The sequence below is a fragment of the Podarcis vaucheri genome (assembly GCF_965113315.1).
Source record: "Podarcis vaucheri genome assembly, chromosome: 3".
In the NCBI taxonomy this organism is placed as follows: Eukaryota; Metazoa; Chordata; class Lepidosauria; order Squamata; family Lacertidae; genus Podarcis; species Podarcis vaucheri.
In genome coordinates this window covers 73,997,110-75,119,963 of record NC_138761.1, presented here as the reverse complement: position 1 = coordinate 75,119,963, position 1,122,854 = coordinate 73,997,110, and the positions used below count along the sequence as shown (strand labels likewise).

The 1,122,854-nt window shown below is 41.8% G+C and overlaps 19 protein-coding genes and 10 long non-coding RNA genes across 58 annotated transcripts; 16 read left to right on the top strand and 13 right to left on the bottom strand.

Annotated features, from left to right (window-relative positions):
* The first annotated feature begins 6,686 nt into the window (after positions 1 to 6,686).
* Positions 6,687 to 154,597, top strand: SOBP (sine oculis binding protein homolog). 4 transcript variants are annotated; one of them, XM_082216621.1, is made up of 7 exons: positions 6,687 to 7,825; positions 25,665 to 25,803; positions 29,282 to 29,401; positions 40,341 to 40,492; positions 87,419 to 87,514; positions 134,947 to 136,898; positions 152,676 to 154,597. In XM_082216621.1, exons 1-6 carry the CDS (start codon positions 7,730 to 7,732, stop codon positions 136,894 to 136,896), a joined length of 2,553 nt encoding a protein of 850 aa, XP_082072747.1. In that variant the 5' UTR covers positions 6,687 to 7,729; the 3' UTR covers positions 136,897 to 136,898; positions 152,676 to 154,597. The 4 variants fall into 4 exon arrangements, with proteins under 4 accessions (XP_082072747.1, XP_082072748.1, XP_082072746.1 ...); XM_082216620.1 differs by having other exon boundaries at positions 6,690 to 7,825; positions 29,216 to 29,401; XM_082216623.1 differs by lacking the exon at positions 6,687 to 7,825 and adding an exon at positions 17,503 to 17,683 and having other exon boundaries at positions 29,216 to 29,401.
* LOC309529006 lies at positions 10,421 to 41,180 on the bottom strand. The gene is made up of 3 exons (XR_014218025.1): positions 40,859 to 41,180; positions 26,828 to 26,943; positions 10,421 to 10,518 (listed from the first exon to the last, which is right to left on the bottom strand). It is a non-coding gene; the product is annotated as an uncharacterized lncRNA (long non-coding RNA).
* Positions 154,598 to 205,332: 50,735 nt separating the features above from the next.
* On the bottom strand, positions 205,333 to 276,468 carry SCML4 (Scm polycomb group protein like 4). Of its 2 annotated transcripts, XM_082216667.1 has the most exons (9): positions 275,916 to 276,468; positions 263,757 to 263,829; positions 244,694 to 244,905; positions 232,873 to 233,002; positions 228,737 to 228,937; positions 224,145 to 224,336; positions 218,149 to 218,415; positions 212,100 to 212,245; positions 205,333 to 206,293 (listed from the first exon to the last, which is right to left on the bottom strand). In XM_082216667.1, the coding sequence occupies exons 3-9, from the start codon at positions 244,892 to 244,894 to the stop codon at positions 206,168 to 206,170; spliced, it is 1,263 nt and encodes a 420-aa protein (XP_082072793.1). In that variant the 5' UTR covers positions 244,895 to 244,905; positions 263,757 to 263,829; positions 275,916 to 276,468; the 3' UTR covers positions 205,333 to 206,167. The 2 variants fall into 2 exon arrangements, with proteins under 2 accessions (XP_082072793.1, XP_082072792.1); XM_082216666.1 differs by lacking the exon at positions 263,757 to 263,829.
* A 23,655-nt stretch (positions 276,469 to 300,123) lies between these two features.
* On the bottom strand, positions 300,124 to 329,426 carry SEC63 (SEC63 homolog, protein translocation regulator). The gene is made up of 21 exons (XM_082218487.1): positions 329,163 to 329,426; positions 319,202 to 319,301; positions 317,841 to 317,955; positions 316,949 to 317,061; positions 316,290 to 316,351; positions 314,908 to 314,966; positions 314,372 to 314,422; positions 314,053 to 314,161; positions 313,341 to 313,435; positions 313,124 to 313,256; positions 311,404 to 311,496; positions 310,540 to 310,694; positions 310,165 to 310,312; positions 309,501 to 309,583; positions 308,350 to 308,409; positions 307,664 to 307,834; positions 306,536 to 306,691; positions 305,524 to 305,625; positions 303,529 to 303,627; positions 302,885 to 302,989; positions 300,124 to 300,538 (listed from the first exon to the last, which is right to left on the bottom strand). The coding sequence occupies exons 1-21, from the start codon at positions 329,284 to 329,286 to the stop codon at positions 300,395 to 300,397; spliced, it is 2,277 nt and encodes a 758-aa protein (XP_082074613.1). The 5' UTR covers positions 329,287 to 329,426; the 3' UTR covers positions 300,124 to 300,394.
* Positions 329,427 to 333,404: 3,978 nt separating this feature from the next.
* Positions 333,405 to 341,593, top strand: LOC309528944 (uncharacterized protein). Its single transcript, XM_082216595.1, has 4 exons — positions 333,405 to 333,411; positions 333,783 to 333,864; positions 335,020 to 335,151; positions 340,957 to 341,593. The coding sequence occupies exons 2-4, from the start codon at positions 333,792 to 333,794 to the stop codon at positions 341,151 to 341,153; spliced, it is 402 nt and encodes a 133-aa protein (XP_082072721.1). The 5' UTR covers positions 333,405 to 333,411; positions 333,783 to 333,791; the 3' UTR covers positions 341,154 to 341,593.
* A 19,218-nt stretch (positions 341,594 to 360,811) lies between these two features.
* Positions 360,812 to 371,953, bottom strand: OSTM1 (osteoclastogenesis associated transmembrane protein 1). The gene is made up of 6 exons (XM_082216684.1): positions 371,451 to 371,953; positions 366,978 to 367,092; positions 366,407 to 366,504; positions 363,669 to 363,830; positions 363,220 to 363,385; positions 360,812 to 361,719 (listed from the first exon to the last, which is right to left on the bottom strand). The coding sequence occupies exons 1-6, from the start codon at positions 371,796 to 371,798 to the stop codon at positions 361,664 to 361,666; spliced, it is 945 nt and encodes a 314-aa protein (XP_082072810.1). The 5' UTR covers positions 371,799 to 371,953; the 3' UTR covers positions 360,812 to 361,663.
* Positions 371,954 to 372,126: 173 nt separating this feature from the next.
* On the top strand, positions 372,127 to 418,261 carry LOC309528998. 2 transcript variants are annotated; one of them, XR_014218014.1, is made up of 4 exons: positions 372,127 to 372,218; positions 403,110 to 403,197; positions 409,223 to 409,426; positions 418,190 to 418,261. It is a non-coding gene; the product is annotated as an uncharacterized lncRNA (long non-coding RNA). The 2 variants fall into 2 exon arrangements; XR_014218015.1 differs by lacking the exon at positions 418,190 to 418,261 and adding an exon at positions 409,841 to 410,513.
* Positions 418,262 to 419,793: 1,532 nt separating this feature from the next.
* NR2E1 (nuclear receptor subfamily 2 group E member 1) lies at positions 419,794 to 448,824 on the top strand. 3 transcript variants are annotated; one of them, XM_082216678.1, is made up of 9 exons: positions 419,794 to 419,967; positions 430,506 to 430,651; positions 433,747 to 433,834; positions 435,853 to 436,088; positions 439,115 to 439,261; positions 443,607 to 443,703; positions 444,106 to 444,255; positions 445,132 to 445,237; positions 446,485 to 448,824. In XM_082216678.1, exons 1-9 carry the CDS (start codon positions 419,943 to 419,945, stop codon positions 446,645 to 446,647), a joined length of 1,158 nt encoding a protein of 385 aa, XP_082072804.1. In that variant the 5' UTR covers positions 419,794 to 419,942; the 3' UTR covers positions 446,648 to 448,824. The 3 variants fall into 3 exon arrangements, with proteins under 3 accessions (XP_082072804.1, XP_082072803.1, XP_082072805.1); XM_082216677.1 differs by lacking the exon at positions 419,794 to 419,967 and adding an exon at positions 427,736 to 427,778; XM_082216679.1 differs by lacking the exons at positions 419,794 to 419,967; positions 445,132 to 445,237 and adding an exon at positions 427,736 to 427,778.
* A 1,941-nt stretch (positions 448,825 to 450,765) lies between these two features.
* Positions 450,766 to 472,974, bottom strand: SNX3 (sorting nexin 3). The gene is made up of 4 exons (XM_082216703.1): positions 472,581 to 472,974; positions 453,730 to 453,825; positions 453,245 to 453,369; positions 450,766 to 451,089 (listed from the first exon to the last, which is right to left on the bottom strand). Exons 1-4 carry the CDS (start codon positions 472,740 to 472,742, stop codon positions 450,984 to 450,986), a joined length of 489 nt encoding a protein of 162 aa, XP_082072829.1. The 5' UTR covers positions 472,743 to 472,974; the 3' UTR covers positions 450,766 to 450,983.
* A 629-nt stretch (positions 472,975 to 473,603) lies between these two features.
* On the top strand, positions 473,604 to 478,006 carry LOC309529009. The gene is made up of 2 exons (XR_014218028.1): positions 473,604 to 473,763; positions 477,546 to 478,006. It is a non-coding gene; the product is annotated as an uncharacterized lncRNA (long non-coding RNA).
* Positions 478,007 to 481,345: 3,339 nt separating this feature from the next.
* Positions 481,346 to 542,371, top strand: AFG1L (AFG1 like ATPase). Of its 2 annotated transcripts, XM_082216664.1 has the most exons (13): positions 481,346 to 481,555; positions 483,370 to 483,593; positions 488,869 to 488,920; positions 489,695 to 489,796; positions 491,797 to 491,927; positions 500,278 to 500,377; positions 507,770 to 507,828; positions 519,747 to 519,829; positions 523,069 to 523,139; positions 523,396 to 523,496; positions 536,314 to 536,454; positions 539,327 to 539,440; positions 541,878 to 542,371. In XM_082216664.1, the coding sequence occupies exons 1-13, from the start codon at positions 481,444 to 481,446 to the stop codon at positions 542,022 to 542,024; spliced, it is 1,437 nt and encodes a 478-aa protein (XP_082072790.1). In that variant the 5' UTR covers positions 481,346 to 481,443; the 3' UTR covers positions 542,025 to 542,371. The 2 variants fall into 2 exon arrangements, with proteins under 2 accessions (XP_082072790.1, XP_082072791.1); XM_082216665.1 differs by lacking the exons at positions 536,314 to 536,454; positions 539,327 to 539,440; positions 541,878 to 542,371 and adding an exon at positions 531,471 to 531,628.
* Positions 528,545 to 529,300, bottom strand: LOC309529007. Its single transcript, XR_014218026.1, has 2 exons — positions 529,185 to 529,300; positions 528,545 to 528,683 (listed from the first exon to the last, which is right to left on the bottom strand). It is a non-coding gene; the product is annotated as an uncharacterized lncRNA (long non-coding RNA).
* Positions 542,372 to 546,443: 4,072 nt separating the features above from the next.
* On the top strand, positions 546,444 to 559,010 carry LOC309529001. Its single transcript, XR_014218020.1, has 3 exons — positions 546,444 to 546,594; positions 555,575 to 555,653; positions 558,531 to 559,010. It is a non-coding gene; the product is annotated as an uncharacterized lncRNA (long non-coding RNA).
* A 9,759-nt stretch (positions 559,011 to 568,769) lies between these two features.
* Positions 568,770 to 691,223, top strand: FOXO3 (forkhead box O3). Of its 3 annotated transcripts, XR_014218005.1 has the most exons (4): positions 569,005 to 571,071; positions 673,425 to 674,864; positions 675,637 to 675,721; positions 685,533 to 691,223. XR_014218005.1 is itself a non-coding variant. In XM_082216642.1 (3 exons), exons 1-2 carry the CDS (start codon positions 570,484 to 570,486, stop codon positions 674,826 to 674,828), a joined length of 1,992 nt encoding a protein of 663 aa, XP_082072768.1. In that variant the 5' UTR covers positions 569,009 to 570,483; the 3' UTR covers positions 674,829 to 674,864; positions 685,533 to 691,223. The 3 variants fall into 3 exon arrangements, 2 of the variants coding, with proteins under 2 accessions (XP_082072769.1, XP_082072768.1); XM_082216642.1 differs by lacking the exon at positions 675,637 to 675,721 and having other exon boundaries at positions 569,009 to 571,071; XM_082216643.1 differs by lacking the exons at positions 673,425 to 674,864; positions 675,637 to 675,721 and having other exon boundaries at positions 568,770 to 571,071.
* Positions 685,850 to 696,367, bottom strand: LOC309529005. The gene is made up of 2 exons (XR_014218024.1): positions 696,257 to 696,367; positions 685,850 to 693,417 (listed from the first exon to the last, which is right to left on the bottom strand). It is a non-coding gene; the product is annotated as an uncharacterized lncRNA (long non-coding RNA).
* A 137-nt stretch (positions 696,368 to 696,504) lies between these two features.
* On the top strand, positions 696,505 to 752,773 carry LOC309528991 (uncharacterized protein). The gene is made up of 7 exons (XM_082216706.1): positions 696,505 to 697,451; positions 725,027 to 725,073; positions 727,841 to 727,910; positions 729,324 to 729,467; positions 732,135 to 732,193; positions 743,040 to 743,128; positions 752,635 to 752,773. The coding sequence occupies exons 3-7, from the start codon at positions 727,870 to 727,872 to the stop codon at positions 752,644 to 752,646; spliced, it is 345 nt and encodes a 114-aa protein (XP_082072832.1). The 5' UTR covers positions 696,505 to 697,451; positions 725,027 to 725,073; positions 727,841 to 727,869; the 3' UTR covers positions 752,647 to 752,773.
* Positions 713,978 to 734,169, bottom strand: LOC309528995. Of its 2 annotated transcripts, none has more exons than XR_014218008.1 (5): positions 734,102 to 734,169; positions 720,261 to 720,356; positions 720,007 to 720,148; positions 714,660 to 714,716; positions 713,978 to 714,058 (listed from the first exon to the last, which is right to left on the bottom strand). It is a non-coding gene; the product is annotated as an uncharacterized lncRNA (long non-coding RNA). The 2 variants fall into 2 exon arrangements; XR_014218009.1 differs by lacking the exon at positions 734,102 to 734,169 and adding an exon at positions 733,874 to 734,095.
* A 224-nt stretch (positions 752,774 to 752,997) lies between the features above and the next one.
* On the top strand, positions 752,998 to 786,959 carry ARMC2 (armadillo repeat containing 2). The gene is made up of 19 exons (XM_082216624.1): positions 752,998 to 753,086; positions 753,465 to 753,478; positions 754,605 to 754,861; positions 755,546 to 755,618; positions 756,307 to 756,478; positions 758,448 to 758,652; positions 763,072 to 763,148; positions 764,342 to 764,428; positions 769,918 to 770,093; positions 771,435 to 771,537; positions 772,254 to 772,474; positions 776,134 to 776,279; positions 778,141 to 778,240; positions 781,573 to 781,885; positions 783,118 to 783,240; positions 784,431 to 784,544; positions 785,177 to 785,309; positions 785,445 to 785,605; positions 786,642 to 786,959. The coding sequence occupies exons 2-19, from the start codon at positions 753,473 to 753,475 to the stop codon at positions 786,764 to 786,766; spliced, it is 2,592 nt and encodes an 863-aa protein (XP_082072750.1). The 5' UTR covers positions 752,998 to 753,086; positions 753,465 to 753,472; the 3' UTR covers positions 786,767 to 786,959.
* An 894-nt stretch (positions 786,960 to 787,853) lies between these two features.
* Positions 787,854 to 834,495, bottom strand: SESN1 (sestrin 1). 6 transcript variants are annotated; one of them, XM_082216651.1, is made up of 10 exons: positions 833,775 to 834,495; positions 799,533 to 799,598; positions 798,298 to 798,498; positions 795,823 to 796,005; positions 794,657 to 794,896; positions 792,917 to 793,064; positions 790,769 to 790,878; positions 790,356 to 790,546; positions 789,572 to 789,716; positions 787,854 to 788,907 (listed from the first exon to the last, which is right to left on the bottom strand). In XM_082216651.1, the coding sequence occupies exons 1-10, from the start codon at positions 834,069 to 834,071 to the stop codon at positions 788,821 to 788,823; spliced, it is 1,668 nt and encodes a 555-aa protein (XP_082072777.1). In that variant the 5' UTR covers positions 834,072 to 834,495; the 3' UTR covers positions 787,854 to 788,820. The 6 variants fall into 6 exon arrangements, with proteins under 6 accessions (XP_082072777.1, XP_082072776.1, XP_082072779.1 ...); XM_082216650.1 differs by having other exon boundaries at positions 790,769 to 790,881; positions 833,775 to 834,199; XM_082216653.1 differs by lacking the exon at positions 833,775 to 834,495 and adding an exon at positions 803,851 to 804,058 and having other exon boundaries at positions 790,769 to 790,881.
* A 233-nt stretch (positions 834,496 to 834,728) lies between these two features.
* On the top strand, positions 834,729 to 835,465 carry LOC309529010. Its single transcript, XR_014218029.1, has 2 exons — positions 834,729 to 834,823; positions 835,076 to 835,465. It is a non-coding gene; the product is annotated as an uncharacterized lncRNA (long non-coding RNA).
* A 6,790-nt stretch (positions 835,466 to 842,255) lies between these two features.
* Positions 842,256 to 856,034, top strand: CEP57L1 (centrosomal protein 57 like 1). Its single transcript, XM_082216856.1, has 11 exons — positions 842,256 to 842,374; positions 842,967 to 843,105; positions 845,803 to 845,982; positions 847,157 to 847,278; positions 848,803 to 848,919; positions 849,429 to 849,506; positions 851,524 to 851,619; positions 852,484 to 852,561; positions 852,655 to 852,869; positions 854,346 to 854,490; positions 855,679 to 856,034. The coding sequence occupies exons 1-11, from the start codon at positions 842,321 to 842,323 to the stop codon at positions 855,901 to 855,903; spliced, it is 1,449 nt and encodes a 482-aa protein (XP_082072982.1). The 5' UTR covers positions 842,256 to 842,320; the 3' UTR covers positions 855,904 to 856,034.
* A 2,024-nt stretch (positions 856,035 to 858,058) lies between these two features.
* LOC309528948 (uncharacterized protein) lies at positions 858,059 to 914,395 on the top strand. Of its 8 annotated transcripts, none has more exons than XM_082216598.1 (49): positions 858,059 to 858,111; positions 861,651 to 861,755; positions 862,388 to 862,520; positions 863,697 to 863,769; positions 865,653 to 865,763; positions 867,528 to 867,641; positions 868,852 to 869,046; positions 869,160 to 869,310; positions 871,603 to 871,745; positions 872,132 to 872,284; positions 872,789 to 872,887; positions 873,376 to 873,540; positions 874,662 to 874,774; positions 875,313 to 875,442; positions 875,539 to 875,742; positions 876,865 to 877,057; positions 878,858 to 878,985; positions 879,712 to 879,912; positions 880,028 to 880,149; positions 881,194 to 881,422; positions 882,027 to 882,229; positions 882,971 to 883,129; positions 884,494 to 884,584; positions 885,440 to 885,580; positions 886,369 to 886,517; positions 887,239 to 887,350; positions 888,039 to 888,088; positions 889,099 to 889,275; positions 890,076 to 890,193; positions 891,429 to 891,594; positions 892,796 to 892,934; positions 894,903 to 895,056; positions 896,524 to 896,619; positions 896,886 to 897,029; positions 898,770 to 898,981; positions 900,077 to 900,215; positions 901,516 to 901,636; positions 902,575 to 902,684; positions 903,534 to 903,683; positions 903,821 to 903,874; positions 904,005 to 904,172; positions 904,691 to 904,843; positions 906,398 to 906,532; positions 907,815 to 907,967; positions 909,178 to 909,387; positions 909,830 to 909,950; positions 912,284 to 912,346; positions 913,235 to 913,368; positions 913,656 to 914,395. In XM_082216598.1, exons 3-49 carry the CDS (start codon positions 862,393 to 862,395, stop codon positions 913,764 to 913,766), a joined length of 6,585 nt encoding a protein of 2,194 aa, XP_082072724.1. In that variant the 5' UTR covers positions 858,059 to 858,111; positions 861,651 to 861,755; positions 862,388 to 862,392; the 3' UTR covers positions 913,767 to 914,395. The 8 variants fall into 8 exon arrangements, with proteins under 8 accessions (XP_082072724.1, XP_082072725.1, XP_082072727.1 ...); XM_082216599.1 differs by having other exon boundaries at positions 861,634 to 861,755; XM_082216601.1 differs by lacking the exon at positions 858,059 to 858,111 and adding an exon at positions 860,565 to 861,043 and having other exon boundaries at positions 862,388 to 862,514.
* LOC309529004 lies at positions 875,260 to 878,844 on the bottom strand. The gene is made up of 2 exons (XR_014218023.1): positions 878,539 to 878,844; positions 875,260 to 875,436 (listed from the first exon to the last, which is right to left on the bottom strand). It is a non-coding gene; the product is annotated as an uncharacterized lncRNA (long non-coding RNA).
* Positions 914,357 to 926,072, bottom strand: CD164 (CD164 molecule). Its single transcript, XM_082216702.1, has 6 exons — positions 925,638 to 926,072; positions 921,552 to 921,638; positions 920,980 to 921,054; positions 918,652 to 918,705; positions 917,416 to 917,523; positions 914,357 to 917,083 (listed from the first exon to the last, which is right to left on the bottom strand). Exons 1-6 carry the CDS (start codon positions 925,744 to 925,746, stop codon positions 916,920 to 916,922), a joined length of 597 nt encoding a protein of 198 aa, XP_082072828.1. The 5' UTR covers positions 925,747 to 926,072; the 3' UTR covers positions 914,357 to 916,919.
* A 9,852-nt stretch (positions 926,073 to 935,924) lies between these two features.
* ZBTB24 (zinc finger and BTB domain containing 24) lies at positions 935,925 to 952,428 on the bottom strand. Of its 3 annotated transcripts, XR_014218004.1 has the most exons (8): positions 952,277 to 952,427; positions 949,650 to 950,618; positions 947,664 to 947,831; positions 946,928 to 947,011; positions 945,985 to 946,068; positions 944,606 to 944,687; positions 936,853 to 936,948; positions 935,925 to 935,965 (listed from the first exon to the last, which is right to left on the bottom strand). XR_014218004.1 is itself a non-coding variant. In XM_082216639.1 (7 exons), the coding sequence occupies exons 2-7, from the start codon at positions 950,611 to 950,613 to the stop codon at positions 943,181 to 943,183; spliced, it is 2,202 nt and encodes a 733-aa protein (XP_082072765.1). In that variant the 5' UTR covers positions 950,614 to 950,618; positions 952,277 to 952,426; the 3' UTR covers positions 942,956 to 943,180. The 3 variants fall into 3 exon arrangements, 2 of the variants coding, with proteins under 2 accessions (XP_082072765.1, XP_082072766.1); XM_082216639.1 differs by lacking the exons at positions 935,925 to 935,965; positions 936,853 to 936,948 and adding an exon at positions 942,956 to 944,000 and having other exon boundaries at positions 952,277 to 952,426; XM_082216640.1 differs by lacking the exons at positions 935,925 to 935,965; positions 936,853 to 936,948 and adding an exon at positions 944,008 to 944,386 and having other exon boundaries at positions 944,557 to 944,687; positions 952,277 to 952,428.
* LOC309529012 lies at positions 939,276 to 942,732 on the top strand. The gene is made up of 2 exons (XR_014218031.1): positions 939,276 to 939,633; positions 940,572 to 942,732. It is a non-coding gene; the product is annotated as an uncharacterized lncRNA (long non-coding RNA).
* Positions 952,429 to 955,991: 3,563 nt separating the features above from the next.
* AK9 (adenylate kinase 9) lies at positions 955,992 to 1,017,987 on the bottom strand. Of its 4 annotated transcripts, none has more exons than XM_082216767.1 (41): positions 1,017,873 to 1,017,987; positions 1,016,490 to 1,016,614; positions 1,012,684 to 1,012,747; positions 1,009,757 to 1,009,809; positions 1,009,204 to 1,009,300; positions 1,007,815 to 1,007,927; positions 1,005,964 to 1,006,155; positions 1,003,611 to 1,003,736; positions 1,002,475 to 1,002,549; positions 1,001,042 to 1,001,140; positions 1,000,097 to 1,000,236; positions 999,837 to 1,000,017; positions 998,843 to 998,987; positions 997,981 to 998,097; positions 997,465 to 997,551; positions 995,411 to 995,559; positions 993,590 to 993,746; positions 992,692 to 992,806; positions 991,871 to 991,926; positions 988,777 to 988,902; positions 988,193 to 988,270; positions 987,072 to 987,155; positions 986,148 to 986,354; positions 985,334 to 985,476; positions 983,684 to 983,896; positions 982,781 to 983,047; positions 981,377 to 981,498; positions 979,908 to 980,127; positions 978,743 to 978,805; positions 977,954 to 978,169; positions 976,039 to 976,257; positions 974,168 to 974,381; positions 973,438 to 973,639; positions 971,309 to 971,455; positions 968,764 to 968,984; positions 963,709 to 963,905; positions 960,506 to 960,675; positions 959,445 to 959,543; positions 959,255 to 959,357; positions 957,367 to 957,481; positions 955,992 to 956,495 (listed from the first exon to the last, which is right to left on the bottom strand). In XM_082216767.1, exons 2-41 carry the CDS (start codon positions 1,016,607 to 1,016,609, stop codon positions 956,293 to 956,295), a joined length of 5,715 nt encoding a protein of 1,904 aa, XP_082072893.1. In that variant the 5' UTR covers positions 1,016,610 to 1,016,614; positions 1,017,873 to 1,017,987; the 3' UTR covers positions 955,992 to 956,292. The 4 variants fall into 4 exon arrangements, with proteins under 4 accessions (XP_082072893.1, XP_082072892.1, XP_082072894.1 ...); XM_082216766.1 differs by lacking the exon at positions 1,017,873 to 1,017,987 and adding an exon at positions 1,017,192 to 1,017,604; XM_082216768.1 differs by lacking the exon at positions 1,017,873 to 1,017,987 and adding an exon at positions 1,017,192 to 1,017,604 and having other exon boundaries at positions 1,009,757 to 1,009,803.
* Positions 1,017,988 to 1,018,123: 136 nt separating this feature from the next.
* On the top strand, positions 1,018,124 to 1,076,674 carry FIG4 (FIG4 phosphoinositide 5-phosphatase). The gene is made up of 23 exons (XM_082216771.1): positions 1,018,124 to 1,018,422; positions 1,025,821 to 1,025,919; positions 1,028,402 to 1,028,525; positions 1,029,994 to 1,030,150; positions 1,031,882 to 1,031,932; positions 1,034,327 to 1,034,475; positions 1,036,282 to 1,036,410; positions 1,037,826 to 1,037,926; positions 1,038,900 to 1,039,062; positions 1,040,134 to 1,040,231; positions 1,048,736 to 1,048,869; positions 1,049,717 to 1,049,833; positions 1,052,835 to 1,052,880; positions 1,054,466 to 1,054,614; positions 1,054,880 to 1,055,046; positions 1,057,076 to 1,057,214; positions 1,060,464 to 1,060,522; positions 1,060,986 to 1,061,136; positions 1,061,702 to 1,061,785; positions 1,064,354 to 1,064,549; positions 1,071,004 to 1,071,086; positions 1,072,636 to 1,072,722; positions 1,075,399 to 1,076,674. Exons 1-23 carry the CDS (start codon positions 1,018,360 to 1,018,362, stop codon positions 1,075,574 to 1,075,576), a joined length of 2,724 nt encoding a protein of 907 aa, XP_082072897.1. The 5' UTR covers positions 1,018,124 to 1,018,359; the 3' UTR covers positions 1,075,577 to 1,076,674.
* An 8,187-nt stretch (positions 1,076,675 to 1,084,861) lies between these two features.
* GPR6 (G protein-coupled receptor 6) lies at positions 1,084,862 to 1,119,193 on the top strand. 2 transcript variants are annotated; one of them, XM_082216828.1, is made up of 3 exons: positions 1,084,862 to 1,085,061; positions 1,109,052 to 1,109,284; positions 1,117,737 to 1,119,193. In XM_082216828.1, the coding sequence occupies exon 3, from the start codon at positions 1,117,761 to 1,117,763 to the stop codon at positions 1,118,742 to 1,118,744; it is 984 nt and encodes a 327-aa protein (XP_082072954.1). In that variant the 5' UTR covers positions 1,084,862 to 1,085,061; positions 1,109,052 to 1,109,284; positions 1,117,737 to 1,117,760; the 3' UTR covers positions 1,118,745 to 1,119,193. The 2 variants fall into 2 exon arrangements, with proteins under 2 accessions (XP_082072954.1, XP_082072953.1); XM_082216827.1 differs by lacking the exons at positions 1,084,862 to 1,085,061; positions 1,109,052 to 1,109,284 and adding an exon at positions 1,116,673 to 1,117,225.
* The last annotated feature ends 3,661 nt before the right edge of the window (positions 1,119,194 to 1,122,854 follow it).

Sequence of the window (1,122,854 nt, the reverse complement as noted above, 5' to 3'; positions counted from 1 at the left end):
CAGTGTGATGCTAACCCCCTCTACTTAAAACGATGTCCTGTTGAAATAAAGCAGTTTAAATGTATACACGGGGTTTGTTTCCAAATGGCAGTGTTTGTTCTTTTAAAGTGGATTTTGGCCCAAAGCAGTTGCAGTACTTTTCAAAATGCCCCTTTGTACTGCACAGTAATCCCACTCCACAGACATAATAAAATGGCTCAAATTAATTTAAATAATATTTAAATGAAGGGCTGGGATTCAACTTTAGATATGCCCTAAGAGGCATGGGCATACCAATGGAATTTTCTTCCAGCAACAGAAAATGTAATTTAACAATGCTTTGGAAAATCCCCTCAGTTTCCAAGTGTCTTGTCATGCAGTATGGAAAGACTGTTACAAAAAAGGCCCATGGTTTCAAAGGCCTATACTTTGGAGGACTACAAAAATAGCTGCGCCTGTGATCTTGGGATCCCAATCAAGACTGCAGCTGCAACTATTATTTATTTAATTATTTGCTTGAATCACTTGTGTGCCCCTAATATTGAAAAGCAAGCATCTAATACAGTGGTACCTCGGGATACATATGCTTCAGGTTACATACGCTTCAGGTTACAGACTCCGCTAACCCAGAAATATTACCTCAGGTTAAGAACTTTGCTTCAGGATGAGAACAGAATTTGTGCTTCGGTGGCATGGCAGCAGCAGGAGGCCCCATTAGCTAAAGTGGTGCTTCAGGTTAAAAACAGTTTCAGGTTAAGAACGGACCTCCAGAACAAAGTAAGTACTTAACCCAAGGTACCACTTTAATTAATTTCTCTCATTGATTTCAACAGAACTTAAATGCAACTAACTTTTTGTGTATTTGCTGTGGATACATGACTTGTCCATCTCCAGGCACTGCAATTGTATGCAAGAGATTCCCATACTGCGGGGTTAATGTTGCCAGCCTTCATGCCACGTTTGCAGACATCTTTGTAACACACAGTTAGTCTGCCAACAGGCCTAATGCCTGATCATGTCATATCAGATCCTGAACTATTTAAGACCTAGGAGTGCTTTGTTATCCACTACAACAGAAGTATAACAGTCTTTTAAAAGAAAGGTTGTACATATGCCTTTTGGGAATCACACGATTAATTAACCACAGAGCCTAGGGCTTGCCGATCAGAAGGTTGGCGATTCGAATCCCCGCCACGGGGTGATCTCCTGTTGTTTGGTCCCAGCTCCTGCCCACCTAGCAGTTCAAAAGTACGTCAAAGTGCAAGTAGATAAAAAGGTACCACTCCAGCGAGAAGGTAAACGGCATTTCCGTGCACTGCTCTGGTTCGCCAGAAGCAGCTTAGTCATGCTGGCCACATGACCTGGAAGCTGTCTGCAGACAAACGCCGGCTCCCTTGGCCTTTAGAGCGAGATGAGCGCGCAACCCCAGAGTTTTTCGCGACTGGACCTAATGGTCAGGGGTACCTTTACCTTTATCAACAACAGTAAGACCCCAAACCCAAAAAAAGTTGCAGGGTATTATCACCTGCTAACTGGAACCGTAGCCTTGTGGTACTGCTCAAAGCTCTTTGTGGATCAAGGAGGAGTTTCAGAAGCTGAGATAAATGGCAGTTTACCCCTCCCTGCTCCCCTGGCCTTCCCCTTCTATGCAGTACAGCACCAGGGAGTTGCCAATTCCAAACTTGCATTTTATAGTTATATAAGGGGGTTATAGACATTGAGAAAACATCTCAACTCTATTTGTCCCCTTCCAATATAATTACTCTAACATGTTAGGTCTTCAAGCAGGCCAATTCCTTCTTCTCCCGATCTGTTATAGATTAACATAGCCTACCTGACTTCAGGTTTCTTGGGACCACCATAGCATCAACTGACAAGTGCATAATTCCAGGCACTTTGATGTGTGTCCCCCCCTCCTTTTAATACACAAACTTAGGTATTTTTTTGTACAGAGGGCATCCCCCGAGTTTATACTTTATTTTTGGGTGGTCCCATTTCACTTTCAGTTCATTGTGCAAGGATTGGCCTTATGCAAAGAGAGAGACTATGCTTGTCACTGAGTTAAAGGGTTGAGAAAATGAGGAACAAAAGAAAGGAGCTGTTTGTGTGTATTGGCTTATCCTATGGACAAGCTGCCACCATGTGGTTTGTCTCCTTGCTGCCACAGAAAACATCCTGTTGCTTGTTTCTGTTGGTATGAAGAAAACCACCTAACAGAAGAGTCCCTATGGCAGGCCATTGCACTTGAACAGTTCACCATGTGGAACAGCCGCTATGCAAAGGTATTTCAAGAAGCCATCATGCATTGTGGTGCTTGTTTCATATGAAGTGGGCCTCACTGTAATGGAGGTTCCAAGGACAGTTCCTGGGGAGGTTGCAAGACCATTAAAATCAGTGGGAAATTCAAAAGAACCAGGCTTTGAAAAGGAGCTGAAAGCAAGAAAACAAGTTTGTGACCTCCAAACCAAGAGAGAGGCTCTTTACATTTAAGAAATGCTTGGGAAGGAAAACCAGGAGTTTCTTGACAATTTAGCATGAGAGGGTTAAAGCTGAACCTATTGAAATATAATCTGAGGTAGGTTTATAGCCACACACATCTTTTTTTCTGTCTAGCACAGTATATTAAAAACCCACAGGCACAGTGACATGCTTGCATGTATTAAAAAACCCCTCAGTGATTCATTATCATTTTTTGTGGGGTTTGGCACAAGAGTGAAATTACTGTTCTCCCCTTCTACCCAAAATAAAAGCCAACTGAGTCAGAAACCTGTTAAGCTGGAACACTTGATTTTAAGGCTATGTAGTCCTAAACACCTGCTATTCACATACACTCTCCTCACTATGGAGAAGGCTGTAAGAATTCTGCCACAGAACCACACTCTACACTCGACTAGACATGTTTAATTTCCAAAATGTTACAAATACATTCCAAATGTCTCTTTTATGATTTATTTTTAGAGCATAAGCCCACCCACACTTGTGTTTCATGTATGGACAGCTACAATTCTAAGAGGAAGGTTTATGGATTCTAATTTGTGTAATTGGCTTGTTGATGAAGCAAAAAGTTATTGCAAAAACATAGTGTTTACTGTTTGATTCAGCATAAAATTGACAACACATTAAAGCCAATTGCAAAATTCCCACATATTTTTAATAGGGTTGGAGTACAATTCTAGGCTCAGATTTCAAACAACTCACTTGGACATAAGTTTAATTTGAATCAAAATCACACATATTCAAATAAATTTGCTTGCTACTAGGTACTATTGTTTCAAAGCTTCTTTGGTGAGGGAGAGCTTACATACCGTAATTCAAAGCCCAGCGCTTTTTGCTATAGTTGTAATTGTTTTCCTCCTGTGAGAAGAAAGTGAAGCGAAGCCCACACCATTGGTTCTGCTGAGAGACCAGCTGCTTTCAACGTCTCTCCCTGAACCGTTTCCATTCCAGCTGTTATGAGACGTTTGCCACTTTAAGAATTGGTGTCGTACTTTGCCTTACTTTGTATTGTTATTATATTATTTACCTATACCCCACTTTGCTTTCCTTTTCCCTTCCCATTTTTCTCTTTTCCTTTCATGCAGTTTATTTTAGAATGTAAACTGAGGATAGGGACAGCCTATATATATATATATATATATATATATATATATATATATAGTCTTTCTGGCTGATGAATGGTGTAAAAATACTAGACAATTGCTTGATTACACTAAGGCTGTGTTTTCCAAGTAAGGTTGCAGGCCTATAGTATAGTACACACTTACCTAAGAGTAAGCTCTATAGAACTCAACAGCGCTTCTAATAAGACACATATAGGATTGCACTGTAAATTACCGTATTTTTTGCACTATAGGATGCACCTTCCCCCCTCCAAAAATGAAGGGGAAATGTGTGTGCGTCCTATGGGGCGAATGCAGGCTTTTGCTGAAGCCTGGAGAGCAAGAGGGGTCGGTGTGCACTGACTCCTCTCGCTCTCCAGGCTTCAGGAAGCTATCGGCAAGCCGTGGGAGAGCTGCGCGACTTCACGCAGCTCTCCCACGGCTTGCGGCGAGCTGCCTGCACCCCGAAGCCTGGGGCGCGCTGAGCTCAGCATCCCCCAGGCTTCGGGCTTCGGGTGGCTCTCCGCAAGGCTTGCGGATAGCAGCCTGTTCTGGGGGCTGGGGTCGGGGGAAGCTTGGGCTTCCCCCGCCCCAGCCCCATGCCTGGGGGGGGGAAAATATTTTTTTCCTCTTTATTTCCCCCCCCAAAAAAGCTAGGTGCACCCTATGGGCCGGTGTGCCCTATGGGGTGAAAAATACGGTACTATGAACCAGTGTTCAGGTGGGTGAGGATTGTGAACCCTGAATGCAAGTTCTACTTCTACTGTAGGCTTATTACGTGGACCTGGACAATACCCTATTTATTGCCCAGCCTCATATTTGTACTAGGGTCAAAATGCAATAAAGATGAGGCTGTTGAGAGCTCCTGCAATGTAATGGCTAAGAACACAAGAAAAGTCTGCTTGATCAGGCCAAAGTTCCATCTACTCCAGCATCCTGTTCTCACAGTTCAAAAAACTTGAACCAGGAATCTCATAGTACAGATATCACCTCTGTCATGAACTGAGTAGGTGGTTGCCCCATACAATCTACTGTCCCACCACTCTGTTATAGAGATAATAACAGTGACCTGTATCACTGGTGGATTTTTCTATGGGGTGAAGGCAGTAAGGATTATAGTGGACAATATGAAATGCTCTAAAATACAATTTCTCATTGCTACTATTAAAATGGCTGTAAAACATTTTACAGATTAAAAGCTGAATACAACGATTAACTGAGTGTCACTGGCAATCTCCCTGCACATTTGGAAACAAGCTACATTGCAGTCTATGGAACTCGCTTGTTTGCTTTTCAGACCAGCAGGGATTTAAGGCTGTTCTCAGATGAATCCTGCTCTCCCCATCCAACTTTCAGAGTACATCCTAGCAAATTCCACTGGACTTCAGTGAGATTCTCTGGAATAAGAGATTTGATGCCTTCTGCCATAAATGTCTTTCAGAACTCTATTTTTGCTGAAGTACTTCTACCTTGCTGTCTTAGCAGAGTCAAATGTGGCACATTCTAGTCAGGAATCCAGCAAAAAACCCTTCTTTTTTTAGCTCATGTCTAAACTTAAACAGAAATGCAAATCAGACATTGTAAGGTATAAAACGAACTTAGCTAGATTTGACAGGTGAAAGGGGGTTGTTGTTGTTTTTTAAAAGAGAGCCTCTTCATAGCTACACTGAACACATTCTGTCTTTAATTTTTTTGAAGTTTTTTTATTTAAGAAAAAAGGGATATAATTTTAAGCTCAGCTGCAGTCATAATGACAAATTCCTTCACAATTACAATTTTGACTAATGGAACAATGGACACCCCCATATTGTATTGTATCAGGTAATTATGAACTGCCAAAGTGTAGGAAAGCACGAACCGGGAATAATCAAGGTATCCCCCTCCACTGTGTGCAATAATTCAGAGCTTCGTTTTGCAAGTTCACCCTATCATCAGCACCACACATCACCCCTTCCTCTCCACGCTTATAAAGACGGAAACAAAATAGATGTAAGCAAAGCCTTTTAAAATGACAGAGTGAGTCTGCTTGGGGGGGGGGGGAGTTACCTAGATCTATAGAAGATCAAAACGTGCGACGTGAGGAAGGGGAAAGAGGGAAGGGGGCGCTGCTAATGGAGTGGGTATTTAATTTCCAGGTTACTTTCCAAACTAACGACTGGGACCAGTTAGCCCTGCTTTTGTAGAACAATTGGGGGCAAAGCCGAATTATTTGGGGGCTGCTTTCAAGCTAGCGGTGGGAAGGAGGTAATGATGTTCATGAGACAAAGGACTGTCCACACAGAAGAGAAAGAGGAGGCATTTACCGTGTCTATGATAGTTATTACTTCTTCTTCATCATCAATTTATTAGCAGTCACGGATAGGTGTGACCCCTGGTTTCGGACACGTGCTTCTGACGGGGGGGGGGTCTGGTTGTGGTGAGAGCGGTGGGGCAGGCAAAGGCACTCTGCCTTATCATTCAAGAACACGCTCTCGACCTGACTGTTGGCACTGGAGGGAAGGGGCTCTGGGCCAAAGCCTTGATGGCTCGCATTAATCCCTAGGAAGCCCTCCTCTTGCTTCTGGGACAAACGGCCCTTTTCCTGAGGACTAGTGCCTTTCTCTTCTCTTTTTTGGAAGGGCCGTTCCCAGCCTGGGCGTGCGTAAGCCTTCCTCCCGCCAAAACCACGCACAACAAAAGCCTCTCCTTCTGCGCGAATGCCTCTGCTTCTCGGATGCTAGCGCGGCTTCTGCGGCTCAGCCCCTCGCCAACAGCCGCCCACCCATGGAAACGTCAAACTCCGCCCCAGCGGGAGTGCTTTCAGGGCGACGACAGATGCGTTGCTCTCCGAGTGGCGTGGGCAGGCAGCTTCTCTGCGCGACGTCCTTTTATGTTATTTTATTGATGATGGGTGTATTTCTTCTTCTTCATCACCGTCTTCCCTAAAGGTGAAATCGCGCTGCAGAGAGAGAGACGCAGGCGGGCGGGCAGCCGGGCAGCTGGCCAAGCCAGTATCGCGCGCGCAGCATCCTCCATCCATCCTGGCCGCTTGCTCCGGGGCCGCTGGCTGGCGGGCGCGCGCCCCTACTTCTCTCTCTCCTTCACACACACACAATTTCTCAGTCCGCTCCCACAGAAACAATCCTGCTCCTGCCACCCATTGGCTCGCTCCCCAGCCGAAGGCAACCCTCATTTCCAATTACCTCCCCTCAAACACGCACGGTCTGAGGAGGACACAGCCTTGCACGCACACACGCGTTGTGTTGTGCATCTCTCTATGAGGGGACTGAGGGCGTTAAAAAAAACATTCGCTCGTCGTCTTTACAGAAGCCCTGCTGCTGCCCCGGCCACTTTGTTTTGTCACAATGTTTGCGGCGGCGGCGGTGGTGGTGGGCAAGAGCGTGTAACCGAAGACGGTGTCTGTCTGTCTGTCTTGTCTGTGCGTGTGGGGAAGCGTTGTGCGTTTGACGCGGGGTAGCGGGAGAGAACAGAGACGGGGGCGCCTTGGTGTGTTTTCCGCCATGGACGACCGTCCCCGCGGGGGAGGAGGATGACAACTGAAGCATAAGAAGTCCCCCCCCTTTTTTTTTTTTGAATTTGAGCCTGAGCAGCAGCAGGAGAAGAAGAAGAAGAGGCGGAGGATTTGGTGACAGTAGAAGCCCCGCCCGCTGCCTGGGCAGGGGGGCCGTCCTGCTTGCTTGCTTGCTTGCCTCCCCCCCCCCATCTCCCTCAGAAGAAGCTGGCCGTGCTCCTTTCTTTCTCTTTCCTCTCTCCCCGCACCCCTCCTTCCCTCTCGCATTCACACACCGCACACGCACGCCGAGCGAGCGAGCGAGCCTCTCTTCGCGCTCCCTTCATGCAGGCGAAGAGCGAGGCAGAAGATGGCTGACTCGCCGGCGCGACCCACGCAGCCCAGCCCGCCCGCCCGCATCCCCGAGCCGCCCAGCGGAGAGCCGCTTTCTCCTCTTGACACTCCTCGCTGACGCCTTCGCCCAGCGCTGAAAGCCGCCGCCGCCGCCCCCCCCCCTCCTTGGTTCCCGCCGCCGCCGCCGGCCACCATCCTCCCTCCCTCCCCTCCCTCTCCCTCTCGACAACCTTCCCCCTCTCCCTCCCCACCAACCCAAATAATACCAGCAGCCATTTCATCTCCGCCAAAGTAGATACACACAAAAATGGCAGAAATGGAGAAAGAAGGGAGACCTCCGGAAAATAAAAGGAGCAGGAAACCGGCTCACCCGGTGAAAAGGGAAATCAATGAAGAGATGAAGGTATGTGCGCGCGCCCTTCCTTCCTTCCTTCGCTCTCTCTCTCTCTGTGTGTGTGTCTCTCCTTCTCTCTCCTTCTCTTTTTCTCTCAGATGCGAAAAGGGAAAAGGGAGAGATGGGGGAGGCTCCTCGCAAACACCCCTCCCGCCCCCCGTGCGTGGAGATGCCATATAAATAAGGGGTTTCTCGGGTTTTTTGTTTTCTGGTTTGGAAATAAGAATAATACGAATAAAAAACAACAACACATCGCCGGCACGAAATACAAGTCCCAACTCTTTCTCCTGAAATGCAAACAGAGACCACTTCACACAGGCTACGTACAAAGCCAGGTCACTGAGCAGCTTTGATTTATTGCTCTTAATCACCATCAGTGGCTTTTGGGGTTTTTTGTTTAAAGGAAACTTTCCACCCCGTAGAGGTTTCAGCGACCCCTCCTTTTTGTTTGTGTGCTATGCCAAATCACCCGGAGGATGTTAAAGTTAGAGAAGAAGGGAAGTCATTTAAGTCCTGTCTTTCCCTCTCCTCTCGGCAGCCGCCCCCCTTTTCCAGTAGCCAGCTGCTGCAACTGTGTAATTAAATTGTCAAAGTGAAATGTTATGGTCTGAACTGCACATCATTCTTGTGCTTTGGACACAAGGGTCTCTTGTCCTTCTCCTCCTCTCTTTTGCTTGATCCGTTTCTGTTTTCCATGCTTCGTTTCACAGTTAATCAAACCAGAGGAGTGTTGTGTTGAAAGAGAGCTGTCCGAAAAAAAAGGTTCATGCATATGTGTTTTGTGTGTGTGTGTGTGTGCATATATGTATATATATATATATTACAGGTTTGTTTGGAAAGGTTGGGGCCGGAGGAGAGAAAGTCAGTGTCTTGACAGGAAACGATGCCCATCCAGCTGTGCTCCAGAGGTAGGGCTATGGGCTGCCTCTCCAGATGTTAGCATAGCAGCGGCTGCTCAGAAACACACCTCAGGACTTCTTTTCTCCTGGGGTTGCAGGCTGAGCTGAAATGGTCCTCTGTTGCATGCCCACAACTATGTTTATTTTATGCTTCTCATCTGTCCTTACCCTGTGGCTTACACGTGTTGCAGGGCTGAGATGAACTTGCTTTTTTTAAAAAAAAAAATCAAAACCCAATAATAATGAAAACAGCACAGTTTTGAATGTGGAATGAAGTGGCATTCAGCTGATTCACAATAGGTTTGATCACAGCTGTTACATCCTGAAATGTGCAAGTTATGTGTTGAGCTGTAAAATATATACTGTATCTATGCATCTACACCTACTATGAGTATAAGGATAGTAAAGCATATGGATTAACAGGGCTGTTTTGTTTATTTTCACCAAACCAAAGGATAATCCCCAGGTTCTCTTTCAGTTCTTAATTTAATATTGGGGAAAGTTCTTTCAGTTTGCTATATTTGTATTCCTTCTTTTTGTGCTTACTCGGGATTTGTTCAAACAGCAGGCAGATGGGCATCTGAATAAAAAGATGGCATGCGTAAGAGAAAATATCCTGCATATCAATAACATTTATTCATTCTCTAGACTAGATCCTCTACATTCCTTTGCAACAGCTTTATTTCCTTGAGACATGTATGACACCGTATCTTGAGATGAAGCATTGTACACACTTCAACTTAACACTAATTGCTCAGCTGGATCAGGCTTGAATTTGTTTTTGTTTTCTTTTTCTTGTTTTCTTTTCTGACTTTTTTTTTAAAGAGGGCAGGAGAAGGGGGGAACAGTGGGTGCAGAAAATTGCCCCACTATGCATTATCCCTTTAAGACACTGCTTCATGCAATCTGTGTGGACTGCAGTTTTTAAGTTTCATAGGTTCTAGGATTACAAATTAGCTAATTTTAATCAAAACATGTGAAATGTTATCCTGGCTGGATATAAAGGCTGACTGTGCTGGATCCTCTGGGTTTGTTTTGTTTACTTTGGCTGCAGGCACACTTGGTGGTTTGGGAGATAGTTGTTCTTCTGCAGTATAACAGATGTTTGTCTGAAATGGTGAGGAAGAAACAAAAACAACACTGTGTGTGTGTGTGTGTGTGTGTGTGTGTGTGTGTGTGTGTGTGTAAGGAGGAAAAATTACTCACATTTTGTTTTTATAAAAAGGCCATGATATTAAGTGTTTGTATTACCCTTAATCAGATAAGTTTCTCCTTTCCTTAAGCCTCTGTTAGCAGTTGAACAGTCTTATGATAAATAAATAAATCAGAATTTTAGCTGTATGAGCAATTGACTCCAAGGTTGTGGACTGACCTAGCTTTGGAGACAGTTTTTATAGTTTGGGTGGTTGAAAGGTGAATAGCAGCAGAAGGTTTCAGACAGCCTAGACCACTTACCAGAGCAAGTTGTCTTATTAAGCTTTCAGACCACATTCTTTTAATAGGATTGGTGGTTTTCTCCAGAATGGTCTTAAATTATAATGAAAGTTTTAAGCTGATTGGCATCCGAGTGTGTTGCATATGTGGACGGCTTGATTACCATTCTGAGAATAATTCTTCATTTATTGACTATATTGGAGGGATTTCCTCCTCTTTACAGAGTTAAAGAGCATAGTGACAACAAACTGGTAACACTGTATGCAACAAAATGTCATTGTGAACACAATGTGCCCTTGTGTAGGTACATATCTGTACTGTTCAAACAGCTTGACTGCTTCCCTTCATCTGAACTGCTTTCATCTGGACCTGTGTAAAATAAGCTCTGGTAAGTAATCACGACAGAGCAGAAAGAAAGGAATGTATATACAGCAATAGACAGCCTAAGCTGTAAAAACTGTAACCTGAGTCCCAGCAGCAGATCAGATATCAAGGCTGTAAGGTAGGGGGAAATGAAAGAGATGAAGGGGAGGGAAACAGGAGAGAGAGGGTTGGGGAATGGAAAAGTCAGCTTGGAAAATGAAGGACTAGTAGGAGGGCCCCCTCAGGGAAATTTGGCTCAGGGATTAGGGAATTTTATCATGGTGTACAGTGACCTACTCAAGTTTCAGCCCATGTTGGATTGAATTGCTTCCATTTGCTAGGAGTAAGAAAAAGGGCCGGCGTGTATGTGATTCCCTCTCCCCACCCTCCTTCCAGTAATAAAAAGCCACTGGGTACAAGTGTCTATTTTAAGTCCAGCAAATACAAGGCACTATGAATGAGTAATAAAATTACCTCATCATACAGATTTTCTTGAAGATTGGCTGTTTGATAGAGCCTCATAATTTGCTCAGTAATGACGGAGGGAAACTCAGGCACTAGCTTTTCCTGTGTCACATCAGCAATACAACTTGCTGCTCAGTTTTAATATAACTGGAAACTGGTGTTGTTTGCTGTTTCATCATGGTAGATATTACCTAGCATTACCTAGCATTTTGCTTATCTCTCGCCCAATGTAGGTGACAGCTGTAGAAAATGTCAACAACATTGTGTGCAAAAAAGTGCATGGCTGCATAGTTTGCCTATGTTGAATTTCAGTAAAATTCAGTGATTTTTTTCCCCAGACAGAAATGTTTTGTTTCACTCTGACCTGCAATGTATTTCCAGTGTCTTAATTTCCCCCCAGTTCTTCCTTTCTCTTTGCCTTCCTTTCCTGCTGTGGATAAAGGATGCCCTTAGAATTGTAGTGTTGTCTCGTAGTGATGTGAATACTGCACAAGGTTTACCATTTACCATATCAAGAATATAATACTTACGTGTGAGATGACAAACTTAGTATTTGCACATATGTTTCATCTAATATAAGAAATTCAGAAATCCACATCCCTTTTACTCAAGAGAAATCTTATTCATGTCAGAAAGATGGTTCCATATAAATAGATTAAGGTCACACACAAGTTTAATGCCAGATAATGATGCAACTGTCAAGAATGCAAGAAAAGTGCTTTGAACCATACGTAATTAATGTACATTTGAATGAATTAATGTGATTGCACCTATCAGATCGTACTGAAAATTTTTCTAAATAAACTAGACTGAGCTAATCTACACATTTACCTTCTTTGTCTATTGTGGGGATCATGATTAATCTGTTTTATAATTTCACAGGGCTGTCTCCGTGAGCCTGTGGTGTTTACCTTGTAGATTCTCAATAAGTAATTTGTAACTAAAATAGGTTTTACTCCTGATGTCTCCATCTGTTATTATTTATTGGTAAACTGTTAAAGGTTCTTACATTTTAACATTTCTGCTGGCGGTGATTGAAATATGTATCACAATATGAAAATCAGTAAAAAAAAGAAGGTTCTGACAACAAAAGAGAGTGGGAGACATTTAAAATTATCCTAGAGAATCCCCTGATTAACAAAGACATATAGTCAAGGAACATCATGATAGATACTATGAAGATACTATTCAAAGATTTCATGAAAGTAAGGGGCCACTATAAAGCCTGGATGACTTATACATCCCCCCTCAGTGTAGGTAGGTGGGTAGGTATATTTTTAGAAAATGCCAATAACCCTGGGAAATGGAGCTGTTCATATAGGCTAGTGTATGTTCATTGACATTATTGGCCTCTACTCTTGAAACCCAACAGAAATAAAGAGAATGATGAGTCTCTCTCTCTCTCTCCCTCTCTCCCTCTCCCCCCCCTCTCTCAAAATTTATTAGCTTCAGAGAGATGTTTAACTTTGTGCTTTAGTACTTAAGTTCACTCATGCAAGGAAGTAAAAAGAGAGAGAAAGAATTCACTCTGCTTCTTTCAAAGTCTGAAATAGGCGTTCAGCAACATAACCTAGAAGAAAATGATTCTGACAGACTTGTCTTTCGTGTTTCCTGTCTGCAATTGCCAGGTCTCACCCCTTGTTTCCTAGCAGAGAAAACGGCATATAAAAATTTGGAGAAGCACATATCAGTGAGATCTATATATTTTAAGAAATGGAAAGAATCTATTATCAGTTATGCAACAGCAAGCCCTATGTTCTCTGCATGATGATATCACAGTAAAATATAGTCAATATACAGTACTGTGTAAATGAAAACAATTGCTGCTGCATTTTTAAGCCTTTAGTCTCTTAAGAGAAAGATATATAATCATATATCCACAAGTCTCCTTCTCTGTGTCATGTATGATAAAAATGCATATTCCCATACAGGATAACATGATAGTCTTTTTCACCAGCCAGATGTAATATGTGTGTGTACTGCAGAATCTAAAAGATTAAAGTGATGCATATTAAAAATATTGCAAAATAGTGGCCTGGGCTCCTTCAGGTGAAAAATGAGCAAAAAGCAAAACAAAAACAATTTTAGCTGAACAGAAGGTTCTGTAGAATGTTGAAGGTTTTGAAGGTTTCTTTGGCAAAGATAATTCTCTCCCAATTTGACAGCACACAAGCAATCACCTGCTTTGTCATTTTAGGTATTCCTGGCAACCTGGTTTTAACGTTTCCTTGGCTTTAGTTGTTTGATTATATATGAGCCTTTAGAATCACAATTCAGAAAGTTATCAGTGTGAAATCAGAAATAGTAAAAAATATAGTGCTAGCTGGTTGTCACAACATCAAGAAATATAAAAATGACTAGTGATTTCCCCATTTTCTGTTATTTTTATTGATGGCAGACATAACTATCATTTGGACTTCCTATATCTTCACAATCCCTATACAGTCTAGGCACAATAACTCTTGGCTGCCAATTCTTGATTGCATAGTATTGTGAAATGCAGTCTTCCTCTCCATCTCCTCTTCCTTCATGCATTCCCATTCAACCTTTCTTCATCCATTGTCTCCTTTTGAGTGCTCAAATCTACCCTGTCCTTAAAAATAAGTTTTAACCTTTCTTGACATTGCATCTCCCATCACATACCATCCTCCTTTCCTTTCCCCCTTCATTTCTTTTTGAGTGTGTGGTGTGTATTTCTTTCGTTCCCCTCTTTATCCCTTCTTTTCCAACCTTTATACTCAACTGGAATCGTCGTATCCAGCGTTTCCAGTGAATTTCTCTTTGTTTATTTTGAGTGCTCGTATGTGTCAGTGTGTCTGCATTCTTTGATGTTTGATCTCCAGTATTATACTTCTTGACACACAGCATGTTTCTATTCTTGGTACTCAGAACTGAGACTTGTCCTGGTGGCTCTTTCCAACCACTGATGCTCTGTTTTCTTTGGTGGCTGTTTCTTATCACATAAGCCCCATACTGCATTACTGGGCCAAGAGGGAGGAGCCCATCCTGCAGCTGGGAAAGAGCTGCCTGCAATGCTGGCATGGAGAAGAGAAACAGCAAGGACAGACCACATTGCTTGAGGCTTTTCACCTAGCTGCTTGCAACATGGGAAGGGGCAGTGATGCAATGGTTCCCACACGGCCAGCGTCACACAAGAAGAGCTTGCTCTCTCATTTTTCCACTTGGTCTTCTGTTGTGCATCTACTGCCTTTCTTTGTCTTCTCCTTCTTCCCCTCTTCCTCCCATCTATCTGCCTAGTTCCATGCTGTCTTCCTCTTATATTTGTCAAGTTATTTCCCTCCTTTAGAAATGCTGTTTCTCTCACTATCTTAGCCTTAACTGGATTTCCTTTGCTGCCTTACTTTCAGAATTATTTTGAACTGTCCCCCCATATCTATTGATGATTTTAAAATTATCTGGCGGACAATTGTTTTATCACCTCTATAGCCTGCACAGTACACAGGTAGTGTAAAGTAAATGCTTCACCAGGGATGGAGAATCTGTGCCTCTCTAGATCAGGGTCAGCGCAGGATGCTTTGCTGCGTGAGGCAAAACAGCAAATGGCACCTCCACTGCCTTCACTTCTTCCTCCTCCTCCATTGCCTTAAGCACCTGGAGGCAGCCTGGAGAAGCCCTGGCATGCTGAAGGTGGCGGGAGAGAGAAAAGGGGACTAGAGAGGAGAAGGCAGCAGGGGGCAACAAGCATAGGGGGTGGCAAGTGTCATACGCCTCAGGGGCCTGGAACTGCCATCCCTGCCAGCTGTCCCCAGCCTGCCACCTGAGGCAACTGTCTCACCAAGCGTCATGGGTCAGCTGTCTCTGTTCCAGATACTGTTGGATGCCAACCCTCATCTGCCCCAGCCAGCATAGAATCACAGTATTGTAGAGTTGGAAGGGACCACAAGCGTCATCTAGTCCAACTTCTGGCAATGCAGGCATCTTCAAGGGTGATGGGAGTTGTATAGTGTCTAGAGGGGCACAGGTTCCCTGTTCCTGAACAAAACACTAGTTATAGAAGCAGCAGTAGTAGTTCAGTATTCTATCCTGCTAGCTTGATCTCTTTAGGACTGCAGTGCACGTTCACAAGAGGTCAGAATCCTATTTAATGGGCAATAATGGACATAGGATTGTTCAAAGGCTATTAAAAAAACAACAATCTTTATTGATTTCCAGGCATGCATCCAAACATCTATACTTCAACATGGAGAAGTACAAATCACACGAAAAGGAAAAATAGTATTTCAAATACCCAGAATAAATAAGTATAGAGCACATAATATCTATACTTGGATAACTGAGGGCTGGAATCACAGCTACTTATTCTGCAGAAAATATAGGTATTGCTATTGATATAGAAGAGAGGCAAAACAATGCGGCAAAAGGGGCTATAACATATTTATAATGTATTTTGTAAATTGCAATTTCCCCATAATGTTGGGTCAACTTCACTGATGCAAGGTATGATACATTATAATACCAATTAGACTGTCACCTCCTTCAGACTCCCCAGTGCTTTGCTACTGTTGCCATGAGTAGATACCCCACCAGAGCTGTCATGGAATCTTAGAATCTTAGTGTTGAAAGGGACACCAAGGGTCATCTAGTACAACCCTCTGCAATGCAGGAATCTCTGCTAAAGCATCCATAATAGATGGCTATCCAACCTCTGTTTAAAAACCTCCAAGGAAGGAGAGTCCACCACCTCTCTTAGGAGTCTGTTCTACTGCTGAACAGCTCCACTTATTCATCCATTCTGCCTGCCAAAGACACAATGCATTTTGGTTCATTAGACAAAAGATGGACTCCAAGGGACATCTAGTCCAGCCCACTGCAATGCAGGAAGCTCCGCATGCGATCTTCCATCCAATTGGAGACCATACTGGACCCTGCTTAGCTTTGCAAATGTGCTAGCAGGTTCATTATTGCTGCACCACTAGGACTATACCATTAAATTGCATTTCTCCCATGTTGTTAGAAAGACTGCAGTAATATAAACAACTGGTAATTTTTTTGCTACACCAAAACATGCTTCTTGAGCATCTTAGTATGCTTAATCATAGCAATAATGGTAACCTTCTGAACGCATGTCAAAAAAGGAAGAGTGTGTTGGAAGGAAACCGAACTGATATTGATTTATATATATTAGTAATAAAACAACATTTTAATATGTAACTATTTTTGTAATATTTTGTTTACAGGTAAGTTGTCTGCTGTTGCTTCTTTCTTGTAGTCCTAAAAGAGGCAATAATTTATATGCTACTCTATACTATTCAGTTAGGGTTTCCATATGTCCGGAATTTCCTGGACATATCTGGAATAGTGTTGTCTCTAGCAGTGTCTGGACAAAAATCAGCAAAAATGTCCGGGAAAGTTCGGACATATGGCAGCCCATGTTCCATTTTTGCTGATTTTCCATAAAAAAGCTCAAAAATTGTAATTTCCCAACAACTTTCCTGTCCGGATTTTCAGTGTGAAACATGGCTACCCTATACTATTCTTGCCAGCACCACTTATTTCTCGGCCACCACGGAAAGCATATCACCACACCAATTTTGTATGTTGTATCAGAAACTGTTAATTAATTTCATATACCGTATATGCTTATGGGGTCTGAACTGGAGGTGACAGACCAGAAGTAAGACCAGGGTGTCACAGTTGAAGCCCCTCCTGGTCCTGGGAGACAGCGGTGTGGGAGAAAGTGGGGAGTCTATTGACCTGTCTGTTGGCTGAAAAGCCTCTTCTTCTGTCACATCTGGTGTACCTTTCTCTGACTCGTCCCCCTCACTTGGCTCCTACCTTGTGGGCATTATGAAACTCATATATCACTGGTCCCCTCTCCTGGGTTACTGTCTTGGTCCCCTGCCTCCACCCCACACTCTTAGGAGTACTGCCAGTCCCTGACACAAGCTTTTCTTACGCTCTTAGATATCACGTTAAAATATTTTTTCTCAATGGACTTTCTATATCCACACATCCAAGCTTTAACTAAATTTGTATTAATTCTATTACTTCTTTCCATATTGTGGTCCTGGCAGTATCCATTAAGCATAATTCATTGCACATTGCTTTACCACAGTGGTGTCCCAATGATATAATATGATTTCTATATACAATTATATTTAATCCCAAGCTTCCTCCAAGAATGGCAGGATGTTGTGGGGGGGGTATCATGTTGGCTGCATTTGCACATTATGCTAAACCATTGCTTGTTTTAAACACGGTTTGTTCCTTTCACAGAGGGGCAAAAAGAAAGCTTTTTGTCCACTGGTTTCTAGCTGCTCTTGCCTCATGCATCTGTAGGCTGGTAAGTGTCTTTGGTAGAGTTGCCAAAACAAACCATGTTTAAGCAACCCATGTCTGTTGGGTTCCCATGCGGTGCTAAGCCTTTGTTAAAATAGGTCACAATTTGTAAGCCAAAAAGCGATGACTTCACATTGTTGTTTGTTGCCATGCAACAATCCATGATTAATCTGCTGGGCTAAGGCCGGATGTTCAAACAAACCACACTTTGGCTTAACAAATCATGACTTAGTGCTATATGTGAACAAGGCTATTGCACCATCACAGCTATTCTGTGTGGCAGCTTTGGCTGAAGGATTGTGATTGCATTCAGAAGTAATGCTAAGACAGGTTAAAGAAGACTTAGCAAGCACTGAGTTCATGCATTCTCCTGTCCTCCTCTGGTGCAGCTACATGGAGATCAGAAGTAAGTGTCATAAACTATAGTTTGAAGCTAGCTTGTTTCAACTAACCACAGTTAAGATTAACCACAGTTTAGGGTTCAGACTAAACACACTAAACTACAATTAAACTGAATCAGAATCAGAAGCTTCTGATATCCTACTGTCTTGGTTGAGCCAGGCTTTTAACCTGGATTTTCTACATACAGTACACTACAGTCAGATGGAAGAGCTTTCCAGGGAATATACCTTTGTTACTAATTTTCCATGGAGACTCTGGGCACATTTTCTCAGGCTAGCACTAATGACGTGGGGTCATCACATCTTCTCAGGACATGAACAGCAGAAATTTGTTCCTGAGGAACATGCAGTGGTTCTGCCATCTAACACATTTTATTGTGGTTGTGAACAGTCTGTGAAATGTGGTTGTGTGAGGCAGTTTTAGGGTAGTGCGACTGGTGCGATTGCCTTGAGCCCTGCAGGGGACACCAAAACAATGCTATAGAACAGAGCACAAGAGGCGGGGGGGACGACTGAATTTTAGTGTTGCACAGGGCGCTGCTAAAATTTGAGAGCCCAAAGTCCACCACTGGTGTGACTGCCACAGCTTCTATGGCAATGACTATGACACCATCAGTGATGAATGGCATAACTTTCTTTTATACCTAGTATCAACATTTCCTTCAGTAAATAAAAGTTTAGCCATAAGTAACAGTCATGTAGATTTTCTTATTTGTTTCTTATTTCATTGGTTGAATGCAGACAATTTATTTATCATATGGCAAATGTGAGCAAGCCTGTCCACTTTTTAAATGTACTGTATACTAATATAAAGCAGTACAGGTGACCATGGCTGGTTTTGGACTATTCTGTAGTGGCTGTTGCTCCATTCCTGATTGCTGACAAGTTCTGTTGCTATGGAGTGAAGGCTCTACCTGTTCCTCTGTGCATTTTTGCAGTCTTTTAACACTGTTTCATAGTTCTTTATAATAAAAAAATTCCTTCCAGTAGTTTCCTTCCTAGTTCTTTGTTTAGGGAAACTGATGGTTAATTTGTTCTAATCTCTGCTTTCTTTCTTTCTTTCTTTCTTTCTTTCTTTCTTTCTTTCTTTCTTTCTTTCTAAAAAATTAGGAGATTGTGTTGCTTTTAAATCTGTGAAGTCCTTTACTGAATTTTAAGAGCAAAATGAACATCATTTTAGTTTTTCTTTTAACCTTAATTTGTTTCCATTGTGGTATAGGCAACTCCCAATTTATGTGGGGGTTATGTTCCAAGGCACTGCATGTTTAAGTGAAATTGCGTATATTTGAAACACTACTGAAAAAGCCTGCAAACACCCTGTTCCACCCCCACTCCATCCTTTTTTATGATGTTTTCGGGTCACTTCTAGGTGCAGTGCAATGCATGTGTGTGCAGTTGTGCAGAAATTGGATGTGCCTAAAACGGTCACTGCCTGTATGTACATGTGAGCAAACCACAATTGCAACAAAAAGCTCTAAGGCAACTCCCCCCCCAATAATGTTCACAAAGAGTATAGTAACTTCAGAGACATGACTGTAAAGTTTCTCATTAAAAAAAATGCTCCTCAGCAAAACCTCAGTGAACAGAATGTCTATCATTTAAATCAGGGCTGGGGAACCTCAGTTCTGGGTGCCAAACGTGATCCTCCAGGCCTCTGTATCCAGCCTTTGGGATTCTCCCCTGGCCATGCCCCTTCTTCCCAGGACACCCCCCAACAGTCCTGCCCCACTCCTTCCTTGAGTAATGTGGTGTGGCTGGAATGTGTCCTTGGACTGTGATAATTTCACTTGCTTACCTGGATGGAGAAATGGGCATAGGTGTTTAGAAACCTCTGGTGTTTGCATGGGTGGAATCTAGCCTATAGTACACAGGTAAGAGTCACGTCTACTGCCCCACCTACTTTTCCTGTAGCCCCACCCATTTCCCCCTTTGGCCTTACCCACTACTGCCGCACAGCCCCTGGAAGACTGTGCATGCAGGATGTCACCCTCAGATTGAAAAAGGTACTCCACTCCTGATTAAAATCTTTCAGAATACATAACCACACTCGGAAAAGAAATACAAATTTAACCATGAAGATACATACCACCTTTGTGTGTATACAAGGAACCACATGGTGGAAAACCTTATCATGTGATTAGGTGTTGCCTGTATTCACTGATTAGCACAATTTAAATTTTGAAGTTGTACAAGGACATTGAAAGAGACACTCTGGGGAAAGTTTGCGCGTCACAGAATAGTGGTGAGAGGGCTGTTAATTGTTTGAGCAAAAGGCTTATTTACCTTGCTGCTAAAAGTGTTGCTGATGGTAGATTACAATTTGTATTTATTTTATACATCTGCTTTATGTAGTTATGTGTAAACATTGTATTTCAACAACTACAGCCTTGGCCATGCAATGTTCCTGAATATACGTTTAACGTTAAGAATCTGCATGGTGCCAGTAATGTTAATGAGGCTACTCATGAGCTAAGATTTGGCATGCGCCTACAGCTCCAAAACTGGAAGCCTGCAGCAGGAAGGTGTCTTCAGGCCAAAGTATGATTGTAGTAAACTGAGTTGGATTGTTGCAATGCACTCCTTTGTGCTTCATCTGGAGCTGCAATTAGTGCAGAATGCTGCAGCACGGTTGCTTCCAGGAGTGACACTGTCAGCATGTAGCACCTTTGTTCAGAGATTTGCACTGGTTGCCGATTTACTACCAGGACAAGTTCAAGGTGTTACTATTAGCATATAAAAGAGCTCGGGACCAGTTTACTTGTCGGATTGCCTTAGTCCGTATATGTCCACTCCTCAACCACTTTGATCTATGGAACCAATACTGTTACAGGTGCCACTTAGATTTCTTACAAGAGCAGAGAGATTATCTTTTTGTGTGGCAACCCTATTGACATCAGGCAGACAGGCACCTTTGTTTTACTCTTTTTGGTGCCTGCATAAAACATTTTTGCTTAGACAAACTTATCCAGACATGTAGAAATTACATGTTGTTGTTGTTTTTAAGCCACTGCTGATTGTTATCATCCTTTGAATATTTTTAATACAGATATTAACTGTTTTTTAATCATTAACTTTCAATGTTTTATTCTGTGTTGTTACAAACTGCTTAGAAGGCAATTTTAAACAAGCAAGCAGTATATACATTTTGTTTAATAAATAAAATTAAATGTTAATACTTGTTTTAAGAACCAGCTTTATTAAGTGTGGCCCTCCTCCCTTTCTTGAGGGTTCAGAGTAGATTACACCATAGGAAGATTAATTTCTTACAATATCCCAAGGCTTTAGGCTGAGCCATAAATAGTAATTTACTTTGTACCCTTATAGCATGTTATTCCTGCTGAAATCCTGGGATTGATATTGTTTTCTCAATGAAGGAGGTCAGTTAAGGACATATGCTTTATTAACTGTAGAACATCTGGAGAAAACAGTGCTTAAAGTTACTGGACATGAATGGGCCTTTTCTTGAGCTATGTCCTCTTTTTGCTGAGTCAGTACAGAACTAGCTTCAAAACAGGCCCATAGGAAGTTACCGGTAATCACACCAGATAAATTTGGTGGGTGAACACAGTGGTACAACGATCTTACAGCCTATGTTTATTTCAATGAAACAATGAACAAAATTTATGTTGAAGAGCTGCCCTGCCTAATGGTCTATATGCTAAAGGTTATTACATTTCTATTAACTTTCTGGGTGCCTAGTGATTTTTGCATCACTCCTTGTAATAGTGAAGTTATCGGCTGAGTACCAGCATGACTGCAACTGAAGTGGGGCCACTGGGAAACAAGGAGAAGGTATTACCATGGTTGGGGAAACCCCAAGGTTTGTAGAAGTACAAACAATATTTTGCTGTGTGGCGTCTACCTGTGAGTGGCATTCAATGCTGTTCTTTAACTAAGGGAAGGAAACCATCAATGGAATGAAGAAGGAAATACATTTTAGGTTCCCTCTCCCCACAGGCCCCTAAATATGCTTAGAAGGTTGAGAAACCTTATGGAGCAGATTTAGGGGGACATTGTGGGGTACACAATTGTCTTCCTCCAGGCCCATGTGGGGGGCAGCTGGGTACACTTGCCCCAGGTGTGTTAAGCTGGCCCCTGCCGGGTACCAGCTGCTTTACACAGGCCTCCCTCCCTCCACTGTTCCACTGACAGATTCCTTCCATCTATGGACAAACAGCATTGGGTACAAAAGTGGCTATATTGGAAAATTTATAAAGTACTCAGTCCATTGCCAAAAGATGTTTAAGTCCTGTTAGGTTAAACAAATCAATTTCAGTTTTATCCTAATGAATTGCTAGTTGTTCATGTGGTATTGCTTTTTTCCTGTGAAAATCTTGGCATTGCTTACACATGCTACAATTCCTCACAAACAGACCTGCTAATCTGTGACCAGAATACAATTACTTTAGCTCTCCTGTGAGATGTGGTCATTCTTACACGTCCATGCACATGGTGTAGTATTTTCTTCCTCATGACCGTGGGGACCACGATATGTGTGGCTTTTACAAATACTACTGAGATGTCCAATAGGTAATTATTGTAATATGCGCATGCTCTTACGACTGATTTCTTGGGACACATACCCATTGCTTTAAATATATATTCAGAGTAACGTAAAAAGTAGAAAGTAAGCCTCTATTTATTTCTTGTATAACTGAGAGTAGCATTTAATCTTTGATGATCTCAGTTCTATCTATGATATAAATTTGGGGAAATGGGGCGTTAAGCCTTTATTTGGTTTATATAAATGTTTGATATTTGTTATGATTTATCAGATTGAGCATTTATAGGTGGAACAAGTTCTCTAGAAAGTGACTGAAATGCAACCTTATGTAAGCTTGTGCAATCAGACTTCCTCTTCTTCTTCTCCTCCACCCTACAGCCCCTTGTCATCCTAATCATCCAGAGTGTATTTTGATGGACTGCAGTTTCATCACTGAAGCTGTGATAATAAAGAAAATCATAAACCTAGTGGCCAGGACCAGCATTCCCTTCTCAGTTACTGAGCCTGATCGGCTTGCCGATCAGAAGGTTGGTGGCTCAAATCCCCACGACAGGGTGAGCTCCCATTGCTCTGTCCCAGCTTCTGCCAACCTAGCAATTCAGAAGCACACCAATGCAAGTTGATAAATAGGTACCACTGTGGCAGGAAGGTAAACGGTGTTCCATTGTGCTGGAACCAGTTTAGTCATGCTGGCCACAGGATCCAGGAAGCTGTTTGCGGACAAATGCTGGCTCCCTCTGCCTGAAAAGTGAGATGAGCGCTGCACCCCATAGTCACCTTTGACTGGACTTAACCGTCCAGGGGTCCGTTACCTTACTTTATTTTATTTATTTAACTGTAGGAAAGTGGCATCTAATCCGTGCCATGCTTCTTCAATAATAATTTGTAATGCCTTTTGAGGTATCTATGGAAAGTATGATTTCTCTTAGTGAATCAAAATACGGCAGTGTTGGGTGTGTTATCAGGGTCTGCTTTAAGTCATCTATGCTCTGGCCTCCATGCCCATGCAGAAAAGGTGTGTCACAGTGGTGCTGTATGACCTGGAAAGTTAGGTACGAATTTGCTGGCACAATTCAACACAGCTAGAAGTTCTTAAACCACTTTATTTATCTTTTAGTCTTGGCATATTCACAATGGATTGATTCATCTGGTAAGATACCATCACATGTTAGTCATCTACCTAAATATGTTATAGGTGCTATTTAGAATCATAGAATTGTAGCGTTGTAAGGGACACTGAGGATCATCTAGTCCATATCCCTGCAATGCAAGATTATGTAATTGTCCCATACAGAGATCAAACCTTCAACCTTGGTGCTATCAGCACCATGCTCTAACCAATTTAGCTATAGATTTAGAATTGCTGTTTCCTTTGTTTGTCTTAAAATGGTTCATTCTTGCAATTACTAGTAAACATTTAATTCTTTCCATGCTGATTTTTGCTGGTCGTGCATGCATACATGTATGTATGTATAATCCATTATTTACACCTTCTAGACCCATGGTGTGCTCTAAATTACTGCACATAGACCAAAGAACAATCTTAGACACCACTATCTGCCAAAGGGTATGTTACATGTACAGAACCTGGACCATTATTTTTGTCCGGTGCACTTTGCCAAAATCCAATTGATTCATCTGGTTTGCTAAAGAACTTGCCGCTTTTCATTACTTGTATCGATTATTTATTCATTTCATTTGTATCTCCCCTTTCCACTGTAAGGAGCTTAAGGTGATACCTGTGGTTCGCCCTCTCTTCCCTTTTATCCTCACAATAACTCTGTGCGGTAGGTTAGGCTGAGGGACAATGACTAGCCCAAGGTCACCAAGCGAGTTTCATGGAAGAATAAGGATTTGAACCCTGGTCTCTCAGGTCCTAGTTCAACGCTCTTAACCACTGCACCACACTGGCCCTGAAAGATAGTAAAAAGTTCCTTCTTTGTGTTTAACACCTCAGAAGCTAATGCACAGTCTTAGTTCTACAGCTTTCTTCTCTGAAATTGCTTGAGAGTAAAGCCATTTAGTTTACTTCTATTTTTTGCTTTTAACTATTTTAAATTAAACAAATATTCATTTGTTCATCCTTTCTGCTGCCATTTTTGAAACTCTTTCTTAGAGCTTGTAGTGAGTGCATAATCCGCATGCCATGCATCGCTGGTACCTCATCTTCATAGAATCATATTTTGGAATTCACTGAGAGACATCCTTGACCAGTAATTAAGTACAGGTTTCAAAAAAATTCTTCACAGAACTAAGGTCTTCACAAGTCTTTAGGTCTGTGACTGATGTTTTATTCTGGCTACTGTGCAAGTGTCAGCATTTTCTTTCCCTCTGTTGTATGTAACAGCCAGAGCACAGTCTCCTGGAACTGGGATTCTTCCTTAGTTAAATATTTTAAAGACACTTTTGACTATTTAGTATTTACTTATAGCTCTGTATATTTGTTTGGAGCATTAGACTTGCCTGTATTCCTGCACCTGTCATATACTTGTCATTAGTGGTTAAGTTAATGGTTCAGTCTTTTGTGTTTTGGGGTCTCTTTTGTGACTACATTTTTAAATCATTATTTGCTTACAAAGTATCCTTCTGCAGCCAGCATATGCACTTTCCAAGACATATTTTGGAAAAAAAATTGTTACATCTGCTGCAGATTATACAAACACTGGCACCTTTTAATCTCATATTGTTGCTATATCTCTTTCACTGTTTTTGTAATTAATTGTTTCTGTCTTTACTGGCTTTGTACTCAAAATTTTCATCTCTTCCCAATTACATTCACTGTTGCTTGCTCTACTGTACTGTGGTGCTGTTTATCGGAATGCACATGTATTCTATGCCATTTCTGCTGCCTGTGACATGTTTGAATTGCCTTTTCCAGTGTTAGATCAATCTCTCTTAATTAATATTTCCATTATTTTTGTAAAAAGTATTGCATGGGAAACCTACACCCTCGGGGGGGGGGCAGAGGGGGAGGTACTGAGGGCCCCCCCAGAAAGCGGAGAAGCCTGTATTTCATCCCCTTCTGTGTCATCCTCAGGGTAGCCAATTTGAATGGCTGTAACATAGCTGAATTGTTTCTCAGGCACTAGTAAATCAGTCATTGTTCTTTGGCCGCTTTCTTGAGGCACTTTAAAACGTTTTATGGTAGCACAGGATATAAAATGCTGTGGAAAAAAATATGTGCTAAAAATATCACTGACTATCAATTCTTGTACAAAAAATGATAAATAGCTTTCTTCCCCCTCATATTTTTCCTCAAATTGCAAATTTGTGAAGGTCTGTCATAATTACATGTGTCAGTCAAAGATTTAAATGCATTACAGTCTGTGTACGTGACTTGATAAATGGACATTAGTCTAGAGGAGGTGGGACAAACCTGCTATTTCACGGTACGGTGCAAATAGATTTCGATTTATGCATTCATCTCTAAGTTCCAAATGATTATTGATTGCATAAATAAATAGGCAATTCTTCTCTTTCAGAACTTTGCAGAAAACACCATGAATGAGCTCCTTGGCTGGTATGGTTATGATAAGGTTGAATTAAAAGATGGAGAAGATATTGAATTCAGGAACTACCCCGCAGATGGGGAGAGCCGACAGCACATTTCTGTTCTCAAAGGTAATGACATTTAATGTGCCTTTGATCAAATATGTTAGTTTTCTTGTTTATTTTATCAGTTTTAAAGGTGACTTCACATGCCAGTGACTTCTAGCAGACAAAATTCAAAAGAGTACAAAACTGAATAAAATACTAGCAGTTATGCATATATAAATCTGCAACAGTAGTACTTCTTGCTGAAATAATCAACTCTCCTGAAGGCACCATTCAAGCAGCTGCCAATGGGTTGAAAACTCATGAGAAAAAGCAGTCTTGTGTTGAACATTGCTGCTGTGAAATCTAGCAGTAGGTTTTTAGAGAGGTCTTACTTGAAAACAAGAGCAATCAATTGTATTAAAAAGTTTTCTAGAAGCCTGCAGCCAAAACAACTGGCCTACCTCTTAGTGTTCCTCATTGTCTCCTTAGGGTGGCCATGTCACAATGTTGTAGTAACAGTAGGAGACACTTGCCTCAGATAGACTTTAGATCTAACAATACAATGCACCTTTGTTTTCTGGTCAAGTCTTCCAAGCTTCCTTTGCCTGCCCACATCTATGCCTCCACCCCCCACAGAGTCTCTTCATTTGTGTGTAATTCTATTTTACTCTGACTTTCTCCTTGACTCCTTACTTCAACTTAACGTGCTTCTACACTCGGGCTTTAGGTTGCTACACAGACAATACTGTTCCATTATCAGCTGGAAGTAAAACTTAGAACTGTGGCTCCACATGTTGCAGTTCTTGCTACCACCTTGCAATCATTTATGCACTACAAGTGGATCATAGATGAAATAGTACTGGTGGGCATAACTGCTGCATTATAAATAAACAATAATCACATTCCCTTTGGGGTTTCCCCTTGCAGTCTTGGATGGACCTTGAGTTGAATGGGGCAATCTGCAAAGCAACTTGGACTGTAAGGGGTTCTTTTTCCACAGTGCTGATTTGTAGGCAAAACCAAATATTGTGATTAGTGCACACTCTTGCTATCAAGCAACTTGCAAAGTCGCAGAAGTAGTATGAGAATAAGAAGGTAGCAGACTCACATAGCATCAGCTGAATGTATGCTGGTTGCTGCTGCTTTATTGCTGTAGTCCTTGCCCATGGTCTGCATTGTACTGGGAAAGGGAAAGTCGTTGTCGTGCACCTGGTGGAGGGCTACCTGGAAAGCGATGAGGGAGGTGCAGGATCAATAATGAATAAAAAGAGAACCTACCCATGCAAAGCTGACACAGAAACCTCACACATACATTATGTAAAATGCATCTCTCCCCACTTCTCTTTCCCTCCCAACCTTATACTATATGCAACATCAAAGTCCCACATCGAATATGACTGTTCTACAGAAGGGACTTTATGAACTGAAAATTGGGACGCAAAGCACAAGTAGATAAATAGACAGCGGTTCCGTGTGCTGTTCTGGTTCACCAGAAGCAGCTTAGTCATGCTGGTCACTCCATGCTACTGACTATCAGTAGTGGAAAATGTGTCAATATATATGAAACAAGGAGGAGCAGAGAACCATGTGAAATCTGTAGGCCACCTGGGAACAAGCAACAAAAGTACCAAGCCAAGTGGGGGGGGGAGTAGGTCTACAGTTTGAACATGGTAAGAGAAGGATTATTGATAATGGTCAACTGTTATTCCAGTTTTCTGGAGGTCTTCAGTGCTAGATATTAAACCTCAGTCAGTCATGAAGATGCTAAAGAGCTGTTCGTCTTGCTTTGGAATACTGTAGTAGATACTGTAGTCTTGGATAAGGGGCCACAATTTGTGATAGAAGATTTTTGTAGCATTCACATGTCTATTCCCAAAGCAATGGAAAGGCTGAATCATCCATCAAAATGGTTAAGAGAATTTTGACCAAAGCCAGAAAAATGAGAATTGATCCATATTTAGCCATTCTGGATCTCTGGAACAGAACTTTGCTAGTCTTAGATAGGAGTCCAGCAAAGGGACTGCTGGGTCAAAGGAGAAAGACTTTGCTGCCTATACTACAGCCAGAGGGCCACAACAGGTGAGCTAAACTTATAGCAGAACAGAAATGAAGAAAGGCTTGTTACTACAACCAGCCAGCTGAAGGACCTACCCAAAGTACACATGGATGAGCATGTCTGGATAAAGCCAATAGAGTGACAGGAAAGCTGAGGTCCTAATTCAGGAGAGCATACCCTTATTTGATGTGGTGACCCAGAGGTTCCAAGTCTTGAGAAGACATTTGTGTTGGAACCATTGAGCCGTAGCAGACTCAGAACCAGCAGGACAGAATGAAAGGAGGCAGCTTCGGGAAGCAGCAGATCTTGCTCAAGTTGGAGAGGGCCCAGATTCTCTTCCCCTCCCTCCCCTCAAGTGAATGGGAGACAGATCATCTCATCCCATGCTCCTTGAGATGCAAAATATATCAGCTATCAACAGGGAAGTATAACTAACTACGTATTATAACCGATTTAAGACTCTGGTAGGTTGACAGATACAGAGACCACCACCTAAAAGATTATAATTGAATTCAAGGAGTTAGATGAGGGTTTAAAAACTATGCATATTCACTTTAAAAATAGTTCTCTTTTATTAAAGTTGTAAAAGGATATATGCAGAACACTACTGTATAGGAGAGTAGGGGACATAGACAGGAAGAGTAGCCCAGTGGCACAGATTGAGAGGACACCTGCCAGAAGCAACTTTGCAAACACCACAGAGACCTAGCAGGAGGGACAAAAAGTTCAAAGTAGGCTTGTTTAATAAAGGGCATATATATATATCCTGCCTGATTCATTAGTGGTTGCAAATGCCACATGATACAACAGAAGTACAAAGAAAACGTCATGTTCTAATGAGATGACATGTTTCAGGGGTAGCCAGTGTGGTGCTGTTTAGATGTTGCTGGACCACAACTCCTATCATCCCTGATAACTGGCCATGATGGCTGGGGCTGATGGGAGTTGGAGTTCAACAACACTTGGAAGGCATCATATTGGCCACCTCCAGCTTATGAAGGGCAGGAAGGAATTAGGCCCTCACATGCCTCAGTATCTAAGAATACAGTGGTACCTCAGGTTAAGAACTTAATTTGTTCTGAAGGTCCGTTCTTAACCTGAAACTGTTCTTAACCTGAGGTACCACTTTAGCTAGTGGGGCCGGCCACTGCCGCCACACCACCGCCACACAATTTCTGTTCTCATCCTGAAGCAAAGTTCTTAACCCACGGTACTATTTCTGGGTTAGTGGAGTCTGTAAACTGAAGCGTCTGTAACCCGAGGTACCACTGTAATCACTATGTATTAGTTTGCAAATGGTTGCAGGATGCATTCTTCACACCACAAGCCTCATGGCTAAAAGGAAGGCATGTTGAGTTAGTTGGTCCCCAAGTAAGTATATCTGATTAGCAGTTTTTATATGTTATATGTTTATATGTATTCTGGTTTTTTTTTAAACAGAAAATTCTTTGCCAAAAACAAAATTACCTGAAGACAGTGTTATTTCATCCTACAACATAAACGCAGGCTATCCGGGGCTTACCACAGGAAATGGACTCTCAGACTCACCAGCAGGATTGAAGGAGCATGGGAATGTACCCATTATTGTACCATTAATTCCACCACCTTTCATAAAGCCACCAGCAGGTAAATAACTTAATTTGTAATGACCTCGGGCAGAAGTTCTGTTCTTGTTAGATACTGCTTCCTTATAAAATATTCTATTTACAATTATAAATGATTGATTAAGAATTGCAGAAACATGGAAACCCTTAACGGTTTCTCTCGCTAAGTGCTTTTAAAAAGTCATTGGATTAGAGCCAAACTAAATTAGTTGCACTTAGATCCCATTGATTCCCATGGGAACTAGGGCTGCAATCCTAACCCACTTATCTGGGAATAGCATCACTTATGACTTACTTACGAGTAGATATGCTTAGGATTGCAGTCTAAGTAATAACTGAATTATCCCACTGATTTCAATGGGACTTACGTGAAACTAACTTAGATGGGTAATGATTTCAACACAGTGGGATATATAGTATATTCTAGCAGGCATTTTCTAAAAATGTCTTTGTTCACCCCAGCCTTTTCAGAGTAGTGATACTTGTCAAGGTGTGAAGGTGTGTTTGTTAGGGATATGCAAGGGCCCCAAGATTCATCTTGTATCTGTGCTTTTAGAAAATCTGAAGCTATTTCTGAGTTGTTCTGTTCGTTTTGATCTGTAATTCAGGTTCCAAGTCACTCAGTATAAAACAAATCTTTGTGTTCCTCATATACTCTTATGGGGAATCTTAAAAAATGGGTATAAGTCCCCCCCCCCCCCGAAGCAGATAAAATTGGCTGGCACAGGAGCCCCTCTGGAGTCCAGGGGCTTTTGTAGGGATTCACTTTCCTCTATAATCCATATTAGGGTAATACCTTTATATTATGCCTACTAAAACTTCAAAATCCCTATTAGTTTCATATTTTCAAGGGGAGAACAGGGGGTTAGTCTTTTGCTCTGCCTTATCTTAAAATAATTAAGATGTTTCTGAGTGGTGTGTATTCTTGCTTGTACATTTTTTTAAACACGGGCAGCTTTGCCCCAGTGAGCTACTTTTCCCTGTACTTGTTTGTGTTGCAAAATGATGCCCTTCAATGGGCAAAGGTGAAGCTGTCCCTAATACCTCCTGCAGAGTTATAAAGAGCTCTGGAGGCCCCTCCTCTCCTAAGTAAAGCAGTAATTTTTTTAAGGGTTAAATGAAGCTCTACTTAACAGTGAGACATGTGGCTTTGTTGGTGTCCTGCTCCAGCTCGGGGGTAGGGGATGTTGACATCATGATTTGGCCAGAGGAGGAGTAAAATTACCCTGAATCATTAGCAGCATTATTTTAGCCACAGCACAGAAAAGTTGCACAAACCGAAGTTTTATTTTGTATTTATGATTTATACTTGCACACCACTTTGCAGTTTTTAAGTATAAAGCAGTTTGTAAATATTTTAAAATAAATAAGTGGTCCCAAATCCAATCCATCATATCGCCACTTAGGACTCTGAAATATCCCAGTCTGAAACTCTGGAGAACTACTGCCAGATAGTGTAGACAATATTGAGCTAGGTGGAGCAATGATCTGTTTAGTAATATAATATAATATAATATAATATAATATAATAAATATAATATAATATAATATAATATAATATAATATAATATAATATAATATAATATAATATAAGTGTTCCTATGGTCCAACAGGAATGATTTGTGAAAGCTGTGCAGTTTTAGGTGTCATAGATTTCAATTACAGAGATCACGGCACAAGCTTAATTCTCTCATTGAAATCCATGCTGCATAAAAGTGATTAATTTTGGCTAGGTGGTCCTCATCTAGGAACAATAGTTCCAGACACGTAGAAGAATCCTGTGCCTTTTTGAGTAATGTTACACCTAAGTCCTACAAGCTGCAGCTCCTCTAGTCACCTCTCTATCAGGTTTGGAAAAAACCCCAACAACTTACAATGAAAGTTCATGCACATAGTTAATGGTTGTGTGGCTAGCCTCAATTGCAGCCTAATATGGCAGAGAGGTTGTATGAAGGCTTTGCTTGGGATACCTCTTCAGATCTGAGCAATAGCAACCACATCCGTATTTATTAACTTCCCTGATGTTACGTGTGAGGTTATAATGTCCTGCAAATTCCATGAGATTTCTTTTAATCATAGGAATTATGCATTCATACAGTAAATTTTTAAGTGATTGATTGGTATGAGTTCTATTCACTTCAGTTGGGTGTTTCAGCGGTAGAGTGCATTAAAGAATGTCTGAAAGTATTTAAGTAATATAAAGGAAGATTATCAGGATTAATATCAAGCATGTAACTAAACAACCATAGTAGTGATATTAATATCATGTGCCTGTCATGTTGATGAACTCATCTAGGGAAAACTGTGTTTCAGTTCAGATTGAAATCCTGTCTATTGCCTCTGAAGGTCTTGATATGATCAAATATATATGCCCTAGAGAGACTGTGCTGAAATGTTTTATATTTTCGTGACATTCTTATCTGGAGCAATTCTCTCCCATGTGGCATTTCTCGAGGTTTATATGAGGTATGATTCATTTGTATTGGGTGCTGTTTTCATAAACTGCAAAAGTAACTCTTATGGCTACAGTAGGGTGTTTAATTGCTATGTTATTATTTACTGTTGTATACATTCCAGTAATTGCTGAATTTATATAACAGCAGGCTCAAATGTGTATCTGTTTAAGTTGTTGGGAGTTTTGTTGCACTCTATTGACTTAATTGAAGGGAGAAATAGGCCTAATATAGACTCAACATGCAGCAAAGAGCATTGTTAATGCTTTGTGAAAGAAATTAGGAATCATATAATCTACCAATCTTGTCAGCTATATAGGTGAAAATCAGGTTGGCATACTGGTATAAAAGGGGAAATATAAAAAGAAGAAAGATAGGAATGAGGCGGGTGGGAATTAATGAGCGATACTTGAAGGAGTGTTACATAGAAGTTGAGTCTTACCTAGAAGTTGAGATTTGTGTAGGAGAGCCATGGCAGTACCAAAGGGCTTTGGAACTAACTGCCCCTTGAAATTTGACTAGCAACCACACTGTTTGTCTTTAGATGCCAGTTCAAGACATTTTACACAGCCACTGAATTTGAAAGAGCAGTGAGACAAAAGCTGAAGGCTGTCTCACATACAGTTTCTTTTGCTGAGCTTTGATGATTTTATTATATTGACGTTGCTTTTTATTTAATTTACTGCGACCTTCCCTGAGACCTTTGGTTTATATAAATAATCTAACTAACAAATAAATAAATATGAAGAACTAGATTTAAATCTAGGAGATCTGGGTCCAAAATACAGATGCAATGGCAGAAGATGTGGTTCTTCCTCTGTCATACAGAAATTGTTCTGACTTTTATGGGTGCATAGGCAGGTGGTACTAAATCCCACCCCTCCTGGACTGGCAGTTTACCTCCCTGCAATATTTCCTGGTGCCATTTTTCCTTCAGTCTTGTCTCCAACACCTGAAGTGAGCCCAGGGAGAGAAATACATTTGGTGATGGGGAGTTAAGGAGGGATAAGAGGAACTGTTCAGCACCCCTTGCCCCCTCCTCCTTGCCATATGCTGCTGAGGCTGAGAAAACATCAGTGAGGTGGCCTGTACTGGTGGCAGCAGAGTGGGATAGCAGCTGAGAAGATGTTCTGGCCTGTTGTGACTGTTCCTCTGTGGCTTGCCTGGGCTGCCCACTGCTGCTTCCTCTCTCATTTGTTGCTGTGATGAGATGGCTCCCATCATGCTGTAGTGTGCAGAGCTGTCTGTTGGTGGCTAGCCAAACTACCGGCACCACATGAAAACAGCCTTAAGGCAAATATATAACAGGAAATACTAGACACCTCAGAAATAGGCAACATTACAAAACCTGTCAATATGTTTCTTGTAATATTTACTACCTTGAAAATTGACAAAACCATATCTGATTTTAAAAGAGGGAGACAAAAAAACCAAATTCTCCATTCCTGGGAGCTCTTAGCAGTTTTCTTAAAAGCAAACAAACAGAGATAAGCTCTTGAATTTGAAAGTTTCTCGTCTCTATATAACATAGGCCTAAAGCTTTCACATTGCTGATAATCTTCTTGGAAAATAAAGCCAGGGTGGGGGTGGGGAGAGGATATGAGAACAATTTAGTTATACTAGATTTCCACTTGCTTTATTCATTCACTTCAGATTGAAAGAGGGAGGGGGAAGAGCAACGAAACGTTCTTCTTAATTAAGACTTAAAATGACACTGCAAACTTTTGATGATTAATTGAAGCATGCTTTTGCCTGATGCATATTTAGTTATTATAATGTGATAATTTTACCTTGTTATTCAAACTGTTCCCACTGGGAGCATGATTTAACACTGTGAACGCTCCATGTTTATTGCATTGTTCATTATGAAACATACACAGGCTGGAAAACCATAAGGAGACACGTATAAGTGCTGTTTGTACAACAGTTAAGGGAAGTACTGCTTCCACCTGTAATGACATAACCCTGGAGTAGAAAACACAAGCTGGAACTCCTTGAATATCTATTAGCTATATGAATGGCAGAGACAGTCATTCTGGTCCTTAGACAGCAAGGATAATAAATGTGTTGATAATATCACCTCCTCTAATTACAACAGTTAAGATGTTTATTGAGATAAACAAGTGCAGATATTGTTTTGTTTCTGTTTTCCAAACTGTGTTTGAATTATAACACATGGTGGTCTAAATATGTTTTTTATAGCATTGAGGAAAAAGAGGTAGCTCGTTAGCAGGATTTTACTTTAATAGCAAGTAGCTCATATTGGGGGTATTAACATAAAGATTTTGGGGTGATTGACACATGATCTGAAAAAGTCACACTCCTTCCCATTTGTTGCTCCACATTCCAGGTACACAACAAAGATACCAGCAGTAAAGAATGTTTTTCTTCACTAGATCTATAAAAGCATGCAGATTGATATTTTAGGAGTTGGGCAGAGCAATCTTTACCATGATGCTGGAGGGGGTTAGGATACAACAGAGATTCTGGAGGCCCCTGCTGAACTTGTTGATGATGTAGTGGCTGCGTATAAGCTATTGCTGCTGCTAATGTAATGCCCTAAAATGGGATGGAATCAGGTCAGGGTGGAGACAGCTGCATCCTAAGTCCACTGCATCCTAAGTCAGCTAAGCAGCTGGAGACAGATCTGATCTGAGCCTTTCTGCAGTGCCAGCCTGAGGCTGAAGTAACAAAAATTCAGAAAAAAGCCTGCCTCTCTTCTACCCTGACCTGATGGAATGACTGGAAGAGCATGGCACTGAATCCTACCCAGAGTATTTGGTTACTTTTAAGGCAATATTTCATGGAAAGCTTGACTTCTTTGTAGCAATGGCAAAACAACTTCAGGTTTGCTTAAGTTCTGGTGTAGATTCCAGACTTGTTCTTATAAATATTAGTACCAATTAATATTTGTTATTGTATATTGTTGTTTAGGAAGGGGGAGGAAATCACCAAGTGGGGGCCTGCAACAAAATTTTGCAGTATGCAGTGTTCATGTTCAGCCTGTTAGTGCTGCCATTTCCCATGATACTCTGTTCCATCCCTGTTCCTTTTATTCCCTCCTACCGCTCAGCAGACACTCAACATTCTGTTGGTTTGTTCTGGTGTTTAAAAAATCCCCATAGGTTATTTTTCTGTGTTTCTTCATGCCTAAGGGTTCCGCTGAACCAGCTGATACTACTCTCCTGTGTGTGGATGATGCTATTTTAGTTATGGCCCTGTTCACACATCACACTGCCCCATTAGTTATAAATCATTATTAAGTTAACCATAGCTAAAACTGATTGTTCAAATGCAGGCTTAACACAGCTTAAGTATGGTTTACTAACTATAGTTAATGGGAGCTCATTGATCAAGATTTGTGGCTGGTTTATATTAACCGTAGCTTAGCATGATGCCCAAACTCCTTAGCTATGGTTAAGAGACAGGAGGCACTTAAAAAGTCAATGAGCTGCCAATATAAAGCGGCTGTAAAGCCAAGCCATCCATGCTCTGGTCTCAGTGGCTCTTGTTAGTGTCTTTTACTCTGCCTAGCAACAGCTGTTCTTCCTGCCCTGCCCCACCTATAGGGAACAATTTATACAAGTGCTTCACTGTGCTGCAAGCCAAGGGAACCTCGTAGCTTGCTCTCAGCTACTGACCACTGTAGCATTCTTTTTGTTTTTCAGCAAGGCATAATAGAGAATATGAAAATGGCACAAGGAATGGCACAACTTTTAAATGGGAGTGGGGAAGTTTCCATCTTTTGTATATGCTGGCAAACTCAGAAGAACAGAAGGAGGGAGTTGATTCTGTTTGTTACTGGGAGGAGGGAGGGCGACAGGGATTGCCACAAGAGAAGGCATGGCTCATACAGCTGACCAGTACCAAATGGGCTGCTGCTGCTGCTGATACAGTGAGGCACTGCTATGGAAAGGGTGTTTGAGATAGCTGGTGTTTGAGATAGCTGGCTGGAGTTGTGGAGAGGGTGTTTCTGATACTACCTCAGATAAATTCAGCTGTGATATAATGAGTCATGGTTACTAACATCTGCAAGTTACCTTCCGATTATATAGGACATTGTTGTATATATCAGTGATGGATTCACCTTCTGGGAGTCAATTTACTATAGATACAGTATATGGAATTCTATATCTACAATGTTGCAGATTGTGGAAACACAGTAAAGAAAAGAATGAACTTTGATACTGTTGCCTGTACTTTGTCTGAATGACTGACATCACTTGAACCCATCCCTGTTATCCTGTTATCTGACAAAGGATATCTGTCACCCTGCTTTTCTCAGTACAAAACAAATGCATGTGTTTTAGCTAGAAGCCAGATCTTGAAAAACGCTTGTGTTTCGTGTATGCTTCTCATATCTGATGGATTCCATAAGGTGAAACAGGTCAAAATGTGAATGTAAATTATAATTGGTCTGCAGGATCATAACTTCTGCATTCCATTCTCCTTGTCTGAAATAGTGGATATTTCACAAGGACCACTTACAGTTTTTGTATAGTTAGTACCTGAACAATATTAATGCAATCCACAGACATACTACTATTTCCTCTAGCCATGACAAACTTTCTAATGACTCTAATTGCCAAATGACTCATAGGATGTACAGCAGCCTTCCAAACTGGTGGACAAGAGCTGTAGTGCAGTTCTTTAAAGGTAATGGTAAAGGGTCTAGTCGTGGATGACTCTGGGGTTGCGGCGCTCATCTCGCTTTATTGGCCAAGGGAGCCAGCGTACAGCTTCCAGGTCATGTGGCCAGTATGACTAAGCCGCTTCTGGTGAACCAGAGCAGCGCACAGAAACGCCGTTTACCTTCCCGCCGGAGTGGTACCTATTTGTCTACTTGCACTTTGACGTGCTTTCGAACTGCTACGTTGGCAGGAGCAGGGACTGAGCAACGGGAGCTCACCCTGTTGTGGGGATTCGAACCACTGACCTTCCGATCGGCAAGCCCTAGGCTCAGTGGTTTAGACCACAGCGCCACCCGAGTCCCACCAACTCTTATGCAGCCATCAAAGTCTGTACTATATCAGAGTCCATGTTGATTCTGACTTTCTGGGTGGGACTTTCTGGGCTTGAATTGGTTGGGGAAAGTGCAGCACAGCCATTAATAGACAGTACTTAGAGCTTTGGTATTTTTTCATTAAATTAATTTTGTCATTGTTATTCCCTCCATCCTAATTGCAGTGTTGATCTTAATGATCCATAGGAACAGCTTGCTTTCCAATACATGTTGCATTCCTTTATTTACACTGTTTTAAAAATCAGAACTAGACACGTGTATTCTTTCCTGTATTTGTGGGTGAAGGGAATACACTAGATCAAGATTCAGTGGAGTCTCCACTGGTGGAAAGGGGAAGTAATTTTTGCCAAATTTGCCCTTGCTTCTGTAACCCCCAGCACCATCTCCCACATTGTTCCAGAGAGTCCCCCAGATTTTATTTTGCCAGGAGGTATAGAAGGCTGCAAGGGAACAAGAAACTGGCATAAATTATCTCCTCCCCACTTTCCCCTGCAGATGCATTCAAAAAGTGGAGTTCCACTCCTCTCAGGTATGGATCCAACCCCATGCCTTTAAATCATAATGTGAGAGGCAAAACCCATGCCATCACATTGTAGTTTTCAGATCTAAGGCCAGCGAGGCAGGACTTGGGGTGAAGGTTCAAGGGAGAGTGTCCCACAGAACATCATTGGGATCAAGCCTGTATTGAGTGAAAGCTATGATCAGGTACAGGTAGAACCTTGGCAGAGGCTCAGATCCACAAAGAGCAATTCAGACAGGCCAATGGGACCAGGACTAAAAGGACAGGTAAGAAGTAGGCAGGCAGAAAGGAGCACAATGGCAGTAGGCATCTAGGGCCAGCATCCAGGTTCAGGCATAGATTCCGTGCAGTGCATAGTTTTGCTGGTTTGGTTGGAAGGTTGGGATCAGTAAATGCAGGGGAAACTCAGGTAGTGCTTTCATTTCAAGGAAACAGGGTGCCTTTCCATTGGGCAGTTAGTGCTACAGCATCATCTAGGAACTACCTTCTGGAGAGCACAGACCAAAGTAGCATTGTTTTAATCCTTGTCAACCAGTGTAGACTGAAGCCAGGTCTGAACTATAAAATCTATATTTGTTGAAATAGCACAATGGATCCCTAAAATTAGGGCTCTCTGGATGTGCCCTTGAATGACAAGTTCAGTGTTTATGTCATATATGCAAAGTAACTTCACAGAAGGGACGCGGGTGGCGCTGTGGGCTAAAGCCTCAATGCCTAGGGCTTGCCGATCGAAAGGTCGGCGGTTCGAATCCCCGCGGCGGGGTGCGCTCCCGCTGCTCGGTCCCAGCGCCTGCCCACCTAGCAGTTCGAAAGCACCCCCGGGGGCAAGTAGATAAATAGGTACCGCTTACCAGCGGGAAGGTAAACGGCGTTCCGTGTGCGGCTCTGGCTCGCCAGAGCAGCGATGTCACGCTGGCCACGTGACCCGGAAGTGTCCCCGGACAGCGCTGGCCCCCGGCCAATAGATGTGAGATGGGCGCACAAACCCCACAGTCTGTCAAGACTGGCCCGTTCGGGCAGGGGTACCTTTACCTTTACCTTTAACTTCACAGAATGTGTGTGTGTGTGTGTGTATATATATTTGCTCAGAAGTAAGTCCCACTGAGTAAAATGGAATTTACTCTCAGGTAAGTGAATACAGGATTGCAGTCTTGATTTTACTGTATACTGGGGTGGATGTTGAACCACTTTCAGAAAAGAAGTTCAGCAGGTGAGTATCAAAGAAAGCAGCATTAGGAACCCAAGCTTGTGTTTTCAAACTCAGTTTGCCACAGTGATCACAACGCTGGTACTCTGTTTGATTGCTATAAAGATGCCCCAAAGACTAATTACTATACCAGTTTGTAGTCCATGCACTATGAACAATTCAAGGTTCAGAGAATCTGTCATAAAACCATCCCATTCCCACTGCAAAGGATTTGTTGTGTAGCAGCACTGTCATAATTCTGCAGAATTATTGGCTAACTAATTTGTACTAAAGGCATTTGGCTCCTTTCCCCAGCTACTATAACTCAAAACTATGTGCCACATTTGATTAATGTCAACAGAATAAATATTGCCAGTTTAATAACATTTTCCCCACTCCCAATTTGTGTTGTGATTTATATTTGTCAATAAAAGTTGCACGATGTTGACAATGAGCTTTTAGATTTAATCAGGCTCTTCATCTTTAAAGCCACGAGAGTTTGTGTTTTATGCACAGAGATTATGTGTTTTATCATCCTTTCGAATTCACTAGGTCAGAAACTTTGCAGGAAACTGTGACAGAAAACTGGCTGTCTGGAAAGATTTGAATGATTCTGAAGCTAGGATGCTTAGGAGAAGGGAACAGAGAAGTGTGATCATAAAGAATGCATGCGCATGAAAATGCAGTCCATGCAGATTGGAACTCCATGAGAACCATGCTGCATGATCCTTAAATTTGTAGGAAGCAGAGCACGGTGAAGTATAATTCAATTAAATAATGCATATATACATACATACATACATTTTAATGTGAATTCAGCATATGCCACCAGTATATAGCAATTATATTAAGGCAACAATACTATGCAGATACTTGATGATCAATCTAATTGAACACAATAGGACTTAATTACAAATAAGCAATCATAAGAACAGGCTCACACAAGTATTGGTCATGCTTGAGAAATTTCTATTTATTTCTACATACACAGGACCAAACAGGATCAAATGCCATGTTTTAGAGTACATGTGGATAGCCTGTGGCCTTGTAGGTATTCCATACTGCCTGCTCTAAGTCACTTCCTTCCACCACTGGACTTCACATGTAATTTGTGGGTTCCCAAGCCTATTAAGTAGCTGTTTGGTTGGATGTATGGTAGATAATGCAGTTGTGATGAGCATAGCTGTGGGAAGGGGAAAATCAATTGTGTGTGTGTGTGTGTGTGTGAGAGAGAGAGAGAGAGAGAGAGAGGCCTTATCTGCCCAATGCCCAATGCCTAGGCTCATGTCCATACCCAGTTCTATTTGCACCTACTGGCATGCCTGTGGCCATTGGGGACAAAACGTTGCCAACTCCTGTTGTCTTGTTCTTCCATGTGTTAACCTACTCAGATTAGTCAGATGAATAGAGCTCCTGAGTTTCATGAGCAGATGATGTTGATTCAGCTCTCTAGAGTTATAAATAATGGGAATGTTATAATATTCTTTGGTGTCAGTTTAATGAATTAAAGTTCAGCGTTTTCTTTAAAATGCTGAAAACCCTGAAAATGGCAGTGCTTTGGATAATCTATAAAATTGATAATTGTTTCTAGACAGTTGAAGAATGAGGCAGCCTGTCACCAGCTGCTTTAGCAAACAGGCAGGCAAACAGAACCGTGCAAATATTTGATTGCTTACAGAGAAGTAGATACAAGAAAGATGACTGAAATAGATGTTTGAGGTGTAGCGTATGGATGTTTGACAGGATGCTCATTTTACTCTTCTTGTCTTTTCGTTGCAGAAGACGATGTGTCAAATGTACAAATAATGTGTGCCTGGTGCCAGAAAGTGGGAATCAAACGTTATTCTCTGAGTATGGGAAGTGAAGTGAAATGTTTCTGCAGCGAGAAGTGCTTTGCAGCTTGTCGAAGAGCATACTTCAAGAGGAACAAGGTAAGAGTATAAGGAGTGCAATATACAGAGAAACTGTTGCTACGCAATATCTCAGGTGACATTTTAATTTTAGAAATCCTAGTGTCTTCCCATTCCCCCCCCTTACCCATGCACCTCTTCTGCTGAACTATCAAGACTTTTGTTAATATATACCCTATTTAATCAGTTTTTATCAGCTGGTTGTACTTGCATTCTGTCAAGTCAGGTGTCTGTAAAGACAGGCAAGGATACTGTGCCATAAAAATAAGAGCCAAAAGTATTCTAATTGCAGTTACGATTTTGTAAGGATTATTGCTGAAAGGAATCTTAAAACCTATGCAGGAAAGCAGCAGGAATACAAATCTCATTTAGCATTTTGCTACCTACCTAGATAACATTAGTGAAGCGTTTATCACTTGCTACAGCTGACAGCAGGATTAGAACTGTGATTAAAAGCTTGATCCAAAGTCCTTTGTAGGTGACTTGAATTCTTTCCATTGACTCCAGTGGATCCTCTGTTGCTCTCTCATTCTCTCTTTCTAATTAATTTGTGTTAAGCATTGCAGACATTTCTGTTTTTTATTTTAGTGTTGGCAGTACCTAAAACAACATAAATAGTGTAAGTGATAATTTAAAAAGAAATTAGATAATAAGATTAACATGATTTGTGAAGAAATTTGGTTGAAAATTGTTTTAGTTTACACACAGCTAGAAGCTAAGAAGATGCATCTGAAATAATATATATGTGCAGCTCCTTCAGATGACATTTTCAGTTTTAGTTAATGATGCTGTGCTCTTTTTTGGCAGAGCACATAATGGATATTTGAGGCACCACTAATTTTATTTTTTAACAATTAGGGTTGTAACAAGATTTCACTATGCAGAATTTTTATAGAAAACGTGATTTTTATAGAAAATGTGATTTTTATAGAAAACGTGATAAGGATTTTTGTATATATCTGAATACTTACCATATTTCTAGGGCAAGGTTGCTCAGAACTTTACAGAGAGTTGATGGCTGTTGGTGGATGTGGGAAAAGCAAATGTGATATCCAACTAAGACAAGTCATACTCAGAGTAAACCCAATATATTTAAGTAGCTTAAGTCCATTAATTTCACTGGTTCTTCTCTAAGTATGACTATCTTTGGCTATCACCAAAAATTCACAAAAGTTGGAACATACCCGGCTACAGGTTTGCAGTTGAGCTGGACCAGAAAAGGATGTGAAAAGAACAAAGAGAAGAGAAGAAAGGGGAGGAGAGTATTAGATAGCAAAGCCTTAAGTAAGTAAGCAGATAAACCTTCCAGGAAACTGGAAATGTCTGTTCATCGCTGCATACAGGTATCAAGCCACAGTACCACATGAACATCAGTTTGTGAACATGCTCCTGGACCCAAAAGATCCACCTTTGTGGATTCCTCCACACTGTATCTTTGGCAAGCTAATGTAATCCAAATACAAAGGAGGTTAAATTGCCTGTGGTAACATTTTTTCCCACTTACTCTCTTTTTTCTCATTATAAGTTTATAAATATAAAATACTGAGTTTTGTTTTTGTGTTTGAATCTTCTGGAGTGAAGGTATAGAAATAAGCAAATTTATATAGGGAATATCAGAAGAGGACTGCTTTGAAATGGCTGTTGTCATTTGGTTTGTTTTCAGTTTCTTTTGAAGGGTTTAGTATTTCCAGGGGTCCTTTTGATTTGGGAGGGGGGGCATTTTCATGAAGTTAACATATTGGCACAGAACATTTTAAACCTAGGTGCCACTTAGTCATCAGGGACTGGGATTATGCCACAGTGCCTATCAGATGCTTGATATGATCAGTTTTAAGGGAGTAAGAGTGCTTTATGCCAGATGATGAAACACAGTCAGGACTGGGGTTCAGACTTTAGTGGGCCCTTGGCATGGTACCCCATTGGACAGCTCCACCTGGACCCCCACCTTCTGCTGTTGTGTGTTACCTCCGTGCTCTACCATTGCCAATCACTTACATCAGCCAAGATTGCACGCTTCCTACTGCGGTATGTTGCTTTCACCAGTGGCGTAGCGTGAGTTGTCAGCCCCCTAACCCGTGGATTTGCGCCCCCTGACCCGTGGATTTGCGCCCCCTAACCCTAACCCCCAGATGTTGCGCCCGGTGCGGCCGGCCTCCCCTGCACCCCCCACGCTACGCCACTAGCTTTCACTCTGCTCCAGTCGGAGGCAACCATTGGTCATTTTAGATTACCCAAAATGCAATAGCCAACCTGATGTTGATGTTTGGGTAATCTAACATGGTGATTTGTCTGCTGCAGAACAGAGGTAAGCACTCAAAAGTGCTGCAAGGCTCCCCCAATAACAAACCAGGGAACGAGGCAGAATTTGAGTTGAGTGATTATTGGTGGCCACAATAAAGAGAGCGATATGGACCACTTATCTTTTAATCCGCAGGAAGGTTGATACTGGAGAAGGCGTTCTCCCATAGGCATTTTGAGGGTGGGAACTTTTGATGAGGGATAGGAACCTGTGGTTCTCCAGTTGTTAGACTACAACTCCAATAATTCCTGAACATTGGTCATTCTGGCTGTGGCTGGTGGAAGTCAGTAAACATCTGGGAAACCACAGGTTTCCCATCCTTGCTTTAGATTCAGAGATTATCTATTTCCACAAATGCTGGTATTCTTCTGCCAGCACCATATTTTCACAGGAGTTCCCCAGTAATAGTCATCATAGTAACACACCCTCTAATTGGACAACTGTGCCTCTTAGTCTGTGTAAACAGATAACTTCTAATACCTATAAATGCATGCTTCTATATTTGGATGGCAGAGTTCTTTGTTTCTGTTGCATTTCTGTATTTTGGACCTACTAGCGGTTAATATGGTCTCCATAAGTTTTGTGCTGCTTTAAAATGTGGATTTTTATTATGATTTTTGTGTATATTTCTTATGTTTTTATTGTGATATAAACTACTCAAAGATTTTTTTGAAGTATGGAATGGTACTGTATATAAATTACCTAAATAAAAAATGAAATAAAATAACTAAAGACGAAGAATTGTACAGAAAATTTATGTAGGTCTCTAGCAACCAAGCTGAGCCTTTGGTTTCAAGATGGCCACTAGGACATGTAGTGATCTTCAAGTTATCATACAGTATGTCTTTAGACAATGCCAGTTCAACTTGAAAAAGCTGCAGCTTTAGTTTACCTTGTGCCTACTAAATCCTTTTTATAATCTTTTGAACAAAAAAAGAGGTGCCGGTACTGCGTGCCCTTGAGTACCCCCTGGTGGGGAGCACTGGTCCTATTGAAGCCAAACTACTTCAGGACAATTTAGCACTTATTGGTCTCAGGATTTTGACTACAGTGGTACCTCGCAAGACAAAAAACGCGCAAGATGAAAGAGATTTCCGTTTTTTGAGTCGTTCCGCAAGACGAATTTCCCTATGGGCTTGCTTCGCAAGACGAAACGTCTTGCAAGTTCTTGCGAGTTTGTTTCCTTTTTCTTAAAGCCGCTAATAGCCAAGCTGCTAATAGCCGTGTTTCGCAAGACGAAAAAACCACAAGACAAAGAGACTCGCGGAACAGATTAATTTCGTCTTGCGAGGCACCACTGTAATACCTCTTCAGGTTTTTAATCAAATAAGAATGCCATTTCTCCATTAGTTGCATTTCGTTGGTATTTTCAATCTATACATGTGATCAAGAGTAGACTATAATGCTCAGACATTTTCCCTTCTGCTCCTCATTTCAGGAAGGTGTGATAAAGCTTTACTAGCCCCTTATAGTTTTTATAGCATGTGCTAAAGCAGCACATTGAAAAAGAATATAGTATAAGATCAAATTTGCAAGGCTGCAAAAGTTTCACATTTACCAGTGACCTTTGAACTGTTATTGCCAGACTTGTTGTGTACCTGTCTTCCCCATTAGTCTAATGTTTATTTATGTATTTGAGGTTATGCCACTCTACACCTTCTCATTTTCAAACAGAGAAGTAATATGGTCACGTTTCACCTGCCTTATGCATGTTTTAAACAGCACATCTCTGCAACAATATAGTGTTATGTTACAATAAATATGTACAGCTGCTGCATTTCTGCTAACTGATAGGTCTTTGTGGTCATTTCATTTATGGCTTGGATTTCCTAATGGATTGTACTAGGCAGACTTCCCTTTCCTACCCTGACTAAGAACTGCAGCAATAAGCACTTAGCCTAGTCTGGGGGGAAAAATAGTAAAGAAGGGATACTCATTAGCGCTTCAAAAATAAAAAAAGCAGAAATGATATATCTATTATTACCAGGTGTTATGTGACCCATTAGGATGTAATCTACATTTACATTTTAAAAACTCACTGCAGGGTATGTGCCATACATAAAAAACACTTTCTTACGAATATTAATTTGAGTCAGATTATTTATGGCAGCCACCTGGAAATTGTTCTAAAGCATGTCATCCAATATCACAAGCACACGTGCTGCAAACTAATAGAGCCACATGCAAGAAACAAAGAATAGAACACAGCCCAATCCAAGTATAGTGGTACCTCGGGTTAAGTACTTAATTCATTCCAGAGGTCCGTTCATAACCTGAAGCTGTTCTTAACCTGAAGCACCACTTTAGCTAATGAGGCCTTCTGCTGTCGCCGTGCTGCTGGAGCACGGTTTCTGTTCTCATTCTGAAGCAAAGTTCTTAACCCGAGGTACTATTTCTTGGTTAGCGGAGTCTGTAACCTGTAGCATATGTAACCTGAAGCGTATGTAACCAGAGGTACCATTGTAAGGGGTTTTGAAGCCCTATTCATTTCCATGGGAGAGCCGGTGTATGCCCTCTCTCATAGAAATCAATGGGACTTCACATTTACCACATTTAAGCAGTTCTAATCTTTATACAGGGGGACGCGGGTGGCGCTGTGGGTAAATCCTCAGCGCCTAGGGCTTGCCGATCACATGGTCGGCGGTTCGAATCCCCGTGGCGGGGTGAGCTCCCGTCGTTCGGTCCCAGCTCCTGCCCACCTAGCAGTTTGAAAGCACCCCTAAAGTGCAAGTAGATAAATAGGTACCGCTTTGTAGCGGGAAGGTAAACGGAGTTTCCGTGTGCTGCGCTGGTGCCAGCTCGCCAGAGCAGCTTCGTCACGCTGGCCACATGACCTGGAAGTGTCTCTGGACAGTGCTGGCCCCCAGCCTCTTAAGTGAGATGGGCGCACAACCCTAGAGTCGGACACGACTGGCCCGTACGGGCAGGGGTACCTTTACCTTTACCTTTAATCTTTATACAGTACACAAATGACAGATACCAGGTAATCACAAAATCACAAAAGTGGCAGAATTGTTTGTGGCAGGAGGAGTATTCACAATTGACTTCTGCTGCCTGAAGGTGTTCTGTGTATGTTCAGGAAGAAGCATCCAAGACTCTTCATTCTTGCCCAAGGGAAAAGCCGGCCAGGATAAGGAAGCACAGAGTGTTAGGCACTACTACCTGAATAAAAGGCCAGCTGAGGAAAGGTTAAATTGCCATTTTGGCTCTGTTTGAATGAGCATTCTGGCCAGTATAGGTTTTATATTTGTATTACACTCACTCTTGAAGAAAATCAATGTGAACTTCCATGTGTGTAAAAAGTGTCTTAAAAGAGCATTGCTCAGAGCTCACAAAATCTTGTAGAATGACCAGTTTCAGGCAACCAGAGCATAGTAGAATCTGATTTTTTTTTTTTACATCTTTAAAATGACAAGTGACATTTCCATTGCATGTCACACTAGTCAAGTCTCACAATTTCACTGGGATGCTTTTATTAACAATTTCCATTCTTATTTTGGGATTGTGTGGGGATTCAGTTTAATTTTCAAAATTTGTAGCCTTCATAAACATGGAGAAAACGTGAACTGAAAAGTCTTAAAAATTGGAAACAAAGCTAATTGTGTGAAAGTAACGTTTATGTAAATCGCAGTCTCGAATATTTTTGTTAAGTGGGATCCATAGAGTTTACTATGCCTGTGTTTACCCTTGTACAAACAAATTTAGTATGTGCAAACAAAATGGCATCTTGAAAATGAATATATGATGATGCATCAAATTATACTGCATGGTATAATCGGCTTTGCTTTCAGTTGCATAACAAGCAAGTTCTGAACTAGATAATGATATAATGATGCATAGCAATCTGTTTTGAGGAATCCTTTTGTAATTGGAGTTCATTGCCATATGATTAATAAGGAGATATATACTGTATTTTTCTGTGTATAAGACGAGGTTTTTTTAATATATAAATAAGTGTTAAAAATGGGGGTCGTTTTATACATGGGGGCGTGTTATACACGGAAAAATGCAATATATCTCAGGCTGGGAGTAAATATAGGATATTATTCACCTGAATAATTTTGAAATTGCTGGTTTAAATGTATAGCCCAGGAAGATATAAGATGCATTAATCCCTGCTAAGCCAATGAATAATGACAAAATGTTGATCACATTTCTTAAAAAAGAAAAAGAAAGAAAACTAGAAACCTGAACATTTTCCTTCAGGGAAGTTTGAAAAACTGTAGATGTTGCTCATTCACCTAACTGTAAAAAAAAAACCCCAAGGGTTAGGTTTGTTTTTCTTGTGGATTTATTCTTTAAAATAAGCTTTTCAAATATAACACAACTATGATTTATAATGGAGTGAGAAAGGCGGAGGGACAATGAACTTTGGCGATTGCACAGGGCATCACTGAAATTTGAGTCCCCATGATCCACCAGTGGCACAAACCTCTCTCTCTATTTACTGGGCCAGTGAAGTCCCATGTATTTCTACAGTACTTACAGAAAAGCAGAAGGCTCTAAAGAAGGCAGTTTATCTACTAAGCTGGTTCACATTTAATTCCAAATCACTGTTTGGCCCTTTTTGTGTTGTGGTTTCAGGAAATAGCCTGGAGAAGCTAAATGTAAAAAAATATAACTGAGAAAAGATTTCTGTTTTACATATTCTGAGCAAAGATTCAAATAAAAGCTATTTAGATATATCTGTTTTCCCCAAATTTACTCCCTAGATCTTAAATAAGGCTGCTTTAACTTGGTTACAAAGTCTAAAGTCACTTTAGATCATGTCCATGAAATAACCTTCAAAATATCCAAGGCAACTTGAACCCAGGATTCAACTACAGCATTTCTTTTCCTCAAGCTGCTTCTGGCTGGCTGTGTCCCACTGAATCTGTGTGTGTCTTCTCTAACAAATGATTTCCTTGCTATTTAACTCCTGTCTCTTAAATAAAGCCTCATATTTTTCCAGTTGATTATCTCTTAGAAGCTTCTAGGCTGGTATTTTTCATTGCTTAGTATATGACCTTTCAGGTAGGTACATTAGAATGACAAAAGCAAAGGCATCTACAGCTGAGCATTGTTCCACTCTGTTTCTGGCTGAGATGATGTATCTTAAACTATACTAGACTGCAAGCTTCAAAGCAAATAGGGCAAACCAGAAATTTACCAGCAGCAATTTCTTGTGGTGGTGAAATAACTTTTGACCACAAATGCCATTTTGTTTAAAAGTGGAGCTGATAAGCAAGGTTCAGTGCGGACTATTTTAAATTTGGGGCATGTTCTTAGATAATGCAAGTGGCTGAAATATCAGGATTGTAAACATATATAATTGTTGTTTGCAAAGCTTAAGGGCCCATGGCAGGATAATATGTTTGGATTTATCCACACAATTCACATCAGGCTTAATTTAAAACTGGGATTCCTTTTTCGTCAGTAGCCTTGTTTAAATCAGTAGTCAATCAGCCAGTGGCATATGTATGTTGTGTGTTCAACCTCAGAACATCTGTGAACACTAGCAGCTGTGTCAATTTGCACACAGACACTCAAGGGGATTCTGGTGTCTGCCTTCATGACAAGAATATAGTCTTTATCCTTCCCACTTCCTACACATGGTGGGAAGTTTCAGGGGGCATGTTTTACAGCATCAGTTTGCTTGCATGTCTAGAAAAATAGAGACCTGTGATACCCCCCCTGTGTAATATATATTTGAATATATTTATGAATATACGTTGTGTAAGGTATAGATCAGGCACATGACATACCTCCCCACAAAATCTGTGAAAAGAAATCTGGATGGATGCTCATTTAAAGAGTTCATCTGGAAGTGACCTCAGTTTCTTGAAAACTGAATTACAAAAACTGCCATTACACAGAAGACTCTGGAGCCACACTTGTAGAACAAATGTGCTGTTTACTGTCTATGCTAATGTGGCAGCAACAATGAAAGCACATCAACTATTTTTTTAACTAACTTATCAAAATTTCCTCACTAGCAATTATTTCAGCACCAAATGCAGCATTTTGGGGACTGACTGATGCCACCAACATATCCTTAATGGAGCTAACTGGCAGAATGGAGTGCTCATCAGTGTATGCATGCTTAGTGGAGAGTTTATTGTCCATCTGCTGCCATTTAATACCCTAAATTTGAATCAAATTCCCATTGTCCAGATGATTAGCAGGTATCCAATGCAATTAAGAGGCATGTTCCCTTTTAATTATAACCATTAAGTTGTGTTACATCAGTCATGTTGTATTCTGGCATCATTCACTCTATAGAGATGGATGTGACTAATTATGACTTAAAATCTGACCATCTCCTTCAAGTAATGGGGCATGTGTTAGAAACAAATTGACCAGAAGAATCCACTAAGGTCCAGTGACAGGCTGATTTTGAAATACAGATTTAAAGCTGGGTGTGATATAAAGCAAAAATGGGGCACCTGGGTAGGAGACACTAAACCAATCTCCTGCCCACCATTATTTCCTATGCAGCCCTTCCCCTGAAGTCTTTTTTCTCCCAGCAAGTTTCAATTCCAGAAATGAGGCTGCCTGTGACAAAAGCTTGTGGGAGGAAGGGCTACAGTGGGAAGGATGACTGGGAGGCAACAGCAGTCCTTCCTAATGGGATCACACCCTGTCTCTTGTTTTAGAAATTGAAATATACTTGGAGTCGAGAGTGGATTTCATGCTCTTTATTCAGCTCATAGTGGTGAGGAGGAATGGAAGTTCCCCCAGAATGTCTGCTTTATATACATTACTTACACAATGGGCCCCACGTGATTGGCTAATTCCGGGATTCTCCTGCAAGCCAATCAGGTTGCGGATTCACTTCCACCCGGAGCTGGATTGAGTGGCTCCTGTGGACCAATCAGACTGCTGCATTCTGAATCCTATTGTTCTAAGACCAATCAGACTGCTGCATTTTGGATCCTATTCAACTCAGTAAATAACAGAAATGATTGGGGCAGATATGTTTACTACCACCACCATGTGTATCTTGGACCTGAAGGGACCCTAAATCAGTTTAAATAACAACCCAACCCATGGACAATTTTGTTTATATTCAAGCATAGAGATGAAGCGATCACATGTCTAAAAATGTTCCTTGCTATATTTTATATGTGGTCATATTGTAACTGCATGTGAAACTGCTGGGTCAGCTCTCGCTGAGAAGATAACATTCTATCTCATTCTGTAGAAAAATCAAGCATGCAGAAGACAGCTGTACATCAGTTAGTTCTCAAAGTGACTGAAAAGAACTATTGTATTTCTTTGGGATGCTTTGTTATAGCATCAAAACACGCTTTTTTTCTCAGGGCATAATGTTCAGTTAGAAAATGGTTGGTGAGCCTCACTGTGTGCTGACAATCTTAGAAGGACATTTAGGAATATATGTGATCTCATTTTCTCCTCTGGAAGGAAATGTTTTGTATTCACTCCAGAATTTCCCTTGGTACATGCCAATATTTTCCTACTCATGGAGAAGTGGGGAGCCCCTACATACTTTTTACTTTGGAAATGCTGGATTGCAGCAATTGTAGCTGCTCAGTTATTTGAAACACACACACACACACACACACACACACACACACACTGTAGAAAAATATATAACTACTTATGTTCTGACATTTTTGTTGGCTTCCACTTCATTTCTAGGTACAATTCCAGCTATTAAATTCACAAAGGCCCTTTCTGCCCCCTGCCTGTTTGTGGGAGTTGAGATGTCAGACTGGTGGTGCTACAGCCTGATCCTATGCATGTTTACTCAGAAGTAAGTTTCGCTGAGTTCAATAGGATGTACTCCATATTAAGTGCAAACCAAGGCCTAAGTCTGATTGATTGGAGCCTTAGTGTTGCATCTTTGGAGAGCCAATAAAAGCGTTCACTATGAAGGGCCTGCACCTTTAACATCCTTTGTTGCCCTGCTCAGTCAATTTCAGTTTGCTTATTTTCAAGGAACAGTTCAAGATCTGTCTTTCTAAAGGGCTAGTGCTGGTGTGTAGTGTGTTGGGCTTGGGTTTTGGCTTATTGTGGTTTAATATTTTCAAGTCCATATTAATTAATCATGTGTTTTATTTGGAACATGAAGCAGAAGCCTTTAGTGAGTATATATTTTTTCCAAAATAATGCAGTTATTGGTGAAACGCTTATGGTGTCTTAATAGAATCAGAGTTGGAAGGGACCCATCTAGTCCAACCCCCTGCAATTCAGAACTCTCAACTAGACAATACATCTAACTTCTGCTTAAAAACCTTCCAGGAAGGAGAGTTCACCACCTCTCATTGGAGTCTGTTTCACTGTTGAACAGCTCTTATCATCAGAAAGTTATTCCTGCTGTTTATTTGGAATCTTCTCTCTTGTAACTTGAATCCATTGATTTGGATCCTAACCTCCCCCCCCTCCCCCGGAGCAGGAGAAAACATCCTCCAAATGACAGCCCTTTAGATATTTGAAGATGGCTATCATCTCTCTTTGCAGTCTTCTCTTTACCAGGCTAAACAGACCCAATTCCCTTAAACATTCTTCTTAAAGCTTGGTTTCCAGACCCTTTATCATCTTGGGTCATCTGCACACATTCTATCTTGTCAATATCTTTCTTAGATTCAAATAATACAGTGATTGATATAATAGTGTTCAGATATTACAGTATTAAAAAGGTTTGTTGTTAATAGGTTAATAGGATCCCATATCCACACTTACCCTGTGTCAGTATGCCACTGTTTTCACAGTGATCTGGGAAGTCCCCAGTTCATAATCACATCTGAGGTCTCAACTCAGACAAGCCACAACACTTGAACAGGTTCACATAGTCCATGCTTAAAGCATGGAAGGAAAAAGTAGGCAAACTATCCCCATCACCACTAACCCCCCTGGCCTACAACCCACTATTCCAACACCCAGCACAAAACCTCCAGATAAAAACCTGGCAAGCCAAAGGCCTATACTGTTTAAGAGACTTCTACCAAAACAACAAACCCATACCAACACAAGAAATTCAAGACAAACTACCTTGGCTAACACACCATCAACTACATGACTTCTTAAACAATCCAGCAGTAAAATCAGCAACCACTAGGGCCTTGACCACCTTCAAAAACCTTCTCCTGACAGCAGAGGGACACGGTAAAGGGATGGTATCCACAAAATACAAAATACTGCTCCAAAATCCCACAACCCCCCTTGATGCAATCAAAGAACAATGGGAGCACGACATAGGCTATGAAATTAACCCCATCCAATGGACCAAAATGTGGTCTGAACCTCCCTTTAAATACATATCTGCCAAAAGAAGGGAACTCACTCTGAAACTCACCTACAGGTGGTACTTAACACCACAGAAACTGCGCTGATACGCCCAGGAACCTCACCAAGGTGTTGGAGAGGCTGCAACTCCACAGACACATACCACAGACACAATGTGGTTGGGAGTGCCCTAAAATCCAAACCTTCTGGACAGCAGTCCTACAAGAGATAAACAAAATAAGTAAACAGGTATTAGAACTCACCCCAGAATTGGCCCTATTGAACATCTTTCAAGATCATAATGACCACTCACATTATACAGAGCTTATAACCCACCTACTCTGAGCAGCCAGAAGTCTTATAGCCAGACACTGGAGAGACCTGTCAGGAGTAAACATGAAGCAATGGTATCAAATTGTATGGGAAACGGTTTTGCTAGAAAAGCTAACCAATAAACTGAAACTGACACAGGGACAAATAGAAGAGGATGCCTTCACCCCAGTAAGGCTATACACAGCCCAACAAGACAACAACAGGAATCCACCAACAGCATACAAATCAGTCTGGCTTACCTGACCCAACAAGCCCTCCCCACCTCTCACAAATGCAAACAAACCCCACTGCAGCCAACCACAGACAACAAACCACACCCTACGCCCAATACCTCTCACTACCAAGGAAATGTAATAAATGAATAGAAAGAGAAACTACCCAGTTGATGCTGACACAAAACCCCACACACATACTATACAAAAAAATATAAGCCTCATCACTGCACCCCTCCCCTTCACCCTTCTTTTCCCCCAACCATATACTGTACTCAACACTAAGGTCTCACAACAAATGTAACTGATTTGTCAGAAAGACTGTGCAATCTGAATAAAGAGACAAGACATGTTGTTTGTTTCGTAAACCAGGAATATATATATATATATATATATTTGCTTTCGTAGATTTTCACGGGTATAGGAATGCAGGTTTTGGTGTCTTCGGGTGTCTTCCCGTGTAAGAGTCGGGGTGTCTGTGCGACGTTTCGACGAGGTCTCACTCGTCATCTTCAGGCTGGTGCTTTCGGCTTCTTGTTACTGGAACAGTGTTACTCTGTTCCAGTAACAAGAAGCCGAAAGCACCAGCCTGAAGATGACGAGTGAGACCTCGTCGAAACGTCGCACAGACACCCCGACTCTTACACGGGAAGACACCCGAAGACACCAAAACCTGCATATATATATATATATATATATATATATATGCTTTCATAGATTTTCACGGGTACAGGAATGCAGGTTTTGGTGTCTTCGGGTGTCTTCCCGTGTAAGAGTCGGGGTGTCTGTGCGACGTTTCGACGAGGTCTCACTCGTCATCTTCAGGCTGGTGCTTTCGGCTTCTTGTTACTGGAACAGAGCAGAATCTGGTGTTTGAGTTCCTATAAATACTGTTGAGGGGTGTGGTGTATAGCCTCCAACGTTCTGGGCAGAGAGGAAGTTCCCTCTGCCCAGAACTTCCTCTCTGCCCAGAACTTCCTCTCTGCCCAGAACGTTGGAGGCTATACACCACACCCCTCAACAGTATTTATAGGAACTCAAACACCAGATTCTGCTCTGTTCCAGTAACAAGAAGCCGAAAGCACCAGCCTGAAGATGACGAGTGAGACCTCGTCGAAACGTCGCACAGACACCCCGACTCTTACACGGGAAGACACCCGAAGACACCAAAACCTGCATATATATATATATATATATATATATATATATATATATATATATATATATATAAATTCAAAAAATAAGAAATTGGGATGGGGCCATGACTCAAAGTTAGGATATAAGTCAACAGAGTGATATGAAACTTGGCAATGTAGGATAAAAAGGTTTGTGGATGGTCCATGCCAAATTTGGGATAGCACAGATATGAAATAGCTTCCTTTGAATGAACTAAATATTTGATGATTGACAGTGGTATATCCGTAGGTATTTTTCTGCATTTTGTCTAGTATTGTCCAATAGTAGTGTAACATATATGCAGATTGTTTTAACAGGGCATTTTTCTGGTCAATGTTAGCCTATAAAGGCGAAAAAGAAATTCATGTGCATGCTCAAAGAGAGCCAGGTGCTCTACAGTAGAGGCTAGTGTGTGCTATTTTAGATCACCTTATATGGGCCCCAGCTTGTCAGGTGAAACCCTAGTTCTCATGTGATATTGCAGGGCTAAGTTCTCATGCCATATTATTATATAGAAGGTTCTAACCACTTTGGAGTCTTCTAAGAATGTTGTCAAACATGTATAGTTTCATGTGATGGTCCTTGAGACCTAAAGTCATCCTTAAAGCTTACGAAGGAAGGAACGCTGTTAAATGTCTTTAAAATAGCAAATTAAAGAGTTAATGGAGAGGAAGTTTTTCAAAATGAAAAGTGATTAAAAACAAAAACTGAATCACACTGGAGGCTATTTAAGAACACCATATTAGAGGCACAGATGGTCCACATACCTCAGAGCAAAAAAATAGGAAAAAGGGGAGAGTAAATATGCCACAGTTAAGCTTAGAATTCAGAAGTTTAAAGGGACATTGTCAACTTAAATCACACCTCTTGAAGCAAATTTGTTACCTGCTACTGTGACAAATAACGCCTGTGAATGCAGACATTAAAATAAGTAGCTTTTTTTTTTAAAAAAAGTGTTCTATTTACTGCTTCCTTTCTTTGGTGAAGATCCAAAACACACTGGAGTTAGTAAGAGTCTTCTGTTGAGTATTGGATCACATATTTTGCATATTTGGAAGCATTTGTATGTGTATTTTGCCTTTTTCATCGTTTACCTTGTAGCCACTTTTCACAGAATGTGGAAAAATTAAAACTACAGATAGAAAAAGTATTGATAGTACAACTGCAGTAAAGTTACATGTGGGGGGAAGGTTGGCTGTGTCATGGATGAAATTCTGTCCCCATTCCAAATCATTTACCCGACAAAGCTCTAGGAGGCACAATAAGTTCAGAAAAACTCTTACGTTTTGTCCAAGACAATTGCCATGTAAGAGAATGGGAAATAACAAGGAGGTGGAAAATAAGCTGTGCTTTTTATACTCCGTAACATTAACTCATTGTTTCCAGTTGGACTTCAAAATAAAAAAAATACAATTTGTGATATCTCTTGAAATGCTAGCACCGTAAAGTGTTTGATACCTTGTTGTGAAGAGAGTTGGAGAGAGAGAAAAGACTATATAAATGAACAGAGAGTCTTTCTTTGAGCTTTTTCATTTTTTTGCCCTACTGTACAACCATTGCGTTTTCTGAAAGAAATTTGCATAGTGGAAGTCTTCCATACTCATTAAATCAATTCTGTGGTTTCGACAGTGTGAATATATTCCACCCACAGAAATTCACCCACAAAACCCCTCTGTGTTGAACATACATTGAAATAATTCATTCTGTGAAATATTGCTCAAAACCGGCCTGTGTTGTAACAGCAGCAATTTCTACTACTACTACAAAACACATGTGTAACTCAGGGGAGCAGACAGAAGATGCTCCTTGAGGCAGAAGTGGTAGGGCATGACTAGTTGGTTCTTAGTACACCATACAAGTATCCATAGGGGTCATATCCTCTTAGCACATCATTCTAGACCATCCTGAATGCTTTCAAAACCTCGTGCCTTCCGGAAGTTGTGACAAATTATGTATTCCCTTATATTTAGTGGCAAGTGAGTTTAACCTTTCTGATTTTGCCCTTCTTGCGTGGTGCATGTATCTTTATGTATTGCAAGGTAACAGAAAGGAAAATGATTCTATACTTGTGAACACTGCATGATGGCTTTTGTTGTTGCTTTTGTTACTAGGGTTTTGGTTTGTTTGCTTTCTCTCGCTCCCCCTCCCCCAACCCTTTTTAATTTGAAACACCAGATACTTTTGGATTAATATTGGAGGAAATTTAGCAGTATGGCTGGCTATACTGTTTTCATATCAAGCGTGAAGGAGTTTGAGAATGAAATGTTCATGAAATATCCAGTTTTCCTGAGGTTATGCAATGTATTGAAATTAACTCCATTTTGATATAGCTTACTGTCATAAGTTAGTGGCTCATTAGGACTCTGAACATTAGAGGCACAAATTAGAGTGTCAAGAAGACTGCATTTTTATAAACTTGTTTTTCTACCTAATGTATCTTAATGTCATTGGTAAAAATATATATTCAAATATGTTCATATTTAAAAGCAATGTTTGCAAGTAAAAGTGTCTTAATGCCTTCATATTTTGCCTAGTACTTAAAAATATTAGAGGACATTAAAAAAACAAACTTTATAAAGTGTAGTTGTCCCTCAACCTCCCCAACAGAAATACTGAAATCTGTGAGGTAGTATTTATTCCAAAAAGTTACTTTAGTGATATTTATACTTTAGCAAAATGTTAGATCTGATGCAGGGAACATCTGTGAAGGTTTTGTGTTTCCTTTTCCAAGGCAGTGTGAGTATCTCTATCATTTTCCTTATCTGGTGTTTGAGAGTAATTTCAAGCTCATACTGAAGAGGGGACATATATACTATTGTCTCTTTCATCCATGGAGCAGGTTAAATAAACAGTGGTGCCCCGCAAGATGAAATTAATTCGTTCCGCAATTTTTGTCGTCTAGCGAATTTTTCGTCTTGCGAAGCACGAAATCCCATAGGAATGCATTGAAAATCAATTAATGCGTTCCTATGGTCAAAAAAAGTCTAAACAAAGCCAAATTTGGTACAACAACAGTTTATTAACTGCTCTTTAAAGTCACACATGTGGGGACGTGGGTGGCGCTGTGGGCTAAAGCCTCAACGCCTAGGGCTTGCCGATCGAAAGGTCGGCGGTTCGAATCCCCGCGGCGGGGTGCGCTCCCGCTGCTCGGTCCCAGCGCCTGCCCACCTAGCAGTTCGAAAGCACCCCCGGGGGCAAGTAGATAAATAGGTACCGCTTACCAGCGGGAAGGTAAACGGCGTTCCGTGTGCGGCTCTGGCTCGCCAGAGCAGCGTTGTCACGCTGGCCACGTGACCCGGAAGTGTCCCCGGACAGCGCTGGCCCCCGGCCAATAGATGTGAGATGGGCGCACAAACCCCAGAGTCTGTCAAGACTGGCCCGTTCGGGCAGGGGTACCTTTACCTTTACCTAAAGTCACACATACTGTAAAGAGCAGTTCAAAAATTTAAGGGAAAATAAATTAACTTTATAAACAAAACATGTCTTTGTTTTTAGTCAAAGAAAAAAAGCCGCGAGACGTTTTCGTCTTGCGAAGCAAGCCCATAGGGGAAATTCGTCTTGCGAGGCAAATCGCGAACGGAAAAAACTTTCGTCTAGCGAGTTTTTTGTATTGCGAGGCATTCGTCTTGCGGGGCACCACTGAACTTTACTCTTCTGAAAACACAGCTCACTTTTTATCCATATTTCATAGCTCCCAGGTAATAATGCGTAGGATTGTATCCTTAGTGATACAGCAGAATGATGTAACTTGGGAACTGACCATTTCCTGTCTGTTTATTTAATACTTTTTGAAGTTTGTCACATATTAAATGTTAATAGTTTAAAACAGACAAGAGAAGGATTAGCTAGAATGGAATAATGGAACAAGCAAACACTATTTACCACAAAATTCTTCAGTTCATTCAGATATAATGTGAAATGATAGTTGAGTGTAACAAGATTGAGAATAGACAAGCATTGGTCTTGTCCACACCCCACTTCCAGTCTCCTTTTCCAGTGTGGCTGTTGTTTGTTTCTGTTTTAGATTAACGACATATTGCTGCGGCATCCAACTTGAACAAACTAGCTAATATTACAAGCCAATTTCAGACCATCGTTTAAGAAATTGACATTTTGCCAACAAACTATAGCTAAGATTAACAACAGTTTAGTGATGGGCTGTGATGCTAAACTGTGGCTAAACTGAAGCAGAAATGGAAGTTTCTAACCTCCTTCTTGTGGACTCACTGAGGGGGTGAGTGCATGAGCCCCAAGGCTAACTGCAGGAAACCCCCCCCATCAGAATGGTAAATTGTAGCTGGGTGTTAGATGTTAATGAGTACTTTAATTTGTACCAAGCAGTAAATTATTACTTTGCCATCTTATGAATTTATATTTATTTTAGTGATTTATATCATATCTTCTGATCAAAATAGGCTCAAAGTGGCTTGTAACAGACTATAACAACACAAAACAAAAAGCCCCACACATGTGTATACAGTCACTGGCCCTTAGTCGTCTGTCATTGGAGGGAGGCAGACCTTTATAGGAAAAAGTGCAGCTGGCACACCAAACTAAATTTGGCAAACACATTTGGCAGGAGAGTATTCTGAAAGCAGCCTGACCAGTCACTTAACCCAATAACAATGAAAATAACACTGATATAACCAAGGATGTTTTTTGGGTTTTTTTTTTACTATCAAGCAATATATAATTTTTTTTGAAACAACATAAATAAAATAGAATTTATGTCCCCTTCCCAATGAATTATGGAAAGAACTAACACCTTGTATCATTTGTACAACCATAAATGATGTGCTCCAGCTTACGTTGTACAAGTTAGAGTAATTTGAGTTTGATTCTAAACAGTTGCACAACTGCTGGCCATTCAGTTTCAATATGTGCTCTTTGTGCATGCATCTTTTAAATCTGCCGGAAATTCAGATGCACATGCATTAGAAGTAGGGTTTAGGACAGTCATTCAGCTCACAACCTTTATGGAAGAGATGCAAAAACCCCTTTATTGGAAGTCAAGAAGCAGTTCATAGCCACAGCTGTAAACATTTTGATGTTTGATCATCGATGGCTCCGCTGGAGCACCTTCCAAGCCTAGCTGTATGGAATCCCTCTGCTCTCTAGAAGGCACTACACCCTACGTGCTGTTTCCAAGCTACATTTAACACAATTGCCACCAGCACTTAGGAAGCAGTTACCACAGAAACCCAGCAGAGACCAATTAGTCACATGATTAAATTATTTAAAATAACCCAGGGCATCTGCTGCCTTATTCAACTTGCTTATTTTCCTTTGCGTGGCACTCAAATAACATAATGGAACTGTAAATGGTGGCAGAAGTCATGTGCTTTCAAATACCAATAAATAAGTATTTATTTTACATTTCTAGCCTACTCTATCTTCTAACATTCAATATCACTAACAAAAACATTTTAAAAAGCAATAAACATGCAGACTGTGTTAAGAGGGTCAGTGTGGAAAATCTTTATATGCACATCTTCAGACCTTTGTTTGTATATACTGAGGAAAATAGGCATACTGTTTTGTATCCTCACTTTGCCTTTTTATTTTTATTCAGTTTCATTGATTTATGTGCTATGAGTCTGTACTCAAAACCTTTATGTGTAGAATCAAATTACCAAACTACAGGCTTAACAACAGTGAGATTTGTTATATTAGGAGTAAGAGGACTGAAGAAACATTACCAATTGCACAGTTGAGGTTTTCGGAGGACTATAATGACCGTTTTAACAATACTTGCCTCAGTAATATTTAGTACTACTTGACCCAAGAATTGTGAACTACTATGGAAAAGAGTGTAGTTCAGATTGTATTTCTCAGGTAATTGTGTTATAGCAATTGAACATGCCTGAGTGGTCCACGCTGCTTCTATTGTCATAATGCAGTAGAGCTCAATGGCAGTTTTAAAATGCAGGTCAGAAATACTAGGTTATTCTGAAAAGTCAGGAAAGTACAGTCTTGTTGCTGCTAAATTTATCAGGTCATTGTCCTTGAATCCTTTATTGTCCTGTTAATGATATACACAAAATACCCAAGCTGTAGCAAAGGGCTTTGTGTATTATTGCACTGCTGTAGTTATTGAGGAAAGCTGTATTTTCTTTCTTTCTGTGGCCTCATTCATTGCTGTATTCATGCCGTGATGAAAATGAGGTTATCCTGAGATGCACAAGGCGAGAAGCAAGACCATAAGATAAGCAAACAATAATGAGAATAAAAACTGCAAGAGAAATTGACAAGCCAGTATCTCACTATGAGCGCAAAGTACTTGCAATTGCTTTGCAACAGAGGCACTTCTAGAAGGGGTGAATTCCTTCTCCCTATATTATTTTGCTTTTGTCCTTATAAAAACTTTCCAGAAAAAGAGTGAAGCTTATATTTATAGGAAGCTAGAATCTGTTACACAAACGGTGGGTTAAAAAAAACTTTTAAAGCCATGTTCCTGTGTCATTAACAGCAGCTTGGCAGACAGAATTTAATCGGGCAAGGATTTGCCTATCATAGAGATGGGGGGGCGCGTGTCTCCTACATTTTAGGTTGCCATGCTCCAATTAAAGTATGAGGAACAGTGGAAAGTAACAAAGATGGCAGCTCCAGAGGTAGTTAAATGTAGCTATACTGAGGCTATGGTTGTGCTTACACCACTCCATAAGAAATATGATCACTCTAGTGAGTTTTAACTAAGTACACATATTAAATAAATAAACAAATATTCAGTTCTCTCCTTTATTATGCAGTCTACCCCTCCTTCTCCTTCATTGCCATTGTCCTAATTACAGGCTACAATAGAAAGACATCCAGCCTAAAATGGTGGGCCACATGTATTAGATCAGAATATAAATGATACTGAAAATAAGCAAAGGGCTGAAATAGAGTAGTTAAGAGAATATTTGCTTGCTCTTTTCTGAGCATGGCAATAGAGAGTAATGTACCTTTCCAGTCCTGTTTCCTTGCAAAGGGGGTTGACAGAATAGCATGAATAAATTACAGGTCCCCTGGTGCATTAATGCATGCCTAACAGAGCAAGTAGCAACAACACTTAATCTACAGCGCATGCTTATGAGATGGGGGGGGGGAATAGTCTGAGAGTTAAATATTTTTTAAAAAAAATGTTACAGAATTGTTACAGAGATACCACTCAAAGGGGAAGGGGAAAAGCAGAATATACCTTACATTTTATTAATTTATAGTGCTAAAGTGGCAGGCATGATAAACATTTGGTACATTTGGCTACATCACATAGCTGTTGGAAAAGATACAAACACCTGGCAGTGCTGGTGTGCAGATGCCCCACAATGAGGCTCAATCTGATTATGTTGTGAAGTCCTGCCCAAGCAGAGAGCTTTCACACAGTGTCCTAAAATCCAGCAGGAATGGAATTGAAGGTTCCACCAGATGTATTGCTGCTAATACGACTTTGCACTTTATATTTGATACTTCTATGATGGAAACTAATTTAAGGGAAATGAGAGCTCTAGAAAAAATAGCTGCAAATATGGATACACTTAAGGGTGCTAGGCAGAATGGCTATTTAGTTGAAACAAATGAGTGTGATTTCTAAGGAATTTTAATTATGTCCATTTTATTGAATTGATATAGCAAATACCACCAAGTTATTTGATCAGGTACATGGCATTAGCAAAAGCATTAGTGTCAGGGGTTCAGGAGCAGAGGCGAGGGCAAGGGAGGAAACAGAGAGCGAGGGGGAGGAGGCAGACGAAAGGATGAGTGATGACGACGACCCGAGATCTCCGAGCCTTTCCAGTGAATCAGAAGATTCACAAAAAGGAGCACCAGTGGCCAGGGCAAGGGGGGAGACTAGGGGGACACCCCAGGAAGAAAGAGCCAGAGGGGACTCAGAGGGGAGCAGTTGGAGATCGGGACCAACGTCACCGCCAGAGAGTAGGAAAGAGGAAGAGCGCCAGGGAGCAAGCGCTGGCAGCTCGCAACAGGAGGGAGGGCACGAGTCAGGAGTGGCCACACCTTCATCGGGGAGCGAAGTGACGGTTAGACGGAAAGTGGAAGGTTGGGCGCGCGCGCCAAGTTCAAATGCACAGGAAGGTGGCGCAGTAGGCAGCCCGGAAAGGGAGCCAGGTCCTAAAGCCCGGCGCAAGGAGACAGAAGGGTCCGGGGGGTCAGCGTCAGAAGAATCCCGGAAGGAAGAGACCCAGGGGAGCAGAGGGACCCAGAGGAGAACTGTCAGGCGGAAAAGGTGGAGCAGGGCTAGGATATTAAGTTGGTGCGCAAGGGGCGGAGACTCAGACGGAGCTTCGCCGATCTAAGCATAAGACGTAGGGTTGCACGCAGCAGCTCGAGAATGGAGACTGTAACTCAATAAAGACTTTTATTTAACGGCCGCTGGCTAGCGTGATCCTCTGTGAGCTCGGATCTGGAAGTAACCCTGACAATTAGTTTTAATAAGGACTTTCTGGGAATTTGAGCCTATTATTTTGCTGAATGAGAAATTAGGGGGCAAGTACTGGCTAAATTATTAGGGACGCGGGTGGCGCTGTGGTCTAAACCACAGAGCCAGTGTGGTGTAGTGGTTAAGAGCAGTAGACTCGTAATCTGGTGAACCGGGTTCATGTCTCCGCTCCTCCACATGCAGCTGCTGGGTGACCTTGGGCTAGTCACACTTCTTTGAGTTCTCTCAGCCCCACTCACCTCACAGAGTGTTTGTTGTGGGGGAGGAAGGGAAAGGAGAATGTTAGCTGCTTTGAGACTCCTTCGGGTAGTGATAAAGCGGAATATCAAATCCAAACTCTTATTCTTCTTGCCGAACAGAAGGTTCGAATCCTCATGATGGGGTGAGTTCCCGTGGCTCGGTCCCTGCTCCTGCCAACCTAGCAGTTTGAAAGCACGTCAAAGTGCAAGTAGATAAATAGGTACTGCTCCGGCGGGAAGGTAAATGGCGCTGCTCTGGTTCTCCAGAAGCGGCTTAGTCATCCTGGCCACATGACCCAGAAGCTGTACGCCGGCTCCCTAGGCCAATAAAGCAAGATGAGCGCTGCAACCCCAGAGTCGGCCACAACTGGACCTAATGGTCAGGGGTTCCTTTACCTTTACTGGATAAATTCTAACATTTAAAGTTATGGTTTAGTTGTTTGTAGATATCTATCCTGCCCTCACACACAAAAACCCAAGGGTGAGTCAGGAAAGTACACACTCAGAAAGGAGTGGGTAAGTGAGCAGTGGAGAGAGCCTATTCCAGGTGATTAGTTATTGTATTGGTAGGAATGCATGAATAGGGCTCAGTATTAAGAATGCCTTTCTAGAATAGATGTCAGCTCTGGTAGCTAAGCCAATGCTTCCAGTCCCAGGGGTTTCCAAATCCATTGGGGCAACATTTTAATGTTTCATTTAATGCAACAGAACCTTCCAAGATTGGTTCCTATATGAAAGCTGCTCACAACAGCCATAGTTTACACAGTGTTAGAGGCAAAGCTTTCTAAAATAAAGCTATACAAACTATTTGGATGTAAATAAATGCAGCCAAGAGCCATGCTTTGCCAGCTGGAGCAAAGAACAGTCTGAAAGATTGTAAAGTGAGATATGTCAGTTTTATTATCTCTGATTTCTGAGCTGCATACATCATAGTAGACTCCTCTGTCAGTTCTAGTCAGATTAAAAACTGCAGTGACATGTTTCTTTCTCTGCTTCTGGACAGGAAATCAGAGATCACTTATATTCCTAATACGTACCTGAAAAGGCATGTTTTATTTTTCCCTGGTGAAGTGTGTCTAAGAAAGAAACAGTTGTCATGAACTATCGGTAAGATGATTCTCTTCTCTAGAGAATTTATTACCCTTCATCTTTCATTACTTTGAGATATTTACAGGTTGCATATTCATTACCTTGAACATCCCGGCATAGTTCTATAAACACAGAGAATTTAAGCACTCGCAGTCAGCCAGCTTGTTTTTGCCATTCCATCTTCTTTGATGTTTTATTCCAATGTAGCAAAATATATGCACTCTGGAGTATTTACTTCAAGTGCAGAGTATGTTTAAGGGAATTTTGACTGATCAGGTTACCTATTAGACCCTTTGTTTCCATTTAGCTTTTTGAAACATGACAAATCATATTTTCTATTAATATCCTTTCTTAATGAGTTTTATTACAATAAAGGCTTCTGGGAGACTGCATTTTGACAGCTGTCTAAAGCCTGTTTGCTTTGAACTGCCTGGACTCAAAAGGATAGGAGGATTTCTCAGCCATATCAGATAAGGCTGGGGAATCCTTCTGCACGTAAATTCTGTTGGATTTTTACAGGCAAAAATGATACAGAATTACAGCCAAAAGGGCGCAGTCTTATTGCTCAGCCTGCATTAATTTTGATTAGGCTTGAACAAAGCCTTGTGATAGTTCATTCTAAATTAAAGGGATTTTGAAACTGCAATGCTCTCGAAGGTAACAAACCTAAGCACATTTCAGAGCGACATTTTATTGTTTTATTTTGGGAACCACATCTAGGAACCACATTTACTTAGTGTACTGCTGTGAACAGCACTTCAGTCTGTTTCTAAAGCTGAAATCCTATACCCACTTATCTGGAAGTAGACTTGCATATAATTGTGTAGTGAATGAGTTGTATACCTTAAAAATGTTGCTCTCTACAGTTTGGTCTGCATGATCACATTTTGCCATTTAGTAAGTCAATGCAATTTGCTTAAGTTTTTGAGAATATTGCATGGTATATGAAGCTAACATCCCATTGTTTTAGGGCAAGCACCCCATTTTATACAGGGTCATATGCAAGGCAATAAATACCATATAATATTATACAGTTTTATACTACTTCAGTGTTACAGCCGGTAAAAACTACTTTTTCAGCTGGAGAAATTATTGCATCTGTTATTCTGAATAATCCTTCCATGCTTATTTGTATAACAATGCAAGGAGCTTTTATTAGTCAATTGCCAGAGTGATCCTTGCTGTGGTGAAGACATCACCATATCAAAGCCGAGGGCTGGTCCAAGACATTTTGGCCCTTGAGGCGAACCACAAAATGGGCACCTCCCTGCCCCACCATGGAAGAAGAAAAGAGTAAAGATCTACATCAGTAGCAAAGGGGGAATAAATATCTACATTGAGAATCTGATGCCCCTCTGGATCCTGTCACCTGAGGTGATCACCTCACCTTGTCTCATGGGTAGGCCGGCGCTATCCAAGCCCTACCATGCTCACCAGTCAGTGTGGAAATTAGGGGGCAGGGATTTCTCCTGCCAATTCTGGTGTTCTTGTGCATTTGATTCCCCCCCTTCAATTTTCCTCCCTCCCACTGGCTCCCACAGAGGTGATGGGTGGTGGAATTCATTGTCATTTTGAGGTTTGATGTAGTTTTCTTCTTGTTTAGGGGCTGTGTTATCAAGAGGGTGGCAGGAGGATATCTCTGTGGCCATATTGAGGAGGCCTTTGAGCCAGGCTTTCTTCTTTGCCTGTGAAGGGAGAGGACAGCAATATCCCAATGGTCTCCTGGATACTCTTCCAGAGACCATAAGGGTTGTAATATGTTTTGCTTAATTTTTGACTTAAGCATTGTCCTGTATTTTCTAATGTTACGTTGAAACTCCTATCTTCAGCTCTGGTGAGGGAAAGGAGATGAAAGAATGCTTTGGCTTGATAATTCACATTTTGAACTGGATCCTTTTTTGTGGGGGGGGGGAGTAAGCTATTGCCCAGAAACAGTTTTGAAAGACCAGAGTGAGTTATAAAGTTCAAATACACCCATGTTGTGAATATTGTATTTCAATTCCTGTTTGGTCAAGTTTATTCGCAAAAATGAGCATACTCTGAATTTTTTAATTCTACTAACTTCATACTCCCTAGCTTCCTTCTAGTTTGAGTCTCATATATTTCTTGTGCTGATAGAAAAGAACTTCCTCATTGGAAAAGGTAGACAAGTTACTTCTGTTTATAGTAAGGATTAAAAAGGAAAATTATTGTGATGCCTTGTCATTTAACACATGTGCTCTCTTTGTGGCATGTTTCCCTCCTTTAAAGGCTAACCATGTCACTGTAGCTGTGAAGAATATGTTGCATTATGGTCCACCCAAAATCACATCATTGTTATAATTGTCAGATAAGTGTAAATGGCTCCTTCATTGTTACTGCTCTTTAAAAACCGGGGGGGGGGGGCTTTATTGGATCACTGTTAGTCAGGAATTGTTTCAGCACAGGGGGTGGGGAAGTAAATACTTTATTTAAATAAACAAAGAAACAACTAGATTCATAAAGCAGGTCTCCTAATCCTGGTAGATATGGTAACTGAATAGTAGCAAGTCTTGAAAAGATCTTGCATCTGAAAAACTTGTAACTGAAAGGTATGTCTCCATTGTTTCTCAGTGGGTAGAACTGTTGTCCATCTCCAGGCAAAGCTGGCATCCAGGAATGTGTGTTCACTTACCACAAAAACTCTCAGTTCTTTCTCTGTCTCCCTTCACCCCCAGTCCTTAATTATTTACACTGTTGTTGCAGTAAACTTCACAGCTGCTCTCTGCACATTTCCCTAATCACCACCCCTAACACGCAATGATAATAACACTGGCCTACACTTCAGGGTTGTCGTGCACTACTGTAACCTCGTCCCTCTGGCAAAATGTGTAGAATAGCACTGGGTTACTTTGCAGCTCTGGTGTAATCTGTGCTCTGATGACCATAGTCCTGTCCTCTGAAATATGGTTTAAAAATGCTGGACTTTGTCTGCTTTGGCTTTCACAGAGTAATTTTTAAAATGTTCATTTTTATTCTTTTTTTTTTGCGTGAAAAAGACCTGTGTTTGAAATTTCATTGGTACCTGTCTTTGCTGCCACCTTTTGTTTTTGGATTGGCACACCACGGTTTTATCACAGCTGTAGTAAAACCTTGGATACCTCAATCAATTGTTCTCAACAGGGCAGTAAACTCTTCCCCACCAGGGATTAAAAAGGCTTTAAAATGAACCACAAACCACGATCCTTTTCTATATTTGAGTAGACAATGCTTGTTTCACTCTAGCCTTCTTTGTCTAACTGGCTATATCTTCTTTCCTATATGTCAGTTTTTACTATTCATTCGTTGGCTATAAACACTGAAAGGCTAGAGGAGACTAGTTTCTCACAAAACAAATGAGGAGAAAAGGGCCTACACAACTTGCATCACATTTCAGGTCCTACAAATGCTAGAAATTTACTTTTTAGCAAAATGAAAGCTGGGAACCTGGTTATTGTAACTCATCCAGTGGGGCAAGAACCCCCTGGTCCCACCTCACAGAAGCCCATGTTGGGGTGGGTGGTATCTTTTTTAGGTGCACAGATGGTGTCATTAGTCAAGATTCTCAAACCAACAAAATAATGTATAGAACATTTTCACTAAAGGCATTTGAAAGAGAGATAGTAACTAAATAATCCACTATTATAAGTATGCATTATTTACTACCTCATATTTAGGGGGGGGGGATCAATTTGGGATAGTAAAATAACACTTTCTGGTGGGGGCATCCAAATATAGCTAACATGTTATACACCTAAATATGTTTATTCTAAAGTAAATTTCATTGAGTTCAATGATACTTGCTTGGGATTTCCGTCTAAGTTGTCTGCAAATTTTCAGCTTCACCCAGACGCTTCTTAAACTGGATATTGAGCCATCCCCCTTCACAAAACAAATGCAATGAATGTAAAAAGGGGATGGGGAAAGAGAAATTATGTTGCCTTTGACATTTTTAAAGAGAACAGGTCATTGCTTCTTTGTTTAGCATACCTGATATCTTTTTATACCAAGGCACAGTCTAACTTAATTAAATACGGAAAAACATCTCTTTCATTCCATTTTAAGACTATTGCAAACTGCAAACTAGATGTCCTATTCTGCCTATAAATATATTTTTCTTTCCTCCTTTTATTTAACTTATATCCTGAAGAAGAACTCAACTGAACTTGGAAGCTTGCATACCACTTATAGATTGGTCTCATATATGGGGTTTTACTTGAAAGTAGGCTGCACAGAATGCAATTGTACTTACTTCCAAGTAAATGTGGTTGAAACAGAGGTGTCCTTCCAATGCCAGCTCTATATAGCCACTTCTCTGGAGTACAAGCATGATTTGAAATAAAGCCAAAGTTCAAATACATGAACACTGTATTTTAAGGAAGTGGTTCTTGGCACACTTGATGATCCAGATGCTCATTTATACACACATCACTTTTGGTATCCAGCTGATAAATTGCACTAACAATTTATCAGAGCCTCTCCCTGTTTTTCAGTGCCATATAAATAATGCCTGTAGTGTTGCCACTGAACATTGGTTAAGCTATGGTAGAGAATGTGTTCTGCTGAATTCCAAGTGGCAGAGGAAGTGGTCTTTTAAAATCCGCATGTGAAAAGAGCTTCATAAGATACTCTCTCAAAGAAGCAATATACCCCATAAGCCCTACCTCGTTCCCAATTGATAGTGTGAAAGAGAGAAAATGTATTTTCCCAATGTAGTAAGGCTTTGATGGGATATGTAGTATCTTCTAAACTTACATGCCCTCTCAGATTATCCAATCAGAACAATGTTGCATGGCACAAAAATTTAATGCATATGTGTTTAGCATGAATATGTGGGTATGCAGGCTCTGGGACAGAAGATTGCACCCCCCGCCCCGCAGTTGTTCTGCTGCAGCATTGAACTAATCCTTGGCTTGGTTTAGCTGCAGTCAAACCCGGGTTTGTGGTTTCGGTCTATTGAAACCATGTTTTACAGTTCATTATTTATCTGGAGCCCGTGTTTGGACAACATGGTAAGCCAATTCAGTGCAATGCAGCAACAAAATGACTAGGGAGAAGCAAAGTGACTGCGTTCTCTCTGTGAGTCTGTATACTTGTGTGCACAAGTTACACCATAGCTTGGTTTAGCATGATATACAAACTGGGCTAATATCTAACCATGTATAGACATTGGGTGGAATCTAAATCCTCACCATAGTGCTGTTGCTCAAGCACAGGCATCCACTAATGGAGGAGGGGGTGGTGTTGTTGATTTCCCCCATAGCCCCCAGCATTCCCTGAAAATCTGTTCTGGAGGGTTGTGGGACTCCCCAAAACAGGTTTTTTTTGGGGGGGGGCACCAGAGGCTGGAGCAAAAGGGCACAAATTGGACACACTCTATTTTTTTTAATGTATTTAGAAGTTGCTTTGGACACTTGTGTGGTTTTAGGACATATGCATGCCAGTCAGGTTCTTAACAGGTGTGGAGCCCAAACTTTTTTTTTTTTTAAAGTGATGGACATAGGAAATGATTTGAATATTTTGTTTACACACTTTTAGCTGAAAGCTGTGCATCACTTTTTGTTGTTGTTCTAGAGCAGATTAACAAAAGCTAAAACCACAAAGTTAAGACTGATAATGTATTTTAAACAGCTCTTCTCCCACTGTTTTGTTTTTTTTAAAAAACTTTGCCAGGAACTGTCTCCCTTTTTTTCCTCCATGGGGTAGGATATTCGCTTCTGTCACAACCTAATGCATTTTTGACTAGCTTCTCTTGATAATGTTGTTGCTTCACAGAAGGTTTCACATTTTATAAGCTTTTACAGCACAGCTGCACTGAAAAATAAAACAGAATGTGTATACAGTATAATATGCATTCGACGGCTCTGCTAGATTCTTCCCACCATATGTAGAGAGCGGTGTGCATTTCACTCTGATATTCACTGCCAAAACTGCCAGAAGCAAATAAACAAATGATGAAGAGGGACACCACACAATGTCTTGCCAGAACTATAACCACAACCTCCAAAGCAGACCACTGCCGCTTTCAAAGGGCTCGCCATGTCCACATTACAATATCATGGACACAGGTGATTTTTTCATACATTGCCATTAAAAAAACAACAAAAAAAAACTGATACAAATAATAGAATCAGCAAAGTCTATGTTTCAGTTATGATTCTGATATAGAAAGTGTTTGAATGTGCACATTCTCTTTCTGCCTGGCCCACATTGCAGAGAGATGCTGTTAAGAGCCATGACTGGGCCATCCACCCCTGTGTAGGCTTGTGCAGTATATACAATGTGAGTTAAGTGTGCCTGATTCACTAATACAATAGCAGATTACCTGTTAAAAATGTCATCAGTAAAGTGGCTCTAAATCTGTGAAACAAAACCTTCTTAATTAGAATGATGTTCTGCTGAAACCTGTGACCACTTTCCCTCTCCAAATAATGTGCTTATAACCAGGGAATAAATCACATTTGTTGATTAAATGTATTGGTCATGAGCTAATAAGTTGGGACTGTTTAAAATAAATTTTGTTCTCCATAGTGACCTTTTTTTTTTTTTTTTTGCTATTGCCAGTTATTCTGTTTTGAGGCCTATCTTAGAATTATTGATGATTGCCTGAAGAAATAAAGCAGCTTCTGCAGGAGATTTTATATGCAGCCTTTAAGCACCATGAGGCAGTTCCCATTGCATAGCAATGCTGGGTGCCAGCAACAAGAACAACTTTCTAGGCTTTTAAAGTCAGATGAAGATTACAAAACGCTCCTGGCCATTTGAACAAGAAGAAGCACTTAGTTACTTCAACTTTTGCTTCAATGCTTAATCTGCTACATTTTTATATCATCTGTAATTTAGTTCTCATTAGCCTTGCAGCCTCCTCTCCTGCTCCCAACCACAGAAAACATTCGCACAATTTATCTGTTAAGAAAGGAGGTGGGATACAATTTGTGCAGAACACAGAGTCATTTTAAACAGGGCACATAACGTGTTTCAACTTTCACATCTTGCTTTATATTGTGCTTGTGGCCGTGAAGCCTCTTAACACTGGATGTGTTGTAGAGGAAGAGGCATGTTACATGCTGGGTAGTTAGCAGGGGGTGGGATCATTAGAAGTAAGCACTATACAGTACCTTCCTTTTGTATTGTCGCATGCCACTCCTATCTCCAAATGCTGTGAGGTTGCTTACCCAAGGTTCAGTTTCTTTGGAATGAGGGACAACAGAGACTGTTGTGCCTTTATGATATATGGTTTATTTACTCATATACACAACTTCAGCTTACGATGAAAGGACTTACAGCATTAACGCTCCAGAGGGTCTTGCTTCTCCCACAGTAACAGAATTCAAACAGAAAATCAAGCATGGCTGTCATTCTCAGGCTTCCGCCTGCAGCCTGCTTTTAGCCTAGCTCTCTCACACACACTGTTTTCCTTCTCACTACCAGCCAGGTGAGGGATGGGCCCACCCATTTGCTCTCTGGCATAAAGCCACTTCCTGTCTTATATGAACAACCCCTACTTAAGGGACATTATGGCCCTTGCCTGTCTCATTCCGCAATGAAATCATTCACTAGATTTTAGATCCTTTGCAATTAGAAGGAACTCAGACATCGTACAGCCTAACCCCATCCTTCAAGCTCTTCTATTTGCCTTTCCTTGCCTCAGAGAAACACACACACGAGAGAGAGAGAGAGAGAGAGAGAGAGAGAGAGAGAGAGAGAATGTGTGAGACTGAGTGTCAGGCATGAAGTTGAGAATTTACCAAGAAGCAAGAAGGGTTGGTGCCTGCAATGCGTGAGCAAAGATAATGTTTCCCTTTCAGCTTGCTGACTCTGTCAGACACAGGGCGTGCTCAAACTTTGACTGACAGACCCAAGCCGAGCAGTTACTGAACACACAAAGCCTTCTCCAATCTGTTGTATCCCTTTCAGATGTGGGTAAAAGAGTTGTGTGCCATGGAGGAAGGAGAGGAAGATTAGGCAAGAGTGGAACACTGTACAATATATGCCAAAGGCTGCACTTCTTGTGCTCCCCTTCCACTGGCCACCTAGATATAGCACCCCCCCTACAAAATTAGTTGGCGGCAAAGAATTAGAGTTTAATAGTCCCTTGTTTCAGCTCTCCACTCCTCCGTGAGGTTCACTGAATCAGCTCCATACTCACCAATGGGATTCCCCTTCACTTCCTGCTCATCCCGGCATTTTAACCTTAAGGATTTTTACACCTCTGCTGCCCAAACATCTCAGAATCCCTTGATTCCCAGGAAGGAAGGACCTGAAGGGGCTGCATCATGGGGGAAAAAGAAACAGCAGCAAGTTAAAGCCTGACAGCTGGTGTCGGGGGGAGGGCTAGAAGAAAAACTCACACACAGGGAGAGTTTTGTGCTGTTAGCACCAGCAGAGTAAATATGAATGCAGAAGGAGCATATTAGAGTTTCCCAGCCATGGAACCCAGGGAGGAACTCCTTAGGCAAGGAGCCCAAGAGAAAGGAATTTCGCATATCAATTGGAACGTATAGGATGAACATTTGGCTATAGGCCACTAGTGTCATTTGATGTGAGATATGCAGGTCCTGCCCCATATTGCACAACAGGATAGAGTTAGGATACAGATAGTCCCTGCAGGGTTTGTTACATTTCGTCAGACTCTGGAAGTCCATAACTCATAGTGTTTCAGAAGTGGTGTATGTGTGTGTGCATGCTGAACTCCAGAACAGACTACTGTAATCATTGCATGTTGGATTGCTTTTGAAGACTTTCCAGAAACTGCAATTATTTTAGAGTACAGGCTGCTGATAGATGCTGGGTTATGGAAACATAATCTTGCCAGTGCCTAAACTATTGCACTGGCTCCCAATGTATTTCCTGGTACAATTCACTTGTCTTTAAAGTTCTAAGGTTTTGAGCTTGGTCATCTGAAAGATCAATCACCTGCTGTTTACTGAAGAGATGTAAGCCTTTATCTGAGTTTGACCTTTTAATTTGTCATACTTTTGTACTTTTCATTTTCTACTGTACAGTTTTCGGCTGTCTCCTACTTTTACCATTGATTTTCCTTTCCATCTTTTATTATCTCATTTGCGAGCTGACTTCAAAACATTTATATTGAATGGCGTCATAGAAATAGTTTAAATAAATAACATATTAGTGACACTGGCATTTCATAGTATACAGAAATAATGTGGAGGAAGATTTACAGGAGGTGAAGTGAGAAGAGACAAAGTTGTGTTGACATTTCAGCTAAGAGAGGCAGAAAATGATGCCAAAGCATAGTGAACTCAAAAGTTTAGGAGCACATAGGGTAAGAAAATATAGGTATGTACTGGTGTTACAGATGTGTCAGTGCTTTTTTTATTTATTTTTGAACAGTCATTGAAAAGTTAAGACTTTTGCATTGCGTTTTCCTGACAACAATACCGTATATAATTTCAATATCACAATAAATGTAAATGAATGTCAACAGATATTATCATTTGTTAATGTTCCTTGTGAACTACAGTAACCAATAAAGCTTTCAGAGTGTGAAGAGTTAGAGAGATCACTTCAAAAATAAATTGACTTCAAAGAGAATTATAGGGAGTACATTTCTCAAGCCCGCATTTCAAAGGACAGGCTTAAAGGTGAAATCAGTATGAATTGCTTGGGAAGCTCATTGGATTTCCTGCATGTTGACAAGTTTGAGCAATGAGTATATTTCTGTGTGTATTTGAAAGCATACAATACATCTGGCTCAAAGTGAATGATACATAAAAAGTTAAAATGTTTAAATAAAACATAAAGGAAAAGGACCCCTGGACAGTTAAGTCCAGTTGAATTTGACTATGAGATGCGGTGCTCATCTCTGCTTTCAGGCCAAGGGAGCCAGCATTTGTCCATAGACAGCTTTTCGGGTCATGTGGCCAGCATGACTAAACTGCTTCTGGCACATGGAAATGCCATTTACCTTCCCGCCACAGCGGTACCTATTTATCTATTCGTACTGGTTGGTATGCTTTTGAACTGCTAACTTGGCAGGAGCTGGGACAAAGCAACGGGAGCTTTACCCCGTCGCACGGATTTGAACTGCCGACCTTACGATTGGCAAGCCTCAAGAGGCTCGGTGGTTTAGACCACACCATAACCCACGTCCCTGTTTTAATAAAAACAATACTAGGAGTTATTTGGGAGTTATCATGAAAGAAGGCAGCACATCCAATCAGTATGGTTGTTGGAACCAGCCCAGATTTTCCCAGTAGTTTTGGGGGCACCTCACAGAACTCCCTGGAAAACCTAGAGCCAGAGAGCTTCATAACAGAGCCCCTTCTCTGCATATCCTTAGAGCTATCTGGAGGGGCACAGCAGGGCTAGTGGTACAACTGATTCCTGAATCATATCAAACTCTTTAATTTGTTGCAGGACAGGGTGGCTGGTAATAGATATTGTAGAATATTCCCCTCCCTTCCCCCGCCTTCGACATTTGTTTTGAGGCATTTTGGTCCTATCCCTCAGGCATTTCTTGACTCCACATCTTGGCTTGTAGTCAGGTGCAAGTTTCTCTTTCCCTCCTGCAATTCAGGGCTATCAGGGACCTACTGCACATGCCCACTCTCTCAGATCAGCACTCTCTTGGTTGGTAACCAGCAAGCATATTTTGCACATAAAGCCAGAGTTACAACAGGTCAGAATTATAACAGCTATCTTCTGTTGTGACAGCATTTGGCCTGTCGTGGACTGCTAATTTCTGTAAATTTACAGAAAGTTTCATTTTAAAAAAAGATCTGACCAAGTCTCTGGGATGCTGTTAAATGTGTTAAATTGTGCCCAAACAGAACTTGGAAGTTTTTGTGTATTGCTATGGTTGGGGTCGGAACTTAACAGGTTAAGTTGTTCCCATGATGCCTCAGCATTCTGACGTCAGTTTTCGAAGCTGGGAGGAGTTTGGGAGGAGTTTGCCATTCTCACTCTGTGTTGTGAGGGGAAAGGAGCAGCTTTGTAATGGCTGCAAGCAGTCCTGGTTTTTCCGGAGATTTGTTGGAATAAACAACTGTAAATAGACAAACCTGTACTGTGTGTGTTTGTCTGGAAGCTAAGCCAAGCTACGTGACAGTTTTTCACCGCTGTGTTAAACTCTGCTGAGGCGTGACTGAGAGCTGCGCAGCGGAAGTGTGCCGGGCGGCCATAAATCGCTAATTGAGGATCGCAAATCAATTAGCGGAGTCACGTCAGACCAATAAAGTCCAAGAGTGTGCGGAAATGAAGCGTGTATATAAAACTGGTTCATGCTATAATAAAGAAAAGAACATTGGAAAAATAGCCACCTTGAGTCTAACAGGCCATCCTCTCAGTCCATGTGCTTCTTTTTAAAAAAGTAAGAGCCAAAGAAAAAATTGACCCATGTCATTGTTATATGCTTATAACCAAAGTAGATGACAATATTGAGATAATATATAACACTGATTTACAGTTCAGCTGTCTCAGTTAGTAATACTTTTAATCAGATTTCACTTTTTACCTCCTTTAACAACCCCCTCTATCCTTCCTGCTATTATAGGCATTCATCATCCCCATTAAGATTAATAGAGAAAATTTAAATTGTAGAGAATGCTGTTTTCACACACACCCCGAAAAATAACTAGTATATCTCCCTCTCCACCTTCTTTTTGCGCCTGGACTCATAAGCATTGTATGCCTACACCCACAATGGGAGTTTAAATAAGGTTAAATTTCAAATTTCAAATGGGTTATTTTTTATTTAAAAAATGAAACTTAAATATGAAGACTTATTGATATCCTTGGTATTGATCTTCTGTGGTTCCCTTTACTTGTGGCAAAAAGAATGAGTTGCTGCAATGCAAATGTGGGCAAACTCATGAGGGAGTAATTTCTTTTGAGGATACCTTGATAAAGGCCAATGAAAAGAGTTCATTAAGCCATACCTAAAGGCTAATGGATTATTTTTACATGGGAAAATTTAACAAGTTCAAATATTTGCGGCTGAGTAAGACCATGGTGGGTCTTACTCTTACTCGTTTGGATCAGTTACAGTGATGCATTCGAATGATAAGCTCCAAATTTCTGTAACCAGTGCTGGAATCTCCTTCTCTCTCTCTAGCTGTTCTGAGCATGCTGGCTGCTCTTCACCTTCCTGAGTTTTAAGAGGCTCACTGAACAGCTCCCTCCCTCCCCTCGCTATGTATGATTTTCATTTCTACCATGGAGTAATGTTAAGTGATGAAATGTATTAAAAGATACATTGAAGTGACTTGACAGTGAAGCATAGAGAACGGCATTTTCCCCAAAGGTGGGGGCTTTCCTATTATAAATTAAATGAGACATGTAAACAAAGAGGGTGATGGGCAGATACGGTTGACTGTTTTATTGCTTTCTGCCTTTCACACAGAATAAATCTATGTCATGTGACAATTTGTATTTTATATATATATATATATATATATATATATATATATATATATATATATATATATGCAGGTTTTGGTGTCTTCGGGTGTCTTCCCGTGTAAGAGTCGGGGTGTCTGTGCGACGTTTCGACGAGGTCTCACTCGTCATCTTCAGGCTGGTGCTTTCGGCTTCTTGTTACTGGAACAGAGCAGAGTCTGGTGTTTGAGTTCCTATAAATACTGTTGAGGGGTGTGGTGTATAGCCTCCAACGTTCTGGGCAGAGAGGAAGTTCCTAGATTAGTGTGCCTTTTCTTCTTTTGTTCCTTAATTACTTGAGGGATATCTTGGGTGATTTCATGAGGAAGTTCCTAGATTAGTGTGCCTTTTCTTCTTTTGTTCCTTAATTACTTGAGGGATATCTTGGGTGATTTCATAATCTAGGAACTTCCTCTCTGCCCAGAACGTTGGAGGCTATACACCACACCCCTCAACAGTATTTATAGGAACTCAAACACCAGATTCTGCTCTGTTCCAGTAACAAGAAGCCGAAAGCACCAGCCTGAAGATGACGAGTGAGACCTCGTCGAAACGTCGCCCAGACACCCCGACTCTTACACGGGAAGACACCCGAAGACACCAAAACCTGCATATATATATATATATATATATATATATATATATATATATATATCATTATCGTTTATGTACTTTATTAAGATATATCACAGCATTTTTAAGAAGTGTTTTATAATGCTATATAAAAATATCAGAAAGCTGACATTAAATAAAAATACTATAGATCTGCAGGATTTGAAGATGTGCAGACAATCCTCTACATGTTTGCTTCAAATTAAGCCCTACAGTCTTCAATGGAATTCTGTACCATGTAAGTGTGTGTGTGTGCGTGCGCACATGCTTTTTAACTGAGGATGGTCCTTTGTTTGATGGCTTGTCAGAGGTCAACCCAGACAGGATCCCCAAGGAGAGCTGGCTTCAGGCACGAGTCCTGTTAGCAGACTATCTTTGTGTTCCAAAGATGTCTGCAAACATGACATGAAGGCTGGCAACATTAACCCCGCCATGTGGGAATCCCTTGCAGATGACCACAGTGCCTGGAGACAGTCAGTCAGTTCATGTATCCATAGTAGTGACCAGAGGAGAAATGACCGCTGGGAGTGCAAAGGGAAGAATCGCAACCGGATGCCTTCATCTGCCCCAGCTGCAACAAAACATGTCTCTCCCATACCTGTCTCTACAGTCACAGCAGGAGCTGTAACTCTCCGATGATTTGACTTTACCCCTTCCAACTCTATAATTCTATGATTGTATGAACTGGAAGTTGCCCATCGACAGTTAGTTCCTGGGCATCAGATTGAGCAGGCACACAGACCTGCCCAGGTCTTCCACACTATAGTACAATGCATTCTATTTCTACTTAGAGTGTTGTAATTATTTCTGAATTTGCATATAAATTAGCAAATGCAAATTTTATGCAAATTAGTTTCTTCTGTCAACCTTTTTTTAAAATGATCATGGAATCATAAGAGTTGGAAGGGACCCTGAGGATCATCTAGTTCAACTGCCTGCCATGCAGGAGTATGCAGCTGTCCCTTACGGGGATTGAAACTGCAGCATGTGTGGTGTGTAAGTTGCCACCCTATGAAAGGTGGAAGGGTGTGCATGTTAGAAAGAGAAAGAATGGATGTTCAGGAGAATGAATGAATATCTGCTATGTGTATATTAAGTGTGAAAATAGCCGTGTGAAGGTATTATGTGTCGATATGTATGAGCGTACGAGTGAAACAGAGACATATCCACTTATTTTGCATTGACTCCCTTTTTTGCATTGGTTCTCCCACTGCTCTCATCAGGCCCTCAGAAGGTTCGCCATAAGGGAATGTAATCTCTGGGCTAAAAATGGCTCACGACCCCTGGTCTATAGGGAGTGTAGCCTTAGTTTTTCAGAGAACTGCTTGAGCACTTATTTCTATTCAGTGAGCTGTCAGGGTGGGATGCAACGTGGTCCTAAAAAAAGACGGCAATAGCAATAGAATGCCTATTTCTTTCTCAACAGAGAAAGGAGAACAGCCATATTAACCTAGAGTTTAGTTAATATTACCATGTTAGAGCAGTCATTCTTTTTAAAGCTTAGCAGTGAGGTGTCAGGGGATCAAAGCCATTGTGCAAACCACGGATTAAGAATTGTAATAGAAAAATGTATTTCTTTCTCTTGCTATATATATTTTAAAAAGAAACATTCATTGGAATATTTGGGTACAGCCATTAGTATTTGCACCTGTCCACCATTTCATATGTTACCATTTCTAAAAAGCATTTAATCCATTCTGTAGTCTGGCTGCAAAAACCAAACCAAACCTGGGATAGTTCAGTTAGTGGAGCATGAGATTTTTAATGTCAGGGTCATGGTGGGTTCAAGCCCCACACTGGACAAATATTGCTGCATGCAGGGCATAGGCCTAGGTGACCCTCATGGTCCCTACCAATTCTGCAATTTGATGATTCTATGAAAAAACAAAACAAAACAGGTTTGTGCTACTCTTCATAACTGATTACATCATTATTTCATACATGACAATACTTTTCTTTACAGAAAAGTTGATCTAAGAGGTTGCAAGCAAGTACAAATACATTTTTCTGGGCTTATTGGTTAAAGAGACATATAAAGAGAGGCAGAAGTTTTAAAATTAAGGTGAGAACTCACCCAAATCCAAGAGTTTTAGAATCCATGGCTGCCATTGAATGCTCTTGAGAGGGGTCTTAGTACTTCAGGTTCTGCAGTTTTCATTTTGACAGTAGTTATCAAATTACAGTAACAAGAATTGCGGCCTAATAAACTTGAGTTAATCTCAAAGACATTGATTCAGTTCACAGCTCAGTAACTGCATCAAACATTTGTGGTACAGGCATTGAGCAGCTATCAGTTCTTGGCTTTGTTGATTTCAGTTTCTCTTTCAACACAGTAAATTATGGTTGAAACAGTGTGTAAACATGTTCAAGTCAGGGTTTTCCCCTCTGTTAAATTAAATAACATAAAATATATTCTGACTATGTATAAAAGGAGAACCGGTTCAATATAAATTCTCACCTATCTAATATATGAAGGGTAAAAATCCTGAAAAACAGTAATTCAAAACATGGTTTCTCTTGTTCATTGCCATCATTTCAGAGTTTCAAAGCATTCCTGATGCAGTGAAAGACAGGAACCTGATTTATTAGTTTTGAATCACATTAATTCTTATAGCCCATTCTTACAATGAGACCTGAAGGTTAATCCTCAAAACCAGGCTAAGGACCGCCTCTTCCCTGGAGGTTTGCCAGGAAATGCAATAACTTTATGAGACAGAAGGATTATTGGTAGATAATTAGGTGCATCATTATATTGAGTTTCTAAATTGGTTTTATTATTTTAAAAAATGCACACAGGCACACACACAGAAAACGCAGAGCTGCTCAAGACACCTAAAATCATGTCCATGTAGCACTTTTTTGGGAGCAAAGCAAACTGCGGGCCAAATGTATGGCTGCATAGCGAAAGGGAAAGAATAGGAGCATAGTTTGACAGTGCACAATTATACACCCAATATATACCGCCACTGAAAGCGAAATGCTACATAGAAATGTGAAAAGTTAAGTGGCATAGAAATGTCTTAAATTAAAGCTCTTCCCCCACCCCATATCAAGAAGCAGCATAGTTCTGCCATGGAGAGATGGTGCTCACAATTCGTATCCTAAGATCAAGTTGTAGTGAAACACGTCCCCCACTCTTGCAATGCAAATACACCCACCCTATCAAGGAAATTACTAAGTAACAAGCACCACCTGCACACAGTTCATAGACACCATTCTGTACATCACAGTATCCTACACTAGCAATACTGGCATGATCTCTTTGGCCAGTTGGTCAAACATTATCCTAGATATCCATAAAATTAAGCAGAATGAATATCATCTCACTCCCCTTGAGACTAACATGAAGAGCCAGACTGCTTCTGGGTCCCATCACCCAGTTTGTTATTCAGCTGGTCACCATAGCTGTCAACTTTCCCCCCTTTTAAAGGCAAATTCCCTTGTTCCGAATAGGATTCCTTGCAAGATAAGGGAAAAGTTGACTGCTATGCTGGTCACCTATCAGTGTAACAGTGACTGTAGCAATGGTCCAGCTACCAAGGCAGGTCATCAACTGGATGCCTGTATAAAGTTATGTGTGGCAAGGAACTCCCTTTCCAAGAAGAGGAAGGAGTTTGTGGCTCTGAAATAGTTGCATCCTCCATGAAGTACACTGCATCAAATCAGGGCTACATTTACTACCCAGTCTTTTCTTCAATTCCATTGACTGTTGAAATGATCATACCAAGAATAGCTGTAAAGACAATTTTACCAGTAGCCATGAGATGAGGGTGGGACTTTGGGTAAGGTGATGGGGTGGGTTAGGGATGGGTTACTCTCTCCCACATACCTAAAGATAGCACTGTACCTTTTTATACACCTGCATGAGTATACTTTGCTTGACAGCTAGCAGTTTGTTGTGAGGAATACCTATGTTTTCCTTAAGGGCAAGGCTAGATAGGTTCAAATGGCACAGAAGAAAACTCTTTATGTGGCTGATTACACATTTTTACTTCAGTTTTTGTTGCACTGTTTTAGGCACTGTGAGTACATTAGTAGAGGCATCTTGTGCAATTATTGCAAGGGGATCAACTAGCATCATGCTGGGGCATGGACTGCATATTTCTTCATGGTGTAATTTTGCTCCAGAACTCTCTTTATCTACATTTTCATGCTATCCTTGAACATAATCACTAACATCACTCTCTCCCAGCAAATCGTCCTTCTCTTGAACAATAACCTGCATTATCACTGCATACTGTTCAATGCTCCCCATCAGCTTCTGCTCTAGGATATTCACCCACTTTAGCAAAGTAACCATATTCTCGTCTAGACAGAGGTTCTGTGCTAATCCTTTGAATTATATGAAACAAGCACCTTCTCAGATTTGTTAAAGGTGCACACACAGTAAAAGCGGAATAGAGTAGGTGTTATTAAGGTAGGGGAAATGAAGAGTGGTAGGGGAATTATAAGATGAATAGTAGATAGAGTTATTTTGGGAACAGATATGGTAGCTTTCATTCAAGCACACTCCACACACCCATTCAAAACAGTGTGAGTAAAAGTATCCTCCATTCCATTAAAAAAAATGGGCAAGGCGTATTTACTGTTCTCCCTATATTTTCCAGATTCATGATTCGTAGTTCTTGCATTACATGAGGATATATATGGGCATTTTGGGGCTATGTATAAGCATCTAGAAACATTTTACTCTGCACCCCCATTGCATTACTCCTGTCCCTAAGTGATGTAGGCAATTGTGATTAAAGCACATTTGGTTATCACTGTACACTTTTCTATTGTACACTGCTGCTTTCCTGTTCATCCCATTATAGATGTTAGCTAGACATAAAGGAGAGCGGTCCCATTACATTTTCCTCACCTTGCAGTGCAGCAGCTGTAAAACGAAGCTGACTGCCTTGTGACGGAGGGCTTGTTGTTGCCAGGCAGAGTTAGGAGCAATGTCTTCTTTGGGAAAAGCACCAGTGAGAGCAGCCTATCTTCTGAAGCAGCTTCATTATCCAGCTGCTCTCGCTTCACAGCTCTGTAGATTGTTGAATAAATTGGGCAGGGTAGCTGAAGTAACCATGATTCAAGGTTCATATGCAACACCAAGCCGTAATTAAAACAAACTCAGGTTCATAAGTCAACAGCAAACTGTGGCTTTATATTGTGGTTTGCTGGAAATTAACAAGCCAAATTTACTTGCTGGGCAGGGCTCAGATGATCAAACAAACCATGGTTTAATGTGTTTACATGCAAACAAGGCTATTTGTCCAAGGAATACAAGACATTAATTGGGTTTTTCTAGGTAAAGGTGACAGAATTAGGAAACACTGAATGTCATCTATTCTGTCTCCATCCCTGAAGCCATCATCATCATCAACCTTTTATTCGACCGTCAGTCAGAAAAAAGTACATTTGTCAATACACAGTTAAAAGCTCCAGGAAGATTTTAGAACTTAGTCAACACTAAAATGGGCTAAGCAGATAGCCCCATATCAATACAGTCAATTATAGTCTTGCGACGCTTAAAAGCTAAAAAAAGAAATTTGGCCACCAAGGAAGGTATAGCTCTAGTGCCGTTATTCAGCAAGTGTAAAACCTGGTTTTCTCCGGATAGGAAGCTAGATTGACATAGGAGTGGGTCTATAAAATTTTGTCTAAGCTCTGCATAAGAAGGGCAAGTCAAGAGAATGTGTTTGGTGGACTCAACCACACCCATGGCACAATGACACGTTCTCTGGGCGTATGGTACTCCCCTGTACCTTCCCCACAATATCGCAGAGTCAAGGACATTTAATCTAGCCACTGTAAGAAGTCTACGGTATTCCACATAGTGAATTTCTGCAAGGTAGGGGGCTGGTATGGTCCAATAAATCTGGTCCCCTAGGAACATCCCTGGTTTTACCTGGGGCATATCCTCTTGTCATCTATTCTGTCTCCATCCCTGAAGCCAAAATGATCCAATTACAGGTTCTGCCTAAAGGTCTTTCTAATCCAACGTTGGTATTAGAAAATAAAGTCAATAGGCTATCTCTTGATAGCTGCTATCAATTACACAAAGGGAAACATCATTAAATTATAACAGTGTAGAACTCTTCCCAAATAATCTAAGGAAGATGGAGCAAGTAGATGATCAGTCACTGCAACAAATCCAAAATGGATCAACGAAGAGCATAATAAGAGCCCTGTATGATTGGACCAGTGACCCATCTGGTTCAACATCTTGTTCTCACAGTGGTCAACCAGATGCCTGTGAGAAGCCCACAAGCAGGACCCGAGGGCAACAGCACTCCCTGCCTGTTGTTTGAAGCAGCCGACGCACCTATGCCTTAGCTGCTCAGAGAAGCATTTCTCTCAGGAAGGTTTTATTTAGCTGCAATGATTCAACTCCATATAGCAGAGGCCGTATGTTACACCTGCCAACTCCATTCACTTTTCTTCATGCTATCATTCTCATTCCCTTTAGTTAGAATTGACAGAGTCAGGGCCAAACTAGACATGACATTTGTTATTTGATTTTCCCTCGCATGGATGATTTTTCTTTAACAAACAGCTGGGGGGACCCAAAACAAAATGGGACCTTGGTGTGGGGAAAGCTCAGGACCCCTGCCATGGCTAGCCAAGTTACAGGGAACCAGGCAGAGGGCCTTCTCGGTAGTGGCACCCTCCCTGTGGAATGCCCTCCCACCAGATGTCAAAGAGAACAACAACTACCAGACTTTTAGAAGACAACTGAAGACAGCCCTGTTTAGGGAGGCTTTTAATGTTTGATGTAGTACAGTATTTTAATATTTTTTTTGGAAGCCGCCCAGAGTGGCTGGGGAAGCCCAGCCAGATGGGCAGGGTATAAATAATTTATTATTATTATTATTATTATTATTATTATTATTATTATTATTATTATTATTGAAAAATATCAGCCATGCAAGGGAAAACCAAATAACAAATGCCATGTATAGTTTAGTCCCCAGGCAAATAAATGCCAATGTGTGTGCAAATCAACCACCAATGGTGGATTCCATCCTAATTAAAATGATAGCTTCAGAGGAGATATTTTCTGGAGAATTCCAGCAGGGAATTCCCCCTCCATGTCTGCTCTGATCCCATTCATTGTCAGCCCCCCCCCAGCTGATGCAGATTGCTTCTTTAAAAATCTGCAATCAAATGCAGTGTCACATTTAGCTACACATCTGGCTTGTCCCTCAGTGTAATAGAAGGAGGGAACCAATGAGATCAACTGCACATATAGAAAAAAATTGAGATACAGTGGTGCCCTGCAAGACGAATGCCTCACAAGACGGAAAACCCGCTAGACGAAAGGGTTTTCCGTTTTTGAGCTGCTTCGCAAGACGATTTTCCCTATGGGCTTGCTTTGCAAGACGAAAATGTCTTGCAAGTGTTCCGTTTTTTTCCGCTCCCCCCCTTTTTTTCTAAGCCGCTAAGCCGCTAATAGCCTTTTAGCCGCTAATCCGCTAAGTCTTTAATAGCTGCTAAGCCTTTAATAGCCGCTAAACAAAGAGACTCGCGGAATGGATTCATTTCGTCTTGCGAGGCACCACTGTAAGTGAAAAGAGATGATGGGGAATGCAAGAGGTCTCAGGAAGATGATAAGCCATATATGTACGGATTATGGATAACTGAAGCCAGCACAGAAAGTAAGAGGACAGCCTGCACAGAGACCGAACAGGGCCTCAATGTTTCTCCTTTTTAGTTCTAAGCCTAATAAGATCTAGCCCAGCAGGACCAAAAGTAGGTGATCAGCCTGATTAGCTCTGTTGGTTAGAGTATGGCACTGATAATGCCAAGGTTGCAAGTTCAATCCCCGTATGGGACAGCTGAATATCCCTGCATTGCAGAGGGTTGGACTAGATGATCCTCAAGGTCCCTTCCAAATCTACAACTCTATGATTCTTCTAAGACAAGACTGGACTATGAAAGCAACTGTGGACATACTTCCAGAATGGAACCATGCATTTCCCACCCCACTTTTACATAGGAGTCCACACTAGGATTCTCCCTTTTATGTTAATATTGAAAGGACAGGGGTCCTCTTGAACTCTAGCTTTCATGTAAATTTATCTGATTTTCAAATGTAAAAACAGCAAGCCAGAAAGAAGGGAAAAACTGAGGTTAAACTCTCTTTTCTTTTAGACTAATACTGAAGCTCATCCCTCCAGTGAAATGGCCTGCTACTCCGAGGGTTCATCTCTGGAGTCCTTTTAAACTGAGGTCCTTTAGGTTGGTTAGTCAAACAAACAAAAACAGGCCTTGTATCTGTGACAGAAACTCCAACAGAATACATTATATGAGAATTTTGAAGTCACACCTCTATCAGTTCTAGGTTTAATGACAATTATTTTCAAATAAATATGCTTAGGCTAACAGCCTGATGCATAATCTGCATCTGTTTCAGAAATTGAGGCAAAGGTACAAGATACCTTGCTATAATGAAGTATCTGTAGCCTCCATAGTGAAAAGGTGCTTGTAGGCAATGCAGTTCAATTATTTCAGACACATATTTCAGAAAGGGGAAAGAGCCTGGGGTGAGCAGGAGGGCTGATATGGGATGTTAGTTTGGCTCTGGAAATTGTTGAAACATGCTGCCTGCTACTGGGGAGCTGTCCTTGGTGCTGTGGGTGTTATCTCTTGATACTTGCTTTCTGAGGTCCTCATGTAGATGTTCCCTGCTTATTGGATTGACTGACTTTGCTCTGTGCCTCTTGGTATCCTGTCAGCTGAATTAGACCAAACTCTCACTGTAGATTCTAACTCTCCCCCTGGTTCTCTACTGCCAAGTTTAGTCTGCTGGGTGTGCATTTTGTTTTTTAAAATGTATATTAGAGTAACGATCATGGCTACCACGTTTAATTTGGCCCTAAGAGATTATACCAAGGGAATAGTGTGTGTGTTTGTTGTGTGTAAATGTGTCAGAGACAGAAATTATAAAAATCTTGACAAGTTCCAGATTTGTTGTATCAAAAACAACAGAGTCCTGTTGTACCACTGTAGGCCATAGGATCATATGCCACAATAAATGTGTTAGCCTTTAAGGTACCATAGGACTCTCTTGAGTTTACAGCTTGACTTTCCTAAATCTTGTTTGGCAAGTAATGTCCAGTGTTTAGTGCTATAATCTTAGAAGTCAGCCAGATTTATAAGACACAAGTTTATATTTGAAGTGATGAGTTTATTTTGAATGAATATTAATCGTTAAGGAGCTGAGTAGAAGTTTAGTAGTATCGGTGCAATTATTTCCATTTACCTTCCCAACCTTTACATTGGGCATAGTAATCCTCCAGTTTTTGCTGCTAACCAGGGACAGCAAAATCAAGGATCTATCTAAGCACCTGGCAGACTGAAGATATGCCTGGTGAGCTGTGTTATGCTTGGTGGCTCACAAATTGGCAAATTGTGAAATTTGCCAAGCTTTCATACTCTAGACACTACTGTGACCTTCTGCAGCCTGAAGTAGTCTCTTTCGGGTCTACAAATAGGGAGAGACAGCTTTTCTGAAGGCAAGAAACAAGACACAAAATGCATAAGGTGCAAATATCTCTTACAAATGACAACACTAACAAAAATTAAAAGCTCTGAAATGACACATGAAAATAGACAGTTCACACTACATTAAGGAGGAGGAATGTCTAAGTGCTGTCATAGATACGTGTTAGATTTTTGCCTCTCTCACACACTTGATCTATATATCACACCAGGTAATTCTCCTTTACTGTATTATTATTATTATTTAACAACAGACACAGATTTAATCTTATAACAGAAGACAGAACTACCTGCTGCTTGCTGTATGGCTTTCCTGTCAGCCTCTTCCCCCCCACCCTTCCCTTCCAAGTTCACTGGGTCTTATTTAAATTAGCTGGCCTAAAGCCAGAAGCTCATCATTTTAATGCAGTGTAAAATGGAATATGCATAATTATATGCAAGCCATATGTGAGGGAGACAGCTCAGCTGTGAATTTCAGGAGGCCAAGAGAGAGGGAGAGCGAACAGTCAGGGATTAGATGAGATGAGAGTGGAACAGAGTGCAAGTGTCATCCAAATGAACGGTGTAATGAGCATGCTGCCGACACTCCTCCTTTCACCTACTTCTCCCTTTGCTTTAACTCTAAACCAGAATATGTTGTAGATCAGAAATAAAATGCTGCATGCAAGTAGTATAGTTGCTAATGGATTGCATTAATGTCTCCATTTAAACTTAAGCTTCCTTAATTAGCAGTGTAGATCAAAACAACCCATAACTTTTAATGCATCTTCTTAAATTAAATATTTTAAACATATTTCATTGCCCTCGCATAATGACTACTCAATTCAGAACTTTACTTAAAGAATCGGGGGAAATCAATTTAATAGCATTAATGTGTAAATCATGAATTTGAAACCCATTTTTGAAGGGAATGACCTTGTTACTTTAAAAAAAAATGGAAATGGAAGCATATTATTGGTTGAATATTTTTAAAGGTTAAAAAAAAAGCTTATAGCATATATGTAATTTAAATATGTAATCCTTAAAAAGGAACAAAGTAAACTGAAACCCTAGCAGAGCAATCCTATACATGTCTGCTCAGAAGTAAGTTCCATTGAGTTTAATGGTGCTTACTCCCAGGTAAGTGTGCATAGGATTGCAGCATTTAAAAACTCAAAACAGCCAGCTGAAATACTTCATTTTGGGGCTTGTCTCTTTGTTGATTTTAACTCTTACACCAAAATCTATTTGCATGTCTTTTTTTTAAAAAAAGAAATGGTGTAAAGAGCACTCCAAGTTCTAATATCTAACCGGTGTATTGCATATTTAAGCAAACTTCTTAATATTGTTGTATTTTGGAATTCCCGCTTGTTTTAATGATCTGAGCTGTTATGCATTTAGCTTATTTTTTTTCTTCCATTATTTGTAAGTCCCTAAATAGGCCATTATATTTCCCTTCAGGCTAGAGATGAAGATGGACATGGTGAAAATTTCCCCCAGCAGCACTATGCTAAGGAAACTCCAAGACTTGCCTTCAAGAATAACTGCGAACTACTTGTAAGAATAACATACTTACAACAAGTCTAGATTGTTACTTTAGCACAGTGAAAACAGTTTTTGAAAAGCTTTTGTTCATGATTACATAACATAATGAAGTATTACAGTTTTTTTTAATAAAAAATAACCTGTGCCAATTGCAAATGCTAACTCTGATATAATTGAACAATTCTGAGCGTTCAACTTGCTTGCAAATTTTTTATAATTTATTATAGAATCTGAATGGCCTTGTAATAGGAAGTTAGTGGAATCTTAAGCATGCTTACACAGAAGTAAATCCCACTGAGTTCAATGGAGCTTACTCCCCAGCAAAAGTGCTTACAATATTGCAAACACAGTCATGCGAAGTATCCCACTGGAAGTCATTTGAGGAATCACAAGTAAAGCACATGTTAGAAAAAAGAGAGAGGGAGGGAGGGAGAGAGGGAGGGAAGGAGGGAGGGAGGGAGGGAGGGAGGGAGGGAGAGAGAGAGAGAGAGAGAGAGAGAGAGAGAGAGAGAGAGATGATACTTATATGAGAAAATCACTTCCCCTTCCCCAACTCTCCCTTTTTACATTTTAGCGGTTTCATTGTTTTCAGACAACATTAAAAACAAAACACAACAAAACACTGACATGCAGTACTCCCTTTAGAATTCAACTATTTCTCTAGTTTATTGAAAAATACAGTGAGACACTTTCTCTTGTTCTCTTTGGCGAGGAATGAGTGAAATCCAGCAAAGCACTGACAAGGAGTCTGGAATGTTTACAAGACATAGGAGAGATTATATCAGCTGTGAACAGATATCTGTTCCAAGGCAGGGTTAATTTGCTGCTCATTTTAGCAATTGTAGCTAGGCAAAATTAACAGCAAATAGGAATGGCCATTATATTTCTGTTCAGTAAAGATCCTAATAGTTTTGATTTGAAAGTAAAATGAGCAATTCAAGCACTAAGTATTTCCTCTTCTGTTTACTAAAGCAAATAGAAAATGTAATTCAGGGAGGTTTAAAATCCTGATGAGTATCTGGCTGCTACTTCCCTTTTGTTTTTGTTTCTTCTCCATTGTATTTAAGTAAAATAGGAAATATTTTCATTTGTGTGTGTGCAATGTCCAAACAAATTAAGTCTATATCTATATTTTAAAAGGGACATTGTTTTATTTTCCAGTAAGTAAAGAAAACGGAGCATCAGGAAAGATGGCATTTCACTGAGATTTTTAGATGAAATTCTATAAGGAATTCAAAATTTCCCCATGAGATTTTGTGGTCATCTTAATTGTTTAAAAATTTAGGCTTAGATGCTGTGCTGCGGCTGAGCAGATAGAGCAAGAAACAAAGTAATAATAATAATAATAATAATAATAATAATAATAATAATATATAGTATTTATATAATTCTTTTCCTATGTGCTCAAACCACTTGACATACATTATTCTCAGTAATCCTCATAACAACCTTGAAAAGCAGGTCAGTTTTATTATCCCCATGTTACAGGGAATTGACTAAGGCTGAGAAATGATGGCTTGTCTAGATCCATCCAGTGAGCTCATGGCTGACTTTTACACCGTGGACATCTCGGTCAGCTGCAATCTAACACACTTAGTAGGGAACTAGCAGTGCTATCCTATACATGTCTACTCAAAACTAAGTCCTATTGAGTTCAGTGGGGCTTATTTCCAGGGAAGTGGCTATAGGACTATAGCCTATGAACTTCTGGTTGCAGTGGGATATACTTGTGAACAAACATGCATAAGATTGCACTGTTCTCCGTATTATTAGGAAGTTCCCCTTTATTTTGTGTTCCCCTCACTGGTCAGTTAGAAAATACGGGGCTTCTCGAGTCACAAAAGCTACAAGAGGTGTCCCAGAAACACAGATTAGTCGTATTTCAGAGACATAATGCTCACATCACCAGCCTTCATGTGCTATGTCTGAGTCTTTGTAAACCAGCTCAGATTAGTAGTCCTATATCCATAGTGTTGCTCCTGGAATGATCCAAGGGTGTACAGTATATGTTTGAAATTGTTTCATTAAAATCAACTGTCAGTGTAGCTTGCTGACAGGCAATTTCATGGATAACAGCTGTTTAGGAATCTAGTCTTAGTTCATTCACACATAATTCAAATGTAATTGCTTGTAGCTGAGAATGTGAGTTGCCTTCATTAAAACATATTGAGTCTGCCATAGTGTCACATAAGATTAAAACTTTGTCTTAGGGTTTGTTTTACACATACAGTTAATCACTGGGTGTTGTAGTCATTGAGTAGTAACCACAAATGTGTGGAGTAAACCTTCACAGAATTCTCTGTGATCAAATTTTATGAATGGCTCATGCCAGTGAAATGCTTTTATATCACCAAGGGAATTGTTTTAAGCATCAGGCCATGAATACAGGTGTAATGTCAGAAGTCACTTTATGCTGTTGTCAGATTATTTCTATTTCTGGGTAATTGGTTCATGTTTCCTAGTTGCCTCTTTGCCATTCTACTTAAATCAGATTATTATTTTGTATAGCTTCGCTGAAGTTTAAATATTTATAAAGGATGTGTTTGGGTCTCTGGATCTATTCCCATTTAAATCAGTGGAAGGCTTGTGTTGATTTCAGTGTGAGCCAAGGCATCTTCAAACAGATTACAAAATTATTTTCCTTTCATCTCAGTTTAAAGTTACATCAGCAGTGTCTGAGCCCAAAACCCTAATATAGCCCATACTGTCTCTGAAGTCAACAGAGCATACACTATGAAGGACCACATGTACAAAGAAATGCAGAACTGGACCCAACAGACAAGCATATTAAACAAATGCTTAAGTCAGTTGATGTACCTGAGTCTTAAAGTACAATACACCGATGACCTGGTTTGCACATAGTTCTATACCATGGTTTAGTGATACACTGATGAGCTTGAATGAGCCTGAGTTAAGTGTTCGGCTTGTGTGCTCCTCCCTCCCCCCCCCCTTCTCCCACTTGGCCAGGAAAAGTCTTTCTGCAAAGTTTAGTTTCTGGCTTAGTGGCATGTTTGATGCAAGGATGCTGGTTTAACAAGCCAGCTTCATAATTCATTGTTTGAAGATTGCTTGTTATAAAACTTACCAGGATTCATTTTCATAAATAATTGCTTGTATGAATGCAAAGCGGTAAAAGTGAAATTAAGTCCTGTTGAAGTCCTCCCCCAAGACATGTGAGAGACAGAGAAGGGAGGGGGGGTGTACAAGCATGACACATCACTTGGGTTCATTTGGGCTCATCCTCATAGCGTTAAAATATGTTAGGGCTTGTGCACTTGTCCCAAGCCTAGAAGGCACTGGTCTGAGTGTTTTTTTTGCTTGCCCCACTCCTTTCCCAGGGAAAATCCACTCTTTAGTGCTAAATTGGAGCAAATGTCAATGTGGAGAAAACCCAGATTGCCATTTACTCAGACTGAGTGCTAAAGAACAGTTTTTCCTGTGGGGAAAGCATTGGAACAAGAAGTGTCTAGGGAAGTTTTTGTTTGATGTTTTATCTTGTTTTTAATATTCTTTTGAGAGCTGCCCAGAGTGGCTGGGGGAAAAACACACAAATTATTATTATTATTATTATTATTATTATTATTATTATTATTATTGATAGGCCCATAGTGTTATGTGAATGAAACCAATGAATCAAATGTCACCAGGGTTAAACATTATTATAAAGAATAGCAGAATCAGTTCATCTGGATAAGTAATTATTAAAAGCTGTTTTTCATTTTCATTTTTGCCTTTCTAGAGATATTTTAAAAGTTTTGGAAGGTGTTCACTTGTAGTTAATGTGTGTGTGGGGGGGATTTTTCACCGTTGCTCCTTCAATTAGCCTTTGGTGATATTGGAATGCTGGTGCTATGATCCAGCTCTAGTTATGCATTGAAAAGGTATTCCTGCATGACTGTTTGCACCAAATATGAATTGGAACAGGCTTCCTCAACATCAGCCCTCCTGACGCTTTTGGCCTACAACTCCCATGATCCCTAGCTAGCAGGACCAGTGGTCAGGGATGATGGGAACTGTAGTCTCAAAATATCTGGAGGGCTGAGGTTGAGGAAGCCTGAATTGGAATGTACATTTGAATGCACATCACATTGAATTCAGTGCAGTGGAAGTGAATGGTATCCACACACAGAGGTGGATGCTAATGTACATTTATTTGGCAGCGCATTGACTTGATAACTGTGGTTCCTGTTTCAGCAAGTGAGATGCATGGGGTTTTCCAGAGCTTGATTAGAGCAGTTGCTGTTATTTATGATAGAAAAATGGTATTTTACTTACATTGCAGACATTTCAGTTCCCGTTTACAGTTTGGCTGCTCATAAGTTAAATTTAGTTAGCACAAAGATAGAGTTGATAGGGGAAAAATCAGTCTTCTAACTGCTTTCTGTAATTTTGTATCTTGTATTCTCTCCTTCTTCCCCCTATTTTTGGCTTTTTTGGACAAGTAGTTTAAAAGTAAAGGGGGGAGGGAGAGAGCAGGAATGACTGTGTCCCCGAGGAAAAGCTTAGCCAGCCATTAATGGTGGGAGACAGATGGTGATTCTTTTACAAAGCAGCAAAAAGTGTGAGGCTTTAAATGAAGGATAAATTGAAACTTGTTTATTCTTATGAGACTTGGGAAATCCTTGGGGTTCTTTTAGTACAATGCAGAGTCAGTTTTATAATAGTCTGTCGGAGGAAATGGGAAGCTTAGGCTCAAAAGTGCTTTCTTAGCTTTAGGGTTCAGATGCCATTTTCCAGTATGGATTGCTGCAGCCAGTGCAGTCTCTTTAGTTTGGGAAATGCTTCTGCTCTGAGGGTGCTGCCAGGATGGATTGAGGGGATGAAGCACTGCTGGAAGTTGTTTGCTAGCAAACTCCCAGAAGAACCAGAGTACATTGTTAGAATGTTAATATCCTGGGTCACAGACATGCATTGAAAAGCCTTAACTCCTAAGTGCTTGGGTAGATTTCTAAGCCAAATAACCTTACTCTGTTATGAACCATGTGCTTCTCTGAGCAGAATATATATTTGGTGTGTTAGGCAGAACTTCACAACTTTCAAAAGAAAAACAGATAGCTGACAAATTGGGGGAAAGAATAAGCTGCTGCTGAACAAATTCCCTCCATGCATATGGCAGGTCTATTCATTAGGAAAACCGTGACAATTACAGTTTTGGCTGGTGAAAACATCCACAAAGAAATTCCACTATGCAGTTATGAGCCTACTTTAAAGTATTGATTTCCCACTATAAATCCGAAATGTGCTATAACATTTAATAGAGAGCATAGGAAACCAGATACTAAACTTGGTGGTTAAGATGCTTGAATTAGTGAGGATGCGGAATTTTCCTTGTGTATAACCAGTGAATTCAGCCATTTGTAAAATTAGGTTTCCTGAAGATTAGGATAATAAAAATAGGAAACTGGTGCAGAATACAAATATTTTATAGCAAAAAGCAGGGCAATTTAGTTGCTTCGATAGCATTGAGAATTTAGTTTTGTTTGTATCTCTTTCTATTTATGTATCTATCTAGAACTTTAGAATTTTCATGAGATATAGATAATTTGCTCTTTGTTTTCAGGTAAAGAAAGCATAGTCCTTTGGAAGCTGATAATGGCACACTAATACTATGGAACAGTGATGCCACTGTTGGTTGTCAGGAAACAGAGAGGATTAAACACTGTAAGAAAAAGGGTGGACATAATGAAAAGATTAGTGAAAAGGCTACAATTCCTGCTCTGAGAAGCCCAGATTCCTGAGCCATTGCCTGAGAAATTGCAACCTCTCCAGCTTGTGTTAAATCAGAGCTTCTGTTGGGATACCCTGCTATGAATTTACAAAGGAAAGGTCTATCTTGCTTAGAATTGCTACCCAGAATATTAAATAGAGCATCTGGGTTCCGCCCGCTGCTGTTTGAGCTAGTAAAATAGCAGATGTGAAATTCTTGGTTTTTCTTTCAATTCATTTGTTCATAGAGGTAAAACAAGCATTGCATACAGATCAAGCCACTACATAATTACCTAGGTAACAGCAGAAAATGCTTTATTTTTAATATTATAGCTTTTAAAGAAGGAGAGGAATTTATGGGTGATATTCCACTAACATATTCCATCAGTGCAAGGGTTTCTACTTATGCAGCAAGACTTCCCGCCTTCTCCTTTCACATGCACCCCAATATTCTCCAAAGGGTTACAGGAACACCTAGAACAGATTTATGTGGCTTGTGGTGGGAGGAAAGGGGAAAGAGCATTACATTGTGCAAACAGAAATCCTTGCACTGACAGAATGATTGCCTTGGTGCTAAACTGGATTCTACCCATTGTGCGTGTGTGCACATACATGCATACACACACTGATATAGAACTTGGCCTGTAAATATGAGAGTTCAGGTTCAATCTCTGGTTAAAAATTCTGACGCTCTGGCAAAATAGGCCTGCTAATGTCATGCAGGTCATTCATCATTTCTGTCATTTATCAAATGGAATGATATGAAAGTTGCAAGGATCCATGACAAGAAATGGCAAAGGGCATTGGTTAAAATGTGGTTGTAACAGGTGCGCACATCATTGCTTGATGCCAGTAGGTACATTTCATTGCTGTCTCTTGACACCCTTCTCATTTTATAAAACTTACCAATAAATATAATCTTCACCTGTCCTACTGCGTCTCCCTCCCCTGATATCCCCATGTTAGTCATTATTTCTCATATTCTCAGGCTTCTTCACCTACCTGTCCTAGCACCATAATTTCTACATGTGAGAATATCTATATATACATTTGCACACATTGGCGCTCACTAAAGATTTGAATATTTTCAGTGAATTTCCCATGGGGAAAATTATACATCATGTGTCTGATCCTTCATTCAATTTCTTGGTTTTGCTTTTTAAGAAGGGTGAGTGTGGGAGAGAGATGCTATGCACTAAATTGGAGCATCAATGCAAAGGGAAGAGGTTTTAAGTCTTTTTCTCCCAACATTTCTCAACTCATATCACTTTCCCAAAGCTGCTTATTAGTTTTGCAGTATGGGGAAAATATACAAACCCATTTCCCCCCTCACCACCATGAAGAAGCTTCAGGGAGAATGAGTTATGTTATGAAAATAGCAAAAGGAAAAGAAGACCCAATTCTTTACATGTAATGAACAGGCTTACATACTAGAAGCCCTAAAATGTGTGCAGAAGTGTTATTATATTGGCAGCATAATTTGGGGACAAGGCTGCCCATGAGGGGTACAAGTCTTTCTTTCTCTCTCTCTCTCTCTCTCTCTCTCTCTCTCTCTCTCTCTCTCTGTCTGTCTCCCCCCTCTTTCTTTCTCTGTGTGTATGTGTGTGCTGATAAAGGCTTCAAAAAGTCCTTAAGTCTATTCTGATCCTCATCCTCAACTATTTTCCTTTGCCATGATCACCATAGTTAACATAACAGCACCAATTTTATTTTCTGCAGTGGAATTACAGTCTCCATCTAGTAACATGAAGTAACTGCACACTTTTTAATGGGTCTCTGACCGTGTAATTAACAACTGATTGCACATACAACCACTAGTGCCAGATAAGGTGACACAGTGATGTGAACCATGTATATACCTCCTATTTGGGTATATGATTCCTGATGCAGAGGTGGTGGATCAAACCTTTCAAAACTGCACTGAATTTTTTGGTATCTTATAATTCACAAGCAACGCTCCTAGCATGCGCACCATTTTTGGCAAAATTACATGTAAGTTGCATACAAGTGTAGTTCACAATGAAGCACCTGCAAAGTAGAATGCAAAGGGAACAATTTTGCCTTGTAAAAATAGCAGGGGTTTCTGAATGCTTCCTCTGCTTACTGGCCTAATCACTGTAGTAGCTCCACTATCAATTTTTCAAGCTCATTCGTGGTTTCAAAGTTTATCTGGAGAAAAGTGGGAAGTGGGGGAGGACTGAGGTCTAAAAGCAGTGGGTGGAGGAAGCTTTCAGAATTCCCCTCCCAGATTTAAATCACACACACACTTTCCAGGTGTTTGGTGGTGCTTTGAATGTGAAGACATGCTTTACCCACCATTGTCTGTAGATCTGGTGACATAATGTACAAAAATTAGGGCTGCTTTAGAAGTTACAACTTTGGTTGTGTTTAGATTATCCCCTGTAACAAATCACAAACTTAATTTAAAAAAGACACGTGTGAAAGTTGCAAGTGATGTACACATGACTTTCAGGTATAATGCAGCTTCCTATGTTCCTAAAGGTGAAATGTAAAGCTGTATCTATGAGGAAAAGGTTTTATAATGACTTAGAAAGGGTAGAGGTAAAGAAAAGCTCTTAGGGGAAGTTGATAAGCTGCGTGGGGCAGCACTTTCCTTTTAGGATATAGAACTAAGAAGACATAAGGTTATAGAGAAGCCAAAGTGAAGGGTAGTTAGCTGTTCTTTCAATGAAAGGTCAGGAAGTAAGTCAGCCTGAAACTGTTCATCCGCATCATGATCTAATAGGGATCCCTGCCCACAATGTTTGGAGGAGAATGCACATGCCCATCTATCTTGCAGTGCAGGTGGTAGTACTCATCCCTCTCCACTGTTGTGAGCACTGCATTCTGCACAACAGGATTGGGGCATTTGTTATCTTAAGACATGCCAACCCATTTCTGTAGGAATAATATCCATTTTGTGGCCACTGGCTAACGAAGACTCATGCATGTTTATGCATGCACTGAAATCACAGGATTTTAAATGCACTTAAATGTCTATTTGATTGCGATAAATTAATAAGATTCTTCCCCCCCATTCAGACTGCAACTTTTTTGATTATTGTATTTCTGTGTAGAAGGAAGGCTTTTACATTTTATGCTCTACTAATTGCTTAAAAATTTAATGAATATCAGTTCTAATTTGATTGCTTTTTAGTACTTCATTTAAGTTATTAAAAAGTAGGAAGGACACATAATGAACAGTGGAAGCTTTGGCCTAGCATCTGCCTAGATTCTCTTTTTATTTAATCAATTATAGTCCAGTGGTGTGTAATTATACATTAAGAAAGTTATTGGATATCACAGTATGATGGTCCCAGGGGGCTCATTAATATACTAATATAATACACCTGTAATGACCTGTTCTCAGATCTGCAAATTTCTCGCTTCCTCCCTCTGCTAAATGAAGATGAGAGCAGTAACCATTAAGTTTGAATCACCTGTAACAGTTAATGAGAGAGGAGAAAGAGGTCTCTGGCATCACATATAATGAATCTGCCCTTTCGGTACTGAATGTTAAAAGAGAGCCAGATCCAAATGGAGCTGTATCTGCATTTCTGAAAAGTAAGCAATATGTGTCTGAGGGGAGCCAAGGGCAGCCTCAACTGAGCATACATGTTCTTTCTTCTTTGGCTCTTCTTCATTCTGTCTCAAAAATGAGAGAAACAGACAAGTAGGAAAACCTTGTCAAATCACATCCAGACACTATTTGCTTGGCTTGGTTCAAATCAAACCAAACTCTGGAACTGATCCCTGTACAATGGCTCTGAGTGTTTGCATAGCAACTAAGCTGTGTTTTGTTGAAGCGACTTTTTTATTATTAAAAAAAAAAATGCTAGGAAGAGCAAAATGACACAAAGACTTTCCTTGTAGTCAATAATAGGTTCGGTGGTGCTCTCTTATTAATTCATAATGAATGAAACCAAGTAAAGACTTAATTCACCTTATCAGTTCTATTGGATTTTATATAGGTGATCCAGAGGAACAATAAGCTAGAAATTGCCCTGTGTGGCTGGCATTTTTATGGCTGCAGGAGACAACCTAAGTCAATATTTTCAAAGCTCTTCCCCCCCCCACCCTAAAAAGTTATTTTGATGTATCAGAGTGCACCTCAGAAATAAAAAAACCCTCTTGTTGTCTCCCAAAGTAAAGGCTTTGATTTACTGACCAGATCCTTGAGGAATGCTAAAGTGGCAGAAGCGGGTGGAGGCTGATAAATCGTACACTGATGTAACTAGCTGAAGCACCTTGCTTGGGGGGAAAGCAGCCATGCTGCAGTCATATTTCTGAGATGGTTACATACATTCTCAACTTCTTGGCCTCAACAGCAAAGTATAGGAGGCAATAAATAACACTGCACCCTTGTGCTTAGGAGAGATCATTGGAAGGCGCAGCTATTTTCAACCACTGCCTCAATTCTGCTCACACAACCCAACCCTCTGATACCAAGCTGCTACTCTATCCCCCATCCCACAAGGGATTGAAGCTCACTGTGGCAGGACAGGGTTGCAGTCAGTGCAGAGTTCCAGTGAAGACCTTAGAGGTCTAGTTGTCATTTGAAGCCTATCCAGACATGTAGATGTTGACATCATTTGATCTCTTTTTTAGTTTACTGCTGATTTTAATTATCTTTAAAGTTTTTAATTATTTGTTTTAAACCTTCTTATTGGTAATTCTAGTATTTCTTATATACTGTGTGTTGGTTTGTTGGTTTTATTGAATTTATATACCTGGAGGTCTCAGGGCAGTTCACAGAATAAAATCAAAATATAAAACTACAAAATACATAATAAAGATAAAAACAACCCAATAACTCCCCCTCCCCCAAATCCCCACATTTTAAAAGGGCATAGGAAGTAAATCGGATCAACCAAAGACCTGGTCAAAAAGGAACGTTTTGGCCTGGCGCCTAAAGGTGTATAATGAAGGCACCAAGGAAAGTTCCTTGGTGAGAACATTCCACAGATGGGGAGCCACTGCAGAGTAGGCCCATTTCTCATGTTGCCACCCTCTGGACCTCTTGAGCAGGAGGCACATGAAGAAGGGCCTCAGAAGATGATCTCAGGGTCTGGGTGGGTTCATATGGAAAGAGGTGGTCCTTGAGTATTGTGGTCCTAAGCCGTTTAAGGCTTTATAGGTCAAAACTAGAACTTTGAATTGGGCCTGGCAACTTAATTGGTAGCTAGTGCAGTCGGATCAGGATCGGTGTAACATGCTTAAACTGTCTTCCTCCAGTGAGCAACCTGGCCACTGAATTCTGCAGTAGCTGAAGTTTCTGAGCCCATCTTCAGAGGCAGCCCTATGTATAATGCATTGCAGTAATCTAACCTTGAGGTTAGACAACATCAGTTAGGCTATCTCTGCCTGGATAGGGGTGTAGCTGGGCCACCAGCTGAAGCAGATGGAAGGCACTCCAGGCCACTGAGGCCACCTGAGCCTCGAGTGACAGCAAAGGATCAAGGAGTACCCCAAGCTACGAACCTGCTCCTTCAGAGGCAGTGTAGCCCCATTGAGAGCAGACAATCTCCCACATAGGGAACCACCCACTAACAGTGCCTCAGTTTTATCTGGATTGAGTTTCAGTTTGTTGGCTCTCATCCAGTCCATTACCGAGGCAAGACACTGGTCCAGCACTTCCACTGCCTCACCTGCAGATGTAAAAGAGAAATAGAGCTGAGTGTCATCAGCATACTGCTGACAACGTACTCCAAACCTCTGGATAACACCATTCAGTTCTTTTATGTAGATGTTAAACAACATAGGGGATAAGAGGAAGCTTGAAGGTTCCACAGGGCTGAAAAGCATTTCCCAAGCAACACCCTCTGGGAACGACCATCCAAGTAGGACTGGAACCACTGCAAAGTGGTGCCACCTACTCCCAGTTCAGAAAGTCACTCTAGAAGGATACGATGGTCAATGATATCGAGAGCCACTGAGAGGTTGAAAAGAATTAACAGGGACATATTTCCCTTTGTCTCTCTCTCTCGACAGAGGTCATCATACAAAGCAGTTTCTGCGCCAAAACCAGGCCTAAACCCTGATTGAAATGGATCCAGAAAATCAGTTTCTTCCAAAAGCATCTGGATCTGGTCTGCGACCACTCACTCCAGAACCTTGATCAGCAAAGGGAGATTAGCAACTGGCTGGTAGTTAGTTAGGTTTAGTTAGGTTTTTGGAATCCAGGGAAGGTTTCTTAAGGAGTGGCCTCCTTCAAGCAGGCAGGGACTACCCCCTCTCATAAAGAGGCACTGATCACCTCCCTGGCCCAGCCAATTATTCCCTCCCTGCTGGTTTTTATCAACCAAGAGGAGCAAGGGTCTAGAGCGCAAGTGGTCATCCTAACCGATTTGAGCACCTTGTCCATATTCTTGAGCCTTACCAACTGAAACTCACCCAACAGCACTAGACTGTGCTCAGGACACCCCATGAGATTAATCTGCTATAACAGCAGAGTCAAGGTCTTGGTGGATGCAAGTGATTTTATCCTCAAAATGCTTTGCAAACAAGTCACAGTGAGCTACTGTTGGTTCTACCATTTCCTTTGGGCTAGCCCCTAACAACCCGAAAAGCTCTGCCAGATGACATAATGTGGATGCAATGGAGGTGGCATAATGTGGATGCAATGGAGGTGCCTTCTTTGCTGCCTTCACTGCCACTAGGTAGGCTCACTAATGAGCCCTTACCAGTGTTCGGTTTCATTCATTCAGATTTTTTCTCCACTTGCATTCAAAGCCACCAGCCAGCTTGTTTCCTCGCCCTAAGCTCTAGAGATACCAGGGGGCCAAACGGGCTTGACGAAGTGTGAGAGGGTGCTCAGGGGCTATCTTGTCAATAGCCCAAGCCATGCGGGTGTTCCAGAGCTCGACCAGGGCTTTGACAGGGTCATATCAGCTGGAAAAAACCCCAGAACCATTTGCAAATCCACTGGATCCATCAGCCTCTGAGGGTGGACCTTTCTAATAGGTCCCCTGCCTCTGTGGAGGGGGAAAGGTGCTGACAGCCTAAATCTCAACAGGATAGCAATCAAGGTTTTCTTAAAATAAAGCTGTATATACATTTTTTTAAATAAATGAAATAGATTTTTCATAGGAAAATCATGTCTGGAAGTCTATTACAATATTTGAGGGTGTCACAGCATTTTTTTTATTTAAAGGATGACACTGCTCACATGGACTTTTGGAAAAAGGGCCTTTCAAACTGCCTCTTTACAAAAGCTAAGTAGTTAAAGCATAAAGGAGTGACTTTTGCAGCTCAGCAGATGGTTAAAAGCTAAGAAGCAGTGGGAAGGCATGAACTGTAAATTATTGAAATGGAAGAAGATGTACAGTGGAGCACTTCAAGAATCTATGCTCAGACTTAAAAAAAAAAAATTAATAACCTAGAAAACTTGTGAACCGTGTAGTTGCAAAATCTGCTGATGATATCAAGCTGTTGAAAGGTTATGCTTATATAGCAGCCCATAGAGTTGTGGATAAGGATCCCGGCTATTGTATGAAGGCACAACTTATCCCTTTACACAGGCATCCCAATCTGGACCCAGTAGTAAGCTGGTAGAGCAGACTGTCCTCATCCCTGTGGCAACTGTGCTGCTTTTTGTGTAGCTCAGATATCTTTAAGCAGTGGTGGATCTTGGGGTCTGAAACTTCAGCAATGCCCTGTGTGACATCAAAATTCAGCGCACCTCCCAACCTCTTGCGCTCCATTCTAAATCATAGTTGTGGTGTCTCCTATGGTGTTCCCGAGGCTCCACGTTGAGTGTGACTGAACCAGTTGTGCTCCCCTAAATCCGCCTCTGCTTTAAATTAAAAACCTTAATTAAAAACACACATTTCACAAGTATTAGCTTGCCATGTCAGTGTATAGGAAGTGAGCATAAAACTCCAGTGTCCTTGTTATCCTCCTCTGCCTCACTTCCCGTGCCAATTCCCTGCTGAACATCAGTTTGCTGAACTCTATGTATATAACCTGGAGGCTGTGTGATATTTCTTTCCACTCAGAAGTTCATTTCTGGTGAAAAACCCTGCAAAAGGTTATAAGTCTTCATATGGTCAGGTCTCCAGCGGGGCATTAAACCATGTGTTGTACAAGACTTCTCATTTTATTATGGGGAATAAACATAATTCTCCAAACAAGTGAGAAGAACAATAAAGCCTTCTGTTCTTTTAGAACAGAAGCAAGAACGATGACTAGAATGCAGGTGGTGAAAATTCCAGAATGAATGTTAATAAAATGCAGGTACAAGCACATTTTCATGCCTAGCATGTTGCAGCCATGATGGCAAAGGCGGCATACTTCTTTGCCAATATTTAAGATTAAGAACTGTGTTTTATTTTCAAGAAAAGATGTTTGTTTCACTACAAGTTTGTATTTTAGTGTGGTGTGTGTGTGTGTTGCAAGGGCAACCAAGCTGAAAAGAATGTGGTATTTGCAGATGTGTTGGCCCATTTTTGTTTCCTGGCTCAAAATTTACTGGTCCATAAGTTTATTAGAATTTAAACAAAAATTCTGGAGAGATTTGAGGTGTGTGGAAAATTTCATCACTAAACCAGGGACAGTTTACAGAAATATCACATGCTATAAATCTAATTTCTTTCCATGGTTGCTCTAACAGTTTCCAAACAAGTGTTGAGCAGAGATCAAGCATCTAGGTCAAACCTTCTGACAGGGATGGTTTGGGCAGTAAAGCAGTGCTGGATCTCCTCTTCTTCTCTACTTTACCTTATTCCCCAAGCCTTAGGTTAAATGCAGCAGGGAGGGGAAATTGTAGATAGACTATGTCACATTGAGCTGCAATTGTTAATCCAGTTTTGATCTTACTTAACTGGCATTGCTCCCAAAAGAAGAGGTTGTGATGGTTAAATTGACTTCAAATTCGTTTAATTTAAAAAAAAAACTGTATGAGAGTCAACCAGGAAGCCCATGCACACTGCTTTGCGTTTCTCAGAAGACGAGTGGAATGCAGATCCATGTTTATATTGTATTCATGTCCGACTACAATCCTGAGCATCTTCAATGGGTGAGGGTGATGTTCAATTTGTTATTTACTTATTTATTTATTTTCAGCCAAATTGGATATGGGAGTGCTGAAATGGCTGGACTAAATCAAGGTCTAGAATCAGGATCATATGCCCTGACAGCCAGCTCCCCAGTTCCACATTCAAAATGAAATTTTGGGGATTTGCCCTTTAAGAGCAGTATAACCACTAGACAGTGTTGTATAGAAGGGAGTGCTTACATTTAGGAGCAAACAGAATGGGCATTGCTTTCCTACAGTGACGTTCTGCTCCTAAAGGAATAATGGCAGGAGTGAGAAATGAATGGAAGTTCATTTAATGGAGGATTGTACTGCATGAATTGCATTAACAAGGTTTTTGATACAGACTCCACAGTCTGTATTCTGAGGGCTTGACACATTAAGGACCTACTCAGTTGGTCTTCTCATCCAATGATGTTTTCTGTGGAAATATATTGCATGGATGATAGAGGAACAGCAATTCTGTGGAGCTAGAGTTCCTAATCAATTGCTTTGATTGTGCCATTCTGACATCCACAAAGGGGATCTTGCCCTGGATGAATAACTTTACAGAAGAAAGCAAATGGTCCCCAAGTTCTAGACCAGCCTTACCATTAGATATAGTGCCTCAGACAGAAGTTGCTAGAGTGGTGAGGCATTGAAGGATGGAGCTGTGTGTACTACGCAGCCTGCCCTGTGCCCTAAGTTTGCTTGTCTTCAGGTGTGGTGGAATATTATGCCCCATGACTAGTGTTGAAATGAGATTCAACTACCATCCCGACCAATTTCTTTCTGTGGTATGGGCCATGTTGTCCTTTGTCTCAAGCAGTAGATTATCTTGGGCTGGGATTAAGACCCCTTTGTGGTGCTACCATTAGTGGAGATGAAGCCACTTGATCACATGCCCTTCATGTGCTTCATTGGTATAGCTAGAAGATCTTTATGACATCATCATCATTTATTTATTTATACCCTGCCCATCTGGCTGGGTTTCCCCAACAACTCTGGGCGGCTTCCAACAAAAGATTTAAAATACATTAAAACAACAGTCATTAAAAACTTCCCTAAACAGAGACATGCATGTGGGGCCACTCATCTCCTGAAAAGTGAAGCAATAGTGACATGTCAGGGAGCCAATGAGAGGACTTTTCCCATATCGTTTGAATCTTCTCATGTTACCAGAATAAGAACTGGACGGTTGTACATGGTAGGGGCTCACATGCCCTTAAGGGATTCTAAAATGTCCTGCAGTACAAGACGATGACATATACTTTATTAAAATAGTTGGCAGCATTTTGAAGTTTCTGAGAAATATATATATAAAGACAAGGATGCTGTTCTATGGCTTTGTGGCATGTATTTCTGTGCCTGCCATTTCCCTGAAAGGAATTTCTGCAATGGGAAGGAACTGTAATTAGATGTTGTGTACTGTAGAGGAGGAGAGAAGGTAAATCCCCTTTCTTGCAGATGTGGATGGGAAACAACCCAGAGACAATGGGACTATTTTTAGCAAGCATAAAATTGCAAGCACTGATAGATGCCACGGGGCTGCTGTCACTAAAATTTGGCTATGAGCAACTTATTCATATTTAAACGTGTTACCTTTGCAAATGGAAATGAGCAAACCCTGTTTGCTTGCTTGCTGTGCTTAAGCTGTACGGGCTCGCATCACAATCCTTATACTTCAGTGGTGGCATTTGATTCCAGACATTCGATTGCCTTCCTTGTTTAAGGCACCTGTAATATGACAGGCTTGCATTGTTACATCAGAAAAATTATGTTGGTTTCTCCCTTAAGAAATAAAAGGTAACTGTCGTATTAAACATCTGCACCTCTGGAAATAGTTTTGAGTAATTTGTTCAATAATTAATAATAAAAATATTTTTATTATTTATACCCCACCCATCTGGCTGTGTTTTCCCAGCCACTCTGGGCAGCTTACAGCGTATTTAAAAACATAACGAAACATCAAGCATTAGAAACATTCCAATACAGGGCTGCCTTCAGATGTCTTCTAAACGTTGTGTATGTATGTGTTCAGGTAATTGTATTCAGTGTCATCAGTTATGTGTTCAGGTAACTGAACACATAAGTGGTGACACTGAATGCATTGAACAACATTAAATATTTTATTTCTCTTAGATAAAAATAAGCCAAAAGTGGTCAATGTGGTAAAATGAAATGAGCACACTGAGCACATGGTTGGACAGAAACAAATTATTTGGGTGGGTGACTGATGTTATTACCCACAAATGGGTGGAACAGTTTATTATTTGCTCCTACCAGAATTAGTGGCTTTCACAGCAGTCATCAGCACAGGTTGGGTAACTGAAATGCAGGGTCTTCTTTCTAGGAAAGCGAAAGAAACCAAAGCCTCCCTCATACGCCGAAGGAGACATGGGGCCACAGTGCTGGCCCCACCCTCAATATTATGACCCCTATGATGTCCAGACATTGAGTGTGCACATCTGAAGAAGGGAAGCCTAAGTGTGTATACTTTGTGTACATAGATTTCCTTTAGATGCTCATGTTCAATGCATGGATGTTGGGGGCATGGCCAAGGATAATTTAGATGCTGGGCGTGTAGCCACAGTACATGTCCATTTCCCCTTCTTCACATGGAGCAGACTTCATATATACAAAGTGAGAAGGGGGCTCAAGAGTAAAGCAACATCTTTACTCTGACGCTGTAGGAATAACGTTCTGTACACTGAAAACACGGCCATGTTCTTGCTCATCTGGCGAATGAAAGGGATTAGTTGCAGCAAATGTTAACTCAAACAAAAGCTGTCTGAAAGGACATCGAAGAAGAAATTTTAAGGGGGCTTAATCCTTTTAAACAACAACTGACTATGCAGTCAAAAGTAGCACGTGGGAATAGAAGACACTGCCATCATGGCTTCTAATGAGCCCTTTACCTTGGCATAAAGGTTAAAGCAGCCGTTCAAAGAGAAAAATATCTCAGACAAGTCTGCTGACCGCAAGACGCCAGGCTCATAGGAACAATATTACTTTATATGGGCTTCCAAAAGAATAATAACATCATCATTATCTGGACCCATTCATTTAATTAGCTATTATTTTCTCCAACATTATTTTTAAGTATTTTATAACATACAACATAGTTACAAAGGTGTGTCAGAGAGTTGGTTTATTTATATGTAGATTTAAAACTACGGTAGCCTGTTGAATATTTTCCAGATTTTCCAACGGAACCTATTTACTGTAATGTCACGCAGACTGGGAGTGCTTCCCCTAGACAACTCAAACACACAAATTAGTTTCAGAGAATCTTGGTGTAGTGATAACCTCTTCACCAGTGTGACATGGAGGCTTTTTCAATGATGGCACCAGTGTAAAGTAATGCACTCGCTGCTGAAATACAGGAGGTTTCACCTATATTGGCATTCTGCCAGCTTTTGAAGATACACCTGTTTGTGTAGGCATCTCCTTGATTTCTCCCCACTGAATCTCCTCTTTTAATTACCATATTGTTTTAATGGGATTGCTTTTTGCATGTTTTAATTATGGATTTTTATATTTTGATGCTTCCATAATTCATTTTTGTACTTCTAAACTGCTTAAAACAGATTTGCACATCAAGTAATTAGTAAATAAATAACTTAATATTGTTCCGGTAAGTCTGGCACCCAGAGCTTATTCAGCATGTCTCCAAGATCCCTGTAAATTTATATTTCCCCCACTCCAACCCACCCACAATCACACTAGTCCTACCTTGATGTTGTTTACTGTTGTTCAGTAACATAACAGGTTGCTGTAGGCTATTTTTAGCGAGTTCCATTCTCACTGAGTATTCACTGTCCACATTCAGCTCCCCGCCCCCCGCCCCTGCTTGGGGGAGATTCAATTTTATTTTACTTTTGCACTTCTGTGAACCGTGGAGTTCCCTCAGGCCTGTTGGGATCTTCCTCTTGTGTGTGGATGATGCCATTTTGGCTACAGAAGAATCCATGGTGGGACAATTATTTTCCTATTGGTATATATGATTTTCCTTAACCCTGTTAAATACACACACACACACACACACACACACACACACACTGCAGCAGAGGTGGATTTAGGGGAGTATGACGAGTTTGGTCACACTGGGTGCCAAGCCTCAACTGGCTATTTTGGCCGGGGCTGGTGACAGGGAGTCCTACCCCAAAATTCACCACTGATTACAGAAGACATTTAGAATGAGAACTATCCTCTTCCTCCTCCTCTTCCTTCCCTGTATTTAATAGTATGTTGTCCAAGTTTTCTTAGTTGATTGTACTATTTTGCTTAGCATAAAAATGTATCAAAGGAACAAGTCCTTGGTGTAAATTCCATTCAGTTAAATAGATTTATAAGACAGATGAATTTGTCCAAGTCTATTCTTTACACATCTTACAGAAAGGTCAACAGTAGCACACAGATAATATGAGCCTTTTTATGCAATATACTGGAAACTTTGCTTCAAGCATATTTGAAAACTGTTCCTTGTGAATATTGTGTGTATGTGTCAATTTGTATCTTATGGACTCTCTCGAGGTGGCAGGAAGGTTTTTTGCATTAATTAAATTTGTTACAAAAGCTCTGGTTACATGAGATGTTAACAGCTGTTCTCAAAATTATAAGCTACATGAAGGGATATTATTGCAGAACTTCACCTGGCTTTAGTCCATTATTTTCAGCATTTGGCCCCTTGTTTTTCTGATTGTTTTTCCCCAATAGGGGAAGCTATTTCGGAACTTCCACATGTTTTATTAGGAGCAATTACATTCCCATTAGGGTTGCATATCCAAAACTTTACACTGTCATTTTCAAACTCCTATGCGGATTATAAACCCTTGTAGCAAGAAACTTTTTCAACCTTCTTTTCAATCTGTGTAGTAAAAGTGGCACTTTAGCAAGAATATTATTCCACCTTCTTCTTGTTCCTCTGTCAAATTTCCTAATTTGTTTTCCATCCTAATACCTTTCACCTTCTTTCTTTTACTCCAAAGTTGGTTTTACTAACAGCACAAATGTATGTGTATTTACTTGGAAGTCCAATTGGTTTCAACAGTTACATGGGAGTAAGTCACATTGAACTCTGTAGAACTTATTTTTTTTATTAATTAGGTTCGCTCTGCATGGCTGCAATCCTTTGTGCTCCTACTTCAGAAATAAGCCCTACTGAATACTGTAAGCATCAAATTCATTCTTAGCCCCAGAAACAATTTACAGGATTATATTTGCAATTCCCAAATATTATAAAACTAAAGTCTATTTGAAATAGTAACAGAAATTGTATTTGGGTGGTATTCAGCTAAATTCTACTAGAGTAGGTCCACTTAAATTAATGAACATGACTCAGATCTGTTAATTTCAATAGGTATTTTTTGAATAAAACTTAGTTGGTGGTCACCCTTGGTTTAGATATAATGTGTGGACTTTTTTCTTCTTCTTTATACTTTCTACAGACCATTCCATGACTGAATTTTGACTTACATAGTTCAAAGAACATGCAGTATATTATTCTGGCTGTACTCCTGCATACATGCAGACATTGAAATTTCAGTGAGACTTATATGCACATAAATGTGTGCAAGATAGTTGCATTTTTGTTGTTTAAAAAGGGAAAGCAGGTCCTGTGATAAAGCATTATTTTACCCTCCCACGCTCTGTTATTCCACACTAGAAAGGAAGAAAGAAAATTACAGTCAATTAGAGTAAAAGTCATATTGACCTTTAGGACTCTTACTGTTGTCAAATAGTCGTAATACCACTTTCCCTTTTCTATGATGCATACTTCAGAGTGCTAATGTAGCATAATTATAATAATACTGCAAATGTAGGTGCCCACACACTCAATTTATCTAGATTTAATTATTATATTCCAAATAACAGGTATAAAACATATTAATTGGACTTTACCACCAACTTTACTGAATCCTGCCAAAATGATTTACATTCGTTGTTATGCATCAATCATTTAAAGTCTTCATTGCTAAACAATTACATTTTATAGTAAAATAGATTTTGGAGCCTTGTTAGGAAGGTGACATTGAATTGACATAAGGGAGGGGAAAAACCAGTTTGTGTGGAATCATAACACAATTATATCGTATAAGCATATTCGCTTTTTTAAATTAATTAACTTACACTAAACATTCCACTGCACCTCCTATTTTTAACCACCAGTATGATTTGAACCACCTATTCTGACTTGTAAATTTGCTGTGATCTCAATCTAATTAGAGACATCACCTTGCCAACAAAGGTCTGTATAGTAAAAGCTATGGTTTTCCCAGTAGTGATGTATGGAAGTGAGAGCTGGACCATAAAGAAGGCTGATCGCTGAAGAATTGATGCTTTTGAATTATGGTGCTGGAGGAGACTCTTGAGAGTCCCATGGACTGCAAGAAGATCAAACGTATCCATTCTTAAGGAAATCAGCCCTGAATGCTCACTGGAAGGACAGATCGTGAAGCTGAGGCTCCAATACTTTGGCCACCTAATGAGAAGAGAAGACTCCCTGGAAAAGACCCTGATGCTGGGAAAGATGGAGGGCGCAAGGAGAAGGGGACGACTGAGGATGAGATGGTTGGATGGTGTTCTTGAAGCTACCAGCATGAGTTTGACCAAACTGCGGGAGGCAGTGGAAGATAGGAGTGCCTGGCGTGCTCTGGACCATGGGGTCACGAAGAGTCGGACACGACTAAACGACTAAACAACAACAACATGATTTGAACCACCTATTCTGACTTGTTAATTTGCTGTGATCCCAATCTAATTAGCCTTTTTACATGTGGGCAGCAGTAACAGAAGATCCATGCTCTTTTGGATTGGGGCACAGCCTCTTCAAAGCGCCCAACTTTTTCAGATAAAAAACTGGGACGCGCTTCCAGGAGAACCACATGACATGTGCCACAACATCAGGGCGAGAGCACAGAGCAAGAGCAAGGCATCCAAAATGGCCACTGCAATTTTGGGGGCAAGAGCTATGCCAGGGGTGGGGAACCTCAGGTCCAGGAGCCAAATTCTGAACATTTCTTTCTGGCCATCAGAACTCTTTCATGGCACGGCCCTCAAGCCACAGCACCTCTTCCATGCAATGCCTTTTTTCCTGGCCCTGCTCTGTGGCCACCTCAAGTCCTTTTGCCTGATTGGCAACTCTCTCTTCTGCATGTAGTCCAGTTTTGGATACATAAAGATCAGTACTCAGAAAATGAGTTCATTAATGGTGTAGTACGCATCTGAATAATATTTTTAACAATGGAAATTAGAACTCAGTATCTAGGGGAAGGATCACAGCTCAGTAGCAGAACACATGCAAGAACACATGCCAAGCATGCAAAAGGAAGGGAGATAGTAGTAATGGGGGACTTCAATTACCCGGATATTTGTTGGATGTCAAACTCAGCCAAGAGCATAAGGTCAAACAGATTCCTCACTGGCCTTGCAGACAACTTCATTGTCCAGAAAGTGGGAGAAGCAACAAGAGGAACAGCCATTTTAGATCTGGTCCTAACCAATGCTGATGACCTGGTTAGTGGGGTAGAAGTGGAAGGATCATTAGGCGCGAGTGATCATGCTCTTCTGAAGTTTACTATACAGCGGAAAGGAGCAGCCAAGCATACTAGGACTCAATTTCTTGACTTTAAGAAAGCCGACTTCATAAAACTTAGGGAAGTGCTGGGTGAGATCCCATGGACAGTAATACTAAAAGGAAAGGGAGTTCATGATGGCTGGGCGTTTGTTAAGAGGGAGATAGTAAAAGCACAACTTCAGGCAATACCAATGAGACGGAAACATGGAAGGTGCCTAAAGAAGCCAGGGTGGCTATCTAAAGAACTTTTAACTGAGTTAAGATTAAAAAAGGATGTGTACAAAAAATGGAAAAGGGGGGAAACCACCAAAGAGGAATTCAAACAAATAGCCAGCACATGTAGACACAAAGTCAGAAAAGCTAAAGCACAGAATGAACTCAGGCTTGCTAGAGAGGTTAAAAGCAACAAAAAAGGCTTTTATGGGTATGTCCGTAGCAAAAGGAAGAACAAAGAAACAGTGGGGTCACTCAGAGGAGAAGATGGTGAAATGCAAACAGGGGACACAGAAAGGGCTGAACTCCTCAATGCCTTCTTTGCCTCAGTCTTCTCCGATAAAGAAAACAATGCCCGACCTGAAGAATTTGGAGCAAATGATTCAGCAGAGGAAACACAGCCCAGAATAACTAAGGAGATAGTACAAGAATACTTGGCTAGTTTAGATGTATTCAAGTCTCCAGGGCCAGATGAACTGCATCCAAGAGTATTAAAAGAACTGGCAGATGTGATCTCAGAACCACTGACAGTCATCTTTGAGAATTCCTGGAGAACAGGCGAAGTCCCGGCAGACTGGAGGAGGGCAAATGTCCCTATTTTCAAAAAGGGGAAAAGAGAGGACCCAAATAATTATCGCCCAGTCAGTCTGACATCAATACCAGGGAAGATTTTGGAGCAGATCATTAAGCAAACAGTCTGTGAGCACCTAGAAAGGAATGCTGTGATCACCATTAGTCAGCATGGATTTCTGAAAAATAAGTCATGTCAGACTAACCTGATCTCGTTTTTTGACAGAATTACAAGCCTGGTAGATGAAGGGAATGCAGTGGATGTAGCCTACTTTGATTTCAGCAAGGCATTCGACAAGGTGCCCCATGATATTCTTGTAAAGAAGCTGGTAAAATGCGGTATTGACTATGCTACCACTCAGTGGATTTGTAACTGGCTGACTGACCGAACCCAAAGGGTGCTCATCAATGGTTCCTCTTCATCCTGGAGAAGAGTGACTAGTGGGGTGCCACAGGGTTCTGTCTTGGGCCCAGTCTTATTCAACATCTTTATCAACGACCTGGATGATGGACTCAAGGGCATCCTGATCAAATTTGCAGATGACACCAAACTGGGAGGGGTGGCTAACACCCCAGAGGACAGGATCACACTTCAAAACGACCTTGACAGATTAGAGAACTGGGCCAAAACAAACAAGATGAACTTTAACAGGGAGAAATGTAAAGTATTGCACTTGGGCAAAAAAAATGAGAGGTACAAATATAAGATGGGTGACACCTGGCTTGAGAGCAGTACATGTGAAAAGGATCTAGGAGTCTTGAGTGACCACAAACTTGACATGAGCCAACAGTGTGACGCGACAGCTAAAAAAGCCAATGCAATTCTGGGCTGCATCAATAGGAGTATAGCATCTAGATCAAGGGAAGTAATAGTGCCACTGTATTCTGCTCTGGTCAGACCTCACCTGGAGTACTGTGTCCAGTTCTGGGCACCACAGTTTAAGGAGGACACTGACAAACTGGAACGTGTCCAGAGGAGGGCAACCAAAATGGTCAGAGGCCTGGAAACGATGCCTTATGAGGAACGGCTAAGGGAGCTGGGCATGTTTAGCCTGGAGAAGAGGAGGTTAAGTGGTGATATGATAGCCATGTTCAAATATATAAAAGGATGTCACATAGAGGAGGGATAAAGGTTGTTTTCTGCTGCTCCAGAGAAGCGGACACGGAGCAATGGATCCAAACTACAAGAAAGAAGATTCCACCTAAACATTAGGAAGAACTTCCTGACAGTAAGAGCTGTTCGACAGTGGAATTTGCTGCCAAGGAGTGTGGTGGAGTCTCCTACTTTGGAGGTCTTTAAGCAGAGGCTTGACAACCATATGTCAGGAATGCTCTGATGGTATTTCCTGCTTGGCAGGGGGTTGGACTCGATGGCCCTTGTGGTCTATTCCAACTCTATGATTCTATGATTCTACATGCTTGTATGCAAAATATCCCAGGTTCAGTTCCAGGCACCTCCAGATATTATTATTATTATTATTATTATTATTATTATTATTATTATTATTATCATCATCTAAATTTCAACACTACCTTTCACCCAAAGATCACAGGGCAGTTTGCAATATAAAAACACACAAATATATACCACTACAGTGGTACCTCGGGTTACATATGCTTCAGGTTACAGACTCCGCTAACCCAGAAATAGTGCTTCAGGTTAAGAACTTTGCTTCAGGATGAGAACAGAAATTAGGCTCCGGCGGCGTGGCAGCAGCAGGAGGCCCCACTAGCTAAAGTGGTGTTTCAGGTTAAGAACAGTTTCAGGTTAAGTACGGACCTCCGGAACGAATTAAGTACTTAACCCGAGGTACCACTGTATAGCAAACAAAAACAATAGATAGGGCTGTTAAAGTCACTTATTTGAAAACCTGGAAACAACTGCTAGACAATATAAACAGTCACCAAGGTGGATCAATGGTGTTGCAACTTTTTACGCTCCAGTTAAGGGCCAATTCATGTTACAGGAGACAATTAGAGGCAGTTTGCCAGAAAGAAAAGCTTCTAATTAAAGTTGCAGATGTCCTTTGCTGAACAGGACTTTTTTTTTTTTTTTTAGTAAGCATGATAGAAGCATCTTGACCTTAGGGGCAAAAGTTGCAAGATTATACAGCACTATATTAAGTGCTATTTGAAACCCGCTTTTACAATTCTGCTTCCAGAAAAGCGATACTTCTACAACCTTACAGTGTTTCATGGAAGCAACTTGTGAAGAGCATTCCCTGAATCAGTCCATTGTGGCTTTCGGGCTTAATTTTTTTAAAAAAAATAAGCACAGAAATATAGAGGCATATAGGAAATCAGCAGGGTCTCCATAGAGCATCCCCTGCCTAGGCAGTCTGGATAAACTTCCTGCTGGCTTTTTCTCCATCAATTGACCACCACCTGCAATGTGATTGTGCCTGGCCTTCCTGCCTTTTGAAATAGCAAGTCATTCTGAGTGGTTGACTGCTGACAACTGCTGCAGTCATGCCTACCCTCTTGAAAGGATGCACTCCTCTGTTCTCTGGCAGCATTCAACATTGCATGAAGAATAGAAGAGAGAGGACTTCCCCTTCCATTTCTCCCCATGCGGCTTCCTGTACTTCACCAAATTCGCCATACAAAAAAGTTTTTGGGAGTTCACAAGAATTGCTGGGGAGAGGAGGAAACTGTTCCATCAATGTGTCCCTTACACTGATGGATGGAAACAGTTAAATTTCACCCTGTGTTTTGATGGCTGCATGTGCACCCATTGGGCATGGAGTTATAATTCAGTATTTTCTACAAAGGGGAAAGATATAGGTCTAGAGCAGGCATAGGCAAACTCGGCCCTCCAGCTGTTTTGAGACTACAATTCCCATCATCCCTGACCACTGGTCCTGTTAGCTAGGGATAATGGGAGTTGTAGTCCCAGAACATCTGGAGGGCCTGGTCTAGAGATTAACATTCCCAATTACTCTGTGTCTGGGGAGGGAAAGAGTATTGATACTGTAAAGGAAGCAGGAAAATGTAATTGAATGTTGGGTGTTACTGGTGTAAACAGAGTGGCTGCATTGTCTCTATTGTATGGTTGGGATATCAGTAGTGGGAGATCTCCTGTGTTTGGCAAAAAGCCAGGAAAATAAGCCTGGGTGTCCCAACCTGAATGAGATAGGATGAAAAGCTTTGTTGGCATTGTGGGTTGTTTCTTGGAGGGGAAGGTGTTTTTATTTTGACAGTTTTAGTACAGGTAAACCGCTTTGATTTTTTTTTACAATCAAGCGGTGTATAAATTTTATTAAATAAATAAATAAATAAATAAATAAATAAATAGGACGTTTTAAACAGTAGTTATAGTACTACTACACATTTATGGGAGCCTTCCAGATAGGACAGAATAGTAAATAAAAATTAATAGCATGTAAAATAATGTAAACAGCATGTGAAATAAAATTATTATTGCTGAGAATAAAGGAAAGAAACTGGGGAACATAATTGACTGTGCTCTTATTTTTATTCAAATATATACTGCTAAGAGCTTTCAAGAGCTGTTTTTTTTCTTCTGTGGAGACATGCAGCATTATTTGTGCTAATGACTGAATTGTTTTAACAGAAAACCACTGACATATATTTCAGTTTTCTAGAGCACGCAACCTTTAGCAAAATCCTATGCATGTCTACTAAAAAATTAAGTCATGCTGAGTTCAATGTGACTTACAGGATTACAGCCTGAATTGCATTTTTGTTCATTATTCTTATTTTCACTGTATATGACAATAAACATGTGTTAGTGTCACCATAAGATGAAAACAATTATCCTGCCATCATCCTTACTCACTTTTATGTATTTAGTTCCATGAAGTGCAGTAGATGTAAATACAGATTAATTATTTAAAAAGTAATAGGAAGGAATGAGATTCCAAACATGTAGTGCTTAATTATTAAACACCTATAATGGAATTTCAACCCTTACACATCCTCCAAATCTCACATTGTGCTTGGACAACTGCCTGAGGTTAACTAGTATGCCTCTTGCTGCCAAACCATCCACTTAATACTGCAAAGAAAAGATTTTGTGCACTAAAATGTAAAATGCAGCTGGTATTCTGCTTCTTGTGCAGTGATATCTAGATTTGCAAAAACATTAAATAATAATAGTTTTTAAATGTTTGTACTAATATTGTACTCGGCTGCTGTCCCATTTCAGCTTAGCTACAGCAATCCATGTGTAGACAGAGATTCTTCTCAATAGATTAGCTGAGGGAGACTGCAAAGGCAACTGTTTTTGTGTGCAAGATCCTGGATCAGGAAGCCAGCTTGCGAGTTGCAGTGTGCTACACTTGGGGTGGACACAGACAAGCTAGACTTTCCACTAAATGCATCAGTCTTAAGAGGAATATGTTTTCATCGATCTCACTTCCCAGGGGACTCTGGGAATTGTAGGTCTGTGGAGGGAACAGGGGTCTCCTAGCCAACTCTCAGCATCCTTAACAAACTACACTTCCCAGGATTCTTTGGGAGAGTCCACAATGCTTTAAAGTGCTGCTTTCAATGTATAGTGCAGATGGTGTCTGCAACAGTATCATGTGATAACACCCAGCTGTTCCTCATCCCTTACCAGCAGTTGCCAATGATGTGGAGCTAGGGCAAGAGAGGGGGGAAAGCAAACATTGTAATGTCAGGATTTGGGTAAGGTCCATGAGACGTTACAGAGGAAACAGAATTTCTTAACAAACAGACCTTTTTTTTTGGTCATAAGATGCCACACATTTAGCACCACTTAGATATTACATGGGACGTGGGTGGCGCTGTGGGTTAAACAACAGAGCCTAGGACTTGCCGATCAGAAGGTCGGCGGATCGAATCCCCGCGACGGGGTGAGCTCCCGTTGCTCGGTCCCTGCTCCTGCCAACCTAGCAGTTCGAAAGCACGTCAAAGTGCAAGTAGATAAATAGGTACCGCTCCGGCGGGAAGGTAAACGACATTTCCGTGCGCTGCTCTGGTTCGCCAGAAGAGGCTAAATCATGCCGGCCACATGACCCGGAAGCTGTATGCCGGCTTCCTCAGCCAATAAAGCGAGATGAGCGCTGCAACCCCAGAGTCAGTCACGACTGGACCTAATGGTCAGGGGTCCCTTTACCTTTAGATATTACATTGTCAGTACTGAAACCCCTGGTCTGTTTTCTGTGAATAGTAAGATGATATAGCAGTGATATAAATCCAAAGTAATTACAACAGGATGTGATAAAAAAAATTGTTTATCAAATTGCTGTTATATCAAGATGGTTTATTAAGATCTTAGCTTATGTTTTCAGTTAAGGCTCGTTATCACCCATAGAAAGGTATTTTGAGTTAGTATTAAAATGTTATTCACTGGTCCCAGGAAATGCAACATTTAAATTTAATTTATTTAATGGGATTTCATAGGTGATTTCTGCCTAGTAGAAATAGCACTGGCCTGGAGCAAAGCCTAGGGCTGAAAACATATTCGTCTAAGCAAAAAGCCATTAGTGTGCCCATCTTACCAACTCATTACTATGTTTATGTTCCAGCTAGTTTTGTGAGCTATAGAAATGTAACGTTAAATGTGTTTTATGTTTTTTTAGAGATAAAAAAGAAAACAGAATAAACAAAAACCACACTTTTCTTTTTCTTTTTTTGCTATTAAAAATTATAGGAATCCACATTTGTGCATTATATCATGAAATGATGTATGACCTGAAAAAGGTTATGAGGAATTGATACAAAGTTTATTCAGCCATTGGTAAATGAGCATAGAAGGAAAGGACCATATAAAAGAATTTATCTAAATACAGCAGTTGACAAAGGAGATACAGTGTGCATGTGTAAGAGAGTTGTATTATTTTATTTAATGATTATTTTTGGAGGCTGTGGGTTGTACACCTCAGCCACAATCAACAAGAACAGGCACTTGTAAGAATTTTTCTTACTCTCACATCTACTAATCAGAAGCAGCCATCACATAACACATGTGTGTGTGTTTGATAGCATGAAATAGTATTTAGAACGTATTAGAAATTAATATACAACAGCAGTATTTGATTGTTGATATGCAGTGGTGTTTTGATTGCAATCCTATGTACCTTGGGAGTAAGCTCCATTTAACATAATGAAACTTGTAAGCAGAGATGCATAGGATTGTGCTGTTCATATCTGAAGGCATTTGATAGCTCACTTTTTCATATTTAAGGTCAAAGGATTGTGTATTTGAGTATTGATGGCAGCATATCAAAAGCATCTGAACTCTGAGTAAATTGAATTTTCAGAATTTTGTTTTTGCATATTTTTAAAAAGGTAACTTCCTGTAAACAGTTTTAAAGCACAATTAGGGTTGAAAGGATCTGTCAATTTCAGTTATTTCTATTTCTCATTTTTCCAGTCTTGAATTCAGTTCTCTACATTTTTCACCAATTTATGATTTTTTAAACCCTCATCAAAAGAATTTCTCCTGTTACATACCTTTTTATGCAATTCTGACTAATGTACATATTTTTGCAAGCAAATATTTTCTTATTATAATGCCTTTTGTATGTTTCACTAATATTTTCATTTTTATGCATTTTCTCTTAATATATGCATTTTTGTAAACTTTGATTGGTTGGAGAACTACATTGCAAAGTTCAGATGGGTGCAAATTTCGAAGGACAGCTGTGTTTCAGTGTGCATATTGTTTCACAAAGTGTGAATCAGCTTTAGATGCACAGTGAACTGAATTTCTCCTCCACCCCTAAACATGATAGGGAAGATCTAAGCCACATCCCCTGTGGCGTGTCCCATTATTAGCTCTTTGCCATTTGTTTCTTCAATGGTCCAGACCCAAGCCAGTATTAGTGATGGCTTTCAAACAGCCTGTTGTTTGATAATACAAGTCCAAGGCTTTCTATGATGAAACAATAATTTTCTGCTGGTGCATATGCTTTGAAGAAAAATCACCAGCTTAAAAAAAAGTATAGTCTACTCAAAAGCAGCTAAGAATGACACCTATGCAATTTGTCCGCTGTTTCTTGTTCCTCATGCATTGATTATGAGGGTTTGAATGAAGTGATAACACAAATTACACAAAGTCCTAACCCTGCCCTCGCTGAACCTGGTGGCAATCTCTTGCTGATTTTAATAGGAACAGTTCTGGAATCAAGCTGAGCTCCTGTGAAATAAATTAAAGGCTGTGGGGCAGGTGTCTATTCCATAGAACAACTATCAGCATTCTTGTACTTTAGGAATGACAGTTTTTACTCTCTCCAACTTTGCTCTTTTATTTCATTTCTCTTTTATTATTGCAACAAAATCCACACAATTTACAGTTTTGCAAAACCTAAGTTCCCAAAGAACCGAACTTGGGCCTAATAATGTTAATATAAGATATAACATAATTCTATGTAGGTCTGCTCGGAAGCAAGCCTCACAGAATTCAACAAAGCTTATTCCCAAAACCATATCTATAGGATCGCAGCTATAAAAGTTTACATTCTTCTTTATGAGCTTTGTGTAGTCTCACAATTCCTGCACAGACAAAGCATTTCTGGAATTTTCTAGAACTTCAATGAGGGAGTTCGTGCTCTTACTTTTCCCTTTGTGTATCCCGAGGAATGGCTTAGAAGCCTTCTTTCTCATCAGCTTGTCTCGAAAGCCCATCTTTTTCTGTATTTTAAATGTAGGTAATAACATTTTTTCTTCAGTATTTTTTACATGAGCCTTAATCAGGGCTTTGTTTCAGCTGGAACTCACTGGAACTCAGTTCTGGCACCTCTGGGTGGGTGTCACCATTGTCATTATAAGAGAACAAAGGTGGCGTTCATGGTGAGTTCCAGTACCTCTTTTTTCCCTAGAAAAATAACACTGCGTCTAATCACTTTTCGATTAGTTTGGGCAAACTGTCAGTCCATCAACATCTCTTGACCTCAGTAGTGCATCTACTTCCAAAGGCTCATTTCTGGCTACAAAGGCCACCAAATGCTTTGTGTCAAGGGATGATTAGCTGCTTGTGCTTAAAATAGTGCCCCTTCAGAGTTTGTGCGACCCCACAAACCTCTGTGTGTGACAGAGCTCCTCAGACATGTCTGCTCTAGTCACTTGTAGAGTCCGACAGTGGCTGTCTGCGGAAGCGCTTCCAGCAAAGAAGTTCCTTAACGGAAACGCGTCTCCTGGACTCACGACGTGACAGCTTCCGGCGAAGCATAGGTCTCCCTGCAGTTGCTTCTGACACCTCCCCGCTATTTTCGCTCGAGGTGTCTCTCACCCCTTTCTCTCCCCTTCTGCTTCCTGCCTGGGCTGCTGCGTCTCTCTCAGCATTACTGAGATCCTCCTCCAGAGACCCCGCGCTCCCCCTACTGGTCCCTGCTTTAGCTGTTGACTCTCTCCCAGTCTCTGGGAGCCCTACTACTTCCCTTTCCTCCGATGTCAGTTCCCTGACATCCACCTCCCCTCCAGGGCCCCCCTCTCCCCCGCCCCTTCTCTCTCCTCTGGGCGGTGAGGAGCTGAAACCCCTAAAAGAATCCTCCTCATCTTCCGACGTCTCGAACATTTCCCTCCATCGGTCTTCGTTCCGACTCGCTGAATCCTCCTCCACCTCGGAATCAGCGAACCCCTCCAACTCTTCTTCTTCGTCGGTGGTGGCGAAGTATTCCCTCCGGAACCTCGCCACTGGCTGGGGTTTCCGAGGGAATCTCTGATGAAAAGTTTCAATCAAAACCTCGTCATCTACATCCTCTGCCCTGACCCAGGTGTTTTCCGACTCCGGCTCCCCTTCCCACATTACCAAATACTCTACTTGCTCTCCCCTCCACCTGGAATCGAGAATCTCCGCTACATGGTAGCTGTGTTCTTTTTCCTCCATAGCTGGTCCCCTATTGACCCTCCCCTCTCTGTCCCCTATATACGGTGACAGCAATGATCTGTGGAACACTGGGTGCAACTTCATGTGGTTAGGTAACCGGAGTCTGAAAGCCACTGGGTTGACCTGTTGCGTGACTTCAAATGGGCCCAGTCTTTTGGGTCTTAACTTCTTACAACCTCCTTTAAATGGTAACCCTTGGGTGGACAACCACACCTGATCCCCCACCCTAATGCTTTCTCCTTCCCTTCTGGTTTTGTCTGCCTGCCTCTTATATTCCTCCTTCGCCCTGTTTAAATTAAGTTGGAGCTGGCGATGGATCGCTTCCATTTCTTCAACGAACTGTTCTGCGGCTGGAACGCTCCAGTTCTCCCCCTCCCCCCCTGGGAAGGCTCGGGGATGACACCCGTGATTGGCCAAAAAAGGGCTCATTCCCGTGGACACGTTCTCCGCATTGTTATAGGCAAATTCTGCCAACGCCAGCTTCTCCACCCAATCATTCTCTCTGTCATTCACATAACACCTCAAATATTGCTGGAGGACACCATTAGCTCTTTCCGCCTGCCCGTTGGTTTCTGGATGACGGGCAGTTGAGAAATTCACCTCTACATGCAATAAGCTCATGAGCTTCCTCCAGAACCTGGAAGTAAATTGTTTCCCTCGGTCCGAAACCACCCTCAAGGGGGCACCATGCAATCTAAACACATTTTCCACAAACAATTTAGCGGTTTCTTCTGCTGTGACCGCATGTGAGCAGGCTATAAAGTGGGCCATCTTGGTTAACAGGTCTACCACAACCATAATGGCTGTCTTCCCTTTGGACCTGGGCAGATCAGTCATAAAATCTATTGCCACTGCCTCCCATGGTCTTTCCGGCGTGGGTAGTGGTTCTAATAAACCTGCCGGTGCCCGCCTCTCCCCCTTGGCTCGTTGACATCGGTCACACCCTCTCACATACTCCCGCACATCTTCCCTGACCTTGGGCCACCAGAATTCCCTGGTAACCAGCCACATGGTTTTGTGTTGCCCAAAATGCCCTGCTGTGGGGCTATCGTGCAGTTGCTTGAGTACCTTTTCCCTCAATTCTCCTTCAGGTACGTATAACGCTCCCTTGTAGTACAACGCCCCGTTTCTCTCCTCAAAACCCCCGGGTTTGTCTCACTCCCTCCTGAGACCCCTGAGTTTGTCCTGGGCATATTCATCCTGCACCGTTCCCTCTATCAGTTCCCTTAGCCCCACCAGTGCCGCCCCACACACCCAGCGATCCTCGGGAATGACATGGGTCTCTTCGGGTGCACCCTCTCCCTCCAAATATTCAGGTTTGCGTGATAGAGCGTCCGCCCTAACGTTCTCCTGGCCTGGTACGTAACAAATCTCAAAGTTAAATTTGGAGAACTCCTGGGCCCATCTCAACTGCCGTTGGTTGAGCACTCGCGCAGTTCTCCAATACTCTAGATTCTTATGGTCCGTGCGTACTTGCACCTTCTGTTGTGCACCAATTAGTAGGTGCCTCCATCTCCGGAAGGCCTCATAAATCGCAAGAAGTTCCCGGTCATACACCGTGTAGTTTCTCTCCGATTTGTTCAGCTTTCGCGAAAAGAAGGCACACGGTCGCCACTCGGACCCCTCCTTCCCTGGCTGCAGAAGAAGCACCGCCCCTATGGCTCTGTCAGAAGCGTCTGTTTCGACCCTCAGCTTTTTTTGTAAATCCACATGTAGAAGTTGTTCGTCAGAGGCGAAGGCCTTTTTCAGTTCCTCAAACGCTCGCTCCGCCTCCCCCGTCCAAACAAACTTCTTTTTGCTGCTGAGACAGTCCGTGATGGGCGCCGTCAGGTGAGCGAAGTTTCGGATGAACTTACGATAAAAGTTTCCAAACCCTAGGAACCTCTGCACATCCTTCTTAGTCTTGGGGGTTTTCCATTCCAGCACCGCTTGAACCTTGCCGGGGTCCATGGCCAACCCCTTGTCTGACAAGCGGTACCCCAGGAATTCCACCTCCTTGGTATGAAACTGACACTTCTCCAGTTTCACCCACAGTCTGTTGGCATGCAGCCTGCTCAACACTTCTCTGACGTCTCTCACATGTTGCTCCTCATTCTCCGAATACACCAACACGTCATCTAAGAAGGCCACGCAATTCTTGTAGAGCAAAGGCCCCAGTACATGGTTCATAAAGGCTTGAAAACACGCGGAGCCTGCTTGTAATCCAAAAGGCATAACGAGATATTCAAATGCCCCCAAAGGGGTGAACATGGTGGTCTTCCATTCATCCCCTTTCCTTATACGTATCAGGTTGTACGCCCCCCTTAGGTCCAGCTTTGTAAAAATCTTTCCTTTTCGCACCCTGGTCAAAATATCATCAATCCTGGGCATAGGAAAAGCCACCGGCTCTGTCACTGCATTTAGGGCCCGAAAGTCACATACCAGTCTCGGCTTGTCCGTGTTCTTTTTATCCACAAAAAACACTGGGCTACCCCCCGCTGCCTTGGACTCTCTGATGAAGCCTCTCTTCAGGTTCTTGTCAATGAACGCTCGCAACTCCTGCATCTCCCTGTCTGACATGGCATACAACCTGCCTACAGGAAGCTGTGCTCCAGGGAGTAAATTGATCTGGCAATCAAAGGGCCTATGCGGGGGTAGTTGGTCAGCTTCCTTCTCGCTGAACACGTCGCTGAGATCAGCATACTGTGATGGCACCTTCCCCTTCTCCATCACTTCCGTCCCTGCTAGGGTGGCTTGGGCCCCTGCTGACCCCTTTTCCCCCCTGCAGTGTTCTAATCAATGTGCGGAACCGAAGGAAACCACTCTTTGATGCCAGCCCACCAGCGGATCATGTAGGGCTAGCCAGCTCATTCCCAAAATAATGGGAGCGCCTCCCAAGGTGGCCACATTAAACGCTATCAGTTCTGTGTGCCTTGCCACCCTCATTATCATTGGGATGGTCTGCAAGCTGACGCCTCCTCCCAACAGTTCTCTGCCATCGATCGTGGTCACCTGCAGGGGGTTGCTTAAGGGGATAGTCTGTATCTGGTGTTCAGCCGCAAACTCCTTGCTCATGAAATTGCAGGAGCTGCCTGAGTCCAACAGCGCCTTTATTTTTAGGGGGTGTCCATTTTGCAACTCTAGCGACACTTCAATCACTAGAGCAGGTCGAGGAGCTTCTGGCACTGGCACTTGGGAAAGGGGCACTTTCACTGCTCTTTGGCCTGGCTGCAGTGCCCTGCTGGCAACCAGGCGTTGGCTTTTACCTGCTCCGTTTCTCCCTGCTCTTCCCCCTCAACAGTTCCCACCATCCCTTGCCATTCCTTCCTCTGGGGGCAGACTCTGGCAAAGTGGCCTGGCTGTTGGCAGAGATAGCATTTCCGGGGTCCCTTTCCCTCCTTCTTCGCCCCCTCACTGGGCTTTGAAACTGCGCGCGCGCGGGCTGTTCCGATTTCCATCGGCTCTGCCGGCGGGAAAGCTGGCTCAGGAATGTCTGGAATGCGTAACTCCTTCCAACGTTCCCCTCTCCCTTCCCGCCTCTCCAAGGCTCTTGCCTCCTGGCGCGCTCCAATGGTCAGCGCAGATTTGGTCAGCTGATCCATAGACACCGCCCTGGGGCTCCTGGCCAGCTCGTCTTTCACAGCTGAAGAAAGACCTTCTTCAAATAGCATCTGAATGGGTGCTGCCGATAAATCCCACCCCAATCTGTGAATCAGCATGGTAAATTCAGTCCAGTACTCACGGACAGATCTGCTTCCCTGCTTGCAAGCCATTAGCTGTCTGCGCACTCCCCCCTCCTCAATATCGCTGGAGAACATGATATCCATTGCACGAAAGAATTTCATAGCGTCCTTCAGGATATCGTTGTGCGTTGCCATCAGGGGTCGAACCCAGTCCCGCGCCCCCTTCTCAAGATGCCCAATTACGAAAGCAACTCGGGATTCCTCATCAGGGAACTCATCAAACTGCACATTCAGGGCATATTGCATTTCAGTCCTAAAGGCATGGTAATCCTTGGGGTCCCCCCCAAACTTCTGCACTAATCCTGGTACCTTTCTGGGGAACTGAGTGGTTCTCCCCTTCTTGTCTGCATCTTGAGCCCTCCTCTCCTCGAGCCTCGCCGTCTGCAGCGCAAGTTGGACCTCCAATGCTCGGTATCTGTCTTCCAAGCTTGGACCAGCTCCACCCCCTGCGGCTCCGGCTCCTGCTGGGTCGCTCATGATGCCTTCTCCTGCACAGGCAGCGTACAGAGACTGTCGGACTGCTGTCAAGGGATGATTAGCTGCTTGTGCTTAAAATAGTGCCCCTTCAGAGTTTGTGCGACCCCACAAACCTCTGTGTGTGACAGAGCTCCTCAGACATGTCTGCTCTAGTCACTTGTAGAGTCCGACAGTGGCTGTCTGCGGAAGCGCTTCCAGCAAAGAAGTTCCTTAACGGAAACGCGTCTCCTGGACTCACGACGTGACAGCTTCCGGCGAAGCATAGGTCTCCCTGCAGTTGCTTCTGACACCTCCCCGCTATTTTCGCTCGAGGTGTCTCTCACCCCTTTCTCTCCCCTTCTGCTTCCTGCCTGGGCTGCTGCGTCTCTCTCAGCATTACTGAGATCCTCCTCCAGAGACCCCGCGCTCCCCCTACTGGTCCCTGCTTTAGCTGTTGACTCTCTCCCAGTCTCTGGGAGCCCTACTACTTCCCTTTCCTCCGATGTCAGTTCCCTGACACTTTGAGGCCAAATGAATGTGATTTAGACCACACTTCTTTGAATCCATCAGACTCTGAAACCTCTTAAAAACAAAACACCAACCCAAGGAACAAGAATAAGAGGTAAAGAAGAAAGAAGGATCATATAACCAGTGGACCATAAATAGCATCTCTGACTAAATCTTCCAAGATCATGCTCATTCTACATTCTGCTCTGAGACCTAAGGCCTTTTCTGTTGCACTCATCCTGCACCACGCTATATAGTGCCAAAACCAACATGAACTTGTGAGGATGTTCTGTTTAACTAAACACTCTAGTTGCTTGCTATCAACCACATCTCTAGTCTTTATGGTCCACTAAGTTACACTACCAATCATTTGGGGACTCCATTTTATACAACCCTCTATTGAGAGGATTTTCCATTCATTCCTACTGTTGCTTCCTTTCCCTTAACTGATTCATAAGTGAATCTTTCTACTTCTTATGCTTTGATCGCTAAGCTTATTCAGGATTCTTTGGTGAGGTTCTATCACCTCTGAATCTCCTCTGTTTATATGTTTGTTAGCAAGCTCAGAGAACTCTAAAAAGACATACCCTTGCAGAAGCCATACTGGTTCTGCTTCAACTTATTATTTTATATATGCTTGGCAATATATAATAACCAACTACCTTTCCACCAACTTTCCTGGAACATGAAGACTTGCATGCACTAGTGTACTACTTTCTATTTTGATAGCTTCCCCCATATTTGCTTGTTGTAAAATATGAACTTGCCCCTCATTTAACATCTAGTAAAAAGAAGCACAGATAATTGGATGTGATAGGCCAAAAGTTTTCTTTCTTGGCTGCTTGAGCTCTTTTTGGGGGGATATATTTGTTAGATATATCTTCTTCATTAACAAAGAGAAAAAAATCTCACCCCTTTCACCCTCCTGAAAGCAGGAAGACCTAATGACTTTGAACAGAACATGCTTCACTGTTCACAAATGACAGCTGTAAGATTCATTAAAAACCTACTCCTTGCACTTGATTTATCTCTCTATGTAATGAAGACACTAAACACAGATGATATACAGGGGGTCAGGGAGAGACCCATGTCACTGTCTACACAGTTTGTTAGGTTATCAAAATAACTATTTTCTGCAGTTTGTTTTTTTTTAAAATCTGTATATTACTTCTTTTGCACACAGATTAATTTGGTTTGCTATATTATTACCAGCACCATCAGACAAGCTCCATTAGACTAGATCAAAGCCTTTTCTAGTAGTACCTTAGCCATACACAATCCTTTGAGGTGGCTTAGACTGAGAGATAGTGAGTTACCAAAGGACACTCAGTTTGTTTCACAGCTGAGCAGGGAATCGGAATTTATTTACATTCAGTACTCCAATCATTATAGCATGATCTGCCTGATTTCCCCCCTCAACCCCCAACCCCAATTCCTTAACATGATTTTATTTTTCCTGGCTACTTATTAACTCATTGGTTAATGGCACAGATACCTCATAATTTTTCAGTGCATTTCACAGGTGGTTCATCTAGTCACTGGGCAGCCACAGACAGACCTGTCTAACTTAGCAGTAATCAAAATAAAAAAATTCCTTCCGGTAGCACCTTAAAGACCAACTAAGTTAGTTCTTGGTATGAGCTTTCGTGTGCATGCACACTTCTTCAGATATCTGTATCTGAAGAAGTGTGCATGCACACGAAAGCTCATACCAAGAACTAACTTAGTTGGTCTTTAAGGTGCTACTGGAAGGATTTTTTTTTATTTTGACTATGGCAGACCAACACGGCTACCTATCTGTAACTTAGCAGTAGAACAACATCACTTTGACCAAGTGGCCTTGTTCTAACCACCTACTTCCTTTCCTTGTCTAAGCTTCTTTGCCTAGACCTGATCACTCATTGAATCACTGAAGTGTAGAGTTGGAAGGGACCCTGAGGATCATCTAGTCCAACCCCCTGCAACGCAGAAATATGCAGCTGTCCCATATGGGGATTCAACCTGCGACCTTGCTGTTATCAGCACCATTGTCTAACCAGCTGAGCTATCCAGTGATTCAAAATGAACCCTGTTATAATTGTCTCTGTTTCATACACAAAACCAGGGAAGTGAAATTTGGTGAGACATTGATAATTTTTCAGTCAGGGATTCCCAGAATCACAGTTCTCAAGGGAGAAGGAATTACTGTACTATTTAAGGATTAAACTACATTCTAAGCAAAGTTCAGTGAGTCCTTCCTCTCCCTTCCTTTCATTCTTTCCCAAAGCATCCTAGGACAGTTTACAGTTTCCACCTGAGCAGAAGAGTGGATAAGTAGAGGCTGATAAATTCTACCCCCCCCCCGAGTAAAAAGCAGCTTCGGAAAGGTAATTATGACTTGAAAAAGGAATCAGAGGGCAAAGGCTTAAGCAGCTTCTTTTCCTATGCCCATTTTTTGCTCAGAGGTAGCTTGCCCTTGGCTGCATTGGACTGAAAAAAAACCAAAGAAACATTGCTTTAAACTGAACTATCTAAGTGGTGTACAGTAAAGTCAATCTACAAAATACGTTAAAATATTAATCACAAGTCCCAATTACAGCAACATATACAACTTGAGCAATGTTTGAAGAGTTTTTTTAAAAAAAAACGCAATTAAGCCTTAATCAGAAAATGCTTGAGTAAAGAATAAAGTTTTTTTTAGAAGGGCATTGAAATGTATAAAGATTTGGTGCCTGTTATATGTCCTTGAGGCTGCATCAGGGAGTAGCCAACTGAAGGCCTGGTGCCATATTACTGCTAACCAGCCTGCTGCTGGCATATCCAATTAAAAAGAGTCTCAGCTGATCATAGTGACCAAGCAGGAGTTTTATAAACAGTTTGAGCCCAAAGTTGCTTCCAGACAAACTTGTTTATTGAGTGTTGATCCCGATGTGTTTTGCACAAAGTTTGCAGGGAAGTCAAACAATTGTCATTCGACATTGCATCTTCTTGTCATTTCCCTTATTATGAATGTCTGAATGCTCCACAAGATGAAATTAATCCGTTCCGTGAGTCTCTTTGTCTAGCGGTTTTTTCGTCTTGCAAAGCAACCCTATTAGCGGCTTAGCGGATTAGCGCTATTAAAGGCTTAGCGGCTATTAAAGGTTTAGCGGATTAGCGGATTAGAAAAAGGGGGGGAGTGGAAAAAAATCGGAACACTCACAAGACGTTTTCATCTTGCAAAGCAAGCCCATAGGGAAAATCGTCTTGTGAAGCAGCTCAAAAACGGAAAACCCCTTCGTCTAGCGGGTTTTTCGTCTTGCGAGGCATTCGTCTTGCGGGGCACCACTGTACCAGGGAACGGGGAAGCAGGTTTGTTTTGCAAGAGTGCCAAATTCACCTTAATTACGCAACCTGCATTTGCCAGCGTGTGACTGAATCCCACTTGCAAAACAGTGACATTCTCAAAGCACTCCCCATTGAATAGATATTGGCTCTGAGGTATCTATAGTGGGGATAAGAAAAGACTTGGTGTTAATCCACTGTTTTTCATGGAAAATAAAAGTTCTGAGAAAGACAGAGGCATGACCATGAAGCTGTGAAATACTGGCAGAAGTTGCTGATGGTTACTGTTAGCTCCCCTTCACTGATATTTACTGTTGTCTCTTGGAGCTTGTTCGCCATTTCTTTTTCCTCCCCGCTGGGTTCCATTCCACATGGCAAACCTGACCAGAACAGATGTCCTTTTTGACATTTCCACATATTGCATCCCCAAGAGTGAGTGAGTGAGTGTACGTGTGTGTGTGTAGCTGTTCAAATAGCAATAGAATCCAAAAGAAAGTCAATTTTCTTTTATCAGCAGGGTTGAAAAAAAGAGTTAAAATGTTAAGCATTTCAAATCAGAATCCTCAGAGGTGCATAACATATTGGATGAAACACCGAATTAATATATGTAATGCAATTTACTACAAGGACCCAACTAGGGCCAGATAAAACACACAACAACACTGATTATATGAAAGCCCATGAAAATTTTGAATAATTGCATATTAAGCCGATAGACAGGTGGTGATGCTCTTTCACACATGCACAAAAGAAACCAGATTGTGTGATGAGGCCATGTAACAATGAATTAGGATAAACTAATCCTTCAGTGGAATGGAGGCAGGGTGGCCCTCGCTACTAAGCATCCAACCAAATGCCTCTTCTGTCAAAGGAACGTTTATGACGATTGCTATGAGGTAGGCAAAAACCCACAGGATCCAGCCTTAGGCAAAAATTCTTCCCAGTCCTGAAACCAATGACCAACACCTGTCTATAGCAACCATTATACTAAACACCAACCTGTTTAAGACAGAAAAGCACAACTGGAAGTACAATAAGCTTTAGAGGATGAGTGGGGAAGCCCAAGTGAAGACTATGGTGCGGAGAGCCTTTTACGTCCTAGGAGTGGACTGGGTAGGTGAAGTCTTCCCCCTGGCTCACTCCTAAGCCCCATCCCTCGGAATCCCAGCACTGAGAGTGATTGGCTACCAAGTTGTCATCCTTCTTTCCAGCCTCCCATGTGGCCATAAAATAGACAAAGCATTACCCCACCATGCAGGAGGCTCAGGATGCCAGTCGCCCCCCCTCCCCCTTCGCTGCTGCGCAAGGCCACAAAAATCCCTTTTCAAAATGTACAAGCTGGCCACCACTACATCTTCTAGTAGCGAATTCCATAGTTTAGCTGCACTCAGCTAAACCAAAGTTTTATTTGAACTGGGCCCCATGCTTAAGCTGTCTCCTCACTAACCATAAGCTGTTGCTAAGAACTAACCTTGGTTGCAGCTTGTGGTTAGTAAGAACTTATTCATCCTTGGTTTAAACACCACGCTAAGCCAAATCATGGCTTAGCTTAACATGATATCAGTAAGGAACAGGGAGGAGCTAAGTGGCAGCAAGTTCTTCCCCAGGTCACAGCATTAAACAGGGTTTATATCCCAGCTGAGGGGGTTTAGAGCAACAGTCTTAATTTCAAAATTTGTATAGCCATTTATATCACAAATAGAAAAGATATGTCATATAAAAATTTGAAGAGATGCTAAGGTTTCATACCGTTTTGGGTGGGGAGGGGGCCCTGTCACCAGCAGAATCTACTCAGTACACAAATCTTTTCTAATATATTGAATGCGTATATTTCAGAGACAGGGGGAAAATGTTGTTTTATTGAAGTGAAATATATGTATATGTTCTATCTGTCACATCTTAAGTAATCAGAATGAGCTCTTAGGAGAAATCTGTAATTACTTTGAGCATGGTATTAGTTAGAAGTAAAATGAATAATTTTGCTCCATTTTATTACCTTTGGTATATAGCCATTTGTATCATAAATTCATTGACCTCATCTTAAATGACCAATCCTGTAGGACAGATCTGATTCATTAATTCTTAAGTGACATTATTTCTACTCCAGTAATTTTTACTCCATGTGAAGGGATGGTGTGCTGTATCTGTGGCAGGATATGAAAGAGAGGAGGGAAGAGAGAGAGAGAGCTAGTTATGTGTGACTTTGGAGTGCTGAGTAAAATCAATTGTATAATGACTAGATATTTAGTTCATCAGGGATGTGCTCACAAATTGATTTATTACAGTTACCCTCAATATCCTTAATTAATTTTACCTAATGATAAAATATACTGAATAGAGGGTGATCAATATGTGAGTGAAGTAGACCAACATTAGCATTTCTTTTAGTGAATTATTAAAAGCAGGAGGGAATTCTGAGAGAATTTGCAAGAAGCATTTCTAACTATTTTTACAGGAGAACATATTTACTCACCACACAGCAATACAGGAACACACTGGGTTATCTAATAGAGAAAACAATAACATGAACATTTTGACCAATCATTTATAAAATAAAATAATTAGAGAAGACCTAAATTTCTGTATTTGCAGTGCAATCATAAAATGCACCTTTGCTCAGAAGTAAGTCCCATTAAGATGGGGAAAAGAAGAAAAAAACACTGATGATAAGTTATGCTAATAAGGGAAGGGGGGGGTGGGAAGATTGTTTATCTTTTCTTGTTGTTTATTCTATGCCAGTGTTAATTACTCCCAGATAAATGTGCATAGAATCCAGTGCACATCCAGGAACAAACCCCATTGGACATCATGGGGTTTAGAACTGGGTAACAATATGTAGAATTGAACTGTCTCTGTGTTTGGAGCTACAGCACAGAAACCATTTAACCATGAAATAATGAGGTGTTTTGTGAATGTAGATGTGGGTTGTTGCTTTGCAATCAAACCCGAAAGTAGAGCAGCCTGTAATTACATTTTCTGACCAGGTTTAAGTAAGTCAAGGGAATCCATGGTTCTTAGCACATCAGCGAAACTAACGTTCTGCTTCAGACCTTTTCACGGGCCCAGAATCCTCCCATCCAAGTCCATCAAAACCTCTGAATTAGATTCTTGACTGCCAGGCTTGCACATCCCACTAGGAATACAGTTGGTAGCACCGGGAATGATCCTCACTAGGAAGCAACATGTTATGATGGAGGTAAAGCCATGAAGGGAGTAGAGTATGTGCCAGCCATGCAAACAACATTTGGAAACATATTTGACGACATTCAGCTAAGTTTTACTCAAATTGAAATTAATGGACCTACCTTAGACATGTTCATTAATTTTAAGTAAAATTTAGTTGAATACTACCCTTTGAAGTGAAAATCCTTGACTGATACATCTCTGAGGTTCTACATACCTGGCAAAATGTGTGTGCATTATATATTTGGGTACCTTGTACGCAGATTCAAAATAGGTGCTGCCACATACATGTTCTTGAATGTCAAGAACTGGCAGTCGAAGAGCAGTGTGAAATTTTGCGCAATTTAGTTAAACTCTGGGCCAGGTGACTTCTTTTCTGAAGCTTCACAAGAAGCAGACAAGTTGTCAGCAGGATGAAGCAAATATTTTGAGGGGAAAGGCCTTGAGGATGCATCTCAGAAAGGACCAAACTGTGCAGTGAGAGTGAAACATCAGGTATGATTCAGTCCATAAAGAAATCCCAAATTCTTTGGTTTTTATAATAGCCTTTTACTGTCCATTCTGGGTACTGTCTCCCTGAGGGAAAAGTTCCAGGTAATCAGTTTAATTTACCACTTGTGTGGAGAGTCAAGGCAAGATTGCTCCATGTCATAGTGATGGTGTAAAAACTAGCCGAGTAGTTGCAGCTGCATGGACTTCCCGCACATATGCCCTCTGGTGCTGGACAAATGGGCCCTGGACCTTGATTGCCTACTTAAAAAACCTGATCTTTGACTTTGGTTCTAGGTCCCCATTCAGAAGAAGGATTGTACTGCTGCAGCCACATGTGTCTGGATGCAGTTTGGTGGTGAGGTCCATGAATATATCAGCTGATATTAGGGCAAGGCAAGCTAGCTTTGTTATTGTTGGTCTATACAGTGGTACCTTGGGTTACATATGCTTCAGGTTACAGTCTCTGCTAACCCAGAAATAGTACCTGGGGTTAAGAACTTTGCTTCAGGATGAGAACAGAAATCGCGCAGTGGCGGCACGGTAGCAGCGGGAGGCCCCATTAGCTAAAGTGGTGCTTCAGGTTAAGAACAGTTTCAGGTTAAGAACGGACCTCCGGAACGAATTAACCAGAGGTACCACTGTACCTTGCGGGACGCAGGTGGCGCTGTGGGTAAAAGCCTCAGCGCCTAGGGCTTGCCGATCGAAAGGTCGGCGGTTCGAATCCCTGCGGCGGGGTGCGCTCCCGTCGTTCGGTCCCAGCGCCTGCCAACCTAGCAGTTCGAAAGCACCCCCGGGTGCAAGTAGATAAATAGGGACCGCTTACAAGCGGGAAGGTAAACGGTGTTTCCGTGTGCGGCTCTGGTTCGCCAGAGCAGCGATGTCACGCTGGCCACGTAACCCGGAAGTGTCTCCGGACAGCGCTGGCCCCCGGCCTCTTGAGTGAGATGGGCACACAACCCCAGAGTCTGGCAAGACTGGCCCGTACGGGCAGGGGTACCTTTACCTTTACCTTTACCACTGTACCTAAATTCCAAAATATGCCTTCCCCTAATTTTATTAAATTGTACTTTTAAGGTCAATAGGGTTCTGTTTCGCTTTGTTGTCTCTTAATAAAGCAGTTGAATTCATCTGCTGGTGTGGCTTTTTAGGGAAAGGTAAGCTTTGTCTCTAAATGTGGTACCTGGCTGTTGTGTCATTGCTACTGAGTAACGTGGGCTTAGGTCTGAGAGGCCGAGTGGATCTTTGGTTGTTGTCTGGGTGAATCCTAAGGGCATCCGGAAACAGATCTTAACGTTCCCTGACTCTGATTTGGGGGACTTTCCAGGGATGGTGGCACTAGGGTTGATTTTTCCTGTGCATCATTTGGCTAGGTTGCAGGATTAGGGAATTAGCTTTGGATAGAGAGGAGTCATACTCTCTCCTTTGTTATATGCTAACAGGAGTGAGATAGAGATAAGGAGACCTTGCCAACACATTCCCCATGCATTCAAAAATCCAGTTTTTCATTCCTTCTTTACATGGTGGCAGTGGTGGCATTTGAACCCAGAACACTGAAATGATTGTAGCCCAAATCCAGTGTCTGGATTTAATTTCTAGAGTCTAATTTAAGTATGCTTAAATCCTACAGATTTCAAAAAGATGGCTACTATTATAGGCACACTTACATGGGAGTAAGCCCCACTAAACCCAATAAAAGTTACTTTGTAAATATGATTACCGTGAGAGTTAAGTAAATGCCTATTGAGATCAGTGTGACTTAACAGGGCTTAATTTTGTTTGCATCATGCCTAGGCTTAAAAAAAGCACTTTTTAAAAAAGTGTCATCACCATTTCAGATAAAGAAAAGCTGAGAGTTAAATGAGATGAGTAATCAAATGCCCAGCATATGTTGTTTTCAATTTGTTTATATGGCCAATGGTTATTAAAATTAAATTACCTATTTAATGCTATCATTTTACAATCATTATCTTAAAAGACATACACACGCACAAGTAGTATTCCTAGTCTTGAATAGTGAAGGTGTACGAAGGACATTGCTTTCACGTGGCCATAAACTCAGTACTGTACATTTAATGTATAGTACTAAAGACAGTCTACAGAATATTATGAGAACTGAATAAACAACAACAAAATCTAAAAGTTTTGTATCTCTGTATAAAATCTGTCCCAAAAAAAGGCATTGAAAATTCTGACATCTGTTTATCTGTTTATAGCTGTGGAAAGATTACTCATTTTAATTCTTGTTTAAAATGCCATATGACGGGAAAGGCATTTGTGCAAACAAGAGTCATATTTGAATTGTAGATCATGTCTCTGCCATCTGTGAGAGCTGTTAGTGTTGCAAAATTAATGTGTTAATGAAATCACAATAATTTCTCTGAAGAAATGGATTCTGAAACCTAGAATGACTATTTTTTGAACTTTGGTTTCTAGTGGCTTACAACTGGGAAAACCTTTCACAGCTTAATTAGTTCTCAAGCCTTATTTACTTTTTTATAAAAAAAGAATTGGCAGTGTTTTCACCACACCAATAGTAGCGCAGAAAATAACTTTTTTTTTTTTGTAAGGCTCTAATAATAAAAGGTTTGCCTTAGTTTTTGAAAAGTTGTTAAATAAACTGTTGTCTGCCAAGAAGTTATACAAAAGTGACTAGTGAAGAAGAGTGGGCAAACAGCTTGGAAAATCTTTCCAGCTTGTTGAAATATCACAGCTTCAGAATATTTGAAATCCACCCAGATTTTATTACTATTTCTGCTTCATATTTGGAAGGCAAAGCCAACGATGTATGATGCTTTTGCGTTTTGGGTACCATTTACCATTTACATTTAAATAATTTAAAGTGTACTGTATTGTGGGCTTACTACAGATGATTTGCACTCAGTTGTCACAAGTCATTGGCCTCATTTTTCAGAATGTTATTTGCTCTTATTTATGCATATAGTATCTATGTGACCATTACCTAATGTGAAAGTCATAATCCACACAGAATTAAGGTGCAATGAAATTATTGTGCTTAAGCACTTTTTGGCTAAATCCTATGCACATTTATCTGAAACTAAGCCCCATTAAATACAGTGGGGTTACTTCTGAGTAGACATCTATACTATTGCACTATAATGCTGCACTAGATTTATAGGCAATATTCAAATAATGCTTTATATATTTACTTGGGAAAAGTTCTCACTGTGTTCAGTGGAACTTCCTCTCTAGTAAGTATGTTTAGGATTGGTGCCCTAGACTGTACCAGTGCTTCATATACATTTTTTTTACAATTCATACAACAACTCACAAAATAGGAAACTATTACTATAACCAAATGTGGGGAAGAAGCACCGAGTTTGTTAAAGCCCACTTGGCCTACAATCCTATGCAGAGTTACTATAAAGGAAATCCACCTGAATGTCATGGGGCTTACTCCTGAGTAAACATACATAGGATTGGGCTATTTGTGAGCTCATGGGAGTGATAAGATTTGAACTGAGGATTTCCCAATTGATAGTGCAGTCTCTTACCCACTAGAGTTCACCACCTTTTATGCTTTAGCTGAAACACCCTTAAAATCATGATGCTCTTTCAGAATGTGGACAGCACACAGACACACAAGTATTTTTACAGTACTATGCTTTCATGTTTTAAAGCATCGTGGATGAGAACTGTATCAAGTATTGTAATGGCATTTATACATAATAATTTATTGAGCATGTATATGTATTGATAGGATTTTGGGGTCAAAATATGCAGGTTTCATGAATTATACTTTCCTTTGATAATTCAGATGGAAAGCAGTAACGGAAAGTTAAAAAGAATTTTTTTTAATGCAAATGACAATATAAAGAGGAAATCACTTTTTTTCTTACCTGTTTTGATTTTGTTACTGTGTTGTAGGTATGTGACTGGTGTAAGCACATAAGACACACAAAAGAGTATCTGGATTTTGGGGACGGGGAAAGAAGGCTTCAGTTCTGCAGTGCAAAATGTCTCAATCAGTACAAAATGGACATTTTCTACAAAGAAACACAGGCCAATCTTCCAGCTGGACTCTGCAGCACATTACATCCTCCAGTCGAAAATAAAGCAGAAGGCACTGGGGTGCAGCTGCTGACTCCAGATTCTTGGAATATACCGCTAGCAGATGCTCGGAGAAAGGCCCCATCCCCAGTGTCTGCAGCTGGCCAAATTCAAGGTCCTGGACCATCAGCATCTACCACTGCCTCTCCGCCTGACACTGCCAACTGCTCTGTCACTAAAATCCCAACGCCTGTTCCCAAATCTATCCCCATCAACGAGAATCCAAATATGCCACCGGTTTCTGTTCAGCCACCTGCTAGCATTGTGCCTCCAATTGGTGTCCCACCTCGAAGCCCTCCCATGGTGATGACAAACCGTGGGCCGGTACCTTTGCCCATATTCATGGAACAGCAAATTATGCAGCAAATCCGCCCGCCATTTATTCGAGGGCCACCTCACCATGCCTCAAATCCAAACAGCCCTCTGTCCAATCCAATGATTCCGGGAATTGGTCCACCACCAGGTGGTCCTAGAAATATGGGCCCCACTTCCAGCCCTATGCATAGGCCAATGCTGTCTCCTCATATTCACCCTCCAACAACTCCAACGATGCCTGGAAACCCCCCAGGTTTACTACCCCCTCCACCCCCAGGGGTCCCTTTGCCCAGTCTTCCCTTCCCGCCAGTAAGCATGATGCCAAATGGTCCTATGCCCATGCCACAGATGATGAACTTTGGCTTGCCGTCTCTTGCCCCACTGGTGCCACCCCCAACCCTGTTAGTGCCATATCCTGTCATTGTTCCTCTACCAGTTCCTATCCCCATTCCAATCCCTATTCCTCACATCAATGATTCCAAGCCCCCAAACGGCTTCTCCAGTAACGGGGAGAACTTCATTCCAAGTACATCCACTGATGCAACTGGGACAAAGCCAACAAATAACTCTGTGTCCCCTAGAGATTCGAAACAAGGGCCTTCCAAGTCCTCTGACTCATCTCCAAGTTGCTCAGGCCAGTCCTTAAATCAAACACAAGTGCATCAGGAGCACAGTAAAAACGAAGTTGTTGATTTGACTGTGAAACCTAGTAGTCCAGTGAACAACAAGTTTGGTTTTCCTACAGTGCTACAGGGACCACAGGATGGTGTGATAGACTTAACTGTAGGTCACAGGTCTAGACTACACAATGTTATCCATAGGGCTTTACATGCTCAAGTCAAAGTTGAACATGAAGCTAGCAGTGTTGTCAATCTGACTTTTGGTAGCTCAGACAAAAGGAACTGCAATGACTGCAGGAACAATTGCAGCCCTACTGAAGCAAAAACATTACCTTGCAGTGACCCAGTTCATTGTGGCCCCATCGCACCGCCAACGGGCACTTCGGAAAATAGTACAGCTGCAGTTTGCAATGTTATTGTGAATGGCACAAAGGGCCCGGAGGTTTCCAAGAACTCAGAGCAGCCCCAGGAGCAGAAAAAGTCTCAGCCTCTGGAGGAATTGCCAGTCAGTGAGCTGGAGTCTGTTAAGGAGAACAACTGTACATCGAACTGCCGACGGGAAGGAGAATCCGGTAAGAAGACTGGGGAAGAGCCCCTATTTGGGGGAGACAAGCAAGACCCCAACCTGAACAATCCTGCAGATGAGGACCATGCATATGCTTTGCGGATGCTACCCAAGGCAGGCTGTGTCATCCAGCCTGTGCCAAAACCAGTGGAAAAGACTGCAATTGCACCATGCATTATTTCAGCGCCAATTCTCAGCACAGGGCCAGAAGATCTGGAGCCACCACTGAAAAGGAGGTGTCTCCGAATTCGAAATCAGAATAAGTAAAGGTTTGTGTAATCACTACAATCTTCTGTGTGAGTAAAATGAATATCAGTGTTTTCAGGTAGGAGTGAAACACATGGAGGTAGCCATTTGTGAAACTGGGAGAAAGATTGTGGTTTATGAATGCACAAGAAGGTCATTATTTATGTTTTGTCTTTGTCCTGTGACACCTTTGTATCTGTTTGTTTTGCATCCATTAGCTGTATATATTCTGTTATTCTCGTGGAATATTCTCTTAGAACTCTGGCAATGACGACAGTAGCATTGATTAGATCCTACTAATGGATCTTTTCCTATGCCAACTTTTGAAGCCAGGAAACTGACCAAGTGTATATGGCTAAGCCATCTGGGCAACAGCAATTCAGGATCTCTGTGCTTAACCATCACAATTTACCTTTTGGGGTAACCCATAGCACAACAATTCAACCACTTGTAATTAGCTAAAATGCAAAGGCATTCTCATTTGACCTTCATCATTTTTCAAATGTACAGGTTTTAAGGCACCATAAGATTACTTCACATTAAAGGAAAACTCTGATCTCTGTTTAAATGGGGAGACAATTTCATATGTTTCTTACCATTTTGGTTCTTACCAATGCATCCCAGTACAATGGGACCATGTTTATGTCACATTGCTCCATTTACTCCTTGGCCCTTAGTGTACTGATTTCAAACGCATTTTTAATAGTCTTTGGCTGGGGCACCTCTGCATACAAAAACAACTACCAAAACAACAGCTGAGTCTTCTCTTTGAAACGGTGTTATTTTCAAACAAGTAACTCTCTCTTACACCTTTGTATTATTGCTGCAATAGGCATTTAAAGAAATGCTTAATATGCCAGATGTATAATTCAGATTCAGAACAAATTAATGTTCTGCTTTTAAAAGAAATTATTTGTGTTTGAGAAGCAGATGCTTGGATTTCTGACACTTCAAGACAGATTCACTTCAGTATTTAGAGGCTTTTTATATTGAGTCACTTTGAATCTCTTTATAAATAACTGTTCGGGGACTAAACAACTGCAGTCAAGTATTCATTATTTTGCTCATTTTTGTTTGGTTAGAGGCGTGGGAGATGAGTGAATGTCTTCTAAGAAAACATTACCTGACACACGTACACAAACACACACACCTTTTAATGGCTTTTCCACACAGTTAGGTTTCTGTACAATTACATATTTGATGCAAACATTTGCCTTCTTCCTGCAAACACAGCTTTGTGTAACATCTAGGTCATCACCCTGTTCTCACAATGGCCAACCTATAGGAAGCCTAAAAGCAGGACATATACCTTACAATAACCAGAGCAATGATATTAGCACAAATCAAACCAACACTTGTTTATTTTTTTCTCTCTCTTAGCAAAAAGGATTTGAGCCTTTGACAGCAATGTGCCCATTTAAGTTTTTATACCAGCAGTGACAACTCACCTCAGTCCCAGTATTCCATCCCCATGTAAATTGTTGGGAAGCAGTTAATCTTTCCCATCCCACCCCCAGAGGTCGCTGCTACAAGTAACAGCCCTTTTCATAAACTTTAACCTCCCTAAGTGCATGCGCACACACACATAACTGGATGTCAGTACTGGAATATACCCCACACACTTGCCATACATCATTCTCTCACAGGCTAATTCCTCCAGCCATATTAGTATGGCAACACCAAACTGCTTTTCAAGTCTGCCATAACTCAACCACCTGCAATATGGATATACCAATGGTGGTTTTTATTTGACTTTACAACAGCAGAGTATTTTTTTTTAATGGTTACATACTCACAAAAACAATACCATTTTTGCATGAAGTTAAAACCCGAGTCAAACACAAACTCCTGTTTTTGCTACTACCTTTTGCTTGTGGGTGGACAAGCTACTGCTGAGTCACCGCTGCACTAAAATCCTGGATTTTTCAGTTGCTTCTTCTGGACAACAATCATAGAAAAGGGGGAATTCTAGAACAGACCAGAACACAGCTTTCTTCTTTCAGAATTAGTAGTCCTCAATCACAGCTGTGACTTCACCAATTGGCTAAAAGTATGGAGAGGAAGGAGCAATCGCTTTGAATGATGCCTGCACATTTTGTTTCATGTCTTTTTCACTAAGTGAGCTCAAAACTTTTTTAAAAAAATGAAAATTCAGCATCTGGGCCCCTATTGGCTCTGGGCCAGTACAGAGGTACCTTTTGTACCTGCTTCTCAGTGGCCCCTATTTAAAATATTGCTGCTCTATTCTTCTTCCTTTCATCTTGTCAACAGATGTAGTTGCATTTTCTTACGATTCATGAGCTGAGAAAACCTAACTCTGCCATCTTAAAAAAAGAAGTTGGTTGAGAAATCGTATTGATGATATGCCAGATGAGGTTTAACGACATGCCATGTTTTACTGCAATGTGGAACACCCCTTAACCTCTAGTAATTTATATTTTATGCTATTGTGGCAATGGTTTGCCATGATATTATTGTGTGTACTATTAGTACACACAAAAGTACCATGGAGAAATTTCCATTCAAAACAAAGAGAATATGGAGTATCTTAGGATCTGGCAACATTTTCATTATTCTAGAGCAGAAAATTACTGACCTGGGATAATTATTGATGTAACATTTTCAGGATGACCATAATATAAACTGGGTAAGCTCTCACATTACTGCAAAAGTGTTTTTAAGGTTGCAATTCTAGACACTTACATGGGAACAAGCCCCATTGACTCAACTCAGTAGTTATACAGTAGTTACTTATGAGTAACTACTGTAAGAATCCACTGTAAAGCTATTTAACATATATTCATATATATATATATATATATGAATATATCTGTCTATTAGTTCAACACCCTTAACAAGCCATTACTTTTTAAAAAAACGAATACGTTCATCCAAGATTTGGCCTAATGAATGTCCTTGGTATTTGATATCTCAGATTTGAAGTTCCAGTCCAATACTGCTCTCAGGATTGATTAAGAGCCCCATTGCTCACATTTAAATGATGGACGTCTATAGGATGTCTTCCTGCTATGTTGCTGCCACCATGACTAATTATGTTTATCACACACATATACAATGCATACAGTATGTTTGTGCATGTTCACGTGCCACACAATTACAATTGTGTTGGGTGTGAGTAGACAGTATAAGAGGAGTTATGGGAGGGGGCACAAGTCTGTAATATCTGTATTTTGGCTTTGGATAGGGTTAATATAAATTTCTGGACAGATCCAAACACCAGTAATGCAAAAAAATTATCTGTTATCCAACCCTTATACTATTTCCCATACACCTGGGAGGGGAAACTGCTTATTTTGCCATAATATTTAAAATATCAGGAACTGTTCTTATGAACAATTCTGATGTAGCCCACTTGTCAAAAATATAGTATATAGGCTTTATTTAAACCTTCATGTTACCCTATATACTGAAATATGATTCAAGTTAATATTTGGGTTCGTATATGCGCACCTATAGTTTGTATAAGAAATGTGCTGTAGCATGTAAAATATTTCAGTGTTTTGATTCCCTATTTCATGTAAAGCTAATTCGTCATTAAATTGCATTGATCTTCCATTACATTCCTCATATAGCATCTGTGTCTTGTCAGGTCATGTTCCTTCACTTAACTGTTTATTATAAAATGTGAATGTTTAGGCAAAGCAGAACCTTGGTAAGTTTTAAGGATTTTGTTTACAGACATGTCTTATTTTCTTCTTCTCCAGGTAATTCTGTATAGAAACTTGTAGGCAATAATTTGACACTGGACAAATTGCTGTTGGAAAATTATTGATAATACAAAATGATTCATGAGTTATTTCCAATATAGAAGCCCACAAAATATTTTATGTGAAAAATAACAGTGAAGGCATTACCATGAACAGCTATTGTCCTATTATTTTAACAATCTGGTGTTATTGTCTATCATCCTAAAAGTTCTTTTTGAAATATGTTGTTGATATTTTCATTTTCCAAGTGGAAGTTCATTGTTCTGTTTTTTGAGGGGACTCTGTAACATCAGTTAGACATTTGATGTTAATTCATAGCTTAGAAGGCCTTACTTTGTATTCTAACATTCATTTTTATCTCCTATTTATGACATGTAGGCAGTAGACCATTTTAGGCAGGGATCGGTGAAGGTTTTCAGTTTTCTAATACCATTCATTTGCTAGAATTGTGTGTTTTTTCTGCACCTGCAGCTTGGCCAAAGAAATTGAGCTGGTGCAGATTGTCAGTCTCCACTGAAGACCATATGGAGTTTAGATCCTGTATCAGCTGGGGGAGTTCTAGGAATAAAAAGCTGAGTTACTAAATTATCTCTTATATTTCCAAGAAAAGAGGAGTGAAGTCTTTCACAACACAACCACAAGACCTCTTGTGTACAAATTCAGCAACGCATCAACGTTCTGCAGACAGATTAAAAACAAATGCAGTCCATACAAGATAATAATGATGGTTGCACAGACAGTGCCAATGAAAGAGAGCAACTGTCCATCATCACTAATTCAGCAACTCCACCACTAATTCCACCCCTTTCCTTACAATTTCCTTTCTCATAGCACACAAAAGAGTGCTGAATCAGAGATTTTGGGGGTCATCAGCAAAGTGCTTTTAGTGTTCCCCTTACTCTGTAATGAGGTAGGGCATGCAAACAGTAATTCTCTCATGCTCTCTTCAGCCTTCTTGTGTATCAACATCTACAGTGAGGCTAGTGGCCCCTTGCCAGACTTAGGAGAGCTCCTGCAAGTGCCATGCGCAAGGAATGCTTCTCCAACCAGGGAAGGGTTGTGTGTGTGCATCAGAGTTCCTGGATAGCAGTGGCTAGCCACAACCCAGTATTCGGAGTGTTTTGCATAATTTGATTTATTATTATATTTATATGCAGGTTTTCCCATAGGTTAATTTGCTCAGTGTTCTACAGTGGTTACATGAATGTGTTAATTGTTTACCAGTATTACAGGTTTTAAGGTTGTGTGGGTCCCTCTCATGTTTTACATTTATAGACCTCTTTGTGCAGAACCTTCTCTTGTTTGTAGCTTGTACTTACATAGCTGAATACATCCCTTATGATTTTAACATCTAAGTAGGTGCACTAGCAGGAGCCAGCACAACGAGTCCTGCTAATGCAACAGGACTTCCCCCCCTTCTGTCCCCATGCTTCCCCCATAACTGGCCTGAGGGGGTGTCTGGAGAACCAGCAAAACAGTGCAAAGGGGAGGGAGAGGTGAGATGTTTCTATCAGGCAAGCTGAAAAGTTTGCACTGATGGAACAATGAGAAGAGTACAACATTGAGTTCTTACTTAGATGCTGTAAGGATGGGTCTCCTTTAATTGTCATGGGTAAGTATCCTGGACAATGCCGGATTTATGTATAAGCTAAACAAGCTATAGCTTAGGGCCCCACTCTCTTGGGGGGGCCTGGATTCACATTTCCAAAATATAAGATAAAAAACAAAATGAAACCTACGTACAGCAACAGTGTTTTGTGTTGTGTAGGCTCCTATGATGTAAGAAATGGGACCCACCTGCTAGCCTGCTCCCTAAAATATCACTCGTTTGCTCATTTCTAATAGCGACAATTTGTTGTTGACAAAGGACAGCTGGACATATAAAGGGCCCCATTACTTTCAGTAGCTTAGGGCCTCATCAAACCTAAATCCGGCTCTGATCCTGGAAGCCATTTCTGTGTGTTTTTTTAAGCAAAAACAATTTAAATGAACGGAAACTGGAATGGAGACATTTCCAACAGGCTTTGCTTATGTTAACAAAAATTATTCTATTTCATAGCCTACTGCAATAATAAAATGAGCAGGTATGTCCATGGTAGCATTCCAGTGATACAGAGAGAATCCTAGTTGTAGTAGTTGAAGCCAAGACAGTCAATACAATAGCACCATTTCAGGCACATGTCCAGACTCTAGAAGTGGTTTCTAAATGCACTATTTACTTGACACTTGATTATTGGAAATACTAATTAGCAACACACTCCCCATTGACTGAGAAGTTTGGCCATTAGAGTAAAGGCTGCCAAGCTGATACTGCCTGATATAATTCAGACAGCCCACCAAAATTCTGCATGTCCCAGCTTCACAGTGAGAGATTAGGACATGCTGTTGGTTAAAGAAACGTTTTTTCCTGGGTTTAATCATTTTGTATTTGAGGAAGGAAAAAGTTTCTAAAATTAACAATGTGAAGTTGGCTTGTGCATCACCGCATCCAAATAAGATTATTTTAATTCTACATTATAAGGAAAGGAGTTGCTACAATGAACAAGATTGAATTATACACATATCATTTAGCTTCCTTACGGTATCTCTCTCTCTCCCCCACCCCTGCCAGTCATCCCCAAAGTAGAAAATTAAATGCCGCACTTGACTAAATACTGGACTAGAATCTTGCACATGCAGGAGTCTGCTTTTTGGGACAATATCAAAAACATCTTTTGTGGAATATTAACAAAAAATGGATGTAAAAAAGCTTAATCCTGTATATAGTAGAAGATGCAAATAAAGGACTGGCCACAATCGGAGCTGGCATTAGCAAGATGACCAAGTACATTCCCATGGGTACCATTCATGGACCCAGTGAGTTATATCAATCAGCCCTCAGGCATCACTATGTTTTACATGTTTACCCCCAAGTTCTTGTGGGGGGGTTATTCCCCCCCCCCACAAAGACCTTTTATTTTCTCCTCATAGAACAACCTTAATATTTATCAGGAAAATGCCAACATGCATTGCTTCATATGCAGAATATAGAATAACCAACTGCGCTATACAAATTTTGAAACAAAGATCCTTCAAGGGAAGCCCCTGCCAGTTGCCATTTTAAAATCTGAGTTAAATAAATTAAATATGGATTTGCTCTTTTCCAGCTCCCCATCCAGTTGATCAGAGATCTTAAGTTGTGGATCTCAAGTAACTTGAAACAAAATGAAAGCAAATTTCTCCCAGTATAGGATTGCTGATTGCTAGACAATCGTTTTCGGCTGAGAAGGCATACAAAACTTTAATTTATGAAGCCCAAAACTTGCCTTTTAAGCAGCTTTCAAGCTTCAGATCCATGACATGTAACAAAGCAGCCTTCTGAATTCATGTATTAGGCTTTACAACCTTTCTGCTGATATTTTATTAGTTTTATTAAATTTATATCCTGCCCTTCTTCCCAAAGCAGCTCAGGATGGCATATGCTTCTGACAAACTAATGTTTAAGGACACCTCCAACAAAAGGATGCATCTCAGTCAGCAGCAATCATGTACCAGGATGCCAATCTTTGGAAGTTATTTTTTTCTTTCCTTCAGACTCATGTTCCTATCTGTGATGGGCTAGTAAACACATATACAGAACCAAAGCCCTAAGAGGACTCTGGAGGCTGCTATTCTGAGCAGAGAAAGGACAGGGAAATGTTGCTTAATCCTTCCCCACAACCCGTTTTCCCAGTAAAAATCATTGAGTTGGCTTCTGTATGGTATCAGATGTGCATATATGCAGATAAATATGCACCTAGTATGCTGACAGGTGCAAGAATTGAGGTTGAGAGAGATGCTTGTGGGCCTTCATAGATGGAGGGACAACTTGAACAGTGGGAGAACAGTTAAGAATTCCCTTCCCTTACTGCTTTCGCAGCCAGAATTAGTCTACTGAGGCTGCTTTAAAAAAAAAAAAAGTTTTGGGTTTTCACTACATACATTTGTGTGTAACATCTAGTAGACATTGGAAGAACTGCCAGTAAAGTCCTGTTCCGTGGTAGCCATAAGGGAGTGACAGTCAGGAATTGCTGTAAGGTGCTTATGGGACTCGCTGTCTCTGCTTCAGCTTCGGGAGCCCTGCAACTATTCTACCTCAAACATGCTCTTAAACTCCATATGCTAACTTGGAAATGTGTGACTTTAGGAAATGCAACATAAGCAACATGGACCACATCATGATAACCAGGCAAGTAAAATAATTTAATGTAATAAAGAGAACAGAAGTACAGTGGTACCTCAGGTTAAGAACTTACTGGAAATTCATTCTGGAGGTCCGTTCTTAACCTGAAACTGTTCTTAACCTGAGGTACCACTTTAGCTAATGGGCCTCCCACTGCCGTCGCACCCCCGCCATGCAATTTCTGTTCTCATCCTGAAGCGAAGTTCTTAACCCAAGGTACTATTTCTGGGTTAGTGGAGTCTGTAACCTGAAGTACCACTGTAATACAGGCACACCATTAAACATTAGAAAAATAAATAAAGATAGAATATGCAAACTAGCTCACTGATAATATTGGCTTAGGGCCATACCACAATTTTCCTCAGCAAATCCATAGTCTTAACCTCATATTTTGCCAAGAAAAGTGTGGGGTTGGGGGCAGCCACAAAGGCTGATCGGTGGGTGGAGGGACAGGAATGTATAACCCTTCCTTAACCCTCTTCTGAAAATGCTCCATATTTCCCACTCAAATCCGATTTTGGAGCCTCGCCGCTGGGAGCGGGGAACACAACTTTATGTATGAGGGCATTTGCCAAGGGAAATCAGTGAGCAGGAGATGAATTAAGTCCCCAGCCCCCATCATAAGAATCAGGAAGAAAATACAGGATTAGGAACTGTTTTCCTCATAATGTCTAATTCTACCCTAATCCTATGAGGTCAGTTAGTCTAAGAGACAGCAAGTGGCTTAATGCCATCGGACTGAATTTCATGACAGGGTATTTGAATGTGAGCTTCCAACATCCAAATACAATTATCTAGCCACTATTCCATTCTGGCTCACCTTACTTCCGATTTGCTTGCCCAACCTATTTCTTCATTATTGGCCATTTATGCATCCCATGGCAGTTGTCCAGATCCAATGTGATCTGTTTCCTGCAAAAAGCACTGCTTTATTTCTCTTTCAAACCTAGAATCTGTCCGTGGGTTGTGCTCAGACTAAATAAAAACCAAGTAAATATTTCCCAGGCTAGCACCATTTATGGATTCTTAGTATGGTGAACCAGTTCCCCTTCTCCCAAACCAGCTTCACTTTGGCTTAAAGCCCAGCAAAGTTCTTGGCTATTTTTGATTAATGCAATTATGGAAACCACGGGCATAATTGAACAGTGACAGCTGGAATGGAGAACACAGTTAAAACTCCACATGCGCATCAAGGAAAATAAAAGTGAAGTGGCATCTATGTCCTTCAATATGCAAACCTGGAAAGAGATAAGACTAGTTGTTCTTTAAGCACTTTAACTAGATAGATTGTTGTCTCAGGTTTGTCCTTAGGCCACAGTGTCAGCAGAGCCCACAACACATTATTATATCAGATTTGAGCCTTATTGTTCAGTTCTGCTGTGCGTTGTCCATCAGGTACCTTGTGTGATTTGTTCCCACTATGTGAAAGGTGTTTGTGGCTGGAAGTGTGTTTGTTGCACCAGAAAAAGAATGCAAAAAAGGTAAATATGAAAACTATACAAGCCTGAGAGTCTGAATCTGATACCTAGCTAAGTAATCTATGTTTATTTAACTCTGTGATGACCAGACTGCTAAACTCCCAGTGCATCGGCTTACAGCAGGTTTAGGTTCCCTTTCTCCGTCTTATATCCAAGGATTTATTTCTCTAGGCCTCTCCGTGGTATTTGAAAGAATGATATTCCTGTTTAACTTGTGCCTCAGTTTGTAATAAGATCCACCCTGCAGCTGGATTAGTTTTTCAAATGTTCCTAAAATGTTGCTTAAATTTAAGCCAACCTACAATAACAAATTATGTAGAGACAAAAAGATCAAACGGAATTTGTATTTTTTATATAAAAAACATCCTCCAGTCCCCATCCCCAATGAAATTCCAGTTTTCAATCCTTGTTTTGAAAACTCAGACCGTGTAACAAAACCATTCCCTTTGGAAGTGCAGACATGTAGGTGCTTGGATAGTGTAGAATGAAGCAAACAATCAGACTTTGATTTGTCTGCAAAGTTCTGCATCTTAACAACCTATTAGTATGTTCACCCTATATTTAGAGTAATTGTAAGCTACTTATGAGGAGCCTATGTGGTTAAGTGCAAGCCTTGCTGTCACTGTGAACAGTGTATGTGTGCTGGTGCCTTAGACAGCTGTATGTTTTGTATGAAGCACTTCATCTACCATTTCAAAGTTTGTTTGCTCATTTGTTTGCATATTTGTTTGCATCAAAAGACTCCTTTTCCACAGACATTTTGATGTATGAATGGTTATATAGAAGAGGTGAACCGTGAGTTCACTGCAGTTTCATACGTTGCTATTAAGCTTCTTCACTTTAAATATGGACGTCATGCTATTCTGCATGTATGTTAACTCAACTTTTTATGTAAAGGGAACCTGCAGAGCAGCCCAAAGTTTATCCCATATCAGGTGCCAACTCCCTTGGGCCCTGGCTGCCCGAGCAGCCACAAAATTTCCCATGAAGAGACTGGGCACCCACAAATATTGGTGCCAGGGCCGTGCATGCTGCGTGGCACCCACAGTCCCGAGGCCAAGCTGGCACTCCTGACCCATATATCACCAAGTCATAGGCCTGAAAGACACATGTTAGCTGAGTTTGGCCTTGCATGTTTTTAGTAAGTTAACCTTTCTCTAGAATCCAGATATAGAGTGTCTAGACATCAGTGCCTATCTTTCCCCTGGCCCTCCTGCTAACCTGATGCTGTTCATAATATCTAGTCAGAACCACCAGGTGACTCGCTGTTCAGGAAGTGTACCCACTGAGGCCCTGGTGGTGCTCATAGTAATTTGAACCATGGTGCTATTTGAATCACAAGCAGTCATGATTAAACAGTGGGACTGATAGATCAGGTCCTAAAGTTGCCTTCTGGTGTAAGGGAAATGGACACTAGTATTATGATGGACAACCTAGATGTTTGGTCAAATAATGAAAGATGGGGTGCTGTGCTCAGTGTTGCTCAGAATAATTCTGTGGGAGGTTAGACTTATTAACATGCACACAGCTACAGCGCCATTCCCAAGAACTTTATTAGCTGCATGCAGCACAAAACAGCACTGCCATTTAAAAATGAATTGGGGCATTTGGTTGCATTTTTTCTTGCTTGAGAAATCCTTCATACGCCAGCCTGCAGGCATATGTATCTCTTGATAGTGCCACTTGAATGCCTTTGCATGGTAGTTCAATTCCAAGGCAAGGGGAAACATTTGCATCACACCTATTATGCAATCACAGGAGTGCCAGGATCCTTAAGCAGATTACCAGAATGTGGCTACCCCACTACTCCCATTTATCTGACAAAGATCTGACCTTGAAGCATTTCAACTAGAGTAAACCCTCCTGTGAACAGAAAGTATTTCAATATCCATAGGCTTCTACCCATGTTTAATTATGGACCATCTATAGCACAGCACACATATAGTTTTCATCTTCACCTCTCCTGAGTCATAATCTAATAAAATGGAGGGGGAAATATTTATCCCACTTCTGTAGTGCATGAGCTACACAAAATAAGTAGCAGCTCTGTATGTCTAACCTGATCCATGTAAACCAAGGCACTAGATGTACAGAACTGAAGACAATGTGTGTTAATGGCGGTTGGAATTGAGTAAGAACTCTGAGCTAAACCACACACTGACTATTTCCATGGCTCCCAGCTTGTTGTTTCTCCCAAAATAATATGTTGCTGGCCTGGCTTTGCACTTGGAATGTTTCTCCCAGCTCCAGTGATGTGGTGTCATTTATATCACTTTATGGGGAAGGAGGGATAAATCACCAGCTGTTCAAAAGGGAAGGCTTTAATGGAAAGCCTTGAACTACTTTCAGGGTTTTTAAGAAGAACAGAATTCATGCACATAACAGGCAAACCCGAAGCATTTACAGGGGCTGCCTCAGCTTCACGCTTGTGGTCGATGACCTCAGCAGAGCCTCCCTTAGAAAATTATGGGCTTGACTTTGCTCCGAGCCCATTTCTGTCCCAAAGGAGCCAGGCATATTCCGGTTCTTTGTCACCAACAGCATTTACATTCATTGCTCTGTTGGATCAACTACTGCACTGCAGCATGTTAGGGAACGGTAATCTGCTAGCCTGCATCAACACATTCCCAGTACTCAAAAGCAAAGAAGGCCGGGGGGGGGGTGTGGATAGGAAGAATCGGAGGGAAACCCATTTCCCCAAGTTTTCACCAATTTATTGGAAATAAATCAGAAAAAACAGTCCCCACCAAAATAAACTGTTTCCCCCTGAGCCCTCACATAGAGATTCAAAAAGTAGAGACTCAAAAGCCTCCCAAGCAATATCTGCCTTGTGTTGTAATACTGACAATACAAGTTGTTGGTAGTGAATCATAACATTAATATGAATTGGATTAGGAAGCGATTATTTGCTTGTTAGCACATTGGCAAGGCAGAACCTTTAAATACAGGTAGTTTAAGGAAAGTGAAACAGCTACACACGTCACATGTGCCAAGACACACCACTGCCTTGAACTTAAATGCACGTATCCCTCAGGTTTAAAGGGCAAGTCTACATTTGGCTTCTTTTGGGCACCAGGTGTTCCTATTTAGCTTGCATCTGATCCCAGCAACCTGAGCTAAATCCACAATGCTGTCTCATCTGTCTAAGTAGCAAATGGGAATGAAAGCAAATCTACCAGAGGCTGCTGCATCTGTATGACACAAGATGCAACGCTGGCACAGGATTTCCCAATAACCTATAGTTCCATTCTTTTGGTGGCAACAGCTCTCTCCCTTCTGTAGTGGTATTAAGATGTCACACTGGAAACATGATTTTTTTCTGTGCAGGTACACCTTGTGTTTCTTGCAATTTCTCATCAATCAGTTGATTGGCCAGTGGAAAAGGCCTACATTTTCGAGGCCCTAAAGCTTGAACGATTATAGGGGTTCCTTCGCAGCCAGCAACAAGGTCAGGGTAACCACTGTTTTCTTCAATGAGGTTGTTCCATAATAGATTGCCACATTTTATTTTATTTTTTGGTAATAAAAACACCTTTACTACTGCATGTCATATTTTGAATAAAATTGCTGTACTGGATTATCTCACATGTCAAAGGCATGGGTGTGAATAAGACTTTTCCAGTTATAGGGGGTGCGTGCGCGCGCATGCGCGCAAATTAGGGAAATGTTACATACATGCATGATGCATCATAAAATGATTTGAGTCATGCGACTTGTATTGGGTCTACTAGACCTAATTTTTAAAAAGTAATGTGGACTAAAGTCACTTCTGGGGCACCTATGGGATTGGGGGACCTTGAAACTTAAATTTCATTAGTTTCATAGGAGATCCACCCCTGGGACTAGGTGGACTGTCAAGGAAAGCTTGAGGTAGTGCAGAAAGGAAGATAACTGCCCATGCCATGAATTTGATGAATCAGTAAAATCAGTTTAGATTTTAGAAGATGGTGGAAGAACCATGAGGCCTAGCATTGGCACCAGACATCCTTGGGCCCACCACTGATGGGTTCTGGGCTCACTTTAAAACAACAACAACAACAACAGCAGAACAACCACCTTTTTTTGGTGTAGAGTGGGTTGATCTAGCCACTGCCAGGTAAGCACCCTCCAACATGAGGTACATTAGGCTCAGTGACTGGCCCAATGATGTTCATGACTGGGTGGAGATTTGAACCTAGCTCTGTCCAGTCTAAATCCAAATTCTAACGACTATGCCACACTGGTAATTTAGCACTAAAGTCCTGAACCCCTAGCCTACCTGGCAGCAAGTCAGTATGTCAAGTCCAAGTCCAGGGGTCAAGCCACACAAGCAAAGTCCAAGGGTGAGGAAACACAGTCCAGGGACAATCCAAGTAGCCAGGTCTGAAGTCCAGCAGTCAGGATACAGTGCAGAATCAAACCAGAAGCACAGTCCCATAGAGGTTGTCCAGGATCATCCAAGTCAAGGTCTATCAGCATGGACAGCAGACAGCCCCTCAGCTCTGCTTCCCTTTTGTACTTTGCTGATTGCAGCATCTGAACTTCATGAGGCAGGTGACCCTCACCTGTTCCAAGCTTCCTCCAGCTGAGCAATCACACCCCTCCTCCCAGAGCTAGGGAGCTGGGCTGTGAGCCCTTGCTTGCCTCAACCTCCTAGAGAACCCCTCCTGCTCCTCCCTACACCTCGGAGCCCACCATGTTCATGGGGACAGGGCCCCCTCTGGCTCTGGTGATGGGTCCTACTGCTTTTGTTCCTGTGCACTAACCGCCGTCCCCTCGCCCTCTTCCGCCACCCTGTGAGTACTTCCTTCCTCACCCCCAGCTTGCCCCAGTGTGTCCCAGTCCTGGCTACACCCCTCACTGGGATCCTCTTCCTCCTCCCCTTTGTCCTGCCATTTTTTGACATAAAGCAAGCAACCAGAAGGGCAGAGCCCAGCCTTGTCGATACAGTGTAACTGCTCAGTGTAAGACACTTCTCAAAAATTAGTATTAACATTAATGCTTCTTTAGTTTCCCTGGTACTGATTCTAATTTATCTGGCTGCAACGTCACTTTATTAAACTTCATTGTGGAACAGCAGGAGACAGATTTGGAGTGGCTCAAAAATAAACTGTGCTAATTCCTGTTTTGGGGGGAAGTAGCTTGGCTTATTTCTGATAATGAGTTGCTTCTGGAAATAGAAGGAGAGGTTTGTTTGGCTCAAACTGTGGATAATATAATTGTGGAATTAATATTGGTAAGTCTAGAGAAAATCATGTGACAAGTCTAGAGGCATCATAGGCTCCAACTCCGGGGGGAGGGAGAGACAGTTTAAGCCCCCCAATGTTTTCTTTTTTAGGGTGGCAGGGCCCCTCAATGTTCAGAGGGTGTCATGTCAGGCCTCCCTAATTGTCTGGAGAAGCTGGTGCCGCTGAGTTTGTTTCCCCCCTAGAATACTGAAGGTAGAATGATATAGGCATCACTGCTCACAGTGAGCACATTCATCTCACTACTGTATCTGGTCCAACAATTTTGCAGAATGTTTTAGGGTCCAGCTAATTCACCAGACCTGTTTGGCCACAGGCAATAAAATATGCTACCTGTTGCCTCATCATACCACTGCTATCTGTCTTAAAAAGTGTTACCTGTTTCCTGCCTAAGACATGGATGTTACAGCTCTCCACATCAGAACCATTGATCTATCTAGAGGTCTGGAAAATAAAATTGCATAGGTTCTACACCTTCATTTCCTAACCAGCAAAAAGAAGGGCTATATTTGTTTCTCAGGTCAGAACCCACCAAACACTGAGTGGGATTCAACTACTGTAAATTGTTATATGTGTGGAATGAGGTCCACCCATGCAATAGGACATCACCCCTTCACCTCCCGCTAAATCAACTCTGGAGAGTTGGGGGAACCCCCAGCACAAATTTAGGGGCCATGTGGGGGCACACAGGAGGAAAGGGAGAAAAGCCCAATGATCTGTGTAGACCTTGTTTTGTGCATGCTTATCCCTCTTAGTGCAATTCTGAATTCCACCTGTGGGTCCCAAGCGCATCCTGTGGCTGTTTCAATAGGATTTCTATGAAAGCATCCATCTAGTATAGGTTGTGCCCCAAAGGTTATTTCAGGTCTCAAGATGAGAATATCCATTTCATCAAGTAAAAGGAGTAGGAAATAGTATTGTACTTTTCTCACACTGCAAGTTGGCCATTCATCACCTGCTACCATTTTGTACGCCAAAAGGAAAAGGTGTAATGTTGTGCTGACACATTTTCACGGTATCAGAGCATAAGTAGGAAAGCTGTAAATGTGTCCTTCCCAGGTGGTACCAGGCATGTCCAGGGTCTGATCAGAACATGCCATCATTCCCACCTGCGATGAATCATGAGGATGCAGGGTGGACACTGACTTGCCTGCCTTTGTTTTTACAGGAATGCTCACTTTGACAGGGTACCTTGCATGGAGAAAGGGAGCAGAGCAAACCATGCTACTTCACCAAACAACACCAGCTGGTCCACTCACCACCCCTTCTGGTTAAAAGTCCAGCAAGCAAAGCCACTTCCCGCCATTAATTCTCTCAGAGGGAAGGCTGAATCCCTCGGGTGCCTTTGGCTCAGAAGACTGTAAGCACATCACGGACCCCACGAAGTATGCTCAGCATTCCGACTACCATCTCCCCTTCTCCCTTTTCCCTTGGGTTTCTTGCCGATGGAGGATTTTCCTCTTGATTTCTAAAGCCACATGGACCAATGTATGTACTTTTCCCCCTCACTGACTTCAAGGTTCAGATATTTGAGGCTGGACAATGAAATGGATTTTTTCTCTCTCTCCCAAAAACTGCTGTGGTTTTGCTGCTACACTAAGAATTGTGATTTGCATTGTATGGTTTCGGACCTATTCGCGTTTTTTGATGGGAGGGGGGGGTGAAGGGGTTATACTGGAGTTATTGACACTTCAGAGTCATCTCTATCTCCTGCCCATGATGCACTTTTAAATGAAGAGTTATTAGAATATTTTATTGGCTAATATACTTTTTCCCCTTGTTATTTTTTACAAAGGCCACCTTTATCCTTTTTAACGCCATATTTTCAGTGTTACACTTTTATGGCTTTTTTAATTTTTATTTGACAGAGTAAGAAGCAGCATGAATAGTTTATACTGTGGTTTTTCAGAGACTGAATGCCAAGAGAACTCAGTAAATGTTTATTCCTCTCAGCTTTCTCTTTCAATTCCCCTAAATAGCACCCCATTTGGGAACAGAGCAAGAGTGTTGAACTAAAGACCAAAAAAGAAGAAGAAGAAGAAGAAAAGGGATCCCCTCAAGGTGTAAAACTATCTGGGGAAAATATTTTGCTGGGTGTTATGAAAGACTTGGATGAAATTTCAACCCTGATGGTTTTTCAGTGATCCAGGAAGCCAGTGAGACAATCTCGCCAGATGCAGACCCCTTTCATGATAATTAGAAAGGTATGGCCAAGCCAATGAAAACACAGGGGTAAAATGAGAAGAGAGCCCCCATGATTCTGTTTCACTGTTTGCTTTCTCCTGTCATGGTTAAAAAGAAAATGTGCAATTCGATCCTCAGTCGGTGGGTGGAGGATAACAGGGTAGAATTTACTTGTGTGCACTTGTATAGTTGTAGCCAAGAGTCCAAAAGAACACTAGAGCATGTATGCCGGCACTGATTTGGTAAAACGATTGTGGATTATCCCATTCTGACAAAATACTAAGGTGGAGGGGGGGAGGGGGGATCATTTTAAAAAAAGTTCAAATCACCTTGTGATCCAGTGTAACTGTTTACTAACTTGAATAAAGCAATTGTTCACGCTACAATGCCCGGAGTACACCTTTACTATAAGGCTATTGTAATTAGCATACAGGAAGCAGTTGGGACAGGGCGTGCTTCAAAGAGGGGTGGGGCAGGGTTTTAAAAGCCAATCAAACCCGAGCCTTATAGTAATGGTGTACTGAGGGCACTATGTACATACTGTATTTCTATATTTTCCTTTGTACAGATTCACTTAAGTCAAGCTACTGTTTTACAGGTGCTCCTTATTTATTAGGGCTGTGAAGGCTTGGAAAACTACACCCGACGAGCAAGCTCGCTTTTTAAAAAAACAAAATAAATGAAAAATTAAAAAGGTGAAGGACTGGAGGGAGGGCAATGGGGGGCGGGGGGAAGAGCTCATGAGCCTATGGATTGATTTCAAAACCTAACAGAGACAAATTTCTATGGGGGAAACGAAGCACTTTTAAGATGCTTCTGGTTGTTCTGGGCTCACACCATTTTTTTTCCTCCCTGACTGGTGTCAGATTTATTAAAACAAAATAAATCTCCAAGTTTAAAAATGCACTTAGCTGTGCTGTTGTTTTCCTTTTTATATATAACATCTGTCCACAAAAATGGTCTTCGTTTCTCACTAGAAGTTGACAGGTATAATGGATATGATCAAAATTCAATATTTCATCTAAAAAGAATATCCTTACTTTAAAAGCTGTTTAGGAGGGAGGCTTAGTTCTCTGTTCCTCCTTGGTGAGCTCATTCCTTCTAATCTTTTAGCTTTTTTTTAGCGAAACTGGAAAAAGCATTTAACTGGAAATACAGACTCTCTCTCTCACACACACTCTCACTATCTCACTATCCCTGGTTTGGTGATGCTCCAGACCCCTCTCTGTGCTTTGCCAGACTAAGGGCTAATACACAAATTACTTTTCCAATCTTGTACAAGGAACAATTCTAGACTTTTTCACCTCCCAGCAACCGCCTACCTAAACTTGCCAGTGTTCTTCCACATAGATGCATATGTTTCATTCTGGGCATCATTCCTAAACATCTTTCCTTGGCGCCTTATCTTTCTACGTACCTTCACTTGGTTAGAAAATGTGACCTTTATAGGAGCTGCTTACACGGCTGTTACACATTCTTTTCTCTAGTCACTAATACTGTATTGGCCCAAATATAAGCCACACCCGAATATAAGCCACACCTTTAAAATTCAAGGGAGGGAGGAAAAAAGACAATACCCGAATATAAGCCGTTCCCTTAAAATTCCGCAGGCACTCACACCCATTCCGTTTTACCGTATGTCTGTTTCAGCAGCGATATTGTAAAAGCCCATTTTTGTAAGGTCGTGAATTTAAGCTGCACTTTAACTTTTCACGGTTGGAATGGGGGGGGGGGGGGAGTGCGGCTTATATTTAGGCCAATACAGTAGATGCTGATTGAGGCCCACAGGACTAGTGTTTTGCTGTACAGATTTCAGGTGCTTATCATAAAGTGGTGTGGCCTTGAAAATAAACTTCCAAGCTGAGAAATGCTAATAAGGATTTTGAATGCTGAACTCAATGGGACTTTTGCATGGTTGTTCCAGAGGTCCGTACTTAACCTGAAACTGTTCTTAACCTGAATACCACTTTAGCTAATGGGGCTTCTTGCTGCCGCCGCACTGCCAGAACACAATTTCTGTTCTCATACTGAAGCAAAGTTCTTAACCCAAGGTACTATTTCTGGGTTAGCAGAGTCTGTAACCTGAAGCGTATGTAACCTGAAGCGTATGTAACCCGAGGTACCACTGTGTGTGTGTGTAATTTCAGTAGAATGGGTAAATCTGGATTTTAAAAATGCACACTGGCATTCTGATGCTGATGACATAGCAGAAAACTTGCATATGTGAGCAGCACTGATCACACACCAGTCTGGAAGCTCGCATCCACCCACACAGAAAAGTACCAAACTGCAGGCAGAGAGCAATATAGTAAGGAATTTCCACGCATGAGAAAAAGAAGTAAAGATTATTATAGTCTCTGTGAGTAAATTGTGGTTTAATTTATCAGACAGAAACTTATTTATTATATTTATTTATTTCAAAAAATATATGATTGTAGGAAAAAGACAGCTTGAAGCAGTTTAGAAAAAAGTTTAAACCAGGAAATGTTAACTAAATTTTTTTACAGCAAAATTTTAAAACAACAATATAGTGAAATAGTTTAAAACTCACATCAACTTTAGGGTTGTCTAAACAAGAATGTTTCTAGCAAGTGCCAACTAGAATGCAGTCAAAATGCCTGCTTGAGTTCAATAGGCAGACTTTTTACAATATATAATTCTCTAATTTTCTATAAACTTTGAAGATACAAATGCATGTTCTAGGCAAAAGCATCCAAGAAAGCCAACCACATGTTTCATTCCTATGTGAAGCAGCTTTGAAAGTGCTGCCCAAGTAGCAAATAATATGCATAACATGCAGATTAAGTCACCCAGATTTGGGGGATACACTTGAGACACTTTTCCAAATCTGAGTTTATTATATTATGGCTGGGGAATTGCCATCTTTTCCTCAGCTAGAAATGTGGAGTGTTACCTTGAAAGCAATTGAAAGGTGCTACTGACACCTTTATTGGGATGCGGGTGGCACTGTGGTCTAAACCACAGAGCCTAGGGCTTGCCGATCAGAAGGTTGGCAGTTTGAATCCCCACGATGGGCTGAGCTCCCGTTGCTTGGTCCCTGCTCCTGCCAACCTAGCAGTTCGAAAGCACGTCAAAATGCAAGTAGATAAATAGGTACCACTCCGGCGGGAAGGTAAACAGTGTTTCCGTGCACTGTTCTGGTTCGCCAGAAGCGGCTTAGTCATGCTGGCCACATGACCCGGAAGCTGTACGCCGGCTGCCTCGGCCAGTAAAGCAAGAGGAGTGCCACACCCCCGAGTTGTCCGCGCCTGGACCTAACGGTCAGGGGTCCCTTTACCTTTTTACTGGCACCAATAATGAGTGATGCAACATTCTCACGCTGTGACCCTAAGGGCTAAACTTGAAAAGAGGACTTGTGTGGGAGATGAAAGTGGCTAGTTTCCAAGCAGAGCATAAGCACCTTACTGGTTTGGATTACATGTGTACATGGATGCCTGCACACCAATCATGCTCTCCAGTCATCCATCTTGGCTCAAGGGCTTTTAGCATCACCACACCAAGACCTATGCCTGGTGCCTCTCCAAAATGACTCTGGCACATTCATTTTATCCAGTTGGCCCAAGGCCAGTTCACCCATGAGGTATGCTGAGGTAGTTGCCTCAGATGCCCAGTGGTGTGCAGTGGGCACACAGCGGTAGCATCACTGCCCCTGGGAGCCTGCCACCCTGAAACAGCCACCTTGCCGGCCTGGTCTCATGCGTGGGCCAACTCTGGACCAACAGGATATGAAACAATTCTTTTTTCCTTGCTTAACTGTTTTTGAAATGAAGCCAAAGGCTAAGCCTTTAACTTGGACTGAGGCCTACTCTGCACTTCATAAACATATACCATGTTCATACTCTGAGCATGAACTGATTAATATATATATATATAAGTTGCCCTCTGGTTTTAAGTTGCAACATGTACTCTAGTTCCGTTCTTAAGAAGGAACCAAAAGCTGACATTCTAGGGGTGTTTTTTATAGTTGTTGTTTTTTTAAGTGGAGGTAGGTTTCAACTAGGTTTTTTTTAGCAGTAGCAACACATGTGGTAAGGTGGAGTGTCAACAAGCTTGGGGCCATGGGGTACAGCAGTGGTCCAGCCAGCTTTTTCATACAGCCCCAATCTTGTGCCCCCTCCCAATACACTGCCACTGTTTTTAACTGGTTTTAAATGGAACTGAAAGTTGATACTTTTAACTTGAATTGAGACCTACCATTACGTTAACCTTACATCCTGCCCTTTATAATAGAGGATTTTTTTTTACCCACTCTCCAAAAGTGGAATTTGAGGGATTTTGGTTGTAGTTTACAGTGGTACCTCGGGTTAAGTACTTAATTCGTTCCGGAGGTCCGTTCTTAACCTGAAACTGTTCTTAACCTGAAGCACCACTTTAGCTAATGGAGCCTCCTGCTGCCGCCGCGCCGCTGAAGCCCAATTTCTGTTCTTATTCTGAAGCAAAGTTCTTAACCTGAAGCACTATTTCTGGGTTAGCGGAGTGTGTAACCTGAAGCGTATGTAACCTGAAGCGTATGTAACCTGAGGTACCACTGTACTGTGGACCCTCAAGCCTGCTCTGCTAGGATAGAACTGAACACTCAGGTTCTACAGGTTTTTCATCTCTAGAATTCAGTTCCTAAGATGTGTGTTTTCACAGAATGTATCCCTCTGAGATTTAGATCCTGGCATACAATACCTTTGCTGTGCCCTTCTTAAAGTTTTAGAAGATTCTTGAATCAGGCAAAAAATACTCTGCCCCCAGACAGGTGCCCAATTCACTTGTTACCTCAATACTTTGCTACTATTCATCAGCCGAGGCGCTCCCTCATTGATATAAACCAATATTCTAAAATAATATACTGTTACATGCCACCCCAATCTCTGAGTGGTGTGAAATTTCAGGGATAGCGGGTGGGCTTACCGGAGCGTATGTTTGGAACTATGAGGCACAGCGGAGACACTGATATCTTTATGCTACATGGTTCATATACACATATATACAACCCGAGCCCAGATGGAGAGTTCAGAGCATTCACATCCCAAGAGGGTCCTCTTCCTTCCATTGCTGAAGCTTTCGATTCCAAGAGACCTCAAACTCTTATGCTGCAGAAGTCTGCAGCATAAAACAAACAACTTGCCCCATGCTCTGGCATCCCCTCTTCAGCTTGCAAAACAGACACTTTTTTCCTGTTTGTTTGCTTACTTACATCATCCAAACTGCAAGCCTGGAACTTCCCTCCCTGCACTCTGGCATTGTCTCTTGCTAGCTACCCAGAGTGCAGGGTGGGGCTCCTGGCATTAGACTTGCTGGCTTCTTTCTCTGTCAATGCCTCGGCCATTTGGGTGATTTACCTCTTGATGGCTCCTCTGACAGGCGGTTTCCTGGACAGGGAAAACTGAGTCCAGCTATTTAAAGTCTAACTTTCAGTTTAGCCCTCCAAGCATTGCTTAATTCTAACACTTACTAAATCAAGGAATTATGGAGAGGATCTAGCACCAAGGAGTTTAGGGGATCCACACAGCTTATAACAATACTTTTATTTCAGTATTTTTACCATTACGCTCTTTCTGGCGACTTGAGGCTTTAAACCTTACAAACCATTTTTGATGTACAGTACAACACAGACGTTCTTCTTCCTGTGAAACACTCCCCAAATGCACATGAAATTGTAAACGAAATTTAAGAGCAAAAGGTGTCATGCATTATGCAAAAGAAATCTGCTTCATATTGAAACCAAATTATTCCCTTGTGGAAACCGAGCAAAATCCGTGACATTGTGCGGGTCACAAATATAGCTGTCCTTTTCCCCTTTTGGGGGGAGAGGGAGATGGCTACTTAACAAAGTATAGCTCCGCCAACCCTTATGTGCCACTATTTATTAAGCAGAATATACTATAAGAAACACGGTTAGCAAACCAGTCCCTTCCCCCATTCTAGAAGACAAGATGTGTGGAAAGGTAAGAAGAGAAATAGCTTCCTAAATGCAACATAAGAGGGATCGAAAATGACAAGGGCTTCATGCCCACATGGACATGGATGAGGAGAGAGTTCAGAAGTGGGCGCGGCCAGAAGCAGAAGGAAGCAGAGCAAGCAAAAGGAGTCTCACCTTTGCAATGCAAAATTCAGAGGTTTCTGCTTCTACACTCTCACACATCTCTCTCTCTCTCCAGGCAGGTGAGAGGCAATTGTCACAGTTCAAGGTCACATGCCAGGCAGGCAAAAATTCCCTGCAGCAGAAAGCATTCCAATTCTTATTTGACACCACCACAATTTACGCCATTGGCTAATTTAAAATCTCTTCTTCTTCCTCTTTTAGCAAATAATTTTATTTTGTGAATTGCTGTGCAATAAAGAACAAGGGCAACAAAACAAACCGATGCAGATCTCTCGCATGTCATTGTTACAGTAAATGATTGGAAAAAATGGATAAGCATTAAAATCAGATAAAATCTGTGAACCTCAGAGATTCCATGGACCAAAAAATGTGAGAAGGGGGCACTAAATGGAAAGAGAAAATGGAACCTCGTTAGTGATGAACAAACTTACCTATCAATCACAGATCTAACTTCACTCATTGTCCAAAAATGCTGAAATGTGGAAGCAACCCTCCTGGTCCACCTGCCTGCATGTTTTGCTTCCTAACTTTCTCTCTAGGAGGTCGATTGATTTACTTTTTTAAAAAATGAAAGCTCTGACTCTGAGGCTCCTTATAGGCATGGGACCTGGTGCAATTGCTCCAATCTGGCCTTACCTAGTCTTGAGCTGATGTCCACTCCATACTATACACCCACCCACAAACCCTCAGAGGTAAACACTGATGTGACTGTCCCAGGTGGTTTGAACCTGAATAGTGGGAGTTTGGGTGTACGGGGTGTTAGGGAAGGAGTAGTAGCTCTGGCTGGTTGGACAGTGTTCTCTAAGCTACAAACATGAGTCTGACCAAACTGCGGGAGGCAGTGGAAGACAGGAGTGCCTAGCATGCTCTGGTCCATGGGGTCACGAAGAGTCGGACACAACTAAAAGACTAAACAACAACAACAGTATCTCTGGCGGGGGACATGTTGTGCTCCTTCTGGGATAGTTTGTCTACCTTTGGTCTGCACTCAGTTCCTAGAAGCTGTCAGCATGTGACAGTGGCCACATCCCAGAAAAGGCTTTGACTGGCCGGCTAAGCAAAGTGAGGATCTCAAACCCTTGGTGAGTTAGGGACTTCCCCTGCATGTGAAGACAGGCTCTGGCAGATTGAGTGGATGAGACCAATAGTGGTTCCAGTGATCAAGAAGAAGAAGAGGAAGAAGAGTTTAGATTTGATATCCCGCCTTTCACTGCCTTTAAGGAGTCTCAAAGCGGCTAACATTCTCCTTTCCCTTCCTCCCCCACAACAAACACTGTGTGAGGTGAGTGGGGCTGAGAGACTTCAGAGAAGTGTGACTGGCCCAAGGTCACCCAGCAGCTGCATGTGGAGGAGCGGAGACGCGAACCCGGTTCCCAGATTACAAGACTACCGCTCTTAACCACTACACTACACTGGCTCTATCACCACAAGAAGGCAGTTTCTGCACATGCTGTAGAGGGAAGTGAGGGGTAGATGGGTCTCATCAACACGGAAAGGTAGACCATCTAGGACAGGGGTCTGCAACCTTTAAGACAAAAAGAGCCACTTGGACCTGTTTCCGAAGAAAAAACACACTGGGAGCCACAAAACCATTGCAACATTTAAAACAAATATATCTCCGGAGCCGTGATCTGACAGCGGGCGGGAAGATGACATCGGGACGGTGTGTGACTAATGCACGCACCACCTCCATGCGACGTCACAGCCAGTACAGTGCCCGCCACAGTGGGGAGTGTCGGGGCGCACAATGCGCCTCCTCCCCTCACTAGTATCCGCCCCGGAGCCACGGCAAAGGTGTAAAAGAGCCACATGCGGCTCCGGAGCCGCGGGTTGCTGATCCCTGATCTAGGAGAAGGAAAACTCTGATCCTAAACCTCTGCTGCCTTGCAGGATGTCTTCAGGAGAAGAAAAGGAGAAATAAAATCCAGATTTGTGGCTGGTGCCTTGTACACCTCCTCCAGGCAATTCCTGCAGGCAAGCTGGTGCCAAATCTATTTGTCTGCTTTTCTTTGGACCACATTAGTGAGGCTGAGAGTGGAGGTCTTGTCGTCTGTGCAGCCCAGGACCTCCATACACACGACCCAGGGAGGTCACTTTGGTCTGACTTCTCTGCCCAGAGGTGCACTCCATTGTCTATTGAGACAGACAAATGCCAACCATAGTTGTTGAAAGATGAGCCTGGTTCTGGTCTTCCTGTTCCACTTTATAACCTCTCTACAAGTTGTTTCTACAAGCACCAAGAGCGCCTTATGCCTCCTTTTGTATCAGCCAGCAGAGGTTTGCTTAGAGTGTGGGGTGCCTCTTTCCAAAGTCCTTTCCTTTGTTTCCTTCCTCTTTGGGGTGAAGCTCCTGTAGCGGCTCTACAACTGAAGCACATCCGTAAGGCAGAAAGCATAATATCACTTAGCACCAGAACAAAGGAATATTATCATTATCATTATTATTTGTGCCCGACCCATCTGACTGGGTTGCCACAGCCTCTCTGGTCTGCTGGTCTGCACACGCTATGTATAGCTCTCTTCTTCCGCCTCTTGTTTCCATTCCCCTTTAATTCAGCAATTCCCCAAATGTGGTCCAGAGACCACAAGTGGTTGGTGAGCTTCATTCAGGTGATCTATGGCAGGTTTGTGAATTTTTGGTTGGATATAGAAGATGACACAGCCATAGCATTAAATATTTATAAAATATATTAATTTTTTTCTTCCATTTAATTGCTTCTTTTATTTCTTATATTGTAATAGAATTTGGATTTTATGGAATACAATATATAAGAGATAGAAGAAGGAAGAAAAATCTAATTAAAAACCATCGAGCACAGCACATTACAATGGCTGCAACAGGCAGGAAAGGCACTAAGTGCTCCACCAGGACCTTAACCAATTTTCAACTCATCTGTAAGGGGAAAAGTTTTGGAATGACTGCTTTGACAAATGGGATAAGGAGCTAAAGATCCTCCCCCAGTGGTTTATGTTTGGATCCTATGGTCCCCACAGCTGCCCAAGGAGGAAGCAGTTTCCTCCATTTTATTATTTAGCTGCTTGGTCTTTGCTTCCCAGGGATCCTTTGGAGGAATGACGGGATAGAAATTGAATAAAATGCTGCCCACGTGCAGTGTGCCCTGTAGGGCGCTCAACTTCTTATACAACTCACGAGTTCTGTAAATTCATTGGGCAAGTGGCAGGGGCTCTACTCATTGCGCCCTCTGCCCTACCTGAAAGGGCACGGCACTCCAAAATGGCTGCTATTTCTGGAACCTCAACCCTCCAAGTGCTGCTCCTTATGGAGCCAAAGCAACATTGTCCACATAAAAGAGGAAGACACCGGCAGACTCCGGGAACTCAAGTTTACAGAACAACAACAGCAACACTTTAGGGGGAAAGCCCTCTGAGGACCTCTCTCCCCCCAGTGTTTATTGAAAGCTAACTGTCTGTTTGGGGGAGGGCTAGAAGACCAGGGACAGTGCTGAAATGGAGTGTCTCTAATACTGAACCAAAGCATTCCACACTGCAACACTTTGCTGCAGATCCCCACACTGTGGAAGGTTGCCCTATTGTTTTCTCTTTAAAAGGGGGCACACAAGCATTCACATGATTTAGCTGGAGAGGCACTCACTCTAGCTGCCCAGCAGTCTTTCTATAAGAAAAGATTTCACAACATAGAATCATAGAATCATAGAGTTGGAAGTGACCACAAGGGCCATTGAGTCCAACCCCCTGCCAAGCAGGAAACACCATCAGAGCACTCCTGACATATGGTTGTCAAGCCTCTGCTTAAAGACCTCCAAAGGAGGAGACTCCACCACACTCCTTGGCAGCAAATTCCACTGTCAAACAGCTCTTACTGTCAGGAAGTTCTTCCTAATGTTTAGGTGGAATCTTCTTTCTTGTAGTTTGGATCCATTGCTCCGTGTCCGCTTCTCTGGAGCAGCAGAAAACAACCTTTCTTCCTCCTCTATGTGACATCCTTTTATATATTTGAACATGGCTATCATATCACCCCTTAACCTCCTCTTCTCCAGGCTAAACATGCCCAGCTCCCTTAGCCGTTCCTCATAAGGCATCGTTTCCAGGCCTTTGACCATTTTGGTTGCCCTCTGGACAGTTTGGAAGCTGTGTGGGGATGGCGGAGACCAGGGTGTGGATTCATAACATCCATGATGGATGTTGTCTCCGTCCAAATTTATGCTTTGAAGAAGGTCACACTCTTCCTTTAAGTATGCAGGCGGGCAGTGGAGTGGAGGAGAAAACATCTCTTCCCTACCCAACTTCAAACTGTGCTTCTGCTAAGGGCTTTAATCCCCACTTGTCAGCTGATAAGCAGGGATTCAACCTTGCTGCCTTGTCTGTGTGATCCTGTTCCCTGTTCTCTGTGATGTCATCTGATGAGTAGGTGGGTAGCTGTGGTTTGGGATTAAATGACCTCACTGGCCAAGATGGACTCATGGGCCAGCAATTCCCACTCCTGCTCAAAATGAACTTCCTGTGTGTGATGGCCTGGGATTCGGACTCGGAGGCGGAACCTGAGGGATCCCAGCCTGCACAGGAGTCCCCACCTCCAGAACCAGCTCAGCTGGGGCTGGGGCTTGAGCCTAAAGGGTCCTCACCTGTGCTGGATCCCCAGGTGCAGGCACCAACTGAGTCTGTTCTTGTCCTGAGGTGATGGAGGACCCATTGCCTGCAGGTGCTCCACTCTCAGCCCCGTCAGGGGAAGCTGAGGTTCCCTTGGGTCCGGTAACCCTCCAGCCTCTCCTGAGCTGCAGAGGCTCAGGGCAGAGAGGCGGAGGGAACTAATATTGTAAAATTTTTGAATGTTGAGGACATTGAAATGAATCGCAGGGGCTTTAGCAACAAAGTAAAATGTAAGATTGGATTAATAACAGATAAATTAATAGGATATGAATTTCCTGAATTAATTTTTTTAAAAAGGATACAAGAACGGGAGACGTGAGGAAGTCAGAAAAATAAGTTAATTGAAGATGAGAAATTAAGAAAGAGGGAATTTTTGTTTTTTTGTTACTATATGTGTTTTTATCTCTTTTTCTCTTTTTTTTGATGTGCTTAATGTTTGTATTTTTGTATTGTATTTTGTGATTTTGTATTTTCTTTGTTTTTGTATACTTTCTTGAATGCTTTTTTATTGTGAAAACTTAATAAAACATTATAAAAACAACAACAACTAAGTTCCCGCAGGAGGAGTGCTCGCCTCCAGGCCAGGAGAGGCGGGTCACCTGGGGACCGGAGCCGCCCTATGCCTCGAGGCAGATAAAAGCCAGCCAGCCCCAGTCCCAGGTTGCAGGAGCAACATTGTTGGTAGCCTGTTTCTGCCTGCACCCTGTCCTGCTCTTCTGCCAGAGTTCCTGACCTCACCCGACTCCCTGCCTTGGACCCAGCTTCAGCTTTGATGGACTGCCTCCATACTGCACCCTCAACTTCGGACTGGACTCTGACCTCGCTGCACGGTTAGCCATCAGGACCAGCACACTGTGTCTTCTTTAAGTCATTTGCTGCACAACCTGGATTTGCCAGTACAGGAGTGAATCCCTCCCCCAAATAAGAGTCAGGAAGTGTTGGCTGCATATTTGTCCCTTCCTGAGGCTGTTTGTTTTGTAAATGTATAAATGGTCTGCAGCATCACATAACCCAACCGTGTGACAGTAGCAACTGACCAGAATTTGCATTCTGCTGCCTTATATTCAGCTTGAGAGCCTTTTTATTTTTAACTCAATGTTCATGGGTACTTAGAAAGCTTGAACTGGGGGCTGGGGAATCAAGGCAGAACTTTATATCCAGTTAGGTCATTTGAATTGGCTGCATTTTATGTTGCTGAAAATATTTGTTTCGCTGTAAGAAAATTCCATCTCTCTCTCTCTCTCTCCATTTCCTGTGTTAGCAGGACAGTTGAGCAGGACCCCAAGACCTACACAGAGCAGTGTCATTGTTCAAATGTTTGACCTAAGGATTTAAGAAGGCAGGAAGGTGCTGGCATATTCTTGGCTGTCTGCCCTCAGACATCAGATTTCTTGAAACTTCTCTCCTTACTTATTTTTTTCTTATTTTTTTTAAGCAGCAAATCACATTAAGAAACAAATATAATGCTGTCTTTCCCCCCACTCTGTTACTGTTTTTAAACACACAGTACACACATTGTATAGAATAGAGTGATCCAACCTAAAAAAGAAAAAAAAAAACCCAGGAAAGCAACCAGATACTTATTGATCTTTTAAAAGGGGGCTGGTGGAGGAGAGATTGTTTTCATAAAGGTTTAATTCACCCCCCACTTTTTTTTTAGCTTTTTAACCTAGCTGCCGCCCATTTCATCCTGCTTCTCTTTGTGAAATGCTAATCCATCCACAGGGGTTCACTTTCCTGGTGTAACTTTCCAGAAATTGTATATCTGCATAGCAACTTCTCCACAGGCAGCTTATGTCACGGTATCATGTGTCAGAAAGATGAAAAGAACTCCAAATCTGAGCTGCGCTACAAACTTGTGCCCCTGATTCTGGGGGCATACATATCCTGGCATACTTAAAATAAGTGCTAGGCCAGGCGATTTCAGGACAAGAGAGGTGCAAACTTTTATCAGGTTGATGACAGGAAAATGACACACACGGGCTTGCCTCAGTCCTGTGTGGATGATCCGGCAGAAAACAAAGGTTGTCTTTTTCCTCCCTTCCCGCTTCCAATCCCCTCGTCCCTGTTGTCTGCCTCCAACTGCAACCTGAGCCTGAATCTTGAGCCCAGTGTCCAGATTAGAGATTGTTGACTCAGATTTAGTAGTGAAATAGGAGCCAGGCCCAGTTGATGGGCCGGCCTTGCAGAAGCAGGTTTGCTTTAAGCCAAAAGAAAGATCATGTGTCAGCCAGGAGTCTGGCTTTTCTTTATCACAAACTTCCTAATCTGCATCTTCTTTTCTTTTTCTTAGCTTACCTGCTTTCCATTCCTTCTATATGGCATCGTAAATCAGGGAATTAACAAGTGTGGCAAGCCTTTTGCCATAGCGAGAGACAATGAACTTTCTGTATCTTTTAACGAGCAAGCAGCACTTAGCATAATCAATGGTGAGTTCAAGGCCGAAAGGATGAAAAATAGTGGCTTGGTCTGATCACTTTGAGGGTATTTCTCATCATCCGAGTAAGCTGCTTTTATGAGAAATATGACATGCTCTGGAGGCTTGCTCTCCATTTTGCAGGAGAATCATTAAAAGAAATCATTACATCTCTCTTTCGCTCCCTTCCCCCCCCCTCTCTTTGGCACACATGCTCCTTTTTCTTGGCTTTTGATTTCATCCATCTTTCAGACGCTTCGTGCCTTTAGTAATTTATGTGCAAGATTTTTCCAAACCTCCGAATGTTTTTCCATTTGGCAAACCACCTCCTGAAACCTCCACAGAATGTAACCGTAGAGTTTTCTTGTAGTCAAAAACATGAACTATGAATGTTAACACAAAGATGCCTCTAACACTTGCTAATCCTGCACAGAAACGATCTATTTATGTACAGGAGGATTGTTGCTTCTCTCGGTTATTGTCCATTGTTAGAGCTTGTTTTACATACACCTTAAGGTTTTCTGCATGAGGATTTTGTTTTTGTTGCTTGTGTGCACGTTGTTTTTTTTTAAAAAAAACACAACCTTCTGTTTTTTGGATGCTTCACGGTACCATATGGAGAACTGTTTTGTACTTCTGCTGGTAATGTTACAAGCCCTGGATATAAACTAGTTGTGTGTGTGGCTTTTCTTTTTTAAAAAAATTCATGATGACCTTGTTTTATATTCTGTACATGATTAGCTTTTATAGAGTATCTTTAAATGATATATTAAGAAAGGCTAGCCTTTGTAACATGTACAATTTTAGCACCAAATTCTATCAGCACAAACCAATATGTGTCTTCTCAGAAATTCATTGGGGCTTACTCCTAGATAAATGTGTCCAGGATCGCAGCCCACTTCAGTGATATATATCTAAAGTACATTTCATATATCTACACATATGTGGTTTAAATGGGCTTCATTCCCATAACACTCTACAACTCCTGCAGTCTAGTTTACAGGTAGAATGTGTCTTTGTTGTGATGTTGCTTTATGTTTGATATCTGTCCTCCTTGATTCTACACACTTTTCTCGTGGGAAGGGTACAGCAAGAGATTCTCAAGATCCTACTCCCCTCCTTCAAGGAACATAGGAACATGGGGAGAACGAAGCATTATTCAAACACAAGAACAGTCTCCCCACAACTGGCGTTCAGCGGCCTTGTTGCCCCCAACTCTTCTTTGGAAGCATAGCATAGGATAGCCACCAGGGCTAGGAGCCTTCGGCAGCCCTCTCCTCCATGAGGAAATAAAGCATCGCCCTTTAAAATAAGCCATTCTCATGCATAAACCTCATAAATAGGCTCACTAAATTGGTTTTATGGCAGGGGCAGAGAACCTGTGTCCTGAGAGATGTTTTTAGTCCGCAGCTCCAATCCCCCTTGACCATTGGTAGAGGCCAATGGGAACCGGGGTCCAACAACCTTTGGAGAGACATGGGTTCCCCATGCCTGCTTTAAAACAACCACACCGGTGGCTTATATGGCTTGTGGCTCTTAGGTCCCAAGGTCCTGTGACTGTTCAGAGACTGGCTTGTGCCAAGGGAGCCACAGCAACATCCTGCACAAGCCTCTTTCTGCTATGCTGCCTCTCAGTTTGCCCTCTCACTTTACGCACCTTCTAGATTGTTCCATGTGAGTAGAGATAAACCAATGGGAAGAATCATGCATAGCTAAGTTGTCTCAGGTCCATCCCTTCATCTTTCTTACTTACTGAAACCTATGTAACAGTTTGGCAAAACACTGATGCGCTCCTCCCGCCCTGCCACAAAAAAACTCCCTCAGGTAGGTGAACGTCAACTGTTTGTGAAGAAAATCTCCTCCTCCTCCTCCTCCTCCTCCTCCTCCTCCTTTGCAGTCCACCTTCTTAATATGCTAGATGTAGTTCAAGTATAATCTAGCCACTTTGTGTTTCTTGAGTATGTAGGAGAGCTTAGGTACTTTTGGCAGGAGCAACGTAATTGCCTCCACTTTTGCACTCTACCTTCTTTTGACGTGTTTCCTATTGGGGCACCCACTGTTATGCCCCAGCAAGCAAGCAATGCCGGATGCCGGATGCAATGGTGGATGCAGCAATGGCAAGGAGACTGATGTAAAAACAGATGCTTCTGTATTAGTTCACTTTCAGTGGAATTTATAGGAAGACAAAGATAGAAACCATTTTCCATTGTAAAACACTGAGCTGTTATGCTGGTGCCCATCTGGAAAAAGGTCCTGGAAATTAAATACTGTATTTTTCCGTGTAAGACTATATTTCCCCCCAAATTTTTTAAGCTTTAAATTGGGGGTCGTCTTATACATGGAATGTTGCAATTATTTATTTCTTAATTTGGGGCTCAAAAAATAGGGGTCATCTTATACATGGGGCGTCTTATACAGTGGTACCTCGGGTTAAGTACTTAATTCATTCCGGAGGTCCATACTTAACCTGAAACTGTTCTTAACTTGAAGCACCACTTTAGCTAGTGGGGCCTCCTGCTGCTGCCACGCCGCCGGAGCCTAATTTCTGTTCTCATCCTGAAGCAAAGTTCTTAACCTGAAGCACTATTTCTGGGTTAGCGGAGTCTTTAACCTGAAGCATATGTAACCTGAGGTACCTCTGTACACGGAAAAATACGGTAGCTAGGCAGAATCAGTTCTGTCTAGAGCTGATGTATGATCTTTCCCATTCCTAGTGATATCCCATATCTTTCATAGCCATTGAACATGCTGGGATCACTACTGGCAGGAAATGCCTCCTAGCTCCCCCTTGTTTGGAGAGCCATCTCCATCATCCATATTTAGCAGAAATACAGTGGGTATACAATGCTAATTTCTTACCTCCAGTGGTATGTAAACACCCTTGGGTCAGGAATTCGTTCTTGGATTCAAGGCAGTAGTTTTCATTACTGCTGTGGGGCACAGAGAGAACGTTGCAATCGCTCACTGCCTCTCAGACGAAAATATCAGAGGGTTTTTGTGAAAATTCACTGCGGACAAATACACTGTGAGCTCTTGGAGGAAGAGTAATATATAAATTAACAAATACAAATAACAGTGGTGCATTGCTGTGTCTATATTTCCAAAGTGATCTCAAATAGTATTGTTTTTAGTTGCATTTCTGTAAATCCATCAGCTGGATTTGCCCCGGAATTCACAGGGAAAACAATCTCCTTGTTAGCAAATCTTTACAACTGTACAAGAACAGGAACAAGGGGTCAAAATTCTGCCACTGGCCGTCGGTGGAAATGCTTTGGGTTGATACCCTTGTATCAGTTGGCTCCTTCTAGTATAGCATTTCATTTTCCAGGCTGTTACTCGCCTCTCTCGGTGACTGTGACATTTTCTCTGGAGACACACATAATCCATATTAATAGCCGAAGACTTCGTGGTGATCAAGGCTGAATTAATTAATTGTCTGTTGCTTTAACAAACAAAACCTAGACTGGTTGTAGTCAATTATATGTGTTATTGGTGTACGCATGAGGAACATGAGCATGGTTTGCGCTTTCAGCACATTGGTCATAGTGACCCTGACATCTGGGCCCAGATTTGGGACAGAGGCATAATGCAAAGTGCAGGTGGAAGCTCTATTTGTTTCTGAGAAAACGCAGTACAGTCCCATTTGTAAACAGGGGTGTTAATTTGCATTGTGGACAAGGATTCTTCCTGCTCTGCTGCCAATCTCCTTGCTGTCTCTCCAGTTGATCCTTCTTGGGCCTGATGCTTACTGCTTGCTAGAGATCAGGCTTGTTAAACAAATATAAGCATCACCTTCAAGAGTACACCAGGATTCTCAACGCTGGACTTTCCCACCCTGTCTTCTCGGCAGATCGTTTAAACGGCAAGAGCTGCCCAGACTGCAGTAACGTCAGCAGTCTCGACAGTCCCCTTGATCCAGCTGGTGATAAGCAACAGCAGAGCCTCCACATGGCCCCTGCTGGCACGTTGGAAGAGGACATGATGAACTCAGGTGTCTGCCAGACGCAGAGGTGGATGCCGAGAGAGGGCCCCCGCATCTGATTCTGCTTGTCCAGTGTTCCATTAAAGAGCTTTGCAAACATCCGAATGGTGGAGCGCGGGCCAGGGGGGTTGGCTCAGCTGGCTAATTAGTGTCTCGAACCTTCTGCTGTCCTGGAAGTCCCAGTGTTGCTGGACAGAACTGTCTGTTGTGTTCCTGGTGTCAGATGGCCTGGTTCCACATCTGTGGTGCCGGCATTCGGTTGGTCTGCTGGGCTCTCATTTGGCCTATAAATGCAAGCATCTGCTGGGGTGATGCTGGCTCCTTGGCAGATTTCAGCAGGGCTGGTGACCTGCTGTGGCACTTGCTAGTCAATCAGCTCTAATCTGGAGGTGTGCAAGAGAACAGGGAAATTATTTCTATTGCCCAAGTAAGTGCCTTAAAGAACAAGGCATATTGTGAAGTTAAAAAGCAGGGAGGCAGAAGGGTGATGGGATGCAACGAATATAGGAACCAGTTTGGGCAGCTGCCTTATGGGGAGTCGGCCCCATCTTGTTCAATATTGTCTGGCAGTGGCCCTCCAGGATTTCAGACTGAGGCCTCACGCACACCTGCCCAGAGATGCTGGAGACAGCCCCTGGGACCTTCTGCGTCTGAGGCAGGTGTTCTGCTACTGAGCTAGGGCCCTTCCCAGGACCAGGAGCTCAACAAGAGCAGCTCCAAGTCCTCAGGCAGAGCCGTCCACATGTTAATCCTTCAACAGGTGGGAAGCCAGAGAACCCAGAACACAACGGGACGCAAGCACATTGTAGATGGTGAGCAGCCTGCAGAGAAGCCAGATGAAGGAAATAAATGAACCAAGAGGCAGGATGAAATATTTGTTATGTCCTGTTTGAAATTAAATAAAACGTTGCCATCCGATGCATCCTCTTAGCACGAAGAAAATGAGTATGTTGTGTGCTGGAGCAAAGCAGGGCTTCTGAAGAATGGCTACTATGATAATGGTGCACTGCACAGTGGACATCATCTCAAGGCTACCTCTGGGGATTCCTTCCCCAAGAAAGTGCACATTCCCAGGACAGTGTATTTCATTGATAGCACAGCTTTCTAGGTGGTACCCACCTCAAGAGCCATCCAAAGATGAGAAAGGGGCTGGGGAAAGGGACTGAAGGAGCTGGGCTATGGAAGGTGGAGAAGGAAATAATGTGCATCCATTTTGACAGGTGTTGCACTTACTGAGGGTCAAAGTGAAATGAAATGCAGGAACTGCAGAGAGTGATGATTACATTATTGACAGCAGCCAGCCATTCCTCTGAAACAAACAGAGAGCCAGTTCACATGTGCTCTAAATGTGTCCCTCCAAGCCTGTATATTCAGAAGCAAGAACCTGTGATTTCGGTGGGCATCTGCAGAGAATTGGATCAAATCCCATTCTATACATATTTATTTATTCATATTTCTATACAAATGTATTTCTAATACAAATGTATTTCTATACAAATGTATTTCTAATGCACATATGTTTCACCAGGCGGCTTCCATTGACTGCGCTTTGTAAGTGGATTTGATGGGGTGGCAGCAAAACACACACAGTCTCAATCCAGACAAGGAGGCTACACTGGTTGTTGGTAGCAGGTGCATTGTCTGTTCTTTAGGTGTCATTCAGTCTGCTTTGGATGGAGTGGGACTCCCTCTAAAGGCAGCAGCCTTGCAGCAACCATTGACTCTATTGTTTATCATTTGGACTGCTTTGTATTTGCAATGGGTCTGTGAAACTCCCGGAGAGCTAGGTTGCGGTGGGTGGTTGTGATTTATATAGGTCCTTGTGGTTTATAAACACAACAAGTAAATATAAAAGTACAAGGACATCATCTGCAGTCTTTATTGCTTCATTGGCAAATACTGAGAGCAGTGTGGTTAAATATAGTCTGTTTTTAATGTATCATTTAGCAGTGGCACTGCAAAAGGTACATTTTGATTTCCTCACTTTTACCTGAATCTAGACATTTCCGTCTGCCTGTCTACAATTTCTTAACGAAAACTGCAAAAATATGAAACATTTCGGAGTTCCTGTGTCTCACCCGTAGACTTTAGCATATGAAACATGTCATATCCAGCACTGCATACGTCCCTGCAGCAGTGATGCCCCTTCAAATCTTTTTCTTTTATCCACCAGCTGTGGCCAGCATGACCAATGGTCAGGGACGAGCCAGCACTCAATGGTAGAGCACTTGCTCTGCATGCAAGTCCCAGCTTCAACCCCCAACATCTCCAGGTTGGGCTGGGAGGGAGGTCTACCTGAAACACTGGAGAGCCACTGCCTGTCAGTGTAGGCAATATGGCGCTAGATGGGCCAGTGCTTTGACTTATGTTTGCCTACTCCTATGCTGAGAGGAGTCCAAAAACATCTGGAAGGGTACAGATTTTCCCGTCTGTATTCTGCAAGTGATGCTCTCGAATAACAGTTCATGAGCACCTTATTATGACCTCCCTCACTGAAAATTTAAACAGGAAATAATTCAGCTGTCTAATGCTCCGTGGATGACTGCAACACTATAATAAAAAAAATACTGCACAATGATTGTGGTGATTATAGACAGATGCCTATTAGAATTGGGTTTTCCCCACCTTATCCTTAAAATCAGTGGGAAAACGCAGTTCAGTGAGCAAAGGTGGAAAGAAACAGAATTGTAATTTGTCTCAAATGGGCACTGTCCTCTTTTTTCAGTCTTGGGGGGGAAAAGGCTTTTCTTTCCGTCATCAGTACAGTGAGTAACTGCAAATGCCTTTGGCTCTATGCCACCACCTAGTGGAACTTCTGAGAACCTGCCGCTGTGCGACTATGAGAGAACATTTCCACTGCCGATGGAAAATGCGCACAGACAAACTGAATGCAGCAGCAATCAGCCAAGGAGTCTATATTTAGTTCTGAATTAAGCTAGGTCTGGCTTTTGCTTTCTCAGTTCCGCAGTGTTTTGAAGTGCTTCATTCACGGCTTGCTTGAATTGTGGGAAAGGACAAGGAGAGTTCAATTCACAACCACAAGGTGGCAGCAGTGTGCTTGTGAGATGGAGTTGGGGAGAGAGAAAAATCCGTGTGATAATCTACGTTTCCCTCCCGGAATTCCTGGTGAACAGATTCCTGCTTGGTGAATGTGATTCAATCTGCTTGCTGTTGCTGTTTTGCATACTCCTGGACAAGATTTCCTAAAGTGGTCAATACTGACTCTGTGGGGGGTGAATAAAGACCATGGGGTCCAAAGGGGTCCAAAAGGAACTACATGTGGGAAAGATGTTTATAAGGAATAGTACAATAATAATAATCAGGAATGATGAGCCTCAGAAGTAAAGGGCATGCACATGTAAAGAGTACACCTCCCTTATCAATGAGAAACCTCTGTATTTAGCAAGATAATTCCACAACACAACAGAATTTCTTATTCTTGGTGATTAATAGATGACAACTTGCCTAGAGAACTGCATTGGGAAATTCAGAGAAGCTCAGATTTCGAAGGATGGCTATGTTTTCATTCACATATTGTTTTTGAAAGCATGAATTGGGTAGGTAGGCTTTAAATGTGAACTATTTCAAATTTATCTCCCATCCCCAAACCCTCTCCATGTTATGCAGTTTATTACACAGCTGTCGCTGGCACAGGTTCCCCGTTTTGTGTTTGGAGGGGGGAGGAAGGAGAAGAAGAAGAAGAAGAAGAAGAAGAAGAAGAAGAAGAAGAAGAAGATTGACAGCCCTTTTATTAGCTGAGTAAGGGAAATGTCAGCTCAGATGGAATAATCTGCCTAGAGCAGCTTTGGGTGCCCAGAAGTTGTTGGCCTCCAACACCCATCAACCCCAGCAAGTTTAGCCAACAGCCAGGGATTATGGGAATTGTAGTTCATTAATATCTGTGGACGCAAGGTTGAAGAATACTGGTTAGCTAAGCTGCAGCTTGTAGAACATTGATTTATTCCTTGATGCCAAGAGAGATAAGGCAAGGCAGCTGCACATTCTCTGACATGTGCTCTTCCTGTTCCTGTTGCCCAGTACTCTTCCGCATATGCTGTGTGGTGATCAGGACTTCAGCTGTGCCCCAGAGCAGGCAGGATTAGGGAGAAGGCAGGCAATGACAGCCTTGTTTCCCTCTGCATCAATATATCTGAAAAGGTTTCTGTGTTGCAACTTGGCAATGCTGCAACTTTTCTAACTGAGTTCACATGCAATTTGGAAAAGAGCAGGGTTTGAATGATAAAGCTGCTTTACAGCAGATAGTAAGATCCAGGTCTGAGGTATGGGTGGGTCTGCTTTGCTTCGAACATTTTTATTATCCCTAAATCTATATGCTGCCCTTCCTCCCAGAGGTGGCTGGGACAGCAAGCAACAAGCAATAAAACAATCTTAAAAACCAATTCCAATACAGATGCAGGCTGTATCTCTGCTTAAAGTACTTGTTGAATATTGTTATGCTCACCCCCAAGTTCCCCTGATTTTGTTTCTCCACATTACTGGTGACTTGTGGTGTTTTGTAATCCCTGAATTTATCTTTGAATTGACGAGTTGAGCATAGCTGGATGCATGTTGGGCAAAAGATTCCTGAATTGCAGGGGGTTGGTGGCCTTCATGTTCCCTTCCAACTCTACAGTTCTAAGTAATTTAACTCATATTTCAATGTACCCACATGGAATACAGGGGTGTAGGTTCTTTATGGATAATCCCACAGATTGAGGGTAACACAAACAACTCAGGGTTTGCTTAGCCATGAGAACTTACCTGTAAGAAGCATCCTGCAGCCCAAGCCACTGTGCTTTTGGAGCAGGTCTAGAACTTATATCCATGAGAGAAGAACAGCAAAGTGTCCCAGCCAGCCAGCCCCACTGGAGGAAACCTGCTGATGAGGACAAGAGCAGACAAAGGGTCACATGGAACATTCTGGGGGAGGGGAGTGTATTGATGGCTAACCAAGTCTCATTAAAACCAGAATGACTATACAGATTGCAGATTTTTCAATGAGAATCTCTTAGGTCTGGGCACAAATACAAGCATTTCAAGTCATGTTGAGGGAATGCTAAAGATCAGAAGTTCAGATTTGTGGTGGCTCTCTACCTGCTGTGCCTAACCTCTGCTCCTGCAGCCCCGATTACTGCTTCCCATTGCCCTAAAAACTTTTTAGGTTCTTTGTGTGTATAGAGAATACAATATTGCTATAGTGATATGCAAACCACGCTAGAATATGGACTGGTGAACCACCCTGCCTGTGTAGCTGGCTCAGTTAGGTTGTCCCAATCACAAAACACTCTTTTTCGGCAATAAATGTTCGGCCTCAGAGTTATGAAGCAAAGTGAAGCTAACGAATTCAGTTTTAATATTATACCGTGCACATGACAGTCAATAAAGGCCCAAGTGAGAAGTTCATTTTTAATGGAACCCATTACATGTCAGGATTCTCACAGCACACTCAAGAGATGTACACCCCAGGGCTTTTTATTGCCATTCTCAAGTGAATATAGCCATTGCCCTTCTGAGGCCTTGACCTAGCATTCCTCAGGGAGATGCAAATGAACCCACAAAGTATTGCTTAGTCTCAGGTGTGATTTGTGGAGTTACAGGTAGGGATGTTATACAAGCTAGTGTGGTGTGACTCTGGATGAGGCCATGGCTTGCATTAGCTCTCCCTGTTGTTCAAAGGATCCATGTGATTTCTTTTTTAAAAAAAATAAGTTGGGTTTTAGAGAAGATGTGCTTTGCAGCGAAACCCTATACTTCCCTGAGAGAAAGTCTCATTGAACTCCATTGAATAAATCCACATAGGCATGCTCTGCTAATGGTGCTGTTCTTATTTTAAATACTTTATTGAAAAATAAAAAGTACAAAAATTACAAGTGCACAGAGTAAGATAAGAAACAAAAAGAAGGAAAAAAACAAGAAATAGTACCCATGTAGAAAACAAAAGTGAAATAAAGATATTAACTGCTAATTCTGTTAAAAATTGTGAATTTCAGAGAGAAAGAAGCTAAAGCACATCATTTTCTTCTGCCATCATAAGTGAGTAAGGCACAATTTGGGGGGATATTTTAAAAATCCAATGATTATCTTAAGATATCAACTCTAATTAAGCTGTTCAGTTCATTTCCACTGAAAGGCACTTTGTAGAAACCAAGGGAAGTCAATTGATTTAAGGATGCTGCAGAAAGAAGGAGCATCTAATTTTACAAGAACATATGAGATAAAAATATTGTGCATTTCTCTGTGTGTATATGCATGTACATGACTTTATATAAAGTCTTTCTCTTGATGTAATATTTATACTTCATCTTGCTGGGCATAAAATAACCACTGCTTTTCAAAGCTAATAAAGTTAATCTATAATTAATCTAGAATGGTCTCCTAGGGAAATTTTTGGGTATTGTTTCCCCATCAGAAACAGGAGACAGGATTCAATGAGCAATGCAGTTTTCATGTACCAAAGTAATCCCAGTGAAGCTATTGGGGGTAGGGGTAGGAGATGCTATTCATCTGAGCAGCTTTGAAATACTGTGATGGCTATGAAAATGTTTACATTCTCCCCAGCAGCCTCCTCTGGGCCTTCTTGCGTCCCTATGCACTTATATTTTTCAACTCATCAGTGAATGAACGGTGTTCCTGACAGTGAATGGTAGAGGAGCAATTATTCCCTTGGGTGACAGTAAAACCATCATAACTCACTTGCGGCCCATAAATGTATCAGGAACTACTCCGCAGAGAAAGACTGCTTGAGATAGATCACTGGTCTAATAATAAAATAGAAATCCATTTGGACTGTGAGCTAAGAAGAGCATTAATAACTTTTACGCCAAATGGCGTGCCGCATTCTGCAAGGTTTTTGTTTTGTTTTAAAGAAAAAACTTCCTTCGGGGGGGGGGGGATCTGCTTCTGGAAAGTATAATTCATCTTAACATTTCATCTGAGAAACTCAATTTCATCCAAGGATTATAATTTTTACAACAGTCCCAGCCATTCCTACTTAATTTAAGGCTGGACTACAAGTTACAAGTCAAATATGAGATTCCCAACCCCCTGGATTCTCATAATGCTGATGTGATGAGGTGGGGAGGGAGGGGGTAACTGCAGGGAAGAATTGCTGGTCAGGAGGGAGGGGGCTTTATCCCTTGATTGCCTGCTAGGAGGGATGGAAGAATATGCCGGTTTCCACTCTCTCAGAATTTACCCACACTTACCTTTTGCCCATGGGACGCGGGTGGCGCTGTGGGCTAAAGCCTCAACGCCTAGGGCTTGCCGATCGAAAGGTCGGCGGTTCGAATCCCCGCGGCGGGGTGCGCTCCCGCTGCTCGGTCCCAGCGCCTGCCCACCTAGCAGTTCGAAAGCACCCCCGGGGGCAAGTAGATAAATAGGTACCGCTTACCAGCGGGAAGGTAAACGGCGTTCCGTGTGCTGCGCTGGCTCGCCAGAGCAGCGTTGTCACGCTGGCCACGTGACCCGGAAGTGTCTTCGGACAGCGCTGGCCCCCGGCCAATAGATGTGAGATGGGCGCACAAACCCCAGAGTCTGTCAAGACTGGCCCGTTCGGGCAGGGGTACCTTTACCTTTACCTTTACCTTTTGCCCTGCACTTTCCAGGCATAGGTCTGCGAATTATTGTTTAAACATTTCCACATTTCATTGGCTGTCAAGGCTGGATAGCCAGCCTCTCTTCCATACTGAACAGAGAAGAGATGCAGAGAGCTTCTCTCTGTGAGTGAGCATGGCAGTGGCTGATGCAGCTCCCTTTCCCCACCTTTGATGGGGTGTGTGTGTGTGATGAGGGGCATAGCTTAACCATGTTGCGGATCGGTCTCTCTTTCTGCTCTTTTAGAGAAAGCAGCCATTTTGTGTTACGCCATGTCCCTGAGGCTGCCATTTTGCGATTGGTGCCACAGTACTTTGTCAACATTACAAAGGTGCCTACTGATCCCAAAAGGCTGGCAACCCCTGGCTTGATTTGTATATTTGTGAACAAACAGATCTTACAAGAAGTTCCTCCCGAAAGGAAATTTAACCTGCCATCTTCCAGTGGTTCGTTTTTGGGTGGCCGGAGGGCAGGAGGAAGGACAGAAAATGGAAACAAACCCATCCAGTGCCCTGAAGCATGGGCCATGCAGGAAGAAAAGACATGAAGAAGCACCTAGATCTTAAAAACAGAAAATTGCCCTCAAGCCCAAGAATGGGTATAGAGCTTACCCATTGGAATGAATTCTCTGATGGCTGTTGGACTTTTGGTTCTTAAACAGAGGTACTGAATGGAAATGTGTTGTTTTCCTTGCATGGCTTTATGAAAGCTTTTGTTAGAGCTGCAGATGCAGTTGAAGCCTGACGTTAATGTTTCTATGATATTGTATTTCCCAGTTACTGATCATTTACATTTTCCAGTCTTGTTTGAAACTCAGACCAGAAATCCTGTTTAAGTCAGAACCAGAAATTGTGTAGCTGTTTCAAAGGGATCCTTTTTTTCTCTTTGAAATTTGATCAAGCATTACCATGAGTCCTCATCTGAAGACAGGGTGGAGAATCTCAGGCTGAAGGCAGCCCTCTGGGCCTCTCCAGCTGGCCGATGGACCTCTCCTCTGCCCCCCTCCCTCACTGGCCTGGTTTTACTCCCTGAACATTCCCCCCTCCCCAGATTCCCACTCCTGGTCTCACACTAACCACTGCAGCATACTGGCTCTTTCATATCTGATATAAGGTGCTCCGGGGACCTTTTTTGTCCAAAGCACCACCACTTTAAACAAAGCAAAACAAACTCTTCAACTCTTGTTGAAAGCAATGGAATGGAACCCGTGGTGACTAACTTAAAGATCACTGATGTTATGACATACTTTTGCTGTGCACACTCACTCTTTCAAAAGGCTAGAACTATTAGAAATATTGTTGTGTAATATGGATTTGCAGTGTTAAGCTCTTGGCAGTAAATTCACAATGCAAAAATTAATTTGCATTATACAGCTTTCATTAGCACCAGTTGTACAGTGCCTTCAATGTCCTTATTGATATGCAGAGCAGCGAAATCAGCAGATCAGCAAGCTGCAGAAATTAATATATTTCTGTTGAACTTGTTTTATTTCTTACACTGGGGAATTAATCTGTTAACTGGGGGTTCTCATTTGGAAATATAATTATGACTAAATAAATGTGCTTCTCTATAATGTGAAAACTTTTACCAGTGCTCAGTTGATCTATTACATATTCAAAACAGTTATGCACACACCCTAACATTTGGAACAAATCCAGACAGGCTTTTGCCAAAAAAGATTTTATTTAATGAGACTTCTTGGAAACATAATCTAATAATGGTCCAGTGTACCTATGATGACACTTTCTCCCATATGAGCCTCATTGGCACTAAAGTCTTTAGGAGAAGCTGGACTTCCATTTTTCAGGAAACTAAATCATTTAACAACAAACAAGGTCTTCTTAGTGGTAGTACCACAGCTACGGTAGGCCTACTATTACATTACTTAGATGTGTTATGAGGACTTTTGTTTTGTTTTATTTATACAGACATTTAGATTTTAATTGTAAGCTGCCTTGGAAGCCCATCTTTGTGGGAGCTGAATGAATGGATTTTGAAATAATCCTGGAGTGGATTTTTGCAAGCATGGTATATTCTAATTGTATTGTATGAATTAGATCATTAATTGTTCTTAATCTTATTTTGTACATCACCTGCAGTATTTGTTGATAAAAACAAGTAATAGCTATTAGAAATATTCTAGATAGATACTGATACCCAGAGAAAGCAGTGTTCATCGATCATCAGCACATTCAGGAAGTAACAAATCTATGGTGGTACACTTGAAGACAAGGACTGTGACCTCAGAGACACTTCACTCAGTGCCTCCTCCTGCCATTTTGTTTAAACCAGTGGTCACCAGTGCTCTGAGGCCACTAGGCACATTTGCAAAGCAGAGAAACCATCATAGGGACCACAGTTGTACCACAGCCACATTGAAGCCACTGCCTACAATGGCTTTTTCCAGCCTAATTTGAGCTTGGTGAGGGGACCCTCGGGGTGCCATGGAAGACCCCTGAAAGCAAATATGCCTCTGTGGGTATCATCTTGGTGACCCCTGGTGTAGAGCCTTTCTTCAAATTGTTTATCTCCATGAGTTGTTACTCTTTATTCCTTGCTTCATTTCCCTTTCCCGTGATATAAATCCTAGTTCTTGTGTCCCTCCCTTATTCTATTTGGTTGACTACCAGTTTCCTACCTACATTTTGGGCACGACACACATTTTTTTCTTCTTCATCCATGTAACTGCTTTTCAAACCAAGGTCTTATAGTTCTCTCCACAAGGGATTCCTGGTAGCAAAGTTTCGTTACTGGTGTAAGTGAAAGTCCCAGGGACTCTTTCCCTCAGAAGGGAAGCCACTTTGAAAGGGAATGATTCTGAGCAGAGAAGCAGCACTAAAGGAGAGGGTGAGTGCTTAACCCTTTTCTTGCTTCTTGTGCTGCTCTCGCCAGCCACCCGACTCCCCCATGGGTTTCCAAATGTGTCTTTATTTTCACAGGCATGAATTTGGAGTCCCACAGAGGAAAGGAGGGAAGGTTATTGGATGCAGAAAGAGAAGTGCAAAGAATCAAAGAGGCTCTGAAGCCATCTGCCTCAGGAGACAGGCAAGATGACAGTATCGCCAACAGTAATAGAGAAGTGTGAGAAAGGAAAACATGTTACAAAGTGGGGGTGGGGTGGGGGGTCACATAGCATGAAAAGCAAGGCTCCAGTAAGTTCTGTGTTAATTTGGCACAGCATGTCATAGAGAATAATATTGGTGTAATAATAATATTACAATTGTCTGCAAAGTGAAACTGTAGATGTGACAGTGATCCTTTGGCAATGACATTTTTTTCACAGGTAAAGCTGTGAAAAATTCTGAAGGCATCTTCACTGGGCAATTTCTAGAGGGTTCACACATCTTGGTAAGAAAAGCAGGGAGAGAGAGAGAGAGAGAATACCTTTATGCTAAAACCCATTAGTATGTTACTGGTTCGTTGTATTATCTGTATGCAAGACTTTTGTTTATCACAGCATCTGTCTTACTTTTACATGGGGAAAGGAAAGATATCTGCTTTTTTATTTACTCAGAGCTGTTCAGTGACTATTCCTAGACACCAAACAATCACTTCATGAAGAGAGTGTGCCTTATTGCTGTGGCAACTGTAATTAGAATAGCAACGCCAGCCAGAGGTCTTTGGCAACAGCATTTAAGTACTTCCCTAACTTGGGATATGAGAGATGGAAGCTGACACATTTTGTGAGTTCCCTAGGTGAATTCAACATAGTTGCTGGCCCAGTGGAACAAACTCTCCCCTCTTCGCCCCATATATTGTTCTGCTTCTCCCAACCCTCTAGAGTAGATTTGGGAGAGGTCTGTAGGGGCGCATTGGGGAAGAAGAGGGGAGGAAACCCCACTGTGTTAGTAGGAGTCCTTCTGCTGTCTTCTACTGTCAGAACAGGTTAATTTTGAATCCTCTCACAAAATATTAGGGCAGTGCACTATAATGTAAAAATATAATAATTGGTTAAAAGCAGTACAGAACACTCATAAAAGCCTCCGGCTACTCAATAAGTTTGGGGACAACTGCATAGGCTTGTCAGGATAAACCAGTGGCACCTGGTAGCCCCTGGACTTGTGGCAGGGCCAATGAGGTCACATGGGCAGGGCCAAGTCGCTCTGGTTTTCTTCCCATCCTCCTCTCTTGCAATGGGGCAGACATCAAAGCGTTGCAGTTATATAACTACTTTCTCCTAACTAAACTGAAAAGTGTCTAACCTTCTTTTAGAAGGGGATCCCTGCTGCCACAATTGCTGGTATAGCTTAATGTAACAATAGCCATGCATTACTCAGTATATTCAACGGGGCAGACTCCCAAATAGGACTGGAGCCCAAATTGTGCTACACAGAACTGCTAGCAAGTTCCTCCCTAAACTTTCTGTCCTATGGAAAAATATTTTTCACCACCCCTATTTATACACTTCTATGCCTTCTTTCCTGAATGGGGGGGGGGATATTAAATGGAGTAGGGCGTAAGAGATTAGGCTTAAAATCACTACTCATCTATTCAGCTTCCAGAATGATCTTGGGTTATTTACTGTGAGCCTATGAAAATAAAATCTGGAAGAGAAGAATCATGAATGACACGAAAGGAAACCAGAAGGAAGACTGGACTGTGGTTTTGAAGATTATGGGGAGGCTCAGAATCTTGGAAGGGTTAAGCCCCATTTTGCCCAAGAGAGGAGCCAGTGTGGTGTAGTGGTTAAGAGCGGTAGTCTCGTAACCTGGGGAACCGGGTTCGCGTCTCCGCTCCTCCACATGCAGCTGCTGGGTGACCTTGGGTCAGTCACACTTCAAAGAAGTCTCTCAGCCCCACTCACCTCACAGAGTGTTTGTTGTGGGGGAGGAAGGGAAAGGAGAATGTTAGCCACTTTGAGACTCCTTTGGGTAGTGATAAAGCGGGATATCAAATCCAAACTCTTCTTCACTCATATAAATAAGTATTCAAGAGATGCCTGAAAGTCAAAAGGGAACATGCTCTTATCAACCAATCCAGCACCAGTAGTTTGCATGTGGGCTGAATGGATGTCCAAAATGGTGCTGTGCTCAGGGCAGTGGTACAGCAGGGAGGGGTGGGATGACACATGATGAACTGTATCCTTCATCCCTATCCAAGTGTGGAAGTATAAGTACAGCACTAGGTGTGTAGCATGTTTCCTTGTGTGGGATAGAAGTATGTTATGTGTTCCCAAGTTGATGTAAAAACAATCCATGCATTGTCTATATTCAAGGGAGGAAGGCTAGAGAGATGTGACTAGAAGTGTGAATGAAAGGAGAGGAAATAAATCTGCATACATTTACAATGAGATCTCGGCCAAAAGAACCCCAAACTCCCCCCAAGGTGGAATTTGTAAGCAGCTCTTACAGCAAGGAAATCAAAACACTTGCTAACCAGCAACAAGAAGAGGAAAAGCAAGCACAAGATAACATCAGCTGGCAACAATGCCAACATCTTAACTGAAAACATATGATCAATTATTCTGGATTGCTAAATTCTGAGAAAATCCAGTCCTGCTGGGACTTTACAAAGACTGTCTGGAAAGAGTTCCTTGCTGTGACCTTTTCCTTCCAGGCTACAAGCATCACTTTTTTGGGAAGAGAGAAGTTTTAGCTCACAGAGCATGTTGTCAGCCCTCTTGGGGGACTTCTGCTTCTCCTTCCAAACAATGGTTGTCTTGCAGCTCTTTCCCACTGGGAGTATAAGCTTCCCTTGGCCCTTGTACAACAATTCCTGTCTGCTGCTTCCATCTCTTTCCACAGGGAAAGGTGGTACTGTATGTAAACGCCAAAGGAGGACTGTTCGGAGCTGAAATCCTGGCACAACCGAGCATTCCTTCCAGTCTTGGGTATGGCAGAACACAACCAAATATGCAATTCATGTAGCCAGAGATGTATTTATTGACTCATATAATACAGACTATAGCTCAAAAAATTCAGAAGCCAATTTTTTAAAATCCCTGTAACTCTGTGTGGTGAGAGCCAGTGTGGTGTAGTGGTTAAGAGCGGTAGTCACGTAATCTGGGGAACCGGGTTCGCGTCTCCGCTCCTCCACATGCAGCTGCTGGGTGACATTGGGCCAGTCACACTTCTGTGAAGTCTCTCAGCCCCACTCACCTCACAGAGTGTTTGTTGTGGGGGAGGAAGGGAAAGGAGAATGTTAGCCGCTTTGAGACTCCTGAAGGGGAGTGAAAGGCGGGATATCAAATCCAAACTCTTCTTCTACTCTTCTTCTTCTGTGTATACGTGGAACACACACACACTGTATACTGGGTGTTTTTTATTATTTTAAAAATGATACTCACCACTATGAGGTTTCTTTTGCTGACCATGAAAGCTATTTGTGTTGGCACCCACAATAGTTTTATCAAGAGTCTTATGAGCACCTCATTATTACTTTTATTTGATTTGGGGATAGATGAATCTGCCAGTTTTGGTTTCTCTGATTTTATAATATTACTAGTTTTAAGTTCCATTATCCAGTTTCATATCAATTTAAAGCCCTTATAAAATTTCATCAGGATTGTATGGCAAACCATTTTTACCATATACACATTTTTGAATGCATTTTTGCCTAATATGCACATTTATGCAAAGCAATTTATCCAAATAGAATGTATTTTCATGCTACTTTCACTCGTGTATGTATTGATATGCACCTCTTACAGTAGTATGTGAACTTTTTTCATTTTAATTGGCTGGAGAAAGGCACTGAAGAATTCAGAGCAGTGTGAATGTCAAAGTCTAGCTGTGCTTTGGTTTGGTTATTGTTCCACAAAGTGTGAATTAGGTCAACTCGCCTTTAGTTTCATAAAAAATAATAATAACTGACTTGAATTTCTCCCCAATTCCAACCTAAGAGAAGCCACTGTACTCTCACAGCCTCAGCTCCCTGCCTGTAATTTTGGAATAACAATACTTCCCTACTTCCTGCTGCTTTTGCCCTGAGATATAGTATGCAAAGTACTTGGGGAGACAAGGGGCAGGATTTTCAGCTTCCATATGATGTGTTGAATGAGATGCTCTGTGTGGCATTTCCCATCTTGATGTACCGCTGAGCTTCTTTCAAGTGAGGAAGTTTAGTTTTGTGTGTTTGGCTGAACATGCAAAGAGTTTCCCACAACCAGTGTGGGAAAGATGAAGGGCAGAGCTGGCAAATGTGGGGATGTTATGTTGGGAAGAGGCTAGCGTGCATGAATTATAACATGGAAAGTAGCTTGGAAATGATAATAAGCCATCACATTTCAAGACGAGAAACAAGTAAGTTGATCAAATAGTTGATGTATAATTTTACAAATGGATGTTGACCATCAATGACATTTTTCAGTTGTTCTCAGGTTACTTTTACCAGACTTTAGTGCCAAACACCTCAGCTACTAACACGAAATTTGAAGAGCCCATTCTCTTCAGCCCTGAGAAATCTAGCAGGTAATGTGTGGCTCTAGCCAGGAGTGATGGTCTTATTAGCGAAGGGAATTTACTGATTAACTACTGTTAACAAAACATCCTCTCTGAGCGCATTTAGTTTGAAACTGGCAGATAGCTTGCTGGCTGCAGCTCTCTTTATTCCTCTCGGGAGAATAGTAGAGAAATATTTCTCATTTCAACAGCTTTAGCCTTGGCCTTTCAATAATTTTTACGGCCTCAACTAATAGGTTAACAATTAGTTAAGAGAAACTACCAGACAAATGTCAAGTCGTTCACAGGAAGGAAGGAAGAAGGAGAAAGTTCAAGGGGGAAAGTATGAGGTCTTTAAAAAGATGTGGCTCATTTTCTTTCCAACAAAGAGCTTCGATTAGTTTTAAAGGCCATGGAGATATAAATGAACACAAACTGTAAATCAGTGGAGGAAATGGAAAGACCCACTTGCTTTCCACTTTACATGTATCCCACAAGAAAATGTCACATGAGCTGATAGAAAGGGAGCTAATATGGAGCCATAAAAATAAGAAAATTGAGGGGCACTTTTTTCTGTCAGCATCACACTGACCAGGCCATGGTAGAAAGGACAGCAGCTGCACACACACACCATACATAATCATAGGAATTGTAGTTTGTAAAGAGTGCTGGAAATATATCTCTGTGAGGTGAACAGTTCTTGAGCTTGCGTTTTTTTAAAATGTGTGTGCATCAAAAGTGTTCTTGTCAAAAGGGTTGCCAGCCAGTGAATCCTGCATTATTCAGGAAGTGCTGCCTACAGCTGGTCATACTCTTTTCATGAAGACTTGGAAGCAGGGCCGGATTTAGATGAAGAGAGGCCCTAGGCTACTCCACTTGTGAGGCCCCTCCCCACCCCCACCCTCACAACTAGAAGAAAATGGAAGTGTGTTGTAAACAAAATTGAGTGAAGCCAAGGATGGTGACGGGTATTTACAATTCTGCAATTCACAAATGCTCTCTAAAGGACATAAGATACTATTGTTAAATACCATGCATAAAATTAACACAAAAACTTTTGCAATAACTGAACTTTGTAAACCTTTTGTGGAATAAGCATTATTTTTTTAGGAAAATGAAGTTGTAATATTAGTCTTAAAAATAACGGGCAAAGGCCTGGCCAGGGCAAAGGCGGTCGTCCTCTTATATACCTGCTGGGATTGACAAGGCATCTGACCCTCACCTGAATCTCATAACTCTCCTGACAGGTGATTTGCTCTGCAGCCACAGTGTGGAAATAAAGGATGAAATTGCCCACCAGATACCAGGCACTCTACTATTCAAATTAGGCTCCAGTGTTTTGGTTACAATCCCCTTCTCAATGAAGTAATGCATTTTAATTTAGAATTTAAATTCTCAAAACTTTCTTATTTGTTAATTTGAACAAGTAAACTACTGCTCTCACTTCATTACAAACAGTATTTCTACCTGCAACACACTTGAGCAAACTTGCTCCTCTTCTTTTCACAGATATTTTGTTGCCATTTGCAGCTGTAGCTGCCTCTGATTAGTTATCATTTAACTCTTTGGGGAAATAATTAGCATCACACGTCATGTGCATGGAAATTGCCAAACCAATTAACCAACTAGAAGGATTACAGTTAATAGCACTAGTTTTCCTATAACTTGATATTGCTGGATAGTTTTGATGAACTGCAAAAGCATTTTTAGTTTGCTTTCTGTTGCCACCCTGGAACTTTTCTTTATTAGTGCCTCTTTGTTTTGCACGATTTCTTGCAAATGAAGAAAAACAACTTTTCTGCTTGTATATGTTGATAATATAATTTTGGTTACTGAGAACAAACAAGATTGTACAAAAACAAGATTGGGCGCAGGCCTGGCCAGGACATAGGCGTCCTGACTGTGACAAAGGTGACCTGTGTGCTTGCTTGCTTGCTTGATTAACAGCTGTTGGGAACTTCAAGGTCCCTGCTCTCCCTTCTTATGGTCTTTGTACTGGACCTGGAGACTCCAATAGAGAGTATTCCATGTCAAGAAGGAGGGCAAGTGGGCACCCTATCAAATGACAGGGCAGGAGCAACACAGAGCAGGACCTTTTCATTGGTGGTGCCCATTGGATGCCTCCCTCTTCCCAGACCTGTTCTCTTTTGGCCTGTATTTTGGAGCTTTATAATTTAGGAAGACTTTGGAAGAACTGGTTGACAAGTCTTATCAGTCGCTAACGTATGAGCGAATTTTATTTGCTGCTATTCTGTACTTCTAGTGCACCAGGGTTTACACCAGGATGCCAGAAGGGATACAATTTACGAGCTTTCTCCATTATCTGCACAGCAGGGGGTGTTCAGACAACAGTTGGCTTAACACCCCCTGCCCTGCCCTTGCATGAAGTCTTGGGTTTGCAATTTTGGGAGAGGGGAAGTTGCCTGCTGGGGAGCTGGCAGGTTGACAAACCCCCCTAGATTTAGAGGCCCTAGGCATCAGTCTACTTAGCCTATACATAAATCTGGCACTGCTTGGAAGGGACACTGAGGGTCACCTAGTCCCACCCTCTGCAATGCAGGAATCTCAACTAAAGCATCCATTACACAGTTTAGACGCCATTGCCTGCCTGCCTACCAACAGAATGAGTGCAGGGTATCTCTATTTTTGTTCCAGCCAAGTCAGAACTGCTTCTAGGAGTTTTAACAGGGTCACTGTAGAGGTATAGTAGTTTGAGGCGGGTGAGCTTGCTGCATCTTAATGGCAGAGCACATGCTCTGCATACAAAAGGTACAGGGCTCAGTCCTCAGCATCTCCAAGCAGGACTGGGAATCTTCCTGCGTAAAAGAAGAAGAAAAAGACCCTGGTGACATACAACAGTCAGTGTTGATTAAGGATGTGGGAGACATCTGTTTGCATTTAAAACCAAATTGATAAAATTTGGGCTTTCTGAAATATTATGGAAGTCGAAACACAGCCATCCTTCAAAACTCTCACTTATCTGAGATTTGTGATACACTACTCCAACCAAATAATGCTTACAAAAATGCATATATTAAGGGGAAAGGTGCATATAAATGAAGATAATAGTGAAAATAAGGTGCAAAAATGCGTTATATTATGAGAAATTGCTTGCAAAAATGTGTACATTTGTCAAATCTTCAGATAGATAGATAGATAGATAGATAGATAGATAGATAGATAGATTCATACTCAAATGCTCAAGAATTTTCATGGGGATTTAAAAAGAGAAAATGTACTAATTGCTGCAGAAATGTGGAGAGCTGAAATGGAGTTTGGACAAAAGACAACCAGAGAAAGCTGCTCTGGGTAGCTCCTTCCATCCCTGATGTTGGTAATTCTCTAAGCTAGATGGTCCCATGGTATTACTTGGCATCAAACAGCTTCCCTAAATTCCTGTGTGGCAATGCATGGCTGAAAATTATAGGGATACAGAAGCAACGATGCCATTTTCAAATTAGCAAGCCTGCCAAAGAAAGACTGCTTGGCTTCTCTTCACCACTTCGTGTTTGATGAATTGTGACTCAGAGGAGATTTATCGGGAAGATGACATTATAGATTCCTTGCATCCCAAAGGAGCAAAGATAAAAATAGCACTGCCTGCTACTCCATCTTAACCACCAAGGTAAGCTTTTCCCTCTTGGAGAGCAAGATGGGCTGCCAGGTGCAGGTGGGTGAGCAGAATTAGGGTAGATTGCCTGCTCACCTCTATGTCAGCATCTCTGTGCAATTTCTCAGATAGTCCCTAAGGTGACTTGTCTACAAATGGCGTACTCTTGCATATGGCTTCCTCACAGGTGAGCACCATGAACTCGGCACCTAGAACTCTCTACTGGCAAGATGCATGTGAATGGCCTATTTTCCTAAAAATCTTTTCAAGAGTCTGTTTGCACAGGAATCTACCCAGGAGCTTTTAAATGGACACTAAATGTTGCAGAGGAATGGGCCCTTTGGTGCAGTCTCCAAGGATATTGAACTAGTGGTGCTGTTGCCCATACATCACTGTCATGCTGTTTCTAGTTTTCCAGACGTTTTATCTCCGTGTTCTTTTCACCCTTTGGAGCAGTTAAACACTTCCCTCCCCACCCCCAGCTACCATCCCTCTGCATATTTATAGCAGGAATACAAAGAGAAATATTCAGTAGGATAGAATTCTCCCCGGTATGATAAGTGATGATTGTTAAACATGAATATCTCGGATGTTTTTATTATCTGAGATTACAATGAAGAATTAAAGTGTCTGAGCAATGCTTCCAAGGAAGAGTAAGATGGCTCTGCTTCACAATCAGCTGGAACCATACTTTAATGGCATGCCATAGACACTATAAATTATCTTTAATGAGTTCTCCTATTGCAAAACAGGAGAGCGCATGCATCCAAAAGGCACGGCCCTCTAACCTTCTGCTACTTCCTTAAAAGTTCAGTGAGCGATGCCCTAAAGAAAGCTTTGGATTGAATAAAACCCATCAGAACCATCAAGCATGAACAGAGCAGAAATCTCTTTTCACAAATGGAGCAAATACGCAGGATACAAGGCCATCAATGAAATGATAGCTAAAATAAGAGGATGCACACCGTCATATTGGAGAAATAAAACTTTGGTTTCAGACGCCTGAGACCCCATCTGCACTGTACATTTGAAGCAGTATCATACCATTTTAAGCAGTCGTGGCTTCTCCCAAAGAATTGTGGGAATCATTGATTGTTAAAGTTGTTGAGAGCAGTTAGGAACCCTATTCCCCTCTCAGAGGGATTGATTGTTAAACCACTCTGAGAATTGTGGCTTGGGGGGTAGAATTGAGGTGCCCTAAAAACATGGGTCTCCTAACATCTCTCAGCATCCATAACAAACTACAGTGGTGCCCTGCAAGACGAATGCCTCGCAAGACAAAAAACTCGCTAGACGAAAGAGTTTTCCGTTTTGGAGGTGCTTCGCAAAACAAATTTCCTATGGGCTTGCTTCGCAAGACGACAATGTCTTGCGAGTTCCTGCTGGGTTTTCCCCCCTCCCCCCCTTTTCTAAGCCGCTAAGCCGCTTATCATCTGATCCGATCAGCAGATAAGCCGCTAAAAGCCGCTAATAGCGCTAATAGCGCTAATCCGCTAATCCGTCAATGGGCTTGCTTCGCAAGACGAAAAAACCGCTAGACGAAGAGAATCACAGAACAGATTCTTTTCGTCTTGCGAGGCACCACTGTACACTTCCCATGAGTCTTTGGGGAAGCTATGACTGCTTAATGTGGCATGATATAGCTTTAAATGTACAGTGCCGACGGGGTCTGAGCCAACACCAAATCATATGTGATAAACTTCCATTCCGTTATTGTTAATGGCCTGAATATCTGACTGCAAGAGACGTGAAAGTTGAACTTCGGACACTACAAAGATACATAGAGAAATGGAAGAAAGGGTCATTTATACTGCCTGTTCCCCTGCTCCATTCTCCTGAATGTTGTTATATCTGAAGAAACTCTTAATCCAAGATTGATGGAATTAACCTTGCGATATACAAACGATAAAGATGAAATCAGCCTCCAAGTGTTGAAAAGTCAACGCATCATGAGCCAGAGAGGCTAAGAAACTGCCCTCTGACGCAAGGAGGCCAGGAGGAGCTGAGTGGGTGATATCATCCAGAAAGACTGCAGGGTGAAGTGCTGGGGGAAAGGCTGACATCTTTCATATCATGGTGTGGAAACACTTCAGCTGAGGCGTTTTCCTTGCACGATGTTGCTAGAGTAAGCCTGGTTTTATAATGAAATTAGCCTACTGGAGAAATAATCCTAGGCTGTGTACACACTATACCTTTAAATCACATTTGAAGCACATTCTCCTATCCAAAGAACTGTAACTCTGTGAGGGGTAAAACTGCAGTGCCCATAATTCTTTGAGGAGGAAAATGTGCTTTGAATGTGCTTTATAGGTATAGTGTATACGCAACCCCAAAGAACCCCAAAGTTCTTCAAATACACAAAGGCGCTGTCCGGGTCAACATATAAAAGTTGGGATGGAATTTTTCAGCCAAGGTCTGAACACAGTCAGAAGACAGAAGAATCAATCATTTGTTTAAAAATAAAACCAAAATTATACACACTTTACCTTAAGCCACAACTATTTTAGCCATTTGGGATCATAGTCCCACTATTACAGCACATCTGTATTAAAAAGAAAACCTCATTTATTTACATTTTAATATACACTTGGCAGTAAACACTACAAAACAACCCAACATGTAATTAATTATTATCCAATATAAATTCACACTAAATGCAAAAGCAAGTTGCTTGAATTGTTGGCTTCATTGGACTTTTATTCATAAATATCAGTTCCCCTTAATAACTTGAGAAAACTTATTTTGTTTGTCCACAGATTGAATTGATGACTATGGGTTTATCCACACCCCTGTTTGCCCCACCACTCCCCCCTAGTGATGAATTGGAACAAAGGGCAATTGGGCTTTCCAAGGATGGCTGTTTGTTCTGATTTAGCACTAAAGAGCATGTTTTCCAGGGGAAAGCAATGGAGCAATGGCAAAACACTTGGATCCATGTCTAGAAATTGTGAGTGGAGCGGAAAACCACTGAGACTTGTGCTTTCTAGGCACAGAAAAAGTGTGAATGAGCCCTAAGCCAGAGTAGCTCTGTTGAAATTCCATCATTTCAGGACTGCCATCACAGAATATTTAAAACTGGAGTAAACCCATTTTTTCAAAATAGTTTTTACTTGGTCGAGTTATAATGCTAAGCTGAGATAACACAGATTAATTTGTAAATATTGCATTTTGTTGTGAAAATACTTGAACATACAACCCACAGAGTTTTGGTTGTATTTAAATATACGGTATAAAGAACCAATTAAAAGATGGTCTAGAGATTAACCACACATTACGTGCAACTTGAGTAACTGAGTCCTGCATCCTGCTCCAGGGTTCCCCACCAAGTGAAGTGAAGTCAGTGATTACCTTTTCAGTAGTGGTGCCTTGAGTATGGATTACCCTCCCGAAAGAGATTATCCTGGTGCCTTCTCTGTGGTATTTTTGGCACCTAATTCAGTCAGACTTTCTAGATTAAACTGTTAAAAATCCAGGCTATAAATTTTATGTCTTCTCTGTTGCTGGTGTTTTTGGGAGGGAAGGGGGGTTGTTGTTGTTTTTACTATCTTTTATTATTGACTTTAATTACTATATTATAGATTGCATTTTTTAATTTTATGGTAAACTATCTAGGGAATATTTAATGATGTGCAGCTATATATACATTTTATTGTCAACAACAACGATGCATTCTTCATAATATAGTGTCAGCATGGTGATGGAAGAGACCAGTTGTGCACAGACATTCACCAGATGTTCATCACACTTGTTATTTGTGCAACCACATGAATAATGAAAACACCATCTAGCATTGCATTGCACTTGGCCAGGTACAAAGTACTGCTCTTTAAAATAAGGATTTGGAAAAGGCAGATAAGCCCCACAATAACGGCAAAACCTTGGGGGAAGACTATGAGGACTGTGCAAAACAAAATGTGTGTATGTGGGGGATATTCTATTGCACAATAACCTACTACTTGATCATATACAAAGGGGCCAAATTAGCACCACCAATGTCAGGTGGGCGAGTTCCCTTGCATCAGGCAGATTCTCTCATCCAGATCTGATTAAAAAGAAAGAGAATGCATTCATGTTTATTTTGCAACCAGCAACTTCTTGCTTAAGTTCTTCTTTTCTCAAAGACCACTTCCCTTCTTTCCGTTAGAAGAAAATGGCTGCAAGGGTCATTAACATACATCTGTGACTGAGAGAATCTGCATGTGGGAGAAGACTTTGGAAGTGCATCTTTTCTTGGCAGGAAATGCATGGCGGTTTGTAGCAGACTGCGCTACTCAGGGGAAATCTAGGTGCGTGCACTCAGGCGTTCTAAAAGGAATGCTGGGAAGAGGGAGGCTGCCAAGAATTCCAGCCAGGCATATGCACTCTGGTTTCTCTTTCATGTACTCCTGGAAGGATTCTGGAGCCAAAATTACAACTAGGGTTCTTGCAGATAAGTAACTGATGCATAAACTATGGTTGGAGTTCTAAAAACACTTAATCAGTGAAGTTTGTCTGCAAGTAAATGAGCTGCGGGAACAGGGATAGGGGCAGTGCTTCTCCCTGGGGGTACTCAAGGGTACGCAGTACTGGCACCCTTTTCTAGAATAAAAACACTGCTTAAAAGTGTGGCATTCACTGTAGCAACTTCATGGTGAGTACCGATACCCTTTTTCTAGTAGAAAAGCACTTGGTAGGGTTATGTGCTCAGAAGCTAAAATGAATTCTGGTTGCTTCAGGTGCCTGGTTTGGAGGTGTTTGCTATCTCTTCCGCTTAAGCAATGAATGTGATACTTGAAGACACATAGCTAATGTGCTGTATCTGGAATCGCAGAAGCCAAGCCAAACAGAAAAGACTCTATAAAGATTTGCGGTGTGAGGAGAGGCCCCAGCCCTGCACACTCTAAGCTGCACACATATGTGTGAAGGTTTGTGTTGTGTATGAGACAGGGCAAAGAAACATTTCTCCTTTGACCAACTTTGCCTACCTAATGCTGCCTTCTCCCTGACCCCACCCCACCCTCTCTCTCACACACAGAAATACATTCATGTACACACACAGTTTGTTTCTTATTCCTCTTAGGTGTTGGGGACCTGTGGCCCTCCAAATGTTGGCGGACTCCAACAACTATCTGTCCCAGATAGCACGGCCAGTGGCTAGGGATGCTGGGAGTTGTAGCCCAGCAACATCTAGTGGGCCTCACCCCTGCTCCGTGTTGTCCTCCCACACTATCTGCTTTCCTCCTCCCCCACGGTTTTCCTCCTCTCTGACACTACAGAGAAACCAGAACAAGCAAACACCAGAGCCTACTGTTTTTTGTAAGCCTAAATACGTGAGAACACTTTTGATTTCAATGGGCCTTACATAATAATACCAATTGCAGTCGAAAGGAGTTCTTGATTCCCAAAGGCTTCTACTGAAGCACCACAGTGTCCTACAGTTTGCTGGAGACCAGCTGAATTAATGGAAATTGTCAAGATGGAGTAAGGTACATGGACATACCAAGCACAGAATTTAGCCCATTACATCCAAAAAAGCAAGCCTAGTTTTTACTGTTATGTGCTTTTTCATGCACACCTTCCTTTAATATACACATTTTTGTCATTTTTGTTGCTGTTGGAAAACTGCACCACAACATTAGTAGAAGTGCAATAGCTGCGGTAGAGAAATTCAGCTCTGTTTGTATTTTAATGTGAGCCTGCACACATCCCAAAGCAATATAGAGCTATCCCTTTGAAATTTGCACTTCTACTAATGTTGTGGTGCAGTTTTCCTCCTTAACATTGTTGTCAATTGTATGCTTAAGTATTGATGGAGTTCACTGAGGGCAACGTTGCTTTTTGTTCAGTATTCATCCGACTGAGTGATGCTTTAAAAAACACTTTAAAAGGCATAATATACACAATATACCAAATACTTGCTTATTCTCAACATCTAAGAGTCAAGCGTATACTTTGCTTCTGAGAAATGCAGTTTGTGCTTTTGGCTGTCATAAGCAGTTGTAATCACTGGTGATCCATTCTTCTTGTATGCAAACTAATTTTTAAAGGCATTTATGCAAATGGCCATTTCAGCAATCTGTGGCAAATAAATCATCATCATAACCATCGGCTGATCAAGTACTGTACAAAATAGTTGCATCTACTTGTGCCAAATTTGATGCTTATGAATATTAGTGATTCGTCCCTAATTTTTGTGTTGAGAGAGCACACACACACATAGCTGTTGGCTGCAGACTAGAGCCCACATAGATAGCATCTAAAGTCAGAAGGAGTTCCTTCCTAATCAACTATATTGTCAAGTATGTGGACCAGAAAAGGACATCCATCTTCTAAATTGAACATTTCCTAAATCTGATTTGGAGCTGAATGAATCTGTGGAATCCACACAGAGCCATCCGGGCTGTGGAGGAGAGAGAATCTCTCATATTTGCTCAGAACATGTGTGATAATACCACTGCAGCCACAAAAGAACTTGTAAGAGGAAGTCTCACAGCTGCTGCTTATTAGCATTAGCACAAATCTTACAAAGTAAATTGTAAGCAGACATGTTTCCATAATATTTAACTTATGCCAATGAATAAGAGTTGTGTGTTTTTTCTGTTAGGCAAAAATTTCTGGTTTCCAAAAGAATCAGTTTCCAATTGCCCGTGAACAAATCAGTATTACTCAGCAACATGTTGCCATTGCAGGGAATTTTGAAGGCTGCCTGGGCTGCCTTTTGCAAATGTCCTCAAAAAAACGAAATGGATTGACAAAACACTGTATTTCTTGTCATAGAACATAGAATTGCAGAGTTTGAAAGGACCATGAGGATCATCTAGTCCAACCACCTGCATTATAGGAATCTTTCACTCAAACCCATGACCCTGAGATTAACAGTCTCGTGCATTACCGACTGAGCTGTCCCTCAGGGGTTGTCATTGGCAAAAGAATTCAAAGAGTTGACCCTCTTTCTTCCTAAGAATTCCTTCCAACCAGAGGCATAGCACGGGGGGCAGGGGAGCTATGGCCCCAGGCACACATTTTTGAGGGGGCGCAATTACGTGCCTCCACAACTGGTACAGAGCCCTGGCAGCTGAGGCACGATGGCAGGTGAGTTAGTCTAGATGGAGGCAGCAGGTGAGGAGCCTGTTGGAGGTAGGCTCTGTTCACCCTCTGCATGCTCCTCCCTCGGCTCTGCTTCCAACTCTAGGATTTGTCAAGGACTTTGTCTTTCCATAACAGCAAGCAGCTTGATGCAGCTACTGCCATTTTCACAATTCCAGAACCTAAATTTAAATGCCAGCACTTAAAATTTGGGAGCCTGTGAAACCAAAACCAAAAGCCAGCCATTTCTGTATTTCCCTGCCTGCTGCTTAGGACATCAAAAGGCTGCTTTTCCAAACTATCAACTTTAAATATCCATACATTCTTTGGAGGGAGTTAGTCAAGCAACTCTACAGACCTGTAAATTGGAAATGTTTACTGGGCTGATTGTTCAGCACTTTCCTGGATGTGTTCTTATACCTGTTTGCCAAGGATTAAAAAAGTAAAGGGACCCCTGACCATTAGGTCCAGTCGTGACCGACTCTGGGGTTGCAGTGCTCATCTCGCTTTATTGGCCGAGGGAGCCGGTGTACAGCTTCCGGGTCATGTGGCCAGCATGTGGCGAACCAGAGCAGCTCATGGAAATGCTGTTTACCTTCCCGCCAGAGTGGTACCTATTTATCTACTTGCACTTTGATGTGCTTTCGAACTGCTAGGTTGGCAGGAGCAGGGACTGAGCAACGGGAGCTCACCCCATCGCGGGGATTTGAACCGCCGACCTTCTGATTGGCAAGTCCTAGGCTCTGTGGTTTAGACCACAGTGCCACCCGCGTCCTATTTGCTAAGGATTAAGCACTGTTAAACTCTACAGGACCCGCTTCCGAGTAAATCCCACAGGAGTGTGCCACACGAGCCTTTGGAAGTAGCATACCAGGTCTGCCACGCAGCAGAGCAAAACAACCAGCTTCAGGCAGATGGGGTGACCATGTGCCCTACCTTGTAAAGGACAGCCCTGAAGGACTGGCAGAGGACAGGCCCCTTTTTGATAGCACCCTATCTTTGAAGAGCTGTACAGTTGAAGTACAGTATAAAGATAAGCACCAGAAGGGGCAAAAGGGACTTGGAACCATTTTGGGTACGAGTCCTGGAAAATCTGGTCTCTGCCTTACAGCCTTTTCCCACCTGGCCTGGGAGGGCAGAGCCTGACTGACTCCAGCTGCAAACACTGAGGCTGCTGAACAGACTCTCGGGTTGGGGTGTTGCTTGAGATTTTTTTGTTGGGTGGGGGTTGTTGCTGTTGGTTTTTTGTATATTTATTTTGGAATTTGTTATTTATGTGGAGATTGTTCAGTTTCCTTGTGTATTTTTTAATGTCTTATTTACTGCTTATGACTACTTTTGTTATGCTGTAGTTACGCATTTCTTCATGTTGTAAGCCGCCTTGAGCATGGTTTGAACTGTGGAAAAGTAGCATACAAATAAAATTATGTATGTATGTAAGATGACCATCAACAAATAGCACTTGGATATCAGACTAAACAGGCATGCAGACCAACCCCGGCTTACAATGGTTCTACTACACGAAGGTGTATTATATTTCTATTTTAATTATAGTAATTATTTCTAAATGTGGAACTACATATAAAAAATAGTACATTTGGATTTTATGCAGAACTTTGTCCCCTTTTCTGGTGGTGCATTTCCGCTTTTGGGGTGATGGGTTAGTGGCTACCACTTGAGGTGACATCATGAAGGCATTAAGCAGTGTTTGAATGGTGCAGAAAAACAAGTGCTGTCCCTATAATGTGTGTGTGTGTGTGCGCGTGCGTGCGCGCGTGCACACACACACACACACAGGCTATGCTTCTAGCAACAAACTGCATTGGGCTGGCACTACAGCTTAAATTAAAATTCACCTTCATTAACATATTGAATTCACATCTCAGAAGCTTATCTGGTTGACTTTTCAAGAGTCCAGCCCCTTGATGTCTCTGCAATGCGTAAAATATTGATCTGTTGACATTGCAGGAGGTGAGTAGTTTCTGTTTCTGCAATTCTTGAGTGGTTCTGCCTACTGAAGTTGGTGATGGACTCAGGACTAAACAAGTAGTGTGCATGCACCGGGTGATGAGCCGAGGAGGCACCATCTCAAAGTCCTGTAAACAAGTCCAGTCCTTAGAGCTTCCCTAGCTTTGGGGAGGAGGTGGAAGGACTGCAGGACCCTGCCAGAGCCCTTGTGCTTCCTTTCCAAAGCCAGGTGCTTCCTTACCCACTATTGGGAAGGCAGCACAGGGGCTGGGGGGTGGGCAACTAATTTTTGCCTTGCACAGGGCGTCATAGTACCCAGGTCTGCCACATGGTTGGGTTTCTATGTTTCCTAGAAGATTCGTATTCCTTCCATTCTTATGCTTGCATAAGGCACACCTGGCTGAGCTAGAACTGCTCTAAGCTAGGAGTGGTCTAGAGGCCATGTGGTTAGAGTCATATCGGACTGGGTGAACTAAAAAAAATACAAAATACTTTTTGAAATCTGTAAGTTTAAAGAGCATAACTTGATAATCCAACATTTGTCTAAGCAATTCATACTTCGCTATTTCTATGCTGCTTTTGTCTGGTTCTTTTTTGTGACAAATAAATTGCTTTTTTGAACTAAATGGCTTATGACCAAGCAAAACATGACAAATATTGTAATGAGAGTTCTGTCTATGAACGAATCAGTTTTACACACACATCTGATTAGACTGGTTTCTTGTGATATGCTTCTTCTTCCTTTAAATGATCTCTTTTTGAGACTCTGTTTCCCCTCCCCCACTGATAGAACTAAGAAATTCTGTAGACAGCAATTGAGAAAAAGTCCTTGGTAAAAGCTTCAGTTGCCTATAAAGGGCTTGGATGGATGTTTTACTTCAATGCAAATTCACCCAGGCGTTTAAAAGCACAAGAAGGGGGCAGGGGGAGAAAAAACCCTTACACTTACATGATTCCTTCTAGGCTAATGATGGGCAAGGAGATTTCCCATAAATCAAAAGCCACAAGAGAAGGGAGAGTGGGATCCACACTGTGCAAGCCCCCCATTTTACACCACTGCTGCACTGCTGATCCTGAAGCATAGACTGGAGGCCTCTGTTTGGACTTCCATTCATCAGTTGCCCATCCCTTCATTCGACAGAACAAAGATAAACAGCCTAAGCTTCTAAGACATTGGGGGGGGGGGCAAACTAATCTCTCTTTTACCTGCAATGCCACAGATAGCGCACATAGCCGGCCCTGCTTCCCTCTGTACTAAAGTCCTAAATTGTATAGGAAATGGAATGTTCATAACATTTTAAATTTTGCTGCAAGCAACAGCTTTTGATCTAGCAGAGCTCTTTCATAAAAGAAAACAGGCACGTATAATTGCGTTGGAGGGCATATAGCTGTTTGGAACTAGTAAGAAAAAGAGAGAACTTGATTGGCTGCAGTCTGAAGTGAAAGTGAAGGGATGCCCTAACAAGCAATGTAATTTGTACAAACCATGTCTGAAATAGCACCTAATTTAGAAATGAATGGCAGGCCTTTCCCGACTCTTCAGCATCCGTTCAGAAGAAACAGTCTGACACAGTTTTTACACAACAGCAATTTAGCAAACGCTTGCGAAAGGATAAATTGTGATAATTGTTACATTGCTACTAGAATTTTTGGTTCCTAAATGTCTATCAGTTCGGAACATACAACAAGGTGGATTCTGATTGCAGGAAAATCCATTAAAGGGCCTGTCGTTTTCTTACCACCCCCTCTGCAGGACAAATATCATCTTAGCTATTATAGTTCCACAGACCTTCTCCGGAGATTAAAAAATAGCACCATTAAATGTCTTTACAAAAGCAATTAAGGTGTGTAAAAAAAATTGTGTACACAGTTATAAACTTTGCTCGTTCGTTGTAACTCAGAAATCTTGTGTTGTTATTTTCCGTTACCCTGCATGCAGGTTAGTTAGGGTGAAGAAAAGCAGATAGAAAAACTAAGGAAATAGTTTATAGGAGTATGAAAGACCATATACCAAAGTTAATTAAATATGGACTAGTCACCTCTTAGCTCATTTCAACTACCCTTTTGTGCATACAAATTAGAAGGATTTGTTTCCCCTACTCTTTCAGTGCATTTGAGTGGAGCATTGTTTTAATCTGCACTGCTGATTATACCAAATCAGCAGTGCTGGGTATCCAGGATTTATTCATCCATAATAAAAGGTCGTGCCCTCATGATTGTTTCCTTAGTTAACACCCAAGAGAGCAGATGAATGGAAGTCTCAGGGTCAAGCTACATATTACATTTAACATGTAGTTACATCTTGTTTTTCTTAAATTAATTGCAGTCAGAGGAGAATTGTTCCCGGGATTGCAGCATATAGGGAGAGGCGGTTTATCCCTCCCCTCTGCAGTTGCAACCCCTCCTGAAAGTCGGCTCAGACTGTGAGATTGAGCAGAAAGGTTGTGGTAGGGTGTGTGCTTTGCAGGCCAAGGCCCCAGCTTCAATTCCCAGAATCTTCAGGTATGACTGGGAATGTCCTCTCTGAAATCCTGGGGGCAGCTGCTGGTCCTTGTGGATGACAGTATGATGACAGATAAACCAATGTTCTGAGAGACTGAGGCTGCATTTAAATCACATGACTTCCTCTAAAGCAGAGGTTTTTGAGTCCACGGCTCCGTTGACCACTACACTCTTTCTGTGGCACCCCTGTGGGGCTCAGGAGCCCAGTTATGTCACCCCTTGCCTGCAGAGCTGGTAGCCTCTCATCCTTTTTCAAACACCCTCCCTTGGGGAGTGTTCCCTCAGCCTCCCTTCCTCTTCCCTCTCCTTGGGAGTCCTCCAAGCATCCACTGCTGCTGCCCCTGGTCTCTGAGCTGTCCCCCTTGCCCCAAAGAGAGGTGCTGTCCCACAGGGGCATAGGACATGCCTGTCCATTCCCAACAGCAAGGGCTGGTGGACTGGCTGACTGGGCTCCCTCACCCACTTGCTTGCTTGCTCCAAGACCACCTCAGCTCCTGGCAATCAGCACCCCCTGGCCAGCCCCAGGGACACCATTTGCCTGGGGAGCTTGTAGGCAGGGCTGCTGCAACAGCCGCACAAGCCTTTTGGAGGCAGAGAGGACATCAGAAGAAAGAGGGAAGGAAAAGAACAGAGATCAGTGTTGCCTGGGCCACCCCTGACCACCATTCAAGGCACCCTGGGGTGCCACAGCACACTGGTTGAAAACCACTGCCCTAAAGAATCCTGGGAGTGGTGATTGACCTTCCACAGAGGCACAATTCCCAGAACCCTTAAGAAATGACAGTCCTGTGGATTTGGGGGGGGGGGGCAAGCCATGTGCCTTCAATGCATGGTGGGTATGCATCTTGTCTCAGTATAAGGTAGCATCTGATGTCCACTTAACTTGCAGCTTCACAGGGGGGGTGGGTTTCACTTTCTATTTGTGTCATGGCTGGGATGGAAAGGGGTCAACCTTCTCCCAGCTTATTGCTGAAATCCTGGTATCAATCTTATCTCTTTTGTGGTTGTAATTAATTAAAGAGAGAGAGGGAGACAGAGAGGGAGAGAGAGATGTAGCTGCATACTATGGCCAGACCCATTTCATACATTCAAAACACATTATTCTGCCCCCACCAAGAGCCTTAGCCCACAGCAGCCCATGGAGCAAAAGGAAAACGCCCTTCTGAGGCATGATTGTAATCTCAAATTCTCAGAAAGTAATTGTTACTCTTACAGGAGAAAATGCCCACCCCTTTTCTAGAAGGACCTCACCTTACTCCTCCCTTCCAGATACTGCTATGAGGACAAATTCTTACAAAACACACTCTGCCAGACCTTTTCCTACATACATGTATTATATTCCATCTTTCTTACAGCTGCAGGACATGCGACCAAGAAGCTCTGAAGTAAAGGATTTGATTGCCTACTTTTCTCCTCATTGTGGTCATGCTTAGAGCAGCTGTACAACAGAGCTTGTGAGCCCCATGAGCTGGAAATCACATGGGAACTTTAGGCATGGAATTCCTGGCCCAAGCTTCTGGTTCTGACTTCTACACACACATTACATCACTGCTAATCTACAGCCGTGAGAGCCCCTTGGGGTGAAGTGTAGGTAAACCTTTTTCCTGTCTTCTGGGGTTTCGTGCCAAATTGACATGCTCCTACCCTTTTCCTGCTTCACTTTTGTAGTACTGTATAGCTTTCTCTCACGCTCTTCTGAGAATTGATTCTCTCCTTAAGGTTGTGGATGTGGTTGAGTATTAGGTGGGATGCACAAGGGAATTTATGTTTTTTTTATGCGGCACCGTCCTGCTGTTAACAAAGCAGATGCTCTAGTGTTCAAACCTGAGTTTTGTTGGTGTGGGTGCGAATTCCTGGATTCTGAATTTCCTAGACACGGTCTCAGGTTGGCATGCAGTTGACCCATGTAAAAGATTCTTCCCTGATACTCCTGCCTTTCAGCTACAGTTAATTAAAATAGGGAAACGTTTCGAAATCCAAGGGTTGGTGGGCAGTAAGAATATTGACTTAGGGTTATTACTGAAGCAGGGTTGAGTTGTGCCCCTCACAAACACTTTGAAAGAATGCATGGAGCACCACCATCACCCAGCAGCGGTGAAGTTGTGCACTCCTGGAGCTTCTCCACACACTGGCTGAATGTGCAGGTGCTGGGGTGGTGTAAGGTGTCTGCAAATGTGGCAACGGAGAGCAGCAGAGGGCAGGGCAGACCACCTGGGTCCTTCACCCATGGGGCTTCACTGAAGGCAAGAAGTACACTGGCATTTGAGATCACAGGTGGCCTGCTGTTCTTCAGGAGAAACAGAAAACCCCCACAAGCAAGATAGTCTACATTGAAGAACATGTTGAAGACAAGATTGTCATAGGGTTTTCAAAGTACAATATTACAGCTGTATTAAACTCTATATACACCCAGGCTTTAAGAAGACAAGATACAGAACACCTTTGTTTTACAACAAACGATTCGGCTCTTTAAAAGCAACAATTTCAGATAACTGTACAAACATCCTGCTCGTGTGGAGAAACTTAGCGCATTTTCAGTTGAAATGAATTGCCCCAATGTGCCTCCTTTGACACCGTGCGCTGCAATTTGACCTTAGTAATTTTCCAGTCATTTGTATTGTGATAACTTCATACACACATGTATTCTGGTTCAATTGACCAGACATAGGAGACCTTAACCTGGCAAACATGGGTTCACAATAATAACTTCAGCTCTGGGTATAATGGCATATGGCCCTAACCCAATGAGGAGGTGATCAGAACATGATCAATAGTTTCTGCATGGCAATTTCTCCCTTCCACTTATAGGGTGTGTGGAATGCATCCAGCACTCATGCTGACAGAGGATAGATCCACATGCAGCAGTCTGTGGATGCTGCCTCCCTCCCCCCAAATGTTCTGCCTGTAGCAAACTCCAAACACTCTTGTTTCCTTCTCCTGTAGAGAATCTGTTTAGCACCAAGGAGGAAGTTAGGTAGATCCAAGGGGACCTATAGATTGCAGCATAAAGGTGTAAAGCTTTTCATAGTTATAGTCAGGGTAAGACCGTGCATGAATTTGAATGCGAAGCTCATTCTACTACTGTACACCAATACTTTGTATAATCTCCAAGACATCTGGTATCACATTAATCTACACAGAAAGAGTGGAACGGTACAATGTAAAGGTTCAGGACTACATTCTCCAGATTATGACAAAAAAACCACTTTCTTGTGAAAGTTACTTAGATACAAAATTTGAAACAAGAAAAGAAAACAAAGATAATATACATCTACCCCCAATAAATCTTTTAAAGATCTGCCGCCTCTCTTCCTCCAACCACGGCTTTGTTAGATGTAGGATATCTTATATGGATTGGCAGAGGTTGTGCATTTCATTTTAATTGGATAAGATGCCGTTTGAAATTTTTTTCCAGATTTTCTGCCAGTGCAGCTTCAGTTGCAAGAAAAACCTAGCAAAACCTGCTGTTCTTCAGGAGAAACAGAAAACCTAGATTTAATGTCATTGTGAATCTACAATGCAGCATTTAATGTTGTTGTGGGGTTTTTTTTTTTTAAAAAAAAAATCCTTCCTAGAGCATTCTGCTGCCCACGTCCCCCACCCCCAAATGCATTACAAAAGATCTTCCAAACTGGACTGAATTAAGAAGAAAGGGGGAATAAAGAAAGTAATAGGTGTGGTCATGATTCTTGTTTACGTCTCTGTTCTTTACTCTCAAATCCTGGCAATGGGGCTCCTTATTTGTTGTGGCATCAAACCTGAAATGTTTGATTAGAGTCAGAGCTGCAATTCTGTAATTGACTGAAAGCATGATATAGCTCAAAGGGAAGTTGCTATTGGAGAAAGCAACGATGCCACCATCACAGCTCAAGACTGGAGTTCATTAGCACCAGTCCCTCTAGTGGGGAGAAAAGGTACTTGAGCTTGAAAAAATCCCAATTTCTTATTTCTGTTGAAAGAATTCAAGTTTTCCAGATAGTGCATGTAAGGCATGGGACCTGTTTCCCCTGAAGATAGCAATGGCTTCTTGCCTCCGATCTCACCATACAACTGTTTCTGTGGCCCAAATATGTAGGGGAGGAATAAAGGTAAAGGGACCCCTGACCATTAGGTCCAGTCATGGCCGACTCTGGGGTTGCAGCGCTCATCTCGCTTTATTGGCCGAGGGAGCCGGCGTACAGCTTCCGAGTCATGTGGCCAGCATGACTAAGCCGCTTCTGGCAAACCAGAGCAGCGCACGGAAACGCCCTTTACCTTCCCGATGGAGTGGTACCTATTTATCTACTTGCACTTTGACGTGCTTTCGAAATGCTAGGTGGGCAGGAGCAGGGACCAAGCAACGGGAGCACACCCCATCGCGGGGATTTGAACCGCTGACCTAGGCTCTATGGTTTAACCCACAGTGCCACCTGCGTCCCTCCAGGGGAGGTATAAGGTTAGCCAAATAGCAACAAGGGCCACCCAGATGACATATAGCTAAAGGAAGGATGCTATTAACAATGGGCTACACTCAGATCTCCCCAAATGCAGTTGCCAAGCTCCCCACTCCCCAGAGTTCTCCACATATTGCAGAGAACATGGGGAAGGACTCTTCTGTCGCACTGAGCTTTAGAAGAGGCATACATTGATGTGTATCCCAAAGCTGTGCACAACTTGTGACTTCCTGCTCCCTCTCCCAAGTCTTCTGCGTGTCCCAGAGGGCTTTGTGGGAATGGAAAGATTGGAGACAACCGCAAAGAATGGCTAGCTACTAAGCCAAGCCAAAACCTGTGAGCCCCTGGTTCCAGTGATGCCACATTGAGGCACTGAGTCAAGCAACATGGAGCTTGCAACCAACCAGTTGACTTGAGTTGTTTGGCAGTGACCTTTCTTCTGCATCCAGCTTGAATGGTCTTTTAGTGTCTGATTTTCCATATGTGATACAAAAACAGGACAACAACAATAATATTAACAATAATAACCATATGAATAATACAAAATAATTATCATTATATTCTTTTTTGGAAAATTATTAACACAAACCAGCAAAACAGATTTCGCTCCCCACCACCCTCTGCATTGGATTTAAAAAATGTGAAGATGTACACTTGTAGAAAGTTCTCAGTACAAAAAGAGGGAGAGACAGCTGGCAAAACGGATAGCTTTCTGTAAGGCAACACGTTACCTTTCTCCTACTTTCTCAAGTTACATTGGGATTGTTTGGTGTTTTTAGGAAATGTCAGAACTTGGCTTGCTTCAGTTTATCGATGTGGTAACAGAGTTTCAGTGCCGGTCCCAGCTTCAGGCCCAAATATTTCATGATCATGTCGCTTTTCAGTAGCAACAAAGCATTGCCGTCAATCTCCTAGTTTAAAAAGAAATGAGGAAGGAATCAAAAACGTGATGTGATTTTGACCTGTGTTGAATGGTGGGGAAGCTACTATCCCAATGAGCTCAAAAGGAATGGCCAGCAGCAGCTTGGATGGTGTTGAGTTGCTTGAAAATTAGGTAATTTAAGATTTCTTTGAAAATCTGGAGAAATCAGGTGAACTGCAGCCTTCAAAATCCTTACTGTTTCACCTGGCATCTATCCAACTGAAGTACGGGGAATTTGTATTCTCCTAACTTTATCTGTTCTTTAAATACTATAAGTCTAAAGTTAATTTCCACAACAATGAGATGAGAAAGTGACACAAGTATCCTTGCCTAGTAGTATATCAGAACTCTTATTCATGACTTGGTCAGTATTTGGTGACATTTTGAGTGGTTCTAATAAAAGCACAGCCCAACTATGGATTTTGGAGGCCCCCCCACCTTGTAGACCAACCTGGCTGCCTTTGGTTTGTGTGAATTAATATCACTTAGGGCCACTTCAATGACTGCATGCACATCACTCTTGATGCAGGTTGACTACAGCCATCTTCCTCAACCTGGTACCCTTCAGATGACTTGGACTACAACTCCCACCATCCCACTCAGCACACATACACACACAGAGAGAGAGAACCTGGAAATAAGTCACCATATGCATTTGTTCTAAAAGAAATCACCAGCTGGCTCTTCACCAATGAGACATCAAATGCTTATGTAATTCTTAGGAATGATGTTAATGCAGCTTTTTGTAGTTCTGTTATTCTGTATGCTGCATAGTGTCAATTATACTGATGAAGCTATATAAATAAAGACAACAACACATAGTACACGGGTGCACATATCAGGATTCAAAACATCCATGTGCCCGCATTAAGTAAGAAATCCATGTATTTCTTGATAGGTTATTTTGAACTCAGGAATTAACACTCAACTATAGAAAGTATGAGAGGTGCACCATATTATATTATAATAATTTCCTGATTGCTGCTCACATTTATTCAAAATGCTTCTATGCAGCTTTCCTCAGCTGAGCTCAAGGAGGCTAGCAACAATGAATTAGAACTATTTTAACAATTATAAAACAAAGGTAAAACATTAATAGCAGCAGTAAAACACTAGAATAGCTGTAAAGTGATAAGAGCAGCCTATTTAAAAAGGCCAGGAACCATTAACAATTTTAACCTAACAGACAGGTTCTAGTAAAGCTTTCTAATGAAGCCCACATAAGTTACTAGCCTTTGTTTCGTTTCGTTTTGTTTTGTTTTACTAAATACAGGGTTAGTAGCTTGCATTTCCATGCTGACGGCAGATGAAAGGAAGCCCCCTCCTCCATAGCCAGCATAAAAATCCAGCATAATAGCAGCCTAGTTAAACACAATGAAAGAAAGGCTCTTTTGACCAAGTGGACTGGCAGAGCGGGGTTTGTGTCTGTGTGTGACAGGACCAAGAGATCCATCCCTTCTTTGGGATCCTGCTCAGTCACCTGCATGGAATTCCTGGCTGCTTTTTGCTCCCAGGCATACTTGTGAAGTAGAATGATGACACAATTTTGTGATGAGGCGGCAACTAATAGTTTTCTAATCACCCGATGGAAGGCCAACAAAGAAGGGGAAAACCAAGCCACTCGTAAGAAGGAGCTCCAGAGCTTGGGCACAGACACGGAAAAGACCCACTCCCATTTCCCAGCTTAAATGTACTTCTAGAGATCCTGGGACTCAGGCAGGGCAGAGGGGAGGGTTCTTGTATTTTACAGAGAACCACATATTTTAAAGGAATGTGTGACCCAAAATACATTTATGTACAATTCTCTCATGAATAGGGTTGCCATGTCAGGAGCATCCTGGACCCTGCAATTTCACAGCCTGAATCTGAGGCCAAAGACCATTCCCTGGTTGGGCCCTGGAAATGGAGGTTAATTGGAAGAGGGGAGCAGAAGAAGACAGACCTCACCCCACCCCACCCCACCAATAGTGCCTTTGCTCCTGCTGGGCTGAAGTTTGCAAGCTACAGCCATAGCCTTCTTAAAAAATTATTATTGTTGTTGTTGTTGTTGTTGTTGTTGTTGTTGTTGTTGTTGTTGTTAAAGACGCTCATCCATCTGGAGATTTAAGCCCTCCACCCGCCCCCTTGAGGGGGCAGGCAAACCTGGAGACTTCAGGTCAGTCCTGGAGGTCTGGTAACCCTACTCTTGAAGGGAGAACACATGTGTTTTGCATTTAGGTATATATCTAAACCTACAAAAGCTAGAGGAAGTTGTAGTCCTAAATCTGGCTGTGTAGCATGCTCCCAATCCAGAATTTTGGGGTTAGGAAGTACCTTGTGAAACAGAAACAGCATGACATTTAACAACCTGCTGTGACTCCTCTGTCATAGGCCTAGTTCAATTATAGATCTGATCTGTAGTAATAATTTCTGTTGTGGTTTATAGCTGCTAAGGCTTATGACCTAGACTAGCTTCTCGCAGTCTGCTGGAAGGCTTCAAAAGTATACAGCATCTGGAAGTATTTCATGCTGCTTTATTAAGATCTAATCCTGTGAACACTGACTGTCAAGCTTAATATTTCAGGCTTAGTGCTGAACACTAAGTGCTGATAAGCCCACTGACCAATGCAAACGGATGCTAAATCTGGAGGCTTGGCTGCAGCGTGATGCCTTGGCATACAACACTGCGCTTGGTAATGAAAAATCCTTTCTTTTTGTTGCTCCTGTTTTCAAAGAAGCAAAAAAGATGGACTTTGCCTGGCAGTAAAATCACTATTCAAGAAATACTGTAAAGGGAGGTAAGCTAATTGGAAGAAAGCTGAAATAATCAATACCAAGACGTATCAGGTCTATGAAACAATATGCGCTCTCAGTGATAATATCCATCATTGGAAGAGTCAGGATATAATTCTAAAAGAGCAAGTTTAATTGGCCTAACTCAAAAGCTTTACTCTCCCTTCAATACTCATTTTTCCAGTTGCAGATCAGAGCAGCCCGTTGCATTACTTTGCTCACTCATCTTGGACTGGCATTCCTGCTGGCTAGTTCTCCTTATTCTGAATCTGAATCCCACATTGCTTCCCTTCACATTCATTCACGCTCCTTTCTAGGTCCAATCTCTCCTGAAATTCTTCTGCACCCTCCTCAGAAATGCCAAGAGGGGAGCTGGCTAGCCAAGAAATCACAACTACAATTTGGGCAAGTGCCAGTCACCTTCTTTTACATTTGGCCATCCTGGAGGAATGAGCCACAATTTACTCATAAGTTTTTCTACTGACATGAACTAGGATTCCTTGCAGACAGTAAACATGTTGTTGGTCTCTCTCAAGGCAAGCTGTTTCTGTCTTAGTATGAAAAGCACCGGGAAGTTAAACTAACAAAGGTCATCACCACCTCATTCTGCAATCCTGCGCTTGTCATCAGCTGCAAAAGCAAGGATTTCAGGTGTTGGTTGGGAATGTCAGCAGCATTCAAAGCTTCCGACTAAATTATGCACCTGCTCCTTAGAATCATTTAACTCACAGGAAGACATGGCTAAGGTTAAAGGAGTAATCACTTGTCTCTCACCTCTGGGGTCTTCGTGCTAATCCAGTTTAGAAATGAAGGTTAAACAATTTCAGGGAAATGGGTTATTCAAAGGCATAATTGAGCAGGATTGGGTGATGGCCTTAATCAAGCATCAGACCTCTTGTATATATCTCTGTGAAGCTGACTGAATATAAGCAGCAGGTTAGTGGGTGCTTTGATATGGAAAATTTAGAGCCCATATTATGTTTAAACCACATCACCATTATCAAGGACTGCAGCATTGCACAGAATGCTAAGTTGTCAGCTACTGACCTGAGAACATAAGAAGCTTCCTGGGTCAGATCACAGATCCAAATGTCCAACACTGTATTTCCCAAAGTAGCCAATGAGATATTCCTAAGGAAGTCCACAAAAGGAGCATAGATACTCTTGTTGCAACTGGAATTCAGTGGCCATGGAACCCTAAGGTTCTCTTTAGCTACCATGGCTTAATTGCCATTGTTAAATCGATCATCAAGGATGCATCCAACCCCCTTTCAAAGGCTACTAAGCCAGCAGCCATCTCCATGTCTGCTGAAAGCTTTTCAATTCCACTAGGACTAGGGCAGGTAATTAAGAATACATCCTTTCACAATGGTTTGTTGATGCCTGTATTTAACATTTTGTGGTTTTTATGGCATGTGAAATATACTCAGAGTCGCAAAGTGTATCTGGAGCAGGATTGGGTGGTTCCTGCCAACCAATCATACTGCTGCATTGTTCTAGGACCAATCAGACTGCTGCATTCTGAATCCTATTGTTCTAGGACCAATCAGACTGCTGCATTTTGGATCCTATTGTTCTAGGACCAATCAGACTGCTGCAGTTTGGATCCTATTCAACTCAGTACATAACAGCATGGTTTTATTGTTGTAAACCCCTTTGCTATGTTTTTAATGGCACAGTGGTATACAAATATTTTAATCAGTACATAAATAGTAAGAAGTGTCTGTACACCTATCTTCCTGGGAAGGTCACTGTCAGGAAGTGACCTAGGTGGCCTCAGTCCTGGGTTTCTTGACATTTTGTGTCCTTAAAAAACATTTTTTAAGCATTGCTTACAAGGCAGCTGGACACACTGCAATGCACAGTGCAAGTGAGACCCTGCCCACCCAGAGGCATCTCTGCTCATAAATTAGCATATGGAAATCTTAAGGATGTGTGCCATGGACCTGTGCTCCAAGCCATTTAAGTACCAGGCAACACGTCTCATGTATCACGTAACAATTTCCCTAACATTAGTGAGTGCAACAAACCATGATCTCTGGCTTAGGGCTAAACCATGATTCCTGGTTGGGATGCTTTTCATTCCAAACAAACCTCAAGCCAGGATTTGTTCTTGGCGGACCAATTATGGGATTTTTAGGGGGAGGGAAACTAACCACGATCATTGGTTTGGATAGATCATTAAGCTAGGGATTGTGGTTTGTTGCTCTCAGTCAGGGCCAGATTTAGGTCCTAAGCTGCTGAAGGTAATGGGGCCCTTTATATGTCCAGTTGTCCTTTGTCAAAAACAAATTGTCACTGTTTTTTGTGTTGAATATATGCTATATCAGGCTTCCTCAACCTCGGTACTCCAGATGTTTTGGCCTACAACTCCCATGATCTCTAGCTAGCAGGACCAGTGGTCAGGGATGATGGGAATTGTAGTCTCAAAACATCTGGAGGGCCGAGGTTGAAGAAGCCTGTGCTATATGGTAATTTATGGACCTAATAGGTATCTAAACCCATTTGCACATAACGAAATTTGTCTTTTATCAAAGTAATTGTTGAACTAAAATACAATTAAGAAGAAGCCTACATTGTATGTAGGTTTTATTTTATTTGTTTTTTATCTTAATTTTGGAAATGTACCAGTACATCCAGATTTTTTCTTTAATTTTTTGGTTGGCCCCCAAGAGAGTGGGGCCCTAAGCTATAACTTGTTTAGCTTATATGTAAATCCAGCACTGCTCTCAGTCATGCTGGAGAAGGTGGGAAGCAAAAGAGGAGCAAACCATTAATTGTGATGTGCAAACTGCTTCTTTAGTTTATTACTAGCCTGTGCAAGATGTGTCTCAGGAAGCCAAATGCAGGCCATTGGCCACATAAGGTAGCGTGTCAGGCACTTCACAATCCCGTTTTCACAGTCCCAGGTAAACAGCACACAATGTTCTGGTGGGCTTCATTGGCTTTGTGCAAATCATGTTTATTCACTTGAATATTAGTCCTGGATAATGTAATTCCATCACAGACAAGTTCCTACATACGTGTTTTCTGAAGAGCTCCACGTGGGGTCCCAAAGCGTGAGGGTCGGCATCCTTTACAAACCAAACCACATCATCAACGGTCCAGGTCAAAGGATTCTTGCTTATGGGCCGAGCTGCATCTTGCCTTTCTGGTGAAGGACTTGAGGCTATTTGAGGTGAAAAGAAGCAAACGAAAGAACCCGGTTACAAATAAACACTGATTAACTTGTTTCTTCAGCAGTAGCATGGCAGTCATTACTTGCAAAACCAGTGTATTTGTAATATAAATGACCTGGGCTGCATTTGCATGGCTAGTAAGTTTCATAAATGTACTTTGTGCCGTTCATGTCTGCTAATCCTTGAACCGTTCACATGAAGGGAGCAGTGAATGCCAGGAAGGGAGTATGTGACTGTCAAAGTGCATCCACAGAGAGGATTTCTTATGCTGCAAGAAGCAGACCCAGGAAGAGTCAGGGAAATCCATACATTACATCTTTGAATGGGCTTCTCCTGGTAGGGTGTGGGGAAAGAGCCATCATTATAAAGTACATCTCTTTGGCCTCCAAGCAAAGAGCAGTAACCTTTAAATTAGGTCAAACTACTGGTTTTTCCATGCTATTGACCATTCCTATTTAGGTTAACTTGCAATTAAGTCCTCCTATTAAGTCCAATGGGGCTTATTCCCAACGTGCATAAGACAACCACCTAGTATCTGACCCTTGTATGGAAGCAAGCCTAAGGCAGCCTTCCCAGCCTGATACAGTGGTAACTCTGGTTAAGAACTTAATTCATTCCGGAGGTCCGTTCTTAACCTGAAACCGTTCTTAACCTGAGGTACCACTTTAGCTAATGGGGCCTCCTGTTTCCGCCACACCGCCAGTGCACGATTTCTGTTCTTATCCTGAGGTAAGGTTCTTAACCCGAGGTACTACTTCTGGGTTAGCGGAGTCTGTAACCAGAAGTATCTGTAACCTGAGGTGTTTGTAACCCGAGGTACCACTGTACTATCTAGATATTTTGGACTACAACTTCCATCAGGTCAGTCAGCCTGACGAGAGTTATAGTAAAAAACAACATCAGCCACACACACAGAGAGAAGGGCATCAGGTTGGGAAAGGCTGGCCTAAGAAGTGAGAAAGCAGAGAGAAGTTTGGACATTTTGGATTTGATTGCTCAGCAGAAGGCATGATGGTTAACCCTGGGTTATAAAAATGCAAAGGACTCACTTTCCTGCTGGGAGAGAGAAAATATGCCAGCTGCCACAGTCTGAAGGAAACAACCGCTGCTATCATAACCACAGGCAGCAGAGATAGTGGCTCAAGTAAGCACCATCTTCCCATCTGGAATTAAAAATGTGAAGCTGCTAATGGAACAAAAGAAAAGGTAGATAGGTAGCCGTGTTGGTCTGCCATAGTCAAAATTAAAAAAATTCCTTCCAGTAGCACCTTAAAGACCAACTAAGTTAGTTCTTGGTATGAGCTTTCGTGTGCATGCACACTTCTTCAGATAAAAGAAAAGGTAGGCAGGGACAAAGCAGGGCTTTGGCAAATGTCTCCTCTGAAAGCCTTAGACTGAGGGCTGCTTCACAGAAGATATACTTTACAGGAGGGTACAGAACCACCACCAAGGCCTAAACATGAAAGGACATGGGATGGACTGATTAGGTAGGCCTGGAAGCTGGAGCACCTGGCAATGTCTAGGTTCATGTCATCAGGGGAAAGGAGGCACTTTCCCTGTTCTCCACGCACAATGTGTGGTCACTTTCCCCTACCTTCCCACATCTGCATGCACACTTGCCCTACTTTTAAGAACACAGGAAGCTGCCTTATAGCAAGCCTGACCATTGGTCCATCTAGCAGAAGATTGCTTTCATTGACTGGCAGTGGCTCTTTCTTGGGTTTCGTGTGTGTGTGTGTGTGTGTGTGTGTGTGCATGTGTGTGTAGGGGGGTTGTTCTCCCAGCTCTCCCTGGAAATGTCCAGGATTGAACCTGGGAACTTCTATAGGCAAAGCAGATGCTCTACCACTGATTGAACAGCCCACCTGTAAATTTGTATTTGCTCTGTGTATCAAAAATGCATATTGCATGTGGGGCAGCCCTAACACTTTCCACAGGATCAGAATATTAGAGTATCCTCCTAATCACCCAGCTTTCATGAAGCAGAGTGTCCCCAAAGAACACCTATTTGGAGAGCTACTAAAATTGCACAAAGATAAACGTTGTGCATGTGACTTCTTAATGGCATCAAGGCTGAGATGATTTAAGGTCACATCAGCTCCTTTCAACATTAAATCAAGGCAATAAAGCACACTGGGATGAAAGTGCATTTATGTTTTTTATTCTTTAGTCTCTGCAGAATTATAAATCTCAGTCGCTATCTCTGTGCCGTTTCCTTCCCAAACTTAACCCCCTTTATTTGCTCCTCTCTCTCCTTGGCAGTGCTGCATTATGGCTGAACAAACAGAGCCTGTTTGGCTTTTAGCTATATCGCTGGTGTGTGTATTAAAGTGAGTATGCACACATGGAGAAGCAAAGGCAAATGAGCTTAGAAGAGGCGGCACAATGTGAAATGAAGTTAGCCTTGATTTGACACTGGTTGCTCTATCACTGCTTGCTATAGTGCCATTAAGAAGCTGCTGAAAACAGCAAAAGCCGTTTGCACAGGAGGAGCTTCCCAGTTTGGTGTCTTGGCATGCAATTGAAAATGAAGGAAGTAGTAACAGGAATGGAGCAGGGGAAAGATGCCACCACTGCATGGCCTTCTGCTGTGTCAACATCTTATAGTAGCTCTGCACTTTCTTTGGTCTGCTAGGTGGACTATAAAGAGCACAAGAGATCAGAATATGTGGTATGTGGCTTATCAGATGCAGTGAAGCACCCAATATCAGTGCTCCCTCATATGTAGATGTCTGACAGACATCTTTAGGATAAGATTGGGACAGCAAGATTGAGGATGTCAGTGGCACGGAACACTTAAATTGCAGAGTGGTTTAAGACAGAGGTGGGTAGACTTCAGGCTTGGGAGATTCCCTTTGTGTTTTACTAGAACCACAGGATCTACTGAGTTGAATCAGTGCAAAAGGCATCCACCTAGAATTAAAAGAACACGGTGCCTCTGAACTGCTGCTAAACACAGGGATCTGTTCTGAGTATCAGAACTGAGCCAAGTTCATGGTCCTCCCACACACAAACCCATTACCCCCAGCTTTTGTTACTTTGGCAGTCTAATTGAGGTGTGAGTAATTTGATTGCCACTGTTGTTAAACTATGGGGAATCAGAGATTCTTGCTCATCTACTACAAACTACCCAGAGATCAACCAATAGATCCAGATCAAACTTCTGCCCATCGCTGGTTTTGGAAAAGAGGAGCCAAGAGGTTCAAAGAGACTGGCGAGCCTGAATTCAGGAGGACCATGGAAGCATCTGAACAGGCTTGGTCTTCAGCCTGTTTATTGAGCATTCTTGGGTTTCTTGCACATAAGTTAGACTCTATTGTCTTTATTGAGCAATCACTGTGATTTGTGTAGGGGGCTGTTATAACAGTACTTTGATAGTGATCCTCAGGTATCAGAGCCAACGCAAAGAAGTCCCTACGATGTTCCGTACTGGATGGTGCTTCATGCAAAAACGGGACTTTAAGCAGGGCCTTCCCAGCCAATCCTGAGGAGACGCACTCTGCAGATACATTAGACCCACACATAACATAAGGGACTTAATAAATTAAAGCCAGTACTTTGAATTGGGCTCAGAAGCTAATTGGTAGTCAACAAAGCTGTTGCAAAATTGCTTGACTCCTCAGGTCTTGCATGCTTTGTTGGAGGAGCCCTACCTGTATATAAATCCTGCATTAATGCACCTGAAATTTATTCACACCAGGGATTAAATACATTAATAACGATCTCATCTCTCTCATGTCAAAGGTATCCTAGGGCATTGTGTCATCAGAATTAATCAAGATGATAAAGAATGCTCAGATTACAAAGAGAGAGGAGTCTTCGGTACCAATAATTATCCTTAAAGATCATAATTTAGGTAAAATCCAATTTCCTGGCTTTGGCAGGTGGCAAGAAAATATGTAAATGAACTGCGCTTAAAAACTCGTGATGCAGCTCAGAGGGATAATCAACCTATTTTATTTTATTTGTACTTATTTTTAGAAAGATTTATATCCCACCTTCCAGTGCTTATGCAGCACTCAGGGCAGCAGCCAACAATTAAAACAAACAATAAATGCAACAGCATTCCAAAAATACAATATAATAAAAACAGTGACAGATGCAGCAGATAAAACAGAATCATTTGATTATATATACATATATCTTCCCAATAAAAGAAAACAGTTCACTGGAACTGTCTGGTGGTATCTGGAACTGCCTTTAGATTTAGGTAAAACACAGTGTAACAGGACTGGTCACCTAAACAGACAGAGGGCTTGACCACACTCATGTTTATCTCAAGTGGTTTTACGTTTGTCTCACCACTTTCCCCAGGAAAACCCATTGTTTATCGCTGAATCAGAACAAATGTCAATCTGCATAAAAATGAACATTGATATTTGTTCTGATTCATTGGTAAACAGCTGGTTTTCTTGAGGAAAGTGGCAAGACAAGTGGGAAGTGGCTCCAAAGATGAGCTCAGACTTGAATTTAGCGGGTGGCGCTGTGGGCTAAAGCCTCAGCGCCTAGGGCTTGCCGATCGAAAGGTCGGCAGTTCGAATCCCCGCGGCGGGGTGCGCTCCCGCTGCTCGGTCCCAGCGCCTGCCAACCTAGCAGTTCGAAAGCACCCCCGGGGGCAAGTAGATAAATGGGTACCGCTTACCAGCGGGAAGGTAAACGGCGTTCCGTGTGCGGCTCTGGCTCGCCAGAGCAGCGTTGTCACGCTGGCCACGTGACCCGGAAGTGTCTCCGGACAGCGCTGGCCCCCGGCCAATAGATGTGAGATGGGCGCACAAACCCCAGAGTCTGGCAAGACTGGCCCGTTCGGGCAGGGGTACCTTTACCTTTACCTTTAGGTCACACTAGCCACACTGAACTCAAATAGGAAAAAAGGAAATAAATGAAGACTCAATAAAATAGAAGTTTAATGAGAATTATTTCTGCTGAAGCAAAGAAAATAACCAAATGTGGTGTGAGACAACAAAAGGCCACAAGAAGCTACAGCCAAGCAACAGGCTGAGGAGGAAAGTACCTCAAAAAGTACCTCAAACAGATTAGAAATATTAAGGGTTCTATTAGGCCCTTTAATAAATTAGATAGGGAAAGATATTCATTGCTTTAAAATGGTCAAGATACCAGGTTACTTGGGCAAATCTTTCTTTAAAATTTAAAAATATATATGTGACATTTGACAAATTAGAAATGAATAAAGTTTTTGTTGTTTTGTTGTTGTTGTTTTTTAAAAAAAGATTGCTCCTGGTCAGACCATGAACAGAATTATTGTATCCAAGTGCAGCAAGGGAATTACTGCAGGTTCATTTAATAAAACCAAGGAATTGTTTTTGAAAAATTCTAAATAAATGGAAAGATTTTCAAAACCTAGAAAAAACGGTATGTAATTTCATTTTTTTTAAAGAAACACATATTGTAACTGGAGTAATCTTGGGTTCTGTTAGAGTCTGGCACTAATTAAGATTCAGTTTCTTTTCCTGGCTTGCAAAAATAAATGTTCGTGTAATTATTTAGAAACAGGTTAGTAAACTATTTTAATCTCAAGGCTTGAGCCTTTTGGAATACATATTTCAAATGTTTCTCTTCTTCATAACATAAACAGTAAGAAATAAAAAGAAACTGCTTTTTATTGTAACTTATATGCTTACATCAGGCCCACACAACTTGTGATGCGTCAGTGACAATACAGCCCATCAGTATTGTGGGCAAAGCCTCCATTTCAGGGTCAGACTATAGAAGGCTGCTGAGCGGCACTTGGTTGTGAGTGGCCTGGCTCATAAAATGATATCATCATGACAAGAGTTGGTCTTTAAGGAAGAATAGAAACACCACAGTATTCAACTTCACAGGTAGCAAAAGAACTCAACACATCATCAGATAAAAATTGAATGTAAGATGTTACCACTTCTGTTTCCTTCCATGTAGGTTCCATTTCTGGTTGGGCTTGATGTCTGATGCCTCAGAGCTGCAGCTGATGGTCCTCCAGAGGCCATCTGGCCAGAGCGATGACTGCAAGAGGAAGATGACCCTCCACCGTGACGTCCATCGCCAGAACTCTGCCTCATAGAGTACACGGATCCCATACAATTAAAGGCAGAATCAGAGGGGTCTACGCTGTAATGCTTTGTGTTCACTGGATCAACCAGGTAGTCTTCAGGTATGACTGTTTCTGTTCGAAAAGGAAGGATCAGGGGTTAATGAAATAACATCATTGATTTTCTACCGAAGTGAAATTACTTTAAAAAAAATTTTTTTTTCTATTTTCACTCAGTCTTAAATAGCAGACAGGCAGCCAAAACCCATTAGCAAACTAAAGTGTGAACAGAATTAGAAGAAACTGCAGTATGTGGGATTTAATTTATCAATGAGGATTTATAATAGGAAATGGATTTGAATTAATTTATGGGATTGTGACTTTCTCGTTCTGAAATTAATAATATATGTAAGTCAACTTCACTCGAGGCTTTGGTTGACTACAGTGCTTGGGTTGCTTCAGAATGATTTGATGCAGTTACAGAAAGTATGTGATTTTAAAGATGTTTATATATAGGCCAAAAGGATTCAGGGTGTTGGGGTGAGGCTTGAGCACAAGGCTTATTTGCTTAATGCAGGGGAAGCTAACCTGGAGACCTCCAGATGTTTCCAAACTACTCTTCCCATCATCCATAGCCAAAAGGCTGATGGGAGTTGTAGTTCATCAAAACCTGGGGGGCCAAATATTTAATAATACACTCCAGGCCAAATAGTACAATTTGAGAAGACAGGGAGTTAATCGGCCATCAAGTCCACTATTTACTTGTACTTACAACTTGAAGGTGTAAATAAAAAGAATAATAATAGCACATGTAGCTAATTGATTAAAAAAAACTGTTTGCTTTCCTTTCAAAATGTTACATATAATGCATGCGATTTGTTTGTTTTTTAAATTGAGACCATGATTTTAAGAACAAGTCTGGTGTTTCTCTGTGTGTTTAACCTGTTCTCTATTGGTTATTTTCCATTCAAGTTTGTGTCCATGTGCTCCTTTCCTCACCTCATTTCCCTTCTGTTGCATACCATGAGAGAGTGATTCTGGGTTTTGTTAAGTCCTTGTTTCCTATTACATCTGAACTGGAAAACTGTGGTTTAATCAATGCTTACTCTCCACAATCTGATCCTAGTTTCATATTCTGGTTTGTAAAAAAGAGTTTCTATGCTTGTACATAGGGGACGCAGGTGGCGCTGTGGGTAGAACCTCAGTGCCTAGGACTTGCCAATTGCATGGTCGGCGGTTCAAATCCCCGTGGTGGGGCGAGCTCCCGTCTTTCAGTCCCAGCTCCTGCCCACCTAGCAGTTCGAAAGCACATCAAAGTGCAAGTAGATAAATAGGTACCGCTTTATAGCAGGAAGGTAATGGCGTTTCCGTGCACTGCGCTGGTGCTGGCTCACCAGAGCAGCTTCGTCATGCTGGCCACGTGACCCGGAAGTGTCTTCGGACAGCGCTGGCCCCCGGCCTCTTAAGTGAGATGAGCACGCAACCCCAGAGTCGGACACGACTGGCCCATACGGGCAGGGGTACCTTTACCTTTACCTTTATGCTTATACATAATGGGGAATTGTGGTTTAATAAACCCTGATAGAAGTTGGGCTGAAGGTGGACACATAAGAAGAGGAGGAGAACAAGAATGGAACACAACAACACAAGGTTTGTTCTCAGTCTAATTTATAATTGTTTATTAAATTCAGATAGTTAATGTCTGAACTGGTCCTTAAACCCACATTGGCATAGGTCAAAGTTGCAATCCACAGGACTCATAACAAGAAGCTGTTAGCAGCGCAATCAAATGCTAGCACAGTATTTGTGACAGTATTACAATATTTAATTAGTTTTGTTAACAACACATAGCAGTACACAAATATTAGAGATGGAAAAAGAAGCCTTAGAGGCTGAAGGAGATTTAATATGGACAATATTTTGTGAAAATTGTGAGGAAGCCAATATTTCGCCTAAAATGATGAGTCCAATAAGTGGAAAGGGATACTACAGTCTCATGTATAGATCATCATTGTGGATGTCAAAGGAATATAAGAGAGAGTGATGAGCAAATTGGGAGACATTAATTCCATTTAACAAAGTTCTCTGCCATCTAGAATAAGGGCCCTTGTTCTTGTCCTACCTTCGCCTCACTTTCTATCATCATTCTTTTACCAGTTCCCTAGCTGGCATTTTTAAATGACAACCACTAGCCATTTCTGAACCTGGGAGTTGAGAAGGACATAAGTATAAATATCTTTACACTCTAAAATATCTACACATACTCCAATTTTTGGTGCATAGATCATGCCCATTGAGTATACACACAATTTGTTTTGTGCCTGCAGCCTCTAGGTAACTATAATACTCAATACCCACGTGGACATCAGGAGTGGGGCAAGTATGCAAGGCAGGAGATGCCAGGTGAGGAAAACCTGCCAAGACTCAGTTTTCACCACACGCATTTGATCAGCTATGTGCAGAGGCAATACAGATGTTAGACTCTCACCTCACAAACTGGATGTCCAGATCTTTAGTGTAGGATTTCTCCACCACCATAGGAGGGCACCATTAGGGCAAATGTTCCACAACTTATATTTTCATTTTTAAATACAGTTTTTTGCACTATTTTTTTGCAGGATTTCCTGATTTAGGCTGTCTCAGCTATATTTCTCATGAATATTCCTCAGGTCCACATTTGCCTCTCTTTCTCTTCCGATTGCTCATAATATTTCATCTTGAAATCACCCCATGACCCCATCCCTCTACCTTTTAAAGTGCTATAATATTTTTCTTATAATGGGATGGCCAGATGTGGCCTGTATATTTTCAGCCCCATGATCACATGGTCACGCAGCCCTGCCCTTCGTTTGAGCTATGCCATTGGCTCATCTAATCATCAGTTTCATCCAACCGCCTTCCTTGGCATTGTTGGAAGAGATTAGAACAGCTTTAAAGCTGTATTCCAAAGACGGCCTCAATAAATAATATCTACTTTTATTTATTTCTTTTTTTACATAATGTTGAGACTGATTTAACATCAGTGTCAGTTCTGAAGTCACCTTCAAATTCTTATTAGGAGATGCAATGTGTTGAAACAGATGGCCTTCCAACTCCCTGAAAGCAACAAACTTCAACCCCAAACTCCTTGTTATTATCAGACTGGTGCATTAAAAAAATGGATTGGAGCAATAGTTTTACAGGAATATCTTTATTTTGACCTGATGCATGGAGATAGATCCTGAGCCATTTTGTACATTCCACAGAAGCAGCAAGAGAGGAAGTTTGATTGACTTCCTCCTCCCAAGTACCCACCCCACACTTATGGGTTTCCTGGAAGAGGACAAGATGAACGCCTCTCTCGCAGGGACCCAGGTATGATGAACATCTCTGACACAGGCAAGTGCAATGAGGATTACTTCAAGGTGTGACCCCTGTGAACATTATTCATTTGTTTGCTTGAAACATTTGTTTTCTGTTGTTTATCATGAACGATTCCGTGTGTGTGTGTGTGTGTGTGTTTCCTATGTTATTATTATTAATCATAATCACATAATTTATATACTGCCTTCCATTTCAAGAAGAAATACCAAGGTAGTTCACATACAAATAAAAGCCAACAGCAAAATAATGCAAACAAAACCAATTATAAAAACAATAGCTACCTTTAATTAAAATGCACAGTAAAACAACTACATTAAAACATCCACAATTAAAACATAAAAAGTCCATTAAAACCGTATAACAGTTAAACAAAACTCAAAGCAGGAGATTCAAATCAAAATATCAGGGGAATGCTTGTCTAAACAGGCACACTGCAGAACAGAAATTTGGAAGTACCATGAGAACTGGAGACCATAGCAGTTGTTGAATTATGGGGGCCTCACCTGAGTGACAGTTCCCTTGGCTACTGTTTCAGGATGTTCCGGGGAATTATGATAAAATTTGGGAAAGGGGATCATGGACTGGGGCTTTGAATTTCTTTAAGGACCCTCCTACCTCCCCACCCCACATAATTTGAGCTTGCCTGTTGCTGCTTTGTAATATTGCCACTCCTGCTCAGCATTCAAAGGAGGATCCCCACTTCCCCTTTCATGCTCAGATCTAGCCACCATCCTCATGCCCTGCCCCAATTTATGACAGCCTACACAGCAGTCTGTACCAGCTGGGTGATACTGACATTTCTTCTGCAAACCATCCCTATCAGCAGTGTGAACTGCCCTAGATGTGCACACGTTAAAGCCCACCAGTGTGTCTGAGCTATGGGGATCAGTTACTTGCAATACTAAAAATAAGCATTATGCCATAAGGATTATGGTTTGTGCTGCAAGCAAACCAACACATGGTCGGATATTAACAAGAAAAATACCCAGCCTGGTTGCAAATTTGCCAGGCAGCATCCCAGTGTTGTTCCACAGGGACACTAGACAGCTGTCATGAATAGAACGTAGTACAGTAAATAAATGTCAGTTTCTACTTTGTGCAAAGTAGATGTTTACAAATGGCATATTATGCTAATCTAATGTCCCCTTCACTGAATCACTGTCAAGCAGTGTCTGAATTGGGGGTGTAAAGGTGGCAGTGCCATAACCCCATTTTTGACTGCAGCTCAGCTGTCAAAAGGGATGAAAAATCCATGTATACAATCATCACATTCCATCTCATTTCAAACACCGAAGATAACATAATGACCTCTTCTCCACAAACCTTTTTAGATCAGGCAAATAGTTTTCTATTAAATTTTGTTGTGGTTGAGTGCATTGCACGGATCTCACATTCCCCCTTTAAATCTGACCTTAATATTTTATTTATTGTTTAAGGGATAATGTTCATGGCAGAGGAATATATGAGGCAATAAATGGCTTGTGCAGGTAATTAAATGCTGAACCAAAGCCGAGACTATTGATAACCATAAAAACCATTTATTTTGACTATGTTCCAAAGCCATGTACTGCAGTTATTATACAGGGGAAGGCAAAATCAAGTCTGCCACAGGACTAAATAAGAGTAAGAATAACACAACACATTTATTGCTTTTGAGATATTGAACTCATGTTGCCTCCCTCCTCCCCTTCAGAAGATCACTTTGAAATCAGGCAGGAGACTCACATGTCTATTTTTTCTAAACCTTATGAGGTTTTTAATAAAGTCCTTGATAGTCTAAAAATAAAAACATTAAATGGCATAAGCAAAATAGCAAATGACATTACAAAGCTTAGCTCTCAAAACACTCCACCCTCCCAGCTTGTACCAGTTGGGCATAAGTGTGACAGTGTGACTTGAAAGAACAGTCCTCCAAATTCATACAGCAAGAGACAAAAAGCATGTTTTCATCTTTGCAAAAGGAGGCTGGACTTATTGTCCAAGATTCAGGATACATCAAAGTGTCATGTGTGTACAGTTAACTGGTATAATATCCACTTCTAATGCAAATATAATGCCTGTCAGACTAATAAATCTGCGTGTGTCTCCAAGATCTCACAAAGGTAGAGGGAAACTAAACACTACAAGAGAAAAATTGGCCTCCACGTGTTGTGTTTTCCTCATAACACTAATGTGGATCAGGAGGCAAGAATTTGCTGGAGATAATAGGTGGATAGGAGATTTGAACCCTCCAACCCTTGCTGTTTCTCTCCTGCAAATCTCTCTTTCACTTTAAAACTCTTTCCCCTCAGCTGGGCTCTAAGATCAGAAGAGGTGTGGTTGGGAGGGAAAGCAGTATTTGCTGTAAAGAAAGAATAAGCAGGAATTTGTGAGGAAGAGTTAACGTGTGAGAAGGATTAAGAACCCGCTGTCCCTGATTCTCTCTTGAAAATGGTAGTCCAACACACACACACGGATTTCTTCAAATACATATTCAAAAGTCATAAAAAAAACCAACTGACCTGATTCCATCCGTCCATTTTCATATTCTTCAGGGTTTTCGGCAGTGTTGTATTGTGGGAAAGGTTGATTGCTGAAAAGATTGTCACACAATAAGCTACGGCAAAGCTTTTTGAGGAACCGCAAAACATAACCAATGCTGTTCACTACTGGCAGGCTCAAGAGGTGCTGTTTTCCATCAAAAGAAGCAGAAACTGGGGGAGAAATGAGGAGGAATTAGAGGGTTCTCCAATATAAGCAGTAGTTCCTTTCATAAAGCAGATGGTTCTCTTAATAGAGCACACATTCTCTTTTTCACAAGCCACACATCTTTTGAGCAAATGCTGATACTGTGACCTCTTTAGGCCATTCACTAAATAAATACAAGAAGGATGAAAGTAGTACAGAGTATCATTGATTTTTGTTGCTTTAAATATTTCACAGAAAGGAAGAGTCTGAATCTCTCTTCCAGAGTCACAATGTGGATTACCTTCAAATCCATATACAAACTTCTCTGTTACTTCTGTGCTGAGCTAAAAATCAAATCACCAGACTCTGATGAAAGCTATACTCTGAATCCTAGATCACAGGACCAATTCACTACTTTGGTGAAATTTCTACCCACCCTAACCCCAATCTATGGCGACATATACTTTACAGATGACAAAAGAGCATATCACTGCTAATTGTCTTTTTAAATAATTTGTAGTGGCACCATTAACTGGAACCTTTGCAAAGAGGTAGCATACATATTTAGGCTGAGGTTTAGGCCTATTCAATCTTGTTTCAGGTTTATTCAGTTTATGCATCTCTTCCCACTAAAGAAGCTCCTAAGTGATTTACCACCAAAGTAAAAAACAAACAAACAAAACAATTAAAATCACATAAATATTATTAAAACAGACTTAGCAATACCATGTTGTGTCATTTTAAGAAATAAACAGATAGATATATGGATCTGTAAAGTAGAAAATGTTGCAATGGACTGGAGAAAATAGCATGAAAAATGGTTGTGCCAACTGACCCATGGTATACATTCAACAGATTGGCCCAAAGTCTGAATGGGGACCAACATTTTTTTTTAAAAGTATCATAGATAAAGCTTGCGCCAGAAGCCAGTGAAGGCTGGTCCACATGGGCAAATGGAGCTCTCTCCTCAGCCAGCCCCTCACCCCCACCTGCCTTCTTACTTACAAGCAGTCCAGGGGTGTGACATTGCCTGCCAGCTTCATCCTCCTAGGTTTGAGTGTTGCCCTTGTAGCACTCAGCAGAGAAGATTATGGGGACCAATCTACCATTAGCTGGCTCTACCTGTCAGTGGCTCTGGTGCCACCTGCTGTTGGCTCCCTGCCTTCTGCCCCAGCATTCCCACTGCCAGAAGAGACATGTCCAGTGGGGAACACGCACAATACTAGCTTGCCGGCAGCAGAGGGAGGGGGAGGAGAGGTTGGTGCAGTTTGGGTGCACTAGCAGAGCCAGTCTGGCACTCCGGCCCGTGCATCCCTATCATCTCAACCTCCCCACCACACTGACTCTCCTGGTATGCATCAGCTCCGCCATTGCTATGATGTAGCATTGCAGCTTCCCACAGAGGTGGTTTTAGGGGAGCACATTCTATGCTGTAAAATGGAGTGTGAGAGGCGGGGGCACCCAGTCTTAGCATCACACAGGGCGCCACTGAGAGTCTGCCACTGCTTCCCCCCACTGTGCAAGCTGCTTTTGGCATGTGCCACGTAGTGATGTAGATCTATAGAAGTCCATCACGTCCATTTAGACATGGTGGGAAGTTGTGCCGGAAGTTTACTAACATCTCTTTGGCTAGGATTTGCACTGGTAGCTTTTGAGCTTTGCCTTTTACTTCTAGCAGAGAACCAGCCAACGATCTCAACAAATATGCTTATCTTTCAGCTTTAGTGCTTCAGTTTGAGTTTATTCAGAGGACCGAAGTCAAATGAATTACAGCCTGAGCCCATAAGGCTATCATCTCATTAATGTTAATAGGAATTTAATCATATCCATACAAGAAGAAATAATGGACTTTATTGGACACAACTGATTGGCATGCTTTCAGGAACAAGCTGAAATAATTTCTCAAACATGTGTAGCTTTTTGTTTCTTTCAACAAGGATGCAAACTGGGATCAGAGTGCCTCGGGGGGAAATGAAAGTGGAGACGGAATATAATTAAATGTTGCACAGCAGGATAAAGCTCAGGGTTGCACAGCATGGAGGAGGGTCCCAAGGATGCGGCAGCAATGGTGTGGTGATCGCTGCCAAACATGTCTTATCTACATCCACTTTCAGGGAACTAAATGGTTCTTAACGTGTATTTGCTCTTCACCTTTTCCTTCGTAAATTCAGCTAAAAATGTTAATGCCTAATTTCCAAGTAACTATTACATATCTTAAAAACAAAGCAAAAATCTTGTAAACGTTTGAGTCAACTAACATAGAGGCTTAAACATTTCCATTATTTCTCTCTCTATCCTCCTCACAGAAACTATCAGCATTCTCCAGGAGGTCCAAGACAAGAAAGAGTCTTGTGGCACACTGAGGACTGGCAAGTTTATTACAGCACAAACTTTGATTGACTAGAGTCTATCCTCAGCTGGCAGATACATATGGGTGTAGAGCAGGGCTGGGGCACCTGTGGCCCTCCAGTTATTATCAAACTCTTCCCTGACCAATGGCCATACTGGCTGGAGTAGGTGGAAGTAGGAGTCCAGCAAGATCTGGAGGACTGCAATTTCCCCATCCCCGGTGACATCCTCATCAGATGGACGTTAAATACAAAAACATACAGTGTGCGACAATTACCTTGCAAGCACAATGATTCAGAACAGCAGTAATTGATGCTCATTTAGTTACTCTACTTAGTCATTCAAGCAATCACTTCACCTACTTGTCAAAGCAAGACACACATGGCTTGGAAAGGAGCCAGGAAGGAGCCTGAGCACATCCGTAACTTCTTGTGGAGGTCCTGCCTCAAAATATGAGGAAGTGACTGTGCCCTAGGGATACTTCCATATGGCAGCTGACTGCCGACTTGGTACTGCTCATGCACTCAAGCTTTGTGCAGCATCCACGCAACCTCATCCTCATAACAATTCCACCCTGTATTATTTTCTCATTTAATTTCGAATTACCATTTATGCAGAAAATCCAATACATAACTAAATAACCCATAGTAACAGTAAAAGTATATTATATTGGGTGGGTGGAATATGAGGTGGCATTTTGAAGAGGGCTTCTTATGGTCACTATGAAAATGTTGCATGCATGAACAGTGCCGAGACAACAATAAACTGTCACGTGCAAGTAACCTTACCGGTGAATCAAAGTAACACCATTAGTTTGTAATTTACCACTCAGCATTCCATTTGCTTCTCTTCTTGCTTTTAATGCAACAGCTCCATTGAACATTAAAACAAATGGCATGAAATTTGATACATCTGGGAAACAATTATAATATTTCAAGTTTAAATCTAGTGCCACCCCTTCAACCATCACCAAATACAAAGTACAATGCCAAGCAGAATAATTCGATCGAATTAACCAAAACCAATGAAGTCTGGATGTTGATGCAGACTAAGGGGAGGATTTCAACTCCCCCATCTCCTGAGCCAGCTGCCAGCTGCATGCTGTGATCCAGCACCAAGGCCTGAGGAAACGCCTCCTGCCTCGCTGCACGCTTCTTGGGTATAGGAACCTGACATGTGCACCAAGGCCCCATTGGCCAATGTTCACCCCAATGCACCTGACAGGCCCAAACACCACTCTGGCTCTGATATCAGTTAGATTTCCCCCAAAAATCCACTCACCCACCTGGAACAAATGCCAATTAGCCATATTCAGACAACACCCAAAAGTGTGAAGCAGGAGAAAAAGATTTGACACAAGCCAATTATGTAGTGTCTCCCAAAAAAAACCCTTCTCAGTTGCCTCAATGAGAAGAGGGAAGAGTGCAGGGTGGAACGGGCTTAAATTGCTGGATCTCCACTTCTCCCCTACAGGGAAAATCACCCCATTTGGTTGCCCACGTTACCCCTGCAGCAGGGTCCATCTCTCCTCTTCTTGCAGGGGTGGAGGGTGTGGCAAATGCTTCCCCCCTCACAGACAGAGGGAAGGAACAGAATTCCAAGGGAGCCATGCAGTCCACTTGGAAGAATGCAACACAGAACGCTTGGTGCATGCTTAGGAAGCTCTTATATGTTTCATGTTTGAAGACCAGCTCATGACCTGCCCAGCTCATGCTCAAAAAAGGTTATGTGACAGAGTACAAAATAGATTGTAATCCATCATCTAAAGTGAATCCCTTTAATCACTAATCAGTAATTTTTATCAGCTGGAATTAGACAAAAGACTGTTTCTAAGGACAGAGACAAGTGTAACATAACTAGAATTGCCATATTTTGAAGAACAAAAAGGAGGACACATTTGCCAAATTCTAGTTTTAACTATGGATTGCCAAATTCTAGTTTTAACTATGGATTGCCAAATTCTAGTTTTAACTATGGATCATTATAACAACTCTCATTTTACATACCAGTGAAAAAAGAGGATGTGTCCTGGAAAAAGAAGACATATGGCTGCCCTAAACACAACATACATTCTCACCTGACACCATTTCACCTCCGTAGCCCTGCTTGACAAGTGAGAAGACGGTCTTTTGCTGGTGTGCACAGTCAATGCATGCCTGAACTGCCTGCTGCAGCACCATCGAAGGCCGCTCAGGTCCAAAGTGGTCTGGAAGTTGCTGCACTTTCTTTCGTTCAAGGTATGGCCCCACATTTGCTTGCTTGTTGACATAAATGCAGACTGAACAAAAGGAGAAAGATGTAGTAGTAGTAGTAGTAGTAGTAGTAATAATAATAATAATAATAATAATAATAATAATAATAATAGCAGCAAGAACGCGTGAAGACCCCCAAAACCACCCCCAAATGAAGACACAATAGACACAGATTTTAGTTTAAGGTTTTTAGCATTAAATTTTGTCCACAACTTTATTGATTACAGCATGTGAGTGGTTGCTTAGGTATTGGTTCCAGACTACCTGAACCTGCACGGTGGCAGGAACAGGACTGACACTGGGCACCACTGTATGTCAGTAAGGGAAATCATCCTGGGGGAGCGAGAACTCCTTCGATCTCACAGCTCAGCCCAGATGCTCCCAGGGGCTCTGGCGTGGCCCTAGCCCCTTGACAGGGTTCGGACAAAAGCAAGGCGAGCCCCTGGATTCCTTTAACAGAATTCCCTAGCAGCAGCAATGGAGGGACAGGCACAGCCAACCACGTCCCCTCCCCAAAACATTGAACCAAATGCCTAACCGCCAACCTTACAAAGTTGTGACGATTTGCTACACAGTATGCAAAAACCAAGTGGCACCAACCAATCAGCCAAATGGCAAAATTCCTACCGGGCCCCTGCTCCAAAACAGATGACCACTAATAATAGGACAAGATAGTGGTTTGGATCCAGGACTAGCTCGGGTTTGAGACACACACACACCCCCTCCGTCAACGTGACCTTCTTGTGGGGGCTCCCATTGCACTTACCTTCTGGTAGTAATATTTTATATCTCTGGTAGGTGATTGCTAGCTGCCCAGCACTTTAAATTACCCACAGTACTATTGACATAGTGTTGTTCTGAGGCACCGTAGGGAATTAAAGTTGCAGGTGGGTCACAGAACCAGCTTTACGGGAGAGGGGAGAGGCTGGTTTACAGCTTGGTCCTTCTTGAGCATGGGAGCCCCCCCCTCCAGCTGCTCAAGGATGCTAGGTGCTGACTATAAAGATCATGAGGCACCACATGTGTTTGTATTTTATGTATTAAAAGATACAAATTTGGAACAATCAGTACAGAATGCATTACAAGTAATTGTGACATTTGTTCAACCTTTTTTTGGAAAACAAACAAACCAACAAATGTTTTTAAGAGTTTTAATCTTCCTGCAACACTGAACTTTAATCCACAGGAGTGAATGCCAACTGTTCATTTACAGGAGAAAATAAAATGGCAAAGAAACCATTGAAGGGGAGGGCTAAGCATATTTCCTGCTTAACTCCAGGGACCCCCCAACTATTGAGAATTAAGCCTACCAGTATTTGTGTAACCCTATCCTAGATAATTTCACTGATCATTTCAGTGTATTTAATGTTTGCTCCCAATGTCTGTACAGAAGTTGTTTCAAGGATAATTTTAAAGTTTACATTTTCAAGAAAGAAGAGTTTGCACAGTTCTGCATGGCAGATTTCTCTGAAATCCATAAATCCACTTTTTAAAAAACCTCTTATCTGAGAGTGAAGGAAACAGAAATTGACCTAAGCTGTGTTCTGAGAAGAGATAGCAAACCGTAAGGAATTAATTAACAGGCTGAAGGTTCAGTGTGCACTATATTTCATCATGATATCCGCTGTTCACTGGACATATAATTCAGACTGCAGTACTAAACCCTCTTTCCTGGGAATAAGCCCCTCTGAACCTGCTACTAAGTAGGCATAGGACTGTGTTGTAAGGCGAGCACTTGAAATGGTGAGAAATTAATGCAGTGGTCTACAGATAAGAATATGGTTAGAGAATACTGTCATTTGCACAATACAAAACTGAATTTATTGATGAAAGACCGTTCACCAATAAAATAAGTTTATTTGTGGGTTTTTTAAAGTTACTTGAAATTCCTAGTATATGAGAAATTTTCTTGTAAGAAAGCACAAAAGCTTTCTCTCATAAAGTGCTTTAAGGATACAGTGGTACCTCGGGTTAAGTACTTAATTCGTTCCGGAGGTCCGTTCTTAACCTGAAACCGTTCTTAACCTGAAGCACCACTTTAGCTAATGGGGCCTCCTGCTGCCACCACGCCGCCGGAGCCCGATTTCTGTTCTTATCCTGAAGCAAAGTTCTTAACCTGAAGCACTATTTCTGGGTTAGTGGAGTGTGTAACCTGAAGCGTATGTAACCTGAAGCATATGTAACCCAAGGTACCACTGTATAGGCAATATTCAATGATGTTCTCCAGCTTCCACACAGTTAACCTTCAGTTTCCCCCACCCCATCTCCCCTCCCCATGTGACCTCAATATCTTCTCTGGAGGATGCCCTGGACCAATGTTTTGGGGCATGCAGGGAGCAGAACGGAAAGCCCAGCGGCATGAGTGCAAACCTCAAACTATATTGCATCTCACCCTGCGGGTCTGTACTTTTAAGAGGTTTAATTTGTGGTATGTTGCAATTATATTATTTTATTGTAGCTTGTGATTTATTGTATTAGGTTTGTAAGCCACCTTGAGAGGACATTGTTGAATAAAGCAGCCCAAAAACCTTTTAGTTAGTTAATTAGTTAATTAAGAGGCCACTAAAATGAACTGCTCAGGAAAAAGAAAACCAATCTTTGATACTTATGCTGAAATCTATCAACATATATTTTATCTCTTCTCCTTGTACTTAAATGATCAATAGAGGACAATGTTGAGGCTAAAAGGACAACCCAGCTTTTACATATTGTTGCATGGATTAATAACATGGTTTATAAGATGATTAGGCCTCTGTAGCAAGAGAATTCCTGTTAACATTTTATATACCGGAACCTTCTTGTTTTAAGGGATAGCAAAGGTTCCAGTCTTTCTGGCATGCCTGCTTATTTTATAGGATTGTGTGAGTCAGCCTAAAGTAAGACACATTGTTATTGCTGGCTGCAAGCGTGCTAGAGTTGTCATCTTTCAGAACATATAGCATTACCCTGTGACAGAAATCAGATAGGTGACAAAAGAAATTATAACAGAGCGAAGGACGTGGATGATGGCTGAGCAGTGTTGGGGATAATATACAGTTAGTATCACACCATAATGAAAATCTAGTGCTTGAAGTGTTAACAGCCACTCAGGCTGAACAATAAAAAGACTCAAAGCAATCTATTCTGGGTAAATAGGACTATAATGGCAATAATAGTTAGCATTACATAGCACTTCAAGCCATCAAAAGGCCATACAAACAAACAGGAGAAACCATTACAAGCACGAACGAAGGACATGAACTGCATTACGGAGATCTGATGACAGATTTATTAATACAAAACAGCACAGATTTTTGCTTCCTACAGATGAGTGACACAGTGTTTCTTAAGGCAGAGCTGGGGTGTGCTTTGTTTATGTGTGTGCAGTTGATTTTCTATCATGTACAGACGTGGTAGCCAGAAACAAAATTGAGAATATGAAGAGAATGAAGAAGAAATCTGGATAGATCTCCAGCAAACAATTGATAACTTGTCTTTGGAGTTCAGATATTTGCTTTACTTAAACAAGAATCACTAATGAACAGTACAGCTCAAAACATGTATAGTATTGTGGATTTTTAAAGTTCAATAAAATAGTTTTGATGGGGGGGTTGTATCCTTATCTTACCTAAACTGAGTATTTTGCATGCACTTTATCCTAATATGTACATTTTTAGAATCAATTTTCCCTAATTGAATGCATCTTTGTATGTTATTTTCACCAAAATGCATATTTTTGTGCATGTTTTCCCCTAATACACACATTATGGTACATTATTTTGGTTGGAGCACTGCAGCACAGAATTTGCAGAGGTGCAAATTGAGAACACAGCCACCTTTTAGTTCACATATTATATTGGAAAGTGAAGTGAATTGAATCCCCCTCTATCCCTGGGATCTGGTTGAAGAGCAGATTAGAAATCCTTTAAATAAATCCATAAATGAATACTCCTTTTCTGATGGACTGTTTCGTTTCACATACCTGTGAGGGCTTGTGGGGCCGCTGAGTTGGGGATTGTAGCTGCATCCTGTGGGATTGAGCTAATATCAGGTTCCGGGGTGCTTCTTGGTGGGGAAATCGCTAAAGGAGTCATTAGAACACGAGATTTCAGCTGGAAGACAGAACCAATTTGGGTAATGAAAACACATGCAGAATCTGTTTTATTATACTACATATTGGAGCTCTTTAAACTCCCACACTACAGCAAATTACCACAGTATCACATTCATTCTTAGACACATTAATGCTTTCAAGGAATACAGGGAATGGAACTAAAATGTTAACGCAAGTGAAGTTGCAAAAAACAAAATATTATGCAATTCAAGGCATAGTTATTTACATCTTAGGAAAGGACTATCGAAGTATTGCTTATTTTTGAAAAAAATAACTTTTTCAATGCAGATATAAAAAAATTTAAATGCAGATGTAAAAATTTCTTACATAAAGTGCAATGTTGGAATGTTAGACCACACAGACTACTTGAAAATTGCTGGTGGTTTTAGCAGACCACTTAATTATTTTTCTGCCTGTATTAGCAATGGTATTGCACTGTGCTAGATGCCGTATTATTTTTAATTGTATTTTTTGCTTCTTTTACTTCTTATATTGTATTTATTGTATTACAATTTGCATTCTATAGATTTTGAAGTTTGCTACAATAAAATCCAATATAAGAAATAAAAATACTATTAAATCAATGTAAATATTTAATACAGACACATCATGGACCGTCTGAATGAAACTTGCAGACCACAAGTGGTTTATGGACCAGAGCTTGGGAACCCTTGACATAAAGTTGTCATTTACAATTTGACCCTTAGCTGCACACGTGTAACTCTCTTGGAGTTGTTGGTGCATTGGTTTGTTTGTTACCCACCCTTTACCAATATTTAAAACCGTTTACTAATTTAATCACAAAAGTATACACCTCAAGTGTGAAAGCCATTTTTTATTTTGCTTTAATAAAAATGTATCCATATTTCCACCATATTAGCCCCATGCAAAAGGGAACCCTTAGGTAATGCAGTCATTGCACAACAAGCAGAGATTTAGACCCCCATCCAGTTTTGGCATGCGTGTGTTTTAAAAAGAAGGCAATCAGATTTGTCAGACAGAAGTGCATAAGGCTTTGTTAGCGTGAACTGATTATCCTTCCCTAGACACTTAAATCATGAATTATTTTTCTGAATTGTTGCATTTTGGACTGGCCCTTGTACTGCCAGTCTTACATGAAAAAGATAAATATTCCATTCTGCAAAAGAAAGGCATCCTGTTTGGCTTGTCCCTTAATGACATGGATTTGATGTGTAAGCTTCTCTGCAATGGTGATGTCCCAGAGTTTCGGACCACAGTAAGTCTAATTTACAATGGCTGTTGCTTAAGCAGAGGACACTTTCTCTTGCGCCAGGAGGGAGCGCCTGATTTTTTGCTAATTCCCCACTCCAGATTTACCTGCATGCTACAGCATTCCCAGGGATCCCCACAGGAAAGTACAACAGAAAGGAAGACATGGGAAATTCTGTTTTATGAGCCCTCCTTGTTCTTAGGAATCAGCGTATAATCCTACCTGTTATGTTTAGAGACATAGAGGAGCCAGAGTATCTGTAACTATAAGAGGATCATGCCAGCATTGATAGTAAAAGTGAATGCTTGTGTTATCAAATGTCAGTTGTTGCCTAGTTCCCATGAGATTTTTGATCTCCCAACTATGCTGGGGGTTCAGACCTACATCACAATGTTGATGTAGCATTCTGCACCATTTCTGAGAACGAAGCTTACATTCCGGCTAGTAATTGGTTTCCCTGCATTTATTGCAAATGACAAAATAAAAGATGCTGTAGAACAAATGCACGCACAAATGTAGGTTTGCTGGGAAATTTCAGATCCATTAGCTTTTAAACGAAATGTTTGCTATTCAGCAGCTATCTCACACACAAATACAAAGCATTGGGTCTGCTACAGATCAGAATCAAACCCCCCAAAAAAGAAAGGTCAGGAGAGCATCAAAAGAACCGTAGAAGCAACTACCTACTTACCGCATCCAATTATATTTTTTATCATTTATTAAATTTGTTAGTTTATTTTGCCCAAGGCAAATCAAAGCAACTTCCTGCAAGCAAAACAAAATCCTACATAGATACATTAAAACCAAGGGTGCAGGACATTGAAAACATCCTGCCCACTTTTAAAAGGCCGCAGGCTTGGTTATAGAGGAAAGTTTGTAAATATATGTAATGATGACACCAGGCAAGAGTATTCCACAAAATGGGAGTCACCACAGAAAAGGCCCGTTCTTGTGTTTTTGCCCTCTAGACTTCTCATGGAGGGGACACACAAAGAAGGGCCTCAGATGATGGTTGCAAGTCTGGATTGGTTCAGATGGCAAACTTTTAGGGTTTTAGGGAACCAGTGAGCCATGGGGTGAGCTACATACATAAAAATTATCCCAGACTAAAACATTTCCCCTACAATTCCAGCCTTAGCTCAAACAGTGAATCTGTAGCAGGCACAAAGGGATATTCCCTTCCCTTTCTTTCTCTTTAAGAAACAGAACAGTGATCTGGTTTGGACAAGGACTGGCAGTGTAGATAGGTCCACTGCTCCTTTGCCCTAATAGTATGTCTCCCACTATGTCATTTCTAATCTAAGAAGGACCAATCCATCCTTTAAGGGTGGCCTTATAAAATAGACACCTTGAGCGCACTTCTAAGCACAAAGCCAGGGCTACTGTCAAACGCTTATGCAGAAAGCAAAATACTGTATTTCATCTTATTTCCCCCATCACTTTCCTGTCACTGCCTGACAACAAAATTTATGCCCCTATTTATTACCCATTAAAAAGTAATATGACAACAGATAATATGAAAAGGTACATTTTAAAAGTCAATTGACTGAAATCTACATTTTCAAAAGCACTTCTCCTGCCCTTTCAAATGCCATTCCTGGCACAGCATGTAAAGACCGCAGTGAATTTATTGGAATAGAAATATTCCACTTAGCTGAAACTTGTGTGCTTAAAGTGGGTACAGGTATAGACATATCCTTCTGAAATGAAAATTCCTGTAAATATATTTCACCACACCTTCACAGGGGCCAACATCAATACTGGGGTGAGGGGGAGAGAGATGCATATGTATTTAAATATCTCTCATCTTTACCATAAGAGCTACAAGATAGCTTTGTAATCAATAGATAAGGAGAACATGAAATGTGTTTAGCAAAGGGCACTTTGACTCACTTGGGAGTTGTAGTCCAAAACATCTAAGGTTGGGAGAGACTGGTCTAGTGTTTGACAGATGTTTAGGCTAAAAAATGGACCATCTGCTAACTAGAAAGCAGAGTGAATGGCAACAGTTAAAAGTAGAAATGGAGGGCGATAACTTAGGGCTGGCATATGTCTGGAATTTCCTGGACATAGCCAGGATTCATCCGTCAAAACTGGCATCTGGGCAGAATTTTTAGCAATCGGTTAAAATGTCAGGGGAAACCCGGGTGTTTGGCAGCCAATATCAGAAGTGTTGATTTTTTTGGCAAATTCCCCCCAAAATAGCTGAAAAAAACTTCATTTTTTTGTGTGTCCATATGCATGTTAATACACATTTTTTGGTTGGAGTACCACCTTGCGAAATTCTGATGGATAGCTGTGTTTTGGTTCATTTATTGTTTCAGAGTCTGACCAAACTGCGGGAGGCAATGGAAGACAGAAGTGCCTGGCGTGCTCTGGTCCATGGGGTCACAAAGAGTCGGACACGACTAAACAACAGCAACAACAATTGTTTCAGAAAGTGCAAATAGGGGAGGTTTGCATTTAAATGCAATCTGAATGGAATTGCTACCCCACCCTTCCACAACACAAATCCAATGTAAGGGCTCTGCCTTCTGCCTAAGGCTTCTGTATCTCTTGAGCTCAGGAATTATTTGAGAAACCTGTGCACCTCTGCTTTCTTTGTAATAAAAATATATTTCTGTAATAAAGACATGAGTATACAAAGCTGTGGAAAAACCTATCCGGTGTAAAGAGACTTTTCAAGAAGACAATCAAAAGCAATGGAGGAGAAAATTGCATGTTACAAGTCCTAATTTGGATCTGACGAAGACTTCACGGAACACAATAAATCAGTAAGTGAAATGATCCCTTTGTCTGAGAAAATGGAGATCACCGGATATAAGTAATGTGCTTTTGCATGCTCCCTCCTACCTCTCAAATACTTTTTTAAAAAAATCAAGCAGGAATAACTAAACAACTATTTTTACTCTGTTATGTTTTCTCCCTCCATCAACCTACATAAAGAAGAACCTATAAGGATCCCTTTGGACATGAAAATGTACCTGAAGGCCACTTGAGAACTTTTGCTGCTGCAACTTGTTACATGGGATTTCAGGCTCATTGTCATTTTAAGCAAGACTTTAGTCACCCCTTTGGGGGTTGGCCCATAACAGAACCCTGCCACCTCACACCATGCCAGTACCAAATAGACGGTCCTTGAGATCTGGGAGCCCACAAGTCATTAGCACCAATAGTCTCTGCAGCTACATGGGACACGGGTAGTGCTGTGGTCTAAACCACCAAGCCTCTTAGGCTTGCTGATCACAAGGTTGGCAATTTGAATCTGAACAACGGGGTGAGTTCCCATTGCTCTGTCCCAGCTTCTGCCAACCTAGCGGTTTGAAAGCTTAGAGGAGCAAGTAGATAAATAGCTACTTAATCCTCCAGGGGTCCTTTACCTTTACCTGCAGCCACACAGTTCTTAACACTGTCCCAACTTTCTGTTGCAGCAAGGTGGAAAGGCCTTTAGGCAAAATTCAACCAGCAGGCAGGTGGCTGTAGGTGGGAGGAGACAATGGGAACCTTTACTGCCATGAAGTTTGTTAAGTTATCACAGGACCCAAACTTCATTGTCTCAGCTGCTCTCTTACATGTGCTTTATTACTCTGGTTTGTTCCAACCAATATCCTAACACTTCATGTCTCAGCTGTTCTCAGTCACTCACAGAGTCTGCCAAGCTACTTTGTCACTGCCACAGTGGAAGTGACAGCTACCCATAAAAAGCAATAGAGAAAGCCAGGATTTTAGCACAGCTGTGATTGGATAGCAGTGTCTGCTCCTGTCAAACAGAGAGGAGTTTCTCTTGGTGTTCAGCCTGGAAGCTCCCTCTCCAGACAGAGAGATGAGGTGCTCCGAAATGTTCTTACCTCTATGCTCCCAAACTCAAAGGTCCTGGTCCTTATCAGCCAATGTTTGGGCAGTATTATCCTTATTTCCTTTTAAATTTGAAAAAAAAATAAGGATACCCCATGATAGGGAATCCCTTAGTCATGTAGAAACCACTCTTATTTTGGGGTGGTCCTATACAGCCCCAAAGCATAGAGGCACTTTACCGCAACTCTAATGGGAAGTTATTATGCTAGAACCCAAAGAGTCATTCCATGAAACACAGCTACTAAGCAAAATGGTGGGAGCTTATGTGGGAGTATCAAAATGTCCCAAGTTCAATCCCTAACATCTTCAGGTAGGACTGGGAGAGACTCTAGCCTGAAACCCTATAGATCTGCTGCCGTCGGTGCAGACAATACCAACCTTGATGGACCAATGGTCAGACTCAGTATGATTTGCTGTGTTCCTAGAAACAAGGCTTCATAAATATGATGGATCTTTTATGCCAGGGATGGTCAACCTGTAGCTCTCCAGATGTTGTTGGACTCCAACTCCCACCATCACCTTGACCAAAAGCCACACTGGCTGTGGCTGATGGGAGTTGAAGTGCAACAACATTAGAGTGAGTGGGGGACTTGAGACAGGCATCGTGGCCTTATGATAAGGATCACCGGTATAATATATATAAGCACTGTGAATTGAATCACACAGATCTGGTGGTCATTGTTGTTGTTTAGTTGTTTAGTCGTTTAGTCGTGTCTGACTCTTCGTGACCCCATGGACCAGAGCATGCCAGGCACTCCTGTCTTCCACTGCCTCCCGCAGTTTGGTCAGACTCATGTTCGTAGCTTCGAGAACACTGTCCAACCATCTGGTCCTCTGTCGTCCCCTTCTCCAACATCAGGGTCTTTTCCAGGGAGTCTTCTCTTCTCATGAGGTGGCCAAAGTATTGGAGTCTCAGCTTTAGGATCTGTCCTTCCAGTGAGCTGATTTCCTTAAGAATGGAGAGGTTTGATCTTCTTGCAGTCCATGGGACTCTCAAGAGTCTCCTCCAGCACCATAATTCAAAAGCATTGGTTCTTCGGCGATCAGCTTTCTTTATGGTCTTTCTTTCTGGTGGTCATAGCACATGTTAAAGGTAAAGGTACCCCTGCCCGTACGGGCCAGTTGTGACCGACTCTAGGGTTGTGCGCCCATCTCACTTAAGAGGCCGGTGGCCAGCGCTGTCCGGAGACACTTCCGGGTCATGTGGCCAGCGTGACGAAGCTGCTCTGGCGAGCCAGCACCAGCGCAGCACACGGAAATGCCGTTTACCTTCCCGCTATAAAGCGGTACCTATTTATCTACTTGCACTTAGGGGTGCTTTCGAACTGCTAGGTGGGCAGGAGCTGGGACCGAATGACGGGAGCTCACCCCGCCGCAGGGATTCGAACCACCGACCATACGATCGGCAAGTCCTAGACACTGAGGTTTTACCCACAGCGCCACCCACGTCCCTTCATAGCACATGTTAATGACCTCCAATTTGTCTGGAGCACTTATCCTGCCATTTGAAACGGCTTATCCTGTTTTTGTTTTCTTTAATGCTGATAGGGTTTAACTTTTGATATGTTTATATGGTGAAGAGAATGACAGCACAAAAGACTACGCACAATACCCAAGGCACTTGCTCCAGTCAAGTGAAAGAGGCAATGTGGCGAGGGCAAGAAAATGACACATAGCAGAAGCCGTCAAAGCCAATGCATTCCTTCAGCCTCAGTTAAGAGAAAGGTTTAGGCACGAGGAGAGGGGAGAGAGAAAAGCCATGAAGCTAAACAAAGGCAGACATTTACAGTGGTTATCTATTAAGCTAAACAGAGGCAAGCGTTTATAGTTGTCGGCTGAAGGAATCTTGATAAAAATCTTGTAACAAGGCTGGTGCCAAAATGAGTAAATGTGGGTGCCTAATATACTGTGGCTGCTAAATAAATTTTAGCTAGTTGTAAGCAGCAGGTATAACATCAGAGGGAAGATATTGCAACAGCCGCTGCTTTCTGTACTGCAGAGGGAAAGAAACTTATTTTTTAATCTTTTTTCTTTTTTGTATGCTGGGACTCGTATTGCTCCATTTCTATTCCATCTGCATGGGCTGCCTATTTGATTACGAGCCCAATTTACTGTACAGGTGTTAAACATTAATGGTATAAAAGGCTTGGGGCCAGATTACCTGAGAAACTGGCCTTCTCCCACCTGGACTTTAAAAGCAGCAGCAAAGGCCCTGCTCTCTGTCCCAGACACCTGTGAGATCAAAATGGTGGGTAGGAAAGACAGGTCCTTTCCAGCAGCAGTGCCAGCACTATGGGATGCTTTGCCAGCAGAGATCCAAGACAGCTTCTTCCATCCTCTCCACTTCTTCAGCTGTTTTTAAGCAACTAAAGAACATTGTTTTATGATCTAGGTTTTAAATTTATTTACTTGTTTATTAAACTTATACCCCAACCTCCATCCCAAAGGAGCGCAGGGCTGCTAGTGCTTTCAGATTCTTACCTATGTCTGTTTTAATTATTCTGATGGTTTTAATGCAGGGCTAGGGAACTTACTTTTTTCAGCCTGAAGGCTACATTTCTTTGAGGACAACTTTCTGTGGGCTTGGGCCTAATAATAATAATAATAAGTACGTTCTTCTCTCTATAAAATTTTGGTTAGTAGAAGGGGTTGGAGTGATGTTGATTTGGGGATAAATGCTGGCCATGCCTGCTGTGCTTGCTATTCTTCCCTGTAATAGATACTCAGCCTATACATTTGCAAAATGGTTACAAAGACACAACCATGTACAATATTTTCTCCTTCGAAGGAAATTGATCCAGCAGTATCTGATTTATCTAAATGAGCTTTCTTGGAGATCAATTTCCTGATCGATCAGTCTCCATGGAGATCAGTTACCTGGCCAACTAGAAAAATATAATTATATGGATGCATTTAGCACCACATGTAACAGAGGGGTGCCACAATGGAACTGAAATGCTGAGTTGGGGCCAGGGCTCCATTCCATGAGTGGGTTAGTAATGGACACCAATAGCCTCTATAGGCTCTGAAGTCTGTGTAGATCAATTGTTTCAATGCAACATCTTGCCTATTCATCTTCCACCAAGCAATAGGCTTTTAGGCTGCACTCTAGGTTGTCTAGATGCACACAACTAACTTGAGTAACCCACAGGCATCAGTGAGAGACCACTATAAGAAAAAATGGGAGGGGGAACTAAAACTTCATGTCTGTCTTTATCTATCTATAACGTGCTAATTATTCCAGTCATGAAGGTTTAATGGTAACTGGAAAAGTCAGATCTATACAGGGGACAATAAAGATGCCTTTGTTGGCATCTATGGATTTATTGCAAACTTCCATCAAAATAAAATTTAACCCAGATTGTAAATTCATTTTTTTGTAATGTACAGACACAAATTGATCCATCTGTTCTGTAATAATCCAACATCCAGTTGCCATAAAGAAGTTGGTCGCCTGCCATTTGAGCATGCAAGAGCTTTTAAAAATGCACATAAAAGTCTCATGGAAGCAGGAACCCATGCTATTTGGGAGCTAATTAAATCAAGAGATCTACCCGTCACAAATGTATTCTCTGACTCTAGCAGCAAGTGCATTGTGATTGAGAGCTGTATGCTTTAGCAGTGGGGACCATATCCAACAGAAAGGCTTCTTGCTGAAATGTTGCTTCGGTGTACAAATCTTCCAATGCTAATGAAAAGCACAAAGTCAGATGTGTTGAGCATTACAGATTGCTGTTGTCAGCCTCAGAACCTGGAGCCATTGTTTACTAGAGAATGTCTTACTTTTGGTCTCCATTCATCAAGAAACAGCATCACCCCCGAACTTGCTATTCTTACATGTTAGATGACAGAAATGATTGCATTAAACCAGTCCCCATAAATAATGAATGATCTTCAATTTACTGCCTCCCTTTTTTTGGTTTTTTTTTGCCTCACTTCTATATTTGGTAGCAAATAAAAGGCTTCACACATGAAGAAAAGAGCATGCATCTTTGTCAGGTTTCACTAAAACAATTACCATATGTAAAACACCTCAAACTTTCCTTTTGCTGGAGGAGGTGAAATTTGACCTTGCAAAGATTTGTCCCAAATCCTATTGTTATAGGAGCACAGAAAACCAAGTACTATTTGGAAGTGGCGATAGGCAAAGCTGTAAATTTTGGTTTCTCGTTTTTCCATTTTTCCATTTTTCCATTCAATTCATCACATTTCCACATCAGCTTGCAATTTTTCAAAAAGCCTCATCAGAATTTTGGTGTGAATTTCTCCTAATGCACATATTTTTGTATTATGCAATAATCACACTTTTGCAGAGTCATTTCCCTTTTTATGGTACATTTTGTACGCTTTTGCCAATAATATGTGTATTTTGATGCACATTTTACCCTAGTAGATGAACATTTGTATGCATTACAGTGGTACCTCTAGTTGTGGACACGATCCGCTCCAGGGTGCCGTTCGCGCCCCAAAAAGTCCACAACTAGAGCAGCGCGTCTGCGCAAGTGCGGAGCGCGATAGAGCACTTCTGCATATGTGTGAAGCGCGCAGAAAGCTTATGCACGTGTGCGGTGAAACCTGGAATTATACACTTTCAGGTTCGCCGCGTTCGCATGCCGAAAAGACGCAACATGAATTGAACGCAACATGTATGACTATACAGTACTTGGTTGGAAAACTGCATTGCAAAATATGGAAAAGTGTGAATTATGAAAGATAGTTGTGTTTTCATTACCGTGGTACCTCGGGTTAAGTACTTAATTCGTTCCGGAGGTCTGTTCTTAACCTGAAACTGTTCTTAACCTGAAGCACCACTTTAGCTAATGGGCCTCCCGCTGCCGCCATGCCGCCGGAGCACAATTTCTGTTCTCATCCTGAAGCAAAGTTCTTAACCCAAGGTAATATTTCTGGGTTAGCGGAGTCTGTAACCTGAAGCGTATGTAACCTGAAGTGTATGTAAACCGAGGTACCACTGTATTGTATTGTTTCAGAAAGTGCAAATAAGGAAGGTTTGCCTTTAAATGGAACTGAATTGAATTTCTTCTCTATCCTTACTTGGAAAGCATTTAACAGTCGTTTGAATTTCTTGCGCACCATAATGCGATGGACAGCAGCTTATACAGGACACATGAGTTGGATGCAAAAGTTCCCTTTCTCTCTCAGAAGGAGCCCTCCTTTGATAAATGGATTCCTTTCACTGAATGAAGGTCTCCCTTCTGCCAGAGGAAGCTGCTTCTGGCTGAGAAAGGCGACCTTTGGATGTAACCTAGCTTGTCAGCTGCTTTCAAAGCAGTCTATAGTCTACACTAAAAATCAAATTTCCGCATCAGGCTGGATTCTGTGACCTGTATAAACTTATCAATTTAGCAAATGCAGATTTTAAAAAACCAAAACCCAAATGCTTATTTACAGCTTCTTTTCCATCTTTCCATCCTGTTGGGTGTTTACAGTGGCTCACAACATTTTTGAAACAACCAATCAGCTTCAATAAAAGTGCGTTAAAATAGGAATCTGAAACCAACCACTGAACTTATTTATTCCAAGCAATATCTTGTTTGCCTTCTTAAGTTCACAGCAGATGTTGTACACCAGAAAGAACCCTGAAGTAATATTTCATGGTCTATCAGTTGCTAGAGTGGTTTATGCTTGTTGGATATGTAAGGAGATATCTGTGAAATAAGAATGGCTCGGGAAACTGTGGGGTATTTTGTAAATTGTCAAATGCAGGAGAATTCATTAACTAATTATAGAGCCCAGTAGTTGTTTTTAGTTGTTTGTTTTTTTATTTAAAAAAACCCAATGTGAATAGTGAAGCTACATACAGAGGGTAATATTCTGCTTATCATTAATTATTTTACCTTACAGAAGTACGGTGGTATATAAATTACCTAAATATGGAGGATAGTTTTAACTTCTGTGTGTTTTGATAATTCCCTCTCCTGAACACTTTGACCACGATTCAAAAGAAATTATTGTCTTAAACCAGAATCATATCTTGGCAAACAGAGCTTTCTTTGAAAAATTTTCACAATAGCCATTTCCCATTGCTGGACATGTGATCTCCTGTTTGGTTTAAAGCAGTGGTTTGGCTCTTCAGCAGTCAGAATTGCTGTAGTGAAAAGGGAAAGGAAACACCACCTGAAATTCTTGGTACCGTGACTGAACAGCAAGCAACCAAGGAAGAACCAGTGGTGGTGGAAGACCAGTTTGCTACACTGCATGTCCATAGAATCTTCTGAATGTCTGTACTGGCATGAGCCAACGAGGGTGTTAGCCTGAACAGGCTGCTAAGGATTCTGCACTACTGCCCTTCCTGCTTCTTAACCACACAGCAGCAGCAATAAGAAGGAGCATGAATCTCCTTCCGCCATCTCACATTGGCACATGTGTTCATGCCACATGAATATATTCCAAATATCAAGGAGAGACTAACATGTGGCCTTCAGGATTTTGATGGACTGCAGCTCCTAGCATTCCTGCCAGTGGGTCAAGCTGGCTGTAGGCTGGTGGAAGATGGAGACCAGCAATATCCAGAAGGCCACAGACTAGCTACAAGACAAAGAGACAAAGATCATAGCTACTTAATGAGCCGGTAGGATGGCATACCTTGTATCCAGGTTTCCTCCCTCGCTTCTTTGGAATCTTCACAACAGGCAGAGAACCAGCTGGTGCAGAATAGAGGTTATGAACAGCCATTTTCATAGGTGTTGAATGGAGCGGGGGTCTTCCTCTTTTTCGACCTGGTATTCTGGGAGACTGCATGTCCACAGTATCCAGTCTTGGAGGCAGTGATGGCAAATGATTCATAAGTAAAGGAGCTGTAAATTAATAATAAAAAAGTTATATTGTTGAAAATGGGGGTGGGTGGGGAAGAGAGAACCACAAACAAATTTTGTAAGCAAGGTAGAGAAATGGTCGCCATCCATCTCCCATAATGGTCCCTCCCTCTCCCAGCTGCCACTGCAGGGGTGTCTGAAGGTCCATCTTCCTCCATTACATTTTAACGTTATCACCAATGTCATGGGGAAAGTAATGTGCCCATCCACAATGACAGAACACACTTCTAATCACAGTGGGTTCAATCCAGACTGCTATTTCTGAGCTGAAAGGCCCCTTCTGTTCACAAAAGTCTTTAGATGTAATGGAGGAAACCCACTGAAAAAGGGGATGAATCAATTTCCTCTTATTTCCCCCCCCCCCCCTTCTCTACAGTCCCCACCCTGTCATGGGGGCATGCCTCAATCTCTCTAGACAGATTTTTGGAAGGACTGTGGGGCAGAGAAATAAGCAAAAGTCACTGTAATGTATGCATTATCAACTAAATACTTGACATATGGCCCCTTTAAGAGAAACAGCTATGACCCAGGGGGGGGGGGGCAGATGCTGGACAGCAGACTCACAGGTATGCCCTGGCTAGAGTGTTAGTTTCTGCTTCGTGCAGGCTCCTAGGCCTCATCAAGAATAAAACTCAATAGCCATTACCTCAGCTTCTAGTGTGTTCCTATAGAAGGACACCTGTTCCCCTTCCACTGTCCAGAGGATGCTCCTGCTAGTAGGAGCAAAACCTGAAGCCAAGCCACTAATCATGGAAAGGACAGTTTCTGCATGGCTGGAACAGAAACTTCTGTATAGACGTAAAACTCGTATCTGTTGCTCCACCCACTTTTTACTTTAGTCATGGCCACTTTTGCATTTGGCTGTGGACCCAGGACAGTTGTCTATGGACTGAAAAAGGTTCCCCATTCCTTCTTTAATCTATGGATTAAGGACACATCTGTCTACAGCTTGCACTGTGAAATACCATCATGCCTCATAGCTTCCCACATCTTGGTTAAGTTTGGTGTGAATGCTCAGTTCTAGGGGATGCTTGCATAGTAGGTGTTGCCTATAGAATTGCCATACTTTATTAACTCCACTTCTGAAGAATGTCTAAATGATTTCATCTCAAATCATTGTCCTCCTGCAACTTTCCTGTGCTTCCTTTGTCCAACTTTTTTTTTAAAGAACAGAACACTAGCACAATCTGCACAGGTCTCTATCACTACCCTTCCTTCTATTTAAAAGAGGTGTCATTTTGATGTTTATAGGTTGAGCCTATCTCTTGCATCCATCCTTCAGCTGCCACTATCAGCCAGCCCCATTTCAGCCATGTATTTCTTAAATCAGCACTTCAATTTCTGCTTATTTTACTCATTCTTTAAAAACTATTACAATATTGATGCAATTATGTGCTTTAGCACACGCACACAAAACACATTTTTCTGTCCACAAAGCAAAGAGTAAACAATCCTTAAATCTTAAAATGAGAAATACAACTGTTTGGCTTAACCTGGAAATTATCACTTTTAGACCTAGATCTCTGATGCACACAAGCTAGCTAAAGTTATCCAAATGGTCAAAGAAATGCACTTTGCAAATGGCTAGAAAAATCTCCATGTTACATGAACGTTCTCAGACTGATTGGTGGCATTAAAAACTGCTTTTGGCCTCAGACAAGGTGAGACTCAGACAGTGACCAAAGGGTGGTTTGTAGCATGTAGTATTAATCCCCATTACATTGAGGTTAATATATTGGAGAAGCCAGAAAATCTGACATGAAATTATTGTAGATGACACCAATAAGGCTTCCATAATTATGAATGTATTTACGCAAAATGATCCTTAGAATAAGGAGCAGAGATGACTCCAATTTTGTGCTGAAGCAAATGCATTTGTTTTTGAAGCTACTCAATAATAGATCTTTTAAACAGAGTTACAGGCACTTACTCTGCTCAGATAGATCCATTATACGCTGTAAGATTTGAAGATTGGTTATAACACCATTAACACCAGCTGTCCAAAAGTCTCAAACACATGGTAAAAGGTCTAACATCATATAAAACCACATGCTGAGTAAAGAAGGATGGTAAATACAAAGAGGCTAAATTAATAGATTGCCTCGAAATGATGTGATAAGGCTGCAGAGACAGACCCCACCAGCTTTTTACACACACATTCTATTGATATAATTTTTTCTCTTTCAAAGTAGAGATTTCCGATAATTGTGCAGGACTTTTCCCCTCCTCACATCCAGACATAGTCACAATAAGAAAAGCACACAGAAAGCAAAAGGTTGGTTCATAAGAGAAGATCAGCACACCAAAATCCACATTTGGGCAATACCTTTATCAGAACTAACAAAAATGTCATAAAATAAGCACATTTTTTCTCCAGCTCTCTTTGGCAAGATGTTACACAAAGCAGGAAGTAGTGGGACAAGGAAAAATCCTAAGAAAAGAATTCTGGCAATTAGGGTCAGGTGCTATAGCCAGCAGTCAGCTTTCAGACTCATTTCCAAGATGGAAACTACATAAGTCTTTGCTGGGTGGTGTAGATCATACAACAAAGATTCTGAGACACAGAAGCAACAGCTGCTCTCCATTTTTGAAAGCACAAAGGTTACCCAGATCTGTGGCATGCCGTAATGGAAACACATTGGTTCCTGGTTAGACAGAGAGCAGAAGTAAAGGGAAGCTGGGCCTTTGTGGACAGGTCTTACATGCAGGGATGTCTGCAGGAGTTTTTCTAGAGGAGGGCAAGGTAAAATATGGAATGTGGGGAGCAGGCTAGCTTCTCAGAAAAAATGAGAAGACTATGCCAGAAACATACAAGAAAGGAAGGTAGGAAGGTAGGAAGGTTGGGATCTGTGGATATTGGAAGGGCAATTTCCCCTTGACCCTAGTCCCTGGATGGCCATGCTTTAATGTAACAACAGTTTCTTACTCTGCTTTTTGAAATGTCAGAGAGTGGTGCTAGAAAGTGTTGTAGCTGTATTGACATTTAAAATTGCATTTTATGCTTAGCTGTTAGAGTCACTTCTAAAGAGATTATTGTTTGTGCTTGCTTCTGTTCATACTGTTATCTAATGTTATGTTCAGATTGTTAGTTTTACTGATTCTTTATTTGCTTATGTTGATTGGTTTATATTGTCAGTCATTTTGGGTTTCTTTGGAAAATAAGTTCTAATATAATTTATTGTCACCCTCATTATGATAAAGAGACCCAGAGGGGCTTTAGAAAGACAGGGTAACAATCCTTATATAGATAAATAGTCCACAGTTCAATTCCAAATGGTTCTCTGCGCAGGTAATATTTAAAATAATAAATTGAAAGAATAGCCATCAATATTAAAATATAAAGCAGTGAGATGTTAAAAACAGTGGCAGTTCTGAAAACCAAGCAACAGAGCCAGGAGGATTTTTTAAAGCACCAAAATATATAGCAATAACTAAAAAAAATTCATCAAATTAAAAAAATTAATTACCTGATACCAAAAAATAATAAGGAAGGTGGATATATTCAAAGCTGGTATTTACCGTATTTTTTGCACCATAACACTCACTTTTTTCCTCCTAGAAAGTAAGGGGAAATTTCTGTGCGTGTTATGGAGGGAATGCCTACGGGTGGCATGCCTACGGATTTTCCTCCTCTAAAAACTATGTGCGTGTTATGGTCGGGTGCGTGTTATAGAGCGAAAAATACGGTAACTTGGTGGGAAGTCTAGTGAAAGAGATGGTAGTCTGATCACAGCCCATCTTTAGCTGTTACCAAGATATCTGGTAAGCACCTTTATCACACTTCACACAAAATATCTAATCATATTTAGAGCTGGAAAACCAATGCCCTGAGTAAGTTAATAGGTTGAGCTCTTATTTCCAGGAAAACATCTTTATTATATATTTATTCATATCCCACCTTTTCCCCTGAAAGGATTCAAGGCTGCGTAAAAATAAGAATTGCTAACAACACAGGAAAAACAGTAATTAAAAAACAAATAAACATTAATGGGATTAATGGGATTAATTAATGGAACTAAAATGGTATACATAGATAAAGGAAAGCAAAGGAAGACCACCCTGGCCCCAACCATTGCTACACTTTCACCTAATCTTCACGTTTGTACACATTAATTGGTAGGAGAACTGCATTGCAAAATTCAGGAAAGTGCGGATTTTGAAGGATGGTTGTATATCAGTTTGCATATTGTTTCAGAAAGTGAAAATTAGGTAAGGTTGCCCTTAATTTCAAACTGAACCAAATTTCCCTCCTACCCCTTTTTTAGGCATCTGCTGAGTAGGGATTTGCTTTTCCATGTCATTCATTTTGACTCCTGTGCCATAGAGAATTCCTGATATCTCATTATTACTATTTAGATTCCCTCTGCCTTGTCCCCCCCCCAATTTGAAGCCACTTTACATATAGTTGTAAAGCACAACCATTTTTCTGTTCATCTCATAATCTGGATGCTCAGAATGTTCCCAAATCATGTGGATAAATGGGAAACAGAAGAGAAGAGCAGGGCCCATAATTCTACTGCTCATATGCATACATTTGGTTAAATTGTGTCATTTTTAAAAATACTTATTAACTCAAGGCTTGGACCTGTGAAGCAGCATTCCTGCATTGGCAATTTATCCAATTCTTTGTAAGTATTAATCACTAATGTAAACGGAAGACACAACCAGATTGGAAATCAGCAATGTCCAAAGAATCTAAGTTCCTGTCTGCCTTCCACCTCTTGCTAAAAAATAATATGTAGAATGTCCATATAAAATCTACCCGATCTACAAAAAATCACAAGCCCAAGCTAGCAAGGAGACAGCAGTTAATTTTCTGGTTCAGTTTCACAGAATAATAGTTTCCTATATAGTTAGCTTAGCAGAGTTAAAGGTTCCTTTGGAGGACAGGAAATTTGATATTCAGGAGATAATACTTGAAAGAAGCAGAGTTCCTTTCATGTTTCTGAGCCTCATGAATGTGAGAAGTAGTATATAAATTAACCTGTAGTAATAGGCAGCATTAATGCCTTTATGGACTTTTGATATCATTTGCAAAAGGTCAGGATTGTGGAGTTATAAATGAGTTATATTAACCTTCCACTGCAACTCATATTAATTTTTCAACTTCCAGCTGTATTCCTAAATCGGGGGGTCAGAGCCAAGGAATGGGCTACTAGAACTTGCTTGCATGTCCCGCCCCCCGTCCCCCCGAAGCTGCATGTTGTTGGTATCCTTGTTAGCAAAAAAGAAAAACCTCTCTATGGGGCTACTCTACAGGTAAACTACATGCAGACTTGCAGTCCTTGACCAGTACAAACAAAATGGCTGCCAAACAGAAGCCATTTCAAACTTCTCCCACCATGACAGATGTCACCACTTGCATACAGGGCTCACTATGTCAGACAGAGCAATTTTTTATCCACATCTGTATTTGCACTGGGATTGGAAACATTTGCTCTCTCTGCATAAGAGCCTTCTTCATTTTAACTGCTTACTTACTGAATGGAGACATGACTAGAAGGAGCCACAAAATGGCACACAGCAGCTCTTTTGCTTTCTACACTGTAACAATAAGTAAAGAAGCTGCCATTTTGTTGAAAGGCTATACTTGGGTACAAGAAAGTTATGCATAGTTGATGTATAAGCAGGGGTATTTTGTGTCTGTGGTACCTAAGGTTTTCTTCTTCTTTTTTGCAAGTTTTTCTCAAAACTGCTTTTAAAAAGTAATTTCAATCACCACCTCTTCTCGCAAAAATCTCACAGGGAATGACCACAGAATAGAACAAACTATATTTGTTTCTGTTCTTTCATTAATAGCATCCTACATGCATTCATCTCCCTGCATTCTGAAGTTTCCACTGAGGAATTCAAACAGTCAGTGGAGGGGACGGCAGAAATGTTGAAACCAGTGATTTTCTCGTTGTTTCAACATGACCTAATTGACTGCATGTTTTGATATGTGACAAATGCACAGTGCGATTGCAACTTTCCACCTCCTGGCGCAAGCCAAATTTCATAAATTTCTCAGGAGGTGGTGATTTTGATCTTGCCACACATCTCTGATATGTCAGGACATTCAAATCACTTGTCTCCATGCCCACAATTTTATCACAGGTATTTTTGTCACGTCGCATACCACTTCAGCTGTTCACCTGAATATACCCACAGAAAATTCACAGTCCAGACATGGGAGTGGGGGAAAGGAAAATAAGATATTATTAATTACAGATGGGGAAAACGCATCCCTAGCGGCCTTCTCCATATCATTGTTTCTACTTCTTCTAGGCGATGTGGTACTTGCACAATGAGAAATGGGCAGATCTGAAAAACTATTACAGTGTTAAATAACCTAGCACACATTATGCTTGCATGCATGACAAGTTACATGGATGTTGAAGCCACACAGAGAATTTCACGTTCTGCATGTGCACAGCTCCCTGCGAGGGTGGACTTGGGAAAGTGCAGCACATATAGACAGGACAGGGATGAATAATTCAGGCAGAGAGAAAAATATCTCTTACTGGGACAAGCTATTTTCATTTGTTTGTTTGTTTGTTTGTTTGTTTGTTTGTTTGGGGAACTGGGGGTTAAATAAAAGCAGCAGCAGGATAGCAACAGCAGGCAACAGTCAGAGAGGAACAATATTTCAATTCTATATATTGTTGCAGAGCACAGAGGAGCGCCTTCATGTTGTGAACTGTTGACTTGGTGGCTGTGACAAAGAGCAACAAGATTACTTCACAAATTGAATCCACACTGCATGCACCTGGTTTGGGGCTGAGCTTACTAGCTTTTCATGGTCACCATTTCACAAGATATAAATTATCCCACCTGCGTTTGCATTGAAGCAGAACCCACAATTAAAGTTTTCTTACAGTCCTCAATTGCACCTCCATGGAGTCGTACTTAACTGAGGAGGATTTCTCCCCCAAATCCACCAGGACTTCAGAATTAGTGCTCTGACTGTCTTTGTTCTTTTCCTCACTTCGGGGAGGAAGGAGAATGAGAGTGAATGGGTCCTTGGTGTCATCTCACAGTACATTTTTTTAATAAAAAAGCTGAATTCACCAGCAGTGGCACTTTGCTGTCCTTTAGGAGATGTTTCTTTGAAGTATGACACTCCAGTGACAGAAGGAAGAGCAGTAGCTGAATACGCCTCTAACTCAGGTTTGGTTAATGAGCCAGAAGAACCTGAAAGAGTCTTTGAAGGAATGGGACCCAGAGGAGTAGAAGTGACCAACTTCCATTCCTACAGTCTTACCTTTCTTCATTTGGTCTGACATTTTTGTTGAAGACTAGCAGCCTATGGCAATGAATTGACGATGTAAAACTCTACAGACAAGAATGATGTAGACAGGGGGGTTTTAGAAAAAGAAGTAAATATATGAAAAATGTAGCTGACAAGGTCACGTGATTATCGGAATTTGCTAGGTAGTTTGAGTGCATAAAGAGAGAACAGAAAAAGAAATTACCAAATTCAGTTTTCAGACTTTAAGGGGTGGGGTTGATACACAGGTATATGCCCTATGAAAGAAAGAAAGAAAGAAAGAAAGAAAGAAAGAAAGAAAGAGACTAGAATTACTGTGAAATTAAAAAAAAAAACCAGATTGCTGCAGCCAGTCTTTCAAGACACAGACTGAAGTATTTTCTTTATTTTCTTTATTGAAGTATTTTTTAGTGATTTTAAAGCCAAACCTCATTCTTGTGCCTTTGCAACACAATGACTAGTAGTGCTCACATAACTGTGAGTGGTCTCTGTCATAATGTTCAGTGAAATTAAAGAAAAAATTGCTATGAAACCCTTTTCCATTCTCAACAGCGAGGAACAAGGCCGTACAGTTAGCTGGTATGGACAAAGAGTGCTGGTATGATCCAGCCACAGTTAATCCAGTCACAAAATCACATTGATTTCCATTTGATGGATGTAAGCATATGCTGGTAAATGTTATTTCCAAAGTCATAGAATTATAGACTTGGAAGGGACCCTGAGGATCATCTAGTCCAACCCTGAATATGCAACTGTCCCACATGGGGAGCAAACCTGCAATCTTGGTGCTATCAGCACCACACTCTAACCATCTTCAGTTAAAGTCCCTTTATCCAAGTTGAAGAAAAAGAAAACACTGAAAATATAGCCATAAAATGCTGGGAATTTTCTTTGCCTTTGTGAATATGATTGATTAGTTTAGCTCAGTTTAGCACTGAGTTCAAGGCCAGTTTTGTTCACTAAGATTATAAATTTTATGTTATCATTGTTGCTGCTGCCCACTAAGTAATCAGTGAAGTGTCTGGGGCTATGCAAGCTGAACCAGTTCTTGGAAGATCCCAGGCCATTTTAAGCCACGTTTTCTTTTCATATTTCCTGCCCATCACTCAGATGTATTGATTAGATTTGCATTTGCTCTTCCATGTCTTTTTCTTCCACCACCTCACAACTGGGAGGTTTTTTAAAAAAAACAATTAACCAACAAGTAAAAATAGCTGGTCACCCAGTGAGTTTCAAGGCTAAGGGGGATTTTGAACCCAAGACTAACTGACGTAAAAGGCAAATATTCTTGGTGGAATCCAGCATAGCAATCAGATAAACATTCTGTCAGGGAAAGAATTTCCACTTGTGCCACAAAATATTCTTCCCCTCTCCTCCTCATGCGTGTCCCTAAATCTGTTCTAGGGGCTCTGGAATGGTTTTGGGGAGGGTGCAGCACACCCACGTTCAGAGGAAAGGAGGAAAGTCCTGTTACGCAAACAGAAAAACTTATGCTGATAGCAGAATACCACCCACTGACTACTATGCAATTTTGGCTCTCTTGTGATATTTGTCACATTATCTAAGAGCTGAACTTGCAAGAGTACATATTTAATAGTGCATATATTAAATTAATATATTAATGTATTTAAATTAATACACATATTAAATATATTAAGAATTCATATATTAAAAGTGTGTTTCTTTCCATTTCTAGCCTATGTTGACAGTATTTTAGGTCTGTGGTGGAGGAACATGCATTGATTGCAAGATGATTGCAAGTTCCCTGAACAAATTGCTGGATACAGAATTATTAGCTTATGATCACTAGACTTATTTTAAGAGTTCAATGGTAAATATTTAATATGTATTCAATAAGTACTTTGAGGGAGAGTAACAAATGCAGATTTCAGTATTTAAATGATATTTAATGGAGATAATATGCTTCAATACTCTGAATACATCTTGCAGAGGATTTTCTAAGCCTTAGTGGTTTGGCGAGATTCCCCCCCCCCTTTTTTTTTTCAGCGGACTGTTAAATGGACGTTTTTGCATCACCCAAAATGAGAAAATGCTTCGTAAAAAAAAAAAAGACAAAGGAGGATACAGATTTGCATAAAATTCATATGTATAGATGCAAGTTTAGAAATAATTACTATAATTTAAATAGAAACGCAATGTGAGCAGGTCACCTGCATGCCTGCTCAGTCTGCTACCCAAAGCCTCACCGTAGACTGGCAACTTCAAGGTCTCTCCTGGGCTCCATTTTTATAGCTCATAATCTTTAAACCAGATTTGGATCAGACAGCTTGTTTAACAGACACTCTAAATCCCGTTTAGAGAACACATACCCTATCACGATAGATGATAGATAGATAGATAGATAGATAGATAGACAGACAGACAGACAGGCAGGCAGACACCTGTAAGGCTGTTGAGGGCAGTGTCAAAAGATTTCTGAGTTATTGTTCACTGGCTGTGCACAGACTACCAGCTTAAAATGCAGCCAGGACATTCTGTCTCTCAATTCTCTTTTCTTTTCTTTTTTCTCTTATGTCTTGTATTTTGTGTTTTTATACTATAAACTGCCCTTGGTCTTCAGATGAAGGGCAGTACATAAATTCATTTTTTTAAAAAAAAGGAAATTCAGATTGAAGCTGTTTTGCAGAAAAACACAAAAAATGCAGTATTTCATATGAGACAACAGGATAGATATGGATTATGGCTAATATGTGTACACCACTGCTCAAACCAGTGGCCAGTGTTTCTCTTCTCTTAATTTACAGTCTGCCTGAAGCATATGGTTAATATGTTTCTGCCCCCTTATGTAAAAGAAAAGAAAAGAAAAGAGGAACTCTAAGTAAAAAGGCAGAATGCATTAGCAGGGTTAAACCTTGCCCTGGAGAAATGGCTATATATTTATAATTATTTATTTCTGCAATTTATATAACTGCTTGATGTACAACAAAAACTCTCAGTGCAATAAAAATAAAAGTCAGTTAAAATCATGAAATCAAATTTAAGCAAGATGCTTGCTGGAATAAAAAAAATACATTAAAAATGTCTATAGTAGGTGAGCAGCTCTTCTATATAAAGATGCACAGATAGGAGAGGTCCTGACCAAGGAAACGACTGATTACATCTTGCTTACTTCAGGGCTGACAGCTGGGATAAATATCCCATCCAATGAACAGATGAGCTGACTTCAAGCGCAGGCTACAGAGCCCGTCCTTTGCTGAGAGGAGTAAAACAGAAACCATTTACTTATGATATCTGAGTACCCAAGATACTTACTTTTAATGAGATGACATTGAAATAAATGTGCTGCCCTGAACATTCCAAAGCGGAAACTCTTCTTTTAAACTTTAAGCTTAATTGATCCTGTGCCGTGAGAAATCTTATTGAAATCCGAGGGGTTTGTGCTGTTAAGCTCCTTTTCATGTACTCAATCAAGTGGCCGCCAGGACAAATGACTTTATTACTAATCAAAAAGGGAGATGTCTGTGTAATTTTACAAATTGCCCTGTTATGAGCGCCATTCTGCCATTCATTTTGCTCAAGAAGAGACTCTCCTGCTGAAACGGAATCAGATTTGCAAGTTACCATTTTAAGCAAGAGACGCCCTAAGAGCTTCTCTGCACTCCAATCTAAGATCAGCAAATCATAAACCGGTGCTTCTTGAATGAACGCCACAATGCTGCAGGATGGCTATTCAAGGAAACAATGGCCAATGATGACATCTGACGGTCAAAATCTACATGTTGAAATTTGGGTTTGGATAGAAATCCTAGTTCTGTCTGACATATTTAGCAGAAACATTTCAGATTCCAACATCAAAATTGATTTATGTCCTGGGCTTATACGGGGCATAGAATGCCAAAGCGTAATGCAGATGTTCTGAGCCAGGAGAGGAAGGAGAGTAGCGAGCTAGCTTGGCTGATGAGATTTCTTGTCCAAAACATCTGGCGGGCACCAAATTGGCAATTGCTTCCATGGTGGTTTGACAGCGATTGACAGAGGGCTATCTGAAGAACAGCAGGGGATGTCCAAATGCATTCTTAGAACTATTATTCATTTAGCAGGAGGTTAACTACAAGGAAATAGCTCTCATATTTGTCAACAAAGTGACCCACCACCACTTCTTGAGCTGTATCTTCATTTTATTTTGTCTTCATCACCTGCCGCAGAAGCTGTCTCCCTGCTCCCTTCAGTCCCTACAATGCACCTGTCCTGCACCATTCAAGTTAAAGGACAGGTTGCCACAAAAGTGAAGAGTGGATCAAATTCCAAGAACACAGCTGATCCCCCAAAACAGGTTATAGGATTCACTGTCAGAATCATATTTATATGCCGTCATATTTATAACCCGAAATTGTTCGTTAAACCTCTCTTCTCCCTTTCTCCTCCCTTGTGCAGTTTATCATCCCCCCATGCAGCAAAGATTTCTTAGCTCTTTTATCACCCTCAAGAAGGTTGGAGGAAAGATTTTAATCAAATTCTCATACGTCATTCGGACACCCTCTTCCAAAAAAAAAGAAAGAAAGAAAGCTGAAAGCCTGCAGAATCTGTGGCTTCGTGTGTCATCTGGATGAATTTTATACAATCCATTTTATTTGCATGATAGAATTCCTATTTATTTTTTAAATTCCTTATATAGTATTTTTATTGACTTCATGCTTCTCGATGTGCTACCTGACTCTATAATGCCACACATTCACTTCATGCTCTGCCTTTCCGTCCAGCGCTAGCAGAATAGGCTGAATGCTACGAATGAATCTGAAACAAATAAGCAGTCATTTGGATTATCAAATGCTGCAGATTAACTACAAGGGATGATTGCCCTTCCCATGATGATATAGTATTTCCTTGTAAACTTCCTAGAGGTATTTGGTCTAGTCTAGTACTGAACAAGCAATTAAACATTAAACCCAGATGTGAAGGCAGTACAACTCCAGTATGTGTATCTGTGTGTGAAAGATAGCACATCCCTTGCCTGAAGGTGGGAAAATTAAGAGCTCCATCACTTCCTGGAGCCTGTGATCTGGGCTCTAAGACTTCCTGTTGCCGTAACCTGCTGTGAAGAGCCTGTGATATAAAGCGGGCAGGTAGACAAAGGCTTGAAACAAAGGTTGCTAGCCAGAGGATAGGTTGATCAAGGTGGCTCTCAGCATGGTAAGGAAAAAATGTTTTAAGCCTGAAAGAGGGGCAAACAAGAAAGCTGCTACTCAAGAGCAAGATTCTTCTGAAAGTCTGGTAGGTAAAGGGACTGTTTAAGTTCAAGGTCTGCATTTTAATCTACTTTTGGTTTTTTGCTCTGTTGGGGAATTTGCTGGATTTCTCAATTATGTTTTCCTTAAAATTCTCTCTCTCTCTCTCTTTCTCATTTTAGTAAACTTTTTCTACTATTGTAAATACCCTTATGCCTAGAAGCCATAACCTTCTCTACTTTGCGAACTTCAGGCAGACCCCAGGAAAGTGAAAATAAAAAAATTCCTTCCTGTAGCACCTTAAAGACCAACTAAGTTAGTTCTTGGTATGAGCTTTCGTGTGCATGCACACTTCTTCAGATACACTGAAGGAAAGTGGTTGTTGATTGATAAAGGACAGCCTGATAAGGCTCCTCTTCCCCTTTATCTTGTAGCATCAAGTTCTTGGAAGAGGCAAGGTGGGCTGAACAGAAGGGCACACCCTGCATATCCAGGAGTGCCTTACCCTCAGCCAGCATGTGACCCAGGATGGGTGGGAGGTGGCCATCGCTGAGGCAGAAGATCACGGGTGCAACTTTCAGAGTCTACCTAACCAGGTGCAGTCGGAGGACTGTACCCTGGAATTTGCTGCTACATCGCAAGAAATCTTGGCACAGAATTATTGGATCGCATGGCACAGCTGATTGGGCAACAAACTGTCTTGAGCCAATGAGAGTAGCATCCCTGGATTTTTAGGCAAATTTGCATCCACATCAGAACAAAGTATAGATAGTCATATTGGGCTATAAAAATCTAAAGTATAGCAATGTTTTTATTAGGAACAATCAGAAAACCTACTATTTCATGCTATTTTGCTTGGTCCCCTAGTAAAGATCTTGTCCTACTGTGCATTCAGCATCAGAGTAATTAAAGGCCAGGATCTCAAAACCAATGTTAAAGATGCCAAGGATTTGGGCATGACCAAATGTAATGTTTCCTTCGTTGCAACGCAGGTCCCCATCCAACATCTGAATGTGGCTGTTTGCGAACTCAAGCACCAAAGCTCATTAGGTTCATGGAACTAGTTGCACAGTCCTTTGGATCCCAGTCATAGTTAGGCTGCAATCCTATGCACAATTTTCTCGGAGTGAGCCCCATTGAAAACAATGGGAATTAATTCAGAGTAACACCTAGGATTGCAGTGTTAGTCTACATAAATGGTTTTCTCCAGAGATGACTTTGAAAAATTAATTTAAAATGCATACAAAGTTTAAATTTTGTACATTTTCTATGACAAAATTAAAGTCACCACAGCTCCTGTTGTAAAAAGAAGATAGTGCCCATAGCTCTTCTTTTCACTTGGATCAAAACACTTTGTCAGAATAATTGTTCTGTTACTGGACTTGGGGGTGGGGGTGGAGAGGCATAGGCAATGCTTTTCTGAACTAGAAGGGAAGGAGCAGCAGTAGGGTTTTTTTTTTTTAATCTCATAAAGTTGAACCAGAAAACTTAATCAAACCCTGCTTGACCTTGAAAACAAGATTAAGTGTTTAATCTAATCTGGAAACACAATGCTCTGAAGAAACATTGCTGGAACTGGAGACACTTAAATCAACCTTTGATAAAATAGTAACCCAGAGGGCAGCTTCCTCTTCATTCTTTGTCTGACCAGTATAAGCTCTCTTGATTAGTTAGAAGCCTGACCACATACTGATCTGCTTGACAGAAAAATAAAATGGAGGTCGGGGGGAAACCACCATTCCATTTTGCTTTTCAATCCATTGGGTAACTTAACCCTGGTTCCAAGCCTTGATGAGAGCTGTACACTGCTCATAGCCAGCCAAACCTATCACTATCACTGTTACTTCTGTGTATACACACACACACACACACACACACACACACACACACTGCCCTTCATTTGCAAATCTCAGGGCAGTTAACAACATTGATTCCCCACTCCCTCACCATAGTTTTGCCCTGTTGTAATTTTTTAATTTTCTCTTTAGAAGGCTCTTCCAGATTAAGATTAGAAACATCCTTGCCAACTGCTAATTCAGATCACAGAGCAAAGGGTTCCTACTTTAGGGAATTTCCTGGACACATCTGGAATACTGCAGGCGGAAGCAGTAAAAAAAGGTCTGGGAAAATGCGGACGTATGGCAACCCATGTCTGCAGTTATTGCGAATTTGCCAAAAAAAAAAAAAAAAGCTCAACGTGGCAACCATACCTACTTAGTCCTGAAACAACAAGCTGGACCCACACTTCCATGATCTGGCAGGAAGGGTAGTTTACCATCCATCTGCTGGAAATGGACAGGCAGACCTTAAAAGCCTCCCCCATTCATTCATTTCATTTATATGCCACAATTTTTTATTTAAAAAAAAAATCATGCTCAAAGCTGCTTACGACAGAAACTAGATGCATTTCAAACAAATATAACAACATACCAAGAAACTGCATTCCAATATTACAAATATAACAAGATCACTTAAACAACATGCAGCATTTGATAACAAAAACAACAAGGGAGCATCACAGTTCCACCTTGGTCCTAGAAACACTCCTCCCATGATGTTGCTCATGTGACTTCTTCCCACGTGACTTCTTATTGGATGCACGTCCAGTGCTGCATCTGCTTTTAAAGTAACACTTCCACATTTGGATGGCCATCTGTCACAGATGCTTTTGCTGAGATCCCTGCATTGCAGGGGGTTGGACTAGATGGCCCTTGGCATCCCTTCCAACTATGCAACTATTCCAACTATTCTATCTACAAATTTTGCCATAGGAGGCAAAAGGCTGCACGGCTGCCACCCCACCCCTCCAGTTGTGAACTCCAGGCATCCAGAGTCTAGTATTTTATTTATAACCTGCACTTTCATAAAATATATCAAAGAATCTGAGGGAGGTGCTGGAAGTTTTAAGTAAGAAAAATGCAAAATAGTCACCCAAACTATCAGCGCAAAAAATCCGCTTTCTTTCCTTATGCTTTTCTCTATGTGCCAAAAACTCCCTCCCTATCCTTATGCCTTTCTATGTATGCCAAGAGAACATTCCCTCAATTTTTTGGACACTGTCCCTACCTGTGAACTGGCACTTTGGTTAAGACCAGTGCTTTTTGGGGGGGACGCAGGGGTACGCATACCCCTAAACATTTTGTGAATCTAAGTTTGGCCTAAGTTTTTTTTTAGAAAAAAGCACTGGTTAAGACTGTATATATATATCTCTCTATATAGGCACCTATCACAGAAGGAAGAAGAAAGACCATTTAATTAGTGTCAGTAAAGCCAAGGGCAGTGTGTTATGGGCTGACCTAGCACAAGCACAGATCATGAAAGTGAGGCAGATGAGAAGCCACAAGTGCATTAGCAGTTACAGAATAATGTAATGAGAAAATGTTTATGGACTTGTGGAATGGTGCATAACTGCACTGGGAATTAATGTTTGCCATGGAAAGGAAGATGCACAATTCCACTCCAATTTGGTCCTTTTTCAGACAGGCTGTGCCTTCGGCCATCTGTTTCAGGTCCTATTCCAGCCTAGATTTTATTTCTCCTGGTTTGCTGGGTAAGAAATATGCTTCCTATATGTACTGTTTATAATGGGCAGATGAAGATGGGCTTTCTGCCTTTAAAGCAACACAAGTTTTGACGGGGGAAATCGTTTGGTTTTACAACTGCTTTCACAAACATGTTAGAATTTTCTTCATCCACCCATTCACATGTAGCCTAGAAACCTCATGAGTTATACCTGGCCTTGCCTTATACATCAGAGCCACTTCTTCCCAGCCCATCAAAAGCCTATATTCCCCCTGCTCCACTTCTCTCCCAGATTCTATATGTACCCTCCTGTTTACATAAGCTAACAGAGTCCATAATAGCAAGGAGTGTGTGACGCTGCTCCTTGGTTTCAGAAAGCAGAGGTTATGAATGTGTGATGCACACCTGAGGAAACCCTAACCCTTGGTTGTTGTTGTTTAGTCGTTTAGACGTGTCCGACTCTTCGTGACCCCATGGACCATAGCCCACCAGGCACTTCTGTCTTCCACTGCCTCCCGCAGTTTGGTCAGACTCATGTTTGTAGCTTCGAGAACACCGTCCAACCATCAAACCATTGCAGTAATATACCTGCAAATAACCCTTGGTTATTTGCAGGTACCGGTATATTACTCTCCCTCAGCTTGTGGGTTTTTGCTCTCCCTTGCACACCTTCCCTGACTGGAAAAACATTACTTGAAGATCTTTATGTTCATTGGATATGTGGGCATTCCACAGCGAATAATGTAATTCAATGAGTCCTGCATTTAAAAAAAAAAAAAACCCCACTTCGAAACCTTCAGTCATATTCAGTATACTTTTATTCAGGTGAATGGCTCCATTAACATCACTGGGATAGGTCATTTTAGTCAGAAGGCAGCCATCACGCTGAATTAAGACATATCCCATTGTGTAACTGCTTAGTCCATAACTGACCTCTGCAGCTGCAGCACAACCCTTGCCCATGGTATGTAACTTGCCACCTGACCCCTACATCTTAGCATCATTCAGGAACATACTGGGGAGGCGGGGATTACAAGCTGCAATACTGAATGATGGCAAGGATGAAGGAAGGGCTTCTTAGAGCATGCCTGAAACAAAGATTTGCCTTAATCTAAAACCTGAAAAATCTGAATGCAACCTTTGGGAAATGGCTCCTGCCCTCCTTCTTTCCTTCACCCTACAATTCAGCTAACATGGTCTTACAATGCTCCACTGTTCTGAAAAGAGAAAGGGTGCAACAGGAAGTGAGGTGTCAGGAGGAACCACTCAGAGTCCTCATTTACCTGCATTATTCTTGAAAAGCACAGTTGTGTCTGTCTCAGCTGGCATAAACCAGCGGGTGAACCCTACCTTTTTCAAGGTAGATTTATTACAATCCCATGTAGAATAGAGGCCCATATTTAAAAGCCTGAGATATTCTCATGCTAAAAATGAACTCATATAGAATTAAATGCTTACACTTTGGCAAATTACTGGCTAAGAATCTTACGAAAACAATTATGATTTTAGGAAGAACATAGAAACTGTGCTTTCCTGATATCTTTGATCCCTCTAGCTCAATGCTATCTAAACTGACAGGCAGTAATTTCTCAGGGTTTCAGACAGGGGTCTTTCTTAGCCTGACCTGGAGATAGGGAGTCCAGGTCCAAAGGAACACAGGGCTCCTCCACCAGACCAGTAACTTTTGGCTCATCTCCAAATTTGTCTTCTCCTGCTGTTCACTACAAGATCTCTGTGGTACTTGAGTTTGCTTTTCTCTTCCTCCCTCCCATCCTCATTTTTTGTGTCTTGTCTTTTAGCCACATGTCAGGGACCACCTTCTGCATAGGAGCCATCTCCTAGGGGGCCCTTAAAATATTTGAGGGGGCTGCCCCCGCCCCAAGTTGATGGGCATTGCCATTCAAATGGTGTGTGTGCCCCACGTCTTGTGATCAGTTATGCAGGGTGGAGCTTACCTGCCCCCCTCCCAATATTTTATTCAAGTTGGCACCCCTGATCTTCTGTCTGCATTTGTAAGCTACTCTGGTAACCCCCCTTTTTTTGGCTGAAAGAAAGATAAAAATGGCACATGACGATGACAATGATGATGATAGAGAGTGAAGTTCATCAGGTGTGGCTTGTCAACTTGGAGACTCCTTCTGCGTGAAAAATATCTTACCTACCACTGAGCCATAGTCCTTTCCTAAACATATTGACTCTGGTGTTTCAATAGGAAAACCTGGGTGTAGTTCAAAAGGAAAAGATGGAAGATGGGCTAGATTAGATTCAATGTTCATTCAGAAAGAAACAGATACCTTAATCAGGGAAGCATGACTTTTCACTGCGTGCGGTTTTGGTTTTCCATTCAAGCTTGTTACAAAATTAAATATTTAAAAAGGATATTTATTTGACTGCCTCAATTAGTTCTGTCAGGAACACACACTGTTTTATTATGTCTGAATGACAGTGTACCAATAGTCATTTCTACATTTGCAGAAATGTCTGTCAGGCCCATGGTATTTCAGTGGGTCAGCTGTTAGTATTTGACCACTTCTACTGTGACCAACGTTGTAGTGCAGCCTGTTTCATAATTTACTGATGGCACAGAATAGTTGTTGATAAGCCTTATTAGAATTCATTCATGCTTTTCAAGAACCAAAGCTAACTTTCACTTTGAAAGTCTAAAAGTTCTGTGCTGGCATTCTTGCTACACAGGAAAATGCTGATGAAAACAATGGCTGCTGAAATGGCAATTATTTGCTGAGTTGTTCACAACCAGATGTGATGAGGACATCTCCAGTAGATGTTACCTACTGAGCACTTGATGAAACATCTGTGTGATGTGACATTTATTACACTGCTTACTGGTTCACTGTAAGGGCAAACTGGGTTCTTACCTTCATAAGAGCACAGCGCCTTCAGTATCCAACAGGCAGGAGTGCTTTGTTCAGCAGGCCAGCAAATCTGCTGCTGTTGAAACAAATAAGAGGACAGCACAATGCGCATTTGATGCAGGAAGTATAGATTCCCTGAGAATCTTGCACTTCAGAACATCAAAATCTTGCAAACTGGAAACTCTCTCTCTCTCTCTCTCTCTCTCTCTCTCTCTCTCTCTCTCTTTCTAACTTATTAGACTAATGATGAATTATGCAAAATGGTTTGATTTGTTTTTGTTTTAATTACCAGTGTATTATTTTTTTAATAAAAAAACTATTAGTCTCATATACCTCCTAGCACTATTTATACCAAATAAAGTAGAATAATAAACAGCATTTCTATTTCAGCTTGTCTGTTCCTTAACATAAGAGAAACATATTTCTATGCCCTTTGGAAGCTGGCTGATGAATGATGAAAGAGGCATAAAGAGAATAGCACTGGATTTCAGAATTAAGTTACCAAAGCTAATAGTCAAATAAGAATCCATGTTGCATGGAAAAGATGGGCAGAGATGAGAGAAGCTGGGGTGAGTGAACCGCATGGATTTTTTGGCAATTGTTTTACTAGTTAAGGTTAGGGATGTGAGAGAAATCCAAGTCAGTTTACACTTAAAGGTGATCTTATCTGATTCACACTTTCCAGACTATCCATGAAGCATAGCCGTAATTTGAAATTTGCACTTTCCCAAATCTTGGAGTGCAGTTCTCCAGCCAAATGTGTACAGAAATGCATTTAATAGGATAAACTGTGCATATAAAGGAATATATTGGTGAAAACAACATACAAAAATACATTATATTAGGGGAAATTGCTTTTGCAAAAATGCATCCATTAGGAGAGATTTGCACTAAAACATTGAAGTTTCATGAGGACTTTTTTTAAAATCCTGAATTGATGTGGAAATATGAAGAACCAAGCATAAGACTGGAAAAATAAGAAACAGAGAAAAACCAAAATAGACATGTTTGCCCAGTTAAGAATGAGAAAATCTCCTCCCTTTGCAATAATAAATGTGAGAGGATAACAAATGTGAATTATCTTTTCCGAATGCTCTGGCAAATAAGTAGAGTCTTTTAAAAATGAAACAAGGATTAAAGGCCTGACATACTGATGTTAATTGAAGCACTGCTGAACGGACGTGCTTTTTAGCAGTGACAAATAATTTAGTCTTCTTGCTGGCTCCATACAGCTTGTTGGCTCCGTATGACTCTTCTAACTATGTATAAATTACTGGCTAAAGCTACAGAGTTCTATATCCCCACCCCTCCCATTTTGCAATAGTCTTTAAGTTGAGCAGCTTTGGCTAACGAGGAATCATGTATGGCACCCACAGAAGGCAAATTTAATATAGGCACTCTGAATACCTGCCTTTGCACAAATGTTGCTGTCTGTACTATTCGTGTCAATAATAATAAAAACACCTGTTAAAAACCCTGTTGACACTAATTCCGTGTCCAGCTGCTTGCACACTGCAAGCACAACTTCATCCTAAGCCTTCTGGGGGGGAACAGAAAAGGAACTGCTCTCTAGCAGGTCTTTCTCAGATGGTGGAAACTGGGCTAGCTTCATTTAAATTAAGCCACTTGTGCCATGCATGAATTGGATCCCAGCTGAGAACCAGTTTACTGCACATGTTCAGTATAGCTACTCAATGGACAAGGTGCCTAGAAGATAAATTACCTGAGAAGAAGCCGCAGGGAATAGGAAGACTGACTTTGAGGAACAATGTTTAAGGCTGCGGTCCAGTGTATGCTTACATGAGGTAATATTCTCCTCATTTAATTCCAGTTCAAGAGCCAACTTTGCCTCTGCCTTGCCCATCCCTCTCTGCCTCCTGGTAAGTAGCAGCGACTTATTTGACTGGTCTGGTCTATATATGGAGCAGAATTAGATGAGTATGAAGTGATAGGTTGAATAGTCTTACCTCAGGTTGTAAGTGAACAATCACATTTTTATTTTAAAAAAAAGTTTCCTTGGCAAAAAGAAAGAAAATAGAAAGAGAGCAGAGAAGGGAGTACAGTAATTATACTGGAACAATTCTTCCTGATGACCTAAAATTTACCTGTAAGGAGTTTTTTTTTGGGGGGGGTGTCACAGGTGGGAACATTCAAAAGTTTCACATATACACACAGAGAGACACACACCACCTGCAGCCTGAAATGGCATAGTTCCCTTCACCACTGTAAGGGGAAAGCTAAGCCCCAAATTTCATAAAAACATAGCAGAAGAGAAGCAGTATGTCTTTCATTATCCTTAACACAATAAGGCATTAACTTACCTGTCTGTAATCTATTTTTAAACCTTCTATGCCTACAAGAGATCCATGTTGAAACACACCAATGTGAAGAAACCAATTATCCACCAATACTAGCTGCGCTGCTAAAGAAAATGATGCCTTTTGAAATGCTATTTTTGCTAATGTAGGTGGACAATAAAAAGGAGAGCAAACTCTCAGGAATCAGCGGGAGTTTGAAATGTAGACAATTTGCTTTAATAGCAGTGTCCTCTTGGGAATATGTTCGAAGATCTCTGATCCTCCTGTCATTGATGTCTAGGAAGCATTTCCTATGGAAATTGAATTTTTAAAAAAGACCAAGCCCAATGAGGGAAATGTTGAACTAGATGTAAACCTGTGAGAAACTCCACGGCTTTGATTATACAGAGACCGCTGGAATTTTGGAAATGTGGTTCTTTCATTGTGCCAGCCATGCACTCCAAAACAGACCCCCCCAAAAAAAAATACTAAGGGACACCCAGTTTTCCTTTATATCATCCTGTAGGGTCACACTCAAACTCTGAATTCAATAACCAGAGCAAAATCTCTCTGCAAAACATTTTCTCTCCAGTATAGCTGACACCCAGTTATTGAACAGGCATAGGACTGAGCTGTAAGTCCTACAGATGTCAGTGGTTCTTTCTTCCAATTGTGCATAGGACTGTAGCCTTAGGAAGGAGCACCAGTTCAATTCAGTGGACTTGTAAATGAGTTAAAATGAAGGGTAAAATTTTCACTATACACAGCGAGCTGTTCAAAGGCTATTTAAGCTTGTTTGGCATAGCAGTGCAAGAAAGTGGCGCACAGCATTCTCAAGGACGTTTTCAAAGTCACAGAGCAACGCAGAAGCAGCCTTAAGGTTAGCATCCTTACCCATTGCTTCATTACATGTCCAAGGTTTTGGCTATTACACAACACAGCCCTGCCGTTCAGGGGATAGTGCTGAGGTTTGGTTTTACCTCAAAAGAGTAGCGTGGCAATTAATACATTCCTGTCACTTTGAAAAGACATTGGGTTAACTCAGATGCAATCAAACTTACTGCCAAAGGGGAAAACAAATAAGGTAAACACCAAAGCCACTTGCTACAAACACATGACAAACCCTATCGAGCATGAGAATTCTCCTGAAACAACCATTTGCAATTGCCTTTATGAGAGGGGAAGGGTCTCTGAACGCAGCATGGAAGCTTGGATTGACAAACCAACTTTTTGCACATCCATCAACTGGCTGATTCATGAAGCATTTCTGACTAGAAGGGACCACACAATGGTTCTTGCGATCACACTGAAAGTTGCGAGAAATCAAATTTAATTTGCATTACAATGCACCATTTTAAAAATTGCATTACAAAGTAGTCCTCTCACAGGACTCCCGTGACTTCCTTTCCACTTATTTGAAAAGCAGACAGCAGACAGTGAACTTAAGCAGAATTTAAGAGGCACCACATTCATTTTTACCCTAAAATGAAGCCAGGACTCATGAAGTAAACACAAACTAGGGGAGGGAGTCAATATTGTGCAGACATCATAAAATTACTGCAATCCCACAAATTGTAAAACTGGCATTTTGTACAGGAAGGAGAATACATGTGTAACATTTTTAAAGGGGAATGGTACTGAGTTTAAAGCACTATATTCAGTCCAAATGTACTTTTCTTCTCTAGGGTTGAACTTTTGCAGGGAGTATCAGCTTTGCAAGTGAGAATCAGTAACTGTGTAGGATTCCAATTGGCTGCATTCATGTGTCATAACAAAAAACTGCTCTATTATTTTTTTAAAAAAAAAAAGTTTCCTTTTAAAAAATTAATAAGGCAATGGATGAACAGATAAAATATGAATATTTCAGCAGTGGTTTAACATTTTAAGAAGGTGGACAGTTCATCTGAAGCATGATAATGAATGTTTGTCACTGCAAAGCCATGAGGAACCATACTTATCCCACAGCTAAAGGGTATGCAGTGATCTGTTTTTTTATATTGTGTTTACATCACCCTAATAGGGTAAAATAATGACATAAAGTACCAAGACTGGATTACTGCAATGTGCTCTTTGTGAGACTTCCCTTGTGCTTGATCTGGAAGCTGCCCTGGTTGCCGATTTGCTACTGGACCAAGTTCAAGGTGCTGCTACTAGTATATAAAGCCTTCAACAACTTGAGACCAGTACCTGTTAGATAGATCACCTTACTCCTTACTCAGGTGCTTTTGCTGTACTCTTCTCAGAGCCTGCTAAAAACCCCTTTTAAAAAGCCTGCTGAAACACGTAGAATGTTGGTGCGTGTTTTAATTTGTTTGTTAGCATGCACCTGGGTGTGAACCTCCCCCTGGCAATTCCTACTGGTTGCCCAGCAGGCAGACTGGGTGGAATCCCAGTGCAGGATGTGGGCTGCCTAGAATAAGGTTACCAGATTTTTTTCAATGAATCCAGGGACACTTTTGAACTTCCTACTAAATAGATGGATTTTGTCAGAGGACTGATTTGTAAATCCGGGGACTGTCCCTGGGAAACGGGGAAATCTGGTAACCTTAGCCTAGAAGCAAGAGAGGATCCTTGCCTTTATGCAAGATCAAACCTCAATGATCCTGTACCCAATGAAGTTTTGGCCTCGTTGATCTTGTACATGGTTCTAGTCTGCTTCCTGCACTTCTGCCTCTCTGCGCACAGCTATATTTCTGGTGCATAGACTTACATATTCAGATGGGAGTGTCAGGATTGTGGCAAGTGCTCTTTCCTTACATTAAAGGATGATTATGCCAAACAATGAAATGATTTCACCATTTTTTAGGAGAAGGTTTCAGTTGAAAGCAAGAAAGGAGAAAATGTATTATTTAATTTCAAGAGTTAATTGACTGGCTGAAAGAATGGCATTTGACTTCAGAAGCCCTTGAATCAGAGACTCAATAAAACAAATATTTGCCTCCATGATGGCCCAGCTTCCCAAATTCATGCAGTTATTTTCTGTTAGTGTTAAGGGGCCTTGAAAATATCAATACTAGGCACGTTACTGATGAACTAGGCCCATTGTGAAGTATTTTGTAATGCTACACTTAGCTATGCCGCTAACTTAATATGCAAATAAATTCAAGTATTTACTGAGCCATGAGAGAGCTACTAGGCACATCTCTCATCGTCATTGATAGGGAAAATAGATGGAGGCTACCAAATGGAATCAGGAGATAAGATATATGCAAAATATTTCTCTGTTGCAAAGGCAAAGTGCACAGCTGCAGCAACATTAAGGATAAATAGATTTTTTTCCCCATGATAGTCTCTTATGAACATATTTTTCTCTCTGTGTGTAAGCAGTTATAAGCTGTGCCATTTTCAGATCATAGAGTCACTTGTAGTCTACAAATCTCTCTTCACTGGGCTGGACAACATCCCCGCCCAGCTCCTGAGGTTTCAAAACACTGCTCTATAATCTCAGGGCTCATCCAAACTTCTGCTTGTCCCATGCCTAGAAAACGTGGAGCTCAGTGGTTTTCACCTTGTCCCATTCATTTCCCAGGAAAAACCCACTCTTTGGTGCTAAATCAGAGCAGACCTCAATCTAGAGCACCCCCAAATTTCCGTTTGCTTCGATTGAGTGCTAAAGAGCAGTTTTTCCTGAGGGGAAACCGTGGGACGAGAGGAATTGGTGGATAAGCCCTTAGTCAAGTTGCCTCTGCAGCAAAACATGGTAGTGTGGAATGCCTCTGCTCAGGGTCCAGCTTAAACACCCATGCCATTATTATTATTATTATTATTATTATTATTATTATTATTATTATTATATTTATATTTATACCCTGCCCATCTGGCTGTGCACCCCAGCCTTCTTCCAGGATATGCCATAGATAGATCTGAGCATGTCCATCAAATAGACAGCAGAAGATTCTAGTTCCACACCCCACAAGTGCACTAGAAGCCACTAATAGGCAGCCATCTTCTGATGCTTCAGATGCAAATTGTGCATAGAAACTATTTTTAAAAAATCAGAAAATTAATTACAGACCTGGAGATAATGTGATGACTTGCATTCTGTTACTAGTACAGTACAGTCACAGAAGCTTGATGCATATCCTGTATGCTTTTCCTGTAATAAAGATCTGTCAATCATCTTTCACGAAACAATGAATGTAGCAATAGCTAATCTTTTTAAAGTTCCTTCACAATCTCTGGTTACCTAGGCGATACCTGTGATTAGAAGATTCCTCACAACATTAGCATTTTCCAATACTCAAAGTCCACTTGTAGCACACTGCTATAGACTTGACTATTTCTCTCTCAAATAGCATTTCTCCTCAGGGAAATTCCCACAGATGGTGCTGGGAAATGGCACCGTCTTATATATTTTATAAGAAGCTATGGGATTTAATAGAGAAATCCAATCCTAGTATACCATGCATATGTATACCATATTCTATATACTAAGAATTATCTCTTAAGTTCTATAGGAGGTGCCTTGCTATGATTTTAAATCTTAAGTTCCCCTTCAAATTTGGAATTTGAAAGGATGATTCTCTCACCTTTGTTTAGCAACCTTTTGACTCATTCTCATTGTCCAAATACAATCTTATCCACCTGCCTACAAAAAAGCAGGGGGGGGGGAGTTACCTATATCAGCAGTTGCTTCACAAACAGCAAAACTGGGGTGAAAAACTAAAAGTTCATACTCACATACCCTTAATTAAGTCTTAATTTACTGAAATCTGTAAGGGTTTAATTGATCCGCATGCACATTTATCCTATTTATTTCCCCTGTACGGTTCTGTATTCTCACAAAATTACACACCAAAGCATCTCATTCTGGATGACCAATATATTTGTATCTTCAGAGTATTTTCTACATACACAGAAAAATCTGTTTTAAAATGTGTTTTAAATGGGGAGGTGAACAAATCACTGTTTCACTTATCAGCATATTAATACACCTCTATATTAACAACAACTTATTTCAAACATTCGTGCCATTTGGGCAAGGAAGTAAATAGATATTTTCTCTTCATTCCCATCTTTTGGAGCATAAAGAGGAGATATTGCTAAATGAATAACAGAATTTTTAGAAGACCCGTTTAACAGGAATACACCTATATTTCTATACATATATACACACTAAAAAAAATCCTTCCAGTAGCACCTTAAAGACCAACTAAGTTAGTTCTTGGTATGAGTTTTCGTATGCATGCACACTTCTTCAGATACATACCAAGTATGTAGTTCTCATACCAAGAACTAACTTAGTTGGTCTTTAAGGTGCTACTGGAAGGAATTTTTTTATTTTGACTATGGCAGACCAACACGGCTACCTATCTGTAACTATATACACACTAGTTGTTCTGTTCTGCTGAGACACATATGAATGTTTGGCTACATATCCCTTCTGGTCACTAAATTATACTAAACATCAGTTCAGCAGGTATCAGGTCAGCAACTAGATTTTTTCTGGACAGCCACTCTGAGAAAGGAGTGGAGTAGCAGACATAAACCACCACCACCCCTCTCCAGAGGGCTGGCTTCCAAGGCCTAACGTCCCTGGTGCCTCTCTGGGTTTGTGAGGTATTCCTCCTGGCCCAGGGGCTTCTGATCTCTGAAACCTACTGCTATGCAAATTTACTCTGCACCTTTCAAGTAGCCCTGTTTCAAGGCTACTTCATCTTGGCAAAATTAGCTGCTCAAGAATGAAGACTGAGAAGCTCATTGAAGCCTGGTGTGAGCTGCTGAGACTGCTTTATATTGCAACTCAACCCAAATTTAGCATTTCACCACTCAGCCTACAGAGCGGTCCTTTCTATCTCTTAAGCTGTAACTAAGTGATGCAGAAGACATTCTATGCACCATATACATGTTAAGGAAGGAAGAGTAAAGCTTTGAGATATTAGACTGAATTGCACAACACTATAGTTTTCCAGTACACATCTGTGTGACTGTATAAATCAGATATTGGGTGATATCCAACAGTAGTCATAGGGTAGATCCACCGAAATCAATGGAGTTAAATGACTTAAGTTCATTGATTTGAACAAATGTACTCTGAATATGACTAAGTTGGATATCAGCCATCGTTGCTAGTATAATGGAGAGAATGCTTAGTGTGACTCTTAGATACTGAGGATTTTATTCAGATTCCTGTTAGGTATATATTTCTTGTCTTTGAGGAAAACTGCTATAAATAACAAAATGAAAAATAACTTAAAAAAAATAAAACCGGAACATTCTCTCAGCAATCCTTATACCCTCTTTGTGAGTCACAGCAGTATTATTATCCCCACAAACTACATATTTGGAAGGAGGGCAGAGCAGACTGAGGAGTGGCTTGCCAAAGATTCCTTAATTGATAGCAAACATGATATTTGACTACATTGTGTACATTCTTTACCTTTAAAGCACATTCAAACCATGTTCCTTCCCTCAAAGAAGAGAAGAAGAAGAAGAAGAGTTTGGATTTGATATCCCGCCTTTCACTCCCCTTCAGGAGTCTCAAAGCGGCTAGCATTCTCCTTTCCCTTCCTCCCCCACAACAAACACTCTGTGAGGTGAGTGGGGCTGAGAGACTTCAAAGAAGTGTGACTGGCCCAAGGTCACCCAGCAGCTGCATGTGGAGGAGCGGAGACGCGAACCCGGTTCACCAGATTACGAGTCCACCGCTCTTAACCACTACACCAAACTGGCTCTCTGGGCACTGTAGAATTCTGGGCACTGTAGTTTAGCCCTCACAGAGTTACAGTTCACAGCAACCCTTAACAAACTACAGTGCCCAGAGGTTTTTTTAGGCAAAGAATGTGTTTCAAATGTGCTTTAAGAATATACTATGTATACAGTCCATGTCTCTTAGCCACTATGTGACAATTGTTCTTACCATTAGCCTAAAAGATACAAGCATTTTAAATGTGGGCTCAAGCTTGCAGGTTCTGTTCTCTGTTTTATATATATTTTTAAAAAAACAAAAACAAACATAAAAATCCTGAAATATTTAAACACCATGGCATGTTGTCATGGGTCTATTCCTGTTGTAATCTTGATCTTCCAATTGCCTTAAGCACTCCAAGTCAACAAAATAAAACAAAAATCCCAATTTCATAAGACAAAAGAAGGGACATGCAAACATAAGAAAACTCCTGCTAGATCAGTCCAAAAATCATCTTCCACCATCACCATCTTCCACCCTGCAGTGGCCAAGCAGGTGCTAAGATGTGAAGGCAACAATCCTATCTTGTCTCTAGAATCTAATACTAATAATCAGAGCTACTGCATCCAAACATGGAGGTTTCATTGAGCTATCATCGCTAACTGCTGTTAATAGACCTATGCTCCATGTGTAGGTCTAACCCCCTCTAAATCTACATTGGATGGGGGGGGACTTTACTACCATTTTATGGTTTTACCAATGCAACCTGATATTAATTTATGGATAAGCAAAATGAGTCCTGCGTAGTTGAAAATATGCAGGGGGGAGAGAGAGAGAGAGAGAGAGAGAGAGAGAGAGAGAGAGAGAGAGATATGCAGGTTTTATATCCTCATAGCGTCTTTCTAGTACGGTACTGGATCCAAAACTTTGAGTGGATAGTGAAAAATGTAACTGAACAATGCAGGCTGCAGGCAAGCAAAAGGGTGGGGTGTCACTGTCTGTAGTTTCCTTATGCCAGCTCAAAATAGTATCATTGCTAGGGTTGCAAAGGGAGGGGAATTTGTATGAAAGCAGAAAGGATGCTATGCCACTTTCAAATAACTGTTCTCTATTTGGGGACAGTAAAGAAGGAGTAAGGGTCAAAATTAACTGGGGACAATCCCCAGGTAGAGGTATCAGTTAAGCTGTCTTGGTAAGTGCCTGAGGGGGTGGGATATCACTTATTGGTTGTGTGGTCACCTTTTGTTCATTCACAGTATAAACTGTTGCTGAAGGCTGTTCAAACTCACAGATCAGCTTGTAGTATTAATTCCGTTCCCCATGGCATTCACCTGTGTATTACAAAGCATTCTGGTTACAAATGCTTCAAACAGGTCTCTGAAGACGCAGATATCAAATCTATCCAGCTGCCACATTTGTACAAGCCTGTGTGTCAGGATTGATTCCGACAAGAGATTAGACTCAAATTTTTGATCTAGCCCAGGAATTTTTGATCAAGCCCAGGACATAGACTCATGCTTTTTCTCCAGGAGTGGAAATCTAACCACTCTTGACAAAATTGTATAGAGAAAACAACCACCGTAAGACAATTCTTTGAAACATACACATGGGAGTGAATAAGCAAGAAATATATTGAACCTAATATTGCCAAAAGCAGGTATTTTAAAGGTCAGCAAATCCTCTGCTGGAGGAATATGCTACTGAAACATTTTCTGCCTGGTCCACAGATAGGTAATATCAGTGCAGAAGCACAGAATTTATTGGACATAAACTCAACCTGCATCCAACTTCTCAAGCTCTGTTGGCTTCAGGATCAGAGCCACCAATTCACATCAGCATCAGATTTGTTCCTAAAGACTTGTCCTAAACTCAAGACAGTAATGACTGAATCTCTGCGAAAGCTGCAAGCCATTCAGTCCAGCTAAATCCTCTGATTTTCAGGTTGCAGCTCTATATATGCACAGAACAAACACTCGGCATTTTCTACTCATTCACTCCTGTTGTGTCTGCTTCCCCCCACCCCCCAACCTCTTTTTTTCTGCGGAGCCAACCTTAGAAGCCCAGAGCATATCATATTTTAATTTTATTTTTAAAAGCATCCACCCATCAAGAGGCTGCTTGACCACAAATCCGCAAGCATTTTGTTTAAAAATAAAATTTGAATTTCAGGAACATGTTACACATGAGCAGGAAACTCCATATTATTCCTCCTTAATGAGATGAACCTATTCACTGAAAGCCCATTCATCGACTCGTATTTACAAACGGGGGTGGGGTGGGGGGAGAGAAGCAACTTTGAGAGATGCTCATTGTTCAATTACTCATTGATAATCCCCTTGGTCTAAGGTGGAAGGTAATTACGTTAGGGGCATCGGAGAGGCTTTTTCATGCAACAGATGCATTTCCCCTGACTCAGACGAAGACTCTTTTTGTTTCTGGGTGTTCCACTCCATAGTCATCAAATACACATTTCCATATACATTTTAAAACATGTAAAATGATATAGTGCAGGTAAACACAGCCAAAGCTAAAAAAAATGGTATTCTCTGTAAGTTCTATGTTTTACACTCTCCAAGTTAAAATCATCATGCTTAAAATATATACAGGGCTTCCTGTGAATTTCAGTAAGGGTACATCAGCATAAATATTCAGGTATAAATAGATCAGTTTTGGACAGAATGTTTAAAGGGATTCATAGCCGTAACAGCAAAATCTAGGCTATAACCACACTGTTTATATTCTGGTATAAGCAGTTTTCAAAACACACACACACCCCTTTACTTGTCAGAAATGGGGAAAGTCCACTTCGACAAACATATGAAAAACCTTCAAGCCATTCATTTATCATCAAAACCACAGAATTAACTACACACACACACACACACACACACACACACACACACACACACACACTCTTTGTTTGATACTGAAAAAACAAAACATGCAGAAGGCTTTAATAGGATGCCTTTCCATACGGAACTGTTCCAAAGACAGTACTGATAATTAGCATTAAGGTGGTTAAACTTAAGGCTTGAGTGTTCCCTGAAATTGTACACCAGGATATGTGCATATGCATACATGTATGAATCACATTAAAAGGCTGTAGAAATATTGAAGTCGATAGCATGGCATGCCGATATAATGACAGCTGATTTTTTAATAACGGGATGACCCAGCAGCAGCAGCAACAAAGCACAGGAAAAACAACCACCACAACAACAACCCCCCTCCCCTTACCTATTGCTTATGTTTTAATGATGGATCAGCTTCTTTACAGACACCAGATATTTTGGCCCAGAGAGTAGAGGACTTGGAGCACGTGCACGCAGACCGTTCCACAAGCCATTTTCCCCCTGTCCGTTAGCACACCGTACATCTCCAGCAGCTCCGCTCTCCAGCTGCAAACATCTCATTAGACTAATGCATTCAGCACAGGCAGAAAACTCGATTTACCATAGCTACAGCAATGAATTTCCATTACGATGACAGCTTCAACCACATCATGTCCGGAAAACCAGCCAACCACTGCCTTTTAAAGAACACACACACACACATTTTACAAGCAGAAAATGAGGCCTGTGTGTGTGTGTGTGTGTGTGTGTGTGTGTGTGTGATGCTGTGCTGTGCTGTGTTTTCTTCCGCTCGCTGCAGCTAAACTAAAGAGGGAGGGATGTGTCACGTTATAGAAAGTCTGCATAAATAGGTAAAAAGCATTTGTACTTTTAAAATAATGTCCCTTACAGTAACAGGAATTCTTTGACAATGATTACAGTGGGTGTTAGGAACCTCTCTCTCTCAATCTTTTTCTCTCTCTCTCTTTCTCTCTCTCTCTTTTTTTAAAACTATCCCTCCTTTGTTGCCATAGTAACCAGACTGTATCATCATCTCTTTGTCCCAGTCATGCAGCAACGTGGCCCAGTATTGCGCTTTATACGACATCAGCGACATGAAGGATCTGTCGTTCGTTCGACTGGCGATAACGACAGCAGGCGGCTGTGGCTTTTGACGCAACAAATGTTTTCCTCAGTTAATGGCACTGTTTATGCAGGCTAGCCATTTTATGTACTGATGCTTGTGCTCCCGATCTAGGGTGTATCAGGTGCGTACAATGCAACAGTGATGGGCACAAAACCCTATCTACAAAAGTTGGTTAAAATAGCAGGCGAGGGTAGGCAGGATGGAGCCCAGGGAAGTTGCTCCCCTTTCCATCTTCATCACAGTCTCCCTGAGTGAGGAGGAGATCTTATCTTCATTCACCTTCCAAGGCATAGAACAGGCCAGTAGCATTTGAGGAAAACTTCCTGCAAATAAAATTAAACAACAATCATCCTTCCATGTACCACTGTGATGTCTGTGATTAGATTAGTTTTTATTGTGGCTTTAAAAAAGAAAAGAGTGTGACATCTATCATTCACTACATAGGCTTATATATAATTTGCTGCATTAGATTTGTTATAAATTCAAAAGGCAGTCCCCAGTAATACAGTGGTGCCCCGCAAGACGAATGCCTCGCAATACAAAAAACTCGCTAGACGAAAGTTTTTTCCGTTCGCGATTTGCCTCGCAAGACGAATTTCCCCTATGGGCTTGCTTCGCAAGACAAAAACGTCTCGCGACTTTTTTTCTTTGTTTATAAAGTTAATTTATTTTCCCTTAAATTTTTGAACTGCTCTTTACAGTATGTGTGACTTTAAAGAGCAGTTAATAAACTGTTGTTGTACCAAATTTGGCTTTGTTTGGACTTTTTTTGACCATAGGAACGCATTAATTGATTTTCAATGCATTCCTATGGGATTTCGTGCTTCGCAAGACGAAAAATTCGCTAGACGACAAAAATTGCGGAACGAATTAATTTCGTCTTGCGGGGCACCACTGTATAGGCCTCTTTGGAGAGAAATGTTAGACAAAAATGAACACAGCGTTGTTGGTTCAGACCAAGTTCCATATAATCTCGCATTTTGTTTACAACCAGATGCTTCTGGAAAGCTTACAAGCAGGACATGATGTTTCAGGGTTTTCGAAACTTGTGTCTCCAGCTGATTTGGACTGCAAGTCCCATCAGCTCTAGCTAGTAGGACCAGTGGTTAGGGATGATGGGAATTATAGTTCAAAAACAGCTGGAAGCCCTGTCCCCAGCATCTGATAATTAGAGGTATAACTACAACATGGAAGTTATATTCCTCCACCAAGGTTAACAGGCCTCGGAAGACCTATCCTCTGTGAAATTAATTTTGCATTGAGTACTTTCTTTTGCCTATCACCACCAGTATATTTACTGCTGCAGTAGTATACACTTATATATGCTATTAATGAACTTCATCTCTGAGAAAGCACACAAAAGTAGCCTATAGAGGTTTGAGCAGGCTCAGTAGCCACGATATGCTGGGTATTTGTCAGATGGACTGACAGAAAACTGGAGAGAAAGAGGAACGGAATGGAGTAACTTAGAAGACGTTATGGCTGGCTGGACTATACAAGTTGCAAGTCCCACTTGTGAACAACCTTGCTGGTTAACTCTGAGTTCTAGACCCAAGAACATGGGAGAAAAATAATTATATACATTTTCTCCACATTGTATACTGGTTACTAGGGTTGTCATATTTCAAAAAGCTTTTTTTAGGAAGACATGTAGCAGCTCTACTGGTTACAGCTCATGGTAAGTGTGGGTTGGGCTTAACCTTAAGTCTGAGTTCATATGGCATGCAAAGCCAATCCTTAGTTTAGCTTTGCTTGACATTGCTGTGTGTTCGCAATGGGGGGGTGAATTCTTTGAATGCCAAGATCAAAGTTTGGGGCAAGTACTCTTTGGTGAGAGAACCCATTTAAAATCACGAAATGTGCAGTAAAGTGTGGAAATATAGGATGTTAGATGTTTAAAATAGGTCATTGTGAGTTCCTTCTGAAGTTTTCCTTTTTCCCTTGCATAGAAAAAGACCATGCATTTAGTATGTTAAAAATGGTTTACTTACAAAGGTTTACTCTCCAAAGGTCAGGTTCATGTGCTTTTCCATACAGCATTCAGAAAATATTGCACAGGCAGTAAAACTTAGCTTACTTAGAGTGGTTACAGTTCCTAAATTACTGGTATATGAATGCAATAACTGCTCATGTAAGGCATACAGTTTGAGCTTGGAGCAACTTACTCAGACATCTACATGCTGAGCTTCTCAAGTAGACTGCAAGAGAGCAATAGACTTGATTACCTTCCTCCCAAAGTAAGGAGGGGTGACCTAGCTAAACCTGGCAGGACACATTGCTCTATGGTATTCCCTTCATGCCTTAATGGTTATATGAGATTCATCATACCACAAATACAGTGGTGCCTCGAAAGACGAATGCCTCGCAAGATGGAAAACTTGCTAGACGAAAGAGTTTTCCGTTTTGGAGGTGCTTCGCAAAACGAATTTCCTATGGGCTTGCTTCGCAAGACGACAATGTCTTGCAAGTTCCTGCTGGTTTTTTTTCCTTCCCCCCCCCCTTTTTTCTAAGCCGCTAAGCCGCTTATCAGCTGATCCGATCAGCAGATAAGCCGCTAAAAGCCGCTAAAAGCCGCTAATAGCGCTAATAGCGCTAATCCGCTAATCCGTCAATGGGCTTGCTTCGCAAGACGAAAAAACCACTAGATGAAGAGAATCACAGAACAGATTCTTTTTGTCTTGCGAGGCACCACTGTAGGAGAGAACAGAACCAAGGAGGAGCAAATTGGCTGCAAGCTCATCTCCGGGAGCCTGACAAATTGTGCAGTTGGGCATTCTTGGTAAGCCAAGGTTCAGCTTGGGGTGTTATGTGAACCAGCCCTCTGGTTGGGCCTGCTCCTGAAGATGTGTATTTTTAGCAATTTGCTCTTCATATGCCTTCCTTTTCACTTTCACTTTTGCAAATAAACCTTTCTTGCCTGTTGTATAAAATCTTCCTCTTAGGTTCTTCCACACTAGGGGTTGAGTTTGGAATTGCCATGCCTCATTCACTCATATTTACAGGAAGTCCATGCAACTCAGTTGTCCATTGTAATGCTTTTCTTTTACCCAACCTTTTTATTATCGCAAAAATATCAAGTTTTTCTAAAGAGGGGAAGAGCAGCACAATTTCCACAGATGTAGATGCACTTAGTGTGATGCTTCCATCATTTTTAAGGCGCACAGTTTTGATGTGAACAGTGACGTAGTAGGCAGGTTAGCCTCTCACTACATAGTACAAACTCACTATCACCTTGGCAGCATGCATAACTTCCATTTCTTTTTCTTTTCTTTTTTAAAAAAACCCTTTTAATCAGTGCTAAAATGCATTTCCAGATATAATTATTTAAAATATATGGGAAATACAGCTTAAATGAATGAGTGTCATTGTGCTATAGCTAATGGTAAGAAAACGCAGGGGGTAAGGGATAGAGGGACATGTCAGCTCTTTTGGCTTCTCACTTTTCCAGTCTTAAATTCAGTTGTCCACATTTCTGCAGCGATTTTTTATTTTAAAAAATCCTCATGCAAATTCTTCAGCATGTTAGTGTGCATTCCTCATAATAAACACATTTTTGTATATGGTTTGGACTCATGTACACATTTTGCAAGCAAGTTCTCCTAATATAATTCATTTTTATGTTATCTTCATTGATATGCACACTTTGCTCTAATATATGCATTTTTGTAAGCATTGTTCGGTTGAAGAACTCTCTTTCAAAATTCAGGTAGGTGCAAATTTTGAGGGATGCCTACATTTTTGTTCTCATACTGCTTTGGGAAGTGCAGATTTGATAGCTGCAGCTTTAAGTATTATATATGTTATATGTGTTTTCAATTTATTTACCCTAATGCTGCCAGCATTTTTCAACTGTGCACAATTGTTTTCTGTATATGCAACAAAAAATTTATACTCCTCTTTAAATACCTGTTCTTTTTTCTCTTATTCTATTTGTTAGACCAGCTAACTCTGCATATTCTATCATCTTAAGCTGCCAATCCTCCTTACCTGGGACCTCTCTCACTTTCCATTTTTGGGCTAACAAATTCTGAGCCATCATTGTTGCATACATAAATAAGTTTTTCTGACACCTGGGGACCTCTGTCTAAACAATTCCTAACCGAAATGCCTCCAGGTTTTTTGGGAAGTTTGTTTTAAACATTTTTTTCATCTCATTGTATATTGTTTCCAATATTCTTTAACTTTTTTACATGCCGACAACATATGAAAAAGTTCTTTCCATTTCTTTACATTTCCAACACAAATCTGATTCTACTTTATACATCTTAGCCCATCTGCTCAGGTTTAAATACCATCTATGAATCATTTTCAAGTAGTTCTCTTTCAGTGTGTAGCAAACAGTAAATTCCAAATCGTTCTTCCAAAGTTTCTCCCAGAGTTTTAATTCTATATTATCCCCTATGTCCATTGCCCAGTGGGTCATTAAAGCTTTAACCAGCTTGTCCTTTGTTTCCCATTCCAGTAATAATTTATACATTTTAGACAATAGTTTTTCCTTATTCTGTAATAACTCTCTTTCAGATTGTGAGCTTTGGTCCTAAACCCCCTTTTTTTTTATCTAGTTTAAACATACTGTGTATTTGGTGATACTGTAACCAATCCGTAACTTGACTCCTTAATTCTTCCATTGGCTTCAATCTGGGTTTTTAAAATATTAACATATTTTTTAAAATATTAACATATTGGAAATATATTGTTTGAGTGAATGAATGTTAGTAGTATAACACTATACTTCAAATGTAAACAAGGAAAGAAACTTCATGGTCACCACCAGTTTAGAATCTTTTTTCCAATTTTCATATGACCATTCTGACCATTGGACTTTTCCCTTCCCTGCTCAAAGCACTACATCCCACGCACTGTGACTGATGAAAAAGTGCAGTAAGTTATAGTGGACAGTCAAATGGAATTTTGCTAGTAACAGTGGGGGAGCAGTGATTTAATATTGCTAACAGCTGCCCATCTGGAAGCTCCCCTTGAATCTGCTTATTGTTAACCATGCTGCCATATTTATTTCTGAGGTGATTTGTCCCCTAGTTCATAGTTTATATATATATAAAAAAACTATTGCAATAGTCTTAAATAATATCCAATAAGGATGGGCAAATCCGTTTATTATTATTTTGAAACAAAATTAAAAAAACCCTTCCAGAAGCACCTTAGAGACCAACTAAGTTTGTTATTGGTATGAGATTTCATGTGCATGCACACTTCTTCAGATACACTGCATGCACACAAAAGCTCATACCAATAACAAACTTAGTTGTTCTCTAAGGTGCTACTGGAAGGAATTTTTTTATTTTGTTTTGACTACGGCAGACCAACACGGCTACCTACCTGTAACTACTACTATTATTTTTTATATATCTCTGCTTCTCATTTGTGCAATCTTAAGTTCAACTCAGTTCCACATCGGTTTGCAAGTTCTATTTTTGAAGTCACTGTGAAAATTTGCCTGCAGATTAGTGCCAATTGCTCCAAATGCACACAGTTTTGTATGCAAGTTTGCCAGACCCCTTTCTCATTCGTTGCTCCCTTCTTCAAATCCTAATCTTTTCTGCCCATGCTCCAATCTCTAGCTCTTCCATCTACTGTTCCCTGAGATAACTTGTCTGGAGCGCACATGAATGTTGCCACAGGGATGCCGTTGAAGGCAGCTACAGGTGATTCAAAAAAGTAAGGTCAACAAAAGTTTTCCATTCCATTTCTGAAATACAGATTTATCTATTGGTAATGCTGAACTATATTCCAAGACAACTATATCCAGTTCAGACTGTCAAATATTTTGAACGGAGTCAGTGTTCAGCTGACCAGGGACCCACAGCCACCTGCCCCGATGCTCTCATTGATTATTGTGCAGCTGCATGACCTACAAAACCAGCAGCCACGTAGGTACACATGCAAAGTTTGAATAATGGTCACTGATAAAACCCTTCTCGTATGCTGGAAATTACATTACCAGGTTGCCTGACCCATCAGCCTTTTGTCTGGGGAGTAACTCATTCATGTGAGTCAGTTTTCTTGATGGCTTCTTGAAGATGCCTTATGTGGTTCCTCCATCTCATCCAAATAGAGTGGTACCTTGGGTTACATAGGCTTCAGGTTACAGACTCCGCTAACCCAGAAATAGTGCTTCAGGTTAAGAACTTTGCTTCAAGATGAGAACAGAAATCATGCTCCGGCGGCGCGGCAGCAGCAGGAGGCCCCATTAGCTAAAGTGGTGCTTCAGGTTAAGAACAGTTTCAGGTTAAGAATGGACCTCCAGAACGAATTAAGTACTTAACCCGAGGTACCACTGTAAACACTCTCTCTTGCTGCTAGATGTGTATGTGTTTTAGGAGGAGGGTTTTAAAAAAGTGTTCTCCGATGACCTTGAGAACACTGCCTGCTTGCTTCCTCCACTTCAGCCACAGCACATAATGGCTCCTTATTTTTCCCTTGTCTTGTGAGTTCCATTGCTTCACAGACCTCCGTGTTTCAACTTCCCTCCCTGAGTCTGTGTGAAAGTTTGGCCTGCCAATTCTCACAAGAAGCTGCAAGCTGAAATTGTGAGCTTTTTTTTCACCGGAGCAGCCAGAATGTTCTTGAACATTCTGCAACAGCCATGGCTCACGGTATTACGGTGTGAATGTAAAAGATATTTTGTTGTGTAGAATAACATCAATAAGACTGATAAGACTGCTCGTTCCAAAGCTCATGACTTCATAACAAATGAAAAGGTGCTAAATGTGCAAGTGCTTCCCTAAATAGTGTATAAGGATGTTTTTAATGTTTGATGCTTTGCTGTGGTTTTATGAATTGTTGGAAGCCAGAGTGGCTGGGGCAACCCAGTCAGATGGGTGGGGTATTATTATTTCCAAAGGCTTCACTTTGCTTAATTAATTGGCACATATTTAACACCACTATGTGCATTATGCCATACAAACCAGGATCTGCTCACAAGCTTTACTCCAACATCCCCCTGCCCTCCTCTTCTGTGAGACAAAAATGCATTCCTCAACAGATTCTTACGAAAAGGTTATTCTTTTTTCTTCCTTCAGATTCTGTAAAAGTTTTTGACCATGATTCCCAGTCACCCCTGTCTTTTTGCATTTCCTCAGCAGATGTGTCATTGTTGTGGCTTGTCATGTCCAGTTACTTCATCCCGTTCACACTACGTTACCAGTGTCATGTAACATGAGCTGGCTGACACAGCAGGCTTCTGCCTAGTGTTCATTAAGGTGCGGGAAAGAAATTACCCTTCCCCACTCCCCGCCACCGCAATGCTCGCTATCCTGGTTTTAATTGAATATCCAATTCTTAAATATAAATGAACTGCCATAATTTCTTTGGGTGTCCAGGCTACTTTAAGAAGGAAAGTTTTAAGTCTCTTTGATTTTAGTCTTAATTTTACTCTTAACCATTGGTGGATGTGGTGTGCAAAGTATGCCTTGGCCCCCATCTGCACTAGGCATTTAAAGCAGTATCACATCCCTTTAAACAGTCATGATGGCTTCCTCCAAAGAATCCTGGGAGCTGTGGTTTGAGTGTGCTGCTGTATTCATCTCACAGAGTACAATTCTCAAAGTGGATTGGAAACAACTCTTCCCAGGGAATTCTGGGAACTGAAGTTCTGAGAGGGGAATAAGAGTCTCCTAGCAACTTTCAGCACCCTTTACAAACTCATTTCCTAGGATTTTGTGGCGGAAGCTATGGCTGCTTATAGCAGTGTTTCCCAACCACTGTTCCGCGGCACACTAGTGTGCCGCGAGATGTTGCCTGGTGTGCCGTGGGAAAAATTTTTTTAAAAAAATCTTTCAAATTTTTTAAAGTCAAATTTTCGATTGGGGCGCCATCACTAGATGACCCCTGGGGTTCCCTCCCTCCCTCCCGCTCTGCGCCTCCCTCCTCCTCCTCCTCCGGGGAGGCCCTTCCTGGCTCTCAGCCAAGGCTTGGCGGCTGCCACTCACTCACTCGCGCCCGCGCGGGGTGCGCAAACTACGTTTCCCAGCGTGGCCTGGCGGGCCGGGCGTTTTGTTTGAAGCGCTCTTCTCCCGGCCATGGAATGAGCGCAGCGGCGGTGGCCGGGCGGGCAGGGGCTCTTCCGCGCAGACCCCGCGCAGCCTGCCTGCGCCCCCGCGGAGATCGGGCGGCAGGATGGAGCCCGGGGATCCCCGCGGAGGCGGAGAGGCGGAGGCTGCCCCCCAGGTAGGGCTGCGTCGGGGGGGTGTTATTTTTGCAATGCTGCATCCGCGCCGGAGGGGACGCATCGGACCGCGGGGAGACCCCTTGGCGGGCGTGCAAGGCAATGCATGCATGCAGGCGTTGCATGGAGTGCAGTGCAATGCAATGGCAACGCGACGCCCTGCATGCATGCATGCAACTTCCACCGGCGCTCCGGAATTGGCAGGTGAGGGGGGGTCCCCAGTGGGCGGCAGAGAGAGCCAGGAGGGTGAAGGGGAGCCGGGGGGGAGCAGCGCTGCTCCCCGAGCCGAGCCCGGGGGGAAACTTCGGCGTCGTTGTGCCGGGTGTTGGAAGCGGAGGCTGGCGGGGGCCCCTCACCTGCAAAACCTGGTCGCCTCTCATATATTTCGTGCATTGCATTCATCGCCCGCTTTCTCCTCCAAGGAGCTCCCGGGGGCGCGCGTGGTTCTCCCCGTGTTATCCTCGCAACAACAGCCCTGCGAGGTGGGTCAGGCGAGTGGCCCAAGGGAGCACCCAGGGATTGTCCTGGCCAGGTGGGGTGATTTGAACCCTGCTCTCTGCCCGGTCTTCGTCCTCATTTAGCCCCCACATGTGCACAACAGCCCTGCGAGGTGGGTCAGGCGAGTGGCCCAAGGGAGCACCCAGGGATTGTCCTGGCCAGGTGGGGTGATTTGAACCCTGCTCTCTGCCCGGTCTTCGTCCTCATTTAGCCCCCACATGTGCATGACTGTGCATGACTGAGGTTTTCCCCCCTCGTCTTGGCTATGGTGTGAGTCTGTGCTGTTAATTAATGGGGTTCTGCCTTCGGAGATGAGCCAGCCCTCAAGGAGGTGATTATGTAATTTGCTAACAATTCATGTCCCTCCCGGCGTGACGCTGCGCGCTGACGTCACGGGGCTGTAATGGTGGTGTGCCTCGAGATTTTTTTCATGAAACAAGTGTGCCTTTGCCCAAAAAAGGTTGGGAAACACTGGCTTATAGTACAGTAAAAATATACAGCATAGAAAAATCATGTGGGGAGGCATGGGGGAGATGACCTCCAGCCCACAGGCCTCCCCATTTGACCCTCAGTGTCATTTTGGCCAAGCTCCTCCTACCTGCCACACACCTGGTGTCATATATGACATCAGCTGTGGCATAGCTAAAGGTAGGGCTTAGATGAGAAGGGCTTTGCAGGCACACACTGGTGCCTGCAAACCCCCCTCCCCTGCTCATAGCTTCCAAAGCACCAACAAATCAGCTGTTATTTGGCACTTTCTGAGCATAAGGTTTATAGAGACTCCAACCTCTAAAGGAGCTATGATGCTGGCGGCAGAAAACACCTGTTTGTGCACCTGTAAAGCACACTTATGGGCCAAACTAGATACAACAAGATGCAACTGTGCTTTCTAAAATCCCAAACAGCATGTGAAAAGCAGGGGTGAGATCAGCCCCTAATGCCTGAACTACAGTCACATTAAAAACTGAATGAAGTTTCTGGATAGATCTGTACCACAGACAACCCTGTTTAACCATCCTTCCTGATTCCCAGAGCACCTGGGATCTCAGCAAGTTGTGGCCATTATAGTGGTATAAGCTGCTACAGGTTTGAGTTGTTGTCACGATACCTTTTAGAAGCTGTGCTTTCATCGGGGCTTGCTTTTGGGCTTGTAAATCACGTTCTGGTATATTTTCACTGAAGGCCAAAATCCCGTAGGCTTTCTGCAAGAACCTATGTGCGCATCACTGACAAGGCTTAAAATGTAGCCCATCATTTATGGAACAAAGCCACAAACCCAAATCTGTGTAGAGAGTTCCTTTTGCCACAAATCTAGCCTATCCATAGCTTTTAGCAACAAAACACCTGAAACGTCAATAGCACCTAGTGGAGTCTAATCAGTGTAAGTCTGCAATCATATGCTCCATCCTAAGACTGGGAGTGAAATGCAGGCTCTGTGGCTTCCACATCAAGCCAGCTTTTCCCCCACTTTTCCCCACATTCATTTTGCTTAGCATCCAACCTAAGTGAAGAGCTCTGGAGCAATAAAAAGCTGCTTCACTATATACTGTGCCATTTTGGTTTGTCCTAGAAAGATATTGCCTTGCTGTGGATTTTGGAATTTTACTAATGGACCAACACAGCTCCCTGTACTTTTTTGTTTTGTTTTGTTTTAAGTGAATATTAGGAAGTAACAGCCAAACGGAAGATAAGGAAATTCTATGAAATCATATATAATTTCCTCCAAAAGGCAGAGCAGCCTTCATTTACATCCTTTAATTCATCCATCCGTTTATTTATTAGCTGGGGAGAAAGCCTGCTGTGTCAGTTAAACAACAGAGTCCTGTCTACTCATTTTATCACAACACATTGTGATTGGTTATAGGGCATAACATTATCCTTTGCATTGACATTTATAGGTCAAACTTTCGTAAGAATCTCAAACCCAGCCTCTCATTTTTAATGTTCCACTGACATATTTACGGTTATACGCCTTTTGTGCAGTTTCACAATCTTCAAAAGTACACTTGTCCTTTCAAATATGATTTGCATGTGAAATGCAAAGCACCTTAGCAAATCTGGATAAATGTCAGAGTCCCACGATACCTTAAAGACAAATGCACTTATTGTAGCATGAACCTTCATGCTGATTCTTCTCTAGGTCAAATTTCATCTCTACCTGGCAGGGTGGTGTGGTGTTTGTTCTAGAACTTGGAATATCAGTTGCCCATCAGTGAATGAACAGGCATCAGGAACGAGTGTGATTTCTATCCTTGCACTGTCAGACCAACACAGACCATAGGAAGGGATTACAGAAGACATGTACCAGAATGTCAGGTTCTGGTGTGCACGTGCAAGGCACAGAGTTACTGGGGGATGCAGTGTCTGTCTCAGTTGAACATCACTTTCATGGAAATAATGCCAAGTTGTAGTGCACACAGTTAAAGTATTAATGGTAAAACACATTAATCCATCTAAATAATAATCACCCGCTCTCTCAATTCCATTGTCTCAGAAGCTTAACGTCTGGCAAGAACACCTAACCACACACACTTTTGCAAGAAAGTCAATGGCCAACCATCAATGACCGCTCCCCACATCAAATGGATGTTTTGCGTGGTCGCGTGCAGCCCCCACGATCCCATGCGGCTCCCAGCAGTACAGCCTGGATTCGCACCCCTCCCCCCCAGGCTGGACACCTGGAGGTGGCCGCCTACCTCTGCCAGTTATCCAGTCCCAGCTGGGAGGCGTTGCCAGGAGAGAGTTGGCCAGGTAAGGGGAGGGATTGACGTGCCCATACAATAGTGGGCGGAACTTACCTGGGAGTTCTCAGTCGGCTTCAGAGCTGTCAATAAATTTCCGCAGCTTTTAAAAAAGCCTTTGCCTTTCCTTACTTCTGTTTCTCTGCTCAACAGCAGGCTGTAAACATTAGCGAGTGTGGCCATATAACGCTCTGCGAAATATTTACAAGTGGCTGTACAAAGACACATAATGAACAAACAGCATGTTCATTCTGTTCTGCTTAGTTGAATTACATTCTTTTCAGGTCTGCTCAGTAATATTGTTCACCATAAAAAGATTTCTTGCGACTTCTGAGTACGGAGCAAACGAAGAACAGGCGTGTCAACGGCTATTAGTCATTATGGCTATACTGGAGGAGTGTGGGACATTTTCAAGACTCAGAGCCACATTCCCTTCTGGGCAACCTTGCAGGGGCCAAAAGGGCAAAAGTGGGTAGAACAATGAATTTAAAACTTTGTTTGCTAGGCAGATTTCTATACCACTCACACACCCTTCTCCAGCCTCCTTCCAGGCAAGCAAGAATCCTTCTCAGACTTCAAGGGCAGATTCCAGTCAGGCAAAAACACTCAAGGAGGATGTGAAGCAAGGCTGTTGAGCAAGGAGTGGGGAGAAATTTAACTCAGTTTGATTCAGATTTTCCCATCATTTTTCTTCATTGCAAAAGAATTAAGATGTAATTAAAATTACAATCAATGGTATTTTTTATAGGCAAGCAAGTTTGTTGTGCAGAAGTGCCAGACCAACTTTAATTGTGAAACCTGAATTTGCTGGTATCTGACTGAATCCTACCCAAAAAATAGCAGTAGCCTGGAACTACCTGTGAGAGCTTCTGCTTTTCAGTTATTTTCTCTAGAATCCCCTAGTTCACTTCCACATGGGGAGCCCATTGACCTGATCTAACAAAGAATCCCACAAATACTTTAAATTAAAGTGTTACGGGGTCTTTGTGAGCCTTAAACAAGCAGGATCCAATGTACTTGATTTACTTTTTTAAACTTGCAGTATAGTATTTTCAGAAAAACTAGGGCAAATTGAAAATTACATATGCATGTGAACTGCTCCATTGGGTTTATGGACCAAGCTGAATGTGTTAAACAGTTGTCATCTGCTCAATAAAGCCTCTTGCTGTAGTGGGCCTGGTATGCAATACGCAGACAAATATGTCAAGTTCTACCCAGATGATATTCCCTCACCACCATCAACTAATCCTCAGAGCAGATACACAAGTAAAATTAATATGCTCCCACAGAATGTCGTTTTACATCAAACGGTACCCTATAATTTAAATAATTTAAAAATTTAAACTAATTAAGTCAAATTATCATAAGCTTTTAGTAGAAAAATGAAGCTGTCATGTTCAGTCAAAATTCAACGTATAACTGAAATCAGTCTAAGGAAGGACTGAGATCTGGGGCCAAAGCAAAAGTGTGTCGTGTGAAGCCCTACATAAGTCAAACATCTTTAAAGAAGTACATATCATCAGGTCTGTGTCAAAACTCCCATTGATCTGAATAGCTCACAGTTTGCCTTAAGGCTGCAATTGCGATTTGGTGGCCTGGAAGTGAGCCAGACATGCAATGAAGTTCAGCTCTTTAAAATGGAGTGGCAGTTCCGAGCTGTGGAATGCGGGGAACCAGAACTATCTTTTGACATAAGCAGGTGTGGAGCTAAAAGTCCAGAACCTGTTTTAGCTACAGATTTGCAATCATAGGCCAATGTACATTATAAAATTGTACGCTATGCTCTCAGTCTTTAAAGGCAGTTCTCCCTCATGATCCATCACCAGGTTATATATATGCTTGCGGCAGAGCAAAGCAACTGCATAAACCACCCACACATGTTGTATGGATAAGTCTACGGGACTTCATATCTCAGGCCATGCTTTCATCCACTCAAGATGGAGCATCATTTCAGTGAAGAACTACACTGGAAGGAATGTCCTGAATTTTGCTTTGATTAATTGGATTTCTAGCTCGCTTCCTCTCTTAGAACCTAAGTCTTCTGAGGGTCTTGCTAGACATAAACAGGCAGTAACAATGTCCAAGAAAAATAAGGTGCATTCCAGTTAAAAGCTTCACCCTTGCCAACAATGGTCTATCAAATTTTAAAAGTCTTATGCTACTTCCCAAAGTGACTGTTGCTTTTACAAGCTTCTGTAAAGAAGGAATTGTTTAACTATGGGGCAGCCATGAGTATAATACCTCCATCAGGATGCCCACATCATCCAAAATTGCTCACATTCACTGGTAAACATCAGTTTCCCCCTAATGTTTCGCTCTGGGTTTCTTAAGACTTACCAGTTGATATCAACATTGACCAAATTATTGGAACTTACTGACAGTAGACAGTAACATATATCAGATGAAGTACACTAAATACAAGACTGAACTTAAACACATTGGCATGTGCTTTGTATTTGTACATCTAATAGCACTATTCATACATAGAATCATACTTCATAAAGGAAGGTCCAGAAATAAGATCAACATATTGCAAGGTCCCGCTCTGTGCACAAAACACTTATAAACAGAGGAGAGGGGAGTACATTTCCTCTGCTACTTCTTGGAGCAATTCACCACACATGGTCTGGCACACATCCTGGCATTTTATTAGCCATTAAATACCTGTTCCACAGAATGTTTTATTCTTGTATTTAAAGGCAATTCTGTCTCGCTGCTAGGGTTGGCACAGTATCTAGAGGGGTTGCTTTCACCCTCCTGGGAAAAATGAATTAGGCCTAGTTTAAGACATTTGTCTCTTTCCAATTATTTTCTATTATTATCGCAACTGTTTTATTACACAGTAGACTGTAGCTGATTACCACAGAAGTAAGGTTTCGTTTCATTTTTAGGTTGTGATGGTTTAAAGGCAGAAGATTCAGGAATAAACTTCTGTCAAAAAAGAAAGGTGCATTTCAAGGGTAATACTTAAGGGCGGAAACAATTATTATTTTTGAGAAAGAGTTGAAAGTGGCATGACAGCACCATCATTGCCCAGGGTGTGCTCATTCATTTCTTTTGTTCCACAATCATTTCTGGTAAAACAGGGTTTTGTAGTGTTTTAAAAGCCTGCAAAAACTGTTGACTCCAGACAATAGTAGAATAAAAGGAAGGAGTGCACACACACCATGGAAAATGATATATCTCGCATATCATTTTCAATTCTCTGTCATCTCTAAGACAAAACTATTGTCTGTCTGCAGCCCAACACATAGCTTAAATTTCAAGCACCAATGCATTTTTTTTAAAGTGGAAGATATGCAAACCAGCATACAACAGCAATACAGAAACTTGCAGCTTAGCACAGAAGGAAGACTCACTGTTTCTGAGTAAATGTGTTTAGAGTTGTATCAATAGACTTGGATCCTGTGGAAAGGCCTTTTCCAATTCCTTTTAAGAACATAAGACCCTACTGGGTCATGCCAGCCCTTTGTGACTTCTGAAAATCTACTCCAGAGGATTGGGACATCCAGCAGGGGATAGGGGAAGCAGCAATAATTGCCTTCTTTCCACTTCCACCAGTAGAGCAAAAGCGTTCTGTGGACAGAAAGTAGAGCAGGAATTCTAACACAGATGTCCATCTTGAGATCCCCCCCCCCAACAATATTGCGCCATCCACATGTTTTTACAGAATTCAAGCCATTAATGCGTTCATCTGAACAACCTCTCTTGTATGACCAGTCCCTGCTGTGTCGCAAGTAATGTATATTTGCAGCCATTACAACATAATCTCTCCAAACTTGATTTACACAGAGTAATCACAGAAGCCTTGAAAGCTAATAAATCAGTCATTCCACATGAATACAAATCATGGCGACTAATTAAATTATGAAAGCATATATTTCAGTAGCACAGGTTGACTGTAGAAAATAAAAGCAAATAAAAATAAAAGTGCTAAATTAAATGCACCAACACCCAGTGGTGATCATGAGAGATGCTGGTGCTCCCCCTCCTCATTTAATCCCCACAATGACCCTGTGAAGCAGGTTAGGCTGAGAGGCAGTGATTGGCCCAAGGTCACCCAGTGAGCTACATGGCTGAATGGAGATTTGAACCCTGGTCTCCAAGGTCCTATTCCAACACTAGCCACTACACAACACCAGCTCTCATTTTGCCTTCAGGGCCTTATTTCTGCATTGATCCTGCAAATAGCCCTTTGGGTTGCAGAGAATTCTAAAGAATTTATTAGGGTTTATGATCAATTGAAGTAGGGTACTGACCAAGTCAGCTGAACCTTACTATCTGAAATCAGCAAGTTCTCTGGAAAACCACAGTCCCTTGCAGCTGTATATTGCAGAGGAACATAAGGCACACTGGCCAAGTTGTTTTTCAGAGAAGCTTGTCCGTTATTAAATCTTCTTATCCAAGGGTACCTAATAAATTCCAGGTGTTATGACAGCTGGAATTGGCTCTGGGCTAAGACTGCATACAAATCCCTGTCAGCACGTACTAGAAAAATACATTTCAAAATAGTCCTTGGTTGGTACCTAACCCTAAAACAAATTTCATTTATGCACTTGAGTTATCCCCGAATGTCGGAGAGGATGTCAATTACTAAGTACAAATAAACATATGTGGTGGGCCTGCCCAAACATTCAGCATTTGGAGGAGAGGGAAGTATTTCCTGAAACTGTCCTAAGAACTAAGTAACCAGTTTCACCCTCTCCATATCTTGCACTTTTAAATCTTTCTATTGACAAGGATAGAGGTGTTAAAATAAACAATTCATTATCCATCTGTGCCACAACTGCTAAATTTGGGGAAAATTTTAAATAATCTAGATTATTAGTAGGGCTAAGTGTGGCAAGCTGCTCTACCAGAAACGATTTCTCAGAAGTTAAGGGTTGCCAGAGGAAAAAGCATACATGACAATTTCACTGCAGCATGGTTTGACTTCATTTCATCTACATATAAGGCAGCAGCAGTTGGTGAGGTAGGGAGGATGAGGCCCCATGGCTTCCCAAGCTTCCCAACATGTGGTGATGGAACCAATCCAATGCTCCTGCCACGGAGCACCAGGCCAAGCTTCCTTCACCTCATCCCTCCACTCTTCCTCTCAGAAAGCGAAACCGGGAAAGCAATGGTGATACAAGTGTGCCGCCTCACTGAAATATGGCAAAACATGGTCATTTTCTTCCCACAATTTTTGTAATCATTTGGTTCCAATGATCTCATTGTAGGGGCCAGGATGTCTCCTTCCATAAACCCTGTTGTAATAAACACAGAGAACATGGTTTCTTTCCTTCTGTACTGTATTCCGTTCATGTGTTATAAAACTCAACATGGAATATAGTCTGAAAACCATTGGTCTATCAAAACTCACTGTGAGAGTGCCCCATACCTCAGTGAGGTGGTTTGCATGTGAGGAAGCAAAGGTAGAGCCTCCATGGTGGAATTCAGGCATGCAAATACTGTAAATGTGGGCAGCTGCTTTATCTCCTGCTAAATTCATTGATTGCTCTTTTTATGCCAGTCTCCCCCATCTCTTGTAAAATTCAAGGGTAATCATAAAAGTTCAGGCCAATGACTCCCTCTGGAAGTGTTAAGGCAGCAGATAGCTAAAAGGGGATTGGGAATAACTTGCTTCCTCTCCTTCTCCCACTACAGCAACTAGCCAAGACGTTGGAATGGTTTATCAAAAAGATGCAGTGATCTATTGCAAAATTATTCCTCAACTTTACTGGGAATAAATCAATATAAATGCGAAGGAGTATCTTCAGATTTTATAAAGAACAGACAGCACTGTTATTTTCAAAGTCATAGCAAACAATTTTTTTTCTGAATTACAAAATGTTGTATGGAACACACTTGGTTTCATGTGCACTTTAAAAAGGTAAGTAAGGATTCTATTCAAAACAGGGGAATAATGCAAGTGGATGACTCAGACTTTGAGATTTGGTTACTGTCACCCTTTACCTTCTGCTAAAGAGGAAGAAGAAGAAAGCATTTTCCACACACTTTTGAAAGAATAAATTATAGCCAAAGCCAGTGCATGCAATTTGACAAGAGAAGATTCCTAATACCAGCTTTGAGCCCACTGATGCTAATTACATAAAATTATACTTCATATTAAACCTCATTGTTGCAAATAGCTCAACCACCAAGGAGGAGTAATTAAATTAAATCCAGTTGCTTAAGCATTTAACTGAATTGCAGAAACCAGGTTAGTATGGCAGCAGATTAGTTCACATTAAAAGCAGGTTATGCTGGAGGGGGGGACGCGGGTGGCGCTGTGGGCTAAAGCCTCAATGCCTAGGGCTTGCCGATCGAAAGGTCGGCGGTTCGAATCCCCGCGGCGGGGTGCGCTCCCGCTGTTCGGTCCCAGCGCCTGCCCACCTAGCAGTTCGAAAGCACCCCCGGGTGCAAGTAGATAAATAGGTACCGCTTACCAGCGGGAAGGTAAACGGCGTTCCGTGTGCGGCTCTGGCTCGCCAGAGCAGCGATGTCACGCTGGCCACGTGACCCGGAAGGGTCCCCGGACAGCGCTGGCCCCCGGCCAATAAATGTGAGATGGGCGCACAAACCCCACAGTCTGTCAAGACTGGCCCGTTCGGGCAGGGGTACCTTTACCTTTACCTTTATGCTGGAGGGGATGAATTTTTATTTTTTTTAAGCAGCACACCATGGGTGAGGGTTAGGGTTTTACAGTTGTCAGTGCCTACCAATGTCACTCAGGCTCAGTTATCCACCTAGACCTTTCAGCAACTTTCAGTACAACACACAGTTGTATCTTTCTAGATTGCCTGTTCAGTCTGGGAATTGGAAATTCTGAACTGTAGCAGTTCCATTCTTATCTGATGAGATTCCCAGGAAAAAATTACCACAAAACTGGGAAGGCACTACAGGCATAAAAGTGAGACCATCTCTGTGTTTAAGAGAGTGTAAAACAAAAGGTTTGACTCTGTCCCTCAGCACTGTGTAACATCACTTCTTATCCTCCTGTCATCTCTCTGGTACAGCCTAACTACTATTTCATTGCTTTCTCCAGAAAAGCACCCTTCTGGAAGAAGCTCTGCTCTTATCTCTGCTGCTCTTCCCAGAGTCTTCTACAAGGCCACTACTGTGCTACCTTGTGAAGCTTGGTGTGCTTCTGCTTATTTTGAAAAGGTGCTAGTTTCTGGGAGAGTTTTATGGGACAGCCCAGAACAGAGCTAAGGTTGCACAGGAAAACTGTTTCCCTAGGCATTTGAGTTCAATTCAAGTCTTGTTTTGCTCCAGAAAGGTTTATCCCCTGGACACCAATAGGTTGTTTGCAGACATGGATAGAGAGGTTTGCAGCTCAAGCAAGCAGGATAACAAATCCATTAGAGCTGGGTGATGTTTTGATACATCGTCCAAAATCGGTTTGAAGTCCACATCATGATAGCGGTTTCATAAGATCCAACATTGTAATATACCATGAATCACAATGTGTGTGCGCGCATGTAAAAAATCACGGTGGGAAGAACCCTGAAGCCGGTCATCGCTTCTCTCATGATTCCTGCTGCCCCCGTTATTCTGTACTTTAAAATAACAGTGGTAACAATACAGTGACACCTCTGGTTACGAACTTAATTCGTTCTGGAGGTCCGTTCTTAACCTGAAACTGTTCTTAACCTGAGGCAACACTTTAGCTAATAGGGCCTCCCGCTGCCGCCGCACAATTTCTGTTCTCATCCTGAGGTAAAGTTCTTAACCCGAGGTACTACTTCCGGGTTAGCGGAGTTTGTAACCTGAAGAGTTTGTAACCCGAGGTGTTTGTAACCCGAGGTACCACTGTATGTTAAAGTTAAATAAAAATGTGTCAGATTTAGACTACCCTAAGTAGTAGCAGTTGCCAAGTAGTAGTAGTTTTCCTTTACATAGTTCCATCCTTATTTCAGACATTGTGATATATTGGAATTTTGCAATGTTTAGCTGGTGTTATGTCACGATGTTAAAAGCCAGACATTACTCAGGCCTAAACTCCATACAGTGGATCATTGATCTATGGAATTTCTTGCCTCCAAATGTGATAACCACTGGCTTAAAACAGGAGTTAAACAAAATCACAGAGGAAAGGGCTTTCAGTGGCTACTAGTGAGTCTGTTAATAGCATGTTATGACCCTTAGACTATGTTCTAACCCCTAGATTAGAAGCAGCATGCCTCTGAATACTAATTGTTGGGCATCCTGTTAGTGGGCTTCCCAAGTAGCATCTGGGTGGCCAACGTAGGAAACATGATTGCAGGACTAAATTACAGTATCCAGCAAGGCTCTGTGATGCTGCATACAGATTTTCATACTCCTCTCTTTTAGGCAATAATTTTAGTAACAATTTTTAGAGGAGCAACCATCCTAGTCTTTTGCAGCAAAAACAGTCCTGTGGCACCATAAAAAAACAAGACACTTGTTTATTTAGGCAAACTTTTGGGAAGCCAAAAGATTTTTGCCTTTCTCTCTCCCCACCCCTCTTAAGATTGCAATGTATTTTTTTCATAGTGGGTTTTAATTGCTAGATTAGCTGCCAGATTATTATGGAAAAGGCAGAATATAGGTATTTTAAATAAACAATTCCAACATCTCTTTCCTGGTGCAACGCCAGCATGCTATTCAAAACCAGTCTTACAACTAAAGTCACAGCATTTCATGTCTGAAATGCTACATGAGAAAAGAGCAGCACAAGATTGCAATTTTACTGCATTCTGCCTCTTCGGTTGTCATGATGTCATCTTGCATCTGCTTCGATGGCAGGCTATCATTGGAAGCCTTTGAACCTTCTGCACCTCAGTCATATAACATCAGTTGTTTTACAACGAACTGCAGAGGGAAATACAAGGAGATGTCAAACACAGCACGTGGAGACTCGCAGAGAAATCACGTGGTGGGGGCAGGGCTGTTTGGTTTTTGGCAACTTCAAGCAACAGAAACCTGAAAGTAGGAGGAAATCAGAGATACACAGGATAAAAAGTCTAGAGGCTTGTTAAAAACATATTGGTTGAGCTTATTGTTGGATCATATTCAATGGTCCAAGTCTTTTGATAAGGGACTTTCTAGTTACATTAGAACCACCTACATGTTGTTGTCAGACAATTAAATACAACATTTCAAAAAAGTTCAAACAAGCCGGAAGGCAAGGCAAGACCCAACCCATAATTTCTTCCTTAAACCTTCCCTGATGCTTTTTTCCTAGATTTATAGCGACAACTATTGCATGTTTCCAGGATCTTGCATGAAACTTCACTGCACAAGTTTAGCCAACACAAGTGATTATGAAGAATCCAAGTTTTAAACCCCCCCCCCTTTCCCCATGAAGTCTTTGGCACAACTCTCTTGTTCAAATACCTTCTGTTCCTAAGTCTATGTGGTGTAATCGAAACACTCTTACTATTTATTCCTTCATCCATTTCCCTCCCCTTCCCATTTCCTATGCTGAATTTTAGATTTTAACCTCCTTGGAGCATGGACCTGCCCTTGTGTAAAGTACCATGGAGAGTGATGGGACAGAAACAGCTATTAAGTAGGATTATGGCTACACAGAATGATCAAAATCCAGACAAAATTACTTTCGATTTATTATACTCAGTGTTTACATTAGTCAAAGACTGGCTATTTCATTCTTTTAAGAGCAGAGAGCCTTTTTAAAAAATCTCACCATTATTCTGAGCAAGCAACCTTTTTGTTTTCCTTATTATAAAATTATGTGCTTGTCTCCCCCTACTGGAATGAGGCGCTGCAATAAAAGCTTTCAGCAGAGATGTTTGAGCTGCGCTGTTTTTTTTCAAGTATTTGATTGATGTTGCGGCTAATGAGACACTTTTTAGAGAATATCGTGTTTTGTTTTGAACTTTCCTTACCTGCTATCAGCCAGAAGTTGGAACAGTAACATGTTACTCAAAAAATACTTTGAATCCAAGATGGGCATGAATAAAGTGAGTAGGCATTGAGCTGTACCCAAATGTATGCTGTTGTGAAATGTTTAAGAGTTGGAGATGCAGGAGGAAACAGCAAAGAGGAGAAATGCAGATGAGAAACCAGGGTAGGATAGCAGCTATGTGCTCTGGGATGGGTCAAAATGTTTTTTCTTTAAGTTGTAGAGCTTCACAGACAGCAGGAAACACCAACATGATGCCATCCAGATGCCAGCCAGCATTGCCAATTCTCATGGCTTGTAGTCCCACAATATTAGAGAGAACCATGTTGGCTACCCTGAAGAGTCCACACCTATGCAAGGTTAAGTGTAAATATGACAAACAGGTGTTTTAAGCACACTGGTAGCATGCAGGTGTACTTATGAGAGAACTAGGGTTGGCCGTAGCTCACTGTAAAGGCTACACTCTGCCCTTAGAGAAGCAGGTCGAGCAAAAATACTTAAGACACAAGAGTTGAACAAGCCTGCTAAGTTACTGCATCCTACCCCATAACAACACATTGTCAGTAAGAATAAGGCCTGGGCACTGCATGGCACGAGGAGCCCTGGGAAAACTAATTTCCCAATATTCTGGAAGCATAAACAGAAAGAAAAGCAGGGAATTGAGATATTCCAAAACATATGAAAGGCACCACGTTGGGGGATGCTGTTCTAACCTGTAGTGTAAGTCAAGGCTTGTTTAATTCTGAAGCCAATGATGTTTTTTTCTGCCCCAAGCCATTTTGTATCATATATTTTTTGTTGTGCTCTGACACTTAATGGTCTGACACTTTAGGTGTGGTGTTCAGCTGGAACAGAAATCTGAGCCCAAATCTTGAACACACGTTTCTATCTGGTGCACACACATACTTATGGACTGCATCCATTCGCTACAATTTAAATTGGAAAACATCTTAGCACAGGGTTTTTGCTTTTTTTTAATGAAACCATTTTCGCATTTAGGACATTTTTCAAATTTTATTTGCAACTATTGCAATTACAAAGAAATATTATCAATGTAAGTTTGCATTTAAAGTGACAATCCTCTATTTCATAAACAAGGTCACAAATTAGTGAGCAGCTCATTTGGCTTTTGGGCAGCTTCTATTATATGGAAATGTTCCTGTTATGACAAACCCATTTGTCACAAATGTTTTACAGTATTTCAGTCTTGCAGTTCCTCAACATATAGTTATAAAAATCTTACTACATGATTGACATTCAGATGTATTTCTATAGCTTCTAACCACATCAATAGTTATTACCTTTACATGTGGGCAGAAAGTGAAATTCGTAGTAAGTTTTTGTTTATCCTTCACAGAACGCTCCAGAAATACACTTAAAAATCGAAAGCAATTATTTATGTTGAGAATGAAGCCTGGTTCTCCATGCTAGCATCCCTGTTCGGCCCTCAGTAGAGAGGAAAAATGCACTGTTGTAATGCCGTTTTATCAAATTTAGTCCAGTTTATTTTGAATTGTTCTCAATAAATACAAAAACATACCATCTTAGCGTGCCTTATGTGTCTGTCCTAAAAGGCTTCTGACAGGGTTAAGGTAGATTAAAAGCCAAGAATGTCAGCTTTGATAATTGTTACCTTTTGTAAAAGGTGTTATGTATTAAGCCACCACATTGAGTAACATATGGTCCCACAGTCATTTGATACATACAGTTTTATCAAAATAAATTCTGTATGATTTGCTGATATTAGTTGCTTAAATATGCTTTAAGCCATTGAAAGATTCAGAAACATTTATAACCTGCATGAGAGTATGGGGCAAAAGTTCCCCTCTGCTTAAGGTAGATTACGTCTTTTTTTAAAAAATCAGCCCTCATGACAATAAGGAATGTCCCCAACTAATGGTAGGATGCCAATTCTGAAGTCCAAAACAAAACAGAGAGTTTAAAGCTATAAATCTCAGCTTCAGTAATGTTCATGTATCACTGCAAAACTGCTTTTGGATTTTACCAAAACAGAAACTCAAGGGGGTGTTATTTTCAATAGGAGGCTTCAACGTATAAAATAAACTTTCTAGTGTGAAAAGTTGATTTAAAGATTGCTTCTATTTAATAATAGTACCTCTTAATATATTGGACCAAAAGTTGATCAGACAACATAGCCCACACGTCTGGACATTTAGAATAAAAAAGCTTTTATTTTCAGTTGAAATAAATGCAACGTCCTGTACTTAAAGGCTGTAAAAGAGCCCTATGCATCTTCCAGGTTATACCAACTGATCAAAAGACCTCCACTGGGAAGTTACATAAAGCACTCATAATTGGTAAAGAGAAACTTTAAAAAAAAAATCCATCTTCAGTACTTCTGCACTGTTTTTGTTTTATCCCTTCCCAGGTCAAAAGTTTGTAGAGATATCCCGTGTAACACAAGTTAGTTCATGGTACTGTTTTAGTCATCCTCCTCTTCCTCTTCCTCCTCTTCCTCAAAACTGTCTTCAAAACCTTCACTGTCTTCCTGGTCCTCATCTCCCTCTATTGCTGTATCCCATTGTGGATGGTTTTCTGGCACTGGTTTAGCTTCATGAACTTCCAGCTGCAAATAAAGTTTGAGAGATTGTCCAGAAAAGGATGGAAGTGAGTTAGAACACAGAGATTAATCATTTTATGTAAGTTGTTGGGGCTTACAGAATTATGAATTATGTTACAAGGCTAATAATAATAATACTTCAGTAACGTACTTTGTTACTGACGCGGGTGGCGCTGTGGGCTAAAGCCTCAACGCCTAGGGCTTGCCGATCGAAAGGTCGGCGGTTCGAATCCCCGCGGCGGGGTGCGCTCCCGCTGCTCGGTCCCAGCGCCTGCCCACCTAGCAGTTCGAAAGCACCCCCGGGGGCAAGTAGATAAATAGGTACCGCTTACCAGCGGGAAGGTAAACGGCGTTCCGTGTGCGGCTCTGGCTCGCCAGAGCAGCGATGTCACGCTGGCCACGTGACCCGGAAGTGTCCCCGGACAGCGCTGGCCCCCGGCCAATAGATGTGAGATGGGCGCACAAACCCCACAGTCTGTCAAGACTGGCCCGTTCGGGCAGGGGTACCTTTACCTTTACCTTAACGTACTTTGTACACACACAGCAAGCCTAATGATAAACAATAAACTTCAAGGGAAAGTGCAGAAGCAGAGAAGCCAAAAAACGAAGCTCAGTGACAGCCCAATGACCACAATAATTCTGTGTCCAGGGCAGCTGTCTACCAGCTCCATCTGGTTCATCAGCTGAGACCCTATCTGCCCGCGGACTGTCTCTCCAGAGTGGTGCATGCTCTGGTTATCTCCCGCTTGGACTACTGCAATGCGCTCTACGTGGGGCTACCTTTGAAGGTGACCTGGAAACTACAACTAATCCAGAATGCGGCAGCTAGACTGGTGACTGGGAGTGGCCGCTGAGACCACATAACACCGGTCCTGAGAGACCATATTGGCTCCCAGTACATTTCCGAGCATATTTCAAAGTGTTGGTGCTGACCTTTAAAGCCCTAAACGGTCTCAGCCCAGTATACCTGAATGAGCGTCTCCACCCCATCGTTCTGCCTGGACACTGAGGTGCTCCTCCGAGGGTCTTCTACCGATTCCCTCACCGCAAGAAGCAAAATTACAGGGAATCAGGCAGAGGGCCTTCTTGGCAGGGGCGCCCTCCCTGTAAAACGGCCTCCCATCAAAGATGTCAAGGAGATAAAGAATCACACAACTTTAAAAAGATGTCTGGAAGCCAGCCCTGTATCAGGAGGTTTTTAAGGCTTGGTGTTTTATGTTTTTAGATATGCTGTAAGCCGCCCAGAGTGGCTGGGGAAACCCAGCCAGATGGGCAGGGTATAAATAATAAAATTATTATTATTAAGGGGCTCCGTCAGATGGAGTCAATCAGCTTTAGCTCATATAAATGGCTCATTTACATACAATTATTTTTTAAAAAAAGGAAAGTAGACTCCTAACTAGTTCATTTTTACATCCCCGGATGTCGCACTGAAGTGGCTCTGCAAGTGACACTGCTATCCTGGATTGTATCTAACGCTAGTGTAAGTGGGAGGGACACTTGCAAAAGGGAATTACTGGCACTGTCTTCCCCACTATGTTCCCCAGCATTCTTAAATAGCCCCTTGTGAGGGACCCCTGACCCCACTCCATCTGATATATCTGAATATCTCTCTCTCTCTTTTGAGAGATAAGTGTTTCCTACCAGTATCTTAATGCATGCAGATTGTGATCCTTTAGGTCCCAGCCAAGGAGGAACAGAAATAACTACTCTTGTAGATATGCACACAGATGTGCACTGCCGCAAGAATGAGATAAGAGGGGAAGCCTTTTGATCAAGCAGAGCTCATTTGTGGAACAAAATCTCTGGGAAAAGCTCTTCTCCCAGGCAAGAAACTACACTACACACTTTCTGGGAAGGCACTACTTCCAGCTCCTTCTTCCAAGGGAAGTGCTATCAGTGGCGAGCAGATGGAGAATCGCTGGCCCCAAGGATATGGAATGCATTTACACAGGGAAATGCACACACCAAAACTTCTAGATCTGTTTTTGGTACCTCAAAGGCAGTTTTATCTTAGTTTTGCATTGTAAATGGCTCTATCACTGATCTGTGTGTGATTGCATTGATATGCATGTATTTGGGTGGTAAGCCAAGTTAGAGATTTTTTAAACTTGCAGTTGTAAAAGAAGTCGCAATCGTTGGATCTCGTTGCTTGTGCTTAAGCAGAACTTTGGAACAAAGATAAACGACCCTTTGGTTAAATGAAAAACCCAGCATTGATGAAGAAATCACAATTGTGGAATAGCACAAGACTGTGTACATTAAATTCTATATAGCAACAGTCACCTTCAATCTCTGCAGTGAATTTGCAAAAACTCCCCTCCCAAACCCGCAAGTGTTAAGAGAGCATACCTTCAATGGTTTAATCTGGTCCAAGCCCATGTAGGAATCTGATCTTAAATAAACCGTATATTGGTAGTTTCCAGGTTTGCCAGGTGCAGGAAACTTTAGTTCTACCTAGAGACAAAATTAATCCACAACAACATCAAGTTATAAGCAGACATTTACAAGCAGAGCTGTGAAACAGTTTTGATAAAATGAACAGAAAAGCCCATAATCATAATAATATTATAACAATATTATTTTTAAAATTCATATCCTGCCCATCTTGCTGGGTTTCCCCAGCCACTCTGGGTGGCTTACAACATATATAAAACACAACAAAGCATCAAACATTAAAAAACAAAATATCCTATACTGTACAAGCAAGAAATAAACTAATAATAGAAACCAATAACCACCACCACCACCAACAATAATAATGGGTGCCCCATGATCGCTCAACAAGTTAAACAGCAGCCATTATTAGTTCTCTTTTATTAATTATTTGTATCTGCTTTTGAGAGGTGTAGCTCCTTTCCCTTGGAAGAGAGGAGAGACTTATACTTACTGGGTTTGGGGGTGTTTTTTTAAGAATAAGAGTGTCAATGGGAATAAGTATCTTACTGCTACACCAGTGGTTCAAACAAATGTTGGAAAGTAACATGATACTTTACCTCTTCCCGATCTTTTAGTGTACACACATGATATGGCATAGATATTAGTGTTTGTTCCTTCCTATCTGCTATATATAGCCACCACCATTCTTGCTTTTCCTGTTCAGGAGAAAAATAGGGAGGACGTTAGAAAAAAGAAAAAGAAAAAAGAAAGCCATACCTAGATCAGTGAAACTGAATTTTCAATATGAAAACTTGTGCATTTTTGTACATTCAGCAGGAGCTGCAAGCGCTTTGGTTGAATTGGCTCATCCCAAGAAAGCCTTTTTTAGCTTCTTCCTCGCTGCACCTCACCACCCTTAATACAGACCAGGGAGTCAAAATATTGCCATTTTAGGCAGTGACGTTTTTGGAAAGCACAGATGAAGTGCTAGGTTTGGGTCTCAACTATACTACTTCATTTAGATCAGGCTTCCTCAACCTTGGCCCTCCAGATGTTTTTGGCCTACAACTCCCATGATCCCTAGCTAGCAGGACCAGTGGTCAGGGATGATGGGAATTGTAGTCTCAAAACATCTGGAGGGCCGAGGTTGAGGAAGCCTGATTTAGACTGAGGTTAGAAGCTGTCAATATGGATTGCCCTTTATGAATACAGAAAGTTAGATGTTGGGAAGGAGGGTTCTAAGCTTAGCTTTTTCCTTTACATTCTTGTCTTCTGTGTCAGAATCTTCTGCCCAATCATATGAGAGCTGCCACCTGCATTACAAAGGGATATAGATCCCTTGACTCTTCAGAGACTAGACTCCTTATTGTAAACCATTTCGATATTTTAGATCTAGTAAGTGTTGCGTAAGTAGACAAAATAAAATAGTAAACTAAGAATAAATAATATACTTGGCACACCGATTTATCGCCTTACAAATTGCTTGAGATAACTAGGCCTAAATTGCCTAGATTAAACGCTAGTTAAGAAGAGAGATCTAGAGGGTTCATAACAGGGTTGTCTCCATGGCCACGCCAGCACTGCCTGCCCTATCAGTCTTCGGTATCTATTTGCTCCTTTTAATAGTGGACTCAGGTGTTTTGAGTGCTTAATTTTGTGTAAACAAAATTCCAGTGTTTCCAATTTCCACAAAACAGATCTAACTGACATGTCTTAATTTGCACTCCCAATGGTACAAAACACTCTCTAAATAGGGATTAAAAAGAGAGCAATTGTTTTCAAAAAAATAAAGGCTGTTGTGTTATTAAAATATTAATCACAATGGCCAGTTCTGCACTCTAGCATGGCAGATGAACAAAGAATAAACTGTTCATATGGCAAGCCAATATTAATGAGATTGGCACAATTTTGAAGAAACAAAGCAGTCTTAAGTGTCAGACAAAACTAAGCATGTTGCCCAATATTTGGCACTGCTTGACAAGATTTAGATTTCTGTTCTAAAGGTTTCCTTTTTAAGCAGATCACTGATAGAATAGAGTGCATGTCTGGATTAAGCTGGCACACTACCTGTGGAGTGGGCAATGCTCTTTTCAAGCAGATGGGTGGTAAACATAAGCATGCCAGGAAATCAGTATGTTTATGGAACTGAATATGAGGGCAAGGTTCCACGGCAACCTGTGCAGTTCTTAGCTCCACTTATCAAGAAATAGCTTATTTAGTAGTATAATGAGAAGATACAACCTCAGCAAATCCCAGCTCAACATTCTGCAGAGAGTACAGCATGGAATATCTAAAGAAGTTATTTCCAAGATCCCCAGCAAAGCTCAAGAGACTGCAGTTTCCTATACCACTTTACAAGAACAACACATTGGGAACTGCTCCTGAACAAATGGGGGAAGTATAAGAGTATGGCTGTGCAGAAAGATAGCCAGGTACTGCAGAGTTTGAAGTCTTCAGGTCTCCCTTATTTTGTGAACAACTGTCATGAAAGCTTTTTAAAAAAGCTTTATAATATTAATTTCAGAATCAAGTTTTATACTTAAATTGGCTTTATAACTTGTCAAAAGGAGAATGATTTCAATGCAACATTATTTAGCTCTCCATCTGCTGACCTCAGGAAAGTAGAGACTGTACACAGGATGGGTTATTTTTGATTTGGTTTCCAAGAGAGCCCGTTCCTTGCGCTGTATACTCTGCTGTAATTCCTGCCACTCCTAATGGAGAGAGAAGAGGTATTCAGCATATTTTAGAAAGTAATTTCACAACGTGGTAGGAAGTGTAGGTGAATGAAAACGGGAATACAAACATCTTAATGTTACTGACAATGATGATAGGACAAAGTTTTTTGAAATCAGTTCTTACCAGTTATCATTGCCATCTTTCAATAAATCCCCCAACATATTTCCTTATTACAGAAATAACCAGCTTCAGAGCTTTATATTCTGCAACCAAGGCATGGATTTTCTCCGTGTCAACAATATCCCAATTCTTTTCCTCACCCATCAGTCCTCTCTACACTTAAAATATTATAAGCAGTAGCCTATAAGTTGCTGAGACACAGTCTTCCAGAATTCTAGTTCTAGAACTAAGCGTACACAAACTTATGCAATGCAATAATTACTATACAGTACTATCATAGCTTCTAATGCAGAGTGGAGATTTTATATGGGGAATTATACAGGAAGCTCCTCCATTATCGAGACGTGCATACAAATGTGCGTCTGTGTGTTTTTCCAGCATAAGAACAGTCCTGGTAAATACCAATGGCCCATCTAATCCAGCATTTTATGAACTGTGGCCAGTCAGGTATCTATTGGGAGCCCACAGGCAGGACCCAAGCACAGCAGCACTCTTTCCACTTGTGATTCCTAGCAACTGATATTCAGAAGCAGACTGCTTCTGATACTGGAGTGCTTATCATGACTAGCAGTCTTTGATTTATTCCCTTCAACGATGCTCTTAGCTGAGAAACAGCATTTCCCCCTTTTCACAGATGCAAGAACTCTGACGGCCCTCTTAACGACAAAAAAGTTTTCCCAGTACACATGGTTATAATCAGCCGACCACCATCCTATTATTGATGTTACATTGCAATGACATCACACACTGACAAGTGAGCCTTACAGCTTCATCATCCTTGCTTTGTTTCTCGTCTTGTTCTCTGTCGGAGTCTCTGTCGCTTCCATCATCTTTGTCACTTAAAGAGTCTCTATTAGTGTCATCTTCATCAGATTCACTCCCTTTATCAGAAACTTCATCTTCGTCTTCCTTTACAACTTCCTACAGAAAAAGGACAATCCTGTGATTACTTTAATAACAGTACTCAAGAGCTCTGACACTGATGGCATAAGATGGAACAGAAGATTTGTTCAAATACTGCACTGAATCCTTCCATTTCATGGATGGCTTTTCAGCACTGCAGGACAAATTTGATAGGCAGGCAGGACTGCCACCTGTCAACCACTCGATGTCACAGTTATGCCAAGTGATTTGGGACTTCAAAGTGCCACATGCAGTCGATGCAGTAGACTTTAGCTCTATCACCCAATGGCTGATGGGCAGTAAAGACAAAACCTGCTTTCTCTTGCCAGTGCAAAATCAGGAGCACACTTCAATGCCCCCAACTGCACTGACAGCCATGTCTCTACCTGCCCTACACATGATGTCACAGATGATGTCTTGTGTGGGACAGGCAGTCATGGTTTGGGGAAAACGGCTTTACAGGCCAAAAGTGGCCCGCAGGTGAAAGGTTCCTGGCCTCTGCTGTAGCCATGTCCATCTCTTCAAAGAACGGTTAGAAAAATCTTACGAAAAGGCTGACAACTAATATTTCCTAATGAAACAAATGAAGCCATGTTATCAAATTCTATCTAAAATCAAAGTCTGATATACTGCAGTTTTTATTCATAGATAAACATGTGTGTTTGTGTGATGTAATATATATACACACCCCTGTCTCTGCTCTGTGAGTCCTAGATAAGGATGGACAGCAACATTAATTTCTGTCAACTGATATAGGGGCCTGCCTTCGAATCCTGAATAACAGCACTGTTTTTTCTAACCTGAGTTTTTTCTAACCTGAGTAAGGTGATTTTACACTGCCTACAATATGCAGCTTGTTGGCTTGATTTTGACTTCTAAAAGGGCTGCCTTAAACACTGCTCTACTTTTCCGTAGGATTTTAGTCAGTGCTCTCTGTTAGGTCCCATAGCTTGGCCGCTCCTCCCCACTCCCCTCTGTGCTGATACATACACTCCCTGCAACTCCATTTGCTTGCTTTTGCTTCTGCTGCTTCGTCTGCTGAAGAGGGGCTGGTGCAGGCTTCTTTTTCACAACTTTCTTCTTCTTTGATTTTGAAGCCTTCTTTGTCCCTTTGTTCTTCTGCTGCCATCCTTTGCTCTTCGTTTTGTTCGCATCGCCTTGCTGCAAAGTAAACAAGGGTTTAACATCAAGAGTGGACGCTTCCACATCAAGCTGCTTTCAAGGTTACAACCGATAACCTCTGAGCCTTTTAAGTTTGTAGCAAAGTAGCAAGCCTTTGGGCAACAGTATCCGCCAGGACACCTCTGGATCTCAGAGCATTCCGTTTGATAGCCAGCCTCCCCAGTGCCAATGAACAACACATGCTACATATCAGCTGGTGGAGGGAAAAGCCAAGGCAATGAGAAAGGCAAGCCAAGATGAGACAAGACACTGCATAACTATCATCAGAAATGGTGGCTGCACGCGAGATTTAGCAGGCGCAGATCTGCTCTAGTTTCCAACATCGATCACACTGCTCTTGACAGCCATGGTTAAGTGAGACAGGGTTAAGTGGGATACTTATGCAAACAGCAGAGGAGCATGCTTTTAATGCAGCTGTATTTCCATTTATTTCGAACATAAGGAGCTCATTGAGATGCAACATAGTCACCCAAAACCACTAGTTCTGAACTTACGCCATCCTCCGCAGGCTGCTCTTCAGCTGAACAGGTCGACTGCTCTTTTTCGAATACTTCCTGAATAGGGAGGCAAGCAAAGTCTATTAGTCTCACAATACCAACGACAGGAATTCATGATCGACTCAATGTTCCAAATGGGCAAGGCACTAGCTCACTCCTCAAACATATGAAGATTCTAGTTATTAACAGAGAGGCTTCTCGGTATTGGCACCCGCCCTGTGGAACGCCCTCCCATCAGATGTCAAAGAAACAAACAACTACAGTGGTACCTCAGGTTAAGTACTTAATTTGTTCCAGAGGTCCGTACTTAACCTGAAACTGTTCTTAACCTGAAGCACCACTTTAGCTAATGGGACCTCCTGCTGCTGCCACGCCGCCAGAGCCCAATTTCTGTTCTTATCCTGAAGCAAAGTTCTTAACCTGAAGCACTATTTCTAGGTTAGCGGAGTGTGTAACCTGAAGCGTATGTAACCTGAGGTACCACTGTATCTAACTTTTAGAAGACATCTGAAGGCAGCCCTGTTTAGGGAAGTTTTTAAAGTTTGATGTTTTATTGTGTTTTTAATATTCTGTTGGGAGCTGCCCAGAGCGGCAGGGTATAAATAATAAGAATTATTAATTATTATTATTATTATTATTATCCTACATCCAGTCTACAAAACTGGTTAACCACCATGAAATCACTTGCTTTCCAAATGATTGGCAGCTGAGTATGTGAGGCTGACTGCACACAAAAGTATGTGAACGTGAGCTCTGAAATTTTCTTCTCTCTGGTGTTTTATCTTCAGTGACCCTTAATACATGATAACATCGGAACCTGCCTTATATAGAGACCACTGATCCCCTCTAGCTCAGTACTGCTGAGTTTCAGACAGTCCTGAGGTCTCCAGGTCTCCAAGGTGGGCCTTTCCCAGACCTACTTGGAGAGGCCAGGGATTGAACATGGGACCTTCTGTAGGCAAAGCAGGGGCTCCACCACTGAAATGTGGTCCTTGGCCATCAATGATGACTCAGGGCAGATCACTGACCACTGCTGCTCAATTTATGAACCAGACGTGCAGTTAGATGGAAGCAAGTTTTTTTTTTGCTCAATATACATTTTTGAAAGTTTGAACCCAAAAATAATGTGTGCAAATAAGAATACTTACTGCCATTGTCTGTCTTGTTAGGGTGACCAAAACTGTAACGAGCGATCCTACTGTGATGTTGTTGCTGTCCTCGTCATCCAAAACTTGGGAAGGAAGAGGAAGGGGTGAAAGGATACATCAATTTACACTGGTTTTTCCCCCCAATTTAATAGCTTCCTTGTAAATAAGCTTCACTCAGCTGTCAAATTTATGACTGCAATCCTACTTGAGAATATCTTAAAAGAAGTTTGAAAATGCAACTTAAAGCCCTCACTGGCACCATTAACCACCCATCCAACTGAAAGTTAAGAGGCAAGGGACTTTCTGAATGTGGCACAAGGAGTGTGGAGAGGTGTTTGGTTCACCAGAGTGTTCCTCACAGGAAATATGCTGCTGAGGCACAGGATTGGACTCTCTGCCCATCAACTGATGTTACCTGATGATGTCTTCTGACTGGTAAGTGGGCATGGCAAAGGAGAAACGACTTTGTAGGCCAAATTGGACCCATTGGCAGTCCAAGATAGGCTTGCAAGCTAGAGCTTTCTCAAACTCTACATCTAAGACTACAGAATGCAGGAAATCTGCAATTCCTTAAGGCTAAACAATTTAAATTCTACAGACACCATTAAGTGCACCATGAATGCATACCAAATAATGAAGAGCGGACATTTAGAACACCACCTACCCTGGGGTTTTATATCCATGGTAATATGTGGAAAACTGCCAAGGACAGCCATAACATCTTCATATTTTTCATCTTCAAGGAAGTGCAGTAAATTGTGGCGATCCGATGCTTTTAAACTCACCAGGTCTTGGATGGTTTTGATTTTGTACTGGGTAAAAAAAAGAGCAAAAATTCTATTTTCAAAAAATAAAACCCACTACCACATAATTTATTGATATTGCTAACATCTATCACAGTGGAAACAGAAAGTATGAACTGTGGCACTCTCTGGAAAATTAAGTAACAGAGTCAAGGCATTGTGGAATTAACTTTTTCCAAGTCATAGATAGAGCAAGTTAGTTTGAACATGGCTCCTGATGACCTAGAGAACCTTACCTTTTTATGATTAGAAACCCGTCTGAGATTGTCCTCTTCAATGTGTGGGAGTTGGAGGAGTGGAGATTTAAACTGCTGAAGCCCTTGAACAGTCATCTGTGAAAGCTTCATGCAGTTTTCCAGAGAACCCAATGATGGAGCACGAAACTCTCTTTCTGGAGGAATGGGAGAGAAGGAGAAAAATAATGTATACTTAACTGTTAGTGAGACATTTCAGTAACTCAGGAATTAATACAACAAGCATTTTTACTAAATACGTCAATTCTCTAAGGTTGTACTATATACTTCAGTGAAACTGGAGAGAACAGTAAAAGGGGGAAGACTGGTTTTTTTTTAAAAAAAAATACTGTTTTGTTTCAAAGTTTTGTGTAGTAATGCAACACAGTTTAATACACACTTTAGTATCTTATTTTCAAAATAAATATTTAGGGTGGTATGAAGTAGTTCCAGTAGCACAAGGACTTCTAATAGTGCAACAGAATTCCCCCCTCCTCACACTCTGTACCCCATAAATCTGTTCTGAAGGGCAAGGGGAGGAGAGGGAGTAAAGGTCAGTTGTGCAAATGGAAATCTTTGGGCTAATGTAACTACTTTGTTGGAGACCTCCCTTAGATATTGATTTGACATAAGTCAGTAAAAGCCTTTTTTTAAAAAAAAAATACATGAAATGCCAACTTCACATAAGAAAATTTCTCTTTCTTTACAGAAAATTGGCTACTTCTTTCTATAACTATTTCCCTAATAAATTGCCTGTATCTCCTAGAAACAAATTATTCTGAGGGGGAAATTATCGATATCTTGTAGAATTCATGAGGGTGTGAAGGTATATTTTACAAGCTGGAATATAATAAAGCTTATTCTTACCTTCACGGCTACGTGCCATTATGATTAGTTGGCAGATTACATTAACCATTTCTTGAAGCAAAGCAGGACACTTTTTCAAGATAAACTGCTGATCTGCAAGACATAAGACATTCAACAGTTCTGTATATAAGGTAAATCTTGCCACACAGTGTAGCTTTTGTCTCATTTTTTGATTATGTTATACTGCTATTAATATCTCCTTGCCAATTGTTCCTTATGTTTATACAGACAGAAGTGTCATAATGTGTGGCCCATCCCACTTTTTCAAAATTGTGTCACCCTTTAGAACAATCTTATACTTAAGATTTACCTAAAACTAAAGCATGATCACTTTCAATTGCTTTACTGTATGTACATTTCTCTCCTCCCTTGATGGTCTACAATATCCCTGATCACCGGTGTTTGTGGCTGGGACTGTAGTCCAAAAACATCTGGAGGGCCACAGGTTAGTCACCTTTGCTGTGTAGGCTAATAAAAAGGGAGGGAAATGTAGAAAGCGCAACTTGTCAAACAAGTGCTGAAATGGCCTCTTTCAAGCAACAGCAACACAGGGAGCTACCTCATACCAATTCAGACCATTGGTCCATCTAGTTTAGTATTGCTTACACCAACTGGCAGCAGCTCTTTAGGGAGGCACCAGAAATTGAACCTGAAACCTTCAACATGCAACCAACAGGTGAGCTAACGCTGAACTAAGTCCCTTCCTTGGAGCTCCGTCCTACTCTGTGACCATTGTGTCCAAATGAATTAGACAAGACAGGAGCAGGTTTTGATTTTATTTTTTTAATGGTTGGAGTTATCAAGAGCAGAGGGACATTTTAGCTCCCCAACCCAGTAGTGTCTGAATGTGGCCCTATATGTGATCCTAAGTAAATGGATAGAAGCAGAAAGGTAAAATGCTGCACTTCAAAATAATACTGCAATGACACTGAGGAGGCCTAATCAACAGGAACTCCATAGGTGGGTGAGAAAGTGTTTTTCCTTTCCCTTCTGCAAAAAAAAGGGGGGGGAGCAGGGTTGTGAGAGGTGATATATTTGCAACACTTACCTCTTCTCAACCCTGTAATACCCCCCCCAAAAAAAACCCCTAAAACCCAAAGAAGTCCGATTCAAGAGGTCAAAAGAAAGATTCACAGTTTGTGACACTTTCATACACAGGAGAGCCTGAAACTTCCAAATTGGTTTGTGTCCAATTTTGCCCCTCTGACTGGGTTGCCCCAGCCACTCTGGGCAGCTACCAACAGAATATACAAAAACACAACAGAATATAAACAACACATGAAATGCTTCCCGATACAGGGCTGCATTCAGATATTACGGAAGGTCGTATGATTATTTCTCTCTTTGACATCTGAGTGGGGAAGCCAATTTTGCTTGGTGCAGCTTCAGACCTCAGAAGCCAGAGAGGTTTTGATATGCCCAGGGGTAGAGGCAAGATTTCAAATGTGCAATATGGTTTCCAGGACTAAAAGCTATAAATGATGCCTAATGAAAGTAAGCTATTCAATGGATTTAATTTGCATAACTTATCAGGCTGCATACTTCCGCTTTTCTTAGCATGAAATATGGATCCCTTTGTGGTTTTCCTTTTTTTTAAAAAAAAAATACAGTGCACACATAAAAACCAAGAAAATGATAAGACCAGAACTTATGACTTGCCATGCTCCACTTCAAGGCCTATTTCTAGCCTTATGATGTTGTGGTTTCTCAAGCAAGGTACCTTGTTCAAGTGTCTCAGGAATTTTCATTCTGGAAAGGTGAGCTAGTAAGAGCACTCTGGCCTTCAGGCTGTAAGGGCAGGTAAGCGGAGGTTCATTTTTCTTCAGATTAATGCTGCCAATTTCCCTGATTAGCTGAAACGGCAAATGGAAGGGGGTTAACTAAATAATATTTTGGCACCAACACACGTAGTTTAACGTTTCTCAGCAATAGCAAACCTGTGGTATTTGAATGTTGTCTACAGGTCTGCTTGTTGCATCTTTATTATACTGCGGGTCAAATTCGGAAGCACCTGCTAAAACCATTATAAGCCCTGCAAAGAAAACCAGAATATAAATACAAAGAAAGCTTTTGGAAATACCTTTTTACTACAGTTGCCCAGCTCCAAAAAAAAGTGTTAGCATGCCTTCCCACTGCCAGCATGTCTGCTTCCAGACAAGGAAATCAGGATACAATAAAAGCTGTCGGGAGCTGTTTTCTCAGCCACCACAATGGGCCTAGTTCTCACTGAGGTAGGCAAGCATATATCTGAACTGTACCACTGCAAGGAGAAGCTCACATGAATGCTAAAAAAAAAATCTGCATTAAAAACTGTATTTCACGGAAAACTGTTTTAGTCTAGCTTTCACTCAGATGTGTTAATTCTTTGTATGTGACAAGAGAGGGTTATAGGAGGAAGAGCATTCAGTCATGCAAATCTCCACCTGAAGTCTAAAGTGGCAGCACCACTTTACTTACCATCCTAAGTTCCCATGTCTCCCTGAAGGAACTGAACAGGATTCTAAAGGAAACCCCTAAGCATACTGAAACATTGATCCATTGAATGCTTAGGCATTCCACACGGAGAGTTACATTTTTAAATGCTGAAGAACAGTCAAATGAGCGCAGAATTCAACAATTCATCCTTTTAACTGGTGCTATGAAACTTACTTTTCATATCCATGTTTCTTGTTTTATAAACAAAATAGGTATAAATCTGGGTGGTGCGGATGAGAATCTGGTCTCCACTGTAGCGTATTGATCGATACCACCAGGAACCCTAAAACATTCAAGACAGAAAAAGTGACAGCTATTAATTTCATTAAAATATGTCAAAATAATATAGCCTCCAGTCCTGACACTCTGCGTTGTAAAAGTGTGCTTGCAAGGCCAATAAATGAGCAGGTGGAATATGGCTGTAAGCCCAGTGACCCACCCTGCAGCCCCAGCTTTTACCAAAATGCACCTTTCCCCTTTCCTAAATACTTACTACAACCACTGGAAGAATAACCATAAATGCCAATCCATAAACAAGCAGGACCTAGAAGAATATAATGGGAGATCAGACATTTTGACCAAGTCATAAGTAATTACAGATAGAGCAATCAGTCTTCACCATTGCAGCCATATGTTAAGATGTTTGAAGGACAAAACCACAGAGCACTTAAAGTAAAAATTTCAGAAACTTACAAGCAATCAAGTAGGATATTTTAAGATTTGTACTGAAAGCCCACCTTAAGTTTTTCTTGCTAGACCATTTTAAATACTCCAAGGGGTGCACCATTCCAGGGCTGAAGCATTTTAGATGCATTTTAACTCTTTACAAAACTAGTCCACAACTCTGAATGGGCAAGTGCATAAGCACTTCCTCACAGCTGGTTACAGAAAAGCCAAGGCTTATAAATATCCTGCATGCATGGATTGTCACCTTTCTGAAAACTACAGAACCCGTGAATATTCATAAGTAATCTGCACTGTGGTTTTCAGCTTGAACAGTTAAACTGGAAGAACAGAATGTTACCATACCAAAATAGAATTCTTCTGATCCACAATCCAAGCTGGCAACGCAATCCCAAAGCTTGTAGCTGCAAAGAACAAGAAAACAGGTTATGAAATAGTAAGACAGTAAACGCAAATGAATTCATGCATTTGTGAAAGCTGTATATATTGTGGATTTTTTAAAAAAATATTCCAGTACTTCCTGTATGTTGGGAAAACAGGAACTGAAGTTCTTGAAACGACTGTCTGTGCAGTCACAGATAGAGTTTCACATTTGTGCAGAACAAACTATTGGGATATTCTAGAGTTCTAGTCAGGGAGCTGATGCTCAGGTTCTTAACCCTCATGGGAATCCTTTACTACTGATGCATGGCTTGAGAGATTAGGGTAGCACTTTCCATTCAACTCCCTCACATCCACCAAGAAACAAAAGGGACTTAGAGGAGGAAGGGTGAGCCAATTTGTGTAAAAAAAAAAAGCACAGATAACCACTTGAAAAAGAATTATGCACAGGCGAAGAATCCCAGCTGGGTCCAGGAAGTGGTGAATGCTCCTTTATGCAACTAATCAAGTCCCAGCTGCCTTGAAACAGGAGGTTGTGAGATTGCTCCTAAAAGAACTTTTCCTTAGACATGGAAAATTGTAATAACTATTGGCTAGTTGCAAATATCGCCTTCCTGGCCAAAGTGTGATCAGGTGGCTGCCATGCAAGCTCATCTGAATGATACTGATTATCAGAACCATTTCAAGCTGGTTTCAGACCAGCTGAATAGCTTACTGAAGAGCAAGCTCCCGGTGCTGCCGATGCCATGGCAATTGGAACTGACAAGGAGGTACTCACCATACAACTGCCAGCTCCCTGGCTAGAGCTTCACATGAGTTGGTTCTTTGCAGGCAGAGAACACCATGTGTGACTGTACTGGAGTAATAAGGAAACTGCACATACAAAGTATTGCATACTATGGCTGCAATCTCTGCCTGCACATAAGCAATCATTTATGTCAGTGTTACTCATTTACATGTAATTTAATAGAATTAAGTGCTGGACAACACTGCAACTGAGGTTCTTACCCATCAAAATCAATTCACAAAGCAAAACAAAACATGTAGAAATTTTCCAGGCTGGTTATTTAGATAATTAAGGGGGGGCTCAGTGAAAAATGCTAGATTTGGGTGTATGGAAAAGTGCAGTTGGTGCAAAGATGTGTAACAGTGAACAAAATGAATAAAACTCCAACCACCACCAGACAAAAGTTGGAGTACTAAATAAACTCATATATATAGATAAAGATATATAGAGTGGCTGGGGCAACCCAATCAGAAGGGAGACAAGAAGAAGAAGAAGAAGAAGAAGAAGAAGAAGAAGAAGAAGAAGAAGAAGTAGTAGTTGTTGTTGTTATTAGGTCTACCTTGTGGCCCATCAGGATTGCCAAATTCTTCCCAATTCTTTCGAGATTCTTCATCAGTTAAACTAGCAAATAAAGGCAGAAAGCATGTTAGAAAACCCCTCAATACTTCCTTGACTGTTCCTTAAGGGAACAGTGACCTCTGCTGTTCAGTGACTACAACTTATCTGACCACCCAGATGTTCGTTCCAAACAAACAAAAGGGAAGTTTATCAGCAAAGGGCTACACAGAGTTCCAAATTTACCACCAAACTTATGGAAATCATGCAAATTTGTACCATGTCTCTGGAGTTTTACAAAGTATTTTAGCAGAGACTGCAGTGCTAGAGGGTAAAGGTGGGGCAAAATGAGCAAAACGTTAGTACAATAAAGCTATCAGATGAAATTTCCTAAACCAATAGACCTGAGTGCTAGACGATGATATTAATCTACTTTACAAGCTGGGTTTTTTGCAATTTCAACTTACTCATTTAGGAGGAGATATACTAATTAGCTAGGGCAAGACAAGAATCAGTACAAGCAATATTAGGCTGTTACTGCAGCAATTGCTGACATCGCATGATGAAGTGACTCAGATTTAGATCATGATGTTAAGTATCAACAAGTATTAGCCTGCATTATCAACCTCCCATCCTATATACAGAACTTATTAAGAAACTTACGCTGCATAAGCCTTTGCAATCCTCATAAACATAACTTCATCTCCTCCTTTATCTGGATGGTATTTCAGCGATAGCAAACGGTACTGCTTTTTAATTTCTGACACAGTTGCTCCCTATTAAGGTAAAAGTTTCAAGTTAGTTATATCAAACCTATTAATGAGAACTTCTACTGCTTAAGACACCTGCTCTAATTTCTCAGCACCACTCAATAGACAATCAAAGTGAAGGCAAAAATGTATCACAAAGAGTTCATGTCTACAGCTATATGCTGAAAGGACTCTTATTCAGTTAGAACCAAATTGACCACCCCAGATCAATATGCAGTGGGGAAGGAAAAGGGTATTCCCCCAACCCAACTACTTGACATGATGATATGATCACCTTAGTATCATATTCAGTTCGTCCCAATAGGTTCAGTGGAACCAATGAATTCGGAGAAGCCCATAAGAATCAATGGGGATACAACCTTCCTGTCCAGGCCCAAGCACAGATTGCCCACCAAAGTCATGTCAGTCCAAAACTGCCAACCCAGACTGTAAAGGACTGAAGGATATGCCCTCATCAAATTTCTGCCTTTGCTACCTTTGCCATTTTCATTTTATTGCTTATTGATAACTTACAGAGCACTTTGAATAGTGAATCTTGTTTGAAAGCATATATGCGTAATTACAGGGGGGTTTAAATGTGAAAGTTGTGCCCCATATTTTTTTATTTATAAAAAATTTTAAACTGCTTAATCAGAAAAAATAACTAAGGTGTATATGGTATTATTACATTTAGGCAGTTGAGCATGGTCAGATCTACTTTAACCTTCCCATTATTCTATTCTGTACATGTACATTTATGTCAAACTGAATTAAAACTGTATTAAATAGTAAAGGATATTACTTACTGGGTCTAAATTTAATACTTCATATGGATTGTATTCTTGATATTCTCTGTCTGTTTTGGAAACTTTGTAAGCAAGAAACAAAAACAGTGCCCATCCAGCAAGCAGAACTATTTTCCTGTTGAATTTGAAAGATTAAAGTAAGAATTTCAGACATGTATGTAACCAATTTGTATGAATATGTTGGGAAAAGACAGTATCACAGACAAATATCCCAATGGCCAAAAACCCAGAGCTATTCCCTCTCATAATTAATGGGAGCAGAATAATATCACCAATGCAAACTGAATAAGCATTCCCCAGAATTTTACGCATCTCTCCTCAGTTCTAAGTTATTAATTCCTATTCCTTTCATTGTGGAGGAATGCCTTTTGTTGTGGAGGCATGTGATTCCTCTCTGTAGCACTCTATTAAAAGGGAACACAAACACGGAAGGGTTTTGTGTGTGGTGCACTGAAGCAGATGACCAACTAGAAGCATCTATATAAGCTGTCTTGCCAAGAATGCGAAACCAATGTGGATTTCTCAATACATGCCTTCATACAGGTGTGGGGAACCTTTAGCACTCCAGATGTTGCTGAACTACAACTCCCACCAGCCCCAGCAAGCAGAGCCAATAGTCAAGGGTAAGAGTTGTAGTTCAGCGACATCTGGAGGTCAAAGGCTCCGCGCACCTGCCCTAATATAATCAATATAATTTACTTCTGTGAAGTAAATTCATTCAAACCAGTTAATTCATCCTTCTTATCTTAAGGAAACCCTCTCCACACACATTCATCTGCCAAGAAATCTACGGTGTCCAAGGAACCCCATGCAACACAAAAGACTGTAGGATTGTTCTACATCACATTCCAAATCCATGTAAAGTATCAGGCCTACTGGGCCTCACCATAATTTCACATAATTAATTTCACCTAAAATACACCCAACACCTCCCTGTGTCTAGACTTCTAAAGATAAGATCAATAGGGATGGGTAACACATCCTTCAGTGAAGTTTGTCTGCTACTTATGTTCACATTGAAGAACCCCCAATAAACTTCTTAAGAACCACAGAACACAGTTTAAAATCAGAAGCACAATTGCCCAGTAAAGCTGCAGATCCAAACCATTCACTTTGGATTCCCAGTGGAATCCTTCCATGATGTGTTGTTCAACCTTTGATCTTCTTTATAGTTTCTTTATAGCTTCTTTACAGTTATGATCCCGTCAGCCCACCCACAAGTCTACTAAGACCTACCGGTGTAATACGAATGATCATCCGGCATCATACTACAGAAAGCCACATTACATTTTCAACTGAAAAGTAACATTGCATTAACAACAATAACAGAACAGAAATTCTAGACAATAAACGATACTTACTTTATGGTGGGAATTATATTCTGCTGGGGCTTTAACAACCGTAATCGATACCACAGGCATCTTCCATACACTTTTCTTAAATTCTTTAAGCGAATTTGCTCTGTGAAGGAAAAAGGTTGTTTTAAATTTTGGTAGTAGCAAAACAAGTAGTGACTTGGATTTCTTGAATCTTCTCAAACCTTAAAATAAAAATTAAAAAAATTATAATTTAACTATAAAGACTAAGATTTCAACTCTTTCATAGGCACTTATTTGCACACCATATAAATATTAATTAACAGTTTACCATGAATGTGCAAATAGCTCCTGCTTCACCTTTCTTCTAGAATGAGTGGGCATTACCAAACCAAGATCCTCGGCTTAGCATTACTTCCTGACTGCGGGTTAAGGTTTCCTCAAACAAGCCACTACATGAAGACAAGGGTTTGCTGTTGGGCAAAACAGACTGCAATAGCCCATTTGGACATAAGACTAAGACAAACACCCATTTTTGCTGGTGGAGGAGTGAAGCGAGAGTGATCTCTACATTCACAGTAAACCAATAGCTATTGCTTGCTGCTACATATAAACTGGGCCATAGTATCATCTTCAATTACAGGTTCACACAAAAGAAGATACAATTGACAACTACAATATGTGAATATGGTTACATACTGCAACAGTCTAAATAAATTATCCATTTACTTATCAAAAGGAGAAGCACAACCTGAAGTCATCTCCTTGAGTGATATTAAACATATAAATTAAAGCAAAATATGCAATTTGATATAATGAACCAGATAATTTATAGATACAGTATGAACCTCAGAGGTGAAAAGGTTGCTCATGCTTATATATTATGCAAACCTATGTCCTCCATTATGTAAATCAACTCAGTTGTCTTGCAGTTATGTTTTAAAGAGGTTTTGCTTGGATATCACAATAGAAATGCATGAACTAGCAAAATTTAAATTAGCTTTTAAACCTCAAACTGAATTAATTTACAGAATGCATGGTAAAGTCAAGGTAACTTGTTTCTTATCTTAAAATGCAGAAATATTCGTAAAATGCAGAACAATGCAAGATAAATACCCTTATTAAAGTGAGATTTTAACTATACATGTTAAGGACTGTGCTTAAATATTTTCCAACCCTCTGCAATAGAAGTGTTGTAGATCCAACTTTCAACATTAATTCTGGCACTGCAATTCTACATGTATGTGCAACATCCAAGCATTTAAATAGACTGATTTCAAAGAGCCTTAGAACCAAAGAACTTTATAGTTGTAATGCCATCTTGATAATAATACAGGTAAAAGAACTGAGCTAAGGAGTGTTTCTTTCCATCCTAAGTCACCCCCTTTTATTCTGGTTTGGCATTACATGTAAAGGGCAGTCTTCAAGCCTGGTCCCTTTTAGCTCTAACTAATGGCGCTGCATGGAACGCGGGTGGTGCTGTGGGTTAAGCCACAGAGCCTAGGGCTGGCCGATCAGAAGGTCGGCGGTTCGAATCCCCACGACGGGGTGAGCTCCCGTTGCTCGGTCCCTGCTCCTGCCCACCTAGCAGTTCGAAAGCACCTCAAAGTGCAAGTAGATAAATAGGTACTGCTCCAGCAGGAAGGTAAACGGCGTTTCCGTGTGCTGCTCTGGTTCGCCAGAAGCGGCTTAGTCATGCTGGCCACATGACCCGGAAGCTGTACGCCGGCTCCCTTGGCCAGTAAAGCGAGATGAGCGTCGCAACCCCACAGTCAGCCACGACTGGACCTAATGGTCAGGGGTCCCTTTACCTTTACCTTTAATGGCGCTGCTATCATTATGTTGATAATTCCCACTATCTCTTTGATCCAGCAGGTAGTTATAAATGGTACTTAGGTAAAGTTAAGTCTGCTTTAGTCTTGACTTTTATGCAGCCTGTCATTCAACACATGTATTTGATAGGCAATCTGCCTGAAGCCACACTGCTTTCCTTTAGGAGTAAGGGAGCAAGTTCTCTTTTTATCTAAGGCAGGCAGGTCCAACAGGTAGATCGTGATCTACTGGTAGATCACTGGGCATCTGCGGTAGATCACTGGCTCCCCCCAAAGAAGCTGAACAACTGTGGCTCCCCTTAAAAAAACTCAACATTTTACCTCCTCCCTGAAAAAACTTAACAACTTTGACCCGAACCAAAAAAAGGGGGTAAATCACTGCCAGTTTTTAACTCTGTGAGTAGATCGCAGTCTCTGGGGAGTTGGCCACCCCTGATCTAAGGTATCCCAGTTTCTACACTTCCCGCACTCTCCTGGCCATGGAAATAGAATTAATCAAAATATTAGCTTTGCTTTTAAGGGAGGTTAAGAGGTACCGCTCCCAATCATTTGGTCACAATCATACATGTGTGTTCTTGGTAACTCTCGGGAGTGGAACAAGTGCAGTCTCTCTACTTAAATTGCGCATTCCTCTTTAATTATTTTGAAAGAGATAACATACTATTCTTTACCACTGTTTCAAGATGCAAATAGGTCTTGAAACTAAAAAAAAAGTTTATCTTTCCAACTCATTTATTACTGTTGTGCGTCACTGGTTAAGAACATGACGGCTTGTTTTCACTATTCCATTACACAGTGGGCTAATTGTAGTAAGTAATACAAACAAACCAAGAAGCATATGCACAGGTTTTTTTAAAGCACTTAATGATACTTGATATTAGAACTTTGAATTTTAAGGCTATTTTCTGTAAGGAATGTGCTAAATAATTTATTCAGGTAATCTGCAAAGACATAAATGCCTTCATACAAGAATGGACCAAAGCTTTGGGAAACACTAGAATCCAACAAAAAGCTCTACATTGCATGGGTTGAAATGTTAATTGAACAGTTGATGTTCTCCAAACACTGTGAGTAGCTTTCAGATTCGAGACAAAAAGTGGGATGTGATGTGCAACTAGGGATAGATGAAAGTGTTGATTTTGGTTGCTCCTAGGTCGTCATTTTTCCAATCTCAAGTTCAGTTCTCCACATTTTAATTTTTTTTGAGCCTCATGGAAATTCATCAGCAGTTTTTGTGTGCACTTCTACTGATATATACATTTGTATTCAATTCTGCCCAATACAGACATTTTTGGAAAGCTATGTTCCCCAATATGATGGATTTATATATGTTATTTTCAGCAATAAGTGCAGTTTTGTGCATATTTTATCTTGATTGGAGAACTGCATTGCAAAATTCAAAGAAGTGCAAATTTCAAAGGATGGCTAGGTTATGGTTTGCGTCTTCTTTTGGAATGTATGGATTAGGTGGATTTAAATGCAAACTGAATCCAGTTTCTCCCCCATTCATATATACAACTAGTAAATCAGTCAAATTCATAGGAAGTATGCAAGCTTCCATGGAACACTCATCGAGCTGAACCAAAATTGTAGCTTGAACCTATGATTTGGTTCAAGTATAGAAGACGCTACAGTTTAAGGAAACAGAAAACAGATCCACTGAGATCCTCCTAGATTTTTCACAAGTCAAATGTGTACACTCTTAGAATTCATTGCTAACTGTAGCAGCTGCTTCTTGCAATTATCAAGTACATGTTCTTGAAGAAAGTACCAACATAATCACACCATACCGACCAAGAACAGATATTTTTATGACATGCTCAGTGGATCTGTTCACGTATGTTTAAGAGCGCTCTTATTTTAGTAAACACACACAAAAACTTGACACAATTTACACTTTTATTTCAAATACAAGGTCTAATTAACTGGCAGAAAGCTCAGGGCTTGTGATTTCTCAAGAAGTGTGTAAAAATGAAGCTGCATGTTTACAGGACTTTTAAGGATGAAATTTTAAATATGCCTACAGAGAAGCATGTCCCATTGAAATTAGAGTTACTTCCAAGTAAACAAATGCAGTATTGCCGTTAAAAAAAAGTAGCTCAGATCCATACTAAAGCCCCATTGTTTAAGACAGTGGTGGCCAAACTTGGCCCTTCAGCTGCTTTGGGACTACAACTCCCATCATCCGTAGCTAACAGGACCAGTGGTCAGGGATAATGGGAATTGTAGTCCCAAAACAGCTGGAGGGCCAAGTTTGGTCATCACTGGTTTACGAGTACTAAACTAATGTTCTGTCATACCACAAGCACCTACATACACCTAGCAAAAGCAGGAAGACAAACTAACCCATGGTAATTTACATAAATATTGTGGTGCAACTATTCAGTCTTGCTTCATAGAAAACACAAAACCATATCAGCTAAATAACTGCTCATAAACCAACCAACCTTGTCTTACAACATAATCCTATGCATGCTTATGCAGAAATGAGACACACTATGTTCAATGAGTCTTAAGTAAGGTGACTGGCAGAGAGATAAGGCCTTGGATAAAACTTGAATGTGATAAGATTTTGCTTTGCATAATAATGATGTTTTTAATGTATTTACCCAAAATTCCCGCTCACCACTAGTTCCTCGAAATATGCTTTGATGAGTTAGGGGACATTCTGCTCTTCATTCATTCCACCAAACGGACAATACTGGATACCACCCAATATAAACACATAAAATAAAACATTAAGATTTATTGTCTGCAGCCATCCCCCACCAGCATGAATATAGATGTGCAAGTTTGCATACTAAGGAGCAGCCAGAAGTCAGCTTGTTTGTACTTCTGTCATCTGAACACCTGCTTCTCAATACACCTCTTACACACACACACACACACACAGAGAGAGACGTTCATAATCACCTTAAGTCAAGGTTAATCAGAACTTACTATTTTTCATGATCAAATGGTTTTCCAGCAACTCTACACAGTAAGGATTTTTACTGTGGTGCATGTAATGATTTATACTCAAATGATAACATGAATATTTTTAGAATAGTCCTACACAATATGTTAAAACTCTGAGATCTAAATAATCAGACAGGCACCGAGCTATCAAATGAACATTTACTGCTCAGTGCCAAGATAGCTCGGTTCTCTAGAAATACTGTAAACTCAGCCCAACAAGGCCCCATTATCATTCCCTAAGCAGTGCGATATTCTATGGAACTTAAACCAAAACAGCAAAATAAGTAATTATACATTCTGCTCCTGATATAGCTGGATGGCAAGTTGAACTGCATGTTAATTTTCCATCATTAGAAGCGATGTAAGAATTTGAAGTGAACCACCACCTGAAGGGTGCTGAATTCAACAGGCTTAACGCCACAGCCATTTTGACAAGACCTATTAAAAAAAAGAAACAAGGAGTACCATTTCACATTCTTCTGTGTGCACATATCATAGTGCAAAAGTTATAACATTTAAAGATTGTTAAAAATGCAGCACCTCATTTTTGGACACCTTAAGACATTATTCCCTATTAAACTGAAACCTTGTGATATATGACTAGGTCTAATACACATTAGAAGTTAAAATAACTCAACAAAATTGGATTGCAGTAAAGGTACACCAAAAGACATTGATACCTAATGTTTGCCTGCCTACCTACCAGCAATGTATCTGCCTTAATTTGTGTTTCTCTCTGTCCCCCAAAATTAAACTTTGATTGTCACGGGGGTGGGGTAATTCACCCACCACAGATGAGAAGCTATTTAGAAGCTGTCTGCAACCATTAATCAAATGCATCAATGTTGTGCATCTGCAACATTAGAAGCAGGAAGGCTGTGATCCTAACCCCACCAACTGGGAGTAAACTCTATTGAATTCAATAGAACTTACTTCAGAGTTAACACAGCGAAGACTGCACTGTAAAGCACCAACATAAACAACTTAAGACAGTGGTGTGCAGTAAGATTTCCTCTCCTAAAACTGGAACTTCTCACTCTTTCCTCCCTCCTGTAACTTGCACTCTCCAAGTCTGTTCAACCCTGCTGCTGCATGAGTGTAATACAGCTCAGTATTCTTGCTGTTCATAGTCTTCCAAGGGCCAGTCATGCAATTCACACCACCAACCTATGTCACATTTCATCATTCTGAACTGCAATCTGAGAAAAACGAAATGTTAACAGATCTATAGACACACATATATACGAAACAAGAATAAAGAGCATCAACATCACTGCTCTTTATCTTTATTACATGATGGATAGAAGTGTATCCTCTGTGCAATGGTGAAAACGGTCTAAAGGAAACATTTTAGACAGCAACATGATTGCACAGCTTGTGGCCAACGGCTGAAGCGCAAGGTGTACCACCTGCAAAGTAAGTTCCGGTAACGGCAAAAATTGCAACATTTTCCTAAAACCAGAGGGCGCCAGGAAGTTTTACCTCATCGGTTGCATAACCTCTTTCCCCATCACATTTTTGAAAATTTTGTCCCTAAAGCCTATTTGCATATACTATGCAAAATGGCATAAATTATACATGCTGGCTTATTTAATGACCCTTTCAACCTCCAAATGTGAAATGTAGTCTGTTCCTAATATTCGGAAAATCAGGCTGGCTGCAGCTATGCTAAACAGTATACACCACTGAGCAATGTGAAGTGTTTCCACAACACACAAACACACACAGGCTTTACAAGCATTGTGTGACAAAGCGAAGAAAACCCTGACACCAACATGGCATGGCAGAGGTGGAAACAAGCAGCAATACCAGGTGGCACGCCAAGTCCCCAGAAAGTACCCAACTCTGGAACACCATGTTTGACAGAACAACGTGTATTTCTTCTTCCAATTGCCACTTTTAATTTACAAGCAGCAACGTTGTTCAACAGCTGCTTCCACATACAGAATTTTAAGCAGCTAAAAGAAGATTTCAGACAGAGGTCTGATTTAGATGCAATGCTAGGCTGTGCTTATATGTCATATGAAAAAGTCCCTGGTTCTTGCACTAATACCTGCATGTCCACGAGCTTGGCCCAAACGAAAAGACCAAAATCGTTCACTTTACTTTTTAAACACAGTATAGTGCTACATCTGAACCAGACACACTGTAATTATTCTTAACAGTGGTTTATGTCAACTTCAAACCATGGTTTATGAAGCTGGCTTGTTTCAAATAAACTAGCATTAATATAAACCAAAGTTTAGGGTTCACACACAAAATTAAATGGTGGTTCATTGAAAGTGAAACCAAAAACTTCCAATCTTCTCCTTGCAGATGTGCAAGAAAAGGAGAGAGTGAGAAACTCACAAGTCCAAGTACAGTGGTACCTCTGGTTGCAGACACCATCTGTTCCGGGATGCCGTTCACACCCCAAAAAGTCTGCAACCAGAGCAGTGCTTCTGAGCATGCGCAAACCGCGAGAGAGCGCTTCTGCGCATGCACAAACTGCGAACGCTTCTGCGCAAGTGCGAACCGCACAGAATGCTTCTGCACATGCAGTGAAACCCAGAAGTAAACACTTCCACGTTTGCCATGTTCTGAACCCGAAAAAACGCAATACGAAGCGTTTGCAAGAAGAGGTATGATTGTAATGTAATTTGGTGTTATGTCTGACCAAGGCCATAGACCAGGCATAGGCAAACTCGGCCCTCCAGATGTTTTGGGACTACAGCTCCCGTCATCCCTAGCTAACAGGACCAGTGGTCAGGGATGATGGGAACTGTAGTCTCAAAACATCTGGAGGGCCGAGTTTGCCTATGCCTGCCATAGACTAAGTCCTATCTTATAAAACAAACGTTTTATTGTGATATATGGGTGACCGAAGGCAGGCTTTTGTTTTAACTTACCTGTTTGCCAATGAGTTGAAAGTCTGTCAGTTTGTTTGTAACACAATAATTACTCCACTAAGAATTCAGAATAAAGTTCATGGCACAATCTGGTAACTCAAATATCAACTCAAGCCCTGCACTAGTTTTCAAACATACCGTTTACCTTGAAGACTCAGGTACCAGGATTAAAAAGTTGGCGTGAACACTCAGGGCAACATTCCGTTTTTCAAAAATGAACTCTGCCTCAACCTCCAGACCTACTTTAAAAGAGAGAGAACTATTGCCCAGTACAGCCCCAACAAACCACAATTCACTGTTGCATGTGGGACAACAATGGTTACTTTTCCCCAGTAAAGGACTATGAAACTAAATGAAAAGAGGATGTTAAAGCAGGTTCTAATTCAGAGCCAGTCAGAAACAGAAAATTATTCAGAATTCCTTGGCAGTATCTCTTTCTTTTCAGGAAAAGGTTGGCTAGGAATCCGGCAAAGATGCTTTAGATATATGCATCACCAGCCACATATCAGGAAACTAGACAGCTTCAATCTAGCTTCAGGATCCCATTAGACTAATGATTTCAGATGATGCTAAGGGATGAAGAAAAAAATAGCCATAAAATCCAGGAAGACAGATTCAAAACTTAGGACGTGTCCTTCTTAGAATGTATTGTATTACTTAACATAGTACAATGGTGTATTGTAAGGAAGAATGCCACATAAGACAGGGATGGTTGCAAATACAGTTTCCCTCATTTTGGGACTTTTGCAATAATGCATTGGGTCGAATGAAAACTGTCTGCCCAGTTCTGCTATCAGTTTTTTTATCAACTTGTATCCTGAAGGAAACACTTATTATTTTAGGTGTTCTGTGTCCTAACAGATATTCTATTAGAATATCAGGTTAATGAACTTTCAAAATGTGTGCACAAATGACATGAAGATCAAAATACGTGTTATTGGCTTTAGGATCAGCCATTGCTGGCATCTGTAAACAGCTACTTTAGATACTGACAAAAACTAATACTTGTTGCAGCACCTTAACAAAAAAATTCAGCTGAGCAAAGAGGCTCCTGAAGTGTAAGATGTTACAAAATGATTCCCTACTTATTTCTGCCTATTTATTAATAGAACCAAGTAACAAAATTGGTTTTTTGGCTGGTTAGTCTTTTAAACCTCCATGACTTCACAACCTCTGTAACAAGGGGTGCAACAAGGGATGCTCAGTATCTATGAGATACTATTATTTGCTGGCTGGTTTGCTGCAAAGGTCAGGAGCAGGTTTCTCCTCCTATCTAGCTTCAGAAAAACTCACAGCCTCTCAAACTTTCCAACAATGTTTGCATCCTTGTCCATAATGACATATGTTCTAAATACTGAGAAGCAGCAAACATTCCCCAATAGTCGTCTAGGAGCCTGGAAATTAAAACTACAAAGTCGAATGGGGTGTGGAGTACAGTGTACTAACTACTAAGTTCTCAAGTGAAGATTCGTTTTAGGCTAAAAGCTACACCTAAACAGAGCTTGATACAAACCTATTTATTCTGAAGCACTCACTGAAATGATAGGGATCGTTACTTCACATCTTTATCACGCTACAAGCTACTACAACTTCCTCCCAAGGCAGCTTCACAGTGCACAGGCAAAGAAGCCATGTAATGAAGATTGCTTGGCCCTTATCTCTCTCACGCTCACAATCAGGAAGAAAAAAGTATTCCCTTTCAACATGAAAGCTCCTAACCCACTTAAACGGAGCAGTCCGTGATATCTTCCCCAGATAGATCAAGCACTGAATATAGGACTCTGATCTGGAGTATATAGTCAGTGAGTGCATCCAGCGAAGTCAACGAGGGCTGCCTGCTCCACGTATACGTAAGCCTTAGGCTTTCATTCCACGCGTTCATATTGGCTTCCTTTCACACGTGACACCCCAAACGCACCTGATGTGCATTTGCAGGTCCTGCAACATGAAAACCTGCAAGCCAAAACACCTACATTGATATGTTCCTTTTTAAAATACATAAATACCCCACTCTTGTTCTAGGATTCCTCTGCCCACTTCCAGAGGCTCGACCCAAACAGCTGGAGGAAAAGAGAGCCTCGACTGGCAGCCCTTTCCGGAGTGTGGCAGCGGCGTGAGACCGGCAGCGTCTTCCCAGCAGCTCAGCTGAAGGAGCTCGGGGAGGGAGAGCACGAAGCCCCTCGAGGGGACGCTGAGGGGCGGGAGGCGGGCTTCCCGGGACCCGCCGGAGGAGAGGGACGGGGCTCGCCACCCACACGCGGCGGCGCCAGGCCCACCGCGGCCGGAGGAGCTGGGGCGGCGGCGGCTTCGCCCTCGCCTACTACTCACCCGAGTGCTGGTCCCGAGGCCACAGGTAGTAGGTGGCGGGGATGACGATGAGGGCCACGAAGCTGGTGAGGAAGTAGAAGAAGGTGTTGCCGCTGTCATCGTACTGGAACTGCTGCCCCGCCATGGCCGCTCACACGCCCCGCCCCCCTCGGCTCTCCTCTCCCGGCGCTCGCCGCTCGCCTCCAGCCAGCGCCAGGCGAAGCAGCGCCCGCTCCGGGGATCCCGCGAGAACAGGAGCAGCGCCCGCCTGCCTGCCTGCCCCACCCACTGGCCTCTGGAGCGCGTCCGCCCGCTTCGCCCCCCCGCCCCCCACCACCTCTTCCTCTCGCTCTCCCACTTCGGCCCCCAGCAGCGCCAGCGCTAGCAGAGGAGGGAGACGTGTCGCTGCGCAGGCGCCATCGCCACCATTGTGACGTCGCGCGCGCGCTTCCGGTTCCTGGGCCCCGGTCGCCCCGGATTGGCTGAGCCAATCCAGCGGGTTGCGAGGAGGAGGAGAGAGGAAGCCTGAACGACTAGAAGCATTCGGGTGGAGGGGGGGTATCAGTCGAAGGAGGGAGAGGCTGTGCGAACGTTTTTCTTTTGCTTTTAAGGCCTTTTTTTCCCTCTTTGCTACGACTTATTTGCAACGGACGTGTATCTTGGTTTGTAAGCCGCCTTGTGGGCAATATAGGAAGGCGGCATACAAGTGAAATGCGGGGTGGGAATGCAACGAGGGTCTCTTTCAAGGCTGCGCTGGCAGCTGGCGAACTTTCCCTTCTTCTATCGCTCTTTGACTGCAGAGAACTCTTATTAGGAATTTTTAAAAAATGGAGGAGACGTTTCTGATCATACTTACCCGTTCAGAAAGCATATCAAAAATGCAACAGTGTATTTTGAATTATTTTAGTGGACCAGATGATAACAGCTGTATCTCCTGGTTTTTCCCCCTAACTAGCGCCTTATACTACGCGGGTGGCGCTGTGGGTAAATCCTCAGTGCCTAGGACTTGCCGATCGCATGGTCGGTGGTTCGAATCCCCGCAGCGGGGTGAGCTCCCGTCTTTTGGTCCCAGCTCTTGCCCACCTAGCAGTTCGAAAGCACCCCTAAGTGCAAGTAGATAAATAGGTACCGCTTTATAGCGGGAAGGTAAACGACGTTTCTGTGTGCTGTGCTGGTGCAGGCTCGCCAGAGCAACTTCGTCACGCTGGCCACGTGACCCGGAAGTGTCTCCGGACAGCGCTGGCCCCCGGCCTCTTGAGTGAGATGGGCACACAACCCTAGAGTCGGACACGACTGGCCCGCAAGGGCAGGGGTACCTTTACCTTTTAGCGCCTTTTACTATGTGTGTGGGTTTGTCACAATAGCTTCTAAACATCCCTTTCCCCCCAGTAATGGATATACTATTCTACTGCTTGCAGCCAGCATCAGTGGGCAAACTTGGATAGAAGGTATCTGCCCCTAATTAGTACTCCCCACCTTCCGTTACATTTTTGAGCAAGCACACAGGTATTTTTGTACCTGTACAAAAGCAAAAAAAAGTGTGCACCTACAGTACATCAAGATTTGCTTGGGACCCCGCTACAGCACTTCTGAAACAAGAAAACCTCAGTCCATTTTGCTTTCAATTCTGCTCAGCAGCCAAATCTTATTTCAGTAGGGAAAGTACAATTCAATGTTATAGGGAAAAACCTGAAAACATCCATAACTTTTTCACAGGTCTAGATGAAATTTGCAGGCATATTAGCCTTTCTGGAGTAGATAACATGCATCAAATTTCTCTCATTGGCCAACCAGATGCCTGTGGGAAACCTGCAAGCAGGACCTGGGTACAAAAGCATTTTGCCTGCTTGTGATTCCCAGTATTCAGAGGCATACTGCTTCTCTCCATGGAAGGAGAACATAGCAATGGAGGCTAGTAGCCATTGGTAGCCTTATATACTCCATGAATTTGTCCGATCCTCTTTTGAAGCCATCCAAGCTGTGGGCCATCACTACCTCCTGTGGGAGCAAGTTCCATGCTGCTTGGGTCTTGTTTCCTGGTTTCCCACAGGCATCTGATGGCTGGCCACTGTCAGAACAGAATGCTGGACTAGATGGGACTCCGGCCTGTTCAGCAGGCTCTTCTTACGCTCTTTCAAATCCAAGGTTTCATTTCTAATAGGTAACCACCAATTTAGACCCTAATAGCATATATCTAAAATTAGCTTTGTGTTTGTATATATTTTTAAGTATGGCTCCATTGAGAGTGGGAGGGAGATGATTTAGTACTGATCCTTAAAAGGAGCTGAGGTGATACTAGCGTTTCTTCATCTGTTTGTTGGGGGAGTTCACACTGCTTCCAAGCTGCAATGCAGCAAGCTTCCTTGACTGTTTGACCTCTTTGACAACAGAGGGAAACAGAATATAGAGCTGGATTTTTTGAAAAGCATTTATTTTTCCCTGTATGCTTTAATATACATGTAGCTAGAACAGCATTTACAGTGTTAAAAGTGTGGGAGGAAAATAATGAGATCCGTAACCCACGTGCAGGTAATTAACAAAAGAATATAAAGTCTCATCCACTGCTCCCCCTCCCCCGGAAACCTGCTGTTTACCACTTAATTGGAACAACATTAAACAGTAGGTTTTCCCAGGGGAAATGGTGGGACAAACAAAAAACTTGGACTTGTGCCTAGAAAGCATGGGACAAGCGCAAGTGTGGACAAGCCCTAACAGCAAAAGAGGGGTAGCACAAAGAATCAACAAAAAACAGAAGGCTGATATCAGAACCAGAACTCCAAATAGTACTCATCTATTGTCTGTATACTGCCCAACACACTTCAATAACAACCTTCATTAAGGACAACTTCTATATCGTGTAGTGCAATCCTATGCATTTTTACTGTGTGGAATGGCCTTATTCCCTAGCAAGTATGTTAGGCATTGCAGCTTTTTCTGGTATCTCAGCAGAACAGACTACAGATTAAGACGTGTGAAACACCTGTAGTAAGTCAGCTACAGTCCTCAACATTATAATGTGCTGCAAGCATAAAGAATGTGTTACTGAACCACATGGGGCAATTTGAGTGTTACAGTAGTGAGTGCATTTGACTATCAAATAAAGCTCACTCCAGTCTTACTTATTGAGTTCATGGGAAAGGTGAAATTTGAACCTGGTACTTTTCTTGTTCTTGTCTCTTAGCTACCATGTACAATCTCTCCTATGAAATCCTGCAGCCCCAGCAGGCATGGTCTGGAATGGCAGGAGTTGTAGTGCAGCAACTTATGGAGGACCCTTGGCTACCCAGCCGTGGTCTGTATTCAAAAAATTAAATATCAAACCAACTGGGGGTGTTTCTATAGCTAGCATTGTTTAATATTTCTGAACTGGAATTTAACAATGCAGTGAATTTGGCCAGGGATCTGCAGAAAAGTAAATTGCATCTTGTTGGACATTTGAGAGGCCTAGCTGGTGACATTTGCTTACAGGCATTGGAAAGCAAAGCTGCCAACAGAACAATGAAAGGTGAGCAAGCAAAGTGTTTTGATAAACAGATGAGATTCACCACCAAATGTAGCACAAAAGGATTATCTAACCACAAAGACATTTACAAAGGATCATATAAAATGAGTATCTGTATTTGCCAACCTCCCATTGTGCAGAAGTCAAAAGGAAAAGATGGAAAATGGGAGGCCAGATTGTCAGGGCTACCAAATCCAGGTCAAACCTGTATAGCTTACAGCAAAACCTGGAGCTAGAAGAACAGGTAGGAACAGGAAGCATAGATTGAAATAAGCAAAGCTCAAGCCAGGCTGCATAGCAATTGTTTTACACAGATAATTTTATTCCTCCTTTTAAGGATGTTGCGTAAACAGGAATATTCATTCAAGCATAGTACTGTACCATAGCATAACATCGCAACAATGAGCCCAGACACCCTCCAGGTTCCTGTGTTTCTCCACCTCCCACTCTTTATCTCCTGTGGTCATAAGGAGGAGTCCATAAGTACTTGCTTCCATTTCCAATTAACCGCAAATTGCCATGTCATCCAGAGCTGGTCAAACTGGCAAATTTAACCATTGTTAGTGGAAACAAGCCAGTTTCTAACAATAGATTATGAAGTTGGTTGGTTTTCACTAACCATAGTGAATGTTAACTCCAATTTAGGGATCAGATTACTTGCTAAAATGCTGTCAATTTAAAAATCCCTCCGTTACAGCCATACTGGGGGAGGAAGAGGAGAGTGCACAAGCTCAACAAGGGGGTAGGCTCAGTTTTGCAATGATAAAGGTGAGTCTTCTGTCTGGTTTAGTCTTCTGTCCAAACAATGTCCTTGAAAGGGAACTTCTGTGAACAATCAGAATAGGTTTTCAGAACCAAAGATGGAGCAGGAGGTCTTCCATGGACAAAAGGTATGTGATTATAGTCCTGACTTCAGAATGCATCACTGTCACCTTGCTAAAGTAACGTGGTGAGGTAAAAAGGAAGAAAGCATGCTGCCTCCCAGGGCCGTCAACTCTTAGCTTTCTTTAAAATAGAATAAAAAGTTCAATCAGAAAATTGAGAAGAAAGTTAAGAGCACAAAATGTGGAAGCAGCTCCAAGACTTCAATACTTGGCAGCCTGTAACATTGCTAAGGATGTTTATGCACTTTTCCTAAGCAATCAGAAATGTTGACCACTCAGGAGGAGGCCCTCCCAGAACAGCAGAAAAAGGACAAGCTAGATGGTAGAGGGTACTGGGGTGAGTTTGTTTAAGCATTTTGCCCCTGTGTGCATTATTTCATTCACTCAACAAGTGTGCTGCCTTTACAAAATGAAACACAGTTGGCTGGCTTTAATATGTTTTATTGAAAAGTAATTCCTTGAAATAAATGAGACCTCATCCCTGCTTAGAAAAAAACGATGCTATTGCACACCTGTACACTCAGGTTTTCCATGTCTCCCACCCAACCACTACTAGGCTGTTCATCATCACTGGGCTGTTATTTTAATACTGTGTAGTTGCCATAAACAAAAGTATAAAATCCAAAATGAATCATCAAATGCCTTATAGCTGCAGCAAGTTAGAATTCCTATAGACTAGAACACAGATAGCTTTTTTTGTTTATTAAGGTTAGCAAAACATATTGTGTGCATGTTTTGCTGAGAGTTGTGGCATTGTACATAAATGTTATTTGTTGTTGTATATTTGTAGCTTGAGATTTCTCCCATGTGCTCAAGGCTGTGTGCATTGTCTTTCTCTTCCCACTTTTATCTTGACAGCAGCCATGTGAAAATTCAGACACCAAAGTGGGCAGGGAGCCTTAAGAGCCTAATGCACAAAACTCTTTGAATCTGCACCTGTGCCTGCTGAGGAGGCTTGCTAACAAAATAGGGGAAGGGACTCCCTGATATTGCTTGCTGGAGAGGGACAAGGTTTGGAAGAGGTGCTCCTCCATCACCTCTGTTGGTAGGGAAACCTATACCTCTACAGAGGTCCCTGCTGCACCCACAAGAACGTTTAGGGCCCCAAATGGGGTGTTCTGCTAAAAATCCAAGAGAAATCACACCAACCACGATGTTGTGCCCTTCTCAGCACAAACAAACAGGGCTTCAGATGTAGCAGTAGATTCTGCATGTTCACCAACTTGGGATTCTTCTCTTAGTCTTCTAATAAAAACCAGAGAGTGAGTGTGAAAAGGATAGACAGGTGGCATGAATAATAGTCCAGGGAGAAAATGTGGGTTATCTATGAAAAGACATTCCGTATCATTTAATTCGCTCCACTGAAATTGACAATTGATTTGCCTGACCTTTTTTCCCCAATTTCTCCAAAGTACAGAGAGAGTGAGAGAGAGGAGGAAATTGGCATCAATGAAATTGACAAGACTTTCCCTTGACCTTGTCACCTTCCCAGCAGGGGTGGATGACGGAAATGGCAGTGGGGCATGCAGTGCAGAAGAAAAGCGAGCGAGGCATTGTTCAAGCTGTCTCCAACCACAGCATGATGGAATTGCATCCATGGCCGCTGAGGCAGTATCCAAGCTGGGTAAGTCATGAATGCTTTCTCCCACATAGCTAGAGGGGTGGTTGTAGCAGTGAAAGCGAGAAGAACTCATGAGCTGCAATGATGGCATTACCTGAAGTGGAGGAAGAACGTTTGAGCACTCATTGAAGTGAATGAAAATGTGTGTGTGACTTCTACCTAAGTCGGCTGCTTTGGTTTCAGGGCCCTCACTAAACAGCAGCTCCAAAGCTGCTAGAAGTTGTGCAGAGTTCTCCGGAATTGCATGTGATCAGCAGATGGCACTCTAACTACACTAAACCTAAAGCTTCCTTTGTCGTAGCTGTTGTCAGCTAGGCCAAATTGCATGTTGCCTAAGGATGGTGCATCTAGGTTGTACAGGGAAGAATATTATCCTTTCCAATAGATTTAGGAGAAGAGCAAACGGTTCCACCTAGACAGGTTTGGATGACACACGTTTCACTATAATAATAATAAAAAAATATTATTTATACCCCACCCATCTGGCTGGGTTTACCCAGCCACTCTGGGCGGCCTCCAACAAAATATTAAAATACAATAGTATAGAAAGAAAAGACAGAGTAGCTCTTTGTGAGCCCTCTAGAAACACCTGTAACTAGGTGAAACAGAGTCAATGGAAACATCACTCTTTATGGCATAGGTGAGCAGTGGTTTTTTCATCCCCGATAAAACAATTTGTAAAATCAGCTTTCATTCATATACCCTTAAACAGTGCTTTTTTTCTAAAAAAAAAAAATTGTTTAGGGGTACTCTTACTTTGACTCAAGAAAATCACCATTTTAGAGTTCAAATCGGGAAAAATACAGTAAATGGACAAAAATACAAAAATTCACAAAATGTTTAGGGGTATCCGTACTCCTCTCCTGCCAGCTTAGCAGTTCAAAAGTATGTCAAAGTGCAGGTAGATAAATAGGTACCATTCCAGCGGGAAAGTAAACGGCGTTTCCGTGTGCTGCTCTAGTTCGCCAGAAGTGGCTTAGTCATGCTGGCCACATGACCCGAAAGCTGTACGCCAGCTCCCTCGGCCAATAAAGCGAGATGAGCGCCGCAACCCCAGAGTCCGCCATGACTGGACCTAATGGTCAGGGGTCCCTTTACCTTTACCTTTAACCTACAGCTTTCTAAGATTCAGTTGTTTTGAGTTGGTCAGTTTGTTGGCCTGACCACTTTAATTGGCTTCAACAACTTCCACGGTGAAATGGGAAGATAAGGTCTTCTTCTTCTTTGGCGATCACTCGTAGCCACGTTAGATTGTCTTCCATAAACACGGTTTTAACAATGTGCAACTTTCTCCTGATTGAAGTGCAGAGTGTTTGAGGACCGGGACATTCACAGGGAAACCAAAATGCTTGTTTACAAAGCTATTGTACTACCAACCTTACTATATGCTTGTGAAACATGGACCACTTCTAAATGCCATCTCCAACTCCTCAAAGATAAGGTATATCAGTTTGTATCCAAAGAAGTTGCCCCGTATTTATGCAAGGATTGCCACTTATGCAACAGAATGTCCACTCCTTCTTTGCCTGCACACACACACACCCCAAATCTGTCCTTGAAGTTACTCCAACCATCTGGAGCAGATTCGGAGGAGGTAGAGTGCAAAAAGAGGAAGAGCAAGAGTCCTTGCGCAAATGGAAGAGCTTTGTTAGATAACAACACATTGGTTTTCTTAAGTAAGCTCATCTTCCCCTGGTATTGGTTCAGCAAGCCTGGAGCTTTCTGGATACTTCCAGGAACCTACAATGCATTTCTGCTTCATATTGTTCCACCATCCAAGAGATGTCTCTCTCTACCTTTGTGAGACTTATTCAAGAAGAGGGAGGGGGAAGGTTGAGCACTTTGAGAAGTGTGGGATTTACTGCTGTGTTTCAAAGGAATTAGAACAGAGCAGCAATATTGTAAACAAGCACAATGAAAGCTGGAGAGGTCGCTGCTGCATCTTTGGAAATTAACAAGGGTTGTGATTAATTCTAGCAACTGGGGCCCTAGGAATTATGAGGACAGGCACAACAAAGATGCAGTAAGTAGATTATCTGAAAAGCCTTTTTTTCTCAGTTCCCCTTGTTTGTTTAAATTAGAAATTTTAAGCTAGCCTCTTAAACGTGGCCTAGCCTTTTATTATTATTTGGGGGCAGGGGAGGGTAAAGAAGTATATTTCAAAATGGAGTGATGCTGCAAGTCAAACAATGGGCATTCAGAAGACTTTAACAGTGTGGATTTTGAAATTTGACCTTTTACATTGGGGAAGACAGAAGAGAATGGTTCACTAGCATATCCCAATTGGTCAGATGTTTCCCAAGCTGATTCCAAGCTAGCAGCTCAAATTATCTTGGCTCAGACTTGCCTTTCCCTCTTGAATTAACATTTTCCAAAAAAAGGTGCTTCTTTCTCATTCCGACCATTTGGAACCACTATTGTGATTTTGAATATTGTAATAGCATACCATTTGCATATTTGATTCTCAGGTTTTATAATAGATAAATATCAAAGTTTACTTTCCCCTGTGAGATTTGTCATTTAATGTGGCTAATCATTCAGTCTTGAATCAAGGTAAACAAAAGACAACCGATTCCATTTTTAATAGGGGATCCAGAGTTGGGATATAAAGTCACATGATTTACCAGTACCTTTGTGTATGTTGTTGTTATTCTTACTGCTATTTATATTGATCGGTAGGATTTTCCACATGTGCGAAGAATCAATAGCCTTTTCTACATCTTACTACTGCTCATTCTTCTGGGCTAGATGCCAATATTGCTTTCGCTAGCTAGGGAAGTAATTTTGGTGGGTGGGTGGCGGTTGAGGGCTGGTTACAGGAACAGCAGCTATGAAGTGATAGAAGGGATTGTGACTCCTGCCTCGCACAACCTCTTTTTTTAATTCTTCTCTGCATATAATCATTACCAGTAATTGGAGGGTGGGGGGCGGACTAAAAATAAAACTCCTGCTGCAAAAGAGTGAACTTTGTGTGGGAAAGAGCAAGTGCTTTTTTGCAAAGCAGAAAAAAACATTAAAATTCATACTGGAGGAAAAGAGCAAGCAAACTGGTCTCACAGACCTGGTCTTCTGTTCTCACATCACAACTATCCTTCTGCTACACAACATGCCACCACCCTCCCCCACTGGCTGTTCAAGATGGCTGAGTCATCCCAAGTTATTTGTCCTGCACCTGGGATGGGTAAAAAGTAGATGGGGTCTGTTTGGTACACTGCCGTGTAATTTACAGTAGCTCAGCCAGGATTTCAGAGTCCCAATAGCAGCAGGAAAAAGCCTTCATCACACACACACACCACACACAAAAATGGGAACACTAATTCAGATATGGATTCCTTTAAACTTGTATCGCAAAGCCAGTGTATGGTTCGTGAAGTATGGTCCGTGCTTTTTTCTGGAGGTACTCAAGGGTATGCAGTAGCAGCACCTTTTTTTCCTAGAAGAAAAGCACTGAGTATGATAGATACATCCAGTGCTTTTTTTCTGGGGCGACGCAGGGGGACGCATACCCCTAAACATTTTGTGAATCTTTGTACTTTTGTCCATTTACTGTATTTATTTTTCCCAGTTTGAACTATAAAATGGTGGTTTTCTTGAGTCAAAATGAAAGTACCCCTAAATATTTTTTTTAGAAAAGTAATACTGGATACATCAGTTCCACTCCCTGAGCCACCAACTTGCTGGCTTTATCAAACACTGAACCAGTAATTTGCACCTGGCTCTGGTTGGTGGACCTCAGGCTTGTAGTAATGACAACACCCCAAACAGATCCTGCAAGATCGAAGTGAAACCAGCTTCCCTCAGCTTAATGGGGGTTGATGGGATGGTGGGCAGGGGTGGGGAAACTGAAAAGGTCATGGCATGTCAGGTGAAGGCATCCCCATTTCGTCTCATACCCCAAAAGTGACTATTCTGCAAGGTCTGCAGTAGAACTACTGGTTTATGTCTAAGGTACCCTACCAATCAGAGTGGAGTTTGGCTTCCAAGACTCCCCATAACTTTACATTAGCAGTGCTGCTGCCCTGATAGCCAGCCCCACCCGCCAGCCTTTCTTGGGCATCAGCATTTCCCTACTCAACTACCCAGTATCTAAGCCCTGACCCTGCGTGCATCCAAAATCCTCTCATTTCCCAAATCAACTTGGCTATTCATCTCCTTCCAACTACACTAATCATACCCTGCTGTCCCATGTTTCCTTCTCTACTGGTCATACCACCCACCGTTCCATCCCCTTCCTGCAAACACGGCCAAGGTGGAAGGTCCAAATTCTGCTCTGCTTCACTCCAACAGACTTCAATCCGCCCTCCTAAACTTTCTGAACTCCTCCATGGCATCTCCACAGCTGCTTTATAGGGAGAGGCTGAGGTATGTGGCACCAACCATTGCTCTGTAACCCTTTTTGCTTGGCTAACTGCCCTCACTTCCTAGTCCTGAAAATGGTGTAAATACTTCTGTGGGTTGAAGCAGGAAATCCACATGCTGCATCGCAGACCTTCCAAGTGCCCCTGTTTTCCAGGAACATCCCTGATTTAGAGAAGCCGTCCCAGTTTCTGGTTTGATCCCGGAATGCCCTGCTTTTCCTTAGGGTGTCCCTATATTCATTGGAGAAATGTTGGAGAGTGTGGAGTTATCCGACCCCTGAGCCATCTGAAGGCAATCCTGTAAAGGGAAGTTTTTTAATGTTTAATGTTTTCTATATGGCTGCCCAGAGTGGCTGGGGCAACCCAGTAAGATGTGTGGGGTATAAATAGTAAAATTATCATTATGGCAAAGGATGTCCCTATTTTCATCGGAGAAATGTTTGGAGGGTATGGCATTGGGGACTCCAAGGAGCCTGATAAGTCTCCTGGGCCTTCCATTTAACAGCCCTGGAGCCTATTAACACTTTCTTAAATATTAAGTGAAGCCAGCCAGCAGATGGCAGCAGGACACATTACAGTTGTTTTTAAAGAAATTGGTAGCTTCAGAACACAACCTTTGCAGGGGACACCATACTAAGGGCCACTTCACAAATTAATTTATCTCTTGCATAATGATGTTGTTATATCTTGTTCTGTATTTTTAAAGGGGGGCAGCTTTTGCAAAATGTGCTGAATCTGAATAAATAAAAACAAAGCAACTTGAAAGCACAGCTCAGCACGATTCCCAGTGTTTGGGAGTGGGGCAGGAAACATCTAAGCGCAGACTTACTCCTTCATTCATTTAGGCTGAGAGAGAGAGCGATTTGCCCAGGAACACCCAATGAGTTTCTTGGCTGATAGGGGATCTGAACCCTGGGCTTCCAACACTCCATCCACTGCAATAAACTGCCTGTACCTCCCACCATCCCTGATCATTGGGCATGCTGGCTGCGGCTGATGGTGGAGTCCAATAACTTTTGGAGGTCCACCCTTAATCTAAAAGGTAAATGGAAGTAGGAGGCTTGTGAAGTAGAAGTTTGTAAGATACAGAGACCTCACATCAGTTGCTGATACTTCCAAAATGATGAAAAATAGTGGGACCTGCAAGGCAGCTTGTTTTTTAAACGTTATGTATGGTGCCTAGTAATATTAGAAATAAAGGAATGAGGAAAAGAGCCAGCAAGAAGAAAAGATACAGCAGTGTCGCTTGTACAGAGTATGAAAAAACTGAAACTCATAATGAACAGAACCACATAAAAATGGGATTATTATTTTTTTAAATGAAACTTTCTAGCACAGAGAAAGTCAGTGCTGTTTTAGAAAGTACTCTAAAACCTGAAAAAATACAATGAATGTACTTTTGTAAATCTAGAAAATCTTTAATAAAAGTTTTTGGGGGTTTTTAAAAAAGAGGAACTCACCATGAAAGCCTCCCTGGTTCTCTTACAGTGGCAATGGCGCCCACCTGAAAGGTGCTGGAACAAGAGTTTCAGCGAGTTGCAGGTGAAAAAAGCCCTGGAGATAGTTCATATTGTTCTGCCTGCTGCTGAAGTTTCCCAACCCAGGGGCCAGGATACTCCAAGGAGGCCACAGGTGAAAATCACATAAATGGGGAGCCACAAAGGGAAGTCAGAAGTGAAGAAAACAGAGAAGTGACCGAGAAAAGAAAACAGAAAATGGAGAAGAATGGACAGAGGAGTGACCGTGATTCCCAGGGGATGGATCGCCGCATGTTCTCTGCAGCAACTTCGCTTCAGCTTCTTCCTCCCTCCCACTTCTGCCTTCCACTGCTACGTGCACCAAGCTGTCCGCATCTCATTTGTCAAGGGCAAGGTGTGTGGCTGCAGCAGTGTTAGTGTGTGGGGTGCTGTTTCTTCGTGCAAATATTTCTGCAAAAGAAGGTGTGTTGCTGCATGCAAGAGTTACTCAGCCTAACACAGAATTGCCTTAATATAATGAACAGAGGTGATAATCAGTGATCCCTCACAGCAATACAACCGGATATTAAAAAGCTTGTTTCTGGTCATCAAGCACGAGGGTCACATTGATCGAGAAATACTTAAAGTTTAATTGTTTATGTAATTGTATTTTGTATAAATTATTAAAATTATCTACAAACAAAACATTTAAATAGCTACTTTTTTACCGGTAGGACAGAGGGCCACAGGAAGGAAACAAAGTCGGAAGGGGGCCACAGTTGGAAAAGGATTAAGAAACACTGATCTAGGTCATGGAAGCATATAGAGCAAAATATGTCAAATGCTAAGAAGTTGGTGCACTTCAGGTGTGTCACCTTACTAGTAGGAAGTTCCCTGAATACCTCTGGAAATGAATGGGGGTAAATTTATTTGGTTAGCTCTCCTCAGAAATTCACACTTCTCTGAATTCTGTGATGCAGTTCTCCAACCAGAAAAACTACATTCCAAAATGTCCATTAGGAAAAAGTGCTCACAAACACAAAATATACATTTTTGAGAAAATAATATGCAAATATGCATTTTATTGGAGGAAATTGGTTGCAAAAAATGTGTATATTTGAAGAAATATGCACTAAATGCATATTAATTTTCATGATTACGTTTTTTGAAAAAAAAATCTTCTTTGGCAATCACTCATAGCCGAGTAAGATTGTCTTCTATAAACACGGTTTTAACAATGAATCCGTAAGTGACTGTGGAGGCCAATTCTGGATCCACACGTCCTTCCACAGTGGGGACATTGGTTTCCGGTCGGGAGTTGATCATGGCGTGGATTTGCCAAGCATGCCTTCCTCTTAGCTCATTCTCCCTTGCATCCTGAGTTTCAGTGTCTTCAAAGCCCATGACACCTTTGGTAAAGGCTGTTCTCCAACTGGAGTGCTCGCAGGCCAGTGTTTCCCAGTTGTCAGTGTTTATACTACATTTTTAAAGATTTGCCTTGAGACAGTCTTTAAACCTCTTTTGTTGACCACCAGCATTACACTTTCCATTGTAAAAATGGGTCAAACTGAAGAAAACTGGAGAAGTGGGGGGGGTGAGAAGCTGAGAGAAAATAAATTGACACACTCAGACCATCTCTAAATCTTGATAACTAGATTATTTAAAGAGGGGAAACTAATGCATTTGAAAAGGATCCAAATTTACAGAAACAGTCAATATTATTGTTTTAAGCCATTCTTCAGTGACTGCTGTGTTGTTTTAAACCATGCACAAAGCAGAGGTGTGTACTGAGGTCTCCACAATATATATATATTTATTGTGGCTACCCTGAATAGTTTAAATCATTCCAGCAGATTTATAATACTTGGATTTTTTGTTAGATTTGATTTATTGAGGTGTAACTAACTACACGTCAAATTCCAAAGTAATCACTGAAGATGACGGATTTGCTAAGGAGGTGAAAAGCAGTCTCCCTCTTTTCTTTCCTCAAAAGATTAAATAACTGACACAGGATCCAAGACGTAAGACAGGCATATATTAAATAGTGAATTCTTGCAGCCAATTTCTAAAGCCCCTGTTCAAAATACTGGTATCTGATGGAAATGTTGACAATACTCTTAATGTGAGCAACGTCAAGGGGACACTGCTATGATTTTAACAAAGCTGTCAGATTAGGTGACTGAGTGGTTACAGCATGATATTAATACAACTTCTTAACCGACAATTAGTTAACTGGCTGCTAAAAAGAAACCGGCTTATAGGATTTCCCTAATGAATATAATGCTTTGTTTCTGGGCAAAACATATGCTGTGGATGTATAATTAGAAAAAAAGAGTTCCCCATCAAGGGAACATGTGCAGCTGAATAAAAGAGCTTATTATTATACCTGTGAGGGGTCAAAGTCTATGGGGCTGTAGCTTATGGTATTACAGCAGATTACAAAATCATTCTATTATGTTAGTCAATCTGTTTCCAAGCATCAACTAGCAGGAAGCTGTGCACTAGAAACTAACAAATAAGGCTCCCTTTGACTCTTTTCCCTCTAAGGTCTTGTGATAGGTCAGCTGTTGGTGGCATCATCATCCCAGTCAGATCACATGTCAGAACCTTTCAGTGTGCAGCTGATGCCTTTGATATTGAGAACCATCTTCCCCAACAGTCCTCAAGTGCTACTTGTTGTAGAGCCATATTCTTAAAAAGCTGGAGCCAGTGTGAAACCCATAGACAGTTAATGAAGCGGGGGGGGGGGGAGAAGCAGAGCGAACTTATACTGCATCTGACCTCTATCATAAAGCAAATTGCTCAAGAGAAAAAGTGACAAAACAGCAGCTGCCACGATCACCTTCTGTGTTTTAGCACCTGAGGACCAATGTGCACAACTATATAATCTAAGTTTACATATCTTCTGTGGAAATTATTCCACATTTTATGAACTGGCAAATACATCCTCTGGTGAAAAGTGTGGGTCTCCTCATATAGCGCACAGATCTTCAAGATGCATTTTAAAAATTGCACACCCAGCTTCAGCACCTCTTACACAATTTCTTTCTTTAGGCTTAATAATGATGATGATGTGTATTTGGGGTGTATTTTTTTTCTGAGCCCTTGTAATTAAATACATGGATAGGTATTATCCATGCCACACTGTTTAGCAGCTCATTTCAGTAGCCCCACAACAATCTCCTTTCCAGTCCATATATTGCATTATATGCATTCCAAATTCTGTTTGTTAGGTAGGAGCAAACTACAAGTTGCACTGCTGCTGTATGCCAGGAAGTCCTTTGAGAGTGCTGACTTGCACTGGGTTAAGTGAGGGAAGGGAGTGAGGTTCCCCTTAACCCTTTCCCTGCCATTTCCTTCCCTCTTGAAACTTCCTACACCACCAGTATTCCAAATCTATGTCTTCCTCAAAAACATAGAAACATTGTGGTAGTACAAGCAGCTGGGCTAGAAGCAACAGACAAAGGAAAGGTTAAGCACTGATGCAAATCCTTCCAAGAGATGCTTTGCAAGGGAGAGTTACTGAGCTAGGCTGTAATGTAGTTTACCTTCCAAGTTTTCCCCCAGCATGTCCATCTATTTTCATGTTAGTGCCCATATTTACAATGTTAGCAGAAGCCTCTCCTAGAATTTGAAAGGCAAATTCAGATCTAGCTTATACTTCCTTGACATAAATGTAATAGCACCTGCTCATTATAAATGGGACAATTTGGTCCTGTGATGCATGTTCTTCACAGTTCATGACTTTTATGTCTTTCAGAGAAGGCGCTGAAAAGAGCCATTGATATGGTTATTTAGTGGATGAGCTCCAAAGGTTCCCTTTACAGTTAATCCCTTCCATGTTTTCCATTGTATGGAAGAAACACTTTTAAAAATAACCCTGCAGGTGTTCAAGCATAGCAGTCTGAAAAATAACTAATTGTTGGGTGTATACTTTGCTTCTCCCCGCTCCAACACGAGCCTCTTGCTTCATCCGTTTATATTCCCATCGTGAAATGTCACAATCAAAGTCAGAGCATGCTATTTACAAACAGAAAGAAGACTACCAGAAAGAAGGGTCAATGGGGTTCTGGTAAGCTTCCAAGGCCTGGATGAGTCCCAGTGCAGTCCTGGGACAAGCGTTCAAAATTCTAAAGTCTGGCCTAACTTTCAAATGAACTTTGAGGCAAGAGAGAGTGGCAAAACTCTTACTCATTTCAGGAGGTGGGGAAACAATAATGACTGGATTAATATTAAAGAGCTGAAGTGTTAGTTTTTAATTAAATTTGTATAAAGCTGACATTTGCTTTCCCAAAATTGCTCCAGAAGAACCACTACATTACAACATCATTTCAGCCTAACCGTAATTAATTGGCATGATTTACCTATTTTATATGTTTTAATCCATTTAAAACATACCACTGATGAACTGGACAGCATAGTTTTTAAAAGTAACAACAAAAACTCCAAACGGCAAGCATCATTTTGAAAGGGGAGTCCCTTCCCCTTTCTCTCCTATAGGGTGGAATGCCTCATCTAAGATAACGCCAGTCAGGCCAACTATAGTATCTTTTTTCCTCCTCAATAATCTCATGAAATCCAGAAATCTATTCCAACAGTCTTCCCACAAGTGATTGCAGGATTATGTGCACTCCAATTTCCAAGCAATGAGAGATTTCAGGGGTGCCAAATACTGAATACAGAAGGGTAACAGGGTGAGCCATTTCAGCTGGAATACCTTAACCATCTCTATGGCTGTGTGTTTATCAGGACCCTGTTCTGCCTCAAACAAGATAGCAAATCTTCCTGAAAAAAACTGTGCATTAATAAACTGGCAGTGAAAAGACTGGAGGTGTCAAAGTTTTCTGCATGCTTAGAGATGAAGGCAATTACGCAGATATTATGCTAGGCAAAGAAAATTTATCTGCATAGGTCAACCTGTGCACTGTTTTGAAAGTGATGCTGCAATAGAAACACTGGGAGGGAATGTGCGTATTGCCAGCATTAACAAGCATGGCTAAACTGTTCAGCAAAGAAACATGTTTAATCTTTGCTTAAACACAACTCTGTGAATGCTGGCGAGGTCAGGGTCAGTTTGGGTTACCTATTGTATAAGCGTTGGCTGCAAATAGCTTAAGCAGGGCACAACTTTTTTTCTACATATTCTTTCATGCTCAGCTCATTCCAGAATCATTCTCCCCACGTTCATTTACTGCCAGCTCTGCTCAAATGTCTCACCTAGCACTTAATTTCTAAAAGGAGAGATGCCAGGGCTCAGATTCACCTACAAAGTCCCACCCTAGAACTGGAATAGCATCTTCAGTGTGGGGAGATTCAAAATTTCCTTTCCTTAAATATAAGAGTTTTCCTCGGGGGGGGGGGGAATTCCGCCATACTTAAGATAGTAGAAAGGGGTATTCTTGTAACATCACAAAATAGGCACCAAAAATGTACAGTTCAACTCGCACCACAGATCAACAATTAAATACCTTTGCTCAACCTTCAGTAGATCTGTCAGAACTGAAGATTTGTACGTGTGTGTGCCTGCACACAGAGAGCTTTTTTAAAACTGACAAAGCTAGACTGTAACCTGCTTGCAGTTTCTACATCCCTACTTGTAAAACAAACAAACAAAATAATTCCTTTTCCAAAGAGAAATTTCCCTCTGTCTATGTGAATTCCCTCTCTCCCAATTGCCAATACATGTGAAATGACAGTGGATACTTGTACATGCTAACGTCATACATTCTATTTTGAACTGTGCATTCTTGTTTATGGGTTGGGTCAAGGCAGTGGAACTCCACTCATGGGATGCCCTCATTGCAGGAAAGAGGGACCATTTTTTATGATTCTCCATCTTCCCTGCAGGCCCCTGTGACTCCCCTGGAAAGCTGCTCCTAAGGGCTAGAGGACCCTCCAGAATGGTATGGGAGGTGGTGGGGGAGGGGAGGGAGAATTGGAGACAATTAACCTCCTCCTTTCCTCCAGCGAGAGCTTCCTCTGGATCTCAGCCCCTTCTGAGTAGGAGAAATTGGGTAAGGGAGACTTGAAAACTGTTGCAGTGTATACAAGTGGTGTCTCAAGAATACTCTGCAGCTAGTACCAGTTGACTTTGGACGAGAACATGAAATACTCATAAAGCTATAACAGCAGGATCTAACATTCAGAATAATTTAAGAGCTGCTGGAAAGCTTCAATCTCTACAGAAAAATAAAATAGCCACTGCTATATAATTCAACTACTGAACAAACTAACAAACAACAGCACTATTAAAGTTTCTCCCTGTTTAATGCTTGATTTTACAAAGGTAATGTTATTCCAGTTGAAAGACATGTTCATTATGGCAAATAAAACAGAGATCTATGGGATTATTGAAGTAGAAAGACACATTAAAGCTGTTTAGGGCATTGTATTGATTTCCGTTTAATGGTTGTCCTGACATTTTTCAACAGCCAGGTCTAATAATTGTTTGTGGAGTGAAGCTTAAGCGGGTGGAAAAGTTGCCCAGAAAGAGTATTAAGAATAACTTAAAGATATCGGATTTAATTGCAGCAATCTGTGATACTTATGGTGCTGGCCCCTTAGTGGAATTTTCAGTATTTAACTTGAAGCATGATTGGGTGATTAACAAGAGTCACTTTAATTAAATATTTTAAATAATTTCCTGAAAGATGCCCTGGTTCATCTTACGTAGGTAGACAAAGGGAATCATAAGTTGCTTTTCTAGAAAAACTGCAGACCCCAAGAGAAAAATATATTAGATAACTGGCTAACAATCTTGTATTCTCTTGTGGTAGCAAAGCCATCAGCACAGATTGAATGCGGTGGTAATGGCAGGATAGAGTTTTCAAGGCTTCAGGGAACACTGTAGTCGATTTTCTGTGTGGGAAAGGAAAATGTTCAGTTTGGCCAAGATTAAAACTTTGCACAGAAGCAGGGTTAAAATTGGGAATGGTAGGTCCCAAGATATAGGAAATCTAAGGAAAAGGCAAGGAGACTGAAGGGTTCAGAGGTGACAATGGCTTCAATATAAATATATTCAGTATAAAGAAGAGTAGGTGGAAGCATGTAAAAAGGCAAAGGAGGCATGGAAGTGGGGCAAAAGAGAGCTAAAGAGAAGGGTCTCTTAAAAAAAAAACCTTGATAGCAGAAGGTCTAGAAGGGCTATCTGCTACGATGGGAGCAGGGCCTGCGCAAGACATTTTGGCACTTGAGACGAACCACAGTATGGCACCCTCTGCCACCAGGGAAGGAGTGATTTACATCGGGAACAGGGGTGGGAATAAACTCAACGTTACCCCAAGGCTGAAGTGGGAAGCAAAAGCTATCTCTACCGGGGTGGGTGGCAGGCTGCCCTGAATCAGACAGAGTGGGTACAGACCCCAGAGAGCAGCTCCCATCATTTCCTCTCTGGGGTGGGAGAAGACCAGCAGTGTTTCCTACTATGCAAGAGGTGCCATGGGGGAAGGATGCTGAGGAGGCAACAAATTCAGCCTCCAAGGAGCATGTTGCAGTTGTCACTGCCACTGATGAGTGATGCATTCCTTCAAGGCTGGATCTGCTGCCTCTGTGGATCCTGCCGCCTGATGCAGTCGCCTCACCTTGCCTCATGGGTGGTCAGAAAGGAGTGCTGGGAAACATAGGGGAAGTAGAGGAAACTAATAATAGGAAACAGTTACACTAGGGAAATTTGAAGAACAGAGAGCTTGGAGAAAGGAACGGCACAGGAGCCAAAGAACATAGAATTGCTAGGTCCAGAGCAGTGGAGAAAAGCCTGAGGTCCTCGATTGGGGTGATGCTCCTGGACTTCCCCTTTAGAAAGGGAAAATTTGCTTCTAATATCTAATTCTCATACAGTATTTAAAATGGAGGGGGTGTCTGTGAAGGTAACACTATAATATATATTATTGTGCAGATGAGCTTGATCTTCACGATATCCCAAATATGGAAAGCAGCACTATACTGGTGACATAAATCAGAGATTCAGATGAGGCACAGCGTGATTTTGCTGATCGTGCTGCTTCCCCCACCTCTCCAAAGAAACTCAGTATTCTGGGCAGGAAGCCAAATATACAGATTAGTAAAAAGTGTAAACAGATTTGACACTCTCTAAAAGAATGCCCAGCTAACAGAAGAAAACTGGAGAAGGTTTGGAGAAAATCCTGAATTGGCTGATTAGAGCTTCGTTACTGATGAAGGAATGTCAGGGTTTAAGATGAAATGAAATAGTATGCCAACAGCATGTAGAAATCCATAAAATATCACTAATATACAGATTTGGATTGTAAGCACCTGTGTCACACAAGGAGAAAATGAACACAAATTAAGCAAGGAACTTCAGCACTTGATCTGTCCAGTTGTAGGCATGCCTCTGTCAGTGAGCTCCAGGCTGGGAGAGGAACATAGATCTATGTTTACTGTCCCCTAACACAACATGATGCTAGAAAGTGGTTCAGCTGTGAGCTAGACACATGGGAAAGTGATCAAACTACCTCTTCCTGACCTCCAAACTTTCCATGAATTTGTTTTTGCAACATATTAACTTGGTCCCAAAGTTGTCTGCCACCTCAAATGATTCATTCATCAAGAGGAGAGCTGTTAGAATACTAGCTGACCCGGTATTACCTATTCTGACAGGCAGTGGCTCCAAGGATCCGTGAAGAGGTCTTTGACAATAGGAGGCCCTGCTATGCATCCTATCACCAAAAGAAGTTCCATGGGTGGCAACATGAGTGAGGACATTTTGAAGGTGAGACTAGGCTCATCCCTGGTGATATTTAGGTGAGCAGTGAAAACAATTCTTATTCCACGTGATATTTAATCATTGTTAAAATATGACTGGAAAGTTGTTATTTAACTTTGCTCCTTTTGATTTTAACATTTTAGTTTTTGTTTTTATTACAGTGGTACCTCGGGTTACATACGCTTCAGGTTACAGACGCTTCAGGTTACAGACTCCGCTAACCCAGAAATAGTACCTCGGGTTAAGAACTTTGCTTCAGGATGAGAAAAGAAATCGTGCTCTGGCAGCGCGGCAGCAACAGGAGGCCCCATTAGCTAAAGTGGTGCTTCAGGTTATGAACAGTTTCAAGTTAAGACCTCCGGAACAAATTAAGTACTTAACCCGAGGTACCACTGTACTTGGGATTGTTTATGTGTGCCACTTTGAAGGCTCTTGTGATGGTTCAGAAGCTGGGTAAAATATGTGTGTGTGTGTGTTTTGCAAATAAATATAAAATAAATCACCTGCTACCTTACTGATTGTTTTTACTGGCGATGCCACGAATTCTACCACTGAGCTGTAGTTCTTCCATAAACTACCTATCTGGCTATCTAAAGAACTTTTAACTGAATTAAGATTAAAAAAGGATGTGTACAAAAAATGGAAAAGGGGGGAAACCACCAAAGAGGAATTCAAACAAATAGCCAGCACATGTAGACACAAAGTCAGAAAAGCTAAAGCACAGAATGAACTCAGGCTTGCTAGAGAGGTTAAAAGCAACAAAAAAGGCTTTTATGGGTATGTTCGTAGCAAAAGGAAGAACAAAGAAACTGTGGGGTCACTCAGAGGAGAAGATGGTGAAATGCAAACAGGGGACACAGAAAGGGCTGAACTACTCAATGCCTTCTTTGCCTCAGTCTTCTCCGATAAAGAAAACAATGCCCGACCTGAAGAATTTGGAGCAAATGATTCAGCAAAGGAAACACAGCCCAGAATAACTAAGGAGATAGTACAAGAATATTTGGCTAGTTTAGATGTATTCAAGTCTCCAGGGCCAGATGAACTGCATCCAAGAGTATTAAAAGAACTGGCAGATGTGATCTCAGAACCACTGGCAGTCATCTTTGAGAATTCCTGGAGAACAGGCGAAGTCCCGGCAGACTGGAGGAGGGCAAATGTTGTCCCTATTTTCAAAAAGGGGAAAAGAGAGGACCCAAATAATTACCGCCCAGTCAGTCTGACATCAATAGCAGGGAAGATTCTGGAGCAGATCATTAAGCAAACAGTCTGTGAGCACCTAGAAAGGAATGCTGTGATCACCAATAGTCAGCATGGATTTCTGAAAAATAAGTCATGTCAGACTAACCTGATCTCGTTTTTTGACAGAATTACAAGCCTGGTAGATGAAGGGAACGCAGTGGATGTAGCCTACCTTGATTTCAGCAAGGCATTTGACAAGGTGCCCCATGATATTCTTGTAAAGAAGCTGGTAAAATGCGGTCTTGACTATGCTACCACTCAGTGGATTTGTAACTGGCTGACTGACCGAACCCAAAGGGTGCTCATCAATGGTTCCCCTTCATCCTGGAGAAGAGTGACTAGTGGGGTGCCACAGGGTTCTGTCTTGGGCCCGGTCTTATTCAACATCTTTATCAACGACTTGGATGATGGACTCAAGGGCATCCTGATCAAATTTGCAGATGACACCAAACTGGGAGGGGTGGCTAACACCCCAGAGGACAGGATCACACTTCAAAACGACCTTGACAGATTAGAGAACTGGGCAAAAATAAACAAGATGAATTTTAACAGGGAGAAATGTAAAGTATTGCATTTGGGCAAAAAAAATGAGAGGCACAAATACAAGATGGGTGACACCTGGCTTGAGAGCAGTACATGTGAAAAGGATCTAGGAGTCTTGGTTGACCACAAACTTGACATGAGCCAACAGTGTGACGCGGCAGCTAAAAAAGCCAATGCAATTCTGGGCTGCATCAATAGGAGTATAGCATCTAGATCGAGGGAAGTAATAGTGCCACTGTATTCTGCTCTGGTCAGACCTCACCTGGAGTACTGTGTCCAGTTCTGGGCACCACAATTCAAGAAGGACACTGACAAACTGGAACGTGTCCAGAGGAGGGCAACCAAAATGGTCAAAGGCCTGGAAACGATGCCTTATGAGGAACGGCTAAGGGAGCTGGGCATGTTTAGCCTGGAGAAGAGGAGGTTAAGGGGTGATATGATAGCCATGTTCAAATATATAAAAGGATGTCACATAGAGGAGGGAGAAAGGTTGTTTTCTGCTGCTCCGGAGAAGCGGACACGGAGCAATGGATCCAAACTACAAGAAAGAAGATTCCACCTAAACATTAGGAAGAACTTCCTAACAGTAAGAGCTGTTCGACAGTGGAATTTGCTGCCAAGGAGTGTGGTGGAGTCTCCTACTTTGGAGGTCTTTAAGCAGAGGCTTGACAACCATATGTCAGGAGTGCTCTGATGGTGTTTCCTGCTTGGCAGGGGGTTGGACTCGATGGCCCTTGTGGTCTCTTCCAACTCTATGATTCTATGATTCTATGATTCTATACCTCAGGAGTGGCCTCTTGTTGGCCCTCTCAGGCTTAATGCAGGAGCAGGAGTAGCAAATTTCCCACAATGCCCTAGATGCTATATCAGGGGCATGGTGGAAAATTAAAATGGCAGCTCCTGCACCCAGCTTGGAGGCTTCAGAGCAGTTGTCAGTGCTGTTGGCCCTGCACTGAGGCCTTGCAGCTGCCTCAGAATGACAGGTGCTGACTGACACATTACAAGTATGCCAGTCAGAAGCACTAGCCCTATGTGAACATCCAAATGGTTGTCACAAATTACCTGATAACATTACCAAGATCAGAATGAGGCTAGAATCAAGCAGAGATTTCTGAACATAACAAAAACATGCCAAACCTATTTCCAAGATCAGAAAACGAGTGAACATACCATGAACGTCGTATCACTGATAAAACATATCATCTATCTCTGCCTTGAGATGATGGATGACTGAATTATCAGGATTGAAAACATGGTCCATATGAAATCTAAACTAGAGGCAGAAAGAAGCAAAGGTTACAGATGTCAATTTATAGCTAAACTTCTAGCACGAGTGTTAAGTAAGTCAGCCATTTCAGATTTTTTTTTAAAAAAACAGACACACACTAAAATCTCTACATTTATCTGCAATAATCTCCTTAAAATTTCCATAAAAACACAATACTCAGTGTGAAGAACATAATTGCTACAAAATGAAAATGGCACTTTTTTCCTTTAGGAAGTGGGATGGGGAGGAGGAGAGACAGACCAGAGCACTTGATTAAGCAGACTATAAGAGCCAGACATAATACCATTAACACGCTGTTCCAAAGCCATTCTGTTATAAATTAGTCATCAAATGTGAAGGACAAAATAAGTTCCCCTATACAAGAAGTGTCAATTCAGTAACATTTTTTTAAAGCATAATATATTTTTAAGGAGTGTCCTTTACTGTAAGCAGTTTCTTTTAAATCCTCCATTGTTCACAAGGTTGCAGGGCCCTTAATGCTAAGAAGGAATGCCAATTATAAACCTTGTTAAACAACACTTGCTCCATTACTGGTCCATATCCTCTCAGACAAAATAGCTTGATGAAAGGAAGCAATTCTTTAAAAGAAAGGAAGAAACACAACTAAAAGGCAAAATTAGAAGCAAATTGTGCCTCTGTTCATTTTTTTCCTCGTCCTTTTCTTTAGAAAGCAATAAAAATTAAAATGAGATTGCTGTAACCATAGAAAGAACATATGACAGACAAGTCTCTTTTCTTTAAAGACTTTATTACGTAATCAAAACATTCTACAATATAACAAAACAAAGAACCAAGTGGTGACTGGCCACTACAGATCTGTGATGCACCGTAACATAGAAAGGCTTAATCCAAGATCAAGCAAGAAAATTGGAGTATTATTTTCATGGAAGCAGAAAGGGCTAACGCCAATTAAAATCAAATTTAGTGGGAACACACCAGCCATGAATTTGTTTTTTAATATACTGGACATCATTGGCTTAGTCCATTGGCTTAGTAGTGTCTCACGAAACACGTGTAAAACGAGTCAATTTTTATGAAATTGCAATATGCAGGGCCTTATTAAACCAGACGATAAGGGAAAAGTCCAATGTATTTCTGCCTCCCTGAGAAATGGTCAGTCTGGCTCCAACCAACAAATATATGAGTTTTACAAATCAATTCTTCTATTTTCTATCTCGTTTACAGCGTAACGTTTTGTAGGGAAGGGGTGTGGTTTTGGCTTGACAATTCTGGGCTATTCCTCTCCGATTTGTTTGTATGGTTTCGATTTCCCCCCCTGAGATTCAATACCCATCCAATAAGCACATGACATGATTGTGTGCGTCAGTGCCAAGGCCATAGCAAACCCGTTTCCTGTATGCATGATCTGCTGCATACCACAGAGGCAGCTGTGGCAGAACATGCATGTCCTCTTACCATACCCACCAAACAGTAATGCAGTTGTAAATTATGAAGTGCAGGTGACTCTCCATCACCAGGATTCCCCGCTCTGTGCTACGGTCACTTCCCACAGTGAGTTTCAAATTTACAACTACAGTGTTACCTTGGGTTACATACGCTTCAGGTTACATACACTTCAGGTTACAGACTCTGCTAACTAAGAAATAGTGCTTCAGGTTAAGAACTTTGCTTCAGGATGAGAACAGAAATCATGCTCTGGTGGCACAGCGGCAGCGGGAGGCCCCATTAGCTAAAGTGGTGTTTCAGGTTAAGAACAGTTTCAGGTTAAGTACGGACCTCTGGAATGAATTAAGTACTTAACCCGAGGTAGCACTGTACACTCAACCTTTTATCTATGCCAGTAAGTCAGTAGCCTGGGCACATGTCAGACGTCTGCACACAAGAGCACTTGGACTAGCTTTAGAAGCGAAAGAAGAGCCCTGCTGGATTAGAGCAAAGGCCTATCTAGGCCCACATCCTGTCCTCACGGTAGCCAACAATATGCCCATGGGAAATCCTCAAGCAAGAGCCAAGTGCAATAGTGCTCTCTCTTCCCTCTTGCAAATCCTCGACTGATATTCAGAGGGACACTGTCTCTGACACTGTCGACAGAACATATCCTGCTTCTCCATTGATATTTTGCATAAATACGTCAATAAACATGTTTTGCCACCCTGCAAATCAAACCTTTATGTAGGTGGAAAACTTTTTAACAATACCAGGACCTAAGTATAAACCCATTCAGGCTCCCAAATAAGCACATTACTGAAATGAAGTTAGTACAGCTGAGAGCCGCATCGTACCACCCCTTACTTCTCTCTTACACCAGGAGATGTTGGACTTCAGCTCCCATCAGCTGGGAAGATCTGTATCCTGAAAAGCAGGATATAAGTGACTAATAAAGCCCCAGGTAGCATGGCCAATGATATGGAACTACAATACCCATCCGACAGAGTTTTCCCATCTCTGTTCCACGCAGTGACTGGAGTGTACCCAATCAATGCATGTACCCACTTTGTGTACACACAGTGGAAAAAGCATACTTTCATCACCGTTGACCACAAGATTAAACACAAGGGAACTTTGTGTGGTAAGACACCAATATTTTGACTATGTTTTTTGCAAGACTGATACTCATCTGTGATATTCTTCATCAGTTGGTTTCTTACCAATGAGGTAGATAACTCAGGAATCACCAACCTGATGCCAGGGGGAGTAATTGCACCTATGCTTACTTCCCCCAGCAACTCCAAAGCTTCTTGTGCTTCCCCAACATTTTTTTCTCCCCTCCATTAGATGCAGAAGGGAGCAACTACTCTGTAAACAGCACATAAAGGTAAAGGTACCCCTGCCCCTACGGGCCAGTCTTGACAGACTCTAGGGTTGTGCGCCCATCTCACTCAAGAGGCCGGGGGCCAGCGATGTCCGGAGACACTTCCGGGTCACGTGGCCAGCGTGACAAAGCCGCATCTGGCGAGCCAGTGCAGCACACGGAAACGCTGTTTACCTTCCTGCCAGTAAGCAGTCCCTATTTATCTACTTGCACGTGGGGGTGCTTTCAAACTGCTAGGTTGGCAGGCGCTGGGACCGAGCAACGGGAGCGCACCCCGCCGCGGGGATTCGAACCGCCAACCTTTCGATCGGCAAGCCCTAGGCGCTGAGGCTTTTACCCACAGCACCACCCGTGTCCCAAAACAGCACATAGAACTGAGCAAAGGAGTAGGATTTACATAATTCCCACTTCCTCTCTCTATGCATTTCCCCCAGGTTAACTTCTGCACCAAAGCTGGAAGGAGGGAGAGTGCCCTGTAGAAAATGTTTTCAAAACGACAGAGAGGAAAACATAAATTTGTGGGAAGCAGAGGCAACCAGACCCAATGCAAAGAAAGAAGTGGAGAATGTCCCCTCTGGGAATGGGGATGTGTTTCTCTTCTCTCTGAGGCTGGTTTGTGTGTCTTGGGAGAGAGGGAGAGGGATAAAGTTTGGGTGCATTTGTGACTGGCCATGCCCACAACAGCAACCATTTTGTGACAGCTCCTTCAGCAAAATATTGATTCCAAAACGTGATCATGGACCCCCAAAAGCTGGCAATTCCTGTAACCCAATTACACAAAGCTGTTTCAAAGAAAGAATTATTATACCTGATAGCATTACAAAAAAATATTTTTCTGCATAGTTCTTGCTGCTTATTTGCTGAATTTTTCATGGAGAGTAGGTACAAAAATAAAATGGGTAAATTCTAAAAAATAATAATATTTGAATGCACAATGTAAAATTTTAAATCATGTGGGAGAAACAGCATTATACCACAAAAGAATAACCTTGTAAGTTTAGAAACAAGTTGTCTTTCATTCTCTTAAGTTGAAACAAGAACAACAAAAATCACATGAGGACTTTCATTTGGCTTAGCAACTAGGAAAATCATAAAGCAGCTTTTTCTTTTTAAGTGCTTAACCCCCATCCCCAAGAGTAATGACTTTGAGACCTACTTAATGTGAATGCGCTCAAAAAGCCACTGCTTATGAGAGCAAAGCTGTCATTCCGAAGATTTATACGCACACACGGGCTCTCAGCATGAATGAAAGATTGCATTGAGCCGCTCCTCATCATATGATGCCTCAGATCAATGTAATGCTATTAAGGGCAGTAGTTGGCTAAATCCAAGCATCTTGAAATCTGAATGCAATAGGTACAAAAGTAGTCAACTCTTTAAAAACAGTAAGAAGTGGTCTGTCCTCTCTCTCTCTCAGTAACATACAGGTAACATTACATAACTTAAAACCAAAAAATATTATTCTCAATTATTCCATCCTACCTGCATGAAGGGCATATTCTGCAACATGAAATCCTACTTTATACTGGGTGAAATTCAGCATACTTCTATCTTAAAGTAGCTTAGTGCTGCTGATCCCACAAAACTAATCTTAACAGCAGGTAAACTTAAGTGATTTGTGGATCTCTTAAGGAGATTGGAGAAACTCAAAATCAGAAAGGGCAATTTACTTGATTGAGGAAGTATGCACCAATGCCTTTATTATAATTCTGCACCAAGTACCAAGACACAGTTTTGACTTAGAATTGACAAACATATCAAAATGTTTCAGGGTGGAAGCATGTACGGTGGCATTTCACAACTGGATGCACTTCCACTTGGGTAGATTTTTTTTATTTCATCAAAATTAGTTTGTTGTTAAATTATTATGGGGTTTCCCCAGAGTAGCTTATTGAAATTTTCATTTGCCTGGGCTGCTTGAAAGGTATTTAGGCAGTGCTGTTAGGCAGATATAATTATTGAGAATACCATGGTTGTTTATTTAAAGTACTAATATGCTGCCTTTCAGTTCAGAGACCTCCCAAGGCAGCTTACAAAAGACAATTAGAGGTATATGCATAGTGGGACAGTTTAGCTTTATAGGCTTAGCAGGCACATTGTGCTTCCATATGAGTTACAGTACAACCCACTTGAAATGTTTCCCTTCCAGGCCTTCTGCTGCTACAGTGGTGCCTCGCAAGACAAAAATAATCCGTTCCGCGAGTCTCTTCGTCTAGCGTTTTTTTCGTCTTGCGAAGCAACCCTATTAGCAGCTTAGCGGATTAGCGCTATTAGCGGTTTAGCGGCTATTAAAGGCTTAGCGGCTAAAAGGCTATTAGCGGCTTAGAAAAAGGGGGGGGGAGCGAAAAAAATCGCAAGATGTTTTCGTCTTGCAAAGCAAGCCCATAGGGAAATTCGTCTTGCGAAGCGCATCGAAAAACGGAAAACCCTTTCGTCTAGTGGGTTTTTCGTCTTGCGAGGCATTCGTCTTGCGGGGCACCACTGTATTCTGAAAGAGCATTGCCTATACTCCCTTATGCTGTACAATGGGACAGCCCCAGCTCTCTTTCTGGGCCTATGACTGAGAAAAACAGTAATAATTAACAAACATGCCAGTGTGGGTGGCAGAGAATACTTTACTACTGAAGTCCAACTGGAAGCAAAAGCCTGCAGCTTGAAAAAGCTTGGTGCAAATGAATCCAGCGGATCATCAGGTTGGGTTTTCAATGTATAGGAAACCCTGGGCTGGGTTAAACTACGTAAGTGTGCTAGCAGGTGCCAGAACACAGTGGGACTTTGCCCCCTTCCCCTGCACCCCCACCTCAAATCAGGACTGGACAACCCCCAGAACAGCATGCAGGAAGTTGAATGGGGTCGTTCTTTCAGGCAAACTGAAATGCTTGTGCTGACAGAACTGACAAAGTGCAAATGTGTGTCTAAGCTCCAATTAAGCCCTGTTGTAAGGTACACATGAGAATTCCCACCGGGGGGGGGGGGGAAATCCATCGAACAGCTACATGCACACAGCCCTGGGCAGAAATAAACCTAAGAATTCCAAGCCCCCGGTAATGTCTCATAGGGTCTTTTTAATCAAAGAAGAGACTAATTAACTCCACAGGAAAAAATAGCGCAGTGCTGTCAAATGCTCAGAGCTACAATAGTGTCATTACATTTCCAATTACTGCAATTGTAAGGTGTACCTTGAAACTATAACAAGGCAAAATGTTTTCCTATCACCTGATTGTGTGCCAGTCCACACAGGTGCGAGGCTGGGCTTCTGAAGTAATCTCAAGTTCATGCACACACACCCCATGCCCCCCAAATAAGTTGTTGGTGGCATCTGTCTGTCTCAGGAGACAATGAAGTGTGTCTCTGGCCCAGGCCCATGCAGAGCTTTTCTGACACCCAGGGTGAGAGTCTTGTTAGAACAAAGTTAAAACTCAAACAAAAAAGCAGTCGGTCCATGCTGGGGTCCTCTGGCTGGCTTAGCCCTCTGAGGCCCAGGGCAAGTGTACCCAACTGCCCACTGCACAGGCCTGCCTGGGGGTGAAGTCAAACCATTGGAGAATCAGTGCCTGCTGTGGTTGCAAAGACTGGAAACTCATAACTGCTCTGCCCCCCAAATTGCTTTTGCAGCATTAGCAGCACTGCAGGCGTTGCACTGGGGTGCATGCCTGGGCAGTGTGTATTGAGGTCCTGGACTGCCCAGACAACAATACACCCCCCTAGCCTGGCTTATGTGGTCCAAAGGAAAGCCAAGCAATACATGTGGCACCAGCTTGGCTGCAGGAGTTGCCCGGAGGTGGTATACAAGGTGCCATCCAACTGTCTTAGGAGCTCCACTCCGGATTTGTGAGCCGTTTACCCCTTAGACTTTTCATTTTCCAAAGATGTCCCACAAGGGATTTTTTCCTCGGAGGTTACTTCTAAAGCCTTTTTCACGAACGAGTATAGCCATAAGGCAGTGAAGGTTTAGGATCAGTTTTCCTTCTCCTAGATGGGCTACCTTACCAGGCTGATGAGCCCCATCTGCCCCTCTTTCCCTCCGCACAGGATGTGCAGAAACTGCCTTCTTGACCATCAGACCCCCTGTCATAATGCAATGTTTTAATCTCACCCACTCCTAAATCTCCAATCTAGTAACAGCTACGGTGAAATCCAAAAATATGTTAGGGGGGTAGAAAGAAGCCTCACAGTTGCTTTACTTGTGACATTTATCTTAAAAAGACAACTGCGAAAGAGTCCAGATTTCTACCACTTTATTCCATGTTGGTTGCAGGGCGGCAGTTTTTGACTGCCAAGTATCAGTGTCTTCAACCTTGTGTCCCAACAATAAGCACTAATTATTCCAGTTCTCTCTCACACACACATTTAACATCCAGGATGGCCCAGATTTCAGTGATATTCATATAATCTCCAAACACAAGCAGTGGGAAGCCAGTCCCACTTACTCCCTCGTGTCATTAGCATTTGAATCCAAGGATAGAACTACATGTCATGTGCAGCTTCATTATTCTTCCTTTCTTTTCACACAATTCAGCCACTCAGGATGCCCTCTGAAGTGGAATTCTGGAGTGGAGAACAGCATCAACCCTCCCCCCCCCCCGAGGAAAACCGCCTTGACTCCCACTATGGAAAAGGTAAATAACACAAGCAACATTTTTAATGGGGAGTAGGGAGGAAAGGGGAAAGGGCAAATTCCCACCCCCACACCAGTCTTCACCTTCAAATTGCACCAAAAGGCTGAATTACATAGATCTGTAAAAACAGTGCAATACCTCATAACATACTTCTGCTCTAAATGTATTTGAAGCCACAGGAAACCATGGGGTGGGGAGTGGAGGATGAGAAGAGAAGCTGCTGAGCATCACACTTTTATGTTTAGTCCGATAGTGGTTTCAAGGGGGGAAAAACAAGAGGTGCACTAAGCTCTGCCTTAATATAAGACCCTGAAAATGAGAGGTCCTAGTTTGCTTATACCTTGTTAAAATGACAGAAAAATCGGTGCCTCATTTGCTACAAAATACTATCAACTTCAGAAATCTTCATAAAATATCTGTGTAAAAAAACCCAATACTTCCCATAAATATACATGAACTTGTTTAGGCTATAAGCCAGAGCTTTCCAAACTTTTCATGTTGGTGACATACTTTTTAGACAGTTGCACAGGGTAAAACCCACAGTGCTAGGGCTAATCCCTGCACTAGGGCAACTAATTTGTTGCCTAGCACTCATTATCTCCAATCATTTTTCTTTACTCCGACTACCCCATGGCAATATATACAAAAATAGCAAAAATACCTCTGTAGTACCAAGAAATATATTTATACTATGTACTTTTAAATATACAGCCACTTTTTTTTAGAAACACTGGGTTTGGTGGTGAGCAAAGCAATGAACCCTGTTTAGCATTAATGCCTCAGCTAGTGCAATTTCCACCATTACTACTCTCAAACAACCCCGATTCATGTAAATACAATTCTCTGAAGTACAGCATTCAAGGGCTTGGAACCCCATCCATAGCAGTGATTGAGACGTAAGGTTTCTGCCATAGCGAAATTCCACAAAGATTACATAATTCAGATGATCAGTAGTTTTGACATATATGTTGCCAACAGCATAGTATTTCAAAGTGTATAAACTATGTCAATGATCTAAGCAGCATTTCAAAAAATGATTTGGTATGAGGGGGGGTCATACCTAAGACATATGAGAACTGAAAGTTGCAAAGTATCATAATCAGTTAAGGCAGTAGATCTAATTTCATTTTCTGACATCTTTCTTTTTTAAAAAAATAAACACACTGGTGACAAGCAAGAATGTTACTAAATAATAGCAAAGGTTATGAACCTGTAAAGTCATCATACGTGGAAATTAAAACTGGATTGCTATCAATCCAATGTGAAGGACAGGAATGTGTTCCAAAGCTACCCATCAGAAAGCAAATGACTCAGAAGCACAAGTGTAGATGGAGCTGGAAATACATCTGTTTCTAGCAGGAAGATCATACAGTGTTAACCCAACGTTTTCAATTAATGGACCCATCCGAGAGTTGCATGTTGTTTTCTTTGTTACCTCACAGCACAAGCCTAAACCAGAATGAATCGCTTTCAGATCAGTATATAAATATTCCATCCTAGTCTGCATTCTGCAGGTTCAGTTGCATTTGTCTTGTATGTTCACAAAATTGGCATTTGACTGGATCCGCTTGGCTAGAAAACGAAGGAGAGTGTTTTAAATCCCACATCTCAACATAAAATATTCACATATGAGATCCAAGCCAGCAGACACTACCAAACAGTTCCCACAAGCAAGAACCTTCTAAGCAGGGCTGGCCTAAGACATTTCAGCACCTGAGGCAAACCACAAAATGGCGCCCCACTCCCCCACAGGGAAGAAGGGATGGGTGAAGATCTAGAACATGAGAGGAATAAAGATCTACATTGGGATCTGCTTTGACTCTGAGGTCATGGAGTTAAGTAGAACAGTACTGGGGTGAAATTATGCAACGGGTTTTCAAAATACACCTTCTACATGCTGATCAGTTGACTGGATCTGATTTTGGGAAACAAGTTAACCCAACTAGACAAGATTCCAGTCTGGTGACATTTATGAAAATTAGGTCACTGTGCCCAAAAATGTCTCAATGAATATGACTCAATGAAAAGGCTGCAGCAAATTTTGTTAGTGTGTAGTCAACCTAGCCAAAGCCACCTACTATGGCCTCAGACGGCATATCCCCTGGTGCAACCATGACCTGCAGGCATTAAGCTCCTGAACCATACCATCCGCTGCCTTATGAAAAACAAGAGGGGCTTACTTCATTATCAGCCATCGGCTACTACCATCTGGCCAGCCACTGAAGTCCAAGGGTGGGATTCAACTAAGTTGTTGCCTGCATGGAAGGATGTCTGCTTGTGCAACAGGACTCCAACCCCCACCCCGCAAACCCATGCATGCCCCCCCCCTAAATCTGCTCTGAAGAATGGGAGAAACGCAGAATAGGTTTATTGTATTTTAGTGTTTTGTTGGCAGCCGCCCAGAGTGGCTGGGGGGACCCAGCCAGATGGGCGGGGTATAAAAATAAATTATTATTATTATTATTATTATTATTATTATTATTATTATTATTATTATTTTATTATTTAGGGGGTATGCATGTGGGAAGAAGAAAGCTGAACAATCTCAATGCACCATGGACCTCATTCTGTGCACACACTTAGTGTTATGCTGAATTCCACCCCGGTGCTTTGGCTCAGAGGGGTCGATGCAAACTCTCACTGCTCACACCAGCCTTCTGGCAAGAAAGAAAGGCAGCCAGATCCTAAGGAGCTTGCTTGGTTCAATGCACCTCCACTTCCACCCACACTCCTTTACTGGTGTCTTGGTTGGTTTTCTAAGTCACCCAGGGGCACACCAGGATGCCAGAAGGGCAGAGACACTGGTTTGTTTTAAACTAAGTCTTACTCAAGAGTAGATCCATTGAAATTAATGGACTTGAGCTAGTCGTGAATGTTAATTTCAACGAGTCTACTCAAAACAATAGTTAGTTGGCTACAACTTCAGGTCCTAATCATTCACATCTGGCTGGAATGGTGGCACTGCATGTGCTGTGGGTGCAGCCTTGTTACAAAAATGCAACTTGCAGGCGATCTTTTCATCACCACCGATTCCTTAAAAAATAAATTAATTAATGAACTGATTTTACTTACGCAGAAACAGGATACGTTTTTTCTGCTTCGAGTGAAGGAAGCTGCTGAGGTAGAAAACAACTGGCAAAAAGAGAATGAAGGACGAAACTGCAATCACTGGCACTGTATCGCTGCAGGGGACGGAGCAGTTGAAAGTCATGCTCCAAAGCCTTCGCGTAATATTCATCTAGAAAGAAGGAAACTCCAGGTCTTAAGTCATCAGGGAGAATCATCCGCATTTGTGTGGACGCAGCCACGAGCGGCAGCATGTGCTCTGCCTCATCCCATCCCCTTCCAGCAGTGCTGATCGGAGGCTAGGAACGCTCTATTGCAGTTATTAAGAAACCACATTGAGATTGAAAGGCAATAAAACCTTAAAGTTTTACATTTTAAAACATTACAGAAAGGACAGTGGGCAATATGAAGGAGTAGGGGGCGCGCAACATGAAATGAAGGGAAGGAAAACTTACTGCATCTTCCACATCAATGCACAAATGGGCCTGCTCTTCAGATTCATCTTTCTTCTCACTCTCCTGCATCGCGTTGTACATGGCATTTAACTTTTCATACGTGACATTGCACTTCTTGCATACTTCTGTGTAGTTACCTGGTGGTGCATTGTCCTCCTGCCGCTATAGATTCAACCAGGAAATTAAGTGTTACAAAAGATGGATATGGAATCCAGCAGATTCTTAAGCATCACACAAATCGGAAAAAAATAAATGAAAACTGGCTCAGGTTTTCAGATAAAGGCTTCCCAGATTACACCAAAACCAATCTTTCTCTGCCATATCCATTCATAAAACCAGAAGGGAGATGAAAATAAAGCTTTAGCTGTCTGGGTGGGTTTGTTTAACTCTTTAATTTGGCGATCCTGCAAGGCCAACCAGATCCCATTAATATCAAAGGCAAGGATCTGTGAAAGCCAAATCCTTCCAATATTGTTTATTCATTAAGTGAATGTATGTTTTGTGGTGGCTACTGTATATAAGCTGTCTGGGTGGCTCACAAAACAAAAACATTTGTCATATGATGGTGTCCAAAGAGAAAATGATGAGTCAGCTTAAATGAGGGAAGCAGCTAAGTTAAGACACAGCTAGGCAGAAAAGGCAGACGAAGGAGACATGTTGTACTTCAAAATGCACTAAATAGAGGCTTATTTGCAGGGCTCTGGGTGAACTTCATTTGTATGTTTTCAAGCTGTCAGTTTATCCATTTTTGTCCAACTTGTGCTATTCTTTTCATTTACCACCCGCTGACAACGCTCATTATTCAATAGCTACTGACTATTCCAACATAAATGCAAAGCAGTTACGCTAATGACTGTACATCAACAATAGGTGGCTTGTTTTGGTATCGCAGAACCCATCACAACAGCACATTTTAACATTTGATACTTGGATCATCGATAAAAAAAGAAGAGAGAAGAGACAGACAGGCATGTACTGGAAACTCTCTACATTTTCCATCAGTGAGAATGTGATTGTAGACAAAGAGTAGCTACCAGGATCTTATGAACACACACAGTCTTGAGCAGGCAACCAACATTATGAAGGCATGGGGCACTAAGCACACTTATCTGGCAGTGCTTTCTACAGAAAGCAAAGGGAACTTATTTCAAACAAGAGTTTAGCAGTAAGATGTAGCTGTCAGTTGAAATAATGACATGTACTTGAAATTTTAAATTGGAGCTTTGCTAATCACTGCAATCCTAAAACGGTCATACTCCAGGTATACATTCTTTCAGGCCAAATGTCTAAAGTACTATGCTCTGCACACCTAAAGAGATTTTGGGTAAGCCACTCTCCAACATCTCTCCTCCACAAGGTGCATGGTAAAATACTTTTGAAATGGAACAGCCTTTGCAAAGCACTGTTGCATGACTTGGAGGTCAGCTCTTCAAAGGGTAAAAAAAAAAGGACCACATGAAAAATACAGGGAAATAATTGGATAATGGCATTGTGTGGATGCCCCATGAGTGGAGGAACCATGGCAATTCCGCATTAATTACCTAGAATGCTATCCAATGTTAAAGGTAAAGGTACCCCTGCCCGTACGGGCCAGTCTTGCCAGACTCTAGGGTTGTGCGCCCATCTCACTCAAGAGGCCGGGGGCCAGCGCTGTCCGAAGACACTTCCGGGTCACGTGGCCAGCGTGACATCGCTGCTCTGGCGAACCAGAGCCACACACGGAAACGCCGTTTACCTTCCCGCTAGTAAGCGGTCCCTATTTATCTACTTGCACCCGGGGGTGCTTTCGAACTGCTAGGTTGGCAGGCGCTGGGACCGAACGACGGGAGCGCACCCCGCCGCAGGGATTCGAACCGCCGACCTTTCGATCGGCAAGCCCTAGGCGCTGAGGCTTTTACCCACAGCGCCACCTGCGTCCCCCCACAGCGCCACCTGCGTCCCGATGTCCTGATCCAATGTTAGCCATACTCAAAACAGACCTATTGAAATCAATGGACTTATGTTAGCCAATTTCAATGGGTCTGTTCTTAAGTATGACTAGTGTTGAACAACACCTAATGAAAGCCAATAAAACCATTTTAGTTTTGTGGCTTTAATTTTACTATCATGTAAACAGCTCCATTGCTATCAAATATGCTATTTATTTATTTTGTGCTGATCTAAATTAAGCTTAGGGTGGAAAACCAATATTAAACCCTAAACCTGGCTGCACAATTGCACTGAACTTAAGCTGGATCATTTTCTAGAAGGCAGCTATTGCAACATCCCAATGATACCAGATTAGAAAGATTTCACGACTCATTTGCAGACATGTTAAAACCCAACTTTCAAAAATGCATTCAGTTAAATGTATTCAGCTATGGCTAAACTCATACTATAACAAAACAACAGAAAACCCATATAGTTAAATCAAGAGGTGACAAGGCCCAGAATAAGGAAAGTGATTTACTATATGCAGAGATTACACGACTCTTCCTATATAATTACCAACTATTGTGAGACCAAAACAGCGCCATAATTGCATATGAAATGGAGGTGAACATTAATTAGAATGCATTTTGTTCTCCCAGTTGTGAACACCTGCGTTTTATAGATAATTGTTCTACCTGCCTAAACTGCATAAGAGTTTGAGAATTACATTCGCCGCATTTTGCTCTGGAAAAAAAAGCCCACCAAAAACATTTTCACTACACAATTAGAGGGCTCAACTGTACCCTTACATAAACAGGTACTGATACCTGGAGGTTGTGTTCAAAGCATGCCAATGATTCATTGAATAAGGCCAGGAACATCTCTGTACTATTCGATAAGCCTTCACTGTTGTTCTTTAAACAACCTGTGAAAGAAGACAAATGTCAATATATCCCAGCAACTGCTTCCAGAAGGTTGTTTTTGGCTAAGGGATATTCATATTTGAGATCTTGCTCATTTATGCTTTTCTTTTCTTATCCATACATTTTATTTTCATACCGATGCTCAAATTCACAGGTAGTCTAAGGATGCTCTCAGATGTAGATGATTTAGGAACACCCAATCATCACTGTTCTCCTTTAAGTTACAAGACGAATAGCATCTCTGCTTGCAGATTTCTAACACCGTTGCCAAGCAGGTGGTCCTCCCTTTCCCTAGCCCAAAATGTTGGACTGGGGACAATTTGGAGTGGGACCATTATATGGATAGGGAGTTACTCTCCCTTCATTGCATATTATTAAGGACTTGGTTACTCCCAAGACAGGTAGCTTGAAAATAAGAAATCAGGTAAATATGCACAACGCAGATATTCAGCAATAAAGTAGACAGAGTACATACTTGCACAGTTTGCTTTTTGCCATGTGTCATTAAAAAACTTATCCAGGACCACAACTATCTGCAGTCGATCTGACATCAAGAGACTTTTGGCACAAGGGTTACTCTTGGTAGCATTCTGAAAGAAGGGACAGAGAGAGATTGTTATACATTCATATATACGTATACATACATATACATTTACATATATATATGTCATTCAGACCAGGGTATCTTAGCATACTTTGCTGGTTTCCAAAGTGTACACAGAGGAAATAATAGAAGATGACTCAAAAAAGCAAGCCAACCTGCCTCTTGCAGGCAAGGAGAAATACTCCATATAATGCTTTAATTATGGGACAAGAAAAACAGGACAGCAAAAGAAAGGAAGAAACAAGAACAGCGTACCCCAACTTGGTCTCCCCAGATGTTCTGGATCACAATTCCCACCATTCTTGACCACTGGGGTGGGACTGATGGGATTTATAGTCCAAAACATCTGTAGAGTACTGGGATGGGGGAGACTGAGCTAGAATACTGTTTTGACTATTTATAAGCTGCCCAAATCAGTCTTAAGTATATTCTAAGGAGAACTCTGGAATCTGCCTTATATTAACCCGGATCTGTCTAGCCCTATGTTGCCTTTGCTGGCACCACCTCCCCAATGTCTCAGGCAAAGATTTCCCCCAAACCTGTTGCTTGAGATTCTTTCAACTACTAACTGAGCCTGGGATCTTCTAAACCCTGTACTTATGCTCCACCACTGAGAGACAGGCGCTCCACAAAGGCCCTACAAGCAGTGCACAAGCGGAAAAAAGGAAACTTAAACCACTGACTTTAGCTTACATTACAATCCAGAAACTAGCAAAGTTGGAGTGCTAGGCTTAGACTGATTTAATCTTGTTAGTTTTGGTCCATTACATCTACTTGGCAGCAGTTTAAAAAGTTTGAGGACCTCAGCTTAAGGGTCTGTCCGTATCAGCTCATATTTGTGATCTGTCACTCAAAGCAATTCCATTTCCCATCTTTGGTTGTTCCTGCTTAATATTCTTAATCATGCTGTTCATTTCCCATTTTGTTGTTGTTTGTATGAGTACTTTTATTTTATATGTTAATTATTATGTTTTATATGGATTTGCTTTGTAAGTGACATTGAGGGAACTTGCCAAAAGGCAGGGCATAAGTTAATTTTATTTACAACTTTCCAGGTTCAAATTGCTCAGAGTGGAAAAGATGCAAGAATTCTTTCAGATGGCTAAACCTGAAATTTCCATAGGCTGAGAGTTTTCGATCAGGGCAATATTCAAAAGGGTGAAGCCCCTACTACCATCTGCATTAGCTAGACAACATTCTCCCGCAATGGTCTGCCTGGACACTGTTATAAGAAGCACCTAGGAACCAGAGAGAGCGCATTTTTAATGACTGCTTCAGTGTCCTCCCCAAGAAAACTCATCAGGCACCTACTGTAATCTAGATGGCAAATGAAAACATTTTTATTTTTTCAGGTTGAGGCAGGCCTGCACAACGTGTGGTCCACCCAAGCTGAATACAGTTCATCAACCATAAACTGTGGCCTGCCAGGTACTTCACATTCTGGTCTGGCAGTACAAGGCAGCACCAAAAACAATTGAATCCTTGGTGGGACATCCTACTATAGATGACTGTTGATAATGATAAAATAATTGTAGCTAATAAAGAGAAGTTATTTCTCTTTAAGCAGCTAAATGAGCTTTTATGGCTATTCTGAGGGAACTTTTGCTATTAACTTTTTAAATTGTTTTTTTCCATTTTAATTTCTTTTTACAAAAACATTAGAAGAGCCTGCCAGATCAGACCAATGACCCGTCTGGTCCAGCATCCTGTTCTCACAGCAGCCAACCAGATGCTCGTGGGAAGCCCCAAAGTAGGAGCTGAGCACGCTACAGTGGTACCTCAGGTTACATACGCTTCAGGTTACATACGCTTCAGGTTACAGACTCCGCTAACCCAGAAATAGTGCTTCAGGTGAAGAACTTTGCTTCAGGATGAGAACAGAAATCGTGCTCCGGCGGTGCGGCAGCAGCAGGAGGCCCCATTAGCTAAAGTGGTGCTTCAGGTTAAGAACAGTTAAGAACGGACCTCCGTAACGAATTAAGTACTTAACCCGAGGTACCACTGTACTCTCCACACTGGTGATTCCCAGCAACTGGCATCTGGAGATATGCTGCCTCCAGCAGTAGAGGGAAAACACAACTATCATGGCTAGTAGTAACCAATATCCTTATCCCTCATCAGTGTGTCTAATCCTCTTTTAAAACCATACAAACCTAAAGCCAAAGTACAGTGGTACCTCTGGTTATGAACTTAATTCGTTCTGGAGGTCCATTCTTAACCTGAAACTGTTCTTAACCTGAGGTACTTTAGCTAATGGGGCCTCCCACAACCACAGAATTTCTGTTCTCATCCTGAGGTAAAGTTCTTAACCCGAGGTACTACTTCTGGATTAGCAGAGTCTGTAACCCAAGGTGTTTGTAACCTGAGGTGTTTGCAACCCGAGGTACCACTGTATCAACATACAGTGGTACCTTGGTCCTCAAACTTAATCCATTCTGGGAGTCCGTTCGACTCCCGAAACCATTCGAAAACCAAGCGCGGCTTCTGATTGGCTGCAGAAGCTTTCTGCGCTCAATCTGAAGCAGTGGGGGACGTTCGGCTTCCAAAAAACACTTGCAAACCGGAACACTTCCGGGTTTGTGGCATTCGGAAGTCAAGCCATTCGAGTACCAAGGTACCACTGTACATAAATACTTTATGAACTTAACTTGTTAGCTGCTCTAGGAATTCTTATAGTTGATGAATGAGGTATATTTAGTAAATAAAACAAAAGCAAACATCCTGCAGAGGTAAAGTGCTCCAAGAATTACACTTTTTCTTACTGTATGGTATATGTAAAATGTGGCCTTACAGTCAGCTGTGATCCAATCTTGCCTCATCCACAAATCAAGAGGAAGAACCTATATTTACTTTGACCAGGAAGAGTTGCCCTTCCACTGTGAAAGATTTCATACCCTCTAAGGCACATATCCAACAGCAGAAGTTGCAGAATGCACACACAAGTACTCAATCCCAAATCAATATTTTCCATGTGTTATCCTCCCCAGTGAAGTGGTTTTTCCCACATGTGACTGAAGTTCAATGACAGAATTAGTCAAACCTATACTTCTTTTCCAGCTATTACAGGCCACTTCTTGTTTCCTTTCAAGTGCCTGCTGAGCCAAAGTAGTGACTGGTTTCTTCACAGACAATATATAGAAGAGGCTAACAAAACTACAAACATTTTCCAGATACAGACAAGTTTTCAGTAGATTGTTCTTGACTCTTATTTCAGATCCTGCATAACTTATGTCCCACCAAACTGAATATAGCTCAATGGTCATCTATGATGCCCCACCAAGGAGTCAATCGCTCTCTTGTTTTTGTGCTTGCCTGGGGCTGCTAAAACAGAGAATGTGAAGCATTCAACAGGCCACAATATATGGTTGAGGAGCAGTACTTAGCTTGGGTGGGACACAAGTGGTGCAGGTCTGCCTCAGATTGTCTTTGAAAAAGGAAAGCTGCAAACCCATAGTTTGCTCATGTGTGCCTTAATTTTGTGTTTGTATTCAGTCTGCCTTGCCCAGCTAGTTGTCAAATCCAGCTAGTCCACTAGGCTGCAACTGGTATACCTTTTAACTCCATCAGGCACCATGTATCAGCATGAGCAAAAATGAGTGTAAGCATATTTCCTGCTTCCTGCTTGGCAGGGGGTTGGACTCGATGGCCCTTGTGGTCTCTTCCAACTCTATGATTCTATGATTCTATATAGGTAAACATATCAGTTTGCAACCCAGAGACCTTCCCTCCTCAACTTTTAACCTTTCAAGGTAGAAGAACAAGCTGCTACTGTTCTCCTCACTTCATAGTCCCTGTAAAAAGCAGGCCTCTGGTTTCATCCCACAGCAACCAGGGAGGAGGCCCCAGCTAAGCCTTCAATCTTAAATCAACTTGTATGGGCTACCAAATTCAGTTAAAACTTACTCCAGAAAGACATGCTTAGGATCCCACTGCCAGAATACTTCCCCACTGTTACCGTCTGGGAGAACTTTCATTCTGGGAACTACAGTATGGGTTGCTGTTGGTTGGCTGTTTTTTGTTTGGCCAAAGACAAATAAGTTTCCAATAAGCCTACAGCTTCACAGAAAGCAAGAGGAACTCCTTAATGCAACCCATCAGAAACACACTTTCCCAGAGGGGAAACCACATTTGTCGTAACAGCAAAAACACAAAGCTAATGCGTTTTTATAGCAAAATCTCCCATGGGCTCTTTTTGAGACGCCGCAGAGGGTTTTTAGTTGGTTTATCAGAAACGCAAGACACACTAGGGAACCCTGGAAGCTCCGTCCCCGCGCCCACCTGCCCCAGCCCTGCCCCGTCTTTCTGCAGCAGGCGCTCGCGAAAGGCAGGCGAAGGAAAACGCACCCCGACGACCCGGGCGATGTTCTCGTACTGCTCCGTGGCGTCCCGGAACTGGCGGTAGCAGTTCTGGCAGAGCCTTACAGGCCGGGCGCTCCGCGCAAGGCAGCCCGTCAGCGTGGCGCTGCTGTTGGCGAAGGCGGCCAAGAGCTCCCGGCACTCCGGCTCCAGCTGCGCCTCCAGCAGGTCCCCCGCGAGCCCCGAGCCCAGCGACGCCAGGTCCGCCGCCTCCAGCAGCTCCCAGGACAGAGGGCGGCGCCGGCCTCCCGAGGCACTTTCCTCCCAGCCGCTCCCTGCGGAGCACAGGCCCAGCAGAGCGCCGGGAAGCAGGAGCAAAAGCGCGGCCGGGCCCATCGCCGCCACCCGCGCCGCGCCCGGGGAGAAGCGGGAGGAAGAAGGGAAGCCGCCCTCGGGTCCTGCCTGCCGAACGCCGCCGCCGCCGCCGCTTGCAGAAGCGAAACCAGGTCACGTGCAACAGGGAGGTGAGCGCGCGCAGGGCTGGGTGGGGGGGGGGAGAGAGAGAGAGGAAGCGCTGTCAACATTCGGGAACTGGGCCCGGCGCGGCGTCTCATTGGGTGCTGGGGATTCGACGCGTCATAAGGTAGGAGCGTCGGCCGCGAGAAGGGGCGGGGCCGAAGGGCGCAGCGGGTACAGCGAGAATGCGCCGGCAGATTCGGAGGCGGGGTTTGCGGGCTGGCGGCTTGTTCGATTACGGAGGGGTTTGCTGCGCTGCAAGGCGATAGGAGCAATAGCTATGTCGGCACCTCAGTGCTAGTAAGTGTGTGTGGGGAATGTAAAAGATGAACCACAAAATCCTTAGTTGTCTGGGACTAAAATCCTACCATAGCATCATGGGCGTAGCCAGGATTTTAGTTGGGGGGGCAGGCCTTTTGTGGGCGGGGGCGAACCTTAGTTTGCTCTGTATTATATTGATTTTTATTGATGGGGGCAGCTGCCCCTCCGTGCCGCCCCCCCCCCGGGTAGCTTCAGTGCATACGCGTTGCAGAAAAAGTGATGGGGTTTTTCTGGAGCACTTCCTTTCCGTTCAATTACAATCAGGGGGCCAACTTGAATAAAATATTGGGGGGCCGAAGTAAGCCTCAGCCTGCATAATTGATCACAATGCATGCCGTGCGCACACCATTTGAATGGCAATGCGCATTAACTTGTGGGGCAGCCCCCTCAAATATTTTATGGGGTGGGCACAGGGACCTCAGTCCCTAGGAGTTGGATCCTATGGTTACAACAGAAACTCGAGGTTCCTTCATGTTTTCCTCTGAAGCCCTCTTGGGATAATGGAACATCTCGCTGATCTGCAGGGGGGAAACTGTAGAAGTGGGGAATCTGTGCTCTTGGCTGTGACAGGTTTGGCGTTCTTTGGTATAAGGGGTGTCCCTATGCTATCTGTGTCTATAATATATGGGATCTTCCCTACCTTGAAATGGATCTCTTTCTGTATACCGTATTCCTCCACACCTGCTCCAGTCATCCTCCTGAGGCCCTGCTCCATATCCCTGCCGCTGTGGGACACAACTGGCAGTCGCAAGAGCTAGGGCTTTTCCTGTGGGGCGTCTTGGTTTATCTTTCCTAGAATCATACACTGTTTGGTGTTTGGGAATTTTGTTGTTGTGGTTATGGCTTTTTCTTGTAATATATTGATCTGACGATGAATGGTGGGGATTGTTATGTATTTTAATATTATGTGGTGTGTGGATTTGTTTGGTGCTTCTTTTGAAAATTATTTTAAAATAAAAAAGAACATATCCATCACTAAATCCTGTGGAACTCAGGAAACTTGGAGTTGTAACCAACAAAGTACTACTTAAATTTGTTATTGTTCAGTCGTTTAGTCGTGTCTGACTCTTCGTGACCCCATGGACCAGAGCACGCCAGACACTCCTGTCTTCCACTTCCTCCCACTGTTTGGTCAAACTCATGCTGGTAGCTTCGAGAACACTGTCCAACCATCTCGTCCTCTGTCATCCCCTTCTCCTTGTGCCCTCCATCTTTTCCAGCATCAGGGTCTTTTCCAGGGAGTCTTCTCTTTTCATGATGTGGCCAAAGTATTGGAACCTCAGCTTCACGATCTGTCCTTCCAGTGAGCATTCAGGGCTGATTTCCTTAAGAATGGATAGGTTTGATCTTCTTGCAGTCCATGGGACTCTCAAGAGTCTCCTCCAGCACCATAATTCAAAAGCATCACTTCTTTGGCGATCAGCCTTCTTTATGGTCCAGCTATCACTTCCATACATCACTACTTAAATTAGACCTACTGAAATTAATGGAGCTAAGTTAGTCATGTCAATCAATTTCAATGGGTCTACTTAGCACTGCGGGCTAGCACTGGTAACAGCCCTTATCTCTGAGTAAACATAAATAGAATTGGCATCACAATTAAAATGCATCTTGTATTGTTTAAAACATGGTTCTAGAAAGTTGGCAACCCCCAAGAAAGCAGAGGCAACGGGGTCAACTTGTGCATTAGGCAACATAGTAAGTCAATGCTTGTTTAGAACATTTATGTTTATGATATATTAATTCTATGGTACATCTAATATTTTTAAACATATATTAAATCTCTTAAATCTGTCATATCCTTTCATTTTAAAGTTAAGTGTCTGCAACCCAGACAGGCTGAAAAGTTACCGTAATAAATGAAGCTTTGCAGTTGTTCATCTAGCAGTAGAATCATAGAATCATAGAGTTGGAAGAGACCACAAGGGCCATCGAGTCCAACCCCCTGCCAAGCAGGAAACACCATCAGAGCACTCCTGACATATGGAGGTCAAGCCTCTGCTTAAAGACCTCCAAAGAAGGAGACTCCACCACACTCCTTGGCAGCAAATTCCACTGTCAAACAGCTCTTACTGTCAGGAAGTTCTTCCTAATGTTTAGGTGGAATCTTCTTTCTTGTAGTTTGGATCCATTGCTCCGTGTCCGCTTCTCTGGAGCAGCAGAAAACAACCTTTCTCCCTCCTCTATGTGACATCCTTTTATATATTTGAACATGGCTATCATATCACCCCTTAACCTCCTCTTCTCCAGGCTAAACATGCCCAGCTCCCTTAGCCGTTCCTCATAAGGCATCGTTTCCAGGCCTTTGACCATTTTGGTTGCCCTCCTCTGGACACGTTCCAGTTTGTCAGTGTCCTTCTTGAACTGTGGTGCCCAGAACTGGACACAGTACTCCAGGTGAGGTCTGACCAGAGCAGAATACAGTGGCACTATTACTTCCCTTGATCTAGATGCTATACTCCTATTGATGCAGCCCAGAATTGCATTGGCTTTTTTAGCTGCCGCGTCACACTGTTGGCTCATGTCAAGTTTGTGGTCAACCAAGACTCCTAGATCCTTTTCACATGTACTGCTCTCAAGCCAGGTGTCACCCATCTTGTATTTGTGCCTCTCATTTTTTTTGCCCAAGTGCAATACTTTACATTTCTCCCTGTTAAAATTCATCTTGTTTGTTTTTGCCCAGTTCTCTGATCTGTCAAGGTCGTTTTGAAGTGTGATCCTGTCCTCTGGGGTGTTAGCCACCCCTCCCAATTTGGTGTCATCTGCAAATTTGATCAGGATGCCCTTGAGTCCATCATCCAAGTTGTTGATAAAGATGTTGAATAAGACCGGGCCCAAGTCAGAACCCTGTGGCACCCCACTAGTCACTCTTCTTGATACCAAGCCAAATTGTACTGTAGTTAGCAGCTGCTTAGTGACTGCATACTGGAAAGGATACATTTGTTGGTGTGTATGTGGAATGGTATTTGCTTTCAGAGACTGAGAACAAAAAAGCAGGGGAGAGGCTGTAGATGCAAGATGTGACAATCAATCTAGACATTTCTACATACGGTAACTCTAGGCCTATGTAACTGATGTTCCCATGTATGCGAGGAAGACAATATTGAGACAAACTTGTATTTTGGCAGTGGATTTTGCCATTTTTGCAACCTTATGATATTCTGGGTCTTCTGGAGTAGGACTTTTCTCTTCATCCCATGTCTCAATAAAAACAGTTCTCCTTCAGTGCCAGTTTGGAGAAGTCTACACATTAAAACCCAAAGAAGCAACATGTGTCTGCAGCACCTCTTTTTCTCATGCCTCTCCTTTTCTTATTTTTGCTTACTACAAGGTCAGGATATTTTCTTTGTGAATCACCCCACCCTTGGTATGTGTGTGACTGAGGGCTAGTCTGGTTGGGCAGGATATTTCCATCCTATTTATATTCTTCTTTTTCCAGGATTCCTCTCCATAAGGGATAAGACACTCTAGCTGTGAAAAAGTTCAGTTAGGAAATAAAGCTTTTAAACTTTAATTGTTGTTTGTTTGTTTATCCTTGCATCTTTGCATCTTTGCATTTCCTTGCGAAGAATGATCCTGGGCTGTGTAATGGTGATGGCTTTGATCACATGGAAATCTGTTTCTTGGGGGGAGATATCCACCATCACAAAAATATGTAGCCCCTTCTTTCTGGTGAGCCTACCATGATAGTAGAAATAAATAAAATCACAAACTGCACTGCCAAACTGTGTTCCACATCAGGACATGCCCCATTCTGTACTTATGGCAAAACTCTCTACAAAGGCTTATTTTAAAAGGACTATGGGATACCACAGTATTTAATGTTGCTTCATCCTTCTGCCAGCCTTGCCTTGATGCGAGACGAAATAATGCAGAGTCACCTGTGTTTGATCCTCATTCATCCTCTCAGTTTGATTCAAAATGTCAACAGATAATAAAACGAAAACCTGTAAATCTGCAGGAAGAATTCCAGATCCATTATCCCCATTGCCAAGAAGCAGATTTTCATGCAATATCCATCTGCAGTTTGCACTTAATTCATTCAGTATTGTCAATTGCTCACTTTAATTAAACACTCCAGGTGTTTTTGTGGATGTTTTTCTGCAGACATAAAGCTTCACAGAAGTTGTAGTCTTAAAGCTGCATAAACCGTTAGTATTGTATGCAAGGTCACAATGTTTCCTGAGTTCTGAAGTATTAAAAGTGTGATAAATTTGTGGAACTTTAGGCCCTGTTCCTGCTAAAGTTAGTTACAACTAACACCACAAACTTATGCATATTGACTCAGAAATAAGTCCCAGTATATTCCCATGTAGGTTTGCACAGAATTGTGACCTAAGTCTCATGGAGCAAATGGGAATTGAGTTGCATGACCGTCTTGATCCATTAATTAAAATGGGATTTCCAGTCCAATTTAATGCTCAATTTGCATGTAACGCTAAGTCAAATAATGGCTTAGCACAAATATGTGAGTGTGCAGGCTCCCAGAGAGATTACAGCCACTTTTCCTCTACTCCAGTTGCTGTAAGCTAAGCCATGGTTTGACTTTGCATGATTTTTGAATCTAGTTTCATGGTTTATCTCTTTCAGACAAACCATGAGTTGTAAACCAAGGACAAGCCTGGGTTGTACTTCATGGTTTGTCTGGAGTAAGGCAAACCACAAGCTCGGGTTTGGATGACATACCAAGCCAAACCATGGCTTAGCTTACAGCAGCAGGACCAGAGAAGAAGCAAAGTGGCCATGATAGTCCTAGGAGCCTACACACTCTCATGCATCTGTGCTAAACCATGGCTTGCCTTAGCATTACATGCAAGCCAAGTCTATTGTGTTGTTTACTCAGAAGTAGCTAGCTTGTATTTGCATTGCAGCATTAAATGAAGTTTATAATAAATAAACGAGTCCAGTTTAGTTCAGTGATGTTTGCTCCCAAGTATGTATCTTGGGCTTGGGTGTTATTTCGAGGGTTTTGTTGTTGGTGGGGAGTTGTTACAGTTGGTTGTATCTTTATTTTAGATCTTGTTGTGGTTTAGGTGGACATTGTTCAGTTTTGTTGTATATTTTTATGCTTTTAATTATTGTTTATGGCTGCTTTTGTTACGTTGTAGTTAAGCATTTTTTCATGTTGTAATTATGTGTTTTTTCATGTTGTAAGCTGCCTTGAGCATGGTTTGAATTGTGGAAAGGTGGCATGCAAAATATATGGTCTTAGACATAACTAAGTTGGCCCAGTGTGAAGCTTTGTTCTTTAGCCATTGGCCACTGCAAACTTCTGTAAATAATTGTGCCACCATTCTCATACCTATGTGCTTCTCTCTAGGTCTCAGCTATTATAATTGAATTCATGAGAATGTGCAGAGACACTTGTATGTTATAAAGTGAATGCTTTAAAATATCAAAAATATGATGATAATAATGCAAAATATTTAATTCAATGTGATGCAAGTTTAAGTTTGACAATAATGAAAACATATGTTCCAGAATGAACATGACGTGGCTAACTTTTGATATGAGTTTTTGGAACAGAATTCAGATATTATTGAATAGTAATATTTGACTCAAGTTTTAACTTTGGGAAAGAGGCAGTGGCTGGTGTGTGTGTTTTGGTGGTTTTGGGTTGGGGGGTTTTGGTGGGGTTTTTTTAGCACATTCTAATGGAAAAGGCATCTGTAGAAGCTGCTTTTTGCCTTGAAAATTTACTTATAATGTTCTTTGTGAGTTGAACACAATACAAAAGCTATTTTAATGCACCTGTTGGCTCCCCCCCTTGAAAAAAATAACAAGGGTGGGGGGTATGTTGGTGAAAGCATAACAAGGAATGAGTTCAGTTTTAATAAGCAATCATACTATTTTGAAAAGAATCCTCTTGTAACAAGTTTACACAATTTTGAAGGAAAAAGATTTTATGTCTGAGCAATTTAGTGGTATGTCATTTCTAAGGATTCTGACAAGCTCCCAGTTGCTTTTACTCATGTGCTTTTAATTAAACCATAATTGTGCCATGCGTTATAAAATGAAAGAAAAGCTGTTAAACTGGATATCTTTTATGACAAGAGAACAGGATGATCCTTCTGAAAAGAACAAAACAGTATTGAAAAAAGGAATAAAAGCATATTCAAAGCAAACATTATAGTACGGGATACCACTCTTTGACTGGCATAAGTTCAAGATGCACAATTTTAAATGACAATAATGTATGCTCAAAAATCATATACACTTATGAACTCTTTTTCAAAAGCAGTTTGTACTGGCTTGTCCACTATCTTTCAGTAATTACTTGAACAGGCACAGGCACAGTACGACAGAAAGGGATTTTTTCCCCAATATGTGCAACTTACAAGAATTACAGGACTTGCTGCTTACAAAACAAGACTGCTTGGAAAAGTAATGATCATGTGAAATTTGTCTTCCGTGTGATACATTCTGCTTTCTGTACACTTTATTATTGCCATTGTTGTGCTCTACATGGTTTTTTTGTATAGAAAATGGCCCTACCTGGAAGTTACAATCAAAAGAATAATGCAACAAGAACAAGAAAAATGGATTGGGGGGGTCATATCTCAACAGGAAGAGCATGCCAAACGAAACAGAGAACCAAAAATGATTTAGACGGAATAAAAGAAACCAAAGAATAAAGGAATTATGAGAATTCATTTGCATTCATATGCCCCTTCAAAGAGGAATTGTTTCAGATTCCTCAGTAGCAGGATAAGGTCTGCTCCTCAACACAACTCACCTTGGTTCCTCAACTAGAGTATTTACAGCACCTGGATCAAATGTTGAGTCCTCTATGTTTTGAGATAAGTTACCACAAGACTGATACAACACTCGCAAATGAGTGTTGTGCAAATCTGATCTCTGCTCTAAACTAGGAAAACAGGTTTCCTCTGAGCTCGAACCTTGGAAGAAAGATTTGTCAGCATTCTTCCACTGTAGGTTTGTTGCTCAGCAGACACACCCTTAGCGGTGCCATGATATGTATACCAACTGTATCATGACAGCAAAGAAGAAAGAAGGAGAGAGTGGATTAAAACTTTAAAACGAATAGCAACATCTTAAATATGGAAGGGATACTGTGCAACTAAGGAAGAGAAAGACGTTTCTCTTCATTTGGCATGTTCAAATTTATAGGGTGAAAAAATGTGGTAAGCCAAAGAATTAAAAGACAAAAATAACTGTAAAATGAGACAAGGGCAAGCCAACAAGCAAGAATGGTATGATCCAGTCAAGCTATTAATGAAAGAATTAACTAAAGAACCATTAGTGGGGGCAGGAAGTAAAGGGGAAACGGAAAGAACAGCTCTTAGCAATGGGAGTATGAGTTAATAAAGAAAAGGAAGAATTTATTTTTGAGATACAAAATTATAGTGGAACTAGAGGAAAAATCACCAGCAAAGGACAACAAAACAGGGAACAGGCAAAATGGGAATAAGAAACTCACTTGCTCAAGGATCATTTGACAAGTATGCATGCCAGTGTCTCAAATTTTGTCCACATTTGAGTATTATTTAGCTGTTAATCCACTTCTTCCACATTCAAATTAGAATGTAGTAGTCCATTAGAAAGTTGAGCCAACTTTCACCTGACCAGACAGAAGTCTTTCCCCATCAAATACATTGCAATGTACCTTAAAATACAAATGACAGTATACATTACACACTACCAATTAAAACATACTTTCGCATAAACAGGATTTATTCATTACGAGGGTAAATCTAAACAGATGGACTTTCATTCAGCCTCTGTGGTAAAATAAATGTAATAAAATTAATGTTCTCTCATTAATCTGCATGTTGCCCTCCACCACCACTGCTGCCACATTCATAAAATTTATTTTATACCTATTGATGACCCATTCCATTCCTGCCCAGGCATTAAGATCTGCAGGGAAGCCCTACTCTCATAGTCCCACTGCTAAGTGAGGTTTGGGGACTAGTAGCACATGAAAGGACATCATCTACAGCAGAGTGCCACCTGAGGAATAACCTTTCCTCAGAAATGCATCTACTGTACTAACAACCTTGCAGACTTTTAGTCAGTTGATGAAGATTCACATCTTTGCCCAGGCTTTGCAGAGTAGGGTGAAATCTGAGAACTCAGTATGAGGATTTTTGCTGCTACTTGATCTTTCGTTTTTTAAAGATAATTTGTGATATTTTAATTGTATTTATTGACTTACTGGTTTGTTGTTGTTTTGTACTCTTGTACTCCTGCCCTAGGAACAGTTGGAAAGGACAATAAGGAAGGAAGGAATTTCTCTGGGTGAGGGCCAAGGCATTTTCCCCCCTAAGCAAATTGCAACTACTAGTTAAAAGGTAAAGGGACCCCTGACCATTAGGTCCAGTCGTGACCGACTCTGGGGTTGCAGCGCTCATCTCGCTTTATTGGCCGAGGGAGCCGGCGTACAGCTTCCGGGTCATGTGGCCAGCATGACCAAGCCGCTTCTGGCGAACCAGAGCTGCACACGGAAATGCCGTTTACCTTCCCGCAGGAGTGGTACCTATTTATCTACTTGCACTTTGACGTGCTTTCGAACTGCTAGGTTGGCAGGAGCAGGGACCGAGCAATGGGAGCTCACCCCGTCGCAGGGATTCGAACCGCCGACCTTCTGATCGGCAAGTGCTAGGCTCTGTGGTTTTACCCACAGCGCCACCCGCGTCCCTAACTACTAGTTAAGGCTAGTCAATTTCCACATTTGGAGCACCTCAGTCCATTGGCAAGCACTCAGCGGTCACTTTTATCTCTGTCTCCCACCTGTACTGAACCCATTATAAGGATGGTAAGTACTTGGATCCTCCTATCTCAGTCTCCCTGTTTCTAATTTGCCTGTTATTACAGCCAACGGATTGGCCTGGAAGGTCCTCATAGTCAGAATTTGCAGTGATCCATATGCACATGCTAACTTAACTTTGGGGCATAACGTTTATGTGAAAGGACTGGCCAGCTTTCCAGATTATGACCTCTGACTATTGGGAAGGTAAATTCAAGTCATTTCATGATCTACAAAGGGAACTTGGTTTGGATCACCTGCTTGTGCAGCATCTGTGCCCCCATATCTCCTGGATGACTTGGATGGCTTCCTGGTTCAAACCAGACTGCCAGCCTGTTTGTAGACTAGACATATCTTAGCTCCGTGAAGAGTGGAACAGAGAACTGGAGCATGTAACTCATTCAGCCTAAGCAATGATCCACAGCTCTATCAACAGGTCCTTACTTGACCTGAGGTTGAATCTCATCCAACAAAAGTTAATATTCCAGAAGTATTGAATGCCGCAGAGGTTTCATCACAAATTATTATCCCCGTCTGATTCATATAATGTAGAGCTGCCCAGTTATAAGCTCCCCTTTGGGTGAAGTTTGGTAACTACAAATTTGATAAATGGAAACCTCATTGCATTTTAAAGATTTGCATGATGTTTCATTTTACTATAGTCCTACTCTTTGGAACCTACCTCCAGGCCATGAACTACGGATCATGTGGACTACAGGAACAGCTAAGCTTCTCTTAATCCAGGATTGGAAAGAGAATACAGCACTTTGCCCACAATAATGGGTTTATAATTTTCACTCCCTGTTTGAGTTTGCTAACTTTCCACATTAGCATAAAAAGGACAGGTATGAATACGTTTGGTCAGCTTTTCAGCCATCTCCCAGCCTCCATTCCCCACAGCTCTTCAGTAAATGAAAGAGCAGTGAGGACTCTACAGTACCAAAGAGATGACCCTCACCATCCTGTGGCAAGACCAGGACCTCAATAGGATGAACTGCTCTAAGCCACCAGAAAATCCCCCCCCCCAGAGCATTCAGGAACCTATCTGGTTCCACTAGTGTCCAGGGGCAGACCATCTGCATCAGTCCCCTGCTCACAGTGTCATGCAGATGCCTCCCAAGAAATGAGTAAGCAAAGTGACTATTCCACATTAACTGCCCACTCTGAAAATAGAGACGGTTTGTATTGGAATTTACCGAATGCATTGCTTCACTAACAAAGAATGACCATGTTGCACCTCCCACAGAACTGAGGGGTGAGGGGAGCTTTCCATCTGCCACACCTTTTTCCGTGTCAAGGTTAAGTGAAGCTGCTGTTTCCCCACAAACAGAAATCCTTAATGAACCACAATTCAGACGTGTATCAGTCTTTGAGCAGTTCGTGGCTCCACTCCACCCATCTTGAGAATTACAAGTGGCCTTGGGACTGTTAGATCTCCTTTTTACACCCTCTTCATGGAACCAAAGTTCACAGGATTCCCTGGGAAGAGGGAATATTAAACTTACAAAACTGTATATCTGATTCATCTGAGTGATATGCGAGAGAGGAAAATACATAAAATCAAGTACGCTCTCCGAAAGTATTGTTGACAAACACGATACTGGCCAAAGAAGAGACCATTCTAATTCACATTTAATCACACACACAAAATTAAGTTCCCAGAAGGACTTCGTTTCCTTCCCTGCTTCTTTTTAAAAACCTTTTCAACTTTGATCCAGTTTCTATCCCCTTGCGTTTTCTCGTCTGAATATAAAAAGTCCATGAGCGGAATGCATAATCAGTTACGACCGATCAAGATAACGAGAGCGCGTTTCCAATTTCTTCCACGAGGGGTCGACTTTGGTTCTTGTTTTCCCCAATGAGCTTCGCGGATTTAGTCATTTCTACGTCTTCACCCCACGCACCCTCCTCTTCCCACATTCTAAGAAAAATAAAATAAACATCTAAGTTACTGAAACCATTACTGCTTCAGTCTTGGTCACTAGAAGCCAACCGTTGTAAAGTTGCAACTTGGCTTTCGGTCTCCTTTTTTTGTATACAGTACCAGACTTGCAATATAACTTCCTGATCCGCTGGCGCCCAACGAGGGCTTGATATTCATCGAAAGGGAAGAAGAGAAAGAAGAATCTGATTAGCTGTACATGTATTTCAAAACTTGACCAAATTCATGTTTCCTTTTTTTCTTTACAAAATGCATATGCAAAATTCATGCGTGAAAAAGACTTGTGTGGGAGAGGCCAGCGGGGGTGGGTGGGTGGTAGAAATCTGATCTGATAACCGCTTGGTTTAAAACTGAAGGACTCTCGTTATTCAAAACTGTCCTTTAGGATAGAATGATCCTCTCCCAGGCCCCTGGGCTTTCGAAAATCTTCCGACATCGGTTTCAGAAGAAGGCAAACAGACGCCTCGGTTGTTCACTCTGCTGCTAGGATCGGGAGCCGTACGGCCGCCTAAAACTGAGCTCGTTTCTTGCAACCTCAAAAGAGTTTTAGCTAAAAATGATATTTTGCCAACAGTGCAGCAAGATAAAATTAAAAAAAAAATCTCCCCTGAAAGCTGTTTAGCCATCAGGTCATGCCGTCCGCGTGACGCTTACATCGCTCCTCACATTTCCCCCTCTCTAATAGTGCACCATATTCTCAATGAGGCTTACTCCAAGGTAAGTGGGCATTGGATTGCATCCTCAGTTTCCAAATCATATATCATCCTCATCATCATCATCTCAGCACCTGTTTGGCAAAGAAGCTTCCATTAAGTGTCATCTCATTCTCTGCCTGAGAGCCAGCTCATTATACTGGAAAAGTTCGATTTCATCCACGGACTTTAGGGGAGAGGGGGGCGGGCGAGAGAAACACGCTAAAATTGTAAGATTTACCAATATTCCTTTAACGGCGTAGTCTGCCCTGCTTTGCCCCAAATCCTTCTCTCTCTCTCTCTCTCTCTCTCCAGCCTCCTGACTTGGGATTTGGCTGACACGTTTATTCGTCAATTTCACTTTCGCCGCCACAGCCAGCAGTGGAGATTCCCCCCCCCCCCTGTTATTTTCACCGAGACTATATTAATTAAAAGAAATACATGATTAAAAAGTAATGAGTTGAATAAAAATTATCTCCGCTCATTTTCTGATTATGTTAATTGTTAAAAACCCTTCAATCACGCTGTTGCAGTCAATGGGTTTTAATGTGAAATTAGTGGGCTCTTGATAACTTACAGTCCAGAATAATCCTGGCAGTTTAGTCATCATTCCTAATAACGAGGATGTTGCTAGGACGAGAGATTTCTACATGATTTGGCTGCATTAAGCCTTCCCTGCCCCTCCTCCCCCTACATCCAAGAGTGCCACGCTCAAGTACACAACTTTCTGCATATTGTTAACCAGTCAGGCTGAGTTGTGCTTCTGTCCAATGACGGAAGAGTCGCCGTGCTGGGCATTGTGGCAGCGACAACAGCAGAGTCCCTATAGCGGGTGGCAGCCTATGAGATGCATACGATGAAGCAGGTTCTGGCCAAAGGAACAGTGGCGTAGCGTGGGTTGTCAGCACCCGGGGCAAGGCAAGTAATTTGCGCCCCCTAACCCGTGGATTTTAGCACTGCGAGTGCGAGCGCGCGCCCCCCCCAGATGTTGCGCCCGGTGGGGCCGCCGCCCCTGCACCCCCCACGCTACGCCACTGCAAAGGAAGCCTGGGTCGTCATAAAATTGGTGAAGCCCCATCTTATACATGCTTACTCAGAAGTAAATCCAACAGCGTTCAGTTTGCTTACCTGAGTAAGCATGCACAGGATTGCCACCCTCGTCCTTAGATGATTGGACTCTCTGCCTAACCTTCTAGAGCATGAGACTCTTAATGTCAAGGTTGTGGGTTTGAGCCCCACATTGGGTGAAATATTCTTGCGTTGCAAGGGGTTGGACTAGATGACCCTCGTCAACCCTTTCCAACGCTACAATTCTATGATTATGTGAATCGTTCTGTGTGAGATCTCGTCTGCACAAAATGCCAAGGGTCGATTAGCAAAAAGGAACCTCACATTAATATGGTGCGTATTGTGCAATTGCTTGACTTCGGCTGGATGTCTTTAACTTGTTGCTCTTCCGATCATTTGAAGCATTTTCATTTCTTGGCTGCAATCCTAAACATACTTTCTTTCTTCGGAAGGAAGTCCCGCTGAAACGTGTCCATGATCGAACTGCTAGGTCCTTCACGTTCTCAGTGAGAGAGCTGTAAGAGACAATAGAGGTGCTTAAAATGGAAGGGTGGAGGTACAGTACACAGTCGTCCAATGTTTTTCATGAGGAATGTCAGAAGACTATATGCATCTACATAAATCATAGCTGTCAACTTTTCCCTTTTCTTGCGAGGAATCCTATTCGGAATAAGGGAATTTCCCTTAAAAGGGGGGAAAGTTGACAGCTATGACGTAAATATGCAGGGGCTTTTTTTGTATGTGTGTGTTTGGTTTCGTTTAACCATTAGTGGTTTTAATTGGCCGCACAGGTGCCAGTTAGAAAGAGTTATTTCCCCCACCAACTTTGACCACAAATTGATTTTGCCTCATGACTAATACACGTATTGTGCGTTTGGGTTTTTTTGCTGTTGGACACACCAGGGGTATGGGTCCTCTGACACAATCACAAATGCCAGAAGTCGAGAAAATAGGGGTATATGCTGATCTTTAGGAGGCAAAATACCAGAACTTATGTCAAGAAGTAGTAGTCAAGGATGTGAGGCTTCGATGAAGCCAATACATTTAATTAGTGTCTGACACTGATGGGTCGATTTATATACCCATTGTCCTCTGTGAAACGCATTTTCTTGTTCGTGCCTTGCCAAATTCACTCGCTTGGTTTTTGTTTTTAATTGATCTTGTGAACCTTTAAAAGGGAGGTCCCGTTATATGACTTGAGAGTTTTGAAGGAGTCAGGCTGCTGATTAATAAAAGGCGATTTTGTGCTGATCTACAGGCCAGAGAGAGGGACCATATATCGGTGGGCGTTGGGCACAGGGTGGAAAAGAGGAAAGGTTGGAGGCTTGCTTAGTTGCTACTGTTTCTACTCCGCACAACCACCCTACAAAAGTTTTCTTGGATTGTTCTCACCCAGCCTGACGCTAACAAACTAGCAGGATATTCTAACGTGTGCATGAGAAACGAATGGGGGAAGAGGCAACGAGGCCCTCTTGCGTGTAATAACTCTCTCTCCCCACCCTTCCCGGTTCATTTTCCTATTTGCATCCCCAGTTAACTGAAGATCGTGTTAATAAATAACAATGAAAGGGAAGCGCTTCTATCTAGAGGGCTTGTCGGCAACATTTAAAAAGCCAATAGAGTTTATAATTCTACTCTATCATTTCTTATTGATTAGAGTAATCAAGATAAAAAGCTAGCCGGGCTCGGCGAAGTTCAGTAGCATATCATTAAAGATAAGAGTCAGTTAATTCTGGAGCCAGGAGAGGGTGGATGGTGCCTGCGCTGAAGAGTTCATTTGCATGAGATGCTGAGCCCAGTAACAAGAGGACAAAAATCACTAATTAGGGATTGCAGAGTGCCTCCCGCGCTCGTCAAGCACCCTTCGGAGAGCTGCGATGATGCAAAGATCGCACTTTTATGTAAATCCGGGCCAAGACACCGCAGTCGAAAGGTTGCCTATAAGCAGCGGTTCAGTCTAACAAGGACGAGCAGCAGCCCAAAGATGAGAGAGAACACCTACCACGCGTGTGGAGGGGGATTTTGCCTTGCTAAAAGCTCCACCTTCCTCGCCTTGCTGTTTTTTTGTTTGTTTTTGGGGTGTGTGGTTTTTAAAGGTCTACCAATCTACCCAATTGCCTCCGTTGTTTTGAAATCTGGCCCTCAGCCATCCTTTCTCACTTAAAAAATGTGTCAATTACAAAATAGTTTCTGTCTATTCTACGGACGAAGCACCAGGACGTTCAGTTTAGCCAGGCTCGGAGCACGGTAGAATCCCGCAGCCTCCAGAAGTCTCGTTTGCATCCACCTACTTGCCCCAAACATTTGCTGCTGGACCGCTTCTGCGAAGAGGTCTGGGTGACTCACTCCAGGCGAACTTTATTCATCTTTGTCTGGTAAGGAGAGAAGAGAACTAGATCCACTGCAAACAAACAAACAACCCCACCAAGCCTTTATTCCAAGCCAGTTATTTCTGAAATATTGTATGTACAGTATTCGGTAAACTCTCTCTATGTCGTGCCAACGGATCCTTTCAGTAAAGATGGACACCTAACGCACACACGCGGGAGCCCAAACTCCAACAGGCGTTAGAAGCTGCCCAAACATTTCCGTGCATGTTGGAAGTGATGTTATCAAACTCTTCGTCAGATAAAAATGTGAGATGCAGCCCTGCGCTAACAGCAAGGTACTTCGATGCAAGACAGCATTTAGCCCTACACCTCGAACACGCTTTGATAGAATAAAAATAACAACAGTAGGGATAACAATAAAAGTAGTTGTTCATCCATATCACATTCTTTCTACCTTCTCCGGCGTAAGAAAGACGACCATCAAATATGGGTCATTCGAGTTAGCCTCCCTCTCTCAGCCAGTAGTAGTAGTAGTATTTTCTGTGTACTGTAAAGTGCAGACAGTAGGAGAAATCGCTGTCTCAGAATTGAGACCTATGGGAATTGTAGACGCGGGACAAACTTCACAGGTCTTGGCCTCTACTAGGACTGTAAGCACTTTTATCTGAAATTTGTGGAGCTGTCTTCTGAGTATTTCCTATGGGAAGTTTAAATTCTTTTCTGATAGTAGATGGTAAACAAGACTCACTCACTCACTCCACCCCCCAAGAAAACCATCAACATGTTTAAGAAAGAAAACATTTGAGATGTCTCCATTGATCTTTTAACCCACGTGATTATTGCACGCCACTTGGGGATGCTTGCCTAACATAGGGCACCCAAGTATGTTAATTGTTAAGTAATAAGTTATTCCCCTTTAATACAAAGTTATCCTCTATGTAGGTGGTTCAATTCAGTTATTTTTAAAATCGCTATTAAAACATTGTCCTTTTTTAATTTAATGAATTTAATGTAAATAGGCGTTTCTGATAAACCAAATGTGCTGCACCGTTTAACAAGCAAAAGTTTATTATTAAGAAAAGAAAAAGATCCATGGTCTTTTCATAATGGCATTTCCCCGGTGTAAATAACACGTCTAGCCTGCAATCCTATACGCACTTCGGTGGGGGTAAGGCCCATTGGACTAAACGCGGCTTACTTCTGAGCAGAGATGCAAAGGATTGCTCCTCAAAGCCCATGATCTCCTCGCTTTCTGAAAGCGCAGTCCACTTGGACAGCCTCAAAAGGAGAGAAACCCCTGGATTTTATGGGGACCACAAGGAAAACCCTTCTCTCCGAGATAGTTTCAAAAGAATGGGAGGGGGGACCTGATCATCTGCCCACAGCTCTCGCTCTCTCTCGGACCTATGAAGTTGTTTACTTGTCTCCACCAAGCCCTCCATCATTCAGCCCAGCGCTTGGCAGCCGGCTCTTTAGTGCTCACTTCGCCCCTTGCTTGGCCGCGGAGTAAAGGAATCACACCCTTAGATTGGTTAATTGTAGGTGTCAGCGTGGAAAGTGGCAGTGTTTGCCGTCTCTCTCCCTCTCCCTCTCCCAAGTCTCCGAGCGGCTTCTTCCCCTCCATAGCTCCCTCCCGGCGACCCTCTTTCTGTCTGCTCTGCCTCCATCTCCTCCTCCCTCACAACCTCCCCCCCCCAAATCCCTCCACCACCATCATCACCCGCGGCAGCAGCACCAGGCTCTGGATGGAGGTCACCCGAAATGGCAGCTTGGCTGGGGTCCTGGGAGCCAAGCTCGCAGCCCTGGGCAGGCACCTGGTTACACACTCTACACGCAGCCTATTCAGGGGGCTTATTCCCACCGAGGGGCGTCGAGGATCGCAACCTCCAACGACCATTCCACACCAGCGCAGAGACAGGCAGGATGCGCCCAGAGGCTTCGGTCTCTATTCCAGCCTCCCTTTGCCACCCGCGCACCTCGCGCACGCGCAGTTGAGACCTCTCGCCGCCTTCTCCACGCACTTCCTCGCAGTTCCTTTTCTCTCTCGGCTGTCCGTGTCCGAAGACGCCGCCCAGATATAACTGACCAAGTTGCACCCGGGGCTTCCCTTGACTTGCGATGCGGGCGTAACCGGCCTCCTCTTGCAGTCATGTGCGCTCCCTTACGCGCATATTTTATATTGTGATTTTGTGAGACCTGCGGGTATAGGGCGGTATACAAATTTAATGAATAAAAATAATAACAGAGGCACACCCCTCACAGGGATGGTGGCAACCTAGGAGACACCTGAGGGGTGTGCTGCGCTTGAGGCAAAAACACGCGTGTTGTGTGGTGGTGCATGGGAATGTCTGAGGGAAACACAGTCCCTCCCTCACGCTGCCAATTTCTCCTCCTCCTCCTCCTCCTCCAGGCACTTTTGAGGTGACATGCAACTTCCCGCTCAGAAGTGCTATCTCAACTAAACACTTCGCCTCATTCCAGCGTATTCTCCCCATTTCCCCTACTGCTATATGGGTGAAGAACAAAACAGACAGAAGCATATAAGGGGGGGGGGGGGTCGCACAGACACAGGCGTGATCTTCCTCCTTGTGACGTTCACACTATGATTACCCACTTTTCTCTGAATTCATTGGTACACACTTTCACGCCATTTGCCATGCACTCGTTCATATGGATTCTTATGATCCCCCTTCCCCTCATTCTAAACATATCTCACTTTTCCTCTCCTGCTACCCTTCGGTCCATCACCCCAACATTTTCTGTGCAAAGATGCCTTTTCTTTACTTTGCACTCTTTCTCTCTCTCACAAACAGCACAGGGTCTTCCGCCTTTCAACTGCTCAATTATGCCAATGCAATTCCTCTGAATAATGCGCGCGCGCACACACACTCATTTTGTTTCGTTTCGTTCCATATATTCTAGCCACACACACACACACACACACACACACACTCCCTTTCCTTCTCTCGCGCACACTGAACTCTCTAGCTTTTGTATCACACTCTTTCAGCATACACTCATTTTAATGAAACATTCTCTCCCACAGTCGTCTCCTCTCGCAGAGGAATATAATTTTCGCGCGCGCGCGCAGGACTTTCCCGCGCTTTTCCTTGCATGTTCCCTTCTTTCCATTCTAAAAGCACGTGGTTTCTGAGGTGGCACTCGACCCAACAGTGGAGTAGAACATTGGTCGCCAGTACTAGCACAATTGGTCGCCGGTACCAACAACACACACACACACCGAGTCCCCGAGCTTGGTATCACAGTTTTCTTCCTGTCCCACAAACACCGACATTCTGAGGAGACCCTCGGCTTCTCTCTGAAATAGAATGCAGTATCAATCCTACACGTCCTGACACACCGACATACAACTCTCTCCTCTCCTTCATTACACACACACACACGAGAGAGAGAGAGAGAGAGAGAGAGAGAGAGAGAGAGACTTGACACCCATGCAGAGCCGTTTATGCCATTATAAGCGAGGAGGAGGAGGAGGAGGAGGCTGAGGCTGCGGGCGCTTCCATTTCTTCCTCCGAGCTCTTTGGGCTTTTTTGTCCTCCTCCCCCCACCTCCTCGCCCTTCCCATACAGAATAAAGTCAGTCTGTATTTAATGGTTATGGCGGATGTGAGGAGGATTTGGCAAAGGGAGAGGCCTTTTGCTCTCAAATATTGCTCCTTTACGTCGTGTGAGTCTACCAACCCACCACGACCCCATATTCTTCTCCGGGTGTCTGACTCGAATGACAAACGAGCTGATTTTTTCACTACATCGCTGGGAAATGTAGTGGGTGATAATAGAGATTTCTCTTTCATTTTTTACGCTTGACTTGGTTATTGTTGCCTTTCTTTTCCCGTGATTCCTTCTGAGGATTAGCTCTGACTTCCCCACTATTGGCGGTCAAAGTGGCCCAAACTCGGGATGACAATTGATGGGGATCAAGGGATTGCCCATTCTGTGCCTGTAAGGGCTGATTTGTGCCAGAGAAACTCATCAAGTGCAGGCGAAGAATGGAGGGGAGCGAGGGGGGAGCATCTGGGGGCAAATGTATTCATTGAGCCGGGCTCTCTCTCAAATTGCTTCGAAGTTTCCCTCATGAAAAAGTAACGCTTGCAGCAATCAACGGCTTTTTGACGGATTACAAACTCGGGTAGGACTGTAGGGAGCTGATTTAAGGAGGGGGGCGAGGTGGGGAGAAGAGAGGAGCCCCCAGCTTTAGCATGGGGGCAACTCGCCCACAAAAGTACAAGGACGAAGGGTCAGTCAGCAAAACACAAAGCTCGAGGTTCAGATGCGTGTAGGAGCAATGAAAGGTGCATTAATTTATTAACAGGGTGCAAGGAGTGGGGGGGGGATCATTAACTCCCAACTCCAGGCACCCACCCAAAAGATGGCATTTACATTAAAATAGTAAGAAGAAGAAGAAATAGGAGAGAGAGAGAGAGAGATCTGGGCAGGGAATGAAGTGCTGGACAAAGTTCATTAAAGCTGGGAATTTGGAAGAGGGGGGCGGTGGAGAAAGCTGACTTTATCCCCAGCCAGAGCACAGTTTCGGCAGAAGACAGGGGTCCGCCCTTAAAAGAAAGTTCCCTCTTCCATCATATTTCTGTCTTTTATATGCATGACCCTGAGGTCCTTCTCCAGGCCTGACTTGAGTGGATAGGAGACCTGCAATCACTGAACTTTGGTCAACCTGGAGTTCACTCATCTTGTTGTTGCTTTTGATGATAGAATGCGAAGAAGAGACACGAATAATAATAGCTTGAACTTTTTCTTCGGCTCATCACAGGGCCTTCAGGGGTCTCACATCCCAAACCTCGGATCCGTCCCTATCCTCTAAAAACAAACAAACAAAAAACCCTTTCCAAATCAAAAAACAAAACAATTCCTGTGTTGTTTGATAGGGAACACCAGGAACGTCTACCCTTGAACATTAGCGACAAATGAAGAGAACGGAGGAATCTGACTTTTTCGGCTCCGTTGAACTGAAGCCTTAAAAAAACAAAACAAAAGCAAGTCTTTCCCCGCCCCGTCTCCCCCCTCCCCCCTCCCCCCTTCCTCCTTTTCACCAATTCCCTGACAGCTACTAAGCAAAGAAATGGCTGGGAGTTCAGAGAAAGAAAAGTCTCCCTGGAACTTTGTGACACAGAAGATATGTTGTAATTATTCCATGCAGATCACAGTAATCAAAGTTGTCAGAGAAAGGACTCGGGTTCCCCCCTCTCCCCCCCCCCCGCCTCCCAACCCCACCCACCCCCTGCTATTTAGTCTTCCTTTCCCCTCTCCCGTCAAGTTTAGCTGTTTTCTCCCTCCTCCTCCTCCTGACCCATCATTTTAAAGTCCCAATCTTTAAATCCTCCTTTGATTTGCCTTGTTCTTATGCCCGATCCAGACACTTTTCTTCCCACCTCTCAAAATATAAAAACACAGTTTTAAAAAGATGCTTCTCGTCGATTCGATTAAATAGAGGAAGGCCGAGAGATCGAGGGAAAATGTTAATGGAAAGAAGACTGCCGAGGAAAAGAAAAGCGCACATATCGCTGCCTTAAAAATAAATAAATAAATAAAATTAAAAATCCTTCAAAATGAAGAGGTGGAGGGGAAAGGAGGGGGCCAAAGGATCCTCTCGATCCCCTATTTTGTTAAACTCTCCCCAGTCCAGGAATGATTAACTCCCCCCCCCCCACTTTGCCCTTCATCTTGTCAATGTTATCATGGCTTTGAAGGGAGGATCTTCAAGGTGGCACATTTCTGAACTTAACCTCTTTTCCAGCTAACTCTCTACCTCCTTGTTAGTGCCCGGCTCTGAACTTCTGAAGAGTATTTTTGTGTGAGTCAGGGTTCATTCACTCGGGCTCTTTTGTAGGACTTTCTTCCTTTCAGCCCTCAGTGTGTTACACCAATTAAAGGACGACGTGCTGTAAATGTAATGGGCCGAGGAGTGATTGTTTTTGACAAGCAACAAAACACATAGATCCACCCCTTAGATTAGGCCGTTGAAGGGGAGGTTCAGGCCGGTCAGTTTACTGAATAGTTCATGAACTGTAATTCTGAGGGCTCGTGTGAAAGAAAATGTCTCTCTCTCTCTCCCTTCCTTCTCCCTGTCTCCCCACCCCCATCCCCACATTCTCTCTCTCTCTCCTAAGGGGAGAAGGAACATCGATGGAAAATAAATGGCAGGGAATGAGGGAGAATTATTTATTTGACAGCATGGTACAACAGGGCACAGTTAAAATAACTGTTCATATTAAATACCAATATATTAGAGTAATAAAACATTAGAAACCTCACAACAGATTAGCAGAATAAGAGGCCACGATGACAACTTGAGTAAGCCTATAAAGCAGACTAAACATGACCATTAAAAATGCCTCTGCAAATATAAATGTTTCCAAGCTGACAGTAATGTTGGAGCTAATAATTGGTGGGGCGCATGCCAAAGTCAGGGTATGTCCTGAGAAGGCTTTTGTAGCTACATAACATACTTCCCCCTAAGGAAAGCACTTGGAGAAAGGCTTCCACTGAAGGTCTCAACTCACTCTTGGCAGGTTGATATGGAAGATGTCTCCTTGCACATCTCAACCCCAAGCCATTTAGGCCCCTTTAATGGAAAGTCCTAGCATCTTGAAGTATTAAAGGTTCTGGCTTCTCATTTAGGTTGGAAAAAAAAAAGCCTGATAAATCACTTTGTTTTGACGACTAAGGAAGACCTTGGTTGAAACACATCTGGATATCTTTACTTGTTCAGTTCATTTTTATTTATGGCCGTTATGAGCCATACTAAGCAGTTTGTGGACACTTGGTCATTCCATATGATTCTAACTTGGAACCCTTTTGCTGCTTCAGACTTTATTAGAGACATACATTGGTTTTAATTTGTATTATATTTTATTTAAATATGTTTCATATACTATGACAATGTGTCAGTTTATTAATATTTTTATCCCAGTTATGTTTCAGCATATCTACAGAATCACACTTTATATACCAAACATGCCAGTTTCATAGAAAAGGATACCTCCAATTCAGTTACTTGTGACCTGTGTGGGTAATGGGTTTTTTTTAGTATAATAAATATATAATTGTCATCCAGTAGTTATATGTGCAGTCCAGATGAATGGAGTACTTGGGGGGGGGGTGAAGTCCAGATTCAGCTAGGACTTGTAAACAGTCAGTAAAGTTAGAGCCTTCCACACAGAACTTACCATTAGAGTACATTTCCTTGTTCTAATTTTCACAGTGAACCAGTGCACATCCATTTTCTATACTGGAGTAGAAAATGGTTCTCAGTCTCAATCTATACATTACAGCAGCCCAAACTTCATTGAGATAGTTGTGCCAATTTTATATATGTTATGTTCAGAGCTGGAGTTCTGTACTTGGGAGATGCCCTACTGCAGAAGTCTTTAACCTTTTCAGACCTGGGACCCATCTTTTACACAATATGCATTTGGGGACCCACTTCTCAATTTTTCACCATGCATTTGCATAGTAGTAGTTCCTCTTTTGTGACCCACCTTGGATTATGCCATGACCTGGTAGTGGTTCCTAACTCATCAGTTGAGAACCAATACCCTCCTGGGTTTTTAAGTGTTTAGCTGAGTAAGCAATGACGGAGCAGACAGCAAGTAGCCAAAAGCATATTCTGAAGTCCATACATTGCTCCAGAGGTCAAATTGTACTGCTTCTGAGCAATTGGCAACTGTTCTTTTTATTCCTGCTGTCATTTGTATTTATGATTTTGTTGTTCTTGATTTGTTTCCATCACCCCATCTTAATCCTCCCAGCAATCAAGTGAGGTAGATTATGTAAGAGCTATAGTGACTGACTACAAGGCTAGAGAGCTTCATAACTGAGTGGGGATTTCAATCTGGGTCTCCCCAGTCCAAGCCCCAAACACTAATCCAGCCTTTGTCACCCTTGTACTTCTGATGTTTTGGACTACAACTCCCATAAACCTGAGTCAGTCCAAAACCTGACTGATACTTAAGACTTCATCTTCCATCAACCCCAGCCAGTTAATGTTGAACTGTTGTAGTCCAAAATATCTGGAGGGCACCAGCTTGGTGAAGGTTGTTTTAACCATTCCAGAGAACCATTCCTGCCACCACAGATTGGGTTTCATTGGAGAATTTAGGTAGGTGATAAATTTCCTGGTAGGTAGGAGTCATGGTCTCCCCCATTGTCATTGGAATAATGGAAATTGGGTGCAGGGTAGAGTGTTTGGTTCCCTCCAGGAAAGTATACAGGGATTGTTCCCCCTCCAACTCTGATAACATTGGGCTTTGGAATGCCACAAGACCTGGGCCAGCCCTTTCCAGACTCCTTCATATCTGAGTCATTGTTGAACTATTATGGGATTACAGTTACAACTGATGTAACCGTATATTTATGAAGTGCTGTGCTAACTCTTGCTAAAATGTTCTCTCTAGAGACTTAATGGTCTTCTGCTTTCATTAAAAAAAAACAAAAAACGTTGCTTACCACTGTCCCTATTTCTCCTTTTTATCCTCATGGAACATTGCACAAAACTATTAGGAAAATCTCACAGGAAAATGTGCTATAGGTAACACATCCGCACACACATATTACATGTACTTCCGCATTCTACTTCCTGTATCTTATCTTCTTCATAGCACTGAAGAACTTTATCCACTTTCCCCTTTTTCCTTCTGTTTGCACAGCGAGAAAAGAGAAGAATAGTCCAAGGTATGCAGCTCTCTGTAGAAAACTTGAAGACAAGTAAACATTTTTGCCAATCTCCTAACCTTGCACCCTCAACCATTTTCTTGGCTCATAGCCACACACACGAAACCAGTAGTCAGTGCTTGTCACTACCACAAATCAGCCTTCCTACTTTGCCTTTGGACCACTTGTGGGTGAAGTGAGTGTCTCAATTCCTCATATAAAACAAAAATAGCAGTTCAGCAGTAGTGTGCAGTACAACACACAGGCATGGCTGGTTGAGATGTGGGAGAGGGCTTCCTCCTGTGGTTATGCCTGGATTACAGAACTCCTTACTTCAGAAGGTCAGTTTGGCCCTCTTCCTCCTTGCTTCTTGCTGCTTAAATATATGCATATATAGCAGGCATCTGACCAGCTACATTCAGAATTCTGCTATGGATGCCCCTGTGTTTTTGGTTTTGCCACCTGCATGCCCGTTTCTGTTTTACTGCTGTTTATTGTTTTTGTTGATTATTTATTTTTGTTGGATTTTATTGTATGTTGTAAGCAGCCTATAGTATTGCAAATGCAGTGGAAGGGCAGGATAGAAATAAATTTAATATTGTGGTTATTTGAATAGGCCAGGCACAAAGGCTGAAGTTAATAAACTATTAATAAAAGTAAGTTTATTGGGAAATCTGATCACTTGGAATTCCAAACATAAAAGCAGTCTAAAAAGCTCTCTTCCCCACTTAGAAGCTGGGTATATACCCCACTTAGAAGCTGGGTATATATATAAGTTGTGAAGTTATTAACATTTACTTTACAAGTTATAGGGAAGACCTGCAACCTCCATGATCCTCAGCATATATTAACTGGGGGGCAGGGCACAGAGCCACAAACCAGGAATTTTATTCTGTGATAGCATATTCTTCTCCAAAGAAAGTTCCAGGTGACATCTGAATCTCTATTTGCAACTGCAGTGAATCACTTCAAGCACAACTCACAGGAAAGTGGAGTCTTCTCTTTAAATAGAAATGAATGACTTACCCAACTTGTTGACAGGGAGTAAGGATGATCATACAAATACTTAGAATGGCAAGAGACAAAGTTAGTGAAAGGCTGAACCAATATAAAATTGAAGTAAGCCACTTACAATGTAATCCTATACATGTCCACACAGAAATAAGAAGACCCATTGAGCTCTGTGAGGTTTACGCCCAGGTAAGCGTGTATAGGATTTAAACTTGAAGTGTTGAACTGTTAGTTTTAACAAAAAGGAGCAGCCTTCTCTAGTATTAAATCAGGATAATTTATGGTTTTATTTCCAAAGGGGATATATATATAATGATAGACTCCATTGCCTTTTCCCCTAAAATGACTGGCAAGGTAGACTTCCAGTGCAATGCAAACATGTGTTCAGCATGACATGCTCCTAGTTCAGTATGTATATTACTGCAGTGTTACTTATCCTTTCCCCAGCAATTAAGATTTTTAGAAAATGTATTTAATTTTTATTTTATTTTTACTTTAAGGAAGCCCTAATGATTGTGAAAATATTTTTTTGAAACAATAACAACCATCTGTAAAAGGCTTTATGATCTAGTTTGTGTGTCCTGCCCCAAAAGTTTTCAGATTCTACAAAATGTCATGCATTAGATTCAACATAAAACATACCAATGAAACATGTTTATGGGGGAAAAAAGAAAATGATCTGCTAGGTCTGTTACATAAAACAATACAATCTGTTAATTTGTACAATTTGGTTTGTCTACAGAACCTGAGCTTTATTTAAGACAATAATGTCCATTGCAGTCCCATGCATGTCTACTCCAGTGCTACAGAAGTCAATAGGACTCACTCCCAGGTAAGTATGCAAAAACTTACCTGGGAGTAAGTTTCACTGAATTCAGTAGAACTTCTGAGAAGACATGCCTAGGATTTCACTGTTAATATGGGGAAATAATCTTAAATACGTAGTACCATTGATCCTCATACTTTTCTTCCTAAAAAAAAAAACCCAACACAAAATGGAGTTTCTAAAACATTTTTACACAGTTTTCAAGACTAAAGATGTGCACTTATGCAAACACTCAAAGGGAGCCTGATCTGTCATTCTTTAAGTACTTAAAGCTCTCACTAGATCAGTACAATGAATACAGGATTAGGGCTGCAATTCTGAGAAGGTAAACATGCCACTCTGGAATAGCTGTTTTCTGTGTTACACTCTCTGCAAAGTGACACCCTTGCATTTTGCCTCTCTCTCCCCCCACACACATACACCCCAAATGAAAAGTTGCTTAGATACAAGAAGCTTGCACAGATGGACAGATAGTGGTGCAGTAAGTCCTTGTCTACTGCATTTCAAGAAGAGACATCAAATTCTCAAGTGCGTGAATTGCTGTAAGAGATACAGCTTGTTTAAAAGGGAAAGGGGGTGGGTATGTGTGTGAGAGAAGTAGGGGGGCAGCTCCTTCCCAAAGAACATAAAATTATAAACCAAGCCCCATGCAGTTTTCCTATTTGAGAGCCTCATCTCAACCATCAAATAAAAACAAGTTAAAATTATTATGTGAAAACGATTGCATGGGGCGATATTGTGTCACATGGATACTTTCGTATCATGCAGATGCAGTTTGGAAGTGTTGCAGTTCAAAGAGCGAAAAGGGAGGAGAGAGAAACCCAAACAGCAAAAAATAAAAAAGGAACAAAATTAATGTGTGCTTCAACCCATTCTTGAAAACAAGTGTCACCGGATCAAGCTAAGCATGTGTATATATTTATAACATATGTGTATATATTTGTAACTGTAGAGAGATGTTTTAACTAACCAGCAACAAGTTCAGTATTAAGAGAAATGATGTTCAGATGGCAAAATGCAAGTGAGTTTCGCTTCTTATCGCTGTGCTGTCAACATCCAGAGTCCCCTAAGTCCAAGAGAGGCGAGACTGGCAACAGCTAGCTTCCCCCTCAGATTCCAGGTTCAATAAAGATTACATCATGGAAAAACTATGCCATGTAGCCTGAGAATCAAAGCCATCACAATTGGTGGCTGTTTAACTGTAATGTCACTGAAACACATACTTCCCACCCCTCCCCTGTTCTCCCCCCCCCTTGCTTCCCTTCTCCTTGCTAGTTCACCACACTCATCCCTTCTACTTTTCGTACCATTAAGGCCAGCTTTATTGGGGAGAAGAAAATCTGATCAAAACTGTCGACCGCCAACTGCCGATTTTCAATGGATTCAATAAAGGCCACCTTAACGATTTCCCTAATTAATGGATGACATCTTTGGCTGGAGGAGAGGCGATGTATTCTACTCTGTCTTAGTCTTTGTTAGCCTTCTAATTAACTTTCGTAGGTCACCCAGGTCTCCCAAACCTAAAAGTGAAGAGGGCCATTGTGCTAGGAGCAGTAAACTTACTTTTTTCTGCCTGGGTACTTAAAAGTGGGGGGGGGATGATTACAGGCAGGGAAAAATAACTCCATTTAAAGTCTTTGTGAGTACAGAGAATACATAGGTCCCTGCCATAGAAAATAATTGAAACACCTTTTTATACCAATATTTCCATGCATAATAAAACAAATTAGCAAAGTCCATCTAACTCCAGATGCATTTTTCCAATTACTTTGAGGGAATGTGAACTCCAGTTAGTCAATGAAAGGGTTTCAGCTTAGTGAACAAATTGCTACTGCAACAGCTATCAGTTGTATAACAGTTGTGGTGTGGCATGTTAAGCAGAGTCTGAGTTAACAGCACGCACACACACACACACACACACACACACACACACAGTTAGAAATTATGGATATAATTTAATGTTTATGAAAGATCACGGTGGAATTATACAACAAAGTTTAATTTGTTCCACTGCCTTTGATGGAATCTCAACTGATTCTGGTTTTTTGAAGTGAAAGTAGAAAGGGCAAATCTTTTTCCTTCAAAAGTATGATCCAACTAAAATGCAAAAGTATAAAGATATTGACCTACATGACTAATTTCTGTATGTAAAATGTATTAACTGTACTTTGCTGGCATCTGCATTTCAGTTGCTCCCCTTGAATCATCCACAATACTATTATAAATCATCAAATAATATAAGGTCCATCATACCGTTACAAGACTTAACGTACTTGAAATGAACCAATTAGGCTGAAATATAGCCCAGGAGCTTGTAGTGTTGCATTTACCTTGTGTCTGGTTGATTAATGGACTAATAGAGCCCATGTGATATAGGTGATTTGAGTATTGAAATAGGACCAGAGAATTTCAGTCTCAAATCCCTACTCAGCCATTGAGCTTGCTGGATGATCTTGGCTAGTCATTCCCTCTCAGGCTAACCTACATCATAGAACCTTGGGATGAACCTTGTATGCTATCCTAGGCTCCAAGGATGAAGTGTCTAATACAACCTTCCCCAACCTTGAGTCCCCAGATGTTGTTGGACTACAACTCCCATCATCCCAAGCTAGGACCAGTGGTCAGGGATGTTGGAAGTTGTAGTGCAGCAACTTCTGGGAACCCAAGGTTGAGAAAGGCTGATATAATAAGTAGAATATGAAGCTTGTAGATGAATTCTGCTCTGTTATATAATAGTCTTTATAGTTAAAAGGTAAAGGACCCCTGAACAGTTAAGTCCAATCAAAGGCAACTATGGGTTTGCTGCACTCATCTCGCTTTTCAAGCTGAGGGAGCTGGTGTTTGTCTGCAGACAGCTTTCCAGGTCATGCGGCCAGCATGACTAAACCGCTTCTGGCACAACGGAACATGGAAGCCAGAGCACACAGCGGTACCTATTTATCTACTTGCGCTGTTATATTTTCAAACTGCTAGGTTGCCAGAAGCTGGGACAGAGCAATGGGAGCTCACACCATCGCAGGGATTCAAACTGCCAACCTTCCGATCGGCAAGCCCAAGAGGCTCAGTGGTTTAGACCACAGTGCCACCCTCTCTATAGTTACTCACATCTAACTCCCACTGAAAAGACCATCTTTATAGTATAGAAGGGTTGCATGTTGTGTTTTTATTTATCCATTTTTTGTAAGCCCATTTCCAATATGTAAACAATTGAAGGGGGGGAAACAGCTTCAGCAGGGCTGGTGAGTTTCTATCCCAGGCAGAGACTTTGGACAAGTTACAATGGCCTCCCTGCTACCACACAACTCTCAGATTGCCAGTGGCCAAAAGATTGTTCATGCACACTGTGTTCTGCTGCTTGTGGTCTGCAGGGCTGTGAAATATGGGTTGCTTCAAGGTGCCCAGTAAATTACCCATAATATGCTTGCTCATTCCCACTCCTCATAAAGTGCTCACTCATCCAGTCCCAATCCCATAGTGGGACTAGTGCTCTTTGGACCTTGTTTGCTGTTTCAATCACCTGAGCTTGAGATAATTGCTCATGATGGCCCTTCAGGATGAGGAAAAGAAGAAGCAAACTCACCCCCAGTCTTCAGTTTACAGGGGCGAGTTGAAGAAACTTTGAAGAGGTCCAGCACTGTGTCTCTGTCAGGAACTGCAGTGCTTAGCATTACCCCATCTGACAATCCATGTTGCTATAGCTTCTCAGTGAAGAGCAGTCCATGGCTCAGCCTTGAAAATCCCAGGGAACATCTCTACCTCCACTGGATCCCCTTTCCCACAAAGGTTCATAGAGTAACCAGGTGAGGAAACTCTGAGGAAGCCCAGTGCCACATCCCAAGAGCATTTTGGTAGTAGGTGTCTCCATTATCTAGTGGGTGAAGAAGGCAGCGGGAAAGCAGAGCAGACAAAACCTCTCATCTCTGTCTTCCCCAGACCTCTGAATTCCTCATCTGTTACCGCATTATATCTCATGGAGATAGCTGCTGCTTTCAGCTAAATTTTTTTGTTAAAATATGTTATCTAGATAATTGCCTCAAACATGTATCCTGACAACAGGATATGCCTTATTCACTCTATACATTGTTTCACGGAAGCCGTTTTGTTTTGTTTTGTTTTCAAAAAGACTTTTTAATGGCAGTTAATGAACCAATTGGTCACACAAATTAACCTTTCACAGTCATTGCTGTGCTTACATGTAGTATACAGAAGCAAAGCAATACCAACATGATCTTATGAACCTTGAAATCAACAGTGCCTTGTACGTGATATTATTGTTGGGATACTGCCAGGGAGACAAAGTCCATCGTGGCCCCCAAGGCGGCTGCCGGACGATCCATTGATCTCCCGTAGACACGCAGTATCAGCAATTAGCGACACGAGCTCCAGAAAATAGCTTGCCACATTCTGGAACTGATGCACACTCTATCAGCAGATAATTCACAGCAGAAGTTGCACGCAGGAGAGCATATTTACAAGTTTATTCAGCGTTGATCATTACAAAGAAAAACATGACTGCCTGCATCAGTGTCTCCAGACACACAGAGAGAAAACGAAAGCAATAGGAAACAAACATCCTGTGAACAGGAAATGCGCAGACTCTGTGACTCACAAAGCCTGCTCCCTTTTAAGGTGGAACGGAAATATCCTAACAATTATATCCCACCACCAGTACCGTTAAGCAACACATAGACCCAGTATTCTGCATTTGGTAGTTAAGGAGAGAATTATTCTATTAGAGCACTACTCTGGGCTTTAAAAGCAGTTTATTTTTATTTAGAACTCTTGGCCTCAAGGGTCCTCTTTTATTATCTTACCGTTGTCAGTGGTTTCATTCTCTAAACAATCATTCTGTTAACTAATCAAATTCATACTTGGTAAAGGACATTTTAGAAAGTAGGAGGAATTCGGCACGTGTAGCCCTCAGATTGTGGCTTCTTTGGTTATGCTAGCTTCTTTGGATCCCCTAAAAGGTAATGCGGGAGTCTCTGAATAATGATGCTTTCTGACGTGCTCATGAGGAGCCGACATAAATATGACATTGGCACTTAAGCATTTAAAGCATTTCACAGTGTCTATCACTTTTCTGTAAATATCCCAACCTCCACTACATTATACATCTTCTGCCACTGCTGTTGTGTTTTACCCTCTCAACCTTTCCTATCTCTCCCAATGCCATTGCATTCATCGCCTCATCCTATTTGCCATTCTTGTCTTTCCATGATGAATTTCCTCCCAGTCTCTTGAACTCATTTCTATTCCTCTCTGATGCTCTCCAGTTTGGTTTCAGACACTTCACTCCAGTGGAGCTGCTCTCACAGAAATCATTAATGACCTTCTTTCAGGGAGGTCAAACAGCTCCTTCTCCATCCTCTTTCTCCTTGATCTTTCCTCCACCTTTGATACAAATGATAAGGCCTGTTCTCAGAGCTATCATGCCCTTCTTCAGCCATAGATTATGCTAGTTGAAGAATGATAATGGTAATCGTATTAATGTTGGGACAGAGTCAATGGTGTTAATCATTGTGCTGTCATCTGTCCTCTAAGGGCCCAATCATGGAGACAAGTGAAAGAGAGCTGCTGAAATCCACAGCCCAAGAAGGAAGGCAGTGTCTGTCACATCCCTTTGTTGCAGGTATTTCTGCCATACAATCTTTCTAAACACTGTCTTAATTCTTTGGGCTGGCGCAGACTTCCCAGATATTGTGAACTACAATTCCCAGTGTTCCTGTCTTTCAGCCATGCTGCCCAGGGCTGATGGGAGTTGTAGTCCAAAATATATGGAGAACAACAGCTTGGGGAAGGCTAGTGTAGAAAGAAGAATGGAATCCCAACCAGGAGTTCAGTCTTGATTGCTTTGGCAGGTGGGGAAGGCATGAGAGCTAAGAAACCAATGGGTGGACAGGATATCTAGACTTGAGCACACAGTGAGTGTTAAGAGACCAGAAGCATGTCAGGCAAGGATTCTATTTGAATGCCACCACCCAGCTCCAGCAAATATCCTTCCTTCAATACCTAAAGATCCTCACGTGGAAGTTCAGGGAAGCTGAAAATATATTTAGGCTGCAATCCTATATTTACTTACCTGGGAGTAAATTCCATTAAATTCAGTGGGGTCTGCCTTTGCATAGACTTGTATAGGATTACACTGTTACAGGATTAGTTAAAAGGCAACTAAGGTTATTTAATTAGTTAACAGCTTAGACTACACCAATGAAAATCATCCCTGAAGTTACACCATAAGTCCAGAATATGACAACGTAACTAGCCAATTGTTTACAGCACATGGTGTGCAGGTATGAATAAGGTACCCACACACAGAAAACCAGCATAGCGGGAAGGCTACAACCCTCCTTCCTGACATTTAATATTCTATAAACAGAGTTTTATAAATTAAAAAATAGGTAAAGTATTCAAACAGCTTAGGACTGGAAAGCGTCCATTGTCAATTGTAGGCTGGTTAGCTTCATTTCTGTCCTAGGAAAACTGGAGGAAAGAATCATTAAATATAAAATAACCAACCATATAGAAGAACAAGCTTTGCTGAAGCTGAACATGCATGGCTGCTGCAAGGATAAGTCCTGTCTCAGTAACCTACTAAAGCAGTGGTTCCCAATTAGGGGTCCAGGGACCCTGGGGGTCCACACAATGCACCCAGAGAGTCCACGACCCCATCCTTTGCCTCCCCCCAACTATTTTTTTGTCATTTTTGCATGGTAATATCACAAATTTTATTGTGTGTTTTAGCGCTGTGACTCTTCAATATATTGGTCAAAATCACATCGCAATAATGATTTGACCCAGCAATGTACAGCAGCATATCACTCCTCATGCAAGGGAGAGCAGGGCAGTGGATTTCAAGGATCCTCCGATATTGCATGATGACATCAGCCAATAGCACTGCTGATCTGAGCTGCCTTCCCTCACGTTGAGGGGAAACAAGGTAGCCAATTGAGAAGTGCTGCCTTCCCCTCATGCGGATGGAGAACAAGGCAGCTGGTTGCCCTCACTTCAAGGCACCATGGCACTACCTTCCCCTGGCACTGAGGCAGAGCAGCTTTTCTCAGTTAGCAGGGCAGCAGCAGCAGCCACAGTGTCCAGTGCATCTTCGCTGGCTGCCACCACTGGCTGTCTCTCTCCCCATCCCCATCCCCTCCCACTCAAACCATGCAGTGGAGGTGACTTCACTTTGTCTCCTTCCCCCACCCATCCGATCTCCACGGCTGCTCCTTCCTTCATCCCCACACCTGGTCTCCAATTTCAGACATCAGGATATATCGGAATATCATGATGTTTAACTGCTGATATATCACGATGTTGAAAGCCAGATATCACTCAGCCCTAGTCTGTTTTTTAGTACAGTGGTACCTTGGTTTTCGAACGTAATGTTAGCAGTCATAAGAGGAAAGGTCCTCTTGTGGATCAGGAACTGGTTATATCACAAGATGCAGAGAGTAGGAATAAATGAGGCAGTTCTCCCAGTGGAAGGATGTAGAAAGTGGAGGTTCCTCAAGGGTCAGTAATGAGACCTGTACTTTTAATGTTCATAAATAATCTATAGTGAGGAGTGAGGTGACCAAGTTTTTTACAATACTGAATTGGTTCAAAAGTGATTGTGAAGAGCTCCAAAAGCACCTGAGAGAATGGATAGTAAAATGCCAAATACAATGCAATGTAAGCAAATGTAAAGTGATGTGTGGAGGGCAAACAAAAATCTTTATTTCACATATATGCTCAATGGGTCTGAACTGCTGGTCACTGACCAGGTATGAGACCTTGGGGTCATGGTAGATGATTCAGCCCAGTGTGTGGCAGCTGTGAGAAAGGCAAACTCTATGCTAAGGATAATTAGAAAAAGGGATTGATATCGGAATGCCATTATAACAAATCTATGTTGCAGCTGCATTTGGAATACTGCATACAGTTGTGCTCACCTCAAAAAGGATTTTGTGGAGCTGGGAAAGGTTCAGAAAAGGGGAGGCAAAATAATTATGGGGCTGGTTGGGCCTCTTTAGTATAGAGAAAAGGTGAGGAAGAGGCATCATGATAAGAGTGCATGAAGATTATCCAGGGCATAGAGAAAGTGGAAACGGGAAAGTTTTTCTCCCTTCCCATAACACTACAAGTCATTGACATCAAACGAAGCTGAATGTTGGAGGGTTCAGAATAGACAAAAGAAAGAACACGGTGCATAGCAAGTTTGCTCCCACAGGAGGCGTGATGGCCACCAACTTGGATGGCTTTAAAAGAGGATTAGAGTGTTTCCCAACCTTGGGCCTCCAGCTGTTTTTGGACTACAATTCCCATCATCCCTAGCTAGCAAGACCAGTGGTCAGGGATGATGGGAACTGTAGTTTGAAAACAGCTGGAGGCCCTAGACAAATTCATGGAGGACAAGGCTATTGGTGGTTGCTAGCCATGATGTCAGTGTTACACCTCCACTGTCTGAGAAGGGAAGCCTCTGAGTGCCAGTTGCTGGGATTCACAAGTGGGAAGAGTGCTTCTCACAGGCACCTGTTTGGTCAGTGTGAGAACCGGATGCTAGACTAGATAGGCCGTTGGCCTGATCCAGCAGGTTCTCTTTTATGTTCTTACAAGTATGACCTTCAGCAAAGTGTTGCAGTGCATCTGCTCCTCCTTAGAGGAGAATTCCTGTTGAGGGTTTTAGGTAACCAGCTCACCAGCCATGTGCTCCTTCAAGATATTCCATCCCATCCCCTCAGCTTCAAGTTTTCTTTTCCAGCAGACACTTAACCTTTGTGGTCACTGAATGTGTTCAGCTCTCATAGTGTTGACCTGTTAGGGCTTTAAAAAATGTTTTGTATACTTCTGCAAACCACAAGGTTATCTGTAATATGTTGACGCCAGCTTCTTGTTTCTCAGTGGACATGTTTGGGCTGCAAAGTTATTGGCTCAGTACTCACCACCTGAGATCACTGGTAGAGGGAGTCCTCTAGCTCAGTGTTTCCCAACCTTTTTTGGGCAAAGGCACACTTGTTTGATGAAAAAAATCTCGAGGCACACCACCATTACAGCCCCGTGACGTCAGCGCGCAGCGTCACGCCGGGAGGGACGCACGAAAGTGTAAGTTCAATTTTTTCCCTCCCCCTTGCCGGGGAACCTCCAAGCTTTGGGGGTGGGGGGGGGAGGAGGCAGCAAAGCGAGGCAGGAAGGAGAGCGTGGCTTGGCTGGGTGAGCTTTGGCAGGGGCAGGGAATGAGAGCCGCGAGGCGGGCGCTGCGGACGGAGGCGCTGCCCGCCGAGCTCGCAGGCAGCCAGGCAGGCAGACGGCGAGAGACCTGCGCTGGGCGGCCTCTCCTCGCCACCGCCGCCCCGCCTCTCGCCGCCTGACTCGCCCGCCTCCCTCCAGGCAACATCTCGCGGCACACCAGGCAACATCTCGCGGCACACTAGTGTGCCGCGGAACAGTGGTTGAAAAACACTGCTCTAGCTTAATTGGTTTGAGTTTCCAGCTGTTTTTCTTTCTTTCTTTTAAATAACAACATAGTTCAGGTCCAAAATAATTACAACTAAAGCAATATTTTAAGGACTTTTAGCATAAGTGAAGAAGAACTAAATTAATGCTTCCACCCAACCCTTGATGCCACACAAATTCAGCCAAAACAGATGAAAAAACCATGAAAATTCCTGTAAGGATGATGGGAAAATCGTATTTCCCCTTTTTTTAAATACCACCAAGAGAGTGCATCCCAAGTAACTCCTGCAATGTTTGATACTGCCATATGCTAAGGAGGTTGACCACAGCTATTATTATACTACACTAATGAAACGAGAAATCATGCTGGCATGTGCTGTGTTTTTGTCCTTTCCTCTTGTGTGGTGTTATGCAGGGAATCACAGTGTGTTTTTTAAAAAAGAAAAGAAAAGAAAAGATCTGAATATGATGATGACATGAGGAATCAACTATTATGCAATCATCATAATGACTGAGGTAATTAAGTAGTACACAAAAAAATCTATTCTAAACTCTGCCTCTTGAAAAACTGCAGGAAACCAAAATCTGCAGGGAGCTGGGCACATTTGATTTTGTCTTTCTTCCCATTTGACTCCTGTTTAAGTCATAAATTTCTCCTCTGCATATGAAATGTGCCAGTTATGAAATTTCATCTCCAACAGTCTTCCCTGTGCCTGATGTTACACTGATGTGCCAAGACAAAGGGGTGTTTGTGTAAAACTTGCATCCATGCTGGCTGACTTCTGCTTCCCAGTTTACCTCGCAAAATAAAAAATATACAAGATCCAAATTTTCAAAGTACAGGGCATTGTAAGCAGGATGGTGGTACCTGTATCATTGAGTTATGTAGAGTTACTACATTCTGAGAAAAACACTTCTATTCTGTTTTATGCACCATAGAAATAAATAGCTAGTATAAGTTTTGCTCTGCAGTCCTATGACACTTACTTGGGAGCAACCCACCAACCTCAATAGGACTTACTTCTGAGTATACATGTATAGGATTGCACACTGTTAATGCACACACACACACACACACACACACTACCAGCTTCATGCTGTTGTTTTCACTTTAGTAGTCTTCAGATGGGATGCCAGGTTTAACTTGCACAACAGAGAGAAAGTCACATATTCATCGAAATAGATGAGTTGCTTTTGCTCTCTCTCTCTCACTCTTTTAACTTTTGTGTTCTTGGAGACATAACATTAAAGCATGAGAGAGACAGCCAGGGAGAGCATGACGTCCTCTAATCCAACAAGTCACCTTCCCCAGCTCAAACACCAAGTGATTTTCTCTCTCTCTCCCTCTCCCTCTCTCTCTTTCTCCCCTGCCTTATAAGAAAGAAATTGACTTTTGTTTGGAGTTTGTGAAAAGTGGGACTCGGGGCCCAGTCAATGGGGCTCCCCGCAGTGCACTCTGAGTGGAGCCATCTCGAACCAGTCAGCCACGGCACCAATTAATCCGCCCTTTGTCAGAGGCCCAGCCCCAGCAGTAGCAGTGGCAGCAAAGGCAACAGCAACACATTTGGCCATTGTTCGGGCCTTCATGCAATGGGATTTATCCTTTCAAAGAGCAAGTTTTGTCCCAAAGAGTTCGAGCGGAAGTTTCTCACTGACAATTTGCCCCAAATAGATAGATTTGTCAGAAGCAACCTTTAAAAGGAAAGAAAAAGGAAAGAAATGCCACATAATTATTATTTTTCTAAGATGCATCTCTCTCTCTATCTCTTTGTAGGCCTAGTCTGGGCAGGTGCAGTAGGCTGAGAAGAGCCCATGGTCTGAGGTAGTGTTAAAAATGGGATTGGTGGGATAGATGAGGCGGCTCTGTTCATCTCAAGACAGATGTAGCAAGCAAGCTTCTTTGTACAGCTGCTTTGACTTCTTAAAGCCGGGGGGGGGGAGGTTTAGAGTCTTTTACATGTCATTGTCATGATTACTACATAGCATTGCATTAGGCCAGGCAGATTTGGCAGCCTCCAAATGCTTCCCTAAGAGGTCAATAAGAATGATCCAAACAGGTTCCTCCAAGACTGTACACCAGACATGGTGGTGGCCTTTTTGCATAACTTGATGCAGCTAAGGAGAGTCTGCCCAGCACAAGAAAAACTGAAAATAGACCTTTGCTATGTTTTTGAGACTTGCTGTTTTACTATTGCCACTGAATACAGCAACTTGTTTGTTCCCAGCAGGAATTACGGAGCAAAACTTGCAAAATCTATAACTCGCTACAGTGGAGAAGGGGAAGCTACTAACATGAGTTTAACCAAATTGCGGGAGGCAATGGAAGACAGGAGTGCCTGGTGTGCTCTGGTCCATGGGGTCACGAAGAGTCAGACACGACTAAACAACAACAACAACAACAGTGGAGTGAAAGTGGGAGCATCCATTTGGTAAGCTTTGTAGCTCATACAGAACAGCACGTACCTGAACACATGCGCATAGGCTAGCAGAAAGATATTGATATCTGTGAGCTATAAGTCACTTCAAGTAAGATGCATCAGAAGGGCATGGTAGAGACCTAGTACTTGAAATGGCAAGTAGGGACTCAGGTGCTTAAATGCTCTTCAACACAAAAACAAACAAACAAATCATTTTCATACAGAAAAACTAAATTTCAGAGAGAAGGTGCTTCTCCCAGCCTTCTCCCTGACCTAGTTGCTCTCTATGTGCAAGAATGTTTTTATAATCATACAGAGGAACATTCAGTTCGGTGAAATTCCAACTGCAATATGAAATTATACACAGGTTTATCATTGTGAGAGAGATCAATTGTTTTAGGGTGACTTCTGTTTCTTTCCTTTCAGAACTAAAAGCTATTTTACAAATCTCTTCCCCCACCCACAAAGGAGGAACTGGGAGCGATGGTACTTTGTGCCTCAAAGACTTATACAAATGAAAAGTCTGGTAGGAAATATACTTAACATTCATATATTTTAAAGCGAGTCTCTGAGATCTCACATTTGAAGGGAACAGATTAAGACAGTCTCCAAAACCAGATAAAGGCGTGAAAGGTTTCAAATGATCAGTGGAGAAGTGGCATTGGCTTGAATGGATTCCTGGTGCTCTCTGAAGGTTGTTTGGTTGGTCCTAATAAAAATATTTTCCCAACTGCAGATCTCAAAGAGTGCTGTACTGCCTGATACTTCCTGCCTTAAGGATACATGTGATTCTTTCTCAGGTGTATCTGTGGTTATTGTGAAGTATAAGTAGTGACTACAACAAATGTTCTTAAAATTCATTATGATTGATTGACTGCAATTTAGTCTAGCAATGCTTTTGGGCATTACAGTGAATCTTGTGCCCGGCTACAAAAATTGCTTCTCACCACCCACCCCAAATATAAAATTATGTCTTTGCAGGAGTCCTCACCACCACTGCCCAACAGAAAGACTTATTCCAAGACCCCAGTGCACAGATTTCCCATCTAAATGAAGCAGATGTTTTACTGGTTGGTCCCGTTTGTACGTTGAGCATTTCCTGACTCTTAGCGTTCATATAATGCCATCTTTATCTATGTCATCTATGTCATCTTTAAGGGATGCGGGTGGCGCTGTGGGTAAAACCTCAGCGCCTAGGACTTGCTGATCGCATGGTCAGCGGTTCGAATCCCCGCAGCGGGGTGCGCTCCCGTTGCTCGGTCTCAGCGCCTGCCAACCTAGCAGTTCGAAAGCACTCCCAGGTGCAAGTAGATAAATAGGGACTGCTTACTAGCGGGAAGGTAAATGGCATTTCCGTGTGTGCTGCGCTGGCTTGCCAGAGCAGCTTTGTCACGCTGGCCACGTGACCCGGAAGTGTCTGCGGACAGCGCTGGCTCCCGGCCTCTAGGGTGAGATGAGCGCACAACCCTAGAGTCTGTCAAGACTGGCCCGTAGGGGCAGGGGTACCTTTACCTTTACCTTTTATGTCATCTTTATGAGAAGCAAACTTTTAAGACCACAAAATGTGGTCAAGGCGTAAAGAAATAACTTGCATAGCAAGTATCACAACTTTTCACAAACTTGTAGCTACTGGAATTTAATGGAAAACTTTTGATCTGTCATAAAAAATTCAAAGATGTCAAGCTTCAAAATTCTGATGCCTCCTATAACCTGGTTTCAGAGAGTCAGGCTGTCAGAATAGTTGAGTGTGCAGGAAAGGTGGACTGTGAATAAGTTAGGGGTTACTCAGTTTCAACATGTGCACACTGTGTACGATGTGTGAATAGCAAGTGGGGGTAAATTTGTGTTTGCACACTCTCTCCTGAGAGATATCCATCTGTCTCCTCCTATACTAGTTTTTAAATTGGACTTAGAGATCTTTTAATTTTGATCTGCTTTTAGTTATGATGCTGGGCTTTGTGGCTTTAATTGTTTAAGATCTCACTTTATCTGTCTTAGGTTGTTTTACCTGGTTTGTTACGCTAGCCAAAAGAGTGTTTTAGATGGTGGCTTTTGTTTTGGATTTTTTTATTCCTAAATGAAATCCACTGTGGTGCTTGAGCTCGTGGTGCCTTTTCTGATGAGGTCCTTGCAGCTCATTTCCTCCCTCTAGTGAAGACTTAGGCACCTTGGTTACATATTGTGGAGCATATTTCTTTCACGTATGCAGAAAAGACAAAACAGAAAGGCAAGGACCTGTTGTTTACCCATGAGGTGATTTGTTCCTTTAGTCTCATACAGAGCAAAACCCCAGGTGGCCTTTAACAAGTATTCACTAGTTCAAACCACTTGCTGTTAACAGCCTTAAATGCAACAATACTGTATTTAAACAAACAGGGGGAAATGGTTAAGTACTAGTGGGATTCCACACTAATCTCCTTGGTGCATTTGCAATCATATTTTGCTTTCAAAATATTGTTTCACTGCATGATGATAATCCTTCACAAATGAACCATTATACAGTGGTACCTCGGGTTAAGTACTTAATTCGTTCCAGAGGTCTGTTCTTAACCTGAAACTGTTCTTAACCTGAAGCACCACTTTAGCTAATGGGGCCTCCTGCTGCCACCATGCCGCCAGAGCACGATTTCTGTTCTTATCCCGAAGCAAAGTTCTTAACCTGAAGCACTAATTCTGGGTTAGCAGAGTCTGTAACCTGAAGCGTATGTAACCTGAAGCATATGTAACCTGAGGTACCACTGTACCTAGAACAAAAAGTGCTTATGACAACACATACCTCTTTGCTGTGACACCTTGCAGTTGCTTAATAGATATTATCACTTCACACCATGCACCTCCCGTAACTCTGGTTCATTGGCATTCTTGTTAAAGCAAATAAATTAGAATCTCATGTGTGCTTTACCCATGTGTTTACCATGTCAAATTGTGCTATGATTTGTTATAATACCAGTACAACCTCTGCTCATATACCCTGTGCTGCGATGAATCAGTGCCTCTGGCCGTTAACCAGAAGGTTGGTGGTTCAAGCCCACCCAGGGAAGGCTGTGGGCAGGATTCCTGCATTTCAGAGGGTTGAACTAGATGCCTCTTGGGGTTCCTTCCAACTCTACAATTCTGTGGTTCTTTGAATGAGTATGCTAAATATACAGTGTAGAATTATACATGCCGCCATAGACCATGGTCAAAACTCTTGTGGTCTCCCTCCGTCATTCTCTCTCACATACGTACACCAGTTTTTTAAGTAGTGAGAAATATTGTACACTTCATTCCTCATCCTGAATATGGATTTAAATGAAACTTCTACATAATTTCAGACATTGATGAATATATGAGGGCTTCAACAAATAAATGGTACTTTCTATATGCAACAAGGACTTATTTTCCCTGGAAAGATGCTGTGCAGCAGATAGGATGTAGAATCTTCCATCTTCCACAGAGTGTATTCTCCATTTCTGAGAGCTGAGCAGGTGTGCATGCAGAGTTCTGTCGCATCACAAATACAGAGCACTCTATAAGCACATAACTGCCTTATATAATTTTGGGTCATGCATGCCTAGTATGTTTAGAGTGTTTTCACATCATGCATCATCTTCTGGAACTTGATACATATGGATCTTCTCTGTGATCACAAACATACTGAAGCTGTTGTTTATGTAACAGTCTTCCTGGAGGGAGTTAATAAGAATTCAGGTGATAACAATCACAGACAAATATTTGTTAGTGGACCTCGTTCCCTTCTGGTAGATCCCATAATGTCAGCAAATAACATGACTTTTAGGAATTAGAAAATGTTTAAAATATTATTGGTCATGAATTTCAACACCACAGTAAAAGAACAGTGCCATGAAGATGGAACATTGATCTAACAGTAGTTGTGATATCATGAGGACTAAAGCCTGCTGATTCATTGGCTCTTTGGTATATGACCATACATACAAGCTGTGGGTGTTTTTCTGATTTGATTGTTGTAGGTCTATTAGCTAAGTTTTAATTGATTATTGGCTGCTGTTTCAGATGGCAATTGTAAGTATTGTGAGCATTATTGACCACCAATAATGGAAAGAACAGAGGAGAATATTTTAAATAAAGTTGCACGGACCTGATAAGTGGGTATTAGCCATGTGGGTTATTGTGCCAAACAGAAGCAACTTAAAATTGCATTTATTAAATAACTTTGAAACCTGATGTGTAGGGAGATGCTGTAATATTGCAACCAATTAATTGGCTGAAAGCTGGGTTGCTGAAGGATGCTCCCAAATGTTAATTTGCCCAAATTTTAAACATTTAAGAAATATTGCTTAGCCTGCAGGTGCCACTGTGTGAAGCTAAAATTACGCTCAGAGTCTTTTGCCATGCCTTTACCAGCCTGACATGCAGGATTTTAGTTCTCCCCCCCCCCAGCCCTTGCCCTGTGCCAGTGCAGGGAGCAGGGAGCTTCACCTGCATAATATCTCTGTGTCAGGCTGTTGTGCTGTCAAAGGCAGAGAGCCAGGGCCAGGACAAAGAAGAAATAAAAGGTGATAGCAGCCTAAGTGAAGCACGGCTTCTCCCTCTTTTAGCAAACTCTGTGAGGCTGTTACCCACACTAGGTCCATTTTCTCTGGAAGTAACCTTGGCTGAAGTCACCCATTGAATCAATAAATATACTCTTCGAAGAAGTGAATTAACCAGTCAGTGCAGACCCCTGTTAGAAGGGAATTTGTCTCCCGATGTACTGGCAGGTCAGATACCAATGGAGGCAGACAAGCCAGTCCAGGGCTGGCATTTCCTTTTCTGAAGGCATATATGTGATTAATGGGGCGTTTCATTGCTGCAAGTGAACTGTGGCTGAATTGCCTGCACTGCTTCATCTCTGAATGGAGGGAGCAGGAGAATGCTTGGTGACTGATAGCTTTTGTTAGCGCAGGCAGCCTGGACTCTGGTATTACTCCTCCCCTTGCCTCTCCTTGAAGATGCATTCACAGAGAGCAAGTGCTTTGCAACCGGTCCTCATGCTTGCCCTGCTGTCAGGCAGCTGAGCTCACCTGGGACTCACTTTCTGCACACTTTGGATTCTTTGGACTCGACTTCCCAAGAAGCGTCTGTCTGGTCCGACAGAATGAATGAATGAATGAATGGGTGTAGGGTTCATTTCCAAAAGCATTCTGTACTTACAATGGAAATTTGAGGCCAAAGTAGAAGTTATCCTGCTGCAAAAATGGCCCGTCCTTTCCCCTCCATAATATCTCACAGAACTTACCCTGTCTCTTGACATCAGGACATTTTTCACTTCTCTGTCCTTGTTCTGTATCACTAATGCAGCTGCTGTAGGGATGTGTATAGAAACTTGGAGAGGATACCATATTTATTCAATATTATCCTTCCTTCCTCACGTTTGTGAATTCAGCAAAGTGCATCCATTTGCAGCTTAAAATAAGGAAGTTTTGATAGTCTAGTTTTAGTCTTTTAGTTTAAGTAATCCAGGATGCTTTAATGCAGACTGGATTCTCCTGGTATTTCCCCTTTACTTCCCTTAACGCAATCTTGTAAACAGTAAATATAACATTTACTCACTTAGAATAGTTGTTGAAGAGTAACAGATACTGCAGCCTCGTTCAGGCAGGCTTAAAATGATCATCAGGTTACAAAGACATACTTTAGTCTAGTTTAAAGTGGTGTCTGAGTAATGGGGCTTAGACATCCAGATGTTTTACATTGGTGAGATGAAGTGCAAAGAGGAAGTGCCCAACCAGGTGGAGAGATTTTATGTATGTATATATAGTCCCTCCCCCTAACAAGGCACTGTAGGAGTCTCTCTCTGAGTCCTCTCTAGGAAATTTACAGCACTCTGAGCTACGGCTCTTCTAGTGTGCCTATCCAGCAAACATGCATGGTTGGTTTTTGACTGCATTGTAAATATCTCACAGCTCCTGCTGATCCAAGCAAGGAATTGTGGACTCGAGGGAAATTCTACATATGCTGCTGAAAGGGAACATGGACCTGCAGTTACCGTTTTCAATAGCACCATGGATTGGAGAGTAACATTTGGTTTGGTCTTAATTCCATGCAGCTCAAAAAGAACATAAGCTTAGGTCTGCGGATCCATTCTAATCATTCTGATGGATTCTAATCAACCAAAACTTTAATCACCAATTATAATCCTGAATTGCTTGTTTCTCATTCCCTCTGTTTTTGGTTCAAGTCTTTATTTGCTTGCACAAATGTAGCCAATATGGAACCACACAAACACAAAAGAGTAAACCCAAACTCCACATAAGTACCAAAAATCTGTAGGAAAGAACCATAATTGTGGAAATGGGTAGGGGGAGTCAAAACAGTCCAATGATGACTCAGTGTGCATGGAGTCCACCCCGTGGATGTTTGATAGATGAATGTTGCTGCATGTCAAGGTGGCCTCAACGCTGCAGACAAGGATTTGCCAGCTGGCTGGCAGAGGGCATATTTCTACCTGCATATTGCAAGGTCCAGCCCAATAAGTGGTGTTCCTCTACCTACGCATCAGACTGTTGGTTTGTGGACTCGGATGACACAGGGCGGTTCCGTAATGCTTCATACACCTGAATCAGAATCCCTCCCGATAACCTTTTGCTTTGTTAGGGGGTTGATTCTGGTGGCCCCATAGCAGAGGTGGCCACAACAAGGCCATGCATTCTGGAGAAGCTTGCTGCTGCAAGCGCCTGAAACAAAACATAACCTGCCGTCTCACCTATGCAGTTGATCTCTTCTTTCCTCCTCTTCTTTAAAAGAAAGAAAGAAATCATTTCCTCTTTTAAGCAAAGGGATTATTTACTGCAAATCCGAAAGCAATAAATACACCATGACCAATTCCGCAAAGAGGCTCACAGCCAAAGGATCTCCCCTCCTCGTTATGTCGTTAGAGAACTGTAGCCGATTTAATTAAACGTGCTGACTGCTGATCCGCAGCAAGATCTGCGGCGCCTGGGGTAAAAACATCCCCTTGACATGCACGCGAAACAATGCCGCCAACCCTTTACATCCCCCCATCGACTGATGGGATTGAACGGGAGGGTCTCTCTCCAGACTCCCCTCCTCCTTTCCGCGCGGACACCCCCCTATCGAAGCGATGTAAAGCCCCCCAAAGCAGCCCCCTTCCCTGGGAGAGGTTAATAAGCTCTTGTTCTACTGACAGAGCCTCTGATTGGGTTTAAAGTTCGAGTTTAGTAATCTCTTAAAGATCAGGGGCTCGGATAATGGCTCTCTTTGACTAGGTCCTTTTTATCGTTTGGGGGCTGAGAAGATGAGGGGGGCAACTTAGGACGAGCCGGTGTGTGTGTGTGTGTGTGTGTGTGTGTGTGTGTGTGTGTAAAAGAGGGACTGCTGCAGATCTGGGTAAGAGCCCCCCATCCTCTGAGCAGAAGGGTCTACTTTGGTCCCCTGTGGAATCAAGCGGCAGAATTGGGACCACAGCTTCCACTTACTGTCTGAGGGTATCCTGCAGAATTGCTTGATCCCGGGATCCCAAATAAGGAGCTTCCTTTTAAGAGGCTGGTGTTAGTTCAATGAAGTTTTCTGAAATCGTGGTGGCGCTGGGGTTACCTGCTAGGAAAGGTTTGTGTTCTGGAATAAGAATTCATTGCGTATCTTACGATGGTTTGTTAAATCTACTGTTTTAGCCATTCGCTTTGGTTGCATTATAATAAGCCTTTGGGGTTCAAAAGATAAAAGACGGGGGATAAATATCCACGTTTGCATCAAGTACATTACAAAACTTTCTCATCCAAATGAAATAAATCTCAAGTACAGTGGTTTGTGGAAATGGGATCAGATCTGTTGCTCGTTGGTGTTCAGTTCTATGGGGATGTCCAGTCTTCCCCCTGGGATATCAGAGATGGCGACCATTAGAACTCAGCCATAGCAGGAGATGGGGGCTCGGGGTGGGACGCGCGATTAAGGCCACCTGTTTAGAGCGAAGACTCCGCGTTTCGGATTGGCTGCTTGTTCCAGGTTGGGATGAGATGGGGAACTTTCATCAGATCATACGGACTAGTCCAGGCGTAGGCAAACCTCGGCCCTCCAAATGTTCGGGACTACAATTCCCATCATCCCCGACCACTGGTCCTGTTAGCTAGGGATGATGGGAATTGTAGTCCTAAACATCTGGAGGGCCGGAGTTTGCCTATCCCTGGACTAGTCACTTGGGGAGATTTTGCTTGCTGCTGTGTCCTGATGGCTCAGTTCACCATTTAATGGGTCGGTCGCTTGAACGAAAGAAGCATTTGTAGCAGGTGGGAGAATCCTTTCTTGGGTTACTGCTGCGACCTAATAGTCGTAAAGTGGCGGGGGGGGGGGGCATTGCTTGCGGTGCGGAATTTCTCCAAGAGGACGTGTGTAGACTGGAAGATCTTTGGACATGCAGCATCACTATCATTCTAAGCCGGCCTTCTTCACCCTGTTGCCCTTCAGCCCAGATGATCCGGACTCCAACTCCCAGCTAGCACGTCCAATGGCCAGCTAGGGGGATGCTGTGCTAGGCAAACCAGATCACAGTCGTGGGAGCGGGACGTGTTCACATAATCGTGCTTCAGTCTTGGAAACCAGCTATGCACACATAAGTATATAGATACACCTGCATGCACTTCTGCTTTGAACGCCTGCCCCTGAAGAACAGCCGGGGAAGCCACTGGCTGGGGGGGGGGCGCACTTGCTTTTGGCATAGGAAAGGTCCCCTGCTCAAGTCCTGGGAGAAGCTCCCTGGCGTTGGCAAAATCGAGCTACACAGACAAATGATCTGGTTCAGTTTTCCATGTTCCTTAGGAATGCTGCGTAACCTAGTGAAGTACTTCGAGGGCGGGCAGATGATCCAATCACAGCCCTGACTAAAGGGAGACCATTACTTCCCAAGTGTCCCCATCACTCGCCAGTCCTTACAACAGCCTTAACCTGTAGGCCGACAGCATCAGCAGCGCCCACGTGGCTGCGCAGCAAACGCTGAAGCCCGAGCAGGAGCTGCCAAGGCGCTGGGGCCCAGGGCGAACTGCAGGCCGAGCTTCACCACCGGGAGGGGACTTTCCCGCCCCAAAACTCAGGAGACGAGGAGGAACCGCAGGACCACCACCACCTGAGCATCATCAGCCAGGCTTCAGAAGCTGGTGGGGCCCGATCCACCACGCACGTTTCTGCAGCAAAGAAAAAAGATCCACTTCTGTTTCCTACAGTGGCTTTCTTCAAGGGAGTGCGCGAAGGATGGAAGGATGGAAGAACTCTCGGGATCGGGAGCAAAATGGAATGGGGGGGAGTTAGAAGCAATCCCCCCCCCATCGCCGCTTCCCTTGCTGCCCCCAGCCTGGGCGAAGAGGCTCGAGCCTCGTATACAGGCCATCTCTCGCCCCCTCGACTCTGGAGCGCGCCCCCGCCTGGCCGGGAGGGACGCTTTCCTTGGAGAAAGTCCCGGGGGAGGCTGGTTGACCAGGCTCTCCATTAACAAGTCAACCACGCCGCTGGGGAGGGAAATCGGATTGTAGGAGAAGAGATCCCTACTTTAAAAAAACTTTTTTAAAAATATGTATTTATTATTTATTTGTTTGCGTTTGCATCGAAGGCTGGTAAGAAGCAAGAGAGAGAAACGCTCCGGACTCGCCTTTTCCAAACTCCTGAGCAGAAGCCGCTGGGAGGTTCATTAATAGCATTAGAATTTAACACCTCCCTCCCACCCAGCTGACGTCACGCACATCGCCCAGAACTGGCTTGCTGTGAAGGTGGTTGGAGGGAGGGGGGGCGAGATGGAGGAAGAGGAGGGACGGAGGCGCGAGGAGCCCCCTCCCCCCCCCCTCCCGGCGGGCTGCCTGTCAGCGCTCCCGGGGGATATGATAGGCGCTTCAGGCTGGAGGCTCAAAGCACAAAGTCAGCCCGTGGGGTGAACTTCTGGAAACCTTTCACTTTTTTCCCTCTCTCCGCTCGGTGCCATTCACTTTCTGAGAACCAGACCCTGCCTCTTCTGACGTTGCCCCCCCCCCATCACCACCGCCACCCCCCGGTGCCTTCTTATCATTTGCCCGCCTCTGATCTCTGCCTCGGCGCAGCGCAGCTCCGGCGTCCTCCTCTCGCCGTGGGGCTCTTCATGCCGAGCCCCCCTCCTTCTCGCCAGCCCCACCGCGCCGCCCCCTTCCTCGAACCCTCCGGAGGGACGACGAGGACGACCAACTTCTCCTCCTGAGGAGCCACCGGCGTCTCCTTTCGCTTGGAAAAGAAGCAGCGAGCGAGCGAGCGAAGCCAAACTCTCTCTCCCCTTCCCCCCCCCCGCCCCGCGCCCCGTCAGCTCCTCCCGCCAGAAAAAGGGAAAGTTTCCCCTCTCTCTGCCAGGCGGGACAAGCGGAGAAAGTGACTTGGGGAGGCGGGAGGCGGGCGAGGAGGAAGAGGAGGAGGAGATGCGTCGCTTTCGCCCGCGGGAGGAACCCTGAGGCAGCTGCCCCGAGGGAGCCGGAGGAGAAGCCGCAGCGCCCGCCCGCTCGCCGCCTCCGGGAAAGAAGCCCCAGCCGGAGCCGCCGCCGCCACCCCGAGGGACTCCGCCATGAGCAAGCCGGCGGGATCCACAAGTGGGTAACGCGCAGCGGGGGGGGGGGGCGAGTGGCTTCGCAGCCAGGCTGGGTGCCTCCGAGGCGGCGGGGAAGGGGGGGGTCCTCTCGCTCCGAGTCTGGATCTTCCCGGGAGCGAGCCCACGCGGAGGGGCTTTCCTCGCAAGGGAGTCTGCGGAGGATCGCGCTGCGTGGCTTTGGGATTTGGGAGGTGGTTGTTTTCTCCGGATGGGGATTCGGGCCTGTAATGAACTTCAGATTTCCCCTTTCTGATCGCGGGGAGGGGGGGGGCAAGGATGGGGCGCTGGTAGGTCGCGATCGAGTCAAACATTTGCTCACGCGGGTCGCTTTCCCACGGCGGAGATCGCGATGCCGATCGACCTGCGCAACTTCCTTCTGCTGCTCTTAATCCGTTTTAGAAAGAGAAGCGAGAGCAGCCCGAAACTTCGGAGTTGAATGCCAAGGAGGAGGAGGGAGGGAGCCGTTCTCTGGAAAGAGGATTTGACGGGAATACTTTGCACACCATTTCCAGCCTTACCGAATAATCCTGCGAAAGGGAGAAGCAGAAACAACTTAAAAGTCACATTTCCCTTAATCCTAAATCCGGGTACACCTCATAACGGAGGGATTTCTTTCTTTAAGTCTGATTGACCGCTCGGGCTAGGAGTTGGCTTCAGACTCCAGAAATCCAAGAAGGGACTTTGGGGGTGGGTGTCCCCCCCCTCTCTTTTTTTGGTCGTAATATGCATAATAGGGTCAGTAACGTACACGATCTAGTTTGATGTAAGGCGACTAGTGCAACAGGTCATTTTAGGGCGAGAGCGTGGGCTCACGGTGACTTTTTTTTAGCAACATCAAAAATGCCTTTGGAGAAAAGCACGTGCGTGTAGAAATGCCTGCCCCCAAAAAGGGCACATTTGAGCTCAAGAATCGTCTCCCTTTATTTCCTCTCCACCCTCTTCTTTCTCCGCGTGTGTTGCTTGCTGTAACTGCAGACTAACTTTATTCCGAATTATCTGGCATCGCTCGATATTGACTCGCCTTCGAAACTTTTTCCCAGAGAGCAAAGTATATAAAAGAGGATATTTCTCTCTCTCTCTCTCTCTCTCTCTCTCTCTCTCTCTCTGTGTGTGTGTGTGTGTGTGTACACCACCATCATCAAAAAGAGAAAGTAAAGGTTTTTTTCTGTATTTGAGGATCACCAAAATATAGTGTGGGGCTGGGAGCGGGGAGGTTAGCGGGATGGATCTGATAGCAAAATCCCTTTGGATCCATCTAGAGCAAACCTCTCCCGTCTGTTTCCCCGCAATCTTTGGAGGGGTCAGGGGACGGGACATCCGCGTTGTTCTTGCCAGGGGACATGCAGACTGTTATCTAAAGAGAGGTGGAAATTATTCTCGGGCCAACTTTGTGAAATTATGGAGGCTATGGATAATTTACTCGAGAGTAGTTCTACTTTCAACGGAGCTTCCTCCAGGTCACCGTGCATGGAACTGCCGCCTTATAGCTCGATTCTTTATATCTGTTACCTTAGAATTTAGTAGCCAGGATCCAGTGGGCGTGTGTTCAAAGTTGGTGCAGCTTTTTGCCACAGCCCCCTGAGTTTGGCCTTGTTGTTCCGCTAGTCCCTGGGGTTGAACCAAACTGCCTCGGGGAGATGGGCTCCCCAAGTGTCCCGTTACCTCCCCTCCTTGGGACTCTGTCGCCTCTTACACTGAGGGCCATCACAGGTTCTTTCGGATAACTTTATCCCTAAGGAGAAATTAAGAATGTGGTTTTGAACCGGGAAGGGATGTGTGTGCGTGAGAGAAATGTGTTAAGACACTTTTTCTTTCTTTCTTTTCTTTTTAACTAAATGCGATTTCTGTGACCTGGGAATGAGATCCCTAGAGTGGGGTCGGGATGTTACTTGGAAGTAAGTTTCCTTCATTTCAAGGAGGCGAGAGGGACTTCTCCTGCCCCGTCTCCCGCGGCGGCAGCCCGCCCGGGATAGCTTAAAAACAAAATTCACTTGGCATAACGGAATAAACGCCGCTGGAAGATTAGCTCGGGAGGAACTCCGTCCCGGTCGGTGCATCTTAACTTGCCATAGATCCGCCTTAAGGCTCCAGAAATGATCCAAACGCAACGTTTTTGCAACTAGGAGAGTTTTATTACGTGGTCAGCTAGTTCTTTCCTCCAACCAAAAAAACAAAACCGGACTCTGTTCACAATCCTAACTGATATCAATAAACAAAAACCAAGCGCCGTTGGTTTGAATGACATTAGGTTGCTTTCTGGCACGACAGCCTTGATTTTAGGTGATTGGTCTCAATCTGCGGTTTGGGGGGGATTCAAATGGATTAAAAAATAATAATCAACCCACAGACTTTAAGCGGCTCGGCTCTATTTGGATCGTCCCCTGTTTATGATTTTGGGAACATTTTCTAATTCAGGGTATGCGCAAACTTGGTTATTTATTCTGCAGGATAGAAGCTGTGGCTTCTCTCGCCATTTCCCCCCTGGCGGACCCCTCCCCACTGATCCCTCTGGCCTTTACTCCCCCGCAGGACCTCGGCCCTGCCTTGAGGAGGACTGGGGCGATCTCCTGCGCCCCTTGGAGGGAGGGCGCCCCTCGCCAGGCCTTGGACAGCCCGTCTAGTCCCGAGCCGTGGCGCAGAAGCGGCCGCGTCTCCTCCGGCCTTTGGCGCTGGCTCCGCTTTCCCTTCCGCCAGGCTGGAGTGATGTCAGATGTGATCTCTCTGCTTGGGTGGTAACAAGACCCCGTCGAGGAGTCCTCGCAAAGCAGCCTAACTTCTTTCAACAGCCTCTGATGGTAATTACAGTAATCGAAGCTGCCATATATCTTTAAGCAATTACGAGGCGCGCACACACACACAAAAAAAGTGCCCCCGCCCCGGACGCCCCGTCGAGGGATGTTCCAAACGGTTTCCCAGCGCCGCCCGAGCCGCGTTTGTCTTTCCCGTTAGACTTCTGGGGCCTTTAAACAGGGGTTAATCAGTTATCTGGTGACCTCGTGTCAAGTTAACGGGGTCCCTCGTTCGCCTGGCATCCTTCGGAATTTTATTCTCAGCACAGGAGCCATGGTTGCTGGAGGTGGGGGGAGGACACATTAATGGGCTGAGAGACTGACACCCACCCTCTCCAAATGCCATTAAAATGGTGGAGGGGGTAAGCGGAGGGCAGGGAGCCAAAGTTTGCAGCAGAAGAGGACGGTGGCGAAGGCGAGAAAAGAGGCGCGGCCGAAGTTGAGACCCGCAGGGTTTCAATGGCGAGAGTTTTTAAGCTTCTCCTTTTGGAATTCGTAGGATTTAAACGCGCTGGATTGTGGCTGGGTTGCTCTCCCCCCCCCCCCCGCAATTATAGTAGGCTATTCTGTTGCCTATTTCGATATGCAAGGTTTAAGCTAGCAATGGAAGGAGAATAAGGAAATTAAAGAGACAGCGAATCTAATATCCAGCTTATCCTATCTCCTGTCTGAAGTGGGTGCCTGGTTGCCAAATAAGCAGGCATATTCAACGGGCACCAATACAATATAAGCACTTAAAATAGAGCAGAAACAAGAGGTCAGATATGGGCGTCGGAGAGAGGAGAAACCATACAAGAACAGAGCAGAATCGATCCAGAATCTGGAGAGGGCGAGCGGATCCGGAGGTGTTTAGAGGAATCCTCCCGGGCATTAATTAAGGCCATTAGTTTTTCCGCAGGCCGCGGAAAGAAATTCCGTGGGCGTGTGTTTCATATAAACAAACTTAATGCAAATAAGGAATATACAATGTGGTGGAATACGTGGGGGTCCCAGTGAAATTAAAAGTTAAACCGCGGCTGAACTGGCTTATCAAAATTGCACGCCTGTTCAGGGACGCTAAAACAGTTGTGCGTGTTCCGTTATTCTGTATTCGTCGCTGGAATATTTTGCCGCCCTCAATTTTCCTATGCACTTTTACTCTGGATTAGGATAGCAGAGCGGCTTACTCCCAAGTAAACGAACAAAGTTTTACCATCTTAACCCAGTGTGCGCGCGCGTATATGTAAAAATACACGTGGAAATAAATCCCTTTGAACTTAGAATAACTTTCTGCTCAGAGGAAATATTATTAGAAACCGGCTACAAGTATGTAATTGCACTTATCCTGCATCCAGCCCCTGAGGAGTAAATTGGGCTGCTCCGAAGTAAGAGCTATACATTTTTTAAATATTTAAATTTAGGAATTTAAATGTTTGTTTTTTTATTTATTCTAGATATACAACTAGGGGCTTTAATAGTTATACCTCAGGGTACTCCTAAAAGAGCTATTTCAGATTTTCTAAAATAGTTATGACTCTCAGGGTCATAACTATTTCCCTATTTTATTCCCCTTTTTCTTTTTCTTATCTTTTTTAAGCAAACCCCTAGAACCAAGGTGCTACGATTTGGGGAATGGTATCTCCAGAAATACTGGGAAGTAAACTGGTTATTTACTTTACACTTAATGTGATGTTTACCGCCCTCTGAATAGATTTACGACTGGATCCCCTGTTGGCTCAGAAGGAAATCCGATGGATTTCAACGCGACTGGAAGCTTGGTTAGACTATTTCTAGCCAGCGGCTCGCAGTCACAGGGATGGCTTTGGGTCGGACGCCTTGGGGGACAGAGCCACCAAAAGGACGCCCCCGTTCTGGAGAAATGTCGCGCCCTCAAACTCGATCCTCTGAGGTTTTTTTAACTCGGAAGTGAGCTCAAGGATCCTCCCCCCACCCCGTGCAGGGGGATCTCATCCTCGGTGGCGTGGCGCCTCCCGCCTGCACTTCGACGTGAAGTCCTATCGATCGGGCCTTTGAAATGGGTTTGTGGGGCAGAGACAGAGAGAGATGGGAAAGAGCGAGGCTGAGATGCGCGTCCTCTGTGCAAGTGCAAAAAAAAAAAAAAAAAAAAGAAAAAAAAAAGAAAAAAAAAGCGAGGAGCCGGGGCAGAAGCCCAGAAGGCGAGTTTGGGATTTGCATAAGGAGTTGCGCGCGTTTTGTCCGATTAGGGAGCGGTGACATCCAACGCCGGGGGATGGCACCGTGGCATGTCCGATTTCCTTGCCTTTTCCCCTCTTTGAGAGTGGAAAGTCCAACAGTGGCTGCCTGAAGGACGTGGGGGGGGGCAGAGAGAGAGAGAGAGAGAGAGAGAGAGAGAGAGAGAGAGAGACGGCCAAGAGCGGTGTGAGAGGCAGGGGAGGGGCGGGAGGAGGCGGGGGGGGGAGTCGAGTGCTCTCCCCTGTGGCCATTGTCTGCAATGCGAATTCCCATGCTACTCTTTTTGACGGGTCACTGGTGACCCAATAGGCAGGTGGCAAGGAGGGCGTGTAATTACACAGCTCCAGAAGCCAAGCTTGGCTCGCCCGGCTCTCCTGGAGATCGCTTACCTTCCCGCTCCCCCCCCCCCGCAAACCACCACCCACATTCACACAGCAGCCAAACTTCACTTTTCATCTCGAGGGGGAGGGCTGGAGATTCCTGAGCGTTGTCCTTTCGCCGGACCTGTTGTGACTGATTCCTCCCCCCCTCTCTTTCCCTCCTCCTCCTCCTCCTTGGAAGGATCCCTCCTCCCTCCCTCGCGCCCCCCTCTCTCCGCTTCCCAGCGCGCCCCACCACCTAATCCCCCTTCCTCCCGCCGGCCCCGCATATAGCAGCTGTCGGGTTTCATTTGGAGGAGAAGCGGGCCGCGGCTGGCAGCTTGCGCTGATTGGAGGCAGTCAAACGAGTTCTCCATAGGGGGAAATCATTAAGTTAACACGTTATCTAATGTCCCTATTGTCTGCCGGGGAGGCATTGTTTCAGGGCCCCGCCCCAAGCCCAGAAGCCAGGTCTCGGAGCAGCGCTCTCGCCGGCCTCGCTGCTCCAGAAAGCGGAAGAATCTGCTCGGAATTCCGTGCCCCCCCCCCCCGACGACGCCATTCGGGCAACCAGCCATCCCAGACACACACATAGGCAAAGGCTGGAAGCCCCGTCTCCTTTTCCGAATATTCCTCTTGCTCTCTGCCCGCTCAGCCGCAAAAAGATGGTGTCTTGCGCCTAAATCTTCCAAGTCCCTTCGACTTCATTGCGCCCCATCTTAAGAGGTTTACAGCTTTCAGGCTGCCCTCCCTGCAAACATATGCCTGCCCACTCACAAGGGAGCCCCACTGAGTTCAATGGGACTTACTGCCAGGTAAGTGGGGATTGGATTGCAGCCTAACTTGGAAGCAAGCCCTCTGCCGCACACCTCTGCTCTGCACCTGGGAAGTAAGCCACCTTGAACAGAGCAGGTCTTTCCTCTGGGTTGCAAATGTATGGGACCCGGCACGAATCCGATCCGAAGTCCTCCTCACTTTTTACAACGCCGTTATTATTTTATTCTAACAAATACATTTGCTCCAGAGCATGGAGTGAAGGGGGGACAGCTGCCCCCACAAAATCAAGTCAATAAATAAAAAATTCTTAACCAACTGACCAATTGCCTCGTAGATAATTCGGTTCTGCCCTCCCCAAAAAAACCTGCCCCCTCTAAAATAAGTCCAGGCTACGCCCCTGCAACCCTCTTAGGCGCAACGCAATCCTTCGAATGCCTTCGCTGTTTGCAGAGTGTATTAGCCCGCAGTACGCAGGATTGCAGTCTCCATGGGGCCTCCCGTTGTGGCGGGGCTGGAAGGGGCTGTAGCTTCAGAGATGAAACTGCCGCTGGGACATTCCCAAACTTTTCCTCGAGAACTACCGGTTGACCTTCGAAATGCTGCTCTCACTTTTGAACAGCCCGGTCCTAAGCGCCTTGAATTTTGCCGGCAAGTTTCCAGCGGCTGTAACGTAGCTTTGCCCACAATCGCAGGCTGACAGCTAAACTTTATCCCAAAGGCTTTTGCAAGGAGGGCTTGGGGTCCTCGGAAACGCCCCGGATGAAACGATGGTGGGCTGAGATGATCGACCAGTAGGTGCTGGTGCTTGCGGGTATCAGCTTTGAGCCTGTTCCTTTTAGTCAGGTGAGGACGCGCTTACTTGAGAGTAAGGACCGTTGGCATCAATAGGACTTTCTGGTTGAGAAAGTTTAAGAGTGTGGGGTGAGAAGAGAACTGGGGTGTATTATTAGGTGAGCGGTTCTTCTGCGACACAGAACATTAAGTCACAACCCACCTAATGCGAAGTTCCCGTTTCCTTAGTCCGCGTCTGTAAAGCACCGGCTGCGCACCAAAGGATGGCGCAGCGCAATCCTAAAGGTGTTTACTTAGGCAGTTTTCCCCAGAGTATGACTGGGCTTTGCCCTCGTCATCGGACAAGCCTCTGCCTGCTTTCTCGTAAGCAAACCCCTTTCGTTCCCTTAGGACTTAACACCTGACAGGTTTAGGTTTGAGCCTAAATGTCTTTAGGAATGTGCCCTTAATCGAAATGAAACCTGGTTGCTTTGAAGAGCTGTTCCACAGTGGCTGCCTCCGAGAAGGTGGTAGATTCTCCTCCTTTACCAGGTTTCAGTAAGAGCGGATTGGACACGCGATGCTCTTTCTGGTTCCTGCCAGTTCAGGATTAGATATCATTACTTCCAACCAGAGCTAAAAGAAGGCTGCATTCCCAAGCAAGTTTACTTGGAAGAAAATCCCCTGGGCTTCAATCTTGCTTCTGAGTAAACATGGATACACTGAACTATAAATTTGTGTTGGATTAAGGGCTGGGGAGGCACCAGTTCAAATCCCCACATAGCCATGAAACTTCATGAGCGACCTTCTGCTCATCGCTGTCTTTCAGACTAACCCACCTCGCAGGGTTGTTGTTAGAAAAATGGAGTGGGGAAAAGAAACTATGCACACTGAGCTCCTGGAAGTTAAGGCAGCAGAGAAATGTAAGACATAAATCAAATCCATGCTTGTTTGAACAAGGAGTAAGCCAGTGGAATTATTTCCTAGTCGCTTGGGGATCCTGTACACATTTGCCCGGAAGTCCTGCTGAAATCACTATTGCTTCATTCCCAGCGAACGTGCAGAGGCTGGGGGTGCAGGAGAGCTTAGGGTAGCAACACTAAGGAAGTGCAAGCTTCTGTTTCCAGAGGGGAAGTGAGGACTTCATGGTCTTGGAGAGGGTGGTGGTTGTCTTTAGATAGGCAAAGGCTTCTTACTTCACTTCCTCCACAATGTGATATGCCAACCCTGCTGTGTTTGAGGGTCCTCCTCCTGCTGAATGAGACTCCGGACTTCTGCCCCAAAGTCCTGCCTGAGTGTACCACCGTCTAATTCCCGCCCCCTCCAGCCAGAATTTCTGCTGCTACTCCTGTAACATGGCAGGAGAGGACTTGCATATGCTGGCCTCCTGATCAAAGCAAATGCAGCCAGAAATAAGTCCCTGAAAAGCTGGGTGCAGACAGTGGTGCAACAAGTTGATTTTATACTCTGGGCTTAATGTTGTTTTTTTAAGATGAGCAAGTGTATTACTTTAGTTGTGAAGCCCACAATTAACACTGACCTTCTCACCACTACCATCACCTCCTGGTCATTCCATGTTTTGTAATTGCTTCTACAATCCTAATATGTAGGATGGCTTTATTTTATTTTATTTTATTTTATTTTATTTTATTTTATTTTATTTTATTTACTGGTCACTTTCTTTTTTACCAAAGTAACTCTAAGTTATTTACAATACAAAACAAACAAATACATTAAAGTCAGGTTAAAATGAAACAAAAAAAAATCTAAAAGACAATTCTATTTTTAAATAGGTGGATTGAAACATCCCACTCAATCATGGAAGCCATGATAATGAAAAGCCAAAGACCTAAATGTCCCATCCCCCTGGGTGCCTAAAAGCTATGCAATGATGGAGCCAGGCAAGCTTCCCTGGGAAGAGATATCCATACACAGGGAGCCATCACTGAAAAGTCCTGCTCTTGTGTTGCCACCCTCCAGACCTACGAAGAAGAGCCTCACATGATGATCACAGGGTCTGGGTCAGTTCATGTGGGGAGAGGTGGTCCTTGAGATTTGGGGCTCTTGGGCTTTATACATCAGAACCAGTGCTTTGCATTGGGATCAGAAACTAACTGGCAGCCAGTGCAGTCGAGCCAGGATTGGTGCAAGGAAATAAACAACTATCTGACTTTTAGAAGACACCTGAAGGCAGCCCTGTATAGGGAAGTTTTTAATGACTGATGTTTTAATGTATTTTTAATATTTTGTTGGAAGCTGCCCAGAGTGGCTAGGGAAACCCAGCCAGATGGGTGTGGTATAAATAAATTATTATTATTATTATTATTATTATTATTATTATTATTATTATTATGTGCTCAGGCTATCTTGCCACAGTGAGCAACCTGGCTGCTGAATTCTGCACCAGTTGCAGTTTCTAAACTGTCTTCAGAGGCAGCTCCATGTATATGCATTGTAGTAATCTAACCGAGAAGTTACCAGAGCGTAGTCAACAGAAATCAGAAGTTTGTTGGAAGGCGTTCTGTGACCCTGAAGCCACTTGAGCCTCAAGTGACAATGATGGAACCCAAAGTAACCCCAAGCTGCTGCCTGCTCCTTCAGAGGGAGTGTAACCTCATCCCATCCTTCCAGTCTGGGGAACCATTCACTACCAGTGCCTCAGTCTTATCTGGATCCAGTTTATTGGCTCTCATCCAGTCCATTACGATTTAAAAAATGGAAAATAAAAAAAATAACAGCATGTGCATTTAAACTTACTTTAAATCACAGCACCACCATGACCATTGGAATAAAATGTGTCTGCTGCCCTGATGCTAAGCTCATTCACTTGGGAACAAGCACCGTTTTCTTGCAGAAAAGGGCAGCACTGTATATTTTTAAATGAAATTGGAAGCAGTAACCATGCCCATGCACCCTGCAACTCCCTGACTATAAATTTTAAAAAGAAGAAGGAATACTGATGCCAGTCCTCTTTGATGTGACAGTCCTCCATTCGTCTGTCAATCCCTGAGTAGAGAGAGCTAGTGCGGTGAAGTGGTTACAGCAGGCTTCCTCCTCATCCTTGGCCCTCCAGATGTTTTGAGACTGCAATTCCCCTCATCCCTGACCACTGGTCCTGCTAGCTAGGGATCATGGGAGTTGTAGGCCAAAAACATCTGGAGGGCCGAGGTTGAGGAAGCCTGGTTAGAGTGTCAGCCAAGCTCCAGGGAGACAGCTCAGGATCATGGGTTGGAGCCCCACATTGGGCAAAGATTCCTGCATTGCAGGCAGCCTCGTTAGATGGCCCTCGTGGTGCCTTCCAACTCAACAATTCTATGAAGTCTTCACCCAGCTATAAAGCTAATCTGGGTGACTTCGGGCCAGTCACTGTCCCTGAGTCTAGCCCTACCTCGCAGGGCGGTTGTGAGGATGAAACGGGGAGGGGGAGAACCACGTAAGCCGCCTTGGAGCTCTTTGGATGTTAGGTGGGGTATAAATGCCATCCTTCTCATCATCAGAGGACTTGCCTGGACTTGGGCCTGAGGTCCAGCTGCATCACTGGTTACTACTGGAGATGCCCCCGTTATCCTGGCTGTGATGCCCACCACGGACTTAACCATGCCAGAGGGCTGACCTTCTTTTCTCTCTCTTTCTCTCGCCTTCGCCCTCAGGCCGGATTTTAGACATCCCGTGCAAAGTGTGTGGGGACCGCAGCTCCGGCAAGCACTACGGCGTCTATGCCTGCGACGGCTGCTCCGGGTTTTTCAAGCGAAGCATCCGAAGGAACCGCACTTACGTCTGCAAATCTGGGAACCAGGTATTCACCCCCAGCCTCCTTCCGCCCACTTGCCCTCCGTTCGGGGCCAAAGCCATTCCTCGCTTTTCTGGGCGGGCGCCACCAGGGGAGGAGCTCGCGATCTCCACCCCCCGTCCAGTGGGGCGGGAGGTCGAGGGGGCGGAGTGAAGCCGGCTTCGGAGGCCGAGGAGTCTGGGGTGGCTGGAAGAGGAACAGCGAAGGCACCATCACGTGGAGGAGACTTAAGCAGAAGGGGGTCGGGAGGTTGGCTGCGGAAAGAAGGAGCTTCTTTGTAAGCCGCCTGGAGTTCCTGTCAGGGGAAAAGGCGGCGTCCAAATATTATTAGACGACTTCAGAATCCAGGCACAGGTCGGAACGCTCCCCAATAGAAAAAGAAAAGAACTCCCTGCAAATAGAAATCTAGTATAGCAGGCTGGACTGGAACATTTCTCCTCGTTTTCTACTTGCAGGAAATTTTGCTTTTTTTTTCAGAGGGGCTTTTAAAAGCAGGGCATCTAGCCTGCAGGATATTCGACCAACTTTAGGACCCCGTTTCCACCATCTAGTTCTGCTGCAACTGCAGACCAGGCCAGAGAGAGAGACTTTACTCTCCCGGAACGCTGCGTTGGGTGTTTTCCATCGCTGCTGTCGAGTCCCTTGTTCCTAAGTGTGCTTGGAAGATTCCTGGTAAACCATGGGATTTCCAACCACCAAGTTTAGGGTGGGGCTGCCAAACTCAGTTGGAACCAAATTTAATTAAAACTCCCATTGCAAGAAACCAAGCAGGATTTTTTGAGCATTTAAATGGCATAGTTACAACTTTGGTGGGGTGTTTTTTTGGTGGGGTGTGTGTGTTTTAAAAAAGAAAATCTCAAAAACATCCATATTTTGATCTCTCTTTCTCTCTCCACCCCCGCCTTTCCCCCCTCCGCAAAAGTTAAACAGCCCTCGAACAAAGGAGAAGGATTCTTACAAAATGAATGGAAGGATTAGAAGGGAGCTCGGGGGCTCGAGAACAATCCAAAACTCATTGTAAAACAAGCTACTTTAAATACTGAGCATTTCTTCATTGCCTCCACTCACAGGCCAGTGATCATTTCAGCCTCTAACAGCCATACTCACATGCCCATTATTCCCTGAGAAAACGGAGCAGAACCAGTTCCAAAGTTCCATTATTCCAAAGTAACCGATTACTGCTGTTGGACAGCAGCATGGGTACCAGGAAAGGAGCCCTGCTGGAAACCAAAGGGGACTTGCTTCTGAGTAGACATGCATGGGGTCCGGGTGCAGATCTTTTGCAAAACAACTCTTTTGCTTTGCATGCTTTGGCCACGGGGTGCGGGGAGAAGCCCTCAGAACAGAGTCAGATTTGCTTCCGAGTAGAAAGGTGCTTAAGATTGGGCTGCAAGCCACCCCCCTCTCGGTGCAAAGCTAAAGCAATGCTGGCAATTCACCCCCGCTCACAGTCTGGCTGGCGGCTCTCCCCTGCCTTTAACCGAGGTGTGGCAAATGGAGGTTTAAATGGGCGCAGCTCGCCTCGAATTGTGGCGCAGCGGTTGCATGTATAGATGAACTCCGGCCAAAATCCACCGGACCTTGCTTGGCCAGAGGATTGGAGGGAGCGTAGCTCAGCGGCAGAGCGTCTGCCTCGCACATAGAAAAATCCCAGGCGCAATTCCTGGTGTCTTCAGGAAGGTCCTGCCTGAAACTGGAGAGCAGCTGCTAGGCACTCTGGACAAAGCTAGACGAACCTGTATAATGCAACTGCCTCTGTTCCTATGGCTGTTCTCTTGGGTTGCAATAGGAGGAAGCCTTGTTTTGAGCCAAGTAATGCAGAGATTCCAGTATAGCAGGGGTGAGGAAGCTTAGCTGGGGCGCTCCAGATGTTGTTCAGCCTCAGCCAGTATAGCCATTACTCGGGGATGGCGGGCATTATGGTCCAGGAACATCTGGATGGCCACAGGTTCCCCATCCCTGAAACAGAGTGCAGTAGGGGAAGTGGTGCTTTGGAGGGCATTTAATAAAGGAAAACAGTTTCTTTTGGTGATCGTTAACGAGAACATCATCGTCTCCAACTGCCTTGCTCAAATAAGCTGAGGGATGCACGAAAGTGGGTTCAGCTTTGATTGCTTGGATTAATGTTCCCAGGCTAATACATCTGATATTACAGTGAAATAATACAGCGGGCAGCTTCGCCTTTCTGGTCCTTTGCTCGATTTTGAAAGGGAATGGGGGACTGAGAAATCAGAGGGCACAATCTAGCGAAAGTGAAGCACCATTGATTTCAGTGGGGGAGTAAAGCGCATGTCTACTGAGGAGTAAGTCTCACGGAGGATCCTTGGTCTTTCTCCTAACTAAGTAGGTATAATGATTGCAGCTTCCATCTAGCCTACTTAAAGGTGACTTAGAGGCACTTAGCTTTGGTTGGATCCTGACCCGAGTTCATACCAGCTCCCTCCGAGCCTGAGCCCTCAGATTTCAAACACCCACCCACAGCTCTGCAGGTGATGTATTCTGCACACCAATCCTAACCATAAGTGTCCACGCAATCCTATAGGACTGCACCCTCAGTCTGTAAAGTCTATTTAGTAGTCAGGTTCAGTTGAGGTCTGGACGCCTAGGGCGTCCGGGATTTTTATTTTGTTTTTCTGACAGCCACGTTGTTTGACACATAAGTCCTGCTCTTTACCGTAGGCGGTTAGGTGGAAATCAGTGGGAACATTTATTTATGACTCTGCGGGAAAAGCAAGGGGCAAGAAACCGAGGAATATGCGAGAGGAAGAAGATACCGTACTTTCTAGGGCGGCAGGTGGGAAGCTGGAGGATCGTGATCAGTCAAAGGCTCCAAGTGCCAGGGAGCTGTCCCGGGTGCTGAAGTCCATATAGAGATTTTAATGCTTACTCTTCCCCAGGGAATTTTCATAGACCCCTGGGAGGGCATCATTCTTCTTTTTCTGGCAATCATCCAGCACAGGTTCTAAAAGAAGTGAGAGTGGCAGAAGGGAGAAAGGGTCTACATATCTTAGTAGGATCCCCAGACACCTTCCTGTTTCAGAATTTCCTTATGGAGACTCACGTTTTGTCCCCCTTTTCAGAAATATGTCTCTGTTTTTTAGGGAGGCTGCCCAGTGGACAAGACGCATAGGAATCAATGCAGGGCATGTCGGCTGAAGAAATGCTTGGAAGTCAACATGAACAAAGACGGTACTTGTGCATCCTTCCTCCTCCTCCTCCTCCTCCTCCACCACCACCACCCCTAAAAAAAAAAAACCCAGAGAGAAATGGATAGCAAACATATCACGGGCTTGTGAAAACTATTGTCCAGAGAATGGATCTGTTCTTAGGGTTCCTATCAATATTGACAGTCTCCCAAAATTCTCTTCCTGTGACCCCTTCTAAGTAACTATCTTTTCACTTTACAAAGCTAAACCTCTTAATCTGCCTATATTTTTGGCTTGCAAGTAACTGTCCACAATCAGACCCTTTTAAAATACAACTACTGACGAGGAAAATGATTGCTATCCTAAATGACACTTTTAAAGGCTGCAATCCTACGCAATCTTGCCTGGGAGTGAGAATCACTGAACTCAGTGAGACTTATTTCCAAGCAGACATCCATGGAAAAACTGCATACAAATAAAAAATGAAGAGCTCCCAGGTATGTCAGTAGGACCGTATATCAGGAAATGGACCCAAGAACCTCAAACAAAAGCTGTTAAATGTCTACACTGACAGGGTCCCAGAATTCTGAACAGTCATCCTTCCAGCAGGGCACAATTTCAACTTATCCTGGCTGATAAAGAAAATTCAGCTGCCCCATCAAGCAAGCGATTGCTACTCACAGGGTATGCATGTGCAAGTGCATTGGATGCATCTACCTGCAGTCCAAAGATCTGCCTTTCCGATGCGCATATTGGTTATAGATGCCGCTGCACATAGGAGAGCCAACATCTTAATCGGTGATAGGGAGCCTTTGGATCTCCAGATGTTATTGGACTAGAAATCCTATCAGCCCTGACAGCTGGCCATTCTACTGGGAGCTGAAGCCCAAAGATATTTGGAAGGTCCTGGGTTTCCCATCCCTGATGAAAATGAGTGGGTGTAGATTGGCAGGGACAATATGCACCTGTGCATCTAGAGGAGCATCATCTAACTGATATTACATTATTGCTGCATTAGTGTTGATCAGGTTTGGGTTACCTTTGGCCTTCTAGATGTTGCTGAATTACAGCTCCCATCATCCCTGGCCATTGGCCATGCTTCCTGGAGCTCATGCAAGTTGCAGTTCAGCAAGCTGTGGACGGCCAAATGTTCCCCACTGCTGGTAGATGAAAGTACATATCTTCATTTCCCTGAAGTTGTCCTGGTAATCAAACACTTCTTTTCTCCATGCTCTAAAATGGGGCTAGGATGCTTTACTTTTCCCTGTGTCGGGCAATTAATTTGAATTAGAGCTACAAAAATAAGAGATTCTCTGCTGCTCATATCAAAGTGACAATAATCAATATATATTTGAATACTGACTACCCAAAAAGGAAAGCTGTCCATTTTCTTTAGTGATATTCCTGTTGTGGTTGTCTATATTGGAATTATGTTCATTTACCTTGAATACTAGTGAGGCTGCTTAATTTGTCAGTTATTCAGTTTTGTAAGCAGCAAGTGTTTGCCTCTTTATGCTTTTTATGTTTCATGTGATCACTGAATATTTGAATCCTCCCTTAGTCATAATTTAAAATAGTTCCATATCATTGGGGATTTGACGCTGAATATTTGATCAGTTAGTTCACATTACTAGATGAAATTCAGCTCCTACCCTAAAACAAACTCTTTATTCCTGCTGCCCCCTCATTCCACATCTTTAATTCTTTAAAGATCCCTTGCCTAACACATTATTTCTTTCCCTCAACATAGAATTGCTGTATGAGTTTCCTTCCTGGCCAAATTAACGTTTCACTTTCCTCACAGAAGTTATACCATGTATTCAATTGCTCTTCACTCTCAAGAATTAGAACATATATGAGCATGTCATGACATCACAGCAAGTCAACAAATAGTGAAGCGGTGCTTGAATATAGCAAACAACCACCAGAGTTTAGCGTCTTTATATATGATTAGAGATGTATCGCACAGCAAGTTAATCCCATTAGAAGTTTTCAGTGGGCTTCAAAAAAATTTTTTTTTCAAATTCCAAGTAGCATGCTAATGCAGGTTTTTATTCCCAGCTGTTCAACATGAAAGGGGACCAAGAACTTCCACAATAAGGAAACAAGTCGCTCTGTATTTCAGAGGGCACAAGGAGGATAATGGAGCCACGCCACATTTCCCCTCTGCAGCTCTACCAGCCCCAGCTTTCTTCACTGCTGTTACTCAGCTGGAACCTCACAATCTAGAACTGGCTGCAGTTTCTACAACATCTGAAAGGCAGACCTTGGTGGGTCTGGCTCAACCAACTCCAAAGGTCAGCTCCTCCTTCTTCTTCTTGATTCAAGGGAAATGCATAATTATTCTGAGAGACTTTAGAAAAATAAACGAGACCTTGTGATAGTGGTATGGAATGAGGCCTCCTCAATCTGATTCCTCTTCATTTGGCTTGTGCAGCAATTACTTCCTGATAAATTAATGATGCTTTATTTGTGAAAGCAATACTTTTGCACAATGCATTGGACTAAAAATGGAAGTCTCAGTGGTGTTTACTTCCTCGGAAGCCTCTTCAGGATGGCAGCCTAAATCAATAGTAAATTATTTACCGTATGTCTTAAAATATTATGCATATTGCAAAGTTAAATGATTGACATGTCTGGTGTACTATGCAGGAGTAAATTGGTCAAGCCATATGAACCATACTGCATATTGGTTCCTTTTCAATGCTATAGGTGTTCCAAACTGCCAGATAGTTCCAAATGTGGGATGTAAACACAGGAGCAGTCAATGACAACATTCCTAGAGTGTACATGTTAGAACATGGGGAGGGATGTCTGTCCAGCAAGCAGGTAAACTTCCTGGGGACGGACTTCCTCCGCATGTGACCAGAGGTGGGTGTAGCCTCACCTGTGCAGGTAATGACAAAAGCACAGGGCAGGCAGCCATCTCTCTCTCTCTGCCATTTTCCTTCGATGAGGAAGCATGTAAAGATGCCCTCTTGTCTCTCAGCCAAGGGAGGAGATAAGGTCTATCTTGCAACAAGATAGATTCTAAGTATATGTAACCTTTTTAAGCCTGTCTGCCGTCTGGGATCATATTGTGAACAGATCGCGAGTAAACTTTTTTATACTTTTATAAAGACTGTGTTGTGTCTTGTATTTTAAGAGGGAACAAAGGGGAAATTACCAGAGTAATTATTATAGAGGTTCTAGCGAACCTGTGCACACGTTACCGTTGCGAACTTAAAGGGGAATGTATATGAACTCTGCTGATATTTTGGGAACTTGTTAGCACAAGTTGGATAAGGATATAATTAGTCAATATATCCTCTCCTGCACCCCAGAACATTCCCACTCCAAAGTCATCAGAATGCCTTTAGGATGGAGCACAGATGGGTGGTCTTCATTCTTGCTACTTATTCATTTACTGTATTTAATAAAAGTATTTATACGCCACCCTCTCACAAAAGATCAGGGTGGTGTACAGCAATGTAAAAACCTTTAAAAGCAATATGAACCTATCATTAAAATTGTTAAACCATACGATTGTCATGCTCAATTTCCACCCATTAATGTATGGAGGAATAGTTTCACATGATGGCACGGCTGCAAACTTATTGCTAGAGGCTCCAGCCCAAGCATAGGGCGTGGAATTCAAGGTACCACAAGGTACCAATATTACAAACGTTCCAACTGTGCAAGCTTGCAAGAGAAAATCCAACCACTACCCCCCTGTGTGCTATTCTGGGGGTTTTCCTGACCCTGCGGGAACCAATTTCCTGGGGCACCTGGAGGAGGAGAGGGGGGAAAGTCCCACCTTCTTGCCAAGTTAAATCAACATCTCTCACAAACTGAGTCAGGACTGAGAACCAAGATAGATGAGATGCCGATTAGGTGTTTTTTGGGGGGGACATAAATGGGGGGACAATCTGTAATGGGACCAAGGGCAGGGCAGGGGCTAGGGGGGGCTTAAATCTTTTGCCTCTTGCTGTGGTCCCAATCTGAATCAGCCCCCAACACTATTGGCTGGGATTTAAAAAAATTATTTGCTGCCTGCCGTGTGAGCATTTCAAGGTGCTACATATCACAAAACATTTCAAGATGCTGTATATCATAACGTATACAGTTGCATTTAGAATCAAGTTCAATCAAGCTGTCAGTGGAATGCTTAAAATTCATCAGATAGCAAAGACCGTGATGAACAAAAACGTTTTACCTTGCGGTAAAAATGTTTCAGTCAGTGAGTGCCTTATTTCTGAGGGAGACATTTATTCTCTTGCATTTATACCCCACCTCTCTCCTTGTCATGGAATGCAAGCGGTTGTCAGGTGCTCCCCAATCCAGGCACCCATGAGACCCAGATCTGCTCAGCTTCACCAAGATGGTGGCCCCATGTGCCTTCATGGGAAGCATCCTAAGACATCCGGCAAATCTGAATTACCTTGCTTTGAGAAACGGAGTTTTACAAATATGTCAGGATGTCCCAGTTTTATTCTGACCAGTTTTAAACTGTTGCAGTATTGACAGTGGAATCCAAATATCGGAAGTACTCACATAATACTTATTGCTGAAGTATAAGCTTAGTGATGGTTACGGACATTTCCCTCAAACACCGTAATGTTTTCCCTCTGTAATCCATAACTGCCCATTTTTGCCCAAATTCATCTCTGAGGTCTGGACTACATATGCAGCAGAATAAGAGAAGGGGTGCATTTTTGAATGCTTCACCACATAAGAAAAATAAATCCCCTTGCAAGAGGAAAATGAGCACATCAGGGACAGAAAATCCAGCATGGTCCTTCCTCTGACTGTGCTAGTTTTTTACTTACAGGGAGAATGTTATGTCAGGAAGCATTTTAAAACACCCTTCACCTATAGTCTGGAATGGTAAAGTATATTCTACTAAAACTTCATTCTGTTGCACGTGTAGATTTAGTCTGAGCATCAACCTTCCTAAATACAGGACCCACTTACTATGCATGATGTGTGAAAGGCAGGATGTGGTGCCATTTAAGCAAATATTCAGTTCTTCAGTTCGACTTTTAATTGTGTATTGCCTTGATACTTGTCCAAACCAAACAAAATATTTACCACTCACCCTACCAAAATTGAGTATCTATGTAAATCAGCTTGGGAGAGCATATCTTAAGGTAGTTGGTTAAGCCAGTGGTTCCTAATATCTCCCCCTACCATTTTTCTTCTTTCTTTTGTTTTGCTGATACCCTCCTTTGTAAGACCCAGATTCAATAATCAAGTACTTAATTAAACAATTAGCTCTTTGTCAAACATAAGCTCCTGCCTATTAGCTTCTGAAATATTTTTTCATGCAACCTTTTAATTTTAGTACCCACACGAAGTCAGTGGCACTCCCATGTATCTCTACGAAGTGGCTACTGAATCTGTTTGTGAGTCTGCGGCAAGGCTTCTCTTCATGAGCATCAAATGGGCTAAAAGTGTCCCTGCTTTTTCTACTCTATCATTACAAGATCAGGTAAGATTTATATAGAATTGGGGCGGGGGGGGGAGGAAATGGCAACATTTCTCTTAAGCTGATTGCTCAGTATTGATTTAGACCATGTGATTATCAGTGCTGTTGTTAGCCAAGTGATGGATAAAAACATATGCTTCATCCAGTATATATCCAGTATAATTTAAAAGGTTCCTTTTCAGTTGCCTTCTGGTCTTGGCTTAATTAATTACATAAGATTAGCCTGCTGGATCAGGCCAGCAGCCCATCTAGTCCACCATCCTGTTCTCACAGTGGCCAACTGGATGCCTCTGAGACACTGGCAAGCAGAACCTAAGCAGAATAGCACCATCCGCTGCTGCTGCTGCGGTCTCCAGCAACCAGTATTCAGAAGCATAATGCCTCTGACAGTGGAGGCCGAGCAAAACCTTTGTGGTTAGTAGCTTCACCTTCATGACTTGCTTGAGTCACCTGCAGCTGATTGCAGAGCAAAACCCCTTCTGCAAAAACTCTTTCTTTGTAGCACACCATGTACTGCAGTGAGTTGCTTGGTTGGAGTTTGTGGTTAATATTCCTGGCTTTTAGTAGGGAATTAGACGGGATTTATTTGTAAAGGGTTAGGCGGGTCCAACATTCAGAACAATGGGGGGGGTGGAATAGTCAAAGTCATAGCATAACTGAAAACAAAGGCAATTGTTATCACGAAAGGTTACCAAACACAGTTATAAGTCCCTGCCAATGTCACTTGCCTATTCTCTACAGTTTTATGTGGGGGACAAGTCTTGGCAAGCCTCCATGGAAGGTGAGAGAGATCCACAATGGTGGAGACCATCAAAGAGAAAGCCTTGCTTAGGGTTGCCAGACGTCTGGAACTTCCCGAACATATACAGAATCAACAGCAGTGTCCAGGCGAAAATCGGTAAAACGTCCAGGAAAATCTGGATGTACAGCAGCCCATGTTGGCAGCTCAAAAATGGCATTTTATTTTATTTTTTGCTGTTTTGCCAAAACTAAAAAAAAGCTCAACAACTTTTCTGTCCATATATTCGCTGAAATATGGCAACCCTAGTCTTGCTTCATGTCTTAGTTCAGGGGTGTTCAGGCAGATGTGTTGCTTTTTAAAATCTTCAACAAAGCTGTAAGAGTTAATCAAACTGATTGTTTGGGTAATGCCTGCAGTTTATTGATGTTAGCACATTCCATTGCCACCCCAAAACCAACTTGGTTGGCAGAAACTCCCACGTGATCCCTTGCAGGAAGGTGTGGGGCCTCCAGCAGACTGCCAACTCAATGGGGATTGCATGAAGGTGTCATTGTTTTTTATTTTATTTTTGAGATGATTCCTCCAGGTGGGGGTATGCAGGTCTTCTGAGATTTGCATACTAAAGGTGGCTCCAAAAAGAGAATCTGGAAATGCAGAAACCATGTTAGCAACATATATGCCTCCACATGGAGCTAACATTTAATACAACTGGCTTCTCCGTGTGATCTGTTGGAGCAAGAGTTCAGTGGTGCCCTGTGCACTCAAGGCAGACTATATGTGTTGGAGCCCCTAAACATCTGAACTGTGGTGGTGTTGCACTCGTGCGCTGTTGAAAATCAGTGGGACTCTAGTTAGTCATGTGCCTCCCTTCTCCCACTGATGTCAACAGAACTTAGGCAAAACTTTATTTGCATCAGGGCTTCAGCTACATTGATTCAGATTGGTATAGGAGTGGACTATGTTTCTCAAAGCCAGTGGTTCCCAATTGGTGGTCCAAGGACCCAAGGGGGACCATGTAACCCACCCAGGGGGGTCCATGGCACCATTCACATAACAAAAACTACCAGAGATTTCAAAAGTAGGGGGTCCATGGCTTGGCTTTTGAAAAACAGGGGGTCTGCAGTACTTAGCTAATTTATATTTTTTTGATAGCCATATTCCCCCTCCCTCACCCCCCAAAAACCTGACTTGTTTTAAACTATGTCAACTTAAATTGGGTGTGAGCAATTAGAGCATTAGCAGTCCTAACCATGCCTACTCCCATTGAATTAAAATGGTGCTTACCTTAAAGCAAGCAATCATCTCTCTGCTTCTTCCTGCCTTATGGAAAAGACTACGTATTCCCCTAATTAAATTAGTTGCAACACCCCATCCTCCACATTCTTCCTTCCAGTGCAAATGCCCTGCCACCAGCATGGGTGACTTCTAATTAAGGCAAGGCTTCGTTTGCTTTACCACAGAACTTTCTCCAAAGCACATACTAATTGAGGAACTGAGACCAAGAAAAGTAAAGGGGGAAGAAACTTTCTCAGAAATGAGAGTCCCATCAATATACAAGGAATGGCTTAGTGCAGATTAAAGTGATCACTGAACAGATCTCTGTAAAATAGGCCTATTATCCATGTCAGGAATCAGATTATCCTGTCATTTTAAATGAACTGGCTGCATATCTAACATTCAAAATTAAAGGCAAGTTGCATGAGTTGTTACATGAAATTAATCCCTCTTTTAAAGCCCAAGGATTTCATTAACTGCACCATTATCCTCTCTGGGCTTTATAGACCAGACTGTGAGTTGCAAAGTTTCGGCTTACCCAAAATTCTGGACTGTGGATTTTTGTTTAGACATTTTTCTTCTGCTGTCCTCCCACTTACATCAAATGCAAGTCATAGTTCCAATAATCACAGTCAGTAATGAAGGAGACAGAAAACAAAGAAGCTGTTCCTTATACTTAAATAATTCTGTTGTTTATAACTTAGTCATTTGCACCTTAACTTGGGAACAGCAAAGACTTTACTTGCCTACTGCACACCTCCTATTATCGTAGATGCTGCACTCAGCTATGGGGGAAGATGTTGTGGCATCTTCAGTGCCAAAGTAAGATTCAGCTGCCTGTCCAATTGGATTCTGTATCTACATACAGGAATGCAGTGTCTGTCTTCTCCTTTGCCCCAGACAGCAAAATATTTTGGGCCAGCAGAGTGACTGGTCCTCAAAACACTGGAGATCAACTTTGTCAATATGGGAAGGTTGTCAAATTTTGAGTCCCAAGGGGCTATCAGAAATCTCAGATAGGAAGGTCACCTCTGGGTAATTTTGCCTCCCCAAGGCTGGGAAACTTGTGAGTTTTGGCCTTCTCCTGACCAGTGGAGAATGGGGTGGGGCTTCATACACAGCTGAGCAGCTTTGTAGCAGGTTAGCCAACATTACCACCACCTGGTGGCTGAATACCATCATTATCCATAGAAGTGGTTGTTAGTGAAACCATAGTAGGGTTGCCATATTTCAGAAAGTGAAAATGTGGACACAAAAGTAAAGTTACCAGATTATTTTCAGCTTCCTACTAAATAGATGGATTTGGTCAGGGGACTGATTTCTAAATCTGGGGACTGTCCCCGGGAAACGGGGACATCTGGTAACCTTACACAAAAGTTGTTGTGTGCTGGCATGGGCTGCTATACGTCTGGATTTTCCTGGAAATTTCAGCGATTTCCCGACCGGATACTGCTTAAGGGGGGCTTATGTCCAGGAAATTCCAGACAGCCCTATTGTACAGCAGGGAAAACAGCACCAAAGGATGCAGGAGGCCCAGTTAATTACAATGTCTTCTGGTCCCTTTTGTCCAATATTTGACAAGCTTTGTGTGGATCTGTCCTGACAAAAGACTTGTGTAACACCAGCACTACCTGTGCAGTCCACACAACTGCTTTAGCCCAATGGGCCAGGCCTGTCCTGGAGAGAGGAGAAGGTACCTGGAACCACATGCGGCTACCTAAAGAAACCCAAGGAGAAATGATTATCTGCAAGTGCTATACAAATTATAATAAAACTTATATGGTAGTCATATGCTTCCCTAACCAGATCAATTTATTACATTACATTGCAACTTCTTTGGGACAAATGACGATAAGAAGGTTGCAAAAACAAAGAGGATTCTTGGTTGTGGAAGTCAAATTCAGTCTGGAAAATAGGTCCCGTCCCCACCCCCCCACCCCGCCGCCAATATTTTCAGTGGTGGGAGAAGGAAAATAGCCTGGATGGGCAATGTTCATTTTATATAAAGAGTAGCGCTTTTGTGCAACTTTCACATGTGGAGTTCAAGAAGAGCTTCATGTGTTTTTGGTTTTATGCAGTACCTTACAGCTGAAGCCATACCTTTCAAGCAGCACCCCAGCATTAAATAGGTGGCGTTTTATAATGTCCGTGGATGCTCTTAATCAAGATGAGAAAGCGAGAACTGAAATGTCCCCGGCAGGAGTGGGGATGGGAGAAAACAGCACAGGCATTTTAAAGCCATTTCTAAAACAACAGAAATTTACATAGTGAAATTGTTTATCAATCTATAAATTATACACCATGTTATATCGTACCTCTATTGTATGACAGCTGATGCTTTTGGAAGATGCTTGGAGGGAACTGTTTGTTCTAGGAATAGCACAATGGGCCATTCCAGTTGATGCTAACACTCTACTGGCTGTATCTGGTAAGAATTGCACAATTTAATGACTTTGTTATAGAAATTACCATAAAAATACATTACTGAAAAAAAGGACAACATGTAAAGAATAACAAATCCCTTCCGAACAATAGAGTATACCTGTCATTTATAAATCTATATTTAAATGCAAATAATGTTGTTTTGTTGCATTCACGACTGCTTGCATTGTCATTTAAATGCAAATTACTGTGTTTGTTATCATCCAACAGAAGATTTCATACTAACTTTCCTACATTATAGTTAGTTTTGTGTTGAAGCGGATCTCTATGTAACAATGGAATAGCTATTGATACATGTGATTTTTATTTTTATTTTTTGCAGAAATCAATCCATAAAATACATTCAGACGACCTATTAGTGTATTTATTTCACATGTTTGTGTTCCAGGAATGAATGGAGACAACACAGATTCTCAAAAGCTGAATAAGATTATCTCAGAAATACAGGCTTTACAAGAGGTTGTGGCTAGATTTAGACAGCTTCGGTTAGATGCTACAGAATTTGCCTGTCTCAAATGCATCGTCACTTTTAAAGCTGGTAAGGGGAATATAAAAATACCGTAGCCTTTTGGGCATCTATCAGTAGGCTGTGCAGTGGCCAAGTATCCTACCTCCATAGCAGATTACAGCGAACATCATAGATTAATGCTGTGGGCTGAAGTGCAGAGCCACTTCTCAACTGGGACACCCAGAAAATTCCAATATAAAATGAGTACCAATCCTTGTTCCTTGAGATGGGCTCTTTTAAAATTCCATGGAATACAGGGGGCTTTTTCAGGAAAGCAATTGTGTTCTCAGTTGCTGAAGAATTTAGCATATTGGTATCTTGATGAGTCTGAGTAATTTTGTATTGCAGAGACTACTGGGGGCAGACCTATAAACCCCTCACTAGCTTGGGTCCATCATACTGAAGAATCATGTCTCCCTTTTCATCCTATTGTGAACTTTATGATTGACCAAGACTGGCCATCTAAATGCTGCCTTCCACACACCATATTTGGTGAGCATAAGCATTTGAAGATGGATTCCAGTATATTCTCAGCCCTTTAATGTTCACCAAGGCCCAAGCCTCAGTATCTTGTCAAAGGAAGTCCGCAAGGTTTTTATTTGGTTGGCAATTGGAGGTTGAAATGAAAACAAGTAACAGTGCTGGTCTCATCTGTTTAGTGCTGCTAATTGAAAATGTGACACTGCTTTACACTTATTAAAATTTGCGGGAGCTTTCAGGGTGGGACACATGTTGACAAACTGAAATGGTAGAATGCCATAAGCAGTGAAATGGAATCACCAAGATGTGCCTTCATGCTTGTAGGTGGTGCTATGGAGTTAAGTGGTGAAGTGTAACATTAGTTGGCATCGAGTTAATATTGACTGTTCTGATTAATAAGTGAAGAGTGGTCAATCTGCTTTTCAGTACCTACGCATAGCGGTTCTGAACTCAGAAGTTTTAGAAATGCTGCGGCCATTGCAGCTCTTCAAGATGAAGCTCAGCTCACCCTGAACAGCTACATTCATACTAGGTGAGGACACTAGATTTGAATACATTTTTTTCCCAAGCTCTTAATTTGCTGTACCTGCAGTAAGTTTATTCATCCCAGGCAAATAATTCAGATGAAATGGGGAAGAGAAATAAAGGGCGTAATGTTTAATACCTGCTGAGAAACAAAATGAATTTAAAACAACAACAGCACAGAAAGCTTCTCTCTCTTCACAATCAGATTACAGTCGTACCTTGGATCCCGAACGTCTTGCAAGTCAAACGTTTTGGCTCCCAAACACCACAAACCAGTGACTGTTCCGGTCTGCAAACTATTTTTGGAAGCTGAATGTCCAATGGGGCTTCCGCGGCTTCCGATTGGCTGCAAGAGCTTCCTGCAGCCAATCCAAAGCCACGCTTTGGTTTCCAAACGTTTTAGAAGTCGAACGGACTTCCGGAACGGATTCCGTTCGACTTGCAAGGTACAACTGTATTAGCATTTTTAAGACGCTTTGCTTCTGTGAAGTGGCTTTTAATTTGTTGTTTAAATGAGAGCTGGCTTTAGCCTGGAATTTCAATCTTGTTGAGTTTTGGAATGCTTTCGTGGGTGAAAATTTATATTTTTAGAATTTTGACTGATTTTTTTGTGGTGTGGGGGGGGAAGCATGTTACATCATCAAAGTGTAGAATCAAGCTACAGTTCTGCAAGTAACCAATCCCACTGATTTCAAATGGGAGGACCTCATGGCTGCGCAGATATCTGAGCCAGTCCAGCATTCACTCCATCCACTATACCAGCAGTGGGCAGCAGATAAATTGAAATCTACAGGAAGATCTCTGGGATTTGTAGTAGGTTGGCAAGGGTTTCCAATTCCCGATTTTCTGATATCAACAGCAAAAAGCCCTCCTCTCATTAGCCTGCTGAAACAAAGAAGGGGGACAGAATACTGGAATGGCATTGTGGGCAGAAAAGACTGGGGAGCAGTTTTGGTACTGCAAATTTCTGGGCTGATCGTGTGTTCAGAGGTGCCCATAACTGTAATTCTAATGTGTATTTATCCCATGAGTTACTATTGTGTATATTAGTCTGATTGATTTCTAGTAAATAAAAATAAAAAATACATTCTACAAGCCTAAGTCTGTCCACCTTTGCACTTTACCACATTCAGATTTCTTATTCTATTTTGTTGGCATTTTGATTGTTGGCTTTCACGAAGGCAATCAACAGCATAAAAAATATTATGAATGTTATTTATATCCATAGCATTAACTCTCATGCTTGCCTTCCAGGTACCCCACACAACCCTGTCGCTTCGGGAAACTCTTGTTGCTTTTGCCAGCTTTACGTTCGATTAGTCCCTCCACAATAGAAGAAGTATTTTTCAAAAAAACCATTGGGAATGTGCCAATCACAAGACTGCTTTCAGATATGTACAAATCCAGTGACATCTAGACTGACCTGGGGGGGAGCAAATGAGAATGATCAGGGTCACCATTTCTGAAGAACTTCTTGATCAATGGAGAGCAAGCCTCAGCTAACAAACTCTACAAGAAGCTGGAGCCTGGAAACGTTTTAACCTAGTGACAAAATACACCCAATAGATATGGTTTTGCAGCCTTGAACAGAACAACTTTAAGTCCTTGGGGATGTGGGTGGGAAAATACTGCGCTCCACGGAAAAACCTGCTGTAGAATGAACTTGGCTGCTGCTTCTCCCGGTGGAGCCAATTCAGTTGTCATTCATAGTTAACAAAGGCTGTGCTAGTCTGCCATTTAGTTGGCAGATGTGACAAGGTAAAGAAGAAGGTCCTTTAGGGTTGTTGTTTCTTCATACTTTGAAAAATGGGGTAACCAAACATTGTTCTGTCGTCATGTGTCATGAGGTGGCCTTCAAAAATGGTTTGTTTTTTTTAAAGTAGCTTGTTTAAGTGAATGCTTTTTATATGAGAGGCAACACTGAATACCAGGTTATAGAAACATTTGCTTCATCTGTAACGTAATAATAAAAGTGGCCTTCATCATGGATTTTTAAGAAGTACGCCAGCAAATACCTTTTGAATTCAATAGGCTATGCCTCCTTGTTAAAAAACACACACGAAGGGGTGGACTTCACTTCTAAGTCTGGCCAACATATCAGTTCGGATTACCATCTCAGACAAAAGAGCTTTAAATAAAAAGTTGTTTTTCTTTTCTTTTTAAAAAATGCATGTTAAGCGAAGACTAAACAGCAAAACCAAATAAAAGAAAAAGGAGAGGATTGATACAGCGAACTAATAGCTGTCCCACTGGCATAGTGCTGAAACCAAAGGCAACGGTGGTCAAACTCTTTGTCAATGAGATGTGCAAAAAAGGTAACTGACTTATAATAAAAACAGTTCTGAACCGTCTTACAATGAAAGAAAAGGATGGTTGATCAATACAAACCTAATACTCTAGCGGCTTTTTAGAAAAGTCCAGGTTCTAATAAAAGCCTCTCTCTCTCACCACTCCTCACAAAACACACATATTATGAGCTGCTTAATTTGATGAGAATACACTTATGGAAATGTAGGGGGGAATTAAAAGATAACTGCTGTACTTTTCAAGTTTTTATTTGTTTTAGGAACTAGCACTGAGAAAGCAGAACCAGCACTTGAAGTATCATAGAATGAGTAAAACTTCTCTTGTACAAAAATGGATTAACTGATTTGTGAAGTTAAGGTTGTACTCATTGTATTTACAAAGAATAAAAAATATATTAAGTTTAAAATGGTACGGCCTTTGATTAAACATTACTCCCCACTGATGGTGCAATTTCCAAGAAACAGGTAAAAAATTATACAGTGGTACCTCAGGTTAAGTACTTAATTCGTTCTGGAGGTCCGTACTTAACCTGAAACTGTTCTTAACCTGAAGCACCACTTTAGCTAATGGGGCCTCCCGCTGCTGCTGCGCCGCCAGAGCACGATTTCTGTTCTCATCCTGAAACAAAGTTCTTAACCTGAAGCACTATTTCTGGGTTAGCAGAGTCTGTAACCTGAAGCGTATGTAACCTGAGGTACCACTGTAATGGGGTGAGTATACTGCTATGTTTTATTTAAAAGTGAACAGGTGTGGAGTACTTTGGCTCTCTGATGTTGCTGAACCACAGATCCCATCAGTCCCCATTAGCAACTGCCAGGGATGATGGGAGTTGCAGTTCAGCAACATCTAGAGGGCCAAAGGTTACCTGCAGTTGCAGTAGCCCTACTGAGCAACTGCTTGCACAAAGGGGCAACACAAGTCCCAAGGAACTCTGCCTTTAGTCCTATCCCCCCGTCACACAGCTCCATCCCACATGCTCATGGCAACTGTGCGCAGCCTGCTACAGAAGGGTAGGCTCCCAGTACAATTTAGGACCTTATCACACAAGGTTGTAGATAGTACAGGAAGCTTACAGCAGCACCTCTGTGCTTAATGTTGCCCCTCCATGCTAAGTGTGCCTGAACACAAATATCGCCTTAGAAGGTGAACAAGCAGCTACTGTCGAGGTTTCTCAAGTATATTTCAAAAAGCTGCCTGCAGCACCATTCTAACACCACTGGAATAGTTCCTTCAGAAGTTCTTCTTCTGCTCCACTAAGGGTAATTTATATAGCTACCCACCAAGAAGCATTACAGTGGTGCCCCGCAAGACGAAATTAATTCGTTCCGCAAGTTTTGTCGTCTAGCGAATTTTTCGTCTTGCGAATCACGAAATCCCATAGGAATGCATTGAAAATCAATTAATGTGTTCCTATGGTCAAAAAAGGTCCAAACAAAGCCAAATTTGGTACAACAACAGTTTATTAACTGCTCTTTAAAGTCACACATACTGTAAAGAGCAGTTCAAAAATTGAAGGGAAAATAAATTAACTTTATAAACAAAACATGTCTTTGTTTTTAGACAAAGGAAACAAAGTCGCGAGACGTTTTCGTCTTGCGAAGCAAGCCCATAGGTGAAATTCGTCTTGCGAGGCAAATCGAAAACGGAAAAACCTTTCGTCTAGCGAGTTTTTTGTCTTGCGAGGCATTCGTCTTGCGAGGTACCACTGTACTTGAGCATCTCACATAGAAAACAGTAAATATGTAACTGTGATGAAAGTTAGTTGGGTCTCAGCTAGAGCCGCAGAGGAGTATGTACAAGAGAAGATTTAAAACTATCTAGAAAAACCATCTTAGCTCATACTGCTGAAATAAATTGGCATGCAAGACAGTATTATATACATAGTGTAATGAACCTGGAAGGCAAAGCTAGTCATGGTAGTCATGCTTTTTTTAAAAAGTGTACGTATTCTGTCAGCTTTAGAGAAAAACCCCTTGTGGGGCCCTGCATTGACTTTATGCTCCTCTTGAGCTGTCCTATGGCCTACGGCAAACAGAACCTGTGGGGGCAAATGCCCTCAAGGAATGAGGGAAGTTTTAGCAGTAAACCAGTGTTGGTCCTCATCTGGAATGGCACATGTTCTGGAGTGAAGCTCTGCTGCTGCTTTTTCATCAGAATTAAAGGAATGGCCAGGTATTGCTGCTTTTAAAAAATATATATGTGAAGGGTTACTCCTGATTCCAACCCTACATGGGTTGCCTTCCACCATGGCACACTTGATAGCTGTTAAAACACACACATCTGAGAGCTATTAAAATTTGGTTCACCATGTTGACAGAACTTACAGATTGGCTCCTTATGCTGTTAGTTTCTAGGACATGGGAGCGTTGCAAAGGGTTAGTTATGTTAAGTTCAAGGAAATCATTGACATACTAATGGATGCAATTAATCGTTCAGATGCAGAAAACTCAGACTTCAGAGCTATAGCATGATGATTCTAGCTTACACTGAGTATTGTTACCCAGAGTAAGAGAAAGGAGTACTATAATTTTGATTCAGTACTCCATAAGCTGTAACTACACAACCATATGAAGGAAACCAACAATCCTATCCCTGTTAACTCGGGAGTCCCAAAGATTTATGTAGGACCTGCCCCGAAGCAATAACACATAGGACTGTAACTTACAATGGGAGTTTTAGTATTTCAAGCTGAATGAAGTCAAGTAATTAAGAACCATTTACTTAAGTGGAAGGTACAGCCAGCATAAAACACAGTGCAGTGGGACATTTATCCAGGGAGATAAGCCAGCCCAAGGTATAAAGAGAAGGACTATTTTTCCCATCATAGCAGGAAGGACATGCTAAGTGCATTTTTACTTTTTATTTCAAAACAACTTTTAGACAAATGTTCTTAGTATACAAATCTGTTTTCTTTTTACACAATATAAAGAAATGCTCCCTCATTGCTTCTCAGTACAAAGGCTGCCCCACCCCCACCCTGCCCCTCGCAAGCTTAAAGATACAACTACAGAAGTGCTTATTTTATACAAGGGGGTATTGAATACAATGCACCATGTTAGTCACCAAATTGCAGGTTGAATACTAGTTGTTGTACAGAAATATTCTAGTGTTTAAAATCAAAGAAAAGTGAACGTGCGACACCATAAACAGTGCAAGTTCGAGTAAGGCTGAGTCAGTAACCACCACAAGGGTCATTGCAAAAGGAAGAAGGGAAGAGTTTCAAAATACTGAGATTTTTAAAAGCCATTTAATCAACAGTCTGACAGCAGGTTTACCTAGAGTTCTTTAATGCCATAAAGATCAATGCAAAGAACACGCAGTGCTGTTAGTATATCGAAGGCTTCTGGTGCCAGTTTGTTTGCAGCATGCTAAAAACCTTAAACTACATATCTTAGACGAAGTATGTCACCACTAACATTTATGCCAGTTAAAGTGTTGTGCAGCATTCAAGCATGTCTTATTTTGGAGGGCGTGTAGGTTTTGTCTATTACTTCATCCTGCAAGAACATATGAAGACAGCGTTCGTTCTGCGCCAAGGGGTGGCCTGCAACTCTAGAATTTGAGAATAAAAAAAATTAGACTTCCAGTTTTAAAAATCACTCTCCCACCCCGAACTTTCAGGAAGATTTCCGATTTAGACTTGCTTTTAAATACCCCACAACAACAAAAATCAAACTCTCCCCTATCTTAAGTGGCATTTAAACAACTCCACCAACGGCTAATGGGCTACCACCCACCCACCAGTTACCAAAATTAGCATCCTATCAGCATGACTGCTTTCAGAGAGATCATACTGCAAACAAGTCATTATTCCTGACAAAGGTTAAGGGGGGCAGGTCTGTGGTAGGACTCTAACGTACCCTCCCCCACCCTCAAGGAGAATAGAGCAAATGACATTATTAGCCATTTGAAATTTTGAGCACATCCTATATGCAAAGACTCAGCAGCAAACCTACTTTCCCAAGAAACAGCTGCCAAGTTAAAGACAGTCTTAGAAGGTATCCAAAAATCTGGGGCTGTATTCAACTGTGCAACTAATCTTTTTCTTTCACATCTCCTCCACCTCCCATTCAGCCGCGTGCAACTCAGCCTGCAGTATTCAGTAGGTCCACCTGACTTCGGAGAGGGAAAGATTGCTTACAAAAGCTGCCACTTCCCTCCTGCAGCCACTGGATGCCATCTGAGATGTTGAGAGCTCATGGATGATAGAAGCCAGCTATGAAAAAGATCACTGGCCCATCTTGCCTAGCACTGTTAATTGCTTTCAGACTCTGCGCTGTCAAGTCAGACAACCCTTCCCAAGTCCTGCTACCTAAATTCACTTCACTCGAGACAGGGCGCATTCCCACAGCAGTTTATTCCATTTTCCCAACGTTCTCCTTCTAATTTCCATGTTATATTGGAGCTTTCCACAAGATAAAAGCCACATCCAAAAAGGTATGTCAAGTTTAGTGCCAATTCCTGTGTCATTTGCAAACAAGTTTCCCCCCCTGGAAGCAATCTGTTTGCAAATAACATAAAAACCTCAGCAATATTTCACTGTATTTCTGGAAGTGGCTTTGACATTCTGTGAAAGCTCAAATATAATGTGGAACTTAACAGTTAGGGAAACGTCAGGAAAACAATCAACAGCCGTGTGACTGCAGCCACTGTCTAATCCAATGTCCTAAGCACAAATTTCATGCCATTGAACTGCAATTATGAAGCTATTGGGACAAGTACTAAAATGACAATGAGAAGTATTCTCATATTCCTATTTTATATGCAAATAAAGTCCATGCACAATTAAAGGTGACCATCATGTCCAAATAAGTTATTACCAAATGATCTGGACTTTCAGAACTGTGTGTTTGATTTGATAACGTTTATCTTCTCCTTTGATTTATTAGAGGGAGGATGACCAGGATTGGTTCCAAGAAGCAAAATGGGATGGGGAACTATGGAACCAATCCTGGTCATCCTCCCTCTAATAAATCAAAGGAGAACTGGGAAGTAGGCCCAGCCACCTTCCAGCAAAATTAAACAGTTCATATCCAGATGCCTTACAATAAGCAAGTTTCAGAAAGCAGGATGGAGAAGCAAGTGAAAAATGCATTCCCAACTACCTGTTATATAGCCTATAGGCAACTGCCAAGGAGGCAAAACTACCATGCAACTCCAGTCACTGTTCCCTCTAACCTGATACGGAAGCCAAGACTTAACTGTTCCAGTAAGCAAATCTGAAGAGACGGCCACCCTAGCCAAGGCTATGTGTAAAAACCATTTTGCCACATTACGAGCATCAGCTTCTCAGGCTGTGTAGTCAGATTGTAACCTAACTGTTCCAGCTGATGAATCGCAGCCCCTCCCCACCTCCCCCCAGCCTTATTTGTATGATTCTATCTTTACATGCTGTAATTTTAGCAATTTGCATAAATTAAGCAAAACTGAAACAAAACCCAGGTCACGACAAATACTTCAATCATTGCAGCAAATGTTAAAGCATTTGTACACTGTTCAGCTTGGATGCTGATAGCGCTTAGATGCTAGTTCAACCCTGAAAGTAGTTCAGGAGCATTTAAAAAGGTGAACTGAGCTCTGCGTGGTATGAGAGCAACTGCACTGCTAAACCCACCGGAGCCAGTGACAGATGTAAGCTTGTATAATGTGGCTGCCTTTACACAACTGACATTTCTACGCAACTCAAGAAATAGAATAGTGCACTTACTTGTTTATGAATTGTTCAAGCCCTTGCTTCCTTTCCTCTATAAAAGAGTCATCAAATATCCCATCGTCTCCTCTAAAAGGCAATTGGCGGAAAAAAGCTTTTCCAGGCAAGGGAGGCACAACAACCTGAAAGACAGTTGTGATCTAAATTACTAACACACAGAAAAACAGACTGCTTATTTTATGTAGAGAGCATCTAGCTTTTAATACAGTGCCTAGAAAATTTGTTTTAGGAGTACATGGGCTGTACCTTTCCCTTAGACATGGCACTCAAGATGGATGGCTGATTTAATATGGGATGCACAGAAGTGCGAAGCTTAAACACAGCTGCAGGGATTCAAAATGGCCTGTGCTCGGGTCACAGTAAATTCCAGAACTGAGTTGGCAATCCTTACTACCACCACTGACACCACATTACTTAACAGCCCAGTGTAACCCTTTTCAGTGCCACAACACCTTTGTATCCAAGAAAATGTTTTGCCTTACCTTACTCTCTCTTTCTAGTTCACTTCGAAGCCATTCAAAGTCACTGTATCTTCGCCTGACACAAGACTCCTTCAATTTGAAAATAGGAAGGTTTGTCTAAAGAAAAGGAAAGGGGGGGGGGAATGTCCCATCACTGTTCATCAACAATAGAGTACCCAGGCTTGATTATATTGAGACTGTCTACCTTCCTAACACTGCATTCAGGATGTATTGCTCATACGATACACACCCAAGTGCCAAACTTAACATCGCTGTGAGGGCCAAGTATAGAGATTTTACTATTTTAGCTCTAATTGTTGTCCACAAAAGGTAAGCCTCTGTCCTACCCCTTCGGGATGATAAGTACTTATCTCCAGGCTGGTGCTGGCATTGCAACACTGCCTATCCTAATCATTAAAAAGTTCATACTAACAACTAATCACAGCCTCACTCTAGAACATATTCTGAACACTTTTCTGCACAAAGTTTCATTTCATTTCAGGGAGCCTGTAGACTTCACTCTTGAAGCACCCATCATTCCCTCTGTCCACTTCTTGGTTAGGTCATCCAGCATGACTAAGGAAGCTTGCTCCAAACTGGGCCCTAATCCAGAATTTATAGCTTGTTGGATTCTAGACTGATGTCCTCTTTGATGTACAGAGCAACACTGTCAATCTGCCTTTTCCTACACTTTATTATTATTATTTAAAACTTACATCCTGTACTTGGTTGGAAAGCCCTAGGACAAGTTACAACAAATGCATACATAACACAATAGCAAAAGCTTCACAGTACACAGGCATCTGTTACTGTTTTTAAAAGCCAATCTGAGAAAACAGGTCTTCAGGCAGCACCAAAACGTGTATGATGTTGGCACCAGCCTACCCTCCAGCCAGGGAGATATTGTTAAGAAAACCTTCAGGTGGACAACTGATCCCTCATTTTCCCTTTAGGCTGGGCTCTCCGCCCCCAGCAGATCTCATTTCATGGGCTAGATGTTAGAAGAGAGGTGTTCCTGAAGTAAACTGGGCCCCAAGCCATTTGGGCATTATTTAACAAAAGTTGTACCCTAAAAATTAAAAAGAAATCTAAACAGAACTAGTCCAAACGTGTCCACAATGCAACCTTGAATCTGGTTCAGTGGTAGATTAGCAACCACTGAAATTCATTAAGAGTCCCTGTTGTATGGGTCATGGCATAGTTGCACACGTTTGCAAGGATGACCACTAGGGCAACAGGACTTCCCCTTCCTGCCCCCCTGCACCATCCCCAAATCTGCTGTGGAGGGGTGGGGTGGGGGAACCCAGGGCGAAGAGGAGAGAACATCCCATTATGCAAGGAGAACGCTTGCCTTAGCACTATGTTGAATACAACCCATGTGCTCTTGGTATTAAACCTTCTATTCCCCCCACCCCCCACACCAAAACTGGCTCTGGAGGTCAGGATAACCCTTGGAAGAGTGGGGGGGGAGAAGGGAGACTGCTCAGTACAGCAATCCAAAATGCTTGCCCTGACTAAACGATCACCTTAGTGTGACGCTGAAATCCTCCCACTGTGCTCCATCATGTACAGCAACATCTGTATGTACATGGTGTGAAACCCAACCCAAGCGGAATTAGGAAGGCACTTGCATTTTCCCAGGTAAGCATAACACTGTTCATTGTATTAATGTCTTAAGGTATATTTTTTTCTCTTAACGAGTTCCTTTATGCTAAAAAGTCATGCTTGCATTGAAAGACGCTGGCTTTTGTAAAGGCATTTTTGTCCCAGGCAGGGAACACCACTATACAGTTTCCCGAGAGCTCAGGAGTAAAGATTCCCAGAATAAAAACAGTGGATTATTGCTCTCTGATTTCACCTTTTGGCTTCTTAGCAGAGTTCCAAATTAAGTCATTGTAAGTGTGTAAGGCCTGTAGAGTTTTAGTGTTTTCTGCAGGTGAGATTTTCACCTTTAACATTCCATTTGCTCAAGTTACTTAATCCTTCTTGTTAACTGCTCTTTTATTCAGTAAGTTAAGATAAAGCAGTGAAAGGAGTGCCTCGGAAATTCTTATTTCTTGGTACAGGAGCCTATAAAAGTTAATCTCCAAGCAATATATAAGGCTTAGAAGTACAGTGTTAGGTAAAATGAGCTGGCCCAATATAGGTACCCCTCCATTTTTCTTCCTTTGAACTTCTGACACAATCATGATTTAGACTCCCAACACATTTAGCTGTTTCACTCTTGCCAAATCGTTTCCTGTTAAGATATAAGCTACCTCAAGACAGCTGCTTAGAGAACTGCAAAGGAGCGTGAGACTTTCTGCCACACTGGTTAACACTTCAGTTACATGCTTCTAGTACGTAGTCTGCAGCAGTGAATTTATCCCGGATTCATCCTAACCACTGTGCTTTTTTTTTCTTTGCTTTTTTTTTTGCAATCACCTTAAAACCGAGTACAGTGGTACCTCGGGTTAAGAACTTAATTCGTTCTGGAGATCCGTTCTTAACCTGAAACTGTTCTTAACCTGAGGTACCACTTTAACTAATGGGGCCTCCCACTGCCGCCGCAGCGCGATTTCTGTTCTCATCCTGCAGCAAAGTTCTTAACCCGAGGTACTATTTCTGGGTTAGCGGAGTCTGTAACCTGAAGCGTCTGTAACCCGAGGTACCACTGTATTGAGTATGTGAGAGGGAGAAATGACTTGAAATATAGAACTGAGCAGCTAAAAAAGCTATTCATGATTCTTGCAGGATATCTTCAAGACGGCAAATGTGATATTCTACATCACTGATATTCAACTGGTGGGTTGGGACCTTCTATATGGTTGCAATAGCAGTGCTAACTTCATACAAATATGGTGAGAATTAAGAAATGGCTTCAATACATGTTTGGGTTAAAGGCGGCTCCCAGGTCTGAAGACTACTGATCTATTCCAATGAGATATGCATAAGTGATAAGGGCTGCACTGCTCCAACCTTGAAAGTCGATAATTTGCTCTGAGGTAGCAGCAATTCATTCCAGCAGACCAACTGCTAAAACTACATCAGAGCCTCAAGGACAGAGAAGGTGTAACTTTATATGTGCCAGCAAGGCTGGATTACACTTGGATCCATCTCAAGTAATGAAAGGGAACACAAAGGTCCCAGTCTGATGAATTGTATGCTTTCACAACACTATAATGTAGGATCAATGGTGCAGTTTAGGTGCTGACCTCCCAAACCTATTTTGTTGCAACTCAGGGTTTTTTTTATTAAACAAACACCTATTTATATTGACATTTAGTTACAAAGTTTATATCCCACCCTTCTTCCAGAGAGCTCAAGATGATTTAGAATTAAGGGATGGGGAACCTGTGGCCTTTCAGTTGCTGTTTAACCACCATTTCCATCCTCCTTTGCCACTGGTGATGCTTGCTGGGGCTGGTGGGAATTGGAAATGGTCATCTCCTAAAGAGCCATAGGTTCCCCGTGATGCCCTGCTTTACCTTCATAACCAGCTCCATGGCTGAGTAGGGATTAGATCCTGGGTGTCTCTAGCTCTAGCCCAGAACTAACCGCTACATTGGCTCACTTGACATACTGGCACTTAAGAGTCAATGCAGCGTTGTAGCCATTTGTTAAGTATCTGGTTCAGGATTCACATCAGTGGCAAATTCATTTGTAACCACCTCATCAACTGCTTTCTGAAACACTGAGATTAAACACCAACCTTCCTCGCATTTTTACCAACATTCTTTGCAGGAGATTTGCATTTGCACACTGAAAAATAGACTAGAAGGTTTCATGTCCTAAACAGCCTCAAGGTAAACCCATACAGTGGTACCTCGGGTTAAGTACTTAATTCGTTCCGGAGGTCCGTTCTTAACCTGAAACTGTTCTTAACCTGAAGCACCACTTTAGCTAATGGGGCCTCTTGCTGCCGCCACGCCGCCGGAGCACGATTTCTGTTCTCATCCTGAAGCAAAGTTCTTAACCCGAGGTACTATTTCTGGGTTAGCGGAGTCTGTAACCTGAAGTGTATGTAACCCAAGGTACCACTGTAAATCTATAACACACCTGCAAGAAAAGACTCCCTGAAGAGTCTCTGGACAAAGCCATCGTGTAACTTACACCAATTTTGATGCCACCTTCATAGTAGCCAGCCTTCCTACAACTCAGTTGCCAACAGGGAGGTGTGGGTGCTTCTAAAAGAAACCAGGTGCTCCAATAAACTTTCTATAATTAGCTATCAGGCAGAAGTGTATGGTGGAAAACAAGCATATCTGAGACTCGCTTGCATGTGCCACCTACACATTATGAAGGAGTTTAGGAGAAGTTGCAATGCTCTTCTACTGCCTCCTGCTGGCAGATTCTCTCTGGTTAACATTATTTGGATACCTGGTGAACCTTTCTTAAGTCTGCTAAAGAGAGGTGATTGTTGTTAAAAAGGTTTAAATTTAAGAGGAAGCCAAAGCATTTTTGCAAGCCACTCATCCGTCTTGACTAACAGGTGGGGCGATATCTTTCAACAAATAAATAAAAAAATGTGCTTCTGTGTGGGCCATCACATACTCGCCCCCCAAGGAGAATTTCCATCCAGAAAACCCAGTCCGCCCCCCACCCTGATCTTCATTTATACACCTTTACTTGTATCAGTTATGCATGTTGGAAAAATACCACCACCACTGACCAGGATCATCACTTCCCAACATGTTTAAGTGGCAAGATTCCTTTTTCAAATACTATGCAAAGATGTTACAATATATAAAACCAGATTCAAAACTGACCTTCCTTTTAAGTGCATGGCAAGCACTGGAGGACGGAGTGAAATTATCTAGATGAGTCGAGAGTTCTCTTATGCTACTCTCTTCATGAGTCAACAACCCTTAACACACCATCAATAGTAGTTCCATTTTAAAAATGGAAGGTATAGTAATCAGTTCCTCCCAAACCTGAGTTTTTTTCCATCTTGCATGACATACCACAAGATGCATGCAAGTGGGAAAGTCAAAATGATGTACAGCAACAAGAAGTCCTTTAATAGGTTCTGATATACGAAACCAAAGGGAGGTTCTAAAAAAGGCCCTCTTTCTAAAAGATAACTAGAATAAGTGCTAACTGATTGTAGCCTACAAAAACACAGCACTAGAAAGATCAAATACTCATAGATTGGGCTTTGATACAAGATGCCATTCTGAATTATTAGAAGCGAAAGGGTATTCATCACGAATGTGTGATATTTCCACTGACTGATCAGCAACGCTACCAGATACTTATGATAGAAAAATAACCTTGAATCACTTTGCCAAATGTGTGTTGCCAAACCCATGATTACGGGGATGGAAGAGACGTTTGTAAGAGAATTGGTAGAATTCTCAGAATTAGTGCTGCCCGGTCTTAACCTCTAAGCAGCCTTTCTCAACCTTGGGTCCCCAGATGTTGTTGGACTACAACTCCAATCATCCCTGAGCTCTGGCCTTGCTAGCTAGGGGTGATGGGAGTTGTAGTTCAACAACATCTGGGGACCCAAGGTTGAGAAAGGCTGCTAGAGGCATTACAAAAAGGAAGTTCAAACTGCCCACAGCAGTACTTCAGAGCAAATCCAAAACATCCGTACTAGAGGGCAACTTGCAGAGCTTCCGTAAACTTCCGTAAACCACTGGGTACCGATTCTGTCAGCTATTCAACAAATTTGTACATTTTTTATTTATGTGGATGCAGCCCTTGGAGGGTGTTCATGTCACCTATCAAGCCAATATTTCGGATTGGGTAAGAATATGTCTAAAATGTACAGTTTGTTGTTGGAGTGGCATACAAAGGATGAACAAGTTAAATCGGTCATGATTGATTGGGCAAGGGATGTGGGACATAATATAATGATGGAGGACTGGGAGAGGCTATGGAGGAAAGGGGTTAAGTTCACTGCGTGTACGATGTTAAAGGAAAACATTATGAAGATGAAGAATAGATGGTACTTGACCCCTGCAAAATTAGCAAAGATTTATCACAAAAGTGATAATCTTTGTTGGAAATGTAAAGAAAAAGAAGGTACTTTTTTCCCTATGTGGTGGACTTGTCCCAAGTTGAAAGACTTCTGGGAGAAGATTTATAATGAACTGAAAAAATGTGAAATATACATTTATTAAGAAACCAGAGGCCTTTCTCCTTGGAATAACAGGTGTAGAATTGCCCAAGAAAGATGTTAAATTATTTTTGTATGCCACAACAGCCGCTCGAATATTACTTGCTAAAAATTGGAAAACACAAGAACTACCAACAGTGGAAGATTGGCAGATGAAGATGATGGACTTTTTGGATCTAGCTGACCTGACTGGAAGAATCCGCGACCAGAAAGAAGAGGAGCTTCAAGAGGACTGGAGGAAATTCAAGGACTATTTGAACAAATATTGTAATATAAAAAATTAGAAATTACTGGAAAGAAACAAATAGGCCTAGGACAAATTAAGTTATAATTAAATAAATGGGATTCAGAATGTCAAGAAAAGTGAATAAGATGACTATATTTGGAAATTGTTTTAGTTTAATAATGATATTGGAAAGCTGTTACTTTTAAATTACAAGGAAACTCAGAAGGGAGGGATTTGTGGAAGTCAATCAAGATGTTTAAAAAGTTGGATTTGTGAAGAATTAAGTTTGTTATTATTGTCTATTTGTTTATTGTTCCCCCCTTTTTCCCCTCCCATTTTTTTTCTTCTTCTTCTTTCTCTCTCTCTCTTTTTCTCTCTCTTCTTCTCTTTTTCCTTTTCTGTTTTTGTGTATTAGTCTGCTTTGTGGTTTGTGTTATTATGGTGGACAAATCTAATAAAAATTTATTTTTTAAAAAAAAAATATCGGATTGGGCAGTTATTTGGATATTTGCCACAGTGATAATAAGCCTTAGTCATTAAAAGAGAAATAAGGCTCACACAGGGAGATTTTAAATTCTTGACATTGACCACAGTCTAGAACACTGTACATATCAGAATCCCAGGCAGGCCACACATATTGTTAACAAGGACTACAGCGTATTTTTGGAGAGAGTATAGTAGCCTTGCAGGCTAAAAGCCTGCTATAACCAAGGGCCTAATGTGACAGACATTCAGTATCATGTTGGTCAAGGTCACAATTGTTCAGAATGGTGCAAAATTACAAGAAACAAGTGTAAGCAGAGCTTCAAAGGTTTCATCAAGTACAGGAAGGTTGAATTTACGCCTTTGCAATTGTCTACCGAAAAGAGATTTCTCTCCTCCCTGTGTCTACCCTCTCCCACGTTTCTTAATTTGAATTATTTCTTACCTGCCCATCATCTTAAGTGATCCCAGAGTGGAGTACATCAAAGCAATTTAAAATCCAACAATGGCAACCATCAGCACAATGTCACCATAAAGCAAAGAGCAGATAAACAATGGTAAATGGCAGCTAATACCGTATTTCAAAATTCAGGCTATGGGAGAAATCTGCAGCAGGAACAATACCAGAAATCAAACAGCAGCGGCACATTTAGGAGGCTAAAAGTCTTAAGCACTCACAGTGTGAGTGGCCTGACACTCAAATCCTAGTAGATAACTAGGGATAGATCAACTCAGTGAAGTGTGGGGCACCAACAGAATGTTCTGCCAGCTGTCAAGGGCAATCCAGCCTCTTATGTACGTAGGTTGCATCTGCAAAGAGATTCCTTACTGCAAGTCAGCAATCAGATGAAGATATGTGAAGGTGTATCTAACATGGGTTCTTTAAAGCTTTGGAGAAGCTATCTGCTCTAACAGACAGCTAATTGAATTCTTGCAAATATTAAATTTTGTATACACCCGGAAACCAACAACCCACTGGGCTACTTCAATCTATATCACTGAAATTTCCTTACTGCATCAAGGGGTTCCCAAACTATGGTCTGTAGACCATCAGTGGTCTATGAGTTTCGTTCAAGTTGTCTGTGGTGCATCTGTAAAAATACAATGAAAAACCATGCAGCATCTAGCACAGTACAGTACAGTTGCTTCAATAGGCTGAAAAGCATTAAGGGGTCCTCTAGGAACCTCTGCAATTTTTCAAGTGGTCCTTGGGGAAAAATTTGGAAATTACTGCTCTAGTAAAAAGGTCACCATGGCAGCTGGCACGACAGAAGCAGCAAATAAAATTCTCAAGCAATAGCCTCTGAGAATCCAGGAGGCACAAACTGCATTCCCTTTAAAATGCAGGTCAACAGTTTAGGAGTGAAATCTCTTCTCAAAAGACAGTGCAACCACTTTTGTCCATCAAAAGAAGCTCCTTCATACATGGGTTGTTTTTGCTTATTTCCCCTCCATGCAACCCATCATAGGCCTCAGGTGGTCGGTCATTCAAGGACTACCATCATACTTGATTAAGATGGAAAGGAGTAACAGCTGGTCATCATTAAGATACCAATGATAATCCACTCAAAATACACATTTCAGAAATCCTTCACCAGAAGTGTAATGTGAAAGTTAAGGAATGAGAGACTGAATGGAACCTTTACAGAATGATGCATGAAGGCTCCCCGGAATCTGCAGGTGAAGTATGAGCAGAACTACTGCAAAGCAATGTTCCCCACTCAGAACCCCAGTTGAATCAGGGGGCTACCAGGGCCAATGGTACCAAACATGGCTAAGCAATCTGGGAAAACAAAAATTATTACATTCCTCCCCCGACGTCTCTCCTGGGGTAAGCTGCATGAAAGTTGCAAAAGAATCAGAACAAGCATCTTCTCCACAACCTTGAGTGTCAGTAATTGGCACTTATCCAATAAAAACCAATCAGAAGAGAATCTTAACACCTCTTCTGTACTGACTTCAGTGTCAGAACAGATGCAAACTTTTTTGTCTGCAAAACTGTCTGTGACCTGCTAGACATATGTAATGATACCTGCATATGGAGAAATCTTCAAAAGCTTTAGTGGCCCTGCAGATGTTGAAATGTCACCCCTCAGCTCCAGGCACTGTAGCTCAACCAACCCACCGCTGATGTAGAAGCACTTAAAAGCTGCAAAGCTACTCCTAAGAAATCCCCTTCCCAATATAAGCCCTCCAATTTGCATCAATAGCATGCTAGCTCCAGCCATGACCAAAGGCTAGCCCCCTACGATATTCTGGGGGAAGGAGGAGGAGGAAGAGAGAAAACCACCAGAAGCATAAGACCACTCAAGCTTTACTAACCAATGACAGGAAAAAAGGAGCTCCCAAGACTCACAACAAGCACACGCTTGCCAAACAGCTGAGTCATCAAGAAGGGGATGGCACTTCTGTTTTGCTAGATCCATCACTACAGTTGCTCAATTCTGAAGGGGACTCCAGCCTCCAGGGACAGTTCCACTTAATGCTGTCAACAAATGGGCTGAACTGCTTCTCTGTGCAGACTTTCTTCACCTCACGTCATATCACAACAACTCTGTAATAACACACCTGCTGTGTACTGTTTTTAACAGCAGGGGTGACATTCAGACCTGCTTGCAAGAAATCTCACAATTCTGAGAAAAGGAAGGTGTGTGATGTGTGGCATCCTGCTGATGGACTCTGGACCACTGATCTCCAACAGAATATTTTTAATCAGCTAAGTGGCCTTACCCATGTAGGAGCAGCTGTCAGCCCACCCAACAAGCCACCAGTTATATAATCCTCTAACACAGGTCAAGGAGACTTCATAGCCTAATGGTCATTTAAGCATTTGTCTAGAACAGATCCACGTTTTCAAACTTTTATTCACATTGAATTATTGACCCATGTTAGAGAACAGATTCTGGAATGGAGGTCCCAAGCAAAAATCATTAACTGATTCTGTAGGAATTGGTGACTAATAGCTGGTAGTCAGGGCTTCAAAGCACCTTGCAAAGGTATTTGCAGGGGCTGCCAAATAACTTACCAGTGGTGCCTGCAAACCCCCTTTTGCCTCAGCCACCTAACATGAGGTGTGGGGCAGGTGGGTGTGGCCCATGGACCAGAGGTTCCCCATTGCCAAAAAGGAGTCTCATAGGGTTCCGTGTACTTAGCAGCTGTATGGAATTGTACTTTCTTTATCTCAGAGAAAACCAAGGTCTTTTTACATTAACCGATTAGAAATAATTCCTGGCAACACTAAATGGTCTGGCCTCAACCATGAAAGTCACAATTTTTCTTGATATCTAGAAAATCATTATGAAGTTGCTTCAGTTAATTTACCAGCTGATGGTACATTCTTCCAAGTGTATAATCAGTTTAAGAACAGGTCTAAAGTGTTTTCAGGAAGTCTCTTCTTAAAAGGCCTGAGAATTTTAGTATAAACACTGAAAATACTTAGGGTGGGATTCAACTAATGAGTCATGTCAGCTGTGCAAGGACTTCTGCTTGCACAATGGGGCTTTCTCCTCTCCTTGCAAACTCCCCACTCCACTCCACCCCACCCTGCGACTGGCTGTGGAGTTAAGCGACTCCCCAGAGCAGTGCAGAGAGGAGGGATCATTCTGTCTGACAAGCTCAACTTGCCCAACAGAACGATAATCTCAGCAAAACATCAAATTCCCTCCCTAGTATTTACATAAGTATAGCTTTACATTATTTTCTGTCACCAAAGTGAATTATTCAATATATTACTTTTTGAGTGTCATGATGTATTGATTGCATTTGTGTTGTGAGCCACACTGGGCCTAGTTAAAATGGAAAAGGAGGATACAAATTGAAATAAAAATAATACATCAGGGACTTCTATCCCATGACTAAGTATACTTCAGACAGAGCAAGCACATGCTCAAGTAAGTGTTGCTTAATAGTGTTGCCACCCGCATCTCTCCAGAAAGACTTTCGTTTGGCTCTTCAAAGTTGCTGAAGAGCAGAAAAGGAAGGAAAGAAAAAGCAGAAGGAAATATAGAGGATATAGAACTGTTCAGCTTGGCCCCTCAAAGCAGCAGAATTTGCAGGAGCATCATTCCAAGGACAATTTAATTAACCTGATACTCCGTTCTCAAAGAGATCATTTGATTCAGGACAACTGAGAGAAAGAAACATGCACCCATATCACCCAGTTTGGAAGAACACAGTAACTGGAAGAGTAACCTGAAAGGAAAATACCTGGTTCTAGGACAGCATATCTAATATCAGACACTTTTGTTCGATTCAGAGATGAACATTTTATCCCACCTTGCAACTCTAAGAAAGATTGTGTAGTTCTATAACATGCCAAGGCAGTAACTCATCAGCAGCACCAAGGTATTTTTCTTCTAATCCCAATTCAGACATATACTTTTCTCCTTTGTAATTTTTGATCAGAATGCTTTACAAAAGATGCTGACAAAAATAAAAAATAAAACTATTTGATTTGATTGTTAGTGTTTAAGCTACAATATTTTAAAACTAACCTGAACTTTAAACTCTTTAAAACTCTATGATCCTCTTATGAACAACTACTTTTCTTTAAAGGGAATGAATTGTGAAAAAACTAATTTTGTCAGTCATCATACAAGTACATGACATTGATACTGGTGGACTGGCAAGTCACAAGCTTCACCCACCAAAGCAGCTAAGTGACCTTAAAACTTGCTTGATAATTGGCTTAATTCTTCTATATTCATGATGCAAGCAATTCTAATGCAGTATGACAGGATTCTGAGTTATGTGAAATAAAGCAATTATTCATCATTTTCTAAATAGTAGGAAAAACAGTGCAGCCTTCAAGGTTGTATAAAGGCTCTGAAGTTTAAAATCAATGTTTAAGATTATAGTAACCAGTTTGCATGCACTTTTACATAGGAAATATCTAAGTAGAGGAAAACTCTGATTTAAATCAATGGTGTATTTTGGCCTTTTTTCTTACAATTTAACTCTCCTTGATCTAAATCAATCCAGCCAGGCTTGTGATGACAGAATGAACCATCTGTTGCTACACTGTTAAAATATCTGACTCTTAGTGCTGTTTAATCTTTGTGGTATAAACCACTTGAAGCAATATTCTATTACAATGATATTTCTGTTGCATCAATCTAGGGTACCTTTGCTTGATGGAAGAAGTGAAAGTAGACAAGTGACTCAATTCCTACTCTAGTTTTTAACTAATCAACTGTATGCTTCATGATTTGAGAGCAACTTTGTTGTTTAGAGTGGCATTTCATATTTCATGCTTGTCACTGTCAATGGGGAATACCTGACCTCTACGGTTTTCACTGTAAACAAAATATTACTCACTCAAAAGGAGCATGTAGTAGCACCATTTTTTATCTGACTACAGTGCAATCTTCTAAGTCCAAGTAAAACTGGAAATACAACAGTAGAGAAACACAGATATATGCTAGAGACCAAATAAATGTGAGTGGTGCAGATCAGATCCTTTTCAGGATTCGATCCTTTTCACAAATTTGAATGGAAGACTGCAATCCTGTGCACTTCTGAATAGACAATATATTGGGAAAGCCTAAATGGCTTTGAGAGACAGAAAAGTTCTAGTCTCAGAGAGGACTGAGACAATTCAAGAGTTTCTCGTTGTGCCAGGAATGATGCCCGACTCTAAATCTTCTCCTTCCCCACTTCACACAATGGAATGGGAGGAAGGTGCCATCTCACCCTTTGTCTCACAATGCTTCAGTCTAGACCCAATGAAAGCAAGTGTTTTGAATCCACTATTTTAGGAGTACAACACCATAAGAAAGCATGCACTCGCCACAGTACCACAAAACAAGGCTACTGATGTGTGCAAAGAATCGCTCTAACTGAAAGCTCACCCCACTCACTACTAATCTGCAGTTACAGTTCTTGTCCATTTCAGATAAGAAGAAATCCTAAAGTGCTGTTAAAGTGGACTTTTATGCCTTCCTCACCTTCAATTTCTTCAGCGCCTGGATTCGTTAATAATGGAAAGCCAAAAAGGGTACAAACAGGATGTGTGTTTAGTTAGAGCATTAAGCCAATTCAATGAAGCTTTTCTTAGGTGGAGTGTTTAAGGCGGCAATTTATTTCTAAAAAAATGTGAACATGAAAGATTAAATCTACGTGCTTTATATTAAAAGTTAATATAGGTTAAGTGGTAAATGCAATATATAATAGCTTTTAAGTATCTAATCTGAGGCTTGCCAAGAAAAAAGGAGCTTCCATTAGAAAGGCTCAATAGTAACTTTTAGTTTAGTCTTAGAAATGCATCTGTCCTTGTCTTTTGTGAAAGCAATGTACTCAAGTTACGTGCAAATTCACGTTGTTTATACCTTCCAAGCTCTCAAATCAAGTGTGGTCTACAAATTAGATTTAGCCTTGGGATTCTGAGACACTTAAAGATCTTCCCATAGTAACAGCACCAACAGCATAAAAGCAATAAAAAAAACAACCCTCATTTCCCATTAGTCTGGTGGCTCAGGAGCTGGGGAGAGTAGATTTAGCAGGCAGGCACATCAACCAAAGCTTGTTAGGAATCATCAATCACTGGCTGCTTCACATGTGATGCTAAGCCACAGTTACAGCAGTTTTCTTCCACATGGTGCCCTCCAGATGTTATTGAACTCTAATTCCCATCAGCTCTGGTCAGCATGGCCAGCACTGAGGGATGATGGGTGTTGTGGTCCACAACATTCATGATGATGAAAGCCAAGATGAGCCTAGACCGGCATGGCCAAACTTGGCCCTCCAGATGTTTTGGGACTACAACTCCCATCATCCCTAGCTAACAGGACTAGTGGTCAGGGAATTTTGACTACAATTTGGGAATTGTAGTCCCAAAACATCTGGAGGGCCAAGTTTGGCCATGCCTGGCTTAGACAAACCTCACATATATGTTCACCACCCCACCCCCAGCAATGATCACAGGTTCAGAAGCTTTCACTTCTGTTTTATATGAAACGCATCTTGCCATTTCATCTGGACCCAAACTGTGGTTACTCTTACCTATGGTCTGTTTGAGCAAACCACCTTTAACTCATGGATTAGGAAGTTGACTTGTTTCAGCAAGCTATAGTCAAGATTAACCAGTCTGGAGTAATCTAAAACTTAAGTGAAAACTTCCAGTTTCCTTGAAGCTGCATCTAAGAACATTTCACCAGTGTTTAGTGTGTTGTGTGTGAACCGGTGGTTTTTTTAAATAGTAACAATAATAACAATAACAACAATCTTTTATCTCAGTTTCTAATTTCCTTCAACACTTCCTCTGGGCCGTTTCCCCTCAGAATAAGGAGATCCTTCCCCCGCACCCCAAATTTCTGTCTCTCGGCCACCTTTGCTCAGTATGCAGGGAGTTGCTGGTGTTGGCCCTGGTCTAACCATAAGGAAATGACCTGACTAGAAGACAGGATAGGCAGGTGAGGTACTGGGCTGGCTGAGGTACTGAAGGCACACCTGAACATGGCTCAAGGCAGTGGTTGAGAAACACTGAAATAGTGTTTGCCTTGGGCGATACCACATTTCTCCCACATTATAGGACTGTGAAAATGAAATGGGATAACCCTCTTCACAACAGGCTCTTAACCTTGAAGAGAAAAGGCAAGATACAAACGTAATGAAGTCTGGTTAAATGCAATGAAGCAGGCTAAATGCAAGGAAGTCACTGAAACTAAGTCCAGGTGAAACCAATTCATCCGCAAGGCAAACTGTAGTCCTCCAAGCATTTCATGGTCCCCACGAATCAAAACTTTGCTGTTTTAGGAACCACTATTGGGCCAGGGTGTTCTTAGTAGTCATCATGGACGTAACCAGGATTTTTGTTCGGAGGGGCAGGACTTGGTTGGGGGGAACAGGACTTTTGTTAGGGGGGCAGAACCAACGTGATTAGTCAGTTAGTTAAGTATTTCTACTGTTTTACTTGATGTGGGGGCTGCTGCCCCCCTGGGCTACGTCCACGGTAGTCATGGCATGGCAATGAAAATAAATTAATAAACAGACAGCAAGGAATTCTTTTTGCTATCACCATCTGCTGAAGGGGCTGCAGTCTTATATTTTGATCTGACAATTTGGTCATTCTAAATCTTCATTCAAAATCTTCACTCCGCAGCTTTCAAGGCAGCTCTAGCAACTGGTACACAACATCAACAAGTCTTGTGATGGGGTAGTACTAGAAGGGCATATTGTAGAGGTGCACTGAGGTTGGCACTGCCAGGCACAATTCACTAGTGTGAATGCCAGTTAGTACCCAAAGTAGGCAATATCCACCAACTAGTTCCTCCACAGGTCATACACCAGCATTTTCTGAAGGCATAATAATAATAATAATAATAAATTTTATTTATATCCCGCCCTCCCCAGCCGAAGCCGGGCTCAGGGCGGCTAACAACAATAAAACAGTACAAAGGTACAACATAAACAACATTCTAAAATCATTCATTATAAAAATTAATTAATTCAAGCCACTAGCAACCATTGGGCCAGAGCTCTGCGAAGATTGCCGAGGGAGGGAGTCAGGCTGTGCCCTGGCCAAAGGCCTGGTGGAACAGCTCTGTCTTGCAGGCCCTGCGGAAGGATGTCAAGTCCCGCAGGGCCCTGGTCTCTTGTGACAGAGTGTTCCACCAGATCGGAGCCACAGCCGAAAAGGCCCTGGCTCTAGTTGAGGCCAGCCTAACTTCTCTGTGGCCTGGGACCTTCAAGATGTTTTTATTTGAAGACCGTAGGTTTCTCTGTGGGGCATACCAGGAGAGGCGGTCCCGTAGGTACGAGGGTCCTAGGCCATATAGGGCTTTAAAGGTTAAAACCAGCACCTTAAACCTGATCCTGTACTCCACCGGGAGCCAGTGCAGCTGGTATAGCACCGGGTGAATGTGATCTCGCAGCGAAGACCTCGTAAGGAGTCTCGCTGCAGCATTCTGCACCCGCTGGAGTTTCTGGGTCAGTCTCAAGGGCAGCCCCACGTAGAGCGAGTTACAATAATCCAGTCTGGAGGTGACCGTCGCGTGGATCACAGTGGCTAGGTCAGGGCGAGAGAGGTAAGGAGCCAACTGCTTAGCTTGGCGGAGATGGAAAAATGCCGCCTTTGTTATAGCTGCAATCTGCGCCTCCATGGAAAGGGAGGTGTCGAAGATTACACCCAAACTCTTAACGGACGGTGCTGGCACTAATTGCGCCCCCGCAAGAGATGGGAGTTGCCCCCCCAATCCCATATCGCCCCGTCCCAGCCACAGGACCTCTGTCTTCGAAGGATTTAGCTTCAACCGGCTCCCACGTAACCATCCAGCCACAGCTTCCAAACATCTGGTCAGTGTGTCTGGGGCCGAGTCAGGATGGCCATCCATCAACAGATAGAGTTGGGTGTCATCGGCATACTGATGACAACCCAGCCCAAAACTCCGAACAAGCTGGGCGAGGGGGCGCATAAAGATGTTGAAAAGCATCGGGGAGAGTATCGCGCCCTGAGGTACTCCACACACCAAGGAGTGGCGCGATGACAATTCCCCCCCAAGCGCCACCCTCTGTCCCCGACCAGAGAGAAACGAGCGCAGCCATTGAAGGACTGTGCCCTGGATCCCCACGTCGGTAAGGCGGTGGTCCAAAAGTTATACCTTGCTATCTAAGAGCCTACACTACATCAGCAAGCATAGTTCATCAACTGGATCAGTTAAAAACATTGAGCCTTTCAGCTGGAACAGGATACAAGTTCAAGTGACATGCAGGACTGCACAGAAAACCAAGTGCCAAAGAAGCAATCTAATGGATTAAAAGGAAGACATGACTGTATTCGGTAAAACTTTCCCACACTGGCACATCCTCAAGCAAAAGTTCTTCCTCAATTCATTAAGCTACCTTATTCCTAATTACTGTACTGGTCTATGATCTAGTACCCTCTAAACTAACTGGCGGCAGCAGCTCTCTCAAGATCTTAGGAAGAGGTCTTCCCAGCCCTACTACATCAAGATTTTTTCAACTGGCAATGGAAGGGATTGAATTCAGGACCTTTGGAATGTGAAGCAATGTGCCATGGCTCCCTCTCTTTGAGCTATCTAACCTACACAACCTAAGCACATACATTCTTTCTCCTGTCCCACTTATGTACACAACCAGTTAAGATAACATTAGGCCATCTATTACCCTAGACCTTACTTACTTTCAGCAATCCATAAACATATTGGCCAATGGCTCTAGTTTGCATTATCACCCTCAGCTTTGCTAGAAATGCACAACCTGGTCCAGAGTAAATAGAAGCAACAAGAAATTTGTTACTTGTTTCAGATCAAACCTACTTTTACAACATTTATCATAAAAGGAAGAACAAATTGATAAACAAATGACAGTGGAAAACACCTTTAGACAAAGTGTCATTCTTAATAAATTCAAGAACTGTACATTCAAGGAGATGTAACGTAAAATTATTACTTCCTCAGCCCTTGCATGACAGTTCTTCCATTACCTGAAAAGTGGGAGAGGGAAAGAGAAAACAAAGATAAATCCTTATTTTCTCCTGCCAGGTTGTCTAAAACCCACAAGAGACAAGTGGCGGGCCCTGATCCACTACAGTGGTACCTCAGGTTAAGAACTTAATTCGTTCTGGAGGTCCATTCTTAACCTGAAACTGTTCTTAACCTGAGGTACCACTTTAGCTAATGGGGCCATGTGATTTCTGTTCTCATCCTGAAGCAAAGTTCTTAACCTGAGGTACTATTTCTGAGTTAGCGGAGTCTGTAACCTGAGGTACCACTATACTGCAGTTATAGAGGACCTTAAAGCCTTCCCCAAAGAATGAGATGGCACTATCTTAACTGTCAACTGCACAGCCTTGAGATTATCTTTTTGTTATCATGTAGACACAGTTAACACTATGAATTCGAGGTATTCCACCAGAGAATAAATTCCCTGGTTAGCCTTCAAGTTATAGGAATGCAGAGAATGTTATTATCACATGAGGGTGAGAATCAGAGAACAATGTATTTCCTTAATGTATAAGGCTGCTGTAGGCTTCCTTTTGGAGTTAAAGGCAGAGTACAAATACAGTAATATGAAAAGTGGACCAAAAGAATTACCATAATTGTTCAGAGGCAGTGACTACTACCAGTTGCTAAACATTATGTAGGGAAGCATCACAATTTAAAGCTTTTGAAGGATGTATCACTGGAGGCCCTTCTCACAGCAGTTTTCTTTGTTCTCACATATCAGTAGGTACCCATAAGAGTATTATGAAAAACCAAAGTACAGCCATATCATGGAGGCCACACAAACAATGAGTATGGGAAGCCAGCTACACAGACTACTTAGCATAACTCTGGTGTGTGATGAGAGACATGGGGCCAGCATGGAACAGCACCAAAGTGAAGCACACTGCATTTCTGGACTGCAGAGATAAGGAACACTGAAACACACACACAGTTCCAATTACAAGCATCTGAAGGAAGCCAAATTGGGATCTACATGTGCATTCAAGAACCTTGGCATGTGCAGGCTCTGCATCAGACCTTTCATTCTGTATGAATATGGTGCTAACGGCATTCGTGTAGGAATCAACACTAGAAGATACTAAGAAAATGAACAGCTTAAAATATCTCTCCCCCACACACACATACACACCCCTCCCCCACTTTCAACTGCACAGGATGTCACTGTCAACCTCAGCTCAGCTTGCCAGATCAGAGTGCTAACGACATGTTGGTTATGTATATGGAACTGCAGCATCTTCTCTGAAGGTGTGCCAGGGAATCAGTGAGCTCTCCAGTGAGGAAATGCCCCTAACCTTCCATTGTGTGTGGGTGGGGGGAATGGGAAAGAAAGAGTGTGTGAGGGTGGGGGATAAAAATAAGCCCTTCAGTTTGGCTCAGGCACTTCTAAGCTACACCCACCCAGCCAGCCAGCCAGGCAAGGCACGTATTTGAAGGAGTGAAGAGGCCTTACTGTTGGAAGTTTCACAGGCAGGGCACCTCCACCCTCGCTCCCCATAGCAGATAAGCCCGAGACTCCAGCAGGGCCCGCCCCCCATAATTCCCCATCTTTCCGCCGACCCCCCCCCCCCGCCGTCCACTCCTCGCTGGGATCCCTCACCTTGACCCTCACGTCGTAGGTGGTGAAGCGGCCTCTGCCCACCCCCACCGTCTGAGGGTTGGAGACGTCGATCTCGAGGAAATTGCTCGGCGGCCCGTAGGCGTCGTTGAGGTTCTGCGGCTTCGTGATCAGGCGCCTGGTGTCCGCGATGGTCTCAGCCATTTCCCCCACCCGCGCGCGCCCGCTCGCTCTCAGCAAGAGGACCCGGGAGGCAAAGGACCGCGGAGGAAGCACCGGGGAGGGGAGAGGGGGGGGAGCGCCGACGAGGGCAGGCAGGCGGGCGGGCGGGCTGGGAGGTCGCTCGGGCGTCACGGCGCAGCAGCCCCACCCCAACCCCACCTCTCGCCTTCTTATTCACGGGTGACCAGCCGACGTGACGCCCCCGCGACACGCTCCGGCCCAGCCGCCGACCGCACCCGGAGGGAGCGGAGCCCTGCTACGCGCGCAAAGCACCACGGGGCTTGTAGTCTTCCTATCGGCGGGAGGCCGCTTTGAGGCGATGCGCAGCGGCGGCCGCGGGAACTACAACTCCCGCAATGTCACCGGCGATCCGTTCTAGAAGGGGCAAAGCGCAATTAGCGGAGCTTGGAGAATTTTCTTTGGGGGCCTTCCTGGATTCGAAAGGGGCGTGGCTAAAAAAGCTGGAGTGATCCTGGTCAATACCCCACGCAGCTGGGGAAATAAAGGGGCGCAGGCTCCGAATCATAAGAATCCTCCGCGTATTTTCCCTAGTGCGCTTTGGAAAATGGCAATAAACGAGCCGTGTCTCTATGTGTACACATTTGAGCGTCGTTCGTGGGGCGAGGGGAAGCGGAAAGGTTTGCGCGAGATTGCTGACTCTTCAACCAACCGGTGTAGCTGTGCTTTCAAGTGGAGCCAGCCTGGTTGTGTATGGAAATGCTGCAGAGAGTAAAAGCGGCGATTGTCTGCAGAGTGAGGCACGCCCATTGAGTCCGGGAGGGTGGATGGTTTAGATGTCTTTCACTATGCAGGATAGGAAGCCTGCATTCCCCTTCCAGCACCCGCCCTTCCAGACACGATAGAGATAAGAAAGTACATGCTTGCTCCTAGATCTGTCTCTGAAAAGAGCAGGACAGTTTCGCAGCACATGCTTTGTGATGGGGGTCAGCCTTGTCGTGAGGCAGAGACCTCAGACGAACGATGCTGGCGACAAGGCAAAGCAGTAGGTACAGAGTTGGATGTGTCATGCGGCCTATTCTGCACCCCCAAGGCTAGCCTGGTACCCTCAGTTTTGGAGTAGTGTGCGCTCCTGTTACCAATATTAAACTATCAGTCTGGTTGCCTTCTGTATTAGCTGGGAAGGTGCTAATTTGTCCTTGGCTTCAGGCAGCAAAATACCCATGACCAGCACTTTCCATTAAAAGCATTCCTGTTAAATGAGTAACAAAGAATAAACTCATAATAGTGACACCCATATCTTTTAGCATTTAACCTTATCTCTGTGCTGCTTACATTACCTAATTAACACCCATAAGTCACAATGATTATTAACAACCGTTCAATTATTAATTTAATCAATTAATATTATTAATAAATGAGTACAATGTTTAATACCAGAAGATATGAGGGTTGCCAATATGAGATATCATTCTGTATTACAAAGCTAATGTGTAGGTAAATGTCAACCATATGCAGCCACACAGTCCTCTGTCATCTTATCAGTACTAGTATCAGGAACCTTAGAGCAATGAGAAAAAATATCTGAAAGAGCAGCTATGTATGGGCTGAAACCAACAGATCCATACAGTTGTGTGAATAAGCTCTGGGACTGCTGGAGTACTGTGCACTCTTCCTTGGAAGTCAGTGGGACTACATTTGAGTAAACCTACAGAGAATTAGGCCATTCATCTGTCACATCTTGTGAGTGGTTCAGCCAGCATGTAACCATGCTGCACATCACCACTCCTATGGTTAGAGTTTTTTTATAGTAAGAGATAGTATTTTGAGTTATAAACACGGGATGAAATCCAGTGCCCATCTGCCAGTGGAATGAGCTACTGCTTGTGTGACAAGATTCCCCTTAACTCTACTCGCCCCCTCCTGTAGCTCACCATGCGTCCCAAAGCTCCTAAGGGTTGGGGAACCAACCAGAGTAGATCTGGGGGCATGAGGAGCCTCAGAGAGAAAAGAGGAAGGGTATGTTTGCTTGAACAACATTGGATATCACCCATGGCATATTTGTAAGATCAATTCATTCCACCAAAACCACTGGAAAAAGTTATGTTGATTGTACTGTATTAAGACTTGTTGTGCAAAACGGCCCTTGATCACGGATTTACAAGAAAACAGCTCAGTCACACTCCTCTCAAAGAGTTTAAACACATATTGCAGTTATGAGAAAGGAACATTTACTTGAAAATCTTTCATCAGAATTTTGAGGAACACTGATTCAGAAAAACGTCACTCAATTATGCAATACTTAGGAAACTAAAAAGACACTTTCCTGAACCCTGAGTTCTCAAGTACACACTTTGAATACATAAATTATGCTTGAAATTGCTAAATAGAAGTCAGGAAAAACAAGATAGATTCATACAGAAACCATGGCTTTAATGATACTCCATTTTAAAAAAATTACCATATTTTTCGCTCTATAACACGCACTCAACCATAACACGCACGTAGTTTTTAGAGGAGGAAAATCCGTAGGCATGCCACCCGTAGGCATTCCCTCCATAACACGCACAGACATTTCCCCTTACTTTTTAGGAGGAAAAAAGTGAGTGTTATGGTGCAAAAAATACGGCAATCTGGATACTAGGGATAAGGAACCTCAGATCCAGGCCCAGATGCAGCTCTCCAGGCCTCTATGTGCCTGAGAAACTCCTCTTGGCCACCCCAAGTGTGCCAACTTGAATAAAATACGGGGAGCAGGTGATCACATGGCATGGTGCTTGCATGCCCTTTGAATTACAATGCCCATCAACTTTGGAGAGGCCTGGTCCCCTCAAATATTTTAGGGGAGGCTGAAGAGACCTTGGCCCTTAGGAGTTGGCTCCTATGGGCAAAGCAGGGCAACAACTGTATGGACCGCTGTGTCTTTTACTTGTATGAGATTGTATGCCTTACTTGTATGGACTGGCATATCTTGTAAGGAGTTGTATATTTTTACCTGTCTCTTTGATTGGAGGTATTATAGGTTAATATGAAAACCTAGGAAAAACAGTGGTACCTCGGGTTAAGTACTTAATTCATTCTGGAGGTCCGTTCTTAACCTGAAGCACCACTTTAGCTAATGGGGCCTCCTGCTGCTGCTGCTGCAGCTGCTGCTGCCGCACCACCGGAGCACAATTTCTGTTCTCATCCTGAAGCAAAGTTCTTAACCCAAGGTACTATTTCTGGGTTAGCGGAGTCTGTAACCTGAAGGGTATGTAACCTGAAGCGTATGTAACCCGAGGTACCACTGTATTTTATTTTATTTTGCTTTGCTTAATGTGAATATTTGTATGGACTAATGTTTTTTACACAGGCATGCTTATTTTTTTCCTGTCTGTTATGTATCTTCCTTGTTTGTTCATTGTGGATTATAGGGTTAACCAGTTATACCCTGAAGCTCAAATATCAAGGCAGTGAAAAACTTCATTGAAGAAGAAGCATTTGGTTGTTTTTTTTTTGTCTGTGGTGCTGCCTTAATTTATGTGGCCCACTGGGAGGAGCATGATTGACATAGGGAGCCTATAAAAACAAATTGTGCAGAGCCACAAATCCAACTCAGTGGTGTAACATTGGAAAATGTTGATCACTTCTCCTACCTAGGCAGTTATCTTTCCACAAGGGCCAACACTGATGCCAAAATCCAGCATCGCCTGAGCTCTGCAAGTGCAGCTTTCTCCTGATTGAAGTGCAGAGTGTTTGAGGACTGGGACATTCACAGGGAAACCAAAATGCTTGTTTACAAAGCTATTGTACTACCAACCTTACTATATGCTTGTGAAACATGGATCACTTATAAACGCCATCTCAAACTCCTTGAAAGATTCCATCAACGGTGTATCCGAAAATTTTTACACATCACTTGGGAAGACAGGCAAACTAATATCAGTGTACTGGAAGAAGCAAAGATTACCAGTGTTGAAGCAATGATTCTTCAACATCAACTTCGTTGGACTGGTCATGTTGTGCGGATGCCTGATGATCGTCTTCCAAAGCAACTACTCTATTCCGAACTTTAAAATGGAAAGCGAAATGCTGGTGATCAACAAAAGAGGTTGAAAGACTGTCTTAAGGCAAATCTTTAAAAATATAGTATAAACACTGACAACTGGGAAACACTGGCCTGCGAACGCTCCAGTTGGAAAACAGCCTTTACCAAAGGTGTCATGGGCTTTGAAGACACTCGAACTCAGGACGCAATGGAGAAACGTGCTAAGAGGATCGAACCTGGGACTTTCTGTGTGCAAGGCAGATGCTCTGCCTCTGGGGTGGGGGGAGGAAGAGTGGATTTGTTGTGTAAGAATGCCAAATCCACTTTAATTGCACAACCTAATTACTGGTATGCAACTGAATTCCACCAGCAAAACAGTGACAGTCTGGAGGCAGCCAATAATATATAAAGTCAACCAGATATCTTCTACCCTCCACTCTGTAGATAGCTAGGGATGGTCGCAGTTATATTTTCAGGTAAAGGCTAGACTGATAGGCCTTTATTGGACATTCAGCAAACAGCCTTTTGTTCAGCATCTAGTAACAGGCTAGGAAATACTTGGAAATAGAGGACTAGTTTGTTTGACAGGATCACATGGCCCATAGCTCTTGGTTCTCATGTTCAGAAACACAGAGGAAAATAAGTAGCAATACTTAAACATATATGTCCTCCAGTTATTCACTGGCCCAGTTGTACACTTCATACCATGCCATCAAGAACAAATTTGACCCGTGTTTGAAATCTGATTGTTCCCTTACAATATTTCCCTTTATTTCTTTTTCTTTTTTGCATGGTGCTAGGATCAGACACCTGGATTGGGCATGTTTATATCAGTCTCACAGATGCACAATTAAAACCCTGTTGTTTGCAACTGAAAAGAGGTACCTGCACTACCGAGACTGTAAATTAAAGGAAATGCAGACAAGACAGCACTCATATATTCAACATGCTCTTTACTGAAAGAATCTTCAGAGCTATATTTAGCACAAACTTGTTTCGTGTGAATTCCCAGATTCTGTGATTGGAGCCATGCCCCAGGGTCGTTTCAACCCCTGAGAAAGAAAGTACAGGATGCAGTCTTTGCTCTTCGTTCAACATACAATATGCAGTTTTGTTGATACTGTGTGAGAAGACGGATGATGTTCATCGCACACAAATGTACAGTTTTTAGCCTGCTGGATTGCAGATCAAAAGGTTAAAGAGAGGATTTATTAAGAATGAGTAGTGACAATTTAAATAAATCAGATGTTTTTGCCAAAGAGTACGCTGTGATTTTCTCCAATTATTCCTGACATTTCACCCATTCATATCGTGATGAGAGTTAATAGTGCAAAGGAGGGGAGGAGAGAAAGACTCTTGTCTCCTTGTTTATTCATTGTTCTCAAGGAGCTAAGCTGTTTATAAGAGAAGTTATTTGTTATTTAAATCACTTTTACTGAAGTTGTTTATTTCCTTGTTCAAGTTTCTAAAAATATTGCTTCTAACAATTGCAGTGCCTTTTTGAGATGTCTGCTGTTCAATTCATAGCGATGTGCATTGGAATTCTTTGTTAAATGAGCCCAGGTGCTGATGCATTTAACAATATAGAGCGAGCTGAACCCATAAAAGCTCCTAAAAGGACAGCGAAAAGGAAAATTGATTCTAAAAATTCATAAAGAAGTGATTTGGTATCATTATTAAATTACAAATACAAAGCACAACATTTTTAACACTTTGTGTGTCTGACGGCGCAATCCGGCTGCTTTAAAAGAAGATATTTATTTTTTAATGTGTTCAGTCTGACAAAACAAAGTACTTCTTCACACAGCGCATCATTAAGCTATGGAATTTGCTCCCACAGGAGGCAGTGATGGCCCCCAACTTGGATGGCTTTACATTAAGATCATACAAATGCATGGAGGTAAATGCTATTGGTGGCTACTAGCCATGATGGCAAGTTGCTGGGAATCACTGGGGTGCATCAGCACACATTCTGTCTCTGAAAGTGGAGGTAGAACACAGCCATTATGGCTAGTAGTCACCAATAGCCTGTACCTCCATGTGTTTGTGTAATCCTCTTTTAAAGCCATCCAAGTGTGCTGATGTACTCAGATCCTGCTTTCAGGCTTCTTACATCTGATGAATTGGACACTACCCCATGAAAGATTATGCTACAGTCAATCTGTTATTTTTTTATGGTGCCACAAACTTCTTTGTAGCTTTTCTCTTAACTGAGTGTCTGTCGTGGACTGGCTGGATGCAGAGGAGTAGCTGGAGGCACCAGCAGGGGAACCCCAGGGAAAGAGGGCTCAAAGCCAGGGGACTGGTGTCGGGGGGTCGGGGTCGGGAGGAATGAGTGGTCGGGGGTAAAGAGGAAGCAGACTGGGAACAAGAATCATAGAATCATAGAGTTGGAAGAGACCACAAGGGCCATCGAGTCCAACCCCCTGCCAAGCAGGAAACACCATCAGAGCACTCCTGACATATGGTTGTCAAGCCTCTGCTTAAAGACCTCCAAAGTAGGAGACTCCACCACACTCCTTGGCAGCAAATTCCACTGTCGAACAGCTTCTTTCTTGTAGTTTGGATCCATTGCTCCGTGTCTGCTTCTCTGGAGCAGCAGAAAACAACCTTTCTCCCTCCTCTATGTGACATCCTTTTATATATTTGAACATGGCTATCATATCACCCCTTAACCTCCTCTTCTCCAGGCTAAACATGCCCAGTTCCCTTAGCCATTCCTCATAAGGCATTGTTTCCAGGCCTTTGACCATTTTGGTTGCCCTCCTCTGGGCAGTTTGTCAGTGTCCTTCTTGAACTGTGGTGCCCAGAACTGGACACAGTACTCCAGGTGAGGAGGTGTTGGAAGCTGAAGAGGTAACAGGGTTTAGGGAGCAGGAAGAGTCTGTGGCAGAGAACAGTCCAAAATCAGAGGCAGAAGCGGAGGCTGGAGAGGAGGAGAGGCCAAATGACAGAGATGAGTCAGGCTGGTGAGGAAGCCAGGGTGTCTCTCATTCCTGCTGCGACTAGCTCCCTTCCTTCCTGATCTCCCAGAACCAAAATTGGTATGAAAAGGGCAGAGCAGAGAGTCTCAGATTGCTTTGAAAGGACCCTGGGGAAGGAGGAGACTTAAGGAAGTGTGGGAAGGTGGGGACCTTCAGGCCCCACAACTGCTTCAAAGGGGCAAGATCTACCTGGACGAGTTGCTGTGACCACTAGGCCTGGCCCTCTGAGTCAACTGTGTTTTCTTGAGTAAAGAGTTTGCTGTGTGATTCATTGCCTACCAGCTCCCGACTCCTGTTCCTGACACAGTGGCTCAACATTCCACCATGACATAATGCACACTAGTGAGTATGCAAGCATCCTATTATGCACTGGAAAGGTGGTCAACAGTGCCATGTCTCCAGAATGGGAAGATTCATGGAACAGCAGGGCAATTGTAGGGGATAGAGCTGCTAATCTAGCTCTAATTGATGGATATGTGTTAGTACATTCTCAACTGCAAGGTCTTCCCACACTGCATCAAAAGAAGGGAGGGGGGAACTGAAACAATTAAGTGTTTTACAGGTTGATCAATGTAAGTAGCAATTTTATGACTGAGCATCTCTTTCCTCAACTGTTCATCAGTTCCTTTTGTTGGTGTAGTTGTAGTTACAACTATATTTCTAAGGTCACATCCACACCCTAACCACATACAAAAAAATTCCTCAAAGAATCCCGGGAACTGTAGTTTGTTAAGAGCGCTGAAAATTGTAGCTCTGTAAGGTCTGCTAACAAGTTGTAGCACCTTTAAAAAGCCACAGTCTCCAGGATTATTTGCCTAGAGAGGAGAAGCCATGAGAAGTGGTGTAAGAGTGCCTTAAATGTGTGGTGTGGATGTGTGAAACAGCAAGCATTTGCAGAGATCTAAGGCACTGGTTAGCTCTTGTAGGGGTGTGAGGGGTACGTCCAAATCAAATAAGGAAAGAATGACAGTAGTGTTGTCATTCCAGAGCATTTATTGGCATTAAGTCCAATAATATGGCAGGTACTGATGTAAGAATTACTTAAAAAAAAAAAAAAAGAGGTATTAATGCTGTTTATATGTTAGACAAAGTTTATGCCAATTGGTGTAAGATAGGGAAACTGTTTGCTATATAGGGCAAGGCCTGCTTTATGGACAGCCTCCTCTTGATTGTTTTTCCTGCAGCATAACTTCTTTTCCTGCCTCAGCATAAAAGATGAACTTATTTTGCTTATGTGATGAAAGAGTAAACGCACAGGATCGGGAAGCACGTCATCTTGAGTAACTTCCCATCTAAAGGGGTTTTGAATTGCCTGGTGTCAATTATTAAGCTATCGCAGCGAGACTAGTGCAAGGTACAGTTTCTTACACGGGATCATAAGGGCATGGCACGACGTGTAGCTAAATAATACATGTTGTCTCCTCAGCCTGCAGTCCCGGCGGTGCACGTTTATTCACCCCAGCGATCTCCCAGTTCTGGGCCGGCATCTGAGGGCATTAAAAACAACATTTCCCGGCATGCCGTTGTATCCGGCTGCTTTCCATCGGCGCGAGGGGAGCGGCGCGTTGCATTCTGGAGCTTGTAGTCTGTGCCGGGAACGCCGCCTCAAGGTGAAGGTGACTGGAACCGGCCTGACTCGTGGCTGTCTGCGTCCGTTTCTTCTCAATAAAGTTTTCCTCCATAAGGAAAAGGATAGGCGGGGGGCCTCGGCAAGATGGCGGCGCCCGTGTCGCCCTTGGTTACTGGGCGCTGCTTTCTAAGGGCTGCCGCTCGACACGCGGCTCTCCTGCTAACCGGGTGGGCTGAAGCCGGCGCCCCGCGGAAAGGTTAGTGCCGCTTAGATCTGGGACGGCGCGGTCCTGGCCGCGGAGGGCTGAGCAGTCCACTGCCCAGAGTTAACGCCTGTCAAACGGCGGCTGCTCCTCTGCTTCACCGCCGGGTCGTGACTGGGCCAAAGCCCCAGCCGCCTCTGTCCAGGAGCCCCTTCGGTAACTAGGAGCGCTCCTTCTCCTCCCTCGACTTCCTCAGGAGCAAATGTATTGGAGATGTTCTGCGGGCTTCCCTTCACCGCCAACTTTACACAAACCACACTACCTTACATATGGGGCCTTTTGGAACAGTGGCGATTATTTTCTGTGGCATTTAAGGATACTCAGATAATAAGTGTTTTTGACTGTGATGTTTCAGAATATTTGTCCACCATGAAGGGATTTTCTAAAGGGAAGTCTTCTTTCTACACATAACTGTTAGTCTCTTTCTGCGCCCCCTTTATTTGTGGCGCAGAAAGAGACTAACAGTTATGTGTAGAAAGAAGACTTCCCTTTAATTTTCTGTTGCCTTTTTCTTAAGTTTGAAGAATTCAAAATGTCAGTGCTTCCCTGCAACATTGTACACACTGTTTTATCTGAAGAAGTGTGCATGCACACGAAAGCTCATACCAAGAACTAACTTAGTTGGTCTTTAAGGTGCTACTGGAAGGAATTTTTTTATTTTGACTATGGCAGACCAACACGGCTACCTATCTGTAACTGTTTTATCATCATTATTAGTGTGTTTTTTCGGTTAAAAAAAATGAGGTGCTGGTACTTTGTACTGGTGAGTACCATCACAAAAAACTCTGATTATTATTATACTATATTTTTATTCTACCAAACCTTTGCAGCTGTTAAAATGGATGAACCAGTCATTTTAATTCTTTTTAATGGTTTTTTTATGTTTTCTTGTTCACTGCCCTGATATTTTATCTTATGGTGGTTTAGAAATATTTTCATAAATGTTGTGTCTAAAATCTACTAGATGCTGCACACAAGCTTTCAGTCCAGAATGTGTTTTATTCAACCATAGTGAATTTACTGCCTAATGTAAACTTAAAACATTTTATGCATCCAGTGAAATGCACTGATGTCCATTAAAGCTTATGTTGGCCTTCCTCAATCTCCTGTTTTCCAACTGTTTTGGACTTCAGCTCCTTTTAGCCCTAGGCTAATTGTCATAGAATACTATATGTGAACTAATAAAAATTTCAAACTTGAGCAATGAAACAAAAGGCAGAGCAAGAAGAATGGATAATTACAGATTTGAGTTTTGTCTATGCTGGCCAGTTCCAACAAGGACAGGGCTCCTACATTTTTTATATTTGTGGTGAAGAGGAAATTTCAGCAGGTATGTAAGTGCATCTCATTATCCTACTTCTGTCCCAACACCAGATAACAAAACATCCTATCATATCCTATACATTCTACATATATAAAGTGGTGCCTCGGGTTAAGAATTTATTTCGCTTTGGAGGTCCGTTCTTAACCTGAAACTGTTCTTAATCTGAGGTACCACTTTAGCTAATGGGGCCATGTGATTTCTGTTCTCATCTTGAAGCAAAGTTCTTAACCTGAGGTACTATTTCTGGGTTAGCGGAGGCTGTAACCTGAAGCGTCTGTATAAGACACACTCCCAAGAAAGTGTGTGTAGGACTGCAGCATGAGGAGCCTAATAGGCACCTCCTAGACTAAAAGGCACAGTAAATAAATAGAGTCTGATGGCTATGTGTATATTTGAACATATAAGAATGTCTCTGAATCTTCAAGCTTTTCCATTGACAATAAAATAAATCATTATTTACCTCCCCCACTTTTCTTTTTTACAGCTTACACAGTTCAGGCAGCTGAGAAAGCTGCCAGTGGCACTCGAGCAGATGCTAATTCCAAAGCCTTGTTAATTTGCAATGGACCTTTAGAACATTATGAGTTTCTGATCAAAGCCAAGGAGCTGAGGAACGATGAGCAACAACGAAAAGTTGTACAATGCCTGCAGAAGCTACATGAAAGCCTTAAAGGCTATAGTATCAGTCCAAAGCACATCTTATCAAAGGTGAGATTCTGTCACTAGGCTGTAGAGTCTTTAATGTTCAACTTAGGTTTTTTTCCTTACTTCTGATTGCAACAATTGTGTAGACGGTAACATTTAATAATTCTTATTTACACATGAGAAACGGGCTGAGAAAGCACACCTAGGACCACCCTGTGAGGCAGAGCTGGGACTTCGGGCCTCATCTCACAGTTACAAAAATAGTAATGACCACTGCACTACATTCTTTGTCTAAATGAGAAACTTGTTAAAAGTTGATTTTTCCACAAAATGATTTTTAGCAAATTTAGAATACCAGTTTATATACTTGTTGAAAAGGGTTCTGATCCAAAATCCTATGGTGCACATATGGAGCCCAGGTATGACAGTATTTCCCCTTTGATTTTGTTAGCTCTGCAAATTCAATGGAAAAATGAAGCCTAAAACCATCATGGAAGGCCTTTCTTATGTGGGAGCTCTATGTGCTCTATATCTGAATTCCTCTGATCACTGATATTTTGTAAAACCTTACCTGTATTTCCCTACTCATTTTTTTTTAATGTTTCGTGAATCCCATTTTGTTGTTGTTGATGATGAACTATCCCCTGTCCACTTGATTGTGCAGGCTGCCACAATGGCAACCTGCTTTGGTTTTAATCATGCAAAAGTGCAGTTGGTTGACTTTACCTAATCTATAAGTCCAGACTAAAGTACTAGTGGCAAGAGCTGATGGAGAGGGCAGATCAACAGTATGTTTCTTGAGCTGGAACCAGTATTGTAATTATGATCAGATCTGTAGGGGTAGCCACCATGGTACCTTTCAGATGTTGTTGGAACACTACAGCTCCCATCAGTCTTTGCCATCATGACCCGAGAATATGGAGTTGGAGCCCATTAGGGCACCATGTTGGCCACCTCTGGTCAAATATATCACTTAATAACTGATGAAGTTGTTCTGACTTGGTTATGGATTAGATGTGAAATCCCTACCTATTCATATTGAAGGGGGAGGCCCTACCCATGTACATGCCTTGTAAAGTTTTGTTCACAGTTAAACACATATTGTTTAAATGTCCACAATTCTCAAGTGTGTGATAGGGCTTTCTCTATTCCAAACTTAATCTCAGTTCTCAGAAACAATGTTTGGCCTACAAGCTTTATTCAGGTTTCTGAACTCTGTTTCTCCTGCAATAAAGTAAGACTAGCATGAGGTGCAATATAATCTAGCTACCACTATTCCATGGACTTCAGTACATCTGCCTTTGTGCTTCTAAAATCATGGTGAAAGTCATTTCTCCTACTTCCTGGTGAACAGATTCACCATTAGAATTGCTCATTATTGCTGTCAGAAGGCAATACCTTGGTCCCACAAAGAACTTTTTGCCAGAACACAATTGTCGGAGTTCTAAACAGGAATGATAGAAATTGATTATTTTATTACACTATACTTGATCCCATCATCATCATCTATTATTTTTACCCCGCCCATCTGGCTGGGTTTCCCCAGCCACTCTGGGCGGCTTCCAACAAAATGTTAAAATACAGTAGTCCATCAAGCATTAAAAGCTTCCTTAAACATAGCTTTTGATACTTCTGCCTAAGTCTTTGGATCATTGCTGCTAGACTTTCAGCACTAGGCTACAGAGAGGAAAACGTCAGTAGTCTCTTGTATTGTCATGTATTGGGAATTAACTAAGAAGACCCTTGGAAGGGTGAATATGAAAAGGGTAGGAAATATGTAGGGATACAGGACAAAGTGGATGAGATGAGTTGGGTAGAACATAGTGGTAGGCAGTTGAGTCTAAGGTTGTAATGAGCAACCTTGCACTCCTAGACCAATGGTCCATATAGACCACCACCCTGTGTCACCCTGGTTGCCCCTATGCTACCAGGCCAACTTGAATGTTCTTGTATTAATTTACTAGGCCCTTAACAACTTGGTTCCAGGATGCTGCAAGGACCACCTAATCACTCATATCCCTGCTTAATCATGGAGGACTTGAGGGAAGTCTCTGTCAGCCATCCCTGTGGCTCAGATGCATGGCTCATATCTGCCAGAAGCCATGTATTCAGTATTGTGGACCCAATTTTGTGGAACTCTCTTTCAGTTGAGGTCAGGACAGGCCCCCTCCCAGTTAAGCTTCTGGCATCTACTGAATACTCTTTATTCTAGCAGGCATTTTATTTCAGCAGTCTGATTTTATACTTTTTCTGTGTTGTATTTCTTGTACACCCCATAAAGACCATTGTAGTTAAGCAATATATGTAGTTAAGCAATATAGAACTTTTAAAAATAAAAAGTAACTAGCTAAAGCAACAGTCTAACACTATTACTTTGTATTTACTTCTTCTTTTTTAAGCAAAGCTGTTGTAATGCAAGATATAATTCTCCCCTCAAAAAACCCCCCTATATTAGGAATTGGCCATTAGATCAAACATCCCCTCCACAGTTGCATACAACCTTTCCCCACAGCTTCAGTCATGAGCAATGCTATGAGGATTACCTCTTAATACTGAACTGATATTTTCTGTACAGTACATGTTGTCCTGTTATCAAAAGATTTCTGTTTAGCACAAGTATTGACTCCCCTCTCAACATGCATGCAATTAAGATTTTCTTTCTCCTCCGTACACTCTCTGCAGTGTATATCACTGTTGTTCTGTCTTCTGGCTTGGATACTTTTTTGGAGTACTTTTTTATTGGCTACAAGTTTGCCATCTTGAATAACTTTGTGTCACCTATAAACTAGTCCACCTCACTGCTCAACTTTAACTCCAGATCGCTTATAAATACTCTTCTTGCAAAAAAAAGGAGCTGTTGGATTTGGACTGTTAATGATGTAAAATGTAATCTTCACAATTTTCTACTCTGTTATTTAGTATTCTAATGCAGATAACCATTTCCGTTTCCTTATTTCTTTGTTCTTTCCTTGTTCAGTGTTTGAATATTAAGTAATTTTGAATAATTAAGTATATTGAATAATAGTAAGCAAGCATTTTGAAAACAAGTCCTTAAAAAACAGATAGGCTAGAAAACAACCCTAATTTTGTCTTGTATTTTCGCAGCACAATTTACTATAGTAGTTGCAGCTAACTATTACTGAAACAGTTTCAGAACATCTAAAACCTTCTTGCAAATACCCACCAAATTAACTTCTTGGGGCACAGTTTAATTTGGCTCTAAATTAAATCTTCAAGTGGTTTAAGTTGTAATAGTTAGCTTGTGTGGCTTCCTGAATATACTGATTTTTAAAAGGCAAAGAAACTTGACAAACTGATGAGGAAAATACTTATCTGTAATGCAGTTTTTATTTGAAACACGATCTAGAAATTGCTCAGCTCCACGTGAGATAAAAAAATTTGAACTTTAATTTGTTTCAGCTCTAGTGTTACATTAAAAAAAATTGTAAAAGCAATAACTAAATTAGTATATTTGTGAAATATGATGGTGAATATCTATGCAATCACATAAACTGATGAGACCTGTCTCACTACCAGTTTTTTCTGCTTAGAATAACAGGCATATGTAAAAATAATTCTCTCCAGTTGCTTAGCAAATGATGTAGTGGGTTGAAAATCTAAAGACAAATATTTCAGCATGCTTGATTGTTTTTATATAAGTGACAGATATCAAAGAGCTACTTGAGGTGAGATCAAAGGCTTTTACTAATGGTTCTATGCTTGTTTTCTTTGTACAGCAAACTCCCCAGTTTCAAAAGTTGTTTTCCATGCAAGTTCTGTTCAAGAAATGTTATTTTAAAGCCACACTGGGCACAATAAACCAGTTAGATAATTCTTTGGATGCTAGCTTATTTATCTTTAATTTTCGAATAGATCTGCCTGACTGACCACTATTAGTACTTCTAAGAATACCAGGGTATATAATGTTACATTAGATAGACTATGTACGTATAGTTGATGCATTTAAAACATCCTGCCATCCTGTTCCAAAAACTTGGTTGCTTCTTCCAAAGCCATAAATATGGGAATTGCATATAATGCTGGCCAGAAATATCACCATTACTGAATCTCTCCATCTTAGGAAATATAGATGGAACCTTGATCAATTTAGTGGTTGCTATATCCCCCACCTTATTTCATATATATACATCCATTTGGCACATATGGGGTGAGATGAAGAAGTGCAATTCACATGCAGATGCCTGCTTCTATGTACTGATATCTCCTATGTGATCTATAGCATATATATTTTTACAGACTATGGACATTTGCCATAGTTTTATTTTATGGAGTTTTGTTGTAGTGTGTGTTAAAGTGGTTACTGTTGCTGCAGATATGTACAAGTTTGCAATTATTATTTCTAAATGCTTTGAAATGTGGTTATTGGTATGTGTTTAATAAAATACTAGCTGCAGGGACTAAAGCTAAAGTGCAGTTTGATCACTATGAGTCAACTAGCCAATAAAATATTTTGATAATCAGAAACATCTGCAACATGAATTTTGGGTTGCAGACACAATAGTGCTAGACACTGGTGACCATTTATGAGGTTTCTGTTTTGAGAGGAATTTTTAGATCACCATCTTCACCACTATTACTTCAGAAAGGCTAATTGTATGGCAATTGTACTCCCAGGTACAGATCTAAGCAACCACAAGAAATTACCAGCATCATAAAACTAAAAATAAATTCAGATTAGTTGAAGTCCTTTTTCTGAAGACTTGTCTTGGACAGAAAATTAGTATACATCTAACATTTCCCAAGTAACATAGACACAAACTGTAAAACAAAGCTGTAAAGATCTGGGTACAGGAAGTCCTCAGAAATGCAAGTTGGGTGAGTTAGGAAGCAAGGTTCACATGTTTATTGAAATAACTGTTTTAATTTAAAGGGTTAATTCCTTTCCTAGTTGAACATAATGGAAACTTTAACATTTTAAAAACAAACAAGCCCAAACATTATTTTCCAGGATATTATTAGGTATATATGTTATAATCCAACCTTATATCCTTTCCCCTAAAATCCTTGCAGCATGCCTGAGAGGTGGTATATTGGGCTTACTGGATGATGATGCCCAAAGTCATCTATTTAATCTGGACTCTGGCCAAACCCAACAGTCAATTCATTGCATTGTGCTTGCTCTTAATTGATAGGACACCATCCGCTATCAAAGCTTGTTTTTTCATATATTTTCATTGTAAGTCAAAACTAAGCCAGACTCAACTTACTGCAAATGACAGAGTACCTGATAAATATGTGTTGTACATTGTGTCTGTTTCATTATTTAGCTTTTATCAGAGCAAAATAAAGTATAATGAATAATTTTCTTTATTTTCAGTTGTTTACAAGACATAAACCCCCAAAAGGCCTTTATGTCTATGGAGATGTTGGTAAGTTTAGCAGAAGTATATCTGAATGTTTTCCAGTATAATATTTGCATATGTTTTTAAATAATACCTAGTCACTGAAAAATGTTAATTCTGTTGATGGTAATGGGACTAAATAGATCAAAGTATTTTTGCCTTGAGCTGCTAAAATGTTATTTCTTTATCCTTAAGTGCAAGACAGATATATCTATTGACAAACATCGAAGAAGAAACAGTTAAACCCATATTAATTTGGTTCCTTTTGCAATGCATCAAATTTAAGGTTTAGCTATTGGTTCAAACAACTTCCAGATTCAGTTACAGTGTACCTCTGAAGGCTTGGTACTGGGTTGCATACAATGTAGTCAGCCAGCTGACCTGATGCCCTGCTTATGTGGGCTTCCCAGAAGCATCTTTCTGGCCACAATTGGAAACAGGATGCTTGGTAGATGGACCCTTGGACTGATTAAACAAGGCTGCATTTGTAGTTGATACATAAAATTTGAAAATAAGAAGAGAGGCATCACATTTATTCATAATGTGTGCTGCTGAAAGTATTTCAAATGGAAGCAATAATTACAGTTGCTGGTTCTGATATTATATTTAGTTCAGATTCTGATAATACAAGCAATTCCATCCACATAAGCTGAAGTCTTGTTTCCCAAAGATAATGATTTTGTACTGTTCAGATCACGATTATGATTTCATTAGCTCGATGCTAATGAACAGTCATTACTGTAATCAGTACATAGTGTTTTAAATTAACAACCTGTTGGGTATGTGTGTTTTTATTTGAAGGCACAGGAAAGACAATGGTGATGGACATATTTTATTCTCATATAGAAGTAGAAAGAAAAAAGAGAGTCCATTTTCATGGCTTCATGTTAGATGTGCACAAAAGTAAGTTTAAATCTCTTTGATGCAGTACAGTATGGTATGGATATGTCTCATGTTCATAACACTGTCTGCCTCTTAATGTCTTCTCATCCTTCTCCTCCTGAATCCTTTTGCTGTGACAGAAGGGAGAGATATTATCTGAAAACAGAGAAGGGATTTGTATAGGTCGTTTCTGGGGGACCTCTGATCTTTCACTTTGAATAAAGTTATCCCAAAATGCTCCTTTCCCTTAGAAATTGCTGTGGGAAAATTACTGCAAGACTTGAGTATGTAGACTTCACTTTTTCTGTGACATCAGCAGGCAGTAGACCAGTTGTGTTACATCATATTTATTTGCATGATTACAGACTTCTGGTTTTAACTAAAAAGCAGATCCTGTCTTCTGCATTCCTGTTACATTCATATTCAGTGATAGAAATATACATGAAAATGAGTTAAAAACCATTTTAGTAAAAAAAAGGGGGGAGGAAGAGTGAGAAAAAGATACATAGTTTCTGTTTCTCACTCAAGTAAACATTATGGAATTGAGATGTTTGGACATCAAATTAGGAATATAGGAAAAGGCCATCAAATGAGAGTGAGTGATTTCCTTATGCAACCAACCACGGACATCTCCCTATTCATATATAAGGTAGACTAAAATATCTCGTTGCTGATTACACATTGCTGTGATGTCCTACATTCTATAAATATTATTATTCCGGTGCTCATTGTCCCACAGAAATGTTAAAAGTATCAATAGATAGATACATCATTCTGTCCCTAGGTCTGTGCTTGAGGAGGTGTTCCCACAACCATAATAAGATAATCTCTCTAGTAGTTTGTTGTCTGCAAGTTTAGTAATGCTTTGTGTAATAGGTGGCATGTTAAATGGGATAAGAAGTTTGATTTCTCCACAATGCACCTTCTTCAGGACCTGTAGTTGAAGTATTTAGTTATTTTGAGTCAAAACATGAAATATGGGTTCATTGTACTTTGGCACACAGACCTCTTCCACCTCCCATCCTAGTAATGTTTAGTCCTTAACGTTCCCAGACTTTATGTGAGGTTTCTTCACAGCTTCTTTATATCCTTTCCCGCTTCTCTGTTTACTTACACTTGCTCTATTCACTTGCCTGTTCACACTAAGCCGTGGTTTGCCTTAATATTACATGTGAGCCAACTCACTATAGTTACACAGGCCTTCATATTTCTGTGACTGACTCAACTGACTGAAACCATTTCCTGAGATGTAGTTTTCAACAATCAAGGCTACATTCCTGCCTCCATGCCCACACCATTTTGTAAACCTATGAAGCTTTATCTTATTACTATTTTCCAGTACTTTGTGGTTACCTCACCCCCCTCAATGGTATAACTTCCAAACAGAAGTGCTCTTTTTCTTTTTGTCATTTGGTAATTCAAATTCTCATCCAGGGTCTAGAAAAAAGCAATACTGAATAAAAATAAAATAAACCTCCAAAAAGTTAAACAGACAACTTTTAAAATGTATTTTTAAATTCACTTTTGACTTAATTGTCATATCGCTGGTTTTACTAATGGGTAAGCATGATGCTAAAAGGGACGCGGGTGGCGCTGTGGGCTAAAGCCTCAGCGCCTAGGGCTTGCCGATCGAAAGGTCGGCGGTTCGAATCCCCGCGGCGGGGTGCGCTCCCGCTGTTCGGTCCCAGCGCCTGCCCACCTAGCAGTTCGAAAGCACCCCCGGGTGCAAGTAGATAAATAGGTACCGCTTACCAGCGGGAAGGTAAACGGCGTTCCGTGTGCGGCTCTGGCTCGCCAGAGCAGCGATGTCATGCTGGCCACGTGACCCGGAAGTGTCCCCGGACAGCGCTGGCCCCCGGCCAATAAATGTGAGATGGGCGCACAAACCCCACAGTCTGTCAAGACTGGCCCGTTCGGGCAGGGGTACCTTTACCTTTACCTTTAAGCATGATGCTATATTTAGGCTTACTTAGACCAAAAATTAGTTTTTGCTTATTGTCTGTGCACTGTCTTCTCTTCAGGAATACATCGCCTTAAACAGACCCTGCCAAAACGGAAACCTGGATTAATGGCTAAATCATATGACCCAATAGCCCCAGTAGCTGCTGAAATAAGTGAGGAGGCTTGTCTCTTGTGCTTTGATGAATTTCAGGTAATAATATTTAGACCAGAAGCGCATTAATTTCCTTTCTGTGAAATAAGTTTAAACTGGCAAAACATTTTTCAGCTTAGCCATTTGAAGAATTTGCTGATACAAACTACAGTGGTGCCCCGCAAGACGAATGCCTCGCAAGACGGAAAACTCGCTAGACGAAAGAGTTTTCCGTTTTGGAGGTGCTTCGCAAAACGAATCTCCTATGGGCTTGCTTCGCAAGACAAAAATGTCTTGCGAGTTCCTGCGGGTTTTTTCCCCTTCCCCCCTTTTCCTAAGCCACTTATCAGCTGATCCGATAAGCCGCTAAAAGCCGCTAATAGCCGCTAATAGCGCTAATCCGTCAATGGGCTTGCTACGCAAGACGAAAAAACCGCTAGACAAAGAGAATCACAGAACGGATTCTTTTCGTCTTGCGAGGCACCACTGTAGTCTAATTGCATGGTGTCCTGGTTATAAGATATTTTGCTGGCTTTATATTTCATGTGCTATTGGAAGCGTACTGTAGAACATTTCCCCCTTCCAACTTCTACCAGAGCCTGTAGCTGTGGGCTGCCCTGTTCTAGATCTAAAGTTGTACTATAGATCAGTGTTTCCCAACCTTTTTTGGGCAAAGGCACACTTGTTCCATGAAAAAAATCTCGAGGCACACCACCATGCCAGATGGGGAAAGGTCACTTTTTACTTATGTAAAAAAAAAATAAAAAAATAGTAACAGCATAGAAGGTAATGGTTAGGCTAGCATCCCTCTTCCAAATATGCTAGGTTTTTATTTGCAGGGACTGTTCTACATGGGAAAGCATTCAGCACTGTCATTCTCCCATCTGCCATCTGAATTGGTACTATTCTGGGTCAACTTACTCTGCTGCATGTGTAGATGAAAATGGCACCAAGTGTGGGGGAGGGGCAGAACAGGTTTCAGATACAGGATATTAAGCATACACGTACTTCAGATTGAACTGGTTGCTTGCTTTGCAAGTTTTCATTTCCCAAATGACTGCCTTGGCAAGCGCAATACCTACCAGGCTCAACGCCGGTCTCGCGCTGCCGCTTCCCGCGCTCTCAAGGACCCGGGAGGAGGAAGGCGTGAAGGGAATCCTGAAGGCGCGAAAACCTCGCGCATGCGCAGGCCTTCCGCCTGCGACAGCCCAGTAGGCCGGCCGAAGCGAGCGGCGATGGGATGTGGGAGGGAGCTCGCTCGCCGCCCCGCGTGTGCCTATGTGGGGCACGTTACAGCCCCGTGACGTCAGCGCCACGCAGGCAGCCAGGCAGGCAGACGGCGAGAGCCCCGCGCTGGGCGGCCTCTCCTCGCCGCCGCTGCCCCGCCTCTCGCCGCCCGACTCGCCCGCCTCCCTCCCACGGCACACCAGGCAACGTCTCGCGGCACACTAGTGTGCCGCGGAACACCGGTTGGGAAACACTGCTATAGATGTTCACATGGCCTAAAGCCACAGCTTCAAGTAGATGTATAGGTGATAGACTCGTCCTCTTTGTCCATTATGTTCATTTAGAAGGCAAGTTGCAGTGAATTCACTTTTTCTTTAGCATGTGGAGAACTAGCTTTTTTTTTTTTTACCACAGCTGATTCACCTTCTAACTGCTCCCATCAAATATAATATAATATATCTGTATTATACTCTTTATCAACACCTTTAACTGTAACACAGTGGCTGTGATACTTTAGCCAGCCACACTTTTATAAGTAAAAGTTACAAGATATTATTTATTGATTATAAACTATAAGTGTAAAATAAGGTAAACACTGTAAGTCAGTTGTTAACTGTTTCCTTAAGACTTGTATTTGCTTTAATAAGGTTACAGTATCTTTATTTGACATTTACAAAGGTTTACCTAAGGCTGGCTGGTAAAGTGTAATTCCTAACCTTATTTCCTTTGAAATACCAGTACCTGGTAGTGACTGGGGAAGAGGGACTAAGGTGGTTGCATACAGTAGTGGCAAGTGCATTTTGTGGACCCTTTGTTAAACCTTCCCACACACCAATTCTTCCTTAAAAATGCACCCCAGCACCTGTGACAGACAGTACACCAGCCTAGCTTCAGTTCTGTTGGCTCTGCCAGATTATGTGCTTTATGTCATACACTTGTTTAAATGTAAATATGTGTTTAATTAAAAATACCTTATTTAACTGTTGCAGAGCTCTGGCCCAGAGCTCCCATTGTCTGGTGCAGAAAACTGTGTCCTGCTTGCTGTCTTCTCCACCAGGGAGCACTTAATGGATTCTGCTGTCCTGGACAGTTACTGGGATAGCTTCTTGACTTAGCTAGGAGCTAAATGGCATCTTAAACCTAGGTTATGGGCACAACAACAGAATGTCTAGGCACATTTTTCTTTATAAGAAGACTACAAAGCTGAAAATAAATGAACTGCAGCTAAAATATTATGTTAATTTTTCACATGGTCTAGTCCTTCCCTTCCCACCCTCCTAATATTCTTAAGAGGGTCTCTTCTCCAGTCTTCAGCTGGAAGTGGGGAGGCAGGAAAAGGTCCTCCTTTCCTTCCATTCTGCAGCTTTAATCTGAAATCTTAGGTGCAGTACTGCGCCCAGAGCTCAGAAACAGCTCACGCTAATGAAATTTCCTGTTGCAAAATGTGCATGGAACAATGGGAGTTTCTAACGCTGCTTAAATATCCACAGTCTGGTCCCCCTTTTGCATTGTGAAGCCCACACAGGGTTGAGAATCCTGTTTTTGACCTTGTAAAGTTTCATCTTGCGCTACCTTGGGAATGAGCTGAAATCTGCACTGATCAGTGTACTGATCCTCTGGATGCCCTGAATAGCATAGTCAGTGTGGGTGCTGTTTCTGGCCAGCACAATCACTTAATAATGTAGATTACTCTCTTTGTCACAGGACAAAACAAAGAAATGAAGCTGTGGATGCAATTCTGAACTGAGCTGCTTTCTCCACTCCTGCATTCAATAGGGCATTTTATTCCACTGCAATAGTCAGTTGCTTCATTCAGCAGAGTTTTGTCCTACAAACAGTGCCTTCAGAGACCTCTTCATGCTATAATACTTGAAACAATATTATCCAGAGTTTCCTTTAGACAAAAGTACATCTACAAAGTTGTAATCCAAATTTATTCCAGTTTTATAGTTCAAGAAGCCCAGAATCAGAGCTGTCCACATTGTTGTGTGGAATCTTGCCACTTCCCTTTTGCAATATCCCATAATTTTTTCTCTTTGGCATGTGAAAATTCACAGCTGGGTTAATAGTAATCAAGGTGGCACAAGGCAATCAAGTGTGTTTGTTTCCTGACAGGTGATAAATCTGTTGAGGAGTTCATCATTAAAATACTTGTAGTCCCATTGTGTCCCTGTTATATCCAGCAACTGAGCTGCAGACCATTTGTAAATGACCAGTGGAGAATAGGGAATATGATAAATGGCATGAATCAGCCAAAGACAAATTATACCAGTCTAGCCTAATTTCCTCCTTTGATAGGAAACTGGCATAGCAGACTATGGAGATGTAGTGTATATAATATACCTTGACTTTAAGGCCTTGGATACTGTTAAATGGGTGAGTGAGGTAAGTGTTGGCTCCAGAGCCATTAGCTGAATGATCATAGAGTATGTGTATTAATGGGCTGCCATCAAGATGAAGTACAGTGAGATACAATTTTAATGGGTTAGATAGTTGGCCACTAGACGTGTGGATGATGATGGTAGCTTTGAATTTCATATGCTACAACAATAGCATTCTCCACTGGAAAAAGGGAGCATGGAAAGAATACCCTTGTGAAGGTAATTTTAGAAGCAAGATATTATACACTGTGTACTTCTGAAGAAGAAAAAATGAAATGGCAACCAAGACACATTATCTGATAAGATACCACTTCCCCCTCAAAAGAGCTCTGTGGTCACGATGATTTCCATTTGCCGATTGATACTTGAAATATGAAAAAATGATTTCACCAGAGTTACCCAGCGTCAGGGAGTTGAATCCCAGCATGGGCTGCTGGACCCAAATGTCTTCTAGCATTCACTTTCTCTGCTGCTAAAACTGTTTGAAGAAAAGCACCTATAAAGTTGCTTTCTATAGGTAAATGATAGAAAGGATTTGAAGCTAATGTTTCTAGAAAACGTTTCTATATTGTTGTGCCCTGGGCAATAACTTTAGATTGAGTTATTCCTTTTTCTTTAATTCTTCCAAGTGACAGCCTTGACACTGAAATAATGACAGCTGGGTACTGCATCTCCTCTTGTTCAAGGGGACAACAGCAGATCAAGAGCAGTCCTCATGTCGTACTGGTTTGGGAGGCACTGATTTTGCTCTCCAGCAGCCATAGTTGTTATATGTACAGATATCAGGCCAGGGACACATACTTGGGTTGGAGACTAAACTGGGCTTATAGAGTGAAGCAGTAGTGCAAACAGAGGATGGTTGGAATGGATGGATGTGAGGTATACCATCTGAGGCAAGCCACAAAATGGCACTCCTCTGTCAAGGAAGGCGGGGTGAGTGAAGATCTACATTGGGAACAAGGGTGGTAGGAGACCAGCAGCGCCTCCTATTTGCCAAGAAGCCACAGCTGAAGTGGCATGGAGGGGGCTGCCAAGGATAAGGCAGATCCAACCTTCTAGGAGCTCACCACAGTCGTTGCTGCTGCTGCATTGGCAGGAGTGGGCGATGCATTCCTTGGAGGCCGGATCTGCTGTCCCTGTGGATCCTGCTATCTGAGGTGGCCACTCACTTTGCCTCATGGGTGGGCTAGCCTTGTGCCTGGGTTTGTGTCAGATGTGTTGTCCTGAGGCGCATACTATTTTTCAATGACTACCACCATAACAGTCACTGCATAAGGTACTGTGATTTCTAGCTGGTTCTGGTCTTTAACCTCAGGCGAGCTTCTGTGGCATTCATTTCAGAATGGCCTTACTGCTTACCAGTGGCGGAGCTTCATGCTCCGGCATCGGGGGGCGGAGAACAGGTGGGGGCAGGGCTGGCGCACGTCCCAGGGTCGGGGCGCACCGCCCACAGGGGCATGGCACGCATCCTGGGGGCGTGGTGTGGTGTGCCACCAGTAGAGGCGTGGTGCCCGTCGCAGGCAGAGGGGGCAGCCGCAATGGCACCCTACTGGGATCACGCTGCCAGGGGCGGTGCGCTTCCTCCGCATTCCTCTTCCTCCGCCAGTGCTGCTCACTAGTAACTGGTTGACCATTTTTATGACTGTGGCTGATACCCAACAAAGTCTTCCTGGAGATTCTTAAGTCCGTGGATTTCAGTGGGTCTACTTCAAGTACGACATTGTTGAATTCTCATCCAGTGTGTTATTTTCAACTGTGTGTTTCTTGGGCATGTACTAAGACATGGCTTTCTGGCTTGTATTGCATTCCTGGCCTGTGTGTTCATACCCTTTTCTACTACTTGTTGTGACTTGATGGACTTGTGTTCTCTGCTTTGAAGGAGTGGGATGCTGTTCAATTGATTGGTCAAATGTAATCAGAAGCATTAAAAAGTGCTTGATTAATTGATTGGTCAACTTTTCAAGATGTAATATTTGTAGACTTGAAACAAAAAGAGAGTGTCAAGGTAATTACAGTAACCTCATATGAAACAATATGTCTAAATTCTAAATTATTGTATTCAGTTATTATTTATAAAATTTGAAACTGTTTGTAAATATGTAACTATTTGAGCTAACCCTGGGTCTTGAAATACATTCTGCTGTACAGTGGACCCTCCAGATACAAATTTAATTCCTTTCCGGGGGTCCGTGCAAACCCCGAAATATAGAGCACATGTGCGTATGGCGAAACCCGGAAGTATACACTTATAGGTTTGCCGCGTTCGCAGCCCAAAAATTATGTTACCCGAAGGTAATGTAACCCGAGGGTCTACTGTATTTACTACATTAACAGTATTCAAGAGATGGAAGAGCCACGTTGGCTTTCACTTCAAATCACAGGATTGATTAAAGCAGTTACAGATTTTGTTCCAATTGAAATTAAGCACACACAGTAACTATAAAATACAGAAGTTAGTTGCTGCTATTGCTATAGTATGTAGGTTGATTGTCATTGCCCAGATTCTGTTGCATTAGTGCACATTGGGATGTGCTGCTAAAATAAATACTATTTCTCATCCTGCATCCAGTGAATGCTCTTTTTATATTGCATCCGTCTTCTCCCTTAGTCTTATGTCATCCTCATAAATCCCAACCAGAAATGAAAAGGCTCTTCAGAAACAGAGTAGTCTGAAGTCATTAATGGTAAGGGGGGGGATAGAATGCTAACTGTATGGAAGACAGAAAAATTGAGAAGCACTGTGTGATGTTATCAATATCTCATGTGTTTGGTAAAAATGAATATGCTTTATGCAATGCTGATAGTCCGGAAAAGCTGTTGAAAACATATAATAAAAAAACTTAAGCTCTTATTTTTGAGCTAACACTAATTACTGCTTATACATGCTTATGTTCTTCATTCATTATAAGAAACTGTACCAATCAGAGGATAACTGAGCTTCAAGCACTTACACACATACATTATGATTTTTTTTCAACTTAAGAGAAAAGAAAGCAACTCTAGGTCATAAAAATCTTTTCTCTTAAATGCTAATGAAATTTCTCCATTCTCTCCATTAGCAGATCCCTCTTATTGGTAATTTGTATCCTTTTCTTTTGTTCCCATTTATAATGAATGCTGGGCACAGAAAGAACCTGGGCTTTGAGAATGCTTTCACTTTTGTCTTCTCTTCCAAAGCTACACAGGATCAAAAGGACATAAATTGGCACCCAAGTACACAGAATGACTCTTGCTTTTTTAATTATGTAGCTTTTAAAAAAATTAATGTATTTTGGTAGGCAAATAGATTCAAATTCTGAAACATCAAAACACCAACTGAGAAGGCCTCTTTGCATTTCCTCTGGTCATAAATATTTTGCAGCTTAATGTGCCAGAGTGTTATGCCTTGTCAAAGTCTCCCTGATGTAAACCTAGATTGTCCTATTGCATGACGCCTTCCACTTCAATTTCCAAACTAGAAGAAAGGTGTGTGTTTCTTCCTATTTTCCTTTCTGTTGCCTTCTGCATATTTCAATGGTCTCATGAAGCTGGGTTTTGTTGTTGTTTAAAAGCCTGTTTAGTTCTTTTTCTTTCTTTATTCCTAGCCCCAAAGATCCTAATTTCTCACATGGTTATATGTCAGGATTGATTGTGTTTGCATGTGCAGCCACCCCATTCACAGTATTGCAGCATTCAGGGGCCCCCCACTGCCCAGTCCTGCAGCCGTGAGTCAATTGGTTCAGACAGAGCCTCTTCCAAAACTAGCTCTTAATGTGTCACAAGTGCCTTTAAAGAAGCATAGAAGGGTACTATGGTCAAAGGCAGCTGAGCTGTTTGCTCTGATTTCAGATGTATTACAGCTACTTTGTTCAAAAACTCAGCTCTGCCTTAAACCATTTTCAGCTGGCCTTTCTCATACCTGCTTCTACATTTGTTCTCTTTCTCCGTGGTAAGTTTATGTGTTTAATTTAAATTCAGCATATAATAAAGTTAGTCTTTTGAGCCCAACTGTAATAATTTGATGAACAATAAGCAAGAAAGTGAAAACGTTCAGACAAAAGTTTCTTTTCATTATTAATTGCTGCCCTCATTTTTATTGAGACAACGAGTTAGTGAGTGTGTATGTGTGTGTCTATGAAGGGAGAGAGTGATTTGTGTCTGTGAAGGTTAGAAGAGGCTGACTGTGCTGGAACTGACTGCAGTGCCTTTTTGATTATTCATGGACAGTAATAGAAGGCACTTAAAAAGAACAATGAAATTGCTTATTTTTTGTGATGGGCCATCTGTTGAATTGTTTTGTGCAACAATTGCACAATAGTATCTATGTCATATCATTCTATTTTCAACAGCAGCTGATTATGTATACTTGGCTACTTGTCCTTTTTCCCAAAAGTTCCATGACCATTTAAAGTCACCTTTGTGATCCTTTGCTGGAAAGGTAATAGAAGTGTAAAGCAGCTGGTGTGTATTTTCTTCCTTGATCTTCTGAGGGTTGTGTGTGTGTGTTGGTCCAAATTAATGAGGCCTCTTAAACGTTTGGATCTATTTTTCTGTGTTTCCCACCTGTAGTTTTAGAATGGAAGTTAACACAGAATTTTCCAGCAGTTGGTTAAAAAATGATGGGGTTCTGTTATAAAGAACCGACATATTGTTGCACATTCACTGCTTATTAATTATTCCCTCCTTTTCTGCTGCAAGTGGTAATTAGAATCTTCTGTCATTTAACCAACAAGCCTCTTTTGTGACTACAAAAACCAGTTGCAGATCAGTTAATGGAGCAAGTCAAAATCAGCCTCTCATGATGGTGGTGTTGTCTTCCGCAGGTCACAGACATTGCTGATGCCATGATTCTCAAGCAGCTCTTTGAAAACCTGTTCCAAAATGGTGTTGTTGTTGTAGCAACATCCAACAGGCCACCAGAAGGTAAAACCAAACAATATGTTGCTATTGGCGTTTTCACTGGAAAGGAATAGATGCCTTGATAAGGTAGCATTACATGTATTCATTTTCTAATTAAGATCAATCTCTTGTGTTGTTTCTATTGTAATTTTTTAAGGTTCTACGCTGTGCCCTAAATGGCACACTTCCTTGGCTTCTGTTCAAATATATGGAAGTGAGGAATATAGTCATGCTAAGGAAACTGTATGGTGTATAGGGGGTAGGAACTCTGAGCAGGAGAGTTGCAGTCATGAACTTCTGTGAACAAAACTCTTCTTATGTGAATGGAAGTGTCTTCAGTTCATGGAACAATTGCTGTAGCACTGAAAAGCCAATAGTCCTTTCAGGCTATAAGATGGAAAGTGGAAGGAAGAAAAAGGTGAGGGGAAAAGGTGATCAGCATTATGCATTTATGACTGCCCCCTGGGTAATTATTTATAGGATTGGTAATATTGCTGATCATCAGGGAGAATGAGCTGAGAAAAATGGATGCTCACATAAATGTGATGCAGTATTCAGAGTATCAGACTAGATCCAAGGAGAATGGGTTCAAATCTCCACTTAAGTCATGAAGTTCAGAATGGCCATGGACCAGTCATTTTTTTCTCTGCCTAACCTACCTCACAGGGTGGTGAGTGGGGGAGAACAATGTACATTGTCCTGAGCTCTGTGAAGAAAGACAAGGATAAGCATACAATGTAATAATAAATGCATGATAAAATAGACAAATGATAGTGATATATTCTCTGGCATAAGGCCCAAGATTAATGAGACCTACTCTAAAACAATCAGGTGTACCTGTAGCAAGAAATGTAATAAATAACTGGAATAACAAACTAAGAAAATGACTGGCTGCTACAAGAAAGAACATGAAAATCTTTAAAGTTTTTCAATAAACTTTGAATGAAATTGCAAATTAATGTGGAAACATGTTTAATACACTTAAAACTGAAAATGAAACTTCACATATCTTTGTTGCTAAGTAAACATCTAAAAGGAACAAAAGCTTTTCTTTAATCACTTTATATTTTGATTGTTTCTTAAAAACTAGTAGGGAACAAAAAAAATCTACCAGCTGACATAATCTGTAGTCAGCCATTTGTGTGTGAGAGGAGTGGTTTATGGTAAGTACTGCAAATATGATATTGCAGTTAAAAACTGCAAATTTACTCAGTACAGTGGTGCCCCGCAAGACGAATGCCTCGCAAGATGGAAAACTCGCTAGACGAAAGAGTTTTCCGTTTTGGAGGTGCTTCGCAAAACAAATCTCCTATGGGCTTGCTTCGCAAGACGAAAATGTCTTGCGAGTTCCTGCGGGGTTTTTTTCCTCCCCCCCTTTTTCTAAGCCGCTAAGCCGCTTATCAGCTGATCCGATAAGCTGATAAGCCGCTAAAAGCCGCTAATAGCGCTAATAGCGCTAATAGCGCTAATCCTCTAATCCATCAATGGGCTTGCTTCGCAAGACGAAAAAATCGCTAGACAAAGAGAATCACGGAACGGATTCTTTTCGTCTTGCGAGGCACCACTGTACTGTTATTTTCTGCAATCTAGTGTAGTTATGTTTGGCTCTCAAGAATTTCTGAAAAACATACATTTATTTACTAATACTATCATTGCTGGTTCCATATGGATAATATGGTAAGATCCTTAGTAGACTTTCACAGACTTCATTCAATGCTTAAATGAAACAGCAGGTTCAGCTGGCTTCTCACATCAATAAATGACTGGTGGGGAAGTGCTCTCCATGGCGTGTAACCAGATACTCAACACTGCAATACAAGTGAACAGAGTAGGAACTGGGAATAGAAATAAAATGACTCTCCCTAATAAACAGAAGTTGGGTCTCTGGCCGGTGTCTACCCAGATAGTGATAAGAAGCATGGAGATCTAGCAACGTGGGCCCAATTCATGACTTCCTATCTTCAAACAGTATCCTGTCCATCAGCTAATTGTTTGGAATAAACCGCCTAGAGATGAGTTTTTGTGTTTGACTGACAGCTTTATGATTTCCTCTGGGAGCCAGCTCCCTCCAAGGTTATTGGAAAGGTCTGATAGCCTCCATTAGTTATGTTTTGCCTGTTTCAAGTTGAATAGTTTATTACACTTTCTAGTTTGCTCCATCTCAAAATCTTGGAAATATATCAGTAAGCTAATCCAGTTTTTTTAAATACATAATTTTTAAAACCCAGAAGACATATCCCATGGTAACCTTGCCTGCTGTATTACTGGTTTATGCATAGTTTTCAAAAATGAGCACAAAAAGGGGGAAGTGATTGGCCACATTTCTATGAATGAAGTTCAGACGTTAGGTGTTTTATGTCTTCAGAAGAAAGGATTTCTGATTTTGGGGCAGCCACTGAAAACAGCGCTTTGTGTACCCTTGATGAGCAGATTCTATATTCAAAGAACATCTTTATTGGGTGTAGAAGTTGTGAAGGGGTTCTGAAAGAGGATATGTTCTCTTGATTGAACCTGTCTGCTAAGAGTTCTAAACACCTACACACCAAATTATGCTCACAAGTCGTAGGAAGTCAGGCTAGGAGGCTCACTGGCATGATGAGCTTTCACAGACTGCCTCTGGCCAGAGGCATAATATTAATTTCTGTGCCAGCTAAAATTTCTGTATATCAGCAAATGCAACAATACATAATGTGCAATATAGTAAGTCTAGCTCTGATGCTACAAAGGCATGATTTAGGCAGCCTGAAAAAAGGAGCTAGCCTTACCAAATGGCATTGATAAAAAATCATTTGTGGACACTGCCAGCAACACTCTTGAGTGAACAGGAAAGACTGAACCCCTGGGATGGTAGGAGTTCTTGTCTCCTAATAAGCAGAACCATACAATGGTGATCTCACAGATATTTGTCCAGAACCCCATCATTAATACTGTAATGCAATGATGGGAAACATTGTTCAATTCAATGGCCACAATCCCTGTAGTGGCCACATATCAGTGGTGGGTGTGGCTAGAAACACCACTTGCCATCCTTCATCCAGGCAAGCAATAACTGTCATCATAATTCAAAGACACTTTCAAGCTGGTTAAGATTACTAGAGGAAAGGACATAGAAGGACCAATGAGGGGTTTAACCTTGGGCAGAATGGAGACACTGGAGGGTTTCATTTGGCCCCTGGGCCTGAGGTTTCTTACTCCTGCCTTAATTATAATGCTGAAGCGCATTAAAAAATGCCATAGCATCTGCAGAGTCCTGTTGCTATTTAGGCAGATTTAAACCAGGCATAGGCAAACTCAGCCCTCCAGATGTTTTGGGACTACAACTCCCATCATCCCTGACCACTGGTCCTGTTAGCTAGGGATGATGGGAGTTGTAGTCCCAAAACATCTGGAGGGCCGAGGTTGCCTATGCCTGGATTTAAACCAATACCTCTAGCATAGTCTTCATGTAGTATGTGACTGACAAAATTGAGAAGTTCATAGAAATGAGAAAAACAATGTTGTAATTTCAGGTACCAGTCTCTGCCTATGAAACTTTAAAAAGCTTAGACCTGTGGTTCACAGACTTTCCACTCCCAGGCCCACGGACTACTTGAAAATTGCTGAGGATCTTTCTACCTGTTCTTACAGTTGTAATGCACTGAGCCAGATGTTGTATGCTTTTTAATTGATTTTTACTGTTTGTTTTACTTATTACATATTGTAATAAGCAACCACCTTAATGAAGCTTGCGAATTTCAGTTTGAGAACCTTGTCTTATACCCAGCACAACATCACTGTTAGGGCTGCCATATGTCCAAGAGGGATTTCTGAAATGTGGCCCTTTGTCCTGTATCTTAGGCAATTCAATCTAAAAAGCTCAACTATTTTGAGGTCTTCCTAAAAAAAAAAAAAAAAAGCAACCCTGTCTTCGTGCTAGGATTAACAATCATGGCATGCTTTGCCTCTCAGAAATTCACCTAATGAGTGTGCAGCTCTTCTGGAAACATCATAAGGCTCAATTGTTTTGGCTGGTTTTCAGGAACTGAAGCTAAGCTTCCAGAGGAGTAGGGATTTTAATGGAAATTAATCTGATAAAATCATGCTCAGCTTTATTGGAATTGTCCCGATCCTGGGAGACATGAACATAAACACATATTTAGATAGATAAGCAAGCAATGATATTGCATGGCATTGAAACGATAATGGTCCAGTTGGCTTTGCTGGGACTATGACAGTGCTTAACCATTATACAAAAACAAGCATTGAGTTGACAGTCCTTTATAAATTGTCCGAAGTATGACTGTATATACTTGAAACTGAAACCCTTACTAAAGACAGTCTTCAAGCTAACCCATATCCTTGGCCAGAGTAAAGGTATTCCTGAAGTTTATTCAGGATTTAATTTTCTTATGCTTACCTCCAGACAGCAGTTTTGTTGCTCCAAATAAGCATTGTAGCACATCCAAAGGGAATGTGTGTGCTGTCTTGGGCAAATGCATTTTTACAAACCTTTCCTCTGAGATACCTTCACACTTGCTGCAGAAGACCAACTCTGCTGACTGCACGCCTTTAATTGGATCCTATCAGCTTTGCTGGCTAGTGGATTATCACTCTGAGAATCCACAGTATGGGTCTGGCATGCATTGACACGGTGCTTCCAGTTCCTGCAGCTGGCAATAGTTTGATTAAACGTAAAGCTGATGACTCCTCCAGGAGGCCCAAAGTGTGCTACACATTATATTATTTCAGTGGAATGTGGGCAAAATAAGTTTGCATTATCCTGAAAGCTCAGCTTTCTCTGCAGCAGAGCAGTTTTGTTGGAGTGCTGTTATCAGCAGATTACTTGCAGACAAAACCATTCTTTCTCCTCCTCTACTCCTCAGTTTTGATGTGATCCATGGTATCTGCATTTTGCAAATGAGTTAGAATCATATGCTGAGATGTTCTGGGTCAGTTTCAGTTATTTATTTGTGTCCAATCTTCCTGAATCACAGATACTATAAAATGCAACAAATGAGAATACATCTATTACATCATGGCTATAAATGCATTTGCTTGGGACAGTGAACTCCATTGTTTTAAATGGAACTTACTGTCAAGTAGGTTTTTAAAAATATTATTATTATTATTAATACCCTGTCTTTTCCCCTGATGGGACTTAAGGCAGCTTGCAGATAAAAAAAAAAGAACAGCTAAAACATAGAAAATAACATCCATTAAAAACAATTAAACACTGATAGTTAAAACTATATACATATTAAAGATATGTTTAAAACTGCAATATAATACATTTATTTATGATTGTTGCAAGAGTGGGCCCTTCCAGATGTATCATTATAGATGCTGTGTTCTGAAGTTTTTTGGAGCAAAACTGTAGTGGGCTGTCTACATCAGCAATCATGTGTTGCTGATTATAACTGTTGCTTTTTTCCATCCACACCAGTGACAGGATGTGATCAGATTGAGAAAAATTCTGTGCCTGTAATCACACTCCTTCCATTCCCTTGTTCCACTGAGCAGTAAATGTCAGAGTTATGAGCATGTGCACAGGCTACTGATACCCCTTTCGTGTGTTTTGCCTTTTTCGGGGAGGGGGGGGGGAAGGGTATGATAAATTGCACAAAACTCATGCATGCATGCATACATACAGTATTTTTCGCCCTATAAGACACACTTTTTCCCCTCCAAAAATGAAGGGGAAATGTGTGTGCGTCTTATGGGGCGTATGCAGACTCCTTGGCTTCAGCGATAGCAACGCGAAGCCTCCGAAGCCTGCGCTCCGGAGGCTTCGCGTTGCTTCCGCTGAAGCCAGGAGAGTCTGCTGTTTGAGGATGGCAGTGGGGGAAAGCAGCGCCGCTACTCTCCAACCCGGCTTCGAGGCTGGCGGTGGGGAAAGCAGACGCCTTCCCGCATGACGCCTTCCCGCTACTCTCCAACCCTCCTTTGGGCTTTTGCGGGAGATGGGGGAATTCCCCCACCTCCCGCAAAAGCAGGCAAAAGCCGTGCGCTCTTTAAAGGGGCTCTGCGGCTTCTGCTGGCTTTTCTATGGGGGGGGATTCCCCCACCTCCTAGAAAAGCCCGCAGGAGCCGCGCACCCTTTAAAGAGCAAGCGGCTCTTGGGGGCTTTTCCCCAAGGAGGGAGAAGGGACTGACTGGCCGAGTCAGTCCCTTCTCCCTCCTGCGGGCTTTTGGGGGAGATGGGGGAATTCCCCCACCTCCCGCAAAAGCCCGCAAAAGCCGTGCGCTCTTTAAAGGGGCTCTGCGGCTTCTGCTGGCTTTTCTATGGGGGGGGGATTCCCCCACCTCCTAGAAAAGCCCACAGGAGCCACACACCCTTTAAAGAGCGCACCGCTCTTGGGGGCTTTTCCCCGAGGAGGGAGAAGGGACTGACTGGCCGAGTCAGTCCCTTCTCCCTCCTGGTTGAAAAGCCCGCAGGAGTCAAGTGGGGCTCCTGTGGGCTTTTGTGGGAGGTGGGGGAATTCCGCCACCTCCCGCAAAAGCAGGGAGAAGGTCTTGGAGTAGCGCACAGGCTGCGTGCAGCCTGTCCGCTGCTCCCAGAGCTGCGGGGGGGAAATCATATTTTTTTCCTTGATTTTCCCTCCCTGAAAACTAGGTGCGTCCTATGGGCCGGTGCGTCCTATAGGGCGAAAAATACGGTACATGTTTTCACATGTTTTATCATAGATTCAAATCAAATTTTCTGGAGATGTTCTATTTCCTCCCATTTTTCTTATTTAGAGTGCAATGCAGTCAAATTTATTTTTTAAATGATGTTTTTTGTCTCATACATTAGAATTTAAGTATATTTTAAAAAGCAGATACTGAAATGTTAATCACTGTATTGTGTAGCTTTATGCTTTATAAAGTTAACCTCTCCAAAGCAATGAGATACATTTAAACTATGTGGTTAATTTAATTAAGTAAGAAGAATATATTAATTACTTTTAAATACAGTTTAGTTTTAAAAAAACATTACAGCCAAAGATTTAAATTTAAATTATTTTCTTTTTTCCGTCCTTATTTCTTGATTTGGTAGAACAGAGATAGAGAGCCTGTGTTAGGGTTCCCATATTTCAAACAGTGGGGAAATGTTTTTTGGCCAAAGTTGTTGAGCTTTTGGGGCTAAAAAAATGCTGGATTTCCCTGGACACTGCCCAGTTTCTGCCTGGACACTGCTGCTGACTTCAATATTCTGGATATGCCTGGGAAAATCTGGGCGTATGACAATCCTAGCTGCGTTGAACTCAACCATATTGTTCAACTCTAATTCCCATTGGCACAGCCAACATAGCTGATGGGAATTTAGTCCACAATGCTCGGAAGACCAAATGTTCCTTCTCCCTAATGTAGAACTTGTATTTGTAAGTAAGATTAAGACCAAAAGACAATCCTGTCAGAAGTAGGTGCTGAGGATAATATCCATGTGTTCTCTTTCAGATCTCTATAAAAATGGGCTCCAAAGAGTGAACTTTGTGCCATTCATTGCTGTTCTTAAGGTAAAGGAAGATGTGATTGATAAGGGATCTTGCTAGCTTACTGATAAGCATCTTTATTGCAAAAATATTGTTCATATTTCTGGGAGGAATTTTCTTTAACCTTCTGGGAATAACTCAATTAGGGGAGGCAGAAGTTAAGATTTCATTTGTAATATTTTTGAATCTTGAGGCTCTACTTTTTCTCCAAACTGAATGACAGAGTTCAGAGCAACAACATAAAAGGAAACATCAGAACAGAAGGAAATTTTCACTTTTCAGCTTTTTTCACATGTAGTATTCATGAAGATAGAAAAAATCCCAAGCCAGGTCTAGAAGAGCACTATCCATTATTACCTGTTACTATTCTACTCTTTTCAAAAATACAAATGACTACAAGGTTCATTTTTCCTATGATTATTTATTTGTTATCTTTTTTAAATTCTTCACTACATTTCAGAATACAATATTTCCAATGGTGGCTTACAACCTTTAAAATAATTTAAAAGCATATAAAATATAAACATTATAATCACAGTCATAATAGCAGTAAAAACATTTCAGATCAATACATTATAGTAATCACCCATGCCAGATACCAAAATCAATATTTTTTAAAAATGAAATTGCTATTGTGTCATGGGTTTAACAAATTCAGGTTTCCCAGCTTTTAGGTACAAAGAGAAAGAGAAAATGTATTACTTGGATTTATATCTTAATCTTACACGAAGAAGGGCTCATTGATGCATGGTTTGTCTGTAGGTTACCAACTTTTATGAACTACTTCCTAATTTTTCTATGGGAGTCCAATACAAACTAAATTTGGACTCCTGGAGATTGCACTGTAATTGCACTTGGTTCTTGTAGTCGTTTTCTGATTGCTCAAATCCTTTTTAGGTAAGCTAGAATTTCATTACTTTGATCAACATTTTAATTGTATAGGGAAGGGTTCTTTTTCATTTTATTAGTCTATAATTGTCTAAATACACATATTTTAAAGCAAGTCCCATTGATATTAATAGGACTTACTCTCAGGTAAGTGAAAATAAGACTGCAGCCTGCATATCTCCCTTTAAACTGTCTTTTAAGTCTTCTACGTGGCCAAAAAATGCCAATGTAAAATCAGTATGACATGAAAGAAGTGAATTTTTTAAAAATAGTGTGGAGAGCCTTCTATAGGTAGAAGCAAAGACATTCACTGTGGAAGTGATAAATCCACAAAGCCTGCTTAGATACTAAAGGTGCAATCCATGAGCATTTAAGTCTGAGTTGAGTCTGGGTTATTTTACTTAGGTTTCCTTCTTCTATGAGTGGGATTCCAAGTAGCCAGCTACTGATCATTAGAAACCAACACAATAAACCTGATTTTGTGCAAAAAACTGTGTTTAGTATTGATTCCCTTATAGAACAGCCATTAGCATTTATGCAGTGATAAAACTGTATGTACATTGCCTTGGGAATAAGTCCTTTTATTTGAACTCAGTGGTACTTGCTTCTGAGTAAACATGTATAAAATTGGACTGTTTGATTATTTCCTATTCTTCCATCGGCTTTCACCCCACTAAATAATCATATTTATTTTTTGTCAAAAAGCCACTATTAATGTTTGGAAGAAGATTCAACTATATACTACTATTAGGTCAGGAAACTATTACCAGCAGATTCAGAGCGATCTTGGGACAGGGGGTGGGATTCTGGCACTGGTTAGGAGATATAAAATGTCTTTGATTATGTGTTCTGCCTTTGTCAAGCCACCTGTGTTAGAAGCACACAGATCTGTGAATTGACAATTTCTTTTTAAAATAAAAAAGTCATCTTGGTGATTAAATTGATTTGTCAGTTAGTTCCATTCTAATGCTGTGATAGTCCAGTAGCTTTCAGTATGCTGAATGGTTAAAACTTGCTTTTGTGGTCAGTGTCAGCACCCTGACCTCTGCTGAGCTGTCACCTGAGTCAGAATTGCTGGGATTAAGTCTTTGATATTGTGATGTCTTCACTTATCAATTGACTTTTTCATTACTGAAGACGTTAGGCCTTTTGTTTCCCTTCTTAGTAAGTACCCAAGCAAGTCTTAAATAGAAGACTCTTTCTTTCCCAACCTATGGAAGCTGTAGGCTCTGCTTTTCTCTTTTTTCCCTGTGTTAATTAAATGGATTACTTTTGGAATTTACAATACAGTTCAGTTGTGAATCATTGTGTTTAGCATTAGAAAACAAGAGTGAGAGAGAGAGAAAATGAGGGGGGTATACACGTGCAAGCATACACTCAGTAAATATAAGACTAGAACAGACTTTGGCTCAAATGTTCACATTGTATTTTTTTGGCTTTTTAAATGTGATTGCATATCAGAGTTTGAGTTCAAAAGTAGTTTTAATGCACAAAATTAGAACTCTATATACTCAAAAATTCAGTTTGATCATCCGAAAACTGTCTTTTGGTAGGTATGCAAATCCATACCACATTGAATATATTTATAAGTTTTGTATCTCACAATCCAAATTAATAAATGTTTAAAAATTAGGTAAGGTTTTAAAATATATTTTGTTAAATATATTGCATTTTAAGTACAGTAAGATGACTGCTTGACAATCCTTCATTTAAATATATATTATATATATTTGTCATCCGAAGGTAAAATAATGATAGCAAACTCCTGCATTCTATTCCATTTTGATCTTAATAATAGTTGTTCTCTGTTTAAGCAAATGAACGCTTTGGTTCCAACAGCTGGCTCAAATTCTGAGTTAGATATGCAATATTGCATTGCTTGTAATGCAATTGATTTGCTTAATGTTTCCTTTGCTTGTGATGTAATGCAAAATAAGGTCTTCCTTATCTTCCTCCACCCCCCTCGCCCCAAAGGTCCGAGCCAATTAATAAGGCTTGTAAGTGCTTTGTCACAGGCTACCATGGAGGTCTGCAGAGAAGAACTTTAATCAATAAACATTTCATTTAGATCATGAAAAGAAAGTGTGAGGAGACGCTCCCGTAGGAGAGGGTGTTACTGGCAATTCTCTCCTTGCAGTGATATGAGGAATTTGCCAAATTAAGCAAAAGGCCTTCATATTTAACACATTAAACGTGTCAAAACTAATAATGGGAACAGTTTAATTTGGGTTGAACCTTACATTGTGAATATTCTAAAAAGCCACAACTGTTTTCTTCAAAGACTTACTGTTGAGCTGGATGGACAGGGCAAGAGGAGGTTGTGAGAAACCCAAATAGCAAATAACACTGGCCGAAAGTTGGGGTGGGGAGAGGAATAGATAATTAGGTGTAATTAGTGTGTATGAATTGTTGTCTCCCTGCCCTTGGCTTGAATAAATTTGGAAGAAAAAAACCCAAGTGGTGAAACTGCTTTGATGTAAGAGGAGTCATTGTGGTTTGGCAGCATAAAGGCAGTGTTTTATACTTCTTACATAATGGTTGTGATACAGAAAGACTGAATGGACTCTGCACCCCCCTGTCTGCTTTACAGCAAGGACTTTTGGATTCTCTTGAAACAAAATGCAGCAGAAGTTTTCAGTTGTTGGTAATGAGGTAGCAGACCTCATCAGAGATAGGCGTAAACCATCCTTAGTCTGCTTAGATCTTAATCATTTATTTTCATTTTGGAAATCTAGTTTCTGAAATCAACACTTTCCCTTTTCTTCTTCTTCCCTGTTTGGAGCTCTGGCAGGAGCAAAGATTCAGGCCAAGGAAGGAAGTACAAATCAGATTTTGAAGTAAGAAAGCATTGTGAGCAAACTTCATATTGGATGGAACTGAGTTAAAGTAACTTAGTCATCTTTATATATTTGACCTGCTGTTGAACAACTGCTCATTTAGTCTAGCATGAAACATAGCCAGTCCTGTTCTGCTTTGCAGAAAGGCATACTGTATATCACTTACTTACTAGAATAAGAGCTATCCTGAGTTGTGGGAGTGCATTCTTTGTAAGAGTTGTTTATACTTTTGGATATAATGCAAAGCACCTTGTCAAAGACCAAGATGTTGGTTCACATATCGCTTCTGTTTGTCGCAGTGGGTAGGGAATGATTCTCTTGAGAGACCTTGAAAAAGGAAGCCGTGTTATGCTCTTACCTTATTCCCCACTAAAACTTGATATTGTTCCCTTTGTTTAGGACTTTCTCTTGATTATGCACCCACTAAGCTGAACTTTAAAGAACTTTATAGTTATTGCAACTATAGTCAAACGATCTCAATCTGTTGCATAGCTACAGCTACGTGGTATGCAGAAACAACTGTAAAGCATCTAATTTGAATTAAGGAACCAAATTATCAATTTTGTGTGCTGAAGCAGAGAAACTAAACTTCTTATTCCAGCTGAGCTTCTGGAGAATGATACAGCTATGGAGAATGAACAGTTACTTCATATCCACAGTGTTTTAACAAACATAGGAAATAAATCAATATTAATAGAGAATAATTGTCAGCCTTTAAAAATATTAAGCACAACAAATCTGATTTAATACATACAGACTCCAATTATGCAACATAGCAGCAGTAGTAGCTATAGCCTTACGCACACATTTTATGCATAGTATTCTTTTCCAACTTGAGGGCCTGATCTAATCATTTTGGGTGTTAAAATGCTTTTTATCTTTTTAGATTTAGCATTTTGTATTTATTTAAAAATGTAATATTTATGTACATGCACTCTATTCTCAATTTAGAGTTCTGTAGCTACTGGGATATGCTTGAGAAAAGGAAACTGGCATTTCATTTAACCCTTTGAGGGTTTATTATGTAGAACAAGTAGCCTTTTGTGCTTGAAGTTGTACACTCTGAAAAAAAAAGCAACACCTGAATATCTCTGGATCTTGAATAATTATGCCCGATTGTGTTTTGCTGGTGTAGGTCACAGGAAATTCACTTAGGGTAGACTCTCTACAAAGCTAAGATATATGCAGATTTTCTGTTGTTGGATTGTGTAAAAATTATTTACTGTTAATACTTGCATAAAGGTTAGAAAGGTTGATGAAGTGATATTTAGTATTGCTTTACTATTCACTGCGTGTCAGGATGTAATTATGACTGATTCATGGAACTGTCTTAGGAACGAACCATCTTTATTAAAATGCTGATCAAGATAAGAGCTGACAGTAATAAAGAATAGAACATTTTAGTCTTGTTGCTTTTCAATGATTGCTAATTACCCCAGAGGTCATGTATAGTGCTTGGGAGGATTCATTGACATTATTTTCTTTTAAGTCTGCTGTTTGAACAACATCTGAACATGAAGACAAAGACTGAGTGCATACTGAACAATAGTTTGACCAAGTTTTTTTATTCCACAAATACTAGATGATTCCTCTCTTTTCCGTTTTGTTACAGAAATTTATGTTCACACGATAAGGCAGGATCTTTGTTTTAAGATCATATCCTGATCATATCCATCACTGTCTTCAGAAGGTCAAACAAATAAAGATGAAACAATGTACCACTAACTCACCTATAGTTTATTGTATGTAGAGCATAACCCAAAGTAGAGGTAATTAAAAGCCCAATCTCCTTCCTATGACTTTGGTTATCTTATAAATCAGAATCTTCAGTTTCTTTATTAGATTACAAGGTGCATTTAACCTACAATATACCTTCAGAGAGAAGGCTTTTTAGTACCCTTTGTACCATGTTTGGAACTGAAGTGTGGGCAATGTTACATGTCATGATTTGAAGACAAACTAATATCCAGACAGAAGAAATACAAAGCATGGGGGGAGAGATTTAGGCCAATGAAATAAGTATACAGAGAGGAGTACAACAAATGATTTCAGGCTAAATGTGTTTCTTAAGGGTGTTTTTTGTTGTTGTTGTTGTTTTGGTCACAGACCCCTTTGAGAATCTGATGAAAGTCCTCTCCCCAGAAAAATACACATAAACACAAACACACACACAATTTTTTCTATCGCTGTAGAAAAATCTTGTGTATGCTCAGTCCACAGACCTCTTGAAGCCTATGGGGTCTATGGGCCACAGGTTAAGAACCCCTGGTCTGAACCCTCGGTTGAACAGCCTCCTACAAGCTAGGGCTCCCCCCAACCGATGTTTTATCAACAGCAACTTTGGTAAACCCCAAGTGGTATGGCCTTGCTGGCTGAGGCTGGTGGAAGTTGTAGTCCAAAACGTCAGGAGGGGAATCAGTTTTGGGAATGCAGAACTAGAAGAAGTAGCACTTAATGGGAAGTGTGGGGGAATGATTTCTGGTATGTGCATGAAATTAGTAGATTAGGTAGGTGCACAGAACTCGGGAACCATAATGAGGGCAGCAGGGTTAGAAGTAGGGTAGCTTGGGTATGGGTAATAACCCTTTTCAGTAGTTAAAATAAACTTCTGAGGGCTTCATGATTGGTGGGCCAGAGGCGAAAAGTGGGTGGGGCAAAAAATGTGATTCTTATCTTGTATAGTGGGCTAAATTCAAGCCATGAAAAGGTTAGTGGTTTCTTCATACACATGTATGTGCATGCCCCTTCTCCTCTCTATTCAGGCAAGCAGAAGGCACCATCATAGTTCAAGGACACATTTCAGCAGGCAAAAGCAGAGTCCCTAGAGCAGGGCTAGAAAGAGGACATGACTTAGAGATTTTAAGAGCTGGGTTCAGTCCCTGGGCCTGGCGTTGCCCTATTATTATTATTATTATTATTATTATTATTATTATTATTTATTTTAAAATATTTTATTAAGGATTTTCTTGTTTTACAGAGGTAGGTGTAATGCCTCGTATTTTCCCCCCATGTAACATTTTTACAAATCTGTTTCATTTGTTGAGGCATTAGGGGGAGAAGAAAAAAAAAGAAAAGAAAAAAAGAAAGGGGGTGGAGGAGGGAAGATGGATGGGGGTGGGGTCGGGTGGCGGTGTTTCTATTATGCTTAATGTATGTAGAGTTTGGTGTCAGCGTTGCTTGTGTTGTTCACTTGTGTTCCTTTGGTGGTGGGAGAGGTTGGGGTTGGCCTAGGGTGTGATTGTTTGCTTGTGATTGGCTGTGGCGATCTTTGCTTTCGTGTGTGAGTGAGGTGGGTGGGTGTTTTGGATCAGGTTAGCCATATTGATTTGTATGCTGTTGGTGGATTATTGTCATTGTCCTGTTGGCCTGTGTATGTGATAAAGGGGAGTCTTCTTCTGTTTGTCCCCGTGTCAGTTTCAGTTTATTAGTTAATTTTTCTAGTAGGGCTGTTTCCCATACTATTTGGTACCATTGGTCCATGCTTACTCCTGACAGGTCTCTCCAGTGTCTGGTTATGGTGTTTCTGGCTGCTGAAAGTAGATAGGTTATGAGTTCTTTGTGGTGTAAATGGGCATTGTTGTCTTGGAAGATGTTTAGTAGGGCCAATTCTGGGGTCATGTCTAATACTTGCTTAGTTATTTTACATATTTCTCGTATGGCTGTTGTCCAGATTAGTTGGATTTTGGGACACTCCCACCACATGTGGAGGTATGTGCCTGTGGAGGTGCACCCTCTCCAGCATTTTGGTGAGGATCCTGGGTGCATTAGCGCTAGTTTCCTTGGTGTTAGGTACCACCTGTGAGTGAGTTTCAGTGTGAGTTCTTTTCTTTTCGTTGATATGGATTTAAAGGGGGGTTTAGACCACATTCTGGTCCATTGAGTGGGGTTAATCTCATAGCCTATGTCATTCTCCCATTGTTTTTTGATTGCGTCTAGGGGATTTGCAGGATTTTGGAGTAGTATTTTGTATATTGCAGATACCGTCCCTTTACCGTTTTCCTTTGCTGTTAGGAGGAAGTTTTTGAAGGTTGTCAGGGGCCTAGTTGCTGCTGATTTTACTGTTGGGTTGTTTAAGAGGGCATGTAGTTGGTGTTGTGTTAACCAGGGCATTTGGGTGTCTTCTAGTTTGTCTTGTATTTCTTGTGTTGACAAGGGTTTGTTATTTTTATAAAAGTCTATTAGGCGATATAAGCCTTTGGTTCACCAGGTTTTTATCTGGAGGTTTTGTGCTGCATGGTGGAATAATGGGTAGTACGCCAGGGGGATTAGTGGGGATGGGGTTGGGGATAGTTTGCCTATTTGTATTTTCCATGCTTTGAGCATGGCCTGTGTGTACCTGTTAAGTGTTGTGGGAATTTTCTTTAGTTTGTTTGGGAGGAGTGGGTATGTTGTGGTGCAGGTATTTTCAATTGTGTCCCTTATACCCTGCCCATCTTGACTGGGTTTCCCCAACCACTCTGGGCAGTTTCCAGCACATATAAAAACATAATAAAATGTCAAATCAACATTTCAGACAATTCATTTGCAATTCATTACAAAACCCATCGCGCAAAATCATAGCAGTAGGTATTTGTACTTGCAAGATTGGTATAGACACAATACTGGGGAGCTTTTCAACATACCTAAAGAGATCAGAAACTGGATACAGGATATTGTTCTCTCCCCTTCTCACTCTTCTTTCTGGGAGGAAGTCCCTCACTCCGACCCTAACTAAAGCTATAACAGATGTGCATCCACAATAGTTAGTGTTAACAGGGAAATGTTAAGCAGGGATTCACCTTAACCAAAACCTGAAATCAGATTTTGGACACTGGTAGAAATCCTAGCCAATTGACTAAATTAGTGAATTGATAATACAACCGAATATTTGGAAGAAGTGCTAGCACATAGGCGTTGTAGCAGGCTTTAATGAGGAGGTATTCCTCCTGTTTGAGAAATATATTTCTTTTTAATCTCTTGTAAGGACTTAATTATGTATTTATTTTTAAGAACAGATGTCCAAATAAAAAACCCTTAATTTAATAATGAAACTTAATTTTTTAAAGGAAAACTGGGTATCAGGCTGGGGGGGGCATGCAAATCTTTTTTGGGATGGGTCATAGCTTGGTGGTAGAACATCTGTTTGGCATGTAGGTTCCAGCTTTCATGCACAGCATCTCCATTTGGGGCTGGGAGAGAAACCTGCCTGAAATTGTCGAGAGACACTGCTAGTCACTTTAGACCAAACTGAGCTAGAGGAACCAATGGTCTGACTTGGTATAAGGCAGATTGCTATGTTCCTATGCTGTATTTTCAGTATGGATGTTACATCTAACTTGTAGTGGTTATATGGAGGAAAGCATAGTTGTCTCCAATGGCTGTATCATTTTCAGTAGTGTTAGGGTTATTATTTCATTCTAACAGAAATTCTTAATATCACGGTTTGTCTCCATTTCTACCTTACAGAGTCTAAAGTTTTCCCCCTTACAGTAACGTGTGTGAGTGATAAGGTGTTTTTTTAACCTTCTTAATTATATTTTCAGAATCTAATTGTGTTTGTCCTTTGCTCTACATAAATACATAAACCAATACATAATAATGCGAGCAGCTGAATAATTCTAAGCATTAAAATTGAATAGTGTAAGAAGTCACAGTCTTTATGCCAATGGTATTGAAATGCTCCTTTGATGTGACATGCAGCTCTGCTATGACTAGCTTCTACTACCATTGGGGAAAGGACAGGAGACTTTTAACACTGCAGATGAATAGGATTATCAAAAGACTTTAAATGTAAACCAACTGTTAGGAGTGTAGCTTTAAAATTAAGGGCTAAAATATGAAGACTCCAGCTAAAAGTTCTTTAGCTGCTGATTAGGATTCCCTGATGGTGATTAGTGAGGGTGGAATGCAATCATGCCTGTAAGCTTTAATCAATCCCATGATGGAGAAGTCAGTTGCTCAAAGAGAGACCAAATTAATACATGTATTGTTTCTATTGGGCTTATTATTTTTAACACTAAAAAAAAAGAAAGTAGGCAAATTTGTGATGAAGTATTTCGGAGCATGCAGAATTTCAACAATCCAGAAGCATGTGAACTTTACTACCAAATATTATGTCTGTCTTTATCCTAAGAATGTTTTATTTTACATTGTACAACATTCTGACATGTCTTTTGTGTTGTGTTGTGTGAGCAATTAATCTCACTGTGCAGTAGCCCAAGACCTTTTCAAATAGCAATTTTCCTTGTGTAAGTATTTCAAATGTTGAGAGATCTCCATTTTTATTTACATAACCACCTCTCTGTGTATATATGTAAAGTCATGTATTTCTGTTATTAAGATGTTCCAGTGTATGGAAGCTTAGAGAATAGTTTGTGATGTGAATAGGTCACCTGATAATAAGGGGCCCTGCCTGTGCTGAAGTCAGGTGACCCAACAATATGACCATGCTTTTGCTGCAGACCATGGAACTAGCACAGGGGTCATCAACATTTTTCAGCCATGGGCTGGTTCACTGTCCCTCAGACCATGTGGGGGGGCCAGACTATATTTTGGAGGGGGGGAATGAACGAATTTCTATGCCCCACAAATAACCCAGAGATGCATTCTAAATAAAAGCCCGCATTCTCCTCATGTAAAAACACCAGGCAGGCCCCACAAATAACCCAGAGGCGCATTTTAAATAAAAGTACACATTCTACTCATGTAAAAACACGCTGATTCCCGGACCGTCCGCAGGCCAGATTGAGAAGGCGCATGGGCTGCATCTGGCCCACAGGCCTTAGGTTGCCTACCCCTGAACTAGCATCTCAAATGCAGATTCCAGAAGCTTGAGCACAATTATAAGAACATCAGTTTTCACTATAAGGGAAGGCCTTCATGTTTCATTGGGGTGGGGGTAAGCCAAGTTCAGATCTCCTTGTCCTTAGAAACAACTTTTCCCTTCCTACTTCCTCATGTGTTCTGATCTATTATCCACCATGCAATCATTGCTATTATTATATAATTATTAGTATGTATGTATGTGTTGCCTTTATGTGCCAAGATAATGCATAGTTTCAAACAATATTAGAATAAACAAATGATACAAAATATCCTTAGGCAACTTCAGGAACCGATGCCACAAACTCCCAGACCTTCCATCCAGCTTCCCTCAGAGCAGACAGCTCCTAAGGAAGGTGGGAGAGGGATAATAACATTACTAATAATAGCAATTTATACATTTAAAAATATTCAGAACTGCCCCTTCCAAATTGCAGTAAAATTAAGCATTTGCATACACTGTGCAAATTTACTCAAACTGCAGAATAATTTTAAAGGCATTTTTCCAGATTTGCCGCAGAAATCCATTCTTGCCGACCACTGTTTGCTTGGGCTGCAATTTTATTCTTGCTTACTTAGAAGAAAGGTCCACAGAACTCATTGGAGTTAATTATTTATACTGCATTTCTAAAAGTTTGATATGTAGCTTTTGCAATTCAAAAGCACAATCTGTTATATTCAACTAAGTCATATTCAGAGTAGACCGGTTGTAAAAAACCTAACTTGGTAGCTCAAGTTACTTAGGTCCATAGATTTCATTGAGTCTGCACTGAGTATGACTGTTGGAAATCACCCAGTATCAATAAAACTTCTTTTAGAAACCTAAAAAAACTTACAGCATGCCATAATACGAAGCAGCAATTTATAGAGAACAGGTGAAGAAAAAGGTCTGCCAAGTCAAAGAGAGGCTTGCTTATGTAAAGCTCACTTTATTTACCTTCAAGTACCTATGCAGAGAGTTGGGCTGTTCTTGTACATTTAAACTAGGGCTGTGATCGCTGGCATCCCTAGCCCCTATTTCCTGTTGATGAGCAAAAACTATAGAGGTTGTTTGAAACTTTGATCACCTTTTGTCTGATTTGGATAAACGTCCACTTTACGTTGTTGTTTTTGCCTGGCTCTACTACCTTGTATTGCTTACTGAGTGATGCTGAAAATGTATGTTTGTAACAGCTGTATTAAGGCCGGGAGGAGAATTCTCAGTGATTTCTTTGTATAACTTTGAAGCAGCCTTGATGGTGGAATGAGCATAATCCAAGTGAATAACTTGCCGGACCCATCATTCAGTTTGCCTTATGCTGATGCATAGGGACATATGAGCTGATGCACTGCTAAGATATGCTGTACTCCCATGCAAAATTCCATAGCATCTGCTTAAGGAAAGTAACAACTCTGTTATTTTGTTTCTGTATTCAGAAATACTGCAGCACTATCCAGCTGGATTCCGGAATAGACTATAGGAAACAAACGCTACCAGCAGCAGGAAAGCTATATTACCTGTAAGTTGTTAAAGCTAAAGGTATTTTTCTTTTCTTTTTCTTTCCTTCACTAGCCAACATGTCTTGCCACAGGGGCAAGTAAAAACACTCCCCCCACCCCACAAAACCAAACAAATGCCAACTATCTTCTGTTTTGCCACAGTGCTAGTGCCATCAGATGGCATTTTCAGTATCTTCAGTTACATCGTTTAAAATGTGTGACTGAATCAAAACTAATTAGATTTTGGGGGGAGGTGTGGTGTTTGCAGAACTGAAGTGACAGATGGTTATAAAGCAATGAATATCCTCTTGTAAAAGAGTGTGCAATTCCCTGGTAAATAAAAGAGCATCCTTTATTGTAGTAAACTAATTATTTATACAAATCCTCTGACAAGGACTCATTTACTGTTGGGTGTTACCATTTGTGGATTGAAAAACTTGTCTTATTTTGACAGATGATCTGCTTGTATCTCGGATGTTGATTTCCTTCAGCATTTATTCTCTGTTTGAAGATGATAAAAAATAATACCATAATACAGCTATAAGTACAATTTATCTGTATAGCTTTGATTTCTGTTTCCCTAATGATAGTTTACCCTCAGAGCAATTTGAGAATACAAGTATATGTGATGCAAAGTTGTTCCAACATTTAAGAAGAGAAAGTGGTTTTAATCAAGCCAATACAAGTACAAATCTACTTGTAGCTTTATTATGGCATTGTTTTTTTAATATTATTTTTGAGGAGTTTAAATAAGGACTGGGCTTTCCAGCTAGCAAAATGATTAGCCCCACTCTAGGACTATAATGGGAGTGTACCATTTAGTTCATAATCCAGGGGTAGCACCTTGTATATAATTTTTGGGTGAGTTTTATACTCAGGATTGCCAGACAACTGGATATGACCTGAAGTTTTAGGTTTTAACCTTATTCTTAGGCTTCTGGGGAAGGAGTAAAATATTGGAGTTAGGGACTTGTTAATTAAAAGTTACTGAGCATTGCTTCCCATCCTGAGTAGGAAAAAAGAAATTTCACTTCACATAGTGGGTTCAAGGCCACAATTAGTGCTGGCAATACTAACAAATGATTTTGAAATACTAAAATTTTATCTTTTAAGGGAGAAACAATTTATTTTCTCATATTGTGGTAGAATTCATGTATGTTGATATTGTGTTAAGCTTGGACTGCATTGAATGTCGATTGGTACTTCTATAGAAACGTGGTTTTTCCTCCTGCAAATCTGGACTGAGCATCAAAGGGCTTGGGCAAAATTTGCCTGTTTAACCCATAAACAGAGTTCCCACTCCAGATCTATAAAGAGAGGTGCTAGGTAATGTTATGGGGATGGATTTCTGCTTCTGGCATTGCTACATTTTGAGCTAAAGGTATATATATGGGAGCAAGGGCAGAAGAATCCCACAGAGTCTAACTTATATTTCAGGGCCTTCTCTCCTAGTGGGCAAGATGAGATACTAATGGATTGCTAATGGTGGGGCACCATCCTTAGTACAGTGGTACCTCGGGTTACAGACGCTTCAGCTTACAGACTCCGCTAACCCAGAAATAGTACCTCGGGTTAAGAACTTTACTTCAGGATGAGAAAAGAAATCAAGTGGCAGCGGCGCAGCGGCAGCGGGAGGCTCCATTAGCTAAAGTGGTACCTCATGTTAAGAACAGTTTCAGATTAAGAATTAAGTTCTTAACCCAAGGTACCACTGTATACATATTTGCTGGCATTGTACTTTTGCCTGAATTCACAAAGGGCTGAGTCAAAGATTGCAACAAGCTGAAATGGAACAGCTGTGGTCTGTCTGAAGGCTTGAAATGTGGGGAATATATATATATTAGGGCAATTTTTCTGTGTTTGGTTCCATAGTCCCAGTCCTTAAAACTACTAGCACTTTTTACTGCACAAAAGAAGTTTATTATAACATTTTTGCATTCTGTATCCAGACTAAGTCCAGTTTAAACATAAAGAACCATAAGAAGAGAGACCAGGAGTCTCTAACAATCGTTAACACCTAGACAGCAAAGCAAGCAAATACATATGCCACATGGTCATAGTATTTCCCACTATAGTAATATGTATTGCATTTCTATTTAAATTATAGTAAATGGGTGATGTCTAGCTGAATCCCTTTGAGACTCTGGAGCAGACTTGGGAAAGGTGTCAGGGGAAGGAAAGGAAAGGAAAGGCCCATTGCGCAAGTAGACTTCTGCTCATGCAACACAGAGTATCAACCTATAATTCTAAAATGGTATATAAACATATAAATTACCACTATATGCGAATTTTATGCAAATCTGCTTCCTCTTTTGTACTTTTTGGATGGTTATGCGTAAGTGGCTGCTTCAATCATTGCTGAAAATTTCCTGTAATTTCATAATCTTTGGGCATCTCAAATTATTTGGAGAAGGATTTTAGATATGTCAAAACTAATTATATACAGTATGATCCTATACATGTTTACTTTTAAGTAAAGCCCACTGAATTTAGTGGGACTTATTCCTAGGTAAGAGGGCATAGGAATGCAAACTTTATTCTAGAAAATGTCAGATCAACACATTACATTTTATTTGTATCTATTTAAACCTGTGATAAAATAACATTTACTTCAGATATAATTTCACTGCACCCTCTTAGAGGTTTGTAAGGGTTCCCCTTCAGATGCTTGCTAGCTTTTGCTTCCTTGCTCTCATTTTGTGTGCGAGGTATAGACATAGTGTGTATGCATTGTTGGCATCTGTCTGTCTCAAGAGACAATGGAACAGCGCGCCATTGAGAGTAAGTCAAAGCATTGGGCAGTTATGGTGCCTGCTGTGGCTGTAGAGACCAACATGGGAGAGACATGTTTCATTGCAGGTGGGGCAAATGAAGGCGTCCAGTTTTGCTGCTACTGATGCACCACGAGGTTTCTTCTCTCTGCTCTCCTCCCAGTGTGTGTGTGTGTGTGTGTGTGTGTGTGTGTGTATCTATCTATCTGATGGCCTGGCCTGGCATTGCCTCATTACTGGAAACAGCTTGAAACACAAAAGTCTTCCTATGTATGCAAATAAAGCAGAATCATCTACCTGAGAGTTAATGTTCTCTGCTTTTAAGTGTATTCTAACTCTAATGTTTGTATTTACAACATAACATCCTGTTCTGTCTTTCTCACTCTCTCTCCTTTTTTATGGGCAAAAAGCTAAGCAAGCTCAGGCAGCTGTTTGATGTTGGCTTCAAGTGTTATTAATTTCATATTCTATTATTCTTTTCACTGTAGCACAAGTGAAGCTGATGTGGAGGCTGTCATGGATAAGTTGTTTGATGAGCTGGCTCAAAAACAAAATGATTGTACGTAAGTTAATTTCTCTTGAAAGAGAATACATTTAGAACACAATGCCCAATCTCCACTGACCAATTAATAAGTTCCACTGCTGTATATGGGTTGATGCCACACTCAAGTGGCAGTCATTGTATCAGCATTTTGTCTAATTTATGTGTTGAATCATGTGCTATTATTCATCAAGCTATGCATTTCCTATCTGTAAGAGATGAGTTTTGTAGTAATTATCCAGACAAGATTGAGTCTTTGTTCATGTTCCCATAGTAACTAGACCAAGGATTTTAAAAGTACAAGGCAGAGAGCTGAGAGTGAATAAAGCGTGTGGAACCATTGCAGACTTCACATTTGAAGAGCTGTGTGACAGAGTGAGTACCCAGTCAAGCCTAGATCAGTTGGGCTTTTCAGGCTCCCCCCCCCTTTTTTATTATATTATCCCAGCTCCAAACAAGCTTTGAGATATCCTTTGAACCTACAACAACAAGAATAACAAGAAAACTTGAATTCTAGAGTTGAAAAGTAAAACTGAAAGGGTGAAAAAAAGCATAGCACAATCAGTTTCTCTTGAAAGTGATCTCTATGATAAGCAATTTAAATGTGTGAATAAAATTCTGGAACTTGCTAAGGTACTAGTGTCCAAAAGAAATTCACATCTAGATGACAGTTGTTAAATGCTGATCACTTAGGTAAGGAGCACAAAGAATAAAAACTTCCTTTCAGAAGCAGACCAAAGGTCCATCTATCACATGTCTCCAATGGTGAATTACATTTGATCTATCCTAGCTGTTTTCACTTACTTCCAGTGAGACAAAAATAAGACTTCCATCTAAATACCTTTTCAGCCAAGGATTCACATGCTGCCCTTTGAATTACTACTCCGTAATTGACGTGGTGACTTTCTGTGAGACCCTAGAGAATATTCTTTAAGAAAATACCCATCTGTACCTGTACTGAGAATGTAGAGCTGCCAGCCAGGTGGCTTACTAAAGAAGCCTGTTGCCTTGATCAAGGGCAAAAGCTGTTCAATGGTTGTCTTACCTTCTGTGACTTTCTAGGTAAAGTATATTAAGATACTCTGATAGGTAGTTTTGTGTAATGTGGATACTAGAGTTCTATAATTGCATATAGTAAATATTCTAAAAAGGTTTACTTTTTTTAGAATGTAAAATGATCTCTAGAAATCTTATCTAATGGCATTGTATGACCAAAAGTGTCTAGCATTGTGTGTCTTAAGTGTTAGCCTTGTTGGGCCTTTTTTCTGAGTACTCAGAATTACAGCTCATGAGGAGAGCAGTTGTATAGTCAGGAAACTGCCCCTCTGCAGACATGCCCCCAATATATAGGTCATATTGGAGGTGGTGTGTGACTCAGGAATCCATGTAGGGATGATTTGTACAGCCCAGACCTCCTACCTCAAACACTTAATGGCTGTTATGGGACAAATAGGGCTTCTACAATAAGGACAGGCACCACTTAAACTGGAGGGGAAACAGATTGCTGGCACATCAAAAAAGTGGCAGAGTAGTTTTGAAACCAATCATTGAGGAAAAGTAGATAGGAACTAAAGAGCACCTGGTTAGGGTGAAAATGGGAGCGTTGCATATGGGAGTGGAGCAGAATTAGGCAATGAAAGTGTAAGGGTACATGATAACCATTTAGTGTGGTAGGGGGAAATTTGGAGAGCGACATCACATATAGATGGTCATACACTTCCACAAGAAGTCTGTGAGCCAAAATGGGCAAGCTAGAGTGTCCTTCAAAACCAAAGGAGAGCATAGATATAGTAGCCAATGTGGAATGGAAAGAACCAGTGAGATACAGTTATCTTTTCGGTACTAATATTCTATGAAGCAAAGGCTTGACAGCCATATGTCAGGAGTGCTCTGATGGTGTTTCTTGGCAGGGGGTTGGACTCGATGGCCCTTGTGGTCTCTTCCAACTCTATGATTCTATGATTCTATGAAAGGGAAGGGCATATGAGAATGGTGTAACTGTATGTGAAAGAGAACATAAAATCAAAGAAACTTGACATCTCCAAAGGAACAGGCTTTTTCACAGGAAGTGGGATGATAATGCATATCCCAAAGTAATAGAATTGGGGATATATTATTACCCCCTCAGCAGAATGCCCAGGGGGATCTTGAGATGGACAATGCAATCAATTAGGCATCTAAAAGGATAAAGTGTTGTTGTAATGAGTGTCTTAAATTACTCTCACATTGATTGTGGGTAGATTCATGTTCTGGTCACAACACAAACGTAAAAAAAAAAAAAATTGGTTGTTGTTTAGTCGTTTAGTCGTGTCCGACTCTTCATGACCCCATGGACCAGAGCACATATATAAGAAATCTAGAAAACCCCAACTCACTCTGCCCTAAGACAGCTGGTGATGGAATTGATGAGAAGGGAGTTTCAAGTGATGCCCAGGGCCAGATGGAAGGCAGGAAATGTGCAGTTGAACTGATGGGGAACAGTGATCATAGTGCTATCAAATTTAACATATGGACAATTGCCAGAGAAGTCCAACATGATTGCACTTGACTTCAGAAGCAGGGGGGAAATGAGGTAGAGCTGCATTGGTGAAACCAGCCACCTTCTGAGTCTCTCCCCCCTCACAGTCCTTCCTCTGGAAACAGCTCCCTTATAAAGGCTCCTAGGGCTGGAGGGTGGGGCAAGGCAGGTGGAAAAAGCCATTAGCTGCTCGATATTGTATCATTGGGGAAAGTGCGGAAAAGGGCTACCAGAATCATCACTGAGTTGGAACAACTCTACCATGATGAAAGGTTATAATCTTTTGGGATTTCAGCTGAGAAAAAAAGCCAAGTAAGAAGGAGGGACTCCTGTTTAATTATTTGGCCATTGGCCTGTAGGACCCCTCAGGACTAATAATAATAATGCCATTAACTCATGCTAACTTAGAGTGTAACTTTGGGTCAGCACAAAAAACAAATGCTCTTCTAGTAAATGTGTTGGTACAAGGTCATTTTCCTTGGTCAGACAAGTAGGCAATGAACCATGATTGTTGTCTTTTGTGGTAAAATAATAAAATGGAAATTTAAGAGTTTAGTCCTATGCATTTGCATTCAGAGATGATTACAACCAAATTCAGTGGGGCTGGCTTCTTAGTTAGTGCAATTAGGATTACATGCTAAATTCTAAACATTACAAAATTATTTTTAACAACAATTCAAGCCCCAGAAATGTTCAGATGGCAGTATTTAAAACTGAAGAAGATGAACTCTACATACAGATTGTGAAAATGAGTTGGTAGTTATTTATAGTCTGAACACACACTCATAAAAGTCTAATTAACTTTGAAATGGAAATATGGTGTTTCTTTCATTCCTAGGTCATTCAAGGCCAGCCCTACCTTCATGCATGACCACCCACTTGATTTAGACATAGTGGTTGAATCATGCCCCAACACCCCCACACCCCCACGTGGATTAGTCCATATGCATTAGACTGCAACATAGAATAAATCTTGTAGGTTTCATATTTGCAGTTACATATACTTGTGGCACTCAGAGCTTTAAACAGTGACAAATCTCAGCGGACTGATTTGCACATAATGATTTAGCACCATGTGCATGATCTGGAAGGAGCCTGAACATTGCCTTGGGTTTGGGTGCTCCCCTCTCCTCTCCACATAAGGAAGGAAAGGACCTCAGCAGTGTCTCCTTTCAGTTTCAGATAATACTGGTGTAGCTTTATGTACAGACCTGATTTTGTGCTTTAAAAGACAGTTAAACAAGCCAGCTTCATAAACCATGGTTTGAAGTTGGCTTGTTAGAAACTTAGCACAGAGTTTCTTCTAAATGACAAAATCTGGTTCCTTTGTCACTGTCAGGATTTGTGGAATGTAAATCATACAACAGGGTCAGGAGTGTGCAAATCTGAGCTTTGATTTTATTGCAGCTCATGCACATTGCACTAAACCATTGCTTAGTACAGAGGTTGTCAATCTAGAGAACACCTCCTTCTGTGCGTGGTGCACATGGGGTCTATGTGTGAGAGTGGGAGGGTGAATATGTTTGGTCTGTGAGGTTGTATGTGTGATTGATTGATTGATTGATTGAGTGTGTGAGAGAGATGTATGTTTGTCTGAGGTCTGTATGTGTGCAGTGAGTGTGTGCATGAGAAAGTGAATATTATTTAGCCACCTTGTATGGTTTCCCTGGTACTGAAGAATGCCCCCTATTAGACAGCAACAGCATCAGTGTGTGAAAGAAAGAGAAATCAATATTGTGTGATCTCCACAGGACCAGTCAGACATGTCTGACTTCCCTTGACCAACTGAGGTTGTCTGGAGCAGGGGGTGGAGCGGGGAAGCAACAATGACTGTACTTTCTTTAATTCTGTGTTATGCCGTACCCCATGGCAATCTTTTTCTCCCCATGCCATGCCCCAAAGGCAGCTGTTTCGTGGCTGGTGCCCACAGTGCTATTTCAATATTCAAAAGTGTGCCACACTCCCAAACAGGTTGGCGACCTCTGTCTCAATGTTACATACAAACTACAGAGTGCTGTGAGTTCTTTGTAAGTCTAATTTATATATGTGTCAACATATTGGCCTGCTATGGGAGGAAGGGTAGCATCTTGGCCAGGGAGGGCGGGGTATAAATAAAAATTATTATTATTATTATTATTATTATTATTATTATTATTATTATTATTATAAATTGAATGAATAACAACAACAGCATACCCAGAATGTATCAAGCTCAAATAATAAGCAAGTATCATGTGCAGATTTTTATGTATATTATTTCACAGCCTCTGTGTTGGTCTTAAGTTCTAGACATTGCATAGCAAATGGAAGAAGGTCCACTGCATCACGTAGAACAATTGTTTTCATTACACAGTTGCTTTTTATAGATGGCCCTGACTGTATAGCACACAGAAAGTTGTTTCACTCGTCTCTTCCCACCATCCACCTGTTTCATCCATTTAACCTTGTTTCAGAATCTAGCATCTGTGTATCATGTAAATTAATACTGACCAGAAAGGTAGGTGCAGCATAAATCTTATCTTTAATATCTCCATGTTATCTATATTTCTTAATGCTTCTTTGAAAGAAAAACTTTCAGCCATGATTATGCATAGCAAATACTGCCCTCTGATGGCAATACTAACTTTTTAATGTGATTAAGGCTGTGTGCTGATGGTTCTTTCTCTGCAGCAATGGTGAACTTCCTGATCCACTATTAGTAACTTGATAGTGGTATAGACATAATGGAGATGCTCTCTAGGGGCAAAAGCCTGGTCACTCGCTCTTCAAAATTCTTAGCGGCATCTTTTGGCAGTCAATGTCAGTCCTAAGGATAACTTGCACTTTTTTAGTTTAAGAGCTACATGGGCACCTATATTTATATGCACCCATCATTTGACGTACCAAAATATTTTTTTTAAAAAAAAATCAGTCCAAAAGTGTGGTAACCATGAAGGCAAGGGGATAGTTACTTTTATTGGACACTACTCAATAGGGGCCAACACCACACACACCGAAACCTAGAGAGAGAGAGCACAAGAGTTGTCCCCCCCCCTTTAACTCTGCTTTTTTAAAAAGTTTGTTTCCTTTTTGAGGAGATCCTTGATTGAAGAACTGAGGTTGTTTTGTCTAGGGAAGACTGGCTCTAAGTAATGCAACTGCAGCCATTTGTAATTCTGCACGTGTCCACAATTGTGTGGAGAAGGTAGCAAGGATATCACCCCTTTCATGAATACAGCCACGGTCTCTAAGCAGTGATTTCTACAATTGCAGGAGTCCTTTCATCAGCTGCCACAATCATGGAAATGATTCTATCACAGCGGTTGTATCGTCTGTCAGGTTAGGTCACTTATGAACATTCTTCATGTAAGGGATGATGCTGGGATGGTTACATATCATCCCTTGGCATGGTAAGACTGAAAGTACTTGTTAATGAACAATTACAACCTACAGTACATAAAATGGAAGAGCCCACAAAAAGTACAAACAACACAGACCCAAAAGGTAATTTCTCTTAAATAACATAGAAAGAAGGAAATTGCAATAGGTATATCCCAGAGCTTGACTTTCTTTTCTGCTTCCTATTTATGTGGTTTTTTGTATTTCTAGTAACAAAAATAAAAACCTCACCTCAGAGCAAAGGGCTGTTGCTTTGCTTTTTTTTTCTTCAGAAGCAAAAAAAAAGGTCAAAGCCATCCCCTTTGTTATGAAGTTGTGACATTCCCTCATCACAGAGGTGCATCTGGCACCTTCACTATACAGCTTTTGGTGAATGGGGAAGATGTACGGTACCTCTTTACTCTGGCTTTTGGTACCTGAGATGTGTGGGACATACCCTTAACTCCTGTGACTGCAATACGGTTTACCTGCTTTAAATACTGAATTTTAATACTGGGACCTGCTGCTGAAGGGGGGTAATAAATTTAATGATAATAATAATTAATAGAAAAATAAGGAAAATGGAGTGATTTGTTAGAGCATTACAATATATAGACAGTTATTAAAATAACTTGAGATAATGGTAGCAGAACACTTGTTAACTTGGTAGTGAAATGGAAAACGAGTGAAGTGGACAGCTCAGTCAAGCAGACTAAAGTAGATTAACAGCTTGGTGGGCTTGAATTGGCATGAATGTGGTTTGAGTGAGTGTGACATCAATGAAATCCTACTTCCCAGTATTAAGAATTAGTAATAGAAATCCGCAGTGGTTGGTCTTCATTATCCATCTTTTACATGGCAGCAACAAGGTAGAAAGCCAAGTCATTAATCACAGACGTTGATATTAAGATAACTGTAGACACACTACAGACTTAAAGGAGTTTCCCATGAAGTCCTAGAACTATCTGAAAATTGTTTAGAGTCCTGCAGAAAGGGTCGGAAGTGCAGCTGAGATTGAGCTAGCAATAGGAAAAACACCACTGTCCGCACAGTGGGTTTTGGTGGTCCCATCTGGTTAAAACAGAATCAGAACATTTGTTTACTACAATAGGTATGTTCATAAATAAATAAGTAAAATTAGATGTGGCTGAAGGTGTCATTGTGAGAATGAGGAATTGTACCAGGTAATCTTATTTGAAGCTTGAAGTGGAATAACATGCCCAAATATGGCACTAGCTGAAGTGCCATTGAGTATTCAAATTAAGCAAATCAGTTCTTTCTAGGGCAAGTTATGTAGCTTCAGAATAATTATTTCTTTAAAACTAGGTATTGTATTGAGGCTGCTGTTGACTGATACAGAAGCAGTAAGCTCTTCAGAAAGGTGACATTTCATAATAAATTATACGAACATAGACTTTTAGTATTTACATGCTAATCAGTCAATCATACAAAGGAAGACCTTGGACTCCAGATAGATTTCAGTAACTTGTCTTGCTCATTCCACAAAATTAAAGCATTTCCCAATAAATGTAACTGAAAGAGGAACAAACTTCAGGAGGTGCATAGGAAGCTGCCTTATATGAGGTCCGGCCATTGGTCCATTTAGCTCAGTACTATCTTCACTGATTTGGCAGCAGCTCGCCAGGATTTCAGGCAGGGGTCTTTCCCAGCCCTTCCCTGGACATGTCAGTGTTGAAACTGGGACCTTCTGCATGCAAAAGAGATGCTCTACCACTAATCGGTGGATCTTCCCTAACCAGAGACTGGATTTATATAGGTCATTAGCTAGTTAATAAGCATATGTTCAATGGGTTCGCTGCACAATGGCTCAGAAGTTGTGCATGGCAGGGAGTCGGAGTCAGTGGCCAGACGCAAAAGCAGGAAGGGCTCCTGCAGCTTTAATAATTACGTAGAAGAGGGTATGTTGTACATTGTGTGCTAATCTATACCTGGTGCAATTCCCACTTCTACACAACTATTACAGGTGTAGCAGCCCTGTCCTCTCTTGCATCCGACCACTGTGCTTAGTAAGAGAACTCAAGATTTGCATACAGGAGACCCCATGTTCAGTTCTTGGCGCCCCTGCTTAAAAGGGGCTCTGCCAGCATGACTGGGAAGGGGGCCCAGCTGAGGTCTTGCAGACGGTACTGAGCTAATTGGACCCTCAATCTGACTTGCTATAAAGCAGCTCCACCTGTTCATAGGATCTCACTGGACTTCACCGAATTTCTGGCAGTGTTCCCCCTGCCAGGTTTAAAGAATACTGGCATTAAACAAGGCACCTGGGTTTGTGTGATATTTAGTGGCTTGTATTTCTTCCTTTGGAACTCTTGGCTTATTCATTGGCTTGTAGAGGTTCTCTCTGTGTTAAGAGTCCCAGCATAAAGAAATCACATTGCTTGTGAGGCTACTCAGGATCCATTGCCAGGACCATGCTTTCAGTGCCCAATTCTGTATCTGTATCTCCTCAGCAGATGTGCCCAACACCCTCACAATGCCTTCAAGGGAACAGCAGCTGTATGGTGGGCAGCTGGCAAAGCTGGAGTAATGCTTTTGAGAAGCTTTTATGGCAGGGCACATGTTTTCGTGTGTGGAGGGTCTAATTCAGTGGCGCAGCTTGTTCCCTCCCCCCCCCCCAAAAGGGAGGAAAACTCCTCTGTCACAGGGCTCCTGCTCCTCTGTAGAAAGGCAAGTTGCGTAATAACAGTGTACAATACATGGGAACGGAACTTTGTTTCAAAACAATGTTGGGTAAAGACTTGGCTTTTTCATTTCATTTCATTTTACAACATTTTTATATCGCCTAATAACATTCTCAGGGTAGCAAACAATACAGTTTGCTAGTCCATGACCATAATAACCACCACCACCATCAAACTTATAATCACTTAAAATATTAATCATTAAGTGGTATATAAATGTCTTAAATAAATAATAATAAATTGTTCATTAGAAATAGTAGAGATAATACCACCAGCAGTCAGCCCTATAAAACAGCACTGCAAAGCACTGAAAGATTATTTTTACATATCACAGGAAAATAAAAAGTTTTCCAACTAGCGTTGAAAGGGCCATAAACGTGAGTGCCCATCAAGAGTCTCCTGGCGGGGCATTCTTTATGTTTCAGGGGTTTCCCTGCATTCCAAACATGGAAGAGTGTTTTTTGTTTTAATCTCCTGAAACCAGAAATAAAACCTAAGCACTTGGTTTGCTTTTTTAATCTTAGGTATCCAGGGCCATTTAATTCATTCTCAAATGTGTGGTGTACTAAATGATCCATGAACCATCTTTTATCTTTTATGTTGTGGCTGCTATTTTAATTCATAGGAATTAATTAAACCAATCTGGTATTAGACTGGGTGATGTCAGGAACATATCTACTACTGTTGGAATTTTCAGACTAATTCATATAGCCTATTTCTGTAACGTGTGCATTCCTGCATGAATTCTCTGCAGCTGTAGTTAGAGCTTGAGCATGTGATTTATTTAGGGCTTGTTCACACATCTGGGTTTATTGCGTTGTGCTTATATTCCTTTTTGCTTGAGTCTGAGTTAGAATGCTTCAAGAAAGTGGAAGACTTGATGGCAAACTAGATGTGATGTTAAATGTGTGAATGCATTTGTGTCCATGGACTGCTGCCCCCCCCCCCGATCAAGTAAAACAATAGAATTACTTAACTGACCAATCATGTTGGTTCTGCCCCCCCCCCAACAAAAATCCTAGCTACGTCCATGCTTGTGTCTTTTAAAAAACGTACTTTCAGTGCAGCAGCTGCAAGAGGGGATCAAGATCAGGACTATGGCATATGAGGAGGGAGAGTTTTACCCTCCTACCATGTCACAATCCTGCTAAAACTCCCTTCTCTCTGATGCTGTTATTTACCGCAGGAGGGAAGCTGCCAGTTGCACCAATGGTAGCCTTCCTCCCAGAGGCTCTGGGAGGGGGAAATTGTATCTGCTTGGACCACAGCATGGGAGGTAAATGCTAAATCTTCCTTGCTGTGCAACACATTTCCAATCCTAACCCCTTCACTGTGGGTATTAATTTCATAGTTGAAAATAGACTTAGTAAATGATTAATACAGTCTGCAACCTACAGTGGTGCCCCGCAAGACGAATGCCTCGCAAGACGAAAAACTCGCTAGACGAAAGGGTTTTGCGGTTTTTGAGCTGCTTCGCAAGACGAAATTCCCTATGGGCTTGCTTCGCAAGACGAAAACGTCTTGCGTTTTTTGCAAGTTTGTTTCCTTTTTCTTAACACCCTTAATACAGTTGCGACTTGACTTCGAGGAGCAACTCATAGAACGCGGTGTGGTAGCCTTTTTTGAGGTTTTTGGCGATTTTTGAAGCTTTTCCAAAACTTTTCTGACACCGTGCTTCGCAAGACGAAAAATTCGCTAGACGAAAAAACTCGCGGAATGAATTAATTTCGTCTTGCGAGGCACCACTGTATTTGGTTTTACCCTGAGGAAATGACTCCATTTTCTTTTAACTCTATCCTTAGCTTTCACATATGATGTGGGTGGGTGGTGGGGAGGCACCTGCTGTAGTTAATTAGTACAAAATTTACAAGGATACGTTCACAGAGTGCTGTCATAGGCGCCGACTCCATGGGGCTTGAGGGGGCCCGAGCCCCCTCAAAAATTCGTTTGGGGGGGCTCAGCCCCCCCAATAATCTCGGGCGGCGGTGGGCGCGTCCGCGGCTTTTATAGGGCGCCCGGCGCGCACCAGCTCGATAACGGGCACCCGCGCGGCGGGGGGCGCCGGGCCGGAGGAGGGGGGGCGGCCGGCCTGTCTCCTTGGCAACCCCATTGAGCAGCGCCGGCTCCCCCGGGAGGGCCATCCCCCCGCGCCGCCGATCGCCAACACCGCCGACGCTGTGGCTGCCCGAGCCTGAGCCTGAGCCCGACCCGGAGCCCGAGCCTGAGCCCGAGCCCAAGCCCGTCAGTCAGTCAGTCAGTCAGGAAGGAAGGAGAAATGGGGAGGGAGACGAGGGAGGAAAATTGCGCGCAGGGTGAAGAAAGGAGAAGGGCGAACGAGACGAGCTTCCAACCCAAAAAAGGGCTGGAAGACTGGGAGGATGCAGGATCGGGAAAGAAAGCGACGCCTTCCCCGCCCGCGACGTCGCCCGCTTGTCATTGGCAGCGCAGCGGGCGCCCAGAGGGGCTGGGCACCGGCGCAGGGCTGCTCCACAGCCGCGGAGGACAGCTGCGCGGCTAGCAAGGTGCGCCACGTAGAGCGGGGCCCTTGTGTGGCCCGGTGGCCAGGCAAGCTCGGGCGGGGACCCCCATGCGAATCTAAGACGGGAGAAGAGGGCAGAGCAAAGGGGGTCCCTTCCCCAACCTCCGGCTCTGAGACTTCCCTGCGCCCCAGAAAAGCGAAAGGATTTTCTCTTCTTCTTTTTTTATAAATATTTTATTAAGTTTTCAAATACAAAGTTAGAAACATACACTGAAGAAAAAAGTAAAAGAACAAGAAAAAGAAAAAAAGAAAAAGAAGAAAAGAAAACCAACCATTCAACACATTTTTTATATAACTAACTGGACTTCCTCGCATCTCCCTTACCCTGCATTCTTTATAATAAAGATATCAGCAAATTATTACCTTGTTTCGTACCTTATTTTGTACTTTTCAAATACTATACCTCTAAATTTAACATACTTTTCATCAGTTACTTATATCTTAAATTAAACATAGTATTACCTTAGATTTTGACCTTTTCTTACTTAAAATATAATTTCCTGTTTCCCAAATCTAATTGCTGAAGCTATAGTTTCCGAATCGTCTAAATTTTTAACATTCATACAACTTATATTGTTTTTGTAAATAGTCCTTAAATTTTTTCCAGTCCTCTTCTGTTGTTTCTTCTCCCAAATCTCGGATTCTGCCAGTCATTTCAGCCAGTTCCATGTAGTCCATCAATTGCATCTGCCACTCTTCCAGTGTGGGCAAATCTTGTGTCTTCCAATATTTTGCAATAAGTATTCTTGCTGCTGTAGTTGCATACATAAAGAAAGTTCTATCCTTCTTTAACCCTTTCTGGCCAACAATGCCCAAGAGGAAGGCCTCTGGTTTCTTGGGAAAGGTATACTTAAATACCTTTTTTAACTCATTATAGATCATTTCCCAGAAGGCCTTCACTTTTGGACAAGTCCACCGGAGGTGAAAGAGAATGTCCCTTCAGCCTCCTTACATTTCCAACATTTATTATCAGACAGGTGATATATTTTTGCAAGCTTGACTGGGGTCATGTACCACTTATAAATCATTTTCATAATATTTTCCTTCAAGGCATTACATGCAGTGAATTTCATTCTGGTGGTCCATAACCTTTCCCAGTCCTCAAACATGATGTTATACCCAATATCCTGAGCCCATTTTATCATGGCTGATTTGACTGTCTCATCCTGAGTGATTTTCTCTTCAACCTGCCCTCCATCCTCTTGCGGAAAACTCTTTGCCTGCCCTGCCCGTATCTCGTTTTTGCTTTTTAATTCCACACACGCACCCTTCGGACTTCGTGGCAATCGGGCGCGCGGGTGCGTTTCCTAAGAGAGTGAGGACCCCCTCCCCCTCCCCACCTGCTCCCTCGCCAGCCAGCCAGCCAGCCGCGCGCCCTAGCCGGAGAGCCCCGGCCGTCCCCGTCGCGCAATCGGCTGGATCTCCCTTCAGCAGGCCAGGCTCACAACTCGGCCCAGGGACCCCCCAGCAGCGGATCTCCGGCCCAGCTGAAGAATCCGGCAACAAGCCCCCTCCTCCCCAATCGCTCCGCCGAAATACGCTCCAAAACCCTCCAGATAGGCCGCCGGCCGCCAAGTCCCGTGGCGCCCTGAGCGAGGGTCTCTCCCCAACACCGCCACCTCGAACTGCGTTCTCCCGGCTACCCGAGCGAAGCAGCGGCAGGACCCCAGTATGGGCCCCCCCAATATTTTTTATAAGTCGGCGCCCCTGAGTGCTGTTGTACTTAGATCCCGCTTTCCACAGGAATCTCTGGTCAGCCACTGCGAGAACAGGATACTGATCTAGATGGGCCATTGGCCTGATCCAACACGTTCTTCTTATTTGCACTATAATTTTGGCAATACCCAAGCAAATTACTTTCTGATTTAATTTAGAGATCATAAAGCTAAGCTTAGCCACCAATTTTAGGAATCAATCTGTTACTATCACAGTCAACCTTCTCATCTAATGCAAAAAGAAAACAAAATAGGAGGGATCACACTGGTTTGCTTGAGATATGATGGTAGCATTTCAAAATATATATTGTGTTGGTCTGTTGGCTTTTCAATGGGTTACAGTTCCCATTTTCTGTTTCAGCCACTTGGAGCCAGTGATTACTTGGAAGTAGCTATGCATTTTGACCTAGTCTTTGTTCGTCACATACCTGAGTTTACAATGGCAAAAAGGACCCAAGCTCGCCGCTTCATTACTCTTGTTGATACTTTTTACGACAAGAAGGTAAGCGGTCAGTTGGTAAATTCTTACAAGATTAAAGCATCTTGAATTGCTCTGGAAATTATCAGTATAAGATTAATGGGTAATGCAAGTTAAATCTTCCTATTTTCTCTCATATTTGCCTGCTGCTTTGGGAAATTGGTTCCACATGAGATGACAGGGGTGAACGAGTTACAGGACAATTTAACCCAGATACAGTTTCGGTCATAGGTCCTCAACAGGTGGGAATTAAATTTGATGTGATTTTAATTTGGTGTGTTTTTAATTTCCTGGAATCAAATGGGAATGCCAATCAATTTCATTAGGTGAGCCTGAGTTCCAGCGCTATAAAAGAAGAACGAAACATTCTCTCTTGTTTTCTCCAAACCAGGACACATAGATAAAACATTGCTGCTCACCAAATCCTATCCCTGAAAATCTGCAACTCCAAGGTGGAGTTTAAGATAGCTTTAGATATTAGAAAATTGGTATATTCTGCCCCATGCCCCCACCAACTCTCCTGAGTCAAATAATATATTTCCAAGAGAAATTATCATGATTCTTTTTTCATGATTGGTAAAAAGTCACATCATGTTTTGCAAGCCAAACAATAGTTAAGTTGAAATTATCCACAAAGTTTTGTTTGCTGCTATAATTCCAGGGTACAGATGTGCTTTGTTTTCATCTTATTTCACCTAGAGTTCCAGACATGATTCGTTATAAGTGAACAGACGAGTAAAGTGTTAATGGGTTTGCCCCAAAGTGATAATAATTTTAGAAGAAACAGCCACTCTTGGTTTTAGTCTGAGTTGTGGGACCTCTAATGAAATAGTAATGATAAATGCAGCACTTAGCTTGGATTTACAAAGGTTTCAATCATGGGAGCAAAATCAGCAGTATTAAAACAACTAAAAAAGGCTCTTTGTATTTAAGCTGATGTTTTAAAAAGTGATGGAAGACATTAAGCTTCACCCTATGTGTGATTATAGCCACGCACTTAAATATTTATGCAATCAGGAAATATCGATTGAGATTAAAAACCTTTTTCAAGAATGTCCTGGCAAAGAAATTCACACAAAAAACCCACCTTTAGTTCAGCAAGATAGTTGGGACTTATCCAGACAATCTTATCTTTGTTTAGTAAATGACTTAGATGCAGCTCACTTTTTCTGGTGGATCCAGATGTCTTTTCTCAAAACTCCTGCATTTTCCTCACAGTCAAGCAACAATATTTTCTCACTGGACATTATGGTGAGCCACACACACAAGTATGTTATCTCACCTTGCCCATTGCAATTGTAAGTATTATTCTAAAAGTGTCACAAGCCCTGTTAGATACTGGCTGTATTTAAAGCTGGGAGAGTGCTTGTTCTTTCTTCACTGGACAATTGCCCTATCATAGATACCAACAGTTTAAAATATACATTGGCACCTGCAGCTTGTGAAATGGCAGGCTGTGTACTAGAGGTTCTCAACTTTATTAACTTTATCCTCTTTTAAACAAGGATGCTAAAACTTAAAGGCTGACAACTAGCAACTCACATTAAATGTATTTTAGACCATAACCCCTATTGGCCCCAGGGGGAGTCTGCTCTAGCATTTGTAGAACAAACATCATGAAGCAAAATGTGCAGGTACCATTCCAGGAATTGTTTGGTGGCAAAGGAGCCTCCTCCCACCTTTCACTGTTTTTAGTCAGTGAGTAAAGGCACAGCTGTGATTGAGGATTGCTATGGCGAAATTTAGAATTGCACACATCAAAGACGCCAAAATGACTTCAGAATTACTCCAGGCAGTGTAGAAGGAAATTCCTGGTTCACTTTGAAACTGTGTTTTGGTCTTCCTTGAAGTATGTGTGTGTGGTTCTATATTGTTCTCTTGACTCAGAAAATGGTCCTTTTGAAGCTGACAAAAATTCCCTGGTAGAGAAGTGACAATTGTCTAGAAAGAGGAAAAAAGAGAAATACAAAACTGTAATGTTGTGGTGGCTAACTATAGTATTTCCACCCAAAAGCAAAAGGTAGTAGCAAAGTTTATTCTTTCTAACACAGGTTTCATGCCATGCCAAAAGATGTATTATTTTGTATTTAACATTTCAAAATTCCATGAGTTACACTTGGCTTTTCATATTTTCTGGTGATGCATCTATAAGCATTAACGTTGTTTCAAAAAATATAATGACAATAAATCACCAATTAAATTTGTCACAACTGAATTTAATTCATCTAACAAAGCATAACCAATTAGTGGCCTTATTTCAGTTCATTTCTGCCCTGCCTTCCATTGTGGCACAGAGTTTCTATATTGTTTTACTACAAAAGGAAAGTAGCTTATTGCATGATAATGTTCAATGAGCATAAGTATTTTAAATTGTGTTTGTGTGTGTGTGTGTGTGTGTGAGAGAGAGAGAGAGAGAGAGAGAGAGAGAGAGAGAGACAGACTGTAAGCTAAATGCTGTACAAAACCAGTAGAAATAACTGCCCTAATGCTGGCTTACATTCTAACGAATAGTAGAAGAAAACAATGGCTTACATTTTGATTTTGAGGATATTTACTACATATAGGTTTTGATGGTAAGATGCTATACCCAATGACTATGTAAAAGAACTAAAGTTAGTGGTGATTGTGTTAGAATGGCTCATTTTTTATAAATGGGTTTATGGTTAGTGTTTGTGAAGTGAAGAAGGAATGATGGTACAGTACAAGCCACTTGCATTCTGCATTCTTATGGAGAGCTACTTATGCTTGGCAAAATCAGAAATCATTTCAGTTGTTGTCTATATCGAAATTGCTACTTACACAATACAAAATGAAAACATGGTGGATTTTACAAAATTCAAATGGAGAAATAGGAGCCATATGTGATAGTACCTACAGCTTTTTCACTCTCTTCCAGGTGCGTATTGTTTGCTCTGCATCAGCACCACTCCAAAACATATTTATTCAAGAATCCCATGATGGTGGATTGGACGAAAGTAGGGTAATGATGGACGATTTGGGGTTGAGCCAGGTAAGCACTATGACCATTAGAGCCTTTGTTGCAGGAGAGCATAATTGGTTTTGGTCTGAGTGGTGGTGCTAGGGGGGCAGTGAGCAGCAAAAGCATTTAACCGGTCATTCTGTAGCTTTCTGGCAGGATCAACGTTGCACCTTTTCTCCTATTCCAACTTAAAGCAATGCTATTCATAAATGGTTTGAACCAATCCATTTTAGCGTAATTCTAGAGATACTTCTAATCTATTACTCAGCATGTGTTAATATATTATTAGAAATATTGGGTCATGCTGCTGCTTTAATACATGTTCTTCAGATTTAGTGCAACTACATTTAGCTTTGTACATTGCACTTGTATCATCATCATCATCATCCCACTTTTTTCCTGGACTGGAACTCAAGGCGCCTTATTTTACTTGAGCCACCATGTTGGGAATCTGTTTATTGTCTAATAGGTGTGTTATAAGAGTCTCTTTCACTCCAGGTTTACAAAGGAGTGAGCTGATAAATGCTGCTTCCCAAAACTGATTTGCACAGGATTTGTAATTAACTAACTTTTACTCAGAGTAGACCCATTGGAATTAATGAGCCTAAGTTATTGTTGTTTAGTCGTGTCCGACTCTTCGTGACCCCATGGACCAGAGCACGTTAGTCATGGTCATTAAGCAATTACTCTGAGTAATTGTTGGTTGAATATAACCCAGAATACAAGAATTTGTTGCTTGCATTTCTGCATTATAGATTATATTTCTGTTCTTACATTATATAGTTTATGAATACTAATACCTGACAGAAAGTTAAATCAGAAGTTAGAAGCCTCAAGTAATTTTATCTATGTCAAATAGTTTCCCGTGTTTATCCAGTAAAAATAGGTTTCCTAATAAGTACTCTTTTCTAATAATGTCTCCCTTTTATATCTTATAAAGAAATATGGTGGTTCTGAAAAGTACCGTATTTTTTGCACCATAACACTCACTTTTTTCCTCCTAAAAAGTAAGGGGAAATGTCTGTGCGTGTTATGGAGGGAATGCCTACGGGTGGCATGCCTATAGATTTTCCTCCTCTAAAAACTACGTGCGTGTTATGGTCGGGTGCGTGTTATAGAGCGAAAAATACGGTAATTTAAGGGTTGCAGCTTAGCCCTCTTGTTGCTGATCTTTCAGTGTATGCTGTTAATGCACAGTAGACTCACACAGTTTTCTATCTTAGTGCCATTCACCTTGGTGGGGGAAAGCATAATGTTTTCAGAATATGAGCCAACACACATTTTAAAAGCCTTGTCCTAGCATGTTATATACTTGAGAAAACTTGCTTTCATTTTAGTCCTGCTGTGAGAGGAAATTCAAAGAAAGTGAGAGGAATGTTTTGTGAACCCAGTCTGTTAACTCCTAACTGATAAGGATTTAAAAAAAAAACACATTACTGAATATATGTTAACACAAGTGTCTCTGAAAGATCTCTATCATACAAAAATGTTGTACAAAACTGTGATGTGATGCACAAATGGGGGTAGGTGGGAATGGAAAGAGATTCATCCTCACGGTACATTGGCCCCTGCAGGGCCAGCTGTGTTATGGTGATATTTAAACCTAATATTTTGTTGTGGCTTTACCACTGGCAAAGGAAGATATAGGTTAATTGTTATCATAGAACAAGTGTGTGCTTTTCAATTAGCCTCTATATTTGGGGTGGAGAACCAGATGTTATTGAACTGCAACTTACAACATGTCTGACCACTGGCCATGCTGGCTGGGACTGAAGGGAGATGGAGTCCACCAACATCTGGAGGGCCATTGGTTCCCTATCTCTAGGAGGGCATCAAACCTGCAACTGCAGACAGTAAAAAAAAAAAGTTACATGGGCAATACCATTTTATTGCACAAAGACTGACACATGGAGTCATCCAAATAGCCTTTATCTGTGTAGACGAAAGGATGTGTGCCATTCAATGTAAGCAGTGTGTGTGTGTTTTGCTATTATCAACCACAGAAAACAGTCCCAGTCCCTACTCTTGGAATAAATATTTTTAAAGCCTCTCAAACTTCTGTCTAACTGGAAAATGTTTATGTGCATGTAATAAAGTGTGTGCTTTAGAGTTAGCTAGCTGAATTGTGCCTGTGTTTTACAAACATGTAACCCAGAGACCTGCAATGCCACCAAAAAAATATTGCACAGAAGCACAGCCAAAAGCAGCAACTGCAAGGTGCTGCTCCCTGTATTCTTTTTTCAATATTTAAGAATAGTTTTGTTCCACAAAAGCATGATGGCAGAAGAAAGGGAGCTTGATAGTTATGAATTGCACACAAACCTGGGGGGGGGGTGAGGTGAGCGGACGGACTGTGACTATGTGGACTCAGGCCACACTGCAAGTTTGAGAAGTCTTTCATTTTCTGGTTTCTTTTTAATGCTTCCTGCATTTTAAAGAATTGTTCTTTGCTTCCATCTCTCTCTAGGATTCAGCTCAAGGACTTTCAATGTTCACGGGAGAGGAGGAGATTTTTGCCCTTCAGCGTACCATCTCACGACTGACTGAAATGCAGACTGAGCAGTACTGGAAGGAGGGGGACAGGAGCAACCAACCACAGTTGCGAAAAGACTAGCAAAACACAAATAGTGGTTGTAAAGAAGAAGAGTGCTAACTCAATGCAAAATTATTTTTAACAGGCACACTGCCCAATTTTGCACTTTACTTCCTAAACATTTGCCTTTTTATTTGTTAACAAGGACAGGTTGCATGCTGGAATGCTGGTGGGAACAGTTTTATGCCTGTGTGTGGAAGTCCAGCCTGACATGAAATTTTTCCTGACCAAAAATCCAAATCTACAAATTATGTGGAAAGGAGTGGCACATACAGTTTATGGCCTGCATTTGTATATCATACTTGAAAAACTACACCTTGAACAAATGGTAGGTTCAAACCAGGCAAATTAAGTACATATTATTGCAACATATTAAGTACATATTATTGCATATTATTGCGGATGCCTACCTCTAGTATTTCGGTTACAGATAACTGCACCTTCAGTACCCTTGAAATTTTTTTTTTAAATGATTCTGGGCAGCAACTGAAAAAAATCAGTTTCTCATTTTACTAAGTACAAAATCACATAATTGCATCTTGGTAGCTCTGCCATTCTAAATACATTTCTTATTTCTGCTTGCCTACTACCACGGTAGACCTATTTATTGTTATTCCATTGCCTATATGTGTGACCCCCTGTCTCAAATTCTTCTGATAGGGAGGGTGCAAAGAGAAAATAAAAGTGGATTTATAGAACCAAGAGTAAAAAATGCCATTAACTGGATAAGTATCAAAGCAAAAGTGAACTCACTGTATAGGCAGACCAGATAGGACAATCTTACAAGATTTGAGGTGAACTTTGTACTGGTAGTGAAAATGGACTTTATAATGGAATTTGACTAAGTTGTCCTCCTTCCCTCCTGATGCTGAGGATTTTTTCAAGCAGCTATGTACAAGACAGTAAGTGCAAATCTACACACACTCACCCACCACCACAATGCAGTGATCCTTCTACACCAGATAGCCACCATTGCCATATGTAACATTGGTGGATCATGCTCTTTCACTGAACAGCATAAGAGAAAGCAATGCAAACACAGAAACATCTCTTAGCAGTTCAACCACCCATCAGTCATGATATTGCTTTACTAATAAGACCGCCACATTGTTCATTTAGGGAAGGTACCAGTCAATGGATGGTGTTGGTAGCATAACTCTTGGATACCCAATGTACACCACAAACAATGCACAGTCTGGCATCCTCAAAGGCACACTTCCCAGTGCAGACCACCATGGTACAGTAAGCAGGAGCACCAAAACTTATGCAGAGAGAAACCAACATTCCTTCCATAATAGTTGCCCATGGGCTACTTGAGAAATCAAATCCACTAGGAAAAAATACTTCTAGACAGGCAATACAAACAGTATAACCACTTTTGTTTGAAGGACACAAGTTGTTTTCAAGGTAGAAAGCTGTATGACAAGGAAAAGGAGAAAAGGGATTATATTGTGGGTGCTCTGCTAGCAAGAATGACATCTGCCACAAAAAGCGGTGGGGGGACGACTGAACTAGAAACCATCCTTCCCACCTCATAGACCTGTTTTCTATCATCACAGCCACAGGAACAGAAAGACGTATGATGAGGTCTTTGTCATCTTCCAGAGGCAAAGGTCACAATATAACTCCAACCATATTGACCAAGATTGACAAGGTTTTATATGGACACACATATAAAACACATAAACACACATTGTGTTGGTCCTGATCCTAAAGGCAGCTGAGCTAAGTTACAGTACTTTTACTAAACTTCATAAGTGGAAGATAGTTCTGATAGCTTTATGAACGCAAAGGACTGTGCATTTGATGGTGAGAAATAAGTACATTTCCCCCCATCGTTGTCCCTCCATGCTGGATACAGCTATATCTGCTGTAGCAACTGTCTGCCATGCACGCTTAAGAAAAGGTTACCAATTCCACGTTGTAGTAGCTTGATTCCCACGGATCACTGCTGGATTTGTTGTAGGCTGCCTCTTAGGCAATGGGGAATAACCTTGTTTCTTCACCTCTTGGAAGGTTTCCTGTAGAGAGCCAAGTGAGACACAGGGACAGTAATGAGTAATGGTTAGCAACTTCATCAATGTCTGTAGGCAACCAAACCAAACTGGAATATTTACCGTATTTTACTTCTTGAAAATTGTATACTACAAATACCTGCAAAAGCCCTTCCAAGATGCCAAAGGACAACGTGTAAGAAATAGTTGAATGTGGAAGATTATTGCCGTAATTGTAAAATCCATTTTATGTGTATAAGCCTTGCGGTACACAAAGTGTAAATAAAAATGTCAATTATATTTAAAGCCTACTACCAGCATCTAGTTGCAATATCATAATATTTCAAGGGAAACGGTGTGGCAATTTAATATACTCCTCCTCCTCCTCTTCTCCCCATTAACCTCTATTCCGTGAACCCTCTGGAGCAGATTTTGAGGATGTGCTGTAAGGTGGAGAAGAGTTCCACTGTGCAGGTGGAAGTCTGCTGAACTCGTGGAATAGCAACATTGGATACAGCCCTAAGAAGTAAGCCCCACTGAATTTGCTTGCAGTCAACTGAATACAAATGCACAGGACTGAAATGTTAGCTATGATTTTGCAACAGAAGGCGACAGCTATGCTGTCGTATTATGGATATGTGTGCATATGCAAACCACCCAAAAGAATCAACGCCAAGTAAAGAATGAGCCCATAAATATCATCCATATTAAAATTGTCCAGGGGTTATTATTAAACACCAGGTATTATTTCAATTTATCAATGTTTCCATTAGAAAAGACGTGGTAACTTCCATTCCAATATACTAAAAATAGATGACAGCCTCTTGCTCTCACAGTGGATACCTGTGGGAAACCCACAACCAAGGCCTGAGCCTAACAGCACTCTCCCTGCTTGTAATTCCCAGCAAGTGGTATTCAGAGGCACACTTGAAATAGCACATCCTGGCTAGAAGCCATTTATAACCTTATCTTCCATGAACCTGTCTAACCCCCCTTTAAAGTCTATCCAAAATGGTATGTCCTTAGCCATTGGTCATGCTTGCTGATGGGAGTTGTAGTTCAGCCACATCCAGAGATCAAAAGTTCCCCACACCTGCCAGGGAGGCTACCTCCATGGGGAAAAGGGGAAAAAAGATCTGTCTACATTATAGCATTAGGTCCTATGGGTGATGTCCACGCCTTTGCTTCCTGCAATGTTTTTGAAAGTCCTAGCAATGAACATAACACTCCTGAGAGAAGGAAATGTGCATCTGTCAACCATCAGTGGATAGTCGATGGACTATGCTGAAATGGCAAAATTAACTGGGAAGCTCAGGAATCAAGAAGACAAGAACTTTAAAAAAGAATGGGAAAAGTTAATAACTTATATAAAAGATCATTGCAAGCAGGTTAAAACATTGGCAGGATTTTAAACACACTTGTAGTGTAACAGAATGTATGAATAATTTAGAAAGATAAAAAAATTGGGAAAGTATTGATATGCAGTGGAGAATAGGATCAATAGGATCCATTGAAGGGATGGGGGAAGTCAGGAGAGTCAGAGTAATCTCTATATTCGGATTCTGAATTGGTTTTGTTGTATGTTTATATTTTTAAAAATCAAATGAAAATTTTTTTCAAAAGAAATTGTGCATCTGTAGGTGCAGCTCAATTTTCTACAATATTGTTGGTAGCCCAAAAAATGAAAAGATTTTGCTAGAAAAACAATTGGGGGAAAGAGAATAAATCAGTAACCATGCTCTCCTCTACCCCCAGAAAACAAAAACTGACACTGGGAAAATTTAATGATGCTCTTTGTCACTAATCTCCCAGTCATGAGAAACAAAAAGTTATAAAATGGGCAGGAGCTGCAAACAGGAAATATTTAATAAAGGTTCAAGAGAACTGAAAACAGTTATTTGCTTGTCTGCACTGGGTTTTATTGCCCTGCAAGTGTATTTTATTGCCCTGAAAAACATTTTTTAAAAAAGAAGGCGCAGCCTGTAAAAAAAGAGTGAACAATGGATGGCAATTCTAGGAAAAAGGGGTGGTGTGGAAGCAATCATCTTCAGGTCAAAAGAACTTCAGAAATTTGAATTCTTTGATACCAGAATAGATTATGCCATCTTCATTCTGTTATATTCCAACCTGTTTTGTCACTCAGGTACATGCCAATCATATTTATTTATGATAACAAAAAATAACTGCAGTTATAGTTGTGTGATACAGGGCACTGGAATAACACATTCCCCTCAGTTAATGATCCCATTAAGATAATAAAGTTGCATCTCAATATAATGTTCTGAAATTGATATTGTTACTTGTAGCTGAAAGCTGTGAATTTGCTGTCTGTTCCTGAATGCAGTTTTAAGAAAACACCAGAAGCACAAGACTCCATATGTCAGCATCTAGCACCACCAAGTGTTCAACTCAGTTTGTCTGCAGCAGACATGCACATGTGTCTGTGATGCTAGAAGCCTCCTATTGCTTTTAAATAGGCCCACCCAAGAGCATCTTGGAGGACAGTACTCTGTTTGAAGAGCTGCCATGTGACCAGGAATTTGCCCATCAGCAGCTCGCACCAAGACACCAAACTCTGCAAGCACATGGGTCACTACGTAAGTTCTCCTCACCATGTTGAGATGTATCAGAAATAGCTATTACAGTGGTACCTCGGGTTAAGAACTTAATTCATTCTGGAGGTCCATTCTTAACCTGAAACTATTCTTAACCTGAAGCACCACTTTAGCTAATGGGGCCTTCTGCTGCCGCTGCGCGATTTCTGTTCCCATCCTGAAGTAAAGTTCTTAACCCGAGGTACTATTTCTGGGTTAGCAGAGTCTGTAACCTGAAGCGTCTGTAACCCGAGGTACCACTGTATTTCTAAACTTGTGTCTGAATGTAGGCAAATTTGTATTCCCCTCTGTCCTCTTTTTTGTACTTGTAATGCTTTCTCACTTTTTATATTAACACATAGTAGCCACAGTTAGCCTCCCTTAGCCCTCAATATTATTTTTCTTCACCCACATGAGGTGCACACATTTTAGGAGAATGGCGACGTTCCTTTCATCAGGCTTTTGAAGGTGATGAAGCATAATCTGTCTGACATTAGTTCGTAGGGGATTCTCTGCTATATTCTGTTTTTTTTTTCTTTTTTATTAATATTTCCATCAGTTTTAGAACATATATTGATGTGTCTCAGTGGGCAAGAGTCAACTAAGTTGCTGCTGGTGCAGAATGAGTTCTGCACAGTGAGACTCTCCCCTCCACATGCCCCATGTCCCCCCTAAATCTGCTCTGGGGAGTTGAGGGGAAACATAGAACAGGTTTAGGGGACGAACAGGAAGAGGAGAGGGTGGGCCTCACTCCCTGTGTGCTTACCCCACTTAGCATGATGTTGAATTCCGCCTATTAAGTTCTGCATCACCCTGTGACCATACAGTGAAGGGTAACAAAGTAATACCTAAATAAATAAAATTATTGTCCCAGCTCTGTTTATTGTTCATCAGGGATCAGCCACTGCCAACTTTCCCACTCTTGTGCTGTCTGAAAGAAAAAAAAGATTTTCAAAAATTCTTAAATGGCTTAGAACCAAAATGCTATGTTCTAGAACTGTAATTGTCATTGAAAATGTTGTTGTCATTAAAATCCTCAAACAATGAAGGAAGGGGGCTGCCAATGGCTGCAAGTCAGGATGGCCATATACTACCACCAAGATCAGAGGTGCCATGTCTGGGAAACAGAATGCTGGATTCGGCTCGTAGTCAGATCCAACATGACTCTTCATACACTCTTAAAAGATTGCTCTTTTCTTGTTTTTAGAAAGGTGGTCACCAGTTGATCATAAAACAACAATTTGTTTATTATTCCCTGGAACTCAAGGCAGCATACTCAGACTCTCTAAGTGTTGCTATTTTCCAGGGACAGCCCCAGATTTATGGAAGCTGTCCCGGTTACTGATGTGATCCCAGAATGTCCCACTTTTCCTTAGGATTTTCATCGGGAAAATGTTGGAGGGTATGGAGTTATGCAACCCCTGGGTCATCTGAAGGCAGCCCTATATAGGGAAGCTTTTTATGTTTAATTTTTATAATGTTTTTATATATGTTGAAAGGCACCCAGAGTGGCTGGGGCAAACCAGTCAGATGGGTAGGGCATAATAATAATAATAATAGTAGTAGTAGTAGTAGTAGTAGTAGTAGTAATAGTAGTAGTAGTAGTGGCATAGGACATCCCTATTTTCATCAGAGAAATGTTGGAGGATATGCATACTTTTGAGTTTCCAAGTGGCCCTCCGCTGGCACTGAGGACTTAGATCTGCCTGGCTTCAGCAAGATTGCTGCAATCAGCCTTCAGGCCACGCCCTGGGACCATTATGGACAAATATATTCTACGCATGTATGACTTAATTAATTAATCTATTTGTCTGGAGAACTGCAAGATTATGCTTGTGAAAATTCTACATTTGCTTGCTGGACATTCAAGACCTAGAATTTGACTGCGAGTTTGAATGCAGCCACAAGATGGCAGAATATAATCACTGTTATTCAGGGAACAAGTGCTTCTGAGTTCACTGTATGAGAGGGTTGGTTGTATGTATCTTCACTTCACTGTGATGTTTAAGGGACCGCATGTCTAACTGGCTCAGATAGTCTCAAAAATAACCATAGAGTATCTTTACGTTAAGAATCTACCAGTGTAAATGCAGGAGCCTTGTTGGGTAAGACATCGCAGTTGATGGGGTAGCTTTTACGAGAATTCCCCTTAGGACTGAATACATTGGGGGTCCATAAGAACTCGTGCTAAATAAATGTGGAATAAACGGGATGTCTGGAGGAGCTCCTAGACCCCCTGGGGTCCATCCCCTCCCCATACACACACACTTTTGTCACTGTCAGATTTTAGGCGTTTCTAACATTTTACTCCTGCCACAAGGCTTTTGTGCACAATGCAGCTCCCATTGGGAACAGTTTCTCCCCTCTTTTTAAATCAGCATCGGCAGACACACCCAGTTCCTAGGGAGGGTCCTAGCATGCCAAAACCTCTGTTGTATCTTTGGGTGGTTCTATTCTACTCTGCTTACTAGCATGGATGGAACTACAAAATCTTTGGAAGTTCAAAATCCACAGCCCCGAACACCATGGCAGATTCTATAATATCCAGTCTACTTGAACCTGATTTTTCATGGCATGGTGAGCCCTTCTTAATAACAGTAACACTAGCTGATTGCATAAAGCTGATGTCAGAAAACCAAGCCTTGGGCTTCACATACTCATTAAATTTCCCATTCAATTATTGTTTTGGTTGTTAGCTGTCTTGAAGCAAAGACAAAAGGTGGGGTATAAATCCCTAAAACGAACGAACGAATAAAAGTGACACATTTCCAATCAATCAATTGGTTGATGACCCTTTCGTTCAGGCTGCAGACACTTGCTGGGGAATTAGCCTCCTTGGAGAAGTAAGTGGGGCTTACTTCTGAGTAAATATGCATGGGATTGTGCAGATAGTTTAAAAATAGTGCAAAAGAGAACAAATGGGAACCCTTCAGGCAGCTACAGCCAAGATACTAGCTGTACAGGGTAACTTTGTACGATGTTACACATCATGCTTAGATACCACTCTGCATTTTAGAATCTGGGAGATATTTTATTGCAGTTAATACCTATTGAAGAGGAGGAGGAGGAGGAGGAGGAGGAGGAGGAGGAGGAGGAGGAGGGGGATTTAATTAGCCACTTAATGTTAAAATAGGACCACTCAATGCCAGTCATCTACTGAGTGTACACATTGAGTGTCAGGAGGCCCACTGGCATGAAACCACCAAACCTGATAAAATGAGGAGGTAAAACCATGGGACAGGGGGTGTCCATGAATTGTGCCCTGTCCAAGGCCCTCCACAACTGAGACTTGGCACCTACACAGTAGCTTTCTATGGTGGACAAGCAAGATTCAGAGCTTAGGTAGGAGCTTAGGAAACTGCCAAACTGACTCAGACCCCTAAGCTGGTCCACCTAGTTCTGTATTGCCTAAATTGGCTCTCCAGGGTTTCAGACAGGAGTCGCTCCCAACCCCACCAGGGGATGCCAGGGATTGAACCTGGGATGTTACGCCTGCCAAGCAGATGCTCTGAGTCACAATTCCCAGCCTTACACTTGCCCCAGCTCAACATCAGATAGCCAATGTGGTGCCTTCCAGCCGGCATGCCAATGGTCAGGGTTGCTGCAGCCCACAACATCTGGAGGGCACCACGTTGTCTGCCCCTGCTTTGCCTCTTTCTGGTGTCCCCTGGCCAACCCTTCTCACACACGGCTTTAGCGGGTGTCCTGTGTCCTCTTATCTGCTTCACAGCTTCCTCCCATCCCCTTTCTGGAGGGCTGCATCCATCTAGTGGGTCATTTAGAGGCTCTGCATCTAAGCAGCAAAGCAAGCGCTGGCTGAGATCAGAGTTTCCTTTATCAGCCAAAGAAATGTCACAAGCAGCAGCAGGATCTTTGCCAAAGGTCTACGAGGGAACAAGGTTAGGGCAGGACTTGGAGTACTTTTCAAAGAAGACACAATAACCACACAGACACCAGCCATGTCACTGTTTTCCACTCTGCGTCCTCGGACAACTTAGTGGAGAAACTGGAAGAGAGGTTTTGGGGCTATCCTTCCAAAGCATCCCTGACATAGGATCTAAAATTCACTATCCACATAGGGTACTGGCACTGTGGTCTAAACCACTAAGCCGCTTGGGCAGGCACCCCCCAAACTCGGCCCTCTAGATGTTTTGGGACTACAACTCCCATCATCCCTAGCTAACAGGTCAGGGATGATGGGAATTGTAGTCCCAAAACAACTGGAGGGCTGAGTTTGGGGATGCCTGCCCTTGGGCTTGCTGATCAGAAGGGTCAGCAGTTCGAATCTGCGTGACGGGGTGAGCACCCATTGCTTTGTCCCAGCTTCTGCCAACCTAGCAGTTCGAAAGCACACCAGCACAAGTAGATAAACAGTAGATAAATAGGTACCACTGTGGCGGGAATGTATACGCGTTTCCGTGCACTCTAGCATTCATCATGGTACTCTGTGCACCAGTAGCGGTTTAGTCATGCTGGCCAATGACCCGGAAAGCTGTCTGTGGACAAGCGTTGGCTCCCTCGGCCTGAAGTGAGAAGAGTTCCATACCCCAAAGTCGCCTTTGACTGGACTTAACTGTCCAGGGGTCCTTTACGTTTACCTTTTACCTACTTTGCTAATATAAGAGAGGGGTGAAAACAGATAAGGGCCAGGAAAGACATAAACAGCGGCCCATAGCACAAATCATGTACAAAAACAGCCACACAAGAGATGCCAGCACCAGAAAAGTCTGGCAAGAGGATGCTTGTTCATACAAGCTGTGAGACTGAGGTCATGAGGGTTTGTATAACATGTGGGTAAGCGTTCACACTTTAATCTAGCCTTGAGTGACTGAAAAGAGAAATATCAAGAAGTAGCCAGGATGAGGGTGGAGTCCATGCCCGTCCTTGTATAAGTGTACTTGATACGCAAAAAGGTTGCATGACAAAAATAGTGGCGGGGATATGAAAAGTGTTGGTGTGATTTAAGTGCTGCTTAACTATGCCAGAGTTACCAACTTTCTAAAGCAGACATGCCTCCTGTGTGGTTAACTGCAGTTGATCTACAGACATTAGCAGGCTGTGATGCTTATCTCCATGTCATGGAAAGCTACAGGCTGGTTTCTGAAGACCCAGTTGTTGTCAAAGGCACAGGAGCAGCCCAAACACTTCTTTTATAGTCAATCAGCAACCCTAGGAAGCTGCCATTTTGGAGGAGGAGATCAGGACTGGAGAAGCAACAAATAAGACGAGGGTACTTACCATAGCTGTCAACTTTTCACTTTTCTTGTTATGTACTGAAGTTCTTACCCTGGGCCAGCAGGGGGATATTGTAGATAGTTATGCAAATGAAGGATCGAAAGTGTCGTTCAGTGATTGGATAGTTTGTATGCAAATGAAGGATCGTAAGTGACATTCAGTGATTTGCTAGTTACAGAAAATGGTTACTGTTGCATTCTAGTGGAGCTCTATATAAGCAGGCTGACTGAGCTCCTCAGTTCAGTTCTGTTCTAGCTTACAAATAAAGAGCTGCTTTGGAAGAATCGCTGTGTCGTCTGATATGTTCGCCCACAACTTAACACTGGCGACGAAGGTGGGATATATGGACATCAGAGCACAGCCAGATGCGGCCATCCTCTGAACTGAGCTGAATCACTGAGCTGAATCACTGAGCGAAATCACTGAGTGAAATCACTGAACAGAACCAATTCAGAGCTGACTGTTCTGGCTAGAGTACTGTGTCCCATCCATCGCCCTTCAAATAAAGAGCTGCTTTGGAAGAATCGCTGTGTCGTCTGATATGTTTGCCCACAACTTAACATTTCTTGCGAGGAATCCTATTTGGAATAAGGGAATTTCCCTTTAAAAAAAGGGAAAAGTTGACAGCTATGGTGCTTACCCCTTTCCCTACCCCCAATTACCCTACCACAACTCCCAGAGCAACCAAAACGGGGGCGGGAAAGTGGTTCAGGGAACATTTGGGGCAAGAAAATGGGTGGGGAAAGGGTTAAGAATCACCTCCTAACACAAAACTACTCAACGCCTGATCAGCCCCTCTGGAAGTGACCAGTTCTTCTTCTAAAGTGTTTTCAATGTGTTTGTCCATAATATGTAGCCCTATGGACTGTAGAGGGGAGATAAGAGCGCTGAAGAGCGTTAGGTGTATCTGCCCCTAATGTCTGTTCTTAGCAAGATATCAGTCCATTAATCTGCTCTCAGCCTATGGCTTTATGCTTCTATCATAGAAAGGAATAGGCACAACAATATTATGAGGGTATTTGAAACCATGGATTCCTTAAAAAAAAAAAAAAAGCCAGGTTCTCAGGGTAACTGGATTATAGCAATAAAGAAACACAAAGCACAGATCTGGAAGGAAGCTGGCTTGGTGCTCATCCAAATGTTAAATGACAGAGGATAATCTTTTCTCTCTCGTTCTAATGGCCATTTTGCTTGGCTATCATGGAAGCATGGGAGCGTGCCCCTGATGGCTCTGATCCTTTTATCTGGCCTAACAAAGTTATACAACAGGTCATGACCTAGGCAATATGATTGAGTGAAAACCAGTTCCTCTAAATTGTATGCTTAGAAAAAGAAAGCTCCCAATTCCTTGTATCTCTGTAAAAATATATATATAATCTGCACTAAAAGGCTGATCAGAAGGTGTGTCCCCCCCCCCCGGCTTTTCTGCACTGGTTTAGCTCCCCCAGCCTTTCTGTACTGGTTTATAGAAATTTGCAGCAAAAATCCCCAGAAAAGTTTGGAACAATATTCCTATTAAATATTATAACTTGGTCCATGCCTCTGTTGCCATTTAATACTGTAATCCTATGCATGTTTACTTGGAAGAAAGTCCCAGTGCATTTAATCACGCTTGCACCCAGAAAAGTAAGTAATAATGATTGCAGCCCAGGAATAAGTTCCAATGACTATAGTATGGGTGTTCTTGGTATGAGCTTTCGTGTGCATGCACACTTCTTCAGATACACGTGTATCTGAAAAAGTGTGCATGCACACGAAAGCTCATACCAAGAACTAACTTAGTTGGTCTTTAAGGTGCTACTGGAAGGAATTTTTTTATTTTGACTATGGCAGACCAACACGGCTACCTATCTGTAACTGGAACTATAGTAGGGGTGTGTACACAATGCCATCTTAAAACATAGCTGGGTTGTTCCAATTCTCAATTCAGATCAAAGCTGGTTTGGGACAAAATACAGTATTTCATAAGAAATGACAGGATAGATACAGGATAGGTATGGATAGGTATGGATTGTGGCTAACATGGTGTGGGCACCACTTTCCAAACCAGTGGGGGAGCATAGTAGATGCAAAATACAGTGGTACCTTGGGTTAAGAACTTAATTCATTCTGGAGGTCTGTTCTTAACCTGAAACTGTTCCTAACCTGAAGCACTACTTTAGCTAATGGGGTCTCCTGCTGCCGCTGCGCTGCACAATTTCTGTTTCCATCCTGAAGCAAAGTTCTTAACCCAAGGTACTATTTCTGGGTTAGCGGAGTCTGTAACCTGAAACGTATGTAACCTGAAGCGTATGTAACCCGAGGTACCACTGTAAACAGAAGACTGTACAGACTCATTGGGCTGAGTTCCTGTGACATCTTGTGCACACATCTTTAGCCTTCAGGAGCTGGTGTACGCCTTGCCCAGCAAAGCAAGACAGAGCCTTAAAAGCTCCTTCTATGCCGGGAAAACCCAGCAAGGCCTACTGAGCACACCGGCTCCGGAAGGCAGGAGATGCTCAGGTAGGGGTGATTCCAAGGGGGTGGTTTGAGTACATGCATTTTTGTGTATACACAGAACCCTTGGAACTGAACCCACCATGTAAGATGTGGCCATACTGTACCTTTTTTAGTTGTGTGTTGAGACAGGAAGCAAATTTTTATTTTTATTTTTAAGAAGAGGAGGGCATGCAATACGAGGAGGGCAGGCAATACTAAGTACACATCAGCAGTATGAGTTAATAAAGTTGTGTGGTCAAATTTTGAGGGAAGATATTGCTGTGAAGGTTAAATCTTCCATGAGATTCTCGGTTTTTTCAGATGAAAACAGCAAGTATTTCTGGCACAGAACAACGGTCTCTAGTGGTCCAAAACCTGGTTTGGAAAGACTAAACATAACAGCCATGATGAGGTATGAGCTCATGTCATTAAGCGCTTTACAGGTCAAAACACCTTGTGCCTAGAAACTAATGGGAAGCCACAGATGTTGGAGCACATTTGTAATGTACTGTGGGTGATCAACCTATCAAGGGGTTGGTACCACATTCTGAACAAACTGAAGCTTCCAGACCATAACCAAAGGTAGCACCATGCTAAGAACATTACAGTAGTCTAGCCTTGAAATTACAAGAGCATGAATAATGGATTATGGGTTCTGATGAGACAGAAAGGATTGGAATCTTCTTATAAGATGGCTGTTCATGGAAGATATACTAGAAATGGCACACGAGAATAGCAAAAAAGAAACAAAATAGTCACCAGGCAATTTTTATTTTTAAAAGGGCAGTAAGTGTACATTAAAAATCAAACTAATCCTATGTCACATTCCTGATCATGATACCAGAGAATAATGAAAATCATTTGACTTCACTAAAATAAGACAGGAATAAGCTCTCAATTTTAGCCTTCATTTTGGAATTGCAGCACCCATGCTAGCAGAAGCTGCCAGTTATGGATAGACAAAAATGCACAGGTCTGCAGGGGGGAAAGTTCCTCTCAGTGCTCCATTCCCTGAACAGCTGAGACAGCAAAGTCCTGACATGTTGAAGGGCAACCTAGCCTTCTCTGGACAAGAAAGGTCACTTCTGTTTGTTTTAATATTTTGGTTAAAAGAAAGACTAGATATGGTAAAAATAAAAGGAGAATTCTTTGCATGCCTAAACCCAGGCTTTGGTGAGAGAACCCCAGCAGAGATTTAAAACCACAAAAAAATGCAGCAAAGCATGGAAATATAGGTGGTTGGACCTTTAAAATTCTGATTTTCTTCCAGAGCACCTCACTCCCCTTTGCATGGAAAGAGACCACACGACTGTTAAGTTAAAAATGGTTTACTTACAAGCTCTTCAGAGGTAAGATTCATGGGCTTTTCTATACAGCAGCAAGAAAAGACAAAATTTAGTTTCAAAAAGTGGTAAATGTTTCTAAATTATTTGTACAGGAACACAAAGATGGCTTTCTTAAGCCACATGGTCTAAGCTTGGAGCATCCAGCTTAGACATCCCAACTGGTACGATTCACACAGTGGAAAGGAAGAGAGAACCAAGGTGATGGGTAAATGACCTAGCTAGGCCTGGAAGTATGGCTTATTCTATGGTCTTAACCACTTCATGAGTTAATTAGAGTTAAATATGTTGGTTATACGAGGCTGGATATATCCCACAACTTCAACATGCAATTGCCCTCAAAAATGAAAGTGTGTGTCGGAACTGAAGGGAAATAAGCTTCGCCTGATTATCCAAGCGCAAAAGAAAACCCCCTACATGCAGCAGAGTTACACCAGACTCTAAATTATTGGAAATGGGCTGTATTAATAGAAAAACCAATGGAGCCTCTTTGCATCTCAAAATAATGTATAAATAGGCTTCATCTGGGGCTGTTCCACACAGGCCTACATGCCTTACATAAGGGTGGGGTGTGAAAACAAAATGGATGGCTCTTTGAGACACGCCTGCTCACATAGGAATTTACAAGCGTAGACCCTCATTCACATTAAAATGCTCACTACACAGCAGGGAGGTTATGTGAGCCTGAGGCTTAGACCTACACTCTATGGTACAGATGTAAACAGAAACATAGGCCCTGCATAAACTAGCCTTGTGCATCTGAACATGCAGGTATTTAGGGTTTTGTTTTTAAAGCTTAGGCACAACAGATGTACCTACATGGCTTTAATAATTTCAAGGCATATCAGCTTAAACCCATCAGATCTAATAACGCACTGTTCAGTTGCTTCCAGCTGACCTGTTTATTGAGCATTAATCTTGACTCGTCTGCAAAAAGTTTGCAGGAAGGTTAGACAGCATTGACTATTTATTGAACACTTGTTCCAATTTGTTTGCAGGGAGGCGATATGATCCTGTCTTGAGCAAATGTTACCCTGCACGTCCCAGTCCATTTTCCTGTCACTTCCCTTATCGTAACATGTATAATTTTGGCAAGAAGTAGGTTTGTTGTGTGAGAGCCCCGAATCAACTTTAATTGCACAACCTGAATCTGTCAGTGTCTGGTTGAATCTCACCCCAAAATAATGACAGGCTAGAAGCACCCTTTGTCCTTGTCAATCATAGTTTCCATTTACTGTATTTTAAAAGCCTTTTTTCTTAGCATATGTCTGGATAGTGGATTTAGGAATGTTTTGGGCTTATTCTGGTTTTTTATTTGTACATCACACTTTCAAAATCTCTCTAGATTTATCTGCCTCTCTCATTCTCACAGATTCACTGTTCCAGGGACATCCCTTACTTTACAGCAGCCTGATGCAGGCAGTAATCTTGATACATATTTGGTGACCCTGCAACATTAAATCACACACTGTAGTGCTTTATTCCTCCTCCAGAAGACTTTCTGCATTAGTGGGTATATAAAATTACACCCGAAAGATTGAATACACCCTGCAAAGTAATAAATGACACCATATGGTCTTCATTTTTCAAAGCAATGCACCACTGTTTTAAAGCAATTTGTGTTTAATTTTCCAATTAAAAGGCTTGAAATAGATTTCCTAACACAGGGACACAGAAAAGAGTCACTTCAGGGGTTCTCCTAGCTAAGAGATCAGGTGAACTAACAGCCTTGATAGTCACATGTTGCCCTTGGTCAGGTAGCTACCAAGGGGCCCATAAGCCTGAGCTGTTAATTTCTTCCCCTTTCTACTCTGAAACAGCGAGTCATCATTACAGCAAAGACAAGGGGCATGATGCCTCTCTCAACAAATTAAAATGAGTATATGCTTCCTTAAGCCTCTTGGGCTTGAACATATGTCAGCTCTGAACTACACCCTTACTGCCCCCACTTTCCCACTCAATTTGTAAAGAAAGAAAATCCATTTTAAAAGGGCAGATCTTTGCTGTGCTCCATAGAAAGCAGCTATTAAGAAAAAACAAACAAATATTGGAATCTTCTTCCAAAACAGATCATTCCCTTGTGGGCTTGTTTGTTTGCTTTTTTCAGTTATGCCATTGACAACTATCAATGTTGACAGTATTATTTTTTTACTTCAGAAAAGATGTATGAAAAAGTGAAATTGAGAGGTCTAGAAAACTTTTATGGCCTTTTCATTACTGAATCTACTGAGTTTCTGAGAAACCGGAGATTCTGATGTTTTATTGTCAAATAAAGTGTGTCACATATGTTGTGAATGATTGTGGAGATATGGCTGCGTTCTCAAGGGGGATGTGTGTGAAATATTAAAGTGAAATAAAATAATATGCACACTGTGCGTGTGAAAGAATGTGGCTTCAGTCATACCCACTTGGAAGCACTTCCCATTGAATCTAGGGCTCATGCATAGATCCTGGTGTTGCCATATTTCAAACAGTGATAATACGGACAGAAAGGTTGTTGAGCTTTTTTCAGTTTTCGGCTCGGACATTTGTTAGATTTCTGTCAGGGGTGGAGAACAGATGTTGTTAGACTGATCAGCCTGAGTCAGGGTAATGAATCATGGATAATGTGAGTTGCAGTCCATTCTGGAGGGCCACAGATTCTCCATTGTTGCTATAGGTGAAGCTACAATCAATTTGTCCTTAAATTGCAAAGCACAAACTGGAATACAATTTATTTCCCATGTTTATTTCTCATTTACAATACTTACGCATGGCATTTAATAAATAATAAAATAAAGCAAAAAGGAAGCTTCAGATGCACAATGATTTATTAAAATATTTTATACCAACCTTCCAATCTGTAGATTCATAAAGGAGGTAACAATTTTTTTTAAATTACAGCAATAATGAAATCAAATTCAATAAAGAAGCAGTAAGAACAGCAAGAAAACAATGAATTAAAACAGCCATAATCAATACGCAGTGAACCTCAAAAGCTCTGTAGAAGAAAACTGAATGTCTGGAGCCTAATGACAGTGCAATGGAACTCACTAGGAAGTTATTTCCATAATTTTGACTCCAGTTTGGGAAAGGACAGTTGGGAAACCAACTGGAAATCAGTGAAGATTGACTCAAACCCACATTGTACCTACATTATATGGTCCATGCAGTCCAGCTCAGTCAGTATCCTAGTGGCTGCATTTTGAGCTCCTTGAAGTTTCCAAGTGTTCATCTAAGGAACTCATAAGTAACTTATTCCCAGCAGCAAAAAACATCGAAACTAGACACTGGAAGGACCAATCAGAAGTGAACAAAGACTACTGGTACCAAAATGTATGGGAAACTGCCCTAGACTAGGAAAGTTAACCAACAAACTTAAATTAGCACCATCCCGGTGTGGTTCCCCTTTATCACAAACACAGCACAACAGGACAATGACCTATCCCCCCTCCACAGTATACGAATCAATATGGCTAACCTGAGTCAACAACCTTCCCCCTCTAACACACACACATGCAGACAAGCCACACTCCAATCAACTGAATGCAACAAACCAAGCTCTGGATCCCCTAATCTTTCATTGTGTGTGTGTGTGTGTGTGTGTGTGTGTGTGTGTGTGTGTAAAACAAAGGATCTACCCATGTGATGCTAACACAAATCGGTACAGTAACACTCTGCAACAAAAGAACAATACCCCCACCTCTCTCCCTTCCATCAACTGCAAGATGCCTATGACAAAAGTGTCTGTCACTACATGTAAACGAACTGTGAAAAAGACTCTATGAATTGAAAGTGGAGACAATAGATGTACTTTTCCCTGTTTATTTTTTTGTTTTGTAACACAATAAAATATTTAATAAATACTAATAATAAAAAGAATACATAAAACACTTCACTGTAGCATCTTTAGAACCATGTGTGAAAACAGACAGCACACACAAATCTTGCATAAGGAAGTGAATACCTCTGTACTATCTTTTTTAAATTTAATTTTTTAATGTACAACTATAACACAACACACACACAGTGTGACAACAAACATGATAGGAGAGCTTGTAGTAAATACAAATGAAGTCATAGCCCAAGAGACTTATAAAGCAGACAACAATACAATTACTATCACAAGTTGGTTAAATGCAACTTTCCAGAAAAGTAAATGTAATGGCCGAGGGCAAATTTATTGGTGTAAGAAATTAAGGAAAACCATATTGGTTCCCAAACCTTTCCCAACATGTGCAACTTGAAAATCGCTGAGGGTCTTGGTGAACCACTTAATGGTATTTCTACCTGTTGTAGCAATTGTAATGCACTGTGCTAGATGCTGCACGATTTACAGACCCACCACAGACCACCTGAATAAAACTTGAAGACCACTCTGCTATGTTCCAACCATATAAACAGACAGAATGAAACAACAACTCAGAGCTATCTTATTTCTGCTGAATTTGCTGGAATATCTTTTCTATCATCGCATATGTTCAGCTTCCCCAGCCCTAGGCCAGAAAAAGCAGACTTCCACAAATGATTGCATATTTAAGAATATACTCAGACATCCATAAAAAAGCAATATTGTGAAGCTTGGTGTGTATTTGCCATAGACATCCTTGTAGATCTATTTCTCCTCAGGCTGTATCTCAGCTTTTTGACAACCACAGACCCCGGATCAAGCATGTTCAATGCACTCTCTTTAATTAAGTCAAATAATAAACTATACCAGACTCAAGGCCACAGCAGCAGGCATGCTGGTGCTGTGTGCCTGTTCCTGCTCACCCTTTGCCTTCCTCCCTTTACACAAAGTCGGGGTGTAAATAGTTCCACGCTTGGCCCTATTGCTCGGGATCGTGTCAACACAGAACGAGATTCAGATCTGCCTTCCCCGCAACAATTCTCCCTTGCAGAACATCCTGCTGGGCACCTTACAGTATTTTATCCTTTGCAGGGCAGGCAAAGAGAGGAAGAGATGGAGGCGTGTGATCCAGTTGCTCCACTCGCTCTTTCTGCTGGGCTTCCTCCAAGGACAGCCTCGTCCGAAATCCTCCCCTCCCCGACCCCCCAGCCCAAATGCCAGCTCCCTTCACGTTCTTGAGGCACTCAAGATCTTGCCCTTCCCCTTCCCTGGGTGAAGTCTCGCCCGCGAGGACATGCGCCTCCCTTTGCAATCCCGGGGCTGGCAGTCTGGAGCCCCCTCTCCCGCTCGTGCCAAGGCCACCGTGGGCCAGATTCCCTCGCTCCCTCCCTTCCAGTGGGAGGCGCCTCCGGGACAGAGCCAGCTCCCAGCAATGGCACTAACACGGGACCGGGGCATGGCCAGGAGGCTCCTCTTGCAGGGGCTGCACAAGGGCAGCCGCGCGCAACAGGGCCGCTCGCCCCACGCGCCTCCACCCAGCCGCCCACCGAACCCTCCGGCCGCATTTTACTAGATTGTTTATTATTTTGTAGTGGGCGGGGGAGGGAAGAGCAGCTGGGCCAATCGCGGGAGCCCCCGCCTAGACGGACGGCACCTTCCGAGCAATGCGAAAAGAGGGCGGGCCCCTGCGGTCACGCGCTTATTTAGAGAATGACATCATCCCTTGGCGCGCGGCAACCGAGCTTGGTGGCGATGGGGCGGGGCCGAGGGAGGAGCCAGGGAGTTGGGCGGGGCCGGAGGGAGGGGAGGGGCTTGGAAGAGAGGCGGCTTGTGCATAGAGCAGGATTGTGGGGAGAAGGAGGTCTATTGTGGCGCTGCGTTCCCAGCCCGGGCAGGTTCCCCTTCTTCTCCCCGCTGCGCCCAGGGGGGCAGCGGGAGGGCTGAAGAGGCGCGTTGCGAGGGAAACAAAGGCAGGCGTGCGGGCCTCGCGGGGTCAGCAGCTGCAGAAGGCGCTGTCGACAGCGCACGGGCGCTGAATGAAGGGAAGCGACCCAGCGCGTTCCTCTGCTGCGGAGCGCTATTGGGGGACAGGCGGGGTGGGGGAAAAACCCCCTTCAGGGCGGAAGGTCGCCCGCTGACCTTTGCGCGCCTTCCCCAGCAGCGCCGTTTTGCGCCTCCCTCGGTGGTCCCGTCGCCGTGTTTGCACCAGCGGAAGAAAGTTAGAGGGCTAGTAACAGGAGGAGGCGCAGAGAGAGCCAGATTGGTCCTTCAAATTACCGCTCCGCCAATGATCGTTTCCGCAAGGAGCCCTTAGAAATACCGCTGACCTATAACGCGGAGATGGCGCAATGGTTCGTCTGTTGTGCAGGCAGTCCTCCCGCGCGGGCTGCTGCAAGCCGTGTTGCTAAGCTTTCAGGGGACGCCTTAATTTGCCCGTTTCGCATTACCTAAGCAAAGCAGGCTGGTTAAACTCTTTCAGAAATGCCTGTGCTTGGATCACGCGAGGTGCAAATAACTAATAATCACGCTGCAATTAGGGGTTCATTATGTGTCATTATCCCTATTTACCTATGGACAAACTGAGGAAGAAACCGGTTGTGTTGCTTATGCAAGGTCACAAAGGGTGTCACCAACAAGGCAAGGAACAGAATGCCTGTATCCTCAGTCTTAGTCTTTTCCTAGCCATGTGAATGCTTTAGGTGACACACTGCTTCGGGAAGTTCATTCAGAATAGGGATGAGGAATCTGCAGCTTCCCACCTGGCACTGGAGGACATCTATCATCCCTCACCCATCTGAGGCAGACACCTCACCTTGCCTCATGGGTGGGCCGGCCCTGAACAAAGATCTACACCAGGATCTGCTGGCCCTGTAGATCCTGCCAACTGAGGCCTCCCCTTGCCTCATTTGCAGTGACTATTCACAAAGCAGGGCAGGTGATAACATAAATAGCATGGTTGGCTATGCTCTCCCTCCGTGATCAGCAGCTGCATGCTTCTGAAGACCAATTCCTGGAAATTGTAAGAGGGAAGAGTGCTCTTGCACGCAAGGCCTACTTGTAGGCTTCCCACAGGCATCTGGTTGTAAGAACAGGCTGTTGGACCAGATGGGCCGCAGGCCTGATCCAACAGGCTCTTCCTATGTCCTTATGGTGAACTAATTGTTATATGAACCCTCTTATCCTGATTCAAGCCATGGATATTAGAATTGAAACACATGATAATTTGTAATCCAGCTGTTTCACACTGCTGGCTCTCTTTGAAGGTCCTTTGCTGAAGAATAGCCATCTTTAGGTCAGGACAGAGTAGCCTGGGAGGTTGAAATTTCCCCCTACTGTTTTTTAAATGTTGCCATTTTTGTTGTGTCTATATACTCTTGTGCACAGAAAATAGGCCTTAGGTATAATGTAGAAGGGCAGCACCTATGTCACATTGGAAGATAATGAGTGGGTAAATTAACCCTCAGTGTTTTGGGTAACATTGTTCATTAGGTCTTGTACTTGTGTTGCTTCAGTAGATAAGGGGACAGAGTTGGCACCTGGTTTTGTTGTGGCATCTGATCGCTGTGTTTGTGTCTCTGTTTTGTGGCCTCTTGTTGGGTATCTGTTTTAGATCAGGGGGCTGACTGTAAACAATGTAAGCAAGGCTACCACCCCATCTTACAAAAGAGGAGTGCCATTATCCAGGATGGGCTATAGATCCTTGGTGGTATGTTGCAGTGGTTTTGACCTTTTCCTTAAAAAAAAAAAAGCCCCTAGGTTCTACCCCTTTAACAACTATGCAATTTAACAGGAACAGCATTGCCAGGCATTGCAAATTCAAGGGCAAGCTAAACCTGCTGAGTTTCTGTCACTTGTGCAGCATAACACCAAAGCCTCCAATATTATAATTGTTGTTGTACCCATCACGGAAGCAGCCTCACTCAACAACCCATCTTTCAGTAATACCTGGAGCCAGATATCTGCCAACAGGCAGACACAATAATATTTTCACATCAATATTGAATTTTGTTTGACTCCCAGTAAACAGCACCAGTGATATTTTAGGGGCAATGAGTATGACAATTCAAATACAGTATATGAGGTGCAGGGCACATTTCCTCATGTGGACGTCTTTTCATAGTTGCTCATCTTTCACATTTATTGTCCTGTTGTTTTTGTAGCACTGAATTGTGAATAGAGGTTTCCTTACCTATCTTTTTGATCCCATTCATTATTTGTATGCCCACGTCATGTATCTTCTTACTCATCTTTGTTTGAAGATCAATAGCCCCAGTCTTTTCAATTCCTTCTAGGATAGACAGTTTTATTAAAGTCATTTTTGTTCAGTGGCTCTGTTCTACTTCTTCTTTACACATAGATCAGCCTGTCCTATTGGGATATTTTTTTCTTTGTTTTAGTCAAAATATAACACAATCCAAGGCAGGAAATGAGAATGGCCTCTGAGCTCTGCGCTGAACTAACCTGTTTAATCCTGCCTCTACACTGTGGACATAACCTACCATAGACTGAAAGTTGATCAAGTTATTCCATCTTCCCAGAGTGCCACAAGTAATATAGTTTAATGATATGGGGCTAGAAGATTTGTTGCTGCCCCTCCAAACTATCACTCCCAGGATTCTTTGGAAGGAATAATAAAATATGAACACCGCCCCAATATATTTCTAGAGCAGGGAAGGGAACTTACAACCCTTCAGATGTTAGATTTCAACTCATCATCCCTCACCATTGTCTATGGGAATTGGACTAGAACAACATCTCGGGGGTAGAAGCAGAGGTTCTCTATCCCTGACCCAAAATGAAACAACCTAACCTTACAACTGTGAAACCATTAGTTCTTTAAAAAATTCTCAATTTTTTGTGGAATTAAAGAATGGGTACTTTGTATGCTTACATCCCACCTGCATTCCATATAAAGAAATGATGCACCAGGCCTTTTCAGTATAAGAAGAGAAACTGGAAGTGGATATATTTATTGAAATGATGCTAGTATGACTAGAACAGTAGTAATCCTGCAACAAGGACTCCTGTTCAAAGAACTTTGAACAAAGAGCTTTGATTTTATAGTCTCTAAATGTGAATATGGCAATGGGTAACCAGAATTGCCACTTGACTGGTTTAAAACCACCCTGGCTGGTTTTGTGTGTGTGTGTGTGTGTGTGTGCGCGCACACACGCACACACTTTCAAACTCATACACAGTGACGGATAAGTACTTTGGCAACTGGCTTGGTGGGTTCCAAGTGTTGCAGCCTGCCCTGAATGTAACACATAAAATTATTTGGATATTCTTCATTTGGTTATTGCTAGGTTAGTCAACAGGCCCTGAGAGATAAAGGGAGATAATGAAGTGGAAAGTATCAAATCCTAACTACAGAAAAAACTACAGAAAAACGATAGAACTGCAGGCTCATGTTCCCAAGAGTCCCAGTGCAAAGTGGGATTCCACAAATGAGACTTGAGAGATCCATGAAGTGTTCCACTGCAACTGAAGCCTCAGGATACCTGCTTGCAGTAATAGTGGAGCAAATTGCTCCAGGTGGCTCAGGCAAACTGAGCAAAACCATATCCTACAGGGAGTAGAGGTTTTGTTTTGCTCTTTTAAGGACTGCCATATGTCCAGAATTTCTTGGACATATCCAGGACTCCCCTGCCAAAAATAGGATCCAGGTAGAATTTGGTTAAAATGTCTGGGAAATACAGGCATATGGCAGCCCATATCAGTGCAGTTTTTTTTACGAATATTCCAAAAAATAGAGTTCAACAACTTCGCCAAAAAAAAAAAAAGCTCCAGAACTTGTGTCTGGATTTTCCCTTTTTGAAATATGGCAACCCTAGCTTTTTGTTTCTTTTTGAAACCCAGACAATATATCTTCGTAGAAAATTCCTTATCAGCTCCAAATATGAGAGTGTATGAGGTCCTAAATGTGAAAAAAAACCCCATTCTGTCTTTACAAAATACATTTAATTAGACTGAAAGTCTGAGTCACCTATATCCATAACCCTCGGCTCCATCTGAAAAACCCTTTTAAGACCACAACTGTGGGCCCAAATGAAAATAGTAAGAAATATATTTAAATTTTGAAACTGGACAAGTTCTGTGAAAAGTAGGGTTAAGGTATTAGTGATACAAAGGAAAAGCATAGGAAGGAGGTGGTGGTCCTGGGACCCTGTGCTACATTTTGCTGGTGTCTGCATTTGATGTCACTGAGGCTACAGAGAGCAAAGCAGTTTGGACTGGGCCTATGCACAAAGCTCTTCCAGTGGGTAGTAGTTTAAAGGTAAAGGTAAAGGTACCCCTGCCCGTACGGGCCAGTCGTGTCCGACTCTAGGGTTGTGCGCCGATCTCACTGGGGGCCAGCGCTGTCCGGAGAAACTTCCAGGTCACGTGGCCAGCGTGACGAAGATGCTCTGGCGAGCCGGCACCAGGGCAGCACATGGAAACGCCGTTTACCTTCCTGCTATTAAGCGGTACCTATTTATCTACTTGCACTGAGGGTGCTTTTGAACTGCTAGGTTGGCAGGCGCTGGGACCGAGCAACGGGAGTTCACCCCGCCGTGGGGATTTGAACCGCTGACCATACGATCGGCAAGCCCTAGGCACTGTGGTTTTACCCACAGCGCCACCCGCGTCCCGGATAGTAGTTTAAGAACATATAAATGAACCTTGCTGAATCTGACTGAAGTGCTATCTCAGGCATGGGGAACCTCTTGCCTGCAAGGCTTGTGTCTCAAACCATGCCTTTCTGCCCCATTATCTGACATCTCAAGTGATGTCATGTCTTGGCCAGGTAAACACATGGTTCTGCTCCAGTATCCTGTTTCCCAAACTGCCCAACCAGATGCCTCTGGGATACACAAAATACCCTATTTTTTGCACCACAACACTCACTTTTTTCCTCCTAGAAAGTAAGGGGAAATGTCTGTGCATGTTATGGAGGGAATGCCTACGGGTGGCATGCCTACGGATTTTCCTCCTCTAAAAACTACGTGCGTGTTATGGTCAGGTGCGTGTTATAGAGCGAAAAATACGGTACTACCCCCACTTCCATAAGTTAGCTCTGATATGCACATAGAATGGAATTCCTCTGCATTTACCATAGCCCCTATTTATATCAGTGTCAAAGTAGCCACATGTTCTGCCTTATGGAGGACCGTCCTGCATTAGATGGAGTCCTCTATCTGAAAGGCTGTTGGAAGTTGATGGCTGGAATATTTCTGTGTATTCGCAATGTATTTTTCTATTTCTTTTTAAAAGAGATGTATTGTGGTTTTTTTGTTCTGTTTTCTTTTTCTAAGTTTTTTGTGTGTGTTGATTTTAAACCAGTAAAGATTGAATTAAAAAGAAAGAAGAAGGGGGGTGCTGCTAATGGATGAAGAATCATGTGGGGGAGAGGAGGGGGGAGCCTTGAATTTGTCAATCAACAGTTAGTACCTGGGCAGTAATTCTAAATGTGCATATATACACAAAAGTTAGGGGGAAATTATGCAAATTATTAGTAGCTAATGAAACATAATGCAAGATCAATTATCAGTTACAAATTTGAGACTGTATGGGAATTAACTGAAGTCAGTCCTGGATAAAGTGAACCCTTTATCTGTTTGAATGAAATGTTGACTCTTTCACAGCCTCTCCACTATTTAAACAAGGTAGTGTTTAAACAGAGCACTTTCGGAATAAACATCAGGGAGGGGATGAGATTTTTAAAATGTAAGAAAGCGCTGTTAATTTCCAATCTAGTTCATATTGTACAGTGTGAGGAAGTGATGTCAATTTATAACTACCAACTTACTTGAAATGAAATGTTCAGCATCATTGTAAAGGGTGCAGTGACTGTTTCTGCTGAATAATATATTAAAACCATTATCATCCAGCTGGATCATGAAATTATATATAAACCACTGTAAGAAAATGCTGCCCAGTTCACTTGGAAACAAGTATGCATGGGAATGAAGTCATTTAAAAAATCTATTATTTCCCCACATTACTTCAACCCATTCTATCTGGATACTTGAGTGTTACATAAATGTAGTCCAAGATCTTGCAGTCAATTGCTGATATTGTGTTATCTAGAATAAACAGTGGTGAAAAGGTCTTCATGGGAATTCTGAATCTGGGCCAAAACACATACATAATGTTGCAACCTGGTGGTGTTATTTACTTAAGGATCCCAATAAAGAAAGGTAAAGGCCCAACTCTTACTTGGTTATGGCCAAAGAAAAATCACATGTACATCAACATTAACATGTACATCAAAATAAGGCATTTTTACACCCATCTGTTTCAGTTGGACAACAGAGCACATGTATAGTTCTCACTCACTTAAATTAATGGTATGTAATGGGTATTTTATGTATACCTATAAAATCTACTATATTTATAGAAAAGGCAAAGTAATCACTTTTCTTGTTATCTAATTACTTGCCCTCCCCCTATCACGATTTTGTAGTCACCTAGTGCTGGGTGGGTGGCTGTGATTAAAACAAAACCGACCTATTTATGCTCTATGTTTGGGAATAAATCTGGTTGATTTTAATGAAACTTCAGTAAACATACATAGAATTGGGCCACACATCAGATTTCTGTAAGGGATACATTTTGTCTCACCAGAAAAAGGAATGCCTTGCTATGCATCTGCATACTCTTAATATCTGACCACCATTAGATTCTTAGCACTTACTAAGCAGGAACAGTGAAGCAGATTTCCCTTTAATGTTTGAACCTTTTACCAGAGTTTGTTAACTTATCCGTTTATTCATTCATTATCGCATGACTTTCTCCAAAGAAATTGGAAATGGGAAAGACACATCTAAACATGTCTAAATTCCTCTCAATGTTAAAAAACTGTGAAAATTAAAATACGCTTCCGTTAGCGGTTACTTTTGAATTTTCAAACTTTAGCCTTAGCTTGAACTGCCAGAAGGATTGCCTTAGTTGGCACCTTTGCAGCAGAAACTCCAGCATCACTGCAGAAAACTCCAACAGCTACTGCTTTGTAAAAGAAAAGGCATTGTTGTGTTTCCAACCCACCCACATGTTTTGTAGCAAAACAACAGAGAACTGCAAAGATTGTCCCCAACGTTCCAGCGCATGAAAAAGTGGTCAGCACGTGCCCACACAACTTCTGTGTTTTCTAAGCTCTGCTTTAAAGGTAAGAGGTCTGAGTGGAAGGGAAAGATTGAGGGCGAAGGCAGTAAACAAAACGTGGGGAAACGTTGTTCCAAAAAAACAAAACAAAAGCTAAGGTAACACGTAGTAACAGACACAACCCAGATCTCCTAAGACACACCTCTTTATTAATGCATTGTTTCTTTAAATCCCTGCTCCTCCATGAATGGCTCCATTTGCTGATTTTTAACAGCGATGCGTTTTCCCAAGGGTTAAAGGCAGGCGACCGAGAGCGCCTGTTGGCTGAGATGCCTCCAGATAGCCAGCCTTGCGCTGGCGCTGGCAGCTCGCTCGCCCCTCCCGCCGACGACGCAAGGCCTTCCCACTTGGTGGGTGGCGCCCAGGCTGCTGCTACCGGGTTAGGTTGTGGCTCCCTGCGTGTGTCTATAACTTTGTGTTGCGGCCGCTGGTTGTTAGGAGAAGGAATGTGGAAGTCAGCAGAGCGGAGGGCGGCGGGCTGCTCGCGCGAGCTGCAGAGGCGCCCTTCGTCCTCGCCAGTGGCGCCTCCTCCTCCTCCCGCGCTTCTTCCAGGCAGGGGGATCATCCGCGTCGCTTTGTTTTAAAGGCTTCTTCCTCTGCCTGAGGCGAGACGAGCTGGAGGGAACCGTGCTAGCAGGAGCCATACAGCAAGAGCAGCAGCAGCAACGCTGCGCCTTCCTCCTCCTCCTGTGAATTCCGACCTGGATTTTCCGCCGTCCGAGCTGCTCGCCGCTGCTTGGAACCTGCCGCTCGCTCGCTCGCTCTCTCCTTCGTCCCTCCCTCCCTCCCTCTCTCCTTCCCTCCCTCCGCCTGCGTGACCTCCCGCTCTGCCTTTTCGCCAAGGCTTGTTTAAATGACTTGAGTGAAAGAGGGGAAACTGTCAAGATGGCAGCAGCAGGAGCGAGGAGGTGATGAGCGGGCTGGTGTGGATGCTGGAACGAAAACCTTGGCAGCCCTAAAGGACGAGGACTCCGGGCTTCTGGACCTGTTGGAAGACCGGCGATTTGACTTGTCTTGGATCCCGAGTCTTCGCTCTCTTTCCTTCTCTCGTTCCCCCACGTTGAAGATTCGGATTTTTTAAAAACCACAGCAGAGCGTGAGTTTCCCGGTGTTGTTGTTTTGCCCCTCTGCGCCCCCTTTTTGGGGTTTTTTTTTTCTTTTTTTGTGGGGCGGGGAAGAGGAATGGAGCAGGCGCTATCGGGTGCGTTTTAAGACTTCAGTTTCCCAGCTAAGCTGTTTCGAAGTCAGCGGCGGAGAAGGACTCCTGGAGCCGAACAGAAAGCGCCCGCCAAAGCAACAAGCAAGAAGAGACTCGTGGCTCTCTCTTTATTTTTAGGCGTGCGGAGGGGGAGAGAGCCCGCGGGAAGTGGTCTCTTTAATGCATACCGCGAGATGCTATTGGAGCAATCCTGCACGGGGTGAAAGATAAACAAACACACGGGCGCGCCGCCGCGGAGATTTGCTTTCCCACTCTGCAAGGGTTGGGTGTTTTTTTTTTGGGGGGGGGGAGGGCTGTTTCTTGCAAAATCGGCGCTCCTCAGGATCCCGAGGAAGAGGACGCACCTGGAGCCGGCTTGACCACCTGATCGTTTCTTTTTCCCGATTGATTTTATTGGTTGTTGTTGCTGGCGGTAGGGAAGGAGAGGTGGCGGGGTGAAAAGGAGGCGGCCGGACCTTTAATGGAGCGTGGCATGTTTGTACAACCTCGCTGATCGCTGCTACTAGGAGGTGCGAGAGGAGGAGGAGGCGGCGGCGGCGGAGGGACGGCCGAGGTGTGGATCGGGCTCCTCTTCCCTGACATCCCCACTTGGCAGCGGATCGGCAGGCAGGCAGAGCAGCCTCCAGAGCGGGGGAGAGGCCAAGATGGCAGAGGCGTCTCCCCCCGCCCCCTTGTCCCCCGTGGACGTGGACCTGGACCCCGAGTTCGAGCCCCAGAGCCGCCCGCGCTCCTGTACGTGGCCCCTGCAGAGGCCTGAGCTGCAGGCGAGCCCGGCCAAGCCCGCGGGGGAAGCGGGCGCCGACGCCGCCTCCATGATCCCGGAGGAGGACGACGACGTCGACGACGAGGAGCAAGGGGGCAGCTCGGCCATGGCCGTCGGAGACGCCGTCCCTAGCGGCGGCGGCGGCGAGGCGCTGGCCCCGGAGGACACGGCCCGCCTGCTGGCGCCTTTCTCGGGGCTGTCCGGCGACGGGTCCGGCCAGGGCGCCAGGGCGCCGAGCGGAGGGCAGCAGCCGCAGCAGCCGGGGGCGAGCGGGGCGGCGGCGGCGCCGAGGAAATGCTCGTCCCGCCGAAACGCGTGGGGGAACTTGTCCTACGCGGACCTGATCACTCGCGCCATCGAGAGCTCCCCGGAGAAGCGCCTCACCCTCTCGCAGATCTACGAGTGGATGGTGCGCTGCGTGCCCTACTTCAAGGATAAGGGCGACAGCAACAGCTCGGCCGGCTGGAAGGTGAGCGCGCGGCGGGCGGGGAGGAAAGTTGGTGGTCGGCCGGGCGGGCGGGTGGTGTGCGAACGGGATCTCCTGTGTGGGTCACACGCTCTCTCTCCAGTCTCGTATTCCTTTTTTACTTTTCCTCAAAGTAGTGGGTCGGAATGGATCTACAGTATCTGAAGGCAAACCACCACCACCCCAACTCCGTTGCACGATATACATGATCCGCACGCGCACGATCTTCAGTGTTAATTAGTGCAGAAAAACGACCACCCCTCTCTATCTCCGTTTGTTTCCCAGTCATAACAAGCGCCGGCGCTGAACCTCCCCTCAGAACGCATGGAAAGGGCGGGAAAATTCCTACTCTTTTAAAGCTCTCAAAACACAGAACAAAAATGCCGTCGTGGTTTCTGACGGTGGAAAAAAGTGGTTCACGAGTGTTATGGTGGGGAGAGGAACTGGTTTTTGTTCAGTGTTACAAGTGACTTTGTGAGAGTAGGGTATATTTGACTCCGTTTTTGACCCAACAAAAACTTGAGTTCTCTGACATACACTTGAACTGGTTTTTCGTGGTCAAGATCGGCAAGCCTAAATAAAGAGCTTAAAAAAGAAACCTCACAAAACCACCACCAAACACACTTGACCCACATCATCAACTAACCCACATTTCTAGATTATAGCCTTCTGCTGGTAGGAGCTGAAGGAGATGCCCGTGTGAAGAAGGTGACTGCGTGGCCGAGACTGCGTGGACATGTTCATAGAGCGCTTTCTCTCATGCGGTGCACCCCACCCTTGCGGATCTCCCCTTCTCCCCTGGGCTTTAGGCCTGGTTGGTCCCATCCACAGGGTGTGATGGGGCAACTGCAGAACAACTTTCCAAAACTAGTTCTTTGCTGTCCTCTGCAAGGGTGACCCTCAAGGTGTTGTGAGGAAACATTGGCACCTCTCTCTCAGGGATCCTGCTTCAGGATCAGTCCATAAGGGTTCTTTAAGAGCACCTTTACTTTGCCTGGCTTAGGCTCTGATCCCAGCACCTGCTGCTGCCTAAGCTAGACCAATGTCTTCTCAGTCAAATGCGACCTGTGGTCTCCTCCTGTGTTAGCAAAGGAGGTAGCTTCTAATTTATGCCAGAAATGAGCAAGAGTATGTCAGTGGCATGTCTATTTACATGGTGGTGTGGTGTGTTTGTGCTTGTTGCCCATTATTTATTTTCTAGTAGCCAAGACTTGTGGCTAACCCCCTAAACTGTGGAATCGGTACTGTTCAGCAGATAGGGAAGCAAAACAATCCCCTGTTTAAATCTGCCATGTGGGAGACTGTCCTTTGTTTGATGGGATTATATGCATGCAGCAGCCTCTGAATCTACTGAGCTAAAAAATAAGTGAGGACATTGCTTGCTTTTTGTGTTTCTCAATATTTGTGTATTTACACTGTCACAGTCTTTTATTTTACATTTTAAATTCCTTTGTTCAGCAGAAGACAAGACCCAAGTAATGGAAATTAAGAACACTTTTAAATAGCAAGCAATGTAAATAAGTGCATCTAGAGAGGACAGGATAGTATTTTAAAAAAGCAAACAAACCCAGAACCTCAAGATGCTAAATAGTTAAGAGTTATAGAAAGCAATATCTGTTGCTAGTGGGGTGAACTGGATAGCTATTTCTTCACATTAAATAGCCACTCAGATTATGGCATTACGTGCATCGGTACGTAAAAGGCACCCCACAGCCTTTTAAATAGTGCTATACAATAACTTGAGCTAGGAATTATAACTCCTGTTTGTACTCGCATACCGTCTTTTGTTGCTGGTGACATTTTAACACATAAATGAGATGTGGAACACTGGCACTTTTTGAAATGCTTCCGTCTGCTAGTATTACAAATGTAAACCATTCTACTTACATCACCCATGCTTCTTAGAGGTAGTTGCTTAGACAGGACAAAAGTTTTGCAATGGTCAGGCACTATGACTTTGTATGCAGAGGGTCCCAGATTTGGTCTTTAACAGCTCTAGGTAGGGGTAGGGAAGACTCCTGTCTGAAAACCTGCGCAGCTCTCGCCCGTCACTGTAGCTAGTTGTACTAATGGTCTGATTTGGTATAAGGCAGCTTGCGACAATCAGCAGCTGCTGCCAGTGACTTACAGTGGCTGGGTGTTTGAGCCCCACCAGTGAATGTCTGCACCGTAGTGGCACAGCACATGCTTTCCGTTCAGAAGGTCCCAAGTTCAACCCTGGAAGGTCCTCCTGTCTCTCAAACCATGAAGTGCCAAGAATCTTAATGGTCTACAAAGGCAGCTTTCTATGCCGCAGATTAATAGGATTCTCCTCCTGCAAAATGCTTTTTCGGAAGGAAGTACCAATGAACGTGGGTGAAATTTGACTAATTCGTACTTAGGGTAGACCCACTGAAATCAGCTGACTTAAGTCCTCTGATTTCACTGGGTCTGCTTTGAATATGACCCTAACTATCATTGATATCATCCTGTGCTTTTGTGTGTTCACTTTGGAGTAAGCCTCATTGAACAAGATGGGACATCTGCTCCACTGAATATGCCTAGGATCACACTCATGGCACATTGAAGCTCCATGGCACAGTTGAAGCTTATATAGGGTTTGCCGTTTGGGGGCCGGCTGCACATTATGCACAGATAATTGTGTACTGGAACTCCAGTCCTCATTTTTTTATTTTTTATTTTTTAAAAAGCTTCTTAGGAGGAGGCACCTGAGAGTGTTACCCTTGTCTTTACTGCCATTTTCCCATTCCAAAGCCTTTTCCCTGTTGGCGTTTAAAATGATAACCTACCACATAAACTGGAATGGGCAGAGGAAGAACCATGTAAGTTGCCTTGAGCATCTTGAGGAAGGGTGGAAGAAAATAATAGTCTTTTTGCCCTTTCTCCCTTCATGCCACCCAGCCACAGGCCATGGTGGATGGCCACGGGGAGAACATGCCATGCAGGATCAATCCTATCTAGTTCAGCATCCTGTTCTCACAGTGACCAACCAGGTGTCCATGAAGCCACGATGCAGGACACGAGCACAATAGCATTCTCAACATTAGTGATTCCCAACATCTGATATTTAGAGGCATCTGGATTATGATAATAGAAGCAATATAGACATTATGACTAGCAGCCATTGATAGTCTCCTCCTCCATGAATTTGTCTAATACCCTTCTAAAGCCCTTTAAGTTGGTGGCTGTCACTATATCTTGTGGAAGTGAATTCCATATTTTAACTCGGTACCATGTGAAGACATATTCACTATCCCCTTGACTATGCCAGTTTTCAACCTCACTGGATGACCCCGAGTTCTGTCCATCTTCTCTCTTTCAACTTGCAACCCCCTTTGAGTTTCTTAGAGGGAGGGTTTAATGAAACATGATATTTGAGTAAAAGTTGCTCTGAAAACCCATATCCCTCTGTCCCTCCTCTTCTCAGTTCCTGCTGAACCATTTGTTCTGTGTAAACAAAGTGCTAAGCTAGCAAAGCAAAAGATGACTATTTGCACTGGTGATGACCAGCCTTCACCCAGGGAGATGTGGATGCTATGACAGAGGCTTATTATTGCACATGGTGTACGCACCTCTGTTGTCTTTGTTCACAGGTTCTGCAAGGTTTTGTAGACCTCCAAGAGCCAGCAAAACCTGTTTGACCAGAACTATTGGTAGGACAAAAGAAATGTGTGCACTACGTAACCGATGATGCCTCTGTCGTACCACCCTCAACTCCCTTTGAAAAGATTGTATTTAATGCTAGTGCTTCTCAGAGTCAGCCCACTGAAATGAATTAACCTAAGTTAATCATAGCCATTAATTTCAGTGGGTCTACCCTAAGGTCTGCCCCCATCCATAAACACATAAAATAGGAACCACTTCATGCATTACCAAATTCCTGTGTTGGCAGGCATTCCTACACAACACTTTTTCCCCTACAAAGCCAACAATTTGCATCTCCTGTGTAATAGCGATCACACCCAGGACTGGTGTCAGTGCATCTGTACATGTAATTAATCTGCCATGGTCATGTGGCACACCTGTGGGCACGTTAGAATTTTAGAATTGTAGAGTTGGAAGGGACTGTGAGGATCATCTAGACCAGCTCACTGCAATGCAGGAATTCTTTTGCCCGACATGGGAACACACAGAGATTAAGAGATGCACGCTGTACCGACTGAGTTATGTTATTTTCTTCATGAATGTGCCTATTGCGTGAGAATTTTGTAACTTATGGTGAAGTGGCCCTGAGTTTTTTTACACAGTTGAAGAAGAGTAGCAAGAAAATATTTTCTTTCATATTTAATATGTGACTGTGTTTTCACATGAAAAATATATATACAGGTAATAAATATGGAAAGAAGGTGTTGATACAACACAGAACCATAGCAGATTTATTTTCTATTACAGTGGCCAAGTATAAATGCCGTGACTTTTTGCATTTGCTCAAATGTTGCCTATTGTACTTGCCTGATGCAGATCCCATGTACAAAGATTTTATACAGCTACAGTATCCGTCTTAGAGGCATGAATGAATCCATGCATTCAGAATTCTATTAAATTTACAATGGAACTGTTTTCCTCTTAAATATTTTCATTTGATGGGAATAAAACAGAATGTAGGCTGTTCAGTGGAAACAAGTCATTTGGAAGTTAGTTAGGCACCACAAGGTTTCTATTAGTAACCTTTTCATGTGTCCCAGCTTCTCTGTAGGACACACCAGTAGAAGCTTAAATACAAACGAAGGGCTTTCAATCGTCGTGAACTGAGCATGGAAGGATCTCATAATTCAATACTAATAATAATAAATAATGTCCAGCCGTTTAAAGCAAGGGAGTGGTTATGTCATACAATACACGTGTATTTTTGCATCATGTGCTGCATTTCCAAGAGTTACCGTAAATGCACCATAAAAATGCCATAAAGTTTAGACGTGGGATGTCAGTTGTTGCTCTTCTGACAGAGCCTGTGTCGTTAGCAGATGTAGTTGTTTGGAGTCCAATCTGTAGTGCCAAAGCCTTTTAAGCAGCTTCCTTAAGAAAACTTTCGTATCAAATGGGCTACAGAGGATCGGTTAAAACAACAACATGTAGCAACATGGAGGACTGTGCTGAATTTATGCTCATTGATTTCAATAGCAGCATACTCTAGACCATGCAGCAAAGTGCTTACATTAATTAGATTGCTAAGCATAGTTGAAACATTTCTAACCATTTATAATTTTAATTTGATATTGATTTCATTTATGAGCAGCCTTAACTGGTACTTTGAGCTAATTAAAATGTTAAAAACTTGGATCCCTGGATACTTGGTGATATGTTAGTTCAGAAATTTTGCAATAACCTCTAACATGACCTTACTGAAGGAAGAGACCAAACTAGACCTGTGAAATCTTGTTTGTTTTTAGGGAACTTAGGCAGGCCAAAATAGATGCTACTATCTTTTATCCGCGAGGCATTTTCTCATCTAATAGAAACGAATTATGAACTGCCCATGGGAAAGTACTGGAAAGCCTTCTTTTAAAAAACATTAATTTTCTTACCTTTATATCCTGCCTTCTGTCTGTCATGGACTCAAAGTGGTGTAGATGTGGTTCTCAGACGATTGCCCTCCAGGTACTGGTCATATCCAAACCTTCAGCACAGTGTTGGCCTTGTGTGCCTTGCTTCAGAGTAATCTGAGTAGCTTCCCTGGTTTATGTAGAACAATGGAGAAACAAGCATTCGTTTAGACTTGTACCTCCACGGGTCAGAGCTGATCACACAAACATGATGGCTATGGCAGAGAAAGTAGGGGACCTTCTAGCTAGGTTTTTTTAGTTGTTGTTTTTTCTACATTCTGTACTCTTAGCTTGGACTTACTTTTAAAAATTAAATTATTAAGCAGATTCATTGCACTGAGAATGTTTATGTACTACTTCAGAAGTGCACCACTTTGAAGTTCTCTGTGTTGAAAAGGACACATCTTAATGATTTGGAACATTTTTTACTTGGAGTGTGTGAGATACTAGTATACAACAAACAGACTGTTCTATCCCCACCCCCCACCCCCCAAAAAACTTTTATGGGTTTAAAAAAGGATAATGATAATCAATGATACAAATAAATAGACTGTCTTCTTGTAATGTGTAAATAACAAAATCACACAATAAATTTGCAGAAATATATAAGGCACCTGGTTCATTACTAGTGGTCTGTACTGAGGCATTTGCAGGTGACATGTCTATCATGCGGCAGTTTGAGTGAAGGTGAATTCATGGTCCATACCTAAGCTTACAGTGCATCAAGCTACTTACTTTTGAAAGACATGGAATTGCCACATTTTATATTTGACCATATGTGGTTATTGTTACATGGTGCTGCATATATAACAAAGCATTGCAATAATTAACAGTAGTAGCTATAACCAAATTGCAGTGCGTCTCCCAGTGCTTCCGTGTGTGTGTATCTTGTATTAACTCTGTGGTCCATTTTAAAAAGTTACATCCTTCATATGGGGATTGTAACATTTGTGAGCTGTTTAGCATGTGGGACACCAGTAACAACAACAACAACAACAACAACAACAACAACAACAACAACAACAACAACAACAACAACAATTACTTACACTTTATAGCACCCAGATATCTGAAGTGTCTGGGCAGTTTGCTAAGATTAAAATAAGTAAGATGCTATAATAAAGTAACCAGCACAATATCATTATAATAACTGTAACATCTGCATACAATCAGAAAAGCCACATAAAACCAGCACAGCAAACATACAAAGCAGTAAAACGATCAACAAAATTTACCAAGTGCCAGAAATCTAAAATGCACTGAAAATTCACATTAAAAGGCCTGGGAGAATGGCGCGCGCACACACAAGTGAAAGGTCAGTCTCTCTGGGAAGGGCATTCTGTAACCAGGGCACTAAGACCTCTGCCACAATGCCACCCACCTCACCTGATTAAGTGTGTGAACCTGGAAAAAGGCCAATATGTGAAGAATTATTTGCGACACAGCTGCATGTTTCTGACTGGCTCTGTCATATGACTCTCCATTTTCCTACATCGTTATGGCTTGCTGCCAGGTGGAATAATTTTTGGTGGCCTCCACCAACAGCCACCATCTTTCTTGATGGTATGCAGTTGAAAGTAATTGGCAGGATCCAACTAATGACTCTTTTCAGAGGACACTTGCACAAGGACTTCCGCTCAACCCCCACCCAATTGGCCCAGGAAGGGTCAGGACAGAACATTGCACAGGGCAAGGAGCAGGGTTATTATTTTACGTGGCAAACTAAATAGGTCTAGGGTTATCATTCCTCCCATTTGCTTGTCTGGAAATGTGGTAATAACCACAGGAAACAATAGGTTGTTGTTGTTTAGTCGTTTAGTCGTGTCCGAATCTTCATGACCCCATGGTCCAGAGCACACCAGGCATTCCTGTCTTCCACTGCCTCCCACAGTTTGGTGAAACTCATTTTAGTAGCTTCGAGAACACAGGAAACAATATACTTGGTGCTAATCAGTTACTGTCTAAGTAGCATATGGCTACAAGTATGGGACCTGAAAGCATTTGTATACGTCTAACGGCTTTGTTTATGGCAGGTATTTGTCTTCTCAGTTACACATTAGTTGCAGAATGAAGAAATTATAAATAAAGAATACATCAAACCAAGAGAAAAGGTTGATGTTGGATTTTGGCACATACATTATGTACATATAATAAACCAGTTTCCTATGACTTACCTGTGAGAGCATAATACAGCACACTTCTGTAATAGAGGCATCTTCAGGAGTTGATGATTTGTGCAAGTACAGAAAGAATGAGCAGATTGCACTAGCACTACTGTATCTGTGTATATGAATATACCTAAAGCTGTTCTCAGTGGGTCACAGAGTCCAATTCTTACCATAGGGCAAGCATCCCTGACAGATACCATATTAAACAGATATCATGCCTGCTTTCACACTGGGCATTTACTGTGAAGTAGCTATTCTTTGTTACTTTCTTTTTATGAGGCATCTCAGTAGTGGTGTGGTCAAAACATGGTCCTTCCATATTTTATTGTTTAGTTTCTAGGGGCCCCCCCGAAAGCTTAGACAACCCCACTTTTTAACAAAGTGGAACAGTTGCTCAACTTCTCCAGTTGTAGATGACCCATTGTGCAGCTGTTCTGTGGGTTCAGGACCAGTTATGGCCTGCATAGATTGTGGAAGGAGTGTTAAACCTTTGGCTGTCCGGACTCCAACTCCCATCAGCCCCAGTCAGCACACCCAACTGCTAGGGATGATGGGAGCTTAGTGGAACAACTAGAAGGCCGTAAATCCCTTAGCCCTGGATTATAGTAGAGACATTTCCTTCGTTGTAGTTCCTCTCCCCTTTAGGAATCAACTCTCTTTAATTTTTCCCTGTTCAAATTGCATTTCTTTTTTTCTATTTCTTTTTCTCATTCTAAAGGGCAGCTAAGGGTGGGAGAAGAGAAATTAATCCTTTGTCCTCATCAGTTCTTGAGGTTGGGAGAATGGGGGTTACCCACATGGCTACAGAATGCTATTTGGATTCTAGAGGCCTGGAAATTATAAGTTGCCACTCCACTGGAGTTGCAGCGGTAATTATTTGCTTCTAAATAGCCCATGTTTGGAAGCACCTCATCTGTCGTAGAGGGAGATTTATTTGTTACATTTTCAAATGCCTGCTTAGGAGAAGGCATCTACTTCCTGCTTTGCTAGTGCAAGGTTGTAGATCATACCATTATGCTGTTATAGGCAAGGATCCAAAACGTTTGGCTTGTCTCAGTAACTAACTGTTATTTGTGTTCACCACCAATCCTTTCCCTCCCGTAAGTCTTCAGCACAGGCTAGAGGTTTTGGGGGTGAGTGCATGTATGTATGTATGTATGTTCATATATCCCATAAAACACTGGACTCTGACATGCTCCAAAGCTCAGGGTGTTGTGACTCTTCTGCATATGTCAGAGGATACAGAGGAAGGAAAGGTTCTCTTAAGGAGGGTGAAGTCTTGTACTGTGCTGAGCTTATCTGTGCCAAAAACCTTAGCTGGACATACAAGATCCATGCAATTTGTGAAGAACTCTAGGAAGGGAATAGTCTTAGGGAGAGCTTGAAGTACTTACTGCCATTGTTGATAGATCCCATGCTGATGTCATTGTTTGAGGAATCTGGTTAAAGCCTATTGCTTATATCTGTTATTTATGCAGGACAAAATGAGTTTGCTCCAGTGTATTGGGGATAAAGATGGGTGCAGCATGTTCTCCTTTCCTTAAGCAATGTTGTTGTTGTTTTATTTTATATGGCAGAAGCATGGGCTTCTTAGATGAGTTTTTGTAGGCATGGAACATGAAGCGAGAAATGGCTAGTCAGCTTTGGTTAGTATGAAATTACATTTCCTCTAACATAATTAAGATTTTGCCAGTTTCTTCCAGAGCAGGCCTATTTTTTCCTTCTGTTCTCCCATACCCTGGTAGAATGTTATCTAACCTAGCATTAAGCACAGCAATACAATACAGTAAATATCTCCAGATCCTTCATACCGTCTACGTTTTAATAAACATATGTGCAAGCTATTTTAACACTCACCTACACATTTCCAAGCCGTCCCACAGTGATTTATTTATATGACTCAGTATCTACACACTCCTTTGAATAGATGATGAGGGTGAAGGGAAAAAGACTGTAGCTTCTGGTTCTAAAAGATCCAAGGGTTTGAGAACGGAAGGGCTGAACATTCTTGCTTTATGTGGAAATGAATGTTCTGGGAACGTTTTCCCTTTTGGTAATTTTGTCAAGTCGCCTTATTTAAGGTGACGCTTCAGCTTATTTCCATGCAATTTTTGCCATTCTCACTGTTGTTTCCTTAATAAGGTTTCTCGGTTGCTATAACTCATAACAAAGCTCTGGAATAGAGAGGGGAACATTCCTGCGTGAATTACTCCAAAAATAACTTGGGTAGAATGGTTTTTACCCCAAAATAACTTGGGTAATATTTGTGTGAAAATGCTTGTGTGAGAATGGAAAGAAGCAGCTGAATGGTAAAGGTAGTAAGCAGACAGCAATCTGCCTTAAGGAGAACTGTTGGATATTTCAGAAGTCAACAGAGTAGTAGTAGTAAGATGTATGAAGTAGTAGTATATGCAAGAAGCTTGGTTGTTATAACTGACAAGGGGCAGAGAAGCACTCTTTCTTAGACTAATTTCTCTCTCTGCATGCATGCATGCGTGCGCACACGCACACCCACACCCCAATCGATCAGGATTGGAGGGAGGAGCTTCCTTTAACTAGTCCTTATCACAGCTTGAGTTCTAAAGACAAAGTATTCAACCACTATTAGCAGAGTGCTGCATTGCAAAAAAAAAAAGTTTCATTAAACAAGCACATCTGTAGTTGTCTTTATTAACTTGATTTAAGTTAATAACTGCTGCTGTCAGGAGGCAATATTTATTCCTCACTATCTAGTATTGATCACTTCCCTATAACCAAGAGTGCCAGCCACTTTCATATGACAGAAATCAGAAAATGTCCTGAAAAGGCTTTAAGTACTGTGTGCATCACCTGGGTAATTCTATTTCCATCCCCATCTCCAACTTGATGGAAAACAGTATTTTGTCTTTTCTACATGAATAGGGCACCATGTATATTCTAACCTTGTAAAGTTGGTGGAGTTTCTTTATATACAGTTGAATAAACAAGCACATAATTTGCTTTATTTTGTTTTTATATCAGAAGCCTAATTATTCTATACAACACTGGGCAACAATTTTTTACTTTTTGAATGTTGTCTAGATTTCTACAACTGATTTAGGGTATTTTTGCACTGCTGAATCAGGAAATGGCATCCGTTTCTCTCCATCAGGTCAGGTTTTCTGTAAACTGAATGGTGGGCATTGATAAAGGTAAGTACACGTAAATTGCATGTTGCTTCACCATTTTTCAAACTTCAGGGCTTGAACTTCTGTTTCTTGGAACTCCTGAAATGCTCAGCAGCACGGAGGTCTCTCTTCAGAGTCCAACAGTAGTCAGCCATCATGACTGCGTCCCAGCAACCCTGATACCTGGTCTCCATCTCTTTCATGTCCTGATGGAATCTCGCCCCCTGCTCGTCACTCATTGAATCCAGGTACTCAGGAAACCGGTCCATATGTGAAAATAGGTAGTGCATCTTGACGCTCATGTTGCAGCCCAGGTTTCTGAAAGCAGTCAGCATGTTGTTGACAAGTTCTGCGTAGTTTCTGGCCTTATTGTTGCCAAGAAAGTTCTTCACTACCAGAACAAATGCCTTCCACGCTTCCAGTTCCACTTCGTTCATTGAGTTTCCGAACTCTGGATCTCTGATGAGCTGACGGATCTGAGGACCGTCAAAGATACCAGCTTTCAACTTCTCCATGGTCAATCCTGGAAAAGCCTGGCACAAGTAAATGAAGCAGTCACCATCCTTGTCCAGAGCCTTGGTGAACTGCTTGATTAAGCTGAGCTTGATGTGCAGCGGTGGGAAGAGTATTCTGTCTCTGTCCACCAGAGGGTCGTTGATGACGTTCCTTTCTTTGCAAGGCACCAATTCCTCCCGCACAGGCCAGTCCTTCTTCGTGTAATGCTGAGCACGGTCCCTACTATCCCACATGCACAGAAAACATGGGTACTTGGTGAAGCCAGACTGTTGTCCCAATAAAAAGTTCACCATCTTCAGGTCAACACAAATAAACCACTTATGTTGATCATAGCCAATTTTCTCCAGCACATACTTCACCTCTTCATAGTTCTCCTTCAGTGTACTCGAGTGAGCCAGGGGTATAGAGGCAAACTGGTTGCCGTTGTGTAGCAGAACACATTTCAGTGATCGCTTGCTGCTGTCAATTAACAGTCTCCAATCTTTGGGTTCGTACTGTGGCACTCCAAGCTTGAGCAGAAGCTGCGCAATATCTGCACAGTACACCAAGTCCTTCTCTTCCGAGAAAAAACAGAGGTACTCTTGATGCCTGTTGCGCAAGAAGCTGATGCGAGCACTGTCAGAGAGGAGGTTTTTTTCCTTGAATCTGGATGCCAACAGTTCGGCAGAGTCCTTTGACAAGCTGAGGTCACGAACTAGATCATTCAACTCCTTTTGGGAAAATGGATGTGGAGCATCATCTTCAAGAACCACTTCTTCTTCTTCATGTCCTTCAACACTGGAGGCATCTTCGTCACTAATGTCAGGAAGTTCTCCGAAGATAGGCACTGGAATTTCATCACAATGAGCTACAGGACAACGTCCTGATTGAAGATCAGGATACTTCGTGGGGTGGCTGCCCCATTAACTTAGTTTTGATCCCCCAACTTTATGCTTTGCTGGACCAATTTATGGAAGATTTCGAGGTTTTATGACTTCAAACTGATCCCTTTTCGACATAATCACCCAGAACTATCGGACCTGAATACTTCTTGTCATTAAAATAATCATTTCCAATCAAAACAATTATTTGACAAGGCATTTTACCCCCACCAACTTCTTCTAAAATGCTCCACACAAGCGTACATGTGAACAAAAACATAAAAAAGACATGTGGCCATAGCTCAAAAACTTGACCTGATTGAGCAAAACCAATGTGTTTTTTTGGATTCAGCGCATCAGATTCATCCTAAATCAGCTGAAAAAATGCAGACAACAAATTTGTTGTTGACCAGTGTTATTTATCTTCCCTGTTTGAAACAAAGACTGCTGGTATATTTAGGTGTGTGTATTAAAGCGTCTGTTTCAAAAAAGCGACAACATGCAACAACTCGAATGCAACCTGCATCTTGCTTAACATAATAAATAATAATATATCCTTAATGGTTTTGGGTGGTTCCCCCCATTTGTCAATAAACATATAGATGTTAAGGAGTTGACGGGCTGCTCATCAAATCTGCAGATGACACCAAACAAGGAGGGGTGCAATGCTGCTGGGATTCAAGATGACCTTAACGGATTGGAGAACTAGGCCAAAACTAACAAAATGAATTTCAATAGGGACAAATGTACGGTTCTACACTTAGTCAGGAAGAACCAGCTGCACAAATATACTTGCTTGCCAGTAGTACATGTGAAAATGATATAGGGGTCTTAGTAGAGCACAAACTTAACATGAGTCAACAGTGTGATGCAGCGGCAAAAAAAAAAAAACCACTACTGCTCTTCTAGGCTACATCAACAGAAGTATAGTTGATTACTTCCCTGATCAAGGGAAGTAATAGTTCCACTCCATTCTGGCTTTGTTTGACCACACCTGGAGTACTGTGTTCAGTTCTGGGCACCACAATTTAAGAAGAATATTGACAAGATTGAATGTGTGCAGAGGGCAACCAAGATAATCAAGGGTCTGGAAATGAAGCCTTGTGAGGAACAGTCAAGGGAATTGGGCAATGTTTAGCTTGGTAAAGAGGAGACAGAGGAGATACGTTAGCCATCTTCCAATATCTAAAGAGCTGTCACATGGAGGGAGGAGCAAGCTTGTTTTTTCCTTCTCTGGAGGCTAGGACCCGAACCAATAGAACCAAGGTACATGAAATGAGATTCTGACAAAATATCAGGAAGACCTTTCTGACAGTAAGAGCTGTTCGTCAGTGGAGCAGACTCCTAGGAGAGGTGGTGGACTGTCTGTCCTTGGAGGTTTTTAAGCAGAGGTTCGACAATCATCTGTGATGGATGCTTTAGTTGAGATTCCTGCATTGCAGGGGGTTGGATTAGATGTCCTGTGGGGTCCCTTCCATGTCTACAATTTTATGATTCTAGTTTGGTTCTATGAACTGGGCCTTCCCTTTCATTCCCCTCACCATTTTCAGCTACTAGGGGGAAAAGCTGGTTTGGTCATTTGTGTGTGAACATTTGGCTGTGGACTTTTTCTCTGACTTTATCAATACACTTTAATGCATTCTTGGCTTTAGTTCTTCCAGGCCATGCTGAGTCATGGTTCTTTGTATGGAGCAGCAACTGTGGGCTCAACGCTGAATGATCAGGGAGGGTGGGAGAGCAATCCCTGCCTGATAGAGCTTACGGTCTGTAAGGTGATAAAATGCAGCTCTGGCACTGTAAGAAAACCATGAGATGAATTTACTTGGTTCTGGCCAGTGGGGCTGCAGGGATTTCTCTTACTGAAGGATGGATTAGTTGCTGAGCCTAGAAATAGTCAAATAGGTTTTCATTGGGAGAAGCAAACTCTTCTCTCGGTTTCTGGAACTGAATGTTGAAGAGTTTGAAGGAGAAATAAATGGGAAATTATTATGCAACATAGGGCATACCATTCTAAGGCACACAGGAAGTGGTTCTGAAAGTTGAATAAACTGATTAAATTCCCCCTTGCCCACCCTGCCCACGTGTCCTAAACAAGTGTAGAAGCTTGGTTGCCATCCATCTATTTTGCACATGATGTGTAAGAGCTGCTACACATTTGCCAAAATCCATTGCAGTGGGTTGTAGTGTGACAGTAGGAAATGCAAAATGTTGAAAAATGTGGGTTTTAACAAAACATGTGTATCTTTTAAAATGTCTTCTGATGATGTAAGACTTCTTTCCATGGCGATGTCACTTCTCTCCATGAATTGTCTTGCTTTTCAGTTAAAAGCGGCTTTAGTTGTTGCTATGGGATGCCCAGGTGCCTCTTCCTAATTTCAATGATTGTGTGTGATTGATTCTGAGGCCCAGTGGGACAGCCCTCTGCTTTTTTCCAGAGCCTTTTTGTGTCTGTAGCTTTTCTTATGGACATAGAAACACTCCAAAGATTCATTAAATTCTCATTTCCTGCTGTTTTAGAGCTTGATATACATTACAGCTGCTCCTGTGGGCGGATTGTTCAGAATCCTGATGATCTTTCTCTCAATGGGCAGGGAAGGTTGGAAGCAATGGCTTTAGTACCTGGTATCCTTGGGCAACTTCCGTGGCCCACTGCTCCAGCAGGGCTTGCTGCAATACATAAAAAAAAGCGCGCCTGGTCCAGGACTATGAGCATCACCAGGAAGCTGTGTTTAGCAACCATTTAAATTTCCCACAGCGCCCTGGATCACCACTACATTGGGAGCATTGTGGAAAACAAAATGGCCGCTACAACCAGCTGCCTAGTCCTGGCATCAACAAGCAGGGGTCACCAATGGAAGAACAGCTCAGACGCTACCTCTGCCTTTCCCTGTCCTCCCAGGAAGGCAAAGGAACCTTTGGAAAACAAAAGGCGTAGGAAGGAGCTGCTTCCTTGAGAGGAATTGCATTCATTCTTTCTTCTTTTAATCTTCTGGTCTTATTCAGTGAAATGCAGTCAATTCGCAAATTACAACTCTTCTCTGCTGCTTCCCCAATAAACACCAGTTTGTTTTAAAGAGCCCACCTGCAAGCAAGGTGGAGACTGACTCTTTCCTCTGGGCAAGGAGCTGTTCTCTTCTCCTCTGGTTTTTCTTGGAACTCCTTTGCCTTCTTGGGAGGGTGGGGAAAGGTTAGGTTGGGCTAGTGCTCCAAGCTACTTGAAAGGAGATCTTCAGGACTCTAAGCAGCCAGTTTCTGACAGGAGCAGCTGGAACATGTAGCCAGGCATCTAAGCGTTGTGTGACAATCAGTGCCACTGGGTGCTAAGGGCTGCTTCAGACATTTCAAATCTAGCGAGTGTGCTGTATGAATCCGTGCTGTGTTCTGTGAGAGATGTTCCCTAAAGAAACTAAGTTCTCATTCTCAAACCATTTCATTGTTTCCCCCCATATGTGTGAATCATGGGGGGGACCACAGTTCTCTTTACTTTCTCACTGCATACCCTAATGTTGAAGCCTACGCATTGTCCACTTGAAGCATGATGGACTAATCTGTGGTGGTGTCCCCAGGGCTGTGTGTTGCTATTGCACAATGCTGCTTTAAGTTGCCTTTCTTTGGAGAGGCATGAAAGGGGCCTAAAATAATTTTATTATCAAAACTAAATTAGGTACCCCCCCAATTTAATGTCATAGCCTTTAAATCAAAAAGAGAGAACGGAAGGAGATTATAGCATGTACCGAAAGTGCCATGTAAGTGATTATTGTTGTTAATTATATGTTCCAAGATTGAGTGTAACTGGATACTAAACTGTATATAAAGATTTTGTAGACTATAAATGTAGAACTACTTTCTCTTCTAGAGAAAAACCTAGTTGCTCATTCACATGTGCTCACGTATGTGCATGAAAGTTAAAATGACCCATTGATTAATATTGAAGAGTATGAACTATACATTATGTAGTCAAACTAGTTTAAAATAAGCCATGGGCATACACAAATAAAAATGATTAGAATGGTAGACAGGTTACCTGAAATATAGTCATGGTCTCGGTTGCCCATAAGACAATTAAGATCAATACATGGAGCCTGCTTGGTTTCATCCTGGCTTATTGGCTTGTGGCAGCACAAAGCAGGCCTTTTCACTGGTGGTGCCAGTGTTGTGGATTGCTCTCCCTGCTGAAATACGAAGGATCTATTGGTATTGGCTTTCTGAAGACACATCTGTTTAGCTAAGCATTTTCCTGACCTGAACCTCTTGTTTTTAATTCTTTTAATTGCTTTTTAAACTCTTAATTGTGCTATTTTAATGGGTTTGTTTTATTGGACATTTGAATTAAATTGTAGCTGTTTATTTTAAGGTTTTGATGGAATTGTTTTATTATCTATTTTAATTATGTCTGTTTTTTTAGTGTGTGTTTTTTGTAATTGGTTGTATACTTATAAACTGCTTACAAACCTTGGCAGTTGAGTGGTATATAAATCAATAAGTAAGGCTATAGTGGGCATTTAAGTACTTGAAGGCCCCTTAAAGAGTTATGTCACTTTCATTCAGTATGTTAATCGGGCCTTGGAACTATCGGGTTCCCCAAACATAGCAAAGATAGACGGCATCCTCTATCATGGCTGGAGGCACCCGGCAGGCTCTTGATAAGTTCTTAACATGTTGTGTGGGGTGCCCTGATAAACTGAACTCTAAGGATGTGTGCTTTTGATATGGTTTTAGATCTGCCCCATGATGTCTGTGCATTGACATGCCTAGGGGGAAAGGTTTTTTAAAAATTTGTCATTGTAAAAAATGTGTGTAATGGTAGCGTGCCTTTGTAACGGTGAGAAATTTAGCGTATCCCCTGCAACACGAGGGATGATCTCTATAAATACTTTTTAAAAAAGTATAAAATAGTTAATCATTAGAAATCCCAGTATGTCAGGATTTCTCCGATCTCGCTTTAGGACCATTTTCTCTTAATCCTGAACCCAACAAAATGTTATATATATTCCATAAAAAGCCTCATTTTCTCCATTTATGCATTTCTTTTGTGAGTTCATGCTGTTTTTATTTGTGTATGTTTGCCTGACTGTTACCACATGCTATACTTTCTAACCTTTTGTCTAAACTAGGAAATGAGGTGTGATTAGCAATTTTGATAAGTAGTATGTATTACCTTGACACATTTTCGAGCATTGCTTAGTAGCTAGGGTAAACAGAAGGTGCACCCTGCTTCTTATATGTAGAAATGCTGCTTCCCCACCAGTAGAAATGGGGGGCTCTGTGTTGGAAGATATGTCACCTTTAGGACCTGAGACTAAAGGACATGGAGAGTATAGGAATTGGGGACTTTCCCGAAAGGGTGGATGTGAGGGTAAACACCCACCCACTGAATGTTTTGTTAAGTGTTTTGCAAAATATATGGGCTGGATTGCATATGAAGAGGCCAACTGCTGAGTTCCATCTCTTAAGCGGCAATCCTAACACATGAATTCTGTAGGGCTTACTGCCAGGTATGTGGCGTTAGGACTGCAGCCCTAGTCGATATTAGCCTTCTGCTGAGGTATGTTTTTCTGTCCTTTAGGACGTAAATGTATTTCGAAATAAGCAGGGAACAGGAGGAGCAAGGCATATTTCTGTGTGGTGTGAACTGAAGTATTTTAGGGTTCATCAAAAGACAGCTTCCCTTACCTCAGGAATTAACTGAACTTGTGATGAGGGGAGCAGAACTGTGCTTATTAGCACTGCCCCAGAGTCTGAGACTAGATCTGCGTTATAATTTTAAAGCTCAACGCAACTGACTTTTCTCCCTCTCTTCTCCCCTTGCACCAACTGCTGAGTTCCATCTCCCCAACCCACCATTTGTGGATGGTGCTGGGCACGTGCAGAGCAAGGAAGGAGGGCATTCCTGTTGTTCTAGTGCTTATCCTTGCGCCCAGTGGAAATATTTTGCTGAATGTTGCCCCATGATACCACCTTAACACTCATAGCTTCCCTTACCGGGTCCTGGGAACCAAACTTTGTCAAGGGTGGTGAAACGACGCTTCCCAAGAGCCTTTGGGGGAGGCCATGACTGCTAAAGTGGTATCACAGCACTTTAAATATTGAGTGCGGATGTGGCCTGACATCCTCCTGTGGCCCCGTGTTTAGCATTTATGAGAGAGTTCTGTATGTGCATAGATCTCTTTCTCACAACTGGGAACCCTGAGCCTGTCGTAGTCCCCAAGCATGTGGAAGGGCCTATCTCATGCACAATCCTTTCACATTAACACTAAATGCCCAGTTCCTCCCCATATTCAATATACGTGTTTGGGGGTAGAATATCTGTAGAGCTAAGTTGTGTCAACCAAACATAGAAGCTCTGAAGACTCTGTCTGTCTCTTTGTACTGGAGATTGCTTCCTGAGAGGGGTAGGTCAAACTGGCTTCCATTATCTTTGTTGCTGGCTTGACTCTCCGGAGAGGAGGAAAGCCTCTCTCTCTCGGGATGCATGGGGGTAGAGAAATAGGTAGCTCTGCTGGTTTCAGTGAAAGTGAACAATGGGAGGAGTTTTTAGTGGGGTGGGGGAGCAGGGAATAAAATATAAAATGTAAATGTTTTCCAGTTGTTTTCAAGAATGAAACTGCATTTCAACAGATCATGCGACTCTGCAGTTATAACCTGCGTATCAAGGGCTGACTATCTTACTGTGCCATGAGTTGTGACCCATGGTTTTATTTCTGCATTCAGATATTGGAATAATAGCTACTGTTTATCATTGTCGATCTGAAGCATTTAGCTAGAGCTGCTAATTTTGGTGTAAACATAATGTAGCTACTTAATATCCCAAGTCATTTATTATCAACTTGACAAAAGAAATGACAAACTTCACAATGGTGGTTCATTACCAGAAGAATGTTCACGAGTCTCTCAAGTCCCGTGATTAATCTCTGTTCTGTTTAAAAAAGAAGCAAGCTTAACATTGAACGTAGAGGATTCATGTTTTGCACTTGTAAAGAGGTTTAAACTCAGATCTTTTAGCGGATATCCCTTAGAAATCAATCAGCTATGTTTTTACATGCAGAAAAGTATTGAATGGTGTTTGTTTTTGCATAAGCTGCTGTTGTTTGTTTAAATCTGTTTTCATGTTTTAAAAGTCTTCTGAGTTGCCACTTTTGCTTCTGGGTAACCCTACACAGTGAGACTTTTGGATCAATGACAAAAGGAGGCATGACATTGGATTTTCAAGTAATTCAGGATAACTGTGTCCACATCAACAAAAACAAGACACATACTGAGTGAAATTCTTCAGTCAGCCATTAATTTTTCTCCCAAAGATTGAAAGTCTATAGACTGAATCTCTGATTGTATGTAGCATTTTTCTCCAACCGTTTATCATATACAAATCCAGTTAAAAACAGTGTGTTATCCACCACTGTAAACATTTTGCAGAGTGGCAGAAGAAGTTTGCTTTCTATCAGTAGTTGTCTTGTTTGTTTCATTTTATATAATAGCTTATATTCATTTTATATAACAGCTTTCCCATACAGAAGAGTGGTGCTGTTACACCCTGCTTGGAACTCTTCGAAAGAACGAAACTGGAACTGATACAGGTCCTGTTGTTTTTCTCATTAGAACCCTGCAACCAGAGTCCTTCATTCCAATTGCCCTTCCCATTCATTCTTTTCAGGAGTGTTTACTTGAAAGTAGTTTGCCAAATCAGGGAATCTGGGGACATGCAGAAACATGCACCATGAAAATAACCTACTTGTTATTGCTTTCCGTTTGGATGTGTTTAGGGTTTGCCACACATTTTATTTTATTAAAGCCAACAGAATAGCTTCTGGCTTTCCCAATCTGAAGAACAGGGTGATCACATGTGGTTATGTGATTTAGTGAGAGTCTTCCTGATTTCTGCTAATATAATTTCAAGTTGTCAGGGTGTTAGAATTAACTTCTCGGGGTTGCTTTGTTAGGTTACATTTCGTCTTTGGGGAGCACAACATGAACATGGGCCCTATATGTAAGCAACACTCCATGCATAAATTGTGAATTCCCACCCATCCCTTGCAAAAATAGTCATAAGTGATGACTGAGAAAGGAGCCAGCTCTCTGCCCATCACCACCTATGTATTCTATAGGCAAAGGCGACTCATAATTTAAACATAAAGGCACCATCCAGAAATGATGCCGAGCATGTATATTTTGTATTCTAGAGCTTTCAAGTACAAAGAATTGAATCTTAATTTGTTTTTAGACCACAGATCTTAGCAATAAAAGCTGCAAAACTCCCAAAAGAACAAAAAAAAAAGATGATTTGTGACCAAACACTGATGCAGTAAAAAATTGTTTTCTGTACATTTGCAGGATCTCCATAATAGCTTGCCCCCCTGTTAGTGAGCAAAGTAATTCAAACATTTGGAGGTTTGACCAATAATCCTTTCTACCTAGCATAGAAAGTATTTGAGATGCTTTGATCTTTCCATAATGAACATTGTACAAATGATGCAGCAGGTCTTTAAGAATCCCACTTCCACATACATAGTGCCTCAAAGTATATGGTACTGTCCTATAATGGCCATTTGGGATAGCAGTGGCTATTCGTTGACTGGAAAAGAGTAGGTCTCCTAATTGGATATTTAGTAAGAGTAGATAAGTAGCTTTCGTACCCATGAGAACATTTAATCATATAATAACAGGGGGGAAGTGAATGAAGCAGTCCGCAGGGCCTGTAGCTGGATGCCCTGTTGTCAAATCGAATGCCTTAATTGTGTTTCATAATATTAGGAGCCTCTAAGACTATGAAATGGAGTTGCTACCGCTTTGGACAAGAGAAACATAATCATTAGTCATTTGAATAAGGGAACTGGAAATATATGAAAAGTTTAAAATTGCCCTGCTTACTATCATTAAGAGTGAAATGTGACAGCTGTTAGATCAATAGAAGAGTTCCCACCTGGTGCAGGAGCACCCATAAGGGGTCATTTTGGAGATGTGGGACAGGTAGATAGAACGGCATAACCCAATCTGCTGCTGCTGCTGGATCCTAAATCCTATAACATTGGGAACATCCACTTTGTTACAGTGATATGTTATGCTGGTAAAAATTTGTGACAAGGGAAGTTGGTGTGGTATGTAGAGGCTTCTAATTATGGTGTGCAGTTGATACTTATTCCTCCTACCTCTTTGAAAGTATAAAAACAGTTCCTAGCAGTGCACCTTGTAAGAGTAGGATAAGTTTGCTCCTTTAGCTCTTTTTAATTTGCTATTATTATTATTATTATTATTATTGTTGTTCTTAGTACCTGGATGCTGCTATATTTATTGCTTTGCAAATGCATATGTAGATTATGCAGTCCACTGCTCACTTGAATTTCTCAACCATATTTGAATATCAGTCAAGTTGGGTTCCAGATGATGGTGTGCATTTAGGGTGAAATGAAAGTCACATGAAAGGGATGACATTGGCCCTTGTTCCAGCAAATGAGGAATCTGAAGCCCATGTTAAGCTCCTGATTGTTCGCTTGAAGACCCACCCTTACTTGCTGCAAATCGGATGGCATCTGCTCCGGAGAAGCGGACACGGAGCAATGGATCCAAACTACAAGAAAGAAGATTCCACCTAAACATTAGGAAGAACTTCCTGACAGTAAGAGCTGTTCGACAGTGGAATTTGCTGCCAAGGAGTATGGTGGAGTCTCCTACTTTGGAGGTCTTTAAGCAGAGGCTTGACAACCATATGTCAGGAGTGCTCTGATGGTGTTTCCTGCTTGGCAGGGGGTTGGACTCGATGGCCCTTGTGGTCTCTTCCAACTCTATGATTCTATGATTCTATGAGATATGGTCTATGGAAAAGACTTCTTAGAAAGAGTGCATATTTGCACAAGTTTGGATCCAACCCATAGACGGATAGATCCATCCAACCATAAATAACATACACAGACAACATTGTAGAAAGAAAATTGTGTCATTTATTTAAACAATAACAATTTATTCACCCATAGTTTTACATCTGAAGACAACTTAATATACATTTTGATCCTCTTCTATCAGATACACTGGTGCACATATTTTCAGAAAGAGGCATGTGGGGTATGAAGTAACAGCTTGCTTCATGTTTTGAGATGAAGACCAGATTCTTCAATATGAGTTGGAATTATGTCATTAACTTGTATGCGGATCACACCTTGTGCCTCATATAAACAATTGTGTGTATGATTGAGCATCTTAAGTGGAGCAGAACGGATTCTTAGCAAAGTACTGTTTACCCCCTCAAGGCCTTTGTCTGATTTCATAACACCATACGTCCTCTTGTGACATGCCGCCTTCTTCTGGAGCTTGCATACATTTGCCAATATTGATAGAGATGGAATAGTTGATACCAAACAATGAGGTGGAATGATGTCTGTGGATATGTATAACTGCTCTCTTCTGTTCTCCACCAGTCCTGCATTGAAATTGTCTTGGAATGAGCCACTGCTGTTCGGCATTGTCAATCAATTTTGGGTCATGTTGAACTGGATCCTCCCCAGTGGATGGGTCATTTGGCAAAATTTGAGACTAATAATAGTAATAAAAAATATTATTTGTACCCTACCTATCTGGCTGGGTTTCCCCAGCCACTCTGGGTGGCTTCCAACAAAGATAAAAAACACATTAAAACATCAATCATTAAAAACTTCCCTAAACAGGGCTGCCTTCAGATGTCTTCTAAATGTCAGGTAGTTGTTTATCTCTTTGACATCTGATGGGAGGGCATTCCACAGGGTGGGTGCCACTACTGAGAAGGCCCTCTGCCTAGTTCCCTATAACTTGGCTTCTCGTAGTGAGGGAACTGCCAGAAGGCCCTCAGTGCTGAATCTTTATGCCACATAAATGTTTCTTAGCATGATAATATGATAAAATAGAACTTTAAAGAAACAGTGTTTGTTAATATGGTACTTAGTGATGAAATGCCTCAAGATTAGAACTTGACAAAATAGGATTTCCTAATGATCTTGCAGTAAGCAAGGTCAGCAGGACACTAGCTACAGCTAGTTAAGATTAAGAACTAGGATGATTAAAAACAAGTTCAGAAGTTTTGACAGCATCATCACATTCTTGGTAGGTTTAGGACACCATGACCTACAGTATCAGTCGCAGCTGGTCAATCCAAGAATATAAATAGTGAAAAGAACATTGAATTGGCTGGGAGAAAAGGTTCACTTTGGGTTTTTCCAACAGCTGTTTCCAGGCTGCAGCTTTGATTGAAGTTTACAAGTTGATCAAGTCAACTTGTGAGCGGACCTGGAACATGATAGTGGTATATTTAAAGTGGTAATTACAGCTAAACAATGTGATATATTCATATTTGGGTAGGATTCACCACTTAAGATTTTCCTTGGTTATAGCTGTGTTCTTATGTACAGTGGTGATCTCCACATACGTCTACTTATTGTAGGGATAAAAAGACTTTGTGGAACTTAAACTATTGTTTGTACTACAGGATTTAAGCCTTTGTAATTTATTTGCTGTGGCCAACATCTTCAAACCATATTGGGAGTGTTTGTGGATAATGTACAAGCCTGATATATCAGCACCTTATTGTTTCCATGTGCAAGGTGCTTTCAAAGACAGACAGACATTCAATGGACATTTTTCCCCTAAGCGGAATACTTTTTGTCTGAGCAGAATAATAACTTTAAAACTAGTTGATAACATCGACTTGCCACAGTTGAATCATCCGTATCTATGATGACTCTCATTGCTCAGCGAAGGAGCATATTAATGTAATAAATTTGACATTTAGCCACTCTAGCACTTATCTACATATAATGGTAATGCTCATTCATGTAGCCATTTTTCCTTAGAATAAGCTCGGAAGCATTACTTTGTTGAAGGATGATCACATCTTTATTCTCTGGGGCTCTCTCCCCTGGAGGTGGGCCAAACCTAGGGCCTCTTTCAGAAACTCTCAAGATCTTTTCAATTGCTGGCTTTCAGTGGGATGACTTAAACTTTTGTTTTATTTTTGCTTGCTCTCATTTTACTTTTGTGTGTATGTTTTTATCACTGTGGCCACCCCGTGCCCTGGGGATGAGGTACATGAGAAAGAGTATAGGTACTCATTTTGTCCTAAGTTATGGTTTTGTGAGAGTCTTTTGCCAAAGTGTTTTATATGGCATGTCAGTTATGGAACTCATGGTATTTCAGGAGAGCTGGATTAACCATTAAGCAAAATAAGCACGTGCTTAAGGCATCAAGAGAAGGGGGGGGGGTGCCATAGAAAATTTCTGTTGCTGGATTTACTATGGACCATACGATGCAGCTGAACTAGGTTCCACAAAAAAGACTCCCACGATAAATGAAAAAACACATACAACAATTAAAATATTAAATATAAAATTGCAATAGAGATTAATAATACATGGTTTATTATTGTTTATATTTTTAATTAGATATATTTGGGGGCACCAAAAGCTTTTAAAAATGCTTAGAGCATCTAAAGGGCTTAACACAACCCTGTATTCCAGGACTGTTCCCAAAGCCTATTAAGCCTGCTGGTAGATGGTCAGTGGAAGAACCAGTCACCACATCTCTTCCCACCCACCCCCAAGCAAGGCAAAGCCAGAATTTGTAACTCTTCTCGTTTGTCAATCTGTAAGGTGCATTGCATTCAGGAAATTACCTGTGGTAAATGTGCTGCATCCCTGCATTTAGAGAAGAGAGAGAACAATGAATATTACCCAGAGTTTGAATGCTGTTGCTTTACACGGGGCTTAAACTGGTTTTGCCTTTCCCTAGATTGAGCCCAGTAAGTAGCAAGGTGTATTACTCATGGTATGACATTTGAAACAGGTGCATTGTGTATTATTTTCATAAATGGGGCTCTTTCATTAAGAATGGTAACAGGGCGATAATTCAATGAGAATTTGCTTGCTTGTTTTATATCCCAAGGAGCTCAAAATGGCATATGTGGTACTTCCATGCCCGTCCCCCCGCTTCAGCCTATGAGGTGGGTTAGGTTGAGAGGTAGTGACTAATGCATGGTCACCTAGTGAGCCTCATGGCTGAGTGGGGATTTGAACCCTGGTCTTCCAGGTCCCAGTGCAACATTCTACACCACCGAAGTAGTTGGCTTTCTTGCTATGGAGCACCTTCACTGTGTGGTGGCTGCCTCACCTTCCCTCGCGATTCCAAGCCTGTATCTGCCTCTTTATAATACATGGCTGCTCCCTCTTGACATGGAATCATTGAGATTGGCTGGGAATGGATCTTGCAAGATTTTAGCCTCCACATTCTGTCAGTCCAGATGGCACTTGGGTCCTGACAACATTTATTCACATCACACATCAAAGTCAAGTATTACAGCCTGGCGTAAGCTGCCAAATATGATGTCAGTGCAACACCGTGCCTTTTTGCTTCTACAAGGCCAAGGCAGCTTCTCTTCTGAACACCCCTCCTCCCAGCAAGATGCAGGGTTGAGGCTCAACATAACACATTAGGGAGGCTTCATTAGTGTTTCAGTGCAGTAAGCATCTTCAATGGTTCAGTCAGCTTTTTATTTTCTTTTTCAAAGGAATGGCTGTGGGTGTAAGTAAAGGACCCCTGGACGGTTAAATCTAGTCAAAGGTGACTATGGGATGCGGTGCTCATCTCACTTTTCAGGCTGAGGGAACTGGCATTTGTCCACAGACAGCTTTCTGGGTCATGTGGCCAGCAGGACTAAACCACTATTAGCATGCGGAGGACCATGACAAGTTCCAGAATGCACGGAAACACCATTTACCTTCCTGCCACAGCGGTATTTATTTGTACTGGTATGCTTTTGAACTGCTAGGTTGGCAGGAGCTGGGACCGAGCAAGGGGAGCTCACCCCGTCACGCAGACTTGAACGGCTAACCTTCCAACTGGTAAGCCCAAGAGGCTCAGTGGTTTAGACCACAGCGCCCCCCACGTCCCTGGGTGTGGGTGTAGGTGTGGGTGGGTGTATGCTACCCAGCTAATGCTGTGGAAACCTGTGCAGGGTTGGCTTTCCATCTTTAGCAAGCTGAGCCTCAGGTTTAAACTGGGACTATGTTGAAGATGTAGACAAAAGCACTGACTTTATATATTCTCCTCCTTTATACATTTATGCCTTCCATCCCATCTTTTGCTCAAAGGATTTCAGGGACACGTTCAGTGCTATCCTATGCATTGCTACTTAGAAGTAAGCCCCACTCTGTTCAAAGAGACTTACTCTCTAGTTAATGGCTGGGGAAGCTGTGGCTCTCCAAATGTTGGTGGACTCCCATCAGCCCCAGCCAGCATAGGCAATGGAAAGGCATGATGGGAGCTGTAGTCCAGTGGCATCTGGAAGGCCACAGGTTCTCCACCCCTGCTCTAAGTGTTCTTAGGATTTACAGCCTCAGTGTATGCACCCAGGAATTTGCAGCCCAGTAAACTACATGTGGTCATTGGCAGAATTTCATGTGGCCCTCAGTGTCATCTGGCTCTCTGGACACCATGTGCACACACTGATCTTGGAATATGTTCCTCTTATGCTCTGTGCGCTGGCAAGAGGTAGAGAAGGGTGGGATGGCATACACAGAGAGAAATTGCTGTGCAGTGCAGCAAACTCTGTCCCCATCAGCTCTGGCTCCCAGCTGACTTTTCCTGAGTGTCTGTGGTCCTTCATAGGTAAAATGATCCTTCCCTCCAGCTTTAAAAGTATTGGCAGCTGATAATCTTTCAGTGAATGAAGGCCCAAGAGATTTGGAGGGCTCCTTCAACAAGGAGGCTTCAAAGACTATCCCTGAGCACTTGCACAGGTGAGCTAGCATGACGTGGTGGCAGTTCTGCATTAAGGTCTCACTTAAGGAAAACATTTCTCTCTCTCTCTCCTTTACCACCAGTGCCCATGTGACTGTGGTATTCAGCCATCCTATGATAATGCTTATCCTGAGCAGTTTTCTGTTGCCCCAGGCTAGTGTTAACAACTGGGTAGTTACTTGCCTCTGGGTCACATGAGCTTTTCTGAGTGATCATAACCTTGCAGTTTGTAACCTTGGAAGGGAATTAGGCTGGATGTAATGTTTCCAAGAATTGGATACACCCTGTACTATTGAGCTGGTACAGATCTCTGGATCAATTACGACCATTGGCTCAATATTGCTTTAAGGGAATCTTGCAGCTGCGCCATAAGCTTGTTATTATTAGATGGTTAATTGGGGTGTATCATTGCATGCTAGAGAAACAAGTTAAAGGGGGCAGGAATGAAGCAGCAACAAGTTTTGCTAAATAATTTCCATACACACTGCATATTGAAACAGACTCATGTGGCTAGTATGTATCGTTTATATTTGAGACACAAAATATATGATATCATTTGATGGATCACTTTGTGTTCATGTAGGAATATGCAAGCCTTCGAATTACTTTGAATTACTTTAAACTGCAGAGTGGAAAATATACCTAATATTCAGGGGTGTATGAATACACATAAAACAGAATTGGTTACAATTAATGTCATTCACCAGATGATGTACAACCCATTTTGCCTTTTAATTGTTCTGTGAAAGCTATATGATTTTAGCTTTCTTATTCCGTCCATCTATCTGTCTATCTGTTGTTTATTTAGCTCCCTAATTTATAGGGAATTGTTTTCTTAATGATTTGGTCTAATCAGACAATTAATATGCTACATAATATATTTTGAGAAAATTGAGCCCACTGTACAGAGATATACTAGGCTTCCCTAGGCAAACCCATTTTAGAAGAACATTTATGCCACCATGTTTACTTTGGAGTCTAAAATTAAAATGACTACCAGTTATTGTTTCCATCGTCTTGGTCTATACAGTACTTGTTTGAACTGAAATCACAGGGAAAAGAAGCAAAAGCGAGAAGAGTGCTAAGGCACTGAACTACTGCTTTTTCTGTTTTTTTTAGTGTCTTGGTAATAAAATTATAGAATTAAATCTCAGTGAGGTTATGTAATGTTTGTAGTTTGCAGTGGTAGCAACATGCAATAAAATATATTGTCTTTTTGTCAAATGGGAGCATTTCAGACATCTCATAATGCTTTGGTAAGCCATTATATTGCAGTCAGACCCTCATAAGTACCTTCTGAAAAATCTTTCCGTTTGTTCTGCAATATCACCTTTTGTCTGACCTGGTACTGCTTGTCTGACCACAGTGTACTTGCTTGTCAGGTGACTCCATAGTTTCTTTGTATGTTCTGTTTGTCACAGAACATTTAGTTACTTTATGCTTGTGACCTTAGGGGGTTTTTTGTTTGGGAGGGCAGAAATGAGTAAATTGTAGACTTTTTTTTTTTTTTTTTTACAGGCCACCTAAGATAAGGTGGTGTTTATATTGACTCTTAATCTTTCTCTGAGAGCCCTTGATGGACTTCTCTTATTCCATGCATAACAGTTGGTGACTTTCCATTTAAGCAGAAGTCACAGCAGCAGTGTTATTGTTAGTAATTATCTCTGTTCTGTGGTTGAAGGCATAGCATAAGGAATTGTTCCTGTGTTTTCCCTAGAGAATGAAAGATACAACCAGGGATGTTGATGCTAAAAGTCAAACAGATTTTAGGAATCTCCTTGCTTGATCAGTCCAAGGACCATTTCCCCATGTATTCTGCTTAACAGTTGCCAGGCAGATGCCCTTGGAAGGTTTACAAGCAACACATTAAAATTATAGCAAGCCTGTGTTTGCTTCTAGCGTCTAGTGCTTCTAGGTATACTACCTCTGAACATGCATGCTCTACTGCTTTATGGCCAGTGCTGCCTTTCCTGATACCTGGCTCAAGGTAGCAGCATCAAGTAGGATCCCAGTGTTTCAAATGTAATCACATTTATATCAGACGAAGAGGTGGTAGTGCCAGAAGCAATTGTGTTTGGTGTTAAGATGTCACTTGACTGATACATGTCTCTATAAGTGAATATTGGGAAGTGTTGCTATCACTGGCAATAAGGTTAGCAAAGGCTAAGGAGAAATGTTCTGTATCCTGGGAGAATGAGTTTCTATTTTACAGTAAAGTCAGTTTACTTAAGATACACTAAATAACTCTGCAGCGAACCAAGCCCCTACTCCATGTCTGCAGAATGTGTGAAATATGTAATTGTGTATAAAGTACTTGGGCTCCCATCCTGTTTACCCTTACTTTAGAGTAAGCACCACTGAACGGTGTGCTTTACTTCTGAGTAAATATGCATAGCAGTGTTGAGGGTACATAGTTCTAAAATGTAAAATGTCTCTTCTAGTTCCCCATCCCTGGGCTGTGGTATTGTAGTTAACAACTGGGAGATCTCTGACGTGTGTGTTTCATAACTCAAAGTTAGGCATTCTTTACAGGCTATCATATTTAGTGCTGTGTGCATACATATACACAGAGAGAACATTGTTTACTTCCTCTGTAAGTGCTGGGACATTCAGTACTATGAAGTATGATACGCTTGCATAAACACTGGGGCCAGATTTATCTCTCACTCCTATCTTTCCTTTCCAGTCTTGGAAAGTGATTAATCTGCAACACACATTTGTTCTTGGATTGCACTGCATTATTCTCTAATCATTTCCAGTTTTGCTGAACTCTGTTGCTTTCTTGAAAAAGCGTTTCTATGCCAGTTGAAACAGAGCAGGTGGGCAGAGCCTAAGTTTGCTGCTAGTTTTGTATTTTTTAAAACAGTTCAAATTTTATGCCTAGGCAAGCCAGGTTTTCTGCCTGGTGCATGTCATCGCTCCTGGCACTTGTTCCTCACCCGTTGCTGTGAGCACAGCACACACCTTTCCAGACCTTTCCATCTTTTGATTTAATTCCAAACTTTGCTCCAAAATTACACTTTAAAAAAACACACACACAAAACCCCACCAGAATCCAAAAAACCCTCAGTATTGGAAGCGGAATGTATTATGCAAAATAAGCCAGTAGTTGACTGGATTGCACAGTTTGAATTTCCTTGGCACTAAATTTAAAGGTTGATAGATGAACCCCACAGGGACTCCTAAGAAGCAATATAATGAGCTCCTGGTGCATTTGATTTCTCTCTACACCACCCTAATGTCCATGACTATGTTTCTGACTTTTATAAAGGAATACTATACCAACAACATCACAGGGACATGATATACCATCACTAGCCATGCTGTAATGTCCATTGCATCTGTGTGTAGGTGTAATATTAATGTGATGGGATGATGATGATGATGATGATGATTATTATTATTATTATTATTACCCTGCCCATATGGCTGGGCTTCCCACAAAATATTAAAGTACAAGAATGCATCAAACATTAATAGCTTTCCTAATAATAAACGCTGCCTTCCCTGTGGTATGTAAACTTTCCACATGGAGGGAGGTTCTGATCTTGTGAAAATTTTCAAATGAGCAATCACAAGCATCCTGGGGTGGCGCAGGCATGATGAGGACTGAACCCCACAAATTCAAAGAAGAGTTAAGATGAAGGAATAGGAGTTCAAATTCCTCTTTAAAGGGGACAACATTACTGAAGTCTGACTCATTCTTCTGCTTTACCAATGTTCAGAGTAGATGGTAGTTTATATTGTACAGGGGTGGGGAACTTCTGGCCCAGAGGCAGAATGCGGCCCTTAATGCTCCTCTGTGTGGCCCTCAGGACTCATCTAAGGCTGCATACCATTCCTAAGCCACACCTCACACTGGCCTTGCTTCATATGCTACTTGAATATTTTTTGCCTGGCTGCAGTGTGTCCTTGAGCTCTGGTAATGCCATTTGTTTTACAAGGTGGAGGACAGAGTTTCTACACATACATTTGAATGTGTCGTAGAAACTAGCCTGCTCTACAAAGTTAGAATTCATATTCATTGCTCCACTCACCATTGCCTCTGGCCCCACTCTCCACAGACATGTGCTGCCTGGAAGGTTGTCCAGAAGGGGAATGGTTCACCACCTCTGTACTATACAAAGCATAACCAAGTACTCTGGATACACCCACATGGGACTTCACTGAATGGAATCCTTCTGGGATAGCAGGGGAAACTGACAGCACATGTACTCATGTTGTTAAAATAGGCATGAAGAGAAACACAGTACTGCGGTAAGGCATTGATGAGTCCTGTATAAGTATCTAACACAAACCATCATCTTCCCTGCTGACCCTACAGCGCATTTGGCCACCAAACTCTGCTACTTTATAGCAACCCACAATTCATCTTTTGGAAGAACGTGTATCTTGAGATCAGTTGCACCATGACTGGCTTGGAACAACACTTTCTAAGCTCCTGTCCCGAAAAACCTCTCCGCTGCCTGACATGCTTTGATGACATATTTAGATTTTAGAGCTACAGAGATTTCAACAACCTCCACCCACTATTAACATAAACCCAGCAGGTACAGTTTTTGGACACTACGGGGAACGACATAATGTTCATATAATCATCACCTTACATCATAAATCTGCAGCCAAGATACAGTTTTACTACTTTGTCTGTGGTTTGTGAGAACTATTCCAAGGCACCACACCATGATCTTCAGCTAGCTTCCTCTGAGGTGGTGGTTTGCTATATTTTGATCTCACCATTCCTCACAAAGGAGCCCTGGCCAGCAAACAGCTAGAGAATAAAAACATTGCAGTTTTTTTTATTTAAAATGTGCACACAAACCAAATATCATCACAACTAATTCCAAGGTGGGCGGAAACAATATCTTTCAGTATCTTCCATCCCTCAAGTGTCTGAGCAAACTGAAATGTTTTTAAATTTCACTTAAAAAATAATGAAGTTGTTTATCATGCTCTAGTGTGTTATGTGACTGCATTATTATAGTAAGTTATACTTGGCTATGTGTAGTTTGTGTGTGTTTGTAAAAAAGCAACTGTGCGCAGGCATGAAATGTAGCTACTGTTACAGAGATTATTTTAGTTAGACAACTGTTACCAGAAAGATGTCAGCTGTGCCTGCCATTTCCCATTCAGTTGTGGCCACCCTAGATCATAATGGAGGCGGAGCTACTTTTCAGTTTCCTGGCTGCCGTTTAACCCCCTTTGCTTCTTTAGGAGCATTCGCAGCTGAACTAGATTTAATGCTATATGCATCCCACTTCACAAGAACTTTGATAAAGGTGTGTTGCTTGTTTGTGGATCTACCAGTTTCAGGAAGTATTGTAGCATTCTTCATGCGTTACTTGCAAGAAGGGGAAACGCAAACACAGAAAAGGCTCTCTGCCTACAAAGCTATCCCATGGCGCATGGGGAGGGCAGGTCCTGGAGGCGCCATCTAACTTCAGGGGCGGGGCCTAATGCACGGACCCACAGCCCCTTTGTATCCATGCTGCCCTTTTAGGTGGGTAAAGCATGAAGAGAGCTGCAGTGTTGCATTTGTAAGAATGAGATCTGCAGCCTGAGCTAAAGTAAGTTTAATTATTCATATAAGCTTCAATAAATAAATGATTTATCAACTAAGTTTAGAAGTAGGTAAAAACAAAATTACACAAGGAAGAAGAATTATTCGTTTCTAGATTTTTTTATGCCTCGTAGCAGGCATAATTTTAAAATCCTCTTCCAGCCAAGGGCAAAATGTATGTGATCCAGCTCCCCTCCCGCATTAAAAGGTTGGGAACAACTTTTCTGAAGTGATTTGGGGAGAAACTGAACATTTAGGCTGTATCTTTACTGCACTATTATAGTGTGTTTTTGCCTGTACAAAAATCTGGAGCATTCTCAAGGCCATGTGTGGACTTTGGAGGCTCTCCAGCCTCTTGTCTCTCCTTGAGCTTCTGAGGACCTTCTATGGCCACTGTGGCTGCAAAGCTACAAAGCACCAATGCTGGGCTTCTATTGACTTGAAGTTGAACTAAGCATTCCCTTTTGCTTTCTGAGCTCACAAAGCTTTGGGAAAATGCAGACTAAAGGGATGAAATAAGTTTAAATAGCAATTGCATTCCCACAAGTGCTGCAATATTTAATCAATTAATTGGTTAAGATCAGTCAATTTTAAAAAAACTTAATCTACTAAAAAGTGTCCCCAGTTAATGGGTCAACAGATTAAACAAGGCATACTCATTGGCTTCTATGCAGTGGTTGGGCAAGAGGGAAGCCTCTCAAGTACCAAACTTTCTTTTCTGCTGTTCCCTTTCTGTAACCTCTGAACCTCATGAAAACATCTCTAGGGGACCTTACTGAACAGTGGGGGCTATGTTATTTGGGGCTACAGAGAAAAGGAGAATGGTCTGCATCTGGTTGAGGAACTTTGTGAAAGTTTCCTCTGTCCAGTTTCAGGAAATTCCCCTTCCCACTGCAACCCTGTAGCCCCCACAGCTCAGGAGCTGCTCCACCTCCACCTGCAGAGAGTTGAGGGCAGCAGAGAAGGAGGAGAAGAGAAAGATCAGCTAGCTACATAAACTGTCTTGTGCTCATGGAACAGTTGAATACAACCCATTGTTTTTAACACTGGTGCTTATACAAATTTCACATGGCAGGTCCCATTTTAAGATGCATTCTCCTTTATGTCATATAAAAGATATTCAATTGTTGCTTTGGATTCAACTCTGATGTCACTTTTTCCTGCTGTCTCTTGGCCCAAACTGGCCTCCCCAGCAACATGGGACTCAGCTAAAGGTAAAGAGTAAAGGGACCCCTGACAGTTAAGTCCAGTCGCGAATGACTCAGGGGTTGCGGCACTCATCTCGCTTTACAGGTCGAGGGAGCTGACGTATGTCTGCTTCCACAGACAGTTTTTCCGGGTCATGTGGCCAGCATGACTAAGCCACTTCTGGCAAAGCCAGAGCAGCGCATGGAAATGCCGTTTACCTTCCCGCTGGAGCGGTATCTATTTATCTACTTGCACTGGTGTGCTTTCGAACTGCTAGGTTGGCAGGAACTGGGACTGAACAGTGGGAGCTCGCCCTGTTGCAGTGCTTTGAACCACCGACCTTCCGATCGGCAAGTCCAAGCAGCACAGTGATTTAAACCACAGCTCTACCCGCGTCCCTGGGACAGCTATACAGCTGCAAATAAAAGGTTTTAAGTGTGTTTAAAGTGCAATATACAATGTGACACTAGGTGTTAATTGTGAGTCTTATGGAAAATTCAATGTATTTTAAAAACGCTTTAAAAAAAACCACATTTTCAAAGCAACCAACTAACCTTTGGAAATCACTCTCGTAGTAGACTTTCCTGGACAATGAAAATGCCTTTGTTGCATATTCACTGTGCATTCTACAGAGGCAGAATGAGGAAGTTGGCACAGAAATTAAGAGAAGTTAGCTCTTGGTATAAATAGCTGTGGTGACTGTGGGGGACAGCAGCACTGGTTTGTATTTTAAGACATGCAGACCTAAGAATATCTTGTGAAAATAAGCCTGAAACTATTCACCACAATGAATTCCTCAATACTGAAACCACCATATAATCTAAAATAGATATTCTTGCATGCATTGACATTGGTAATCTGATAACCCTACAGTATTATCTACAGTGCTCAACACAGAGCACTGTGATTTGCAAGCAAACGTTCAACTGTGATGTGCTGGTAACAGGATACTTCTCATTCATGTGGCTCTTGAATTTCTGTGCTTTTCTATTTAGTCCTTCCATCTCCAGCAGATCCATAGCGCGAGCACACACACACACACGTGCACACCCAAATACTACAGAAGTAGCAGAAGAGTTGGCTGTTGTGTTTTGTCTCTACACACACAAAGGCTTTCTTCTTTGGAACCCTGATGCCCATGCAATGGGAAAATGTGAGTAGATTAGGGTCATGGCAGGGAGAAGTGGGGATTAGTCCAGATCCTGTGCTTGCTCAGGTGTTGGTTCTGCTCTGACTCAAGGTGACGTGAGTAAAAACAGCCCCGCTGGAGTCAACGGATAGCCCAGGGCAACGGCCTTCCATCCTCACATCCACACCAGGGGATCAGATTCCAACAAACTCAGCACACAGCTGAAGCCCAGGACTAAAACTACATAGGTCTCAGTAAGGGAACACAGTGCGTGTCTCTACTGGAAGTATTTTGTCTGGCATAGCATAGAACCAAAACTGTGCTGTGCCAGCATCAGCCCAGCCCTAGCGGCCCACCAGTATAGCAGGAACTGTAGCACCAGCCTCTTAGAAAGCTCTGCTAGAAGTTCATGTTTCGGTCAGAAATTCAGGAAGCTGCACTTTATATTTTTGTCCAGGCTTGGCTTTCTATCATCACAGTTCCTCATCTAAAAATAATATCATGAACTACAGCAATAAATATTGAAATGGATTCGCTCATTTAAGCTTTAATTAAATGGCTGTAGCTGTGCTGCAGTGAAGGAAGAAGGAAACAATATTGTCATAAATCCTAAATGAAAAAGGTGACCTCACCTCTCCTTCACAGATCATTTTTGTGTGTGTGGAACAGTTTACAATAATGTGTAAATGCTGTGATTTACTAACTGTTTAGAGACCCCTTTTCACAGGCAAAATGGGAGTGAGGCATTCTAATTTTATGACTTTTTTGTAATCCCATTTCTCTGGCAAGAAGACTGGTATACATGCTTTTCTCCCTCCCATTTAATCCTCACAACAACCTTGTGAGGCATCTTAGGCTGACAGAGTGGTAGGCCTAAAGTTACTCAGTAAGCTCCATGGTTTTGTGGAAATGTGAACCAGGTTTGTGAACCTGTCCTCGTCTGTCATTCTGGAAACTATATAGGCTGGCATAAATGGTTTGGGGAAGGTAGACAGAATTATTCTCACTTGAAAATACTTGCACACACACACAATCTCTAAACAATAAAATGTATTTGCCTCTTTGTTTTTAATTCAGCCTTGTACATAAAGTTACTAACCTGCTAAGAAGTAGCTTGTGCTTCAATTCTGAATAAACAAAAGAAGAGCCCCTCTGTCTCTATGACTTAAGATGGAGATACAAGATACTAGACTCCTAGCAGGCTAGTAAGAGGGGGACAGCCTTCTACTACTAAACAGGCTGACAGAGGAGGAAGAGAGTTGATGGATCTGCACCCCTTACATCACACTTAGTAATGTTGGAGAATTCCACCAGAAATAGCTGCAATTCATATGTTCACCCAAGGTTAGGAACAGAAATCATGCAAGTAAACACAGATAATATTTGCTATCCTTGTTTTTTCTCTCTGCAAATATTCTGTAAATAATTACATTATTTTCTGCATTTTTGTTTCCCTTCCATTGACATGCATTGAAATTATGTAATTATTTATGTTATTTTGAACCATAGTAAATGGCAAGATAAATAACATAGATATCAGGGGATGATTAGCTGCTTGTGCTTAAAATAGTGCCCCTTCAGAGTTTGTGCGACCCCACAAACCTCTGTGTGTGACAGAGCTCCTCAGACATGTCTGCTCTAGTCACTTGTAGAGTCCGACAGTGGCTGTCTGCGGAAGCGCTTCCAGCAAAGAAGTTCCTTAACGGAAACGCGTCTCCTGGACTCACGACGTGACAGCTTCCGGCGAAGCATAGGTCTCCCTGCAGTTGCTTCTGACACCTCCCCGCTATTTTCGCTCGAAGTGTCTCTCACCCCTTTCTCTCCCCTGCTGCTTCCTGCCTGGGCTGCTGCGTCTCTCTCAGCATTACTGAGATCCTCCTCCAGAGACCCCGCGCTCCCCCTGCTGGTCCCTGCTTTGGCTGTTGACTCTCTCCCAGTCTCTGGGAGCCCTACCACTTCCCTTTCCTCCGATGTCAGTTCCCTGACATCCACCTCCCCTCCAGGGCCCCCCTCTCCCCCGCCCCTACTCTCTCCTCTGGGCGGTGAGGAGCTGAAACCCCTAAAAGAATCCTCTTCATCTTCAGACGTCTCGAACATTTCCCTCCATCGGTCTTCGTTCCGACTCGCTGAATCCTCCTCCACCTCGGAATCAGCGAACCCCTCCAACTCTTCTTCTTCGTCGGTGGTGGCGAAGTATTCCCTCCGGAACCTCGCCACTGGCTGGGGTTTCCGAGGGAATCTCTGATGAAAAGTTTCAATCAAAACCTCGTCATCTACATCCTCTGCCCTGACCCAGGTGTTTTCCGACTCCGGCTCCCCTTCCCACATTACCAAATACTCTACTTGCTCTCCCCTCCACCTGGAATCGAGAATCTCCGCTACATGGTAGCTGTGTTCTTTTTCCTCCATAGCTGGTCCCCTATTGACCCTCCCCTCTCTGTCCCCTATATACGGTGACAGCAATGATCTGTGGAACACTGGGTGCAACTTCATGTGGTTCGGTAACCGGAGTCTGAAAGCCACTGGGTTGACCTGTTGCGTGACTTCAAATGGGCCCAGCCTTTTGGGCCTTAACTTCTTACAACCTCCTTTAAATGGTAACCCTTGGGTGGACAACCACACCTGGTCCCCCACCCTAATGCTTTCTCCTTCCCTTCTGGTTTTGTCTGCCTGCCTCTTATATTCCTCCTTCGCCCTGTTTAAATTAAGTTGGAGCTGGCGATGGATCGCTTCCATTTCTTCAACGAACTGTTCTGCGGCTGGAACGCTCCAGTTCTCCCCCTCCCCCCCTGGGAAGGCTCGGGGATGACACCCGTGATTGGCCAAAAAAGGGCTCATTCCCGTGGACACGTTCTCTGCATTGTTATAGGCAAATTCTGCCAACGCCAGCTTCTCCACCCAATCATTCTCTCTGTCATTCACATAACACCTCAAATATTGCTGGAGGACACCATTAGCTCTTTCCGCCTGCCCGTTGGTTTCTGGATGGCGGGCAGTGGAAAAATTCACCTCTACATGCAATAAGCTCATGAGCTTCCTCCAGAACCTGGAAGTAAATTGTTTCCCTCGGCCCGAAACCACCCTCAAGGGGGCACCATGCAATCTAAACACATTTTCCACAAACAATTTAGCGGTTTCTTCTGCTGTGACCGCATGTGAGCAGGCTATAAAGTGGGCCATCTTGGTTAACAGGTCTACCACAACCATAATGGCTGTCTTCCCTTTGGACCTGGGCAGATCAGTCATAAAATCTATTGCCACTGCCTCCCATGGTCTTTCCGGCGTGGGTAGTGGTTCTAATAAACCTGCCGGTGCCCGCCTCTCCCCCTTGGCTCGTTGACATCGGTCACACCCTCTCACATACTCCCGCACATCTTCCCTGACCTTGGGCCACCAGAATTCCCTGGTAACCAGCCACATAGTTTTGTGTTGCCCAAAATGCCCTGCTGTGGGGCTATCGTGCAGTTGCTTGAGTACCTTTTCCCTCAATTCCCCTTCAGGTACGTATAACGCTCCCTTGTAGTACAACGCCCCGTTTCTCTCCTCAAAACCCCCGGGTTTGTCTCCCTCCCTCCTGAGACCCCTGAGTTTGTCCTGGGCATATTCATCCTGCACCGTTCCCTCTATCAGTTCCCTTAGCCCCACCAATGCCGCCCCACACACCCAGCGGTCCTCGGGAATGACATGGGTCTCTTCGGGTGCACCCTCTCCCTCCAAATATTCAGGTTTGCGTGAGAGAGCGTCCGCCCTAACGTTCTCCGGACCTGGTACGTAACAAATCTCAAAGTTAAATTTGGAGAACTCCTGGGCCCATCTCAACTGCCGTTGGTTGAGCACTCGCGCAGTTCTCCAATACTCTAGATTCTTATGGTCCGTGCGCACTTGCACCTTCTGTTGTGCACCAATTAGTAGGTGCCTCCATCTCCGGAAGGCCTCATAAATCGCAAGAAGTTCCCGGTCGTACACCGTGTAGTTTCTCTCAGATTTGTTCAGCTTTCGCGAAAAGAAGGCACACGGTCGCCACTCGGACCCCTCCTTCCCCGGCTGCAGAAGAAGCACCGCCCCTATGGCTCTGTCAGAAGCGTCTGTTTCGACCCTCAGCTTTTTTTGTAAATCCACATGTAGAAGTTGTTCGTCAGAGGCGAAGGCCCTTTTCAGTTCCTCAAACGCTCGCTCCGCCTCCCCCGTCCAAACAAACTTCTTTTTGCTGCTGAGACAGTCCGTGATGGGCGCCGTCAGGTGAGCGAAGTTTCGGATGAACTTACGATAAAAGTTTCCAAACCCTAGGAACCTCTGCACATCCTTCTTAGTCTTGGGTGTTTTCCATTCCAGCACCGCTTGAACCTTGCCGGGGTCCATGGCCAACCCCTTGTCTGACAAGCGGTACCCCAGGAATTCCACCTCCTTGGTATGAAACTGACACTTCTCCAGTTTCACCCACAGTCTGTTGGCTTGCAGCCTGCTCAACACTTCTCTGACGTCTCTCACATGTTGCTCCTCATTCTCCGAATACACCAACACGTCATCTAAGAAGGCCACGCAATTCTTGTAGAGCAAAGGCCCCAGTACATGGTTCATAAAGGCTTGAAAACACGCGGAGCCTGCTTGTAATCCAAAAGGCATAACGAGATATTCAAATGCCCCCAAAGGGGTGAACATGGTGGTCTTCCATTCATCCCCTTTCCTTATACGTATCAGGTTGTACGCCCCCCTTAGGTCCAGCTTTGTAAAAATCTTTCCTTTTCGCACCCTGGTCAAAATATCATCAATCCTGGGCATAGGAAAAGCCACCGGCTCTGTCACTGCATTTAGGGCCCGAAAGTCACATACCAGCCTCGGCTTGTCCGTGTTTTTTTTATCCACAAAAAACACTGGGCTACCCCCCGCTGCCTTGGACTCTCTGATGAAGCCTCTCTTCAGGTTCTTGTCAATGAACGCTCGCAACTCCTGCATCTCCCTGTCTGACATGGCATACAACCTGCCTACAGGAAGCTGTGCTCCAGGGAGTAAATTGATCTGGCAATCAAAGGGCCTATGCGGGGGTAGTTGGTCAGCTTCCTTCTCGCTGAACACGTCGCTGAGATCAGCATACTGTGATGGCACCTTCCCCTTCTCCATCACTTCCGTCCCTGCTAAGGTGGCTTGGGCCCCTGCTGACCCCTTTTCCCCCCTGCAGTGTTCTAAGCAATGTGCGGAACCGAAGGAAACCACTCTTTGATGCCAGCCCACCAGCGGATCATGTAGGGCTAGCCAGCTCATTCCCAAAATAATGGGAGCGCCTCCCAAGGTGGCCACATTAAACGCTATCAGTTCTGTGTGCCTTGCCACCCTCATTATCATTGGGATGGTCTGCAAGCTGACGCCTCCTCCCAACAGTTCCCTGCCATCGATCGTGGTCACCTGCAGGGGGTTGCTTAAGGGGATAGTCTGTATCTGGTGTTCAGCAGCAAACTCCTTGCTCATGAAATTGCAGGAGCTGCCTGAGTCCAACAGCGCCTTTATTTTTAGGGGGTGTCCATTTTGCAACTCTAGCGACACTTCAATCACTAGAGCAGGTCGAGGAGCTTCTGGCACTGGCACTTGGGGAAGGGGCACTTTCACTGCTCTTTGGCCTGGCTGCAGTGCCCTGCTGGCAACCAGGCGTTGGCTTTTACCTGCTCCGTTTCTCCCTGCTCTTCCCCCTCAACAGTTCCCACCATCCCTTGCCATTCCTTCCTCTGGGGGCAGACTCTGGCAAAGTGGCCTGGCTGTTGGCAGAGATAGCATTTCCGGGCTCCCTTTCCCTCCTTCTTCGCCCCCTCACTGGGCTTTGAAACTGCGCGCGCGCGGGCTGTTCCGATTTCCATCGGCTCTGCCGGCGGGAAAGCTGGCTCAGGAATGTCTGGAATGCGTAACTCCTTCCAACGTTCCCCTCTCCCTTCCCGCCTCTCCAAGGCTCTTGCCTCCTGGCGCGCTCCAATGGTCAGCGCAGATTTGGTCAGCTGATCCATAGACACCGCCCTGGGGCTCCTGGCCAGCTCGTCTTTCACAGCTGAAGAAAGACCTTCTTCAAATAGCATCTGAATGGGTGCTGCCGATAAATCCCACCCCAATCTGTGAATCAGCATGGTAAATTCAGTCCAGTACTCACGGACAGATCTGCTTCCCTGCTTGCAAGCCATTAGCTGTCTGCGCACCACCCCTTCCTCAATATCGCTGGAAAACATGATATCCATTGCACGAAAGAATTTCATAGTGTCCTTCAGGATATCGTTGTGCGTTGCCATCAGGGGTCGAACCCAATCTCGCGCCCCCTTCTCAAGATGCCCAATTACGAAAGCAACTCGGGATTCCTCATCAGGGAACTCATCAAACTGCACATTCAGGGCATATTGCATTTCAGTCCTAAAGGCATGGTAATCCTTGGGGTCCCCCCCAAACTTCTGCACTAATCCTGGTACCTTTCTGGGGAACTGAGTGGTTCTCCCCTTCTTGTCTGCATCTTGAGCCCTCCTCTCCTCGAGCCTCGCCGTCTGCAGCGCAAGTTGGACCTCCAATGCTCGGTATCTGTCTTCCAAGCTTGGACCAGCTCCACCCCCTGCGGCTCCGGCTCCTGCTGGGTCGCTCATGATGCTTTCTCCTGCACAGGCAGCGTACAGAGACTGTCGGACTGCTATCAGGGGATGATTAGCTGCTTGTGCTTAAAATAGTGCCCCTTCAGAGTTTGTGCGACCCCACAAACCTCTGTGTGTGACAGAGCTCCTCAGACATGTCTGCTCTAGTCACTTGTAGAGTCCGACAGTGGCTGTCTGCGGAAGCGCTTCCAGCAAAGAAGTTCCTTAACGGAAACGCGTCTCCTGGACTCACGACGTGACAGCTTCCGGCGAAGCATAGGTCTCCCTGCAGTTGCTTCTGACACCTCCCCGCTATTTTCGCTCGAAGTGTCTCTCACCCCTTTCTCTCCCCTGCTGCTTCCTGCCTGGGCTGCTGCGTCTCTCTCAGCATTACTGAGATCCTCCTCCAGAGACCCCGCGCTCCCCCTGCTGGTCCCTGCTTTGGCTGTTGACTCTCTCCCAGTCTCTGGGAGCCCTACCACTTCCCTTTCCTCCGATGTCAGTTCCCTGACAATAGATTTCAATGGAAGTCAAACTGTAGCAGAACAGAAACAGAGCTGATTGCGGTGAATGCAGGGTCCGGTGGAAATTCCTGTTTTCTTACATCCCTAGTCACAGCCAGCACGGAAATCCAAGTTAGATAGTCAGAAAAATTTAGAAATTCCTCCCCCAGCCCATTAATTTGCCTACATGTACTTCCTAGTCACCTATGACTATGAGGTGAGCATATAAATCCATGTACAGGACACAGTTGTACATTTCTCTCTCTCTCTCTCACTCTCTCTCTCTCACACACACACGAACACGGGTTACCCCAGTTTCCAAAAAGTATGTGTTGTTATGTAGGTTCATGTTTGGATTTACAGTGGATGAGGAATATTCTACCTCTTCATTTTTTAAATCTTTATTTTGAGTATAATTCTTTTTGTTTTTAAAAAATGACATGGGTGGTTCTATAAAAGGCTTATCACACTTTTAATTTCATTTCATTTTTGTCAGTGTCAGCCACGAAAAGGAATGCATATGCTGTGACTGTGATTTGTGTGGTGCAGCTGGGGCCTCTGAGCCAAATTCACTATTTCTTGTGGATTTGAGAGGCTCATCTGGGAAGCCACTTAAGCAGCCCAGTTCCCGTGAGAGAACTGATAATGGTCAGTGAAAACAATAATCCCAAAAGCCTAAGGGGATAACAACCAGTCAATAACATGACTCCCATTCTTGAAACTTAATCATGAAATGGCATCCTTAACATTTAGAGGAGGTTATTTTTCTAAATGTGTCTGTGGCAGGCAAGGCATTAGATAGGTGCATAATGAAAAATAGGCATGGGAACGTGATAAGATAAATACATCAGAAGAAATGTGGGTTGTTTATGTTGTAATTATTTTCTCAAGTGGTCTTGTTGTTGCACAAGAGTTTTCCAGCTTTCCAGACATACTGCTCACATTTACACAGAATTACACATTTACATAGCTTAGCATAAATATTAAAACATACTGGTTTCTTATGGTTATAGATCATGGTTAAGGCGGAGCGATATTAATCACAGTCTCAGGTTCATCTAACATTCTAAGCCACTGTTCTAAGGCAATACTTGGCTTAGCTGCCATCCCACACTGACCTAAAAAGCCAGAGGAGGAGTAAAACAGAAACAAGCCACTGTAACCACCTCCCCAACTGATAAGGAATTAGATGTTTTAATTCCTAAAGGCATATAGAAACTGTAGTTTCCATATCACTTAATGTAAATAACCATTGTTAAAGTGCAAGAATGGAAGTAGCTAACCACATATATCAGAGCTATGGTTGCCAGGTGGAAAACAAAAGCCCTGTTGCTGCAGCAGGTAGGAAAAATGGGTTGTGCACAGGGTGCAGTGGAGAACAAAGGGCGTGATGTAGTGTCTGCATCTTTTACTGCTTTTTGAAACACTTTAAAGGAGTAGACATTATCTCCATGGGACCGAGATAGCCCTTAGTCAAGGCTCATGCACTCAAAACAAGGCATCAACAAATGTAAGGGCTTGTAGAAAAGCAGTTATAAGAGATTGTACCCTGTCAACAAATTCTTAATGTAAACCCTAGCAGCTAAATTAAAGCAATGGACTGCTTTATCTCTGTGCTGATCTTCAAACAGTCGTCAGAGTCAATGTGCTTGGAGGCTACCCTGAAAAGGCACCCACTTTGGGTTCTCTAACTTTGTCAAAACCTAGACAAAACAAAAATGACTCTCTTGGACTATTTCTTGTATTTATTCTCAACAGAACTGACTCATAATGCAAGGCAAAACTCTACACTAGTTGCCTTTCTTGCTTCTGTGTATTTTATACTGGTGCTGTTTGTTCCTGTTCCTAAAAATCCTCTTGGATGACTTTGCAGGCTGGTTCAGGGCTAGCTTCCTGAATGCCCAGAATTTCTTTTTGTACTCCTGGAAGCTTCAGCCAGCCTCCTTTTGTTCTTGCTGCTCCATCTACCTCTACCATCACCTCTTAACTGTATAGAAAGCAAACCTGAACGGGAGCTGTGTTGTCAGCTTTCCCATAGGCTTTTGTGGGTCCCCTCCCCCTTGCCTCATTGGCCAACAGCTTTTAGCTTGGCTCAGCTGACAGGGAGTGGATATAGGTCAGTATAGCAATGTGGAATTGACTCGTTGTTCTCATTCCTGAATCCAGCTTTGTTTAATCTGGCACTTTGCCAGCTCTATAAAGTCTCTACACTAGGCTCCTATGCAACAAACAGGACAGCAGAGGCAGAGCTACAGAGATCGGCAGCGGCAGCACTGAACTAATCTTTTTTTTCTCAGTAGGAAAGGAAACGAAAAACTGAGACAACTTTAAAAACACACACGCAAACATTTAAGCTGTCTCAATCAAAAAAACCAAAAAATTAAAGACCGCTGCTGAGTTAAACGAGAAGCCCTGTCACAATACTTTCTGCATAAGCACAAAGAAGATCAGTGTGTGAGAGTGTGAGGGACTGGTGGATTCTTGTTGGCCTCTTCCCACAACACACACACACACACACACACACCCAAAATCGGGTCACTGGCTCAGAAGTTCATTGCAGTGCATTGAGACAGCAAGGATTGAAAGTTCTTTTTACTTTTAGCAAATGTCTTGCAGTTTAAGGGCTAGCCCTCATTTGAAAAGGTTGTGCTTTATTGCAGTCCCTTACAGTATCAATTTTGCAGAATGGATATAAATACTGTCTAAAGGCCTTTTGCTTTGAATTGTTGATCTTTGCCCCTAAACTTCGATCCTAGCTGTGTAATCCTAGCTGCGAGATTTTTTTTGTTTTTAAATGTGTGTTTTGTTTCATTTTTTAAAGTTTTTTAAAGTTGAGCAGTTTTTGCTGGTCTGTTGTTTGTTATCAAAAGCTCCTTTGGGAGGGATAGAAAATAATAATAATTATTATTATTTATTATCCAGTGAAGTAGTCATAGAAATTGTGCCATTTTAAAATAATAATTGTGTATTATGTACATGAAAGGGGCCGGATATTAATATTTTTGATTTTCCTGGGGGCAAATATGTGAAGATAGTGGATCTTGGTTGGAGGTGAAGTGTTTGTGGCCTTGCTAGAATGGAAATCTGGGATATGAGTGGGGAGAAAATGAATAAAGAGCAGATGTAGAAATGGCAGTTTGGGTGATGTAAGGAGAAGCAGTGAGGATTGGCTGGATGGAGATAAAGCAGCATAGAATATCAAGGAAGGCCTGGACGCCATTAGCTCACCAGGCACACACAAGCTAGAATATGTTTACGATTGAGAGCCTCTACCTTAGGAGGCTTCCTGTTGTTCAAGTGGTCACCCTCCAACTCATGGAGAGGGATGAAAATAGCAGTGGGGAACAGAGCTAGCACACTCGGCCATGTGCCCCCCCCCACATTCACAGAACCAAAATATTATTATTAATTTATTTAATTTATATACAGCCCTATACCCACAGGTCTCCTGCCAAGTAGTCAGGAGAATATTACCACACATCAAGTGGAACCCGAGTTGTTTGGCAGCCAGCTTCCCATGTGGTTACAGGTGCACTGTGGTAAGTTACCACTTTGTATGGAGTTGTTTGTATCATATCTATGTTAGTAACAAAAGAGGAGACAGCTTTTTTGCTCAACCAGCTGTGCTGTGTATTCACAACTCCCTTGAAAAAAAGGCTTTCAAGGCCAGACTCCCCATGCCCAGATTGATCTTGCTCAGCCAAGGCTGTGGCTGCGATAAACCAACAGAATACGCCTGGCTTAACCAAACAACCTTCTAAACTGGCGTCTCCTTTTACCCCTCTCCTTTTCCTTCCATTCAGTGGCTGTAAGCTGTTTGGCACTGACTGCTCCTTGGTGCTCCCTTTCTGTATTATGCAATTAAAATGCCCTGTTCATCCATGGTGCTATCTAATCTAACTCAGGCCATTTCTAGAGTCCCTGTTCTGTCATCACCATCTTTTGTTTGGCCCCATTTACAGAGAGTGTACTTTACTCAGCAGATAATTGGCTCATGCTGTGCCTGATAAAAGTATTTTCTTCTGCTTTGGATCAACTGACCTGGACAGAAGTCATAACTCACGGATATTTCTGTCTGTATCCATGGGAAGGGGACTGCCTTTATTTATTTCCTCCTTTGCATTGGAGATATTGTTCACACTGGGTGCGTTTCTCCACATTTTCAATAGCTGTAACCAGCCGTGTGCCTTCACATTTTAGAGAAACGCCAGGCATTATAACCGGAGTGTCACCTAATGGTGTTTGTCCTGTTTCTAAGACTTGATTGGGCTGGCCATGACTGGGATTGATGAAGCCTGTGGTAGGAAGAGCACAAGAAATAGCTTTCACCTGCAGGCACAGTTGATGGATATTTTCTCCTGTCCTCCAAATGTATGTAGCTTCATCCAGAGAAGGGGGACGTGAAACAGACAGCCCACTCCACCCACTCAGCTGGGACCAACTGCCATTTGGTTCCTTCTTCTGCAACTGCCACCCATTAGCATCCTTTCCACCTGGCTGCAGCAGAGGGACAGGTGGAAGAGTGCTGCACACACTATCATCTCAGCTGAGAAACTAGCTGCCATTTGGCTCTTCCTCTTACAGGACTCATCGGTGGTCATTTCCAGCTGGTCTATTTTTTTTATATAAAAAAGATACAATTTTATGAAGAGTTTTTGCCTGGATTTTGCTTAGGTTTTCCTGTCTCCTCTTCTCCTCATTACTACAGGCAAGGACTGTGCTGTTGATAGTTAATCTTCGTACATCTCCAGTTGTTACTGGATTATAACTGTCATCATCCGTAGTCACTTGCCATGCTCACTGGGGCTGATGGGAGTTTCAGCAGCATCTGGAGGACCAGAGGTTCCACACACTTAATTTTAGGCACATTGGATAACCACCCAAAGTTAGATAAACTCAGAGTAGGCCTATTGCTTTAGTTCATCTACTTTGAGTATGTCTTAACTTTGTTATGTTTATAAGCAGTTCTGGATTCTGAGGCCTCACACAGCAGAAAACAAAAAAAACCCTGTTTGGTTTTGAAAGCAGTTGAACAGAAACTGCCAGCTCCCCCTGGCTAGCAAGGGAACAGGTTTGTTTGTAGTCTTTAAGATTGGGGCCTCCAGATGGGCAGGACTGCCACTAGCTCATGGGCCCCCCATAAATAAAAATACATAGCTAACTGAGGTTCTGCCCCCCCCAACCAAAAATCCTGGCTACACCCATGCACTAGCCTCAGAATTGCTAGTGTGGGAAATCGGCTTAGAGCATATTGTATTTCCCAAAAGTTGCTGCTAAAGAGCATTTCCTCTTTTTCCCTCTGAAGAGAGAAGGAAAGCTACCCTGAAGATAGGGTGATGTGGCCTTAGAGATACCGTGGAGTCATGTGCTTAAGGAAGAGTCACAAGTGCAGCCCTTATTAGCTCCTGCAACTGTATTACAGACAGATGCTTATCAGTTCAGCACAGAAGATACATTGAGTCTCATGGTTAGGTTTTTCAAGGCTAGAAGGAAGTTAGTGAGATAAAAAAAACAGGACTGGAAGCTCTTCTGGTTGTTATGTTTAGCTCATTACTTACTGGAAAGATAATATTTCCCTTAGCTGAACTTTCCTGTGAATTTAAGTTAACAGAAGCAGCCTCACATAGAGTTCATCAGAGTAATCTAATTAGAATTTTCCAGGGTATGAATGGCAAAGGCCAGATCTTTATGTTGTATGTACCCACTTTCTGAAGCTGTGATACCAGGCCAAGATGTGAGCCCGTGCCTTCAGAGGGAGGGTGATCCTATTGGGACTCCATTGCTTACCTATTTCCTAATTAACAGGCCATGAATATCTTTGTCTCATCAGGATGCAGCTTCGGTTTATTGGCTGGCCTGCACCTCATACCGGTTATTTAATAAGCTTCAGTGGCTGGTAGTGGATCATTCTGAGTTTGTGCACATTGTAATAAATTAGCATATGCAAAGGAGCGATGCTCAGAATTTGTTTTTTGTTGGCTTTAGTTTTGTTTACTGCTAACTAAATTGGAAAGTCAGTTAACTTACCGGAGTTGATTTCAAGAATGTTTGGCAGGTCTGTAGTAAGGTTGCCAAAATTGAGCAATTGCCTAGTAAAACTTAATAGTATAGAGAAAAACTATTCCAAATTGCGCTTAATTTCTGCTCTTAATAATGTCATCTATATGTTTCCACAAAAACCTATGCCATGATAAATTTGTTAGCCAGTGTGGTGTAGTGGTTAAGAGCGGTAGTCTCGTAATCTGGGGAACCGGGTTCGCATCTTCTCCTCCACATGCAGCTGCTGGGTGACCTTGGGCTAGTCACACTTCTTTGAAGTCTCTCAGCCCCACTCACCTCACAGAGTGTTTGTTGTGGGGGAGGAAGGGAAAGGAGATTGTTAGCCGCTTTGAGACTCCTGAAGGGGAGTGAAAGGCGGGATATCAAATCCAAACTCTTCTTCTTCTTCTTCTTCTTCTTTATGGTGCCACAATTATTTCTCAGTGTCTAGCTGGCTCATAATTTACACTACAGATTTGTATTTCATATATTGAGGATCAGATCACACTTCTAAGAGCCAAAATTAAGTACTATGAAACTGACAATGGACATGGCTAATTTTTTTACAAGGATTCAGGAAATAATTTATAGATGAAAGGAAATCAAGGCCCTAATATCTGAAATATAGCTGGAACTATAGAAAGTTGAGATATTAGGAAAATACTGAGAGAGGCAAATAGCCCCGAGCTGTGGAAAGACATATAAAGATACTGTGCTTCTTAGTATGTCTGTATCACAGTTAGAGTAAACTTTAATAAAATTATGCATGTAGGGCAAATAGCTCTAAGGTAGAGCTTTTTGAGGCTTGATGGCTGCATTCCCTAACAGATCACTTTCTGGGGGCCACAAGACAGTGGTGGGTGGAGCAACAATACATGTGGCTCTTAGCTTTGCAAGGTAGGCTATAGTCCATCCACCCAAAAGCCAGAGGTTCCTACTTGTACATCTCCCCACCCAAGCAATCAAGAAGCATCATCACAGTACAAGGACGTGTCAGCTGGGCAAAAAAGGGGAGGTGTCAAGGTGTGGAGCAGTGAGGGGTGTGGCCTATAGAGAGTCCCAAGGGCCAGAGAAGCCTGGAGGGCTGAGGTTCCCCAGCGCTGTATAGATGTTAGCATGTGCTTAACTCACATTGAAATCAATGGGAGATCAAAGTGGTTAATAGTGAAATCACCACGTTGGGTTGCCTCAAACTACTCAGGACTTACTGGTAGCATTTTCCCTGAAAAAACTAAGAAATATCAACAATGTTTGTGTCGTTTATATTAATGTAGGTACAAGAAATACAAGAAATACAGCAAATACAACAAAGCAGGTAAAGGTAAAGGAAAAACAAATAATGCCCACGTTTGCATGGAGAGAGAGATTCCTGTAGTATTTTTTAGGACTTTGCGGGGGGGGGGGTTAGCCATGTAGAAGAAAATCTTCATAGTTGTGAAACATGGCAAAACATGACAACCTTACATTACAAAAGCAGGAATTTATAGTAGGAATCAAAACACAGTGTCAGATAGTCCAAAAGGTACATACAATATGGCTAGTATTTTATTTTTAAAGCTTTTTTTCTTTTTAAAAAAAAGCAAAGGTATTACTTCCTAGCTCTTTATTTACAGTTCTTAATTTTGGTTCCCATGGTCATGGATCATCTCTTTTTTTATCTTACGTTTTGTAAAGCTCTCTTGACTATTAACCTGCTCACATTTGGTGCCTATAGCCAGTGCTGTTTTTCTAGCAAAAAAGGTGCTGGAACTCACCATGAACACCTTCCTCTTTCTCTTATAATGACAATGGCACCCATCTAAGAGGTGCCAGAACTGAGTTCTGGTGAGTTCTGGCTGAAAAAAAGCCCTGCCTATAGCAATGATGCAGAAAATGGTGGGTTTTCTGTTGCCATAAGTGAGAGAGCAAACATCCATTAACTCATGGCCAGCTGCCGAAGAGGACAGGGCTCCTACAGCTTAAATGGTTGTGAAGAACACGGGATTTCAGCAACTGTATCTTGCATGAAATCCCCTCTTCTACACAACTGTAAAAAGAGGAGTCCTGTGTTTTTGCATCTGGCCACCCTAATCACCAGAGACAGTTCATTTTTAGAATTGAGTATGGCCAATCAGTAATTTAGCTAGGGGTAGCTAATGTGGTTCCCACCCACCACCCACAAAATGTTGAGACTGCAATTCCCATAATCCCCAGCCATAGACCAACAGTATCTGGAGGCCACCATGTTGACTGTCACTGAGGTAGGTAGATACAGAGGCTGGCAGTATTCCTTCTATGTAAGCAGGAAGTAAAAAAACAACACAGTCTACTTCAAAGATGGTAATTAACTGATATTTTGGTGAATTGTGGAGTTGCCCTTAGAAGCCCTGTATCTAATATAATGATAACATTTTTGATACAATTTTTTTTTTAAATAATGAGAGCTTAATAGGAAGAAAGTAGCAGGGGACTGAGCAACTTAAGAGTTGGAATATTAAGGACCAGCTGAGGAGTTGAAAGTGCTGCAGCAGTGATACTTGTGGTTAAGTCTTTCCATGCTTTGCTCTGAAATGGCTGAGAGCAGTTTGGCAGCGCCACTCTGGCCAAGAACTCTTTGTTCAGAGAGAAAGTTATGCTTTGTATTCCTAAACTGACGGGCAGCGTGTTTTTTATCTGTCCCAGTCAACCAAAAGCAGTTGCCTTAGTAGAAACTGTGAACATTAAACAAAATTAAAGAATCCAACTCATTAATATAATATTTTAAAATTTACTTTGTATAGATCTTTTTCAAGAGCAGTGCAGACTGCAACTGAAAAATAAAAACTTTGATTTCTACAGTTAAGACAACTTTTTTGCTGTAGATTATGATCCTGTTCCAGTGACCTTTAAGCACTTTTAAGTCTTTTCAATTTCCATAGAAAAGTATAGCATGTTAAAATCTCTTTGAGTGGAATAAATGGGATTCAAGTGTAGTAAACTTTGGCTGTCATTAAACTGGATGGTAATTACAGTACTCTCCTCAGTTGTTTTGCACCCAGTCATAGGGATGCAGCAGGGAACCAGGCAGAGGGCCTTCTCGATAGTGGCACCCTCACAACAAATGTCAAGCAGATAAATAACTATATACAACTTTTAGAAGACATCTGAGGCAGCCCTGTACAGGAAAGTGCTGCACAGTCCTAAGATGTAAGATGGGATTTCTTATTGCTGGCTGAGACAGGGAAGAGAAAAATGCCCACCAGAGTTTGGGCACCATAACTAGCAGTGGGGGAGCCCCTGGGACTCTGTATTCTGCAGCTATTATATATACAATGTCAATATAGTGTCTTCTTTCAGACACAATGGAAAATTTAAGGTAATGTTGTTGCAGAACAAAAACTCTGCTTTCACTATACAGTAGAAGGGCTGAGAAAGTATTTTAATTAGCGCTGCAACTTATTTTAATTCCTTCCCATCCCAATTACTTACAGAAAAAACCATAAAAGATCTCATTCACATCATCCAAGCTTGAATAATTAGTTCTGAAAGATTAAACTTTTGTTCTAGGGATTTACTGCCAAGATACAGTTGTTCAGCCAAAAAACAAAACAAAAATCCCTTGGATACTCATTTATTTATTATTTTAAGAATATACAAGGGCTGGTTTTTTTGTTTTATTTCTAAAAATCAATTTATTACATACAAAACAAAGTGCGCAGGCAACTGTGAAGAGAACAAGACAAAAATAAGGAATGGTTAAAATTTAGTAAGTTTCCAGCATGTGCCCCCCCCTCCCCCCGCAGCTACCATTTTCATAATTCAGCACTTTGGAATGGGCTGCTGTACTTTCAAAAATAGCCATCTAGTGAACTGCCTGTTTCACAACCCACGGAGTGCTTGAATTGAGGGCAGTATTCCTGTCTGGGCTCTTGTCACACTTTTAAAATGTATTTATGTGTGATTAGTAGTTTCAGGATGTGGTTGACACGTTCTGTTATTGTTAAACAATTGGGAGTCAGAAACCTTTCTCAAATCATTTAGAAATTGTTCCGGTGATCTGTCAGTAGGCCCCAGTCATTTCATGCTGGAGACACTGATGATTTCCCATAAACCTGTTAGCCATGTGAAACCTACAGTGGCAAGAATGTACATTAGATTCATCTTCCACACACTGTATACAGCCACACATAGAAAGCTTAATGTTTGTTTTAGATACCTTGCTGTTGCTGCTGTAAGGAAGGATTTATGAATGTTTTGGGAAGCCAACAACCCTATAGCGTGAAACCACTGAGTCTTACCCTTTTCTTGGTGCTTGGTGTGATAATACTCCCCCTCAAATTTCTTCCATAAATGCATTTAAATATTTGAAAAATTACCACTATATTTCCCCTTCATTTTCCTTGTGACCAATTTCCAAGGCAGGCAGATTAGAAGGTCCAAGGGAAGGTGGAACGAGAGGACATCCATTCCATATCCTTTAATCCAGTGTTGCTGGGTCTGCAGGCATAAAATTCCTCAAGTGAGTCCATTTCAGGAGGCAACAAAACTGCACTGAATTTAAGAGGAAAGATAATTAATGCAAACTGAGTAGAGCACCCAGTTTCTTTTTCCAGTACAGTAAAGTAGTGCAATAGTACAGGAGGTGCCTTGGGAACTGAAGATCGCTTTGAAAGCGCTAAATGGCTTGCTTGACGGGAAAATGAAGGGTAGGGAGAAAAAAAGTAATAAGGGGGAAGGTTTTCCTTACATTGGACTGTTGCAGAGTTTCCTTAAAAGAAATGTGTAGTGGTTTTGTCATCTGTGAGAGGAAGGGCCTGGAGTTGTGGAAAATATGGGGAGGGGAGTGTTGTTATTTTTGCTATGCAAAAAAAAGCATCCATTTCTTTGAAAGTGTCCTTCCCAAATGGTGTAATAAACAACCTTATCACAATGAATCTTCTCTTTCTTTGCGTGCAGTTGTCACTAGAGATTTGTAACTCTTTTCTTGGTTCATTGTTCCCTGGCCAGTGTGTACTCTACATTCAGTGGTGCCAGAATTAAGATGAAGCCTGCCTGTTTCAATAAGGCCGCTTTGTTGTCAAAATGGCAATACTTGTATAGAAATTGGATTGACTCCAACAGCGCTTGCACGATACACAGCAATACTATTGTCATGTGATCTCCTTTCTTACTTACAAACAGCCTTTTCTCAAAAGAGGTCCTTTTCCCTCTCCCTCCTCCCTAACCCAAATAAGGAGTGGAGGTGGGGAGGGGGTGAGGAACCATCAGCAAATTCGTTCTGTGTGCATAACTTAGTTTTGAAACTAAGTCTGATGATTTGAGTAAAGTAACAAGATCAGATTAAGTTGCTGCTAAAGTAGGCCATAGAATCGTGTCAGTTTCATTTTATTGAACGTTTGATGAACTTGAATCTGATCAGCCACGTGTTCTATCTAGGCCTGTGCAAGAAGACTTTGTGGATGTGTGGATATTTGCACATTAAAAATGTACATAGAAGACGTTCCTGCCTGGGAAATAACATGCAACCCATGTAGATAGCAGAAGTTGGTCTCTTTTTCCCCAACACATATACCCAGACCCAGTACACATGATCATCACATCCAGTTGTGCAGTACAGATTACTACATTTCAGGCATATTCTGCTATGTGAACTAGCTCATACCATGTAGTACCTTCCCTTTGTCTATGTATATTTGCTAAAGAGATGGTATCAGTTAATTTCTAGAGGGTTGGCTATGTTAGACTGTTTCAGCAAAAACAACATAAACACTTGTGGCACCTCAAAGACTCACAAATTTATTGTGGCATAAGCCCTCCTGGACTACAGTCTGCTTCATCGGATTCATAAAGTGTTATCCTGAGTTGCAGTTACATATATACTAAGCTACTAAGCTGCTGTGGACAGATTTTCCTGCAAGGGTGAAAGCTGCAGTAATTCGGTGATAAGGACCTGTATGAACACAATCAAGGTTGGTTCTGCAGCTTTCATGGAGTACTCAATTGCTAAAAACACATTTCAACAGTCATATTGCATGTGTTTGAGAATCCTGGCTCAGTCAGTGCTCCTAGCACATGTGCATGGTTATTTAAAGGCCAAGGCCTTTAAATTTTCACTTCTACACATTTGCTGCCTGAAGTGTGAGACTGACCACAACAGTAGCATGTGTAGAAGCAATATAATCACCACCCACTAATTGTAGCAACTGGGTATCCACAATCCACCTAAGCTGATTTAATATTATTTTGGATGGTCATGCTGATGGATTTGGTTGGAAACCAAATGAAATGATTGCAGTTATTCAAAAGGACATTTCTCATGCATTGTTTTCACTCCTTGGGTTGAGAAGCTTTTCATCAGAATGCAGAATCTATGACGATTTTACAGATAAGGCCCATAATCAGAAATAAACAATAACTTGAGTTCTCTGTTTACAGATCTCAACGTTCATTTGATTTTGTGTCCCAACGCAACAATTTTCAAGTAGTCTTCCATTGTTTGGAATTGGCCAAAACCTCGGAAGAGGGATATAACTAAATGAAAAGCTGCATTCTCCTGTTCTTGAAAATATACATTCACATGAAAAGAAAGAAGAGCAAATAACTAGTCTCAAATCCTTGAAGTTCAGTGAATTGACTCAATATTTGTTACCTGTCATCTTAATGACAAATACTGCAAACAGAGGTCCACGTAGGGCTGCAATTCTAGGTACCCTTGTCTGGGCGTAATCTCTGTTGAATTTAGTGGAATGTATGAGTTTATGCTGCATGTGATACAGTTACTTTTTAGCTAACATAATCCTGTTGAATGCAAATATACCATTCATAAAAGTGGTTTGCTGCAATTCAAAAAAGTTTTTAATATTTAAAATGGAAATTGAGCCATTATTGGATTTGCGTACCATTTTTGGCAATATATGCCAAAATAAAGTTAAAGTCACAACACGTAAGAAGTTACAGGCTGAAAACAAAACACATAATCATTCAAAAGGCTTTAGGAAGATCATGAAACACTCCGTTTCCATCCATGTAAGATCTGTCAGACGGAGTTCACTCAGAATTGCTTACCTTTTTAATGTGAGCAGTATAAATGCCAAGTTGTGACTAATTAATGCTTGATGATCTTCTTTTAGAAGAATGACACGCACACACACAGAGGCAATTGGGGAATGAATTTTCGGTGGAAACGGAAGCTAAAAAAACAACATGTGTTTGGTTCAGTAACTTGTACTGCAAGCAGTCCATATGCTGGCTTCTGTTTCTGTGCTGCTAGACTGTAAACACACTGCTGCACTTTTGCAGTCCTGAATTGTGGCCTTTTACATTCACACACACACACACACATATATATACATTGTGTGGTTTTTGTGTGTGCGCGCATGCACTTTCCTGCTTGTTTTTGTACAATAACTGTGCACCAGTAGAAGCTCAGACATTTGCTCATATGAGTCAGTAATCTAAGAATAAAAAGTACATTTTTAGGAAACATTGTGCTCTGTGATCAGTGTTTGTAAATCTTGGGGGATGAGAGGGGAAGGTGGTGGTTGACTCTGAAGCTTTCTGTTTGCTTTTGCTAAGGATTTATTTTAACAACTGAGCTATTGCACCTAGCAAAATTTTTAAACAAACAAACAAAAAATAATTGAGGGGGCTAGTAATAGGACAGGTGGTTAGCTTCTAAGAATATCCTCTGTCATCTCAAGTACATTCATTTTTTATTTATTTAAAGCATTTTTACCCTGCTCATAGGCTGAAGTAGTCCAAAATGACTTGCAAAGTGAATTAAGGAAAGAAAGAAATTCAGACACCATTTCTTCAAGTTAAATAATAGTTTTTAACTACATTCAAGTCCAGCTATAATATAAAACCCATTTCCACATGCTAACCTATCCGAGTCCTTTCCCCTTTGGTTCTCAACACCCACCATCTTAAGACTCCTTCCGACTTGCCTCCAAAATCCATTCAGATGCAGATACAGAAACAACTCTCCCACACAAATCTTACTGGCCTCAACACCATCTGAGTCTCCTTTTCTAACCACCAGAGACTACCCACCATTCATTTCACACCCTTCTCCCCCACCCCTTTAATGCAAATCAGGAACATTCATTCTGAATTTGGTGCAAATTGCAGATTCCACATTCATTGATACCCACTCAGCTAACTTAAATGGAGGGAGCTGCTGGGAATCCGAGAATCCTAAAAGGATGAGGAAGGATGTCAGTTCCTTGTTTCAGAAATCTGTGACAGCAAAGCCACAAACTCAATCCCAGCATGGGAGCAGGAGTCTCTCGGGGCTCTGCAAACTGACATTTGCTGCCACCAACCCCTCCTTTTCCTCTGAGCTTGAGGTGAGGAAAATTCTTATGGCTCCAAGTGAGTAATTTTAGTTATGGAGAGGAAGGGAGCAACCAACGTTGTCACTCCCAGGGGGAGTAGGGGAGCTTGCTTTCCTTGGTCAGAATCCCACCGACACACCCTTATAGCATGGAGCGGAACGATTTGGACATGTGAGGGCAAAATGCCTGTTTTGCATCTAGCACAAGCACCTCAATGCCAATTCAAAGAGGTTCAGTGAAAGAAGGCTTAAGCAGGCAAAATGGTACAAGGTGCATGAAAGAAAACAAGGAAATATTTCAATGCTTTCTATCCCAATGTAGCTACAAACAGGTAACCAGTCTCCTCATGAGTAACGTCACATCTTGGATGTTCAGAGTGATGTATGGTGACAACATTCCAGCTTTCAAGGGCTACTGACCCAGGTGGGCTCTGACTGACAAGTGGATTTTAAGTAGGTGACTCATGAGAACGCCACATACTTCAGGAAAAGTTGCTTTAACACCTTTTGGGACATTGGAAAGTGGGCTTGTTACAGTTTGCCGGATATATTCCTTCTTTCCTGCAAGTCAGAAATCATTCCTCAGCTTGTGTATTAAGGGAAGACAGGAAGTCTTCATTTGAACACAGTGGAAGACTAGAGGCCCTGGGTGATCTTGAAGTGACAGGCTAGGTAGTGAGGGGGAACTAGATCAATGCATATAAATTTGGTCCTTTTTGAATGTATCTTATTTGCGCATGCAAATCTTAGCTCTGTGGTTGATGCGGTTAGGGAAGGCTGCTTTAGTGTGTCCAGATCATGTCCCTCCGCGGAAGTGAATGTAGAATGGAACTAGCAGCAGTTGTGTGCATATTCATGTGCATGCACACAGGTGTCAGACCAAGCTCTGGGCAGAGGTGGCAAAAAGCCTCCCTGGCACTTGAGACTGACATGCCAGCACAGATCCTTAGGAGCGCATAGATTTATCCATGTCGTGTATCCCTTTAATTGCAGTGACATATTTACTATTTATTTGCATTGCTGCACAAGTGATCCAGTTACTGTCTGTCAGAGTACTTGTGCTGTATATTTATGTACCAAGAAGGTCATTGAAGCTTGTAGTTGCCAGAGTCAATTCAGCCAGACCTTTCGCCATTCTATTCCTGTGCTCCTGACACTGTGCTTGCCTCTTAAAAGCAAAGCAGCAGCAACGACTATTCTGCTAAGGCCGCCAAGTGCCATAGTTCCTCTTCCTCCTGTTGCTGCTGGAAATATTGCTGGAGCTCTTGGAAGAGAAGGGGGACTTTATGAGTAGTTGCAACTTCTGTAAGAGCTGATGGGGAGTAACTAAGAGTGTAAGTGGGAAATGGCGTTCAGATTTTACCTCGGCACTGAGCTCAGTAGGCAGCCTTAGGGAAGGTGTTATGTTCACAGAATCAGCTTCTTATCTGCAAACTATGAACGATAATTTGGGACTATCTTACAGGGTTGTTGTAAGGATAACTTTTATTAAGTATGTTGAATGCAGTATGTGCCATAAAGCATCTATGTTTCCTGTCATCAAATATGCTTACCTATGTACAGGTTGAATTCATCCAGAGAACTGCTTTCTGTGGAATTAGCCTTGAAGCAAACCTAGGGTCAAACTGTAGTTGCATGTAACTTTGCTCCAGCATTCCTTTTAAGGAAAAAAAGATGTGAGAAGCTGCCAGTATGAGTGTAGGAATTGCTTAACCCTTTCCCCTCTGGCTGTTCCATCTCTTAAAATGCTCCCCTACCCCATCTCCACCTGCCAGCTGCTTTTCCACACAGGGAGGAAGAGGAAATTTCTTAATGGGTTTTTTGGTAGATTTTGAGTACCAAATAGTCCAAGGAGAAAGGGGTTATGGGGCCCCTTTGTCATCTCTCTGCCCAAACTGGCATCTTCTTCCCATCAATAATTCTACTAAAGAGTGTAGCTTCCTATCTCTACTTCTGCTTTTTTGTTTTTGTTTTGAGAGCCAGTGTGGTGTAGTGTTTAAGAGCGATAGACCCTTAATCTGGGGAACTGGGTTCGCGCAGCTGCTGGGTGACCTTGGGCTAGTCACACTTCTCTGAAGTCTCTCAGCCCCACTCACCTCACAGAGTGTTTGTTGTGGGGGAGGAAGGGAAAGGAGAATGTTAGCCGCTTTGAGACTCCTTCGGGTAGTGATAAAGCGGGATATCAAATCCAAACTCTTCTCTTCTTCTTAAAGTTGCTTGCAGATTTGCACACAACTGCACTTCACACAATGTTTGGCTCCAAGCAATTTGATACACAGGGATATCTAAAAGAACATTCAGGAACAGTTGATGTAGATCAGGGGTCAGCAAACCTTTTCAGCAGGGGGCCAGTCCACTGTCCCTCAGACCTTGTGGGGGGCCGGACTATATATATATATATATTGGGGGGATGAACGAATTCCTATGCCCCACAAATAAGCTAGAGATGCATTTTAATTAAAAGGACACATTCTACTCATGTAAAAACACGCTGATTCCCAGAACATCCGCAGGCTGGATTTAGAAGGTGATTGGGCCGGTTCTGGTCCCTGGGCCTTAGTTTGCCTACCCATGATGTAGGTCTGTGAAATGGGTTCCAACTTCTGTGGTTGGGTGATTGCTTGATGCCTGCTTCACACATTATGTGACAGGAAGCAAGTGTTTGACACCGGAGGTGCATTTGCAGGGGTTGAGCACACCTTAACAACACAATTTCACATGGCCCTTACATCATTAAACAAGAAGTGCAGGGATAATAAGTGGTCAGCTAGAAATGCTAAATACAAAACTTATCAAGTGATATCAGTTAATACCCAAATAATAATGCAGTGTGTGATTACAGCTGAAGAGATTTGCATTGCAAGTTATTGCTTGCAAGTTTGTTTACCACTGGTCCTGACACAGTAATAAAAAGTGTAAAGGTAAAGAGACCCCTGACCATTAGGTCCAGTCGCAGATGATTCTGGGGTTGTGGCGCTCATCTTGCTTTATTGGCCGAGGGAGCCAGTGTACAGCTTCCGGGTCATGTGGCCAGCATGACTAAGCCGCTTCTGGCAAACCAGAGCAGCGCACAGAAATGCCGTTTATCTTCCCGCTGGAGTGGTACCTATTTATCTACTTGCACTTTGATGTGCTTTCGAACTGCTAGGTTGGCAGGAGCAGGGACCGAGCAACAGGAGCTCACCCGTCACGGGGATTCGAACCGCCTACCTTCTGATCAACAAGCCCTAGGTTCTGTGGTTTAACCCCTAGCGCCACCCACGTCCCGAGGCATTTATTACTGGGAATTTAATGTGGCAAAGCATGTTTCTCATTTAACCATCAATATCATTATGTTTCTTTTCTGTTTCTTTAACTTTAACGAAATGGGGTTCAAGCAGATTCCCGGATGCTCACCTTTGGTAGGATTTAACCACAAGAGAAAGATGGATCACAGTGTTTAATTCTACAGCACATTTTCTTATACTATTAAAGATTATTCATGTTTTACCCAACCATAAAAGTGATTTCATTTAGTAAAAGTGAATTATAAACTCAGTTTTACACCATTAAGATTGCATTGCATAATGTAGGCAGTTTTTAGTTCGGGAAAGGAAAAGGATCTATCTTTGCTCTAGTACATGAAGAACATCATGTGATATGTACAAAAAGACACAACCTCACTTCAGCCCCAGCAAGGATGATGGGAGTTGTAGTCCAACAACAACTGGAGGGCCACAGGTTCTCAATCCCTGATCTAAATAGGTAACTTGGTAGCTGCTACCTATCTTTTTCAAAATGGTCGTGTTTAATCCAACTCCCAAGGCTAGCCCAAACAAGCAAATGTTACAGTACTTCCAAAAGGTTCCCTGGGCGTGGTCGTTGTCATATCTGCAATGCAGCTAGACACACAGATGGTAACTTGAAGACAGCTTGCTCGTGGATCCCAATGATTGTAATTGGTCACAATGAAGGTCTCTCAGGTATCCTTGGCAATAGCCAAGGCTGGACCAAGACTTTATGCTGTCTGAGGTGAAAAACAAGATGGCCCCACTGCCACCACCATTTCACATACAGAAGCAAACCAGAGTGGAAGTTGAATCTGATTTAAACATGCAGCATCTTCTACCACATTTGAGACCATCAGATAAGATTAGGGGACCTAGGGCAGGCTGTGTGGCACACACCTCACTGCCACTGACCCCACAACCCTCAACACCTGCCAGCAGAGGCAGCTACCTCACTCTGCCTTAAATCAGGACCAGCCCTAACCGTGGGTGTAGGCAGGGGGGCAGCTGCCTCCCCCAGTCAAGAGAATAAATAAAAATAGTAACCAACTAATGAATCACATCACAGGTAGCTCGGTTCTGCCCCCCCACCAAAGTCTTGCACCCCCTAAAATAAATCCTGGCTATGCCCATAGACACCAGAGAGTCACTTTCCAGAAAACAGCAATCAATGGCCTAAGAGGTGTGTGTCTCACACACACTGTCCCTTCAGTCACCATACATTTCCTTGCAGAGAGCTAAATGCCCAGCTAAGTGGCGATAATTAAGGAACATCTCTGCCCTGACAGACAGTTAATCCTCTTGCCCCATTTGCCTTCCGTAATTAATGAAACACCTGGGAGGACCATCTTCAAAGCTAACTTTGCCATTGGCTGGTCTCAAATCTGCTAGTGAGACTAAGCCCTGTGCCTGATATTCCTTACTCACTTCCCAAGCTGATCATTTAAGGGTCCCAAGGCAAAATTCTTTTTCCATGGGGGTAGGGATCTTCAGTTGCCCTTCCAGAATCAATAATGGTTCTGATCCAGATATGTATATATATATAGGTGCTACTGAGTAACTGAGGCCTGGTTCAATATATTAGTGCACTAGCACACTGGTGCAGAGCCAGAATAATTTTTGTTTTTCCTTTGCTTTCTTGTGTGATTTTTTCCTGCCTCCGTTTATGCTTTTAGTTCCGGCCTCTGCCTTATAGAGGCATTAGGTATGCTTTGCCTTAGGACTTCCTACATCAAGCAGTGGGTTCATCTAGATGGCCTACAGGACCGTTTCCAAGTTAACTGATTCTCTGTGTTCTCCAATAAAAAAGCCTTTATTTTTTGTTTAAATGTGCAAAAGTGTGTTTCTAGATGCTTGTGATCAATGCTAAACAACTAGACAGGCATGCAGTATTGCTGGTTCCGAGAGAGCAAATTTGGGGAAAAACAAGAACTATCACCAAAGGAAATTATCAACAGGGATCTGGTGACAGGATACTAGCAGAGGACAGTATCGTCTGAACATACAAGATCATGTGTAAAAGGGATTGGTCAGCAATCTCACGACAACCAGAACATTGACTTGTATTTTCTGAATATCTGTCGCAAAAGAGGGTGACCGCAGGACAAACTCAGCTTCAGCTGCACTTCCTTCAGGTGCAGAGGAGTCTAAGCGCGGATGCTGAACAAAGGATGCTGTTGTGTTGTTAGTATCCCCTGAATATAGAAGGCAAACAAAGAAGTGGTTTCTTGCAACAGTCTTCTTTTCACTTTCTGATGAGAGATGAGCAGCCTAAAAAAGCATGGTTTCTGTTGAAGTGATTCTCGCAGGAAACTGCATGCCAAATCCTTAATGGTTATGGGCACTCAGGGCAGAATGTTCATCCACGGTACCAGTTCCAAGAAGTGGGAGTGGGAAGCATTAAAACAAGTGTATCTCTGTTGAGCTGTCTGAATGCTTTTGAGACGTTATGGACAAATGATTCCTTCCAGGCATATGGCACTACTATCTTCATTTAGGACCTCTGTGCAGTGGAAGATTTACCTTTAGCTATTTTTAGTGTTCTACTGAGTACTCCTGGCTTGAGGGGTAGTTTTGTGGAGAAGGTCATTTAGGAGAATGTCTTTACATTTTATTATGAGATTTCTTGGGGCAAGGTAATCTCTTTTCTCAAGAGAACATTAATGCTGCTGATAATGTAATGACCACATTTTCAGATATAACATAAACTATGCACAGTATGAAAAACTGCCAAGATTGCCCCAGTAGGGCTGTGCGGTGTTCGCTCATGCAAGCAGATGACCATGGGGCAAGAATAGTTCATGGCAATGTTGTTTTTTTAAGGTTTAATTGACCTTGAGTTAGTTGGGGATACAGTTGGCAAAATCAGGTAATTGAAAGATTGGGATAATCAGGTTTCATATATTCTACCACATATATGTCCACCAGTGATAAATGTGGTTTAGGGAATGTCTGTGGTGAATTGCATCCTGATTGTGGAAACACTGGGCACTTAGGGAAGCTGCTTCCTAGATCAGTATTTATGTGTGCGTTGTCTATAATACTGTGTTCTTTATTTCTAAGGGTAAAGTGAAAGCAATTAAAGATTTTTCAGTTGTTTTCACATCTTCTGTAGTGCAATAACTTTCATCTCCTTTGAAACTTAGATCCATTGATTTTTGGGCAGAGACTTCATCCTGGGCCAGCCAGCTTTTCTGTTCCCTGTGACCACTCTGTACTCCATAATGTGATCTGGGTTGCTAGCTAGTAGTTGGTGCTAGCTAGTAGTAAAGGTTTCTTAGCTATAGAACACACCCTGTTGGTCCCAAGTAGAGAATTGCCTACAAAATCCAAAGATGTAACCCTCCCCCCTTCCTTTCTCTGTATGTGGCCTAGGAAGCAATTTCAGGCCCACACCTCTGTCTGGTCCCATTCAGACAACCAGACATGCTTGGTCTGATGAAGCAATCTTCTTAGCACTACATTGAATTCTTCCCATAGTGAGGATTGTCCTGTAATGTCTGATGTTTATCTTTTGGTCAGCAACCACTGCATGCAATGGACACCTGAGCTACGTAGTTGCAGTGATCTAAATTCTTGTGTTACGCTCCTTATGTGGCACAGATAGTACTTTTTGATGTCATTTTCAGACCTGGGCTCACTAGATTTAACTGGTGGAGGTGTCGTCAACGTAGCACCCATCAGACATTTCTGGACTCCAACTCTCATCAGCCTCTGCCAGCATGGCCAATGACTAGGAATGATGAGAATTGTAGTTGAATGGTATCTGGAGGCTGCCACATTGGCTCCCTCTGCTACTAATGTGACGCAGTCTAAGTAACCTGGCACGGTGAAGCCTGCCTGAATCAGGGCTAAGCCAAATGGTCCCTGCCAGAGTAAACATTATCAGACTAAAAAGGGATAATTTGGAAGGTATCTTTATCCCTCACCAGTTGGTGGCTTGACCACCTCACCAGCCGGAAAAAAACCCCAACAGCACCTGGCTCTTTTTTTTCTTGGGAACATTGGATGTTTCCTAGGAACACTGAACGTTGGAATATTGGGCAGATTTCTGATGAGATAAAAAAAGAAGACGCATCTTGTAGTAACTACCACCTAATACCTAGACATGATTGAAATGAGGCACCTTCTTTTAAAAAAACAACCTCGACCTGCTCTCCCTCCTGCTTTCATTGCTTTATGATGCAAGAGAGGTGTTGGTATTTTAACACCCTCTAACTCATCCTTCATTTATCTGTGGATTGAATGAAAGAACATTTATCAGATAATTTTGCTCCTTTGACAAATGGCTGACTACAGAACACAGTGACTTAGCAGCGACCCATTTGGACTCCTGCCGCTCGCAGTGCCATTGAGCAGGGAATTGTGACATAAATTTTAGCTCCGCTTTTATGTTGAGGATTGATGAGTCTCATTTCATGAATGTTAATCAGCCCATTTGTGTTCAGGTATTAAGTTATTTCTTACATAACTGTCATTTAATACAAAGTGAATTTGTTTGACCTTTGTCTATCCCACTTCGCTTCTGTCACTGTGTTACTGTAGAACCTCATGCAGCTCTTTTCCATGGAGAGGTTAATACCTCTTGATTATGGCTAAAGGCAAAGACCTACATGAGCATATGCTGCACACTGCCTTATCTGCCATCATGAGAGTGTGATTAATGGCTTTAAGAATTTTAATTTTGTGTGGTTAACCATTAAGACTCTCTTTCCTAAGGTTGCAAAGCTGGCAAATGACTTTCTGTGGACTTGTGGAGTCTGGTAGTGATGCCAGGTCTTGAAAATAGCCTGTTCAGCAGCTGAATGAAATCCATATGTAAACCCTTGGAGAGCACATCTAAACACCTGCAAAAGTGACCAGTGTTGCAACTTGATTCTAACTCCCTTATGTACAGCACCTCTTTAAAAAATCCTTGATTTTTATTGTTTTAATAAATAAGCAACCCAACAGTGGTGACTTGGTTTGGTCTTTAATCCAGGCACAAAATGCTTACTCCAAGTCCTATCAAACAAACTGATAAACTTATTTTGTCTTCTATACGAATGACGTAGTGTTAATATTAGAAGAGTTGTTTTAAAAAAGTTCACATTCTTCTTCTTCTTTATTTATTAAATTTGTTAGTTGCTTCATCTGGCCCAGGCCAGGCCAACCCAAAGAGACTTGTGAACAGACAGACAGGTTCACAACCTCCTCGCAACCCAGGCGATACATTAAAACCAAGAGGGAAAATAAATACATTAAAAACATTCTTCCCACTTCTAAAAGGCTACATATAGTTGAAGCCCAAAGGCCTAGTTATAGAGGAAAGTTTTTGCTTGACACATAAAGATATATAGTCGTACCTTGGAAGTCAAACGTTTTGGCTCCCGGACGTCGCAAACCTGGAAGTGAGTGTTCCGGTTTGCGAACATTATTTGAAACCCAAACATCCAACACAAGTTCCGATTGTCTGCAGGAGCTTCCTGCCAAGCCATGCCTTGGTTTCCGAATGTTTTGGAAGTCGAACGAACTTCCGGAACGGATTCCGTTTGACTCCCGAGGTATAACTGTATAATCATAGCACCAGGCAAGCCTCACTGGAGAGAACATTCCACAAATGAGAAGTCACGGCAGAGAAGGCCTGTTCTTGTGTTGCCCCCCTTTGGATCTCTTGTGGAGGCACACAAAAAGGGCCTCAGGTGATTATTGCAGGGTCCGTGTTACTTCATACAGGGAGAGGCGGTATTTGAGGTATTGCAGACTTGGGCCATTTAAGGCTTTATAGGCCAAAACCAGCACTTTGATTTGGGCCCAGGAACTAATTGGCAGCCAATGCAGTTGGGTCAGGACCGGTGTAATATGTTCAAACTGTCTTGCCCCGGTGAGCAGCCAGCTCTGCTGAATTCTGCATCAGCTGAAGTTTCCAAACCGTCTTCAGAGGCAGTCCCACATATCATGCATTGCAGTAACCTCACCTAGAGGTTATCACTTATGGGAGTGAATGCTTAAAAACAGGAATAAACACTTGTATAGGCTTGAGTTGATCTTGGTGAACATAAGCCCATATTTAAGCGTCAAAAATAGATGCTGTATCCTTGTCAAGATAAATCCATTTATTAGTAACCATGCCACTTTACTGTAAATGAAAGTATTTATGCAAAATGATTAGTACTTTGGTGTTGAAAAGGTAAAGCTTTGACCGTCACTCCTACTTCCTTGAAATTTACATTTTCTCTCTACAGAACTTGGTATTTATGTGGTGACTTTATAGTCCCATAAACCAGACTTCTATGTAATTATTTACCTTGGAAAGAGCACACACACATTGCATTCCTTCATGTTAGGCAACCTGGTGCTTTTGGTTTGGGATATACTATACATATCTTTTGAATTATAGTTAATTGGGGCGTCTGCACTCTGGAGAGAGATTGCGCCTCATACAAAAGGTAAATTTGGAGCGAGCTGGAGGGCAAACTAGTGGCATGCACTTTGTGTAAATTAGAAGGTCAGGCAATATCTGACATATATCGAGACACAGAAACAAACACACTTGATTTCTGTCCCACAGCGACAGAAATCTTGATTCCTGTACTGGTTTGCTGGTGCTTCTTCCAGTAGACAAATTGGAGGACCGGGCATAAAAGGAGCAGTAATGAACAAGGGAGAAAGGATAAATGCTGTGCATATGCTGACTTGTGTAATAGGAGTTTATGAAATAGGATTGAGGGGTGGAAAACACACACTCACACAGAGAGAGTAATTGGGCACATCCTGTACTTACTGAATCACCCAGCTCTACTGTAATAAACATTGTTCCATTCAGGCGAGTTCATTCCCTGCTCTGTCTCAAGTGCAGGAATTGCTTGGAAAGAGACTTTTTGAAAAGATACCACCTACTAGCATGCATGTTGCACAAAGCTTTCATTCTTTTTGCATGGGTTATTTCAAGATACAGATTAGGGGAATAGGCAACTATCCAATTGACAGATTTAGGATACAGGCACCTATCCAATTGAATGAGGTCTTCCTTACGCGTCTGTAAAAGCCCTGCAGAACACACATGCCAATTAGTAGCTGATGCAGCTTACTTTCATATGGCAGCTGGAAAAAGTCACAATTTCTGTGCAGCATGTGAAAATAGCTTCCTTATTATTGGAAAATATTATCCTAAGTCATTCTTGAAACATCTAACATCTGGCTATGTCAAATCAGAATTCTTTATGTCACTTCCTAGATATATTTTTTTAAAGCATCTTTTGCAATTAAATAAATTCCCCCACAGATACTCCACATACGCAAAAAAGTCCAAATGAACACAAAGTGTGCTTTGATCCTTCCTTACACCCTGAATCAGTGTAGTAACAGTTTCTCCATAGTTCTTGTCTACTCTTCAAAAGCCAACAGGACAATCCAATGTCCCTTTCACCATTGTAAATCCCAACTCAGTGACACGCTGACGCTTGTTTGTTTATAGACTACCAAATAAAATATTTTGAGGGGGATTTGCTACCCATGTGACTTGTGCATAGTTTATTGCTACTTTAAAAAAAAGTCATCTAAGGAGATTTGTTTCATTTGAATGTATTTTTCAGATAATCCATAGATTAGCATACACTGTAGAGTAAGTATTGATATTTTAGTAGAAGTGGCAGTACTGGAATAGGTTGAGGGCATAAATTGTCCTTCAGTTTGTCTGAAGCTCTTGTAGGCCTCCACCTTAACTTAGTTCAGTCTGGGCCTAGTAGCTGCCAGCCTGAGAAGTCTCTCTGAGCTTGTGTTGCAGCTCCTATAAATTGAAAGGAGGGTTGGAGAAGGAAGGATGAGGAACCTGCAGGCCCTGAAATATTTTTCCAAACTGAGGGAAAACTTGCAGTGAGCAAGAAGACACTCAAGGGCAGAGGAGTACTGTAGTTGCTGGAGACGAGTGTTGTGTTTTCTTGCCAGCTAGGATAACTCAGGTCTTTGCTTGACATTTTTGGACCACTTCTCTCTTGGTTCCATAAACCACCCTACCAATTAAATGCACATTTATTTAAAATCCAATTAAAACTATTTAGTTTAATTAATTCAACAAAATGGATAAACCTGATACCAGCTTTTAGAGACCTAATAGTTATTTACACCTTCAGTGCCCCCCTGCTGCCCCCTTGCCTCTTAGCAAACACACACACCCATCCTGAGTGGCATCCACTTTGGGAGCCACTGCTGTACTGGGATGTTTTTCATCAAGAACCAGTGGGGGTGGAATAGGTATCCTACTTGATTCTTATTTTTGCCCGTATGCATGCCCCTCCCACCTGAGACCACAAACACCTGAATAACATGATATGGAATCCGGAGTTGTACTGTTTCTTCTGTGAGCTAACAGTGGTGCATAAAATGGACCTCTTTAAGGTGAGTTGTGCTTAACAGGCAATCTTGATGAAAACTGGAGAAGCCCAGTGAAAAGCTTCTGAATTGAGTCATAGACATGCCACAATAAGCAGCTGAGCTGCAGAATGTAGATTGCCGCAGATGTTGCGCCGGTGCTTGTGCAGTTCTAGGGTGCTGGCACTGGGTCAACCTAAACCAGACATTCATTATCTTAGTGGTGCAATATACATCACAAGTCTTGCTTCCACTTCCTGCCATGTCAGATTGGCTGCAGTGGAGAATCCTACGGAAGAGACCAAAGAAGTTGTTCATCACAGGGTAGGTTATATTTTCTGAGAGGTTGCTTCACTGTGTACTTTTAATTTCAAAAGGAGAGCTGCGTAGAATAGGGGGAAAGATAAATAATTGGCTTGAACTTTTGCTTATATTAAGCCCACAGTCGTCTTCCCCCCACCAAGTTCAAATAAGGTCTCAGACTTATTGCTGCTTCCATTAGAGATTTTCCTTCTCTCTCTGTAACCCAATCATTATAGTCACCATTTCAGTTCTGTTGCCAGAATCTCTAGCAGATAGAAAGACATTTTCTGGTTGTCTCCCCAAATTAATGTGAGAAGTCAACACAACTGATCTGAGAATGCTGAAAATATCCAGATTTTCTGAAGTTTAGAAAAGTGAGGTTTGCTAACAAAGGGATATGGAAAGTGCACATAGGTGCTCATATAATGGGGTTTTTTTGAGGGGGGGGGTTATATACAGCAGTCCTCCTGTAACAGTAGTCCAAAGTATAATGTAGACTTCTCAGACTCAAAGCATGGGACTTCGCAATGCAAATGTCTCCAAACACAGCTGTGGCAAAAGAAAATGGATGCAGGGCATTTTTGACACATATATTTTATTCATGTAAATGCAGGGTAATTAATCTCCTGTCCATATGGCAGGTGGTGTTTTTGCTAAGAAGTGAATAATCTAAGCTATAGGCTGTGGGGAAGGCGGGGTCTGGAAAGAGATTCAGGTCATCTGTGATGAGTTCATAAACAGAAACAAGGGAGGGAACTCATTCCCTGCTCTGTACCCCAAACAAATTTATAACCTCTGAGGTTTTGTTCTTAAATTTATGAGTAATTTTCATTCACAAAGCCTATTACTTGAATGCAGCTCTTTTTTTCAGGACACACAGTTTGTTGCTTTGATGTGTGATGGGAAATAGTATGAGGGAAAATGCATCTGAAAATCAGAAATGATATCCCTTGCAGTTCATTGCAGTTGCAAAGTTATAGATCAGATTTTGAACAATACCTCTACAATATAGCTGTGAAGAGCCACTCAAGTTTGGAGCATCACTGCTTTTGAATTTACACACCTCCTTTCTCATAATATGTTTTGCTCAATCATTTGTATAGTTTTATTGGTTAATTAAATGAGACGTTACTAGTATAAATGTTTGTTGAATCCCTTCCTAATTTTGAATATTTTTGGGTGCCATCTTCTGTTCTCACCAAAGCTTTACTGATGTCCATATGGAAAGGAGGGAGCTTCTTTCTGTCCTCCTGAGGCCTAGTAATGCATTAGTTGGCAAGAAGCAACAGCACAGTGTTCTGTGATGGATAGATACACATGTTTTGGCCTAGTTCCACGAGTGGCTCTCTGAGGATAAGGTTTGGGGAAAACCTATCTAATTCACCCAGCCTAGGGTGTGTTTTCTTGGCATAAGATTACTGGTCAGTGATGGCAGAGCATATATTTCAAACACTGAAGTTTACTGGAGCAGAATGTTTCTATTTTGTTCCATTACTCTTTTTATTCATGCAGCAAAGGCAGTAGAAGTACCAGTAGCTATTCTGGGTTAGAATGGGTTATTTTATTTTGTATCTGTATGTTATTGTTATATGTTGAAAGAATGTAATTTTGTAAAAGTTGTTTTTTAAAAAATTAAAGAACCAATAGTTAGAGATTTCGGAGGAAAATCTTGCTTTGTGCATGTTTTTCTTACTGCCTATAATGCCTAATGAATTTCAACACAAACTGTTTTGAAAGATACAGGTTGCTTCCATATGAGGAAGGGCCATAGTTCATTCAGTGGTGCATGCAAAAGGTTCCAAGTTCAGTCCCCAACATCTGCCTGAAACCCTGGAATGCCACTCCAGTCAGCGTAGATACCAAGCTAGATGGAGCAATGTGGTATAAGGCAGCCTCCTGTGATCCTTCGTTTAGCCCTGCTGAAGGATTGCTCTTCCGGGAGCAGCTGGAAATGGAATTATAATTGTAGTTACACACACTTAATAGCAGTGCTAGATCTTTATTAACATTCTGCAGCTCCCATCTTTACAGCAGAGACAAAAATGGGTGATTGCAGCTGTACCCAAGGATCCTAAGAATTTTGGTATTCGGTGCAATGGGACTTACTCCCCGGAAAGCATGCTTGGAATTGCTGCCATTTCATGTTGCAGTACTGTATTAATTTGTAAAACATTTTTGCTTATTATCCCAGCACGTGGACTGTTGTGCAGCAGTGGGACTTTGTTGGCATCCGCCTGTCTCGAGAGACAATGGAGTGCACCTCCAGGGGTGAAGTCAAACCGCTGGAGAATCACAGCGCCTGCTGTGGCTGCAGAGCCCGGTAACTCATAACTCCTGCCTCTTGTATTGTTTTTGCTGCGATAGCAGCACTAAAAAGATCTCTCTGGGTCATAAGCCTAGGCTATGTGTATGTATGTCCAGGGCTGCCCAGATGACAGGACCCTCCCCCTTTTTGCCTCGCTGTAGTGGTCCGAAGGAAAACAGCAATACATTTAGTACCAGCTTGGCTGCAGGAATTGCTGGAAGAGGCGTACAAGGCACCATTCAGCTGTCTTAGGGACTTTACTCTGGACTTGTGTAGGGTGTACTCCTTAGTGTTTTCTTCTGCTGAAGATGTCCCTCAACACAGCAATGGGACCGAAGGTGGAAAAATGTCTACCTGACTTGATTGAGCTCAGGTTAATAATAATGGGGAGCATGTGGTGTGATCAGATCCAAGAGCACTTACTCAGATAGCTTACCTTGCTGGGTTGCAGCTGCAGAGAATGAGTATTAGTGATCAAAGGCCAGTCTCCCCACACTGGGTTGTGCCATCCTGCTCAGATGCACCAATAGAGAGAGAGCCAGTGAGCAAGAGGGTGTGGTTTTAATGCCAAAGGGCACTGGCTTGTTTCTGGTGTGTCACAGAGCCCAGGGAGGAAGAGTTCCTGGGATGAACAAGGAGCTTTCCATTGCTTCTTCCAACTGCAGGCAGCGAGATGGACCAGCTGAAGATTCTTTGTCACAACAGCATCACCAAGCTGGGCACAGAACACAACTCCCACCGCCTTACAAACCACATTGGCAACACTTTGCCAATTCACATGTGAAAGGCTGGCACTTCAATTGTAAGCCAGGAAAATTCCCACAAATCAGGTTGGTTTTAAAAGAAAACAACGAGGGTAATTCAGAAAAGACTGCAATGCAACAAGCTTATTATTACTATTACTACTACTACTACTACTACTACTACTACTACCACCATATTGGCCTGAATATAAGCCTAACTTTCCCCCCAAATTCTGACTGTGAAAAGTTAAAGTGTGGCTTATATTCGTGACCTTAGGGTATGCAGCCAGGAGCGCCAGGAGTGCAGCAAAGCGGCGCCCGCCTTGTGACTAGTCCCCCGTCCTCTCTCCCAAGGCTGGGAAGGGAGAAAGCGAGGAAGGGGAAAGGCCGTCGGCAATGCAGCTCACCCCCCCCCCGTACGCAGCCAGGAGCCAGCTAGGAATGGAGCGACTTATATTTGGGCTTTTTATCTCCCCCCCTCCAATTTTAAAGGTGTGGTTTATATTTGCGTACGGCTTATATTCAGGCCAATACGGTGGTATTATGATTATGATTATGACTAATTACATTTACATACCACCCTTCATCCAAAGATCACAGGCAGTATACAACATAAAAATAAAAAATGAAAACACAAAATACATAACAAAACAAAACACCCAATACCCATTCCCACAAAAGGCCTGGTTGAAGGGGAATGTTTTTGCCTGTCACCCAAAGATATGTAATGAAGGCGATAGGCAAGCCTTCTTGGGGGGAGAGCATTCCACAAATGGGGAGCCACTGTTAGAAAAAGCCTGTTCTCCTGTTAGAGGATGATTGCAGGGTCAAGGTTGGTTCGCAAATTCAGGGCATAAATATTTGTTTGTTCTGAAGTAGGAGAAACATTTTCTCTGGTTGCAAATAAGTATATATATTAGTGCTAATATTTTAACACTTCTGTGTCAGGGCATAATCCTAGAATTCTACTGTCAAGAGCCATTTTGGTTCAGTAAAGAGCCTTGATTGGTAACAGTTGAGCTTGGCAAAGTTGGTACTTCTCAACATGGCCTACAGTGGTGTTGGAAAGATAAAGTATGCAGTTGTGAAGCCCCCTGGGACTACTATCAAAATGTTTCCATGAATCCAGCCACTAGGAAACTAGAAAACCTGTGCACTGGTAGATATATTTCCAGTAGTAATTCTAGCAGTAAGGCTGCATTAAACCGCTAGAATGAACACAACCATATCTCGTCAAGAGCACACAGAAGGTTTCTGACACGTTGGCTAAAAACAAGAGAGGAGTTTTATTTGCTGTCTTAAATCCCTCAGGGCTATATTCATAGGTGACTTAATGACTTAGGGCATGCTCTGTCTCAGAGATAAGCAGACATAATTCACAGCAGTCAGGTCATTCATCCTTTGAGATAGCAAGCAGCTGTAGGCCATAGGGAACAAGAGATAAAGATACTAAACATCAGCAGTAGTAGTTCAAGGTTGTGGACCTCTCTGTCTCCTGCCCTGACCCAGCAACCATTTGCAGTTAATTATTCAGCCATTTGCATTTTCCAGGGTGAAATGCTTTAGTAGCAGATGGTTTTAAGTGAACGCATTGCCAATTTTGGTTATGATCTCTCCATGCAACCAGCATGACTCAGAGATGTATGTGTGTGTTTTAAACGAGCACACATTATTTTTAAATAAAGTAATTGACATTTATTAGTATGTTGCAACTGCACGTGATCTGTGATACTACACTATATAGTGAGGCTGCAAAGAACATAGGCGTTAGTAGCAGCACACATGGTTTCTTACCTTTAGAGTCAAGAGGGCAGTATTTTCTCCCTTCTCTTGTCTACCCATCAAATGTAAACCAGTTTAAAGCCAGTATATAATTATGGCTACCTGAGTTGAACCCTGGGAAGTATAATTTGGTCCTGAGGATTCTATTAGAGACCCTCTTCTGAAAAGCTACAGTTCCTAGAATCCCGTAATGAAAATTGCAGAAGTGAAGCAGGTTGCCATTGGTACATAACTCGTCCCTTTCACCTACTTTACCTATCTGCCAAGCGATGTACTTGGAACTCATTAGATCCCGTACACACTTCCCCTTTAAAGCTCTGGGATGAAAAGCAACCTATTTAAATGTAATGCATGGCATTGTCAGTTGTGCCTGCATGTTTCAATGGGTGTCCCTGAAATAAACAGGAAAGGGGAGCACTTAAACTGTGTGTGCATTATTTTGCATTTGAAACTCTGGTACTTCAGCCTGATTTTCAAGTGAGAACTAGCTCTTAGGCTGCATTTGGTATTGTTATCAAGCCTTGGCTTCTTACCCTCCTCTCTCTCTCTCTTGCTCTGTTGTGGCCTCAAAGAAGAGATTGGAAGTGTTTGCTTCTGTGTTTTTCTTTTTGACTCAGTTTTGATTAATCCAGGCAAATTGCGGGCAGCAAAATGGCAAATGCAATTCAGTGCAAACAAGTGTAACATGATGCATGTTGAGGTAAAAAAAAAGGGGGGGGGGAGTCTGACTTAAAAAAAATAATCCTTGAGCATTTTCCATTCTGACTGGGGCCAGTGGTAGTCCACAGTATATGTAAGTTCCAAGGTTACTTATTCCTGATGTAGAACATTTTGGATAGAAAAAACAGTGAGTTTCCTACCTCAGAATGCATGGAACAAGACTCTTAGCAGTGCATTCCTCAGAACGTTTACTCAGACAGGAGTCTCATTGAGTTCAGTAAGACTTGCTCCTGGGTAAGGGTGCATAGGATTTCAGTCTTAAGTGAAACAAACATTAGCATTACACACAGAAACCCCTTCTTTGCTCCCTCCCACACATAAGCCACAGTTTATAAACAGGGTTTAATATCGTGCAAAAGTATTGAAGCAGACCACTGGAAGGCTTTGACAGAGTTTTGAGATGACTAAACTGTAGCGAAGTATTTTTATCTCATATGTCTGCGTGCAAGAGGGAAGAAAGAGCAAAGCTCTGGCTTCGCCATGAAGGAGAAGCCCATGTTCTCTGTGGTGCGTCATGATTTGTAGTGTGGTTTTAGCATGTGGCAAATTGGAAGTTCTGCAAGGGAAGTTTTCCTTCCCCCCTTCTTTATTTTAATTACTTGGACTATTTTTGCTTTGACTCAGCAATTCTGAAGAGTACAAACTGTGCTACTGTATCTGCGAAAAGGGAAGTTTAAACGATGGGGATGATAAAAAGCAAATATCCTGCCTTCTCAAAAAAAAAAGAGGCGGATTAGCAGGAGGTGAAAGCACTATGCCTCTTAGACATGTTTTTTTTAAAAATAAATATCCAGAGCTTTCTGGATGCACACTTTATTCCAAAAACTTTAAAACTCTTCCACCCTGGCTGCCCCCTTTTTTTTGCAAAAGAAGCACAGAAAAAGAGTGAAAAGTGAGAGAGAAATAATTTTAACTGGCTATGGTGATTAACAAAAAGAAGAAACGAACCCTCCCCACCGCACCCAAAATATTGGAAACTTTGGTTTCTTAAGCAGGTCACAGCAAGCCAGGGTTGCGGGCTTGTGGGGTATTGTGAATGAGCAGTGGGAATGAGCTAGTGCCTGCTACCCAACTGCTCTTGCTCTGCTCTTCTCCTGGCACAGTCAGTAGAGCATGAGCCTCTTAATCTCGGGATCATGGGTTTGACCTCCAGATTGAGCAAAAGATTGCTGCATTGCAGGGGGTTGGACTGCATGACCCTCCTGGTACATTCCGACTCAACAATTCTATGATTCTATGGGTTCAAGCATCCCAGGAAGCCAAGCTTAATAGCAGATGCTTGGTATGTTTCTCCCTGCTCACTCCAAGGCGCAGCAAAGCAGGAGTGTTTGGACGGCATGCACCAGAACACTGCTCATTCATAAGAAACCATGGGACAACCCAGCGCTCCTACTATGACATGCAAATGCAGCCTTTGCATAGACAACACGCTTAACAATTAAGAGTAATTGCTGCCATCACATCAGAAGCTCGGCTAGAGAAGCGGTAGAAAATGAAGTGAAAGCAAGTGATGTATCTGCTGAATCAGGCCTGCGCGATTTGTGAGCCTGTAAAGCGGAAGCATGCCCAGTGCTTGTTCTTGCTGTTCCAGACAGGCGGCAAAACTTGACAATTTGTCGAGTCCCTTATGAGCCATCAGACTTGGCTGGTAGGCTGTGCTCACCTTTCCGAATTGCAAGTTGTGCATCTGTGTGCTGTGCAGTATTTCAGAATTCCACTAGTAATCCTGTGTCTCTATTCTACAACTATTCTACACCCTATAGCTGAAGCTCTCCAGAATATTATTTCAAGGTTGAACCAAAAGAGCAATCATTTTATTATTTATTAAATTTATATACCACCCTTTATCCATGGGCGTAACCAGGGGGAGCAGAAAGGCGCAGCTCCTCCCCCAATCAATAAAAATACATAATAAAAATAACTAACTGAGGTTAGGTGCCGCGCCCTCCCCCCCCAATTCCTGGCTGCACTCATGCCTTCATTCGAAGACCATATTTTTGAGTCAAGGGGCATATTTCAAATGGCAGAGGAACACACTTCTTGACAAAAGTAGATAGATGGATATGGATAGAATAGAGAGCACAGTAATAGTGCTGTATAAAATATTGACATGCCTGCCTGCCAACAGGACTTATACTTGAATGTGGGAGAGTTAAGGAACTGACAAGAATGAGATAGCAGAAAGTCATGTGGCAGTGGATATAATATAACCTGATGCAGTAGGTTAATGCGTCTGTTAAATACAGGGATAAGAAAGACGGCATCTTCACCTTTCAGTGACTGTAGGTCAGTGTTTCTCTAGCTTGGGTCTCAAGCTGTTGTTGGACTACAACTCCCATAATCCCTAGCTAGCAGGGCCAGTGGTCAGGGATGATAGGAGCTGTAGTCGAACAAGAGCAACTAGTTATTCTTTCACTATGCAGGATGGATACAACCATTATGTCAAGTGCATCCTACTATTGCCAGCATAATGTCTCTGCTGAAATACGGTCTTTGAGATACAGCTGCATGACAACAGGACTTCTTCTGCACTCTGTTGTATACTTCTGAAATTTCCTCTTACTCAGTACATGGATCTGTTCTTGTTTCATGTGAAAAGAGGGTAGCAGCTGCATGTGACAATTATGATCATATCAGAGTTTAAAAGCTAACTTCTGTTGTTGATACTCTGTTAACCTCTAGGTTAGATTTCTGTAACATGTTATACATAGGGCCGCCTCTGGAGATGGTTTGAAACAATACTTCCAAGGACCGCCTCTCTCCCTGTGAACTGACCCAGACCCTGTGATCATCATCTGAGGCCCTTCTTCGCGTGCCTCCTTTACGAAAGGTCAGGAGGGTGGGAACATGAGAAGAGGCCTTTTCTGTGGTGGCTCCCCACTTGTGGAATGCTCACCCAGGGAGGCTCGCCTGGGTCCCTTCATTGCATATCTTTAAGCACTAGGGGAAAACAAGCCTCTTCTTCCAGGCCTTTGACTAATTAAACAATCTATGGCCTTTTAAACTGGGGAGCGGGTATTGTTTTGTTTCTTGTTATGTCAGGTATTTTTGTGTTTTTATACTGTGATCCTCAGATGAAGGGCGGTCTATAAATTTAACAAACAAATAGCTACATGTCATTAAAGCATAGGAAAGCCGCCTTATACTATGGCAGACTATTGGTGCATCAAGATCAGTACTGCTTATTCTGACTCTGCCACTGAGCTACAGCCTGTGGCAGAGCTGGCTGGAGCAAGCCTAGCCTCTCCCATCATGGTTATGGAACCTGTTATGACAGCTGAAGGTTTATAAAGTAGAAATGAATAAACTGGGAAGGTGGGGTACACCTGTAAATGTAAAACCTGACTCTGTGGCAGGTAGCAATATTGAATGAACAAATGTGATGTGGAAAAGGTTTTAAACATAATAATACATGTAAGCCTCCTTTTATTTTTCCGTCTGACAAAAAAAAAGTTTCCAACCACATTAAGAAAGCACAACTGTGTGGGTGTATGGTGAGTTACCACACCAAGATTGGTTTAAAGTTTCTCTGGATGTTTGTTCCAGCTCGTGTCAACCAGTTCAGAAACAATCTTGAACAGAAAACCCCTACAATTAGCATTGGAAAGGTGATACCATTTATTGGGCCAACACATTTGAATACTCCTCCATCAACCAACCTGTGAATCTTAAATATGTTTGGTTAGTCTCACTTGTAAGGAAGTGTACTTAGGACCGTAGGGCTGAAAAGGTAGCATTGTGTTATGTGTCTCAGTTTCTTTGGGTTCAAGACAGAGACAACTAACCATAACTCCAGGGCTAAATGACTCAAATCATTCTGAATGCCACTTTTACATTCGTGTTTTCTAACTCACGAGGGCTGTAGCATTACATTAGCCACACATTTTTACCCAGCATTTCCTCCTCCTAACCATTTTCTAAAACATACTGCTCCTTAATGTATCTTTTATTCTACATCTATATTCGTTGTACTCCTTCTGTAACCGCCTCCTTTGTCTCTCTGCCATTCCATTCCTCCTTGTTTTGTTTTGTTTTGTTTTGTTAACATCACATAAGACTTTTGTTCTCCCAACATTTTACACTGTAAGGGACTTTCCATACTAACTTAGATTTGCAACTGTGTGTACCACTTGACAAAGAACTGCAGCTAATGTTGCCTCGCTGGTGAGATAATAGATCGTTCCAAACGTGTGTTTCCATTTTTAAGGTGGACCCTTCCATCTAAGAAAAGTAGCATGTGCAGTGGCCCTGAGGAAGTGTATCAGATGCAGGCAAGCTGTGCAGTATGTCTGCATTGTTACAACATACTGGCAAAACTTCCACCACCATTGCTGAATATGTATGAGTCGGGGACAGGGGTGGGCAAAACCTCACACAGAGCAGGATGACAAGTGGGATAAACCAGCACTGGGAAGAGGAGCGGGGAAACAGCAATCCAGAATTGGGATTAAAAAGGGTCCTTGGGTGAGAGAAACTGGCAAGAGGAAGAAAAGAGAATCAGCATGGAGCTGGCCTTTTGGGGAGATGTAACTCACTTGCCTAGGACACAGGTAACGCTGTGGTCTAAACCACTGAGCCTAGGGCTTGCTGATCAGAAGGTTGGCAGTTCGAATCCCCGCGACAGGGAAAAGCACAACTGTTTGGTCCCAGCTCCTTCCAACCTAGCAGTGTCAAAGCACGTCAAAAGTGCAAGTAGATAAATAGGTACCGCTCCGGCGGGAAGGTAAATGGCGTTTCCGTGTGCTGCTCTGGTTTCACCAGAAGTGGCTTAGTCATGCTGGCCACATGACCCGGAAAAACTCTCTGCAGACAAACGTCGGCTCCCTTGGCCAGTAAAGCGAGATGAGCACCGCAAACCCAGAGTCGTTTGCGACTGGACTTAACTGTCAGGGTTACTTTACCTTTTTTAACTCACTTCCCTAGAGAATCCAGCCAGAGTAAGGGAACATTGACCATGCAGGACAAAAGAGGCTATCTAAGATGATGTCATTGCTGGTCTCCAGGCTGTATATAGAACCTACATGCAATGCCTGCATACTATGGACCACAGCTGAAAATGCAGGGTTAACAGAAAACGATAACAACACAAAAAGCAATAGCTTTTTAATTGTTGCTGACAGTCACAGAGATTTCACACCACGACAGACAACTGAGTCTGGAATGTTGCAAGTGAATGGGAAGCCCTTAAGTATCCCACCCTTAAAGTTGGGAGAGGCTGAGATTGGTAGAGAGATTGAGGTAGACTATAAGAACAAATTAAAGTTCTGTATGGGGGAAGTAATTACTACGTTATTAAGGATTTCAGACCAGGTGGAGTAAGTTATGGACCAGTTCTGGCAATGTTTCATAGCTGCTGAAAGGCTGACAATTATAGTGCAGTAAGATAGATGGTTTGGGGATCAAGGATTAGTGCCAAGGTTTTAGCTGGTAAAATTAAGGCTGAAGTAAGGATAATTCTAATGGATATGGAGGCATGGAGAACAACTTTTTATTGGCTAGGAGAATTTTATTTAGTTACTCAACCTTTCATTTACAGGATGCTAGGGTGTAGCCAGAAGCTGGCAAGCAAATTGGTAGGAAATGGGATGGATCTGAGAGTGAGTCAACTTGCCCCTAGAACTGGGAGTCATCCACATACAAAATAAGCAATTATAATGTTTTTTTCTTAAGAACTTGCCAAAAAACAAACAAACAAAAGGAGCCTTACTCTTTTCTTAAGAGTTTCCATGCCAGTAGTAATAATATCCTTAGTGCAATATCTCTCCCCCTACCCCATTTTAAAGCATACACTTTTCTGTCTTCATCAGCATAATTCTCCCTCCCCACCATGAGTTTTGCCAGTCACTATTGTTAATCAAATTGAACAGAAGAGTCTAAATACCTATGGATTCTACAGTCTTTCTTTGTTATACAAGCAAGTAACATGGAACACTTCCAACATGTCTTGGCTGTGGGGCCATTGCTTATTGGATCCTTTTAAAACAACCTAGTTCCACTTGATTCACACCAGTAAGGCATTTGCGCAAAAAAGAGAGAAAAAGCTCATTGAGGAAGAAAATGGGTTTATTAGGTAACAGGTATACTATTTCTGTAGCCAGATTTTATTGAATGACTATTATGTTCAAAGAACGTAGGACAGGATTATTCAATGCCCAAAGAATGACCCTTGTATATACTTCTCCTTTGCTGCATGTGACCTTATTCCCCCCCCCTCTCTCTCTCTCTCTGTGTGTGTGTGTGTGTGTGTGTGTGTGATTCTATTTCTGTTTCTGGGCATGTACTGTTTCAAAATGTGTTATGGGTTGATGAGCTGTTGTCACAGCTCAGTTATGACTAGAGATGACTTCTGTTCTGCTCCCCTTCAACATATTTGGAGCTCTCTCTTTTCTTTCTTTCTTTCTTTCTTTCTTTCTTTCTTTCTTTCTTTCTTTCTTCAGTTAAAACACCAATAATGTCTGTGAAGGCCAAGCAGGGTGAGGGTTGATTGTTGTGTTTTAATTCTTAAGAAAGAAAAGCTTAAGTACTCTTCCAAGCTACAGAAGTGAAGTGTGTGTGTGTGTGTGTGTGTGTGTGTAGGCAGGATGGGTGGGTAGGTTGATTGGTACCCACACTGTAGCTGTTGTTTGTCTTTTCATTTCTGAATATTCACTAGAGAGATTATGAGCACTCCTGTAAAACACCCTACTCTAAATCTGAATAATTGATTTGCATTTGGCTTTGATTCGAGCTGCAACAAAATAGCGTGTACAATTGTGAAATAACCAGTTCTTCAATTTTCCAACCCAAGTGTTCTTATCATTAATGTGTTGTGGTATTTCTTGTGTCATTTGCTGTCCTTTGGAGTTGGCTAGATGGGTCGAAAACAGATCGGCCTTTTCTGTGGTGATAGCATCTCCATTCCATCTACCTCACTTTCATTTCTATTCTTCTTTTCTATTGAGCTAGGCAATTTGATTTTGTTGACATACCTGTTCTAGTCCTGCTAGAAAATGAAAATATATGAGCAATTTGTGTTCCATTTAAATATAGCCTTGACTTTTCTAAGAAGTAACTAGATAGACTAGGGGGAAATATGCTTTTTGTTGGATTGTCTTCTACGCTGATTCCAAATACATTTAATAAAAACCAAGTCCTATTTATTGGGAGAAAGGAGACACACTGTTAAATGTTGTTCTGTTGTTATTTTTTAAATAGCGCTCTGTACACCAGATGTTGTGAGTGAAGGATGCTGCGAAGGAACAAAATTCATGTAAACAAGAGATTCCATAGATCGGGGTGGGGAACCTTTCTAGTCCAGCAGGATAGATCCTTCTCTGTTTCCAACCCCATGCACCAACTTTGATCATTGGGCAGGACAATTCACTTGCCCTTCACCTGACATCATTAAGGTGTCAGATTCTTGACAGACAGGCTCTCTCACCCATCTATCAAAGTCCCTTACAGAGCACTTGCCTAGCATGCAGAGCTGGAATAGGGTTGGAAAAGCTGCTTTCTTCAAGGATCAGCACAGTCAACTTTCCTACAAGGAACTTGGTCATGTAGCCAATCAAGCCACATCTGCCTTCCTCACACTTGACATCACATATGACATCATATGTGGGCATGGTTTTGGGAAAATGGCTTTAAAGACCAAACAGGGACCCATCCTGAGCCAAATTTGGCCTGTGGGCTAGAAATTCCTCAACATTGCCACAGATGGTGGAAGTTCTAATATATATATAGGTTCAAGCTCTCTATCAGAAATTTCCACCTTTTAATTTTTTTATAAGTAAGACTACAGGCTGCATGAAAAACTAGCAATTCAACTGCACTGCTTCTAAAATCATGGTGATCATAGCTCAGAATAACTGAACTCATGTATTATCATCATCATCATTAAAATTTGTATACCGCCCTGTACCCACAGGTCTCAGGGCAATTCACAGGGATAATGTATATTATTGGCTCCCATGACTCATCGTGAAATGTAATTTAATCATAATAATTAATTAGAATATAACCATATATTTATTATGGTTAAATTACAACATTTCACAGGGAACAAAAGATATGAGTTTACCTGCTTACCCTGGATTCTCCTGATTATATGAATGGGGGTGGAGGTGACCCTCTATAACAGGCTTCCTCAACCTTGGCCAGATGTTTTTGGCCTACAACTCCCATGATCCCTAGCTAGCAAGACCAGTGGTCAGGGATGATGGGAATTGGAGTCTCAAAACATCTGGAGGGCTGAGGTTGAGGAAGCCTGCTCTGTAACATGGATGGGGAACTTCTGACCCTCCTGATGTTGCTGAACTACAGCAAACTTCAGCCCCAACCAGCATGGCTGATGGTCAAAGATGATGGGAGCTGTAGTTCAGCAATGCCTGGAGAGCTACAGTACAAGTTCCCCATCCCTATAGAGCTAACCTGCTCTTAGTTTTGTGGCACCATGTTCTATTGGTCTATCACATGATGTCAGTAGACTGCATTCCCATTTACACAAATTGTATAGACTGAATTTTTTCAGATGGCACCATCTCAATGCAATATGCTATGTCCTCCCAAAGCTATAAGTGTAATTGATCCTGGCTATGGGATGTGCTATCAGTCGCCACCCATTATTTGTCACCCAGAAAGGAGTTGCAGCACTCAAAATGAGTTGGCAAGCTTCAATTGCTCATGTAAGTCATTGTTATTACTCTCACAATAATATGCATAATAACAGGTTAGGTAACCCCGCAGCATTTCTTGTTAGTATAGATTATAAAGCCTCTGCGTAATGAGGGGGTGGCAAATCACCTTAATTTACATCCTGTACTTTTGTTCCCTCCAAGCTTATATGTCCTGTCATTTAGGGCAAGGCTACCCTTTTTTACATAGAAATAAATAAATAAAGAACATTGCATTATGGGATGGTGAAGAACAAAAAGCACGGCAATCCTATTATGGAGCTTAACTTACTTGGTGACTTGCTAATTTTCATTCATAAGCTAGCAAATGCTCGTCATTGCAAGTGTGTGTGTGTGTGAGTGTGTGTGAAAGAGAGAGAGAGAGAGAGAGGAGGGATCATATACTACAAGGAGCCCAGTGTATCTTCCACATCTCTGGAGGGGACAAATCATGAGCCTGGGTTTGGACAGCATGCCAAGTGAAACCATGGCTTAGCTCACAGCTTTAGCTGCAGGGCCAGAGGAGGACCAGAGCAGTCACAATCTCCTCTCCAGGAGCCTGCACACTCACATTAAGCCATGGTTTGGCTTAGCATTATGTGCACTTAGCCAGAATGTTAGTATATATGCAGTTTAGAACAGGAAATTCTCCACCATGCATAACCTAGTCCAGGCAGCCCCAACCTGCGGCACTCCAGATGTTTTGGCCTACAACTCCCAATGATCCCTAGCTAACAGGACCAGTGGTCAGGGATGATGGAAATTGTAGTCCAAATCATCTGGAGGCCCAAAGGTTGGGGATGCCTGACCTAGTCACTTCTATCATGTCCTTCCTTACTCAATCATGCCCTCCCAACTTTTTTTTCTAGGCTAAAACCCCCCAAATGTTGTAACCTTTTCTCATAGGGGAGTTGCTCCAATCCCTTTATCATTTTGGTTGCCCTTTTCTGAACATATCTCAGCTCTACAATTTTAATTTTAATTTTTATTATTATTATTATAATAAGCCGCCCAGAGTGGCTGGGGAGGCCCAGCCAGATGGGCGGGGTATAAATAATAAATTATTATTATTAAATTATTATTATATTATATAAACCTTATAGACCTTATAGTTGCAGAGGCTGGTTGTGGCTCAGATAGATGTAAGTTTTGGGCAGATATTCCAGTGGACATGGGAAAACCCTTCTGAGTGTAATTTTATGCACATAGGAAGCAGTTTCCACCGAAGCAAATGGGACTGGCTCCTAAGTAAGTTTGGATAGGATTGCAGGATAGTATCATGTAGAGCTAGAAAACGGACCCAGTTAAGTCCACAGGCTTATCAACATTATGCATATGCACTAAGGCTACTTACTTAAGTGTAAGGCGTGCACAACACTCTCTAGGTCATCCCATGAGTGTAAGCCTGTGGATTGCAGAGGGATTGGTGACATGACCACTATCGCTGCACCCAGGAGGCCTTATAACAGAGACGAGGAAACTCAATGCATCCCCAGACAGTTCCCCTGGGCTGTGGTGGGGTCATTTGCTCTGAGGCCTTTGTTGCTATATAACCAACTACTCTGAGGCCTTTGTTGCTGTATAAGGAGTGGTTGTATAACCAACTGCTGATGCAGCTGAGCTTGGGGAGATGAAATGAGGGAGCCTATGCTGTCTCCTCTCCCCCTCAGCAGGCTGAAAGCCTTGGAGCATGTGCAGAGAGGCCTAAAACCATTCCAGGTTTGACCAAGTTGTAGTGGAATGTAGCTGTTCCTTTAACCTGTTTTCTCTCTTTGCTTTAAAACATTTAATTTCTTCCAGGCCTATGTGACACTTTGGGCAAGTTGAGGAACAGATTGTGTTCTGGACAAACATGCCCAGCCCCTGTTCATGCATTCAATAATTGGAACTTTTATGGCCCTTCAACCTCAGTGTTTTATTGCCAGAAGAAAATTAGTTTGTATTCCTTTTAAGCTATTCCAGGTAATGATTTGCATATGTGACTGGAAGGACCTACGCTGACCCAGCACAGATCCCCAGAGGGACGCCTGAAGTAAACCAAGGCGATTTGCCTCAAGGGGATTTGGTTGGAGGATTGGAGAGAGTGTCTGGATAGCTGTCTTCAACTGCTTAGCACAGAGAAGACAGCAAGCATTGATTCTCCACAGCTGTTTTGTGGTGCAACAAACGCAAGCCTGACCCATTAGTCTGTTGGATTAGACCAGCAATTCACAAACTCTTGTCACAATAGAATGGCTAGTACTAACAGAAGAATTAAATTAGTTTAAAACATGAATTAGGTGTCCTGCGAGACAGAAAAAAACCACATAAAGAAGATGCTGCCCTTGTTTTCTTCCACTGAGTCATATCTCTGCATCAGGTAATACTGAATTATTTGCTTCCAATGCAGAGATGCAGCAAAATTTAGAGGAGGGCCCATGCTTCAGTGTGCTGGACTAGGCCTTGTGTCTTAAATAGACCAAGGGATTAAATCCCTAATCAGCTATGAAGTTCATTGCAGTGACCTAGGGCCAGCCACTGCCTCTCAGCCTAACCTACAACACAGGATTGTTGTGAGGCTGAAATGTGGAAGAGGAGAACCACATACACCACCTGAAGCTCCTTGGAGGAAAGGCACAATGTAAATATGCAAAATAAAATAAAATAGAGCACATGCAAGGCATGCTTTGCATATAGAAGATGCTAGATTTGATCTCCAGCATGTCCAGGAAAACTCCTGCCTGCAAACCTGGACAGCAGCTGCCAGTCAGTGCAGACAATACTAAACTAAATAAGCCAGTGGTACAGAGACTGAAAGAAAACATGCTGGGGTGTAAGAGAGCAGCATGCTTCCAGTTTCAACTCGGGGGGGGGGGGGAGGTGTGCCAGCTTTCTGAAGTTTGCTAGACTCCTGTCGGTGCGAGATGGATTCTGGAGGCACCTCCCAATGTATGACTTTTTAACATTTCATTTCATTCTATTTTAGCTTTTCAGTAACCGCTGTGTACTTTGGGGAGTGGAGGCATGAATCAAAATAAATTTAGCTGCTTGGCAGGTCAGCTAGTCTGTCTACACTTGGTAGAAATGGATTCTTAATCTGTGTGTGCGTTCCCTCCCCCCTCCCCCACAATTGCCTGCCCTTTTTTTGTGCTACAGTTGTAATCCAAATATGCAAACTCCAGCTCTGTGTTTTCTGTGAGCAGAGAGCCTGAGAAATGATCCTGTTGTCCTACAGGGGCTCTGTTTCTTGTCATGTGTTAATGCAGCCAGCGTCATATCAAATTTTAAAACGCCTGATTCAGAGGGCAGGAAGCTAAAGAAAGATCTTTGTGTTCAGCAGCCAAGATGCCACACAAGGTGAAGGAAGCTTTGCCACTGGGCACTCTTAATTGTCACAGTATAGTTTTTTTGGCGTATGGTCAGCAGTCCAGTATTTACAGCTATTTGACATGCTGATGCACACTCAACAGTGAACTGAAAAAGTTGTTCCTTGCAGAATGCATAGAAGCGTGTGAAACCAAGTACATAGTGCCAAACTGTATCTACTTGAAATTAGGTTCTGTAATGTGTATACAAATAATATTTACCTTTGGAGTTTGAAGCACAGGGCCCTTAACGCACACATACTACTTCTGTTACTCAGAATCTTCTTGGCAGATTCTGAGTAATCATTACCCCTTTTTCTTTCATCCTTCATTTTCTGAATACCCTTGAATCATAAAAGCTAGCATATTATGGCTTTTCTCCCAATAACATGAATGTTGTCAGAGTAAAGGAGAACATAGTATGCTTTATACGAATGCCTAGAAAGAAGGCAGACAGGGAGGAAGGAGATAATCCCTTCATGAACTGAAGAACAAAATCAGACATCACTTTCCTCCAGAGTCCTGCTGAAGCCAATGTGTGCTGCTTGTTTGAACATTGATACTATTCCATTCATGGTTATTAGCTCAGTATTGTCAACAATGACCGGCAGCGACTCTTTCAGATTTTAAAATGAGAGTCTCTCTCCCAGTCCTAACTGGGGGGATATCAAGAATTGAACTTGGAAAGCATCTGATCTTACCACTGAGCCCTTTTCCTTAACTAAGAGTTGCTGAAAATTTTAGTTGAGCTAGTAGGGCTGCCTTTCTCTCTCACACACAATTCCTTCTTCTCATGTAAACACAGGCAGATCTCTTGAGAAAACAGCTGAGAAAGATGTCAGCTGTTACAGCTACAAAAAATAAATACATAAATGAAGGAGTAGAAGGTGGAACATCCCACCCCCTTCTGTTGAAGATACCTCTTAAAATGAAACAAAACCAAAAAAAACCCAAGGCCAGTTATGTGGCAGTTACTAGCTACTTCCATCAACACACCAAAAACATAGGTTGTCCCTTATGGGGTAACTTTCAGTCATCATAACTCACCCACCCCAACCCTATACGACTGTGGCAAGTAGTTAGGGTTGCCATAGGTCTGGAATTTCCCTGACGTGTCTGGGATTTAACTGGTGAAATTTTGGGGATTTGGGGGAATTGGCAAAATGAAACTTTTGAGTTTCATTTCCCTCAACAACTTTTGTGTCCTGAATTTTACTTCTAGAAATATGGTACCCCTATAAGTAGTAGTACAACCCAGACAAACATTTGAAGGGTCAGCAAGGAGTTAGTGATGGTGTGTATTTCTGACCGTCTTGATTTGTCAAAGGACCGGAAATAACTAGACTGAGTTTACCTATCCAGGCACAAACTGTATTGTAGTTACAGAATGGTCATCCATGCACAGTCTGGAGGAGCTAACATGTTAACCTTGTAACTGTTAAAGGTATAGAAAGGATGCAGTTCCTTGGTGGGACTAATGGAAGGAAGGAAGGAAGGAAGGAAGGAAGGAAGGAAGGAAGGAAGGAAGGAAGGAAGGAAAGCATTTGGTTATGCAGCAGTTTTATTTTTCTTAAGGGTTATTGGGCCTAGTCATTTGCCAATTTGACAAATTTTCAGTGGCATCTAGCAGTGTGTAATTTTGACCTAAAAATAGAAAACAGTGAGGTCAAGTACCAATGAACTTTCAGGGAGACCTTGGGCAAGTTCTTTCTCTGTGTCCCGTATGTACAACAAGAGCAGTAATGATTGTGAGTGGGATTGTGAAGGGGAGACAAATATAAATGCAGAACACTGGAATATAAATGGTTAAGTAATAGTAACTATAATACAAAATAGCTAGATGGAATTAACTTTTCAATTTACTGTTGATTTGAAACTGTTACAACTTCTGGTGCAATTTAAGACTGAAGATCTGAGGAGCTGTTCAAGCATGCCTTCTTTGAGTATGTGTATGGCACTTTTTATTCGGCTATCTAGTACTGCTGCTGGCCATATTGAGGGTGCTTTTTTGGATGAACATGAATGAGAAAAGTTTGGTCTGAGAAGGTCATCTGTGGAGTTTGGGGTATAGGTGGTGGACCTCCGGTTAAACTGAAATGAGATTTATGACTAGGAAATGTCCAGAAGCTGTGGCCTAGCCTCTTGGGCTATGTATGCTCAAGTTTCATGGCTCTTTTCAGGCGCGGTAGAGAACAAGGTTGTATAACATCAGACTGTGCAATTGGCAGACATCCTCATGATTGCCCAGGCCTCATATAAGCACTGGGAACCTGACTTTCTGCCCTTGTGTGTGGCTGTACCTTCTGCAGATCAGGTGATATTGCAGATGCCCTCAGGGACTCTGGGTTGCAGAAACACCCTCCAGATCAACATGCAGATCTGGCCACCCACAGCTTCATCCTGCTGGAACACCTGAAAACACCATTTACAGACCTGTTCATGGAGGAAATACAGGGCTGTTATGATACCTTTATAAGGACCATACTAGGAATTATTGCTTCTTTGGCTTTGCAGATACCATTTTCAATTTTTTTTCCTAGTTGAAATATGATTTATCATTTTCATACATACAAAGAAAATTGTGTTTTGAATCCAAAGATAACTTTTTATGCTTATTTATTAAATGAAACTGATCACTGCACAGGCCTGCGATTTGAAGAATCTTTGTCCTATCACACCCCTTGAAAAGAATTGCAAAACTGATTTGGCTCTTTCCCCGCCATGCATCATGTTAGAGTTTTTAACAGGGTGGAAGTGGGGCATGTCCTGGAAATAATTATTCACCGCAGTACCTTCTCATCTGGCCCTTCCAGTTCAACCGCAATTCAAGAGGATCTTACATCACACTATTATTTTTTAGCATTAGGAGCCTATCCAGTAAATTTAGAAGCTAAAACATTCCTGAAGTTCCTTTGTGTACTTCTTTCTTAAAGTGTGTGCGTGTTCATATGTTAGATGTTGTAATTCTGCAAAATCTCTAAGGCACAGAGCCCCATAGAGGGCACCCATACACGGTGAGAGTGACTAAACCCATGTGAGCATCTCCTGAACATCTGGCCTGTGTTTAGCTAGAACCTTGTTGCACTGTTTTCTTAATTCTACTATCCAATATAAATGCTCTCTCTTTGACATATCCTTTTTATTGTATATCTTGGTGTCAGATATTCTTTTATCAGCGGACATAGAGCTGTCCTGCTTGTTATATCAAGGAGGGAGATTCACAGAGGGTCCGACAAGCTTTTAGTGTTTAAATAAGATCTCTCCGTCTCTGGGTGAGTGACCATATGAGACTCCATACTGAGGGCCTTCTAGAAACACCTTTGCTCCACAGTTGCCACAGTGTCCCACTTCTTTCTAAATGGCAGTAAGGCTATGGTGTCATGATGTTACCTGTTCCGAGCCTTGGGAGATTCAATAGGTTGTAGGTACAAAAAATTAAAAAACAAAACCTATTTCTTTTTCCAGGTACTGCCTCTTTCCCAGCATTATCACTTCAATGGGAATGTTTGCTGTAGAGCTCAAACTCTGGATGACACATATTCAGGCAGTAGCATGTCTGAATAATGCTGATCAAAATAAAAAAATTCCTTCCAGTAGCACCTTAAAGACCAACTAAGTTAGTTCTTGGTATGAGATACCAAAGGTATCTGAAGAAGTGTGCATGCACACGAAAGCTCATACCAAGAACTAACTTAGTTCTTGATGAAGGGACACAAACTATTAAGCTGAAATGTTCTCTGTCTGTTGGCAACCAGAATGTAACATACTTTAAATTCTAGAGGTTTTAAAAATCAGATTATCTGCTCTCTGCAATGATAAACTAATTACATGTTTTAAATCTCATGGAACAGAGGTTCCTGTTTCTGATTTGTATTCGTAATAGAAAAATCAAGGCCAGAGGTGGCTTAAAGCCTCTGGCTAGAAGGGCTATTATGTCATGCTACCGTATTTTTTGCACCATAACACTCACTTTTTTCCTCCTAGAAAGTAAGGGGAAATGTCTGTGCGTGTTATGGAGGGAATGCCTACGGGTGGCATGCCTACGGATTTTCCTCCTCTAAAAACTACGTGCGTGTTATGGTCGGGTGCGTGTTATAGAGCGAAAAATACGGTAATTGTTGAAGGACCTGCACAGACCTACTAAAACATGGTGTGTGGGTGTGTGTTTTGAGGGCAAGGGCACTCCTGCTAGCTGACTGGATGTGGGTGGGTTTGCTCCTAGATGAGATATTAGAGCACCTAGGTTGGGGTATTGGAGTTAACCTGGCTTCCAAGCATGAGGTGGAATGCAGGGAGCATGGATGCAGCCCATAATGCATATTTAGTATGATTGGTGGGTATATATTGTTTTTGCTTTCTTATGTTGTTTTGATGAACTTATTGTACTGTATGCTCATTTTATCTTTCTTTATATTAATATGCTGCTCACTGCTTTGGGGGCCTTTGGTCCCAAAAGCAATGTATAAGTGAAACATAGCATAACATAACACTTCCCAGACTCCAAGTCCCTGAGCTTCAGAGCTAGTTCACATGTGTAATATTTAGCTTAGATAGTGTTCCAACTCAGCAACTTAAATGCTCAGCCTGGCCCATATCCAGCCAACTTAGTCATTACTAAGGTGGCTTCCTATGCACACTTACCTTGGAGTAAGCCCCATTGAACTAAGGTCTTGTTTAGACATGCAGAGTGAAGCAACGGAATGCTAAATTAGTACTGTGGATACCCATGTTGGATAACCAGCAAGTTTAGTCAACTCGTTATTCCTTGTACCCTCTTTTTTTCCACGCTACCTTTGAGAAGGGCATCTGGGGGCATTTCTGGCTTTTTATGTGTGAAGCACTCACACAATTATGGCAAAACTTTCAGATTCCTAAAGATTAACAAGTTTTTGCAAGTCCAGTTGCTCTCACTGCTATGGCTGAGGTAGCACACAGACACACCGCATTTGGGATAAGAAAAAAACAACAAAAAAACCTTCAGGATCAGGGTCTTTGAAACTTTGCTGACACACTGGTTTGATTAGTTTCAGTGTTTGTTCCCTGCCTAATACACAGCATTTCCTGTTATGGAATAGCTAGTTTAGTCACAATTTCCAAAGCTTACTGCTCTCAATAAAATGGGTAGATTTCATAATAGGAGGGCCTGCACTGACTCACCCTTGTAATTTTTCACATAAAACTTAACATTTCTAACTGAGGAAAATAATAACATGGGAACAATACATTTAAATGGATATAGAAAGAGGCCTGTGAATTGATTCAAATATGCAAACTACAGGATAGATTATGTGTTGAAAAATAACAATTTTGAGATGGCAATTTGGTGTTTGAAATTTTAACTGAAGTTAAAGGTGTCCTCATATGCTGAGGGCTACAATCACAACGGCAAAATTCAGTCATGCATAATTTTGTTCGTATGCCACCTTTCCACAGTTCAAACCATGCTCAAGGTGGCTTACAATGTGAAAATAATACATAAATACAACACAACAAAATAAGTCATAAACAATAAATAAAACATTAGAAAGTACACAACCAAACTGTACAATTTCTACATAAATCACAATATCTAAAATAAAGATGCAAATAAACAACAGCAACAATTCCAACAAAAAACCCCAAACATCCCACCCAATCACCATTCTTCTTTCTGCACTGTTCACACAAGATTCTTCTATATAAAACACTTTCCCCCCATCAAGAATGTTCTGATTCAGCAAAAGCACCACCAGAATGTTCCACATTCCTCTCTTAATGTTTGTCTCTTCAGTTTGTTTCAAGCCCTGATTGGCTGTGCTCCCTTCACATACTAGAAGCAGTTGCTATAAAGAGCTGCTTCTCGGAAAAGCAAAGCAGGTTCATTTCTGGGAGAAAGTGCCATGTGCTGTGCCCAGTCACCCACACCATATGCTCACAGGCTTTTAAACATATTTCAGGCATGTCATGGGATGACCCCGCAGAAAAGCAGCTTCCACATTGGGGCTTTAACATGTACAGTAAAGGGGATCAGTTTAGCAACAGAAGGTGTCAGTGTGGGTTGACAATTTGCTGAATTGATGTGTTTTAAGAACAAGGCGTCTTCTCGCCAATCACTCTGCTTTCCATCCCAACTAGAATGGAAACAGATGACCACTTGGACATTTGCAACTCTTTCACATCAAAGTCTAGCTACACAGTCTATCTAAAGACTTCCAGGGCAGTGTGTGAAAGAGAAGAAACAACTCCAGGTGCTTGAAAGACGATTTACTTTTGGCCCCAAACATTTTGTATAGCTGACTATCAAAGTTGCATGAACCACTACAGCACCTCCTACTGATAACCCTTTATTTGAGCTGCTGGAGTTTCTTCCTCTCCCCTGCCCCCATAGACTCTGGCCACAATGTGAGACAAGTATTACCACACATGTACCTATGGGGAAACTGTGGTGTTGGTGGTAATAATGCTTTGTCTCCGCAAACAGCACTTCTCTGTCCCTCCCCAGTCTTAATTCCTATCAGATTCCTCTTCTTGCTGCAGTTTCTGTAGGAGGATGAGTGCCAAAGGTTTACACTGGTTCCACCATTGGACCCAGTTCCTTATCAAAAGCTCCTGAGAAAACACAGCTTGAAGGTTTGAACTTACAATGCTAGACATGCCCCTCAATTTTCTGAGTAAGGTGAGCACTACACACAGGAGCAATATGTAAGAGAACCATGGCCTACTTAAAAACAAGGGAAGACTGCCAGAAGACCCTCTTACAAGGCCTCTCCTAACTGTGTGCTCCAGAGGTAATCCTACCAGTTCAAGGACTGACATTTTGAATCAAGTGCATGGTCCATTTTGCTTCTGTTCCCCTACAAACATCTACATTGACCAGTTACACAGCCCAGGGATGCTTGCAAACACCTCTGTTTTATTTAAACGATGACTTTAAACTGGTCAAGGCTTCAAAGCATCTGCAATCCTTATATAGGTCATGTTCAGCAGGGGTGGGGAACCTTTGGCCCTCCACATATTGCTGAACTGCAACTCCCATCAATCCTAGCAAGCATGACCAGCATGACCACCGGCCTGGGATGATGGGAGTTGTAATTCAGCAACCTCACAGGGCCAAAATTTCCTCACACATAATGTGCAGGTAGAGGTGATGTCAGGGAACTGACATCGGAGGAAAGGGAAGTGGTAAGGCTCCCAGAGACTGGGAGAGAGTCAACAGCCAAAGCAGGGACCAGCAGGGGGAGCGCGGGGTCTCTGGAGGAGGATCTCAGTAATGCTGAGAGAGACGCAGCAGCCCAGGCAGGAAGCAGCAGGGGAGAGAAAGGGGTGAGAGACACTTTGAGCGAAAATAGCGGGGAGGTGTCAGAAGCAACTGCAGGGAGACCCATACTTCGCCGGAAGCTGCCACGTCGTGAGTCCAGGAGACGCGTTTCCGTTAAGGAACTTCTTTGCTGGAAGCGCTTCCGCAGACAGCCACTGTCAGACTCTACTAGTGACTAGAGCAGACATGTCTGAGGAGCTCTGTCACACACAGAGGTTTGTGGGGTCGCACAAACTCTGAAGGGGCACAATTTTAAGCACAAGCAGCTAACCATCCCCTGACAGGTGAGATGGGCCTTTTTTTTTTTGTTGGCCTGCTTTTGTTTCACATTGGTCTAGTCAATTTTTTAATAAGGATGCAGCATTTCAGAAAATATATTCATTTTGGAGCTTAATTGTTGCTCATTTGCAGAATTCCCATGTGCCCGAGGTCTTCCCCTCCATTCAGTACTGCAGATGCTTTCTTGCAGGCATCTTGGTTACAGAGAAAGAGCTCTCCCTGATGTTACAGTGCTTGACAAAGCCCTTGCGAATGATGGCTCTTGTGCATGAAAGAAGCTCTGTATGTGTGTTGCAATGTACGTGGGTTGCATGTACTGGAAGCACAGATACACGCATGCAGCCTTATACTAACAAGAGCTGCTGGAGCACTTGGCCAAAAGACAGTGTTACAGGGCGGGGGAGAGAATGTGTCTGTGAGAGCTGCTTCCAATGTCCAATGTGTGCCGGAAGTGCAGGTTTGGCGGAGTGGAATGGAATGTTCTCTGTAGTTTTCCAAGAACAAAAACAGCTGGGCAAGAAGCTACTGAGACAGTTTCTAAATTTGAAAAATAAAAGCCACACAGCCATTTAACCATTGCTATCTCTCCTCCTTGAAGTTCCTCATAAACAGAGCACACATGGAATATTTTTAATCTGCATGAAAGGTTATTCTTGATTCTTTTTCGTCTCCTTTAAAAACTTAGGCTACCCCTCCTTTTTTTCTTTTGGTTAAGACTTTGAAAATTGCAGCATTTGGATTATTGACAGTGACGTTTCTCCCTGTATTTCTCTTCCCAGTGGAAAAAAGTAAACGGCAAACAGCATGCTCTCTTCACGCAAAGCAAATGTTACTTATTAGAGGTCTCCTGTGGTCAGCAGAAGGCTGTCTATAGGATAACTGGAAATGGTGCTGCTGACTGAAAGTCTGATGTGTTCTGCCAATTCCCAGATGCTATATTTTCAGCCAGGGTGGGTTTATTTATTGTAGCAGTTTAAAGTGTTGTTAGAGAGGGAGGGAGGGAGGGAGAGCAGTAAGCAGACTGTTTCAGATATTCTGGCCCTGATTCAGTTCTGGTTGAACACAGCTAGTTGTATACACCAGCATAGTACGTATCTCAGGATGATGCCTCTCCGTCTGCATCTATCCAGCCACTTTGGTGAGGATAAGATCAAGACTGTGGTACAGATCCACATGGACACCTTTATTCATTGATTTAAAAATCATTAACAATTCATTAAAATCAACAAAATAATAAATCCCAAGACCATAAATGCCAACACAGTCCAATTATCCCTGGCTCTAAATTAAATTTAAAGTTCAAGTGGCCCCGAAAAGAACCTCTCTCTGCCATATTTTTTTTTAAGAGAAAGCTTGCCAGCTAAGCCTCCTTGAGCAGGGAGTTTCTCACCTGGAGTTGGACCATTTGCTGCCTTTTGCATCACTTCCAACAATAGGACATTCAACAGGTGATGGGGCACTCTGAGGGCTTCCTCAGGAGATCTTAACCAGTGTTAGAAACTGAGATATGAAAACTAGGAGCTAAATGGCACCTTAAAGCTAGGTTATGGGCGCAACAATGGTATGTCTAGGTGCACTCTTTTATAACAAGAACACAAAGCTGAAAATGAATGAACTGCAGCTAAAATTTTAAGTTAACTTTTCACATGGCCTAGTCCTTCCTTTGCCCACCCGCCTAATATTCTTAAGAGGGTCTCTTCTCCAGTCTTCAGCTGGAAGTGGGGAGGCAGAAAAAGGTCCTCCTTTGCTTCCACTCTGCAGTTTTAATCTGAAATCTTAGGTGCAGTACTGCGCCCAGAGCTCAGAAACTGCTCGCACGAATGAAATTCCCTGTCACAAAATGTGCCTAGAATAATGAAAGTTTCAAACACTGATCTTAACATATCAGAACATGTATATGAAGCTACCTTAAAGCAAGTTGGACCGCTGGTCCGTCTGGTTCACTACTGTCTACTCACTGACTGGCAGTGGCTCTCCAAGAGATGCCAAGTATTGAACCATACATAGCATGCGCACTGCCCTCCTCTGAGCTATGGCGATACATACGTCTGTGCACCTGAATCGGTATCGAATACATATGTAAAATGCTGCTTCCACACACAGATGTCTCTTTCTGGATCAGAATTTGAATAACAGATAATGAACACACCATTACTACTTAAGCAAAACTACTCTAGTAGTAGTAGTAGTAGTAGTAGTAGTAGTAGTAATGTATATACACTGCTTAACGCCCGGATGGCTTCTTAAAGAGTTCACAAAATATAAAAAACCAATTGCATAACATTGTAGAAATATACCGTAATTGAAGTGCACAATTATTAAAATACACAATAAAACAATCCCATTAAAGCAGCACACCAATTCAAACCACAATTAAAACAGGAGATTCAGGTCCAGCGATCATGGGAATCCCTGTGTAAACAGGTACGTCTTCAAACAGTAGACTCCATTTAAAAGATGGTCAAAACTGACAATCTGATAAAGGACACACGCACAAATCAGATCTCATGATGCTCAGTGTGCTAAACTATTCATTTCCATGCTGCCCCTTTTAAAGTGAGCATTGAAACACCTTTTATATTGTTCAGTTTTCTGCTCTTGGTATTCAGAACAGATTCTCCTGGGGTTATTTTGATGAGGTACTTTAAATAGTTGGTCATATGAAAAGCACATGGAGGCTATTTGAAATAACCTCCACATGGCTGCTATTCCCAGCAACAGCTATTATATGTAGAGGATTGCCCCATTATGAAGAGAATCGCCACACGACCACCAAGCATTCCTGGGCGACAGCATAGAGACATTCCTGGCAGTGAAAATGATCACTGCCACATGGAGCATTTGCCATGCGTAGGCTGCTTTTCAGTTGGTTTTCATCAAATAATTTCCCAACTTGAATTGTTTATAAATATTACTAAGGACTTCAGGGAAAAGCCCCCCTCAGCTGTTGAAATGCCTGGTTGTAAGGCTTTTGGGATAACTTTGTGCAAAGGCTGGAATGCTAAGTAGAACTCATTGACTGTGACCTGAAGGGCTGGAAGTCCAAGAGGTGTGTGTGTTTGGGGTGTTCCTTTGGCAGTTAAGTACATGCAGATTTAAGATTAGGATAGACATTGTTTTCGGATTTTTCAAGCTCCCATATTACGGATGATTATTTTTGTTCTGACAAAAAAAAAGTTATGTTTAGGTAAATTCATACAGTAAACTTAATTAACCCCCCCAAAATTTTCACTGAGATGGAAAGCCTAATAGAGCTGAATCAGCTACTGCTGTGCAGAAATTTGAGCCAGACCTATTCCCAGAATCGTAGGGCTGAACCCTAAAATGCTTAGAATAATAATAACACAATGTCTTGGAGCTCCTCAGAGAGCCTACAGTAACCTCAACTGTCTACATGCCTGTGGCGGGTGGGAGGCTAAAGTGGGCAGAGCAACAAACATAAATGAAAGCTTTTGTACAGAAGGCTAATTTCTACACACAAACTCCTCTCTACCCTCCATCCGAGCAAGCATGACACATTAACAGAGTTCAAGGACACATTCCAACCAGGCAAAAACTCTCAAGGAGGGTGTGAAGCAGGGCCAGTGTGGAGCCTGCAAAGAGAGGTTGTGGCTGGGTTTGTGGGGCCTTGCAAGAATCTCTAGGTTCCAGAGGGAGTGTCCAAGGAAACTTACCCCACTTTACCAGTCCTAAGGGACCTACAATGACCCCCAGTATGTTTCCGAGCACAGTTCAAAGTGTTGGTGCTGACCTTTAAAGTCCTAAACAGCTGTTGCCCTGCAAAGGAGCATCGTCCAGATCCGAGGGCCTTCTAGCGGTTCCCTCATTGCTAGAAGTGAAGTTACAGGGAACCAGGCAGAGGGTCTTCTCAGTAGTGGCACTCACCCTGTGCAATCCCCCCCCCCCATCAGATCTCAAGGAGATAAATACACAACTCTGAAGGCAGCCCTGTATAGTTTTTAATGTTTGATGCTTTATTATGTTTTATATCGGTTGGAAGCTGCCCAGAGTGGCTGGGGCAAGCCTGTTGTTGTTGTTGTTGTTGTTGTTGTTACCAAAATCCAATGAGGCATATTCAGTCGAGAGATAAAGACTCTATTTGTCGCATGTGCCCCCATTTTGTTCCGCTGAATGTGGAACAGAGAGGCCCGGGCTGAAATCTCTCATTAGCTATGAAGATGAGTCAGTGACCTTGGCTCAATTGCTGTCACTCAGCTTAACCTACTTCACTGATTTCTGGTTAGAATAAAGTGGGATAAACCTTTATGTATGCCATTCAGAGATGCTCTAAAGAAAGGCTGGGATACAAATGAAATAAATAAATAAATACTAAGCACTGTCTAGCCCTGACCCATAGCTTGAAAATAAAGCACCTTTTTCCCCTTCAGCCCAGTGAATTCTGTGGGAAGCCCTCATGCCATAGAGTGAACAAATGTAAGCAATCAGTAAGCTTGGGGAACAATTTTCTGGAAGCAGGATATAAATAAATATTGCCCCTTCCCTGAATTATTTTACTCAGTAGTAAAGTTTATACCCTGTTCCACATTGCTTTAGAATAGTAGAACAGCCTCCTTAGAGAATATTACCAGCATTTGTAGGCTAGTCAGACGGTGCTGCTGACTTGTAATTCATTGCTTCTAAATGACCCTGTTGTGAAAATAAACTCTTGCTTTAATCTGCAAAAGGTCACACTTGTAGCTGGGTGTAGCTTTATACATTAGCGTTTCCTTTCTCTGAGATGCCCAATGAGCTGGTAAAAAAATGTGAACCAAATTTACAGAGCCAGTCAGTCATGTAGCAAGGATTCCAAATCTACCAGCTGTATCTCATCTTGCTAATCTGCAGGCTTATTTTTTAAAATATAGAAAGGGGGAAGACTTTTAAGAGTTAAATCACACAACCCTTTTTATTTTTAAAGCAAGTGGATTCCTTGTTGCGTTGTTGGGAATGATAAATTGATACCACATGTTGATCCCAGACAAAAAAGCCTCTGTATTCCAGTAGGTGCTTGCAGCTGGTGTCTGAATTAATGGGCAAGCTCCATAAGGTAAACACGGTATGGAAGAGACTGAAACAGACACGAGCTAGGAGGAGTGGGGAAATTCTTGCAGAAGGGGATCTGCCAATTTTCCTTGACCAAAGAAGAAGGGGGAAAGCATGAAACACATTCAAATAGCATACTGAAGTAGGAAGGCCAGTTTAGTGGTCCTGGTCAAGCTAATGAAACAATATAAACTGCTCTGAGAACATCCTCCAGGGCCCATGGAGAACTATGAGGAATACTGAGGTGGCCAAGTCCACTCTGGGATGTTAGGGGTCGATTTGAACTCAGAATGCCTTGTCGAAAATACTGACCTCTCAACCATATTGGCTCTCCTATTTGTGAATATGAGAATTGTGAAGAAAAAAATCCACAATTGTTAGAATTATGTTTTTAAGAAAAGAAATAAAGACATATTCTCCTAAATTCAGAGATTCTTCTATGCATGTGGAAGTTTCATACGTAGAAACACTATGCGCCCATCAGAGTACATTCACAAGGCTCTGGGTTTTGTTTATTTATTTATTTAAAATTATTAAATTTATATACCACCCTTCTTCTAAGGCTCACCGTGGTATTGCAGTCCTGAGCCCTTTAAGCAGGGTTCCTCAAACTTTTTAAACAGGGGGCCAGTTCACTGTCCCTAAGACACTGTTGGGGGCCAGACTATAGTTTGAAAAAAATATGGACAAATTCCTATGCACACTGCACATATTTTATTAGTGGTGCACAAAGAACAGGAAAAAACAATACAATATTTAAAATGAAGAACGATTTTAATCAACATAAACTTATAAGTATTTCAACGGGAAGTATTGGGCCTGCTTTTGGCTAATGAGAGATGGTCAAGATCCGGTTCCATATTTGTCCCTCCTAGTCATAGCAAGTGATACAAGTGTTCATCAGTTAGTCTGGATCTGGTTGGAGATTTCAGGTGTTTCATTTGGGAAAAAGTCTGTTCACAGACATAAGTGGTGCCAAAGATGGTTGCAATTTTGAGTGCATGGTTCCTGAGATTAAGATATGTCTCAGAGGGGAGAGATGCATAGAAATTAGCGAGGCTGCTTGATTTGAATGTGTCTTTCAGAGAGTCACAGTTCTGTAGTTCGGCCAATTCCATTTGGTAAATCGGATCAACAATTTCAGTGTCAACAGAAAATGGGTTCCGGAAAAGCTGTGCGTCCTGTTCATGGTGATGAAGCTCTTTAAATCTAATTTGAAACTCCTTTTGCAACATCTCTAGTAAATCCACGCATGCTTTGTTTGGGAATGTAACTGCTGGTTTTTCCACCAACAGGTGGGGGGAGGTGGCAGAAGTTTCCTCCTCCACTTGTTTAATGAGGAGGTCTAATTTTACTTGAAATGCTTTTACGTGTGAATGCATATCACAGATGAGCTTCCCCTTTCCTAGAAGTTGAACATTGAAACTGTTGAGTAGCTGTGTTACATCTGTCAGAAAGGCAAGGTGCCATTTCCATTCTGCCAAGGCTGCCGCATGGGACCCGTGCGCACGTTAAGGAGGCAACCGGCCGGCGAGGCGCTGCTCCGGTGAGCATGGAGCTGGCCAGAGGGGAAGGGAGGAGGGGAAGGGCTGGCGTGGAAGGGGTTCCTTCACCGCCACCCTGCCCTCCGGTGGCTTAAAGGGGCAGTGCACCGTTATCCAGCAGCCAGCAGCCAGCAGTAACAACTGCATTACCAGGGCTTTGTTACACGCACACACTTTTACCTCGGGGTTCTTCCCTCCCAGCCGCTTCCGAGCCTTGCCAAGGGGGGTGGGGTTTGGAGCGATCCGCCGCGCAGGCAGGCCGGGTTCAGGACCCTGGCGGCCAGATCTGGCCCGCAGAGCGTAGTTTGAGGACCCCTGCCCTTAAGGCTTTTGGACTCCAAACTAGCACTTTGAACTGGACCTGGAAACTAATTGGCAGCCAATGCAGTTGGGCCAGGATTTACATTATATGCTCAAACTGTCTTGCCCCACTGAGCAACCTGGCTGCTGAATTGAGCACCAACTGAAGTTTCCAAACTGTCTTAAGAGGCTGCCCTATGTATAATGCATTGCAGTAATCTTAACCCAGAGGGTGCCAGAGCAAATGGATTGTGGATCAAAGCCGTTATCTAGCAAAGTGAAAAGAACATGCCCAGGAACCTTAAAAAAAAATTATTGGAGCCGTGCATCTTTGCTTACACAGAAAGAATAGTGGCTAGCATAACTTTTTGTTTTCTTAAAGTGATACTCCAATATATGTCTACTGTGTATAGATGCAGGAAGAACTTGGGTCTGGCTTTTTCCTTTAATTGACCTGGCCTCAGACAAAACAGTTTTTTTAAAAGTGCTTACTATTGAATTAAAAAAGCATGTGGACCAGATTTCTTGTATACCCAGATGTCTTCCATTTACTTAATGTCATCCATCCCATTTATGTCAGTGGTAGCGATGCCAATGTGAATCATTCACTTTATCGCTGTGGTACATAAAAAAACAGTTATTTATGCATATAAAAAACTGTATTTTGTGAGCTCTTGATGCCTTTTGTTTTCAAAATATGCTGGCAAAAGATGTATATTTGTCTTTCAAACCTAGATACAACCAATATTTGCCCATATTTCAAAAAGAACTTGTTAATCTCCCCATTTAAGCATTCAGCATCACAGAGGGGTTTTACCAAATTTTATAACTTTAATTAAAAGTGGTACTCTAGGCTATACTTTTAAGTATAGACTCTACAGGTATTTTGCTCAGTTCAGCTATTGTAAACTTGAGGCACTTCTCAGTGGAGGTGGTGGAATGGCTTTTCAACTCTTGGTTCATTTTCTCTTGCGTTGAGTCTATCCACCCTAACAAATGTCCCAAATGGCATAGAAATTTCTGGGCAGTGGGTATGTTTTCCCTTTTAGTTGAGGCAGTTATAGTCATATCAATGGGGCTTTCACTTCCTAAATTTTTCACTGAAAGCTTGTCAACATGTTGGAACTTTTTACAGGTTGACTAGTTCTTTATAACGTAACAGTTGGCTGTGCTGTTGTATATAATGGCAAGCATTCTTTGGAAAATTATGAGGCTTTTCTGGGCACCAGAGTATTAGGCCAGTTTCTTCTTTCAGATGTCACTAAAGGAGTGTCACTAAAGGAAAAGAGGAGGAAATAAATAATGAATCCATAAACTGCAGAATGAGTAACTATAGCTAGTGCTATTTGCAGGAGGCCATTAGGTTAAAACATGTCAAACATGTTTTACGTCCTGATCATGAAGACCTTGATTTGGACATAAGCTTGTTACAAAACTGGTTTTTGAATACATGTGCTTGGGATCACAGCGTATCTTTACTAACTATCTTGGCTTCTAGCAATGTACTGATGCATCAGCTTACTAAAATAAACATACGATTATCTCAGTAAAGTTTTTCAATGGGAGGTTTTATTTAATGAAGGAAAGCAGGTTCTCCTTCGTTAATGAACCCACAGAATCTATGGGGAGGGCCAGGTCAAAAAGTCATATTAAAGTTGTTCAAAAATTCACATTGAAACATGCAAACCAACAATGGCATCAGTGCTAAATACACTTTTCCCGGGAACATCTCTGATCCAAAGAATCATGATAACCCTACAGCAGGTCTAGCTAACCTGTGACCCTCCAGATGTCATTGGACTACAACTCCCAGCAGCCTCAGCCAGCATGGTCACTCCAGATGCCAGCATCCCTGACCACTGGCCATGCTGGGTGGGGCTGATAGGAGTTGTAGTCCAACAACATCTGGAGGGTCACAGGTCAGCCAGCCCTGCTCTTTAGGAATGGACCACATTAATTCAGTGTTCCTAAGCACACTGTTAGCAGTAAGTAAATGCTGATAGTAGATGTAGTAGTAGAATTAGTAATTTTTCTTATTATTTTCCATGTTATTTTTAGATTGTTGAGATGGACAAAGGAAATTTGCCCCTATTCTAAATTTCCTTGTTTTTTGTTTGTTTTGTTTTTTGTGGCTCTTGCAGAACTCGATCAGGCACAACTTGTCTCTTCATAGTCGATTCATCAGGGTACAGAATGAAGGAACTGGGAAAAGTTCGTGGTGGATGATCAACCCTGACGGTGGGAAAGGTGGGAAAGCGCCACGGAGACGTGCTGTTTCGATGGATAACAGCAACAAGTACACCAAGAGCCGAGGACGAGCAGCTAAGAAGAAGGCAGCACTGCAAGCTGCACAGGAAACAAGCGAAGACAGCCCCTCCCAGCTCTCCAAGTGGCCAGGTAGCCCAACCTCACGCAGCAGTGATGAGCTAGACGCCTGGACAGATTTCCGGTCTCGTACAAATTCAAATGCCAGTACAATAAGTGGCCGCTTGTCACCAATACTGGCCAGCACTGAGCTAGATGAGGTTCAGGATGATGATGCTCCACTTTCCCCTATGCTGTATAGTAGTCCACCCAGCATGTCTCCCTCAGTAAATAAACCTGGCAGTGTTGAGCTGCCAAGGTTGACTGATATGGCGGGCACCATGAACTTGAACGATGGTCTGACAGACAATCTTATGGATGATCTTTTGGACAATATAACCCTCCCCTCTTCCCAGCAGTCGCCCACAGGGGGACTCATGCAAAGAAGCTCAAGTTTTCCATACGGCTCCAAAGGTTCAGGTCTTGGTTCTCCATCGAATAGTTTCAACAACGCTGTGTTTGGACCATCATCTCTGAATTCCCTCCGTCAGTCTCCCATGCAAACCATCCAAGAGAACAAGCAAGCTACATTTTCTTCCATTTCGCATTACAATAACCAAACACTGCAGGATCTGCTGGCTTCGGATTCGCATAGCCACAGCGATGTCATGATGACTCAGTCCGATCCACTCATGTCACAAGCTAGCACAGCTGTGTCTGCCCATAACGTACGCAGGAATATTATGCTCCGGAATGATCCCATGATGTCGTTTGCTGCCCAGCCAAGCCAGGGGAGTTTAGTCAACCAGAATCTGCTCCACCACCAGCACCAGTCCCAGAATTCCTCTCTCGGTGGCAGTCGTGCCTTGTCGAATTCCGTCGGTACTATGGGCTTAAGTGACACAAGCAACGTTGGGTCGACAAAACACCAGCAACAGTCACCTGCCAACCAGTCTATGCAATCGCTTTCTGACTCACTCTCAGGCTCTTCTTTGTACTCCAGCAGCGTGAGCCTTCCAGTCATGGGGCATGATAAATTCCCCAGTGATTTGGACCTGGATATTTTCAACGGGAGCTTGGAATGTGATATGGAGTCCATTATCCGCAGCGAACTCATGGATGCAGATGGGTTGGATTTTAACTTTGATTCCCTCATCTCAGCCCAGAATGTTGTCACTCTGAATGTGGGAAACTTCACTGGTGCTAAGCAAGCTTCGTCACAAAGTTGGGTTCCAGGCTGAAGGATTTATGCAAAGAGGGGGAAATGGGCAAAGCAGGTTAGCGATGTTTAGTCCGTTGTCATTTATTAGATCTCACTAGGCAGTGCCCTTACCATATACACATATGGTTTATGTAAAATACAGCCTTTTACAACAAACTCCATAAACCAAAGTGGGGTGCTGATGAGTAGGTAGCAATGCTATGTATTCCAATTATGTGCTTATCATAGCTGTGACTAAGAGCTGGTTCAGGTTTACTCTCCTACAAGGTGATCACTATAAGGACATCTTATTAACAGATGTACAGTGATATTCTTCTTCTACACATGATCAGCTCCCAAGTGTATGATGCTGGTGGTGGGGACCATAGTCTGTTGAGAGAGGGTTTTGACACAGAGGCATTTTGAACCTTTGAACCTATAGTTCCTCTCATATAGCTCATAATGACAATGTAGCAATACATCCTCAGATAGTAAAACTATTCTGTTTAGTGATGGTTTGATACATGTTGTATCTGCTGTCCATGATATTCTCTCCACCCCCACCCCCCGCCCCGTTCTGCTCCCACCAGAATAACTGTACCACATAGAGTTGTGTGAATTGGCACACAAGTTACTTTCTTATATGTTTTGTTTTTCTCACGTCGGTTTGCCCTGAATTGCACATGGTGAGAAAAATGAATGATGTTATCAACAAAACAGGCAATAGAGAAAGCTACATGTTCCTTTCGTAATGTGGATGATAGTTAATGATCAAATAATTAAAGGCCTAAATTTTTCAGGGTGATGAACAGCAACAATCTCATGGTAGCTTGTTTGTGTTGTTGCAGATCTGCTTCCACATTCTCTCATGTCACCTGTAGCACAACAGAGAAATTCTGAACAATTGACACTTGAAAGCCACAACAGAAGATAGTACAAGGGAGTGAAGCGGCTTTTTGAGAATTTATGTGTGTTAAAATAATCTCCCTCAAAGGCATTTACTGCCCACAAAATAAAAAAATATATGAGTATCCTGTGAAAGCGACATCCATTGTGTCCAATGTAACTCTATTTAGTCTGAAATAATAGAGAATGTTTTTCAGAAAGAGATACCTTCAAAAACAGGACCTTTGAGGGCCAAAGTAGATATCACGTTGAAGGCTGATAATTAGGATCTCCCACAGTTTTGATAAAGAAAATTGAAAGCAGGACCCTGAATTGGATCAGGGCCTTGGCCACAGGAGAAAAATAGTCCTTCCCTCTGTGCCATTTCCCCAAATAAAACCATACACATTCCCTCCATTGGGTCCTTTGGTACATCCAGAAGGCTTGGGGAGAGGTAGAGTCTTGCATTATTTGCATTGGATTTGGGGAAGTTATGCTCGGCAAGGCGTCTCTTCCACTGCTCTGAAGAGACTCTCACTGTGTATTACCTTCTGCACATGCAGCACAAACGAGAGTTTGGGGGAGGTGATCTATATACTGTTGGGCATCCAGCTCAGCAGAGGCCTGAGGACACTTGCCTCTGGCAAGCAGGTGAGTGGATCTGTGGATGCCTGGCATAATGCAACGTAATATAATGTAATACAATAATGGGCCATCAGTTGAGATTTTTCTGTCTGCTTTTTAAAGGCCATTATGCTATTCATGTGATTCAGCAAGGATAATTGGAAACTAGCTGTTCCTACAGATGCCAAAATTATGGGATACCACACTCTCACAAGATGACAGCATTGCTTGGTATTTTTAGAACACACAGAGCAGCATCAGGTGGACTTCCTGGCACATTGCTTCTTGTATCAATAGTGTTAGGAAGTGCAGAGAGTGACTTTTTTCGAGTTGCTTTTTCTTCTTTCTATGAATCAATGTTTCCGTGAGCACTACATTCTGTTTAGCTTTAGATCCCGAATTCCTCTTACCCAGTATGCTTGGAATCTGCAAGGTTTTTTATGATTTGCCTTTTTATAGCAATCAGGGTTGCTTTCTTGAATCCTGCAGGTCTATTTAAAAAAAGGCATAGTTTAACATAAAATAAACCCAGACTGGGGCGGTCATGCTTTCACCTGGAGATCTTTCATTGTTTCCATGCACTGAATGTGAACTCTGTGCCTGCTGCCCATTCCTCCATAGACAATTGGACTCTATCCAAGAATGGATGGATCAGGTTTGGTGGAGGAACATGTTAGGAAACACAGCAACTTGTTGTATTTAGCATATTGGTAGCCTCTCTGGGTGAGGACCCTAAACCATATTGCTTTCTTAAAATGAGTGTTTTGTGAAACTTCAGTTCTAATAGGAGATGATGTATGGGTAGGGATTGAGTTTGAAGTATTTGGATCGTTATATTAATAGTCAAGCATCAAAAGGCTAGAAAACAAAGTGCTGGCTTGTCTATGGTTTTCATTGGTCAATAAAGTAATGAGAAAGTTCTTGCCTATGGACCAAAATATTCTAGCCTTGGCATAACTGAATTTTTAATTTCACAAATTAAGACGCGCATTGTCCCAGCAAAATGTGATCTGTGGTTTGTTTGTGGTAAGATCCATTATTAAAGGGTCTAGATCACTGGAATAATCTTCCACTTATTACTGTATGTAGGCCTTTCCCCTTTTTATGAGCCATTGTCATCAATCTTATTCTGATTTCCATTTGATCTTCCTGTCCTCAAAAGTAAGGACTGGAAGCTGAATAATCTTTTAATTTAGAAATAGCTGGAGATGTTCAGTTATTATTTCCTTGGCTTAGGGAGGCTCACTATGAAATTTGCCACTCAGTATTATAGACTATGCTACAAACTCAGACTGATATCAGCTATAGATTGGGGTTAATGTTCCATAATGGCAGCACATCAATTGGAAAACTACTTCAGGTTAACTCTTGCCTTGTAGAGATGAGATGAATTCAGTTTCCAAAAAGGGGAAATGTCTTTCCCAAGGGATTTGGGTTGAGGGGTGGAAAGGAGAAGGTTGGTCTATATACTTGATTTTAAGTTGAATTCTGCTGCCGTTGCCTTCCTCCTCCATCTCTTTGCTTGTTTTAAAAATCCCATTTTCCCAATCTTCATGGTGAAGTAATCTAACTAGAGGAGAAGGCATTTGATTTATGGGAATACCTTCTATTACACTCTCCCTTTTGAGCTGTGTATTGTTGTTAGCAATCTTAGATATTTTTTGCTTTTGCTGTGACACATCACCACAGTGTTGACTCCTTCTGAATGGTTTGTCTTGGCTTCCTGACCCATTGTATTTATATAACAACATTAGAAAATGAGAATGCTCCACTGCAGGAAAGGTTGTTTTAATCATAATAAAGTTGCTCACTTTCACAGTATAACTGAGGAAGAGCAATAGTCCTGTGAGTACACGTCACGGAAAGGATATTTTCTGTTTCCTGTGGAGTGACAAATTAGAATGCATTAAAGCTAATTCTGTAGGCTATTACTGAGATTATTGTTGCATTAGGTATAGTGATGCCAAGTGAAATGCTCTTGGCTGCAAAGAAGCTCTAAGGCAGACATGGCCAAACTTGGCCCTCCAGCTGTTTTGGGACTACAACTCCCATCATCCCTAGCTAGCAGGACCAGTGGTCAGGGATGATGGGAATAGGAGTCCCAAAAGAGCTGGAGGGCCAAGTTTGGCCATGCCTGCTCTAAGGGATTTCCCCAACTTTGTATCTCTTATCAAGCACTTAGTGTTTAAATATGTATCCTCTCCACAGGCCAATAGGCAATCCATTTAAACTGGGCTACTAGGATTTTCCCTTCAATCTTTAATATCCATCTTTTCTGTGTTATAAATGTGGGTAGTTGTGCACATTAGTTTGCCATCATCATTCATCTTCACAACATCTGTATAAGGGACATCGATCATGTTCCCAAATTATTGTGGATAGGAAACGAAAGCTGGGAGAGATTGACTTGCCCGAGGGCACCCAGTAAATCTACGACGATGTTGGAATATGAACCCGTACGAGGTTCACACTACATTTAATCAGGCCACATTGAATTATAGTGGTATCTCAGTTTACGAACTTAATCCATTCCGGAACTCTGTTCTTAAACCGAAACCATTCTTAAACCGAGGTGCACTTTCCCTAACGAGGCCTCCCGCCGCCGGTGCCCTTACACCATTCGGATTCCATTCGTAGACTGATGTAAAGTTTGCAAACCTGGACACTACTTCTGGTTTTGCGGAGTTCGTAAACCGTAAACAGGGCTGTTCTTAAACCGAGGTACCACTGTATACCTAAATATGTAAAATATTATTGGAAAATAGATTGTCCTGAATAGGCACCAATTTTTTTAAAAAAAATTATATCTGAGCCAGAAGAGAGCCATATTGGCTTTGAAAATAATTTGTTGGAACCTGAGTTGTGCAGAAAGGAACAAACTGGATGATCCCACAGGCAGTAGAAAGAAGGTAATTTTTGCTGATACTCCCCCCAGCCTCCTATGCCCCCCAATATCTGCTCTGGGGGGTTAGAGGAGTGTTCCCCCCACCAAGGGAATGAGTGAATGAGTTCTTCTTTTAATGCAGGGATAACTAGATCCAACTATCTTACCTTCAGGTCACCAGACATAAATATTGCTGCTTTACCTTAACTTGAAAATTCCTTGTAAGCCTTGGGAGTAATTTGTAACAGGTTGTCACCCAAAGCATTGTTTTATTTCTGTGCTTGTTTAAAAGCATCCTATCAGCTGATGGCAACTCAGATGTTAAAATCCAATTCATGATTCAGACACATCTGTGACCTACAAAGAATAAAGCTGAAATCCTTTTCATGGGTAACGGTATTGTATTAAGTAGGGCTGCTCTGGAGTAGCAGTTAGCAATAATATTATACCTATACAGCACAATCCATGATTTATATATACTTAGATGTGTGAAGGCCTGGGAAAAGATGGGGGCATTAACACACACAATTTGCTGGGTTTTTCAGGGCCTTGGCATCTCTAGATAAGCCAGCTTAAATCATTTTTGGATCACACAGTGATCATTGTACTTCATTCATTGCTTCACTCCACACATCAATATTCTCCTTTTTCTAAATGTTTATATTGGATGGAATGTTATGGCTTCCCTGTTGATTAGCTCAAATTCAGGTTCACCAGTGACACATTTACTGTACCTTGCACTTGGGGAAACGTCAGTGCGTCACCTTTCCCATTCTGGAGAAATTTCCAGCACAGCATAATTAACACCTGTGGGAACCCAATGGGTTCAGTAATCTGCATTAGGTAATACTTATGGGCTTCTCTCTTCCCACTTCAGCTGAGGTCAGAGCTTGGGGAATTCAATTCTAAGCTAACAGTGGTGGAATGAGGTTAGACAGTAGCAAATAAAAAGACTTTTCAGTCCAAGCAATATAAAGGTGGAATAACCAGAAAAGTTATTTTAGGGCAGGGGTCTGCAACCTTTAAGACAAAAAGAGCCACTTGGACCCATTTCCGAAGAAAAAAACAACTGGGAGCCGCAAAACCACTGCGACATTTAAAACAAATATAACACTGCATATATTGTTTCTTACCTTAATGTCCAATCTGACAGCGGGCGGGAAGGTGATGTCGGGACGGTGCGTGACTAACGCACGCACCGCGCCCATGCGACGTCACAGCCAGTACAGCGCCCGCCACAGTGGGGAGTGTCGGGGCACACAGTGCGCCTCCTCCCCTCGCTAGTATCTGCCCCGGAGCAGATGTAAAAGGTGTAAAAGAGCCACATGTGGCTCCAGAGCCACGGGTTGCAGACCCCTGTTTTAGGGCAAAGCAGACTGGGCTGGAAGGGGGGGGGTGCCACAGTTTGCTATCCACTTTCGTACTTTTTTTGCCTTTGATGGAAAGTTAACTTGATTATAATAGTTCTTTGTTTATTATTATTATTTTAAATCAACAAAGTTGTCACCTAGCAACATAAAGTGCCGCTAATTATAAAGCTTGTTATAAAGCACCAGAAAACACTCTGCAAGCCAGTTCATAAGACCTCAGGCCAAGTGCTGTGGACTGGCCTTGTGAATCAGCCTTTAACCTGTACTGATTGACAAAAGTACATTTCTTTTCAAATGAGTCCCTATTTATCTTGTTCGCCAACAACCCTTATCTGTTTTACTTTACAAAGTGTTGCAGTGGAGAAAATCTAAACACTAGTTCTTATTACCATTCCCATGTCTTTTGAGATTCTTAAACTGAGAGACCAGAAAAAAAGAGCTTTGGAGATAAGCAGGTGGTGCCCAGGCAGTGGAGGAGGAACCCTGTTGAGGTATGAGTGGAGCCTTATGCCTCCTTGGGGGAGGCAGGGAGCAGAACCTGGAAGCAGGAGAAGGACATAGCTCAGATGACGACCATCTGCAGCAGAACGTCCCTATTTCAATTCCCAATATCTCTAAGTAGGACTTGTGAAGACCACTGTCGGGAATCTGGAAGAGCCATGGTCAGTCTGTTTAAACATTGCTGAGCCAGATGGACCAATGGTCTGGTTCTGAATAAGACACCTTGCTGGGACAGGAGTAGAAACTGATAGAGTTTGCTTATCTTAAGATCCAAGCCAATGCTTTTCAATGGAATCCATTCCCCATCCAGCTGCCAGTCATGAATGCAATTTGAATTCTCTCCCTCATAAAAGAGGGAAGGTTTGCTCAGGGGTGGAGCATGCAAATTTTCATGGAGAAGATCCTAGTTCAATCCTTGGCATTTCCAGCAAGTAACTGACTGAGACTCTAAGGAGCTTCTCTGCTAGCCAGAGTAAATAATCCTGGGTGAAATTGTCAGCCCCCTGACAATTGGCAGAGGAACGTGTGAACTAACCCCACTGAACAGCAGTATGAAATTATACAAAGCAGCTGTCTGCAGTACAGTGGTGCCTCGCAAGACGAAATTAATTCGTTCCGCGAGTTTTTTCGTCTAGCGAATTTTTCGTCTTGCGAAGCACGAAATCCCATAGGAATGCATTGAAATTCAATTAATGCATTCCTATGGTCAAAAAAGGCCAAACAAAGCCAAATTTGGTACAACAAGAGTTTATTAAGTGCTCTTTAAAGTCACACATACTGTAAAGAGCATTTCAAAAATTGAAGGGACAATAAATTAAGTTTCTAAACGTGACAGAAAAACATTTAAAAATCAACAAAGTGTACAGTCCATTTTCTAAGACTCTGGGGGACAACTTGAAGAAGGTTCCTCTTCCACTCTTTGCTTCTTGCTGAAGAACCCCCTCCTCAACTGTTCCCCCAGCCACCCACCACACAGAAATTCATATCCAGATTTTTAAAAAACAACAACAGCAGAGTAGAAGAAGAAGAAGAGTTTGGATTTGATATCCCGCCTTTCACTCCCCTTCAGGAGTCTCAAAGCGGCTAACATTCTCCTTTCCCTTCCTCCCCCACAACAAACACTCTGTGAGGTGAGTGGGGCTGAGAGACTTCAGAGAAGTGTGACTGGCCCAAGGTCACCCAGCAGCTGCACGTGGAGGAGCGGAGACGCAAACCCGGTTCCCCAGATTACGTGACTACCGCTCTTAACCACTACACCACAATGGCCCAATGGTCACAGAAAATAATAAAAATGCAGAAAAAACAAGCTTCCAGATTCTTGCAAACCCCTCTTCAACTGTTCCCCCAGTCACCCACCACACAAAAATTCAAATCCATGTTTTTTAAAAAAACAACAGCAGAGTGGCCCAATGGTCACAGAAAATCATAAAAATGCAGAAAAAAACACACACAAGCTTCCAGATTCTTGCAAACCCCTCCTCAACTGTTTCCCCAGCCACCCACCACACATAAATTCAAATCCAGATTTTTTTTTTACAAAAACAGCAGAGTGGCCCAATGGTCACAGAAAATCATAAAAATGCAGAAAAAAACACAAGCTTCCAGATTCTTGCAAACCCCTCCCTAACACCAAGTCCTTGAATTCCAAACACCGCAACCCAAAATCCAAACCCCCCCCCCAAAAGTTTTAAAAGTTTAAAAGAAGTTTTGGAAAAGCTTCAAAAATTACCAAAGTCTTCAAAAACCTCAAAAAAGGCTACCACACCACATTCTATGAGTTGCTCCTCGAAGGCAAGTCGCAACTGTATTAACGGTGCTAAGAAAAAGGAAACAAACTTGCAAGACGTTTTCGTTTTTCGTCTTGCGAAGCAAGCCCATAGGGAAATTCGTCTTGCGAAGCAGCTCAAAAACCGCAAAACCCTTTCGTCTAGCGAGTTTTCCGTCTTGCGAGGCATTCGTCTTGCACAAGTGCAAAATCAAGTGAAGAGAAAATCAGTTTCTCTTCATGCTGGGGCAGTTGAAAAATAAATAAATACCCCATACACCTCATTCACAGGGATCAAATTGTGAGAGAGCATTTTGCCAGTTTTCAGCAATGAGCTGAAAATTGGGTGATTGGTTTGGGGCAGGAGAAGAGAAAGCCCTGCATCTCTTTCTTTGCCTTATGATGTGTGGTATGACAAGCGACAGCTTCTTCCCTTCCTGTTTCCCCACTTTGTCTTTGGGAAAGAGAGACGTGTACTACTTAGCTGGCCCACTAATAGGTGCATCTGTAGTAGTTGTGTTTGTTTGTTGGTTGGTTGGTTGGTTGGCTGGCTGGCTGGCTGGCTGGCTGGCTGGCTGGCTGGCTGGCTGACAGCTGCCATATCCTTCACTAAAGAAACTTCTTGGGGACAAGGAAATGGTGGTGGTTGAGTTATCCACACCTACTCGGGCAAGTAGAACATTACTCCTCCCCCTTAGCCTATGAAGGAGGGAAGCCAGCACTTGCTACACTCTGCCCCTAGGGGGTAAAGAAAGAGACGTTCAGCCTTCTTGCCACCCCAAAAACAATTTCCTAGTTTTCTAGCCATTACCCAAGGCATTTTAGGGAGCCAGAGTCAATGAAGCAATCCAGTTCAGTTAACCAAGTAACAGGGTGAGTTCTTCCATATGTTAACAGGTTTTGACCCTTTGTTCTTGCTGTAGTTCCATCCACTGGGACAGGCCATGCTTTTTCTAAACGAGGTGGGGAACCTATTTCAGCCGGAAGGCTGCACCCCCTTGTGGGCAATTTTCCAGGAGCTGCCTGCCTGTTGATGAGAGGGGTCAGAGACAAAAATGAGTGAAGAAGCAATAGTTGTGATTCACACCTCTTTACAGTAGGCTACACTGCAGCCGTGCAAAAGCCAGAGGTTTCTATACCCTTCCACCACACACACACTGCTCTCTCTAGTTGGACAAGCAAGAGGCATTGTCACATTCCATTCAGGCAAAAGCACTCTGGGGGTGCAGAGCAGGACTGGTGAGGGTGCTGAGGGGAGTTCCAAGCCCCAGACAGAGAGTCCTGCAGTGGCCAGGGCCCCCAAGGCCTGAGGTTCTCCACCCCTGTACTAAGCATATCTAGCTGGGGGGGGGGCAGAATGAGAAAGTAGACAGGGATTCCGTACGCTGATGAAATGAGAAATGTTGCACATGCTGAAATCCCTTCTTCCACACAACTTGATAACGTTGCAGGTGCCCTGTGTTCCCTTTCACCATACTTGCATCTTAAATCCACACTTTGTGGGCTTGTTGTTTCTTCTTAGCATTCCTCGTTGTTCTTGTTAGGCAGCACACAGGATGGTAATCAAAACAGTCAGCTTTTGTTCTCTTTTGTTCTGATCCAAGAGAACTTCAAATAGAGGCCAGGCAACCAAATGATATCAGTGGAATTTTGTAAATCGGGTACCAAGGATTTATTTATACCTCCTTAACGAGGTAGGAGTTGCAAGGGATTAAGCATCAAAGATTCCCCAAATAACTGGAGACTACGTGACTGATCTGCTGCCCTGGACTAAGCCACACGTGTGCATGAGCCCTAGAAGAATTAGCAGTTGTGTTCACATACTCCGTTGCTCAGGTTGCATTACGAGATTCAAAGGCTGGCTGAGTGTCAGCAAATATCCGTATACTGACCATCGAGACAGATTTACTAGGCGAGATGCCTGCTAGCCAGCCAAACACTCTGATGCCTGTGATCCTAATGTTGACTTTACAACAAATGGGGGGAAAAGTAAATGTGTTGATCTATCCAATTGCTTGTTCATAAAATGCTTGGCAGTGTCAAGATTAAGGATAAGCTAGTTTTGATTGCCGTAAAACACACAATATTTTTGTCATTCTCCAAGCTCCCCTGAACTTCCATGATAGGTGTGGGAGCAGTGCTTTCTCTATAGACATTGGAACTGTGTGAAAAAGCATGATTACATTATTTTACGTAACACCCAAAGCTACTCTGTGTATGCACTCCAGAAAGATAACATAGAAAAGGAGTGACATTGAGGATATCTCACCTGTCTAGTGCTCTGCATGTGTTTTTGCCATCAACAGGGATAGTATAGCATAAGTGCTTTGCATGGTTCTTGATCCCTAGCATCTCCAGAACTGGGAAAGACTGAAAGGAACCCTGGAGATGCCAATCAGCACAGACAACACTGAGCTAGATACACCTGTGGTCTGAGTTGGCATAAGGTCGTTTTCTGTGTTCCTACAACTCAACATTTTGGATTTCCTTTAAGGTGGAATTGTAATGGAGTGGACTGGGGGTGGACTTGGATAGAATGCCATTCTCTGTAGTGACACACCTTTCAGGTAAAGGGATATGTAGCATAACAAATGCAGGTCTCCACAGGACAATGCTAAACTGTCTAAAAAGCCAATGTTTCCAGTTATCTGCCTCTTTTGACAGGTTGCGGACATTTACTGATGCTGTTTTGTCTTGCTTTTTTTTCCCTTCCAGGCCCTTCATCTGACACGAGAGCTAGAGGGGGGGAAAAACTTTGCCAAATCAACTGTCAGCAAGGACAGGGATACCGTTTACAGCTTATAACCTTTGTGAACCCTGCATTATTTTCCTAACAAAACAGAGACTGTTAAAGAGCCCCGGAACCAGAGTGATGAACCGCCGTGTCTGGAATTGAACTCATTCTGAAGTATGCAAAATCTTCCTTTTATGGGATGTCCCACCACCAACTTGAGGATATGTTGGTTCAGCCACCACCCTGTTTCAGAACACACTGTGTAGCCTTTACAATAGTTTATTTGTCAATCAGTATATGGGGTTCCAATACGTTTATGGGTTGCAGGATGCTTTCGGTTGGCTTTTATTTTTCAGGGTTTCCCCTACCCCTCTTAAGGTGTGAGTATTCTCCCTCCCCCCCCACCCGTGAAATGCTTTAAATTGTTCCTTTTCACATGCCGATTCCTCATGAATATGAAATGCAGACTAATATATGCACACTGAAAAGCCGAATGGATTTTGGCTTGAAAATACCAACAGCACTTGAATATTTCAGTCTTTATAGCACCTACCAACTATTTGAATTTGAAAGGTGGTTTATGAGGGGTTTTAATGTTTGCTTGTTATATGGTTTGGGCTTTTATTTTATTTTTTAGTTGGTTGATTCTGATTCAGAACCCTTCCCCCCACCCCAAAAGTCTTTGCTTAAATTTAAGGGTACTCCTTTCTTTCCTTTCAATACCAAGAGGGTACACTTTACCTCACAAAATTAGCCACCACCAAGGCTGCATCCTTACCAGTGTTCGAAAGGTATGAGGCGGTGGGGGGAGGAGGGGTAAATTCATAGTGTTTTATGAGTCAATAACTGGCTTGCTATTAGTCAAATCGACTCGGGCCTAGTGCGTAATCCTAGCAGTTCTGCCAAAACAGCTGCAGTGATTGTGATTGTGATTTTGGCCTGCCCAGGCAATTTAGCAACTGGCTGATCTTGAAAATGAGTAAGTGGTCTGCCCTGGTTGCCATCTTGCCAGACAATTAGTCCTTAACAGCCTAGAAGGCAGCAGCTTAATTTCAGATTAAATTTATTAATAATAGTAATAACAGCAACAACAAAGACCTAAAATAAAAAAGACTATATTGCATGAAAACGAGAGTTTTATGTATATGCATCATCCAGGACTTGGATGATTTATTACATTGGTAATTATTTTTACATCCTCTCCTTGATTATTCTTTCCTTCTTCTGAAGTGTCATCGAGTCTAGGAAGAGAAGCAGAGGGAGAGGCAGGAAGGACAGACAGGGTGGGGGAATACATACAGATAGCTTTTCATAGGAGCGTAGACTGTAATTGGATAAATTCCACGGGAAAAACAAAGTAGTTTTTATATATTTTGCTTATATGGGTTTCTTTTGTAAATTTATATGGTAATAATGACTGAAAGGTATGGTGCTGTGCAGGTCCTCTCTGTTTGATTACTTTTTATTGATACCTTTTGGGGAAGATAAGGGCAAAGAGGGAAACCCAATGGTACGATTCAATTTTTTGAGGTGGGGCGGGGCAGGAAGTGGTGTGGAGACACTTTGGGTAGGACAACATATACAGGATTTCTCCAAAGTGGTATATGAAGAACTTTTCTTGGCATAAAAAAGACATAATGCATATAAATATATAAATATATTTTATTATGTACAGAAACGGATCATTATGCATGAATGTTAGGAGAACAGGCTAGCATTTTAACCCAAAGTTTCAGTGCATGAGTTTCCACTGGCACATGAACCATGTACTTTGTGGTGTGACTCCCTTCAGCCGCCACACTTGTAGGCACCCACAAGCACCCACACACTTATACACACGCACACAGACATCTGTGGGCCCCATATTGCTCCTTCTTTTCCAGCCCTTTGAAGTAATATTGGTGAAATTACAGCTCCTTATATGATGGAAGTTTTGTTTCGTACTGTAGCCTCTTCCTCATGACTGTGCTGCGCTATTCTCTAGATGAACATGTGAACTCCATCATGCAGTTCATAAACTGAATTATGAAAACTCTGTGCTGTCGTGGTTCTAAGTAGCTCATAGAATATAAACTTTCCAGATAGTTAAAAGATTTTTATCATTTTCCAAAAAATGCAAAATAAAATAAAAATACAGGCTATTTTTTTAAGAATTAAGGTGGTATATTTATCAATGGCAGGGTCCAGTTTATCATATTTCTTTAATCAGAAATAACCAATGTGTGTGTTTGTTCTCCACATTGGAAAGGGCTTCCCCGAGAGAAAAAACACTGTAAAATTGTCATCTGTTCCAGGGGCTTAAGGAAGGTGTCATTTTCTTTAGAGAGACTCAGTTACAGGTACCTATTACCAAAGCTAGTTCAGAATTTTGCTCACATGCCTTCACTGCATAGGAGTATCTGGTACATCATTAAATGTGAATTCAGCTGACAATGACATTTTGGGGTGTTTTGTTGTTTTGTTTTGTGGTTTCCTCCCCCCCCCCAAAGTATAGCAATGTGTTTGGTGACTAACAGTTTATTTTATTTGTAAGTTTCTGTCTTTCTTCTCAACAGGAAGTCTGTATAAAAAAACCTGGTACACAGCAAGCTTTATGGTTTCCTCATTTGACTTCTGTTGAATTTCCTTTAATATTTCAGGGAGTTCATTAGAGAAACAGGTATATTCTTTATTTTGCAAGCTCTAATATTAGTAAGGTGATTAATTTACACAAAGAGTAGAAACTGTGTGTGCAATCTGTCCACAACTAAGCCTGTTTCAGTGGAAGAGAGTTAAGCACCTGCCATCATTGGGGACTTTTCAGGGGACTTGAGTAAACATGCATAGAATCAAACTACATGGCCATAATCCTAAGTACGCTTATTGGAGATGACACAGCTCAATGGTTGCAATAAGCTTTCCATCCTCATTGTTAAGCTCCCATATGTGTTTATATAATGCCCAAGTGACAGGCTTCCAAGGAAGCTCAAGCACCTGGACCATAGGTAGATCAGTGGTTCAGCATGTGCTTCACATGCAGAAGGTCCCAGATTCCTGGCATTTCCTTATAGGGTTGGAAAAGACTCTGTGTAAACACTACTGAACTAGATGAACCAATGCCCCGGCTCTGCAAAGGCAGCTGCCTATGTTCCTCAACTTTTATACTTTATTGGAGGTATTGCTGGGAGACAATTGTGTCATCCCAAAGTATGTGTAAAGAGCATGCATCATTGAACCAAGGGAGACTTCTGAGTAAACAAAGAGCCTAAATGCAAGCTAGTTAGATTAGGGTACTGAAGCTACAGGCAACTTGCTTCTATTGACAACCGTAGGATAGTCACAGTGAACACCATCAAGCTATATTTAAGCACTTTGTAGCCTGATTCTATGCATACTTACTCAGAAGTAAGTCTCACTGGTAGTACATTGCATTATGGACTCAGTCATAGGAATGTAAATCTGAAAAGAGCCCACAAAGGTCTATCAGTCAATCCATTTTTTGCCCTCCTCTATAGCTAGTCCCTGAAGCCTCTCACAATACACAACTCCAAGTATTTGACTTCTGCTCTCAACTGGAAGGCTAGTCAACAAACCCTTCTCTTCAGACATTGTCCCAACAACTATATTCTAGTTTATAAGCATAAGTAGCCTCTGTGTCTCATCTTTTATCTGGAAACTAGAATGAGCAATGATTTCTCAAGCTTGCCAGACTATGGCATTTACATGGCTCTAAAGCAGCAGTTCTCAACTTGTGGGTCCCCAGATGTTGTTGGACTACGACTCCCATCATCCCCGAGCTCTGGCCTTGCTAGCTAGGGGTGATGGGAGTTGTAGTTCAACAACATCTTGGGGACCCACAGGTTGAGAAAGGCTGCTCTAAAGGAATCCCATGTTAGGGGAAAGCATGATCTGAAAAATCCTCTAGTTAGATCCTAGACCACTTTAGAAGTAACACAAAACCATGGTTTGGTGTTATAAGTTTCAGTGAGTCTCAGGCTCTCACACTGCTACACCCTTCTTCTCTATCTGCAAGATTAAAAGCTTCCATTTTTCCTTTTGAATAAACTGCAATGTCCCATTATATTTCTAGACTCAGGAAATTGATTTTATTGACTGTGGTTAGTCAACAAACCAGAATCCAAAACAATAATTTAACCCTGGTTTGCTTAAACAAGCCACAGTTAGAATAAACCAGTTTTCAGAATTTGGATGTAGCATCATATATATCTATATCTACCCCTCTTTTTAAAAGTGGCTTTTGAAAGTGGAAGCTTTCAGTATTTTTTTTCTTTTGCATGTGAAAGGGATGGGGAAGAATCCAAGCCCGCAGATCATCACAGCTCATTCTCATAGTACTCACTAAACCATGGTTTACTGTTAAACCTGAATGGGGTACTGTGCCAAAAATTCACGTATTTTCTAAATTCAGAGGCTAATATTATTGCTTGGAACCTTTGGCCACCATACTACATTTTTCAAATGCAAACCTCAACCTACTTACCTTGAAGTAGTCCTGGAGCACCTGCAAGTGATTTGAACTTCCCAGCCATCCACTATCCCAATTATCCATCATCCACTACCTAAGGGTTCAATTGTGAAGATCACTTCAATCCTACAGAGCATTGAAAAGTGGTGCATTCCTGATGAGTTCACCCTTCATTTCCTTAAATGCTATGGTATAGGAGCATGATTATTGGTGCACAAGCTGCAGTTGTTATATTGTGTCTATGGGCAACTTTGCAGGCGTTGTTGAATTGTTTCTGGAATTATACTTATAAAATACAACAGTTAGGTAACTAGCCCTAGTCACCCTAATTTTTGGAATTATGAGTTCATTACAAATTGAAATTGTGTCCATTAAATAAGGATTTGGCATAGATGCGTAGGCAATTTCTTTAACTGTCTATTGACCAGTTCATAGGATTCTGTTTTTAGAACACTTCACATTTCTTTTTTGATTTCACTCTTGATGAAATAATTTCTGTAATAATGGGTTACCAGACTGCTGCCTGTCATATCACACCGTATTCAAGAACCAAATGTTGGAATGCTGATCTCTTCGAAATGACATCATTGCTTGGCGAACAACCTTCATTCACTAGTTTCTATACATGATGTATATTGGAAATACCAGCAGATGAGGGGACCAGATACTTTTACTTGCTATGGGGAGGGACTAGGGAGGGAAGGGGGAATGTATTGTACATTTTGGCTTCACGTGTGAAACTTTTTTTAACCAAAAAAAGTTGCATGAATGGACAAAATATGTATACAGTATCTGTAAAACTGTCTTATCTGGGTTATTTCTTTCACTGTCAGACCACATACTTTGGAAGAATATTCCATCCACTGCCTTAGTGCATGGCCATCTTTCCTAAGAGGTGCACAATTTTTACTTTTCGTACAAGCTACCTTGCAGTTTCGTTTGAAAGCCAGCACTGTTGCAAACGCAATGGAGACTTTTTGTGAAACCAAATGCTGACATGGGTGAATATACTACCTTACTACATAATGATTGGATGTCAGTTTGATTTTGAAATCTTACCCCTTTGCAAATGAAATAGCAGTGCAGAGCTTATCTCCACTTGGTGTTAGTAGATATTGCCTCATGTATTCCATTCTCAATTGTAATCTAGTTTGTAAAAGAAATTGTGACGCATGTAAATAAAGCATAATGGATCTCTATGCTGAAACATACAGACTGGTTTTGCTTCATTAAGTTGTCTTTGTAGAAGGATCCAAATGGGTAAGGTTTCTTTAAAAATAAATCATAGGTTTTTACATTGTATTCAGTTAAGTAACACCCCACAAAATAATAAAAATGAAGAAAAATAACAATATCCACATAGTCTCCTTTTATCATTCATTTTACAACATAGAGAATCCCTTAATGATATTCAAAGGTCAACTATACACTTTACAATCAATGAAGTATCCCATCTATAATTATACACCTTTGATCTTACATAATTGATTGATTTTGCCATCATTGCATAATCTCATATCTTACTATGCTGTTCCTTGTCAGAGTAGTAGCCAATCTCCACAAAGCTGTGAATAAGGTCCTTGCAGCTGCAACAAATAAGTCATTTCCTTGTGTTCTTCCTTCACTGGCCCTTCTAGATAATTTAAAAGAAACATAACTGGAGGTAATGGGACTTTGTATCCCAGGATTCTTTATAAATGTACTATGATCTACCCTCTGCACAGTAGTTTCATATTTCTATCAGAAGTGGGGAAAGTCCCACTTTCTAGCATTTCTAGCCATTTCTAGCATGTGGAGGAATTGTTTGTATTTAGTTTATTTTTACTGGTGTGATATACCATCTACTCACTATTTTATAGCAGTTTTCCCATTATTCATGAATTCAAAGAAGCCCTGTGTCCATATAACCATAACTTTCCCCACACATCTCTTGGTGTATTTCACCCAAAGTTCTGAGCCCATTTTATCCTTGACTTTTTCTGGCCCCATATTATAGTTCAATAGCAACTGGAAAATTGTTTATCTGCTTTAAATTAGTTTCTCAAATTCAATCATTTTTCTGATTTGATTAGACATTTTTCTCTGTTCTTGCAGTTTAGAACAGATTCAGAAGTATTCAAAACAGAGAGGATTCCTTCCCACCATCTGTCTCAATATGAACATATATCTGTGCTTAATTAATCCATGAAATCTAAAAATATTGTAATTTTCCCACATTTTTAACTTTAAAAGATTCTCTTCTATTATGTCTGCATTGGTTCCAGTGAAGAGAATTTAGGATTGAGTTGTCTTTTCTATCAACCACCTATTCTTAACAAATTAGAAAATCATATATATATATATATATGAATGAAAGATCTATTTTTGTATGTTTCCCACAGTATTCTGTGTAATGGAACTCCAGTCAAATTTTGTTCAGATTTAACTATTGCCTCATAAGGGGTCACAATCCAATCTACCAACCAAGTTATTACATTTGAAAGATAAAAAAACTTTCTATTTGAAACTTGGAAGCCTCCTCCATGCTTAGCATTATAAAGATGCTTTAGATCAGGGCTCACCAACCTGGTGCCCATGGGCATCATGCACTCCATGAGGCTTTGACTGTGGGGTCCTCACCCCTCTTCCTGCTGAAATCAGGCTTGAAACAAGCATTCCATTGTTGCTGACACAATAGATTGCAGTGTGTGCTTGTTAGTGATGTAGTGTGGTGCCAATGCCAGTGTCTCCAGTTAGCAAAAATGCCCATGGAGCCAAAAAAGTTTGGTGACCCCTTGCTTTAGAGTCACTGATTGACTCATAAAAGGTATAAAAATGGTTAAGGTACTTCCATAGCTGACACAAACTTTGATGTGTGCCAGGTATTAAATGCAATACAATTTAGGCAATGGCTGCATCAGATCAGTTTAGGCTGTAGGATTGATACATGGGATCAATTACACTGCACTATTGTGGCAATACCCTGATAGCTGCAGGATTCATACCACAGCTCAATAAACTGCTGGCCTAGAGTTAGGGTTGGAATTGCTCCTGTGTTATCCTACACCAGGCTGCCTCTCATTTCAGAAATTCACTTCTTACCTACTGCTCATACTGTGTTGGACTAGCAGCAACGGAACACACTGGCACAGCCTTTGGCATCAAAGCCTGAAAAGTTGGGCAGCCGAAGGAAACATTGCTGAAGGAGTAAAGTAGAATAGCTTATGGAAAGTGGGAGGGGAAGCATAGCTCTTTTACTATGTTGCTCTCCAAACAGCTAAGAGGTAGTTGTACCATCAAGGCAGAGTGCGTCTCCCAAGTGCCCATCAAAACCTGGAACTAGCTTTGGCTGCAGTAGTTCTTCTGTTGAAAGCATGTGAAAGAGTCTGTGCCCATGGAACCCTCTTGGTTCATCAGATAGTCTGTAAGAGACAAATTAGTAGATGGATGGGATCGTTAGCTTCCAATTCTTTCTTCAGCCTTACCACTTTTATCTTAATTTATCTTCCTTTCTAGTGGAAGTTAGCACAAGTGAATTGAGATGATGTTCAGATAATAATGGCTAGAGAGAGGCTGTCAGCATCATGAAAACCAAGTGTTTGCTGCCGTGCCGGTATTGGAAGGAGGGGATGTTGCTAGATGGTTCTAGAAACTATTCATGCTATTCATGCCATGGAAGTCTGGCCCTGATGTTATGACAGCCCAACATTCCCTCTAATAATAAAGCTGGGGAGCCAATGGTGTGCCTTCTGCTTCACTTTGTTCTACCAAGGGCCTAGTAGAATAAAGTATTCTGATGACATTGTGTGTCTCTAACTCCAACCTGCCTTCATTCAAGATCCTTTGAGCCAAGGATGACAAACCTGCCACTCACAAAGCCAATTGATTGCAAGCTCCCCTTTTCTTCCCCATTCCAGCTCTTCATCCCAGGGACATATAGCAATCATTCGTCCATGCAGGGATAGTGCCCACCCCGAAAACTGCACCATTAATTGCATATGGTTGGAGGTAGAAATGATACACCTCCAGAAATTGGTAGTGGTGAATCTCAGTCCCACACCCAGGAAAGGTCCTGTTACCCCAAGGTGTTTGGGTGTGGGTGAGGATGTGTTGTGTACCTTCATGTGTGGCTTTGTGTGTACTGGCATGCAGCCTTTGGAAGAAGGGCCAAACCTTGAATGCAGCCTCAGGTGGAAAAAGGCTAACCACTCCTGATATCAGCTGCTAGGGCATCTGCCCCTCCCACAAGGCTTTAATTAAGATGGGAGGGGAAAGTACCCTTTCTGATCTAAATTAAATTACAACATCCCAATCTTAATTGAAACTGGGACGGTGGGAGGGGGGAAAGACCTAAAATCTTAATGATCCAGAAGAAGGGAAATGGGAGTTACAGGAAATGAGTCATGACACCTTGATGGCACTTGCATCTCAACCACAATTTCTTTCCAAACTCTTCCATACAGTGTGGTCACAGAAAGTTAATCTACTTTCCCGTTCTGTACTGGTCAGGTTCAAGGACATTCAACCTGTTCCCTACTATAGTACACAGGTTCTGCAAAAAAACCAAAACCTCTCCCCGATTATGTGGAAGTTGTTATATTTGGTTGTTTACCATCTGATGTTTTATTTACTGCTTATGACTACTTTTGTTATATTCATAATTACATACTTTTTCCATGTTGTAAGCTGCCTTGAGCATGGCTTTAACTATGGAGAGGTGGAATACAAATAAAATGATGCATGTATGAAATTGAGCACCTATTGCCACAAACAGATACTTGATTTTGCTCCAAAGCCATCTATAAATAGCTGAGCAAAAGTAAGGCTGAGACAAGGAATTATTTAGAAGGAATATAATGCAACAGTGCACCATACTGATTTACATACGGCCCTTGATGACTTGGATAACATGGGAATTGCCTGTGCAGCTGGCTCTTTTGCAAAACATCCTGTTTGAGGTGCTATCATGTGACACAAAAACATGGTCCATTGTGATGAGATCTGTAAAGTTTGTGTGTTCAAGATGGTGCATGTGAATTCACCTCAAGAGGGATGGACTAGCATCCTGGCCCCTATACATTTTATGTGAGTACATCTAGTTCTAACCACTTAAAAAAAAACCAGTGAAAATATTCACACAATCCAATCCTGTGTATACTTATTCCAAAGTATTTGCTTCTGAGGTCAGTCGGCCTTATTCCCAAGTATACATTCCTGGGACTGCAGTTCCAATACGCAAGGCCGGCTAACATATGCAAACTGCCTGCTTTTCCTCACCACACAATTCCCCCGGTTTCCATGTTTACAAGTGTAACTTGGCCCTAATTTGCCAATTATCATATGCAATAATTATAGTATTGTATTCTGCCCAAGAGCAGGTCAACAATCACAAAGAGCTGGCCCCTCTGCTTTGTGAAGTTGACCTCTGTCAGCTACAGACTTGTTGCAAAATCTGTAGATTGATGACTCATGAGTTCGCTTGAGGACTTTGACTTTTCAGTCTGAGGGTGACAATGCTAATCTTTTGTGCATTTTTTCACTACATTTCCTCATTGCCATGTAAGTTAAGACAACACTTGAAGCCACAACCCAGAGTCTTTGGATTTTTGAGCTAATTTAGTCCTCACAAATGCCAATGAATTCCAGGAAAATGATCCCTTCATCTGTAACAGGAGATGGGCTTTTAAATAAACATATTTCCTGATTATAAGACTTCCAAATAAATGTATTTTGGACACGTGCTGGACCTCACAAGCAATTTAACCCTGCATATTTTGATTTAAGATTATCCCGGTTATAGTCCATAAACCAGTTAAACCAGAGCACTTGGATGTAAGCCAGCTTTACACCCATTTACGTCAATGGAACTAATTTGATTTAAATCGGGGCATTCCAGCGTAATTGGTTTGTGAATCAGGTTGTTACTCATAGATGTCAGTAGGACAAAAGTGCTTAAATCCAAGTTTTTCAACTGAACTAGATTAGTTTGGCTGTTCAAACTTAAAATTGTGTATTTGCTTGTTTAAAACTAAATAAAAACCTCCGGTTTTTTTTAAAAAAGAAGTTTCTAGCCATCTTTATTATGTAAGAAACTGAAGAACTGTTTTAAAAAAATACAGCATGCTTCTATGGGTCAAACACCACAGCATTTAAAAAGGTCAAGGTCAGCCCAATTGCTGAGTGGGACTAATTCCTTCCAGGCTTATGAACACGCCTTGGCAACCAGTTAAATTCCTGACATTCTACATGCAAAACAGATACCTTGGGTTACATCTTCCTCTCTGGACATCTTCCTTTGCTTCTCGATTCAGTTAACAGCATGATGATGGAGCCACTAAGCCAGATGTGTGTACATCAGCATTACATTGTTCATAAAAAACCTCAGCTGTCTCTCAACAGCTGTCAGGATGATTGGGGGGGGGGGAGAAGAGGATCCTGGCAAGGGGTGTAGCCAGGACTGGGACACTCTGGGGCAAGCAGGGGATGGGGAAGGAAATACAGAGTGACAGAGGATGGTGAGGGGATGGGGGTTGGTGCACAGGAACCAGAGCAGCAGGGACCATCATTAGAGCCAGAGGAGCCGCTGCCCCAAGAATAGCCTCTTTGAGGCTTAGGGAGCAGCTTGAGGGGCGATCTAGGAGGCTGACGCAGGCAAGGGCCCACAACCCAGCTACCTAGCTGGCCAGGTGGGCTGGCTAGCTCTGGGAGGAGGGGTTTGATTCCTCAGCTGGAGCAGAACTGGAACAGGTGAGAGTCACCTGCCTCATCAAGCTCAGATGCTGCAATCAGCAAAGTACAAAAGGGAAGCAGAGCTGAGGGGCTGTGCCTGCTGTCCATGCTGATAGACCTTGGCTTGGATGCTCCTGGACTTGGGAGCAAAACTAGGCTTTATTTCATCTGGGTCAAAGACCCAGTCTGGCACCCCCTGCACGCATTACCATATACACAGGCTGTGAACCGCAACAGCACCCCTCTGTAGGCTTCACCTGGGGCAAATAAAAACTGGCTATGCCCCCCCGGCTCTGCTAGACCTCTATGGGACTCTGCTTTGGTTTTGATTTTGGACTATACTCTGACTCCTGGACTTCAGGCTTGGCTGCTTGGATTGGCCCTGGACCGCATTTCCTGACTTTTGGACTTCAGACTTCGTTTGAGTGGATTGACCCCTGGACTTGGACTTTGGACGTGCTGCCAGGTAGGCCAGGGGTTCAGGACACCAGAAAACGATACAAATAAAAGTAAAGAAAGATTGCAACCAGGAAGGCTTCCTTTCCAAATAGGAACCACAGAGTTAACTTTTAGAGGAGGAGCCATTTGCCTCCTGGTGGACTGTGGGGAAAAGAAGCCCCCTGGTGATTAAGATGGCTGCTGGAAGTAGTTTTCAGTTGGGATGCAGCATATGGAATTCCCTCCCCAGGAAGACTTGCCAGGCACCAAACATCCCTTTTTACACCAGGTAAAGTCCACACCCCCCTCTAGCATGTTATCTAATTGTTTGTCAATCCTCAGATAGTTAATGTGGGCTCCACCACCCTGGCTGGGCCTACTAATGCCGGCCCTGCCCTGGCCTTCCGATACAGCGTCCCTCAGGGCATTGTGGGAAATATATAAGGGCTGTCAAGTGTTGCTGCTTCTGTCACCTGTAAAAACCCACACTTGGGGCCACACCAGTGTAGGAGGGGACTGATCAGGGTGTAGTTTTGCCAAAGCCCCTTCAGCTGTACTCTAGGGACAATATTTTTACTTACTTCACCAATTTTTCAGGCGCAATGTTCTGCTGTATTGGAAGCAGCACTGCCCTATGATGAGCAGGAGGTGTAAGGCACCCTCATCCCCTGCCACACCCTAAGGCACCCATTCTTGCCATAGCTGAATTTTTTTTAAAGGGAAATTCCCTTATTCTGAATAGGATTCCTCACAAGAGAAGGGAAAAGTTGACAGCTATGATTCTTACCTTTTGCATTGCCACAGTGAATTGGTATGGCAAAACATGCAGGTGCAATAGTGGTGAAACATCAGCGTAAATCCACTTCTGTGACAAATCTTTTGGTTTCACACAGAGAGAGGAATTTAGGAGTGATCTTATCCTTGCCCAACAGGCATTCCTTGATAGAATTACAACTGTGATCCATAGCATTTTCTTTCTTAATGCATTATTCCTTATTACCAGTGTGCAGCACATTTTTATGGGCCCTATGCACTGTATTTATTTAACATATTTATAGGCTGCTTTTCTAGGTCAAACCCCCTCGTGGTGGTTTCCAGTATACAAATCGTTATAAAAAACAACAACAATAACATAATATTATGCCACCCCCAGTCTCTGCCATGTAGTAGCAAAATTCATGTGGTGTTCCAGGCGTTGTACCCAAGGTTGTTTCTGTTGGAAAATTCAGGCACAGCAGAGACTGTAGTGTCTTTACACCTAAGCATTGATGGAAGGTGTGCAGAGCATTACACCCCAAGCGGGTCCCATGCTGCTTCTCCCATTGTTTCAGCCAGCTTGGGTCCAAAGCAGAAGCTAGCCATGCTCTCTGGGTACAGTCTCTCCCAGACAGCCTGCATGGAGTTCTACTGCCACCTTCCTTCTCGATCTTTCTAAAAACCTCCTGCAAAAGGACACTTTTTTACTGTAGTGACATCACAGTCCCTGTAGCCCTGGCACTCTCCCCCTCCCAACTCTCTTGTCTCTGCCCACTATTCATGGGGGGAGGGGAGGACAGTATATGCATTGTCAATCACTCTTAATGGCTCAGTAGTCTGCTTTCTTTGCCTGATAGAGGTGCCATTCAGAAACAAACTCCTGAACAGGAAAACCTGTGTCGTCTGTATTTTTACACTGCTAATTTCAGAGCCTGTTAGCTTGCCTTAGTTTTCTAAACACTGATTAAAGCTCAACACCCAGGAATGTAGGGAGGGGCAGGGCACCCAGAAACCCAGGGGAATCAGGGCACCCACAAATCAGTAATGAGACCAACAAGTTGGCACTAACAATAAAATATTAAGCCCAGCATAGTAACACTACCATCTGACTAAATTGTTTATTCTACTTAAGTATTTTTTATTTTTTTATTTTATATACTTACAGTGTCTACTGATTTCCTCCTCCCTTGGGCCTTTTCCAGTTTTTCGGAGTGGTCTTTAATATATTTGTAATTTGTATACAGCTTTATATTTTGTTGTTGTTATTGTTTAGTCGTTTAGTCGTGTCTGACTCTTCGTGACCCCATGGACCAGAGCACGCCAGGCACTCCTATCTTCCACCACCTCCCGCAGTTTGGTCAGGCTCATGTTTGTAGCTTCGAGAACACTGTCCAACCATCTCGTCCTCTGTCGTCCCCTTCTCCTTGTGCCCTCCATCTTTCCCAACATCAGGGTCTTTTCCAGGGAGTCTTCTCTTCTCGTGAGGTGGCCAAAGTATTGGAGCCTCAACTTCACGATCTGTCTTTCCAGTGAGCACTCAGGGCTGATTTCCTTAAGAATGGATACATTTGATCTTCTTGCAGTCCATGGGACTCTCAAGAGTCTCCTCCAGCACCATAATTCAAAAGCATCAATTCTTCGGCAATCAGCCTTCTTGATGGTCCAGCTCTCACTTCCATACATCACTACTGGGAAAACCATGGCTTTAACTATACGGACCTTTCTTTATATTTTATACAATGCTAAATGATACTGCTTGGAAACCACATTTGTGCTGTCTTGGGTTCCATGATGTAAGAAAGGTGGGCTATAAATGTAGCAATAAATTTGCAAATGTATGCAAAATCTGATGAAAAGGTAGTGGTGTGTATGAAGGAGTATAACACTAAAGCAGATTGGGGTTTTTTCAGAGTGTAAGATGCCCAGGAATGGGGAGGGGGATTCAGACAAAATGAAACAAAGGTGTAATGAGATCTCACTTGGGTCGTTTCCAGATGATTTGTTTATTGAGCATTCATCCTTATTTGTTTGCACAAAGCTTGTAGGGAGGTTACACAGTGTCTGCTGTTTATTGAGTATTAATTCTGGGGGTTTTTTCGGGGGGCGCTGGCCTGTTGGAAGCCATATAAAAAAAATGTTATCCCACACGTTCTAGTACATTTTTGCATAATTTTCCTTACCACAAAGGGACTGTTTTTCTCAAAGTGAGCTTGTTATACGAGAGCACCAAATTCACTTTAATTGTGCAACCTGAATTTGCCAGTATGCAACTGAATCCATCCCACAAAATAGTGACAGCCTAGAAGAATTTTGGTGAAAATGTGTGAGTAGACCAATATGTAACCAGTTGTTTTTAAAGCAAAGGATATTGTGACAAATATGAGAATATCAGAACAATGCTCAAGATGGGAGCTGTCTGGGAGGTGTCAGTGTATTTACACATGATTACATGTCTATCCAGCTCTTCCTCCATGGAGATTAACGCAGCATAATTTTTCCACTCCATAGTAGCCTCACAACAACCCTGAGAAGTAGATTACACTGAAAGTGTGTGAGCAGCCCTATATCACTCAATGAGCTCCATAGCTGTTGCGATTTGAAGCTGGGTCTCTCCAGTTCACATCCACCACACTAAGCTGATTATCCAGATGCCTGTTCCTTGATCCCTATTTTTTGACATATACCTACATTTGCAAAACAAGGTGGAATATGGAATTAATTATGGGCTGCATAAGCTACTACTAGAAGATATTCTTGGAAGAAACAGGCAAAAATTATTCAACTCATCCCAGGCATCCCAATATATTCTCCAATGTTTTTTAAAAACATTATTCCATCTCTTTCTCTTTCCTCCCAGCATAATTTGAATAGTGCTGAATCAGCACATCTAGTTCTCAAAGAAAGTCTTGTGCGATTCAGCCTACATTTGCAGTGTTGGGACTTGCCCTGGGAAAGCAAATTCTCATTTGTTTAAATGCAGCAAGGTTGTATTGTATGGCTTGGGGTGATTCTGGACTGAGTAAATGAAACTAACACACAACACAAACATACATACAGTCCATTTGGCTGTCACCTTGAAGGCAATGCATACTTTTTGCAAAACACTGAAGTGTAATTATTGGCTTTCCTTCTGTTTCACCAGTCCTTTCCTGTTGCTACCTTTAGATGCCCTTGGGAGATGGTGCTAATGAGATGACCTGCTGCCACCAATATCTGTCTCTTTAGGATTATGAAATTGAGTTGTTCAAGTGGATAAAGTCCAGAATTAGAAACTGTACGTCACCTGCATATTATAGCTACGTGCTTCATTTAGATTTGGCTGGTGACACACCTGTTTTGCATAAACATATTTTCTCATTGCTCCTCCTTAGAAAGGAATCTCTTTCTGTTAATGATGTTTTTCCAGTAATGCAAGAAGTGACCTATCAATCTTCTCCGTCTCTCCAATAAGAATGTATTAAGGAAGCAATTATCCTGTATTTGGATAAGAATTATTTTCCTCCCTTCCTTCTACAGCCTGCCTCCTTATGCTGGTTTGATTCCAGAAAATAAAAAGGCAGACCATAGTCTTATTTGGGGACCAAATTCTGCAGGTGAAGCATGTAAATCACAGTCCCATTCCTTCCTGCTGAAGAGTTTTCTAACACTCAAAAGTCTTCACACACCAACAGAAGGTGTAAAAATGCCTTCATTTCCTTTGAGACTGGCCCAAGGCAGAGAATGCATTTATGTCTCCGGACACTTCTGTTTCATTTGGATGAGCGTTTATTAGAACTTTTTTAAATAAATTAAGTGCAATAAGTAGAATGACCCTTTACAATGTCTTCCTCTTCTTTGTGCATGCTGTCAGTCTGATAAAGCCACTAGTGTACTCTAATAATTATTATTAATATAATTTATTTTTTATACCCTGCCCATCTGGCTGGGTTTCCCCAGCCACTCTGGGCAGCTCCCAACAGAATATTAAAAGCACAACAAAAGATCAAACATTAAAAACTTCCCTAAACAGGGCTGCCTTCAGATGCTTTCTAAAAGTCAGATAGTTGTTTGTTTCCTTGACATCTGATAGGAGGGCATTCCACAGGGCCGGTGCCACTACTGAGAAGGCCCTCTCAACAAATTGATAAAATAAAAAGTACAAATAAAGCAGCGGAACCCAACCATAGTTGATTCTGTTTGGTAGGAGGAAAAAGTAACAAATAAGGAGGCTGGTTGGTTCTCTAGATGCACTGCTACAGGGCTTCGCACAGCATTATATCGCCCATGTGGAGTGAGGGAGTTTGCCAAACTGGAAAGCTATGGAGACTCTTTACACTGGCATGACAGGCTGCAGAGAGGGATGAATGCCTCTAGAATGAGCAAGGAAATGGTTGGGCAAAACTCGCATACAGGATATAACCAACATATTTGAATAACAGTGTTGCCAAAGCTGTTGGTATGGGATGGGAAGTAGTGAGGAGTGGAGTCACTTCTGAAATACGTGGCTCATGTGCAAGGAAGCCTTTAATGTGGCTACACCCCCTCTGCTCCCATCTGCAATGTTCTGATGACCCCTGTTGCTGTTGGTCATCCTTGATGTTCCTGAATTTATCCACCCATAGGATTGGTATCCTGCCATTCTTAAAAAAATATTTTCAGATTTTGAAAATATGGTTCCATTATCCACATTTGCCCTCATGTAGCCGTTTGTTTTCTTTTATTTAAAAAAGAACATTTTGTTGGCTTGATATTGAAGCAAGTCAGAAGCTGTGTTTGCAATTTGGTTTTGTAAATATCGGTACTTCACTTACTTGCATGGGAAATGGTTGCAATTAGGAAAGTGGAGGAAACTGCAGGTGCCTGATCTCAGGTTCCTGATCTGCAACCACGTTGATGACAAGGGATGAAAGCTGTGTACACCTTGCCAACACAGCTAGGTTTTTCTTTCTCTCAATTTGGATTGAAGCAGTGTTTCATCAAATGACAGGACAGACATGGAATGCTGTGGCCACGCCACTTCCCAAACCAGTGGTGGGAGGGCACTGGATGCAGAGCAAACGAGAATGTGTACCCAGCCTAATTTTACAATGGAAGGATTTGTTTCACAAGGTTGCAGTTTAATGGGTATCATGTTTCCTTCTCCCATATCTATCCTTCTGCCTTGATACATGGATTTGGGAGTACAGTCTGGAAATCTAGCATATCAACCACACCTTACCTTCTGCTGATTTAGAGAAAGAAACCTATGATTAGGCAACAATTATAATGAGCACCACTATTTTTGAAATCTAAATGTTCTAGTACAAGATTTGTCATGTCTTTGGTGCCCCCAATGAAATTTAACAGCAGGCCTATTTGGGTGGAATGTGACAAAAGACTGAAGCTTGAACACTGAGGAGGATACGCAGATAATAAGCTATATTTACTGCACAACCACTCTGATCTAGCTAGGAGATATACATGTAGAAACAGGCATTCAGCATGTATCTTTTCCATTGGATTAGGCAAGCTGCACATGAAAAGAGGGCCTATGCATGGTGGTGTGGAGTGTGTCCAACTTCTGGAGCTACATATGTATTTCCCAACACTGGATTTGGAACTTCTAGCAAACTCCACTTACAATGGTCCTTTTTGCCCATTCTAACAGCGTCAATCCCTTGTTTAGAGTGCCAGCAAAACCATCTCAATAGTGGGTATCACCTGTAAAAAGGCACATTCATACCTGTATCCAAAATAAAACGATTCATGGAAATTGTTATTATTACTATTTATTAAATTTTTATGCCGCCCTTTATCCCTGGATCAGAGGGTGGTTTACAATAAAAAGCAGAAAAATACATAGCATAGTACCAAACAAAAATAATACCGCCCCCCCACCTAGTTTAAAAGGCCATCAGTTGTTTAATTAGCCAAAGCCCTGGAAGAAGAGGGATGATTTTGCCTGGTGCCTAAAGATATGCAACCAAGATTCCAGTTGAGGTTCACTGGGGAGAACATTCTGCCAGTGTGGAGCCCTTGCAGAAAAGGCCCATTTTCGTGTGGCCACCTTCCGGACCTCTTGAGGAAGGGACACCAAGAAGGGCCTCAGATGATGATCAGTCAATGAATGCAGAGACACATTACTGTTATTCTTTGTTCATTTTTATTCTGGCTTCCTGTGGTAGTAATTGTGGTGGTAAATTTGTTTTATGATTTGTATGTAAGAGAGGTAAATAAAGTTCTGCAGAAGGATGATCATGTTATTGGCAGCTTTTTATAAATATAGCAAAAATAAAATGATCTTCAGTAAAAAGTCTCTTTTAAAAAATATAAACTTTCTCCCTAATTATAACCTTAATATTATTTGTTGGTAGCTTAAAATATTCAAAATGTTTGTCCATTGTTCGATTAATTGCAAAGTTCAATATAAAATGTTAACTTTCATGTGTTTTACTTGAAAATAGTTAAAATGTATTTAAACTGGAGGCTTCACTAAAATAAAGTCAATGCTAATTGTTCCTTCAATTGTAACAAAAGTATATCTTTCTAGAAACCTATAGCTTTGTTACTAATAGAGAAATATCAGGCCATTTCCTCTGTGTTCAGCTAAACTTCTGGTGACTTCTTGATATGTGAGATAGAGATATTTCCACCATAGCTCTCTTGTTAAATTGGACTTCAGTGTTTCTGTCTCTCTTAGATAGGCAGGAAGTGTAGAAGACTTTCAATAACTAAGCCAGTGTTCTTAAGAGTATTTTGTACTTGACACTGCTATACATGCAGTATTTATAAAGTACATGTTTCTTTCAACATGTATACTAAAAATAGGACACATCCACAGGCCTATCACAGGCTTGCCAGAAAAGACATGTCTGGTGTCAGGACACATCAGTAGTGACATTAATGGGGAGGTGAATGGCAGCATCCCAAGAAAACTCAGCTTTGCATTCCAATAGCTCTGGTGCACTTTGTGATACATTGTCTGTGAGCAAATGGGGCAGTGGAATAAATGTAATGGTTTTAAAAAACCTCCCCGGCTTCACTTATCAGTCGGTAAAAGTTCATGATTTCAAGCATGATGGATAAGAAGCACTCCCCTGATTAAAGTCACCATTCCCATGCCTCAGCTGATCTGAACCCCCCTTTAAATGGAGTCTGGTGCAGCCAGGGGTGTAGCGTGGGGGGCAGAGGGGCCGTGGCCCCAGGTGTGGATTTCTGAAGGGCTGCTTCCATGCAGGAGACCCTATGCAGGCACCCCCAGCATGGTCCGGCCTGGCGGTCCCCTCCTGGTGTCAGAGGAACCAATGTTTGCAGAGAGAAACACCAGAGTGTGCTGCGCTGGGGGTGCCTTCTTTGTTCTGGCCAAATGCTTTGTCGACTGGCTGGGTTCCCCCCTGAACAGGTAGGCAGGCTTAGCAGTGTGTGGTTGTTCCTTCTTGCCCTGGCGCCACCCTCCCTAGATCCCAGCCTTGTAAGGCTGGTGGGGATGCAGTAGCCATGCACCCTTCGATCCCAGCTTTGCCTTTGCTGGTGAAGCTGGGGTCGAGGGCACATGGCTGTTGCGTTCTTCTCGTGCCACCCTCCCCGTATCTGAGCCTTGCTGAGAAGAATCACACTTGTAGCATTGTTTTTCCTGCCAGGTGGTTACAGGAATGAATGCAGGTTGCTATAATCCTGTGCTCTTTCGCTGAGCTATCAGTAGCGCATTTAGGTATTTTTCTACTCTGGGCTCAGTTGGCGCGGTGATCTTTGTATGGCAATGTGCAATTGCTTACTTCAAAGTACGATAAGCCAGACATGATGCATCTAGTTACATTTTCTGCTCATTCTGCTGAATGAGGCTCTGGACTTCTGCCCTGAAGTCCTGTCTTGATGGCACCACTGTAAGAAATGGGGACTTCAAGAATGAGAAAATGTGTATATTAGACTAACAGGTTTTAGCATTAATGCATTCACCAGTGGTTTATGGAGAGAGAAAAGCTGCAAACTTATGAGCACTTACCTTGAACTGTGTGTGTGCTTGAGTATACATGCATAAAATCATGCTAAAACTGATATTTGGATGTCTTTCACAGGACCGATGTACATATGTGATGATGGTGTTTTACATTGGTTTTTTACTATGCCAATGTTTTAGCTGTTTTTTTCTATTGTATTGTTCAAATGATTAATAAATAACATAACTAACAAATAAAACTACATCACCCTACCCTCTGAAATTATTACTAAATTATTACTAAAAAGGCATACAGTGATTGCTTCATAACTCTAAATTCCATGACTTAATAATTATACTTTTTCTGCATTTCCTAATATTGGTTAACTTTGAACTTGACACTTGGCTACTTTTTAAAAATGTATTTTAGTGTTACACCTGGATTGTACATGTGGGCAGGAACCTTTTAATGTAAATTGAATGGTGAAGCTTTTAAATATGTTCACTTGCTCCTGTGAAAGTGTTACCTGACTTAGCATCTTACAGCAAGTGAGAGAGCAAATTGACGTTTTTATACACGTAGTTAGTGAATCTTGAAAATTAATTCCATTTAAAGGTAGTCTATTCTAATTCTGTGAGAAATTGAACTTTGCTTCTGAGTCCTGTGGGGTGTTAGGATGCTATTAAAAATTGGAGATTGGATTCCTTGGTCTGTGGTTGGTTGTCTGGACCCCTCTGTAAGGATATACAAAGCACACAAAGTCCTTCAGAAAAAAGGACCCTCCAGCAATTTCTCTGAAGTATAGAAATAAGTCACGTTTATTTTCAGAAATGGTGTGTGGTTAGCAATAGCTCTGTGTGGGATCACGTACCCCAGAGCTTGTTACAATTTATAGCTTCCACTGTGAACAAATGCTGGCAATAAATCTGTTCTCTGTGTTTAAGTCCAGAGCCCAGAACAGATATAAATATAATGTATTTATTCTTCAAAGTTTCATAATTTTCATTTTCTTAGTTTTAGCTGTTTTATCAATTTCTATACTGCAAACATTTTATAATCTACTGTCTTTATCTTGATTGACATAACTTGCTAACTACATGATCAGTTTTCTATCTGAAAACAGAATCCTGACTGAAATGTTTATGGGTCTTTAGTACACAGAGTATAGCAGCAGCATGATTTTAACACCTAACAATTGAGACTGTAGTCCTATATACGATGAAAGGTAAAGATAAAGGTACCCCTGACAATTAGGTCCAGTTGCGAACGACTCTAGGGTTGTGGCACTCATCTCGCTTTATAGGCCAAGGAAGCCGGCGTTTGTCCACAGACAGCTTCCGGGTCATGTGGCCAGCATGACTAAGCCGCAGCGCACAGAAACACCGTTTACCTTCCCACCGGAGCAGTGCCTATTTATCTACTTGCACTTTGATGTGCTTTCAAACTGCTAAGTGGGCAGGAGCTGGACCGAACAACAGGAGCTCACCCCGTCAGGGATTTGGACCGCCGACCTGATCGGCAAGCCCTAGGCTCTGTGGTTTAGACCACAGCGCCACCCACATCCTATATAGATGCTTCCCTAGAAGCAAATACAGTGGTACCTCGGGTTACAGATGCTTCAGGTTACAGACTCCGCTAACCCAGAAATAGTACCTCAGGTTAAGAACTTTGCTTCAGGATGAGAACAAAAATCGTGCGGCGGCAGTGGGAGGCCCCATTAGCTAAAGTGGTACCTCAGGTTAAGAACAGTTTCAGGTTAAGAACGCACCTCCAGAACGAATTAATAATAATATTTTTTATTTATACACCGCCCTCCCCAACTATATATATATATAGTTCTTAACCTGAGGTTCCACTGTACTAAAATGTACTTTTACACCAGAAGCCGCCGCCGTGCAATTTCTGTTCTCATCCTGAAGCAAAGTACTATTTCTGGGTTAGCGGAGTCTGTAACCTGAAGCATCTGTAACCTGAAGCGTCTGTAACCCAAGGTACCACTGTATCCCTGAACTCTGTGGGACTTAATTCTGGTAATATATTTAGTTTAGTTGTGAAGAAAATACATAATTAGTCCTCTTTGCACAGTTCCCATTTAGGTTGAAGGAAATTTGACCTCCTACTTATTGTAGGTACTATTTTGCAGTGCTGTCTATTAAGGTATGACTCATTCTAGAAAATAAAGTCTAAGGCAAATCTTGATGTACAGCCTTGAGTTTCTTAACCCATTCAAATGTCTATATACTGTATAGATAAACACTTACACATGAACTTTGAGAGAAAACTGGATTGGCCTTTGTATGTTTGCTGTTTCACTTTACCTATTCAGGAATCAAGCTCTGTACTATCTGGTCAATTCATGCTAAATTATTCTTCCTTAGATGGATTATTTTTAATTTCACTTCCTCTTAAATATGAAGAACAGCATGCTCCAATTCTATTTAACTTCAGATTTTCATGCCTGCAGAATGGCCCAGTTTTTCTCCATTTAACTCATTAGCCTAGGTGCAAAAAAATAGTCAAGGTAACTATACTCCATAAACTATACTGTATAAATGGGTATTTCTTATATTGATATATTTGTAGCTTAAATATCCTGGGTGGTAGTCAACTAAGTTATACTCAGAAATTTTACTCAAATTTACTGAAATTAATGGACCTAACTTAGTCATGGTTATTAATTTCATTGAGTCTACTCTGACTAAAAATATAGTTGAATACCACCCCCCTTTATATATTATTTTTACTGATTGATAGTTTGCTGTTTATTCCCATCATACGTAACATCCCCTCCCGACTGACATTTTAAAAACTCTTTAATGCTGGCAATTTTCATGTGTACAATGCAGTGCTTCCCCCCCAAAAAAATGTTTAGGGGTACTCTCATTTTGACTCAAGAAATTCACAATATTATAGTTCAAATCGGGGAAAATAAATACAGTAAATGGACAAAAGTACAAAGATTCACAAAATGTTTAGGTGTATGTGTACCCCTGTGTACCCCCAGGAAAAAAAGCACTGGTACAATGCATCCTTTTTGTATTTAACGCTAAGATTTTGAACTCTCCTGGATTACTTTTTAAAGAGGATCTTACATTTTCTTGGGATTTAAACTAAGTTTTTCACTTAACCTTTAAAAAGCTCTGTTATTTTATGCAATGCATACGTCGCAAGTGTCCTGGAAAAACACGGGACATCCTATTTTTTTCTGTGAGAGCACAGTGGCCATTGTGGGCACTGTGATCTTGCATGATGTCATGCCGAGATCTTTCCTTGAAAAGGTGCTTTTTGGGGGGCTGCGAACTTGTGTGGTGCCCCAAAAGATGCATATTTGGGCTCCATGGTGTCATGCAGGTCACATAACTTGCCTGGGAGCCCAGACGGGAAGGCACACATCCTGGTTTGGGGACTCAGCATGTTGCAGGGTATGTGCAATGCACAAAGCTTATTAAATTAATAAAAAGCAATGATGGACAAAAAACCTTTGATTTTTCCTGATGTCTAATTTTTATGTCACTATATAGCCTAAGCCTAAGTTTAATGAACACTGAAATTAGAAAATATATTATTATATAACACATAGGTCCAAAGACTCCACTGTGTTCACCAAACGTCAGCCCTGGAGTGAGTGCCAAGATTCAACTCTAGAACATAGGAAGGCTGAGTGCCACATTTCACTCCTTTGAGAAAGTGGGATATAAATTAAGCAAATAAAAAAGCAGAATGAAATTGCTTCTGAATAGATGTTGAATACATTCCCTCTAAAACCTCCGTGTTTTAGCAGAAAAACAACTAATAGATCTAGAAGTATCCCCAAAAAGTATCACAGAAAGTATCCCCTCCCACATCCAAGAGTCAATGTTGAGCAGATCTACCCTTAGAGAATGCAGACTGCCTTCACAATGCAATCTGTCACCTGCAGTGACTATTAAGTTTGCCTCACTTACAATGAATTGCCAATTGTCTAGACTTGGGAGTTATGGTTGTGGTCCCTAATATACTACAAATGAGATCTTCTCTCCATTAAATCAGTTTTCCATAAACTAACCAGTGAAAGGCCTGTCCGTGTGTTCGAAGCACATCTCCCATTTAATAAATGCCAACAGATCCTGTTACATTTCGGCAAAAATGGCACAATCTATTCTGGTAGCAGCCATGGCTTGAACTAAAAGTTATGAGATGCCGTACTGAGAGAGATGAATTCTCTAAAGAGCTGTGACAGAATATAATTATGGAAGCCTTTCTGAATTTGGCAGTACCTCTCGCTTTGGTGTGAAGCCATCATTTCCCCTTGCCATGTAGCTAAATTCCTGTGCTTGTTCTCACCAATGCTGAATTCATCACTGTGGCAAGGTTCTTTCAGAAACTTCCATTTGCCCCTTTTGCCAGTTTCCAAGGATCTTATGGACAGAGGCAGCCTTTGTCAGTGTGGGGTTGCTTATGAAATGGGTGGTTTCATGCATCAGTGTGGGAGAATTCTCATCTATTCAAGACCACGATGTGCCAGGTGCATCCACTTACCCAGCCTGGAGGAACTACTGCTGTCTCATCTGCTGCTGCCAAGAAAATTGTTTAGCCTTGTCTTGGGCCAAAAGGGTGGGGATTAGAAGAGCAAGGGAGAGCAAACTGTCTTTCTCACACACAAATGAGTGCACCAGCCTCTTAACTCCCAGTGGTTTTGTAACATTGATGGGATTAGTGCATTCGCCTGCTCCTTCTCCTTCTCCTCTTCCTCCTCCTCCTCCTCCTCCTCCTCTTCTTCTTCTTCTTCTTCTTCTTCTTCTTCTTCTTCTTCTTCTTCCCCACCTTTCACCAGCAGGACCCAGGGCAGGTTACAACAGTTTAAAATTCAGAATTATTTTTTTAAAAAAACAGATTACAATCACAGGGATAGGGCTCTTAGATCTGGTGGAAAGGCCAGGGTGAAGAGGTGTGTCTCCAGCATTTGCCAGAAGCTTTGTAGTGAAGAAGCCAGACATGCTCACACCAAGTAAAAGCCCGATACAAAGCAAACTTCTATGTACCGCCTTAGGACATGTGCAGAATGATAAAAGGAAACAAAAACTCCAATGCAGAATAGCAATTTTCTCTCTCTTTATTTTTCTGGGTCCACAATGACTACATTTGTCTGCAAACAAAATTGCTGGACCAAGACGACATGCATGCCTGATGATCAAGAAAAGCCTGCCTATCCTACATTAGGGAGACATTGTTCAGAAATGGTGCATCCTTTTGTAAATATTGCCCATGTATTGGTGCCAAGGTTACTGTCAGTTCAGGTTATGTGTTGAAGAAATAAAAGCAATGCACGTGCTGCCTGAGGGAAACTTTTAACATGTGCCCCAGATTTATAAAGGGAGTAATATCCTTTCAGCGATCCTTCTGTTCACTTCGGCCTAATATCCCTTCGTGCAGGATACCTTTCAGTCCTCTTTTAGATTCGTTCCTTTTGCTGCTTTCTGTCGGGTAGTCAAATTTGTAGTGAAAAGGTGCCAACTGTAACCTGTGTAAATTTCCTACCCACTCCAAGTCACAGAAATGTGACGTTTCCTGTATGGTCCCATCAATCATCCCTATCTGAGTTTTCATGGATAACTGGACATTTTATATTTATTATTTATTTAAATCCTCTGGCAGCTTGAACACTGTCAAATTGAACATGATTATGAGAAAGTGGAAATTTAAAACAGGTTCCACATGAAGTATGTTTACAAACAGTGGAGGGCGTTTAAGTTGTATTCAGAGTAGACCCTAACAACAACAACAACAACAACAACAACAACAACAACAACAACAAATATGTTGCCCATCTTACTGTGTTATCCCAGTAAATATAATAAGGGAAAGGAGAATGTTAGCCGCTTTGAGACTCCTGAAGGGGAGTGAAAGGCGGGATATCAAATCCAAACTCTTCTTCAAATCCAAATAAACAATTAAATTAGGTCCATTTTCAATGAGTCTACATACATAACATACATACATAATTTTATTTGTATGCCACCTTTCCATAGTTAAAACCATGCTCAAGACAGCTTACAACATGAAAAATATATAATTACAAACATAACAAAAGTAGTCATAAACAATAAATAACACATTAAAAAGTAAACAATCAAATTAAAACAATTTCCACATACATTTCCGCATAATAAATCTAAAATAAAGATTTAAAAATATCAATAATAGCAGTAACAACACCCCTCCTTCGCCAAAACCCCCCAACTTCCTTCTAATCAATACCCAGCGGGCTCAGCTTTTGTAGCTGGAGTCAGTCAGGGCTCTGCCTTTCTAGGACAGGTGGAAAAAGAATGCAGGGCAGGGAGCAGGTCTTCCAGCACTCGCAGTCAGTCTGGTGCTCTGAGTAAAACATAGCTGAGCACTACCCAGAGCATCTGAGCATCTTTATTTCCCCATTTGTCATCCTTTGGTCAATGTCAGTTGAGTCAATGTCAGTTGACTTGAGTCAATGTCACCACTACAAAATTGGTTACAATGGTGACTACAGAAAATTAACTGTTAAAATGCTCTGCCTTAAAAAAAAAAAAAGCTAGGCAACAGTTATTCATTAAGTTATTAATTCCATTTCAACCGTGTTTGGTTCTCCCTCTTAGAAAGAAACTGAAACCTATTTGTTTCTGAAAGCTTTTAATGGTTGTTTGACTGACCATGTTGCCACCTCAGGCTTTAAAGCTTACTTTATTATATATGGTGTTGAATGGCTGCTTTTAATATAAATGGCTGTTTTGTTTTTTGTTTTGTACACTGCACTGTGTGCAACTGCAGAGGAGTGAGATACAAGAAATATTACAATTACAGCAACTTCTTTCTTCGGAGTTTAAAGGCCGGGGGTGGAGGAGAGAAAGATATTGCCTGTGTGACTTGAAGATTGCAGTTACAAACCTCATCCTATTTCTGGACAAGATCAGGTTTTATTTTCCAGGCTAAAATATGATCAACTGGAATTTTGTCATCGGCCTTTAATGAGGACATCTAAAATACCACCAAATTCTGTCATGTTGTTTATGTATTTCCTTTGTAATAAACAGAAGTGTATTAATTGTCACTCCCATAATCTGCTAACTTCCCCCCATTAATTTTTATTAATTTTTCAAATTTATAATCTGCCAGTGTTTCTTTTAGAAACATTTCAGTTCTTCTGTTTCTTCATCTTTAAGGGTTCATTCAGTCATCAGGTAATGGTTCTGACTAGTACTCTGATCCTAAACATTTATAACTCTGTATTTTGTCAGGGATGTTAACTAGCTTTGCTAACATCCTGCTTTGTGTTCATTCTGAGAACCTAGGCTGATGTAGTAAAGCATAGCACTGGACTTTAGAAAGTCAAGATTATTTAATTTTCCTCAACAAATAACATTATGATAAAAATAACAATTCAGCCTCTATCTCCTCAGCCAAATCTGTGCTTCTCTGTTTTCTAAGCTTTTGCTCACTGTAGCATTAACAGGACGAGGGAAACCTTTCAGTTTTGTGTATAGTTACATCCATGACAGGGAATGGTGAAGTTCACCACTGGCTTCTAAGTGTTCACCAAAAGAAATATTGGATGGGAGGACTCTTGTGAAATAAAATAGTTCACATTTTGTTTTTCTACTTATATTTCCATTTTTATTCATAAACATTATTGTATGCAAAAATCCCTTATTCCTCACTTCCCTTATTTTCTCCTCTGTTTTGTTTTTAACCAGCAAGTAGCGCACTTTTAAACACTAGAAAATCATAGAACAACAATAATAATACATTGCTAACCACAAATGTAAGAGTCTAAGAGCCAGGCCATGATAAAAAGGTAAAGGTAAAGGTACCCCTGCCCGTACGGGCCAGTCTTGACAGACTCTAGGGTTGTGCGCCCATCTCACTCAAGAGGCCGGGGGCCAGCGCTGTCCGGAGACACTTCCGGGTCACGTGGCCAGTGTGAGATCGCTGCTCTGGCGAGCCAGAGCCGCACACGGAAACGCCGTTTACCTTCCCGCTAGTAAGCGGTCCTTATTTATCTACTTGCACCCGGGAGTGCTTTCGAACTGCTAGGTTGGCAGGTGCTGGGACCGAACAACGGGAGCGCACCCCGCCGCGGGGATTCGAACCACCAACCTTTCGATCGGCAAGCCCTAGGTGCTGAGGCTTTTACCCACTGCCACCCGTGCCCCATCCAGGCTGTGATAGAATCTGCTTATTATGGATATTTCTGTTTTGGCTGAAATCTTTGAAGGGGCTGTATTTTGATTGATTTCTGGCAGAGAAGGGGAGAAAAATATAACTCTATATCTTATGCATTAAGATACTGAGATATGTACCAAGTAATATTATTGACAAGGAACAGAAGGCATGGTGGCTTGCCAAGGCCCTCACCTGAATAACCATTATTTTTCTTACAGAAAAAAATATTATTTAAAAATGACTACTAGCCCTAACTTAAAAACAACCCTAACCCCAGAGTTAATACTTTGTATGTTTCACCCAATACTTTGTGTGAAACAATGTCTCGTAAATAAATAAGCAAGCAAGCAAGCATGCTACGTGCAGAGTGCTAGAATAAAATTGATGTACAGTGGTGCCCCGCAAGACGAATGCCTCGCAAGACAAAAAACTCGCTAGACGAAAGGTTTTTTCATTCGCGATTTGCCTCGCAAGACGAATTCCCCTATGGGCTTGCTTCGCAAGACGAAAACGTCTTGCGACTTTGTTAAACCGTTTAAACCGTGCTTCGCAAGAAGAAAAATTCGCTAGACAGCAAAAATTGCGGAACGAATTAATTTCGTCTTGCGGGGCACCACTGTATATAATGAACAAAGAATCTACACAAACAATATTTCACCTGAACAATATTTTACCTATGGTAAGGAATGCCTTTACGTCGGTCCACTGTTTCCTGACAGATCTCTCTCCGCCTGTGAAGAGTATGAAGAATATGGCACTTCTATACAACATAACGAATTATTTTCAAACAGATCAAAGCAGCACTTTGCATGAAGCCTGGATGCCAGTGTGAAGAAGCCCAATAACTCTTGTAGCATGCCATACATTTAGGAGTCAGGTTGATGCATTCTGCACTGTTTCCAGTCACCATGCAATCTTCAGCATAGACCCCAAAGCGGCACTCTTTTTCAGGGACCCTGGGGAAGCAAAGGTGGAGTGCTGTGCAAAAACATTCTGCAAAATGTGGCTTCTGTTGTTTGTTTTCCAGCAACTGGCTGCCATGAAGCACCTAATGTGACATTGATTCTGCTGAACCATCTTGGTTAATGGATTATGTAACTGAATTCTCTGTCATTCCCCCCCCCATCACATACATTTAAACTGATGCCAGTATGACAGAATGAATACGACTGAACATGGGAATTTCATATTGATTCGAAATTGCTATAATTTATCAATCACTAGGTCATAACTTTATATATTTACCACACTCTTTGGTAGACTTCGTTCCTATTTTTAGTTGCTTCCTTTTACAATCACAGATTGGTAAGTGTTTGTTAATCTATGACATGAAAAACAAAACGAAATCTTGTGCTATCAGGTATCCCAAGGTGCGGGCGGTGATGGGGGGGGCAGGGCAGGATCCTCACCTATCTGCAATTCATGGGACAATTATAAGGAGAAAATGATCCTGGTGTGCTTTGTTATTTGCTGAAAAAATGCTTTAAGAACTTGCTCTTAATTTTTATAATTGTCACACCATTAATGAAACCTTAACTCATATCAACCATATAAGGTTAAATTAAGTAATCAATCAAATTTGCATAAAATTGAAGGGGAATAAAATGAGTTTTAAAATAGAGCATCATATATCAGTTATTTGCAGATTATGTATGTATGTATTTATGTATGTGCCACACAATAGATACCTGTGTGGAAAAAAACAGGGATGAGCCTGCTGCCTGCAGTTTTTACAAATACTTGGATTTAAAATATATAGTTTAATATATTTTAAAATGCAGTTCCTGGTTTAATAAAGAGCAGCTCTTTAATCAAAAGGTTTTATATCCATGAATATAACCTAATTGACTCAAATTTTATTTTAAATAGGATTTGCATTAGCAATGTAATGCAATTATCTTAGGATGTACCTTTACATTTTTGTAGATCAGATTTTTTAAAAAAGAAATGATTTGGTTTGGTTTGAGCAGAGTACTCTTTACAGCTTCTGCAAAACTCACTGACAGTGTTAAAACAATAGTATAATTGAAGTGTCATCATTATAAAAATAGTTTTCTTTCAACTTCATTTGTTGTAGTACTAGTAAGATTACCACTCCTCAAGGTGGCTATAGTATATTAGCATTTTGTTATTCATTTAAATATATGCAAATTTTAAGTCACCCATTACCTAGTACTGGGTATTTGAAAAGCCCTCCCTCAAAAAAATATTGCTAAAAAAGATGAGTAAAGAAGGCCAAGACACTCTACATGTTACCAACCTATTAAAAAATTAAGTACCAGAAGAAATATTAAATATGAAACATTGTGTCTTGGCCTGGTATATTTCCAAGAGAGAAATCAATATACCTTTATTTAATATGCAAATTTCAATCTCTTGAAGGATCCCCATTTGCTTTATTATGCCAGCTGAATATAACTATCCTAAACTGCAAGATTCCGAAGCAAAATGAGCTCATTGAAGATGTCCCCCTACAAAAAACCAATTACCATCAATTATCTTGACTCTGCCATCCAATAACTATTGCACTTCGTAGAAAAATGTATGGTTTAAAACAAGCTATGATGGAGGCATTGTTAAGTCTCTGGAAAGGTTTTGAAGAATAACGGACCATAATAATAATATTGGGTGGGATCTAAAACAATTAGAAGTTCTGCATTCCAAATGGGACTTTTTGGGGCGCAGGGATCTAATAATTTCTAGTTCATCTTCAAGTCCATTCTTTTGCATGATTTTTTTTTTTACACATATTTATACTTTTTAATCGTTAGTGGATTTTAAACAATTCACATCCCTTCCTCTCTCTCTCTCTGTATGTGTGTGTATGTTTCAATGCTTTCTTAGTGTTCTTACGTATATTTTATACTTCAGCAGTGCATCTTGTAACATATAGTGAATGGTGAAAAATATTACCAACGATCATTTGGATGAACACAACATGAACTGAACTAGTCAGTTTTATAAAAGGATGAACTGCATCTGGAATTTGTTCCTTTTTGGATATCATAACACAACCCCTTTTAAAATGAATTTCCCAAGCTCTGTTCTATGTATCCAAATTCATAGGAGCACCCAAAGTAGGTCTTTGGAGACATGGGCAATTAGGCTTTTGCTAAGTAAGTTTGCCCATCCTTCCAGCTACATTCCAGCCCTTCTGACACCACAAGACAGGAGTGAAGAATCTGTGGCTCTCCAGGTGTTTGACTCCCAACAGCATGGACAATGCAAACCCTCCAACATTCCTCAGATGAAAATAAGGACATTTCTTACTCCTCCCCAACAGACCCTCCTCAACCCCCCCTTTTTTGTTCCCCTCCCTGCAGAGCATTTCCTATCAGAAGAATGGTGAGTGCCATTACCAATGGGACACAGCCCACACACCCTCCACTGTCCTGAGAAAACTCCTTAATCCTGCTTTTATTTTATTCTTTGGTAGGGTTACAAAAAGAAAAACATACACCAAGAAATAAATTTTAGAAAAGAGGATTGAATGCAGATGCACAAAGCATTCTTTAATTAAAAAATCAAGACTCCTTGCGCTCTGCTCTACCACTCCTTTGTTCCCACCAAGGGCGGCCCTGCCCTCTGCCTGCCTCTCGGAGACAGTGGGGCTGGGCCTCAGTGGCAACAGCCTCTTCTCCTCCTCATCCGCTCTCCAGCAGCCGCTACAAGCTGCCCAAGGGAGGAGGCCAGCGGCAGCAGTCCTGGAGAGGCCATGGGGTGCTCCCTCACCACCACCTCTGCTCGGGACAAGCCCCAGCTCACCCTCTTCTTCAAGCTCAGCAGCAGCAGCAGTAGCAGGGGAAATAGGGACAGTTCGTGATGAAATCAGAAGCCGGGATGGCTTTCTTAATTCCAGGATTCTCCCTGGAAAATCAGGACACTAGAAGGGTATGGACAACGATCAGGGATTATGGGAACTGCAGTCTATCAACTTCTGAAGGTCTGCAGATTCCCCATTGCTGCACTATAACTTAGTTATCTTGGTGGGTGTTTTAATTAACGGTAACTTTAAGGGACGCGGGTGGCGCTGTGGGTAAAACCTCAGTGCCTAGGACTTGCCGATCGTATGGTCGGCGGTTCAAATCTCTGCGGCGGGGTGAGCTCCCGTCGTTCGGTCCCAGCTCCTGCCCACCTAGCAGTTCAAAAGCACTCTTAAGTGCAAGTAGATAAATAGGGACCGCTTTATAGCGGGAAGGTAAACGGCATTTCCGTGTGCTGCGCTGGTGCTGGCTCACCAGCTGCAGCTTCGTCACGCTGGCCACGTGACCTGGAAGTGTCCTCGGACGGCGCCGGCTCACGGCCTCTAGAGCAAGATGAGCACACAACCCTAGAGTCGGACACGACTGGCCCGTATGAGCAGGGGTACCTTTACCTTTTACCTTTTCTTTTAACCTTAATATGCCAGAAGGACAGCTGCAGCCAAGTATGTAGAGAAGGACTGAATTCAACAACAATGCACAACAGTGTTTATTACAGCATTATATTTAGAGGTTGCTACTGTATGAATTAGCACACTTCAAAATAGATCCAAATGCTTTGCTGCAAATATAACTACTACTGTAAACAAAACAGAAAAAGCTATAAAAAAATTCATGGTAAGTGTTGTTTTTTTTAACAACCCTGATAGCAAGAACAACCAGAAGCTGTAGTGGGGGGAAAGCTTATGTAAGTGTGGAGTTATCTAAACTGTCACTGTAGGAGTTGAGGGCAGGGAAATAATGAAATATACGCACATGCTGGATGAAGTTTTGCTGCAATTAGGTTGCCAGATCAAAATTTCAAAAGCATAGCAGACTGCCAAGCTGAAGTCTCTGTGAAGTTCTATGGAGCTGGAAGATTTTAAAGTAAGGAGGGATGATCATTGCATTTATGGAGCTGTGCTGTTCTGGAATAAGGAAAGTCCTTTAAGTAAGAGACATCTGGCAACCTTAAATTACATGATATGTATGTAGACCTGACCTTGCTTCAACTTTCTAGCGGGCAAGGAGGCGATTTTTCTATATTTATCTGATGACGTTTGAGTCAGCTTGGGCAGACTTCAGTAAGAAAAAATGTTTAAAAGCACTTCAAAAAGATAAGATCAATAGTTATTTTTAAGCATTATTTTCCTGGTTTTGCTGGCCAAAACTTCCAGAGTTGCAGAGAATGATCATTTATTTTTTTTATTTATTTAATTTTTTTAAAATAAATTGTTGTTCAATGAAAACTTCATTCTCAGGTGCTAAAATACATGGCTATCACCACTTCTGAAACTACTATGAGCATTCTTAAAAGCAATAAATTAAACTAATATTACTATTCAATTTATTTTAGCCTATCTGTAAGCATATTTTATCTGCTTCCATTATTTTGTCTGGAATTTGTCATTACTAAAGAGTGTAATCCACATTGCATTTTAAATTATAGAAAAGCTGCACTTACATTTAATAGATTTGGATGGCACCTGGCATTTTTGCCTCAGATTAGTCATTGTTTTTCCTTGCAATCAGAATTTTCTTGTACTTGAAATATATTTGGATTGTGTCCATCCTATTAACACACAGTTAAATATGGGGACTCACTTGAAAGCTCCACATTTCCGGTGCTAATCATGATGCTGATGCAAAGCGATAAGTACCTATCTTAAAATACCTGACTTTTAAAGGAATCCTCAAATCAGGGTGAAGCATGAATCCATTAGTTGGCATGGGCAGTTGATCAATGAATTAATCACAGCTTTAACAGATGGATTTCTGTTCCAGTTGCAATCAGAGATGTAGCCCTTGTAGCGGTGACAGCCTATGAACACCTCATGAGTCACACAAGTTTGATTTCCCAAACAGTGACATTATATTGTATACTTAGGAGAAGCTAGTATATTTGTAAAAATAACTGCAAAACATCATTTGCTTTGAGACGTAGTATTAACTGATCTATATATTTATTTACATTAACTATTAAAACAAAGTAACTGCTTGACCGAACACTTTTAATACATTTTCATTTCAAAAGCAGAGAATCATAGTCTGAATCAACTACCTTTCAATGGATACCTCAGGATACTCTTGCACTGCGATCGTACCAGCACTGTATAACGATGAAGTGCAGTGATGTCTATTTTAGCCATATCGGAGGGGGAGTATGTTGTCGAGGAAGATGCTTCGTATTTTGCTGCTGCATTCTGCAGAGCAAAATCAATTTTTAGCTGTCCGAAACGTTTGTTTGTTTCTGAAGAATTGGGAAAGAAGCACATGGCAAAAGTGATCATAGCAAAAGATGACTCGTTTAATCACCTCTTCATTACAAATATCCAGAATTCATCTCTTGAATCCCGTCAATATGAAGTCTAACTCCTCAAGAACATAAGATTCATCTTCCAGATATTCAACCTAAGGTGGTGTAAAATGTAAAAACAAAAAAACAAAAACCATATGAAACCAAACACATGCATTTTGGGACTTTGTAGCCTTACTCCTGTACAGTATATCAGCGCTACTAATATTTACTACCACTGTTAAATTCAGCAGTGGTTTACAAACAGTACTTGCTCCATCGTATTTAGCTTTATTTAGTGCAGCAAAATCTGTTACTTCAGAATTTGCCGGTATTGATTTATTTAGACTGTAACCTTGGGAGCAGGCACATAATCTTTTAATATGTGTTTAATTAATTATTGTATATTATTACTTATGCCGCAAATATATCTGTATTTACTCTGACATATATTTATATCTGTATTTACTCTGACATATATCCCATTGAGTTCCGTAGAAACTGGGAAAAATCTTACCACAATTACCTGGGAGTAAGCCTTACTGAAAATAGTGTTGTCTACTTCCAAGTAAACATTCATACAGTTGCACTGCGTGTTTAAAATTGCAACCAAAGGTGAATAAAATAAAATAAAAGCATCAGATTTTTTATGGTGCACCTTTACACTCTATAAAACAATCCCGACAAAAATGTCTTTGAAGCAATGGAAACTTGTGTCAAGCAGCATATATTACATTTAGATTGCATCCATCACATTATGAATTGGTATCTCCTCACTTGTATATAGTATAGACTGTACAAATTAATCTAAGAATTGAGGAGTGCTGCTTTATGAATCAAGAAAATCCTAAAATATTTAATTATTCTGTTTGTATTCAGAGGTTTTAGAAGTCAGGCTGATGAGCAAGAATATAGTTAACCGTCCACCTTCCAATCTATTTACTTTTAATGTAAAAGGTCTGCCTTTTATATCTGGTTTATCCATCGTTCAGTTGTACCGAAGCAACTGTCTGGCTCGGAGCAGCAGTCTAAATATTCTGCTTTCTTTCGGCCTTCAGTTAAGTGATTGAAAAGTAGTGAGAAGTGGAATGATTTATCCAGACTTTTAAGTGACTTTTAAGATTTACATTTTTCTCTAAGGCCTCTGTGGCCATAACAGGAGACATATACTATTTCAAGAGTATTGAATTCTCCTCCATATCTAATTTTTGTGGCTCTATCAATTGCATCTATACTGCAAAAGGAATTCCCCGTGAAAGCCTCATAAACTCCAGCAAAACTGAGTACATATGGATCCTGCTCCACTTTATCACACTGCAATTGTCAAAAGCCTCATTTTTACTGTGTGCCATTTTGCTACAGAAACCTTCGGATCTGGGGATGGTGGAATCTTATTTTCAAGCTGTATCTTATATATAGGAAATGTTGGTCCTAAACAGGTTTTATTTCTATCCAACTGTAATGGAACTTAGGGAACTACTCCAGGGTATCATCATTGCAATATTTGTTCAGCTAATGTTGTTCAAGGGTGCTAAGAATATTAACACGGAAATAGTCTACATCATACAGAATCCTTGACATTTTAAAGGTAAAAGCATAGTCAGTTGAACAACGAGACTAAATAATTTACAACCAATTTTTTTTAAAAAATAATTGATTTCATATTTAAGTTTATATCCCAGTTTTTAATTAATGCACTAATCCTAAACATCTTCCCACCACTGTCTATTAAGTCACCTCTCTTCCCTCCTTCAAATCTGTCTGCAAAACCCAACTTTTCTACAGATATTTTACTAGCACACTCTGTCCTCAGGGCTCCTCCAAACATCCTGTTTATTGAGCATTCACCCACATTTGCTTACACAAAGCTTACATGGAGGATAAATTCTGTCTGGTCTTTATTGAGAATTTGTTCTGTTTGTTTGCAAGGAGGTTCTATGACAATGAGCATTCATCCTGAATACATCCCAATTTGCTTGTGCATCTTCCTGCTAATCATTCATTCACCCCACACTTTGTAGTTTCATTTCCCCATCACTTTCTTAACTGCAAAAACCAGGTTTTTTTTAAGTGAATTTGATGCGACAGAGCTCTTTCACCTACTTTAGCTGTGCAAACCTAGATTTCGTGTTCACTTGAATCCCTCCCTTGAAATACAGATAGTCTGGAGATGATGCTATTCTTTTGCCTGCAGTCATCACTATTTTATCCTTTCTACTTTTGCTTATCAAGTCCTGCCCTTTCCGTTTCCCTCTGTCCTATCGATAAAAGTCTTCTTAACAGACAGTGCAATGGTGCACTGATTCTACTAAACAAATGCTAAATAGCAGCAGTAATAATGATAGTGCCAGCACTAGCACACTTATCCAAACGTTGCCATTTATACACCCATTGGACTAGCACTCCAGTTAAGGAGGCAGCACAGAGGAGCACCCTTCCTGGCCTTTCTTATACTATTCACGGCCTACGTGAAGCAGAAGACTCATGTGTCTAAATAACAGTTTTAATAGCTCTTCCTTTATAAAAACAGGGTGGCTAATAAAGCAAAAACCATGCCATCAAAGTACAGATCTGTGAATGCAGCACCTGCCTCCCTTATTACATTATATGCATGATGGAAGAGAGAAACTGCTCTTCCAGCTCATAAAATGGAGCACAGGTCAGGTGAGTGCACAAACCAGGCCGCAGCTTGGTAGCTCATTGAGCTGTAGCTCATTGGTAGAGCATTTGCCTGAAACTCTGGTGCACTTCTGTTGGTCAGTGCAGACAATGCGTAGATAGATGGAGCGTTAACTCAGCATAAGATAGTTTCTTGCATTGGTTGTATAATCACCGTATTTTTCGCTCTATGGGATGCACCCGACCATAGGACACACCTTGTTTTAGAGGGGGAGAACAAGAAAAAAAAAATCTCTCCCTCTGCGCAGCACCCCTTCAGCGAAGCGGCAGGAGAAACGAAGCCCCTTCCATTTCTCCTCCCGCTTGGCTGAAGGGGCGCTGCACAGAGAGGGAAAGCGAAGCAAAGCCAGGAGACCCGAGAGGGATTGGTACGCACCGACCCCTCTCGCTCTCCAGGCTTCAGCGAAAGCAACACAAAGCCGCGGGAGCGCTCCCACAATTTTGACCATTCTCATTTACCATATTTTTCGCTCCATAAGACGCACACACATTTCCCCTTAATTTTTGGAGGGGGAAAAGTGAGTCTTATAGAGCGAAAAATATGGTAAATGAGAATGGGCAAAATCGTCACCATTTGTGAGGTATTCTTAGGCAATAATTCAAACACAGCCTTTCCCCGCAAACTGGCGTCAGAATATTATAGGACTATAATAATAATAGCAAATAATAATACTTTTATTATTATTTATACCCTGCCCATCTTGCTGGGTTGCCCCAGCCACTCTGGGCAGTTTCTAATGAATATGAAAACATAATAAAACATCAAACATGAACAACCTCCTGATACAGGACTGCCTTTTCTTCCTTATGTGAAATCTCAGCTTATCTTGGCCACTGTGAACTGGGACAAGAAAAAGGGCAGGGTCTTTTGATTTGCTGCTTCAGGAAGTGAAAGATTAAGACAAGATGGATGAAATGCTGTGCTTGTGCAGTAGCACTAATTTGGGTATGGTATTGGCCTTTCAGGGGTTTACTGTCAGAAATGCTGATAACCAGATAATAGAAGGTTTGGATAACAGAAATGAGGTTTGGATCATGGAAGTCCCAGTAGTTCCAATATAAAAACTAAACTGACGCGTTAGTTTCTGGTGCTGAAAATTTGTTTTGCAGAACTACTGGGCTATTTCCATCTATAATGTTTTTAATTAATTCAGTCCCGATCAGTGAATAAATTAAACCAAGACTCACAACAACCCTTCTGAAGTCACATTTAATCTTCACTCGTTTCTGGAAACTGTAAATGGGTTACAATGCTACACAAGTTTCTCTCTTGTATGTTTAATGAGCATAGATCCTCCTTGATCCCCTTCTCTCCAAGCACGTACATGCATGCACATCACCAGTATAATTTCCATGCACAAGTTCTGAACACTGTGAATGAGAAGTCCAGCATCTTTTTAGTGAAAGCAGACTGCCACCTATAGGTGTATGTTAGGCTTCGCAAATAGGCTCTTTTTTGGGTAACAGGCCCTTTATATATACTACGATAAATTCAACTTAAAATTGTTATAATAGGATGACACAATCCTAATATTAATGTAGTTGCATAGTATTGTTTTATATGCATTCTGCTCTTCTATCCATAAAAAACCTAAACCCTTTAGGAGATTATTTCTACCTGCAAGATGGGTAGAAAAGCAAAAGGGTTAAAAAGAAATGTGGTATGTTCATTTTAAGAAGCAAAGCAATGTTTTAGTTTCATTATCTAGGCAGACCATTGATAGCAGACAACCTGTTATTCTGATAAAAAAGAGTGTTGTAAAAATTGATACAATATTACTTTATAGCATACCTATTTGTCTATATTGTTGCCTATTTATCACTTACATAACCATAATTTTAGTCATGCATTGTATTTCCATTAAATCTGATATGTGTCCAATGTATCGCAACAAGGTTTATTAAAGATAAACAGCTACATTCCTTTATTTTGTTTTTCATTAAATCTTGGGGTAAGGGTGGGATGAAACGCTTGTAATGCAAGTCTTGGTTATGTAAGACTCAAGTATCACATAATCAGTCTCATCAGCATACACCTTGAAAATGGAAATAGAAATTACAATTCCAGATATAGAACATTTTAGATTATTACTCTTATATTTTGCAGATCAACATTTTCTAAATCACTTGGATAGATCTTGGAACAGTTAAAAGGTAAATAGAAATCCTTTTTATTTTTACTGTGCAGCTAATGACCTGGTCTATGCTACATGTATTAACATGGACGCTACTGGATAATTTCTGAAAATTAAAATCATATAGCAAAAGTTGCTATAAATGCTTTGATATTGTATTTGGTTTTGTGTTGCTCTTTTTTAAAAAAAGATGCATTAAGCTTGATGCATTGAAAAAGAGTTAACGGTAACATTTTCAACTCTCTTACTTAAGAGTAAATGTTGCTGATGGCATCTGACTCAGAATTACTGGGCAGGGGGGAGAGAGAATTAAAAGAAGTGCAGCTTTTATAAAGTTCTAAGATTGCCGAATGACTATTTAATTTTGTTTTTAAATAGCCTTAGCCATTGGTGTATTGAAAAGGCCCGTTTTAAAATGTCCTGCTTTCTGGGTTTCCTAGTTTACCCTTTTTTCGAAACGTGGTACCTAGAACAATTGGCGTCTTTGTGTGATGTATATATCCTTCCTTATTTATATCAAATTATTTAAAATTTATTTTATGCTATAACCTGTACAAGGTTGTAAGTAAATGATGTGTGCTGCAGGATTTGGACGTTGTGTGTTAAATGACTGTCCAAAAAAGGAGTACAGCAGTATCTGTTTGTGTTAGTTTTTTCCTCCACTCAATTCGTGGTTGCTGCAATACATTTTAGTAATAATTTGAACAACATTTCCCAATTACAACACGTTCAGCAGACATATTTTGAAACAATTCCACCAAATTCATATATTTTTGTTTGGATCTGGCCCACCATCTTGACACTTTGGATAGCAGAATTTACTTTAAAGATTATTTTACTTTGTAAAGTACAGTATTAACTTTAGAGGAGAAGTGGCCAAAAATATGAAAACCCACATCCTTGAGCATTATAATTCTTATTTGTTTTCTAATCTATACAGCAAATGGCCTTCTTGGTAAAACCTTTGGTAAAACAACTGCCAACACTTCCACAAAATATAGAATACATTTGTCATAGTCCAAACCAAAATCAATACATAATACAGTAAGAGTCCACAATTTTCTGGAAAGGGACAAGATATTTTAAACGTCCCCTCAAATACTGGATGAAATAAGGGGTAAAAACCCACTGTAGTACTTACAAAAGAACCTAAAAATGAATGTAAAATTATGCTCTGCAATAATGTGCTTTTATGAAATACTTTTCTATTTAATGTAGAAAGAGAATGGATACGTGGGAGACATATAGGGTGGGTGGAGAGCACAAGTAGAATTTGGCCTTATGTCATTCCCATGTTATATAATTAGAAAGCCAACTTTAGAGCCTTCCTCCTGAAGGATAATTCAAGCAGAAAAGCGGGGGGTGGGGGTGGGGAAGGGCAAGGGCAAGGGTGCTATATAAAATTTGGAAAGTGATGACCAAGAACATAGTTATATGATTTATCAATGAGTGATTGTCTTGCATGGAGAATTTTAAAAGGAAATATTAAGTAATCTTTCGAACTGCTGTTTATTTTTTTCATGTCATTTTCATATTTTAATGAAAGAATAGAGGCAATTTCCTCCTTTTTTATGAAATGTGAAAACGCCGGATCATAGAATTTGCAAGGCAACTTTTTAAGTTGTATAGAATTCTGTTAATAGTTTACAACTATTTTACTATATTACTATACAACTATATTACAAAGAAATATAAAGAACAAGTGTTACTATACAGGTGATAAATCTGTTAGTACAGGGGTCAGCAACCTTTTTCAGCTGTTCACTGTCCCTCAGACCATGTGGTGGGCCGGACTATATTTTTTGGGGGGGGAATGCACAAATTTCTATGCCCCACAAATAACCCAGAGATGCATTTTAAATAAAAGCACACATTCTACTCATGTAAAAACACCAGGCAGGCCCCACAAATAACCTAGAGATGCATTTTAAATAAAAGGACACATTCTACTCATGTAAAAACACGCTGATTCCCGGACTGTCCACGGGTTGGACTGAGAAGGCAATTGGGCCACATCCGGCCCCCGGGCCTTAGTTTGCCTACCCCTGTGTTAGTATATGTAAGAGAGTTCAGGTGTCTCAAGATAAATAAAGTGTAAGTATCCTGTAGTAACATTTGCACTTCTATGCTAACATCCGATTGTCATCAACTAGACATGATAATGCCTATTACGGGACCAAGAGTTTTAAAGCCTTCAAATATCACATTATTCATCGGACAAACATCTAACCAGCAGTCCAGCACAGTAAAATGTGTAACCAAATTAGCAACCCATAAATAACACATCTTAGCTTAATGTTCAGTTTATCTGTCTATGTTCATTGGAATTATTAATTGCACAAATGTGTTCTCCCATGAAAAATGTTGCAAGGGTGAATTGCACCATAAATAAGTTCTGGGAGGATCTTTTATATCATGAGAGTGGGGGACGGAGACGGGACAACAGCATGTTTTCTCCATAAAGTCCAGATCTCAAATGTATTATATAATTCATTGAGGGCCTAATGTTTCATTTGTTCAGTTACAAAAGAAAACTACTGTATGGAGAATTTAGCTAAAAATCCAACAATAGCTAGAAAAGAAGTTAGTTGCATCACCAAAATGACAACTGGTGGTCTATGAATCGATATAGAGACTGATCAGAGACATTTAAGAGGGAATGCAATCACAGACTTGATTATAATACATAATATGTACGTCTATATTATTGGTATCAGGACTTGGGACTCCTGAAGTCGGGATGCCTGTATCTCTAGCTAAGACTAAATTTTATTTTCTTATTGCAGAGAAGGAAATGTCCTTCTATAGCCAATAAATGTATGGATTACAAAGTTTCACTGAAGAGCTGCAAGAAAAGTAATTAGTCTTGTAAGAATTCTGTAAGATGGGTAAAGGGGAAAGGGGATCTCTTATCATGGTATACTCACTGTTCTAATAAGGCGCCATTAGCTGTTACATAATCACAACTATTTCTTCCTCTTAGCCTATGTTTATGCCCGGCATTTAAGGTCCAGCATAATTAAATTAAAATGTCTTTGACTAGAAAAAAAATGAATGAGGTACTTTTTTGTTTCAGCTCTTTACACTATGAAAGAGAAGCCTGATACTTGCTTCGACAAATGTTCGTTATCTTTAAAAAAAAAATCCTACCAGAGGTAGAGACCTTTACTGACGTAAGATTGGGATCTGTCTGAATGGGGGATGTTTTTTTTAAGCTGGCTAAAATTACTGGAAGCGTTTCTGAAAATAAAGAGAAAAAATTACAGTGCTCATCTGCCCTAATATTTTCACATGCTGCAAGACTGATTTGCAGTGTCAGTAACATGCATCTGATCTGTGTCACCTGCTTTGCCATCTGAAAATCAGTCTTGGTGCAGAATTGCAGTGGCCTCCCATTGGTGTAAACTCATCTATTTGAAGAGGCAACATTATTCCATTCTGCAGCTTTTCATTGTTACAGTTGTGTGCCACAACAATGTAATTTATCCATATGGGCTACCACTTGAAGTGTACCACTTTCCATCTAATGCCCATCTAATGCCCAGTCTTTAAGGGCACATTCCCATACTAAAGATTTACTGGACGAGGAAATAAAAGATTTGATGGGAGCTCTATATGCTGGCAGAACACCAGATATGCTGCTGCCGTGGGAGATACATTTGGCACAATTGTGCAGATACGTTGGTGGAATGGCCAAAACCAAGTGGAGTTGTGGTTTCGACATGGCCGGAACAGAGGAAGAACACGTTTATGCTACATTCTAGACTCTCCCAGACTATGCACACCCCGGTCAATGGTGCAACTTTACACCATCCCTAGATCAGGTGCATATTTTTTTTCCATCACACACATTTTATGCTCATAAGGGGGAATTCTGGTAGCAGGACACTATGGAGAAAGAGCACTTTACACCCTGAGCTTGCAACACATCTGGGAATTGGAGCACATTGCTAACGCTTCTCTAGAATTCCAGACACAAATATCCAACACCAAACTCAACTCCACTCCAATACCCAGGGATGCCAGGACAGAGCACCCACACAGGGTACTCCCGCTCCCATGCCTCCCGAGTCCCTATGGGAATATGGGTATCGTCTGAACTATACTGCTCCTACCTTGCAGCAATTAGGAGCAGGATCGCGCACACACAGGCAAGGCCCTTATCCCGCAGCCATGCAAGCTCTCTGCCGTCAAAGACCAGGTACTCCAACTGTTGCCACTACTGTACCAGTCAACACTCATGAGCATTTTTACCTTGCATTCTCACAGATGGATGAACGGGGCAGAAAAAGCTGCCCCATTCTCGCAAGAGTTCCACAACAACCCCCAAAGGGGAAGGAGTATGTATACTCACAGTCAGTGCAGTCTCTCTTCCTCCACAAGGTGTACAGCTAACGGTGGCAGAGCACTCAGGTAGCATTACTCCCTCTTCTCTTTCAATCCCTCACACACTGTGTGTTCAGTATATTGCTTGTTATTTGCTGTGGTGGTGTTCCAAGGGCACTATAGCCATGTCGGTCATTTTCACATTTTCTACTTGTATGTTCTTTCCCCTCTCCTCCAGGCTGAACACACACTCGATATGGTGTCTGAGCGTAAGTGTTCAGACAGTGCCTTGTCAGTGGTGGCACTACAGTTTTGGAATCAACTTCCTGGTTGTATCTCTGTATCTCTCTCAGATATCACAGAGGTTTTCTTTTGACAGGCTTTTAAATTCAACAATTTAATTGCTAAAGACAACTTCTATCCATTTTTTGGTGTTGTTTGTCCTTGTTTTATTCCTATTTTGTTTTTATACTCTTAGTGTTTTACTTTTAAAAAATGCTTTAGCTGTTTTGGAACAGAAAGGTGGTATAAAAATGACAAAGTACTGAGTTAGCATACCAGGTCCAATAAATTGAAGCCACCAGAATGTGCCTTTGTTGTGCAAGAATCATATTGATTGGATATCATGGTGCATTACAATTGTTTCCACATTTCCATTTCCTTGGATTTCTGTTTCTTGCTTATCCTCTCTTCCAATATCCAAATTTAGACAACAGTCCCCACAATTATAAATAACAATACAGAAAACACAGAAAGTATTGACTGTTGCTTGCAGATGTGGGGATCATGCCTCATTTAATGTTTATAATGCACACTCTACTTGTGCCAAAATTCAAGGTAGTTACACATTTTATGGAAAAAAGGGTAGGACAACTAAGAAGAATGAAAATTCAAGCTTCACTAACTCATTTCCTAGGAGAGGCCATTGTTCCAGAAAAAGTGGTATAACTAAGTTCGACAAAAAAAATCTCATTCCCTGAAAGGCATAATATCAGAAAGAATACCGTTGTGCGGTAAGTAATCTGAATCAACATTGCATGCATTGCACATCCACACAGTAATGTACAGTGCAGAAAGGGCCCTAGTGACATCACTGATTGCCACCAAGTGTGGTTTGGGCTCAGTGTATGTTGATAATTAATGCCTATTTGTAGCACATGAGAGAGGAGAATCGTCCTACTGCTTTTGTGGGAATTTTTAAATCTGCATTTGTTGACTAGTGGAGAAAGATGAATGAAGTGAACATGCACTTCATATTTCATCTTGCAAAGTACACGATTCAAAAAAAGAAACAGCCCTTCAGTGCCTCTGATCTTTAATTAAAAAGTCAAGAGCTTTAATCCAATGCTACCAAAAAATAATAGAAAATTAAATATAAAAACTTCTCTCCAGGAAAACAGGGGGGGGGGAATAGCCTGTGGTTCACTTATGCCTATGATTAAATATAGAAAAATGACAGTTTCTTAGAATGGAAGGCCAGCCAGCCAGACAGCACAGCTTTTCCACAGAACGTTGGGACAGGAAAATGCAGAATGTGTTTATTTGGAAGAGTCTTTGACTCGTCTTAATTTTGACCGCCATTCAAGGTCTGTGCAGCTGAATTGTCATTCATTGGGGATATGTACAACCTGACCCAATATGTTTATGATCTAGTGGCACTATTTAAAAAAAATAATCCCAACATACCATCTGCACCCAAATGCTTGAGGCAGAAATTATTATAAGTAGTTGTACTTTTTAGATCGGTTTATATGACATGGGACAGAATGGCTCGATTTGCCTCAGGCAAGAAATCGACACTAGAAGTGAAGAATTTTATTTACAAATAGCTGTCCAAGTATGTCCTTAAACACATTGTGTTAGCCCACCTCCTGTTTGGGTCTTTAAGACTTCCCATGCATTCCCCATCTCTGCTCCACTTACTGAATTGGATCCTAAATACATGACTACTTCTTCCACATTGTCATCTCCCAGACTCATCAAGAACATGTTGTGAGGTCTTCTCTACTGCAATGTTAGAACTTGAAAGTCATTTCTTGCAAGGTTAGGTTAAGTTAGGTTTATTACACTGATATCTCACCAAATGTGATAAAAGCACTAGGAAACATTTAAAGACTTTTTAATGTTATTTAGGCTGGCTTTTGGTGGCAGAAGTTAGGCTAGGTAGGATTTAGTTTTTATTATGATTCATCCACTGCATTGGCTTCAGTTATATTATATGTTGTTTAATGTTAATGTATTATTACCCATCTGGTGCCTTTGTTCAAATAAAATATGTATCGGAAGTAATTAGGCCGGCCCCGCACTTCATTGTGCTGCTGCTGCTTCTCTTTCCAAAATCGCTGGTATAAGAGTGCAATAAGCACAGGTGAAAGATAGATATAATGTGGATCATCTAGAAGTGGACTAACAAGCAAAGTGCAAGAGGCCACAGCTCTGACCAGTTGTCCAAGGTAGTAAACGTTGCCAGTGGCTGCAATGCTTTCAGTATGAAAAAGCAACAACATCGATTAGAAAAATGTGAGACTGTCAGCTCACTCCCAAGTTGGAACTTGTCCCTTCAGAAATGTGGTTAGGAGTGTAGTGTGACTGTCTTTTTATATTTCCATATGAAGCCCTAAATCTAAAACATACAAGTTTCTGCATTGGACCATAAGTTTTGTGTTAATGTTTCTAGTACTTATGTTGACCCAGAAATCCTAGAAACATCATTACTGCCATCAGTTGATTTGTTTTAATGTTTGTTTTATTTAGAAAATTTATTAATGAGGAAGTGAGAGCATTATCCAGAGCTGGGTTTATGGTGAGCTGCTGTAAGTATAACCCTATGACCTTGATTCAGCCCTCTGTGGAATCAAAAGATTAGAGGGCCACCATTGCCATTCACAGTAAGAGGAGGAGGAGGAGGAAGAATAATGAAAAATATCTTATTTCTAACCAGACCTCTGAACGGTCTGGCTGTTCTATGAGATTCTGGGTTTCTGATGTTCCACATTGGTTTTGTTCCGCTTCATTACCAAGCAGATTTGTAATCTGAGAGTCATTATCCCGAGTTGAAACTAGGAAGGATTCCAACTACCTGTTTCCTTGTTAAAACATCCTAGGGAAAAAACATATTTAGGGGTATCTTGGATTCAACGTTCAATTTAGAAAAACAATTCAAGAAAAATAAAATTTAAGTGGAAAATGATAATTAAACAGAAATGTTTTTAAACAGTAATATTATCCTTTGCTGGCAAATGCCGCTTTCTTTCACATCTGGAAACATGTCTTGGTCATCAAATGAAGCAAGCTAGATTGCCTAACTGCTGTTGCCCTGTCCCTGCTTTTTAAGGGGTTTGTCTCTCAGTCTAGAAAAGCATACCTCTTCCACATCACTCAGTCAGTCAACTATTATCACATAATGCAACAGTCTCAAAGCCCCACAGAAGTACCACATCTTTACCATGTTCACTTAATTCTGAAAGTTGTGTGTGGCAACCAAACAGCTGTTAGTGGCTATCTAGTCATATTACACTGTTCAGGTTTTAAATATATTTAACATTCTGTTTGGGAAACAGTTATTTATTCTGTCTTGTTTTGAGAAGAGGCCCAGAATTGACGAAAAGAAGCCAATAAAAGACAATAAAACAGAAGTAAACATAAGCTTCTCTCTGCCGTTACATACTCTGACTAGTTTGCCTGCAGTGCTATATACAAGCATTTTTCATTTATAAGCTCTAAATCATTTTCCCAGTTTCTTCTTTACTGCTTTCTCTAAAATGGTCCACCTATGTTAGGTTTGGATGAAAATTTTGTAAAAGAGGCTTATTTATCTGCTTTGGCTCAAATGGACAGGTACATTCATTTTGGCTGTGCCAAACTGGAACCCAGAAAGCAATGCTTACTATTCTGGATTTTTAAAAAACTGCTCCACACTGGCTTTTCCTGAAGCTTCTCTTATGTATAAAAACCCTGTAAGGGATTTGCAAGCAGCAATAGCAGCAGCCTGCGAGTCTTTCAGCATCTCTGAACAAGCCAGTACCCTTTTCCCTTTACTTATTTTGTAAAAAAAAAACAAACCAAAGATTTGATAGGACATTCACAGTATATCTAACCCCTCTTTTCCTCAATCCCCGGCTCCACTTTATTTTCCCAACACACAAAGAAACACACACAGGCACAGGTATCCATGTAAACAATGTATTTACCTTCCTTTTTTTTTTTTTTGCTGCTTCTTCTTCTTTGCATAACATTCATTTTGTGATACTATGAAATCTCAGCCGTCTGCTGGACGCACAAGCCATCTTAAGATGGTTTTGTTTTGCTTTTCCAAGCCCTTCCAAGAAAATTAAAATGGAATAAGGAGGGTAGGGAAGAGACAGCACAAGAGGAGCTACATTCGGCATGAGATTTATGCTACATTTCACTGCCCCGAGGATCCTTAAAAGGGGGACACACACACACACACACACACACACACACCAGAAAGCAAGGGAGAAAACTGTACTTACATTACTGCACACTCCTGCAAATCTCCTCCACCTTCCCCCTCCCCTTTACAACCTGATAGTACTACACATCGCATTCCTAGTGAGCTCCGTTCTCTGGATACCGAATTAGAACCCCGAGCAAAGGATCAACCACTTATCTCTTTAATCTACGATTTAAAGTACATTAAGATCAGAGCGAAAATAAAATCACTGACATGGCATGAGAATATTATAACACACATGACAGACCTTTCATGCCTCTATGTATTTCCCTCCCTTAGTGACAGACGTTTCATTGGCTTCTCGCCGCGGCACGAGCCCTGCCGCTATTGGCTGGCGAGGTCGGGCTTATCCCTGTTGGTAGGCAGAGGCTGGCTGCCGGACTGGCCAATCGTGTGTTTTGTTTCCAGGAGAAACATGGCATGTATAGCTATTTAAATCCTACTACACGGTGATGTAAGCGAGGGGGCTGTTGTAAAAAAAGAAGAAGAAGAAAAAGGAGGGTGGGAGAAGAAAAGAGGTTAGTAATAAGGCAAACTGAAAGGAAAATCTTGTCAAGCTGAATTATTTACAGTGCATGAGTTAATCCAACTGGAGACAAATATAAGTGACCCACCACACCTGCACATTGAACCAATATGTTAAAACCCTCTTCTGCAAAGAAATCTGCACAAACACATATGGCCCCTCTATTAGCCCAAATGCTGAGGTAATTTAGAGACACTGTTTTTGTCTCTTGACATAAATCGTTAAAATTCAAACACTTGGATTAATATTCAGGACGCATCCTCTCAAATACTCTGTTGCTGCTATATATAAATAAAAGAATCCCCATATATATATATATATATATATATTTGCTTTCGTAGATTTTCGTAGATTTTCAATATATATATATTGCTTGATCTACAACTTGCTTAGGGAGAAAAACACCTTTCTCTTTTAAAATGCAGTGTAGTACCATTGTTAGAGGGCTGTATTTTTGCAGTAGGGTTGATATTTTAAAGGACTGTCCAAGAACATTACTGCATGGAGTAGTAGGCACAGAGGTTTTATAGAGAATCATTTGGAGTACCGTATCCCTTTGACCCATTTGCTATATTCCTTCTCTTCCTACATTCATGCAAGTGGTCAGAGAGATTCATGTAAGCGCTCTTCCTCCCCTGACCCTGTACAGTTTATCCCACCCAGTAATACAGCAAGCATAGTAATGGTAATCCTGGTCCTTGTGCTGTTAAGCTATTTGTATTTGAATTTCCACCCAAACAAGATTTTTACAGTAAGTTATTGGAAGAAAGGACAAGATTTGCACATCCACTGTATCTGGGAATCCCAGGGAACAATATTACAACATGGGCTTCTGTTTTGCAGGGGCACCATGGGTCTAGCCGGGGGGGGCAGCTGCCCCCCCAGATCAAGTAAAACAATAGAAATACTTAACTAACTGATCAATCACATCGGTTCTGCCCCCCCCCCAGGTCTTGCCCCTCCTAACAAAAATCCTGGCTACGCCCATGAGGGGCAGAGGATTTAAAAATCTGTTCAAGGAGAACCCTCTGAAAGCTTATTGCAACTACCTTCAAGTAGAAGATCTCTAATAGTGGATAAACAAGCTTGACCTCCATTACTGTCATGGAAGACTTAGTGGACATTCAAGTCAAGAATTGCCCTGCTCAAGCAGAATGCAGCACCAACAAAAAGCAGAAAATATGGTGCCGATTTGCAAAATTGAATAAACAATATATGCAAATGTATAAATAACTATTGATATCTGAGCTATACTGCCACTAAACATGGAGGCTCAATTTATTTATTAGTAGCATCAAATACCCGACACTGCCTGCAAATTTGTAGAAACCACACAATATAGTAATTTTTTAATGTGATTTGTGAGTTTGGGCCTATCATGCCAAAAACACTATCTTTTTGCGTTTTTATGACTGCTATATCTGATTCTGTCTTATAACTTTTTGTTATATTCATGAGACTTGCCTTTTATTCAGTGTTTTTGCAGCTGTAGTGTGCCAATAAGGCAGTATATTAAAGAAAGGTCATTGTATTACCTTTGCCATATTTGGTATATGTAATAGTCTTGTAATGTTCTGCATGGAGTTCTCTATAATATTCATTGTGTGGCTACACTGGTGTTTTAAAAGTATACTCTCTAAACAACAACAGCAACAAAGTAGCCTCTGTTCGCCATTGCGGATTCATGGTACAATAGACTGCATTTAATTCATAAGAAAGGCAGGAACTGAACATTTTGGAATGAGATTTGGGTCTCAGACTTTATAAATAAATGACAGTTATATGGCAGAAATAGGCAATTTCTTCAGCACTTAAAACCATGCAGAAAACCCATTAAGCTTGATGGCTGTTTCTTCAATTTGCTAATTTTTGTTTTTCTGCAATACAGTTTTGTGTGCATTTGGTAGACAGCATCATTTAGCTGGCATAGAAGAGATATCATAAATACCACAGTTTTTATGTCAAGTATGATCAGACATGAACCAAACTATATGCAAAATGCGAAGCAGATCCCATATTTTAATGCTTGGAATAAGGTATAACCAGCAGTTACATAACTGATTATCTTATTCTGGACACAGCATTGCTTACTGTTGGAAGAACATTGCAACAGTAACATGCTAGTGGCATGTACATGAGTCAATTAATTTTTCACCATTTTTATGTATTAATTGCATATGTATTTAAATCATCCAAAGAGCCTGAAATATGCAAATTGTCTTTTTAAACCCCCCTTTATCCTCACAACACTTCACACAAAGCACATAGTTAAAGTTTGGAATTTGCTCTCAGAAGATGCCTTTTAAAAAGGGTTATAGACAGATACATGAAGGAAAAGGCTGCTATCAATGGCCGATGATGGTTAAGTTCTACCTCCAGTGACAGAGGTAGTGTGCCTCTGAATGTCAGTTTCTGGGAACTGCAAGCTCCAGCAGAATGATGTTGTGCTCAGGTCCTGCTTGCAGGCGTACCATAGGTATCTTCTCATAGGCTAGATTTTTTATGTTTTGTGAGGTAGCTTAAGAATGGGAGATTGTAGCTTGCCGCAGCCAGCCAGCCAGTGAGATTCATATCTGTTTGGATTTGATATCCCGCCTTTCACTCCCTTTAAGGAGTCTCAAAGCGGCTAACATTCTCCTTTCCCTTCCTCCCCCACAACAAACACTCTGTGAGGTGAGTGGGGCTGAGAGACTTCAAAGAAGTGTGACTGGCCCAAGGTCACCCAGCAGCTGCATGTGGAGGAGCGGAGACGCGAACCCGGTTCCCCAGATTACGAGACTACCGCTCTTAACCACTACACCACACTGGCTCATTACACCTTAGTTTTATCCTTGCTCCAACAAGTTCAAGGCAAGTTCTCTCCCTCGCTGAATCCTTAACATAACACAGTGAGTGCAGTTACTCTGCAAGACTGTGACTGGCCCAGGGTGACTCAGTGAACTTTATAGCTGAGTGGGGATTTGAACCTAGGTCTCCCTAGTCCAAAACTCTGCCTGCTGCAGGCCACCGTACTGTACACTGCATGAGTCCTCTCAGAAGGCAAGAATGATTCCTGCAAAAAGACCAGGAATGGATTCCCTAGTAGACATTTTTGAGTGTACATGGGCCTTCTGTGTTAATTGCAAAAAGAAATGTCCCTTAAGCCATCAGAAGTCTGGGAGACACAGCTCTTGCTAGTGGGAGACTTAAAATACCAAAAATGTCACTAAAGCCACATGAACAAACATTTCTTCTACCTGACAATCCTGTGATTGGAGAAAGGCTTTTCTTTCTTTCTCCAACCATTTTCAAGACAAAGAGCTCAAAATAATAACCTTTGTGCTTCATTTTGAACTAAAAGCATCTTCTTCTAGCACCCTACAGAGATGATTTATTCATGGAACGGCATAATAGGTAAGAGTAAAAATAGTTGAGGTGCCCTTTTGGCTTCAGTAAAAAAATAAAAATCAAATTAAATTGCATTTAAAAATAACTACTTTGACATTTAGTTTAGATAAATACTTTACCCTTCCCTGGCACCAGTCCTTCAGTTTAACTGAAACATATGCCGCTTCCATTTACATTATCTCTCCATCAAAGCAGTTCACATCTCCACTTTTAGAAATTATACAAACCACAGAGACATTTGAAGAGCCTGCTTCTTCCATAATGCACAGGCTTTAATATTTTGCCACTTCTATTACTGCCTTTTAAAAAATGGCATTTCCAGCAATTTAGTGACTATGCTGGTTGCAGAAATCAAAAAGATTTGGTTTGGTTTGGGCTGTTACTTTTAATGTGAAAGTACTTTAAGCTTTTGTATACCACAGTATTATATTTTTCTGGTTCTGGAAGGTCAGGATTCTAGTTTGAATTCCAAATTGCAGAATTCCAGCTTGAACTGGTGGTAGGTTACCCGGTGTGTTAGCAAAGTTTGCCATGGACTAACACGCATGTGGCAACCTACAGGCCACACACAATCATAAGGAAACCTGCAGCCTCTGGGGGTGCCTTGCTACTCACCAACATTCCTTCCATTAGTGAATTTTGATGCCTCCCCAGTGGGTTTGTGCCAAAGCCCACCCACCTCCCTCCCCGTATAAACCATGCTCCCTACCACCTGCCAAAGTGTTGTTTGGTGGTCTTGGAGCAGTGGGGAAAGAATGTGAGATTAGAGATGGCAAGCCATTCATCTAGGACTACTGAGACCAATTGGTGCTGATTATATTTTAAAATTAGTTATTATTTGAAAAATAGATATTAGAGTGCAGTAGGAACAATTAACACTGTGAGGGAGCTTTTAACAGGAGCAGCATAGGGCATCAATATTCCATATATTTGCCCTGGTTATTTAAAAAAACGTAATATGTACTATTTGCAAACAGCCAAACTAAGCAACATATTGTTAAGAATTTCAGCAAATCATTGAAGATAATAATGCCATGGGACTACGTTGGTTTTTCCAAATGACATGCAACCTGCCTTTCACCGTGCAACTTCTTTTTTAAATGGCCCACACTTTATTAATTTTTGACCAGGCTGTTTAACAACAGATATCTGTTTATATTGCATGGTGGCATCTAGCAGAACTGACTGTTCTGGTTGTATTTTTTTTAAATCTCCATAAGCAAGCACTAAGGAATTGCCTGAGAGCAAACTTTATACTTCAACATCTTTGCCTTGCAGCAAGTGATAACTTCAGAAAAGGCAAATAAATGTTCCCACCATCCTGTCCTCATTCTCTGACTACAGTAACTGCTCTTGTCTCACTGTAAAATTTGCCATGGCAGGTTACCTACTTGATTTGTCCACTGCACTTGAAGTGGTTGCTAAAAATAGTTATTCTCAGCCTGTCTTCTTTGTCAGTAAATGCATCCCCCGCCCCACCCCTGTCATTAGGAAAATACACGAAGATCTACAAAATGAGTAGATGAGGACTGGATTCATCAGCTAGTAACCATATGGTCTCACTCTAAATATAGAGTGATGATAATCAAAAGATTATGTGATGGGAGTCATTGCCTTAAAAATAAAGATAAAATACAATAAAAATAAAACACAACCACAAATAATCCTTACATCATTTTTGTCATCTTTATTTTATTATATTACGATATTACCAAAGACTTTTCTTAACTTGAGTGGTATCCTTGCCACTTTTATATCGTGTTTTTAACAATGAAATCGTATCTGATATACTTGAATTTTAAATTTTATGATTGACCTGGCTGCCATTGTATGTTCACATGCACCATTTTAATTGGATAGTTCGTTTTTGCCAGCCACTTGGGATATTTTCCAGTAGAAAGATGGGTTATAAGCAATTGTAAAGGATCCCTGGATGGTTAAGTCCAGTCAAATTTGACTGTTGGGTGCGGTGCTCATCCCCATATCCAAAATCCAGTGATTTAGCACCTCTACTAGGTGAGCCAGAGGGTGCCATATAATGAGGTATGGGGGAAAGAGAAAGCTTCCTGCTCCATAATTGTATGAGGTTCTTGTACACAAAAAGGTCTGAAAAGGGTACAAGGTAGGGAGCAGAGATCGCTTGGGGAACACTTGAACATTTCACTAGTCCTAAAAGGTGCTTCATTTCTTATAATTTTTTTACACAGAAGAACCTTCTGTGTAGGAAATAATGTAGGAAATATAAAGACAAGAACATTTCTGTTTCCATATAGTGTGCATGCATTAGGGAACCATGGCCATTTGTGGTTTCCTAGCACTTATACACATGTGCAATGTGCAATATTTACCTATGAAACTGCTGGGGCAAGTTGTCCAGATGTTTGGGTTGCAGCATCACCAGTCTCAGGATGATACTCTGCTCTACTTCTTGTTTCCATCTTCTGATTCCAGGGAGGGGAAGCTAATAAAATCCAAAACCAGTGTTTGGAGGTAGTTCTGGAATGCATGAGAGTCAGAAAACTGAGCTTGCAGCCAGGTAAAAGAGCAGTAGTGTAGCAGATTGTTTCATCATCATCATCGTCATCATCAATTTTTATTTGTACCCCGGCCTCCCCGGCCGGAGCTGGGCTCAGAGCAGCTAACATCATATAAATAATACAATATCTATCAATATCTATAGTTGTTGCTAGGTAGGATTATACTCCCTCTGAAGGACCAATTGCACAAAGGTGTTTTCGTGGATCCAGTGCTAACTGGAGAAGCTCAGTTGGTGGCAGTTTTACCAACTTAGGCCGGTATGCCAGGTGCAACTGTATCTGGAGAGGCCAAACAATTTCCTCAGTTATCCAGATTGGACCACTGCAATGAACTGTGCATGGGGCCACATTTTAAAATGGTTAAGAAAATTCAGCAGATCCAATTTCAGCTGCATGAGTTCTGTTGGGACCTAGACGGTCACAGCATGTGGCACCATTACTGTACCAGCTATACTGATTAATGTAGCATTGCCATGCTTTAATAAAAGTGCTGGTTATGTTTTTTGAAGCTGTACATGTTTTGGGTCAAAGCTATTTAAAGAACAGCCTGCACCCAAATCAATATGCCGGCAGTCTGAGGTCAACAATGGAGACTCTTCTGATTTGCCTACCACCAGAAGTAGTAAAACCAGAGGGTATAAATCACAGGGCATTTTCCGTGGTAGCCCCCCAGCTTTGGAACTCATTGTTAATTGGGTTCTTTCAGACTGCAATACTGCAGACTTTCCAGAAATATTAGGAGACTTGTGTCCCCCCCTTTTTTTTGGTAGACTTTTTCTTGAAGGACAACTAATTTGGAGGGATTATTCTCTGCTGTTGGGATTGTCTCTGTCTCAGTAACCTTGCATTGGCTCAATCTTTTACTAATTGTTGGTTTTTATTATTTTATCCATTAGTATTTTTGTGTGTGTGATTTGAATGTTTCATATATTATTGTTATTTGCTTGTTTAACTTTACGTTCTTGTTTGCCACTTTGTGAGAAATGATCTAAAAGGCAGGATATAAATTTTAAAAGTAATAAATACAAAAATATTACACTCTCACATATGTCCTACGCTGAAGGTACTTCTGTCAGGGAAAGCTTTGTATAGTGCAAGGCAAGGAAGCCTTTCAAAATGAATGATGATTCTAAAGTATTATTCAAAGTTTTCAGGAGCACTTTTTAATGGGATAATCTTTAACACTTGTAATTCATAAAGTAATATACAGCAGCTGAGATTGATTAATAGTCAAAGCAAAGTTGAGGCATGTAATCAATCTCAACAATTGTTTATTGAAAATACTTTTCAAAGTGACAGAAACTGTTGGTTTTTCATAGTAAACTATAAGATTGAAAGTGGGGGTTGTTTATTTCCATTGGCAGGGTTCAGAACTCTGTTGTCTATTGGGACTTCTTGGTTGTCTCAGATTGTAGATTACAGGGAGTCACCTTTTTAGATCCAACATTTATAGCAGGGCAATACCTTTACTAAGTTCAGTCAAAATGACACAAAATTGTGAGGAAACTATTGAGTTCTTAGATGTTAAGTGAAACATCTAAGGGGAATAAAAAAGGTGCAAAGGCCTATCTAATCCAGTATCCTGTTTCAGCAACCAACCACATGCCTTTGGCTCAGACCTCATCAGTGTATATCTGAAGATGTTTGCCCCCGTAAACATCATTTTATATTTACCTATATGTAGGTGTTGCTTACTGGCAGACCACGTGGACTGCATGCAAAAGCTTCCAGGTTCAATCCCTGGCATCTTCAGGTAGGGCTAGAAAGACTGCTGTCTGAAACTCAAGGGAGCTTCCGCCAGTCAATGCTGAGCTAGATATGGTCTGACAATATAACTCATGTTCTTATGTTATCAATTCAGACCTTAATCTGGGGAAGTTTTCTCCTTTTGACCTAGGTAGTGAAGCTGAAGGTTTTGTTCTTTGGATGAAGCCAGAGTTAGCTCAGATAGCTTTTGCAACATCATAAAGCTGCTTATGTAGGTGCGGGATTTTTGTTCTCTGTGTGTATCAGCAGAACACGCATAAGCCCACCCCACCCTGTTACACCCCATTATGCCCCCGTTCTGCCCTCCTCTGCGTCCAAAATGACCCACCCATCAGCGGTCGGTTGAACACACACAAAATGATTGCCACCTGTACTAAAAATTATTATCTAGACCAGTGGTTCCCAATTGGTGGTTTGCGGACACCAGGGGGTCCGTGACACCATTCACATAAAAAATTCCATAGAGATATCAAAATTTTCAAAAGTAGGGGGTCCATGACTTGGCTTTTGAAAAATGGGGTCCGCAGTACTTAGCTAATTGAGAACCACTAGTCTAGACCCTTATTTCACTCAAGGACATTTTCAGAGCCAACTGATATTTTGTGTCATTGGGTAAACTACAGAATTTTGCAAAATCTATGGTGATTTTGAAAACAATCAGCCTTAAATGTACAGTGGTACCTCAGGTTAAGTACTTAATTCGTTCCGGAGGTCCGTTCTTAACCTGAAACTGTTCTTAACCTGAAGCACCACGTTAGCAAATGGGGCCTCCTGCTGCTGCCGCACCGCCGGAGCACAATTTCTGTTCTCATCCTGAAGCAAAGTTCTTAACCTGAGGTACTATTTCTGGGTTAGCGGAGTCTGTAACCTGAAGCGTATGTAACCCGAGGTACCACTGTAGTACATTTTTTAATGGCATGAACCTTACACAGATCTAACTGTAGACAATAAATTGTTTGTAACCACAGGTTATCCCACATGGAGAGTATTTTCATGGACATCAAAATATAAATCCAGCCAATTCAATGAGGCCTGTGTGAACATTGTGATGCAGAGGGTAAGTTTATCCAGATGCACATCTGTATCTACATTAGCTGGGACACTACGTCTAGGCATGAGTTTTTCTTACTGGATTTGTTGAGATTGGGGCAATGGTCATATACTATCTCACACTATGCTACTGATTATGTATAGTGGACAAGATAAACTGTCTTTAACATAGGAATGGTAAATCATGATTAAATGCAACTTATATCGTTCGGTCCCAGCGCCTGCCAACCTAGCAGTTCGAAAGCACTTCCGGGTGCAAGTAGATAAATAGGGACCGCTCACCAGCGGGAAGGTAAACGGCGTTTCCGTGTGTGCTGCACTGGCTCGCCAGATGCAGCTTGTCACACTGGCCACGTGACCCGGAAGTGTCTGCGGACAGCGCAGGCTCCCGGCCTATAGAGTGAGATGAGTGCACAACTCTAGAGTCTGGCAAGACTGGCCAGAACGGGCAGGGGTACCTTTACCTTTTTATATACTACACACTGCCCAGACCCTAAATTTCCTCCCTCATTGCCTTTGGTACAGGAACCCCAGATATGGAATAGGTTGCCCAGAGCCTTCTCTATTGTTGAGTGTGGGGGTTTTTTTGTAAGTGAATAACCTTTCATTCACCCATATTTTTTCATTGTGTTTTGAGTCTGTGCTGTAAACTGTTTATACTGTCACTGTTGCAAGGTTTTCTATTTAACATTTTTTGCTGTCTTTTACTGCTTATTGTTGATTTTCATTATCATTCTGTATAATTTTTAATATTGCCTTGTTTGTAAGCCATCCAGGGATTATTTATTTATAAATGAAAATTGTGATTCCAAGTCTTTCCCACTATTTTTCAGAAGTATGATATAGGAACAGCCACCACAGATTTTAGTTTCTTTTTTGACTCACGCCTCCATTAGCATGATGACACACTAGTTTGTGACTGTGCTGAAGCCATTGTTCAGGGTGAGTTTAAGGAGAAATTACATTTTCTAGAAAGACTTTTTCCTTTGCAGCATTCCATAAGTCCCAGATCCTAGTGTATGTTATTTGGTTTGATGACACATCCTAATGTAGTCTGTTCTAGATATAGTAGATGGATGAAGAAAGTATGTGTATTTGAAGAAGGAACCTTTTTTATAAATTAAAAGAATGAGGTGCAAGGGATTTCAACCATTAAGACATGGCAAATAAAAATTACAAAGGGAAACAAAGCAGTGGAATAAAAATTAACTCTTGAGCTTGACAACCTAGAGAATGGGGAGAATAAAAATAATGTGCATATGAAAAGAGTTAGAGAAGGAGCCAAGAAAGCTTAGTGACTTTTATACAAAAGTGGCTCAAAGAAATGTTAGATTATGATAATCATAGGGAAAAGGTTCATGCTCATTATTTTGCCAGCATCATGGAACTAGATCCAGAGGTTTTGACTGGATGCTATATAGGTAAAGGAAAGGTTCTGGGGAGAAAGCCAGAGAGAACAATTAATTGTCCATTATGTGTCAGAAAATGACTTTTGGAAATATTTTTGCCTTTTGATTCTTAAACCAAGAGGGGGACTAGAGAACAATGGAGCACCAAGAAAAATTAGTTCATTGCAGATGGAGTTTGATTTCCTTTGTGGTGTCTGCCTGCACAGGAAAAGAAAAAAGGAGGAATACAGATGAGAAGAATCTTAAATATACAGAAAAATAATTTATTTCTCTTTGTGAACTTGGTGACACTACATAGCCAACAGGGAAAACGTCTCCTAATTTCAGTACTGGTATTATAAAGCCAGAATGACATATGAAAATGATTTTTCTTATATATCATTTTATAATCCCAATCCGAACCACCTTTACTTGGAAGAAACTCTTCATTTCGTTTAGTGGAATTTACACCCAAGTAGGTTGTTTAGGACTGAAGGCTTAGGTGCTAAAAAAGACAGAACTTTTTTAAGTGCTGGAAACAGTATTGTTGAATTGCCATTGCCCCACCATACTTTCTTCTTTCTTTTTGTCCCACCATAGTTGTTGATCAAGCTAACTTTTCAGATTTTGTAGTGCTTCCAGGGATGGGCTGGCCAATTTTCCCCAATTTCCCCCAATTTTCCCCTTTGGGGTGCAGCAGAAATTTTACCTCAAAAGGGATATTGTAGAGTTGGAAGGGGTTCAGAAATGGGCAGCCATAATGATAAGGGTCTGGACCTAAGAGAAAAGGTTGCAGCATTTGGAACTTCTTAATTTTAAAGAAAAGGTGAGCAAGAGTGGCATGATAGAAGTTTATAAAATTATGCATGGCATGGAGAAAGTGGATTTTCCACAGGCACCTTGTTGGCCACTGAGAACAGGATGCTGGACTATATGGGCCTTTGGCTTGATCCATCAGGTTCTTCTTGTGTCCTTACGTTTATAATTATCTCTGTGAGAGAACCAGGTGGTGGACTATATATGCAATTTGCCTGATCCAAGCAGGCTCTTCTTATGTTATTAGGTTTAGGTTGGTTAGGATTTAAAAGGCTGGAGAGTCAAGCGTAAGGGGAATAGGACTTGTGATGTGATGTTTTTCCAATTAAGTAGTTGTCGTTTCATCACTTTCTGTGTAAGGGGTTGCCTTATACTGAGACTTGTAAATTTTTCCTCTGTCTCTCTCTATGCTCCTCCCCACTGTGTTTTATCTTGCCCAGGGCAGCCCTAAGTGACTTATAACCAACAGGGAAGCAAAACCCTCCACAATACAGTAAAACTGGAGGGGGGGGTGTGAAATACATTAAAAGCATGCCAACCAATTCTAAAAGGCCACAAATAGTTAAAGGCCAAAGACATGGTTATAGAGGAAAGTTTTTCATAGAAGAATTGGGACTCAGATGGTCATTTAGTCTGATTCCTTTCAATGCAGGAATCTTAACTAAAGCATCCATGACAGATGGCCATCCAACCTCTGCTTTAAAACCTCCCATGGAGAAGAGCATCACCTTCTGAGGGAGTAATTTCAGCTGCTGAACAGCTCTGGCACCTAAAGATATGTAATGATGGCGCCAAGTGAGCTTTATGCTTATTCACTTATTCAGTTTCTTTCTCAACCGATGGTTTGTGATTTCCTTACATCTTTGCATTGCAGTCTGCTGGTGCTGCTATTAAATGCAAAGTCAGTTCCTAACAAAATCTCATTCACCCATGATTCCATGATGGATAAAAAGGCTGACCTGGCTTGTATAACTGAAAGGTGGCTTGACGAGCTGAGGGCATAGTTTCTCCTAGTTATGCCCTCCTACTTAAGTGCTCAGTTCAGTACCAGAATAGAGTCAGAACTGGCGGCGGCGATGGAGGGTTTCTGAAGTCTCACTGTCTTCAGGCTTCTTGTCTGTTTGAGTGCAGTATGGAGTATATGTATCTTGTGTTGAGTGACCAGGACAGGTTAAAAATTCTGCTGGTGAATCACCTGACAGAGGCAGTATTGGATAAGGTGTTGAAGATTCCCAGGATGGTTGTTCTGCGCTGGGGGGAACCTAGTTTTCATGCTAAGGTCACCAGGTCCTTGATGGCTCTGGTCTTTATGGGCGCCATTACAATCCTGAGCTATTCCAACATGTCTTTAGCCCAACACATAAAGCAAGATACACCTGATAGTTGTTTCTTGGCCACACAGGAAGCTAGTAATCTGAAAATGGGGGATTTTGCATTATTATGATTGAACCACTTCCGGTTGAAATCTAGACTTGCCTTTCCCCTCTGAATGCATGGGAGGTCTATTAATGTGATTCACACTCAGATGCTTATGGACACTGATGGACTCCAAAGGGCTTTTTGGGATCTTCTGGTGAGCATGACAGGCACACTTGCCTTAGGTCTTTACATGTATGAAATAAATGTCAGTAAGGTCATAATGGAACCTCTTTATAAATGCCTCAGCTTTTATATGTTTTGGAATCTGACTGTGGAAGAAAAGCAAATAGAAATACAAAGCAAGGGGCCCAGAAAGGACCATTGCTAAATGGAGTTGTTTGGGGAGAAAAGTCAAAACAAAGTGAGCTTGATTAATTTTCTGCATTACTTAGACTAAAAGCTGGTCAAAATAGGGCAGGAAAGTCTTGTACAGCACAATTTTACTAAGAAGTCCTACTGAGCTCATTGGAATTTGCAATGTAATCCTATCCATTGTCTGCTTATAAGAATGTAAACTGAGTTCTGCTGGATTATACCAAAGCCCTACCTACTCTAGCACAATCTAGAACCAAAACCCTGTCTAGAAGCACAGGTTCTGCAATAAATGCCCATCTTGAAGTACCCCTTTTCTTTTAGCAAGCCCACTAATGATCTAGAGCCCTTGCCAGATCTGCAGCTGCTGATAATATAATATAATATAATATAATATAATAGCCTAAATAATAGAATTGCAGAGATGGAAGGGACCTCAAAAAATAATCTAATCCACACCCTAAATCTTTGAAACCATGTTGATCTACATACATATTATATTATATTATGAGTGACAGGGTTGCTGACATAAATATATATAAATGAAGCAATAATGTAACATATAAATCTTAGAGACGACACACAGGTAGAAAAAGTAGTCGTGATGTTACATATAAGGGTGTTGCAGTTATAGTGAGCAAGGAATAAAAACAAACTAGTGCAATTAAGATGGGGCTAAAGTCTGTTGCGCCGGTCAAGGCATCGCTGTGGAAACCCCTAGTGAACTGATGTAAGGCGTGGGCACAGAGCTGACTTTGTAACCGGATACCGGGCAGAGTAACTATGCTGCCAGAGAACACTTCAGCAGAACCAGCGGCAATGTGGTGCCTATTTAAAGGTAAAGGGACCCCTGACTATTAGGTCCTATTTAGGTCCATTAGGCCTATTTAAACTTGAGCGCTAATAAATGACTTCCCACCTAGCACAGTTAGCATGGACGAATACTACGATGTCGTTTTTGCGGCAGAACAGCCCCGCCTTTCCCGCCTGCTCGCCCGCCAACATTTCGGGACAGGTTGCCGTATTAAAAAAACGACAACGCGGAAGTAGCTCGAGGGGGGATAAGGGCAAAGGCTTCGACCGCTGCTATAGAGCATGCGCCGTTCTTCCGAGCATGCCCAGTACCGACGACGGAGGCGCCCGCTGCCCACTCTTACGGTGCACCGGCTGCGACGGGAGCAGAAAAAGCAGCAGCGGCTGCCGCGGCGACCGGCCTTTCCTCGCAGGATCTCGGATACATTTCTTCCCTTCAGTAGCTTGGAGGACACGGGGAGCCCAAGGTGTGGAGGGTCGGAGGAAGGGGACAGCTAAGTAGGGCTTCTGCGCGCGCGCGCGCGCGGTTGCTATGGTGACCGAGGCTACCTGCTCGGTTCCCAGGGAACAGGATGCCGCCTGGAGCAGGAACTGCTAAGGACTTCCTGGCCTGACTGCCTAAATTCTCCCTCTATATACCTCCGTCCGTCTGTCTGTGTGAGTTACTGGACTTTTCGTGGGCTGCCAACCCTCTTGGCGGATGGCATCATGGGTGCCCACCTGCACTCAAGCCTTGGATTGGGATTGAGGTTTGGTGGTGGTGGTTAGAAATGCATCTATTCCTAGAAGATACTGAAAGTTAAATAGGTAAATATGTAGAAAATGTAGCCTTACGGACAAGAAGAACCACGCTGGTACCAACTCGGTTCTCTCTAGAATCAGCTTGTTGTGTGAGTTGTTGTGAATAGCAAATACATAAATGTCCTACATTTTGCCTGTGCAAAAATATAATATGCATAAGGCTGCTGTGTCGGTCAGAAACAGGAGTAATTGTAAAGCCAGCTATTTAAATCACGTGGTATTTATTTGCAGCTGAGTTCCTGTTATAGCTATATTGAAGTTATCCCACACTATCTAACCTATGTGTATATGGCTGCTTCTGCTCAGGAAGTGTTTTGTGTGTGTAAGGCAGGGGTGGTGGTTGTGAAAAGCCCCAGCTAGTAAATTCATTTAAATTCATTTAAAACAACTGTGGTGGGGAAGTTGTGCCAGCTGCACTGATTCTTCTGATTCCTTTGAAGTATCAATGATTGGTTCAGGAATAATCTGAATAGCTCAAGTTACACCAGGCCTGAAAACTGTTATTTAAAAGAGTTTGGAAAACTGTGACAAATGAAGACAAAAGGATGATCTTATAATTTTTTTAGTAGTTTGGCTATCTTAAATTGGTCCCTAACTTATTGTGAACTTAGGCAACTGAGTGCCTGTTCATTTAGCTTGGGTAACCAAATTTTTAAAAAATGTATATAGAAGTTTGTAATAATCTAAAACACACACTCCAAATACAGTGCAACAAGCACATGTTTGCTTTCAAGATATAGGAATGCAATTGTATCCATTTGTAGAAGAAGGAGGAGGAGAAATGGGCATGCTCAATAGCAGTTTATAGTTATTTATTAACTTATTTGTTTAAAACCATTTATATCCCTCTCTCCCTAAGGGTAAGGGTATTAGAGTGGCATACACTAAAACACTAAAATATATCAAAAGTAAGTATTCTGGAGGGTGGGGAGATTAGAATTGGGTGGTGGTGTATGCTTTTAGAGTTAAAATAAACTCCCTTCCTTGGACTATACTGGTATGTTTCAGAATGAAAGAAAGGGGAAAGGGACACGCCTAACATTTCCCAGCATCCTCACCCCTGCTGTTAAAAAAAGAGAGTTGAGAATAAATCAAGGCAGGGGGGCAGCCTTAAACCTAAATCCTCTAGTGCTATATAGACAGTGATAGCCAGGGGTGAACCTAGGTATTGGTAAGGTTGGCCCTGCCAAGGGCCCAGGTCAAGGGGGGGGGGCGTAGAAATCACACCCTTGCACTCTGACTCCATCATAGCAGGCCTGTAGGGCCGCCTTTCTGGCCAGCTGGCAGCACTATTAGCTCCTTGCCTAGGGTACAAGGGGGCCTAGGTATGCCTCCGGCAACGGCCTTAGGGGGGCTTCAACAGAAGAAAAACAAATTTCCTCCTTCCTCTCCTGAATTCCCTTCCTGAGACCTGATCAGCACGATTCTTTGTGAGTTTTTAATCTTTTCGAATCACTGGGGGGGAAAGCAGCTCTGATGTGCTGCTAACTTTTATTTTTCTTCTCAGAATTCAGATTAGTTTTTTTTTCAAAGACATGATGGCTCTTCCAGTGTAGGAATGCCATTCAGATTAAGGATATGTGGCTCCTTCATTATTCAAATAAAACATAAAACACAAATACTGAAGGAGCATGTTTTTAATAATGTGTGTTTTATTATTTTTGAGGGAATTATGCCATATCCTAAGAATAAATCATAACTTTTTCATTATGAGCAGAGTTGGTCAAAATGTGGTAAGTGAGGAGACAGGAATTTATTTTTTTTAATAAAATTCTGTTTGCAGGCTTGACTATGGCTCTGCAATCAACGCCTCCATCATAAATGTACTTGCAAGGCAGACAATTAAAGATCGAAAGGAGATTTGATTGAAACTTAATTAGAACCTGTCATGGGCTATGCTTCTGCTGCAGTACAGAATGTATTCATGTCTCCCAGGTTGCCAGTTACTTAATTAAAAGAGAGCAAATATTAAAATCCAATAAATGGTATATCTCTAGAGCAAAATGTAAGGATTTTAAAGTAGAAGGAAATGACTCCTTCTTCAAAGACTGAGACCAGCGACATAGGAATTGTTAAGATGTTCTAAAACTTCACAGTGCAACAGGGAGTATAATAGAAATTGAAACTGAAAGATTTTGTTTCTGTTTATATTCCTGTCACAAATTTAATTTATCATTTGATTATAGCACTTATTTAATTAAAATATAACCTACTGTTAGTACTTACAAGCCAAAATCATGACTCCAGCTTGGAGTTTGTGATAGAAGAGAAGAAACAAAAAAGAAACATAAACAAAAACAACTCACAAAAAATATACGTATCTGATGCAATTTTCCAGATTAGAAAATTGGTTTGTTTGTTAATCTACTCTAAAAATTTGTATAGTTCACTCATCATTTTAACTCTCATGACTTCCTCAAAGAAACCCTGGATATTGTAGTTTGGTGAGATATCTAACAATTAATGGAAGTATGTGAAGTTTACTATCCACATCAAATGACAGTATGGATGAGCCCAAAACCAAACCATAGCTTAGCCTCAGATAGCACAGCAGCAGCAGGATTGGATGAGGAGTACAGCAGCCGTGATCTTCACTTCATGAGCCCACATCCTGAGCCATGGTTGATGTGTGAACTGGGTTACCATATACTGAATTGTATTTCCACATACATACATACATACATACATACATCTAACCGCTATAGAAAAGTCCATGTAACTACTGAAATAAGAACTTAACACTTAAAAACTGAAAAGACTTAAAACTTTGTTGGCACAGCCTATGGTTATGAAAAGGTCTGGCAGGGAGTTCTTCTTGCCAGTAAATCCCTCCAGCTTGCTCAGCGTTCAATGAATGTGTAGTTTCCCAGCTGCATTTTCCGCATGTTGAATTTCAGAGGCCAATTGGCATACCTTAGAGCAGTTGTTTTCAGCCTATTCCGTTGAAGGTTTCTCAAAAGCTTTTAAAATGATTTCTAAGTGAGAAAAGCCATAATAGCAGACCAACCTCTTTGAGAAACCTGCATTCACCTGCTAGTCACCCAGTGTAAATTAAAGAAGTACAGAGAAATCAAGTGTGTATATGCATGTGTGAAGTGGGTCCCAGTTACTGTTCAGTAAGAAGCTTGGATTCCTTGAAAGAATGTAATACTGTAATAGCTGTGGAGTTTGTGCTTAAAAAGAAGTGGTTTGGAAAGACGCAGGTGGCGCTGTGGGTAAAAGCCTCAGCGCCTAGGGCTTGCCGATCGAAAGGTCGGCGGTTCGAATCCCTGCGGCGGGGTGCGCTCCCGTCGTTCGGTCCCAGCGCCTGCCAACCTAGCAGTTCGAAAGCACCCCCGGGTGCAAGTAGATAAATAGGGACCGCTTACAAGCGGGAAGGTAAACGGCGTTTCCGTGTGCGGCTCTGGTTCGCCAGAGCAGCGATGTCACGCTGGCCACGTGACCCGGAAGTGTCTTCGGACAGCGCTGGCCCCCGGCCTCTTGAGTGAGATGGGCGCACAACCCTAGAGTCTGGCAAGACTGGCCCGTATGGGCAGGGGTACCTTTACCTTTACCTTTTTAATAGCTGTGGAGTTTGTGCTTAAAAAGAAGTGGTTTGGAAAGAAGCACAGTACGCAAAGTCCTGAGAAGTTTTTTCTAGAAGTCAAACTGCCATGCCTTTGTATGCAGCGGAGGCAACAAATTAACAATAAATATTCTGGTTAGATTTTTGTTGGTTATCTACAAAGAAATTGAGTTGGCAGGTTGCCTTAAGCTGCATAAATGTGGAAGAAATCTTTCATTGAGATATGGAGTGTCTGGAGCTTGCATTTTTTAAGTTGATGATCTGTCTTGTGTAGGATATTAGTGTTTGTTCTTTTTGGCTGTAGTTTCGGTTTACATTTTCTATTAGAACAATCCCTAGATAGCACTGATAACTTGCCTTGTTTGTTTTGACAGTAAATGTTTTCTTTTTATCATTCAGATCCTGCTGTGATATCATCATTGTAGTATTTACCACATCTTCAGCTTGTGGGTGTTTATATGGTTATTTAATGAAGTTTTCTATGGAGTCAGGAAACTGTTGTGTTTGGCCCTGAAAGTGCATAGCAGTGAATCCTTTGGTGAGTATCTTTTGTGCATATGTTTGTGTGACTTCCTTCCCGCTGGTAAGTGATGTTCTGTGCTCACTGTACTTCTCCATTGTTTCTTTGCCATTAATAATAAAGCAGTAGGATAATAATCATTGGCACTTCAGTACTGCAAGGAAGCTTGAGTTATCTGAGAGTGCCTTTCTCTCCCAGGTTCCAAAAGCTGCATCTTTGAATGGGCTAATCCACATCAGCTCTAAAGTTGTGGGAAAGTGGGATCACAACCACCTGGCCCATCAGCTGAGTGTGTCTGGCCTGCCTTTGTCCCCCAGTAATGCAGCTACCAGGACGCGGGTGGCGCTGTGGGTAAAAGCCTCAGCGCCTAGGGCTTGCCGATCGAAAGGTCGGCGGTTCGAATCCCCGCGGCGGGGTGCGCTCCCGCTGCTCGGTCCCAGCGCCTGCCAACCTAGCAGTTCGAAAGCACCCCCGGGTGCAAGTAGATAAATAGGGACCGCTTACCAGCGGGAAGGTAAACGGCATTCCGTGTGCTGCGCTGGCTCGCCAGATGCAGCTTTGTCACGCTGGCCACGTGACCCGGAAGTGTCTCCGGACAGCGCTGGCCCCCGGCCTATAGATGTGAGATGGGCGCACAAACCCCAGAGTCTGTCAAGACTGGCCCGTTCGGGCAGGGGTACCTTTACCTTTACCTTTAATGCAGCTACCACATGCATAATGCAGGTAGAAGTTGTAAAATGTAAAGTTATAAATTATATACTGACGGAAGTTAGAAAATCACACAGGAGATACTCTGACATAGTTCAGATGGAATATCCAGGACACTTTCCAAAATGGCCTTAAATGTATGTTGGAAGTCCTCCAGGAGACCATAGAGTTTAAATACTGCTCTTCTACTCTGTTAAAACAACCCCACACACATGCATACCAGTAGCTCCCAATAACACCCCAAGGGGATTTTTTTGCTGAACAAGAAGAAAATGTTCAGTAAACCTTACTACAGAAATGCACTGAAAAGACAAAAAATATCCAGCTTGTCATCCTATATAAACAATACACTGTAGACAAAATGCCCTCTTCAACATCACATAAGTGTTACCTTCATGTGTGTATTAAGCTCATCTTACATCTTACCATGGGCCACATATAACACTGCAAATAAATATTTTAGATTCTGAAAGCAATAATTTATTATTTTTAAGGCATTTATTTAAAGCAGCCATATCTGATGGACAAGACTATGCTGTGCATAGGTTCTGTGAATTTAGAGATTGAAATAATGTTTTACAGTGGTACCTCGGGTTAAGAACTTAATTCGTTCCGGAGGTCCGTTCTTAACCTGAAACTGTTCTTAACCTGAAGCACCACTTTAGCTAATGGGGCCTTCCGCTGCCGTGGCGCTGCCGGAGCACAATTTCTGCTCTCATCCTGAAGCAAAGTTCTTAACCCGAAGTAATATTTCTGGGTTAGCGGAGTCTGTAACCTGAAGCGCATGTAACCCGAGGTACCACTGTATTTCGTAATGGTCTTGATGCCTTAAGGGTGCATTTGCACTTGCATGTGCTGCTGATTACTTTAATTGTATCAGAAAGTAACACAAATATATCAATAATAGCAGAAACAAAGCAGCACTGGAGAATCCCACAGCAGAATAGCTTCTGCTGCCATGCAGACTAGACTGACCATGCTAATCTGTGGTGCAGACAGATGGCTGAGCAGCATGAACTAATGACCAATGCAGTGGGAAACACAGGGATTAGATGTTCATCAGAGTGTGATCTGAACCTTGAAATACTGACATTGCAATCAAGTTTCTAGAAGTTTTATATTTCCTATCTCTTCTGCACAGTGTTGGAGTACTTACTGCAAACTCATTTCTATCAGAAAAATGAAGCCCACAAAGAACAAAAATGTAGAATATTCGGAAGGTTTCTATAAGCCCCCATTAGCTGTCCAGAAGACCAGTGCTGAGATAATAAATGAAGCACGAAATACACTAAGGATTTTAAGAACCCAAAGACCGTTCACACCAAGGGAGGAGCAAAGGAAGCTTTTTGGATCTGCGTCTTCAAGAACACCTGAAAATAGACCACCTTCTGCTTTTAGGTATGGGGTTTTGGAGGGAATGGCTATAACCCTGTATTCCATGTGAATGGGGGATAAAATATAAGTGTCTGTCACCAATATTGATTCAGGTGAATTAGAGAAGTATAAAAATGCAGGTATAAAATTGTCCATCTATTTTGGTAGGGAGTACATGCTTCCTCTGTATGGATGTAGCTGATAAGAAGTTTGGCTAGAAATAACTGAAGTGTTTCTGACAACTTTTAAAAGGAAAAGAAGTATTCACTGTCAACCCAAAACTATTATTAGGTTTAATGTGTAGGAAGCTGAAGCACCTCTCATTTGCTTTCTGGATGTGTCATCTCCTGCTCTTGTTGATTTTGACATTCCCAAAGGAATTGCTTCTAAAAGAGAAGCACTATCACAATATGGATTGCCATTACAGCTGCTCAGTAGCCAGCATAGAGGGATGACTAGGAATAAGGCAGCGTTATTGCTTGTGCCATTGAGTAAGTACAATAGGCACCATGGCATATAACTAGCCCCTTTATTTTCTTTACATCTTCTCTAACCTGTGTTTTGTTTTGCATTCCAAAAAGCGATTTTCAGTAAAGCAATTTGGCAGAGGTAGAATTTTCACTCCATTAGTATGCACATAGAAAGTACTTTGTGGAGAAAAACATGTTATCTACACATTTAATTAATATGTTCTGTTTTTCATTCCAGTCTCCATGCTTCCAGCTTTGAATGGGTTGAATCAAGGCCTGTCTCTTGTGCACGTCTAAGCCCACTGGACCATGTATGTATTATCTTTTAGCAGGGCTTTGTGTATTCTGTGCTCCATTAAAATTATGTGCCAAGAAAGACTACATTCTGCAAACTTAATGCAGATTGACACTTAAGGCCACTTTCCATCACTTAAGTATTTTTCAGCTGCCTCTCTGGCTCCTTAGGTCTCTGCAAGCATTTCTTACACAGCACAGGAGGAACTTGCTTTTTACAATTAGATTATCAGGAAAGTGAATTTGTGCTCACTACCACATTCGGTGCTTTTTTTGCAGTCTCGTGGAACTGTGGCATATCCCTGGTCCTATCCATTGGAAGTAAAATTACAAAGGCTGATACTGAAGCATCCATGTCTTGCTTCCCCCACCCCCCTTCTTTCCAAAACCATCTTTGGAAATGTGTGTAAATAAGTTTTGTGGAATTTCACTACAGTGATCTGTAACAAGAATACCCTTCGGAGTATTTGTTCCTTTGTGAATTCACTTAAGACCTCAGAGTCAGCTCCTATTATTTACCAGGAAGATAAGATGAAGTAGTAAACAGACTGGCTTAAGTTTAGTGGAACTTCTTGCTCAGGGAAAACTATTATGAGAAGAAATTTGTCAATAAATAGATTATGGCAAGACCCATAATATTAATAACATCCATCTTCTGATTCTTACAAGTGGCTGTATGTTGAATTAGATCTTTTCTTGTAACAGAAGCCAAAGCTGCTGTCATCACCCAGGAATAATGAGGAGCATCATATTTCACCTCCTAAATCACCAATAGATTCAGAGGAAATTAGGAGAATCAGCAATGCTCGTGCCCGTTTGTTTAGAACCGCATCTCATGGAAACCTTCTCCCAGATAAAATACTACTTCCCAATGAGAGTAAGAATGTTTCTATTTAATCCTTTTTACCAAGCTTTTGTAAGAACTCAGATTATAAAATATATTAAAGTCAGCCTAACTGAACAATTGGATTTCATAGAGTCATAGAGTTTGAAGGCATCTCAAAGGTCCCCTAGTCCAACTCACTGCTGATGCAGAACATTTTCTGCTCCAGCAGCCCTAGCTTGCGGTCATAGGAACCTAGGAAGCTGCCTTATACTGACTCAAACCACTGATCCATCTAGCTCTATATTGTCTCTCCAGGATTTCAGGCAGGGTTCTCTCCCTCCCCTTCCTGGAGATGCCAAGTGATTGAACTTGAAACCTCCCACATGCATTTCAGATGCTCTGTTTCTGAACTATGGCCCTTGTCTTAAAGTCCAGTGATTTAGTTTGCAGTTCATCCCAAGTGAAATGTCTTTTCATACATTGGTGTGGATCCTAAGGGCCAAACTATGCAAGATGCTAATGATGTGATCAGAAATAGTGTTGTTTTTACAATGAAATGCCAGGCTGGGGGAGCTGCAGTAGTTATTGGCTTCACAGCATGGGAGAGGGGAGGTTTCTCATTAAAACTCACACATTCCCAAAACATAAATGCTTGGGCAGTTAGCATTTTGGGGAGGGGGGCCTCTAGTTACTAAGTTTGGCTGTGTTTGTGTGACTTTTAATGAGATTGTGGCTGGCAGGGAAGGCTTAAATCATAGAATTGGAGAGTAGGAAGGGACCTTGAGGGTCATCTAGTCCAACTTCCTGCAATGCAGGAATATGCAGCTGTCCCATTGGGGATCGAACCTGCAACCTTGGTGTTATCAGCACCCCTCTCTAACCAACTGAGCTATTTAGAAAGCCATGCTTCCCCCTCCCCGCTTGCTGTTCTGTTGACTATCCTCCTCACCACCCCATGTGCTTGGTATTTAATTTTAACAAAACAATGTTATGAATACTATCATGGCGCTATCCTCTCGTGTAGTTAGTCCATAAATTAACCTTCTACAAATGGATGGGTTCCTTCCATCTATGGAAGACTTTCAGTCCAGTGAAGGAACCCACAATCAAAAGGAGGGAGGACCGTTCTTCACCAATTCCTCCTGTAGCCCCACCACACCGTTCCAGACAGTCCCTGAGCCCTCCAGAGACTTTCAGGGGATGCAAGGGGCTGCAGGGGGGTGGAGAATTGCCAAAAGTCACCTTCCTCCCATTTCACCAATAGAACTAACCAAGGATCCAGACAACTGCAGTGAAGATACATCAAACTCTGGAATAGTTTCTTTTTTTAAAAAAATCTGATCCCTTGTGGGGGGGGGGCAAGATTTAGTTGGATTTGGGTTGGGTTGAAATGCCAGATAGTTAGCTTGGAGCACATCCATCTATATACAGATGGATACAATATGTAGTTCTTGATTTCTATACTATTTAAGAAGATAGAGGGGATTACTTCTCAATCAAGGGGGTGGGATCATAGAATTGAAGAGTTAGAACGGATCCTGAGGGTCATCTAGTCCAACCTCCTTGTAGTGCAGAAATATTATTTCAGCTAAAGCATCCATGACGAAAGCATATTTTCACTGCTTTGTCCTTTGGGAAGAAAGTTAGAGAGAGACTGCTTTGGAAAAAACCATTAAATTTGAGTGTGCTTCTTTAACCTTATCTTACTACTGATGCTGCAGTATATAAAACATTTTCACTTAGTTTAGGAATAAAAGTTTCTATACAGTAGAAAGGTTGAGCTCTTATGAATAAAGATGTCATTAGGAGTTCATGTGTCTTTAGAAAAATCTTTGATGGAAAGAATACCAGCCTGCATCAGTTCCTTTTATACAGATTTCTCTTATTTTAGTTAATGCCAGCTAGCAAGGACAGTTATTACAATGCGAATAATAATATTTCAGAAGACTAGCTGTCCTTTTAAGGACATCTTTCTGTATGTTTCCTTTATAAGAACACTTTAACCATTTTGTTAAAACAGGTAAGACACTGAATTTTGAAGACCCTCCTACCACGTGTGATAGTTCTGGAACTAGAGATGAAAGTCAAAACCTGACTGTCCAGTTGACCTTTAAGGATAAGTGTGTTCCATTAACATATAAAGAGCATCAAAATAAGATAGAAGGGGAAGAAGTATATCCACAAATGACAGACATTTTGCCTTCACCTCATTGCAGCAATCAATGGTCAGTATTTTATTTATCTTCAGGTATTTTCACACAAAAGGTTTAAAAGTGGGAGCAGCTGGTGTGCTGCAGTGCTGTCATGGAGCCATGCTACTGGCATCAGCATCACTGTTGCCTACTGGGGTGGTGCAAGGGTGCAGGATGGCCCTGGATGCAGAAGGGCCATCTTGGGTCCAGCAGTGCACCAACACAGCACTGACCTCACTGACCTCACTGCCCTTCCCCGTGTCCCTGGTGAAGGTGGTATCACTGTCAGGAGGGTAGCTTCATGGCACTATACCATTGTTAGTTGTCATGATGGTTATCACAAGAAAATGGATATATTTAAGAAGGATTAAATAAGGATTTATGGTATAGTTAAATCTGGTCCATAGCTATTGCTGAAAAATTAGCTCAAAAATTAAGATATGCTAGAGGCCAAATAAAAACATTATTTTTCAACTACATGGCAAAAAAATGATTTTACATATTAAAGATGATAACAGTGTTCAAATTCCTCCTGTAAAATACGCTACTATTTGGAATCCTTAGTAACTCTCCAGTTACTGATAGTTATAAATGAAACAAATCTTTCAAATAATGTTACCACCCAGCAGTTTGAAAGCATACCAGCGTGAGTAGATAAATAGGTACCATTGTGGTGGGAAGGTAAACAGCATTTCCGTGTGCTCTGGTTTCCGTCATGGTGCCCCATTGCTCCAGAAGCGGTTTAGTCATGCTGGCCACATGACCCGAAAAGCTCTCTGTGAACAAACACTGGCTCCCACGACCTGAAAGTGGAGGTGAGTGCTGCACCCCATAGTCAAATTTGACTGGACTTAACCACCCAGGGGTCTTTTACTCAACACCAATAATAATATTACTATTTTCCCCCAGGGATTTTGAATGAAGCGACCCAAATATGTGTGTGTATGTATGCTTAATTTTCATCTTCATTAGATTTTATTGTATTTCTTTATTCCTGGTTCAACTGCCAGCTTCCTAAAAAGACACTGGCTTGCTTCTCCCCTTGGCAAGTGTTTTTAGCTTTATCCCCTGATGCAGTAAGGAAAACTAGTTCCTAATCTACCAAAGGATCAAATGGTTTCCTCTTGAATTGGTGTTAGGAATCGTAGCACCAAACTTTGTGCTTCCTGCTGTTGTAAATTGTAAAATGTTTAAAAATTGGTAGACAACTGTTTACAAAATTAAGGAATACTTCCTATGCCCCTTTGCCTGACAACAGCAAATCGCTGCCCCTCTCCAAATACTCTTTATGGATCTAAACATACAGGACCCAGGGTCAAAACTATCATTCTTGTCCAGGCTGTATTTTAAGCCTCTTGTACCTCTTTCTCAAAGATTGAAGCTAGATTTGTTTGCATTGTTTATAGGAACATTATTTTGTTTAACAATAATGACAACTAATGAAGCTTCCAAACAAAAAACAAACAAAAAGGTGGCTAGGGTATTTGGATGCAGACTTTTTGCTACATTCCCTAAAACATGGATTCTGAGCCCTTGTTAGATGATTGTAATGATTTCCCAGGCAATGTTTTTTTTAATGTTCTTGGGCCTATTAACTTTAGTGAGATGCTCATTTTGTCTCCATTCAAGTAGGTGTCAGTGATACTTAATTCCCCAATGGTTATCAGCCACTAGTTCTACTTTTTGCCTTTCTTGCCAGTGCATATGCTCTGCTTAAGATTGATCAGGACTGTATGCATGCAATTGTTGCTGCAGAAGAATCTGCCAGTTCCAAGAGGCCAGGAGTAAAAAAAAGTCTAATTAATTTGTACCCAATTTCTCCTCCACCAAACGATTACCCGATTGTGCCAGCTGTTGCTATGTTATCACTTTTCTAAAATAAGATGGAATTAATGCTTGAGTACACTTGAGTTTATTACAATATGTTTCGTAGTAATATTTCAGAGTAATATTATCAGCTAAAGTTTCTTTAACACTGAGCCTGAGAAAGTAATTTGATAACCACTTCTAACAGTTTAGAATGTAGCTATTGGAAAACAGCTTGTGTCCTGGACTTAATCCAAGTCTGCATATTCTACGGTATATTGGAAAGACCAAACAAAAGGAAAGAGATTGAAAGGCAGTGAGGAATGGATGCAGACTGGGATGCCAAACATAGGGCGCTTGAAATTTAATAGGAAAAGGGCAGGTTGGTGGAAGGAGGCAGATATACTTCATTTTCATCCTAAGCTGATTTATGTCCCTTCATACTAAAATATTTTGTATAACGGATTTCATGGGCTGCAAAAACGTATTGAGCTTTTCCAAATTTGCTTTCATTCTGCTCATTTTGTATGGCAGCAAGGCTGGAAATTAGTTTTCGTCCCCAAGTGAATACTTGCTTGCAAAGGGTTTGCATCTACCGTTCTTCATAATTGATGAGACTGTGCCTCGCACTGAGTGATAATTGTTAAATTTGCAGGTATACTCAAATAATTTGTCACTTTGCAGAATTACTGTTGCAGTTAAATTTCTTTACATTCACCTAAACTGATTTATCTCTATCGGCACGTTTTCACTTTTTCTTATCCATATTACTTTTGAATGCTAGATGTTTACATGCCCTCCAGTTTTGAGGCAGATTGTTCTATTTCATTTTCGCTGTGCTTAGTGAATATGATTTGACAATGCCTAATTATGGTATCAAAGTATGTAGGATTAAAATCTTATGTAAGTGGATTGATGCTCTTTAAATTCTAGTATTCACACTGACAAAAGCACTGCTCTACGTAATAGGCACCTTTAATTTTTATTATGTCCATGTTATTCAGATACATGCTTACAGTTATAAGTCAGAGTAGACCCAATGAAATCAATTGACCTACTCATAAATATGAGTTGTATAAAATCCTATGGGATCTAAAAAACCAAATAATTCAAACATAAGCTTCTGCTCTAGTTCCCCTCCTCCCTTTCCCCCCTAACCTTGTGTCCCCTTTCCTGGAATTTGATAGTAACTTAGACAGGAACTTCTAGCCATAAGAACTGCCCAGTGGCTGTAAATGTTGCTTCATATTAACATTTTGTGACCAAATTACCACGGGACCATTGAAATTTAAGCAGAACTCTTGTTTCTTTAAAAGTACTCTATGCCACCTTTCACAGCAAAGCCTTCCCAAGTTGGTTTACAGAAGCTTAATATGCATAATGGGATGGTTAGATAATTACTCCTCATAATTAAGAGAATTGTCTTTATCTCACAAGCACCAACAAGTGTGGGGATTTTAAGGGCGAGATGGATGTATGGTTGTTTTGTGGAAATCTTAATTGAGCTCAGAAATGAGAATTCACAGATTCTTAACTGCTTTGTACACTGCAAAACACTATGAAAATGATAGAAGAGTATTTCAAAGCAAACCGTTTTTTTGTAAAATAAAATAAAATCTACCTGATATTTTCTGTTGAAAATATAAAATGTATACCTTTTTTGAAGATCAGATGTTAATATATACATTTTGCATCAGCACCAATTGCTCTAAGAAATTACCATAAGTATAATTTAAGGCTAACATTTAGATTCACTTCATTATTTCATGACAGCAAAATCCTATGTGCTGTTGATTCTCTCAGTCTTGAATAGAAAAAGAAGTTTGTCAGTATTTTATGTTCAATAATGGCGGCCTCTTGTGGCCTGACGGTTTAATTGCAGCATGCTTTGATTGATTCATGAAATAGTGTTTAAATACAACTTGTGGGAAAATGTAAGTAATATATAGAATTATTAACTGTATTAAACAATTGACAGTCTCACTTATGATAATGGTAAACACAAGTGGTACTGGTAGTAACCAGTGAGGTGGAAGCACAAAAGGAGGAAATACTATTTGGGCTTTCATTGCTCCTATAACTAGCTGGTTAAAATGTATATAATATGATGATGGGCCTTTTGCCTCAGCTGGGGATTGCCTGTTGGCTTTCAAGACTGGCACCAAAAGACATAAATAAATTTATGGCTATTTTTGCTTAGCTAAGGCTGGACGGAGCAGAGAGACTCCTGCTCTATCTATAAGACTCCCAAACTGATTGCGGTGAGTTAACTTAGGCCAAGAAGTTTCTGTGTCAACACTTGGCAGCCTCTGCATTGATACTCTGATTGTGAGCTGTGGTTGGTAGTCCCAGTCAGATAATAGGAAGTTATTGGGCTAGGCGGGAAGCCCAACTCTCCAGTTTATCAGAAAGTTGGCGTTTATGTTCTAGTTTGGGTTGCTGAGAAAACACCAGTCAGAGACTACAGTGTGTGCATTTTCCTGGGGGATGATTTGGTGAAGTTCTACCAGCACTGAGGTGCACTTTCAATTTTCCAAAAATGACTTTCCCAGTTGTGTGCATGGAAAGCTGAAAGTGCTACTATGTACATGATGTTGATGTGTACCTACAGTTTTCTCTGTGTTAATCTCATCTCCCATTTTTAAGTGACCAGGTTAACGGGCAAGAAAGTCCTTCATCATGCCTAGAAAACACTGAGTGGACTAAGTCTGCAACTGTGTCAGGTACATCACATAGTTTGGTTGAGTATAGATTTTTTTAATTAAAAACTGGTTTTCTTTCTTGTATGCTGCTGGGTTGCACCTTTGCATTTAGAAAACATAAGTGATATGCATAGTTGTAAGCATCTGATTTTTTTCATGAAGCTGTTTTTATTGTGATAGCAGTCTTTCTCAACATTTTTCTTCAAGAAGTACTCACAGCTAACATTTTACAGGGTGTTGTAACATAATACCTGGAAATAACTCATTGGGGTTTACTTCCAAGTAAACATGCTTAGGAAAAATTGTGCCTGATACTAGCATGCCAACTAAATCTAAAAGTTGCACCATGCCAGCTTTCACACCTTGCTGCATTGTGTCAGGTTTCTGAATAGACATGATGTTCTGTTTTATTTATTTTCTAACTAAAAATATAACCTGTACCTGAAATTTGAAATAGCCTTTAGATTTGTTTCACTTATATAATTTTTGAGTGTTCCCTTCTAATTAAAAACTGGGCTAGAAGTGATTCAACCTGCCTGGTACTCTAATTTGCTAAACAGGCATATTGGAAGCAACCCATTACAAAAGTCTTTTTAATGGAGCATTCAAAAGCTGCAAAAGAACATCATCACTCAGTATTATGATATGCTAGCAGTGGTTAGAATTCGTATGCAGCTGCCCAGTATACATTCTTATTTAGTGCAGATTGACATAGATTAGGTAGTCAAGCTATTTTACACTGCTAAGAACCTGTTAGAGTGATTCACTTATATGTAAAGCTTAGTGTATTTCTTTTCCATTGCTTCTGCAAAAAGGTTGAAACAGTAAGCTTGGAAGGGTTCGACTTTCAGTGTTGCTAAGGCTTTTGTATTTACATACTAGGAACAGCAGCCAATAAATGCAAGCCAATGTCATTTCTCTGACCAGACTGCAAAGTTGTGGTTATGACCGACAAACCACCAAGACATTTTGTTCAACTTGTCAATTTTTGTTGTTTCCTTTAAAAAAAAAATCAAACATACATTGAGGTAGTTGGAAATAATAACCTTAAATAATTTTTTATTGCTTAGGCAGATACTGTACTTCAGATTGTTAAGATTCCACTCATTTACACATTTTAAAGTATTAATATGGTTGTAGTTTTAAAATCAGTTTTGCATATGTTGTGTAAGTTTCATTGTGTGGTCACTTAATAACATGTTTTCAAATTTCAGAAAATACTTTGGAAGCTAATGAGACAGAAGAGGAAGAAAACTACTGGAATACGAAAATTTTACCAATTCTACATGAATTAGAGTCTGGTGCATAATGGTTTCTATGATACTTGTTATGACTTTCACAAAATAGATTTTCCAATACAGTAGTGCCCCGCAAGACGAATGCCTCGCAAGACAAAAAACTCGCTAGACGAAAGGTTTTTTCGTCCGCGATTTGCCTCGCAAGACGAATTCCCCTATGGGCTTGCTTCGCAAGACGAAAGCCCATAGGGAAATCTCCGGGGACCTCTTTTAAATGCTAGCGGTGGGGAGCAAAGCCTTTCCCCCCCCTCCGGCCTTCAGAAGAGGTCCAGGAAGGCTGGCGGGGGCCAAAAGGCTTTGCTCCCCAGCGCCAGCATTTTAAAAGCAGTCCGGGATAGCAGGGAAGCGCTTCCTGCTATCCCGGACGGCTTTTGAAGGCAGGAGAGATCCGCGAAGCCTGCGCGCTGCGCGCAGGCTTCGGCATGCCGGCAACTCTCCGCCAGCAGCGGCAGAGCTGCCGCTGCTGGCAGAGAGATCCGCGAAGCCTGGGCGCGCTGCGCGCAGGCTTCGGCTTGCCGGCAACTCTCCGCCAGCAGCGGCAGAGCTGCCGCTGCTGGCAGAGAGATCCGCGAAGCCTGGGCGCGCTGCGCGCAGGCTTCGGCATGCCGGCAACTCTCCGCCAGCAGCGGCAGAGCTGCCGCTGCTGGCAGAGAGATCCGCGAAGCCTGGGCGCGCTGCGCGCAGGCTTCGGCATGCCGGCAACTCTCCGCCAGCAGCGGCAGAGCTGCCGCTGCTGGCGTAAAGGTCCGGGATGCCTGGGCCGGACAGCTTTTGAAGGCAGGCGGGGGGAGCAAAGACTTTCGCCCCCGCCAGCCTTCAGAAGAGGTCCAGGACCTGTTTCGAAGTGGGGAGGGGGGGCAGGACACCTGGCCCCGCCGCCCCACTTCGGAAAGCTGTTCCGAAGTGGGGAGGTGGGGCGGGGACACCTGGCCCCGCCGCCCCACTTCGGAAAGCTGTTCCGAAGTGGGGAGGTGGGGCGGGGACACCCGGCCCCGCCGCCCCACTTCGGAAAGCTCTTCCGAAGTGGGGAGGGGGGTCGGGGACACCCGGCCCCGCCGCCCCACTTCGGAAAGCTCTTCCGAAGTGGGGAGGGGGGGCGGGGACACCCGGCCCCGCCGCCCCACTTCGGAAAGCTCTTCCGAAGTGGGGAGGGGGGGCGGGGACACCCGGCCCCGCCGCCCCACTTCGGAAAGCTCTTCCGAAGTGGGGAGGGGGGGCGGGGACACCCGGCCCCGCCGCCCCACTTCGGAAAGCTCTTCCGAAGTGGGGAGGGGGGGCGGGGACACCCGGCCCCGCCGCCCCACTTCGGAAAGCTGTTCCGAAGTGGGGCGGGGGGGCGGGGACACCCGGCCCCGCCGCCCCACTTCGGAAAGCTGTTCCGAAGTGGGGCGGGGGGGGCGGGGACACCCGGCCCCGCCGCCCCACTTCGGAAAGCTGTTCCGAAGTGGGGCGGGAGGGGCGGGGACACCCGGCCCCGCCGCCCCACTTCGGAAAGCTCTTCCGAAGTGGGGAGGGGGGTCGGGGACACCCGGCCGCGCCGCCCCACTTCGGAAAGCTCTTCCGAAGTGGGGAGGTGGGGCGGGGACACCCGGCCCCGCCGCCCCACTTCGGAAAGCTCTTCCGAAGTGGGGAGGTGGGGCGGGGACACCCGGCCCCGCCGCCCCACTTCGGAAAGCTCTTCCGAAGTGGGGAGGTGGGGCGGGGACACCCGGCCCCGCCGCCCCACTTCGGAAAGCTCTTCCGAAGTGGGGAGGGGGGTCGGGGACACCCGGCCCCGCCGCCCCACTTCGGAAAGCTCTTCCGAAGTGGGGAGGGGGGTCGGGGACACCCGGCCCCGCCGCCCCACTTCGGAAAGCTCTTCCGAAGTGGGGAGGGGGGTCGGGAACACCCGGCCCCGCCGCCCCACTTCGGAAAGCTCTTCCGAAGTGGGGAGGGGACACCTGGCCCCGCCGCCCCACTTCGGAAAGCTGTTCCGAAGTGGGGAGGGGGGGCGGGGACACCCGGCCCCGCCGCCCCACTTCGGAAAGCTCTTCCGAAGTGGGGAGGGGGGGCGGGGACACCCGGCCCCGCCGCCCCACTTCGGAAAGCTCTTCCGAAGTGGGGAGGGGGGGCGGGGACACCCGGCCCCGCCGCCCCACTTCGGAAAGCTCTTCCGAAGTGGGGAGGGGGGGCGGGGACACCCGGCCCCGCCGCCCCACTTCGGAAAGCTGTTCCGAAGTGGGGCGGGGGGGTCGGGGACACCCGGCCCCGCCGCCCCACTTCGGAAAGCTCTTCCGAAGTGGGGAGGGGGGTCGGGGACACCCGGCCCCGCCGCCCCACTTCGGAAAGCTCTTCCGAAGTGGGGAGGGGGGTCGGGGACACCCGGCCCCGCCGCCCCACTTCGGAAAGCTCTTCCGAAGTGGGGAGGTGGGGCGGGGACACCCGGCCCCGCCGCCCCACTTCGGAAAGCTCTTCCGAAGTGGGGAGGTGGGGCGGGGACACCCGGCCCCGCCGCCCCACTTCGGAAAGCTCTTCCGAAGTGGGGAGGTGGGGCGGGGACACCCGGCCCCGCCGCCCCACTTCGGAAAGCTCTTCCGAAGTGGGGAGGGGGGTCGGGGACACCCGGCCCCGCCGCCCCACTTCGGAAAGCTCTTCCGAAGTGGGGAGGGGGGTCGGGGACACCCGGCCCCGCCGCCCCACTTCGGAAAGCTCTTCAGAAGTGGGGAGGGGGGTCGGGAACACCCGGCCCCGCCGCCCCACTTCGGAAAGCTCTTCCGAAGTGGGGAGGGGACACCTGGCCCCGCCGCCCCACTTCGGAAAGCTGTTCCGAAGTGGGGAGGGGGGGCGGGGACACCCGGCCCCGCCGCCCCACTTCGGAAAGCTGTTCCGAAGTGGGGAGGGGGGGCGGGGACACCCGGCCCCGCCGCCCCACTTCGGAAAGCTCTTCCGAAGTGGGGAGGGGGGGCGGGGACACCCGGCCCCGCCGCCCCACTTCGGAAAGCTGTTCCGAAGTGGGGAGGGGGGGCGGGGACACCCGGCCCCGCCGCCCCACTTCGGAAAGCTGTTCCGAAGTGGGGCGGGGGGGTCGGGGACACCCGGCCCCGCCGCCCCACTTCGGAAAGCTCTTCCGAAGTGGGGAGGGGGGTCGGGGACACCCGGCCCCGCCGCCCCACTTCGGAAAGCTCTTCCGAAGTGGGGAGGTGGGGCGGGGACACCCGGACCCGCCGCCCCACTTCGGAAAGCTCTTCCGAAGTGGGGAGGTGGGGCGGGGACACCCGGCCCCGCCGCCCCACTTCGGAAAGCTCTTCCGAAGTGGGGAGGTGGGGCGGGGACACCCGGCCCCGCCGCCCCACTTCGGAAAGCTCTTCCGAAGTGGGGAGGGGGGTCGGGGACACCCGGCCCCGCCGCCCCACTTCGGAAAGCTCTTCCGAAGTGGGGAGGGGGGTCGGGGACACCCGGCCCCGCCGCCCCACTTCGGAAAGCTGTTCCGAAGTGGGGCGGGGGGTCGGGGACACCCGGCCCCGCCGCCCCACTTCGGAAAGCTCTTCCGAAGTGGGGAGGGGGGTCGGGGACACCCGGCCCCGCCGCCCCACTTCGGAAAGCTCTTCCGAAGTGGGGAGGGGGGTCGGGGACACCCGGCCCCGCCGCCCCACTTCGGAAAGCTCTTCCGAAGTGGGGAGGGGGGTCGGGGACACCCGGCCCCGCCGCCCCACTTCGGAAAGCTCTTCCGAAGTGGGGAGGGGGGTCGGGGACACCCGGCCCCGCCGCCCCACTTCGGAAAGCTCTTCCGAAGTGGGGAGGGGACACCTGGCCCCGCCGCCCCACTTCGGAAAGCTGTTCCGAAGTGGGGAGGGGGGTCGGGAACACCTGGCCCCGCCGCCCCACTTCGGAAAGCTCTTACGAAGTGGGGAGGGGGGGCGGGGACACCTGGCCCCGCCGCCCCACTTCGGAAAGCTCTTCCGAAGTGGGGAGGGGGGGCGGGGACACCTGGCCCCGCCGCCCCACTTCGGAAAGCTCTTCCGAAGTGGGGAGGGGGGTCGGGAACACCTGGCCCCGCCGCCCCACTTCGGAAAGCTCTTCCGAAGTGGGGAGGGGGGTCGGGAACACCTGGCCCCGCCGCCCCACTTCGGAAAGCTCTTCCGAAGTGGGGAGGGGGGTCGGGAACACCTGGCCCCGCCGCCCCACTTCGGAAAGCTCTTCCGAAGTGCGGAGGGGGGTCGGGAACACCTGGCCCCGCCGCCCCACTTCGGAAAGCTGTTCCGAAGTGGGGCGGGGGGCGGGAACACCTTCTGAAGGCGGGCAGGGGGCGAAAGTCTTTGTCCCCCCCGCCTGCCTTCCCAGGGGCTTTTAAATCGCCCCGGACAGCGGAGAAGTCCTCCGCTGTCCGGAGCGATTTTAAAATGCCGCCCGCCAGCATTTTAAGATAGCCCCGCACAGCGGAGAAGTCCTCCGCTGTCCCAGGGTTTTTTTAAAATGCTGGGGGTGGGAAGAAAAGCCCTTGCCCCCCCCCCCAGCCTTCAGAAGAGGTCCGGGGACAGACTGTCCCCGGACCTGGTCTGAAGGTGGTTTCCCTAGGAACGCATTAATTGATTTTCAATGCATTCCTATGGGAAACCGTGCATCGCAAGACGAAAAAACCGCAAGACGAAGAGAATTGCGGAACGAATTAATTTCGTCTTGCAAGGCACCACTGTACTTACTTCCAGTAGTTGATATTCCACTTAAAGTTCTTGCATTGGTAATATATTGTGGCCTATGGTTGAGGGCGTGATCCACATCCACTTTTTCAGCACTGTGATCAGGACTGCCATTTCAGATTTGGGGTAGGGGGAAATGCTATTTAACATGTACATGAAGCCACTGGGGGTGGTCATTAGGAGATTTGGGCAGTGTCCTATCAGTATGCTGATGACATTCAGCTGATGCAGATCTCAATGATATCAGGTGTCCTGCTTTTGCCTGCATGGTGTGAAATCAAACCATGGGGGCAAAAGCATAACCCGCAGGGTACTGACAGTCAGCTGATCATCAGTGCTTGTAGAACACTATGCACAATGCTTTGCAAGTTCCAAGGATCAGCTGGTCATTGAAGGTTGCAAAGCTTTGTGCATACGGCTTCACAGCACCTGAGGTGCTTTGCAAGTGTTGTTAATCACCTGATCAGTGGTGCCTGCAAACCCCATTTGGCTGAGCCACATGTTTACCTGCAACACATATGACATCATACATGGCATCTATGAATAGGGCAGGTGGGCGCAGCTTGTCCAAAATGGCATTACAGACCCAATGGAGAGAGCTGATGGGCCTAATTAGGCCCCTGGGCTGGAGATTCCTCACCACTGACCTAAAGGTTTCAGGTTTAGGCTACAGTTTTTAGAATCATGCTTGATACTGAGTTTCTTACATCTCTGTAACACTTTTCCTTTTAGTCAATTTATGGTTTTGTTTTTTCTTGGTGACTCTGAAAAATGTTTGATAATTGATGTTGCTTTATGCTTTTCCATATCAAATAGAGGACAACGTAGAAAGACTTTGCCATGCCTGTACTGTTCTCTATAAGGCCTTGGAGGAAGGAAATATGCTTTGCAAGCGATTTAAAAGACGAAATTTGCTTCTGAAGACTTTATACAAATTAGTTGACATTGCTTCAGATCCGCTTGGCCTGAAACTTGCAAAAATTATTCTGGGCGTAAGTTAAAGTGTGGAGGGATCATGGTGCAATGTGATGTTTTGTATGTGCTTTAAGCTCCCTGTTTGTGTGATATTGTATGATGAATCCTAAGTATCAAGAAACACAACAACTTTTCACAAAGGAGAACACACAGAGTTAAACCAAAATTTCAAAAATACTGGATTAACATAGTTTTATAAGTCTGAAATACAAGCATGTGATTTTTAATAATTGACCTATTAAAACAAAAATATGTATTGCTACATGGTATCCCAAATACATGTTTTGTATTATTGGTTTTAGCGCACCAGAATATCCAGAATATTTGTCTGTTAATGCTGTGCTATGCATCAAACTGGAAAATTATAAGCATCTCTCAAGTGAATCAGACGTATTAGATTGTTAAATAAAGCCACAGAAACTTCCTGTTAGAAATATACCATTAAAATGCAACCCAAAATAAAAAAAAACATGAAATCTCTGATTAAAAAACCCCCTAAGGATCTGGAAAAGAAATCCAGTGATTCTCTCATTGCTCTATGTATCATAGGCTCTTATTCTACATTGAAAATATTGGGGGGAAAGAGGTGAAACACATTTGCATACTTTTAGTTTTCATACTCAGTGAAAATTTTAATACAGCTTGAATGACTGTAATGGGTGTGCAGGATCAGTCTTGTCAGCCGTTCTGACATGACGTTCTCATTTTTAGATTTTAAACTGCATTTGTACAAAACCCCTTCACTCCTATAAAAATAAACCTCAGAATCATGAGTGCAATACAGGTAGAATTAGGCACATCTGTAGAGATCTCTGTGACTTAAGCACATGAATATGAACGAGTCTTTTAGTTGCCTTTTGGTTTCTATGCTTTTAATATATATTATTCATAAAAGGTTGAAGTCTCATTGAAACCAAGCTCATGCTTAAATCTCTCACACCAAAAACAGTGGAACTTAAAAATTGCATAAATGGTTTGAATTGCACCCTTTATTTTGTGTTTTGCCTGATTAAATTTTTGTGTAGTATTTCATGCATGCTTTTCATATCTTCTCACCAATGTGTGTGTGCCTTTATATGTGTGTGTGCTTGTTTGGAGAAGGAGCAGTCATATCACTTTTGCCCAGGAATTCAAGAGCACAGTTAGGAAAGGAGAGTCTGAGAATTCTGTGATTAATTATGCCAGACAGCCAGTTATGATGTAACAACCCCAGCTTCCTAAACCATAGTTTAATATTTTTGGGAACCCATCAAGGCCTTCCTGCACTTTTTTGACACACTGATCCTGTCTATTTAAAACAGATTTCCCCATCAAGTATTGATTGCACTGATGTTGCTTTTTTCCTGTGTTATTTGCAGCTGAAAGTAAGTGGAAAGAATCTGCTTAATGTCTGCAAACTGGTGTTTAAAATAAGCAGAAATGAAAAAAATGATTCCATCATTCAACATGACCAAATATTGGGCAAGTATCTTTTAAATTCTACCGTAGCTGTAACCATGTTTTATTTCTTGGGTAATTTATAAGAGAAAATACACATTTAATTTGTTGGGGGAAATGGAGCTGTCTAGAAATGAAGCAGGAATGCAGACATGATTTCCAGGCTGCATTTTGATTTTAGATTGCTTCCCCCCTCCCCCCCAAGCATAAAGCACTCTGAATTTCCCACACTATTCAGTATCCAGGTATGTCTGCCTTTGATACTTCAAGGATGGAGGGAAGTTTTTATTTTAACCTTTTGAACTCAAATAAACCACAACTGAGCACCAGAAAAAATGTCAGCTCACATCTATATTCAGCCAGCCTGCTATCTTGAAGGTAGTGAATGTATTTGATACCAGAAAGTAATCAGTAATTATGATGCCTCATTTTGATTACTTAAAGTCTTGCATATGTACACTCTAAAATTGGGTGGCGGTAGCTTGTGTGAATCAGAGCTCTGTTCACCCAAGCTCCCTCCAGCCAGTTTCCCTGATACTGTAGCCCCTCATCCCAGCCCTGTTCCTTTTCAAAACAGGGGTGTGTTTTTTTTTGGGGGGGGGTGTAACAGCAGGCTGCCTTGGGAAGGAGGAGGTGGGGAATTTCCCTTGGGCAAATGTCTGGGCACTCCCACTCTTGGTCACTTCAAGGTAAGAGGCAATAAGCATTGTTCAGATTAGCATTCACAATTTTCTCCATAGATTCTCTGCTAGAAGTTCTGAGAGCTGAAGACTTGCAAGCAACTACTGAGGCCTTTCTCTATTGTATGGGCGCTATAAAATTCATTTCTGGAAATGCAAAGCTCATTAATGAGATGGTCAGCAAGGGAACTGTTGAAATACTGTTGCAACTAATGAAGCAGATCAATGAAATTAATGAAAATGATGCTCGGTTTTCCAGTTCAGGACACCTCTTGGTTCAGGTCAGAGTTAAACTTTTATTTCAACCAGATAAGATTTGGGACCAGTCTTGAGACTTTGCATAAAATATAAAACAATGAGAGGGAGAAAACAGGTATGTGTGTATTTATGTATAACAGTTGGAGCTTCACAAGTTATGGTAAAGAATAGGAAATATAGGAACAAACAAAAAATAACTAAAGATAGCAGTTTATATATTCCTGTATAAGATACACACAATTATCTTTTTAAAACACTTTTGACTTTGCCCCTTAGATATTTTGATTTCTACTGGTTATCATTTGTTAATACAAAACACCAACTTTATTTTAATTAGAGCTTCCTTATATCAAAAGGAAAGCATTACCAATCACTGCTGTTTGTTTATCATTCCACACTTACTTAAATCCATTCAAATCTTGTTCAAGTGTAGTGCAAATTTATTTTCTCTGACTAGCTCATGTTGCCTAAATGAATTTGTTTAGAGTTGCCATACCCCTTATTTCAACATACTTACTAATCTCTTGAATCGTAGTCTCTGGTTTTATTTCCTGTACTTTACATATACAATTGCAGCTGCTATGATCACTTGAAAAAGAAGAGGTAATGACATATTACTCATAGAAAGATTCCCTTTACAAATAATGAAGATATGTAAAAATAAAAGTATTCTGGAAGCCAAAACATTCTGCCACATAAATAACAAAAGCTCTATTTTGCTAAATATAGTAACATGTGCTTTATTTTAGTAACGGAATCCTAACAGGGATCCAGAGCAAGCTTATAGGAAGTGCTGATGATGCTCTTACAATTATCTATCTCACCTGTTATGCACACAAACAATATGGTGGTGTTGGACTGTAGTGTATAGAGTCTATAATCATAGGGTCACTATGAGAAAATAGTACTTCAGCAAGGGAAGGCAAAAAAGAAGAAGTTTAATTCTTGTGACTACTTTCTATGCTTTTGGCAAGTTGGGGGAAAAGTGATAAAGGAATGGAATCAAATGTCTTTATGCCCTTTTCTATTATTTAAGAGGCAAAAGCAAGCTAGCAGAGAGGCAATTTTCAGAGGAGATTAGAAAAGGGATAGAGAATCAGTGAAGCAAAGAGATGCAAGATAGATGTTCCGTATAGCAGCAGTAGCCGATGAAAAAGCTCTTGTTCCAGTATGGATGATGATGAAACATGGAAATTGGAGTTTGACTATTGACAAGAGTAGAGGGGACATGCAGATCACTTTGCAAAGGGCATTTATGTAAGTCTAGCAGTGGGAGTCATTGGTAAAGTTCTCATCAAAACAACCCCACTTTTGCTTGTATTGTGCTTTGTAGAAAGTTTACAATTTGGAGGGATTTTAATGTTGAATTAACCGAGATTATCATTACTATTGTGGTCTTCACTCTGTAGAAGAGGAGATGCGACTCCAAGAGAACAATATGGTTGATATAACTGACAACTTAGCAGAGCCAGAGACAATACAGAAAAGAGCAACTAAAACAATGAAAGCATTGGAGCATGTTCTCTACAAGGAAAGGCTGGAGTCTTATTGGGAGTTTTCTATTTTTGGAAAAGATAACTATATGAGAAAGGATTATAAGTTTATGAACGGGATGGAGAAAGTGCAGAGAGAGACATTTTATCCTTTTCTCTTCATATTAGGGTCATGTAATGAAATCAGTTGGCAGCATATTCAGAACAGTCAAGAGGAAGTATGTCATCACACAGCATATAATTAGGGTGTAGAATTCACTTCTGAAATTATTGCCAGCCATGATTGTTTTCTTCCATGGAAGGAAGTATACCTCTGAATACCAGATTCTTGAAGGGTTGTTGACTTCATGGTCTGCTTGTGAGCTTCCAGGAGAAACAAAAGTTGCTCTGTTACAAGGGCATGCTCCCTTTAACTAGCTGCCACTGTTCCATAGCAACCCCAACTTGCCTTCCTTCATATCTCAGTTCACATTTTGTTAAAGCTGGATTATTTTTGTTCAGTGGGTTAGCTATTCAGAGAGTAGCAAATGAAGACATCCAAAATGTAGGTAGCTTTAAAAAAAATAAACCCAAAGCTGCTGTTCACCACCACCTGTCCCGCTATTGGCAATCTTGTCCTTGCTCGCTTTACCAGTTGTTTGTATGTATGGTCTTCTTTTTGAATGCTCTGAAGTACATGAAAGGCAAAATATAAAAAGTTAACATTTAAACAAGTGGAACCAAAAATTAAAATAGCCATAGCTCTCAGTCACTGACAAACCAGAAGCCTGCCTAAAAAGAAAACACTTAAATTGCCTTCTGAAAGGGATTTGTGCAGTGAACTCTGATTTGTGGATGCTATGTCAAAAAAAGCTTTACTGCTGGTAGAAACTAGTCTCTGTTACTGATGGTGCAGCACATACTATCAGACCTCATGCTTCCTACTTTATGGCATAGCAAAGTACACGTGTAAGATGACAAATTGTCAAATACAATGGATCCATGCAGGGTTTAAAAAGTTAAAATCAGCACATTGAAATTAGGCTGGAAACAATGACCAGCGGAGTTCTTGTAAATATGGTATAACATACTGCATGCAGTTAGTGGTGGACATATCCTGCTGTATTCTGAACCAGCTGAATTATCTAATTATCTTCAAGGGCAGCTTTACACAAACTGTAATATAGTAGTTAAGTTGTGAGGTTATCAGGGCATGCACATTACAAGTTGTGTGTTTAAAGAAGGGCACACTGAGCGCCACATGCAACACTTTGCCAACCCAGGAGGAAACTCAGATCCAGAAATATGCCCCAAATGCATTCCTGGTTCTTTGTGGGGAATGTTATCTTATCCAGGGCAAGCATTACTGATTTCAAGCAGTTGTTAAAGCAAGAAACTGCTAAAGCTAGTTCTGTTGGAAAAGAAATGGAGAACTGGGTATTGTCGATATACTGATGACATCTCACTCCAAACTGCAAGACAACCTTCCCCAATGGTTGAATGCAGATGTTAAATATAAGAGAAACACTGCAGGATAATTCCTGCAGAGAAGGGCAGCAGCCTCCTAAAACCACCTTCTGGATCCTTTCAGCAAGGTAGGAGTAGAACTACTGCAAAAGTATTGTCCTGTACTTCTAATCCACAAAGTTGGTCCAGAAGGATACTGAAAATGAAGGTGCTGAAAGTGGCAGAATTTGTACCCCTTCTGTCTATCTCCTGGTGAAGGTAAATCTTGGCCCCAACCCTTGGTCAGAAGCTAGATTGAAATAGGTTTAGGAAATTTGGTTTCATCCAGGAGTGTCTGTCATGGTTTGCTCTAGTATTTTGGTTAAAAAAAGGAAGGATCATCACACGCACATGCCGTAGTTCCCTGCCCAGTTGTGAAGAGATACTAGGTAAACAAGACAGGTCAAAAGGCAGGAGGAGATGGATGCACTTGTATCCAGGGAAGGAACAACATACTGTCTGCTTTTAAAATAGAGAAATGCGACTCGTGCTGTCCTCTATCCTGTTTTTTTAAATTATGTCTGTATCATTGCTTCGTATTCCAGAGTTTAAATAATCCACACTATTTCATACATGTCTGTAGAGTTTCTTAGAGCGGCCATCAGAGGAGGCTTAGGCTAGATCTAACCTTGTTAAATTTTCAAAAGTGTCTGGGACTCATAATAATGTGATGATTTATTCATGTTTAAATATATTTTCTCCAGCTCACTGCCACTTTGCGGAACTTGGTTGACTTGCCTCAGTCAAGGTGCAAGCTCCTGGACTCTGAAGCAATTCCAGAGCTTTGTCTGATGTTGGAGAAGCGTATGAACGACAAGGATGTCTGCACCAATGTGGCCAGAATATTCAGGTAAAGTCCTTTAAAGAAATACAATAGAGTTTGTTTGTTTCCCGCGGAGCAAATACGTGAAGCACCCACTTCTTCACCTCCATCCCCAGTCATGCTGGTTTATTTTGCACTACCATCTTTTGTATGTGTGCAGCTTTAATCCTTGAAATATTGTTGTGGATATTGTTTTGAAAGGGAAATGTTCTGCCTCATAGACTTAAGTCACATAAATGGACGTACACAGAAACAGTCCTTAAGTACTGAAGTCAGCTTGTGTGCAGTTAGGGAATTTTAGACCCTGGACTTCATGGTTTTTATGGTGCCCCTTTTCTCTTTAAATAGCAGTGTTGGTTATTTTGCTTACTTCACAGCATGGCAAGCTAGCTCTCCGGTGTTTTGCTCATTTCACTGAGCGAGGCCCTGGACCCCAAAGTTCTGACCTGATGGCACCACTGCTTGCATTTGCCTTGCCTGAAATAGGACCCAGTTGCACATGCAGGCTGTACCTGCAGAATTAAATACGTTTCGCCTCCTCAAGTCGTATGACATTATTAACTAAATCTCTGTTTGGTCTCTCCTTTGTGCATGAGTCACCAGCATTGCTAAGCCCAAGAACCCCATGCAAAAATCATGAAAGGAACTTCTGTAGGAATTGGGCTGGGAAGCAATTCCTTTGCACATACACATTCCGAGGTTCAATCCTTGGCATAATCAGTTAAGGAAGGATGTCCACAAATTACTAAAAGGCCTGTATTCCCAGAGCAACTGTCAATGGGCTCTTCTACACCTCCTTTGCAAGTCCACATTTTCCAAATCCTTTTTGTACATTGTTTGTGCATTGTAGCCCTCAGTTGTTCCATACCACTGCTCACTGTTATCACATCCCATTGTCACAGGACCACACACCCTGCTCATATGTTTTTTGGATTTAGAGTTATTTTGCTCATTTTGAAACCCATGGACCCTTTGTCAACAACCCATAAACCCAATTACACTCCTTTCTGTCACTGATTCCAGCTGAAATAAGGAAAAGCACATGCCCTGTTTCTCCCTGCCCCCCGCCCCAGTATTTCTGTGGCACCATTTGATTACCTTTGCGCTCTGAGTAAACATCACTTCTAGGTGTAGCAATGCAATTCAGTGATGCAGACCACTATCTCACCCTACTATTGTCTCTACCAGTCAGTATAAAGCCTTTTCTTTCCCAGAACAGCTGTGATGGATGCTTCATCTGCTTCTGAACCTTCCCTTATTGAGGCTCCGAGGGGGCATGACAAGGAAGGGTTTTACAGTGCAATCCTCTATGTGTCTATTCATAAATAAGCCCCATTCAGTTCAGTAGAACTGACTCCCACATAAATGCATTTAGGTTCTTAAGAAAAGGAGGTAAGGGAGGGGGGCCGTGGGGGACATGCTGCTGCTACTTGTCCTTTGCCCACACTGAAGATCCATGTTCCTTTGAGGCATGTTGGCCTGGATGGGAAGGGGGGTGTGGAGAGAGAGAGAGGGAGGGAGAGAAAGAAAGAGAGAGAGAGAGAAAGAAAGGGGTAGGCAGCACCATAGTTGAAATCTTGGATTTAGCATTCTGTCTGGGTCCCAAGGAGGCAATGGTTTTCTTGTCTTCCACTTTAATTGGAGATCTCAGATTCAGCTTTTGATTGTCATTGCCCTATGCAATATAATTAGCTATTCATTCATAACGGCTCAGCTCCTCTGTTATATAATCCTTATCTTTACTGTATTGGACCAGAATCCTAGCCTATCAGTATGAACACTGAAAAATATTTAAAAATGGAGCAAATGACTTGGCTTGGGCAAGAGCAGGGGACAACTGTAGGAAAAGTTACCCTACTGATGCATGTTATTATTTTTAAACATACAGCAAACTTTCTTCCTTCAATGACTGCTGTACAGCTTTGGCAGATTGCTCCAGATGTTACGTCTTATTTTTAGCCCTGCTAAACAAACACCCAAAGAAGCAGGTCAGTTTTTTCATCTCCTGCTTTTTATATTTTAATCCTCGGATGTGTCTGTGGTGTCGTATGTGTGTAAGCCCATATTCAGTGACCTACTTTCATGTGCATTTACAAGATAGAAATTTTAAACGGTTGACAGCATTTCTAAATAGTAAATTATTGAAATGGACTCAACTTAGATTAACAGCGGGGGCGATATAAGGGACAGGCAGTTGATTAACTCCCTTCTTCTTCTTCTTAGCATACAGATGAGTCGTTTTTGGAGTGTTGGGGCGGGATTCAACTGAGTTGTTCCACAAACAGAACAAAATCTGCTTGCGCAATGAGACTTTCCTCCTTTCACCTTCCCTTGCTTGATCCTATGCCCCCCAAATATGCTCTGAAGAGTTGGGGGAACCTAGAACAGGTTTAAGGGGCGCATCGGGGGGAAGAAGTCCTGTTGAGCGAGCTCTCACACACCCTTCTTGACGCTGCGTTGAATTCCCCACCCTTGACGTTTCTCCTAATGGACTTCATTATCAGAAATAAGCAATATAAGGCCTATGTGTTATATTGGGCCAAACTTTAATTCTGACCGCCAGCCAGACATTGGCTCCACCATGCCTGCCTCGCTGCCCCTGCACCCCTCCCTTTCTCTGTTCATGTATTCTGCAGTGTCAGCCAGACAGAGGTCAGGTGAGAGGTGCAGCTCCACCACGGCATCCGCTGCTGCCACCAGGCCTGCAAGAAAGTTGCCACACAGTAGCAGTGCTACAATGGCTGGGTGACAACAGTGCATGGCGCCAAGCTTCAGGGTACTAGACATCTTTCACAAGCCTTACACTTGCTTACCCTTTGCTTTAAGTGCTAAGTAGTCTGACTCCGTTCATGCTTACTGCATTCATTGGGCACACCAAAGTAAGTGTGCATTGCAGCCTTAGGCTGATCGTAAGAATTTGTACTTGTAGGTAAATTCCATTGAAAACAGGCCTTCCAAGAGGAAATGTGTTTAAAAGCAGGAAGCCACCCCATGATAACTAAGATAATATAAAATTCCCTTTGTTATCTCACAAATCTGTGGGAAATGCTGAGCAGATAAAAATAGTTATTTTGTACTGGGAGTTTCAAAAAATGGTTCACCCGAATCCTTTGGCCTTTTATGCCTGGCGGGCAATTGGCCAGCATCTCAGAAGAATAGAGTAGCAGAGGCTAATGACCTTTCTTCACAGGGACAAGAAGTTATAGTGAGTGTCCCAAGAATATTTGTACTAGGGTCTTTTCTTTAACATGTTAAGCACATAAAAAGGGTATGACCAGTGATACCAAAATGATGCATGAACAGCTAAATAGTGATGTCTTGCTTTGTTTTAAGCCCCACTGACTTCAGTTGAATTTATGTGCTTGAGGTCAAAGCCCCCACCTTTTAAATCTTCAATAGGGATTGCTTTACTTTTAAAGTGAGAAGTTTGTAATCCTTAAAAGATGTGGGTTTACTCAAATCTATACCAATTCCCCAGGGGATTTCTGTGGTGACTGAGCCAAAACCAGCCACAATGGGTCACTCTTTCTCCTTGGTAATGTCACTGGTACAAGGCTGGGCTGTTTTAGGCTGAATAATTCTTACTTAGAATGAAGTTATCTGAAATTATTGGGACTTAGTTCAAGGGAAATAAATTTAGAACAAAAATGTAATTATTTTAGTTTTAGGATACTAATAGAGATACAAAGAAATCATGCGTTCTACATAAGAGTAATAGTTTCTGTATTTTGGACCAAGTCTCAACAGATCTGCTCTCCTAGTTCATGCTGTCGTTAATGCTCATCTGTTTAAGATTTAATGAATGACAACTATTGCATTTCATGCTTCAGGAGTAACTTTCTTCCATTAAAGTTCAATTCTTCTTTACTAAATCCGAAACATAGATTTTAAAATTATGGAATTTCCAATCAAATCAGAGTGATTAGGCTCATTGGAGAATTCATGACACCAACCAATGGACTGTTGAGGACAAAGTTCCAGCCTAAAATGACTTTGAAGATAAGAATTTACTCCTGATGAAATACTTATGAGTAGCTCTGCATGTCTTATAGCTGCCTCCCACAGGGAATAGAGATATGGAAGACTTGTTTTCTGTGGGCAGACTAGTGCATGGTTTATTTTTCTTGTCATGCAAAAAAGTGTCAGAATTCTGAAACCTTCCATCGCTTCCTCTAGTCTGTACTGTAGTATCCTGAAATTTACACTACTAATGCAATGCCAGACTTATTTTAGTAATTTTCTGTGAGCCCACAATCTCACAGTAGAAATCCCACCCTATCACACCCTTTTATTTATGTCTTTCCATAGCCTAGAATGTTACATAGAAAATAAGTATTCTGGTATAGCAAACTGCATAACAGCATGGACCTGATGTATGCAACAAATAATAACACAGCCAGAGCACTTTGTCTAGTGGTAATACCATTGGTAGAGCAGTATATTCAGTCTCAGACCACTAGCCTATTGAACTAACTTTAAATCTGTCAGTCCAAGGTCTTATTTGTGGTGGTGTTTTGTTTCTTGCTACGTAAGATCCCATGACAAGCCTGCTGGATTGTACTAGTGGTTCATCTCACAATGGTGAATCAGATGTCTATGGGAAGCTTGCAAGCTGGAGATGAGTGCTTCAGCTCTCTCCCTGCAATTCCCTGCAACTGGGAAACCCAGCCAGATGGGCGGGGTATAAATAATAAATTATTATAGTCAGAAGCATCATGCCTCCAACAGTGGAGGTGGAACATAGCCATTGTGGCTCATAGCTGTTGATAGCCTTGCCCTACTGTGCTAGCTGTCCTGAGAACATAAATTGTGTGAAGGTGCGAGATATAAATTGATTATATCTAGCTGATAATTCTAATTTATGACTGGACAGTCCTGTTTCCAGACTGCCGCATTTTAACAAAACGAGAAAGTCAAAAATATTTTAACTTTGTTCTCCTGATTCATCAGTTGCTTGGTAACTAACAAAGAAAGGTATTCCTCCATTCACATATGGGGATTAAAATAAACAGAACTGTAATAAAACAATAAAATACAGCTAATACAGTACCACCATAAAATAAAAACACTTTAAAACAGAAATATATGTACTTAGGACTATTAACACATTCTATTTTTAAAATATCACAAGGCATTCTTGGCTTCTATAAGGTTTTGACATGAGACAGAAGAGAGGTAATTTTACATGCTGTGGGTTTTTTCATTTTAAAATACTGTACAGTAGATATTAACTGAAGTAAAGACGACCATTTTCTTCTTGCAAACCATTATTGATCACTTTTACTTACAGCAGGGATGTTTACATCTTCTCTAATTCCAGGATTTAGTCATCCGTATCATTTTTATTCTTGGAAATTTAACAGCAAAGAACAACCGGGCCCGGGAACAGTTTTTTGAGGTGCAAGGAAGCATTAATACCCTGATAGCCCTATTCCAGGCTAATTGTGAAGCTGATTTAAATAGTAAACTGCTGGAAGGTGATGGCGATGTAAAACATCTCAAGCATCCGTCTGAAGCAGAAGATGTGCTCATCAAACTTGTAAGAGTGGTGGCCAATTTGTCCATCCATCCCACTGTAGGCACAAGTCTGGCAACAAACCATCATATTGTGACATTACTCATTACGGTACTAGGTAAGAACTGCTTTGTTCTTAGAGGAAGAAACGTTTTTCCTTAATTTTCCCATAGTGAAATAATTTAAATCCTGCTAAAGTGATGAAATTGGTTGATTAATGATACTATAAAACTGGCTGCATCTCCAAGATTTCCCTAGTGTCTTCCAGTCTTTCCCCCAAACCATATTCACCATCATCTTCCTTTATCTGCAAGCTTGTCTGCTGTTCCAACTGCTGCATACCAGCCATCTCCTATAAACCATAGTGCATGTCATTTCTCCCCCTGATATTTCCTATATTAAGTTCAACATCTCAAAACTGAACCTCTTCACACCACCCTGTACCCTCTAGCCAGTTCCAGCTCCCACCCTCAGAAACTCAGGCACCCTTTGCTGATTTAGCCCATTGAGAAAACAAAGCAAGCCGTCCATGCTGATTTTCTTCTTTCTGCTACAAAAACAATACTGAAACCAGAGGGAAGATGGCGTATTTTCTAGTTATATGACCATGAAGCCTTAAGCCACTGGGACCAAGCTCCTTTTCACATTTCAATGGAGCTTACTACTAGGTCAGTGTGACTTAGAATTTCACCAGGTTTTTCTATAGTGCAGTGTAGAGAATAGTGGTGGGCATACATCATAAATGCATAATACTTAATGTTTGTATAGCACACTCAAGCTTTCAGAGTTCTTCACGCATGCATTCGGTTCGTAATCCTTACAACATCCCTCAAAGGTAAAGTGATAATATCTCCCATATTGCAGATAGGATGGTTGAGGTACAGAGAGAGTTGCTTGATTAAGACCACCTAATTAGTTGATGTATTCAGTCTTTTGGGCCACTATGCTACACCAACAAACTGGTATCAATGGTAAGCAGGATTGCTGGGGCTGTATTCTGTGATGATGCACTCAGCTTTGATGGATATAAATTTGAGAGCCCATATAAGTAAGGTCTGGCATCGACATGTCTTGAAAGCCTCTCTCCTCTCACTTGCAAATTTTCACAAGTCTTGCTGCACATTTCTTATTAAAATAGCAGTATGAAGGATTTTAGCAAGGAGAATGGGCACATATGAACACCTTATGGAAAAAACAGGCATGATCATAATGCGGTTTTGGAATGGCCCAAAGCTTTCTTTTATGTAGTCTTTGGAATGTTGTGAACAACAGTCACCAAAGCTGTGAAGTGTCAAAATGTTAAATTCCTTGAAAAAACACTTATGTCTTTTTTTTTGTCCAAATTACTAGAAAACAAATCAGTTGATGAATGTGAGGAGCTGGTTATTAATACCACAGCAACAATCAGCAATTTATCTTTCTACCAAGTGAAGAATTCTGTAATCCAGGAGAAGAAATTATATATTGCAGAGTGTAAGGATTTTTTTATTTAAAAAGATTAGTATATCATATTTCTGTTATTATAATGATATAATATCCCTCACTGTATTGAGCAACAGTGAGAAATAGCACTGAAATAAGACAGCTGTTATCTACTTTCTCAGTTTTGGTTGGTAAAGCTGATCTCATTTGATAATCCTTATGGATGAAATGAAGAATATGAAATTTGCTCAGTTTGCAAACTGGTTAGGCTGGAGAACAGCAGGTTAATTTCTTAACTGAATTGTTTCATCTGTGTTCTGCTGTTGCAACTTTGCTCAGGCCCAAGGTGGCTGATGAGTGTAGATCTAAACTCAAAGTTGCTCCTGCCCATTGTAGATTAAAAACTATAATATCAAATTTAAAGCTCAAGTATTAGGCTCAAAAACATTAAATGAGAAGACATTAACAGGAGTCTACACATATTCCAAGACTAGATGAGTATTTCCTTGGATTTAGGTAGTTTTTGGACTAGTTAGTTTTTTTGGAGTTGTAGTTACAGGAGAACTAGAAATTATTTTAGAATACTGAAAACTCAGTGAGTGATGCTGAGGGGGGACCTGAGGAAGAGGAAAGGGCTGCAGCTGGAGAAAGAATACCATAACAATAGGCCAAATGTTAAATGTACCAGTATGTATTTTGCTTCATCCTGGTTTTGTGCGTCTTTTAAAATAAGATCAAAAATAAAGGGGAAACTGTGGTGTCTGATCAAGAGATAGTTTCAGTGAGCATCTCCTGAGGGCAGATGTTATCATTGGACCCTGTAATATGCTACACCACAATGTAGGTCTGAACTTTGGATTCGTAATATCTTGTCCAGAGGCCCAACCATCTGTTTTAAGGCACATCCAAGCTGGTAGTTTTTGTGTGTGGTTAAATATGAAGGAGGGCAGAAATTATCATGCTCAAGGCATAACTCCTACAGAGCAAACTGCATGCCCTAGCAGTTGGTATTTCAGTTATTGCTGGCTTACCAAGTGTAACCAAAATGTGCTTGTCTAGTCACACATCAGTATTTTCATATGACAGAGATTCAGTAGTTTCCAGCAGACTCTATGAGTATTGAGCTTTCCTACTTCCACTCCTCTACGTTGTAAATTTGCTTCAGTTATTTAAGTGTGTTGCAAAGGTGACCAATTTCTTGAACTATGCTAAGTGCACCTTTTCTGCTTCTGTACTAACAGTGCTTTTAAAGCTATTAATGAGCAGTAATATGGATGGAATTCTAGAGGCCATTCGAGTCTTTGGTAACCTTTCACAATGCCATGAAATCTGTGACTTCATTATACAGCGAAAGGGTGAGTTTCTGTCCCATTAGACCAAATAAATAAATATCAGTTACATGACTACAATATGTTGCCTATTCAAGTTTAACGTATCGAGTGCTAAAATCCATCTACACCAAAATGGCGCCATTTGAAAGCATATGGATTAGAACAATGTGTCCGATAGGCTGCTTATAGACCTTGGAATTCAGAGATTCTCATAATACCAGAGCAGGTAATGTTGGGCAGATACATCATAATAGCTCTCCGTGGCTAGGGCCACTCTGAAATCATAGCAGATAGACCATCAAAAAGGCAGAGGTTGCAAGAATTGGAGGGAAGTTAAAGGGCACCTATGGCCCATCGTGTTGTTGAGCATGTAGCAAAGATGTTAACAGTCTGAGCTGTTGGTAAAGCACATCTTATTTTAGTTGTTATAATAAAGAAGTTTAATGATTCAGCTTTGTAGTGCTCATATTGTTTAGCATTAGATAACTGCAGCTTGGATGCTGGGAGTGAGAGAGTGGTATTCCGGCAGTGCACCACATAAATTCATGGGTTGTTGGGTTCTTCAAACTCTCAACACACATTTGTTTCATTGTTAACACTGTGAAAATTCTTAAAGACAATTTTGTTCTCTGAAATAGCTTTTTCTTGCCATCTAGTGTACAAGTTCATGATCGCTTTGCTCGATACCAAACACCAGGATGTCTGCTTTTCAGCCTGCGGAGTTCTCCTCAATCTTACAGTGGATAAAAGCAGGCGTAGTATATTGAACGAAGGAGGAGGCATTAAAAAGTGAGTTCAGAAAACTAGTGGGAGTTGGAGGGTTAAGTGAGCTTTTACTGAGAAACATCCACGTTTAAGGACAGCCTCAGAAAAGGTAGTCCTGACAAAAGTGTTAAACTAGTCTTTACTCCATTATTGCAACAGGTTGATCGATTGTTTGAGAGACTTTGGGCCTACAGACTGGCAGCTGGCTTGTTTGATATGTAAAACTTTGTGGAACTACAGTGAGAATGTTAGCATGGCTAAGGCTTGCTTTGAAGTTGACGAATCAAACACCTTGCTCGTTATCCTTGCATCATTTTTAGGTAAGCTGTAAAAGCCAATCTCATTACCCTTCCTTAACAAGTAGAATGAAAATACAGAAGCTACTCACTCAGGCAGCTGTATTCTGAATACTATGTATAGTGCTGGTTACCTCCTCGCAAGTAGAGGTTAGACACCTCCCCTAGATAGAGTAAGATCCAAAAAGTCTTCCTTGACTGCTCTGAAGGATTCTGGGGAAGGAGAGGAATTCCTTTTTGTGCAAGTGGGAAACCACAACTAGATATCACCCATATTGTCTTCAGTTTGCGGGTAGGGAAATGCAAAAGGCAGAGGCATGACAGAATTGAATAAAGTCATTAAGAGAATGGAATATATTTTTCTTCCTCTTAGGTAATACTAGAATTTAGTGTTAATGCCATGAAAGTGACTGGCAGTAGTTTCAAAACAAATGAAAGCACTTCACAAAATGCACACGTATCTTATGGTAGCAAATGCCATAAATAATGGTAATGGCCACAGGCATAGATTGCCTAAAATCAATTGGGGGGGTGTATTTTTGTCAATAGCTATGAGCTATAACAGTACCTTCATGTTCGGAGGAAGCATGTCTCTGAATACCAACTGTGGTGAGGAGCAAAACATAGGGGAGGGCTCTTGCCTTCAGGCCTGTCTTGAGAGCTGTCCAGAAGCAGTCAGCTGTGGGCCGTGATGCTGTACTAAATAGCGTCTTTGTCTAATCCAGCAGGGCTCCAATGTTTTACCTCTACTTCTGATCATTGTAATTCTATTGTGTTGAATCCAACTAAGCCATATTTACCGAGAAACTACCTCTTGTTCAAATGGCAGTATAGCAGCTGTGTGAAATTATCTACGCAGTGTTCCATCTAGACCAGAATCAACACTCACTGCTGTCACATGCACAAGGTGGATTTTTAAGAAGACATTGGCACTATTTTTCTCAGTCTTACTCACGTTTACTAAAAGGAAAATCCTGCATGTTTTGTGAAGAGACCCTAAATAATTTAAATGCATTGTTCTGTTTCATATTGACTGATATCATTGTTGTTCTTGCTGCAGATGAAGAATTAGCTCTGGATTACAATTTGGACGATTTAAGAGATTATCACAAACTTTGCTGGGAAACAGAGTTCAAACCTGTGGCGCAGAAGCTTCTCCAGAGGATTCAAAACTGCAACTTTTGAATTCCTTATTTTAAGGTGGGTGCTGAGGATATTCCAGTGGCCGTTTATGCAAAGTTGTTGCACTCAAAGTGCTTTGACAGAAAGTGGCTTTAGGTAGTTTTCTTTTGTATTAGCATGTACGTTCATTGTATGATACCTTTTCTTAAATTTCCAGTGGCATTTAGGGATGTAAAAATAAACCAGCTGTAGCATCTGGTTTGTGTGTCTTTTTAGAAAGCTAAAAATATGCCCCAAGACAGTAGATGTTTGCAGAAAAGTGATTATCACATGATGAGCAAGGATTCACTGTTCCTTGTCCTGCTGACTTGGGATATTAAATATGCATTTATTAGATCGGATTGTAGAAAATAGGGCCTTAATGGGGGAAAATAGCATTTAGAGGTGCACTAAATCAGCATTAAGAGGGGTTTTTTTTTCATGTATGTAGCTAAAATTAGACATTGCCCCCCAATCCTATATTTCATACAACTGTTTTTTAGATAATGGAGTGTTCTCATACTAACTCAACTAAGACATTGCCCATAGAGAAACTGATTATATGACTTGCTATCAACAAAATAGTGGTGGAAAATCTCTACTACATTATACAGAAGAGGTACATGCCCAAATAACCTCTATAGGAGATTTTGCATCATTAGCTCCTATTTGGTTTAATGCAAAACTACTATATTCTACTCTTCCCTCTGATGCTTTAAAAAAAGGGCCGTATCTGTTTTAAAACTGAAACTAAACAACCTGCAAAGAGGCAAGCATCAGCTTTATACAATATCCTTGAAGAACTGAACATCTTTGGATGTTGATATTATTAGACTTCATTTGCTTTATACAGCAATTAGTAGAACGTATGTTTTAGCCTAAGCCAATTTAAGAACCACACATTCGTTCTATGATTTTTTGGATCAGCATAAACCTTGTATTTTATTTTTTTTACTAGAGGAAATAGCAGATGCTTCCTGTTAAACTGTCAAGGGTTGCATTTTAGTTTTTTGTTCTTTCCCCTCAAACACAAATAGACAGCAGTGCAGGGCCAGATATCGCACTCACTACTCTATACTAGTTAATGCTAGTTCAAATAAAATGCCTAAAATAAGAACAGAACAAAAATTGTTTTATTTAAACAATTCAGTAATACTGACAGATTTTATAGCAGTTCATGCTACTCATACAAAAGTATCCATATATTTTCCAGAAACAGCTGTATGACAAACTTAAGGGTTTTATCGTTATGCTATTTTCCTGCTTGACTACATAAGCTAAGTGATGGACCATAGGCATGGGTAAGCAAATGTATTGAGAGGCTGCCTGATAGTCTGAATTAACTTTCCCACACCTTAGATAACTTCTAGGAACAATAAGAAATAGGAGAATGTTTGTCCTTGTTACCAAGCATTTAGCATTTCACATAGTTGCAGTCTTAAGCAGCTTTGAAAATTCTTACTCCTTTTCACACTGTTGATTTAGCCACACAACCACTGTGAACAAGTCCAGGCCAGTAACATTTTTTTTTTAAAGAAAGCTAGACACTCCTGTTACAATCAAAACTGTTAGTGTGAATACAGTTCAGTTTCAAATCATTAGCAAGGACTTTCTCTAATAACCATATAAGGCTCAGATTTCATTTGTAGCTTAATTGGAATTGCTAGTCTCTTCATTTCACTAGCAAGTACAGCAGCATCAAGACGTTTCCTTTAAAAAATATCAATTATTCTTATATCAAAAGCAGAAGTCTTTTTAAATTCTCCTCGTGTCCCCAGATTTTGTTATCTACTTGCAACAAATACAAGATTTACGTAATTAACTACTTGGCTGCCACAAATCATGGTTTCCTGTGCTATCAAGAGCAGGCTGTAGTGATCAAGGAGCCTCTCTGAACAATTTTGTCCACCAAGCCCAGTAGCAATATTCCACCAAGGAAGGAGCTGAAACTAAAAGAAAGTTATGGCACAATCGATCTCATGGCTTTTAGCCACCACTGGTTCCGAAGCTCGGTAGCATCTCCTAGTAGGCAGCACCTGCTGCACCTTCCAACCCAGTTAGCCAGCCAGCCAAACATTTCAGGTCATGTAGCGAGTAATGGCTCTCAGAGCATACAGCAGTTCAGCCTGCATCCGCGCTTCTATGAGAAGCAAATTGACATGAACCTTTAAAGAAGAAGAGAAGAAGCATAGCTGAGTTTCAAGTATGTCTCCTGTCCAGAGTATTGTTGTCAAGCATGCAGGATTTCTGTGATTAAACGTTTCACTGGTCAACTCATTAGGCTGTGAACCCAGTAGCAGTGGCATGGTGGCTACTGGCCCTGGATCTGTAAAGAGTGCATGTTTCTCCATCTGACAGCCATGGTCACTGTTTGAAAGTATTAAAATGAATCAACAGAAAAAAATATTAAACCACTAGAATCCTGTGTACAGAAGACAGGCAAGTGGGAAATAGTGCCCAATACAGCCTCACTGTGTGATAAGGTTGGCCAATGTAAAAATAAAGGCACTGTGTAGAGCCTTCCCTGGGATCTAAGAACATACTATGTAGGTGCTGTAGCCAGAGGCCTACCCTTAATGAGATCTTTGATCAAGCTTGCTACAGTGATGTGAACCAACATCATTATAATCCTTATTCTCTCATACTATGAATGTAAAAATACAAACACTGCTTATTTGAAAAAAGTATACAAGTTTGTAATAAATGGGAGATTAAATCTATGTAGAATCATGGGAGTTGCAAACAAAATGTATTGGCCTCATTATCTAACCGTCAAGCAACATTATTGCTCAATATAGCAAAGTCAAAATATATGTTTGAAGAACATACCTTCTCAGAGTGTTTGAACTGTCTCCAAAAGCTATCATACATTCTGTTTGTGGTCTTCTCAGGAGCACACACCACAGTTTTGATGTAAATTTTAAAACTGCGGTCCAGTAGCTGGTTAATTTCACCATAGTCATAGTCATCATATCTGTTTGGAATGAAGGGAAAAACTTATCTCTCCAAAAACAAATATTTTTGTCATTACAGTACAATCATCATAGTACTTGACAGGAATAGGTGTTTCTGTGGATCTCCAACCACAGCTCCATGACAGTAGCCTTCTGAATACTTTCTCCAGTTGAACAGCTTCCCTTCTCCAGTGCTTTTCTCTGCTTCCCACAGCTCTGGAAGATTACTTCCTTTGTGTGAAGCAGCACTATCACATGGTGCTTACAGTCCTACAGGTTTCTTCTGCCTTTCTCTATCCTGCAGATCACTGCTTCCCATGCCCCTACCCACAAATAATTCCAGTTCCTTGGTGATTTCTTCAGGCCATGAACCTGAGAGTAGTATAAAACCCTATTCCATACTAGCATTTTATTTTATTTTATTTCAAATTAAGGCAAATTACATTCCAAGCCACTAGGCTATTTGCTCTGACCTGGAACGCCTTATCAGCTTATCCAATTAATGTATCCATGACTGCTGCAGCTTGGGACAACATAACTTTTGATGTAAGTTTTGCAAAGTATTCCTTACAGGTTATGTATACTAAACTCAGAATGTCAACAATGTCTAGCATAACAAACAAGTGCAAAGCTGCCCATATACACATAACAGGACCAACCTTATTCCAAACATACAATGGATATAATTCCAGATTGCCCGCCTGAGCATTGAGGTATCCACATCTTTATGCATGGCCATTGTGTTGTAAGTCAGGTTGTATGCAATCTGAAACTTCTCATCTATCAACTGCCCCACATCTGGATAGAGACGATTTACCAATGAATAGCCATGGTCTTCCCATGAATAGTCCTTAAAAACAAATTCGGTACATGAGTGCAAGTTCCCATGAAAGGTGCCATTGTATTACACACACAGTTTTAAGCTAAGCTTGCAAATTGATTTGAAATGGCTTAAGGAAACACTATCTTATTTTCTTAGGATAATAGCAAAGTCCTACAATGAGCTTAGTGTATAAATACTAGTTATGCAGCGCACTCTTCCAAGTTTTGCTACTTGCAACCTAAGTCTTACCTGAACATGGAACGTGGGTACTTGCATTCCATGTCTGGAGAAATCTTTATAGCCATAGCTAGTATCCTCAAAGTGGCGAGACACATCTCTTGTTGGCACAGATTCTTCATCTTCTGTTAAAAATGTAACAAAACATTGCAAAACTTAACACCGAAAGCCCTGACGCAAATGGCTACAATTTAAAAATTGTATCCCTTTAGTTTGAAAATCCTTTTCTAGACCAAATACGCATAAATCAATTAAAATTGATAGTTTATTAGACAAAACCTTTTTTAAAATGCAACATTGAACCTATATTACAGAAGTAGAGAAGTAGAGAATATGTAGCCCTCCAGATGTTGTTCAGACTACAGTCCCATCAGCCCCAGCCAGTGTGACTGATGGTCAGGGTTGATGGAACTTGTAGTCAATATCATATAGAGGGCCACCAGTTCCCTATCCCTCAGCTATGTGAAATTCAAGGCCATAACTCTGTATTTTGTGTTTATTCATTTATTTTGTATTTTTATGCTGTGAACCATGAAGGGTAGTATATAAATAAAATAAATAACATCCACATATTAATGCAAGTCGTGAGCATATAATTTCTCTACATCTGACTTGATGAACAGAAAAAAATACAGGGCCAGCAATTAGTAACAAGTCTTGTTTCTGGTCTTAGCATTTCATTCTGTACATTTCAAGCTCATTAGTATGGTCAGATGGGATTGAAACACATTGTTGCTTTAAGTTGAATGGCAGCATTTTTAGGATTTCAGCCAAACTTTGGGATCACATGCAGCCCACCACTACACTAGTTTTTCACTGGATATGTCCTTGCATCCATGTGCTCTTGACATGACACTGCACTGACACAACACCACTAAACGTTCTAAGATAGAATAAAAAATGAATGCTACAGAAAACCATGTCAACAGCTAGCAACATCCTGCTTCTAGGTTTTTATGGCAGTGGAAAGGAGGATATAAACATATTTTAAGATTGGAGGACATCTTTAGTTTCAAGTACAGTGGTGCCTTGCAAGACGAAATTAATTCGTTCCGGTAGTTTTTTCGTCTAGCGAATTTTTCGTCTTGCGAAGCACGGTGTCGGAAAAGTTTTGGAAAAGCTTCAAAAATACCAAAAACCTCAAAAAAGGCTACCACACCGCGTTCTATGAGTTGCTCCTCGAAGTCAAGTTGCAACTGTATTAACGGTGTTAAGAAAAAGGAAACAAACTTGCAAACAACGCAAGACGTTTTCGTCTTGCGAAGCAAGCCCATAGGGAAATTCGTCTTGCGAAGCAGCTCAAAAACCGCAAAACCCTTTCGTCTAGCGAGTTTTTCGTCTTGCGAGGCATTCGTCTTGCAGGGCACCACTGTACTATTTTGCCTGCGTATTTCCACCTAATCATGTATACATGTTAATGGCAAACAGTTCCAAATATTTAATGCTTTCTCTGTGTTGGTATGGCAACACTCCAGATACAGCCAGATACAGACTCACTCCCCATTGGGAGGCCATAAACTCCAGAATCATAGAAGTAACAAGCGTGGTCAGGTACATAAGATTAGCCGTAGTCTTGGTACAATCAACAGTGTTGATGGAAACAAAGTCCATACTCCCACACCCCATTATGCCCCAAAATAAAGTGCACCTCAACAGTGCTAGGTGCAAGCAGACTGCAGATCTGCTTGTTGCTGGGTTTGTATTTTCATTTTAATATACCTGGACTTTTTTTTGGAGGTGCCTAACGAATGAAATGAACGACTCTAGGTGGCTCTTCCAAGTAGGGAAGGCCAGGGCTCTCTTCTGCTGCTAGTGTTAGCTGACAGCCAGTGGGAAAGGGTCACCTTAATTAAGCAGGAGACACACTGGGTGGGGCATGACAACACACACACATCCCTTGGCAACATACCTCCCTACATGCGTAGGTTTGTGTCTTGGGCAACTACCCAGATGAACTGATTAACTTGTAATTAAGATTTTGAGTTATAAAAGGGATCGGTGTTTTTAATGTGTTTCATTATCTGTTCATGACAGTGGAAACTTGCTGTGATCTGGAATTGACAAAAGCATTTTACTATCTAACTTGATAGGCAACACTAAGACATGCGCCACAAGCCAAGATGGTTTTTAAAGATATGTTGACTTTAACTATGTTCCCACCTGAGCAACACACCAACATGCTTTCTCTCTTTTCCTTCTCAAAACGAGTGGCTTTTTCTTCTTGACTGGCTTTAACATCATCTCTGCATTCCTGTAGTTGCTTCAGTTTTTCCATAAGTGCTTCTACTTCACAGAAAGTCTCAGTGGTCTTAAAAAAACACACCAATATTCTAATGCATTGGGATATTGTACTGAGAGTATACAGTCACAGGTAAGTATAAGCATTATACTATGTTCCAGTTCTATGCCTCCCTGCTTACTACCTTAAATTCAATGGTGCCCTCAGTTTTGTGGATATTCTATTTGCCTTTATTATGCAATGATGTAATGCAGAATTAAGAGTTATAGCTGTTTCTGGACAGGGATACCTGGCTACAGTGTTTGATTCATTAGTAGCTTAAGTACATCCTATTAAGTTTTGTCCAAAAGCTGCAGCTTGTGCAAAATGCTGTCCAAAGATCTAAAGTTCTTAAAAAATGGCTATTTCAAAAAAGGTTGCACATTCTTAAAATGCTATTAACAAAAAACACAACAGCTACATTTAAAATTGGCATCACATACCTACAAGAAAATTTAGTTGATATAACATCCAACATAAGTGACATAACATCCAATTTCTGTCTATCACCTTGTTCTCAGGCTGTAGTTTGATGTAAAAGATGTTAGGAATAATTAAAACAAATGCTCTATTCCTGCTAGTACTTCACCCCCCCACCCGCAAAAGATAGCAACATTACTGATTAAACATCTCACTTGTGAAATGTGATGTGTTTTTTATAACTGAAATTCATTAGGACTGCTTTTCACATTATTGTGTTGTTGTTAATAAATAATAATAATAATAATACACATACATAGTGTATGTGCATTCTTGGGAGTTGGAATCTGCTTCATGGTAAGCCTGTTTCTCACCTTAGAAACCTTTTAATAATTCTCAGTGACACATTGTTTTTGACAATGGCAAAAGTCACTAGACCAGCTAAACCAGGGGTTGGCAAGGTTTACTTTGCCTTGGGCCAGTTCACTCCAGTGGAGATCCGTGGGCCAGATCACGCCCACAATTTTCGGTACCGCGGAAGCAAGTCCCTACACTGTGCTGATTTAGCACAGCACATGGGGACTCGCTGAGCAGGCAGCTCGTGGGCTGGTTAAATGACCCCTGTCGGCTGCTTGTGGCCCATGGGCCTTAGGTTGCCGACCCCTGAACTAAACCATCGTATTAAATTAGTGAGGACTTGAACAATTTCAGTTCAATTTTGATCAGCTTCACACCTCTCACGGCAAATAAATTTCTTGAATTGACACTTGTATTTTCCATATCAAGTGTGTACGTCAGGCATAGGCAAACTTGGCCCTCCAGATGTTTTGGGACTACAACCTCCATCATCCCTGACCACTGGTCCTGTTAGCTAGGGGTGATGGGAGTCTTAGTCCCAAAACATCTGGAGGGCCAAGTTTGCCTATGCCTGCTGTACGTTATCCACATTTAGGGACCTTGGTCTAACTGGGCTTCCCTGATGCGTTTGCTTCAGAAAATACAAATACAGTTTCTACATTCATACAAGTACAAATACATTTGCTGCTTTGAAAAGTCACTGATTTGTGCCCCCACCCCCAATGAATAAAAAAGTGCTACTGGGATTTTTCATATACTTTCATGTACATATACTTCACTACCAGTGGAAATGCTGGAAAAAATGTTCATGTATGTAACTTACTTAATATAGGTGAAATACTTACAGCAATATTTGCAGCTGGGCCCTGCGTCTCATACACACCATGATTTCCATTTGCAATATCACAAATGCAGTAGCCACTGACAGAAGGTGGCCTGAACGTGTGACCACCGTCACAGTGAATTTCTGGGTTGATTCCACAGCCAAACGTGAAGGACGCAAGCGAATGATAATGTGTAAGGAGAACTACAGCATGGATCAGTTCTGCCAGGGACCAGCTATGTTCTTCAGTCTTCAGAAGTTGCTTCAGGAGGAAAAAAAGATTTACAAGTTCTCTTAGAAACTTTGCTTGTAGCTACCTCACAAATCTGATTATACAATAAGGCCACAGATGTTTCCAGCATGACACACACTCATGCTTTTCTATCAGAAAGATCCTACTAAATGCAGGGACTGAATACCCATGAGCAAGATTTTCAACTAGGTGAATACTTTATAGCGCTGCAACTTTATACATGATATTGCTCTATTATCAAAGTTGAAGGTAGTTTAGATAATTCTGAAACAAAAATGTACGCTAGCTAAGCAAAGGGAGACCAAATAATTCTAAACACTAATTTCTAATTACTTTTTAAAGTATCTAAGGTCAGGTGGTTCAGGGACAAATTAGTCACTGATACACTAAAATGATACTGTCTAGTATAATGAGAGCTAGTTAAAAATAGTAATTCAGTTTTGTTTTGACAAATGGAAATCAGCATTAGATAGTTAATCTCAGGGTTCAAAAAGGAGAAAAAGAAAGGAAAGGAAAGAAAAGAAAAGAAAAGAGCACTTGGACCTACCATGTCCCTAAATGATCCTTCAGCATCAGGTGCTCTATGCGAACAACATGAATCATAGTTTGAGGATGGTGCCCATCCATCTGACTTGGCAAGTACCTAGTACTATGCCATGCCCCCCCCCAAAAAAAACAGCTGGTATCCCAGTAGTAAATAGAATTTCCAAGTAAGAATGTTGTTCAGTACAGACACTTAGCACTTGTGTTTCTATTAAGATGATTTGAATGTTTTAGCATCTTATGACACAGCACGTGGTAGCAAATATTTTAAAAGGTATGGATTAAAATACTAGATGCTTGAAAAGCTCTAAATCAAAAAATAAATAAAAATATTAAGGGAGCTTACATATGTAGTATTTATATGTAAATAAATAAATAAGTAAAATACTCACTTCAATATGTTCTTTGGTAATGAGCCATGGTCTGTGCGCCAAGATTTTATTCAATTCACCCAAATTCTGCAGTTTTTGAGGTGCATTCTCTAGACCATTCAACCACTTAGGGTCTCCCCCAACATGAAGAAAGCAATTGACATGGACGTTAACCAAGTAGGAGCACTGGTGCCTAGCTGCAGCCTGGAGGAAAAACAAGGACAAGAACTATCAAACTCAGAGATTCCCTGCAGGGAAGTTCCTTGCCTATCCATATGGATAATTACAGAGTATAGCTATGCTCAAGAATGGGAAACAACAAAAAACCTGCCTGTGTAGTAATGTTTATGTATTTTGTTTGCATAGTGGTTTATTTCTGTATGTGCTTTGTATATGGCAAAAGCAGTACAACAGCAACTTTTATTTCTTTACCATATACAAATGTATTCACTTTATAAGCCAGTGTACTCAGAATCAAGTCCCACTGACTGGTTGCATCCAATGAAATTGTTCTTTCCACACAAATACTCAAGCAACAGAACTCCTCCTCCCTTATCTCCTTGCAACCCCCTCCCAATTTGCTCCAGAGGATTGGAGGACGCCCCCAGAACACATTTAGGGGGCATGCGGGGGGAGGGGGTATAAGAGGAAGGGCAAATTCTTTTACACAAGACGTCCTTGCACAAAAGGGCCACTTTGTTCCAGGTAAAATTATATAAGATTGCAGCCCATAATTTTAACTTAAATATATCAGAGATACTTTGTTTCTGCTATTTTAGTCTAGTTCCTCCAATCCCTTTCATACATGAAGGCTAGAGAAAACAGCTTGAACACTGTTTTAACAACAGCCATCATTAGATGTTTCCTCCCACAACTGTCATTCTCTTTGTTCGACAGATTTCCTGGAAAGCTGCAGCAATAATACTAGAACCTCAACAGACAGTCTTAAATTATTTGGTCACAAATGAGCCAACTACAAAGTATTAAAAGATCCGTGGCTGGGTCTCTTGCCATTTTAGATTTTGCTTAAAAGCAGCCATGAGGCAAAATTTGATTGCAGCAAAAGTGCTCGGAAAGAAGTTGTTTAAACCTTTTCCTCTCCTACATTATTTCACTAATCTAAATCTACCCCCCCCCCAAAAAAAAACCCTCCCTATTGTTTGCCCTGAATTATGCGCATTTCAGTCATTTGTTTTCTTTGGGGGGGGGAACCTATAAAAAAATTTTCGTCCTATAGGGCGCACTGGCTCATAGGGTGCACCTAGTTTTTTTGGGGGGGAACAAAGGTGGCTTGTGGAGAGCTGCCCGAAGCCCGGGGTGCGCTCCCCGGGTTTCAGGCTGCTGTCCGCAAGCCTTGGGAGCCCGGCGGGAACTCCCACTGGGCTCCCAAGGCTTGCGAATAGCTTCCTGAAGCCTGGAGAGCAAGAGGAGTCAGTGCGCACCGACCCCTCTCGCTCTCCAGGCTTCAGCGAAAGCCTGCATTCACCCCATAGGACGCACACACATTTCCCCTTCATTTTTGGAGGGGGGAAAGTGCGTCCTATAGGGCGAAAAATATGGTGCTTTCTAGGAAGAACTAATAGCAGCTTGGAGAGAAGATTTAGATTAGTGAAACCTTTTCCCCACTGCTGCAATCAGATTTGTTCAGGGCAAACAGAACTGCCAGAATAAGTAGAAGCTGACAGGATGAGGCCACTCACCTCACCTTCCTGTCACCCTTGCTGCTGGTGGTCACCGGGAGATGGAGGGGAGAGGCAGCAGCAAAGTACAAATGCACTTGTAGAGCCAATCCGTGTGTTTGCACCATGCCTTTGTTACTCCCACCTCTAACTCTCAGTAAGCAGCAGTGGAATGGGTAACAGGAGGTCAGGTGAGTGCAGCTACCCTGTTCCGCTGACCACTACCAGCTAGAATACCTTAATTCCTCTGCTATTCTAGCCATTCTAGCCACTGAAAAATTATAAAGTAGAAATAAGTAGAAATATTAGAAATAAGTGTTCCAGATTGCAAAAATTAAACACATTTGTTCCAATACTTTCTGACTAATATACACAACAAACATGCACAAGAGATGCCTAATCGGTGGGCCCCTGATGTTGTTCGACTTGAAATCACATCATTACCATCCATTGGTCATGCTGGCTGGAGCTGATGGGAATTGGAGCTCAATATTACCAAAGGGCTACAGGTTAGCCACAGTATGAACACAGAATTCCCACAAAATTAACAAACTTCATTTATATTTTATACACACCCTTCATTCAATTTAGAATTTTCTGACTGTACAGTCACTTAAGCATTTTAAAGAAACAAAAATTAAATTATTAAAATACACACAAGAATAAAATGCATGGGTGAGCATACATGTTTTTTAGTTTAGTGCCAAGGAGATTGCAAAGATACTAAGTTTCTCTTAAGTACAGCCATATCTGATATAGAAACTTTAAAAGATGTACAAAATACTGCCATTGCTTTCTGTTTCATAGTTTAACCTACCATGATACCAATGTAGTGTCGATAGTGAAGAGGCAGTGGGCCATCCATCTGCAACAGATAATGCTGAGTTTTTAAAAAGCTCTCCAGGTACTGAGGGTGGAAAACCATCACCAGGGCAATGTTGTCCAAATGCCCTAAAGTTGTGAAAGACTCTGCAAACAAAGCATGCATGTGGGTATCTTCAGCGCTCACTTGGATAATCTGTTTGAATTAGAAAAAGAATAGTGGCAAAACATTGTAAGAAATACAGACATAGCAGCCAATATGAATATTTGTTAGTATTTACTAGCTCCAAATTAGTTGTTAAAACTTAATATACAAATTAGATGCTTCTCATAACTAAAGGACTTTAGTGAATCCCCAAGTATAGCAAATTGTGTGCTGGATCAATAACGTGTAATAATATGTTTATTATTTATACCCCACCCATCTGGCTGGCGTTCCTAAGCCACTCTGGGCAGCTTACACCATATATAAAAAACTGTAAATCATTAGACATTAAAAATTTCCTGATATGGGGCTGCCTTCAGATGTCTGATAGCTGTTTATTTCCTTGACATCTGATGGGAGGGTGTTTCACAGGGTGGGCACCACTACTGAGAAAGCCCTCTGCCTGGTTCCCTGTAACCTCAAGCTTTATATCAATTTTTAACAGAGATAAGTGGACAGGGAACATATATTTATTGAAGGGCAGTATGCTAGCCTATAAAGAGGCAACAGTAGAACCCCAAAATGCTGAGTTATTTAAATAGTTAGCGGTTGTGGGAAACATGTTTATGACTACTAAGCTTGGCGTAATGTTAACCAAAGCCACATTGATAAAGCCTCTTTTTACCACCCAAGTTTTATATCAGCCAGCGTGTGAAGTAGCCCAGGAACATCACTTGTTCACCTTCTCTCATACACTCACACTATGCACTAAAAACATGCTGGTTAATTAGATTTAAACAAACATGCATGTCCACTACAATTAAAGGGCAAGCTAATCCTTACCTAGTATCCAAATAACACTGGGTTTATTAAGACAAGCTAGTATGAGTGTGCCATTAAATATCAAAATTCCACATGGACATTACTGTTTTCTAATTCAGCAGAATTCTTGCCAAACTCCTGATGATTTACTGTGGACATGTGAATAATACTTTGCAGCTGTTCCTCAGCCAATACTAGATTCACCACCACCAAAAAATGTAACAAGTTCTCTGTGTACTTGCAAAACGTAAATCACCACGCACCTCCATCTCTGGGATGAATCTGCTTGGTCCTTGTCCCAGTGGTCTAGGGATCCTAATTCCAAGTTCCTAGAAAAGAAAATTGCACTATCTGAACTTTTAGCTATAAACATTTCAGCTGTGGTTTCAGGGGAAAGAAAGAATTCAACACTGAAACCAACAGAACTGTCCTTGTTGCAGAAGTGCTGTCTGTGGAAATTTTCTATCTGTGCTTCATAACAAGCCACACTTGTTTACAGTATACCATACTGATGCCATTAAAAACAATGAGACCTGGTTCACTGCAAACCTAGTTTTGCATAAAGCACTTGGCAAAGTGTCCAGAACAAGGAGTTCAGCTCACAGCTGCCAGTTGACTAATGTCAGTGATACTAAAGGCTTTTGAAGTACCTCTCTGCACATCCGCAAACCAGAATATGAAATCTGTCAGTATCTTTCAGGAAGCAACACAGCTGTAATCTTATCGAAGGTTTTTGCATGAGTGTGGGAGTTACATGCATCAACCACAAAAGTATATGCAACTGTGTTTTTAAGTTCACTGTTTAAAAATGACAAATAACAAGCAATGATTTCTCAGACTGAAATTTCATGCCAATCTGAAACACATCTACCACAATACTTTCACTAAAAGAATCAACAGACTCCAGTGCACAACTAGAATCCTACAAGTCAGCAAACAGTGGGAGAACCTTTGGCAAGGGCCACAGGATGCATTACAAAATTAGTGAGTGGACTTGCCATATACCTTTACAATTAATGTGATTAGAAAAAGCCATCTGCATACCTATATCAGGGCCAATCGTTGTGTGGTGCGACTACATAGTCAAAGGGGGGGGGGGACTGAAACCTGCTGTGGCCTATCTGAAACACCAGGCCCACAGACTTATTCAAAGAGTGCTGCTCAAGCCCTGCTTCTGGGAGATGCTGCGCAGTTTGGGAACAGGGAGAGGCACTATCCTTGGGCTAACATCAGAAGGGGAAGACTGAAACCAGCTGCATCCAAATAGATGATGATGATTAAACTCCCCTCATCTTGTATTTTCTTTTGTTCTCCTGCCCTCCCCCATTTTCTTTTTGCTGTTTTTGCTGTTTGTAGCAGTTGGTCTGATGAGCAGTTGGGCATCATTTTTTACAGCTCAGGGTAATGTTGTTTAAAAATATTTGTACCTGACTTAATATTTTGTATTGTATTTTTAGACTGCATAGTTTTTTGAGACACGGTTAAGTTCTATTTGGTATGTAGATTTGATTTCTTTTGTATTTCTGAGATTCCTTTACACTATATTTGATTATTATATTGCTTACTGGCTTAGAATCAGAGAAGCGTAGCATTGGAAGGCACTCCCAAGGGGCATCTAGTGTAACCCCCTGCAATTCAGGAATCATTGCTTAAAAATCCCTGACAGTTGGCCATCCAACCTCTGCTCAAAAACCTCCAAGGAAGGAGAGTCCACAACCTTCTGAGGGAATCTATTCCACTCTCAATCAAACAGCTCTTACTGTCATGAAGTTCTTACACACACACACACACACACACACACACACACACACACAAAACATGTTTACTCCATCCTTCTTCCCAAAGGAGCCAACACTATGTTAACTGCTTTAGCAATTTCTCATAATGCTAGAAGTTGTGGACATCCAGTGAAGCTGAATGCTTCAGTATTCAGTATAGATAAAAGAAAGTACTTCTTCACGCAATGCATAAACTATGGAATTTGCTCCCACAGGAGGAAGCAATGGCCATCAACTTCAATAGCTTTAGAAGAGGATTAAACAATTCCTTCAGGAAAGAGCTGTCAATGACTACTAGCCATGATGGCTACACTCTGCTTACATGGTCAGATGCAGTATGTTTCTGAATACCAGTTGCTGGAAACCACAGGAGGCACATGCACTTTGGTCCCAAGGTCCTGCCTCCCACAGGCATCTGGTTGGCTGCTGTGAGAACATGATGCTGAACTAGATGGGCCTGATCTAGCAGGCTCTTCTTATGTTAAACTGAAACTGAACTAGTTTGGTGTTGGAGCCGCCCATGGTTCCAACCATGGGTAGATATTTCCAATTCTCTTGTTCTCACTTTTCAGTACAGAAATAATGTGTGTTTTATAAAACCACAGTATTGTACCTCTTTAGTTACGTGAGAGCAAGTTAAAACTTCCATGCCATGCTCAAATGTCACTTGAAGACAATAACTCACTGATCATGACACCGTTAATGTCAGCTACCAGTTACAGTGGTGCCTCGCAAGACGAAATTAATCCGTTCCGTGAGTCTCTTCGTCTTGCGGTTTTTTCGTCTTGCGAAGCACGGCTATTAGCGGCTATTAACGGCTTTAAGAAAAACAAACTCGCAAGAACTCGCAAGACGTTTCGTCTTGCGAAGCAAGCCCATAGGGAAATTTGTCTTGCGGAACAACTCAAAAAACGGAAAACTCTTTCGTCTTGCGAGGCATTCGTCTTGCGGGGCACCACTGTATACTTTCATGCAATGAGAGGCATTGCATTGCAGTCATTGCATTAAAGTATTTGACATCTTTACACAAACTGATACACCCTGAAAATTCATGTTTTCATTTCAGCTTGAGACAATAATGGTACTGTCTCCAAGAGAGCTATCTAGACTCAGAGGCATACTATTTTTTTGTCCCTCTTGTGCATAAAAATGGCATGCCTCTCACTACTTACAGGGAAGTAAGGTAGACAGTCAACGAGCTTCTCTTTGCTTAGTCAGAAATGTTATCCAGACACACTGTTCCCACTGTAGCCTAGTCTCTGAATAACATTATGATTCATGACTGACAACTTACATCACTTTCAGATGTTTAAATTATTTGCCAGTTATTTACAATTTTGGCACTTGATGCCTTCAGAGGACTTTTTAGAAACTGAGAAAATATTGTAGTGCCTGTATATAAATGTTAAACATTCCAACTAAGTTCAGACATAAATCAAGTAGGTTTAATTGCTTATCAATATGCTGTCAAAATTGTACTGTAATTTACTGCTAATATTTCAACTCCCGTTTTCATAATGTTTTTACGTTCTTAACTACAGTCATGCATGCATAAATAATTACTTTTAGTTAAGAGAAGTACTACTAAGATCATTGTGATGTCTCCAAAGTTATATTTCTGATATGTAAGAATGCAGGAGACTGGAAAATTCTAGCATTAGTTACTGTTATTCATAAACTGATATTGTGGTTCGATGTGAAGTTCCACATTTAATTTCCCCATCAACACTTTTACTAAGTTTTCCCCACATTCTCCAAAAATTCTAACCACAGAAGGGAACTTGAGCAGTACACTTTATACTAGAAGGTGGTTTTGAAAAGACTGCAGACTATTACAGTGGTTTTTCATTTGTTGATTAAGTTTGTGTTTGGGACTTGAAAAGTAAGTGCAGGGGTAGACAGTGCTGTGCCCTCCACCTTGTTATTGGACTTCAGCTTCTATCAGTCTCAAGCATCGTGACCATTGATCAGGGATAATGAAAGTTTTAATCCAGAATCAACTGGGGAGCACCACGTTGGCCACCCCATAGCTATTATCACAATCTTTTGTGTGCTACTCTAGAACATGCACATAGCAAAAATCAGCTTTGTCCTCCAAACACCTGAGCCCTTCCAAAATAAAGCTGCAGGAGGCTTTCAAGGGAGAAATATTGCCACCCATGAATAAACAATACAAACAAAACAATACCGACATTTAAGCATTAAAACGGGCTGCAATACCCAGTTTCGAAGCACACCCAACAACTTTTAAAGACAACAATGACACTTAAATAATTGCCCTTGACCCTATGTAGAATTGCTTTCCCAGGTCTGTTGAAACCACAGAAGAGGATCTTTTACAAGCTAGTCATCCTTTGTTAGGTTCTTCGCAGGAGGACCAAATGAGGCTTCAAGAACACGCCAATACGGCAAACCAGGGGATTCAGAAGCAGATCCTCACAACGCCGCAACGCTTCCAGCATCTGCCCCCCACCCCCCAAAAGGTGCTATTCTTCCCCTACATGCTTTTTCTGCAACCCAGCCTAAGAGCAAGCAAGTAAGTGGGGGGGTGGGTGGCGAAATGCCAAGCGACGCCGACGAAGCCAGCAAGAACACCTGAAGCTGGGAGCCTTTCCGTAAACAGCTGAATCTACCTCAGGCTCGCTCGCTCTCACTCCCGTTGACTGACAGCCGAACAAGCGGCGCGCGAGCCGACTCTACTTCACAACAAGCAGACTGAAGCACCTCCAAGCCCGAAGCGAGTCCCCTCCTCCCGATGCACCCCGCTGGTTCAAGCCCTCCCTTTCCCCTTTTTTTTTTTTACCTTGCGGCACTGCTGGCTTCCGCAGTGGTTGCAGCAGAAGCCCGAGGTCCGGTTGGCTGTGCTGGCCAGCTGCATGCCTACTAGCTCGGGTCACGGGGAGGAGGAGCTGCTGGTGGTGCTGCTGGTGCTGCTGCTGCTCAGAGCGCGCGACCGCCTCTTCGCCTTAGCAAGGGCGGCAGGCCGAGGCTTAAAAGCCAGCCTGTGGGCGGGCAGGCCCAGCACAAACAACAAGCCCTGCGGAGCCCGCCCCCTTCAGCGGCTGCCCAATGACCGGGAAGCGGAGGGACGCGCAGGCAGGCAAAAGCGCCTGGAAAACGAAAGGCCGAGGGTCTCCGGGGAGAGCGGCACTTGGGTTTACGCCCCGTCCCCCTAACTCGGGCCGCGAGCTCCTGACGGCTACGCCGACCCTCATCTGCTCTCCCAAGACCTCCCTTCTCAACCCCCCCTCTTTAAGCAGAAAAATAATAATAATAATAAAGAAGCCGCCGCGTTTTTCTTTAGCGCTGACAAGGAGAGGCACAATATCCCAGCTGCAGGCAGCGACAGGCCCCGGAGCCAGCTATCAGCCCTCTCCCCTCCCACTCTCCAAATAAAGTTCGCATATGATCTTAGAAAGCGCTCTTGGCAGCGCTTACGAAGCCTGGCTCTGTCTGGCATGCCTCCCTGCCACGGAATAGGCGCTTAGGGATACTGCTGGGTGGAGGGCAATAGCAACCACCACCACCACCACAACAGGGAAGGGGAACCAAGTCTTCTTAAAAACTGGACCCTTCCCAGTTGAGGAAAGGCTTGCAAAACGAAAAGGGCTCTGTTCAACAGATGCAGTTCACTTTAGGCTATGCTAGCTTCTTCAGGCGATTTGCTGGGCATCAGCATTGTCCTCTCCCTCTCCGATCTGCCCTGATTTCAAAGTTCCCAGTCCTTTGCCCACGGTTCCAGACACAGCTTTCCTTGCTAATTGTGTCGCGCCAGAAAATGATGCAACATGCTAGTTGTTGCTGGGGAACAACTGGTCTGCATATTTCCACAAACTTCCATCATCTTCATGTTCAAATTCCTACAAACAGAGGCTCCAAAGCTCCTCACTAAGGTTAAAAAGATGTTCTGTCAGTCCTTGTGACTGAGTGAGCGCGTGTCAATTTGCACTATTTTTCAAGAACTGAAAGGAAACAGAAAAATAAAGTTGCAGAAGCCAAAGCTTTCAGTTGACTCAACATGTATTCACTTGCTCTGTACAAAGCACATTAACTCCGTGTGGGGATTTGTGTACAGTTGGTTCACAGTGTTTACAATACATATCTCCCTTCAGGGAGGAAAACTGCTGAACTTGCAAAAAAAAAATGTTATTGCTCTCAACTGACAGGATAATGGGCTCTTTATTTTACTTGTCTCTCAAAAAATTGTCTCAAGACGTGTGGATTTAAAAAAGGGGGGTTGCCTATATCTTCTTTATTGTTGATATGCATATTTGACACACCAAAATAAATCAGTAATTAAAGGAAGTCAAACTACTGTTGCTTGCACAACAAAAATATAATGATGCTAAGGGGAGTTGGATATTACTCTAACACAGTTTAGTGATAAAGAATCTTGGAAATAGGTGGGGAAGGCATCTATCCTGCCATGAGTATTGGCTTTTGTTTTGCCAATTAATTCTACAGGTTCTTTAAAGGATCTTTGGTAGTCAACATATGAGGGGAAATATATTTTTATTTGAACAGAACAGGAAAAACGCCTTAACGAGCAACAAAAACAAAACCCCTCAAACAGTAAACCTCCTTAAACCTTCAATAATAAACCTCCTTAAACTTCTTACACAGTAACACAAAACACTCTACCACCAAGAAGTAGCCCCAAAGGAACAATTTCCAAATAACAATTCCCCCACCAGACCTTCACTCACATATAACACCGGATCCAACCGTGGGAAGCCTCAGCAGTGTTTGGTCCATCATCCTCTCCCTCCTCACCCCATTGCCCTGCACTATTTATGCTTGCCTCAACCAGGTGCTGCTGGATATCTCCATGGCCGCCACCTGTGGCAGTTAGGGCTCCTACTCAGGGCAATCAAGCCCCAGCTGGGCCACCCTTGAAGGCAGGAGTGCTCCTGCAAGGACTCACAGGAAGGGTTGGCTGCCTAAAGCCAAACCTACTCCTCCTCGGTTTTTCTTCCGCATTTTCCACTACAGCTTCCTGATCTGATTGTGCAAAAAGAGAAGCTGTATTGTCATTTAAGCATTACAAAACAGCTCTCTGCTTACATCAGATATGGGGTACTGTTGGACCTCCAAGACATTGCTGAACTAGAACTCCCATTATCTCTGTCCATTGGCTGTGTTTGCCAGGGCTGATGGGAGTTGTTGTTCAGCAACATCTGGAAGGCCAAAAGTTCCCCACACTTGGTTTACACCCACAACTTCATTTAGAATAAGTTTCTTTCAACTCAAACAGGTAAATATCAAGTCCTTGCATATTCAGGAACCCTTCCCCCCATCTAAATATCATTATTTACACTATACTAGTAAGAGATAAACAATAAAAAAGATAAGGGAAGTATAATGGAACCCACTTCCCAAATACCCTAGGACAGCCTGTATAAACAAAGAAAACTTCCACGCAGAAAATCTTCCAACTCCCTCCTAATAACGAACTATCAAAATATAAATCCACAATACAGCAGTGATGTTTGCAGTTAAGAACAACAACACATAATATTTCAGTGTTTCATTTGTAGTTACATAATTCTAGTATGGAATCCCCTTCTGAAGGCTTATTTACTGTTTGGTCTTGTAAATGACACAGTACAAATGCGCTGAATAGTAGCAAGACTTCCATAGATATTATTTGTGTTAAAGTGTCAATCAGCACTAGAACATTATCAACCATTTAGAACTCATCCAGATCAGTAAAGAAAAAGTGTTTTATATGCATTGTATATGCATTATAACACTGACACCAGATGGGGTTGTGGAGTTCCCTTTTCGCCAACGCGGTTTCGCATACAAAGTTTACAATGCGTTTTCCTGAAACGCTTCTTTGATGTGTCTAGATCCAGCCTTAGAATCACCATTTCCATGCTATGGAATACTCTTCCATGAGAGATTGCACAGGCATCCTTGCTAACTTTCAAATAGTTATTAAAGAACTTTTTATGCCGACACATCTATTCAGCTGCTTGAACTACAGACGTTCTTGGATTGAGATTGTCTGACTATGGTGATTCATGTACTGGTAACCTCAAGGCTTGACTACTGCAATGTGGAGCTACCCTTAGCCCTGGTCTTGAGACTCTAGCTAGTGCAAAATACTGCATTGAGAGTGCTGTGGGTCTAGACTAAGCATGTAACTCTGATGCTCAAAAGTTTACACTGTCTGTCTATATGCTACTGGACCAGTTTCATAGTAATTCGCAAGACCCTTAATAACTTTGCTACAGAATATATTAAGGACCACTTAATCCCTTATATCTCTGCCTGACCACTGAGGCCTTTGGGGGAGTCACTGTGTGCCCCCCCCTGCCCATGGCTCGGATGCTTGCCTCAGGAGCTGTGCATTCAGTATTGTATGCCCAATTTTATGTAACTGCATGTGAAACATCTGACACTTATTGAATACTTTTTTCTTCCAGCATGCTTTCTGGTTTTATAGTTTTAACCAATTTGCCCCTTTTCTATATTCTATGTTCTGCAACCACCTAGAGATGATTGTAGTTAAGGAGTATATGAATTGCTTAGTTTAAATGAATGAAATAAAAATAATAGCATTGCCTTTATGAACATTATCACAAGTGTGGCCATATGGTGGCATTTCTGTATCTTGGGTCATGGAAACACTCAACATGCAGTGTTTAAAACCAGCAACAGCCTTCATCTTTCTTCTCTGGCAACTCTTATTGTCCAGGGGCCAGAAACTATTCCTTAATTGCTGCCAGTGTGACTTTTTATAATTCAAATTAAATAAATCTAATTTTCTTCATTAAGATTCTAAGTTTTAATTTCTTGAAAACATAACAATACTAGATTTCTTTGCCTCTATATGTTCATTAGGACTAACCTACTGAAACTCAGAAAAGTTGTGTAAATTTCTAATCTATCATACCTCTGGAAAAGAACAAAAGAGAAGAAATGAAGCAGGCAGAACTGAGCAAAGCAGAAGAAAGCAGTTGAAACATGCCACACTCCCCTTTCTAATTTTGCCCAGGAACAAAGAAGTGAGCCTAGCAACAGTTTTTACCCAATCAGAGATCAGATAAACAGGTATGAGGCTCAGCTTCTCAACATCTCAGAAAGGCCAGCCTCCTCAAGCAACTTCTCTGATTGTGTACTGTAAAAAACTGACTGCCATTTCATAAGCTGAAAAGGAACATTTGCTTTCCTGCTCTATAAGATAAAAGGCACAAACAAATGTTTTCATGTACAGGGCTACCTCCACTTGTTAAATAAAAACAAACGTGTTTTCCTTAATTTGAAGAACTTTTGTACTATGAACTATTCATCTATTTAGCTTCCCTGTTTATTTTAGGACTCTTTTTTCTGTTGGACCTTGGCACAGAAGTTGTTTCATTCTGTTCAATCTATCAGCTTGTCCATCTAAAGTCTTGCTTATTAACTGAGATCTCATTGTACTGCTAAACATACAAATTCAAAGATACACTTAAGTACACCCCCAAAAAAGAAACATCAGCCCAGTTTAATGCTGCTGTAGGTATTCTGGGAACATCAGTTGTTTTGAAAGCAGTATTGTAATTACTTTATGCTATATGTGAGATTTATTTTCTACAACCCAGTTGATACCAGGAACTCGGCCTCATTGCCTTTTAATAAGACTGCATGGAATCCTTTGTCACAAGTGACTTGCCACTCATATAACCTCTAGTAACTCATATTTAACAGGACAACTATTTTAAGTACACCCAGTTTAGTTTCTAGAAAACATGTTTACAAGGATAGAGCTAAAAACCATGCTTAAAATACATACTATTCATTATCAGCATAAAACCTTAAATAAAACTGCTAAAACCCACTAACTTTTAAATAAGATTTTAAATAGATCCGACCAACCATCGTAAATGCACATTCAAAAACAACATGCAGAAGGCACGCAAACTTTGGTATGCTGAAATATGTCCTCTCCTCCCACAATATGTGGTGAAAAGAGATACTGTTCTTTGTTTCCAAAATGAAATCAATGTTATTTTCATAATGTTCTCAGAACTCATGAACTACAGGGGGAGGGGAAACAGCTAATGGTTATTGTGGAAATAAATGAAATTAGCAATTGTTCCCAAACAAGCAAATAAAGGGAGTGCATTTAGTTCTCTATCCTCATTAGCCACACCTACCCCACCCCAATGATCTTTGATTGCCTAGGGAAGAGTCTCTTGATTCTCCCATCCCTTGAAAGCCAGCAGATACAGCTAGGATAGCCATACAGGTTTCCAGTCCGGGGGAAAGAGATGCGCAGTGCTTCCTTATAATAGCATTCTTTCTAATTGGGCCATCACACACACACACACCATTCTCTTAGTTTTATAGGGCTCAGAGCACTAGTTAGTGTAATTATCACAATACTTTTACAAGCTGGGGAAGAAGACCTGAGCAACTTTACAGAACTAACTGCAAGGCTAGATTAAAATAAGAAACTCAAGGATGCCTCACTCAAGGTGCTGAAACTGAGAACTAACACTACAATAATACAGATGCTACACTCCACTACACAAAAGGACCGGCATATTTCCATCTGTTCACACAACACTTCAAGTGCACACTGGACGCATAAATTGTATTTCCCCCCAACTTGCAGCTATGTCAATGACCCTGGGGCATTTATCAGTTAAATCAAATCACTATTGCATTTAGGAGGATTAGAGCCAGTAATTAACTACCTGGAACTGAATAATGCTGCCTGACAGTCATTTCTCTCCTTCAAACTATATATAGGTGGCATCTAAAGGTAAAGGTACCCCTGCCCGTACGGGCCAGTCTTGACAGACTCTGGGGTTGTGCGCCCATCTCACTCAAGAGGCCGGGGGCCAGCGCTGTCCGGAGACACTTCCGGGTCACGTGGCCAGCGTGACATCGCTGCTCTGGCGAGCCAGAGCCGCACACGGAAACGCCGTTTACCTTCCCGCTAGTAAGCGGTACCTATTTATCTACTTGCACCCGAGGGTGCTTTCGAACTGCTAGGTTGGCAGGCGCTGGGACCGAACAACGGGAGCGCACCCCGCCGTGGGGATTCGAACCGCCGACCTTTCGATCGGCAAGTCCTAGGCGCTGAGGCTTTTACCCACAGCGCCACCCGCGTCCCATAGGTGGCATCTAGAAACATATAAAAAACCCCACTGTGAAAATGCTTTTTTTTTAAAGAAAAATTGAAAAATACATTGAATTTGGCATAGCTCACTTTCACCATCTAGTGTCACATTTGTATATTGCACTTTAGAACACATTTAAAACGTTTTATTTGCAGCTGTATGGCTGAGTCCATAATCTGAATTGTCACTTTCGTGTTCACTGTTTAGAAATATCTGAAACATTCCCCATCACATGTACCTAGACAAGAAAGGCAATGCCAACGATTCAAGAGACAGGAGTGTAACCTGTTTCATAGCTGGCAGGAAAAAGTCTCCAATAGTTGCATTGCTGAGCTCCCAATCACGTGCATACATTGTTACAAAGTGTTGAAGCAGTTTTAATAGAATTTGTGAGTATTTATTTTTGATACCTCCATACACCCCTGCTGCAGCCTTCCTATTTGTTTATAAGCAAGCCAAAGCTTATAGGAGAGAACAAAAAGTTTGAGAAATTTGTTGTTTCCAAGAACCACATTAGGAAGTCAGTCACATAAGGGGCTAAAGATCTTCAACTTGAAGAATGTAAAGTGTATTGCCAGACACGTATCAGACATTTTTCCAATCTTGTAGTCTATAAATATAGAGCATTCATGACCCTGGAATATTATTTGTGTACTATCTAGCTTTCTAGTCTTTCTGCCTGGTGGCTGCTGACAGATGAGAATTCCTTTTATGCAGATCAATGAGCAGTAGCCATTTACCCAGCCTGTAACTATTTACCAGAACTACCTTTCCTCACTCGCTTGCAAAGGAGAAAGCTTTATCTTTCAAACTCTCCCAAACATATTCTTGGAGACAGTTGTATCTATACACATCTCTAGATACGGTTGAGACTATCCTGCATATATATGTGCAATTTTGTTCACTGCGTGGGTAGCAAATTAAAAGCCAGCAATCAAGATAGCCAGTATGCTCAGAGTAACATATGCTAAAATCTCCACACATACACCCCCACCCCTTGTTGCTGGCTTAGCCCTGGCAGGAGCGACCTCAGGGAGGCCTCCTACATAGACAAGCTGTTTGGTGACAGCTTATCAGGACTGGATAAATGACTAAAAGTGCTGCTTCATGCATTACAAAAAGTAATATGCACAGGAGGCACTCAATAAAGGAAGTGACATTAAGTCTGTATACAGTCAGCCATAAATGACCACTTTGTGAGTTTAAATCATGCATGGTTTGACTGTGGGTCTCCTGCTGATCAGAAGGGAGGACATTTCCTGTTACCCGCACCACAACCCCCAAACACAGGCTATTGTTAAAGGAATTGCAAATAGGAGGTGTGATCTTCTCTCCTATTCAAGATGCAAGAACAAAGAATGGATAATATATTACCTGCCACTCGCTCTTCTAAAGTAAGTGCTTTGGAGTTCTCAGCATGAGTGGGTGCAGAGAGTGGAGAGTTCAAATAGGCATTTTAATACTTTTTGGCCCAGAGTTTGTTTTCTTGGCACAGAAACTCAATCCAGATTAGACAGAGGTATGGCTGCCTAGTTTTCAGGTCCATGAGGTTCAGAATGACTTGTTCTGGACTCCCTGGGAAGAACCAAGTGTGTAGCTTGAGGATACTCCTTGATTCATCATCACTTGAGGCCCAGGTAGCTTCAGTGGCTAGGAACATCTACTTCCAGCTCTGGTGGATATGCCAGCTCCAGACCCTTCTGAGTAAGAATAACTTTGCCACTGTACTCCATATTCTGATAACCTCCAGTTTAGACTTCGGCAGTACATTCTACACAAGGCTTATCATGAAAACAGTCCAGAGGCTGCAACTACAGCAGAAAGGGGCAGCCTAGCTCTTTGCTCAATATCTTTAAGGACAGGCATAACACTTGTCCTGAAGCAGCTGCACTGGCTGCCAAATCACTTCCAGGACCAAGTCAACATATTTAAAGCCTAAACAATCTGGGTCCCAAGTACATGGAAGATTACTTCCTCCCTATATGGCAGTCAGCATTTGCAGGTTTTATTATGTCATCTCCCTTGGAGGGGTGGGAAGTGATGACCTGTGGGAGAGCTTTTTTCACAATGCCCCCCAATAGGTAGAACTCCTTCCCTATAGTGGTGTGTCAATAGGAATCTGCTTTAGGCAATCATGGATAATGCACTTCTCCTTGGTCTTTAATAGTCAAGCTATTGTTAGCATCCCCCATATATCATTGTATAATCTGCCCTGGGACTTTACAGTCAAGGGCAGGTAACTAAATGATGATGATGATAAAGGAGGAGGAGGAGGAGGAGGAAGAAGAAGAAGAAGAAGAAGAGGAGGAGGAGGAGGAGGAGGAGGAGGAGGAGGAGGAGGAGGAGGAGAAAAAGAAGCAGCAGCAGCAGCAGCAGCAGCAGCAGCTATGATATGAGAAAGGGGTTTGAGCCCTTAAAGGTTTGGTATTAAGTTTACGGTATTTTTATGAATTGCATGTGTTCTTGTGTGACCACATTGATATTATAGTGTATTTTTTGCTGATGCTTTAAAATAGGCTGTATGGATAATTCTGTATGAAATTAGCAACTGTTTTTGAATAAAAATGAGAAAAACAAGTTCTATCAACTCTGGGGACTCAAACCAAATATTAGCCTTTTCTGTGACAAAATAACTCTGCTACGTATGTTCAGTTTGCCAGAGGTCCAGTATACCAGATGGGTCACAGCTCTAAATATTGTGCTAAAAAGAAAAAATAAAGATCTGCTTCATATTAATCAAATGGAACTCAATGTATACATTTATAGACAGAGGCTCCTGGGGGAGCTGGTTCTGAAATGTAAACAACAGTTCATTTAAAATGCATCAAAATTTAAATTTGCCTGTTATTGGAACTAGGTTTTAAGCTCACTATACAGTAAGTTATTTTGAGCTTGTCAGCTATAACATTGTAAATATGGAGATTAATGGCTAAGTGTGTGGTTAAGGTGAGAACCAAAGAGCTCATTTTCCCTAAATTGGTCCTTTTCTATATCTAGGACTGGACCTGAGAGAGGCAAACAGAAATAGTGTCTTGTGATGGATATTTACAGAATAAGTAACTCTCTTGTGCTTAGAGTGTTTTCTGTATAGCTACATGGCTGGAAATGATAAAAGCACACACATGCCAAAGCCGGAGAACTGAAGATTAGCAAATAAATTCCAAATTGTTCGCTAAGACTGAAGCAGACTGAAGCGTTGAAGCATACTATATATCTGATTTGATTTTAACTAATTTTTATAATGAAATATTTTTAGAATGTGTTATTATTTGATTGTTTATTTGATTGTTGTTAGCCGCCCTGAGCCCGGCTCAGCTGGGGAGGGCGGGATATAAATAAAATTTATTATTATTATTATTATTATTATTATTATTATTATTATCTCAGGGGTCAGCAAACTTTTTCAGCAGGGGCCTGTCCACTGTCCCTCAGACCTTGTGGGGGGCCAGACTATATTTTTTTGGGGGAAATGAACGAATTCCTATGCCCCACAAATAACCCAGAGATGAATTTTGAATAAAAGCACACATTCTATTCATGTAAAAACACCAGGCAGGCCTCACAAATAACCCAGAGATGCATTTTAAATAAAAGGGCACATTCTACTCATGCTGATTCCCGGACTATCCGTGGGCCGGATTTAGAAGGCGATTGGGTAGGATCCAGCCCCCGGGCCTTAATTTGCCTACCCATGATATAACTGGTCTTACTAATTCAATGTCTTGTTTGTCCTGAAATAACAGTTGTACATATGTCACTACAGTCTCATCTGGAATTTCTACTAGAGTCATTTCTGCTTTCAGAAACTCGTCATCTCACAACACTGTCCTGCTAGCTGATGTCATGCTAAAGACCAAAGTCTGAGATTAATCGACTTGCATTCCTCCCTTCCCCCAAATTTCAATTCTTGGAGGTCAATGGAGGCAATTTGCATTTTAAATTTCAGTAGATTCTTTTTAAAAAGACCTTTGACTTCTACAATATTTTTTATCAAACGTTTGAACCCCAGCCCCCCTAATCTTGGTCTACGGTGATTGCTTGGGAATAAGGTAGTTTGAGGACATGTTTGACTTAGGACTCAGCCATTCCAAAACCATTTAACAGAACTGTTTTAGTACCTTTGCACCATATCTCACATGATAACACTGCTAGTGAGAACACTAGCACATTGCCTGAAAAGAGATAATGTGAATTGAAGGGAAAAAAACAATTAGGTTTAAAGGGGAAACTGCCTCCCACAGTTTGGTTTCTCTGCCAAACTAGGCTGCATCAACATAAGTGTTGTGCTCAGATCAAGGGGTGTCATAATACCGCTCTGTTCTGCCTTGGTCAGACAACACCTGGAATACTGGGTCCAGTTCTGGGCGCCACTGTTTAGGAAGGATGTTGACAGGCTGGAATGTGTGCAACTAAGATGATCAAGCATCTGGAAAACAAGCCTTATGAGGAACAGTTGAGGTAGTTGGATATGTTTAGCCTGGATAAGAGGAGACAGAGGAGATATGATAGCCATCTTCAAATATCTAAAGGGCTGTCACATGGAAGATGGAGCAAGCTTGTTTTCTCCTGCTCCGGAGGGTTAGAACCAAACTAATGGCTTCAAGTCACACGAAAGTAGCGTTCAACTAAACGTATGGAAGAACTTCCTGACACAGTAAGAGCTGTTCGAGAGTGGAATGGACTCACTTAGGGGGTGAAAGATTTTCCTTCCTTGGAGGTTTTCAAGCAGAAGTTGGATGGCCATCTTTCATGGATGAATTAGTTGAGATTCCTGCATAGCAGAGGGCTGGAATAGATGACCCTTGGATCCCTTCCAACCCTACAATTCTATGATTCTCAGTTTTAAAATTTGACAAATGAAAAGTCTCTGCTGGAAAGCTCCATGGTCCAAAAATTAAGTGCTTCTATAAAAGGTGGCGTACACTTCAGAAATGATAGACAGCAGTAGATTTTTAAATTTCATGATTGATTGTGTTTAAGAAGCTTGCTCATTTTCCAGTACAGTAAACTGAAGAACGCTTTGCATGCAAACGGTACACAAAGACAGTGTTCTAATTTTGGAGGTTACTTTTAATTTTTAAGGTATTTGTTTTAAAGTGACTGTTAGTCATTATGGGGTTTCTCCCAGTAAAGTTATTTCTTTTTGCCAGATAATTAAGATGCATAGATAATGTAGATGTGGTGCATGTCTTTACTTAGATGGGCATTTAGTGATTTTGATGTTTTGTATTGTTTTTTATTGATTTATTGTACTTATTGCATATTTATTTTGTATTAATATGCTTTTCACTAGTTTGGGGGACAAAAAACCATTAAATAAACCATTTTTTTAAAGTGCCTTTTGTATGGCTAGGCCTTTTGACCATATTTACCACCAGCTTCAGTAAAATGCAGGCAATAACAGAACAACATGCTTCTCAGTAACTAGTTTTACCACCAGGTATTTTTTATATCCCCCAAACTTTAAGGAACTTCCTCCATAAAGCAGCTTACAATCGCCAATAAAAACACCACCTCTGACTCTAAAATATAAAAATAAAAAGTATGGTAATGTACAACTAAAGAATAAACCAACATAAACAGTAAAGTACAGAAACAGAGGTTGAAGAACCACACCAGCAAGACTTAGCACCACTTCCTCTGCCCACCATCTTCCTGCCTACACAGTATTTGAAATACGGGAGGAAAGAAGGAAATGGATAGTGGGAAGGGAATAAATGTTATTGGAGAACACCAGAGTGAAAGGAGGTAGAAACTGCAGCAAAGTTGTGACACCAGCATCCAACATTTTTCTAGTTCTGGCTGCTCTGGCTGCCTACCATCTTGCCCAGCTTTTGGCTATGAAAGGCAAGTAGGGATTTAGTCTAAGAGCATGTTGTCTCTCCCTCTTTAAGCAATTTCAAGACTTGGGAAGAAGAGAGAGCATTGATAGATATGGACTAGAAAGAGCCTCTAAATGTTAAATCTGTTTGAATACAATGGTGATGATGATGATTTCTTAAATTTGTTAGTCACTTTATCTTGCCCAGGGCAACCCAAAGTAACTTACAACCAACCAAGCAGACAAAAAACCCAACATAGATGCATTAAAACCAAGAGGAAAAAGAAAAACATTAAAAGCATGCCACCCTCTCAGAAAACAGTTAAAGGCCAAAGGCCTGGTTATAGAGGGAAGTTTTTGCCTGGCACTTAAAGATATGTAGCAAAGGCACCAGGTGAGCCTCCCTGGGCATAGCATTCCACAAGTGGGGAGACACTGCAGAAAAGGCCTGTTGCTGGGTTGTCACCCTCCAGACCTCTTGTGGAGGAGGCACTCGAAGAAGGGCCTTAGGTGATGATCACAGGACGCTTTCAGCTATGCAGGAAGACAGGGAAAGTTTGATGATTGACTGACAAAGTGAAAGAGATGGGGAAATAGTAGAACCAGGTGTGGTGAATGGCAGGACTACTGCTCCACTGGTATACAGAGGGGATCACACAGGTTCCTCCACCAGCATTGCCCTGTGTCAATCTACCTTTCCTGATTCACTTAGACCCCTCACTGCTTCTTCTACTCCATTTCTGTTCTCTTCTCCCTCCTGGGCCCAACACATACCTATCCTACTTCCGTCCACCATCCTTTATCCCAATTCATTTTAACAGTTATTTAAGGATTTTAGTGGGCAGCTGAGCTTTAAACATTTAGACTACACACACACACACACACACACACACACACACACACTCCTATGTGTAATATTTTGGATGGGTGGACATTCAACAAAAACACCTGTAAGGTCTCGATTACAATTAAGTGTACACTTACGAGTAGAAGAAGCCTAGTCTTTAAGCAAGTCAGTACTTAACAAGTAAACAATGATGGTTTTATTTCACAGCAATTGAGCAAAGTGTTTTAACTGTGCAGTTTCCACTGGGAGCAAAATAGAAAGGTTAACCTGTTTCCAGCCCAATGCCTTCATGTGGGAGAGAATTGCTTATCTGCTTCCCTTTGGAAAAGCTTTGTTTCATCTTGCATTTAAATGCTCTGAGGGCACAAAGATGTTTCCTGTTCAGTGATGTATCACAGCCAGATTTTTTAAGGAATTGTAATAAAAATGTATCGTAGTGATCCCAAAATAACTAAGCCAATTTCTAAACGAGAACCTCCAACACTGGCAAAATGTAATATTGTTATGCATTTATTCACTTTGTATTTGTTACCTGAAACTGCAAGGCAAGTTAAGGACATTTTTAAAAACAACATGCTTTACATTAAGTTACATGTGAAAATTGCTAGTAGAGGAGGAGAAAAATTAAAAGGAATCCTTCTTAAATCAAGTGAACATTCCATCCAGTGTATGTCTCACATCTGAGTAACACAGGAATACAAAAATTATTTAAGTCTCACTTGTAGGAAGGTACAAAGGACAGGCTTTGCCTATTTTACCTCCTTTCATTTGCATTATTAAAGTACAAGAAAAGTTATTTCTGAAGAAACATAAAGATTTCTGTAGAAGCACACAGTCTTGTTTTGATGTCTGAGAAGGAAAATTCATTCATCAGATACACAAGTAAAGGTTCCTAGAGTTCTTGACCCAGGCAACAGCCCCAAAGGAAAAAAACACCATGACATCTTCATTGGAGAGATGTTCACAAATCCAATCTGACAATCACAGAGAAAGTCTGAAGTACACTTCGCCAGAAGAATAACACTTAAGAAGGAAATAAAAGCTGTGAGTAGCACATGGAAGAAAATACAGTGGTACCTCGGGTTACAAACACCTCGGGTTACGGACTCTGCTAACCCAGAAGTAGTACCTCAGGTTAAGAACTTTACCTCAGGATGAGAACAGAAATCGTGCGGCAGCAGCGGGAGGCCCCATTAGCTAAAGTGGTACCTCAGGTTAAGAATAGTTTCAGGTTAAGAACGGACCTCCACAACGAATTAAGTTAACCAGAGGTACCACTGTAATGTAAAATGGTGCATTAGGCTCAGTGGCTGCAAAAAAATTCAGAAGGGATATTTGACTTCACTTATGTGCAGCAGGAAGTAAAAGAGCCCCGCCAGCAACTAAAAACATTAGTTGGCTACCAAGGCCAGTCAAAGCATGTGGATCCTTGCTTATAAGGAAAGGATTGCACAACTCTGCCTTTCAACTCTCTTTTATCCCTATGATCTCCTGCTCTTGTATTTCCTTTAATATACTTTTTTACATGACATGCCTACTCCTTTTGTTTTTTAAACCTGACAATAAAGAACATGCTGGGTTTTGTGGGACTAACTGCCAAGCGTCTCACAGAAGATGTAAGGTGTGTGCACCTCTGTGGAATCTCAAGATCACGGTGGATGAATTTATATGGGTGTTGTTTTAAGGAGCAATTTGGAAACTTGGCATGAGGGCAATTTATATAAAACTCAGTAGAAAAAATAGAATGCACACCTTGATTGTTTTTTTAAACTAAGCACAGATCTAAGTAGTATTTGTCCCTGGAAACAACTGAATATATATAAATTCTTGTCAAACGAGGCCCTTCTCTATGACGCCCCCCCCATCCCAGAGAGGTTCAGAAGGTGGCAACCAGAGAATGGGCCTTTTCTGTGGTGGCTCCCTGATTGTGGAATGCCTGACACTGCATGTCTTTAGGCACCAGGCAAAAACATTCCTCTTTTACCCAGGCCTATGGCTATTAAATAATCTATGGCCTGTAAAAGTGTGGGGGAGAGGATTGTTTTCACGATGACTAAGCTATCTGTCAGTGTGCTTTTTATTGTTTTTATCACTGATGTTTTGTAATTGTAATGTGTTTTTAATGTTGTACACTGCCCTGAGATCTTTTGATAAAGTGTGGTTAATAATAATAATAATAATAATAATAATAATAATAAAATATTATACAGAGAGAGTACATGCTATTGTACTGGCTACCCACTAGCTCATAACCAAAATTTACTCTGTAATGTTACTTTCTTTTTCTTTTTTTAAAGAGCCGATTACTGTAACTTCTAGCTGCTTTTATTTAAAACATTTTCAAGTACCACAATTATTGTTACTTATTTCACTAGATTCAAAAACTAAAATTGTGTATAAGAAAATTGTAATATCTGATGTGGGCACATGCTAAGCATATTATTAGTAGCACTAATAATAAAATAAGATCGAGTAATTTCTGGTTATTAGGAGTATTAGCAAGTCCTTTATTCAACACACACTCATAACACTCACACAGGCATAATTGCAATTAGTCTGTACTTTGGATTGTATGGGAATGCATGCACACACACAGCAAGATGCAATGTAGTTAAACTCTTGCACAGCTTCCTACGTGTGTCAATGTACCATTAGGTATGAAAAACAACTAAGCATTGCCCTACCCACAAAAAACTCACATAGCACTCACCGTTCTCAAAAGAAACACACTTATTCATTCCCCTCATTCGTAGCCAACCCACCCAAATAATTTGCAAATACTGTAATTATGTTTGTTTGAATATGAAGTGTTGCATAAAAGGTTTCACTGAAACGCACAGAAGATTCTATCTTATTTTTAGGGGATAAACAGATTCCAGAGGTGTGATCTCCTCCAGCCAATCACAAAGCTAAGACACAATGCTGCCATTTCTCCATGTCCTATTACAGCAAAGGGTGGCTTGTTTTTCTGCTTTTGTCTGAGAGCTTAAATGATGAATGGCTGCTTCAGGGAAAAGATCAAGCTGTGCGGTTGAGATTTATTATGAAAAGTAGATGGAACAAACAGCAAGTGTCAGAGCAGAAAACATGTTCCTCTCTACTGTTTGTATCTCTCTAAACCTAAACTTACAGGGCCAAATTAGGCAGGATTGCAGACGACCTCTAAGCAGAATCCGGTTTGCTGCTGAACCTCTTAAATTTTAAGAGTCTAAAAAGTGGAAGGGAGGGTGCTGAAGAACAAAGTGAGCAAGCAGGAGCCGCCGAAGCCTCTGCCAGCTCTTCCTCCACAAAACTATTTTAGAAAAAAGAACCCACACTCACACGTCTCTGCCTGATGTTCAACAAACATTATGGCTTTGCAAAAAGAAAAGAAAAGAAGGTAGTATATTTTTCTCTAAGCTGGGATTCCATAACCAGAAACGACCCCTACCAGGAGAAAAATGACTAAAAGCAAGCAATTATGGCTGGACAAATGAAGATGTGAGAAGTTGAGCTTACAGCAGCACTGCAATTTCAGTAGGTGTTTACTTGAAATGCACGTGTGAAATTCTCACAACCTAAATGCAGATTTTGTGTTCCTTCTGTTCAGATTTTAAAGCACATGAAACCATCCTCCAGGTACCTCAAACGGCTGTCCGCTTCTCAAACTTCCATTAACAAATACATTTGGGAACTATACTGGGGATTTTAATTTCTCAAACCCGAGTCACATGCCAAAGCATGGCAGAGTTACAATGGACTTTTCTCTTCTGCTACCATTCACCTTCCTTACATCAAGACATGCCCACCCCTTTTGCCTGCCTCATCCATTATCTCTCCCTACTCCCCAAAACAAACCTCTAGCTTTGGTGTTCCACAAACTGGTGGTTGCAGTAGTTGTAGAACTCTTTCTCCTACGCTCTTTATTTAAAGGTGTTTTTACATAACTTTAGAGGTAGATCACGCAAAATAGTTCACAAAAGGCCATATAACAATAATCAGTGGGTTTTTAAAAATATAGTAAGAGGAAAATATGGCAGTTTAGAGCAAGCTACGATTGCCTCTTCTCAGCTCCCTTTGGGGGAAGATGGTCTTTCAGAAGTCCCTGTGGGGCAGCTGGGGAAGAGAGGGGCCAACACTGGGAGAGGGATTGTAGCAGCTCGCTAGGCCGTTTCTTTCTTCCCTGCTCTCACTGGGGCAAGCTGGTCTTTGGAAAGAATGGCAGGTCTATTAAGCTCCTATACACAGACCTCATATATGGCTCATCTTGTTTCAACCCACCTAATGGTACACAGGAAGAGAGTGTTTTTGTTTTCATTTCAAATGTATATTCTCTTCTGCCAACGAGGCTTCCAGAATAGCTTATAGAAAACCAATAAGATTGATGCTACCAGCCTACAAATGTATCAAACTGGTGGTATCCAACAGCACATCATTTTCTACCGCTATACATGGCTGACCAGCTGACTGCAGCAGAGGCACAGTGTGTGTGTGGGGGTGCTGTGGGGGCCGTGACCCCAGCCAGAATTTTGAGAGGGGGCGCAAACAGGCGCCCCCCACAGCAGACTCCTTCATTGAAGCCTACCTCCACGCCAGAAGGAGCTGGGCCTTGTGCAGCTCCACCCCCCAGGGCAGGCCTGGCCCAGGGGAAAAGAGCAGACGAGTGGGCGGCAATGCTGCCACCCACCCACCTCGGCTGTGGCACACCTGGTACCCGGCGGCAGCAGCAGCTCTGCTGTTGCGTCACTTCTAACCCAACAGCGGAGAACAGCTCTCCTCAAGCTGCAGTAGCACCACTGCCAGGTCAGAAAGGTGGCAGAGAGGAGGAGAGTGGGCAGCAACTTCCCACCCCTCTCCTAACCCTGAACTGTGGCATGCAGAGGGTGCCCTCCGCACCCCTCAGGGGCATGCTCCAAGTGCCCACCCCAGGCAGAATGGGCATACGCTCCGCCGCTGGCCTGCAGCCAGGCAGGCGGAGATGCTAGGCACCAAGGATGGCTCCTGAACATCGCCTGGCTAATTTTGAATGCTGCTCCAAAACCTGATGTAGCTTGTTGGGGGACCCTGTGGAGTAGATTGCGAGGGTGCAGATTGCTGCGGCAAGGAAAAGGGGAAGTCTCCTCATGTCCAGCAGTGGGATGTCATATCTTACCCCACACAGGCAGCACACGGCAATGTATTTCTGTTTATTTGGAAGTGAAATCGTATTTCTTCAACAATGACGTCTAATAAATGGCTTCCCCCCGTTTCACATCTTTTTACATCTATAAAATGTAAGGGGACAGTCCTCAAACATCCAGCTGATCCGTGCCCTATTTGCCTCAATGGCTTGTGCCGGAGGTGTTCCTGCAGCTACCAGCCAAAGGGAACAACAACAGTGTTGTATAACAAGTATAAACAAGTTTACATGCTCCATAGTTGCTAAACTGAATAGACCACAGATATTAAGAGCAGTAGAAACAGCTTTTATTTTCGTAGTTATTTTATTACTAGAAATCACAGACTGAAAAGTCCACCAATCTTAAAATTCACAAAACTATAGTAGGTAATTAGTTAGGACTACAGTCCCATTCCCTGGGTTCCAAACCTGCCATAACCACAACACTTTTCTTTTTAGAGCTTGAGACTATCCCAAATTTACACTTCTCTTTATAAAGGTTACTATACCAGCTACTTTCCACAAGCAAACATTTGTCATAGAATCTGTGTCCTTTTTGAGTAACAAGTGTACTTTTATTGACCTTTGGGGGAGAACTCAGCTCAGACAATGTTTCCCATATTTAGTTTTGCTGTTATTTTGGGTTGCTAAAAGGACTGTGTAAGCAAAGTCTATACAGTGGTGCCTCGCAAGACGAAATTAATCCGTTCCGCGAGCCTCTTTGTCTAGCGGTTTTTTCGTCTTGCAAAGCAACCCTATTAGCAGCTTAGCGCTATTAGCGGTTTAGCGGCTATTAAAGGCTTAGCGGATTAGCAGCTAAAAGGCTATTAGCGGATTAGAAAAAGGGGGGAAAGCGAAAAAAATCAGAACATTTGCAAGACGTTTTCACCTTGCAAAGCAAGCCCATAGGGAAATTCGTCTTGCGAAGCAGCTAAAAAAACGGAAAACCCTTTCGTCTAGCGGGTTTTCCGTCTTGCGAGGCATTCGTCTTGCAGGGCACCACTGTACACAGAGCTTGTTGCAAGACTGCAGCTTTCATATTTAATATGCAAATGTATTAACTGTGCCTTTAAAATATGAGCACCAATTTCTCTCAGGAGTTAAGCATTGTTACCCGCAGAGTAGACCTCTTGGTTGCTCACCCCCCGCTGTATCAGATTGTATCTTAGCCTGCTTCCTGCAGCTGTAGGCTAGACAGAGCCTCCGTACAGGTTGGCGGACCTGAATATACATATGGAAGTACTTTCATATACCTTTCACTCCAATGATCCAGTTTCCATAAAGCTACCTTAAATTATTCTACCCTGAGAAACTAGAGCAAAATTTCCTATTTACCGTTGTCTACATATTATGATAGGTACACGGGTGGCGCTGTGGTCTAAACCACTGAGCCTCTTGGGCTTGCTGATCAGAAGGTCGACAGTTCGAATCCCCGCAATGGGGTGAGCTCCCCTTGCTCGGTCCCAGCTCCTGCCAACCTAACAGTTCAAAAGCACACCAAAAAGTGCAAGTAGATAAATAGGTACTGCTCTGGCGGGAAGGTAAACCGTGTTTACGTGCATTGCTCTGGTTTCGGTGTTTCGTTGCACCAGAAGCAGCTTAGTCATGCTGGCCCCATGACCTAGAAAAACTGTCTGCGGACAAACGTCGGCTCCCTCGACCTGTAAAGCGAGATGAGCGCTGCAACCACAGAGTCGTCCACGACTGGACTTAACTGTCAGGGGTCCTTTACCTTTACCCAGTGGCGTAGCGTGGGGGGTGCCAGGGGGGCCGGCCGCACCGGGCGCAACATGGGCGGGGGGCGCGCTCGCACTAGCAGCTCTCTGCCCCTACTAAAATCCACGGGTTAGGGAGCCTGCGCTCGCTCGGCTTGGCGAGGAGGTCGCGGAAGGGGGAGAGCGAAGCCTTCTGCCGCGGCCAAAAAAAGGAGAGGAAGCCGGGCGGGCGGGCGGGTAGGCTGGCTGGCTGGCGGGGGTCTGGCTGCGCCTGCTGCTGACGTTGCTGCTGCTGCCGGGGCTTTGACAGCTTGGCGAAGCGGAGGGAGAGGAGCTTTATGGTAATTGCGGCTCTCTCTCCACTGGCCGCCTGTGTAGCGAGCCCAGCCGAGCAGGGAGTCGGGCGAGGGGGCGGGAAGAGACTTTTCCACCTCGCCTGGTCAAAAAGGAGAGCGGAGTCTCCTCAGGGCAAGGCAAGCAGAGCGAGGAGGAGAGAGAGGGGAAGGGGGGGGGAAGCAGCCAGGAAACGCTGCGGTGTGGAGGAGGAATCAATTAAGTAGAGAAAGCGAAAGGAAAGAAAAGAGGCAGCTCCAGGAGAGCGCGGGGGAAAGAGAAGCCTCGCTGCTGCTGCTAGGGAGAGTAAATTACTGTACTTGCCTTGCCCCGGGTTAGGGGGCGCAAATTAATTGCCTTGCCCCGGGTTAGGGGGCGCAAATTACTTGCCTTGCCCCGGGTGCTGATAACCTACGCTACGCCGCTGCCTTTACCTTTAACCTTTTTACATATTATTACATATTCACTATTTTGCACAGCTTCAAAGCTTTCAAGCCCTTTGGGCAACTATACTGATTTTTAAGGAATTATTTCTGAAAGGAGTGACATCTGCTGTTAGTTGTACACCAGTGGCAACTTAGGTTGCAGCAGTCCCTTGCATGCCAGCACCTATGCAAGTTTTACAGCTGAAATGCAATGGGTGTCGCTTTCAAAATAAGCATTGTAAAGAAAACCTGAAACCAGCTCACATCTAATGAAGGCAGAATATTTAGTTAAAAACAATGAAGTCACAGTGCCCCCAAGTGAGGGGGAAGGAGAAGTAAGCAGAATTCATGAGCAATGAGAATGTCCAGACCTTTAACATGCAACTGGTGCAACTTTTCCATTCAGCAGGTACTAATGCATGTCTAGATCACATGTCCAGTCCTTGGCCTAGCTAGCATAATGTCATGTTTGGATTTAAGGGAAATTAGAATCATAGAATCATAGAATCATAGAATCATAGAGTTGGAAGAGACCACAAGGGCCATCGAGTCCAACCCCCTGCCAAGCAGGAAACACCATCAGAGCACTCCTGACATATGGTTGTCAATCCTCTGCTTAAAGACCTCCAAAGTAGGAGACTCCACCACACTCCTTGGCAGCAAATTCCACTGTCGAACAGCTCTTACTGTCAGGAAGTTCTTCCTAATGTTTAGGTGGAATCTTCTTTCTTGTAGTTTGGATCCATTGCTCCGTGTCCGCTTCTCTGGAGCAGTAGAAAACAACCTTTAGTTGTTTTAGTTTTAGTTTTGAGTTCACTTCTTTTGTTTTGATTTTTTACCACTTATTTAGATTTGAAGGTAGTGTTAATGTGCTGGATTAGCCCTTCATGCCCCCAAAGTCACTCCCTTACATCCAATCATGGTGTTCATCATTGGACAGGAATATCCTCTTTCCTGCACCATCTATGCACTTTTGATGTCTGCCCCTATAATTCTAGAAAGTTTCCCCCTGAAGACTCCAATTGGAACATGGTTAAAAGCATATAAGTATTTTTATATTAGCTTTCTGTTGTCATAGCCAAACTGTCCTATATGCATTGGGAGGGAAGGTGGTTTCACGTGTCGTTTTTACTCATCCAGCTTCTTAAGCCTGGAGAGGCAGCTATATCTTTGTGAAGCAAACTGTTCAGGGGATAATTTCTGGTCATGGCATCATCACTAGTTGGTGCCGATCTTTCAGTTCCAACAGAAGACCAGCTTATAACTCAAGCTTTTGGATGAATATGGGTATCTGCATTTTGTAAATAGCTTTACTTGCTGTGTAAGCTCTTGTCCAGGCTTCCTCAACCTCGGCCCTCCTGTTGTTTTTGAGACTACAATCCCCATCATCCCTGACCACTGGTCCGGCTAGCTAGGGATCATGGGAGTTGTAGGCCAAAAACATCTGGTGGGCCAAGGTTGAGGAAACCTGCTCTTGTTTGTTTTTATATTTTGACTGACTAGATTGGGGTTGGACTAGATTACCCTTGGTGTCCCTTCCAACTCTACAATTCTATGAAAATATATAAACACAGTGGAAGCCTCTGGCATATGATGGGCCTCTACGTTAGGTTACTGAAATGCATTATATGTTCAGGGCTGCCTCTGAAGACAGCATGGAAACATCATCTGATGCAGAATTCAGCGGCCAGGTTGCTCACCAGGTAAAGAAGGTTTGAGCATGTAACATCATGCACTGCCTGCCTATCCGTCTCTGGGTCCAGTTCAAAATACTGGTTTTGACCTATAAGGCCTTATGTGGCTCAGGACCACAATACCTCAAGGGCTGCCTCTCCCCTTATGAGCCTACCTGAACCCTGCAATCATAATCTGAGGTCCTTCTTCATGTGCCCCCTCCACAAAAGGTCCAGAGGGTGGTAACACGAGAACAGGACTTTTCTTCAGGGGCTCCCTGTCTGTGGAATGCTCTTGCCAGGAAGACTTTCCTGGTGTTTTTGTTACATATCTTTAGGCACCAGGCAAAAACTTTCCTCTTCTCATAGGCCTTTGGCTAACAATCTATGGCCTTTTAAACTGGGGAGGGGGTGTATTGTTTTGTTTGTTTGTTGTGTATTTTTGTTTTTAAATTGTGAGGAAGAGCAGTATAGAAATTTTAAAAATACAAAAATATAATAAATAAATTTAATATTTCCTGATGGCTTCTCTTTTAACCTTGGGGGGCCACATAAGGAAAACACATCTTTTTTGTTGGGTGTGTATAGTTTAAGAACTCTTGCTCAATGCAATCAAAACAGAAATCATTTTCTGGCTTGAAGTGGAAACAAAATATCACTTTGGATAATCACAAACACTGAAACCAAAGACTGAAAATGAACTCTTTTCGGTTTCCAAAATACTGTGGTTAAGACACCCTCTTTTTCCAAATGAAAGCAATAGCTAATATAAATCAAGTAGAACAACAATGTTCTGGGAAACGGGGAGGGAGGGGGAACAAAGCCAACAGACTGTTGTGACTCTAAGCCCAAACAGGAATATTTCAGCAGGCACACACATTCTTTGAATTCATTCTGATAGTTCAGGAATATAACTTATATTTAGGCATAGCTCTGTTAAAACCAAACAACTTTTTTTCTTTGCCTCTCACAAGCTAGAGACAAGGACACTTGCCTGGTTAAGAAAGTCACAAATGAAGTTAACTGAAGCAATATGCCATGCTCAAAACAATTAGGACAGCAAATCAACTTGCTTAGCTTCATACCCATTCTCTAGCTTTGCACTTCGAAGTAAAAAGTGTGAAAAGCGACATCCAAATTAGCTCTGCGCTTCATCATCACAATCGCTGTGGTGACACTGTACCCTTGGCTGTATTTGCTCCTTTATCAGTTTGGGGCTGGGAAGAAGCATATCTTGTTGTTTTGCATGACTGAACATTTCTCCACAATCTAGGAACTGCACAGCCCTTGAAGATAAGGGCCAGACTTTTGCCACAGGCATCTGAAGCCTGATCGCATAGAGCTTTTCAATTTCTTCCAAGGGCAGAAATCTTCCAGGCAAACTTCACACTGGGTGGGAGAAGGAAGAGAACAACAAAAACTGACAAAGCTTTTTTTCACAGGAGAGCCAGCTGCTGTGTAAACATACATTTCATTATCATTTGGCAGCAGTTCAGCCAGATGACAGTCAGATACAAGGCATGCAAAGCCTATGACCTAACATAACCCAAGCTAAAAACACAGCAGTGCAGACCGGTCTTCTCCAACTTGGTGCTCTCCAAATGTTTGGACAACTCCTCCAAGCAGCCCCAGCCAGCTTCTTTGTTTAGAAATCCTGGTATGCTTAGAAAGATGTAAAAAAAAAGGAAGAACCGCTGCTATCAGTCTCCTGACTTCAGGAACGATGTTGTCAAGAAACATTATAGTTGCCACTCGTTCTAACTATGCATCTTTGTAATGAATAATTTTCCACAAAACTTCAAGCAAGTTCCAAAAAGGACAAACAAAATGATTAAGGGAGCGATTCCCCTATTGCAGAATTTGGGGCTTTTCAGGGTAGAGAAATGGCAAGTAAGAGGGAACATGATACAAGTTTTTAAATTATGCAGGGCATGATAGAGAAAAGTGTTTCTCCCTTTCTCATAACAGTAGACTTTGTGGGCATCTAATGAAGCTTAAGGTTGGAAGGGTCATGACAGATAAAAGAAAGTACTTCTACACACAGCGCCTAGTTAAACAATGTGCGGAAACAGAGGCGCTGCCTGTAAGTTCCACTGAGTTCACTGGGGCTTACTTCCAGGTGAGTCGGGTATAGAGTTTAAGCTTTAAACACCTTCAGTATGCTACATGGCTAATATCCAGTCCCTAACCAAGTATATGCTTCAAGTTCAAAAATACTTTTTTTTTAGCGGCCCCGAGTGCCTTCCATCAGCTTCGGTTGGTGGCCCAGCTACGCCCTTATCTGGACAGGGATAGCCTAACTACTGTTGTCTATGCCCTGGTAACCTCAAGGTTAGATTACTGCAATGCGTTATATGTAGGGCTGCCTCTCAAGATGGTTCAGAAACTTCAGCTGGTGCAGAATTCAGCAGCCAGGTTGCTCACCGGATCAAGACGGTTTGAGCATATTACACCAATCCTGGTCCAACTGCAATGACTACCAATTAGTTTCTGGGCCCAATTCAGAGTGCTGGTTTGACCTATAAAGCCTTAAACAGCTCAGGACCACAATACTTCAAGGACCGCCTCTTCCCATATGTACCTACCCTGACCCTGAGATCATCTTCTGAGGCCCTTCTTCGTGAGATACTTCCTCAAGAGGTCAGGAAGGTGGTAACATGAGAACAGGCCTTCTCTGCAGTGGCTCCCCGTCTGTGGAATGTTCTCTCCAGGGAAGTTTGCCTGGTGCCTTCACTATACACCTTTAGGCGCCAGGCAAAAACGTTCATTTTTGACAAGGCCTTTGCCTGACCTGACCTGACCTGACCTACATCCTATACCCTTTTAAAAATGCTGGCTCTTTTTAGGGTTTTTTTATTGGGTTGTTGTTTGTATTTTGATTTTATGTATGTGATCCTTTATGTGAACCGCCCTGAGACCTTTGGGTATAGGGCGGTATAGAAATAAAATAAATAAATAAAATATGTAATGTATAACAAAGAACCAAGTTATTACTATTTAATGTAAGCAGGGAAGGTAATGGAGATCTCTTGACAAATGAAACTCAAAAAAGAAGATGACCATTGAGATTTAGCTCTAAGTTCTCATACCAAGGCAAAATATTTTATTAAGGATTGCTGCCATATATTACCAGTAACAGGGTAATCAAGACTCTGAAAATATTTTAACCCATATTGTCATGTATTTTTGTTTTGTATTAGCAACTGTATTACACAAACAAGAGAAAAGGTTTGTGTAAAAAGTCATTTAAACATCAGATTTGCTCAAGTCATTGATCTACAAGTTGGGGTTTTTTTAAGTATCTACTGAAAGGATAACAACAACCTGCACAGGATGCAGAAAAACTGTATGCCAATATAAATCATTTAAATATAAACTTTCTTAAAATGCAAGACTCATTGTTTTGGGGTTTTTTTAAGTTGCTTTAGTATTGTTTTATTTATTGTTCCCTTATTTGGGTATTTTTAAACTAAAGAACCAGTTTATAATTGTCTGTTATTGTGATTATACATCATTATTTCCAACAAGCATATTCTGATCCCATTTTTACAATCAGTATATCAAGCGACTAAACTACCAGTCTATTAAGCAATCTAAATAATTTATATAGCACAGAAAAACAAAAAAGAAAGGAATTTATAAGAAATAATCCAAAGTGCCCACAAATCTTTCATTTCAATGAAAACAACCATTAGGCCAAGACTTGAAACTGCATCTGAGGTACTGCAAATAACCACTCATTACAAAAACATACTGAAAGAGATAGTTGACTGTTCCTTTACTGAATGTTTCACTTGGAGAGGCAAAGTACCACATTAAGCACAATGCTTTTGAGTTGGCAGAATGCTTGGAAAATTCTGCTCTCAGTTTAAGTTTACAAATACTCTTCTACATAAACCTTCCTGCCTGGGCCATCCTAAGAAGCAAATGTCAAAGGCAAAATCCTAAACATGTCTACTCAGAAGTAAAAGGGTTACTTCCAGAAAACCTTCAACAGGAATGCAGCCTTAAAAAGCATTCTTTCCAGCAACCTTCTAAGTACTATAAGCAGCACTGCAACACTGTATAGACTTGATCAGTCAGACTGGAGGAGACCAAGAGTAGATCACAGACCATTGGTAGACCCAGACAACAATAATTCCTCTTGCCACACTAATAATGGTAAGTGTGGGACCACCCAGTGGAAAGCATTATCAGAGGACATCCTTCTTCCCAATATTGAAGCTGCAGAGGGAAGCAGGTTTATTTTACTTAACAAAATCTATATACCGCTTCACTGTAGCAAAACTGCCAATCAATTTACAAGAAATATTAAATTTTTTAATAAAAACAGTTAAAACAAGGAATTAAAAACATTATAAAAATTAAATCAGCAGTGAACTAGCAAGATGTCAAGATAGGCTTGCCTAAACAAAAATGTTTAAAGCAAGTTCCAAAAAAAACACAGCACCTGCCTGATGACAATAGGCAGGAAGTTCCAAAGCGAAGGTGTTGCCACACTAAAACAATAATTTATTACAAGTGCAGAACATATATTGTGTGGCACCTGTAACCTTGTCAGTTCCAAGGAATAGTTCAAGAAGTTTTGTGGTGCTCCAAAACTAGGAGGAAGGCTGGAAGTTTTGGGGACAGCCCTGTGACCAAAGGATCCAGGCAGCCTTGGCCATGTGAGGCCAAACTGACAAGCAATCTCCACTCTGCCATTGGCTTTTCCTGTCCCATGCTTCCCTACACCTCAGCAGGAAATGTGGACAGCAGGAAGGGGTAGCACCCAACCAGACATGATCTCCACTGGTCCCTACATGAAGAAAGTGGGGACAAAGCTGGCACACTTTCCTGCCCAGCATCCTTTCCCTACAGAAAGGATTGCCAGGTGGGGAACTGATGACTACAATTTTTGGCTGGACCTGCAAGGCCAGGCAAAAATGGTATATTATTAATTTCCATGGACCACCCGCAGGGGTAGTCAACATGGTGTCTCCACATGCTGTTGGACTACAACTCCATCAGCTCTGACTATTGGCTATGTTGACTGGGAATAATGGGAGTTGTATTCCAACAACATTGGTAGGACACCATGGTGACCACCAATGGACCATAGAGCCTGCTGATAGCTGGTATACTTTCCATGAATACTGGACTAGGTGGACATTGATCTTATCCAACAGGGCCTTTCATATGCTCTCAGGCAATAGTGCCTGCTCAGGTTAGCAACATAGAGGCCCAGAGGAAGGGAAAGGAGATTGTTAGCTGCTTTGAGACTCCTGAAGGGGAGTGAAAGGCGGGATATCAAATCCAAACTCTACTTATGCACAGCTATTACACTTTCTTAACCTGCCCACCAGACATACCTGTTGCATAAAACATCCATACATCAGTGCAATATCATATGCAGTCCTGAAAAGTGTTAATGAGTTCCCTTATTCAGTCTCAGAATCAATTGCACCTCAATTTTGTCCTGTGTGTGGTCTGTTCAAGTGTTATCACCATGCACTGACGTACTGTGATCATGAAAAGAAAACACCATCCCATTTCCCTTCTGGACACTGGGCGAGTGGGGCGGGGGATAACTAGGGGGAAAGTTCAGTTATATGGTCTGAATCAGAAATGTGCTAAAGTGCTGAGATCCTGAGGGCCACCATACATGAGACATTTAGCACTAAGCATGTCCTTCAGTACTAGCTTTTTCTGTAATGGGTGTGTGGCAATATGAACTTATTTCCATGGTTTATCACTGTAGAACATTTATAATTCATGTTGAGTGGATAATATTATGGTATGAGCATGTATAGCAGGACTACTAATAGTGATAACTAACTTTGTAGCTTTACTATATTGTTATATTTGTCAGAACGTCTGGCTTTATAAACCTATAACAACAGAGTTGAGTCAGGGCTGGTAGCACGGTGACAGAACAGGAACTATGTTGGAAACACTCATATTTTAAAGCAGGTTGACTTAATATTAAGCTTAATTTCTGCCAAGTTCATTGTGAAAATCCAATGCGTTTTTTCTCTCAGTAGTATTCAGTTGTCCATTTACCTCAGGGGTGGGAAACTGGATCTACTCTGGGGTGGTGGTCAGATTATCTTCCTCACGCTGCACTTACTAAGTTTGTCCACCTGTTGATTGTCCACCCGCCTTTTCAGAAGCTCCTTTCAAAGAGCTATTTTCTACAGTGATTGGCAGGTCTTCATAAACCCCTTATAAAGAACCGTCTGGCCAGGCACTTTGCAGGCACAGCCAGTTGGAGATCCCCTATATGACATCAGGTATAGGGAAGTGGACATGACCAGGCCAGAACTGTCTCATGGGCCAACTAGGGAGGCCTGTTAGTCCCAGTTAGACCTGTGGGCTGGAGGTTCTCCACCCCTGCTTCAACTAGATAAAAAGGAATAAATCTTGGCAAAATCTTCCACATGGAAGAATAAAAGTAATAATCTTCATCGTAATTAAAATTTGAAGGGCCCAATGACCTTGCAAAGGTTGGAGGATTCTGACCTTTATTCCAGGCAAGTAAATTCAGTGGTGGAGCTTCATGCTCTGGCACCAGGGGGGCGGAGAGCAGGCAGGGGCGGGGCACGCCGCCTGTGGGGCGTGGTGCCCAGCAGGGCGGGATGGCAGCCGGGATGGCACCCCACCGGGATCGCACGGGTGGGGGCGGTGCGCTCCACCCCCCCTCACTCCTCCACTAGTGAGTTAATTAACTGCTGAACAGGTCAATGGGACCTGTTAGAATTATACTGCAAGTGTAACATTCTTTACTTGCATAGAACATAGTTACTATCAACTGTTTCCTGCCTGGCAGGGGGTTGGACTCGATGGCCCTTGTGGTCTCTTCCAACTCTATGATTCTATGATTCTATGCTAATTCCAATAGAAAAGGAATGGAGATTATTTGCTGGAGTTTAATTAATCAGCACTGCTACTGTTCCACAGGTCTCCAATGAAGCACAATTTCCAAGCAAACACATTGGAACCTTCTTTTGTTAACTATATTACTATGAGCAGGTGGAGAACTTGCTCAAAGAGCCACTTTGAGCCAAAGGTTTTCCCAAAGGTGCATTAATGTTTACTGCATAATCCAGATAAGGTTAGGGGATTGAATTTTGTCAACTGGAAGTTAATGATATTGTGTGTGGGTAAATCCTAGTTCAATTCCCCTTAAGAAGATCACTGCTTAAATTTTCTTACATCCCAGTGCAAAACAAATTTTATTAGAATGAAATCTCATCGATCATTTACTCAGAGGTCAAGGTTTGGCAGCAGCAGAAGAAACAGACCTAAATCCTTGACAATCCTGGTGAAAGGATCTCCAACACCAGGTCTGAGAAAGACTCCGTCTGCACCCTTGAGCCACGCAGCCAAAGTAGAGGCATGATACAATTCGGCTTAAGACAGCTCCCCGCTCTACCACGGTGACCTTGGTCCCTCAGTTTGCTTTACCTCACAGGGCAGTTGCAAGGGTGAAAGGAGGAAAATCTCATGTGCCTTGAACGCCTTGTCTTACCATCGAAAGACGCACACACAAAAGTTTCGTCCTGAAGGCACCCAGGAAGAAAGCAGAAAGGCCTTCAGAGCTCAGCGAAACTTATTCCAAGGGAAAGAGCTGCAAACTTCGAGACGCTTCCCGAAGAAAGCACAGGAGCCGGGCATTTACCTGAACGCTCATCAGGATGGCCTCGCTCTTCTCCCTCACGTCTCGGAAGGGGCATCTCTTGGACAGCATCAGCAGGCGGGCGAGCATTTCGTTCAGCCCGCCACGAGCCCCGCTGGGAGGCGGCGAGAGCCCTTCCGCCGCTGGCGACGCCGGAGGAGACGCGGCTTCTTTGGCCGGAGCCACCGCCTCGCTCTTCTTCAGGACCGCCTGCCTTATGCTCTCCATGGCGCTGTCTCTGGCGCTGCGCTCCCTGCTGCACAGCCCATCCCACCTCACCTCTCCATCTCGGTCGGCCATTCTCAGAAAGAGATCCCCGCTCCTCGCTCTCCCAAGACTCAGTTCTCCGAGGCGGCCGCCATCCTCCTCCTCCTCCCCAGAACAGTCAAAGGAATATCGGAAGGCTGATCGGGGTCTTGTCCTGCGCCTTTCCCCCACTTCCCTTCTTACCCGCCAGCCCTCATGATAATGGCCGGGTGCCGAGAAGTGCTTCGCGGCTTCGTTGCAACCAAGCGCTATCTAAATATTGCGAAATAAAATACGTCTCGCTCCCTGAATGCGCGAAGAGGCGCCTCCGTTAGGCTGCGAGAAGCTCGGCTTGCAGAGTCCGAGGACTTGCGCGGCTAAGAAAGTTGCTTGGCGCTGGCTGGGACCGTGCGAGGAGGAGAGCCCCTCCCTTCCTGGCGCTCCTCTCTGCCCGCCGCCCCGCTTTCAAGGGGAGAAAGTCCCCGTCCGGGGTCGCCTGCTCCCAGCCCTGCAGGGCCTGGGTCTCTTCCCTCCCCGGACCCACCCCTCGCCCTTCGGCAGCTGCCCATCAGCAGAACGGGGGCGGGAAGGAGAGGCTGGCGCGAGCCCGCCGCGAGGCTTCTCCGGATGGAACCCCAAAGAACCGGAGCGGGTCGGATTCGGCGGAGCGCCCCCGCCCACCACCGCTCCCGCTTCTGAAGCGGCCAGCCTCTCTCCCCGCCATCCCCCGGGGCGGCTGCAGACGGCAGGCCCCGCCCCTTCTCTCAAAGCTGCACGCGCCGCCTCGCCTGTGGAGTCGACGCGAGGTAGATGTCCGGCTTCAGCCAATCCCCCCTCTGAGCTGTCAAACCAATCGGCGCAAAGTGTTCCCGGGGCGCCTGGGACATATAGTGTCACGCCCGCGAAACTGCAGAGCTTTCTTGTTCGAGAGGAACTACAAGTCCCAGAAAGCAGTGCGCTGAGGGAGAAACGCGTCAGCTCCATCTGGTCACGTGGGAATATTAAAAAAAAATTGCAACCACGGTTATATTCCGTGTTTCTTTTGTCTTTGTCTACAGTCGACGAGGGTAGTGGTCGCTTTTGCGATGAGAAGTTGAAAGAATGGTGAAAGGTGATGAGAAAGAAGATGGTTGCTTTTGTGATGAGGTGCTGCATAGAGATATAGCTGGATATATACTGGGGGACTAGCTTTTCTTAAAGATCCTGCTCCGTTAACGGTAAACGGCTGCATAGTAACGAAGCGTCTTCAGAAAGTGAATGTTGGCTATGCCTGTACTTTCGTTAGGTCCATTTTTACTTTTCCCATGTTGGCCCTGCTCAAAGACGACCTATAGAAATTAATGGACATGATTAACTTGCATCCATTATTTTCAGCGGGTCTCCTCCAATGTTTCTTTTAATATGAAGTTTATAAGCATTATAAGTAAATCAAATTGGGCCTCTTGTAATTTTATCTCTGTGTCAGTTCTTTGTGTTTTGGACTCCTAGAAGAGTAGGATTGTTTTTCATTTTTTAGAAAAGCAATAGTCGCTCAGTTCCTTTCAGTCTGTGAAGTTAAAGATACAGTGGTACCTCAGTTTACGAACTTAATCCATTCTGGAAGTCCATTCTTAAACCAAAACCGTTCTTAAACCAAAGCACACTTTCCCTAATGAGGCCTCCCGCCGCCTGTGCCCCTCCACCGTTCGGCTTCCGTTCTTAGACCCGAGGTAAAGTTCTCAAACCAAGACACTTTTTCTGGTTTTGCGGAGTTTGTAAACCAAATCATTCTTAAACCGAACTGTTCTTAAACCAAGGTACCACTGTACTTCCTTTCACTTCTTTTATATAGGGTCATTGAATTAATTGAATACAGTAGCCAATTAGTCATCTGTTTTGCAACAAGGAAGGCAAATATTAAGTTAAACATCACAATAAATAGCTTATTCTAGAAGCTTACAGCTTTATATACTTGTCTATTATATGTATGACTCACTTAATGTGGATACCACTACATCTCACTATACCACCTATTTAATGTATATAATCTTGTCTATTGTTTGTGCAGGTTAAAATGCAATTGGTATCTGACTACATCTTCACAGTAGATGAGAGGGAGTATTCTTACTGAACTTTGTAGGATGCAGTGAAGCTTGGGAGAGGTAGTTATGCAGCTGAAATATTATCCAAAGCAAAACTCCTAACACTCTCTGGTATAAAGTTTGGCTATCTTTCCAAAACAGCTCTTGACATGAACATTTGATATATAACCTACACCAGCCTAAGCCATTCTAAGCAATACCATGAATAAACCCCTCTTAACATAATGGGGGCTTATTTCAAAGTAAACCTGTTAGAACTGAGCTGTAAGTGCTCCTGAGTTGCAGTTTTATAAAACCCTTAAACCTGTATCATGCAAAACAGCTCATAGTAGAAAGCAGGTTAAAATTCAAATATGCCATAGTTAAGTGTGTTCTAAACTGTCTTGAAGGTTAAAGTGTTTGCAATTGCCTTTGCTTCTACAGTTGTGTAATCGGATCTTTGATATAATCCTCTTCCACCATGGTATAACTTCAAAAGAACTGAAATAATTATCCACAACATCTCTGACAAGCTAAAACTAAAATTCAGCAAAACTCAGTCATCGTAACATTTTCTAACCTGTTCATTTTAGCTCTTCTGCTTAGAGCCAAGCATTCCTGGCAAACAACCATTTGAATACTTAATTCCTATTTTAATGACATTTATGACTTGCTTTTCTTATATTCCTTGTGAACTAATGCTAAGAGGAAAAACATGCTATATTATTACAGTGGTACCTTGGGTTAAGAACTTAATTCGTTCTGGAGGTCCGTTCTTAACCTGAAACTGTTCTTAACCCGAGGTACCACTTTAGCTAATGGGGCTTCCCACTGCCGCTGCGTGATTTCTGTTCTCATCCTGAAGCAAAGTTCTGAACCCAAGGTACTGTTTCTGGGTTAGTGGAGTCTGTAACCTGAAGTGTCTGTAACCCAAGGTATACATCTATATGCAGGATTCACCTACCCAGTCACATCAATGGAAGTCCTACACAAGGACTTCATCTTGCGCAATGGACCCCCCCCTTCCCCAGTGCCGTCTGCGATGGGCCTTGGGGGCATGGGCGTAGCCAAGAGAGGGCAGCTGCCCCCCATCAAGTAAAACAAAAGAAATACTTAACTAACTGACCAATCACATTGGTTCTGTCCCCTTAACACGCCATGCTTTTGGGGGGTGTCAGGAGAACCCCTAGAACAGTTTATGGGGGGAGGATAAGGGGGTCATTCAGGCAAGCTGGAATGCTTGTGCTGACAGAACAATCAGAAGAGTACAATGTTGAATTCCTCCCAATATGAACAACAGTAATTAAATGTATGCTGTTTGATCTTACGCAGTGTTAGGCATACATAAACCCATTAGGTTTTCAGTGACATCTCAAAAGTGAACAACCCTGGGTTTAAGATGGTCACTTTTGAAAACTTAATATATGCAAAGGGCAAAAAAAAATTACTTCATTTCTGTTTCCTCATATGGATGTTCTAAATCAATTGCTACTCTAAACGAGCTCTCAACAGGATTATTGTGGTTAATATAAAGTTATGTTAAAATGATTTAGATGGCTGTTTTGTGCTTGTGCGAACAGTCAGTTATTGGAGTTGGGATTTAATGTGACACATTGGAGGCTTTTTGTATGTCCCCCCTTATGTCAAGCTGGGGGCTGGGAGAGTGGAGAATAGCACCAAAATACATTATTTTTCCCAGCCTAATCATCATAGCAGGAGGAATTTTCAAAGAAACCATCAAAATAGTATGTGCAGATGTTCAGCCAACTGTTTTCTCAGTTCTGGATGGAAAACAAGGGGGGTTGGGAAGTAGGTTCATGTTCCAAACTGGCCTTTTTAAACAGTCTCTTGCCAGTCATATTGGCTTCAGGACAACAGTTAGAAGAGCAGAGAGTTTCCCAATATTGGTGCCCATATTGTAGCTATTAGCATGAATTTATTTTGGAAAGCGGTCAGAAACTGAATGATTCATAACACTGAAGGCTGAAATGTGGACAAACATATGTGGATAAATGTGCACATTCCAGTAAACCACCTTGGAGGATTTATAACTGTTTGCCTGAATGCAGGGCACAGTAGCAGTTCTCAAACCATTTAAAAAGTAAGTAATCCTATTAAACATGGGTGGCGCTGTGGTCTAAATCATAGAGCCTAGGGCTTGCTGATCAGAACATTGGCGGTTCAAATCCCCATGAGGGGGGTGAGCTCCCGTTGCTCAGTCCCAGCTCCTGCCAACCTAGCAGTTCGAAAGCACGTCAAAGTGCAAGTACAGTGGTACCTCGGGTCAAGTACTTACTTAATTCATGGCCTCCTGCTGCCGCTGGGCCGCCGGAGCATGATTTCTGTTCTCATCCTGAAGCAAAGTTCTTAACCCGAGGTACTATTTCTGGGTTAGTGGAGTCTGTAACCTGAAGTGTATGTAACCCAAGGTACCACTGTAGATAAATAGGTACCGCTCTGGCGGGAAGTTAAATGGCATTTCCGTGCACTGCTTTGTTTCGCCAAAAGCGGCTTTGTCATGCTGGTCACATGACCCGGAAGCTGTACGCCGGCTCCCTCGGTCAGTAAAGCGAGATGAGCGCCACAACCCCTGAGTCATCCGCAACTGGACCTAACGGTCAGGGGTCCCTTTACCTTTACCTTAATCCTATTAAAAGTTAACTTCTCTGAAGCAAGAGTGTTGACTACTCTGAACAACATTTTTAATTCTAGAACTCAGTTCTTTCTGGCAAACTGTGAGCCATAGTTGTTCAGCAACTTTCCCAACTAGACAATGAATCATAACTCTTTTGAGAAAGATTTCAATTTTGCATTTTTAAAATCTGCTGCCCATAAGAAAAAAGAATGTGAACCTTAAAAAAAAATAATAATTTGAGGCATTAATGTAAGTGGATAACACTATGTCATATCAACTTTCTGTATGCTATACTTGCAGAAATATACATATCTATATGTATCAAAATACTATGTATAATGCAAATGTGCTTTTAGCTCTAAAATAATATGTATATACATATACTTTCCAATACTTCTGCTTTGTATTATGCAGGACTGTTACTGATTTGGTGTTTGAAGTTGGTATGCAGTTATCATGAGCTAAGCATCTGACTGCTATAAATGGGAGGTCTCGCTCATTAAAACATCTTCGTGTTTCCTGCACTAACACTACAGCAATAATATCAACTGCTGAAAATCAATTACTGTATCCTTGACAAAAATAGAGACTAAGGCCATAGACCTATGTTGACTTACTTGGGAGTAAGTCTTGTTGGACAGGTGTTTGAGCAAACATGCAGTCTTAAGCTGCAAACCATGAACACCAAACTCAGACTAGTTATTACTTCACAGCATCTTTTTATAACTACTCTACAGGCGAGGGCTTAGATACCATCTTATCAGTTGATCCATTCTGCCACAATGTAGGAAATGGAATTTCCTCCCTTTTAGTATTAAACAGTATTATCTTTCGGGTGCCTACTGAAGACCTTCCTCTTCCAACAAGCCTTTTGAGACCTTTCCCAGTCTGCATCTGCATTGGAGTTGTTTTTAAGGTGTTTTGCCACTTGTTTGCCACCCTGGGCTTTTTTCGGGAGAGTGGAATGCAAAATAAATATTATAAATCGGGCAGTAATAAACAGTCACTTTGTGTATGTGGTCAGTGTTGTGAAAAGCTGCATCTGTGGCTGGTGGAGGGCTAGCCACTCCCCCCCCCAGGGCAGTTGCGCCTTTAATAAGTAAAAATTCCAAAAGTATTGCTAAAACCCGCCATATACCACGGCGGACCATCGGTCTATCTAGATCAGTATTGCGGCGCTTCAGGGTCTCAGCGTGGGGCTGAGCCCTACCTGGAAATGCTGTGGACCCCCTTCCCGCACAGGAAAAAGCGCGGCAAAGGCAAAGGACAGAATGTGCATGTCCATTGTCTATCTATCCATCTCTCACGGAGCCTATCAAACCAGTAATTCAGCTAATCCATCCCATCGCGAGACGAACGCACTCTCCCCTGCATGCAATGCAAGGGAAATGCTGGCGTGCCAGCCCAAGAGCAGCACAAACAACCTCCTCCTCCCGCCCTGAGCCAAGGAAAGCACTTCTGCGGGCGAGGCAGGAGGGCGGGCAGTTTCCCTAACCCAGGGGGAGCCGCTAAGCGACCTGGGAGGAGGCGGGGCCAATAATCCGGGTCACGGGGCGAGGGCGTGGAATCCCCGAGAGCGGGAGGGGAAGCGGGCGGCTTGAAAAACGGCCCCGGCGAAGAAGGGCGATCTAGGAAGTGAGCCGCCCTTTTATGGTTAGCTGTGGTCTGCCCGAAGCCGGGAAGCAGAAGGCGAGCGCCATAACTGGGGCTGGGTCTTGGCGCGTGCTCCTCTGGTCTTTGCAGCTGGGGTGAATCCCGGTAAGGTGTGTACGCGGGGAGGGAGGGGGCCGTCGTCTCTTCACCTGTTGAGTTTCTGCTGGTTGCTTCCTCCTCCCCCCCCCCGCCCGTTTTCACCTGGCTCGGGTTCCTCGTTCCGCCCGCGTCCTCTTTGTGACCGTGGCCCAAAGGGGAGACCCACAGATCCCTTCCTTTACCACCCAGCCCTCGCCTCGCCCAAGGGCCCCACCCTGCAGTAACTTCCAGCGCCTCGGCAGAGTCCGTAAAGAGTGTCGTGCCTGGGTTTTCCCAGCCCACCCTCCCCCAGGAGAGGCGAGAGCAATTTTGGCCACAGACCCCCAACAGTTCGCTTCCAAGCCCACCCTGGCCAGCCAGGAAGAAGATGCAGGCAAGCGAAGAACACTAAACCTACAGCTGTTTTTATGGGAGGGGAAGGAGGAGGGAGCCGAGATGATGATGATTATCATTATTATTATTATTACCACCACCACCGGGCGGACACAAAAGAGGTGTTTGGTGGCGGTGAAGGGGGCATCCCTGAGATACTCGCTGTATTTGGCTGCAATCTTGCACCCACACATGCCTCGTTCAGTTCAAGGCGGCTTGCTTCTGAGAAAACACGTGTAGGCTTGCTTTTTAAGGCCTTTTAAACACACGCCTCCAGGGCTTAATCGTTTCACTTTAAAATGAGGGAGAGGTGCTAGAGCGCTCCAGCCATGGCTCAAATTCAGCTCAGGTGTGGATGCAGGGATAGGTGACAAAGTACAAGATATAAGAGTATTCCTTAAGTAGCTTGCAAACTTGTCTGTCCAATAAAAGGGTGTTGTTTTTCCTTTCAAAAACATGTTTAAAGATCTCTCTGACTTAAGTGTCTCCGTCCAAATATAAAAATTATTTCACACCCATTTGTCAGCCTAAAACAGAAGCATTTATTACAGCTACTAGCTGAAATTCTTTCCACCTGCCCCTTGCATAGTTACTGGGATTACAAGGCCTATTTAATATTTGTACCAGGGTAAAACAGTTTAGGCTTGTTTGCAACACTGCTGCACCCAGTGAAAGCATTCGGACAGAACCTGTCCAAATGAGCATTGTTTTTGTGTGTAATATTGTGTCCACGTTTGTACTTTGATTACATACATGCTGCTTCTAGCTGAAATTGGGTTTTAATGGTTTTCCTAATAAATGATTACTGGTACTTTGTGCAAATAAAGCTGTGTGCTCCTACACTCTTGGTAATATACTTACTACTTTGTTGAACACCTAAACATTGGTCATTTTACATAATATGTAGGAAGATGGGCCCTGCTGATGGTGAGGATACTATGAACCAGTTTAGCTTCCACAAGAATGAACAAGATTGGGGTGGGAGACTTTGGTTAGCTATGGTGAACAATTATGTAAGTATTGTACAAAGGCTAATTTCATTTGAACAAAAAGTCCTTTGGAAGAAAAAAAGTTGCCAGTAACAATGGATGAAGGGACAATGCTGGAAAGAGCAAAAGTATGAATGATTTTTCCAGACCAATTGTTTGAGAGATTATTGTATAGAATCATAGAATTTTAGATTTGGATGGGACCCCAAGAGTCATCTAATCCAATCCCCTGCTATGCATTGAAAATCTGCAGCTAAGTGGAATGCAGACAGTGCAATCACATCACGAAGTGTAGAGCAGGCTAATATATTTTGCGCCATTTTACTGTTGCAAGCTTGTGGGAAAATCATCCCGACTTGATGTAGCCTCAGTCTTGCTCATAAAAAAATTAATCTGTCTTCTCTTCCTTTCTTTGTAAATGTCTTAAATCAATACAAATAGCTGAGGAAAAAATGTCATTCTGCTTATACTTCAAAATAAGAATCACACAACATAATGACTTTTCTGTCTCGGCAGGTGAGTCTAGAGTCTAGACCCCCTATAATGGAGGTAAGTACTGTAATGTGATGTTAGCAGCCAAAGAAACTAGCCCATTCTAAAGCAGTCCCTAAAGAGGCAAAGATGTTTGAGCAGGTTTTTTTAAGTTAGGGAAAATAGCTTTCAGTGTAGCATTACTGCAGATTCTTCTCTTTTTTATGAATCTGTCAGCTACATTAATCTTTCTATTTAATTTCCAAATAATCACTGGGAAACTTAATGCTTCTTAGCATTAGGGGTCTGAGGGAACCCTCTCTCAAGCAACATGAGAGAAAGAACATAGAACTACAAAGGAATCTAACCTAAATTTACATCATTCCACAGAATTAGGCAAAATAGCTATGTGGGTTTATTTTTAATGGTTCTGACTTTATATTTTAACCTGCTATGGGAGCATGGAAACAAACACCTGTGAAGGAAAGTTTTGCCACAGTGAACTAGTAAATCTCAAAGTCATTGCCCTCAGTCTTATTCCCATCAATAGATGTTAGAGTCAAATTCATGCATGAAAAGGAAAGTAGCTTACTGAACAAAGATAAAATGTACATTCCTTGCTCTTATAGTTTAAGATAACTATAAATGACACTGTATATCTTTTCTGCAGTCTCTAGATTCTGAGTCGAAGAACAGCTACATAGGAAGTTTTCTTCAGCCTCCAGGTAACATATACTCTGCATTTGCAAACGTCAGATCAAAGGAGGCAACAGCTATGGCAAAAGACACTCCTGCACCAAACAACCAAGGTAAAACACAAAGTATTGTAGTATGACACATGAGTAATGTGACATTTAGTCAGCAAATATTCTTGGCCTTTGCTGAATGCGTTTTGGAATGTGCTACTGGTTTAGAACTTATATGATATTTGAGATCCAAGAAAAATAGCTAGAAAGACAATGTTGGCTTGAGTAACATATCTTCTAGTGAACAGGCTCTCTCTGGTATTTGTTCGAGGTGACACTTCTCCCAGGTGCAGCTAGGCAGTGTGGGGGGCTACTCAGATTTCAGCTACAGAGTAAAGGGAAGCTGCCTGGGGGAAAATATGTGCACTTCTTTTTCAATTTGCTGAGGCTTCGTAGGTGGCCTTGTCTGGCAAGCTACATAGCTCAATTCAGACCTCAAACCTCTAAGTAATAGTTTAGAACTTCAACCGTAGTTTAATCCTCAAAATGTGAAGGCAAACCATGGTTTTGAGCTGCTTCTGTGCTTCTATTTGATGTCTGTTCAATGGCATTCTAGTTTCTTAAGTGCAGTGGCCTCAAGAGGACAAATGATTTGTCAATTTTTTCATCACACCAAACGATGATTTTGCCAGCTAATCACAAACTAGTTTGTTGATCCATATATATCTATATATATATCTATATCTATCTATATCATCCATATATCTATCTATCTATCTATCTATCTATATCTGTATCTGTATCTGTATCTATCTATCTGAAAGTTTTGAGATTAGCTTTGCTTACAAAGGTAAATTTGGGCCATGTTCCTGGCCTTTTATTTTTAGCTTTTTTACTAGTCAAAACAAAAAAAGAATCAAGGCTTCTGAAACATAACAAAAGAAACACAACCAGTAAACATCATTGGAATTTTTTTTGTCACAAATGAATATAATGCCAAAGAAATATATTATACTACAGTATTATGCTGCAATAGCTGCACGCACATGTGGAGACTTGATAAGTACTGCATGTGCTTGTGTTTGGTTTCATGTTTTCTACAAGAGTGAGAGTTTAATTTGGCCTAACCTGAAGTGCATTCAAAATGACTTCTCTATTTGCCATAGTCTGTTTCCTGTCTGTTTTTGGCATGGAACCATTTATTTCATGCCCAAGTATTTATTCACACAGCGCATAGTTAAACTATGGCACTCACTCCCACAGGGGGCAGCGATGGCCACCAACGCAGATGTCTTGAAAAGAGGATTGGACAAATTGATGCAGGAGAGGCTTGTCAGTGGCCACTATGCATGATGGCTGTGCTCTGCCTCCACAGTCGGAAGCAGCAATGCTTCTGAAGACCAGTTGCTAGAAACCAGAGGAGGGGAGAGTGATCATTAGCATCTCATTAGCATCTCATTAGCATCTCATTAGCCACCAAGAATAGGATGCCTTTGGCCAGATCCACCAGCCTCTTCTTATGTCCTTACATTCTTATTTATTTTGTTAAAGAGAAATGTAACTTTTGGTGTTGGACTATGCAGCACGTACCTATTTAATGTTTTACTTACTTGTCCTTGGAATATTTCATTATCTTAAACTTGGTTGGTTTTTTTGAGTAAAGCAAACATGAGTGGGGGCAGGGAGACAAAAAGAATAGCAAATATCTTTGTTCTGCCTTGGAAATGCAAATCTTCAATAGAAGTCTGAAATTCAAGAGTGAGGGTGCCTGCCAGCTCTGCTGGAAGAGAGTTGCACAGCATGGGACCAGCAACACTCAATGCCAGGTGTCTAGTCGAGATGAGTCAGGCCTCAGTAACTAACAGCTCTCCTCCTGATGGCCTCCGTGATTGGTCTGGTAGTCGTGGGACTACCAGAACACATTGCAGTTGTGGGACTACCAGAACACATTGCAGTTGTGGGACTACCAGAACACATTGCAGCAATCCATTCCCAAGGTTACCAGTGAACGGGCAGCAGCTGTAGAGTTCTCCAACACCTCTTTTGACAGTTCAGTGAGGAATCTGTCTCTTTGGCCCTGTAGCAGATGCAGACCCTCGTAGCATGTTCCAGAGCAGAGAGGTATCCTGGCAAATGGATTGCAAATGTTACGGGCCATAGCAAACCCCCTTGCCAGCCCATTAAACCCATGCTGGTGCTGCACCAAGTTCCCAGATGGGAACAGCTGAGTCAGATCAACTCCACTTAGCTTGCCCACCTAGGTCTTGGTAACGTTCCAGTCCCTGACTAGGAGCAGGAAATTACTGCTAGGTAGCTGTAGTGAACCTCTTTATTCTGTCATTCTTAGTATATGGTCTTGTTCATCTGAGTAGAAGAACAGCTTTCTTCTAGTGGAGCAGGATACACAACTTTATACCAAGAAAAATAAGGATGTGTGATTAGGGCATTTTGCAGCTATCAGCAGAGAATGGGCAGTAATATTTTGTAGGTTTGTGTATGCATGTGTGTCAAATTATGCCTTCTATGATCCACCTGCTCCAATCTGAGTGGTGGTTACATTGAACCAGAAGCAGTAAGAGAAGATGAGAGAAACCTTCATATTTTTGGTGCCTTACTGGCTTTCTAACCATAGCACAAATGACAGAAAGTGGATCTTTAAACAAGTCTAAGTTTCTATCATCTAAGCAAAATATATAGCAATGTAATATCACTGATGTTGCAGGTTGATGCATAACTGATGTTCACATTAAAGTAGCTTCTTTGCTTTACTGTTATTAAAGCAGAGATGTGTCATTAACAATTAAGTTACCTTTTCACCAGCTCTAGTGGCAGCCCTTAAAACTCTTCAGGAAAAGATCCGCCGTCTTGAATTAGAGAGGTCACAGGCTGAAGAGAACCTGAATTGCTTGTCCAGAGAAGCTGCCCAGTATAAAAAGGCCTTTCAGCATGACTCCAATGAGAAGGATATAACTCACCAGGGAATGATGCAAGAAAAGAAAGGTACCTCCTATTACCACTGATGACAGCCTTACCATTCACATCTATTATATCTTAATCTCAAATGAGCACTCATGTTGTTGTTTGATTGTTCAATTAATGTTTAATCAGGATATGTAGTAAATAGGTCTATCACATTATTTAAATATTTAAATATTTTGTTCTAGCAGATCTGCCTTTTAACTGCTTTACTAATTGTTTAAATAAAAATGCATATTGCAGTTTGGCGATATTGTAGAAGTGTGTGATCATTTGCAATTTTTAAAAAGCAGAAACTGCTGCTTATTAAACTATTTTCATTTAAATTCCCTTATGCATGGGTGGAGAACTTGTGACCTCCAGATGTTGCTGGACTTCAATTCCTGTGATCCCTTGGCTGGGATTGATGTTTCTATTTCTGATGCTTTAATCTTCTTTTTTTAAAATTGTAGATTGTTTGCTTCTTTCTTTAAGTTATTTTGAGACATATAGTGAGAGGCAGGGTAAAGGTAAAGGTAAAGGTACCCCTGCCCGAACGGGCCAGTCTTGACAGACTCTGGGGTTTGTGCGCCCATCTCACATCTATTGGCCGGGGGCCAGCGCTGTCCGGAGACACTTCCGGGTCACGTGGCCAGCGTGACAACGCTGCTCTGGCGAGCCAGAGCCGCACACGGAACGCCGTTTACCTTCCCGCTGGTAAGCGGTACCTATTTATCTACTTGCCCCCGGGGGTGCTTTCGAACTGCTAGGTGGGCAGGCGCTGGGACCGAGCAGCGGGAGCGCACCCCGCCGCGGGGATTCGAACCGCCGACCTTTCGATCGGCAAGCCCTAGGCGTTGAGGCTTTAGCCCACAGCGCCACCCGCGTCCCTGAGAGGCAGGGTACAAAGTCCTTAAATATACAAACATAATTTCTTTTAAGAATTGTGCAGGCTTTAGGCAAGCCATAAGAATACTTATCAGTTTTCTTGCAGGAATACTTTCATGAGACTCTCTGAAAATAACCAGAGCGCTTCATGTATCTCTACTGTTGATAACCTAATAAAATGAGAGGACAGTAATGGGATTGGGTCATTAGTGAAAGCAAGCAAGTTCATTTCAACAGCAACATTATATTGCAAATTAGAGCATAAATCTGTAAAATCAAATAAGACATTATTATTACTCTCTTTCCCTCCCCCTGCATTCCTCCCCTTCAGATGTGAGCATGCAGTTAAGGGCAGCACAGTCTCGCTGCTCTTTGCTGGAGAAACAACTAGATTACATGAGAAAAATGATGGTCAATGCAGAGTTGGAGAAGAAACTGGTTCTAGAACAGCAGGTGCACATGTTTAATATATCATACTCTTGCCCTTTGTTTCTCCTTCCTTTGTATCTGAGAGGCTTTGCTCAAACCTTGTTGGTGTGGTCTCTTGTTAGATCTTGCTTATCTGTCACCTTCATAGACAGTCTTGGAAAACACTGAGAAATTTGTGGTTGTGAAAAATTGGTTGACCAAGCATAAGGTGCACATATATCAGTTTACATGCATTTTTTGTCTGAAGTAATTTTAAGATGTATTTTAATTAATGTCTGTTTTTATGCTTATTGTGTTATTTTTATGATGTTAGCTGCTCTGAGCCTGGCCTCGGCTAGGGAGGGCGGGATGCAAATAAAAATTTATTACTGTTATTACTATTATTATATGCTTTGTTTATCAGAAGAATAGAATAGAAATCACACAACTACAATGTATGGTGGCTTCCATAGATTCCTGTGTTTTTAGCAATAAGTCACCTTTGGCTAAATTTAACAACAACAACATTATTTATATGCATCTGACTGGGTTGCCGCAGCCAACCTGGTTGAAGCTGTTTTCACCAACACTTTGAATTGTGCTCAGAAATGTATTGGGAGCCAGTGTAGGTCCTTTAGAACCAGTGTTATATGGTCCCTGCGGCTGCTCCCAGTCACCATTCTAGTTACCGCATTCTAGACTGTAATTTCTGAGTCATCTTCAAATGTAGCTCCATGTAGAGTGCATTGCAATAGTCTGCAGATGACAAATATTACCCCTCACCTCCCTGAAAGCTGCCGAATAGTGTGGAAATAAAAATGAAAATAGCCATCTAACTATTCTTATCTGGATTTTTTAATACTAGGGTTTCTTTTAAAAATAAACTGAGATTTCACGAACCTTTTTCTAGGAGATCTGTTGCCTATAAATGGGAAATGTCTCATAATTGTTTCCCATTTACTGAGGCCAAAAAATGCCTCAGTACAATCCCTGTTGAAGCTGTGTGTGTGTGTGTTTCACTGAAAGACATCAGTAAACCCAAGATTTCCCCCCTGCTATATTCTTTCCCTAGATGCAAACTTGCAATATTGAAAGTTGGCGTTTCTGTTCCTTAGCTAGATTTAATGCACCTTGGTGTTACATGCAACTAGTAAATGTGCAGTGAACTATGGATAGCAGATAAGGATACACATTTCCATCCATGTTCCAAGGTGTATTCCCTTTTTGTGCTATGCACTTGGATACCTGCAACCTAATGCATGCATGTTTACAAACTTTGTCCACCTCCACCTCAATCCATATGCACCATAGTGATATCCAGTGTCAGCTGTCATATACAGAAAGCAGATGCCTGGATCTTCCCTTTGTTTCCATGTGCAGCAAGATCCTGTGCAAATCTGTATGCATTTGCAGTTCTTGTCTGTAGGCCTCCTAAACCCATGCCTGTAGCACTTGCTGCATCATAATTCCATCTTCTGTGGCATTGAATTTGATAATCTGAAAGCTGTAAACCATTTGAGCAAAGCTTGCTATCAGTTGCCAAACCACTATCTTGTGCATATTTTTCAGATGCAGCTTCAGAAGGAAAAAGACCAGAATCAGCTGGAGCTATGTGCAAAACTTGACAAGCTTGAAATTCTAGAAAAAGAATGCTGGAGACTTACTAGCACTCAGAAGACTGCAGAAGTAAGTAAATACAATAACATCATTAAATGGCTAACCTAATAACATTTAACATTTGTGAGACTAGCAGCAAAACTGCAGTTCTGGATCTGGGCATTCCTGTGGCAAAGGGAGATAGTGGCAGAAGTGGGAGGGCTGCTGTTACCTATTAATGCCACGCTTCTACATTTGGTGGGCAGAGCTGTTTGTTTTTGTCGTATTTTTGTATTTTGGACCTACTAGTGGTTAATATATGTTTTGTGCCGCTTTAAAATGTGGATTTTTATTGTGATTTCTGTCTTTTTTTCAGATGTTTTTATTGTGATGTAAACCATTCACATATTTCTTTGAAATATGGAGTGGTATACAAATTACCCAAACAAATAAATATTTTGCGTTTGCTTTTCTTTCCTCAGCCTTGTTTCCTTTAATGGAAAGCTTTGGCTCACTTTCAGTGTTCTCGCCCTTAAAATGATAACTGTTGAGTTCATTTATTGTATGTGGTCCCTTCCCTGCCTCCCTCTCTCCCAAAGGACAAGATCAGACACCTGGAACAGAAGCTTCTGGAAGAGCAACACCAGCGCAAACTAATTCAAGATAAAGCTGCGCAGGTAGGAAGATGAGTATTTTTACAGTGATAAAACAGGAGGTTCGGCAGGCAGCCTTATGCTGCAGTTCTGCTTTAACCAGCAGTGATCCTGAATACAAACCGTGACACACAAGTGTGTTTTGCTATCTATATCTGCATTAGTTTGGATCTAGTGACTTTATCCTAAATGTGATTGCAGGAAATGCCATTTCCTTACCCCTGCCCCCTTTTGCTTTTGAAGTAGGACAATACCGTGAGAATAGAAAGCTACCAGAAATACATTGTTCCTTTTAGTTGGGCTAATAGCCTGACCCATCAAGGGAAATTCAGCCCATCAACAAAGTATCATTTCTGAACTTGCTATTCTTGTTGCCTATCTGTGACTACAAAAAAGGTCTCATGTTAACCAGTTGGAGAGCACACCATAAATCTGTAATTCACATGGTCTTGGTAAGTTGTGCAGGCTTGGTCTAATAAAAATAATAGTTCTAACATATTAGCAAAGATAGATTAATGTGTTTTAGAGAAAGGTGGTCCTGTTCCTTGCTAAGCAAGAAGTTTGTGCTTAATAAGTAGCTTTACCTGAGAGACTTGTTAGCCCCAAATCCTGATGTATAAGATGACCTCTAACTGGTTGAATATAGAACTAAATAAAAACATATATAATACACTTGGCAGATAGACAGAATTGCATTCCCTCCAATGGTGGGCAGAGCCAGAACTGACGATGGGCAGAGGCAATAGTGTTCTGAATAAACTGATCCAGACTTGACTGTCTAGATTCAGTTTCTGCCATACCTGTTTCAGATTATAGATGCATAGAATGGTTTCAAATTCTGTTCAGATCTACTCTGAAGTAAGCTCCGCTGTGTTTGATGGTGCTGCAGGCATACATACTGTATATAGTTTTGTGTGTGTGTTGCCTTTCCATAGTTCAAACTATACTCAAGGCAGCTTACAGCATGAAAACAATACATAAGTACAACATAACAAAAGTAGTCATACACAATCAGACATCAAAAAATAGACAACCAAAATGAACAATTTCTGCATAAGATCTAAAATATTCAAAAAATATTATCAATAACAACAACAACAACTTTTCCCGCCCCAACAAAAAACCCAAAACAATACCTCAGTCCAAAAGTTTGTACCTGGAATCAGTCAGGGCTCTACCATCCCAGGCCAAATGGAAAACAGACCTGCAAGCCAGGGAGCAGATCTTACAGCACTCACAACCAAGATGGTAACACTCAAATTAGTATATAGATGAATTTCTTTAGTACAACAGACCAATACAACTACTATTCTGAAATTAAGTAATTATTCCCTGGCTTTAGTGTGCTGCACAGCCACTTATATAGCAGGATCCTACTAATTTGTTATTTGATAGCTGGATGGGGAAACTAGTTCTTCTTAGGTTTCACAATTAGGAGAAAACCTTAGAACAACAATTTACTATCATCAAATAAAATTCTGTCCCTTCCAATTGTTCTGAAATTAAGTGGATCTGGAGTAAAGTATTTTTTAAAAACAAGTAGGAAAGAAAATGGAAAAGAAGAGACTCTGATGTTATGGAAGAATGGGGCAACTTCAGGGGACACCAGGGGCTACATAAAATGAGGCTGGAAGTTATTTATGATATAAAGGAATAGTTTTACTATTTTACTAGTACAACCTGATAGAAGTAAGCTCTATGTTCTGACCAAATGCTGCTAATAAGTTTAGGCAAGAGTTTTGTTCCATGCCAACATAGGGTATAGTTTTTAACCCATTAAGCAGATGGCCTTTTTGAGAGCAATCATTATTCACTGTAGTGGTGTTAAACTGCTCAGATGGGTCTTACAAACTGTTAAAGCTACTTATCCATTGGCCACTTATGTCACACTGAAGAGAGGGATCACTATCTCAGTGAACATCATTGGCATCTGTTGAGAGAGATTTGTTATCTTTGGACCCAGCTGTTTTTTCTCTCTAGCTTTGGGCTGAGATACCATTCTGTCCATTTAACAAGACATGGTTGTATTTTTTTACTGCAGCTCCAAACGGGACTTGAGATGAATAGAATTCTTATGCGTTCGCTTTCACCTCAGAAAGAAGCAAATAAAAAAAGCATGAAAAAGAAAGCCGTAAAGGTAATAAAATAAAAGGAAAAAAGTTAGATCTCTCAGCTATGTCTTGAATACCAAGAAGAAACTAGTCAAGTGGTGTATTTCTGTTATGTTCTTTGTTGTGTCTTGTAAGCCCTTGAACTAGATAGAACCAGTGGGGCTTCTAAACTCAACTTACAGCTTCTCCTCCTTGCCCTGTCACCTGTATAATTAGGTTTTGGGGGGGGGGGAATCTATTGACACCAATAGGTATTTTCCAAGTCTAAAAGCAGCATGAAGCAATAACAAAAAAATGTGCTCACATAAAAACTGCAATTAGGTTTGGAAGAAGCCTTCTGTTGTCTTCAATGGCTTTTTTTGAAGCTTAATGGTGAGATTGACATTAAAAGGGTGCACAGGGGGGTGAATGGTGTGTGTGTGTGTGTGTGTGTGTGTGTGTGTGTGTGGCATCCTCAGAAAAGACTTCAGGTGTGACATGGTGCTATAGAGGGAGGAAGAACTGACAAGAGGCAGCTTGCACAAGTGGATTTAAGACCTTCTCAACTATTACTTTGTTAACTGTACAGCAAGTTTGTCTTCTGAGCATTTTTCGTATTTTGCCAAGTCTCAAGACAGCTTAACATCCTGTTGATTATTCTGAACATTGGAGGTGCTGATAACGTTGGAAGTCTTGTCTTGGTAACAATGCAACTTCAGCAAACTATAATAATACTTCTTAAAATTGCATATAGCAGCATGCTCCTACACGGTGTTCTAGCCATTTAAAAGGTTGCTTGGGACACTATAGAGAAGCAATCCGATGTCAAAATCGACACATGATACAGTTGCAAGTTTAGGACACTACTTCTGCTTCTTGAATAGAATAATTCTAGTTTTTATACTTCTCAGAAACTTTCTGGTTTGAGGAAAGCATGCGGCTCACAGCCATACCTACCAGCTGGGACACTACCTTTTGTTGCTGGGAAGGTAAGCGATGTATCATCATCATCACCATTGAGAACTTGTTTTAAATTACCGTTTGTTTAATGAGGCTTTCTTATGTGCTGCTTTCCCCACAAGTCTGCTAGCTCAAGTCACTCAGTTGTTGCAAATGTTCAAAGCGTCTTGCATATGATGAAATATCGTAGTCAGAGCGCAGCTTCACAACGCCCAGAAGGAGGTGAAAAGAGGACTGGCACGAGCAGACCTTCATCTTGCTCCACATCTTCCTCGGCTACTGAGCATCTTTCAGATCTTCTCTTGATTATGCAAGATGAACTGGGACAAATGAACTTGTGAGTACTCATTTTCATTTATCCATTTGAATACCAAAAAAAACCTGTAGGCTTGGGGCAAATTGTTTTGTAAGTTGAGAAGAAACTATTTGGGCACTTTTGCAAGTGGTGCTAGGAATAATTTTAAACCCCCGTTTTCCATGCGGATATTGTTGATGGCATCCGTCTGTCTCAAGAGACAATGGAGTGCACCTCTGGCGGTGAAATCTAACTGCTGTGCTAGCAGCACCAAAGTGACCTTCCTGGCGTACAAGCCTGGGCTGTGTGTATGGAGGTCCTGGACTGCCCAGATGACAAGACCTCCCTCTTGGCCTTGCTGATGTGGTCCAAAGGAAAGCAGAGAAAAATTGTTTGACATCAGCTTGGCCACAGGAGTTTCTGAAAGGAGGTATGCAGGGCACTATCAAACCATCTTAGGGACTCCACTCCAGATTTGTGTAGGGTTTACTCCTTAGCCCTTTCTTCTCCTGAAGATATCCCGCAAGGCAGCAGAGGTTTAGGACCAGAGTTTTCCTTTTCCTAATGGGCTACCTTCCCAAGTCGACAAGCCTCATGTTAGTATAGTAGAATAAGTTACTGAAACAGCAGTGCAGCATGACAAAGTGCTATTCAAAAGTAATATATGATAGGGCAGGTGCGATGGTGCTGTTAAAAGAAAAAAAGAGGCGTGCCTAACACAGCTCTTTAGATTCTAGTCCTCCTTTTTTTAGTATCATTTGTGAAAACACCCTAAGACTTTAGTGGCAAGTCACAGAAAGCAATGAAGCATTTAAAAGGTAAAAAAATGTATCCTGCAGTGCAAACCCCTTGTGGGCTTAAGCCTTCTATTTTGCAACTTGCCATTTATGGTAATTTACCCATCTTCTACAAGCAGCTGAGTACTTACTTTAGGCAAGAATTTATGTCTGTAGAAGCCTTTGAGCCACAAGACTCTTGATTACTAATGTGGTGTTTTGTTAACTGCCAGCCTCTTATTGTGACAGAAGTCAAAACACATTTAGTCCTAGTAAGGGTGCACAATAACATATCCCGTTAATGCAGCTCTAGTCTAAACAGCATATCTTCTGGTCTTTAAATAATACATTTGCTTCTCATTGTGGCATTTGGAGCTCCAGTAACTTCAAAATATTACTTTTTCACTCTGTTTATCCATCCAAGCCCTAGATAGTCTATTTAGAACTTGTTTGTAACTCTGATGCTAAAGCAACATCTGCGTAGAAAGCAGGACTATAGCAATATGAAATTTTTACGCTACACAGAGAAGTAGCTTATTTTCTGATGATAATGTGTTAAGGACAGTGTGACACTGCTTCAAACATAGATACTGTACTTTCTGGAATGAGAAGTATTCCCTAATAGTACTTATGTTGTCACTGTGCATAGTCATCGTACATTGGATGACATGCTGAAATACAGTAATCAAGTGGTGGATTGGATTGTGCCAAAAATGACTACTGAGAGTTTCTCTTCCAATAGTGAACATCAAGAACTCCTAAAGCAGATACAAGAAACACAAAACCAGGAGGTTCGGGAAGACCTAGAACGTGAACTAGATTGTCTTGTGAAACAGATGGAATCTAAAGGAGAGCAGATATCGAAACTGAGAAAGCACCAAGAAAATGTAAGCAAACCGCCCTGAAGTCAGGAAAAGGGATTGACAGTGTAGGCAGTGCAAAAAATAACTAGTATTTTCAGAAAGACAGTGCCTAGATTCTATGAGTCTTGCAGAAACAATGCGTAATAGGTGGTGAGGTTATATAAATAACTTTGCTAAGACTTATATGGGTGTATTAGATTTTGAATGGGACAAGCAAACTAGATGTTGTGTAGGAGACATATGAACTGTCTCCTAAAAGGCTTTGAAAGAGTGGGTGGATATATTCTTGATTTTTACTGTTTTATCTTTTAAAAACCACTTTGAGGATTTTATTTTATTTTTTACAATCAAGAGGGGGTATAAATTTTATGAAATAAAATTTATGAATAAATCAATTTCTGTGTGAGAGGATGGGTCTTTCTTTCTGAAAAATCAGTCTGTAAGCCTGCAATCAGGATTTGCCATTTGTCTGCTCAGAATCACAACACATACCCAGATGTTTTCTCACCGGTAGGCAAGGGAGGTCCTCATATCTTATTTCATTCTCCGTGTCCAAATTCATTGGATGAGAAAGAAATAAGCAGCTCTGCTTTTTATCCCCATCCTTCACCATTCCTCTTCTCCATGGGGGCCTCCCATGATTGCTTTTCATTAAAAAGAGCTAACCATTAAAAAACTGTTTACACATCTCCTGTGCAGCATCTGGTTTTGTGTGTGTTAAATTGAGGAATGTTTTTTAAAAAAACTAGATGCTAATACATGAATATGTTGTCCCTTCTAGACTATAACTGGTCTTAGGGATTAAATAGACGTCTTCACCTTCTCTGTTACTGGGTTGTAACATGACTCATTGATAACTGTATTTACATTATGAGTTGAAAATTATGCCACCACCATGATGTAATACATTTGTGTATTGCATATTACCATATGCTTGCAAGGAAGTGTGAGGTATATCTATGCTTTCTAGTATTTTCATTCTTCCCTTTGTTCTAACCAGCCACTGCAAGCAAATTCCACAATTGCAGAAAAACAACTGACAATGTCCTTGCTTGGCCTTCCTGTATCATAAAAAAATATATCTGGAAAAGTACTCAATGTCTTGGTGGGGAAAGCTGTGTGGTATAGGCACCGACTTTACAGGGTCCTTTGTGCCAAAAAGTGCATGTTTCTTTGTACATTAGATGTATTATAGAATTGTTCTCTTCTTAGGTTTACAGACTGAGGCAAAAGGCTAGAAAACTGAAACAAAAAGCAGCCAATTCAGCATCAAGACCTAATCGATTAAAAGGAGCAAAAGAGACTGCAGCCTCTTCAAGAGCCAGTGTGAATAGTGCCTGTCCTATGAATAAAAGCACAAGTTCTCTCCAGCTATTAAAAAGTGCTCAGAAGCTTCAGTCAGTATTGAAGAAAGATGATATTGTGTGGGAACCTTAGTTCTCAAAATTGGCTTATAGATAAATGCCCATTGGGAGCTGATTTTATTATCTTGGCTTGAGCAAATCTGTTCATTAATGTGCCCTTAAATTCTGCAGCTTAGTTTTGGAATAAATATTTTTTCTTGTTTCTATCTTGACTTTTAATTTTACCTTTAAAAATATAATTGTAATTGTTCTAATGAAGTGTTCTTTTTTATTAAAAATAATAATAACAACCTACCAGCCTATATAGAATAAATACCACTGGTTTTTGTACAGTATTGAGGGGAGAAAGATCTGAATCATCTATGAGCAAAAATTAGCATTTGGCTTCTAAATGACTATCTATGCTTGCTTGCTTGCTTATTTATTTATTTAAAACGTTTACAGCCTGCCTTTCAATATTTCCCCCTGAGATTTAATCTGTCGTTTTAAGCCACATCACTGTTTATCTGACCATTATTCTTAGAATCCATATGACTGAGGCCTCTTTAACAGCAATCTAAAGGGACGCGGGTGGCACTGTGGGTAAAACCTCAGCGCCTAGGACTTGCCGATTGCATGGTCAGCTGTTCGAATCCCCGCGGCGGGGTGTGCTCCCGTCGTTCGGTCCCAGCGCCTGCCAACCTAGCAGTTCGAAAGCACCCCCGGGTGCAAGTAGATAAATAGGGACCGCTTACCAGCGGGAAGGTAAATGGCGTTCCGTGTGCTGCGCTGGCTCGCCAGATGCAGCTTGTCACGCTGGCCACGTGACCTGGAAGTGTCTGCGGACAGCGCTGGCTCCCGGCCTCTAGAGTGAGGTGAGCGCACAACCCTAGAGTCTGCCAAGACTGGCCCGTTCGGGCAGGGGTACCTTTACCTTAAAGAGCTTTCAGTCATTTACTTTTCTGTTTTGAGAAAAAGGATAATTAATGTATAGCAAGAAAAAATGAAATTCAACAGAAATAGTTAGGTGTCAGCCCTGCATGACTTGAGAACTCAATGAGGTGCCCGGGATTTGTCCAGGGGTTGGTTCTTGTGAAAGGGGGGGAGGGGGTAATGAACTTAACCAGTTGGTGTTGGGCTTGTAATACTCTTTATTTGCCTGTGAGAGGTTTCATGTTCAAACTCAGTAGGTAATTGACTGGTGCAGCAAATGCTGTACATGCAGATGTCCAGTCCTCAATCCATTGGGCTACATCCAGCACAAGTGGACTTTGGGGCATGTAGCATGATTTATTCTCTTCCCTGCACACACCCCAAATATGTTTCAGAGGCTCCCCCAACAATTAGGAATACATCTTGGTTGAGTGCAGGGGGTAGAGCAATCTGTTCCACTAATGGTGTCTGTTCCAGTGGCAGATAGATTCTGGATTTCACCCGAAGAATCTCTGAGTTGCTTTTTAAAATTAAAGTCCCAAACCAAGTAATAGAGCGGTGGTCAACTGATAGATGTGTGGTATTCTAAACTTTTTACTGGGGTTTTTCCACCTACTTCTACGAATTCATGAATATGGATATTTTATTTGAAGTTATCATTGTATACCCTGAGATCTTTAGCATATGGGTAAGATATGAATAGTCTAAAATAAATAAATAAGGGACAGAGATATGAGGAATATCCACATTTCAGCCCTCTTCATTCCCCCTCCAAAAAGCCTCTCTTGAAAGTTGGTGCACCTTCTGATTTCGTATGTAGGGCAGGAGACTGTAGCAGAAAGAAGTATTGGGGGAAATCGGGTGAAGTCGGGTCATGTAAGGGAAATGTGATTATTGAATATAATTATTAATGTTTGATAGCAAAATGCTTTTTAACAGATATATATATATATATAAAATGTGGCTTCACCATCATTGCAGTCAATATTCTAATAGGTTTTGCACTCCTCTTATTTAGCTTCGTAGCAGAACTGTCTGCATGCCTACTTTGTCTTTTGCCCTCCAGGGCTGAAAGAAGTATTTGTTCCTCTCCTTCTGTGGAAAGCTCCTGTATTCTGCATTGCAATGGAGCAGTGCACCACCCATTAGTTTTAGAAGCATGGTCAATTCTTTTTCAGTGGATTGTGTGTATGCATGCTGAGGTTGCTATGGTTACAGTTCGGCCTGCACAAGCACAGTGACGAATGCCTCTGTTGCTACTTCGGTGTTCGGTTTCACTAGCTATAGAAACCTGTGGGAGACGTGGTTTGCTGCTGGAAGCTGTTTACCTTCTGCACTTGGGAGGCTGCGACCTTGCTTTTCCTACCAGGTATCATATTGCTCTCAAGCTGTGAGATCTAAGATAAGGCAAAGCATTTTAAATAATTCCAAATAAATCAGTTTATCGTTTATCACATATACTGCGCTAAGTGCAGCCTGTTAAACTTTTCCTTGCTTATTAATTCATGCTGTAATTGCTGCATATAAAATTTTCAAAGAAAAGTTAGCATTCTGTTAGCTGACACAGAAGCCAATATGTAGCTCTTCCCTTGGCAAACTAAATCAAAACTAAACTGAAATAAGTTTTTTTAAAAAATAATCATGGAGCTAAGGGGAGAATAATGATTTCTTCAATCTAATTAAAAGCTTTAAAACTGTATTTTTAGTTTCTGTGCAGGTGTGTTGGCTGATAGACTGAATAAGGACTTCCCAAATCAAAACAACCTTTTTTTGTCTATTACCCCACTTTCTCTTCCTTAATCTTTCTGCTGATCGCCCCCCAGCCATAACAACAGGCATTTCACTAGCTGTGTTTTTAAGCTGATAGACAAATTTGATGTCATTAATCATGTTTCCTTTGAAATTTTATACAGTTATTTCACAGTGCTGATCTTAATCTGATTAATAATTCAACTTGTTCAATCATGTCTTTGGCCTTTAAAGGAGGGCGTAAAACTGATCAGCTATAATTTCAGAAAATAATTGAGGTCCAGACCTTGGAGACAATGTACCATGGAATAGATACGGTGCTTCGAGTAAGAGCTTGCATGTTTAGTTTTTTAGAAAAGAAAACGGGTGGAAAATTGCTTTTTAAAAAAGCAGTAGCAGCTGCTCATTGTCTTTTGCTGCGTCCATAAGAAAATTACTTTGGTTTAACAAATGCACACACACACACACACACACAAAAAAAAAAAACCACGTCTCTCAGTCTTGTGTGTTACCTTGGACAGTGTCTTTATTATTATTAAAGATTTTCTTGGTTTACAAAGGTACATACCTTTTCTTTTTTCCCCCAAGTTGCAGACTTTTCTACAGATCAGTTACATTTGTTATGAGACATTAGTGTTGAATACAGCTTAAGGTCAGGAAGACTGTGGGGGGAGAGGAGAGGTGGTGGTGAAATTTATATTTTTTGCAATGTACGTGTGTGGTCTCGTATCAGCGTCAACTAGATAGGTTCTTTTTCTATTCGCTTGTTACGTTTCCAGGGTATGGTTGGTTGTCTGAGGCTGGCTGCAATGTGGTTTGTTTGCCTTTGTCAGGGGAGGAGGGCTTGTTGGGTCAAGTAAGCCAGATTGATTCGTATGCTGTTGGTGGGTAGCGTCATTCTTTTTGATATATCACATTATGTTTTCAATTTGTGTGGTAAACAGCCTCCGGGTGGTTTGGGCAATTTTCTACCTTCCTATGAAAATGCTTCACATTGCAATGTATTCCAGGGCATGTTAACTATCTCATAGATGAAAAGTGCCTGTACTATGTGGCTGCAGGTTCACACAAGTTACTTACCATGAGACAGAGATTTATGTGGCATGACTTCTTGGCAGCAACTAATGCAATCCAAGCAACTCAAAAATTGAGCCTTCGTATGAGCACTGCAGGAGTTAATGTGAAACTGGACTATGGAGTCATACACTTAAGAGAATAAGAGAAGTCTTAAAACATTTTGGATTATTAGCCTTATAACATTTTGGATTATTTAATCATGTTTTCCCATGCTACTAGGGCTAGCCACTGCTGTGAAGAAGTGGCAGGGTGGGGGGGACCTGTTCTTGTGCAGGGTTGGGCGAGATCAGCTTTTCAACATTGCGGTAGATCACCAGCCAAACATCATGATCTGGCGATATACTGCAACGTTGAAAAAACAAGCTGCATTGGCCTCAGCCTGCGAGGCGCCGGGGGAAATTGCTGCAGCTCTCAATGCGGTTTCTACAGCTTAGCGGGGGCACGGAAGGGCTCTTGATCCCCACCTGAACCATCCCTGGTGCTCCCCCTGCTTGTGCAGGGCTGGGGGATCCTTTTTTTTAATAAAGTTTTTTAATGATGCAACAAGAAAAAAAAAACACAAATACCAAATTACACACAAGGATAACCATAGACACATAATTTTCTTAGCAAACAGAAAATTTGGGGAAATTGGGGGATCCTTTAACTGATTGGAGGGGAGCGGCAACTGCACACTCCTCAGCTGAGCAGTTAAAAAATATGCAGAGGGAGGAACAAGCTGTAGCGATACCTTGCTGATGCAGCTTTTTCCCTCTGCGCAGTATGAGGGCAGAGAGGGATGGCGGTTTCACTCAGCGATATATCACCGGTGAAACCGCCGCCACTCCCAAGTCCCTCTGCCAGCAATGCTCGCTGAAGGAAGTCACTAGCAGAGGGACTCAGTGTTGATATACCGCTGAGTGAAGCTGACATCACAGTCTGCTCCTCATACCGGTCCTGGGCGATAAATTGATATATCACCCAGGCCTATTCTGGTGGTGTAGTAGTTAAGAGTATTAGACAAGGATTAAGGAGACCTGAGTTCAAATATCCACTCGGTTCACTTTACTGGGTGGTTCTACAAATAAATTGCACGAGGAGCGGGGAGAACCATGTACACTACCTTGAGCTCCTTGAGGAAAATGTTATGTAGATATAAATAGTGTCATTTCACTAAGCCGAAACAGAGTGAAGGACTTTGACTTGCACTTGTCATTATTGGCAACAGATGTAGGCAGAGTATTGGGCCTACTTTAGTATTTCATGAAATCTGTACATTTTGACACACTAAACCAAATGCAGCTCACCAGCCATGTAATGTGACCTGATGACACACGACCCCACCCAATACAGGAAACATAAAGCAAGAGAGTTCATGACTCCCACTCCCCACCCCCTGACATGGGCTACTGTATATGACTGCAAAGCTTTGTAGGCCTGAGTTTGCATTTCTGTGACCGTTACAGGAATAGGAACCCATTCCTTTTCTTCCTGAGGTAACTTGGTTCACCATAAGGTCTGGATGCTGGTGCCATAGAAAAATAGTATCCAATTATTAGTGTGTAAAACAGCCTCTGGTTGTTATCAGGCAGCTGGAAGCAGATTTTAGAAGTATAATAATAATAATAATAATAATAATAATAATAATACATCATCCTACCTTGGTTGAAATAAACCACCATGCCTGACTGTTTGTGTCAACTGAATAACCATTTTGTTTTAGTTTGCTTGCCTCTGCAATGTATGTTTGTTCAGATTAGCATAAGAGCCTGTTGGAGAAGGCAAATGGCCCATCTAGTCCAGCCTCCTGTTCTCACAGTGGCCAACCAGAGAGAGAGAGACTTTACGTATGTACTTTCTCCATGCTATGCATAATTTTATAAATTTCTATCGTTCCACATATTACTCAACTTTTCTGTAAACTAAAAGGTCCCAAATACTGCAACCTTTTACAACTCTGCAATATCTTTTTTGAGGTGAGGGGACCAGAACTATACACAGTATTCCAAATGTGGTTCCACCATATATTTGCCACAATGGCATTGTGATATCAGCAGCTTTTATTTTCTAATGATTCCTAGCATAGAATTTGCCTTTTTACAGCTGCCACACACTGGGTTGACATCTTTATTGAGTTATTTACTACAAGCCCAAGGTCTTGTTCCTGGTCAGTCACTACACATGGGTGGAATCTGAAGAGGCACATAGGTGAGAGCTGAACTTTTTCTACTTTACTTTCATTTCATTCACATTTTACCCAACCATGTGCGGTCACTTCCAGTACCTTCCAGGTTGAGGGGAAAGTGTCTGTAGCAATGAAGTGTGCACACACATATGGGAAAGTCTAAAAAAGAGATACTTGGTTTTTTAAATCAGTTTTTAAAGTTCTCCTGTCAAAGGGTGTGTGTGTATTTGTCCTATACAGTGGTGCCTCGCAAGACGAAAAGAATCCGTTCTGTGATTCTCTTCGTCTAGCGGTTTTTTCGTCTTGCGAAGCAAGCCCATTGACGGATTAGCGGATTAGCGCTATTAGCGGCTTTTAGCGGCTTATCGGATCAGCTGATAAGCAGCTTAGTGGCTTAGAAAAAAGGGGGGAGGAAAAAAACCCCGCAGGAACTCGCAAGACATTTTCGTCTTGCGAAGCAAGCTCATAGGAGATTCGTTTTGCGAAGCACCTCCAAAACGGAAAACTCTTTCGTCTAGCAAGTTTTCCGTCTTGCGAGGCATTCGTCTTGCGGGGCACCACTGTATTGCAATTCATATTTATGTACACTTTAGGAAATCTGTGGCTCTATAGCCGTGCTAAGTTACTAACCAATATTCCCTTTTTGTGAATCAAGGCAAAATGGATGAAATTTACAAGATCTCTTCCACTGAGAGGGTCCAGCAGGTGGAAAAGGAACTAGCTGTACAGCTGGAAGAACTAAAGACAGAAATAGAGGGAAATGGGGATCTGCAGGGGACACGGTACTGGTAAAGAGAACTATTTTCCTCAGACAGAAACATGGTTCTAGTGTAAATGAACTGCTCTGTTTCAATGCAACTCCCATGCATTTAACTGTTTGTTAATTGCAAGAGTAGATGCCTATCTTTTACTATAATAACTATTATTTTATGTATTAAATTTATTAGTTGTTTGTTTGCTACCGCAACACAAAGCAACTCACGGTGTTTTAAGCAAACACATGCATACATTAAAACCAGCATAAAAAACTGAATTGTTATTTTAGCTTCATGATAAAGTCTCAATTAAAATAAATAAATAAAGATTCAATTTAAAAAAACAACAACTAGAAACAACCCACCCACACAAGAAGATAATAGATAATTAAAAGCCAAAGCCCTAACGAAATGTTTTTGCCCAGCACCTAAAAACCATGTCAGCAGGTAAGCCTCTCTGAGGAGAGCATTCCCCAAGCAAAGAACTACCACTGAAAAGGCTCATACACCAGTCGCCACTCTCAAGACCTTCCATGGAAGGGGGCACACAAAGAAGGACTTGAGATGATGATTGCAGCATCCTGGTCTGTTCATATGTAGCATTTATCATACATTAATTTTACTGTGTGGTGGCTTTCAGCTTTCTCAGGCCCAACCTGTAGCATGGTACTCATTTTCACTTTAGTTTAAAATCCATAAATATTGCTAACTTGGCTTGCTCTTTCTAGTTCTGTCTGCTCTCCTTTCTCAAAGTGTGGGATGAACCACCCATTGAAATTAGGGTGTTGAAAACTGTCACTTTGACTGAATCCTGCTAAACGTTAATGTTTTGTTCAAAATGCATGACTCCATTCAGCACAGGGAACCTCTTCCAAAGGAGATGGCCAGTCAATCTACCCAAATCTAGTTTCTGAGAGCATCTGCTGCATATCCATTCATCCAATATGTATTCTGGTGTGCTGCTTGTGATTTATGAATGTATTAGAAGACCATTTTGCTAAAAGCAGGGATCTGCCAATGGGCAAAAATGAAAGAGTCGTCATGGGCAGGGTGGCAGTGTATTCATAACTACTGCAGGCATAAACTATATGAATTTTACAAGTTTTTCAGATGATTGACTAATGTACTGAATACTAGAACCACACTGTTTTCAAGTATTTTGTTGCTAATTCTACATTTCTCTAAAGGAAATTTGGTAATCTTTCATAGCTCTGTCCCCCTCCCAAAGGATGTTGATTACTTCAGAAGAGAAAGGGAATTGGCGCTGAAGAAATGTTTACAAGTAAGTGATGAAAATGTCAGTGTGAAAATACCCCATTATATAACGTAAAAGTCTCAGAGAAACCAACCTTAGGTAATTCTGCAGTCCTGTGCCTCGTGCTCACCTGTCCTACTAAAGTCAGTGATGCTTGCCTCTGAGTAAGTATGGTTAGGATAAGCCTGAAGTTCAATCTTTTTAGTAAATAATCTGCATTTTATTATTTCAGCCTTTATAGTGTTTACAGGAAAATAAATTGAGGGATACGAGTGCAGTAATAAGCCCAGTGCAGCTTGTAAGAGCATGTAAGACCTTCTTAATCATGTCCCTGCTGTGAAGGGTCTGGATCCATCTGGCACTATTAAAGTGGTGTCTGATGCCCATTGAGACTAGTAGGGTGGAAGGCAGAAGGCCAACAGTAGGTGGAGCCAGAGCCCATGACAACTAATTCTAGATTTGCCCCTATTCATGTCCCTGCTGAGTTCTATAAGGTTTACAATGAGGGCTCATCTGCAATGTCATTTAATTCATCTTGTTCCTTTATTTATTTTTAAGTTAAACGTTTTGCAATAACCATATGACATTCCTACTGAGAGGACGACATCAATGTTTCTTTCCTTAGTGTGAAAACCAGCCTTTTCACTAACCAGTAGTAACATGAAAAGGTTTTTAAAATCCTCTGTTAAAGTAGCACCAGTGGTTGTTTCCCCCACCGAATTTTCACTGTTGCAGCTTGGTTGCAGCCCACCTTTCTGCTGCCTCCACCTTCTCTGCATGACTCCAGTCCTCATTGTTGCTTCTGGGAGTGACCCTGTTTAACTTCCGGCTGGCTGGTGACTGCAGGTGCTGCAGACAGAATGACTTGTGTTTTATTAACCCATCGCTACAACTCACACACTTAATTAGCTCTTTTGGAAAAACCAAATGTGTGCAATATCAGTGGTACTCATAAGTACTACAGCCAGGCAAACAAATAATGAAGGGGGGGGTGGAGACTTGGAAACGCCTTTCCTTCTTTCCTTTCCAGACAGTGTGTGAGAGAGAGACAGGAGCTTTCTTTACTTCCTTCTGTCCTTTCCTCTACTTGTGGGGGGCAGGGGAGAAGAAACAGCACATGTGTTTTGCTGGGTGTGCACGCACATGTGCTGCTGAATAACGAAGGGACAGACTGAAGAGCAGATGGTTGGGAGGTGGGAAGAATAGCTAAAAGAGTACAACACGTGTGGTTCTTGAAGCCCTGCCTCCAGGTGGTTATACATGCACAAAGCAGTCAGACGTGCAGAGGCCGGCAAAGGACAAATCAAAATAGAAAACATGGATTTTCAGGTGCAGTGCAGATGAGTCCCGAGATCAAGCTCAAAGAAGCTGACAGCCAGAGCCACTTTTATGCAAATAAGAAGGCAGGCAGGTGGGGTCTGGTTTGGTGGGGCAGTGCCCCATTTGGCCTAACAGTATGGCCTCCAGTGTTTACTTCAGTAACCTTTTGGATTTTTAAGTCTAGTGGTGTGATAATTAACTAGCAGTGTTTTTTCTTTAATTCAGTAATTAAGTTCTCCCTATCATAGGGACTCAGGATGAAGAATATTAACCGTAGTATGTCCCTTTCCCCATGGGATCACAAACACTCTATTGAACTGAGAAAGGAGAGGGGAAATTCTGGAAAAGGAAATATATTTATGATCTCAATCAACCTTTCTAGGGTCTTCATCTTAATCTAACACGGTGCTCTTAACCCCCTGTCGGTTATGGGCCCTTTGAAATTCTGATAAAAGCTTTGGACTCCCTTCTCAGAATAATATGTGTGTGTGTTTTTGACATGTGTAGAACTCAGCTGCTGCACCTAGGGTGTCTTGCACGTACAGAACTTAATTTCAGAGCAAAATTATTTTTCTGTCCTTCATTTACAGGTAGCAGAGGCAAAGCCTCTTGTAATTCAGGCTGATCTCATGCAGAGGGAGCTAGAGATCTGTCTAAAAAGAGAATATACATTTGAAAGCTTACCTTTGTTACTGCACCAGGTAATATTTGTCATGTTTGTGATCTGAAGACTCATTTGGCATTTATCAGTGTGAATTTGCTATCATGGGCAAACATGAAATGAAACTTTACACAGCTATGTCTGTGAATAAAAATAGGTGCCTTTACATTGATTTTTTTTTTTTTTACGAACACTACAACCAATATTTAGTATGCTCACAAGTTGGTTTTCACTGTGGCAGCAGCAGCACAAGGAATATCCTGTACATCTGATGGCAAGGGCATAGTTTCATTCAGCTGACTGCTTATCAAATGCCAGGAATAATCAATTGATAATTCCCAGGTAGGAGTTAATGACTAGAATCATAGAATCATAGAATTGGAAGAGACCACAAGGGCCATCGAGTCCAACCCCCTGCCAAGCAGGAAACACCATCAGAGCACTCCTGACATATGGTTGTCAGGCCTCTGCTTAAAGACCTCCAAAGAAAGAGACTCCACCACAAGGACTAAGGATGTTTCCCCTTAATTATCAGTCAATTTGCAGGGTGTGGTCTATGATCATTGCTCTGCAAGCTGTTCTGTGTGGCAGAAAAGAAGGCAGTTACTCTGCATTGTGCAAAGAGCCACCGAAAGAGAGAGATTTGAGAGACTTTAGTTTGATTTAGCTTTAAAAAGGGCAGGTTCCAAACAGCTGCTTAGCCTTGTGACTTCTGTGCTTTGGGGATCTGATACAGGATTAGTATCTGCCTAAAGTAGGATTCTGTTGGCTTCCGTTGTGCTCTGCTTATATTATATGTAAACAGATCACAAGCCTCCAGTGTGCTGCTTTCCCTGTCATCCAGAGGAAACCAGTGCAGCCCCAGGCTTCTTGCTTTACTGAGAAGCAAGGAGAGCATAACAGCAGCAGAGCAAGAGTGATTGCTACTTTACATGATACAAAATATGATTATATGTGTTCTTCCCCACAGAAGTTGTACAGGGGAGCAGGAGAATATGGGCCAAGTTCCACATAATTACTTTGACTGGGGGTGGGGAACCTCAGGCCCAGTGGCCCTCAGGCCCGTTGCAAATATTTGGGGTCCACCCCCAGGCCACATCCTCTCTCTGAAGGCCATGCCCTCCCTGACCCTGACTCTTGAACAGTGATAGTTTTCTAGAAAAAATGCCAGAATGTGCCACAAACACCTCCCTTGTTCTGTTGGAACCCACCTGAGAGGTGCTGGAACTGAGTTCCGGTGAGTTCCAGCTGAAAGAAGCCCTGTTCTTGAACTGTGAATGTGTCTGTTGCCTGTGGGATGGAGAGGAGAAACTTCTGAATTGTGTGTGTCCATAACATATCCTACTATACAAAGGTAATAATAATATCCATTGCTCCACCCATTTTTTACCTCCGGCATGTGGCCTCTGGATGGTTGCAAATAGTGGCCCTTGGTCTAAAAAAGATTCCTGACCCCTGACCCAGGTGTTACTTTGGACTCATTCTAGTGCACTGGAATGTTTTGCTTTGCCCCATTTGGACAGATGATTCCATATTGCATCCTGTTTTTCAAACGCCTCTCCATTCCTTTCCTTTTCAGTATTTTGCATGTGCTAATAAAAGAGGCTTATCAGTACGTCACTACTCCCTGATACGCACTTGGGTCTGGCCATTTCCTTGAAGGAAATTAGTTTTGACAACTCAAAACCTTTCATAAATTCCAGCACCTATAAATCTATAACAATATACAGTATACAAATAAAAGTACCGTATTCTGGAAACAATGCCACTGTGTTTTTTATAAAATCTGTTGCTTTTTGTATAGTTTTTTACAGAGAGAATCACGCAGCTGGTCCAAAGCAAATATTTACACATGCTTAGATGGAAGAGATTTTGTCAGCACAGCAGTGTTATTGAGCAATTCTATCCTTTGTACCAGGTATGCTAATCTCATAGTGCCACAGATGCTAAAAATAGAATCATAGATTTGTTGAGTTGGAATAGGAACATGGGTTTTCCTCCCAGGTGTGTAATAAAAGCTCAGCTGTGTGTTTGGCTTGATTTCCTTTGCATGTAGGGGACAGAACTGTAAATATGTACATACGGTTGAATCCAACTAAGTCCTGCTTGGAAATAGACCCCTTAAAATCAACAGATGCAACTGACTTAATCCCATTGGGTCTACTCTGAATATGCATGGATACAACCCATTGTTTTCTTTCTGTATAAATGAATTTCACCTTATAATGCTCAGTTAACGTTATGTGCAATATTATGTGCCTTGTACATAATTAATGATAATGGGCAGCATCCAGTTGTGACAGGCCTCTATGGCAACCTCATTCTCAGTGTGTAGCTCAAAACCCAGATCCAGTGGCTATCGTGCACTTGCAAAAAGATGCTGCCTAGCCCCTGTTGCAATATTATCCTTACACTTGGTCATAATAAAGCATGTGCACTGCTGCTTGCACAGCAATGGCAACTCTCAAACACTTTGAGCTAATGTGAATTTCAATTAATAATAATAATAATAATAATAATAATAATAATAATAATAATGGTACTGCTGCTTCATCAAGGAATAAAAGTTTCCCTGTTTGTAGAAAACAAGACTGTGAAAACCTTTTCCCCTGCTATGCTAATTTTCTATGTGCAGGAACTGTACATAGTAACTATTACAAATAGGAGATTTGGTACCCTGATAATCTGAAGTGCCAAAGTCTATGGAAGTTATACCATAAGTGTCTCTTCCATGTGTAAATCAGTTTTAATATTGAAAACCAGAGGCTCAGGGGACTGTTAAAAGGACATGGACCATATCAGCAATGCCAGTTATTAAGATGTCAGCAGCCTGTGGTGGTTTTGAAGATGTCTATTAAAAGAGTCTTGTGTTCTCAATATTTCTTGGTGCATGGACCTCCATACAGTGAAAAGCTCTGAAGACTTTTTTTTTAATTAAAAAACCCTTTCCAAAACATTGTTTTTCAGATTTTATCTAGAGGACTACATTCCCCCCCCCCGCCCCCACAAATGGCACATTCCTGTTCTTGATTTGAGACTTCTGAGGAGGGAAAGGCTAAAGCAAGGATGTTCTAGATAATTAATTAATCTTTCTGAGAAAATAATGTCTCTTCTCTCTATCTCCCTAGAAACAAGTGGCTCATATTATGCAGGAGTACAATGACGCTGTTCAAAGGGCAGCAAGATTGTCAAGTGCCCGGGAGAACTTCCTGGCAGGAAAGGAAAATCCTACAAATTTAGTGACCCAAGAAGACCTGGCTATTTACACACAGTGGCTAGTATGTCACCTGCACTCACTTAAGACCATCCATAACTACCTTCAGGTGAGTTGACAATTATAGACTGTAAAAATGAATAACTTAATTATGGAACCTTTGGGTCCCACTTGTGCTTTCAATACAAACACTAAATACAAAATATGTGTTCCTCTCTGTAGGTACTCCAGTACTTGCCTGTCTCTCATAGAATGGAGATTAACAGACATCCTGTCTGGGGTGATGGTGATAAATTCAAAGCTGTTGGCAAAACTGTATATTTGTCTCCCAGTATCCAGCTCTCTATTCACCCTGACACATCAGCAACAGATGGTAAGAAGGAATTACCCTCACTTGCCTTAGGGCCTCACTGTACAATACAGCAATATGGCATTAGTTTGCAGTTGTTGCATGTGGTCTGTCTTCCCCAAGTTTCCCTTCTGTTGTTGGGATATTGCATTTTCGAAGCATGCAAACTGTTACATTGATGCTGAGGGAAATACAGAGTACTCCCCATTTGTTTTCTGTTCATTGCTAATTACGTGCGGTGTGTGGAATTGAGCTGTGCAAGCATCACAGTCTCCTATCAGAGACAAAGGAGACGGGCCATATCTCAGTAGTAGACCACCTGCTTTGGATGCCAATGGGTCTTGGGTTCTGCCCTTGGCAGGGGTGCCTGTCCCATTTCACCACCTGAGGTGAAATGAGAAGATATCCCACAGCTGCTGAAGCCTCACTTACTGGGGTTGTGCAGTGACAGCTTCTGTTAAAGTCTTATGAGATCTTGCAGAGTTCTCACAAGATCACACCACGACACAGAATTCCTGAGGCAGCTGCTTTAGTCTGCCTTATGGGCAGGTTGTCCCTGGCCCTCTGCATCTTCAGGTAAGACTGGGAAGGACAAACCCTGTCAGAAATCCTGAAGAACCACTGCTAGTCAGTGCAAACGATACTGAGCTAAGATGAATCAATGACCTGACTCAGTATAAGGCAGTATAAGTTTCCTGTAATCCTACTTCTACAATTTGAGCATTAACAAGGGCATACCATACAGTCCTTCCACTCTCTCAACCTTTTAATCTAAGCAAAGGCCATTTCAGGATAGCAGCCAGGTGGGGATATGCAGATATACGCAGACAACATATGGGCATTTATTCTGAAAGGAAATGAACTTTTATGGAGACAGAAAGTTAATCACGATGATTTGCTTCTTTGCTGTTTACTTTCAGTGACGCGTTGTCCAGGAACATTTGTTTTATAGTGTTATATTAAATAAGGTCTCCAACTCAGTCCGCTTTATAGATCTAAGCTTGATAGATTAAACAGAAAATTGATTAAGCAAAACATTAAAAGCTAAGATAGAGCCAAGTGTAGAACAGGGACACAGATGGCCCATTACTGCCAAGCAGTGAGATAACAAATTAGATTACATATAACTCTACAGATCCTCAGGAGCCTTATTGAACTTTAGCAAGTTGTTGCATGGTGATTAAAATTCTTGGTGTTTCAATGTGCTGCTGTACAAAGGACACTTGTGTGGTATAGTTATATCTGGGATTCATAGTATAACTTGGAAGAAGTTTATCATCAGAAACAAAAGGATACCTTGAAGGGCTGCTGCAAAAGTCTTGAAAGCACAAGACAGAAGCTGGTTACTAGTTTTCAAGCTGTATTAGTACTGTTTGAAATTGAGCTCAACAAGAACACTTAATAAGGAACTGAGGCTTATGGTGCAACCCAAAATAAGTGTTGACTCACCAAATATCTTAATAGCAGGAGGCTCTGCTGTTCAAGAGTAACCATTTTGTGTTATGACCCCAGAAGACAGATTACAAATATGGAATTTGGGGTGTGCATCTCACAATAATCTGTTGAGCCACCACAAAATACACCCACATGTTTAGAGGAGTGTCCTCTATGAGGTTAAATAGAGTCATAGCAGTCCCAACACTTAGCACAAGACACTGACAGCTGTGTAGGTTCATGTTAATAACTGCCAATATAGGTAGAAGTATAAGGAACAGGGGGTATGCATCTCTCTGCAAGCGCTGGTCCACACCAAATCATAAACCCACATATCCAGAAGATAGCATAGAAGTGTCTGGCCCAATGCTTCATTTTGATATGATATACTGTCATACATGGTAACATTGTCATCTGGGGTTATCATGTGCTAATGAATATTGTACATAAATGTTGTGATGGTTCATAATTGTGGTGGTTCTTGAATGGGAGAGCTTTCCAGTTAGGGAAGATGGGCCAAAGCTTACTTTGGAATGCAGGGGCATATAAATCTCAGTTCTTTTAAGTCGTTCTATTGAACTCTGTTTCAAACTGTCAGGTAAATAAAAAATTGGGAGCTCATGCCGCCAAGACTTTTGCAGCAGCCCAACTATATTTACATCCTTTTATTTGTGATTTTAGGCTTACAACCTGGCCATTCAAAAGGCTGGCCATATACTTTTCCACCGCTCCAGTCTTCCTCTGTGGCCTACTGTACTTTTAATAGTTTAGGGGTGGGTGGGTGTGATATTGTATATATATAATGATGCACCTGAAGGCAACTTGGCAGCATTACAAAGTTTGTTTTATGCATCTTTTCAGTTTATTCTTGCCCTCTTATAGGATTCCAAACCACACTTCCCCAACACACTGCAGAAATTGAGGAACTAAAGCCTCAAATCAAACTTTTACTTTCTAAATTTCGTATCAACTATGATGTGGAAGACCTGAAGCATTCTGCTGATGAGATGGAACTTTTTTCTATGGTAATTTAATGGTGGCTCTTATATTACTGTATATAATATGTATACTGATGTGGTCCCTCTCCTCCCGCTGAAAGTCTATAGCTAAAAAAATAAACAGTTCAACCAATTATTTACTTTGATATCAGCAGAGTTAAGTCTATAATGATCTCCCTTCTGAATTTTTTATGGTCCTCCAAAGTGTAATAATAAGGAATTTGGGGCAAAATCCAGAGTAATGTAAGTACAATTAAATCCCATTTTAAGTCAATAGAAATTCATTATGATGTTCAGTGAAGCTTAAGTGCATACTACTCCTCTCTTTGAACTATCTAACATATTAAATATTTTGCAGTGCTCAGTGGAAACCTATGCTTACTAGTAGGGCATCTTTTTCCTGGGATGCTTAGGTCATGCATGAGTTTAGAAGCATTTTCAGTAAACAACAGACAATGAGAACATTTCCTGTTTATGATGCTGAAACGCCTGGATCAGAAACCTGGGGTACCAGAGACCCCAACATGGCTTTGAAAAAGAGAGCCAACTGGATTCCTTTCATAAAGGTAATAAGACCTGCATTTGGTTGTTCTGATAAATTGTCTGCTCAGGCTAAAATACCTAAATTTCCAGCTTCTCATTAGCAAACCACGTGTACTCATCTTGAGTTGAAGTGGGTTAAATGGTCTCAGTTCAAGGGCCCTTGTCCAGAAACTTGGCATGTGCAGAAATATGATTGGCTGCTACCTTTGACAGAGCTGATTGGATATTTGGACAGAGTAGTGGGGTGCCTGGATTCATCCCTTCCACAAGTGGATAGCACTAAGAGCAGCAAGCAAATGGTAAGATCTTTGCACACATTCATTTCTGTTCAACACTGGCACACCTGGATTAAGCCCAAATCTGCTGAGTGCTAGTTTTTTCTTTCATGCAAAGCATCCTTTAGTTCCTGTAAATGCAAATTTGTGCACACAAAACAATTCAGTATGTCCCAATCACCTGTGCTGCATTAGGACAAGGAATGTGTTTTCTTTATGTTCCTTACACATGGTTTTTTTACTGACAAGCAGATTAAACCTCACCAAGATCCATGGCAGCAAAAAATATTCAGGAAACTGGAGCATCGGAAGGTTGATGAACTGCTGCAGATTCAGTCAAAATTTTTAGAGGTAATAAAAACTGCTGAGTAACTGTTTCTCCACTCCCCACGTCCATTTTTTTTTTGCATTTCAAGGTTCTTGGTATATTTCTAACTTGTATCCACTTCTATCAAACCTGTCTCCAATTTGTGTGATATGTAGCAGGTTTACGTCAAATTATTTATTTTTAATTTAAGTGAATCAAAACCCTTTTGGGTATTTCAGGATGAAGTTTTTTAAAAATCTACACTCAATAACAGGAAAGAATTCCACAGTCAGTGATTCCAAAGACTGTTTTTACTCAGGACACCATGAACTTTCATTTTCACATTTTGTCTTTGCGATTTATAGTGGGGTGGTGTTGTTTTTTTAAGTACTCTTAAGTTATGTCTAAACTTATTTGCCATTCCTTGAAATTTCAAATCACTCAGCTGGATCCAGACAAAGTTAGTCTATATTATCTGAACTGTGGCTTCTGGTTTTGCTAAAAGTCAAAATATGTTGCTGTGACAAACTAGGTTTCCAATCCAGAACAGGTGATGGAGGTTCTTCAGGAGCAAGCATCTGCAGTGCTAGAGCCAAGATCAATGACATCGGCTTTTAGTACTTTTACACCTTCTTTTAATTCACAACAATATGATCAAATCTGGAACAAGATTTACCACAACTCCAGATTCCATCAGGTAAATATGCAGAAGATTTTATAAACTGAAATTTGTGTAGGTAGAGATTGTGTACATTTTCTTTTGGAATGAATTTTGTTACTTTTGAAGAGGATCCTCCAATTCAGGGTAAGTTTTAATATTATGTGACAACTGAGCTCCCATTTGACTACCGCGTATTTACGAAACTGCTGTCCTTGCTTTATTTTGTGATGACTTGCATTTTGCTTCATAATAGTTGGAACTGATAAAATGCCACCACCGCATTCTTGCCTTTTTATTACTTCAGGCAAGCGGGCGACAATATGAGTCATGACAATAAGATTATCACTCCGTGGGGTTGGTTTCATGAAAGTTGAGAGCATCGTTTAGGATGCATGTCTGACTAATATCTCAAATGGAGTCTTGGAAGGTCTGTGTTCCAAAATACAACCCCACCACCACCAGTTACTTCTTTGTTTGTTGGTGACTTTGGCAGTGTAAGAGATTCTCAGTCTGCTTTGAAGTTGATAATGGTTTGTGAAAATCCAAAAAGGAACATAGTACTTTTGTTAGAATAGACTAAAAATCACAGAGCAGTGTGCTAACTTTTGAATAGATAATAGGGTGGCAGTCAACAAAGCGCAAGGATTAATAATCGCACAATAGTGTTTCTCTCCCTTTCCTTCCCTATGTGTGCCATGTGAAATCCCAAAATATGTTTGGAGGTTGGGGAGAAATCCAGAATACATTTTGCGGGGGGCGGGAGTGCAGGAAGAGAAATGGAGGAGGATGTTCCATTGCGTAAGAAGAATCCTTGTGCTGGTGAAACATTGTCCTTAGTCCTGTGTTGAATACAATTCAGAATGTGTGACAGAGGGATCCCACCCACCTCCTTGGAAAATAATGGAATAGAATGGAGAAATCTGCTTGGTACTTCTTTTTTGTAGTCCTTAGTAGGTAGCAAAGGTTGATCTCTTGGTCACCATATATTGCTGCTGTACTTGCCATTTTGATGGGTCACAAGTTGCACAAGCAACAAGAGAACCAGTGGGCTATGATGTAATGATTCCTTTGTTCATAATTTTATAGTTACAAAAATCTTGAAAACGAAAACTTTTGTGTGTGCTTGTCTATAATAACTAGCCCTTAAATATGGACAGGAGCAAACCAGTGATGGTGTTGATAATCCTATCGTGGCAACTGGAGAGAAGGAAATGAGACACTCCAACTTTAACAAGACCTCCACTTTTTCAAGAAAGAAAAAAGACACAAGGTGAAATGAATATGTGTGATGCTTATGTTTAATGCTAAAAATGAATGGGCTGTACCAAAGCTGTCAAAACACAAATGGAAGGGCAGCTTCTCAAATTGCCCTGTCTCCTTTCCAGTGTTGGGCAAGCACTTACCCAACTTACTTCCTGGGAAGGAAGCACTTACTTCCTGGGAAGGGAGTGGGAGGGCTCTAGGACCCTGGCAGAGCCTCACACCTCTTTCCCAAAGCTTGGTTTAAGGCGGTACCACAAGGATTGGGGGGAGGGCGTCAAATGGCCTCGCACTGGGCAGCATATTATCAAGGTCCACCCCTGCATATGTGTACTCACTGGCACCACCTTAAATGTGATTGCACTAACACATTCCTGGGCCTTCTAAATGTTGTTCTGTTCTGGAGGTTTCCATGTGAGTGATTACAGTAGGAGCTTTACCTCCTAGAAAGCAAATATAAAGAGATTATGCAATTTAGATGTAACTGAGAATCTCTTTGAGGAACAGTAATTTAATTAAATTTCTCCTTCTTGGGAAAAAAAATGTAGTTACACAACGACCTTGCAGCTGCTGGGGTTAGATGAGGACATGGAGGCCGACAGCAAGGGGCTTCCCATGAGGAAAGGAGCCTACTTATCTCTCCTCCTTTTGCGTCACTTGCAAATCCGAGAGCTGCAGGTAAAAAGAAAAATCACATTCAAATGTTCATATTATGCAAGACTGTACATAATAAGCCTTATTTTTATTTCATCGTAACCGTCTCATTTGTACTAGAGAATTTGTTTGGGCATCCTCAACTACTTCAGATCTGTTGAAAGAACCCTAACCATCAGCACCTCGGGTCTTGCCTTGAGTGCCGGCCATCTGGTCCCCACTGCTGAAGATTCCTGTCGGGTAAATGCAGCCAAAGGGGGCAGAGGTGCCTATGGCGGTCTTGGTTCACACCCCTATGTGCATTACACACCAGCTGACTATAAGGTGAGGCATTTGGGTACTTTGTAAAATAGCTTCATAGAAAGACACATGAATAAAATAGGTGTGGCACCAAGGTCAACGGGTGCTCCAGCTGACCTTGAATGCAGAAGGGCCCTGGTTCAATCCCTGCCACTTCCAGCTCCCTGGAGAATTGCTTAGTGTAAGGCAGCTTCATATATATATGGAGTAGGTCCTGCATGTTAGAGGATATAGCGTATGGGGGCATTTAGGGGAATCCCCAGTCTCCTTACAACCCCAGCTCTATTTATGACAAGCTGTATTTACCCAAGCTGATGAAGTGCAGGTCATAAAATCAAAGCCATATGCCTTATGCGGAAACGCATTTGAGTGTTCCACATCTGACACAGAGTTATAGATTTCTTATCTCTGTTCAAAGGTCGAAGCAGACAAATTAACATTAGGCATATGCCTTCGTTGTATTGCTTTCAATGCCAGCTAAAGCCTTTTTTGGTTAGCCAGGCTACCCTGTTATGTAATTTTCTGGTGCACATTTGCTTTTCAAACTTTCTTTTTCAATTGAAAAATAATTTTATTCAATCTACTGTTTTTGTCTGTTTTTATTGCTATTGTTAAATGGCTATTTTATACCATTTTATGTAAACTACTTATGGAGGGTGTTTTTAAAATTAAGTTGTGTATAAATTTCACTAACTAAATAAATGCAGCAAACACATGCACAAAGTCTCCCTCCTGTACACTGCAGCCTCCCCCATTACTAGAATTCCTACCCTAATCGTGTATTTTCAGAAGTGCCCCATGGATCTCATTGGAACTTGCTCAACAGCAAGCATGCTTAGTCTTGCAGCCTTAAAGCAATCTGTTCTATGGATGGGTCAGACTTTTAACATTCAAAATCTGCCTTCAGCTTGAAATTCACAAAAGATACACTGCTTCCACTCCTAAATCTCATTGCCAATTAGAACTGAATCTTCCTCCTCAAGTTTACAGCAGGTCAAACTCTTCCATACCTTTACAAAACTCTTGAATGTTACACACACACGTGTATGTACGTATGCCCACATGCCCACATGTATTCACTGTTTTATTTGGTACTTCTAATATAGGCTTCATCATGTATTTATTTTTAATCTGTCCCTGGCACAGGTTCACAGTGTGCAGTTTATGGAGTTTGCAGAGGTAGAAAACCATGATGATTTTTACACCACAGAAGACATGTATGTTCACACCCAGGATCAGCGAGGGGCTTTTGTGATGTACGATGTAGCCCTCCAGGACCTGAAAGAGCTAGAAAAGCAGCTTTTGCTTGTGGCAACCCAGTACATTGAGGCAGAGAAAGGTAAGAATCAGCACAGTTTGGTACACTTCTGCAAATGAGAAGGACAGAGAGGGGGGAAAGGAGCACAAATGGGAATGATCATTCACAAGGATGATCACCAGCCCAAAAGTTGGTATCCCAAAATCTCGGCCAGGGTGCCTGACTTTGTTTATAGCAAGCTGTTTATTGTCAGCTACTGAGCCAGCCTAGCAGAGTGGGACTCTGGACTGTTTTCATATGGTTGTGTGAAATGTTGAGACCTGTGAGGAAATCAAAAAGTTCTGGGAAACCATTTACAATGAACTAAAAAAAATATTTAAATATACCTTCACAAAAAAACCTGAGGCCTTCCTTTTGGGGATAATTGGAGAAGAAATTAAAAAGGAAGACCAAACACTTTCCCAATACGCAACAGTGGCTGCTAGAACACTAATAGCACAAAACTGGAAGACATCCAAAATCCCAACTGTAAGTGATTGGCAAACTAAATTATTTGAATATATAGAATTGGCAAAAATGACACAGAAAATAAGAAACCAAAAAGGTACAAAGTTTAATAATGAATGGAATAAATGTATGACATATATTGAAACAGATGTAAAAAAATTAAAAATCACAGTAGGCTCGATATAGCGCCCGCGACATAAAGAGATTTAAGAAAGTGAAACTGCAGATAGGAAACCTTTTGTAACATATTCCAAAATCGAGCTGAAGGGAAGTCAATTTTTGTTGTGTTACTTAGTTATTGTAAGTTTAATTTGTTGGTACTTTATGATATGCAATGTTTTTCTTTTCTTTTTTGTTCTTTTGTTTTGTCTTTTTTGTTGTTTTAATGTTTGGTGTTGTATAATGAAATGAAACTAATAAAAAGAAATTAAAAAAATAAATGTTGAGGTCTATGTCAGTGTTTCCCAAACTTAGGTCTCCAGCTGTTTTTGGACTAGAACTCCCACCATCCCTAACTAGCAAGACCAAAGACCAGGGATGATGGAAATTGTAGCCCCAAAACAGCTGGAGACCCAAGTTTGGGAAACACTGGTCTGCACCTTTAGGCACCTCATATCACAGTGTATAGTCTATACTTGCTGGACTGGGGCAAGGGACCTTTTTCAAGTAGAGGACTACATTCCCCTGTGGGCAACCTTCCAAGGGCTGAATGTCAGTGGTGGGTGGGGCCAGAGGATGTCACTCTTTTGTGCAGCAAGCTTTTTTCCAGCCAGTGCCAGATTTACGTAGAAGCTAAACAAGCTATAGCTTAGGGCCCCACTCTCTTGGGGGCCCCAAAAAAATTTAAAGGAAAAAAACCTGGATGTACATTTCCAAAATATGAGACGAAAAAACAAATAAAATAAAACCTACATTACAGCAACAGTGTTTCTGTTGTGTAGGCTCCTATGATGTAATTAGGTCCATAAATTACCATATAGCATATAGTCAACACATGAAACAGCGACAATTTGTTGTTGACAAAGGACAGCTGGACATATAAAGGGCCCCATTACCTTCAGTAGCTTAGGGCCTCATCAAACCTAAATCTAGCCCTGTTTCCAGCAATGTAATACCCAGAGGTTTATCACACTCATCTCTCCAGCCTTCATCCAGGCAAGCAGGAGGTATCATTACAGTTCAAATATTCATCTAACCCAGGCAAAAGCACTTAAGAGGCTGTGGAACAAGGTTGGTGGGCTGTGTGTGGCTTGGGAGAGCCCTTGGAGCCAGATAGAGAGCCTTGGAGAGCCGCATTTTGTTAAGTAGGCATTGTTCTTCCTTAGCTTGCTGGTTTCTGTGGAAATGCCTGTTGTGCTGTTTTTCCTTTTCGAGGTCACAAAGCATGCCGTGATTCCAGTTATAGCAACCTCTCAGCCTGGGCTCATGCATCAGTGGATCGATCTGCAGTAATCCTTGACATTTGGACTTGTGAAACAGCTTTCTTAGAAAATAAATGGCAGGTGTATATATATTCCCACATTATTTTTTAAAACCAACCAATCTGAGCTCCTGTTACATTCAATATTTTTTTAAATTAAAATTATTTCTCATCCTTCCAAAGTTGCCTAGAGCTGTCTTTGTGTGTTGGACTATTCAAACCAACTGTACTTGCAAACAGCGATCATTAGCATTTTTGGAATACAGTATTTTATATCCCCCTTACCCCAGTCATCTTATATAGCTCTAATAGCTATAATGGATCTGAAAAACTTAAATTAATTGGTTTGGATATTTTCCAGGCCTATCATAATTCAGAGACTAAAAGTGTGAGATGTGACAAAATCCAAGGCAAGTATCAGACTAATGTTTCATTGATTTTCAGTGGGCTTACTCTAAGTATCACTTTAATCTGAATGCTCCATTGTTATTAAATGAATATGAAGCTGATTTTTTAAATTATACTCAGGTTTTTATCATCTGAAATGCAGAACTTGCATTACAAAACATTTTATCTTGAAGCATTTTAACTCTCCTGTTCCACAGCCCATCCAGCCCTTCCTTTGTGGAAATTAAGGTTCCTCTTTCCTAAAGTCCCACCCCCAGAATGGCTAAGCCACATAAAACATAGCTGACTAAATTAACAAAGGTGAAATAGGGAAAGTTAACTTTTTTAAAAAAATAGAAATTATCTTTTTTAAATAAAAAAAAAAACCACCTACATATTTTTGCTTTAAATCTATTTTTAGCTTTTGAATACTTACTTTGAAGCATATCAACATGCATTAGATTCAGAAGAAAGATTTGCTTTGGCCCAAGTTGTAACAGACATCATGTACAGACGCCCTCGATTTGATTTCCATCTTGGGTATTTTGTGAACATCTATAAAGATGAGTGTGCTTGCCTTGAGCTTCACCTACAGCTGGTGAGAGGTGTACTGAACAAACAGGTTAGTGGACTCTTTGAGTTATTTATTTATTTATTATTTTTAATCTGTTTTCTTACGTTTATATCCCACCTTTTCTGCTACATGAGGCTTGTGTTTTTATTTATTTGGTTTTTAGATAGATAACCAACGTGAATATAACCACAGGATTTGGCGTGATGGTCCCAAAGGTGGCACCTGTGAATTTGGTTTCCCCCCATATATAATTGCAAAACAATTAATTGCTATTAATAACACCCCGTGAGTAATGTCTGTCTCTCTTTATCATATGATGCAAGTACTGTATTATAAGGGAGCCCATCTTTAACTTGCTCAGTCAGAATCTTCCACAAAAGGTCACACTGTTATCTCCTTGAATTAAAGTGATGTTGGTGCAGATAAGCTAATCAAACTGTAGATGAGTAGCTTTGTTTTGTCAGCTTTCCCACGGACCTACTTTGCACATAATGTTAAGCCAAATGAACAAACATGGCTTTTCCAAATGAAGATTTTATTGACAACATTGCAAAGGGAGGTTTACAAAGGGGTTTCAGCTCCCCAACCACACCCCACATTACTCCTTTAAACTATGGAGGTTTGAAGGAGAAGCAGGAAGGACAGCTGGGAGTGCACCTTCCTCACCAAACCTCCCATCCCACTCCCCATTGACCTTGCCAAACCTCCCCTGAGACCCCTCCACTGTTGAGGGAAGGTCAAGAACATGAGCAACATAGGGGAGAAATATTTTCTCACATTTGTCCCCTCCCGACTAGCAATGGTAGCAAATAGCAGCAGGACGGAAAGGAGATACTCTCTCCTTCACTGCCGCCTCTTCGGTGGCAGCAGCAGGACAAAGAAACAAAGGAGAAAAGGCCTTCCTACCCTTCATCCTGCTGTTGCTGCCACTGCCACTAACAGGAGGAAGGGGTGACTGGTGAGGTGGGCAGTGGCAGCAGAGTATGCTCCCGTCCTGTCCTGCTGCTAACTCACTTGCCTGGTCACCCTGCTCTGCCTGCCTGGGCTGCTCACCTACAGTGCAGTTTGCATGGCTCCCCATGATGACATCCTTCCATTGTCATTATATACTAGAATACAGAATGATTTATAAATGAAGAATAAGTATTTATGCAATTTACATAAAACACTCAGTATGTAAAGGTTTGCATGGAATGTATCAGACTTCAGGTTAGCTTAAACAAAACTATCATTTGTCCTATTAGGCTCTTTGAAAACAAAAGTAATTTCTTGTAATGTAATGATTCTATCCTTTCATGATGCTTTTTAATTTTGTTTTTGTTTTTAAAGTTCGGCTTTGAAGAACATTTATTTGCTCGAGTTCCATCCTTCCCTTGGCCTGGTATCTTTAGTTCCTAAAGCTCTGGGTCATATGCTCCAGGAGTTCCAGCAAAGCTGTAGGCCAAAGACAGCCAGGGAGGCAATTAATCTGGAAAAACATGTACTTCAACTTGCCCTGGACACATGGCTGACCATGGAACAGCCAGATTCTTTCTATGGCTCTCAAATTCAGAAAGATGTACGTATGTCTTCTACATCCTAAATCTGTGGTGATTTTGTCTTGTTTTTAAATAATTCAGGCTATGATATACATTCTTACCTGAAAGTAAGTGCCCTTTTATTTAATGGGACTTACTTTCAAGGAGACAAGCATAGGACTCTACTGTTAGTGATCTCTGTTGCAGACTCTACACATTCATGTCAGTTAAAATGGACTGATCTGTTGATATGGTCTACAAATCTTCTTTCTCTTGTTGACACAGTCAACTAAAAGTTTCAATACAAACTTTTAAGGATTTTATGCTTGTGAGCTGGACAAATTCAATGGCACCCTTGTGATCTAAGGTTAAACACTCACGTATTAGCTAGTAGAGAACAATAACAGTTATCAACCCATCTAGGAGCTCAGAGAAACCCTTATTATTGTTCTTTAGCTTCAATGGAATCTTCTAGCTAATCCCTTTCACCAATACACATAGGCATTCTCTATTTCAGTGTCAATTAAGCCATTATATTTAACAGCCTTAACTTGTCATCTGAACCTGGGCTCGTGGTTTGATAAGACAATTAAGCAACAACATTATTTTTACTGACTGTTGAAAGGAAGTGTATGTCCCCCATAGTTATTCACAGAAGTTCTGGTTGAAGATCCTTGTCTTGTAAGAGAGATTGCTATGTCAGCACTGAAATCAGCAGAAGAGGGAAAGCAGAAACAGGGGAAAGAAAAGCAAGCTTTTATTCTGAACATCTTCTCAAGGCTCCTTGAACTTCTAACCCTCCGCCATCGATTGATAGAGGCAGCAGTAGAAAGTGCACAGCTGCAGAGGTGAAGTAATGGGCACATGGGATGGCAATGCAGGGAGCTATCTTGAAATCCCAATGAAGAAGGATTGAAAGTAATCATTAAGGACTTTTGTGCAGCAAAGTTTTCCCCCCTGCTCTTGGGGTATGTAGGTTAAAATGCATATCCAGTGTGCCATAATATCGGGACTCTTGTTGACGTTTAGGTCTCTCCTCTCGCCAGTCCCTCCAAACCACTATTTCAGGTATGCCGCCTTTATTCCACCAGGATGGGGAACCCCTTTCAGCCCAAGGGCTGCATTCTCTTCTGGGCAACTGTTTGGGACCCACATGCCATTGGTGGGCAGGGCCAGAGCAATGAATGTGAATTTTACCTTTGTAGAATAGGCTAGTTTCCACACCCACCCATCCACTCTTCCATCCAGGCAAGGAAGAAGCACGATCAGAGTTCAAGGACACATTCCAGCCAAGCAAAAACAGTCAAGGAGTGTGTAAAGCATAGCAAGTGTGGGTCCTGAGGGTCAGACAGAGATGTCCCCCAGCCCTGAGATCCCCCATCCCTGTTTTATACCCACGGTCAGATTGCCCACTGTCTCCCACACCTATTGAGACACAGAATGATTCTTAAACTCCATAATCAATAGCGCACAGTTGCTGGCAAACAAAATTTCTGTTTCTAGCAAAGCAAGAGTTGCCATCAAGGGTGACCCTGACAGTGGCTAAAGAAACATTGCAAAGTTAGATGTATGTGTTCTTTCCCTTTTAGACTCTACAAAGAATTTGCAGGAGAAATGGGCTTTGATGAGTTCCATTTATACTTAAGGCCCGTGTACTTTGAATTTGCAACTCACAAAGAGAAAGCAGACCAGCCCTCACCAATATTTGTTACTTCTCTTCTAGAGCATCACGACAGTAGTGTGGATAGGTAAACCAGAGCTTTATGGGTATTTTGGCACATTTTCCTCTTCTTTTGATCAGCCCCAAACGCAACATATCTAGGTCCAAATGATGTGGAAATAGAACAGCTATTCTTTCTTTCCAAATTGATCTTCTTTCTAAGCATTGTCATAAAGTGTGACTGGAGCTTCTGTTGTTTTAATTCACCCTTTTCAATATTAGTATTTTAAAAATAAAAAGCTAGTATAATTTCACAAAAGAAAAGTGCATATAAGGAGTGAAACCAAATCCCTGTCCCCGCCGCCACCAAATTCAATGCAGCTCATCTATTTCAGGGTTTCTGAGGCACCAGTGTTTATTAACACAAACTGCTGAAGGTTTATTCCATGAAAGAGACCACAGCTGCCATTCTTCTCCGGTAGTATTTCTTAGAGGCTGGGATGTGGATACTCCATAAACATACAGTTGTATTGGGGGCCAAGTATTCTCATTTATAGTTAAGGTCTGATTAACTTTGCCCAGTTAATCATCCAGCCCTCAGTTGTATCATAACACTCTCTCTTAATCTACTCTGCATATTTGTACTGTATTCTCAATAGGCCCAGCCCTCCTAGATTTACAAAATTGCAATGGCTCTATGTCCCCTGGCTTCTATACGGGGGGTGGGGGTGGGGGTGGGGGTGGTAGAAGAGTACTGTAATTAAACAAATGGCTTTTGCAGTTATTTGTAACCAGTCTCCCATATGAAATTAAAACCAGTCACAAACTAGCAGAATGTATGAATTAGCACAAGTGCATTTCAGAAATTTGCGGTGACTTTCAGAAACAGATTTATTTAAATCTATACAAAGAAATATGTCACACATCTCCAATGTTTCCCTTGTGAGACAGTCAACCCCTCTATTTATTTTAAATATATACTGCTTTTATGTTGGCCAGCATTTGGAAATGTGTCTGATTTTATTTGTCTGTTTGTTTAATTTATATCCCGGCCTTACTTCCAAAGAAGCCCACTTTGCAGTGGTATCATTAGAGACATGGGCTTAGATCCTAACTAAGCTTCTGCTGGCAGGAACATCCCATGAGTGGAGTTCTGTTTACAGGACACTCCAACTTTCACTGACCCCTTCCCCTTTGCTCTTTGAAAATCTACTCTGTAGGTGCTGGAAGACTCTCTGAAGAAGCATGACAAGCAGAACCAGGAGCCCTTCGGTTCACAGAAGGGTAGTTAGGATCCAAGTCATGTTCTGTAGATAAGATTAAAAATATTTGTAATAAAAAATGCAAATAAGAAGCAAGCACAGCACTTTCCCTTTTCATTTATTTACATTTCTACGTTCATGAATGCTTGCATATTAGTTTGTGTAATTGAGAAATATTTACCTCTTGCAGATATATTCCATCCAGCTTAATGTTAAACATCCATGATATTGACAATCAAATTGGAAAATTTAGCTTTCGTACAAGAGACAGCATTCTTCAGGTGACTGAATTATTTTCCCCCAGTAATTCTCAATACTGTACAACCACAATGAATACATTTTATTCCTTTCCATCCTATAATATTTTTTTTTTGGTCTTGCACCAGAAGTTATTTGAGAACCAGCAGTGTTCTGGGTTGTCATTTTTAATATAACTGTACCCTGACTATCTCAGTCACTGTAAATCAGGTAAGGGGGATCTACACTGTGCATAAATTACATTGTAGATGCACCATTTCTAAGTTGAAGTACCTAATTATAGCCATTCAACAAATGTTAAAAAAATTAAAGGAACACAATGAAAGATATTTCAACGTTCCTTTCTGTTTTCCTGGACTTTCCTTCTCATGATTCACCTGGGAATGCACCTGATCTGCAATAGTATGGGGGAGGAAATAAGTATAAAATATGTATTGAAACAGACATTTAAAAGGTGAAGCTACCTCTTCTTCAACATTTCCTCCAAATATTCTGATGAACTTTATTTCATATTCAACTCCATGTGGCATCCAATTTTACTATTTAGGGCTGTGAACGCACTATACATTTAAAGTTCATTTTCATTCCTGTTAAAGAATCCTGGCAACTGTAGTTTACCCTTCACAGAGCTATACAGCTCTCAGTATCCTTCGCTACCTTCAGCTCCCAGTATAAAAGTATACTGTATATGCAACCTTACATTGCACTTAATTATGGTTCTAGATCTATGCAGAATAAAATCCTGTATCTGAATGCAAGTGAAAAGATTTCAGTGCGTCTTAAGGATAAGTACCGTACATCTATATCAAGAGAAAACTGTGCAACTTCATGTTACAGTTATTATATGAGTCCTAATAGTTTTTATCTTAATTCTTCAGCTGTTACTGAAGTCTCATGGACTAGAAAATCTTCAGATTGCTCTTGCCTGCCAAGTCACTCATAAAAACACACTGCTTGTTGCTGTTCAACAGGCTGCATTTTGCCCCATGATGCAGCCCTCGCGGACGCTGGATATGAAGGTTTGCATTTTCTCCCTCTCTCCAACTATACATGGAATGCAGTTGTGTAACTTTTTCTTACTTTTTTGAAATGAAAATCACCCACCAGAGGCTACAGTTGGAAGGTGAGTGGGGAAGGTATATGTAACCCTTTCCCTATAGGCTACTACACTCCTCAGAATCGCCCTGTCAGGTTGTCAAGATCCAGGTTTGGGGCAAGTACTCTTGGGTAAGAATCCAAGCAGAGATTTAAATCACACAATATGCAGCAAAGCATGGAAGTATAGGCCATTAGACCTTTAAAACATGTCTTTCCAAGTGAGTTCCAAATAGCACCCTATTCACCCAGCATAGGAAAAGACCACACATTTAGTAAGTTAACAATTGTTTACTTACGAGCTCTCTAAAGGTCAGGTTCATGTGCTTTTCCATACATCAGTCAGAAATGTTGCACAGGCAGTAAAACTTAGTTTAGTTCCAAATGGTGAAAGGTCCTAAATTATTGGTATAAGAACTTAAGAGTGGCTTGTGAGAGCCATGCGGTCTGAGCTGGAGCAACTAGCTCAAACCTCTTTACACGTTGAGTTTCTCAGGTAGACAGAGGGAGGAACAAAGACTTGGTTACCTAGTTCCTCCCAAGGTGAGCTAATCATGGCAGGATAGCTTACTCTATGGTCTTAACCCCTTAATGCATTAATTAGACCAGCAATTTGGTTATATGAGGCGGTTTATCCTACAACAAGAACCATTAGGTAATGGGCAGTGGTGTAGATCTGTGTAAAAGGAAATGTGTGTCTTTAATGTTTCAGGAAGGAGGTCTAAGTCTGAGGAGTCAGAGCAGTTCAGCAAGTAGGAGTTCTATGGTTGGAACTGAAACAGAAGACCAGTTTCTGGCCACAGCACCATTGGTTTTACATTCCATTCGACATTTTGCAGCAGGACGCAGCATTTTAAAAAGGTAGGTTGATAGTATAATGGGCTGCAGGGTGTTTTCCATGTATGTATGCACGCATGTTTCAATGCACACAGCTCTTTCTTTCATTCTCACCCTAAGGCTACAGGTCTAAGCATTCTTACTAGGATGCAAGACCCACTGATATCTTCATGTTCCTGCCTCTTCCAGCACTTTCAAAGACCGCCATTCCCATAGCTTATGGCATGCACGTATATCCATTGACATAATCCCACAGTGTTGCAGTTTGGCTCAATCCATACAAGCATTCATTTACAATCTCATGGATATTTTTACCAGCTTTTTTTGCTCTCCCCTTTCTGGCTGGGCAAGGAATGGATGAGAAATTATTTTATGTCCTGCCATTCTTCAAAGGACCTCTATAATACTGTACTGGGGACACTCTACATGATAGGTCCTGCTCATACTGTTGGAATATGTATACACCTTCAGCTACAGAGGTGGTGTTGGATCACATTACGGGAAATAAGTGTTGTATTGTTAGAAAGGAGCCACAGCTGACCGATAGTATTTGCAAAGTCACTATATTTACAATAAGCATGGATTCCTCAGTTAAAATCAGTCTGTTTAATCATGGCATAAATACTAAATGTTTATAAAGTGTAGATATGAGGTAAATATTAGTTGTTCAACTATGTAGTTTGCCTATTAACAGGAAAATGTCAGTATTTCTACCTTCAGGATAACATTATTGCTCATTCTCCAGGCCTCGAGAAGCTTTTGTCTCAATTCAGTTGGAGAAACAGGGTCCACGGGACATGATGCTGAACACGTTCATTCAAAAGAAACAAATCCTGGGGACTAGAATGCAAAATCCTGTAAGTGTGCCAGGAAATCACCTCGGAATTTACTTACATTTTGTTGTATGTGTTTTCAGACTAACACTTAGGGAACTTTTTGGCTTCAGAATCAGTGCACTCCTGAATGTTTGGGAGTTGTTTAAAAACACACACACAATATTAGAAGCTCAACTGGAGTGTATTGTGGAAACTCAGCCTAATATAAACCAGCATGCTTTGGCACAAAAAAGGTGGAAGCAGCTAGCAAGGGATGCGAAAAAAGAATTTGAGGACCACATTGCTAAATACATCAAGGCCAACAATAAGTTATTTAAATACATTACAGGAAGGTGGCTGGATGACAAGGAAGTCAAAGATGTGCTAAAGGAGGATTAGGAGATTGCGGAAAAGCTGACTGAATTATTTGCAACTTTCTTTGCAACAGAAAATATAGGGAACATTCTAGTGCTTGAACTAATGTTTGAAAAGGGGAGTCTGAGAAACTGAGGCAGATAGTAGCGATGAGAGATGATTTTTTATGCCTGAAAAGGGGCAATCACACACATCAATAGGAAGGAGCAACTTCCCTATGAAGAGAGGTTGCTGTATTTGACTTTTTGAATACACAACTTTCCATTTATGTGTGTCTTTGTAAGATAATATATATGCATAATTATGTAAAACTGGAAATCTTATGTAAAAAAGCAAATGGTATAATTTGTTACAGGAGGAAGTTGAAAAAGTCAAAAGAGAAGTTATTATTGAATACTGCCATAAGTAAGTACACAAAATTTATACAGCATATTTCCACTAAAGGCTAGTGGAGCTTGTTTGTATGAATGTATGTAAAAAGTTTATTTTCCTATTTTCACTGCAGGCCGATGTTATATTATATTGGTACAATGTGGACATTTCAATAATGGGAAGACAAAGCCAAACAGTCTGTCCTTAGATCAGCTAGAAAATAGAAGACAGTAATGTCGAAGCCTATAAGTAAAAAACAAAAAGCCTGCCAAAATGTAACAAAGCAAAACACAAACAACATAAATAATACTAAAATAATTTCAACAGGGCAAGTTGGAAAGTAAAAGCAATCTAGTTATGCTTCAGGCAGTTTCTGCAAATAAACTGCCTATATAAGAACAATTGTAATAATCTGGGTCACAGCAGTTGTTAGACAGTCCATTATGTTCTGGGAAGGGGGAAGAGAGGGAGGGAGGGAAGAAGAGGGAAGGTGAGTCGCGGTTATCAAGATAGGCAACCCTGAATAAAGAGTAGTAGGCCCTGATTCCTCAGGAGCAAATGTGTTTTCACCTGGGACATCAATTTTGGATCTTGTAATATCGCTAGAAACGAATTGTGACCCCTGATGCTACATGAATTTATGTGACTCACCTGAGGGAACACAAGAAGCCTGTAGTTGGATTGGATACTGATTGCAACAGCCTAAACAGTAAATGCAACCTATTTCCAATTGTGTAAATGTCAGAATCACATAACTGATTTATATGGAACAATGGAAAATATTTAAAGGTGTCTACATTCAAATGAGTGCCACCATTTATTCTTCACTAACGTTGAAAATACAATGCATTTTATACAACACATTTTGTCCATTCATGAGCAAGAGAGCACTAAGAAATTACGAGGTTTCTAATGTGCAAATATTTATAATTTAGATATTTGCTTTACATTTCAGTGAAAGAAAACAATAAAGCAGGGAAACTGGTTCTTCAGATATGAGCACTATAGTGTTTTGCTAATGCTAAACTTTGGTACCATTTTAGGATGAACCATCGTATATCACAATACTCTCTGCGAAGTCAGATTATTGCTTATTACAACAGTTTAAAATCTATGCTAGATGATTTCCCCAGTGTGAGAGACAAATATTTCATGATTGGGTTACCGCAAGAGAAGAAAGAAAAACAAGAATTAAAAGAAAAGCCTGAAGATGATCCCAGGTATATAAATATTCTAAGCTGCTTGTTTATAGAGTTCTAAATCATGTTGTTTTGCTAATTGGGGACAGTGGGATTACTGCTGCTAGCCAATAGTTTCTTTCTTTCTGGCTATTAGATAGATATAATCCCACCAGAGAAAAAGGCAGAGTATAAAGAAATTAACAACCACCCTATGAGGTAGGTTAGGCGGAGAGACAGTGACAGGCCCAAGTTTACCGGTAAGCTTCATGGCAGAATGGGAATTTTAACCTGGCCTCCCCAATTCTAGTTCAGCATTCTAATCACTACATCTGTTTGGAAATGTCAAAGGATATGATGGTAAACTTATAAACAGAGGGAGAATCATGTGAATAAAGCCTATAAGTGTTCTCTTCAAAGTGGGATTAGAAGCCCACCTCCCATCCCCTGTTAGACGGAGAGGTAGCTTAGGAGGCTGCTATTTGATTTGCTTGTTTTATCATATTTTCCTTTGGAAAACTCGGAGCAGCTTGTGGGGCCTTCCGCTGTTTCTCATCTAGTCACTTTATCAATTCCACACCACCTCAGTTTCCACACTGCTATTTTTGCCACTGTTGTGTTATCGGCTGCTTGGGAGAAATTTGTGTGAAAAGCACCACTTAATATAGTAATTATAAAATTATGATTATATAGGTTATATTTCTTGTTTTTATATATGCATGTACCACATGCAGCAAACGAGAAACAACTGTATAGTTATTGCGCAAAAATACCTGTTGAGTGCCACAGAACATTGCAATGTGATTATGCAAGTAATTCACTTTTCTCCTGTAACAACTCAGGTCATTCCAGACACGACCTCGTGGTTTGCTGTCCACAGATGGACGGTCCTTCTTGAATCTGTGGTTCATCCCTCACCCTTCTGAAATCCTATCTGTGTTTAAAATGCTACCAGAGAAGGTTCGTACGCTATAGTCCTGAAGAAAACTCTTGTCAGTCAGACTTTATAGATCAGGGTGGTCCAACATGCGGCCCTTGATTCCTTTTTGGTGGCCCCCTAGCAACATTTGGCACCCCTCCCAATCCTTGCACTGCCTTCCCAAGCTAGGTAAGCGAGGTACTGTGATTTGGGAAGGAGGTGTGAGGGCTCTGACAGGGTCCTTTCCAAAGCCTAGTTAGCACTTTTTGAGCATGGGGAGGAAGGTGGGAGGGTTCTAGGACCCTGCCAGAGACTCGTGCTTCTTTCCCAATGCCCTGTGCTGCACTTAGCCAACTTTGAGAAGGCAGCAAATTTTGGCCTTGCTCCCCGCCTATTCGCACAACAAGGCAGTGTGCAGCTCGCGGCTTCTGTGTTGAAGTACTCCTGTGGCCCACTTGGTGTGAAAGGTTGGGCTGCCCTGGTTTAGATTAACCTGGTACTGGTCTCTTTTGTCATGTTGCCATATTGTGCCGCTGTTGAAATATTATTAGAAGCTACAATGGATTCTGCTGAATAGGCTGGACTAGGGAATATGGGAAGATTTATGAAAACTGGGGGGAGGACATTTCCATGAATGGGGCGTTTCATTCGCAGAAATACCTCCCTCCCTTTTCTCCAGTCCCTTGCACCACAACCTTTACTCCCGAAGCAGCCGACAATTAAAATACACACAAAGATAAGAGGCTGCATGAGTCGCAGAGTCACAGGGTTGCAGTGGCAGAGGAGACTTGCCCAGAATCTAGCAGAAGCACCCTGTATGAACAGAGTTGCATGCAATTTGGGCCAATCGCCCCACCCTTGCAGTGTCCTGTGTAGCCTTTGGATTCAACCCAATGTAATTAGGAGTGTGTGGTTAGGCAAAGATTGCTCTCTTCTGCCCATGGCAATTAGTAAAACACTTGGTAAAATAATTCAAGTTCTCTCCAGTGGGAGAAAGGATTCCAGGTGGGAATGGGTGACCACCGGCTGTCTAGCAGCTATGGTGGAGACAGCCTTCTGAACTACATCAGCTGCCTGAGGCATGGTAACAGTTGTAAGAGGGAGGAACTTAAGACCTTAAAACTGAAAACCCCACTCAGTTCTTGAATATTAGATGTTCTATTGCTATATGATGAGATACAAGGGAGGGAGGCAGCTACAAAATGGCTAATTGATTATGACTTGTGTTTAATTTTTGAAAGATTTTTCTCCCTGTATTTCCTTCCCTTTTCCATAGACTGGCTTCAGAGCCCTGAGGCAGACACTGCAAATTGTTGCAGCTTTTCACGACATTATTTCCTACATTTTCAGCTTTGCACAGCTAGGAAATGCAACAGGCTGCCTTGATTATGTGTGTCCTCCTGACCATCTCACTGCAGAATGGGGAGGGACTGAATGGATCGGTTAGTAACAGATGTTCTTCTTTGAAACAGATAGTGACTGTAAGGGCTAGTTTGAAATGCGCTGTTCAAAGGAATACTTTGGGTATAGATGTCTTAAATAAGAAACTGCACATTTATGCTTAACATCTGTGATTTTCTCTCTCTCTCTCTCTCTCTCTCTCTCTCACACACACACACACACACACACACACACACACACACACACTATTTTCAAATTAAGAGTTTCTGGTTTGGGAAATATTTCCTCAAACCATATTGACTGGTGATCCAGTCATGTATGGGTTTTCCTGAAGCGGGGGGCGGGGGGCGGTTCTTTCCCTCACACATTTGACACAGTTCAAGTTAAACATTTCTGGTTTTTTGTGGTAAATATTCTTACTTGATTGTCTTTGATGCTCTATGAGACTGTAATCTGATATCAGTGAGATTTACTGCTTAGTGAAACATCTTCAGCTGAATTGTCAGATGTTCTAAAGAAGGACATCCAGTTCATTGAAACAAAAGATGGGCAGGGAGGCGTTTTCTGGGCCCATATTTAAACTACAAACACCTGTACAGCCCTAATTTAATGAAAAGCTACTATACATTTGCCATTATGTATTCTGTTGGATCTTGTTCACAAACCAAATTATTCAATCAAATAATTTTTAACTGTCTGCTGAAATGGTTATATTGTATGGCTTGCTGGTAGCTAAAACTCATAAGCTGGGTTTTGTCACAGTTTTCTCTAGAATGGAACATGGTTGTATTTTACCAGTTCTTAGGTTATGCCTGACTGTGTATGTGCATCCATGCCCATGAGTGGATATATGCATGCATGTTCAGACTCATGATCTTTGTACATGTTTGCACTAGGGTGTGACATACACTCTGCAGATGTTGATTGTGTGGGGTGCTTTCAAGAAGTAAAGGAGCAAAGTAATGTTTCTATAAGAAAGTAGGCAACTTTCTCTAAAATGGTTAAAAATAGATCCTATTCTTGGCTGTAATTCCAAGGGCTGAGCCAGTTTGCCTCCTTGGATTTATTGCCATCCTTGGGACTATAGGGACTGAGCTCCTCTTGTCCCAATGCCACCGTTGCCTCCCATAGGTTTCAGCTTGGACTGAAATTAAATGGGTAGTAGCATTGGATGTAAGAATGAAATAAATAAGGCAAATAAATGCCAGGATATTTTATTTATGACTGCTGTTGGGATTCTAGGAATTGAGCTCCAAGACCTGCAGAAAAAAATAGACCATCTTCATAGTCCCTCAGATCCGAAGAAAGTGGCCCAGATGCTGAGCATGCATAGAGAAGTTACACTTCTGCAATTTGAGGCAGCTGTTAGACATTCTGTGCGGTAAGAGATGAGCATAGTTCAAAAATAAGGATGTTGATTCAAGTTGGGGGAAATGTCCAAAGGAAGGATCTGGCAGGTGTTTTCTTTAAGGCTGAAACTACACATTATGAGAAGTTGTATATCACTTTCCCCTGACTCTTTAAATTTCTTTTAACCAAAAGCTGTCATATGAAGCTGTGGGTTTAAATAGAGGAGGGGAGCTGCACAGAGGCTGCCTATTCCCCACCCTACCCCCACCCCAGCCATTTGCCCCACTCGAAAGTAGCTCCTTGCCGTTTTCCCATTTATTTGAGAAAACATACAAGTACCACTATCTTTTCCCCTGCCAGCTAAAAAGCAGCTGGGGGCAGAGGCAAATTTGTTGAGGACAAAAATGGCAGTGAAAAAGAGTTACGCAACCTGACTTTCTCCCCTGCCCCATCATTCCTTCATTTAAATTTGCAGCTTCTTGAGTTTGCTTTTAGTTGTCTTTTATATATATATTAGCTGGTGAAAGTTGCACATGATTGTGTGTTTGTGTGTTTCAGCCTGTGATTCCAAAACTTATAATAGCAGCGCCACCTGCATTCTTACACCTGTTGTTTTGCTTTTATTGGAAACCTTTCCGAAAAACGAATTCTAAAAATAGCAGGTTTCGGTATTATGCACCAAAGCCACCTTTAAAATTTCTGATCATGGGAGGTGTACATCTAGCAGTATTTTAAACACTGATTAATCTCAAGAAGATATATAATAAAGATATTTAAATGAAATTAATGTTTTCTTTGTTCATTTCCATGTGTTGCAAAAAGGTGTTGCATTTCTGTGTTTTTGTAGAACCATGTGCTGTAATAAGCAGGGACATGGGTGGTGCTGTGGGTTAAACCACAGAGCCTAGGACTTACCGATCAGAAGGTTGGTGGTTCGAATCCCTGCGATGGGGTGAGCTCCCGTTGCTCGGTCCCTGCTCATGCCAACCTAGCAGTTCGAAAGCACGTCAAAGTGCAAGTAGATAAATAGGTACCGCTCCAGCGGGAAGGTAAACGGCGTTTCCGTGAGCTGCTCTGGTTCGCCAGAAGCGGCTTAGTCATGCTGGCCACATGACCCGGAAGCTGTACGCCGGCTCCCTTGGCCAATAAAGCGAGATGAGCGCCGCAACCCTAGAGTCGGTCACAACTGGACCTAATGGTCAGGGGTCCCTTTACCTTTTATGCTGTAATACATAGATTTAAGTTAGTTGGTTATTCAGATTATTTAATCTGCACATTAGCTAATAAGAAGTTTTAAAATAATATAGCAGCCTTCATAATCAGGTCCCCTCTAGAAGTTTTGGATTACAGTTGCCATCCATCCCAGCCAGCATGTCCATACCTGAAGGGAGAACTTGCATGTCTACCCTGTGGTGAAATGTGTGTGAGTTCCAAATGCACATAGGTTAGGAGCCGGAGTAAACTCTAAACAGTGAGAGAGTGCAGTGGGTTTGCTTGCTTTCTCCATCTTGAATCACAGAGTTGGAAGGAACCCTGAGGCTCATCTAGGGGTTGGGAGAGTTACTGAATTCTACCAGAAATGCTACATTGATTGCTGTTGCTCAGGGGCATATTTATACAAGAGGCGTAGGAATAATGGGAGTCATAGTTCTATGAGGAATAGATCTCAAGCAGAGAATTCTCAGCATCCTTTCCTGATCTCAGATTTCCTGATTTCCAGGATTTGGGGGAAGAAAACCATAACAGTTAAACTGGCCTAAAACCTCTCTTCAAAAAGCAGGGCTTCTCACTAAAGGGCAAATCTCATGTCACTTTCAAGCGAAGTATATCGTCATGCTAATTTTCTAAATTATGGATGTATGGAGCAGTTTGAAAATAAGTACATGTTAAAATCAGACCTTTTTTAAAAACAAAAAACAAAACTGATTAATAAATAGGAAATTATTTTATTGTACTGTATTTGCTTTTATAATGTATTTTCCCCCCGGTAACCCTCCAGAGAAGCATTTTTATCATCTGGAAATGTTTCTGCCTATCAGAGCATTACGGATCACATTTACCATGGGTTGCCTCCCATAAGTAACACCATTGTTGGAAGTGCCTTTGCTTCCCAGCTCCGGCTTCCACAGCCCCTAGATCCACATGGCCACAGAGTGAGTAAAATAGTCTTCCAAAGATTCCTCTTCCTTAACTGTTTCCTTCTCTTTTGTACCATTGTTAGCTGTGCAATCAGCACAGGGCTATATGTATGTGTCTCTTTGTTGAAAAAGCCAAGATGTCTCCTTGGGGTATTTTCTCAAAATACAAAAGGTTTCATCACAACAGTCTCCAGGTTTTTTTAGCTGTTTCTCTTTTCGCCAGTCCACCAGCAGTGGCATAACTGATGTCAAAAATTGAGCCTTTTGAGTCTCTTGCATCCTAAATCTCATGATGGCTTAGGACCCAAAGCACTTGGTTCACCTCCTTATGGCAGCCAATGGTCTCTTCTCTTACTTGGGTGGTTCCCTGCTTGTGGTAGGCAGGTGGCCCAACTCTTTTGCTGTGTGGCACAATCTGTGGTCTTAACTGCCATCACAAGACAGCACAGTGTGGATAGCATGCAAAGGTGCAGTTTTTGCACAGAGTCAAGCCTGGTGGCTCATTAACAGCAAACTAGCAGCTGCTGTGGGCACAGGACAGAATTGGCTGCCAAAAGTAGATCACTGCTGTGCACTGCCCCTGGATCAACTGGTATCTTGGGTCTAACTATATTAATGATATAATTAGCAATCATATTGTGGGCTTTTAAAAATTAAATACCAGGTGCATGGAGGGTGGGAGGGCAGAGAATGTCATCATTGGCATCACAGTCTATAGGGAAAGGGTTTTAAGTCTTCCCTCCCCAACTGCAATTTCAGTAAAAATTCACCTTCCCCGGGGCACATGGCAGCTAGCATTATTAGGAAAATACATCTTGTTTATGTCAATGCAAGTTTTCTCCTAATACTATTTGTTGTATGGGGGGGGGGATTTGAGAAAGGCTTAAGCCTCCCCATGTATTGCTATGCATATACAGTGGTACCTCGGGTTAAGTACTTAATTCGTTTCGGAGGTCCGTTCTTAACCTGAAACTATTCTTAACCAGAATTACCTCTTTAGCTAATGGGGCCTCCCACTGCTGCCACGCTGCCGGAGCACAATTTTTGTTCTCATCCTGAAGCAAAGTTCATAACCCGAGGTACCACTGTAACGTTTTTTCCCCTCCAGCTTTTCTCTGATCTGGTATTTAGAGTTGCATCCAGTGAAGTTACAGTGGTACCTCAGGTTACAGACACTTTGGGTTACAGGTTACAGACTCCACTAACCCAGAAATAGTACCTGTAAGCACTGAGCAGCTGTTGGCTAGTTCCATCAAGTCCCACAGGGGTCTTCTTTTGTACTTGGCTTGATTTCAAGCTGAACCGTAACGGATGAAAGGAAAGAATGGGGGCAGGATTTGGTGAAATTGGGTAGCCTTACTGCCACTTTCTGCCTAGCAGAGAAAGGTGCATACTGTTAGTGAAACTGCATTTTAGGATATTTGGTTTATATGTGCTTGTAGCTTAATGTTACATTTTTAAGTTGCAACTCTTTGTTTCTAGGCAGTGTTGTTGTTCCCATGGAGAACATTCCTAGCAAACACAGGTCCATTTCCTGTTATTATCAGCAACCTAGACCCCATAAACTATCATATGCAGGTATGGTACTCTTATTACCTCTAAGGTGCATATAAAATTCAACTGGGGGCTGCCATCCCTACTCACTAACCCAACTTAGAATTGTTTTTATGTGCAGTTGTCCTTAACCGATTTTATATATGTATCCTTAATATATGTCATTATATTGTAAATTGCTTTGAGGTGCCTCGTCATGGGAAGCCATTCATTCATTCATTCATTCATTCATTCATTCATAAATAAATAAAGTATTTTGCAAGTAAAAATTGACTGACTGACCTTTCTAGCTATGTCTGTGTGGACTGAACGATGAGGATCGAAAAGTAGTCCATGGGGAGCTGGTCGAGATGCAGCTTGCAATGGAGGATGTACTCTGGAGTAATTATGAGGGTCTGAATGGTCATGGAGAACAGAGAGCATCTTTTGGAAAGGTAAATTAGAGACAGCAACTCACTGACATCTTTGCATGAACAGTTCAAAAACTATTGTGGTTTTTATTCCTTTTTTGTAAAAAGATCTAGTCAGGTTTCAAGTTAAACAAAATCACATGGTTGCAGCGCTTGCTGGAATGTAGCATGTTAGAAGATATTATATATTAGAATTGTGTACTACTGTATATATGAATACAAAACCTCTGCATGTAAACTGGCAAGCAGCGGCGTAGCGTGAGTTGTCAGCACCCGGGGCAATGCAAGTAATTTGCGCCCCCTAACCCGGGGCAAGGCAAGTAATTTGCGCCCCCCAACCCCTAACCTGCGAGTTGCCGCTGGCGCTGCCGCGCAAACAACGCTGCTTGCCCGGAGGAGGATGGAGGCAGAAGCAGCCGCTGCCTGTGGCTGGGCCGAGGGGATGGCGGCGGCGGCAGGGTGCAGAGGCTGCCCATGCCCGGCCAGGCGTCGGTGGCGGCGTCGGCGCTGCTGCAGCGTCTGCTCCTCTTGCGAGCAGTGAGCGGAGCGCAGCCACAGCGACGGCAGGGGGCGCGCGCGCTAGGGCGCAAGGCTGGCGGTGGCGGCGGGGAGCCCGGCGGAGGAAGGAACTTGTCCCTTCCCTCTGGACTCACGCCCCCCCAGATGTTGCGCCCAGTGCGGCCGGCACCCTTGGCACCCCCCACGCTACGCCACTGCTGGCAAGCGTGTCTGGCAGAAGTGATTTACACAAGTGGCACAGTAGATGACTGAGCCAATCAGAATGCTAACAAATGTGGTGTACAGTTTTGTATCTCTTGAGGTTCTTCTCTTTATCAATGTGAGTAGTATGAGGTGATGCAGCTTTTGTGTCTAGAACATCTGCTCTGCTACATTTTCTCTGCCTGCAACACTGGCAACACTAGTTAACACTGCAATGCAGCCCTGCCTGTCACTGTACAGCTATTCGGTCTCTCTAATCCTCCCTCACATATACGCAGAGATGTCCAATCTCCCTTCAATTCACTTAGTATGGAATGGTTTTTGTGTAGGAGAAGCAGAAAGGATAGCTTCCAGCCCTTCTGCCAGCTTCTGAGGGCATGGCTGGCTTGTGAGTGGCTGATCAAAAGCCACCTGTCAATCAGAGCACACCTGGGTCAAGAGATGATTGTAACCAACAGACCTTTGTTCTCCATACTCCATCTGACTTTCAGTGCTGCTACGTCATGTGTGAGGAGACCAGAAGCAGCTACAGCAGGATAGATACAACTGAACTAAAATGGTTTTCTTAATTTTCTTAAAAGCACCATTCTGCCTCTTCCCTTTGTCATCCTAACTTTTATTCTTAATTAACTTATTAATATTGACTGTTCAGTTTGTGTATGCATTTCTGCCAGGCTCAATTATTTCTTCCTCCTGTGCCTAGACCATTTGGCTTCATGCTTCACATGCATTTATAAGTGGGATTTGACAGAGAAAAACAAGCTACCTTGGGCTCTGGTGAGAGACCAGGAAGCTGGGTGCTTTCTTTCTGTTTCTCCTCATATAAATATTTACCTTGGACCCTCAGGTTTCATATTCCCCACCCCCAGATTGGATGGCATGTAAGGAAAGTGTGGTAGGTATCTACTTGAGAGTCCCTAGCATGGCTAGCCTATCCAGACTGGCAGTCATGGCAGGAAGAGAGAGTAAAAGTCTTCCCTGCCGTTATAAATGTATTCTGGCTTTAAGCTTCTCTGTCTGACGCTTTCCCCACAATGATTTTAGCAGAATTTGGCAATGACAACTGAAGCAAGTGGAAAGACTTCAAAAGCACTGTTGGAGCTGCCTGATTCTGTGGCTTCAAGTTCCTTGCAGAAATCTTACCTGATACTGTGGAAGCAACTGGAAATTTTAAAAGCAGAATGGGGGAGGCTTAAATTAAAAGTTGATGATATCAACACAGTTCCTCTATACAAGCAATTTACTGAACAATATGGGTAAGTTCCATTTCCATGTAATAGATTTTGGAGTGAAGGTTAATCATCAACAGTGCAGACAACAAAGTAAAGAAAGAAACAGTACTCAGTGCTTTTTTGTTTTCCTGGGTTTTTCTTGCTCTTTTATTATAAATTTGATTTCATTTTCAACAGTTAAAACTAGATTACTAGGAAACACGGCATTTCAAAATCTTGTCTGTAAAAAAGTGGGGTGGGATGGAAAGGAAAATAAAGTGGAAAAGGGCTTTCCTTTCCTTGGCTTTCTCCACTGAAATCAGAAACCAACCACAGAGTGTTTAATAAGGCACAAGGATGCAGGAACCTGCCCCACCCACCCTGCCCATGGTACATTATGATGACTAAGTTACTGTATAATGTGATTCATAAGGAAAGCATTTTACTTGTATTCCAGTCATCCTCAACAACCTTATGAGTGGCAAGAGACTTACTTTCTTGCTTGCAATCAGCCAGTTAGAAATGTGATCTGTGAGGCTTGTGGTCTCACACACAGTGTAGATGATCAGTTGTAGGTTTCCTGATGGTTGGTGAGGGACAAAGGACCATTTTATCAGTCCAGTTAGATCCCATCTCACACTTGCCAGGTAAATCTTTTAACTCCTTTAGGGAAATTGCGAGGAGATGGCTGACACGGGATCAGGGAAGTGGCTCTCTTGACAATGTATCACTAGAATTTCTTGATTTTCCTGCCAAACAGGATTCAATTAGGTGCTTTTTGAGTGTTTAGGAAAAGGAACATGCCTTATTCTGGAGGCATAATTTAGTCAGAAGTTCAGATTTTGCCACATTCCCAACATGGAATTCGCCTTCTTCACTTTACACTTACACTGCCCATTTACCCAGTTTGGAGAGATTCTTCACAATTCCTTTCTGTTCTAACACCCTTGGGAAAAAAAGTATTTTCATTAAACCTGGCTACCTCAATCACAATGAGTCTCAATCCTTTATGAACAAGTTTAAAGGCGCATAGAAAATTGTAATATTGAGGGCATGCTAGAAACCAATGCAAAATAAATGGAAAACATTAAACAAGAGAAATTAAGCATGTACAATGTCTGTATCTCTGCATTTGTCTAGTACTGAAGTTCTGTATCCTGCTATGAGAAGCATGGCTATACATATGGGTATAGAAGATGATCTTGAAGGATTTGGATTGACATATCACTCTATTCTGCCCCCTAAAGATGCTTCAGAAACTGAGATAAAAACACACCAGGTAAAACATAGTTAACGGGCAAGCAGAATACAAAAAGAGAATGATTTTATACTTTTTAAAATTGTAGTAAAATATAGTTTCTGTGGTACATTAGAATCCCATACATTAGAATCCTTCACAGCAGCCTAAGATAGTACAAATGCTGTGAGTTGTCTGTCCATATTTTACTTGTTACAAACAAATCCTTAACATGACTATGCTCCCTACATAATGGCTGACTAAGCCTCCACTGCCCTACACACACAGGTAGCCTGAATAGTGTCTGCAGGCTGAAGAAGCTACCTTAACAGTTTTCTTCAAGCAGAAGTTTTGTATCTGGCTCTGAAGCTGTTTGGAAAGTTTGCAGAGGCATATACGATCGTGGCTTGTGCTCCTGGCAAATGGTTCAGATAACCCTAGACAACATGGCCCACCAAACCAAATGCCTCTCAGCAGGTATTTGTTGGAAACATGCTTATACCAAATAAAACTATTGCTCCAGCCATTGCTTACAGAGTATTGTTTACACAGCCTGGCAGTGACTCTGCCTCTGAGTTGAAATGTTTGGTGACTTGCTTGGGGCTTGATAACTGTCCTGTTTTTCCTGTCCCCACCAAGCAGCAAAAAACCCAGAAAGTTTATACATTCATCAGGTCAAAAGGCTTGAGTCAACCTTTTTGACAGGTCAGTCCTCAGTGCACAGTACCTCTAGCATTGCTCCTGATGCTCTCTGACAATAACTATCAAAATATTGTTTGTATAAAAATGTACTTTTGCTAGGTTTATGATTTTTTAAAGCTGTCAGGCTGTCACTTGATTAAAGAAATCTGGCAATTAATCAAATTAATTTTCATAGTTTAATCAATTAAATACACATAAATAAGTCATTGTTTTGAAGAAAAAGCATACTGTTTTAATATAGTGCATGCAAATGTTGTACCACTGTAGATGTGCACTTTCCTATTACTTGAGAGCACAGGGAGACTGCCTCTTCCAAGACAGACTTGCAGTCTCATAAGTACTATCATTTTAAAAACAATACACTTTAAAATAAGTGTTGTCTATTTAATTCAGATCCCATTTTAGTCTATTTTAAAATACATTAAGGTGATTGATTTAAAATTTTAACCCCTTGATCAATTAATGATTGTAGGCCTTAAAAATGATTAAAGCTGCTGCTGCCTCATTTAGAGTTTGGCCTTTACTTTGTCATTTTAGGAAGTCTAAAGTGACCATATACTTTCTGAAGAAACATGGCTTCTGAAGGTTAAATGAAGATATAGTTAAAAGCAAGCTAGTTTTTTCTGCTTTTTTATCCTAGCTGCAAAAACTCTTGGAAAGTCTAGAAATACATATGATCCGTGATGTACAAAAGAAAGTTAACAAAGAAATAACGCTGGTTATATCTGAAAAAACAAGAGAAGAAAGAAACCTCTCTACAGGTAACGACTGAACCCATCTTGCATCTAGCTTCTACTCCGAGTTCTGTTTTGACGGGGGGGGGGGGAGTGAGAAACAACACCCAGTAGTTGCTTGTGTACATACCACAGTCACTATGTCAGCACCACCCTGAATTTCTCCATATATCATCTGTCTTTGGTGGTTAGCCATGACCCACATAATACTTTCTTCAAAGTACTGCAACTAAGGAGTCATGGAGAAAGTTGCCACACTAAAAGACACTAAAGCTGGTCACTTGGAGATGCTTTCTTCAAACAGCAAGTGTAAAGAGGCCTCTGCATATACAGTGGTACCTCGGGTTAAGTACTTAATTCGTTCCAGAGGTCCGTACTTAACCTGAAACTGTTCTTAACCTGAACACCACTTTAGCTAATGGGGCCTCCTGCTGCTGCCGCGCCGCCGGAGCACGATTTCTGTTCTCATCCTGAAGCAAAGTTCTTAACCTGAAGCACTATTTCTGGGTTAGTGGAGGCTGTAACCTGAAGCATATGTAACCTGAAGTGTATGTATCCTGAAGCATATGTAACTCGAGGTACCACTGTATTCAGCAGCCCACATTTGTGTCGTGTTAAGCCAGAGGTAACCAACACTGTGTCCTCCAGACATTGTTTCATGTCCTTCTCATTCCACTTTTATCAGCATGTGGGATACATCACTCTTGCTGCACCTGCAGGTTTTCTTTTTCCTTACAGAACAGTGGGACTGTCAAAGAGCACGACGTACGTCTATAATAATGATAATGATTATGATAACATCATTAGTCACATTCAGGCACCCTTTGTCACAAAAAGCCTGTCACATCACAAGATACCCAGTGTTAGTCATACTCAAGGCAGACTGAGGCTTCCATATTTTATTACTCTGAAGATTGAAGAAAAAGACCCCCCAACCACCCACAAACAAAAACTTGTTGTTTCAGAGCTCTGGAAACATCATGGCATGCAAGAAATCTTCTCTGTCACAAGGCCAGAAATTGTTGAATCATTTGTACAGAAGCTAATGGAAAATCACCAAGAAACTTATGCAGAGGTACATAAATTGTTTTTCTTTTCCAGTGATTGAAATCTCGTGGGGCAAAATAACAGCATAACTTAGGTTTTTCTTGCTGAAATATGTGCTGCGCTACAGGCATTTTCTGCTAGAGATAAGTACTGTCAGTCATATCTAAGTCATACTGAAAGGAGACCCATTGAAATCAGTGGACTTAAGTTAGTTGTCACTATGATTTAGTCAGATACCATCCAATGAGTCTGTTTAAGCGTGTTCTCCAATTTTCATATTCCAAATTATTTTGCTGGACCCAGAGCACACACTTTCCTGGAAATGCTGTTTTTACATCCTCCATGGGCACAAGCTGTGTTTATCCCATGGTTAAGGAGAAAGTTCTCTTGCATATTTTTAAATTTAAATATTTCACCATCTAGCCTAAGAAGATACATTTTAGAGCTGGGTCCTGCCTGGCAGAAATTATTAAACCTGGCTACTGAATCAAATAAATTATCCATCTAGCCTAGAAGTAGCCAAAATGGCGTCCTCCAGTTGCTGTTTGAATGCAGTTCCCATCAGGCCCTGTCAGCATGGCCACTAGCCAATGGTTAGGCATGATGGGAGTTGTGGTCCAGCAACATCTGGGGGCATTGTATTGGCTACCCCTGATCTAGTTGATCCTGATTGGTGGAAGGTACTAAGGATCATTTTGGAGGTTTAGGCTGACCTATGCATCATACCAGAAATCTTCAAGCAGAAATTCAGGTGACAGGACCTTGGATGTATGTGCTCTGGCACCAGTGAATAATGGAGGAACCAGTGGAAGTGAATAGATTTATCTGTGTGACCATCAGAAAAACCTGACAGTTTCATTTTTTGTTTCCCCCTCAGATAACCTTTCCGAAAGACCACTTACAAAAATGCTTCACTGCTCTGGGTTGTGATGTCATGGCCAGAGAACGCAGCAACTTTGAGACCTACTCCATGTTTTATGAAAATTTACTCCGTCAGCAACATCATCTCCTCTATCAAAAAGAACAAGTATTCTCATACTGTTGATTGTGGTGGAAGAGGGGTCATGTGCTGCATTGATTGCTCGGCCAAACAAGTAAAAAAATGGTCGATTGAGGCTTTTGATGGAGAAACCAAATGAAAAATGCTTTTTCATTCTCTTTCAGGAAATGCATGCTGTAGAAGACAAGCGAGGAAATGCTGAGCTGGGTCTTAGTCAGGTTAGTAGCAGTAGTTTTATTGTTTATTGTAACCTCAGGAATATCTCTCAGGGCCTGGCATCTTAATCCCCCCGTTACTCCTTTTTGAGAAAACGAGTTATAGCATAGCATTTTTCTCACCTTTTGCTAGGTAGCAGAGCTGAGTCATGAGATGATTATGGAAATGATGGCTCTGAGAGCGAGAATTGCTGATCTCCGAGGAGAAGCCCATGGCCTCAGAGATAAGATCAGGAAAGAAGTGCAAGAAGATTATGAAGCATTGGTGCAAAACATATTTATGATCTGTCTGCAACTAAAAGTAGGTACAGAAGTAAGACTTAATTGGATACAGCCCATGACTTGGATTATATTGGAAATCACAAAGGCCATTTCCTTTGGATTCCTGTCCATAGATTTATATTCGAAGAATGTTGTGTTTGTTATAGTGGCATGGTTTCTTGTTTTGGTTTGTAAGTCTATGGATATACAAAGCCAGGACTCCAGGCTACAGCCAGCCTCCTCTGCAACATCTGCCTGCTGGTTGTGTGAATGTGATACCTAGAAGCAGTACCCTCATGACCTTTTCAGCATTTCTTTGATGCAGGTTTCTTTTGTGCAGTAACCTGTTAGTTATTGCAACATATCTGGATTTATTTTTTTAATGGAGCACTTCCATTGCAGAAGAATCACCTTATTTCAGAAATAAATCATTTTGTTGCTGGAAAAATAATAATAATAATTATATTTTAAGGAAATCTTATGGAATTGCTTGCCTTCCTTTAAATTCATGTACATTACGTGGCATGTGCAGTTTATGGCTTCTTCTTGTGGTTGCAGGGAAGGGTGGATGAATATCGTCTAAGCATGAGCCAACGCATGTTTGAGATCATCAGTGAGGTGAGAAGAGAAGGAGTGGACAAAATGATTGACTTGAAGAAAAAGTACGGCTCCACAAAAGATAACAAGACACTCAAAGAACATTTGGCTCAGGTAAGTTGATGTGTGAGAAATGTGGTTTTAAAGAATGTTTTCTAGAAAAGGAATTCATAGGCCCAATTAAAATGCCCAGTGCCAAAAGAACTTGGGAGAGCATGTTCTTGCTGTTGTGGAGACCCTCCTCCCATAGGAACCATTTGGGACACAAAGGCCCCAGGGTCAGGCCCTCATCAGGTGATCTTTCTGAGCTGAGACAAGGGCTGGCATCTGCAAGGAACAGAGTGAGCACAGTAGAAGGATGTACCTCATTGGTGGAATGTTGTTCACCTATAGATATGCCCTACAGGCAAGCTGCCCACTTTAATTGAACTGGTGGTCTTTTTTTTCTCCTATGGGCCTTTAAACATAGGGCTCATTATAAGAGACGGCTTTAATGGATTTTAATGGTTTTTTTATTTATTACATTTGTAACCTGCCCTTCCTCCCAGAGGAACTGAGGGTAGTTAGCTGCTGTAGTGTAGCAGCGAAAGGAGTGAGCTATCAGACAGGAAGTTCCTAGTTTGCATCTCGCCTCTGTCATGAACTTCAGGCCAGCTACTCTCTCTCTTTCACCCTCACTTCCTCTCCACCTGCAGTACTGGGAACAGTAACACTAACTCATTTAACATTTGCATAATGAGTTCAAGTGTTCATAGCACTTCACATGTATTATATGCCTATTATCCTTATAGTGACTCTGTTAAGTATTACTATAATGTTTATTATAATGAGCCTCGCTCGGCAAATCCAACGTTGGGTGGAATGTAGTTAAGCAGAGAAATAAATATGGTTTGGCTTAAAACAAAAGTTGTTTCTTTCCTAGAAAGTTCTGAAGCTGAAATGCACCTGTGCTTAAAATGGGCATTCTTATGTTTTTGAGGTGTTCTGTTTTATGATTTTAAAATCATAAAATAGAATCATAAAATCATAGGGTAGGTTGTAAATTTATATGTTGGTTCTTGCTCATCAAATCATTCATATGGACTCTTAGAGTTTTGCTTGTATGAGACCACACAGAGTAGCCAAGATGCTAACTGTTGGATTATTGACTTTCTAAAAAAGATAAATATAGTACAAATGGAGGAGAAAGCTCATATATCAGATTTAACCCAGAACTGGAGAAATAAAACCCATTATAGATACTTTGTGTGCGTCATTGTGGGCACAGCTGTAATGCAAAAATAAAAATTTCTGAGCTTAGCTCCATGTGATAATAAGCCAAAGCCACTGGTTTGCATAACAGCCACAGAGTGAATACTTTGATTTCAGATATGGGTGTGTTATCATGGATGCACACTTTAGTGACTTGAGTTTCTGCTGAGTGTTCACTTTTCTTTTTTCACAAGTACAGACTCTGATGACAGATAGGTAGCCGTGTTGGTCTGCCATAGTCAAAATAAAAAAATTCCTTCCAGTAGCACCTTAAAGACCAACTAAGTTAGTTCTTGGTATGAGCTTTCGTGTGCATGCACACTTCTTCAGATACACAGACTCTGATGCTTATTCTTAAAAGTGCATAGTCAAGCAGCTGCTGGAGCTTCCCTTGACTAGAATTATCTGCCTTCTTAGCAGGGTCACCTGCAAGCACTACAGGATGAAAACAACCAGTTGAGAGTTCTGCTATGCAAACGGAAGGCGATGAGCTGCTGGAAAGAAACAGTGCAAAAAGCACGCTCATCTGCCACATTGAGAGAAATGGAGAAGGTGAGAGCCCCCCTCCAAAAAAGCCTGTCGAAATAAAGACATTCTACATAATTGAAATAAAGACAATAATTTGTTCTTTAGTGAAAAGGGCCATTGGCTTCAGCCACGTATGCTTGGTAATACCAGTGAGTGACTGCATGAAGAGCGAGATGCATCCTTTTCCTTAGAACAGTCTATTTAATTCTTAGCCCATGAAAAAACTGAACTGCATATTAGGGCCAGTTCAAGCAGACACTAATCAGTGAGCCGTCAGGACTGCATACACACCTTACAAAACTGTGCATGATATCTAGGGGCAGATGAACCTGCCAATTTTTGTTTCTCTCCATTTCTTGTCTTCCCCATCTTTTTAAGTTCAGTTCTCCACATTTCAGATCAGTTTGCATCTTTCTTTTTTAAAAATATATTCATGAAAATTCACATTCTTGTGTGAATTTATCCCAACATACACACTTTTGCAAACCATTATTTCTAATGGAACACATTTTTGTACTTTGTTTTCATGAATGCATTTCAAGTACACCCAATATATCCATTTTTGAACATATTTGTTTGGTTGGAGAATTCAGAGAAATGCAAATTTGAAACAATGGCTGTGTTTGGGTTCCACATATGTTTGTCAGTTATGTATGGAGGTATGATGAATGTGTGAACAAGAACTCAGAAAGTCCACCTGCTTTTCTCTGCCAGTTTAACTGTAATAAAATAGTTATGAGATTAGTAGCTCTGGCTTTCATTCTTCTCCTTTGATGCGTGATGTGCTCACATGATTGTCTCACTTCACAGATCTTGATTTATCATACCACTGCAAAAGTTTCCAAAAATAACCATGCCATCTGGTGTTGAGCCTGATTGTAGCCACATAATGCAAAATCAGAAGCTTGACAAGTGCTGTAGTTGTAAGATGCCACTTCAGTGCATGTCTGTGAAATACCTCTTGCCACCTACAAATGACTGTATGCATCAACCCTTTCCCACAAAGAATGTGGTGGGGATTACTTACACTAACCTGGCACTGTATATGGTTATTTTACAATACCCATCAGAAAGATTGCGACTGCTCAAACCAATTTTATTGTATTGCAAAAACACCATGAAATTAAAAGAAGTAGGGTATCTTTTTCTACATGTTAAAGGGCACAAGCTCAAATACTTAAATATTTTGCATAACACTTCTTCCTAAGTAACCCAGTGTAGGGTGTTTGTTTGTTTGTTTGGGGGGGGGAGGGTTTTGTGGCTTGATTCTCTACTTCACATCCTACTGAACCCTTTGCATTCACAGGAGGCCATTCAAAACAAAAAAGAGTATCTGAAATCCAAGCTGATGGCAGAACAAGAAGCGATTATATTTCAGCAGCAGCTGCGGGCTGCAAGGAAAGCTTTGGCAGAGTCTCAGACTGAGAATAAAAGGCTGAAGCAACAGCTAGACAAACAGGTATGTAACCAAACTCTGCTGTAATACTGTCTATACAGCAAATCAAATTACTTTCACTCGCATTGACTTCAGTGCTGAAGCTATGAGATGGGCAATGAGAGATAGTCTTGGGGTGTAATGTTCTGCACTCCCTCCATGGAAGACTTTAGGTGTATATAGGTGTAAAAGAAACCATATATCTTAAAATGCAACTGCCTTCACTGTGTCTGACCCCCAATGGAATCATGATCCTGGGTGAGCGCCTGGCACTCCTGGAATCTTGCTACTGCTTGGCAGAGAGTGGGGGAGGCACTGAACCTTTGTAATATTACTTATGTAGGAGGTGAAATGTGCACTATGTGATGTGTCTGCCCACACCAATTTAAGATTCCAGAGATGGATGTAATTTAGAAATTAAAACCCTATAAGTGAATAGCAGTGGCTTAGAGAGGATTTGCATAGCAGCTCCTTGTAGCTCCTTGTGAAATTGGGGAACCATCTTACATACTGAGAATCAGAATACTTGCCAAATGTGTTGTTTCTTGAATCATTACTGTTGACAGCAAAGACAGAATGAATATATTACATTTTGCCTCTTCTCAGCAAAACTGTTCAAGATCATTATTCAACTGAAATGAAAGTACAATGATCTGAAATGTGAAGATGCAAAATGTCTCCGCATACTTCCAACCCTCACTACAGTGAACACAAGTTGTATAGTAATTAATATCTAACAGTGAAGGAGAGAGGGTTTTTTGATGGTGAAACCCTCACTTTGACCTTTCCAAAAGAAGTCAGATTGGTGCAAGTGTTAATGTGTCTGTATTTGCCCAGACATTTAAATTTTGTTGTATTGGCTTAGCTTATTACAACATCCAAACTGCTCAATAGTGAATCTTCCAAAGCAATTTACAACACAGATTAAATAATGTCATCATAACACACATAGCAGTTCTTATTCTGCAGAATTTCTGGTTTATATCTTTCCTACATTGGACACTGTTTTAAACCAGAAATTCTGCAGAATAAGAACAACTTCACTGCCAATAAATATTATTTGAAATAAAATTGTCTTCATCTGCCTTTTAAATGCCAAGAATGATATCCAAGTAAGTCATACATGAATAGACCTACTGAAATCAATGGGTCTACTCTGAGTATGATAGCATTGGATATCACCCATGTTCTCTTCTCCTGTGTTTTACAAATCTCTTTGGTATTTTATGCAAAGGGACACTTGCTACAGGAAGTAGAACACAGGATGAACCAAGAAGTTCACAGAAAGCAGCAACTAGATCTAATTAAGACAGCAAACTTGGAAAAAATGCTGGAAAGCCTTGGAGAGAGAGAACTGAGATTGCAGTGTCTAACAGAAGAAACTGAAAGATCATCCAAGATAAGGCAGCTTCAGGGGGGAAAGGTTAAAAAAGAAATCCAACAGGTAAGTTTATAAATACATACTTTCAGTAGCTCATGTGCCAGTGGTTATATGTTCCAAGATCGGGGCTTAATATTGCAAACAGGTCATTGACAGTGGGCGATTTTTATACTTATCCACACCAAACCATCCCACCCCCATCCCAAAAGGGTAAATCAAGGTTTAATGGTGGAAAAATGCAGACAGGCAACTAGACATCAATGATGTTGTGCAGACTGGGTGAAAAACCTGTATGCATGATCAGCACTCATCCCACAATTAATACCCAAAGTTTCATAAATATTGCTTAACCAAGCAGCATCTGATATAATCATGCAGGTTCATTCAAAGTTTGCAACTTCCAATTCCTTCCTTCTCTTATGTATTTCATTTTCATAAATGGACCACAAAGATACATAGATTTGGAACTGTAATGTTCGCTTAGAAAAATTTAGTATCTTTTCAGGTAAGAAGTCAGCTGTCCCAGGAACGCAGTTTAAAACTGGATGCTTTCCAGAGGATAAAAGAGCTGCAGCATCAGCTGTATGACTCAGAAGTTGCAACATCCCAGAGAAATTCTTCTGCAGGTATGAATGAATGTAGGTTGAATGATAGCTGGCTGCAAGAATATTGGTGTTCAATAGATTGTTTATTTCATGCCCTGCTGTATTTTGAAAATGTATTATACTTTACTTTGGTTGTTAAACAGTTAACAGTAAATGTGCTGGTTAATAGGTTATTAAATGTGAACCAAAGATGCAGACCTTGGACTTAGTTAGGTCACCATGCCCTCTCTCATATACCAGGAATAGATCAACACAGACAGAGACAGAGTACAGACCTTGTTATCATCCCAGGCTGTGGCGGGGGAAGCAGGTGCCTACACTAAGCTGTTGCCAGATTTGCATGAGAAGAAATACATGCTCCCATTGTGGCCTTGTAACTCCTATAAAGCCTCTCCTGGGGGGCAGGAAAGGCCTGGGAAGTGCTGAGGGAGTTGGAAACAGCCAAAACTCAGGCTGAGGCAGCTTGCGCAGGAAGATTTCTCAGGGTGCGCGCACACCTGGGTGACCCATGAAGCTCCGTAAAGCCCAGTATTGTCTACATTGTCTTACAGAAGCTCTCCACAATCTTAGGCAGAGGGCCCTTCATATTACCTGGCTGCTTCTTTTAAAGACCTAACGAGGGGATCTTCTGCATGCAGAACTCATGCCCCCTCCCCTCAGTAAGTTAGGGAGTGCACTTTCACTTGCCCAAGTCTGGATACAACCCAATGAGGGCAGAGGTCCTAGATCCTGTCTCACACTTCAGCTAACAGCCGCTTTGAACTAGGAGTTTCTCATTACGCTAAGCGGCTTAGTGTTAGTGTCAAGCCTGTATGGGAGGCAGCAGTACCAAGTTATTTGGCAGGCTGTAGCAATGAAGCAGCTACTTGTTGTCCTGTCAGTATATTATTGCAAGATTGCAATAAATGTGGATGGTGATATGAGCATATAAGGATGGGATAAATTAATTTCTCAGCCAGTTTGACTGTTCACTTAACCACCCCAGCTGTCATATTACATTGTGTTTGATAACTGAGCCAAAGCTCCAAGTAGATCCAATTTGTTAATCTATTTAAAAGATGCTAAACTGAATTTGAAAGCTGATCAGATTACTGCTCCCCACCTCTAAACCTTAAGCAATAGCATTAAATGAATACTTTTTGAACAGACACGCAACTGAGACAAAGTGTATTGCTAATGTGATACAATAGTAGTGACTGACCATTGTTTCATGTGAACGTCTTGTTGCATTGTAGAGAGTAGCAGTTTAAGGTGCTATCTTTCCAAAGAAAAGTCCATTTTACTAAATCAATCCAGGAAGCAAACTGTTTACATGGCTGTATATTGCACAGTATTGATTTCTGGAACAAATGTATGCCTAAAACTCACAGCATTGCCATCTTAATTTGCAAAGATTGTAGAAATGAACTAAAATTTTTCCTACTGGTGAACCCTCTATTGTACAAGTAGTTCACTTACACTAGTTAATGTTCAAATCCCTTTTGCCTGACATAGACAATTCAGTTATCAGCATATTCAGCAGCTGAAGTGCATGCAAAAAATTAATCTTAATCTACCCTTACCTTTCAAAATAGTCCAATTAAAGGTAACACCTGTATCTCCTAACATTTTAGTTCAAGGATATGCAAGGGATACACAAGGCAATTTAAACAGCACTAGATTCAATCAGTGCTAGGATCGCAAACATATCTTGCTATCTGTACAGCCCAATACATTTACCAGAAGATAAGTGCATTGTGACTCAGAAAGCAAAGACATTTGGCCATGTCTTCTACCTTTAATTGTTTCAAAGGTGTCTTATCTTACTATATAATAAAATTGCGGAGTGTTGCCACTGTTTCAGAGACCACATAGAATGTGGTCTGACCCTCAAATGATGCTTCAGCATAACTGTATTGGCTTGAAAGTGGGGGGGGGGTCTCAGTGGTGGGCCACCATGGGCATAGAAAAGGCAGGAAAACTGGCTGTATTGCCTTAGCTTTCACCTCATAGTAGTGTTGGTGCTTGTCTTGAGATGCCATACTATATACATAAAAACATAGGTAGCCCAAGCCAACTGTTTAATGGAGGGAAGTGCTTCAGAAAACTGCTCTCTGAAGTGTCTCCCCACCCCGTTTAATGGTGATAGGGCTTGGATCAAGCTGTGAGAAGACAGGCAAGGTGTAAAGGGAAGAGGGTTGCCAAGTGGAGCTAGCAAGGGCAGTTTAAATGAACTTGTACATGTTTCATTTTGGGCAAAAGAAAGCAACAGACATTATAAAAATACTCTAACAGTTGTCGTTAACTTTTAAAACTTTGTGCTTTGTACGGATTCTTCTCACAGATTATCTAACTCATGTCCTTGGCTTTCACAGCTGTAAGAAGAAAGTCTGCTAATACTTCACACAGTGCCAGCAGTATAAATCGCTCACTTTCAGGTAAAAAGGAATCGTACTACTAGCATCAGCTGTTTTACGATGCTTTCTTCTACTTCTTTCTGTAAATTTCATCCAAAGTTCCCAGGGCAGTTCACAATATAATAATGCAAACAAAAATACCTCCCCCCAAACATTATTTCTTAGAAAGCCTCTCTCTCAACTCACCTTAAGTCCACATTTCCTTAAGCTAGTCCTTTTCAGTGTCAACCTAGACATAAAGTTAACGATGTAAGATGTGTACTTTTCTGGTTTTGAAATAGCAGCCATGAGTCTCTGGGCCCATGCAGGGTGGTGAGGGAGAGTTTGACACCCCCTTCCACTGTGGAAGTCCTGCGACATGAATTGTTTTCTCAGAAGTCTTTGCATTTAAAGGGAGACATCCATTCGGGACAAATGGAAGAAATCTTTGAAATGCAAATGGCAGCTTCAGAGTCTTTGGGGTGGTGTGCACAGTGGCGGAGAGAAAACGTTTCATTTCCCATCGCTCTGATCCTGAGGCTCATCAAGCTTCCATGTAGCAGCTTTTCACAAAAGAAATGAGCTCCCATTGCCCTAAGATAGTATACCATGTCCTAATTTGAAAATGGTTTCTTTAAAAATTGATACACAGAAGCCTGTTGCTAATATACACTACTACTAGATAAACCGTGATTGTTATCAGACCATTTATTGGGATCGCATCGAAGATCATTCACATTTTAACTGTTAACCATTGACTGTGAGAATATTGTCGAAAAGTGGAAATCTATCCTTTACAAAACAATAGTGTCAACAGCAATGTATTACCAAGGAATACAGTGTCAGCAGTGTTTGCACACAAAAACATGTTCTAGAACAAAGTTCCACAAAGGCAGCACTTAAATGACATTATTTAACATTATGTTCCAGGCTCTGCTTCATGGAGCCAGAATACAGGCATTTCAACATTCACGTTAACCAAGGACTTCAGGCATCAGCTTTTGGTTGCTGACTCTGTGGGTAGCAGCAATATAAAACCAGAAAAGATTCAGAGGCCCAAAACGGTGAGTAGTGAAGTATTTGGGAAGCAATGTTAGTATGAATCTCTAATGCAAGACAGTGACAATTGGGTTGTAGACATGTTAAGCAAGCTATACTGAGCACTTGCTTTATAAAATAGTGATATTAGATTAACTCTTCATTCATGCTTCTCAGGGAATTCCTCCTGTACAATAAACTTTTGGCCCACAGCAGTTAAGAGAAGCCATCTACCCCCAAAAAAATGAATGAAATTTTGACTATTCAAGGTGAAACAGATGAGAATTACAACAGTTTTTATTTATATTTAAAGGTACCTTGTGGGTGGAGAAATAGTGTGATAGATGTTCTCTTGCCAGCTCTTACAGAAAACTCTTCTACGTCACCTGTGCAGTTTTGTGGACAGAAGACATCTGAAAAATAAGCTTCTACTGCTTCTTTGAAGAGTTACTTGCTGGTTTGATTCCACGATAAAGTACAAAGCAGTCTTGCTTGAGAACTCTGGTCATGCTCAAAAATGGGATGTTTTAATTTGCTTATAGTTACCCATAACTTTTAATAAGCCACTTTCCCACCAGATTCTCTAGTGCGAAAAATCTGATTAACTGGATGAAGCTAGCAGCAGATTAGGACAGGCAACTGAAAGCCTTTATTCAAACAAATATATAAGGAATGCACTGTCACAATATTATGTGTTTATGGCAACAAGCTTATTTGGTTGGCCATGGTGCATTTGCATGACTTTGACCAAATTCTGCAAAGCAATTATGTAGCTGCTTTGTGTTTTGTCATACTATGAAATAATTTTATATGGCTACATCTGTATACTTCCCATTTTATTTTTGTCTTTGACAAAGAGCTTTAAATGAGAGTTCTGCTGGATCACCCAACAATCCTCACCACTTGAAATTTACTTTGGCAAATGGAGAGGCCATGTACAACACACATTGCTTTTTATGGCCCAGAACAAGCTGGATTTTTTTGGGAGGAGAAAAAGATGGACAGACGAACAGAAACAGTTTAATAAATGATTTATTTTGGTTTTGTGATTAAGTAGTTTGCATTTTCTTCCAATGAAGACAACACACATATGCAGTACAGTAATGTCTATAACATTCCATTCTAGATGCAACATACTTGCAGGTGTTAAATTTTAGGGAAAATCTGTATTAAGAGCTTGGAAGTCACAATTCACTGCCTTAAAAATCTATTTCACAGACAGGGGTGGTTAAAAAAAACCAAAACCCTATGCATATACTCCAAAAAGCAGACAGAAGCTGTGAAAATCTATTAGTTTACCTAATTTGTACGTAGTCAGGTTAATGTCACTACCAGAAAAATAACAACTGTCACTGATCTAGCTATAGAAGGTAAGAGGGCTCACCCTCACAGTCTTAGCCAAGGTTTGGTAAGTTAGTGATAAAGCTTGGGTCTAGAAAATCAAATATGCCACTGCATGAAGATATTAGAAATGTCTTAAAGACCTGGTACACATCTATACCCCAACCAAGTAGAAAATGCAGACTTCCTGAAGAGTAGCAGTGAGACCTGAATTTCCTAAAGTCATTGGAAAAGAACAATTGCTGGCAATGGGGCAAGACTAGTGACTAAAATTCCTCTCCCCACATTCCTTCAACAGACATGTAGCTGACAGTAATAAAATTTAAGGCACTTGAAAGATTCATGTTAACATCAGCACAGAATACATGACTGTTTAGTGGTGTTTTAAACAGCACTTACTCTTGGCTCAGTAATAAAATTGGCTCAAATTTCAATTCTGGAACTGCAAGTTGCACTGTTAAGTCTTGAAATCTTCTGCTACAAGTTTACAAGACGTAGCCATTCAAGAGCCAGTAAGGAAGCAACACTAACTAGAAATAATTTCTGAGTCTCACCACTAAGCATAAGCTTATTACAGCTTTAGAGTGCAAAGAGGCTTTTTTTAAACTGTCACCGTTTAGAAGTGCATTTATTTATGCTTAAGGTTTAGAATATATTCAGATATTTTATCTAAATTTATGAAGCTAAAAGAGATGGGGAATTATGTTAAACAATGGACTATATAGCTTAAGGCCATTAAATACCACCTACTACAGATGTGTTGCTTGCTGAAAATTGGCTGATCAATTTACCATTTCATACACCTGAGCTGATTGTCTTTTAGGAGTGCAGTTGCCTGAAAGTTACAGTACTGTTTGCTAAGTATTATTATGAATAAACTTTCTATGCAACGTTATTGAAGTGAATACTATTAGCTACAAGGGCTAGAGAAGTTGAGCAATTAAAATGCAGTAAAATTTTGCAATAAGCCATAAACCCAGACTTATCAGCAGCAGCTTAAAATCAAGCAAGCAATAGAGCTAATCCAAAAGCATCACTTAATGTTGCATTTCTAGCATTTAAACTATGCTTGCCATATAACCTGCAAAACAAGGATTAGCAGTCTATTTTGACAATTATCAAAAACTTACATAGCTCCAAGTGCTCGGGCTGCCTACTTCCACCATGACTATCTGTGTTTTATGAAACTTAAGGAAGGAAACTGCATTGATATAAGAGCAAATATTCTCTCAAATCCATACAGAATTATGGTAGGTTTGTAATATCCACGAATTGCAATCACAAAATGTGAAACTACTGCTCTGAAATGTAAAGCATGTCAATTGAACTTTCCAAGGCAAGTGTTTTGAAGGCTAGAGACACATGGCTTTAGGAACAGTATATGAAGATTGCTTACACTGTTTTCTTTCCATATGTCTTCACAAAAACTTTTATATAAAGTCAAGTATATATAAATAATGCCCAAGTTCATGTGTCTACTAGAATGAAATTGCTGCAAGTGGAATGACATTCACTGTACCTCAAACAAATAAAATGGCACAAACGTATCAGTTTGCAGCCTACTCATTAAGGCACTGGTCTTTCTTCCTTATGCACCAAGGAACTAGCATTCTTTGACTATCATTCTTCCTATGGCTGCTTACGCTTACATTAGAAAACAATTATCCTTCTGACACCAAGTATAGAAAAATATGGGCTTCCATAATCCTTAAGGAAAAAACCATAGTTCTAGAAATTTGCCCCAATCTCCTAGCCGTACACTATAAAAAGCCAGTTTTCACACACATAGTGTTTTATGCCAAGTCACCAGGAATTCACATTTTAATAGTAATAATAATAATTATAATAATAATGTAGGGGGCACTGCATTTAAGGCTAACTTATCAATTGCAATCATAAAGTTATCTATCAAGAACACTGCTGCCAATGAATACAGTTACTATTGAAGTCTACATTTGGCATGTCAGATAAAAGAAACGGTTCCACAGCAGCAGCCACTAAAGAAATTTCAGACAGCCAATGAGGATTCATGCACAATATTGCAAGTATTCTTGCAGAGCAAAACATGATTCATACAACCTTCTTCCAAGCATGTTGCAGAAACATTTTCTTTTTTAAAAAAAGTCTTGAAGAATAAGAGTATTTTGAATTGCTGTCTTCTATAAGGAATAAAGATATTTTGGTGCAGCTAACCACAAATGTTGACCTTGTAAAGTCCACTTAAAAGCAACGTATTCTAGAGGGTATGATAGTTTTGTTCTTTGGACTTGCAAAATTTGTAGAGAAAGAATATTACTGCTTGCAGTCCCAGCACTAGGACGATACCACCAATGAAACTGGCAGCATCAAAGGTGGATTTGTGTGGAGATGGTTTGGAAGTTGGTTGGGGAGAAGCTGAGCCTGTCAAATGAAAGAAGTAGAGTTACTAGTGATAGGCTGTGCAAATTTAGAAAGCTACTCTTTAATGCATGGATCACCACTGAGCACCAGGTTGGTGGCCCTAATGTCTTGGATTCCTACCACTTGGATCCCCCCCCCCACCAAAAATAATAATATTTTGGATTATTATTTTTAAACAAGAGGCACTTCCTTCACCAACGGAGGGGTCTGCATTCATGCACAAGTATGCTTTGAGTGCACATGATTGAGAGCTATATGTATGTGCATGCGAGAGAGATGCTAATGTCTCTGTGACATGACTGATTTTAATCTTGCTATAAATCAAATATTACCTGGTATAGAAGTTGTGTTGCTAGCAGCAGGTGTAACTATTGTACTATTAGAAGCAGTAGGTCTGGCAGAAGTAGGTTTGGCTGGTGCAGTTGCGTTATGTGTAGGACCTGTTTCAAAGAAAATACCACATCTTGGAACCAACTTTAACTATTTTAATCTTACAAATTGAGCAAATGATTGCAGAACAAAGGCACTGTTAGATGCATTTCACAGTAATAATTATAAATGAAAAATATTTATGCATGGATAGAAAAATTGGTAGTAGTTTTAAAAAGTCATTTCCTCCATTTTGAAGGCAATTTTTTCCCAAATTATGAGATTATCTGAAATATATAAAATATAATTCAAGAATCAAAAATTAAACACATTAGGGAAAACATTACTGAGGTTATGTAAGAAGCTAAGTCCCCAACAAAGTGGACAATTAACAAAACCAGACAAGTAGAAATCATTTAAGCACAGATCCCAGGAACCGCCTGCCATATATACAATAATGTTGATTCCTGACATTCCAGAAGAGAATGAAAGAAACATGAAAGTATGCATGTAGAAGAAGTGTACATGTAGTCACTCCTCTGTGCATTCAAATTTTTTCTTGGCTAATTCTACTACATGCTCTTCACTAACATGAATTCTCAAGACAGGTTTTTCTCCCATCAACAAATTGTATCATCTACCTTAGCGATCAAAGACAATTCAGTAAAGGACAGGAAATTATCAGTATTCTGGCCTGCAACTCATAGTACTGGTATCTGAAGGAGCATCTCCACCCCCATCGTTCTACCCAGACACTGAGGTCCAGCGCCGAGGGTCTTCAGGCGGTTCCCTCATTGTGAGAAGCCAAATTACAGGGAACCAGGCAGAGGGTCTTCTCGGTGGTGGCACCCGCCCTCCCACCAGATGTCAAAGAGAACAACAACTACCAGACTTTTAGACGACATCTAAAGGCAGCCCTGTTTAAGGACGTTTTTAATGTTTGATGCATTACTGTATTTTAATATTGTGTTGGAAGATGCCCGGAGTGGCTGGGGAAAGAGATGGGCAGAGTATAAATAATATACTACTACTACTACTACTACTACTACTTGCCTGCCCTTTATAGTGATTAAGCCATTTCAAGAAACTGGATAAAAACATGAGCTCTCATTTCTGATTTTCACAGAGTAATCCTGGAAACCTTATTACAGGTGAAGCCTTTATACTTGTTTACTTATTAATGCACAAAAGTTTGTTACCTGGGGTAGAAGTGTTGGCTGTGGTAGGTGCAACTGTGGTAGGCTTAGGAGGAGCTAAAAAACACACAAAAGTATGAAGCAGAAAACAGAATATTTAAACACTGAGGCTACAATCTCAACCCCATTTACATGTGAATAAGCTCCATTGAATTCAATAGCTCTTAATTCCAAGGAGATGTGGATTATGCTATAAGAGGTACTAATATTATCAATAGCCACCTCTGCTCCCAAGATACATCTGAGGCTGTGATGGAGAACAGATCATACAATTACAATTGTAACTGGCCCCAAACGTTGACTTTCACCCTTCAGCTTACATCTTTACTGTGGTGAATTCTTCTGAGATTAGGTACCCACCCATAAATTATTTTCTGCACATACTACTGCACAACATATGCAGGTGGATTCAGGTAGGTAGCCGTGTTGATCCGACACTGTCTGTCTGTCTGTCTACCTTTCTATATTGTCCAGTAGCACCTTAGAAAGCTTATACCAAGAACAAACTTAGTTGGTCTCTAAGGTGCTACTGGACAATTTTTTTATATATGCAGGTGGATGTTAAACAATTACCTTCCCATGTTGCAAATGCAAAATGTGAAAAAACTGCAAAGGGGTTTTAAGGCGTATCTTCTGATAGCCAGGCACTCATTAAGAATTCACACTAACAGTACAATAATATACATGTCTACTTCACAGTTAAGTCTCTTTGTGTATAATGGGTCTTACTACAACCTAGGCTTTGGTTCATGAATGGCATCGAGGGGGGAAAGGGTTTTGTGTCTTGAACTACTCCATGATCAGGACCAGCAGAACATCACTGACTTCCCCTGGTAAACATGAAGCAGGACGCTGGGAAGAAACAATGACTGTGTCTTGTCAACCACAGCATTCTCTCAATATTTAAGGTGTGCCTACTTGGTCTTAAAAACAGCTGCTCTACCTACACGTGGCATCTTACTATGGTGGGGCAAATATTTAAAAAATAGATGTTTCACTAGCAAATTAACATCCCTCAGATACAGCCCATCCTAAAAAACAAACAAAGCACCAAGCCTATACCTAATGTGATGCAATTATTCACTTTCTTCTTATTTCAAAAAGCATTTTCATCGTGGCTCAGTTAAAAGGTCCTCAACTGTGGTACGGTAAGAGCACATGCTTTGCATGCAAAAGGTCCCTTTTGAATCCCTAGCACCTTCAGTTAAAGCTGTAAAAGAATACTTTCTGAAACCCTAAGAGTCACAGCCAGTCAGTGAACAATCCTGAGCTAGATAGATCAATGGTATGACTCAATAAAAGGCAGGATCCTATGTTTCCAAACTCCTCCTATTTGGATAGACACACAACATCGATTTGCTATTGCACACTCACCACTACCTGAAGCAGTGGATAGCCATGTTATCCATGAGAATCTACTTGTAGTGGAATGAAAGAGAAAGGGTGAACTACTACAGCACTTACTGTTTGACAGTTGTCCAGTTCTTGCAATAGACAAGAGCTGATCAATATTGTTGGTGGCATGCAATAGTTACTCCTGTCTGAAGACATTCCCATACAACCTAAGTGAAATTACACTTCCCCAACTGTTTTACCATAGGGACAGAAAATAGCTTCTGCTATCCGTTATTATTCAATACTGGTGGGGGAATAATTAATTATTCAATACTGGTGGGGGAATAATTAAATAAAAGGTAATTTGCCAGATTACATCCAAGAAACCCATGTTTAAAAACCTCTACACCTCCTACCCTGCTCTTCCACTGGGCCTTTTACCTAACTTCTTCCATTGTCCCAGGTGTGGCAGATCTGTGCAGCAGCAATAATAACCTCTCCTGTGGCCTTGGGTCAGGGATCATCAACATTTATGGAGCAGTGGGCACACTGAGAAACCCGTGAGTCCCACACACGTATGTTCCACCAGCAATACAGCTTGAAAAAAGTGTTTCAGCTTCCATCCCCGCCCCACCTAATTTAGGAGTGGGGAAACGGATCTTCCTGGAATGTGCAGCTAGAGAGGGAAGCCTTTAATTTCCCTCCCCAACAACATTCTCCAGGATGATCCACATATACTCCCACAAGAATGAAGCTTGAGAAAAGCTTTCTATTAAGACCAAATTTTGAAATCTAATTATGGTGGGGGAGGGGTAATATACCCAACAGAAGAGGAAATGGGGATGCTGTGGAAGTCAATGAAGGTTTCATTGGATGTATGTGCGCCTGCAAGTGCTGCACTGGCAACCCCAGCTTTGGAGACTTTAACATTCCCAACTGCATGGATCCTAAACAACGAATTGGTTTTACATCACAAGTGTAGTAGTAAATATTTACCTGAACAAGTTTCATTTCTAAAAGTAGACGTACAGTTATCACTTTCCGTTGCATTTGTACAGTAGGACAAAGAACCTTACAGAAAAAGAAGATTGAGGAAGAATTTTCAGTTTAGTTTTCCAAGAGTGAAACATTCGATGCAATATTTTGGCTACAAGTTTCCATTAGAAACATTTATCTTCACTGTCCTAGAAAAGCTATACAGCTGCTAAATTAGCTTCACTTGTGGTGCTTGTTACATTGCCATTTAGGTATTATCTACTCCTTGGTTTAGCAGAGATGTTATTTTAGCACAGAGCAGTTAACCAACCAATATACTGAGAGTTCCAGAACTCTGGAAAATTAAGAAGTGTCACGAAGATTCTTCTTTATGTTTGTCCCTTAACCTCTGAAAAGCTCCACAATACAAGTCTGCGTCTGGTCAAAAATTCTATACATAAGAGCATTGGTTTCACTAAAAATACACATGCTTCAGGTTAAGAACAGTTTCAGGTTAAGAATGGACCTCCAGAACGAATTAAGTACTTAACCCGAGGTACCACTGTATTACAATTCAAAATAATTCCATTTACCATTGCAGAAAATCCAGGTGCAGTTTATTCCAGACTTGTCAGTACTACTAATGCAGGAACTACAGTTGGTATGTTTTTCACAGCCAGCTAAAAAGGAAGAATGCATTTTTAAACAGTTGATAGATCACAATTTCAAAAGGTCACTACAAATTATGAACAGTCTATGGCACCCCTGAGGTATAGAAGTGTGTTAAATGTGAATCAACAAAAGCACTATAAAGTAATTGTTTTTTATTTTCAAATGAAAAATTAACATAAGAAATTAACACCTGTAACCAAGGAGAAAGGACCCTAGACATTCATTTCTGGTTACTTCTAGTTGAGTTAGTTTTGCAGTGTGGACAACACAAAATATTCATTCAGTTTTTATGTAAACTTCCTGTCTTCCTTTACCATTTATCCATTGCTGAACAGCCCAACTACCTCCATGGCTCCTTCTTATTTGTGTAAGCAAATGTTTGTTACTTGTCTTAATGTTTTTAGCAATATGCTTCCCACATTTTTTGTTAGTTTAATTTACTGTATTTTAGCATACCAAGTCTGTAATGTCCATCATTAATACGAACGGTAACTAATGTTTGTTCTTGGCTTACTGCTTATGGTTTGTCTAAGGGAGACAAACCATGAGTGATTTTGAATGTGGCAGTAAGTCAGGGTGGGTGAGACCCTCCAGACATTATCCCCCATCAGCCCCAGCTTGCATGGCAAATGGTCAGATTGATGGGAGGTGTACACTGGCAACATCTGTAGGGCAACGTGATTCACAATTAGAGCTGCATGACATAGAAAATGATCGTTTATTGAATAATTATTTGAGGATGACCTAACTTTATAGAAAACCAGAAGGCTAGCTTTTTGGCTCCTATGTGTTGGTGGTGGTCTGCAACAGCACCAATAAATGGAGGCTACTTCTGGCCCCACTACCTCTTGCTTGCAAGTGTCCTTTGTCAAATGGAGCAGTTCCGAGATGCTATATTATAGACCTTTCACAATGACAGTGATGGTAAGTCTTAAATTCCAAAGACTGTTATGAATGCTGTATTAGACCTATTATTTTAGCTTATCGGTGCCTAAAATACTACACTCTGCATTTGTACCAGACCTGAAATTGCTTTCCTCTTTGAGATTTTTATGGAAAGCAATTCATAAAAGAAATAATAACACAAACTGCCTACAGGCCTTTGCACATAGCTACAAATAGGTTTCAGTCACTGTGTGTGGGCACAGGAAGGAGCCCTGGTCAATGCTGACCACCCTGGTATCTATGTCTTACAAATTTTCCCTCCTATTTCCTAGGAATAGGCTTGGCCAGCTTCGCTTTAATTCCATTAAGCACATATATTGAAATGAGTTTGTGTGCCATGTTCGGGAAACAATTCTAGTTTTAATTTCATACTCCAATTGAAGCCCCACCAGTGCCAAGGAATATGTAAACTACTGCAATGAGATATCTGCTTTGAGAATTAAAGTATGACCTTTCCCCTCTTCTGAAAACTATTGCTAGTGGGCAAGGAAGGAGCTTGTAGAGCCCTGCATATAATCAACTATTTGAAGTTTTCCACTCCTGTTTTATGAGGAGAGCATTAACAGTGCAAAATACACTATAATATCAGAAGCGACACCTTTGAAAAGCTGTACTTTAGTAGCATGCTGCATTAAATACATATTTATAAACGAGTTAATTATGTGCATTAATTATACAAAAGAACAATGATGTGTGAAATGTTACTCAAAGAAGGGCCTCCAGAGTGAACCTGCAAGCTAACACGCCAAAGATGAAGTATCCTAAAATGTTATCCAACTCAAAATAAGCAATTGGTCATTTAAGATGAAATTTGTAGGAATAACTTCTTTGAATGCCCAAATTAAGAGTTCTAAGTAGATATTAGTAAATAAAACTATTTCATTCATCCATTCCTACTTTATTTTCTCATTTAGTTAAATCAAAACAGGCTGAATGATACTAGCACCACCACCACCCACTTTCAACTGATAAACATTCTACAGAATTTGAAATGTGTTTGTGGAAGGGAGTTATTGGTTTGTTTTTATTATGTATTTTGTGTTCTCATTTTGTATTTTTATGTTGTGAACCCCCCTATGGCCTTCTGATGAAGGGCAGTATACAAATTTAATAGATAATAATGTGGGTTTATCTGTTAGAAGTATGCACAAGATATCTAGCATCAGAACAGCCAACTCAGCTCTATGCCCTTCAGGTTAATTCTAGTCAAACCGTTTTCAATAGGTTTTAAAAGATGGGCTTGCATGCTATGTAATGTGTGAATAAGTGAGCAGAAATGAATGTCAACAATTTAGAAAACTCCAGTGAGGTAATTTATTTTGGGGGAGAAAAAATCTAGACTCATTCTGTACAGGGAGCTGACAGAGAGGATAGGGCCTCTATGAGGCAGGTCAGAATGGCTTTTCTCAGGTGGGAGAATTCAACTCTCTGTGTGTGTGTGAAGGTTAAGATAAAATGGTGACCAAGGGCTACATAGATATTTTTATAATTTTGTGTTTTATGAAGATTATCTTACTTTAATTTTGTCTTTAGTTTCTTTCTGTTTGAGACATTCTTTCATTTTTCTCTTTAGTTTGGAATTTTATGGTATATTAGGTTGAAAACCTTTAATGCATTTGATTAAAAGAAATCTAGACTCATCCTAATAGCAGCTTCTACAGACATACATTGCAAAAGCAGCTGTTAAAACACATCAGCAGGGGAATCCTTGGAGGGTGGAAATCTTTTCCCTCAAGGCCTTCTCCTAACTTACTTGCCTCCATCAGTTGTGCAGTTGCAAAGACAAACAAATGAACACAGCTTTAAAATAAGAGAACCAAAGTACTTTTTTTCTGTTTATAGCTTTCATCCTGTTAATTTAGACAAAACCTCTTATATACTGCCCAGTGCCATGAAAGTTGATGGTGCCATCGTAACAACCATGATGATAGAAAGGCAAGGAGGAAAACAAATAAATACTTGTGTTATCTCCCTGAAAATAGAGGTCAGATTGCCGATTAGACGCTTGCAACCTCTCTCAAAATAGCTCCTACGCTGTAAAGAATTAGGGCTTTTGAGCAATAAATCCTTGCACTTCATCCCTTGCGTTAACTCATAGCTGATATACAGATCGTGCGTCACTGCAGGATAAATAAATACACGAAGAGAGAGGGCAACGTTGCTGCATTGTCTCGGCTCGAATGTTCGTAAACTTTTCAGAAGGGGAGGCGGAGCGCAGCGAACACGGAGCCAACACAATCCGAAACCAGACCGAGCGGGGCAGCTGCCAGTGGCCCTCCGCCGCCTTCATCCCCACCACCACACCCCACGGTTTCGTTTCTCTTACAAGCGCTACGAGAAGGCAACTCTCCCGAGCCTCAGGTCTGGCGGTGGGCGGACCCTTTCCCACGACCCGAGCTTCCCAACGCCGCGAATCCTGCCTCCCCGCATTCTTCCTGCCTGCCGATGCCTCTCTCGGAGGGAAGAGAAGGGGACGCAGAAGCCGCCCCTGCCCCAATAAACTAGGGCTAGCATCGCCCCTGACGCGGAAGAACCGCGGTGCTTGAACTGAACTGCAGCCGCGGCGGGGCCATGTTCGCCCCTCAGCAGCTGCGTGCCATGTTTAACCATTTCAACCCCTCGGCCTTTTTCGAACCGAAATCAACTGTTTGCCACGTGGGGAGCGGGGAATTCCACGTTAGCGGGGGGGGGGGTCTGCATGCCTTCAAAAGAGTAAGGGGGGGTCGGTGCCGGAGGTCCGCTCTGCCCCCCCCCCGCCTCGCCTCCGCCCCTTGGCAACCCGTAACAAGACCACCTCCCCCCTCTCTGCATTCCCTCCGCCCTCGGGGCTCCTTTCTTCGAGGAGGGGCTGCACTACGAGCCCCGTCCAGCGCCGGTCCGTCAAGGCCAGGGCGGCTATCTCCGCGCGGAGGTGAGCCTGGCGCGCAGAGCGCGTCGCAGCCTCCGGGCCCCCTGTGTTCCCCCCGCTTCGCTTTCAAGGCTTCACGGCGCCGCGACGCCAGGAGCCTTTTCGCTCCCGAAGCCCTGCGCCGCCCGCCCATCCACCCGCTCCGTCTCCTCACCTTCCTCCTCTTCGGCCGCGGCCAAGGCGGACGTGAAGCAAGAGGCGACCACCAGCAGGAGCAGCGCCCAGCCCAGGGCAGCCCAGCGAAGGCGGCTGAAGCAGCTCATGGCGTCTCTCGGCGAGGGGGATTCGCCCCACGAGGAAAGAAGAAACAACGACGGGAAAAGCGGCTCAGCCCTCAGCTCGCGCAACCCGCTCCGCTTCCCGGCCGGTCGAAGTCTGCAGTCACGTGACGCGGCCGTTGGGCGGCCCGCGCGAGCCGTTTGACGCGTGGATTGAGGCAAGCGCCAGCGCGTGCGCGCTCTGTGTCTCTTTCTCTCTCTCTCTCTCAGCTCCCTGCGTAATAAGAGATGGTCTCGTCGACGCGTAAACCCCTTCAAGCAGCGCGCACACCCCCCGCCTGCTGCAATGGAACGGCCCTCGAGGGAAAGAGCCGCTTCCTCGTCACGTGACCGAAACCTCGAATGGCGTGGAAAGATCCCGACGGAGCGGGCGTGGCTGCTTCGACGTCCGCTCGCTTGTCACTCGATGTCTCAATTCGTGCGAAAATTAGATCATGGGTTGCTTTGTAGACGCGGGTGGGTGTCGTTGAAAGATCAATATTGATCTTTGGCGCTGGGATCACTTAAATAGCTTTGTGATAGGAGAAAAGCGACTAAGTCTCAATGTGAAATTATTAACTGGTAGTTCTTGACCTTGGGCAGCGTCAGAAATACACTTTGCGTTTTGTTGTTGTTTAGTCGTTTAGTCGTGTCCGACTCTTCGTGACCCCATGGACCAGAGCACGCCAGGCACTTCTGTCCTCCACTGCCTCCCGCAGTTTGATCAAACTCATGCTAGTAGCTTCAAGAACACCATCCAACCATCTCATTCTCTGTCGTCCCCTTCTCCTTGTGCCCTCCATCTTTCCCAACATCAGGGTCTTTTCCAGGGAACTTTGCGTTTAGCAAGCCGCAAAAACCAGACGGGCAGTAGTGATGGCAGGGCTTAAACTCCACTCAGTAGAATGAGCAGAAGCCCCGCTGCCCACCAAATGCAAGCGAGCTGAACAATATCACCTAAAAGCAGAGACGTTGAAGACAATGCATTAAGTCCTGAGCCTAAAATTATTTTTGTATTAGGTTACTTGCCCTTCGCTGCAAGGTCCCAGGGCGCGTCACAACAATGTAAAATATCTCGTTAAAAACAGACTAACAACCAAGGGTGAGGGATAATGACTGCCAGAGGACTTGAAGTCAATCTTTACAGGAGAGCTGACTGGGCAGACTAAGAAACCAAGCAGCTTCTCTGGTGTTGCATATAGGTGCACGCTTTGTAATACAGTACTGCAATGCTTATATGCAGAGGATATCGAGGCACAAGGCTTGGTCTGCTCCAGGTGGCCACACATGACGGCCAGGATCCTGTGCGACATTACCAAGAAGCCCTGGTCACACCAATTGGACCATGCAGTTCATCTGTTTAGGGCAGCAAAACATCTTAAATGATGAACTCTGTGTGACTGAAGCAAAACTTCAGTCCAGATACAAGGCCAGGGACAACGGTGTACAGAAAGGCTGTGTATGCACTTAAAATTGTAAGAGGGTGATAGAAAGAATGTCGATTCCAGTTACAGCACCACTGTCCTGGCTGATTATTCTTTTTAGGTGGAAATTGACCTACAGAGCAGCTTGCAAATAGTGTTCCAGGAATACTGACATTCCTCAATGAAAGTATCAGTAATAGCAGAGAAGTAAACAGCTTGTGCACAGCTCACTACTACTAATCTTCTGAAAGGTGCAAGTATGAAATTTGGGGTGCTTCTACACTCACTATTTTCAGGTGGGATTCAGTCACATACTGGAAAATTCAGATTGTGAAATAACTTAATAGGTCTTGTGCAATGAACCTACTTGATTTTCTCACAGATAATGTCCAGATAAATAAAATTGTCAGAAAACATGGAGATGTGAAGTAACAAGAAGCATGCTGCACTTGTACCTCCTGTTCCTTCAAGGCTGCATTTAATGTGGCCTTCACCCACAGGACTGTTGTGATAAAACACTGGGAAATGAGAGAGGATTCTTGTCATTCTTTGTTAAATGGATCCCCATTACAAACACAGGATGCACAGCCAAAGAAAGAGAATGGCCAAGAACATTATAGCTTGCACCAGAAAAATATATGCAGTAAGCCTCTTATTAAGTATGCATCTGTTTCATTTCAGCTGACTGAAGAAAGACAATACCAATTACTGTTTAACCATTTTTCTTTAGGGACAGCCATTTACTGAATAAAAGGACACACTGTCACTTCCTAGGAGAATATTTTATGAATCTTTCTGATAGCTACATAGCTTTAGCATCAAAAATTCCCTTAAAATGTCAACTGGAGTAAAAAAATACAGTGCCTTTTCAACCTCTTTCAAAGTCTGTAGATGAGCCAGCTAAGACACTCTGGCTCCCAAAATTATGTCAGTGAAATACAAATGAGAAACAGAGCGCAATTGATGTCTCTTTCTTACCATGTTCTGACTGTATTTAAACTTTCTTGTGCCTTAAAGAAACAGGATGGGGTATACATAATTGTTATAAGTCCCAAATAGAGATAATGATAGAATAAATGATCAACTGAAGTTATTAAGATTAAACTGTAGTGTAGTTAATTACTTTCAGAAACAAAAGCTTCCAGCCTCCTCACTGCAATGCCAGAGGAGAAGGATGGTGTGGGAATCTGAAGCTCAGACACATAACAGTAAACACTAGCTGGATCCCCTCAGTATAAGGAGCTGGCTGAAGAAGCCTTCCAAATCTCACGCGAAATATGTTTGTCTATATAATGCAGTCAACCAGTGGAAAAGTCATGCATTAGTATATTAGAATTGTAGAATTGTAAGGGACTCAGAGGGTCATCTAGTCCAACCCCCTGCAATGCAGTAATCTCAACTAAAGCATCCATTATAAATTTAGCCAAACTGTGCAGGATGCAGAGTAGTATGCAATTTTGTCCCGGCATTTTATTTTAAAAGAAAAGCAGTCACAGGAACCTGCAGTCATGAGTACAAAACCAGCAGGGCCATTAGGCAGGCCTGCTCCGTTCCCACTGAGCTATTTTTCCTGGCCCAGTTGCTTGCTTCCTTATGAGGGGAAAGATGCAGAGAGAAAACAGCTTGGGAGGTGAATTTTGACTGGGAAAATGTCAGTGGGAGAGAACACATTTTCCATAAAGTTTCCCAGTATGGTCCCTGGCTTGTCCTCAGTGCTTGCTGAGCTGAGAAAAAAAGCCTGCCTCCCAGGTAGACAATACCTAGCAAAATAGACCAATGGTCTGACTCAGTGTCATATCTCCTAGCTTGATAGCTATCCACCCACCAAGAGTTAAATACGTTACTGAGCAGTGATAGTGCTACCCCGCCCCCCTCCTTTGGATATGAAGTGCCCTTCAGATATGGTGAGTCTAAGCTGCTGTATGCTAGCATCATTTTTCTGGGCAGCGCAGTCTGTAGAAATCACTGTTTTCAGAATCTCAATTTAATCTTTCAGTATTCTACACTCCCTTATATCACACTCATTTAGTATGGTTTCTCAGTCTCTCTGTTATCTTGCCCTCTGTTTTATCAAATTATATCACGAGACCAACCTGATCAAGTGTTTTGCCACAGAATGCATAAAACTCATACTCTTAACTGGGCTATAAATCAGGCAGTTAGCCTTCAGCAAACATATGGTGAACAGTTTCTTTTGTCAGCTATAACAGATCATAGGACTAACCACTGCAGATCCTTTCTTTAATCTATGTTCACCTTTATGCATACTGGCTCCCTCATTCATTAGCCATATCACAGGTCAGATGTCACAATTCACCCAGTCTTACTATTTCAGTTGAATAATTACTATTGTCCTGTGTTTTTCCGAAGGGTTTAATTTAAACAAGGCAAAAAAGGGGATGGGGAATAAGAAACAAACCTTAAGAATGGCAACAGACAGCCTGAGTTACAATCACACTCTGGAAGGATCCGAGTTGCATTAGATTGTTCTGACAAGGATGGTCAAACGTTCAGCCCAGAAAACTGAATTTTAAGGGCAAATGAAACCTATAAATTTAAGGTGAAAAAGCTAAACAGAATTTGCTCACCTTCTGATTGGCCAATAAATTGTTATTCTCCCCCCCCCATACATTTAAAGTGCATGGATTACCCCAGTGAATTCTGGGAACTGTAGTTTGTTGAGGGTACTAGGAATCATAGCTCTAGATTTTGAGAAGAGTTTCACAAGCAGTGTATAGTCCAGAACTGGGAGGCTGTTGCTTAAAGAAAACAAGATGGAGGCCTGATGCACATATGCAGCTCCCTGGGTGCACTTAAGAGAGCTCCCTGCATAGTGGTCACATTAATACATTACATTAGGTTCCCAAGATCCTGTAATCTCAAGTATAAGGCTGTTTTGGCAATGAAACTATTTGCCATGGAAAAGGAGACAACATGTTTTTCTTTTCTTTTTTCAAAGTGAAAAAAATGCTTTTATATTTAACCCCCTCAAAAAAATTAACAGAAGTAAATCCTAGGTTCAGAAAACAACACTGTCATGCATTACAGTAAAACAAAATATATCTAACATCCATGGCTATGGCTGAAATACTCCACAGTTAACAATTTTACATTCTACAACTGGCCTCTCATTAAATGTTTCCACTGCTTCCAGTTCCCGGAGAACTTCTGAGCCCTCGATCAGCTGTCTAAAGTAGAGGGGGAAAGCTAGGTAAGTACTAGGAAGCTATTCCAATTATTTTCAAGTCTAGTCACTGCTGTCATGCTGTACCAATATAGATACTGCATCTAGCCAATTAAGCAGTACTGCCTCCTCCATATTTTAACTCCAACATTGCTCTTGAGATATACCGCAGAGCTCTTGAACATACCCAAAAGCCACATATTTCTCATTCAAGTAGGGTGCTGGCTGTAGTGTGATGTAGAACTGAGATGCATTGCTGTGGCGTCCTTGGTTGGCCATTCCCAGAACACCTCTCTTGTCATGGAGAACTGCAAAACTTTCATCTAGGAAACAGTTTATAAATGTTGTTTCCAGTTTATAAATGGTGGCAGTGTTCTTTCCACTCATTCACATTTTCCACATTTTCCATCTTCCTCACCCATTTGCCCCAGTGCGCACTAAGCTATCAGCTGAACAACCTGAAATAGTTCTGAACTTTTTAGGTGTAAAAGTTAGAGCTGCATAGTGTGCATAACCTGTCCCAACCAATATCCATGTCAGGTTTCTTCCCGCATTCCCGTAATACGTACCAAGCCTTATTCTATTATGTTGCAAGTTTATCTGATTCCACACTCAATGGCAACCAGTGTTGTAGAGTGGGGCAAGAAAAATCACAACATGCCCTCAGAGAAAGAATGTGCCACTTTTAACAGCATTTCTGCATTGACCATAAAAAATATTATTCAGTCTTTTGCTAAACACTTTCTCCAGGATTAAGTTTCACTCTGTTCAGTATCTACAAGTTCACTTAAATTTGCAGCTATTCATTTCCTCACACTCATTCTAGTTTGGATTTTTCAGGCATATGGTTGCCAAAATGATAAATTGCCAGCAATCAAGATACAACAGACCTTTTTACACATGAGCCTTAAGCTGCCTTTGAGTATCTTCTACACACAAACATCTGATCATTGTGAGGAAGAGAAAGTGAGCACTTGTAATGCAAGCTGACATTCTTGTTAATGTAGTTTTTGCATCTGCACTACACCTCTGATGGAAGCAAAAGCCACTTTAAACCTCATGTAGAAAATCACTCAGTCAATTTACAGTAACTGATTTCCAGCAGGTATTTGAAAAACATGCATTTTGTGCTTAATTGAATCCCATTGTCTATTACACTTGTACATTTTGTATTCAGACAATATATTCAGCATAGATTATGCATCCTAGTTGTTGTCACCAGGACATTTGAAGAATATGCTCCTACCTTCAAAAAAAGGTCCATAAATTGACTCGCCTCCAGTCCCTCTTCCTCCCCTTATGTCTGTATATTAATTGAGAAAAACTAAGGTTATGAAATTACCTTTTCTGTATTAGAGAAAGAACATGAAACTTCCAAATGTCACCTTATTAAATATAATTTCATGACACTATCTGATAGGAATGGCAAACAGCATAATTAATGACTGCTTTCACCAAAGATCTCTACACTCATGCAAGTTTGTGTTGAATTGACACCATTTTTAGGTTTGGTTCTATCTGCCCCAAAGGCTCCCATACAATGAAATCTGCACAACACCCTCAATATGATTATCTTCTCTTCCCACTTAATTCCCTAATTTCTCTTAAAATATTGTCAAATAGTGGGTTTTTGGCTGAGAAATAGCAGCATGACAGGTAATCAATGCCTGGCCGTTGTTTTTCACACTTACCCAAATGTGCACACTGGCTCCTTTATTTTCAGTGGAAGGACCAAAACTGTGCATACAAAGGAGTGGGTTTGCAAAGCAACTGGCTCAGTCCAAGTGAATGGGGAATGGTAGGAGTCCTCCATTTATGGATCCCTGCTCATGCTTGCAACAAATTGCCAGAGTGATTTGTTTGCAAGCCTTTGAGACGAGAGGGCTAAGGGGGGCAGGGAGAGAAAGGCTTTTATCTTGTAATGAGAATGCATAAATCAGTCTTCCTCAACTTGTTACCCTCCAGGTGTTGTGACATCTCCCATCACCCCAGTCCCCATGGCCAATAGTTAAGGATGAAGGAGGATGTAGTCCCAAGGACCCTGGAGAGCCACGGGATTGGGAAGATTGGTATCAATACTAGTATCATCTCAAAGCATCACTCTGATGAGTGCAAATGCAATTATACATGTCAAGTAAGACAGGAAAGTTGCATTGTGTCTTTATTGTATAAACAGGTTTCAGTACCCACCTCCTCCTTGTATCCAGCCATTTTTTACAAGTCGGTGAAAGATAGAATCACGGTAAGTGAGTGGAAGCCCAGACATAGACTTCTTTTTCTCCCCTGAACACAAATACTGGAAGTTTTTACATGTCCTGGGGCAGATATCAGAATAGAGCTGCACAATGGAGATAGAAAGCATGTGTTAAGTTTCTACAAGCTAAGTCCCAGAGAAGGCCCTTTGTCATGTCAGTAGAGACCTCCCCCACAACTCTGGACAATTTTCCAAAAAGGGAATGCCTCTTATAAGATGGTACCTGTCAATTTGCTATTGTATAAAAAAAAGGGGGGGAGAGATAAAATATACTTTCAACTAATGAGGGAATATTTTCAGTATATCAAAATATTTTTAATTGATTAGTCTGTTGCTTATCTACTAACCATTCCAGGCTTAAATGAATACAAACGTTCAGCAGCGCAGCATCATAAGGCTGTGCCTATTGTAACCATTTTGAGCAGCTATCCCACCCATCCAGCTCATTTTGGTTCATGCTCAGCAGCAGAAAGCATTAACTGTACAGCCATCTCCTTCTCCTCAATTATATCTGTACCTATAGTTTGCAATGGGAATATGAACGCCTGCTAGGATGCTACTTGCCTCTGCCCCTGCTATGCATTACACCTCCACATTTTCTTGACTCACTCAGCTTTTAGCAATCAATTGATCGGAATACCACAAAAACACATTGGACATTCAGAAAGAATTAATAAATTTGAGATACAATCCTAAACTCTAATGGGAGAGAAGTTCCTTACACTAGGTATGGGGCTGGTGCTACGTTGTACGATAGCAGCGGAGTATAATAATATCCAGGAAATGGCTGTGTGGTACCCATGACTCTGCCCGGATGTGACTGTTCTGCTGACCAATATTTTCTGGCAGCAGAGCTCCAGTGGCCAAATGTTCCACTTTGTTGTTGTTGTTTTTTAGTCCTGTCTGACTCTTCATGACCCCATGGACCAAAGCACGCCAGGCACTCCTGTCTTCCACTGCCTCCTGCAGTTTGGTCAGACTCATGTTGGTAGCTTCAACAACACTGCCCAACCATCTCGTCCTCTGTCGTCCCCTTCTCCTTGTGCCCTCCATCTTTCCCAACATCAGGGTCTTTTCCAGGGAGCCTTCTCTTCTCATGAGGTGGCCAAAGTATTGGAGTCTCAGCTTCAGGATCTGTCCTTCCAGTGAGCACTCAGGGCTGATTTTCTTAAGAATGGATAGGTTTGATCTTCTTGCAGTCCATGGGACTCTCAAGAGTCTCCTCCAGCACCATAATTCAAAAGCATCAATTCTTTGGCGATCAGCCCTCTTTATGATCCAGCTCTCAGTGTACTTCAATGGTGGCCATTTATCCCACAATCCGCTGGTATACCAGAGCTTCCATTGAACCCTACAGCCTCTTGGGCATTGGATCCAGAATACAGAATTGTGCCTGTGACATTTTTACATTAACTTTTTACATTAACTTTACATTAACTTAATTAACACATGCATATATGCTTCATTTGAATGAGCTGCAGTTCCTTGGAGTTGAATGTTGAGTCTTTTTAAAATACTATGCACTAGATCCAATGCCAAGGTCTGATTTTTCTTCAGCCACTTACCTCAAATAGCAATTTTCCTTTAGGCTCTGCCTGAATAGATATTTCAAAGTACACAAACACATGCTGCCAAAAAAAGATAAAGAAAAAAGGCAAAACCAGTTGTCAAAATAGAACACAGTGACTAATTGGATAAATATTCTCTTTTGAACATTAGTCATGCTTCAGAAAGTAAAAGGTTGAATCCTATAAGCAAGAAGTCTCCCAATGTGTTCTGCATCTCTCAAGCTGCCACTTTCCAATTTCCTACTTCTGAGAAATCCTGTCATCAGCTAAGCTGCCAAAGAACTCCGGGTCAATGCAGATGTTTCTATGTGTTTTAGGGTGCACATTCTTTTCTTAGGCCACTGGCAAGGCCTTTTGGGCTTAAACTAAGGAAGCATAGTGTTAGGAGTCTTCTGCAAAGAAACAGAAAAAGATGATTGTAACTTTAAGAACTGTTTCTGTGAGCTCTGGGTGTGGTTTTCTATGCTGATTAGGTACAGCTGGTGATGAGTACAAAAGGAAGAGAAGTTGCAGTCTGAATTTGCCTGCAAAAGAGAATACCCGCATGCTTTGTGTTTGTAAGGTTGTAAATAGAACTCTTGCTTGAGTATTTTACACCTGTCTCATGGTTCTGTCGTCTGCTGCCAGGAAGATACAGTTCCAATATATAGAATATACCCCAAACTCCCCTATGTCTGTGCAACTTGTGTGAGGAGGCGGGGAGAAGTTCCATCCATGAGCAAACTGGCTTTCAAGGAACTAGTCTGCCATCCATAGGATGGGGCCTTGTGGGCCTTCTCCACAAGCTCCAACACCATGTTGTTTTCTTCCAAAAATTGAAAAGAGAATTTTGTTAGCAAAGAGCCCTCATGTTGAAGGACATAGCATTTTCTTGCCATAGCCAGTTATGACTCACGAAGCAATCGTTTTATATACTCTACCTTTCTTCCAGGGACATCAAAGTGGTAACATAGGGTGCCCAGGAAAGAGTGTTCAGAGATGCAGGGAGAGTGTGTTTTGACTACATGCTGTTTTGGCTTCATGTACTATCCCCGGAACATAACCCCTGCATAAGTTGAGAGTTGACTGTATTGTAAGCAAGCAAAGTCATATACCATATGACCTGGTTCAGATATCACATTACAACACACCAAACCATGATTTGGAGGATGCGGAATGTGTGGCAGACTGGCACTCTCCGTTTTCTATGCCAATTCCCCCTTCTATTTCCCGATTTCATCTTACCAGTTTGCTGTGATGTCTGAATCAGGTGAATTATGGTTAGTACTAACCTCCAAACCATGACTTGAAGTGAGTTAGCAAACTATGATTTGGAAAATAGTGCTTAGCAAAGTCCACCTGATTTAGATATGACAGCAACTATGGTTAGTGAATTTAAAAATGTTGATGAGGTGCATGCATGTGCAAGTCCACAGAACATTTCTAATCCTCCAAAGGATTGTTCGAACTGAGACTATAAGGCAAAAATAAATAAATAATGGAGTCACACAGGATCACAGCCAATCTAAAATATGGTGACCAGCAGTGAAACACTCTAGCTGAAGACACATTTTGAAGCTACAATATTGTTCACAGACCTATTTCCTTTGGAAAACCAATAACCTACCTGCTTGTTTCTCATGTATTTAGTGAGGAAATCCTGTGTAATTGCTTCATAAAGTGCAACAGGCTTGAAGTCCTCATAATCCCAAACATCATAGGCCCACTGTAACAGCTGTTTCTCATCTCCAACAAGCTGGCCATCAATAAAGCACATCACGTTGGAAGGATATTCCCATGTTTCCCCTTTTAACTCCTGTGATGAAAATGGCAGTGTTTCAGAATCAGCAGGCATTTAATAGAAAAATTAAACGAAGATTTGCAAACAGGGAGAAAACCCACAGAATAGCAGTTCTATCGGAAGTACCATGCCTAAGTTCCCGAAGTCAGGTGTCATCACTTCCAGGAAGCAGAGTGCTGGTCTATGTCTTGGAACAGATGGTGTAATCTGCACCTGGTTCAGTGCAGTGCCCTTGATTAGTGCTTAACTTCTAAGTTCTCATACTAGGGAAGTACTGTACCATATTATTCATGTACCTCTTCCAATGTTCCTCACAATGCCTGGACAATTTGGACAGAACTTGGACCACCTCAACTTTGTCCTGTGAAGCAGCAAGGCAGAGCATCAATCCTGTCAGCAAAACTCCTTGGAATAAGGATGTGGCATTTCAAATATAAGGCTATGGAAGGATGGGGAGCTTGTGTCCCTCCAGATGTTGTTGGACTCTATTAGTCCCAGCTACCATGGCCAATGGTCAGAGAAAATGGGAGATGTAGCACAATGACATCTGAAGGGCCACAGGTTCCCCATTATTGGGCTAGACTAGTGTCCATCAGTGGGAAAGGCTACAATCATATTGCTATTAGTCTGTGGGTGCCAGACTCCCCTGTGTTATGCATTTCAGATTCCCCTGTGTGATGAGTTTCTGGGTGCCAGACACTGAACCTACTTGTTGTGTGGTCAAGCCCCTATCTGTGCTTGGTATAATGCAGACTAAAGGCTCATTTCCTGAAAAGATGTTATGAGCAGAACCTGGAGAATAAATAAATCATTCAGTCTGAAAATTTCAGGAGAGTGCATCTGCTGTAATACCAAAATCAAACCAATCCACTCTGTTTTGGAAATAAGAGAAGAAGAAATACCCTTTTCTTCTCCTGTAAATATTCATCCCATGCAAACTGCAGCAAAGGAAGCACTTTCGGCTCTGCTATCTTGTTTGGAAAACTTTTCCTCAGGCCCTGGTTATTCAAGAGAAAATGACAATATTAAAAAAGGACAGTACAGATCTCTTTATAATTGCTGGTGATGGAATCAATCCAATCATAACTGTACTTTTGCCTTGTTTATCTCATTCACACTACTGTATTTCCATGGGGATGGATGAGTTGTACTGGTGAGGAGTAAAAACCATGGCAAAATATAATAAGGTCAATTCCTTCTCTGTTTACTCCTGAAAGCAGCTTGAACACTAGAATGGTAGTGGTAAAGACAACGAGCTAAAAGTTAGGATGTCCCAAGTTCACATCTTTCTTCCGTCATGAACTTACTGAGTGTTCATTGCACTCTTCACAGTCACACATCCTATAATATGGAGAACATAACAGTCATTGGCTTTACAGGATCAATGTGAGACTTACAATCCCAATTTTCTCCCTATGAACCAGCGTAACCACACACCCTGAAGTCCATTGGCCCTAATGCAGCAGAGCTTTGCTCTGTGTCTTTGCCTGGGCAGTGGCTAGTTTTAGGCCTTGCTTTCCCCCATTGTCTCCCTGCATCACATCTCTGCCTTCCCACTGGACTACTCCTAAGGTCCCAAACTGATCCTGCAGGGACATAGGGTTGTAGCCAGTGCTGCACATGCAGAGTTCCACTTGCCTGAGAAAGCTTCTCCTTTGTCTCCTCTCCCTGTATGCCTTCATAATATGCTCTGGAGGGTCCCCAGACCCCTTGGAATAAATTTTGAGGCAGGGGGGAGGCTGTAGGGAGGAGGAGAGCAGGGGAAAATCCACTGAACGAATAGAACAACAGTCATCATACAACCATCATACTCCTAGCAAATCTGAGCACTTTCAGACGTCTCAACCAGGTGTATAAAGATGGATATTTATAAACAGATGTCCATTCTTAATCCTTCCTTTTTCATTCCCCTCAGTGAGCGCCTCCATTGTTTCCAATCTTACCCTTCATTCTCTGTGTAATAAAACTCTCTTGTGTTTAGACAGCCCAATTTGTTTATTGAAGTGTCAAAGGCCACATAAAACAAGAGAGGGTCCTGATGTGCCTTGGAGATACAGACATATTGAAGAAACAGCCTGTTATCAACACAGAAGAGCTGCCTGCCACTTCTCAGTAGTGATATCCTTGAACATGAATGTGTCATTTTCAAATGAAGCACAGCTAGGAAGCACTGCCGCTGACTGAATTCAAAGAGGTGCAGATTGGAATGTTCCTTCTTCCATGTAGCCACAATCAGAGAGAGATGCACAAACACCTAAAGTGGTTTAGAAATTCAAGGCAAACACCTGGAAGGTGGACACAAAAGATTTTTGCTACCATACTGTATTAGTTAAATGACCATCTTTTTTTGAATCAGGGAGTTGGACATTTTGGCTCCTTGAAAGCAGAGCTTTCCAAACTGTGTGTTGCGACACATTAGTGTGTCGGCTGCAGTGTGTAGGTGTGTTGCAAAAATGCTCCCTGCACTCCTCCTGGGGCTGGAAAGGGGTTAGTTTAACCTCTGCTTTGCTAGTAAAATTGAATTACTGTGTCGCGAAATGATGCATTTCTAAAAAGTATGTCACCAACATGAAAAGCTCTGCTTTAAAGTCTTGCGTATTACCACAGACTGCAGTTTCAGTTCTGTAGATTAAATGTTAAATGTTAAGGGATAATTTTTATCAAGCAAAGGTTGATAAAATATCAATGATGTGGCACAGAAAATTTTCCAGTGCTTCATTTCTCTGCAGAAAAATAAATCACTTTCATCTGTTCATTAGTAACGTTGAATGGATGCCAACTGCAAACACAGTATTAGGCAAGTTTGGCAGTTTCAAAATGTTTACTTTGGTTACTGAATACAATGGAAATAAATATATTCCCATTCAAACTGATAATTTTCTGATGCAAATTACCCTAATTCATGTATAATTTCCAATTCAAAATTTTCTGGAAAACTTGTATCATCATAAAATATTACAAGAGGGTACTCAGATAAGCCAAATGGAAGTGGCAAGTTTCTTAATTAAGCTTTTCCCCCCATTTTCTTTTTTTTTTTGGTGAGGAGAGCCCATTCCACAACTGTGCTTTGGAAGGATGTGCTTTGTACTCTGCAACTGCAACTATACGTAATACAACAGCTGAGGAATACAGTCTACATAAAGACCACACAAGAAAAAAAAGAGGAAGAATGATGTTAGCAAGTGGCTCCAGTAGGAAGAAAAAAGGTCTGTAACTTACGCACCTCTGCTGCACATTTTGCCATGTGAAAGGAGGGTTCTGTGAGAAGCCCTACAACCTCCACCTCTTGCAGCTTCACAGGCTGCACAGCACCCTTTCTCCACATCCTTCACAAAGTTTTCTGTCTTTTCTCCTCTTCTCCTTGCTGCCTCAGTTGCCTCCTTCCCCTCAAACATCCGGGAGAAGGAATAAAAACAATCCTGGTCCCTATAGCGACTCCAATCAGATGCAAGCATTCTGTGCCACTCTGAGTTCTGCTAGCCTGTGATTGGTCCTTGGTTTCTTTAGTATTTCTACAGCACAAGATGACAGAACCAATCACCTTGTAGCTTGTGAGTGATCGTAAGTCCGATGTTGGGGAATGTTATACATTGTTCAGATTTTCCACCTTCTCTCTTTTTTTTACTGCAGTTAGTGAGAGATTGTAACTTTATTATTATTATTTAGTTGTGATGCTGATTGAGGTAAGATTGCAGGATCCAAACATTTCACCTAAATAATTCTCATGTTGTACAGGTGACAGTGCTGTGACATATTAAGTTTTGCCTAGCAAAGTGAGATCTATAAAAATGGTCTAAAGTCTCATACAAGTATTGCAGATATCCCCCTTGTTTTTATTGGGTAACTATTTATGGCAATATTTTGTATTAATTTATAAACCCTTTAAAAAAAAAGAACTATTGCAGTTGCCAGTGATCTTAGAATAGCAGATAAGAGCTACTATGATTAATTTTTTTTGGCCCTGCTGTACTTCAAATCATGGCCCTACTTAAATGCTTAGATATATAAATGGCACATTTATTCTATGTAGGCAGCTTGGAAGAATATAAAATTGACAGAGAGTACATTTTAAGTAATTAAAATATTTATGTACAATTTATTTTGATAGCTGCATTCTTGTACATTTTTGCCATGCAGTCATAATTTCTACATTTATAGTATACCACTTTAATCAGTAATGATTTCTAAAAATCCTGGCAACTGCAGTTCGTTAAGAGTCCCGAGAGTTGTCAGGAGACTTCTGTTCCACTCCCAGAGCTACAATTCTCAGAGTGTTTTAGCAATCAATCCCTGTTCCCAGGGAACAATGTGACACATTAAGCACATGAAAGTATTCTAGGGTAAAGCAAAAATAATAATAATAAATCATTTTAATGCTTTTACAGTTATTAGAACCAGTTTTCTGGATAACTCATAACTTACTTTATTCTTGTAGCAAATATCTAGGTTGTAGATGCGTAACATTATTTTCCATTATTGGAAATATGCAGAAGCAAGTCAAATGAATGTTACTTTTGTAATTGGATGATTTTCTAAAATAACATTGCTTTACTTTTAATTTTATGTAAATATGATTTCTAGATTTATGTGCTTCTAATTCATATTGCAGGAGCATAATCAGGAGCATAATCAGAAAATCTGACTGGGGGAAAAGGTTGACACAAACAGGATGCAAATGAGCTCCTGGCTAGGAAGAAGTGTTAGAAGCATGCAGATAAACTACACAGACAAAAATGCTAGAAGGCTGAATTTATGCATTGTTTTTATTTTAAAGGAGAAACAGTTCCATTTCACATACAAGAGTAAATATGTATAAGCATGAAAATTTAACCCTTAACTGAGGAAACATTATTTCCTTCACCTAGTGAATTATTTTTGCAACTGCATCTGTCACAACAGAATTATAAAGTCAGAGGAAGAACTGTTACAATTTGGAAATTTATCCCCCAGAATTTTTTTCTTTCTTTTCCAACTTTCGCTCTTTGAATTTTTTAAAATAACATTCTTTTTTTAAAAATCCATTTAAACTTTGATATTTATGTTGTATTTTTACTGTTACCAATTAAAGAGTTATAGTTTTTAAGAAACCTGTTGAGATTTGTGCCATCTTAAATCTTTGATTATGAAACCATTTTTAACCTAGAATAAAAACAGTATTGTGTTCTCAAGGCAAAATATGAAGCTGTGTTTAAAATTTAAATATGTGATTAAGGTATCCTGCACTTATTTCTAGCATTTTAAAGTAATTATGTTGTTTTGCAGAGATGATGAATGTTCATTCTCATCTCTTTTTTTGCTGTAAAAGCTTTTCTGTTGTAAAAGCTAAGGCACAGAAAGTTTACGATTTGGCTATAGCTATACTATCGGCAGAGTGACTAACTGAATCAAAGATTGTTAATAGCTTATTCTCATCATCACATTATATCACCTTCGTAAGAAGAGCATGTTTGAATGTTTACAGAAGGAACATTCTTATGTAATACCAGCAATCTGTGGTAAGGTCCTTACTACACTCCCCAAGGTTTTTGTATTTACTTCACTAGACAGGACAGCTCTCTCTCATGTGTGTGTGTGTGTGTTCACAGAGAGGCGTTCTGGACACATTCCTCCACGGTAGTGAAGAGGAGGATTTGATTGTGTAGCTCCACATATGCATCACCGCATGGTCTCTGGGCAAAAGTGAGTAACGTGACAAAAACAGTCAAAAGATGCACTGATTGCAAGTGACACATTTTTGGTGCCCACCGTATTGCAGAGAAGAGGTACATGGGTGATTGCAAACATTATATGACATAATATTTGTCCTTAACTTTGGCTGTGTCAAAAGCACCTCTCCTTAACACAGCTTAGCACCACATCCAACCGTTAAGCATGGATAACACAAGGGTGCCAAGATAACCTGGAAGGTTCTACTTCCAACATTGATAGTATCATTCCACTGGTGCAGACAATGCTGTTGAAGCTTCCTTATGGTCAATTTTATCAGATTTACTTCCAATCTCCCAGAAGAATGGTGGTTGGATGTGCAAACTGTTGTGCAAGCTGGACCAAGAAATGAAAAAGCAGAGGCCAAATGCACATCAAAATGTTTATCAGAAGATGGCTATCTGCCAACAGTGCATTATTGAAGTAGAATATGAATTCCTCTCCACAACAAGCAGAACTAGACTATGGTCTATTTCAGGTCCAGTAAAACAGTGGTTTAGCAGACTGAGAATGAATGTTATGTCTTCACGTTCCCTCGCCACTGCTTAAACAACTGTGTCTGAGTTCATAATCAGAAACTGTCATTTAAGAAATCCCAGAAGCATTGCATTAAGATGCAAGAGAGAAAATAGGATGGAAGAGGGGGATACACAGTCACAACACTTGTTGGTCTAATAAACCATGGCTTACTGTTGAATTTGAATTAGGCCTATATACAACTAGAGTTGAATCATGGATTGAATCGGCAAAGCCTAATGTAAAACCCAAACAAGAAAAACAATTTTCTTTAAGCCTGTAGGTGGCACTTTTCAGGATGGCCTGTCCACACGTGGTCAGAAGTCCAACTTTACTCTTCCATCCTTTTGAAACTACACACATATGCTTATACATCAAGACAAATCTTAAAACTGGATTGGAAATTGTGGTTTAACTGGCAATATTGCACATGTATTCGCACATATAAAATGGCAATATGTATGTTCCAGCTTGCCATTGTAATGCACATAAATAAGCACAACTGCTTTTTCATGGGAAAGGAAGGAAGGAAGGAAGGAAGGAAGGAAGGAAGGAAGGAAGGAAGGAAGGAAAAAGAAAATAATTCCTCTGTAGATATCCAAGAGCAAAGTAGAACTCTGAAAACAAGCACATAATTATACAGTGCATGATCCAGGAGAAGTTAATTTTTACATCCCATCAGCTTAAATGGGAGCAAGTGAAAAGCTCTTTTCCACTGAAACAGCTAAAATGGTTAGATCCCACCAATAACTATTGCAGTAACTATTGCAGTTCAGGCAAAGTAACTATTGCAGTTCAGGAAAAATAGGCATGGGTCTTGACTATGAAATCACCCTATCAATATATATTTAAGTTAAGAAAACATAAAAATAAAAAATACTCAGCTTTACAATAAAGTGAACCATCAGTATTACCAAAATGCAAACTTAAATAGATAGACGAAATATGACTTGGTTTGACGTCATTTCACTTTTGATAAATAAATAAAGAAGCAAAACAGTCCTTATTTTAAAAAGTCTGCCTCTCAATATGATGCTCATCAGATGACTGGCCTACAGTCAGAGACTGCTGAGGTGATTCAGAGACATGTACAGTTTGAGTCTGTCCCTTGCTAATTTGAGGAGGTAGGACTGTAGCTTGGCTGATGCGAAACTCCTGGCTAGCTTCCTGGGCCACCTGCAGCTGCTGGCTTGGATGTGATGTTCCTGTGGTGATCTGGAGCACTTCTGCTGGATTCTGATTGGCATGTAGATGCTCCAGGGCTTCTTTAGAGAGTGTGATGACGTGCACTTGCTCAGCCTGTGGAGGCTCCATCTGGCTGCTCACAAGGTTAATATTCTGAATCTGGTCTGCTGGCTCTGGCTGGGTGGAAAGGAGCAAGTTCTGTAGCTGCTGGGGTGGCTGAGTGAGAAGGGTAAGACTGCCTGCATGGTCCGTCATCACATTTTGGGTGCCATCTGCAGTGACAACACTAATACCTTCGCTATGGCTGGGCACAAAGTTGATATTGTGCACAGAATCTGTGACCAGCAGCTGGATCTCCTGTGCTCCAGAAGTGGAGAGTTGATACTGCTGCAACTGAAGAATGTTCCTGACTTCGTCTGTGGTGCTGCTGCTGCTGTGGGGAGCACTGCTTACTTCCTGTAGCTGCTTTTCTTTGATGTGGATCTTTAAATGTGACTTCAAATTGTCTAGGCGTGCAAACTGCACGCTGCACTCTGAGCAAGAAAAGGGCTTTTTGCCAGTGTGTAAGATACAGTGTCTCCTCTTGGCACTGGAATCAGAAAAGGATTTCCCACAAATGCTGCATGTGTAAGGTTTTTCTCCTCTGCAAGGGAAGACAGGTTAGCTTCATCAAGTACGTGAAAGCTTGAAGGATACAGACATTTCACAAAATTTCATGATGCAGTGCAAGACAGGATTACTCCAGTGTACTTATGCTGTCCGCATTGCCTTGGTTTGGTTTTATTTCTAGTTTACTAAGTTGGCGTGTAGACAGCAGCCTAGTAACAAGGTGGGCAGGCTACAGTGCAGGCCATGATTTGTGGCTGGCCCACAGAACACATATTTTAGTATACCTTTGGGGTACAAGGACAGCTTTTAAACTGTTCAAAAAATCCCATTTTGTATTTTCAGCTAAATATTCAACTTCTGTAGTTACAGTGGACACCCAGTCTGCAACAATTTAGACTCAAAGCATTTCCCATAAAAAAACTACTGTATTTTTCGCTCTATAACACGCACCCGACCATAACACGCACGTAGTTTTTAGAGGAGGAAAATCCGTAGGCATGCCACCTGTAGGCATTCCCTCCATAACACGCACAGACATTTCCCATTACTTTCTAGGAGGAAAAAAGTGAGTGCTATGGTGCAAAAAATACGGTAGTTCCTGACATGCAGCCACACAAAACAAAAGGAGGAATAGCATACCTGTGGATTCTTATGTGAGTCTGGAGAGAGCTTTTTGCTGTGAAGGACTTGCCACAAATTTCACATGTAAATGGCTTTTCACCTACAAAAACTTGTTGGTTAGCGTAAAAGAAAGATACCAGTTTACCGTAATTAAAAGCTAGCATGATTTTAAAAAATACGCTCAATTACAGTGTGTGGGACTTTGACATCTGAGCAATATCTTACTAACGAAACAACAGCAGCACTCTAAATATCATTATACCAGAACACTGTTTGTGATGGAACATACCAAGAGCTATGACTGCAGAGCATCAAATATAATAGCAGCTACCACATATAGGGAGTATTCTGGCTGTAGGGAGATAATTGTGGCAATAAATTTGGGATTAACTGGAAAGCCTGTCAGAATGTAAAGAGCACTGGAAAAGAAGGGACTCTTTTTCATCTAAGTAATATTCAACAAATCTCATGGCTAATCAACACACAAAAAAGAAGAGAGGTAGAATCCATCATGCTCTTCTTCCACATCAAAGTCGCTTTGTATGTCAGCAGCTGCATCAAGTATTCCTTCTGTACTGTTCCTAAAATGTTGCTAGACAATATGGAAGGAATTCACAGTGCATGCAGCTCCTTTTCATGCAAGCATTGCTTCCCCTGGAAGTCGAACCTATGCTAGCCTGGGAAGGAATACAGCATTGTGGCTTCCTTCCACACAGCTTAAGTCCTCCAATGTTACTGGAAGGTCCCATACCACTGAGGTAACATGAGAAGGAAGCTTACAGAAACGTTTCACAGTATAACACTTCATTTTGTTGAAAAACAATGCTTTATTTGGTTTTGGTGGGGGGCGTTGTTTGAATGATTGAAAACTGTTAATGTTTTATATAGCCTTTCTTCTTTTTTAAATGGCACAATATATTTATGTTTTTAAATGTAAGTAGCTTGGAGACTTTCTTACAAACAAGTGACTAATAAATCCTACAAGTGCTTATCCATATTTCTTTTTTGTCATTTTGCTCATGGTTTTCAATCACATAGCCTCCACATCCCTCTGTTCTCTAAAAGAAACTCAAGGAGTCTGCTTTGTATCAGTAAAGTCCTGCACATTATGGATTTGGCGCTGTTTAGGATTCACCAGTCCAGATTAAAATCCATTTCAACCACATTTATTCTCTGGGGCATATTGCTGTCTCTTCCAATTCAGCTGTGCATCAACATTCCCAATGTGAATATCAATTTGTGCCTAGCTGGTGCTAAACTCTCCCAGTAGGAGGGCAAATCTCTTATTTGACCTGACACTAACTATAGGCTTGCGTGTTCCAGCACACTGCTATGCCCAGAGGCCAAACCCAAAGGACAGCTGTCTCTTCTCTGAAAGAAATATGGAAGGGCATTACCTGTATGTGTTCTTAAATGTTTCTTTAACTGAGCTGCATCCATGAATTTGCGATGACACAGGTTACATTCCGGCAAAGAATGGCCTTATTACAAAAAGAAAAATAGGTATCCATTATCTTTTCTGAGTCTATTACTATTATTTATTAAAATGTCTGTCCTGCCCTTTGGTCCAACAGCGTTGTCAAGGTAGCACACAAACATACAAATCTGACATATCCCGAATCAAACCAATGCCACAGTTAAGAGAAGCAGCACAAGGCAGTTATAGAAAGAACATTATTTTCTGGTATTCAGAGAGATTTGAGTTGGTTAAATATTGCTTCCATCACAACATTAGTTGTTTTAAATTCTACTGACAGCAGAGTATTAGAGAGGCAGCAGAACATTAAAGTTCACATAGGTTTCTGTGGACCAAAAGGATCATGTTTGCCACTCCTAGCTTACCTCTGGAGCCCAAGACCAGAGGTGCTACACACATATAGGCACTGTAACCCAATGTGTATAGGTTAGAACATCATGAAGAATGTAGAAGCATAAAGCACAAGGAAATTCATGCTACTTTTACTGTGCTTTGGGATGGAGAGGGGATGTGCAAAGTTGTAATCATACATCTCCCCCATTGGGTAATGCATGGGAGCAGTAGTTGCACTCTTCACAAGAAAAGTTATGTTGTCCTAGAAGTGTGTCTAAAGGAAGTGTAGCTCACACTCCTGTCCATGCTTGTACACAAAGTCACCTTGAGGTAGTATCCTCAACTCTGGAATAGCCTCAAAGATGGGAATATTCAAGCTAAGCATTCAAAAGACTCACATTCCTAATATATAAATACCCTCTGATAGCTTGATACAGTTATTAAAAAGAGACTCGTTTGAAAAACGTAAGAAAGACAATGTGCTAAAAAATTTCCAACAAAATCCACCACGCCTCTTAAATTTGTTATACCTGTGTGAACTCTGTAATGACTCTTAAGTTGTCTCTTTTGGCTGAAGTATTTTCCACACTGATCACAAGTAAAAGCCTTCTGACCTGAAAGAAAAACAGAGGCGTTTAGAAGATATTTCAAAGAAATCACAACAGATATCACTGCATAGCTTATATTATGTTTAGTCTGGGTCTTACTCAAACATACAACTAAACGCCAAGCAAAAACAATCCTGTGCATGTTTATTCAGAGGCAGGTCCCCCTGTCTTCAATGGGGCTTATTCCCTGGGGAATTCAGAGAACCTTATAAGTGTAATTAACAGGAAAGTTACTCCACAACATGTGGTGATGGAGAACAGCCCAGAAAGCTTTTTATAAGGATTCAACCAATTCATGGAGGATAAAGTCTTATGAAAGGTTATTAACCTTACCAACTAAATTGAACTTCTGTGTGTAGAGGGAGTATACCAGATGCTGAGGACAAAGCATTAGGAATGATACCCATTATGTTAGTCATACATGGAATAGACCTACTGAATTCAACAGATTTCAGAGGGCCCATTCTGAGTACAACTTAAGTTGGATATCAGAATTAGCCAAACCCTTCATGTACTACTTTGTAAGGGCCCAGAGGCCTCAGGCATTCTGCAGTTGGAAACCATGTTGGGCTTAATGGATCTAGGAACTGATCCAACCAAACAATTATTTGCTAATTAATTTGCACTCTTAGCACAGCTAAAATGATCTTGACATTACCTGTATGAAGGCTCATGTGCTCCAGGAGTGAATGTTTTGTTGTTAAAGCCTTACTGCAAACAGTACAAGTGTATGGCCGTTCTCCAGTATGCATTCGCTCATGAACTTGGAGAGAGTGTTTCTGGGAAAAGCCTTTACCACATTCACTGCACTTAAACGGGCGCTCCCCTAAAAACAAGGTACCAGGTTTGTGAGTGGCAAATAGTTAGACAATTCAAGTTGACAGAAAGATGCTTCAAACCACATTATTTAAAAGAAAACCCCAAACATTTTTTCAAAACTGTAGGTTAAGAAAAATAAATTGAATGGTTATCGTGAAATCATTATTAATAACTTGATGGTATTCAAAGTGCTTCACATACTGTATTTACACAAATCTAATGCACCATCAAATCTAATGTGCACCTCAATTTTCAAAACCTTTAAACCAAAAAAGTGTTTGCTATGTCAGCGGTTTTTCAAGCTTGAAATCAAATCTAATGTGCACCCACATTTTCGTGACATGATTTGGCCCCAAAAGGTGCACATTACATTTGAGTAAATATGGTATGTTCTCAGGAATCCTAATAACTGCCCTGCAAGATTGCTCAGTATTAATATTATCACACTGCCAATGGAACGGCAAAGAATCAGGGCCATGCCAAAGGCCACTGACTTAATCTATGGACTTCCTGATTTGCAAACCACAGCTATACACACTATTGTAAGGATCTGTGTAAATTTATTTATTAATAACAACAACAATTATGCAATTGTATAAATACAGCAGTAACATATATGTTTTGCAAAATTTACCAATAAGTTATACAGCAGATGATGGAAACATTAGACTTTCTTTTTGCATTGGGACAGCGCCTGCTGGGTTCTTCAGCTTAGAAAGCAGACCTTCCCAGGCAAGATGCATTGGGGCAATGAATGATCATGACAATGTGAGTCCACTGCCATCCCCATAAACCATAGCAGCTGGCCATTACTGCATTACGTTGCAGGGAGGGGGGGAATATTCAGAAAAATATTATGGAGAAACCACCTTCATCAGTTCCTCTTCTGAAAGTTAAGAGCTTGCCAAAGTTCTATGCTGAAGTTTTAATGAAATGTTTTGATGAATAGTTTTGGTAAACGATTATTTTAGAAAAATCAAGCAGTATTTAGACAACAGTATTCTATGCTATGTGTAGGGACGCGGGTGGCGCTGTGGGTTAAACCACAGAGCCTAGGACTTGCTGATCAGAAGGTCGGTGGTTTGAATCCCCACGACGGGGTGAGCTCCCATTGCTCAGTCTCTGCTCCTGCCAACCTAGCAGCTCGAAAGCACATCAAAGTGCAAGTAGATAAATAGGTACTGTTCCGGCAGGAAGGTAAATGGTGTTTCTGTGCTCTGGTTCGCCAGAAGCGGCTTAGTCATGCTGGCCACATGACCCGGAAGCTGTACGCTGGCTCCCTCGGCCCACAAAGCGAGATGAGTGCCACAACCCCAGAGTCGGCCACGATTGGGCCTAATGGTCAGGGGTCCCTTTACCTTTACTATTCTATGCTATGTAAATATTTTGCACTGTTCATGCAACAAAATATATATACACAAAAAGGAACATCTGAATGCAGTCTATATAGAGTCAATAGCTGCTTTTCATATCATAAATAGGATGTTATATGGCATATGGGTTTTGTTTTCTCGACTTTTGGAGTGTGCAAAAACATTTTTTCTGCTACATTGTTTATAAATTTAAAACGGACTTTTTGTTTAAACTATCTATCTAATGATTTTTAGTGTGTGATTTCATCCAATTTGTAACTGGATTGATTTCATTAAATTTATATACCTATATAACTGTTAAATCATTAGCCTATGGTCATGCAATAAAAATTACATTACACCTTAAGAGCTAGCTAAAACATTTCAATAAAAAACACAGTTTAAGAAGCATTGTGGCTATGGTATGCTACAATTATATTACTGAATGAAATAAACTGATTATTAGTACCTACCCGTATGACTTCTCCGGTGAATAGCTAAAAAATGGTTATATTTAAATACCTTCCCACAGTCTTTGCACTCAACTTCAGAACCTGTACGTTTTCTTCTCCTATCATGTCTCTTTTTCAGCCCATTGTCCTCTTCATCACCAGTAAGTTTATAATCTCTTAGCTTGATAGACCGCTGTATCCTACGTTTGCTGTAACGACTCTGACTGGCCTGCATACTTCGGCATTTAGGATCATAGTTCTCATCTTTTTCAGTGGAGACACTCACCGCAGCATCTGAACTACAAGCATGATCAGTATCTCTTGCTTCTCTGCTTACAGGAACCTCCTCATTGGAATCTCTGTCTTCCACCACGGCATCTTTATCCATAAAGTTTTGCTTATTGTGAACAGAGTTGTTCTCTCTTAACTGAGCATCTTCAGCAGATATCCCAAGTTTTTCCTCTTGGATATTCTTCACTTTTCTTGGTCTTCCACGTTTTCGCTTTGGCGGATCTTCACTTTTCTTGTCATTTGTCAAGGCAGCTACTGTGCCCCCATTAGTAGGCGTGGCAGATAATGTGCTGCTAAAATTCTTCTCTTGTTCTGTGTAAGCCCTTACTAAATCGTTCACTTTGAGGAGATGAGCTGTGGCTAAAATCTGCTCTGTACTTTTTTCACTAGCTTGCAGAGAACCAGTGTAGATAAACTCCAACAGCGCACCGAAAGCATCTGACACCATTCCTTCCAGCATATAGATCGACTGGCCAATCTCTCCCTCATCAACAAACATCATGGAGAAATATTCACTGCTGGCAGCAAGTAAAGCTTTGTGTGCTCTAAAGTGAACATTTTCTACAATTAAAGTGATATCACACAAAAAATCTTTTCTCCTCTGTTCTTCAAAACTGGCCAGAATAGTATCTCTGTGAACTTGTGAGTGGATGATTATACGCTTCTCAGAAGCATCAGGAACTGCTGTATCCATTGTTGCTATAAAGAGAAGAAAGGTTGAGAAACACTGCTGTGATTCAAGGAGCTTCTTCATGATTGGAAAAGTTCTTGTGTATGCACATGGGGCAATTACAGAACACCACACAGAGCATTAACTGCTGTTCTGGAGGATTCCCGAATCTCCTAATGTAGCTTGGAAGTTAGCTTTTTTATCTCTCCCTGTTGGTTTGGATGCATGGAGTATTCCTCCATGAAGATAGGAAGCTGCATTGTGCTCAGTTAGACTATCAGTCCATCTGTTTAGGGAAGTTTTTAATGTCAGGTGTTTTATTGTGTTTTTAATATTCAGCCGCTCAGAGTGGCGGGGGAAACCCAGCCAGATGGGTGGGGTATAAATAAATCATCATCATCATCTAGTTCAGTATTATCTACACCAACTGGCAGCATCTGTCTTCAGAAAGGATACTTTGCTTGGGTAGCTATACTTTTAAAAATAAATGTAGTAATTTACTAAGGAAACTATTCATATTGATCAAGCATTCTTCTGCTTAGAATTCTCTATTCCTGTTCCCAATAAAGGACCATGGGACAAAGTAATTCTGTTATAAATAATGTCTCTAGAGCAGCCTAAGGTTCATCTGGTCCAATGTTTTATTTCTATTAGCAGAAGGCCAGAAATTCTCAAACAGAGCTTGATGGTGACAGAATTAGTTGCCCCAGCATCTATACTTGAACATGGAGACTACACTTGGCTTTTATGGCCAATACCCAACGACCAACTCAACTTCTATGAATTTCTCTATGCACTAAAGTATTCAAGTATTTCTTGCATTCATGGTAAGAAATGCTTACCCTAGAAGACAGAGTGTTGTAAGGAAAATAGTAGCATTAATACTGTATGCCAGAAATGGACGTAGCCTTTATCTGCAGTCATCTGCATGTGCCATCTACTCACAATACCATCACTAAGAACATCAAAGATATCAAGTTCTACGCATTCCCCCCAAAAAATTTCTATCACAGTTCCATAAAGACAACAAGAGTATGCTAAAGTTCCTTCCAATGAACTTGTTCCAGGAGGGAAATATCTCACTAATGAAAGAACAGGCAAAACTAATTTTCTCCCTTATTATTCTCTAAACTCCTCCCACCTAATGACTTCCATTGACAACCAATGAGAAAAACAAAAACAGAAGAAAAGGGAGTTATAATGATGATGATGATGATGATGATGATGATGATGATGATGATGATAGCAGAAAGATAAAGAACCGGAAAAGGGAGTAAACTTGCCCATTCTTTTCTCTCCTCTCTCCAGGCGGAGGTGTCTGTGTGGGAAGAAATCAAAATTCTATCCTCTGTCCCTTTTTACTTTTCTTGAGAATAAGCAGAAGTTCAACAGGTGATGCTTCTTCCATCACGGCGTGGAGATGCCAAATACTAGAAAGGCTCCACTTGGCGAATTCCTACTTCTTGGGCGATTATTAATTTAAAAGACGCAAGAGCCTTGCCAGGAAAGACAGCGCTGGCAGCCCAGCCCCACACCAGGAATTGCTGTCAACTAGGAGCAGGACAAGGGACCACCCTGACTGGGAAAGAGTGGCAGGCGCAGGAGCATGGAGGGAAAGGGGAGGGGGGAGGCAGAGCCCTCCTCGGTGGAGACAGTTATCAGCGCTTCAAAGGGAAGCCAGACTCACCACGCGCGAAGGAGGCTCCGGACCCCGAGCCCCGCGACAGGCAGTTGAGCAAGAAGCCGAACGCGCAGGCCAAAAGCGGCAGCCGCGCACCCCGGAAGTGACGCTAGCGCGGAGCAGGAAGTGGGTCAGAAATCCAGCGCACGGCAGTGGGCGGAGCAAGAGAGGAAGTTCGCTGCGCTGGGCGGGAGCGGTGGGGGAGACTCCGGAGGGCGCAGGCGGCTCGGATGGTTGGTTTGCTGCTCTCAGGCAGTCAAGCGGGAGCTGGCCGCGGAAAGGAGGCACGTCTGGCGTATTGCTGCACCGGCAGGGATAAGTCGAGGGCGGGCGTCCCGTCCTCTGCCGCTTCCTTCCCCGAAGTTGGACGGCACAAGGGAGCTGACTGTCACTTGCTCGCCTGCAAAAGCAGACGTGGAGGCGGCAAGGAGCAGCAAGCCTTGCATCCACGTTTGTTCGTCTCTCGGGTACGGATCGGACTTGATTTACGTATTTGATTTACGGATCGGACTTGATTTACGTATAAGCTAAACAAGCTATAGCTTAGGGCCCTACTCTCTTGCACCCCCCAACGAAAATAACCTCGATGTACATTACCAAAATATCAGTTAAAAAACAAATAAAACCTACATAAAGCAACAGTGTTTTTTGTTGTGTAGGCTCCTATGATGTAAGTACAGTGATACCTCGGGTTACAGACGCTTCAGGTTACAGACTCCGCTAACTCAGAAATAGTACCTCGGGTTAAGAACTTTGCTTCAGGGTAAGAACAGAAATCGCGCGGCGGCAGCAGCAGAAGGCCCCATTAGCTAAAGTGGTGCTTCAGGTTAAGAACAGTTTCAGGTTAAGAATTAAGTTCTTAACCCGAGGTACCACTGTAATGGGTCCCGCCTGCCAGCGTGCTCCCTAAAATATCACTGGTTTGCTCATTTCTATATATAGGGTGTCTACATTCTGCATGGACTGGTTGCATGGCAACATGTGCAAATAGCTTTAGATACCTGTTAGGTCCATAAATTACCATAAAGCATATATTCAACACAAAAAACCGTGACAATTTGCCGTTGACAAAGGACAGTTGGGCATATAAAGGGCCCCATTACCTTCAGTAGCTTAGGGCCTCATCAAACCTATATCCGGCCCAGGACTTGCCGCACCACCCAGTGCTGGTGAGTAAGCGAGAGATTGGATAAGCTACCTCTGCTCGTGGCTGGAAGGATTGGGGCCCCACTCGCTCTTGTTGCGGGCCAACAGGGAGGATTGGAAGCGCTGGACTCGTTCATTGCCGCTGCCACCATCCAAATGGAGGGTGCAGCCAAAGGGAGCAAAGGAGCAGGAGTCAGAGCTATATAGCAGGTTAACCAAATAAGTGACTATGCAGACAACGTTGCTTACACATCATGCTCAAGCGAGACATCTTGATGCTAGAAAGTATACAGGAAAAACCACTTGTTTAAATCCTAGTCTTGGCTGATGTTAATTCTTTGGTCACAGGAGAATCTTGTACAGTGGTACCTCGGGTTACATACGCTTCAGGTTACATACACTTCAAGTTACAGACTCTGCTAACCCAGAAATAGTACCTCGGGTTACGAACTTTGCTTCAGGATGAGAACAGAAATCATGCTCCAGCGGCACAGCAGCAGCGGGAGGCCCCATTAGCTAAAGTGGTGCTTCAGGTTAAGAACAGTTTCAGGTTAAGAACGGACCTCCGGAATGTATTAAGTACGTAACCAGAGGTACCACTGTAGTTGCTGAGCTGGGAGGCTAAGCATAAAGGCATTACTTGGAAACAAGCCCAACTGAAATCCCTTTATATAAGACCAGAAAAAGTGATAACCCACCACCAAAACACTGTTTAATGGGGAAGTCCCTGAACGGGAGGTTGATGGGAAATGATTCAGCTCAGACACTAATTTGCTACTTCATCGAAAACAGGTTTATCAAGTACAGCAAAAGATGCCACATCTTCTAAGAAACATCTGATTTCCCACTTCTATAAAGAAGGAATTGCGTGAAGGGAGAAGCAGGCAGGTGCAGTCTCTTTCATCTGAGAACCTATTCAAAGTATCTCAGTGTGTCTGTTCCGCCATATATGAACACAGTTCATATATTGACTGCATATTGACTGTTCATATACTATATCAGTGTTTCCCAACTGGTGTTCCGCGGCACACTAGTGTGCCGCCACACGTTGCCTGGTGTGCCGTGGGAGGCGGGCGAGGCGGGCGGCGAGAGGCGGGGCGGCGGCGGCGAGGAGAGGCCGCCCAGCGCGGGGCTCTCGCCGTCTGCCTGCCTGGCTGCCTGCCTGACGCGCAAACCCCCGGCGCAGGCGCCCCGCTTGTTGACACGGGAGGGGAGGGGGGAGAGGAAACGCTGCTGGTGCCGCTGCTCCTCGGTGGCGGCTCCTCCTCTCAGCCCGCCCTGCCTATATTTGTGCCAATCCCCGCCCACTAAAGCAGTCGCGCCTCCCAATGGGAAGCCTTGCCGGGCGGCGGGCGCTGCTGCCTGAGAGTTCTGAAGCCACGCCCACTTTCCCAGAGACTGGCAGTTCTGAGGGATCCAGGGCAGGGCCGGCGCGCGCGCGCGCTTCTTGCTGCCCGGGCACTTGCTCTAATCCCGCCTTCCCTGGGAGGGAGGGACGGCGGTGGCCGCGAGCGTCCGGGGTGGGGCGCGCGCTGGCTCTCCCTGGCGGCCCATGGGCCTGGCGTTCTGTCAGTGCGCCTCCTCTCTCTTTCCCCACCCATCCTCCACGTGCTGCGCTCTAACCCGGAGTTAGAAGCGAATTAGAACACGCCCCCCGTGTGTGGTGTGTTTTTTTTGCTGCTCCTCTTTTTTTAGGGCTTTTTGGCGGCTTTTGGGACGGCGTCGAGGGGTGGCGCCCACGCTCCTTGTGCGCCCGCCCCAGAGGCTCGCCCGCGCGGTAGTGCTAGAGGAGGAGAGAGGTGGGCATGGCGGCTGTTTTGGAGCTGTTGCTGCAGGACGAAGTGGCAGCCAGCGCTGTCGTGGGGTGGCTGAAGGCGAGCCAGAGCCCCTGCGCCACTTGAGGTTTCCTCCTCTGGCGGGATGCTAAGTGGGAAGCTGCAGCCTTCAGGCCTGCGCTATGTGAACTCCTGAAGGGCTCTTGCGGTAGCTTTTCGGGAGCCCAGGTGTATATATGTGCCCCCCTGAGGGAGCCCTTCACTGAACCTGAGAACCCTGCTGTGGAGTTGGTGGGACTGAGTTGCTGTGCGCCCTTACGAATCCTTCCCAAATGCAGCTTTAATGATTCAGAAACAAGACCTACAGAATTCGTTGGAAGTTACTATTTTTTTTTTTTTTTTACATAAGTAAAAAGTGACCTTTCCCCATCTGGCATGGTGGTGTGCCTCAAGATTTTTTTCATGAAACAAGTGTGCCTTTGCCCAAAAAAGGTTGGGAAACATTGTACTATATTGACAATTGACTGCATTTCTTAGATGTGCCCACACATGAAATAGCAGCATGCTAAGTGGCTCTCGTTCCTTAGAAGATTTACACATGCAGAAGTAAAATGACCACCCTGTTCACAATACTATGCAGAAGGGCAAAATAAAATTATTTACTCATAACTCGTCAGAATCAGTATGCAGCAAGCAATGGGTATTAGTTGAATATTGTTTAATTTCAATTAAATATAGGTAGAAGTTAATTCTTCATAAAGAATAAAGATAAAAAATCACTAATTACAGAAGACCAAAAGCATTCTCTCAGTGGCTTTATAATAAAATACATTACATTTAAATATCTGCATTAACAGCATTAGAGAACAATAGTTTTAGATTGAATATTTTTCAATGACAGCAAAATAATTAAAAACCAATTACATTTTAGTATTAGTTGCAGAATATATGAGTAAATTGCAAATTGTCCCATTAAAATGCATGAAACTATAGGACTTTTGTTTATGTTGCTGAGGCTGTTACGCTAGATCCATCATTTATTGGGCACAATCAGCACAAAAACCAAAAGAATTTAACATTCAAATGTGAATATATTCCAGGCTAATGAGAGGCTGGATCCACATCTTTGAGAGACAAAAAGGTATGTAATTTGTGATCAAAGTCAATAGGTCGATTCTGAGGCTCTTTATACCTCTGGGTCATTTTGATTCCCAGGTATGGGATAAGTTCACAATGATCTATGAAGCGTTCCAACTTCCTCTTGTACTTCTTTCGTATATAATCAGAGCTCTTGGGGTTATATGCTGCAGGAAGTTAAATAATACCGATTATGCCATATCACTTGTACTTCTTAATTCATTGTGCAATTATACAACACCTAAGGACATATTATAGAATTATTTATGCAACATCAAGTGCCTACAAGATCTCCACACTGAATCCCTATCTACATTACTGTTAACAGTGATGGTGCAGTTGCTTCTAACTAGAAATCCAGATTTTAGGTACAGTGTCTAAGTTATCTAGTGGCCAAAACTACATGTGATGGAGGTAGATCCATGTAGGTCTGCACCATTAACATGCAGAAGAAGGGGTAGATGTGCAATTTAAAGAGTCAAAAGCAGTGCATAGGTATTGGATGTCAAATCCTTCCTGCACCCCACACCTGTGCTTTCAGCTGGGCTGCTTCTTGAAGCCAGGTGTAAGAAAAGTATCTGGAGGGATGAATTAAGAGGGCCAGGTAGGAGAAGGATTTAGCACCCATCGCTCCCACTTTCCACCTTGATGGGGCAGGCCCATATCTAAAGACATGGGGTTGTATCCAGTGTAGTGTGCTTTGTGAATGTTCTGTCAGAGCAAGGATTTCTGCTAGCACAATAGAACCCTACCCTGTCACTTCTAGTTTGATCATAGACTATTCTAGCATGAATGTGTCCAGCTTCCAGGAGAATAGCCTTCCACTCGCATAAAGGGATTTCTCCTATCCCAACACTCCTTCCCATGCCCCCCAAATCTCTCCTGGAGGGTTGAATGGGAGATCTTATTGCATGAGCAGAACTCTGCTTGCATTGACTTGTGTCACCATGTATGTTTAACAAAAGATCAATGTCAAAAATATAAACTAATTTTTATTTTATTTTACTTCATACTATAATAGCACAGGTTTTACTGTACCTTTCAAATGATAGGCTATGAACAGCAGAGCAGTCTTTTTCACACTTAGGAAAGGAAATTTTGGTTTTAAACAACCTACTTCATTCATTGCTTTTATCAGAGCTGTGGCCACACCCTACAAACAAACACAAACACTAATGTTAGTTAAGCAATACAAACACTACTCCATTAATAAGGTTTTATGTTCTGTAATCTTTACTGCTTGGTGCTATCATTCATAATCTGGCCTTTAATTCTCTCCTCTATATCAATTACAGTGCCTTTCAGTTTTGTATCACTTTGAAAGTTGCTCAACATATTCCTAACTCTGCCATTGAAATAAAAAAATTCCTTCCAGTAGCACCTTAAAGACCAACTAAGTTAGTTCTTGGTATGAGCTTTCGTGTGCATGCACACTTCTTCAGATACACTGAAACAGAAGTTGCCAGATCCTTCTATATAGTGAGAAGGTGGGGAGGGGTGTTACTCAGAAGGGTGGTGGGAATGGGAGATAGGCAGATAGCTGAGAGAGCCTGTTGACGACTCTTAACGACTGTAATAGGTCTTACAGGAAAAGGCAAGGGGTGAGAAGGTGAGAAATGGTTTAGTCATGTATAGTGAGATAAGAATCCAATGTCTTTGTTCAGCCCAGATCTTTCCATGGTTTTAAGTTTGGTAATGAGTTGTAATTCAGCAGCTTCTCTTTCCAGTCTATTTCTGAAATTCCTTTGTAGTAAAACAGCTACTTTGAGATCTTGTATAGAATGTCCTGGGAGATTGAAGTGTTCTCCTACTGGTTTCTCTGTTTTGTGATTCTTGATGTCAGATTTATGTCCGTTTATTCTTTGGCGTAAGGTTTGGCCTGTTTGTCCAATATAGAGAGCTGAAGGACATTGTTGGCATTTGATGGCATACACAATGTTAGATGATGAGCAATTAAATAGTCCCGAGATGGTATGTGTGATGTTGTTGGGGCCAGTAATGGTGTTGTCCGGGTGTATGTGGCAGCAAAGTTGGCATCTGGGTTTATTGCAGGCTCTGGTGCCAGTGTCTGTGTTAAGTCTGGTTGTAGTATTATTGTGGGTTAGGAGTTGTTTAAGATTGGGTGGCTGTCTGTAGGCAATGAAAGGTCTTCCTCCCAGAGCTTGAGAAAGAGAACTGTCATTGTCCAGGAGAGGTTGTAGATCTCTGATGATGCGTTGTACTGGCTATATACAATGGACTGTTTGGTATGTTTGGGATGGTAGCTAGAGGCAAACATACCAAACAGTCCATTGTATATAGCCAGGCACTACGTTACAGCCGCATCTGTTCCAATTCTACAGACAGAGACTCTCACCTAAGAGATCTACAGCAAACCTTCTCAGAACTAAAATACCCAGCAGATGAAGTTAGACAACAGATCAACAGAGCCAGACTGATACCCAGAGAGAACTTGCTGCAAGACAGACCCAAAAAAGAAAATAACAGAACACCTCTAGTCATCACATACAGCTCCCAAGTTAAAACAGTTTATTTTGACTATGGCAGACCAACACGGCTACCTATCTACTACTCTGCCATTGAAGTCATAGCTTCAGCAGCCCCTGGAGCTCTGATAAATACCTTTATCGCCATCTGTCAGTTTGGAGAATACTGAATGACCTTCCAGAAGCTTACAGAGTTAAAAGAAGTGCAACATTTGGGGCCTTATTTCCATTACTGTCCATTACTTTAGAAAAAGGAGGGAAGGCATCAGTCATGTTTACCAGAATAAAAGAAAATCCTTTGCAAAAATAAGACTAAAGCTGTGACATGGCTTCATTACATTACTGAATTCATTTAGCAGCGTTGAGATTAGATACTGCCCATTTGAATCTTGGCCCCCAAAGTTAAGTCAATTTGAGTGTCATTAACAATAAATAATAACCTGTTCCAGGTATCCGGTCAGGGGAAGAGCTGTCAGCAATATTGGCTCCTTTATTGGGGGAAGTTTATGAGGAAGGGTCTGGTTCCAATATTTCTCTGGTAATCTAAGAATACAGAAATTGTAGGTTTTTTAAAAAACAAAACCAAACACAAAGCAATAAATAAAAGTAAAAAAGTGATGTATTCAGTACCTCATAAACTTTTGAAGCTTTTCTTCACTTTCAAAAATATATAGCTTGTTGCGATAAAGTACAGCATATTCAATGTCCCCAGGTACCAGTGCTTCATACCTCAAAACAGCAAATGAAAGGAAGATATCACCACCACATTTGCATCTCATACTTGTTGCAGTTGTTCTTTTACCCTGGTTTTAAGTGATTTGTGGCTTTAAACTGAAATTTCATATTGAGTCCAGAAATTGATTTGCAGCCAGTGAAACTGGCATAAAAAAAGAGCTGCATGCTCCAGAAAAACATTTTGGACCAGGTGTTTTCAAAAGCAGATCCAGCACGTGGCAGGAACCGGTCTTTGTATAATACTGCAATCCTATACATGCCTGCTCTGAAGTAAATCTCACTCAGTTCAGTGGAGATTGCAAATAAATGGGTATAGGATTGCAACCTGAAGCATGCATGACCATGGCCAGGTCTGCTTTCTCCAGAAGTCACAGTTGATACACTTGCCTATGAAGTGCTTCTGGCCACACCTGCCACCTGGAGTATCCCCAAACTATGAACCAGATTGTTTGAAAAGAGTACAACCTCATTCAAAGCATGCTACATCAATATCCTTGGATCAGGACTTCTAACCAGGAACATTTCTGTTAAGTGGATTACATTTGTATGCCCTCATCCAGTCCATTACTGATTGTGGATTCATGTGGCTGATCTAAATTTTTAATCCATGAAGGGTAACAGTTGCATAGTTTTTTTAGGTGCAAAACAGTCCTTTTGTGAATGGAAGGTATTTACAGAATGCAGAAAAGCACCTTTGGATACACCCAAATAATGCAAAGATTCTTAAATCCTATGTAAAGTTATCAAGTACACTCCCCACACCATGTTAACTTCAGCTTCACCACTTTAAAATTTTATTCAATAAAGTCCAATAAATAATACAATGTGATGCAGAATAGTAATGATTCTGCAAAGTGGAAGGTGCTGGAGTTTGCCTGTTTGAGAACTTATTAGCACAAATTGCATTATTTCTATATTCTATATTAACAGAAATCCTTGGAAATGCAAGTGTTTACCTTTGCTTCCCATCTAGGTAAGTAACTGGACAGAATCCTTGCAATTCAGCTTGCATAGGAAATAAAGCCTTCACATCTGCTGCAGTCAGTTTCTTTGGTAGTTTATGTGGGAGAGGGAGAGGATAAGGTGCTAATGGGGGGACATATAATTCTGGATTCTTCAGGAATTTCTGCATTGAAAGCAATGTATGAGAAGGAGGAGAAACATTTCATGTTTTCATTCATGGTCAAAATCATTTGAGGCTACTTATTAAGGAACAGATGTATTCCCCCCCCCCCCCTATTTCTTATATAACAGAAGTTCTGAAATTCTAGTCTACAGATCAGTGGTCCATGAGCTTCAGTCAGATGGCATAGCCACTGTGAAAGGCAGACGTGGTGAATTAAATATTTTTTATTGTATATTTGTAGCTGCTTTTATTTCTTACGTTGTGTTTTATTATCTATTGTATTTTATATTACCGTATTTTTCGCCCCATAAGACGCACCGGCCCATAAGACGCACCTAGTTTTTTGGGGGGGAAATAAAGGGGAAAAAATTTATTTCCCCCCCAGGTGCGCTCCGCTAATCCCAAAGCTTGGGGCGTGCGGAGCTCAGCACGCCCCAAGCTTCTGGGTGCCGGCAAGGTCTCCGCTAGCTGTGGGAGAGCCGGGCGCCTCTCCCAGGGCTAGCGGACAGCTGCGCTAATCCTGAAGCTTGGGGCGTGCGGAGCTCAGCGCGCCCCAAGCTTCTGGGTGCAGGCAAGCTCTCCGCTAGCCCTGGGAGAGCTGGGTCTCCCACAGCTAGCGGATAGCTTCCTGAAGCCTGGAGAGGGAGAGGGGTCAGTGCGCACCAACCCCCCTCGCTCTCCAGGCTTCAGCGAAAGCCTGCATTCGCCCCATAAGACGCACACACATTTCCCCTTCATTTTTGGAGGGGGGAAAGTGCGTCTTATAGGGCGAAAAATACGGTATGTGGAATTCAAGTTGTAATACAATAAAATATATAAGAAATAAGATCAGCAAGAAAAATGCAATTAAAAAACATACAACATATAGGAGAATACATTATAAGTCATACAAAAGGCAGAAAAATCTTTTAAGTGGTCCACCAAGACTCTTAGCAATTTTCCAGTGTTCTTGGGGGTTGGGGACCACTGTTATATATAACATTCTACACCAGTTGCATTAGGTGCACTTCAGAATAAAGACATAATCCAATCTTGAATGAATGGATCTTTATCTGCATCAGCCATCAGCCACAGCAACAAAACAACAATGCGAAATACAAAGAACAGAAATAAAAAGTCAATTATATAAAATACACTTTAGGGTCATGAATCAACAGTCAAATACTGAACCCTGCAACCTTTGCTGTCACCTGCTCATCTTGATCTGCCAAGAGAAAGGACACAGTGACAGTGGTTGGGCGACTCGGAATGGACAATAAAAGAGGGGTGATAATCTCATTCCTCAAGTCTTTATAAAGAGTGCAAGCCAGAAGGGCAGGCGCCACCGATTTGGGACTGCCATCTCCACGGGGACATGTGTTTTTTGTGTGGAATCTGTTGGACTCGTCCCTCGAGTGCAGCCGAGGGCAATACATTCAATCTTGCGAGGGTAAAAGCATGTCTAAATTTTAGAATTGCTAGGTTATGCAGATAGGGTGCCAGGGAGTCGAAATGGGAAGGTGGAAAATAGGCATACCATGGGCAAAATTTCCTTATCGTGGCCAAGTTGTTCTGATGCTTGATATAATTTAGGTGCTGACAAATTAGACTGTTTGCTTTACTAAAACCCAAAGTGAATAGCTGTTGCGGTGATAAACCACAAGAGTAAAGTTTTTGATAAACAATTTTAGTCCAAATAAAAAAATTCCTTCCAGTAGCACCTTAAAGACCAACTAAGTTAGTTCTTGGTATGAGCTTTCGTGTGCATGCACACTTCTTCAGATACACTGAAACAGAAGTTGCCAGATCCTTCTATATAGTGAGAAGGTGGGGAGAGGTATCTGAAGAAGTGTGCATGCACACGAAAGCTCATACCAAGAACTAACTTAGTTGGTCTTTAAGGTGCTACTGGAAGGAATTTTTTTATTTTGACTATGGCAGACCAACACGGCTACCTATCTGTAATTTTAGTCCAGGGGTTCTTGTGACAATCTTGCAGCACTAGGGATATTAGACCGGGGGGATTTGAGTTTAGGCAAAGCCAATAGTTAAGTGTCCTACGCCAGATCCATAATTCTACCGAGGGGAGGTTAGCCTGGCGCAATGATGCGTTTGGGACACAGGGTGGTACAGAAAAAAATGCCTTAAGAACTTTGATTGGACAGCTTCCGTAGATCTAAGGTGAGTGCCTGTCCAAATCTGAGCCCCATATAATAACTGATGGGGTTTAGCTTGGAACACTTCCAGGACTGATGGTATATATTTACCACCTTTTGTGTGGAAAAAGCGTGTCAGAATTTTGGTGCTTTTTCTTTTTCACATAATCCAATCTTTGTTTAAGGGACAGAATCCAATTCTGAGAGATAAAGCAGTCCAGGAGAACACAATAAAGGTAACATCACCATGGCCCAGCTTTCAGTGAAAAAAGAGGCTATGAGGACAAGCAGGTGATATGATAGAGGGTGTGAACTTATTCGAAATAAAGGCAAACACTTGGGTATTGCCATCCCTCCATAAAATCATCATTTCACTCAACACACACACACATCAGGAATGCAAACATTTGGAAAGAAAATTCTAACCTAACAATGGAACTTCCCTTTCACTGGGGTCATTTTGAATAAAGGGTTTATAAAAACAAGGCCATATGACAAATGCCACAACAAAACAATGGCTAACTATTTCTTGGAGTCAGCATCCATAAAACAATAATTCTTAACACTTCTATATAATTAAAACATTCAAAGTGCTTCCCATAACAGTAAACTAGTTTGAGTGCCATATTGCAAATGGTTGAAGCTCACTGGAATCTAGTCCTCAAATACATTTGTTAGTATTTAAGATACCCCATAAACTCTTCAATCTTTTGGCTTGCCTAAGGCCACCTAGTGAGTTTGTGGCAGAGGTAAGACTGCAAGTAGGGAGTTTCCAGCCCACACTGAGCTACTGCAGGACACCAGCTCTTTGAACTTTTATTTATATATTCATTGTGCCAGCACCCATTTGCTTTCCAAATGGATTATCTATATATATTCTACCCCTTTTGATACTTACATCTAGTTCCTCTTGTCCAGCCATTTTGTAGTAATGTCCTCGAAATTCTGCTGCAAACTTTAGAGAAGGCGTTACAGAACAATCAACGAGCTCTCCCTTTTCTGCAAGGCTGACAGGACAATATTGCCCAAACTCTCCCAGCCGAGACAGCAGCTCTTGCGGCATGATACACAAATCGGCAATACTGGCTGCCATTCCTGTTAACAATTGGATACAATGCTGTGAAGTTTCACCTGTGACACTGCATATTTGGTAGAGTATACCTATTTTATTGATATGTGAAAATGCAAAAGCTATACCAAACAATACAGAGCAAATCAGTATGTTATGCTGTATATAGCTTGGTTGGCAGGTCAGTCAGATTAACTTCTGTGAATATCAAGAAGTTAGAAAGATGTTTCTAATTTAATCTAGCCTCCATGAAGCAGAGAAAGCTCACCAGTTTGTGGAATCTAAAGGCTTACTACACATGACTAATTTATTAGAATGCGTCATGCAAGTTAGCTTTACTAGCAGTATTGTATTTCATTCACAGCTGAAAAAAATCCATTTGCTAAATGGATTCTTTACATGGAGGATACTAAATTATAACTAGACTTTGACCATATGTAGCTTTTCCCTTCAGTTTCCAAACAGAATCTGGAGTCTGCTTACAAAATGCTACTTTGAATAAAAAATGAGAACAACAATAATAATTGAAATCAAGTTTCAAGCTGGCCCTACCTCATATTGGTGAAAGGGCAATCTGGAAGGATCCTGACTGTACCAGATAACAGCAATACCATCCCATTTACCATTTGGGTTGACTTGTAACCCCTTTGAAAGATGATGGGCAAGAAGCAGGCCATAAATGTATAAATACAGATAATAAACTGCAGAACTTTTGAATTGGTAGGAGTTGTATCCAGTGTTGCATGAGCTGAAAGTAAACTTCCTCTTTCCTTTCCTCTCAGCAACACCCCCCCCCCCGATTCCCAACAAAAGCCTCTCCTGAGGGCCGGGGGGACGGGACGCCTACTGAGCATTGTGGGTTGCATCTTATGGGGTTGCAGTGGGAGGGAGGGAGGGAATAGCCCAAAATTGGTTGGAGTAAACTTGCACCTGTGGAGTGCTAGGTTCTTCCACCTGATTTGGGGTGATTCATGGGATGAGTTCTGGTTGAGAGCAACATAATGTGAACAATGGCCAGAAATCTGGGACTCAAACAACTTGAAAGTCATGATAAAGCCCAGTGTGGACCAGCCCAAAGATTTGTAATGGGTTCATGTTCTCTTTATTATTCAGATAGTCATGTGCTTCTTCATCAGACTCTGAGCTTCTATTTTTAAGTTTCATATTAATCTTCATTTATTTGAAGTTAAAATCAAATCTAAGTAGCATAATAGAATTACATATAAAATCCACTAACAAAAAAGCCCCCCATTAATGTAAAGCAGGATTATTTGCTGCTGTTGCTTTGCCGGTGAGTCTTGGGGAGGACCGCTCCCCCCTGAAGCCCTTTTTCCACCTTGGGCCTGGGGGCGGGCCCCATACTCCACCTCAGCATATAAGGCTCCAAGGAGGCCTCGGGACATTGCTGCTGCCGCTCTGTCGTGAGTTTGTGGGGAGGGCTGCTGCCCCTGCAAGCCCATTCTCCACCTTGGGCCTGGGGGCGGGCCCCATACTCACCTCCTCAGCTTATGGGGCTCCAGGGAGGCCTCGGGTGTGTGGGGTGGGTGTTTAGTTGGGTGTGGGAATTTGTTTAATTTAATTATGTTGTGTTTGTAACTTTGTTTTTTGTTTTTATAGTTTTATTGTTCTGTTAGTTTGCTTTTTGTATAGGCTTTAATTTGATTTTAAGGGGAGGGGTCAGGGCTGCCTGGGAGTGGGTCCCAGCAAACAAAATGGCTGGGGCAGGTTCCATTGGGGGGGGGGATGCACTCGGACAACCGATCTCAGTGATCATGGGTAGGAGGAGGAGTTACGCTAAGACCAGACCATGTCATTACCAAGGAAGCAGGCTTAGTCGTAGTCTGAGGACTATCCCGGCCTCCAGGTCTGGTCCTGACCGGAAGGATACTGGAATCAACAAGGCAAACCCACATGACCTGAAAGTGTTGCTGTGCAATGCCAGGTCAATGATGAATAAAACCACTGTCATCCACGACCTGATTGTGGATGGAGGATTTGACCTGGCATGTGTGACAGAGACCTGGTTGGATGAAGCAGATGGGCCCGTCCTTGCCGCTGCTTGTCCACCAGGTTTCTCTTACGCACAGCAACCCAGGCCTTGTGGGCGGTGAGGGGGGGTTGCAGTGATTTTTAGGAAGTCATTAGTTTGCACCAGGCGTCCTATTGGAAAGACCCAGTTCTCTGAGTGCATGTTCTGGAAGTTGGGCAATAGGGGCAGTACAGGATTCCTATTGGTGTACCGACCTCGCCGCTGCACCAAGGATTCCCTGCCCGAGCTGCTTCAGGTTGTGGCGGATGTCCTCCTGGAGACACCTAGCTTGGTTGTCCTAGGGGATTTTAACATCCATGCCGACACAACCTTACAAGGGGCTGCTCGGGACTTCGTGGAAAGCATGGCCTCCATGGGGCTGTCCCTGAAGAAGTCTGGCCCAACTCATATCCACGGGCATGCCTTAGACCTGGTGTTCACCTCTATGGATGTTGGTGATCTGACACTAAGTAAAAGCGAAACCAAAGAAGTGCCATGGTCAGATCACTTCCTGGTGCAACTGGACTTCTCCGTGACCCTTCCCCTCTGCAGGTGACCCTTCAGATGGTCCGCCCCCGCCACTTAATGGATCCAAATGGTTTCTAGAGAGTGGTAGGGGATGTTTTATCCCATGTTGATGGCCTTTCTGCTGATTCCCTGGTGGCCCGCTGGAATGTGGAGTTAACCAGGGTTATTGACTGTTTGGCTCCAAAGCGCCCTCTCCGATTGCATGGAGCCCGGACAGCCCCGTGGTTTTCCACGGATCTGAGGGCAATGAAACAATCGTTGAGACGGCTAGAGCGCCGGTGGTGGATAACCCATTCTGAATCTGACCAGACACGGGTTAGAGCTCAATGTCGAGCCTACCAAGTGGCGACAGCGACGGCGAAGAAGACTTTCTTCACCGCCTCTATTGCATCTGCGGAAAACAGCAGCAGGAGACTCTTTCAGGTGGTTCGCAATTTAGCGGAACCACCTGCAACATCGGGGCCCAGTACAGGCCACATGATCTCCTGCAATGACTTTGCAAAGTTTTTTGCAGATAAAGTCGCTCAGATTCGAGAAGAGGTAGACTCCACCGTGGGAGCAGGGCCGGGGCAGGAGAGTGCTAGAGTCCTGTCTAGTCAAGTTGTGTGGGATCAATTCCAATCTGTTACCCCCGAGGATGTGGACAGGCTGCTTGGACGAGTGAAACCAACCACTTGTCTCCTTGATCCTTGCCCATCCTGGCTTATAAAAACTAGCCGGGAAGGACTGGGCGATGGGCTTCGTGGGGTGGTGAATGCTTCCCTCCGTGAGGGAGCCTTCCCAGACCTGTTGAAAGAGGCGGTTATTAAACCGCTTCTTAAAAAACCATCTTTAGATGCGGCCACGATAGCCAACTATCGCCCAGTCTCAAATCTTCCATTCTTGGGCAAGGTGATTGAGCGAGTGGTTGCTGAACAACTCCAGGCACGCCTGGAAGAAGCGGACCACTTGGATCCCTTCCAGTCGGGATTCAGGCCTCATCATGGGACTGAAACTGCTTTGGTCGCACTGGTTGATGATCTCCGGCGGGCTAGGGACAAAGGTTGAGAGCTGTTTCCTAGTTCTGCTGGATCTCTCAGCGGCGTTTGATACCATCAACCATAACATCCTTCTGGACCGTCTTGAGGGGCTGGGAGCTGGGGGCACTGTTATACAGTGGTTCCACTCCTTCCTCATGGGCCGTGTTCAGAAAGTGGGGGGGATGAGTGTTCAGACCCCTGGGCCCACACTTGTGGGGTGCCTCAGGGTTCTGTCCTCTCCCCCATGCTTTTCAACATCTACATGAAACCGCTGGGAGAGATCATCAGGGGATTTGGGATGGGTGTTCATCAGTATGCGGATGATACCCAGCTCTACCTCTCTTTCAAATCAGAACCAGTGAAGGCAGTGAAGGTCCTGTGTGAGTGCCTGGAGGTGGTTGGAGGTTGGATGGCGGCTAACAGATTGAGGTTGAATCCTGACAAGATAGAAGTACTGTTTTGGGGGGACAGGAGGCAGGCAGGTGTGGAGGATTCCCTGGTCCTGAATCGGGTAACTGTGCTCCTGAAGGACCAGGTGCGCAGCCTGGGAGTCATTTTGGACTCACAGATGTCCATGGAGGCACAGGTCAAATCTGTGTCCAGGGCAGCTGTTTACCAGCTCCATCTGGTACGCAGGCTGAGACCCTATCTGCCTGCGGACTGCCTCGCCAGAGTGGTGCATGCTCTGGTTATCTCCCGCTTGGATTACTGCAATGCACTCTATGTGGGGCTACCTTTGAAGGTGACCCGGAAACTACAACTAATCCAGAATGCGGCAGCTAGACTGGTGACTGGGAGCGGCCGCAGAGACCACATAACACCGGTTTTGAAAGACCTACATTGGCTCCCAGTACGAGCACAATTCAAAGTGTTGGTGCTGACCTTTAAAGCCCTAAACGGCCTTGGTCCAGTATATCTGAAGGAGCGTCTCCACCTCCATCGTTCTACCCGGACACTGAGGTCCAGCACCGAGGGCCTTCTGGCGGTTCCCTCACTGCGAGAAGCCAAGTTACAGGGAACCAGGCAGAGGGCCTTCTTGGTTGTGGCGCCTTCCCTGTGGAACACCCTCCCACCAGATGTCAAAGAGAACAACAACTACCAGGCTTTTAGAAGACATCTGAAGGCAGCCCTGTTTCGGGAAGCTTTTAATGTTTGATGTATTATAGTATTTTAATATTCTTTTGGAAGCCGCCCAGAGTGGCTGGGGAGGCCCAGCCAGATGGGCGGGGTATAAATAATAAATTATTATTATTATTATTATTATTATTATTATTATTATTATTATTATTATTATTATTATTTGCTTACCTTGTCGTATTCTTTCCAGATAGATCTGGATCTTCTTGGTGATTCCTTGAGTTTCCTCAAGTATTTTGTTCCAGATCCACCATTTGCTGTGTGCTGCATCAATCACATACCAGTTTTGGTGCTGCTCCTCGTAGTAAGGTCTTATTTCTTCAGTTTGTGCTCTGTAACACGAATTCTTGATAGAGAGAATATGGGAGCTGTCGTGCATTGGATAAGGATATCTGAAAAGACAATTTTAAGTGCATTAATATTAGGCTTTAATATCAGCCTAGTATGAGCAGTAGGTTAGTACACAATGGTCAACTGCTCCCACTTCACTACCTCCCTGGTCCATGTGTGAGAAACCTACCAGGAAGCTACCATTAAGCTTGGCTTCCTGTTATGTCGAAACCCTAACAAGCCACAACTGCTAATCAGCCTTAAACCATGGTTAGTTGGTGGCTTACATATTGTGGCTTGTTAGGAAATAACAATCCACAGTCCGTTGTTTGGATGTAAAGGGAAGCCAAGCATAATGGCAGCTTCGTAATTTGTTTTTCCTGTTTCTGCCAGGGGAGTAGTGAAGTGGAAGCAACTGGACATTGTCTACCATGTTGCTCCTTCACTGTAAACTATGTTAAGCCAGAAACCATGCCTAATTGTGAAATACAGTGGTACCTCGGGTTACATACGCTTCAGGTTACAGACGCTTCAGGTTACAGACTCCGCTAACCCAGAAATAGTACCTCGGGTTAAGAACTTTGCTTCAGGATGCGAACAGAAATCGTGCTCCGACGGCACGGCGGCAGCAGGAGGCCCCATTAGCTAAAGTGGTGCTTCAGGTTAAGAACAGTTTCAGGTTAAGAACGGACCTCCAGAATGAATTAAGTACTTAACCCAAGGTACTTAATTCCCAGGGGAACTGAAGGAGGCAGTGGTGCGCCCGCTCTTAAAGAAAGCATCATTAGATCCTTTAGATCTATCCAATTACCGCCCGGTTTCGAATCTTCCATTCCTGGGCAAGGTGATTGAGAGAGCGGTTGCTGAACAGCTTGGTAGGTTTCTGGATGAAACATCTGCTCTCGACCCATTCCAGTCCGGCTTCCGCGCTGGTCATGGGACCGAGACGGCTCTGGTCGCCCTAACAGATGATCTCCGCAGGCAGCTGGATCGAGGCGGGTCGGGGCTGCTGATTCTTCTAGACCTGTCAGCAGCCTTCGACATGGTCGATCACGAACTCCTGGACCGCCGCCTTGCCGACGTGGGGATCCAGGGCACAGTCCTTCAATGGCTGCGCTCGTTTCTCTCCGGTCGGGGACAGAGGGTGGCGCTTGGGGGGGAATTGTCATCGCGCCACTCCTTGGTGTGTGGAGTGCCTCAGGGTGCGATTCTCTCCCCGATGCTTTTCAACATCTTTATGCGCCCCCTCGCCCAGCTTGTCCGGAGTTTTGGGCTGGGTTGCCATCAGTATGCCGATGACACCCAACTCTATCTGTTGATGGATGGCCATCCTGACTCGGCCCCAGACACACTGACCAGATGTTTGGAAGCTGTGGCTGGATGGTTACGTGGGAGCCGGTTGAAGTTAAATCCTTCGAAGACAGAGGTCCTGTGGCTGGGACGGGGCGATATGGGATCGAGGGGGCAACTCCCATCTCTTGCGGGGGTGCAATTAGTGCCAGCACCATCCGTTAAGAGTTTGGGTGTAATCTTCGATACCTCCCTCTCTATGGAGGCGCAGATTACAGCTATAACAAAGGCGGCATTTTTTCATCTCCGCCAAGCTAAGCAGTTGGCTCCTTATCTCTCTCACCCTGACCTAGCCACTGTGATCCATGCGACGGTCACCTCCAGACTGGATTATTGTAACTCGCTCTACGTGGGGCTGCCCTTGAGACTGACCCAGAAACTCCAGCGGGTGCAGAATGCCGCGGCGAGACTCCTCACGGGGTCTTCGCTGCGAGATCATATCCATCCGGTGCTGTACCAGCTGCACTGGCTCCCGGTGGAGTACAGGATCAGGTTTAAGGTGCTGGTTTTAACCTTTAAAGCCCTATACGGCCTAGGACCCTCGTACCTACGGGACCGCCTCTCCTGGTATGTCCCACAGAGAAATTTACGATCTGCAAATAAAAACACCCTAAAGATCCCAGGCCTCAGAGAGGTTAGGCTGGCCTCAAGTAGAGCCAGGGCCTTCTCGGCCGCGGCTCCAATCTGGTGGAACGCTCTGTCACAAGAGACTAGGGCCCTGCAGGACCTGACATCCTTCCGCAGGGCCTGCAAGACAGAGCTGTTCCACCAGGCCTTTTGTCAGGGCGCAGCCTGACCCCCTCCTCTGGCAATCTGCACAAAATTTTGCTTGATGGTTGCCATTAATTTGATTTTAATTTGATTTAATTAATTTTATAATGAATGTTTTAGAATGTTGTTAGCCGCCCTGAGCCCAGCTTCGGCTGGGGAGGGCGGGATATAAATAAAATGTATTATTATTATTATTATTATTATTACCACTGTATTAATGTGACCTGAGGGAGTTATTACTTCACACCCTTCATGGTGTTGCTACCTGTTAGGGATTTGTTTATCCTGCAGTGCTCTTCTGAGGACCTCCTTCACATCAATATCTAATTCAAAGATTTTTACTGGAATGATTTTCATTTCTTCAAGAAGGTCTACTTGTTTTCTTGTTACAGGGTATCCATCAATAACAATTCTGTGGGAGGGAAAATGACCACAATTCAGATTGGGTTCAGATTAATTATTTATTTCTGTAACACTAACTCTTGTTGATGAAGCCCATACACATGCCAGGATATCCTGAATCAGGAATAATAAACAGAGCCAAACAGCACATCCATTCTTTATTATTCCTGTTGGCACTGTGCCGATTTCCAGAATTATCTTAAAGCTTTGAATCAGCCTTTTTATAAAGAAACATAACCAGGGTAATACATTTTGAAGGGACTGAATAAAACTAGAATAGGCTGTCAAAACATAATATCATTCACCAGGGAACTAAACAAAGTAGGTATTTTTGAGCTAGCAGGCCTCAATAGTATTCCAACATTGTACATAGACCTAAATTAGGAGTGAGGAACCTTTTTGGCTCCATGGGCAAACTTTATCAGGGGCAACCCACCTGTCAGTCACATGATGTCCCTTCCCACCTTGTGTGGGGTTCCCAAGCTTCTCGGGTGCAAGGGCCATTGCCAGCCCCACAGATTGTAAGCTTCTGCATGCTTTTCCTTTTCACCTCTAATGTCAGGGCAGCTTCACCAAACCATCAGTGCTGGGATAGAGAAGCTGTTTCTACTGACTGGAAACTGCTTTTCCTCCTTGAGGAAGTCACAAACCTACTGCCCATCAGCTGATAGGTGGTTGGGATCACACCTTCTCCAGTACAACAACTATCATAAGCCCACTTTAAGCTCCCAATTGTTCTTTGAAGCCTCAATCCACACATTATGTATGACAGATGTAAGGAAGATAGGTGTGGCTGCTCAGCTTTGCAGGGCAAATAGGGAGGCCTAGCAGGCCAAGTTTGACCCTTAAGCTGGAAGCTCATCACTCCTGTGCTAAGTTATAGCCTATCAACTACAGAATCTGTTCCTCCTGTCCTTAGTCAGGAATCTTATACAGCTGTACTTTGGAAGCCAAACAGAATCCGTTATGGAAGTCTGTTCAACTTCCAAGGCACGGCTTCCGATTGGCTGTAGGAGATTCCTGCAGCCAATTGGAAGCATTGCTGGATGTTCAGCTTCCAAAAGAATGTTCGTAAACTGGAACACTCCTGGGTTTGACTACTAAGGAGTTCGTCAACCAAGGTACGACTGTACATGTTTATAGACTAAGATAATGGCCTGGTTCACAAGTCATACTAAGCCAAACCATGGCTTACCATGAATGTGTGGGCTCCAGGAGAGGCGAATGTGACCGCTTTGTTCCTTCCCAGTTGCTCTACTGCTGTTCTCCATGAAGTTAAGCCATAGCTTTGATTAGCAAGTACTCTGAACCTGAGTTCATGGTTTAGCTTGCTCCAGACTTACCATAAGTAGTAGGCAAGGTTTGTCCTATGGTTTAGGGCTCATGGTATGTCCGGGATAGCTAAACCACATGTCTGGGTTTGGATGATATGCTAAGTCATGGGTTAGTGTAGTGTAGCATCAGAGCACTTGGGAAGGAGCAAAGGGGCTGTGATCTCCTCTCCAGGAGTCTGCACTCTGTTGTGTTCATGCTAAGTCATGGTTTGGCTTTGTGTGTTGTGCAATCCAGGCCATTATGTTCAATGCGATTTACCCCCAGATAAATATGCATAGGACTGCAGCCAGAGCCCTTCTCTGTTTCACCAGGGCTTTAGAAAATATCTAAAAGATATATTTGCAGGATTAAGAAACAAACTACGTTTCACAATTTCAAGTACGATTTTTACTATCCTCCTCCTTTAATGCAGAATACTAAAACACCCTGAAGAGAAATGCTTATAATCTGCCAGCATGTGTATCTGAACCTTTATGACCAAATTGTACAGCATTATTTATTACATTTTTTGGTTTTATGTTAGGCAAGGCAGAGTTGCATGGCAGACAAAGGCAACTGCCTTCCATATCTGCTGGAAGCAATGTTATGCAGATGTAGTCCTAAATGTGACCCATCTAGAGGCAATGCTATGAAATAACTAAAATGAAAGTTTCTCACCCTGAGGTGTTACACACAGTATCCATCAGTGAAATATCTAGAGCCCTCACAGCAAGTTCATCAGGTGCAGTCAGTCCTTTCTGCAGATGCCACTTCAATATAAGTGCTAGTTCTGTCTCTGGCTGATTGTTTAACACCATACGGATGGCATCTCCCATGGAAAGGCGCAACAATCCATATTCTTTTGCAAATCTTTTGGCAACTGCAAAACAGTTTTGTTGTTAATGAGCAGCTTTTGACCACACCGACCCATAATACTGACCATTATGTTTTAGAAGGAAAATGATTGCATCAATAGAACAGAATCACAGTCATAGGTGACCCTCAGACACCACACCGTTAAAGTACATGGCTTCCCCCCAAGAATCCTGGAAACTGGAGTGCTGTTAAGAGTGCTGGGAATTGTAGCTTTGTGAGGGATAAACTAGTTTCCAGGTTCCTTTGGAACAAGCCATGTACTTCAAACATATCTTGTGGATGTGTCATTAGACCTAGACAGCTATAATAAAAGCGTAAGGTTTACTATGACTGCTTTCTGAAAGTAGCCTGCTAAAGGTGATCCCTTGTACAGTTTAACATCACACAAGAAAAAAATAATGTGTTGGAAAAAACCTAAATGAACTTACCGGCAGTATAGTTATCTGGTAGAACAGAAAAATACCATCCTCTCCATAAATGCAATACTGTTATAACTATATAAACATCTATACACTCAGGACTCAAGACTTACCTGTAGTCTTTCCAGATTTTGGAGGCCCCACAACTGCAATCTTAACTGGCACAGTTGGCTTCGGCTTTGGCTGACGGAGATATTTGATGGGATTTTTCATAAATGTATCCCTGTTCTCTTTGCTTGTAAAGAAATAAATACAATTCCGATGGATAAGTGGAAAGCTAGGAGTATCTTGATTTTGAAAAGGCTTGATTGCTTCTCCTTCACTTAGCTGTAATAAACACAGAATTATTGACCTCCAGAACTGCTGTTGTAACTATTTTCCAATGAAAAATGTACCAGTATATTCACAATTTAACAAATATTATCTTTTGATTTATAAGAATGAAGCAAAATTTTCCTATTTTCCTACTTACTTATTACTTATGCTAGCACAAATAATTGGTGAGGAAAAGTTGGCAAGAACAGTCACATCAGTTAAACTAGGCCATTAAATAACCAAGCAGTTCTTTTAATGCATTCTTTTGCAGAAAACCATTATGTTAGTAAGAACAATAATAATTTAACAATTTAGTAATTTCTTCTTGGGGTGTCAAGTGCCTATTAGTTTGGAAGTGAAATGTAGCTCATCCCATCTTCCTCACTGTCACTGAATGTCAAAGTCAGGAACTCCTATTTTTGGTTCAGGGCAGATATACCTCTACTCGGGGCACAGCTACACTAACTTGGGTTTCTCCTTTGTTTTATATGGGCAACTCCCTTGGGGCAAAGAAAAAAGGGTCTAAAGAAAACAGGCGTTGGGTAGGCTGTCTGAGGGCTTCTCCACACTTCTGTTTGTCCCATGCCTAGAAAGCATGGGTCCAAGCTTTCTAAGCATGGATTCCAAGTGATTACGCTTGCCTGTCACTTCCCCCTGGAAAACCTGCTCTTTAGTGCTAGATTGGAACAAACTGCATTCTTCCTTCAGGGCAGGCATGTCCAAAGTCCAGCTCCAGGGCCTAATCGGCAGTTTATTTCCTGGAGTTTATTGTCTAAAAAAAAGGTCAACAACTTTGGACGGCCCTCACGCATGTTCGCTTCATCAAATTTGGCTCTCTTTGAAAAAAGTTTGGACTCCCCTGCTTTAGGGGAAGGGCTGCAATCCAGAGGATCTGCCTTGAATACAGAAGGTTCCAGGATCAATCCCTGGCATCTGCATGTAAGGCTGAGAATGTTCCCTGTCCAAAACCCTGGAAAGCCGCTGTCAGTCAGTTTAGACAATACTGAGTTAGATGGAGCAATGGTGAGACTCTGTAGAAGGCAGCTTCCTATGGGATGACTTTGGCTAAGCATCTTGCCTGACAGCTCTTGAGATATGATCTTCTGTCTAGCTGAGAAAGAAACTGATGTCCATGCAGACCATGGTAAGCTATCGCTGTGTCTGCGGTCACCACCTAATGAGAAGAGGAAGAACAAGGAAGCCCCTTCCATCCACTATCTGACCTTTGAGATTCTCTACAGGCCACGCACACCCTGAAACACATCCTGAACCAGACCTGCTTTGTACTCTGTTTTCCTGGCTGGAATGTACTTGAGCTATGATCATGGTGTTTCTTTGTTTTTTGCTTGGAGGGATGATAAAGAGGAGTGTGAAAGCCTGAAGAGATTAGCCCACTGTAGAAAGCCTACTGACTGGCATGTGCCCTAGGAAGGTTGATCAGAAGGGAATGTGACCTTCAAGGTTAAAAGGTTTCCCACCCTGATTCTATTAGCAGCAGATATTATATTTGCACAATCAATCCTATTTTACCAATTTAGAATAATAAACAATACTTAGAAACAATAGCATAGCACAATTATGCATAAGAATCGATATAGGACCCCACATAACTGATTTAAGAAATAATGGTAAAAAACAAGCAAAATATTCTTCCCTAAAGGTTATTTACCTTGATTGGGTCCCATTGGCCAAAATTGCTTGGATGTTTATAGGCAAGAACTAGCATCTTGCGTGCAAGGGATAAGCTTATTGGATAACATTTCTCAAAAATGCTTTCACGATTTTCTATTAGGTCCTTCAGCTTTTTATACAATTGATAGCACACAATGTGAGGCTTTCGCTTGGATACAAGAGTTACTTCGGGTATCAACAATTTTTCAAGTTCCTCCTGAGAACAAAAGCAAGCAAAACAGAAACAACAACAACAAAGCCAAGTAAATCCTTAAGAACAAGAACAGAGGCCTTCTGGATCAGACCAAAGGCCAGTCTAATCCAGCATCCTACCAGATGTCTATGGGAAACCCTCAGGCAAGACATGAGCACAATAACGCTCTCCCTACTTCTGCTCCCCAGCAACTGATACTGAGAGGGATACTCGGGTCATAGAAGTACGTAACATATAACCATCATGACTAGTAGCCATTGATAGGAAGTGCAAAGACTGTAGACATGCGAAGTGAGCACCCAAACAAAAGAGAATGTGACAAAATGGATCATATTTTCAAAGCAGCCCAACACACTTCAGACCATTATATTTAAAGACCGCCTTTAGCATCTTGAGACACATTCTCTTTTGTTTGGGGTAGGAGGCACTGATAGCCTTATCCTCCATCAATTTGTCTAATATCAGTTTTAAAGTCATCCATGTTGTTGCAACAAATTCTATTGTTTAACTATGCCTTTAAAGCATAACTATGCAAATAAAGCAATATATTTAGCAGGCAACACAAAATATTTAGCAGGAGACTTGTACCTATGTGTCATGTGGCAGGTTGACTTGTGATATCTGGCAAACTACCTACCTCACAATCAACAACCTACAAGGCTGCTCGACAGATCTCCAATCAAAATTTACAACTATGGGTATTAAAATTGACATAGGATTAGCTACCATAAAACCATTGAATTGAAGGGTTGGAAAGGGCCCTAAGGGTCATCTAGTCCAGCCCCCTGCAGTGCAACCTCTAATTAGCTGGGTATCATAAATCATTTTAAGTAAGCTCATTTTTTGTGTTTTTAAAGCTCCTTGAAAACACCCCCCCCCCCATAAATCTACCCCTTTTTAAAAGAAACAGATTATGGTATTTGAAATCATTCTGCTCGGTGATAACTCCTGCAATAGCTGAGGGAGATAGGGCCAATTTATAGAAGAAGGCCAAAAGGAAGGCAAAAACCACTTGGGGGAAACAGTCCATATTATATATTTTTTACTGGGAGGTGCAGTTAGCAGAAGATTAGTGATCAGTGGGAGGGTATGTTGTGGGTCACATAAGATCAGGAAGTGGGCCAGGTGCAGCCCAGGAAGACTGCACACTTCTGAACTAGAGATAGAAAACAATGGCTTTTTTCCTGGAAATTATGCATACTGACTGGAGAATGTGTTTACTGTGCCTTATGCACAAAATTCAGTTAAAATAGGCACATTCCTCACAGCCTATTGAAGATATGTATATTGACAATAGAAGTCAACTCCCAGATCCCTTCACCCCCATAAAATATTTGAGGGGGCTGCCCCTCAAAATTGATGGGCATTGCCATTCAAATTGTGTGTGCGTGCCGTGTCTTGTGATTATGTGTGGGAGGGCTTACTTGAGCCCCCAATATTTTATTCCATTTGGCACATCTGATATGCAGCAGGAAATGCCTACAATTGCCTCTTCATGAACAAATTATGTATGCATTCTCCAGGAGGCAAGTCTGTTGGGGGGTTTAATTTTGCTCTGTAAAAGTGAATACAATACTGATGATTTAAAAAGAAGATATTTCACATATCTTCTTTTTAGATATAGTAAAATAGTGTCATTTAGTCTCTGTTACACTTATGTTAAAGCAGAATACAATACATCAGGCAATGCTGAAAATACCTGCACTGCTTGCAGATTAGTAACATCAGTTTCATATTTCTCTGAGAGTTCAGTTCTTATGCGCTCAATAGCCTCAGACTCCTGCTCCTCTTCTTCAGCTTCTCCCTCATCTTCTTCTTTTGGGAACTCTTCTTCCAAAATAGCTTCAATATCATCTTCTTCCTCCTCCTCCTCCTCTTCATCATGAACTTCATTTTCAAGCCTAGCAGCAGCCTCCTAAAAGAGAAAATGGAAATATTTAATTATTATATTCTTCCTGAAAACATTTATGTAAAATAGAATTTATGGCAATGCTTGTTGATTCATGTTCTCAGTTCACTATTTGTGTAGAGGTACAGAAAAACTGGTGTCTGGAATACATCACAGTTAATAAAAATTAATTCGTGTTGATTTCTAAGGGATTAATTTTATACACAAAAAGCGTATTATTGTTTTGTCTGTTTATTAAAACTGCTTCCAGCCCAAGTTTTTCCTGCACATTAATTTATATGCCCTAATTTCGAAGTACCTACTCCCTGACTAATATGCAGTAGATACTTGACTATATTTAGACAGCTGACATATATAAAAAGGGAGTCATGAGTTGGATCCAAAATGCCCTTCTGTGAACGGGAAAGCTCCTATATAATCAGAAATACAGTATAAACAGCAATTTCTCCCAAGTCCATTTATAACACAATTATCTTTTTTAATAAGCATCATGGATGCCAAACTGAGAGCCACTTTACAAAATCCAATATACAGTAAAGTGATCATAATGTTTTTTGTTATTTTTAATGTTTACCTTACCTCCGTTTTCCTTTTTGCTTGTTCTACCAAAAGCTCTGCCCTTCTTTGAGCAACCAGCTCTGCCTGTTAAAAAGAGTACATATGACACACACACACACACACACACACACACATTAACAACTGACGTGCTAAAATTCAATTTCAAAAGGTTTTTCATGGGCATCTGAGGATACATGGGAAGGTTAACTTTTTCTAGTTTTCCTATACACCTGTGGAAACCAGTGCAGATCCAAATTGCAATGGATGTTCTGTGGTTTTTTGTCCAAAGCTGGACTGTAAGGCAACATTTGGCTGGGTAGATATACTTAAGAAGGGTTCTACTAAGTTTACAATAATATGATGAAGCCCAATAGCAATATTTCATTATTTTTCTTCATTAAAAAACATACTTCTTTATGCAGTGACCTGCATACCCTTCAACATTCCTGAGATGAAATTTAGAACATTTCTCACTCCCCCCTAGGACTGTCCATGGAAAATTTGAACACTTGGAGGGTATGAGATAAATGCAACATTTATGGAATATATTCCACTTAAGAAATGCTGAAGACTCAGTGAGAGTCAGGAGCTTTGATTTTGTTTAATGTGCACAAATCTAAACGCAACACGTGGCTAATAATGTATTGCCATTAGTTTGATCATACTACAAAACTAATCAAACTAATGGTATTACATTACTGGGCATGTGTTGCATTTGGATTTGTGCAGATTATTCTGTATTGCAACACAGGGTTTTTCCCCTCTGTTGATTGTGTTTAAGACTGCAATCAGTGCATGCTTATCAGAGACTAAATTCCATTTAATTCAAAGGGCCTGGTTTTTTTAGTAGACATGCACAGGATTGCACTGCAGTTTTTGTTCATAGAAGCCTCCTGACGAGCTGGATCATTTGAATTACCGCTTACTTCAAATCAGCACTGCATCTGCTTCAAGCCAGGTGGGGAGTCTCAAGCAGGCACTCTCATCTAGGCTCCAGAAGGCAAAACAATTCTGAAGTGGTTAGGATACCTATGTGCCACAGAAATTAGCTGTCCACCTTTTAGTGCTGCACCAATATTTGCTTTAAAACTCCTACAATATAAGTTTGGATCCCAAACCTGCAAGCAGGGATACCGTACTTTTTTATCTGTGATATACTGCCTATTAATAGATACTGAATACTTACTCTTAATTTTGCCTTCATGTCTTTTATCTGCTGCTTCTTCTCAAATTTTCTAGCTTGTTTCTCTTGCCATGTTTGCACATGCTTGGGAAGAAGTCGGTCAGTAATATCCTCTTCATCAACTTCAAGGTAAACTGCAACATCAGGACAAAGGCAGCGGTCTGCTAAATACTGAGCTTCCTCTGCTGTTCGAGGAAAACCATCCAGTATAAAACCTGTGGATCTAAATGCAAAAAAGTAACTGTCCATTTTCCATGGACTTCCCAATTAATAGCAAGAATGTAATTTCCCACTAGTAGGCAAGGGATGGGTACAGTTGGATGGAAAAAATCCAATCAGGATTCGTAAGGTCAATATTCCAGGCTCCTAAATGTATCCCTAATGCAGCTCTGCATTTGGAGAAGATATTTAGGGCTTCTAGGGTAGATTGGCATGATGGCCACTTACTGTGAATGTTCCTTCTGGTCCAGGGTAAGGGAGTGATCCAAATGTGGATTGACTCTACTTATTATACAGAGCAAGCAGTATCACATGACACAGATTTGAATACCAGGGTTGGCTTAAGAGGCTCCATTTCAATTCTGAACTGTTGGGAGAGTCAAAATCTCTCTCTCTCTCTCTCTCTCTCTCTGTGTGTGTGTGTGTGTGTGCGCGCGCATACATGACACTGGAAGAAAACAATGGACCCTGTATGTAGATGCTGAAGGAAAAAGAGAGATAGCCTGGACAGACAGACTCTAGTGAACAGAAGCCAATCCATGGCACTTGCAAAGAGACATCTGAAGACTGGGTGGGACTTGATGCCTTAACTGACCGGAGAACAGAGGGAGCCAGGAGGAACAAACTGCTTTTGCCAAACTGAAGAGATTCACTCCACCTCCCATAATTCTGCTCCTGCCTTCATCACAACTCATGATCATTACCCAACCCAGCTAACACTTCCATAACCCACTGTAATTTTTAAAATATATAAGTACTACAAACAACAACAGAAATCACACTAATACCAGATCTATGAGAAACTTAGTAAAAAGCTTTTAAATAAAAGCTCGCCAAAATAGCATCTATAAATGATCTGCAAGGCTGAACTGCAGTGAATCTCATATGGTAGTTGATTTCAAAGAATAGATGACACTTATTCTACAGCGATTTTTAAATAGAGAAGTGACTAATAAGTTTCATAATTCAATAAAGCTAACAAGACCAAGCACCAGCCAGTCTCGTGTTACTGTAAGTTAGGCTGTTTTTCAGATCTTCCAGGTTCAGATGAAGAGAGGTATTTGTTTTGATATGTTTGACCCAGGATGCTGAGGCAGTGTAATCCTATGCATACCTACCACGAAGTCCCACTGAGTTCAATTCTTTGGATCTGAGTTCAGTGGGGCTTATTCCCAGGCAAGTAACTACAGGATTGTGGCCTAAGAGTTATAGATGGGAAAAAAGCCAGACCATATTAGACACACAAAAATTACCGAAATGGTTCCTTCATCCACCAATCAAGAACAATGCCGTCAAGCACCTCCATGGGCAAGGCTTCACCTTCTATTAGATTTGCCTTGATTGCTTCTTCTTCGTCTGTTAACAGCATCTCTTTCTGTTAAAATGATCCAAAATACATGTAAGTATTTGATCTCTTCTTTGCTTGACAACTGTTTAGTAGTATAAGGGTTTTATATAACTCATTCTCTTTGCTCAACATTTTTGTAACAAAATACCGCATTTTTCTGTGTATAAGACAAGGGTGTTTTTTTTTAACCAAAAAAGTAGGTTTAAAATTGGGGCTCATCTTTTACAAGAGTAGTGCTGAGGGTGTTTTCTTAATTTGGAGTCCCCCAAAATAGGGGGCATCATATACATGGGAGCATCTTATACATGGAAAAATACGGCACTTCAATATGTTTAAATTATATTGCATAATATTTTACATACTGTAAAACAAAGGTTTGTATATGTATTGATTTCTGTTTCCTAAGAGATACATTTATGGGTCAGGTATATAGGAAAATCCAGGCTACTTTATCTATAATATTAGTTGAAAAACCTTTTTTTTAAAAAAAAAAAAAGGAATAGCTGAATCTTTTTCAAGCAACTTTGAATTATTCATTTTCATTTAGCTCTCATGGGAAATTGGATCACTATAGAAAGTGTGGAACAACGGAAGCACTGAGTTAATTCATTCAACCTGCAAAATTTTTGTTTTGTACTGGGTACAAGAGCTGGTTGGCTCATGCATATTCAACATTTAATGACTGCACTATCAAGAGATAGAAGAGATAGAAGATTTTCATACCACATCAAACACACAGAACTGGACACAGAGCTTAAACAGTTGTTGTTGCTTTCCTGAAAGGTGTCTCTATGTGGATGTTAGGATAAGTCCAAGTAGGATTCATGTTCCTCTATTGCTTGAAGCCAGGAGATGCTAGGACTTTAACAGGTTGTCTGCTTTTTCTTCCTGCTGAAGACTCAGTTCTATCCTTGGCCAAGTTAGAACCAAGAGAGTAAATGTTCTCTTGGATGTACCCCTTCAGACTTCAGGTGTGAATATGCATCCTGTTTTTAATTCACAAAAGCTACTGAACACTGCAAACTAGCACAACAGGGTGAAAGGCTAGGCCTAGCCTTTGACCTGACATTATTTATTAAATTTATATCCTGTACCATCCCTCAAAGTAGCTCAGGCAAGCATGCTGTTGTTCAACATGCAGGCAGGGATTTTGGTGTATGCCTAGGGAGAACTGTAGCATGTGAACCTCCACCTACAGTCTAAAGTTCCACGGTTTTGATTTTGTTTATTATGGGACTTGATTTTGTTCATTATGTAAACTGGTTCAAACATTCATCTCAGAAAGCCATTAATGTATCCTAGGTGTTACCTCTTGAAGTCGCTTAGTTTCTTCTTCACCCTCAAGTTCTTCAGCTGCAGATTGAGGGGATTCAACCATTTCTTGTATGGTAGCCTCTTCCTCATCTTCCTCCTCTTCTTCAGGTCCAACTCTTTTTCCAGTTTTGATCATGATCAATTCCTGTAGTCGCTCCTCAAACTGAATGTGGAAAATACCTAATTTGTCTGCTAACCAACGGGCACAAACCGTTTTACCTGCTCCATGCGATCCTAAAAGACATATTCTTATAGGGGGAGCCTTAAATAAGAAACAGAAAAAAATATAAATATAAATGTTTGGATTTTATAAGAGCAGGTTTCTGCTGAATAATACATCATTTAAAATATTTCAGAGAAAAGAACTGCATTTATTTCTTAAAGGCAGATTATCAGATGATTGTACATGCTTCAGTGTTGGTAACAGAAATAAATTTGCTCTCCTATCCTGGTTGTTTGCTTCTCATGGGTTGGTCACTATGGTAAAGAGAATAGTGGACTAAATAAGCCTTTGGCAGGGCTCTAAAAGAGGTAGTTAACAGTGCTATCCTATACATGATTACCGAAGCATAAGTTCTACTGAGTTCAATGAGGCTTACTCCCAGATAAACTGGGTAACAGATTGCAGCCAAAATGTATTCAAATTCACTACAGCTACTCAGCATTCTTCATTTCCTTCATTCAGCTCAGTATCACTCCTTTTCCCCCTTGGTAAAAATGATAGTCCATAAACGTATACTCATTTAACAAAGTTTTTAGAAATTATGTCTTCATGCAATGTGCCTCCTATATTTAGGTTTCTCATAATTGAGTTAATACAGTGTCTGAGACTTGGACTTTGGTTTATTAATCTCTTATCTATAACAGACATATGAAAGAAGCTGAAAATGTTGCATACTTTCAATGGCTCATTACGAGACACATATTCTTCGGGGTTTTCCAAAAATTTATCTCTGTTTTCTGGAGTTGAAAAATAATAGTGTTTTTCTCGATATTTAGCTGAGTTTTCAGTAAGTCCTGGGTAAAGGATAAAGTTTTCCTTTAGAATCACTGGACAAAAGTGCTTTGTATCTCCCATATGTCTCTTCCTCTGAGCAGCTTTTTCTTCATCCTTAAAACAGCAAAATAATTCTGATGAGGTGTTGAGCATAACTTTGATAAACATCCTTAAAAAATTAGACTTACTTATTAGCATACTTATAAGCATCCAAACGGCCGCTGAAAGCTGCATATCTACCACTGCCCCTCACCCTTATATGTGATCAGGGCACTCACCTCTGGCAGTGTTGATCATATGTAGGCAAAGTGGTGAGGTAGGAGGGGATGGGCAAGAGGTTTTTCAGCAGAGTATGGTAATCATGCCTAGCTTACCCCCCATGGTTGATAAATGCTGTCTGAGTGAGTAAATACTCCAGCAGCTAATTGCGAGGTTGCCTCAACAACTTTTTTTTGCATTCTGCAAAAATAGATTAGCATAGAAAAAACTGATTCTACTTGGGGGTAGCATTCACTGTAACTCTCACTGGATTGCGATGATGTGGAGCAGTCTAAAGAAAGGTAGCAGTAACACATGCAAGTTGTATTAACTTCAGTGAAATGTGAACACATAATGGGAGCAGTCCTGCATTTCAGTGTTATGCAGATCAGTGCTAATGAACTTGTATAGTGTGACAGACTGAATTCTGCACTTGGAATGTAAGAAGGCATTGTTTTCCATTCTATCCTGTATTTGTTGTGTGCAGCTCTGTTTCTATTCTGCAGCAGTTAAGTCTTCCTCCAAAAACTATCTTCCTCTCGCTGCTGCTGTGGCAAAATTATGTAACTTATGTAATTGATTTTGTAAATTATGTTGTCATTACGTTATTTTATTCCATATATTTCATTCCTAAGGGAACGCCATACAAACGGGACCCCCACTCACCCCACAATCAATTAGGTATCATTCGTGAACTGAGAGCAACAACAGCAGCCAATATCAATCATATTTGCTGGCTTGATTTCCACCTGGGACATGGGAGAAATAAGCTATCACAGCAATTTCTGGTGCCATTTTCATTTGAATTCTCCAAAATTTCTATTGGGCACTCAGCACAAAGTTGGAGAACACAGACCTAATTTTGCATCAAAATGTTAATTCCCGAGTTTAGTATCTCAAATCCATCCTAAGTTGGCTGGTGCTACGAAAGACAGCAGCCGCCTTTACTAATTTTACCCTTTGCTTCTTTCCCCTAAATATGGTTCAATCACTAGAGGTGCCACAGGATGTACTGTTGACTCCTAAAGTGCCCAAGAAGAGCAATGGACTTGGTCAGACACCCCTTCTCTAGAATGTGTCCATTATGCACATACTATCCACATTTCAATAATGTCATAGCACGAAGATAATGCTGAAGAAAACCCCCAAATCTCAGCACTCCCTTACATGAAACAGTAAAAAACATGTATTGAGGCTGAGAACGAAATGCACCATAGTCTTCAATCTGTGATTGGGGGAAAATGTATTTTAAATCATAGCTAAATATAATCTTACATTTAGGCTGTTACTTACTTCTTCCTCTTCTTCTTCCTCATCTTCATCCTCTTCCTCCTCTTCCTCTTCCTCTGCCAGTGCCTCCGCTTCAGCTTGCAAATCTTCTTGTTCTTCATCGTCATCTTCAGGACCAAATTCCCAGCCATGGTACTTAAAAGGTTCTGCCAGAGATAATCACGCTCTAATTTATTTTCTTTAAAATGCAAGTATAAAAGCATGCAACGGCAGAGATAAATCATGACATAGTCTTTCACTAAAAATCGATTGAACATATAACAACTTTATCCGTAGCAGTAATGTATTATCTGCTCCTGACCCAGGCTGAGTCATCATCCACTGAAGGTTCAAACCTCAGAGGCAGAAGCTCTCGTCCATCAGCTGTCCACCAGAGACCACTGTAAGATCAGATCCAGAGAACATTACCCTGTTCCACTTGCCAGAGGGCCTACCAAGAAAGCACCATAAAATTCTAAAGCTCAGACACAGATTGGGAACCTGTAGTCCTACATATTGTTGTAGATGATGTGCAGAGCATGTTGCATAAAGAGTAGGAACTTATATAACCCCTTTGTTTTCACAGCCCCAGCCGGGCTGGCAAGTAGACACTCACAAGGTGTTCTGCTACCTTTAGAAGTAGATCATAAGCTCTACAAGCCTACCATAAAGAAACTTTTTATGATGATATAACAGAAGCATCCTGTTAAGCCCTTTCATATTTTTTGAAAAACTAGCACTACTGCTCTTCTAGAGTTCTTGATTTATTTATTGTTTCTTCTTTCAAATATCTCCTGGTCTAGAAATAATGTCAATAAAAAACAATTATGAGACTTACGTTCCATAGATTGAATAGTTTGGTCAAGAAGCATTTGCAGAGTTTGCCCGTCAATCTCCAATTCTGAAACTTGAATTAAAGGTGATTCTGCAATTGCTGCTTCCGTTCTTTGCCATTCATGCAGAAATTGGATAATCTTGCTTTTAAGTGGATCCATTTCTACTACATCTGGGAAAGCATCCTCAGGATATTCAGGTAGCCTGACTCCTGGAAAAAAAGCAAACTGCATTTTAGATAACAGTTTGACATTGTATGAAGTATATTGCCCCTTCTATATTGATATTCAGGCATGAGTGCCCACACTTATGTAGCCAAAATGGCACCACCCTCACACAGGAGGGAGGTACCAACAGAAACTGGATACTCCACAGTGTAACATTTTATTGCAGGTCCCATTTCTCATAAGGTAATTTCAAATAATGCTTTCCCTTCTCATTGGCTCTTTGTAGCACATGCTTTCAACAAATCAATAGTTCTTTTCAGCATAACATGCTGGTTATATTCAACTCAGTCAGAGTAGATACACTGAAATTGATGGCCTTAAGTCCATTAAGTCCAGTGCATCTACTGTGATTATGATTTATGTAGCATATCACCCCATATGTTTAATAATTTATTTTTCTCACTATCTGAGAATCACAATGGCCAAGTTATTGCATTGTTTCTTCATGGATATACTGCTAAAGAAAAGGAAAGAGGCTCAGTTACTTTTTATGTTTGAGTATCGTTATTTAATTGCATAGTATGTCAATTCAAGTGCACAATTCTTCACTGCAAAACTGGATTTATGGTGGAGAAAGCAAGACATGTGCATAATTGTCATTACAATATGCAACACAGGATCTCTAGATAACTGAATGGCTAAGAAAAGGAAAGAAGGGAAGGAGAGAAGAAGGGAAAGTGGAAGAAAACTTGATCTCTAACCTAGTTCAGATGCAACACTCTTCAGTGGTGCTGGTGGCTGAGGTTCTTCTTCAGTTTCAATGTGTTCTGCTGATTCTTTTGATTCTGTGAGAACAAGCAGAAAATGATTATGCCTTCTGCATGTTTTATAGAAGAGAAGGTTAACCTGTAGCCTTCCAGGTGCTCCTGCACTACAGCTTCCCTCATCCATGACCGCTGGCCATGCTGGCTGGGTAGGAGCTGGAACTCCAACTACTTCTGGAGAACCACAGGATCCCCATTTGCACTTTATAGGAAAGGTTCAAAAAGATTTCAAAATATCAAGGGAGTTACTACAGAGATACAATGCTGCAATATGCAAGAGCAGGACTAATGGTAAAGGTTGACATGACTGAAGATGCCCAGGGTGGAGGGAGAGGAAGAAGGAGAAAGAGCTGAAAAGCATGCTTTGGAAGCTACTACAGTTATCTGCAATTTAGGAAGTTAAAACGTGGGTACGATACTGGTGTGTCATCAAAATGTATATTATTGACGGGATTTATTTTTATTAGTAATTTAATACACAGTTGGCAGACTGAGAAGACACAGCCACTGAATTAAATTTAGAGGGACCATATCAAATCCAGCTCTTATTGCTCATTATTCACACAGTGCATGCACACTATGAAGGAAATGCTCTGAATGTAATTCTTGCATGTATGTTTGTTTGGGGATTATGGAGTATTTGGGCACACACTTTCCATGAGATCTACTAGCTGATCACTTAGTACTAACAAGAGAAAACTAAGGAACAGTTGTGATTAATTCTCCTTTAAGACAGGTTTTGGATTTGAGGCTAGAGATAGCTGCTGAGACCTTTTAAGTCCTTGACTGTCTCAGAATAACCCTGGGAATCTTTGGAAGTATGACTCTTCTTGTTTGTGCTCCTGAGTCATGTAAAATTGAACTTTGTAGTTGCAGAAACTAACTTCAGGGCACAGACAAACCCAAAGTTAACAATAAAGAAAATCAACATTTCCACCAATTATGTTGGAAGTGAAATAAATGGCACCACCCAAATAAATAAAAACAAGTAACATTTTATTGTTTTATTTATTTGTGTGGCAAAATGTATGCACAAAAGTCTGATTGTGAAATCCTACCTGTCTTGCTCTCCTGTTGCTCTTTGGAATCCAGGGACGCTTGCGCTTCATCAAGTTGACCTTCAGTTTCTAATGATTCTGTGATTGGATATATTATAAGATAAAATCACTATTGAAGATAAACTGGGATTCTTTACATAACTGAGACACACTTAAACACAAATTCATGTTAGAACTAAAAACTTTGGGGAAGCACACAGTTTCTATGAGATCAACTGGCTCACACAAAACATCATTTGTGTGGTGCTGTCTATGTACAGTGCTAAGGACTCAGCTATGTACAATTCTAAGGCCTGGCTTTTTTGCAGCCTGAATGTCTGAACTAGGGTACAGAAAGATGTTATTACTAGAGAAGATATGGTCAAAGGAAAATGGAAAAGGAAGATAATACAAGACAAATGTCTTTGTTAGGCAAAAATCAATGGTATTGTGTGCAAATCTTTGACAGCGACATCTTTACATTATTTCATTATTGAATAAATTATATTTGAGAGAAAGTAAGTGCAAGCAAAGGCATAGAATAATGTGGCACAGAGTTTCTTTTAATATAAAAAAGGATAAGTCACATGGTACAGAAGACCAACCTCCAGATTTTTCTTTCTCTTTAGTCTCGCCAGAAGCAGAAGGTTGTACTGTTTGGCCTGATTCAGTCACTGGTGGCATTTTGGTCTGTGATTGAGATGCAGATGGATGATCAAAGTCTATGGATTCTGTAGGCACAAGAAAACACATCCTTCCTAATGTTCACAAAGCCACTTTAAATCTTCAAGGATAGAAATCCATAGTATCATTAACAATATAAGGACTCTTCATGTGTTTTAATGTATTGGAAGCCACCCAGAGCTGCTGGGGCAACCTAGTCAGATGGATATAATAATAATAATAAATAACAACAACAACAACATTATTATTATTATTATTATTATTATTATTATTATTATTATTATTATGGCAACAATTCTCTTTTTAGACTAGATGTATGTTCCAATAGGTAGGCATGTTTGAAATCACACAGGAGGCAGAAGAACAAATAAGGCATGGTTACATACATCCCAGTGATTATGACTAAAAGCAACTCTGAATTACAAAATATCAAAGAGATGTCAGTCATGTTCAGAACTTGGGATATTTCCCTAGATAAGTCATCAGGGACAGAGGCTTTTTAGTGCTGGATCCATAGCTATAGAATTCTACCCCACCCCCACCCAAGATCTACATAAAGCCCACTCTTGAGATATTTCTAAATTGATCCGAATGACTTTTTAAAAAATTATGTTCCCAAAATGTCCTATTCAGACTTTTTTATTGTTTTACCCACTGCTTAGTCTTTAACTTCAGATAGCTTGTCAAGAGGACATAACATCATGAAGAGTGCATAAGATCTAACAAGCATAAAACCAGCAACAGATGATAACATCTATACAACAGAGTTCACAGCCACACCAAATGTGTTTTGGCCCATCCCTAGCTTTGTTTACTTACCTACTTCTGGTCCTCCTAACCTTCAGCCGCTCTCTTGGATCTTGACCTCTGTCTGGTTTCAACTATACATCTGCTTCTAGTTGTTTGATTCATGATTTATTGCTCTGGAAAGTGCTTGTGTTAGACCATGCACCTGTCCCATTAGAACAGCCTGCCAGGGTCCCAGAGTCTGACACTCAAGAGTCTGACTACTTCTGAGGCCTGAAAAGTACGCTTAGAGGCAACGTTTGTCACTGTGTAATGTATGAAGCCCCTCTTAGTCAAAGAAAACAACTAAAAAGTTTCAATCAACATTCCTTAGACTCAATGCCCGCAACAATAAAATTTATCATGTTTGCTTTGAGAATAGAAACTGAGTATATGCAGTTATATGCAGGTGAAATCAATCTGCAATAGTAGATTGAACAGGATCATGCAAAGGTCAACATGACTGAGATGCAAACATGAGTAGATCATGCAAAGGTCAACATGACTGAGATGTTTGATTAGTCAGTGTTTGATTATGGAAATCAAATTGTAGCTTGGGGAAAACATGCTTTTCTCAGGCAAAGAACTGTGGCTCATCTTCAATACAGGCATTTGTGCATGACATTCTTTTTTTCCTTGATGAGTAACTGTTTGAATAGAAGATAACAAGTACCACCACCCAAAAGCTAACTTTATCTCACACAGAAATATTTCAGCAGCTTCTATAATTTTTTTAGGGTTCAGTTCAGAATTTTGTTCACGAATCACTGAGCTGGAGGAAAAAGAGAAGGCAAACATAGCAAATTCCTCCTTTCCATCCTCCAGCAGGAACCTGCACTGGCTATCAATCCCTTCTGCAAACAGGAGTCTTTTCTTCTACAGAATCCAAGGTGTATACCTTTTCAGAAGGCAACTCCATTAATTTTTAAACATATATGTTTAGTACTGCAACTTGAAATGAAAATAGTTTTTTTTTTTTTAGAAATAGCATACTGAATTAAAGAACCCAGTAGTTATGTATGGAAGTGAGAGCCGGACCATAAAGAAGACTGATCGCTGAAGAATTGATGCTTTTGAATTATGGTGCTGGAGGAGACTCTTGAGAGTCCCATGGACTGCAAGAAGATCAAACCTATTCATTCTGAAGGAAATCAGCCCTGAGTGCTCACTGGAAGGACAGATCCTGAAGCTGAGGTGCTAATACTTTGGCCACCTCATGAGAAGAGAAGACTCCCTGGAAAAGACCCTGATGTTGGGAAAGATTGAGGGCACAAGGAGAAGGGGACGACAGAGGACGAGATGGTTGGGCAGTGTTCTCGAAGCTACTAACATGAGTTTGACCAAAATGCGGGAGGCAGTGGAAGACAGGAGTGCCTGGCGTGCTCTGGTCCATGGGGTCACAAAGAGTCAGACACGACTAAACAACAACAGATTCTTAAGTAATTTTTTTATATATTTAGCAATGCCAAGTGACTATCAAAGGTAAGCATTTAAACTTTAGAAATAAATACATACATTAGGTGACTGAAAAATCATTCATATATTCTGCATTTTGCACAGAACTATGTCCAAAATGAACGCTATCTTGGCCCGTGCTTTATAACAAGTTGAGATTTGAATTTCTTATGCACAAGCACCACAAAAAAGGGCAAGAGTGAAGATGCTCACTCTTGTGCAGGTATGCTCATTCAGAGGAAGCAGCATCTTCAAGCACTTCTCAAGCACCGCTTTTTGCAGTGCTTATGCATACGGCAGGAGGTATGATATTGGGAGCTGAGGTCCTAAGTCATACAGGGTTTTGTGGGTCAAAACTAGCACCAGGGCTGGCCTAGGACATTTTGCTGCTTGAGGCAAAGGACAAGATGCCCCCTGCCCAGCCATTCAACATGCAGAAGCCTGCCAGATCGACAGATACCTCTTTCCTCAATGACAGCAATAAGAGAAGCATCCTCCACTACACTCAAGGGCAGCAAGATTGTTTAGAGCAAGCCAAATAGTGAGCATACACAGGGAAGTGAATATCTGGGGGCTCAAAGGAATGTGGGGGACACTGGGGAGGGGGAGACTTCTGTTGCTGCCATTGCACCAGAGCATCTGCGGTCTGAGATTAACTGTCTTACTAACTAATGATCAACATTCTCAATTGGGTCCAGTGGTTGAGCTCAAATTCACAGGATCAGCTTCCACACAAAAACAATTCCAAATATTGCTGTTGCATTATTTTTTTACCTCTCTCTTCGGCAAATTCTTCAGCTTGCAGTTTCAGCATTTCCTGCAGTTCTTTTCTGCAATTAGTAAATTGTACAGATATTTATGAGAAACTGGTTGAAAACTCTAGCTCATTCTTCTTTAAATATATTCCTGGAACAGGGTACAAACCAATAAATCCTAATATTATTTTATTAATAATATTTGCTAGTTGCTTTTCTCACAGACTGCACCAAAGAAACTTACACTGAAAGCAATTACGAACTGCAAAGTTAAGAGCTAAAAACACAGCTACTCAGATAAGAGGCTGGAGCAGGACTAATACATAACAAACCAAATTAATATACCCACAAGACAACAAAATGAAACTACAGTCCAGTGAGGGCATACACATTTATCTCCACAAAGGCCTGGACAACTAACTGTGATTTTAACTAGTGCCATCAGGGTTGGCACCAAGCCTGTAGAAGGAAGACATTCCACAGCCGGGGTGCCTGCATCAAAAACACCCTCTTATACATTGCTGCATAGTGGATAATTGACAAATGTGGCCATGATAAAGAGGAAATCCTTGCTAAATTGTAACACCTGGGCAGGCATATGAGGTACAGGTGTTCCGTCAAGTAAATAAGTCCTAAGCAGTGTAGGGATTTGAATGTTAGAACAAGCACCTTGAATTTATCTCAGTAGCAATCCAGCAGCAATGCACTGCTTCTCCAGAGACGGTGTAATATGTTATTGGTAGGCTGTCCTGCTTAGCAGCCTACTTGCAACTTTACAAACAACCCCAAATACAGCTCCATGTAGAGGGCAAATGGTGTTTCGTTTTTCAAATATTTTACCTTGCTTCTTCTTCCTCTTGTTTCTTCTTTAAAGCTTCGTCTGTTAGCCTTTTTATAATTTTAGCATCAACTTCTGCTTTATTTGCTTGGTACAGTCTAGTGAGCAATACCTTTCCTGCAATGTAATAGAAAAAGATGCTATGAAATAAGACTTAGAATTTGCATATAGTTTCAAAAGTTAAAGAGAAATTTCATATATCATGGACATATCATTGTACATTGTACAGGTCTGTTTCTGAATGAACTTCTCTCCCTTTAGTAGATCACTTTTGATGCTCCGTAGGCAATTAACTCCTTTTCAAAAAGTTAAGAAGCTTAGCTGGCAAGAAAATGGAAAAAATAATAAAGATAAGCTTTTTCTAAATCAGACCTTAATTGATGCTTGCAGGTGGTTTCCCCCCAAGCTACTTAGGATAGTTCAGTGATAAAAACAAAATAGTAATGGGGTACAGAACCCTGGTTCAGTTCCTGGCAACTCTAGTTAAAAGGAACCTGACAAGCAGACTGAGAAACACCTCTGCTAGAGACCTTGGGGAACTGCTTCCTGCCAGAGCATACATTGTTTGGCTAGATCAGGGCTGGGGAATCTACATATACAAAATCAGAGCCTTCTGGATCAGACCAAGGGTGCATCTAGCCCAGCATATATATCCTACTCAACAATGGTAAGAGTCACATCCATTGCTCTGTCTGCATTTGCACCTGGCTCCACCCAACACTGGCATGCAGTCTTTAGAAGGTTACTGATAAGTCCATTTGGTTCCCCACCTTTGGGCTAGATGAACCTATGATCTGGCCCAGTATAAGGTAGTTTCCCATGTTCATATACTTCCCACCCTGGAGGATTGTTTCAAAAATAGCCTTAATGTTAGACATTCAATTTTAAATATACACCGACCATTTTGTTCAGCATTCTTCAAGCAAATCACAGTATCTGGTAGAAGTTCTTTTTCTACCAAAGCTGCCCAGTGTTCTGTCGATGGAGGAAAATTATCCAAGACCCATCCTCCTTTTTCTGCAGCTCCAGGATATCTGTATTTATTTGATTTAGAAAGCTGTAATAAAACACTGCCATTAATAACAACAAATAACATTGATGAAGCTATTAGTAAATTGTAGTGTAGTAGTTAGATTGTCGGACTATGGCTGGAGAGACCTAAGTTCATATCTTCATCATTTATGAAGTTCTCACGAGTAGCCTTGAGCCTGTCAGTATTTCCCAGCCTAATCTACCCAACAGGTGTGTTGTAAGGGTAAAATGGGACAGCATGTGAATACTGTCTTAAGTAATAGAATTCTGATCAAACATATCAAAACGAGCTCACATATGGTACATTAATGTATTAAAAGGAAGAGAGGGAGTTGCAAATTTGTGCCAGTTAGTGGTTGCTTCCACACTGGCCCCTTTCCTCCTTACAATTGTCATTATTTGTTCACTCACTGTCACAGAGAATCCAGATGGTATCGTTGACAAATTGTTACAGCCAAATGTTTTCTGTATTCCTCAAATTTGTTCAGTTTTGGTAACAACAAATATTGCAATAAAACCCAACTACAGAGCCAGTCTGTATAGTTAAAAAGCACTAAAAAGAACTTAAAAAGCACACATTTTGTATCGCTTCCCATCAGTCGTAGTTGGGGCATTAAATGGTAAACTCTTAATTATTCCTTTTTTGAATAACTTTTCTTAATTACCCCAATAATTAAGAAACATGGGGGGGGGGAGCTTTCAAAACTGATTTCCTCTCATTCCAACTCCTCTGCCATTTTTATAATGTTATTTGCCAATAATTTTATAATGTTATTTGCCAATAATTAAAGACTTTGGCCACGGTAGAAACTGACAATGGAGTAGTAAACAGTGCAGTCCTATGCATGTTTATCCAGATGTAAGTCCCACTCTGTTCAATGAGGCTTTTACTTAGGTAAGTGTGCACAGTGGGCAGTCTAAGAGGAGACTTTCTAGGGGCAATTAAGAGGCAACTCATCACACATCTCCTGGCCATGAGGATCAGAAAGCAATAAAATGGACAGGACTCACAAGCAGGAAACTTTTAATTAATATGGAAAGGTTGTTTTGGGAAGTTTAACATTATGTAGGAGATCTTGGTGATGAGGAAGCATTTTGCGGGATGGTAATATGTTATATTAATTACTGTGTGCAGCCTCTGTTTCCTGCAAAAGGTGGGGTAGTTGTGAGATTAGAAGCAAAGGTGCACCAGAATGGTGATGCTCAAATGACTGATGGGAGAGCCTCTGAACTCTCATGGGAAAGCATTCATACTCAACAGTATACAAGCAACTGGTGTGGTGGGATGATGCCATGGAACCGCCCTCCCAACAATAACAGAATTGCCGCTGATTACCTAAACAGTGCTGGTGTGGGGCAGGGGGGGTGGAGTTTGGGGCTGGGAGGGGAGCACCAGTAGCAGCACCAGACTGGCTCCATGGATGTGCCTGCATAATCCCAACTTTGTCTCCACCCTGCTCCACTTTGGTAATCAGCAGTGCTGCTGCTGTGAGGGCAGCTCCTTCCTACCATGCCAGCTGTCCCTGTGTACACAAAGAACCAGCTGTTGGCTTTAAACTACCCTATATTCTTAAGTGAAAATATTCCAAACCTATATTCAAAATAGAGAATTTGAAAAGAAAATTCATGAAAATGCACATCATGAGTTACATTTTTTTGAAATAACAGCACATTTCCTGGTACTTTTACCTCAGTAATTGCTTCTTCTAATGCATCAGCGTATGCTTCTGGTGGTAGCAGTATTGGAGAGAACATTATAGCTTCAATGGCTTTCTGTACTATCTCTTGCACCTCTGGATGCTCAGATGTTACCTCCGAAGTCTGGGTCACTGAGGTTTCTGTTAGAAAAATGTAAATGGAAACATGCAGGTGAACATTAGGTTCATTTTGCCAGAAACATTGGTTTGACACTTTATACCTGCCTGTGACTGCATTCCCTGAGGAAATTTCTGCTCAGGTGATGCTCCCTGTGACGTTTTCCCATTCCTTGTGATTATGTTTGTATAGGGAGATGGAAATGGTTAATGTAGATCAGGGGTCAGTAATCTTTTTCAGCTGTGGGCCGGTCTACCATCCCTCAGACCATGGGGTGGGCCACACTATATTTTGAAGGGAAAAAGTGAACGAATTCCTATGCCCCAGAGATGCATTTTAAATAAAAGCACACATTCTACTCATGTAAAAACACCAGGCAGGCCCCACAAATAACCCAGAGGCGCATTTTAAATAAAAGTACACATTCTACTCATGTAAAAACACACTGATTCCCGGACCATCCGCAAGCCAGATTGAGAAGGCGAATGGGCCGCATCCAGCCCCTGGGCCTTAGGTTGCCTACCCCAATGTAGATTGACCAATGAGAAAGCTCAAAGGCGGAGCCTACCTGGTTTTGAGGCTCAGCCCAGGGGTTTACGATAGAGAGATAGAGGAGTGAGGGTCAGACAGAGGCAGAAAAAGTTGAACATAGTGGCTGTGACAGAATGGGAGGCAGGGATAGAACTGAGAGAGAAGAGTATGACAGTGTGAGACATTGCCACATCTGGTTAAGGGCGTGCATTTGAGAAACCGTTCTGAACATATTTAAAACTTGTTTGTTCTTCAATAAACTTTAATCTTCGTTGTTGACTTTACAACCTGACTGAGACTCAGTATTTCACCAGAAGAAACCTGGTTGGTGGCAGCGGAAGAATAGCGGAGTGGTGTACAGGTCAATAGTCCATGAAACGACGGGGGGCTCTGAACGAACACCACACTCCCACAGGTGGAAAGGGCTGAGGCAGGGATCTTTACTTCTGTCTTTATAGAATGTCATTAGAATGGCCCTTCCTCTAGGCATTTCTAGCTACACAGTGAATGTGCAGGAGAGAAAAATGCAGGCAGAAGAGCTAAATGCTGGGCAAATTAAGTACCTTAAACAAAGGCAGACCTATCAAATTATCATTGATAAATTATAATAAGAATTGCCCAGGCTACCTCAATGGACACCCATTTCTTTGGGAAATGCTTCTGATGGTGACGTATGCTCACCACACACTCATCTCAGTGGTAAAGCACATTAGTGAAACAACTAACTTGGGCTAGTGCACAGGCAACAGTCCTCTGGTCCATTTCTGAGCCCACTGTGAGATATCTCACAGACTGCCTTCTCCTGCATGAACCTGCCCAAGTACTATGATCCTCATTCAATGCCTTTTTCTGGATTGGTAATCTGCAGTGGGGCAGGTGGGTCCTGGGTAGGTTTTCCTTCTCATTTGTGATGTCCCACCCTTGCAAAATGCTCCCCAATGTCAAGAGGCTCCATTATCTTTTCCAGGTGAATAACTTTTTATTTAACCAGGATTTTAGTTCGTTTTAGCTGTGTAAAATCCAGATAAAGCATTTTCCCACCCCACCTCAAATGTATATTTTTATTCCATTTTAAAACTTAATAGTACACAGGTAACTCACAAGTTACGCATATTTAACTAGTGCGCATTCAGCTTTACAAACTTAGCAAATAAAAACAAAAACGGGGTGGAAAGTGGGCAGGTGTCTGGGGAGAAAAGACTTTGGCAATTACACTCACCATTGAACCCAATGTGATTTGACTCTATACCCAACTTTGGCTTTATGCACTATCCCAAGATGCAGCCCTGGTGTAAAATACATAAATAACCTGTCATCACTAATAAATAAAATGCTATGTCTAACAACACTTCCATTTTGAATAGCTAACTATTGCTACTTGCTATGATCAATAATACCAATTTCTTCTGCAGCCTGGGATGGAGACAACTCTTCCACTTCACCTTCCACTTCACCTTCATCTTCTTCTTTTATGGTACTACTTTCTAGGCATAGAAAGAAAGAAAAAACACATGGACACATATATGTATTCAGTGTTGTGGACAATCGTTTTATTTGTTCCCATTATCTTCTCTCTTACTATGTAAGGACCCTGCCATTGGCTGCATCCACTAATGTTACAATCAGAACACCATCAAATGCATGCTTGTGAGAGCAGACAGGTGGGCATGTCCAGGGAGGAAAAGGCATAGATAACCTAACTGGGGGGGGGGGGATTTCAAATGCATATCAAGTAAGCACAGGATCTATAATCCATCTAGATTTAAAGCAGTATATTTAGACTGAGCACGAATGATTCTGGATTAAAAAAACACACTCACCACTATATTTTTGTGCTACAAATGGACTGATGTGTGTACACAGCCATAGTTTCAGATTCTGACCTGTCCTCACAAACCAAGTTACTATAATACCTTTTTGGCTGCCAGATGTTGTAACACTTTGCTGCACTGAACTTATTCCACCAGTGGTAATACCCTCTTCATATTCATCTGGCTCTTTGTCACTTAAGTCTTGGGCTATCAATGCCGCTGTAAGAGAAAATTAAATATGGAGAAGATCTGTCAAGAAAAGACAACTACATTTTCTACTATAAAAGGGTACAGCATACATTTTTACTGGGCAGCAGGGCACCAATCCAAAGGGAGCAGAGGAATCACCAGCTTCAAAGCCTTGCTGAGCTCTGCTGGCCTCAGGTGGTGCTTGTGCATTCCTCGCTCTTCAGCATTCCCCCCACCCCTTCTTGAAAAAGATTGTTCTTCCCAGCTCCAGGAATGGCATACTTCCCCCTGCTATTCTGGGGCCATATTGGGGAATGGAAGGGTTTTGAATCCAGCAGCCTCCCTCCAACTACCCCTGGAGCACTTCCTTTTTGCCTTCTCCACCACAAGTGGTGGGATAGCATGGCACACTTACATGAGAATAAACACAGCTGAACATAGCTTTTTTTCTGAGTAAGCATGCAGAAGACTTCACTGCAAACGCCTTGGAGTTTGATACTACTTGGATTACAATATGATTTAAATATCTGAAATTGCTAACCATACTATTTGGGTAATACTAGGGTAAACAACCTAGCGTCCTCTGGATGTTCTGTACTATAACTCCCATAATCCCTGACCAATAGCATGCTGGTTGAGGCTGATGTTTTAGTCTAGAGAGCACCAAGTTGCCTATCCCTGCTGTAGTAACATCAATGATTGCCTTTCAATGGGAAGGCCTTCCAATATAACACAAATAACTAAACACCTCAAATTTTACATAAAACAACTTCACCTTGCTCCTGGTACAGTTGTTCATTTTCCATTTTTTCTTTCACTTTCTGAATGCCTGCCTGAATTGCTTCATAGCGAGTCTGCTCAATGAGCTGTAATCTTGCCTCTTCAAATTGTGCTTTAAGAAGATCCTCCATATCAATAACCTAAATAGTCATTGAAAGTAAAGTATCAGGGGATTGTGGGAGAGAAAAAATTATGCCTGCACAATTTTTCTCAAAATATAGAAAGTGGAAACTTGAAGAGCCCCACCTCCTTATGTCACCTGCACCAATTGATGCACCTACTGCCAAGTCTGGTAACGAAAGCTGAAACCTCATAAAATAGAAGTTAACCTTCTTTTGATGTCATTTATTTTCATTGAAAAATATTTTTCAAGGATCCTTGTTTTTGCTACTGACCTATCCGTCCCTGTACCTTTAAATCTGATATATATCCCCTCACCTTTATGGCAAACCCTTTTTTTACTAAACATCTCATTGGGGACCGCCCACCCCCCATTTTTTCTGCAATATCCTTGGAATCTCAAACTGGGCACTTAGGACAGCCCAGCCCACTTACTCTTTGCACCACTGGGCAGTGTGCAGGCAGAGGGAACTGCTCGTCTGATTGCTAAAACTCTATGGTGCCACCTCTGGAAACACTGAGATGGTGAACTGCAGCTTTCACCCCAGCAGGATCAGGTGACTGAGGAAACCAATAAGGACCCATCTGGCCTTTCATAATTGCTGTGTCTGGCCTGACTCCTCCATTGGAGCAACTTATTGCTTATTGTGTAGGTTGAGATGCAAGCCCTGCCTGAATCTGCGTAGCTACCAATCTATCTACCAGCATGAGACCTGGTCTCATACCTTGACTTTTGTTTATTCAGGATCCTATCTTTGGTTCCTTGTCAGCAAAACCATCACATGACTGGGAGCCTTAATGCAATTTAAATAAAATAATCTATAGACTAAATTATTGTCATTTATACACAAGTATTAATTTATACCTACCTTTCCCTGATAATAGTTTGCAATCAAGCCACACAAGGTTGTACGCCCAGATAATGGAGGTCCAAATACTACTACTTTACAAGGTGGAAGAGGCATAGGTGGTAGAAGATAGGGACGGGGATTCAGCATAAACTTCTTCAGGGCTTCTTCACTTGAAAGCATATACATCTTACCTAAGAAGCTAAAAAGAAAACAAAATCATAGAATGACAGGCTTAGGATGATTGTACTCACATTAAGGTACACTGGATTTTGGCCTACCCAAGGGCATAGTCTGTTGATCCCATGATAATTTCCCCTTGTTTTAAAGCAACAGGACATGCTCGTCCCCATCTGCTGCGACGCCATCTGTATCTAGGTGCTACAAGTTTGTAGGCTGCAAGCACCCGGAACAGTTCATCCTGTATGCCAAAACAAAAGAATTAAAGTGCTACATTTATTTTACAAAGTGATCAAATATCTTCACATATTTCCAAAAATTACTGCACTACATTTACATACTACAGATATGTAACTTTGCCTATGTAGGGTACTGCACAACCATAACAAGGGCCATAGGAGTTAAGGGACATGGAGAGGGAAAACTGTAATTTATTTATTGTAAATATTTATATACTGTGCTATTATGAAAACATCTCAAGGTAGTTGCATCAAAAATGCAAGAAAAATAAAATAAATCTAGCAGTGTTACTTGTTAGTATAAAATTTAACTGAAAAAGGTATGACAAATGACTGGCATCAGTAGCCTGCAAGTATAGGTAGGCCTTCATAAATAAGTAGAAACTAAATCATCTTATGCCTTATTTCCATGGGGAGGTTAAAGAGTGGGGGCCACAACAGAAGAGGCTCTCTTCCTGGCCTCCATACAATGAGGTTCTACAGGCTACTGCACAGCCACAAGGGCCTCATAAGATGACAATCTAACCATGTTAACGATTATTTGTTTTGGAAAGGTGACAAACAAATGGGGGTGGGATTAAAATGTTGGACAAAACAAACAGTGCTGAGCTGATGAATCAGGATCAACTATTTGGGAGCCTCATAGAATATATGCTTCTAGTTTTGTCTTGCGCTTCTGCTAAATAAAAAATAAAAGATTTCTTAAGTCTATATCAGCATTAAATGTCATTGCCACCTTTGCATTATAATGTGCTATTGCTATTGCTGCAGACAACTAACTATAACACATGCAAATATCAAGCTTACGTTATCCAGTCCATCCAACATGTCTTCCTCACCACTCTGCAGTTTGGTTATAAGAGCTCCATTTCGTAGGCCCATGGACTGAAGACGAGCTATTACTGTCTAAACAAAAACAAAAACTTTTTGCATAAATGGTCCTTTATACATTTAACTGATATCACATATGTACTTGTCGAAATACAAAATCAAACAGGAATTGGCAATTTACTCAGGTACCCCTCAAAAGTAATCAACAATGTTTTTAAACAATGGAAAGAAAAATTCTAAATGGGGTCAGAGAGGAATGGATTCACTGACACTTTCAATGTCCTGTAGGCTTCTGCTGACTAGGGCACAAGTAGGTGGGGGCAGTTTCTTCCTGCTTTTTCACTGTAGCAACTCCAGGCTGGCACAGCTGAGGAGCTTGAGGATTAGGCCCTGCAGAAGACCTACAGGACCCTGCCCCAGAAATGCCCTATTTCAGGCTTTCCTGCTACTATTAGCAATAGTTTTGTGTCTGCTTGGGCACAGCTGAGGCCTCTGCTGCAACACAGGACTGCATTATTTTATCTCCATCAAAAAAACATACCAGCTGCAATGCAGAGTCCTACAAATGAAAGGCTTTCCATTTTTGAAAGGACAATATCTGCACATGTGAGGGTTTCAACTGTTTCCTTCAGATAAAGAGTTCACAAACGGAAGCTCTGTAAAAGTCCTGTTGTCCTGAAAAAAGTAGTACTGGAATTGGGGACAGCTCCTTCCAATGAAGGAGACCAAGCCTCTAAAGCAGATAAACCTCTACCACTGAAGGAGAACAATATTCTACATTTGACTGTGCAGGAAAGTTCATGTGTGAGAAAGGTTTGTACAGACATCACAACATTCATGAGATTCTGGATCAGAGCATGTCTCTGTATTGCATCTTTATTAAGAGTTCAATCTAATAAAATCCATGTCCCTGCAGATAAAACAAAAACCTATCTGAGTATCATATTCCAAGCATACTAAATGAGCCTGTTTCTTGTGAAACGAGCACAAGGCACTGGTGAAATATTTCATGATAGCTAGAATTGAGGCTAGTAAGCATGGAAATATTCTTGAGCTGCTCGCAAAAAAATTTGCTACAGTGTTTTTTGTGCACAGTATATTTATCTCTGTATGTGGGAAGAGACTGATGATCATCCTGATGTAGAAAACTATTGAACCAATATTTTTGGATGTAACTAATTATTGAACTAATGACTGTCCTTAACTATATGGGCTCAACAAGCTTGTAAATGAGGCCATAAGTGTATTATACAACTGTCCCAATACTCTGATAAATTTTATTAGACATACTAAAATAAAGGAAGCAGGTATCAGTTTAAACAACAAAAAAGCTGCAAATAATAATCTGATAATAATCAATTAATCATGCTTCTTTTGAGAGGAATATATAACAATTGCTATGTACATACTGCAATGAGTTCTTCGGCAGGTTTATTTCCATCTAGTTCAAACAGGTACTGGGAATCCTGCTCAGCCATTAATGTCTAAAAGTGAATAAAAAAACAACAACCAGAAGCAAACATGCTTTATGCATACAGCTGACTGAAAAGACTACACTGCTATCCAATTCTGTTCCCTTCCAGTCTGATTTCAATTACTTATTTGAGAACAGTTTATAAAACTGTTTTTTGACATTCACTTCTGTACAACGCTTTATGAATAGTAAATGTCTAAAATAGTAGCTGTACTAATTCAGGGTATTATATTCATGATATTATATTAGGGATTATTGTGCACATAGATGGAATTGCCTTCACACAAAAGACTCACGAGTACAATTGCACTTGTAACTATGTTGTGGCATGTAGCAAGAGATAAAGAAGAGATGTAGTGCAGGCAGAATAGCAATGCTAACTATCCTATCCACTTTGCCAATACTGGGAACACACCTTGATCTAAAACGAGGCTGGATCTTAATCTTAACTCAAAACTACAATACTAGTCAAAGCAGTAGATCATAAAATAAGCAACTGATATTCTTTTATCACCAAATGTAGATATCACAGAATTGTTGAGTTTGAAGGGGCCGCAAGGGTCATCTAGTCGAACATCCTGCAATGCAGGAATCTTTTTGCCAAACATGGGGCTCAAACCCATTACCTTGAGATTAAGAGTCTCATGCTCTACCAACAGAGCTATCCCAGTCTTAGTGGCATGACAAACAGTTTTCCAACATGCATACTGAATGCCCATACTTCCAGTACAAAGACACTACCCATATCCCTGTAAACAAAAAAGCTAGGTAGGAAAAGAATGTATTACCCTACAATTTATGTTTTAGAGTTCTACTTCCTTATGCATGGGCCCAATTCAACCACCCAGTTCTGTGCTGTTACAGCTGTGATGAGTAACTACAACATGAATGGTTTATAGGAGCAGTGGGCATTTGTGTTATCATCAGTATAATTTACGAGCATAGTTCTCACAGGGCACATGTGGTGATTAGCAATATCAAACACATTTTGAAGAAATGACAATCAGGTACTTAAAAACAACAACTAACTTACTTGTAGAAGTTGTAGCACCGATCTCATCTTGTTCTTACCTCTAAAGGGCGTAACATAATGTCCTTATAGATTGCAACTTTCTCTTGTATGTTTTCTAAAAAATCTTCTGGTCTGTGCACTAAATGTGGCAAAATTTCTGTCAGCATGATCTGATCAGCTATTGCCTAAGAGTACAACAAAAACAAAAAACACACTTTGCTTCATTATAATTAAAAATAGAATATACCAAGCTTGCTTCCATTTCCTACTCAAGTATTTACAGAATGAAAAATCTAAACAGTGGCACAAAGGCGTTTTCAATTCTATAAATGAGAGCTCTGTGTGAGCACCCTCTATATTGTGTGCATAAAGCCTGGGTGTGCCTTGGGGTCACTAGACTGTGGCCTTCATGGATTGAAGGTAGTGGACTGAATCCAACTAAGTCAGGGATGGGAAAATCAGTCCCAGGGACCAAATGCCTCTCTACCTAGCCCTCTAGACTCTCCCCTGGCCACACCCACTCTCCCCAGACCACAAACCTCACTGGCCCTGCTTTGCAACCTCCTTGGGTGTTTTTACCTGGTTGGAATGCATCCCTGAACTCTGATGATATTTCTAGCTTGTCTGGATGGAGGGCAGAGAGCATTGTGCAAGTGCGGGTAGAATCTAGCCTACCGGTAAAGGTAAAATTCACATTTGTTGCTTCACCCACTTTTGCCCCTGACCACACCCACCACTGGCATGTCCCACACTCCACTCCACCAGTTGCCCAGAGGAGGATGCATCCCTTTGGCTGAAAACAATTCACTGTTCCTGAAGTAATGCTAAGAGTAGACCCACTGAAATAAAAAGATGTTGACCAACTTAAGTCTGTTGATTTCAATGGGTCACTATAGGCTGCAGCTGGTTACAACATTCCAAATGAGGAATGTTTCTTATGAATGCAGACAAATCAGACTGGAATTTAAACAGTGTCTCCAATGATCAAAGGTATGGTGTTTTTTCATCATTCAGTATACCTCAATATGATCCTCTAGTCAATCCTGCATTCTTGTATACCAAATTCTGGAACTCATTTACAGTGGTACCTCGGGTTAAGTACTTAATTTGTTCTGGAGGTTACAGACACTTCAGGTTACATATGCTTCAGGTTACAGACTCCGCTAACCCAGAAATAGTATCTCGGGTCAAGAACTTTGCTTCAGGATGAGAACAGATATCGTGTAGCAGCGGCGTGGCAGCAGCGGGAGGCCCCATTAGCTAAAGTTGTGCTTCAGGTTAAGAACTGTTTCAAGTTAAGAACAGACCTCCAGAATGAATTAAGTTCTTAAGCTGAGGTACCACTGTAGTTTGTCAGAAAGCTACAATTCCAAGCATGAACTGTAGTTCCCAGGTTTCTTTGGGAAAAGTCATGACTATTAAAGTGTACAATAATACTCTACAATTACAGGACTCGTTTTTTCATAGATGATTGCCAAAGCCTGGCCTAATAAACAGTGTAACATATTTTATGTTAAAACTGATGTTTGGCATGCATAGGTAAGCGAATAATTCATTAATATGATGTCTTTCCTCCCCTTTCTAAATACATTTTTATAGCTACCTGCTTCAAGCCTTAAAGATCAAGACAGGATAGACCAGGGGTCTGCAACCCGCGGCTCTGGAGCCACATGTGGCTCTTTTACACCTTTGCCGCGGCTCCGCGGCGGATACTAGCGAGGGGAGGAGGCGCATTGTGCACACCAACACTCCCCACTGTGACGGGCGCTGTACTGGCTGTGACGTCGCATGGGGGCAGTGCGTGCGTTAGTCACGCACCGTCCCAACGTCACCTTCCTGCCCGCCCGCTACATTGTAAGGGGCATGTACGCTGGTCACTGTTTTGAAGGGGAGTGAAGAACACACACACACACACAAAAAGGTAACTTGTTAATTTAACGTTTATTTCTATGAGGAGGAGTAATTCTGAGGGGTCAAACAAAGAAATAATAAAAAGTGACAAAAAAGTTATTTTTATAATGACGAGTTTTGCGGCTCCCAGTTTTTTTTCCTTCGGAAATGGGTCCAAGTGGCTCTTTTTGTCTTAAAGGTTGCAGACCCCTGGGATAGACATTCAAGTAAGTTTACTAATTCACTAAGCACAGAGAAGAGTCTATTATATTGTATGTATTATTGTTAAGGGCATAAATTATTTTCAATTCACTGAAGAGGATATTTGATATATGTGTAAGATAAGATAACTGTACTAGAAAAGAAGTATTTTATTTGAATTCTATCTAGGAAGCAATTTTGTATTCAATTACAAATAGAATTGAGTAAAATGTATTCAACATTGTTTCTGAACAATTCCCAAGTCTTCCTTTACTTGCAGTATTCTTAACCTTACCTGTTTAGTTAACCTGGTTAAGTTACCTCATTTGTCTCCTCTTCTTCTTCCTCTTCCTCTTCTTCCTCTTCTTCTTCCACAGATTTACGTGGCTCTTTCTTCTTTTTCTTACGCTTTTCAATAATATCAGGATCCCACTCTTCTCTTTGATATATTTGCCCTGTTTCAGGGTGCTGCCTTAGTCCACTGATTCTTTGGCACAAATCATAGTCAGGACACTAGTGAAAAATAGGGGGGATGGGATGTTGTTTACATAATAATATTGTTCATCTTTAAGATTAAACATAATACCATAGTGAGTCTCAGTATGAGCTATGTTGGAGGCAAGCCACAACTGTATTTTGGCTCTGCAGAGCCTAACACCTGCCTGGGATCGCTCTCCTTGGTATGCTATAAAGAAGGACAGAACTTGGGAAAGACTGAGCAGCAGCATCTAGTTAAAAGAAATTATAAAATTAAGTGCCATATTGCCTTAGCATGAGAGGCACAGCAGGAACCGACAGAACCCTTTCTGGGTGTCAAACAAGTGGTGAGCCAGGAATGTAAACTCTTTACAGAAGCAGGAATTGAGGGAGGAGGGAAGGAAATCTGCACAGTGTTCCCAGTGTGAGTTTTCTCATCATAAACCTCTCATTGACGATACTGTGCAGAGTCCCAACCCCCAAATACTAGGACTCAGTAAAACCTCTTTAAAGGAAAGATGAGGACTTGGAGTTTTGAGAACACTCATAAGTTGGCTGCTCTCATATGGGGGAGACTGCAGTACAATAATAATAATACAAGTTGTATCATTATATCCCCCTGAACAGCAAGCACTGCAGAAAAATGTAAAAGAGGAATGCAGTGGTGGACAATTTCTTTAAATACGAGGCTATTTTGTTGAAAGCTTTGACTGGCATTATTGCACTTAACCTCCTTCAGGTCTGGATCCTGAAACAAGAACTTTCATATCTGTCATGGAAATTGTATTTGATAGGTCCTCTTCCATCCTAGTAAAGCTAAAAGAGAGCTTCACAGTTTTGTACATTTTTTAAGGTTGTGCACTAACCTTGCAACTAAAATTAAAGTGTAAAATTAACATCTTCAGAAAATAAAAGGGAAATCAGAAGCTGTTTCCAGATAGCAGTAAAAAGGGATGATTTTGCATACATGCACATCACTAGTCCTATACAGGGTCTAGTCCAATTCAGTACTGTTTGGTTCAATGTCACCAGGCAGTGGATCACTTTATTCAGCAAAATGTTCATCCAGCCCCTCTGCCCTAAGCTAAAGTGATTGTCAGCATAACTGCTGCTAGGGGGAACTTCAAATGACTAACCATGGGATCACCAACCTTTTGGCACATTTGAAGTGTTGAGAAAGTGCCATGGGCACCAGAGAAAATGTTAACTTTGGGAGAAACCAGAACCTTTGAATGAAACAACTAGAAACCTGGTATTAAGCTAATTTTTACGCAAAGTAGGTCCACTGAAATAACTGGACCTAACTTAGTCATGTTCACCAGGGCTTTTTTCCTAGAAAAAGAGGTGGTGTAGCTTTTTTAGGGGGAGCACCCACCTAAAGTAGTTTAACTATTTTTTTGGGGGGGGGGAGCACGCAGCCAAAGTTGTCACACAGCTCCAACTGATGTGCCACCATACTGCAATGCTACAGAGCTGCCAGAACGCATCAAAGGGGTGCCAGAATTCACAAAAGAGGTGCTGGAACTCAATTCCAGTGAGTTCTGGCTAAAAAAATGTCCTGATGCTCACTCATTTCAATGGATCCACTGTGACTAAAAATTAGTTGAATTATCTGAAATATTTCGCTCCACAGGTATAATCACATTTGCAGAGTAAGTAGTAGATTGACTAAGAAATAATAAAAACTGACATTACCTTAATATTAATCAGGAAATCTGGTTTTAATTTTGCATTTCTAATTACGTCAATTTGTTCTGGTATACTCATGTGTTCTTCAGAGAGAGAAGGAAAATCACAGAGAACATAACCTATGGGAAAAAACACACGTCACCCATTAAAAAACACACTATTTAATGGGTTGTTGTTTTAAAGTCGAAAATATACAAATTTTACAACCACTTTTACAGAATAATAAGTGTGTAACTGATGTTGTTTGACAAGGATGGGGGGGGTCCTAGAAAAATCTTGTGTGAGAACATCAATGTTCAATCATGCAGTTATCTTGCTTTATGTGACACTAAATTAGCCAAAAAAAGGCTGTGCTGGGGCTGATTATGAGCATACTGTGTGACTATGAAGGAGGTGGTGTACCTTTCTCCAGCATCAGATTTAGGACGGTGTGTTCCACAAGCTTTGCTAAGGCTATATTGGTTGTCAAGATAGCCCCACAATTAATTGGTAGTTGTTGTAGCAATGAGCTTATATATATATATATATATGTATATATATATGCGCAAGTTTATGTTCACCTGCTTTGATATAAGCTAATTGGCTTGCTCTGATGTTATCATTATCTGTGGGCTTGGGGGCTGGGCTCTGAGACCAGAAAAGGGAACTATCTGTAAAGTTTGGGTATTTGTCACATATATCCTCATCTAGTCAGCTGAAATGATGTATGCTGCTTTGTGTATAAAAAATGTATGCATGTTTGCTTGGGTGTGTATAAGTCATCTCCTTGCTGCAATGTCTGTCTTGTGTCTGTAAAGGCTAGGAGACCTGGCACGCTGCTTTGCTACACCTTCTTAATAAAGCACTAGAACTGGCCATTCTGGTGTATTTGGCATCCTTCTTTGGTATCCCTGCACCCAACCACTCCAACGGGCCTTCCTTTGGGCCTACGGTTCAGAACAGGGGGTATAGGCGGTTCTCCCACACTGGGCGCTGAGCAATAGGGGTGCAAAATTGAGAAGGTCCATTTAGGGGCATTAAATTTTGGCCTTGCATAGGGCTCCATATTATCAAAGATTACGATATTACCAAAGATTACTCTCATGCAGGGAGACAAAGCACTGCAATTTATAAGGTTTCCAAGAGATGGAATCCAAGAGAAGAAGCCCATATTGCTTTATTTCAAATAATTAGACAATGGATTGCTATGCATCCCTTTAATAAAAAATAAAAATTATGGGATGATTTATAATATTTATATGTTCATAGGTTGCACTGTTGCTAGCAAAGCATAATGTGCAAATGCATTCCCTTGTTACCTTATGTTCAGGGCTACCAAGTAACTAACATCGACCCCCCACCCCCATCATACACAATTCTGCCTTTAAAGAAGGATTTGGGGGAGAAAAGAAGTACCAAAGTGAAAAACCTCTGGAGATTCAATCTTTTTCATAAGCATCTTTATAATCAAGTCTTCAGGTATAGCTTGACCTTGATAGAGCAATTCATTACACTAAAGAAAAAGCAAAACAAAACATCATATTCTGCATACATAAAGTAAAATACATAATTAACACACATTAAAATAGGCAGCTACCTAATAACCATTCAGACTATTCACACATCTGGCCCGGCTTTTTTTACTCTGAAAATAGCTCCACAAAATCTCCAGAATCATAGAATCATAGAATCATAGAATCAATCATAGAAGGGACTCTGAGGGTCATCTAGTCCCACCCCTGCAATGCAAGAATCCTGCCCACAGCCATCCCTGGGTGGGTTCAAACCACCCATCTTCTGGTTAACAGCCAGGCCCTCTGATCCCTTGCACCACTCAGGGCATCTTTCACCACATCTTTTACTTCTTCTTTTTAACTGAAGCAACACTGAGATGAAATGGACCATCACTAACATAGCCTTAAAAACAAAATATGCCCAATAAATCAATTAAAAAGTACAAGGGCTCTACCTTGATTCCATATTCTGTTTCTGCTGTTATGTTCTCATCAATAAGCTCTGAAGCTAAAAATGTTACATCATAGAGAAAGAGATTACCATTTATTAGAGTTGACTTCTGGATGCATATGCACATTCAACACAACAGAGTTTAGATTACTTTAAATAGTAATTAAACAGCAACAATGTAGAATGATCATACAGATCATGATACACCCCGCTTCTTTAACTACCCCTCCACCGTGGGATGTAAATGCAATCCCTTTGCTAGATGTGCATTTCACAATACGGAGATGATGTCAACATGGGAAGATAGGTATATGCTTAAATAGTTATATGTGCCTCAATAGAGGGCCTTTTCTTTGGTGTCTGTAGTCTTTGCTAGCCCCGTCTTTTCTCTCTTGTGAGAACATGGCTGATTCTGTTTGGGAAACAGGATGAAGGACTATGTAAGAGCCCTTATGGATCAGCCATAGCAACCAACCAATTGTGTATGAGAATCCCACAAACAGGACATGAAATAAACAGCCTTTTCATTATGTTGTTTCTCGGCACCTGATATTCAGAGGCATAATGTCTTTGATTCTAGATATATAGCCATTGATACCCTTATCCTTCATGAATCTATCTTCTCTCCTTCTAAAGCAACTTGATGAATCCCATAATTTATGCGCTGTGCGAAAATTAAAAATAACCTGTACAGAAGACCTTTGGAGACGGGAACAGTATAGGTATATTGAGCTGTTGTCTAAATCTTCAACCTTTGTACGGTTTAGGATTTTTTATTTCTAATTTTAATTTGCATTTTTTTTCATGGGTTAGGAGAATTTTGGCATGTGTTTTTTTAAAAGTTTAAACCGTTGGCTGACTCAATTTTTTTAATGCAGATACCAATTATTATTTTAAAAAGAATAAAGAAAAAGCAAAGCAGACTGCATGAATTCACAGCTGCATAAATAGAAGAAGAAGAGTTTGGATTTGATATCCCGCCTTTCACTCCCTTTAAGGAGTCTCAAAGCAGCTAACATTCTCCTTTCCCTTCCTCCCCCACAACAAACACTCTGTGAGGTGAGTGGGGCTGAGAGACTTCAAAGAAGTGTGACTGGCCCAAGGTCACCCAGCAACTGCATGTGGAGCAGCGGAGACGCGAACCCGATTCACCAGGTTACGAGACTACCGCTCTTAACCACTACACCACACTGGCTCAATAACTAATAACTAATTTATCTTCATGCTGTAGATTTACTAGAATCTAAACATAGCCACTTAATCCTCAATCTGATTAAGAGTTTTGTGATGTTTTCATTGGCCTAATAAAAGCATTGACTTATTAGGGATTTTCAAAGTTAAAAGGCACCCTCTGCCAATGTTGGCTTCAGAAAGCAGCATTTATATCAAGAAAACAGTAGCAGAAGAAAGGGGAAAGCACTTTTTCCTCCCCTCCTGTTCTCTGATCTTCAAAGTAGCTATGCAAGCTGACAATTAGTTTTAAAAAGGTGAAATATTCTAATTATAGATATCCTGCATCATGAAGTGTGGTTTTATCCACCAGAGGGCTCCCATGTTTTTCTAAGTAATGAAATCCAAGAACACCAAGATTTGTAAACGGACAGTTAATTACAAAGAACTAAGTTAAAATAAGTTACGCGCAGATTTAATGAAAACTTATAGTGTGGTTTAAAAGTTGAGAGATTCTAGTCTTGCAAATATATTTGATTCTTTGGAAATGACTGTAATTTTTCACCAAGGGTAGAATTTCAGAGAAGCACTTATTTCTGAAACAAACAGGTAAACCTCTGTTGCCTTCTCAGCCTTTTACTCAGAATCCTGCTGATGCCAGATCAGTCCCAAGCAAGCAAGTGAGAATTCAATCACTGCCCTGCTGTGTTCATTCTTGCAAATTTAAGCAAAGTAACAGCTCCCAAGGAAATCAGATAACCTGGGGAACTATGGTTTGTTTCTGAGGGGCAGAATGAACTTGCGGAAGAACTTAAAATTGAAAGAAGAAAAAGAACAGGTAGCTGAAGTGGCAATGAGGTTTTCAGTTTGAACCTCAGAGAGAACCTGTATCCCCTTTAAATCACTTCACAGCCGTAAAAGATGTTACTGTGGTAGCTATGCCTCCTGATTCAATTCAGCCACCAATCTTTTTCTGCCCGCTGAAGGTAAAATGAGATTGTCCTTGTTTCACCTAGCAAGAGGGGAAAGGTGTGTGACTAGATGGAGGGTGACGTGCTGAACGGGAGTGGGGGGGGGGCAGAAGTTGGGGCTACAACATGCAGCTCTAGATTGTGACCTGCACTTTAGGTGAGGCTGAAAGGATATTGTTTCTTATCTAAGCCTCCTTAAAAAAAAATGTAAAGAAGGTTTTATCTTGTACGTATTATCTTTTTCAGTATTTCAAAGTTTTCTTCTAGCATTTCCAGACCAATATCAGGTTCACCTTTTCAACTATGATCCTGAAACTTAATATCTAAAAAAAATTCTGAACCGGTCTGACTCTCCCTTATTGGCTTCTATATAATTGAAGGAAAACTGAAGTGCTATATAACTGAAGTAAAATTTGCCCGTGACCAAAATGTAAAAGGGGGGTTAAAAAGTGTACATTGCATACAATAAATGAAAGACGCTCCTGCAACTCTGAACAAACAAGACCATAAGAATAAATGAACTTTGCTGAACCAGACTAAATACCCATTTAACACATTTTGTTTCCAACACTCTTATAAAAGCTGGCAAGCAGGGCATGAAGGCAGCATTTTTAAAAATTATATTATTATTATTATTAGTTCCCTTTTACTATTAAAGTTCTTAACTTCTGAAAACAATGGGAAAGATGCATATTGCTTCATTAATCTGACTGACACATGTAATTTCAAAAATCATTAAAAAAAATCTAATAAGTGACATATTGTCTAACATAATATTGCTTATATTTACCATCTATGAGTGTGCATTTCCAGATCTGGGCTAATTTTTTAGCTAATGTTTTCTTCCCAACACTCTGAAAAAGAAGATAAATAAACATAAGAAGTATTGTTTAAAACTAGAATAATCCCTGCAGTGCTTCAAATGTAACATAATATAATGGAAAGACAAAGACTAAAAGCCTAATTTTTATTATAGACCTGTATTTATGGATTTGAAATGTGCAAGCCAGAAATCATATTTTTCATCCCTGTATCTGATAGAATATATTCCATAGCTTCCATTTTTATACTAAACTTAAAACTGTACCTTCTGTTCCTTGCTTACTTTCACAGCAAAAACATATTTGACATTTTAAACTTGCTAGCCCTGGAAAACCAAAGTAACTGAAGTGATTAGATTCTACCTCCTATGTGATAAACATATTTACAATTAAGGTTCCATGCTGGGCTTGGATGGGGTATAAAGTTAACTAAAGTAAATTTCTCCTACTACATTAAAACCAGTAGTGGTGTAAAATATTATAGTATATAAACTCAGCTAGTTCTTGTACCTTACTACTTAAATGTGTGCCTAGGGGATAGTTTTATGCATAAAAGCAAGAGCTACTCCTTTCTGGAAATTGTAGTCCGCCTGTTGTCACACATACAATCTTCTGGTCAGGATTGAGCTCAGGGAAATAATCTGAAGTAGAAACACTGGGAAAAAAACACACTGATTGGCTAGGCACCTGTGCCAACATAATCCATCCTCTCTCAGGAACAGTTTTTCAAGTTATAAGCAAAGTACAGGTTTTAATTTAAAAAAACCAAAACAAAACGAGACACAATATACCGTATTTTTCGCTCTATAAGATGCACCAGACCACAAGACGCACCTAGTTTTTGGAGGAGGAAAACAAGAAAAAAAATATTCTGAATCTCAGAAGCCAGAATAGCAAGAGGGATCGCTGCGCAGTGAAAGCAGCAATCCCTCTTGCTGTTCTGGCTTCCTGCATTCGCTCCATAAGACGCACACACGTTTTCCCTTACTTTTTAGGAGGGAAAAAGTGAGTCTTATAGAGCAAAAAATACGGTAATTGTTTACATGAATAGCTGCAGAAATAACGAACAGCTTGTATATTTCAACAAGATTTAAATTTGGACAGAATTGAAGGGGGACCAAAAGAATGGGGGAGACCAAAAGAATGGGGGAGGGACAAACTACCAGTCAGGAAATCAGTATTTGTTGCATGAGTGCCCATTGAAGAGCAGCTGTAACAAGAAGCCAGGCTCAGGGCTGCAGGGGCTAAAAAAACACGGTGGCTCCGGTTTTTAATAAGCATGGTGGGTTCCTTAACTTTTCCTGGATTGTGCCTATCACATAGAAGTAAGTGCATCAAATGTACAACTGCTGCTTTACCTTCTTGATCTGTTTTGACAAAATGCACCCTGAAACTCAGTGAAGAGACTTTTGAGAGAAATCTAGGACTCAGCTACATTGCCAAAGAAAAAGCGTCTTATATGCATTCTTTATACATTCTAACACTGTGACACCAGATGGCACTGTGGAGTTCTGTTTTTGCTAACCCAATTTCTCATAAATGTTGCAACACGTTTAACTGAAAAAGTTCTTTGTTGTGTGCAGATCCGGCACTACTCAAAACAGACACTAACATTTTGGCAATGTGCACAATGCTGGATTTGCTGAATCACATCCAATATATTTAGCTTTGAGATATCTCAACACCAAGCTTCACAATAACATATTCATTATAAACTTCTAATGAAGCTAATTTAGTCAGTGGTAAAGGATCTGCTTAGGGCTTGGAAGGACTGGAGCTCCAGTCAGCCTGATCTTATCACTGAGATTTAGAAATAAATCTCACTGAAATGGGTGTATTCTCAAGATTCATATCTGAGAATATAAATATGCTCATTTGGAAGTTATTGCTTTTACAGTCAATGGTTTCAGATGAGACTGTGATGCTCAACATCCTTACTTAGAACTAAAGATCAACCATGTATTACTTTAATTACTGTACATGGAATCACCTCTAGGTAGTGGCTTCTCCATATTGTCACCATAGTGTGCAACAGAGCACATCATGTCACCCTTCTTAGACTCTTCGAGTTGGAAGGGACCCAAGGGTCATCTAGTCCAGCCACCTGCAATGCAGGAATCTCAGCTAAAGCATCCATGGCAGATGGCTATCCAGCCTCTGCTTAAATACCTTCAAGGAAGGAGACTCCACCACCTCTTATGGGAGTCTGCTCCACTGCTGAATAGCTCTTACTGTTAGAAAGTTTTTCTGAATGTTTAGTCATAATCTCCTTTCTTGTAACTTGAAGCAATTGCCTCAAATCCTACCCTCCAGAGCAGGAGAAAACAAGCATCCTCCCTCCTCCATGTGACAATCCTTAAGATATTTGAAGATGGCTATATCTCCTCTCAGTCTCCTCTTTTCCAGGCTAAACATACCCAGCTCCTTCAAGAATTTCTCATAAGGGTTAGTTTCAAGACCCTTGATCATCTTGGCTGCCCTCCTCTGCACACGTTTCAGTTTGTCAACATACTTATTAAGTTGTGGTGCCCGAATTGGACACCGTGTTCCAGGTGTGGTCTGACCAAGGCAGAATAGAGTGGTACTATTACTTCCCTTGAACTGGACACTATACTTCTGTTGATGAAGCCTAGAAAAGTGTCAGCTTTTTTTTGCTGCTGCATCATACTGTTGACTCATGTTATGCAAGACCCCTAGATCCTTTTCACACGTACTGCTGGTAAACCAGGTGTCCCCCATCCTATATTTGTGCATCTGGTTATTCCTGCCTAAGTGCAGAACCTTACATTTGTCCCTATTGAAATTCATTTTGTTAGCTTGTGCCCATTTCTCCAATCTGTTAATTCTGATTTTGTTTTCTGTGGCATTAGCTGCCCCTCCCAGTTTGGTGTCATCTGCAAATCTGATGAGAATCCCCTGAATTCCTTCATCCAAGTCCTTTATAAAGATGTTGAACAAGAATGGGCCCAGGACAGAACCCTGTGGCACCTCACTTGTCACTTTTTCCCAGGATGATAAAGAACCATTAATGAGTACTCTTTGGGTTTGGAAAGTCAACCAGCTACAAATCCACCTAATAGTTACCTCGTTCAGTGCACATTTTACCAGCTTCCTCACAAGAATATCATAGGCGACTTTGTCAAAAGCCTTACTGAAATCAAGATACACTATGTCCACAGTAGTTTCCTGATCTACCAAGTTTGTAATTCCATCAAAAAAAGAAATCAGATTGGTCCAGCATGACTTATTTTTGAGAAACCCAAACTATTTCTGATGGCAAGTTAGGGCTACCACAGAAACACTGCAAAGAATACAAAAGCACAATAAGATATGTAATTTATGCTACATATTACAACAGTGGTGTGGGTAAGTCATCCTGCAGAGGCCATTTCCATTGTTACTGAGCAATATGGAGGAAAAGTCTTTGATGGACTCCATTCATCCCACTAAGTTCAATGGGGCTTAATTCCAGCAGTGACAGAGCTTCATGCTCCAGCACTGGGGGGCAGAGAGCAGGCGGAGGCGACGTTCACCCTGGGGGAGTGGTACGCCGCCTGCAGGGGGGGGGGACAGCTGCGGGATCGCGCTGCAGGGGGAAGTGCGCTCCCCCCGCACTACTCTTCCTCCGCCAATGAATTCTAGGTAAGTGTATATACTTCCTATAGGTACACTCCCATTGGACACAGTGGGGTTTACTTCTGAATAAACATGTATAGGATTGTGCATCAAGTTATATTGTTCAAAATGCCAGTTTAATCAAACTGGAAATTCTTACGGGTTTCCCAAGGATGGCGAAACAGGTGGGCTTAGATGTCAGAAAGACTCTGTCAGCTTCGTCTTCATCATATATATCTACAAAGGGATAAGGTTGCTCCTCCTGTTGAGATGTCATCATTAAGCCTACATTAGGAGAAAAATGTGTTCAATATCAATATCACTATTACTTGCAAGAAAAACCAATTTACTGACAAGCCCTACATCACAATACCCTTTGGCAAAAACCAAGTGGTACCTTGGGCTACATACGCTTCAGGTTACACACTCTGCTAACCTAGAAATAGTGCTTCAGGTTAAGAACTTTGCTTCAGGATAAGAACAGAAATCGGGCTCCGGCGGCGTGGCGGCAGCAGGAGGCCCCATTAGCTAAAGTGGTGCTTCAGGTTAAGAACAGTTCCAGGTTAAGAACGGACCTCTGGAACGAATTAACTACTTAACCCGAGGTACCACTGTAGGTAGGTTTCCCAGTCCAGAAACCATCCTTTATGCTACAAAATGTTAGCTTTAAACTGTAAATTTAGATTGTTTTCAAAACTGCGAACCCTGAGTGCAAAGGCAGAAAGTCGGTACAGTATAAGAAATGTAGTAGCATCTATGAAAAAGAAACCATATGGTATTGTTAAGAAACCCTGACTACACAGCGGCACGAGAGAGTCTGGCTCCGGCCAGCACCGGATGAAACGATATGAGGAGCACTTACTGCGTGACTTGACCAAACTGTGTCCCTCTGCTTCTTTTTGGTGGCAGCCCACATTGAAGCGGCGCGCGATAGGCTACCACTGATCCGCCGAGATTGCTGTTTCCCTGTAACCGTGGCGACCGCGACCAGCCTCGCCGTTCTCTTGGAACCGCCCCCGCTCCCTTCGCCCAATCAACGAGCGCGATGAGGGCACGAGGCCGAGTAGTTTTTAAAAGGGCACCACCAACCGGTCTCTTCTCAGAGGGCCAACGGCCACGCTCAGCTGCCAGAGCGTTCGGCGGCTGGGTGAGCGGCAGTTGGAGTCGCCTTCGAGAGTTTCGAAATTAACGGTTTCTCTGTAGAAGAACTGAGAGCCGTTGCGGGGGGGGGGGGGAATGGAGCCTTTTCTGATCGTGTCGGCCCTTAACGGGGTTCGCCTACAAGCTCTCAGGAGTAAGTGGCGCTGAACTCCGTGGTGCTAACTCCCAAGTACGCATGAGTACGGTCAGCATCTGACGAAGCGGGTTGAATCCGCGAAACCTTACGCCCTAATAAATTTATTAGTCTTTAAGGTGCCACGAGACTCCGGTCCGCGAAAGCTGGTGCCATAATTGTGAGGCTCTTGTGACAGAGGCCAGGCACCACCTGTCCTTTGGAGACAAGAAGTAACCTGCTGGTCTTAAAGGTGCCAGCACGGCTCACCCTCTGAAAGTTGTGACCACGGAACACTCCTAACGGAGTGTGCTTAGCACTGCAACCATCAATAAAGCGCTGGACAACACAAACGGCGCCCTTCTTCCACCGAGAACAACGATATACGCAGTCCTGGCAGAACGGGCTTTGTTCCCGAATGTAAAATGGCGTCGGCAGAGGCAGTCACGTGAACTTGCGCTGTCTTCGGCTGTCACTCTCCTGCGCCTGCGCAGGATGTAGGCGGGACGGGTTACTTCCTGGTGTTTTGGAGAGTCCCCGCTCCTTCTACCTGTTACCCCCCTTAGCGAGGGGGCTGGTGGGGGGTTCTTGCTGGTTCAGTGGAGCGAGAGGGGGAAAGGGTTCGGGGTTCATGGACTCCTATCCCCACTCGGTAACCTCGGGGTTTCTGGGAGCAGAGCTTCCCTCAAAAGAAGGAAGGGGCGCCCGAGAAGGGGTTCGCCGCTGACTGAGTGCGGCCCTCTCCCCTGCTGTCATCATGCCTGTGGCGGCTCCAATCATTAGCTCTGTGCAGAAGCTGGTGCTGTACGAGACTAGAGCTGTAAGTAACCCCCGCAGCGCCCGCTATTCTCTCCCACTGCTTGACTGATGACTGGGAAGCTGTAAGTGCTGCGTTGGGAAGCGGGGAATGCCACTGCTGATGATCCAGCCTAAACTTTCTGAGCCCAGTTTACAGCCTAATCCTATGGATGTTTACTCACGAGCCCCACTGTGCTCTCTAGGGCTTGCTGCCTGGACCAGGAGTGGGTAAACCTTGGCTCTCCAGATCTTGTTGGAGCTCCCATCAACCTTTGCCAGTGATAGGTGATGGATGATGGGAGCTGAATTCCAGTGACACCTAGAGGGCCACTAATGTTTCACCACTCCCCTAAGATGTGCTCATGGTTTAGAGGGGAGTGACTCCTAATGAACTGGATGGGATTTTTCTGAATAAACATGCATAGGAACAGACTGATAAGGGGCCATACTGTTTGGACCATAGAATAATCAAGCAACACTGTTGAGGGGGCAAAAACCTCAGAGCAGACCCCTACAACGGCCCAGTGATGGCTGAGCAATATTAAAGGGTATGGAGTGCTGATTGCTGTAGAAGGGAATGAAGGATTCTGGAAGAAGTTGTGGCTAGCTGAAATACTGAACAGAATCATTCCACACTTAGACTCTGCAAGTGGAATCTGCAACTATGTTAGTAAACTGAGTTAGGTGCTGATTTTGTTCAAAGAAATGAAACACCTCATAATTTTACCCAAATTGTAGGGTGAGGCTGCCCTGTCTGTAAAAAAGGTAAAGGGACCCCTGACCATTAGGTCCAGTTGTGACCGACTCTGGGGTTGCGGCGCTCATCTTGTTTTATTGGCCAAGGGAGCCGGCATACAGCTGGCCAGCATGTGGCCAGCATGACTAAGCCACTTCTGGTGAACCAGAGCAGCGCATGGAAATGCCATTTACCTTCCCGCTGGAGCAGTACCTATTTATCTACAGTATTTGCACTTCATGTGCTTTTGAACCACTAGGTTGGCAGGAGCAAGGACTGTGCAACAGGAGCTCACCCCATCGCGGGGATTCTGTAGAAGGAGCTAAATATTGCTTGTTTGATGAAACATGGTCTTCAATTGTTATGCCACATTGAAGTAGAGGTACTTCAACTCCTCAGCGCTGTGCCTTTGCCTCTTGCAAGCAGCCTGGTTACCAAACCTTAAATTTAGTATAATATGAGAAACTAAAAGATAATGTAATATGTTTACCTGGATGCAAGTCCTACTGTGTTCTCAGTTAAGTGTGTGTAGGATTCATTAATCTTTTGCCGATGTTTCTTGGCTTAGCTCAGTGTAGCAAAGCAGCAAAAAAGACCACGGGAGCCAAGTGACCACTAAATTTGGCTTAGCATGTTGTGTGATTCAGGCCTGTGACATTTACACTGTGACCCACTTCTAGACATATTTACTCAGATGCAAGTCAAACTGAGTTCAATGGGCTCTTTCAAATGAGCATGGGTAGGATTGCTGCTTATTATGAATGGTGATAATTTATTATTGAAGAGTTACATTTACTGCTAGTCCTTTAATTCTGTCATCTATTAATTATATACTCAGATGTATGTTTTCTATTTTTTAAAAAAGTTTCATTTCTCCATAACATATATAGCCTCTAGTTTTATTGGCTGCCTATTTGTTTGATAAATAAATTTAAGGTGCTGGTGTTTATCTGTGAAGCCCTAAATGTCATTGGGCCGAAATACCAAAAGGATAGCCTCTCTCTCTGCTACCCCAGCTGTGTCTTAAGATCTTCTGAGGTGGCTCTTGCTGTGTTTCACCATAGTAACACAAGAGAGAAACTTATTTGCAGTCGCACCTCATATGTGGAACACCCTCCCCTCAGAAGTCTGACTGGAAGCAACATGGCTATTATTTTCTTGCCAGATCAAGATGTATTTGTTTATTTAATTTCATAAAATTTATACACTGATTGTAAAAAGTGGTTTGCAAAAGGATTAAAATAGTAAAATCAAGAAAAGAAAAATACAACCCTACTTTAAAACATACAGAAGTTAAAATACTGAAGCAGATTAGCTGAACTTTCTAAGCATCTGGGTATGTTTGTTTAAACAGGAATGTTTTTAGCAGATGCCAAAAAGAGTACAGTGGTGCCTGCTTTATTTCAATAGGCAGGGAGGCCCAAGGTGTAGGTGCTGCCACACTAAATTACCAAGTTCTTACAAATACAGAATGGGTGTGATGGGGCACCTGTGGTAATACCAATGTATCTATTTGCCCAGACATTTAAAAAGGTTTTAAGGTAGTCATTGCGTAAATATGATTGCTCTGATTTTGACTGCCTTTTTATTTGTCCATGGCAGGTTTTACTGTGTTGTGTGTGTGTGTGCGCGCGCACACACACACACACGCACTGTATACAATTTGATATGTACCCTGCTCTTGTATCTGACAGATTATGGGTATTTTAAAGAGGTCCTCATCTTATCTCTCCTAAATTGTTTATCTGAATAGTATAGGCTTTGCCTGCATTTGAGAATTGCTCCTGATATCTCACCCCAAGACTTGTCTACACAGAATCCAACTGAGATTGTTCATAAGTTCACTAGACAATGGAGAATGTATGTTTCCAAGCTATATACATATAATAATAATCTTTATTTGCATCAGCCACTATCCATAGCAATAAAATAAAATACAATGTACTGAAATAGAGGTAAAAACTTAATTATATAAAATTACATTATGGAGGTTTACATCAATAATCAAATAACAGATCTTATTCTAATTGCCCCTGCTAAATTTTTTGCAGTTTTTGGCTATTTACATATATATTTCTCCTAAGGTAAAAAGATAAAGGACCCCTGGACGGTTAAGTCCAGTCAAAGGCAACTATGGGGTGTGGTGCTCATCTCGCTTCAGGCCAAGGGAGCCAGTGTTTGTCCACAGACAGCTTTCTGGGTCATGTGGCTAGCATGACTAAACCACTTCTGGCGCAACGGAATGCCGTGATGGAAGCCAGAGCATATGGAAATGCCATTTACCTTCCCACCGCAGCGGTACCTATTTATCTAGTTGCACTAGTGTGCTTTTGAAATGCTAGGTTGGCAGAATCTGGGACAGAGCAACGGGAGCTCACCACCATCTTGCTGATTTGAACCACCAACCTTCCAAACAGCAAGCCCAAGAGAATCAGTCGTTTAGAAGACCACAGCACCACCTGTGTACCTTATAGTATTTCCCCTAACACAGCTTTAGGGTGATTATTTTCACTGGGAAACAACATAGGGAGAAAGAGTTTTTCAAAAACTTCCCAGCTCTTCATTCCTGATTGAGACCCACCCTACTGCTATTTACAAAATGGAAAAATACCTGTTGCAGATTTTCACCTTTTCTGGTTTGTGATAAGGAACTGTGCTTCCTGTCCAGTATTCTCTCTCTATGACAATAATATTTACAAAACACTTAGGCTATTTTACAACATGCAATAAATTGTAGCAGTTCATGGTATGTGCATTATCAACCACAATAAAAATCAAGCCATATTTTCCTTCAGAAGGTCAAATGTGGGGAAAGATAATATTACGAATGAATCAAAACAAATTTGGGTTCCTTAGAAGCATATTGAGAATTCAAGAGTTGTGAGGCATTTTTAAAAGGTAATGAAGGGGGAAAAGGACAAACAAATGGAAACCTTGAACTCCACAATGTGGAAATTTTCTTTTCGGTTTTCATTTGCCATGTATACATTGTATGTATGAGATTATTCCTATCTCTGCATTTCACTATATATTCCCAGAGCTTAGTACCACATTGTCTTTTCTGATTGGCAGCAGCTTTTTTTAATAAGAGGCAGAGGTTTTCCCCAGCTTTTTGGCATAAGATTTCTTCTTTAACTTGATATGCTAGGGTTTGAACCATATACATTGAAAGCAGGGCCAATTGAACCTTTGGCTCTTCAGACATTATTGAACTACAACTCCCATCATAATTAATCATTGACCTCACTGGCTGGGCTTGAAAGGAAATAGAGTACAGCAGCATGTGGATGGTCACAGGTTCGCTGTACCTGATCTGCAGCTTGTATTATGCCACTTTCTAGACCCTGCCTCCGCAACCCAGTCCATATTAGTCAAAACATTAGAAGTTATCTTTTGCTTCCTAATCTGTTACGTTTACCAATGCAAATACGTATTTGTGTCAACATGCATAGGATCAGCTGCATGGATGTCAGGTGGCTTCCCCCTCCCCTCAGAATGATTTGAAGAGCTTGCAGGTCATAGTTAAAAGATAAATCTTACAAGACAAAGGTGCCAGGCAGAAGCATTCAGCTCCATTTCCCCTTTGTATTTATTTCAGTGGCTTTTATAGCCTTGGGGATTATAGAATGGGGAATTGTAATATACAACTGTACAATCTCTAAATCTTTTCTCATGAATGCTTAGTTTCGCATGAGGCAGCAGCGAACCTTTCCCTTTCCTTCGGTTCAAATGGTGGTTTTATAAAGCAACACATTCCCACTGTAGAAAAGGAAGTCTGTTTTAAATAATCACACTGTCAAGAGTTCTCTCAAGTATATTTCAGATGTTTGCAAAGCAAGGCAAAGAGAGCCACTTGTAAATCTGAGATAATTATAGCAACTGCAAGCATACTGGGGCTCCTTGCTTGTAAGCAAGCTTTTGATTCCCCCTTTCCATTGCAGTGCTGTTGACCAGCTGCATGTCAACATCTATTTGGTTTGCAAAGAGCTTCTGACTCTCCACTGAATGTGGAAGGTGGTGCTTGCTGGAAGCTTTGTGTGTCTGTGTATGCAGAATGCCTATGGAGCTGAGAAGGAGGTTAATCAAGTGGAATGTTCTTGAGCAATTAGAAATAGTACAGTACTCTTGGAAGACAGAAACTTTTCCTTTCAATTTGGTGGAACAGAGAGGATGAGTGTGAATTGCTCTTAATAAATAATATGTTGGGTTGATCCGCTCCTTTAGGCTTCAGCAATTGCTGAACTGCATCTTGAAAGGTGGCTGGCAATTGCTGACTCATGTTGACTATAATTTTAGATGAAAGTAAAAATTTAAGGACACTGATTAGATTGGTGCATTATCATTACAGTTTTCTCTCTGTGATAGAAGGCTACATAATATTTATGCAAGATGCAGTACAGTGTAGCTGTAAAGCAAACTATTGTGAGGGATATACTGTAGCTATTCCTTAGCATGTCAGTATTTGATGTGCATGAAACATTAACAGGAATATTGTTTCTAAAGAGAAGTGTTGTATTTAACACAGTTGAAACCATTTATATATATGAAGAGTGTATTGCACATGATGCTTGCAGGATCTCTATGCTTCACTGAAGAGTCATTGGAATGTGACTGTTGTTGCTGCTTTCCTTGGTCTCCTATCTTTATCTCCTTGCATGGAGATTAAGGCTGCAACTGGGTTGGGTTATGATCACGAGCTTTGACAAAGGCAGGAAGCATTAAAAATAAGTAATATAGTAAGTGCCATTTACTAAACATTTGGTGTGTCAAAAATGGGGAATTTGGTATCCATCAAAGCTTGATTTGATGGAAATGCAGAGATATGGCAATTGCCCCTGATATACATATGTACAGCGGACACTTGGGTTGTGAACGTGATCTGTGCGGGATGCACATTCGCAACCCGCAGCTTTCGCAATCCCTGTCTGCACGGGTTGCGATTCGGCGCTTCTGCGCATGTGCAAAGACCGATTTGGTCTTCTGCACATGCGCGACCGCTGAAACCCAGAAGTAACCCGTTCGGTACTTCCGGGTTTCGGTGGTCCGCAACCTGAAGCGGCTGTAAGCCAAGGTATGACTGTATTTACAAAAAATAACTGCAATTTGCTCTGGATATTTTAAAAGAGTGATTTGTAATGTGTACTTCAGATTGTTTTGCTCAGAAAATGAACATTTGTTTGGTATCCTTGTGGTATTTTGCCTGGTTAAAGGTTGCCTGGAATAGTTGCCAAACATTTAAAAATGCATTTCTCTCTTGAGTCATTCTTCTAGAAAAACCTAGGTACTATGTAAAATTGTCTCCATTAAGATAACAGAGTAATTTTTATTATAGACAAGATAGAAGGGAAATGATTTACCATTTTATCCCATTGCGGTATATTATAAAGACTTAGAATGTGTTTTAATATTTCTAAGTCTTTATTGGGATAAAAATCCAGCTGAACAAACATATAACAAAAAATATTATTTTGTTTCCGTGTTGTTTTTCAATTGTGCAGTCCCCAAAGCAGCTTGCAAGGAGATTAAAACAATTGATAATACTGTAAAAGGTAAAGGTAAAGGTACCCCTGCCCGTACGGGCCAGTCTTGACAGACTCTAGGGTTGTGCGCTCATCTCACTCTAGAGGCCGGGAGTCAGTGCTGTCCGCAGACACTTCCGGGTCACGTGGCCAGCGTGACAAAGCTGCTCCGGCGAACCGGCACCAGAGCAGCACACAGAACACTGTTTACCTTCCCGCTATACAGCGGTCCCTATTTATCTACTTGCACTTAAGGGTGCTTTCGAACTGCTAGGTTGGCAGGAGCTGGGACCGAACGACGGGAGCTCACCCCGCCGCAGGGATTCGAACCGCCGACCATGCAATCGGCAAGTCCTAGGCGCTGACGTTTTACCCACAGCGCCACCCGCGTCCCTTGATAATACTGTACTGTACAGTAAAATAAGAGCAAGGCTATGTGGGAGATCCGCTGTAGTGTGGGCAGACCTTCGCTCACTTAGCATAACCTCTCCAGAATATCTGTGAAACTGGGGTCCTTAAAGAGTAGATTTGGGGGGCATTCAGGGGGCTGGAGGGCAGAGGGGGGGAAACCCACAAATCCTATTGCAGGGGTGGATTTTTGTTGACTGTTGGTGCTTCTGAAGCCTTGTGCATAGTGCTTTGCAAGTCTCAATGATTAGCTGATTGTTGTCACTTTGAAGACTATACCCACACAGCTTGATTTCAAACCATGCAAGCAAAAATGGTTTACCCAATGTCATTGTAGAATCAAGCCCACCTGTCAAATGTGGTGGGTGGGGCAGATAATGATTTGCCTTGTCAGTCAGATCCAATTACCCACTGCGTGTGTGTGTGTGTGTGTGTGTGTGTGTATTTGTGGGATAGAATTTTGAAAGCAGTGAGGTCAGAGGAAAGTGGAATGCAAAATGCACAGGCTGAAGCTTAAATGTATCTAAAATTGATACAGTCACTATTCACAAAGTAATGTGGATGATAATACAAACATTCTGGCATTAGTAAGATAAATGATAGCTGAAGTGGGATATTGATTAAGGCCTAAATAAGGAGGCTCTTACCTGTGAAAGCTTGTGCTATAATAAGGTGCAATAAAATTATTTGCCTATAGTTATGTTGGTTTAATTAGCTTTGTATGAAATCTTATTTATTTTTTCTTCTTTTTACAAAGCGTTATTTTCTTGTTGGGAGCAATCATGCAGAAACCAAATATCGTGTCTTGAAAATTGATCGCACCGAACCAAAGGATTTAGTTGTTATTGATGACAGGGTGAGTACATCACAATTTGAGACATTATAGCAAGCAGTATTAATAATCAAATATTTTGAATTCAAGTGGAAATGAAGCTATTCAGATGGTCCCTTTACTTTTTTTTGCAAACTAAAATTTTATTGATTTTCAGTACACATACATACATTCATAAATTACACATACCTGTATATAGGTTACATATTTAACTTAGGCTCTATCGTGCCTCTGACTTCCCTCCATTTCTTTGGTAAGTATCAAATAAAGTTCTAATATCACGTACTCTATATATCTTATTATCAACTACATGCTGTAAGAGTTATTCCAACTCTACCAGTGTCTTCAAAGATTTACAATTGTTTCTTATATACATCAAATATTTACTCCAATTTTCTTGAAACTTCTGCTCATCCTGATCTCTTAATTTTCCTGATAGTCTGGCCAGTTCTGCGTAGTCCATCAATTTAACCTGCTAGTCCATTATATTCGGTATTATGTCTGTTTTCCAATTCTGAGCTAACATATTTCTGGCTGCTGTCGTGGCATATAAAAAGAGGTCTTTTTATATCTTTTTTTTTCAATTTCCTTTCCAATCAATCCCAGTAGAAAAGCTTCAGGTCTTTTTGGGAAAGTATATTTAAAGATTTTTTTAAGTTCGTTATAGATTAGTTCCCAAAAGCCCTTCACTTTACTACAGGTCCACCACATATGGTAGAGGTCACCCTCTACCTCTCCACACTTCCAACATTTCTTATTTTTTGTTCTATACATCCTTGCTAGCTTTACCGGCGTTAGATGCCATCTGTAGATCATTTTCCACAAATTCTCTTTTAAAGCAGTACAAGCCGAAAATTTCATGTTTACATTCCATAGTTCTTGCCACGCATCAAAATCGATATTATGGCCGAAATCAATAGCCCATTTAACCATAGCTTCCTTTATCTCTTCGTCTTTCGTATACCAATCCAATAATAAATCATATGTTTTTGATAATAATTTATTTTTACCTTCTAGAATATCAATATTAAATTTAGATTTCTTATCCTCGAATCCCTTTTTCCTTTTATCTTCTTTTAGTAGATCATTAACTTGGTGATACTGTAACCACCCTGTATATAAATTCTCTACCTCTTTATACGGTTTGAGTTTTATATCCTGATCTGTCTTTTTTATTAGTTCTTCATAAGTAGCTTTTTCCCATCCATATTAACTTTATATCAAAAAACAGATGGTCCCTTTCCTAATGTTTCATTTCAAAATATTGTTTCCTCTCATTTTATATTGTTTTCCAGTAGAGGGGCTGAACAGTAGTAAATGAATGGCTGTGGTGGGTGATTTTGTTGTGGTAACTGGGAACAACTTCTGAGCTTGGCTCATATCAAAATGTTCTGTTCCTATGACAGAAATGACTTCCTCCTATGGAAGATCTCTTCTGAAGAAAGAACACATTTAGGTACAACCTACAATGTCCTCTGAGAGAGAATTTGATTGCATATTTTTCTCTTGTGTCATAGAAAATGAAACTTGTAGGACTGAAGAAAATCCATTAGTTTTATCTCCAGTACTATAGTAAAAGAGATGGAAATTGTTTAAGATATGCTTCCTCCCTCCCTCTGTGCTTATTTGTTGTGTGCCAAGTGGCTGTGAGACCCATTGCTTTTGATTTTTGTGTCAGCCTGATAATTCACAATTATCTCATTCTGCCAAGCACTAAGAAGGATATTATTACCCATTACTATACAATTTGTGCAGATAATAATAATAATAATAATAATAATAATAATAATAATAATAATAAATAAGGGAGAAAAATGATTGTTGGTGGCATCCACCTGTTGATATACCTTTTTGAATGATCAAGTCATAAGAATGCATTTAGTGGTCTCTTATTTATTGCCATGAGCGATTGTGATGGAATGATTTCCTATGGAACCATTTAAATGAGTTCTCTGCGGCAACTTACCATCTGTGTGAATTTTTCTGGAATGATACTATGAGCAAGAACCATCAAAAACCTAACATCCTCTCAAGTCACAATATTCAGCCCCAGTAGCGTCTCCAGTGTTATAGGACTCTTATCCAATGGATATTATTTCAGCTTTTTCTATCGGCATATTACAAAGTCTATCTCCCTCATTGAGTCTTCAGTTTTATTTAAATGAGTTGTTAACAACATAGCTTAAGATTTTTTGGAATGTTAATTAACCATAATTGAATCTATGTTTTTTAATGTGAAGAAAACACAAAACACTTTAGACTGGGGCCTAAGCTGTATTTGAAGCCTTTTTGAAATTCACCCACTTTGCTGCTATACATCTTGCAGCATCTGGTTTACAATTGGATTATGCTTTACAAAACATGAAAGGATGAGGAAAACAGCAATCAGTTCATTCGTTTTCCAACAAGACATAGAAACAGTCCTTTCTCTTTCTGTATATGCAATTATTCAGAGCAGTTTTTAAAGGAACATATTTTTATATGATTGCACATTCTCCATTTTAAGCATGTCTATACCCAACAAGAGGTGAGAGAGCTGCTTGGTCGCTTAGATCTGGGGAACAGGACAAAAATTGGACAGAAGGGCTCCTCTGGATTATCCCGCGCAGTCTCCGCTTTTGGTATAGTAGGTAAGGCACACCTTTTTATATATTTATTTATTTATTATGAAGTGGCTTGCATAAATTTGAATATTATCAAGTCTTTGTAAGTAGAGTTACCGTATTTTTCCGTGTATAACATGCCCCCGTGTATGACGCCCCCTATTTTTGGGGACTCAAAATTAAGAAAATGGGGAGAGATTGCCCCCGTGTATAAGAGTACCCCCCTTCTTTAACATTATTTTTTAGTAAAACAAAATAGTCTTATACACGGAAAAGTACGGTAATTCATGAAACCAGACACAAAATCCCATAACTAAAAGGGAATTTGACCCTCAGTTTGAATAAAGGTTCCTCAACCCTGCAATAAAACTACAGACAATTCAAGAAAAACTGTAAAAGCAAAACAGCAGCAAAGCATACTAAAATACCCTGTCCGTTAAAAGCTGTTGTGCCTAAAAGTTAAAAAGCTAGACTTCAGCTGAATGTATTGTGTAGAGCAGGCATAGGCAAATTTGGCCCTCCAGATGTTTTGGGACTACAGCTCCCACCATGCCTGACCACTGGTCCTGTTAGCTAGGGATGATGGGAATTGTAGTCCCAAAACATCTGGAGGGCCGAGTTTGCCTATGCCTGGTGTAGAGCATTTGCCATCTGAGGCACTACCACTGAAAAAAGCCCTATCCCCAGGAACTACTTGTCTAAGTTTTGAAGGTGGGAATATCTGGACTAGAGTCTTTGACAAAGATCTTTAAAAGCAGGTAGGCTCATATGGGAACAGTGGTTCTTGTATTTGCTGTTGTTCCTGCACGTACACACATGCAGCATTGTTACAACATGCAAAATGTCTCTGAATGTAGATAAGTAATTAAGGGCCAGAGTAACTAGCCAAATGCCAGAATCCATAGTTGATGAGTAGTTAAATGATTACTCCTAATAAAATTCAAAGAATGAAAAATTCACCTGGTCTCTGTATCAAATATTACCACTTGAAGTGGATGTGGTATTTTCTTATTCTGCTAGGCAGGGGTTCTTTTCCCTGCAGTGATGAAAAGTTTTTTCAAGTTGAATTTAATAACGACAAAGTGTAGACAAATCAGTCATTGTACAATCAGTCACGTTGCAGTATCAGACATTGATATGGGGTTTTTCGGTTTCCTTAGTTCACCCCGGCACTGACTTGATGAAATATCCATCAAGAATCCAATAAATCATTTTGTAAGGAAAAGAAAAGAAAATCAAAAGCCAGCAACCACTTTCGAAAGCACATTTTAATTTATATCCTTGAATAATTTAGTTTACAATTTAGAAGGAAATGCATGCTCATTTCATACAATTCTGTAAATTAAAGGAGATCCATTTGCGCAGGAGTTTTTTTCTCCAACTGCAGTTTTCTGAGGTGTTAGGAAATACAACTTGAAATGGCATGTGCTTGGTTTTAGCCGTCTAGTACTATATTGAATAAAATGACAGAAGTAATTTCTTCTGTCTTTTACAGGCTTTGTCAGATTTTTAGAAGGATACTACATTGTGCTAATTACAAAGAGAAGAAAGATGGCAGATATTGGAGGACATGCAATGTATAAAATAGAAGATACAACTATGATATATATTCCAAATGACTCTGTACGAGTGACTCATCCTGATGAAGCAAGGTAAATTATCCTTTTTCTCTTTGAGATAACATAATCATACACAGAGGACAAGGGTTAATAGCACAGTGATATGCATGTCTACTCATAAGTTGGCATCCATGTGACTTGGGAAATAATGGAGGAGTGGTTCTTTAGGGGTGAAGTCAACCCTTTGGAGAGTTACGGTGCCTGTATAGACTAATAGGAGATAAACATGTTTCATAGAAACTGGGGCTGATGAAGGTGGCCATTTGTGCATCATGGTTTTTCTTCTCTCTGCGCTCATCTCAGCCGTCATTCCTCCTCTGGTCATTGCTGTGGATACACAATCTAACTGTCTTCAGGCACTGTGGTAATCTTCAAGGGATTCCCACACAGTGGAGTTGATGTTGCCAGCCTTCAAGTCTTGTTGCAGACATCTTTGTAATGCAGAGTTGGTCTGCCAACAAGCCAGCTGCCTGAAGCCAGCTTCTCGTAGAGCATGTCCTTAGGGATCCTACCATCTTCCATTCTGTGGACATGAACAAGCCAGTGTAGATGTTGCTGAGATACTGCATCTTTGTTTGAGACCCGTTCCTGCATTGTGATGCCCAGATATGGAAGGCATTGAGGCACTGCTTCTGGTGGGTGTAAGTTGCCCACATCTCACTACCATGAAGCAGCATGCTAACTATGTGATCCTGGTAGACCTTCATCTTGGTATTGGTTGTTAGCATCACATTCTCCTATACCCTTTTGGAGAGGTGAGCCACTGCTTGCCCAGCATCACATTCTCCTATACCCTTTTGGAGAGGTGAGCCACACTTGCCCAGCTAAGCATCGATGGAGAAGTTGCTGGTTATGGTGGAGCTCAAGTAGACAAAATCATCTACTACCTCAAATGTGTGGTCACCAATGCTGATGCATAGCTATGGGTTAATAGCACAGAGAAGGGTTAATACCACAGTGGTGTGTGTGTCTATTTAGAAGTAACTCATTGAATTCAGTGGAACTTACCGTACTTTTCCATGTATTGGACAATTTTTTTAAAATTAAATTATGTTAAATATTGGGGGTCATCTTATACATGGATAGTGCATAGTGGGGTCATGCGAACCGGAGATTGCCAGCAGCTGTTGGGCATGTTATTGGTGGCTGTGGCAAGGGCTGGTGTTGATTGTCTGTCACTGATCAGCAGACAGACGATATATGGCTTTTGTGACATGTGTGAGTGTTGTCATAGGTCATGCGGTTGAGCTCAACAACTCTGGGCCATCCTCCCCCCAAAAAGCTCAACAACTAAAAATTTCAACCACTATAGGCAATCTACCCACCATTTTCTTAATTTGGAGTCCCCCAAAAGGATTGCTGCCTCATTTCCTTACCTTTCAGAGCACTGGTGGGAAACCTTTGGCCTACACTGTTTTGGCCAAGACTCATCACCTGACATCGTATGAAGTCTAGTATTGTGGCTTGTCTTTATACTGGTGCATTGTCATTAACTAAAGTTTTGGTGTTTCCTTCTCTTTTATGACTTTTTTTCCTAGGGTATGTACAGCTATCATATGTTCTCCAGGCATCTTCATTCTTATAGAGAGGATATGGTTTTGAGCTCACAAACCAATATAAGAAATATTCAAAACATGTTCAGAGCTAATGAGAATGACTCTTTGTCTGATAGGATGTTTCATTGTTGGTGGAGGGGCTAAAGTATTGGGGCTATAACAAAGCAAACCCTTGCTTTATGAGAATATTGTCTTACTGTGTCTTTAGATACCTTCGAATATTTCAGAACGTGGACCTGTCTAGTAACTTTTATTTCAGGTATGCTTTTCATTTCAAATGATTATTAGAATGTTGAAATTGGTTCTTAATTATGGAACATCCAAGAATTCCTTCTCCATTATCTCTCTCACAATCCTGTAGAAGGATAAAGATGTCTGAAGTATTTCCATTTAGAAACACTCACAGGCAACTTCTTATTTGTTAAAACAGAATGTTCTTGTTGCCTACCACTGTCCAGGTCCTAGGATCCTTCTGTTCTCATATGTGAAATTCAAGTCAAGTCAAGTAACCTTTATTGGCATCACATAGGAACGTTCAGATACTTACTTGGCAGGGGAGACACCTTGATCATATGTGAAATTGTCTCAGCCATTCTTGTCTCTGGCTCCTTTACCTGGTTGCCATTAAGTCCCCTTGATGACTTTTTCATGTAGTTTGACCCCTGCAGTGGTGAAGGTGGAAGTTCCAAGGATCAGTGGGCACAATTGACCGCATACAAAGCTAATGATGGATGAACCCTTCCATCTCAGTTTTTAGAAAGGGCCTCAGCTAAAACAAGTTATTTTCTCCATGAAATCTGAAAATGACTAGCATTATTTCTGAGCCCATTCTGAAATTTGCACTCCTCGGCATTCCCAACCATTTCATTGAGAGTGTGTCAGGAGCTAAGTCTTGCTCCTCCTCCCACACACCAGAGCCCTGCCCCATCATCCCTTTTTCTTATCACAAAATGTACCTGGGTGAGATCTCCACTAGTCACTGCTGACTAGGATCAGGGGCGGAGGGAGGGGTGTGTGGTGGGGGTGGTCTGCCCCGGGTCTCACTACTGAGGGGGGTGACAAAATGCCAAGCGGCACTCACCATGGGGCCTGCAATGCGCCAGAGCCACACGTCTCCCCTGGGAGAGACACAGTGGCTTGGGCATGCACAGACTCCAATGCTGCCCAAACGGTCCGCCCACTGCCTCTCCCTCAGCTGTAGGGCAGCTGAGTGGGAGGAAGCAGGCAGACTCCGGAAGCCCCACAGAGTGTCCTGCCCCAGCCCCCATGTCCTGCCCTGCTCCCATGGGTGGCTGGCCCCACCCCTGGGCGCAAGGCACATGCGCCGCCCCAGGCACCCCAGCGGCTTGCTCTGCCTAGGATACAGAAAAACCAGTATCTTAGGTGCCAAGAACCACGGGGCATGTAATTTCCAGCAATTCTGTTCCAAATGTCCTGGAATACTACATTTCCTGAGATACTTAGCGCCTGGGATGCTTTCATTTCAGTATTTCAGGCATCAGGATGGGGGAGATGTTACAAAGAGGCCTCCCAAGAGGCTTAACTGCAGCTGCTAACAGTTAAGCTTTGGGTAATGGGAAGGAAGAGTGAGGGACTGAGCTCATTACGAACCAAGCCCAAGCTCCACCAAAGTTACAAGTTATCAGTTTCAGCACTCCATTTAATAACAAAGCTTCAGAGTTGTTGTTGTTGTTGTTGTTGTTGTTGTTGTTGTTGTTGTTTTATTTTGTAAATGTCTGCACCACAGGATTATCATTTTCACCTTGCATACCCAAGTCAGATCAGTTTCAATAAAAGTGTCTACTCTTGGGACTTGGGCAAAACGCTGCAACTAGACTGATGGTAGGAACAGGCTACTGCCAGCACATGTCTCTGGTGCTTAAAAGCTTGCATTGGCTGTTTACGTGTTTATGGGCCAAGTTCAAGGTTCTTGTACTGTATTCATTTACAAGGCCCGTAATATCTTGAGTCCAGAGTACCTTAAGGACTTCCTGATTCCTGATATCCCTGCCTAGCCACTAAGAACCTGGGGGGTGTCTCATTAGTGGCCCCCCATGGCTCAGACGCCCAGTTTGTATCCACCAGAAGCTGCACATTTGGTATTGAGGACCCAGATGAGATCAGATAGCTGCCCTCCCTTGTTGAACCTTAGTCGCTTGACAAAGACCTTTCCATTTCAGCATGCATTTTAATGAAGTTTATGTTTTCATGATTAATTTTAATGGGTCTTATCCACTGCATGCCTTTTTGTAATCTTTATGCACACTGCTCAGGAAGTCATGTGATAAAGCAGTATATAAATAGCTGAAATACTAAATAAGTAAATGCTTGTATTTTGCGCTACCTCCAAAGGATCTCAAGGTGCATAATAGAGTTATTCCCTTTTATAATCACAGCAGCCCTCTTAGGCTCTGATGAGGAGGGACTAGACATGGTCCCTCAAGTTGTGTCTTGACTGAGGAAGAGCTCATATTCTGCCCACTACACCCCACTGACCCTTCTGTACCATATTGGATTAGGCCCGCCCAAGGCATATGTAGAAGCCATAACACCTGAAGGTAGCCTGTTTTGCATTTGAGCAACTGCGGACCTGTATCCTGAATTATGTCAAAAGTGCCTCTACCATTATATTTCTTTTTCATCCTGATTTCAGCTACAGCTATGATCTGTCCCACTCTCTTCAGTATAACCTTACTGTTCTGAGGATGCCTCTTGACATACTAAAGGCAGAAACAACTCGAACGAGGCAGGAGAGTTTTGATATTTTTGAAGATGAGGGACTTGCAACTCAGGGTGGAAGTGGTGAGTGTGACTTAAATAGAAATAAGCCATCAGGCATATATTTGGAATTATTTCAACAGCAGAAACATCTAGCTCTTTGTTATTGATTGTTGTAGTGTTGTAACAGCTCCAAATTAATGAAAGATTACATAAAGGGCCAATTACAGCTAGTGGAGTTGGTTTTTTATGTTTTTGACCAAGACAATGCCTATAAAAGATTAATTGCTTATTTTGGTAAGTTAAATGGTAACTCAGGAGAATAATTGGACATGCTGAAATATTTTTTGGGGGACAATTGATTATTCAACTAATTTGAAGGTTTGATAGATACAAATTTATGCATAAAGCATTAATCTGTCTTCCGTAGCATTTAAATAGTGTTAATTGTTTTGTTTTGTTCAACAGTGCCAAATACTGATGGGAAAATAGGGTAGTGCTTGTTAGAATTGTAGTGTTTGGGAGCACTCATGAACTTAAGCCAAAGCCTTTCATTATTTTATTTTTGGATCAGCAATGAAAATTAAATTTGTTTTTAAAATTTCAGTTATAGGAAAAGAGAGGTATAAGTTACTGGAGGAAAAATGTGGAGAATTTGGGTCCTGTTTAGACATTCTTAAATTGTATCTGTGGAGGGGCTGCCTGTACAGGCCTCCACCTGCAACCTGTGCATGTTGAGTGGGAAGGATTAAAGGGGAATTATCAGTGCATATGGCCAAAAATGGTTACAATTCTTCCCTAGGTACCACTTTGCAAGGAGGATTGCAACCATGTTTACTCAAATGCAAGTTCAATTTCCCTTCATGTTTCCAGTCAATATGAGAAGGTTGGGGTGGAGGGGCCAGGGCCAGCAGGTATACCCCTACAACCCCTCCACAGTGAAAATTTGAGAGTACATGAGTAGGGTGTTGGCTTTTTGTCATAGCTCCCATCTCATCGTGAAGGGAGTGAGCATGAGAAGCACTCATGTCAGCTATCCTGGAATCTTATAGAATCATTAATAATAATTAGATGAAGTACCACTCATGTGGGCAGTTTGTAAAACTCCTACCATTTTTGGGGTGGGGGAGAAGCATATATAATGACTCTCATTCTATAATTTTGAAGGCAATCTGGCTTTCCTATATGCCTCTTAATACATCGCCCTGGGATCTTTGGATATAGGGAGATATGTAAATTGAATAAATAATAAAATTAATAATAGTATTGGGGAACTTTGTTTCCTGAGAGTGGCTTGAGCTCTTGCTCCCATTTCACCTTTACAAGACATAGACTGTAGTCGTAGTACAGTGGTATCTCGGGTTACATACGCTTCAGGTTACAGCCTCTGCTAACCCAGAAATATTACCTCGGGTTAAGAACTTTGCTTCAGGATGAGAACAGAAATCGTGCAGCGGCGGTGCAGTGGCAGCAGGAGGCCCCATCAGCTAAAGTGGTGCTTCAGGTTAAGAACAGTTTCAGATTAAGAACAGACCTCCAGAATGAATTATGTTCTTAACCCGAGGTACCACTCTATATGACTAAAGTAGAGCTCTGCTACACCAGACCAAAGATTTGTGTAGTCGAGCATCCAGTTTCCAACAATGGTTAGCCAGAGACTATTGACATTGTTTCTGTTTCCTCCTGTCCTTGAAAACAGTGCAGAATCTCAGGGGTGAGAGCATTCAAAATCAGTGATTATGAAAAAGATCTTTGTTCACTGTTTAAGATAGATAAAAATAGATTATTGCCTTAATACATATGCAATTGATTTGAGTTGGGAACAATCAGTCTGATTAAAATCCACATTGAACACACATACTTACTGTTTTGGTTGCAATTATTTTTCAGGTGTGTTTGGAATTTGCAGTGAACCTTATAGGAAATATGTGTGGAATGGTAAACTGCTTGACATAGTCAAAACCACGGTTCATCGAGACTGGTTGTTGTATATTATTCATGGATTTTGTGGACAGTCAAGTATCCTCCTACTGTTGGTGATTTATGTTTACTACAGGAACAGCAAATTGAAATTGTAGAAAGAGAAATGAATTATGGTAACACACAATATAGTTGTTGTTCAGTGTCTTCGGACATGCTGATTAAACCCATTCACAAATTAATTGCCTAGTTCTTTTTTTAAGGATCTTTCTTGGGTCTAATTGCTGTGAAAAGGGGACATGAGTTTTCAGTTTTCATCTGCTGCATAGATAATGAAACACAATGAAGGAAAATTCTTATTCCGAGCATGCATGTTACGAGAAATCGTGCATGGGCTAGTATTGCCAGTGAAGAAATAAGGGCTTGATAATAGCTTAATTTACCTATCACAGTGACCATGTCTTTAACTAGCTCCACTGTGAAGTCAGGTCTCAATAGGATAATTGAACAGACTAATTTAGGGGCAGATAGTTGGAAACACAAAAGAGTAGAATTACTATAAAAATACATTAGTTGAAAACAGCTCCAAAATGTGCAACAGAAGGATCAAATAGAATATACACTGAAGCAAATGATACTTTATTTGTTATTTTTGAATTGCAACTAAAAATATCCTGTCTAAAATATTATTTCCATTTGTAGTTGCCTTTACTTGTAGCTCCATATGTTTAAGATTGAAAACTGCAGATATTTCTAAACACAAATCACGTTGCATGTGAGCACAGGGCATGTATCTTCCAAAGCTCCCCCCTACACCCACACGCTTATCAAGGACTATTATTTGTAATACTGAAGCTTGATGCTCAACGTAATATCTGAAATTGAATTGTTGTATAACTATATGTTTAGTATTTGGTTCATAGATTCTTTTTTAGTTCAATATATATAAAACATTCTCGAAATAATATGCTTTCATTCAGCATTGCTTTTAGAAGGTCATCTAGCCTTAGCATAAATAGTCTTTGTGAAGTAGCCATGGCTACCCTGTACATTCATTGAGGACGTTTATGAAAGAGCATTGAAAGGGGATTTGCTTTTTTTATCTTTCAATTTTATTGCAAAAACCCACATTTCTTGTTTGAGAAGATGCATGGGATTACAAGTCTGTGGCAAAAGTGGTAAGCTGATATTCTAGTCCCACAGTCTCAGGGCTGCTGAATGTTTGAGAGTTCTCATATCTGCTTGAAATAACTCTTTGTCCAGATAAAGTAATCCAAAATAGTTAATAACCATTTCTTTTGCTTTTGTTATCAATATTCTTGTTTGAAATGGAAGCCCTGCAGATGAGTATATATAAAAAAAATAGAAGATACTCTTCATCTGCTTCAAAACAAGTTACAAAAAGGCACTGAGAGTAGGTGTATTCATGTATATGCCAGGACTAAGGGAAAATTCAAGAGAAATAAGCTAGAGAAATAATATAAACATCTGTAACCCTTAACTTGGCTTCCAAGAGCTGCTCATTTATGGTCGTCCAGTGTACGTCACCCTGATAGCTAGAAGATCAAGTAAATTTGCTGGAACACGGTTTCTGAAGAGAGGAGCAAACTGTGAGGTAAAATAGATCATTATCTGTTTTTTCACTGTGAGAGTTTCATGAAGACATGTTATTGCTATATAGAGACTAAGACCTTAAATCCTTTAGCTTTGTAGCACAGGTATTTTGCCTCATTTGGGCAACGATACAAGCAAATCTAAAACTTGTAAATCATGGTATTTTTGAGGATGACATTTATAGTTCAAAATTCATGTGGTGTATTTAATGTGCTTAATTTTTTTAATGTAAAATACTGGAAACCCTTGGGCATTAGTGAATGTCCTTGAATTCAGTGATCTAATTTACCATATATCTTTTCTAGGCTTTGTTGTGCAATTACAGGTGTGCTACAATTTTCTAATCACATTGTGCATGTTCACATAGGAACATGCCTACTTATGCCTATCGGTGCAACTACCATTGGCAAGTAGCCCTAAGGGAACATGGCCTTCAGATGAAAATTGTTTCCCATTCCTGAAATAGACTTACAAGCCAGCGTATACCCAGGATCCTTATTCTCAAGTGGACGTTTCAGATGATGATTGGATTCCATGTGAACATCAAGGTCTAGGGGATTATTCAGAATTGTCTGTCCTTAGTTCTTTTTGTTGCCTAGAGACGCTGCTTACCTATATAGGTAAGGGAACAAAACATCTGGGACAAGATAAAGCATATTTCAGTAATTAAATTCCTTAGGCTTATACCAGGCAGTCTTCTAGTACACTCATGGGTCTCTGGTTTGACGCAGCTATGGATTTAGGCTGTTCAACCTGAAAATGTTTTTGTAGAAGAAAGCAAAACTAAAATTAATAGGGCGTTCTTCCAAACAAATTTGTTTATGTCTGGAGTTAAAAACCTTAAAGTTGGATTAAGAACAAGTTCATTTGTTCAGCACTGCTTTAACTACGATAAGTCTGATAAATGGGTGGTATAAATGTCACTTGCGAGGATGCGGCTGAAAATGTGATGTCATGGCTTTTTTTTGGTACAGGGAGATGTAGCTAACGAAGTAGAAACTGAACAAATACTCTATGATGCTTCAGTGATGTCATTTTCTGCTGGAAGCTATTCATCTTATGTCCAAGTGCGGGGTTCTGTTCCTCTCTATTGGTCTCAGGATATTTCAACAATGATGCCTAAGCCACCAATTACATGTGTGTATACAATATGTTATCTTAGAACTTGTACAGATGCCTACTGTCAAATCACTAGCTCTCATTAATCCATTCCATTGGACACAGGGAATATAAATGTTGTCCTTCCACGTCGCAGGCAAGACAAGGAATTTTTTTTTTTTTGCGCACACGCATAGCAATTGTAGGTGAAGAGAAAGTAACGGGACATAGGGTGTCAACTAGGTATCTCTTTTAATGTCTAGCTTGATCAGACAGCTATTCCAAGATCTATTCCTTGGACCTGTTTGGGCTCCACTATTCAGTCCCTAAACTAGGTCTGATTTTTCAGCTGAAGGCGATTTTGCATAGGGTTTTGTCCAGTTCCCCCTACACACAGCTGCCCCCAGTTTGTAGCCTGGCAATAAAATTACAAGGTTTGTAGAACCACGGTTGTACCCTCCCTTTGGAATTATTTGCCCAACATTTCCTTACCTTGCGCTTCCACCCTTGCTAGTTTTCATTTCTATTTTATCATTTTAAATGGGAGTTCCAGATTTTTATTTTTTTTGCTGTCCCTTAACAGGTCAGGAGTAAATATATATTTAACAAGAGGCTAGCAGGCAAAGAATTTCAACAGTCTGAAATAAACCAAAAAAAATTCTTTCTCCCTACGTTGTAATTTATTTACAAGTTTATTAAGCTTGCTAAAACTTCATAGCGTGTGCTTGACACTGTAATCAAATGCTCCCACTCCTATGCCAGCCTGAATATTTTTTGAGACTGCTAAAACTTGGCACATTTAGTGGTGCAATTCCTAATACAGTGGTACCTCGGGTTACATACGCTTCAGGTTACATACGCTTCAGGTTACAGACTCTGCTAACCCAGAAATAGTGCTTCAGGTTAAGAACTTTGCTTCAGGATGAGAACAGAAATCGTGCTCCGGCAGCGCGGCGGCAGCAGGAGGCCCCATTAGCTAAAGTGGTGCTTCAGGTTAAGAACAGTTTCAGGTTAAGAACGGACCTCCAGAACGAATTAAGTACTTAACCCGAGGTATCACTGTAACAAAATAATCACAGTCCACCTAATAATAGTAGTTCCTTTTTCTAGTGGATCAGGCTGACCCCTATGCACGTGCAGCTGCTCTTCATTTTGATCAGATGCTCCAGAGGTTTGGCTCCCCTATCATAATTTTGAATCTTGTAAAGGTAAGGCATGGTTTTATCTTCATTTATTCATTAAGCTAATGAACTTTTCATCTATTCATTTCCTTGTGCTCATTTCTCAGAGAGAAACTATTGAAAGCAAGATGTTGGCTCTTAGAAGAGCAGTGTTTAGCACTTAAGATGCAAAGTAGGTTTAATGATAAGTTCATGTGTACAGTGATAGGCAAGCATTTGAAGTTAACAGACTTCATGAAAAATATATCTGGGAACAATGCAGCTTCCACCTTTGATTTTAAGTTGCAGATAATTATATTTTACTGCTTTTATTAGTATACTGTTAAGAACATTGCTTTATGTATTTTAATTTCTTGAACATTCTCAAGGAAAGGCGCCTGGATCCAAGCTACATTTACTGAAGATTCCACTGCCTTCTGTTGGTTTAGAAAGAAGGCTGATTCTCTCCCTATCCCTTCTCCTAGTCCCCATGAAAAGCAGCTACAAAGGATCCTCCAAGCTTCTGAAGCCCATGTATGGGGGCAAGTAGGCTTTAGGCCACTTTTGAGGTGTCAGCAAGTGCCTTTTCCTTATAACTTACCAGTGAGTCAGTTCTTCCCACTGAAGTGCTTAAAATGCAGTGAGATAATCTGTTGAACTGTCACATGAAATAGAGACTTTTGTGCCCTTTTGTAGGTTTCAGCTATGCCCTTTGGTATGAAAAGTGCTTGGATCATTTATGTAAGGTAACAAAGTAAAGGACCCCTGGACGGTTAAGTCCAGTCAAAGGCGACTATGGGGTGCAACACTCTTCTCGCTTCAGGCCAAGAGAGCCGGCTTTTGTCCACAGACAGCTTTCCAGGTCATGTGGCCAGCATGACTAAACCGCTACTGGTGCACAGAGGACTGTGATGAGTGCCAGAGCGCATGGAAACACAGTTTACTTTCCCGCTGCAGTGGTACCTATTTATTTACTTGCACTGGTATGCTTTCAAACTGCTAGGTTGGCAGAAGCTGGGACAGAGCAATGGGACCTCACTCTGTCGTGCGGATTTGAACCGCCGACCTTCCAATTGGCAAGCCCAAGAGGCTCAGTGGTTTAGACCACCTGTGCCACCTGTGTCCTAGCATTTATGTAGCACAGTTCCTGGATATCTTTATCCTGTTTGTAAACAGATGGTACAGATCCCCCATCCTTGTGAAACCAGCCTCCTCTCCTCTTCCAAAAATCTAAATGTCTGCAAGTGCCATATGTACACTATCTACAGACCATCTGCAGTGTTTGACAGCCTTCAGCAAATGATGCATAGACATAACTTAGTGAGTGCTGATGTGAGGGAGAATTGTGCTCTGAGGAAGCTTGCATGATTCACTGCACTCTTCCTTGAAGACCAATCCAAGTCTTAAAAGTAAAATTGGAGTCCTAATCCACCCCCATTCGTGATGTGTGTAGCATTTTTAGGCATTGTGTGCCATTGTTTTATATTTGTGGTTGTAAGTACTTCTACTAGAACTCAGTGGCTAGCATAATTGTGGTATCCACATAAATAAAGTAAAAATAATGCAAAAGTCATTTTGGAAAGTGAGGGCTCATTCTCAAACCAGCTCAACTCTGACAGCTCTTTTGGGCAAAATCTGTCTAAAACTACTTCATTAGGAAGTAGAAATATTCTAATTTTTTTGCTCTTCCCAACAGTAATCTAAAGCATATAATACATTTTGCATTTTCATAATTATTATTATTATTATTATTATTATTATTATTATTATTATTATTATAATTATTAATACCCCATCCATCTGCCTGGGTTTCCCCAGCCACTCTGGGCGGTTCCCAACAGAATATTAAAAACACGATAAAACATCAAACATTAAAAACTTCCCTAAACAGGACTACTTTCAGATGTCTTACGGCACGGGTGTCAAACACAAGGCCCGCGGGCCGAATCCGGCCCGCCAGACCTCATCATGTGGCCCGTGTAGCTGCCAGCCCGCTTCCCCCTGCGAGGCGGCGCGCTGTGGGCGGGGATGGGGGGCTGGAAGGCGGACGGTGGAGAAAGCGAAGGCGCTCCCTTCCCGCGCTGTTACTCGGCCGGCCTGAGGCGGCGGCGGCCTTCGTCCAGGGTCGGGGGGCCATAGCGGGACTTTGCCCTCCCGGCGGCCTGGAGCATCTGGAGCTGGGGCGGCTGCGGGACCCGCCGGGCGGCGGCGGCGGAATCGCTGCCACCTCTTCTCCTTCTCCTCCTCCTTCGTCTTGCTCGCCGTTGCCGCCGCTCTCCTCTTGCTCGAGGCAGGCCTGGAGCCGGGACAACCCGGGCTTCGAGCCCAAGGAGGAGGCGGGCGAAGCGGCCAGGGCGGCTGGCGGGAGCGTGGCGGCGGGGGCCATGCTGCAGATGGGCGTGGTGGAGTGGGGTGCCTTCGCCCTCAGAGCCCGACGCCCGGGAGGGCCTGCTGAGAGCGGGAGGCAGCAGAGGTGCAGGCGGCGCGGCGAAAAGGAGGAAGGTGGGGGGGGAGGCAGGCCAGCGGCCTTGCTCCGCCGGAGGCGCTCCGCCGGAGGCGCCCCGCCGCTGCCGCCGCATTTCCCTCACGAGGAGACGGGCAAGGAAGTGGCTGAGCAGCCGCCGCCGCCTCGCCTGGGCCAAAGGGATGGCGCACCGCCTGCGAGGTGAGTCGCCACCCGGCCGGGCCCTTCTATCGCCCTTCCCGGCTCGCATCTCTCCTGTTTCACCTTATTACTCGCGTTCAGCTCCTCTGCAACCTCCTTTCCCACCTTTAGCACACTTTTGATTCCCTTGTTGGCCAAAGGCTCTACCACAGACATGTCCAAAGTCCATTTCAGAGGCCTAATCCGGCCCCTTTGGCAGTTTATGGGGTAAAATCCTCAAAAAAACCCTCAACAACTTCAACCCTAAAAAAAAAAAAAGCTCAACAATTTCAATCCTAAAAAAAGCGCAACAACTTTGGTTGGCCCTCACGGCCCTTCACTTCATCAAATCTGGCCCTCCTTGAAAAAAGGTTGGGCACCCCTGTCTTACAGTAATTTACAAAATATCCTTTTGATCTGTGTAGAACATAAATTGGACTGAAGGAGCTGTGTCTTGGGAATAAAATAAACCAGGCTACCAAAATAGTTCATTTGTTTTCACTTGCATTGTTCCAGGGCTCTTTCAGAACAGCTGTCAACAGCCAATTCAACACTCCAAAATGCATTTGCCTAACAGGATATGCAAGTCCCATAAGAGTCTTTCAACATCCCTCTTTCTCCATCTCTGGCAGCTTCTATTTGTGGATCCTCCTGGGAGAAAAATAATATTTGTACCATTATTTCAATATATTGTAAAGCTAAGTTAAACAGATATATGTGAGGCTCTACATGAGGCTTCTAAACAAAACAGGGCACAGCCAAAGGGAAATTTAATGTGTATAGAGGTAAGGAATTTTTAACAACCAAGTTTTTAGTGCTTCAAACATAGTAAGTTGTAAAAGACTGATGTAGGAAAAAGGGCAACTATTAAAATGTTTCTCTAGTTGCCAAGACTGTGGTGCTCTAGAAGGAGCTAAATCTTAGGAACTTCTGTAACATTCTAGGTAAAAATATTTCAGGATACCTTTACAGAAGTTTGAAACTCTGTAGCATTTCAAGAAGCCGTTGAAAAATTCCAAACCAGTTATTCTAGCTTTCCTTCCCTGCATCTGAAGAAGGAGGGGTGCCATAAAGAATGACTAAGCTGGTTATCGGCAGGAACTTTTAATCTTGAGAGGATAAAACTGGAAAAGATGTAAGGCGACTCTCTGATCAGTGTCAGCCACTGGCAGCAATGTTTCTGCCACACTCCAAAATCCCTCATGGGATGGTCAGTAGAATCACTGAGTGCATAGCATCTGTGCATCGTTACTTAGTGCCTCATTGATTGGCTGCCTAGATAGACATATTTTCTAGGCAGTGCAGTCACGGGCAGACTACACGCACATGGCATGCTCAGAGCATTAGGGTGGAAGCCAAAGGCTGTAGGGACAAGGGCTGATGATTCATATGTGTTCTCTTTAAATTGCTGTGCCCAGCTTGTAGAGGAGAACGTGGACCCAAGGCAGGTGTTTCTTGTCCTAGCTCTTTAGAAACTGGAAGAGATGGGGGAAAGCAGCAGATGAGACCAAAAGATACATTATAATGCTGAAAACAGCTAGAAAATAGGGAAGCAACAGATGGAAGAAGTTTTCAAGCTATCATCAAAATATTAATACAAATTCTCTTTATAAGTCCTGGTGCTTGCTTGTGGGTATGCTAACTCAGCATTAAGTCTTTTGGAAAGCAGACACTTTCTTTGGTACTTTATATTCTTGAAAGCAAATGACACCTAAGGAAGAAATATCCGCTTTTCTGTCTAGACGATTCCCTCGTCTCATTTATACTTTCTTTCTGGTGCTGGTCATTCTGCCTTAGTATGTTAAATATGTTAAGCATTTGCTATATTTAAAGAAAAAGCTATCCAGACATCTAGCCCTACCTAGTACATCCAGAATTGTGGCAAATCTTTATGTCTGTTGTATACAAAGAGCAAGAGCAGTAAAAAAAAAATATGTTTCAAGTCTATCCTTGGAAAAGGGTGACTTGACTCATATTTTGTTAGGCATATTTTAAATTGCACATCATTTAAATTATTATAATTATTCTAGTACCTGAACTTTCATACATTAGTTTTTGCCTCTGCAGTTCTTGTATTATGACCTACTAGTCATAGAAAAGATGTGATAAATAGCGTGTGCTATTTATAACGGACTGAATGGTGCAGCCCTATTGAAAAGCTTTGAGCGAAAGGCCTGCTGAATAATGCCATGGCTTGATTAAGCCAGATGCTGCCCTTCACTACTGTATCAGTGTATATTATTGTTATTTATTCCCTTGGGCTAATATGACCATGATGGTCAAAACAATAACAATAATAAATAATAAAAGAGTATCCCAAAAGGTAAACATAGACCAGCCTTTGCCCATTAAGTGCAAACTGAGTTGATTATATAGGCTTTGTGTGCCTTAGTGTCTTGCATGGGCTTATTAGGGGTAGAAAGTTGACTGCCCTATGCATACATTTGTTGTCAGAATGAGAGGGACATTTTTTTTCAAAAATCACCTTGATCCCTGTGCCACTGACAGAAGATGCTGCTAGATCAAAGAGCCTTCTGTCGGAAAAAGACACCATTTGCAAACAACTTGGGATGATGAAGCAAATATATCGCCTTCTGCAAATAATACTGGGAATGTTTTTTTAAAGGTACAAAAAAAGAAGAAAGGTTTACACCGACAGCATTTTGTAACATATGTTTTAGGTGCATAATTAAAAGCTTGCTCTACATTTTTGAATACGATACTTGTTAAAATGTCTACAGTGGAAGTCATGATTACATGAAAATGCTGAAAAAGTATATCCTTAATTATTTTTCCTTTCCACATCGCATTAAACAAACTAATGCATTTTTTAAAAAACCCTCATTGATCTGAAGAGAACTTCCAAATACTTGAATTAGAAAGCCTCTCTGGTTGATTAGCAGTTAATTCAATGCTTCCTCACATGAACAGGATACTATTTCCCCTTCCCCCTACACACAAGTGGTAAGAGAGCATTAATGTTAACATCCTAGCATCAAGCACCCACAGGGAGACACATTTGCAGCCACACTACAGAAGCCCTGTGAATGATTCACATGGCAGAGTCATGTGAGCCTGGATACACAGTATAGTTCTAAACTCAATCTAAAAATACAAGAGCCACAATGATTTTGTTCCCTGTTATGTCTAATGTTGTTTACAACGGCCTCGTGCTTGGCCTCTTAAAGGCCATTTTGAATTGGGGGGATGTGTTTACGTTTTAGTCACCGGATTTATACAGTTGAAACTGGCATTTCATGAAATGTGCAACAATGGTAAAGTAAGGACACAAAAGAAATTTAAAAACCTATTTGAAAGTGCTACTAATTATGGATATTATCTAGTCTTGGCCTGATGGAGAGGATTTATGATAAAGAGCAGCCTCTTGAAAATCACACTAAGTTAGTACTTCAGTATATTTTTATATCAGAAGCACTGCATGTTTGAATTACTAAACAATAGTTGTATATTCAAATATAATTTTTTCCTTTCCTTTTTTTCTTTTACAAGTCCAAGTATGGATAAGTTTAATTTATTGAATTGTTTCATAAAACATTCTTCCTCTAAAATTTGTATGGGTTGAATACAATGACTGTGAGTGTGGAAAGCACCTGGGCATGCAGTGGAGGCTGCTGCACTAGGGCTACTGGGCACAGACCTGCCAAGGAGAATCTCAAACAATTTATAAATATCCCCAGTCTCAAAACAATACACTTTTTCCTGCCCCGCAGACATTTTATACTGTCATTTGAATGTAGAGCAGTTCTTGGAGATACTTATTTCAGTCTCCTGTTCTCTGGACAAACAACTCTCTGCACCACTTAGCCAATTCCAATCACAGAGTATTGCAATAGGTAAGAAGTCCCTTTTGTGTGTTGCCAGGAATTATTTAATGGAAATTTGCAATATAGTGCTTGGCCTTGAAATAAATTTATCATCAGTTTGCACTAGTAGTTTCATCCTTGGGTGGTTACAGAGGTCATTTACTCACCCCCTGAGGGACATAGAAGGTAAGAGAAGACAGCTTACTTCCCAAAACGTTATGGTTGTCTAATAGGATGTGCCACCCTCAGCACCAGGTTCAAAGGTCTGAGGACTGCTGTTCTGCTTCTGGCACCTCTACAAAACACTTCATTAGCCTTTTAGTTTGGAAGGGACAGTCAGGCTTTCTCCTTGGTCCCAATTACCGGTATCTAGAGGACTATACTTAATAGGACTTGAAGAAAATCTGTCTGAAAAAGAATTATGACTATGCTTTAACTTTTGAAATTCCACCTCACAAAATTATTTATTATTTCCCCTTGCTTTCTACAGACTCAGGCTGGTGACTCTGTGGAAAGGAGCTAGTCTCCATGCCAGTTCTAGTCTTTCTTCAGCTTGTTTTTTCTCGAAAGCATTGCCATCATAGACGCATTGTATTTTTATGATATTAGATCATTCAGGAGGGAACTAAAAGACAATATAAACCTACATATTAGTCATTATTGATACTGACACTTACTTCCATTGGCCTGGTTCACATGGCGCTGTAAGCCAAGCTATGGCTTACGAGGACCTAAATAATTGGGCAGGCTTCTGGAGAAAAGCTCAGTCACCTTGTCTTCCAAGGTCCTTTGTGTTCCTACGCTGTGCTGAGCTAAGCCAAGGCTTGATTAAACAATACCCCTGCCCAAGAGCCTGTTCAGCAGCTTGGCTTTCATAGCTGGAGTCAGTCAGGCACCCTGTCCTCCCAGGCCTGGTGGAACAAGGCCTTTAAGCCAGGGAGCAGGTCTTCTAAGATTCACAGCCAAGGTGGAAGATCTAAGCTGAGGAAAGGATAATCCTTTAGTTTGTGGTTATATACAGCAGACTTGGCTGGTATACAGGCTTACAAGGGGCTTCTGAGTCGACATGCATAGGACTGCCCAGGATGTGACATTAGTTGTGCATTATTTTTACAGTTTGTTTTCCATAAACTCTGCTCAAAAGCCATATGTTTGCAAATGCCATTTTGGTTTGGGGTTAGGATATGGAATTAAAGTCCAGCTCATTACACTTGTTTCAGATGGAAAGCCCAGGATATTGAGGTTTAAATAGGTGAGATTGCTGTTTTCATACACTCTTCTTGCCACAGAATAGTGTTTCTACCCTGTGAGTGGATGAGGAGCACGTGGGAAGTTGTAATAACTTTGCATGTCTAATAGGCCCATACATTTGTCAGAACTCAGGATTTTCCCAAAGTGTAGCTTACATTTCTTATACTACTTGGACTTCTATTTCTCATAGCAACATTATCACTTGAAGTCACTGAAGCAAAAGAGTAGCTTAATACTTAATGAGTATTAACGAGATCATTTCCTCCTAGCCCATTCAACCTAGGCCCTCATCACAGAGGTACACCTGGCACCTTTATGACATACTTTCCGTTGTATCCTAAATACACACCTATTCACCTTGAACTTTGACACTTGATACATATATTTTAGGACCACCCATTTATTTTGATTGCAATCTGTTCCAACTGTTTTTAATACTGTATTTTAAGCATGTCTTGGGATCTCATGATGAATGGCAGATGCATACTCTAAAAAATATTAACATATGCTAAACAATAGTGACTCTTCTTTTTTTCATTCTTTTTTTTTTTTTTTGCATTGTTACATGTGCTCACAAGATCCCAGGACCTTGCCTTTTTAATTGAGTGAAATGAACAGATTTTTCTGTCAATTTAAGGAGGCTTGAGACAGTGATTCTCTTCATTATCTTACATCTGTGATGATCCCCAGAAAGGGCTCCCTACACTTTGTGGGGGCAGAAATAAATCCTACCCTGCTGTATCATTTGCAATATTTGTGTTCTCTTTTTTGTTCAGAGTTAACATTACTTTGTGTATGTACTACCATGATCAGTTAATTTTTCCCTTTTGAAGGAACGTGAAAAACGGAAACATGAAAGGATATTGAGTGAAGAGCTTGTTGCTGCTGTCACCTACCTCAATCAGTTTCTACCTCCTGAACATGCAATTGTATATATTCCATGGGACATGGCCAAATATACAAAGAGGTATGTGTTTTATTACTAGAGCAGCACATGACTCCAGATGTTAGTTGGGACAGAGGGAACTTTGTCATAACTCTCTTCAGAGTGTGTCTTTTGTGGACCTGGAGATGAAGTTCCATTTTTATATTGTTCATTTAGTGTATCATGGGAATGTAAATGAAATGTGAGTCATTTGTGTTAAATGGTACTGTTTGGAAATCAACCCAGCCAGCTCTGCATTTCAGAGGCTTTTTGCTTAGACTTTAAAGCACTTCATGGGTGGAATTCAACATTGTTCTATTACAAATGTTCTATCTGTGCAAGTATTTCAGCTTATCCCCCCTTTAGTGTTTTGTCCCATGGTAGCTATATTGTGTTATACCCTGCTCCCCGTGGCAGCCATTTTGTAACTGTTGCCCACAGCACTTTCTCAAAATTCCAACTGTATCAGATAGTCCAAAATGGATTCTGGGTAGCTTTACATGAGTAAAACTAGCAGAGTTGTTCGATTGTTTATGATCCATTCTTCTGGAGATGCTGTAACAGGAATGGGAAATCTCTGGCCCTCCAGATCTTGTTGCACCAACTCCTGTCATGGTGTCTGTGGCTGTTGAGAGTTACCAGTTCCCCATCCCTTTTCTATGAAAATGATTTTGCCACAGAGAAATGGAAGTAGTTAACAGGTTATGCTTTTATTGATAGTCTGTTGCTATCTTCTTTTTAAACTTTGGTTAACATTGCTTAGGGATACAGTGCATGCAGAGTGCAGAAGAGGCTGGTGTTTATTGAAGTGATTTTTTTTTTTAAGATGTTCTTCCACGAGAGTAAATACAAACATGTCTTCAGTGTTTTTGCTTTTATTTCCATCTAGCAAACTATGTAACGTCCTTGACAGGCTGAGCGTTATTGCAGAGAATGTAGTGAAGAAAACTGGCTTCTTTGTAAATCACCCTGCTTCCTACTGCAGTGTCTTGCGCCCAGATGAAAAGTATGTATGTGGGAGAATGCTCTCTTGTGTATAATTATTTTAAAAGATTTCTAAAAAGTGCTTTGAAATCCACATTCATTTATTACCAATGTAGATAAATAGAAAAGTATACACCAGCTATTTCATAACAACAAGGGGTAATCATTGTTTGTCATACAATAGTGTTTTATTATTTGTATTGTCAGCAAATCTCCTATACCTTTAATTTTATACTTTCTTGCTTTCCTGGGAGATGATAAACAGTTCTAAGAACATTAATTGAAGGTTATTTGTAAGCAGAAGTCAGCTCAGCTTTTCTGGCTGCTTCAAGAACACCAATTTTATGCTCCCTTTTTAGTATAGTAAGCCGAAAGTTCAAATCTCATTATTGTGTTTATTCATTACAACTATAACCCACATTTCTTCCATGGAACTCAAAGCAGCATGCACATGGTTTCCAAATAGTTTTCAAGCCATGCACAGACCAGATCCTGACCTGCTTGTTGGATGTTACGTTATTTGATGTAGATTGCTTATTTTAAAGCTATGTTTTATTGTCACATTTTTGTATTGCATTAGATTGTTATAAGGTGTACATTCTTTGTTTCTTCAGCTAGTAAACCGCCTTGAGTATTGTAAGATAGAAAGGCGGTATACAAATTAAATGATGATGATGATGCTTGTCATAGCTGCTGTATCCTGTGCTTTTGAACCTTGCCCCAAGTTCCTAATGAATAATTAGTATGAACAAATTAGGGAATACATGCAGTAGTTTATCATGTACACTGGGTTTCTCTGGGTGATTTTTAAATCTTGGCAGCTATCTTGCCTGCTCTAAACTCAAAAGCCAGTTGAGCACTGAGTGCTGTTAGTTGAAGTTTTATAGCAATATTTGTTAAAACACAGTGCTCTTGTATGCTGTGGATTGTCTCTGAAGTCACCTAGGTTTCACTAATGCCAATTTTGTGAAGTCCACCAGGATATTAAAGTTCCAGTCCAAAGAAAGCTCAAAATGCTTAAGTCCCATGGAAAACAATGAGAAAAATTATTTGGAACTTATTTGTTCCATTAAATGGCACTTAAGTGTGACTAACTAGCTTTGATTCATGGTTGAAGAGTTCTGATTATTCCAGGGGGATAATTTTTATTATTTCCCTGGTCAATTGTTTTTCAATCTATGGCACTGTCAGTGTGCTATTTGAAACTACCTACCTTTGTTACATGTGATAGTTTGTCATTTCTAGCTAGACAAAGGACTTCCTTAATTATTCATTTATTAATAAAACATCACATGGAAGGAGAAGAGAAATCTGAATTAAATCTTGCAGCCCAGCTCCTGAAAAGGAGCTCTCCTCAAGCTGCTTTAGAGAAAAACAGCAATTGACTGTTGAAAGACAATTTCCTCCTCCTTTTTCAGTAAAGAAGTATTTACACAGAAACAATTTGTTGCTGTTGTTAGAATTTATATACTACTCTTCATCTGAAGATCTCAAGGCGGTTCACAAGATTAAAACCATTGGTTCACAAATTGCAATACCGTCAGTAGAATCTAATGATCAGTTACTGTAAACCATGGCTAGGGAACTTGTGGCCCTCCAAGTGTTTTTGAACTCCAGTGTCCATCAGCCCCACCCAGCATAGTCAGTGGTCGGGGTTGGTAGGAGTTGTTGCCAAGCAACCTCTGTAGGGCCACAGGCTCTTTATCCCTGCTAGGAATTATATAGGGAATGCAAACGGTATTTTATCATGTAGCAAGTTCTGCCTCACATGGTTTATTTCCTGGGTGATTTGATAGGCTACATCTTCCCAATACAAAACTGGTTTCTGTATATTTTATCAAAATTAATGTTGCTATACACATTAACACAGTTTTGCTGTTGCTCATTTCTTATTTGTTTCAATTGGCTCTGAGTAGTAGTCACTAAGATGATTTATTCTTCATGTAGCAGATACTGTAGCATAAGAGGCAAAATGCAAATCTTAAATGTGTCTAACAAAAAAGGCTGTACTTGTAATGCTTGATTTTTCATTACAATTTACAAATTAATTTGAGACTGCTTACACAGTTATTGATCTACCACATACAATTGCTTGATTCAACTTGTTAATATATTTTTATGTATTATTCAATGGTGTATAAGCCATTAATATTAAAGGGTATTTTTTAATTTTTACAAGCACTTCATTTGTGTTGGGATGTAATGAAACCTGTTCTTGGGGAACCATTTGTCTTGAGACCTGAATGTCTATTCCATTACAAAGCATTCAGAGTAATTTATATGCTAATGGAAATTAACTATGTGGAAAGTACTTCCTTCAGGTGAAGTGTTAGTAACAATTCTCTTGAGTGAACTGCTGAAGAAGTGTGCATGCACACGAAAGCTCATACCAAGAACTAACTTAGTTGGTCTTTAAGGTGCTACTGGAAGGAATTTTTTTATTTCAAAAGAACGAAACTTCCTACCCAAATTGGGCCTTTTAGTACTGTAATATCAGCCTTGGCTTCCCATACAAGGTTCAAACAGGATTAGTAGCATTTTCCCTTTCCTCTGTGCCATAATACCAAGTGCCCTGTTGTAGGATAACATTTTCTGTTTAAGCATTTCTGTGAAAGAACTGAGGCCTACTTGTACTGTACACTTAAGTTTATAAGCTGCACTTTAAACCAAAACTAACCTATACTGAGCTTGACTGAAGGCTAAGCATACACTATTTGTTTCTAAATTGAATTTTCCAAGTCTGCACTTCGACCTTTTTCAGTGTTTGTAGAACTATGCATTACATTTCACCCCCTTTCCAAAATGCAGGGTAATTTCTGGTTGAAGTTTACTGTAGCCGCTTCAGGTTTCCTTGCTAGAGCAGAGCTTCAGATTCCTAGAGTTATCTCCCCAAGCATTAAGCTCCAGAGTTGTAAATGTCTATAGGATTATCTCCCAGGGTTATGTCTTTACTGACTGAGGGCAGATTGATGATAATTCTTATAGAATAAATGCTTTGTAACACACAATGTTCTGTCTTACAGGTGGAATGAGCTGGGAGGAATTGTGGTTCCCACTGGCCGTTTACAGGTATTTTAATGGAGTATGTAACCTGAAGCGTCTGTAACCTGAAGCGTCTGTAACCTGAAGCGTCTGTAACCTGTAACAGTGGTACGTCGGGTTACAGACGCTTCAGGTTACAGACTCTGCTAACCCAGAAATAGTACCTCGGGTTAAGAACTTTGCTTCAGGACACGAACAGAAATTGTGCAGCAGCGGTGCAGCAGCAGTGGGAGGCCCCATTAGCTAAAGTGGTATCTCAGGTTAAAAACAGTTTCAGGTTAAGAACGGACCTCCGGAACGAATTAAGTTCTTAACCTGAGGTAGCACTGTACAACATAATATCCATAATTTCAGTTCCAAGAATGTTTTCTGTTAATGTTTACGCTTCTACATAATCATAGCTAAAACACACACATTTTTCTGTATGAAGCAGAATTGCTGCACAACTTTTCAATGTACTATAGATGTGCAAGCACACACTTGATGTCTCTATAGGGTGCCAGTGTGGTGTAGTGGTTAAGAGTGGTAGTCTCGTAATCGGGGGAACCGGGTTCGTGTCTCCGCTCCTCCACATGCAGCTGCTGGGTGACCTTGGGCCAGTCACACTTCTTTGAAGTCTCTCAGCCCCACTCACCTCACAGAGTGTTTGTTGTGGGGGAGGAAGGGAAAGGAGAATGTTAGCTGCTTTGAGACTCCTTAAAGGGAGTGAAAGGCGGGATATCAAATCCAAACTCCTCCTCCTCCTCTTCTTCTTCTTCTTCTTCTTCTTCTTCTTCTTCTTCTTCTTCTTCTTCTATAAACATATGGTTTTTCCCCAAATACTTTTAGTATCAGGGTTGAAAGCAGTTTTTTTTTGAAATGATATCCAATACTTCAAATTTAAAGTAGTATTATGTAAGAATGAGAAATCACTGTATTAATCTTATTATCAAAGCAATATGACTCCGAAAAAGGTTTCACTTATCTCATACTGTGGATATGGTTAAAAAAATACATTTGTTCAAGATGCTTGCATAAAACCAAACATGAGAAACGTGCCATGAATTGTGGAACTGAGGAACCCGAGATAGCTCAGTCGGAAGAGCATGAGACTCTTCATCTAAGAGTCGTGGGTTCAAGCCCCATGTTGGGCAAGATTCTAGCATTGCAGGGCGTTGGATGGTGATCCTCATGGTCCTTTCCAGCTCTACAATTCTATGATTCCATGAAAAATCTGTTCAGTTGCATCCCGCTCAGATGCTTGCAAAGTGAAAGAGAGTTGCACTGGTGGGAAGATGTGCTACTCTGCTTCCTTAAATGAAAGCTCCTTCTGTTTATGGGGCATTTACACTGGTTTCTATGTATTATAAATTAACAAGAGAATAATTAAAAAACCTGAACCATGTGCACAAACAGTTCCGTACACTCTGAGTGAGTTTTCAGTGTACCTAAAAGACTTCCATGGGTTTGCAAATGTGAGAATCTGCACCAGTGAACCACATGTGCAACCTTAATTAAGTTCTATTAGTATAGATGATTTGGTGGCAAAAATTACTGTTATGCCCTAAAGAATAATTTGATATTTACTAATGGACTTGAAACTAATTATGTGTCCCTGCACTTATTTTTTCAGACTGGAGTTCTTCGAACAAATTGTGTTGACTGTCTGGATCGCACGAACACAGCCCAATTTATGGTTGGGAAATGTGCTTTGGCCTATCAGCTTTATTCCTTAGGCCTGATTGACAAACCCAATCTGCTGTTTGACACAGATGCCGTTAGGTAAGACATTTTAGAAATTATCATTATTATTAAAATAGTAGGTTTTTCCTACAACTGTTAATAGAAATGGAGCATATATGTTTTTTGTTATTGATACTTTTTTAATTTCTGTTTTGACACATCATTTTAGATAAGTATGGATGTTTACACTTAAACATTTTTCTAGGTGAAAGATAGTAAAAATAAAATAGAAATAATCACTGGCATACTGTTGTAAAAATTCATCTTGTTGGAATTCTTAACCATGTTGTTCTCTCTGCTTTAGATTATTTGAAGAATTGTATGAAGATCATGGAGATACATTATCACTTCAGTATGGTGGATCTCAACTTGTTCATCGAGTAAAAACCTACAGAAAAATAGCACCTTGGACCCAGCATTCTAAAGATATTATGCAAACTCTTTCAAGATACTATAGTAATGCTTTTTCAGGTAACTTGAATTCTTTCTCTGAGATTTCCAACATTTGTCATTCTTGATAAAGTGAGAATTATTTTTTTTAAAACACAGATTTTTTAAACAACTGGCTACATGGTGCTATTGAATTTTTATGATGAAAATGAAACTGGGTCAAAATAACATGTTGACAGCCTGAAAGGTATTTGGGTCAGGCTCAACTTTAAATTCAGTAGGACAGCTTCCGAGTTAAACCTTAAGGGTCAGGCATGACAGTGTAACCCTGGACAAAATCTGCCTTCTCTCAGTGAGCAGAATGGTAGTGTTCAAGCAGCCATCAAGGGTCTGTTTTCCAGCTCCCATATAGGCTGTAAAATATCTAAAACACCCCATGTGTTAGTGGAAATCGTTCATGGCTTGGAGTAAAGCACTCAGTCAAATAGTAGCATTATAATATTCTAGCAAGGGCCATTTACTTCATAACTGCCACTGCAGTTGTTAAGGAACACGAAACCACGGGGAAGATTACCTTGCTAATATGAGCATTAAGCCCAAATGTATGCAGCCAAGTGATCTATTCTGAGAAATTTGAGTGCAAGAATGGTAAGTGTTTAGACAGAATCCTTCTTAAATAAACTTATTTTTCTGTAGAGAAGCAGACAAAAATAACATAAATATAAGCAAAATAAGGTCACATAGGCAGGTAACTTTCTTCACTGCTTGACTGAATTGGAATTGCCAAGCAGTGCTCAAGATTAGAGGGCATCCAAATGTCATACTGCGGTTAAAACGTTTAGAACCAGACATACTGTTATTTCTATTATAGGTATAAAAGTGTGTCCTTCTAATCCCTTTTCAAACAGGCAACAGAGGACAAACAGTAGTTTGTCAGGCATTATAAGCCACTGATTTCTTTCCACGTTATGTAGTCAAGATTATTGGAAGAACCATTGTAAAGCAATATATCTGATCTGTCTAGGAAGGGTAATGACCCACTACAGACTTCAGCATTAATGTTGCCACATTTCTTGTTTCTGGAATCTAAAACAGGCTATTTATCCAGAAACAGGACTGGACAGTCAACTTCCCTTTAATTGATATATAGGAAAGTAATCTGATTACTCTATCCAGTTAATCATGGTGCACTACAGTCCTAGTCGTACTAATTCTGGCCCTTTAGATTTTTTGCCGAGTGAGGGCAATGAAGTGTTTAAGCTAACTCAATTACTTTGGCTCATTAGCTCCTGGTTATATGCCTTTCCACAGACGGCATACAAAGAATGTGCTAGAGCACACGTAGGTACAAAAATAATTTAGAAAAGAATCTGTACAGGATTTTCTTAATTGCAGTGCACACTTTCAGCATGGCTAAAGGGAAAACAGTTAATGTTTCCATCAGTGCTTCATCTTTTAATAAAACTACAAACTACTATTTTTCAAGGCCCAGCTTTGTTGTATTAGTTTGTTCATAAAAGTTACTTCAGTTATTTTCACATTTAACAGACAACGTTGATTCTTAAGGTAGCTCCAGTGTTACTTCCCTGTTGCTTTTCTTGTATTCGGTTTTTTTCAGTTGCATTCTAAAGCTGTGTTTATTTTGATAAACCTGCAAGTTATCCTTGTATATCATATGCTCTCTGTTAATTTTATGGATAATGTTTTGGAAGTTTGCCCAAACATGGAGGAACATTTCAAGGCAAGTTCCCAAAACAAAAAGGAGTGGAGTGAAATGATTAGAGAGGGGAAGGGGATGGAGATTTGCAATTGCAGTACATGCTGGGGTCTTACCATTTACATTTTTTCTTCTTCCTTTTTAATATATTAATACTTTTCAGTGCCAGTAGCTGTACCAACCACTGCTTACAAAGGCAAAGCTCCCCTCTCCAAAAAGACATTTTGAGAGGGTCAAACTGTGACTCCTGAAATGGCCACCCCCAGTTTGCCATGTGGCAGTAGAGTGACAAATTGGTGTTCTTGGTGTTGTTCCTTTCAGCCCACCCCTGGATTAACCATGTATCACACATAAATATGTGTATGGCTCTCAATTGTTACTCATTTCTTCCAGATGCTGACAGGCAAGATTCAATTAACTTGTTTCTGGGAGTATTTCAACCAGAAGAAGGGAAGCCTCACCTCTGTGATCTTCCTACTGATTTTTACTTGCACCAGAAAGACACAATGACTCTTACCCAGGCAAGGAGAAGGTATTTCATGGCACTCTTCTTGTTAGCTTCCCCCCAAAATTAGGGCGATATAATCAGTACCATAAAATAATTTTAAAACCAAGTAGTGCAATATTTTAAGATAAAACAGCAACATACAACAGTTTCTAATCCAGACCAATAAAAAATATGTTACAAGAATAGTAATAGTTTTAAAAACATATTTGGCCTGTTGTTTTAACCAAAAGCAGATTGAAATTAAAAGGTCTTCAAAGCCTGATCTAAAACAATCAGAGAATAAGTCAGCTGTATCTCCTTTTGGTGGTCCATAGATATGGGACCATCACTGTCAATGACCTAATAGTCATTGCTAGTATATGTGCAAGAAGGGTTTTTGTGGCCCATCTCAAGGCCCAGACCCATTCAAGTTCTTCAAGTAAACTGAACCATTTAGGCTTTAAAGAACAATACCAGCAATTTCAATTGCACCCAAATGTGAGTGGCTCACCAATGGAGCTGATACAGAATTTTTATAGCATGATCTGAATGCTTAGTTCCCACAAGCATCTGGATGGCTGCATTCTGTACCAGCTGAAGCTTCCAAAGTGTCTTCAAAGTCTTATGTAAAGCACATTAGTAGTCTTGTATGGATGTGACAAGAGCATGAATAACTGAGGCAGGGTCCACTGCTTCTAGATAGAGTTGCAGCTGGAGTATCAGCGTAAGCTGATAAAAGATGCTCTTAGTCATCACCACCATCTGTGCTTCCATAGACTGCACAGAGTCCATGACTTGGTCTTTCAGGAGAAGTGTGACCATATACCAAACCATCTGTACACCTCTACCCTCTCCCATAGTACAAAAGAAGAAGGAAGAACTGGTGAAAATCACCTTCACCCTCCTCTTCCGTTAGCAGAGGCTCCTGCTAGATCAAATACTCCTTTTCAATTGAAGGGCTCTTTCCAGTCATGGAAGGGTAGTATAAGAGACAATCTGTTGTGCCCCACTTTAGGTTGTCAGATTTGTAAAGTTGACAATGTAAATAAAAATGAATGAGTAGTGTTCTTCTGTTCACCATCTCCACATCTATATAGGATACGGTTAGCAGGGTGCTGAATCAACTTAACCCCATATTTCATAGTAAGATGAATCATTGTGCCAATTTGTGTTCTGGAAGGATTTGCTGTCTTTAGTGTTGTTCCCTGCTTTCAATAAGCAGTTAAATCTTGTTCCACATGACCTCAAAGGTTAAGTTCTAAGTTAGATTTGTAGTCTCATTTGATAACATGTGTTCCCTTTATCCTCAACATTTATGTTACTATTACATCTTGTAGCAAACAATAGTAACTATAAGTTACTATTACATCTTGTAACAAAATGATCTCAGTTACAGGCTACTGGCCCATCTTCAGTTGTGTTTTCTACATTAAAAAAATTAAAATATTGCCACTATGTTTGTCATGTAATTCTTAATATTAATAAAAAAATTTAAACATAAGGCGTAACCTCCATTTGCTAAAACCTTAGTCATACTGAGTCTACAAGGGTTTAAAGCACTGTATGACATTGCAAAGTTTCTGGCTATTATCTTTGATTTTTCATCTTTTTAAACTGCTATTAAATTTGTAGGTCTTGACTTTTTAGCTCCAACTGTGTTTGGGCTTTTGAGACCAATATATATTGATTGTGCAGATCAATATAGCCATGCTGCCCTTGCAGACTCCAGAAAATTCTTCATAAAAGTGCAGTTACACGGCTGAGACTATAAACTCTTCTAGCCAAGAAGGGTTTTTTATCTTTTCACACTTAGGTTACCAGATCAAATTATTCCTCAGTCAAACAAACAGCAGGATGTTGAAGTCAATTTCGTTATGTGTAGAGCAATAGACACATGGACCACAATCCATATTCCCTTGTGTGTGACTAGCATTTCCATTGCTGGTTATAGCAGAAAGAGCAAAGCAAAAGCAAACATGGCTATCAATAAACTCTAATTCTGTGTTCTATGTCTTAAGAAGATATTATGGTTGGAAATGTTTAAATTGGGCAACTATAATAATTTCTAACATAACATATTATAAGTTTGATTTTACGATATACTGTAGTTAATTATAATTAAAATGTAATTATAACCAGACAATTCTCATAGTTTAGGGATGTAAAAAGTGGAGTCCCCCAATATTCATAAATTATTTGGAGTTAATGGTCAGTAGCAAAGTAATCAAGTTTGCTGATAGCACTAATAATTCAGGGTAGTAAAAGGGATTGCAAAGATCTCCAAAAGCAAACTTGGTGAGCAGGCAATAAAATAGCAGATAAATTTCCTGTAAAGTATAATATGATGCATATTGGGGCAAAAAAATCCTACCTCTTAAAGATATGCAGATAGGGATCTGAGTTAATGTTACCTAACTAGGAACAAGATATTATAGTCAGAGTGAAGAGCTTGATTAAGATGCTCCCTAGTATATGTTGACAGCTGTGAAAAAGGAGAATTCAGTCTTGGTGAATCATTAGGAAAGGGATCAAAACTGCTGGTATTTGCAACTGCACTAGGAGTACTGTGCACAATTCTGGTTGCCCCAACTCCAAAAGCATATCATAAAACTGGCAAAAGGAAATACATCTTCATATAGCATGTAGTTAAAGCTGTGTAACTGTCTACTCCAAGATACAATGATGGCCACTGACTTTGACAGCTGGATTAGACACATTAATGGAGGATAAGCCAATTAATGGCTGCTGGCTATGTATTTTCTTGGGTAGCAGAGGCACATGCATGTGAATACCAGTTGCTTATGGGGCCACAGCTATTGCCCTCATGTCCTTCTGTGGACTTCCCACAGACGTTTGGTTGGCCTCTGTGGGAAGCAGGATCCGGAACTAGATAGACTGTTGGTTTGATCTAGTACGGATGTTCCTGTTGTTTCTTTTGCTCTGTCAATGTGTATTCTAGCTTACACCATCTTATGGAGGGTTGATAGTCTAAAATTTAACAAAGGGAAACAGCAAGTGGAAGCAGAGGTGTAATCAGGAAAAGAGCATGCTTCTTCCTGTTGGACATTCTCTGGCTTAGTTACAGCAAGGCACAGGAACTAGAGGGTTTCCTAAATACTGCAAATGCGCTTTGAGAAGGGATTTGTAGGAAGGAAGAAGAGGCATTATTCAGGTGTTATAAGAGGTTGTTCCTTGTATAAGGGAGAAAGGGTTGGAGCATTTGATGGAATGGGAGAACTTTTGGATATAACTCACTGGATTTTTAAAACTATTGTTTTTGTTCCATACTTAAAGCTACACTTTCTGGTGGACTCCAGGTGTCCTGGAATGCTTGCCAATGCCTTATGATGAAGGTCAGTTATACATACAAGAAAGTGTGTTTTTCCTTTATTTTTAAATATGAACACAATTTGCTTACATAATAGTAACATTAATTGGACACAATTACTAGAATAAAAATAGAAAAGTGAAATAATGTACCTGTTAACTTAAGGATCAAGAGATCTGCTGAAAACACACATGGAGGTATTTACTGTACTACACATGGCCATTCTTCTATAGAAAATTAGTAGTTTTTAATACACTGGGTTGTATTCAAACTATATATGGATGGCATTCTGCCCACACTCCACTCCACTAGAGGAATGGGGGAGAAGATGATTTCCCCTGACACCTCTTGCTGTCCCCCACTCATCTTGAAAACGCTGCTCCAGAGGGTCAGGGAGGATGTTCTGAGGGCTCCAGGGGGAAAGAGTCCCCTTAGCAATAGATGATACAGTATTTAAGAGATTTACTTTACCTGCATTTCTTTTTTAGCAATGTCTGTTGCTGAAAACAGAAGGAAGCTAATAGTGAAGAAATTTCATAACTATGATGAAGAGATTGACATTCATAATGAATTTTTTCGACCCTATGAACTCAGCAGTTTTGATGACACTTTTTGCTTGGCAATGACAAATTCAATCCGGTATGTATGTTTTTCAAGATAATAGAATTTTCATTCAGCCTTTCCATTTTACAAATGAAACTGAATTGAATTCTTTTAGAAAAACTTTCCTTGCATAGCCTTAAAATGGCATTCAATACAGAAGAATTCGTATCTTTCATATGATGGACGAATCTGCAATAAAGATGTGATTCTGAAGCTTTTGACATGTGTATCTGCTTAGATAGAGGAGCACCAGTTTTAAAATGTATAAAATTACTAGTGTCATTGCTGGTGTCGACCTAGTTCTGTCTGCCAAAAGTGTGGGCAGGCAGAAGTACTACTGGCAGACTTCCCTGAAATGAGGTTTTCCAGAGAAGGGGTTGAGCAATCCCACAGCTATCAATTTATGGCTTCAGGCCTAATCACTATCCTGGCTGATAAAGCATGAAGCAAGGTTTCCCCCCCCCCCATTTTATGCTCTGGCCAGTATTAGCAACAGGGTTGCAGAAGCAGACCTTTCTGTCACCCCCCTCCCCGCCTATCTAAGGTTTGGATTGCTCTGTTAACTTGTTATATTTGATTCTTTATTCTTTATACCCTTCAGAGATTTTATGCCCAAGAATGTTGGCATTGATCCCAGCCCATTTACTGTACGTAAACCTGATGAAACTGGAAAATCCGTTTTGGGGTAAGAAGAAAATCAAGAATTGAATGCATAAATGTTTTTTATTTACTCATTTAGTACCTAATATTAACTAATATGGGGCTTAATACAATGATAGCCATAGTTTAACCTTCTTGAGTCAAACCAGTAAATGTTTTTTGCCTGTGTATAATTTATAGACACTATATTAGTTTTACAAAGGATGGTTTGGAGTGAGGGAGGAAAGACCCCCCCCCCAAAAAAAAAATCTCGTTTGCCTTATTTACATATAATTGGTCACCTATCTACAAACAGCTGAGATTCCCTGTACAAAAGGTAAATTGCAATGAGTTGCTGCTCTCCACTCCTCCTCCCTTTCTCTGAATGCAAAGAAAAGCCAGTTCCGATACCCTTCTTGTTTCCTTAGTAATTTTAATTGCTCTTAATTTTAATTAAAGTTTTGATGTAATTTTAGTTAGATTCTAGGGAGTGGTTTATTGCATACAAATGGACCTAAATGTCAATTTCCACCAGTAAGACATTGCTACAGCCCTGCCTTGCTGGCCACAGTGGCAGTGCCACTCGTCAGGGCTAGGATCAAGCTGGGGCTGGGTGAGAACAAGAGAGAACTAGGTTGGCATCAGTGGACACAGAGGCATATACACCTGCGTCCAATGCCACCTCCAACTTGGTGCTTCCCCCACTCTCACTGCCACCCTGCCCTATCTTGGTCTCAATGAGCAGCAGCCCTGACATAGCTAGGAGGACATCTTCATATGCCACAGCTGTTTTCCACAGATAAAGAAGCAGAAGCTGCCAGTGTGATCTATTTCTGCAAGAAAAGCAGTTATAGCGATAGTGTATTTGAAGTTTCGTGTTACCAGTGCAGTTCAAGTCACAGATTTGAATGCTGTGCTGAGACATCTTTGCACTTGTATTAATTTATGAAATAGTTTTCCTTTGTATCTGACTATTTGCATGCTTCAACCTATAGGACAACTTGTTCTTCTGACTGGATACTGAGGTCTTTGGTTCTTCTGCTCTGTTCTCTTTGACTTTTTTAACCACTTTTTTTTTTTAATAAAAAAGAGCATTGAGTGTAGATTTTTATTTCTTCATTCTTCTCATCAGGCTGTAAAAATCCATTTGCTCAGAACACAAAAGCTTTATATTTCTAAGAAAGAAATTACTTAAATGTATGCAAGAGATCAATAAGGCTATCTGTGCTGGGAATCCTAAAGTGAACATTTGTACCTGAACAATATAATAGATCAATCACATTCTTTTCATTGAAATAGCTCAAAGACTCCAAATTGTTGCTTTTGATCCATATTTTCAAAAACTCAAAGTGTCAAAATGTTCTGAACCTGGTTTGGAGCCATTAAGCTACTTCACTATTTGTCAATTTATAGTTTTCTATGACTGGACTAGAGGTATTAAAAAGTGACTCAGTGCTTCTAGCAAAGCTTTTTGAAAGCCACCTTCGTACTGCGTTTGCTTGCAGAGTTCTCCCTAATAACGTTAGGGAGAACATTAAAGCTGTTTTAATTAGGTGCTTATATTCTAATGTTTTTGCACCTTAGTTTAAGATGCCGTAGTCAGTGTCCTAGTCAAAATGACAGAAAGACCCAAGCGTTCGGGGACAGAATAAACTGTGGTTATAGTTGAGAACAGTGGATAATATGTAGTGTTACTCAGAGTTAGATCCATTGAAGTCCATTGATTTAAATACTTACAGCAATCAATTTCAAATTAGTGGTTTGTATCCAGTGGAGTTCTGTCAGTGCAAGGACTTCCACTACCTCTTCTCTTCTTGATCTGCTCACCCAGCCTTCCATCTTTTCCATGGTTTCCCCCCAACTCTCTTGATCAGATTTGGGGGTGCATGGAAAGATAAGAGAGAAAGAAAGAAATCCTTGTATTAATGGAACAACTTCATTGGATTCAACCCATTGGACTGAAATAGGGTAGATCCTTTAAAACCAACAGGACCCATTTACTTCATTCCATTGATTTCATTGGGCCTACTCTGAGTATGACTGTTGGATACTACTTAATGAGTATAACAGATAATTAGAGAACCCAAAGGCCTGTGACATAAATGGAAAGTAACATATATAGCAGAGGAGTCCATAGAGTATTTTTCAAAGCAGCATTGTGATAAGACTGAGAGTTGGTGGAGACACAATGCTCCTGGTTTCTTTATCTGTGCTTATGACAAAGGTGGGCTGCAAGGGTGCATGTTTTGAAAGGTCGCCCCCTTCCCTTCAGACCCCCTCCTCTCTTTTTAAAATTTATTCTAATAGCCTTAACCAAGACCTGGATATATTGTTTTCTGTTGGGGTCAGTGATGACAACAACATTTGCACTCATAATGCTTAACTGTGGCTAAGGACGGGGAGGCAGAATTTGCTGAAGGGAGGAGGGAACACTTGATCTTGCATCCCATTCCCGATCTCTTAAAGAAACCATTTGGACTTTCATACATGAGAAAAGAAGAGGCTTTCTCTCTTCTTGCCCTTTCACTTCTGTCTCTTGAAGGGAATGGTGATAAAATTGAACTGCCTCTTTCTTGAGATATCATGATGTGTAATAAATTCCAATTTTGTTTAGGAACAAGAGCAATAGAGAAGAAACGGTGCTTCAGCGCAAAACGGCTGCTAGTGCTCCACCACCACCCAGCGAGGAGGCCGTGTCTAGCAGTTCGGAGGATGATTCTGGAACTGATAAAGAAGATGAGGGGGCTGCATCTCAGCGTTCAACGCCAGTGAAAATGACAGATACGGGAGATAATGCCAAAACAACAGAAGTAAGGAAGTGTGCTAACCCGCAAAGGGACAATATCAGCACACCTCTTTCTTTACAGCATATTTGTTCCAGTGTTGTGTTTGATTTGTGTTTAAGGCTTACTAAAATGAACATCTCTCTTTACATGTTAGGGGCTTTCCTCACTCAGCAGTAAGAGAAGGTACTATATACTTTTAAAAAGAAGACACTTTAGAAAAAATACATGTAAAACAAATATGTGGAAGCTTGGAGGCAGATGTAGTTCTTAAAGCAGTTTAAAACTTCTCTCTTTAACTCTTTTTTAAGGGAGCAAGGTAATATATTAGTTTTAAAGCTGAGTTATAGTGTTGATTCGTATTAGTTGTTTAAATTAAACTAGGTAATTCAGCTAGGAGTGAAAGATGTGTTAATAGAGGATTGGCTTAATACAGAAATATGGCTTAATAGAGCTCTTTCAAATACGAACACTAATCTTTCCAGATGACACTCCTGTGCAGACTTCAGTACCATTATAATACTTCAGTATCTGGGGATGTTAATGAAGATCTGTAAAAACAATAACACAAAACAGATTAGCAATTTTATAGCAGCAGAATCTGGATTTTAAATATTGCACAAGGGAATGAACACAGCAGGCAAGTGATAGGAAGAACGCAGATGATGATGCCACTTGCTCTGCTGTGACATTTGTGGGGAAGCCCATGGCTACAGCCAGTTTTCTTGCATGATCATTGCTTGAATTTAATTTTCTTGTTTCTAGATAAATTTACTGTAGTTTGGAGCACCTTGATGAATTTGGAAGGTCATAGGCTGACCCAAACCATTTGTTTCCCCAAGCAGGTGCACGGCACTTTATCTTGTAATCCTGCTCGTGATGCTAGGTTTCGCTCTCTCATATTGTGACCTAAGCATGATTAGAGCTGCCCCCAGAATCCTTTACAGTGGAGGTGGCTAAGCCACAACCTATGGGACATAAACAACCCTCTAAACACTTTTTGTGGCCTCCCAAGTCTCCCTTCAAATTTGTCATATAAATGAAATAAAGAAAAACAGTTTAATTTGTTGAACGGTTATGTGGGTAATGCCAGGAGCCAAGATGCCAGAAGGCTTTCATGGTCACCCAAGGCCCTTTCAGATGTGGGCAGGATGAATTAGGAAGAAGCAATCCTTCAGGACCCAAGCCATTTTGGGTTTAGTAGGTAATCATAGTAGAGGAATGGGACGCGGGTGGCACTGTGGATTAAACCACAGAGCCTGGGACTTGCTGATCAGAAGGTTGGCGGTTCGAATCCCCTTGACGGGGTGAACTCCTGTTGCTCGGTCCCTACTCCTGCCAACCTAGCTGTTTGAAAGCACGTCAAAGTGCAAGTAGATAAATAGGTACCGCTCCGGCGGGAAGGTAAACGGCATTTCCATGCGCTGCTCTGGTTTGCCAGAAGCGGCTTAGTCATGCTGGCCACATGACCCAGAAGCTGTACGCTGGTTCCCTTGGCCTATAGAGCGAGATGAGCGCCGCAATCCCAGAGTCTGCCATGACTGGACCTAATGGTCAGGGGTCCCTTTACGTTTACCTTATAGTAGAGGAATTTAACAGTCTGACTCCTTCCTAACCCACTGAATGGAACATTATACTCCATTTGGAGATTTAGCGCAAGAAAGTCTGATTGAATTTAATTTGTTGAATCCTAATTTGACCTAATGCTACAGTCCTATGCACATTTACTGAGAATAAGTTAAGTGAGTTGAGTGGGTTTTATAAAGACTTTGCCAAGAGCAAAGTGCTGCTTGCACAATAGGCTTTTCCTTCTTTTTCTTCTCTGATGTATCACCCTAAAAAACCTTCCTGAAGGTCAGGGAACCCTCAAGAAAGACATGGGATGTAGTGGTGGGAATGTGATAGGAGGAAGGGGGCAGGAGAACCCATTTGCTCTTCTATTCACGTGAAATTTGTCTACTATCCCTTGTGACTCCAAAGTAATGAGATCATCCTTGCAGTCTCTGAAAGTAAATGGCTTCGCTCATCATAGCCTTGAATAAAGTTTAATAATTACTGTGTCTAATGATAGTGAAACAAAATTACTATTATCACTTTTCTAAGAATGACTTACTTATGGATATTATTTTCCAAGTCTTTTGGTATGCCTATAAGAAGGTGCTTATTATCTAAAGTCAATCAGTTGCCCGGTATGCTTTTCCTTCATTGCCATGGGTTGTTTCTGTGATAATAAGCAATATTTGACACAGAGGCCTAAGCAACAAGTTAGAGAACTAATGTCCAATGGTTTGTGTTCATTTTGGGGATGTACTGGGGGGGGCAGCAGGCCTCATTGCCCCTCTACAAACCTTATTTGAGGCTCTTTCAGGAGAGGCTTACTTTGTGGTGTTGATGTGGCTGCTCAGAAACATGAGTCCAAACATGACTGGACAGGCGCTAGTAGTTCAAGTCTTTGAATTGTGCCTCTAGAGTTCAAGGCCCTCAAACTTTACCTTTTATATTCCTGGTTTCTCTGTTGTGTTGGCTTGTCAGTGATATAATTCATCTCTTTGCAATCAGCCTCTCAAATAAAGGAAAACAGTTGTCTAATGTTGATATTTCCATGTGAAAGCAATTAATGTACTTTGGCAATCAGCCTTGAACAGAATATTGGCACTTCCACATAGCTGAATATGCTGAAAAACTGGTTTAAATTGCATTATTTTAATCAGTAGGTTCTTAAAAGTTGCAGGAATTGAAGCTGTGTCAAGGTCAAACTTTGTAATGTTGGCTTCATTAAAGTAGAAATCAATTAAATTAACTTCCTGCTGTTTACAAAAATTAAGGAATAACACTGTAGTCTAATCTATCTTTGTTCTCAATGTACAAAACATTATTTGTGTTAACTAGACCCCTGATGAAGAGTTCTTAGTAAAATATAAATTAAATAAATAAAGGATTGTCCTTTATACCCACATCTTGCATGATGTGCTCCAGATACTCAAAAGAAGCTATTTTCAGATGTTTACAAATTCCCAGTTGTAATCATATAAGAGAGGAGAGTGGGGTCACACATGTTTGCCCCAGGTCCCATTCATTGTGTCCCACATTGTCCCTTCCCCAAGATTATCCATGGGATGAGGACACGTCTGCTGTGGGACAACCTGTGGCTCATATATTTGCCATCCACATAACTTGAAATTCTGCTCAGGGACTTACTAATCGTCTTACTAGATGTTTAATATACATCTTACGAGATGTTTAATATACATCTTGTTTTGAGACGTACCACCTTTAGATACAGTGGTGCCTCGCAAGACGAAATTAATCCGTTCCACGAGTCTCTTCGTCTTGCGGTTTTTTCGTCTTACGAAGCATGGTTATTAGCGGCTTAGCGGCTATTAATGGCTTAGCGGCTATTAACAGCTTAGCGGCTTAGCGGCTTTAAGAAAAAGGAAACAAACTCGCAAGAACTCGCAAGACGTTTCGTCTTGCGAAGCAAGCCCATAGGGAAATTCGTCTTGCGGAACGACTCAAAAAACAGAAAACTCTTTCGTCTTGCGCGTTTTTTGTCTTGCGAGGCATTCGTCTTGTGAGGTACCACTGTATTTTAGTGTTGTTTTTTATAAGGAGGGTTGAATGTAAAGAATCTGCTGTACAAATGAGACACACTTCTTCTGCATGCATGGGACCCAAAAGTATATCCAGCCCTCTGGAGCCAGTTTTGGGGTGGTGGCTGCAGACAGCGAAATTGGCAACACTACTCCCTGCTATTTCCAGGTAATTTAGTGGGATGTATGGGAGGAAATTTTTAGTCAAAAAAGCTATTTGATGGGATCCAAATAGGTTTTTGATTATAGAATTTCATGGCATCCTGAGAGTTAGACAATCCATTGTCTGTATTTTTCATCTGTTGTCTTGGCTGGTGACTTGGCATGATTTTTAACCTTTTCCCTATCCACTTAAGCACCTGGTTTTCTGACAGCATGGCAGTGAATTGCCTTGATCAGTTGCCTAGCTAACTCACCGTTCTCCCTTCACACATTTCAACAACGGGGCGGGCGGGCGGGGGGAATGAGTCACAGGGAATTTACGGGAAAATAAAGGAGGCATTGTGAGATAACAAAAATTGTTCCCGTAATTTAAAAGAAAAAAATGGATGGCAAGGTTAAATTAAAGTATGAAGTAACTTTGACACATCTGCTATTGAAGTCTAATGTAGCATTGCAGCTAATTTATACTAGCTTAATTTCATAAATGTGGAGTTATCAGGAACCTGAAAAGAAATGACAATATGCTTTTGTATAATGTGCCCCGAAAACATCCAAAGATACATGGCAATGATAGTATTGTGAAAGCTTTATTTAATGTTTTGCTTCTTAAAAGGAACGTGAAAAATTTAACATGAGTCCAGACAATGCAGTACTGTATATTTATACACATTTTAAGTTCAGAGTCCTCAGAATTTTCATGCAACTGCCATTCTGTGTGACAGCACAATATTTTTTTGTGCCTTGCACACCTAAAACAAAATGTTGCAGGATGGAGAACCACTCTTTAGAGATTCAGGTAACCTGAGTTCAAGCAGTATGAGCAAAAAGGGAGCTCCAAAAAGATCTCTCCAAACAGAGTGACTAGGCATTAAAATAGTAAATGCAATTCAAGGGTAAAGTGATGCACATGGAGGCAAAGAATTCTAACTTAATATAAAAGCTAATGAGGTCTAAACTGGAATGAGATCTTGGGATCATGGTGGATAGCTGAATGAAAATGTCTGTCTAGAGCGCAGCAGCTGTGAAAAATGATGTTCTTGTGTTTGGCATCATTAGAAATGGAATTGAAAATATAATTAAAGTAGCAAATTCATAATTGGTTTTTTAGAAATATATTGTTTGGCTGTTTTGTTCATTGGTTGCTTTGTGAGGAATGGTGGAATAGGCCTTTATAAAAATCCACGGTGCAGTCCCATTTCAAATACTGTGCATCTCAAAGAGAGCATTGTAAAGCTGTAAAAGGTTCAGAAAAAGGCCACCAGAATGACTGAGGGGCAACTCCTATGAGAGGAAAGATTATAACATTTTGGGCTTTTTTTCTTTAGGGAAAATGCAAGTAAAGGGGGACATGATAGAGATGTATAAAACTGATGCATGGTGTGGTGAAAGTGGACAGAGAGCAGTTTTTCTTTCCCTCTTATAACGCTGGAACATGTGATCAACCAATGCAGTTAAATGTTAGAAGATTGAGAAGGACGTACTCCTTCACACTTAAACTATGGAATTCACTACAACAAGATGATACAGTGGTGCCCCGCAAGACGAATGCCTTGCAAGACGAAAAACTAGCTAGACGAAAGAGTTTTCCGTTTTTTTAGTCGTTCCGCAAGACGAATTTCCCTATGGGCTTGCTTCGCAAGACGAAATGTCTTGCGAGTTCTTGCGAGTTTGTTTCCTTTTTCTTAAAGCCGCTAAGCTGTTAATAGCCGCTAAGCCGTTAATAGCCGCTAAGCCGCTAATAGCCATGCTTCACAAGACGAAAAAACCACAAGACGAAGAGACTCGCGGAATAGATTAATTTCGTCTTGTGAGACACCACTGTAGTAATGACCACTAATAGTCATTACCACCAGTCAGTGGCTCTGTTCATATTAAAAAGGTAAAGGGACCCCTGACCATTAGGTCTAGTCATGACTGACTCTGGGGTTGTGGCGCTCCTCTCGCTTTATTGGCCTAGGGAGCCGGCGTACAGCTTCCAGGTCATGTGGCCAGCATGACTAAGCCGCTTCTGGCGAACCAGAGCAGCGCACGGAAATACCGTTTACCTTCCCGCCGGAGCAGTACCTATTTATCTACTTGCACTTTGACGTGCTTTCGAACTGCTAGGTGGGCAGGAGCAGGGACCTCACAACGGGAGCTCACCCTGTCGCAGGGATTCAAACCGCCAACCTTCTAATTGGCAAGTCCTAGGCGCTGTGGTTTAAACCCACAGCGTCACCTGCGTCCCTTCTGTTCATATTACCAACGGCTATTAGCCATGGTGGTGTACTATCTCCAGTATCTGACAAAGTATACCTCTGAATGCCGGTTACTGGGAATTATAAGTGGGGAGAGTTCTAGTGCACTCATGTCCTCTTGTGGGTTTCAGTAGACATCGGGTTGAACACCATAAGAACAGGATGCTGCATTAGATATAGTGAGGTACCAAGATGGAAATGCTTCAGTAGGACACAAAACTGGCAAATAAAATTTTCTCGCTGCTTTTAGAATTCCCTGTTAGTGGAATAATTCTGTTTAATACTGATACGTAGCTCTCAGCTCTATCATGAAGTAGCAGTTGTTTACTTTGGAAAAACTGAAAAAATGTTGCTCTTGAGTATTGTCATTTTATTCATTTTTTTTTTTTTGTCTGGAAGCCACCTTGCATTTGTAAGAGGCAGGTATAAATGTTTAAACAATTTTTAAACCCAAGATTTATTCTCACTAATATTTCTCTTGTTTTGCTGCAGAATGTAGTACAGCCTATAAAAGATATATATGGGATTAACCTCTCAGAATCTCCTTCGGAAGATGATCTCGGCATATACACAAGGTAATGTGTTTCTGATTATCTCACTGATGCTAGCAGGGAACAAATTTTTAAAAAGTGAATAGTAAAAGTGTATGTTCCAGACAAAATTAAGCACATTTTAAATTCCACTTGTTTCATTGGGAATGTTCACGATGTATTGAAAGCCAAAAGATCTTTAAAGGTACCTTTTGCCTGGATTGTGCTCATTGGTTATCTATATATAGTATATATCAAGCTGCACAGCAGCCCCATAGTTTTCAAAAATCCTGGTCTACCTCCAGGTGGCTTACATTATTTCCCTCTGCTCCCAAGTTTATCTTCAAGCAATACTGTGAGTTAGGTTAGGCTGAGAGATTGTGACTAGCCCACGGTCAGCTTCATGGAGAATTGAACCCATATCTGCCCTATTAGCTTAGTTGTAGAGCATCTGCTTTGCATTTCAACATCTGGTATCTCTAGGTAGGACAGTGGGTAATCCTGACTGAAACCCCTGCCAGTCAGTGTGGACAATATTGAGCTACATAAACCAATGGTCTGACTTGGTATAAAGCAGCTTCCTATGATTCAGTCCAACACTGGCTCTTGGGAACCTGGGATAGCACACTCGCTAGAGCATGAGACTCTTAATCTCAAGATCATGGGTTCGAGCCTCACATAAAATCATAGAATTGTAGAGTTGGGAGGGACCCCAAGGGCCATCTAGTCCAACCCCCTGCAATGCAGGCATCTCTGCTAAAGCATCCATGACAGATGACCATCCTACTTCTGCTTAAATAGTTCCAAGGAAGGAGGGAGACTGTTCCACTGTTGAACAGCAAAAGATTCTTGCATTGCAGGGGGGTGGACAAGACTGGACTGAAACTAAAGCCTGGGTGGTGATGCAGGGATCCACTACCAACTTTTGTTCATCCTCTTCTGTTTTTACCTATCTTACTACTACAGTGCAGGCCTCAGTGGCTTCTTTGGCGTCTATAATAATCCATGGAAAGGTGGGGGATGGTGCCTCTACCAGCTCTTGTGCCCTTTTGCTAACTCTACAGTTATATTTTTATGTAAAAATATAGTCTCTCTATATCTAAGAAGCATTGTATTACACAAGATGGCTTACATCAGTTAAAATAGCAATATGTTAAAAAATCCAGTCTATGTCAGGGTTTGCTACTTACGTGCTGTTGCAACAAGTCTTGCACTCACTGAGTGAAGTTAAAGGAATCACATAGGTCTGTGCCATGTGCAAAGTGCCAGCTGAACCGAGCTTCTCAGGAACACACTATGACTAAAATTGATTAGGCTTTTAGTGAGATTCAAAATGAAAAGATGCCTTGAAGGGCCTCCAAAGTACCTAGATCAAAGTGGATTTTTAAAAATAAATAAATTCAGAGCTACTGCATTACTCACCCACAATATTAGTCTCAGGAAAAAAGTGTGGTGTATGTTCCAGCTGCCCTTTATGGAACTTGATGTCCCTTACTTCAAACTGTATGACTCCTATATAGCTGCTAAAGACATGTTATTTTCTTTATTTCAGACAGTTCTTTTTCCATTGTGATTTTTCTGCCTCTATTCATAGGTTTGTTCAATTGGGGCACAGTCAACACAAGCATGACAAGAGTCACCAACATCTTTGTTGTAAGCACTTAGACGGGGTTATAAACTTGTAAGTACTTGCTGTCTATTATTTTTCGGTTCATGCTCTTTCAATGCCCCTTTTCCAAATCCCCTTCTCTCTCTCTCTCTCTCTCTCTCTCTCTCTCTCTCTCTCTCTCTCTTATTCTCACAGTTCACAGTGGTTTTTGTATATTTTAGTTAGGCTTTGTATTTTCAGAGACTGTTGCTTTATATGCATTATATAAGACAAGTGGTAAAATCAAAGTGGTATGTAAGAAAAATAGGACATTGGCTTAGGGCAGGCATAGGCAAACTCGGTCCTCCAGATGTTTTGGGACTACAACTCTCATCATCCCTGACCACTGGTCCTGTTAGCTAAGGATGGTGGGAGTTGTAGTCCCAAAACATGTGGAGGGCCGAGTTTGCCTATGCCTGGCTTAAGGGGGAAACAATAACCATAATTTACAGTTCTTCACTGGCATATGCAGTACACAGAGGCTTCTTTGCAGACACTCTAGTTCTTACGTTATGGTTATTTACTTATATTGTTCCATCAGTGTGAATGGTGCTTTACAGCATACAGGGGGATAATTCCCTGCCCCAAAAAGCTTACAATCTAAAGTTAGTACAATGGAAACAACAGAGGAAGGCAATGTGCTGGGGGTTTTCATATTTGAGTTTAGTTACAGACTCGGTTGCAGTAGGGCATGGGAACTAGGGCTAAAAGTGCCATGGAAACGGTGGGTTTTGAGGGTGGGTTAGAAGGGTGTAACAGATGGGATTGTCCAGATGATCTGGGAAGCATTTCTTAGCATACAGAACAGCAAAGGATAAAGGGAACAGTCTTTACAAAAACAGGAAAGGTCACAGACGATTTATTGAGATAAAAGCAGAGAGATAAAAATAGGACAAGGCCATCAGGGATTTGAAAGCAAGAACAAGGTACCCTTGGTAGATGTGGGAGTGGATAGAAACCCACTGTAGAGATTTAAGTGACGAGACAGGTAAATGTTTTTCACAACAGAGCACTAGATAGCTGTGAGATAACAGAAGACCAGAGAGGCGTTTATGCTAAAGGAACAGAGAGGAAGGGCTTTATTTTCACAATCATATTGTAAAAGAAGTGACACAACTTAAAAATGGCCTGAGCATTGGCAACACATGAGAGAAAGGAGTAAAAGATAAAGGCATGGCTAATTACCAGGGTGGGTAATAAACTTCTACACCCATAAGGAAAGTTTAAGAGGAGAGGGAAGTATGGGAGGAAAGATGAGAAATACTGAGTTTGAAATGATATTTAAGGAGAAATATCAGAGATTCAGTTTGAGAAGCTGGACTGGAGTGAGGCAAACAGTTCAGAGATAAAAGAGAGGGGGGTATCATCTGCATACAGGTGATACTAAATGCATTTGGATTTGATAATCTCACCTAGGGACATTAAATATATAGAAAGTAAATCAGAGGGCTAAGAACAGATTCTTGAGGGACCTCGGCATGCGCCCCATCTGCACTATAGATTTAAACCAGTGCCATACCAATTTAAACATTCATGGCTTTCCCAAAAAAAATCCTGGGAACTGTAGTTTGTTAACGGTGCTGAGAGTTGTTAGTAGACCCCTATTCCCTTCACAGAGCTGAAGTTTCCAGAATTCCTTGGAAAGAGGAATTGACTTTTAAACCACTCCAATAACTGAGTTTCCTCCTATGAAAACATTGAAATAATGATTTGGTAGAAGGATTGCCAGCTGAGGACAGAATCGTGGAGCTCCATAGCATGAAGGCAGTTATGCAAGAGTGGGAGCGCCTTTGTCAAAGGCAGTGGGAGGACCAAGGAGAATGACACCTTTTACATCAATGTAAAAAAATCCTGTGCAAATTTGCTGTTGTGCAGGCTGATCAATATTCATTGGATCCAGAATGTTTAATAGTTAATGGTTTTAAAATATGTACAGAATCTCCATCAACCATAGCTAAATTATCTCCATTAGAGACGCTGTTTGCCACCTAATGTATTTTAGAAAACTGTCACAACAATGCTTCCCCTTTCTTCACCATCCCTTGAAGGGAGAGAAAATCTATCTCTAGAAGTTAGAGGTTATAAAGCTGTGTGATTCTTAGAAAGAAAAAACTTCTCAGTGTCAGTGGCGGTCAGGCGGGTGAGCGAGTGTCGGCAACCCCCTCCAAAAAAAGAAGCTCAACAACACTAGGCAATTCTCCCCCCAAAAAAGCTTAACAACTCTGGGCAATTTCCCCGCATTCTCTTAATTTGGAGTCCCCCAAAATAGGGGTCGTGTTGTACACGGGGCATGTTATACACAGAGAAATATGGTACAGGTGATGACAGATTAATAATAAAACAGAACATGGGCTGTATTTTTTATTGGCAAAAGGTGACTCTTCATTCTGCTTAGATGCAGCACATTGTTGCTAAGATACCAACCAATTAAACACTCAACAATGTTTTGCAATAAAACAGTCTACCTGCAGTTTAAAATATATTGTATTTTGTAGATCATAAGTGCTTATTACTAGAAATCCAAGTAGAAATTATCGCATTTCAGGATTTTCCCTCCATTGTATTATCAACTTAACTTACCTACTAATGCAAAATGGCATGGAATCCTCTGAGCCTACAATGGTGATGTATATAGAATTCATGCCTACCCTCCTCTTTTATGGTTTCTCTGTAGTTTAATGCTAGTTTTATTTAATTTATTTTTCACAGAACACACATCTCTGCTTTCTCCCAAGACAACATTTATGAAGTCCAGCCTCCTAAAGTAGAAAGAAAATCTATTGAGATATTTCATGCTCACATCCAGGCTGGCAAAGGCATCATGCAGCCATTGGGAAAAGAAGACATCCTCCTGTATCGAGAATACATTAGAAACAGATACATGTGAAGAACAACTGTTTTTGAGTCCTCTGACAGCCTGAATCACTGAGTCACAGTGGAAAAGTAGATATCTCTATTATATGCTTCCCTCTACCATACGTCAGATGGTTCATAGCCTATCATGACTTTTTTTTGTTGGTAATTAAGTTAGAAAACAGATACAAATATCCTCTCTTTAGAAACAAGAGAGAGTGCCTATTGATAAGACTTCTGAACTGTTCAGATTAATTATGTTCTCTTTAGTTATCTGTGTTGCTTAGGTCAAATTTCTTGGGCACTTAAGTATATATATATAGGCACTTACAATACATATAGCCAGTGGGGAGCAGTTGAGAATGCTTTTCACAATTATGGAGTTCGTTGTGTTTGCCTAAGTCAAGGTGAGTCAACATGGTATCCTCAATATACTTTTGGGCTCCAGCTCCCATCATCTCCAGCCAGTCTGGGATTACAAGAGTTGTAGTTCCAAAACACCTGAAGGGACACCATGTGGTCTACCCCTGGTCTAAGCAAACAGGATGTGTTTGTAGTCAGAGTGCTCTAAAAGAAAAATAAGATAGAAGACACATCCATCCAAGATGTTTGTAGGACATGATCTGAGGGTAGTATTGTATCTGTCTACTTTATCGATAGCAGGAAGTGAAAACGTGCCAGCAAGTTAAGTAAGCATACTGGGAATTGAAATGGCACTTGGCTCTTGTTCCACCCTTCTCTCTTGAGATGTTGGCAGGGTCCCAGCAGCATCTCTGGAAACATTATTGTGTGCTACAAAGTAATTTCTAAAACTTCCCAGATCAGAGCTGAGTGTCATTAAAATTTTATTTGATAAAGTAGTGATGTGTTTGGCAATTAGGTAATAGAGATGAGAACTCGCCGTGGCTTGAGGCATGGAGCATTGCGCTGATGTACCTAGCTGCATATGGGAGGATTATTATTCTGGAACACTAGTGTGCTCTCATAAGCTTCTGTAAATTTATATGAAAACTGGATTTCTATTGGATTCAGAAAAAAATGAGTTCCTATTGTTTGATTAGTGAGAAACTCATGCCCCATTCCCAACAAGTATCCTGTTCTTTGGCACATAATAAACATTGAAGTTGTGTTATCTCTTTGTTTATAGGTGTCTTGCTTTGATATTGAGCAGTCAAATTCCACTCTAAAGTCCACTCAGTTTGATTCCTGCAAACAGCTATTTACACCCAAGAATGCTCTTTCTGTCAGATCTTTTTTTGCTACCTAGATCCTTCATTGTGACAAGAATGAGCTTCTCTTTAAAAGTTAATTCTAGAAGAAAACATGAGTTGTGGAGCCAAGTATTTAATGCAGAGGCACTTAGACAGCCCCCTCAAGAAGGAAAGTTGGGGAAGTCATTTGCACAGGTAGGTGAATTAAGAAGCCTTCCTCCCCTTATTTTCCTTCAAACATTAATTTATCATGCAGCCAGCAGGCCTAGGCTTTTGGCAGGTAGCCAGCTGCCTGGTGTCAGGTAATGGCCAAGCCAGTTGCCAAATGCCCATTGACAAATAATTAGCAAGTCTGACCAACAGTCACATGCTTGGTGGGAAGTGGGAAGCAGCTGGCGCACACTGACTTACCAGTGTGGGTGATTATCTACTTGACATGCATTCCATATTCCACTATCACCCTGAGTTTCATTTAAAATATTACTTCTGCAAGCCGTGTATCTTTTCTGTAAGTATAAAGCAGCATTTACATTAAAAATGCCAGTATTAAATCAAACATTTGCTCTGTAAAGAGCAAGAAACAATAATTATTTTTAAGGAGCACACATCATCTGATGAATTCCTATCTAAGGTCACAATTTCTCTTTGCCATTGCATCTAGTTTTAGTAGACTTAAGACAGATTCCATTTGTATGGGAGTGATTATTAATGAATGGAAAAAGATCTATATGCAATTAATCTTTTTCTACACTTCATACTTGCTGTAACATAATATGCTAATGTTGCTCTTTCTATATTGGTATTCTGTTAAAAGTTTATTTTTTAAAAATCATGTATGTATTTCACTTCTACAGGTAGCTACCTTGGTTTTTTTCCTTACAATTAAATATTTGTACCTATGGATAATTTAGTAGATTTGCCAGACCAAGAAAAATAAACAGCAACAGGTTGCACATTGCTTGTAAAAAGACAAGTGAAGTGTGTGTTCTTTTATTGGAAAGATAAGTGGTTTTTCAGAAAATTTTTCCACAGTGCAGTGATGCTGTATATTTCTAAAGTATCATTTTGCTTAGGCTAAGGTTTTAGTGATACTTGTAATCAGTAACTTTCACAAGACACAGTCCCATCTCTTCAGGGCTTCTCTCTCCTTTTTGGTAAAACAAAGAATATTCCCCACCCCCCATTCTGTACGCCAGCATTTCCCTCTCATAAAAAATAATGTGAAACCCATTGGCATGGGGCACATCGTCATAATGCCTCCAGGGAAAGAATCCCTGGTATCCACTTACTTTTTTGGGGGTGGGGGGGTAATTATATAGTAAGCCTCTTTTCCTTACACCATATCCTCTTCTAAAGCTGTTAACCATAGGTTCCTGGTTCTGATGTGATGTGAATCTATACTTAATGGCAGACTTCCTGATTTGCTCTCCCATTGTGGGGGTTGAGAACCTGTGGCCCTCCTGATGTTGCTGAATTCCCATTATCCCTACCATTGGCCATGCTGGCTGGGGATGATTGAAGCTGCAGTTCAACAACTTCTGGAGAACCGCCGATTCTTCACCTCTGTCCTACTTCAACAAAGAGAGAAGTGAAGAGGCTCTGTGCACAGCCAAAAGGCTCGTTCATATGACAGATTGAATACAGCTGCTCCTGTTTCATTTGACCAATTATGCATTTGGGCCATACCTCAATATCTGTTTCTGCTCCTCTGGTTACAATGACCTCTCATGCCTTTATGTAGTTCACTTGCTTGCTGCACAGGTCATTGCCTGTCTAGACCATTATCATTTTTCCAGCACTGGCCAGTTCTTTTCCTAACAGTTGACTCTCCTATGGAAGCTGCTATTGAGCTGCAGTTCTGCATAAAGCTATTAGGTTTTGTTTTACTTTATTAAGTAACTGCTATTTCCCTGCAGTCATGTGGATTTTCATTGTTCAATACAGCAGTTATTGTAGCTATTGTTCTGTAAATCCCAAGAGGCTCTTGTTACACTCAGTTTACTGTAAATCTATTTTTCTGCCTCTGCCAACGGCTGTATTTTGCTATCCTTCATACTTTGATTATGGGGCCATATTATGTGGGTTTCTTTCTTTCTTTCTTTCTTTCTTTCTTTTTACTTATCCGTTCTCCAAACATAAAAACTCATTATTATATTTTGTTACACTTACTCAATTAATGTATTGCCACCTTAATTTGCAAGAACATGGGCCTATAGTAACAGCTACATTTACAATGCTTTTAAAAGCACATCATTATTAATTGAATTTCTATACTACCCTTCATCTGAAGTTCACTGGGTGGTTTACAATATAACAACACAAAAATACACAACATAATAATAATATATGGGAGTTATTGTTTTTATTACATTATTATTATTATTATTATTATTATTATTATTATTATTATTATTATTATATCTTAAGCCTACCTACCATGTCATGTATTAATTAAAGTGATATGTTCACAAACTGCATTTTAAAGCCTCTCTTGATCATCCTGGCTTGTCCCCCAACCTCTCATCCTTCCCTGTCACTCTTTGGCCTCTGTTGCCAACAGGTGTCGTGGGTTGGCTGGGTGCAGATGAGTGCTGGGAGACAGCAGCTAGGGGATCCCCAAGGGGAAAAGGCTCCGAGCCAGGGGATTGGTGGTGGGACAGTGAGGAGTGGTTAGAGGGTGGCCAAGTTGGAACAGGCTGCTGAAGAATCCAGGGAGTCTTCCCTTCCTGCTGTCACCGGCTCCTCTGCTCCCTGGTCTCTTAGAACACAGAGAGAAATGGAAAGAGCAGAGCAGACCCTGGAGAGGAGGACCCTTAGTGGTGGGAAGGCGGGGACCTTCCGTTCTCGCAACTGCCTCATTGGGGCAACACCTACTGGGAAGAGTTGCTGGGATCACTAGGCCTGCGCTGTTATGGTTTGCTTGGATAAAGAATTAACTGCACTGACACTGTGTTTTTCTTTTATTGCTGACCTACGCTTTATTCCAGCTCGTGACAACGGGAGGCCCTGTCCCCCCGGCTACAGTCTGTAATGTCATGGGGGAGTGGGGCGTCCTTGAACTTAGTATGAAGTAGAATTGGAAGTCTTAGAATCAGCAGCTCCCTGAACTACATTTGGTGCAATAAGCCATGCAAGCATTGCCCTACAGGTCTTGTAGACTGGATGAGTAGTTCTGGAGTATTTCAATGGAATCCACTAGGCCAGCAGAAAGATGTGAAATTCTACTTTGGTATGTGATATAGTTTCCTTAAAATAACAATTTGTCATTTATTAACACCGATGATAATATAAGAAAAATCATGGTGCACATTGGGTACAAATTCAGAATATACTTTTAATGAGTTGCTATGTTATTATAAAAGGTGGCACTCAAAGACACCATTACATTTCTTCCTTTTATCCTTTCTCCTGTGAAAAAAGTTTCCAACACGTTTTACAATATGTTCTAGACTCTTGTATTAGAAGGAACACTTCTTAGTACAGTCTGTACAATTTTATCATAGTTTTCCTATTCCAGTTTTCCACAGTTGTAAATATTTTGTCTCTCCATTTATCATTGAGATCACTGAAGTTTTAGACTATCCCCTGTAACACCTATATCAGCTTTGTGTCTCAAATTTGGAGATGAGCTGCTCTTTTTCCCTTGTGACCTTAGACCATTGGTCTGACTCAGGCAGGTGGTCTGACTAAGGCAGCTTCCTATGTTCCTGCAAGGTACATAGAATAATATCATGCTTAATCTTGTTACGTGATTTATTCCAGTTCTTGGAACAAAATTCCTTTAAAAATGAATCCACTGAGAATGAGTAAGGGGTTAATTTTGCCTACATCAAAAGTGGTGTCCTCTTCTCCCAGGCCTTTGGCCAATTAAACAATCTATGGCCTTTTAAACTGGGATGAGGGTGAGGATGTTTTGTTGTATTTTTTATGTTTATGTATTTATGTATTTATTGTTTATGTATTTTTGTGTTTTTATATAAGGGGTCAGCAAACTTTTTCATCAGGGCACCGGACCACTGTCCCTCAGACCTTGTGGGGGGCCAGACTATATTTTGAAGGGGGGGAATGAACAAATTCCTATGCCCCACAAATAACCCAGAGATATGTTTTAAATAAAAATACGCATTCTATTCATGTAAAAACCACGCTGATTCCTGGACCATCTGCGGGCTGGATTTAGAAGGTGATTGGGCCGGATCTGGCCCCCGGTCCTTAGTTTGCCTACCTATGTTTTATATTGTTATCCGCCCTGTGATCCTCAACTGAAGGGCAGTATATACATTTAATAAATAAATAAATTGTCGGCAGAGTTAGTGGGTGATTGCTAATTACACCAGCAGCCAGATATTAGAAGCTACAGTTGGAAACCTTTAGCTTTGGCCTATTGAAAGGCATGCTGTTTTATTTCAAAGTAATTTCTGCTTGCACCACACAATCTTTGCTCTCTGACTAGGGCTCATTGATGGGTACTGCCATCTGCACACCTTATCCATTCAGCTGCTTGGTAAATCTTCAGCTTTCTCACAAGAAATCTGGAAAGGTGATAAGTTAGCTGAAGGGTTCTAATATAGAGGCATCATTGCCCACAGAATGCATGCTCATTCTACTGTCAGCTCTGGTTAACAGGTTGCCAGTGCTCACAACCCTGCAGAACCTGTTTATGTAGAAATGATAGTAGGAGAAAAGAAAGGAGGGTATAGATCTTGAGAAACAATCTCCCCCTGAAAGCTACTTTCTGTATCCAGTCACAGATAGGCATCAAGGTGTTCATTCTGAAGCTAAATAATCAGCTGGGGCGGGGGTGGGGGGATATAGACTGAGCTGGCAGAAGTGGCAAGTGGCTGCACATTTGTGATCCCATCTACTTATTACCAGCAATCTGTTCAAAAGGTCTAATGAGGTGAAGGCTGCCACAGTTATGAGTGCTCTTTCAAAATCAGAGGAAATGAGTATATTTCTGCTGCAAGTAATTCCTGAACAAATGACTGGATAAAATGAACTCAAATAATTACAAATATTAATATTTGGCTGTCACACACATTGTAGATCTCAGTGAGTGTACAGTTAACTGGGGGAGGAAATTAAACCAATTAATTTGTCTCTAAGACTCAGCCCAAATATTCAGAAAAGCCATGAAAGTCAATGACATTTTAACATGATTAGGTTCTCTCGAAGGAACATACGATCTTCGTTACCTTACCTGACCCAAGATTTAAAAATAACATTTAAATTTCATCTTCCAGATTTGTCAGCCTGGGAAAGTGTGAATTGATAATGCAATAAAGCCAGAACAGAAACTGGATGTTCCACCTGGCCCTAATCAACCAGCAGCGGTCAAGGAGTTCAAAAGAATAATAGCCAACTCTCCACAATCTCATTTGGGAAGTGGATTTGCTAACCCTTTTAAGATATATCGTACTTTTGTTATTCCTGCATTGGAATTGCTTTGCTTTGCACTGATTATTTGCGACACAACTAATTATTTGGTTCTAATTAGGCTACCTGTCATCTAGTCACAGTCTCATCTTAACTCTTCTTGTGCAGTTCGCTAGTACAGCAGTCAGTGACTTCATCATGCAGTTGATGTGAAAGCATATTCTGTATGACTTATTTGCGTGGTTGAAAAATATTCTTAGAAATGTTTTTTTCCTAAAAGAAATAGAAGACTGTGTTTGTACACACATCCTGAGAACAGCAAAAAAGAGAGAGAAATGTATGGGCACAAATTGAATGGGGTGCAGTTAGGTTCACCACCACTGCCCTATTAGGTAAACCTGTGGCACACATGCCAAAGAGGGCACTCAGAGCCCTCTCTGTGGGCACACACAGCTTTGCCCCAGCAGGGCCATAGCTTCCATGCCAGGGGCGGGGGGGGGGGAGGAGAGGGCTCGCGCATGCCGTCCAAAGCCTGCGGCACCAGGGCCTAGCCAGTTAGTTGGGGGGCTGAGCAGGCATTGACTTTTGATGCACCAGGGCCTCCCGCCAGTCTGTTTTTCCTACTCAGGAGTAAGCCGCCTTGTGTTCAGCAGGGCTTAACTCCCAGGTCAGTAAGCATATTGTTAAGTTGTGGGCGAACATATCAGACGACACAGCGATTCTTCAAACAGCTCTTCTTTATTCTGAGGCCAGAACTGAACTAAGCTGAAGGGCTCAGTCAGCCTCCTTATATAGAGCTCCAGTACCTTGTTACTGTAACAACTTTCTAAAACTATCCAATCACTGACCGTCACTTTCGATCCTTCATTTGCACACAAACTATCCAATCACTGAACGTCACTTTCGATCCTTCATTTGCATAACTATCTACAGTATCCCCCTGCTGGCCCAGGGTGAGAACTTCAGAACATAACACATATAAAGACGGCAATCTAAGAAGGGGCTGCTGGGTTTACATGTTCGCTGGGCTTTCCCGCGGAAGCCAACCAAGAAATTCATTCCATGGAGGCTGCGATCAAACAGCAGCCGAAGAAACAGCAAAATAATAATAATAATACCCCACCAATCTGGCTGGGTTTGTGGTGTGTGTGTGTGTGTGTGTGTGTGTGTGTGTGTGTGTGTGTGTATATATATATATATATATATATATATATATATATATATATATTTGTATGTGTGCACACAGACAATCATTATCTCATATTAAAAACTGGGAGAGGGTGGTACAGCCCACCAGTGTACACTAGTAGCCAAAATTGTGGAACCTCCTGGAAAAAAATGTATTTCCGAGGTTTGATGGCTCATAACACCACTTAGTTTTGGAGTAATACCAGTGCCTTTTTTTCCTGTGGGGATGCAGGGGGACACATACCCCTAAACATTTTGTGAATTTAACAGGAGAAGAAATTCACTGTATTTATTTCCCCAATTTTAACTGTAATTATTTTCCCCCAGTGGTGATTTACTTAAGTCAAAATGAGAGTACCCCTAAACATTTTTAGAAAAAAAGCAGTGAGTTATACCATAAAATTATATATCAATGGAAATATAATTTAATGAAGAATGTAATGCAATAACTTTTATGAAGGATTGTTTATTACAACAGCAGTCATAAAGAAGAAACGTGAAACACACAGAAAAAAATGAGATAAACAGGTTCAATTGCCGTGTTGGCACTTTGCGATAAATAAGTGGGTTTTGGATTGCAGTTTGGGCACCCAGTCTCTAAAAGGTTCACCATCACTGTAATAGGGTATACAAGTGGAACAAGTTGTGCTCATATGACACAACTTGTCCCACTAATTGATATGAGCCTCAAGCAGGCCTTTTCACTCTCCCTCAATTTCCTTTTCTGTGGCTACTGGTAGTCCTCATTGGGCTGCACTCCCCTGGAAAGAACAGGTTGATATCTTGGGCTTGCTCCCTGATTTAACACTGTCACTATAGGCCCCTTTCCAGCTATAGCTGGTTTGGAAGCTATGGCCCCATTTAGACAGAAATGACTTGGCCCCTGTACTCCATGCTCTGGCAACTTCCAGATTGATTACTGCAGTGTGCTCTACATGGGACTGCGCTTAGACACAACTTGGGACAGTTCAACTGGGCCAAAGTGCAGCAGCCAAATTACTGACTGGGGTTCCCTTTAGAATCCCACACAATCAGAATTTAATAATAATAATAATAATAATAATAATAATAATAATAATAATAATAATATTACTCATACCCCACCTATCTGGCTAGGTTTCCCCAGCCACTCTGGGCAGCTTTCAGCACATATGAAAACATAATAAAACGTCAAGCGTTAAAAAAATACAACCCATTTCAAAACAGATACACTGGTTGAAATGGGTTCATTTCCAGGCTCATTTCCAGGTGTTCCGCATTGGCATTCAGATCTCTACATGTCTCAGGCTCCAAGTAAAGGTAAAGGTAAAGGTACCCCTGCCCGAACGGGCCAGTCTTGACAGACTGTGGGGTTTGTGCGCCCATCTCACATTTATTGGCCGGGGGCAGCGCTGTCCGGGGACACTTCCGGGTCACGTGGCCAGCGTGACATCGCTGCTCTGGCGAGCCAGAGCCGCACACGGAACGCCGTTTACCTTCCCGCTGGCTCCAAGTAGCTGGGGGGAAATGCCTCATTTTCTACAGAGCCTTCCTCACCCCTCTGCTTGGGCCTCCATTGTTCCACCACCCTCAGAAAGCAGCTCAGGGAGTGTGGCCCAGGAGCGGCTGTTTTCTGTGGCAGCCCCGAAGTTGTGGAACTGCCTCCTCACAGAAGTCTGTCTGTCTGGCATCTTATAAAGCTTTTGGCAAATGCTAAAGACACACCTTTTTACTATGGCTTCTTACCCACCTTAGTTTTGTGGTGGTAAGTTTTTTTTAATCTGTTTTTATTTTGTGTGTGTGAGGGAGTGGGGGGGGGAACTAGCCTACCCCTGAACAATGGCTTTTTACCCACCTTAGTTTTGTGGTGGCAAGTTGTTTTAAGCTGTTTTTATTTTTTGGGGGGGGGACTAGCCTACCCCTGAACAATGGCTTTTTACCCACCTTAGTTTTGTGGTGGCAAGTTGTTTTAAGCTGTTTTTATTGGGGGGGGGGGCTAGCCTACCCCTGAACAATGGCTTTTTACCCACCTTAGTTTTGTGGTGGTAAGTTGTTTTAAACTGTTTTTATTTTGTGTGTGAGAGGGAGGGGGGGGACTAGCCTACCCCTGAACAAAGCTAAATTTTCTTTTTGTTGCCTTCCCACTTGTGTCTCTGGCTTCTTCCACCAAAGGTTGCTCAGAAGGGAATGTGGATTACTTGGAATTGGTAATCTGTTTGTTGATGGCTGCTAGACTGTGCATGGGCCTTATCATTGAAATGACTGGAGATATGAATGGTCTGAATGGAAATGGATGGCTCCCGGGCAGACATTTGTCTGATAACATGAGGAATATAATTAATATTCTAGAAAAACTACAAGTGAATATCAATACTAAGGCAGTCTTGATATTTGTGGACGCAGAGAAAGCCTTTGACAACATTTCTTGGAGTTTTATGAAGAAGAATCTACAGGGGATGGGGGTAGGTCAAGGTTTTGAAAACGGTATAGGTGCAATCTATTCAGAACAAAAGGCAAAATTAATTGTGAACAATGTAGTGACAGAAGAGTTTAAGATTGAGAAAGGGACACGACAAGGTTGCCCAATTTCTCCATTGCTCTTTATATCGGTCCTTGAGGTTTTGTTAAATATGATTAGAAAGGACCAAGAGGTTAAAGGTATACAAGTGGGAGCTAAAAAGTACAAACTGAAAGCATTTGCTGATGACTTAGTATTGACTTTACAGGAGCCAGAATCTAGTACTAAAAGGGTATTGGAACTGATTCAAGAATTTGGACAGGTAACAGGTTTTAAGCTGCATCATACCACTTTGAACAGTAATGCTTTCCCCCAAAGTATCCTGGGAACTGTAGTTTGTTTAGGGTGCTTAGAATTGTTAAGGAGACCACTATTCTCCCTCACAGAGCTACAGTTCCAATAATGGTTTAACAGTCAATCATCAAAGGGAACTCTATGCATTGTAGCTCTGGGTGGGGAATCAGGATCTCCTAACAACTCCCAACACCCTTAACAAACTACACTTCCCAAGATTATTTGGGGGAGCAATGACAGTTTAAAGTGGTGTGATACAGCTTGTTACAAGTGTTAAATTTATATAGTCCTGATAGGGCTTTATATGATTGTCAGCAGGCCAGTTCTAAAGTTAGAATTCCAAAAAGGAGGTTTCAATCCAGTTGTCCCTTCCATCTGTAAATATGCAACAGTCTGAACTATATCATGGTATTTCTGTACCACTCCAAGACGATGAAGTTTAACTCTGTTCTTTGAATAATATTTTTATAAACACTTAATGAATAAATAGATTTTTTAAAGGGTAGATTATCTGATAATTTGGAAACACTTATTTTCCTGAAGATACCTATATCCCACCTATTGATTTATATGCAAAATTTTCAAGGCTCCTTCCCAAAAAAAGAGAGATAAAAATGCAGAGTAAAAACCAATGCAACAATGGATCACAAATAGTGAAAGCAGAAGAAAACAAGATAAAGCAGCAGTAGAAAGAAATAGCATCAAAACTTCTGAAACAGAAATAAAATGCCATCCTGTTCATTTAAGCACTATGATTAAAATAATTCTTTTAACCTGGTGCCTAAATCTAAGTACATTTGGCACCAGACCAATTACTCTGAGAATTACAAGAGAGTAATTCTCTATGCCACCTAGAGCCTAACATGTTTATTTTGGCATAATCTTTCATGGATGGAGTCTACGTCATCATATGCATGAAGTGTTATCCTTCTTTAGTAGGAACACACAAACATGCATGAAAAGGGAAAAATTGTAAACAGTGGAGTCAAATGGCAGCACAAGTATACTGTGGAATTCAGGTAGTTTAGCAGAACTACGCTATTCCATAGATGGGTCACCACCAAAGGACTGGGCAGAAGCCCAGTCACCACCTGCCTCATCCTCTAAAGGTGGCTAGGTGTTTAAAAGAGCAGATCCATATGAAAGCATGAGGTTATCCCAATATCTGAGCTGTTTTAATGCTGTTGAGATATGCTCCATAATCTAGTTACTGTCTTCAAAGGCAGCCCAAATTGTAGAAATTTAATACAGATGTAACCAGAGCATAGATATGGTCAGACCCTCTCTGTCCAGGAAAAGGGCACTTGGTGCAACAGTAGAAGCCACAAGTGCTACCTGTGCACTCAAAAGAAGGGCTGGATCTTAGTACCGCCTACTTGCACACCTGTTCCTTAAGAGGGAAAAGTACAATCTCATCCAGAACAGAGTAAACAGTTTTTTCCTGAACTGTTCCAAACAATTTTACTGTACGTTGGCTTGCTTTCTCCGCAGGATCAATATTTACTGGATCTCTTATCAGCAGTGAAAATTCAGTGCCGATACTGTAGATATAGGCATTCTGTAATGTTCATTATCTCTGAAAGATACCATAGGCACAAGGAAGGGTCAGTGTGAATTGAAATATGTCAAGCCGACCTAATAACCAGCGAATTGCAAAGCTCTAATGGTCCTCCTTCAAAATAACAGTTAAAGAGTTCATGACACAGTTTCATGCTGCAAATGACACAATTCTGTCATTCTTTGCTATTAGACCTTTTTTTTCACAGTTATGTGGCACTAATTCTTCTTGAATGTGGTGCACAGCATTTTGCTTTAGACTTTTTCTGTTTGATTGGGAATGACACACTGAAAGGAGCCAGGCCCCGTCTGGCTGCTTTATTGCCTCTGTCTTGAATTCTTTTTCTGCACATAGACCATCTCAAGTATCTACATTTAATGTATTTTACAAGTTTGGTCTCCATGCTCAGCTAGCTTTCACACTTGAAATGCCAAACAGGTTAAAAACACAAAGCCTCTTGAATCTGACCTGTTGGCCCTTTGGGGGGCATGTTGGAAAAATGAAGGGTCTTTGAGTGGCAGTCTTATTATCATTTATTAAATTTATATATTGCTCTTCATTCCGAAGATCACAAGGCAGTTTACAAGTTAAAAACACAGAATGCATAACATAATGATAAAAAATACCCCTCCACTAAGTTTTACTCAGAGAAGACCCCTTCTCCATAAGTAGAATGTGAAATGTGTTCATCTGCTTACAACAGGCATGGGAAACCTCAGACTCAGGGACCAAGGACCAAGGGTCTTTACCTGGCCCTTAGGGCACTCTCCAGGCCCAGTGGCGTAGCGTGGCAAGGCAAGTAATTTGCGCCCCCTAACCCGTGGATTTGCGCCCCCTAACCCATGGATTTGTGCCCCCTAACTCTAACCCCCAGATGTTGCGCCCGGTGTGGCCGGGCCCCCCTGCACCCCCCACGCTACGCCACTGTCCAGGCCTCACCCATCAAAAACCTTGCTTCACACCCCCTTTGGCTGTTTTTGGCTGGCTTGAATGGAACTTTGAATTCCAACAATGACCCTTGCTTGATGTCATGGACTGGCTGGATGCAGAGGAGGAGAAGGAGGCATCAGCTGGGGAACCTCCAAGGGAAACCTCAGGGGAAGAAGGCTAAGAGCCAGTGGATTGGTGGTAGGACAATAATGAGTGACCAGAGGGAGCAAACTGGGAGGAGAAGGTGTTGGAAGCTGAAGAGGATACAGGGTTTGGTGAGCAGGAAGAGGCTGGGGCAGAGAGCCATCCAGAATCAGAGGCAGAAGCAGGGGTTGTTCAAGAAGCAGAGTGGAGGCGGGCTGCTGAAGAAGTCAGGGAATCTCTCTTCCTGCTGTAACCAGCTCCCCTCCCCACCCCCAGTCTCCCAGAACACAGAGGACGGAGCAAAGAGAAACAAGACGAAGGAGCCTCATGTTGGTGGGGAAGGACCCAGGGGAGGAGCCTTAGAGAGCAGTGGGAAGGCGAGGACCTTCAGTCCTCACAAATGCCCCATTGGGGCAAGACCTACTGGGAGGAGTTGGTGTGATTACTAGGCCTGTGCTGTTTGGGTTTGTTTGAATAGTTAACTTCTCTGACAGTGTTTAACTGCTGACCTGCCCCTGACTCCTACTCCTGACCCTTGCCTGGATGAGAAATAGACAAGTGTGTGTGTAGAAACTAGCCTATAGTAGGTGCAAAGGCTCCACTATTGCCTCTGGTCCTTCCCATCACCGGCATGTGGCCCCCAGAATGTTGCCCACAAATAAATGTGGCCCCCGGGTTTAAGAGGATTCCCCATCCCTGGCCTACAGGGCTGTGTAGGATGAAGGATGCAAGGATTCTAAAACACTATTGCACATAAATGATTAATGATCAAAGTATACACAGTTTTGATGGGGAAAAGGCAGCCTTTATTATGCTGTGAACTTTAGATTTGGCTGAAAACCCAAAATAATCTTGGTCTTTTAAGGGGGAAAATCAATAATCCAAAGATAGATCTCTGAAAAGACGATAACCTTGTAAATGGTAAGGATGTTGCTTATCTAGAATGAAGTGTGCTGTTCCTCATTACAGACTGACAAAAGAGCCAAATGTGCTTAGATGAATGTGCCTCTTAGCTAAGTTGGTATCATGTCATGGCTTAGGCTGATGGGAGGTTTAGCAAACAATTCTGAGGAATGCAGCTGAGTGAAGTACTGGCAGCAGTTAGTGATTTAGCCAGTAGTAAATAGAATCCATTGTTGAAAGTACCAGTAAAGAGGCAGGTTACTGGCAGGTTACTGACTTCATGATAAATCATTAGGGATTGATTAATAATTACAGCAAATGATACACATGAAGACAATCCAAAACCAACTGTTCTGCCCTGCATTTAAAAAGCAGTTGTAGGGGAGAAAAGAAGCCTGGCTTAAATGTATGCTTTTTGATATTCAAGCCATTTGTTTTAAAGTCCTATCCCATAAAAATATATCGGGGTTTTGTGATGTTTATATATTGGAATTGTAGATGCATTAGTTGTGGGTGAAGTGGAGAATAGAATTGTTATGCAAAGAAAGCTACAAAAGGACTTCATTTTTTTAAATTAATATTTTATTGAGTTTTATCAGTGAAAAGATTCAGAAAGAATACAAAAACAAAAAAATACAAAGTCATAATACAAAAATACAAACATTAAACACAAAAAAGAAGAAAAAGAAAAACACATAAAAAACTCCCTCTTTTTTAAGTCATCTTTAGTTAACTTATTTTCCTGACTTCCTCATGCCTCCCTTTTTTGTATCCCTTTTTTAAAGTTACTTCAGCAAATTCATATCCAATTTAGCTTATCTATTATCAATTCCATCTTACATTTTACCTTGTTGCTAGAACCCCTTCAATTCATTTCAACTTCATCAACATTCAAAAATTTTACAATGTTTCTGTAAATAAGTTTTAAATTTCCTCCAATCTTCTTCCACCGACTCTTCTCCCTGATCTCGGATTCTGCCAGTCATTTCCGCCATTTCCATGTAGTCCATTAATTGCATTTGCCATTCTTCCAGAGTGGGTAAATCTTGTGTCTTCCAGTGCTTTGCGATAAGAATTCTTGCTGCTGCTGTAGCATACATAAAGAAAGTTCTGTCCTTCTTTAACACCGATTGGCCAACTATGCCCAGGAGAAAGGCCTCTGGTTTCTTCAGGAAGGTATATTTAAATACCTTTTTCATTTCATTCTAGATCATTTCCCACAAAGCCTTAATCCTTGGGCACGTCCACCAAAGGTGAAAGAATGTACCTTCAATTTCTTTACATTTCCAACATTTATTATCGGGCAAGTGAAAGATTTTTGCATTTACTGGAGTCATGTACCACCTATACATCATTTTCATAATATTCTCTCTTAAGGCATTACATGCCGTGAATTTAATCCCGGTGGTCCACAACTTCTCCCAGTCAGCAAACATAATATTATATCCTATATCTTGTGCCCATTTTATCATTGCAGATTTTACCGTTTCTTCCTCGGTATTCCATTTCAACAGCAGATTCTACATTCTTGATAGTATCTTAGCATTGGGTACTAACAGTTCTGTTTCTAGCTTTGATTTTTCCACCTGGAAACCAATTTTTTTATCCAAGTTATAAGCCTCTCTTATTTGAAAATAATGTAGCCAGTCTCGCACCTTCTCTTTAAGCTTGTCATAACTCTGTAATTTCAATTTGTCACCTTCCTTCTCTAAAATTTCCTAATATTTTGGCCATTTGGCCTCCATATTAAGTTTTTTCAAAGCTTTCGCTTCCATAGGTGATAGCCACCTTGGAGTTTTATTCTCCAGAAAGTCTTTATATCTCATCCAGACATTAAACAATGCTTTCCTGACAATATGGTTTTTAAATGCCTTATGTGCTTTTACCTTGCCATACCACAGATATGCATGCCACCCAAATATATTATCATACCCTTCAAGATCCCAAACATCTGTATTTTCAAGAAGCAGCCATTCCTTCAGCCAGCAAAAAGCTGCTGCCTCATAGTAAAGTTTCAAGTCTGGCAGGGCAAACCCCCCTCTGTCTTTAGCATCAGTAAGTATCTTAAATTTTATTCTGGGCTTTTTGCCCTGCCAGACAAATCTAGATATGTCTCTTTGCCACTTCTTGAAACAATCCATCTTATCAATAATTTGCAATGATTGAAATAAAAATAACATTCTCGGCAATACATTCATCTTGATAACAGCAATTCGACCTAGCAAAGAAAGCTTCAAATTTGACCAGATTTCTAAGTCTTTTTTCACTTCTGCCCAACATTTCTCATAGTTATCTTTAAATAAATTCACGTTCTTAGAAGTCATATTCACCCCCAGGTATTTTACCTTCTTTACTAATGTTAAGTCTGTCTCTTTCTGAAACCTCTCTTTCTCTATCGGCATCAAATTTTTCTCCAAAACCTTGGTTTTTAACTTATTCAATTTAAAGCCTGCCACCTGTCCAAAATCCTGGATTATTCCAAAGCCCTCTTGGTACTAGATGTTGGCTCCTGTAATGTCAAAACCAGGTCATCTGCAAAAGCTTTAAGTTTATATTGTTTAACTCCGACCTGAATACCTTGAATCAAGTGGTCCCTTCTAAGAAAGCTACAAAAGGACTTCAGTTTCTTTCTTTATATTAATGTAGGTGGGATTCAAATCATAAGATCTGTCAGTGGAAGCCCTGCACAATCACTTCTTGCACAACAGGGTCCCCCCCCCATAAAATTGGTTTTAATGGAGAGAACCCCATGGGAGGAGGAGGTGGGGGATCAGTCTGTCTGGAAGCCAAAATGTTTGCATTTGCAAAACTATCAGAAGTGTGTGACATTGAATTCCTCTTATGTCTGGAGGTTATACCGTATGTTGCTATGGTTTCTGTTTCAAGGCACTTAGATTTTTAAAGAATTGCAGACAATGAACAGGTGACATAGAAATACGTGCCAGTGCTTCCCATTAAGATAATTCAAGAAAAAACTCTGGCAAATTGATATCAATCCCAGTATTATTGTGTCAAGCAATGGTCTGCCCTGGATGATTTAGAAAAGTGGTCCCCAACTTGATGTCCTCCAGCTGCTTGGACCACAGCTGTGTCTGCTGGAGTCTAATACAGCTGGAAGGAACCCGATTGAGATAGGTTGGTGGTTAAAATTTGTGCAGTTGGATGCTAGCAGAATCAGCGTTTTCTTTTTCTGTCATTACTCCTCACTATTGCCAGTTGTTTATAAAAGAGAGCTGGCATAGCACAGTGGCTGAGGAAATCCCCAGTTTGAACCTTGATTCCGCTAGGAACTCACTAGGCAACCTTAGGTAAACCTAAGCCACACTCTCTGTTTCAGTCCTTCCGCCTGCAGTGTGTATAGCAGATAATAATATTGAGTTCCTTACAAGAACTGCAGCTAGAGTGTATATGCAAAGACCTTTGAACTACAAGTATTGTATAGGGATGGGCAAATTTCAGGGTGGTGAGCCTGTTTTCTTTTCCTGTTCCCAGCCTACACTTTGTCACCCTCCCAGTACCATGTGGTGCTGTCCCTTGCTTGGTGCCTGTAAGATGACAGCAAAATTAGCTTGCATTTCCCAGATAGCAAAATTTTATTTAAAGGAAGCAGATTCCTAGGAGAGTCAGACACATGGAAAGGTTGTTCCTGATATGAGTATCATATATTAGTCTAGTATATTTTGGAGTTGTTTTTTTTTTTACAAATTAAGAACAATGTTTGCACCTGGAGACTTGCTGAGCAATTTCTGATTTCCCTTTGCGTCATTCCATCCATCTCCTATCTATCAAGAACAAAGCACATATCGGAATACATATTTCCCCACTGCCAAGAAGTTTGGTTTATTCCTTTTCCTTACTGCTTTTTTGCCGTAGGACAGGAGCTGCCTGGCAGCATTCACACTTATCTTCCATGGAAGTGACGGGCAGCTTCACACACCAAATCATGTTAGCCCTCTTTCCACAGGCCGCAAATGGCACAGCATGAGGGGAAATGGGCTCCCTCTGCTCTTCAACAACTTGCAGGCAGCTTTGTTTGTTTGTTTGTTCAGGTTTGTCTCTGCAACTTGGGTTTGTCACAGGGCTACAAGAAGAAACTGTGCATCACTTCCCTGAACTGGCATTAAGTCGAACGGAGGGGGAGAACTGTGCGTTCCAAAGACAGCCCTGGCCACTTCCTTCGACTTTGTTCTTGCTCCATTCGCACAGCCCACTGCTGCGGTATGCAGGTCTTCTGAACTGCTCAAACTCGGTATCAAGCCATTCTTTATCCTATCCTTCTGGGTTTTTAAATATCTATGGAAGTGAATCATTGCAGTATCCAAGCAACAAGATAACAAAGAGAGAAAAGAGAGAACAATATTAGAGCCTATTGTGACAGGTACTTTTCTCATGGGCTCTGGAAGCCCTGGAGCATCAACAGAAGCTCACCGTGAGGGAGACATAACATTTCTCCACTTCTTGACTATGTGCATTGTCAGGGGACTACTGCTGTAGAAGAGCTGTGGTGCTTAATCCAAGGCTGAGGGAAACGGTCTGGGGTTTTTTTGAGCAGCCCACTGTCTGGCCTGTAACTCTCCACCCCTTATAGAATAACAGGGTTCATTTGAGCCAGAGTCCAATTTCTGCTAATGAAATAATATTTCTGCTGATCTGGTTACCCACCACCAGCTTCAGAGCAAGTCACTTCAAGAAGATATTTCGCTAGCTGAGGTCTCATTGCATTTGATAGGAAAGGAAGAAAACAGGATGGAAAGTATCCCATCCTGAGCCCCTGTCCTTCCAGCAGGGCTAGCACAAGAGTTTTTACTACCCGAGGCAATACTGTAATTACTCGAGTCTAATGTACCATCAAATCTAATGTGCACCTCGAAACAAAAAAAAGTATTTGTGGCAAATGTACATGTTCCATCGAATCTAATGTGCACTTTAATTTTTGCAATGTAATCTGTTCCAAAACGGTGTGCATTAGATTTGAATAAATACAGTAAATAAGATGGTTCTCTGTCTCCATTTCATGGAGTGGCAGCTGAATTTTGTTTCAAAACACCAGCAGCTGTTAGCATCCTCCACCACATCTGAGGCAGCAGGCTAGTTTAGAGGTCCCATGACAGGCTGTGTGGTATACCCAGCTCTATCCTTGATCAGAAGAGAAATATCCATGGGCTCAGGAGGAACAACCAGGGAGCTGCCACTGCTGCCAAGCTACCATCTATTATTGGGGCTCTTTCTTCAGACAGAGCAAGTCTTCTTTCCGAAAACCAAACTGAGTTCCAGAATGCTTTCTGAACCCAGAAGGTCCTTCACCTCTTTTCTTCCTCCTGCTCTTTATGCTGTTTCTGTGGAGAGCATCAAAAACATTTCCTTCCTCCTGTAACTCCTGTCATGCCTTCAGGTTGGTAGTCAGAATTGGTAGGCAACTTTTTTGCCCCACAGCCTAATAGTAAGTGCCAAATTTATCAGGTAAGGTTTGATCTTCCACATCAGAAAGCATTGTCTTCTCTAAACATCAACTTTCTGTCTGCAAAATTAACAGCCTCAAGAAAATTCATTCCAGACCTTTAGAAACAGTTGGATTCAAAGGGGGTGTTGAATAATCTCATGGATCAAACCAAAATATTGAAGCTAGGCTCTTCTTTGTGACTCCTTTTTCTTATGAGAAATAGTAACACCTGCAAGAGGCTATTCCTTGGATGCAGCCCCTTATTTTGGCACATTCCTGAGAAGAGCTTTACTACAAATCATCACTGGATGGTTTGTTGTTTGCCTCTTCACAGAACAAACAGTCACAAGGCTAAGAACACTTGCAGTATAACACTTGCCACTCAATGCTCTATTTCTGGCAACTGTAGAGTGTCTTGGTACCAATTGTACCTACCTACCTCAAGTGATGCTAATGGAACAGGAGGACAGCAAACGTCTCCAATAAGTGATTGAACTAAGCAGGTGGAAAATTGTGAATGATGGACCATTTTACAGGTGGAAGAAACCACTGCCTTTTTACTTAATGTAGTTGAAAAGTAATGTAAGTTAACTATATACTCTCTCCTTCCTGCTCCTTGTATTCATTCATTGCAATTCATTCATTCATTAAATCTGATGCTGCCTGATCATAAGGGCAGAGCATCACAGTGAACAAAAAACCCATATTTAGAACCCCAGCATGGTGTCATGAGCAAGGCGTGTTCAATAGTTACAGTCAGTGATCCTGTGACAATTCAGTGATTGTCGGGCCTTAAACAGCACTGTGCACAGAAGCCCTAACTATCTTCCATAGCACTAAGAAAGACACTTTGCAAGCCATGGGCTTCCTGCACAGCACTATGCAAAAATAGGTCACCTGTCAGGTGATGGTCAGAGAGGGGGTGGGATCTGTCTCCTCTCACTCACTTTGATTATTTAAAGTGCCAACACCAGGAGAAACAAACCTGTGAGCTACCTCCAGGCAGGGTTCATGGAGGTTAAAGGGAGCAGAGAGTGCTGTGGAGAGGCAGATAATCAAGCATCACAAAGATAGTCTGAACAATTCAGAGTGCAGAATGCATAAGCAGCCCCTCCCCTATCCCTCCACCCCCTCCTCTCTTGCCAACAACACCCCATCCACACAAGAGCACCTTGACTGCACCAGCCACGCTTGTCAGACAAAGCAATTGCTGACTTTAAAAAGGTGATGAGGAAAATGAGTGTGTATGTGCATGTGTGTGTGTCAAAGAAATGGCTGTAAATGCTAAGAAGGACTTTAAATTTCAACTTTGTTTGTGGGTTTACACAAAAGCTTCCAAAACTGGCTTTCCAACCTCACTGGCCACATACTCTCCACCACTGCAGTGGATACACTTCAACGTGAATATATTTGAGTGGCCAGTGAGGTTGGAAGCAAATTTACAATGTCATTTCTAAAATGTCTGTGTGCTTTTGTCCTATGTGAATGATTGAAAACACACCACATGCAATATGAGTATAATAAAATTAATTGTCCTAGTTGCCATGGAAACATACCTTTGGTAATTTCCTAGGCCAAATGCTCCAACTATCAAAGATGCATGCTTTATTTAGTACATCGCTAACATAAGTCTCCTCTCTTTTGATCTCTTCATCACGGGGGAAATAGAACCTACGGTTTGTGCAGTGAGCTGCTTTAAATGAGAATTTGAGGGATATTGCTTTCTCTGGCTTGTAAACTAACCAGTATTCAATCTCTAATCTTAGAAGCTCCTACAGAGCATGCAACTTGCACCTTTAGCTTGTTTCCTAGGCGACCAATGATTGGTTTACTGGGTGACAAGACTAGCTCGATTTGAGGAATGTGCCCTTTGAACACATCTCGGTAGCGATGATTCATCAAAAGACACCTGACCAGCAGCAATTCACAGAGCAAAATTTATTTTATGCTAGGTGACAATTGTCTCTGCGGTTGTTTTCAGTGTGTTCCATACAGACCCCCTGCTCTTTTCATGGGGAGTTGTGGTTCAATGCCAGCCAATTGGCCAGTGATCGATTTCCATGATCACTAGGGCGGTTTCTTTCCATATATGGAGGCTAGATTGGATCCTGCTTGACTCTCAGCTACCCCATGAGATGCTTGATAGGCCACGCTGCCCCAATTTGCCACATGTTAAGATATAGGTCACATCCATTCATGCTAGCTTCCCCCCCTGCTACCACCTTTTCAGGTTCTGCAGCCACAAAAAACCCTTTCCGTTGTCTAAATGAATGTCAGGCACTTTACATAAACAAGTGTGATTTGCGCAGTCTACTATTTTATTGATTTTACACTTTTTAGAGGAGGTGAAAGGAGGCATAATACAGTGAGAATTTTACTAGGGTACCTAGAGGAAAGATGTGATTAATCCATTTCTGATTTCTTCCTCCTTTTCTCTGATACTGGAGAACTTGCTCAGCAAACCCATATGTTTACAAGCTTGTTTATTTATTTACAGCATGCATAAGCTGTGGAATAACACATGTTCTCTGAGTGGTGAACTGTGAAAGCTTAAAATGCCAACTGTTGCTGATTCAAATCATTGCGAGAATCAAATATTACAGCCCCCAAATTCTTTCAGGGGTGCGATTCTTTTCAAATCTTCTGGGGACTGCAGACTGGAATCTCTCCAGTTAGAAGAAATGGGTAGAGACTTCTGCCCAGGTCCTTGGACAGTCACTGCTAGTCAGAGCAGACAGTAAATGCACAAATGTCCAACCACCTGCATCCATAGGCGTAGCCAGGATTTTTGTGGGGGGAGCAGGCCTTTTGTTAAGGGGGGCAGAACTTCAGTTTGCTATGTATTTTTATTGATTTAGGGGGCAGCTGCCCCTCCCTGCACCTACTTTGCCAATCGCATGCCTGCATCCTGTCATTCCCTTTCTTTCCTGCCTGTAAAGCAGCTTCCTGTCTTTCCCTCTACAGTGGTACCTTGGTACTTGAATGTCTTGGCTCCCAAACAAATCAGCTCCCAAATGTCACAAACCCGGAAGTAAGTGTTCCAGTTTGCGAACATTTTTCAGAAGCCAAACGTCTGACACGGCTTCTGCAGCTTCCAATTGAGCGCAGGAAGCTCCTGCAGCCAATCGGAAGCCGCACCTTGGTTTTCAAACTGTTTTGGGAGTCGAACAGACTCCTGGAATGGATTATGTTTGAGAACCAAGGTTCTACTGTATTTCCAAAGTGAGTTTGGATCCTTATGTAGCCAAAACAGTACCATTCATACAAATGGTAAAGGTAGCAGCAGGCATGGGGGGATCCAAATGTTTTCAGAAGTAAATAATTCTTTAGTGAGGGAAGTGAAGGGAAAGCCAAAACATCCTTATGAGGACTGAGCATGCTCAGTGGTGGCTACAGAATGCAGAATGACTGTTGGTGGGGAATGGAAAACCAAGACAAAGAGAGGGAATGGGATATTCTGAAAGAGGACGCAGCTGACTAACCAGAATATGAAACAGGAGTACTCCAGGTTCTTCTTAAAACATAAGAATAACCCTCCTGAGTAAGACCAAAGGCCCATGTTGTCCAGCATGCTATACCCACAGTGGCCAAACAGATGCCTGCGGAATTTTCTGAAAAGTGTTGCCACTGGTTTCAAACAGCTAAGAATCCCTCCCTTTCTTACATTCCAACCAATGGCGCAGCTAGGTAATTTTTAGCTCCTGGGTTTGGTGATCTTATGGAGGAGGAGAGAGGGCCATGTGTGTGACCTCCATTCTGAAGCACGCATTAACAGTCCAACAACATCTGGATGATTAACAGGCTCATCTTTCACTAGATGAAACAGTACATTAATGGACAACAGAGATCCAAACATATTTTTGTTTAAAAATTGCATTAAAAAACCAAGTGCTTTTAGAACAAAGGATGCAAAGTCTCAGCTAAAAAGCTCTATGCCCCTGTTCCTAGTCTTTTAGTCAAGTTAATTAATTTAATAATTTCATGATGTTATTACAATTAATGATTTCATAAATCTGTTGAAATTGTGGTTTTCTTGGAATACACAGCCTTGGGTAAAGTCCCTCATTTTACAGCCATGCTGATCAGGAAGAACCCAATCTGCTTTTATCTTCTCTTCCATTCCTGTTCCTATTTTTAGACACATTGGCTTCATGCAAGAAAGTGATTGCATCTGTCTTTCTCATCATAACCAAATGCTTTTGTTGACATTAGCAATCAAATGGCGTTTGCAGAGCAGAGACTCAGACTGTTGTCACTATGACTCTGACCCGTTGAATGGATTTGCTGGATCAGCACACAACCTTTGTTTTCAGTATGCTTGCGGCTTTTAATTCACCATTCCTACTGAAGGGTTTGAATGATGCGTAGGTGTTGAATATTTGTAGAAACTCATGAGGATTTATGAAAATAACAAGTGGCCCTTCAGAACGGTGTATATTTAAAAGAACTATTATTTAGTAATTCAGCATGTGAGATATTGGCATAAAACAAGAGAAATGAAACTGGCTTGCTATTAGCTTGTGCAAAAATAATCTAGTGTAAGAGCCATGGTTGTGTTGGATCTTGGCTAGAGACACATAGGTTCAAATTGCTATTATTATCTCTATCTTTCATATTACCTATCTTGTTGTATGCATGGCATTGGGTGAAGTGAGAGAAACCTATGTAAACTCCTGTGAAGGGTGGTAATATGACATATGGGATCATTAATAAGTGTAACTCAGGGCTTTTTTTCTAGAAAAAGAGGTGGTGGAACTTGCTGAGCACTCACCCAGATTCGAGCTATGTAATACCTATATGAAACTGCTGTAAGAAGCAGTCATGAGAAGTTTTTGGGCAAGGATGCTGATGACACTTAGCTCTATTTCTCCATAACATCTGGATCAGGAGAGGCTATGTAGCGCCCAAGACGGCTGCTTAGACATGGTAGTGGAATGAATAAGCTGAGTTTGAATCTTGGCAAAGAGAAAGCACTTTGGGTGAGTGGTCCCTTTGTCTGATAAATTAGTCAATTGCCTGTCCTGGACAGGTTGCAATCCCCATGAAAGAACAGGCGTGCTGTCTGAGGATGCTTCTGGATCCAGCTTTTTGTCCAGGAGCCTCAGTGGCTCAGTAGTTTACCAACTATGCTTGGTACAACAGCAACAACCATTCCTGAACCAAGAGAGCTTGACCACAGTAGTCTTTTTTATTGCGTGGTGAGGCCCCAAGGCCCACAGTTCCCTCAGAAATAAACATACAGACACAAATATGTTGGGTTAATGGGATAAATTAGGCCACAACTTTATTGGTTACAGATGTGAGTGGTTTGGCTTAGGCAATTGGGTGAAGCAAGACTATATCCTGACTCCTGCCCATCTGCAGGAGTCCTGTAAGGGTCAACCACCAATAGGGGGAACCTTATGATGCACATCAATTGAGGGTCAGCAATGGGGTCGTGGCATGGCCCTAGCCCACACCCAGGCTTTGGACAGGAACATCACCCCCGGATCCCTTTAATAGAATACCCTTTACGTGGATGGGCAGGCCAGAGGCAACAACCACCCCTCCCATGACAAGGCTTATCCAATGCCTAACCGCCACCTGAACCAAAAGGCTCGCCGCCAACACCCTCACACCTGCAACCAACCCCTAATGCCTTTGACGATATTGGCCAGCCAAATATCATTGGAAAGGTGAACACCATTACTGTGCAACAAGGCCTCCTGGTCGAATGTAATGGCAGGGTGCCGTATCACCTAGCCCCACAATAGTTGCACCTTCTGTGCCATGGCACAATCTGCAATTTTCTAGGCCCTGTTGATTGCCACCTGGTGGGGCATCTACGCCAACCACGCCTCTCCAAGAGTTGGGATCATATTATTATCAATTCCAGGTGTAAGGCAACCAAATTATCAAAGTCCTCTTTGATGTTCCAGGTCAGGTCAATGCCCTTCATTAGGACCAAATCATTCATTGCAAGTTGAATAACCAAAGCATCGGGAGGCCCATGCAGGGCAGCTCTGGCCGTCACTGTTGGCAAAAACTCCTCACACCTCATGCTGGGTCTTGTGACCCAAGAAATTATGACATTTTCAGGCAGCCCCAGGCAGCTACCCACGCTGATATTGATGGGATGCACCCGGGCCCAGTGGGCAATACTGTGTCCCACCATCCAAATGTTAGTCAGGGGGTAACCTGAAATAAGAGAAGTAACAAGGCATAATTAATGTACCTTCTGTACGCCTCTGATCTCCAGCATCCCATATCCTTGATTCTGTTTGTTGGAAGACTCCAATCTATTGACATCAGGCAGCTGCCTTCACTGTACTCTTTTCGTTGCCTGCTTAAAACAATTTTGTGTAGGCAAATCTATCCAAAAATGTAGCTGTTGATGTGTTTTAATTTATTTTTAGTTTGCTGCTTATTTGAATGTTCTTTTCAAAGTTTTGACTACTTGTTTTTAACTGTTTTTACTGACATTTTTAATTTCTTGTAAACCCTTCAGAGATTGTAAACCCTTCAAGCATCATAATCACAGAGTTACAGATCTCAGAGTGGTTTTACCATCAATCCCTCTCTCCAGAGAACTCTTGAGATTTGTATCGCTTTGACTGGTAGAAGTGTCAAATACAAGCTTTTTTTAAAGGGATGATGGCATCAGCCCCAGTGGGTCCCAGCATTTGCTTCACCAAGATGATGCTGGGCCTGCCCCAACCCTCTTGGGCTGCCTAATATACTGGGCCATCTCAATTCAAGAAGGTCAAAGACTAACCAGGCCAAGGAAGTCACCTTTTCAGGAGTCTATGAATCAGTAGCAAGAAATGAAAAGAGCTCCGTTTGCCTGCTGTATTGACTATAACCACAGTATAATAATTAATTAATTTCTGAGTAAAACACATTTGCTCTGCTTTCTGTAAATTGGCGCTATATTCTGGAAAGGCTTATATATTAGTCATTTCTTTATGTGTTCCCCTTTCTTTGTCTCCCTGGGGGTTTTTCACTATGAGGCTGATGGCCTAGCCACAATTTGACAGATCTCCCTGAAATTTCCACTGGTGATTCAATCTCTAATTCTTATTTTAAAGGTCTGCACAGTACCATACTTGTCAAGAGCCACTAGGTATTCGCTTCTGAAGCTGTTGTGTCCTATAACCCTTTGGAAAGCACAAAGAATGATTGTTGGAAGGTGGCACAGCTTGAGAAATCAAAGGCATTGTGCTCAGAATACCATTTCAATAGGCTAAGGGCATGTTTCTTCCCTATAGGGTGTAGGTTGGGATCCAATCAGTCCTTTGTGCATGTGGGAGGTCAGGAGATCTCTGGAGTGGCATGAGGAGTAGGAAACCTGGTGCCATCATCCCATGCATGCACAAGCTTCTTTGGGACCTAAGCCATAATATTGTTTTACTTCATTTTTCATTCAAGCATATTCACTCTTCAAAACGGAAAGCAGACAAAACAGAATGTGCGCTATTTAGAGCAGCTCTCCAAATGGAGAGAACAAAAAAGAACAAAACCAATGCAGGCAGATAATTAAAGGTGGGGCTAGAGAATCTGAGCAGCACATTGCTGAAAACATCAAGACCCAACAACAACAAACTCTTCAAATACTGTATATGTAAATAGCAGGATACCAATTAAAGAACTGGTTGGACCTTTGGATGACAAGAGAGGAAAGGAAAAGGAGATTGCAGAGAAGCTAAATGAATTATGAAGACCAGGGAGAGATGACTAAACTTTCTCAGGAAGGGAGCCTGAGTAAATGAAGCAAATGGCGGTGACAAGAGATGAAGTTTGTTTGCTTGGATATGCTTGGAAGTTTGTTTGCTTGTTTGTTTGTTTGCTTGAATTTGGATACAATAAAGGAACTGGAGGCCCCTCGACTGTCCTCGGGTCCAGTATTGGACCACTTCGACCAGATATCCCCAGCCGATGTGGACAGACTCCTCCGAGCTGGAAAGCCCACCACTTGTCCTCTCGACCCGTGCCCGTCTTGGCTGATTAGAGCGTGTCCAGACGAGGTGCGGGCCCTCCTGGGGAATATCATCAATTTGTCCCTTGGCACGGGGACATTCCCAGGGGAACTGAAGGAGGCAGTGGTGCGCCCGCTCTTAAAGAAAACATCATTAGATCCTTTAGATCTATCCAATTACCGCCCGGTTTCGAATCTTCCGTTCCTGGGTAAGGTGATTGAGAGAGCGGTTGCTGAACAGCTTGGTGGGTTTCTGAATGAAACATTGGCTCTGGATCCATTCCAGTCTGGCTTCCGCGCTGGTCATGGGACCGAGACGGCTCTGGTCGCCCTAACAGATGACCTTCGTAGACAGCTGGATCGAGGCGGGTCAGGGCTGCTGATTCTTCTAGATCTATCAGCAGCTTTCGACATGGTCGATCACGAACTTTTGGACCACCGCCTTACCGACGTGGGGATCCAGGGCACAGTCCTTCAATGGCTGCGCTCGTTTCTCTCTGGTCGGGGACAGAGGGTGGCGCTTGGGGGGGAATTGTCATCGCGCCACTCCTTGGTGTGTGGAGTACCTCAGGGCGCGATACTCTCCCCGATGCTTTTCAACATCTTTATGCGCCCCCTCGCCCAGCTTGTTCGGAGTTTTGGGCTGGGTTGTCATCAGTATGCCGATGACACCCAACTCTATCTGTTGATGGATGGCCATCCTGACTCGGCCCCAGACACACTGACCAGATGTTTGGAAGCTGTGGCTGGATGGTTACGTGGGAGCCTGTTGAAGCTAAATCCTTCGAAGACAGAGGTCCTGTGGCTGGGACGGGGCGATATGGGATTGGGGGGGCAACTCCCATCTCTTGCGGGGGCGCAATTAGTGCCAGCACCCCCACCCTACTTAGCCTACATTGCCCTTCTTGCAATATTACTGCCGTGGGAGAGCAGAAGCATAAAAGAATCTTCATGCTTTCTGCAGTGGCTACTAGAAAGCAGGTAGCTGCAAGATGACTCAGCAGCAGCAGCGAGTGAGTCAAACTCACTACTGAGCTTTAAGAAAGGAATGGATGTGGGCAAGAAGACAGGATTACTAATAAATCTGACCAGAATTGCATTCCAGGTCAGCCCCAACAGCTGCAATCATGTAGCTCTTGACAGTGAAGCAAAAAGCTTCTGCTCTGTTTTGTCTTGTAGCAAGTTCATGCTAATGATTTGTGTTGCAGAGTTAAGACTGGCAGTCTCTACCAACCTCAAGATCTGGAGCAAGGGAAAAATTCCTTACTCAGACATAATATTTGGAAACTTGTGTGTAGTTCTCCGCAGTCTTCTGTGCACAGTCAAATTTAATTACAACGTGCTGGTACGCATGTGATGTGAACCCTGGCCTGTGCTTTAGCGTATCTGCTGAATGTGTTGTCATGGACACCCTGCTTGATTCAGTTCGCAGTTCAGTGGCCTTGTCTTTGTGTGGCCTTGTAAAGGAACGGTACATTTCGCTGCTGAACAGCATGAGGACAATAAGCTTACCTTTGCTGGGCAAATTGTTTCTAGAATTCACTCCCAACAACTCATTTAATGAAATGGCTCTCGTTCTGAGACATAAAATGTAAGGTCCATGTTTCAGTTTACTTGCATTAAAGTGTAAACATCATTTCTAAGGTGCCTTTGCATTATAGAGATGAAAGACATTTGGTGTGTTTTTGGTGATGCTCAACCTTAGACCCAGTTTGACCATGGTATCTAGATAAAACATCAGAGTTCAAAATACCCTGAAGTGCACCAGCAAAATGTACCAACTGTGTGGATGTAACTCTATGCAGAGATACACACACATACACACAGGATCTACCTAAAAATGAGAATAGAATATTGAGGGAAAGCACCCATCTTATTGCTCACATTGGCTTCAAAAAAGGCAACCTCAAAAAGCTGCTTCATGCTTTATATAGTGGCTATGTTTGCTACAGACACACTGCTGTTACACAGCTAAGTGTGAAGGGATGGTGTGCATTCCTAACACGGAGAGGGGTGCACTAGAGTGTTGATTGGCTGCAAATCCATATGTCATTTATGTGCCTTTCACACTTTACCTGTTTACTTTAATAAACACTCCACTGCAGCCATGGCAAATGTTATAGTGCAATACCCATCAGGTGCAGTTGTATGGAGGCTGCGGTGAGTGGCTACTGATGAGAGGGCCTTCTCAAGTGAGTGGCACCCCAGGTATGAAATGTCCTCCCCATATATGTCTGCCTGGTGCCTACAATGTGGAAAAATGAGAAATTGGTAGAAATGAACTTGACAGATCTTTCCATCCCAACTCTGAATCTTTGTTGTTGCTGTGAACTTTGTCTTAGAATTGTTATCTTCTCTTGCTATATTAGATTTTATGGTTTTATTTTCGTATACAACTCTTTTTTAACTTCACTGTAAACCACTTTAGTTACTGGGTAGCATATTAATACTGCAAATAAGTAAATAAATGTTCCATAATGGAACACCACATGGGTGGGGGCTGAGTGGGACTAATGAAGCCACATAGGTCTTTACTATGCGGTCAGCATGAGCTGAAGCTTTGCATGAAGGGCAGCTGTAAAGATCTTATAAGTTATTGTAGCAACCAGAACCATCTTTCCTATAGGGCTTAGTGGTGCATCGCGCCAGGGCACTGTCCTCTCATGGGCGCCCCAGTGAGTGGGGGAGCTGTGCATCTTCCCCTTTCCCTGCACGCCCGCCAGCTGCGCCCCGCCAACCACATGGCTGGTGGGAGCGCAGCTTCCCTCCCAAGCCTCTGCAGGGATCACTTTCCTCCGAAGGACACACACACACACACACACACACACACACACACACACACTTTACCTGCCCACACAGGAGCATGCTCAGATGACAAGCAATGCCATTTAAAGGCTGGGAGGCTGCTTCCGTTCCGCCTGACGACAACGTATACACATGCTCCCACTGCCCCTCTCCCTTGCCGTGGGGTGATTGCTCTTCCAAGGAATGGCAGAAAGCCCCACAAGCACCCACTGCAGAAACGGCCAGGGGAAGGAGCGAGGGATCCCGGAAGGCGAGAGAGGGGTGAGGGAGAAGGATGAGGGATGTGCCAAAACATGTTGCCCCCACCTATTGGGGGAGGGGGTGGTTCCTGGAGAAGAGGTGGCCCCTTTCTCGCAGTGGGAGGCAGCGAAGGCAGCCAGGAAAGCAGCCAGGAATAGGTGCGATGGGATCTCCCGAGTTTTTTTATATAAAAAAAACTTTGAAGCAGCTGCAGGGGAAGCATAGAATCATAGATGTCTGACTTCGATCATAGAATTGTAGAGTTGGAAGGGGTCCAAAGGGTTATCTAGTCCAACCTACTGCAATGCTAGGGGATTCTATTAGCAATGTTTACAGGGTTTTTTTTTTGTTTTTTTAAAGCACGGGAGTGTGGATTTAAATCCCACACTCCCCCCACATGGTCCTTCCTCTTTGCAGCCCCAGGCACCTGTTTCCTGTTTTCTTTTCCTGAGCAGAAATAAGCATGCTGTCAGCTCCCTAAAAAAAGGTCGACAACTCTGGGGAACCTTTCCTAAAAAAGATCAACAGCTTTGGGCAAACGGGGGGGGGGGGGAGCACCAGGCAGATCTTTGCACCCAGGCACCACATATGCTTAAGACGGCCCTGGTAGCAACAGCACTTTTTTGTTGGATCCAGTGATCATATAAGTTCTGCTCACAGAATGCTCTCGCTGATGGAACAGGAGACCATTTTAGTTGGTTCCCCCTGATGATGCTTTTAAGCATGTGGTGTACAGTACCACAAGATGCAGTAGGGAAAAGGGGGGAATGAGTGAAACCTGTCTCCCACTCTTCCAACGGTGGGAACCTACTGTACATTGGATCAAAGTCCCTTTGATGAATGGAAGGTACACCTTCATTAGCAGAAAGGCAACACTGGATATAAACCAATGACAACTTTAACAAAGTCGCTTTTAAGCTGATGAAATTGCTTCAATATTCATATTTTTCTTTTTAAAAACTTTTTGTATGTATTTTATGATGCTGGTGTTTCTTGACAAGCATTCTAATAAGAATAGAGATGGGCAGAGTGTTTCTTTAAGACAGATCCTCTCAATGGCATTGTCAATTCAAAATACAGAGCTCTGTTCAAGTTTAATGCAGAACCTCATGACAAAGCACCAATTACCAAACAATTTCACGGCTTGGTATTTTTTAAAAAGAAAACTAGGATGCTAAATTTTTCAGTGCAGATCAATACAGTGGAAGAAAGCATTATTTTGTGATTAGGGAAGCACCAATTTAGTAGGGTGATTAACAAATTTAATAACTGCAGGATTGAAGTTTTTTTAAAATGTTTTAATTGAATGTCAGAAAAAATGACATTTAAAAAATGCCCTCCCTGTAATAAAATACTATATTTAAGTTGGATAGGCTGTTGAAAAGTTAACATAAAAATATTTAACACAGTTCTTATCACTATTTGTACTTTCCATCTCCCTTATATCTAGTTTGCCCAGAGGTAACAATTTTGAAACCCCACTGATTTCAATGGGATGATGTTTTCCGCAAACTTTCTCAATGGGCTCTATAGCCTGTTGCTGCGATCTAACACCTGTTGATCTTATCCCTTGCCCATTTAAATACAAAAAAGAGCATTGTTACCGAAAGAGCAGCAGAGACAATTGCAGAAAACAGGCTTCAAAAAAGTGGTATGACGGCATAATTATTATGCAATTATATATTGCTTCTATACTAACTTTCTTCTTAATTAGTTGTTTCAATGGGGGTGTTAGCCATTTTCAATGTCTCATTTTTTAGAATGAAAGGCAGTATATGAATATATAAATATATAAAGAGGTCTGGGAAAAATATTTCTTCATCCCTGAAAGCACTATTTTCTCTGTCACTGCTGTAATGTTTGTTAACTGTGCTCCGAAAATTGCAAAGAGTGCAAGTGTAAACCCTTTTAACTACAATGATAAACTTTGTTTGATGATTTATCAGGAGTATTGTTAGACTGGCTTCTAGGCCTGTTAGCATTATGGAAGTAGGTCATTAATCAAAGCTCAAAGAATTCCTAGTACTTCTTACGATAGAAAATATGACAGAGATTTCAAAGATTATTATTTATAATTTATTTTAAAAATCCATAGACCACTTCTTGGCATTAAGCCTCTGAAACAATGTACAGAGTAAACACAGAATAAAACTCAGAAACACAAAAAAGGAAAAAAGAAACACAAGGTCTAAGAACAATACAATCAACCTGATAAACTCTAAAACAATAAAACCATCCATACAAACAAAAGCACTTCATCAAAGATAAAACTGATCTTCTATAAATGACTGGGTTACACTTAGTGAAAGCCTTCCTAAACAAAAGCTTCTTTAGTAGGCAACTAAGCATCATCATACTTGATTTTGGCTTGTAATTGATTACAGACAGTAGATGCTGCAACAGCTATAGTCCCAAGTTCTAGAATAGGCTAAGTGCACCTCTGGGGCATATGGTACTCTCAATATAGGCTGCAAATCTACACACACTTACCTTGCAGGAGATCCTGTTGAACTCAATGGGGCTTATTCTGAATAGAGATATCTAAGATAGCAGCACAAGTCTTTCAGATTTGTTCAGCTGAATATATATTTGACTAGGCAAATTAAATCCTGTGTATATTTAGGATGCAAATGAAACAGAGATGAAAGGAAGAGAGGTGGTGACCCCCACCCCCACCCCCAAAACCATTTCACAATACATTAGAACATGATATTCAAACTTCAGGATGCAAATGCTGGAGTCCTGACTGACCTACTCTTAGCTTTCTTGGGTTACTGCACCTTTTAAAGAAAAGCCATAGAAAATCTGAAAAAGATTCAGGGAAGTGTGACAGACTGAAAAGTCTTTAATACAATAAGTGTTTTGAAAGCCTGAAAAAGAGCTGTGTCTTTTATAGGGACAAGGAGGTACATTCTAACACCTGTAAGATGCTATTATAAAGATGACGCTAATTTGTTTTCTGTTAACAGAGGAAAGAACAAGGAGTAACAGTTTTAAATGGAGGCAACTCAGGAAGGAACTACATGTTACAGGTCATACAAGGCTGTCAATGGAAACAGAAACCTCCAGTTGGTTTCTTTCCTAATGCAAAGCAACACTTACTCATGTGACATCACAGTATTGAATGTGCTACCACCCACAGCACAACACTTACTGCAGCTGAAAAGAATGGAGAAATGCAAAAGTTGACATCACAACCCAGGTAAATGTCTTGCTACTTGTTAATATAGGGGAAAGGGATAATCCAGCACAAGGGTGCAATTTTTGGAGGCATCCTCATGTCATAACGTATAATTTTGCCCGGATTTCAAATGTTGCAAAAAAGTGATAAAACAGTAAACAGGGCAGCAAAAAAGTGATAAAACAGTAAAAACATATTTAAAAGGCTTGTTGCGGGGGGGGGGGGGAGAAAGGTATATAGTAGGTACCAAAAAGACAAAAGAGAGCAGCAGTCTAATATACAACAGCAGGGAATTCCGAATGGTAGGTGCCACAGCACTACAGGCCCAATTCCTACATTGTGCATTGCTTACCTCCTGATAAGATGGTATTTGCAGGAGACCCTAATTATTTTTCAGGAATATATCCTCTGGAGTTCTCTTGTACACACACCTTGATAAGAGGCATGAATAATTTGTATTGGATATTCATTCCAAAACGGAGGTAGGAATTCAATGTTGTGCTGTGGCAGTTATTCCATCTGTGCAAGCTTTTCAGCTTGCAGGACAGAATGAGCCTCAACATGCATACACACTCCCAAGCCAATTTCAGGGGGTGCATGGGGAGAGGAGAGGTGTGGAAAGCCTTGATGTCTTAGTGGAAGTCCTTGTGCCAGCTACCACTAGCAGGAATAGTTAGCTGATTAAGATATAAAGTGGGATAAAAGATAAAAATCTCAGTTGATTGTGGACTGATTCTTTATGCCATATAACATATAACATCCACCAGTTATTTCAGTCACAACCATTAGATTCATACCAAACGTTGTGAAGATGTTAATAATGTAATATTACTAATGACAGCTGGAGTTGGGATCTCTTCTGCCTTTGAAGAATGAAGGTTGTTTCATATGTTTCTCATGGGGAATCATCAAGAAGTGCAAAGATTTTCACTTTAATTGCTGTTATCTAATTATCCTCTCCCAAACGGGAGATAATCAAAGCTGGAATGTGTCTTTAAGGCATTGATTTCATAGCTATGTGTGGTTTTTAATCTTGATCACATGTAGTAGCAGCAGCTGCATTATTCCAGTTAGTTTTGAACGTCATACTATCTGAGTACAGCATAGTGAATGATGTTGAAGAAACAGTGTTTTCAAATAAAGAATATCAGGAGGACACCAAACTTGAAGACAGGAAGAGAGGAAGCCCCCCCCCCCGCGTGCAGTGTGCTTTGAATATTTTTTTTCAGGAGCATGCTTAGGATGAACTTGAGACTTCAGCCTCTGTGCATATTTCCCAAAAAAAACTGTCTCAAACTGATCATGCATCTGAAGAAGATATTTGAAATACACTGAGCCCAATAAATATATATTTGCAAACCTGAAGGATTTATTGCCCCTTTTCTTTTACAATGAAACGGGTAATGAAAGCATTCCCTAACAGTACAATTCTGTACACCAGGACTAAGTCCCATGAAGTTCCATGGGGTTTACTGCTAGGTAAGTGTGTATAGGACTGCAGCCTATGACTCTTGTATCAAGGGTTTCCAAAGATTTAATAGATGTTTTACTGTATAGTTCCTCACTCTTCTCAGTAATAGGGAATCCCAAAGGCCTTCTACAGGGTTAGTTTCTTTGTGAGGAGAAAACAGTTGTGTGTGTCTTATGATGTTCTATATCTTTACAAATGTACAGTGTGTGTGTGTGGGGGGGGGTTAATCAAGCATACAGCAATACCTGTGTGAAACTATAAAGAGTGCAAGTTTCCCTCAGAGAAAAGAGCATTAGAGCACCCATAAAGGCTCCTTCTTTTTAGTCTTCTGCAAAAACCTACAGTTCTATCCCACTTCACGGGCTACAGGGAAATCTGTGAGTCTCACCCTGGGTGAATGAGATACTACCAATAGTACTAGCCATGACTGGCCATTATGTTCTATTTAAGAAACCTGTTGTAGCAATCAACACCCACTGCAACATAAAATTGATTCTTGTGTTGTCTGATGAGTGTGTACAGATTATTAAAATAGTATGAAAAAATTATTTTGCTTGAATAACTACTTCCTAAAGGTAAAGGACCCCTGTCCATTAGGTCCAGTCATGACTGACTCTGTGGTTGCGGCGCTCATCTCGCTTTATTGGCCAAGGGAGCTTCCGGGTCTTGTGGCCAGCATGACTAAGCCGCTTCTGGTGAACCAGAGCAGCGCACGGAAATGCCATTTACCTTCCTGCCGGAGGTACCTATTTATCTACTTGCACTTGATTTGCTTTCGAACTGCTAGGTTGGCAGGAGCAGGGACCGAACGACTGGAGCTCACCCCATCGCGGGGATTGGAACCGCCAACCTTCTGATCAGCAAGTCCTAGGCTCTGTAGTTTAACCCACAGCGCCTGGCAATAGTAAAAGTAACAAAATTGAGAGTTTCAATTTGTTTCTCGAAACACTCGTGATGTTGTTCACCAGCCTTCTTTTGCAGCAACTTGCAAGGCTTGCACTTGATGTGCTTTCAAACTGCTAGGTTGGCAGGAGCAGGGACTGAGCAACAGGGGCTCACCCCATCACGGGGATTCGAACTGCCGACCTTCTGATCGGCAAGTCTTAGGCCACAGTGCCACCCGCGTCCCAAACTACTTCCAACATTGTGATTAACATGTATTCATCTAGAGAAGTATCATGTGTTCTGTTGCCGAACTGCTAGTATATCTTCTAAACTGGTGTTTACAGGACTCAGGCTGTGGTAAAAAAATTAAATTAAATTCAGGGAACACTGAGATACTTATGAATCAAACTCAGACTGACAGCAGCAAAATGTTCCACCTACATGTATAAAAAAAAACCTAAAGAAGAAATAGGGAAAGTGGCTTTCCTTACCACTTTGCAGGTGTCTTCTCTCCTTAGGCTGGGTTCTCACTTTGTACTGATGGCCTGGCAGTCGCTGAAGTGCCATTCCTTCCTACCTCAACAAGGCAATATGAGAAGCTCTAGGGCCATACATAGGCTCCTCCTTCAATTAGCATTAGTCCAGTTTCCTAAAAGGCAATGCCAGCCTGGGGTTGAGCTGCAGTATGGATTTTCCCCACATGGTCCAAAGCTTCAAATATTATTCTGATAGTATGGGAAGGATCATGGTGTAGTGCTGTAGCAAATGCTTTGCATGCAGAAAGGTGCAGGTTTAATTTTCAACATCTCCAGGTAGGACTTCGAGAGAACCCTGCCTGAAACAGTGGAGAGTTGCTGTCAGTCAGTGCAGACAAGAGCGAGCTAGATTGACCAGTGATCTGATTTAGTACAGTATAAGGAAACTTCATTTAGTGTATATCATTAGCAGATGCTAATTTTCCTCTTTGTCTTGACATAGACTATAGTTTTGTTTTTGTTCAGTGAAATAGATGGGCAGTGGTGGTGGGAAAAGAACCTTTACTGTGCTACATCTTCTCCTTCCAGTTCTGATTTAAGGCAACTTTCTCAACCTGTTTTCTAATACCTTATCTTCTCCTCAGTCTTCTTTGTTCTCAGTGCAGTTTTTAAGAAGGTTGCATTAGAGCATTCTGATCTTTAGTTGCTAAGGCTGCATACACACTAAACCTTTAAAGCACAACTGAAGCACATTCTTTTCCTCAAAAAATTCTGGGCACTCGGGACCGGACGGTCTTCCAGCCAAATATTATAAAATATTAATTAACCAAATATCACCAGTGCTGGGAGAGGTTATGAACAATATATTGAGAGAAGGAAAGATACCTGATACCTGGAAGGAAGCCTATGTTACCTTGATTCCTAAAAAAGAGGTGGACACTATGGAAGTAAAGAACTATAGGCCAATCTCATTATTAAATAATGATTATAAGCTATTTGCAGATATAATGGCGGAAAGATTAAAGAAGGTCTTGATTAATAAAATCCATGGTGACCAAACAGGATTTCTCCCAGGGAGACAATTACGGGATAATGTAAGGAATTTGATTGACATTATTGAATATTTGGACATGAAAATAGACAGAAAAGCTGCACTGGTTTTCATAGACGCCGAAAAGGCATTTGACAATGTTTCCTGGAACTTCCTAAAGAAGGTTTTGGAGAGGATGGGAATTGGTGAAAAATTTAGAAGAGGCATAGAAGCAATATACAAAGAACAGAAAGCAAAGCTGGTGATAAATAATAATACAACAGAATATTTTAACATTTATAAAGGGACCAGACAAGGTTGCCCCCTGTCCCCCTTATTATTTATTATAATTTTGGAAGTACTTAATAAGAGACTGAGGGAGGCAACAGAAGTGAAAGGAATTAGAGTAGGAAAGAAGGAATTTAAAATTAAAGCCTTCGCCGACGATATTGTTCTGACTTTGGAAGATCCACAAGATAGTGTAAAAGAAGCATTACAAAAAATTGAGGAATTTGGAGAGGTGGCAGGTTTTAAGGTAAATAAGAATAAAACTAAAATGCTGGTTAAAAATCTAACTAAGGAAGAAACGAAAGATCTAGAACAAAAAGTGGAAATCATGGTGGTGAAAAAAGTGAAATATTTGGGAGTGTGGATCACGGCAAAAAACATAAACCTATATAAAGATAATTATGAAGTTACATGGAAAAAAATAAAGAAAGATCTGGAAATATGGGAGAGGATGAAATTTTCCTTTTTAGGAAGGATAGCAGTGGTTAAAATGAATGTTTTGCCGAGAATGTTGTTCCTATTTCAAACTCTTCCAGTTATTAAAGGTTTAAAACAATGTAAAGAATGGCAGAGAACCCTGATGAAATTCATCTGGCAGGGGAAAAGACCAAGGATTAAAATGAAAATATTAACTGATAAAAAGGAAAGAGGAGGTTTTGCTCTCCCAGATTTGAGTTTATATTATGAAGCAGCGTGCCTACTTTGGCTAAAAGATTGGATAAAACTGGAGAACAGAGACCTGTTGGATTTAGAAGGTTTCAATAATTGGTACGGGTGGCACGCATATCTCTGGTATGAGAAGGTGAAAGTCCACAGGGCTTTCTTAAATCATATTTTCAGGGGACCAATATATCAGGTCTGGGAAAGAAATAAGAACCTTCTTGAAAGAAAAACACCATGGTGGATCTCACCGGTAGAGGTCTTAACAAAAAAAAAAACCAACATGGAAGAGAAGACAGCCACTTACGAAGATTTGGTAAGAAAATCAGAACAAGGGCTTAAACTTAAACCTTATGAGGAAATAAAGGATCAATTCACCGGTTGGTTACAGTATCATCAGGTGAATGATATGTTAAAGCAAGATAAAAGAAAAATGGGCTTTGAGGACAAGAAATCAAAATTCAATATAGAAATAATAGAAGGTAAAAACAAAACATTGTCTAAATTATACAACATATTACTGGAATGGCATACAAAAGACGAGGAAGTCAAAGAGGCAATGATTAAATGGGCAATTGACTTCGGCTATAACATCGAGTTTGAAAAGTGGTTGAAATTGTGGAATAGAGATATTAAATTTACGGCCTGTACGAGTTTGAGAGAAAATGTCTGGAAAATGCTCTATAGATGGTATCTCACGCCGGCAAAATTAGCTAAAATCTATAGATCAGAAAATAAGACATGCTGGAAATGTGGTGAAGTGGAGGGAGACCTCTACCATATGTGGTGGCAATGCAACAAGGTGAAGGTTTTTTGGGAAGCAATTTATAATGAACTTAAAAAAGTTTTTAAATATACTTTTCCCAAAAGACCTGAGGCCTTTTTGCTGGGAATTATGGGTAAGGAAATAAAAAATGAAGATAAAAAAATTTTTCTCTATGCCACCACAGCCGCAAGAATTATGCTGGCACAAAACTGGAAAACAGAAAATATACCTAACGTAAGTGACTGGCAGGTTAAAATGATTAACTATGCCGAGCTAGATAGATTAACAGGCAGAATACGAGACCAAGACGACCAGAAATTTCAAAAAAATTGGAGTAAATTTTGGAAATATATTGGAACGGATATATAGGAGGAACTGGCGGTATTAGAAAAACTTTATCAGCTAATAAGTATAAACTTTAATAAACTAATTACGCAATCCGGGATTTATTTGATACTTACCAAAAGGGTGGAGGGAAGTCAAAGGCTAAGTAGAGCCTAATGCTTATATTATTTTTTTTGTATGATTGTATGCTTACTTTTTGTATAGCATGAAAATAGGATGAATAATTTATGTTAAAATGTCTATTTTTGTATTTGTTTGTCCTTTTTTTTTTCTTCTACAAATTCTGAATAAAAATTTACTTGCAAAAAAAAAAAATTCTGGGCACTGCACAGAGGCATAGCTGGGGGGGGGGAGCGCTGGGTGCCACACCGCGGGGTCAGGGCACACTTACCGTGCCCGAGCCTCGCTTCTCTCCTGAGAGTGACACAGTGGCTCAGGCGTGTGCAGGGTCGACACTGCCCAAAATAGCAGCATGGGGCTTGCATCCCAAGTAGCTAGCTTGTGCCACTGGCACTGTAGTTTACTCCTCACAGAGTTACAATTCCCAACAACCCTTTAAAACAACAGTGATCAGAATTCCTTGAGGGAAACAACATGCTTCAGATGTCATATTGTGTACACAGCCTAAGTTATTCAGACTGAGACTTTATGCAGTTATTTGAGGGTAGGTCCACAGAAATTGGTGAAGCCTTTCCCTGTGCACAGCATTGGGCTGCATGGTAGCACTTGCTTAGTATATCCCACTGAGTCCTATAAGAACTGCTAACTGCTACTACTACTATTTCTCCTTAAAATTTAATGTGGTGCATTCACTTTGCAAAGTACTTGGTGAACTCTTTTGCCATCCCTCCCATAGCAGTCTGAGAAAAGTCACTATTGTTTCCACTTTGCTGATGGGGAAACTGAGGCTCAGACTGAGTATTTCACACAATTCCATGATATATTTTTGTGTTAGCTTCCATACTGACTTCTAAGGGTAGCCCCATGTTAAGCACATTGCAGTCGTCCAAATGGAAAGTCATTAGAGCACTGAGCACAGGTTATCAGGGTCCAAAAAAAACCCCAAGGGCAACCAGTGACCAGCCGGAAGTGGGGGTTAAGCACCCCTAGCTGAGGAGTCTTCTTGGGACAGCTGCGACAGAGTAAATCCAGTCGCACTCCTAGACTTACTAACTTGTTCCTTCAGAGGGAGTGCAACCCCTTCCATGTAAAAGTGTGGATGCAACAGCACGTGTTTGCAAACACGTGTCTCACACTCCAGGGGGCCAAGGTGAGCGGCAGCTCCCCCACGACCGCACTGGCGTGGGAAGCGCCTCGCCTTGCGGGGGAATCTCAACGACCGCGTTGCCTGGTCAGGAACCAGAGCGGGCGGCCTCTTTCGGGATTGAGGCAGCAGGGCAGGAGAGCGCTTGCAGCTGAGCGCTTGCTATCTTCGCCACCCACGAGCCCCTTTTCTCCCCTCTTCCCCCTCAGTCCTGCTGGCCCCCACAGCAACGTTTCCCGCCTTCTTCTCCCCCTCTCCTGCCCAGTCCACGTGCCCTTCGGCGCTGCTCTTCCCCTTCCTTCCCGCGCCCGACTGGAGTATCTGCTCGCCTGCGCCCCCCGCCCCGCTGCTTTCGGGGACGCTTCTCCGCCCTCGCCAGACGCTCAGCGTCTCTGCTCGGCGGTGCCTTCCTCCTCCCCGCAGCCCCGTTGCTCTTTCATCCCTCGAGTTTAATTGCGCGCGCTTTCCCCCCTCCCTCGGCGGGCGGGGGCTCGTCCGGGGCCAGCGCTCCATGTGCGCGCTTGGGCGGCTGATGGCCCTGCCCTCGCCTCTGTCATTTCTACGTCAGACTCGGAGCCGCCTGAGAGCGCTCCCGCTCTTTCTGGCTCACACTCGGGACGGAGACGCGCAGGGTGGCAGCCGCCTGCTCCCGCCTCCTCGGCTCCTGCCCGCCAAAGGCAAAGAAGGGACGCGGCTCCAGCCACGCGACGGGGCAGACGGCGGCGAGCAGCGGCAGAAGCAGCATCCATGAGAAGCATCTCTCAGCCTTGAAGCAGAGTAAGAGCGGGTGCTGCGGGGGGGGGGGTGTTTGTGTGTGTGTGTGGCGGGAGAATCGCAGGACAAAGAGAGAGCGCAGCGCGTAGCTAAAGCCAAACCAGCGGGATCTTAAGAGGCTGCGATGGCGAGATGCGGTTGAGCCAGTCGCCTGCTTGCGCGAACGAGGCTCTCCTGCCTTGGGATCCGCTCCCAAAGAGGGAGGGAAAACTTTAGTTTCAGCACCACGGAGAGCGCCCGTCGGCTTTTGCAAACGCGGCTCTCTGAGCGCACCAAGCTCTATGGGTTTGTGTTGCTTCTTTCACGCCTATGGATGCTGATCCCCACTTCCTTGTGCCTTAGACTAGACATGTTTCCTTCACTTTCGTGTTAGATTTCTGCCTTCTATTAGTTTGTCCTTTTAACTTAGCTATTATTCTGTGTTTCCTTCTCTCTTGTTTTTTTTGTTTTAGCAAAGGCATTATTTTAACACCCCTTTTCTTCCTTCCTTTCTTCCTCCTCCTTCTCCTTGCAGGTGGCATACCTAGCTGCAGCAGAGATGAATGAAAGCATTGCCTTGAATGAAACCAGGAGCCCTGTGCCCTGGATCCAAGCCAGCAACCAGAATTCTTCTCTGGAGCTCTCCTCCAAGCTCCCCATCTTTACCATCAACCCTTGGGATATTATGCTCTGCATTTCTGGGACCATCATTGCCTGTGAAAATGCCATTGTTGTGGCCATTATATTCTACACTCCCAACCTAAGAACCCCAATGTTTGTGCTGATTGGGAGCTTGGCCACAGCAGACCTACTGGCTGGAGTTGGCCTGATCCTCAATTTTGTTTTCCAGTATGTGATCCAGTCAGAAACCATCAGCCTTATTACAGTTGGCTTCCTAGTTGCCTCTTTTACTGCCTCTGTGAGTAGCTTATTAGCCATCACAGTTGATCGCTACCTTTCCCTGTACAACGCACTGACTTACTACTCTGAGAAGACTGCTCTCTGTATTCATATGATGCTGATCATCACATGGGGGGTTTCCCTCTGCTTAGGACTTCTACCTGTCTTGGGCTGGAATTGCCTAGAAGATTATTCATCGTGCAGTATTGTGAGACCCTTGACCAAAAGTAATGTGACCTTGCTGTCTGCCTCCTTCTTTGTCATCTTTATTCTCATGCTGCACCTGTACATTAAAATCTGCAAAATAGTTTGCAGGCATGCACACCAGATAGCACTCCAGCAACATTTTCTGACTGCATCTCACTATGTTGCAACCAAAAAGGGAGTCTCAACACTTGCTATAATCCTTGGGACTTTTGGAGCCAGTTGGTTGCCTTTTGCTATCTACTGCGTAGTTGGAGATTCCCGCTACCCTGCTGTGTACACTTATGCCACACTTCTACCTGCTACCTACAATTCCATGATCAATCCTATCATTTATGCCTACAGAAACCAAGAAATTCAGAGGTCTATGTGGGTTCTGTTTTGTGGCTGCTTTCAATCAAAAGTGTCCTTTCGTTCAAGATCCCCCAGTGATGTCTAAGTGACTTCTCCTTCTGTGTCGTTTTGCACAAAGTGACAATCTTTGACTTTTGTGAATTACAGTGCCTGGTATGAACCAGATACATGTTGTGAAATTGTCTTTTGGGGGGAGATGTTTAAACAGTAGCACTTTATGTGTGTGTATTCTTGAGAATGTGAAAAGTCTAAAGCTTCTGGTTGTGGGTGGGGGGACAACAGTGTGGTTGTATACAAGATTGTGCATCACATTTGTAAAGTGGAGGCATTCCAAGACTACGTAATTATAGCACTTTATTTTTAGCTGCTGAACTGCCAAAACAGTATTGCCATTTTTAAAGGGCAAAAAGAAAGAGAGAGAAGTAAAATATTGTCTGATTATTTTGGGATGTGAGTGATAATATATTTTGCTGCACAGTATTGACAAATTATGACATTTTGTACACAAATAAAACAATTCATTACATATTTTTATTTTGTGTGTTGAGCAGATTTAATAGCCTCTAAGAGCCTGAAAAACCTTTCATGATGCCTCACCTTTATTTACTTGAAAATATGAATTGGGTTTATCCACCCATATGAAATTAGTTTAGTTATGCAGAGGAACCACATCATAAAACAAGTTTCTCAAATATACTGTTTTGTTTATTTTGTTTCTATTCAGTAGTAATTTTATTTTCTGTAGAGATAAAGCTAATCAAGCATGTGTATAATATTAATTCCTCTAAGTCTTTAAAAGGCCTCATCACTATTCTTAGGTAAGATATGAGACTATCAAATAAAATTGTTTCAAGAGAGGAAGCAAGATCAAAGAGTTATTCTGATTCTCAAATGATGGTTGCAGCTCACAGGGAAATTATTATATATGAGTGTCATTGAAATCTTCAAGAGTTCCAATTAATTTCCATTCATTGGGGGGGGAGGGGTAGCATCGGAGAAAATTTCTATATTTTCCCATTTGACCTCCTTTGTGGCTTAGTTTAGATTTGGTCCATGTTTCCTTCCTGACACACCTGCGCAAGCTCATAATAAATTGATTTCTGTGACAATCCACAGGCCCTAGGTGCCTCTTTTTGTCTGTCTTTGTCTGACCAATTCTTCAGGGGGACTTATGCACAGCTTGCTGGCTGTGTGCATTAGGCCACATTGTGATATAACCCATTCACTTATAATAAGTCATTTTTTTCCAGAAGCAGCAGGTGAGAATTACATCTTAGCTTGGAAGGACTTGCACAGCTGAATCAAAATGAATAAATAAACCAATACTTTGAAACCATGGTGTATTGCAGTATACGTCTAGATTCAAAGTATCCTTGGGAGAGTTCCTACTTAACTAGAGTCAAATGATTATTTATTATCACTTCTGTTTGAATTTAAAAACTGCAGCTATCTAAAACATCTCTAATAAGTTCTAGAAAGCAGATTCCATATTTTTTTCCTAGGTCATAAATTCTTTAAAGTATTTTAATCCAGATGCAATCTTTTTAAAGAAAGAAACAACCTATAGTTTAGACCAAATCATCTGGCATTTGCATCTGCATGAACACTTTGATCCAGTAACATTAAAATGAGGAAAACATAAACATTAACAAAATCTGGGAACTGAGAGTAATTGCTCCAATCCAGTGAAAGCAATATATGCATGGGAAATAGTTCCTCTGACAGCAAGAATAGACCCACTTTTTTCTCTTGGGTGAGGGCTGCATTTCATTGGGTAATTTGTCAGGCTGCATACTGGTAGTGAGTGTGACTGAGACAAAAGTAAAAGGGGCCAAAGTTTGGCAGGATTGCTTATTTTCTCTCTTCCAACTCTTTCGTGCTGTTTTTCACTTCCTTGCCATCTGCATGAAATTAAGCAGACACATGACATGAGAGGGCAATATGCAGCTCTACAACCTATGACTTGTATGGATTATTGGGGGGGGCAGGGAGGACCCTGGATTCAATAGCTGCAGCATTCAGACTCCTGTAGTTTTTTTAAGGGATGGTGACACAGTTTTGCCACGAAAATTATGAAATTCATGCGATGCCATTCACTTGTTGAGACATGGATTGGGTGTGGGGAGAGAGAGTATGAATATAGTACAGGCTTCCTCAACCTCGGCCCTCCAGATGTTTTTTGCCTACAACTCCCATGATCCCTAGCTAGCAGGACCAGTGGTCAGGGATGATGGGAATTGTAGTCTCAAAAACATCTGGAGGGCCGAGGTTGAGGAAGCCCGATCTAGTAGTTACCCCTTCCCTTCCCCCAAGTTGCTGAACAAATCAGCAGAAGTATTGCTCTGCTAGCACTAGTTAAGTAGAAGGACAGGCTCTTAGAGAGTTTGGTTGTGTTGGCAGTTCCCTAAACTGGAGCAAATGAGTATATTGTGAGTAGAATGTATATGTTAGTTTTAATATCTGCAGCAGCTACACAACATCATTTGGCAACAAAGACTGTAAAGACCAAATCTTTTGGATCAGGTGATCCCTACATCTCTCACTCCTCCCACTTATTTAAGTATAGACCAAGAAATACTACACAAAAATATGCTTGAAATACAAATTTAGTCCATTGATTAAGTATCAAACAACTATAGAATGCCAAACATCAGGTATTTAGATGTAAAGACCTAGTTAGGTGATCCATAATTATCAAAATGAGGAAATGAAAGGCTATTTCACACAGGCATGCATGCCACATGATCTCCCATCACTTTACTGTTCAACTCGATAACTTGCAGTGTGAACTACTTTTACTGGAAAGTATTGCATTTGAGGTGACATGAAACCTCTGCTTGTGTTTGATCTGGGAAGGCTGTTTCCATACAACAAAGCCATCATCTGGCATGTGGTCATCAAAGGATGAAGCATGTATAAACAGTGCCAACTAGTTTCAAGGAATAATACTGCTTACACTGTACCTACGTAGTATATATAACATCAGATAGACAACAATCTTTTGTAAATTTTTGGCTATTTGAGCATCAAGCTGTGCTAATGATATGTGAGCAATGTCTTTAGTTGCTACTTATATAATCCTGCTCCACCATTACCAAAATACAATGAATTTACAGTACACCAGCATTTACTGAATAAGGAATAAGCTGTACATAAACAAGAGGCAATAGTTCCACTGATTGACATCTAATTCATTTCACACAATCTTTTGTGATATTGTAAAGTTGTGCATTTTTTTACAATGCATGCAAATGTTTATTGAATGTTAAGGTGTGAAAACATGGGCAGAACAATCCTTTACTCATATTGCTTTGGGACCAGATACACTATATGCCGCTGCTACATTGGCAGAATTGCTACCATATCCAAGGAGGGGACAAGAAATATATATAAGCAGAAAAAAAAAAAATTGGCAGACATGTTATCAGCAATCATGGGAATTCTGCCAATACCTGACAATACATGTTCTACACATAGAGGGAGCCAGTGAACCCATGATGATGGGGACCCTCACCCAACACACCCCTGCATCCCACCTCCACCACCCCCCACCCATGGAAATAATACAATACCACAGCATCCCCATGAACTCAGTCTCTGCTCCCGCCATCCCCAAAGCAAAGATACAAATTCATTTATACTGCTCACAACCACAGTTTTATAAGCACAAGGGAAGCAAGAAGACACACCACAGCGCTCACCTAGCTCTTTAGGCAGGATACCTACAAATATTACACACACACCTCCTGGGACAAGTGTTCAAGACTCGTTTAGAAAGTTTATTTTGTAGGGCAGCTGAAGGAAGGCACAGGACATACAACAGGGGCACACACACACACAACAGCAACAGCCTCCAGTTGCTCACTCCATAAGGCATGGATTTGGAAAGCAGGAGACAGGCGCTTAAGCCTATCAGGGGAAATGTGGGGAAATACCCTACTCACTTTGAGGGAAAGTCATGTCAGAGGGCACTGCATGTGCCTAACCATTTGAAGTTGGAATGTGCCTGCCATTTTGAACCTGGAAATTCCCAGATTAGTGAATCCTCTTCTTTGAAGTGAATAGACCAGTCTACACATTGAAGCACGTGCAAGATTCTGCATTGTTGGAGGGCTGTCTTGTTAACACAAGTTACTTACTGGTGCATTGAATAATCTGATCGATCATTTATAGTAGGATTGTTTTTAATATTAAT

Excerpts from the sequence above, each read along its gene's own strand:
- SESN1 (XM_082216650.1), bottom strand. The coding sequence starts at position 834,071 with ATGGCCGACCGAGATGGAGAGGTGAGGTGGGATGGGCTGTGCAGCAGG. Across the intron at positions 794,897-795,822 it reads TTACCAAAGAACATATTGAA|CAACTTCTGAAGACTGAAGA; the intron begins GTGAGTATTTTA and ends TTCCTCCTGAAG. Across the intron at positions 789,717-790,355 it reads CATTGTATGTTTGGAATAAG|ATATGATGACTATGACTATG; the intron begins GTTGGTCCTGTT and ends CATTCCAAACAG.
- AK9 (XM_082216767.1), bottom strand. The coding sequence starts at position 1,016,609 with ATGATGACATCTCAACAGGAGGAGCAACCTTATCCCTTTGTAGATATA. Across the intron at positions 995,560-997,464 it reads CCAGGCTGCAGAAGAAATTG|AAACCTCAGTGACCCAGACT; the intron begins GTATTATTGATC and ends TTTTTCTAACAG. Across the intron at positions 981,499-982,780 it reads AAACTAAGCGACTTCAAGAG|AAAGAGATGCTGTTAACAGA; the intron begins GTAACACCTAGG and ends TCATTTTAACAG.
- LOC309528948 (XM_082216598.1), top strand. The coding sequence starts at position 862,393 with ATGGATGAAATTTACAAGATCTCTTCCACTGAGAGGGTCCAGCAGGTG. Across the intron at positions 872,888-873,375 it reads TTCAGTCAAAATTTTTAGAG|GTTTCCAATCCAGAACAGGT; the intron begins GTAATAAAAACT and ends GTGACAAACTAG. Across the intron at positions 879,913-880,027 it reads GAGGTGTACTGAACAAACAG|ATAGATAACCAACGTGAATA; the intron begins GTTAGTGGACTC and ends TTTGGTTTTTAG.
- OSTM1 (XM_082216684.1), bottom strand. The coding sequence starts at position 371,798 with ATGGGCCCGGCCGCGCTTTTGCTCCTGCTTCCCGGCGCTCTGCTGGGC. Across the intron at positions 363,831-366,406 it reads GCTTTGAACACAACCTCCAG|CGGCAGGAGGACAATGCACC; the intron begins GTATCAGTACCT and ends TTGAATCTATAG. Across the intron at positions 363,386-363,668 it reads GCATTGATGTGGAAGATGCA|ATGAATATTACGCGAAGGCT; the intron begins GTAAGTTTTCCT and ends CCTTCTTTCTAG.
- ARMC2 (XM_082216624.1), top strand. Across the intron at positions 756,479-758,447 it reads AATACTACTTCCCAATGAGA|GTAAGACACTGAATTTTGAA; the intron begins GTAAGAATGTTT and ends TTGTTAAAACAG. Across the intron at positions 785,606-786,641 it reads TATCCTTGCATCATTTTTAG|ATGAAGAATTAGCTCTGGAT; the intron begins GTAAGCTGTAAA and ends TTCTTGCTGCAG.
- FIG4 (XM_082216771.1), top strand. The coding sequence starts at position 1,018,360 with ATGCCTGTGGCGGCTCCAATCATTAGCTCTGTGCAGAAGCTGGTGCTG. Across the intron at positions 1,031,933-1,034,326 it reads TCTAGTAACTTTTATTTCAG|CTACAGCTATGATCTGTCCC; the intron begins GTATGCTTTTCA and ends TCCTGATTTCAG. Across the intron at positions 1,052,881-1,054,465 it reads TTCCCACTGGCCGTTTACAG|ACTGGAGTTCTTCGAACAAA; the intron begins GTATTTTAATGG and ends TTATTTTTTCAG.
- LOC309528991 (XM_082216706.1), top strand. The coding sequence starts at position 727,870 with ATGTATGGATTACAAAGTTTCACTGAAGAGCTGCAAGAAAA. Across the intron at positions 727,911-729,323 it reads ACTGAAGAGCTGCAAGAAAA|ATGGATGAACGGGGCAGAAA; the intron begins GTAATTAGTCTT and ends GCATTCTCACAG. Across the intron at positions 729,468-732,134 it reads AACGGTGGCAGAGCACTCAG|AAAATTTATTAATGAGGAAG; the intron begins GTAGCATTACTC and ends TGTTTTATTTAG.
- ZBTB24 (XM_082216639.1), bottom strand. The coding sequence starts at position 950,613 with ATGGATACAGCAGTTCCTGATGCTTCTGAGAAGCGTATAATCATCCAC. Across the intron at positions 946,069-946,927 it reads TCATTACAGAGTTCACACAG|GCCATTCTTTGCCGGAATGT; the intron begins GTATAACAAATT and ends TTTTGTAATAAG. Across the intron at positions 944,688-945,984 it reads ACATTTAAGAACACATACAG|GTGAAAAGCCATTTACATGT; the intron begins GTAATGCCCTTC and ends AAGTTTTTGTAG.
- FOXO3 (XM_082216642.1), top strand. The coding sequence starts at position 570,484 with ATGGCAGAGGCGTCTCCCCCCGCCCCCTTGTCCCCCGTGGACGTGGAC. Across the intron at positions 571,072-673,424 it reads ACAGCTCGGCCGGCTGGAAG|AACTCGATCAGGCACAACTT; the intron begins GTGAGCGCGCGG and ends TGGCTCTTGCAG.
- LOC309528944 (XM_082216595.1), top strand. The coding sequence starts at position 333,792 with ATGTTGACCACTCAGGAGGAGGCCCTCCCAGAACAGCAGAAAAAGGAC. Across the intron at positions 333,865-335,019 it reads AGATGGTAGAGGGTACTGGG|CAGGGGTGGATGACGGAAAT; the intron begins GTGAGTTTGTTT and ends TCACCTTCCCAG. Across the intron at positions 335,152-340,956 it reads TGAGGCAGTATCCAAGCTGG|AGGAACTCACCATGAAAGCC; the intron begins GTAAGTCATGAA and ends TTTTTAAAAAAG.
- SEC63 (XM_082218487.1), bottom strand. The coding sequence starts at position 329,286 with ATGGCGGGGCAGCAGTTCCAGTACGATGACAGCGGCAACACCTTCTTC. Across the intron at positions 317,956-319,201 it reads AATATAATTCCCACCATAAA|GAAAATAGTTCTGCTTGCTG; the intron begins GTAAGTATCGTT and ends CAAATTCAACAG. Across the intron at positions 307,835-308,349 it reads AGCAGCCTGCGGAGGATGGC|CAAGGCGATGCGAACAAAAC; the intron begins GTAAGTTCAGAA and ends TTTACTTTGCAG.
- NR2E1 (XM_082216677.1), top strand. The coding sequence starts at position 427,739 with ATGCACACTGAGCTCCTGGAAGTTAAGGCAGCAGAGAAAT. Across the intron at positions 436,089-439,114 it reads TGGCTCAACCAACTCCAAAG|TACCCACACGAAGTCAGTGG; the intron begins GTCAGCTCCTCC and ends TTTTAATTTTAG. Across the intron at positions 445,238-446,484 it reads AACAGCTACATTCATACTAG|GTACCCCACACAACCCTGTC; the intron begins GTGAGGACACTA and ends CTTGCCTTCCAG.
- SNX3 (XM_082216703.1), bottom strand. The coding sequence starts at position 472,742 with ATGGCTGAGACCATCGCGGACACCAGGCGCCTGATCACGAAGCCGCAG. Across the intron at positions 453,370-453,729 it reads AACTAGAAAGAGAGAGTAAG|GTTGTTGTGCCTCCCTTGCC; the intron begins GTAAGGCAAAAC and ends ACTGTCTTTCAG. Across the intron at positions 451,090-453,244 it reads CTTGAACAATTCATAAACAA|AGTTGCAGGCCACCCCTTGG; the intron begins GTAAGTGCACTA and ends CTCAAATTCTAG.
- GPR6 (XM_082216828.1), top strand. The coding sequence starts at position 1,117,761 with ATGAATGAAAGCATTGCCTTGAATGAAACCAGGAGCCCTGTGCCCTGG.
- SCML4 (XM_082216667.1), bottom strand. The coding sequence starts at position 244,894 with ATGAATCATTTGCCATCACTGCCTCCAAGACTGGATACTGTGGACATG. Across the intron at positions 233,003-244,693 it reads GGAGGAAACCTGGATACAAG|CTGAAATCTCGTGTTCTAAT; the intron begins GTATGCCATCCT and ends TCTGTCTTCCAG. Across the intron at positions 224,337-228,736 it reads CGGAGGTGAAATGGTGTCAG|TTTCTGCTTCTTTTGATGGA; the intron begins GTGAGAATGTAT and ends TTTCTCCCCCAG.
- CD164 (XM_082216702.1), bottom strand. The coding sequence starts at position 925,746 with ATGAGCTGCTTCAGCCGCCTTCGCTGGGCTGCCCTGGGCTGGGCGCTG. Across the intron at positions 921,055-921,551 it reads CACCTGGATTTTCTGCAATG|GTTCTTTGTCCTACTGTACA; the intron begins GTAAATGGAATT and ends TTTTTCTGTAAG. Across the intron at positions 917,084-917,415 it reads CAACACAACTTCTATACCAG|GCTCAGCTTCTCCCCAACCA; the intron begins GTAATATTTGAT and ends TTCATTTGACAG.
- AFG1L (XM_082216664.1), top strand. The coding sequence starts at position 481,444 with ATGGCGGCGCCCGTGTCGCCCTTGGTTACTGGGCGCTGCTTTCTAAGG. Across the intron at positions 491,928-500,277 it reads TGTGCTTTGATGAATTTCAG|GTCACAGACATTGCTGATGC; the intron begins GTAATAATATTT and ends TGTCTTCCGCAG. Across the intron at positions 523,497-536,313 it reads TTGAAGAGCTGTGTGACAGA|CCACTTGGAGCCAGTGATTA; the intron begins GTGAGTACCCAG and ends TTTCTGTTTCAG.
- CEP57L1 (XM_082216856.1), top strand. The coding sequence starts at position 842,321 with ATGACTTTTCTGTCTCGGCAGGTGAGTCTAGAGTCTAGACCCCCTATA. Across the intron at positions 842,375-842,966 it reads CTAGACCCCCTATAATGGAG|TCTCTAGATTCTGAGTCGAA; the intron begins GTAAGTACTGTA and ends TCTTTTCTGCAG. Across the intron at positions 847,279-848,802 it reads AACTGGTTCTAGAACAGCAG|ATGCAGCTTCAGAAGGAAAA; the intron begins GTGCACATGTTT and ends CATATTTTTCAG.
- SOBP (XM_082216620.1), top strand. The coding sequence starts at position 7,730 with ATGGCAGAAATGGAGAAAGAAGGGAGACCTCCGGAAAATAAAAGGAGC. Across the intron at positions 7,826-25,664 it reads AAATCAATGAAGAGATGAAG|AACTTTGCAGAAAACACCAT; the intron begins GTATGTGCGCGC and ends CTTCTCTTTCAG. Across the intron at positions 40,493-87,418 it reads CATACTTCAAGAGGAACAAG|GCTAGAGATGAAGATGGACA; the intron begins GTAAGAGTATAA and ends ATTTCCCTTCAG.